This window comes from Tyto alba, unplaced genomic scaffold (assembly GCF_018691265.1).
Source record: "Tyto alba isolate M040663 unplaced genomic scaffold, T.alba_DEE_v4.0 Super-Scaffold_1, whole genome shotgun sequence".
NCBI lineage: Eukaryota > Metazoa > Chordata > Aves > Strigiformes > Tytonidae > Tyto > Tyto alba.
The window spans coordinates 8,487,123-9,425,213 of record NW_024881261.1 but is presented as its reverse complement, the minus strand read 5'-3'; the positions used below and the strand labels follow the sequence as shown (position 1 = coordinate 9,425,213).

Here is a 938,091-nt window from a genome sequence, read left to right as displayed (position 1 = left end):
CCAACTCTATCCATGAGGGAAAGGCTTTTGATGGAAGGTCATCCTTTCTATCTGTTCCCTGCCCCATGAAACCTCTGAAACAAGCTCAGAAGATTTTCAGAAACATTTAGGAGCATGCCCTTATGAACTGAAGCTCGGCCTACCAGCATCATACAAGGCTGTTGCTTTGGCTGCCTACCCCAGGCACAAAGCACAGCTGATTTTGGAGACATGACGGTGATTCTCTGACACACAAGCATCCTCCTGTGAGCATCTGGTCTGGCTCCACTATCATTTTATGCTGGTCAGACAGCACAAAGATTTATGGGGAAAAGCAAGTCTACTGTGTTGCTGAATCTCACAAAACACACAGTTTCCAGTGTTAAAACAGTTGGACTTTGAAGCTAAATCTGGATGAATGCTTCTAAAGAGGAAAGCAGATCCTCTTTTAGTTGTCTGAACCATTAGGATGTTCTTAAAAGAATGAGGGAAAAGTCTCACAAGTCTTGTTTAATACAAGCTGCTATTCCAGGTTTCATTCCTCCCCCAGCTGGTATTTCCTGCTCTCCAAAACACAGGGGAAAGCTAAGGCATTATTTAACGGGATTTATCTGAAAGAGGAATCCTTAAACTCTCTTATGGCATGAGGAGTGTGGGTGGCTGGGGGAGCTGCAGGGCTTGTACCTGCCCAGGAGTGCGTGCTGTGTGTGTGAGGGAAGAGCAGAGAGGCTGCTATTCCATAGATCTGCCTCTGTCATGTCCAAGACAAATTTATTTTAAGCTTTATTTTTGAGGAGCTTTATTTTATTAAGTGAGGAAAAGCCTGTTTTCTGCACAAGAGGTGTCTCCAGCAGCTGGATCTGCCAGCCATGGAGCAGTTGAAATAACTGTTCCACTATTGCTGGAAAATAACTTATTGACTATTAAATCACAGATCTCTTATAGAGTCCCTCTCTCCCATTGCCAGTATTGAATAGGCAGGTTCCCATATTAACTTTCTGAGTTGCCGCCATTTGCAGCAGTTCATCTATTCCAGCTCTTTCCCCCTTAAGCTCTTTTGGACTGAAACAACCATAAGCTCCTTGCAGTTCATTCACTGGGGCTCTCAGTTTGGCAGAGGATCAGACTGATGCCAGGACAGCCACGGCCATGGGATTTTTTTAAGGATGTTTAGTTCCTGCCATCTGTCTGTTGGCTCAACTCTAAGAAATTTAGATTGTGTTGTATTCCCAAAGTTGTTTTTTTCCCCCCTTGGACTGCTGTCAGGATATGCAATCTGTCTCTGTGAGTGTTCCAGTGAGACAGCACTGGAGATGTGATAAAATTCCTCCTAGTCTTACATGTTTACTTTATTTCTTAATAACAGGTGATGATAATGATGCATTACCACACACAACACCTGAAAAGAAATGAGTACAAAGAGGTTCCAAATTTTTAATGGGGACTTACTGTATTTTAGGAACAGTGTAACAATATTTTCTATGCAATTTCCTCATTTTGGCCTTTTTAGACCAGGTTGCTTGGTCAAGCTGAGGTGTGGGAAAGAGTGACAAGCTTTTGTGCTGCCACTCATCTAGACTGGGGCTTTCCACAGTGGGGCCATTTCACTCAGCAGTGTGGGTGATGTGGGAAAAATGGGGGTAGCTGCACTGCTTCTGGGTTCCTCTTGCTTGCGTATAACATAGTCACACTCCACTTTACTTTTCATACTTACTTTTCCCTGCAATGTTTTGGAAGGAGGTGGTATTTCACTGACACTCCAGTACGCCTCCCCATGAGCCTGGCTTTGCCCCAGGTTGTTAGCCAGCCAGCTAGTCTAGAATAACACTTAGAGATGGACGGCAGAGCCAGTGCCGTAGGTACCTGATCCATGTTGATGTTGGGCGTATGCACATACTACATTAAAGGTTTAAACTCAGAAGTGTTTTATGAACCATTCCTGTGAGAACAGGAAATCTCTACTAGAAGATCGGATTAGAGGGTGAAAACCTCCTTAAAGGAGCTGTTCTTAAGGAATTTCTGCTTTTGTGACACTTGGGAAACGGCTGAACTGAGCTATATTTTGTGGTCCTGTTTCCAGATATGACTTGTAAGAATGGGACATTCCTTGAATCTGAAGGTGTGGCAGATTCTGTCCGTTTTGGTAAATAGATTATGAGCCCACCAACATTTAAGACATGATTTTATACTCTGCTTGAGGTGCCACCTAGCCTTAAATTAGACGTTTTACCTTACAAGGCTTATTTGCTTCAAAGACCCTCAAAATATTACATTGATAGTGTGTTTCTGGATATAACCCATACAAAAGTGACGTTTAGTTTATAGAATGAAGCCATAAAAATCTAATGCAGCTGGTTAATATTTGTGGTCTTGTCTAATTGAACGTTTTTTAAAAATACTGTCTTAGCTAGAAAATACAATCGCTACTTTAACAAAACAGATCTTTCCAGTCTAACTTGATTGCAGGGCTCACATTTTGTACATACAGCTGAAGTCAAACTAAATTATCTTTGTTTTTAGCTGACTGCAGTACTTCTGCAGAGAATGATGATAAATCAGCAACAGATAAAAACTGGATGTTTTCAGTTTCAATAAAAATTAGTTATTTTTTAAAGTGGGAATAACAACAAAGACACACAAATTAGACAATGTAGGATTTAAATAAATTTAGGGTTACGACAGCTCCCTTGCCCTCAGCCAGTATAATGAATAATTTAGAGCCAAATTTAGGGGCACTCCAGGACTAAAGTATTGCATTATCCAATTTCTGTTGTTACTCTGAAGTGTAAGCAGCAAGCTTATTAAATATGAATGGAGTAATCAGACAAATTCTATGACTGTGTGCGTGAGCTTCTCATTAATGTTTCACAAAGAAGCATCAGGAAAGACTAAATAGACTGAACTGCATTTAAAAGTAATAAATATACTCCAGAAACAAAGTCACTTAATGACTTTCCTATGAACAAAAGGGCTTAAACCAGAAGGGTACTCAAGCAGAGTATCTTTATTGAAGCATTAACTCAAGTAGATCATCTTTTGCACATCTCTGGTCACCTCTTGATTATCATTTGCCAAAATATCATTGCCATGATACAACCATTTAGTGTCTCTTTTCAATGCTGCATTTATACACTGGTTGTCTCAGCCACCACACTATACTATGATTTTATTACAGCACAGAATGATTGCTGTTAACTGGCTTCTTAGTAAAACACAGAACATACCTTCAAGCCAAGTTAGCAATTAGGGCATGATTTTGAGTGTCCTGTACCTCTCACTGACTTCAACAGATAGCACTCCTGGGATCAAGCTCTTCAGCTGCGTAAGTGAATACTGCTTCAAAGTCAACCTCTGAGCTAAAAGAATAAAATACTTTGGCCTTGTTTCAGCTTCCCAGGAAGGCGTTTTCAACATCTAACAGAAGAAAACATTCTTTATTTTAGTTTATTTTTTATTTTTTACTTTTGAGATTGGATGCACTGATGTTTCAGAAGTGGAATGTGAATGAGGATATCATGAATAGCTATTCCTTTCCTCATCAAACAGTTTAAACAGAGGTTCAAATCAAACAAAGTCAGTTTAAAGTGGAAAAATCCAGACTGACTTTCTAGTTGATAATGGATTTATAGTTCTAGCAAACACAGTCTTTTTTCTAAGTAAAAATATTTCTGAATAAACTTCTCATTGTAATTTCTCCATAGTTATTACTACAAAAAAGCAAACTTTCTCTTTGCCTATCTGTCTAGACAATACCCTTACAAATATTGCAAGATAAAAGAGCCAATGAAAGAATGATACAAATACATGAAAACTTGGAAGAAATGTCAGAAAACTGACAAATACTTGACTCCATTTTACTTTCTTATTTAGAAGAAAAGTATAGGACTTCAGATGTGACAGGCAAAAATATAGTCACATCTTAGGGTTACTCACTGTCCATGACCAAGATATGGGATGGGATAACCCAGATGGAGTGAACTGTTGATCTAGGTATGTGTGCTGATAGAAATATTTATTACTTTGTTCACACAGACATGCTAAATATAGAACGTCATTTTAATGACTGCAATCCAGAATAAAAAAGCAGAACTCTCATCACCTTTTTGATCTCCTTATTTTTAACAAGGTATCTGTAAAATCAAAGTCTTTCTTCTCGCTGTGATTTTAAGTCCAACTTCACGAAAATAAAAAGCCGACAATATCCATTTAATCTTACAGTTGGCAATTAGCATCTTTACAGACTCCAAAGCCTAAACAATTAAAAGTTGAATAATTTATGGCAAATGGAACAACTTCTGTCAACAGTCTTATAATGTGCATTAGAAATATACTTCACTGCCTGGAGATGCTTGACTATTGATTCTGGACTTCTCATTAATGATGTGATTGGCAGCTCCTGCCCGTGGACAACGGTTACTTTTGTTTGTCTGCACTTCTGAATTAATTGGAACTAATCTATGCTCACTTGTGCTTATTTAGGGTGAGATTCTGTCAATGAAAGAGGATGGAGGAGGTGTGCTATGGCTGTTCTCATGCCATCAGGTTATCTTTCAGGCACAACCTGCCAGAATGGTCACTGACTCCTCTGGCCAGGGAACACAGCAAACTTCTCCTCAGCTCCAATTTAATTCCTGGGACAATGGATAGCAAATCCACAGCTTTGACCTTCTTATCATAGGTATTTGCTTGGGCTGGTGATGTTTACAAGCCTCTCACAGCAAAGGTGTTAGCTAGGCAGATATTAAGGAGCAGTTGCAAGGGGTGAATGATCAGGTAGAAGGTAAGTATCAGAAGCATGTTTTTCTTCGGCAGAGTTAGAGCCAAAAGGATTGAATCTTCCTAGGGAACATAAGAAAGAAGGTGGCTTGGAGAAATCTGTCAGGTCAGAGTTAGCTTGAGAAAGGCCAGTTCCTGCCTGTGTATGGAATGACTGTTGTGGGGATGTTTCCAGTCAGAGGAGACTTAATTGAGATCATGCCTTGGGGTATGTCATCTATTTATGTTCCCACTCTTGGCATGAAGAGCCTCAGATGCTTAGCCATTGTCCTCTGTAGGGTTTCTGGTCAGCCTTTCTTCAATGTGAAGAGAGATATTTAATTCTTCTTGTGAGCACATGGTAGACTTTTAAGAAATTGTTACATTTTGGGCTGTAACTCCAAGACTCTAATGTGGAGTGAACCTTCATGTCTGTGCTTCTTCTAACTGCCTTTTGCAGAAATGTTTTCCAGCTGGCTGTTTACTTTCTTGCTGTGAGTCACTCAGTGCAGGTCATTCTTGGGAGGCTATGAAGACTTGTCAGACTGGGAGGAAAGAGTAATAACCAAATAATGACGTGTGCTATCCTACTTCTGCAGAGAATTATTATTCCCCCCAATAATATAACCTGTGTGCTTGTCCAGCAGACCCCCTAAAATCACCTGTGCAATGGAAGATGGAGGATGCAGGGAGAAAGGGAACAGCTATCAGACAGCTTCACTCGCAATGAAATGTCAGGCAGTTAGGAAAGTGTGGTGACACCTGCGCCCACCTATACTCAGCTCTGTTAATGATGCTATATGATATTACTGGTGCAGAAAAAGGCTCTTCAGCTGTGCCCAGGAGGTCGAGCTTTGCACCTCATAAAGAGATCAAAAATATAAATCTGGTGCTAAGAATTTTGGGAAGGAACAGAAAGCACAACAGAAGGTCTTGTCATGCCACGCTGTAAAACCATAACATGGCCATATTTTAACTGCTGAGTAAAATACTGGTCACCTCATATCAAGAAGGATGATGTAAAATCTAAAAATAGTTGGAGAAGATAGTTACAATCAGAATGAAGATTATAGCCAACAAATAGCTTCCATATAGAAAGCTTCTGAAAGTCTTAATAGGATTGTTCAAACTGAGAAGAGACAGATGAGAGGAGAGTGAGATATGCTATAAGTCCTTTGAAATCATGAGAAGGATGGAGGAAATAAATGAGCGAATTTTTCATTGTACTAGACTCAGAAGGCACTTAGTGTTAGTCAAGGTAGCTCAAAATAAAGGGCAAAATAAATAGCACTCCTTCATACAACTTTCAACTAACTTGAGAAAGTCATTGCCAGAGACTAAAAGCTGAATGTACATATGGCTTCAAAGCAATTAGGCAGATTAGACAATGGACAGAAGATTCATTGATAATGGTTAAATATAATAGTTCACATTGAAGCTTTGGCTAAAAATACCTCTGATTGTTGATGTCAAGAAGCTGGGTATATAAAGGAAGAAGGAAACTCCTTGCAGTCTTCATTCTTATGCTTTCCCTAAGCATTTGCTACAGGCTTCCAGTAGTGGGTTGGGGACCTGAACCAATCCAGTTTGTGCAGAGATGGCTCTGCCACCGCTGAAGCCAGAGCACATTGAATCTGGAAGTGCAGGAATGTTTTGGAAGAGAAGCTCTTAACTCTCCACAGATGGGGGCTTCATAGGCTTTAGCTTTCTTGTGTCAAAAAAAAAAACCCTGAATATTTATTTAACTTTGATGTGACTTTAATGTTAGTGGTTGTGGGTGGCTTTTTTCTGGAGGTACAATCTGTTCCTTCACTAAAATGAGTAGTGAGGAAAAGAGGTCATTTGAGGTGTTGGAGCTCAGGTATTCTCTTTGCTGGGCATTCATCTCATAAACCATTAATCAGAGTCCACATGTGGGCCCACAAACTGTGAACAAGTTGCCAAAGGGCTGATTGTGAACACATTTATCTGAATGTTGAAATCGTACAAAACCAGATGAGAAAACAGGTATAAATCTGAACTACTAGTGAAGCTACAGATCTATTCCTTTTCTCCTGTCCCCCAGTATCTCCAAATCAAGATTGAATGTTTTTCAAGAAAACACATTTCTGTTCAACTCCTACTGCTTAATTTATTTTCTAGCTATGGCATTTAACAGCTTCTCAGATTTAATAGTGTCTAGGTTTTTTTAACCTTATGTTCTGAATTTACAGAGGGGCACATTGGACTTGAAATGTCCATATAAACAGTCCCTTGTGTGATGCCTTCTTTCATATGCACATCTGGTAAATTCTTTGTTCTTCCTAATTAGGATGCAGCTTCTTGGAAATTAGTTCTTTGACAGCAACTGTAACAAGAAACTGCAAATTTAAACAAGGGCTGAGAATCCCACTGAGACTATTATTAGCAACTAAATCAAAGATCTGCAAAATGTTTTTTGGTTTTCTGCCCCTCTGCATCACTGATTCTTCTGATTCCAGACCATGCTTAGTCCTCTGTCATTACAGACACACCTGGACATGTATCAGAGATTAAAAGTAACTTCCCAGTCCATAATAGATCTGTCTTCACTTACTAGTGCAGTATGTTTAGACAAAGACCATAAGGAGCAATTGAAATAATATCTGTAATACATTTCTCTGTAGGTCTACACTATTTGTGACCTACCATTGAACAGGAAAATTGCTGTTCTCTTGTTTAGCTAACTGCCAGAATTGCATTTCACATGAAGAAAGAACAGCTAAAAAAATCTGGATCCTACTGTATTTGTCCAGTTCAACTCAAATTGATACTATAAATCTGCAGTAAATCAGCTAACCAAAATCTCTCTTGTCAAAACTATTCTCAATTAAAAATAATCTCTCTAATATTAGAGAAGACAGAATAAAGGTGGGAGGAAAATATTCCTAAAAATAAACAAAAGCCTAGACATAAAATCCAAATTGGTATAAACCTCAACTACCGATCTTGTTCAGGACAAAATAAAAAACATGTTAATGAAATACTTGCAGTTTAGGAACTTTTCTCATTGGGAGAATGACTAACAAAAATTGTCAAACCTAGGATTAGTGTATGTCATGGGCAGTTATATTTTCCCCTTCATGCAACAACTGACATTCTTTTGTCAAAATTGCTCCAGTTCAACAAGATACTGAAGAACCCACTTTTGTTCAGAAGAACCACTCAAACATGATGAATTATGTGCTTCATGCCCATCTGAATGGGACTGAACTAACTAACAAGTTGAAGAGTTATTTATCTATGTCTTATTATCCAAACAGATGGAACGGTTAGACAAAAATAATTCCATGTATTTCAGGCTTTGATAGTTCCTATTACAGAGAAAATTTCACTAGCTGACAAGGGAGCAGTTTACATGTCTAGTACCTAAACTTTCAAGCAGTTGCAACTATTTGTTTTTACAGGAAGAACATGAGCTGGGATTGACCTCCTTGCAATTATTTGTTCTGATTTGGATACAGACAATAAAACCTGGAATCATAAAGTGAACACAAATACAGAAATGGCTTGTTAATGAATCTACTTTAAAAGCTGTAATGCATTTTCTTCCACATCGTGGTCTGTGAGCACTACCTCAGAAAAAGCCAGTCTGAAAGCACAAAAAGAAGTAAGCATCTTTCTGGAGAAGGCAGAAGGAAATTTTGCATCTCTTTCTGCATAAGCAAGTAATGGATTTCTCCTCTTCTACAGTAGCACTCATCTGCCGTTTGCACATACAACAGCTACTACCCATTATCTCTTCTCTATAAAGCATAATTGCACCAGATTCTCAAGGCATTATTTTGTGTAATTCCAGTGACCTGAGTGGAGGATTTGGCCTGCCTCTACTAGACCTGTCATGTTCCATGCATAAAGCAACATCATCCTTTCAGCTGTTTACTGAGCCCCTTTATTAAGGTTGTAAATAAAGTCAGTAACTCTAATCATGCTTTTGGTTGTTGTGGATCCTGGTTTGGCTGGGAATCATTGGAGATAAACATCTCATTTCAAATAGGCTACTGAGCAGATGGTAATGACTTTTAATCACAAGCAACATGAGGCAAATCTGAAATAAAGCCCTTGAGAGGAACAGTTTGGTACATTGTTCCCACCATTTTGAATGCTGAATAACCTTGCCCCATGAAGAGAGCCATGTGTGATTTATGTATACATATACTTCCAGCTAACTAAAATACTGACAGTCATTAATAGTTTTTCACAATTCTTATTTTGGGCCCTTATCCAATGCCCACTGAAGTCAAAGCAAACCTCTTCTTTCTAAGCCTTCAAAGACTCCATCTGCTGCAATAACACAGTGTTGTGTTTTAATTTCTGATGCAGAAGTTTGGGAGACCTACAAGAACCTCCTGCTCAATTCTAAAAATGAGAGTAGGCAGTCGTTTCTTTAGACACCTGAAAACCTGTCCAAAATAATAATAAAAAAAAAGCTTTTTGCTATTTGTGGAAACAGTACTGGAGGGTCAGACACTGACCTTCAGCTCATGCCCTATGCTTGTGTCAGGCTAATTACATTATTTTAGACAATTCTCTGCTTAGGTCAGAACTGAGAAGGCAGTACAGGGAGCATTTTCACAGGCCCCATCTGCTGCTGCATTATTCGAAAGCTGAGGTGCTCTTTGTATTAAGAATGTCTTTATGCCAGAAGTGGAGCTCTCATTTCTGCATAATCTGCCTCTGATCCTTAGCGATGTTTTCAGAGCAGTCTGCTTACTCAACCATACTGCTGGCCATGATGGTGCAAGAAGTTTGGAATTCAGTCCTTGGGCTGCAATCTTCTTGCTCGGAAGCTTACTAACAACATTTCTTAGTAGTCATGTTTAAATAGTTTTGCTTGATCCCACTTACAGAGCAATATGTTAAAGCTCTTTTTAGCCTGGAATTGGCAAGAATAGTTTTCAGTTAGCCTGCCTAAACCATGTCGGCAACAAAAACTCCATCACATTTACAACACGCCTTCCACAGTTCTGCTTAAATTCGAACTCCACGTAAATCAGTAGCAATTTTCCTGCTGACCTTTTACCCACGTGTGGCTTTGCCATTATATTTTCTGGAGAAGGACTCTGACACCTTGTTTCTGTGTACTGCAAAGATGGCCACCTGTACCACTCACCAGGGAATCCACCCTCACAGCTTATGGTAACAGCAATTGTTTCCACAGCCAGCTTACAGTTATGTAGATGAGATCTAAGCAAATAAGGTGCCTGATTAAGAACACGAACAAGAGGTGTGCACGGGAGGCTGGTGGGCACTGCTGGTGGTGGGAAGCCATGAGCAGGCCGCTCATGGCCGCCGTGGTGGTGGCCTGCAGCTGGAAGCTCTGGGCTCCATGCAGCTGCTGTGGAAGGCGTGAGCAGGCACGGAGTGAGCCGCTGACTCCTGTACAGCCTGAAAAACCACACTGGGACCTTGATCCTGCTCTGTACAGAGACAGATATTGACTTCAGCAGGAAGATTTGCTTCTCTCAAGCTCTGGGAAGGACTGGGAACATGCATGACCCTTAGCTAACCATGTATTTATTTCCCCGTAACATCATCTCTTCCTGGTTTCATCTGCAGGCTCATACAAATGAATAAATGAAATGCATGAATGAAACATCCACGCTCAGTGCCTTGTTTAAGCATAGCTTGCTTAAATGTCTTGGGAGCATTGTCATGAGAAACGAATCTGTGCAAAACAGGCCTGATGAGGACAACACACACACCGTGCTGCTGTTCGGGCGGCGAGAGATCTGAGAAAAGCCTGCCTTCCCAGTACTCCTATAGGACACATACAAAGGCAGGAAGATTAATGGGCTCAGCAGCTAGTCGGCTGAATCGAATCCTCTCAGGCCGGGCAACGAAGGTACGACCACCGACGGTGTGATGGGTGAGGTGGGGCACAGCGAACTTCCCTACAGGAAGACCCTGTCTCTGGCGGAGCTGCCTAAAGCCGCCGCGTTAGGCCTGCGGCGCCCCCGCGGGGCGGGATCCCCAGGCCAGACACTCACCCCTCAGGTCTGCCGCCCTCCCGTCCCAGCCTCCCCGCCGCTGCCGGCTCGCCCGCGGACTACATTTCCCAGCGGCCCCCGGGGCGGGCGGTGGCGGCGGGTCCTGCCGGGAGCATGGCTGCCGGAGAGGCGGGAGGTGTCGTGCTCGGCCGGTCCGCTGAGAAGCTCTTTTCTCTGAGCGGGCTGTTCGCGGTGTACAAGCCCAAGGGGCCCACCTCGGCCGGCGTGCTCAACCTCCTGAAGGAGAGGCTGCTGGCAGGTAGGCGGCCGTGCTGCGGGCCGGGGAGCGCGGAGAGCCGGCTCCCCGGGTTGGGCCTGGCGACCCCAGGTAGAGGTGTTGGTGGGAAAGCGAGGGAATCGCGACAGGGAAGGGCGCGCCGGCCTTGCCCGCCGGCCCAGGGTTGTGAAGCCAACACGCGTTTAACCCTGGAGCGTTTTGGCCGGGGGTGCTGTGCCCGGCCTGGCTGTGGGGTGGGTGCCATGTGGTAGCACGTGTGTTCATCAGCGTGCCAGAACCACAACCCCTGCCAAGCCTCTGCACCTTCTTTCTCAGCAGTCAGAAAACAAGAAGAGAACTGGGGTTTGATTTTTTTTTTTTTCTTTTTGGTGGTCGTTCACAGCCCTGGCGTGGCCCAGAGTGGGGAGTGGAGCCATTCCTGGATACGTTCTGTCTCGCTGCGTGGAGCTGCTGACTCCCTGTGAGACTCGCTGTGTTGGTCACACTGCACGGTGAGCTGTGAGCCCACATTCACTAGTTGCCTTTATGGGGCAGGCGTCTGTTCTTGCCCAAGGCACAGCATGATGTGGGCTTTCCTTTTGAACTGGGATGAGATTTGCCCCGTCGGAAAGCTCTGGTCCCGCAGCACATAACGCAGGAGATCCCAGCTTGCTTGGAGAGCTGTCGAGCACGGTCCCAGTGCCGGTGTGCACCCATCTGCCAAAATGGGTGTCAGCAGCACCTCTGCAGCGCAGCACTGGCAGGATGTTCTGCTTCAGTCTCACTGCCTATTGCCATTTAAAAAAAAAAAAAAAAAAAAAATCACCAGATGAGTGAAAACAATGTTTCGAGGAGTTGGAAAGTCCTCAGTGCAGTCTGCAGGAAGTGCTTTTTCTGAATACCGGGAAGCCTGGGTGTCAGATATTAGGAAAAAAAAGCGTGATCATTGCCAAGGCGTGAGGGAGTGTGGCCTAGATTCTCTTTATAATGGATACGGGGACTTGATCGTCTAATCTGGGATTTCGGGCACTTGCTGATGAAGTGAACATGCTTCCAGACTGATGAGTGCTTATTCAGGCTGATTTACTCTGTAGTGAACTGTAGTGTAGGCACGGACTTGAATTTAGCTTTGAATGGAAGAGATTTAGCCGGATCATGTCTGATTCCCTGATGTGAAAGGCATAATGGAGAGATAATAAAATAGGTAAAGGAGCTTAGAGCATTTGTCATATTTAATACTAATAAATAAGGGGCATTGGACTCTGCAAAATTCCCAGAATCATTGGCTGCATAGGAAGTATGGTGGGTTGAGATGCTTTGACAGCATGAAAGCAGCAGTGAGCAAGTTCAGTTCGTTGCAGAGTTTCCATAGGACTGCGTACATGTGAATAAACATGACTCATTACATGGAAGTAAATACAACAAGAATTGATCGGATTATGTAGCATAAAACTTGTGTATAATAGATGATTTTGTGAACTCTGCTGTTAGTTCTTGCATGTTTTGTTAATGAAACTTCACAGGTGAGCTATCCACAAGGTTTTCTAGTAGTATTTTCTGAACATCTGTTTATAATGGTATGTAAGACTTGATTAGAATTTAAGTGAAAATAACTTGCAAATTATTTGAGGTTGGGAGTAGATCTAGGTGAATAACTGGTCTTATTCAGCACAGCAATTTCTGCACTACTAATTCATAGTTCAAATATTTGACTTTTATCTCATTTAGAAGTCTGAAAATATGTGCTATTTTTCCTGTGTTCTAAGGTTACCCTATAATGCTTCATTTCCATTTCTATTTGCAGAAGCTGGTGTGCAAACAAATGGGAACAAAAGAAATCAGGTTTTGAAAATTGGACATGGTGGAACTTTGGACAGTGCAGCGGCAGGAGTTCTGGGTAATGAAAAATATAAATATACTCATTAAAAGATGATTTCAGGAAACATTTTAATGCCTACATGAAACGAGAGATGAAGGGACAATCTGGGATACAGATGGCAGGCTCTGTGGTTTTGTGGGAAGGACAGGTTACCGTGGAAGAGTGATCTGGGTTAAATTTCCTGTGCATATAGTTTTACATGCATATAATGTGTTTCTTAACGGGCTATATTTTCCGCTTCCCATCCCTTCCCTCCCCCCCGGCCCCACAAACTCCTGAAATAACTTGTGGGTTATTACATGAAAGTACAGACTCTTGTGTAATGAAATCTAAATTACCTCAGAAATTGATGTTTTTTTTTTTTTGTTTAAGCTGGGGATTTATAGTCATCATAATTTTCTAAAGTATTTGTTCTTAAACTAATGCTTTTCTGGGATTTTGAGGGAGCCTTTTAGGTTGTAATATTCACCAAATGAAAGATGTGTAAGAGCAATTCAGCTGCTGCTTTTTTTGAGGCTCAGCACAGAAACAGTTTTTGCGTCCTGTCTTGCTTCATAAAGAAGAGTTATCCAAGAGATTTTGTCTTTTAATTTTGATAGCAATCCATTAATCAAATTCCTTTGTTTTATCGAGGAACAGGATGTATCAATTGCTGGTGTTGAACACTCAGCTGTGGGTGAGCCCCTTGGGCTGGATTATTCCCATAGTGTACATTGTCACTGCCGTTTTAGTTGATAAGTAACCTGCAAACTGGAGTTTGCTTAAATCACAGCCTTGTAGCTCTACTTGACTAGAAGAAGTAAAATCAATACTTTCTGATATTCAAAATCAACAGGTACAAATGAGTATACACTGAAAGTAAATCCACTGAGTTTTGATGTAATGACTTCACTCAAGGAGAGCTGTGCTTCAAGGGGATGTTGTTTGCTAGTAGAGGCGTATAGGCTGGTAATTGTCTTGTCACTGTGAACATTGCAAAATGTAACATTCTTAGTTCAGAAGAAAGCAGTAGATCATTTTGTTCCAATTTCCTGTACTGTGTGGCCACTCACTGAAGAATATCTGTGTGTATTGGTGAAGCAGGCATTTTCCTTTTACATAGATGTTCCCTTTGAGCATGCTACTGCTCATTGTGGGAAGTCAACAGCATTGATCCATAGGAAAAGAAAAATCACTCATGCGTCTTAATTGCTTCTCTTACTGTTCTCTGATATCCAGCAGTCTTCAAAGCCTGCTCCTGTGGCATGACAGAAAGTACTTGGGCTTGATGTGCTTGCTAAAGACAGAGAAGTGCATCACCTTAATATACTATGGATCAATTAAAAAAAGACAAAAGGTCTTTCATTCCACTGCTATACAAAACACACAGAGGAAAAATCAATGATAGCTAAGACAAAACTGGAGAGGAGTGGGAAATGGAATGTGCCCAGATTTCTTGTGGGATTGGGTAAAATAATGAGGAGAGAGGGGAGGACACAACAGAAGCAAGTTATTCAGAAAATGTGTTCTGCTTTTTGGTGTAGGGTGGCAGGGCAGAAAGCTTTCTTTCCTCATTAACAGCAAAGTAATAGAAAAATTTTTTTTCTGAGATCTCTAACCTTCCTTGATCTATACTGCTGTTTTCCAGATTTTATGTACTGTATATCTATAAATTTGTTCATGGGAATTAGTTGATACAGTGTCTTGCTTAGTGTGCCAAGTGTACTGCAAATAAATGGGTGGTGCTTTTCATCAGAAAGTATACTTCTGTATTTCTTTTCCTACTGACAGCAAATGTAGATGAGGAAGGACCACAGAGTCACAAGTCAATGATCTATGGCATGTGAGTGAAAGGCAACTTAGAGACCAAGTGGTGTGTGATGGCCCTACACTGGTAGGAGCCTGGAGTGACTGCTGTCAGAAGGAAAATCCTTTGTCTGTCCCCATCTGTGGCTTCCATTGCATTTGGAAGATGGTGGAAGCTAGAACTCAACTTCTACTTCTCAATGTTAGGTCTCATATTTTGGATTCAAGAATCAAATAACTGTAAGTCAAGTCTTAGTGAGTATCTTCTTTTAATATCAATCTAGGGCTGTGGTTCCACTTTAGTGTTACTTAAAATTCCCATTGTAGAAAAAGAATTTGGCTTATTTCTATATGGTAGTTATGAATTATGCTTTCACAGTAGAAGAAAAGATGAAAAAGTATAAAAATTAAAAATTTAGTTAAACCTGCTGTAGTTTAGTTTATGTTGTATTTCAATAATACACATGCTACAGGAGCTGATGATTAGTGAGGAAGATTGTTAGTGTCTTGTTCACAGAAGCATTCAGTGTCTCTTTAAAATTATTCTGTTGAATCTCTTGACACTTTTCAGCAAATTTCAGCTCAGCAGTTATGTTGAAATGTCAGTGATGCCATCACGTTGCAAGAAAAGTGCTTGGTTATAAAGTTTTATCCGGGTGCTTATCTCCTTTTCTCAGCCTTGTTGCAGCTCTTTCCTATCTGGCAAATATGACAGGAACAGGCTGAACTGAAGGTACACAAAAGCACAAGCACAAGGGGATGTGTGACTAAAAATCCCCAGGAACAAGAGAAGTAGGAATCAAGAATAAGAGGTAATCTAATGAGTCTCAGAGTGTAAAGATGGAGAAGCATTAGAGCACAAGTATTTGTGGGTTGTTTTTTTTTTTGTTGGTTGTTTTGTTTTTTTTTTTTTTTGTAAAAAGTTTATTGTCAATTTGATGCTTTTGGTACTGGCTCCTGGTTAACACAAAGCTGATTTCCTGCAAGCTCCCTTGACTCCTGTAGTTTTATTAAAATCAAGGACATAAGCTGTTACCTATTCCATGAGTTGTACACAGTACTAATTTCCTTCTAAAATTTTCATTATTTCTTTTGATTGCTGTATGTGGAGAAAATCAATAGGAAAGCATATTCAAGGAAAGCACTTTGTTGTAGAAGGCTTTAAAGTAAAACATAAAATAGAGCTCTTTTTCTGTGTCTTGTGAGAAGCTGGCTGACTGCTGTTTTGTAGAATACTGGTTTAAGATTGAAAAGACAGTCTGTACCTACACAGTAATAGGAAGGTTTGATTATAAAAGATTTTTGATAGAGGCAGTTGGACCTTTTGATTATTTTACTTCCTTGCTGTAAGCCTGATAAACAATTTCATTATGCTGTCTCAGCTGTATTGCTCCTGGTCGCTATCAACCTTTAAAAGGGCTGTTTAGTTACAGTGAAGGCTAGATTCATTATTAGTGAGCCATAGCCTTCATCAAACCAGAGATGGTGTTAATAGTGCTATCTGTTTCTTTAGTGATTAAAAGATAAATGTATCTTGGGTTGAATTAAAGCATTTTGCAATGGGTGAAGCTTATTTATCTTCTGCTTTAGACTTTTCACTAGTCCCATGTTGTTTGAACATCAGAGATACTTTCTCTTAAGCATTGACTCTCTTTATATGCTAACAGAGCATGAAAAGCTGTTTGTCTGACTCGCATAATATTTAGTAGTGAGTGGCACTGAATAAGGGAATTGCAGAGCTGGTTTTGAAGTGGCATTTCTCCTTCTGTCTTTGCAGTGGTTGGTATTGGAAAAGGAACAAAAATGCTGAGAACTATGTTGGCAGGTTCCAAGGTAAGGAATGCTAAATTACTTGAATTAGTGGGGTTTTTTGTTTGTTTTCTTTTTTCCTCCACTGAAGAGCTGCATCAACATACAAATATCCATCTCGCATATTTAGTTTAAATGTGTAATTCAATTCCGTTTTGTATTTAGTCAGAAATTTGATATTAAGACTTTTACATCCGGAATAGTTATTTTAAAAACTTTGTCTTGGTTTTTCTACAAAATGTTAATAAAGGTGAAATTCCTAATTTACAGGAAGATTGCTATGCTATTCAGTGTTTTCAACAACAACAACAAAAAAAAAAAAAAGGAGAAAATCTGTAATGAAGATGGCACTGTAAATGATGTTTTTGGGATGTAATTGTGTACAGTGGTTCAGTTTTTGGTTGTTTTCCTTATGTGTAGATAACATAATTGTTATTTAGCTTGCAGTAACAGATGGTCTTTGTTTCTGTTCTCTCTTCTTAAATACCATGAGGCCTTAAGAGGCACCTTTTGGAATTAAGAGTGTTTTGCGTTTGTGATAGTAGCTATCATTCCAGATTGCAGCTCCTCTAGATGGGTGCCCTACCAATGCATGGATAGGCACGCGTAGGAAGCCAGAGGTAATAAAAGCCCTGTGGCTGCATGAGATAATCCAGACTGAAACCTTGACAGATAGCAATCTTCTTCATTGCTGCTTTTGGTTAGTTGTACTATGTCTTTGGTGAGTGCGCTCCTGGTTGTAGGCCTTACATACATAAACAAATATGTGTACTCTCAAGAATAATCTACCAGTGTTGATTCCTTCTTTCCAAGTAAAATCCTGTGGTTTTAGCCATTATTTTTAAATGCAAAGTTTAGGTAAGAATGACAGATGCAGAAATCAGTTAAGCTTTCCAAATTTCATCTTATACTCAGGGAAAGTCAGTAGTGGCAGCAAATTGATAGCCTTTCTAATGCATTTTATCCTGCTATTTTTCCCACTGTCTTCTGGTCTGAACACTTAAGCCCTTTACAGGTGCTGAACTGATAGTTTGAGGTAGAATTTGATTGCCAATCTTCAGTTCAGCTCAAAGGCAAATAATCTGACAGAAGAGAATACAACCAGGATAAAAGGACATAGCTGTAGAGTCTGATCCAAAACTTACTGTAGTTAGTGTTGGTCTCTGCAATGACCATGATGGGTTTGCATTTGGTTTATATGACCAGATTTCAGAGGCATCTGTGTTTTGAAACATGCAATAAGCAGCCGGAGCTGGAATTACAATGGAAGTGTAAGCAGCTACTACCTGAAATCTCCTTTCAAAGAACTTTTAAGTTAAAAAAAGGTATTGAAGTACTTCAGCTAAATTAAGCCATCATAGCTAAATATGTGAAAATTGTTGATTTAAAAACACATAAAGCAACCGAAATATCTCATAAGCTGATGCTCACAGTGGAAACAGGTGTGATGGATGAAATAGTTTAAACTATTTTTGGCAGAAGAGAGTATCTGCAAGTTGTTTGGCAACTTTACTGTGAAGTCCTGTAGCCAGTGTTATCTAGCCAAACGTTGTCCCCAGATAGCTCAAGAAGGCTTATAGCTGCTGCTGCAGGGCGATGGAGGGGAACACGGAGGAGAGATGGGCAGTGGGGGGCAGTCCAGTAAAGCACCCCAGCTAGATCCATCAGCTCTCACGTGGCCTTAGGTTGGGGTAGGCTGTGGGCACTTGGTTCAGTGAGGCAAGCAAAGTTACATCCTTACAGGAGGTCAGCTCTTCCACTGCAACTGTTTGTGTGTTCTGACATGGTGGAGAGTGTGAGGTAGCTAACATCCAGGTGTCATGGCAGTCATGAGTCTTCATTTGGGGCTTGTCTTATCTCTGCTTTCATATTTTTTTATTTATATTTCAGTAATTTGAGAGGCTTAAGAAAGTTGAAGGATCTCTCACAGATATTTGCCTATTTGTTTTTTTAACCACACTGACAACCATGGCTCATAATGTAGCGAGAGATCTGATACAGATAAATCCTTGACTGTCTAAATAGGTTTGAGTATCTTTTTGTATCCCATGCTGTGTGCTAGGAGTTTATACTCTTATTTCACCTTTTTTTTTTTTTTTTTTTTTACCATTGGGGATGCTAAAGTTATTGTTGAAGTTTGATGTTTTTCTTTTGTTCCTTTTGTTACTATAACAATTCAGATTAACTGTCTGAGCCTCTCTGGTTAGGATTTATTGTTTGGTTATAGGAGTGTATATTGTAAAGAAATAGTTCAGTCTATCATTGTTGGCAGCAGAGCTATGCTGAGTGGCCAAAACGTATGTTACTGCAGTAAACTCCATATGGTGGCTCTGCCAGAGATTGGACTATTTCTGATTTTTTTTTCCCCAAACGTTGTGTGAAACTTTCCTGACTCTGTGTGGCAGTTCTGAACGTTATCACTTGATTTGCAACTCATACACGTTATACAAGGAGTGTTACTCTTTCAGTGTAAATCTAGTTCTCCTTTGATTTGACCTCCTTATGAATTAACACAAAACAAATAGAAATGTGCAGCCAAGGGCAGTACCTACTTAGCGTTCCAGATTTCTCATTGGAGAATTTATCCAGAAATAAAAATATGTGCAAACTGGCTTAGGTTTTGTTTGTTTGCTTTATTTTGTTTCAAATGTTCCAAGTGAGGGGGAGAAGCCGAATCCTCTTGGATCTGGAATTTAAATACTAAACATTTAATACATATTCCATAGGAGAATCACTTTTCCTTCGTGCATTCTGGGACTTTGACTTGGTCTTGCTTGGATATTTTGCACTGCATTATTTTGCGAGAATCTTTTTTATCATGTTTTCAAAATAAAGATAGTAGAATGAGAAAGTATTTCCTGGTTCATCAGTAAAATTGATATGATGGGAGTGGACCAATTTTTATTACGGTAAATCGTTTCTGAATGACTCGGTCTTATGGGTGACTAGTCTGTCTCAAACAGAATGTAGAAGCGATTGTTTTGTGAGGGAAATGAGTTAGAAAATGTTAGATGGCAACACAGTTTTCAAAGCGGTAATCCTGTTTTAAAACATCTCATCTACCAGAATGTGCTGTTACTTAGAAGCAATGAAGGAAATAATCAGGGACTCATCAGAGAAGAAAAAAAGTAAGAGCAATAAGCAATGGAATTCTTCATTATTCTAATACTTTCCATTGGGAGGAGATGTCTTGCAGCACACACAGTCTTTATTTTTGGGTGGGATAAAACAGGGTAATTGAAATTTTTAGACTTAAGTTCTGTGCCTAATTTGTGCATTTATTCAGGGAGATAACATCTGAGTTCACCCTAAGAGAATTTGAGTCATACAAGTGTGAATGAAGCCAGAACTTGTCCATCCATCAAACTATGCTTGAAATCACTGTCTCTCGGTGAGCAGAAAGCACGAGTATATTGGTTTTATCTGAGGATGCAACTTCTTGTCATGGTCCACATACAGCCTGAAACCCCAGGTGCTCAGTGACGTGAGGGAATTGCCTGAGTATTTTGCACTGATTGCACAAGCTTGATCAGGGACTAGTTAAAACAGAAAACTTAATTTCAAAAGTTGTGGCTTCTCCAGAACGAAACACTATGAAAAAAAGAGAAAACAAAAAAGTTATTATGGGCAGAATGAAGACACATCAGTGACCTGATATGTGATAACTTCAATTTATTATAATTGTTAAAATTTGAGTTCTTATGAGTCCTGGATGGAAAATGAGTGCTAGTTCAGTGATGAGGTCTCAAAACTTGCCAGTCACACTTGTATCCTATGAGAGAGGGCTTGCTTGAGCAGGAATTGGTTCAAATCATGTCTTGAGAATTTCCGAGACATGTGAGTTACTTTTTGCAGCGTGATTCTGGGATTAGAGCTTGCATATTGCAGAACTGTTTCTCTAGAGGGTTGGTACCAGATGCTGTGGAATGAAGTGTCCATAAAGAAGGTTATTTCTTTACCTCCTGAGATTATTCTACTGTCCTAAAAATGAGACTTTAATTTGTATCCTTTAACTTCTCAAACATAAAGGTTGCTAGCTTTCTCCATGAATTCATTTTTTTTTTAATTAAGTCCTTAGCTTCCATCTTTTGGCAGTGAGTTCAGTGAATCAGTAATGCATTAAAACGCACGTCTAGTAGTTCTATGAGTAGCAGAACTAATGAAGCCTTTTCTTGTGACTTCGTTTGTTTACAGCTCGTTAGACACCAAAGCCCCACGTGGACTCTTTGGTATCCAGTAATACAGCAAGGCTCCTTCTGAAGCCTTTTTCTTAGTGGAAGCTGCAATAGATTTATTTCTTCTACCTGTCTATTTTCAAGAGGCTTGTAACAACTTGGCACCTCTGTGACCTCTCTTATTCAGTGAACATTTGTGTGTTTGCACATTAGCATGCACACCATGATGGTGTAGGTGCTATTTCTTTGGAAATCCTAATTTTCTTTTTTAAAGAGCCTTGCTGTGTTTTTCTGTTGTGGTTTGTTTGTTTTTTTAATGTATTTCAAAAGCAGTTTTTCTTCAGTTCATATATTTGAGTTACAAATGCAAGTGAGTTGGCTTTCCTTTTGAAGGATCCTCTTGGTGGTGTGTGCTCTTACTTTTAATCTTAACATTTCTCTACAGTATCACCAGCTGAGCTCTTTGCTTCATCTTGCTTTCTTCTGGAGCTGGTAAAGCCAAAACTATTTATGCATACAGTGCATAGTGATGTGTTCTATTTTCTTTTTCATATTCTGATATTTTTAACGTTCTCTTGTAAGGGCAAGATTTGTGGGTAGTGGTAATACTTTTTATTGGACTAATTGGTTACAGTACAGAAAATTAGACATTAGGGTATGCAAGCCCTTTCTCAGATCTAAAATAGAAGCCGTGGATTTAAGTGTGTTTCAGATTTGTTTAGAGTTCAGAGATGTAGGTATCTTTTAGACTATTTATGAAAGAAAAAGGAGTTAATGCTTGTGAGTGTGATACACCAACAGTTATGGGTGGGTAAGACCCCAAAACTGCTCCACACAGATGGGCTACCTTTTATTACCTGCTTTAATAGAGTAAGAAAACAATTTATTTCCAATGTGGGGTAGCAGGGTTTTGTTCACAACCTATCAGCCAAGCTTCCAGTCACAAGGTGAGGGGGACTGTTCCTGCTTGATGATTCTTCAGATCCCATCCTGCTTGTGTTCATCTGTGGTTTTAGTTGGGCTTTTACTTCCGAACTGCAGAATTATCATATCCAACTGTCTATATTTGTCTTGGAGGAATGCAAGTAAAAGTGCTATGTTTGCTCTTTAGCTTTTTTCCCTAGGAAATTTTTCATCTTCAACACCTTCTCATTTTTCACTCTGTGGTTCATGCCCTTTTACATTCTCACACCTCTTTGTTTATGGTATCCCATCCACAATAACCAAGGGTCTGACTGAGTTTCTATATGTATTGAGGTGGGAGAGGTAACAAAAAAGAGTGCAGTATGTGACCTGCTCATTTAAGCAAAATGGATTGTAGCTACACAAAATGTCATTACTTTCCCTATGTTCAAGCCCAAAGAAATTATTGTTTCCTTACAAGGGAGATAGGAGAGAAAGAGATGATAAGGTTATCTCCTAGGGGAAAGAGAGAACCTGGTAGATTATACATTGTGGCATGTGAAGGCGTTAGTGTGAGGTAACGTTATAGTGTGCCATAAATCCAATGTCTCTCTTAAGCCTGTGTTTTTTTTTCTGAACCCAGTGGAGTTATGAATTTTAGTTCCCTGGCTTGCTTTGAAAGGTGTTTTATAGGTTTCCCTTGAGGAACAGGACTGGCAGATCAGAGATGGAGTGATTGTTTTATGAGAGATGTTAACCCACGGGCAGATGGATGTGTTTCAGCTCTTGTAGATTGGCTAGGTGAATTCTTCCTGACATGTAGTGGTTGCTTAATTTCACCCATTTAGTTACCATTTTGTGCGTCAGATGTAGTATATTACATTCCTGAAATACAGGTATTAGGACAGAGAAGTCTTGACATTTCTGTTACATGGTATTTGTTATGGTATTGTGCAAACATTCAAGGAATTCTTCTTTCTATGTTTGCACAATACAGTGCAAAGATGTCATGTCTATTAATAAAACTTGTCCTACTTACATCTGTAGTCTGTAACAGCTATATCCAAGGACTGATATAATAGTTTGCTTTTTTTTTTTTAACCACTGCTGACACTTGAGAACATTTTTGCAGAAACAGAACTTTCTATTGTAATTCCATGACCTGTTTCCAGAGCAGAGGCGGTTGATTCAGAGACTCATTGTTGTTTATGCAAAATTAGCATTGGTTTCTATCCTGTGTGTATTGTTTTATATTACTGACAACAAATTTCTTGTTCCCTGAGTGCCTTAAGAAATTACCTAGAGATCAATGTCAGTTTATGAAAATATGTTCTTCTTTATTTTGTCACAAGGAAAATATTTATATAAAAGAAGGGCTGGGGAAGTGCAGGAATGATGTTGGTTTTGATATGTTTTGAGAATGTGCAGAAGGTGTTATCAAAACTTGAAGTGGTGTCTGTACAAAACAAGATGCACTGAGGGAATGATAAGCCTGCACAGTGGAGGATGCAGGAATCAGGAAGGGCTAAAGTGTTATCTGGATAAAATGGTCTTAAATGTGCCCCTTACGTGTTACACACTGTCGGCACCTTTAGTTGCCTGTTACCACAAAATGTATGATACAATTTTAACCTGCTTTTTTTGGTAACAGAACTTAAGAAGAGGCTGATTTGAATGTTTACGCTTTCCTGCACTGCCCTGTATCCCCAAAACAAAGTTGTAGAAGAAGAACCTGTTAAGTAGGGTAGATATACACTTTCCTGCAGTGATGCCATTAGTAAGCTGGTTTAACGTGCTTTATATTGCTCAAGTCTCTTTTATGCTCGCTCCAGAGGCCTAATCTATTAATAGTTTAGCTCCATGCTCTATTAATATTCACACTTTTTTTAAACTCTTGAGAATCTTGAGGACTCTGCACCTATTGTGCTGCAGAAACTCTTTCCTTCAAAAATGCAGAATATTTTAAGAGCATGCTCTAGTGTGGTTTTTATGTTCTTCCATTCACGAGGTAAGTGTCACCTTCTCTCCTCTTGGCTTTTCTATAATCATGTATATGTCTGTGCTACATGAACAGTTCTTGCTTGCATTCATTAAAAAAAAAAATCAAGACTGCAATATGGCAAGGCTTTTTTCTCTTTCTTAAAAACACAGGAAAAAAGAAAAAATGTTAATAGATTTAAACTAGCCACTCTGCATTGTTTTCTGTATTGTTTCTTTCTAGTAGTTTGGAGATGCTTTTAGCACTGCCTTTTAGAATTTACTGCATCTTAACCTTATCAGTGTCTTTGAATTCACCTGAAGGCTTTTATACATTCAATTTGATCTGTGAATTTGTATGTACCTATGACCTCTTACCCCTCTGGAAGGACTGTCATATATTTCCGGGCAGAGAATTATGCATTTCCTTAGAAGTCTGTTTCTCAGAGAGAAGCTGAAGGTTGTCTTTGTTCATTTTGTATAATCTGTGATGTAGGTGCTAGAGGACAGAATGAGGAAATGAGTAAAGAACAGGTATTGAAGGTGAAGATGAAATTTAGGAGCCAACGTGAGACATTTTGGTGAGTGTGATAGGTTTCCACAGAGAGCAAGTGTCAGAAAGATCTGCATAAAGAGACTGTGGGTTACAAGCAGCTGCTTTTGTGCAGTAGCCTACATCCCCTCTTGGATGTTGTGAGCCTGTATTGTGTTTATAAGTGATGTGCAGCCATGGTGCTGTCTCAGGTGACGTAGTGTTCCTGTTGGCTTTGTTCCCTCTCCCACCCCCTTTCTTGCTCCCCCTCTGACACCAAAATTTAAACTTGCTACAGTTTTTAGCTGTCACCTTGAAGCTTCTCTGAACTCCAGGTAAAGTGTCTCCTGTGGATTCTGCTGTTACAGGTGGTTCTCGTCCTTCACATTGAAAATCTAGTCACCCCATATGTTTGAACTTTTTAAATAAGCTGACATAAGAGGTCAGAAAACCCTGTTAGTCCAAGAGTAAAGATCAGATAGTTCTTCAGCAATGACAGTACAATTACAGCATCTAGCAGTAAATAAAATTTAGTGCAGCCTTAGCACAAAGTCAGCTTTTTCTTTTAGGAGAAAAAAAAGAATGGTAGAGAAAAGAAGTTGCAATGTTTTTGTATATTAAGAGGACATGTTTGGTGTTGGATAATTTTGAATTTGCTCTGTCATAAAATATGGAATGCCTCCCTCATCCTGCAGTCTTTATTTTGCCTCTGTGCAACCTGCTTTTAAGAGATTAGGGCTCTGTGCTTTTAATACATTGGAACCTGCTTAGTGAGAGTTCTTTGTTCTGGAAAATAATTGAAACTACGGCAACCCTCCTTTTTTTTCCAGCTTATATGTTTACCTCCTGTAGTCCTCTGGTTTGGATGATTAGCATACTGGAAACCACTGGTAGCTGCTAATGTTATACAAACAACAAATATAAGTTATGTAAATATTAAATCCAGAGCACTTTAGTTGTGTACTAGAAATCATTACACACAAACTGAATGTCACTGTAAAGCTGAGAGTTTATGGCCTCTTCACTATCCTGGTGGTCTAAGTCTACAAAATGTGAGTGCTTGCACCAAGCATGCAGGCTGAGTGGGTTAGGTACCGGATCACTAATGCTGATCAGTGCTTGCCTGCTGTGTGCTGGCTCTGATTTCCTTCAGATTCTCTAGAGCACTTGTTTTTTGGGGTTTTTTTGTTTGTTTTGTTTTATGTTCCCTCAAACTTGTCAGCCACATGCAGATATCAGCTTACATAGCTTGACTTTTTGTTTCTATCGAATATGGCTTCTGTTGCCTGGCTTTCGGTCTCTTGCACAGGGGCCTGTAGCCTTTATTTATTTATTTTTCATTTTACACTTATCTGTTCGGTTGCTGCTGTGATTAGAAAATGGGTCATCCTTGAATGAACTCTTACGAACTGTCTCTTCCAGAGAGCTTGCTTGCCTGGGAAATTCTTGCAGTGGGAGCCATCTTAAAATCTTTCTGATAGCTACTAGTGACCTTATTTCATAATTACTTGTGTTTCTGTCTGGCTCTTCCAAAGTGTTGCTTCTCCATGTTTGAAAAAGCTTTTAAAACATATTATAATTTAAGATTTCAAGTCTCTGGCTTGTTTCCAGATAAAGCTTTGATATATTAACAGTTAAAACTGAGAAGCTCTGTTACATGGTCTGTCTGGCATTTGCACTGATAAGTGGGGCAGACATGCCTGGCAGTCAGCCCAGGGGCTCCAGCCTTGAGGATCCCCCCTGGGTGGGTTGTGCAGCCAATAGCTGTGCTCGCTGTATAGCCCCTCTAATGGGAGGGGGGATGCTTCTTCCTTCTCTGCCTCCTTTCACAGTTAAATATGTATACTGGTGAAGTCTTGCCTTTTTCTCTCTCTTTTTATGGATATACTTTCCCTTTCCATGTTAGTATAAGGATTTCTCTGAAATTGGATATGAAATACAAGTGCCAAATGATAGCTATTCTCTTACTAAAATGTTATTGTAAACATTGTACGGTTTATTATTTGTGAGAATTTTGACTGTGCCCTGTGATTATGACTCCAAAACAAAGTTCCTCTTCCCAGTATCTGTCAGATTTATTAGACCGTTTGTAATTTGTTTCTTACAGGTTCCTGTAATCCTGTTCTGTCTACAGTCCTGGCTTTTATGGTGTATTTCTTTCTAGTCATGGGTATGGTGACAAATGTATGACTGCCAAAGCACTTCACTGTCTTTCTGGTCTTGTTGAGGTTGCACCCACCACATCTCTAGTCTGTGTTGCAGAGTTTTTGCATTATCATTGACGGAGTGCAGCAGTTTGTCACTGTAAAGTATCTTCCTAAGGTTATCTCCTCACTAATGTGAATGAAAGAGTTCCTTATACTTGAGAGTTTCTGATCAGTTTGCTGCCTTTTGTTTCAGTTGCTATAACGTCAAGAAAATGGTTTTCTAGATGGCTGAGAGATGTAGCCCTTCTCTAATGCAGAATGGTTTGGGGAAGGTCTGTATGCCTTCAGGGTGGTTGTAGTGTTGTTATTCTGAGGCTCTGCTTTGGGACCATGTAGACCACCATTAGAGGTTGGAATTAATGCACAACTCTGCAGTGCTTGCAAGTTGTGAATGGGAATGCTTGATCTTAGCTTTTAATGCACTAAACTTAGATGTTGTGGAATGCCATAGGAAAGCTGAGGTGCTGCTTTTAATCTTTAAATGGTTTGGGTCCTGGTCTCTTGAGATGAGTGGAGGGCAAGGACGTAGGGGCTATTGATTGGCAGAGTGTTCTCTGATGTGCTGCCACTATTGGCGTGTTTCCTGTCACAGTTTCCACTTGCTAGGCTTTTCCACTGCCCGAAACACCCACTACCTTGCTTTTTTTGTTTCAGGTTGAGTGGGTTGAAGGCAGCGTGGTTGTGAGCAGTTGCTGTCTGTGTTCCTGGAGCAATTTGTAATTTGAGAGTACAGGAAGAATGCCCTTAGATGTATTTCGTAAAACTGGAAGAAATAAGTGATTGACAACACAGGTGGGAAAAGGTCACCAAAGGCTTATTAAATGACTCAGAATCCATTGGGTGCTTCTGAGGGCATTGTGAGTTCCGGTCTAAAGAGAGTTAACGCTGAATTTTGACACAAAATAAGAGGAACAATAGATTATGTCTGGACTCTCGTGTTACCTTCTACAAGCTCCAGGTTCTGCACACTAACAAAGGGGAAGTAAACTCTATTAAGTGGCTAGTAAGAATTATGATATATAATTGTAGATACCCAAGGGCACTCCAGAGACTGATCATAAACCTACTGTAATTCTTAATTTCCGGACCTGCTACAGCGTTCTCTGTGGATTACTGCATTGCTGTTTTGAGTCTTTTGTGACTCTTTAAAGGCTTCTGTAAGGAATGGGGATTTGTGACTAATTTCTAAGTTGTTTTTTTTTTTTTACAAATTGAATGGCTTTTTGCCCTTTTTGCAGAAATTAAAGGGGAAGTCAAATGTTGAGATTTGGATTGTATTGTTTATACAGTTTGTGTTTACATATAAACAGATTAAATTCTCTCTCTGTTGCTGGTAGGTCAAATCTAACATATTATTGTAACAGACAGCCTGAAGCAAGATAGCCAAAACGAGAATTAAGAGGAAGAAAGTCATTCAAAGTGAAGTAGTATCAGTACTTTGATTTGGAAACATCTGAAGATGGTGTGTGAGGTTCCAAACTTTCAGATTTAGAGTTTTTCTGAGCTGCTAAGTTCATTCATCATGCTAGAATTATGAAGATCTGCTCACATAGAATAGTTGCTAAATAGTGTCTCTTTCTAGCCATGTTATTAAATGTCAAGAATTAGATCATTAAATGTCTCGGAAAGCAAGCAATTTTATGGTCCTAAAAGCAGGTAATATACTTCAGAGTTTATTTAAATATTTGTTGTGGAGCAGCCTTCATCCTTTCTTCCTTTCATTTCTTTTCCATGCTTCCAAAAGTATGTAAACTTCAGTAATTTGTTTTTAAAATGCCTAATTTTGCAGAGTTATCAGGGGATTCAGACATCTGCAGTATTTATGAAACAAGTAGCTTTAATGTGGTAAACAAAGAATACAGTTATTTTTATATTGAAATCTGCACTCCACTGCCTTTTGTCTGAGTATTCCTGTTGCTTTCATTTCGTGGCAGTTGCTTGAAGAAATACATTGAAGTGGCAGATTGACACATGGAACAAAATCAAGGCATATTTTAGTAGTCCCACTTGGTAGGTGTGGTTTATGTGCCTACACTATTATTACTTGAGCTTGTTTGTACTTTGCAAGTACATGAAAAAGGTTGCATTGCATCAGAGAGTAAAATGTTTAGTGTTTACGCCTGTTTGGTTGTGTTCCAGTAGAATTTGGTCAGCCAACTTCTAGAAGGCAAATCCCTTTATGGCTTGGTTCAAATTTGTATTAGCTCAGTTGGGAACAAATTCACTGAAACCTTACTGGGAATTGGGCATGTGGAACACCTTTATTTTTCTGTCTCAGGCTATGTATAGTTTGAAGGCCCCTGGACTTAACATAGGGCTGAGGGAAATGGAATGGAATGGGATAGGCAGTGGGTCAAACCATAGGCCTTCATACCTGAAGGTATCTCCAAAGTTGAGCCAAAATCATGTTACAGAGTGAGTCTTTATGTGTTGGCAGCCTTGTGAAAGGGCACGGGGCAGCTGGTTCATGGGAAGCCTTTTGTCAGCTTCAGCAGATTCTGCCATATGCCCCCAGCCTGGCGACACTTAGGGTGAGAATGTGGAAAACGAAGGCATCAGGTGAAATGCAGTAAGGACAAGAGGTACTAGCCTGGGATCGGGTTAATTTCTTCCTGCAAGCTACAAACAGGTACAGCGAAGAATTTATCAGAGAAGAACCTTGAATAACCCTGAAACAGAAATATTTGGAGAACCCATGACAAGCAGACATTTTACTCAGTGGCCTTGCGCTCCTTGTGCTGGTCACAAGGTCCTTACCAGATTCCACATATTCAAAACTCCAGCTTTAGGCCATTGCATATCACTGCATTTCATGGCAGAACTGTTATAATGCTTTGCTTTGGAAGTGAGTGTTTTGCTTTCACAAGTAAAGGTATTTGTGTCTTTTTTTTTTTTTTTAATTGTGAAGGAACAGAAAAATTGTGTGTGAAAGAAACTCCGTGTGCCTTGCTTCAACAGTTACATATGACACCCCACAGAGACTTTGATTTTACCACCATATTATTTTCTTTATGGCATTGATGTATTTATAGAAAAAATTAGATTCAATGATGCTTCTTTCTGGGGTTTATAAAACTGAAATCATAGGCGCACGTTAATGCAGTATTTACTTTTTTGTTTAGTTTCATGTCTTTTCGTTTTTACATTTGCTTACCCATAGTTGCTGGAATGACTATTCAGAAAGTAATGTTCCTCTCCTGATTTGAAGTACTTAGTAGTTGCAGTCTTCTTAAAAAAAAAAAAAGCAACCTTGAAGACCCAACTCAATAATCTCTCTTTTTTCCTTCATAGAAATACACTGCCATTGGAGTACTGGGCAAAGCTACTGATACATTAGATGCTACAGGAAAAGTAACTGAAGAAAAACCTTATGGTAAGCATAAACATATCTGTATACTTGATGTAATTTGAAGGCATGAATGGCGTTTATCAAAGAAAAGCGGAAGAGATATTTGGGGCTCTGTAAAATTAAGTTTAAATGTGAAATCAAACTAAGATTATTTCATCTTCAACTTCAGTGCTCATATAATTCAGACCAGCTTCATGCAATTATGTCCAGTGCAAGTGTTCATTTCTGTTGGAAGAAAACAAACCAGGCATTAGATTAGGAGGGAGAAAATGGAATTGGGCAGGACTGTGTCATTTTAAATCTGTGACAGGCTGACAAATGACGTGCTGTGTCCAGTAAAATTTTCCTTTCAGTGTGCAGTCCCATGAGTGCTCTTCTAGTAACACCCTTCAAGGCTAGTGGAGGAATAAAGTACTTAGATCTTCTGTTTAGGACACGCCTGTAACTACAGACTTCTCAGCATAAAATGAGGATGGCATAAACTGTAAACTGCTTTCTACATACGTTCACTTACTAAATCTTGCTCTTGCTTGCAGTCTGTGTCCTAGCAACTTTAATAAATTAACTTTTCTGACCCACAGAGCACAGTGCAAGAGTTTAAGTCTTCAGAGCTAATCCTGCCAGTGGCTTTTTTGGATTGGGCATTCCACAATACTCAGGGTGCCTTTAGACACAATGTAGAACTAACCAGGGACACACCAAATGTATTTGCTATTAGTTCTTTTACAACCTGAGGGAGAAAAGAAAAAAACAAACAAAAAACCAAAAAACCAAAAGAACCACCAAAACAAAACAAAAACCCCACAACAAACAACCAAACAGTAGGTAACTGGTTGCTTAGCAACTCTACAGATCCCACACTGTTTGTGGTACCTGGTAATAGGTACATGAAGTAAATACCTTTTTTTTTTTAATAGCGTGATGAAAAAGGTAGCCTGGATTCTACCTCTCATCCCTAGTATCCTTTCTTTTGCAGTTTTTCCACAAGATAGGCAAGTGTGAGTTTCTTGTCCACGTTAACTTGATGGATCATTCTAAATAATCCTATTTACTAAGTAATGTTATTCAGGGATGTTGGATCATTTCTTCTGCTTCAGGATTAAGTTCTAAGTCTCTTTCTAAGCTTCTGAAGGACCAAGCATCCACATGGTGTTGGAGTTGCCAGCATTTCATCATGGCTGTAGAGAAAACGTTCTTGGTTTTTATGTATACCTCTCCAAGTAGAATGTTGTGGTTCTGCTGCACTGAATAGTATTCATTGTAGATACTTGCTCACATATAAATGGTGAAATACCATTTTAAGTAGATGCAACTCCCATAATCAGTTAATTTAAAAAAGAAAACCCAAACTGTTTCTTGAAACACTAGTTCTGCTTTTTTATTTTGTGTTGTTTACTGCAGACAGAATTTAGAGTGTTGTTTTCATGCATGTTTCTTTCACTGGCAGCTCTTGTTAGAGTAGTTCCCACCTCTGCACCACCTCCTCTGTTATGGTGGTTCGGCTTTCTGTTAGACTATGTGCTTGGGGATCTGATCTGGGTTAAAAATACCTCCTTTTTCTGAGTTGCTTATTTTTTTAAACTGAGATCAGTTGCAAGATCCAGTTCATCGTGCTATCTCATGAAGAGGAGTGTTGGCATTGCTGGGGCAGTGCGGTTTTGGGTGCTGGATCAAGTTTCCTTTTGCTCGAGCTGATGGCTGAAAGAAAAGCTCATGAAATTGGCCTCGGTTGCTTTCCATGTTGATGCAAATTAGTCAGATTTGAATTCTTCAGAAAGAAGAAAGAGAGAACATGTATACTCCTTTTTTTTTTTTTTTTTTTTTTTTTTTTTTTTCTCCATTCTACCTATCATGTATTGTGTATTTACTTCCTTCCTTCTCTTCTAAGGAAGCAGATATGTCTCATCTTTTCCAGTGTCCTCTCCAAAACACGTTTGTTTTCTGCAGGATTCTCTGTGTGGCCCACCATCCCTAATCCTTAACCTTACCTAACTGGTACTCCAAGAACAGACAAATCGGGTATTTCAGCTGAATTTCAGCTTTCCTTTGACACCTACAGGAATCCTGGCAGAAGCAGAGCATCTGCTAAGGAGTATAAATCCTGCAGTGCCAGTGGCATCCAGAATTGGGCCTTAGTGCAGAGAAAGGGCACTAAAACAGTTGGCAAGGTGTATAAAACACTTCTTGAATGACTCCACTGGACCACACGAGCAAAGTGCCTGCAGAAGGTTGCCTGCTATATTAACTATAAGAAAGTGTTACATTTTAGTCCTCAAAGTATCCCTAGAAAGCAGTTTAGAAAGCAAACTGTTGTGTATTATGGTTAGTCACAATGAAAGGATGTACTGAAGAGAGCTCCTTGGGTTTAACCCCGCCTGAACTTCTCACAGTTCTTTGTTTGTTTCTTATCAGACAATGAGTTTGCTTTTGCAGGTGACATTAGGTTATGGTTTCATACTGCTCCTAGGCTATCAGATGCTGACTTCGGAAGCAAGTAGCATTTATTATTCCTTTGATAGTTTCTTGGGCATATTAATGTTTGTAGCCCCTTTTTTAAATGTTTGTAACTATGCACAGGAATGTGCATTCTGAAACCTACTTCCTCCCAGCTGCCTAGACACTATATCCAGACATGGAGAACAGAATTCATGGGGATTTTCTGCAGGTCTCTGCTGATTATGCTGAAACACATGTTTACTAGAGCTACCTGAACAATTTGAAGAAAGCAGTTCTTTCAGCATTCTGCTTGTCTGGTTGCAAATAATTTGTGCTGGGCTATACTGTCGCAGTCATCTGTTCTGTTGGATTGTCGTGGATAGTTCTTAAGTTCTGTTTTGGTGTAGTTTGTTAACAAGCACGGGGCAGTATCACCCTTCAGCGGAAGCTTCCTGAGATTGCGGCACAACTGGTACCTTTTGGTTTGGTAACTTCAGTTAACTTCCTTTATGATTATAGCAGGAAAATCGATCAATGGTCACCAGTGTTCAGAAGCACAACTGTTCTTGCGAATTTTCATGCTGGAAGCCAATAGGCTCATTTTCAATGTTTTTAGAAGCATTAGAGAACTGAAATTTTGGGTGCTTTGGGATGCTGATAGAATTGTAAGGAATAGTCCAGTGGGAGACGCATAGCCTGCCCAGAGATCACGTAACCCCACTGTTGGTCTAAGAGCTTAGGAAGAAATTTAGAAAACAGTGTTGAATTGAATGTATTCTAAATAGCGTACTCACAGAGCAGGTACAACTGTTTTGTTCTAAGCTAAGGCTGTCGTTACTCCTGGGGACTAGATGCAGTTGTCCATGGGCTAAACTTCAACAGTCCTCACCAAAATCATTGTGAACCAGGGTGGCAGCTGCCATGCCCTTCCCTGAAAGGGCAAAGTGCTGCAGTTTAAGTCCAGCTTCTACCAAAAACTTGTGCTCTGTAATGTAACAGATGAGGATATTTGGTATTTGCAATTAGGACACTGGGAGGAGTAGGCTAACTCCAGGTACCAAGGACAATTAGGGTCTGTGACAGATGTGTCCCGCAGAGTAGTCATCTCTCAACCCTTAATTCTAAGTGAGTGGAGAAAGGAAGTCAGATGGGGGAAGTTTTGGAACTGAGGTGCTAATTAGCCTTTATGTGTGTATTCATATTTGGTGCTTGGTGGAAGGTTGAGTCCAAATGCTTCCCTAAATGTGCTGACCGGGCAATCTGTTAACCTACTAAACTCAAGCCCACAGTCAGATGAGGGAGACCTGGGGCCTGGAAGGACATGGTTCTCCTGGACAGCAGGACTGCATCCCCCCCACTGATGCTGAGGGAGCCAAAAGGTGGTGAAGGAGCTGGTTCTCAGTGTGGGCTGTGTGCCTTGCAGAGCCATGAGGCCAGTCTGATGCCTGGGACAAATACACAGTTTACACATAGTAAAACTTTGTTTGAGACCAGATTAATAGGGCATTTCTTTATGACTGAGAGCTGGGTGAAAGCCCCACCAGCTTGTGTGTTCTTCTAGGAAAGGGCAAGAATCTGGTATAGTCTATTACCACAAGGGCAGTGCGTGCTGGGGAAAAAAAAAAAAAAAAAAAAAGCACGTTTTTAGGTTTTCAGAATGTAATATTAGCCAGCTTGTGCTACAATATATTGCAGAAGACAAATATGTTAATATGTATTATTCTAGATCTTAGCAAACTCATCTATAAATGTTTACTTTGCTAACATACCACACAACTTTGCTTGTTAATGTCTTAATATATCATTCTTCGCATGGGGATTTTTTTTGTTCTGGAGACAGAGATTGCCTATGGCATGGGTGATTTCTTCAGAGGCTAGATGTAACCTCTCAATCAGAGGAATAGGAGATCAGAGCAGTAACTGAACTCAGGTGTCTCATTAAATGCCCTAACCACAAATTCAGTTCACGGGTGAAAATTAAAAGAGAACCTGAAGTGACACTTATGCTTAGATCTTAAATACGGACTTCTAGCATGAAGCAACCTGAGGTTCACAAGAAGACTGACTCCTGATCACCAGCATAGAGCTGGGTCATGCTAACTTTCCACCATGTAATTTTGTTGTGATATGTTGCTAAGCTAGAGTAATAAAAACAGAAGATTGAAATAACCATGTAAGAAGCTCTTCAGAAGAAGATCCAGACTTACCATAAAATTGATTTTGTTTTTCCTACCCTGTATTCTGATGTATGTTGGTCTCTCTCAGCATCCCTGACTGACTTTTATGCCTTGCAGCCTTAGTGTTAATGATATTTCTTGAGACAGCTGCTGGGGCCTAGAGACAGCATCTTCTCTTGAGGCTGCAAAGTGTGCTTTGCCAAACTGAGGCACCACATTGCCATCTTCCAAAGCTGATGTGGAAAGAACCTTTTCTTTATTTCACTTAGCACATGAAGTACATCTGTTTTGTAAGGTTTGCAAGTAAATGTCTTTCCCAAAACATAATGAAAGCTCAGTAAATACATTTGGTTGGTTTATGTTCCAGTTAACTGTTGACCTAGCAGGGAGGGTGACAACTTAGGAGAAACAGGATTAGTCAAGTCCTAGACAGTAGAAATGCACTGAAATGCATTGTGATTACAGACATTATGTTTGTACTCTCTAAACAAATTAGGGATGTCATCTCTATTGAATAGTATTTCAAAGGACCAATGCAATCTAATAAAAGAGGGAGAGATTTGTATGTGTACTCTTAAAAGAGAGTAGATTGCCTAAAGCAGCTATCTTTCTTTTACAGGATTTCTTCAGTAAAATTGCCTTACTTAATATATAACAATACCCTGGTGTGCATTTGCAGGTTAGTTGTTTGATATGGAATTTGATGTGTTGCTCCAGATGCAGTCTTTTTCTTCACTAGAAAAAAAACCCCATGATGCTTTTGTTTTCTAATAATCTGTTGTATTTTTCCCTGCAGTTAGGTACTCTTAAAGAGGAGTTGCCAAGGCTAGATGAGCGCTTTATTCTTTTGCAAAGATTAGAATAGGACAAATTCTGTAGTTTTTGCGTAGTTCCCAAGAAAAATTAATTTGCAGGCCCAAGAGAGAGAAATTGCAAAAGAAAACTGTGTATATTGGGATTTCTGCCCTTCTGAAAGCGACCAGACTGTCTTAATCACCTTGGACAATTTGTTCCACTTTTGTTGTGATAATTCACACTCCTACCTACATTCTGTTTTTTATCTCTTTTCTTTGGTGTTTTTCATCCTGTCTAAATTCAGATGAGAGGGAACTCTTCTTTGTATCTGCAGAATGTGATTGATGCCATTAGTGCCATGTGAATAATCATTGCTAACATACATACTGTTTTCTCTCTACAGACCAGATAACAAAAGGAGATCTTGAAAATGTGCTGCAGAAGTTCACAGGAGACATAATGCAGGTTCCTCCACTGTAAGTTCACAACATTCAGACACTCTTGGCAGTTGTGTTCAGCTGTTGGGACTTGCCAACAGAAGTCAGTTCTCTCTGAAATAAAAAGACACATTTTGACAAGAGTGTAGAGGCAAGGAGGACTTAGGAGTTTATTTGCAACTGCAGGTCATGCCCATTTGAACATCGAGCACAAATGGTAACCTGGAGTCTGTTTTCTTTATGGTAAATATAAAGTAGCAAAGCAGTCTTAAATAGCTTTGTAGGGCTTGGCGGCTTCTATCCTGTCTTCCAATTAGAAAACAAAGCTCTGAGTCTTTAATTTTGGTTGCTGGGTAAGAGGAGGCTTACTGACATTTGTGTGAAAGTGCCTTAAATGACTTCGAATCAGTTTTCTGAAAACTTAGAGTATGAATGAGTGATTAGTGACTGAGCTTTTGTAGCTTAGCAAATTTCTTCTAGTCAGGTGAGCCATAGTAGCTGGCAACGTGCAGGCACTTAGCTTGTGACAGATGGCTTTTATGGTGATTTAAGCTAACATGCTTTGCTTTGCATTTGCAATGGATCGGTTACTGTGATTCCAGTGTGAGCACTATAAGGTCAGTAAAAAATGCTTCAAGTGACCTGTTTCAAATTGTCCTCTGCTAATTTGAGCAGGATCTTTTTTGATTTTTCTGTAGTCATCTTTCTGTCAAGACCAGAGTTGGAACTTTGGGGAAAGTTTCATGTAATTAATTTTTTGGGTTCTATAGTGGTCCCCTGAACACCCTAGACCAAGGCTACGTAACTTGGCAGTTGCTGTTCAGGGAAGACCCTGGTGTGAGACAAGTAAAAGTGCAAGGTAGAATTACAGGAGTTGCCTGAGCAGCTCCCAGTGCTCAGCTCAGCATAACACTGAAACAGAGTATGCCCTTCAGACTTCGGAAAGACAGTACATTAGAGACAACTGCAAGTGTTGTACCCCTTATAGAAACCTTTGTTTTCATAAACTACAAATTGAGTGATGAAACACTTCTAAATCTGTACAGCAAGAGATAAATACAGGACTGTCTCTTGTTTTTCAGTTTATGTAGCTAAACAGCAAATGAGATGATTCTGTGTCCAAGAGATTTCAGAAGCACTTGCTAGTGTCGGGTTTTTTGTGAACACTTGGAGAGGATTAGAAAGGTAAAATGTATGCTACTATAGTACAATATTAACAGGATCTGGAGGATGAGAAGCTTCTTCTATTACAACTGTATGACACACGTTTTCATACTCTATCTGATCAGCTATTCTGCTTTGAAGAAGGATGGAGAAAGACTATCAACTCTGATGAAGAGAGGAGAAGCAGTCGAAGCAAAGCCTGCTCGGCCAGTAAGAGTGTACAGCCTCTCTCTCCAGCAGTTCCAGCCACCTCTGTTCACACTGGGTAAGGGCCAAAGATTATTACACAGAATGATGCTTCCATCTCGTTAGTGCTTATTTACACTCAGAATGGGAATAAAGAAGTGAAATGAGTTTCATTTCCCTCAGCTACTTATTTTGGTGTGAACTCATGTGCAGAGACTTTCACTTTGCAGTAAAAGCACTGTATTTCAGATTTAAGTTAAGCTGACTATATGTAATCTTTCTGTGAGGGGAAATTCTGAGAGGCTGGTCAGGGAATTACTCGCATCTGTCCGAGATTTTGCAGCCTCCAGCTCACTCCTCCGTTCTCAGGTCTGCTTACTGCACTTTGCCCATTGTTTTGTCCAGGCATGCTGGCATCTCTCGCAGGGTGCAGCAAGGACCTGTATTAGTTACTGTCAGGCCTCTTTCTTGGTTGAGGAGCAGGATTTTACCCATTTTTCTCTTGTACATGAAGAAGCTTGGGTAGTTCATTAAGAAGCGCATTAGGAAGTAAACCGGAAAGACACTCGTAAATGTTTGATGCTACTGTGAGGTCAAGATAATGTCTTGCATTGATCAGCTACCCAGTTGACCCATAGTTCTCTGATGGACCAGATGTTGTATGATGAGCAGGTATGAGTGACAAAACTCAGTGCTTCAGTGGTACTTCAGCCCTTTATAGTTGGGTAACTAGCATCTGAGCAATGGCAGAGAGGGAAGGGAAAGGCTGAGAGAGTGTTCTCGTTTTCACCATTAGAAATATGAAACAACCTTCTGAAACCTTTAAAATGAAGCATTTGTTAACATACTACAGCAAGTACTTAATTTCTAGTCAGTTAGTTCAGTTGCCATTGTATTTGCTTTCCATCCTGTCTAGCTTAACAATCTCACCCACACATATGTTACAGGATGAATAATTGATGTTGCATCCTATAAATATTTTATCACCGGGTTGTTTGCTTAGTGCGTTTTTACATTTATGTGGGGGCATGGTTTCTATGTAAAGTAGATTTCACATTGCACTGGTGATTTACCCTGTCACTATTAACATTCCAGATGTTGAATGTGGTGGTGGCTTTTATGTCAGGAGCCTGGTCAATGACATTGGCAAAGGTAGGCATGAAAAAACCCGTGACAGTTGAAGGAATGAATGTGTTTGCTTATGGAAAAATTTTGTCATTTTGTATATCTCCAGTAACTAGAGCTGCGTGCTATTTTGCAGAATTGTAGTGCTATCACTTGATTTTATATACTAAGGTATTTTCCTTGGGAGCATGGGGGAATGAAGGCTAAATAATTGCCAGAAATGGAGCAAGTAGTAACACTGAGCAAGATAATCCAAGGCAAGGTGGAGATTTTTTTCTTTCCTCCTCCATATGTTAAAGCTAACTCAGATTTAAGGATGAGAATAAGAAAGGTACTGTCTTTTTAAACATTATTCATCACATTTTGAAAACAGATTGTACAGAACATTACCATGCACATAATAAACCCTATCTGCTGGAAAGCCTTCTACATTTGTGATGATTTTTCTAGTGTTTTCTTTCTCCTCTACCTGAACTGTGAATGGTTTTGCTTTCCCACAGGGTTATTTGTCTTGTGCTGTATATCTATCAAACTGCATGATGGAGAACAGATAATCCATTTCAAATTTTTTTTTTTCAATGATACATTTGCAGATCAGGAAAGCAAGTGATGTGGAATAACCATAGGAATTTCAATGTTGTTATTTGTGCGTAGGCAAGTCAAAGATTCTCTTTCTGTTACTGCCTTTTGAGCATTGTGGCTTATGTTTAGTCCTTTAATGACAAACCAAGATGAAGGTTGTCCTCAGCTGGTTCCTTTTCAAAAATTTAAAATGCAGTAAAAATCTTCTTGCATCAGAAAGAATGGGAGAGACTATTTTAGTATACTCGTGCACTTAGAAGTCAGCTCTTGTTGCTGTTATGTTTTGTAGCCCCTCATTATGTAATTCTGTCCTACTGGTACTTATTTACCATAGCAGAGTGTTTGTTTATATTTTTATTTTTCCTTATCTTAGCTAAGGCCTCAAAATCTGTGGAAGAATAGTGCATGGTCTTCTAAGTCTCTTGTGAATACAGAATGTTTTGCTTATATCTTATGTCAGTATTTCATCTCTTCATTCTAATTTAAATCTGGAAAACCTTTCGATGACTTTCTGTCAGATCTTGAACTCTGCCTCACTGGAGAGCTACTGAAGTTGAAGGGATCCCTTGGTTCAAATCTAAGAAGATATAAATGAGCGATAAATCTTCATGAACTTCATTCTCAAACAAAGCATAATAATGTAGAAGGCTACATATAAAAATACAGGTTACGTGAGTTGCAACTAGTTAAACTTGACTATGCACTTTTTCTAAATCCTCTTTTGTCCTTTACTGTAGAACTCTCTACCTGTGCCACTATGCAAGAGCTGACCCGAACCAAACAAGGGCCATTTACGCTAGAGGAGCATGCCCTTTATGAAGACAAATGGACAATTGATGAAATTGCACGATCCTTAGAGCATTGCACGTCTCTTTTCCTGGGAGAGCCATCTCATAAAAAATTGAAGACGGAGCATCCTGGTGAAACTGCTGTGAGCTGTGAAGATAAGTGATAAGTTGGGTCAAAGAAGAAGACTGAATGATTGAGACATTTTAAAATTGGATTTGGATTGTCTTGCCTCCTGTGTAAATCTACAAGTCTGTACTGGGAGGGTGACAAACTGCAGTGCAAGAAAATGGTTCTTTTCTTTTCTGGGCTTAGAACATGCGCTGAAAATATCCAGCACTTTCTGTTTCCTGATCTGCTTATTTTCCATCTTGTACATGAAATGAGTCTGCCAGTGATGTCAAGTCTTCATAAATTTTTAAAGAATTTGTAACGTGCAATATAGCAGTTGTTGCTAATTCCTCAATAAAAAAATTATAAACATTAATGTTTGATAAATGTGCTCCAGAAAAATCTTTTTATTTCTTTATAGCTGGTAATCAAACCCTGAAATACCATGGTGACAGGACTGTCATAGCTTGAAGGATGCAAGAATGTGGTGTGGCAATTTGCTTTCTTGAAATCCACTTAAGGGTATGTCCATTTTACTGTAGTTTTTCCTGCGCAGGTTGTTCTTTCAGTCAAATGCTCTCCAGAATATGTTAAATGTAGATGCTAATATTTTACATTGTCTGAAATAACATTGTAAGTGAATGGTTTTATGTTTGAGCAATCCCTGAAGATAACTGTTTGATAGCAAGTGCTCTGAAGAGTGCAGTCATCAATACAGATGTACATATCCTATTCTGGTACGATGTCCCAGTTGGTGACCATCCATAATTTAAAGTGCAGTTAATTATTACACCCTTCATACAGCTTATGGAATTTACATTTGCCATTTTTGTATTGCTTGAGCTGTCTCCTGTGGGTTGGGTAGAAGGCTGATGTGCTTCTGGGGTTTGACTGATTTGGTCCTGACTAGTTGTATGGGCAACAGAGGGATCTATCCTACAAGGACTTCCCTGTGTGTCCCCATATGAGTTAGTAGTGGGTCTGTTTTCCTCTTGTCATAATGAGGAAAATGAAAAGTAGTTTAAACATGCGAGTGATACCTGAGAGAAAGCCCTGTTTTTGAAATTGTCACTGAACTGTCACCAAAGAGGAATGGACTGGTTGCTTTTACAGTTTTATGCTGCTGCTGGCCAAGTGGCCTGCTGTGCCTTTGTACAACTTCTACACCTTTGAGTTTTGGTTCTGGAGTACCAAGGACTTGACTCTTTTACTCTGGGTGACTGAATGCCATAAAGCCAAGATTTTCTGCTTATATTAGGGTATATCGTTTACAGAGAGACATGAAAATTTGATTTTATGACTCTCTGTTAATGGACTTGCTATTTTCCATGCTAAGTTATCTTGACAGCTAATTGCCTCTATTGCTTAAAAGAAGTTGTGTTTTATTCCGACTTGACTTGAATCTCCACATGCTGCATTTTATGTCTTTACACCTTACAAAAAGCAATTTCTCTTTGTGCAGGTATTATGTGAAATGATCAAGTTCTAACCTTACTTTCAATCTAAGAAATTAAATAAATATCTTGAAGTTTCTCATTGCAGGATACCTTTCCAGACATCTATGTGGTATTTTTGTTTTCTGTGCGATAAGAAACTGAAGTCTATGCAAGATTAATGAAGCTTTTGTTTAGAGGGAGGATAGAGTTTATATTTTATTGTTCAGTAAATAGATAGTTTTCTTCTTTAGTATATTCTTATAAAGAACTTAAAGGAAATGTTGAAAATATCCCAAGCGAATTGAAATGCTAGAGCACTGTAGCAGCATCATCTTTAATGTACAGTGTGGATGAAATAACCATTGTAAGAAATGTTGAATTTCAGAGATGGGAGAAGAGTTGCATTCAGCAGGAGAACAGTGGGAGATTTCAGTTGTTTCTTTTCAGGGTGGTTTTTTTGGTGCTTTGGATAGAAACAGAGAAGAAAGATTATTTCCTAAAGAAATCAAATAAAGCAGAAAATTTAATTTTCTAGCATACTTACCTTGAACGATCAAAGACTTTGATTGAAACACATCTCCTCTTATTGTTTAAATCTGTATTTTTCCAAGAACCTAATTTATGTTATCCCTGTGGTCCTCTAGATCAAGTTCTCATTTTATCTTTCTGCTTTTTAAAAAATAGGTCAACAGCGATAATTCTATTAGTCTGCTTGTTTCTTCTACAAGGATTCATTTATTTAAAAAACAGTGCAATTGAGAAATGTTTCTATTAATAGCGTACATTTGTATACAGTGTTATAAGTGTCTAGCACAGTTTTTTCTCATCTGTTTGTTTAATGCTCACCATGGTTTTCTTGCTATTCCGTGTAAGACCCCCTGATATTTTTAATTTCAAAAGGAGAGTTATGTTTTCATCAGCTTTTAGGTTAGCCTGCAACTGGTCTGTTGTAATTATTGCTAACAGATCTGTGATCCTGAGAAGACAGGATCTGTTCCATAGTCTAGTCACTTCAGAGAAATTAAATGGCAAAGATCCTGTTGACATCAGCAGGTTTTGGTTTAGGCTGCCAGTCCTAATGCATGTGGGAAGCAGAGGGAGAGGAGGAATGCAGTTCTACTTGTTCAGGAATCTGCATAAGGTATGTAGATGGTGTTTCTAAAGATTGGAGGTATCTTTCAATTTCTGATTGCAGCTTCCTTCAATGCTTTTATTCCTCTGTAGCAAGTAGAGGGACTTTCACCAGCTCTACTAGACCTTTTTTTCCTGGGATTCTTCTCATCTTCCCCAACACTAGGTTCTGTCATCTTCAGAAATAAAGGCAGAACTTCTTCATCTCAAATTAATTACAATCTTCTGCCCTGCATGACTTGTATTGAACGGCAGAAGCTATTTCACTTACAAGTTGGGTAGCAAGTATTTTTGATTATATTTGTAAATGTCGGGGTAGCACACAAAACTGTGGCAGACAGCAGATGAGTGCTCATAGACGACACAGTGTAGAGAGAGCATAATGTCATGAACGAATTACGCAGTAACAGCTTGTTTAACAACCACTGATGAGTGTCAGTCACATTCCAGTCCTAAACAGTGGAGCTATCTTTTCAAACATTGAGACTCCTCTGGCTACTTGCCTAGGTGCTTGGCCTTGCTTCCGTACCCTTTCGTAGGTACCCATGTGGTTTAACGGGTCTCTGCCCCTTGAGCCATTAGTCCCAATGCATAGTAACCAGGGAGCCACTGAAAAATCTAGGAATAGCTTTTTTAGATACGTTTTAATAATTCAGTATCTTTATCCAGATCTGGAAGGAAGCGGTGTGTTCCCATGGGAACCCAGGGAAATACTCATTATAACGTCTTTATTCTTATTAACATGCATGTCCCTTAAATACCAGACCTGAGAATTGTGCTTTATCCACAGAAAAACACAGATTTTTTTTCCAGAACGAAATATCCTGTGATCCTGGATCTTGATTACTGACAGTCATCATAGCTCAACATTAAGGGCTATTTAGAGTGAGAGGAAAAGTGTGTGTACAGATTTTCTGAGACTAGTAGAAGAGTTAGTACCAAGTGCTCAGCTGAGACAAATGGTAATTAATAGGAATTTTGTGGTACTCTGGCCAGAAAATAAGCATGTGTCTGATTTACCATTTAAAATATATCTGTGACACAGACTGAAAGATTTGTCTCATTTTAGCAAGTGTTGTTCATGGCGAAGTTCTTGGTGGAAAAGCACGCTCTGCTTTTGGAGTTGAATATTGTCTGTCTTGAATTTGGACTTGGAGCCTTCAGTCCCTAGTAGTGTGCTGCCATAGTCTGGCCCTGACTCTGCCTCCAGTGCTGGTGCTGCTTCAGTGGGATAGACAAGGGCTTCATAATTTATCTCCTTCTAATGTCTCTGCCTGACTGGCTCTCTTCCTTATTTAGATGGTAGTTTTTCTGTGTGCATCATAATATATTTTTGCTGCCAGAGTGTTGAGCACTTTTTAAATGTTTTTTTAAGCAAAATCAATAGTATCTTTTTTTTTTTTTTTAATGTATTAATCAAGTCTGAGCCATTAGCAAAATATTCTAGGAGTGCCTTCATCAATAACAAAGCATTTAGCATCTTACCCTGCAGTTTTATTTTTGATTTATGTGTTTATTAGACAAAAAAAAAAAAAAAAAGTCAAATGTTGAATAACTCCCCAACTTTTGGGATACGTTAGGATTTTATTTTTTAGTGTAATAGATGGTGAAATTGCTATTCTGGGCATGAATGGCTCTGAGACTTTAATGGCTTGGGTCATTCTGTTTGCTTGTCAGAGTCAAGGAATCATTTGGCAACAGTATTAATTTTATTAAAAAGGCCTTAGAGAGACAAAGCGAGAGTGCACGTGTGTGTATGTGAGTGTGAATACAATATGCAACCAGAGGGAAGTCGTAGAGACAGTGACTGGATTCAGGCAGCTTGGGCAAAATTACTGTTCCTGTTAAAAAGCAGTCATTGTTGCTTATAGCCATGGGTTTAATTTGCTTTTTGTGAAACCTGATTAAGAAAATCACCAATACTTAAGCGCATGACAAACAAGCAGGTTTATCATCTGGGTGCTGATGACTCCGCTCTGGGCAGTGTGATGGCATATCTTTCCTTACTGTCTCTGAGATCAGATGCTAAGGTCATCCAGGTGTTAAACAGGCAAAGCAATAAGATGGTGATTGGGAGTGGATAGTTTCAGTGCTCAGGACAAAAAATGGACTATATTGCAAGAAGAAAACCATCTTTTTTTCCCAGTTCTGTTTCTGGGGAAGTGTTGGAGACACTGCCATGGCTCAGAGAAAATATAAGCATGGCTGCCTGAGAAAAGCCTGACATTTTTGTTACGGGTGTGAATGTCTTAGACTTTAATCCTCTTCCCTTCTCACCTTTAGCTCAAATAAGTGGATTTAAATCAAAGTGGCAGCCTCTCCCTGACTTTCCCGTGTCACTTTGCTGTGTGTGTTGTGGATGCTGAAACAGTCCTGTGCTCCAACTCGGGGCTGTAAAAGAGCTTCTGTGGCTTGCCCCAGCAGTTAACAGTAACTGAGAATGAGTAGGATGAGATGAGGCAATGGAATTTGTAGTATAAACACCAAATAGCCTTCCCCTTGCCAGATGGGTTGCAGCTCTGTGCCTGGCCTTTCCACTTTTCACCCTATTAACTTATCTACTGTTTGAGACAGTTCATCCTAAAGCGCTCTCACCATCTCTTTTGAATTCCTTTCACAGGTACATCGAGGCCTTGGGATAGTGTGGAGCAAAAATGCTCTGTAGCTTCTGGAGGGACAGGAAAGCTGGTAACAAAGTAGAACTGAAAAGGATGAGGTGTGTTTGATTGGTTTCTTACCCCAACTCTCCTAAGAAGGGGGTAGTTCTGAATGCTTTAGTGCCATTTCTCTGTGACATAGGATTATATCAGATATTTCAGAATTAAGTGCTTCAAAATCAAATCTGAAACTGAGTGTATGCATTAAAAACAAAATACATAATTTCACAGATGTCACACTCCTTTTAGTGGCTTCAGATTTTACAGCTTAAAAGGAGGGGTAGAAAAGGAATGGCAAGAGGTAAATGCATATTTCATTTGCAACATTTTTGAAATAGATTAACTCATTTTAGGTAATCATTTAAGAAAGTACATTAAATATTCTAATGGAGAAAAGGTAAAGAGAAAGGACACAATTTTTACTACCTTTTGTGTTTATTTTAGCACATAAAGCAATTAGCTTAAATATACCATTTCAGAGTTTAAGAAGCTTTTATGTGGAAATACGTGAGAGGTTGTTACTGTATGCTGGTGTGAAAAAAGGCATTTATTTTCATCTCAGCAGTTGAAAAGATAGTCTTCTATGATGCCCTTCAAAAGGCAGTGTTTTGTTTTGCTTATATTGAATTGCTGTAAATTCTTAGCAGAACTTACTCTTTCATGAGTATTAAATCATTTCCTGCAGCTGCTGGCTTTCCTGGGGTCAACATAACTGTCTCAAGTTCTGCAGGTACATAGTATGCATTCCCAGTGTAAATGGAACATTGTGTACAAACACTAAATATATTTAGAAAACAAGATTAATTCTCTGTAATCTTTGCTATGCAGATTGCTCTTTCAGTAAAATGTTATCCAGGCTGCATTAAACCTGGCTGCTGCTTTGCTGCATTGCTTTGTATACGGTTTCTTCTTACTTTATACTCTAATTTGACAAAGGGCAGACAGTGCTGATTTCTTTGTCCAGGTGATTAATTTCCCCCAGCTGCTGCTCATATGCAGATTACTGGCTTTAACTTCTGTATTTACTAGTTATGATTTTCTAGTCCTGTGCTCTGCACCTCTGCCAGTGACTACCCCCTCTAGCACCTCATCTGTCCCACTCACAGACTGGCTGTAAAGTGTTGATGGTGCAAATTTTTTGCAAACAAACTGGACTGTGTTAGGAGAGGGCCATATGTCTCATTGGGTTGCTCTGTTAACCTCCAGCAAAAGATGGAGTGTGGAACAGGGGACAGTAATGTTCTAGTAATCCTCCTTCCAAGCAAGAGTCAGTGGAAAATGTCAGTGAGGTGTATGGGTACATAGCTAATTTACAGCATGAGATTATTTCTCTTGACCTCAGTGAGAGGACTCCTGCCCTGTTTTACTAAATTATGTAAGTTATTACTCATTAAATTAAGACCTTATGTATTTCATTTTCACCTATCACATTTTTTTGTCCTTTTCTTTTTATTTTAGTAATGCAAACTGATGGATTGAAAAATTGTATTTCTATTTACAGGAATAAAAAAAAAAAGACTGACTAAAATAAATATTAATGGTGTGGCACAACACTTAGAGTTGTTCCATATTTAATGAATATGTAACAGTTCTATTTTCTACTTAAAAACAAGCACACAGAAATTGTCAGAATAGAATTAGTGTTATTTTTTAAAAATGTGTTTATCTAGGAAATGCATTCCTCTAGAGAGTACTATTAAAGGCTGTGCGGAATGGATAAACCTATTTGAGTGTGGTGGTGACCTGTTTCTAGAGGTAGGAGCATGTAATTTCTATTGAATTGTATACCATTTCCCTGCACCAGTTTTATCCGTTCTCTGCTGTGCTGTAGATGTTTGTTGCTAGAAAGAGCATAGTCCTACAGTCTGAGTTTGTGTTCAGCCATTTCTTCCTATCAGTGGAAATACAAAGTACTCCTCCCTGCTCTGCCCCCCTGCATTAACGATTCCAAGCTGGTCTTCAGCATTGTATAGGAATGACCCAGAAATAAGCCATTGTGCCTCACAGAAGACATTATAAAATTAAGATTTGAGGAGATGAAATATATTGGAGGCAGAGCATGTTTTATGGTTGCAAAGACAGACAAACCCAAAGTCCATCAGGATAGCCTTTCCTGTTCATGTGCAATCTGATCCTGAACAAACAACATGAGAGCTTTTCCAAGGAAGTGCATCATTTAGAGGAGTGTCCAGCCATTGAATCACTGGAGTAAAGCTCCCACCATCTTTCTGCCTGTCAAAATAATTGAGTAAACTTTCCACCTCTCCTTTGGTAAAGGAGCTCACTGGTTCTGTTTTACTCTTGCATTGCAAAGGCTGTTTTTCAAACCCTTCAATCAGTTCTTGAAAATTCCACAGTTTGGTGACTGGTATACCCACTGGGTGTGGCTGGGAGAGCTCCTCTGACTCTCGCTTTTGGTCTTCTTGGTTCTTTTAGTTTGAAAAAAAATAAGAGAGAATGCCTGGCAGCACCTCTTCAGTTACTGGTGCAGACTTTATGCTTTGTACCTGTTCTTGTGTGAGATAAACCTGGCAATGGGAGAGGGCATTCCATGGCTGGATCTCTCTTGGACTGCCTTTCTAATCTCACTGTATAAGAAAAGCACAACCTTTCTCACATCACTTCTGGAACATGCGCATGCCTGGGTTTTTCGGAGCTGGACAGCCTTCCCCAAGCCCTTCTGCTCCTCGGTACCCAAAAATCATTTATCTCTCACTGCAACAATCCAGTGGTTCCACAACTGGCCCAAGGCTATGAAGGAAAGTTACAGTCTAGGGATGTTGCTGACTGTAGTCCAGAAGGGAGAAAAAAAAATTAGCCAGGAGCATGTAATTGCTGAGTGGCAGAAACAACTGGGAATTCTTCTTAAATCAAGAAAAATGGCTGGTGTCTGAAAACACTGGTGTGGTACAAAGCTGGAAAAAGTGTTCTTCGGCTTTCTGAGGTGTTTTTATAGCACTTTGCTTTGTTCTTTCTTAACAATGTTACAGCTCCCTCAGAAAAATGGTTTTATTGTTATCAAGTCAAATCCAGTTGCAGGTTTTGGGAAGCTCAATTGATACAGCATTTTGTTTATTTTCTGGCAAGCTTTTATGTATTTATAAATCCTTAGGTAGACTGAAATAGGTAGTCAGCAAATTTGAAATCCAAAGTTTCACCTTTTCTGGTGCACTTTCCAAGGACCTCAGCTCCAAGAGGAGTGAGGGCCCTGTGTGTCCTCTGCAGCTCCGTTTTGTGGGGTGCAGAGTAATTGCTCGGGAAGGCATGGGCAATTTAAGGAAGAGGGTGGCCATGAGGAAAAAGAAATCTTCAGACTCCATGTTAGTATGTGTAATCCCTCAGTGAGGAACATGTTTTTTTCAGTGTTCATTCTGACGTAAGGTCAACTGAGCAACTTTTTAATTGTATACCAGCCAAGCAGCCTGCTTCTTCCTGGAGATTTTTTTGACCCAGAGACATCAGTGAGGAGCTGTTGTCAAGGGAAGAAAATACTTTGTGTTACACAAAACTGATATAATACGAGATGTGTGCCCACGATGAAAGAAGTTTTAGGCTACATTCAGGTTTACATTTACCCGAATTTGTTGACATAAAGGAATAAGAAACTTTCTGATGTGTTGGCTTGTTTGATTCCCCAGAACTTTTTCTCACTGGGGGGCGGAGAGGTTGCTTCGCTGTAATTATTATAATTTGACCCTATTGCTATGTGCATCGCAGTGTATGACTGTAGAGAGAGTCTCAGTTCTTGCCTCTAAAGTGTATGATCTGTACTGACTCCAGCACAAGCGTCTGACCTGATGAGCTGAATGGTAAACTTCAACCAAACACAGCTGCTTTTTTATTTTGATGACTATGGAAAGCCCTAAAAAGAAAGTGAGTATCAAAGAATGATTTGAAGGAAGAATGATTTGTATTTTGTAACCTTTGCTTTGGGAAGTAAATCTGTCAGTGAATTCCCAGGGTTAGCAGGGAACTTTCCCAAAGCATGGGTTAATGTCTATTCAGAAAGAATTATTAGACATGCCACTGAATATTCTGGTCATTTGGTTCAATTAAATTTTCAATGCAATTTGGTTCAGGCTCAGTGGGCCTGACTGCTAGTGAAGGGGTTGTTCCTAACTGGGGTCCTGTTACGTCACTAGTACTTAATTTGAGTTTCATGTTTCTGTCATGCTGAGCTGGTCAGTATGTTGGCTGATCTGTCAAGGTTACAGCCTGATGTATCAAAGCCTGAAAGCTGTTGCACAGCTGGCTGAATGTGGGTGATCAAAGTTAACTGTGGGAAAGAAGCATCTTATCGAAGAGCACAAGATGCACTAGGCATAAGGGTACACAGAAAAAAAACTTGTGTGAGGAGAAGGAAGAATCTTTTGCTTTATTTTATTGTAATTTATCTGGCTTCGGTTGGTCAAACCTGCACGAGTCTGTGCGGTCTATTGCAGGCTGAATGTAGAATGAAAAGACACGGCAAATTCACAGCAGTTCTTCTAGGTCAAAACTATGATGGTCAATTGAGGACCTGTCAGTGTCGTAAGTGTGCATCGTGTAAAGGCACTTTTGAGTATTAATGATTATCTGCTCATCTTCTTTCACATCTGAAAATTCTTCATCTGCCCAGGTACATATCACAAAAGGCAAGCCCTGGAAATGAAGATATTACACTTTAATTTTAGAAGCAAACAGCAGAGTCAGGACTGCTGACTTGTGGTCACAAGGGTGTCAAGCAGAGCTTTAAAGCAATTACTGAGGCATTTAGTTCACTTAGAATAGGATCTGGCATGTGAATGTGAGGTGGCATTAATGTGAAACTTTAGTGTTCCTTCCCAGACAGTATGTGTATCACAGCTGACAAGTTTTACCTCTCCACATGTTTCCCAGTTTAAAAAAAAAAAAAAAGCCATATATATAATGAGGAGAGGAAATAAACTTCCATAAACATGAATTCTTAACAACAGCTAAGATCAACAGATTGCCTACTTGATCTGAAGTTAGCACCAAGTTACCTGCATCCTGGCTCATCACCAAACTGAAATGCTACTTGCAGTATAATTTAGGATTCATATACATATGGTTATTGGAAATATAAGCTGGTATTTTAGGGCAGGAGAGGTACATTTTTGTATGTAACTAGTTTTAAAATATTTTTGGGAGTAGTTTAGAGTTCAATCTTATGTGCATTAAAAAGAAAGCCTCCAGCTTGCAGATGATAAAGTCAAATTTGATCAGAACACCACCCTTTTCGCCACCCTTTTCAGAACATGCATACTGCGTGCTCCCTTTGTCCATTAATTGTAAAATATATCCTTGTCTTTTTTTCTTGTAGTTAGATCAGTTTTAACCAGTTCTATTCAAAATTTTCTGTGTAATGACCAAATAATTCCATTGACTTCACTGACTTTATTCCAGATTTATATTGGTGTGATGTGGAGCAGAAATCTGCCCTGGAGAATATGGAACCCCAAAGGCATTCACTAAACCTGTTTTTTTTTAATAATAATAATAAAAAAATGTTGAAGTTGAATGTCATTTGTCACTCTCTCCCATTTGCTTGTATCTATTTATAAAGGAGGAATGCAAGAATTCTATCCCATTAGTTGTTAGTTCAAAAGTAGTTCAAAAAGAAAGCCCAGTGCCTCCAGGAATATCTTTCTAGCAGTAGTCTAATCTCTGCAGGTTACTGCTGGGAGTTACTTTAAATCAGCCTATCCTTAGGGTTTGCTGTCTGGAAGTACTTGTTATCTGCAATCCTGTTTAACTTGCAACTTTAAAACGTAATTGAGGATACTATTTCAAAGCACAGTGCTGTCTGAAGCTCCATCTCTGAGAAGGATTTTGCACTTTAACAAGTCATCTTCTGAGGCAGTGAACACTGACCTCTGTCCTGTTTGCAGCTCTAAGGCTAAAATGTAAAGACTCTGGCATTCTTTAAAATGTTTCAGCTAAAGATCCTTTAATGTGTCAATGGTCAAAAATGCAGATGAAATTTAAAAGTCTGTCTCTTATTATTTTCTTTAAAGAAGGAACTTGCTAAGGAGCAAGTTATTCCATAAGAAACTCCTTTTTATCTGCGCTACTAAGGGAGCTCAGACGTAAGGTCTATTCTTTTATAATGTCATATATTTGCATTGCACTTATTACTTGGGGAATATAAAAATAATTTGCAAATGTTAATTAAGGATTCCACCCCAGTCAAGTAGTAAGACATTAACAGACTTTTCCTGGGAAAGAAATGAGTTAGGAGATGGCTGGCAGAGGAGGAGTACAGTGATAGGATACAGGAGTCTAGTGATAAGGCTGAGTACTGTCTTACTGAGACCGCCTTAACCTCAACTTACCGTTCTGTGTCTTTGTCTCACTTTTACCTGTCTCTTTAGTCTGAAGTGGCTTATGGCAAAAAAGCTTTCCAATATGTACGCACGCCGCTCCGCAGCTGCAGAAACCGGGGAAGAGTCTTCGGCTGGCTGCAACCTCAGCACCTGCAGTCCTGACTCTGCTTTATGTTCGGGCATGGTGCTCAATTGTTATCATGCCTAATAAGCATTGAGAAATGTTTATGCTGCTTGCTGCTCTGTTTATCAGTCGTCTAAAGAAAAGCTTGCAGTCAGCTTGTGATTAGCAGGTAGTGAGTTTTGCTGAGCAATGAGGAAAAATAGTGAGGGATTGTCTTATTTAAAAGAAAGGTCTAGGTTGATACAGCCAAGAGAAGATGGCATCATGCAGAGGCCAAAGGCAGGAGAAGCTCAAAGCTGCAAGTTCCTGGGATGTCAGGGGCAGTTGGGAAGACAGTGAGCAGTTCCAGCTCTGAAGAGGAAACAGGGAAGAGCTCTACGACCCAGACTGTCAGACTCTGTTTGTCCAGATCCCTGCAGTCACCAGTGCTGTACAGAATGTGGAAGGAGACATTAATGACCCATAGGAACCGTGAAGCCCTGAAGTGCCTGGGTCAGTAACAGAAGGTTGAAGAACTCTGGAAACACGTGGGTGGTGAAGGGTAAACCGGAGCTGTTCCATCAGCAGCTACAGCTTTCACCCAGCAGAACATGGAGCAGGAACTTCATGACTGGAAACTTGTTCTGTGGTGTCTGACATCCTTCCCGAGAACCTTCTCCTGTCTTCTCCCTGACAGAGCTTTAAGGCCTGTAACAAATTTATGTGTTATCCTGGAGGAAAAGCCAAAGTTCCTCCTAGACTCACTGCCAGGTTGCAGGATTGTGTCTTCTGTTAGGATGATTAAATTTAGACTTTACAGATGACACCTGCAAGCAGAGTTCAAAGGTCAGTCTAGTTTAGATCTCTTTTAGCTCGGGTCTTAACCTGCAGCTGTCAGATGCCTGGGGCTGAAGACTATTGCACTTGGTTTTAGGCCAGTGCAGGAGGAAAGAGAAGTCCAACAGCATATGAATCACAGAATGTAAAGCTTGTATTTTTTGTGTGATTATGATTGTGATTCTGATTTTGCAGCTATGGGAGTTATATCATATGAAGCTCAGGTGATGAGACTAGATTTTCTGGAAGAGATAAATTGTTTGGTTTTCATTTTATGAAATACTGGAATGAAGCTAGGCTGAGGCTTGTGTCTCTTTGTAGATGCTCAGAAAATGGAGATGCTGACCCATCAATTGTACCTGACAGTACTGTTACAGAAAAATCTCTTCTTTTCTGTCAGTAACTACATACTGGCCTAGTTTCTTCCCAGCAGCTGCACAGCATGGCACCAGCAGTGTAATTCAAATCTAAATTTATGAATGTCTGTTAAAATGTGAGTTGCACTCTTATGCACTGCTTGTTCTCAAACACGTTAAAGCAGTTAGAAAATAAAAGAGCGGATGGAAAGAAGGCGCAGTAATGTAATAATAATAGTGGAAAGCACATTTTTCCATTCTAGTTGTCTAAGAAAAAAATGCGTTAAAAGATTCTGAGAGAGTGCTGAAAGCTTGCTGCTGTAAGTACATGGCTCGGAAATTTTAGAGGGGGAATGTTTGTTTGTGAAGACATTGCCTGCTTTTCAGTCAGAAGAACTGGTGAGTTCAGCTACAGCAGCAAAACATAAGAAGGTCTGTGCTCCTTCTGTATTCAGAATTATAGTTGAAACCATCAATAACCTGGAATGCAAAGACAATGAAGGACTTTGGGTGGTCAAGGAGAAAAAGCTTTCTGAATACTTTTGAAAATTCCAAACATTAACCAGCACAATCCTTTTACTATCTCTTCCCATGCACTAATTATAGCTAACCTCTTTTGGCAGTAACTATCTTTGACCCTTTCTACAGTGAATTCTGCACCAGGGGTCCTCCCCAAGCACATTTCCTCGTCACCTCTGTAGTGGCAGTGTTACTTCCCTACCTCAGCACTTTCTGTTTATAGTATTTTATAGCTCTCTGGTTCTTTACTTCACCTTGCTCTACTGTTTCTATACACAGTCTTTTTTTTTTTTTTTATTATTTTTTTTCTGTCTTTGCTTGGCCCTATGGTTTGCTTCTTTTTTGTTGTTGTTGTAGTAAGGGTCCAAACAGCTGTATTTCCCCTTTCCTCTCTTTGTATCGCCTACTTTTCCTTCCACTTTAATGAGCATCAGACTCCATAGGTTTTCTTCTATGATGTAGGGTAATTAACAGCAATTGTCCAGCCTTTTCTTAAATTATGCTGCCTTTAGCGGTGATGATGTTATTATTTACTGCTTTTTTTTTTTTTTTTTCTCCTTATCATTGACTCCAAAAAGAAAAACAGGGCTTCAGTTGCGATAATTATTGAACAAATATATAGAGAGATTCTATGTAAGAGAAGCTGGAACTTGACTGATGAAGAATGGGAGGAAAGATGGGGCCCAGAGTGGTGGGTGGTGCCTAGAAAATTTCCTGACACCTGGTCTTATGCCTTTTAACACTGTATGCTGATACATAGCACTCCAGTCCCTGAAGACTTAAAATAAATGTAATAATATGTTTTGAGGAGGAAAAAATATTCTTAGAGGTGTCTTCCAATATGCGATTATGTACTTGGGAAAAGGGGAGACCATAGACAAGGCAATATTCACTATTCAAAGCGATTTTTTAATTTTTTTACCCCTGGTTCTTTATTAATGTTCCTAGGTATCCATAATTTACTTTGTCTCACCATTACCTCTGATCATACACCAGTAAGAGCCCACTGAGGACAAGGATGCCAAAGTACTAGATACTGGATAAACATGGACTGAAAATGCAGTCCCCATCCCAGATGGCTCCCAGGACCATGCCACCGCCAGGCAATAGTCAGGGGCACAGGAATGGGATGAGCCTTTGGGGTGACCAGGAGTGGGGAAGGGCTCATGGCAGTAAGGTAAGAAATGGACTGCAGGGTTTAGGTGAGCAGGGGAGAACTGTTTCTTAAAGGTATTACTTACGAAATAATTTGCAAGATACAGCCATGTTACCTGGTTGTTTATGAGAACAAACAAAAGGAGGCAACCAACTCACGATCATGTCTACCAGGAAAGCGGTGGTGGGCACTGGGAAGAGGAGAGGAACTTGTGGGAAGGGGTTGTGAGTGGGAAATGCTGAACTCTGTTTCAGTTAGAAGGGATTGCTGAATATCTGTGATGTACTACTGGGCTGTGACGTTGCTTGAATAAGGGAGATAGATTTACCTCTCTAGTTTAGACCTGAATCATCAACAATGGCTGAAGAATTTGTGGGTTTTGTAGACAAAAGATTGCCCAGAGATAAAGCACTGAGGGACATAGGGGACCAATAATACATCTCACTTTACCTCCTTTCCAGACCTGGAGAGGGAGATGAGCATCCTCCAAAAAACGTATTGAAGGAGCGATTAAAGATTAAAGGAACACTATTTTCCCCTTTCTCGTTGTTTTCTTTATTGCTTTAAATTCATCTGTTCTCAGTTCTTATTTACCAACTCACTACTTCTTCCAGGGATTGCTGTTGCCTTCTAAATGCTGCTACTTCTAGCTCTTCCCTCTCCTCGTGTCTCTTACCTGCTTGCTCTCTTTCCAGCATCTACCTCCCTCTTTCCAGTCTCACTTTTACTTCTTTGAATCACTTTCTGAGAGTTTTATCTGTGCCTTTTCCTTACTCACAGTCTGAGGAAGGTGGAGGCAGCTTTCTTCGAGAGAAATATCTGTGAGCATGTAACTTAACCCTCTGAAAAGCAAAGTTAAGTTGTCATTTGTGAGGTTCCTTAGCTCAACTGATGCAAGGCAGTTTGCCATGTAAGGGTGTTGCAGAGAGCTGTAGTCTTAAATTTTGAGTTAGAGATGTCAGCAGTGGTTACCAGGGAAACTTCTAAAATTGCACCGGCTATGTCTCTGCTCAAATACTGTATCAGATCTTTGGGAAATGACACCGAGAGAACAGGCATAGATTGGGGAAGTGGTATTGTGTAGATACAAGTAAAATAAAAATCCTTACAGCTTCAGGACAATACAAGGTCTCTAGTTCTGCAATCCTAAACCAGGAAAACAGCATGAATTAAGTAAAAAGCATTGGTTCTGTTAAGATTTCATAGACAATAGCTTTAACAGGGTTGTATTTGTTAACCTCCATTTTGGGTTTTGGTTTTAAATATTAAGAAAAGAAGAGTTGTTTCTAAGAGGTAATTCACAAAAATTGTTACTAGAAACTAATGGGAGAAGATAGCCTGCACTCCGCCACCCCTGAGCCCCCCGAAGTAAGAGTATAGACAGGTATTCATGCATAGTTCAATGCATACTAATCAGAAAGGACATGTGGGATTAAAGCAAATGTCAGAAATCTGTAAAAGGGAGAGTTCCAATTGCACTTGAACAGGCTCTTCACCTAAATACTGTAATAACTGCTCTGGCTGAATAGGTCTGAGCCACAGGCTACCGCAGAGTGAGATAATATTTTAATCACTACATATTTTCCCTATCCTGGTTCTCTTTTTAGCTATTCATTGTTGACAGAGGATAGTCAAAGGTCATTTATTGGGCTCGATGTCCTTGGGTCTGACCTGACACAGCCGGGCTTATATAGGGAGAAATGTCTGTCCTTCCTGGAGCTGTCAGTCCACTGCTCTGTGGAAGGACTGGCCTGTTATCCTGGCCTAATGGGAGTTCATCTGTTACTGGACTTGAGATACAGATAATATTTTTCACATATTACATGTCCAAGTTGCGCGTATTCTATTATTATCTTCACTCACACAAGTGTCTGCTTTAAAATATGAGGTATACTAAGGAGAAAGGTGTATATTTCACATTATTAACTAAAATAGATGTTTGTGTATGTAATGCAGCTTTGCTTTTAATATATGTTGTCTGGTCAGGTAAGCCACATATATGTATTGTCTGATAACAAATGTTGTCAGATCAGCCTCTTGATTAAATCACATTTGTGAAAAGTACAGTTACATTTTCATACATGTTAAAAATATCTCTTCTTGCATGGTGTTGACTGCAGCTTATTGCTGTATTACAGGGCTAACTTTTGCCGCTTTCATGCAGGTGCTCTGAGAACATAATCTAAACTTGTGAGGAATGCACACAGGACTATGGTACATCTACATCTAGTGACAGATAATTGGCCGACTTCAGAACCTGGGAATATGCTGCTGTGAGAAACTGATTGCTATGCTGAATTCAAACCAGAAAGAGTGCAAGTAATTAATCACCATATGATTAATGAAAAGCTCATCTTGCTCTGGATGTTATGCATGAAATAAAAAGTGCCTTAAGAGCATATTCCTTTGGGGTTATACAGAAGTTATTCTAGCTGCTGCAACATGAAGAGCAGTGTCACTGATGATGAGAAGTGGATGGTTGCTTCAGCTTACGTGGAGCTGTAGGAGTAGATGGTATTTTGCTTAATGTGGATACCCTGATATAGGAGAGTGATTTTTTCTTTTGAAACTCAGTGATCTTTGAAGATAACATTCAATCAAAATTATCAATGAAAGACCAAGCTCTATTTTAATTTCACCTGCACAAAATTTTGTTTCCTTAGATTTTAGTACGACAGGATCTGCTGGCACAAAGCATTCATACAAGCCTAGTCCTGTGGAGCTGGCAGGAGGAAGGCTCCAAAGTCGAATGCTGAGGTACAATGAAAGTAGCTTACGGTTGTAGGAGCAATTTCAGGAGTATGTGGCAACCTCCTGCTGATTCCATCTCTTTGTGCTTTCTATTATTTCATCAGGAATAAATTTTTTATTTTTGCTGTGAGAAGACGGTGTCCTGAAAACTTCAGCATTTTGAATCACGTACGTGCTGAAGGGGTGTTGGTCGTCTTCTTTTTTTTTTTTTTTTTTTTTTTTTCTTTTTTTCTCCCCCATAGCAGAAAGCTACTAATGATACAGCAACTCCCTTCCTGAGGAGCAGAGCTGACACACAGATCAGCACTTCTGAGAAGCTGTGGGAACATTTAATGAGATGTACAGCAGCTTGTCATTCGGTTGCACCAACTGCAACCTGCCACGCTGCCAGCTCGCGGGGCAGGAGCCCGTTTTGGCGAGCCGGCTGTTTGTGGTGGTTGGCTGGGTGGGAGCAGGCAGGGCTGCTCAGCAGTGACCTGACTCCACACATTCTCGACCCTCCACATTGCTCACGATGTCTTCTTGCTTAGGTGTGGGGCAAAGGCAATGAAAGTGAAATGGTCATTTTCCTCTGGGAAGCAAAATTGCATTATAGAGAGAGAAGTGAAGAATGCTTTACCCCAGCTCCCCAGAAACCCCTGCAGGAGATGTAGGGGTGTTCAGCATCACCTGCATTTTTCTCAGTCATAAACTATTTTAGGCATAGTTATTTGCAGCACTCTAGTGTAGACAAATAAACACATAAAGTTATTTTATGAAAACTTGGAACTCTTAATTTAAATCCTACTTTTGTTCTTTAATCTTCACAAAGATGTGGAGAAGGGCTGAGAAAATGTGGCTAAGTATATTATAAGATATTCCCATTTGTTTAGGCTAATGTTTAATGATCAGTCGGTGACTGAGTTTACATACATTAAATATTTATTTTTCTTCTGTAGAGCTGAATGGGGAAATGTGATCACATTCCTGCCAGATCACTAATTGGGTAACTGCAGATGCTAAGGGTATTTCTGAAGCAGCAGTTTTATCTGTGGTACTTGTCTCATTAAGGGTTTTACTGTTTGTATTCCAGAAGTCACGAATTCTCCAGCTGGGTCTGAGGCTTTGCTAAACTGCCATTTTATATTCTTGAAATATAACTTTATTACCTTTGACTAATAAAAATTGTCAGTTTGCATTACTTTAACTTTTTTTTTTTTTATGTTTTCCCAGCACAAATTTCTGATCATTTTTAGTGTTTGCAAAAACAGAATTTTGTTGGAAGCAGTGGGTTTCTACTAGTTGATCTGGATGTAGAAACAAGACTATACATTTTTGAGACGTGTGTGATTTCTTATTGCTCCACTATTTCTTTAATTTCTGTGCTCGGATTTCTGGTGGAAGTGTTTTCTCGGACCTCTTGTTGCTGTACTCAAACTCGGACCCTTCTTCTGGCAGGCTCAAAGTACCCTTGGCTTTTCTTCAGGGGAACAGAACTCGGGTGGTGACCAGCAGCCACAGGAGTGAATCCTCTCTACCTCCTGTTATTGAGTGGTCTGATGCCAGCACCAATCTACATTTCCCATCTCATCGTCCCTGGGATATTTCCGGGGAATGGCTTCTCTGCACTCAGTTGAATTCTGCCCCAGGCACAGTCCCCTCCACCACTAAGGGCAACAGGATCAGCTTTTAAGGCAGTGCTCAGCATTTGTTAGGGAAGGTAGATTGAGGTTCTAGTAGCTGATCCTACTAAAGTTGTATTTAAGGTCATTCCATGTCCTGTCTGGGCTTTATTTTCCCCCACAGGACAAAGATTCCCTTCCAAGCTGCTTCCTTGCCCTACCCCTCCTCAAGATGCTGGCAGCTTTATTTGTTTTGCTGTCCTCTGACTTCCACACTCTCCTCTTTATTTTTTTTTTTCACAGGGATAGCCCTCCTGAGGAACTCTCTTTGTCAGAGCTGAGCTGTAACATTGGTTTAGCCCAGCAGAAAGGAGCTGAGCCTGCATAAGGTGGGCAGAGAAGGATCCTCCTGTCCAGAAGGATCTGGGCTCAGCAAGCGAGTCGCACACTTCTCCTTCTCAGGTGAGCTATTTTATCTGTTGTTTATTTTAAGTTCTGCCCCAGCTTCACTTTAGGAGCCTAGGAAATACCTTAACACTTTATTTTCTTCAGCTTTCAGGTGGAAAATAATATTCAAATAACATACAGGTACTAAATCTCCCACTCGTTTGCAAAAAGCCCTGAGGCTCTGAAATACTGAACTCTTTGAGAAGAATACTTATTTATACTATGCGGTATTCTTATGTCACCCTTAAGTGTGCACCATTTGCCACTCTGAATGTTATTGCATAGTCTAAATACCGATTTAACTTTGATGCTAATGTTGAGTCTTTAAAAAAATTTTCCATAATGGACTTTTAAAAATAGATAAATGAACATATGACATGCTAAATCTTTTTTTTTTTTTTTTTTTTGTAGTTGTTTGGTTAATCGTAATTATTTGCTTAGTTATCACTGGTTCTTTTTCTTGGCATGTTAACGGTATTTATATACAGAGCACCCTAAGGAGGCTTCATAGCCAAAATATTTGAAGTCACAAAGGGTCAAAGCTGCCATTCTAAAAGCTCAGTTCAGAGCTACATTAATGACATCATTTCTAAGGTCACATTGTGGCAGATTTACTTATCTCTTTGTAGCCCATGAGCAGTCTATTTAATGACTGCTGCTTTTGTATGGAATAAAAAAAGAATTCAAGACAGATTCTTTGGCACTTTCATCTCTAAAAATATTTAATATTTATTCTATCAAAGTGAAAACTTCCTTAAGGTAATGACAACTGAAATAATTCAAAACACTCCTGCAAGAAGTAAGCTGTCAAACTAATGTCCACTTTCTAGTATCACTTTCTCCTTAACCTGCCCATCCCCCTGTTGTTTTCTTGATTTATCTGCCCTGAAGCTTTTAACTTATATGGATCTCTCTCTTGCCTGTAAGGTTTCATATCTTTTTTTTTTTTTTTTATTTATGAAACAAAGGTTTATTGTAGGGTGTTGTTTTTTTTCTGCAGCTAAAGAATTATTATTTATCTGAGCCAACGAAGCACTCCACGTTTATAGTGTTAGCCTTAAGAGCAAGATTTTTTCCTTTATAACTACATCCTCTTAGCTATACAGTAGCGTATGTCCATTCACTTTTGTATTTATTTATGAAATGTAACAGCATAGGAGGCTCAAACTTCTAACTAAACCAAATCATTTGTTGTTGCTTTGATTAGTTTGTTAGAACATTTTTATTGTGGTAAGATACATATAGAGGAAATCCAGCCTCAGTGTTTTCTGTTTCAGCATGATCTACTGAATCAATAATTTCTATGAATAGTTTTAAAGCTAAAGTACACATTCACAGATCTACTGTCATTAGCCAGTGGTTTTCAATGCCTAAATTATGAAATAGTTCTTGCTTATAGTGCTTTTTTAAGTAGAGTGACTGATCTCAGTGACGGTGCAGGTAAGTTGAGAGCTGTTTCTACAAAGGATTTTTTTTTTTGGTCTTCAAATATTAAATGAATTGACTGAGCTTGAGTAGTCAATTTATTTTGATAGAATCAGGTGAGTTGATGCTGATTTATGTATCTAAATGTAAAGTTAACTTTGTGTCCACGGAACTGACAAATTTATCATTACTTTACACACATAGATGAATAGATACAGATGTATACATGAAAATGAATCACTGATAGATTTACATAATGTCACATACTGAAAACAAGGCCAGATTTACAGTAACTGTTACAGTAACACCGCTGCAAATCACTACAGTGTGCAATGTGATAATTTTTACTGTTTGAATGAACAAGAGAAACACTAGCTTCAATAGACTTTGTTTTAACTTGTGAATTCATGGGGTTTTTTTTTAGAATATAAATCCTTTATTTGGTGAAGCACATGGGTATCACACCCAACTTCAGCATATGCTACAGAAACTCTTTGACAAGTCAGTGGAGTTAAAACAAAATGCAGGTTGTAGTGTGTTTACAAAATCTGGGCAGTAAGTGATCTGGGCAGTTTCAGCTCCTATAGTAGCATTTTTGTGGTTGCTTATTCTTTTAAGGGTACCAAAAAAACCCAAACAATGGAGAGAGGGAGCGTCTACTTAAGATTTTTAGACCAGTAGATGATATCTGAGGCCTGACAACTTGCCAGTTTTCTTATCAGCTTGCCCATCCCTAGTCTCTAAAATTTCATGTTGAAGAAAAAGCAAAAACGGAAGAGCCCTGCTGTGTTTTATAGTAGAGAAATGCACATCCAGTCAACAGCGTCCGCAGGAAGCTCTGACTGTTCTGTCAGCTGTAAGCTGGTGGTTCCTATCTAGAAGATTGGAGCCCTGGGAGCAGAATGGGACCCTATGTGTTCAGTAAGGTCGTTGTATTTATTAACTAATACCTGAAAACCAAGCTGAAAACTAACTCTACAATGAGAAAATGAAAAATATATATTATAAATCTCTGAATTCTGCTACTTCTAGGAAACCCAACATTTTGCCTAGTTCCACCACCATAACCGGTATCCTAAAGCAGGTATGTTTCCCAAATAGAATTGCTTTCATTGATTTTTTCCTGGAAATATTAATTATTTAAGATCTATGTTGTTTTGGGGAAAAACTGTTGTTTTATTCTGCATGGATTTTGGATTTTATCCACTTTATCCTCTTTTTTTCTGTTTTAATGCTTCATCAGGAAACATTAATGCTCCTGTACCATTGCTTAATGGTTTTGACTGTTTCTAAGGAGGTCAGAAAGAAATATATTTCCTTCTGCTAATTTTTTTGAACTTTCTTTTGCATCCCCTGTGTATTATCTCAAATGATGGCATACAATTTTCATTCTGTTTTTGTGCTCTTCCTGAAAGCAATGTCCGGTACTGCACATTGCTCTGTAATCTTCTTAAGTCATCATTTCACTTGCACTGTAAATAGAAATCCATTTTTATAATTAATGATTTTGTTATTACAGGAACTTTTGTTTTTTCTTTAATTTAATTTCTCTTATTTCAAGTAAGAAGCTACGTTTTTGACCTCATACTTGCTAGAAAGGTTCTTCTGAAAGTGGAAATCAAACAGGTGAGCAACAGTGTTTGCCCAAGTCAGTGTCTCTGAGGGACCATGAACTTCCCAGTCCCATTGCTCCTATTTAGGAGTTAATCCCCAAATATAACGTATAGACCAGCAATCTGTTAATTCTCTTCTTACAAGTGTAGGAAAGTGTGGGATGCAAAGTTCACAAATGAAGGGAAGAAGTGCAGTGAGAATCAACAACTGTCTCGGAGAAGAAAAAGAAAAGACATGGAAGACATTACAGAAAAGCAAAAGGTAGTAATAGCAGTGATCCCCAAAAGAAGCAGATTTTTTAAAAAATTGAGTTATGCTGAATGCGAGAACGCAAGAGTGGAAAGCTCAGGTCCTCAGTACATGCTCATAATTAAGAGAATATCTCTGAAGGATAGTTTATATTAAATTTTCATTCTTTGAGTCAATCTTTTCCTGACAGGAGAGCACTTTCTGCTGCTGGCAAATGAGCCTGCAGCATCTTCAGTTCTTACCATGGCACATGGACTTTCACCACACATGGAATTTGCGTCTTTGGTAGAGTAACCTGGCTAAGCTATTTAATAAAAGGAAACATGTACAGTCTCTGTCCCAAGCTTTTTTCTTCCTTAGCCATAGCTAAAGCAATCTAGAATATCCCTAAATTGAGGTGGGGAAAATGAAAACTTTACTCTAAAACTGCTCATTGATAGGCTTTCATTTCCAGCAAGATGGGAAAACTCTCCTTATTCCCTTTTAAACAGGAAAGTGGTTTTAGGAAGTACAGTGTTTAATTCTCTGCCTGCTTAAGGAAAACATTTCTGTGGTTTTCTCTTGGATCAGTCATATAACTGATTGAAATGCATGTATTTTTCAGTACATTGATATTTAATTTCTTTAGAGTTCCCATATCTGAATTTGATATTTTGTATTAAAAAGGAATTACCCCAAACCCTTCATTATAATGAAAAAAGGGAAAATTCAGAGATGTCAGACACTGAGGTAACCATACTCTTTTATGACCCTGTCTTGCCCTTTAGAAAAGCCAGCTTAAGTTGGTTAGAACTGCCTGTGATTGCTCATCTTTTCTAGCCATTACTTCCTGCATACACATAGCAAAAGAGAAGTGTTCTGCCAAAGAAGATTAATGAAAATCTACATTACACTTCATTCAAAGCATCTGCCTGCTTTGGAAGTCATGCACTGGCACACATACTAATTAGAGCAGAACGAAATGTGTCTTTTTTTTTATTTTGGGGATGAAATTGAAAACCAAGAAGCTATTTTCTCCCTAATTTTTTTGAATGGTCACACCAGCTGTGCACATTAAATATCTCATATGCAGTGTGCATTTTGTAACCGAGACTGCTGCAGGGGTTAAATTAATAATTCAGCTTTCTCAGAAAAAGCACATTATAGCAATCATCCTTGAAAGGGGAAAAATCTACTTTTCTACAATGAAAAAGTCAACATGATCACTAAAAATATAGCTGCAACCTGAAAGAATCCACTGATGCTCTTCACATAGTGCTATGTACTAGCTGCTGACTCAGGCAGAAAACAGATGGTATATTATGACTAATTCTTATAGTGGGAACAAAACACAGGTAATAATATGCCTATTAAGAGAGATGACTTTTGAGGAATTTCCTGAAACTGTGGAATGAAATGTGCAGTAATACATGCTCATTCAGAACTGATTTTCCTGCCTCATGGCTGGGAGGGGATGGAAGTGGAGGAAGGCAGCTGAGCTGAAGAGAAAGCAAAGTTGTTTAACCAGTGGAGGTGAAATGGGACAAACACTCTTTGTCCCATTTCATGCCTGTTAGTTGCATGTTTTTATCAGAAGCAGGTTAAATCCAGCACATCAACCCGATGCATGTTCCTGGGCATGACCTTGCCCTTGACAGTGGGAAATACCTTTGCTACAGGGACCAGGACCCAGAAGGTGCAAGTGAGTTGTTACAGTGGATCATTGCAGTCACCAAGGGCAAATCAGCAGAGTTCCTTTGAATTTAGAAGATCACCCAGTTGTCCTGTCAGGTATGAATGGCTAAGAATCATAGAAAGGTCGTAGAATGGTTTGGATTGGAAGGGACCTTAAAGATCATCTAGTTCCAAGCCCCTGCCATGGTCAGGGACACCTTCCACTAAATCAGGTTGCTCAAAGCCCCGTCCAACCTGGCCTTGAAAGAGTCGTCAAAGAAATGATTGCACATGATAGAGAAGAAAGGGCTGATTCTAGGCAGTCAGTTTAACATTCAGGAAAAAATTTCTGAAAAAGAAACAACCACCAAATGGTTGTATATAAAACAAAAAAATAGCACAATTGCAATTCCACGTAGCCAATTCCAGGAGATGGATGTGCTTGAAAGAAAGAAAACTATACAGAACTCTCCATCTAGCTTGCTACATGGCAGAATAACATCCTTCAGTCTGTCAATTTTCTTTGTCATCAAAAGGCTATGAAATTCAAAGAAATGTGTTCTTTATACATTATTCAATGTAGCTTTCCACTTGCATACTTTGTAAATATTATTTTTAGGGATTTTGAAATTATGAGAAGGCAAGGGCTGGCCAGTTTTCTTTAGACTACCTTACAACTTTCAGCAGAACACAAAATAATTCCCCAGTGCTACAGAAAAAGGAATAGTGTATGAGGAACACAATCACCCGTTTTTCCTAAGCATGTGGCTCCAGAAGAAGACCCTTCTGTCAGTGAAATATAGTTTGAGTGAAAAATCAGAGTACATTAGCTATGTGGCTCCAATTTTGTATGTAAATTGCCTTCCCACACCCTCTCAGTATTAGTGATTTGGTGACAAGCAAAGAATGTAATTCTGTTTTGAGCTTTTTATCTGATGATAAGTCTTTGTGCTCACTGCTCCCTAACTTGTCACCACTGTGGTGAGATCGATTGCATTTTAAGTGCTTCAAGTCATAAGATATTTAGCATATATTCATTAAAATTCCTTATTTTCCTCCATTAATATTTTTAAAGTAACTCCCTAAGGTTTTGGGTTCCCCTTGGGGTTAAAGCTAATTTTCAAGGATTTGTTTTAATAAATTGTTAGAAATATTTGCTTAACATTAATTTGGGGGGGGGGGGGGGGGGGCAGGGGGAAGAGGGGAGGGGATTGTTGCTTTTTTTCCAATTCTATTGAACTTGCAGGCCTCAAGGCAACATCCAGATAGTGTTACACTTCCATAAATTGACCTGCAAGATTTTAGGGCTAAAAGCTGGAATTGATTCCACCTCAAAAATTCATGACATGGATATCTGTCTTTGGCTTATAAAGCCTGGACCCAGAAAATAAAAACCTGAGAGCTTGGATTGTCCATCTTAGTGAAGTCAAGTCAGAGAAATATTAGTATAGATAGCCACAAAAAAATTGTGGGGGACAGAAGTAAATGCCAGAGAATGACAGAAAGTATTTGAGGTAGAACAGATCGTAACATTGGCTTGAGTACAGATAAATAGCCACTTGCCCAAAGTACATTTAGGTTGGAATTTAGACATTTTTTAATGATTAAAAGACTTTGGCTTTGCAAATGGTTTTATAATGGCAGTAGCAAGAGCAAACTACCCAACAGACGTTAGGCTGGCTAATGATGAATTTACATTGGGAACGTTATGGCATTTCTCTTGCAATTGCAGGGAGCTTAGTCTCAGAGACCCAAAAGCCCTATTCAGTCTTAGGTTTCCAGAAGATTTCAGCCTTTGGATCTCATGCAAATGTCAAAAGAAAAGCTTTGTGCTGGAAAAGGCAGATCCTGAATTTTGGTAACGTGGTATTTACAGAGTTCAGGTTCTGCCACAAACTGTCTGCTGTCTTACTGAATAAAGGGGGAAAGAAGGAAAAGAAGACTTGTTTTTTCAGAAGTGCCGACACAAGAAGTTAAAAATGATGCTAACATAAGTTATAACTTTCTCTATCATATCTTTATTTCCTCAGCTGCCATTTCCCTCCAATATGAAGAAGCTATCCCCAGTAATCCTGCTGATAACCAGCACTGTGTTGATGCGGGATGAAAATAGTTTTAAGTCTAACGAGAGACACCTGAATGATACATGTTCAGGTGTAAACTGACTGTTTCTTTTAATGGTACTCAAGAGTTTGAAGAATGATGCTGCATTGAAAGGGTGGCTTGACAATAACATCTTTGACTGCTGTATTGATTGCATGGGCTTGCAGGCAACCATGGTTTCAGGATACATAATAAGATTTTATTGTGTTTAGAAAGAGAGACTTATAAGGCTCTTTAGGATAGGGTTTGGAATTAGCCTCTTCCCTTTTTCCCCCAGATGTTGTCATGTCATGAAACACAATGAATATAAGCAAGTACACCATCAAATTAAAAACTAGTGCATAGTCCAAAGAGACAGTTAGAACAAAGAAGCATTTTCTTGCTCCGGGTCAGTCATAAGGTGTATGAATGTTAAGAGGGGCTAGTTTATCAGTGTGCACGATTTATAATGAGAATGAGGAACTAAGTTCTGAGAATGGGTCTTGCAAAGAGTCTTCTCTCAGAACTGGGAACCAGCATCCTATCACACCAGGTAAGCCTTCAGAGAGAGCATAGCAGGGCTTCAAACACTGGTATTATCCTCTGTATTAAACTCTTCCACTGCAGTGAGGAAAGGAATACAAGTTCTGTATGTTTCAACACTTAAATACCACAAAAAGGCCTGATAATGAGTAAGCAGAGAAACCATTCAGTGGAATTAAGCATGGCATGGACTGTAGAGAATGTTAATATTGTGTATTAGGTTGTGCTTTCATCTCTGTACTCCTTTTATTTCGTTTGTTATAAACAAATTAATTTCACTTCATTGTGTCTTACAGTGAATGTCATATTAAACTGGTTTCATACACCATTTATCCTCTCTGATGTATTAAGATGGCTAGACATACTGTTATATTCAAATTTTGAGATGCTGGAGGTATAAAAAAATGAATTCCTCTTTAAAATGTGTTTCTTTTGTTTGTTTTTATGGTTGTTGTTGTTTGCTTGTTTGTTTGTTTGTTCTTTGTTTACTTTTCTCTTTTACTTCATTGTGGTGCTGGGGATGAGAGCAGGCAGATGCCAAGCTGTAGTTGCTACAGGACATATTTCTCAGTTAATGTATTATCTTGCATATCAGAGAGCCATAGGGCAACTGAGGCTTGGACCCTTAAGGTTACTTAGCATTGCCCAGCATGAGCAGTACCCAAATTATGCACCTGATTTCAGAGCAGGCTGAGGTTGCTGCCACAACTTGGAAGCATGTGTGTTCGTTAAAACCTGCTCCAACGTGTCATACAAAGACAGCCTAGAATTAAACAAATCTGATGAATTTAGGCCTATAAACCTGCAGGAGGCTTCTTAGGATAACAAGTAAATCCAGATTTAAATATTTAAACTTTTAAGTATCTGAACATTAATGCCTAAATTTGAAGCCCTGAAAATCTGTTTATCATCCTGCGTGTAAGGTAAGGTAACGTAGTTATACAATAGCATTTCCTCTGCACTTTCAGTGCAGTATTTTACTTCTGTCAAAATCAATTGCTGAGCTTTTTTCATGTGTTTATTTAACTGTCTCAGTTACTGATGCAAATTCGTACAAAATAGGTCTCTTCACTAGAAAGGCTATCTGTACGAAAAACAAGTGAACTCTTTGTTGCTGCATATTTAAGAAATGCTCAGAAAAAGAAAAGTCTGTAGGATTTATTAAAGGATGTGTTTTTAACTGTGAAATAGCAGGAACACATCAAGCTTTCTTACTTGGGAAATGCTGAGAGCATAACTGTAGAAGTATTACCATAGATGTGGCTTTGTGTTTCACATATAGACAGTTGTCTTCAGACAAACTAGCTATGACAGAGCTCTTCACTGGAAACACAGTGTTTGGATGGATCGTTCTATTTTCTTGTGTCTTTTCTTTCATGCTATGGACTTAAATAAAAATTAACTGATCTGGCTTTGGCTAAGAGTGGAAGAGTGGTCAAAAATGTAATTCTACTCCAGAAATGGACAGTGCCCTTCAGCTTCAAGTATGGCCTCAAATTATCACATTTCTTAGTGTGTAAGAGGGAAGTGTAAGCTTAAACTATTATATATTGGTTTGGGGTTTTTTTGTTGTTTGTTTTTTTTTTTTTTGTTCTATGTTTGTTTGTTTGTTTGTTTTTTTAAATAGCGGGCTTAGTGCTATTGTGAGGCTTAAAACAAAGAATTTGTCAGCTCATAGTTCAGTCAGATAAATGCAAGGACGGGAAGAGCCTAGTCCCTTCTGATCTAATAAAATGATGCTTTATCTGGAAGAAGGTGTAAAATTGCTTCCTATTTATTCACACTCCTGCCGAGACTAAAATTAACTTAAAGAGGTGCTTAATAGCACCTACTAAGACATCTTATTAATTAAACAGCTTTATAACATTTACTTTCCAGGAAAGCACCTTTTATTTTATCTGTCATTATTTCTTTTATTTGACACTGTAGAAATGATATATACTAATAACACTCATGTCACTAGTGACTTTCAACATTTTTTTGGGAAACAGCTCCCACACTGTTCTTGGCTATATATAAATGTTTATATAGCTTTTTATGAAAGTGGTACTGGCAAAACATCTCCTGCCATCACAGACATTGACAGCTGAGACAGCCTGGAAATGCCAGTTAATTTGGCCATTACAAATTTTATACTAAATTTTGTCTCCTTTTTAGGGGAATTGCAGGGATAAAGTAGAAGAGGGGAAAAGGCTGGCTGATGGAGGAGATGCTAAGGGTCTGCTTATAATAATTCAAGCAAGGAAAGAAAATCTAACTAAATATAATGATAAAATATGCTGAAGATGATTGGTGACAATTAATATTAATTCTTTGCTTATCTTTTAGTTTCTTTCAGTATGACATTGTCTGAAGATTTCACAGAAGCCAAGGAGTACAGCCTACCCAGAGCCTGGGAGGCAGAAAGTGCTGGAGCACTTGAGGAGCAGGGAATAATAACCAGGTCTTTTGCTTCATAGTTCCATATTTATCTTAACACTCTTCTTTCTTGTATGTCATAGTGAAAATGGTGCTGCTCTAAATACAGGAGAAAAAAGTTTGTGACAGGAAGGTAAAGCTCAGCACAGTTGTTGTACCAACACAGATGGGCTAGAAAAGATTCTGCACAGGTACAGGAACATTGTCAGGGATCTGGTTCCCCATTTTTAGTGTCATATTTTAAATAGAACTGACAAACCCAGCTGTGTAAAGGTTTCAGTTTATTTTCTCTATATATACATTTGAAAATTGCTGGTTTTCTTTCTGGTTAAAGATGATATACATATTAATGTTTCCAGGCTTTCTGTAGTACAAATCCCCTTGTGTTTCCTTTTAGCCATTTCAGTAATGCTCACGGCTTTAGATATGTCTTTGATAGAAGCATGAGGGGTTCACACACCTTTGGCTTACATGGCCCCATCTTTCCTAGCAACTTTTATCTTTTTTTCCTGCTTTGCTTCCTACAAGTCATCAAAAAGTAATTTTCCTGGTTTTAAACTGTGTTATTCACAACTATCCTATTAGTTTTGCTCTCCGTTCTTGAATCTATCATGATTTTGTTTGAAAGCCTAGTTTGGCTAAGGGCTGGACCCTATACTTCCATTCCCTCATCCAGTGAAATAGATCATACTCCTATCAAAGGTGTAACAGGCTTGTGCCTGTAGGATTGGATTCAGAGAAGATGTCCAAGTCAGCTTAAGAAACACGGAGTTGGGAACTGAGAAGGACCAGTGCTGCCGATCCACAAGGGCACGCTCACTTCACAAAAGGAGGATTCTGAGTCAGTATGTGATTACAAGAGGAAAACTTTATTCAGAACAGCTATCCTCAGATGCTTGGCAGTGCCAGCACAATCAATCCCTTTCGGAAACAATGCCATGCATTCCTAGGGGTAACACAGCCGTCTGTACACATTCTTGGAGTTCAGTCCCTGGAGTATGGTTGAAGTCTTCTGCATAAAGGCAATAACAAGTCTGATTTAGGAAAGAAACTGGAAGAAATAGCTACTATTGATATGAAGATATTGAAAGCAAATCCCAGGATCCCATGCCAGTTGGCATGCTGAATTATTGGCCAGATTTTCATCGAAAGGATTTGGATCATTTTGAAGTGGGATGTAGGAATGTATACTTGGGTTGAAATTACTAATGATCTAAAGCTTTGTATTAGGTAACTACTCAGCTATAGTTACTGAGTCAGTCCTGCTCACCCTAAACGCCTTCCACTAGCTTGGATTCCCAGAACTGGAGCATTGTAAACTTGGTGAAAAATACTACATTTCTCTGTATACATTAAAAAAAGAAACAAAACCCAAAACTTTTTAGAAATGATGAATGGTTGAATTCACACTAATTGTCTGTTACGCTATAACTTGCATTTACAGATTCCCACTGTGATACAAAAGCTGAAAGTATTTTTCCTTCAGCTGGTTAATGTATTCAGAGTCTTTTAACTATGGCTGGAAGTGATGAAAACATGTCATTTTTCTGACATGTATTCTCAACCAAGAACTCTTTACTTGTCTTTTGCAAGTACAATAGACTGTCTATAATAATATCTCAGCTCTAGCTGTGGTATTTTTGAAGCAGATGCTCATGTTAGTCATCAACTCTTGCTCATATTAGTATGCCTTAGATATACCGATTTTTCATTGAAGGCAGTGAGATCTTTCATGGCATAGGTACACTCCAACATGAATTGGGGCTGCATTATCCATTCCTTTGTGTCAAGATCTATGCCCAAGGCAGAATGTAAAAATGTAAAATACACCCAGAGAATGTAGCAAAAGGAAATTGCAAAATTTATCTAAAGCATGTTTTGTAGGTAGCCTTCATGGTGCATTTGGGAATGGCTACCATGTGAAGGCCAGTTTCTCTGGGCTTTGAAATTTGTTCTGGGGAATAAAGGTATTTTGCCTCTTTTTTTTTTTTTTTTTTTCTGGACAGAAAGTAGATTTTACCTTTTTTTGTTGTTGTTTAATTTAAAATGGAAACAAACAACAAAAGGAAGACTTCTCAGAAATCGTTATTTTGTATATGATTTCTGACCCTTACATTACAATTTTATAGCTGTTCATAAGGTTGTCTGCAGCACTTAAGTATTTTATAAACGATGACATATTTAGGGCAGTATATTGCCATTGTGGATGCGCAAAATATATAGATAAATACCTGTAGAGGAATGGATAGGTACACTAGCATACAAAATATTCAGTGTATAGAAGCAAAACACTGTTGTAATCTGCTGTATCCCTGCTTTTAAGTCTGACAGCTCACACTTGTGCTCCAGTGGGTAGCCCCTGTCCTTTACTGGATTCCTTTCCATTCCTTGTTGGATTCCAGCTGCCCCGTGGCCTTGTTCTGCAAACACAACTGAGCACAACACTCAACGCTGAGTTCCCCAGGCTGCGTCAGCACAACCCTTCATCCAAATCCAAAGTGCAACCTCTGTATGCCCATTTCAAGTGCCCTGGGTACGTGAATCCTGAAGTGGTGTTTGTGAAATGCCGTGAATTGCCTCAGAAAAGAAGGATATTACTGCAACAGACACAACTATTTTTGAGATATTTTTCTGGCCCATGTAGCTTCAGGAGAGTTGTTGTGGTTATGGGTGGTCAAAGCTAAGCCCATGTATTTCCAATGATCTTCTTTGGTTGCTGGAAATAGTGGTGCACATGACGAATGTGGAAGGGAATTAGTTTGGTGGCTGTGGGGTAAACTGATTATTTCAAGTATTGTCATTTTATCTTGCTCCTGTGAGCAAGGATTTACATATCTACAGAAGGAGCAATGAGGAATAACAATTTATAGAAATACTCACCTTCTAGCTGGGACCACAGTGAAATGATTAAATTCATTTTAAAATAGGCTTTTTTTAGAAAGTGAGCTGACAAAATGGGAAGGGTTCACTACAGGGCTGAAAAAATGATTCAAGGTTTGGAAAACCTGCCACATATTTAGAGGCTTAATTAGCTCACTTTTCTTTAAAAGAAAATTAAGAAGTGATATGATCAGCCTACAAATACTTATTTTGTTGTTACTAGTGACATCTCCTTTCTTTTTCACACAAAAGCGCAAGATCCAGCCAAACTACTCATTGCCTAAAAATAAGAAACAATATTTCTAATTAGATAGATAGATAAGAGGCCAAAAGCAGAATGGATACTTGAAATCTTTAAATCAAGACCATCAACTTCCTAGGAGGAACTAAGTTCAACCACAGCTTGATCAGGGCTAAAGGACATTCACCACCAAGGATATCCGAAAGATCAGTCTGAAGGAAGAGGTATGATAACAATACTTTCTGTCCTTGTAATCTGTGACTGTATATAAGGGAGATCGATAGGTAGTAGAGAATACAGCTTATTTGAAATAGACACTATTTTACAGCCTACTAAAGACTTCAAGGCCAGAGTGAATTCCATAATGACAATTAAAGCATAGCTGGCTATCTTTCCAGGTTAGTCTTTTGAGTTAATCATGCAAAGGTCATTATTAATGCCACTCAAGCACAGCAGAACATGTAAAATCACCTCTAAACCACCTCTGATAAAAATGGGTTGCAAATCTTATCTTTCTCCCTAGTCAATTCAAAAGTGTTTGGTTTTTGAGTTTTTTTGGTAAGCTGTACAGAACTATTTAAAAGAGTGACTACTTTAGAATACAAGGCTCCTTCCTACATGTCTAAAATATTTTACTGGAATTTCAGGTGTACAAATGGAATTTAGTTGAAACTGCATTGGTGAAAAAAAAAAAAAGTTATTACTACGTTCATTTATCTTTTACTTCAGAAAAGTGAATAAATACTGAAGTAGGATAAATAAATACTGCCTGAGTAGGCAGACAGACAAAATAATTTTGGAAGTATGCTGCATAGAATGTGTAGATATAATATGTAGTATAGCGTAAATTATGATTGTTTGTAAAGGAAACCAATTGTACCTCTGTTTTGAAATACACATCTTGCAATCTTATTCATAGAGTTGCTACCCACTTTTGCACGAGGTTTGCAAAATTCTTGATGAAAAGAAATGCTTTCTTCATTCATCGTAGAGAAGCTGTTTCTATTCAGATAGGCAGCAAAAGTTCTAATTATTAAACCTTTCTTCTCTTAGTTTGTGCTCCCATTGCATAATTTTATATCCCTTGATAGCCCTTTTCCTTCATCTTTTCTCCATAATTAGGAAGAAGGCACTGTTTGAATCTTTGTTCGTAGAGCAGGACCCACGTTGTCAGGGGTTGAGTCTTTTGCAGAGGATGAGCTCTCTGCTGTGCCTCCGCAAGGAGCATGCTGCCAATTATTTTTAGGGAAGAGCCAACTTACAGTAAATATCTTTCTTTTAATGGGGACAGACTTATCTAGGAGTGTGAAATAATAAATCTGATAGAAAGAGGGAGCTGACCAAATTATTGAAGGAGAAAACATTCCTACCAGGTACTAAGAAATTTGGTGACAAAGCAAAAATTTCCAAATCCTGGAAGGTTTTATCTATCCCTTGAATAATACTGTTTTGCATTTTTAGAGAATTTCATGTCTTCAAGATGCAGAACAGATGTTTCTTAATTCTCCTAATTGTTCTGTGAAGCGGGTGAGCATTATCTCGGCTTTACAGATGGGCAAAGGAGTACAGAGAGGTTGAGTGATTTGTCTTGGACCATGGTGTGAATCAATGTCAGAACCAGGAATAGGATCAAGAAGTGCTTGGGAGTACATGCCCATGCTGAAACCACTCAACCACACTGTACCCGTCATAAGAAATGGAAATTAATTTTTAATATTCCCTTTTCTAAAGTGAGATTTTGGATTTTAGAAAAATTAAATATTTATTTCATTATGTATGACTTCATAAGCCTATAATTTATACCAGATAGATTTATTGCCTTTATTTCCCCATGATAATTATACAGTCCTTGTTGATCTAATGAGCTTGTCATTTTTAGTAATGTATCCATCTGCCCAAAGAAACAGCATTATTTGCCTCTTATGTACTTAGGAACAGAGTGGAACAGTATGCACATAAAAATTACACTGAGATTCAATATTAAACTGAAGGGGTTTTCCTTCTCCTAAATGCAGATTAAATATACTAAATTAATTTGCAACTACTTCAGTTTTTCTAAGCAAATTTAATCCTCTGATATTTATCAGTCTGGCAGCATCACAATCCTCTATTTACTTAAAATATTGAATATTTAAACTGCTGATATGTAGCAATGACACCAGCAGATTGTAAAGAGTTTACAAACATTAGTCAGTCTGCCTTTAGCAGGAAAAAAAAAAGCACCCAGTGCCTCTGACCGGATGGTCATTCAGACCTACATGTGGGATAGTGTTTGACACTGACTGGGAGAGAGAATATTCAGGACCGGGACGACTACACTAAGAGAGGTTTTCCCTTAGGCCCAGCAATCTCCTTCTGCTTCAGAAATTCATTAATTACTTTACTGCTGATAATATGCTACTGAAGCCTCTGCAACCATGGCATCACCATAAACATAAGTTTAAAATTCCAGTCCTTTTATCTGGTCAGCCTCAAAATTAATTTTTTTCCAGGACTCAATTTTTTATTTTTTTTTATGAAAAATGTCCCTTCCCAGAGCCACATGGCTCCTACTTTCCCTGTGCAGAAATTAGTCTTAGTCTCCTTGCCCAACAACTCTAAGAGTTCTCTTGTTTCACAGGCCAGTCGTAGATCCTTAACATTTTTTCTCTGGGTGAAAACCAGGTTAAACTAAATCTTCTTTTGTATAGATAATAGAGAGGAAACTGGGAAAACTGACATTGAACACAAAACCCCTAAGAAGTATCCTGACATTTTCCACAAATGAATGTTGCATTTTCAGCTAAAAAAAAAAAAAAAAAAAAAAAAAGCATTATCATATTTTTAATCCCTTCATTATTATGCTTATGATAGATTTGGAGAAACCTACAGTTGTATTCAGTTGGAGAGTCAATAGGAGGGCCCTGCTGAGTATTTTTAAATAAATGTGTCCTTTAAAGGTTAAGTACGAATGAAAGGATGTAATTTTTTTTTTTTTCAATTACACTAATGTTTTAAAGACAGCATTACTGACATGTAATTCAAGCCAAACAACATCTTAGAAAAAAACAAGGATTGAGGGAGGGGAAAATAATGACGCAGAGGAATCTAGACCCTACATAAGTACAGGAAAAAAGACAATAGCGGGAAGATTGAATGGACTGGATTGTGAATGGATATGTTGGTTGTGATCCTGCTTTTGCTGGTCCTTTCTCTTTCAGTGCCAAATTAGACTTCACTGGTCTGAGTCCACGCTCATTCCTATCCCCTGCTTGCAAAATTTCTGCTTAGCATTGCAAGGTTCAGAACTAATTACCGAAGCAAGAGATTCTCATTTGTTTTTCTTCCTTGACCTCCCCATCGGTGCTCTGTTCCTCTCCAGGCTGCCTATGCACACATGCGAGAGAGAATTTGGCCAGCATGCCACCAAAAGGGGAAGAATTTAAAAGGGAGGAAAGTAATGCAGATGGCTAAGAACCACCTGTCAAGGATTGCCAGGGTGCAGAGAGATTAGTGATGCTATTTACTGTTACAATAGATGCAACTCTGCCACAGAGCTTGATGTGGGCAAGATACCTGCTACAGGTGTGAGTGGTAAGAGTGGTAGTTCCTCTTTTTCTTCACCTATTAAATGGCAGATGGGGGGACGCATAAAAATCAAAAAGAATGGAAAAATCAAGCTGTTTATGACAGTCATTTTTTTCACATCACGTGATCTTTTGCTTCTCTTATAATAGATTAGGTATAATTTTTTCCTTTGTCTTGTACTATATATTAAATGCCATCCTTTTGTAAGTGGCTTGACAGTTATATCTTTCTTGTTTATAACACAATTTGACTGACAATAAGTCAGGGGACTGTGATTTGAACTCCTCTTTGTAACTGGCCTGACAATCATCTCTTTCTCGTTTATAGTGCAGTTTGATTGACAATAAGTCAGGGGATTGGCATCTGGTTGGTTGGTTTGTTTCTCCCTGAATGCATATTTCTAGCTAAGACAAGACATCTAGTCCTAAATAGTCTGGCAGATAATATGTACAGAATTCTAAAAGGGTGATATACCTCAGCATTATTATTAAAATAATATTGTTCTTTGGCTTTGTACCAATTTCACTTTTAAGATGATGGTTTTCTTTCTTTCTCCTATGTCAATTGCATCTCTATTTTTCATCAACATTATTAAAGCATTGTAGAATTACAGTTTATACATTAGGAACTGTTATGCAGATTCTTGACAAATTTTCTAAACAAATATCAGAAAATCTGTTATCTGCTTTGTAAAAGCAACGTCCATGTACTATAATTGGGATGTCTGGGGAATTATTTTCAGGGGTTGCTGCTTGTACATTGTTGAATGTAGCCAGTCATTTGCAGGATATCTTTATTAGAGAAGGAATTCTGGCACTCACTGCACTGTTGATAATAAATAAATACACTTTCTCAGACACTTGGCACATTACTGCCTTCCACTAGTGGGTCTCAAAGCCAAAAGCAGCATAGTTTGTGGTGATGTAATAGCAAAGGGGTAGTTTGCAGTGACCTTCTCCAAAAGTTGGCCAGGAATCAATGCCAAAAATCTCCATGAAACATTCCCTCTGCAGTAGAATAACAACCTGTCAGGATGCCTAATGCATCTGTACCTTTCCTGCAATGTCCAAAGGCAGAGGAAAATAAGAGTATGGAAAACAGCTATCCTAAAAAGCAGTTTTCCATAGAAAAAAACAACAGCAGCAGCTATTTGCATATTAGTGTTGCTCTGCAGTTTCAGTCTGATCTTTAGGCACTCTCAATTGGATATACTTCATGAGTGCACTTCACTGTGGAGGCGGGTTGAAAGGCAAAGGAGAAGGGTTCATGGGCAGGAAATCAATAATGGTGCAATTCCCAGGATGAGGCAGCAGATTCTGCAGCCACTTATAAGTCCATTATTCACATCTGTTCTGGTGTCCATGGTTTGCAGGGTGCTGCTGGCATTATAAAGGGCATATACTTCATACCCCCTACACGCCCTCACAATATGCATTTAATTAAAGTAGTACAGCTGCAGAGAAATACTAGTTGATATTTTTGTAGAGCACCCATGAATTTTTTAACTAGAGGGATATGATCTATTCACAGTTTCAATGTGCCACTTTCACATGCAAATATTTTGTATACAAATATTTGAAAGGTTTTCTCTAGTCTTTGAGTAAATATTCTGCTCAGAAATAGTTTTGAGATTCTTCATAAATAATCCAGTCAGATGCATCATTTAAATATGCTTGAGGGACTGAAGATTGAACAAGCAAAAATATAAATTGTGCTTGAGCTACTGGGAACAAAAAGTAGAACAGGTATGTTTGTGTCTCCGCTTGTTATTGAAGGATGAAAGGGTGAAGAAAAACTTTAAACTGATAGTGAAAAGACATTAGACTGCAGAATTTTGATGCAAAAATATTCAGTAGAAAAAGAAGCAAAAAATGAGAGCTAAAGGCACTAAGCCAGAGGATTGAAATTTAAGTTTGTTCAAGGTGGAGATAAAAATATTTATTCCTTGTTTTCTATTAAAAATAAATTTATTTCTGATGCTGTAATCTCGTGCTGCTGTTTATCTCAACCTGTGACTGCTTATTCCCTCTTCTCTTCTAGAAAACATAGCAGCTATTAGTGCATTTAATCAGCCTCTTTCCTAGATGATGCCAAATAGGGATCATCTTCCTGTCAGACACTTCAGCTGGTGAATTCCTCCAGTTAAGCATCACCATTTTGAACAAGGAAGATCAACAAAATAAAAAATCAAAGGGAACAGAACTAAATTTCAGATACTCAAGGCTAATGTAACACAGCACTGAGCTCTGTACAGAGAGCTGTTGGCGTTAGGCGTGCTAAATGAATCATGTTTTACATTTGGATCAGAGTTAGAAAAATCTTAATACTGCTATCATTTCTTGGGATATTTTTTTCCTGAACAAATGTCAAAGCATATAGCAGCCACTATTGTTATAGTATATATTTCATAAAATGGAATGCCCGTGTTCTCTCACTCCTATTCACTTGATGTTCAGCATCCAAATAGTGATATTCACTATCAGATTTTTCAGCTAACTACTGATGGACTGTTTGGGGCACAGTAGTAGCCAGTTATGGGGTAGTAGCAGACACAGTTGTTCTTGACACCTTTCCAGATCCATTTGAAGTGGTTCCTACTCCACCACTAGGAGATGAAGTAGCTATTTTTATGAGTTGAAAAATAGAAGCATCTATGAACTCTGTCTTTTCTTCTTCCTGGGAATGCCCTAAGCTGTGCTTTCACTAGTAATTACATTTAAAAAGTTTTGTTAATTATGGAACTCCCCTAGTAAACAAATGGAAAAATAGACCATTTTGTCCTCTGGTGAACTATAATGGAAGACTGTAGTGCAGGAAAGAAAGATACAAGACCAAAATTTGAAGCTCTTAATTTTTGCAATATGAATTCTCTCCAAGTTGACTATATGAGAAAGAAATATATTCATATTTCAATATGACTATAAGAGAAAAGAAGAATGAGAGCTGTGGACACAGGGCAGAAAGAAAACATGGAAACCCAGCTTCCCAGTTCAGTAATCTCTTCCTAGGGAACACTGCTTAAAGTAAATATGCAAAGACAATAGCAAAATATACTATTTTTATTGTCATCTCTTTAAGAAACTGCCAAACAAACAGCTTCCTCTGATTTATTAAATTTATTAATATTTAGCCGTTAGACAGTATCACAGGTAACATCTATTCCTTTTTTTTTTTCCCCACATTCCAGTTATCATGTGCAAATTAGGTGTTCATAGTTTTAAATAATAGGGAAATTTTTATATCTATGTGAAAACGTTTTCCCTCAGCCTTGTGTTACTACAAATACAGATTCTTGCCTGCTTTTTTTTTTAAAAAAAACCTAATATAATACAGCCCAGATAGTACAATCCTTGGAAGACAGGTTTGAGTGTCTGTTTTTTAATTGGTCACTCCCTTTTCTGTATTAATTTTTTGCTTTTAAGAAGGAAAAGAATACATCTAGGCAGAAGAGACAATTTTCACTCTTTCCACCACTACTGCTAAAACATGTTTATGTTATATAATTGAAAGAATCGACTTTCAGCTTTGATAGGTTATGAATAGAAGGCATTGTCATTGTCTAGCTGTTCTCTGAAAAGGAGAAGTAGCTGAGTAGATGAATAAAATATTGGCATTAAAAAAACATTTTAAGTTAAATCTCAAAGTAGCTGATGAAATATTTCTATAGCTCATGTTCCAAGTAGCCATGCAGTAACCTTTTTTGCATTTGTTTTGGTTTTTGTTTGTTTGTTCGTTTTATTGTTGGTTGTTTGTTTTTTTTTTTTTTTTGTTTTGTTTTGTTTTGTTTTGTTTTTTTTAACAAGTAAAAAAACCACCTCAAAACCAAAATACTTGAGCTTGGGGACAGTGTGACTACCCCACACTTATAATCATAGAATAGTTTGGGTTGGAAAGGACCTTTGAAGGTCATCTAGTCCAACCCACCTGCAATGAACAGGGACACTTTCAAGTAGATCAGGTCGCTCAAAGCCCCATCCAACCTGACCTTGAATGTTTCCAGGGATGGGGCATCTACCACCTCTCAGGGCAACCTGTTCCAGTGTTTTACCACACTCATTGTAAAAAATTTCTTCTTTGTATCTAGTCTGAATCTACCTTCTTTTAGTTTAAAATGATCACCCCTTGTCTGTCGTTACAGGCGCTAATAAAAAGTCTCTCCCCAGACGGACTTCTACAAGTTACCCAAGGTGGAGACTTTTCCAGACCTGCCATTCACATGGATCCTGTTGAGGTACTTTGCTCTTTAGTGTCCATCCCCAGCCTCATAGTACCTGAACACCTCGCAGTAGAGCCTCCTTCTTCTTCAGTGAGTCGGTGAGGCAGCGGTGTGCTGCATTCCCCTTCTGCAGGTAGAAATGTTGGGCTGAAGGCACCCTGTGCTTGTAGAGAGGTCTGGAGCCCAGACTCGATGTCCATACCTGCTGCCTCCTCGGAGGTGCACAGTCACCTGTGGCCAGTGCACGCTGTGGAGGGGAAGGGCACTGAAATCTCTTAACTTGTGGGACCACATCAGACTGCAGCTGGCTCTTGGGGTTCAGTTCAGCTACGGTGTGGAAGCAGCCAGGGAGATGGGCTGGTTTATCCAAAGTGGTCCAGATCTGCGGCTGTGTGGCCGGTTGAGGCTCCCCAGTCTAGGCTAGTGCACTGCTCTCCTGTGCAGAAAGAGGTGAGGGGAATGCAAAGATGGTCTGGGAGTTTGTTAATACCCTTAATGAGACATTAGCTTCATTTAATGTAAAGTGCAACATGTGACATATAAGGTCTGGTATTTCAGGGACAGATAATTTAAAATCTAACAGAAAATTACCACTCTAACATCAACCAAAACATCTCTGTTTGGATTTTAATTCTTCTCTAGCTAAGGGATGACAGCACTGAAGATTAAAGCTTTTTTTACTTCTCTTTAAGATCTCAGCAAATTGCTGATTTGAAACACAGAAAGAGGTTGACCTTCATATTAACCTGAATCTCTTTTCCTGTTTCTTCTTGAACATATTTTATTCTCTTTATGCACAGTGGGGCTCTTTTTTCATGTGCTCCGCTGTTGAATGAAACGCCAAAAAGATGGAGTGTGCACTTTTATATCAAAGAAATGATGAGACCGTAAAAACTCATTTCCTTTGTGACTTCTTAAATTGTTGCTAAGGAATTGAATGATTCTGTTTGAAACAATGTGTCCCTTTAAATTCTGTTTTCTTATTTGTCTTAAAACACAAGGCCACAGTTTCATATAGATCCTGATCCAAAGGCCACTGAAGTCAATAAAAGATTCTTAGTTATTGCAGCGAGTGGTAGGTCAGATTTTTCAAGTATTTCACTATGTAAAGCCCAGAACAGACTGTTTTAAAAATGACAGGCTATCTAGAACCAAAAAAAAAAAAAAAAAAGCCTACTGTATTTTGTTTATTCGGCTATTTAAAAATTTTACCTTCAGATGTGCAAAAATTAAGTGAACTCCCTTCTTGCTGAGCAGAATGGATCCAACAAGGACAAGAAAGATCAAGCAGTGGTTAAATTCAGAAATCCAACCCAGCAAAAATATTGATTTACTTCATTTTTTCTCATACATAAAGTGATGCGCAGTAGAAGCAAACACAGGAACAAAATCCTCAATTTAGACTCTGTTGGAGGGAAACTTTCCCCAGTTCCATGTAACAGTTTTGGATGACTACTCTCACTGATGGAATGAATGAGTTGTTACTACTACAATCCAGTAAGTTGCTAGAAATGTTCTTGATTGGAATGAAAAGAAATTGTAAATCAATTAAGTTCTGACTATTAACAAAGCTCCCACAGGGAGCATTAATTTTTAAAAGTAGACAAAGACTGCATTTAGTAGCTGCATAACTGTGGCTATACTGGAATACTGAAAAATGCTACAGCAAGTCTACACTGTTGTAGATATTCTGTATCAGTTTCCAGAAAAAGGTTGTGAAGTTCCAATTTAGAAAAGTGTTTAAGCATATGATGAACTTTCTTTCATTTTAAATGGATATAAATTAAACAAATTGCTAAGTCCTTAGCTTAATAAGGGGCAGCGTAAGTATCTGCTCATAGCCCAGGTTCAGCTTTCATTGATGTCTCTATTTCTCTGAACTGTAGCCTTAAACTCCTGAATTGTTATGGTATTTTTGGGGTCTGTAATCCAGAGAATTCCACTTTTCTCCCAGACACAAGGCTGACTTCTTAAAGATACCAATAGTATGTATCCACATTCCTTTCCAAAGCTCCAGCCTTCTGCTCTCTAATTTACAGTTTATTTCTCACTGGAAAGGCTTGTAGCAATTTAAGCAGGTAATTTTACAACTGTTCAAAATAGCGATTCCTTACTCTACTAGTTCAAGAAAAAATCCAGTGCTGGGGAAGATACTAAACCTTCTTGGTGCAGGTCTCTACCTCTGATTGTATTCAGACGTTGACACTTGCCCTCTTCCCCTCTTCAGTACATTGCAGAATCCTGTCACTCTTATACCCAGTTTCTGGTTGGTCAACCTCTGTTTTATGCCTAGAAAGAGACACTTTCTGTTATGGTTCCAGGCTGGGATAGCAGAACAATGGAAAAACATTGTAAAACCAGAAAAATATGTTTAACTATTTTCAAAATGCTGGAGTGAGCCAAGAGTCCATATCAAAGCCTTTGCGAAGGCATCAATCCAGTTTCTCAGATTACATTGTTTGTAATCTTACTTAGGTTATTTCCCAACAATTTAGAAAATGTGTGACTGGTTTTGTATCTGAAAGGAGTTTGTTCAGTGCCAAAGTGAGAATATGGGATATCGACAAAACAAGGCTACCTAGCATGACTGGCAGTCTTCAGGATTCTGTTTAAGTGAATGGTTCTAGCAATTTATAGGATCACAGAATCATAGAATGGTTTGGGTTGGAAAGGACCTTGAAGACCATCCAGTCCCAACCCCCCCTGCCCCGGGCAGGGCTCCCTTCCCCCAGCCCAGGGGGCTCCCAGCCCCGTCCAACCTGGCCTTGAACCCTTCCAGGGAGGGGGCAGCCACAGCTGCTCTGGGCACCCTGGGCCAGCGCCTCACCCCCCAAACAGGGAACAATTTCTTCCTTACATCTAGGCTAAATCTACCCTCTTCCGGTTTGAAACTGTTACCCCTCATCCTATCACTACATGCACTTGTAAAAAGTCCCTTTAGGCCAGGGCTGTAGCCCCCTTTAAGCACTGGGAGGATGCTATAAGGTCTCCCCGGAGCCTTCTCTTCCCCAGGCTGAACAATCCCAACTCTCTCAGCCCGGCCTCATAAGGGAGGGGCTCAAGCCCCGCGAGCATCTTTGTGGCCTCCTCTGGACTCACTTCAATTCTGTTACTGAAGGTAGTCCAGCCATCTGAATTACATAGGGGGTTTTGGGTTTTGTTTTTGTTTGTTTGTTTGTTTGCTTGTTTTTCCTGGTAGAATAGTTCTGAGCTGAGTGATTAAGCCAGGTTTTGTTCCACACTACTGGTTCTGAAACTGTCGATGAAGCAGATGCAGGAATATGGGTCCAGAGAATCACAGAGGGATAAATGGGCAAATTTGCTCAATGCTTTTGATTGCAGAGTTCCTTGTGCTAAGCATTTATACTCTGGGAGTTAGAAAGGAGAAACCCAACTATACAAGTACTTTGTTAAAAAGAATTTCTTGTAAACTGCATTGAAAGTGGTTATTTTATACTATTAATTATAATGCAAAGCATTATAATTTTGGTTTCAAATCCAAAGAATGCAGGCACCCATTTTCAATACCTATACCTAATATGTTGTCAGGTTAGGTACTGCAGCCCTGATTCCAGAGGATGGAAGATCACTGGCTTCAATGTTCTTGGAAACAGAGAAGAAAAGCAGTTGGAAGGGAAAAATAAGGCTCCAGAAGATCCAGTTTTCATTTTTAAATCAGTAGGTTGCTTTTTTAATATCCTATGTGTCTATGTTTTAGGATGTTTATGAAGATTAAAGGGCTGATTACTATATTAATTTCATGAAAATATCAGAAATGTGTTGATTCAGTGCATTACTCTCTTAAACCACTCATAAAGGCTTCATCTCAGTTATCTGATGGTAAAAATCATATTGTTCAATTTCTTCATCTTTAGTATGTGTGGTAACAGAAAAATCACTTTGCAAAATGCTTTATGTCGAGGGAATGGCAGACCACAGTAAAGGAGTGCACACTGAAATAATGAAAAATGAAATCTGGAGCTATTCACAAAAAAAATAATTAGTGTGTTTGTGAATGTTAAGCTCTTAAATCTGTTACTCATCTATGTGCTAGTAAATTATGCAGACGTATAAAAAGCAAGCATGCTTAACACTGAGGAAGAAGTTGTTATGACACTTAGGACACGTTATAAGTAGAAAAGAATCTTCACCATGGTTGCATTTACCATTGATGGAATAAAAAAAGAAAAAGATAAAGGGAAAAGGGAAGGTAAATAATAAATTTCATTTTGCCTTGGATTCAGTTCCCTTTCAGTACAGTGGAATAACTGTGAAAGTGCTTTTGGAACAGAGTTGTGAGAGATGTTAGAGACCAGTCAGAGGTCTAGAAAATATGATCTCTGAAGAAAGACTGTGTGAACTGGTGCTCTCTTAGATTAAAAAAGAGAACCTCCTTTAAAAAAGGGTGACCTCCCTTCTAGCTTTATATTTCTGTGGTAATAAAAAGAACTGAAGAAGGATCACTGCATCCAAAGACATAATCCTATCTTTCAGGAAATGAAAATTATTTCTGTATAAAAGTTGAACTGTCACTTATCCTACAGACTTCTATAAAGAAATAAAGGGACATTGATGTCCTTTTACTCCCAGAACAGGCAGGAAAGTATCTTGCATGGGATGGCAACATTTTGCTGATATGCAGGAGAGTGGGGTGCTGATTAAATTATTGCTCTTGCTAGAGTGCCCTTTTCTATTGTTTTAAGATTTTATTAATAATTATTATAAAAATATTTAGCTAAGAGATCAGATGATGCTTGGAACTATGTGGTATTAAACCAGTAAATAAATAACTGATTTTTAACTATGGATGGAAAATGTGTTTACAAATATCTTCACAAGGAGCACCTGGCCACCTCAGCAGGTTTTGACAACATATCTTCCTAGCAAGACTCCTAGTCAGTAATATACATGAAGTATATGCCATATAGCCATATACTTTTCACTGGGGTAATAAATGGTATTTTAGTTTATGAAAATCATCTTTATAAAATGGAAATGACTCTTGCAAACAATTAGATAAAAGGTGGAGGAAAGCGAACCCATTCAAAACTAGTGTAAACTAATTGGGAAATTCTCTGTTCACTGTTATCACCAATAGCCTGTGATAACATCCACAGGTCCTTTTTTTGATTTGTTCCCAGGAGTGCAGAGAGATGCCTTTTCTTTTTGGGTGGCGGGGGGTATTGCATATATCGTGATGTAAGAACAGGTAGGCAGGAGGGAGAAGATGGAAGGAAGAAATGTGCATTAGAAAGGCTTGTCCGGGCTTAGAAATTAAAGGGATATAAATGGGATGCTGTGACGTGCCCATATAGAAAATCAGTGGTAGTATCAAGCCTAGGACTCAAGTCTCTTGATGCCTTGTTTAGTGTTTACTCTCTGCCATGGTTTCTCAAAACCAATCCTGTTTATAGCACTTGACTGTGCTTGTATATGTAGGTTGCTACTCTGCCTCTGCACTTTCAAACTGTCCAATGCAATGGAGAGTTAGCAGCATAGAAGGTTTTAAATAGATGCTTTTCCAGATTGTGTTCGCATTTAGCTTATTTACGTTAATACAACAGGAACACTGCTAATATTTTTCAGTTGATTAGACAAAGAAACATTCCAAATATTACTAGTTCTATTTCTGAGAAATTATAGCAATGTGCTTCATCTTTCAGACAATTGCTGTAGAGACTTGGATAAATCTGGCACATTTGTTCTTGTATTTTTAAAATTTTATTCTTGAGATTCTGCTTGGGAAGTAGTTGTTTTAAAAATTCATTATTATTTGATTGCAAGTTGGATGCCAGCCAACTAAATTTTTGAATTTGAAAGAAAATGCAGCATCAGCTTCTCTGGAACTATAATGGAATGAAACCCTCCAAGCACTCATTAAAAGGGCTTCTGACGTCTAGCAAAATTAGATGAGGTGTAAATCACTGAACTACCATATGTGGGTTTGAAATGGAATATTTAATTCTCTAGAATCTGAACCCAAGGCTAAAAGGAAATTTAACTACACCAGCATAATATTTTGATGATTGAAGAAGTAATACCGTTTTAAAGGTTTTATGTTTAATGTTTAATTTTAAAAAATGTTTATTGAGAGAATCTCCGTTGATATCTACATTGTTATGTGGGATATAGGCAAATGCTTGAGGAATAATACCAAGGAACAATAGTAACTTTCTTCTACTGAAGACTTTCTAAGGGCTATAGAAATATAATTGGAAAATTCTGATTGTAGAAGCCTTATCATAATAATTATATCTTCCCTTAGCTTCCTCCTGATAATTTTGTGCCCGTTGGTACAGCTCATATCAGGGGAATTTTTCTGAAATTGCTGAAGGATGGAGTTGGTTCTGCTGTGGAGGTAGAAAGGATCAGGACCTATGAAACAGTCTTGCCTTCAATTTTCCTTGTATTTAAAATGCAGCTGAAAAGTGCTGTTTTTTCAATAACCATAACAGTAGTGCTATTAGTACTATTAGTACTATTAGTAAATATTTATTTTCCTGCTCTTTCCATTGACCTTTGTTGGGATTGGGGTTTCACTATCCTGATGCCATGCAAGTTTCAAAGAAAAAATGCCTGGCCTGAAGTCTTTGTAATAAACAGACATAAGGAAAGGGATGTGGGTGCATCCTCTGAACAAATAAATACACAGAAGAATGACTGTTACTTTATTATACATGAAGTAAGTTTGATTTTGATCCCTCCTGGCTCTATCTGAACTTTAGCTTTGTGAGATTATATAGCTTATTATATGGTTTTATGGTAATTTAAGTTGTCAGGATGTGATTCAGCCTTTAACTGAACTCTTGAGAATAAAGGTGGATGATGGTGTTTTATCATTATTATTATCTAAATGCCTTTATGAAAGCAAGCAAGGATTCATTTCACATGCAGCAAAAGTGTAACTGCCCCAACATGAAAACCAGTTTAAACTGAAAGACATGTTTGTTTTCTTGTTTATATTTCACATAAGAATGGAATATTTCCATACAGAAATATAATTCCTCGTGATGGGATGCATGAATAGACTTTGATTCCTCAAAGAGAAATATTTGTTTGCCTCTTCAAGCCAGACAAGGTGGGACTCATGAATTACATTTTAAGAGGAATCACTTTGAAAGCAAGGGAGAAATCATGAGAAAACTGGCATTTGAGGAAATCTTATGCAGAGTTTTCAATTTATTAAGAATAAAGATATTCTTCAGAAAAGGAATGAGCTTTGAAAGACCCAAGATGTGCAGAACTGTGCTGAGAATAAGGAAGAGATTTGGTCCCTTCACATTGTTCTCTGGAGTAGGGAAGCTGAGCAGTGGGAGTGTGTTGGGATCAAAGGATGACTGGTAATTTATTTTGTGTCCTTTTCTACAGCTACTTTGATATCCACCATAAGCTGAAATGAATAATGTTCATTTCTTGAGGAAAATGTGGTGCATTTGAAATCCAGTGTTCAAATGAGCAATAATCCAGTCTGGCTTCCTTTGTGTTATCCAAAGCAGCAGTGTCTTCAGCTTGAGATAAGGGTAGGAAGACTGCTTAATTTCAAAGCTTTTCACTTTTATCTTAGACTGGGAAATCTGAATACTTTAATGGGTTTAGGTTTTTAATTTAATTCCAGGTTGCTCATCATTTCACCTTTCAGCTGGGCTATAGAGATAATTCAATCATATTTCCCTTGACAAGTCATCTGAATTATGCTTATGTTTCTCTGCAGATGTGCAAATCAGCTACCATAATAGAGTGTGACGGACACTTTTGCCTTCCCTCCCCTTTCTCCCTTAATTTAGGGACTGTTCTGGTCTTGCTCCATAATGCAGATGTCCTCTGACACAGGCATATGAAAGACAGCCCTTGTATGAAAATGTAATGTGCTACTTCTGCATAGACACAATGCCAAAGGTTTGGAAGTGAGGCCAGAGAGCAGTCATCAGGCAAGAAAGGGATCAATACGCACAATCAGTGTATTTTGGAGGCTTGGGGAGTGTGGGCTCTATTTTTGCCCAGAGTTCAAATAGTGTACTGATCTGTTTATATACTTTCTCCACTTCCTAATTGTTTTCCACAAAGGCTCCTTTCATTTTCTTTTTCCAGAGCTATTCCCTTGCTATCCAGCATATAAGCAGATCTTCAATTCAGACCCAAATATGTGAACACAGAAGAGGATTCTCTTATCTGATTCTTGATCCTAAATGGTTGATCAAGAAAGACACAACTACAAGGCAGTAGTTTCTTAAATTTAAGTTTTTCTGTTAGACCTGTGTGAAAGGTCTTCTTTTGGAGCTGTCCCAGCTAAGCTCAAGCATTTCACAGATTTGGGTGAAGGCATGCTAAAATGAATGTTCTGACACTTTCATGATCAGATAAGGTATGTCTTTTTAATGTTATTTTTCTTTTTGAGGTCACTAAACTTAAAGTTTTTCTCCAAACTTCATTTCATCACCTCTGCTTTTATGTTATTCCTGAAGGTCAAGACACTGGCAGCTGCTCGGGAGTTAACCAGTTCTGAGCCCCACGGTGCTTTGATGCTTTTAGAAGTCCTCAGGTGTGAACTGCTACCTGAGAAGCTTCTGCCTTCTTTGCTACAGGCAGTGAACTGTACTACCAGCATTTTCTTCTAGTTAAGAGGCAAACAGGCATCAAAGGCACATAAAATACTTTTCTCTTGAGGCCTGGACTGTAATTCCTGGGTTTTTTCTCTTTAATTGTAGGTCATACAATGTGTGAAAGCTCAGGGTCTAAACCTACCCGTCACATGATATGCTGTGGTTCTGCTGGTATAGTTTTGGCCATTCGTTTTTACCCAAAATACTCATTCAAAACATCCATAGTATCTGCTATTTATAATATTGGCATGCATTTTATATTTGGCAGGTGTTCATACACAAACTTGGACATCAAACAGCCTTTTTCTTCGAGGCATTTTTGGTGCTTTACTGAAGATAGTCCCTTTCAGCTGGGGAAGTAACATCAGGACCTTTTTTCTTCATATAGGCAGCTTCTAGAATAAGGTGTGTATGTAGGTGAAGGTATGTGAATTAAAAAAAAAAAAAAAAAAAGAAAAAAAAAAGCCTGGAACAATTACATTTTAAATGTGTGCTACTGTATGTGTGCATGCGCATGCATGTTCATGTGTGTGCACTTGTATGTTCTGACCAGGACTATGTCAGACTAACAGATTGATGGGTGTTGTAGATAACAATACAGTGTCCTTTTGTAAAGAGTAAACAATAGCCCTATTCTTTACATGCGATCTCTGTACTATGCTGCTTTGATAGAACCATGACTGCTAATAACAGAAAAATTAATTAAAAAAATTACTTTTTTAAAAAAAAGTAATTCAGATAATGCAAAATGAGAGAGCAATAGGTGGATAGGTGAAACATGTTGAAGAACATTTATTTTAAAATCCAATTTGAAAATAAAGGTAGACTATTCTGTTAACCAAAACCTCATGAACCCAAGAGCAACTCCTCTTTCAAATATCATAAACATAGTATTTTTGTCTCTAATTATTGTCAAAGGAGTTCTATAAGCTCTGTTTTATTATGCTACATTTTGCTTTAAGAGGGTACACTCTAAAATTCTCCTCATGTAAAAGCGAGGAGGATGTTGTATCATTTAGTCTAGAATTACTTCCAACTGCTCTCAGATTAATAAAAAACCCTCTGTATTTTTCTAGGGTCAACATGGAAGATAAAGAAAAGACCAAATTTAGAAATAATGGGAAAGGAATATTCAGGTTGCTATAAACAACAGAGAAAGTGAACAGATAAGGTCAGAATGAAAAATTAAGTGAAAACTTTATAACTTGTCTGAGATTATGGTAGCTCTTCAGTCGGTAAATTATCTAGACAAAGTTTATTACAATTTATTTTTGGGAGTGAAATTAGATATTTGAATTATTTAATCAGATGGAAAGTGGCTCAGACCAAAATACGATTTTTCTCATTTTGCTTTTGATAAATGACAAAGCAATCTTCCTATAGCCTGGAAAAATAAAGGAATAAGAGAAAATACAGAAGCACTAAATACAGCAAGCTTAATTATATTGCTGTGTAAAAAAATGTTGTGAAATAAGAATACTCTACTTCCAAATTTTTTTAAATGAGATTTTATTAAGCCTTCTTATTCTCAGACTTTCTTATAGCCTGAAGATGTCTTCACAGCATAAGAAAATCATCTGTAGTTAGTGTTATAACCTGTCCAGAGTGTTACCTTTGATTGTGGGTTCTAGATCTTGATACTGATGCACAGCTAATAACTTTTCTTGGCAGTGATGAAGCCACAGATCTGCTCCGTGAGATGTAGTCAAAAATCATATTTCATAATCTTGCTTTGAACATAATTTTAATATTTAGTATGACCAGAAGTTAACGGTGACACATGGAATTCATTTTAGTGGGCCAGATGCATGCTCGTGACAGTGGACAGTTCAAGTCAACATGACTGGGAAAGGCAGCTGAGAAAATGAAACCCCACCACTTGTCTTTGCTTCAATCTTGTGAAATTGCTTTTAGATGACTTAAAGAAGTACAGCATCAGTATGAGATGGATAATTCGGAGAGGAAAACAGGACAGAAACGATTGGCAAGCCACTGTAATGTGGTATAATCCTTGTGGAAAACAGCAGTCTTCTGATACAAAGCAGTATAGGAGTTATTACTATTTCAAGCACAGATCTGTCCCATTTGAATGGAATATGAATATTATCATGCCACTTGTGACTCATTCTGTGCATCAGCATTTTTTATTTTATTCTGGCTTGCTTGTGCTATTTCTTTATGCTTATCATTATATATGTGTCATTTTTTTCTATATTTTATGATTTTCTTTTAGATTTTCAGATTGTTAAAGAGTTCTTGATGCAATCATGTTAATTTTTTATGTACTTCTAATCTTTCCTCCATGTTAGGATAATTTGCTGTTGTGCCTTTATCTCTTGCATTCCTTTTTTTCCTTATCACTTCTCAGATACTCGCATTTCCCTGAGCTATTTGAAGTCCATTACCCTTATTTTGTTATTTGCAATTTAAAGGAGAATGGAAGACTTATCATTTTTATGATCTTTTTCACTTGAATTAACTTCCACTTTAAGATTCTCAACCACTTCCTCCTAAAGAATTTGAATTAAATCTAAAATAGATACTTTCTGTATAATTTCCTCCACTTGATAAAAGAAAAAAGTGGTCCCTAGCACATTTGAAGAATTGAATAGACAATCTACATCCTGACTTTCTGCTTTTTTCAAATAGAGCCTCAGATAGTTGTATTCCCACCTAACCACTATGTCCTGCTATGTAGGTCTTTCCAGTTTCCACCTCTTGTATATCTCCAATGGATGCTGTATTGAGAAAGCCTCCTGATCAGAAAATCTTTGCTTGAAACGTGTCATTATGTGCACTTTACTCTTTCTCTCTCCCATACTTTAACTGGTATTCAACAAATCTTCCTGTCACTCTTTCCTAGACTTTAGGAGAAGTAAATATGCCCTTCACAAGCCATGCCACCCGACTTTTCCTATGGTTGTTCTTCTAGGATATGTTATGCCCTTCTGTAACTACATTCCAGTATTGCTGTTTACCCAGCCACATCGCAGCAATGCCAGTTAGGTCTCCCTAAGGTATTAAGACCATAAAGTCTAGCACTTATATCTCAGACTGCAACGTTTGTGGACCTATACTTCACATGTTTGGTGGCTCACTTTGCATTATACCTTTCTTCTTGTAAATTTTTCCTTTCTGTCCTCTTTCTCCACCATGCCTTCACTTTGACCATACGTATTCTGAATCTGTAACTTGAAAAGATGAGGAGGCAAAGCCTGTAGAATTTTTTCACTGGCACCTTTTAAAACTAGTTAAAAACCTTGCTCATGAAGAGCAACTAGCCAGGCTGGTAAGAAGGTTTTCCTCAGCAGTTAATCTTACGGACAGCTATCCTGCGTGCTCAGCTTCACACTGCCTGTGCAGCCACATCTGCCCCCAGCACAGTCTGGGCCTTCATCCCGAGCTGAGGGCATGGACAAGGGCAGCATCTCTTCTCCAGCCTCACTCATATCATGCCCGCAGTAACACCAGTGCCCAAGTGCACAAACAGGAGATGCTGTGTGTGAAGATGTTTTGCTCTTTTGTGGCACTATCCATATGTCTAGGTAAGTGTAAAACTTGTTACTTCAGGGAAGTAAGATAATTCTTAATAATGATTACTTCTACCATTATTTCAATCTGCAGATATGGAAATTAATGTCTTAAGCTAATTAAATAACTGCTTGTGTGTTTGACAAAATATTGTATTTATACATGAGAATTATTTCTTCAAACTACTGAAAATAATTTAATTGAATTAATGCAATATGCCAGCTAGACTCCTGGCATATAATGTCTGTTTTGACATTAATACTGAGGTAAAATTTAATCTACTCAATTCTTTTTGACATCTGTATAGCAGAGAAGACAGGGATCAGTTAATGCATAACCTCTAATTTTTGCCAATTTTATGTAAATCAAAGGGCAAAAAAGAGCATCATTTTATTCTGTTATTCCATTATGCCTAGTACAATTATTGTTTCATTATTCTTGTTGCAGCCTATTTGATGTACTTGTTTTTCCATTTTTTTGCAAGTATCACTTTCCAAAGTTTAATATTACAACTACTCATGTGTTAACTGACAAAAAAAGAAGTAATTTTTAAAAAAATACATAAAAGAGAATGAATAGGAAAATTCACTAGGCTCCAAAAGTACTGACTAGAAAGGAAAATATGATTTTAGGAAAAGCAAATAATTTCATTACAGTGTTCAAAAAAAATATTGACAAATTAAGTACCAGAGAGGTTATTACAGTAGCCATTACTGAAAGTTTTTTAAACAAAAGAGTAAGAATTCAACACGATGTTATATTGAAATAGAATCACTAATATTATGCAATATTATTGCAAAGGAGCTGAACCATGATATAAATATGAAGATAGAAGTTGTATTAATCAGAATACTGATTGTACTGTGTATTGAACAGTTACCCAACATTCTACTTTTTTTTTTTTTTTAAAGAGATCAAATTTTTCAGCCTGAAAATATGGACTGAGAAGTCATGCTTTAGTAGCCATTGAAGAAATTGGTGTAGGACTTACAAAGCTCTTGGGTAAAGTATAATGTGATGAGAAAAAAACAGTAAAATACTACTAATAAATGCAGTCTTCCTAAGTCTTGCAAAGAAAAAATAGTGGATAAGACAAAATTGCGTCATATGGTTTATTGTGATTTTCAAAATCTTTTAGTAAGGCTTTTTTGACATCAGCAACCTAGCCTTATCCAGAAAGATGCGGAAACCTCTGCTAAATTCTGAAGGAGGGGTGTAAATGCCAATGAGGTCAATGGAACTTCATTACTATCAAATAAATTTTTCAGCATTTTGCTGAAACATCTGAATAAAAATAAGAATTACAGAAATAAAGGAAGGCAGCAGTGGTATGAATCCTAAAGATCATGTCCTGATTTAGAAAAGAATTAGAGAAAATAACTCAAAGTAAATGCTGTCTCAGCTAGAAAAAGTCTAATAGCCGTGTCCCTTTGGGATCATTAAGGGTATTGGATAAATTCGGTATACCTACTAATGATGTGTAAGAAAGATTGAATTGTGAGATGAAGCTTTGCTGACAAGGAAAAAATGTCCTAGCTTAGTCAAGATTAAGCATGATTGTCAAAAACTCCAGAAGGAATAGCAGTGAAAATTAAATGCAGCAGAACGGATGCAGAAAAATACTCAGCAGAAGGGATGTTTGCAGTGGAAAATGTCAGTGTTTTCCAGATAATTTATAATATATTGCAGGATGTATCAGGGTTTCAGTATGGCATACAATTACATATCTATTCAGCAGAAAGACATCTAAAAATTTTTTATTTTAAAAAAATCAAAGGATCATACTAAAAGTCAAGATCAGTGTCAGCAGGTTCATTCAGTCATAAATGGAATGGCTAACAGGTATAGCTTGGCTATTTAATTTTTAGCATGTGTACAGAAAGTATATAAAAAAAACATAATATGATTTTATTTCCTGGTTCAGTAAACTTTTATTTGAAAGCAGACAGGTGTTTCAAATAATGACAATGTCATTGTCAGTGCTGATAGGATTCAGTTTTGTCTGGTCTTTCTGTTTTTCTGAAGTCTCTCTCATCCTTAAACAGACCTGAAGCCAACTTGTACCCTGTTATTATTGATCTAAAGTCCACAATTTTAAAACAAGTGTATAAAAATGTAATTACTTTTTTTCCTGATTAAAAAATTCTGCAAAGGAATAAACATTTCATTAAAAGTCTGACTCTTTCTTTGTAGAATAGACTTAACACCTCGCCTTATGCACATGCATAAAAAATATAGAACTGACCCTGAGATTTTTTTCTTCAGATACTGGCTTTTGATAAAATAACACAAACATTAATTTCTCCCTCCTTTGTTTTGTAGTTCTTTCTGAGTTTATAGTCATTGTACAGCAGTTTGCTCGCCAATACTTATTGGAGATGATGGTAACAAATGTGACTTACTGCTGTAGAAAAATACATGCATGGGTGCTAAGAATGGTAAGATTTTCTATTAAGGTTTCAATTTAGAAGGGTGCCAGTGAATCTTCTGTGAACTTTATTTCTATTGAAAAAAAAAAAAAAAAAGAGTAGGCAAGGGGAAGCTTATATTTTGAATCTTATAAAATTGATGCCTCCCAAGAGCTGACTTACCAGATAAGACAAATATGAACAGAAAATTGTAACAGGCATTGTTCTGTTAGCACTATAATCTACTGAGTATGGATAAATTTGTTTTACCTTGTGGAACAGGCTGATGGTTTTCATAATATCACAAAAGGTTATATAGAATGGCTCCAGTGACGCAGTGTAACTCAGTGAAAAATTAGCATGGGATTTAGGAAAAAAAGCCTGACGTTGTCTTCCATCCAAAGTGTTGTGTGTGTATTTGGAAAGAAAAGGGAAAGCCTACACTCAAGTTATACTTGTAAGCATCAGTAGGAAGCCCGTATACTGCACACCATAAAGCCTGGGCACTGCTCTGATGTGTTAGGCTAGAACAGCTCCTTAAACTGTATCAAGTCACTCTGCAGCTATTACCTTCACTACAGCAATCTGCACTCCAGTTCTACCAATATGTGGTAAGGCCAATTCAGATCTATATATCCCTGCCCAGAAGCAGTGGAGAGCTTGGGCCCTTTTACTTAATGAGTCTGATAATGTCTGTCCCAAGGAGAAAGGAAAGGGCATAGAAAACATTTATTTCCCTTAATACCCTTGCAAAGAGGTCAACCACAAAGGTAGTTGGTTTTTTTTTTGGTTTGTTTGTTTGTTTGTTTGGTTTTTTTGACCTCTTCATCTGATTATACTGTTCTTCTCAACATCATTGCAAATATACGTCTGCACTAGATGCTGTAAACAGGACTAAACATCCTTAAGGAAAGATGTTGTCTGCAGCAAGGCTTGATTGATATCAGCCTGTAGGAGAGGGCCAGCAGAAAGGGAGAGTGTGTATGTGTTGGGGGGGGGTGTTGGAGGGGTAATGGAAGAGAAGATGGATTCTGCTATATTCTTGTCCTCAGGGTTTTGCAGAAACTCTGAACAACTGAAGAGGTCTGCAGTTGAGGGCTGTTCCCTTTATCCACTTCACCCTGCCTCACAATAGCAACCATATAGATCTTTAAATATACTTCAAGCTGTTTTGCTGAATGAACACAAATGTATCGGTATTTTTCTCCTTGTATACTAGTGCTTATGTTTTGATAGTAACAGCTAAGAAGCCTTTGTACTTTATACTTCTTTTTATTTTGCTTTCCTACAATGATGGATGTATTCTTGGAAGGTTTTGTTCGCCTAACCTTCTACATCACCACCCTAGTCTGTAATCTCATTATCTGTTTTTCAGTAACTTAAAACTTTTGATAAGTTATTCAAATGCTTTTAAGTTGTAAATTCTACTCAAGACATTTTAGTACATTAATCCTTTAAATGTAGAAACGATTTCTGTGTCAAGAACTGGAAGGATGAAAGGTGTAAAATGTTACACTTCCAAGAAAAGTGGAACTTACAGATATGAATGTAACGATGAAAGGACTGACAGATCTGACTCCTCTCAACCAGATCTGTTAACTTCATCTGACACCAAAAAAATCCCATCAGATCAGCACAGAAGAGAACCAACATTGGCATTTGCACATCATTCATTTCCTAGGGTTATGAAATACATACTGCACTAATGTGACATACAGCAGCCAAAAGGTTTGCATTCCTTCCTTTTCATAGTGTGTTACTTTTTAGCCAGGAGATAGCTGTCCAATGCTTCTTCCTTGCTGTACTATATCTAGAAGTCTTTATAGTTCTGTTTAGGATTTTAGTTATAACTGTTTATGCAGTAAAAGTACTGCCATACTATTCTCTGCACCTCTTATAACTATCCTAGTCATTTTCTGATGGTCTATTTGTGTTTCTTCTCCAGGTTCAGAGAACTACATAAAAAGCTGTTTACACTTGCCCAACATAAATTTGTATTTCTCTTTTTTTTTTTTTTTTTTTTCCCATCATTATGGAATAAGAAAGTTGGCATTTAATGGACAAATGCACATTGATCACTGTGGTTTTGTATAGATCTCTTGCCTGGTAAAGGATTATTGAGATCTTATCTGTGCTGTGAATGTTAATTTCAAAAAGTTGGCTGACTTCTGTAGATCTGAAGCAAAATCTTCTTTCAGTCTGAGAAAAAGATAGTGCTGGCTTTAGAAATTTTTTCGTTGGTATAAAGGAATCAAGAAAGTGGAGGAGGAATGTATCTCCCTGCCATGGTAAGCAAAACTATTGCTTTAAGTGTTTCTCAATTAAAGAGTAGTCTTGAACTGACTTTGTGTCTTGGACTACAATCTCCTATTAATGGCATTTCTGGTCTCATAATGTTATTTTACAGAGGACAGTTGTTTAGCAGCCTTAATCACATGTAATGTTGTACAATTAGCAGACTATTCAACAAAGGCTTCAGCCTCAGCTTTTTTTCATAAAATATAAAGCAGTAACACAATTTCCATTTCCTCTCTTTGCATGAACTTACGAATTCATTACAAAACAGATACAAAGAAGCGTCTAATAGCTAAGAAACGTGTCTGATCCAGAACAATGAAATCATCTATCTCAGCTCTGCTAGGAAGACAATGTACAGACTCCCGGCTGAGAGTGACTTGTGAGCCTCCTGACATCCTCTGGAATGAAACCGGACAATTACACCTTTCATCTCTGTTCTCCCCTCACACGTTCAGGTATTGGCTCCATCAAGACTGTAAACACCTTAAGGCACAGACTGTTTCTCTGTGATGTTTGTACTGTGCTTAGCTCTGACATCTTGACCTTAACTGGACTCTTACTTCACACAAAGTACAAATAGATATCGCTGGACTTTATTGTGCTCTTGACTGTAGTACTGATATACTCTGATTTCATTTATTTATTTATTTATTTATTAATTCAGGTGAAAGTTTAGTGGTATGCCTGGGAAAACAGGCTAAACCAAATGCTAAACAATTCCTCCACACTCCAGAGGGTAAGGACTGCAGAATCTGAAGAAGGGTCGATTTGGATCAGATTTCAGACTCTAAGATGTGTCCCGCTGGACCTATCTGTTTTGAGATGGTACCAGGAGATGACATTAAACACCTTTTATTTATCTTATTGGAATAGAAACATCATGTCAAATTCTCAATTTCAGCATTAGTAGAAAGTTTCAGAGGGTTTGATTGCTATTATTTTCTCCAGTGCTTGACAGCAAGGCTCATCATTTTTTTTCTTGTAAAGAAATTGTAAAATGAACACAGGTTATAGCAAAGTTGAAAAAGACGGGCTGTGTATAGCACACTTTGCAGAAAAAATTACATTTTAAGCAACTTGATCACGATGTTTACTTTTGTCCCGTGCTTTGTTTACAAAGCTGGGAACTTTTGTTACCGCTCATCAGGCTGTAAGCATAAGGCAACGTTTTGATTTGCACCGTAAAAGGGGAAGATGGAGTAAACACTGGGAAGGCGAGGATTCCAACACAAGCAGTAACATCTCTTCTAGGATTAACCGTGATGAGTTCAGAGAAAAACGCCTCTGAACTTCGCAGGACCTGAGGCAAATACCGGGGCGGCCCGGCCCGGCTTCTGTGGAGAAGAGATGAAGGCGGCGGGCTGCTCTCCCCGCTGGCCGGGGCCCAGGCGGCGGGAGGAGGAGGAGGAGGAGAGGAAGAGGAGGAGGCGAAGAGAAGCGCCGAGCCGGGGGCCCCCGCCGGCCGCGCACCCTCGCACCCCGGTTACCGGGCCTAGCCCCACGCGGGGCCGCGGCGGGTGGGCGGCCTGCCCGCAGCGGGGGGCGCCGGCCCGAGAGGTTTCATCTCCCCTCCTTCCTTTTTTTTTTTTTTTTTTTTTTTTTTAAGGGTGGGCGGGAGAAGGGTGCGGGCGGAGGGGAAGGCGGTCTCTCGCCTTGCCCGCGCCGGGCCCCGCTGCCTCCGCCTCTGAGGGACGGATCCAAGCGGCCCGAGGGGTGCGGGGCGTTAGAGCGGGCGGGCGGGCGGGCGGCTCTGAGAGGAGATGACAATTACCCTTTAAAAATGGCTGCTTGGAAGCTGTCAGCCGGGACGCGGAGGGGCTGTTAACCCTCCTCCCCCGCCTCTCCTCCCCTCGGGGCTAATAACGCGGAGGGAAGAAGGGCTCCTCAGCCCTTTCCTTGCCGCCGAGCTTCCCCCCCCTCCCACACACACATACACAGCGGTGCGGATGCCGTAGCGGCTCCGGGGCCCGGCCGCCCTCACTTCCCATCTGACTGACTGGCGAGAGGACGGCGGCGGCCCCCGCCTCCCCGCGCTCCTCCTCGCTGCCGCCTGCGTGTGTGCCGCGGGCAGAGGGACTACAAAGGAGAAGGGGGAGTCGGGGGGTACATGATCGAGGGTGGTGTGAGGGGGTGTGTGTGTGCACGCCGGCGGGGGGGTGCATATCTGGCGAGGAGAAAACACAAGGTCAAGCAGCACTTCTCCTCCTCCATGGAAGAAGACGGGAGCGATGAGCCCTGAGGAGGACGACGAAGAGAAGAGGCGGATGGCCGAGGGCTGCCGGGCTTCCCCTCGGGAGTGACGGGGCGCGGAGGGCTGAAGGGGCCGGAGGAGGCAGCGCTGGGGTCGGGAGGGAGGGAGGAAAGGCAGGCGAGGAGGAAGCGGGGGGTTTGAATCTCCCTGGCCGGATTATTGCCCCCACCCCGGGGGACGCTGTTACCGCCGCCCGGCCGCGCCTCGGCCCATGGCCCCCGCGGCGAAGATGGACCCGGGCAGCGCTGCGAGGAGAGCGGGAGCTGCCCCCGCGCCCCTGGGCGCCTGCAGACCTTTCTCTTCCGCCGGCTGCGGCTGCTTCTCCTCGCTCCTGGATGTGAACAGCTGGCTGCTCTTCTACGGCTTCTTGTACCTGGCTCTCTACGCCCAGGTGTCCCAGTCCAAGTCCTGCGACAAAATCTCCTGCTTCTCGGGTCATTGTGTCAACTCCACCTGTGTCTGTGACCAGGGCTGGGTAGGAGACCAGTGCCAGCATTGCCAGGGCAGGTTCAAGTAAGTCTCTGCTTATTACGGTTCCCGTTTTTGCCTCCCTACACCCTTTTCCATGTTGTTCTCATTTGCTTTTTTTTTTTTTTTTTTTAAATCGTGTCTGCTATGATTTTGTTCATGTATGGTGGAAGTATGTGACAGAAGTTAATGATGAAATTGACTCCTCCACCTCACGGTCCCTTCCTCTAAGAACACAGGACGCAGTCCACCGATGGAAAATTGTACCTGCTGAGTTACCACTGAAAATTGGCTTCCCCACTTGATGGGAGCTGAGAGACGAGGAGAAATTGGCCTAAAGCTGTGTTGCTGCTGTCCCTTCTGGAAGTGTCATGGAAATGACATGTGCACTTCATGGGGCTGCCCAGGGAGCAAAAATTAGTAGTGAATTTGAATGACTTTTTCCTTCCGGAGAGTGAAAGTGTTTTGCTCATACCAGTCTTCCTCCCGTTCTTTCAAGTGTTTTAGCTAAGTGGGGCATTAGGCACATTCAGAGTAACCTAAGTATAACTTAGTGAAAGGTATGTCGCTCATGGCAAGGGTTACAGGAGAGGAGAAAGTGGTAAATCTAGAAAAGTAGCATTTTTGCAAAGGAGTGAAGCTAGAACTACCTTATTCTTAAAAGTGGATGTGATACCGGGTCGTTGATCAGTGAGAAGGAAGCACACACTGACACTTGCTTTTCTATATGTAGTGGAAAGGAAGACTTAATTTATAGGGCTGTCACTTTCCCCCACCCCCTTTGGTATCAGCATAAATACTGGCTATGAAGAAAACTGTTTGCTGTTATTTTTCTTTACAACCCTGGACAGGACATTCCATTTCTTTTCCTTGTAAAACAGCCATTACAAGCAGGAACTGTATTTATTAAGTATATTGACATATATAGCTGGGAAGTGTTCTAATATGCAAGTGATAACAATACACTGGTGAGGCTATGTCTTAGAGAATTCAAATTCTGTCTTTGGAAAAGTACTTTTAATAGGTTAAAAGTATCAATAATTGTCTTGTTTAAATTGTGTTTCAGTTAAGTTTCTTTTTCTTTGGCATACTAAAATCAAGCTATATAACTTACATCTCTTTTTAGACACTTAATCCAAGGTCACTTATACCTAAACAAAAAGTAAATCCGGTAACTTCTTAGTTTAGGAAGTTAAGGAATAGCTGGAATCAGACATGTTGGCTGAAGTAATGTATATGCTGCAGAGAAAGAAAGAATTCACTGATAATATATGGTGGATGATTCCATCAGTGAGATTGTAACTGAGTTATAAGGGTAAAATAAATCAAATATAATACATCTTTTCTGCATATGAACCTGCTAATAAGATTTTAAAGTTGGTCGTTTGTTGCCTGTATGTATTGTGGATTTGGGGTTTGTTCTGCCCTGTGCTTGGAACAATGGGCTAATTGTGTAGGGATTGAGAGTGAGGAGGCCCAGGTGAATCTTCTTTGTGTGTGAGGATCTGCAGGAGACAATCTTGCAGAGCTATTATTTCTTTGCTTTAAAGAGATTACTTGTATCCTTTGTCTTGATGCCACTCACAACAGACCTTAATAGTGCAAAGGCTGAAGCAAATTTTCATCTCTTAAATTTCAAAGCTTGTTATAAATTAACATATTATCTGAATGGTTACTGGAGGCTTTATCCATACCCTTACAGGTATGTCCTTGATTATTTGTTAAAGCACTTATGTTTGTATTTGTCGAGTGAGGAGGCACAGTGGCTACATTTTCACTTCTGGTAGAAAGTTAATAATCCATCCCCACCTAGAGGAAGTTCTGCCTGAATGTTGAAAGGGGACCTCTTCTGGGCTAAACTAACACAGTGGTTAATCGAAGTGCAGTTAGGAATTTTGGTGAAATTGGAATAGATTTCTCATTAACTCCTCTATATTCTTTCATGCTTAGCTTTAGAAATGACAGTGATGATTGCATTGAGATTTTTATCACGGAAGTAAGCTGTTTCTATTATCCTGGAGACCTGTTTTTGTACTGAGGACACTTTCATAGTGGTATCTTTGATAGCTTATCTTTAATCTTTTTTCTTAGAAGCAAAATATACTCTGCAATGAAAATAACTATTCTAAGATTTAAAGCTTTTCAAGTCTTGTGAGCTGGGGATGGTGTGAAATATGTTAACGTGTCTTACAACACAAGCAGCAACCCGGAGTGGTTGTATTTTGAATCTGGAAAATTCAGATGGGTGTTGAATGAGTGATGAGTCAAATCTGTGTGTTTCCAACTGAAGAGCTGGAAAAGAAATGTTAGTCTGCTTATGGCCAGGTGACCGAAGACCTTTCTGACTTCTGTGGCAACTGATGGTTTGACTTATCCTGGAATATTTGCATATCGTTTCCATTTGTCTGTGAAGTGTGAGTATCTGCTTTACATACAAGTTTCCATGGCTGGACTTTTGCAGCAGTGGTTCTTTCATCTGAAAAGTTATGTTGGATTTTTTTCACTTTTGCAGCAGTTGCTTCTTTCAGTAAGAACTCTTATGAAAAGTGTTTCAGAGTGACATAAAGATTGAAAAGTGTGTTTGGTTATTATAACTGCATTGACAATTAGTTTATGGTTTGTAGATATGATCTATACAAATGTTAATACAATATTGTTTATTATTCTAAACATTTACATTGTTTCAAAGTTTCAGTAGTTTGAAGTGCCTGGGTGTGTCTCTGTTATGCAAGATTAAAACTGAATTTTTAATGTCCTAAATTGGATAAGTGTAAAACCCATTTTCTGTCACTAGATCATTTGAGGAAACAGATTTTTAACGGTAGGCTTAAGATGCTTGAAAAGAAAAGGATCTTTATTTTTCTTTGTATAAGTGAAGTATGGTTATTTTTATGGGAATGAGTGACTTGCATTAGCAAGCATCAGAAACATTGTTCTAAGAGAAATACTCTACCTAGGGTTAACCTGGGACCATTAATTCTTTGGTGAGAGATATGTAGTATTTTTGTCTTTATTTTATTTATTTTCTAGACTGGAAAATAACAACACAGCAGAGACACATCAAAAATAATTGATCAGTCTTAGTAAGCAGTTGTCAAAATTAATTTGCAATACTACGGTAAGCTTACTTTTTCCCTATAGAACTACTACTGAGTAAATAGACTAATTTGCAATTGTTGCTCGGGACTGGATGGAAGAAGGGTGGGCAAAACCATTATCTAGCACTATTTTATTATTCTTCTGTATTAACTTTTGCATTTACTCCTTGTGAAGCATGTGGTAACTCATTATGTAAGTGGAAGTGTTGTTATTCTTACTGCATTGCATTCACATCCATGTCAGTCATTATTCACAATGAACTAGGCCTCATCTCTGCCTGGCAGTAAATTATTTTACTCTCTGTTCAGGATGGATATCTGAATGCAATTCTGACTTATTTCTTTCCCTTCTGCTCTGACAGAATGCAAAAACTGCTTGTGTGTGGGTTGTTTGTTTTTTTTTGGTTTTTTTTTTTGTTGTTGTTGTGTACCAAAATAAAAAAGGGAAATTGAGTTATAAAAAGAGAGGGGAAAAGAATCCTGTCTGCCTGCCTATGGGAGACAGGTGAAGGATGAGAAAGCCAAAGGGTGAGCAGGTTCTGTTTTTATACCAGGGAGCTTCAAACAACACACTTCCCAAGATGTAAACAAAAACACATCCATAAAAGCACAGTGTCCAGTTTTATACTGATAGACTGATTTATTAAGGAAATGCTTTTGGTGCTACATCTGCCATTCTTTCTTCCACTGTCCTAGACCTTTGAATTTGTTGGTCATTTACAGTTGTCATGATGATATAAGTTTGGGCAAAAGGGAGAGGGAAAGTCTGCCCAAATCAGTTGTGTTATGAGACTCCAGGGAATTCGGGGAGGCAAACATTATGAATGTTCCAACTGCAGGAAAAAACTGCAGTCAGAGCTCCTACATATTTAGATGTCAAAGTCAATCAATCTTGAGATGCAGCACTGCAGGAAAACAGGTTTCATTAGTTTTGCTACTTACAGAATGAATTCTTAGAAAAAAAGTTTCTTTCAGGTTGGAGCAGAAAGTCACCCCTTTCCCTAGCCCAGGTTTGTACACTGCTGTGTGGAAGAGCATTAGAGAAAAAATTTTTGCATGAAACTGCTCTTTCTCTTAAGTTTTTGAGTACCTGAATGACTGGAATTATTCAGTCTTCTGAATTGTCGTCTTCGAAAAAGTAGATTGTGTTTTCAGATGGTTATCGCTGTTTATTTGGTAACTTGAGTCCCAACTGTCATATGTAATAAAGCAGACTGTACAGGATAGGTGAGCACCTTTGAGTACCTACACTTCAGTTAATGTGCTTTGCCTAGTCCTAGATGTCTAGCTGTTATGGAGAAAGTAAGAGCAAATTGATCTATTTGATTATTAAGTCTGTTTGAGTTGAACACATACTTTAGAAAAGCATCCGTATATGTGTGAAAACACTTTACCTGACCGAAAGCCCATTACAGACTTCAAAAATTCTTTCATTGGTTAGTTATCCTCACCATTTTCTGTAACCAGCAAAAATAAATGCATAATCCCCCTAATCCAGAAAATCTACCCTACCTAATTTTTTGTTTCTTTGAGCTGCCTGGTTTCTCTTGTTTTGAGTCAGGTTTTCATTGCAGAGCTTTTGCTATGTCGGGTCTATGGGTCACCTTTTCCTCAGTGAGAATGGAAGAGGAGTGTTCCTCAGTTGTCTCAACATAAAGTTTTTCCATCCTTGCTTGCTCTCTTGGTTCTTAGCCTTCGCTATTTTATCAGCGTTCTTGCGCTATAAATGCCAGAACTAGGTGCTTGCCTTTTAGTAATGGTTATACTGGTGAAATGTAGAAGCATAGTAACGTCTCCCCTGCTGCCTGGTGTCCTGCTGCGTGCAGGTGCAGAGAGTGCCTCGAAGCTTAGCACTGCGCTGGCAGCTCAGTCTGTTATTTTCTGCCTCAAGTCTTCTTGGAGTTGCTGCATCCTCAGCACCAAGTGATTGATATGTGGCTCTGCTTTTCTCAAACCAGTCTGTGAACTGAACACAGCTGCCCCCGTTCAGAGTGATATTTAATTGTGGGGCTACAAACATGTATGGGTTTGGGATGGAGCTATGCTTTTTTAAAAACACCCCTCTTCTCACCACTCTACCCAAGCAGTAGTAATTAACGATGTACAGAGTATCTACCTATATGTAAGTCTGAGACCATCTATAGGATTGAATCCAAATGCAAGTTAGGCAAACAGCTCGTGGATTCTGGAGTCTAGTTTGTTTGCAGACCGAGTGATTCGTTACTTAAGCAAATAAGTGTAGGAACAGATGGTTGATCACCCTGTCGGGCCTTCATACAGCACCAAAGGCTGGTTGCCATTGCTATGGGTGTGTAAAAAGCTCAGTTGTTTCAAATGTATGATTAAGTCTATCCCTAAATGATACATAAATGCCTGTATTGGCTATAGCATTTAATATTTATTATGTTTTACATGTAATTTAGCAAATAAATAGTCTAACGCTGTATATCTCTTACTTCCTTTAACCAAAAAGAAGTCATGATGATCGTGTTTTGGAAGGCATTACCATAGTTCATGCCATCTTTTTTGAAATCAGTATGAGTAGTTTTTGGGAGATCAGTCTACCACACTGCACTGGAAATTGATTTCATTCTATCAAAATGTAGGCAGAAAAGGTAGGAGGTAATATGAGATGGTACAGAAATATCCTTGGGATATTCTTACACATACTAACTGAAGTGCTGGTGGAAAAAACCTTACTTTAAAACACTACTACATAGACAATAAAAAATGCATTTGAAAACTCATGTTTTCCATGCAGTATTGAGAAATAATTGTCTGTCAGTGTCTGTGGAATATATTGTTAGCTGTATAGTCTAGTTCTGGGAAACATGCTACAAAGTTGATGTAAGGAGGAATAAATGAGGGTGATACTGAAAACATGGGCACTCCAGTGGACTGCGGCTGTTAACAGTAATAAAAGAACAACAGTAAGCTCTAAGTAAAGTGTATGTTTTACTGTGAGGTGGGTGAGCAGTGGGAATTTTTAAACTAGTTTTATAGGCTGCCCTATATATTCTCAAAAGCCAAATGAATGGACATAAGAGTCGCATTGATTTCAGAGCTCCATGTGGAGTAAGACCCTATTAAGAAATGATGGAACCGAGCTCTATACTGTTACGTAGTGTTCATTCACCAGGTGCAAGAACTTCATTTGGCTTTGAAATCTCCTGCAGACAGAAAATACTAAAGCTTTTAGACCTCTGAAAAGTAATTTAGCCACCAGCTCTACAGAATATTCTAGGGTAAACATCCTAAACTCTTTCTTAATGCAACAGCATTTTGCAAAAAATGAATTCAGTGTAAAAGCTCTCCCAATATTTGGAACTTACATCACTCATCTGGAAGAAATGGATTCCACGATCTGTTTGAATCAGTACTTCATATTTCACAGCTAAGGTTGGAAATGTGCTAGTACCATTGTACGATGGCAAAATATGTAGCTTGTTCATGCTAATGATGTTTAGAAACAAGCTAGCCATAGAATATTTACAAGTTTTAAGCAGTATGTGCCTGAGAACCATGATTTGGGTAGGGAATTTGAAGCCAGGATACTCTAGGATTACCTGGCAACGGAACGAGTACTGAAGTACTTGAAGATTGGATGCAGACACATGAAATGACACTCAGTGTCTACGTTTTCTTATGGATTTCTTCCATAATTTATGTGCTTTAGTGTCTCATCTGTAAAAAGGAAATAACACTTCCTTAAGGTTAAAGACTTGAGGTGACGCATGAATGTAAGGATGAGGGACAGCTAATGAGCTAGATATGCTTTTAAAGAATGCATTTCTTCCTAGAATGTGATACGTCTTAGTACTTAACAGATATTTTGAAGAGTTACTGCTCTGCTTCGATGAACACAATGTTCTATATTAATCATTACATTAATATATCGGTATCAAAGAGTAATGCACCCCTAACTTGTAGAATGATTGTGTTATGTTATTACAGAATTGTGAGTCTGGATTCACAGTCTTTAAATGTAGATTTATATTATAGATATGCATTTTTATTTTATGCATAGATGTATGTTTGGACCCATGTGTTGGAGTTTCCAGCTTGTTCTCTGTTACCTTGAAGGCTAATAACTTGTCTTCAATGAAAAAGTGGATTGTGTTGAATATTTCATGTAACTATTGGGATGCATGAGCTGGGGCTGAAGAACAATCAGAAGTATCACGTAAGGACCAGATTTTACTGCTGCAGTGGTAATGTATATAGTTAAAGTGTGAGCAGCAATGATTTGGTCAAAATCCTGGCAGGAGAGGTGGGCTTACTAATGTCTTTAAATACTTTGGTGAGCTTTGCAGAAACTGTCTATTCAAGGTGTAAGTAAACCATGAGGCACTGAAGACAATGAACTTCATTGATTGCCACCCCCAGTGCAAGGACAGAAATAAATTAACCAGAAAAATATCTTGCTAGTCATGCTGCAGTTTAAAATACTTTCCTTTTTGTAATAGGTATTAGTGGTGAATAAAATATGGTAAGCTTAATTTTCTTGATAATGCATCTCAGCTTTCAAAACTCAAGAAAGCTTCAATACATTCTGACTTTTATAAAGGAGTACTTGATAGTTCCAGCTTTGTTAGTAAAACTGAAATACTAGTTAACCCAACTGTAGGATAATTTACACCTTAAATTGTTCTTTTTTCAATCTATAGATTAGGAGTGTGTTGCTGCAGAAGAAAGCATCTCACAGTTACGATTTAATAGCAATTTGAGATTTGTGGTGTGAGGTAGATCAAAGGTTAAATTTTAGCAGCACTCAATGGTTGATTGATTTAAAGATTAACAAAGTGATTCAGTAAAATATATTATAATGAAAATAGCAACTTATTACAGATTCGAGAATGACAAGATTCACACTAACTTACTACAGGACATTCTAAATCAAAATATATATACATGTATATATGTAAATACTTAAAACAAACACCCACACAGACAACACAGAAATATTTGCATATAGTGAAATATATGGACATCCACACTCATGAAGTCACTCGTGAGGCTGAGGTGACAGGCAGCTGAACGTAAGCAGAATCTGTCTTTAAAGTTAGATTTAGATTTCTAATTTAGATTGACTGCTTTTATAAGTAGCAATTGGACTGGAAAGCAGAGCTAGTGTGTGTTAGATTCTCTTGGAATGATGGAGGCTTGCAGTGTTGCACCAAAATGGAATTTGAGAACATCTGCCTCTGAATTTTTCCCTTGCATTGTCTTGATAGTTTTGAGGTCATGCTCAATACAGATCTTAAAGTCTTATCTACTGTTATTAAAAAACCCCTATGGTTAAAGTTCTTGCCTACTAAGGACATTCCTTTAAAGAGTCTTGTGAAGTTCTTTGACACCCATTGCTCTTCACAGTCACTATTTTTTTATCGTCCTGATAAGTTTGACTTTTTATTTCCATCTGCTAATGAAAACCAAAGCAGATGAAGGACATGCTTAATCTTACTTCTTATTTTCAAATACAGCAATTAAGATTTAGTCTGTTTTTCTGTGATCAAGGAAAGTGCTGTGCAATGTGTGATAGTCTAGTTTATGTTGTAATGGTCTAATCTGCAAGTTTCCTTATTGTCTTTATGTAATTCACTGGGTATGGCGAGGTGGGGAAATCATTGTGCTTCAAGGCTGGAGGAATGGCAAAACTAACATAGGCTGATTTTTGTGAGTATGAGCATAGAAGCACAAGATCTTTAGTGGAAGTTGTTCTCACAGTTGTGCCATTGAAGGCTTAGACGTCAGTGTATCATATCACTTACTCTGGGGCTACTTGAAGGCACACTTGTTTTCAATAAAGCAACACTTCGATGAAGGAAATTCTCAGGTATCCTATGTTTAAAAGTCTACAAATTTTTAAGAAGCAGCGAGTTGTGTTTTTTTTTTTCTCCTGGTTGAGAATTTTTTCATTATGTTTTCGAGTCTTTCTATCAATTCCTCAATTTATTTTTTTAATGTTGTGTTTTTGTTTGTTTTTTAAACAGATTAGAAGTATTTAGGAGGGTTTCTGAGATGATGTCAACCTATAGGATAACAAATTATGCAAGCTCATCTTCAGTGTATCATATATTTATGAAGTATACGTGTTCTGTGATATAGTTTAAATGATAGAATGCCTTTATTTTGTGGTTTCTGTTTTTAAGGACAGCTCATCATCTTTGAATTCTGTTTTTGCTCATTCCTCTTGGTAGGATATACTTGCCTTATAGTTAAGAAGAGGTACTAGCCTTGAAGATCTTTTCATTGCTTCTTTAGAAAAGTGGAAAATAGCAAGTACTGTTAGAAATCTGGATGGAAATGTCTGGAAGCCTGCAAACCATGGCTCTGAAGGGAATTATGGGATGGAGTGATGTTAGCCAGTTTGTGTGTTAAGGATACTGCCGTGCAGAAGTTGGTCAATGCTTGCTAGCATTACAGGTTTCGTTTTGTGCACGTGTTCCACAGCATAAGCTAGTAATATAGTTCAAGGCATTTCTGTATTAGATTTCAGTGGTAACTTGGGTTATAGGCTGCATAAATCTGGCCTGCTTACTGCTGTGAATCTTAAGGGTGGATTTTTTCATAACAGATATGAGATTTTTGGAGGGTATTGTCAGTATTTAAGACTATCAGAAGGATTTCTTTTTTTTTTTTTTTTTTATTCCTAATGTTGAATTCTTCTTGGTCCAGATTCACTTGTGCAGTTCTTGAGTGTTTCATGTGCATGTATACTTTATGACTCCTAAGTTATTCACTGAGGCAGCAAAGAGAAAATTGCATAGCCATGTGGATACGTGTGATGTCTGCATATCAGAAATATTATATATTTGCTCATATAATTTATTCATGTTGAAGTTTTGGGAAGGGGAAATAGACTTCTTCAGAAAATAATTTTCAGAAGCTGTGTGGATAATTAACTCGTTTCAGAGGTTCCATGTACTTGCAGAAGTATTTGCTTGAGGCAGGATTTCTCTGACTCTCTCTAAGGAGGCCACTATGCAAAGTAAGGAGTGTTGTAGAAACAGGTAATATTTGAGCACGTCCACAAAATCGAATTTAGGGCTTGTAATTGATTCAGCATTTCTTGTATTTGGAAACAGGTTAACTTTGAAGTTATACACTGTCAGAAAGCATTCATAAGCTTAGTGATAGTTGTAGGATAAAAATGTTATATAAATATTAATTTAATATCATAATGCATATTGATATTTAATAATAAAATTAAGATATACTAATTTACTGCCTATTAAATTAATATTCATGGTATAACAAGGAATAATGACTGTTCATAATTTTGCACTTGCAATTAGAGTGCAGGTTTTACTTTCAATTGCTATAGTCTTAAAATGTAATTAATCTCTTTAGGGTTTGTTCTTTAATTTGAAGGTAAACTTCAGGAAACTCCTATAATAGAATGGAGAATCAGACTCTTAAAATTATGTGTATATGACAGTAGTGCATCTTTCATGTATAGGTGGTGAAGTGTTTGTTATCCTGCAATATTTTAAAATATATAATGTGTGTGTTTGTACATATGCATCGTGTTGTTATGTTGTAGAATAGTGAGTTACTTTACCTGTTGTGCTTGTCTTCATTTTTCAAATTACAGCAAAATGATGAAAAACAAAATTGCCCAATAAAAGAATAGGGAACCAGTGTTTGTGATACTTAGTGCTATATGCTTTTGAAGTTTGTGTGGCTAGATACAATCAGTCATTTTTAGAGGTATTTTTAAATGATACAAGTATGTTGCTAAAATAATCTTTTTCACTTAATGAACTGAACTTCTGGGGACTGTATTTATCTTCCTGGTACTTTTAGAACCAAGATGTTAAGGTGTTGTCCCATGCTGAGAATGTCTTTATTATAGAAACATTTATTGTAGGTGTGATTTAATTGCATTAGTGTTGCATTTAGAAGGAAAAATAATTATTGACAGCTTTTAGTTAGGATTGTGGTTCTAAATACTTTCCTTGAGTTAGAGACAACCAGGGGAACGTTCTTAAGCACGTTTTATGCATGTGAAGAAAGGGAAATGCTAGCTTCTGTTTAAGTAGAATTTAAAATATTTTTAACTTAGCCTTGTCAGAAACTTCTTTAGAAAATAAGAGCAGTTAGTATTATGAAATCTCTGGGAGTTTTAATGAGTTTGGATGAGAAGAGAAATTAGCATATTACCATGGAAGAGAATGAACACTTGAAAAACAAAACAGTAGCTGGACTATGGTGTGTGGCCATTATTTTGGAGTGGTTAACCTGTGAATTTATGCTAAAAAGCACAAAAGGAAAACCATTCAGGATGAACGTTGTTTTTTGATATAGTGTTATATGCTGAAGGGTAGGAGAAAAAAAGTCTTTGAATAAGTATGAGCTTTTTGTACAACTAGTATGAAATATAAATATTTGAATCTGTATCTGTTTAAGCCTGTTTCTGTTGCTTCATCAACTAACAGAACATATTTTATTTTTTTAAAAAATTCTTCTGTTTGCAATAAAATAGCAGTGTCTGCATTACTCAGTAGTGGTATGTCGATTTGTCAGGAATGTCTGAAGTTATTGGTCTGATGGGAGACACTTATTCCTGAACTAATCTTTTCTGTTGTTGGTAGTAGATATAATTGGGTGTTCTAGGAATCAAGCAACAGTCTTTTGTAGGTGTCCAAAAATGTTATCAAAGTGCATTTAGTTATCTGATTTAGTGATGCTAGAACCATATCTAAAGCACAATTCTGCTGTTCATATATCTGATGGACTAAATTTGCAGGATTGTATGAATAGAAAGGCGTCTTGTATTGGATAACTTGACAAATGACCAACAAGTATCAGCAGTTAAATCATTAAACCAAAAAGTTTTTAATTACATGTAGAGGGCCATTTCTGACCGAGATGTGTCTTAAATGCACATCTTCCAAAGATTTCAAGTTTTTCTGCACTGGAGGGAAAAAAACAAAAAAATAAAACCAAAACAGTAGAAAAGCGAAGTTTGTGAAGACAGATTTGATCAGCTTTCATTTTTCAGCTATAAATCTATGCTTTGGGTCCTGCCGATCCTGCTATCTGTATTCTGGAACTGCCATTTTTAGCAGACGGCCTCTCCGCTCCCAGGGGTCTCATTCTGGTTGGAAGAATTACATTGAGGGGGTTGCTCTGTCCAGTTCAAAGACTAAGGATGATTTTTTGCAAGAGTTCTGTGAGTACTTTAACACCACTTCAGGCAGCCTCTCAGAGTCATAGACTTTTCCTGTCTGTGCCTTGGGTGAAGCTATAGTTTCTTATTTTATTCCAGACAAAAAGCCTCAGGTAGGGCCTTTTGTATACTAGTTGTCTATCATTCCCATATATGACTGTATTATTCTTTCAGCATCATACAGACCAGGTTGCAATAGCTAACACTAGTTGGGACTTTGCATTAATTGTCTGGTCTCAGTCATTGTTCTTAAAACAGTAACTTCTAGTTTCTTAAAACAGTAACTTCTAGTCTGTGTAATGTTCAGGTAATTTACACATAGAGCTTTATTTGCTTATCTAACATTCCTGTGGATAAATGATAACTTTCTTCCAAAAATGAGAAGCTTGCTTATTCTCCAGTAGTTTTTCATATAGCTTTTTCTGTTTGTTTGGCTGGATACACAAACAAGTGTATCAAACTACTATGAACTGTTAATATCAAATTATAATCAAATTTTTCAAAGTGGAGCTTGAGAGAGTGGGGTGATCTGTACGAATTAAAGCTTAGTATTTGATGCTAGAGTCTGGTTTTGTTTCTTCCCGAGAGATCAAACCTTAGGGAAAAGCAATTTGAAAGCAAATAAATGCTCAACAATCAATAAATGTAAGATCATCATGGAATTTTGAGGGGAAAAAAATGTAAAACAATCAATCAGAGAAACTCCCTTGCAAAATGGTTATCAAATAGATTTTTTTGAAAGCTCTGAAGTGAGTACTTAGAGATTGTCCCTATTTAAAAACGGCCATGTGATAGTGAGTTTGAGAAGTTATTTCTGTGAAAAATGCCTTGGAGGTTTTCTATTTGCCTTTACAATATATTATATATTTTCCTAAATAAATTGCAGAGAAATTACAAATTTGTTCCATATTGCTGTGTTGTGATGAAACTGCTTATTATGTCCTAAGTAGATTTAATTTCATAATCTAATGGGGGAGGGGAGATAGATTGAAGAGCGAGAGAATATAAATAATATTATAAATTAACAAAACTTTCTCTCTTTTTATCTGTTAAGCTATACAAGCAATGCAGCACTTGGTAAATGCAGAACCAAATAGTTATTTTGTTGTTCCTTTAACTTAAATAATAATTGTAAATGACCATTTTAGATATAAAGAAAAAAAAATGCCTAAATTACAGAAAACTTTGGAGCACCCTTCACAGCATAGCTAAAACTTTACCTATGCTTTGTCTCAATTACTTCAGTTTTGTTTTCTTTTGAGCTGGCTCTTCTCCAGTGTAAGTGCTGAAATATAATACCTTGTTTATGACTTAGATTTCTATCAGTTACTTCTGAATCTCCTATAAGGACTCCTGCTCATCTCAGTTCTCTACTAAATGGGAGTAAAAGAAACTATGCAGCCACACTGGAGCATTATTTTAATTTTTGTTCATCACAATGTAGGCATTGACAATAATCATTAGAGTGTTTTTAACCTCTAACTCTGTAGCTACAAGCCTTATACGTGTGTGGGTGGTTTTTTTTTTTTGTTTTTTGTTTTTTGTTTTTTTTTTTTAATGGAGTTCAAGTGACACTGGACCATGCTCACTCTGAGTACAAGTTTACAAGTATGAACCACCACCTCACTGATGATGGTCTTGCACCACCTGTTCACAGTTATTTCACCAAAATCATGTTACTAAGTAATGACTGAACTATTTTCGTAAGTTTGAGATAAAATTAGTGACTTAAATTATTAGTAGGAGAAAATAAGTAGGATTTGTAATGTACATTTTTAACTTATAATTCTCCAGTTACCAAAGTTCTGTTACTTTTTTTTTCTAATTTATTTTCTTTTCTAGATGAATGTTTGCAGTTGTCTTAAACTGCTAAGATGTTTTAACCCTCCAGTGGGGTAAAGACGTAACTCTGAGCCTTACGGATGAAGGAACAAGGCAGCAGGGAATTTTAATTTACCAAAAAAGAAAAATGTGACTAACACTGAAAACTAAAATTAAATATTAGAGCTGTCAAGTTTGAACATAAATGTTGAAATTACTCTATTATTTCTGTTATGGGTCAGTCTTCCTAGGACACTGTTAGGTCTTGCATTAGAAATAGCAAATAGCAACTATTGTTGTATTTGTTGTGGGATAAATGAAAACTATTTGGTCTGCATGGTATGTTAATTTATAGTTGTCATTTGTAGAGTATTGTAATTTTCTGTTATTTAAACATAAACTTCCAAAATTGCTCGGTGTTTTTGCCTCAGCTCATGAATTTTTATTTTAACATGAAGCTTCTTGATGATACCTAGTTCCTGAAGTATTATATTTTTTTCCTTTTTTTTTTTTCCCTTTTCAAGTGCTTTGATTTTTTTTTTTTTTTTTTTTAATGACTTGCCTGCCTTCTCAACATTCTGGCAAATTGGGATTAATTAAGAAGGTGAGCAAGTTGGGATTAATTAAAAAAGCTTGACTGTAAAGCAGCAGGGATTTTTATGAGTTTAAAGGTGAAGTCTTGCATATAAAAGCAAAATATTTCTAAACCAGATAGAGCTGTATATATGTTTGAGTGTATGTATTTACTTGTATCTCTATGTATTTATATACAAACAGACTTGAAAATAGAATTTTCTAGAGTCTACACGAAAGTCTAGATTCCATGCTGTTGGGTTTTTTTGACTTGAAGCAGCTATTTGAGTACAGCAAACCTTCCTATATTGGGGGTTACTGCCTGTCATCATTGAGCTGCTGAAGCAGAGTGGGAAGGAGAAGGAGGAAGAGTTTCATCTTCTCCTTATGTGCTCATATTTTATTTTAAAATCACTGCCACTGCAATTCTGTGAGCTGTGTTCCCAGATTGTCTATCAAGATCTCTGAGGAGTTAGGTAGGCAATTCATATGTCAGGGTAGACATGACATCCAACTTCATCCAACTAATTACGTCCTTTTATGAATGCCTGCAAGCATAGCTGTTAAACAGCTCACAAGCTGCGATGTGATAAAAAGGTGGCTGTTAAGAATAGCTGTCTTCAGGACTGGACAGCATTTCGAGTTGCAATTTAGACTTGAATACTGCTTTTATCCTACTTCAGTGCATAAGCTACTGATTTCTTCCTTTTCTTCCAGATTTCAGTCTGGTGTTACCAGTCAGAGTGATTAAAATTGTTGGCTGTTGACATCTCTGCAAATGGTTCATTTCCCCCCCGCCCCCACTCTGTTTCACTGCCCTTGCAGGATTACTGCACTCGTCCATGTACGCTATTTTAGGGGCAAAGGCATCAGTTGTTTGCAGGTACCTATAAGCTGTGTGAATTATAACTGGGGACATTTTATATGAAGGGGGTGTTATGTATTTAAGAAAAGTAAAAGAACAACAAAAAACATGATCCTAGAACTGTGCAAACAACTCTAGCGTAAAAATTTGAAACTTGAGCAGATATTTTTTGAAATCATGCCTTAATGACTTTGTGTGTATGATTTAGGTAAAAGAGTTTGTAGTAAACTGTCTCTCATGCTGTAGTCCCAAACTCTATGGAGTGAAATGGCAATATTTTGTAACTAAATATGCCAGAAAAATGTTCAAAAATTCGTGAATTTCCCATTTCTGACTGTCTAATTTAGACCGTTACTCTAAATTTGTTTATACAATCTCCTTGATACATGCCTGGTTTTGTGTGCATATGGTCAATTAGTCAAAGGAGCTGTTCTCATTTGCTTTTCCTTTTGTCCTCTTTGTAAGTACAGAGAGTGTCATATTTTTACCTTGGACTTCATTATGCTACGATAAGCAAGTGTCTTCTTACTAGGCTGTTATTTCTTCTAGCCACTCAAATAGCATTCTCTGTTCATGTTTCAGTTTAATCTTTCATAGTCTGTTTCCTGGATATGGTTTGCCTGTCTCCTGTGCTGTGATACTATTTCTGCCTGATAGCTTCTGGAAATCCAACATATGGATCACTGCCTGATCTCTGGAAATCCCACACTGTAGGACTCCCTGCCCCCCCCCTCCCTGCCCCCCCCCCCAATTTTTCTGGCTGTATCCCGTTATTGGCATATAGTCATTCTAATGCTGTTTTTACTATATTCTTTCTTCTTCAGTGGACCAGTTAAAGTTATTCTCTTCACTTCTAAGTGCATGATTTTACAGGCTAAATTATTAAATTTAATCTATTTTCTGTTAGTCAAACATCAACATCACCTAGCTATTGGCATGGGGTATATGCATCTCTAAGTCCAAGCATGAACAACTTCATGACATCAATAAATTGCACTAGCCTACTTGTGTCATCACTGTTCAGTATCTTTTCAAGGTCAGCTTTTGACTACCTCCACCATCCCATGTTAATCCCCATATGGGCTGAGTTTTTTTTGTTATGGGCAACCTGTTGGTCCCATTTCTATCCAGCTTGTTACTTGCATTATGGTTCTCATATTAACTTGGTCTCCAGGCTTAACTAATTGCACAGCTTATTATTGAGTTTTCATGGAATAGTAATTTTCTTCATAGTTGCTTTATCAAAGATGAAGTGTGTAGTGTTAATAAATTTATGATGCATTTTATGCTACTTTCCCCTCACATCCATATTTTTTGATTAAACTATGAATATAGAATAATGAGAAGCTAGACTAATAGTTTCTATTATTTCTGAGCAATTACTTCTGTTTTTTTGCATTAAATCTAGGTACAATATTTGCTAGAATATGACAAATGGTATAATTTAATATATTTAATAAAGTTCCTACTGCATAACTTAGAAGTCAATGTCTTGGGTATTTTGTTTCCCAGTGTTCTTGCATAGAGTTTCCCGCCTCTGTTCTGGTAGGACAATAAGTTCTTTGAATTTTGTTACTACTAAAATTGTGATATTATCCAAGTCTATACACTCATTTCTATAAGCTGTCTTGCTTTTGCAAGGTAATACTTTACATCATCATCCCCAGTGAAAACTGTTGAACTTTTATTTTGTTTTCTGTTCGCTTTAATTTTTGTTGCCTTGTGCTTCCTGATTTTTTTTGCCAATTGTTTGACAAGTTTTCAGTCATATACATGCACTCATACACACACATGGTCTAACAAGCTTTCCTTAGCTGAGAACCATGGTTTTTAAAATTTGGACAAAAATTTGTTCTTCTAGGATTATTAGGATTACACATTAAAATTTATGTTTTGGTTTTGTGGTTGATTGCCCTGTCATTAATACATTCCTTAAACAAAAAAAAGTGCAATTTGAACAGAAGGCAATGCTGCAAAGTTACAGATTATAATCACAGCATCCCAGTTTATCTTTTAAGATGTAATTAGATATCAGGTAGTTCAAGGCTTGTTTAGAGTTCTTCATTAGATATGATTATTTTAGCCTCATTTGCAAGTTGGGCAGTATTTTAATTCTGACCTGAATTTCCACCCCATAAAGCAATTTTCATGTTGGCTATAAAGTAAACAACACAAGTTTCATCACCATTGCTCCATAAGTTCTAATTATTTAGGATGAAAAATTAATTGTGCTGAACACTACTGGAAATACACACATTCCATGTTGCTTCTTTATTTGCTTTCTATCAATCAGCTCATTTACTAATTGTGTAAATGAAACTATGAAATACTTCATAAAATGCTGTGAAGTGAGCAAACACTATCTGTCACTCGGAGAGCAAGTTCTATCTGGCAATAACAAAGAAATAACTTATAATACTTATAAGTCGTTTATGATCCCATGACATGTATTTCGCAAAGCAGTTTGTAAAGATGAAATACTTCTGTGCTTGTCTAGTTATTAAAGGTAACAATCAGTGTATTTGACTAATCTTCATCTTGGATTGCAACTGGAGTGCTAATGAGTATGTGCAGCTGCTTTGGCTTTTCTATTATATCCATATGGATACTCAGATTGATACTGGTACATGGTGCATGTATGTAATACTCTTCCATCTTCCCTGTTCAATTTTCCCTGCACTAGAAAAGTAGTCACTGATGGAAAATTTAAATGGAAATCTGTAAGATTTAAGGATCATACATAATGGCTTAAAAAGTGCTAATTAGTTACATTTGGTACTTAAAAAGTAATTATGCAATTTGCCCGATATGAAAAGCTTTGGTGCTGTTCTATGCTCCAGTAATGGCTCTATTGTTAAGTATTTATGCACCTGTTACATCTGATTTAGTATCTCTGCTTGATATGTTGTCAAAATAAGAATTTGTATTGTAATTGTGTGGTGGAGGAGAGATTTATAATGAATTATATTATTTTTACCAAATCCATCCCTGAGCAACAATAATGTTTATACAGGAGAAGGTAGTAAAGTGTATAGGTATATAACTGCTGTTCAAAAATACCTGATGAACATCACTCTCCTGAAAATGTATGAATGAAAAAAGATACTTGCATAATCCATCCACAGCCCAGTTTTAGATGGTAAACTGCAGTTTTTTTCAAGATACGTTCTTTTGTGTTTACTTGCAAGTCATTAAAAAATCCCCAACAAACCAATCTGCTCTGTAAACCAAAGAAAATCTAAGTTTTTATGTTAGTGTATATCTGAAATATAAATGAATTTACCACTTTTGTGCATTTCTGTTGGTTTGTATTTCAATCTTTATTTCTTGTCAAAAGCAAAGAGATACAGCTTATTACTATAGAAGGAACCCTCCACCCATCCTTATAAGAAGAAAATAAATCAGCTTTGGAGAGTTTTTAAAATTTGCTGTTGATGTATTTTACATGCTCATTAACTGTGATGCTAAAATCAGTGGATTAAAGGAATTTTAAAGGGAAAGGAAAAATCTAACTAGAAAAAGTTGGCAGACATATCAGATAAAACCAGTATAAACATTGTAAATCTGGGGTTTGTGTTTGGTGTGTTTTTTTGGTGTTTTTTTTTTTTTTTTTTTTTTTGACTCAATTGTGAGATTGAGTAAATTGCGTGTCATTTAGGGCGATGCGTAGCAGGCAACTTTCTGGATGATGATGACTTGCATGTTTGGTCCACTAACAGTGTCATGATGAGTCCTAAGATGTCTGTCATCCTGGTATTTAACCTCATTTTTAAACCCAAGTAATACAGGGAACACTAGGATATTATGCTGTTTGCCTCTTTGAAAGTTGACTACTTCTACTGAATGCATGAGTCGGGGAGTAGCTGTTCCTGATAACTGTGAAATAAATACAGCACCTCAGTGTCCACTGGGAACTTTAAATTTTGAACCTTGATATTTTTTGGATAGATGACTATTTGAAAACATCTAAATTTTTATTCTTATAAAATCTCTGATTTGATAAAGTAACCTTCATGATCAATTTAATGAAATATTATTAGGTATGTTCATCTTTGTCCTGAAATGAGAGGGCTAGGCTGACTGTACCTTTTTGCTATAATTAAGCAGAAAGACTTCCCTTTCTGGATCTTTACGGGGCCCATTTGCCTGATGTTTTGTTTTTTTTTTTTTTTTTTTTTTTTTTTCCCTTTGCAACACACTTCCCATGCAGAAATCCCTGTTTTCAATACCAGTGATATATAGAGAATGCATACAATCCTTGCTAAATATTGTCATATGAAGCTGGATTCAACAGCTCTTGCAATAGTTGCAGCCTGTAAGTGATCTGTGGCATAATCCAAATGTAAAACCAGCCCCAAACAGGTAATACCTGAAGATCTCTGTAACCTTATTTTATAGTTGTTAATTTTATGATTATTTTAACCTTAGAATTTTTTGGAAGACTCTGGTTTTGAAATGAGAAAAGACTATGCAGATGTATGATTAGTTGAGTCAACATGCACTAGGTGCTGTATTTGGCACTTCTTTCCATATTGACCCCTTGGAGATGGGAGCTTTTTGGCCTCTTTGTCTATGCAAAAGGAGTTCAACTGGGACTTTTCAGGGTTGACCTAAATTATGCCATTCATCCTCTATTAATCTGACTTTTAATTTAATTTGTCTTTGACATTCTTGCTTTTTGAAAAGAAGTCTCCTTCAGGGTGGGTTTTCTTAATCATGTGCAGTTTCCCTGAAATTTGTTCATATATTGAAGTAATCAAACAATTTTCAAAGTATCTGGAACTCTAGATGTCCAACAATTCACTAGTGTACTTAGCATTTCTTGCAAATCTCTCAGATGGCATTAAGATACAGTCTTAATATACTGTCGTACCTGTATATTAATCCAACTCTCACACCTTTAAGGTAATAAAATTGGGTTTTTATTGTCTTATCAAGCTCTTATGAGTGAATCCACAGTTCAAGATTCAGAAATCTTGAGTTAGACTTAGGAAGAATTAAACTTTCAGATACTTTTTTTTTTCTTTTTCTCTAAAAAAAAGAAAGCCTTCAAGAGTTGTTAACCAGTTGTTGTATTTTTCAGACATTGCAAGCCATGTAACGAAAATTGAGTAGTTTGTGTTAACATTATTATTAAATTTCATAAATTAGAATTATGCTGATAAAGTTTGGCCGTGCTTCTGTGCACTAGCTGTTACTGAATTTTTGAATGTCTGAATTTTGATGAATTTCCAAAAGCTCATGCCAAAAAAACTGTGGTACTATACATTGTATTGATTAATAAACATACTCTCAAGAGAGCGTCTACTGAGAACAAGAATGTGACCTAATAGATTCTACTGAGTACCTACCATTGTAGTACAGCATAATTTTTGCAGAACACTATGTTTTAACATCTGGGATAGGTTTTCTTCATAGCTTAAGTTTCATAACACATTTGGGCCATGTTGCATATTTAACACAATCATTGATCTATCAATGAAAAGTACTTCCAGAATCTGTCATGGCATTCAGGATTATTAGAACTTTATTATATGTGGGCTATACTTTGTATGAAGTGTTTGTCTGTAAGGTACATCTGATTTCAGGGCTTTGAGTGTTTTAGTCCACAATTCTTGCCATAGTGTGTGGGTTTTTTTTGTTGTGTGTGTTTTTTTTTTTTTTTCCTTTCTTTCTATTATCATATACTTCTGAATGTTCAAGTAAAATGATTTCTGAATTCAACACTGTGATTTATTTTTCTGTCTTTTCTTTCTCTAATGAAGCATGCTGGACAGCTAAGTTGTTACAGTGTTTTGGAATGCTTACATCAGTGCCCAGCATTTAAAGATCTTTCCAAAACTCTAAAATACAAATGTGGCAGACTTGGAATTCATGTACAACTTCTATTTTAAGATCAGTGTGTGGAGGAGGACTCTAGTCAACCTTATTCATAAGAGACATGGCTCTGCATTCTGGTCTCGTCCATCATTAGGGGCTGCTTAAAACTGTTAAATTCTTTTTATGCAGACATTTATGCAAGGTAACCTGTGACCTAACAATATGTAGCCACCCTGTTTTCTGATGAAATAGCAGGTGTCATAAGGAAGCTCTGAGGAGCCCTATTCACATGTCCCAGTATTCACTTGTTTCAACATCTTAAATGCATTACTAAAGAGGGTTCTTTCCTGTTTTGAAGCAGACAGATGTTACTGTCCTCGCTTGGGCTGTTACCTTATGTAGTATATACAGCAAATGTATCAATATTTTATGCAGACTAAGCTGCAGTGTGGTGCTGTGGACATCCAGACACTTACAGGTGAGTAGCACAGACTTGAATGGCTGTGCATGGCATGCCAAAAAAACCTCCAAACCAAACATGGCAGAATATGGCAACGTACTAATCTATACAAATGCATAATTACTCTGAAAGCTTAGTGCAAATATTTCTCCCCCCAATTATATATTGTCTGCTTAGTAGCTTAAATCTATTTCTAAAGATCGATGCTTTCTGTCTTAAACATCTTTATTTGCAATTTAGCCATCCACTTGAAAGACAAGTCATTTGGCCCAACTTTCTCCAGTTTTCTCAGTTGCTACCTAAAGAATCCCTCTTTCCTCTTCTGGCATGTGCAAAGTTTCCCTTGTTCCCATTTTCTCTAATGAGTGGTAGAAACACTAATGAGAAGAATATTCAGAACTGCAGCTCAAAAGCATTGAGAGCCTTCCAACAGGTTTCTGATGGTGGGCTTTGCCCATAAGACCCAATCCTGTATGCCTGCAACTCTGTGCCAGAAGTAACGTGCTCAGAACATTGCTAGGGATGAAGAGAAGGAAAGGTGGCTCTGTGTGTGCATGCTAAATTTACAGCGGATATATATTGAGGCTGGTGTTCTGTAGATAGTCTGAACAGGAAAAGCTCACTTTTGCAAGTACCTGCCAGACTTGGTCCTCTTCCACACAGTGATCTTAGCCTAAATATGATTCTGAAGTGAGATTTTATTATGTCAAGAGTGAATACATTCTGCTATGATTTTTTTTTTTGTTCATTAGTATATAATTGAAACAAAAATACAGTATTTTCATCTTCTTTGTAGCATCAGGTAATGCTTGCAGATTTATACCAAAGTTACTGAGACAAAGACTATGTTAATTTTTAAACTTGGTGATATTTTCAGTACTCTTCAAGTTTTTGGGATAGTAGAGGATATGTTTTGAAGTTCAAGAAACATGAGTAAATACTTCCATAAACCTTGCTTACCAGCTGAAAGCTTTTTAAAGCAGCCCTGTCTGTTTAAATTCCCTGAAAGTATCATATGTAAAATGATATACATGTGTTGCATAATCTTATCCTTAGTAAATGGATTTACAGCCTAAGAACTATGAATCAGAACACTTGGATCTTTAGGCTGATTCAAGAAAAAGCATTTTAAAATGTAAAGGGATTAAAAACTTGTATTCACGGTGACTTTGTAAGCAAAGATTTAGCTTATTTTCTAACTAAGTGCAAAAGCTGATATTAGGCTGGCAATTCCCAAAATCCAGGCTGAAGAAGCCATCTCAATCTTCTGTATACAGATAACTTTTAGACTTGGTGCTTAAGAAGTAGCTGTTTTTCTCCCCCTCAAATAACTAACTTAATAAATGAGACAAAATCAAACCAAACTGGAGTGTCTGCCTTGGTCAGGAGAGGAAGCTAGTTTGCTGTCACTCTGGATCTGACTCCAGACTCCCCAAGGTGGGAGTCTGACAGCTTGGGCCTGACTTCCATCCTGGACAGAGAAATCAAGGGAAAAGGGGCTAGGCTTCATTTTTTTGTTACATGGAATGCAGAGATGATGCAAAATAACCTCTGTAGAAGATTGTGCCTTGTTCTGCCTCTGCTGGCTGGTAGTGTTTTATATAGCGTGGTCCATATCTGGCACCTATTTTTGGGGAATGCACATGTTAAATTACATATGCAGGTGTGGATTTTATGAACAGCAGACTAAAATGAGCAAATCCACAGATCAAAATAAACTCTTTCCACAAGTATATACTCTATTTAATCAATAAAATTTATTTGCTTTAGTAATTTATATAGTCACTGGAACTAAACTACCATGTGTTTTGATGAACATCTCTTTTTCCCTTTCATTTTTTCCCTTAGGTTGTTTATCAAAATAGTGATATTTTTAAATCCCATGTGTCCTGGTTGGGGCTGGCCTAGAGTTCCCGTTGGTCTGGCAGCGGGAGGAGCTGCAGCCCCCTGAGACCCCAGGGGCTGCCCAGGTCCCAGTGCCCTCACCTGTGTGCGGGGGCGGGGGGAGCACAGCTGGAGGGTTGGGCCCCGATTGGCCGATAGTCCATGTCATGTGACACTGTGCTCACTATATAAAGGAAGGAGTGGGCCGGGAGAGGCTGCCACTTCCGGGAGTGTGGCTGTGGGGCCTTTGTGTTCGGGATGGCCGGCCGGGAGCAGGCGGGTGGTGAGCAGCTGTACTGTACGTTACCTGCTGATACTGCTGTCAGCGTGTTGTTCTGTTACTGTTATTGAACTGTTTTTATCTCAACCCGCGAGTCTCCCTTTGCCCCTCCGATTCCCTCCCCATTGCCGCTTGGGGGGAGGGTGGGTGAGCGGCTGTGCGGCATTTAGCTGCAGAGTAGGCTCAAACCACACCACCATGTTTTAAACTTTTGTCTCTTAAAGCAATAAATGAATTATTAGCTTCCTGATTGTATATTTTGAGATACTGCAGAATGTCTAGTCTTGGAGTAATTTTCCTCTCATTGGGATTTTCTGTAGCTACTTTTTCCTTTTTGATAAAGAGTATGCATCCACATAAGTGTGTTTTAGTTTTTTTGCAGTTTTGAATAAAAGCTTATTTTGGGGATGACTCAACAAGCCCTTTGGCTCTTTTTAGACTGATGATAACCCTTCAGCTTCCTTACTGAAAAACAAGCCATACTAGATTAGTTTGAGTTTTGCTTTAACTATAATATGTTCCAGTTTAATGACCTACTAACAGTCCTGTGCGCAATGGTGTCCTCAGAGTTGAGGTCAGAAGTGATTGAAGCTCAGATTAATGATTTAAGAGCACCTTCTGGTGACTAATCAAAGGCCTAAAAAATGCTTGTTTTGACTGTGGTGTGCATGTTTAGAAATGTATGCAGAAAACAGATTTTATATGTTTTGTATGGGAGACTATACTAACAGTTTTCTTTTTAGCCTTTCTGCTCTCGAATGTTTCTTCCCCAGTCACCCTCCCTCCACACCCCCCCCAATCTCTTCTGTTGTTGGTAAGCATTGCTGAATAGATGTTTATGCTAGATAAGATCTAACAAGAAAGTAGCAGTAAACAGAAACTCTGTCAGAAATGGGGATTCAGCTGTGGGTTTAGGTGATGTAGCTTTTTTTGTGAAATGGCACTGAATGTTCTTTGGTCCATAATGCCACTTACACCTGTTTCAACTTGTAATGTTTTGGTTCTGCCAAGACAATAGTTTGGAAACAGTCATATGTTGAAAGAAGACTATGTTACATTACATATTGCAAAAGTATTGAAAAGGTTTAAGGTCAACTGAAAGTTTAAGGAAAGTTATTTATTTTCCTGTGACTGTTGCTGGTATTAAGCTATTAAGCTTGCATGAATTCATCCTTGGAATTATTTTCTTTAAAAGAGAAATTATTTTTGTATTGATAAACACTGAATCAGTTTTGTGTCAGTGTTAGCTGATCAATGAGAACTTTAGAGTCTTGAATTATTTGAGATAGTAGCACAAATACCAAATTCTATTCCACAAACAGAACTGAATAAAAGCAGTATTAAAACTTCTTTTTGTTGTTGTGAGGGGTTTCTTTTGATCTGGATTCTAAACCAGTTTTGAAATTGTGGATGAATACTGCTTTCAGACCATGATGGTAACACAGAACATTTAAAGGAGTATTTGAGTTTTGGTTTTGTCCAATAAAAATTAAGCACATTTTTTGCATCTTGTGTTGTTTTATTGGATTTAGAAGGATAATTAGTTTTGTTAGTTTGTCATATCTGCTCACTTATTTTTGCCTGTACTGAAACTTTCTGAAAAGCAAAACTAAGCATCCAGGACATTTAAAAATAAATTATCTTTACTCCTAATTAAAAAACCAACCAAACAAAACAAACACCAAACAAAGTATATTTGTTCAGCATTTTCTATATCGTGAGTAATTCAATTATATGACATATTCATGATATACTGCTTATGTCAGTGCATGCCTGTTTGGAATAGTGGACTGGAAAGGTACTCAAGAAACCATCTAGTAGAGCAGGTTAGGTCACACAGGCAAGGAAAGCTGATTTCATTTAAACAGGATGGGTTTCTGTTGTCATCCTTGCTGCAATAATAATCTTTCTTCAGCTTAATACTTTCCTTTCAGTTGTCTGTCTCTTCTTTATGCAAACCAGCTCACTTCTTTCTGAATTTGCTGTTTTCCAGTTTTACTTAAGCCAATCAGATAAAGCAATAGTTAATCTCTTTTTTTATGTATCTTTCAAAAACCTTTTTGTAGGAATCCTATCAATGCCTGGAAATTTACTGTGTGCTTCACTGTTAGCTGATTTGTTGAGTGAAGTGACCAGAGCAATTTAGATTTCTGGTTTGATATGTTGCAAGAAACAGCTAAATGACAGTTGAAGTAGTTAAATGCTGACAGTCATACTTGGTGGTGTGTTTGTAAGTTGGTATATTAAATAACAGAAGTATCTCCTTTGAACAATTCTGTTTCAGCCTACAGCTGCTGAGAGCTGAGGAAGCTTCTCCCACAGCGTGAAGGGTGGAGGGTGTGCTGCTACTACTTCTCTTTTGGCATAAGATTCATGAAAGCTGCAAAGGGGCAGCGTCAACCCATCCTTGTTCTACCTAACCATTCAGCTGCATTGAGGCAATTCTCTGCTCTAGTGCATTTTGCTATCTGAATCATCACTTCTCTAAGCCTTCGGGTCACTGCTATTTTTTGACCCTATTTCAGAGTGATTGCTTGCCTTCTCGTTTTTCCTCTACTTGTTTCCAACAGCCTAATTTACTGGCTTTAGGCTTCAGTGTATGGCTTCGTTGATTCCTGCTGGCTTTTGGGCTCTATGCTGTGTTTCAGAAGCTTCTTTCTGTGGACAGGTATAGTTTCTGTTTATGCTATCTTGATGAAGAGTGGGTCCTTGTTTTCTAATGTATTCTGCTTTGTGTTTGAACTGAGTGAGAAAAAATCAGCAGCAGCTCTGAGAGCTTTTCATTGCAAAAGTTAGATTGTCCGTCTCCGAGAGGGAATTGTGTATAGCCTGTTTTCCTAGGAGCAGTCCTAAGAATTTCTGCTTATGAAAGATGGTCCTACAGTTTCTATATTCTCTCATTGATAAGACAAGACAGGCTGGTTGTATGTCCCATGTGCCGTGCTATGCCCCTGTAAGGATAGCATGCATAGGCTCATAACAGCTTTTGTCTTGTGTTATCTTGCTGTTGTACTCTTAAATGGAAAGTGGGGCATTCCAAGCAATGTTTCTTTGACCTGTATTCTCCTTTCGTGTGAGACTAGGGGCAACAGCCCCTGTGACAAACTCCTATAGGTCCTCTTTCCCCATTCCTAGCTCCAGTTATGTCTTTTGAACAACTGTCTGCTATTGTTCAGTGCCTTGGCCAGGTAGAGCAGAGGGTTTTGGAAATCTCAGCAGAAACTTTTATGGTTTTGTTCATTGGATTGACAGTGTCCTTATCAAGACAGGATTTGAAGGCACTAAATTTTCTGTTGTAATTTTTCTGCTTAGAAGAAACAACTTCTAAACCAAAGATTGTTTTGGCTCAATGCCTGTGTGGTGAATAAACCCATGGAGTGTTACAATGAAAAACTTCAGAGATGTATTTTTTATAAATATACTAGTATGGTGCCTCATTTAAATCCTAAGTCCATATAAGTCTCTGAGAATGGAATATATGCACCCTCAGTTGAGTTTTCTCATTAGAACTATAGGAATGCACATACATGGGTCAGTTTGCAGGGTGCAGCCTATTCATTTTCCCTAGTGTGTCTTTTTTGGTGTAAAGCTTTAAAAAAGGTATATACCACCTTTCAGACATTCACATTAGTTTTGTGTTGTATAGTTGTAGTTTTTCACTATTTTGTGCTTCATTGCCAAAAAAACCAAACAAGTGAGGTAAGAGAAAACATTGGAAAAATGAAGCTGCTGTTATTTAAATATCATGATTAATTTTTGACTTGTATTCCTTTGTGTTTCTGTGGACAGTAAAAATAACAGCATTACCTTCTTCCAAAACCCAAACAAAATTGCTATGAACATATGTAACATAGACTAAGATTTACTTCAGACAGGTCTGACTTGTATAGTTCTGAAGTTGTCAGGATATTTCAGAACACCAGTTTTGGAGATGCAAAATTACTGTAGTAGCAGATTGTCTGTTAACAGTTCTGTGAATGGGAAGTTGTATTTAACTCGGTAACCAATGGATATAACATACAGTTCTGTGTGTGCCCCTACCTTCTAACATTTCTTATTGCTATCTGCAAATTGTTCTTGGTGTTTCATTTCCGTTGAGAGTTTATGAGCTTAAAGCTAAAACTGCTAACAAGTTTTTGTTGTATTTTAAACTTGACTTTAGTATTCGTGAATGTTGGAGGTTTTGCATTTAAACACAGAACAAATAACAGGCTAAAGATACTCTTCCCCAAGAAACCCTCAAACCAAAGAACCCACGAAAACAAACAAATTCCCAAATCCCTTCTACCAATATGTGAAATGTTTGATTCTGGGAAACTGGCAACTGGAATAGTTAGGACTCAAAATATCATAGTCTTTCCTTTCATATGTCTCTTCATCCATTTATAGAGGGAGTATTTGAACTTGTTAAATGTTATCCATTAATTAAAAAGTCAAGCAGAAGATATGAGTGAAATGACACCTGCCACAAATTATGTTATAAAATGATGCTTTTTTTATTACTAGTAAGAATCTTTCATATCCCCAAACAGGAATTTCTTGTAATACCCCAGAGACATGAATGCTATTATTCCAGTTCTTTACAGAGAAAAAAGGGGTGTGCTTTGTATTTAAGGCAAATATGTAATGTCCTGATAATCTCTATAGCCACAGAAGTCAGAAAGTGATTATCTATATAATTATCTACAAGACAGTATTTGAAACCTAGTCAGCAACCAGACCTTTGAATTTATTAATCAATTAAGCTTTTAAAAGAACTATTATCTCTTCTTATCTCAACATTTATACTGTCTGAGGTTGTGCTCAGGGCCTGGGAACCTCTTGTGAAGCAGCATGTATTCTGATGGGAGGTGAAAGAGGGGAAGAAGGAGTTGCTGTTTTTATATATATATATATATATATATATATATATATATAATGAGGATGCTGAATTAAAAGTGTTGAAAACCAAAGAATAAATAATATAAAATGAAACAAATGCTTATCAGTGTTGTCTTAGGGATGCTAAGAGATACCTGATGTCTTTGTTTTTGTTTTTTCTTTGGAATGTTTATGTGCCAAAGTTTACTGCATTTGGATAATTTCAGAATTAATATAGCTAGTAGGGGCTGGGGCCAGCAGCCTTGTGGTAAGAGGTGGTTTCCTGCTGTGAGAACTCCGTCCTTAACAAACATACAGTTTGATGGCTAGCTATTAATCAGTCTAAATGACTGAAAGGTAGAAGTAGCTGCTTCTTGTTGAGGGTGTTTTTTTTCAGGTGTTTATTAGAAACTTGTCTTAAATAGACAATGAAAAATTTAGGAGTAGGTGACACACTGGATTTAGAGCATTTGGCTGTTACCTCAGGAAGCTTAAGTTAAAACCCTGAACTAAGTCACAAATGAAAATGAGATTTATAGTGATGTACAGCGAAAAATTGGCACAGTGCATTACAATTTTGCCAAGTACCTCGGTCTGCATTATCTATATGCTTCGTGGCCCACATTTTAAGGTATGGTAGCATAGCTGATTAATTACAGAAGTCTTATACTGAGCCATATACATGTGTTTATATATAAATATATACATTCATCTGTTTAAAGCATATACAAATACATAAAACCCATAAGTAACTGTCCTTCACTCATGTTAATCTTGTGATTAAATCAAAACCTGTAGACCGTCTTACTTTAATGTAGAACCTACCTGGATTGAAATATATATTAGGCAGCAGAGCTGAAGTGAAAGACATTAACAAAATAATGTAAATAATATGTTAGAAAATACACTGAACCATGACACTTTTGGAAATGGAGGACTGCTTTGTAGAAAAGAAAGCCCAGAGAAAAGAGCTATAGCCATTAAAGAAAACTAAGCTATAAATTTTTTATAAAAATAAAAAACCATTAGGGACAATATAGTAATGTGTTACTTCTGGGTTACTTCTGGGTAATCTTAAATAAACATAGTCTATTCAGATACAGAACTTTTCTAAACAAAATAACAACAATATTAATGTGATAGGAAAAAGTAAGTAATAGGACCACTTCTGTCTGGCCTAGTGTGGTTTATTTTTTTTTTTGCTTCTTTTATTTATTTCTTCATTATCTTGGCAACATTTGGCCATAAAAATAACTCTTGCCTGAAACAAACATTATAAATGTTAGAGCAATGAGGTGTCTCCTTGCTTCCTGGCAGATTCTGTTGTAATTCCTATTTGCTTCTAATAGTAGCAAATTAGTAACCAAGACATGAAACTGAGTGCAAGAAGTTCAGCCAAAGAATCGAGTAGATGGTCTGCCTCTTACTCAAAACAGAAATTATTTTTATAGAGCTTTTTAACCTTTTAGATTTTATATCTAAAGTATGCAGCCATAATTAAATGAGATGATGGTACAGGGGAAATATATGATGTGTTGTGTTTTTATCAAATGCCAACTTGATTTTCTGTCAATTCTTAATTTTAAGCGTAGTGGCAGGCAGAATTTTGTATGACATCTATGAACTAGCCTTGGCATTTCTAATAGTGTAGAGGTGTGCCTCATACAATTCTATCCAACCATGATATTAAAATAGGAAATACCAAGTGTTTGTATTATTCCAGGTAAGAGAGATGAAGCTACATTTCTTGAAGTTTTTCCAGGTCAGTGGAGGATATTGTGCTATTTGCAGTATCTTTTAAAAGGCACTGATTTTGAAGTTGAGATGAGGAGGACCACTGCCACCTGGAAAATATTGGCAAGATTCAAACTGTTAATTGGTGTAGCAATTCTGTAGAAAGTATGGAGTTCACTGAACTCTGTTGATTGACTCAACTCCACTCAATTTTATAGAAACTTTCCATAAATATTACATGTAAATCCATCTGTGTATCTTAAAAACTTTTTTGATAACTTCTAAATGATTTGGAGTGATGCAGTATTTAGTAGTTTGGATTTCTTAAAGTGTAGCATAAGAGCCCTCCTCCCTTTCCCCCAAAATGGAAAGGTTTGCTTTGAGAAAGTATTTTCTGAATTCAGGTTAAACCTTGAGTAAACAGATCAACTATTTTTCAATAAAATATATGTACTTGGGTACCTCTGTATAAACAATTAAACAGTAATCTCTAAGAGTCTGGTTTTGTTCATCTCAGATACAGAATCAGCTGCTTTTAGTCTTATTAAAAAATATATGTATGGTTTCTTGATGGATATCTATTGTTTTTTAGAGGAGGAATAATGGCGCATTGAGAGCTATAGGTAAGGAGCATTTTTTTCTGAAGATGAGCCAAGTAATCTGTTAAAAATATTTGTGTGTGGTTTTCTTCTCATCACGTTATGTGAATATCGCTATTCAAAAAGGCTAAGAATTCACTGGAGGGTAATAATGCATTTAATGACAAATTTCTAAGAGCTGCTTTATTTTTCCATTCTGCCTCTCTCTTCAGTCAGCTTCCTAAAGTGTTTATCGTGCTGGCTGCACTCTGCTCTTCTCCCTCATATTGTATTAGTGTCTTGGCAGACCAGATTTTGTTAGGCCTTGCTGTCTGGTTTGAATTTTTTTTTTTGAGCCCTCTCAAAAAATTACTTCTCTTTGTGGAGAAGTTCTGTTATTCCAAAATCTGGGTTCATTTACACAGTTATAAAAATAAACAAATACCTGATACCAGTAGGTAGAATGGTGTGTTTCTTTGCTTAGCTTCAAGGCAGTCAGCATTTGGATTGTTGTGTTTTTTTTGTTTTTTTTTTTTTTTTTTCCTTTTTTAGATAGCTATGGCTTATACTCACATATTTTAAAGAATATATGAGTGTATTCTGAAGAGAAATCTGAAGATAGAAGCCATCCTGACTTTTTAAAGATGTATGTTATGAAGCTATGCTTTCAGTAGTGTTATTTGCTCCATTTATGTATCAAGACGTTAAATTAAAATAGTCCAATCATTTGTGAAGTGAGAGAGATTACTGTGCCTGTTCTTCACTTCATCTCTTGGCCCCTGTTCATCCAAAATTCTGTTACTCATTTTGTCAAAAAAACCTTAAAGTACAGCATTTTGACGTATGTTGTTGCTGGAAACTAATGGGAAAATTTCTCTATGTGCAGGAAATGTAGAGAAGTCTTTTCTATACACGTCAGTATTTTTCCCTGGATTTAGTATTAGAACCATGAGGAAGAGGAAAACCTTATGTATTTGCACCTTTAACTTGCAATGCTGATTTCTGGCAGTGGCCTAGTTTTAGCAAACTCAAAAAATGGCACTGTGTTGTAGTTGGTTGAATGACTTGCATTAATTCTGTATGCTATAATGCAACTGTCACGATGGGGACCACCTACATATGCGCACTTGAGTTTTAATTTTTGTTAGTACTGATTTTATGTTAATGCTTCATAAAGTGAATGGATAATAAATATGAATAATAATTAAAAAACTTGGCATAGTTGGGAAATAGAAAAATGACTGTTATGGAAATGTAGGAGATCTTAAAAGAACTGTATGATAAATATACACAAATGTAATTTCATCTTTTCTTGTGGAGTCCATTGATTTTAAGTAAGATTTCTCACTACACAGAGTGGCCAGGAGATACCATCTTTAAGTGAATGCTTTTATCACAGAAACAGAAATAGATTTTTTCCTACTGAGAAAGTGATTATAAATGAAACTTTTCATGCAGCAAGTTTCAGATCATGCAAGCTGCATTGATCCCATATAATACTGCCTGAAAAAAGTTGTGCTGATGGAATTATATTTGAATTTCTACACTTCAGTATGCATAATTAACGCCAGTAAGACGAACTAGAGTAATATCATTTAGTTCCTTATGTCGAGGAAGTTAGCAGTCACAGGGAATTACAGGTTGTATATAAATCAGCATGCATAAAGGCAGGTTTTTTTGCTACTTACATTCAGGAGAACTGGCTACATTAAGGACATTTAAATAATTCCTTTCTGGTTGGTATGGTGGTCGGACTACATCTGGAATATAGTAGGTACCATTTTGAGATGCAGATAATGGGAGAAGTTCTAGAGGAGGGAAGTCTACAAAAGGATGCATGAGGAATGCTAGATTAAATTGCTTCAGAGAAGAAAAGCCTGAAGGTAGATGTTTGTAAAAGTTAAGCAGAAAGTGTAAGTGAATTACGTGTTTTCCAGGTCTGCTTTGAGTATGACAGGAAGTAGTAAGATTAAGTAAGAAAAAAATTAAGTTAGACATTTAGAAAAACTTTCTAATAATAAGGATAAGTCAGTACTAAAATAGATTGCCTAAGAAGATTGTAGACTTCTGTCATTGGAATTATTAAGAACAGATTAAACAAATAACTGTGAAGAAAGATTTCAGTATGGTTGATCCTGCCTTGGGACAGGTGTTGGGACGTTGTACCGGAATGACAATTCAAGGTTTTTTTTTTGGTGAAAAAAACCAGGTCAACTATCACTTAACATTACGAGGAGGTAGAAGAAAATCCTTAGGAAGTCTCGTACAGTATTTCTACAGTAATTTTAATTTACAATAGAATAAATTTGGTATTATATTTACTGTTACTATATTAATCTTATGAAGACTTGGTAGACAAATCAGATGCAGAAAATAAGATTGTGCCCACATTTGCTTATTTCTAGTCACTTTGTAGATTCCCTTTTAAGTATCAGTCACACATTCAGATACCCTAGTCTAAATAACCTACCATGATCTGTGTTCTGTGAATTTATATAATATTGTGGAGCCTAAGGAAGGGAACAGATTTTTTCAAATTTTTATGTAAGTGGAAATACAGTGCTTAATTGAGGTTCCATGTAAGTTTGTACTTTGAAAGGAACTTCTACTTCTATGCACTGTTCTTTCAGTAGTTTTTGGGACTATTACAAAAATGTACTGTAGAATAACAGCCTCTTTCAGAAACAGTAAATGAGGAAATAAAACACCTGTTGGAGTTAAACATTAAATTAATATTTTGCACCAATCAGTGATATCCCTGCTAACTTTATTAAAAACAAAACAAAACACACACACAGAAAAAAAAAAAAAAAAAACAAAAAACCAAAAAACAAAATTCCCCACAACCTAAACATTCAAAAAAAAAAAAAAAAAAAAAAAGATTTGTGCTACATATAAGTGTTAATCTTGAAATACAGAATATATTCTTATTTGAGGGGGGGAAAGGGGGAAATGTTGTATTGTAGGCTTCATTTTATTTTTCTGGGATTTTTGGATGATTTTGGAGCACAACTTTTCTTACAATAAGTTAGAGGAAGGAACTGAATACTTGAATTTAGTAGGGACATTTTACAAAAGAAACTGTTACTTTGTTGATGGATTAAGTGGGGCCTGTTTAAGAGCATGATTTTGATTAGTTGGCATGTGAAAAGTTGTGAATATCCTTACCGTTTCTAAATATACATTCTTAAATTAATGCAAAGCAGTATATATCAAGTGTAGGAGTGTGATTGGCATATGCAAATATTTTTTAATGTATTAAATACTTATTCCTCTTGGTTAGTCACTGAAGAAAAATTAGAACTACAGAATGTTCAGTATATTCTGTTTTAATACACATTATAAAAAAAAAAAAAATTAACCAACAGCAAGGTTCAACAGTAAAAGTAAAAATGCAGAATAATCAAATGCAAATTCTCAGGATATTTGTTAGGTGCCAATCAATAATTTATGCCCCCAATGCTTTATGCCTGGAAAACAAAAATCTGGCTTTGTGAGTTTTTCAGAAAATGCTGTTCTTCAGACCTTCCTTGGAAAAACCAAACCAAACCCAAACCTTATTAGTCTGTCACTTAAAATTTTGATATAAGAAATGACTTCTTGATCTCTTCTCTATTTCTTTCTGATATCATAGTGCTCACTAACTCTGGTTTGTTCTTTAAGGTGGTCTAAATTTTTTTTTTTCCTCCTTTCTTAATGTATTCAGCTGATCTCATCCAGGATACATGATGTATCCCTGCTGTAAAGGTTAGACGCAAAATCTTGAGCTAGAAAGATTGCCCCTACTTGTATTTATGAAGGTTTTGATCTTATAACTTTGAAGCATAGTCATTGATTTTTATTTATTTTAGCTAAACAAATTTTCATAGAGGATGAAAAGGAGATGGAGCAAAACTTTGCAACAATGAAGAGAATAGTCCTTGGCTGACACACAAATACTGATATTGAGATGAATCCATATAGCAAGATATCCTCTGTATCTTATATCCAGATATATCTGAAGTAGGAATTGCAGAGTAATCCAACATTTCATAAAATTCTGACTAGAAATGTGACAGTAAGTAACATAGAGATAAATGAACCTCTTCATAACCCTTTCTTTTATTAAACAGTGAATATTTGTAATATTATCAAAGTGCCTTATGCTTTCTTTCTCCTAATGTACTTGTATTATAAATCAGACTTCTGTATATCTATCTGCCAGCAGTTTTGTAGATCTCCATGTTCTGCTGATGACAGCAAATACCCAGTGACTTCTCTGGTTTAAATTAGTGCCCCTTTCTGAAAGATTTGATGATACTCTTCTTTTACAGGAAGACACAGGAGATGACATGACTGCATTTTCCAGATCTATAAATATTACAGCCAGGAAGGGCCATTTTAATAACCTGCTCTGACGTCTTATGTATTGCAGGCTATAGATTTCATCTGACTACTCCTTCATTTAGGACCAATAATTTATGACTGAACTAGAACATACTTTTCTCCTTTCTTGAAATGCATCAATATTGATTTAAAGTCTCTGCAGAATATAGAATTTACAATGGTAACATTTAACTCAATTATATTTGCAGTTATTTTATAACAGTGGTGATATTCCAGGGGAATATCCATTTGTTGCATGTTTCGGTTGCCCTGTGTTGACTTCAGCCTTTAGCCCTTGTGTTTCTGGTATATGTCTGTCTGCTGGATGAAACAGCCTCTAGTGCCATGGATCTTTCACGTAAGCTATTACTGACTGATTAGCTTGGTGACTAATCTGATGCTTCTGAATGTCTTTAACTCTGCTGTGCAGCATCCTGACTTGTTTCTGTAATTTGGTAGATCTCTTTTACAGCATACAGAAAAGGAAAATATTCTCTTGGCATGCGTCTCTAATTCTTTATAGGTTTTGATTATAACCCTGCCAACTAAAAAAATATTGTTGTGTTTATGAAAGCTGGCGTGCTATTTAAAATGACAATATACAACATCAGCTGTTCCTCTGAGCGTTCTGTTTAGAAAGCTGGAGTCTAAGTGTGATAAACCTGTGGTGCTTAAGCAGGTCACACAAATTGTTCTGGCTGTCCCCTCATCCCTGAAGCCTTCTTGGCAATGAACAGGGGGTGGGGTGCAGCATGTAGGCATCATTCTGGCTATTCCATTTCTGTGACTAAAGAGTGTGTAGTCATGTTGGCTCACCAGAAGTTTGATTGTTTGACAGGATCACTGTTAGTGACAGAGCAAAGCTATGTCCATGAGTATCTGGCATTACATGATAGAGAGTACTGCCCTTGATTTGGTAAGAGGTTATGTGAAAGTAGTACTGATTATTTATGGGATTTGATAATGTTTGGAAGTAAAAATGAAACAGACAAGTTCTTGGTATGACTCAAGAAACTTGAAGTAATACGCCTCTGTCTTGCTGTTTATTTATTTTAAATAGAACAGATCCTGTGTTTTACCATTTTCCACACCTATTATTACAATATTATGTTCTTATTTATTCTTTATGTTTTTCAGCAAGTGCAGTAACTGCTTCAAAGGCTATCTACTCTTCTGAAAGAAACGATTTATCAAAAAATTATCACCCTAGGCGAAGAGGGAAATTGTTTGTACTTTACTAGTGCCAAAGGGCTGATCTAATAAAACCAACTCTTTTAAGTCACCTCCATTGCATTATACAGCTACTAAGGTGGCAATGGTCATGACTGCAAATGAATATTTAACATATTTCATATTTCTTGCAGCTAAATAAACGTTCTGTGGCTTGCTATATAAGACTTTACATCTGTATATAACCATATGATAGCACACTAAGGTTCTGCTAGGGACCAAGCATCAATATTAGCCTGATTTCAAAATCAGTGATGTGTGACTTAGACTGCTAAGTTGTAAGTTGATATCATGTTCAGCACTGTCCAAACATTGTAATTAATATGTAAAGGAGACAGAAACAAGCCTGAAAAAACTGCTTTTCATGTGTATAAACATGAAAGTATACCTTTAGGTAAAGTTGGTATTTCTTAACAGAAAGAAATATTATAAACTTAAACTACACATGTCTCTTGCTTTTTTCAAGCAAAAGTCTTCTGTGGCCAGGCACTGATTCACATGAGAGCACCTGGCAGGAGCATGGTTAGCCTTTCCCTGTGGCCATTGCTGCTGCTTCACCGCTGCGCAGCAAGGGAGGAGTGGGAGTTACCAGCTGTGCCTCATCAGTCATCGCTTTGCTTATGAACTCCACTAGTGTCCTGGTTTTGGCTAGGACAGAGTTAATTTTCTTCCTAGTAGCTGGTACAGTGCCGTATGCTGGATCTTGCATTTAGTATGAGAATAATGTTGATAACACACTGATGTTTTAGTTGTTGCTAAGTAGGGTTTATCCTAAATCGAGGATTTTTCAGTTTCGCATGCTCTGCCAGTGAAAAGTTAAGAGGGGACACGGTTGGGACAGCTGACCCCAACTGACCAAAGGGGTATTCTATACTATATGATGTCATGCTTAGCATATAAATCTGGGGGAAGAAGAAAAGGGGGGACATTTGGAGTTACGGCATTTGTCTTCCCGAGTAATCGTTACACAAGATGGAGCCCAGCTGTCCTGGGGATGGCTGAGCACCTGCCTGCCCATGGGAAGTGGTGAATGAATTCCCTGTTTTGCTTTGCTTGTGTGCATGGCTTTTGCTTTACCTATTAAACTGTCTTTACCTCAACCCACGAGTTTTCTCACTTTTACTCTTCTGATTCTCTCCCTCATCCCGTGGGGTGGAGTGAGTGAGCGGCTCTGTGGGGCTTAGTAGCTGGCTGGGATTAAACCATGACAATCAGCATTTCTGTAGCGTTTTATATTCGTTATTATTATTGTAACATTTTAAAGAGAAGGACGGTCAGTTTTGCTGGAGGAGTAATCCCATTAGACGTGTGTTAAGGCCTGAACTGTAGAACATAATCATAAAGAAAGTAGAAAAGTGGGGTAAATAATGAAGATACTAAACTCTTTCAGAAAGGTTTTATGGTAATAGATTATTGAATTTCATCTGTTATTTTATCACTGTATAGATTAATTGAAGTTGTATATATATATGAATGGAGGAAAAAAGTTCTATTTTTACACTAAGTGAATTTCTATATGTAATGAATCTCAAACTATCATTACTCAGAAAAAAGTTATAGCAGCTAGTTGTGTCAGCGTAGTAGTTGTTGAAAGAGCAAATAAAATTTTAGGATGGGAATAGAGAATGAAGTGGAAATCATTATTATGCTACTGTACATATTCATGATTCACTTGCATCTTGAATATGGTATGCTGATCTCTGTTGTGTCTTAGAGATGGTATAGGAGAATAGAAAATAAATATTAAATACCTGCTGTAGGAATGATTAAAAATAGTTACTCCATATGAGAAAGTACTAAACAAGCAAGGATTTCGTAGGTAGGAAAAGTGACAGTGGAGAGAAGGGGGGGAACAATACAGTTCATTACATTTTGAGTGGGATAAAGCACGTGAACAGGGTACTGTTCGTCTCATCCAACACTAGACCTAAGGATGTTAGATGAAATTGCCAAAAGGTAAGCTTAGGACAAAAACAGTTGAAATGTCTATAAATGTGTGGAAATCACTGCTGCAGGACATTCTAGATGCTACAAGTTTACATGGGATTACATGGGCAAACCCCTGGGAGAAACATTCACCCAAAGCCAGTACAGAGGCACAACCTCTGGCTGAGAATCATTCTGAGCTGCAAATTGTTGAAGGTGGTGTAATGCCATGGGGAGCATCTCTAGGGTTTTAACTTTGTTGCTGGGGTATCTGCTGTAGGCCACTGACAGAGACAGGGTACTGGGCTGCATCGTTATTTTCATCTGACCTTTTAGAGCTGTTCATATGCATTTTATTTAGTTTCTGAGTAGTCCAGTGTTGTTCTGCTTTCCAATGTCACATCACTGACCAGAAGTAAGAGGGGGACAGGCTGGAAGATATGCTTATTTAAATTTATAGTTCATGCCTTAATTTATATTGATCTAGAACAGCCTTCCTGCTGCTGCTGTGGTCTAATTTCAGAAGTAAGATGTAAGGCAATGGCAAAAGAAACAAACCAACCAAGCCAAAATACTCTTAAACCCTTTACGTTGTCTTGGATCTATTCTGTGTGAAGGATAATTTAAATTGTATGAGTATTTGCCTGCTACTGAACTAGAAAAATTAGAAGTCTTGTGATTGCCTAGGGTAAGAAAGCAAACCAATTATATAGACTAATCAGAATTCTAGTTTTTATAAGCAAAAATAGTGTGACAAGAAATACGAAGAGAGACTTGACACTTTTCCCCACCCTAAATTTTCTTTCCCTCCAGAAAGAATCTATTGGCATGTTGAGGATGTTTGTTCTGTTGTGTTGTGTCTGGTTTACTACAGCACTGTTTTTTCTCTTGTAGGTTAACAGAACCTTCTGGATATTTAACAGATGGACCAATAAATTATAAATATAAAACTAAATGTACATGGTTAATTGAAGGATAGTAAGTATTTATTTTCAAAGCTTAAATTTTCTGACAGTTTGGTACTGTGTATTCTAGAGATCTGAAGAACTCTTCAAGTAGAAACTGCATCTGGATACAATGTAAACAGTTTGGGATATTTTTTGTTTGTTTTGTTTTTGTTTAAATGTTATAAAGATTTAAAAAAATATGTTGAATTAGGATTTTCAGGACTGTTCTGAGTTGGCCAGATTCCACTCCTGTTCAGATTGCTGGCAAAAGTTAGGCCGACATTGGAATTTGGCCAGTACTGTAAGCTCTCAAAACCCTTGATAAATTTGTTGCCTGCTTGAGTACCTTTACCTAAGTTCCAAATGATTACAGAATCCTATTATTTAACTCAATGTCTTATTTATCTTATTTAACTCTTATCAGTGATAAATCAGGAACGGCTTCAAGTACAGAATGCTTCCAGTCTAATGATAATTTTTCAGTTACATGTTGCTCAAAAGTTAGTGCTTCTATACAGTATTTTCTTTTGCATTCTTGTTTTCCTCATGTACTTAATTTTAAAATCATATTGTGCCCACAGTTTAGATGTCTCGTCTGTTGCTATTTTTTCAGTTTATGCAGCACAGAAACATACAGACCTGCACAAAAAAATAATAAGACACATGCATTATTATGTCTACAGATGCACAAATTTGTTGAATTTGAGTGGGACCTTTTTCCCCCAGGCTATGGGTCAGGATTTTGATGAACAATTTAGCTAGGTCTGAGTTCTCTTAACATTGCAGAAGAAAATTACACCCTTCTGTTTTTTGATATTGTCATGATCTTAGTTACCTTAGATGTCTGCTCTGTCACTGCAGTACAGTAATGAACTATCTGATCTAATTTTGGCCTGCTTATATGTAGATAGTAATTTAAACACTACAGCAATGAAGTTATGGGTAGTTTACAAAATAATTTAAGTAGAAGTTTCAATACCTAGGTGGTTAGGCTATAGCTGAGTTTCTGACATAGTTAGACTTCTCTTTTTACCCCAGTTAGCTCAGAAATATTTGCACTGCACTACACTATGCTAAAGTGGAAACATGCCTCAGGACTGTATGCAAACTCTGCTTTGAAGTTGGTCTTCACTCTGTTCCTCCTCTTTGCAGGAGATGGGTTGCTGGAGGAAACAATATGCTGTACAGTATGTTGAAGAGTAATGCAACCCAGTAACATAGTGCAAAATGTCAACATACAAGGATGTCACATATGTATAAAATGCTCTCTCTTAAAAAATGAACAAAGAACTCTCTCCAAGTGATCTCTCTCAAAAAAAGAAAAAAAAAAAGCATATGTTTTCTAAAGTGACAAACTGCATTAAAGCCTGACAGTGGGGAGAAAAAACCCCAAAACAAAATTAAAGAAAATAATCAGTATGTTGCATGGAATATATTTAGGAGTCTGCTAATTTTGTCATATGAGAAAATTTCCCTTTCAGAAACCTTAGTCCCCATCTGGATTTCTACCAAAAACTGGTGAAATCTGACTCCCAGATGTGGGGTGGGGGAGGAGGGAGGGAGAGAAAAAATTGTATCTTGCACTAATATTGCTTGCTATTTTAAATTTGCAGTTTAAGATTTTTATTTTCAATAACTACTATCATACTGGAATGAGGATGTGTAGGTGATTTTATCCTGAAAGACTTTTTAAGCCTCGTAGTCCTGACATTGTAAAGTAAAGCTAATATATTAAAATTTGATATTTTAATTGCTCTGAATTTATGGTTCTGAATACTGATAAAACCTGGTAAAGTTAAGTCTCTTGCTAACTTTAGGGATTATTAGACTTGGACTGAAGATGTTATTTTTAAAGTTTTCTAAGATAAAGTGAAATATTTACTTGCTCTTAATTTTGTTATTTTACTGTTTGAAATGTTTACTTAGTACTCAGAATATTTTAATAATGTTGGCATGAACAATTCTGCTTTAAGTTCTTTATCTTATGAGCTCACTACTTCTGCAAATAACATTTTACATGAATGTTTGTTTTTTGTTGTTTTGTTTTGGTTTTGTTTTTGTTTTTTTTTTTTTTTTTCAGCCCAAATGCAATACTAAGATTAAGATTTAATCACTTTGCCACAGAATGTAGTTGGGACCATATGTATGTATATGATGGAGATTCGATATATGCACCTTTAATAGCTGTATTTAGGTGAGTATATTTATTAGCCTTTTAGTCCAAGTAGTCATGTGTGGACATTTCTGTTTTGCGGGAAAAGAAATAGCATTAGAGACTGTTTCTACCTTTTCATTAAAATTTTGGGAACCATTCCAGAAAGACTATTCTATGCAAGTGGGTATAGTTTATTAGAGAGAAGACACAGGATCCTAATTCTCTGAAGTCAGTAGAAGTTTTATTTTGGGATATCCATAGAGTACAAAGCTGTATTGAAAGCAAACGAACAAAACCCCAACAAAACAGAAACTGTTTCTGCATATATGCACCCATTCTCTGTGGGGCAGAAATTGTACTTAATTTTGTGTTATGAAGCACTGATTATGCTGCTGACATTTGACATACTAATTGTGTAAGTGATAGTGCTTTCTCCTAAGGGGACAAAGCTCAGGTCATCCCTCTTTCCTGCCCAACTATAGCAATCTACATCTTGTTTCCTAATTCATCTGAATTGTTTACAAAATTGCTTGATTTTTTTTTGTGTGTTTTTTTTTTTTTCCTTACTCCCCAAAGTTGTATTTGCTTAATGTGTCTAGCTATTGTTCAGGAGCCGAACTTGTAGCATGAATGAAAGGAAAGAGGAGGTTCCTCTTCCTGTGTTCTGTACTTCAAATGTCTTTCAGTTTATTGATTGTTAGTGTTGCCTAGGAATCCTATAAATTTTAATTTATATTTGCAATGTGGCACTGTTTTACGCAGGTGACCCTTCTCAGTATTTTTATATATTGCTTGTTAAATTCAGTCTTTATTGAAGACTGACATCTTAATATCTTTCTGAAGTTTTAAGTAGTACTTTATTTTCCATTGGAAATTGCCTTTTCATGGAAGTTACTTAATTATCATACTTTTCAGGTTTGAAAATCCTTAATAAGATAAACTTCTAAGATGCAAATATTATGTGGAAATAGAACATGTGCTGAAAGACATTGAGTGCTAAGCATGTCTGAAAGATAGAGATATTTATATATATATTTTCAAAGTTAAAATAAGTTTTGGAAATTACACTAATGATACACTGACCCTCAGAATAATCTGATGTGAAATTTTGCATTACTGTGTGAGGGAGGAGGCTTTTTGCTTTGTTTTCCTAGAAAACTTCACCTTGCCTTGCAGAGGCATAGACAAGTTTTATATTCATTTTATTATTTATTTTTTTGAAAATAAGTATTTAATGAGATTTATGAGTTACCTTGTCTATATGATTAACAACCTAATTAACAGCCAGAATAGCTAACACAGTCTTTTATTTTTTTCTACTTCCCTGCTTCCTCACCCCTGTCCCCCCCCCCCCCCCGCTCCTAAAGACTGATTAAAAACATTATTCTTATGTTCTTTTCCAGTGGTCTAATAGTCCCTGAAGTGCGTGGAAATGAAACAGTTCCTGAAGTAGTTACTACATCTGGCTATGCATTGCTACACTTTTTTAGTGATGCTGCTTATAACCTAACTGGATTTAACATTTTTTACTCGTAAGTTTTTTTTCTAATAAATAGTCACTTTGTTAATTAGCCTATCATTTCAGGAGAATTACTAAGCCAGGTAAAATGTTTATCTATTGATTTTATTAATGTAAACATTATACTTCATGGTATGTTTTGAAAAACAGGAAGCTGGGGTTGTAATGACTTGTCATTAAGATACTAGTTTAAAAACAGAAAAAAGAAAAAAAGATAAATATATTGTTCTGCGTGAACCCACATGGCCATTCCAAGAGTATGTTTTACCTATGCCATGTGGAACTAGAGTGTATCTCTTCCAGTACTTATCTGACACATGTAGTTGCCATATGGAGAAGAAGGGAGATTATATCTGCTGTCATGCCAATTCTTTTACCTTGCACTAGGATTGTCTGTTGCTTGTTTTTCTTGCTGAATGTACTTCTATGGCTTTTGAAACCTTCACCGAAATCCTACTTTTATTTTTGTTCCAGCCACAAGGGTTTTATTCCATTTCTTCTCTACTTCTCGGGTACTTTACCCTCTTATTGTCCAACTCAGTCTGCATTCTGCCTTCATAGTTCTTATCTTCATTGTCTGTATTTTAGGTTCTCTGGTGGCAACCTAATCTGATATAATCATGCTTGCTTTCCACCACTCTGCTTTTGTGTGTCAGCAACTCTAAAAATACATCCAATGGACCTGAGCCTTTTCCTCCTTATATATGCTAGCTGTTGATTACAACTTCTGTCTCATTTGGGACCTTCTTGTGACACATCATGCAATGTCTCTTTATACTGGATGCTTTAGTTTGAGAGGATTGCTTGGTCCTGTTGGAGTTGTTTCTTCATGTGATAGTTTTCCCATGTTTGAAGATATTTTTGTTGCTTGCTTTCAGTTCCTTCAGATTCTGAAATATCAATTTTTGGGATGCGGAGGCCAGCACTGCATATCAAATGTGGATGTACATAAAATACTTTTCTTATATTCTTTATAAATTTAAAATTCCTATTTGTGCTTCTGATCATAGCTTTACTCTTGGCAGAGGTTTTTGTTAAATTGTCTATAGAAATTGTTTCTATCATTTGCAGTGGTTTGCCTACTTTTTACCAGTAATAAATAGCTATTCAGAGTTTGGGAAACCTCACTAAATATGTTGTATCGGAAATGACAGTCTAGAAGACTGGGTGTTTTTAATTTTTGTCAGTTGACATCAGTAAATTCAATCACATGGCAGACTTAATTAGATATATTTTTCAATTATCCCTGAAGATTTTATTGCACTTTTTCTGTTTGTCTTGGGAGCAAATGGCAATATGACATGGCATTCTTCTGAAATGGGTGTATGTGCTCTGCATTCTTTTATGACTTGGTAATCTGGTTCATGCTACATAGCATTACCTAATTTCTTGGAAGAATTAAAATAAATGAAAAAACTGCCAGTTTTTAATTCACTTACATATAAAACTCACAACATTTTATGTACTATGTTCTTCAGTTTCTTCTATTGCAATGAATACTTTTTTTTTTTTAAATGAGCCAACAGTAACTCTTTTTATGATAAAACAAGTACCTAAGATTTCTTTTTATGGCTGCGTTAATTTTTTTTTTTTCTGCCACTGATCTGTTGCACTCTGCTTCTGTTGCTCTCCTTTTCCCTTGTCTTGGTAACCTCAGAGCAGTTTTTGACTTCATCTTTCACTTCATTTTGATAAGCCACTCATATTCCTTTAATTTTGGAAAGATGGAAGCACAGCATCTGTGACTAAAAGGCCATGTCAGCTAGGAACAGCAATAGTTACTTCAGAACACAGTAAATTTTTGTGTTCCTTGGAGTCGGATAACCTGCTTCCAACTATGCTGATCCAGTTTTTCCTCATTCTGTTTGAATCCTTAACGAATCTGTTGGAGTGGGAATATGTCTGTCTACTTTTAAGCTGGTATCTCTATTTCTGTAAAGACTTAACTGTTCACCTTCATGCAGAACATTCTCCCTGTGAAGTCAGGGGAAGAGCTTCCTTACAGCTGTGGTATACAGCAGTTGATGCCATTGGTGGTTTTAATGCCATGTGTGTTACTAGGCAAAGCCCCCAGGACATTTGCAGTTCAGATGTGGAATTTTCATTTTTTGGTAGTGTAACAGAATCAGTCCTTTGTGGTGTGAGTCTTTAGAAAATGAAAACATGTCACCTGGCTGTCCTGCTACAACTGCAGTTGGCCAAAGGCCAGCCTTGAACAATTCCTCACTAACTTTTTTGGTTCTTTCTTTGATAAGAGCAAGGAACGCTATGAGCAGTATCCAGCTCTCACATCTCCAGGGAGCAGCAGTCTGTGTTATCATCAGGGGTTTGTAGTAACAGTTTATTCTGAGTTTCAACCGAACCCTTTGCTGCGAGTCATCAAAAAAGGTTTCAGATCTCTTTTGTGACTTCATGAGGTGCATGCTACCCAAGTTTCTGTTCATGGAAACTCTTGGACCCACATCAATGTCCTCCATCTCTCCTAATCTCCAAGCAATTGCCTGCATTTCTGCGATCAGTTTGCATAATTTTGCAGTCCAGTTGCTTGTGATCTCAGTGTTTGGTAGGGCGTATCACAGAAATGCTAAGTCCCATAACAGTCACAGACTTCTTTCAGCCTAATCTTTCGTCTTTTTGCGTCTCCAACTGCAGAGTTAAGGAGGCAAGGTTCAGGTGGCACTATTATTAAGGAATCTATGCATGAAGTGCTACCAGTAAGTAGTTCCAGGATATTAGCCATCTTGTATTTTTCCTTACTCATTTTTTTCTGATTTTATTCCCCTTAGAAGTTAGACATGCTGTTTTTGTAACATGGACCAAAGCCACCCAAGAAAACCCTTTAACTGTGTGCCTGTGGTGCAGACTTGAAGGGCTATGGCTCAGTTGCTTCCAGTGTGGATGTTCCTGGAGATAAAAAGCATTTGAAGGGACTGACTGGAGTGCTAATACTGGAACACAGGAAAAAATAGATGGTGATCTGCCTAGGCAGGGCCTGTACTTCTGCTTAATGTCAATATTCTTGTTGAAATGCAATGTGTTTGTGATCCCCACTGCATCACAGACTTTGTATGTAAGCCTGGATGAATACCTTTTCAGTTCACTTGTTTGTAAAATCATCATTAAACTTGTGTTTTATAAGTGCATAGAAATTTTTCAGGGAAAAAAAAGTACTTTAACAAATACTATTGGAATACTGTCAGATAAAATCATTGTCATAAATGCTTGGCTTGTCATTTCCCTTATTTTATAATTTTTTTTCAGAATTAATTCTTGTCCTAATAACTGCTCAGAACATGGAAAGTGTACAACCAGTGTGTCCGTACCAAGCCGGGTATACTGTGAGTGTGACAAGTACTGGAAAGGAGAAGCCTGTGATATTCCATATTGTAAAGCCAACTGTGGCAGTCCAGATCATGGGTACTGCGATTTGACAGGCGAGAAGCTGTGTGTTTGCAATGATAGCTGGCAAGGTAAGGTTTTGTTATTTGGAATCAAATTAATATTTTAAAAAAGAACTGCTTTTAATGCATCTTATATGGCATGCACATTAGCATTTTTAAAGAATAAACATAGATGAAAAAATAATTTCTGGAGTAAGTTTTTGTGTGGGCCTGGATGTGTGTACTTTAATGCTATAAAAGGCTCAGAGCTTTGATGTTTCGTGTCTGAAGATACTGCAGAAATATCTGACCTAAACTTTCTTTTGGTGGGCATTCTTCTTTCTGGATCATTAATTTGAAAAAAAAATGGCAGTAATTACTCAAGAGTTGTGAGCACTTTTGAGGACTAAGTTACTTGATAGCCTAATTTCTTACTTATTAATTTCTTTAATGTCTAGATAGATTTGATTTTCTTCCCTCCCCTTTCTTAATGCCACATCATCACATCATACTTTTAGTGTTTCCTAAACTAAGTATTCATTATCTGTTTTTTCATGGTGTATTATTTGTGTAGCCTCTCAATGAGAAAGGAAGGTAAGGTGTTTTGTTATGATGGTACAAGAAAGTCTCTGTGGACATGTACTGTGGAGTAATGGATGTACTGTAAACATGTGCTGTAGTTCTATTCCCAGTACCATAAATAATTTTTTCTTATTAAAGATTAATTACTTAAGATATTAAATATTTAATTCAATGGCTATAATTATGCTAGATGTTGGTGAATTTTTTTCTTTTTATCTTTTACTATTCCTGTTAGTCTCAATTGGATTAGCTTGCTATGCATTGAAATTGCCATTCTTCTCTTAAAAGAAATATTAAACCACTTTCAGATTACTTGGCTGATATGCCCTCTTCCCATTACTTCCTGTCTCTACTTTTGTTTTATTGATGTTTCTTCTTGCATGTCAAAGGAAATGACTTTTTTACTCCTATTAGCTGTCACACTTAGACCAAGGACACCATGAGATTTAATACATTTGTCTTCTTAATAATTAATGAAGTTGTTCATTCCAAGGCAATCAGTGCACATGCAGAAAGGAAGTGGGTTAGCAATTTGGTCATTGAATGGAAAAAGTGCAGCTTTGTTACTGAGTCCTTTAGAACCTTCTGTGATTGTAGTGCACAAAAAAAATAATTCTGAAAGCTTAATCTTTGTAAGGAAATTGTGAATAAAACTTGCAGCAATAATGTCACCCTTTTATTTGTGCACTGATTCCTTACAAGTTGAGATAGCTGTGTACAAAATGAGGAAAGGTCACAAATCTTTGGAAATGCTTTCTAGGCTGTACCTTCAATTACAGTGCTATAATATTCATTAGAAGCTTTGAGCACAAAGTAAAACTAGAAGTCTAACTTCCACTGTTAGTACCTTCTTTTCATCTAACACTTCTGTTCATGTTACCTTCCTATTCTTTCCTACAATGAGTAGGATTATATAGACATAATTTGCTTTGTTGTTCCTTGGACTTTCACCAAACAGACATAGATATCAATTAATATTTTTTTTCTTTAAATATTCTGTGACAAGTGAGGTGGCTTGCATACATAATTGTTTATCTTTATTAAATGCAAAACAATACCAAGCTTTCTTTAAGCTCTGTGGGAGGCTGCTTGCTTATTTGTTCTAGTTATTTATTTCCATCTGTACACTCTGTAGTTTCTAAAGTGACTATGTAAGTTATTTGCAATGCTAGATTCTACTTACCTTACTACTCCTGCCATCTGTCCAGTTTTTCTTGTGCTTGGTAATTCAAACCAAGTGACTAAAGTAGGGTCTTGATTTCCACACACCACCCCTCTCATCCCCCCCAATTTTTTGTTGTGTTTTTTTTTTTTTTTGAGTAAGTTTAGATCCTGTATTAAAAAAAAAATCATTGGAATACATTGATTAAAATGTGCAATAAATAAAATCCATGGTTCAGAACATAAAAAAGGTATTTCATATTTTACAATGAATGGGTTTTCTTTCTTTTACAATGGTGACATCTTGTGGATGCTGTGAAAGCACCATCTCTGAAAATTCCACATTTAAATTAAGTATTCTGAGAAAAGAGAACACTGTATTCTTTGTGATAGAATAATTTTTTTTGAGTAAAAAGTAGGGTTCTCTCATTATTAGGTATATTTTGCAGAGTAATGATCTTTTAGATATTTGCAATTAGCTGCTAATCATACAAATACAGAATTATGACAATAAAAACTTTTAGACTTGGAAAGCAAATAATAACAGTAAAAATATTGTAAACAGTACGTTTAACAAAAATGTACTTGTCAAATGTATTTTTTTGTTAAAAGAAGTATTATTTTTAAAAATGCTAACTATGTTAAATGTTTCTGAGATGGTTGGTTTCAGAAGTACATACAGGAAGAAAATCTAGTAATTATTTGAAATCTGATCAGTTTAAAATATTTAGGCAACATAAAGGAGACTGAAGTTTGAAGTGAAGAGTGATTCCTTTTATGAGTACAACATCCTATTACACTGTCCCATTACTGGCTAATCTGTCTTGATATTTTAAAGCAGAATGTGTCAGTGCCTGCTGATACAGGCTGGAGATGTAACTCAGGGAAGAAAATAGAAGCCTTAGAACTACTGACTTGCTCTTGTTTTCTTTGCTAGGCACTGGTAAAAAAGAAATGGGGACTTGGCTGACACAGAAGTGGTGGCTCTTGCACTATTTGACCTGTTTAAGAAGTTGAAAATGATAGTTTATAGAAAGATGTTACCTTTTGCTGAATATGTGTTTACAGCCAGAAAATTCTCTTTGATACTGTGTCCTGGACTGTCTCAAGCTGTAAATGAGCAGAGGATATTTCAAAACAGTTAACTTCTGTAATGGGTTTAAAAATTCAGGGTGACTGGAAGGATTATAAACAATTCCACATTTTTAAAAGGGTTAAGTGGACTGCCTGTGGACATGCTGAAAATACTGTGAACTACTATTAATGTGTTTGTAGGCTCTTTAAAAGTAGTATTATAGGTCTTGTTGATAGACATGTTCTTTGATTTCTTCAAGAAGCTTGATTTAATACCATGTAAAGGAAATAACTAGACTACCACATATTAAAAAAATTAAAACTGTTTTATAGAAGGAATTCAAAATATAGATACCTGTAAAATATGCAGTAGCAAAGTGCTTAATTGGAGAACTTTCCAGTCATGTCTGATGTTACACAACATTTTTATAAAAGATCTCAATTACTACCTATAACTTTTCCTGCTAAAATTTTCAGGTAAGATAATAAGATTCACTGTGTGGTAAATAAAGAAAGATAGTTTAATTTTGAAGAGCTGTAAATCATCCAGTTCAAAGACACAATTTAGAAAATTGACAATATTACTTAGTGTAAAGTGATCTGGGAACAAAGACTACAGGCTGTGTCAGCAAAAGAAAGACTGTCTTAGAAAGCAGTGATTGTTAGAAGACTTGCAAATCACTGTAGGTAACAGTTTTCACATGGGGAATTTCGAGAGAGGAAGTGACCCTTTCTCTGTGATAGGTATTTGAGAGACAACATTGGATTACAGTGTCCAGTTTGGGGATCATCACGTTAGAGAGGGGTGTAAATACCAGCAAGAACTCAAGTCATGCCACAAAATTGATATTCTCACTAGGAAACAATCTTGTGATGGGGAGATTAAGGAGTTAGTGGTGACTAACGCTTAGTGGGAGTCCTTGCTGAGAGCTCCTGCGCCGGCACAATAAACTTCCTCTCCCTTGTCAGGTGTGATGTGGGGATGCTATTGGTGCCTCTGGCTTTTGTACTGGGTGCAGACAGGAATAAAAGAGTTGAAGACTGTTGAATTTAGGAGAAACTTTATTGGTGCTTTGATTGAACAAAAGTACTGCAAGTAAAAAGGGAACCTGCAAGGAGGGAATTACAGGGTGCATTTATATTAGTCTTTAAGAGGATCAGTAAAGTACCTTCAAAGCAAATCTGATCCTCCGCATGTACTGTATTTTGGATTGCATTATGAGGTGGTTTGAAAACACGGGAAGTGCATTCCTTTTAGATGAAACTACACCTGAAGATGAGCTCCAGGGTTGCACATAATGCACACCAGCCACAAACAGGCATTCAGTCCTAGGAATCAGATCTATTCCAAAGTTAAAACACCAGTAACAAATCTGGAATGTGTTCAGCTAGTTGTTTCTCCCTACAGAGCTGCTTGTAACAGATAAAGATGTAGCAGAAGAACAGATTCTTATTGACTTTGAAATACATCGATTAGCAATTCAGGCAGCTTGAATTTTATAACATCTCTTTAGGGAAAAATGAGCATTGTAAGGAGAAAAGTAAACAATGAAAGTATAAAAAGAGCGCTATGGCTACTGCAGTGTAAAGTTCAGTATTTTGCTTTGTTGATTATTATGGTATTCTAACAGCATCTTGAGTATGGCCAGAACTGCTATGTCAATGTGTGTCTATAATTTAGTTAGTCTTTCAGGATAATCTGAGTTGAGTTCATTCCCACTGTTTCAGTGAAAGGCTTTGAGGTCATACTCTCTTGTTTGGCCTACCTTATTCCTAAATGCTGAGATTTAGCAAAGCTGTGCTTGTGTGGTGGTGGTTTATTGAAACTGATGGCAGTGGTTTGAGATGTGAGCTCAGGCAGTGGCTGTTGAAATGCAGCACTGGAAAGAGCTTGTGCCAAATGCTGAGGGTTCTGAAATCTGAGACTTTAGACTGTTGTGCCTGGATGTTGTTGAATAGAAAGCATACAAACATGTATTTTCAGAGAAGAGAACCTATGATGTAACATGTGCTTTGGACAAACCTGGTTTTGGAAAGAAAAAAAAAATTAGAAGCAGGTGTCTTATAACTGTTCTGCTCTGTGATAATGCTCTCTATCTAGATTTTACTTCTCAGGTTTTCTCCTGTCTGAGTATCAATTCAGTGAGAAGAAACTGCAGTTTTAGAGTTTAGGAGATGTCCTGTTGAATATATGTGCATTAATACTATATGTGCACATAAAACCACAAACCCGAGGAATCCTTTCCTCCCCCAATTTTAAGTTAAAATCCCATTTCTGCACTCTGTATTTGTAAACTTTGTTATGTATCACAGAAATGAGAGTTGTCTAGGAAAATTTTGCATATGCAGTGTCCATAGGAAGGAATTGGCTTAACATGAATGGTTATTAGAAACATGTTCTTCAATTTTTATGTTTAGATTGAATTTAATAATTTGTCAAGCATACTTGGAGGACTTTGTGCAATGTGTAAACAAAATATAGCTATCATAATTAGAAATCTAGTGTCTGAAAATGCTGTGTGAGAAAATTAAGTATCCTTATTGCAAAAGAATGAACATCACAGTTAAATGAAAAGCCAACTTCAGTTTTAAATACTTTTGTGGTATCATCCGATGATTAGTGAAAGCAAGTTTAATAGAATTTATTGGATTCATTTCCATAAATGGTAGGATGCATTAAAGTGGTTGATGATGCTCTGTATGTGCAATTAGGCTGAGATTTAGGAAGAGTCACCTACTATTTGTGAGTTTTAATGAAAAATGTAATCCATTAAAAATAAATCTGACCTTTGAAATATTTATTTAAAAAGCATGCACATAAATGTAGCAAGGTAGAACATGCAAACGCTTGATTAAACTAATGAACAAATGCAGTACTATGTCCTGAACACAAGAAGGGGATTGATAGTGCTGATCTCCCTGATAAGGGAAGATACTAAATTTAGTTCATTATCTGTAGCAGCTTTATTTAAGAATAGGAAGAAAGTGATTCAGGCAGCTCAAAACTTGTTAGATTGATTTCAACAGTGTGTAAAGTTCTAGACCATTGCTTGAGGAAAAAAATAATTCAACATCTGGTGTGATTGGATAATGAAACTGTTGAAATGTGGATTTATCAATATAGTTAATTGTAAAATAATTTGTAAGAAAAGTGGCAAGAAAATACAGTATCTTTTACTTGAACCTCAGCATTTGATGATAAGAAATCACTGAAATTGAAGAAGTCAGGGAATGCATAAGGGAACAGTAAGGTGAACACATCTTCTTAATTGTGAAATGTGAGTGGGTGTGCTGAACAAATAACTTAGGATGGAAAGAGATCAGTACTACTTAAAGATTGATTTCGGGACTGATCTTGTTACATAATTTTTATAATCTACTCATAAGACTGCTAATGAAATCTGATAATACAAAGATGGGAGTTACTTGGAATATGAAGGAGGACCAGAATATTCTGTGAAGAAGGGTTAGAGTAATGTGTGGGATGTAATTGCTTCAGTATAAATTGTAGATTCATACATTTAGGGACTAGGAATATTAAGAATTTGTTTTATCTTGGATTGAAGTGTAGGAGGTGACATGGGAGAAAACTAGCTTGTCTATCTCGATTAGAGTATGAACTAATTCTTAGTCTTAACTTTACATACTCTGTGGACTATGGGCTGTGAAGTGTTAAGTTCACTAGCAGGATGATCTGTAACAGAATCTACAGTTAAATACATGAAAATGTTTAGTACTATACTTCATTTTTGTTACTACCTTTTTATGAATACAAATGGAAATGAGCTCAGAGGGAGTACCATTAGGATGGTCAGGGCTATCGAAAATATTAACAGAGCATGGCTTCTTTAAACTAATAAAATGAAGGCTGGGAGAGAATAGTATTCCTCTTTATAAACATGTGGGGTGTACAGACAGACCAGCTCTAAGTCCAGTCATATCATCACTGTTAAAAGAAAAACTGGGTTAAACTGCCTGTCCGTTGGAATAGTTTGAAAATTGGAAGGAAGCTTTTGTTTATTTAGAGCTGTGAAGTTTTCTCAAAAGTGTTAGCAGAGATGTTAGAGTTTGAAGTCCTGCTGGCATTAGCATGGAGTTTCAAAATCTCTAAATCAGTGGGTACTGTCAACTACTGCTAATCTGAAAAGTCCCTGTTCCTTTTAAACATTAAGAAGCACAATGCTGTGTTTTGTTGTTTTTGTTTGTTGATCTGTTTTTTTTTGTTTGTTTGTGTTTTTGTTTGGGTTTTTTTTTTTTTTTGTTTAATATTAAGATGACAGATCTCATGCCGTGTCTACCAAAAAGTATACTTGTGCTCAGTCACAAAAGACTAGGAAAGCTTTCCTTGCAATGTGCTTCCAGTGAAGACTCTCGTGGAATCAGGCCTTATTCTTCTGTATGAACCCAGCTCATTTTGTGTTTGGGACCTGAAGTCAAACAGTTGAAGGGTGCTGTTGAGCTGCAGGCACCGGCGGCAGGCAGTGCAGCCCCTTTGGCATGCCTGCGCACGCTGACCCTGCAGATTCCCCGACGCCAGATCGCCCGTGGGTGATCCACTCTTTCTGGCACTGAGTAATCGCGACCAGATGGCATTTCAAGAGCAGCATCAGCTTGTGTGCACTAGGGTTTCTGTTTCATTCATGGAGGAGGCTGAGCCCTGGCACAGCTTGCTACCACACTGCTTTAGCTGGAGACCTATCCAGGATCTCTCTGCCTACCATTAAGTCTCATTTGGAGCAAAACATTTAGCTGGTGGGGGGGAAATAATTAAATCCCATGTTGATCTTGCGGACCTGTGCAATGGCAGTGTAGGGATACATGGATACAACTACTATTAGAAGGCTGGTGATCCATTCTTGAACAACATTTATCTTTTCATTTACATAGCAACTTTGTATTTTTATGTAGTTACTATCTTATCACCTTCCTGTAAGAAAAGTGATTTACTGCTCTGCAAAACTTCAACAGAATTTGTATTGCGAGTATATTTAGATATTCTCTTTTCTCAGAAATATTTTCCGTATTCTCAAATTCATTACAACATGAAGATTTTATTGGGTACTTGAGAATAGTAATAATAATTTGTGTTTGTGCTGGTTGAAAAATTATGTTAAAGCAATTATTCTGAACTAAAATGATGTTATAAAATACAGAATGAATAACAACAAATACCATATTTAAATGCTTTGATTAAATTGTATGTAAACAGGACTGTGACATTTATATTCAACATAGCAATACCTTTTTTTTTTCCCTGTGATCCCAAAGGAAAAGATTAGGGTTGAAGACAGTAGATGATGTCTTCTCATTAGGTGGAAATTGATCTTATGACTTGAACGACTGGAACAGATTGTTACTTTGGCAGTTCATGAAACTCCTCAATAAATAGAAATTAGATTCTTTCTCTTGTGTTGTGTGGATAAATCGCTTTTTTAAAGCTATAGAATTTTTCTTTCTACCTTTGAGGATAACATAATTGACTTCCAATTCAGGTTTATAAAGTTGTTTGCTGTTTTTAAAGTGTGGTTCCCCACCCTTCCCCCCTGCCCTGGAGAATGGAGTGACACATTAGGAAGATAAGAAAGGAATCCAATTTTAAATAAATGGAGAAAAATTGTATTTGCATAGAAAATAATAAAACACATTTTTCATTATCTTTGTTCTGCAGCTGTACTGCTCTCTCTTGCACAAAAGGCATGTATTTAGTGAATGTGATGTCTCTGAAGAGAAAATGTATTTATGCTGAAATAATGGTGATATTTCATGGTATATGTATTTAAGTAGGAAAATCTGTAAATAATACTTGTAAGTTCTATGCTTGCCATGCTTTTTATAAGGCAATAGCCAAACAAAATCCTTTGTTCTTTAAATGATGTTTCAATAGAAATCAGTATTACTTCGTTGTTTTGGATTTTTTCAACAGTATATTCAATTTTTCTACTGATCGTTACATATTGTAATAAATCTGTGAATGTTTTACACTTTCATGGAAGAGGCAGTCCTGGCCACACAGTCTTACTCGTGTTGGCACAGCCATGCATATTTGAGCAAGGTGAAGCATGCAAGGGAACATTCAGATTAAAAGCTAGTCTGCTTAAAACGAAAACCAAGTTTTAACCTGGATGCCTCTTGTCTGATTTGTGGTGCAGCCATGTGAAAACTGGTGCCAGTGGCGATGCTAGCCGAAGGGTTAGCAGGGAGGGAGGCCAGGGCTGCCTATTCTGGTGGCAAGGTCAACTCATGTCATTTAAATGCATGTGTGTGTCATGCACAGGGTATCGTTCTTTGAAAAAAACCTGCTGCTTTGAAGCTCCCGAGGTCAGGTGTGTCTCCTTAGAATGTGTCCTTCCTCCATGCCAGAACAAGATCTGGGTACATGGAGCTTTTCCTCTCTATCTCATCTTCCTGCCTGATCAGTGTAGACCAGCAATGAAGCACGGAGGCTGCGAGAAAGTTATCTGCAACATTCCTAAAATCACTGATCTGCTTAACAGTATTGTTGAGATTTTTGCATTCTTAACTTTTTATACAAAATTTTTGCTTGTCCTAATTTTAATACATTCTATGTCATCTAAACATATTTTGAATTTTCTGTATTAATTCTTGCAGTTCCCGGTCTCCAAAAATTAAGATCTCAAATCAATTTGCCTACACGAGTAGTTCGTGTGTTTTCTTCATTATTTGCCACTAGGGGACACTGTTGACCACTAAATTTCTGTGCAAGAATGGTAGCTGTAATGAAAGACACAAATGTGTTTTCATTTTCTGACTGGAGGCACCGTTTTCATAATTCTGAAGTCTTCCCTGATCAAAGAATACTTAATCAATTGTTTACTTTTAAGCACTTTTAGATTCAAATGAGGTCCTTCCTCCAGTGATTTAACAAATCAAAACCTTGCTGAGATTACAATTCTATTACAGTATCTATTATTAATGCATAAGAAATAATATACTGAATTGTTCATACTCTCATTAGACCTCATTCAAATACCATTAATCTTTTCTGGGTAGACAGTATAATGAACAATGGGAACTGAGTGTCTTCATCATTTAATGAATCAAATGTAATTTGGATACAAGTGGACATGATTCTTTTATAGAGTACTAGGAAAAGCTGACCACTGGTTAGATACAGATTAGATACCTGGTTGTTGTGTATAAACAGGAATTGTAACAAGTTGTTCAAAAAATGATAATACACATTGGAAAAATGGGGCCCCCTGTGCCCCTGAGATAATATGTTTTAAAATTATGAACTTGATGTAAATTACTTATATAGTGTTAGTAAACTTAAGCAGCAATCTCTTCTAAGTGCTTGTCCAGTCTCTCCATAACTCAGTTAAGCATCCAGAACATCCTTGGTCAGGAGAGCATCCTTTCCAAGGAGATCTGATACTTTTTGCATGAAGAACTATTTCCTCTTGTTTGCTTTAAATGTGGCTTCTCCAAGCTGCATTTGATAAATCTTTGTTCTTGTATTCAAAAAGATTGTCGACTCTTTATATCTACCTTCTCTGTGCCATTTTATAGACATCTATCTTTCACTTGCAAGTTTTCATTTTTTCAAGTTAAAATGGCTTGGTCAACCAGTAGTTCCAATTACAGAAGCCATTAAATTCCTTTGAACATCCTTATTACTCTCCTGTAAACAGTGTCCAGCTCTAATCTACCTCCTTTTTGAAAGGGGCACACAGTTTCCTAAGTGTAGGCAAGCCACTGATTTATACACTGGAGTAACAGTGTTCTCAATTCCTAATGTGATGATTTTTTTTTGACCATTGCAGAGTGTTGATGTGATATTTTCATGAGTTACCCCGTGACTTTACTACTTATCAGTGATGGTTAGTTAAGAGACAATCTTCTTTTTAGTCAATCTAAGCCATAGCTTGCTTAGTTTTAAATTTACCTATGTTGAATTTCACGTGTAATTTTATTGCTCAGTCACACGGTCAGACAAGAATGTGTTCTGTGGTTCTTCAAAGCCTGATCTTACTCTTTCTGCCCTTAAGTATTTGACTTTATCAGCAAACTTTCTTCACTGCTCATCCTTTTTAAGGACCATTAATGTGTATGTTGAATACTTTCGGTACCAGCAGAAATCCTTGTGGGATTCCACAGGTGACCTCCCTCCCTTTAAGAAGTGGCCATTTATTCCTGTCTACTATTTCTTACAGTCAGTTATTTAGACATACAAAGGCCTTCATTCTCTTGCTACAAAAGTTAAGCTTCCTTAAAAGTCTCTGATGAGGAATTTTGTTAAAAGTCTTGTGAAGATCCATGTCAGTGTATCAGTTGGATCACCCTATTTTGATTTCTTCAAAGAACTTCAATAGGTTTGGAACACAGGCCTTGTGTTTATGAAAGCTATACTGATTTTTAAGAGTAGAAGGCAATTGTCTATCTATTGACTAATTCTGTCCATTCTTATAGTTTCTGCTGATTTGTCTGGTAGAGAGAGAAGCATAGCAGGCCAGTAGTTTTCCTGATCTTCTCTGGAACCTTTTTAAAAAGTTGTCATGTGTGACATTTGGGATGCAGGTTAGGGGGTTTTTTGTGTGTTTGCTTTTTGGTGGTGTGGTGTGTTGTTTTTTGTTTGCTTGCTTGTTTGCTTGTTTTTTAGCCTGTTACACTGAGTTTCCAAAGAAGGTTATGCCCAGTCTGACTTTAATAGTTTTGGCTTTTAGTAATATCCAGTAGCTTGAGGAAAGGATTTATCCCAGTTAGGCAGACTGAGAGGGACATAACATTGCCTATAATATCAGCATCAAATTACAGAAATAATTTAGCTGTTGTACAACATCTGTATGCCATCACTGATGATAAAAATCTAAATTCCATGATTGATAATACTTAAAGTGGAACATATTGGTGTCCTAAAAAAAATTCAGTGTTCCCCATCTAGAAATAAAGCCTGTCAATGATGATGTACAGTTACTGACAAGAGGCAAATAGTGCATATGCTGTCTTTTTTTTTTTTTAAGGAGAGTTCTGAATATATTTAGGTTTTAAATAACAAGATTTTAAAGTTATTCCAACATCTAGAGCATAAACTAATGATGATAAGATCACATTTTAGTTATTACAGAAGAAATGAAAACGAAAGAAATATTTCTGCTGTTCATGATTTCATTAGTCCCGTAACCTAAATTATTCATTTTGCTGACTTTCCCTTAATTAACAAAAATTATTGGATAAAATACATTCCAAAATAATATATAGATGTGGGTTTTGGTAGCTTTGTAGAATGGTGTATAAAATTTTATAAAATTCAAATATTTAAATAATTAATTTTATAAAGCACTGTACAGTGTATTTTACACTTGAAAGATGATGCAGAATGGCATTGGCAAAGGGCACATTTTTATTCCTGAGAATTAATATAGTATAATCTATATTGTAACTTAACTTACTGTAATGTTATTTGCTTTGATATAATCTTACTTGGTTTAGTTCAAATACAGTATAGTTTTTCTCCAGAGGTAACATGCAGTGTATATATTACTAGACATTTTAGATCTATACAGTGTCTAAATATGATGCATTATGCCTTTCTTTCAATTTGTGACTCATACAGTATGTTTTCTGAGAAGAATGCCGAAATGGATCATTATAATTTGAGCTAATATAATGCTTTCAATTTGACTGACATCCCTTGTCAAGTTTTTTTTGTTGAGCATCTGTTAAGCATAAAAGTTTATTTTATCAGAATGAGCAATCCTGACATCTGTAATTAAGCCTCCCCTGTTTCTGCTTTATTGGATTTAATGTTCCTGTCTAACATATTGTACAAATTGCACATTTGTTTACAAAACAGGTCCAGACTGTTCTTTGAATGTCCCTTCCACGGAGTCTTACTGGATTCTGCCAAACGTAAAGCCATTCAGCCCTTCTGTGGGCCGGGCTTCCCATAAGGCAGTCCTTCACGGGAAGTTTATGTGGGTGATTGGTGGATACACTTTTAACTACAGTTCATTCCAGATGGTATTGAAGTAAGTGATTTCTCCTTTGTTATATCCTTTCTGATGAGGCTTAGGGAAAACAGGTCTTACCAGGGAGATAGCCTCTATAGTGCAATTTAATGGAAAAGTTTATGTTTTTAGATTCTTTATTAATGGTCTTAATTTCTGCTTGTAACTTTCCCATGAGTAAAAGAAGTGAAAAATATGCATAACATTGGAATATATGTGATACTCATAGGTGATTTCTTCAGTTTTGTGAAAACTGTTTCTATACTTTTGCTGTAAAACATAAAAATGTTTGTGGTGATAAAAGTGAAAGAAATCCATGTGCTGATATTTTCAGACAGTACATCAAGAATGCTATCCGTGTTATTGAAATTAATTTATAATTAGAGGAGATTTGTATTTAATGCATGGGCTTTGCGTGTTGGTGCCATGCCAGTAGGGTTAGGCAGGTAATCAGTATTTCACTTTGTTGTGTTTTTGACAGTTTGTATGTATATGTATTTGACAACTCATTGAAGACGAAATTGAAGAGGCTGTAAATATTACTTAGCTGATTTCGATGGTAACTTGTACATGTGTAGAGGCCCTAAATGTGACAAATGCAAGTGTTAGGATATGTTCATTAGTGTATTTATTTATCCTATTTTTGTCTACCTCTTGTTTTCTTCCACGTATTTGCAGTCATCCTAAACACATAATCTTTGGTGGTTTTCTTTTCTATCTCTGCCATTTATTTTTTGCCTCTTCCATCTATTTGTGTGTTAATACATGAATGGAATAATTGTCAAGTAAAACTTACTGGAAATTGAAATCAACCATATAGCTGAGAGGGTGCTCAACAAGTCTTCAAAGTAGTGCAAAAGATTACGACACAAGCAGTTTAGTGGGGTGTGTTTTTTATGTGGCTAATAACAGTGAGCTTGGCAACCTAGTATCATAACTTATAAGACTGGTGATTTTTATTACAGTCCCATTTTCTGAGGTTGTTGATAGGTCCCTGGAAGAGCTGCTTCTGTTTTGCTTGATGAACATTTAGTACACTATTAAAAGTTAGTACACTGTTATAACTGTTGAAAGGGATCATGTTACTGCTGCTAACAAATTACCACATCAGATAAACAGTGACTGATCAAGTCTGCCAAACAGAAGTTAGTTTGAACATACAATACCCCCTATTTGTCTGCAGATAGAAAAGTAAACATTTTCTTTTTCTTTCCTAGCTACAATTTGGAAAGCAGTATATGGAATGTAGTACCTGTATCCAAAGGGCCACTCCAGAGATATGGACACACTCTTGCTTTATATCAGGTTTGGACTCTTCAGCATCCTATTTAATGAATTTATTTGTGCGTGCTGTTAGTGAGCTTAAAATGTTTCATCATGAAGATAAATTTTCGAGGATAATTTTATTTTTAGTCCCTAAGTATTTTGTATTAGTGTCTTCTTCAGTACTTAGAGGTATTGCACAATTTTTGGAAAAAAGATTGATGTAAGTCACTTACTAGCAGGCCACAAGCCCTCAGAGCTAAACCTGCCAATAAAAGGGGAGTAATATAACTGGAATTATGGTAGGGAAAGGTGAGCTGGTAGCCCTGGGTGACTCCAGTGTGAGCAGTGCCCTCGCTGACCAGGCACCATCCCCAGGGACTGAGGCCAGCAGGCAAGAGCTAGGTGCTGGTAGCAGGGCCTTTTGGTGGCCCCAAACATGGCAAGCGATGACCCAGGTCCAGGGAAAATTCAGGGAGTCTGGTCAGGAGCACAAGGAGACAGGACTGGAGAGAAGGCTGCAATGTATGCCCGAGGGCTCCATCCAGGAGACAGGCGCCCTACAGTGCAGGTCCAGGTCCATCCAGGAGGCAGGATCACAAGCAGTCAGGGGCTGAGGGTCCATGGCTGAGCTCCAGGTGAGGCTGGTCAGGGCCATTAAGGCCTGTTAATGCCCTAAGAGGCCATGACAGTAAGAAAAATATTTTCCTTTACATGCTATTTCTCTTACTACAGAACCAGAGCAGTGTTAAAATACAAATTGTTGTTTTACAGAATTGTTTTACTGTAAGTTCAAATAAATATAAACTACTTGCAGTCTTGCTTCTACTGGTATTGTGTATTCTGCGTGCTGCTTTATTGAAAGCACTTTTAAAGGCCTACTTCATCAAGAAAAATAAAAGAGGAAAAAATTATTTTTATTGATAGAATATAGAGACAGAAATTATCTTTATTTTTTAAAAAAAAGTGTCATTTGTTAATTTGTTAATTTTTGGCTACTGTTAGTCATATCTCCAAAATATAAAGGACCAAAATTGAATGTAGTGCATGATTTAGCCTGTACAGATGGTGGCAAACTTACTAACTGTGACAGAAAAATACAGAATTAGTATCACAAATTTTCAGTTTACATAAGACACCTCCAGTAGGGAAGAACAAAGGAGATCATATCAAGTCAGACAAGACTGTTCATCTAGCCTGATAACAAGTCTGGAATAACAGGTAACAGTGAATGCCTAGGGAAGAATATAAGAAAAGATGACAAGAGCATATGGAAGCTTCCTTACAATACTGCCCTAGCCTGCAGCTGGGATTTCCTAAAACAGGATAGTATTTTTGTGGAAAGATTATGAACCCATGTGTTTTATTTTTTCCAAATTTTCAGACCATATATTTATTATAGTGTTGATACCACCCTGTGCCAAAGAATGCCAGGGAATTTTGTGAAGAAATTTTTTGGGGGAATTTGTACTAGCTGGGTTAATTTTGATAATCTCTACTACTTATACTATTTTCCATTTATTTTCTCTGTACCACTCATGATTTTCCCTAAGTCCATCATATCCTCTCTGTATCATTTATTTTTCATGCTGAAAATTCCTTGTATTTTTAATAATCGTCTAGAAAGAAGCTATTTCATACCTTAGATAACATTGTGTCATTGCCTCTACCTCTTTTAGTTCTGTTTATATCCCTTCTGAGATAGGGAGAATCAGAGTCTTAAGGGTATTGATACCTCAGAGATTGATGTCATAGAATTAATGGTCTCATTTTTTCCTTTTAATTCTTAACCCTTTTCTGGCTTTTTGAAAATCTGCTGTTGGCTTTGAACTGGTATTTTCACAGAAGTATCAGTTACAACCTCAAGATCTCATTCTAGTCAATTCAAAACCCACCACCATACGTACAGACTTAAAATTGTTTTTTATGCATATATTTCATGCTTATGAACATTTTTTTACACTTTCATTCATACTCATGTTGCACATTCAGTATTGAGATTCTTCTGCAATTCTTTGCTTTTGACCATTGTCTCAGCTACTTAGAGTAACAGTATTGTCACAAAACATTGTGATTTTTCCATTCATCCCCGTGCCAGATTGTTTGTTCAACATACTGAAAAACAAATCCCAGTTGTAGATTTCCGTGGGACATACTAATGACCTCCACTCATTTAAAAAGTGACCTTTTTTTTTTTTCTAAACTTTTCCCTATTATTACTGAGCCTTGTGTTATCTGCCTTGCTTATCCCAGTGCATCTTAGTTTCTTTAAGGCATGGGGAATGTTATCAAGTGTGTCTTGGAAACTCCAGGTAACTCAAGCAGAGCTTTGATTCTTTCAGGAAAATCCAATGATTTGGAAGATATAACTGCCCTTTTCAAAAGTTGTTAAACTTTTCCTCAGCCTGTCTGTTTTATCCATGTGTTCACTGAATTCTGTCCTTTCTGCCTGTTCCTTTTCAGTCGTTTGGTACTGACACATTTTAAAGGAGGGATTTACACACCACAAATAGGGATCAGCTGTTTTGTTCTTAAATTCCTTCAGAACTGATTGGTGACTTGTTGCTGATTGTTTTGTCAGTTTGTTTTTTTTCTGTTTACTATAGCCTTCTGTTATTAATTTCTGCTGTGGAAATACCTATAAAGTCTACCATGAAGAACTCATATGGGAAAATTAACTTTACTTTATTGCAGACTGTCTGTTGGCACCACAGATTACCTAGTTGGCTGTGTTTCTCTAATGCATTTGATAAAGGATGTATCAGTACTTGATATATATATAATTCTGCAGGCAGCTCATTAAACTATTTCATGGCTTGCCTTTATATGTCTCTGTGTTTTAATCTGCTGGAGATTTTGAACCTTTATGGTGAAGTATACCTTTTCTTTTAAAAGTCTCCATTATCCTCCTGTTAAGCTTTATTTATTTTGTTCTTTGTAATGGGATTTTTTTTTTTTTAATAGGAAGCATTCATGAGATCTGAGCAGATGTCCTTAAAATGTCTTCATATTGTCATTAAAGATTTTATCTTTTGTCATGGTTTAAACCTGGCTGACTGCCAAACACCATTCACCTGACCGATGCCCAGCCTTTTCCCAGGTAGTCATCCCAGAGGAGAGAAAATCCTGAAACAGCAATCCTGGAAGAGAGAGAGCTCAGCTTCCCAGACAACCCTCATCTATATACTGAGCGTGATGGTGTATGATACAGAATATTCCATTGGCCAGTTTGGGTCCACTGCTCTGGCTCTGTTCCTTCCCAGCTTCTTGTGTGCCTCTGACTCAGAAGCCCATACTGAACCCAAAACACAGCACTGTTCTAGTTACTAAGAAGAAAAAAATTAGCTCCATCCCAGTTGAAATCAGGACATGCTTTCAGCTGTACCTTTTAGTTTCTTTTTATGATCAGTCTTTGTGCTCCTTTTGAAGTTAAGTAGAATTGTAGGTGTGGGTGGGTTTTTTGTTTGGAGTTTGTTTTGATTTTTTTTTTCTCCTGTCGTCTGTAGCTATTTGAGAGGTGTTGAGTCTGTACTGTATGGTTACATACAGTTATGTATGTTTGTTATGGGTAATGTATGGTAATGTATGTCTGTATGGTTACTATTACAGTGATGTTTTTCAGTAGTAATATGAACCAGATGCTCCAACACCAACTCAGAATTTGCTTTTCTTCTCATCAGTTCCCTGATTCATTACTAATGTATTATCTGTTCTTTGAAAGGTCAGATCTTTTTGACCAGTGTCTTTGGTTATTACAGTTCTTGTAGAATGTGGACTTTTTAGTTGGGAAACATTCAAGTAATGTATCATTTAGCAGTTCAAAATAAAAGCTTAAAATATCATTTAACCTTTTTATTTGATAGTGCTAATATTTTCTTAAGATATTCTAGTCTAAAGGGTAACCATTTTAGAGATACTTTTACCAGCAAATATTAAATATAACAGAACTTTTAAAATTCAGAGATCTTTTTGGATCTCGGTGAGGAAATGCAACTCTTTTTGATATTAATGAAAGCTACAGTCCAGTCTGTAGTGAAGAAGCTGTAGCTGTTGTCAAAGGCACATATTAATTAGTAATTAGAATTCACTAATAAGAGAACAGCACCACTCATCAAATAGTATCAGTTATGTTGCTTGTACTAGTGATTATGTCAAATGTCAAAAATTACATGGGCTCCAAGGAGATGATCATGTAAGCTGAAGACATTTCAAGAGAAAAAGTTCTTAAATTAACTTGTTAAGGTAGTTTTGATACTTTTCCTTTCAGATGTTCAGTCTCTTGAAAAAACAGAAAAGTAATTTAATGTGAAGAGTAGTAGAACATAATACCTAGAGATGGCAGCTTTGAGCTGTTTTGAGCTGTGTACTAGTCGTGTAATGTATCCTTTATAGTTGAGAGAAAAAAATATCCACAGAAGAAATTAGATTAAGTTTTTGACTTGAGCTCCTGAGATTTCAAAGCCTAGCGCTAGACTAGAGTGAGAGCACACAGCTAGTATTGCCCGATCATGGTGCAAGGTAAATTGAAGCTATATAATTGACTCTGTGGAGAATGAAATAAGTTACTGTGCCCATTTCCCTTGGAAAGCTTCTTTAGTTAAAATTGAAGTACTGTACTTCTTTATTCTGAAATAAAAAAGATCAGAAGACTCCCACTGATATATAGTTATAACAAGTGACTAAGACTTTTTATGCATTTATAGAGGAGAGAGTATAAAAGTGTTCTTGCTTTTAGACCAACTAAACTGTTAGATAGTATCACCTTCAGTGCCTCTTCAGACTGGTTATTGGAAAGGTGCTACCTATCTCTGTTAGCAATTGGTTCTCCTGTATCACAAAGATTGTATATAGTTCCTGGCATTTTGATACTGAAAAATGTCAACATACTTAAAAATAATTCATACAAGAAATAGGATTATAAAGAGACTAGAAGAAATGACTTGTGAGGTTTTTAAAGTAGGTACATATAGCTTTGCTAAATAGTGACTAGAGAGGGAGTTAGTAGATTGAAAAATACTAGATCCCTAGAATAAAGTAGGAAGGGAGTTGCATACAAGGGGTATATATGGTCACTGCTGGGAGTTTACTTGGCAGTGAGCTTGTGGTTGTATCACAGAATTCAACCTCATAATTAAACTGTTGCTAGTGGTCCCAAGACAGAGGAAGGATGACAGGGCATTGAGATTTTTTTTCCTTTGAGATCAACAATAGGAATGAAGCGAACAGGCAGGCTGACGTAGTAATTGTAAAGATGTTTTGTAGTATATGGACCATTTTATATGTAGTCAAATTTCATGTGACACATTTGAATTTTATGAATGTTACTTCCAAATTTAAAGTTTTATTAAAAAAGGGTAATTGTTTTGATTCCTTTCTAAATTAATTGATACTAATGTTGAGTCCGTACATCTCTTCTGGTATTTTTTATTAGTTTAATCAAAACCTAGGGTTAACAAAACAAAACAAAAAGGTAAAACCGTTTTCTGCTTTAATGAGTGAGACAAAATCTTTCGCCAGTTGGTTTACTGTTATGCTTTCAATGCCTATTTTTGTTGGCCATTGGTGTATAATTTGGAACAGCACTAGGAATGTAGAAATATTTTCTAATTGTTCTATTAATAATTATTAGCAGGTTAGACCACCAAGTCACATAGTTTCATTATTTTGTGACTTGCAATTACATTTTATGCAGAACATGCTTTCTAATTCTGATTTGCGGACCTCAGAAGTATATGAGAAGTAGATGAGATGAGCTGTACGAGAAGTAGATGAGATGAGCTGTCATACACATTTTGCATGTAGTCTAGATCAAAACCTATTCAGAGTTCCTCTTCAATTAAGTGGACCTTACTCTTCATTCACTCATTGTATCAACATCATCTTCCAACTGGTTTGAAAGTTGAAGTCTAAGCATGATTAGCTTTTATGTCAAGCAGATCTCAAAGCAGATGCCTTGTTAATACTCTTCTATGCAGTCTCTGTTACTTATTCCTTTCTTCCAATATGTTTCGTCCAAATGTCAATCTGATCTTTTGAACATTTAATATCTCTGCTGAAATTCCAGCTTATACCTTCAGCAGTTTTAAAACTCTGTTCACATAGTTTTATTTGCATGTTTTTTTCAGCCTAGTTTTCAGTTAAATGTAGGAATGTTCATGCAAACAAGTAAATCTCAAATTTAGATTTTTTTTTTTTCAAACGCACACTACCTTATTTTCCTGTCCTATATTTAGAATGTTGCTGCAGTCCAGGAAAAAAGCTATTGACTTCTAAGATCTATAGGAACCAACTTAATTGAATCCTTCGATGAATTAATACATTTAACTATAGCCAGCAACAATGTGTAAGACTGAAAATAATGAAGAAATAAAGTGATAGCACTCTTGATTATGCTAACCTGACATACAAATTGCTGCAGTATGTACAGTCTTGAGCTTGCGTTTGGTCTGGTTGGGAAGCTTAGGTTTTAATAGACTCTTCATGTAACCTAGCAGGTTCTTATTGAGTGAGGATATAGTTCCACAATACACTGAGAAAAATAAATCAGGCTTCAGGAGGAAGAATTAAGTGAAGACTGCTTTCTGGTCTGTCAGTCCTGGTCAAATGGGAGGGTTATGGGATCAAGTAGGGGTGTTGGTTATTCATTTTTTTTTTTAAATTTTATTTTAATATAACACGTAAAAGAATGTTCTTGATGTTGTTACCTTATTAACGGAGGTAATGGTCTGGGGAAAGGAAGAGCTTTTAGACAGTCTTAAACCAGTTGCCACATACTGAATGCAGAAAACAGACTTGCAAGGGATGGGTTATTGCCAGATGACTTTGAGTCTTATGTTTTGCTTGAAAAAAAATCCAGAAATTTCTTAATGTACCTATTTGACTGATCAAATTTTTAGAAGTTTCAGGTGAGTGTAGAGAACAAAATTTCTGATGAATTTTTGAGTCCTGTTAGTTTATGTAAAACTAATTTATATACGAATATATGGGTACAGTCTGTGGGAGGAAAAGAAACTGATAGTCTTCTTTCAAGAAAATGGAGAATGTATGTTCTTCATGTGGTTTGAGAGTAGCATTTCTTTGGCCAAATATTCAGAAACAAATTGGATTTATATAAGATTAAGACAGAAAACTTGTTTCTGAATGATAAACTTTTCTGTGTAGCCATGATACAGTTAACCACATATTTTTCATTTTATATTTCTTATTTTAACAGGATTAATTTATTTCCAGTTCATTGGAAATGGATTATAAATTACCCCATTATTGCACTTTTTATACTTTTTCTGTGGTAACTACCAGATAAGATTCCTTTGCAATGCAGGCAGGATTTGCATAACAGTGTAGCGTTCCCAGGTCCAGTCAGAGCAGCTGATAAGTATTGTTCTTTTAGGTAAAAAGACGAATTGCAAAAGGATAAAAATATAAGTTTTAGAAAAGCCTTGAATTGCTGCATTTATATGAACTATAAAATCAATATTAACACCAAGATATGGCGTAGGGAGGAGAGTCTGTCCAAGGTCAAATGAACTAACGCTTTTGGCCATCTGTTTGTTCAGGATTCAATGTGAAGTATGTAGAAGAGTCACTCTGGTTTGCTGTACAGTCTGTTGACTGGGACCTATCAGACAAGTGGGTGCTCTTTGCTCTTTTGGTGATCTTGCTGAATAACTTCCTTTCTCTGAGTCAGTTTTTTCTCACTAAAATGCTCCTCTGTGAAGGGATTTGGAAGTCTTGTTAAAACTACTGTGTAAAAGCTAGGTGATACTGCTGGGGCATGATTTTTCAGGAATTACTGAATGCATAGTCTTGGAAGTCAGGAACATGAGGCAGCTGAAGTAAAGCATACTGGATCGCTGGTCATTTCTGCGATTTTTTTAAAATCTTTTTTTCTTTATTAAAAATAAGAACTCGTTTACCTATTTTGTGGAAATTCTGTACGTTTATTTGTTAGCTTTAAAGTAATTTATGATCATTCCCTTAAAGGAGGGATTATTCTGGATCTGGAGCCTTTATTAATTTACAGAAATTAGTGCTTTCATGTAGATCCTGACTTTCTTTGTTACTGTATCTCTAGGGATACATTCACACTGAAAGATTTTATTCTCTTTAGGGCTTCTAAAAGAATTTTGCACTCAAATTATAAAGTTCAGAAGGCTAAACTGATTGGCATTTGTTTGCCAGAACTGTAAGAGTTTTCCTGTGTCATCTGTTTAGTCACACAAAGTATATGACTTTTCAAAGTTTTTGTAAAGTTTTTTTTGGTTTGTTTGTTTTGTTTTGGGTTTTGTTTTGTTTGTTTATTTTGTTTTGTTTTAAATAAAAGTATTTTTACTTTTTCAGTTTGGATATTGTTCATGATCATCCAATGGATTATTTTTGTTATTGTTTGTAATAGAAAATTAAATAAGCAAGAGGCTCTCCAGAGGTGTGCCCATATTTAAAAATTTGTTTTCATAGACTCCCAAAGAATAGCTGAGAGCTGTGGAGATCATCTTGACCAACCTCTCTGCTCAAAGCAAGGTCAACTACAAGAGGCTGCTCCAGACATCATCCAGTTGGGTTTTGAATACCTCCAAGGATATTCAATTCCACCACATCTCTGAGCAACCTGATCCATTCTTTGTCCACTGTCACTGTAAAAATAAATGTGGTGGGGTTTGTTTGTTTGGTGCGTGATGTTTGTTTGTTTTTTTTTGTGGTTTGTTTTTGTTGTGTTTTGTTTTTTTTGGTTTTTTTTTTTTTTTTTTTTTTTTACATTTAAATTGGATTTCTTTTATTTTGTGCCCATCACCTCTTGTCTGTTCACTGGATAATACTGAGGAGAGTCTGGCTCCCTCTTTTTTTACTTTCTCCCACAAGGCATTTAATTGTATTTGAATTATTTAATTACTTAAACACACTCTCCAAAGATGATGATGATATCATTAAAATGAAGAAATTGAGAGGAATTTTACTGCCTTAAATTGTCTTAATTCCTCCCAGAAGGCTTTCCAAATTGTGACAGTTTACTTTTTCTCCTGTATTTGATTTATTCTCTTGTTTCCATTTTGGCTAGTAGAAATGTGTGTGACAATCATTATGATGTAAAACAAATACTAGATCAAACTAATATTTTCTTCTTCTCTTGAGAAATGTGATTTAACTGTTTTTTTTCAAAACTTGGCTTTGGTCTTATGATTTCTGCCTTCTGCTGTCATCCTCTATGCCCAATATGCAGTCAACTATTTACAGATCATATACCTTTTGTCATCTTTCTTTATGGTCCATCAAAAATTTTTAGTGATATAATTTTCTCAGGGAAAAAATCTGATTTGAGAAAATGGAAACATTTGTTGGAAACTTTTGGTTCCATTGAAACTAACAGGAGCTATACTGGCTGTTTTGTTGGCTTGTACCTGTACAGTTGCCAAGGTCCTGCATGTGGGTTGAGGCAATCCCAAGCACAAATACAGGCTGTGTGATGTGTGGATTGAGAGCAGCCCTTTGCAGAAGAACCTGGGGGTATTAGTGGATGGAAAACCGAATACAAGCCAGCAATGTGTGCTCGCAGCCCAGAACCCACCCGTGCCTTGGGCTGCATTCAGAGCAGTGTGGCCAGCAGGTTGAGGGAGGGGAATTCTCCCCCTCTGCTCCACTCTGGGGAGACCCCCCTGCAGTGCTGGGGCCAGCTCGGGGGCCCCCAACAGCAGAAGGACACGGAGCTGCTCGAGCGGGGCCAGAGGAGGCCACGGAGATGCTGGGGGGGCTGGAGCAGCTCCCCTGGGAGGCCGGGCTGAGAGAGTTGGGGGGGTTCAGCCTGGAGAAGAGAAGGCTCCGGGGAGCCCTTCGAGCGGCCTCCCAGGGCTTAAAGGGGGGGCAGGAGAGGTGGGGAGGGACTTTTTACAGGACATGTAGTGATAAGACAAGGCTTTAAACTGAAAGAGGGCAGATTTAGAATAGATACAAGGAAGAAATTCTTTCCCTTGAAGTGGTGAGGCGCTGGCCCAGGGTGCCCAGAGCAGCTGTGGCTGCCCCCTCCCTGGAAGGGTTCAAGGCCAGGTTGGACGGGGCTGGGAGCACCCTGGGCTGGGGGAAGGGGGTCCTGCCCGGGGCAGGGGGGGTTGGAACTAGATGGTCTTTAAGGTCTCTTCCAACCCAAACTGTTCTGTGATTCTATGAAACCAACTGATATGATTTGTAGGTGGGAGTGTTGTGAATGAGTGAGCTGCCTACTTGCCTGGTTTAAAGCAAGAAATTTTTAATTTTTGCTGGAATTCCTTACTGAGCAGGAACTCTGAATTACAAGTTCAACATACAGTGTAATTTTATATACTTTGATTTGCATATGGTAATATTTAGATGAAATTTTAATTGAAAAAACACAAGGTCTGTAAAGGCTTCTGTAACTTCTTAGATAATTTTATTAATGTGAAGTAATAGATCTAAAATGACCAAGGTTAATTTATTAAGTACTTACCTTCACTATCTGCCACTGTGTTTAAAAGTGTTGCTTTTGACATGTGGTATCAAAACATTAAAATATGAGTGTGTTGGAGGCCTTGTATCTTCTTGCTGCTTATCTGCCTATTGTTTTGTTATCTGTTCCTTGGACAGCCTGCCCCTTGTTCTAGTCCCTCTAGACTGAGGAATAAATTTTTTAACATCTTTCAACTGGACCAGATTCTTGATACTCTTTCCTCACTAATTTTACAAGGGCTCTCAGATTTATAATTTTTTGTCATTGTTAATCTCATTCCTGTTGTGGTATGCTATTTTATTATAAACATATACCTAGTATGCTTTATTCATGTAAAGGTCAGCAGTTTTTGTGTACTAGCACTCCTGAAACTCTGTATCATATCTATTGTGTCTGTCAGCCTCACCTTTAGCATATACCTTGATCTATATTTAATTTTTAAGTTACAAAGGTAGTATAAATTTATAAGGGGATTCCTTCTTTTCTTTCCCAATCTTTAGGCTGCTTAGGACCATTTGCACTTCTATCCTTCCTACAATCTTTTTCTGATTAGGCTTTCCAGACAAATGTCTATTTCTGCGTGCCTAGGATGTTGGGTTTTGTCCTGGATAACTATACGTGTAACTTTTTTTTTTTTTTTTTTAATTCTCTATTTCTTCTACTGACTTTGGTCTGTGAGCCTTTCTTTCTCCATGTTCAGCTGATCATCAGTAACTTTTAAAGTGTTTTGCAGCAGCACTAGCAGCTTCTTAATCTCAGAAATACCCCTGAGCAAAGCTTAGTTAAATCTGTTTTTTGTGGTTGATAAAGCAGTTGTCATGACCTTCTTGTCTTTTTCTCTGTGTGTACAGGATCTGCTGTGTCATTTATAAAGATTGCTCCTCGCAGAAGTGTTCTTTTATCTGAACTTTGAATCATTTAAGCAGAACTTTGAGGAGGACTTTCCTACTGTCAGCTGTCTGAGTAATCATTTCAAAGTTATGCAGCTCTTTAGGTCACCTTTTTTTGGTGTAGTTTCTTTCTTCAGTGTCAGAAATCTTTTTTTCAAACACTTATACAGCACCTACAACTCCCTAATCAGCTCCCTCTTTCTGCTGTAGTCTGTTACCTGCATTTAAATATAAGTAACTAAATAATTAGTTAACTATGATTGTGATGCTGATTTGCCTGTTGAGATCTATGTGGCAGTGTAATGAATGAGCCATATATGATCCTTCTAAGAAGAATATTTGTTGAAGCCTTTCCTTTTAATCAGTGTACAGCCTTCTTACAGCTTTTGTGGGTCTTCACCAAGCTCTTTGAAATGTTGTTTTATCTCATAGGAAACAAATGGGTTCAGATATAGATATCTAATCCTATGACAAATTCCTACTGAAGGATGTGAACATGTTTTGTTCAAACACCATCAGTTCAAACTAATCAGTAACACAGAGTATAACTGCACAGGAGAGATTTAAATTCCAAACCAAGAAATGTTTACCTGCCTCAAGTGAAAAATAGTTGAAAATCTTGCAGAAATTTCAAGTGTACTCTTGAAGACAGGTCAGACACTTTGGTCAATCATTTAATGACTAATCTCTCTGAGTAATGAAGAAGTTTGTCATGTGGTCCTGGACTCCAGTGTTTACCATCAACCGTAAATTGCATTATAAGCCTCTAAAGCCTTTGTTTTTCTGGACTAAATAGCCTGTCATTCTACTGCTCATCTATATTTTCATGCCTGACAGTTTGAGTTCATCATTCTTGATGTGTATGATGATAATAGCATGCAGTTTATATTTTTATTTAGATCCCATCAGCTCCTTGTACAGTAAGTCTGAAATTTTTGCATGGTTGATCCAAAATACTTATATTAGGTAGTTTCTTTATCTTCCAGTCTCTTTTTCTGAGGCTCATTATTCTGTGCTAAGCAAAACTTTGACAAAGGCATTAAGCCTGCAGATCTTTTTTTTTTTTTTTTTTTTTTTTAAAAAAAAAAAAAAAGGTAATAATTGATTTAGGGTAAACTCTAGAATATTACATTGCAGTATGCAGAAGACAACTGCCAACTGTACAAACACGGTGTAGATGGGATGCAGAGTGTATGTGGTTCTGGTATGTCCTAGCAAAGATTAAATATCATTTTCAGAACCAGAGGCAGTTTGTTTCTACCCAGGATAAACTGTCCTTGAGCCAGTCTGTGAAGCCAACAAGCTGGAATTTGTTCTGTGACTTCGTATACCTTGGCTTGCAACTCTAGATGAAGCCCAAGATTTAGTAGGATTTGCTTTCCGTCAATATTTAAGTAAATCTTTCATTACTTATCAAAACAGACAGCATTGGTCTTGGAGGTATGTGGTTCATGAAGACTTGGAAAACTGTTTTGCATCCCTTTAAAAAAAACTCAAAGTACTCTCTTATGGGGTCTGATGTTAGCAGATGTGCCCAAGAGGATACTATACACACACTGTCCCCTTTTTTGGGCTCTAATGACTGTAAATTTTCTCAGATCTTAAGTTACTTTACTATTAAGAGAGAACCAGCTCTCTTGTGCACATGTTGACTGAAACCCCCATAGACTGAGTGTGTGGAAAATCACATTTTAGTTCTGTGAACTGTTACTTAATAAAACTATATAGTAGCCTTTCTGTGTGTGTTTTTGTTTTTTTGTTTTTTTTTTTTTTTTTTCATAGAATGCTGCAGTATGAATTAGAAGAGCCATGTAATTAAAGATTTTCTGCTTGCAGTAATCTGTTTGAGATTCATTTCTGTGTCACTTTCACTGCTGGGTTTATTTTTCTGAGAAATAGTTTCCTTATCATCATTGTTGATTTAGTTTAAATATCATTGTCTGGGATTAGTGTCTGATATTGAGCTCATGATATTGGGTGAAGATTTAAATCAGATTGTTTAGTTACAAAATATTATGCAGCACTGAAGTATGCAATTCAGATGTTATCTTTCTGTAATCCATTATTTGCATTCTCTTTTGTCCCAATTTTTACAGGAAGACATCTACATGTATGGAGGCAAAATTGAAACAAATAATGGCAATGTTACTGATGAGCTGTGGATTTTCAATATACACAGTCAAACATGGAGTACCAGAACTCCTGCAGTACTTGTACATGGCCAACAATATGCTGTGGAAGGTCATTCAGCACATATAGTAGAGCTGGACAGCAGAGATGTGGTTATGATTATAATTTTTGGATATTCTGCCATATATGGTTATACAAGCATTGTGCAAGAATACTACATCAGTAAGTCACTTCAAAATAGTTTTTATCATGTATTGATTAAAAAAAAGAAAAATCCCTTTTTTTTGAAGTAAAGAACACTCCTCTTTTCAGAAGGAAAAATATATACTGGCAAAATAAATCCTCACCTTTTTTCCTTCAGATTGTATAGATCATATTTATTGTTAAGCAGTAGCATTTCCTACATGTTTGGAGTATGATGACTTCACTATGTGTTATTGTGCGTGTGACTGTGGTGCTCTAAAGGGGGTAAAGGTTGAAACCAGAAATTCCATGCAGCTTTTATTATTTTGATGAAACTTACTTTTTTAACACAGACTTACTGTTTTTACCACAGAGTAGATAGAGTAAAAAAAAAACAAAACGAAAAAGTAGAGCAAAAAGAGGAAAGGCAGAACAGAATACAACGATCAATGTTTAGTACAGTAATTTAGTCATTTTGAAGGTTCTGTAATATTTTCATTCTGATTTTTCAAATGTAATAACATAGTTCATCATTGTATATAGGGTTCTTTCTAAAGTGTATAAATGTTGCTACTAGAGGAAGTAAGAGAAAATGAACACTAATATTTGGAAATAACCTCCCATGTCTGTCTGGGATTCCTCTTGTGAACTGCAAGCTTTTCCTAGGAGTGATTTTTAAATGCTAGAACTAAATGAAGAGAATTCTTTTGTTTTTCTTATATAGGGTATATCCAAGATATTATTTCAATAGAATAAACATGAACATCTATACCATCTGATAGATTTTTAGGAATATTTATATGCCCATGAATTCAATTATTTTTTTTGATTCCTTGTTTTCTGTAGAATTTATCAGAGTGCCCCAGTTATTTAAGCAATCACAAAATGAGTAATACAGAATTTCAAAGTAATAGTTATATAAGACATAATTTAAAAAAATAATTCCTCCTCTTTATTTTTGTTTGCATGTATGCATATGTATATAAACAGTGTTTAAGCAGATATATGGGCTGGGGAAATCCCTTCAAAACTCAACGTTCTTCTGCTTCCTGACATTATTTCTTATGGTAGTGTTGAAGTTTTTTAACAATGTTGAAAAAGGATAAAAGATAATGAGAATAAGAAGAGGAGCACCATGATGTGCTTTATCGTCACTGAAAAATTTCATTGAACTGCATAAAGCTACTATAAAACTCTGGTTTTAGAATGATGTTTCAGAACAATATTCTATGATTTGTTAAGTATTAAAGACCAGTTTTCTGAAAAACTTAATTTCTGAAAGTTTGGTTTTAACCTACCAGAGAGAAACTTCTTGAAGACAAAAATACATTGTTCTGGTTTTCTGCATGCTCATTTACTGTAATGTCTACTGGAACTTTGAATTATTTGTTTCTTCACCTGCTGCTTATTTAGTCTAGAATAGAAGTACCAATATTATTGTCACCTACTATTGTGTTTGGCTTAATTATCAAGAAGGGTACACAATTCACTTTGTAGTATAAAATTCTGTCTGGTGGATTTTATTGCTGTTTTTTTGGTTGAAATGTAAAACTTGTTCCTATTTTATTTTTTTTTTTTTAATGTTAAAACTATGTTTATGGAGGATTAATAAAGCAATCTATAACTAAGCATATATATAACAAACAAACAAAATCCCACAAACCTTTCATACCATGGTGATAGGCTTTGAGTAGGAGAAAGCACTTAGTTACTATGGGTCTGAATTATTCTCAAGCTTATATGTCACCTATCTGAGATGATAGTTTTATCACATATTAATGAGAAATTTAATTTGTCATTATTATGAATTTAATTAATATGAATTTAATTAATGAGAAAGTATGCTTCACTTTGATCCAATATAAAGTAAACTTGTAACAATATATAGGGTATTGCTGTGGAAACCCCCTGATTTCAGTGAGTCTACTCATGTGATGGTGGATTATTGGCACATGCAGTGCTTTGCCGAACATGGTCTATATGCTGTAACTGAACCATTTCTGCCATGGATAATTCTCATGTTTCATTTTACCTCATTGCCTCTCCCTTCTTCCCCTCTCCTCTAAATTAAATGAATTTTGTGGCAAATTTTCCTGAATTCTGTGTCAGCTGTAGCATTTATCTACAGTTTTTCAGCTGTAGTATCATTTTTAGCCATAAATTCCAGATGATTTGAACGAAGAATGACTAATTTTTTTTTGGACTTCAGCAGCTCAGAATCCAACCTTAAAAGACATAGGAAGTGATAGAAGTATTACCGTGAAGCCACCTGAATAGGAAAGAAAATTTTTTATAAGAAAAGGCTTCTGATGTTATGGAAAGAAAAATTGGAGTCCAATTTTCTCTCTCTCTGCTTGCTTTTAAAATATACATTGCCTTAACATTTCAAATTGTACTCCTTTCTTCTTTCTAAATGTTATCAGCCATGGCTTTTAGTCCTAAGGAAAACTATTTTTCAAGCGCTTACCAGATGCCTACTGTAAGAAAGAGGCATCGAAAGATGCAATTAACCATTTGGTTCATATGAATTGAAACCTCCTGTTAGTGAAATTTGATGAACCTGTTACGTGGAATTCTTGTGCTAAAGCTTTCTTTAGGTACTGTGACCCTGATTTCCATGGGGTCTGGGTCAAGAAACATCTAAAATTTTAATTATTTGTGGATTCCCCAGCATTTCATATAGTTATGTAGTTCTTGTTAACAAAACATGTGAATCAAATGTGTGCATGGTCTGAAAATTTCTTGGACGTGGTCTGATTAGTGATGAAGGAAATTTCTGTCAAAGTAAGATACATTCTGGAAAAACTGGAAATGGTTTGGAGGCAGATTTTCACTATGCATAAGCATGGGAATTAATTTCTACTCCAAAGGTATGGTGGTTGTTGCAGGAACAAAAGAGCTTCCTGTTTTCCTTTCTTGCTATACCTACACTTACGGCTTTTGAGGAACCAATAAATCCTGGTATGGGAATTATGTGAATGATTTTACTAACTTGAACCATAAAGCTTTTCTGGGTTACTCCCCAGGGAAATTTATTTCCCTTTAGGTTAGCAATACCTCATAAACCTTCTAAGAATCTCAATGTGAGTCTCAAGGTGAATATAATAATGGTGTTTTGTTTCAGCTGAGGTTTATAAAATCTTCTTATACATTAAGAAACTTACTCATAAGTCTTCTGTGATTTCATTTTATTTTTTTAGAAGACATATCTGTTTGGATTGATATTGGTTTTTAGGCTGATATTTTTAATGACTTTTTAAGAAGGTTATAGGTTGCTTTTTCTTAATATATTTATTTGAAATAAGAAAGAAATGGCCATATCATATAACATGTGTTTCCTCTTTTTGTAAGTTAGCATAAGATTCACGGCTGCTTGAAAAAATTTAAAGTTTGTCACTTCAATGAAATGAAGATGACACAGTGAGGTGTTTCTTCAACATTTCATTTTTTTTTTTTTACCTAACCTGTTCAAAGGTTTTATTGTGGTAAGAACAGATCAGGTCAATATATCTACCTTTCCTTGGATTTTTGTAGTGGTTTTATTATTGCATATTATATTATATTTGTTTTTCAAACATCTTTTTAGAAAAAACTTTATCTCAAAATGCTATTTTAATTATTCAATTTTGAATTATATTTATATTTTGAATGATTATTTCTCAAATTTGAAGTTTTTCTTGATTTGTCCATCTTAATCATCCCAATCATCCTAATCATTTCATACAAAGAAATAAACTGAAAAAAAGAAAGAATAATATTTTGCGTCTTATTCCACTTGCTTTGATGATGGAATGGTGTTACATATTTAGTTAACTTCTTGTGAGCAAGAGGCTGGAATTTATCAATTTGGCCATCAAATTCAGTGCTTGTTAAATGCCTTTGGGATATTTTAAGTGAGATTTCTCTAGTGCCTGGCTAAATAACCTTAATCGTATTTTATTGGGAACACCTTACTTTCTATGTATTAAAATGACATTTGTACTGCATCCATGAGAAAGTCTCTAATGGCTCAGAGACTTTTGCTGTTGAAGCAGTGCTCCTACTCACTCTTCTCAGTCATTATCAACTGATGAGCTTCCATTTTATAGAAGTTCATGTTGCTAAGCCCAGTACACAATATCTTTAAATTATAGTTGATTTTTGACCTGTTTTTTCTGTTAGCCAAGATCATCCAGTTCATTCTACATGTTTTTCTGATGCTTCTGTGAATTGATAGTGTATAAATTTATTGCAATTATTACACGTTAAATTTGTGACAGTGTCATATAATGCACCCGTTCCAATCCTTAAGAAGTCTCCCTAGTAAGCCCAGCACCTCTCAACATTGTTCATTGCTGCTTCTTGTTCAATGCCCAAATCCCATTCTATTATAATGGTTTATTTACCAATTTCCCTTTATGACAGTATAGTAAGGACATTAGTGAAGCCCAGATACTGAGTACACCGAATCTTCTGTCTGTAGATAAATGGGTTTTAGGTAAATCGATGTAAATGCTTTGGTATGTTTATATTGTCCAGTGAAACAGTTACCCATTATTTCAACATTTTTTATTTATCCTTTTACTTTAAAAAACCTTTGTTCTAAACCTTGGCATATTATTGAGGCGAGATTAAGGTCTGTAGTTGTCCAGGTCTTGTCTCTCCTCCCTCTGGTCTTTAACAGCAGTACTGTGGTTGCTGTTCTTTGGTAACATTTAACCAGCTTTGTTTAAAATGCTTGTTACTGGGCTTGCAGTTTCACTTGCTGTGTCTGTCAGAATTTTGAAATAGAGTCATACCCCCATCTTCAATACATTAAATTAGTGAGTTTTAGCTTTCATCTCAGCTGTAATTTCTTCTTCTGTTTACATGTTTTTATATGTGCCTTTTTTTTTTTTTTTTTTTTTTTTCACTTGATCAGTCTCCTGGAAATGGTCATGGTAAAGCTCACATAAAGTGAGTGATTCTGTTTTGCCAAAGGTGACCAGAATATTAAAGCCTGCAACTGTGCCCAGCTGTTCAGTATTTGACAGATTTAATTATCTGAAGTTGTCATAGTGACTTGCCTAGGGATTTAAAAAGAAACTTTAAGTGGTAGAATTCTCTGGAAGATTGCCCAGATGTTGATGAAAAATGTCAAATTACAAATGAAAAGTAGAAGCCCCTATTACTGGAATGATTTTGGTTTGAGTGATTTTTTTTTTTTTTTTTCCAAATATCATTTGACCTTATTTTTACACTGTCTATTGAACTTACAAATTGAAATCTGGAAATAAAAAAATCACCAAATCTATTTCCTTCTATTTTGTTTATTCATTGAACTCTCTCTGCACTTGTTTTTTTAAGCTGTTGAGGATGTAGAGTTTTGCATGACTGATTTGGTCAATTGAGTACTTCATCTGATCTAATGATAGAAAGAGTGGTATCTCTTTGAATATGAGAAGAGTTGAATAAAAATTGGATTTTTGCTTAAAAAATATAGGTAAAGATACATATCATTTTTTTTTTTTAAAAAGCAGATCATATGCAGAATAATGTCTTTAAATTCAGAAAGAAGTGTATTTTTGTCTGAATGATGCAATATTCAAGATGCTGAAGAAGTGTGAAAGATTAAAACTGCATATATAGATTTCAGTACTCAAAATTCAAGCAGCTCAACCAAATTTTAGAATGGGAAATAGAAGGAGAAACTGTAATACCGTTTTTGACTTTTATTTCGGAAAGATACTGCTCCTCTTTTCTCAATTTTAGGTATTTATCCATAGCATATGTTTTTTATTATGTATGCGTCTGCACAAGTCATGTAAAGCTATGCAATACACAATTTTACCATGACAGTGTTCTAAATGCTACATAAACCAGTCAGATATAAAAGCAAAATATTCTATTATACATATGATCAACAACATTGAGTAAATTTATGTGGAAGAATAGTCATTTATCTCTGAAAAGCATATATGTCACTCTTCAGGACTGATTGCGAATGAAAAAATGAGGATGATGTTGGTGATAGAAAGGCGTATCTGCAGGTTGACTCTCACCAACCCTCTTACATAAATTGTATCAAATAAATCTATTTGTTAGCAAGGTAATATGTATGTAAAATACAGTATTATTGGTACAAATACGATGTTTGTTTGTTTTCAGAGCTGATGTTCTTAATAGCTTGACAATATCCAACGTGGAAATTAGAATAAAATACTAGTTACATTACACTAGATATAAATAATGTAAATAGACTGTGTCAGATGTAAATAGTGTATTACAAAAATATCAGCATTCATACACACAAAAAAATCATCATAAGTCTTCCAGTTTAATCTATACTTTATTACTTGCTATAAGCACTTATTACTGAAAAAAATTGTAACTTGCTTGTAGAGGCAGTGCCTGGAAACCATTTAATGAAAGTAGAATAACAACAGTAATAACTTCAAGTCATGAGTCTCTTTACTGAACAGAAGAATCTGGAGGAAAAAGAGGTAATCTTAAACTACCTACATAATATCAGATAAAAATTGAAAAGGAATTTAAACTAACTCAGGTGAAGCAAGATATGTGGTTGTGTGCTAGCCTTGGATAAATAACTTCATAATGGCAGCCAATTTAGGTTAAGAATTAGGAGACTGCTCCACTTTGGAAGTCCCCATCCGTACTTTCTGTTCTTCTGTCATAATCTTCAAAAGGCTCTAAGTGAATTATTTCTTCCATTTCACATCTGTAGAACTGGCTGCCTAATCATCATTGGCTCTTTTCAATAGGCTGGCTTCTACAGGAAATACCTCCTGGCTTGCTCTCTTTGTGACTTATGTCATCAGCTGGGAAGGTGAAGAGGCGGGGGGGTAGGGGGATAGAAATGGAAATTTCAGGCCACAGGCAATGAGAAGTCACTTAACCTCTCTACCTTTTTTATCACTACGGTAAAATATTTTCCAATTGTCTTTTATTCTTCAGTCATAACAGCTATTGCGAATGGTTTTATTTGGTGTCTCTTTGCAGTTATTAATGATGTGATGTAAAATGTGTATTTAAGTGCCACTTTAATGAGCTGCTATCAAATTATCCTTCTGTGAGTTTTCAGCAACTGAGTAGGTATACTTGCAGTTAAATAATGAAGAAACAGTAGTTGGAAACTTATTTTAGTTCAATAATTTTCACCGTTTACTAGCAAAATGCCTATCTGTATCTGCATATACTTTGAGCTACCCTATGTTACATTGTTCTGGCAACTCACAGCAGTTCGGTTTCTGCCAGGCTTCTCCAGTTTCCCCATGATGGAGTACAGGTGTTCCTAATGCAGCTGCAGTAGCTGGAGCACTGAATTCTCATCAGCAATCCTGAATCCTTATCAGGACAAAATTATGGTTGAGAGAGAATTCTAACTCTTAATTTCATATTTTCCAAAAGGTTTGAGCTTTTTTTCCCTTTTTTTTTTTTTTTTTTCCTGTGTGTGTGTGTGTGCTGAGCTTACACATAGGAGGAGAGTATGAGCTGCTGTCTGGCACCTGTAACAGCAAGGCATTTGTGATTTAATCAAGAATAGCAGATAATAGTCTAATAATGTTATCCAATTGCAGATATCTTGATACATTGGTATAAAATTACTTCTTAAAACAAGTCCCTAGTTATTGCTGTATTCAGAATTATAGTGAACATTATTTTATATACTTTAATGTTCTAGTATTGCATGTTAGCAATAGTAAGGCTTAAACCTATGTCTTCTGTACATCTGTTCCAGGGTCTAATTCTTGGCTCGTACCAGAAACAAAAGGCGCAATTGTGCAAGGTGGATATGGCCATACTAGTGTCTATGATGAACTGACAAAGTCTGTTTATGTCCATGGTGGATACAAAGCGTTACCTGGCAATAAATATGGATTGGTGGATGATCTTTACAGATATGAAGTTAATACTAGGACATGGTAAGTGGGATTTATAATTTAGGAAATTACTGGAAAAGGAAATGTATACATAGAGTAAGGTAAATTAAGGTTCTAGTAAGGTCACAGAAGTGCCTCTATATCCTTTTCATGTTGCAGAACAGTACCTTCTCTGCAACAAAATAGAAGATTGCAGTGAGGGATTAGACTTTAGGCACCAGGTTAATGGAGCTACATATCAAAGGAATGGCAGGGAGGGACCTTTGCACATGTTCTACAAATTAAGAGAAGGTTCTCCTATCCAGATGTAATGACTATGCAGAAATAGTACATGTGTACTGTTTCCACAGGGTATGAATATAGTGCTGATGCACATTCAAGTATCTGTTACAGAAATAAGTAGAGAAGTCTAAGAAATGTGGAAGTTTGTTTTTCACAAAGCACCAGAAATAAGAGAGAAAATTCCTGGTATTGTACAGGGATCTTTAGTTATTAATGTTCTTGGTATTTCTGTTTTTGTGAGTTCCTTGTCCCTCGAGTTTATTGTAACTTATGAATGATACTTACATGTTATGTATAGAAAGTGACCTTAAATGTTTTTTCTTAACTTTGAGAGGATTTGAGATCCAGAACTATTTCTCAGAACATTTTATTCTTGCAATTTAATATTTGTGATGAACACTAGTGTCAACCTTAAGCACACAAGACTTGCTTTCAGATGTTGGAAATGTGGGTTTGTTTTCACTGAGGCTCTTGATTTCAGATGGCACTAACTCATGGCACCTGGGAACATTATTACAAGAATTTTTTGCCCTTTTTAATATATTTTTAAATTGCTGGAATTTTAATGCTCTTTTATACTGTATTCTTGGAACAAAATGGTATTGTATCCTTTGGTCTGTTCAACAATATAATAATAACTATTGGAATACTTTTATTCATTATTCATATAAAAACTAATAACAAATGCTTCTGTATTAATGTGCCATTCTCCACAGCTACAGAACTTAACTCTTTTATTCATTCCATGAGTATTATACTGAAAGTCAGTTGTTCTATTGGACTGAAAACTGGCTGAGAGGATGGGGTAATGACACATAGTAATAAAATCTTTGTTTACTGTATCTGTGACATCTTATAATCAGTATTATAAGCACTCAGTGAGGCAACTGAGTCTGAAAGTGCCACAGGCTAGGTGGGGTGTGAGGAAGAGGTGGAATCATGTTGCCTGTGGCTTTTTTCACATTCAGATCTGCTTGTCCTCACTGCTTTTCTCCTACACTCATTCTGTGTTTCTCTGTCTGATCTGTCTGAGGTTTGTATGCTTTACCAAGTCTTGGTATACAAAGCTGATTACTTTTTCTTCAGTGGCATGGGGGTTTTCATTTCTTCATATCAATTAGGCATCAGCTTTAAGTTTCTTGCAATGTGAGGTGCGAAATTTTAATTCCTAGTGTGAACATTATTTCTAATACATGATGGAGAATTACAGTGTTTGTAATACCTGCATCGCTTTGCATTACTTGCATGCTGCTGCAGTTGGCAGTTGAGAGACAATGTGGTGCTGTGCTTGGATAATGGCCTGAAAGAGTGGAAGCACCTGCTGTCTCCTGGGTATTTCTATTACTGTTATAATGTCATGCAACACTTGGTGTTGGTATAGTTAAACATGGACTAATGTTTGCAGATACATGTATATATGTACTGAGTTCAGTGCAAAGTGTGCTGGAGACTCACGTAATTTACATGGGGTTGATATGTGTTGGAGAATTCTGAAGATTGCTCTCATCAGTGATGCTAATGAGTAGTGAAAGTCATGGCCAAATTAACAGACTTGGTCTGTATTACATGTCCACTTCTGCTGAATTTTGTGGAAAAATTACTGTTACCAAGAGGGAGGAAACTCAGCACACAATATGCAAAAATTTGGGAAAAAAAAGCTCCTGTACAACATGGGGACCAGGGCTGAGGCAATGCAGTTGGGTCACAAGTAGAAAAGTGAGTAGCCCGAAGGAAAACTGTGAGGTTTGCTGTTATAACCACTGTGGAGAGGAGAGAGTCCTTAGTTTTCTCTGGAACAGTGTATGGCTCTTTAGGCCTTTAGTGATCAAGACAACTATTTGTAGACAGCTGCATGGCAGGGTAATCAAGACAGAGCCTAGTGTATAGCAGTTAATGTAAATTAGGAGGCAGGAGCTGTAGAAAACTAGTAAAGCAACAGACAAAAAGATATCTGTAGTCTGAATGGATAAGGACAACATGTTCTATGTATATTGCGATTCTTTCAAAACATAGCAGCTGTTTTCCTCCATTATTAGTTGAAAATAACTCTTAAAAATAATGTCTTGTTCTATTTACTTGCCATTCCTAATTTTGTGTATTGCTAACTGATGAGTTGAAACCAATATGACATTTTTCTGGGTAGGTACCATAATTAATTTGTATCATGTTAATTCATGGTTAGAAAAAAGTTACTTGGTACTCTGTTTTCAAAGTAGATTTAGCAGAAATACACAACAAAAATGAAAGTCGCTTAACAGAACAAAAAAAAAAGGGTTAAAACCAGAAGCACATTAGTGAATATGCTGGTGGTTTGAAGGAATTATCACATTTTTAACCAATTAAAAAAAAAAAATCGCGTTTACTTTCATTTAGTCTTTGCTATTTTCTTTGATGTTACTTTCTAGGAATATGGGAGAATCTATTTAAATGATGAAATGAGAATTTAGGTTTAATGTCTTCCTTTCAGCTTGTTTAAAAATATGATCTCTTATCACTTAAAAAATACTTACGTCATTATGTTAAAACAATAACATATACTTTAAAACCTCTCCCCCAAATCCTATGATGATGTAAAAATATTGAATAAATGTTGTCAGAGTGATTCTAAAGAGACAATATTACTCAATCAGAAAAAGTTTTTTTTCAAGTCAGTATATTTGTTATAGGAAATAAGTAACTTTTTAATTATAGATGTGAGCAGTCTGCAGTGACACAAGGGAAAGTGAGAGTCTCAGCTTGAGAACTGTGAGATTACTGAGACAAGTAAGAGGTTATTAGGGGAATGTAAATAATATTCTGTACTGGTGATATAATCAGCTTTTCACAAGCATGTCTACAGCTGGTCTACTTAACTAATTCAAGATGGTAAAGCCCACAAATGGTTACTCTCTCCCTTAGATTTATTTGCTGTGAGTGAATGAAGTTTGTATTCTGTTCTTTCAACTAGTGCCATACCTGCCATTTTAAAACTGCAGTATTGATAGCTTTGGCTAATGTTGGGCCCATGTTACTGCTCTGGCACAAAACAATAGACTTTTTTGGGGGATTTTTTTTTTTTTTTTTTTTTACTGAAATTCTGTAGTTTATGTTTGAGTTTGCCAGCCTGGACATATTTATGAAGCACTGCAGGTGGTTTTCATCATATCTAGAATGACTTATACCATTTCTTTTCCAGATCTGAGTGTTCAATTAATAATAATAATAAAAAGTTTCTTCTTTTCCAATACTTACGATGGTCTAAAGATTCCTTTAGCCTTCTAAAGAGTTCTTTATTGCATTTTTTGAGCAAAACCCCAACATAACTAAGAATATATAAGAATAAGAATTAATAATATGACTGTATTTTCAGTTTAGAGTAAAATCTACCATATCATTAAAAACTTATGAAGAATGTAAATATCATATGATTTGAGATACCTTATTTGACAAACTGGTTTTGTTAATTAGAAAAAAGAATGACATTTTACATGTATGCTGAATATATTTGCTGTAACACGAGAAAATTCGTAGTCTTAGAAATAATCTGAACACATTTAATATTTACCCTGCCCATCGCATTTCATATTTAATAATAGCTTTTTTTCCTTGTATTTTATGTTGTTTTCACCTATAAATTTTCTTGATATATGTATAGTTTTTCCACATGTTAGTATATATTAATTTAGTCTTGTATTTTGTAGGACCATTTTGAAAGAGAGTGGTTTTGCAAGATACCTTCATTCAGCTGTCTTAATCAATGGAGCTATGCTCATTTTCGGAGGAAACACTCATAATGATACTTCCCTGAGTAATGGTGCAAAGTGTTTTTCTGCTGACTTCCTTGCATATGATATAGGTATGTATCATGTTGTATTTTTCACATTTGAGTTTTAAATACTACAGTGTTGCTTTTTCAAGTCCAGGTAATGATATTCTTGAAGGTGTTTGGGTTCAAATCTTTAAAGTTATTTATACATTATATTGTAATATTAAAAACAGGCTTTTGTTCCATAATAGTCTTAAACATTTAGTTTGTGGGACAAAGCATAATAGCTAAAATTATCAATTTTAAAAAGTATGCCTAATACTGCCTTATGAATAGTGGATATGTTGCTAAATTAATTGCAAGAGTTGGTGCATTTTGGTGTTATGAAAGTGTGTTAAACACAAACCTTAGTGGTTATTAGCTCCAAGTGTTGATTTATTTTTCATTTTTCATACTGAATATCTACATAGTACTAGTAAAATATGATGATGGAATTAAAAAAAAAAAAAAAAAAAAAAAAGGCAAGTCAAAACCAAACCAACCCCTACCTCCCTCACCCCCCCAAAAGCCTACACCACAACATTTCCCCACAAATAACACTTGAGAGGTCCCTGAAAAGGTTTGGAATTGGTGGAGTTTGGAAAAATGCATTGCTCAGTGCACCCCAATGAGCCTGAATTGAAAATCAGGGAGTGGAGAATTTAAGGGAGGCAGGGGTAGTCAGGTGGTGATGCCCAGGAAACTTAAGAAAGGTTCAGCTGCCACAAGCTGAAGAGTGACCTGGGAACAGAAAGTGCACACAGCAAGAAGCAGTCTATAGGAACAGCCTCTTGGGGGACTGGTGGTGGTAGGTAGCTGGTGGTAGCGATATGGACACAGGTTGGGGCTGATAGCATGGGTTTTGCTGGATATGTTCCTCTGACAAGTTGCCCTCCCCCCTCCTGTTTCTTCCTATGCATTTCAGACCAGAATATTAATTCAAAGATTTCTGCCTTTGAGACTGCAGTACATTACTTGATCAGGATAACTGACTTGAGACATGTCTGTTTCACATTGAGCAATACTCCACCCACAGTCCGGTGTGAGCAGTCTTGCTGAGTGGGAGGAAAATTCTGGGATACTCCCTCATATAGACTAATGGGTTAACTATATTAAACGAATCTGGGCAATAATAGACTATGGAATACTTTTGCATCATTATGTTAAGGATAAACTGTGTTTCTGTGGACAACAGTGCAATGAAAATGGTTAAGCTATTTATGCTTAGTTTCATGGGACAGAAGATGTTTAGGATGATGGTGCTGAAAAAAAAGAAATTTACCGTGGAGCACCAAAGCCTGCTGGTATGCAGTACAAATGTCAAAAAACAGAGTTCATTCCCAGTTATCAGAGTTCAAAAGTAGAAGTGAATAGTAACAAAAGAACCCCACAAAACTTCGCTGACAATTGGATGGGAGCAACCTGGACTGTCATTCAGAGAGAATGAGATGATTGGAAATTAGAGTTGATTTGAGATAATGTTTAATGGAACAAGGCGCAAGTCATACACTTAGGAAACAATAAGAATTTTCTCCTACAAACTCAAGGAAATGACAGTGGCTTGTGTGTCTGAGTCAGGAGTGGCATGGGGCTGGAGAAGGGGCCTAATGAGAACAACACACATTTAAGAAAGACAACCTCAAATAAGGCTTTGCATTGCCCATGATATTAAGGCCAGCTGAAGCATGAGAAGCCTTTAGGAGATAATTAAATGATGTGGTAACTTTAATTTCGCAAGAGAGTGGTTGAGAGAAGAGGAGATTGTTGTTTATAAATATAGAAGAATACACTTTGGAGGAAAACTCTTTAAGGTAAAAGACAGTTTTGAGGTAAGACTAGGTGTGTGTAAGCTTTCAGTCTGTAGAATGGTTCGAACAACTTGAGCTGTGCAGTTAAGGAAAAGACTCCCTATAGATTTGTGGAGGCTGTAAATCTAAGGGAATTTAATGAGTCCATAATCTGTTTCCTGTCTTGTTTATTGCCACTGCTGTTCTTATCATAAATAGTTTTTCCTTTCCTTAATGTTCACATCCATATTTTATGCATAGCCTGCAAATATAAACCCACAGGTTGTATTGGGGCCAAAAAACACAGCCACTTGTCCCAGGCATTAAAAATTGGGAAATGTGTCAGAGCAGTCTAGGAAATGGACTTGTGCATGATCCTATTGAGAATAGCCTGTGGATAGTGTCTGGACCTGTTTTTGGCAAGTGTTTATCAGCTGATTACAGTAGTAGAAAAGGATGAGACATGATCCTTTTTATAGGACTAGTTGATGGATCTTCATGGCTTTTTGTATAGATATCAATGCAAGATGTTTGCTTTCATACGAAAAATAATCAGTAAATTACATATATGTATTTTTATCCTGCCAGTCTCATCGATTGTGTGAAAAATGCCTATTTAAAACAGTTGAATTTTTGGACTGTATCCCTGTATTACATATTCTGTAGCTTCTTATGGGCATCTGATGGTGTGGGCTATTGATTTTGTTCTCACTTCAGTTTACATCTGGTTTTAATTTTTAATGAAACAGAGATGCCTCCTCATTTTAGAGGATAATATTACTGATTGGTCTACATTTATTTGTAGAATGTGCACTTGGGAATCAATAGTATGAGTCCCAGGATCTGAATAAGTGTAACATTCTGACTTTGATGCAGCAGGAGTTTTTTTTTTACCCTACTTCGTGAAAATGTTGTATGCTTTTTTTTTTTTTTTAATTTTTATATTTTAAGGTGGAAAAATATTTTTTCTGGTTGATTACAATATTTAATATGATATTAATATTTTATTGCAAGTCACACTCTCCATGTTATCAAACTGGTGAAGTACAAAAGAAATGGATGTAGTAATTACTCTTTAGAAAAAAAAAATTTATGAAGATTGATTTGATTCAGACTTAATCTTCTGTATTATTCATTTCACCAAATTAAAAACAGTTTCCCAACACACATTAGGTAAAGACATACTTTTTCAGAAAACAGTAAATACTTATTTTACTAGAAATTAAATACTTACGGAATTTGGTATATTTCAGAACTGCCTTTACTTTGTATCATGAGTTTTTGAACAAAGCTTGGAGGAAAAAAATTATATGTTGCTATCAGTATCATGTTTCCTAGATACTTTCTAAGTGATGGAGTGCTATGCTCTGTCTTTAAAAAATGGGTGCTGTCTGGAAACAAGCTGAATCCTGGAGATAGAGCCTATACTATTTATGTTCGAGTTGGGCTATAGAGTACTTTTGATTATATCTCTTATTATATGTGACATAGTCTTATGGATAGATTGCTTCATCTTTTTATTATCCATGAAAATGCTTACTGGCTTTCATATTAATGTGAAATAACTATTTAGGGGGATTCATCTCAGTTAAGTTTAGCTATCTAGAAGGTTGGTTTCTAATACAATCTGGTAATCCAAACTCCTCCTCTAGTCAATAGAGGGAGATAAGTATCTCCAGAGAGCAATTAATTTTACCAAGTTTAGGACAGAGTTGCTCTTTTTTTCTTATTTTCTGGAATCAGTCATTGATCTCTTGGTCTATGTGTGTGAGTTTTAGACAGTTAAATGTAAGTGTCATGAGCCAAGAGCTCAATTCAGTCATTTTAAATGCTTACTGCATCTGAATATATTCTTTAAAGCTGAAGACTCAGAGGTCTGGATATCTTATAAATACTATTATACTGCCCTAATTTTCATAATTAATATTGTTTGGTGTATTTTCTTAAATAACAGTTAACATATGATGAGTCTGAGGCATAAAATGAACTTTAGAAAGCTGGCCTTTAGTATGCTTTTGTCCTCCTCTGATATTTTACCACCAAAGTTGCTGCTAAGTTGCTCTGGCACCTCCTTAAAGATCCGCAAATGATTTTCCTCATAGAGGTGAAGTGTTTCCCACCCATGCTGTTATTGCTTACATTATGCTGAGAGAAGAGCACAGGGCTGCCACTGGGCTCAATTTTGGATGCTGTGGTTGACCTGCAGTTTTCTAACTGATGTTGGTTATGGCTTTTCTTTATCTACTGGACACTGGAGTGCCAGTTACCTGTTCAGTATATAAAAAGACACAGAGGGGCCTCAAGTGGTGAGATCCTGCTTATTATGGATATAATGTCAGAGTTCAACCTACAATGTTCATTTAGGTCTTCCATTATAAAATTTTGAAATATACTTGTAGCAGTTTTCTCATTCAGAAAATGAATTTGAATAGGTGTATATAGCAAAAATATATATGCACTGCTTGTGAAAATCTGTGCTTCGTGACAGCTCTTTGGCAATCAGGGAGTTACATATGCAATGGACAGTTTGTGTGTAGTCATCGTACATAATAATGACAGTTATTACAAACTGGGATGTGTGTGTCTTAAAATCTGTCTGCATACTTGTAATTAATTTGGATTTGTCTTTCAAAATAAGATAATATCTTGTTCTTCAGTCTTTGCTGTGTAATTGAGAAACTGTATTAGGACCTGTACTCCAAGTGGCCCCAGTTCCTTAGCACTACTTTGTAATATATAAAAATTGCACACCTTTGGGAGTCTGAGACACGGTAGAAAGAAAGTAGATAATCACCACTGACATTAAATTGTACAAAGTGCTTAGATCCCACAGAGATTAGTTTAAATAAATGTGTAATAGAACTAGAGAGGAACCATGACATGTGTCTGTATTGATGTTTTGCTTGTTTTCAGCTTGGTACTAAGTTTGACATTAGTTCATTAGTTCAGCTTTTTTTTTTCTTCAGGAACAAAATCACACAAGTTGATTACTGTTGTCCACAAGTTCAACATTGTGTTTTCTGCCTACATAGTGATAGAGTGGTTTGACCAGGCTAGTGTGCTGGGGAGTTTTTTTTTCTGAATACTTGATTAATTTAAACATATATATTGTATAAGGAATAGCATACAATTCAGAGAGAAACCATGGTCATCTGTCTACCATACAAAGTTCTAATCCAACTCGTGCTCCCAACAAAGTATTACGGTTTTGCAGAAGTTTGTCTAATTGGGTACACATCTCAATAACAGGGCTGAATTCTGTGAAAGGATCAATGGTGAAACAAATAACATTGTGCATAGTAGTTCTTAAATTTTTAAACATTTATAAACAAAACGAAACTACTTCATGAAGACATCTCATTCTTTGACATGGCTAAGGATTATTTGGTACAAGTTAGGAAATTTGAGGACGTGTTATACATACATTGATATGAATTTGAACAAAAATAGCATACTTGAATCAGCTATCAAATGGGCTCCATTGTAATCAAAATGAGCTAAAAGCTATTGTGGATTCTTCTTGCTGTTATTGGCCTTCTGGTATTTCAGCAATCATGGAAAACCCTCCCATAGAATGTGGAACTCTGTGGTATTGTCCTAAAGTATAACAGAAGTTACCCTGGGAACGTTCAGCCCCACTCCATTTTCTGGACTGTACCACCAACAAGTTTTTGGGAACAACATTATGTCTGGCAACCAGATTTGGAACAAGAATCCTACCTTACTCTGTTCTCTTCTGTAGTCTTGGCAAGAAAAGAGGGGTGCAGCATTACAGCTTTTTCTTCAATTTTATCTCCACTCTTTGTGTCTGGTATGAAGGTTTAAAAAACACCTCATGTGTCTTTCTTCCTTACACTGCCCTATAATTAACGTTACAGTGTTGATAAATGTTCTGTATAAATCTGATTTATAATTTGTATGCATTAGCATTACTGGAAAGCTTCTCTCTCTCTCTAAATGTGTAGATGGGTAGTTGGAAGCCTGTGTCCACATGGGTTTTAATTTTCTGAAGGTGAGCTCAATTTTCACCCCGGGGAACCTGCTGAAGTAGCATTTAAAAATAAAAAACCCAAACACCACACTATGTATTTATATACATATGTGTTAAATACATAGCTACCGGTATGTACATATACAAATGCATAAAATGCATATATATATATATATATAAAAATATACAAATTCAGTGTGAATTTTGAAGAACTTGTTTCTAGCCCAACTGCAGATAAAAGAATTTCAAAGTGGTACTCTAAAACTTTAGTATGGGTTTGGTATTGATAAGACTTTTTGTGGTTTTTTTGTTTTTTTAAGTTGTAAAATTCTGATACAGGAGCCCTCCTGTGCTTAAAACCCTTGCTTTTCTATTTGATTCAGATCTTAGGAATGTAATTTAGATTATATTTTATGAGTATTCAGATGCAAAATTTGCAGGTAAAAATAGATTAATTGAACACACAGAATCATAATTTAAAACAGAGATTCTAACTACTGAGAGTACTATTTAAAAAAGAAAAATAAAAAAAAAGGCTTTTTCTAAGAGTAGAGATGTTTATTTTAGTTCCTGACCAAATGGTAATGTTAGTAAATATATTTCTGTATGCCTAAGGCAGTTTCTGTAGTTTGAGTGTATGAAGTATTCAGTCTTTGTCCTTTTATTTCACGTATGCCAGTTGCTAAGGTATCTGCATACCCTAGAAATATACAGAGAATGACCGACAGGGAACCTCTATAAAAGCCAAAAACTCAAGTCTTTGGCATATGACATCTGCTTCCATGCTCTCTTCTAGTGGTAACTGTATTTCAGCTTTGTCTGCATCTATGAGAGAAGTGCAATAACACATACATTTAAGATAATATACTCTGCAATATTTCTTCTGTAAATCTTGTTACTGTCTGGATTTCAATTTTTTGTTATGGGTTAAATAATATGCAAGTTAAATTGCTTCCAAAAGACAATATTGCATGTGAAATATGAAGTGTCTTCTAGAATATTCAAACAAAGCTTAAAAACTTAATCCTGTTTGGAAAAAATTTTTAAGATTATCTCATGAGATTGACTTCAGTTTCACTTGTAATCAAACATACTGCTTGTATTTTGTAATAAAATGAATTGTTTATTCATAAATTGTTTGTTTGTATAGTAAGTTGTTTCAACTCTAGTCTTTGTCGTCAACAAAATAAGTAAATTTTAATGTCTGTACAGATTTTTTTTTTTTTTTTTTTCCTACCCCCAGTACAAACCCATCTATTTTTACAATTCTCCTTCTGGAGTTACAAATGGATTATCAATGTGTTACTGCAAAGAAAATGTAAAGCAGCGTCTGTGATAGATTAACTTTTATGTGTTCCTGAGCACTTAAGTCATAAACATAGTTCTGGTGCAGTCTGTAGTAGCAATTACCTCCATATCATTTCGCTATTAGAAGAGCAAAACCATAATAATATAATGCACTAATTGCTCTATTTAATAGTAAAGCTCAAGGAGGTTTTTTTTGTGGAGGCTTTTTTTTTGTTTTGTTTTTTAATATTGCTTAGGGAGTCACTGCTAAGTATAGACTCTGCTTTAAATTCAATTCATGCTGTTTCAAACATACCTGCCTTTATGTTTTCCTGAGAGTAAGGATATTTTTATTATATGAATAAAGAAAAATTATTTATTCAGTGTGGAATGAATTGTAGAATAAGTTTGTTTTTTTGTACCTAACTGTCATGGTTTAACCTTGACCAGCAACTAAGCACCATACAGTTGCTCGCTCACTCCTCCTCGCCAAATGAAATGGGGATGAGTTTTGAAAAAAAAAAAAAAAAAAAAAAAAAAAAATTTAAAATTCATGGGTTGAGATAAGGACAGTTTAGTAAGTAAACTAAACCACAATAACAGTAATGATAATTGCAATTGAAAGAGTTAAAAGAAAAAGAAAGATAAATAGAACTAGAGGAAAAAAAAACTAACAAGTGATGTACAATGCATCCACCGGTTATCAGTGCCCAGACAGTCCCTGAGCAGTGTCCCACACCTCCTGGCCAACTCCCCCCAGTTTCTGTACCGAGCATGACAAACTATGGAATATCACTTTGTCTAGTTCAGGTCAGCTGTCCTGACTGTGCTCCCTCCCAGCTTCTTGTGCACCTCCTTGCTGGCAGAGCATGGAAACTGAAAAATCCTTGATTTAGGATAAGCATTACTTAGCAACAACTAAACCATCAGTGTGTTATCAACATTATTTTCACACTAGATCCAAAAAGAAGGGAAGAAGATTAGGAAGAAAATGAACTCTATTCCAGTTGAAACCAGGAAACTAACTTTCATGGTGTTTTAGTTGTTTATGGTGCTTAGTTTTCCAGAGTCACCAAAAAAAAAAAAAATAAAGAAAACCAGATAGAAGTATAATGTGTGTCCATAATTTGCGAACCAACATTTCTTCTTTTCCTAGAGTAAAGCTAACTGAGTAGTTATTGGAACCACGTGAAGAGAACATACAAGCATAATCTGACATTGGACTCTATGTAGTACATAAGGCTGCACTGCAGGTGTTGCAGAGTGTGATTGAGTAGAATCAGTACATTGGCACTTCAAATCAATTTAAATACTTTAAAATTGAGAAATTAGAATATGAGCATAAAGTAGGTAGTTTCATATACTTTTTCTTAAAGCATAGCTCCAAATGTGGTCAGAAGTTGTTACTAAACTAACCTGCCAATGCAGAAACACAAACGTGGTCGCAGAAGTATAGTATGCAACACTGGTGGCCCCTTTTTTTTAGAGACTGACCGAACAACTTTTGCTCCTGATTTCTAACAATATTCATGTTTAAATTATTTTTTCTGTTCAGTGGAACAGCATTAATTTGGAGTAGGGAAGAGTTGCCTAGCTTGAACAGTTAGGGCACTTTCCTTGGAGATGAAAGCTGTAGGTTTAAATCCCATTGAGTAGGAAATGAACCTGTTTCTCCTGTATCCTTGGATCATTACTCTAACTAATATTAAACTATATAAAATAAGTATTTTTCCTTTTATTGTATTTCAGAAGTATGAACACTGTCCGTTTTTTAAAGGGAACAGTGAGAGTATCACTTTGAGGCAGTTCCACCTGCAAGTTCTGAGTGGGCATGGTGCTTCTGTTCAGCCTTGAGTGCAGTATTGGGTGTTGTGGGGTGGGGGTTGGGATGGAGAGGAAAATGATGAGGTGTAAATAAGCTTCTCTTCTGTTCAATCCTTACAGTTTTTCATCTGAGTTTCTGTAGTATTTTCTGCAAAGGGAATATTTCAGTTCCTTGATTTTCTCTTATATTCTTTACAAAATTTTGTAGATATTGGAGTTGTCAGTATTTTCAGGGTCATTCTCATAGTCTTTTTAGTTGTTGAAAATAATTGATACGCCCATAATACATTAAATAAATCAGATGAAAAAGGGGAGAGTGATCAACTTTAAAACAGCGTGTAGATATGCTGTTCTCTTAGATTTTCATAAATCAAAATTTGAACTGGAGATAGTTGGATGCTCAACTTGTATAATTTTTGAAACTGCTTTATTAAAGTCAGACATGAATTTAATGGAGCTGTGTTTACTTGCTTCTGCTCCAGTTCTGCCCTAATGTTTAAGCAATACATTGTTCAAAGTCAGACATGAATGATAAATCCAAACTTTATACAGCCATCCACTCCTAAACAGGTTTTTAATGATATGATCAACTGTATATCTGAAGAGCAAAAGTCACTTGTAAAAAGACTTGCAGGACTAACAGGATGAACTAGGATGCTGTATTTTCCCGATTTTTCCTTCAGTCATGTTTTGGTAAATCTGATCTTAGTTAACTGTTTTAAAGCAAATCTGCATTAGCTTATTTTACTGATGTGACAATGTTTATTAGAAAAGTGGTTGTTACTTTTCTATAAAATCATACCGGGAAACATTCTAGTAATGTATGAATACATTATACTATAACATACACTATACTAGTGTATATATATATACTAGTATAATACATACTGTATAGTATAACATAATCCTCTTGCCTTACTGCATTATATACTTATTATATACCTATACATAGTATATGTATATATAATTATATGCATATTATATACCTATTATATATATTAATATACCTGATTGTATTTTTCGTGATCTCAGCAATGGAGACTTAATGGTCCCAAGTGAATTCTCAGGGACTCTTTTGTGTCTTGATGTCCCTTGTAGACAGCCTAGATTCCTATCTGAGTTCAAGCTCTGTGAAATTTTTCTTACTGTTGCAACATTGAGAACTTCTCTAGAAAAGTCTATGGTCATCCTCTCTGATACCAATAATGCAATAGTGGTAGTAGGATGTAGATGACAAGGATACACACTTGACAGGACAAAATATATGGTGTTGAGGCCTGTCCTGTTGGAGTGTGAGACCTTGGAGTGTGAGTGCACTACCCCGTGCAGAGTTCAACTGGGGTTTTTCTCTGCCAGCATCAGCTGGATCACCTCAATTCTTGTGCGTTTCTGTGGCATGTTTCCTCATGTAAGTTGTGTGGCTGGTAAATTCATTCTCTGAGGCACTTCTGTATTCACCTGGTAACCTTTAATTCTGTTGTGGTTTGAGCCTGGTCAGCAGCCAACCACCCCACAAGCCACTCACCCATCCTCCCCCCCCAAACCTGGCAATGGGAGTGGGAATTGGAGGGGTAAAGGGAGACTCGCAGGTTGAGATAGAAACAGTTTTATAATGGTAATAAAATGAAAACAATGACAGCAATAGAAAATATAAACAAGCAATGCACAATGCAATTGCTCACCACCTGCCGACCAATACCCAGCCCGTTCCTGGCTAGCGATCCCGAAAATACCAAGATCCCACAATCACAATTCCGGAAGTGAGAGAGAGCGCCCCACCTTCCCGACCCCCCCTCCTCTATATAGTGAGCATGACGTTACATAATATGGAATATTTCATTGGCCAGTTTGGGTCTGGTGCTCTGGCCGTGCTCCCTCCCTGCTCCCTGTGCCCTTGCGCATGGGCAGGACGTGGGGAGTCGGAGAGTCCTTGAAGTCTCCGCAGCAGCTGAAAACATCAGTGTGCTATCAGCATTCTTCTCATACCAAAGCCAATGCTGAATCTAAAACACAGCACTATTCTAGTTACCAAAAAGGAACATTAACTCTATTCCAGCCCAAACCAGGACAAATCTACACTAGGAAGGAGTCTGAATCTTTTTCTTGTAATGATAAGAAGTGGTAGGACTAGTTCTTGACATTGAAGCGTTACTAGTACGAAGAAAAGCCCCCGTTTTCCTCCTTGTACTTTTCAGGGACTAAAAATTCTGCTAATCAGTTTGGAATGAATAGTATCACTTCTTCATCTGCTTAGTAACTGTCTTGCTTAAAGGAAGTATACACTTTCATGTGCTATATATTATACCAGGATCCATAGAGAGACAATGTTAAATACAACCAATACCGTATCTTCCACTTACAATCTGTACAATACCTTGAGTGCATGACATTTTACTGAGGCAAGCATTTTATTCTTTGCTCCATAGAGCTTACCATCCTTATTAGACTTAATACAACAAATACAATGCACAAAGGCTAGAATAGCGATAAACAGTGTTGAAACTCTTTTTGCCTTTGCTGTTTGTCACTTTCTTCTTCTTGGAACTCTAAAATAAGTCTGGAAATTTGGGTACCTTGAAATGTTCAAAAGAGGTTTGAAAATGAATGGCAAGGAGGAATTCTATTTAATTATTTACCAAAAACCATCTCAAATCAGTTGATTAACTACCTGTACTTTGTATTAACCAATCTGTACAGAGAAACTCAGATCAGGAATTTAAAGCTGAGTGAAAGTATTATCCTTGCACAATGCTGTGTTCAGTAGTCATTGAGAAGGCTAGGAGGAGATAAGAGGGAAGGCTATTTGTAATGTGCTTCCCACCCCCTTTTTCCCTTGTAGTCTATTGAAAAGACCTGCCAGTTTGACAAATACCATTGGTAAGAAAGGAATTATTGTATCTCCAGCCCTCAAGGGTTTCTTATCTCAAAACTGGCCTTTATTATGGTTTTATGGTTTTCCTTTGGCATTAAATCCTACTTTTTCTTAAATAAATTTCTACGTACAAGAAAGACTATATATTTGTATATGTTTGTAAAAATACAAAAAATAAAGTGCAACACTTTCCAAGACCAGATGAAAATTTAGTATGTGTTTTTAAAATCATTTTTTTTGCCATCAAAGTTTTATGAGCTCAGACATGGTGTTTCTGTTAACATACAGTGACTTACAGCAGCAAGAACTTAATTTTATAGTATAACAACAAGATTTTGCTGACCAGTTGTAGCATTAAAATACTTGCTCTTTATAGCTTTTAAAATTGAAATATTTTCTTGAAATTTAAATTGAATTCATGATTATTGATCACGATTTAAAATAAATAATATTGCTTTTATTCTGAATTTCTTACATAATTCAAACAACACGGAGGCATCAAATGCCAGTGTTATGCTAGGATATGGGGAATACACAACTTCTATATTTAGTATTTCTCTTACCTTCATCTGAAACTTGTGATCATAAGTAATTAATTGGTGCCCTAGTACTATGATCTCTTCTGCTGAAACTGTTTCAGGAATGACGTCTCTCTGGCATGTATGTATTTTCACCATTCTGTTCAAGCAGAGAAAATAAAAAAAGAACAATCGTGAAAGACAAAGGTTATTAATAATACCATAATGTTATGATATTATAATATTAACAACAATAGTGACAGAAGGTAGGAGTTGGGAAGGAGGCAAGATTTTGGAGATGTACTGGCCCTATAAGAAGTGAATTAAACTTACTATACTTTCTTTTTCTTCAAACTACTAAGTTCTATCAGAGTTCACTATCTGACATTGAAATTATTGGTATTTGGACCATCTGTGTTGCTCTGGTAATAATGTGCTTTTAGTTTTTGTTTGAAATTTATAAAAAGGTGTAACTGATCTACCAAAGCCACAGTCTGACTCTCTGGGCTTGGGCTGTGACTCTGGTGAGGGCCTAGTGACATATTAATGGCGGTTTTGCCTGTAGTGATGCTGTCCTGCCCCCCGCCATGTGCCAAGCCCACCCTTGTGTGAGCTGTGTCAGCATGATATGCTAACAGAACGCTAACTGGTTGAAGTGCTGTGAATAATTTTCTGTGTTAGAAGCGCTGGAGCAGCAGCACTAGCAGAGATGAACTGTTCTGACAGTGGCAACGAGAACAGGTCCAGCGTAGCCAGCAGTTAGAGAGACTTAGGCTCTGTATGGCACCAGCCTGGAGGACAGTTTGTCCCTCTTGGATTTTGTAATATCTATTTTTGTTGTTTTAGACTGGGGACAGTGGGAGAAGGGGTGTGGCTTTTTTTTTTTTTTTAATAGTTATTTTTTAACCTTAAACAGACTACCTTGAAGTATGTGTTCTGTTAGTGACTGCATAAATTATTCCAAATTTTAAAATTAAGTAAATATACTTTATTTAGATGTTCCTGCCATTGAAATCCTACAGGCAAATTCAGCAATATTAGGTAAAAATCAGCCTAGGTAATAATTGAGTTAAGACCCTGGAAACAGTTAGAGCTCAGGTGTGTTCCGCATAGTCGTGCTGTATGCCAGTGACCTTTTTTGATGGTCTCTATAGAACTTTTCTGCTTCTCTGTAGCACTAACTTTGACTGCAGCTTCTACAGGCATGTACTCTATCCACTTCTGTATATTATGAAGAGTATGCTGAGCAAATAGGGATTTTTTTGTGTCTTAGTGTCCAAAATGATAGCTTTGCCTTTGATTTAAAAGAAAAAGTGTCATCTTGTTATTCTGGTTTCAAACAATGTTAAGACAAAATGTAATTAAGTTTTCACTGAGAATATCTGAAATTAAAATACATTTATTAAAGATCTTAAAAAAATATATACATATAGGTATGTGTTTATACATGTATCTATAAAAATAAAGCCACAATTTTATTTGGACTAAATTGGAGAGGTCTCTCTCCTTTTAACTCCTTTTCAACTTTGTGTGTATATCAGAACTATTTATTTTTAAATAAGAAAACTCTAATCCTCTGTCTGATAGAAAAGTTTTCCTGAAAGTTTACGTTACCTATCTCCAAATCCTGTTATGATAACAAATTCTAGAAATGCTTTGCCTGCTATGTAGAAGAGTACTTTCTTTACTCCGTTTTAAAGGGATTTCCTTGAAGTTTCAATCTAGGTGCTCCCTATTTCTATTACTGTGGGATTTGAATAATTAATCAGTAAAGTTCAAGTAGGAAATAATGAAGAAAGGACTAATTGATCTAAAGAACTAAAACCCCAGTTACGACAGGGGAATGAAACCACACCAAAACCACATTTGCAAATGTTCACACAGCAGTACTAAAAGAAGTATGCTTGAATAGTTAATTTGACATGAAGATACTGACACAACAAGCAGAGTAGCTTTAAAAAACCCCTAGAAATGGTTATTAAGAATGGTTTTAAATACGTCAGTCAAATTTTGTTTCAGAGTCCATGAGACTAATACACGATGAAAACATATTAAGAGCATTTGAAGGTTATGAGGTATAGATGGTCTGTTTTTACAATGGAGATAGCAGGGGGTTACCTGCAGGGGGTTACCTGCACTTGATCTCTTTGGGAAAGGAGAGTAAATAGGCAATAAAGTTAGTTGATACTTAAAATACAAAAGTGTCTGATAAAATCCATTTTGCATACATTTTGCTGAAAACTTTGAGTTATTTTATCTATGTTTTCATACACTTTTGTTTTGTCTTTCAGCTTGTGATGAATGGAAGATTTTACCGAAACCTAATCTGCATCGAGATGTCAACAGATTTGGTCACACTGCTGTTGTCAGTAATGGGTAAATGAAGTGTCTTTTAAATTTTCCTGGCTGTTTTTCTGAATGAAAAAATGTGGTAGAAATCATACCAATGTGAAGTTTGGTCAATGGCATACAACTGATGCAATTTATTAATATGAAAAGTAGCGCTTATCCAGGGGTTTTACTTTTTTTAGGTAATCAGTAAAGCTAGTCATCAATCTGACATACTGTGGAATCTGTTCAAAGGCATTTTATGTGAACCTTTTGTGTATGGAGGTGTTTCACTGTACGCTACAGTGAAATTGAAGTTCAGTACCAACTACAGTCCTCACTCAGATGTCACAGGAGAAATCTTTTTCTCTTTGCAGCATACTGTAATTCCTTATTGTTCTACAATCATAGAATCAAAAACATACGACTAATATTTGCTTGGAAAAAGCAAGATCTTGATGATAGTGACACAGTTATCATCATTAGCCATTTGCAGGAAAAAGAGCCTGCTGGCATCTAGACTATATTGAGTATATTGCTTATCTTCTAGAAAATGTAGCATGCTTCCATGTCATATGTTGAGTAGAGGTGCTCACTAAAGCTTCATCATCTAGAAACAGGACATGTAGTGGATCTGGAATTTTCTGGATTTGGTGGCTGAACTCTGGTTCCTCCACCTCAGCCCCCAAAGATAGAACTGTAGGACAAGCATCTGTTTTTCTAGTGGAAAAGTTGTAGAAAACTGTAGTCGGGTTTGAAAACATTTCTACCGTTTGTTTCTGTCAGTTTAACTATTGCTGGTTGCCAAATGGCATAAGGATCTGATAGCTGCAGTACTATAGATCATTGTACTACTGATCATTCCTCTTCTACATTATTCATCATGGTAATAAACTCAGTATTTAAGTATATCTGGGCAACTTACAGGTCTTCTACATCTGGATATTGTATAGGTCAGAAATAATGGAGGTGATAAGTACTACAAATAAGTAGTGATAAGTACGACAGATGAGAATTTAAAACTGATTTTAACAAAAATAGCAGTACGTTGTAACTCTGGACACAGAGCACTTGACATTAATCAGTGAATAGATTCATTAAGAGAAAATTGCTTAGAATTAATGAGTTCATTTTGATTTGTGTTGTTTTAAGACATCTAAGGTATGTCTGATACTTTGAGAACTGTCAATTTCAATGCATTAGATTTAAGGTGAAAATGCCTTTTTTTTTTTTTTTTGAACTTAACGATATGTTTAGTAGGCTTTATGTACAAAAACATATAATACAAGATAATCTCCAAAGGTTTCTGCTATTGGTAACTGTATGATTATTTGATTAATTCTGTTTTAAGAGTATGCAATGCAACATATATACAAGCTCTTTTTTATTTTCTTTTACCTGAGACTGTTAATTTTAAATGAGAACATAAGATCTCATGTCTAGTCTTCTGGTTCTGATGTCAGCAGCTACTGCACCAGAAATGTTACCAGAAAAATATTCATCTGCCAATTATTACTGGCTGTCTTTGAAATCTTCTTGAAGAAAAATGTTCTCATTTCTCACAAACCTTTATTTCACACTTTGTTCTCATTATCTAACTCCAGAAATGACTAGTTTCCTCCATAGCTCTTCTTTCCAGACATTTGGTATGTCACTCACTAATACGTACAGCACAATGCACTTTGAGTAATTTTTTGGTTAGTTTAAACTTCCATGGAGAACTACATTGAAAAACTTATCAATCTTTATAATAGAATGACTGTCAGAGTCTTTATTAGAGAGAGATGAAGAATGCCTTTTATGATATTACTTTGTTGATTGTATATCAAGACAGATAAGAAATCAAAAATATGTTATCTATAGCTACAATAACAGTTATATTTTCTTGCCATTTCCTTATAATAGGTCCATGTATATATTTGGGGGGTTTTCGAGTGTTCTTTTGAATGACGTCCTTGTGTACAAGCCTCCTAACTGTGAAGCATTCAGAGATGAAGAGTTGTGTAAAAATGCTCGTCCAGGGATAAGGTGTCTGTGGAACAAGAAGCATTGTGAATCCTGGGAATCTGGACATGCTAATAACATCCTTAGAGCAAAATGTCCTAAGAAAACAGGTAAGTGATTTTTAGTCTTACAGTGTCAGATTTGCAATTTGATGTAGGAGATAGGGGGAGAAAAAACCCCAAATGTCCCCTCAAAAACAACAAAATGGAACTAGTGGTTCGACTGCAAAGACTGTTCCTCTGGGAATATCCAGTGCAAAAGATTTATGGAATAATTTTTAAAATAGTTCTGGATTTTTTTTTTTTTATTTTAAATACAATGAAGTAGGTGTAAAAGAGAACAAGTTTAAGATGCTAAGGAATACAAGACATAAGAGGATTCAAAGAGAAGAATTTACTTCACTGGGGAGCTAAAGCATAAAATTACTTTAGATTGGTTTTGGCTCAGTCTGCTTGAAGCATTTCTAAAAGGATGAGCTTTGAAATGTTGTAACTGAGTTAGTTTTCCTCTTCACCTTCTGTTTCAGGATATATGTGTATACACACACACGTACATATGTGTATATATAAGTATATAAAAGCCTTCATATGCTTTTGTGTTTCTAATATAATTCTTATTTTTTTTTATTTACTACTTCTACCATTACTGTCTTGCATAGCAAGAAACCTGCATCTGAAGAAAATCTTTCTTCTGTGTTAAACTAAAGGACTGGAGAATTAATGGTTTAAGAAACTTTGTGATACTTTTATGTACTGTGCTAAGAGAGCTTGAATGCTGCAAATCAGTGAATATTCCTTTAGTTGATATGAGACTTATGAACCTTCAAATACAGTTGTTACTAAAGGAATTTTTAAAGGAGTAAATCTTATTAACTGAATAGAATTAATTTCCTACAGGAACTTAAACATTTATGAATGGGTAGAGTTCAAATGAAAGATGTAACAGAAAATGCTCTAAGCGAGTATTTAAAATGTGGTGTTATTTTCCTTCTGTGTGATGTTTCTTTCTGACTTTCCTTTGTATTACAGCTGCTGCGGATGACAGATGTTACCGATACGCGGACTGTGCGAGCTGTACTGCCAATACAAACGGGTGCCAGTGGTGTGATGACAAGAAGTGCATTTCAGCAAATAGCAACTGTAGCATGGTGAGTGTTTGCAAATCTATGATCGTGTTATTAATACTGTTTCTTTTCTAGCTAAACCAGAGGCCTGTTGCAGCAACTGAAAGTGGTGTAGTAGACTAATTATAGCTTGTTTTGAACACAAACATAAACACATTTGCCTGGATTTTGCAGTAAAAATGTTGCAGAGGGCAGATATGGACTGCAGCAAAGATACCTATTTTGGGGAAAAGAATGAATGTATTCTTTAGGATTGTGTTAGCCCACTGTATATCTCAATGGATAAATACCATTATCTTCTAGTTAATGACATTTAGAGTGTCCTAGAGACATCATCAACTTGGATCTTGTGCATATGCAGTGTACAGTATGCCAGCAGACACAGTAGAATCCCATGAAGGGTGGCTATTCTTTTCATACCCTTTCAAACAGGACCAGGTCAGTGTTGTTAGACTTGGTATTCTGATCAATGGCCATCATAGAAATGTTTTCCTTTAAGTCATGGAGTTGCATGTCATCTCATTAAAAGAATATGTGCCTGTGTCACCATAAGATTAACTGGCTTGTGATGATTTGGTAAGATTGTTCTGATCATTGTAAATACAAGCAATAAGAACATATAGATTTATATTTTTCAATTTTTAATATAGCTTCATGTCATGTTTTATACTTTATGTTGTTGTCCACCACCTGTTGCATCTCTTGCCTGTTCATCTGATTTTTGACATAATAATATTGTAGCTTTATAAATTTTGCCTCCTTATATTTTTCAGCTAGCTCCAGACACGTGGCTGTACTTGAGTTCAAAATCCATTCTTTACACACTTCCATTAGCTTGCTCTCTGGTTTGAACCTGATGCAAATCAATCTTCTTCTCTAGACAGACAAATTAAGGTGTGAGTTGGATTGACTCTGACTCAAATCTTGCACATTCAGAGTGAGCACAGCGAGCTCTAATCACTGGCATTCATAGCTAGTCCCTACTAATCAAAGCAGTGCAGACACAAATTCATCAACAGCCCATGTTATAAGTCTGTCAGAGAGATTTCACATTCCAGGCACTAATGGTTAGTTTCCTTTGTGATCTTCAAGGACTCTTCTTTTCCTAACACATTGTACTGTATTAGGTGCCAATTTTCTAACTGTGGTTTTCAACTCTTAAGCAAGGAACAGTTGCTAAGGAGCAGACCATCTTCATGTGGAGCACTGGGTATTTTAGCACAAGCTTCTCAGTTCAGTATCCTTCTTTGACAACCTTTCATGACCAAGATTGTCAGCTTAATTGGCAACTGATGCACCAGTCTTCTCTATATCATTTCCTGTCTTTTATTTAGGGTTTGAAGTGGATAGAAAAGGCTGCTAGTGGAGTTACTAAAGAATGGGATAGTGAATAATAATCGAAATTATTTCTGAAAAGAGTTACTATTGTAAGTTGAAGGTAGCTATTGCAAAATCAGTCTATTGTCTGGGAAATGACAAAGGCAGAGTTTCGCAGCTCTCGACATAAACCCACCAAAATAGCATCAACAGAATGGTACCATGGGGGGAAACGGAACGGATCAGGCTGATTATCCATTTTCATAGACTGCTACTTCTGGACTAGTCCCACAAAATGAAAATCTTGTGACAGTACTGTGATGGTAATATAGGATAGCAAGCTGTAGACTCACAAACGTCACAAGGAGAAAGCCCCATTTTTGCAGCTGTACAAAGGCCTTGATTTATGACTGAAATCATAGAACATCAAGATGAGATAGACAATAATGTTTTAGAATCTGTTGCTCTTGTTTCATGGAAACTGGCCAGCATACTACAGATACGTTGACAATCAGTTTGGCATCAGCCTCATGGTCACGGATATCTGCAAAGCAGTAACTGTTCTGCTGTTTGGAACAGCTGTAAAATATGGACATTTTCCTGAAACAACTCTGTTTGGACAGATGGACTTCATAAGTAGTACTAATGTGTTGATGGTACACGTACATCTGCCTGTGCTCACCATCTGATGTGGGTCAGCACATTAACAGGACACTATATTCCTATACTGTGCAGACTCATGGATCATCAAGATATATATCATACTCATACAGGGTCTAAATTCAAGTAGAGGCTTGTAACGCCAGGTTGTTCTGGAGGTCTGGCTCATTTCAGCACTAGCAAGCTGGTTTATTTTTCCTCTTGTAAATGCTCACATAAGTGGGATACCTCTGAATACTGTGGTTTTAGTTGATCCCATCATACCTGCAGATGCAGATGTTGAAGGACGAATGCTTATCCTGTATTGCCCAAATGTGAACTTAAGTAAACTTCAAGTAAACTTACTTAAAATATGTGGAGTGATTCAAGATGGTGCTGAAATTTGGATAGTGAGTAGAATGAACAGCATGCTAGCAGTAGTACATTGTTGTCTGTTTTCTGCCATTAAATATATCTACTAGAGTTTTTGACTGTTATGATAAGGATTTTGAAGGTTGCCTCAAGAAATTACACCTTTGAAATTCCCCAGACCGTTTACAGCAGTTTTACATAATACACTGAATTTATTGCATAATAAAAATGTAGTGCTTATATATAAGATAAAAAAAATTTAATTTTTATCTCTGAGATTGATGGATGCTAAAAATGGTAAGATCACCTACTCTACCTTTTTTTAAAAATGTGCAGATACAGATACTGGTTTGCCATAGGGGCAAAAGCAACTATAATACTATCATTAATACTGTGTTATGCTAAGTACAGACTTCATGAAATATGACATACTAATATCTGTATAACTTCCTCTTTCAAGCTCTTTCAAGGATCCTCTTGCACCTAGTCAAGGGCTGTTTTCAACTTTGAAACACAGAATATAGTTTAAGACATCGTCACAAAGAAGGAAAAGATGTCATTGTAGTTATTCTTTTTCTCCCATTGATTGGATGTCTGCATCAAAGATGGAAATTTAAACAGGAATATTTCGATTGACTTGTAAAACCTAATAGTGTTGCATATGTGTCTCTCTAAGCACTACATATCACTCTTTCCTCTTCTAAAGTTGGGAGAAACAGCTTTCTATCATGCTCATATCTGCCTCTTTTCCTTAGCTTCTCTGTCTCACACCTTCCTTCCTTTTACTTTTTCTGATTTTTGTGGAGTAGATTGTATTGATTTTTACTAGCAGTTCACTGCCCTTAAGTCTATTACATTGATCTTGGACTTTGACACACTCATTAGTAGTCTGTAATATCCTAAGCATCTTCCTGGTCCTCACTGATTCCAATGCATTTTGCCTGTTTCTTGATAGAGGAAAACCACAAGATCTGGATCTGCTTAATATGTTTATGAAACACTATTCACTTTGTACACCTGCACATAAAAAGCTTTATCTCTCATCCTGTGAGAATGGTACTTCTTTGCTGATGGTGTTGTTCAGAAAATTGACTATTTATGTATTTGTAATGGAAATATTCTCAGGAAAAGCTGTTAATTTTGAAATTTTACCTTTCAGTTTTTACAAAAAAATAAAAGTTTTAAGGAGAGATTAATTTAATTTTAAATTGCTGCACTTCTACAAGGTGTCATTTTTCTTGAAGGAGTAGCATGGAAGAGGAAGCAAAGAATTGGTCTGCTCGTCAGGGAGGAGCCATGCCATGAAAGCAAAATCTTGTTATACCTTGTGGCAAATAAAATAGTAAATGACTGATGAGGGCTGACCAGTTGCAACAATAGGCAAAGTTTCCTTTACCGAGGAAGGCCAGAAAGACCCAGAATTTTAGAGTAAAAAAAATATCAGTTGGCTTTTTTTGCTCTTTAGAAATGGAGCAAAAAAATGGTTAATAAAGTGGCAGAGAGTGTTAATGTATTGAGAGTAATAATTTTTAAGGGTATCAGTATATCAAGTTATTTTTGCAGACACGTGTAGGCACGGTCAAAAAATGTGATTGCATTAAAGTCCTGAAATTACTAGAATGCCTCCTGCTCGTCAGCCTTTATGTGATGTGCTTGAGAAGGAGGAGGGTGAGCTGGGTTTGAACATGTACCATTCCACTTTGATTTGTGACTGGCTTAAGTGCTGATAGACTTGTATGCTGAAAAATGTAAAAATATTTATCTGCACATGCAGGTTGTTACTGGACAATATGTTTGCTTCTTTTTGATATTTATAATGTTAAAGAGTGTTGAAGGTTTTCCCTTCTCTGTCTTTTTTTTTACTGTTTTTTTTTTTTTTTTCAACCTACGTCTTTGTCTATTCCCTCAACTCACCCTGTTCTTTGGGAGACCATGGGAAAAGTCAAGACAAATTGGTTTTGATTCATTATATCAAAATAACTCTTCCCATTTCCTGGGTCCACACCTAACTCCAGTTATCCAAACAGCAGTCCTGAAAGCCGTGCTTCAGGTTTTAACAAGAAATGGCTTCCTTCTCCCCTTTTGTTGTCTTACTTCTCTACAGTAAAATTGAAGTAATCATTTCAGATAGGGTAGCTGTAATAATATGCTTCACTAGTTGTTTACACTGTTGGCTTATAATCCTTTATTTTATAGAAATGTTAACTGTCTACACTAAAAGCTTGCTAATAAAGTAACTTATTCCAATATTACTTAAGAAAAGTATTTTAAAGGCCTGAAATGCAGCAGTAATATAATACTAAACTTGAAAAATGTTGATCGAGAGAAAATTTTTCTTTTCAAAACCATACAAGTGCTTGGAAAAAAACCAGAAAAAACCTCACTTTTCTTATACCATTTTAGCTTTTCTGAATATTCACATTAAGCTTGTTAAAATACCTAATGTTTTACTGTAACAAACATCAGACGTATGGGAGGTCAGAATAAATTGAGAACACTTAGTCAGTTGGGATCAAGAACACCAGGCAATAGCATATGAATGCAATACTTTATTGGTCAGAGTATGGCCTCCAATGTGTCTTTTCAAGAGGAGTGCATGTGATTTTCTTGTTTGGAGAGACTGTGATGGGAAGAGGCACAGCTGAAGTATTTCTGCATCCAGTCTGTATTGCGTTTTTGAATGCCCCAGTGCTTTCAAAAGTTACAAGGGGGACATGTTCCTACAAGGGGAACATGTTCCTTCTGTAACTGTGACTGACCACATCCTTATCTCCAGTAACAGTCTCTGAATTTCTTGTGTGCCAGTCTCCACACATGCAATACAATAACGCCACACTTGATGTGACTTAAATACAGACCGAATTGGTATGTGATTTAAAAGTATTTTATATCTGAGTGTGGCAACATAAACGAAACATTGTAGAATCCATGAAGGGTATGATAAAGAGCATCTTGCTGAGGGATATAGTGTACTAAAGGATGCTTCAAAGAGAACTATAGTCCTACATTGTTAAATACTTGTACACAGTGCCTTAACGACAAGAATCATTGTCTTTTTGTAATGCTTGCACTGCTTCCAGAAAGTTAATGTCCTCTTTGATGATGGAAGATCTTGGATGCTACACTAATAACAATAATAATAATCGTAGCAATCAGCCTACAGTGAAGGAATTAAAAGAATAGTTAAGGGGGAAATGTATATAATAGTAGAAAGAATTATGAATAGAACCAAATTTACCTTGGAGGAAAAAAAGAAAATTTTAAGTCTAAGGAGTGCCCAATACTGTGATTTGGGAGTTGCTTCAGAGAAATAGTAACAAATCTATTAGGTTAATAATTTACAGATAGTTTGGGCAAACTAGACAAGATTATACTGTTAACCTGAAAAATCCAGGAGGAGGAGAGAGGTACATTATTTAATAGCAATTTCTGAAATTCTAAGGTAAACTACTGTAATATTTTCATTCTACAGTGGATATGCAGACAATTACTACAGTTCGTAAGTCCATCTGTACACCACCATATCAAGATCAGTACTGAAAAAAATATAAGTAAAACAGACATAAGTGGAAAGCTTTATATATAACATGATTTACTCATACCTTGCTGTGTAAACATTAGAAATATCCTACAGCAATATAGAACTTCAGTAACAGATGGGCCATCATATTTCTGAATTTCATTGGGTTTGCTAGCTTAAGTTATAAACTTAATACTGTGTTAATATGAATTACCTACTGGATTCACATCTACACTGAACTAATGATATTTTCAGGCAAGCAATATTTAAATTGGGTTTAAGGGAAATAAGTGTTGGGAATAAGGGAATACAAGAGAGAACATTATTGCAGAATAGTCACTAGTACTTTGAATTTTATTTTAAACATTAAATAACCAGTGCACAACAAGCTTCAGGATTAGTAAGTAAGAGATCAAATATCTTGCTTTAGTTGGAAAATTGTAATCTGTATGTAGTATCACTAAAGATCTGGATGCTTAAGGGTTCTGATTATGTCATCATGAAGTGTTAAAAGTGAGTATGAGTTGAGGTATTGTAAATGAGCAGATGGTAGTTACTTGTGCTCTAAAATTCACTTTAAAAAAAAAATCTCTCAAGCAGTTTTGTGAATATACTTCATAACTGAGTGAAACTAAATGTAGGTTTGTAACAAAGTTTTTTTTTGTGCTTTACTGTTTGTATGCATTTATTGGCTTGGATATACATTCTGTTACCTATGGCATTGTCTATGGCTCTGTTTCATGCTGTGGTGTAGATGCCTTCTCCTAGAACTGCTTCTCTCGTTCTTTTTGCTTCACAGTAGCCTTTTGTATAAACCAGAAAAATAGAGAGTAAGTTTTACAATAAGCTCACTGATAGGCATCTGATCCAGCAAAGGCAACAAACAAATCCCTAAACAGCAGTGCTCTGTAGCAGGAATGAAGCTGGTCCTGTGTGAGTGAAAATTCATGTTAACTATCGCATTTCAGGACTTTTAAAAAAAAAGACTGGTTGTCTTGCCTCGTGACTGCAGTAGGTTGATACTCTATCATTGTCATCATTCCAGGACCAACAACTGTGTATTGTCATACTGCCCCTTTAGATGTGCTAAGACTATTAAAAAGGAAAGCAAATGAAGTTATGTAAACCATACAGTTGCTATCGAAGCCATTTTTGCTACTATGAATTAATCTTTTGTTGATGTAGGCAGACGAGAGTTGTTAGGGTTGGACAAGATGACCTCCACAGGTCCCTTCCAACCTCAACTATTCTGTGGTTCTGTGAGTATAAAGCTGTCTTGAATTTGGACTTATTTTAATTATTACCTTGAAATTAAGTTAGTAAAGACAGTATTGTGGGTAAGATGATGAGTTGGCTGAGGATTTGGGGCAGGTTATTAAATAAGATATCAATATTATGTCCTAATGAAAAGTACTATGCAGAGGGAAAAATATTTGTATTCAAAATGCCTAACTTGGAAAGGAAGGCCTCCTCAGTTTTCAGGGAAAAAACTCATCTCATGAAACCCAAGTAAAAATTCCATCAGTGTTTACTCCTTTTCTTGAATACTAAGGTACCAAAGGAATATTATTTCTGGTTTTATGTCTCTGTTTGACAAAATGGTTTCCTGTAGATTGTGTAAATTTTATACTAGCTATGTTACATACAGGTTTGCAATCAAATCTGTGGGAATGCATGATTGAAACTTTTGAGAAATCCTTCTTGTGTTTTATGACTCTGGTCTATAGCTCCTATTTTTGTTTCATTTATTCTAAATTAAAAACAAAGTAAAGAATATTCTTGAACCTTCAGTCAATGATGTGTGATTATTTTACACCTGTATCTTCGGTCATTTTTTAATGTTTTGTTTGATTATTTTGCTTGTTTTAACTTCCATAAGATGAAATAATTTAGTGAGAGTGTATACCTCAACTATGTAAGAAAGAGATTTAATTTAGTTATTTAAGGTCTTCCTGGGCTTTGTGTAGAGAAGCAATGTCTTCAAAGTATTGTTTGACCCACTCAAAATTAGTTGTGTAGGGCAAGAGGCATGATTTGAGCTCTATAGATGCATTTTGTAGTCTCTACAACTGATAGGGGATCTAGCTTAAATTCAACCTAGCTTTTAGCTGGCTAGCTATTTTTCTAGGAGGAATCTACCTGCTGTGTATTTCAGTTTTGCCTTCTGGTTTGTTGATAGTTTGACATATGTTTGAGATCCTGTTTTGTTTGTTTTATAGTCAGTTAAAAACTACACCAAATGTCATGTGAGGAATGAGCAGATCTGCAATAAACTGACCAGCTGCAAAAGCTGCTCGCTACACTTGAACTGTCAGTGGGACCAGCGGCAGCAGGAGTGCCAGGCGCTACCTGGTAAGGGCTGTGGGGCAATGATGCTGCTTTATATAGTTCACTTCAAAATGGAGTAAATTTCCTCCCTTCTTGCCAAAGAATATTTGTTCAATGAGTTAAACCTGGATTTGTTTTACTTGTGCTGACTCTGCTTGCCTGGCTGTGCCTGTACAGGTGAACACAGATGTAATGACATCACGAATTGGTATATCAATTCTACCTTTAATCTTGTTAGGAGATATAATAATATTAGCAAAAGCATAATGGCATGTACTTCTGCACAAGTCAGTGACGAGTTCTAGCCTGCGGGCATCACTGAGTGCAGAGCTGAATTGCCATACTGAGTCCTTTACTGTTACATATTCACTGACACTCTTACTTTTGCTAGCTGAGGTTTTATCTTATAAATTATACTTCAATTATACTTCAGTTTCTCTGTGCAGATAGGGCCTAAGATCTAGTTTCTTGATTGTCTAATGTTGGTAATGCTATGAAATTAGTGAATATTGAACTGCTAATAGAAAATATTCTCAGAAGGTGACTGTTAACATTTTGAAATAATATTTATTCTGTAATTCATATTCATAGCTACATATAAGCAGCTAGATATCAGAACCTTTACCATTTGATCTTTATGTCCAGATGAAGTTAATGTACACATTTTTTTTTTCACATAAATTATTCATTAAATAACTTTAATCGATTTGTTCTGTGCAGTTTAAAGCTGCATTTGTGTAATCTTTGTAAAGATTAACTGCAACAGTTGGTCTGAACTACTTGACTTTTAATAGTTATCTGAATCTGAATAATGCTGAACTATGTTGAATAGAAAATATTTTCTAAGATGTTATCTGAATTTCCTATCAATCTGATTGCATTTGTATTTAGGCAAATCTAAATGCAAAGATAGGATGACAAGGCAAAGATAGGGTAAAGTAGTGATCTCTTAGTTCCAGCACAGTTGTTTTCAGATATTGAAATTTATATAATATATAGGTATAGGGATTGGTTTAAGTGCTATTAATTATGTACATAATGTAATCTTTAATATTTAGTTGTACTCAAATCTTAATACAGTGAAAAAATAGTGTCATAATGATATTGTTATGCTGAAGCATAGCATATACCTTATAAATATTTTATAAACTGTTAAAAGTTTCCTTTCATAAGAATATATTATTCAATATGATACTACTTGGTGTTTTAGGATTTATGTAACATGAAAAAGGAAATTGCTTGTGGGATGTTTTTTGAATTATGAACTCAGGAGGGTAAAATTCAGACACACTTAGGTTTTTAAAGTTTTTTCTAATCAGCATTAATTCTGTGCTTTTTACACTAGCTCATCTGTGTGGGGAAGGATGGAGTCATATTGGAGATGCCTGCCTCCGCATAAATTCTAGTCGTGAAAGCTATGACAATGCCAAACTGTATTGCTACAATTTAAGTGGGAATCTTGCGTCATTAACAACCTCAAAAGAAGTGGAATTTGTTCTGGATGAAATACAGAAGTATACCCTTCAGGTAACTTGAGTAATTGTAATTGATGCTTATGTGAATTAAATTAGCTTTGAGAAATCTATTTTAGGGATTTGTCCAAAGAGGGGAAAGTTTATGCCTTCAAAGAAATGTAGTGTGGTGCTAAAGACTGATATAAGTTGTGTGTAGGGTATTAAGGAAGTCCATGTTTAAAGCTAATGACACACAATTTCCCCAGTGTTTCTCCTTACCAGATTTAACTGTTACAGGTTACTGTTTATTTTCAAGATGTGACTCAAGAGAATGGCTAGAACACTGATCTGGGAAATCCCAGCCTTTTTCAATACACTATGACAGCAGGAATCAAAACAAGACAAAATAATTTTCACTGTAACAGGAAAAAATCCAGATTTTCATATTAGTATCCATAAAACTGCTCGCAGGATTAGTTTTGGGTGGTAAGTAGCTAATCTGCAAGCAGTTGAGAACAGGAAGGTACTAAAGATGTATTCTTCTCCGGAAAACTCTAGCTCCCTATTTAATTGGCATGTGAGATCAAAGGGTCACAGAGGAGCTGTACTAGTATGTGAAGCATGTGGAAATTCCCTGCGATGATGGGGGGGAGGGAGAGGGCTGAAAACTCTTACATGCCTCTGGCAAATACAGGAAGCTGCCATCAGAATAGTCCTTACGAAAGTCATCCATATTAATTTAACTGTGGGATGAAAGAAGGGAAGTTGAAGATTAATTACCTGTCCATTGGTGATCAGGTTCAGGTTTTTAGCAGTTAAATTTTCAAATGCTGATTTCTGTGTTTAAACTGTTGGAAAGCCTACCCACATCACTGGTACACATATATGAAACGTGCTCAAAAGATGTCAAACCCAGCAGTGTACACTCAGATGGGATGTTCTAGCAGAATAAGATTCTGTTACAAGCAAATCAGTTGATCTCAGCAAAGGACATTTTTAAAAGTGTTTATTTTGGTTTGTAGAACATGCAGCATTTATTCATCTGTATAAAACCCCCAATTTTTAAGTAGGTAAGGATTTTACATTTGCAGGAAAATGAAGATATTTATGAAAAATAATTAAAGCTTATATCAAGCTAGTATGTCATTTGTGAAGTTGTTATTTTGCAGATGAATTGAGATGCCTACGAAGGAAACAGCAGTTAAGGATTGCCTTTGTGTTATATTAAATCTGAATGCAAGAATTTAGGGACATATACTGTGAATCAAAATATTCTATATCACCCTTTTTAGTGTTCCATTTCAAGAAGGAGATGCAAACATAGGTTATGTACTTTAACTTTTTTTTTTGTTTGTTTGTTTTTTTTTCCTAATACATGTAGGACCTGGAGGGAGCAAAATTTATTTACAAGAAAGACGTGTTTTCTCTTATTTGCTAATAAAGGAGAGAGAGAAGTAATTCTTCTGTCAGAGGATTTCCCTTGATATTGTACTTGCTGCAGCCTTGAAACACATTCTGTCTGTCCACTATTTGATATGAGATCATGGTGAAAATATAATTGAAACCAAGATAACAAAACCACAAATGACAGTGATTTCTCTAGTTAGTTGTTTTGCTGCCTTTCCCCTCCCCTTCCTGATTTCTATTAAAATACTGCACAGGAGGCCTTAACATCTAATAGTGTGTGATAGAATATTGATATGACTGATATTACCTGACTGGCTTGAGTTGTAGATGAGAAATAGCTTTTTTTAGTGTTTGGAAGCTAGATTTTTCTTACTTTTCAGAGATTAGAACATCTACAGGGTGACACCCTGCTGAGCATATCTTTATTTAAATGAAGTATGTCCTGAGCCAATGTGGTGATGTAAATTTGTGATACCTTGCATACAGTTTATGCAATTGTAGACAAATGTATGCACTTAAAAAGTATATCTCGGGTTAAACGATCATTTAGTTATCAGAATCTCTAAGAAAATGCTACCATGACTTATCATGGTGTTTTCAGTGGCATTTAGGAAAAAAAAAATTTTTTTTCATTTGTATCTGTCTGTCCAGTTACATTTATTCTGTGTAAGGCAGCCTAGATGTCTTATCAGGTGTGACAGAGGCTCTCTGAAACTTCTTGACTTTCTTTTGTCTGCCTTTTCCTCTTAAACTGCAATCATAATGATTTAAGGAGTGAGATTTCATTTCAGATGGCTTGTTTTTGTAACAGATGGTGGTGTGGAGTTCACAAATGTAGTCAGCAACTGTAAAGTGTACACTATGCCTTTAATCTTTATTATCTATGGTGGTGTTTGACTTGTGTAGTTGATATCAAAGGCTTTAAACTATTTTGCCTATGTGAAACAAAAGCTTTCAGGATTAGTGAATGTGTCAGAGCAACATTTGGAAATAAGAATATGGATCTGTTTTTATGTCTGCTTTATTTGCTATTATACCGAGAAAAGAAAAAGCTTTAACTGCTGTATATTTTACAAACTGTTATAATAATGTCAGTAAATACTACAGCCTGGAAGGACTTAAAAATTCTGTATTGTTCATAGAAGCAATGTGGGACTTTGTAGATTGTTCTCTAATACACAAAGGCCTTGTTCTAGGACAGATTTAGGACAATTTCTTCATCATGTTTAGAATAATATAAAACACTGATGCTTTGGAAAGATTCAGAGGCAAGAGGCTGCCACATCCTGTCCAGACCTCATTGTGTAGCAATAATTTCTCTTAATTCCAATAGTGTATTGGAAATCAATACATTGCCTCTTCTTAAAGGATAAGGAGATTGTTTGGTACTATAGAAAATGAGAAAACAAAGACCATTTTAGTATGAAATCAAAATGCTATTGAATGTGCAGATGTTTTCTAAAACTATTACTAATAATTTAATTTGTATTTTTCATTGAAAAAAAATTCTTTAAGAGAATGACAAAATAAACACAATGGATAGACTGCAGATTCCTGTACTAAAGCAAAATGGCATGGTATTTTTTCTTCTCTGCTGTTTTACTCAACTTGTAAGCAGAATTTTATAAAATGGAAGATTGGAGTTTTTCTGCAAAGTAGATTAAAGGTCAATATGAATTTAATTAATTGTTCTTGCCACTATTAAAATATTGTATGTTCACTTAAAAGTGCAATTAGTTCTCTTGGGAATTTGCTCACAACTGTGGGATTTAACTAAAAATAATAATTTCTGTGTTAGTATGCAATAAATTCTGAGAAGATTTCGTTTTGGTGTAGTATGCATAAAGAAAGATGAGAACAATTTTAAACAATGCCTTTCATTTTGTAAACTGTAACTTTTCCTTTATCTCACTCTTTGCAGAGCTAGGCATCCTTTATAAATTACACTTGAGTGTAAGTTGCAGTCAATTAGTGAGCTTTGCATGGCAATGTTATTCTCTGGTAGCTCAAAGTATGCTCAGAGGTCTGTATGTTTTTGTGGGTTTATCATGTTTGGTTGTAGTGAAGCTGACATCTACTTTTTTTTTTTTTTTTTTAATTAGTCTCCTTACTACAGTTTCTAGTCCCACTTTACTATTGTAGTTTTGGAAGTCTAATGATTTCATCACTTTGTCTCTGTATTAGAGTTGTTACACTGACTGTCCATTAGTTCATTTCTAACTGTCTTCCTACTTTCAGGAAGTGGGGAGCTCTCAACCAGCTTTGGATGACTGAGAAGGAAACCTGAATTTCCTCCAAAATTGTCCCCTATAAAGTACAAAACTCAAGAGTATCTAAGCAAAAGTCCCACTGGAATACTGGCTATAATCTGTGTAGATGGAAACTGGGGAAGTTGTAGTATTTTTGGTTTGCCAGATTTTACATGTGTTTGAGATTATTGCCATAACAGCAAAATTTGAAGAAAGTAGGACAAATAAGTGTTCTTATGACCTAATGCATGACTTCTACTACTAAATATATCTAGATTTCATCATTTGTGTCTAAATAGATACTGAAACAATTAAAAACCATTAATATTTCTTCCTCTGCTTATAATGTGTCATTCACTAGGTAAATATGTACAAAATAGGAAATGTGCAGGTATCTAGCATAGTTAGAATTGATGTATAGTTAAAGAATAGGAAACAAGCAATGAAGTACTAAATAGAATGGATGTTTTCTATTCATATGGATCTTACTTTCAGTAAGCAGTTTTTTTGTTCATAATGATGCAGAAAAAAAGGCAAGCTAACTGCAAGCCCTTCTCAAAATTGTCAGTGTTGTGGAAATGTAAGCACTAAGGGGCCACTGTATTTTCAAAGTTTAATTGTATGCTTCTTCCTAGAGCAACTATGTTCCTAGAAATCAAGGAGTCCAAATGATTCTTGAAAACTTTGTTGAAGTTTGGTAGTAACATATTGCGATGCACACATTAGAAAATGAGTCAGAAATGTATCATACACTTCCAGGGCAATTTAAGGTCCAAAATTAAAGGAATTTAAATAAAGGTGGGGATAAATTTATGAAAGAGATACATAATTTCTTAGCAACATACATAATTAAGAAACAGGAGAATTTTGAGCCTCAGTAGTAATTGTCTATTCAGTAAAGGTAGACTTGTTCACTTCACTCATCTGCAAATGATTCAGCTCTCATTAAATTAGTGCTGAGGCAGCAGTAGTGCCTGAACAATGTGTCATGACTATAAATGGTCACATTCACTGTAGATCTCAAAGCAACTTAGTCTGACTTAAATCTAAGTAAACAATGGATTTAACATGAAGTATCAGCTCTCTAGTTAAGGTTACACAATTGAAAATTAAAATTGGGTGGTTTAGAATAAGAGAACAACTCATTTTTGGAGCTGTTAGAGATCAGTGTTTAATAGATTCCTGTAATGGTTAAAAACTTGCCTTACGTTCACTTAAATATGACTGTAGATAGGAGGACACAATGAGATTCAATTGGTATGCATCAGTTAATTGCAATTTTGCTCTTCTGTCAGATGAAAATAAAGCCTTGTCCAGCAATTTGTTTCAGATTTTAATAATTCCTAAATATTTTCTAAGTTAACATAGAGGTTGATTTCTCACTTTAAAGGGTTTCTGTCAACTTGTTATCAGTGTTATAAAAAATTGTTCTATAAAAATAGATAAAACATGACTACTTGCATGGCAAGCACAAGTATATGGCTTCTAAGGTGGCCTGTGAGTTCTAAAAACTGGCCTTTAAAAAAACAGATGATAGGAGAAACATATTGTAGAGAATGGTTCTAAATTTTAAATATTCTCTTGGGATAAAGCTATGGAGTAATTCTCAAGACATATCTGATTGTATCCTCCAGTGCAATGTTAGTAGAGGACCGTTACAAGCTTTCCCAAGATAGATTTGGCCATGTGCTGTGTATTGCATTGTTTTGCTTCACTGTGAAATTTTACTTTGATAATTTCTGAGTATTTCCTCTATTTTTTTTTTTTAACTGATAACTTATCTAGAATGCAATTGAGTAAGCTCGGTTGTTGTTGTTTGTTTTAAAAATAATTGTATATAATGTATAACAGGAGTTTTCATAGATATACTTTGGAACCTGATTTAAAAAAAAAATTCTCCCATGAACATTTGAAAGTACATACAATTTTTCAGAATATGGTGAGAGATAGTATTTCAGGAAATTTGTCTCAGTTTGAAGAGCCAGAATATGAGCAGTGGTATTTTATAATCATATTTAAACAAATTCTGGCCTATACACGTTGAATAAAAATAGAAAAATAGTATATTGGAATTCATATTTGCTCCTATGAGCCACTGTTTCCTCCCTACCCCTCCGTCTTCCCATATGAAGGAAAAATTATTAAGGCAAAGTTTTATGAATTTCACCATTTCACATAGAAATCAATAATGTAATTGAAATTTTTCCTAAATCCTATAAGGAATAATTATCTCTATTATTTAGTCAAAAATCTGTAATTTGTATTGGTGACTTTGTGGATGTATCATGATGTAGATGAAATGCAGCTTTTAGCTCTAACAATTTTAAATTGGAACAAAAATGTTGATTGCTAATGTCCAAAGTGATGGTAAGTCATGAGTTAAAAAGATAATGGCATTTAAAAGTTACAAAATTTAAGAGGCATAAATAGATCATTCCCTAGATACAATTGAGAATCTTGGTTAAGCAATTCAAATTTAGGATTATGATTCAAAGCAAATGGTTAGTCTCATGTCTGTGCAAAACAGAAGCTTTTCCATTACTTATGAATAGCAGTAGTAGCAGGTAATAAGGCTCAAGTATTAGGGAAGTGAAGACTTCAAATAAAGAAATGTTTTGATAGCTAATATATAAAAATATGAAGTGCCGTTACTTTAATTACTAAATTTTTCCAACTGTTGTTTTCTTTTGCCTGATTAAAACCCCACTTTATTAAAAGAAACATGACAATTAACTTATAGCTAGAAAACAATTTCAGTTGAAATAAGGTTAGGTTTTATAATGTCAACAAAGTGGGAGGTATTGCTGGTCTTACTGGTTTTCTTATTGCTTTTTTTGAAAGCTAGAGAATTTCAGAGTGTACTTTGCATTAAGGAATTCTTATACCTTCTCTAGAGACAGCAAACACTCCCTACCATTTCTATTTCAGAGCAATGGAGGAGGAGGTAGCTCTCATTAAAATCTTTAACTTCTAGAAAAAGATATCAGGCTTGCCAAAAATCAGATTCTGCTAGGAGGCAAGAGCTGGAGTGGATCCTGCTGAGCTTAGACAGTGGAGGTCACCAGATGACATTGTTGCCTCCTTATCAGTGCAGCACATGATGATTATGCATTTGGCATAAAAGGAAAATTCTAGTAGTGGTAGGCACCACATGGTTTTGGAGTTCTCACTCACTTCTGTCCATGGTGGACTAACTCCAGCTAATGTGGACTACTTTAAAGCACCCAGGAAGACTGTGGCATACAGTAGATGCTATAATAGTCAGCTTGAAGAACTGAGATAGGCACAGTCAAATCACTTAGAAAAAGTTTCAATACATTTTCACTTGCTGTCTGGCTCCCTAGCAATAAGCTACACAGCAGGACAGCCCTGCTGTGGTGAGACAAAGGTGTCTTGAATAAGAATAATTTCCTGAACCAGGTCATGTCATTGTTTACTGACAAGTTCTTGCATGTGTGCATGTTCACATTTGCATGCATTTACATGTGTGTTGGAGCTTTTCTTCCTTCCTAGGGATAGAAAAGAAACTGATTCTGATGGAGTAGCAGGTTCCTCTTCAACTTTGAATCTAAACAACTTAGTAAATGCCAAATACAGTGAGGATAAGATAGGTTTTTCAGTTGTGTTTTTTTAGAGTCTATACATTCTTTTCTTGAGCGTATACATTCATCAAGGCCTTGAGAAAGAAAGAACAAGTGTTCAGAACTCTTTGAGGAGTAACTTTCTTCCCACTTACATGTTGAGCAAACATCATCTGACCTTCCAATAAAGAAGCTGATATTCTTCAGAAGAAAAAATTAGACATGTTTGGGTCTGATTTCATGTCAGCAATGTTTTTCTGAAGTGAAGTTGATTTGTATGGTATTTTTCACCCACCTGGTTTGATAACATTTTTCAAGAGGCCTGGAAACTAGAATCTTACATCAGTGAGTTCTGGGTACAGAGAACAGGCAGTCTGGTTTCCTTCCCATCTGATCCTCTTCAGAAGCATATTTGGCAAGGTATTCAAAGTAAAGGAATCTATTTCCTACATTCATTTTACATTAAATGAAACAACCACAGAGTTCAAGTGAAGGTTGTTCAAGTCATTATTTTTTAAGTCTGAAGAAGAAACTGGATTGGCATTCTCATTCAGCACCTTTGAAGTCTCTCAGTTGCTTCAAGTACTTTGAGACTCCTAGCTATTATGACTGAATCTGTCATCAATTTGAGAGATAAGGACTAGATTAATGCTTTTTTTGGTGAAGAAATTAGTTTGATAGTCACAGCACACTGGTGGCTGCAGGTGTCATAGGTGGAACTTCCTGAATTCTCTATTCACTATTTGTTTTTTCCTGTTGGCTTTCATGCAGTGCAGCAACAGTTATTTTTGTTGATAAGCTTTTGTGATACCACCATGCAATCTCTGCTACCACCAGCAGTCTTCAGCTGCAGTCCATCACATCATGGAAATAATGGCACATAATTGAATATGTGCTTTAACCATGTCCTTGGAGCATTTTGGTGGCCTACTTCTCAGCTATTAACCACATTTTAATCAGACATTAAAAAAAAATGTTTTAGATAATCTGTTTTTGGCATCCTAGCAACATGCCCAGAGCAGCGTAAGTGAGCCTGCAAGGCAGTAGCTTCAATAGTGTGTATTTGATAACAGGCTAATCAGTGTTCAGGCCTATATTTTGATGTGTTACACTAGCAAAGAGCCAGACATGATACATATGGAATTTGAGATATCTGTCATGATGACTGTAAGTTGTCCAGATATTACAGCTATTAAGAATGATGATGACTATATGTGTTGCCTTTACTAGAGGTTTTTCATTTCAGGGGTGCTGCTTTTGTGTCATAAGGCTGTTCTGCCCTTCTTGATCCTCCCTGGGACTTTGTCATCATTAAAGGGGTTCTGAGACACTCTCCTACTCAAAGAAGAATTTTTCTCCAAATGTCACTGCTGCACTGTCAGCTGTCGTTATTGGCCTGACATGCTTTTTGCCATAGCTGGAATAGGATCTCTGTTTTCAATATACAGATGCTGAGGCCAAATTATTTGGCAGTGCAATCGAAACAGTCAGTAATACGTTGAAGGTACTATTGGCTAGAATTCCTCAGCCCCAAAGTAGGCATTTAGGGTTGTTTTAGGTCTGTGCTTATCAGCAATTTATTCTGCCTAAGCCATTGACATTTTTTATACAGGCCTGGTGTGCATGCTTAACATTCTAGAGAGATGTCTAGAGACGCATAAATATCTAAGATTTTCTGATGCGTGTGGACCACACACACATACAGGAATCTAGGCAGCTAAATAACAAATAAGACAACAGATGTATTATCTACCCCTTTCATGATGCCAAAGTTCTGCTTTTACTGCCTGCATCATGTTCTTTGTATTATCCAGAACATGGGAGCTCACAGATACCTGGAAGGTTGGTCACCTGGGGTATCAATGAAGTTATGAAGTAAATACAGAAGTAAACCACAAGAGTGAGTGGTGGCATTTTTTCTGGATGTTCTTGTTGTGGTTTCCAGAGTGCATCACTACATATGGAATGGAATATTTCTTAGTCATTTGCTGGTTTATTTAAGTTTGTTCTTGCATCTGTCTGTTAGTTGCTGTAACAATTTTTTTTTTGATCCTTCTCCCAACTGATAGGACAGAAGAAGAAGAAGAGAGCATAGGGAGTACATTTTAAGGAGGTCAGGAATATAGATTATGTACCTACTGATGTTTTTTAAAAGTAGTTACCATTGTGTTTCTGAAGCAAAATTAATAATCTTTCATATTTCAGTTTGGTCTAATGAGGCAGGGGAGAAAGAGGAGTGCTCTGAGCCCGTGTAGATTTAGGAGCTCTGAAAGATTTTTCAGCCATGGATTGAACCTGAGTAGCCAAATAAAGATGTGAGATCAAAGATGAAAGATCTCTCTGAGAGATGATGGCAGTGATTCTTGGTTCACTTGTGAAATAGCACATAGATCTTGATATGCAGCAGGCGCCCTTTAGGTATACTGTTGTCTTTTAACTACCGTGGCCTGTATATTAAATCATTTGAGAAACTAATTCACAATCAAGTCAACATCTCTGCTTTGGAGCTGACAGCATCTGACCTTTGCCTGATGCAGGCAGCTGTGTTGCTTGGTGCGCTGGTACACACCTACCACCACATACCTGTCACAGCCCATATTCTCTCTACATCTCTGTTACTTATGTTTAAACTGTGGTTAGGGAAAACTGACTGCCTGGAGTTTACATAAGGAAATGTATTTGGTTTTGGTATCTTGAGATTTTTACGGTGATGGGAGCAAGAAACGTATGTAGATTTATCCTGGAACAGGCAAAGGCGTTTATTCCTCAAAATTTGCTTTTTCTCTTGGTAATTGTATAAACACAAAATGATAAAACTGAGTAGAATGTGATGTAATTTTACTGATAGATCCTAAATATTTTTTTAAGAATGCACGCTTATTATGTTTTCTAGACTAGTTTTTTTAATACCTTATAAATCAATAAAAAATGTGTATTCAATGTGTATTTAATGGTATTTAACAGCATTTTCATCTTTGTCTCTGAATTACCGAAAGATGTTGATCACTATCAGCAATACAGATTTTAGAGATGGAATATTTGTCCTGTTTTCTCCTGAACTTTGATTTCTGTGTATTGCACATAAGTTGTATGTATTTTATTATCCACATTGGCTTAGCAATTAGTAAGCAGTGTAGTAGCCAGTGGAAAAAAATCCAAAACATTTCATTATGGCCATTTGGCATGGTTTCTGTCTCTGTATCAAATAATAGTAATCAGACTTGAACAAACACAGATTTTTAATAGAACAGAAGCATATAGACCGTGGTTTTGTTTTTTTTTTGGGGGGGGGGGAAGGGTCAAGGTAGAATAATATAAGAACTGTATGGACACTGACTGAGATGGTAAAGTGAGAAAAGAACATGGTGAATTCTCTCAAAATGTAAAGTTGTTGCTGCTGAGCTATTTGAAATGTTTTAACCAACCCCCCCCCCAATATTTATATTTTAACTAATTATCTCACATTTGTTTCATTCTGATTCATAGAAAATTTCACCTTGGGTAGGTTTACGCAAGATCAACATCTCCTACTGGGGATGGGATGACATGTCTCCTTTTACAAATACAACTCTGCAGTGGCTTCCTGGAGAGCCAAATGACTCTGGCTTCTGTGCATATCTAGAAAGAGCAGAGGTGGCAGGTCTGAAAGCGAATCCATGCACTGCAATGGCAGATGGTCTTGTGTGTGAAAAACCTGTTGGTAAGCAATCTCTTATACTCAGTTATTGTTACTGTCATGATTAGCAAGCTGCTTGGGTTTTCATTTGGCTAAGAAGGATTTTGGACAATTTGGATTAAATAATTAAAAAAAAAATTAATTTTGTATTTTTGAAAAATATGGAGCTTTATTTTAGGAAATAGTAGTATTCCTAAAGCAGCAAAAATTTATTTGTGACATGGCTTAGTTTTCATTACACCAGAAGTCTTATAAATTGCCCCTAAATCAGTGGTAGTGACAGCAGTGATTGTAGCATGAAAGCATCTGTGGAGGTGTTCAACAAGGCTGATGTTTTCTTTCTGAATCTCGCTGAACATCAGTGAACATTTTAATGGTCTAAAAGGCTGACAAAACCAAAATTCTTGTTTCCATCTTTTGGGCTTGTTTGTGTATAAAGATTACTTGACAGTTCAAATTAGCATTTTAATGCTCCAATTGTCCCATGTTTCTCTTCATAACTGTGAGTTTGAGCACATGAAATTCTTTAAATTTCCCCTTCAGATTTATTTTGTGCATTGTCTGTCTAAAACTGGAAATTAGCTGCATTGTTGGTGTGTTGTGAACACTGCATATTGATCTAATGGTTTTGTTGTGAAATTGTCAGAGTTGTTAACTTGCGTAACCAAAGCTTGATTTTACCAATCATTTATTCTCTTATAAGTGATTCCCAATAGGAATGTAATTGCAAAATTTATATTGTACGTGTGTTGCTACTGCCATCTATATTTCCTATAATCTTTCACAGTGTTCTTAATTTGAGTTAACAGTTAATTATTTACCAGATGTTTCTCAGAATAATAGAAGATACAGTCACAATGGAAGAGACATCTCAAAGTGTAAATGATACACTAGGTGGAACACAAAGGACATTATTAAGATGCAGTATTTTATAATTAAATCAACATCATATGCATCTGTTACTGGTGTCTTGGTTTAGGTTTTTTATTGTTCTTGAGGTGCTTCAAAGAATAGAGGTCGAAGTACTTCAGCCATGTGAGAATACTTTCATAGTTCAGCTGCTTTTTGTTAGTTTTTTTCTTTTTTTTTTTCTAAGTAATTGCAAGCCACAGCTTGAATACATGCATAGTAGGTCAAGTCCAGGAACACCCTTGTTTAAGTGATTTGGTGTACTATATTAGCAGTTAAAGAATGGCTTGAGAACTTAACTGGTATTGAATATGAATCAATAATATACAAAAACATGGCAATACATAGGAGGGCCTGATTCCAATGTTTCACAAGTTGCTTCTGTATGGACAATATAGTGTTATATATATTTTTGTGTTCCTACCTAAGAATTACTTATACCCCTCTTCTTCTACACTACTTTCAAGACAAAAATCAGGAGTTAGGGTATTCAAGTTCTTCTTGTGTTTTTTGACTTTTTGAGATAACGTCTACTGTTATCCTAATCAGAATGTAGTACCTAGTAGAGGAGAAGAAACAAACAAAAAAACCCTAAAACCCCAAACAAACAGAAGTCTGTTTTGCATTCAACATTTTTACTTTTGTTTTTTTCCCTTTGGATTCCAGTGACTATGTACACTGTAAGGCAAAATTTTAGAGGATAAGACATAAGTAGAGTATTTGTTGCTTATACACAGTTAAACTGGGGAGAATGACAGACCCTGTACTTGTTATGGAAGTTTAAGATGTATTTAGTGTCATGTATATGCAAGTAACTGACATTACTAGTCAATGAATATTAAATTTCTTATTTCGGTATATAGATAAAGCTGCTGTGAAAATTTTTAAATGGACTCATGGAGTTATAGTATGACTCATGCTGAGTATTACTAATATTTTTTATAAAATATGGTATTTTTATACTGCAACATAAGTTTGGAAGAAATTATGTATAGCTACTAAAGGAAGCAACCACTTTCACTTTAACAAGGATTTTTCTAATGGAATATATGATTAAAGAAAAAAGAGGTTGAACTTGTGTTCCATATTATAAATGTTTGTTTTTTTTACAGTCAGTCCCAACCAGAATGCCAGGCCCTGCAAAAAGCCATGCTCCCTGCGAACAACATGTTCTAACTGCACAAGTAATGGTATGGAATGTATGTGGTGTAGCAGTACAAAACGATGTGTTGACTCAAATGCCTATATAATCTCCTTCCCATATGGACAGTGTCTAGAATGGCAAACTGCCACATGCTCCCGTGAGTATCTTAATGTTCATCCTGTTAAATAAACTGTTTTATTGTTTTCCACTCAAAAGAGCATCTATATGAATAGGATACAGCACATTCACTAAAGATAATTTCAGATGAATGACCTTATGTAGCTACTAATGTGAGCAGTCAATACTGTGTATGCATTTTCTAGATATAGATAAAATATTGGCAATTCTTTTGTGATGAAACATAGTTAGTCTCTTAAAACATTAAAAAGTGTTTATTGTTTTCAGATAAAGAAAATAGACCATGATTGTTTGTATGACCAGTGTTAGTGTGTCAAACAATGGCCTTGAGTTGAAACAGAATACTGTTAAAATTAGATAAATAATATGTAGAGCTTAGACTTATACAACATCAAGTTATTTAAGAAAGGAGATGAGCTGAATTCAGAGGTTTTAAGATTCTGATATATTGTCAGATTTGAAAAAGTACATTTTCTTGGCATGCAAAGATAAAACCAATATTATAATGACAGTCTTGAGAATATTGTGACACAGATGTAAAACAAATGGTCTTGGTTTTCCTTAGATTCTTCTCACTTGCAAATGCTGACTATTAATCCTTGCAGATTGTTTATCCTCTCCATTGAAATAGAAGTTCTGTTAGACCATCAGGCAGGTAAAGGAGGTGCAGAAAACTTTTGTTGTGTGTGACTAGGCTGGGTCAGGCTCTATTAGTGTTCAAGGTTGCTCATTTCATCCTTTTGAGATAGAAGGGAAGTGATTTCTTACTTTGTCAAGCAGCAAAGGTACTTGTCAGGTGTCACCTTTGGAAGCACATTTCATCAGAAATTGATATAAAGCCTCTCTAGAAGAAGAAACCAACTCAGTATATCTTTCAGTGTAGCATTCAACTAAAGCTGCTTCTTCCCAAGTCTGTAGTGACCGGACTTTGTTAAGCTCAGTGCCATGCTGTTCCAGTGTACAGCAGTGCCATAATTCACGTAGATGCTGAAGTAAGCTGCCTGGTGCCTTAGATTCTTGTATCGGTCATGGTTTATTTAGAACAATTCCTCAGTTGCCATCCTACAGAAGACTGATTCTTAGTCTTTTTACTGTCCTTCGAGATTTGATTCAAATATTTTCTAGCTGTAAAGGACTCAAATCCAGTGGGACCAAAACTTCATATATAGGATTTCTACTGTGTATCATTGAAGTCTCACTGCTCTTCTCTGAGAGGGTTTTTGTAGTTACTTCTGACTTCCCTTCCTTCTCCATGAGGGTCTTATGATATCAACATCTCTGGAACATTCTATTTCCGGATATGTTGTGGCAGGGCTGATGATGTTGACAACAGGAAGCGGCATGTTTCAGGGTCATAATTAGATCATGATTCAATTGAATAGATTATAGATACAAATACAAAAGGTGGTTACTTGCTTTCACTTAAGCTTCAGGAAAATAAAGTAAGGTAAGGTCCTGCCACATCTGTAATAAGAACCACTGATATATTCTGAACAGGGGAGAAGAGTGTCTATATGTACCAGGCCACTACATGTGTTTGGATTAAAGGAAAATAAGGCATAGGGAAATATTTTTTTGGAGGTAAAACGGGCGAAGAGCTTGTATTCATCTTAATTGAGATTCCTTCTTCATCCTTGGTAATCATAGAGTATAATGAACCAGTACAATGTTGACCTGTTCTGGTAAACTTTTATGCTTTGTTAGTAAATTTCAGATATTAATCCTGGTTCTAGTGTCCAGGTTCAGTGTGGACTAGAAGTAGGGTTTACATGTTCCTTGAATCCTTATGTCCTCTAAACCCAGTTATTAGCCCATGTTTGGTCTAAGAATAAAGAAATGATAGGAACACTTAATCTTGTCCTGTATATTTGGAATAATAGTACTGTAATTAGGTAAAAGTTTCCCTCATAACAGTTCACTGAACTTTTTTTTCACTGCTATAAGGAATCACTTTTTCAATTTATAAAATACTGATAGTAAGTTGTGGCAGAAGGTAAGTAGATTGAATATTTGGAGATAAAACTGACAGAATGCCACATGAATGATGCTTATCTTTTTAAAATAGCATGTATTATGTCAGCCTGAGCTTTTAATTCTGTTTTCGGGTTTGTGTAGTATTTGCGCATCATGTAGATTCCATTTGTTTGGGGAGCACAAGAAATTGTTTTTAATTTAATTGTCATTTTTGTCAGGTCTGTAAAAGTCTGTATTATATAAGGCAAATGGGATTTGCTATATACCAGTTCATCATTATGTGAAGGCAGTTTTGTATTAAAATATATTTTCTATTCCACAAATTAAAGAAAAACAAGATTCTGTGGACATAAGCAAGTTTTTTTTCCAGAGTTTTAAAGCATCATATATTTTACACTTAAACAAGAAAATTAATGTCCAAATGAAACATGGCTCAGACTTTGTTTCAGTCTAAATGACTTGAAAATTTTATTAGGTAGATATATCATTATTGCTGCTGAGGTAATGAAGTATTAAGTGGATTCCCTTTTCTCAAGGGGTAGTGTTTCTACTTGAAGAATGAATGTAACTATAACTTAAAAAAAAAAACTTTATTATGAATGATTTCTGAATTTTTGCATGTTTTGCTCTGAATAAAAAAAAAATCACAGAAGCATGTATGATTTAAAAGAAAAAATCGTAACAACTGAAAACTTCACATTTATTTTCACAATTTGGAATTCAAATGAAGAACACTGTTTTATTGGTGACATTTTGTCATTTTAATACCTACTTGCCAAAAAGTTGCATTCCACTGTTCCCCACATTTTCCATCCATTATGACTTCTGATTAAATAGCTGAACAGTTGAACAATCTTGGACCACCTCTAGAATTTCAAGGAAAAAAATATTTCTGCTTGAATATCCCCTTCTTCCATAAACAATAACTTCTCAGCTGTCTTCAGTTTTTCAGTTAAATGCCACTATAGAGAATATCTGATGATTTTCACTTTTGGTTCTTTCTTCCATGAAGATAGTGCAGCTCATACTTCAGAGCTGTTTTCTCCTAACTTTATAAATAGCATGAGAATTGTGTGAATCATTTACAGTGCATCTCTGAAAGGGCAAGCTAGCCAGTACAGTGGTCGTTATTTTTCTAATGATCTTTTAATGTATTCAAAAAACGAAAATTTGTGTAATTCAGATTCAGATCTGATCAGATCTGGTTTAAAACTGATTTGTCACATGATTGACATTGATTTCCAAGAATAGTTGAGCTCCTTCTTTCACCCCCACCCCTCCCTTTTTCCATATTTGGGAAAGTTGAAACATTTCCTCATATTTAGATTCTTCCCAATGTAATGGTACACGAGCTCATGCTCCAGTTTCTGCACTGTTAACTCTTATTATTATCACTGTTAACTCTGTTTCTCTTAACTGCTTGTTTTCTTGACATCTGCATGTATCTTTAGACTACTAGAGTGCTTTTTTTTTCTCTGACAACTTTTATTACTTTTACACAATTTTAATAGTTGCTGAAGTCGAAGTAGCTAGCTTTATTCTGCTGTCAGTTTATTTATTTAGAAATTAAATTATTCTGCTCAGTATACCCTTTTTATCATGGATTCAACTACTGCCGTTATGGAGTAGAGTGGCCTAAATAGCTGAGAACATGAGTTGTATATAGTGTCCTGGTTGTAGCTGAGCTAAATTTCGAGGCTATGATCATGTAGAAGCCATTTGAGTGTCCTCCAAAACCACCCCCCACAAACATTTAAACTACGTTCTTTTTAAAAAGAAACTGAGACTATTTCTGGCTTCCTGCAGGATCTTCCTGAAGTTCATATATGCTTTTAAAATGTATTTTTTTTTTTTACTTTGAAGACACTTATGTGGGAAGAGACAGAGATCCATATTGATCAATGTTCAAATGATTCTGATGTTAATTTGATTTAGTGTTACAACATAAAATTAAAAAATTTAAGACATAGCAGAAAAATCTCAATAAACTTGTGAACCCAAATGGTGTTCCTTAAGATGTTAAATTGTTCAATTCTTACTAAAAAGAAATGGCAGTAGCTTCAGAATATGAATTTTATTTGGTTCTAACCAGACTGAAAATATGAGGAAGACCATTTCATGAGCAGTTATTTTAAAAGGGTATAAAAGATCTAGAGGGAGATGTGATTTTTTTGTATACAAATTAAAAAATGAAACCTGATTTACTCTAACAGATGAGACATTTAACGTATAGTTCAATTAAATGGGATTGAATTTTGGCTTGTAGTTTAAGAATTGTGGTGTTTTTTTTTTTTTTTTTTTTTTTCCCAGAAAGATGTGTAGAATGCTAGCTTGTTTCAAACGCTCTGTATAAGAAGATTGAGTCATATTTGTAGATGAACGCTCAGATGTGAACCTGGGATACTTTGTATGCAAATAAAATCTCATTTTGAATTTGAATTATTGGTTTGGGATTATTATTATCACTCTTAATTGAATTATTGACCTTGTCCTGATTTCTAGACCCTTCCTGTTGGAAGGGCTGTTTAAATCACTAAAATTAGTAATATATGCATCCCATAATATATACTAATAATAAGCAAAGAATATATAAATTGTAATGGGATTTAATGAAAATGTATATTATTGTTCTGCTTCATGAACTTTGTTTATTTGAAATATTTGTTGTTTCATTGTGGTGTAGCAAACACCTGCTGTGTATTTTATGATCTTTGAAGAAATACAACTTCTAAAGAAAATGGAGATATTCTTACTAATGTTTCTGAATTTTTTTGATTTCCACAAGGAAATAGAAATGCAAAATTGTTTCTTCATTAACTGCTGTAAAATCCTAGCATTTTAAAACAAGCAAACAAACAAACCAAAACACAAGAAAACAGTGCAAAAAACCCAAACCAAAATAACCCCTTGCAATAATATTGTATTCCATGTAATAAAGCTCAAAACTGCTCTGGACTGAGGACCTGTGGACAGTGTTTGGAACAGCCTGGGTGCGGGTGGTGTAACGATCCCAGTAACACTGGAAAAGGGCAATGCTTGGAAGGATCATCAAGAGGCCCAATGAAGCCTGTTGGCATGCAGTCGAGTGAAATGGTGCTTGATGCTGGTCTTTGTCCAAAAGAGAAAAATTATGAATGGTCTTTTATCCAGTGTCCAGGTAAGGTCTGCTTCCATTCTTTTGTACATACTAAATAAGTGATGTGTATCTGTTTAAGCATGCCAAAGTAACATTACTAGTTTGAGTAATACAAATAACATTTGAATGAGAGATTTGTTTTTCCAAAATATTACTAAATATATAGTTTATTAGTCTGCCTACTCAACACAGATGTGCTTCCTGTCATGCAAGTGCACATGTGAAATTTAATGTAAATCAAAATCGCCATTTTTTTGTAAACAAGTTTTCACCCATCCTATTCTCCTACTTTTTCAAATCCAACTATATGAATTTGCTTCAGCTCTTGCTTTCTTCTGGCTACCATATTCATTAAAGAAGAGTGCAGTTGAGGGGAAATTATCTAGGCAACTGCTGATGGCTGGGAGCAGGGGCTTCCTGTGTCCCCACTGCTCATGCAAAAGCCCAGCTGGCTGTGGGAATGGAGGGCTGCTAATTATCTGAGCTGTGCCTCCAGTCTAGCTTTTAGACATTTTGAGTAAATAGAATGTATGCTTTTGTAATCTTAAAGACAAAATCTGAAATCGAAATTTGAACCATACCAATCTGATTGTAGTATTTTAATTTTTAAGTTCATTGGATAAGCAAGACATCAGGCGCTTTTAAGACAGCGAAAGCTGAGCTGGTACAGCCTCCTGTATGGAAATACTCAGATCCTGAAAGCAGTGGTGTAGTAGTGCAGGCAAATGAAAAGCACACTGGGGAGTTTGACAGATCTCCAGTGGTAATTTACAATAAATAATACAGTTTAAAAGACATCTTGAAAACTTCTTTTTTTTTTTTTTTTTTTTTTTTTTTTAAGAATAAATGCTGTAATTGTGCTATTTTCCCAGCAAGTATCCCTACTTCTGATAAATTTGGAAGCTGGAGTTTCCCTAGTATCAAAACTTTTATGGGTACATGCAGCTATGTTTTTTTTTTGGTTCTCTTGGGTACTTTTTTCAAGAGCGTATTCTTTGTGTGTGTGTGTGTGTGTGTGTATGCATATGTAAGTGTGTATATATATATGTGTATTGATGTAAGTATGTGTATCATTATTATTTACAAAGCAGAGTCTCTGAAGAAACTTTTATTTTGGTAACTTAAATACATACGTGGAGAGTAAATTTTTTCTTTTTCAAGTTTTAGAATAATGAAGTGAAATGTAATACTGATTGAACACTGTCAAATGTTCTAAGTTAAAACCAGAAAAATACAAGCCATCTAATGGCATTGCCTGAACAAAAAGCCTCTAGTAGATTTTTGGAATCAATAGAATGACATTACATTGTATGGAAACTTCAATACTTAGTCTGTATGTTAAAATAGAGGTATGTTCATAATAAATTCATTGTTTGACTTTCACTGCAATACATAGTATATACCACTGGTGAAACTGTAATAAATATATGTTTGCCTAAAATCTTTGCGTTTGAAGATTTCATCACCTTATTTGTTTAATATTTATTCTTCGTGGATAAAATTCTGTATTCATTGCATGTTCTAATAAAGAATTCACTGAATTTCCACTTTAGCTTAAAAATCCACTAGTTTTATTGGTTTATGAGGCAAATCATACAGAATTCATAGAATTAAAATTTCAGTTGATGTGAAAAGTCATTTTGATTGGTATAGGGTGTAGGTTTTGTTCCTAAGGTTTTGTTTTAATTTTCTTAAAATATTGTCTGTAATGGATTGTCCTAACACAGTTTATTATTCTTAGTACAGCAATCATTTGATGTACTTCAAATAAGATAGAAATAATATTAAGTCTCTATAACCCTACTGAACAGTTTATAATTTGGATTATTATAAAAATAAGTAGGTTATAACATACAGTTTGAAGATTATTCTGCCATGTTGATGAATAGTTAGCAAACGATTCGTGTTCATTCATGTATACACTTAGTCTTCCTTTTAGTACATACCCACACTGTTTATAGTGCCTCTGGGCAATTGTGTTGGTGGTAAGTATTTTTAATTAATTTTAATTTTCTGTCTGTTCATATCTTTAAAACTAGTATTCAGTAGGTAGCATAAAAAATGCTTCTTTTTGTGACTGGTCATTTTGAAATCTATAGTCCTCAAAGCAGCTATGATAGTATTTCTTTTGATATTAATATATTTCTATTTTTTTTAATCAGATTTCTTTTTAACTGAGATATTATTACAAGTAACGTGGCAAATATCATATATTAATAAAAAAAAAAAAAGAAAGAAAAATAAATAGTGTTCAAATTTCCTCTCATGAGAAGAGCGGTTTAGGTAGAATTCAAGCCCAAGTTCGTCTTTAAATCCTAAATTTCTCCTCTGAAAAGCAGTGTGAATTGGTTCTAATTTATTTAAAACTAGATGAAGTATCTTTACACTAGATCCAGAAGGTAATGCAGACATCCTTTTTAATACAACAAAAATATATGTGTTTTCTTAAAACTATAATTATCAACAATTTTTATCACCAACCACCATTTCAACACAGAAGTCAAAAGCAAATTAGACATAAAATTGCTTATGTCCAGGGTAGGGTCACTGAAGATTCAGCTAAATCACATTTATATGTGTTTATATCTGTTGCTGCCAGTGATGTACATTAAAATCACTTAAAGAAAAAAAATGACTTTTAAAAATTTAACTCCCAGTTCTTACTTAAATGATAATTACAGTGTCTCATTATTTTAATTATTATTTAAATTATCTAGTACTGTTGTCTCCAGTTTGATTGCTTTCATCTGTATCACAAGGTTGTTGAAATGGGAAATTCTTCTAGCTTTTCACTTTTATCAATGAAATACTTTTTTTTTTTTTTTAGGGAAATCAGCAAATATTGGTTGAACTTGGTGATCTTAAAGGTCTTTTCCAACCTAAATGAGTCTGTGATTGTATAGTATCATTTTTGAAAGGTGTGCCATGTCAATTGTAAATTGTACTGGTTCTTATTGTGTGTGTGTGTGTATATCTAGATAAATTCCTCTGACTTAAAATCTCTTCCATTTTCTTTGCCTTAACAAAATGTAAGAATTAAGAGCTGTCGTATATGACACAAAAACATTATGACTTGCAGTAAACTAAAATTCAAAATAAAAGATTTTATTAAGGCTTCTTTCATTATCCCTTAAAACAAAAATTAAGAAATGCAAAACTAAGCATTAGGAAGAACAGAAATTTTATAAATCAGTGACCCAACAATTAGAGAATAACAGAATGAAATATTTTTTCTACATTAGGACACAGTCTTAATTAGGCAATCTTGCTTTACTTGAATAGAATACCTATTTAATATACTATCTGTTTTTACTTTTGGTTTATTGTACTGATTTTTTTTTAACATTTTCTTTAAGTGATTTAATGTGTAAGACATATAAACAAAACCCAAAATCGAGATGCAATTCATGGTATTTTTGTGTAGCTTTTTTCTGAGAAAGGCAACAAATTGCAGAATGTCAAACTGCATGGAGGAAGATAACACAAAGTTGTCTAAAAATCAAGTATTCTTAGGAAGAATAAAACTTTTAATATATAAACAAATTTAGCCAAGACAGTGAGAAGAATTTTCCAGTATTACAGAAATGTTTGATACTTGTTTACATGATTCTGTAGGCATACCAACAGAAGAAGGAAGAGATTGTAAACTTGGGAGGTTTAATGGTTTATGAGCCAAGCCTGGCAATAGCTGTAAATGTATTAAGTTACTAAATTTGAAAACAGCTCTAGAAACTTTTAAAACATGCAGTGAGAATTTTGTTTTCTTTCTTTGTAGCCAAGATACCAGTCACTGTGACATTTAGACTAAAAATCCAAAATAAAAAATAAAAAAATAAGGAATCTTACTGCGATAGCTGTTCTCTGCTGAGCCTTACACACCCTTCGCCAGTAAGGCATCGACAGGTTTGACACAGTCTGACATTTGACAAGCTGCTGTAATTGACGGATTGATAATCTGCTGAGCACTATGAGCTCTGAGGCTCCGCTCTATAGAGAGGTCATCCTTCAAAACCTATTGGTTGCTCAGCAGAGTCCTGGCAGCAGGATCAATGATTCTGGCAGAATTCACGTTGTGATTTTGCTGCAATAGCGATCAGTACTTTCTGTGTTTCTCCAAAATATGGAGCACTGAAGTGCAGGTGTGGTTCAAGATCAGTGGTTTATAGTGTTGTTAGTTGACAAAAAGCAATTTTATGCATTTAAGGTCAGGCATAAAAAAAAAAAAAATAAATAATGTCAGTAGAAGTCCAGGTTTTTTTCCACTACCCGAATTCGACTGTGGTGAGGAGGGACTGGAGCTGTTTGTGGTCCTGACATCCTTAAACCCCTTGGTGTGCTGGGCTGATGTGAGGGTCACAACTGTTAAAAATAAGACCATCTTTGGTTAATTTTTAAAGTTCTCTCTCCCCAGTAGATATAAGTTTGAATGTAAGTTACTCATGTTCTTCATTGCAATAGCCTTTCAAATGCTTCACAGTGGACTGTGTGTACATATGGGGGTTTTCATTTGGTCTCGGTGACTTACTGTCTCTTAACAATTTTCTTAAGTGACTAGGCAGCATTTTAAAGCTACAAGGACTGGATTCACAATGGGAAAAAAAGACCTTGTCACACACCTTAAACTCGCATGTCACTACATAATCAGCTCTTGTGGTCTTTTGTGTGAATTCATGACTTGTCACAGTTATTTTATAGAGGTTCTGTGTCAAAGTAAAAATACGAATACTGGTCATTAGTCAGGATTAAACTCAGAATTACATTCTACTGCAATTTTGTAATCGCGTAGGAATGATTTTGTTCCCAAGAGCAATTCAGTAATGGATTTTTAAATGTTATATTCTAGCTTGCCAGTGTAATGGCCACAGCACCTGCATCAACCATAATGTCTGTGATCAATGTAAAAACTTGACAACAGGAAAACAATGTGAAACGTGCATGCCAGGGTATTATGGGGATCCCACAAACGGAGGACAGTGTACAGGTAAGTTGTTCTGCTGGGAGGAAAAAAAAATTGAAATGACATCTTATGTAATGTGAAATTAACTTTTCTTTAACAGTTAAATGTTTCTTCAATAACACAGATGAGTTGATCAACTAAATTAATGATTGAAAATCAGATCAATATTTTTAAGAGAAACTGCATTCAGAATCATTATTTTGCAGTTGTTGTTTGGTCTGGATGCTCTAAGAACGTTATGGTAATTTAAAGATGCTCTCACAGTTAGGGAAAGGAGGAAAAAGAAACTGTCTTGTGGGAGCAACACAAGCAACAATCCTGATATTTCAGAGAGGAATCATTTCATTCCATGTAAACAATCCTCTTAAAAGCAGCGAGAAGGTACTTGTAAATGAAGTTCAGTATCTACCATATTGTCCAATAGCACTGATTTGTATAATTGTGTGACGCTAGTGGAAAAACTATGCATTTAGCAGACCAACAAGTCTTATTTATTCATGTATAGCTCAAACAGAAAATCCTGGAACACTGAGGATTGCAAGGTACTGTAACCTGTTCAATCTGTTTAGTTTTGTAATTGCTGCATTGGAGAATTCTCCTTGCAGTGAAAAAGAGAATGAAGTCCATTACTCCAGATGCTTTTTGTATATTGCCATAGGGCTGCTTTTTTACTTGCATTGCTAATTTTAAAGTTGACAGTGAATCCTTCCCTTATAACTAAATAGAGGGAAGGGGGAGAGAAGTGGTGGGTATATATTCAATATGAAAAGTCATTAAGGTAGATTCAATCTCGAATTTGGGAGGGTGATAGAAAGTTTTGTCCCATGACTTTTTCTTCTCTATTACTGATGTTTCTTTAACTGGACCTTTGCTTCTCAAGGAATATTTATTCATTTAAAGGTTTCACTTGCTCCTCAGCACTTTAACGTGCAGTAGGCAATGCATAAAGCTGCACATCTGGTAAACTCAAGCACAATATATAGAAGGTGTGTTCAAGGGGATGAAAAGATTAATGTCTACTCCTATTGACAATTGCACGTTTTGCTGGTGCTTTATGACGCTTTAAATAATTCTTAATAGTTCTTTTATTTCCTGAAGTTGACAATATGTTCTTTTCCTGTCTATATCACCTTTATGGCAAAATGATATATTAATATAGCTTTTATTCTTCAGGGATACATTAGCTATCAACCAAATAAGCATTCCATCACGTTTAGTGAATTATGTGTAGTGCAATAATGGCTAAAATCAATTTATAAGACCAGTAAAATTATAAATCTTACGACTTGTTTTTTCAACCCTAGTCTGTAAGAGTACATATTTTTTTATTGGTAGATGTGATTTTAACAGGAGCTATTTAGGCTAAATAATTCTTTAAAAAATAAAGATTATAATTATTTTGAGGCTTTATCTGCATTGGTATATTTTATTTTGTAGTATGGACCCCATAAATCTGTTTAAGTCTTTAAGACATTTTGATGAATGTAGTCATTATGAACTCCTAGATTTTTTTCTTTAGTATCATGGTTTCTGTTCCTGTGATAGAGATGCCCAAATTGTGGGCCAGGGATTTGTGCAGGAAAAAGTACCAGTGATACATAGACAAAGCAAATCAATTTTAGTGGTATTTAAGAGGATTTTGGAACCATAGTTGAGATGAGGTAGTGTGCAGATGTAAAGGAAGAGAGACATGGTTCTATTTTATTTTTTTTTTTTTTTCCTCCTTCATTCTGGTAATTGGTAACACAGAAAAAATATGAAAATACCTCCAAGTTAAAACCATAATTAAAGTAAAAGCATAAAGAAAAAAATACGAGTGGAAGAAAGGGCAACCTAGTAAGAAGCTGAACTTAAGTGTGACTGAAATAATTTAAAATGAGACAATTAGGTAAAAAAAAAATATTGAACTGAAAAAATCCCAGGCATCCTCATTGTCCTGTCTTATGTCACTTGTCTCTGCTGCCCCCAGCTGGGTTTCTGATGGGACCCTACCGACATTTCTTTTCTAAGACATCCTTCTGTATGAGGGTTGATATTGCCTGAGCATGTGGTGCATCTATTCTTCAGAGCTCCCCAGTCATTTCCTTGAGAATCTGAACTGAAAACTTCTTAAAGGCATGACAAGATAATGACTATAACTCTTAAAGTACATCTGTAATACTGTAATATTCTTCATATAACAAGTTGCTATAGTTACAAGTGTGTAACTTGGTTATGAATTGGAGAGCAGTTGAAGCTGGAAAAAAAAGTTGTGTTTGATCTCTACAGTTGAGAGGCCATGTGGTGTACATCAGGAGAAAAACTAAGAATTATTCTCTAAACATACTAATGACATGACATAAAATATGTTTACAGTATGTATTCTGCTCTTGTGATATATATGTACTTATAGATAAATCTGACATCCCAATTTAGTTTGATGTTTGGTGATATAGATTAAAAAGATTTGCAGGAAAAAATCTCATTTCCTTTTTATAGGCTGTTTGTTGTTCCTTAGATCCCTTATGATCTTGAAAGGAGGGAGGAGATGCATAGCAAGTCTTACAGTCCTTGGAAAACTTTTTTTCCTTAACTGTGCCAATCCTTTCTTAAATCCTTTCTGTTTATAATTCTAGGAGATCATTCAAAAAGTTCTGAAAGAAGTTGACTGTCCACCCTGAGTGAGCAGTTACGTTCTGACCTTTTTCCAGGGATGGAAAACTTTGTACAGATATTTTCCTTATTCTGCTCTGGGAATAGTGATGCCTTTACAGCTGTTGTCAAATAGCTGATACGTCAATACTGATACTGCATAGTGATATGCTATCAAATTACTATGGGATGAGTAACAGTTGTAATAGGAAAAAGATATGATTTGTGTTTCAGAAGAGTTTTAATAGTTGTGATTAAAGAATGGATGAAAAAAAATTACTTTTCTGGATTTTTACTCCCTATAATTGCTGGCCATTCAATAGCTTCAAAACAAATCTAAGGACTCACTTGGCATCCTGATATGATGCAATCTTAGTAGATGTGACAAACCTAAAAAGAAAGACAAAGAAAAGATGGAAGCAGAATAACAGGTTTCAAATATACAAAAGGAAGCTGAAAAGAGAGAAAATGATGATAAAGTGCCTTCCCCCATGCTCCCATTTTTGTTGAGGAAGAAGTAATGGGATTAGTTTGCAACAGGAAAGATTAAGGTGGAATACAAGGAAAACTTTCTACTGATTAAACTGTAAAATAGATTGCCTAATGGCACTATGAAATCTGTTTTATCAACAACTGTATATCTTTAAAATTTTCAAACTTCTCTAGCTTTGGAAAAGGGCAGTGGACTAGATGATTCCACATGTTGTTCTTCAAACCTGATTTTCAAAATATTCTTGGAATCTGAGATCTAGAATGAAGGGAGGAATTGAGTAAAGATAAAGTGTTCTGATTATATAAGAAAATGATCTATGTATAGCAAAATGAATATGGATATTTGCTGTACTATGAGTGCTTAATAAAGATGTTCCTAGATCTTACATATTACTTATTATTTAATCTGTAGCATTTTTGTTATTGTAGCATTAAAAAGCTTTCCATCTAATGCAGGTTTACTCTGTGATTGACCCCTGCTCTAGTTTATTTTTGTGTCAGAAGTGTGGTATGTTTGTTGCTGATGGGCAATAGTTTGACAGTGATCACATTTTTTATAATTAATAGTTGTATATTTTCTTCTTAAAAAAACATGCTTAATACCAAATACTCGTTTAAATTCTGTCACTTGAAGTCTCTCGTCTATACAGATAATGAGAGTTAGAGTTTGTACTCCTGGTGTACACAAGATCTTTATATTCGGTAGTCCTAGCATGTGGCTCGCAGAATGTATTCCTTCAATTCTTTGATGTTTTATTGTACAAATATCTAGTTTGAATTATTTTTATATTTGATTCATTGCTGCATTCTATACAGAAATTGGTAATAAATTACAAAAGTCTTTTAATTTACATTAAAGAAAGTTCTGTAACTGTAACTTACTACAGATATCCATTCTTACACTAACTAAAACCAGTTTCAGGTAGTAATTATGCCTGTGATGTGAAACAGGTAGCCAAAATATAAAATGAAATTAATTTGTTACCTTATGTTATGATATATTTTTAGTAACACAAAAGTGTTTGCATTCTTTGTTGGAAATAAATGATACAGCATGCACAAATTAGTAAGTACAGACCCTGTGCGCATGCTTAAGATTTATAAGTTAAAGCCCCTGTATGGCAAAGAAAATTGTAAAGCAATAGCACCATCATCGTTACCACATAAAGTTACAGCGCCCTCTTTCAGAGTTGGCTCAATGTGCAAGAAACTGAGGGAAGCCAGAGGTGGATTCTGTATGTGAACGATTTGAGTGCTCTGTCAAGAGACAGGTTTTGGGTTCCAGACCAAGCTCCAGTTCTGTTTACACCTTTTATCTGCCTGGTCTTGAGTGCAAATGCATGTGCAGCCCTTGGAGTGCTAAATGCTGTGCTGTCAGTCTGTATCAGAAATATATAAGGAATCAAACCCTCTAGTGAGAGAGGGTTAACAGAATATTCTTAACAGAATAAGGCACACTCACATTCTGTCTTGTGGTGAAGCTTAGATGAGAGATGTACAGCTCAGCTTTGTATACTTCTGAGCAGGTAAAGCTATCCAGATGTAGGAAATTTAGGAAGCCTTCTAGTCTGAGATATTGAAGAGTTTGAGGACAGATATTCCAAATCACTTTGATTCTTTCTTTCTTTTTTTTTTTTTTTTTTTTTATTTTTAAATTCTGTTCAAGTCCAATTTGAGGTACAGTTTTGAAGGCATGAATATAAAAATTCAGTAGTAGAAAATTCATCACTAAATATTGATGGATTTTGGAAATAAACCATCTCTGACTGTAGATGGGAACAGTTACTGCCTTGCTCTCCTGGTAGTTTCTCTTAGTGTCATGTTTTCTTCAAGGTCTTATTTTGTCATGTACTGCATGTCTGGGATATGCAATGTTTTTATAGAAATTCTAAAAAAAGTTATATGTATACTACAGACTGCAGCATAAAGTAACAGGAAGAAACCTTATGGGAGATTGCTTGGAACACTTTTGTGTCATTTTGGCAACATTTTTTAGTCTTATTTTCAAATTTATTAATCATCTACTTAGCTGTCAGTGTTAAAAAAAATCTACTCCAGTTACTTGTCATCTTGTCGTTTTCTTTCTGCATGGTATTTTTATAAATTATTCTTAAAATGCATGAGATGCCAGGAGAGAATTCTTTACAGTAATTTATGACACACACTGTGAATCTATAATACATTTAATAATAAGATAATATAAGCACTTTGCTGCATTGCCATTTTTTTTCATCAAGCGATAACATCCCAAACAGCATTCAGTTTCCCCATAGTTGTACTACCATTGCTGTTGCTTTTGCACTAGGAGTAAAACTGTGAGTACCAGCACAGCAGGAACATTTTGTTTTAACTTACACTGCTCATTCTCTAAGCAGCCTTGAAAGTCATGGTGTTTTAAGATACTGATGACCGTTCTGTAAAAGCTTCCTACTAGATAGGCCATAGGGGTGAAGTTTTTAAGCAAGTCCATAACATTTTTATTTATTGCCTTTATGGATCTATACCCTTCTCTGCTATCACACAGATGGACGTTTTCCATAGTAAAGGCAACAGCTTCTCCCCGCATTTGATTTGTAATAATTCTGTTTGAAAATATGAAGTTGTTTTCTGGAAACATCTAAATTTTTACTGAGTCTTCTAATAGTCAAAAGTGAATGTGTTTCTAGTGAGTGTACACCATGTATGCATCGAGTCAGTAGCATCTGCTGTAGCAAGGTGAGAGGTCTGGTTGCCTTTTTTCTTCCTCCAGTATACTGAGTGTGAAGGACAGAATAAATCTGAGTTTTTCTGCTATTCTTCTAAAGCATCTGTCTCTGTAAGACCATGCCTTTTGCAATATCTGCTTCTCTTGCACATTGTGTAACTCAGTACTTTACACCTATATTTATATATGTACATGTATGTATGTAGATCTGTACATGCTACTTCCTGAATTCATTTCACATGAAAATTGGCATCTGTGCATTTGCCATCCAACTTACATATATCTACAGTAAGTGCCTTGAAATTAAAAAAAAAAAAAAAAAAAAAGATAGGCATCAATAAAACACTAAGTTGTTTGACTAGCTTTAAGGTACTTTGTCTTAGGTAGAGTTGACCCCAGCAATAAAATAATTCCCTAGATATATTTGTGATTATTTCTGTTGGTTGAAAGAAGGAAAAAATAAAATTTATTAGTGACTTGTTGGTTCCTAACATATGTCTTCAGTAACAAGAGGAAAATCCATGATATTCAAATCTTGCTGCTCTAAGAATGTGATTATTCTTTTGAGTAACTGACATCTGAAATGTGGGGGTTTTGAGAGAAAAGGCTGAGGATGGCAGAAGTCATTACTTCTAGTGTCTATGAAGGAGAGACATGAGAAAGATGTAAAACTCATCATGACAGCTAATTGAAAATGGTTTCATTGGTTTTTAGGTTCTAAATTTAAAAGTTGTCTACTGGGTAGATGTACAGATTGTTTTTCTTTGGCACTGTTTCTAACATTTTTACCTGTTCAGCAGTAGCAACCTTCATAACACATTTTCATCTTGACAGTCCATTGGGGAACTGATACTGATTTCCTTCCTTCCCTGTTTCTCCAGAAGAAATACTGTTAAAAGCAGCCATGGGCACCATCAAGAACAGAGCACAAAGGGCAATCAGTGTGTTAGATATTTGAGAAAATAAAAAAAAAAAAAGTAAAAAAATATTCAGTTTCACTTACAAGGAGCAGGTGTGTTGGAGTGAAGATTTTGTAGGCAGCGCATGTACGTAACCTCACAACTATTTTGAAGTAATTTGTAGTCTGATTTATTAGAACACAAACTTCAATTTGAACAAGATTATGGAAAATAATCTTAGGGAGGTGTACTAAAGAAAACCAGTTGGAAACAGATCTACCTTTTGTTACCACATAATTTCAAGGTGTGTGTCCTTCTTTCCTAGTATTCTTTCCAATCTAACAACTTCTTGCTGCGTCCAAGCTAAATCAGACTCCATACATTCCACACTAGATCTTAGGAAAATGTATTTTTTTTCCTCTCTTTCAGTTTGTTTTGATTTTGCTCTTTGATATAGATAGGTCTCTGATTTTCTGAAACATCTCCTGTTTCTACTGCTTCTTCATGTTTTCTGCTTCTTGTCATCTCTTTCAACCCTGCCAGCTGCTCCCAATAGCTTTTGCAAAGCTTGTAATTTTAGTTTGCATCCAAGGAAGAAGTAGATTCCTCACCCATGTAGAGAGCACAAAGTAACCCATAGTGCCCAGGACAATGTGAACAGGCAGTCTTTTTGTTTGCTCTGCAGCCATATTGTTAGAATATGTAAGCATGCACATATATATATATATATGTCTGTATACATACACAGTGCACAGCGTTTGTATATTAAACTGTAATACACCAAATTACATAATTTCACACATTGCAGAAAGCAACCTGTCTTTTGTAAAGGAAAAAGTTGATAACATGACAAGGAAAACAATTTAATGTTCAGTTTCTTTTTTGAACTAAAATATGCTGTTATCTACTTAATTGATAGAAAGGTACCTCTTAATTTCCCCTTAGGCTTATTTTTCTAGGTTTCAAAAAGTTATACTAGCAATGAGAGAACAGAAAGCAGCAGTCTTAATTTTTCACTTCAACATTATCGCTATATAGCTTTTACATGTAATTTGGGATTGCATAGGGCAAGTGTAGAGAAGCATCAACCGAAATATTCTGAATATAAGTATCTTATGACTGTTTTTATGGCAGTAGACTTAAAAGTGGAAAAAAATATTTCCCTAAGAATCATTTGATTTAGTAAATATCATAGCACGATGACATTATATTTGAGTTTTAGTCTCAAGACACTAGGAGATTGATATATCTTAGTATTAGGAACTGTGTGGTGCTACTTTATGCAAACAAAATTAGGCAGATGTTGTTGACTTGAGAAATAGTTTTTGGAAGGAGAAATAAAATCTTACATTTAAAACTAAATCAAGGGACTTTTTTCAGTATCCTGAAATCATTTTATTCTGTTGTGATTCAGAACTTGTGATTCTGCAGCAATCCTGGCCTTTCTAAATGTTTTCAGCTAAAATGGGAATTGAAGATTCTGTCTGTCAAGAAATTCCCACTGCTGACTGGTGTCTGAGAAACATGTTGGTTACTTTTCAGGGCTGTCACAAAACAGCTGTGCAGTTGAGGGATTTGTTCTCTTTGACAACACACTTTAAGTATTCTAGTAATTTCTAATTGTTGGAGGTAGTTCATGCCAGCAGTCTGATTAGGTGGAAAGTGGTAATAGTTTTGTTCTAGATGAAATTCATAGCCTGCTTTTGAAAAGGCCATTTTAGTGTGCTAATATTTTTTTTTTTTTTTCTGTGAGCATGACAAAACTGGAGCAGGTTCCCCAGAGAAGTTGTGGAGCCTCCCTCCTTGGTGGTACTCAAAAGCCTTCTGGATATGATCCTGGGCAGCTGGCTCTAGGTGGCTCTACCTGGGCAGGGAGGTTGGACCAGATGATCTCCAGGCGTCTTTTCCAACCTCAGCTATTCTGTGATTTGAAAACAGTGCTACATACTGAGGCATTAAAGACCAGACATTGCAAAAGTTCTTCATGTCCTGTTATTTTACAGGAATACAGCATCTGTAGTAGATTTGTGTAGTAGCTTTAGGCTCATCACATTTTGGTTCCACACAGAAGTCCTAAGGGGAGGATAATGCCGGTCTCTGGAAACCTTGCAAGAATTCTTCAAATTTATATTTAAGTTACCACTTAGCTTGTCAAGTGTTTAAACAGTGATTTACAAGGGAACTCTTCATTGCCTTCATATTGTTGAAGATCTTCAGTGTACAAAGTTGGAATAGTGTCTCATAATACCCTCACTGAAGTAATATTTCTTTTTCAGAGGGTTGATTACACGTTGACCTCAGCTGATATGAGTATTTATGCTATTTTTTTTCCACTGTAATATTTCTTTGGCTCTGTTCAGTATAATGTTTTATGATTCTATGTTTCCTTAGAAATGCATGCAATATCTGCATGTGTATACAAATAGCCCAGGAAGCTTTGTACAATAATTATTTCTCTGCTTCAGTAAGATACTTTTTATGTAGCTTCACCCACTTCTGTTTAAATCTGTGTCCTTAGCAAAATGGAATTAACACAGATGGACAGCGAGAAGACATGCTGCTATCTGTGAGTGGCTCTGCAGCTCCATCAATTTTTCCCTGATTTGTACCTGTGGAAGGGTTAATCCAGTGCTTGGATTCCTAATATCTTTCTTGTCACATTATAATGCTTTCTCTGGGGTTGTAGCATGAAGTGCTCTAGCACTAAGGCTTTTCAAAATCCAAATCTAATGCAATTGCACACTGTCTTTTACATGATATGCTTTTAAGTAAGTTATTTACACTGTTATTTTGAGGTTGGGCAACCAGTGCATTTCTGTGTAGATTTCAGGTTGCCTTTTCTTGTTCTGCTCTTTTTTGTGTTGTTGTTGTTTTGTTTGTTTTTGTTTTGGGTTTTTTTTTGTTGTTTTGTTTTGTTTGTAGGTTTTTTGTTTTTGTTTTGTTTTGTTTTTCTTGTTTGCTAGTGTCTAGATTTTTTAAACAGCTGGACATGCAGCAAAGCTTTTATCCCCAAAACACATTCAGTGAACTGAAAAGTTGTAAATCCTAGATGGACTATCAAATAATAGCTGTTAGAGGATCACAGAATTGACTTCATACTTTGAGATCCAAAAGAACATTTGATGACTGATGTACAGATCTGTCAAACATTATGTGGCCAAATCAAAGAGAACAAGAGCAGCCAAAAAAAAACCTCAACCAAACCCTTGAACAAAAAAGTCCCCCCAAAACCCCAACTCACAACAAAAAAAAACCCCTCGCCTCATTGTTCATTACAATTCTTAGCATAAACGCTTGTGCTAATTTTTATAGCCCTGTAATTTTCTTTTGTAACTTTATAGTAAAGTTTTATGGTAGTATGCTTGTTTTTTATACATGCTTTTAGACCTGGCTTACTTTCATCAAATGCTCGCTTCTGAATCAACAAGAAAATAAGCTTTTTCTAGAAGACTGAGGCATCTCATAGTTTTTACCTGCATGCACCTAGCTACTGTTCTTGATGAGCTAACCACCAAAGCACCTACTGCCTAAACTGATTTTGTAGTCTGAAATGGGGCATTCTGTGCATATTGCCTGAATTCTGTGCATAGCATGTTTAGGTTATATCCATATAAGGCCAGTGCTAAGATCAGCTATGAGCACATGAACTACACTAAATTTGTTTTAAATCAAGTTTCTGGAAGGAGTTTCTTGTCAACCAACGCCACCAAATCCTTCTCATCAGGGCTGCTTTCAATCCATTCTCCATCCAGTCTGTATTTGTGCTTGGGATTTCCCTAACCCATGTGCAGGACCTTGCACTTGGCCTTGCTGAACTTCAAGAAGTTTGCATGGGCCCACCTGTCAAGCCTATCTAGGTCCCTCTGGATGGCATCCCTTCCCTCCAGCGTGTCGACTGCACCACACTGGTTCGTGGTGTTGGCAAACTTGCTGAGCGTGCACTCAATCCCACTGTCCATGTCACCGACAAAGATGTTAAACAGCACCAATACCAACTTCGACCCCTGAGGATCACCTCTTGTCACTGCTCTCCACTTGGACATGGATCCATTGACTGCAACTCTTTGAGTGTGACCATTCAGCCAAGTCCTCATCCACTGAGTGGTCCATCTGTCAAATCCATGTCTGTCCAATTTTGAGACAAGGATGTCATGCAGGACAGTGTCAGATACTTTGCATGAGTCCAGGTAGATGATGTCAATTGTTCTTTCCCTGTCCACCGATGCTGTAACCCCATTGTAGAAGGGCACAAAAGTTGTCAGGCACAATTTCCCCCAATAAACCTTATTATAAGCTGTGATAACCAAGGAAATAAAAAATACCTGAGCACCATAAAGCTACAAGTTAAAGAGACTTAACTGATCATTTTTTATATCTAGAAAATTATATGCTTGTAGTTGGAACAAAATTTAAGAAATAGAGCTACTTTAACTAGTGTATTCATTTCTTTATTATATGTGCATTAAATTTTTCTGCTGCTATGAACTTGAAGTGCTGACATATGTCCAGAAACATGTTTTCAATAGCTTGTGGTAATAGTTGGTTTTAATAGAGCAAAAGCTGCTGTTCTTAGCTATTCATCTTCAGTAAGCAGTGACCTGATGGTTTGCTCATATCATGTATTATTTAGAAACAAAAGACAGATGCTCACAGTCCAAAATAATATAACATAATGCTTTTCTGTATACAATGATTATATGAAGACGGTTAGAAATTTAAAATATAATATCTAAATTTTGGCTGTCAAGGAATCAATCTTTCAGCCCATTGAGTCTGGCAGTCATATAATATTGCTTATTTAAGTCAGGTAAATTAAAAAAGCTGGAATACGACATTTAGTTTTGTAATAGATGGTGTATAGATTATTGCTAAGAGGCTTTTAAAAACACAATTTTCTCCATTTTTTTTAAATGATTCCTCTCTTGCATCTAAATTTTAAAGATGAGGAATGTTCAGCCACACGAGTTTAGTTAGTACTAATAGAAGTCTCACAGTTTTTGATGAAGTTTAAGCTGTCTTGTAATCATTCACGTGCCTCATTCTTTTCAGCTGGTGATGATATCAGCAGCAATTTTTACTGTAGATGGGTGTGTGCACACATGTCCCTAGGACACAGCATGGGCCCAAGAGGAAAATACCATATGGAAGTAGTAAAAGATACCAATTGTCAAGAAGTCAAGAATACTTAGTTGCTAGTAGTTGGAAAACAGTACCCTGTAGCTTTCTTATACCTGGTGTTTTTGTTTTTAGCACTTTGCCAAAGCTAACTTCATCTGGTCTCATGTGGATACAGGCTTGGTGCTCCATTTAGCACATGGAGGATACTGAGAGGTAAAAGGTTCTGGTGGGGATCAACTGCACTACCCAGAAGGCAGTTTCCAATTCAGCCTGTTTGCAATCATATTTTACTGTTAAAAAGTTTAATTCCTGCAGATTTCATCATGACTCTGCCTTTGCCACCATGCCTGGAGTTTGGATGCTTTTGTTTGTTGACTATAGAGGTCACCATCCACATGGTTGTGAAAGTAGTGAGAGCAAAAAATAAGCTCTATCACTGTGTAGAGTTTGGTTTATTAATTTTTAATAGAAGTATTAGAGTGTTATTAATTGTTTAACTTGCTATCAGATAAGAGGTAAATAGGTGAATTCTACTACTGTTGTAGACATCTGTAAATTTGGTCTTTTATCTTCTACAGTGGAATGCTGTTTTGAGAAGATTTCTGGTTCATAATCTTATATTTGGGGGCCTTGAGTCATATGTGAGATAGGTCTAAGAATGAGGACAAAGAACTTTTAACTGTCATCTGCAGGAGAAACCTAACAGAAATGCAGAAAGCATAAAGGAGCACAGTATACTCGACTAGCAGTATACACAGCAGCAAAAGCATTTTCTTCTGCATTTTCCTAAAGTAGAATTAGGAATGACCATGAGTTGATTGGAGTTTTGACTCCCGTAGAGAATGACATGGCAATTTGGGATACAGGGTTTTTATCCTTTTTGCTCTGTTTTGCTTTGTGAAATTCTAGCATATAGAGAATTGCATTTATCGAATTCACTGATGCATTAAAGATTGTGGGTTTGGGCGTTCCATCACTAGATGTCTAAAATTTTAGAGGAAACTTTGTATTGGGTTAAATATTATGCTCTAGAATACTTCTTTTCACAATGACTAATTCTGTGTAGTTAAAAATCAAAACCATCTTTTAATCAAGGCACTTTGTCGTTATTCACATAAATAACAGATACTCAGTAGACTGGAGGCTTATGATACAGACCCCAGGAGTCTGTGTGAATAAAGATATTTCATATAAAAATGGATAAATGTTGGAGATCAGTGAAAATAAGAGTATGGTGTGCATCATACTGTCTTCTGGTACTAGAATATGGAATTCAAGAAAAAAAAAAAAAAGTCCACCTTCACTGTTTGTCTTGTACCTTGGTTTCTAAGAAACAGTGGGTCACAAGTTCATAGTAAAACTGTGATAAGAAGCTGTAATTTAAGATTATCCAGGAAAAGAAAAGATCACACGTGGTGTTAAATTCCAACAGAAAACATGATTTTGTTTATCCCATACAAACAAAATAACCAAAGGTTTCGACAAATGTAGGGGCTGTCATGAAATCCATTTTGCAGTGCTGGTGGTGGGATTTTGTTGTGTGTTTTTTTTTTTTGTTTGTTTGTTTTCTTTGAAGTGTTGAATAGAGATAACGACACCAATTGCTCATTTTTATACAGTACCTTATTAGAGAATAAGACCACTTAATATTAACTAAAATGATGGAATTTGTTTTGAGTAGTAGGTAGAAGGCTTCTTAGTACATATGAAATATAAAGAAAAGAGATAATAGCACAATAAGGTATTCAAGAGTCTTCATGTTGCTTTTTGCAGAGAGATAGAGTAAGTACTGTTCTAATTTTTTATTTCTTTCTTTTTCAAGATGACCTTATTCCCCAAAGGTGATTTAAAAATGTATTTTCTTTCCTTTAGTGAATCCTTTTATTGAAGAGTGTTCAAGATAGTCTGAATACTGAGTGAATAAAGTGCCTGTACTTGGGCTTAGTTATGAACTTAAATTAAACTCACTCCAATCAGAATGTATTACATATAAGTCCCATGCTACTAAACCAGAAGAAAAGTGGATTGCCATAAGAAAAAGTTAGTTGAGGAACTTGGAAAAAGATATCTTTAACAAATTACTGTTCCAGTTATTTTTGACTGCCAAGTAAAATGTGCTCAGCAAACTTTTCAGTATGCTATTAATTGTGTATACATATAATCTTATTTTTTATTTGCTGTTGGTTAGGCCCGTATTATAAAGTATGATTTCTAGCATAATTAATTGTAAATTAAAAGCAGAAACTCAACTAAAACTAAGAACCTTTTCATAGATACATTTGTATTCCATAACCTACTTATACTCAAAATAATACTAGGTGAAGGACCTGGAGTTAAAGGGAAGTGTCATTGTCAAGCTGTGTTTAGATGTCTATAATACTATGGGAGAAAAACAGAAGAAGAAACTGTTGAACCTAACACTCCTCATGATTAACCTCCAGAGAGAGATTATTTGCATGGCTATGGGATTTCACAAGGTTTTGACAGGATGTCTGTTCAGCATACTTAATCTTTTGGATGACTTTCCTTGATTGCATATGGAAGACTTTTATAAACCTCATGTTAGGCACAAGTTTTCTAAGCCAGTGCTTGATTCTCTAAATGTGATTTTAGTTACTAAGTCAGGGTATGTGTGTTCATTGCAGTGTTCTGATTTTAGGAACAGTACATGAGAAAGTACTGGTTCAAGCATCAGTTTAGGATTGCTATTGATGAAGTTGGTGTTTGTGCAGAACTGCTGATGGTGGGGTGGGTTGACCCTGGCCAGCAGCTAAGCACCACTCAGCCACTTGCTCACTCCCTGCCCGCTCCCCCCCACCCAGTGGGATGGGGAGAGAATAGGAAGAGCAAAAGCAGGAAACTCATGGGTTGAAAGAAAGACAGTGTGACAAAGAAAAAAGGGAAGAGAAAAACAAACCAAGCAAAGGCAGTCACTAACCACCTTCCCACAAGTAGAGCGATGCCCAGCTAGTCTCTGAGTGATGGCTACCTCCCAGATACTACCCGCCCTGCTCCATTTTTTTATTGCTGAGCATGACATTATGTGGCATGGAATATTTTTTTAGTCAATTCGAGTCAGTTGTCCAAGGTGGCATATCCTCCCATTCAAATTACATAATATTTTTTTGATTATCACCAGAATCAGAAGGTAATAAGTTCAACCTAGTTTTGCAGTTTCTGACCATTAAAACTCTTATTATTTTTCTTAAATGTGATTAGAATAAGTTAGTTGAAATGTCTTTTTGAGTTCTTTGAAGGAGACAAAGTTTTCTTTCCACCCTACACAACCACAATGTAATTGTGTAGCTATATGTCTAGTAACCAATTTTATGAACTATAGTTTTGTTCGCTAAGCCTGATTGCTACAGTATGTTTATTTGCATAAATGTAACTTCACCATCTAACAAAGTTGTTTTTAATTTACACAAGAGGAGTGAGAACAAAGTAACATTTTAAAAAGAAAAATAAAAGGTGGCAAACCTATTCCTGAAATTTTGCAAACGTACAATCAATACTGCATATTTAATAAACTTTATATAAACTTATTTTTAGGTCCATCATGCAGCAAAAATATCTGAAATAGTAAAAAGAATAGCAACAACTTGTACTATCTTAATCTGTTTAAGTAGCAGACATTTTTTGCTCGTTCAGCATCTTAGCCTGAGAACTAAGAATTCAGGCATCCTTTAATTGATCACCACTTACTACTGTTATAGATATTGAAGAGATACAGCAGTTTGATTTATATTATATTCCTTTATCTCTGTGCTTATTTTATCTTTTCACAAGGATTAATGACAATTCTATTGCTTCCACTGATGTTGGTGATCAAGTCCTCCTGCATGTTATTGTGTAACATAGTTTTTAGCAATGATGAATGAGTTGCTGTGCATTTTTAGTTTTGTAATTTTCAGGTTTACATGTTATAAATTTATTTTACAGAATAAGGGATCTTTATTAAATGTATTTCTGATGTGCTGCTGTCTGAGAAGTGTATCAGTATGTTCACCTTCCTAAGGGAATTTGTAAAGTCATTGGTTGCCAAAAGATATTCCCAGAGGAGACAGGCAGGGCATGATTTAGAAACCTTCAGCTGCCCAGAAATATAATGATTTTGTCTGCCTCTCATAACCAAATGTATTTTACCTTGTGTTGAAAGAGATGTCAAGAGCTCACATAGCTGCTGTGTCTAGGCTGAGAAGATGCTAGTCTCTGATTAACGGTTTGCAATTGTAAGTTGAAGATGACGTTTTCTTAAATGACTCTTGCTTGATCCTCAAACAAGAATTTTTACTGTAGCCGGAGTTTTCTTGTCCCAAAGACAATAGAAATAATAATAATTTAAAAAGTAGGCATTTTTTTTTGTTTGTAATTTCTGAACCTACCCTTCTAGATGTTTCCAGTTGCTGAAAAGCTCTCATTTTATCTCGTGTTACTTCAATCTCTCACAGCTTCCCTATTATTCTCATAGTTTTAAATGCAGAGACATCTGTAGTCAGTCAGAAATCTCAGCATCTCTGTCTGTAATCCTTCCCCAGAAAAATCCCACAGATATGTCTCTTGACAGCTGGTCAGTCTGACATGTAACATGTGTCTTCCATCACTACCGCAATTTTACAGCCTAAAACTATTTTATTTTATTTTACTTTATTTTACTTTGGTTATGTATCCATCAGTTTAAATTGGATTGGAGACTGCACATATATCGGAGGAGTATGACAGAACCTCCCAGTGTAACAGAAGACCGTGGAGTTACCTGTTTGAATCCCTACACATGAATATGCCACTGGGACAGAAGAGTCAACAAGTAGTAATTTTGCATCAAAATGGTCATCCCTCTCCCTAACAGGTCTCGGAAACCCCCTACAGGCTGTTGAGAAAATAGCTTTTGAGGCATCATGCAACTCATTTCCCAAGTGATAGAAAGAAGATTCTCAAAAAACTCTTGTAATGGCATTTCTGTCTGATTGCAGTTGATTCTGCCTTCATTTTCTGAGTGGTAAAGGCAATACATTACAAAGGCAGGCCACATTAGTTATTTAAGGAAAAAAAGCTTCTCTCACAGTTGAATGCATTAAAAATCAGTTGTATTTTGTACCTTGTAATGGCTAACAGAGGGAAATGATTTGCTGACTTCTTTACATTTTGTGGTGTTTTTGTCTGATAAATTGCGTAAGGCTTTTCTCTTCTTTGGGCTTTTACTCTGAATGACCAAATACACACAAATAGTTGCAATCACCAGTTGTTGATTTCAGTTGTTTTTCACCTTAGATTGGATTTTTTTTTTGAAATATAAAACCGCTATGAATAGCTACTGAGTGGTTTTAAATTGTTTTGCTTTTTGTACTGCCTTAGATAATCATCTTTGATTTATTTTTTTTCTATTACAATTTAGGAAGTTATACATTCTCTTTAGAGAGGGGGGGGAAAAATATCAGCCTTTTATGAAAGGAGGGTTTTGGCCAAAATTTTCAAAATAGCCAGTAGAGAAGCTGTTTTCTTTTTCAAGAAAATTTAAGAAGACACACTTTTCTAATTTACTAAGCCTTAAGTGTCTGAAAAAGTCTTCTTAAACACATCTCAGATTGGACATGGAAAGATGAAGCATCCAAAATAATCAGTTTGTGTTTTTCCTTTAAAATAAAACAAAACAAAACAAAAAACAACAAACCCCACTGTTTTGCTGCTTACTAAACCTAGTGAAAGTTTTATTTTGCCCGATCTGAAATGACATCTTTTTTAAGTATTTCTAATTTTATCTTATTTTTAATTTGAGAAGCCTATTTCCAAACAAGAAAGCTAAGAGTAATTTAAGGAATAATACTTTGAATCTTGTAGGCTTGTGAAAGAAACATCTTTTTAAATGCTTGCGTACTTAAAGTACTATACTGTACATCAGAGAGTTTAGTTTTTGACTTGAACTCACAAAACCTGCAGCATAACCCACTGTAAAATTTGTAGGCTATTTATTTCTTAATAACATATTGTACTGTATCTAAGAACTACAAGAATAAGTGTAAAAAATTGAAAGGGAACTAATATCTAGAACACGTTAAACTTATCTCTAAATAAAGTGCTCTTAATAATGTTTTCGCCTGGAATTTTTCAGTTTTACATGTTCAAAGTAAGTGTAAAAGTTTCAGTTTTCCACACAGACTAACATGGAGAAGATAAAATTTGTGCTACTGTAGTTCATGAGTTCTCATGGAAATATTTTGGTTTGGCATGGTTTTTCAGTAGAAGTATTGTCTTCTATGCATGTTATTCCTAGTGATCCCAAGACCAAGCTATAAAAATTCTGTACTGTAGTTCAGTAATGACACAGAAGATTCAGGTACAGCCAGACTCTTGTTAATTGTTTAAGACTGTTCAGTTCATAGCAAGAGAAGAAAATCTCGTCTTTCAGTGTTAATCTTCTGTCTTACATTTTCATTACCTACTTGTATAAAACAAAATTATGGTTTTCCGAGCTGTCTTTATGTTAGTTGCTGATGATTAAAGACAGATTTAATATGATTGCTTGAGAGGTATTTATTACAAACAAACAAACAAATCAGTTCACTTTTCAGGATGAATTATTTAAACAGAAGAAACAATGAAATACAAACACTGCAAAGCTATTTCACCATTGTAAAAATGGCTTAAGAATAAATATATGCCTGTAAATGTACAAATTTGCTATAGGATTGTGTTGATTTGACCAAATTACATTTTATTTCCTGAAACAGAAAATCAGCTAGTTTGTTGCTTCCCAGATTTTTTTTTTTTTGGGGGGGGGTGGGGATGTTAGAAAAAATATCCTACTTTTGGAATGTATGTGTCAGTCAAAAAAAAACTAAGGCAACTTCAGTTGTAGTTTCCATACTGTTTGACTGTGTTACACAGTATTGCTTCTCTGGAAAAAGTAATTGCCTTAGTAGTAGCCAAATAATCTCAGTTGTTTTAGGGTCATGGTCAAGTGAAATTGTGTTTTGCTGTGCCTATAAATTCCAGAAAAAAGTTAAAATCATGTTCAAACTTGAGTAAATTGCTCTTTTGGAATGGGAAGTGGCTAAGGACAAGAGCATTTCTCTAACCACCAGGTTAACCTCTAAAAAGCCAAGGAAGAGCAGAGGGCAGGCTGCATTTCAATCTGAGACAACTATTGAAAAAATTGCAATGTGGGGAGTGTCTAATTAAAAAAAAAAATGGCTGCCAGGGTGTAAGTATTGGGCATACTTGCCTTTTCTAGAATAAATTTATATTTGGTATTGGTCTGGGAAAAGGATTATCTAATTTTTATGAATATTAGGAGTAGCTGACCTTGCTTTAAATGATACATATGTGATATATATACATGTATCTGATTTGGGTGGTTGGAATATTCTGCATATGCAGATTCTATATCTTTCTTATATAAATCCTAAAAACATATCTATTCTGTCTACCTTTTCTCGCTGTGTGTCACAGTCCTTAGTACTGTGTCAATAAACATAGATATGGTTTTTGTTTTTCTGTGCTGTTGTACTATAAAAAATAAATTGGTTTGTGACCAAGGAAAGATAAATCACAAGATAAACAAAGAAGGATGAAGACAAAATTAGTTATATATGTGCTAATTATGCATGCACAGCAGTCCTTTCTAATACTATCTTTTTTTTTTTTTTTGTACACTTATTTTTATTGCTCATTGTTGCATAGAAGTTCTTTAGCTTAATTTTAATGCTACTCAATTAATGATATTACATAAGTGGTTTTGGGCACATCTGTTTGCTTTTACGTTTCCTGTCTCAAAGGTTGAATGGGTGTATTTCCTATAAAAGTAATTGTTGAATGCTGAAAGGGTGTCAGGGACTTTCAGCTAAATACATACTTCTAGAAAAATAAGTGACTAGTCAGTTTTGTAATATTACTAATGTAGAAAATTGTCTCAGAAGGGCAGTTCTCATATGAGTAAACTAATGGATCACATAAGTGAATATTTACAGTGAAAATTAACATTACAATATTATATCTAATGTATGGTTCTACTTGCTATTTCTTACTTAGTCTAGCCTCATGCAAAAGACTATCTCCTTTTTTTTGATGCAACATTTATGTTTTTTGATATAACTTACGCCTTACATGTAACCAACATTAACAAAGTAGTACACCTCAATATTTAATAGTATTGTCATAGAAATCCTTTTTAATAAAATTAGCAAGTTACCTTAAAGTAATTATCTATGTACAGCTACTGGTCTAGTAATCCTTGAAGTAAGTAAACATATTACGTTAAAGTATTATTTGTAGTGAGCTCCCTTTGAGAGAAAAATTGCTCTTGCAGCTATATGTTGAAGATGGGGGCTAAGCAATAAGTGTTTTTAAATTCAATTGTCTAAAATGCATACTTCATGGAAATAGTGATGGGTATTCTTTTGTTGTCAGCATCAGCAAGAACATTTATCTGCTGAGCTAGCAACTCAGAATCAATCATGCTGTGGATTTATTATTTAATAAATTCTATAGGGTTGTGATTTTCCAGCATGGATTTACTCTACTGATTTATATTGTTTTCAGATAATCTTTCTGTTCTACTTAGAATCTGCATGTTGTACAAAAGAGTAGTGTTAAATACTATTTCCCTAAAAATAAAGTAGATAATTGCCAGGGTGTTTTTTGTGTTTTTGTTTTTAAAGCCCTAATGTTATCATTTCAGTTAACGTGTAAAAATAACATGACAAAAATAGGTTAAAAATTCAATATTTTAAGCAGGGTTTTTTTTTTGTTGTTTTTTGTTTTTTTTTTTTTTTTTTTATTGTAAGCCATAGATTATTTATTTATTTCAAATGTTCAATGATTGATAGAATCTTCACATGGTGGTTAAGTATTTAAAATAACTGTTTAAACAAACGCCTATGTGCATAATATAAACCCGAGTTTATAGTAGCGTGGGAAGAATCTTGAAGTTGGGCCGAACTCACTGTTTCTATCCAAAGGTGTAGAACAGGGTACATGTTCACCTACAGCAGTGCAGTAGGTCACCCTCACAGTAAAAATATGTTTTCTTGTGTTTTGATGGAATTTACTGTTTTCTCAATTTGTGGCCATTGCCTCCTCTTCTGTCCGTGGCCACTACTGAATCTAGTTCCCTCCCATTAGGTATTTATACATGTCAATAATATGCCCCTGAGACTTCCTCATGATGAATCCCAGCTCTCAGCCTCTCCTGATATGAAGGATGCTTCAGTCCCTTAATCACCTTTGTGGTCCTGTGGCCATCTTCTATTTTGATTTCATTCCTGTGAAATTGAGTTCATGGACATGGAGTATGATACAAACCAAAGCATGGTAGGAGGGGGATGACTGAGAGATTTGTTACAAAAGTTCACTCATTGTCTGTACTAATATACTTGAAATTAGTGAGATGTTAACTTTAAATATTGACAGTCAGTCTGGGGAATCAATTCCAACATCTACAGAAGATTGAATTTCTAAGGTGTATCTCTACCTAGAACATAAATGAGATCCGAACTCGTTATTAAATCTTAACCTTGAGACAGTTTATACAATTTTGTATACTTATGTTTCTCAGTTGTGATGGGATGAATGAATGGTTCGCAAATAATGCATCTAAAGTGTCCAGGCTTAGTTGCAAGAATCATTTCTGTAGTTGATGTGATTTTTAAAAATATATAGATCATACAATTTATATAATTTTTGAAAGTTGATTTACAGAATGTACATGTTTGGACAGGAATTTGTAACATAAAATAAAGTCTCCATTGGAGTTGTACAATATATTTTGAAATAAAATCTGTTTCTATATTCTGTGCCTGAGATTTTCACACAGAAAATTGTGACAATTCTAATTCCCAACTTTTTTTGTATCTTTAAGTGAAATATGAGTATTTGTAACAAGTTTTTCTGTGTTTCATGCACTGCAATTTATTTTGGAAATTGTAAGGCTAATTATAGTTCTTGCCTAATAGAAGGCTCTGAAATCCAGCAGAAGCTGGCATTAATTTTGATTTTTAAGCTTGTCCTTATAATTAAAAACTGTTAGCACTGTGTGAATAATGAAATAAAGAATGACAGATGTACTTCTTTCCCATGAGGGAAAAGGAGCCATTATATGCTATCAATCCCTGCTGTATCCTAGAGGTGTGATTATCTCATTGAAAATACATCCCCTGGAATTAACTTACTGTTATTTAAAGTCAGTGGTGTTTCAGGATGCAGATTTATCCTTTTTTTCTTTTTTCTTTTTTTTTTTTTTTTTTAAGAGAAGAAAATTCTGTGTATTTCATTATAACCAGTTGGTTTGCAGAGATTCATTTCTGAATTTTACGTACTGAATATAAGTACTTAAATTGGGAAGGAATAGAGAATGAACAGAATTTAAGACGGTTAGAAAGTTATTGTATATTAAGCTTGCTATAAAGTTAAAACAAGACTTCAAGATATTCTTTGCATTGATGACTGTCAGGGAAGATCTGAGAAAGGATTAGTGTCATCGTAACCTCTTGAAATTGTTTGAGTGTAATGCTGCTGTGAGTGCTGGAATATGTCATACAGCAGTAGAATTTGCCTCTGATGTACCACATAGATAATCATACCTCTTTTCTAGCAGTCTTGTACTACTGTTCATATGGTGGTACTTAGGAAAAGGCATGATGGCATTGGTGAGGCTAGTTTTCTATGTTGGTGGTGTGTTTTTTTTGAGGATAGGGTCAAAAAATCAAAATATCCCTATCCAAAACCATAGTTTCTGCTTATATTTATTTTCTCTTAACCCAGAAAATCTGTGTAGGCATGCTTCATTCTCTAGTTTTAAGCCCACTGTCAATGTCCCAAATAAAATGATTAATGGTAAGAATTGGACGTTATTTAAAGCATAATCATGGTAGAGAATACTACTGTCAACCTAACAGCACTTGAGAGATATGATAGTGCAAAAGATTCACACTGTGCCTAACTGGATAAATGAAAGAATTGTAGCTATCAGAAATCCTCACTGAAGAACATGGGTACTAAATGGGAGAAAGGAAATCAGTAAAAAGATGCTGAAACTTGGTAAAATGATTGAGTGTGGAAAAAGCTGAGACTGTCCTTATTGGCTGAAAATCTCAGTGGGATGGCTTAGCTGACTTCATACACAGCCACAGAAAATACGATGCTGTAGGAGAACACTGAAGCACAAAAATGGGATCTTAGAAGTTTTCCTTGACAGTGTCTCAGATATGTTAATTAAGATGGGGCAGACAGGCCCAGAAAATCAGAAGTGATAATGTGATCCTCCCACCATTGAGCATTAAATAGTCTGAGCCTGCAATTTTCAGTCAGAAATCTCTGCTTACCCACCATGCAGTTCTACTCAAACTCTTAAACCTTTTATTAAATACCTGGGGGGTGGGGGGAAAAGAGAGAAGCATCTGAAATGTGAAGTATTAAGTATAGCTTTCATTTTAACACTTATTTCCTTTTCCTTCAGCTTTAAGGAGTTCTTACAAGGAAAAATCATGTTAAACATTGCTTTAGATCAACATTAAAGATAACTGTCCTTTTTTGGAAGAAAAAACCCTGTTACTTAATACTCGCTTTAGCTGTAGCTGCTGCTGCTTGTACTTCAGCCTTGTTCCTTGAAAACAAATACATGGGGGTAGAGAGCGGTGGGACCTCAAAAAAATACATGGATAATATAAATTGCATCTCTTGTGCTGCCTTCTACTAGCTGAGAATGGTTGGTATAAAATATGCTTCTAAAACTGATCCCAAAGTTTGGCATATTTCTACTAGCGTTAGACCGTGAAAGATACTACTGTAGCTACAGTTTTTAACTGTTGATTTGCAGTACTATCAGAAGAGAAACCATTCACTGAGAATGGTTAAGCAGAGAAAAATAAGTAGAAAATATTAAAGAAAATATGGAAAGAGGAGTATGGAAACATTGAGGTAATGGAAGAATGTAAATCATCTGTTACTTTGAAATCAAATGTAGCGTTAGGTTGCAGTTTATTAATTAGTAAACATACTTCATATTCAAAGCTCATAATTTCGTTCATATTATTCGGAAGTAGGCCAATGGAAAAAAGCTGCAGTGATGCACAAATATAATGGTATCTAAATTTTTTTCCACTGAATGCACTATAATATCATCTTACCTCTGCTGTTGCATTTGTTTGGTAACAGATATTCACATTTGCTTCAGTAACAGCAGGGATGGTTTATATGTATTTTGGGTTTTGAGTTACTCCCCATATAGAGGCCCACAGATTGGTAGGAATCCATTTTCATCACAGACTTGCAAGCCTGAGATTAATTAGAATATGCATTCAGTGCTGATAAATAAAATTTGTCTATATGAAATGTTAAAAAATAGTGTAAAAGCGATTAGTTCCTTATGTCCTTTTTCAAGGTATTATCCAGGGAACAGTTAAATTACTAGGAACGTGATCAATTAGAGCAATTTTTCTTAATCTTTTAATAGAAGAAAACTAGCCACTGTGCTTGTCAGAACTAGCTTTTTCATTGGCGAGGAATCCAGAATACAAGGTTTTGAGTCTTCTGAATTCCTCCGTTCTTCTCTTTTTCCAACCATACTCTTACTGATCTTAGCTCTACAGAAGCTTCATCTATGTGTGATGCAGGTGAGGTAGAACAGCCATGTCAGTGTTTTTGGTGAGAGAGACTAAATCATGCACATATCTTTTTTCGTTTTTTTTTTGTTTTTGTTTTTTTTTTTTTCAAGAAGATGTAACTTTGCATAGTGTCCAAAGGCTTTTATAAGTTAGTGTTTAAATGCTGTTACTAAGTAACAACTACTGCTTTCCCAATTGTGATCTACTTCCTATTAATTGAGCAATAGCTATAGGAGTAAACAATTAAGGTTAGTTGTCAATAATTTCTGTATTTGTCAATATATTGAAAGCTTTTGGAATGTGATTTGGAATTCAGCCTTAATAACTTTATGCTGCTTTGTAATGGTGCATCACTGTTGAGAGCAAGTAACCATAAGCAGAATAAGCTGTTAAGAATGTATTTCTTTGTTTTTATTGAAAGTATAGCAAAGATTTACACAATTCAATTCAACTTTTGAGAAGAGGCTTCTCCAGTTTAAAGTGCTTAAATAATTGTTCCATAAATGTAGAGGGGAAGACGTGAATGGATTTAGAAAAACATAACTGATTATATAGTAGCAGTACTTCTATGAACATTTACAGTAGAGCGCCAAGATCATAGCAAAATTACAAAATTTAGCACTCTGTGGTGACTGTGGATGCTTTTCAAAAATGTTGTTACAAGCTGTATTACAAAAGAGAGCAAAATGTCATGCATCACTATATGCTGCATAGAAATTTCTGGTGTTTCTTGCAGTTTGAATCTCTAGATTGGGTCCAGAGGAGGCCACGGAGATGCTGGGGGGGCTGGAGCAGCTCCCCTGGGAGGCCGGGCTGAGAGAGTTGGGGGGGTTCAGCCTGGAGAAGAGAAGGCTCCGGGGAGCCCTTCGAGCGGCCTCCCAGGGCTTAAAGGGGGGACAGGGGAGGGGGGGAGGGGCTCTTTATCAGGGAGTGTGGGGATAGGATGAGGGGTGATGGTTTTGAACTGAGAGAGAGTAAATTTAGATTAGATAGAAGGAAGAAATTTTTCCCTGCGAGGGTGGTGAGGCGCTGGCCCAGGGTGCCCAGAGCAGCTGTGGCTGCCCCCTCCCTGGAAGGGTTCAAGGCCAGGTTGGACGGGGCTGGGAGCCCCCTGGGCTGGGGGAAGGGGGCCCTGCCCGTGGCAGGGGGGTGGGACTGGATGGGTTTTAAGGTCCCTTCCTGCCCAAACCATTCTGTGATTCTTTAGTAAGAATCGCTTCTTCACTTTCAACTGTATTTAACAGGTTCAGAAAGCTAAACAAACCACAGAATTCCTGACGTTAAAATATTCTGTAAATAATATCTTATGTTTAACTGTGGTTCTAGGCTGGATGTTGTGTTATCTTTTTCCCTTGTCTCAGGCTGGGACACAGAGTTTAGAGTGTGTATGGTATGGGACACTGTTACAGAAGTATTCATTGTGTGTTTTTCCTTATCAGTAAAAAAGGAACATTAAAACTCAACCCCTCTGACAGAAATTCGATATTATTCGATAAAGTGCAACATAAACTTACTATATACAGGTCCCCACTTAGTATCGTATCTGTTCCCAAGTAGGAGCCCACATATTAAATCTTTTACCTTAGTCATAATTAAAAATCCAGAGAAAGCATAATACGATCATCAAGGTAAGTTCAGAGTTAGTTTGTATTAAAGAAAGACTTTAAATGTAGTGTGAATATTAGCAGGTAATTGTTCCAGTAGGATGTGGGAACTTACTGACATATTTATCAGAGGGAGGTTATTAGGTTTTGTATGCTTGTTTAGGCAGTCTTTCCTCTTTCTAAACAAGATAGTGAGCAGATTGCTGTGGAGAGATTTACTTAAGCCATTGAGTTTGAAAAGTAGTAGAGTGATGATGATGTTTCTGTGATTCTCCTCCGTTTCAAAATTCAGAAGCTTTTAAAGGTGCCTGTTTTTTGCTTCTAGAATATTGTTGTTGTGGACCATAATTTGGTATTAACTCAGCCTTTGTTTGAATGGTTTCAAAACTTTCTTTTGTTTGCTTTTGTCAAAAGCAAGAGTTCTAATTATATTAGATATTGTATCGAACATTGGCAATCATAATTTCTTAATTTCAGACATCTGAAACTAATGGAATTTTGCTATTGCTTTAGCTATTGGTCAGGATTTCACCTTGTATAGAAAAAAATGTATTGTTAATAATTCTCTGTATTGCTCATTGAAATGGTAGACTTTAATGGCTGTTCTCAAACTGCTACTATTTCAGGTGGAGGAGAGCCTGTAACAACACAGGCATAGTTCTTAACTCTACAGAAAATAAACTAAGTGATGTGCTAGTGAAGTGTTCTTCAAAGGAACTTATAATTAAAGTAGTAATAGATTGTTTTTAAATACAGCTTGTAGGAAATGTGTTTAGGAATAAGTATTAAAATCCATGAAAACTCATTTAGTTATAAAGTAAAATATAGGTGAAGAAATCTCACTTTTCCTTTTTGATTTTATAGCTTGCACATGCAGTGGACATGCAAATATTTGTCACATGCAAACAGGAAAATGTTTCTGCACAACTAAGGGAATCAAAGGAGACCAGTGTCAACTGTGAGTACAATTAAATATAGCCCAAAGTTACTGCAATTCATGCCTAGTATATAATCACTTTTTTCCTGGTTTTGTTTTGCTTTTGATTTTGGATTTTGTGATTGACCTGACAGTGTTCTAGTGATGAATCTATTTCCCCTACATTTCTTAGGAAATGTCTATATTACCTGGTCTTTTCTTAAAAAATTACATCACAAATATCAGTAATATTTTGCAGATGCTCCAGATTTAAAAAATATCCTGTAAAAATAACTAACTGGAGAATTACCTGTAGTTTTCTTCCTTTTTTTTAGGATTTTAAAAAATTATTGTATGTAAAAAATATCTACGAAATTGGTGATTATATTCAGTACATTTGTCACATATCTTGATGAGAATCTACAGGGATTAGATTTTTAGAGTTTTGGAAACATATTAAGGTGAATGGTTTTTTAGACATTTTTCCATATCTTTAAATACATAACACAGGAATGTGTAGACCTGTTATGGAAAGAACAATTAGTGCATCTTGTCTTGTACTGGAATAACTTATTGTGTTTATTTAGAGAAAGAGCTTGCAATATGAGATAGAGCATAACAATTAGGACTAAGAACAAGGAACGACTGGAGGAATTTGTCAAGTAGGAGAAATAACACATTAAAGTTAACTATAAATAGTCTTATATTTAAAAATGTTTCTTTCAGTTCATTCTATCCTGTATGTTGCATTATCCAATAGGGACCTTATTCCTTTCACAATTGTAGTTATTTTAAATAGTACCTGACCCCAGAATTGTCTCAGCAATGTTGGTTGTAACTGGAGAAAAGGCGTAAATACAGTTTATTCCTCTCCAGCAGGGAGAGGTGCCAGAAGGTAATATTATGTCTGCTACAAGGCCTGCTCTTTCACTGGATTTGTGGATTCATCTTTGATAGTCTTAATAAAGTGGCTTGAATCCTACCCTTAACACTTTGCTTGATAAGCAGTCAAGAAACAAAGATATCTGATGCAGAGGCTATGTGTATATTCGTGAGAAAGAGCTGTGCTGGCAGGTGTAGTGTTTCAGTGGTACCTCTGGGACTTTTTGTCTAACTAATTGGAGACTCTCGGGATGAGATGGGAAACCAAGATTAGGACTAAATGATGAATTTTTGTAATGACAAAAGCTGAAGAATAACATCTTTAAACTCTGAATTAAGTCTTCACTGAGAAGTTATGTTTATTCTTTTTGTGTCCAAACACTTAATCAGTTCTGGACGTTAATGAATGGTTTGATTACCAGTGTACTGTGGACATATGTTGATGCCATTCTACCTATTTACAAAGAGTGGGGAAAAAGAATAATCAATCTACTCCTGTGTACATTGCAACACTCGAACTACATGAAACAATTTATTTGCTCATAACTCCAGTACTCTACCAACTACCATTCAGCCTAAGGCAGTATTTATAGGCCTTTTCCTCAGTCTGTATTTCACATACCTATTTTGCTAGTGCTTTCCCTTTGTCTTGTATCTGTTTCATCACTGTTTTCTTTGCTCTAATTTGGAACTGTTGTCTCGCACGGTTGTGCTGCTCAGCTGTATCAGTCGTCTGTCCTGAGTTTATGTCTGTTATTAAAGGTTCTTTTACCCAATGAATGAAATAGAAGAGAAGAGGTTGTCCTGGTGGTGGATTCTTCTGTCCTGGTGAAGAGTTACAGCAATTCCACAAAATGGAGGAAACAGATATTTGAATTTTGACTTTTCAAGAGTAAACTTAAAGCTGTAATTTCAGACTGAAAATTCCTGGTTTTGTCACATGTAATACATTCCTCTTCCAAGATTCTTACATAGACCAAAGGCTTATCCAGCGCAAGCTATGGTGTTCCAAATGGTTTCTTTTGGATGAAATAAACTCTGCAGAGCAGCCATTTTCAAATTGGTTTGCTTATGTTCATATTTCAGATTGTGAACTTAACGTCTGTTGAGTTCATAAACACAAATATTAGCATAAAAATTGAATTTCTGCTCTTGTATTTTCCTAACTCTTTTCTTTAAAATATTATTATTATTATTAATAATAATAATAATAAAATGGCTATGTAGACTATCTAGTTTATGACAGCACATGTAGAAAGAGACCAGTTCCAGTTATAGACACTTTGAATATATTAGAAGACTATCTGGGATAAAGTTTCAGTACTAGAGACTCGTTGTTACGATCACAGGATATCCTGAGGGAAGCTGATAACCACAGGTTTAGAGTTTTAGTACATTTCATCAGATGATATGCTTAGGTTTTGTTGTTCTACTCTGATGCTTGGTTTGGGAGAGTGATCCACTGATGAATGGAAGTTTCAGTTAAATGTTTTTTAATTATATCTCCCTTAGTATATCAGGAGATGAAGAACATTAAAAAGTATGTCACTAGTGAATCACTAAATCCAGTCCTGAACTGCTATCTAATTTGTTAACTTCATATGAAGAATGCAAACTTGATCAGATTCTTATAATATTTATAAAAAGACAACCATTTTCTCTGTAAAAATTATCCTTACACTCAAAACCTTTGTTGACAGTATTGTCTCATATTGTCAAAACAAAAATACAGTTGTTATCTAGAATATAAGGAATATTTTAAATCAGCTAAATGCTTTATATGTATTTATTACTTTATTATATTCTGTATAAATTATCTGGAACTTGATTCAAAGTGTCAATACCATTCTCCATATCTCTGGATATTTTTTTTTTTGGCCACTTGTTAGATAGACTGTTGTGCAATCTTAGCAGCAAATCCTGTGATTTGTAAAATAAGGATTTCTGTGAAAATTCCAAACTCTAGCTGTATTACTCTATTTCTCTATTCAAAGTAACCAGACTGTAAAACAATAAAACCAGATATGAATAGAAATACTTTGATTTATTTTTCCCCCTTGATTTAAATTCTGAAAAGAGCCTTTGAGAGTAAAATCATATTGATTTAAAACATATTTTTATGTGAAAACTATTACTTTAAGGCAATTTTATTTAATTTTCTGTAACATTAGATTTTCTAGCTGCTCCTTTTATTCCCTCATAGAATTTTGTCTATGGAGGTTTTAAAATTTCCATAGGTTTCAGTATATCCATGTTCAGGCTTATATAAGTTTTAAGGAATAGGCCTATGGAAATGTAATATGCTAAGGGGATGTTTCAAAGTTCAAATTTTTATATTAAATAAGAGAACTTTTACTGGCTGCAAGGAAGAAAAATGTTAAAATTATACAATTAACTGAGTAGTTAAGTCATGCTTTGAGAAGTTTCAATATGTCTGGGCTCTTCCAAGACATAGACTTCACCTGAAGATGTGTCTGTAGCTTTTGTCATCTCTTGTAAATCTGAACATATTATGAGCATCTGGAAAGGTTACAGGGTTACAGATGCTTGGTGGAAATAGTGAATTTTTCATATTGTCAGTTTTTACTGGATGTAGTGCAACATTTATTGCACTGTACTTCCAAGTTACAGCCATTGCTGTAGTTTTGGGGAAGGAAATCAATCTCTCTTAAGTACTTTCTGTTGTGGCAGATTTTAAGCTATTAGACCTGTCCTGTTGGTATTGAAACTGTGTCTTTGAATGATGGGCAGGTTAGAAATCAGTTTAGTGTATCTAAGTTCCTAGGCATAAATCAGGCATAAATAATTTTACCCAATTGGGGAACATTAAAATGTTGAGAATGTCTGCTGGGGTGTGTAAATAAAGAACTACCAGAAAACCATGAAAGATGTGGTCAAAAACTGGGCTTCAAGGTTCCTATAATGAAGAACTGCTAGGTAGAAATAAAATATTGGGGAAAAAAATCCTTCTTTTTAATACCATATTTCATAGTATATTTTATATAGTTGTAAGAAGGATAAATTTAAGAGTATAAAATGTATAGATCCAGGGTATTCTGGAGGGAAAAAGTAATATTTTGCTTATTTTAATTCTGATAAATATTCTGACTATTCAATTCTAAGTCATACTATTTCTTCTGAAAAGGTGAAATAAATACTACTTTATTTATAAAAATATACCCTATTTACTTGGTAAAATCTTCACTGTATGCAAGCTTTAAAAATCCATTTGAAAGTGTAAGGATCTGTGCATAAATAATTAGCACTTATTGATAGTCTGATTTACATAAGAATAAGATTTAAAAATATCCAGCTGTCCTCTTCTGTTTAATTCCCCTTCACAGGATGGTATAATTCCTTTTACCAAACGGGAGGGCAGGTAAAAATATAGTGGGTTATGAGTCAAATTCACCATTCTATTGATATAACTGCAGCTTTATTCGCTAATAGCAGAGTAAATCTGTTTCCTGTTGTTTCCTCTTAGAGATCTGTTTTCTGCTTTCCAGTAGGGGAAGGATTGACAGCAATCGTATAACTAATTTACTTTATTAGAACTTCATTTATCAAAGATATGTACACACACACAAACCCCAACAAATAAACAAAAACAACCCAGAGAGATTCTAGTTGCTGGAAGTTAAGTAAAATAGCTTCTATTGAATAACTTATTTTTCCTGATAGAGAGTAGAATCCATTTAATACTAGTTACTATGGTGATGTGTGCTTTTCTAAAGTAGTAAGTATAATATTTAATGCTTTAAAATACTAGAGGAAACTAATCTCTTATTTTCTTTTGTCAAGATTGTTTTTTTCCTTTATTTGTCATTTGGTCATATTCCACCATTAATTTTACATATCTGGTTGTGTTTGACATGAGGTGTTTTCTCCTTGTTCATGCTGAGTCCACTCCTTCAGTTTTCCATTTAACAGAACACTTTGATGTACCTATGTGTGTTAGTCCATTAGCTATGATGTTTCAAGGAGAATTCCAGCAAAATCTGACATGTAGACCTAGGTGGATTTAGTGACTGCCTCTGTTCTTATTCAACTGCCTGAAAATTTTAGCATTATTCTGTAAGCATAGGTTCAAGCCCTCAGCTAGTTCTCCAAGAGCTGGATTGTTAGGTTGCTAAGGAGAACAATAAAATAAAACTCCCACTTTAACATTAAATATATATTTTAAATATATTATTTTTCTCCTCTACATGTAGTAATTATTGCCAGATCTATCAAGGTCTTGAGATACTTTTTTTTTTTTTTCTTTAGTTCATGTTTCTGACATCAATCATTTCTGTTTAAATTGCAGCTTTCATTTAAACAGTATGCCTAATATCAAAGCTTCAGAACATGACTGAAATGCACTCTAATGGCTTAAACACTCAGAAGGCAAATATCAGGAACTTGAAACATTTGAGATAGTTTTTAATCTAAAATTTGAAGAAAAATAAGGTTTGTGATTTGGAACAAGCCTTGTGAAATATTTTTTAAAATGGGTTTTGGCAGTATTGTATGTCACTAGTAGCCTTTTTGTTGGCTCACTTTCTCTCCTTCAGTATATGATTTGTAAAGTTCATGAGGCTCTCTGGGATTTTTCAGAGTTTCTGGCTCTCTGTCGATGTGAAACAACACTTTTCTTAAGCATTGTTACATTGCAAAATTAAATTTTATTCAGTAAATTGCCCAACTTTATAAAAATGGAGAAGAACTGGAGTTTGAATGTCCTTGTTCCTAGAAGGCAGTGTTCTTGGTAAAAAAAATAAGGAGCTAGTGACTATGGGAGCAGCTGCAAGTACTTAGCCAAGAGCTTTGTATATTGGTACTTTATTGTGGGTCAGCTGTGATTATGTTAAATCTGGAGAACACTGCAATATTGATATTGCAATGTAAAACCAGTTATGTTAGCAAGATGTCTCTTGTCAAGAGCTGCATTAAAAATGGTCCATGTAATTTTCTTAGGTGTTCTGTTCCGATGAAATATGTCTTCTATCTTTCTGAGTTCAGTACTAATGGTCTGGAAAACAGGGAACAGTTTGGGTGTGAGGGTTTCTCTTTCATGAGAATAAAATAATTTTGCTTTTGGCTTCTAAGTTAGGCTCTTCCATAACTGACTGTATGCACGTATATAGGTATGTCTTTTGGTTTGGGAAGCTCGACAGAGCAGAAGCTACCCACCACTGGGCTTGAGATGTTCTGTAAGGTTTTTTTATATTCATTACTTCCTCTCCAGGCTACCTCCAAAAATTCAAACTTCAGAGCAAAGCAGACCTTCTTTATGACTTTCAAAAATAAGTGAATCAAATTACCTTGATTTTAAAAGTTGTTCCTCTTGTACCATGGCCATGCCGTTCAGTGATTGGCATTTGAATAATTTGTTTTTCTTAGTAATATATCAGTGGAACAGGTCAGGCTGCATAAGTCTTTCATGGATGATGTTCCAGTGAGACCTGTTTTGAATTCCAGCGCTCAGGACGTATCTGTTACAAAGCAAAAGTCTTCTATAAAAAGTGCTAGTAATTTTTAGCGCTAAGTGTTGCTATAGTCCCAATTATCTAAGAATGTATAGGTAAGGTAATGCTTCTACATATTATTTTTATTCTAATAGAGTAACACATCTGACAGGAATAGACAAGTTTGCAAGTTCTTTAGGTCTGAAATAGACCCATAAAGATTTAAAGCTAAATAGAAGCTGAAGACAATTATTCTGCCTTTATTTAGATATGTATTGAGTCAACTGGTGTGCATTTAGGAGTAGGAGGGATATTAATGGTTGCTTTCGTACAAGAAAAGGAGAAATGGGGATAGCCTGTGCAGCATGGAATAATTACTGGGAAGAAAGGGAGATAATCACTGACATAACAAAAAATCAGACTCAATAATAAAGTAGTTTTATCCAGCAAAGTTGTGACCTTAGCTTCTGTGCTTGTTTTTAGAAAGTATTTGGGAGGTTTTGAGACTGTTCCTGCACAGCTAAGAAAATGGCAAAGGGCCTTGTGGCCTGAGCTGTCTTTATATCCTGCCTAGGGCTAACTTTAAGGTAGACTTGCACATATATATGCAGCACAATGCTTCACTGTGGTCTCAGGCAGGGTCACAATGGGTTGCTAAGACTAAGAATTTGAGGGCATTTTTCCCCAGTTCAAGCTGTTGAAAATGATGTCAGGGCTGTGCTGTGCTGCATCCCTTAGGGTGTGCAATGAAGGTACTTGGGAAGGCTCTCTGTGGCCAGGACTAGAACTGCAGTTAAAAGCTAGTGAGGCCAGGGCTTATGAAAAGTAACATAAGCCAAAATCCGTATGAACAACTCTTCTTATAAAGCAACCAGCCCAGTGGGAGAGGTGCATGCAGTTACACCATCTCTTGGCACTTCTTCTTTAGGAAGATGTAAAAGGAGAATGGAGCATTTATTCTAAGACAGCCAACATAATTTTGTTCAGATTTCACAAAAAACTTATAGGAGGTTGCTGACAGTGGAGACCAGCTTCTTTTCAACATACAATTCTACCAGCCAATTGTCTCTCCCGATCTGCATGAACCAAATACCCGCATAGTCTATTCTTTCTGTTCAGAGAAGATGCTGGGATCCCCACAAATCATAAATACATACAGTTTGAGTATCATGGTCACTAACTCTGTGAACCATTAATATAATTAGTCTGTTCTTTTCATGCTGCTGTGGTTGGATTATAAACTGTCATTGTTGACAAGAGCTGTAATTAAACTCACAGATCATAAATTGTCAAGTATAGGATAACATCTGTGAATTACTCTATCGGAGTACTTTTTACTACTCCTTATTAATGATCTTCTGTGCCTCGATAAAGCCAGGCACTGTCTGCCTGACCTAACCATTTTACATCTTCATTATTCACTATACCTCCTGTCAGATTCCAGCTCTTTTTCAGATAGTAACAGCTTGTCCATCTGATGTCCTGTATGTCTTACACCTGCCCGGTCAATGTTATGATCCAGCTGTTTCTGTCCAGAGCAACTGTATGCACACTTAAGTCCAGCAAATGGTTTTGATCTTATCTCCCAGTCATACAAAACACGTATCTAGGTGAGCGTACAGGTAGCTAAGGTGGTCTCCAACTGTGTTGTGTCTAGGCACCTAACTGCAAACTGTTTGTTTTGTGGGCAGTTGTGGTAGTCATTCTGGATTTGGGAATTTTATTTGAGCAAGTGGACATCTGACAATTTGGTGGTGAGATAAGGATTGCAGCACATATGTGTCTGTTGATTTGGGCTCTGATCCATTCAATTTTGATGCTTTTCTTGTTCCATTGTGTCCCTCTTAAGGAGACAGTGAAGTTGGAATCTTCTCCCTATCTAGTTGTCCCTCTTTGAAGTCTGTTAAATCTTCCTTTACATACTTTGCGCCATAAAATTAACTCCTGAAGATTATTATTTTTTTTTTTTTTAGTTAAAAAGATAACTTAATTTCTTCTAAATCTCAAAGATGACAATGCTTTAATCCTCCATCTCTTTCTAACCCAAAATTCCACCTCAATTTTTAAGAGTCAGAATATTTGCTGCAGGCAGGGGAGAAAAAATAACACAGATTTCCAGTGGGGAATGTAGTTATTTGGGCCTTCCTACTGCTTTGGAAAAGACAAGTGGTTCTCTTTATAGAAGGAAACGTATGTAATTGTTGGCTTTTCTGGCTACTCATTCTGCTGTCACCAGAAAAAAAGTTCAGCTGAATTGTGACTGACAAAACCAGGTATTTAGGGAGCTTTCTTAAGAATTCTAGTATATACTGCCATATTGTAACTGATTAAATTTAATGTATGCTATGTTACAGTAACAGCCCTCTGCATCACTATTATTATTGCTGACTACTGCTACCAGAGTTGGCTTTGGACAATTAACTATGGAGCAGAAGGGAAGAAAGTGATATTTCCCTTGTGGAAGTCAAATATCTAAGGAGAATTTTTTTCAAAGATTTAAGAGTAAACACTCCTACAAAACTTTATGGAGGACAAAACAGTTTCAAGGTGAGTATCTTCTAGGAAACAAATGTTGGTAGTAGAGTTTTTCGTGGGCCCTTTATCTAGAACAAAAAATTTGAAATATGATTATTTTTGCCTCCAGAAAATGCAAACACTGGTCAGCTTTAGTATATGTATACATTTGAGAAATCAATGCTATCAGAGTGCTTTTAATTTTTTGACCTTCCTAAGCAGATCTTGGCTAGTATATGAGATACTGATCCGCCTTAAAAATGGCTTATCAAAATTTTACGTTATCATTATTGGTCCTTTGTGCTGGAAAAGACCTGAGGAGAAGAAACAAAGGGTTTCCTGAAATGCCCACATCCTTGCTGTTGCTCTCGGGCCATATCAGAATCAAAGGCAGTTTGTCAGTTGTAGGGAGAGGGGAGAAGGGAAATAAGGCAAAAGAACGGCTTACAGCAGTATTGTTGTCACCTTAATCAAAACTGTATTTAAAAAAAAATACACTTTTGGCTGCCTAGTCATCAGCTTTCAGGTGTTTCACAAACAAGCATGTTCTTCTTACTAGTTTTCAACTCAGAGTAAGATGAATCAATCAAAATTTTCAAAATTGTGACTGAAAAAAATATGTAGAATGATATTTGATCATGACAATGATGACAGCAACAACAAGAAGCCTATCGGGAGACAAGGCAGAATGTCTGTCAGATTCTAGTAGCCATACACCCAAATATTCATGTGGCAAAGAGTTGTAAGCACATACTGGTCACTTGATGGGTAGTGAAAGCTTTGTGAATATTTCCAAGAAAACTTCCTCCTCCCTTGACTTCCCAGGAATCCCACTTCTCCACTTTGAGTTGAGATGTTCTGCTGGATGTGTAGATCCATCCCAAGATGTCCTGCTGCTGTTGGCCTTGTTGGCTTGCTTACCACTCCAAGTGCTGTGGATTAACCAGCTGCTTCTTGCCACAGTGAAATGCAACTCCTCATTACTTACAAATGGGCATGAACATCAGATGTTAAGTAGCAGGTGCTGATAGACTATTTTCATTACTACATCTGGAGATACATTAATTATTTATGATCTTCTTTGTACAGCTTCACTCTTTCCCGTAGTTTCTAACAAGGAAAAAATAGATAACATTTTTTGGTAGAAGTGCTTAAAAATATTCTGGTAAAAAAATCTTACGAAATTCTTTCTCCTGAATCATTCTTGGTAGCACTGTATTGGGGAGCTAGCAAAATTTTTTACAGTATTTTATTAGAGAGAAAGGAGAATTGATCTATTTTCATTAAATGATTATCAACAGAAATGAGGTTTGGATGGCTGAAGTTTAAAGAGAGTAGAGTTATATTGTAAAAAGCATTATGACTTAAATACAGACATTGATTTCATTATGCAGAACTGGTATTTCATTATGTACTGTTAGACTGTAAATACTCTGACAGAAATGCCAGTTGCAATCAAAACAAGTTAAAATTCTTGTGGGCCACAGGTATATTGAGTTTTGATACATATTATATGGTTTCTTCTCATTTCAAACTGATCTGTAAAAATGAGATGATTTCAAAGGAGCCCCAGCTGTTTCTTCACATCGTTAATTTTGCATGTTAATGTAAATTCTGACTTTTTTTTTGTGACAGGGAAGAGTCTATGGTGAGCTTATTAACTAGTATTGGATGTCTCCCAAAACACCTTTGGTGTTTTTGCTGTTGTTTGAGTTTTGTTTGTTTGTTTGGTTTTTTGTTTGCTTTTCAAAGGCAGTTTCTGAAATGACAGCACTCACTGAGGCACAAAACATCAATTCTCAGTAAATGATGATGCTTTTTAAATGACTGAAAATAGATTTTTTTTTCATCTTTAATTTAAAGAAAAATTCTTTTAAATAGAAATGAGTAAGCAATTATTTGATCTGTTCTATACTTAGTATGTCTGAATATTGTTAATATCCATCATTTTCTGTCTGAGATACTTGATTAAATGTAGTCTGAACTTTATTAAAATGGAATTAAATGGAATATATAATAACTTCATAATTAAATCCAGTAGGAAGTATGTATATGAATTACTTCAGTAAAGTTGTCTCTTGAACTATCAGGCCATTATACAAATAAAATAAAAAGATTAGGGTATTATCTGTCAAAATAATGATTTCCCTTAGTAATTCAGCATGTGGAAAATTCAAAATATATACCTAATGGGAGGTGCATTGGAATTTAACCATCACAACACGTATTTCTTTACCAAGTATAACTGATATAACACACATCTCTCACACTCCAGGTTTTCCTTTTTAAGATGGGCTGAGAATGTGTTCAAGGAGCATTTACAATGAAAACAAATATTTTTCAATAGAGTCTGTATTAAATTTGTCATCTTAAAAGAACATCAAGTTGAATGATTTGAAGGTGATACTGATTTTATTAATTGACAGGTAACTGAGAATATGAGATATTATAGAGTTATTCTCTGTTGAAAACAGTTCTGTAATACTAGAGTAAGCATTTGGTAGCTTTAAAGTGATTGTGTTGCTGATCCTGCTTAATCCAGAAAATTGATTCCATAATTTTGACTAGGATTGAGCAAAGGCTCAAGGGACTACCTTGGTGTGTCTGTTGTCAGGGCTTGTTCTATCCAAGTCAACACATTGCAGTGGATATACTTCTTTCTATACTTAGTTCAATCGTGATTTACAGGAATTAATTTGTATTGAATGTAGAAATATTTAAAGTGGGAGGAATATATTGATGACAAGTATTTTCTCAGGCCTACAGTTTTGTTTTATGAAATGAGAATGGATCTGCATGAAAGTTTTTATCTCAAAGGAAAGCAGTTTTCTAACATAGACGTATCCTAAACATCCATGTTTTCTTTATTTTCACTGTACAAGTTTAATGTACATAGTAATCCAAACATTTGATTCTTTTTAATGAAATGAATTGTGAATTTAATTAAATAGATTATGTTAATCTTAATTTCTTCTTAATAGATCTACAGTGCATGTGAATTTTTTAAGCCCTTGAAAGTTTCTTCAATATTCTTAGATTTTAACCCTCAGATTAAATGTTATCACTGTGCAGTGTATATCTGAGTTTGTAATTTCCACCTGAGAGGCCATTAGTGTGGTAATTAGTAATTGGTACAAGAGTTTTCAGACTTGAAATAAACATCCAGTTTAATCAATTTGTCATTAAGCTAGTATAAGTATATAGATAGTGGTAGGAAAAGAAAATACCAGTGTGATAGCTCATAGCTCTCTAAGTTATCAACACATAACTAAATTTGAAATTAAAATAGTACCTCTTTATTTTGCTTGATACAGATTTCTCAGTACTCAATTTGCACAAATTACCATGTCTTATTTTTGTTTTTAAATCTATTTTCAAAATCGTAAAAATACGTAAAAGAAATTAAGCTATTTTGTGATGAAAACCCTGTCTATAAGCTTTGGTTTGTGATATTTAGTCATTTTATTCACTAAGAAAGGGGAAGAATTTTTATACAGCAGTAAGGAAATGCTAAGTCAGATGAGTACTGGTGACACTGTTAGAAATCTCTCAGTGATGGAAAGATTGCTTTTCTTCCCCTCTTATGGTGTCTAATAGAAATAATATGCATCTTCCTACTGCTGTTTTCATTTTCTATTTTCTCTTTCAGTTAATTGTATACCTTTACATATAGATGAAAATTTAGCTACAGTAGTTACATTTCTGGTTTGAAAGTGAAAACATTTCGATTCGCTTTGTTGCGGTTATTAGTTTTAAATTGCTTCAGTAGTTGCTGAGAGTATTAAAAGGAGTTTGCACATAAAGGATTAAAATTACGCATAGATAGAAGTAAGGAATATATTTTGATATTGAGACATGGGAGTGAGAAATGCAGTACTTCTCGTTTCTTTTTTCATGAAGCTGATGTAAATTATATAGACTAAGCGCATCAATTACATATGCTAAATCATGCTTACACAATGCTAAATCATGCTTAGAGAGTCCTCAATGTGGGGAGTGTTCCAGGTACAACAAACTTGCATTCTTCTGTAGTTGTGTGTGCAGACATCTAGAAGTCATGCAGGTTTTCCTACGTATTGTGTCTTCTTTTCATCTTAACTCTGTATCTGCAGTTCTTGCAGAAGAGCCCCTGTTCTCATGCTTCTCCATATCCCAAGTACAGGCAGTACTAGGAAAGCTTTCTATAACACTAGCTTCTGTATTAATGATGGACTAACTAAAATGATATATTCTTTTTATTCTGTTACGAAGATAAGCATACTGCATGTAACATTTTCAAAGAGCTGCTTAGAAAACAGTAGATATTTGTATTGTAGTCTAACAATTAATATGAAAAATAGGGGGCTATAAGAACTATGTTGTTTCAGAAATGGGGTTAAAGTCCTATTCTACAGTTGATTCATGAAATCTGATGTGATTACCTAAGTTGTTATTCTTCCTTAGTGCAGATTTGTCTAAGAGGAATAATTCTTTCACTCCTGTTTAAAAATCAGGAGATAGACTACCTGACATGATGAATTCTGCAGGCCTACCATATGTGAGCACATATGCTTTAAACATCCTTTTTTTCTTTGCCTTTTCATTCTTAGCCTAGATTATAACATGAATGACATAAAATATGAAAAGGCAGTAAGTTAAGCAGTATTAATGAAAAGTATCTGTAATACTTCACCTTTTATAATATAACTTTACAACATTTGACACCAAAAGCAAGTTCTCTGTCCTATGCAAGGTATTTCCAGGGAAAGATAACTGATAGGGGGTAACAACAAATAGCATAGGACCAATCCTATCTGTACTCACCAGTGGAAAGATAATAATGTCTTAATATTAGAAGTACTCCCTTATTCTTTCCTTCTTTTGTACTGAAGAATCTCCTTGGAAAAATATAAAATATAAATTAAGGTCCATAACCTTTGCATGCTTCGAGCTCTGTATTTTTTTTGTATTGAAAAATAAGTGGTATTCTTTATCTGGCTTACTAGATAATGAGGCTGGGGAGATTGATTACAAAGGCATAAATCAGTCCAAGAGACCTGATGATATCCTAAACTTCAACAGGGAAGCCTGAGTGGTTTGTTAGATTATTACTTTGAAACATTGGTTTACAGCTTTAGTTCTCCAGCTACATCTATTATTTTTATATTATGCAAAAAAGATTTTTTCAGCAACTTAAAAAAAAAGAAAGCAAAGTACTAGAAGTCAAACTAAATACTTAGCTAGAAAAGCTGTTTTAAATAGCAATAGGAGTCTAATTTATAATGAAAGCAAGCTTACAATCAGATCTGAAAATTTAACCTGCCACAACACTTTTCTTTCACTCAGTTACACAGAGCAACGATAAATTTAGGAATATTAAATCACAGCAGGAGGTCAAAGGGAGAGCAGCGAGATTGCCAAACTACCATAAGAGACGTGCCCAAAGTGACACACTGTCCTGGAATAAAAGATGTTGGGCTGCTCAGAGAAAAGTGATAAGAAATAAAGGGTAAAGGAACAGTCAGATATGCTAAAAGAGATTTGGTAAATCAGATTTCAAAAAGAAGGTTTAACTTTAAAAAAAGTTGCCCTGGAATGAGTTCTTACAAGATCCTGAAGGAGGTGAGAGCAGCAACTACTTTTAAGCAGATGCTTCAAAATGACTTTCTAATCCTGTTCTCATTTAGATCAGTATATCCTTTCTTACGTAGTCTTGATTTAATCACAGATTTGGGCCCCTATTCACATAAATATTTCAATACATCCTAACACCTTGTTACTTAAATTTAAGAGGGGATATTTCCATGATTTGGTGAGAATTGAGAATCACATGGTTTACTGTTACTTTCTACTGCTCTTAGGAGGCTAATTGTAAATTGTCATGTACAGAATAGCAGCTAAAGTTTCCCAAAACTAGTTCACAAAGTTCTTCCTATCCACTCCTGATACTTTGCTTCTCTTCAGTCATTCATTTTCATTCTCTATACTGTTATTTGTTGTTTTCTGGGCTTGGTAAAGGTAAGGTTTTTTGAGGTAAGGTAACGTTGAAGGTGACAAATGATGATTGTAAGAAATGAAAAAATATATAAATCAATCCTTCATGTTGAACAGAAAGATTGATTTATGAATAAAAGAAGAGGAAACAACACATCCTAAACAGATTAACAACTTTACTGCTGCTCAGTGCTATCCACATAAAATACCTCTAAGATTTAGGAGTGGGAATTTAATTCTTTGGGGAAGATACACATTTTTTTTTTAAAAGAAAATGCATTTATTTTTGAACTGTACTTAAGGTGGTGGTTTGTTTTGTTTTGTTTTGTTTTTTTTTTTTTCCACCTTTTTCTGTTGTATTTAAACCACTCTGACATGTATAAAATCAAATGCATTTTCCAACCCTGCTTTTAGGTTAGAAAAGGGATAAAACTTCATTATGTTTTTTTTCTTAATGTTCTTGTCTTTTTGTCATTGACTTTCATGCTTTCATGAAACCTTTCCTATACCATTAGTTTGTTGCTTTTGTTCTTGTTTTTTTGACAAATAATTAACTGTGTGCTTTAATAAATTCTTTGACATTTAAATTTGGAAGCTTTGTTTAGAGCTTTCTCTTTGCTCAATTTTGCAGAATTGTATCTGCCTGTTTTTCATTATCTACTCAATGTTTTAAAGTATTTCTATGCAGTTAAGTTATGATAACATTGTAGTTTTTTTTTGAGCCTTAGTTGTTATGCCACAGGATGTTGTTTCTTTTAATTGAAATACTTGAACCCATGCATATTCTATAACTTTCTTCAGCTTTTACCTTTGACACTTAATTTCTGCAACCTAGAAATCTCTTGTCTCTTGTCTTTATTATGTTTGTATCATATGAATTTTTCTGAAACACAGATATCATTTAAGTACTGACCCTAAAATAAATTACAGTGAATGTTCAGCAAACTAGTTCTTTCATCGGGGCAAAAAGAATGAAAGACATGGTGATTAATGTAACTTTGTTATAAACATGAAAGAAGTTATAATTAAAATATTCCAGTTAAATGAAGGCCTAGAAACAAAAAAGAAGCATTGAATAGTACAACCCAAATATTAGTCTGATACATCTTTTTCCTTCATAGTAGGTGTATTGACCTATACAACAGATATATCCATCTTCATGTGTCTCTAAATAATAATATATTGTATCCAATTTTTTGCCTGCTTGTAATACTGTAGATTGTCATATGTACTGTTAACACACTGTAATAAAAACTACCAGGTAACATTTTGTGTATTTTTTTCTGCAAATTCCAATCATAGCTAGAAGTCATGAATATTCCTTAATATTCCTACAGAAAACTATACTACTTTCTTCCAGAATCCAAGCCTGATTACCAAAATTTCCTTCTGTTACAGCAGTAGATTGTATGATGTACTTTTCCCTGGTTTTGGAAATCTTGATTTTTAATTTTTTATTTTTTTTCAAATTGACATGGAAACAATGTCTTTCCTGGGGAAAAAAAAAATTGGGAACACCTGCACTTTTTGTTTTTTAAAACAAAATATTTCACTATAGCTCTTGTATGTGTCTTGTGAGTAGTTTATGTGAATTTGACATTTTGTTCTTTGTATGCATGCTCACTCTTCTTGATAGTAAATGAATAAACAAATCTAGGATTGCTTATGAAATATTTTGCCATTTCAAAAATGATGTGGTGCTTAAGACACATCTCCAAAGCCACTTTTGAGGTAGAACTTTGAAATCACAGGGTCCTTTCAGTTATCTTTTCTTTGGAAGTAAAAATAATAATAATAACAAAGAGAGAAGGAAGATGGAAAGCTTAAAATGATATTACAGAAGATACCACTGTTTTTAAGCCTGTATCATGATGGTCACTGGGGAATTTTAAAATTAAACCTTTAGATTTGATCCAAGAGTGAAATGCTTGCTATAATGCATTAGGAATGGTCTACAAACATAAAATAATTCTAAAGTGAATACTTAGGATTTTTTTTCACTCTGATCTTCCCGAAAGAGCATTCACCTCAGAGTGCATTCCTCTCTCTTATTTATGGAAAATGTGACAAGTACTTTGTTTTTCTGACATGATGGACCATTTCAGTCACCAGAATTGTGTTTCAAGTGACATTAAAATATTTTGCATTTCTAATTTCTGCGTAATGTTACAAATTATAACATCACTTTTTCATAAATTAGAAACTTGATCTGAAAACAACTAAGAAAAAAGACCATAGGAACATGAGAAAAATTGAGGTTTGGATTGTATTTGAAATAATTTTAAAATCACTATAATAACGCAGAATATACATATATATATATATATATATATATCTCACAAATTTTGTAACTGAATATTTCCTCTTAAGTACTAATTTGGAGATTATCAGTTAAAAATCTGAATATTTCACAGTATTAAAACCATTGGCTAAATTATTGGACTGAGTTCATTATTCTTTGACTTAAGCAAAGTGACTTGGGACAGATTTTCATGCTGGCACGCAGAACAAATTTAATTCAAACTGAGATGAAAGGCGGTTAATGTAATTGTAGCCTATTATCCTATGCAGGCTTGAGTTAAGAAGCAAACCAACAGACAGTCAAAAAATGATGGATAGAAAGTAGAAACGCTTGAGGCTGGTGAAATAGAGACTTGTGAAGGGATTATACCGTAACTGTTCCCACACAATCTCTGCATCAGTAATATCCCACCTCTACCGTATATTTGAATTACTAAACAGGATTTTTGTATGCCTCCTGGGTTGTTTTTATTTCTTTCTGATGTCAAAAAAGGTTCTCATTTAGTAAATTTCAGTATTCTGTAATCCTGATTTTTTTGCCCTTAACCTACCACTTACATCAGTCCTTAGAATGCGGTAAAACAGTTACAGCAGTTCTTAATTTTTTTTTGTTGTTATTTTTTTGTATGTTTTGTTTTTGTTTGTTTGTTTGCTTTTTTTTTTTTTTGTGATGGTTTCTGTGTGTGTTTTTTTTTCTTTTTTTTTTTTTTTGTTTAAATTTGCTTTCACGCATAGGCAAGTGGTTGGTCACATAAATAGTTAAAGTCTTTGATCCTAAGCATGTCTGTGAGGCTCTTTGCTGGCAAGAAACTAGTATTTTGCTAGAGTATTTTGTTATAAAAATAGTAAATAATCAGCTCTCAGATTTTTCAATGTTAAGAGTGCGTGTTTTGTTTAGCATGGCTCTTTGGAAGTAGCATATTTCAGGTGATCAGGTGGTTTTCTTAGGACTATATTCTGACAGTTTACCAATTTTTTTTTATTCCATATAATTTTTCAGTTGCCAGTATTTGTTTTTTTTTGGGGGGGAATACATACCAAATTTTGCACTGGAAGCTTTTAAAAACCAAAAAAGCATGTTTCCATCGCCTCAAAATACCTTTGGAAAGGTGCTAAGTTTTGGAATACTTTGAAACAGGTTAATTACAAAAATATTTGGTCAGTTTTATTACTGTTGGCATAACCCTGGAAGCTAAGAAAGCACCTTCTTTCCCATAAAATAACTGATCATATGTAGTATAATACATGTATCATGGGTAATTTTAGCAATAACTACTTGAAACATCTAATGTGATGCTTAAAAAATATAGGAGATCAATTGCTAATCAGAAGTCCAACTAAAGCTGCTGTCTTATAGCTTCTTTATAGTGGATTGAGTCTCTGAAGTACATGGGCTGGGCTGATAAAATAGTTTTTTGAGAAGTGTAGGCTTTCCCAGTCACTCCCAGGTGGGATGCAAGAATTTTCTCATCCATTGCAGGTTATATTACCAGAGCTCTTATAGTAGCTAAATCTTTTTTCCCCCCTCATTCTGTCATTGTTTAGGGTGAGATTTTGTGCATTTGAAAAATGCTTTGTTCTTTGAATTGCCCTTTGGGAAGGCATTGAGATTACTTACAGAGTTTAAGGCTCTGTTCTGCGCTGTGCTCACACAGGAGCAAGTATTGCTTTTTGTGATAGTACACTGCAGCTTGCCTATCAAAACCAACATAAACAGAGTTTGAACAGATCAAGACTGACAGACCAGGACTCCTGTTATGAAATACTTCACGGTACCCTGCCATCAGGCTATAGTGTCATTTTAGTCAACTTTTCTTCCCTTTTTTACAGCCATTCATTTTAAGTTTTCTTCTTAAAGGGCAGATAACTTTTTGAAGAGAGTCAGCCAAGACTGGAAGCGTTGGCAGATATAGTATTATTGTTGCAACATAGACAGTAACATTTATTTCCACTTATTTGGCACTTCATAAAGAAGTATCAGTGTCATCTCTGCTCTTAATATTTGTGAGATTATGTGCTATAATGGACTAATGGAGATTGGTCCCTTTCCTATGAAGTGCTCCAGAGAAAAGTGAATGTGTGTATTTATCTTCATACTTACTCCAACCACCCATACTCTTTTTTGCATTCTGTTCTTAACAGGTATTTTTAGATCTCTTGGATTGGTATCTTTTTAAAAAAAGTTAAATAAAAGATGGTGCATGTTAGATGGAGTTAATATCGTAGATAGTAAAAAGGACTTAAAAAGAGGCCAGACAATGGTAGACAATGAGGCATGAATTTGATAGATTTTGCCATGCAAGAGTGGAGTAAAGAAAGTTTTTTAGACAGGAAAAGAGCTTATCAGAACAGCATATTGGATAGAATTATAGATATTTAAATGTTGTGATGAATAAAATATGGTTTTAAAGACCAGTAGGACAAGAAGGAAACTAGGACTTTGGAAACTGCCATACCTCCATGTTTGATTTCTAATGGTCACTCTCCTATGGATCACTTACATTTTTTCGAAGGCTCGCAATTCATTGTTGTTGAAGGAGGAGGTAGGAGTCTCTGACAATTTCTGTCAATGCCACAGGAAATAAGCATGCTGAGTAAATATTCTAGACATTCTGAATATCTAGTCAGAAACTCCTTAGTTATCTAGGAATATTGAGCATTATTTGAAAATATAATGTAATAGCTAGAGTTTTCGCTTACTAAAAGAATTATAGCTTGCCAATTGTACTATATATTATACTTAGGCCTCTATAATATTTATGCTTCCTGTTCATATTCTAACATGTCATTAACTCTGTAGAAGTTGTTGGATTTATTGCTGTTGTAATTTAGATAACATCACTATTTTCTAAAATTCCTTCATACTGTATAGCTGACAGCCTAGAGAAAACTATGACATTCTGATTTATTTAAAACTTTGTCTTCATTTTACATCTAATATTTTTGTACATTCAGTATATAAGCAGCACTTAGGCATTGCAAAACTGCAATCTCCACTCCTAAATGGGTGATGCAGTTTGCTTCTGGATCATTATTTTGTCTCAGTGTTTTGTTGGTGGTTGGTTTTGTGTTGTTTTTTGGTTTTGTTTGGGTTTTTTTTGTTTGTTTGTTTGTTTTTTTTTTAATCTGTTCTAATTGTTGTAGACATTTACAATACATTCCTGACTGTCATGGCCTGTCAGAATATTTAATATTACTGAAGTACTATCTCTCCTGCTCTTCTTGAGGGCTGGTTTCTAAATAACAAAAATATACAAACAGCCTTGGAAACTCCCAGGACAATACCAGCATGAGAGATGATCGTACGAAAGAATTTTTTTTTTATGTCCTTTATGTTTACTTTTAGTACACCTCTTTCATTTTGAAATTACTGGCAGATAAGTGTCATACTTAGGAACATGAATTTTTAAATGCAGTAAACAGTGCTGCTTGAACAGTGAGATTTTGAAATATGAAGGATTCTAGTAATTTTAACCAAAGACCTATACTTCTTCTTTTCATGATTATATGAATATTCTTTCCATGAAATATTAGTGAAAGTAAAATCAATGTTCCACTGAGAACTTTATATTAAAAATGATTGCAAAAGAAACTATTTACAAACTGCTTATGCTTAAAGATATGGATTCATGAATACTCTGTTATTGATATTAGGTTAATATTTAACACGGTTCATCAATATTTATCTTTTAAAAATAATGAAACATATGTAAACTTTGTGAACTGTTCACTATTTTTTGCAAAGTAAAAATATAGGAGGAGCTGCATTTCAGTTTGAACAGTCTTAAGTATTAATAAAATTACGATTACTTTGTGATTGCTTCTATCTAATTCTTCTAGCTAAAAGGAAATAAATAGTTGAGAAAACTATGCTTAAATTTCTTGGAGATGTGGTTCTGTTCAGTGTAAACATAGTGTCTAATTTTGAACTGTCTGGGATATTTCTGACATTTACTTCCTTAGGGCTGGAGAAATGTCTGAAATGCAAGATAAAAAGTATGCGTATTTCTCCTCCCCACACTTTGAAAGAACAGTTTCTGTTAGGAGGGAATTCTGCTTTTCCAAATTCATCCTTTAGCATTCATAGACGTTTGTGTGCATCACTGACAAAAACATGGTCATTCATAAAGAAAGGAGAATGCCAGAGGTAAAGGGTATGGCTGTGAACATGAGATTTTTGGGTTTAGAATAGGCAGCATCAAATCATTGGCATGTGAAATCCATTTGGTCTCTGATTCCTGAAGTTTAACATAGATTTTTTTTTTTTTTTCTAGATAGAGATGAAAATACAATCTAGAGTTTATTAGAAAATAGTATTTAATCTCTTAACCAATTTCTCTTAATTATATAATTATGTGGCAAGTTTTATCACCTGTCTGAAATTTTATTTTCTCTTGTAGTGCAATGTATTTAATAATTTGAAATACTATTACTTCAAGGAGTATATGAACACTCTATAATATTAATTATTCTTGATCTCACAGGGAAGAAAGATTTGAATAGTAAGAGAGAAATCTGGAAATGGGAAATTTACTTATGAAGCTAGAGTGTTTTTCTTTTGGTGAGATCAGCCTAGATTAAAAAAAAAAAAAAGTATTGCTGGCCTAGGTCTTTTTCATGAATTATGTGAAAAGGAGACAAATTAATCTGCAGAAAAAACATTGTCTCAAGACATCATTATATGCACTTACAAGAAGAAACAAATAAATCATTTCCTCACATTATTAAAAAGCCCTAACTGGAAACATAAATCCTAGTACCTTTTACCCTTTTATGTTATCGTTATCTTAAGAAGTAGGCTGATAATTCTTTACATCTAAAGTGGAATGGTTGCTCATGGCTGGAAGGATCTTGGCACTGTGAGAAGGGAAAGTGTTCAATTTTTACATTAGAACCAAAGATGCTTTATCTAGGTCAAAAAAAAAAAAAAAAGAGAGAACTATTCACATACTTTAATATTAATCGTGAAGGTTGGGACAACATAGTACAATGTCAGTGCAGTCAAAAGCAGACCCTTAAGTGTATGAGGGATATATTAGCATTTATAGATTATTAGTTTGTGTATTTCACTGCAGCAAAGTAAAGATTATAGTAGCAGGATAAAAAATACATTAATAGTAAACAAACCTGTTCTCTGAATATCACAAAACACTCAACTTTGCTGACAATACCTATTTTTCTTTACATATATCATCTGAACTCAGTTACCACAACTGAATCTTAGCACTTCTGCAGAAGAATGATGCTGTTTCTGAATCTTTTAAACATGCTTGAACTCCCCATCCATGATCCAGGGGTGTGCAGAATAACTGCTGGTTTTGAGGTCGCTCAATTTCATAGCTGTTGACAGTGTCTGTTTAACTGTTGATGGTTAGATATGTGGCTGTTCATTGGCAGTTCTTTGTAAAAGGCATTGAAACCAAGCAGGCCTAAATCAAGAGTTGGGAGGTTTTGTTCTCCTGCATCCAGGTACAAGTGTGAACTGGGATTTCAGGTATCAGTCACTCACTGTTCTGGACCAGTTCATAAGCTAGAACCAGCAGATGCTGGTGCTTTCATCCAAAAGTCACCACTCTTGAGCTGAAAATATGCAGTTTCTATGTCATCACTTCCAAAACATTATGAATTACAGACAATTGGAATTATTGACTATAGTTAAGCATATGCCTCAGTTAATTTTCTCATTGCTGGAAAGGTTCTTTTAGAATAGGAATCTTGCATAACTTTCAAGAAGGGATAACCAACAAGCAGGGTGGTAAATACCTGTGTATAAATCTGTGCTGAGCTCAGTGTTACTACATTGTTATTACTAAAGGTTCATCAGCTATCTCATAAGTATCTGTCAAAGCTGCAATCGCAGCACCATGAGCATATTTGTAATGCTGAGGATGTAGTGATATATAGTAGTAAGTACTAATGCTTCATAGTCCACTTATGATGTCACAGGCCTAACCATGTGGCTAGAGGAGTCTTAAGTGTAGCTTTACAAGCACGGTTTGGACTTCGGTTATGAGGTGTCCCAAGTAAATAAATTATGTTAAATAGTATTGCAGTATTCAAAAAAACCCACATATCATCATACTACTGTGGTACCAGGGAAGTAGAATGAAAACAGAAGCCTGTTGTGCAAGATCAGGACCTGAGGCAAGGAGATCAGGAGCAGAAATCGGTGATGGAGAACAGCAAGGGCAAGACCAGTGGCTAGATAGGGAACAGAATGAGAAGTAAAGGCTAGAACAGAGTTGAGCAGAAGTTGAACAGTAGTCCTAGAAGATATTCTTACTCATTTAACAGCTGGGGCAAGCCACCAGTCAAAGTCCAGGAATAGTCTGTTAAGTCCGTTAGTCTTTATTTATCAGGAACCTCTTGTAGATGCAGTGCTGAGAACCTAGGCAAAATCCTAGGCCTGTGTATGATCAGCTGTAGATCAGAAAGATAACGGCTTTTCCCCAGACTCCACGGAAGTGGTCTGTGTTAATTTGCAAGGACAAAATAGGAGGTAAGGGTCATAAATACATACTCAGCATAGTTGACAAGCCTGGACTAGGCCAGAACAAGATGCAACTGCCTCAACAGGGAAGCAGTTGAATAAAAGAATATTGTCTTTTAGAGTGGCCTGACATATTTTTGTCTGCCCTGAGAGTTTGGCATTAAAAACAAATTCAGCTAAAGGAAAGACCACCCGTACTTAGGTTGCTCTTCCCCGTTCTGCTTTTTTTTGCTTCAATTTAACTGAAAGGAAGGGTTTACCAATTAGTGGTGGCAGCAAAACTGCAGAAAATCCTGCCTTCATGATCAAAGATGAACTGTTATAAAAAGGTTTCCAAATCGCTAGTCTAGAAAGCTATAGATCTAGGTTGGTATGTTCTGACAGTTTTCTTTAAGTGAGAAGCTTGAACATATATCATTCCTTAAGGGAGATACCAGGAAGCACAATAAAATTAGGCATTCCTCTACTACCATATCATTAGCTTTCTTAAGGTTGGAAGATGCAGATGTAGTGCACAAGATCATACACATTGCTGAGCTTCAACAGAGGGTCATTTGTAAACGATCTTACAAAAACCTTTTGCTCATTAAAAAAAAAAAAACCAAATCTGGGAATCTTAATGTAAACATGTACTATTGGAGACATTTATGGTATTTAAAGAGAAAGCCAGAAATTATCATTTGCTTGGTCAATAAACATGAGAAAAGTTATTTTTTTAATTCATTTTCCCATACCTTTTATTTTGAACTCCCAGGAAATCCAGGGAGAAAAAAAGAAAGTGAGAGAAAATGGTTTGGTTTTGAAAGGATAATTGAGGGAGAGGTTGGGGAATAACTGCTAATAGCAGGCCATCAGAAGGTCAGTGAGCTTGATGAATTGAATACTTTTGTATTGGAACAAACCATAGAACTTGTACGTAACCTGGTAGGAGCCTTCCTCCATTCGTCCTTGTAAATGGGAGCAGTGTCTTTGGAGTCATGCCAGAGTGGAACTGCTCGTTCATTATTACCACTTAAAGCAAATGATCATAGCCCTATGGCACATAAAATAACGAGTGCAACTCCCATTTCACAGATACGAGGCATATATTAAGCTTCACATATGGTCAAATGTGTGCTGGCTTTTGGAAAAGGTACAGAAATTACTACAATGAGTAAAACTCATGGGGAAATAATTCAGCGAATAGGAAATTTTGTAATTGGAACCCTAATTAGTGACTAATACAGAACAATACATATGCTTAATGAAATAGGATAGGATTAAAAGACAAAACTAAATTTATTCTGAACCTAGCATACATACATGAGTAATTTTAGATGTATTCCTAATCCTATTAGTTTCATCTTTTCACTCCACTGAAAATTAAATGTTTAAATAGCATCTTTTGATTTGAATTAAAGCAGGCTTCTCTAACTAGTAGGAACTCCACCTCATGCTATTCCTAATATACATTATGCAATTGCTCTTCACTGGGGGACAGATGAGAAAGCTTAAGTGAGGCGGTGCAGGGTTTTTCCTGTATCTCAATAAGGCATAATAAGCTAGCTGTTTGAATAAAATGGATTAAAAAGAAGACAGGTAGCAGGTAAATCTTTTTGCCCCTTCAGTTGGTGGGAATGCTGCATGCATGCAGCACTGGATGGACCCAGCATGGATTTTCCCCTGTTGTGCTGCACAGCTCCTGTCCGTTGAGAGGTGCCTCTTCCCTCCCATACCGTGGTACTTCTTACCTTGTGTAAAAACAAAACCATGTGTCTCCTCATGACAAGCTGGAAGGTTCTCTTTGATAACATCTACCAGCCCACAGCACAGGCTGATATGGGGCATTCCATCACCTTCCCTTATGGCAGCTACTCATGCTCACAGACAGGCTTCTTGAGCCTGACAAACAAGGACCAGTAGATCAGACATGCCTTGCCAGAGATCACTAGCTCCTTGCATACAGTGTCTTCTGTGAGGTTCCCAATACAGAAAGTATAATATATATGATAATATATCAAAATAATTTGCTATGGTGTAATTCACTGTTCTTTTTTTATTATGCATATTTTATCATTTCATCATGCATTATGCTGAAACAACTGAAATGGCTGGCTGTAAAATTGCATTGCCATTTTCGCTTCAAGATTCTTGAAGGTCACTTCTATAATTGTCAGAGAATTAGTAATTATTTGGATTTGAGTGAATACTCATGAATACTTGTATATTGCAAAAGATTCTGTACCTAGTAATTTTAGTATTAACCATTCTTTAGTGTGTTCTACTAAGTAATGAAACCTGTGATGCATTAGGTGGATTTTATAGATATTTTTATTTTAGGTATTCATATGTTTTTTCTCTGATATAAATAGAAATATAAATACCAGAAAGGTATATGTGATGCTGGAAGTCCCTGGGTTCTGGTAATTATTTATCCACAGGAGATGGTTTCACTGGAGAAATGAATCTGTATGGAAACATCTTTTCTTTTTCATAAAGCTTTTCAAGATTTGTTTAGTCTCTCCTGATGGAAAGTTGTACAGTTTATTGTTACTGGTTGTCAGATATTGTTCTTTAGTGTCATACATAAATCAGTGCCATTATCAGTGAGCAGCAGGGTAAGATTCTTGCCTTCTGAGAAAGATTCTTGTCTGAGAAAAAACTCTGAATATACACTTATTTATATAAAATATATTTTTATGTTCTGGTATAAAATCCCAGCATATTCTGAATACTTCCTGTATTTAATGTTCTACTTTGCCTTTGAGACAATTCAGAAGAAAAAAAAATTCCCCTTACTTTAATCTCTATCATGTTATTATAATTTGTTGCATGATGTTCTCTCTCATTTATTTGACAATCTTACATACAAAAAAAGGAAATTCTTTTAAACTCTTCATTTAAAAATGATCCTTTTCCCTTAGCTCTTTCTTTCAAAATTGCCAACTTAAAGCCACTTTCAGGCACTTGAGTCTATTTTTACAGCTCTAATCTCTTTAAACAGTGAGCTGTTCTGCGAAGAATTTAGTTAGTGTTTTGTAATGTTTAGAAAAAAACATGTTCAAGCAGACTGATATCGTTACCTGAGATTATTTTCTTCATTCCTTTATAAGTGCATGCAAGAGAGATACTTCAGCATCAATCCCTCTTCTAAATTCTGTGGAAAAGACTGTACGGCCAGAATGTGTGTGCAGACAAGACCACAAATTGTGTGCTGCAGTTAGAGTTGAAGCATATGTTTTTCTGGTTTCTTGGAGTTTAAGCAAAAGTTTTTCTACGTAAAAAAAGTGTTGAATTTCTGTACAGTTGACTCTACAAAGAGTTCTCACACTGACATGAGACAAGGAGTGGGCAAGGGCAGAGTTGAGAACATCTGTTTTTCTACTTTTCCATTTCCAACAGTGCAACTGTTGATTATTTTCTTTATGATATTGTAACAAAGGGTCAAGGAGTTTCTTTGCTTATTTTTTAGTAAAAATGAGCATGTTAAGAATCACCAGTTGAAAACTATTGAAGAGGCCAACAGAAATACAAATATCATTCTGCAGTTTTCAACTTGTTAAATGATATGACATGGAAGTTAGAAAGTTTTTTAATATTACTCACAAATAACACAAAAAAATCTTGCAATTTAAGTTTCTTAGAACAAAGTAATGAAAAGGGAGTCCAAGCTATTAAGTGATCCAGATTTCCTGTGGGAAAATATTTATATGGAATTCAGTAGGCATTGATAAGCTTTCTCTTTCTTTTATGAATTGTTCTGGGTATTTAATAGAAAATTATAAACTTGCTGGAGACTTCTGTGGAATAGCCAAGAAAACCAAAAGCAGGATAATCATTTTAATTTAAGGTTCCTGGCATTTTTAGAGAAATGTTATATAACTCAATTTGATCACTGTGATATTCTGCAGGATATTTAATGTTTCTGAAAATATCTATGTATCTTATCAATAAGAAATATATTTATCCAGATCTTATCATGTACACATCTTGTCAGCGGCATCAGTACATTGTATTCAGTCGAAATTTCAACTAGTGCCCTAAGTGGTCGATGAAGAGAAGCAATTGCCTCGGAAGTTCAGAGAAGCTAAGTAGCTGAGACACTGCTGTGTTTATAGTGCTACATGTGTCTGCAGTTTCTGGCTCCAGAGCCAGTTGCCATGGTCTGTTTATCATAGAACATTTTGGGTTGGAAGGGACCTTAAACATCATCTAGTTCCAACCCCCCTGCCCCGGGCAGGGCCCCCTTCCCCCAGCCCAGGGGGCTCCCAGCCCCATCCAACCTGGCCTTGAACCCTTCCAGGGAGGGTGCTCTGCTGCTCTGGGCACCCTGGGCCAGTGCCTCACCACCATCTACCCTCTTTAAGTTTAAAGCCATTACCCCTTATCATCATTACACTCCCTGATGAAGATTACCTCTAAATCTTTCTTGTTAGTGCCCCTTTAGTTACATCTGCATATTTTAGGACTAACCTCTCTAGAGAACACAGCATAGCTTTGGATCACCTCTGGGTTCTCTGTGGTGCAGTAAAAATGTAATCATTGTTTTATGCTTGGGGATATTTTTGGATTTTGGCATTTTTTCGTTGTTGTTTCTTTTTCATTTAAATAGTCAGAAATAATATGAAGGATGTATTGCAGCCTGCCAGAATGGTGTTTATGTGGCTGGAAATGGAGAGTATATGTTCCATTTCTTAAGAGATGGCATGAAGAGGTGTGGAAGGTGTCTGAGGGTGCAAAGCCTGGTCTTGTAGTGTTTCAGGAGTGTGTATGTTAAGGGAGACATATTTGGGAATGCTTTCTGAAGTCAGTGATCCCCCCAGTGGATGCTCAGCTGTTATCTTGGAGAGGGCCAAATCAAAACCAGCCAATGGAGTAAGCTATTACTGAGGTGGCATGGATAATTAGAGATCCAGTGCTCAGCCTCCCTGCCTGGCTCTCATTCATTCATCAGTGGATACATGCTACCTGTGGTAAGTCCTACAGTAGGCACTGACCTTAAGCACATGACTGAAGTGCCTTATTCAAGAGCCTAGTCACTCTGGGTTTCTTTTATAAGGAGAGGTGCCTCTGGAAAGTAGCACACCCAATTTAAGAACTATATCAAATAGTTTTAATTTTCATATATTTGTGCTATTACTAATGAAACTCATGCTATTCGGAATAAATATTCTAGCTGCATTTTTATTAAAACTGTACTTTGTTTAATGGGAATGTTTTTTTGTTTTTGTTTTTGTTTTTTTTTCCCGCCCTGCAGTTGTGATTCTGAAAATAGGTATCTTGGAAATCCGCTTAGGGGAACATGCTACTGTGAGTACTTACATTTTTAATGTTCAGTACTTATATACTGTTTGTGTATTATGTGATAATCTCATTTCCTTGGAAAACCAAAATATTTTTCATAAGATTTTCTGAAGTTGGGCGTGTTGATATTTTGACTGAAAAATAAAAAGCCCCACTAGGCTTCTCTGGTACTTTGTCCACAAGAATATAAATTGAAGTCTATTAGAAGTTGATTCCTTATGCCTAGGTTAGAGGGACTGACCAAGCCATTGGGTTATTCTGTGTATCTCAACATACGTGAATGAAAGGAATAAGTAATTATGTCATTGTTTAAAATACAATAATTTTGTGGTGGGGAAATGCAAATAAGCTAAAAAGCACTGTTTCCTGGGGACATTCTACATGGTTTAGCCAGTCTGCCTCCTAGGGACATGATGCACAGCTGTTCTCCAGGGTATCATAAAATGATACTGTGTTGTCTCCATGTTCTTACTGTTATAGAAAAGGTGCCTCTGGCAAATTTACTTTAAAGCATTAAATTTTTGATAGTCATAGTGAAAAACCTGAAGGGATGAGAATGCTTATTACCCATGTATAGAAATCCCTTAGTGAGCTGTACCATTTTTGCTGTTAAATAGGAATTTTAATCATCATAAAAGCGTATGGGATGTTGGAGAACATTTTTATCTTTTGTGACTTTTGCACATACCTGCTCAATTGGATCCATTTGTCTGTTGCTTCCTAACATCATCCCTACCTCAAACTTAAATTTACATAAACACATATCTGAATGTATTTATGGCATCCATTCTGATCTTTGGCCTTGTTTTTTAGCATTTCATTTTAGAATGTACACAAAAGCTTTCTTTTAGAATCTCTTTAAGGCATCATTTACCTAATAAAGGTATGTTTGCTTTTTTTTATTTTTTTTATTATTGTTTCTTTTCTACCTTAAATGGCTTGCGTCTACAAGGTATGTTTTACAGAACAAAATAGACACATACTACATTACAGATTCTGACATATCCCTAGGCCTAAAGCATTTATTCCTGTTGCCAGGTATTAAAGAAATTTGGTGTGGATTGCTGTTGTTTTGTTTTGTTTTATCACAGACAAGTTAAGTTTAAATCTAATACTTTAAGAAGATAATTTAAAAGTATTTTTATTTAAGATAATTTTTAAATATTGTATTTTGAAGATATTGTCGATATTAACAGTTTGCCTAAAATAGACAAAGTTGAAAATACTCCTGAATATACTGTGTTCTAAAGATACTGTTGATCAAAAAAATTAAATTCCATTAGTTGTTTTTTACATAAGAAATTTTTCTTATTTCAAAAGAGAAATTCCAGTATTTAGAAGAATTAATTTTTGTACCTATGAATTTTATAAACTTGGTAGATTTAAAGCTAGATAATGGGTACATGAGAAGTTCATACTACCAAGAGAGTGCTATATAGTCGATCTTTGATACGTGTATCAACATTTGTTTTGTCCTTTAAAAATAAACGTTATCAAATTTAAGAGATGGAAGAGAAATGACAGTAATGGGTTTTGTAGACCTCAGGCACCCCATGAAAAACCTTATTTTTTTGCTATCATGTTGCAAGTTCTGTCTATAAATCATGTTGGAGACAAATTGTACTATATTCAAGATACCCTTTCACCTTTAACTTACTACTGTTATTTGTTTTCTGACAGATTTCAAAATATTTAAAGATCTTGTTGTTCTGGAATGATAAATCTTCTTTTAAAACTTTCAATCATTTAAAATATTGTATATAAATGATTTCCAGAGCTATTTTATGTGGAGGTAATAAGGAGCCTGTGCTACTTTAAAATAATAGAATTCTGTAATTCTTACATTTAGTGGCTGATGCATCATAATATGAAATAATTTGCTAATTTGTGGATAACTGACTGACCTAAGATTTCAGTGACAACTGCTTATCAGAACTGTCCATTACTTGCTAAATCATGTATTAAAAAATCCACGTCGTAATGAGATGTTCCAATTTTTTATCTTTGTAAGTATTTTAAAATATGAACTTACCATGGACCATAATTTGTACAAGAAAATGTTTTGGCTTTTGTACAGGACAGACATTTGGATAGCATTTTTCTGTGCTTATTTCACTACTCTGTAAAAAACTTTAGACACTTTTATTGCTGCTTTACTTGTCCTTGAAATGAAGAATATTCTTATTTTTTTTACAGCACAGGAATAGTTGTTGCTCAGAAGGGAGGAAAATACTGAGGAAAAACAAATTGTATAGACTTACAAGCTGCATAAGTTTATGAGAAATAAAAATTCTAGACACATTTGTTTCTGCCACTTAGAATCAAAATCAGTGAATGGTACAAAAACAGGAATACAGCTAGTAATTTGCTGTATCGGGATGTTCTTCAGCAAAGCTTTTAGTCACATGCGTGAGTTTAGCCATCTTCAAAATGACCAGTTTTAAGTGTTCAAATTTTATCTTTTTTTTTTTTTTTTTTCTCCACTTGTGTAAATACTGCCCTAAATTGGAATGCTTTTCTAAGCCAAAACCTTAGAATTCAATTGACTGTGTGACTAACTTTTGTATGATATTGGATGACCTCAATTTGTCTTTAACAGCAGGATGTGGATTGAGAATGCCTGTTGCCTTACCCTCCTTGCCTAGCTTACCTAGTTCTTGCATAGTCCTCTTGCCTGTCATGGGCTATCCTCAAGCTTAGGAAGGGGGAACAGACTGGTGTTGATGCAGGCACTGGTATTAACATCAATATACTCTTTAAGATAGTAAGTAAACTCTAAAATTAATAAAGTCAGCCAGTGGGATAGAACAGATTTAGTTTTATCCATATTGTTTCCCTTAGAAGCGATGTAAGAGGGTAGGCAGAATATTAATACTGCACATGGATTGTGTTGTGATTGGAAAACTTATCTAAGAACAAATGAAAACACAGGAAAATTACAGATGGTTATAGAGTGATCAAAAAAATTGAGATTTACAAAGGAAGTAACATACTGTAATATTGCAGGGATACAGGTACTATGACAAAAGGATAAACACAGATACCAGCAAAGCCATCAAATCCTGGAGATAACAGGAGCAGTTAGTCAATCAGATTTCATTCTAATATTGCATTTCAAAACATGTGACAGCACTGGACATGAGTAGTTTTTCTACTTTAAATTATCAAAACTTAAAAAAGTAGAGTAGGAAATGCATAGTAGACGGAGCATGCAATAATGCATTATCCAGATTGTGTGAAAATCATTGCCCATTGCTTGTATTAAAATTACTTTCATTTCATTATTTATGACTTCACTGTATGCTTGAAAAAGCACAACAGAGAGAACAAACTGAGAGAAAGAGAATGAGAACAAGCCTCAAAGATACAAAAATTAGAAAAATATTGAATGTATAAGAATGCATGAGCAGCTACATGATAGTCTATCTATTCTAGTACCCTGTTGTCAGTAGTGGCTGAATATGAATGCCAAGGGAAGAGTATAGCAAATGGACAAACATACACTGGTATTTCTCTCTTTGCATCCAACAGTTTGTAGCTCAGAAACTTTGTGAGAGGATTTCTTGAGCCAAAAGTGTTCGATGTGCCTTTGTTTAGGGGTATCAGAGGAAATCTTATAAAAGATTTCTTATACCTAATAAAAAGAAGAATATTAATAGAAAAGAAAGCTTCATTAATTTAAAAGCCACGGTTTTGTTTGTCCATGTAAGTATTCTTGTAGGTTGAGTACAAATCTACTTCTGGATTGTGTCTCTGTATTTCTGGTAGATGGGCTCTGTATCCTTAGGCCTTTCTGTTAGAAGCCGATCTTTCTGTGAGTGATCAGAGGCTGATTCAATCCATACAAATGAATTTTGAGTGGAGGCCAGAGGTGGTTGTGCAGCTGACTTATGCGTGTACACAAACCATAAATACAACATTTTGTCATGATGCATTCGTATTTGTTGTTGTATAGTTCTTTGGTATCTCAGCCAGTGTGATGTATAACAGTGACACCTAGATAGCAAAATATGCATCCAAATTGCTACATTAGTTCTTCGCACGTCGGCATTAGAAATACATTGCTGTTGGAATCAGTGCTCCTGAGTGCAAAGAAACATACAGCAAAACCAGATGGTTTTAGACTGATTGGGAGGAATCGCTGGGACAAATGCCACTTCTGTGATTCTGACATGGGTTATATACCGACACGAAGCTTTAAATCATAAATGGATAAATAGTTAAACCAGTGTTCTAGAGAAAATGAGAGTTTAAATTTACAGTTCATGATTTGTTACTATACGGAGGGTGAATTATAGGCTTGCTAACAATCACTTGTTTTGAAAGGATGTGATACTTTCCTTCATATGTCCCTTTCAGATATCCATATTTCTAAGGTCAAAAACTTTCCAAAATGTCTGGTTTAGGTACATTACTTTCAGTGTCACAGTTCCAATGCCACATTTCAAACAAGAAGTACAACTGATAGATTCTAACACTAATATGAGCAGAAGCATAAATGCTTACAATAAATCAGTACTGTGAGTGTAAATTGTATTATTTGCCTGCATAGTTGTTAGAATTTCCAGATGAGTTGAGCACTCGAGAGAATTCCTAGCCAAGACCAGCCTAGTAGCCAGCTAAGAAAATGTAGTTGAAAAACTATATGTGGATTTACACACCTTTATTTCTTACTCCCTTTTACCCTTTAAAAGAATGTTTAGGAACATTTTTTATTATTTCTGGATACTGACATCAACAAGGAAAAGAACAATAAGCTTCTCCATTTGGTTCTGCAGATTGGTAGCCCTTTTAAAATAAGCAACAGGAGTGGGTTACAGGGCAGCGTGCTTTACAGTATGAAACTTTCATACATTCGAGAATATTTTCTCAGCAATAGATAGCAATAACATAGTCACAATGCTATAAAATTACAATAAATTAACAATTTTGTTTAATCTGATGCTTATCTTTGGAATGGACAGAAAGTTTCATGGGTCCGTGATTATCTGCAAACTCAAAAAGAAGTGGAAGCTTGCCTTTTGTATTCAGAAGCACATTATGTATCCAGGGTAACACTATAGAGTTTACTGTGCTGCAGAGCAGATCCACTTTTAAATTTGTTAGAGATTAGAGCATGACCTTTGAGAAGGATTAGAGAATCCATGAGTTAATAGAGATCAAGAGGCATGGGTCATTTACAAAGAGAATTAAAACAGGGAAGGGCTGAGTGATTCACATGTTTTTGTGGAATTAAACCTATTTATTGATCACTTATTCCACATCTTCATCAGAATATATGCCTCTGATGGAGATATTTATAGCCTTTAAAAAAGAGGAAGCACAAGTATCTGTACACAAAAGAGGCTGAAAGATGTCCAGATTTTATTTTAACTGTTTTCCTAGGTTCAGTATGTTTCCTCCCACAGTTCTTTCTTATCTTTCTCTCACCTCAACATTTTATGAAACATCATTTGTGGATGGCTTCACACAGTGACTCATCAGCCACTATTTCAAATGTTCTTCTGGGATGAAGCATGCAAAAAAAGGAAGATGGTAGGCCTGTCTGCAGAAGCCTTAAGGGTCAGTCATGCTACACAGCACTGGCACCACTGAGTTTTTGTAGTCAAACCCGTGGACATGGTGTTATGAACCACACTGGTCAGACCGGGGGGTTGTAGCGGTTTCAAAATTCACTCGGGCTAAATTAAGGTGAAACGACATCAAACTGTAAATTCCAAGTTTTCTTTAAGGTAGAAGCAACCTGACCTTGGAAGACGTGGGCAGTGTGGGTTCTATTGGAACTTTTATAAGAGGAAAAGAAAAGCGAAAGAGAGATATCACCACCCTTGGATCCTGTGATGATGGTGACTGATGTGGCAGTCCTCCGGTGGGGGGGGCATGTGCCTGGCTCCTTGAGTTTGTGCCTGTTGTACTCTAGTTCCCATCTCTCGATCACACCAGTCACGCCCCTTGAGGGCTTACGTATCTCCTGAACACCCATGCAGCTTATAGGACTCTTGGTCTTCCGCACAGGTGCCACTGTGGGAGTGGCCATGAAGGGTCTTTTGGGTGGTCGCAAGCCCCTTCCTCAAATAAGCCCTTTGAGTCGCCTTGCCTGGCACCCCAGAACTGCGCATCCTCCGGCGCAGCCCCCGCATCCCGCGCTGCGGCTCACCCTTGCCACACCACCACAATGTCTGAGACATACATTAACTCTTTTGGCCTCTCACACATGGAGGGAGGAAATGTAAAGCCGGAGAGAACATCGCTCAGTTCTCAGGTGTTTATTACTAAAAAAATTCAATGTAATCACTAGTAGGAAAATAATGTTCATAGATTTTTTTTTTTTTTAAAATTGTCTCTGGATAAATTTTATTAACTTTTTTTTTTTTTTTTTTTTTTTTTTTTCTCTACTTAAAGTACACTGCAGGGAAAAATATATGATCTTATGTGAGCTTCTGAATATTTTGAAACAACTTTTTGGAGTCTGACCTGAATAATTGGTTTATAGCTTTACCATGCCATTCTAAACTCTCAGCCATAAAGTCATTATACCTCATAACACTGTTTCTTGTTTCCTTGGTATAAATACAGAAAGGATAGCAATAAGCAATTCTCTCAGTATGTCAGCAATTCATAAAGATGAAGAATGATACTTTCATGTTCAAAATTGGTGAGGAAGCATGAAGTGTACATTCAGTGAAAACTGTCCAGATAATATTTGGTATCAGGGCAGATAGTTGGAGAGGAAGAAGGAAATTTTGCTTCTGGCTGTAGAACCTCATAAGGATCTAGTCCAGTCCTGGAGCTGCATTAGTCCCATAACTGCTGACACACCAGGACTTCAAAAAGGGCAAAGTAAAGGAAAGTGCTAGTTCTTACTTATAGTCCTTACCATTTCTTATAGTAAATTTTTATTTTAATTTAAAACTTTTAAATTATATTTTTACGCAATGTATGTGGTCCCTAAACCAAAAACAGACACTTGTTTCTTGTATCCCATTTATTTAAAATTCATTTCACTTGATAAAAATTAAGACAAAACGTCTTAATTACTTTTTGATATCCAGGCTTTGGACTAAAGGTCCTGTTACTCATTTAGAGGTGTTACATATTTTTCCTTTCTGACTTTTTTTTTTATTGTTTTCAATGGTAGTAACTAGAAAGATGGTTTGATAGAGGACAGAGTATTAAAAGTAGATAATTTATTACAACGTAGTACATCTAATGACTTTTTAGAAGCATCAGTCAATATTGTCTCAGAGCAAAAGGGTCAGATAATACATCCTTATTTATGTTGCCAAAATACAGTTTAGGCTTAATCTAACCTATTGATGTGGTCTGATAATTCATCCCACCTGGTGTTTCCTTATTATTTGAACATTTTTTTTTCCCCCTCTTTTTTCTGGGTTTATTCATAGTTAAAGTTCTGCTATAATTTTAAACAATTTGGAACAGGTTTTTTTTTTTTTTTTTCCCTCTCTTTTTCTAGGTTTATTCATATTTAAAGTTCTGATATAAATAAATTTTCAGTAACAGTTACTATATTACAGAAGTTATAATTTCATAAAAAGGGCAATTAAAAATGTTAAAAGAAATCTCTGTAAATACTATGCCATATTTTCTCTTGTGCTGTAGCTGACTTGCAGTAATCTGGCAAAATGAAGGGGCAAAAACCTAGGTCGTCATCTTCACAGAAGAGTGGACGTAAGCAGACATAAACAACCTTTGTGAGAGAAATTGTTCTAAGGGCGGATGGGTCCTGTGTCTGGAGCGAAACTTGGCTCTGGTTGCTCTCAGTTTGAGAGGCACACTGGGATCTACCACGAATCACTTCTTGGTCTGATCCAGCCCTGTTGCTTGGAAATTTTTTTGTGAATGGAATCTGTTTATGCTTTTTATTTTCCTCATCATTCCCCAGCTTTTCCCATTCATGTGGGGTGTCACTACTGAAGAGTTGTTGCCCCTGGATCCCAAGCAGATAATCTCAGCAGCATTCGGCTCAGAGCCCATTCCAAGGTATGCCTGTCTTCAGTGGTGAGGGTGCCACCCTGTGACTGCGCTCCCCACCAAATAAGAGATTACGTATAGAGCTGCATTGGGCCAAAGACATATTGGCTTTCCTAATATTTCTCACACTCTACTGACATGATACTTTTTTCTTTTGTTTTTCAAAAAATAAATTAATGTTTTTCCTTTTACAATCAGATTTTCAGATCTTATATCAGAAGGGCAGAGTCATAAGATGATTACACCCTAGTCAAGAAATGCAAATATGGCCTAATAGCTGTTGAAACACATAATGCGACTTGTCAGCAAGAAGATACAATGTGATTTTTAAGCACTCTGAGTGTGTGTAGGCAAACATGCATGTATATGCATTCAGGGACCTAGAGCGTGACATCTTTTATTAAAAAAACATAAAAAAAAAAATTATCAAATAAAATGTTTACTAGAGGTAGCCATAAAGCACTAGGTGGCACACTTGCTATACTTAGAGAAAAATAAACTCAAGAACATTCCAAGGAGAGTATTTTAGAAGATAAATAGCAAGTAGCACTTTTAATAAAACTGTTAGGAGAGATTTTCCAGATATTTAAGAATTATGTTGAAACTTCAAGGGCATAAACAATAAATTTTAACTATTGAAAAGGTGTTTGTTTTAGTTGAGTTGAGATGTATACCAGCACTTAGATGCTTTGCTACTGATTTGTAGAATTCATGTTTCCTTTTGAGACAGCATTAGTTTAAACTAAATACATATTATAATTGTAAAACTGTTATGCTTGACTTAAAATAATGAGTTCCACCAATTATATCTAACACTGATTGACTCTGATACAGACTGAAACAATTTTTATTATTTATAAATACAGTAACAATAATTACTCAGTATCTTTTGAATATATGAGCTTATATAAATAAATTCTATTTAAAAAGAAATCTTCTTAGTGTTTAAAGAGTCTAGTGGAACAGATTATAGTTTAAATCAGACAATTCTAGGATGGTTTGAGAAAAGATTACTGTCAACAAGCCTACCAACTCATAAAGAGCAACAGACAAACGGAGTCTTTGCCCTGAGCTAAAATAACCACAGAAACCAACTGTCTCCTTCCAGAGAATTAAAACAATAACCACACCAAGAATTTGAAGCTCCTAATAAAGTATTACGATCTCACCCCAGGCTCTGCATACTCTTTTGCCAAATGCTAGGTTGGCTTGCAGTTTTTTTGGCCAGGCTAAAGAAACAGTTTTGTTGCCAATCGTTTTCAGACTATACTGTGAGTTGGAGAATCTTTCCATGTGTGTATGTACTACTTTTTTTTTTTTTTTTCTTTCTTTCTTTTTAAATATTGGGGATTTTCTTTGTTTGAAAAAACACTTTGAAATTAGGATTATTTGCTTTTTCTGATCAGTTTTGCTGATATATCAGTAAATTTATTGACTGACATCCCCTTACTGATACTATTTAATAACCTGTGCCAAAGTCATTTTAGTGACTATTCATTTAGATATACTGCCCTATGTCTAAAGATTGAAAGATGGGCAGTACCCTGGAGAAACTGCTAAGAAGAAGAAAATAATAGATAAACATACATTATGATGTGTGCAAATAAAAGTCTTCATTAGAGGCCTTCATCACCTGATAGATGGCTACACAGGTCCCATAATTATTTTTTATATTATTATTTATCTTACAAACATAATAGGTGGTATTACAGTAAAATACTTATTAGTATAAATTTAAACCAGTATGAATTATTTATAGAACTATAAATTTTGAAAAACTTGGTGAAGCAAGAGTGAGAGAGACTTGATGGCTTGGAGAACTCATTCAGAAGAAATATTTTGCTTTGTTAGGGCAGTCTAGCCCATGTATGAAGCATTTTTTTAAATGAGAAGGAAGATGATGCAAATATCGACATATATTCAATATTTGATTTTTGTCCCTATATTGAGCTGGGGTTCATAGGGATGAATACTTTCTGAATCTTTGTGCTGTATATATAATGTGCTGTATATGTGTTTGTTTCCCTAACATTTCAACAAAGGCAGGAGCTGTCACTCCTCAGACAACTGGGAGGCCTTACAGCTCCCCAAGACTGGACTTTTAAGAAGCAAATGGAATAGGAAGGGATCCATCAGTGTCCCTTTACCTTCTGACAGTGAAGGGAAAAACTTTGTGGTGGTTTTACAGTTGCATTGCTTCCTGTGATGACTTCCCAGGGAAAAGGGAGAAATCTTGATCAGTGGGACTTCAAGGAACAATCTGTAGTGAAATCTTGAACCAATTGAAATGTGAGAAAAGAACCCAAATCTGACTTCAATAAGTGACTTACGGTTTGTGGGAGAATTTGTGTTGGTTTCTTTGACTGGGAGTTTTTGGATAAACTAACACATTATTCCATATCTGGTAGGGTACTTTTCTCCACTGGCAAATACGAAGCACTTGAAGATAGTTTAGCCTCTTCCATTATTACATGCTGAACACCTAATGCAACTTTCTGGTTATTATAAGGTACGCTCTTCAGCTGTCTTCTGTCCTCAACCACCTAATCTTAGCACACATATTTGTGGAAGGTGAGAGAGCAGTCAGTACTGTTTTCACTTTAGAATTAGTGCTGTGAAGTCCTTTCAGAGTATTGGAGTGAGGGGCTCTGTAGGATTGTTTAAATAAATTGAGGGTCATTTCTATCTCAGGATGACAACAAAACCTTGGATTATATAAACTTTAAGAAATTTTGGATTAGGTTAAATGTGGTCATTGTCAAGTTCAACTTTCTCACTGGTTAACTCAGCTCAATTTCAACATATTGTAAAGTAGCTTATGAGTCCTTGATATTATGTTCTAGAAGCATAATGCATTGACAGCAACGTGTAATTTGCTAGTCGCTTGATATAAAGTGTAATGCTGACATGAAATGGAAGAGCAAGTTGTGTGAGGTCAAAAAGCAGCAGTACACATTAGCAAAATAGATACAATAGCAAACAAAACATTAAGGGAAAGTTGAAAAATGAATCTGTCAAGGAGTATGAAGATACAGTGGTAGAGAAGTAATATATATGTATTTGATTTGTCTTTTTATGTCATGGGTAAGTAAATATGCTTTACTGTGTTACCCCCTTAAGGAAATGCCACGGCCATCAGACTGATTTTGGAAAAATTACAAGCTATGCAAAATGTGGGCAGAAAAGTCTCAAAAGAGCAAAACTCTCACATTTTTCTCATCAATCAAATGAGAATTTTAGAATTTTACTGTTGTTGTGTAGAAACAGGTACCATTTCTCTATGGGTTTGTGAAAATATGGCTAGACATTTTAAAATGTTAAGAGATTTTCATGGCGCTAGGAATGGCTAATGAAAGAGAAGATGAAGAGGAGTCATTATTAGAATGAATAGCAGACTAAATGGTGAAAAGAGAGAAATGAAATTAGACAATGAAAGAAATGTATAACTACATCTTGCAGATATGTCACTCCATGTTCTTTGGCAAGGATTGCCTACCACAATATATCGTCTATGAAGGTCAGGTATAGATGGTATGAACAGTCAGTGTTTTTCAACTACCAAGAACAAACAGACTGTCAGAATTCGCTACAGTTTGCTTTTCCTTTTTACATGATAATTCAGTTCCTAGAAAAGCCATGTCAAAAAGTTTGTGACTGATATCTGTCAAAAAGTAATAGTATCAATTGTTTTCTATTAAGCTAATAATCTGAAAAGCAACAATAGAAGAGGAAGAAGTTTATTCTGTTTGTACATTTGAGTTAGCAGTAATTTCTTTCCATGGCCAAAAAAGGTCATGAATTAATGAAAGCACAGCTGTATCTAGTTCCTGGTTTACAGAAAAAGTAGAGCTTGGAAAATAGAATATTTCTTTTAATGTCTAGCAGCTGTTTGAGGTGGAAATCGAGTTTTCCAAGTCACTCTCAGACAGGAGTCAGTGAGCCTTGCCACGACAACCAATGTTCCCTCTCTCAGGCAAAGAATAAATCTCCTCTGAAGAGTGGGTGACTGCATTGGGGTTGAGAAAAACAGCCTTTGGGCTCCGTCTTTCCTTCCTCTGTTGTTTCAATTTACTTAGTTTAACCAAATGTTTTTTTATTTTATGTTATTAACTGCCAGCCCTACAATCTAAATTTGTAGGAAGTGGGGAAAAGAGTCTGGGTTTATTTTTTTCTCAAGTATGTCACTCTGTAATTTATACTAAGGGTTGAGGTATTTCCTCCTATCTTTTTTAAGGGCTGTCTAGGCTGCATTAGGCAATATTACAGATATGTAATCTAATTTGTGAATGTTTGGAATTTTAATATTCCATCAGTGTTTTTTTGCTGAATTGGGACTCAGTTCTTAGCATGAGCAAAAAGCAGTAAGAATGTTGTTATTTAAATTAACAGATTTTACTTTAAATATACCTGATGGTGTTTTAAATGAAAAGGTGCTTGTGTGACATCTTCTTTTCAAAGTTCTAATGCAAGATCATGCCTGCTGTCCATCGTGCAAGTATAGTGAATTAGCATATTATATTCTTTACAATACAAGTACCTGTTGCAATTCATTGCTGTAAAATAGAGGAGACTCCACAGTGAGGTATATGATGAGGTATATGACTGTATGATTTCTGTCCAGAATGAAGTGCAATTTTGTTGAAAGTGTTCTTGATGTATTTGCTAGAAGACATTTTAGTTCTCAGGACTAATATGTTAAATTCGTTTGAGAAACAGCAAAGAATATCAGCACCGCTGAAACATCTCAACTTCAATTTACATTGTGTATTTTGTACAAATCAGGTGGAGTCAAGCAACATGGGGTAAGTTCTGACATTTGGACTGTAGATTTAAGGTTTCTTAAGCAAAGTTCAACTAAATAATGAGAAAAAGGAAGGAAGAGAATTTTTGAAAATGTTGAGATATTATCAGAGCACCTGATAATCTGTGTATATTTATAGCCAGTTTACGAAGTGCATGTTCTGTCTTCTTGTAAGGCCTGATCAACCAGAGGTTGCTTCTCTAATTGTCAAGACCTGTGTTGAATTATTTGAGAACCAGGATAAAAACTCTGCTATTAATCCACATAGAAGTTATTGTGTGACTAACTTCTGAATATTCTGAATTTATATGAAAACTTGAGCATATACATGTTTAAAAACATAAATATTTTTACAAATAGTATTTATACTTTTGCCATTGGGCATTGATCCATTTTAGAAATAAAAATCAATTTCTTTATTTCTAAAAGGAAACAAAGTACCTTGTTTGTAGGGATTATAAAATAAACTGAACATTATAAGAACAAGATTTAAAATAACATTAAAATTCGACTGTTTTCATTAACTATATGACAAGAAATATTCCTCTTTGGCAATAACACATGAACTCAATAATTTAATGTTATTTTTTTCATAGATATGCCATTTTAGTTGTCAGAACAAGCAGATTGGAGAACTCTTCAGAGTATATAGACTATATAACTAAAGAAAAAAAAATAGAATCATGTTAGTGAGTATTGATGCCAGTACATTGCAAAATGATGTTGCATGTTAGAGTTGTAATATTAATTGTAAAAAGTGTTGTAAAGCTGGTGATGCATATAGATCATTATGAAGAAACTTTAATGGAGAGATGAATTTGAATTTCTACCATAATAATTTAATGAGATTTTATTTACTGGTTTTCTTTGTACTTTTCTAATACTTCAAGAATACGATAGGAATTAAGATATTACAAAGACTGTACATTGTGACAAAAGTTCATTTACTGAGTAGTCCTCACTATCAAGTAATAACACTTACATTTTTGAATAATCATAATACCTGTGCCATGAGCTTTGAAATGCTCCATCATCGGAGACATCTAGACCTTTTTTCTAAAATTGATGTTTAAATAACTGCCGATCGATGCACTCAGTTTTCTTTGTTGTTGCTTCTTTTACTAGTATTTTGTTTATAATTCTCTAGTTCATTGGTTTCCAAACTCTGCTTATAGACCATGGTCCTGGGAAGAACTTTGAAATGGTCTGCTGCTGTTGAAAGAAACCCCATCATTTTTTGTGGGGATTTCAGTTAAAAGTTTGGTGAAATATCTATGAAAAAAATAAGATCTGTCTGTGGTCTATAGTTTAAAAACTTTAGGAACGTCATCTTCAGACTACATGCTTAGAAGAACCCAGGTAATTATATACGATTCTCACACTTTAGATCTCAGCAACAAGTCTTCCTTTACTTACCATAACATTTGCATACCCCTCCATATTTATTTCTATGACAGTTACAGTGAGATACTTCTCACCGAACTAGATTTTTAAAACTTATGTGTCCAGCCTTAATAAACCTTCTAGGTCTTTCTATAATCAGTAGAGAGAATCAAGGGTCACCCATCCAACCTCTGTGCACATCTGTCTTAGAAAAAGATTAGTCATCTTCAGAAAGTTTTAGTCAATACGGAGTAAGCCCAGACTATTAGTAACATTTAACTGAATAAAATTTTAATTCAGGTCAGATTTTTCTATATTTGTCATTCCCTTATGATCAAAATTGACATTAAAATAAAATTTAGTTACCCAATTTGCTGATTAGGGCACTAATCCCTATGTCTTTTTGTGGGCTTTTCAGCCTAGTACATTGTACTAAAGTACTGTGAAAGAAACAATGAATTGTTATTGTTGTATGTTTTGTCAAAACTTTGAACTTTTGAGAAATTCATTCTCACATGCTCTTTACATGGAAAAAGGCATATAAATAGTAAGTCATGGAGTATTTTGAAGCTCATTTTGTTCTCATTACATTTAGCAAAAATGCCAGTTTTGCTAGTTTATAGTAAAGACTTCAGAGTAAATGACTTCTTGTTTTGTCACAATGGACAAGTAATGTCAGACACCAACATATTTCCGTATAACAATGAAAGTGAGGCAGTGGATGACTGCTAGATACAGACAACAGAGGACTGAATCAAGCAGCTGCTCTGAAAGTTCAAAATAATTATCCTGACTGAAAATAGGTCTGGTGGTAACCCCCCAACTTTGATGTAATACAAGCAGAATTTATTTTGGTCACAAATGAATATGATTTATAGCATTTGATAATGGAACTTTTTTTCAAAAGCAACATTTTTGCTGATAGGGAGGAATATGAATAGGACTGTTCCTAACAAACTCTTACTGGAAATAGAGAACAATCGCTAGAAAGAGCAGGAGAGAGACAAACTGCCTGTGCGATGAAGAGGTGAGAGTATGAATTTTAGAATCAGCATGAATAGAGAGTTCCCTAAATAGAAAAATGTGGGAAGATGCAGTCGTGAGGGAGGTTCTTACAACTTTAAGTAGTTTCAAGAAGTAAAGATAGCAGCACTATTTTATGTGTTTTCTATTCACAAGATTAGTTATTGTAGCTCAGTAATACAGAATTATGATGTAAATGTACCAACTCAGGCACGTAATTGTCTGTTTGCCATTTAGTGTAATGAAGAAATTGAAATACTGTTACTGGTGGAAGTGAATGGTTGAAATATGATTTCTTAATGGTATTCTTAAAAGTTTTTATTAATACTTACATAGGTGTACATAAGGCCAACTGTTTATCTAGTGAATGAAGAATATTTCCATCTTTTTGTTACCCATACCTTGCTACTGAATATTTTAATTTTTTGTTTCATGGCTAGTACTCTTAATAGTGTACCATATCTTCCTTCAGATTTAGTAATTATCCATCCATCCATCATCATTTCAAGTTGGCCCTTTGAGTAAGCACAGATTGACATATTGTGATGTCCATTACACAATTTTTCAGCATAATTTAATTATTGTTATTAGTTACCAGAAGAAAACTATGAAAAAAACACTTTAGTCATTGGTTGGGTAGAGATTGTGTGATCCTCACCTAACTTTTATAAAATGTGATAATTAGGTTGTAGTTCGCAATAAGACTGTGTTGTAAGTGGGTCTGGTTGCATGCTCTGTTTATATGGCTGTCTGACATATATTACAGTACTTTTGGCTTAGAATTGAGGCCAAAATGCTGAATTCAGTATATGTGTGGAAAATCCTTTGCATGTTGTTCAGTTTTAGAAATGTGTATTAAGAAACTGTGTGACAGGAGCCATGGGAGAATGAATGTGTCCAGTTCTGTACTCTTGCTCCCTTTCAGGGAACTCAAGTCCCTTCTCCCCTCTCTGCTGAGAGATGTAGTGAACTGGGACGATATACAGGAAAGATTTAGGGAAATGGAGAAGCCAGCTCAAAATAAGGTAGTTCTCTAGGATTTACTCCAATCTGATTCCAGTTACTTAATAAAACCCATTTATTGAAATATGCTATTTAGGCAGTGGGTGCCAGGGAAGCAGAAGAATTAAGGTTGCTTGCACAATCATTTTGGTTTGCTTCTTTATGAGGGCATGATTGTACAACTTTTATTAACATGGCTACATCCTATTTTCAAAAGAACTTTCCCTCTACAATGCACTGAATGAACTTGTAGGGAATGAATCAGTGATAATGGAAAGATGAATGTATGTTCCTTTTCTGTTTTGCTGTAAAAGTGGAAAGAACTACAGTGAATGATGGAAGGAACTGGAAAGGAAGAAGGATCATATGTAGTGCTATATGATTTGATATATTATGAAAAATCAAACTAGATATTTCAGATTGGCTACACATGCTTAATGGATGTTTTTGTCCTTGGTCTCTTTGTTTCATTTCCTGTCCTGTAGAATGGGACTAATAATGTCTGCTCATCTCACAGTAATGTAACAAATTCATTAACTTTTCTGAAGAATTTAGAAAATGATAGTGATGAATACTATAGAAAGCCATATTACAAATTAATTCCACCTTTAGAAAAGGGTTTGTGTAATATGCAGTAAATGAGGCATGGGCCCAACACTGAGAACTGAACATATAACAGTGTTGAATAGCTGCCCATTAAGTGAGCACTCACCCAATAGTAATTCACAGGCACCCTTCATTGTAATGGTTAATTTTGCAGTCTTAATGTTCCTCTTTAACATACCTTTTTGTATATAACTTCATCACTAATTTACAGTAAACTTATCCAATTTCTTAAAAAATATATTTTTTAAAATGATTAGCAATGTAATTACATATTCTTAGAGAGTTGTAGTGGCACTCAGAAATACTGAAGTAGAATTTCAAATCAAGACTTCTGTCTGGCCTTTATTCTTTTGAGAATGTTCTGGCATTTTAGAAAACACAAAGAGTTCTTTTGATACAAAAGCTTGAGTATGGGAATAGGTCTGTTCCTTGTTGGATAGGTGTATAAAACTCCCTTATTAAGCCATATTAACCATACAAAAAATCATGGGCCTTCATTAAAGAAAGAGAACATTTTCTTGAAAATCAACAACAATACTAGAATTAAACAACTGCTTTGAAATTTATTTTCCTCATTTAATTAAATGGCTTTCTTCACCTAATTATTGTTGTGTTCTCACATGCACTTATTACTGATATTTTTAATGGATTTTAATGACTCCGTTTGACTGTGAAAACAGTTGAGGGTTTTGAAAAAATCAAAATAGATATGTGAAAAGACTGAATAACCATAAGTCCTTGTTATATTTGACCGTTGATGATGTCAGTATGGTATGGTGGTCTTATGTCCCAACATTCTTTTTCTGCTTTATTCAATGATCTTTAATACAAAATGAAGCAACGTGCCTGGAAACAGCAATTGGCCTGTAGGACTCCCCTCTCCCTGCTGAGTGCCTATGTCATTTGACTTTCTCTGGTCTCTTTCTCTTTGTGTGCAAATCGAATCTTTTTTCCCTGCTGGTGAGAATTCTGCTGCTTCTGCTCTGAGGTGATGGGGCACACACCCTGCTAGGCAAAAATAGGAGGAGTTGTGTTTAATACTATCAAAAAGACAGCAGCTTACAACATGTTTTCCTGGTGAGAGCTCTGAAGAGGAGTCTACACTGCGGTGATGTGTGTGCTGAAATCTGTCATAGCTGTGCTTAGGACGCACTGGACTGACTCCTAGAGAAACTTTGGCTCAAAAATACCCAGCTTGTGGATTGCAAATACTGTGTGGGGTGGGGAATTAAGATTTGAGCTGTGGGCTCTGAGTTTGTTTAGGAGATTTCTACGTCCTCGAGAACTTTTCCTGTGAAACTTTAGACGTAAAAGTTCAGGGAGTCGATAGATTATACTCTTGTGTGTGGCTGTTTAAATTCTGTCTGGATGCCACTTGAGTCACCTGTATCTTATATCAAATTTGAAATGAAGGTCTAGGTCGCATATCTAAGCCAATAACACGCTTAATATTTTAGTCACTTGTACCAGCACAAAGCAGGAAGGGATTATTGCTGTTGTAATGTGATAATGGTTCAGTTCTTTCCCTTGCCCATTGGTAGAAGGGAAACTTTGAACATCAGTTTAAAAAAAAAAAAAATACTTATTTCAAGCATATTAAGTGGGAAAATGTAAACAGGGAGGATATTGATGGCATAATAATAATGAAATGCTGGATACTAAGATTTTGTTGAAACAAGCTAAAACTAAGATGAAATTGTTGTCTGCATAATATTTCCAAAAGACTGGGGGTTTGTAGAAGAGAAAGTAATTGTTAAAAAAAAAAAAAAATGGTGTGTTTCAGTTAAATTATTTTTCAGTTAACTTTTTTAACAGTAAAGGAATGCAACAGTCATTCTGTAATGCCTTTAACATTTTTTCCATAGTGAATGTTCTATGCATTGCTCAAGATAGTTGACTACTTAGTCTCTTTGCAAAATCATTATAACTAATTGACACATTGTGAAATTAAAATGGGTTGAGAATTAAGTTTAGATTGAGGAAATGTGTTTTTCAAAAAGGTAGGATTCATATTCTAAATTTTTTAATTCTTATGGAAAAGTGAGGGAGTTGCCAAAATGAAACACAGATTGCATCAATAGTAATTCTAGAGAATCAAATATTTTCTTCATAGTTCAATGAAATAATTCTGTAAGTTTATAAACTTATTTTTTGGATGGTAATGGCCATTGGTAATATTTTGATTGCTACCTCTTATGTGGGAGTGTTGTTTCAATTTGTTTATTTTCAGAGTTCATCAGATTTTGAGAACAGTTTTGAAATTTGTTTTTAGATAGGTCAACCAGATGAAAATTATAAGATTGGTTTTAGGGTTGTGTTCAGGTGTTGCTCATATGGCAGCTTGATGATTATGTTTAATATTTGTTATCTTTGTTCTTTCATTGTCATCCTATGCTACAATATAGATACAATAAGATTTTTAAAAATTTCTGTTTATATGTGATCCAAATTCCTTTCCTAATTGAAGCAATCTGTTCTGTGTGTGTCTTTGTAAACAGAAGTATTTATGAAAAGTCTCATGTGTTTACGTATAGGGTAAAAATACTTATGGTGGCTTGTTAAAGGTTTACAGTAGAAACAAAAATACATGGAGTTCAATATCAGGATTCTCTTAATTCCTGATTGTAAATATACACAACAATATATATCAACAGGATATACTGCATGTACTTCAAATAGCTCTTTCTACATTTAGCTATTATGCATTTAGCTATTTATACATTTAGCTATTCAGAACACATTGTACTTACAACTAAATTTTACTTTAAATTTTGCATTTATTTACAGGCTAAGCTGTCTAGACTGAATGGCACTACAAATTGGGAAATATGGTGTGATGTACTGTGTAACTGCTTAGTTTGTTTATGTGCACTTACAATCTATTTGCATAGATTATGTTTTAGGGTTATGTTCAGGACGGGGCTTGGCAGTGGGAAGAAAAGCTGCTCTGCCTGCTGCCGCCTGTAGAAGGTGAAGCCTTCTGGAGCAGAGGGAAGTGATATTTTCCCTGAGAGCTGCTGAACACATGTGGGGGAACAGTCTCCAATGGTATGGGCTGAAACAGATGGAGAGAGGGAGGAAGGAGAGTGAGCCAGACAGCAGCAGGATGCAATAGATAGAGGAGACTCTTCTTTACAAACTCTTAATTTCTACTCTCACTTTGAATTTCCTCTTAAATTACTTCTAGTATTTTACATTCTAATGAAATCTAGCTTTAGAGCCTTCCAGAGATTTGGCATGTGCGACCGAAGAGTGGGTCTAGGCAAATCTTTCTTAAAGTTTTGGTCAACAAGAAAGTATCCTAAGTATGGAAGTGAACCTTCCACCAAGCTGTGAAACTTACCCAGCATACTTTTGCAGTTCTCAGAAAGATGAGAAGGAATGTTTGCTCAGTGTAAGCTCTTTCATTTGCACCTGACTTCATTTCCACTTTTGAATCATATAACTGCATTAGTCAGTGCTCTCCATTTAAGTCACACACTTTAGGCATCTTTTCTGGATTAGAATTGTCTATGAAGAGATATGTATTTCTGCTTCGCAGCATCCACTCTGAGGCCAAGATAGAGATTTAGTGGTTTCTCCCTCTCTACTGCAGGTCTTTGTGGAATAAAAACTTGATAATTTGCATTTGTTAGTGCTAAGAAGTGTGATGCTTCTGAATAGTTTAGTGAGGATCTCTTCCCATTTTGTAGGGCTGGGTTGATATAAATTAAAGGTCCTTTGGCACGTTCAAAGAATCCCAAGGTGAGTTCCATGTGTTGGCTCTCAGAACTCTTGTTGAATAACAGGAGCTGTGTTGTTCAAGGATCCATGAGTATTCCGGAGGAGATAATGGCTACTGTATGGAATATATAATTATCTTCTATACTATTAGTGGAGTATATAATTAATTAAAAGATAAATTAATTAGATAATTAATAACACCATAAAATACTTTTGTATATCTTGAGTATGAAAGGCACTAAACATAACCAACTCTTACTGTTTTTCATGATTTACTTTTTCAACTGTATTGTAGGTGAAAATGAAGTAAAAAATGTGGAAGTATTTTTCTGATTTGTTACAGATGGTAAAGTTATGAGGAACTGTATAGTTTAACATCTTTTATCAATGTAAGGACTTTTCATGCAATCATTGAAAAACAAGTACCTATTTTCTTGGCTTTTAGCAGGTAAACCATAAATATTAAAACAAAAACAAAAAAAGCCCAACAAAACAACAGCAACAACAACAAACCCCAGGAAAAAAAGTGTGGCCATATTGTTTTAAAAGTAAATTACTTAGATCTCTTTTTTTTTTTTTTGACTTGTATGCAGAAAAGCTGTTCATTCATATGACTGGGAGATTAGTCCCATGTCTATTCCCAGTTTTTATCACTGGTGGTCTTTGGCTGCTACCCTGCATCTCTGGGAGGGCACAATCTGGGTTTAGAAGACTATGGCATTTTTAAATGGTCATTTTCCTTATATTGTGAGTAAATCAACAATATCTTGTTTAGAATGCCTGTCTACTCTGCTTCTTGCATCTTGTAGCCTTTGCAGTAGTTGGGGTTTCTATAGGAGTACATGTTGTGCTGCTTGTCCACCATACATTAACAATAACTCTGTTTTCAAGGATTCATGCTAAAGCAGTCATTTGTATTTTGTGGGACCCCAAATTGGCCAGATCAGGAGATTTAGCATATCTATACATTATTCCTAGCCTTTTGGCCTTGCTACTCATTATTATTAAAGGATTTATTAATCCCTTTAATAGGGGTCAATCTCTACTCACCATCTTTTGCTGTCCTGCTACCTTTAAATATGTTCTGCTGCAATGGTAATCTTACTGTTAAATATGTAGATATGGCACACTGTTGCTAATAGAGTTAGTGAGACTTTATTAATTAGATTTGCATAGTTATAGAAGCGTGGAAAAGTATTAATAAATAAATGGGGTCTTTTATTTAATATTTATTCATCTTTCACTTTCACAAGCTTGCAAAAACGCGATAAAAACTCGTTATCTAAGACATCTAGATCAACTTCTTGTTTGAATAATGGAACTGTGGTGGTAATAACAGAGAAAGTGAGAAAGTGGACTTTTCAGCTTCAAAGGTCATGGTAATTCCTTTCATGTAACTCCTTTATTTTCTAATTTTCTTTCTACGCTCAGTGTACAAAAAACAAAAAAAAAACCAAACCAAAAAACAAAATCAACCAAACCCCATTTTCTTTAACTGTGAAGACAATATAGTGGGCTGTATTCATGCTTCATTGACCAGTAAGCTTTTTTTTTTTACTTCAATGTCAGGCTTCCCATGGGATACAATACAGTGTATTTTTTAGATGATGTGTTGCTGCAGAAAAGGTGATTGTCAGCAGTAAGCAAACTGTTGAGTCCGACAAAAGGCTGACACAGCTTTTTCCCGTTTTGACTTAATCTTTCACTCGCTTTGTATTTACTGATTTTGTTTTCATGTTCACTTATTTTTTATTTGTAACACACTGGTTGCGTGGTGTTGGTGACTAGTAAAATGTCATCAAGACAGGAATCAAAATAGGGATTCAAAATTATTCACTGGGATGTAGCACCAAAGATAACTTGCATCTAACCGTATTCTAACATGCACAAAATAATAATCTGAATCATGTACAAGTCAAATTACAAGTCACCTTATTATTTTGTGTGACAGAGGGATAAACAGAATCCTCTGATCTTTGTTGAACCATAATAGTCAAAGAGTTAGAAGTTTATTCTGCTAGACCTGAAGATATCTGGCCCTGTAACAGAGCATTCAAGATCCATCCACTGCACCCACCTCTGGTTCGCGACTGTCTGTTGCACAAGGATTATTAGTCTGCTAACACAGTTGACATCTCTGAGGGCTCTGCTGATTCTTGACTCTGACTGCATTGTACGTTGCCTGCTGGGGTTCTACATGGTGCCCTCTGTGAATTGCAGCAGCACTCATCCATGGGGGCTGGGTCTTTTTCTTACATTATGGAGGTGCTGGAAGCCTCTTTCACCCTGACAAGTCCACCTCTACCCCTTCACCCAGCAGAAAAGTTCCTTTACAGTCATTCCTAGTGCTGTGACCCAACTAAGGATTAATCTCATTCCTCGAACCTCAGGAACACAGTGGGATAGCTCAAAGCTTATGTCTTCTGAATTTTCCCAATCGTTTTATGCTCCTTCTAGGAGGAGTTAAACATGATTGGGTCATCTAAGGCGGGCCCTTTCTCCCTTCTGCACCTGTGCCAACTCTAGCTGGCATCAGGGGAGTGCAGTGAGTGTACAGCAACAGGAATGGCATGAGTAGGAACTGCCTGTCAGACTCCATTCCTTTCATAGGTTGTAAGAAAAATGTGTGGAACAAGTGCAATTGGGAGGTGAAATATAATCTTTTTGAATCAAAACTAAACTGCCACTTGTCTATCTTGTATGAAAAGTTTATACCACTTGCCACTTACAAAATCTCTTAGAATTCTCTCAATTTAGAAAAGATGTGCTTGGTGGTCACATAATTTCTATTCAAAATTCCACTGTGCCATTTTATTATCAGCAGTCTTTTCTACTATAGATGCAGCTTTTTCCCCCAAATTTTTAAACCTAGTAATTCTAAAATGTGTTATAGTAATGTAAATATATAAACCTTTTATAGAACACAGTAAAGCATTTGACTGTGAAACTAAAATATTTAAATGCATTTTGAACAGTTTATTTGAATAATTATTTCAGAGTAAAATTAAGGAACTGATAACATTCTAACAATATTGATACTGTATTTTGGAATAATCACTTTCCAAAGAATAACTATTTCACAGAATCTGTTTCTGAATTTAGTTATTTTTCTTAATTTTATTATTTCTTTGTTACTGCATCACTTAATTTTTTATTGCTTCAAGACATAATAGTGCAAATACTGAAACAGTGAAATGCATGTGGATAATTCTGACTTGTAGATTACTCAATGCTTTTTAAAATAAAAGTGAATGGTAAGTTTTTAGATGCTTGTATAGCATATTATTAATATGTATACACTTGAATCTATTTTATTATTTTTAATTTCTCTTTTGCTCACAGACAGCCTTTTGATTGATTACCAGTTTACGTTCAGCTTATTACAAGAGGATGATCGCCATCATACTGCCATAAACTTTATAGCAAATCCAGAACAGGTAAGAAAATGTTATTAACTTTAGACAAGTTTTGGAGCGTCATCATTAAGATTTCCATTGCGTTTGACCATGATTAAAGGTCTCCCAAGTGCCTATTAGGTATTAGAGCTATTTAAAATCTTTTTGAAGACTGAAAATTGTTCCAGTGCATTCACTGAGAAAACTTTCTAAATGGTAGATGTACTTCAGATCGACTAATACTCCAAAAAATTATCAGCTCATTTCTTTTATTGTTGTTCCCATGAATAACAAGTTTTAGTGTCTTCCTGAGATTAATTAAAGAAGTATACCCTTCAGTTAAGAAATCTTTATTAGTAGATGAGAAAAGTAATTTTTGGATTGTAATTAAAATGTAGCCATGTGTCATGTATTTTTTCTATAGTTTTATAAAGAAAATTATTTCATTCTTTTTATCACAATCTGAAAATATAACTGGTGTAGTTATATACTTACTTGTACCCTGTTCTTACTGAAGCGAAAGAGAGGATTGCTTTTGGCTCTGAATTATTACCATTTCTATTTATGTTTAAAATGAAAAATGGAAAATGATTAAAAGGCTATGAGCAGTTATGTGCAATCAAATTATATTCAATACATTCTGATATTTTGTTAACTTCAACATATTTTCTTTCTTTTATCTAGTCAAATAAAAATTTGGATATATCGATTAATGCATCAAATAACTTCAACCTCAATATTACATGGTCTATTGGTTCTACAGGTGAGGGTGAATTTTGGTATGACGACTTTTCCCCATATGATTTTGTGATCCTTTAAGCTATTTTAACCTGATTGTCTCTTTGTTACTAATTCCGATAATGAAACTTTACCAAATGTATTCTTTTGCCATTATCATTATGCCATTATTAATTATATTATTTAAACCTCAGATGATAATTTGCAATCTGAACAAAGCTTCATTAATATGTTAACTTTCTCTCCTATTCAATTAAAATCACTTTGGTAGGAAAAACCTGTAGTCTATTTAAATTTTTAAAATGACAGTGTTATGAAATGCTGTGATTTTAATTAAGATAAATTGCTTCCTTAACTACTGCAGAGACTGAGATTTTATTTCTTTGTTTCAGTGTTCAAGCTAAAAATTTAATTATTAACCTTAACATTGATATGAAACAATAAAGTTCTTCTCTGTATGCTGATAAAAGGAGCTGCTTATCTATTTTTCTCCAACTTTGAACCCCATTACTGTTCTTTGTTTTAAGAAGGAGGAAGAAAAGCTTTATTTAAACAGTGTTTCTGAATTGCTTCTATTGACTTTCTGAAAACACATCCAAGGAGAAGCATAATGCTTAAATTAAATTGTACTAAAATAAAAAAAAAAATATTTTTTAAGGAGGTTTCAGAGTTTGTCTTATATAAACTCATCAATTTCTTCATCAATGTAATTCTGAATATTCTAACATATCATAGTAAGTTCTATTTATTCTTTTAACTTAGCACAGTCATCCATATATTGGCAAAAAATTATACATGTTTATTAGTGGGAATGTTATTAAAGCTTTCATGAACAATTAAAAATCTACAGCAATAATGTAAAGATGTAGACAAAGCTTTATTAAACTATGTGTTTTTATTAAAATGGAATGTAAATTACTAGGGGAAAGAATATTATCTATTGAACTGACCGTAACAACTTTCTTCTAAAATTCATGTAACTTCTACCAGTTTTATCATTAATTCATAATCTTTTGAAACCAGAGTAAGAGTTTCTGTGAATTCTCTGTATATATATGAAATATACCTAATCTGTCATGTAAACTGAAATAAAAGGTTATTAAGATGCAGAATGAAAACACCAAAAGTAATTAAAGAATTTAAGTTTCTTGTCCACATTTACTTTGTCATCTTTAATGATGATTAATATTCGTCATAAATATATATATACACACTCACACTCTTTTTTTTTTTTTTTTTTTTTTTCCTTAGCTGGAACAATATCTGGAGAAGAGATTCCTGTTGTTTCTAAGGCTAATATTAAGGAATACAGAGATAGCTTTTCCTGTGAAAAATTTAACTTTCGGAGCAACCCAAACATCACTTTCTATGTCTATGTCAGCAATTTCTCCTGGCCAATCAAAATACAGGTTAGTATGACTGTATGACTGTTTTGTGCTTATAGAGATGTTGACATCTTAGTTTTACAATTAATTTCATGTTTTCACTCATACAAAGTGTGAATGTTTGCTGTATTTTCTGTGCATAAGAATTATATTATGATGATTTTGCTTTTGGTAGTGAATCAGACTTCAAAATGTTGATTTTAAAATCAGAAGTTAAAATTATTGAACATAAATGTTTAGTTGTAATATATCTTATGCATTTAGAGGTACACATAAAAGAGGGCATACAAATATGTAGGTACATAGATATTTGTGTGTAGTCTTTCATTAATCATCATCTTAGCCTCTGATTTTCTTAAAGGTTGAATGTCTATATCATATTGCAATATTACAAACTTCAGTTAACTCTAAGTATATTTTGTTAGGATTTACATGCTTCTTTGACTTCACTGGAATCAATTTAGCTGAGTATTTTGTGGAGTAGTGAGATACCGTGCAGTGGCAGACAAAAAAAAAAACAGTGCAATGATGATTGTTCCCCCCACCCTGAAGTTTCAGCAATATTTATAGTTACCATTACTATAGCTGCATCTGTAAATGCTGTGTCTCTTGCACCAATCAAGAAGGTCTTTATATGGATGACCAGCTTTTGACTATAGCTCCCTTATGGAATTAATTCTTAAAAATTAAATTTTTAAAATGATAATAAAATTTCATAACTCCTAGTAATTTGCTGAGGGAACTAGAACAAGCTCAAAATACTTGCCAGTTAACCATAATTACAATTAATCTACAGGTTTCCATTTTGGTGGAAACCCCACCCCTGTTTTTATAGAATACAGAGCCTGTTTCTCATATATATAAAATAATCTGCTGAGGAGCTTCCTGGATTAAAGCGTTTTCCAAGGAAACTGGCAGAGAAATATTATTCCTATGTTCTGCTAAGTAAAGCTACACTTTTCTAAATCATACATGAATGTTAACTGTAATTGTGTGTTACACAGTGTCAAAGGATGAATTTGTAAAATTTATTAACATTTATACATGTACTATTTTATAGAAGAAAACCCCTGAAGGTTAACTGCTTTCTTTTTCTCTTCATATTAGGAGTATTTTTTACACTCACCAGTCCCACTTTAAAGGATAGAACAACTTCAATTGCCAAGTAGCCTTCCTAAACAAACCCATGAAGCAATTTAAACTGTAAATGTATTACACACTCCTTTCACCTTTAAGATTGGAAGGTGCCTATATCATCATTGTAAGACAAACATTATTAAGGTGATGTATTCCTAAGATGTGCAACTCTTTGTCAGATGTTGGCAGTTTCAGCTTCTTGTGCTGTTTCCGCTGCAGCATAACACCTTAATGGTAATATTTTTTAATGCATGATAAAAGGAATCCCTGATCATTGGTTGCATCTATTTTCTTTTTTTTCTTTTTTCTTTTTTTTAAAATCAGATATTTCCTCATCTGCCACAGTTGCACAGGTGTTTTTTTTATTTATTTTTGGGGCACGTTGAAATCCATCCGTTTAGAGAGTTCTGTCTCAGAGGTGATGGTGCTTGAATACTGCATTCCTTTCCTGCCCTGCTAATTTTTCAAAAAATTCTTTTCCATCTAGAAATTAAGTCAGTCCACTTTTATGCAGCAGAAAAGGAATGTTAAGGTTCAGTTACAGAAACTGTTTCAGGATCTTAATATTATCCTCTGTATTTGCCTTCCTAAATCAATGAGATTATTAGTTAGCTTTTATCTTTCTTATGCTGTGGTTTGTTCTTTTCCAATGAAATATGTGATGTTCACATTACCCATATGGATTTCTTATGTTTAGTGCTCTAGCAGTAGTTAAGATCTTCAAATGATAAATGGAGTAGGGAGCTTTTCAGAGAAAACACGTTAAGTTTTATAGGCTAACTTTAAAATTATGTATATAATAGAGATTTTTTAAAAATATATGAGCCTTCCTATGACTTAGGGTTAAGTGAGGGAAGTCAGAGGACATCCCAATCCAGAGGCTGAAGTTTTCAGGACCAGTACTAAATGGGCTCACAGTTCTATTATTTATGATCTTCTACATCTACATCTTTTAGCATACCAGATTTCACCTTCACAATATGCGAAAGTAGTTAATATTAGTCTATTATTGTATAGGAGAGCATCCATTTAGAGGATGATAATTCTTACAAAAATGATATTACTGGTGTACTGATGAAAGGACTCTTTGGGAGAGTCAAGATACTGATTATGGATTCAAGTTCTTGTTTGGAATGGGGAGCTCTTCTATACGGTCTCTGAGTTAATTTTCAAATGGTCTAGAAAGTAGTTTCGTGCATCAGCCACCTTTCCCTTTCTGTGGTTATTAGAGTTAGCTCTGTGTTCCAGTGCAGGGCTTTGGATGCCAAGGAAGCTGACCTATGCATAATGGTCTTAAAACCCCAATTATTTGCACCATAGTCCTTTCCACTAGTGCAGTCATGCTACACTGATCAGATTGTGTTGCTTAAAAATGTAGTTATATTTTATATCAACTCAGTACTGAAGGTTTCATTTAATTCTGATAGAGCTAAGGAAATTCCAGTGGCTTCCTTGAGAGGTATTCTGTTCATAAGTAAGATAGCAACATAAATTTGGCACATTACCTTTTACACAATACTTTTGTAGAGGACTAAATACTCACTTCAGTACATCTAGCATTTTTCAAATACAAGTACTAGTCTCCTGTATTTACATTATTAATTGTGATTTTTCAAGAATAGATTATATAAAGATGATTTCCTAAGGAAGCAGAATAGTGATCGTACTTCCCTTGTAACTGGTATTTCAGTTGCTGATAGGCATTTCACCACTGTCCTTTAATGCCTCTTGTTATGCTGGCACTGGAGCTAAGATTACTTGTGTCTTTCATTGGGAAGGTTTGGGTGTTGGCGTTGGAGTTACTGCTCTTAACATTTCATTTTCTATAGGAAAAGGAACAGCACTTCTCCTTATACAAGACATTTAGTTGCATTTTCTGTCAGTCACACATATTATCTATTTTTATATTCAGTTCTCTTCAAGATTTTCATGACTACCAGGAAAAACTGTACATCCCAGTAGGTGATTGTTTATTTGGATCAATGGCTCACAGTTTTTTCCTCAAGTACTTTTACTATGCATGTTACCTGTTCCGCAAGCTTGGAATTTTTTTCCTAAATCTTAATAAATCCCCAGTGATTCTAACACAAAATACCCTCTTTTGAAATATAATTTCCTGACTTTGAAAAAAGGATATGTGATGGCTGTGTCCATACAACAATTTTCTGAAGATGTGCTGGTCTGTGATAACTCTTCACCAGCAACTACCCGGTGACCCATTTTATTTTTGTCACTGGTGAGCCTACTGACCTCAGAATACAAGTTCTACAGCACTTGGTAGCAGTGAATTACTTGCCAACTATAGAAACCATGTAGGAAATTTTCAGTTTCCAATGAAGTCCTGCTCGCTTTATAAAAAGGTACCCTAGGTTCCTGTTAGCATCCTTCTGTCCATAATGGCTATGGGCGCAGAGCTGGGTGTTCAGTCAGTAAGAAAGCTTTGCAGCCCTCAAGGGGAAACTGCATTTAAATGTCCTGATGCTAAAAGCATTTTATTTAGCTGTAAGATCTCTTCTTCCTTGACATCAAAGGAGAAGTAGACATAGTTGCATAAGGGGTCATTAGAAAGATGGTGATATAGGACATCTTCACCTTAGAGCTGTTTCCACAAATAGACTTGTTATTGGGTGTAACATGCACAACTACCAGTTTCTCTCAGAAGTATGTGGTAGTTATACACTGGCACACAAATGTTGGATGTTTTCCTGTTGAATTGTTGGAATAGTTTATACCACACTTTTTCTTCATTTCCTATAACACAGAGTTGACTGGAAAGTAAGGATAAATACAGATGCTTAAGCTTAGCTGTTCCAGAATTTCACAGATAATACAAGTTTATCCATCTTTTCAGAGAAAGTCTGTATATAGTAACTTTGCTATTAGAGGGTTCAAGTGTCCAAGAAAAAGGGCATGATTTATCATCCAGGCTTACTATCCCTACATTTGAGTGAGTGTCTTCCAGAGTCCCAACCCCTTAGGTGTACCATGTCTTATATATCTGTTAAACCGGACCCCATGAGAAAATGCTGCTGTCTTAAATAGGCTAGATTTCTGAATAGAATATGTGGCAAAGCCCCGTAACTTGTTTCTGTTCATTTTTATTTTATTTTGAGAGTAGATGTAATTCAAATTCCACTGGTAATGGAATTTGAAGGCTGTAACATTTATTGAAAAGCAGTAACTCAGGCTGTAGCCAGCACCTCAAATAATGGTCAGTGGTCCCTGAAGTAGTAAGCAGTCATAAAGCTTGGGCTTCTGACAGCTATGCAAATATTAATAATAACAGTAACAACATGTTCTTCAGTTTCAGGAAACTAATTTTATGGGAAGGGATTTTTGTCATTGAGACTGGTAACAGATGTCTTTCCTTTTTTTTTTTTTTTTTCATCAGTTGCTCCCATATTCTGAAAAATAGCAAGTGCATCTGAAACAAGCAAATACCCCTAAAACGCTGTCCTGGCTATCCGGTTGATGTGCTCTGTCCCTAAGGACAACAATAGCATTCCTGCTTCCGGATCAGCTGCTTTCATGCACCTATATCTCTTTATAACTGTCAAACTTGTAAGTCTGATCTCAACTTGTGCCTGAGCAGCAAAATTTTTTACTAGTTTTAGAGCTGCATCTGGAGATAATAATGACTGTTCTACTAGTTATTTCCTTTCCTCCCTAACGTGTAAATGAAAGTTTCACAAGTGTCTGAGTTATAATTGGGAGGGCCAGCTTACATGATAAGGTTCAACCTCAGCAGCAAAGCACTGCCTGGCAAAGTTAGGTTTGTATTTAATGAAAAAATCTTGTTATTAATTTTTGTTCAGAGAATAGTTAATCTAACATGTTTCCAGAGCATAGAACTATTATTGTTAAAACAGTTAGACACAATGTTAGTGTACACGTAGAATGCCCAAATGTGTTGGAAAGAAGGAATTTAATTATTCTTAAACAAGCCTACTGCAAGCTTTCATAGCATATTTTGTTTTGTTTTGGTTTTGTTTTTTTTCTACACTGTTGTTTCTGAGGCAAACTATCTTTGACACACTGTATTAGTTTGTATGCCAGAACAGAACCATGAATTATGGTGAAGATTTACATTTTATTTGTATGTAGCACAATAAATAATCAAAACTACTTCATATTTAAATTTTCAAGGGATTTTTTTTTTAAAGGGGAAACTAGTGTTCTTTCAGTTTACTGGCTCCTGTTTTGGAATTGATTTTCTTTCTCCTGTTAATAGCCTGCCTGTAGCAACTGAAGAAGGAGTGTAAAGTAAATCAAGAAACACATCTACCCTTGTAATAAAATTTACTGTGTAGCATAATTTATTTTAGCTTTTTTTGTTTTGGAGTTAATTTTGAATTTTTAGCATTCATGAATGACTTACACACTGTAAAAGCTTCAATAAGTAAACCTATCAGTCACTGCCATTGAAAGTTACAACAGAAGCACAAACCTAATTACTAAATTAACAAATAAAGATCAGAGCTTTTTGGTTTTAAAGACCTTTCCAAATTTTTCAAAGTTCATAATTCTGGAATATTTGCTTGGAAAATGTGTATTTATCCACATGTAGCGCTGTGTTTGTACAGAACGTCCTCCCATCAGTGATAGCACACCTAAATCTAATTTCTGTGATTTATGGTGAATGATTCAATTTCTAAGTGCCTTAATGGTTTTCATAGAGGCTGCTGAGTAGCTGCATATAGCTATGTGTGAAGACACTATAATTCTTGAAACACTAAACAGGTATTGATGATGAAGTGGATACGTTAACTTCTCAAATGACTTTGATGTTTTCTTACAGTAAATATAAAGTCTCTCTAAAAAAGAAGTTTGAAAATAGTATACCTAGAACAAAAACCTGGGCAATCTACTGAACTACCATTCAGTTACAATTTTGCAAGGAGACTGAAATTGAACAGAAAAGAACCAGAAGGCATCTAGTGGTACAGGGTGAGTTAGTTTATAGATGACAGGTATAGACTAAAATGTAAATATATACTTAGCTTCGTTTTTCAATAGGGATGATGAAATTGATTATAGTGTAAAGTCAGGATTGATAATAATAATAATTAACATATATTTACTAAAATTATCCTCAATAGAGTTGGACACAAAACTTGAGCTTAATGTGCACAGATTAGGCACCAGATAATATCTATCCTAGAATCAGAAGGAAATAATGTGAAATTGCAGGACCAAAAGCATAAGGGTAGGATCACAAGACTGGAAAAAAGCAAATGCAAGTTTGTACCTGAATGTAGGGAGGAATTGATTCTGGTACCAACAGATTTAGTAGTATACAGGAAAGTTATATTATAGTATTTAGTATTTTCTCATGTTTTATGCATTGACTTAAGTCATTAAGTTAGACAATAAGGGAGTTAGCTGATTGTAAAGTAGAAGAATGTAGATCTAAAGAAACAGAGATTTCGGTAAGAGATCTTGTGGCTGTTCATGGTATGTTTGCACTTTGTATTTTGCCAAAGTGGCTCATCTAATTACCTTTCTGGGCATGGCAGAGTGGAAACATTTAGTTTGACAGAAAAAAAGTCTAGAGATTCTGGTTTGTATCTTCCATAGATCTGTTATATCTGATTAAAATATACGAAAAGATGTTTTCATTGTTTCTCAATTCAATATGAATAGACTTTTTGCTCTAGAGTTGGTTTTAGGAAAAACAACTCCAGTAAGTGAAGGAATTAAAAATTACTTTAAAATTGAAATTAGTGGGACAGCAGCATGGAGATAAAGATTAATTTCTTTCAGTACTGGATTCTGAAACTATACTCCATTCTGTTTTTCAACACATTAAATATAATTATTAAAAATTCTGTCAGTTACATTATGAAAAGTATATCTTTTACATGTATAGTCATATGAAGTAGTTGAAAATTACTATCTAAATGTGGACTGTTGCAGTAATTGTGATTACCTTTTTTCTTTCTGAGGTAATAAAATATAATACCAGAAACCTACTGGTTCTTGCCTTGGAAAACTGACTACGTAAAATATCTATATTTCCTTGTAGTTTCAAGGCCAATTTTGTGGAGAATAAATCACAAAATTGTATAATATTCCCCAAAAGCTTAATGTGTCCAAATATAGTAATTTCCAAAATGCTTCCCATGAATCCTGAAGTATTGTTAAAATGAGGAGGTGTTTTCTGATGGTTAGATTATACCTTCTTTTCCTTAACAAATAATGATAGAGCTGTTAATGTTTGTCTTAAAATATTCTGGAACAATGTTGTCAACCATATTGTGCCAATTTCTACACCACTTCAATAAATGCAAATGTTAACTTCATTACTCTCCCTGGTACATTTCTTTTTCCAGTCACCTGGGAAAAGGTTTAATATGAGCCACCAAAATATCTGTAAATATTTAACATAGTTGATATATTACTCAGAAGGCAGAAGCACTGTTAATAGTTCATCTGATGATTTAAGGGAACCAAAACACCTAATTAAGAGATAATTAGTCTTCAATGATGCATAGTTTTAATTGGTGTATAATTTGAATGTCTGAGATAAGAACTCCTGTAACTGATGTACCAATTGCATAGGTTTTTTTCCAGACAGACCAAGGCACCATCTACTGGTAGCTGTACAACACAGTAGAGATCTATAGATATGGTATTTGCTAATAAAAATTATCTCCCTGTGATGTTTAGCAGGTAGATATTGAGATTTTTTTCTGTAGTTTTAATTTCTCTTATCTCCTTAATTGATTAAGTTATACTTTGAACATTTAGAATTAAATAGAAAATATTGCTTAAAGATATCATTTGTTTTTACAGGACTTTTGATTAGCTATAGGAAAATAAATTAATTATCATCTTGAGATTTTGGAAGGGAACATATAGCAGGGTATAGAAACCTGTTTTTTTAATAATAAGAAAAAAAACATTCAAAGATTAAGATTCTCACTGAAGAAAAGATCCATGCCATGCCTTGTTGAACTGCAGAAGCCTATGAAGATCATACACAGTGGCTCCCAGACAGTCAGAATAATTTGAAAGTAAATGTTTGGCTTACAGGGAATCAGAATGGAAATAAGAAGATAGTGGTAGGGAATAGATATTTTCATGACTATTTATCATGACTGTCAGTTCTAGAAACCGTAGTTACCCTCTCTAACCAGGATTTTGTAGATAAATGTGAACATGCAGGATTTCTATTTCTGATATTTTTGTTTAAATTTGGATTTGTGTCAAACTGGACCAAATCCATGTTTTTCAACATTTCTTAGTAAACAAAATGTCAGTGGCCCAAAATCAACATAAGAATTCCAACGTAAGGTGTTTGTGAAGTAGGCTTCTTGGGAACTCCACATCTGCTGAGCAGTGATGACAATCTTGTCACCCTCACCAACATGATCATGGTCCTGACACTGACAGGAATTTCAGATATTCAGGTTAGAGTAGCTTTTGGCTTTCCTAATGTCTTCTAGTTACAGGTGAGTTTTGCTCATCAGTCTGCTCTGAACTGTCCCTCAGGTACCTGAACTAATTGGATCCTCTTGCCTAAAACACAAACCAGAGCTCATTTACATCATAGGATTGTCCTTCAGCAGCAGCACATGGTCACTTGTCCCATGAATTGAAGGCTCCAAATCTGACCTCTGAGCACTGAACCAGTATGGTATGTTGTGGTGAATTGTCTCTGAACCAGTGACCTTGGAAACAGTAGCTTCCAGCCCTAGGTAAACTTGACAGCAATGACTGGAAATACAGCTCTGGGATTTTGTTTAGGACTTCAGAATTTAATTCTTCAGGCCATGGCAAACTAGCTAGAAACTGCAGGAGTGTTTACTACTGAGTTTGCAGAGTTCTCTAACTCTCAGCTTTCCAAGAGCGCTGAGGCTGTTTATCTGCAGGAACATTCTCAGGAGTGAGCCAAGATGACACCATCATCCTTAGCATGAGTCCTACCTTAGATTAATCAGAAATTCAGCTTATGAATGTTTATTTTAGTGAATCAGTATTTATGATGGCACTCTAATGTGTAGGAGTCAAACTTTTTACATGCTACTAGAAGATAGTCCTTGAGAATGGAAAATAGTTGCCTTGTATTGACCTTTGGGACCTCTTCTAAGGTATTTTTGTTATGATGAGATATTTCATGTAGACCTCTATTTTTTGCAAAGCTAGGTATTAACCTTTTAATCATATGATCAGTGTATTGATTTCTGTAATGAAATAACAAAATGAAAATATTAGTCAGTGAGATTCCAGGATTTTAAAATCCAGAGGTATTCTGTGGTTCGTGATGGATTAACTAATGCTTATGTGAGCTGAGCTGAGCTAACCAATGTGTAGATGTGAGGAAATAAAAGTCCACAAATGTCATTCCTGAGAAACACAGAAAGAATAGCACAAAGTTGGGCAGAATCACAACCTCTTTGTTTAGCAAGAAGGCCAGCTCAGAGCTGCAAACTTGACTGTTAATTGGGCAGATATTTTGATCTTTGTTAGATTATAGTGTGAATGCTCACTTCTTTAGACTGTGCACAAGGATGTTAGGGCTGTGATTCTGTTTGTTTTCACTATAAAAAGTTGATAATTAGTTTTTATTTTGAAATGCTGTAAGGACCTTTAAATTGTAGTAATGATGTAATTTTAAAAATCTCTTGAATTCTTTATTATCAGGAAGTTATTTGCATATATTTTGAAGAAACAGGGAAAAAAAAAGAAAAAGGCAAACTGCTTGATCTGTATTAGACAAATATTCTGTGCCTTCAGAGAGGCAGTATAAACTGTCAGACAGATAGTCAGATAAGTGTATTAAACAAGATGGTGGAGACCTTGCAGCTCATCTGCTTTTTAAAAAATCTGGCTTTAAGTACATTAGTTACTTGTCATTAATTTTTCATGTAAGAATTTGATTTCATTGCTACCTTGTTGTTATATCTCATAGATGATAAATCCAGAAGGGGCTGCTGTGATCGTATAATCTGAAATGAGACTTAAACTAAAGCATAGGCTTTCACAAATTACTTGCTGTTTGAATTAGAAAATATATTAAAAAACCCTTAATCTAATCTTGTCTTAAGTATTTCTAGAAATGGGATATGCTCTAGACTCCTACTGAATAGTTCTGACTGTTAATTATTGCCACTGTTTAAAAATGTGTGATTTATGGTGAGTGTATCTTTTTACCAGCTAGTCTTGAAGTATAATTTTACTCTAGAAAGAAGAGCTTCCTCCTATAAAATATGGGCTGTTGTTGTAAATACCATGTACTCCATCACCTTTTCTTCAGCTTTTCTCCAGTCCTATTGTCATTCTCATGGCTTTTCTCCAAGTCCTCCAGTATTTCATTATCCCTTGGGAATTATGGATGCCAGACATGGATATGCTTTTCCAAACATATTTACATCTGTTTCAGATACAGAGTTAATGATGTGCTTGAGGGGGCAGAAAATGTGTGCTCTTCAGCTGCTCCTGCATGGGCCATACTGTGCTGCTGAAGGAAGCAGAACAACCTGAACACCACCTTTCCTGTTCTTTCTTCTTGTGACTCCAATCCACCCTATTTGCTACATTCAGTATTTTACTCTCTACATATAGTATTACCATAGCCCTTTTTATCACAGCATTGGGAAGTTAATGATAATCTATGGTAACCCTAAATATTTTTCAGTGTCACTGAGTCCACAATAGCATCCTTGAGAATGATCTTCATGCTTTGATTTCACATTTATACCGTCAAAGGCAGTTATTACTTTTAGCTTCCCCTCCTGTCCAAATGGCTTGGTAAAAGTGGCATGTTATTTTCACTTTCTTTCCTCAGCATGCTAAATAAAATTATATTAATAATGATATTGCTTTCTTGCCAGTTATTAACAAAAACTTTAAATAACACTAGAAAACAAAGATCCAAATATTTCACTGTGCCTTGTGTTGGGAACACATTTGCACAAATGTGAATCTCTCTTTGCAATTACATTTCACAGTAGTTAAAGTTTAATATGTGCCATATTGAATTTGGATTATTCTAGTTTCTCAAGATGGTGCTTTTTACCAGAAGGATTAATACAATCTCTTTATATGTATAAATCAGAAAATATTCAGAAGGAGCAGAAGTTCTGTTACTTGTATTTTATTGCTCTGTATGTTGTTGGGGAATGATATAGGAGATGATATATGTAGACGTGAATTGGAGAGTGGTGATCCCCTGTGAAAACATGTAAGAACTGCTGGTTATAGAATACTTGTTTTGAACACATGTATTTTTAAAGTTGATAAAATTAATTTTTAGACCAATATGCTCTATGAATTTTGCTATTTCATTCCTACATTATTATTTATCTTAATTGAATGTTATTCATAGTTCTAATCTTTCATTCTGTTACCCTTCGATGAACATACCTTACACAAAACTAGGGGAAAGTGAATCTTCTGCCTTTCTTTCCTTCCTTTTTTCTTCTTGTTTCCTGGTGTCCTCATTTTACTTTCTTGTCTTTTCCTTTTATTATTATTCTTTACTGTGACAAGAAAAATACGCAAGACTGACATTGTTACAGATTGCAGTCTTGTTAAAATTGCCATATTAACTAGCAGTCCAGGTAGTGAAAAACGATTCAAGCTGTCAGATATTCTTAAATGAGTGAAATAAAAGCTGTTTGTATGTATATAGAATCATCATTACTCCTTTGTCTCATAATACCATTTTAGTGCGGGCTTTGAATTGTTTTCATTTAAGGTAATTTATTTTTGTTTTCTTCCCATGAGTAGTGCCTGAAGAAATTCTCTGCTGTCTACACATGAGAGTTTTACAGAAATGACTAATTTTCACCAATAACCAAGTTTTTGTATTTATTATCTCTAATAGAAGTGTTTTATATTAGGTTTCTTCATCAGATTAATCTAGATACATCACAAAATTCACTTGCTGTAGTTACAGAAGTTCTGAGTCTGGGGAACACAGAATATTTTATGTTGGAAGAACCTCTGAAGGTCTCCAGTCCAACCCCTGGCTCAGAGCGGGGCCAACTTCAACATTAGATCTGATTGCTCAAATCCTTGGCCATTCCAATTTTTTTTGTCTGTTGTATCTAATCCTCCTTCTGTGCACTTCTGTGAAGACCATTTTCTCTGCAATCCACCCATTAAGTAGTTGGAAACAGTGATAGCATCCCTTCTTTGCCCTCTCCTCAAGACATTAAAAGTTAATGACTTATTATTATGTGGTACAGTGTGAGCTCAGTGAATTTACAGAAGACATTAAGATCAATCCCAGGAATTCAGTGCCTTCACCTTGAAAGTCCCTTCAACCCCAAAGATTTAAAAGTAATGAAAATGGTTATAAATCTTGAGGTCATTATTTAAAATAATAACTTGTGTGATATAAATAAAGACAGTTTATTTTGGTATTTTTCCAGCTGTTATGCCTTTTGAGCTCAATATTTATATCTGCCTTCTTGAAGAAAAAACTGTTACTTAAATGGCATCTGGATAGTCTCCTGAGACAGAATGAAATGTGGCTTTTGTAGACACTTATTCTAATCATTATAAAAACAAAATGTGTGGACAGTATTTTCTGAGATAGATGTAGTTTTATTCTGTCAGATTTGAATTTTTCCATTTTGGAGTTACTGTCCCAGTGACTGGCTTCTTTCAAGCCCATAAGTTGTTTATTATGCCTGCATAAGTAAATTAATGTATAATGCTAGAAATTTATATGATTAGGTGTTTCTCTCAAAAAAACACCCGGGAAAATTGTAACTCTTGCCATGGAAGGGACTTTGTATTACTTATAGTTGCAAGCCACATCCATTGTACAGAGCATAACATAAGATGTGCCTTTTCAGTTTCATCTTTCTTTTCAACTGATATCTATCTTGTATAGCATAATCATTATCCTTAAAATCTGGTTGCTTCATTGTTGGTTTTTTTTTTTTTGTTTTTTGTTTGTTTGTTTGTTCTATTTTTTTCCCTTTTTCGCATATGATTATTTAAATATACACTCCTGTATTGAAAATTTCATAGTGCTCATGTTGGCACACTAGCAATTGGAAAGAACAAGGATGAAGTGCATCTCTTCAGTAGCAGCAAGGATAAAAAGAGGGAAGTACTCTAAATCAGTATTTAAACTGAAATATAAGGGTGGAAGCTTTACAATTTTTTATTGTTAATGTTAAGCTTTGAAGAGTTGGTTATGAGATGTCAGTGGAGAAATACTAATAACGTATATTCAAAAGGTTTAAAAGGAACTTTTTGGCTCTGCTTTCTCATTGGGGATATATTCTTGTAACAGTCATTAACATGAGTGTGGTGTAAGTACCACTGCGTTCTGTGGCATTCTTTGAAGTGCTTATGTCAGCTCTTCAGTGAATATATAACAAAAGATGTGTATTCTGCCCTAAGTAACAGGTATATTAGCACTCCTGTGGTAAAGTCCCATGTGCATTAGTAAGAATAGATTTTTCTTTAGCTGTTGCCTATTTAGGCATTAGAAAAGGTGAAAAGCTATTTGATTCACCTCATAGCTGTATTAACTACTGTAAGCTGATAATGTTTTTTTTTTTTATTTGTAGAATGGTTACAGTGGGGTTTTTTATGATTTTTTTTTTTTTTTCCTAAACTAATCACACTTCATTTGTATTCTATGGGCATTAACCACAGAACTTCATTTGTTTTGAAAATCCTTTTTAAAGCTGTATTCATCTGTGGTAAGGCTAGTGGTGGTAAAAAAAAAAGAAAAATCAATTGCAGCTGTATTATTTGCAAAGTAATCAATTCACTTCTCCATTTTAACTAGAAGAGGCATCATGAGGAGCTGGAAAAATTACACTAATCTGATATGCTTGGATCTTATCTTTGTTTCATTGTAAAGACTGATACTCATCTCTTTAAGTCCATTTCCTTTGAATTTTATTTAGAGTTCATATAAATAAGGGCTACTGGAAAACATCTTAAACATGGATATAATCACCCTGTTCTTTTGACAATCCTTTGTCTTATTTGGTCTTGTTTTGGCTGTTCTTATGAACTGGGTGTATTTAAATAATGTGCTCATCTTCTGTGTTAATTATTTTGACACAAATAGTGTCTCAAATTATGTGTTTAACTTAAGTTTGGAAGGGAAGCATACACTAACTTTTCAGTCCTTGATTTTCATGCAATATTAAGTATTATTCTGTCCTAGATTTGATTCCATTATTAATATTTTCATTAAAATATTTTTTTTTCTTATTTTTTACTGACTGTTGATGTATGTAGTAATTTACAAAAGCGAAGGGCTACAAGTTTTATGTGCTGGACTCCAAGTCTTGCAAATACACATGGAACATTAAAGTGGTCTTCTGACATCTTAGTCATATAGGCTTAGGGCCAGCAGGAACTTACTCCATCATCAAGGTAATGTTACCTGATTTGCAAGCAAATGTTTTCATAAACTCATCCATCTATTTTAAAAAACAGGTTTCCCTACTATTTGAACTTAAATTGTTTTCACAAAGCTCCTTTATTTCCACAAATGTAATCATTCAGTTTGTACATATCTGTTCTTGTGCCGACATTTACTATGACATCAGTAGCTCTTCATTATTCCTGGTGTTTACCCCCTTTTGTGCATATATACATGGCAATCATACTCCTTATCAGCCTTTGATTTACCCTAAGCAAGCTCTATTTTTTGCTTTGGATAAGATTCATTTCCTATTCCCCTCCTGGCCACCCTAATGGTTCTTCACCTACAGTTTGAATCTATCTTTGAATAGAGTGACAGTGCAGTGTGAAGTTATTAGTCTGTCAAGAAATCATTTGGCAGTTAGAAGATTAAATTGCACAGTACCATTGTTGTAGTTTCAATTGCAGTTAATCCATTAAGATGCCTCACATTCTGTTTGTGTTTTTCTTTATGCTTGACTGATGTAGTTTGAGGAAGTTGCTTTAGTGGTGCTTATTCTATACCTGTTGTAGTATCCAGATGTGAGAGCGCCAGGATTTCTGATTTAAAACAAAGTGCATAATAGTTTAACATGAAATAATAAACTGTTCTCATTTGAGGTGTCAAGTTCAAATTATATTCTAGTATGATAGAATTCAATCTTTTTAAGCAATCAGTGAAAATCCATATGCATAACTGCAATGCATGGACTTGTTATCATACTAGTACAAATGTGAATTTGTATTTATGAATTTACAAATAGTCAGATCATTAAATGGAGTATCATCTGTTGGATGCTTTCACATAGTTTATCATTCACAGTGATAAACTATGTGAAACTATGATATTAAACCATTAGTTTCTGTTCAGGTCCACTTACATGCTCTCTCCATTAGCATGAATACTGAGTTGCTGGTGTTGCATTTACTATGGGTGAATTGCTTTCTGTGTGAATTTTTATTCTTATGAAATACCATACTGCTTAAATTATTGATCCTATTTTTAAAATTATTTTCATGATATTTAAACATTAATTTGTTTAACCTCCGTCAGTATGGTGAAATCAAACAAATTATGGAGGAAGGATTTTTTTATTTTGGTATTTTCAATTTAAACTGGTAAATATACAAGATACAGTAGTGACAATTTACTAACAGTATGATAGCAGGTGTGCTAAGGTTAATTATGTTTTCTATCAGAAGGAACTTAATGGTAAATGATAGATCACTACAATAACATTTGTAGAGTTTGTAGAGAGAAAGCAATTAAATTTATATTAATGACATATAATATTAATAAGGTTTTTAAAGTCTTTTAAAACTTACAATATAGAGAAAGCAAATTGTTATTTAAATGATCATACTCAGTAATATTATACTTCTAAAATTCTATTGCTAAGCTGACAGTTGTGTTAATATTGTTCAAACAGTAGCTCAGGATACAAAGAGAATAAAATAAAAATTAATATAAAGACATAAACCAAGATTGGTTAGCTTGAAGAGCAGTGTTTTAAATGAAACATGTAAAGCAGTCCTTTTACTCTACTCAGCTTTTTCTGGTTTCAATTTGAGAGTTCAGAGAATAGTAAAAATTGCAAAGAGGTCTAGAAAAAATGATTTGAGGGAATAGTGAAATGATTTCACTTGTTAATCTCATGAAGGGAAGATTTAAAGGGTGGTACTGCAGTTAAGCAGCTAAAGATGTCTGATTGATGAGGGGGGAAGGATATGGAGAAAGAGGGCTAGAAGAAGAAAGGGGCCTAATTATCAGAAAGAGATACTTAGTTTAGATAGGCTAAAAGGAAAGGTGGTACAAGCAGTTTCTGAAATCTCTAAATTTAGAGGTTTTAAAAAGGAATTATATAACTATCTATCTGTATAGTTTTGATTCTCCTTTGGGAGGCAGGTATGTCCCTTATGCTGTACTTGATGTGCTTTTATTATGTTTTATGTGATATCATTTTCTTTTTTCAATATTCCATGTTTTTCCTTTTTGTTGTGAATAATTTATAACAACAAAAGTTAAGTGATTCCACTGGTGTTATATTAAAGAAAGGAATGAAATCATCCTTCTCATGATGACAGGCAGGTGTACTACTAGTCATTCTTAGGAACTGTAGAGGGAAAAGAGTAGTGGGGATGAAGAGTGTTTATCTCTGAAGTTGTTAAGAGGGACCAATAATTCACAATTATGAAAAAAAATTAAAAAGTTCATAAAACTAAGCAGTGATTACTAGAAAGCAGTTAATGGACTTCAGAAATGGAGGATTAAACTGGTCCATTTTTCAGCTTCTTAAGTTTTGTGTGAATGTTTTAAAAACAAATGAAATTGGTCCTGTACCAATTGACTCTTCTTTCACTGCCAGTTTGTTGACACTTAGAGCCCTTTGCTCCACAAGGAGCGATAATACAATTGGTCTAGTACATACTCTTTAATTGAATTGACTATTTTGCCCTGCTGTTCAGGGAATTGATAAATTGTTACAACCTTCTGTTCTGAAAGTTGGTAGATTTTTTTTGTCTTTTGTTTTAGGAATAGAAAGTAAGTATGAGAAGATAGCATACAGAATTCGTTAAAGACATCACTGAATTTGTTTTGACTAATGGTGCCACTACAGTCTTAGTTCTGTAAAATATTTTAGAAATAAATCTGTATTTACTGTCATTTCTGTTTCTGGTTTAATCATGTAAGTAAAATAAACTTTCATATTCAGTATGCCACTACTGGTAGAATGTAACTGAGTGTTTTGAACTTTCAATAGCAAAGTTATTTCTTTGACCTGAAAACATTGTTAAGGAGAGTGTTTTTCTTCACCTAAGGTGAACATTAATATTGTTTTTGTAAAAGGCAATTGACCTGCAGACATCATTTGAATGACATTTTATTATTAAACAGGTTAACTGAAGTTCCCAAAGTTATTATTTAATCAAGAAAATATAACAGGAAACATTTTTTTTCCAGCCAAATTGATATTTTTATTGATAATTGCTAGTGTCCTGCCCCCTTCTTCACAAATACGTCCCAGTTCTCCAATTCTGTAAATCACAGATAATAGCTAAGTAGAATTTTTGTCACTAGATGTTCAGATGCTTATTTTCTGGAGAGGTTGGGGCATCTGGGTACAATCAATGACTTTGGAAATATCAGCCATTATTTATCTTTGATTTTATTTCATATCTTGTTATGAAAAGGTGCTTTCTAGTTATTATGAGGGGATGGAGGAAATTAAAGGGTTTGATTTTCCTGAAGACATACATTGCAGAAATAAGGGTGGATCCACATACTAATCAAGCATAAGGAGGAGTAGGTCATTCTTAAGTGACAACCTTTTATTCTTGGAGAACATCAAAGAGGGTGGGGAGGGGGAAAAGGAGAAGAGAGAAAATATATGTAGTATCTACTTGAGAGGAATAGTTTCAGACATTTAATTTTTATCAGTTTCCTGTCCTTTCCTTAAGTTGTTCAGTTCTGTGTTGTGGAGAGATTACCCATTTATGCACTTGTACAATGGGACCACCGTAACTTCACAGAATCACCATATGAGTTTTGGAGAGCTATGTGGGTTTGTGTATCCTTTGCAGATGAATCCATGGCTAGGTGTACTGGGGGATTTAATGCCAGACTAGAAAACTTGCATACAAACCTTTCTTTACAATTTTAAAAATCTGCTTTAGTCCCAATTTGTCAACAATTTATCGGTTGTTAGTCAAAAACATGTGCAAGTCAACATGAAAACATGGTTTAATACGTTATAGAAAGAAGCCTTTTCTCACAGAAAATAAAGCTATGTTATGCTGCTGAAAATTAAGAAATAGCTTTCACTCCTTCTCTTGGTTTCTTCTGGTATTTTTTTGTTTTGGTGGTGTGTTTTTTTTTTCCCCCGATTATGATGCCTGTACAAGTACACTTTACTCTGTGTGAAATAAACATGCCTTCAGAAAATGTTAAAGTGGATATTTGATCTGAGGAAAAGCTTAAACTTTCCTTGTTTTACCCAAGACAGACTACAGTTCTCAGTAATGTAGAAAGAAAAGTGTATCATTATGCCATAACTGGGAAGATTGTGGGTGTGTTTGGCATGCTTTTTCATTTTATTAGTGTTTGACATTATTCCTTCTTATAATTCATTTAGGAAATGCACCAAAAATACTTTCCATCTGAAACTGTAAAATACTCACAAGACCTTTAGCAGATGCAGTGTATGTATTTTCTGGAAGGATGTCCATTTCAGGTTTTTTTTAAACAGTTGTACTGACCTTGTGCTTTTTTAAGGCCCCAGACATTTTTGAGAGTTAACTGCCAAATATCCCACTGCTGCAAGAGATAATATTTGATTAACCCCACACCGAATATAACTGTGTCCATCAGGATATACAGAATCTTAGTTAAACTATTTTTTTTTAGTAAAGGTTCCAGGAATCTGAGAAGATGCTCAGCAAATGCTTATTAATCAGATAAGCATAACTTTTTTCTTTACCCTTCTATCAGTGAAATAAAATAAATCATAACCCAAAAGTTAATAAAAATTCCTACTAGGATTTTAAGGCATGACTCCGTTAACTTAATGTAGTTTGCATTACTCATGCAAGATGTGAGTTTGCCATTTATTTTTATAAGCTGTATTAGTTCCTCTCCTTTTTCTTCGGGTAATACTGAAGCACAGCTTTTGGTCATGGCAAAATCAGATAAGCGTTCCATATGGTCTTACTTCGGTTCTGTGTATTTTATTAGTTAGGGGCACACTTTGGTCTAAACCAAGTATAAAAGGTTCCGATGGATGTAGTAGTATAATAAATAATAATACAAAGCATCTCTAGCTGTGATTGAGTTGCTGCTAGTTAATGGGTTATTTTCACTGAACCAAAACATTCCTTCGGTATTCACCATGCTTATTCAGCATGTGTATGCTGAATTACCCTGTTCCAAAAGATATACTAGAAGTATTTCCTATATCTTTCTCATGAAGATGATCATCCATCTCTTATTAAAAGAGATTGGGCCCCATTTCATTCATCATGGGAGTAATGTAGAAGATTAAATCAATCTACAGAATATTATTCAGTCAAACAATGTGTGATATATTTTTAATTATCTCTCTGTTTTTATAGATTTTAATCACAAAGCTTTTTTATTCTCTCCTATTATTACATTGAATTACATGCCTGAAACAAGTAGTGTGGATGTTACTTAATGTTTGATGCTGTTGAGACACTCCTTGGGATTTTTTGTACTTATACCCCAAATAGTAGTAAGTATCATACAAGAAAGATTGTCTCCTTTAAAATATGGCTTGGACATTTCCAGATAGATAAGTCATTAAATCTCTGAAGCGGTTCTCTCCGTTTTCAGAACCTGGTAGTTGTAAGCACAGGAGGACATCATGCCTTGAAAAGCTTTGCTGCACTGGGCTATTACTGTGCTCTGAGAAGATAAGAACCTTGTTGAAGGAGATTCAGAACTGCATGCTAGAAGTCAAAAGAGAAACAGAAACTCCTACTGAGGTTAGACTTAAGAGGTTTCAAGAGGATAATTAGAGTGGAGACTCCTTCAAGTTGTACACTGAGATTACTTTTGTACTGAAGAAACTAATGGAAGTGAAGGAAAGACATGGGAATAACAGAAAGAAGTATTATGAGGGTTGATATGAAGTACTATGATTTCATTGATTTCAATTTTTAATTGAAATACGTTAGAAATAAATTTCATTTTGACTATTAAACTATGAAATGGTGAAATAAAGTGTTTGAGGTCAGCAAAACTGCAGCTTCGAAGAAAGTGCTTGGTAAGCTAAGGAACATGATGTTTCTACCAAATATGACTTTCAAACAAAACATTCTTCTTCTTATGTCCTTATCTACTTTGGTTTCCCTGTATGTTGACAGTTTTGCTGCTTGACAGTGTAAGCTGTTGCTCTGTTTCATCTTTCTTTCGCCTAGGATAGCTGACATGAAATGCATATAAAATTCCTTGTGAAGAGACTTGAACTAGACCAAAATTCTTTGAGACCAAGAACACAGATAATATTATTTTTACATAATTGAGGGTGGTACATTAGAAAAATTGAATTTAGGAGTCTAATTAGGACTATTCTTTTATTTTTATTTTAGATATTCCAAGTGTAAAGACATTTGTACCATTGAGTTCCATCTTGCAAAGTAGTCAGAATGATCTATTGGCACCTCATAGTCATCAAGGAAATTTTCAAAGCAAAGTTTAACCAATTCAAATTGTATGTTCTAATTCCAGATTTCTGTAATAATACAGTCCCATATTTCTGTACACATTATTTCCCTCAGTGAAGCATTACATTATTCAGAAGCATAAAGAACAAAAGAATTTTCTGTCTTCATCAGTCATTTTGTCTTCCAAAATGAAGGTCTCTTTAATCTTCTGGGTAAAAGTTGGTAGGAGTTTAGTATAAAATAATATCCTTTTTCATTATTTTGTTTTTCTTTAAATTTTCCCTTGACTACAAAAACAGACTATTGCTAATTGCTCTGGTTTAAGCATCATTATATTGCTTGTAATTACATACATACTTTTTCTAATTGGATAGTTATCATATGCTAAACTCTTCTGAAGAAATCAAGTAGTGTTTGTGTGCATACTAGGAGGGTAATTTTTTTTCCTGTTTCTTGATGTCTGTGGTCCATTTTATCCCATAACATCTGTCTTTATTATTTTCCTGCTGTCAAATAAGCCTTTTTCTGTTCTCACTCTATCAGAAGTCTCACCTTCTTTCTATCCTTTTTTCTTAAAAAGTTCCTCTTTCACACAGGCAATGGGGGTTAAACATGGGCATTTATTACGAGTATTCTATTAGTAATTGTGATGTAGTGCCAGTCAAAACCTGATTGTGGTGGGCTACATAAACAGAGAACAAAAGGAAATAATTTCCTCGTTCTCGGGTTTCTTCTATGTCAGGAATCCAAAATGCCTTTCACCAGCTGCTGTCCTGGGTGGTGGCTGTCACATCACCAGTATCACTGTTCACGGCGGTAGCAGGTACATCACTGACAGTAGCTGTGTGACAGTTTCTTCTGTTTTGGCTTCTGTTGAAATATCACTTCATCCTTAGGTTTTCAGTTTCTCCTCCTTAACTTTTGAAGAGCTAGTTTAATCACCCTCTTTAAATTTGAGTAGAAACTCTTTCATTTAAGAAATGTGTAATGCAAACCTTCTAAATTGGCTTTAAAAAATTACTGTATGTATTAAGTTCAGTTTTTGTAGAAAATTTAGCTTTAAAATTAGTCAGAGGTCTTCTTTTGTTAGTTCAGTCTAATTTTTTCATGTCTGTTTGGTATTTTCTTTTCAAACCCCTATCATTAACTCAGTATTCACGTCTCAATGAAAACAAATTCTTCCTGTGGTTGGGGGCTGTGATGAATAGCCTGAATATTGCATGTTGATTGCTCACAAATTGCTTTATATATGAACTCCTTACTTTTGCTTTGTGATCGGCTAAACAAGATATATTATCTTTTGTAAAGGAATTAGTGTAGTTAATAGAAAAAATGGTAAAAGGAATTACTGATCCTTTTAATCTCTCGGGAAAAAAAGATAGGAAGTGTTCTGTTAGGAAAAGCTAAAGGGTATGGATTATGAAGCTTATAGGACATCCTGAAGAATTTTCAGAAGATGCTTTTTTTCTGACCTTGTATGAGACATGACTTCCAGAGAAATTAGGTTCATATGTCATTAAAACTTAGGTTCAGGATTAAAACTACACTCACAACCATAACATTTTGCTGCAAAGCAGCATCAGTTTTCTGCAGTAAGTATTTACTAATCCTTCTTTCACCAGAAACAGATTTAATTTAGTCACAAAACAGATTTTAACTTGTAAGCCTGAAACTATTTTTTCACAAGTATTGCATCAATATTCAAATAAACTTGTTCAACAATATTAACTCAATTTTATTTAATTCCTTCCCCTTGCCCATTCTGTTGTACTAGAAGGAAAGTATGTCCTTCTAGTACAACAGAAGGTTTGTATTTCTAGTACAATACAAAAGTATTGTACTAGAAGGGAAGTGCTGATAGGCATAAGAAGATACTGAATTGAGAAGAGATAAACTGAATGGGAGATATGTATATCTAAGGCTGAATGTGATCTGATGGTCACATTTTCCTGATGCCATTTACTTCTCATGTATATATTAAAAAAAGTATGTATAAGGAATATATATGTATGTTCCTTGACATAATTCTTTTTAATCCATTTCCATATTCATTTTCATATACAAGTCAGAATTATTTCACTGTCAGAACTATATATTGTTACGATCCTATTTGCCCTAAGGTTAAATGAAAATCTGTCCATTTAGGCTGTTCATTACCATACACTTTGTCAGAGAAATCATCATTTGTGGAATAACGTTCTGGGTTTTAGTGTATTCATCTGGATGATGGGGCAGCAAGTTTGCTGTTGACACAAAACTGGGAAGAGTGGCCAACACGTCAGCAGGTGTGCTGCCATCCAGTAAGACCTGGAGAGGCTGGAAAAATCGGCTGACAGGAACCTCAACAAAGGGAAGTGTAAAGTCCTGCAACTAGGGAGGAATATCCCCATGCACCAATATGTGCTGGGGGGGATGCTCAGCTGGAAAGTGGCTTTGCAGAAAAGTTCCTGGGGGTTCTGTTGGACACCAAGCTGACCATGAGCCATCAGTGTGTTCTTGTGACAAAGGCAGCGAATAATATCCTGGGGTAAACTATGGGGATTGTTCTACTCAGTGCTGGTGAGGCCACACCTAGAGTACTGTGTTCAGTTCTGGGCTCCCCAGTACAAGAGCTACAGGAGAGAGTCCAACAAAAGGTCCCTCAGATGATGAAGGGACAGAAGGATCCCGTCTATGAGAGACAGCTGAGAGCTGGGACTGTTCAGCCTGGAGAAGAGAAGAAAGGCGTCGGGGGATCTCATTGATGTATATGACTACCTGAAGGGAGGGTTCAAAGACAGAGCCAGATTCTTTTCAGTGGTGACCAGTGACAGGATCAGAGACAGTGGGCACAAACTGACACACGGAATGCTCTGTTTGACCATCAGGTAATACTTTTTTTTTTTTTTTTTTTACTGTGAGGGTCGAGCACTGGCACAGATTGCCCAGGGAGGTTGTAGAGTCTCCCACCTTGCAGATACTCAAAGCTCATCTGGACGTGGTCCTGGGTGACATGCTCTAGGTGGCCCTGCTTGATCAGAGTGGGGTTGGACAATTCTAGAGGTCCCTTCCAACCACCACCACCCTGTGAAGCCCTCCTGATACATAAAAATAGATGTGAGTAGGTTAAAATTTGAATAGAGTAAAAATATATTAACGGGAGATGCACAGATTTTGTCCTGCCATATTGCCACTAAAACATCCAACTGTCTTGATTGTTATTGGATAATACAATAAGTGGTAGAAGGAAGAAAAGAATCACCCCCTTACAGCCTCTTTAATTGTTCCATACACCTCTGCTGCTTTTCTAATAAAATCCTTCACTCTTTTATTAAAAATATTAAATATTTTTTATTAAATATATTAATGAAAATATTAAATATCTTTTATTAAATATATCAACATGTAAAGCAGCTATTTTCAAAGTGATATATTGCAGGCAAATGTATCATTGTTTGAGGGTGGAATATTTTGTCAGACAATGAGAAAACAATGAAAGGAATTATATCCCTAAGCATCAAATGTTTAATACACTTAGTGTAGAAACTGAAAAAAACTTTAAGATGTACAATATATATTTATGTAGAAACATTTTGTGATTATTTTACAGAGTCAGAGCTTCTTCTCATTTATCTTGAGTGTTATCATGGTAGTTTTAATTTTTAGTGAATATTGCAAAATAAAATTCTAACTAAATTGCCAGATTAAATATTTTAATTACCCTTCATAGCTTTAGCATAAATACAGCAATGTAAATAGCAAATGATAGTTACTGATGGTTTTATCCTGATTTTTAACATACTTTTGTTTATTAAAGTATGTTAGATACGGCTTGTCATAGCTTAGTTTCTCCTGATGTTCACCTGGCTTGAAGACCAGTAGGTGCAATATTGTGGGGAAAAAAAAAAAAGCTGACAATTTGGCTTATGTCCATAATGTTCTTTAAAGTGTACTTTTAGAGTATTTTCATGTGGTAGCATTAGAAGATCTCAAAAGCAAACGATCATAGAACTCTATAAGGTCACTGTGAATAAGTCTTTGAAGATCTCAAAGTTCAAACGTTTTCTTATCATCCAGAGGGAGGGCTGGTATCATGGATCTGGAAGGAACAAGTGGCTCTTTCATTGTCTCTGGACAACGAGAAGTCCCTCTGGCAAACAGCAAGCATGGGAGAGCCCACTTGATTGCAGAGAGTTCCCAAGGGAGTTGTTTCAGTGGCAAGCCTCTGAAGGAGATCTTCTTCTTAAAAAAATCCTTGTTATCTGTTTCTGAATAGGTGCAGCTAAGTTGTTCCCATCCATTTCCTTCAAACCAGTCTGAGAAGATAACGGTTTAGCAACAAAAGTTAGTCGCAAATAAAAAAATCTATTCTGAATAAAGTAGAAGTTGCAACTTGTGCATATATCAATAGGTGTCATCAGTACAAATTAGAAATGTGGTTATATACCGTGATGTTAAACCTATGTACGTGCTATTATTATTCAGTGACATTACGGTTGCTGTGGCTGACATCCAAGATACTCATTGTGTTGTGTTAGTGTTTTCAAGCAGATTAAGTATGAAAACTCTGGGTACAAGTGGGGCTGTGCATTTTGATACTTGTAGATATAAAAAATTCTATCAGTGAAAGGTCATTGGGTCACTACTCTGAAGTCTACACAGAAGTATAATGTACAATTATACCTTGGTACCTAATAGTACTATTGCACATTAAGGAGTGCAACGTGTTTTTTCAGACTGTTGAGTAGAACTGTTCAGGGCTGAAATACTTCGCTCATTTGTGTTCAGTCTTTTTATGTGGAGTAAACTAAAGAGTAGACAGTGAGGGTATGTACTTATATTGCAACCCTGCATATTCAGAGTTTGGGATGAGATTCGGCAAAGGATTGTGATCCAGAAGGTCCTATTGATTTTCTAATGTGAAAAGGTCTTTGAAGTCTTTGGTTTCTACTGTCTGCTTTTCAAGATAATATGTAGTTGTGAGATCTATGTTTTCTTATTTTCTGAATTCTAAGCAGCAGAGAAGATAAGTTGTTCAGGCTTTCTATGACAAGGCTTCCAGACTATAAAGGCAGCAAACGTCATTACAATAGCCAGATATTTATAGAATACCAAAGGATATTACCGTAATGGAAACATGGGGATTTTTGCTGTTAATTTCATTCAGCTAAGATGCTCAGCTACAGATGAAAAGCTTTTCCCTCCTCATCTCATTCTTTTCTAACTACAGTGGATCATTATTAAGTGTTTGAATTAACTTAATTCTTTAACCATTTTTCAGACAAATGTGGGCATCTGAAAAAAATTTGTCTAAGTAAGGTGAATCTGAATATTAACTGATTGTTCTAAAAGAGAAAATTAGAGATGAGAATAATTTTTATTTATTCATCATTATATGAAAAATGTATTTCAAAAAGCTTTGGCAAGTTAATCTTCCCAGGAAGTAGGCTACAAAAACTGGGTTGTGGCTTTGGACCAGTGGTCTATTTTATTTCAAATGTCTCCTTTATTTTCTAATCATTTGGAAGTTTCTTTTCTTTTGATAAAAAAATAAGATACATTAAATATTTTGTTTGAATTAAGTTTGAAATTGTGCTTTATGGCCACGTGGTAAAAAAATCTAAAGTTCAAACATTAGTATACTGCATTTTTGAAGAGCAGAGGTTGTAGCTGTATCTTTCACAAGGATAAGCCCATGTCAGTGTGGCCTTTTGTATAAAATATGCAGTACATTTGTAGCTCAATTTGTTTGTGAAGGATTATTTTTTTTCTGCATGCTAGAAAATTATGCTGTAATTAGCATGGATTCCAGATTTAAATTTATTAACATCTGTTTTTATGGTTCCTAATATCATTCAGTTCCATCTTTGAAAGACCAAAAAAAAGGAAAACTACTGTAGCTTAAACAGTAGCATTTTAAGAAACTTAAGTACTTTATATTCTTATGCAATAGTCTACTAATCAACATTTATATACCACAGCTAAAATTGAATTAAATTAGATTGAAACTAAATTACAAGGTCCTGAGTAAATTGGATTTGGTAATTCACTATTGAGTCAATCTGCAACTGATGTCATAATTTAGATTTGCTTCTTATGTGAGAATGATGCCAAGAATTATTCTTCCCTTTCCAGTTTCAATTTGTGAGCGTGAAGAGGAATGTACTTTTCCTAATGATCATGCTTGAAGTACAAAACGAGTAACTGACCAGACGTTAATAATGAACATGTTAAGATGACATTACAGGTCTTTCAGCTCATCTTTTCTTCAACTTGAGAGACAAAGTTGGAACTCAGTGACTCTCAAGGATGCTCAAAGTAAGAGATGTGTTATGGCTTGTGTATGTAAAACAGACAAAATACAAGATGTAGGAGAAAAGTTGCAGATGTCATATTTAGCTGTATTTATAATTACTGATTTTATATGTATTAAACTCTGTTTTATGAGCTTTAAGGAATTTTTGGATTTTGACCACTAACCTGTTTATGGCTTATCACCCTAAATTCTGACAGCTGTCTTACTTGCAGGATGTGTGGGAAATCATTTTTATAACAGGTATTTGAGGTTGAGGTCCATATCAACTTTTTTTTCCATTTTGGTTAGCCTTCAGAATATATATTTCAGGTTTTGGAATCTTAGGAAGGGATGGTTTGACATGATTTCCTACTCTCAGATATAAATCAGGAGCCTGTTTTATTACATAATATTGTGGCTTGCATAAATGCACTCCATTTATGAAACCTCTTACGTATTTAGGGAAATTTCATAATATGCCACATTACTGTGAGTTGTTCTTCCCAGCTGGAACAATGGCCTTGGGCATGAAGCCACACAGTTGGGCAAAATAATGGCATCATTTTATAGCTTGATAATGGCACCATTAGCACAAGATATTATCATATCACCTTTTTATGGATACTTATATTTTAAACCAGGCTCTGTTGTATGATATATAAGTGCAGCATTGGAACAGACTTCAAAAAATAAAAGTGTAATTTCTCTTTCAACAAGTTAAATATTGTAACATTTATGTAGCTATTATCTTTATCCCTTATAAAGCAGTGAGCTTCTCCTTTAGACGTTTAATTGAAAAATATATATAAACCCAGCAATTTTGCATCTGTCATAGGTACTGAGGTATAAGGTGTTTCTTGACCTATCGAGTGTGACTTTTACTCCCAAACAGATGGATGAAAGGTCTGCTCTTGGCAGTTTCTAATTCTTCCAGTCCAATAGAGCTGCTGATGCTTTGGAGATTATATAAACCACAGGTTCAAAAAGTCAGTTTTTGACTGTTCTGGAACTCAAGTTTTTAACTGTAGCCTCGGTTTCTAATTGTTGATCTGCTTACAGACTGTAGCCTCATCTTTGAACTCAGGTTTTGCTTCTGATAGCACATCTCCAATTGCAATTAAAATGCTGTGGAAGATCTGCTCCCTCAGACAGCTTAATGACAGTCCAACCCACAGTAGTAAGGTTTCTGAGAGATTTTCTGTTATTTAGTAGATCAGACTTGACTATGGACGAACAAGTGCTCTGGCGTCTATTGACAAACAAACATACCATATACCCTAAAAGCCTGTGTTCCTCAATACTCCAGAAAATTTTTTGCTGATTCCTTTTAGCATCATAGCTTGTTCTTTGTTTAGCATCATAGCCTGTACAGAATCATGTCTTCTGGTTCTCATCTTCTGAAGCTGCCAGGAAATGTTATAGCGTTTCACTCTCATCAACTTCAAGTTGTCACCACTCTCTAAGTTTTTTTACTGTCTCCTATTTGGTGTTTCAGAGCTTACTCTCCCTCTTCTTGAAAGTGCAGCGTCAGTGTACTAGTTCACTCTTTCTACAGTACTCAGACAACTAATTGGAATTTGGAGGTTCATATAAAGACACTCACAGATTAACACTAATTGGTCACAATCAACAGTGGAGTATCAGGTTTTACAAATCTAAGATATAATATAAAATGCAGCAAATAAGCTCATGTTAGTAGCTTAAAAATATGAAATTGGGAATATCTCTTATTTCATGAAATAACACGTTAGGTTTTGTTTTATTAAGGAGTGTGTTGTGCAATTTTATTGCAACTCCTTTGAATAAAATTCAAGTTAATCATCTTATCTACTCAAAGTTACTTATCCCAAAGAATAGATAAATAGTTGCTTAAGTATTTGATCTTGAAATTTGTTGGGCAGTTTGGAGTTTAAAATAAACAACACAGTTGTGATAAATTGTATTGAAGGAATTATGCAAAATTATTAAGATTTTGGTTTGATTTGAGAGTTGTAACTTACCTGTAACTTTATTCATAATTCTTACATTCCAAAAACTACATCTTTAACAGGTGCTTTGAATGGAATATTGGTATAATGACTCTGCCGAGGAAACAGATCAAAACCTATGAATGTTCAATAAAGAAGGAGTTGACTTGAAATTGCACTTGAGTTCTGGTATCTTTGATTCCAATTAGGCTTTTAAATTATAGCAGAATGAATATTCAGAGACTTTGAATAGTCAGTATGATTTATAGATAGAGTTTTAGTAGATAAGATGCAGAGGAAAATAAGGATAAATACTTCTGTTAATAGGAAGAAGGCATCAGAAATTTTATGGTAGAGATATAATTCAGTACGGACATGTGATCATACTTGGCATTAAGATTTTTTTTTTTCATGATAAAGAAAAAATGAATAAATTAAAAATAAACGAGCAAAGAACATAAAGATTACAGTAGAGCAGTGATTTGTGTTTTGTATAGTTTTGACTGAAAAGATATGCAAAGATTTATTGGTAATATATCCATTAATCTTTAATTTCAGAACAGTTAATATCTCTCATTTGAGTTGGTTAATTTTGGAAGGATTGATTAATTAAATCAGAATGGCAGAATTGATTAATTAAATTTTTCTTTTTTTTTTTTTAATACAAAGATTTGAAATGTATCAATTAAGAATGAATAAGATTTTCTTAATTTATTTTACATTTTTAAGATAATTTTGATGAGTTTTCAAGATTTAATACCCATGGCTTATTATTAGTATTGTTGGAAATTGAAAGACAGTATGTATTTAAAACACCAGAGTACCAAAAGGCAAGATTGTGAACTTCCATGGAAAGATAAGGCAATTCTGGTTCAGATAATTTACAATACTGATTTAAAAAAAAAGGGGGGAGGGGGGGAAGAACACAAGAAAATTACATATTTTATAATTTCCACTTTCTAGTGCTTATTCTGAGAAATAAAAGATAATTCTAGATGCTTTGCCTTCTAATCATTTCACTATTTAAGCTATGTGACACTTTCTTGCCATACAGATGAAATTATGTTTCTGGTATGCTGATACACCGTATACAGATTTCCCTTCATTTTTAATTTGACTGTAACTCATTAATATTCTTTCCTTGAAAGAATATTTGTGTGTGTACGTATGATGACTCTCAATAGAAAGCAGACCTAGTGTGTTACCTCTTCTTATTTTTTCTGTAGTCATTCTTTATTTTATCAGTACATTCTCTATCCTATTTCTTTTTGTCCAATCTTTGAAGTGGCACAAGACATTTTCAAATACTGATGGTGATGAAATTAAGACTCTGTTTTTAGTAAAGAGAAAATTTAGCTAAGTCTGGTACAGTACAAATGCAGACATGTGAAGAGATTTTTTTACCTCGTGCTTTATTGAATGTAAGAACTATAAAGCACTGGGGATTAGTTGTGCAAATCAGATGGTTCAAAGTTTCATGGCTGTGACTCACATGAAGAACATGCTGGTGACAGCCATGGCATTTTATCTTCAACTCCTTTGTTTTGAATTCGAATGGAGTAGCTTTATGAAAGTTTATGCTGGCAACAGCACTATTAATAGATTTGCTGGTAGATCCAGTTGTAGAGATACTGATCTGGGACATTTCAAGCAACCCATGTGTATATGTGCATAACATATATAAATCTGTATTACTTTCCATTACCATTCTGTATTGAATTTTGCAGCTATTGAGTCTTTAAATTAAGTGCAAAAAATTTTAATACTGTAGTTAAGATTTTATGCATACCAAGAATCAGAATAGGAAAAGATAGGCTTACTACAGCAATTTCAGCACTTGCCGCTTAATTTTATTGGTATCTCAGAATCACACAGGGGTTATGATTGAAAAGGACCTCTGAAGGTCTCGTGGTCCAACCCCCCCCGTTCAAGCAGGGTCAACTAGTACAGATTGCCCAGGACTATGTCCAGATGGATTTTTAATATTTCCAAGGATATCTTTAGAGTGTATTCCCTCCTTCCTTAATTGCTGGGGTTTTTTATTTCCACGTAAGATTTTAGTTTGAGTACCACAAAATGCAGCTTGTGCCTGAGTTACAGCATGAGTCTTGAGTGTTCTGTAGACCTGGGTAATCTAGCTGTCATGATGGAATACGTTTCAAGGTGGAAGACTAGATCTGATCACCCTGTTCTGTTCTCCACCTTCTTATTTTCATATATCACATTTGAATGTTGTAACTTTTCTCTATGTAAAATTTGACCTGCCATCACACTCACCTAATTCACGTAAAGGGCATGTTTAACATTCAATTACTGCACAGAGTTGTTATAAATGTTCTAAATTACAACAGTTTAATAATAACCAGTTTAATGACTCCCTAATCAAGGAACAACAAAAGGGGCCAAAAGGGTGCTATAGGGTTTGTGGGCTCAATTAATTGTCATAAAATATGATCAGCTTCCCAGCTTGTCTATTAGAAAAAACAATTTTAACTCTTTAGGTAGGCTAAAATTAAATGAATGGTTTTGTACAAAGTTTGAGTCATTGAGTAGATACCACTTCACAATGCAATTCTTCAGACCAGTAATGAAAAAGCATAAAAGTGCTCTTTACAAACTATAAGCATTTTCAGTATGGCCCTTATTTTAAGAAACTGTTTTGGAATGAATAAAAAGTGTAAGTGTCTGTGGTAAAATACATGGAAAACGTTAAGTTTGGTTTGGGTTAGGCAGTATTTGTTGTTTTAAATTAACACTTTTAATGTGGTTGTCTCTGCACTTGTCAGCTTTGGAAGAATGGAGAGAAAATTAAATCTCATGGAAATCCTTTTTCTATCTTGTCTCCTGTTACTCACACAGGGGGCTAATAACCTATACTACAAACTGTGAGAAGGGAAATAACCGTACCTAATCATAGAATCACAGAATGATTGTGGTTGGAAAGGGCCATGTGGAGATTGTCTGACCCCTCAAAGCAGGGTCAGCTAAAGCAAGCTGTGCAGGGCTTTGTCCAGTCAGGTTTTGAATATCTCCAGCAATGGAGAATCAATACCCAACCTGAGCAGCCCGTTCCTCTCTTAGATCATCCTTGAAGTAAAAAGAAATTCTTATGTTTAAATGGAATTTCCGGTATTTCAATCTGATTTAGGTTAAGGTTTAAAAAGGAAATTGGTATATAAACCACTTTCACTTACCATTTTTTTAAAAAAAAACTATTATTGAGAATGTATTTGTACTGAAAGAATATTGCTGTATAGAACACCTCATTTGTGAAATTCCCCTGTAACCTTTGAATATGGTCACATGGTTTATTTTCGTTGAACTGCTTCCCAACAGGCTCAGTCAAGATTTCAGTAAACAACATAAATCAGCATTAAGCCCTCTACAGGTGCATGAAATAATTACAAAACAAAGCCACTTGCAGCTAGAAAGCAATTAAGCGTTAGTTCTCAGAAATAATAAATATACAAAATCTTCTCTATTTTTTTAATAAGTATATTCTTGTCTCTGAGAAAACCATGAGTAAGTTCTTATTTGGACAAAGGCGTGTACGGTGTAATGAAATTACCTTGGGAATTTCTGTAACCATTGGGATGAAAAAAACAACCTTTCTTTTTCAATGTAGTCAATGCATTTAGTTGAAGATACCTTTCTGCAGTATTCTTGTCCCAGAAAGCATATTGAAAATCTTTCCCGGAATACTCTGAGTATATCTGTTACATATGGCTGTTGACAAGAAAGATACCTTTAAAATATGTACATGAAAAAGTTCACCCTGCAGGGAGTAAACAGTATGATTTTAATTTCTTAACTTTATTTTTCAACACCTTCCCGCATTTGAACCCAGGTATTCCAGGTTGTCTTTTAAGGTATTAATCTCTTTGGGGATGAAATTGTTAATATTTGTTCCTCTGTGCCCTGCTCCATACCACTCTTACAAAAGCCTGCTCAGGCTTATAGAGTGCAATAATCGGAGTTTGTCAATTATGATGATTTTGTAGGAAAATTTTTTAGGAAAATTGCTTTTTTTTTATTTCTAAAACTTTCCAGGAAAATATTTCAGGGTTAAACCAATTTTGAACTTTGTTTTTTTTTTTTTTTAAGCAACAACTTTTTCCATTTTCACATTTTAGAAAAGTAATTTTTGCCTATAAAGAATGTTCAGAAGTATTCTATATTTTTTTGGGACAACTCAGCCAGTAACAACCTTGTCAAAACTAGTAGCTATGGGGGCAAGCAGCAACTTCAAATTTCCTAGGTTTCTGCAGAAAACCTGATAGTTTGTCCTGACATTCTGTCTCAAATGAATGTGAATAATTGGTGCTTTTATAAGTATTTTTTTCCATTTGCTTCTGAGATGTCTGATAACGTGCATTTGTGTAGGTGTCTTTCCTTCAGTTGGTATATTTAAGGCCATCTTTCTTGTACTCTTGTTACGAATCTTGAAGGCACTGAATTTTAAAGACCCTTAATCTTCTATGTAGTGTTTAAAATCAGTCTTTGAGGCCAAAGATGTTCATGCAGGACAGACAGAGCTATACTATGTAGCTTTGATTCTTAGGAAGCAAAGTTCTGTGAAAGAATTTCCTAGAAATTACTGTATTGCACTTTAGAAACATGGCCCTAGTTAAAGCAGAAATTATTTTACTGAGGCATAGAGGAAGTCTGGAAGATACCCAACCTTTAACTGACTTACTCTTCCAAATAGGTTTCTTACTCATTGCCTAACTCCCCTGCCATATATATTTGGTACAGCAAATGAGGTTTTTCAGTGTTCCAAAGCATATGTCTGTGTAACAGAAACCGAATCCATTATTTTTCTGAATATTTTTTCATGAAGGATCTTTGCCCTGACTCATATACTTGTTTTGTCAGAAGATGTTATTCATTATTTTGGGACCATGTTATGCCTTGCAGACACCTTCTCTGCTCCTACTCAGATGAAAAGAATCTAGATAACTGAACAAGTACCCCCAAAACCAGATCTTAATACTTCTGCCTTAAGTTGGTATGAAGTATTCAACATGAGGAAGGAAAAGGCACTACCTATGTCTCAATAGAGTTGAGGCCAGCATGATAGTTATGTAGGGCTCTTGAAAAGTATTTTCCTTTGTTCTCTGAAATCATTAAGTGCTCTAGCAGAAAAATTGTGTTTTCTTTGTATTTGGATTTTGTTAAAGATGTTCAACACCCGAATGGTTACTGTTCAATTGTACATGCCTAATTAAACAATTAGATCTTACGGAAAATATACTTGGAAATACAGTTTTTAAAAAGTGAGAATTAAAAGTACTCTCAGTGCTGACAACTTTGAATATTTTTTTTCTTCTACACAACTAAGGCCTTTATCAATTAAATTGTATGTGAATGAAGTACCTTGCCATTTCTCCATGAGGTGGGAACAGCCCATTCTGATCTTTGCAGATAGCCTTCAAGATCACAGTTCTAGGTGATGCATCTCATATATTACACTGTCATTTCTTTATTTCAGCTACAGAGTTCTTGTAACAAACATTGTTGTTTCATGGAAATTACTGTTGCCAGTATCTATCAGTGTAGTTCATTGTGTCGTTGCCAAAACGCTGGCATGGCTAGCCTAGCTTCTTGGAAATTGGTCTCAGGTGAGCAGGTCTTTCTCTTTGGTTGACATCATTCTGAATCTGCCTGAAACTCAGTTACTCATCCACCCTTTCCCCACATAATTACAGCAAGCTATTAAAAAATATGATGTCAAAGGTTCCTGCTTACTAGCATTACACATTTCTCTGCATCTTTCATGGATCTGACAGCCTATCAATCAGTGATATGATATATGATATAACCATGATATATCATCCTGACTTTACAGAAAGTGTTATGAGATCGAGTAAAATCTAGAGCTGTCAGTTGTCTCTGCATTTTTTTTAAATTTATTACAGCTAGCAATATAATAGGGGTTTCAAAGGAGGGATAAAAGTTAAATGAAAGAGAGTAAAATTAACATAGCAAAATTGGATCACAATGTGTTCTGTTAATCCTCATCATTTAATTTTCTTTTTATCTTGTAGAAGTCTCCGTTGTCACTTTTTGGATTTTGATCACCTCTTCAAGGAAGAACATTAAACTAATTTTCTTCCTTAGTGTGCTGAGAGTTTTTTAGGTCAGGTAACTTATTCCACTTTATTTGAAGCAATTAATATTTTCACATTAGTGTGATCTGTTCATTCAGCAGAAGATCTGTTAGAACAGTCTTGTCCCTTGTATAGGTAGGTGGACAACATCCCTTACACACAAAACCCCACACTTTTCCTTCAGTGGAATATACGTACAATACAGAAAACCTAACCCATTTTATTTTTAACTCATATCTTTTTAGGCTGGATATTCTAAATTATATAGGTTATTATGTATCCTCTTCACTCTCATGCATACACATGTAACTGACTCTCATACTGTCCTTTGCATACCTTAGCTTCTCTTACTATTAGAAAAGGATCTTCAGTAAAAAACTGATATGATAATAAAGCTGATGGACATTTTCTCTGTACAGTTTAATGAGGTTGCTGTGTCTTCATTTGTCACCATTTGACAATGATGATATAGTTTAACTTGGGTACCCATAGTCTTGAAAAAGCCATTCTACATGAGCTACCTTCTTCACTTATCTTTTAGGTAGTTACAGTCTTTCATGAGAGGCAGGACTAAGCATTTACATTTCTTGTCTTAGCATTCTGCTCTGAAATCCTGGTCTTTCTGAAGCCAAAAGGAAATCAGCAGGTATTTACCATTAATAGTAATGTAGTCATCATTCACTTCTGGAGAAAAAAGTGAGACTACTTTTTAAATTCTAGGTTTATGCTATGATAGTGCTGTTTATAAGATTAACAAAATTCAAGTATTTGTTCTCTGAACAGCTGCTGCAATACAGATCCCTTCCTCTTTTCAGCAGTTTAATTGCATCAAATGTGCTCATAACGACTTCTACTCTTGTTGTAGTAGTGCTATTTACATCAAGGAATTAAAGCCTGTCTTTCATGGTCTTATCAACAGGTGGGGGGGAATAAGAAGATACATCATTGAATTTCTCTGCTGAATGGGAATGCTGCTTTTTGGTTGTTTTACACATTAGAGAGGGGAATCACCAAGCACCATGCAAAAGATCAGAAAATGTAATTTCTACAAAGTGGTATTATATACATAAATCTTCTGAAAGACAGATACCTTTGGGATATCCTAGGCCATAGACTTCTGTGTAATCCATTACCTATGCTGATACAAACCTTTGATTTGTGGGTTTAAACCTGAGGCTGAGTAACCTCATAAATATGCTAATCCACAGTAATCAAGAAAAGTGCTATTGCAAATACAAAATTTTTATTCCACAGTTCCAACAGCTTTATAGCATGCTCTACATTTATAACAATAAACTTTGGGAAATTACTCTCTTCATGTTTAAGAAAATGCTTTGCCCTTTTCTTGGCATCTCACCAATGAGATTTACATACATTATTTTGAATGGCATGATCTTTATGCAAAATTCAGTGCGTGTTTTTCCTTTTCTAACCAAGTATTTGATTTCTAAAATGAAGAAAACATTTCATAAATTTTAAAAATTCAGGTTTTGTACTGCTATAAAAATTTTATTATCATTTTTATTAAGCTGGAGACCAACCAGTGGGTTAACTATTAGATTGTCTGGCAAAACCAGCTCTGCTGTATAACTGATAAAAAACTTAATTAATATTGAAAAAAAGTCTTGTCCTTTCTAGCAGTGCATTTTCTATGTCTGTTATATGTATTTCTACCAATACACATAGGCATGAACTTTAAATTCCATAGCCATCTTATTAAGTTCTACAGTCATTCAAATAGTTCAGCATAGATTTTTGTTTGTTTGTTTAGGAAAGGTGAAAAATATCTTTCATGCAGGAAAGAAAATAGGATATTTTTCATGTTTATAAACTTCCAAATAGAAGAATTCTGCTTTTCTTTGAGGGGTACAATTTCTGCGTGCTAAGAAATCCTCACTGAATGCTGTATATAAAAACAGTTGTGTTTAAAAATCGCTCTTTTCAAGAAATAAACAGGCTTTCTTCAGCAGATATTTTGGTTCCCAGGCACTGCAATACTAATATTTACTTGGCTTGTTTTGAGTAATCCCATTTCTAATCCATGTCTGAAGAAAATTGAGTTACTTTAAAAATGGAGGAAAAAATGTCAGATCTGAAATAATTTATTCCTTAGTTCATATGAAATACCTGTCAAAAAATATTGTTTTCTAGTTTCTATAATGAAACTGTATCACAGTAACTGTGATTTCATGTTAGGTGCCTGAAAGATTGAAATCTAAACACTGGTAATTTGGGCAATATAGTGTTTTCCAGGATGTTAGGTTTATGCTTTCCAGAGTAACTGTATAATGTAGATGTATCTCTTTGCATATGTATCTCGGTCCTTATTTTGGTGAGCTGAGAGTTGCACAAGCAACTAATTCACTCTTCACAAAACAAGATTGTATTTTGGTTTTAGATTTAAATGTGACATTTTGTAGAAACAAGACCTATATTAGCCTCTTTAAAAACAGAAAATAGTTCAATACATATTCACTTTTATCTTCCTAAGACATTTTAACTTGAATCTCAGATACTCATTAAATACATTCAGTGTGGTACAGTACCACTGTTTAGATTTCTATACAAGTAGTGTTGCTTCTGAACTCGACTCTACTTACTACACAGTAAAACTGAAATCTGGTCATTAAAGATGAAAAGGCAGAATCAGTTGCTCTGTAACCACCCTTAAGGGAGCTCCCTGCTCCTGACAAGCTCTTCTTGTTTTCTAATTTGATCTGATCACTTCTGAATTTTATTTTGTTTAATAGTCCACAACAGTAAACGAATTACATATTGATAAATAATAAAAGGTCAATTATGCTAAGTGGTGTGGATAGTTTTGTAAATTAAACTGATTTGGACAGTATGCATTTTAGTAGAGCCAAGTACAAGGTTATTAACTGCTTACAAGTGTAAATAAGTATAACATTTTGGCACTCGTGTATCCTTCCACAACATCCAAGACCCCTTGCTTGTACCAGAAGAGCAGGATATACAGACTTAACAGAGTTAAGATATCTGCAGCCTTATCCCCAAACTGTTAATTTTCTCCAGTAGACCGTAAGGAACAAGTGGAGGCTTACTGTAATCATATTTCCAGCGGAGGTGCATTGTAACAGACATGGGAATGACTAAGGGTACCATTTTATGAGACATTTTGAGTTCCACAGAATTTTTTCCCCTTTCATTTGCATGCATTTTCCACAGGTTGCTTCTGCCTAGTCTGTGAGCATTTCCATTCAAAAAATGTAGATGATTTGTTTCAATGCTAACTTTTGTGTCTTGTGCAAACTAAGGAGCACAACAGCCCATTCTTGTAGAAGTCTGGGTCCACATGTGCTGTATGGCAGGACAGTGGTGGGTATACATGATGTTGCAGAAAGATTCCCTGAGTGAAGGGTTGGTGAATAGATGGTTTCAGGTTTACACGCCAAGTGTAGATGAAGTGGCTTAGTGCAAGTCAGTCATTACAAATATTTGCCTTAGGTGCTCTGACAAACCTTTGCCCAACTTAAGAAGATACAGTTTGGTGGCTTTTCTACCTGTGCCTTCAGTGCTCTCTCTGTCTAAGGTTCAATAGAGAGCTGAGATCTTGCTGACTGATGTGTTCTAGAACTTTGTATTGCTTGAATTTCAGACGTTTTTATTTTTTTTAAGTCTTCATGTGGGAAAGACTTTTGATTCACCCTCTACACCCTATGATAACTGCTGTGAAGTGACCCTTTCACCTCAGTGAGATGTTCTTAGATTCATCAGACAACTTTATAAAGTTAAATATACTCTGACACAGTAGCACTGACACTGTGATTCTGACTTCATCCTCCAGGAATTTTTTCTTTTAACAATCTACGTGGATTCTATAAAATATATATTTCAAATGGTCATCACATCATGTCAATAATTACAGAAATGCGACTTAAAAATTATCTTATTAGTGGTAGTGGCTAGGAATTTTCCTGGATATAAGAACCCTGGAAGAAATACAGATTGCTTCATCAACTTAACCACAGTTTGACAGAGTACTATGATAGTAGTGTGCCAGCAGATTTAAACTTGCACCACTAATTCCATTTTGACATTGATGAAAACATCATTTGGGTTTTCTGCATTTGAGGAGGTATCTTTTAAATTCTCTTTTGAGGAGATATAGCACTTTAGTTTTGTAGTATTAAATGAGATTCATGTTACTGGTTTTTTCAATGCAATATTTTTTTATCAAGCCATTTTTCCTCAGAAATATGCAGCACTTTGAGGTGTGAAATTAATCTGTGTGGGCAACTGGTTTTTGTAGAATCATAAACAATATATAAAGCTGGAGATTGCCTTTGTTTATTTTTCAAATCAATATAATTTACAGGTTTGACTTATTATGGTATCCTAGAGCCAAAGTAGCCTGCCAGTTTTTTGAATAGGATTCTCTATTATGGGCAAGGATTCCTGATGTTTTTCAAACCCATCGATCATGCTACACTAGATGAGAATGAAGGTATTACTGCACAGCACCCAGGTAGTTTCTCACACCCTTTAGATGCAATATCACCAGCCTCTGCTTGAGCTAATTTAGGTTTGACAGAAAAAAATCTAAATTACATTGTCAGAATGGAGATTGTTTTTTGAATAGGAATGAATCAGAAAGGGACTTGAACACATGCTTATTTGACCATGAATTGTAAGGGTAGCATTGCAGGTCAGAGGACCATGGAATTTTTTTAAGAGAGTTAAAGACAAGCATGCGGTTGTCATTGGTTTATCCTTAGTGTGACTGTTATAGGTACCAGCTTCTACAGATTAAAAAAAAAAAAAAAAAAAAAAAAGAGACACACGCATCAAGGATATGAAAAGAATCAAGACTTTGTTTTACATTGAAAAATGTCAATGTTAAATGTGTTTTGTTTATCAGAAGACCAAAATGGCTTGATGTTCATAGGGAGAAGGTTTGATATGTCAAACAGGAGAGCTTTCATTTAGGGCAACCTTAGGAAATTTGAGGACTGGGTCAATAGAAACCTCATGAAGTCTGACAAGAAGTGCAGAGCCCTAACTAGGGTGGAATTACATAACATCAACTTGAATATTAGCCAACAGTATGCTCTCATTCCAGTTCAGGCAATGCCTAAGTGCGTGGCCTCATTAAAATTATCCCCTTTTACTCAACTCTGGTGAGGCTACATTTGGAATGAGACTCCAATTTTTGGTGACCTAGTTTAGAAAGGGTATTAAGATGAGTGTGTCAAGAAATGACACAAAGATTTTTAAGGGCCTGAAACACATGAGCTAGGTTGAATCTGTGGAACTTGGTCTTGTTTAGTCTGGCAAAGAGCCTCCGATAGTAGGCTGCAATTACTTGTGCAGGAGTTACAGTGATGATGAAGCTAAATTATTCTCTGTAGTAGCAGGTGGTAAAACAAGAAGTGGTTACAAGGTGCACGTTGGGAGATTCAGATTGAACATTAGAAAAAAATCCATTAGGTAACCGGTGCTGCATTGAAACAAGTTTCCCATAGTGGCTGTGGAATATGCATCTTTGGACGTTTTCAAAACTTACCTGGAAAAAGACACTTTTGACCTGATTTAGCTTTGACAGTAGCCTTGCTTTAAGTGGGAAGTTGAGCTTGAGATGTTTCTTCCCATCCACATTTCTATGATTCTGTGATGCTAACACATAAGAGCATACTCCATAACAGGTGCACCATTCCTAGTGGGAGACTTTAATTTATCAAGTCATAATAAGATGTCATAAGAAATCATAACAAGAAAGCTGAAGAGAGAGAGAAATCCAATTCTAGCAAGTGACAGAAATGGCTTTTCCTTAATGTAGTTTGACAAACAAATCCGTATCATCATGCAATACTTTTCTTTGTAGTAGAATTTAGTCATTCAACTATGCCTGACAAATTCCCTGACTCCATTCCCTTCACTTCTATATTTAATTTTCCTGCCTGTCCATTTAATCCAGCCAGGCTTTTAAAAAACAGAGTTTCAGAAGATATCGTCTGTCTAGAAATTTGCTGCTTCACACTCAGTTTGTAGGCGAACTCAATCCAGCAAAGATTTATGTCTAAAATAACTTTCTGGTACTATAGGTCCTTGTATCAATAATTACTCAGCATTTTTTTTTTTTAATTTATTTTTTAAAAATGTCATTTGTCCCTTGTCTATGTCTTTTAATTTTCTTTCATTCTCTCATTGACTTTATTAAGAAAATGAAATATTGAGTATTAATGACTGTATTAATCGTTATGAAGATATTTTGCATACTGAGTTAAACTCTAAATTAGATAACTGTTGACCTCTCCTTCACTTTGGAGGTTATTAACTGAGAGTTTTTCTCTATGATATGCATTTGTTTCTATGTGTACACATATACAAAATTAAATAAGGCAGTAAAATAGCTGTGTATGCATATAGAATTTAATAGGCAAAGTACAAGGTAGGAAAAAATTCAACTATAAAAACCTTCTTTAAGAACGTCATTTGTCTTACTTGAATACAAGCCTGGATTGTCTTTCAGTCTCTCATGGCTCTGAATAGTGGAAATAATATCCTGTAATTATTATGTTGTTTGAGAAAGAAAGGAGTGGGTATTTGGATAATCTAGGGTATGCCGTCATGAGAGACAGGACTTCAGCATGCAGAGATAATCTCTGGAAGCTGTTTATCAAATCTTGATGTGAAGACTGTGATTCTGAGACTGATTTTCTTTAAGTTATCTTTCATTTTCTATTTATGCTATCAGTAATGCTATCGCTAATTCTCATCAACTGGGAGGACTGTTTGTCAACATTAGACTAAATTCTTTACTGACATCAGCACAGTAGAAAGCAGTAGGAGTCTGCCAGCAGGCACTTAGCTCCACATTGCTCTCTGATAATTTCATCCCAGCAAGAAGAAATACTTCTTTTTCCTATTTTTAACATTACGTTATTCTGCAGAAATACCCAATCAGTTCTTAGAAACTATGGGAAAAATTTATCTGACCTAACATTATTCATATTCTAAGATTGACATTAGATCTATAGTCTAAACTAATCATAGACTCCCTGTGTTGTTAGCAGAGAGAAATGACAGCTCCATAGGGTAATTCATTCCATGTTATGAGAGTCCCACATCTATTTTAGAGTCACTCACCTATGAAATGCCTTCCTGTCTCTGCTGATTACTATAAACTAGCTGACTAATTTTTACTAGATTCACACATTTGACTAGATTTGCCATGTTCCACATGCCAAAATTCAGATAAATTTTCTTTAAAATTTCTTTTTCAAGTTCTAGGAAAGCCATTATATAGAATAAATGTGTGACATTTTTAGTATCCATATGAAAGTGTTTAATGTTTCTCTAATTTAGACAGAAATAATTTGGATTCATTGTTGGTAAATTTGTCCTTTTCTTACCATGCTCTCTTGGAAATTTTGTTTTCCAAATGAAAAGAAAATACTTCTTGTGCTTTGCCTGTTAAATATTTATATTGGGAAAATGACTCATCAACTACCTTTAACTTGTGCAGGTCACTTCATATTCAAAGTCCAGTGTGAATAAACAGTTGCTACCATTTTTTACTCTCTAAAAAACCCCCACATAATTGTAATTATATTTAAGGAAAAAATCAGATTAACTGATCTTTTGTTATGTAATTACTGATTATTCAGTAATCATGTGTTTGATGAGTTTAAAGATATCCATTGGGGTTTTTTTACGGACAATTACTATATAGTACATAATAGTATCTTTAAAACAGTTTATACTTGGGTCTCTGCAGTCATGTTTCTGCACAGTATTTATCTAAACTTCATAAAACAGATAGTATATGTGTAAATTTATTATGTGTCTAAATTTTCCAACATCCTATTTCCAAATTATCTCAGTATTTGATCTGTCCGTTTTTCCTGACGCCCATCTACACAAATATTTTCTTCAGCTCTCTATTTCTTGTTTAAGTTGCCTCAGTCAAAAAATATTCTTCAAGAAAGGGTAAAAGAGGATGGACAAGAAAATGTGTTAGTCTTTATGTTCAGTACATATCAATTTCTTTTGCTTCAGCACATAAACACTACCAGTGTGGGAATGTATAATAGTTTTATCCAAGAAGAAATTAAATTACAGTTTTGATAATACTAAAGGAAGTAATAATTCTGCAGGATTTAAGTATGCATAATTAGCATAGTCCAGACAGTTCAGTTTGGGTTATGTCTGACCTTACTGTATTATGTTTCCACGTTTAATAATTAGACCATCTACCAAAGTTTTACCATGTATCTATTTTAGTTTCTCTTATTTGTTCATTCTAGATTTATTAACAGTGGAAGATGAAAGATTTGTATTAACGGGAGTATTTGTTCATTGTCTGAGAGCCTGAGCAGATAGAAGTTTACATTAGTGCATAATGTCATGAAATGGAGCAAAGATTAAAATTGCTTTTTGTGTACATTATTTGAATATACAAACCATTTCATGGATTAGATTCATGTTTACTGCAAATGTGGAATTTTGATTTAGTGCACTCCTGTTGTGCCTAATTTTCCCTTTTTCCTTTTGCTAGACTGGTTTCATTAGAATTGCAGAGACAGTTTCTCGACACCTATATTTTTCAAACTAAAACACTAAATTCTGAGGGCAGACTGACTATTTCTAGATGAAAGATATCCCTAAGTTAGACTTTCAAGATTGTCTCATTTTTATGGTGGAACAGATCTTGACCTATTGTTCTGTAGGACTGTATTATTGCTGCATGGGATAGTCAAGGTGAACATGAAATGAAGTATCTAGAGCAGTGAAAAAAAAAGAAAAAAATCTGTTCCTGCAGACATCAACTTTGGAAGGTTGGAAAAATCCCTGTGTTCAAAAGTTGTTCCTATTTCAACAGACCTATTCCATCCATCATTATTCAATATAAAATGTATTTCCTACATCATGGATTTAACATCAAGAATTAAGAAATACCATACATTAGAATGTTGGTTGCAATCATCCTTGTATGCAGTGCTTTCTGGCATATTCTGCTGGATATCTGAATTTAAATCCTCAACTGCTGTAAAAGATTTGTCAACAGTCACAATGTCTTGTCTTCCAGTTAGGTCACATGATGTAAAGATCTTAAGTGCTTTCTTAGGGTTTTATGTTTGTTTGTCTTTTAAAAAACTTATTTTTTGAAGGCTTAAACGTGGCAGAGAAAAAAATAAAGACTTATCAGTAATGCTTGTTGGAGCAATCAGTGCAGCTCATTTATCACCCATCAGCTTTTTCTTCATAAAACTTCCTATCTCTTAAGACTGTGAGCTATAACATGTATATAACACATTTTGCATTGGAATCTTTTCACTATGTCTTTGACTTTTTATGACTGTGGATCTCAGAACGTATCTACATATATTCTGCATATTGACATTACTTTGATCTAATGGAATACAAATATAGCGCACTACAGGATTGTACATGAAAAATACTTTTTTTAATATTTTAGTTCATCTAGATAAAAATATAAACAGAATATTAATAGAAAAGGCACATCTGATACCTCTATTCTTAAAGTTAAAATGTCAAGATGGATTTTGTAGATAGAAGTTTGTATCTTTTACTAAGCCAGCTGGATACCAGGAAAGTTAGACAAAATTTCAGACACACAAGTCCTTCTTCATGTCTGATACAGAAACATCAGACTTCAAAGCTAGATCCAGGCCACAATCAATTGCTCAGAGTTTAATTATAGAGCATTTTTCATAAAACAGTCACTGCAGTTATTATGTCTAGGTCCTGCTCCTAACAAGTCCTTTACAAGATGAACCTTGAGTTTAGGATACAAAAAGCCTTGGCTTTAGCAGAAGCATCAGATTTATGTCACATTATAGTTTCCTTGCACATGCTTATTTCTTCATGTTTCACAGTTTATTAATTATCCATCTCTCTTTTTTGCTACAACTTGCCTACATTATCAACTCTTCTTTCTCCCTCACCTATCCCCTCTACCCCACATAAGAAAACCAGACAAGATATATTGTATGACCTAATATACTAAAATGAGCAATCTTCCGAACTTCTACTTTGGTTTGAAGTCCTCTGTTCTGAACATCAAAAAGATTCACATGCGCAAGAACTTGACTCATTTTTATCTTGTGGGAAAAAAAAAAAAAAATTGATGCAAGCAGCTCTTTCTTGTTACCATAGATCCTTATAGCTGGATTTTCACCACCATTAGAACATTCCAAACTACCTCAGAAAAATTCATCTTTTGCTACATTGCTCAAAGTAGAGATCCTCTAACTATAGGACAGCTTTAATTCTTGATAGAGGTGATTAAATTTTTTTTTTTTTTTTTTAATGCACAAAGCTAAGGGAAGGCTCAAACAACTAGGTTTTTCTGTGAATCAGGTGTTGGGATTAGACTTTTCCCTACTGGAGTACAAAGCTAGGAATTTATAAGTACTGTAATGTTTTTATTTCAGCAAATTCACTATAGCTTGATAATCTAATAATCATCTGCTAGTAGTTTTTTAGCAGCAAATGACAAAACTTTAAGTCAGCTACATATCAAATGGTATTGGTTGCATTCGAGGGATATTCCAATACTGTAGTTTCTAAGGAATAAAACTGAGAAGTGCTATAAAATCAGACTAAATATTTTGTTGCATATCTTGAGGCCCTCAAATATGGTTCTTTTTTGTTTGTGGTACAGTTTTGGATGTCTTTATTCTGAAAATGATAACTGCCGATTCACCTTAAACTTTCTAATTTGTTTTCCTTTGCTGTCAATAGCAGAGTATTTTAGAAAAATAAACATCCATTTTGTATATTTCTGCAAAATCTGTCATTATTTATGTTGCAAAGCAACAATCTATCTGTAATGATATTGGATCATAAGGTCACTGAAAGCTTTTAACCAAAGCCAGACAGGGAAAAGCACTTCCAACTGTTGTAGTTGATGAGAAGTTTTCTAGTGATTTCTGTAAAGGTGAGAAGACTGTTCTATAACATGACAGATAGCTGTCTATAAGCTTGCCTTTGAAGAGAGGCACAGATCATGGACAGTTACCAAAATATATGTGCATCTGTAGCCAAACCTGTTGCTGCTATACTCATGTCAGTCCTAACTTCTCTTTTAGAACTCTGATGCTGGTGAATGAAAGGATTATCATCTGCACCTGAAATTATATTTCAAGTAATCTTTTATAGTACTACAAATAATCCTACTTCCCTTTTTCAGTATTAGGCTGTATAAAGCAGAGGCGTTATTGTTCCTCTTTCTTCATGGGAAAGAGTTTTATGCTGGATATTCTGTGTTCACTCATAGAGTCTATCCTTTGCCATAGAAAATTATTTTCCATGTGACACTTCGTGATTCTATTCCATTGGAAGAGATGAAGATGATATTTATCTTGACCTTCATTTATAATAGAAGATAGAAATAATATTTGTGGGATCCATAGGCTTATTAGACATTTTGGTGAAACTGAGGGCTACTTTGGCATGATACAAATTAGCAAAAGAGATATTAATCTCCTGTATCTTTATCTCCAAAGCAAAAAGTTGGGGTTGTAAGAATTTTCCTTGTCTTGTCCCTTGTCTACGTAGGAGCAACAAAAAAAAGACAATAACACTCATATCTAGGTGAAAATTCCATGGAAATAAATCTTTGTAATTGTATTATGGTTCTTTGTGTCAGTCTTAGTTGTTTAACATCTACTTGCTCCTGATCTACTTACAATTAAAATAGGTATTCTTTTTGTTAATGTTCTGTGTTGAAATTTGTCTAAGATGCATGGTAATTTTTCTTCAGAAAATACTGTAGTTCATCTTTTAAACATGAACTCTAATCATTAGAACATAATGTTTGATTAAAACCTGAAATTACTTCTGGGATGGAACTTTATAGTTTACTGTGCTTTTGCTCCTAAGTATGAGTACTTTCAAGAATATGCCATACAATCAAACAAGTAAGTTTTACAGACAGAAGTTCTTCCATAGGTTTGCAGACATGAACTCCAGCAAAAGAACATCACAATTGTCTTAAGTAGGTGATTTGATTAAGGTGGGAAATGTAAAATAATTTCTTTTGTGCCTGTTATTATGCAAAAGCAATGTATCCCATCATGAGCTTATGGTTTTGGAAATCATTTAATTATTACTAGGCATATAACATCATTAGTTTATAAATCTGCTTAATTAATATTTGCTGTGAGTTGAAACAGAGAATAAAGGCACTACACTTTCTTAGAAAAATCTGAGGTAAAACTTTTCTGATATGCTGTGATCAGATTGTGGTTTTTCATTTCAGGACTTTCTTTGACTGTAGTTGTTTCTAGACTGAGATGCTGTTAATGAATGCTGACACCTTGAATTAAAATAATTGAAATAATACAAAATATTAATGCTCCTTCAACAAATAGCTTTTTAGCAGGTCACACAATGTGAACTCTGTTGAAACTAGTGTGTTTTTTTCTCTTTGTTCATCTCCTGAAGTATGGTATTTGTAAAAAACAACCTGGAAAAGCCAGCAATTAATTTGAACACTAAATATTATGTGAAGGCAATCCAGCGTGTATTTAAAATAAAGATCAAATATAGAACACTTTTCGTTTTTAATACAAGGTATTCTTAAACAATTGTTTGTGCTTGGGATGCACTTTATATTGGGCCAAAGAAATCGTCAGATCTTTTCTCAGATTTTATCTTTTCTATGAAAAATAGAGGTTACAGTGGTATATACAGATACTTTGACAGTTTTGACCACCCTGTAATTTCTCTTCAACTTCTTCATATCTTTACTCCCTAATCTCTCTTCATTTTGATACGGTATTCATCATGACAGTAATCTAAGCTAAAGTTTATTAGAATTTTAAATTTCTGGTTATTTTGGACAAATATGAAAACATCTGTAGATTAAACTTGAGGACTGAGTCAGAGACCTTTCTTTCTTCAGTTGCTTGTCTTTCCACAGGCTCCCAGGCCAGAATGTAGGTTTTGCCCTGATCCAAACACAGCAGTCTACTTAAGCTAGGCACATTTAGATTTCCTATCTAGAGAGGAGATAGATGATAGCACTCAAGGAGTTTAGTACATTAAATTATATTGTTTCATTTATCAAGTATCTTTCCTGATAATTTGGGCTGAGAAATTTGAAATCTCTGCTTTCTGTACCAAATTCCAGAGATCCTAGAATTTTTTTTATTGCTTGCAGTTGTTCATTATTAGTGCAGAGAAAGAAGAAATTATATTTTAGAGGTCTGTTTGCATGATGGTGCCCCTATGCTTATTCCTGGAATGATGCAGTTTGCATGCTATTCCTTCCTTAGACTTTAAGTAATCTGACCTATGTTTAGCTGTTTTTAGATGGCACAAGGCACAGTAACACCATTATAATACTAAGGTTTATGTTATAGCTTTGCCTAGAAAAAAAAAAAAAATAGAAAATTCTGGAGTATCATGAGTTATCATTTCAGAAGTTCACAAGTCAGCTGTGAAAGGGAATCAGAGTAATTTGTTGTAATTACTAGCCAAAATCAGATCTTAAATGCAGAAATGTCTCTAAAAATAATTATTTGAACAGGCTGGGAATATAGTTATTTAAACACATTGAGCAATTCAAAGTAGAAGATTTTGTATCTCTTCAGTTTGATAATTATACACAATGAAACACTGAACAAGATGGACTTAAGGATAGTTGTAGGTATAACTTAAATATTAAGTACAGTTCTTAACATTAGCAAAGAGTAATTATAATAATAATTATAGGCTGTGTTTATGCTGCCTTAAAGATAATTATTAAATCTTTGTGAAGAATTACAGTAAAGGGTTGAACTGATGCATGTTCTGGTGAGGCCATAAGAGTGTTGCCTAAAAGAATATTTTCTACTTTGTCTTTAAAATAATTTGCTTTGAAAGAGTTTATTATGCACCAGATTTATCTCTTTTGTTTTGTTTTTCTTTTTTTAATTAACATAGGCATTAATTTTAATATTATGTAATTAAAATATTTTAAATATATTAATTTTAAGCACAAGGTGTTTTTTGTCATTTCTAAAACCTTGATTTATTGTTATAATTAAAATGTATAATAGTGATAGTTAAAACAGTTAACTATAAAGAAGGCAATTTATATCAGTATTATTTCTTAATATTTTGCACGTTGTTTTCATTGCTTATATCAGGCAAGTTTTATGTGGATATTTCTATTAACTTTACTTTGATAGAAAGACTATATTCCATTGTTTGTGTTTTGACATAGGCAAAGACATGGGGTTAGTTGCTCATCTCACTTCATTGTAAATACAGGTGTGTGCACACAACTGAAATTACACTTGAAACTAACCATCCATGGAGCCATAAAGCTCCAGCTTAAAAAGATCTGTTGACTCTGAAAATGTTGTAATTTACTTCTGTTTTATTTGCAGATTGCCTTCTCACAGCACAATACTATCATGGATCTGGTGCAGTTCTTTGTCACCTTCTTCAGGTAAATTGCTTTTTCTGTCTTCTGACTGAAATCATGATGATTCTTTTCCATCAAGCCAATATTTTAACCAGCTTCTTAATCTTAAGAAATGCCTGCAAGGAAGCCTTTAAACCGTATTCTCTAATTTCCACCAGTGGAGGATTCAGACCATTGCCCTGTAACTACAGGCATCTTTCATAGAGTCAGTGGTAAAATCTTCCTACTTACTTCATAAAGATTAGCTAGATGTGTACTGTATATTACAGTGATTAAGAGAAACCAGCTATACTGATTTAAGCTAGTAATTTATGTCTGTGATTTTTTTGTAAGCTTTTAGAAATACTTATTAAAAATGATGGTTCAAGAGCTTGTTATTTCTAATAAAGCAGCCCAAATCGCTAGTATTGCTTTCGGGAGTTAGAGATTAATTGTGAAAGGCAGTAGGTGATGCATGAGATTTGGTTCTGGCAGCAATGCAGTCATTGGCTCCAACTGAAAATGGACAACTGTTCTAGGATCAGAACAAAGCTCCACTGAAAGACTTCTTTAAAGTTCAGCTATCTTATAAATTGTCACAAACTTGAATATACACAGATGAGTTATGATGCTTTGAAATCTTGCTGTGAAGATAGTCCCCAAAACCCATGAAGTAGATGCAAAATGTGAACAATGGCAGACAGCTGTGTTCATCAGACTTTCGATATTTCTCAAACTGCCATGCATTTATTTGATAAGTTCAGAGTACAACTTTTTTGAACACTTTAATCACTGTGCTCTCAGGAAGTGTACTTGAAGAATCAGACCCTTAAGTGCTGTGAACAGACCAACTTCTGTTAAGTTCTGTTCCCTGCAAGGGGGCAGAAATGAGCAGACACTGAAGTCTTCTGTACCCAGTGCATTGGCTAGTGGAAAGTGGTTTAGTAGCTAATGCAAAGCATCCCATTTCTCCTCATTCACCACAAACAGAGCAATAAAATGGTGATTACCTAAAGGTCACTGTATTAGTGTTTTGGTGTTTGGATGTTGCTTGTTTTCTTCTTGGAAGACAACGAGATCTGAAAAATTATAAAGCTCATGCAAAACCAGACCAAAGTCTGTCCAAGTATAATAGAACGGAGAGTCCCTGTGGCAAATAGCAGAGGCAGACTGAAAGCAGTTTGTTTCTATTCTGTGCCCTAAGGAAGGCTTAGAAAAGGTGAACTATAGGCTCTTTGATGGTGAAGCCATCTCTGTAGGTACATTGCATTAGCTCTCCTGTTATGATGGTCTATCTGATATGGTTTGTTCTGGGTAAGTGCAAACTCACCATGATCCTGATGAAAAAAGAGATCTCGCTGCCTGAACAGTTAGCTAATTGGAAGTCAAGGCCAATGTAATCCTCCTTACAGAGAGAAAGGTTGTAGGATAGCTGACAGCTATCCTATCTCTGCCTTTGATTCATCCCCCATCTAATTTTGTAACCGAGGCTTTCAGCTGGCACTCAGTTCAATAGGGTGTTGCAGCTACCTGCAGCATAATGTTAATGATCAACCTTAAGAACCTAGTTGCAGAAATATGTAAAGGAATCAGGAAATGTTGTGAGTAGTGCACTGCAGTAATCCAAGCAAGGTAGATGTAAAACGTAATGACAGGGTACCCCTTCCTAAAGGCACATACAAATCAGGCTAAGGTTTGATGGTTATATTGAGAAATAGAGTGCTTATCAAAATATACTTTAAAATCTTGGTGGAAGGTTGTATAGTATTCTTCTACAAGTGAATTGGTATTAAGGTGCCTATAGACATAGGCAGAATGTTTAGGAGCTGGAGCTCTTGTACTGTGTTTCTAAGAAAAAAAATAGAAAAAATAGCACAAAGTAGATTGACAGTTTGCAAAGCAGAACTTGAGAAGGAAAGGGAAAGGAAAAATAAAATGAAGAAGCTTGAATTGGTTCTGAATGAAATGACAGCATGAAAAAAGTTATTTGATTGCACTATGTTTCCAAGCTTATTAACTCTTCTAGGAAGTTTAGCCTAGACCTATTGCTTGTCTAACTGGCACTTTCCAAGGCACAAACCAGTACCTTGTGTGTATTTTTTTTCAGTGTTATGCACAGAGGCATGGAGTTTTCATAAGTGTTAGAAGTCCGTTTATTTTTTTATCACAGAACCAAAACAATCATCCATAATGTCACAGCAACACTCCCGACTCGTAACTGCTACAAGCATAGGTAGCATCCTCACTGACATCACAGCTAGCAAATGGTCAGTCCATGTAAATGATCCAGAGAAAAAAATGTCAGGTTGTTTGTCACTTCACTAGCTGTTGCAATGTGTTGTTAATAAATGTAGGAAAAATACTTAGTGTGTCCTTTACAAAAAAAACAAGACTGAGAAATTTAGAAAGAAAAGTTTCCAGTCTAGACACTATTTAAACTTTCAGTAGTAATTAAATTGGATGTTGTTTCTACAGAATCACTAGTCTAAACAAGCTGCAGGATATTTCTGATAGGAAAATTTAGTAATAATTATTTTATTTTTTTCACAGTAGTAGACTGAGTTAGTCATACCCAAGGAAAGTATCAATATATCCTCTCCAGAGTGGTTAATAGTCTTCTAGTATTTATCTGAAAATTTATTTTCAACAGTTTATAGCCTAATAAGACTATTTTAATAAGGGTTGGAGTTTTGGTTTTTTTTTTTTTTTTTTTTTTTTTTTGTTGTTGTTGTTTTTTGTTTTTTTTTGTTGTTGTTGTTGTTTTTTTGTTTTGTTTTGTTTTTCTGTTTTGTGGTGCTTGGTTTTTTTACTGGATGAGAATGTGGTATATTAAAACAATAAAAAATTATCTTGGTAAGAGAAATAACTCAGGTCCTGTTTGCTAGGATTATTATCAGAGAAAATAATTGTGCTGAAAGACGAATTTGAATGTGCTTGATAACAAAACTCTTTCAAGCTGCAGTGATAAAAGTGGATTTGCATTTCTCCCATCTAGTATTATATTTTTTCATATTTCTGAACACATGGTATAACCCTGTTCACTCTGGCTGCCTACCCAAACCAGCAAATAAGTTTATTTGACCATAAAATTTTTTTAACAACCATTCAAAAGTATGGTTTAAAACTATTTTTATAGAGTGTTTCAGAGTAAAAGATGAAAGGGACATTTTACTGCTTGAATCAGAAACATCAAAATAACAAGCATGCTTACAATTTTCCCAATATATCACCTACTTTAAAGGTATTCTTCTGTAAGGAAGTTATTTAAAACTACATGATAAAGCACAAAATCTATGATTAGATCTGTAGTTAATGCTTCATCTACCAAGATACTGTTGTACATTCTAGAACAGAAAAATTATAGAAATACAAGTTCTTCTGAAGAATAAGCAGAATATCACAGAAACTGTAGTGCTCCAGAACATGTTACTCACAGTGAAAAAAAGAACCCCTATTTAATTTCATTATTTTTATTCTGGAAGGTTTCATTGTATCTCCCAATTCAGTCACCTTTTCTCTATGAGCAGAAATGCAATCAGGTATATGAGTAGTAACAGATTCCTAACAGTGTTACAGAAACTCTGCCATCTCTTTGTTTCTTTAGTCAATGCTTTTTAGCTCATGCCTTGAAGAATTTTAGCCGTCACACAAATTGAGAAGTTTGTGACTTTTTGTCTTTTCCCACCTGCTTTGAAACAGTACAGATCTCATTAGAAAATTTCACAGGCAGCAAATATGAGTGATCTTCCTTCTTATATTTAAGAAATGCAGTGCCCACATTTCAAGAATGTATATTTCTTTATTACACTCAATAAGCTAGAGCCTGGCTTTTTTTCCAGAATGTAGGTGATAAAGGAGTTTTCAGTATTTTCAAATTTTACATGAACATATTGTTTTAGCTGAGTAGATATCCAGGACATTTTAGGCATTTCATAATGGGATATGAAACATCTTGAGTCTCTGAAAACATTATTCACTTTTTCTTTAGATCACATTCTGTCATGCATAAAATTTGACAATGTTCAATATTTGTTAGTTTTTATTACATATGATTTGAATAAATCCAGACTTGAGAGCCAAGAAAGTCTTGATTTCTAAACCTGCTTTTAAATAAAATTGTAGATAAGAGTTTATAACTGTACTCATGCATATCTGAGAAAAACTATTTGTAACAAGAATCTGAAGCGGGAGCTCTGGTAAGAAATGCGGTTTTGTCTCAATCAAAAATCAAGGAAACATGGAGTCAATGCAGGTGACAAAGGTTAGATATTAGTATGTTTGTGATAAGTAATGCTGTGCAACTGCTACTGTCATAACTATTTTTTTAAAGCATGTTTCAAATACGTAATACCAACCACTAACTAATCGGGCACTTTTTCCGGGCTTATATCTTTATGCTCTCAGAACGATTCCTTCCCTTGCCTCTGGTTTAGCTCTTGGGGTTGAACTGCCAACTAGTGGATTTTATGGCTGTCTGGAATGGTGCATTTTATACACTTTTATAACATCTCTCCTTACTATTATTAATTGCAGAATTTCCAGTTTGTAATAAGTAGAGCAATATCTGTAAACACAGATACTTTAAAAGTTTTAAAATCCTTCTTGTGTGTGTGCTTTCAGAAATTCTATGAAAATTATGGTCATTTTGGATTAGGGGTACATTCTTTCTGACAAATCTTTCTGTGAGCACTGTGAGTGAGAGAAAACAATATTCAGAATATACCCAGTGTTTTTTGCAGGAGGAAGGGATGGGCATTTAGATTGGGACGAGGACTAGTAGCATGAGCTACAGTAGGAATTGCAGCAGATACTGAAGAACCAGATTTATCACCCCCACATGTGTGACTGTGTGCCAAAATCTCAGAACAGTCACTTCAGCTGTGTTTCACACAGTGGGAGTGGATGGCTGCATTTCAGTGAGTTGCATCAGAGCTCCCAAAAGCTTCAGTACCTGAATCTGCCACGCTTGGTATAAATTTGCAATGGGTGAACACCTACTCTTTACTGTTGTCCTTTGATGTATCTGCCCAGCTTCATGTTTTGTTTTTGTTAAAGGATTATAAATTAATGCTAGATTTTGGCATGCTCATCTTTATGAGATTGAATATTGATCTCTGTCAGAGAGACAAAACACACTGTGTCAGGATCAGTTCATGTTCACCATGCCTGGATTCTCAGAAAATGCAGAAGTCTTATAAATCTAAATTAGAATATTTTCTGGTAACATGAAAATCAAGTTAACTTAGCAAAATGGATTTTACATTTGGGGCTAGAATAAAATTGATTTTTACTTAGTGATGCATTAAACAGTTTTCACCTCACTTAGAAGCAAATAGTTGGTTTTTTACTTCCACTGGAATGAGCATGTCTATATTGTAGTGGGCAATCTAAGTTTTTTGTTTTTTTTTTTTTTCAAAAATGTTTGCTTTGAATTGTGGAATGTAGTCTTCCAACCTCGAAATCACTGGGAAACTTTGTCATCACTTTAGAGTTATTTGATATATTCAGATTTCCTGAGAAGGCAGCCACTTGTTGCAGCCTGCAAGCAAAGGAGATTCCCCAGTACACCTGGATCAGTTGCTCTTCAAAACAATGAATGAGTCATTTAATCCCTTGGTGAACATAACTGTCTTCCATTATTTCATTCTTGTTTTTCTTCTTTCTGTGTTTGTCCTTTGAGTCATTTAGGAGTGCTTTAGTGCTTGCCATATTTTGATTTCAACAAACACTGTTCCTCAAAGTACAAAATAGTTGCTCGGCTTGATATCTGACGATGGCTGATATACTTGCTTTATATATAGGAGATCTGGGCTTTTCCTTTCTTCAAGTAGGTACATTTAAAATTTTGAACTTCTCACTTCCTGTATGTATCAAATAAAGTGAGAGCTGTTCATTGTGCTTGGTGAAGTGCTTAATCCCGATTTCTGCTCAGTTCATAATAGCTAGAAACAAGTTCTGGAGTTGCTTAAGTGCAGAGGGGAGTTGTAAGGTGAAGGCTTAGGTGACAGTAACAGGATTTGAAAAACTTATTTTCTTTTTTTTCCCTAGTCTTTTTTAGAGACTGAAAAAAAAGAAAATCTTAAATTGTGCTTTTCATTGTATATGGTGCTGTAGCATAGAACAAAAAACATTTTCTCACTACTTCTGCTTTTATAAACTCTCTCTGGAATCAAAGCTGCCACTTATGTAGTAATATTCACTGTGGAGGTCTCAGAAGGTGGCACCTGAAATATACTTTCCAAGACTCCTGAAGAAAGTATGTCTTTTTCTGAATACTCAATACTTTCTAGGCTCCCTTACACTGAGACAGCTCTGTAACGTTCTCCTTTCAGGGATGTGTCTTTTTACAGCTGCATTGTATTTTGTTTCCTAAGAGTCATCATGGATAATTCATATTGTGTTTGTTGTTTGATTCCCTACATTTTATATTGTATTTTCTTAAATCTGATTAGTCTATTATTTTCTTAGACTAAAACAGCATTGACACTCACAGCTATTTGTTTTCTAGAGTGCTTAATCCTGGTTACTTTTTTTATGAAACCCCAGTCCACTGTACTTTAAACAAAAGAACAAGAACAGGTTGTCATCTGTGATAAATGGACTTGAAATTTTGCTTTGGTCATTTTAATTCAAAAGAGAAGCAATTCTGTCTTCTTATGACAAGAATATGCACCAGTTGCAAAATTAACTTCAGAAATTTGTTTCCAGGTATAAGTATATAGTGAAGTGGGGTGAAAACCAATGAAGAAAAATAACAACAAATACAGGAAATAAAAAATATTAGGGTTTTCCTTTAGGCAATAATGTCATTGTCCGTTATTACAAGTGACAAGCAGCTTTCTCAAGCACTTTGCTAGTCTGTCTCTGCAGATGCAGTCGGTATGGCATGCTGTGAAGTGAGTGACATTGAAGAAAAGAGCAATCTGTTTATGGCAGTGGAGAAATATTCAGGGTCTCTGTGTTCAGTTGTAATAAATCACAAAAAGAGAAAAAGAGTGCTAGGTTGTGTGTTATGCTGTGGATTTCATAGATACTAAAATATTTAATTATTACTTTTGAGAAGAGACATCTGAATTAAAAAGAATTAAAAAGGATTTAATCTAATGAGATTTTTAAATGGAAAATTAATAAAAATATTCCAGTAAAATTTGCTGGTAGCAAATGAAACATTTTGTGTAGAAGATTTTTTTTTTTTTTAATTCATTTATTGAGTTCCAAGGTGAGGGGCCTACATTTTGTCAATAAGAAGCAAAATTATGGAAACTCTGCTATGGACTTCAAAAGGCACACTAAAAATGACATATTAAAAGGTAGTTATATCATCTATTTAAATTTTTAAATCTCAATTTAATCTGCATATGTGGCCCAATTATGTTCAATATCATAATTGTTTTTTTATGTTTTCAATAATTTTTTGTGATATTTTAGGAAAACAGTCTACAGTTTCAAAATTATATTTCTTTCCTTCCCTGTCCTGAGTCTTTTCAGTCAAAGTTCTAAATATCAGGTTGAGGGGAATAAGGGGGTTTGCATTCTTTATAGAACACAATTACAGAACAATAATGGTGCTTCTTTGGCTTGGAAATCTAAAAAGCCTTACTCTGTCTTAAAGAAAATTTCATGTTAATAAGAATTAATAAGCAGAGTTATGACTTTTTTTACTCCTACCGCTTCAAATATATTTGTCTATTTGGAAAAAATATTGGAAATATTACATAATGAAGGGTAAAGTTCTTTAGAAATCTATTAAATTTCTTGATTATATTTGAGTCTAATACGTCAAATAATGCTGACGTGGCTTGATGGCTCTCTAAAAGTATTTTATATTTCTGTGATTTATTATACAAGGATAACATCTGCACTAGAGAAACAGTGCAGTGAAAGAAAAGAATGAGGGGAAACATAAAAATTCTTGAAATAATGTGAATCTTTTGGTTTGATAGGCTGCTGAAATGATTAGAATAAATTACTCTTTTTTTTTTCCCCCTGAATTTTAAATCTTAAATTAACATAAATCAGAAAAATCACTGCAAAAAAGCTGAAATGAAAGCACAAGTATTTTATAATAAATACAATTGTTCAATTTCTAATTCCTCTTGAAAGTTACTGCAGAAAATACTAAATTCTGTATTTCATAATTTGTATGCAAACTTCATAGACATAGATTATTTTTTTTCCTCTTTAGATCTGGGATTTTTATGTGCAATGTCACTTGTTGAGAGAAATATAGAGTATTTCACCCATGAAGGGCAAACCCATAAAATGATATGAAATATGAAAGTCTTCTCCATGAGTAAAAGAAACATAATCACGCTTTATGGGTGTGACGTTCTATTTATTCTATGGAGATTAATTTCAGTTTATGTTAGATTAAGCCCCTTTGATTGTAAATCTTCTTTATTTGCTGCTTCAAAGAGGTGAAAGGAAGAACTGACGAAAGTTAAAGTTCATATCTAAAGCTTTATTGCATAATATATTTCAGAGTCCTTTTAAATGGTTCACTTCTGTTTGATATTGTATTAGCAGAATGAAATGTGAATGTTGGTCTTCTGGATAGTGTCCTGATGAGCACTATATCCGTTTTCCCTTTTTAGTTATATGTGAAGGCTGTTTGCATAATTGATCATTCATTCATACATTACTATAGTAACTTGTGGTATAGCTTGTGATATATTTAATATGAAAAGACAGGTTTATGTATATATAAGCATGAATTATGTATGTAGGAAAATATAAAGTATGTATGTGTGCATCTGTACATTGTATAGTTACTTTTTAATAATTATTTTCTTTAATAAAGTTATTTAAAAACCCCTTACATTCTCTATAACATTTCAGCACACGTACTTAATGAAAAAATAAATAGTTTTTTTTTTATGATCATTTTCTTGCAAGTAACAAAATCCCTGCTCAAACACATTTTGTTCTTCCTTACCGTCAAGAAGTTTTTTGATGTCTCCTTGCACAGCAAAGACCAATAAACCCAGGCTTTGTAGGGGCAGTTGTCAGAGATAATTTTAAACTATTATAGGATTTGGAGTTTATGCCTCAGGAAATGAAGGATTAAGTTGGTTTTCTACATTCAATATATATTAATAAATGATTTTACAGGGATGTGGTAGCTGTTCTTACTAATAAACTAATATGTTTTATATTGATATTTTATTGATGCTGCTTATTTTATAATATATTGTATATAAAATGCAGTAGATACCATTGATACTTCAATCTCCCTGTTTTCAGTTATGCATTCAGAGCTTAAATTACAAAGCTTTATTAACAGCGTTATTGAAGTCTTAGTTTATTATTTTGTTTAATTTTGCTCTTCGTCCTCAGCAAAATTATTTTGGTTGCATTTTTAATAGCATTTTTAAATGTGTTCCTCTAGAGACTTCTTACAATGTACTTTCAGCAGTATACTGTTTTTTTTAAGGCTCATTTCCCTTTCATGTATTTCCCTTAACTTCAATCACTCAGTGGTCCTGTGGAAACTAGTCAGAAAGCTCCATGGCACAGGGTTACCACTTTAATTTGCCCATGACCTTTATTTTGGCTTCTCTGCAGTGCTGCAGATCTCTGCTGCCAAAACCAGTCTCAAAACAAAGGCTGCTACCATCAAAAGCATTTACCAAGGCCAGTGGGCCACCTAAAGGCAACAAGGATCTTTTACTGTAATAAATCTACATTGCTTCCAAAACAAGTTACACTCTACATGCAAAACAGCTGGAGCATCTCAGCCTATGCATCTAATCCTTTGTTTAGAATTTGTTGTATACGCAGGCATGCGTTGTGCTACTACGTGTTGGTATTGGGGTGAATCAGTCCCTGAATACTTGCCATGAATACTGTGCTGCCCCACTCAGTGTAGGTGTTATGGGTAGAAGTACTTGAGTAGAGGCAGCTCATAGACTTTAAGTTGATTATTGTTATTTATATTGCTATTTATCTAAGCAGTAAAATAATCACATTCTATAACTCCATTCTTCTCCCATAATACCTACATAATTTTATATATATAAAATATATAGTCACATATATTTCATACAGGTATAATTAATTTTATTTATTTATTTATTTATTTAACAGAGTCGCTGTGTACATACATAAGTGGTCTAGGTGGCTGTGGTGCACACTTAGATATTTTGGGAAATAGTGTCATTGGGATATTTTAGACTCACCTTGTGGAAGTAATAGTGAGCATGGATCACAAATGTCCTTACTTTTTGGTTGTTGTTTGGCTGGGCAGCTAGAGATGGTGTGAAAGTTAGCTAATGAGAATTCCTCAAAAAAGGAAAAAAAAAATAGTACCTATGGAACAGAATCCAGCTGCAGAGAATCAGTGGTATCATCTCATGATCACAGGTTAGAGTTGTTCAGGAAGCACCTCAAAGGTAGTGCTACCTTTGTGGAGCTGGAATAAATTGTTTGATTTGGGATTTCAGAAGATTGAGCATATAGCCTTATAGGAGGTGATTTTTTAAAGGGGCTTTACTTTGAATAATTTTTAAGATATAGCAGTAACACAGGTTGTACACTAAAAAAATGATGTTTGGATCAGATACTGCTGCAGATATGAAATTCCATGCCTGCCTGAGTACTACTGATTCAAAAATGTTACGTCAAGTTCTGAGGTTTAAGCACTATCTGCCATTAAAAAAAAAAAAAAAAAATCACTTAAAAATTTTTGCTCACATCTGAATTGCCTCCTGCAGTGGCCAGTGTCATGATGCTGTTATGTGATATCTTTAAAGCTAGGCTGTTTATGAGATTTTAGTAGGGCTCTTTTCTGTAAAATAAGTTACAATATCCCTGTGTTTTCCAGGTATTTTTCTCAATAGGACCAGGGAATAAGATCCTTTCTGAGGAATTCCTTTATAATCTTCCTGCCATAGTCAATCATAGTCCTCCAAGATAGAAATAATTTTCATCTTCATATCCATCTACTCTGTGGGAGATGAAATTCTGTAGAAAAATGTGTTACTCTGATCTGCCAAACTTCTCTTTGCTTCATAAAAACATCTAATCTCTGATTCTAACATAGAGAAAAATAGGAATTTATTATGTGGGAGTAAAGTACCCCCTAGCCCATTGTCTCTGAACATGTTTCATTTATAAAGCTTAGGATTGTCAATGATCAATGTCTCATCGACCAGGGACAGAGAATGTGTTGACATATAGTTTCTGAACTGAATTTTTACTCAGCCCAACCACTCTGTCCATGGCTCCATCTCAGCCTCCGTTCTTTTATTTTATTCTAAATGAGATAGGTACCAGTTACATCTGTTTCCAAGCAGAAATGTTTGTGTGCGATTCTGAGACAGGTGTTATAGAAGTAATAATTGTAGTATTTTCCTGCACCAGGGTAGGAAATTTTTTATAGATGTGATCTGTTCTCCTCGGTTAAAAGGACTGCTCTGATATAAGGTGGAAATCTTTGCAAAGGTTTGACATTTCCTTGGAGTACAACTTGAGTCTGCACTGACAATACTTGGTAGGTGTTAGGCTGTCACTGAAGAACACTATGTTCAAATTCAGGAGTCTGAGATCATTGAAACCTATTCTTTAGGGTTTCCTCTTTTTTTCTTTTTTTTTTTTTTTTTTTTAACACATGTTAAATACTCAAATAAATAGAAAAACTTATACCATTTAACAGTTGAGTTTATTCTAAATTCTGATCCCTATTAGATACAGTCAGCTTTTTCTTGCCTTAGAAATAACTATGTGTTAGTGTTCTCTATACCTGCGGAGCTGTTCATGGCAATTACTTTGCTGTGTGAACCGCAGAAAAATGTATACAGATTTTCTACTGCCATCTTTAGGAAGTTTTGCATATATTAAAGAAAAATGCTTTCAGCTGATTGTCCATATTTGAATGTATTTTTTAATCTATGAGCTGAGGTATTCCCATTATGCCCTTGTAATGTTTGTAAATCTTTTAAAACCTTGGTCAGTAATTTTATGAACTGCATCTCTGTGCAGATGCTGTTCCTGTTAATCAACCGTGACACAGTAAAACAAATCAGATGTGGATATCCTTTACCTTGCATTCTTACCAAACATAAGGTTCTGCCTGGGAGGATCAGATTAGTAGAAGGCCATATATATTTCTTTTTAACAGTTACTCTTTTTTTTATAAGGTTGGTAGTTGTAGACATGCGAGAAGTAAATTTTAGGAGCAATTATGTGACTTTCATGAGACACTTCACACAAGATTTATTTATGGGAATATACAGATTTTCAGAACTGCATCCAAAAATAGCATTTTAATCACTGTCATCTGGATAAGAAGAATTATCCATGTAATTAGTTTCAAATGAACTTGAAAAGTGTTGCTTAACTTGTGTGAATTCCATTTGAGACACAAATAAATAAATACAAATTTGCATTTAAATGATTTTTGGTAATACTTGAAGTTTTAAATACCACCATAGATAATTTACTTTTTATTCAGGCATTTCTTTCAGTTTACAGTTCGGGAAGCAGGAACTGAGGGCTTGAACCCTTTGTATGGCTTTTCAATTTGAAGGTTCACAGTTGAATTAAATTTCCCTTGGGTTCCTTTATTTCATGGAGAAACTGTGGGAGAAAAGTTGGAGCTCAGGATCTATTGCTTTGTTAAAACAACAGGGGCAGGAAAAATCTGGCTCGGAATAGGACATAGATCTAGGCTGATGGAAGAGAACCCTTCCATATTTAAGTATGTTCAACAATAAAATATAGGTAGTTGAAGAGGGAAATATTGTAGCTATTAGCTGATCGGTTCCAGAAGATTGAGTGTGGGGTGCAGCCCGTGGATGGGGCTACTGGTGTTGGTAGCATTTCTCATGACTAGCAAGAGTAAGAGGACGTTCCTGAGCCACCTGGATGGCAATGCTGCCTTGGTAGGCAGTGTGTTTCCCTGGCTATGGCAGCCAGAGCTCTTTTAGACCAGGAAACAAGCTCTACTGGCTGATGTGTCTTGGCCCTGCAGGGTCAGCCAAGATTTATTTCCCTGACCCCACACACTACATTACCACAGACTGGAAGCTGCACATCCTACTCCATTGCTAGCCAAGACTACTTTCCTCCAAGTCTTTAGACATTTTAATTTAGAACTGTAACACTTCATTCACAGAGTCATTCAAAATTGCTAATCATTGAAATATTCTTATTTATAACAGTGTAAAACTGTGTGATTCAGAGCAATTTAATTAACCATTAAAAACATAAAAGATTTTATACTGCTCTCATACGTATCAGACTCCTAATATTATGTTTACAATGCTTCCTACTTCAGATAATCCTGTTGAAATCTTTGGAGCTGCTTGTCATGTATATTAGTTAACACAAGTAAGGATGGCTGAACCTAGCACATCATAATCATAAACACAATGTTCTTGTCAAGTAAATTGCTGGGACAATAATTGCTATTTGAAGTCATGGGTTTAGAAAAATAATTGTTCAATTATTTTTATTTTAGAATTGTGCTTGCTTTATAACACATCAATTAAAATGTGCTCTATTTGCCAATAAAAAGATAGTAAATAATATGTCAGAAAAACAGTTCTTAGAAAAACAGTATACATGATCTCTTAAGAAACATTTTCAGTACTAATTTAAAAACATTAGCTTAGATATTAGACTTGTTTTCTTTGCATGTTATCTACGTTAAAGATTTTTGTCATTTTTTTTTTACTGAATACTATTATTTCTTGTTCATGTTTGAAAATATGGTAGTATGAAGGAGAAACATTAATACAGTGTGGGTTACTGTTAAGATTGCTGTTTAGTGAAGTATACATTTTTGTGCTCTTGGCAAAGAAAGTGAGATAAACAGACAAGGAGTTTCTGGATCTAGAAGGATATTTAACTGTTGTCTCACTCAGCACAGCAAGGTTCAATTAATTAAGCAATAGTTGCCTGGTGGCCCAACTCATACTTTCAAAAAGGAGCTTTTGAAATATGTGTAAGTATACACATGTGGGCAGTCAGTGAGACTGCTATGCACCTAAATAACTTTATGAAAGCAATCTTTGGATGCTTACGTCTCAGTAAGCAAATAAGAGATTGTCTGTTGAGTAAAATGGTGCTGAGGACCTGACATACGCACTATGTACATCTGATAAATTATTTTTGCTTTCAACTCGCTCAAATTAAGTTCCACAGACTAAAGACTATTTGTGTCTGGAGTGTATGTTGCATATGCTCCAGTTCAGCTTCTGCATCAGGAGCTCCAAGACTGCTCCACAGTCTAAGCCAAAGCACAGCAGTGGTAACGATCTGAGGAGTTGCTCAAAAGCCCGCTCCCGGTCCACACTAAACCAGCAATGCAGGCGTTCCCCTCAGAATCTAAGGACATTTCTGCCACGTGTTTGAGCACGGTGACAGTATGACAATGATGGTGTGATGCTGTGGTCAAGCTAACAGACCATCAGTTTTCCTGTGAGTTATTAGAACGGTCTGGACAAACTGCTGCACAGATCCGCTGCTCCCAAGGTGGGCTTAACCGGTGATAGCAGAGCTGAGGGAGTCGGCACCACCCTCAGCTGTGCAGAGCTGCTGGACTTTGTCCTCTGTCACAAGATGAGTAAATGCAGTGGGTGCTTGAAGTAGAATCCCACATAGTTTTTAATTTTAATAGAATTAAAAGTATAATAGATTTAAGGTAAAGTTTGAAAATATGTTTGCTTTCATCCTGTTTGGAAATTTATACTAAATTATTATGCAAATTAATTGTTTAAGTAAAATCATAGAAACAGCATTTATTCATGCATGAATATTTACCTACATTTTGGGACATTTTAATTTCTCTTTGCATGTTAAATAAGAAAAGAATGAGAAAAGAAACAGTAAAGGATGGAGCATTTTGTTTTGTTCTGTTTACCTTCCGTTTACATTATAGGTCCTTAAAATACTTATATTTAATTCATGAAATAGTTCCTTTTACATCACTGCAAAAATAAGTAAATTATTTCATTTTAATGCAAGTATTCTTTTGATACAATATATAACTTATTTATAGGCATTAATATGCAATGAAAAAAAAAAAAAAAGAGGATTTCTATAGTGTGTTTATAATGCAATCATAGAGCTTAAGGCACAAACTTGTCATTAGTTCATCTAGTCCAACCACGCTGACCATTACATTTCACAGATTTTCCCCTGTATTTATCTCTGTAATTTGAGTTTCTTTAAAGATGATCCACAGCTTTCATTTTAATTTGCACATAGCAAACATCAACACACATTAATTCCCTTTACAGTGTTCAATCTGCCTTCTAAACACACACAGAGAAAATGGCTAAATATGAGCTCTTTAAATTAAAATTTTACTCTGTACATTGCAAAAATAGTTATGCAGGCAGTAATTATTCCTTGCACTTTTCCTTTTCTGTGTTCTATTCAATCAGTATTTCTCTTTTCATACTACCCAGAGCCCTTCTGGGAAGGTCATGTCTAGCCTAGACCTTACTCTTAGACTCTGTTGTTCTCTTGCAGCCAGTCCTTGGTCACTTTCCTCTGCACTGAACATCAATTACATATGTTCAAGGCTTCTTCCTCTTCAGTTCATCCATTCTCTAATTGTTCATTGTCTGTTACTTAGTATTAAGACAATAGCTTTCAATTGGTCTATAATACACACCACTGGTGATGAATTGCTTGGTTTCCAACATGCTTTTTCAGTGTTTCCTCTTATTTTGTTCCACATGGTTTGAAGGGGCAATACTGCAAAGCTATGTCATTATCTTCTGGCAGATCATTTCTTTGTTCTAGAGACAACAAAATCCTGATAGTGCTTGAGCTGCTGTGGTTTTAAGTCTGTCTTAGCATGATAATTGTCTTATTGGAAAGATTTACATTCATAAGTGCAGAAAGTCATTTGCTCTGTACTCTGGGTCAGCGTTTCATAAGACATCTGCATTGCAAAGGCATCTATCTGTTTGTTCGGATGTCATTCAGAGTCTCAACTAGAGTCAGAAATGGTGGACCAAATCTATGACCATGTGGAAGAGTTAGTGTAAACACATTTATTTTTTTGTACTCCCTGTTTACTATCCATCCATTTTCTGTATCTTAGATTATCTCATCACTGCAGCATGGTAAAATCTTTTCAGTATATGTAACATTATTTTACAATATAGAAAGTAAATCATAATAATGTCTAAGTTTAATTCAGATGTGTTTGCTTCCAGCCATTGTTTCTTACCATGCATTTCTGTGCTGGATGAATGAGAACCTTTGTATTTTCTACTCATGGAAATTTATGCTCAGTGTAGGCAAGTCACCACTCGTTTTTTTTTGAAAAGTGAAATAATCAAGCTTGTTAAATCACTGTCAGTAAAGTATTTTCTCCGACCTTTGAATATTTTTTTGTGATTCTTCTCTCTATTCTCTCCATGTTCCCAACTTCCTTTAAAATAATGCAAATATCAGAATTTCAAGAACAAGTCTGATAGTATCTCTTTTGGCAATACCTTGTAGAGAGAGAAATTAATCTCCCAACTGCTGCTTACTACTTTGCACCTGAGTATTTAAGGTTGTTTTAACCCTTTTTGTTTCAGCATCCCAGCAGCAATTTATACTGAGTTGGTTATTCACACTGATCTCTAAATTATTTTGGGAATTGCTTCATTCCAAAGGGAATGTATAACTTTTTCTCTGTAAATGAGGCCTGGATTCCTTGTCCTCATAAATACATCTTAGCAGTGATTGTGTTTAAAAACAAATAAATAAAAATTGCTGAAATAGGTACAATTAACAAATTGGCACACTGATTACTTTGTCCTCCTTACCATTCCATTCCTCTAGCCAAGTGACTGTACTCCTTTATATCTTTTAAGTTCAACTTAGTGTTTTTGAGATGAGGTGATGGGTGCTTCAAGATACAGACATATTACAGATTTATGCACTGGCATCCCAATGCTTTCTGTTTCGTTCTTTATATCTTTTCTAATCTCTCCTAACATCCTATTTGCTGTTTTGACTGCCACTAAACATTCAGTTGATACGTTCAAAGAACTATCTGCAATGACTTCAAGACCATTTTCTTGAGTGGTAATTGCTAATTTAGAACATATCATTGTGTATTTGTAGCTAGAGAGTTTTGCTTTTTTCTTGTGCACATTGCCTTCAGTTCATTGGCACTGAATTTCATTCTCTTATTTTATTGCCAAGTCACTGAACATTGCAGTCAGCTTTAATTTTTATTGCCCTAAATATACCAAGGCTATTATCTCATCCCAGCCTGGAACCAGGTTAGTTTGACAAAATCTATTTCCCATGTCTGTCTTCTCTTTGTTAAGATGAATTTTGATATTTTTTTCCATTCTGATTATATTTTTAAAAAAAAAAAAAAAAACAGAGAAGAAAGTAAAATATTTCTTGTTTACTTACCAAGAAAAGATCATACAAAAGTATTAAGTAAACATTTCACATTATCAATACTGTAATTTCCAGTGTTTTATATTATTTTATGGGTGTGTCTTTGAAACACTCATTTCTGATTTTGACTTTGCACATAAACTAAACAATGTTTGACTGATGACAGGAAGCTTCAGTGCATGACCCAGCTCCGTTGAAGTACAGAGCAGAGAAGCAGTTTGAAGTTTTTCAGCCAGAACTTTCAATTTTTTTTCTTCCTCTAGCTTAACAGAGTTGTTCAAAAAATTAATAAAAGCGAATTTTCTAAGGAAAGACATCCAGTTCCTGATCATAATGAAGCAGTCACACAGTGTAAGGCTCTCTTAGTTTCTTGTGTCCAGCTTTCTTGAATGTACTAATATTTTTCAAATTCCAGGAACTTTGGATTCATAATTTTAAACAGAGTTGCTGATGTTTCCCTAATTTAGTTTTTTTGGAAGGACTATAGAAGAGGAGAATAGTGAATGAGAAGGCTTACCCTTACTTCATGCACAGTATGCTAATTTATAGCAGCATGTCAGCACTCTGTTGTTGTCCCTAAGCATCTGTTGCAGTTAAGAGCTAGACAGCACAGTATATGGTGGGGGAAACTGGGCAATAGTATTTGTAAGCAGCTATTGGTTTAAAAAACTTAAAATACTTTGCTGAAAAAATGGAAAAATGGATTTATTCTAGTCATCAGTGTTTTTTGTTTTTTTTTTTTTGGTTTTTTTTTTTTTTGTTCTGCATTTCCTTAGACACCAAGTATACATTCACAATCAACTTGTACTTGCTTTCAAAGGAGACGGGAGGAAGGGAGACAGCCAAAGACAAATTTTAAAAAGTGAAATCAGTGCATCAACTGGAGTGATGCATTAGACAAAACCGTGAACATATCCTGATGATCAGTTTCTGTCATAACATTCTTTGTGCTACTTCGATATTTTGCTGTAAAAACATTTTAAGAGAAACTCTATTAGTAAGAAATACTGTGTTAATAAATTGGTGTATCAATTAAAATGTTCTTACTGTGTTAGTTCCTTTCAGCGAAGACCCATGTAGACAGATGATTTACACTGAGATTCGTTAAAGTGTAAGACTATTTCTCTTCTGAATTCCCTGAGGTTCTTGGACCAGCACTTGCCCTCTCACATCCTTTTATTACAGATCGTTAACTCTTCCAACAATTTTCTATTGGCAGAATAGTTCTTAGATATGCTGAACTGTTCTGATCCATTGATCAGAAGCAATCAAAACTCCAAACACCTTTGTTTTTCAAAGGATCTGTGCCAAGAACCAATAAAAGTTCAATGCAGTATTTAAAATGGCCTTATAAGGAGAGAAGAACATACATTGCTTTCCATAAAAATCCCTAAGTCCCAAATAGCATTAAGAAACTGCTAAGAAAATGGTGGTTGACGTCAGATGTTAAGAGGAATGTTAAACTCTGCATTTAGAACCAGATTCTTTCACAATTTTTTCCTTTCAGGTTCAGAACAATCAGCCTTCTTGGAGCTAAACAGACAGAATTAAGTGTCTTAAGTAAATAAACAAGCTGCTAATTTTAACTGAGCATCCTATGTCCAAACCACTTTATATATTTGATACTTTTGTCCTTCAAACTTGGCCTCACTCTGGCAGGCTTTCACAAGGGTGTTCAAAGAAGAAGCTGATAAAAAAGAATTTTGAAACCATGTCGTGAAAAGAGTTTTAAATGAATAAGATGCTGATAGAAAGCCATATTGATTTGTATTACTTTAACCATCAAGGAAAACTTGTGTTAAGGACACTGATTTTTGAACATACTCAGAGCAATGGCACTTTTTGCTGTCAAATATTTGGTGGTACAGCTGCTTTTCTTGCTTGCAGACCAAAGAATGATTGGGCACTTTAATTCCATTACCTTAATAGTGACATTAAACTGTAGTTGCTATAAACAGGTTTCTAATAGTGTCCATATTATGGATAAAAATTGAATGCCCTGAGCTGTTACTTCTGGAGATGTATCTTCTAGGTCGTAATTTCAGTTCTGTTTACAGCATGATACAGGAAAGCATTGGTGTTACTGCATGGGTAATGATTCTATTTTGCATTTCTACACAGTATTCCTCTGAACTATACTACTTCAGGGAATTCTTGCTATTTCCTGTATTAGTTAAAAAATACATTTTAGAGCTTTTTGGCAAAAAAAAAAAATACAGATGACTAGTATAATTTAATAGTTACAGTGTTGTATTAATTGAAAACACTGTGTACAGCAGATGTGCTAACATGACTGAAAGCTCTTCACACAGCTAGAAAATCCACATACTTTTATAAAAATCTCTCTGAAAAATTAAAAGATCTTCTGACTGTTTATATTAGGTGTCAACTTTGGAAGTTTTTTTTCAGTATTCAAAATTCACTAAAAGAGGTTGAGAGTTCAATGATCTTTCTACTAAAATACTTTATGGATTAAATGTTACAAACACAAAAATATTGGAGCAAGAGAGAAGGCATATGCTCTGGCTGTGAACTACAGAAATTTAATAGTTTGATTTTTTTTTTCTTCTTCTGTTCTGTCTTTGGGACTGTAACATGATAATGTTCTCTGGGATGTTTTCCCTGGGCAACTCACCACAGAAATACTCAATTTGATAAAACAGACCTTTTGTAATGTTCAAACCTGGTTCCTCGATTTAATTATTCTCCCTGCATAGTTATCATTCCTGCATTCCAGCAAATTATTCATAATTCACAAACTGAAAGAAGTATAAATTGGTATTTTTTTTTTTTTTTTGTAGTTCCCCCTCTTTTTCCACCTCCTAAATGTGGAACATGCAGTGCATGTATGTTGAGACTGTTGTGGGTATGTGGACGATTGTAATGGAGCTTATCCTGTGCTAATGGCCACAGTAAGAACATTTTACGGAGACAACCACAGCATCAGAAATGTGCATTCTCTTTTGACTCTGAATGTGGATGGTTGACTGTCTTTGTCATCCTGGTAGTTTAGTTTTCCTCTACTTTTGTGGGGTTTTCCCACTATTAAATGTATTTTTGTTACCTTTGACACCCTGAAAATACAAGTTTTTTTCAGACTGTTATGCTACAATTATTTTTTATTTTTTTTTTTTGTAATTACAGTTGTTTCTTATCCTTACTGCTGGTAGCTGCTGTCGTTTGGAAAATCAAACAAACCTGTTGGGCTTCTCGACGGAGAGAGGTATCAATAACTTTAAGATTATTGTAGTAGCTTTACCTTTCAGAATAAATTGAGAGCTTTGATGAACAATCACACTTCCACTTTCTCCTGTGTACACAATTTAAATGTCCCTCTAAACATTTTTATTTACCCTGGGATTTTTATACTGAAAAAGAAATCTTTGCTTCTTCCTCCTGTCAAAAATTAAAGAAATTTCAGCAATAGGTTGCAGAAAGTTAAATATTCTTTATGGTGGAATATTTAGAATATAATAGATTGGAATATTGCAGTTGAAAAGGATCTACAAAGGTCATCTAGCCTGACCACTTCAGGGCTGACCAAAAGTTAAAGCATGATATTAAGGGCATCGTCCAAATGCCTCTTAAACACTGACAGGCCTGGAGTATCAACCACCTCTCTGGGAAGCCCATTCCAGTGTTTGACTAACTTCTCAGCAAACAAATGCTTCCTAATGTCACGTCTGAACCTCCCTTGAGGCAGCTTTGAGCCATTTCCATGTGTCCTACCACTGCATACCAGGGAGAAGAGCTCAGCACCTCCCTCCTCAGGAAGCTGTAGAGAGCAATGAGGTCACCCCTCAGGCCCCTTTTCTTCAAACTAGACAGGTCCAAAGTCCTTAGCGCTCCTCACAGGACATGCCTTCCAGCACTTTCACCAGCTTGGTCGCCCTCCTCTGGACACATTCAAGGACCTTCACAACCTTCTTAAATTGTGGGCCCCAGAACTGCACACAGTATTCAAGGTGAGACTGCACCAACACTGAATACAGAGAGATAATCACATCTTTTGACTGGTTGGTTATACTGTTTAATGCATCCCAATAGCCTTGATAGTCTCAAAATTGTAGTGGAAAAACATTGGTAAATTGATTGAACACAGAGGATTATAGTGTAGCATCTCAGACTTTCTAGGAAGCTGTTTGATGCTGTGACTTTGGCTGTGTTGTTATTAATAGTCATTGGAACACAGAGGAGGAAACAACCCTCTCTGCAAAGTTTATACTTTCCTCTTTTTTAATTCTCTCTTTTTTGTATATAATTTTCTTTTTATGCTAAGCAAAATTCTATATCTATTAATATCTGTAGTTTTGTCATTAAAACCATGGCACAACTGAAGCTTTTCAATAAATACTCATACATAAAGTCAGCTTATTATTTTGTTGACTAAATTGTTGTAGATGTGTTGGAAAATTTGGCCCAAATATTTGTTCTTACCTCTTTAACAAATGATTATACTTAGGTGAGATTAAATTTAGGTTATGTATACTGCTACATGTATGTAGCATGATTCAGATCATGTATGCCAATAGTTGTCATATTTCATTTTGTTCTCATAATAGAGATGTATACTTTTTAGACAGTGATTTTTTCCTCTTGAAGTTTCTAGTCCTGATAACACTTACTTAACGGTGCTGTAATCTAGATGTAAAAAGCCAAGTCTTTCTCTAGTTAATTATTTTTATTATTTTTTCTTAGCATACTGGCACTATGAGTGTTTAAATAACCTTTTTTTTTTTTTTTTTTTTTTTTTTTTTACTGTAGATCTACAGTGAATTTATATATGCTTTAAATGTGGTGGGTAACTAGCACTTATAGTTTTCCTTCACTGAAATCATAGCATACTAATGCCCAGGTTTAGCTTTGAACTGGTGGTACAAAGGAAAATGTATATTACAGTAATTATTTCGTTTAGGTGTTTTTTAATTTGGATGAATATTATTAAGCATATTCTCCCTCTAAGGGCAAGTGCTCATATGTTTGTTATTAATTGCAAAATACAGATGAAAATTACTTTAGACTACAGTATTCTATTCAACTTAGTATTTCATTTGAATTTGTCTCAATACTTAACTCATCAATAGTTCTGTGCAAAATTGTATTATGATGGAATGAAGCAATTTTTGATTTCATTTCACCTGTTAAGGTGGTTTTGTTGACACATTTGTTCTTAAACATGAACATATGAGTTTATAGATCTAGGGGGTCTGGTCTGTTTTCCATGGTTACTGTCCTAGATGCTTGAAACACAGTATTTTTAATGTGGTCTGTAGGCATCATCCTATAAAGAACACATCATATTAAAAGTTTTTAAAGCTTTCCAAGTATTATTTTCCTAAGGCTATCAAAAGCATTTCTAAGACTGTGTGAAATCTCATATAAGGTGACTGTTAAATACAACAAAAACATAAAACAACTTCTTTGGAAGAGCAAAATACAAAGAAATACTTGGCACTTGGACTAAAACTCTCAGAGGTCCATGCTTCAGTTCTGATCCCTGGTTTTCCTTGAATATAACTAGAGAAACTTAGTTGACTCATTCAGAAAACTTCCTTGTTTAAATTCAAAATTACATGAGTATATATTTCTTCCTATTTGAAATGAAGTGGGAAACAGCACCTAGAGTGTGGTAGCATTATGAATTGTAAACGTTTTAGCAAATCTTATTTTCAATCTGCTATTGAACATTAGCAGCAGTTCATGTCAAATACCAGTTTTCAATAACGTTCCACGTAATATGTTCCTTTAAATCAGAGAACTTGTTTTTATAGGTAGCATATTTTGTATTAATATTATTTGCATGAATGTTATTTCTATGAATAACATACAATTAGAAGGCAATCTATTGTTGAAAAGAATTATGAAGTACCTACTTTTAGAGCCCATTTAGCGGATGAGCTTTCCATCTCTCATTCTTGAAAGACAGGAATGTTTGACTCTTTGGGTGTTACTTTCAACATGGACAGAAGCTAGAGTAAGAAGTGAAATATAACAAGAAAATAAACAAATATGAAAAAGCATGCTGTTAATAGCTATGCATCCATTTATTGTTCATCCCAGTACGTTTTCCCTTAGAGGAAGAACAACTTTATTATCCAGTTCTTGTATTCTTTTACTAATGAATTTTAATAGGCTGTTGAGGCAAGCAAATAATTTTTTGAGGTTTTTGTAGACCTCTATATGTACCTGAAAATTCAGAACTTTGTCCTTTTTTGTCTTTTGACTTTAATGCTTAGCTAAATTGGATCATTATTGATTCTAAATTGAATGTAGTGTGGCCTCAATCCAATACAAAGCAAGAGCAAGCTGTTTGCATTGTGTAGTAGGAATGTCTCAATTTTCCCAAGAATTTAGGAGTTTTCTCTCCAGTTTCCTTCCAAATTCATTGCTCATTGAGCAAATATTTGCTTTCCACTTCTCAGAGCACTGCCCAAGTCTTACTGAGCAATTCGTTTGAATTTAGACTATGTTATATGTACATTTGAGAAACGATTATAGATATATGTCTGAAAATAAATAAATAAAGTGTCTTCCAAAAGACTTTAGCTGATTTTTGTCAACACTGAATTTAACTTTGTTTTTCCTATATTTATTGGTCTATCGATTCATTTAGTTGAAATAATTTTTCCCCAAGACAACTGCTTGCATTTTTATAATCTCTTTTTTTTTTTCATTAGAGAATTTTGGTTCTCATTTTTTCCGTACTTATAGTACTGCCTCTTAAGATGTACTTTAGATAAGGTATTTTGAACATCTATATTTATACTTTAACTCCTGACTGAGACTGTCTTCTTTCCTGCCTTCTGAAAGGGCACGAAACAGCAGATAGACTCTCTCTCACCTTATATCATAAAAGTTACTCACCTTCTGCATTGCAAGAAAATGGGAAGGATCATTCTTTTATTTCATAGTTCCAAAAAGATCAATCCAACTTTGAGCAGAAGAACATGAACAACCTCCTGCCTGGCATCCCTTGACACATTCCCCCACCCATCCCTCCCATAGATCCGTGACATTTTAAAAAAGGTTTTTAAGAAAGGTTGAAGTAAGATAATGAAATATTGCTCATCTGAGAGAGCTTGATCTTTGAAAGGAATAATACAGAATATGAGATGATTTCCAAAGCATTATTCTCATAGGACTGTCTTTCTTGAGAAACAAGCCAGAAGGAATTGAGAACATTCTTGTGGGTACCAAACCTCAAATTCCTACTTGCAGAGGAAGGTAACATTTTCAGGTAAGCATGGAAATTCATGTAGGAGTAGACAAAGGGCAAGATGTATTTTTTTGACAAATAAGTTAAAGGAGTTTCTAAGTATGGCAAAGTTTAGGGGCAGCAAAGCATTTTCAGAACTCTTACACTACATAAAAAGATCAGATATGAACTCTAGGTTTTAATCTGTCATCCTACTTTTTCTTCCAAAGACTCACAAATCTTTCTACCAGTACATTTCTTGGTGAAATTTCACTTAGTTCACTGGATGAAAAACTGAGAGCTGTCTTTTTCTCCCAAAAGATTTGTTAGGCCTCTTGCATTTTATACCCAGAATTCACCCAAGAGCTCATCCATGAAGTTTCAATCTGACTCTTTTTTCCTTCTTTATACAAAAAAAATTTATCATCTAGATTTACTAAATAAGAAAATTGAAGAGAATATTATTTGTTGTCTTGGCATATTGCATATCTATAGTATTCATTCAATCTTCTGTTGGGAATGGGTACAAGAGAATCTGTTCATAGATCATTTTACTGAAAAGCTTGATAGGTTGCCTGCCAGTTTTGTAGTGGCTCAAAGGTTTTGTCTCATGAACTACTTCTGATTGAAAGGCACCACACTGCAGATAAAATCTGCATCCAAATGTTTTCTTATTGATGGTGTGTTGAACTTTTTGCTGACAAGATTACACTGAGGTCACTAACAAACCTATACAGATGGAATTATAAACCACACAGCTTCTAGCTGAGGTGTTTGGCAAAGTATTTATTCTTCATAAAGTAAAGCAGTTGCTGCTCAGATACCCTTTGTACTATTCATTCATCCAGATGTTCTGAAGAATTGTTACTTTTAATCCAAAAGCATGTAATCACTGATGTACTGTTCCTTCTGCCATATAGACACACACACAATACATTTGTGTATCATTATGTAGAATCAGAGAATGGTTTGAGTTGGAAGGGAGATTTAAAGGTCATCTAGTCCAAGCCATCTACAATGAGCAGGGACATCTTCAACTAGATCAGGTTGCTCAGATCTGTGTCCAACCTGACCTTGAATGTTTCCAGGGATGGTGCGTCTGCCACCTCTCTGGGCAGCCTGTTCCAGTGTCTCACCACCCTCATCATACAAAATGTTTTCCTTCTATCTAGTCTGAAATATACATTTGTGTATACTTGATCAGTCGATTAGTTAAAATGCAGTTTTACATCTATTCTTATGAGAATCTCTTTTTTACATATTATTATAATTATACACTGGGAAGTTTACATATCTTGAAAAGATGACTTAGAATCTTATTTCCTCATGTAATACACTATAAGTCTCTTGAGCAATGACGAAGTAATGCATGATTGCAGGTTTATGTAAAAATGTTTGAAAGCATGGTATTATATGTGTAAAGTGCTTGCCTAACTTTAAAGGTTAATATCATTCCTTTATTGGAATTTTCATATTTATATATAGCATTTCATTATACAGTCAGCTGTGCACCATTTGCCTGTCTGAAAGAGTAGCATATACAAGCATAAAAACATGGAATTATAGAGAATGCTTGCTTTATAATGTGTGTGTGCAACACAACTTACTGCTTCATTTTATTACATAAGCTTATGTTTATTTAAAAAACTCCCCACCTTTCTAACCTTAATTTTAATATCACGTTAGTCTTATTCTCTTGAATATTCAAAGATTCTTAAAAACACACAAATGAAACTGGAATGGACTACTTCTTAATAGCAGTAGCAATTCATATAATAGCTTTAGGCTCATTTTTATGGTAACCCTAATAAGAACAAGAAAGTTCAGTTATGTCGATAGTACTAATGAATATAGACAATATGTGAATTTTAGCTAGAGCTTTTTTACTTTTTATTGTAATGATATTTGCATTTTTAAAATGTTCCTTTTAGGAAAGGCAATAATGGCTTTTGGTGTATGTAATATTGTTCATGGAAAGCAACGTGTGTAGTTTAGCAATAGTAATACACATAAAATACAGTGTATTCTTGAAGAACAACTGAAGGAGCAAAAAGAATACTTTGGTTCACTTGTATGTTTTATAGGAACCACCAATGGTAGATGTAAGGAAACCAAGAAATACTAATGCGTATAATTAAAGTACCCCAATGTGTAATATTATTCATATGTGTAGGTGTCTACAGGATTATATGAATTACATTTAAAAGTTGTTAACCTCACAGATCACTTTTCTTTTTTGGTAGCTTCTTGTCTGTTGCTTAGCAAATATCTTACACATCTATATGTACTTATTCATAGACTGTATGAGTAATCCTGCTGAAGTCAGAGGAGCTATTCATAGGACCAGAATCTCAACTTGTTATACTGCTCAAGCTCTTCTGAAATCAGTAGAGCTATGACTGCTTATTTCAACTGTGGATCTAGTGTTATTGAGGATAACTGGGGAAATTATTTTAGGCTGATGTTTTCGGCATTCTCTCCTACCTAAAATTTAGGCTCCACTCTGAATGAACCTTTCAAATGATATGCCTAGTTAGTTGACACTAGATCTTGTCTCAAGACTCCCTCTGCAGTCAGTATACAAGACACCTCCAAATAACAACTCATCCCACCCAATTTTTACAGTGTTCACTTATATACTCTGATACTTGTGGAGGGCTGACTTATTATTAATGATATAAATAACCCAGTGAGTCAAATCTCGTATACTGAGAGTTAATCTTTGCTTTAATTTTATAAAATTGAGGTTGTATTTAAAATACCGTCACTTAATAAAAGGAAGCAACTGATCAATTCCTATATTAGGACTGCTCACATTATGCTTATTATCTGTAAAGAAAAGTATTAAATGCTACCAGTGACATCCTCAATATTATATTGAAAAGATTATTTTGTGGAGTGAGTTAAACAAAGTTGATCTAATGCAATATCTCAAAACTTCATACAGTGTTGAGTCCTCCATTAACAGTTATCATAAGAGTAGGGGCATGAGATTGAAGAGCCCATCTTAGTTATTGACAGCTGTGTATCTCCTGCTGGAGGCATTTACCCCAGGAAGTAATCCTAGCTTTCTTGTGTCAACTCTGCTTATGAAATGCCATCTTCAGTAGGAATTCGCTGGGATCTGACTGCATAGAGTTGACCCAAGTTTTGCTCGGGCCACACGCAGTTCTAAAGTTCTGTGCCCTTTAGGGGGATGGCATGGCCTACAGAGGCAGAGATATGTTGGAATAGTGTTAAAGTAGTATGTAGACTGGAGGAAATTAACTATACTAAGAAAAACACTGGGAAGGTAGAAAAAAACAGAAGCCAAGTGATGCATCAAGTGGAAGCGTTCCTTTGAAATCATTACAGGTACACAATGGAAACCTTGAAGCATGGGATAAATATGTTGTAAGATAAAAAGTAATGATCTGGTTTCCTTTTCAGACCTTCCCTTCCACAAGTTTATCGGTTTAATCTTAAAAACATTTTGTCCAAAGGAGAACTGAAGAACATTATATAATACTGTACATTATATTGTCTCTTGAAGTTGTCCTTTAGAACTCATATAGGTTGTACTATCATATACTTTGGCAGGATAACTGGCAGGATATATTTTTTTTTTACTTTTTTTTTTCTCTTTTTTTTTTAATTAATGCTGAAAAAAGTATGTAAGTTAGAAGTAGAGAGCTGGCTTCTGGCTTCAACTTTTCTGGTGATCAAGTTTGGAACAGAAACAAACGCAAATAAGCTATTCAAGGATGCACACCTGAGCTATGAAAAGTCCTTCCTACCTCTAGTACCTTTAGTCACTTTTTTCTTAAAGTAAGTACATGTTAACATGTTTTTTTAAAACAAGTGCCTATAAATGACACTGGAGATCAGGATGTGTGTGCAGATAAAACACCCACTTTTAGCTACCACAAGGCATTTGTGAAAGCTTGCTAACAGATGTGTCTGTTTATTCAATCCACAAAAATTCAGTACTTCTTGTCCTTAAAAAAAAATAAATAAATGAGGGAAAGCATAAACTAGGTATTTCAATTGTATCTACATTTGACCAAGACAAGAAAATAGTTCTTTTTTCTTAACATAATAACCAAAGTCCTTCTTACATTTGCATAGTGTCATTAGCCTGAAGAGCCACAGAAGGCAATAATCAAAACAAATTACTTTCATTTTATGTGATTCCTGGGTCTATGCATAGAAGGAAGATTGGATGTAGTTATTAGTGCTGATAACATTACTTTAAAATTAATAGTTGTAGCATTCTGTCCAGTAGAATTTATTATCAAAGTTGAGCTTTCTAAATATGAGTGTAAAATACTGCTGGAGATAATACTAATGTTATAATGGACTATATTAATTCTTGCTATCTGTCACAAACCTGGTTAAATCTTTCAAGTATACTAGGTTAAGCTTTCGAGCACTATAACAGGAGGGTAACATTAAGGCTATTTAAGAGAAAAGGAAACTGGCCAAAAAGAAAAAGACTGCCTGAGTCAACTGGCCACTTGACAGAACCTGAGGAGCCTTTGAGCTGTATGGTATGAGAGGTTTCCATGGGACTAGTTATAAACACAAGAGCATTAGAAGAATGTTTAGCAACTACCTGTCTGGAAGAAGCAGCAGACAGTGAGAAAGGCAATCCTTAGTGGGGCCCTGGGAAGAAGCCAGGTAACTTCTTTCAAATTTCCGAGAAGAAAAGTCACTTGGATTTGTTTCCACAGTGTTAAAGGATTGAATATGGTGAATATATTCTTTGTAAATAAAGAGGATTGCACCAAAACAGATGATTCACTTTTTTTTCGTAACAAAAACAAAAGAGCAGGTGTTGAATATTGGCCCAGAGTGTCAGGACTCTTTTTTATGTTTCTATTTCCCTGTGTTTGAAGTATTGTGTCAATTTTTTGTCCACTATTAAAATGCAACTGGAAATTAGTTAAATTCTCCAACTTATTTTTTCAGTGCCTGCACTATTAATTGGTTTACTCTCTCAGCAGAATGTGCTCAGTGCCATGACTGTCAGTATTGTTGCTATCAAGAAACTATTAAGAACTCCACTTTCTGTAGATATCTGTACATGCCAACATTCCTTGGTGTCATCCCTCTGAACAAACGGTGGCTGTGCAGTTCATCTGGGCACCTTCTAGGCTTCTCCCCTTTCTCTGGGTAGAAGGAAATAGTAGGTTCCTGGTAACAAAATTTGCATTTCTATGCTTATTTCTTGAAACCTGCAAATACAAAGTAACAGTGGAACCTGGGGGTGGAAAAAAGCAAAACAAAACAAAACAAAAAAGCCTTTAGAAGAAATCATGTGTGTACAACACAGTCTTCAAAAAGGTAGAGGTACTTATTCTTTCTCAAGGATATAATAATGCAATGTTTATCCTTCCTCGAGCTATAGTTTTTATTGCTCCGATAGTTCATGAACAATAGTTGAGAGTTAGTGTGACCTGATATAAACTGAGCTCATTACGTTCATTTTCAACAGATAATTAATAATTAACATATAACCTTTGGCTTTCCTTTTATCTTCATGTATTGACAGAGATTGCATAAAAACATACTGTGTGTGGAAAAAATGCTTTGAAATGCAAAATTTAATTAAAATTAATGTAATGTTATTTTAGGACAGTTGTATAGTAGCAAAAGTACTATAGGGAATATGAATATTTGAACAGACCATTATTTTTATTCATGCTGTTCAATTTATACACAAGTAATTGCTGGAAAACAGAATACCATTTGATATTTTGGATGGAATTTATTGGGTTGAGTACACCATGACATTTAAATTGTAACATCAGTAAATTACTCTAGACTGTTTTAGCAATCAGTTGCCCCATATGTAATTAACAAAAATCAAACTACAATGAACCCTGTAGCTTAAGCTTTTTTGGTTTTCTGTGCTTCACATACATTCTTAAAATCACAGTTTCCCAGTTAAACTTATCATATCTAAATAGCTGTAGTTTCTTAGTCTTTTATATTTGTGTAGCCATGGTCAGAAATACTACTGGAGGAGGCAGTCAGGGAATAATACATCCCAGTCTGAAGTTTGGGTTTGGAAGGCAGTCATTTGATTACTGGTGTTATGGGTGCCTTTGCTTTGCTGTCTGGGCCATCAGTTTCCCCATCTGTAGAATGGAATCGGTTATAAGTTTTCTTTATATATTTTTCAGTAAAGATGCTGTTGATATTGATTGAGGGAACCTATTCTCATGACCTTTTTGCTTTATTCCCTGATATTTCTGTTCGTTCTTGGGCAATTTATTTAGGTATCTGTCCATTTAAGCAGGAAAAGAGAGTGAAATGGACACTGGATTGCTCTCTTAATTTTTGTCTGGGTGCATTTCTACTAATCAGAGATACAAACATATTGTGAAATAGAGTCATTTTAATGTTATAATGTTATACTTAAGAGGTTCTTTCAATATTTGATAAAATATATTATGGAAGTATGAAATATCTCACATGTACTTCATTTTCAGCTTAATTAAAACCAATCACCCATTTCTTAGGCTTTTATGCTTTCTGAGAATGTTCCATGATGTACGATACTGATTCTGCACTACTTTTTACCTACCATAATGATTTATGCCTTCACAAAGTTAAGGAATAATATTTCCAGAACAGTGAGAGCATGTTACAAAAATACCATACCCATGTGTATGTGACCTGCATGCAAGCATCAGACACACCACATTTTGACTTCATACCTTAACAGTGTCCATTAGTAATATTCCTGAACTTGTCCTCTTCCTGATTCACTTGGAAAGCAAGTCCAAATTGTTAATGTTGTTAATGACTAAATCAACCATGCATGAAATGTCCAAGTTTCACCTCTGGTTAGAGCATGTAGTATAGTATAAGCTCATAGAAAGCAACGAACATAAATCTTTTCAGTAGAAAGGGAGGAAAAAGGGAGCCAGAAAATTATGGTCAGTAAATTCCCAGAAACATCCTTCACCAAAAACTAAGCTGTTTGTAAGCACCTAGGGAACAAAAAAACCAAACCAAAACAAAAAAAAACAGCCTAGATGTGTTTTCATGAATCAAATCCCATGGAAAGAATATGCTTTTCTTCCAAGGTAGGATAAAGTCCTTTTGAATGGATGGGAAAGCATCTGATGCTTGTACAGTTTGGCATTATAAAGGCTTTAAAAAGTGTATCACATGATTCTTTAATAGGTAAGGCAAGGAAGCATTGCAACGATTACATAGCTGTGGAGTAGGTGCAATACTGGTCTGAAAAACATACTTAGATGTTCATTATCAGTAAAATAAGGTATTAACTAGAGGTTCGCTGTAGTTAACTGCATTAATTACGGGGTAACTTTAAAGACTAGGCCTAGCTGTAGATCTCATCAGTGTTTTTATTAATGGCCTAAGTTATGCAATTAGAGAATACATCTATTAAATTTGCACATACTAGAAGCTGGGTTGCAGATGTGTTGCAGGCAGGATTAGACTTCAAAATAATCTTTACAAATTGGAGAGAATATCTAAATTGGTGAATACTAGCTTTTACCTGGTAGAAATAATCATCTTCACAGAAACAGCATGAGGAGAAAGCTGACTGTGCTACAATTCTTCAGAACTGATCAATGTTTTAAAAAAGTTCAGTAGCTGAATGTAAGTAAACAGCAACCTAGTTACAAAAGAAGGAATATATTACTGACTTGCATTGGTAGAAGTACTAACTCTAAGGCATCTAATTCTTGTTCTTCACTGACTGTGGCCTTAACTGGAGCATCATGTCTAGTTTTGCCACTCCAGTTCAAAAAGCGTATGGAACATTTGGAAATGTTCAGAGGAGAGCGGCTAGAAAGTATGGCTGTCTGTAGATGTATAGTGTAAAAGAAGAGCATGGAGAGATGTGATAAAAGCCTTGAAGGTAGGGAACGAAATAATGTGTTTGTTGTATCTGTCATAGAAAGGACAAGAAGTGAGGTACCTGTGTTGCAGCAAAGAACATTCATCTGACACAATGAAAAATAACAAATTATAAAGATTAGTGTAGTGTAGTTCTGGCATAGATTGGTTTAGAGATTCTGGATACTCTGTAACTGAAAGCCTTTAAGAGTGGGATAGGCAAATATAGGACAGAAATTAGAAGACATAAATATATCTTTGAACGGGTTTGGGTGGTCTCTTGTCAGTCTCCTGAGGTCTCTTTTAACCATATGATCTTATGATTAAAAAACCCCACTTTGTGTTGAAGGCAGGGAGAGGTATTTTGTACATACCAAAAGCATTTTTATTTGTCATAGAATCACAGAATGGTTTGGATTGGAAGGAGCCTTTAAAGATCACCTAGTCTGACCACTGCAACCATGGGCAAGGACACCTTTCACTAGACCAGGTTGCTCAAAGCCCCGTCCAACCTGGCCTTGAACCCTTCCAGGGAGGGGGCAGCCACAACTTGTCATAGACTGCCTACTGCTAGGTGATATGAAATTACAGCAGCGAGTACCTGTAATGGTGCTGTAACAGTACCTGCACTGCCTCATTAAAGACTATTTTAAAATCTACGTGAATCTGGTATTTATACTTTCACTGCAAAACTGTGTCCCAAATGATGGTAAAGACAAGTAATAATTATCCAGAAGTTTAGTTGTTTTTCCATTGAAAAGGCTTTTAAGTGGCAGCTTTATTCTTTATAAATCTCATATGCATAAATGCAGCTTTTGATGTTATTGATGTTGTTTACTGTGGTTAAAACTTGAAAAATCTGATACCAGAAAATCAGGGTCAAAACTGGCCCATTGCCTTTTATACCACTTAAATTCCTATCTGTGATGTCCAGCTAACTGGCTGACAGCCATCTTGTATTTTTTTTTTTTTTTAACTTTTACTACTATTTGTATTTTTTAGTTTTGTGATTTGAGCTGGATTAATTGTTCTGGACCTGACATCCCTTTAATTGTGCAAATTCTACTGGCTTCTATTTAAGAGTGGCAAGTAAGGCAAGGTAGCTTATTTGAGGTTAAAATCAAAAACCATACACAGATCAGAAACAGCAGGGTTTTTATTGGGTATTATAATACATATTTTTGCATTTATTCTGGTTCTCCTTCAGCTGAACCAGTTTCACTGGTCTTTAAAAACACACCTACATATATTATACAACAGTACTATTTAGCACATGTGCAGAATTCTTATCAAAGGTAGAATACTGCATTTTGTGAATCATTCTTGCATTCCTGTATCCTATGAGAGATGATTTATCTGTCCTGCAGATGGACAATATATTTCCAGTACTTTCAGAATTACTTTTTGTTTGCTGCAATTAAGCTAACATAATTTAAGCATACTTTCTTCTTTTATATTATTAATAATTTGCATATAACCTTTGGCTTTCCTTTTATCTTGAATCATTGATACAAATTATATGAAATCATACAATTTAAGCAAAAATGCTTTGAAATGCAAAAATCTGGTTAAAATGAACATAGTGGTAAATTAGGATGTTTGTGTTGTTCAAGTATAGTGGTTGGGACATCATCAGTATTTAAATATGCTATTAGTTTTTCATGTTGTTTGTGCCTAAAAAGTGGTTTTGGCTAAAAATTTGGATCTAGCACAGTATGACACAAGCTAAATTACAGCTTTATTAAATTGCTTTAAATTGTTTTACCAATTGAAATGCATGAAAATAGCAAATGAATAAAACACCTACAATTTGCTTTTATTTTTGCTTTTTGTATGTCTACTTACAAGACTGTTATTAATTGGAAATAATACTATGACATAGAAGCTATTACCAAACACCATTTTGACAAAGATATTTATCTATGGGCTGAAAATCTCACTTTTAGTGGAAGGTAAGCAGCTTCATTTAGGTTAAACTTTTTTGATGGAAGAGGCAAGTATATATTTCTAACATAAAGAAATAAGGTGATTTAGCTGGATTGCTAGCAAAATAGGATATTAAGAAATATAGTCTAGCATCCTAGCAGTAAATAGGTTTTTCTAGTAGTTGATACAGTCAAAAAATCACTGTCAACCTGTGTCAAATTCTCATTCATAGCTAAGACTTATGAAGAAGAGTTTATATCCCCCTATTTTGCTGACATTTCTCTTAGGTCAGTCCGATATCATAATTTTGAAAAGTTTCCGCTATCTTTGAAGGATCTTTCTCTAATCCAGATATTTTACAGGAACCTCTCTCTGCTACCAGCTTGAGCATCAGTTTCACTTTTCATTGCATCCCAATTCTTAAGCTCTGTAACTGCCTATTTACTGCTTAATCCTGCAGCACTTCTACATCCAGTACAGATATTCATAGTTTATGGGACTTCTCACTCAAGGAGCGAGGGAAGTATTGTCTGTCTGTTTTTTAAAATTCCTTTCTTCTCTTGTTTAAGTCTTTCCAACATGAGCTGCAGGATATATCTGTCTGAAAACACCAGCTTTTCTTTTCTCTTCATGATGGAGGGAGACCTCAGGCAAGCAGTTGTCATGCAACACTTTCATACTGTATTGCTCAGTGTCCTCCAGGTGGAAAAGTAGTGTAAGTATTTACAAAATGTTTCTCTGATCAGAGATTCAGCTCTTTTTAGGCTTGGTCCCTCAGTGAGACTTGGCCCTCTATTAGCATTTTGGGATGCAATTAATTTAAAAAACAGTATTTACTAGACTGCTACCCATCATCTGAAGAACCTACTTGAAGCTGCAGTCTGTCAAAAATATGTTGGTGGTTTTTGTAGGAAATCAATTGCATATTTTACATTTCATATGAAAAACATTGACTTGGTTCACACATTTCTTCTTGTGTGAAAACTCTTCCCTATTTTACTTGGGGCAGTATTTTCCCCACAGTTCGTCTTAAAAGCTAGCTTTATTTACTCATCAGTGCCCTCACATTACTGTTATAAAGAAATCAGATACAATGAAGATTTTCAAACTATAGGTAAACAGTCTTCTGAATAAAGTATTAGTTATTGCCAGTTAGTTCTGCCTTGTGGGAAGAGGTAGCATGTAATGTTGTGTACAGAAAGTATGTCTTTCTCTAGCTTGCAATAATAATGTGGCACAAATGGGTAATGAGCAAATAAAGAACATGCAGGCATAACTCCACCTACATTTAATGTTTTTTCTAGATGTTCTAGGAGGCAGACTAAAATTTTTAACAAATAAAATTGCTAGAAGTGAAATCCTATAGAAGCTATTATCAGATTTCCTATTGATTTAGTGGGGTTAAAACCTTTGCCCATTAAAATTACTTGAGTTGTTCTAATCTAGTGTTATGCCCCATCATGATACTGTATATAAGACTTCTAGCCTCTGAAAAAAGTTGAGATACACAAGTGCCACAGTATGGTGAAATGTGCATAATGACTTCATATTGTAGCTGTTCTGTACCTAACTCTGCTGCGCTTTACATCAGGTGGGTGTGATTACTTTGAAGAATCCAACACAGTTTGTAGTTCACACCGTTCCCAAACACTAATTTTATTTTAAGCAGGAAAAAAACTTACTCAAAAAATAAAATTTTAATTTTTGGAGGGCAAAAAGATATAATTTTTATCATATTTTATTTATGATTGTCTTTGATTTTCACACCTCAAAGTACCATAAAATCATCTTTTGATCTTCATACATTCTTAAAAAAATCCAGTAATTAAGTGAACAAAGGGAAAAGGTAAGAAAATAAAATTGTTTATGAAAGATAGTGAACCAAATTATAAATAGGGTTTTTTTTGTCTGATTAAATTAGAATAATGTTTTGGCTCAAAAAAATTACACTGTGACACCATCCCCCAATACTAACATAAAAGTTTGTCAAGTGGTACTTATGTGCTTTTGATAATAATGAACAAAGTTCTGAAGTTCTGGAGAGTTTCATTCATATTTTAGCTGTTGAGCATCTTTAATATGCCTCATTAATGTACTTGTAGAGTTTCTTCTTCGAGATAAATGTTTATTGAATCCTAAGTGAAAGTGCCTTTGATGTTGAATGGCTGGTGCTTGTGATAATGGAGTAACTTGTGCAAATTCAAGTTCAATCATGTCTTGCAGCAGGTCATTGTTGTATGTGTGTGAGGCCAGCATACTTAGTACAAGTCTCTGACAAGATTGTGTAGCTATATACGCTGGGACCCACAGGTTAAATAAGGAAAAAAATACATCTTCCTGATGTCTTAGGGAGTTTATAAGCATACTTTGTTCAAAAAGGAAACTCATAATTGACAGAGTGATGTTCTGTTTGGATTTAATCTCTTAATAAACAGAAAATAATACTAAAAAGCAGTTTTTTAAAAATTCCACATTTATTTTCTTTCCATTATACTGGTACCAAATGTCATTCTCCCAGAAAGAAAAAAGTTGTGTTGCTGCCTTGATACTCATGATTAAATATACACTGTTAAATGTATTACCTGTGTGTGAATAAGGGGATGTGCTATACTGCAGAACAGCTGGAAAGTGTGGACAAGCTTTCGTACATACAAATTCTGAAGCAGGAGAGGATGGTAGTTCTGAGTTTTTGGTGGGTAATCACTTAGACATTTAACGGAAAAGGTTAGAGGCACCTGGGAACATTTATTATGGTGATTGTGTCAATAATATCTACACCTCCAGATTAATCTGGCATTATCTGTTCAGTGTTTATTGCTTCATGGGAGATGCCTTTGACGGCTAGTTAGGCACGGCTGGGGCTTATCCGAAGGCTGGGATGAAGAGTGTTCCTGAAAAAAAAAATTGGCACAATCAAACTACGAACAGTTGGGCACTGACTTACTGCTGGGGAGCCACCAATGTGCAGTGGGGAGGTAAGATGGGGTGACCCCACTGTGGGCAGTGCCCTCACCCACCTGGCACCGTCCTACAGGGGCTGAGCCGCGTGGGGAAGAGCCAGGTGGTGGAAATGTGGTCCATCGATGGCCCGGGCAATGAGGCAAATCCAGGGGACATCCAGGGTGTCCAGACAGGTGAAAAATGGCACAGGGCCAGACACAGGGCTGGACATGAGGCAGGAAAATGAGTCCAAATCCATACAGTCAGTCGGGTCATGGCAATTAAGACCTCTTAGTGCTGTCAGAGTCCTGACACGCTGAAAATTGTTGCTATGATTGTAGACAAGAGGAATCATGTAAGTTTTGAACTATATGGTTTTGTAGTTTATTTATTTATTATTATTTTATTTAAATAATGTTAATGTTCTCTAGAAATACTGTGTTATTTGTATAATCGTTATAACATTTCTTTCATGTTTAGCTGTAATTCAGTTATACCTAGTATTTTGTTATACAAATATACAAATGCACAGTCTATTTGCCACATATTCAGAGAGCTTCCAGAAGAAGTTAGCTATGGCAAAGCTTTTTCATGAGAAGCCTCTCCAAGTAAGTAACAAACTTGTTCAGTTATATTCATTTGCTTATAATATTAGTCTCTGCCAGGAAATAGGGGAAGATGTTGTAATAAGCATATTAATTCATCTTACATCTTTCTTCCCTTGATATCTTGTATAGCTGTTTTCTTTGATTTTTCTGCTGTTCTCATTCCCTCTTGCATCACAAATATCAGGTTCTCCTTTCTGTTATTCATTGTTAGTTGTCTTTTCTATTTTACTAGTACTTGAATATGCTCTTATGAAACACATCTCATCTGTATTGTGTTTTTGTTAAAATTGGCACTTCTAAAAGGTTAGGTCTTTGCCTTTTGGCTGTTATACTTGAACTCAATTGTCAAAATGATTTCTCTAGATTGATGACTCTTTAGAGAAAGCACTGCTTTTGCCTGACTGTGTTGCTGATACATAATAATCATTAAACTACCTCTTGACTGTCAAAATCACCATGCAAAAGGTCAAATAGGACAGAAGGGACAGTGCAACTTGGTGTAATGAAGAAAAGAGGATGCATCAGTGTAATATTATTGTCTTGGGCCAGGACAGCACTTGCCTCACTACCCAGGGCCAATGCAGGAAGGGAAATGGGAAACCGAGGACTCTTAACCTCTCTGAATTTGGACATGAACATTTAGGGCTCTCCTCATCCACAGGGATTGACCTAAGGGATGAATATGGCCACAAGGAATGGTATTTCCAAGTTTCATTTAAGCTAAGCAGTTGTGCAAGCCATGGTTAAGTATCCACTCAAAGGGAGGGCATGAAAGAAAATACAAACAAGTTCCAATAGGAAGAGATTTGCATCAGGTGGGTGTGATTATGTTATTTTATAACAGGGGTATGAGTGTCTTGAAAGTGTATACTATCAAAAAAGGTATCAGATATCAATATAGCACAAATATCATAAAGTATCTGTCAGTGCGTTGGTAGAGTATTATACCTTTAATTCTCCAGAAATAGTTCATTTGCTGGAAGCTTTCTGAAATAAAAGGAATAACTATTCAGATCCCCAGATGGTTATTTACATTTGACATTTTTTTAATTTAAAAATATCTACAAGCAGCATTTTATTAATGCTTTTAATTTAAAAAGTTGTCTCCTCATTAGTGGTACATGTATAGCAGAATCTGAAGCAATGCAGAAATTGAAAAAGCAAACTGTAATACATGGCTTAAATAAGAAAAAACAACTTGCAGTCTATTAACATGAATTTCAGACACAGCTAGCAAGATTGTTTCAAGTCAGTGAATTTTCTGGAGGAGTACAGGTGAAGGAGAAAATGCAGAAAGCTCTCATCCCATAATTTTGTTTAGTGGTAGGGATGAATTTGTAGGTCATTACCTACATATTTTGCCCACAGTTATTTGCTTCCGCAGCTTAAGCCACTTGAATGTATAAATGTATCTGCCATCGCTGTGTCTATTTCTGTCCTACACACAGAAAGAGTGCATTTGCAAAAGGAAAGGGCCAGCTGGGGCTGGCAGGAGGCTTGCATTGCCTTCTGGAGTAGTATGACTTTCCACTGAGGCCTGAAATTTGATTTAGATTCCAAAAATTATAGCACAGGAATCCCCCTGTATAATAGGAAGTTTACACTGAGAATAATATGTGATGCAAGTTTCTCATCATAAATTCTTATCCTTGTGTGTCTGTATATACATATATGGGTATTCCATATGTTCAAAAAAACCCCACAAAATAATCCCTTCATCCATGCAAAAAAGACACCACAAAAGTAGACTGAAGGGCTGCAAAAATACCAGTAAATAGTCATACAACTTTCAGCTTGTGTCTCTGTGGTAGGAACTACTGAAGGAGTTTGGTTCTTAGGGATATTACTTGGCTATGTTAGAAGACATGGTAAATGAAGAACTGCAGTGCTCTTTTACACCCTTACCCTTTGAACTTTCTCTATTCCATATGCTCATTTGTTTTTCTTGGAAGAGATTATTAATATCCCAAACCAGCTTGTATTCCATTTCACTGCATATTGTATCCCATAGATGTTCAACAGCTTGGCAGAGAGTCAGGTTCCCTTTCATATTAGATTTAAAATTTGCCATTTGCTACTTTATTAATGTTTTTTGTTTTGTTTTGTTTTCTTCATCTTTTGTGGGTTTTCTTATCCTTTTTTTTTAATTAATTTTGGGAGTACAGGTCTGAAACACAGCTTTATGTCAGGGAAGTAAGTTCTGTGGCAAATTCTGACACTGTAGAATAACTTTATCATCAGTATAACTAAAATATCTGAAAAGTTTTCATAGTTAAATTGCATCATTTTACAACTATAACCATACATACCCTATATATTTTATGTAATTGATTCCCAGTATTTATATGTTGAATTTTATTGTAGCTTACACAAAGAAAACAGGCAGCAATGATCACTAGTCTTGCTAGAAGTTGTTGGGATTTTTTTGGTATCTTTGAGAAGTTTATATCTGTGATGCAGAAATCCAGAATGGTTCTACAACGCACCTTGGGATATCTGGTTTTGGTGTTTGTTTTTTTTTTTTTTCTTTTTTTTCTTTTTTCATAGCATGGCATTTTTAAAAGAGTGTAAATTAAAGTTACCAGTGCAGCGGCCATTTTAACACCTGAAGCAATGTTTTGTGCTGTTCTGTATTGCTTTTGACATGTGTTTGTTCTGATTTTAAACCTTTAAAATGAAATTATGCATATTTTTCACATATTTCACAACTTTCAGATATTTTGAGATACATAACATTTTATGTTTAGTACTAATTCACTTTTTTTTTTTTTTTTCCAGTACAGAGAAAGAGGTTTAATCAGACATTTGGGGTTGTGTTTCTTAAAAATTAATAGGTTTGGGTACACAGTCTTTAAGTCTTCAAATCTTGACATCACTGAAAACTAAAGAATTGTTTACCCTTAAAATGGGATGTACCAAAGTTAGCAGAGATATTTAGCCACAGTTCCCAGTGAACTTGCTTTGCAATCAGTGTTCATGTTCCTTTATTCAGTTTCTCTTATCAATTACCTACAACTGTACCAAGTTTGTTTGTATATTTTGTAGTACAGAGAATTATGCATAATACTTTTGGTCCAAAATATATTAAAATCAATGTATGAGGTCCTGGTGACTTCAGTGAGAGTTGGATTCTGCCTCATTATCTGGACTGATGTCCTCATCACCTTTCACATCCATACCAGATGTACTTTAGATAATAACACTATAAAAACAGAACACTGACATCATTGAAAATGATCGCATTATTCATTGTTAGGCAGGACAATAACTGCTACAGTACTCTTCATACCTTTATTGTAGCTGAATGAAATGTCATCATTTAATTGTCATAAAATGTACTGTAATACGAAGTGTGAACAACAACAATTCTACCCAGCAGATGAGCACTGATATACAAATAACTCATAGATTCTGGGGTTGGGGCAGGGAGAGTAGTGTTTTTTTCAGGTGATTAGGAAGGCAAAAACGTTTTGTGCCCTTGCTACAAAGTTAACAAAGCATTATATTGCCACCTGGCCATCTGTTAGAATAAAATGGTTGTTATTTTCAATGATGCTACTTTGATTTTTTTTTTCCAAACTCGTTATTCATATTTCGCATATTATGCAAAGGGACATTTTTTCCAATGTATTTTAGTTGAAAACTTGATAAATTTTGTGTGCTCATAGCTAAATACCCATTTCCACTGTTTGCTCATGGAGGGTGGCATTTACATTTTATACATTGTTGAACTCTTATAGAGGCAGCTCCCATTTTTTGCTCAATGTTATGTAAAGCAAACCTACGCAGTTATATTTTCCAGGAATCGGATTATGTTCTCTCACAGCCAAGATGCCTTGCCAATTCTTTCATGCTCACGCAGGTGCACTCTCACCTTTCCTGTGTCCCTCTCCAACTGGCATATGCTAATGTGGCTGTCTCTGTGCTGCTGCTGTTCTTCTAGTGACCATAGCATATATACCGGTAACCTTAATTGCACCAGAATGATTCTGTACTTTATTTATTTTTAATTAGTAATGTCATAAATATAAATAATTGCCTTCCATTTATTTATAGCACAATTAACGTCTTTTGAGATAGAACAACTTGTAGTACCTCTTATTTTTAGAGACAGATACAGATTATAAAGATTTAGATACACAGTATGTCAGTTTATCCTTGAATATAATTCTGTTGTCTCAGGTCAAGAAAAACTGAGGATAACTATATAACTGTAAATCTGTATATCTTGTGCTGGGAATATTACTTTTGCTATTTTCTAGAGTTGTGATTATCAAAAACATGTTTTCAATATACAGGAAGTGTAAGATTATGAATAAGATTTTACTGAAGATTATCAAAATTCTGTAACCAAAGCCAGTGTTTCCTCCTACTACCCACAAAGAGGAAATACTGCAAATGGTCTATGCAAGGATTACATTCATTTTGTTTGCACATCTGAGCTCTTTTGTTTGTTTTTTTTTTTTTGTTGTTGTTTTTTTTTTTTGAGGATTATACAAAGTGAGCATATGTGGAATATTGCTACCAGCTTGCATTCTTTGATAAATCCAGGCAGGCAGAAGAACGCTGGTGGCAGAAAGTCTAGGATACTGGAGTTTCTTATGGTTAAAACAAAATCTGGAAATTCTAGCCCTTTTGAGCAACAAATGCCAGTGAGATTAGAACACGAATTGTTGGATGAATGTGTTTCACATGTTCAATATCAAATGTTAATACCAAATGTATTTGGCAATAAATTAAAAGTTTTCGTTCTGTGATTTCCATAGATCTTCTGTAGTATACACATGTAGCAGAGATACAAGCAGAGATTTCCATTCATAATTAGAGCCAAAAATTGGTCTTTTTGCACAAAACATGTGATTTGTATTGAGAGGCTTTTATATGCCGGTTGACTTCCAGCTGTCTTGTAGCTTCCAACAGCACAGCAGTGGCAGGGGTCAGGTCTGGCAGTTCAGACCTTTGCTGTTCAGCAGACGTGAGCTGGTATCATTACACTGGCTGTTGGTGCCAGTCTCAAACTTCATGGGGTTTCCTGTCACTCTGAATGACCAGCTCTGGAATATCACTGCTGGACTGAGAGAGAAACTATGAGTAATTCAAGGAATATTGTCTAATGTATGACTTCAGAGAACCTTCTCACAAAGTTTTGCACAAGGAAATAGAGACTATGCGATCTTTCTCTGTTCTCTGTGTCCTCCCAAAATTTGTAATCTCTTGGTCAGTATCACATTTACTGGACAAAAAAAAAGGAGAAATCACAAAGATAATTAACTTCAACAGTGTCAGGAAAATAAGTGGATGGTTAGAAGACAAAGGCCTATCCTACTTTTCTCACTGAGGGATGGACCAGTGTTATGCTTGTCAGTAACCAAAAAAAACACTTTATGCATAAATACGCTAACTGGTCCCTGAGCACAGCAGAACTGACAAAGAGAACATGGGGGAATCTGATATTCTTATTAGCGAAGAAAGGCAAAGAGTCAGGGGACAAAACCCACAAATCAAAAGGAATCAAATCTTCATTAGTTCTGTTTAATGTAATTTATGTGTTATACCTTTTATTGTGTCCAAGTAGCAGGACCTTAGTCATACAAGATGTTGTGGCTTTTGGTAGAATAAATATTTCTGAAAGTGGAAAAACGGACCTTATTTAGAGATTTTTAAAGTTTGTCTCACAAAATGCATGGAAATGACTGAAATGTTTATAGGTTTTTCACTTGCAATAAGTAGAGAGGACTTGGAATGGGATAGAATCTTTTGTGTTTTAGCTGAGGTACTTTCCACTAGTATAAATAAAAATTCTTAATCTGTTTTTAATGGAAATGCATGCTAAAAATTTCATTTCATCATAATAGAGACATTACAATCTCGTTTACTCTGGGGCTTCAAATAGTTTGAATTGATTTTAGCCTGCTTTTCCTTCATGGTCTCAGTAGTCCTTTGCTGAAAGGCACTGTCAGCATCAAAGCCATCACAGATACTTTAACTTGCTGCTGTGATTTCCTTGCATACGTCAAGATTCTAGGACATTGTCTTGCTTATTCATCTGAGACATCCTTTATTTCTTGGAAAGATCATAAGGAATCTGGCATTAAATCAAGCTCCTGAGTAAACTGGCATAATATATTTTGGAAGTGTTTAAGTTGCTATGTAAAGTCATCAGGCTCTGTTATCAAAATATTGTACAGTGCTTGTCATTAATTTCATCCGTTCTTTTTTAAGTCATCTGATTTAACAGCTTTGCCTTTTCTATGAAACTTTTTGACTATATAGACCATTGAATTTTGCTTCCATAAAAATATTGATAACTCTATAGATTAATTTTCTGTTCTAGCTAAAACACATTATAAACCACACTAGAAAAATTTTGAAAGAGATATCTAAAATTAAATACAAGCCTTGTAAATAATATATATTTCTGTAATATGAAGCATGTATATATAAAATTATGCCACATTCAACTCAATTTTACCTTCAGGAATAAATACTTGTGGGGAAACATCCAATTTTAACTTAGCTAACTGTCTGTGTCACTAACAAAATACCATAGGAAAAAACACAGTATTCAAATTTGTATTAGCAATTATTATTTGCTAAAAAGAGAATAGTAACAACCTTCAGCCCAAAGTAGAGCTGAACATCAAAGCATGAGCGTACTCTTTCATTTGTTATCTGATGTCTGAGGCTTAGTGTTGCTGACATCTGGAATATTTTCTCAATGTGTTTGTATAATGTGTTTCTCTCTCTCTCTCTCTTATTGATCATACATCCATTTGCCATGCAGTCAGATTTTCATAAATGTTTGAAGCCTCAGTTTTATTCTCTCTTACTCCCTCACTGCAGCAATTTTAAATTTGTTTAGATTTTCCTCGACAAACAGTGGAAAAGAGTCAAAAGTTCAAGAGCAGACTGAAGACAATCACCAAATGGAACTGTTGCACATGTAAAATGTACCTGTGGTAGTTCGTTTGGATTTAAGGAACATTAAGTTTGTGTTACTTCTCTCTGACCAGATCTTTAAGATAATAGTTGAGTGGTATTGACATGGGTTGACAAAAATGCTTCATATTTGCCTACACAGGTGTGGTAGAGGATAAAGAAGCATGATTCAGTACAGTGGGGACAGGCAAAGGAAGTGTAGATATTCTATGAACAATTCAGATCTTTCTGTCTTGCTGGGATATTGACCTCTTTCACTGATCCACTGAGGAATCATTTAATCGACTTCTGTGGATGTAGATTGTCCTGGGTTTCCATTGGGGTCAATGTTATGAGAGACACATGTCTGGCACTCTATTTTTTAAATAAAGAGTTCATATATGTGTTTAGAAAATTTTATCCCTTGGAAATATTAGTGAGAATTTACACTGTATTAACCTGTTCCTTTAAATTAATAGCAACATTAAGCTGCATATCCTAATTATCTGTATCTTAGTATCCACAGTGAGTATACAAGAGTGTTTATAGCACTTGGAGTAATGCAGTTTTATATTTATACTTTGGTTTATTCCTGTTAGGAAATATTCTCTGTTCTAATGGGGAGTATAATTTACTTCAAATCTTGCAAGCATGCAAAGTAACCTAGTTTCATGAAAATTTGCAAGGTTTTAGTTTCCTTCACCACAGTTAGTTTTAAGTTTCTCTGAAAGCTTAAGGTAGATTTTCCTTACTCAGCTACTTACTTTTTTTCCCATCCCATTGCTGAAATCTCATGGGCCAGATAATCTACAAAAGCCCAGCAGCATAGCTGCTGTGATAATAAACACTTAGATTCCCCAATCAGATTTTATTTTAAGTTACTGTGACACACTCTGCTCTTGAATAAATGTTTTTATTTAAAATGTGTAATTTGTACTGAAGACTTTTATAACTGAATCATTGAATAATCATAAGACAAGGCCCTGAACTAGCAATAGAAAGGTCAAAAGAACATGGTAAATAATTATGTGATCATGTTGCGACTTCAGGCAGCAGGCTTTCTGCCTTCCCACAGTTTATCAGGCTTTTTTATGCAATGGACAGAATTATAGCCAACACAGCATGTGTGTTAGATATCTGTCAGGAAGCTTTAACAGAGAAATGTATTCCAATAATGAAGAACGTAACACATAAGGAGTCAAAACAAATTAGTTCAGTTGACCATTGTTGGGTTGGAAGTGTGGACTGCAGCAGCCTTGAGAACAGATCTGAATTGCAAAGAGTCTGATTGTTAAATGATTACAATCGTTTACTGCCATAGGCTATAAAAATTAAAAAGGTCTAAGTGCTTCTTTCAGACAGAGATGCAGAGACTAATTTTACATGAATACATACCCTAACAAGATTAGCTGGCTTATTCAGGCGTATGAATTGCACTTCTGTTCTTTGTGTTAAACAAGCTTGTATCATCAGAGCCAGTCGGAGCTTATCGTGATCTCAATCAGGCCTGTACTTTCACTCCATGTTTTCCCTCTAACTATTCTAATGCTAAATCTCTGAGGTTTCGCCTATTTTCATGCTGAACTTTGCTAGTTGTCCTCACTATGAATCCTTCATTTTCTATGCTTCTGTTCCTTTATTTTTAACATATTATTCTCCTAAAAGCTCTGTGTATAATGCAGAATGATGTCATAGTTTAGTAGCACTGTGCTAATGAAAGAATAGAAGTGATCAATTTCTAACAGCATTTTCTTTGTTGCAATATATGCTATATTCCTACAACCTCAGTGGTGCTATTAGGATAGCCACTGTTTCTACAGCAATTATGGAAGCAACAAAAAATTCTTTTCCTGTCATGGAATTAAAGATTGATTTTATATGTTGTCTAGTCTATTGATGATGAAACATTAAAAATGACTAGATTACAGAAAATATAAAAAAGATCAATTCTTCTGAAATTTCTTCAGCTTCTAAGATCAAATACAAAGTGCTTCTTTATGTTTTATGAGGCAGTCTGGCTGAAAAACCATTAAAAGCATTAATACCTTTGTCATTTTAGATGGATTTAAAAAATCTGTAATATATTATTCAGCAATATATTTTTAAGGAATCCAAACAGAATTTTGTTTTGGACAAATTTGGTTTTCTTATTTCCTTAATTTTAACATTTGCAGTTTATACCTCACCTTTAAATTAATCTGTCATGCATCACCTCCCAGGAGTTGGAAAGTTCATATTTTTAATATATCTTAAAAACACCCATTCATGTAATAACTTGATATTTTAATAATCCTTGATGAGTAACTATATGGGTAACTAGTATTTTTACCATCCTTTTCTTGTCATTTTGTGTTCTTACCAGCTTAAATATACTTACTTTCAGTACAAGCAATAGCAGTCATGAACATGAACTTTAGTATCTATAACCTAATCAAGGCTTCACTGAGATAGTTGCTTTACATAGGGCATGCCATTTTCCAAGCCTCTTGTGTAAACATGTGTATGCGTGTTTGTGTGCCTACATGGGCATTTTTCTGCTGTTATAAAATTGTCTGGGTGCTAAGCTATGCTGATTTCTCATTTTATTTCCACTTTTTTATACAAAAATGACAAATAGTTTGCTTACATTGTTTAAAATTTCATGGACTTCAGATACAAAGGGAAGAATAATAAAGCTTAATAACTCCAAGTTTTATAAAAAAGTTCATAAGAAGATTTCTATGTTGTATGTTCATATTACAGCAATAATTTTATAATAGTTATTGTATGTATACTGCATAATATAATATTAATTTTGCATTAGTTTCATCTGATTACATTTCACTGTATTCCTTTGAATACAATTAGAAATTTGAATACCTTGGAAACTTCCTGTTCTTTTGCCCTCTTTTTATTATTACCGTTGACTCAGTTCCTCCTTTGTCATTTAGTTAGACTGTGAAAGTTTGAATCTTAGATCTTGTTCTTTAAAAGAAACATAAAGGAAGAAGCAAGCTGGCTAGATAATACAAGAGAAAATATAGAGGAAATAAATAAAGTAAAAAATTATACATGATTATTGGAAACAACATTAAAAATGGTAATAAAAAAGGAGTACAATAACATCTAACAGTCAGTGTTAGATCCACCTCAGAAAAATTGCTTCAGGTTTGACTTTCAGATAGTTTTGGAAGTCTAGAAAGGACAGATTAGTGAAGAGTCTGACACACATTCCTGTTTTATGTGAACATAGTTTAACATGACATTGGACATCTTTTTCAGGACCTAGATAGAAAACATTTTATGTTCATCAACTTTCCTGAGAAGTTAATTCTCAACTAGTAACCTCTGCAGTCTAACCCTCCCTATCAACTTGACCTTTGACAGTCAAGAAGTGGACTGGTTTATTAGTTGTATGTGTGAGGTCTTAAGTGATACTTGCCATGTTCCACTGCTCATGAACCATGAAAAGAAGCATATTTCAAGTACAGATTTTTGAGATAGCAGCTGCCTGGTAGCCCATCTGAGAACAGCTTTAGAAACTGCTGAATGCAGCGTCCCATCTCATCATGGCTACTCTGGCAGGAATAAGAAGAGGCCAAATTTCTATACATATTGACTATACATAATATGACTATACATATTATCTCCAACACCAGTGCAATATTGCTCTCACTCATCTCAAGGGAGCTTTATCTATTGGGAAAAAGTTTCTCCATTCTGCATTTATATGAAACTTTCAAAGGGTCTTCAGAGGCAACCAAACTGAAAATCCAGATTTTGAGATGAGGTGCTCTCTGTAACAGATCACAGGTGAGATCAAGTTTACACCTTTGTGGCTTGCATTATGGTAGGTTTCTTTTATCCATGATTAGCAATGCACATATTTTATTGACTTCATCATTAAGGTTTTTATATACAAGTATCAGCATATCCAAGCAATAAAACTTGTATCCTATGAAGATACAGCTGGTAAAACACGCTTGTCAGTAGTTCCACATCCCTGTTAGCTGCAGCAACACTTCAGTCACAGTATCACAAAGCCACATGCCAGGCCTACTGATACAAATTTTGAATGCAAGCATCCGACTTTCAGATTGGTCCAGAAACCTGTCCCCTTTTAGTAGTCTTGCCTTTAGAAAGTGATGTTACCTTCTATGCAGGTGAATGGGCTTTCAAATATGGTGTCAGGGACAAGTCAATCACAGAAATCCGTTCCTGTCTTGATGAGAATAAAGGTGCTGTTTGTTCTTGGACTATGGAAGGGAGATTGGAACTTGAAGAAGAATAGGAGTCAGTACAAGCCACATGCTATGCACAAGATGAAAAATAAGTGCAAGGGCATGTTTAAAAGCTTATACTTTCTTCAAGTTTCTCTGTATTATTCTGATTGAGATCCTATATACTCTTTGTCTTGTTGAAAAAACTATGGGCACATAAGTGACTGAAGATAGAACCTCCAAGGAATTGAACGCCATCCTAGAATAGCTCTCAGACATACCAATGCCTGGTCAAAGCCTGGTTCAGTTACAGTGAATGAAGAGCAGCAAGAACAGAGATATCATTCTAGCAGACCTTAGGGTTGTCTTTCTTTGCTTTATATTGCGTGCCTGCTTATTCCCTGACAGCATCCTCACCCACTTGGGATTTTCCAAGGGTGAGGAGAAAAAAAGAAGGAAAAAACCCCAAACTTCTGCATTATTGAGAGCTGGCGGTAAACAAATTATCATGAAAGGTGGAAATCAGACAGCTGCAGTAAGAGATGCATCTTATTAGTTTTGGTGTACCCCTGTGCTGACATGGTTCTACTGATTTGAGACTGAATTGTCTTCTTTTCTTGAAGTTACACTGTACCGTCTGCATGTCTTGCAGAATAAAACATGTCTCTGAATCTTTTGCCAGGTTTTAACAAATGCCTTATTACATCACTTGAAAAAAAATAAGCATTTTGTTGCCTTATGTTGTCCATCATGACACATTTAGATAGCCATCTGAAAGCCAGATTTTCAACAAATAAATATGTTAAAGAGGTACAGAAATATGTACACTTTTTATGAAAGAAGTATCATGAAGAGGGTCTGTTAAGGGGAGTGGTATCCAGCTATGTGGAAATAATTTTTGTTTAGCAGGACAATGGCATTTTCTAATTAACTGCTGTAAATTCACTTCACATTCAGTTGTCTATCTGATTGCTTGGTAACATAAAGGCAACCACATTCAAAGTTCTGAAAAGCCAGCTGGCTGCTTTTCAAATGTACAGCCTTTGAAATTGATTTGAAACTCCTTTGTGCAGTAAAACAAATGTAAATTGTTGACGTACTGATGACACTGCATATACTGCATTTCTGTGAAAGAGCAGAATCAATTATTTTCCCTTCCACAAAATGAATCACCAAGATGTAAACCTAAGCAGGATCTTTTCTGGCTTGAGTAGAAACATTAGATTAGTCAGTGTTTTTCCAGAGGTGACATTTATAATTCACATTTTCTGTGAGCTGATTCATCTTGTTTCTCATACATTGAATTATTTCAACAATTTAGTGATAGATTTCTAATTCAGTTATTAATGTAGAACACAGTTATCTTGAAGTGAATTGCTTGTATTGAGATGCTTGAGTGGATGAAGAACTGTCTTGGTTTTGTAAGCTTGAATGCATGTGTGTGCATTCTCAGGTGACTCAGACAAGGCAGTGAAATGATATGATTAAACACTGTCCTCTGTGGCCATCTAAGACCACATTTTCTTATCATTACATGTAAAAAAAGAATCTGTCAGCATGAGTTAGTCAGTAGCTCATTAAACTGTTGGATTTTTTTATTATTATTTTTCCTGTCCTGAGGTTATATCCTTAGATATAACCTACCATTTTTCTAGTTCTGATACTCCAAGTTATTAGGGAGTTAGAAAAAGGGAGTGAAATCTTCCGTTGTGTGGAATGTTGTTATAGCTTTATCTGTGTCTTTTTCCTTCTCAAATCCTGTGCAAGGTGGTTTTGATATGCTAAGTTAGATGAGTTAATCCAAGTCTTAAAACCATAGAGCTGTTGCCTTGTGATGTTCATTAAGGATAGCTACCAAAATATTTACCTAAATACCAGCTAGCTATTTCAGCTCACTTCATTTCCATACTGTTGACATATATTGTTGTGAAAAACTTGTTTATTAACTTCAAAGCTAACTGAGGTATGTCTGTATTACTTGGATAAGCTGTATTCTCAGTTGTTCTTTCAAACTATTCTGTAATGGTTGCATAGATGATTTACCAATCTTAATTTCTAAAGTAAGTCTAATAAAATCACATGTGATCAGATGTATCACTAGTTTTTATTTCTGTTTCTTTTGGGTTGAGTTGAGTTTTTTGTCTATATGTATCCCTTTAGGCTTATAGGAAAGGATGAACACTGAGAAAAGCAAAACATCTTCCTTTTTAAAAATCAAATGGGCTAATGAACATGTAATAATAGGATTATTTGTCAAAGGCATGGTATGTTCTTGATAAGAAAGGCTCGTTTGAATTGTGGTCTCCAAAGTTAAATATTTGGAAGATTCAGAAAGCTAAAGAATTTTTTAGAAATTGACTTTAAACATCTTTAACATGAGCTAGCAATCAGCTGCATGGCAGAATTCCTGCTGCTCACTGTACCTGTTCAGAGCCTTGGCCAGCCTGGGGGTATGGGCTGCCAAATGAGGGGTGAGGGTATGTGAAGCAACCATCAGTAGATTTGGTACCAGACGTTGTTCCAGTGACAGTAAGCTTGACTCTCTGAGGACACCTTCAGCTCTCCATCTCAGCACTGAGTCTTTCTCCTACCTTTTTTAAAGGATGGGGCTGCAAGAGGCTAATTTGACACTGACTTCCTCATCCTTAGTGTGACAAAATGTAGTTCTTCTTACCCTGCTCAGATTTGGCATTGAGATAATGCAGATGATGATGTTTTGCTTAAAACTGTAAGGCTTTTGAACATGCAGCGATATTGTGTATGAAATGTGAGGCATCACTTTTAAGGTAACTCCCGTTGACATATATTACAGCCACCATCCTGCCTAACGTAAATGGTAATAGGAAAAATTCCCTCACAGGTACAGGCAGCCAAATACAGATCTCAGCTGTCTCTAAATCACTGAACTCTCAGCCGTATCACTGCTGAGATTGCTTCAGCACTAACACTTCATGGCATATGAAGGACAGGAATAATCTTTCTCGGTAACTCCAGTCCACACATGGGCTTTATTAGAATTTAAGCATGTAAATAAAGATATGGATATGGTTTGAAGAACTGGGATCACTTATGGTCTTTGTGCAGTGAAGAATGATCACAGTAGAGGAGGTGAAAGTCTTTTAGCTCTTTCTTTGTTCTCCTTCAGCTGACTGAAAAAGAGTTAATAGAGCCTCACAGTCCTGTGCATTTTCCTGGCTCTCACTCAGGTGGGTAGATGAGAAAGAATCCATTAACACTAAATTTCTCCCTGACTGCTAGCAATCAGGAGGACACAGCAAAGAATGGACCCTCTGAGAGATCTTGTAATCCTGAAGTGAAGTATACCTTCTTTGGTCTCTCCTCATTTAATTAAACACACTCCTGTCATCTGCATCCTAGGAAAAGATATATATTGCTGAGGAGGATGGAAATATTATTTATGTTAACCATGACTCATAAAAACAATGGAGATCTTGACCTCACTGGACTAGGTATTATTGTTTCCTATCATGTATAAGCACATAGCTGAGAAGCAGTTTTTCCTTCCAAGTATGTTTAAGGTCAACTTGGAAAGGAAGAAAGGTTGGAAGAGAAAAAGTAGGTTTGTTTAGCATAAGTCTCCTGCTATTTATTTACATACCATATGCTTCCTCATGAACATTCACACCGGATGATTTTATTTGGATAGACAACTGAAACATCAAAAAAGTAACAACAGTTTTTGCACAGTGTGAGGCTTCTATTACAGCAGCTTGCCATCCACTGCTAAGTTCACTCCTCAGCTGAGCAGTTTTGAATGCAATACAAAGAGAGAAAGCTGGCAGTCAGTTTCATTGTCACAATATTGAAAACCACCACAATTCATAACCATGCTCATTTTCCTTCCTTTAAAACAGTTCCACAGCTTCCAATATCGTATTTTAGCTTAGTGGCCTGAAAAATACACTCTGCTGACTGTCAGTAATAATTTCTGAACCCAGTTGCCAACTGAAACTGGATTGCTTAGATAACAACATCCAAAAGTCCTCAGTTTCTACAAAGTCTTGTGAAAACTGACAACTGTTTAGAGGAAGGAAGCTCAGATTTGTGAGAGCAAGGCCAAGAGAGCTGAGCTGAGCATGTAGCTGTTCTGTACCCTAACCAGCCCCCAAGTTAGAGGACATGTGTTACCCAAAACATCAGCATAACCCCAACACCAAGAACACAACACAACCACACACTGGCTGCTGTGGCATGTGCTGTTTGCACAGCTAAAGTGGTAACGGACACGGGAGGGAGGAGAAGGAGTTACCTGGGGAGTTATTAGAGGTATAGAGTGGAACCGAGGGTTATGTGAGGGGCCTTACAGGATGGGCATGTGGAGATTTTGGAAGGCCTGTGGATTTGGGAAAGGCTTAAGAGTGATGAAGTTATAGGGATTATGGAAGAATTGAAAAAAAAAAAAAATCTATTAATGTAGCTTTCCTCTCTCCTGCTTCCACTTCTGTTTCTCTGGGAACTGTGAGCACGAGGTGGTTTTGTATCTGTGTCTAAGAATGGTGGGACTTTATGGTACAGGAATAAAGTCATTTGAAACCAGAGTCTTTGTGTTGTAGCCAAAAGAATTCAGATTTATATTGTATCTATAGAAATGGATAATTTCATAGTTTCCAAATGTGTTTTCTACTTACTTGAAAATACTTGAAAGCAGTGTTCACTTGAGCATAACAGTATGTTTATTAACAAGGAAGTATTTAAAATTGTTGCAATGGGAAGAAAAAACTATGTTAGTTGATTTTTTTTTTTTTTTTTTTTTTTGCATAAAGAAGGACAAGCTAGAGGCTTGGGAATTAAGTGAAAGGGAAAGAAGGGAAGCTTTATGTAGTAGCATGATTAAACCATTAACAGATTGTGCTAAGGTCTAAATGGATACATGACACTTTGCATTTTCCTGAAGTGGGGCTCAGGTCTCCAGAAGACGTCAAAGCAGAGCTTTCGATACCCATTAAATGTACGCAAAGAAATACTGCTTAGCAAATGTTTGCCACTCCAAGTTTCAGTGCTGCTTGTCAGCTGAAAATTAACAATATGCACAAAAATAGTTGCTAAATCAGCGTCTCTGGGACTTCATAAACTCACATTTAACTGAACAACCTGATTTTTTTATTCTTTTGCATATAAATTAATGGGTTTTTCCTTGCACCATGTAGGAAGACTGACTAATAAAAAGGGGAAGTATCTGTACTGTGATCCAAGTGCCTTAAGTACAATTTCATAAATGAGGAATGTTTGTGCTGAGTGGCTAAGTGAATACAACTTGGACCTGCTGTACTGGAAATTGAGGTTGTAATCCTAGCATTGCTGCAAGTGAACACTGCAACCAAAACTTTGTTTTGTAAGGTAAGAGAAATGAGACTCTTCAATATGAAGGGCTCTAAGTGGACTGAGTAATCAATACCAGTCAGTGGCAGTGCTGAGAGGAGAAGTCCTGTCCTCCCACTGGAGGACTCCCGTCTTCCAAACCACAGGGATGACAGTAATAGCTGCTGTTATTGTTTCCAGAGATGTTGTTCTGTGTCTCTGATGAAAAAAATATTTAGTAGAGGCTTGGAGCCTTCTCAGGCTTCAATTCAACAAAATATTGACAAATATATTTGAGACTCATCGTTCTGCAACAAAGCAAAAAAAAAAAATCCTTGTGTTCCACTGAAACTTAATGTTCAGAAGACCAACCTGTGTTCATTCTAGCACCATAGGGAGCACTAAAATCCATCCAATTAAAAGAAATACTTTTTGAAATAATGATGACAATTATGGGTAGATCAGCTAACTAATTATGTAGGTTGGACTCTATAAATGTCATTAATGTGCACACTTGCATTATGTGACTCAAAAGATTAGACTGTTTCATAAATATTTATTTCAGACACATTAAAAAAAATTACTGTTTCCAGCATGACATGGAGATTTACAATCATTTGAGTCAAATTAAACTATTATGTAACAATGCATTGTTTCATTTCGCAGGATGTTAGAGTGCTTTTGAGACGTTTGGAAAACTGAACCATGTGGTAAAATTGGCATACTGAGAAATGCTTTATATATTGGTTCAATGGTGGTGATCAAATTAGTGTGGATTTTTTAATATTTATTTGGGAAGATTGACATATTTTTTTTCTGTTAGCAAGAACTAGAAATACATACCCTTTGTATGGACTTCAGGATATTTCCAGCCAGATTTAGTCTGCTTTCCTGTACTGTGCATTCCTACCCTGTGTATGGTTCAGTTTTCCAAAGGACCATGCATACATAGCTCAGCATACTTGCACACCCATTGGGATTGTAGCATTTGTGCCACACACATGAAACAGAGTTTCTTGTTTGGTTTCCTCCAAAAAGACTTTTGTGCACCAAAATTTCTCTGTGAACCTAGTCAAAGACAGAAAGAGGGGATGATGAGGGATTAGCTTCAAAACCACACTACTGTATTTGACCAAATCACTAATGGTACTTTCTTTATATGTTTCCCTTTCTATTTCTGCATTGTCACCTCCATTATTCTCAGCTCCTGTAGAAATTTCTGCAATATTTCCATCCAATATATTTATTCACAACTGGACCTACAGTAAAAAATCTTGAACTTGATATCTGTGCATCTTTTGAGTTAGAAATTATTTGGGACATAAACTATATTTCTGTTTTGTAGTTTTCACTACTGCTGTAACATTTAATTAAATAGTAATAACAAAGATCAATACATACTGAGTTCTTTGTAGCAAAAATGTTTTTTTTTTTTTTTTGTTCTGCAGTGTCATATTTTATATTAAAAATCATTTTACTATGAAAAAATTGTTATAGATAGGTGTCAACAAAATTATTTTTAATTTTTGGTGTTAGGTAAGAGCACAAAAAGAAGTCTGCCTTTAAAATCTGTTTTATGGAAGGTTTGAGTATGTGCCTAATAAAGTTCTTTCTGGACTTCTATCCTATATGTTTAGTTTCATATTGCAAAGAATTTTGTCCTGAAGTTATAAACCCTCTGAAATAGGGACATAAAAGGGTATCTAACAGACCATTAACTATAGGGATAGTATCAAGTGTAACTTTAATGTCATACAGATCTCACCTTTTAGAAAGTTCCCGTACACAATGATGTGAATTTTAAACGTGTTAGTCAAATATTTCTAACACATATATGGTCAGCCTTAAACAAAATAAAACTGTTGTTTTTTTCCTGCTACTTTAAGTGAAATACAACCCCAAAATGCAAGAAATAAACCTTGAAAATTAGCATTACATCTTTATTGGATGTAAAAGCTGAAAACTGAAATAAGGAAATTGTCAGGAGGCTACTATTAAGTATTTCTAGGTCTAAACAATTTAAATCAAGATGTTGGAATTTTGAGAAACCTCTGAAGAAAATAAAGCTATTGTATTTTTGTCCTTACCATAAAAGAATGCTGAATTAATTTAAGACCCAGAAGCTTCTCTCTCTCTGAAGACCTCTTGTCTGGAAGAAGCACTCAGAAGTAAAAACCAAAACCACACAATACTGTCTGCAGCTTTCAAATGAACCTCAGATCACCTGTCATCTCTGTCAAACTCCATTTTCCACTGCACTAAGTGAGGAAAAAAAGTGGTCACCATAAAAATGACTTTAATATGGCAGTTTCAGGTATCATTAAGCTCTTTTCCATCTGTTTAAAGAGAATGTGGCCATCCAGTTGCTAAGAACATTGTTACAGACCAAGCAGCCAAGCATACAGATTTATCATAAGAAGTCTGAAAAATAATTCAACTCTGTTGATGTTCTACTGCTGTTTGTTGAATTATCATTAATTCACTCAACAAGTTTGTAACTTCCTTATTTAGTATTTAATCCATATAGAGAAGATAAATAAGCAATTGAAAAACAGTTTTTTTAACTGTCTGGCGTATAGTTCATTGTCTTTTGTTGACTCAATAATTAACGTTCTTTTAGGAACTTTTAAATAAGACTCAAAGCACTTTACAGCAGTTGGTAGATATCATATAGTTTTACAGATGCAGACAGAGGTGTGACAGTAATAAGTCATAAATGAAATGGAATATACAGTGAGCAAGTTTAAGTAAAGGTCTCAGTGCTATCTACTGAACCTTGTTGTTTCCTTTTATGGTCTTTGTACTATATGTTTTTACCTCCTCCTATTCTTCTCCACTCTTTTACTGTTCTACTCTTCGCTTCTCTTTTGCTTTAAGCTACCTCTATTTGTTCAAGCTGATGGATCCTGAACACTTTTGAAAACTTTGTGTTAGGAATTTTAAGTTTAGCATTACCAGCTTAGAGAAAAGGAAAGGTTTTGGAAAAGATTCAGTTTTGACTTTGCCATATGCCTCTACTGTACATTTGATTTATTTGTCTCTCTGTTACTTTATTATTACTACTCTCCCCACTTAATTTTCCAAGGAATAAGGAAGGTTTAGTGGAAAAAGGGAAAAGGGAGAAGAAAATCAATGAAATTAGATGGATATTCAGGAAACCTGAGATGAAGAATTCCTAACAGCTATCCCTTAAGATATCCCTTTTCCTAAAGACATCGAATGAACCATCCCACTTTTTCTTTACCTGCATCCAGATCATCATTTTAAATAGATATAAGTAAAAGCATAACATACCCCAAGTAGTATGAAATGTACTGTCAACATATTCTGGTGTGCTGTGTGGAAATGTTCATAAGTTAATAAACCCAAACTGATTTTCTTTGAAGGTAAGATGTTTTGGCATTCTTGGCAATGTCACTAAGTCAGATTTGAGTTTGAAGTGTTTAGCTTCAACTTCTCTGAGTAAAGACACAGCCAAAAAGTTGAATTAGAACATTCAGGAAATGTATCTCCTTTTATAGAAATATTTATCAAAGGAACAACTGAAGCAGTTATATTATTTTCTTTTCTATTCTATTTTTTCCCAAACATTTCACAAAATATAATGAAGGGTATCCCAAAAGAATGTTTAATATAATATACTAGCAAAATGTTTAGTATAATAGAGCTATAAATTACAGGAAAACATTTTAGCTAAAATGGAAGAGAAATGTTTGTAGTTACATACATGCTACCTGAGATTAAGCTTTTTTATCAAAATAGTAAAAAACAGTAGATCTAATCATATAATAGAATTAATTGATAATGTTAAACAAGCACGCTGTTCCCAATGCTGCAAAAATCTATTAAAGCAGCGAGCGACATATCCATAATTGCTATCTCTTCTGAATAAGGGGTTTATAAGTGTTTCTACATACATTCACAAATATATTTATTAAAAAAAAAAATTAGAAGCATAAATAGAAGCCTTTTTGGTTCTCATTTCTCACTTTGTAATGATTAAAATTTTGATTTGTTCCAGAGTGCTAGTTTATTCCTGTGAGTATTTCGTATCATATTGCATAGCTGCATTAAAACTTTTGTTTCCTGAATAAAACTGTGGTTTTATAATCCTTTTTAGAAGTAAACATTCTTATTTATTAAGGAAATGCCCTATATTTTGCCATACAAGAAAAGAAGCAGCTTTTAAGAGAAAGACTTATGCACAGCACCTACCTGGTTGGCTGTAAGGAAAGTTATAATGTCAAAGATTTTCATGTTCTTTTGGCCACAGATTAAAGTATTTCTTTGGGTACCAAGGCTGAACTGTCCTTCTGTTAAACTACAGAAGAGTAGACAGCTGTAAATCTCCAAGCATATATATTTCAGCAGAATGCTTGAATTTGCAACACTATGTGCTTTGAATTAAATGGACTCATCAAAATAATTAAAGAGGAATTGTAAGCTAAAGTTAGCACTGGTGGGAAGATGCAATCCTCCTTTGTGTATTTGTCATCCACATAAGGTGCAGCACTGGAATGTAATTTTCTGATTTTAAAATGAATATTTAATTAAATTGCTTTAGAAATACGGTTAATCAGAAAACTAAATTTGCAGAAAGTGTACTCTTGGAATACTTCTGTGACATTCCAAGCTTGATTCCTCATATGCAGTAATTATGCAAATATTATTGCTTTGGAAAATGACCTTTGCCATTAGTTGTTTTATAATTGAGCAAGGTTATTGAATGTTGTAGATTTTTAGGGTTGTGGTTGGTTGTTTAACAGTGGTTTCTGTGACAATGTTATACGTAAGACACAAAGACTAATTGCTGACAGTAAAAGCCTCTGCAATTGTAACTGATGCTTTTCTGCGTTTTAAAATGTCAGGAAATGAGACATTTAAAAATATTTAAAATTTATTAGTTAGTGTTTCCAGAAATATGGTTGCTATGGATGGCAACTCATCTTTTCCAGTAAATGTGAAAACTGTGATTGTGTCCAGCTTTTCTTTTCCAGCTGTCACTAGCAGAGTGTCATAATATTTAGAGATACGCTCTATACCTGTCAGAGTTTGTTACAGTTCAGTGATGCGTGATGAAGTGTGAGGGACACAGTCTTCCTACACTACTAACGGTATAAATGCAGTGACGATACTTCACAATGACTTCTTGTTCAAGGTCAGTACAAAGAAATGCATCTGTAGCGTTCAACCACTCACTTATTAATTGTCGAGTTCTAGAATGTGAGGCGAATTTCTTTAATATATAATTTTATGGAAATATTCTTGGGTATTTGTGAGAAATACAACAAGCTTTTGTAACAAGCACAGTTTTTTTCCTACAATTTCTCTTTCAAAATGAACTGATTGAATCATCTGAAATTATTTCTTTGTTCAAATCCTTTGAAATTAAATACGATAGCATTAAGCTTTTGCTATTTTACCTGAGGATTAGTCCTGCTGGTATTTGAAGATATAACTGAAGGGGTACCTCTGACTAATACCTATTCTGGTAATTTTTATAACACCTTGAAAAAATTAAAACTTGCTAGCTAAGGGATTATTATAAGCATACAAGAATAATATACACCTAACCCATTAGCCTTATTCTTCTGTTTTGCTAAAATATGCAATTTTAGGGCTTTAACACCTCAGGTGCTCTTGGCTTATTTTCTGAATGCCATTTAAACACATGCTAGTGTGAGTTATTCCATTAGAGTATTTGCATGTGCTACTTTTCCAGTTGGTAATTATCTAATAAAAATACTTGCTAATTTACAGATGTTTTTTTACTGCACTATTGTCCTGAAATCTTTTTTTCTCTTACAGTGTTCCATTGAAATCATAGGGTCATAGAGGAGGTATAACTAATTGCATTATTAAGGGCATATTTAAGTGTTTATGTCCTCGGAAAGTCTTCTTTTTAGTCATTTTTTAATTTAAATAAATACACACAAATATTTAAATTTTATATTAAAGAGCTACAGCTCTGCAAACTTGAGCGACTTTTTATTTCTGAAAAAAATAACGTTTAAATCATACAACAGAAAAACTCCTTTACACAAAACAGTTTTAAGTAGAACGTAGTTTTGAAAATCTGAGAGAAAATTGTTATGAAAAACATCTTTAAATCACAATAAGGATGAAAAAGCTTTGTGTATTTTCTGAGAAGTATACATCTTTCCCAAGATCTGATTAAATCATCTCAGTGGGTTGTGACTCCTCATACAGCACCAGCACCAGCATTCTCCAAGCTCCTGGGTAGCATCTCTCCAAAGACGCGCATGAATCACTGCAGCACAGACACCGTGGTGCCACTGGGCTCGAGGTGAATGAGAGCCTCTGTGTTGACTTGTCTACTACTGCACATAGTTATCACTTATAAGTGTTAAACTCCATAGCATTTCTTGGGGCAGTGAGGGGTTGTGACTCTCCTGATGTCTTTATTCATTGTCTGTCTTTTGTCTTGTACTGCAGAATTTGAGAAGAAGACAACATTTTCTTGATGAATTCTGGGGTGTTTTTGTTTGTTTGTTGTTTTTTTTATTTTTTTTTAAACTGAGTATAAAAGAGGAGGAGAAGTAGGGCCAGAATGAAACATGATGCATAGTCTAGTACATATGCTAGTTTGAAAAGGTCTACCTGAGGCTCATAAAGTCAGCATCTGGCTTGGTCGGTTTGTTTTTGGGACACTCACTTGGGACAAGAACAAGGAAATGTGCCCTTACTTTCTACAGGTTTTGGCTTCTCTTATATCACTTCAACCTCCAGGGCAATGATGTATAGGGGATCAGGACTTCAGCTTCCAACAAAGGCTCCCTTCACAGATTTGAGGGAAAAAAATGGCATATATTTCATGCTTATGTCACAGAAGGAGGCATGGATGCCTAATGAGACCTGAATATGTAGTAAGATTGACTGATTTTGGTGTATTTTTGCTTTTGGTTGCAATGTAGGTTAGTTCACCTACACATCAGTTGATGTTGACATCAGGAGTTTCTGTATAATATGTATAATAGCTATATGCTACAGAGATTACAAAGATTAGCTTAGGGTATAAATTTTGCTGAAGAACTAAACTGCTTTAAACCTGAGAACTTTACCCTTGTCCTCAACATTTGTCTTGCTTATTGAAAAGTAACCCATTGTCCATTATCTATTTTGCTCTTTGATATTAAAACAGAAAACCCTACAGAGCTATACGGGTATGAACTGAAGGCCTGAAACCTAAAGTCCTACAGTAAAGCTTCCAGTCATTTAGAGAATATATCAATAGCATATATGAGCTCAAAAATTACTTTTATTATAATCTATTTACCATGTTTACTCCTTTCCTTAAATATTTATCTGAAATATCTCTGGATAATTGTAAAGGGAACAACAGAAGAAAGACAAGAATTTGTTTGAGGTTTGAAAAAGCGCTTATACAGAGAGTGAAGGTCTCAATGTAGTTAGCAGAATGTAGGCTAAGATGTGATCTGTTTAGAATTATCTCCTCTTTAGGGAGAAAATTACCAGCTTTAAGGTGAATTCTTTAATGTAGCAGGAAATGGTATAGCAAGATCCTATAAAGAGAAATAGAACTTCTTGAAGGTTTCAGGGATTCGCTATCACTAACTAAATGTTGTACAGTTGATGCATAAACTACTGGGGGCAATTCTTTAAAGTATGTTACGGATCAAGTCAGACTGGATCATCATAATAGCTCCTGGGTGGACCATTGGTTTGATCCTTATGTAGGCATTAGAATGTCACCTTCCCTGAAAATATGCATCATTCTTCTTTTATGCACATACTGATCTATTCTTGCATTTTCTTAGTTTATGAGATGTGGTGTGTTTCATCATGAGGTAGGACAATGGCTGACAGGTCTGTATTACAGTTGTCATAACTTACTTGAAAATTATTGCAGGTGCCAAATAACTACATTTAGTTTGTATATCTTCTGTTATTTTGCCTTATTTTACCACATTGTAGCCTATTCTGCTTTAAACTTCACAAACGTCTACAGTCATACAGCTAAGGAAAATATTGGAATATATTAACAGTAGATTGTCATTAGTTTGACTCAATCTCCTTTCATGAGTGAGCTATGTATTGGCTGCCAGGTTATGTGTGGAACAATTTCATTTTCACTGGTGTAGCATAAAACCCTGCCATGCAACAATAATTACTGAGACCTATATCCCATAAAATGACTTTATTTTTTTCTCCCTCTGCAGTGTTTAGGAGCAACTTAGACCTCTTGAGCACTTGGAGATTTACACTGAAATTATTGCCACCAAATTGTTTTTTTAACCATAGATTGCAAATCTTTTAAAGCATTTATTAGAATTTGTGTCATATGCTGCAATTAACTTGCCATTACTTGCAGCTGCCCTTTCTAGTGAAAAGATTAGAAGATGGGAATTTATAATCAGAAAACCTCAACACAGCTGTCAAAAAAGACTTGGGATCAGTACAAGTAGTCTCAAGGGACAACTTGAAAGGCGGATTTGAACTGTGAACTTCTATGTCAGAATTTTGATTGCCAAGGACCCTTCTAGGTCACACAACAAGGATAATGAGTGCTGCAGACTTAAATGCTCTTGGACAAAAGTTTATTATAACTGCACAGAGAAATAGCCCAAATATGTCACAGTAGATTCATGGTTATTACTGAAACAATGCATTAATGTTGGCAGTCACTTGAAATATGGTATATATATAATAGTTTCATTTAGTATCACTTAAAGGTCTCTACTGCAAAGAGGCATGACCTGTCACTGATGTATGCTACTATAACAAAATACAAGAGTTATCCCTTTCCTTTGACAAATTTTGGATCACTCATCTACTGTACAAAATGAGAGGAATGTAGGATAAGTTATAAACAACTTAATTCACCACTTTTCTGGGTAATTCTTATTCTAGAAATTAAGTGCTTCTCCCTGAAATCAGGAACATCAGAATGTTAGGTATAGTTTTTATTTTAATTTAAAAATGCAACTCTTTTCTCATAATGAAAAGAGCAAGTAGGTTTAAAGCTTCTTCATTGTTTTTGGTTGGGGTTTTTTTTGTTTTGTTTTGGGTTTTTTTGTGTGTTTTTTTTTTTTTATGATGGTCAAAAATATTTAATTTGAGCTAACATTGTCAGATGTACATGTAGTTTCTTCTGAGAGTCCTAATTCAGAAAAAAAAAAAAAAGTAATGTGCCAAAATAAATATATAATAAGAGAACATCTGTGTCCGCCATAGAACTGACAAAAACTAAAAGAAATTGTTGCTTTTCTGAAGTAAAGCAAAAGTTGTCTTCCCTAGTCTCTGTCTGCTGTTACATTTGGAAAGAATCAATGTTTATATTACTGTCAAGCTATTATGACACAGTTTTCAAACTGACTTGCATGTCATGCCATGGTGGTTGGGAAGATAGTGAATGTCACCAGTTTTCAGTAGGAATATGGAAAACAAGATTAGTGCCTCCATAAAGCACAGTAAATAACTTTGTCATTGTAGCCAATGTTAGGAAGACTGTGAGTTTGTATCTTACCATAAACTCTGATAGCATCTGAAGTGACAGCAATGATTTCAAGATTTGTAGTGCTGCAGTTTTTAAATCACAGCAGAAATGAAATAAGGAAAGACTGTGGAAGTTCTTGGGAAAAAAGCTACAACTTTTGCTTTACATTTAAAAGAGCAAATGCAGTTAATCTGATAACAAAATCTATCAAGTTTGAGATTTAATTTCTAAAATGTATTCAGAAGTGTAGCCCTATTGAGGAGACTGTATTGACTGTGTAATTCAGGATGCAACAAAACAATGAAAGAAGAGTTTAATAGGGTGGAACTGATTGGGTTGGACAATCATATACCTCTGTGAGTATTGTTTAATTGTCCATGAGATTGAGTTGTTAAATAAGCAGACTAATATAAACTGAGTAACACAAGAGAGAGAACTAATAACAGATCACAAAAATAATTCTGTTTCTAATATATAGTTCTTAATTATAGTGTTCTACACTCAATGCTGTATGCTTGAAAGCTTCCATTTCATGTCTTTGTTGAAGGAAGCAAAATAAATGTTATTTACTAATACCAAAATTTCTCTCAGGTACATACATTATGTGCTTGACTTTTAAGACGTGCAAGAATTCAGAGATTAATTCCAGTGCTAGTTGACACTGTAGGTACACCTGGATGGTGTAACAGAGAAAGGTTTAAGATGCATTTGCGATCTTATTTCATAAATACACAGAATGAGTGGCTGACTGAAAATTAGATGTCCAGATCAGGAATGCACACAGTATTGAGTTTTAATTCAAGGATGATGGTATGTCTTTTATATGTTAATGTATCTGTTCTTCCTCATCCAACTGTGCTAGTGAAAAAGGTTATAATTCTATTTCTAACCACAGCTGCTCATCACTGCCGTCTGCTGAAGGTTGTCATGCTCTCAGCTGTGCTGAATGAATTGCCAGGGCTCACTTAGCCCATTTCAATCAAAATGATCTGGGCTAGCAAAGTTGCACTGTTTAAATCATTTAAGCTAACCTGGGGCTAATTATCTTTGGCAAAGAGGGTGACAATTGACTGGGTTGGTTGATGCCATGTCAAGAAAAATATATGTGTCTACAGCTTTTGTTTTCTCAATATTTGGTTACTCCATCTGACTTAGTAACTCTTCAAGATGAGCCTGGAAAGCAGTTAGTTGTTGTACTGAAGGGAGACTTTTCTTTAACTGTGTTGGCACTGACAAGCCCCATATATACAAATGAGAAGTTTGGCAGTGGAGCAGTTACAGGGGGATTCCACAAAGTATTTGTGCAATGACATATATGTAGTCTGTGAAGATGTTGGGGGTGATGGTGGTTGTTGTTCATCTAAAAAAGACTGTACAGCAACTGAACAAAAATGATTTGTGCTTTGACTTCATTTGTTTAAGTGTAAATGAGATGAACTGGGGAGATAGAAATTGAGGTATTGAATTTATCTTGCTTCCAAGCCAGCTTCTGTGCTTTCTGCAGTCTCCACAGAATTTGAGGTAATAAGCAGGTTAAACCTAAAAAACTAGATCATTTTAAACATTAAGAGTTCATAATAGTTCTGGTATTCTGAGTGTTCATGACTTGTGTGAAGGGAATCTGTATGAACCATATGTGGTATACGCTTTACCTGGTCAGAGCCACTGCAGTGTAGTTAAGGAACTTGAGATACATCTTCTGCATTGCACAGTGCCGTCACAAGAAATAATCTCCCCAAAGCACGATTGAAAGTGGACATGGTAGATGGATAAGGCAGTTAGGATCACCGACATGCTTATAACAAACTTAGTCAGTATAAGATTTTATTCTTCATTGTTTATCATCAAGCTTATATGGAGTACAAAGAGAAAGATACTGATTTCAGCCCAAGGTGATTTGTCATTATTGTATACACATCCTGAAGATCAAGAGCCAGATACATATCTTCCGTGTGCTTCATACAATGTTTTTCTCTTAGAAGGTGGGTTTCTACTTCTCCAAAGCTATATGCTTCTCTGAAGCCAGTGTCTTTGACAACAGTCAAATTAAGGTTTCCTTCCTAAAAGGCAAAGCAGACTTCAGTGCCTCTTTGTTATGTTTTCAGAAGTCAGGAGGATCTAAGTGACACCACTCAGCCTCACATGATCTCTCTGAAAATAATTTTATACCAGAGTAAATCTTTTTCTCAGTGTACTTAGGATACTGAAGAGCTATATAATAACACTAGACCTATAGGTCTTCAGTTGTTATTATCATTTATAAGCATTATACTTGAACATGACCATTCCATTTAAGTTAACCCAAATAAAGAAAGCTTGGAAGCATCACAGGAAAAAAAGATTAAATTTCTCAAAATACTGTTTTTGTGTTTGGTTGTTTGTTTTGCTTTTGTTTTTGTTTTTCAAATAGCAAAGCAGCATAATAAAGCTAGCCTGTGTAAGTGGTAATAAAACAGTATTTTCCTAAACACTTTTTCACATAGGAAATGTATGTAACTGTGATTTTCTATTTTTGTAATTTAGGCTGCATTAGGAGCAAACTGTTAGATGGTTGTGAGAAAAAATGGCTCAAAAGTAGTGCACCATGAAGTATTTATGTAGTGGTTAGTTCTTCATTGAATAGTGAAGGGAAGCAAGCATAAAAGATAATGAACTTCAGCTGAAGTTATCACTTGAGCATTAAAAAAGTATTCCAATGGAACCAATGTTGACTAAATTTTAGAAACACAGATTTCTAAATAGCTGATTTGATGAAGTGTTCTCTACTGCACTGTTTCAGGGTGAACTGGGTAAGATGCTTTGAGAAGCTATACAGTATTTTGGATTTAAAATAATTGACATGTGATGTCTGCCATAAGAATGATGTATTTTGTGTGAATTAAAACAAATTTCTTCACAAGTGTCTCTTTGTAGACCAACGTACACTATATGTAATTTGATTTCTGTTAATCATGAAAACAGCTGTTTCATCAAATAATCATATTTTGAAATCTGTCAGCATTAACAAGCATACAGTAATTAAGATACTCTCCAAGTAGAAACTCTGCAGGATTCTAAGTTAACCGAAAGACATCTATGGTTTACACCAAGGGGAATCTGACTCATTGTCATTAGTATTTTACCAATGCACTGCGAAAGAGAAATTTATTCTTCTTAGTGCTAAAAGTGTATGGAAGATGATTTAATGTGCTGGCATTAATGTTTATCAAAATGAAGTTTAAGACTCAGAATGAGATGGATTTAAATATCTATGGTGCACTAGACAGAGTAATCGTACGAGTTGTCTTTGACATAATATGTTACACCAGGGGAGCATCCTACTATGAGGAGTTAGTTCTGTCTGCCTTCTTTAGGACCGTTGGATATGATGGCTTGTGCTGTAACTGACTGTGAGACCTCACGATGTCTTTGAACTGAATTACAGTGCAAAGTTATAAAATATAATTAGTTACATTAAAAATAATTAAAATACACTTCCAAAAAAGAAGCATAGAACTGAAAAGACCAGTTTTTAGTGTTCGTTTTGATATGCCTTTATAGCAGGCAAACACAAATGAGCAAAAAATCAGAACTAATTCCTCATCGTAACAGGATTCAAGCAATGTCACTAGGATTCAGTAAAGTCAAATGAAATGACAGCATCTCTTAGAACGAGTTCATTAATCAAAATCAAGCATATGTATTTTGCATAAATCAGATAAAATTGTGACTTCAAAAACAGTCATATGAATGTCTCTGACAGAAAGGTATTGTAGAGTATAAATAATTGCATTCATAATACAAAGTGATATTCAGGAATGCCTTAAAAGGGACAGATTCTTTTTTTTTTCCACTTTCCAACTTTAGAGGCTATCACACATTCTCTGTGTTTTGCTACCTGTTTATTTGTGTTGATTCTGGCTCTGGCTGAGGGAGAGCAAAATATTCTGCATACACCCGGAGAGTGAATTGTAAGCTGCACTGAATTTACTCAGCAAGAGAACGCTCTCTTTGTATTTTTCTTGGCAACCATTAATAGACACAATTTAAAATACTGCCAAAGCTCTGGAGGATCCCTGCTATCTATCTTATCTGGGGGAAATGTTGTCTGCTACCCTGGTGAAAGTAACATACTAAAAGTATGAGAATTAGCTAAATTTTTATTTGCAGATTTACAGAGTTACTTACCTTTGCATACAGTGATTAACTCCATCATTTTCATGAACTACACATATTAGCATCCTTGGTAATTTTTCTACAAAATGAATGAAAAATTTAGTATTTCTGGTTTATGAAGCAGTTGCTGATTATGTGTTATGGGAAGAGACAATGTCAAGTTCTGATGCAGACAAATAAGGTAAGAAACCTGAATCAAAATTATGGAGGTTGTGTATACGGTTACTCCATTTTAATACATACAAACTCATACACTTCTAAGAGGGCTGAATCCACTTCGCGCAGATACTTGAAAATCAACATAAAGCATTAGAGTAAATGATTTAATCACAATAGGAAATGAGATGAGGTAGGCTGGAATTTGGCTGCTACTGCAGTCTGAAAAGTTTCACAAAGGAGGGAATGTGAAGACTGAAGAGTGAATTTGAGATTTTAGGATGGTTTATTGACTTGCAGATTTCTGTCAGTACAGAACACTTTTGCAAGGTAGCACACCATCCCTGTACCTTTGTTAATGTGAGAGAGCTCATCAGCAGTTCCAGCCAGAAGGAATAACCTTGCCAAATTACACATTTACAAATCCGCAGTGGATTTTCTGGTAATTTGCCCACTATTCATTTTTCTTGCTGAATAGTCATTTTCTTTCCTTTTTTTTCAGCTCCATATAGAATACTTTACTGTTATTAAAAATACTTCTTAAAGGCTTGTAAGCATTTTTAAGAAGTTAAGTTTGAACATGAGCATGCTGTTAGGTCTCAGAACTAAAAGAGGACTAAACCCAAGACATTCCAAGACCTCAGGAAATTCTAACTTCTTCAAGAATGTATTCCATTGAAGTTAATGGACTGACAGATGACATTCCAGAATGAGATCATAACATCTTTGCATTCTAGCCCTGAAAGTGGTTCCTTTCTCTGTCCCTCTTGCTGCTGTTAAAATCTATGGTTATCTTTACTCTGATCTCACTGGGAAAAGACAAAGTTAGTGACCATCTATAGGATGCATGTATGTGTAGTTGTTTTGCCAGCTCTAGCTTTGACCAATATTCACCATATTACATATTCATTTGTGAGTGAAGTCTGTAATGATCACCTGCCTGTTGCAAAAGAATGCGTTTCCCTGGTGCCCAGAAGGTATGTTCTTGTTGATTGTCAAAGCAGTTAATATGGTGTCTGCAAGTGAGGAAAATTTTACTGACCAATACTGAAATGGAGAACAGTAGTGTTTCTGACTAGGAGGAAGAATCCTGCACCTTTGGTAAAAACACAGGGCATTAAGAGCAGACTCTTCCTTCTGTGATCAAAAACGTTGTGCTGGACTCTGTCTGTATGAAGGACAACCTGGAATCCCAGCTGACCCTCTAAATTAGGCCATACTATCTACCTGTTGAAAGCAATGTAGCTGTTGCAGTTCCTCATTATGGTAAATTGTTTGGCCAGAAAATGCAGACCCATTTAAAAAAAAAAAAAAAAAAAAAAAAAAAAGAAAAGAAAAAAAGGGATATAGAGGAGAATAACCTTTCCTTTTGGTCCAGAATTGGAGATATTGCTCCAGGTACAGTGTCACAAGGTGTACATTATGGTTTTTGAAATAGGAATACTTTACTTAATATTTTAAATTACTTCTTGTAGAATTTTCCTCAGTGTTCACTGTTTGTTGTAAATGTAAAAAGGCATAATATAATTATACAACATTTAGGAATTGTACCCCAGCCAAAGTGGCTTACATTAATTTGAAACATCATCTGTCTCAGTAATTAGAATACTTACAGTTAACAGGGACCTGGCCCAAGCTATTTGTTTTTGGACTATATTCTGTTTAAGCATCTGCCCTTGAGTTAATTTTTTTAAATTTCTCAGTATGTTCTAGCTGTGGTCCGCATATTTAATTCCAATTGAATATTTTTCTACCACTGTTGGAAGTATGACCCTTTCAAACTAAAAAAAATCTTGTTGTTTTGTGTGTGGGTAGAATACAGAACTATATTATTTTCCATTATGAGCAGTTCTTTCTTAGTTATTTTGTTCCACAAAATTTACTTTTTTTTTTTTAATTAATATTAAGACCTTTGGTATGTGAGTGAAAGAATCACCTTTTTCACCTCAATGTCTTTCCAGAGTAAAAAAAAATACATAGAAGGACTGGAAATTATGTGACACCATACCGATAAATATTATGATAGAGTGGTTGATAATTATGTGACTTTTTTTATTTTACAGTACAATCATTTAAATTCAGTTACTGTATTTTAAAAGTATATGTTGAGAATAGGTTGATGTATTTGCATAATGTTTTCCTGTGATTTGCTTTACTGATACCTCCATTTGACTTATTACTAAAGAAGATATGCAGAAGTCCTGTTTCAGAAGATGAAAATATTTAGGAACATTGAAATATTTGTCATTGGAGAGATTTGTCAGGGTATCAATCTCTCAAAATTAGAATAACATGAAAATATTTACAAATTTTTTTTAATCCCCAGAAGTTAAAAAGTATTAACATTTTAAATATTAATTAATAAACAGATTATTCCCAGTACTTTTGGTTTCACTTTGGATCTCCTTTCTTTCTGCAGGGGAAGAAGGAAAGGAGAAGAAAGAATGTGTAAAAAAATACAACATTGTTGATGCATGTTGGGGAACTCTGACAGAAGCAGTACAGGCAAAAATAGGGTCAGAAATTGACATAAAACACTTCATCTTGTACCATATATAATCTGTAATTACAGTATAGCGTTTGCCTATATCTGCATCTTCTATGTGTATGTATTTATCATACAAAAGAGGCTCTTCTCTTTTCCCAAGTAGTTTATAAGACTGAGATTAAGAAAAACAAGAATTCTGTATGCCTCACTTGTCATTCAACTATCTCAAACTACTATACAAAAATGAGGACTGTAATTCCAGTTTAACAGCTGGAGAAAATAAGGTCTGGGTTGTTAAATAGCACACTGCAGTTCACAGGTTAAATCTGGGCAGAGCTGGGAGAACACTGCTTCTCTTCTTTGCAATCTACTGTCAGCTCTGACAAACACCAGCTTTAGTGTGTTCCTGTCAGTAGGTCATTGCTAATGACATTTTAAATCTACGTGTTAAATGAAAGTGTGAAAAATGCTTAATAGTTGTTTTGTCAGGAAAAAGTTATACATAAAACCACTTTGTACTTTTTATTGAAACAATTCAGCTATTAAAGCATATTTAACAAATCCAATTTTTTGATGCGTGGTATGGCATAATTGCCATCAACTTTTATTATCTTTGGCAAATGATCATTGCTGTTCTCTGAATGACTTCACCTAGACAGATTTTTCCATTTCATGCAACACAAAAAGCAGTTCATTAGTTCCTATAACAGTTCTTGCATTCAATCAACCATATTAAGCAGTGACCTATTATCAGGATGGTTCAAAGGCTTAGAGATACATGTGTTTGGGTTTAGATTGACTTGCGCTGTCCTAGAAGTTAAACTCAGTCTTTCATAGCTCCTAAACATCATCTTGGAACAATTACTTTAATTGACCACTGGTTAGTAAGCAAATAGTATGTAGAAAATCTATGTAATTGAATATCCTTAAACCTAATGGAGTTACTATCCCCATACTAAGGAATCTTTAGCTGTATCATATTTTAGGTCCAGTCATCAAGCTTCGGTTTACTAGTTTACGTTGTTCTAACAGAACTGAGTGTTGTGAAATGCCTGTTAGCATTTTCACAGACCGTCATCTTTTGTGTAAGAAAAATTAATTAATGTATGTTTTCAGTTTAATGATATCATGTTAGGCCACTCCATTCTCATTGCCTTCCTTATATAGAAATGACTGCAGAGAAATAAATTTTAGAGTAAATGGATATATTTCTAGGATACTTAAAGACGACATAGTTCATCTTTGTGATCAAACTGAACATGAAAATTGACTTTGTATTTATGCTTGATGTTTATTTTCCAGGGAATAAAGTAAGAATGTTTTTTTTTATATATGCTTTTTATATATATATTGATAAGAATATTTTTTTAAGCTTCTGTTTTCATAACCGTGTGTTTTAAAGATATGAAGATAAATGTGCAACAGAGAACTTGGAATTGTCAATAATTTCTATTATGTGACAGAGAAAAAAAGCAGTTTGATGGTGTCATTTTCCCTGTAAGTCACAGTCATAATCATAAAACCAGAAGTTGTTGACCTTGAGTAGGAAGGAAGAGAAAGGGAAGTATAAACTGAACATGTGAAATGGTGGCTCTAGAGACTAGAGGATAGAAAAAGAAATCTTAGGAGTTCTGTTTCAGTGAAATCTTAAGGATCTCTTTCTGTGTTGTCTTGGTATGTGTGGCCAAAGGTGACATCTGACAATACCCTTTCTTCCATGAGTCGATATGCATTACTATTAGTGAAAATTGGTTTTAACAGTTTTTCATATAAAAGTTCTCTAAGAGAATACTTTTCCTTTTTTATTTTTCGGCATTTTCTTAGCTTTAATTGCAGAGCATAGCTCCTCAAGTTTCACGCTGTATCTCCTGCAGAGATACTATACCTGCTAATGATGGATACTCAATCTGTTTATTTTGTTTAGGCCAGAGAGATTAAAAAAGCAACATTTCACTGTACAAGTCCTCATCTGACATGAAAAAAAATGTACAGTTTTGTTAAGATATCACTTCTAAGAAAATAATATATCCTCTTTTATTGCCTTTGGCAAATCTCTGAAAAAGTCAGAAGCTTCAAAAGGAGTCTGCATTGCCCTTTACAGATTTCTTCCAAGGAAGGTATTTCTCTACCTCTTTCACTAGAAAGGCCACAAATGTACCAAAACATCTTCCAAAAAGACTTGCTGGAAATCAGAAAAGGTTCTTTTCATCTTCTCACAAATAAATTTCATACAAATCCTACTGTATGTTTCATAAAAGCTAGTAAGATTTACAATGGAAGTAATGCCATCACCAATTAATCAGTATCACGTCTTGTGCCTCTATAATAGTACCTCAGTACCACCTTACAGTTTATTTTTGGTTTTCTTCTTTCCTGGGAAGTGGTACATAACAGCTAGGGCCACACAGAGTATCTGATAGATTTCCAGTCTCAATCAGATGCCATATTCTTCCCTCAGGTAGGTAAGAGTGAGATTGTCAAGGCACTTTTTGAATTCCTGTTGTCTAAGGCTATCCTCTGAAATGAGAAGACTATTTGAATGTAGGCTTCTTTTGCAAATTCTTTGATAGTCCCCTGCCCCCATGAGGCTGCAACATGATCTTTTATTACTTTAGTTAATACCATTCAGTGGGTCAGACTTCTTGATGCAGAACAGGCTTTGTCAGGTCAGTCCTTTGTTTAATGTTTCTGCAGTCCAAAATTCCACCATCTGCGAAGATGTCTTCAGTAATTTATGTGGAATATGCAAAAGAGAAGGAATGGTTACATGTCTCTGAAGCAATTTGAGATGCAATGGGTATTTGAGATGCAATGCAGATACATCCGTTCCATTCAAGGCATATGCATACCTGGTGCATTTGAATTACAGCATTTGTTCGCAGTACTCTTGAGGACTGCTGAGGGGACATAAGCCTTGATTGTTACTGCAGTCTCAGCTAGCAGTGTTGGAGATATTGATATGACTGCTTCAACTCCTGCACAGTTCCTAAGAAATGAAGTACTGAGATAGGCTACATGGGAGGTGCAATGACTAAAGACAATGAGAATAATGACAAAATATTTATGGCTATGTTGGCCTATCCTGCATGTTTGTTTGTTTGTTTTTTAATGTAGCTTCAGCTTTTTGTTGGAAAAAAAATATTTTTCTTTCATAAATCTGAGTATCATACACCTAATTCTTCTGCTCTCCCAGAGAAAATACAACAATTCATCCATCTACCTAAAAATGCAAGGCCAGGAGCTAGGAACAACAGAGCGGCAGTCTCTCTCCTGTTCACTATCCTTTGCTTGATCTTGAAACTTGGACTCATTCAGATCATTGCACAGACTGTCAGACCATCTGCCTTCCCCCTCTCGTGCAAAATCACAGCGTCTAAAGCATCCTAACTAGAGATGCACTTCTACAGCTAGCACAGGAAGGTGATCAGAGAACTCTGTGGAGATCTCTATGTTAACTAGGTGTGCTCTCTTACTGAGAAATAGCTCCGCTTTCTGGATCTGTATTCCCTGTCTCATTACAAGCTTGTTCCCCGCTCACTGGTTATAAGTGAACCAGAAACTGGTTTATAGCTTATGCTGGTGTTGAGTCCTGACTACCTCCTTTTTTATCTTTATTACAGTTTGTGCTATGGACTTTCACCTTTCTTTTTTTCCCTAGTAATTTCTGCTCTCTGTCCCTTAGGTAACTGTAAGTACTGTCTGCCTTTGACCTTCATATTTTTAGATCATTCTTTCTCCCTTTTTCCCAAGCAGCTGAGCTTTCTTCCTTCCTTTCAGCACCTTTCCCTATGGATGGATATTGTCCAGGTTCCACTTTCTCTCAGCAAAGTTACTCATCATCTGTTGTTATGTTGTCTCTCTGATGTACCACTGACATAGTTTGGACAGTAACATAAGGCTAGCTATTTCTCTCTGTTTTTTTTTTTTGTTTTTTTTTTTTTTTCATTCCTACTATGTGGGCCAAGTTTTGCAATAATTTAATTATTTTTTTGGACAGACTAATAACAGGTTCTAGTAGTAATTTACCTCCTAAACAGTCGGTGTTGTCATGAACTCACATGCTATTTTATCCGATTGTAATTTCTCAGTCTGAAAAGCAACGTCTTCTCATATCAACAAGATATCTGTGATCCTAATAAGGTTTGTGGGGTTAAGCTACTGGATTTAAGGAAGATAAAACAACAAACCTGAAATTCATTACTTCAGTATGACCACTAGAAATGCACTTTCACTGTTTGAATCATTTGGTGTTGTGAACAACATCCTGTGTTAAGCACAAGTCAATAGTGGAAACTATAACATATTGGCAAAAATTCATCCAGCTTCCCTTGGCCTTGGGTGGCACTGGGGACTCCTGTAGTTCTTTTGTTGGTAATGGATCTTCCTAAGTGGATCTGGTCTTCAGATTCCCTAAGGAAGATTTTGTCCCCTGTGCCTGCTTATCCAGATGATGTCTGAGAGTTTCAGGAGCTTTGTCATTGTCTGGCTTGTAACTAACGGACATGCTATTGGATGTGGTCCAAGATAATTCATTCAGTTGCTTGATGTCCTGTAGCCTGGGGATAAGAGGAAGGTGACTTCACCAAATAATGAAGACTCTAGTCTTACTGGCTGAATGGCAATTCTGTATAATAATAAAATAAAATAATTAATATATTTTAATTATAGTCCTCTTTAATTTTCCTTAGCATATTTTTCCAATAATGCTCAACTGAAAGAACAAACCCAGAAAATAGGCAGATGTAATTTTATTAATAATTCATACATACATTTTAAATGCAGTTTGAAAAAGGTACAGAAACACAGGAATTACTGATCTTCCCCTCCCCCCCCCCCTTTTGAACAACCTAGTTATATTATATTGTCAAGGAAACTTTTTCACATTGTATTGCTTTGAAGATAAGGCATTTGAGACCATCATTACCTATCTGCAGATTAAGTTGAAATATGTTGATTTCTTTTAATTGTGACTTTCTTAAGATCATCAATAAAAGAAGCAAAGATTTTGAAAGATATGAGATGGCATCTTTGCTGAGTTTGTGATAGCAATGTATATTTCTGTACAGAAAAGATTTTCAGAAACCTTAATATTTGGTATTTCATTTAATTTTGTAAATCAGAAAGCAAGTAATTCCGACTTCCATTCTTTTCCTTCCAAAATTGAGAAAACAAATGTAAATGATTTAAAAGCAATTAGTTGCATGCATATTGTCCTGGCAAACCATTCTATTCCTTTCTAGTATGTAAATTTTGAGACAGGCTTGATTCATCTGACTCATTGATGTGAAACAGGGGAAAACCAAGGCTGCCATTCTAAACTGATGTAGGTTGTTTTCCATTCTAATTTTATTGTTATAGAAAAATAAGACAATTTCAAAATCAGTCTGAGTCAATAACAGTATAATAGCATCTAAAATGATATTATTATTTATTCATGCTTAGTTAAATATAACTGTAACATGAAATAAATGATTATCTGGTTTGGATATAATTTTATAATAAGGCCTTTGAAGGTCGTTTGAACTACTGCACTAATTAATGTTTTATTTCCAGCCTTCCTTAATTATTCTTGCCAGATGGTCCTTTATTTATGTTATTGCTTGGAGTTTCCAGCTGAGGTTGTTTGATTGTTGAAGAAAAATATGTGATGGCACCATAAGATAACTGTAATTGAATTGTTAGGTATGTTAGAACATTCAAGCCTTCTGTCCCTGCTTTAGCCACATCTGGGAAATAAGTTTGTTAACAAAGTGCTTTGGCACCTCATTGAATACTTGATGTGATATATGAAAATGTTTAGAGCAAACTCAATTAACATAAAAGCCGTTAGAAAAGAGAACTCTGGTAGCTTCTAATTCATTTATGAATTACAAAATCTTCTGGGTAAAATGCACAAATGGGTAAATTACCAGGTGGTTGGTTTTGTTTTGGATTTTATTTGGTGTTTGTTAGCATCTGACTTACTTTTCTCATATCTAGACAATATTGCTTTTGTGTTTATAATAGAATATCTTTACCCTAGACAAAATAATGTGATGAAAGCATAGCAATACTCATATTTGGATATTATGTGGCTAGCTTTTGTAAATAATGTCTCAGGAGTGCTAGTTTCTAAAAGGGTTAAGTTCAAAACTGGGAGATACCAGACTTGTGAACAGGAATATAAAGACAGTATTTACAGAAAACTAACTGTTTTGTTTTAACCAATCAACACTGTTTGTACTATGCTAGTAAGTAAGTACCCCACTTGTTCTTTGAAAGTTCAGTGGTGTCAGGTTCTATGTAGCAACATATAAACTAGCATCTTCTAAAAAATAAGAGGAAATAAGGGGGAAAATTATATATGATAGTACACAACTGCATAATTTTGTTCCATCAATGTAAATAATATATTTGATGTATCTCTTTCCTCTTTTTTCAAACCATTTTTTTCACCGTTTTTCTGTAATCATTGCAAGAAGCAGTTTTGGGAAATGGAGATGAGTTTACAGCCCTAAAACCAACATGGAAGAAGATATTGAATACGTTTTATAGATATGTGTGTCAGGGAAGAAAGAACTGAGATGTTTGTGTGGGAAATTGGTTAATGGAGAAACAAGAAAAGTACTGACGGAAAAGTTCAAAATAATAAAAAAAAAAGTCCTTATCTAGAAAATGAAAAATGAGACATGTATTTTTGTCTCATTAATAGCTGTGTACTACGAGACTTAGGTTAAATGTACTATAAAAAAGGGTAAATCAGCTACAAATTAGAAACTGTAAGAAAAAGCTTACCGTAACAATGGATAATAAGAACTTGTTAAATAAGAATGGCTTTAGAGAAGTTGACTTTTTTTCTGTTTTTCTTGCATTTTGATTTTATTAGTACAATAGAAAATGCTCTGGAAGAAAACTGTCATTCCAGTTGTGGAAACTGGCTCCTAGTTTTTAAAATATGGATGTGCTATATAAAATTTCACGAATCTATTACAGCATTTATAAATATCAGTAAGATACTGTGTTGTCTTTTTCTATTGGAGTCCATGTTTAACAGCTCAATATATCTCCTTGGCAAATCCTCCTTTGTTTGTCACGTAGTTTTCCTGAGCAGCAGATAATCTGGGTACTCAGAGAAATACTCTCTCCTTCAGCCCATATCAGAGTTATGTGTTCTTGGCTTGTGAGTACTTAGAATGTAAAACTCTCTTCAGATGTATGGAAGATGGGAAGCAGCTGCTGTCTTTCAGAGCACAAATGTAGGGCTTTCAATGCACACTCTGTCTGCCATGGAGCGGGATGGAGTCCATACAATGGAGCCCATCACACAATACAGATGTATCAAATTAAGGCTCTACCCGATTGGTTTTTGCTACTTCCTGTGTAATTCAAGCGCTTTGTGATTTGTTAACTCATTCGGCTGTAAAAACGTTATAAATATGCATTATCTGAATTGCTGCTCTGAAAAATGGGGCCCTGGAGCTCTTGGTAACATCTCTGCAGCAGTGGTGGAATGAGTGAGCACTTCTGTCAGCTGCAGGAGATCTCCCCATTCATATTTAAATCTAGTCCTTGTGCCAAAACAGAAACACAGACTGTTCACGTGCTCATCTTCTACAGTGTTAAGCACGCATGTCTCTGAACCACAGACAAAAGAGAGCCTTGGATTTTTTTAACGGCCAGTTAAACTGACCAGAAACTGCTTTTAGCCACTGGTTTCCCAAATAAACAAAATAAGTAAAAGAACCAAGAGTACCAGGGTGGTTTCTCCTTACTAATTTTTAAACTCTTTTTACTTTTAACTTCATTATTTTTATGAATTCATCATTTGTCTGCCTTCCACTTCCCTCACTCACTATACAAACTAAATTTCCCCAACAATATTTCCTGGTATTTTTAAATAAATATTTTAGGACAGTATATGAACTTCCTTCTCTCCTCTTCCCTTTTTCTAGCTAGTGTTACAAAATAATAATGCTCCCAAATTCCATAGCTGCCTTGGCATCAGTGTGCTTAATTCTGCAGCTTTGTAGACAGCATCTTTTCCAAAGTCTCACAAGAAGTTCTGCTTTTTGCCATTTCCACTCAGTGCAGCAGGAAGGAGGGTGACCAGCTGGGAAGAGACACAAATTGTAACAGAAGTGAGCTGACCTCTGACTTCAATATCTGTGTGAAAGGAAGGTTGGTCCTGGACAGTCTCTTACTGCATCAGGATATCCCAGTGTGAAATGCCACCATGAAATTAGTAATTATCATGCTTTTTAACTTCAGGATATGCTGCTAACTTTATATTTCCATAAAGTCACCATAATACTAGAGAGGTATGTGCAGAAAGAGGTGTTGTCTAGCCATTGTGACATTAAATTGTATCAGAGTCATTTAGCAGTCTTTTGTAACACTTAATACTCCTGCCTTTTATAGGGATATATAAAATTCCTGTACAGAAAAAAAAAAAATCCCCAAGCAAAAGATTAAGTGTTTTTTTTAACCTTACTGGGTAAACCTCTAAATTCTTTGACATTACGTATGGTTTTTCATCGTGTAGAAAATCAATATTAGTGTTTCTTCTTGCCCACAATGCAAGATGTATTACCCAAGGTACATGACATACTACACAACCAAAGCACCCACAGAGATTTGTAGGTGGTGTTGGGTTACAACTGTTTTTTCCTGGAAGCTAAAATTGCCTATATCTTGGCTCTCACTGTGCTGTTTTTTTCCCTTATTATATATTTAAGAGGGTCAAATCATTCATCATTCTCAATTACTGAGATATAATTCACTGCATGCAATGTGAGCTACAGACCAGATGCCTGGAAAATTCCTGCACTGACCAATAATCCTAGGTCCCAGTACACATTCTGTTTTTAATACAACAATAACGTGTTTATTTCCTATTGAATTATTTGCAGAAGATGCTTGCCCAATCAAAGCTTCATCAGAGAAGTGGTTATCAGAATGGGACACAATCAGGGAGACTCAGAGCAATATCAACATTCTGAGTTCTGTTCCTTTTAGCAGCCTATAAAATGCCAATAACATTTAAAATAACTTGATTTTATTAAAGGGCAGGATCTATTGTGGGAACTTGTGGCTGCAAGGCGTTTAAATGAATGTCTCTTAGTGGACTGGAGTAGTACAATTTACAGGTACTAGAAAATAAGTGCTTTCATTTTATGTGTTTCAGCTTGCTTGTAGTTTCTTCTACTATTTTTCTACTATCATTTATTCTTCATGGTGTCATACAGAAAATTCATCAGAGCGAAGATACAGACATCACACTAAAATAAAAACAAAATTAAAAAAAATCTCTGTGTAAGCAACCCATTCTGGTTTTACATTTTTTGTTTTAACTTATTGCAACACAACAACCTTCATACATTTCATGTCAATTTTTGAATCTTGCCAGTGAATGTAAGGTACCAAGGAAATGTAAAGACTGAGTGTCTCCTGAGCCAGTGAAGTCTCAGTATCTGGAATTCTCAAGTGGTCAGCACTCAGTGTTTGGTTCTTTTCAGTATGAATCTGCAGCATTAACTTGGTTTGTGTCTGACATAGCTTTTAAATTGAATAGTTTTTAGAAAGCTAAGAAGTCAAAAAAAGAACAGGTGAAAGCACATTGGACGGTGGTCCATTGGGTAAGATTGTGATGGTGTGGAAGCGTATACTACTCATTCAGCTCAGTACCTGTGGCCTATTTTAGCCTAGTTTTCTGGAAAAGTAATTTCAGAGCTGAATGTTAAGCACTGATGGGAAGGCTGACAGAGGCCTAAGTTTTAAGGGTAGCCTAAGGGAGGGTGTAGGGGAAGGTACAAATGATCTTCTAATTTCAGAAGGCAGCATTAATGATTTAGGAGCTATAGTGATGGCATATGACAAGTGCTAGATAGGAGAGAATAAATTGCAATGGGTTTTGAAATTGAAGACAAATAAAAGGTATTTGATATGATAGGGAAACCAAGGAGCCAGTGAAAGGATGTGAGTAAGGGATGATATGATCAAAGCAATGACAAGATAATGATCTCTCTAGAAATGCTGTGAAAAGATATAAGTGGGCCAGGATTGCATTTGTCAAGGCTAGTGAGATGGCTGCAGTGGTCAAGGTAAAAGTTGATGACGACATGACTGAGAAACAGAATTGTGAGAGTTATTAATATTCTCACACGGTTCTGTGGTTGCATTTTAATCTGTGTTGCTGCTATTTGCAAAGCCAGAACTCAGAAGAACTAATCCTTCCGGTCCTTTTTAACTACAGTTTTGTGAAATACTGAAATTGTCATTTTTCTTGTTGTTCATTGACAGTCCTAGAAATGGAGAAGAAATTTATTTGGGTCAACCCAAGTGATTTTTTTTCTCTAGGATTCTCACTTTTATAAAATGTCAGGGGAAATTAAATGCCAAATGTAACATGTCATGTACTTTTAATAACAGCAAAGAAAACATGGAAATGAAAAATCAGAATCTTAAAATTCAAGGAGGAGCTTTCATCCAAATTATTTGCCTTATTTAATTGTTAAGGTACTTATATGTGTGTAAGATAAGAAACCATAATTAGAATTATTCTTTTGTCTTATCTGGAGCAGAGATCTGGAAATAAAACTTTCAGTTTCTTAAAAGAGTGTCCTGACTGCTAAGTTAGAATATTCTGGAGCATCATCACACCCTCGGAGCATGTCTTGTTAATGTTTCTTACTGGGGAGAAATATTAATTGGACCAAATAGCAGTAAGTGATGACTAGTGACCTCAGCTGTGGGAGATGCTAGATTCCATTTTTTTTCTCCCCAAAGAATAATTTAATTATAGACATGAATGAGGATGACTTAAAGAGGAGAGACTTGGGGAAATCTCAGGCTACCCCAAATATAAACCAAAATATTTTCAAAAAGTAACTGGGAAATTAGGAGGTCATTATATTAGCAAGTTGTTTTGTGTTTATTTTTTTTAACTTTATAGATGGTGATGACTGAGAGGCTCCTCTAGAAGTTCTTGTAGAACAGAAGCTGGATTCAGGTGTTTTCACTTGTGCTGTAGAGAATAATGCCTTTTCCTGTGGAATACAAAGGAAACTCAGACGTTGATGTCCAAAGCTATATGGCACTAGTGCCTACCTTGTTTCCTATTCTTACGCTTAATCAGCTGTAAATGACCCACCAATTTTTTATGGCCTGTTTTGTTCCTGACTACCTCTAGCATATGTTCTATATAAATTGCCTCAATCTCCCTCTTTCTGTGCAAAGACCACATGGGAGAAATGAACCCAGAATTTCCTACAGAAAATCCCATGTTAACTCAGATGTTTCTTCTTTGTTTCTAAGACCATAATATAGCATTGCCATTTTCCATGACTGCAGGTATTCCTTTATTCAGAATGGTCACTGGGCACCCAAAAACTAAAAACAGTGTTTCAGGATGTATTTTAATATAACTACAAGGAATAATACAGAAAGGGAATATTTGAAATATTTGAAATATATATTTTTTTTAAAAGAAGGTTCTGTGGTAAATTCATGAGCATGAATAAGCCTGATGAGGAACATTCAATTAAACAGAAATTGAAAAACCTGAGTTACTTTTGAACATGACAGTATGTCATGTGACCCTTCGGCTCAATATCTAGTTTCCAGTTGTCAGATAAAGATGATTATTTGCAGACAGCATTTGTTCCTTCTGGCCTGTATCAATTCTGTCATATGAGTGTGGTGCTTTGACTTCATTTAGTTTAAGTAAACTAGGTATGGAACAACACAGCCTTTCCCCTGTTCTCTTACTGCAGACCCTCCACATTTTTCTGTCATAACTCCACTAGAACTTAATGTATTTCTACATGTCTGTAGGAAATATGATGATGTAAATGCTATCAGAACTGAATAATGATGACTTAGGAAAAATGACATCATATTCAATTCAAATAATGCACGATATTAAAAAAATCCCCCAAACTTAGTTTTCAGTTACTTAGTCCACACCTTTCCCAGTAGTCATTCTACCTTTTCTCCCCACTTAGTGACAGATCATGTGGTTTACAAAAAGCATAAATTCTTTTACAGGAACTACTTGTTTTCAAATAGAAATTGAAAACCTGAGGTTTCAGTGGGCTACACTGGGAGATTTACAAGAGTGAGGATTCATCAAACTGAATAAGGACTTCAGGTTTTCTTTGGGAAAGCTATGTGATTACATGTAATTCCAACATTCTGTGAGTCTAGTTCATCTATGATTTTATTTTTTTTTAAATAGTGTATAATGAAAACCAAACTGGTTTATGTTAATATCTGTAATACTGAAATGAACTTTGAAGACTACCCTGCTCTAATGGTTAGGCAAACTGTTACATTTAACCTACGATCTCACTGACAAAATAAAGAAATATTAGAGCAAATGTAAATTCACTTTCTGAACCTTTCCTCGTCTTCAGTATCAGGGATTTCTGATTAATCTTAAGTACCGATGGAAGTGCCATCACTTGATTGCTATTATTTCAAAGCTTTGGCAGCAAGCATTAAGTACTGACATTTCTAAAATTAATTTATTTTAAAAAAGAATAACATAAGTTTTCCATTTACAGAAGAATGAGGAAAGATGCAATTTTATTTTCTATGAATAAAAAAAGAGTTTTGCTTCTCAATTTGAAAATGAATTATGTGGATTTTTAATGCTACTTATATTTGTTTTAAGACTTATGCGGAAATTTATGATGATCATTATAATAATGAATAATCACTTTATATAAATATACATAAAACTCCTTCAAATATTGTAATTAAGCATTTAAAGATAAATACTTTTCACTCCATCTTTATCACATAAATAGATTATTTAATGAATAAGGAGGTTGATAATTGGACCATGTGATCCTTATCTGAACTTTTTACATTATGCTTTAAAAGTTGTAGCCATAGGCACTACAGATACCAAACATTCTCTTCATAAAGCAGATTTTCATCATTAATATGAAGGCTTCGGCAAAAACTTGCGATCTCCCATCACTGTCAATGAAGTATATGCCATTTGGTTGTGAGCTAGCTTTGTCATCCATTTTCTTAAGATTTATTTCAGTTTCACCTGGTCATTTGTATATATATGTGATAGATGTATAATTTATTATGTAGACTGTTGTGTTTGCTTTCATATTTATTCATGCTGCTTCTGTCTCTTTTATTACACATTCAATGGATTTAGGGAATAGTAAGAAAGCACTGTCCTCTTCAAGGGCTGCACACGACTCAAGAACACAAGGAAGAAGTATATAGGCTACCTGTGCTCTATTTTGGGAATCAATTTCACATTTTATATGAATGTCTGATTTTCTAAAAAAAATATTAAGTATTATGGAATATTGTAAAATAATAATGGCCAAGCATAGTCCAATGTTCTGACATTTACTTGACTCTTCGGTTCAGGACTGAATATAGTGTTTATATTTGGTTGAATATAAGGATAGGATTGTTTTTAGGAACTTACGTGTCAGCAATTTTTTATATTCTTGTCTATATTGTTTGGATATAAAGACCACATACTTTAAAAATGTATTTCTGTTACTAAATTATGCGAACGCTTGATAATATTAAATGATTGTAACCTCAAAAAGCTTTTGCAAAGTACTGGTATATGTAGTTTATAGATGGAAAACTGAAATTGGGAATAATAAAGTCCTCAAAAGTTATTAGGTACTGACTTCCTTCTAGACATAACTCCTGATCATATTAAACTGTTAATCTCCTGTAACAAGTTAAGAGATATTATGTATATGGGAGAAGAAATAGATGTGGAGTATATTGTCTTCAGGAAACTCGAAGAAAGCTGGAGAAGACAGCAGGTACATTTCAAAACAGGATTATAGTCTCGGAAAACTGGATAAATAAATACTGATGTCTGGCTGTAGTGAATATCAAACTGATCATGATACAAAAGTTAAACTGGGGGGATGTGTCAGAAAACAAGTTCTATACTGACAAATAAGATCTGTAAAAGGCATAAGGTACTTAGGGCCATGAAGATGCATGAAGTGCTGGAGCACCTCTCCTATGAAGACATGCTGAGAGAACTGGGATTGTTCAGCCTGGAGAAGGGAAGGCTCTGGAGAGACCTTATAGTGGCCTGCCAGTGCTTAAAGAGGGGACAGGGAAGATGGGGAGGGACCCTTTATCAGAGGCTGTAGGGATAGGATGAGGGGTAACGGTTTTCAACTGAAAGAGGGCAGATTTAGATGAGCTCTAAGGCAGAAATTGTTCCCTGTGCGGGGGGTGAGGCGCTGGCCCAGGGTGCCCAGAGCAGCTGTGGCTGCCCCCTCCCTGGAAGGGTTCAAGGCCAGGTTGGACGGGGCTGGGAGCACCCTGGGCTGGGGGAAGGGGGCCCTGCCCGGGGCAGGGGGGTGGAAATAGATGATCTTTAAGGTCCCTTCCAACCCAAACCATTCTATGATTCTATGATACTTCTTCTACTCTGATTGGTTTGGTCAATGTTTCATTATAGACTTCTGTGTTAACTTCTGAGCCCTGCAACTCAAAGTGGAATCTGGCTTCAGAAAACCTAGAGGACAGTATTATATGAAGTCTCTACCATTGCGATTTTTTATGAGCTATGACTCTGTATCAGATGTCCTTAGAAGAATAGGGTCATGAATCCAGATCTTGCTGTTCTGAAGCAGTGACCTATTAATTAGACGTAACTGTAATATTTATTCTTCCTATTGTTTGACAGTGGTCCAGACTGGGTTGCATTGTTTTCTTTAAATAGATATCCTTAGTTTCTCTTTGAGATTTTAATGGTAATTTTGGAAAGGTTTTTTTCCAGTCCAAAGATTGATTTTTCACAAGGGTTCAGTTGAACCTATCATACACAAAATATGATGTCACCAGGGAAGGGAGCACACAGTGTAGACTTCACTGTCATCAGTATGCTGATGACCTGGGGCTCTGTGATTTATTTTCATTAGACTTCATCAGTGAAAGGTCTCCTTTGTCTCCGCCTTCTGTGAAATTGGATTTGGATGACAATGAGCTGGCTAATGCTCTGACTAGGAAAAGCAGACACTGCTCATTTGGGAGCTTCGGATTTGTTCTTATTTGTAGGGACTACCACCAAAGATTCAATTTGTTCACTGAGATCTTGGTGGACAAGATTGGTTTACTGATGTGCATTTGGGTAGTTATCTAAAACTTTTTACACTGGAATTTGTACTTCGTCACAAGTTTATGTACCTGCAAGTTTGATTACTGCAGTGACCTTATTTGTTGTTCTTCCTGAAGCCACAGAGAGCACCCAGTTATTGATGCAAAGGCAGCGTGCTACTGTGTGTTGGTTAAGGATGTTAATAATCTTATGTGATTTAGGTCCTGTAACCTACACAGATGTTTGTAGACTGGTGATCCAACTGGCTGTACTTTAAACATCTTTGTTGTGACAAGGGAGTGTTCTCAGTGGGAGAACAATGATCTTCTAAGATATAAATCATAATCTGTGTCTCCTTTCATGAGGATAAAGCAAGTTCTTTTCCTTCTTAAATAAAACCAAGTCTGTTCTTTCTTAAATATTTTGTGTGTATCCCCTCAGGAAAAAAGTTTGTAGCAGACCTGGTTGTTGTGCATTCTGTTTTGTTTTGTTCTTTTGTTTTGTTTTGGTTTGGTTTTGTTGTTATTTTGTTTTGTTTTGGTCCATTTTGTTTTCTGAAGGATCTTTGTTGTCTTATGTTTTACTACAACAAATTTTTTAATAAATATTTTAAGATTTTTAAGGTTGGTTTTTTTTTGTTTTGTTTTTTTTTTTTTTTTTTGCTTTGCCTTAGCAACAGAATAGCTGAGAAGCATCCAGATTTATATTCTGTAGTTCTAGCCAACTTCTCATAGAAAGTAAAGAGCATCCAAAACAGTACAGGTAATCTGTTATATCATTTTTAGCGATTTTTCTGGTTACATAGAATAAACTTTGCCCAACTGGAAATCACCACCTTTTATCTCCAGATCATATTCTGTTTGAATGAGCGGAGTATCTCTAAATATATGCTGCAGTTAGAGTATCACCAGGCCCAAATCCATTCACACAGTTATGGTCAAATTGCTCGTCTCATTTTACAGGGTCAACAATGGGAACAAATTGCTGGGTCGTAATATGTTGTTATTCTTTTGTTCCAGGTAGTGTCTTGTGCTCTTCCTTTCCATAATCCACCTGGGCTGCAGGTGGCTGGTTGGCACTATTAAAAATGGGCATACTATTATGTTTTATGATATTACTTTTAAAGTACAAATCCCAGTTCAAGATAGAATGAAGATGATATTATCAAACACAGAACATAAAGTTTCAGGCTTAAAATACATATAACTTAAACTTACATGGACTTAAAGACTTCAAAAGAAGCTCTTTACTTCATTGAGGGTGTGCTCTGCAGCATGAAAACCAGTTACTGTAAAGATAATCACTTTCATTCCCAGTTCTTGCAAACCTGTGTTTACATCAATGTATCATGCATATATGTGGCAAATAACAAAGCAACAAGATAATACCTGAGTTATTTTTTTTTAACAGCTACCACATAATTCCTACCTGCTTTGTATAATACACAAATATTTGAAGAAATATTTAAAGTAGCTACATGTTCAGGAGTGGTGTTGTTTTATTATAGGGTCATAGGGTCTTCAACTCATGAATTTATCAGAAAAGGGGAAGATCAGTTTTGCTGTGATTGAAACTGTATTTCAGAAGGAGTAGCCACTATACAGAATGTATAAAAAACAGAGATTGAACCATAGACAAATAATTGTTTGCTTTCCCTATGATGAAGTATACAGCTTTAAGATAGTGAAATATAATGATAAGAAATCTGCCAGTGCATTATCATCCTGCAATTTAATTTAGTGTAGTCAAATATTAACTGTTGAATGAAAACTGACACAGCACAGATTTATCAGGTCAGTCGGCAAAGTACCTCAGAAATTACTTCTTTGGAGCTAATGGAATTTTCTTCATGTATACTTTTGTATTAAAATTTTTCATTTTAACTAACGAACCTTTCTGTACTGATCTTGCTGTTCAGACACCTAGTTTGAAAGATGTCATTAACATTTTCTTTAGAATTAGTCAACAATTAATTTTGTCCAAGTAAACATTTACAAAATATTATTAAAACTTATTTTCAAATATCCATGATTTTTTATGTTTATTTTAATGCTTAATTTTGTAAATCATCTTGTAAACATGTAATAATACTATTTTATAAAAGTGGTTGGTAACACTAAAGTACATCATATAATGTGCTACAACTTGCTAATATAGCTTACTGTGAGATAATATACTTACTGAAATAAGTTTTAACTTATAGTCATGTTAATTACTATTACATTTTCATTTTTATTCTTAGAATCTCTAATGTTGATTTCAGTTCTCTCAGGGCAAGCACTGTAGTACCTTGGCTTCTGCCTAAATCAGGCCACATGACATCACAGATTATGTACCAACCTCCAACAGTGTGATCCTAATTTTCTGAAGTTAGGCATCTAGATTCATCATGCAGCTAATCTGAGAGATTAATATGTGTGTCCCCATGGCGCATAGATGAGTAGGGAGTAAGGTTTAGATGTGATCAGAGATAGCCAAAACAAAGTGCTAGACAGAATTTAACCTGTTATAGCCACACCTTTTTTACCAGTCAATTTTAAAACAGTAAGAAAATATGAGATGCAGTAAAAGACTTTTTTTTATTGTTTAATGAATAGAATTAATTTAATCTGAAATAATTTCTCCCTTGGCATAGAAATCATTAACTACAGAAATCTTTGTGGTTTTATACAAAAATCAGAAATAGTCCAAAATTAGTCCTTAAAATATCAGATCAGATCTGTAAGGTTGCTTTTGTCATTAAAATGACTTCTATTTAAATCATGCATTGGAGAAACCCCTCTACAAGGTTTCTATCTTAATGAACTAGTTGAGAAAATCTCTGGCTTTTTGTTTTAGAAGCTATAATATATATTTTTATTTAAGCACTCTGTAACTAGGAAAAGAAATTATGCAGATGGGCTAAGTTTCTGGAATTTTACCAAACACAGTATCTACCGCTATAAAAGGCAGTGTGCTCAAAAGGAAGTTTCTGTCATTTTTCACAGCCTGATTTTTAACAAAGTCCTACATTTTTTTGGCCCATCAGTGAGGTGTTTTGTTTTTTTAAAGCAGTGAAGCTAAAAGCCTGATGACTGGTATTACACATGTATCCATGAAAATGAAATTTAACACACACATTTGCCCTTGACATAACACAGCATAAAAAGATGATTGTAAAGTGAAAAAATGTAGACAGCTGTTTTTCTTCTCCATTTTGTGTACCAATACACATGCTAACTGGTAGTTAGTCTTGCTGGTTTATATTGTTAATCTGTGCATGTGTAAGACTGGGAACTGATCGGTGGCACTTACATTCAAGCAAAGAGCAGGAAATTTTGAGTAGAATAAGAACTCCCTATATATGTGCATTTATATGTACATTTATTATGTTTTCGTAATCTTTACAATTATCCTACCATATGAAAAAGCAGAAGGAGTTTCTTCTGAACAGCTCCTCAGTCACATTGTTGTTCTACTTTAAATACACATTTTCAGCTCCACTTTACTTTGATGCCTTCATTACACAATTATGGTAACGCTGCCAACCTACTGTCCGTTTACCTACCATGACTAGCCTACTTTTGATCCTGAAATATTCACCTATTTTCTTTGATTTATGCCTATATTGCAAGCTCTTTGAGAGAGGACTTGATTTTTTCTTCTGTGTCTGTAAGACGCTTAGTGTTGAGGAAAGAAAATTGGGGCTTGTAAATGGTACTTGGAGGTGCTACCATTAGATGGGTGATGTCATCTAAAACACGGTGCCTCACAAAGACTGTTTTAGTGTGTGGACATTTTATGTTCAGAGTTGTAGTCCAACTAGTATGTTTCCATTGTTTTCACTCACAAAATAATTAATAAAAGTTTGGGTTGCTAATCTGACAGTCATTTTGTAACAATTGTCCAGAAGCACTGGCAAGAAAAATATCTTTTGTATATTCATTGGATCACAAAACCCAATTATCTTTATTAAATTGGTAGTAATTTTGTGTGATTGTATTTGAATATTTTTTCTTCATTTCTTCATACATCTTCAGTTCTACATTTTCCTTTTGTATTCTAAAGTAATATGTATGGGTATGGATATGGTATGAGTATTAATTTGTAAAGATAGTCAGTTATGTTTCTTGAAAATAAAAAAATTCAAATTAAAAAGTTTACAATTGTGACGCGAGACGTGGGTGGGATGCTGGACCTGAAGGTTTTATACTGCAAAATTCAGAATGTCCATAATACACGTTGAAGTGAATGAGGATTTTAGAGCGGGAGCAACAGTGTATCTTTGAAAATCAGGGATTAGTTATAGCACGTGTATACATAGAATTGGTGAATACTTTTGTTAAGTAAAAGTTTAATTAGTTCTCTTATTCCCACATACTATAGAGAATTTGATTTCCTAGCTCTTTGTTCAGACACTCTTCAACTCCTAAAGAAAGGCAAGGCATTGTTTGGAATGATTCTGTGAGAAAATAATTATAAGTAATTATTATATGCTAATTTAAGTGAAATTGACTAAACAGCATGAGAATGTCCTGAAAGTGAGGTTTATTTGATTCTTTTGTGATTGAAGATTTTGTTCTTGACTATGAAATGTGAATGCCTTGTTATATTTTAATTGAAAAGAAAGTGGGACAAAATACTTAGAAATAAGTCATCCATATACTGTCCCTGCAAAAATGCTTGACAGCTGTATATAAACAAATACACATTTGGATAACGAATGCAACTGTCAAATATTTTACAGGAGTTGTGAAAGAATAGGTTATTTCAGTCTTTAACACTATTCACATACAATAGTGTCATTGGTAGGCGTAACATTTTTGTAATTCCATGAAGTTCATCTCTTGAGAGAGTATGACTTGTCCCTAGGACACAGTACTCATTTGTTTTGCTTGTCATTACCAAATGATCTTACCAGCTATCAGACAATCAGCTGAGACAGTAAAAACTTTAGGATTTTTGTATGATTTCAAAGGAAAACAACTGGCTCACAATCTCCTTCTACCTCATTCAAGTGAGAAATGCTACTGCATGTGATTCTTACTAAGTGAGGATAATACAGTACTGACTTGTTCAGGGTAAGAATGCTTAGCACATTTAAATGTGTAAATCAAACCATAAGGTGATTGTTTAGTAAGACATAAGAATACAGAAATAATTATATGACTCCAAAGTGCATCACATACATTTGCCTACATGTTGTTTTTCACTTTTACTCATGATTTTCAAATATGTTTGAAAGTGTTTCTTGCTTTCAACAGAATTCTATTTGCTTCTGAAAGAAATGTAATAGTCTGCTGTCCCACTGGTGCATAGAAGTGCATAATGTAGTTGTTCTAAACTTGAGGATGGATTTCCTTAAAACTCATTTATTATATTAAAATATTAGAAAAATGTCAGGTACATAAAATTGGAGGGTATTCCAGATAGTAAATAAAACCAAAGCATATGGTAGAAAAGGAAGTCAGTAAAATTATGTGTTGGAAAGATTTTTTTCTTTCATTTTGTATTTTCAGGTAAAACCTCAGAGACAATCAGTTTAAAAGTCCATGGAAAAGTTTCACCAGAGGTTATGTCTTATCTCTGTTGATATATCCTGGCACTGTTCTTATTTCACCAATGTCTCTTATTGTGCAAAGTCCCAAGAATTACTGGTTGACAGTAAATGCTTTTAGAACTAGAACCTTTAAACTGTGACTAGTGTTGCTTTAAAGTAGAAGAGCTGAAACAAGTTACAAATATTACTTTTGTAACTGCATTTCACCGGTTGGCATGTTACATTTGAAACTGTGGGGTTTTTTGGGTAATATCTTTTTAAAATGTGCTATATATCTTAGTCAGAAAAGATACCTTTTCCCTTTTTTAGGTAGGTATTGACTTCATGTTGCAGTCAGTCTTCAAACAAGATCATGTAAATTTTTTTTAATCTGAGACTTAATATGAGTAAAAACATGATTTTAAAAGTCCTCATGCTAGGGAAGACATTCTACATTTCCTTAAAACTCATTTATTATATTAAAATATTAGAAAAATATCAGGATTTTTATCAACACTGAACTGTTCAGAGTCTGTACATGATAATGAAGAGTTGTGACATACCTTTACAAAGATTTTTTTTTCTGAATAAAGTGTACCATCCTTCAGTATCAGGATTTCATATAGTAATTCAACATCTAAATGTAAATTAATTGTTCTGCCACAGAAGTGAAACATTAAAATAATTTTATCTGTCTTAAATAAGGTCTGCCATTTATCATGTTCTATGTATCATAAAGTAAATCCTGTGCATAGTTGTGTTTCATTATTCTTAAGGCTTCATTTCATGCATTTTTCATGAAATCAAGACTTTAATGTTCTCCTCAAAGCTGGTTGCTATAGTACTATTTATACAATCCTATAGTGTTATTTTAGCTCACTAAATAACTTTCCCTCAGGCAAATAGGATCAAAGTGCTTTGTGCCTTTAGTTATTGTCAGTAACCAGGACAGTTGTTATTTGAATTTTTGCTAAGCAATGATTTATTATGTTTTGCTTGAAGTCACACAGGATATCTTTGTATCTTGAGACAATGGGAACTCCCTCATCATTTAAGACAGTCTCTAAGCATCGTACTTTATAATTAGCAGCATCTGCATACATTCACTCAGTATTGGTATCTGAAGTTAAGTATCATGATGAAAGCTTTTGTGATTTTCTATTTTCCCATAGTTGTTTGTTCTAATAAACTAACTTTTGGTGGATGAAATGAACAACAAGATTCAGAAGTTAATGAGTCTAAAGGAACATCTGTTAGAAGGACCTTCATTACCATACATTTCCAGGGAAATGAGAACATAAGGCAAGACAGAAGCTGATGAAGAGCCTGTTTGGCTTAAGCAAATTAATAATGTGGCCCAGGACAGAGGATGAGCTTTTCAGTTAGATACTAATAAGAATTGCATTGGTTTTGGCAGTTAACCCCAGATGTTAATCTGGTGTCAACTGCATTGTTCTGTCTTTTTTTCATGCCAGTGTAATTTATTCACCTTGGCAGGATCCAGTTTTCCCTTTTTTTTTTTTTTCAAGGCACCAACCCCAATATATTTTATCATGTAGGCTTAAAAATACCTGTCCCTTAATTGAGAATGTAAAATGGTTACCAGTCTAAAATTAAGTTTCTTAAATCAACTTTATGCCATTCTGTAGAATTCAGTGAACAAGCAAATAAACACTGGTGTCTTTTGTATTAAGAAAAAGAAATCTCAAGGTTGTTTGCATAATGTATCTTTTAATTTCTCCCTCTTTTCCTTTATGATCAACTGTGGTAGTTAAAAATGCATTTTATGTAAGTGGTTCTAGACACATAAAACAAGCTTTCGCACAACAGGCACTCTTAGATGAAAAAACAATTGCAACAATACTTTTCACACAATGAAACCTAAAGCCCATTTATTAATCACTCAGTCCCAGATTTAGTATTTTGAAGCTAACACTTTTATTCTGACATGGCAAACAACATGTAATGAAATAAAATTATGTCTCTAGACAGATCTGGTATTTATAATGAAGAGACAAGAGTCACTCCTGAAGTTCTCATTGATGCTAGTTCTCCATTGTAGAACTGATTGACTTAAAAATCTCTTTACTACCCCAGAGATACTAAGCTTCTGAAAATTGACTAAGTACTTTTTTTCTAAATATTACACATTTTATGAGAAGTTTGATAGAACTAATACAAAGAATTTTAAAAGTTGAGGTTGTGGTTTATTTTTAAATCAGTCTGATCCTAGGGGAGGTGTGAAGTAATGGTATCTACAAAATTACACCTGAAAAAAAGAGAAAAATATTTTTTTCTATAGCTTGGACTAAGAAGATGCTTAAAAATCTATCTTGGAAAGTTCACAGGATGTTTTTAAGAACATAAAATGAAGCCTGTGTATATGTAAGTTGATTTTGCATGTTTTGACTGTACCAGTTTTCTAAGGTAGAAAGTTGATTGGAGATGGGGGAAAATGTGGCAAAGAAGGGGATACTAGGGAAGATGCATCTGTGTATAGCAACACACTCTGTTGTAACTATCTGTAGTAACTATCTGTAGTTACTCATGTGGTTTAGAAGAAGGCAGAGTACTGATCCTTTTTTGTGTAGACTAAAAGCCTCCAGTCTCTTCTGTATTCCTCACCACCAGCTGCTTCCTCCAGAGCTCATGGCTATCCTGGTTTACTCCAGCCTTGAATTCCAACCTTGAACAACTTCCCCATATTCAGCTTCTGAGTCTAAATATTCTTTTAATGCTAAAGAAGCCTATGCGAGCTGTTTCTTTTGTTGTCATTTGGTATAGTAAAATTGTTCCGCTTTGTTTTGCAGGTGGTTTAGCATACCCTGGCTCAGTACTTATAATTTCTTTACGACCAGCCTGATCCATTTTGCTTCATTTTCAGAACTGGATATGTTCCTTGATATTAGAGGCATCAAACTTGCTTTCCAGGGCTCTGCAGAGCAATTAAAATGAGAGTTTTCAGGCCAATTATTTCTTGATATTTCTCTGCTCTGCTGAATAATAGACTCAGATGATATCACTTAGTGGTGGTATTATCACAGCATACTGCACGTTCATTTTCACTTACATATAATTATTAAATCTTAAAGTAATTTAAAATATGAATTAAAAAACTATTGTATGCATATGCTGAAAGAATGGTTGCTTTATTATTAAAATAATATTTTTTGTACTAATCCAATTCTATCTTCTATAGTTACAAAAAAATTCTATTACCTTTGTAATTCTTGAAAGTACAATGTTTTCCTCTTTTGCTCAAAAGAAATGACTTAATGGGAATAATGGTCATATAAGCTATTTATTACCTCTTACATTTCATCTTGAGAATATTCTTTAGTGAGTTTAAAGAAATATTGCTATTCACCATTAGGGAGCAGAATCAGACCAGCAATGTTTTAATTTAATAGTGGAGTTACTTTTAATTCAGATTCAGTTTCAAAAATATATCATCAGTTTTTGAAATTTTGACATTTTCACTAGCCACAAGGTTTCTGTAGTGGTTGCGATTCCCTTCCTGCAATAGTTATTCATTTGAGAATCTGACTAGGTAGTGACTTAAGAGAGTTCAAGTCTAGTATTCTATTTAAAATTCAATAGTGGTGATTCCTTGTTTATCTCTATCATTACAATAAATACAGTTGGGTAATGGCTACTATCAAGTGCTAAGTTTCAATATAAAATAACATCTACCTTATTTTTTCAGTGTTTTCAAGAAATGATATAAATGTAGTGTGTCAGGATATTGAACTCGTGACAATGTATTTTACCTGATTATGTGCTTATTAACTTAGGAAATTACTGATATATGGATAGAATATTGTGTTTTGAATTTAGAGATGTCCTTTAAAGGCAACCGATAAAGATCTTGGGAGGGCAAAGGGACATGACTCAGTATTTCTGCTCTTAAATATTGATCTGATTTTCAGCTTAAATCATTTCCAGTTGTTCTAAATCTTTATGGTAAGCATACATGGGCATATATTGTATGGGGAAAAAGTATATGTTATTAATTTATAGTAATCAAATACCTTTATTTGTGTTTCCTTAATTTCACAGCGGACATAAAACCATACCTCCTTAGCTCTGAGCAGGTTTTTCTTAGAGTGCCCTAATGTTCACTACAGATGGAAAAGTACAGTAAGCACCACCAGATTTCCTTTTTACCATCCCAGAATCTTCAGTGAGACTTTAGGCCCAGAAAATAGCATTTAAGAAATAGTTGTAATTATGGCTCCTGTTTTATTTTGAAGTAAAACTAGTTTTGCAGTTGTAGGAAAAAAACATTCTTTGAATGGATATTAGTAATTTACAGTCTGGTGTGTGTGTGTGGTTTTTTTTTTTTTTGTTTGGCTATATTTTGCTTCTGCTACCACATTTTTTTGATAGAGGATCAAAATTCTTTTTTAAATAGTCATGATACCACTGGCGTTAGTAGTAGTTCAGGCATTTATACCTAAAGACAATTTTATCCTCTTTACTGTCAGTTTATAGCAATGTTCAGTGTATCTGGTAATGGTGTTTTCTGAATGCAGACTGAGAATTGTAATAGGAGCTGCACCATATAGCTAAATGCTTTCTGGTTTTGAATGCCTGAATGTCTCATTCAGATTATCTTTTACTCTTCATCAAAAATTAACAAATTATAATATAAACTCTCTGGACCATAAAAACCCTCTTTCCTTTGTTTGCACAGCAGCTAATGCAGAGAAGTCCTGGCTCATGGCTTTTAGGCAATAAACTGTATATAAAAATAATAATACAATTAAATTCAACTTTAAAGTGAATAGATTATATGCAGTCAACATCCGTGACAAGGAGCTTCGCCTCTATTAACAGATACGTTAGGTGAAATGGTAGTTATTTTCATTTTATTAGAAGTATTGCATTTCTCTTTCTTGAAATTTGCCTTCACACATTGCTTCCCATTCTGCTACTGCTGTTGAGGCAAAGCTAATGAAAAAGAACAAATGATGATATACAGTGGAGATCAACAGAAATTTTAATCATTTGGCTTTTCCAAAATAAAAAAGTACTGACCTATTATTGGACCCTTGGTCTACTCCTTTTTCTGATGCCTGCCATTGTATTAGTACTCTAGCTTTTCAATATAAGGAGGCCCTGATGCTGATTTTTATGCTAGTTTTACACATATTCATAGGGTATTTTTTTTTTAATCTACAAAGATATGAGTGAGGAATGCCTCTGTGGATTGATATTTGTCCTTGATTGGTCTGATTTCTTTAGAATTGTTACGTTTCACACAAATTATTCTAGAGACTGAAAGTCTTTCCAGATAAATACTGATTGTCCCACGAAATGAGTGGTACAGGGACACACTGTCCATGTTACTGCCATTTATTTACAAAACACCAGGATGTGAATGTAATTCCAGTATTTCTCCCTTTTCAAACTATTCTTCCTTAACATGGGGACCATCCCCACCATCTTCATGGCAGAGTTCATGCATATTCCCAAAGTGAAGGCAGAGGCAAAATCTTTTTCTCAAAGTCAGGGTTTTACCAGTCCCCTGCTTTTGCGTAACATGTGCCAAAATAAAGAGGCATTCAATTTGATTGCATCACTTTTCTCTAGTAATACTCCATGTAGCATGGTCCCTTGATAAGTACATGTGTACTGTGTTTAATTCTGTGGCTAAAAGCAATGGTGGAAATTCGAAGTTCCTTGTTTCTTTTTTGCATATAAAACCAAAGTAATTTTTCCACTCCAGCAAGCAGTGAATTCTGACAAAACAGCCTTCATTTGTTGTGTAGATGTAGCAGCCTTGCTGATGCTAAAAACATGAAGGATGCTGTTAAAAGGTGGGCTCATCCACTGAGACCACTCTCCATTAAGGAATTTGCTGATGGTAAGATTCAGGATGGAAAACCTAAGATTCTGAACCACTGTCTCAGAGATAATCAGCAGACAGATCAAAAACTTGAAGAATAAATTAGAGAACAGCAGCAGTATGCTGAGCTGTTATCAAAAGCCACGGACCTTGAATAAATGTTTCACAGGATAATGTCAGAGGCAAGTATTGTGTCACGTTTAAGAACATGTCCCAGTTGGTTTCTCTGTACCATTTTAAATGCTTGTAGTTTTTTAAAACATTACAGTATAAAAATCAGTGAGTAGATTTTTACTCATCCCATGATAATATGTTTGCCTTTTATTGAACATGTCCAGGGAAAAGAGGACTAGCTTGTCTTGCCTATTTGCATAGGAGATGTTCTGTGCTTGTACTAGTTGTAGGCTCATATCTGTGGCAGTAAATTAATACCTGAAATCTTTGTTCAGCTAAATTGCTTTTTAGCCCCTTTTTTGGCTTCACGCTTTATGTGCTACTTTAATAAGAGACATCTACCTGTACATATATTTATTGTGGTCTTAATTTATCTCAGCATTCTATTAAAAACCACATAATTTTTGCCCCACAGCTAAGAAGAAAACAGATTAAATTTTCTAAAATATTATTTTCTTTGGAGAGTTACTGCTCTGTGTGTGTATCTGTATGCACTGAGCAATGTTTACTGCTGTGGTATGGTCTGTGTATGAGACCTGTGAAAAACTTGTAATTTCAGAAATTGTCTATATATTTACAGTGTATTTATTTCCTATTTGATTATTATCCATGAGGAGGAAAATATTAATATTAATTTATTATTTTTTTAGAATTCTATTTTTTTTTTTCTCACAATAGTCATGGGAGACAAATAGTAAATTTTAGCTTTTCTCTTTTTTGTTAGTTAAGACACTCTCATGTCAGTGATTAAATCTCCTATGTTTTGTTTTGTTTTGTTGACTTTTTCTCTATGAGTACACTACCAGCATGGTCCAACAGGCAGCTCCCAAGTGGGCTCAAAGGGTACTCTTCTTGTTGTTCCTCATCCTAAACTGAGGAAATAGCTGGTGAACCAACCCAAATAGAGTACTACCACCAAGTGCATGGCTTGGTCTCCTTGTACGGCTGCTGCCTCTGCATCGTGGTGGTGGGAGGCCATCAGGGAAGAGGAGTGAAGGAGTGCAGAAAGAGGTGTTCCTCACACCTCTCCTTGTCTATCAAAAACTCAGAACAACCAGCCTCAGAGGAAGCAGGGCAAAGAAAGCCTGTCCTGAGCAGGTTCTGCTGCTTCTGAAGGGAAGAGGAAAACCACCCCAAATCTTCCCTGTCTGAGAAAGAAGACTAAGGGAAGGGACATCATGGCAGCAAACTGAGTTCTTGTGTTATCTGCATGAAAGGTAGGACAGGAGGGAGAGCAGGGGCTCCTGAGGGGAGAGGAGGGGTGGCTCCTGCACCCCCTGAGCTCCCCACAGCTGCAGCGCTGTGCCCGGGCGGCAGAACATGGGCTCCACAGCCGGCAGCTCACCCCCGCAGGCTGGGGACTACTCCCTCCTAAAATCTGTTTTGTAAGGGGGATTAGTTGAAAGCTGTGTCACTACTTATGAGTTCTGTTACATACAATATTAAATATGTTTTAAAGTGGCTACAAGAGAGCTGGGCAGCTGAGAAAGAATCTTGTAAGCATTTTCCATTTGGTTTTTTTTTTTTTTTTGTTATTCCTTTTTCACAAACATTCTCATGGTTATAATCTCTTTCTTGGTATCATTCCCCAATGATCTTATTCATGGTAGTGCATTATAATAAGAAAATGGACAGTCTTGTACAGATCAGTATGTGCTGGTTTTATTGGCAATAATAATGAATGAATAATTCTTCAATTTCTCTAGCTCCCTAGATTTTAAATATTTTTAAGTATTTTAAATATATGTGTGTTTCTTTTGTCTAGATTATGATTATAATTTTTAATATAGCATGACACACTTCCATAATAGATTCACATATTCTCTGGTTTAATATTAAAATTGAAATAATAATAAGCCACACAGAACTATACAACAAAACTGAGTTAAATCCCCAAAGTCTGCATGATCAGAAAGGAGGGTGAAATGTCAGACCTGGTGTAACCCACTTCATTATGCCTCATTTTCACAGTGCTCACACAACAGTGAATGATCTTAAACATCATAATTGAATAATAATGACTCAGGATGTTTTGCCTTAGGGCATAGTTTCAGCTTCTCCTGATGTGGCAAATAATGTTTCACGTCATTTTGCATTAAGAATCACAGTAGCCAAGCTCTGTATTATGCACTGGTAGTTTTAGACTAACAGCACACAATTGTCTGTAGTTTCAAGTTAAAACATAACCCTCCAGAAACACCTCTACGGAAAGCAGACATATGTTTAAGGACACTTTCACATATCATAAGTCTGGTTGATACCTGAAAACCTTTGCAGCAAAGCCTTGTGTATTTTTAGCAGAAATAATGATATGCCTACAAGTAATGCCCGGTTGTTTGAGGTGTTTGCGTCAACTTGGCATGCGGGTTGGTTTGTTAATACGGCTGAGAATTGGACTTTTTATTAGAAAGTGTATGACAGTGTTAAAAAAAACATTCTGTATTGATCCATTTATATGTACAGTACCATTGCTGATGGCATTTCTTTTAAACAAGTAAATTTACTTTGAGAAAGGCAGCTGACGCCATAGAATGCATGGCACACAGAAAGATTTTGCATAGAGGTTTAGTATTTGAAAAGTAAATACAATTCATGTCCAGGTGAAGTTGTGTTAGATGTCCTTTTCACATATAGTAAACCATAGGCCCAGCCTCTATTTTTGCTTCATCACAAAAATAAATGATGTGCTCAGGGAGTGCTAGATCTCATCACATCACAGCTTGATTCTTCTGCACTGCTGGTGAGTTTGCCAGTAGCAGCTGAGGTGACATTAAATGAGTTTGCTTCTGGAGAGGAAGTGCCCCAGGAGAGGAAAATATGAGAGCTGTTTTGTACAGTTGAGTCACAGCTGCCAATCTGCAGTTCATATGAAAAAGGGGGAAAACGTTGTCTGGAGATCCAAGATTAGCAAAAAAATCCCAGAGTAAATTTAGTAGACTGGGTGTCACCTCTTACCTAGGATATGTCTTACTCCATGCAGCTCAGTTTTGTTTATTTTGTGCATAACAGTTCGTGTTAATCTGTGATGTACATTAGGATCAGAAACATTTCCTAATGACTACAAAATACGTATACAATGAGTGAAGTCCTGGAAATGATGGCAGTGCTCCCTACGCTAACTGTTTCTCATTATTTGTTACTAAGGTTAAACAGCATATTTTTCTTTTCAAAAATACTAGTTTATCTAAATGTCAGCTTTGTATGAGAACAGAGATATTTCAGGGAAAATTTTTATGAGTGGATGAAAAATTTAATGATTTTGGTTTGGGTCAGGTGAACATTGATCTCTGAAATGTTCAGAAGGCTTCTATACCTTCTGAAAGCTGTAATTCCAGGTAGTATGAAGTGCTGTTCTCCATCATGTGTCCAGCTCCAAACCTGGGTTACATCCAGGTACAATCTCTTCCTGTGGTTCAGATGCCACAGTTCAGTACTGTGTGGAGAAAACGTCATCAATTCCCTCCATCGGAAAGAGTCCACTTCTATCCATGGCACACTAGCTGGCTGGAGAGCTTGACATTACTACCCACAGTCACGCACCTCACAAGAACGTGTTACATGGTTTAGCTCTAGCTTTCCCCCATCTTTGCTCTCCATTGTGTATTGCTGAGTGACTTGACACTGCTTTTTACAGAAGAGGAAACTGGCTTACAGGTATCTTGGCTTGTCTAGCAGACTGTAGCCAACATGATTCTTCAGCTGACTTTCCAGCTGTATTGCAAAGTATGGTTCACTCAGCAGTGAAAACCTAATATGCGTTGGAATTAAATAGAATACATGAAATTTGGGACATCTATATGTATGTAAATTACATTCGTTCTGTGTAAGCCTTACTTTGATTTACTAAAAAAAGTAATATTAAGTATGTTAGAGCTAACTCAGTGTTTGAAGCAACTCATTTTACACTGCGGAAAAAATACTGCCAATATCCTGCCATTCTTTCCCACTTGTAGTTACAGTAAATTCTGATGTAATTATTACATGTGGTGGTGTGACCATTGAAATACCTGTATATAATAATAAGTTCCTACATATTGAAAATATTCAATGTATATTTTAGATTAAGATGAATATGAAGAACTTTTACATTTTCTAATTATACCAAATTAAAAATATTTAGATGTACAATATAGATAGTGGATGAAAATGTAAAGGCAACATTTTTTCCCATGGGATTTAACTGTTTTATTTAAGTCTAAATACTGGAGCGTGTTCCCTTATGCAAATCCCTCTAACTAGTTAAATGTTTTGTTATGTTAACGCTCAAGACAAGATGAATCAAACTGAAAAATGGTATCTACAGGTCTCCATATTTTCTATGCCTGATTGAATGCAAAGATATTTGCAGAAACAGAACTTAAAACTTACCAGAAAAACAAATTGGAATTTATCATTAACTGAAAATCTTTCATTGGTAAGATATGGAATGCTGTCATATTTTTTTATCAGATTGGTGACATAGGAAGTAAACATCTGAGAAAAAGAAATGCGACATTTTTGCAGCCTATGCTGAGCATTTCCTTGATTCTGCTTTTCATCATTAACTTTATTTATGGTATACATGATTCTGGTTTAGTGTATCTTGGACCTCGTCAGTCTGAGTGACACCAATTCTCACTGTCAGTGTAGTTCACACTATACATTTCGTGTTTCGTTTTCTGAAAATCAGGCAGGATATGATTAGGGAAGGACCTGATCTCTTCTATGTATGTAACATGGTTAGAATGCAGATACTTAAAAAAAATAATAACTGAGATACTCAGCTGCAGTAAGCCTTGACTCATTGCATATAAATGAAGAAAAGAGGACTAAGTAGCTGAAGTATTTAGTGTACATGAATCTGTCCTCTGGCATCTGTGAATTCCAATGATTTTTTTTTCCCTCTGGACTAATTCAGATACAAACACTATTCATTTCTGAGTTGAGCACTAAATTGTACAACCTGTACTTTTGCAATCAAGAAGCCAGAGTTTTTAAAATAAAGCTATATTTTTAAATCTGTGCTGAAGCATACATAAACTGACTGTCAGAAATACTGGGTGCTCAGCAGGTCAACAGGACCTATTTTATTTTCAGCATAGAAGAGAGACTACAGCTGAGAATACATTTTAAGGTATATATTTTAGAAATTTTTGCACTCCAGAAAAAACATGAGGTCTCTGATACCAATTTATATAATACAGAAAACCAGACATACTCTCAAATTGTTTTAATTAGTATACTGACTATAAATCTAAAATGTTGGTACAGTCAAATGGAAGATTGCATTTGTGGGATGTGACTGGTTTCACTTTCAAAGAAAATAATTTTATCCACCACAATTTAAATTTATTTATTTTTATTCTAGCACCTTTTACTGCATTTGCATTTAAAAAGACATGTTTAAAATTTTTTTTGACATCTTTTGCCTTTAAAGTTGCAGAGAATTAGGTCAAAATTTCCCTCCATCAGAGACTGAGAAACTAAGAAATTACTTTTGCCTGTAGGACAGGAATGAATGGACATTAGTTTAAAGGCCAGTGAAATATAACTGCAAGCAAATCTTTACTGTTGAAATCACAAGATTCATTCATCAGAACTGAAATGGAAGAGAATCAAAATGCTGATAAATTATAAAGCGAGGCAAATATTCGAATCCTTTTTCAGAATTATTAATTTTTCTTTTCTAATTAGGCTGTAGTCTTACAATCAATAGTTTGTAGGTACAAGGGCATCTGTGTATAAATCTAAATTTACTGGTGTTATGTTTGCCCACTTTTTGTGCTGGAGCATGGAAAAGCAATAAATGTTAAACAGCCATTTTGGAGTACTTATATAAGGTAGATTTTTTTATTTGAATCATGGATATTGACAATTGTAACTTCATACTAAATATATATATTGTCAGTAAACAAAAATATTAAAACTTTTCCTACTTCATCTGAGCATTCATAACATGTTAAAGAAATAACCTGTGGGGACAATGTAATTCTTTGCATTTTGAAGCATATATCAGTTTTAAAAAACAATGTAACCAATTGCCAAATATAACCAAATTATTTCTTAGGACCTATTTGGAGCTATTTACCCAGGTGTAAATAGCTCCTGTGTACTGACCCTCAAAAATGGCCATGTAGGACATAAAGGACATAACAGAGTAACCTGTGGCTGTGTGCATTCTTAATTTAATAATGCTGAGCTTAATGACCCAATGAATGCGACTGTTCAGTCTCCTTTTGCCTATCATTAAGGTTTCTCATTTCTGCTAGATTTTCACGTTACCTTCTCCTAATACAAGGGTTAAGGCTGATCATAAGAAAAATCACAATGGATGCTGGTCTTTCAGACCCATATCCCAGCAGTGTCAAGCTGCCTGTGTTGATTTCTGGTCTCTGATTCCAAACTGGGATTTCCAAGTTAGTACTCCACACTGCACTCCTGCAGTTGGGGCATAAGGAATAGTTGTACTGAGCAACCAAAGCAAGGTTTCTTGGTGGATAAGGTGCAACCCCACCCTGTATTACATGATTCAATCTAACCAGGTGAGGAAAAACATCTTTGTCATCTCCTGATGGCATTAACTGAGGCCTTTGGGACCTATTAGCAACATACTCAATTCCCAGTGCTAAGTCTGAATAGTTTGATTTAAGCACTGTCAGAAGCATTGAACACTGACAGAGAAAGTTCTCCACCCGTGCAGGGAAGCTGCAATGAAGACGTTATCCAGACGTTTTCCTGTAATTATGTTTTTTCTTTAATGACTTCTGTACTCCACCTCTCTTCATGTGTGGCAGGGAAAGATCAGAGAATCCTTTCAGATCATCATACCACACCACTGTCCTTGCACTTCACATATTTGTGATCATTCAGCTCACCTTTACTAACAGGACTCTGATCTTTGCTCCACAGAGAGGAACTGCCTGCTCTGCATTGCAATAGACCTTTTTTTTTTTTTTTTTTTGCTGCTATCATTTGTCATGAACCTGCTCTAGATCTAACATTGAGAGCAATCCTTACATATATAAAAAGACAGAAGATTTGTAGGTCCCCAGTTAGATGGGAGAGAGAATGTAAATGTACCTCTGAAGAGGTGAATATCGTCCTTAATTTGTGTGTGTTTTTAAAACACGTCTATTTAAATAAAAAGAGTTCACGTAATCAAGAAATAACTTTGTCCATGTTAATAATCAAGCAACCACCATAGCCCTGAGTAAGAAAATAAAAACTTATGTTGAAGGGTTTGAACATTACATACTAGAATACTTCACTCAATTCCAAATAAGTAGGGAAAATTAATTAGCCAAATCATAGTTGTTGTGCACTTTTTAAGAAGTCCCTAAAGGCAAGTCCTTGCTTTGCATGCAGTGTGATAAATATAGTTCTGTGGAGGAAAATCATTGAGATGGGTGTTACCTTTGACTCATAGATCATATCTTTGTTTTCTTTTGTCTCCCAATTAAGGATGTTGTTTTTTTTTCTTGGTAAATAAATTTCAATTAATGAAATTCCAGCTGTCTCATACATTATGCTGGTGTAAATTTGAAAGCATTTAGCAGATGCCCATATAAAAATCCATTAACACATAGCAGGATCCCTGACATTTTAAACCAATATATCTCCAGCTGGAACAAATAACAGAAAACAAGTCCACATTCTTTAAAAATTTATGGCTCTCTCTAATGCAGGTAAAAGATTCTTATGCAGAAAGGGGCATATTGTGGAAGAATATAAAAATGTCTTATGTTTTCAGTTTTGTAAGAGGAAAGTCATGAATAGATTTTGTTGTATTAATTTGCTCTTTATACAAACTGTATAAGACTTCATATAAAAAGAAGGAGCCAATTAAGATTCCAGATAAAAGACAATACTGTCTCTTAGGTTTTACTTAGTATTTATCACTCCTAATATCATGTGAGGTTCTCTAAAAAGTAGCAGTCAGAAATTCTGATAATTTACTTGTCTCTAAGCATTTTAATCTGATACAATTACTAAAGAAAACTTTAAGACTGCCATAAAAAGCCTATTAGTAGTTCACTACTCAAAATCCTACCAGTAAAGTCAAGCTTGGGGAGGAAGTAAAGAAATGGGAAAGATCACCTTGACTCGCCTAAGGCTTGCAATACTTAATTTGGAAATGGGCCATATTAGGTGAAAGTAGGTAAAAGAGATATGCACATAATGCCAATATGCACAGAAACTGTGATGGAAGAGCATCGAAATATACTTCTGGAAGTCTGCTCATTCCAGTGAAGTAATCATTGCAGTGTATGCATTTTTAAATGCTTGTTTCAATTTGCCTGTATTAAATGATGTTTTCTTTAGGAGAAAAGAGAAACTGAATGCTATGAAGAAAACAGTCTTTTTCTTTTTTTTGGTTTATTTCTTAGTAGTTGTTGTGGTAGAAACAGTAAAGGTGACTTTTCATCCCTGTTGTGCAAATTCACCACTATGCAGGGGTGAACATGCTAACACAAGGCCCATTTTCCGTTAGAATCCATCTAAGCCTCTAAAATGCAATTTAAATGATGCACAGTGCTTGTGATCACATCCATAGCAAAGAGATGAATTCTTAATATAAAGTATTTTGCAAAGTGATATCTGTGTAAGGTTCTTCAGTGCTTTTGTGTGTTTCACTGTGATTTAAGTTATTGCACTGTCACTAGCTTCAAATAACCATGGCAAATTCAAATTTAAAGTCTGTCAGTTGGAAGGCAAATTCTAACAATTTGCTGATAGTGATTTTCCTTTAAAATAGCTAACATATGTCGTAACCATGTACAGTTACAATAGCATTCCAGTAGTGTACTCATCTATTTTAAGGATTTGACTGCAAAGGTGAATCACTGTGTAAGGTAGATGTGTACCAAACAGCGTCTGTAGAAAGGCAGCGGCTGCAGGATTGCTAATGTTTAGCACATGGCTTCCTTAAATGAGGATGAGGGTTGTCAGATCAAAGCAAATGAAAGAAAGTAAACGTGGCTGGAGATTTTGACCCAGCTGAAGCAGCTGTCCAGAAAAGCCTATTATTCTTGTGAAGCAAAAGTGCTGTGCTTCCCTTTGACTGTGTCATTGCCACAATCCTGTACTTGGCTGTCCTCTCTGTTGTAAATTAGAATAGATGAAAGCTGTCGAGCCAAGCCAGTGATGGAGGCTAATTTGATGTGATATAATTGATGAACTCTAAATCGTCCCACTTCTTTTTCTTGAAACAGTCTGACTGGAGCTCAAAATGCCAGAGTACTTTGATTTACACTCTGTCACTTTTATATTGAAGTCTCAGTACTTCTTCACAGTATTTTTTTCTAATCTGTAGAGTATGTTCACACATAGACTGGTGCAACCCCTTGTAGGAAGACTACTGGGAAAGCCATATTTCCTTGTCTGCAGCTAGATTGTGCACAAAATTATTATCAAGGTAAAGAGAATAACAACCTGACTTCTGCTGCTATAGATATTACCAAGATAGTCTCTTGGAATTAATGCTGTGCTCCGTATTTCAGAACTGAATTGTAGACTGTAGGATTAGGATATTTAATGCTTGAAACCTCTCTATTTCTGAAATTCTGATGTAGCTTAAATATTTTAGGAGATTAGACAGGTTCTAGTCCCTTCAGTAGCTGTAGATTACTAGATAGCAGTTCAACTCTTAAAATAATTCTCCATTAAAATATTACAAGCTTCAGACTTACTTATGTCAACAGTGTCTTGTTATTAATACCTTCCTGTTCAAGATACTTGAACTCAGAATAAACTACCTTGGTTTCTTGATCTCCTTCAAGGGTAAGGGATGATTAGTTGCCTTGCTTTCTTAGTTCTATAGCAGGAGTGGAAAGCTTTGTGATCAACTTATTATTCAAGTATTCTTGAGCAACCATTATTAGTAGGTGTAACATCTCACATCTGCTAAATCAGTTATTTCAAACTTAGGAACAAAATGAACAAAGGAGAGTTGCTTTAATTCACATTATTACTCTGATCAGATAGCAGATCTGCATCTGTTTCAAAGCCCTGCACAAAATGAGTTGGCTGTGGCCACATGCTATTCTCACTACCAGTGTGTGCCAGATTCTTGCTGCCCTGAATGTACTAGGTATGGTGAGCAAATCTGTGAAGTCTGGAATATTTCTTTGGACAAACACCCAGATTTCGGATCAGTATCCTAGTTTTATTTTGATTAGCTAAACCCCTTCTCACTGAAAATTCCAGGTGAACAGGATTTATGGTAGGGATTTTCTGTATATTCTGATTGAACAGACCTTTTTTCACACTTCCTGATCCTGTCTATAGCTTTAAAATATGTCTTTACTAATGATTCAGAATTGGGTTGTTGGTGTGAAAAACACTGGGTTTTAGAGCTTCTCCTGGATGGGGCAATTGAACTAAAAAGGCTACCAGTGGCAGGACGAGCCCCATTTTTTAATGAAAAGGGAGGTAGTTAACGAAGTAACATGGACTCAACTTTTGTAAGGATTGTCTCGCAGAGATTTATTCACCCAACACAATAGCACAAGGTACTGTGGCATGTCCATTCAGCTTGTAATGGCAAGGCTGTCTAGCTCCTTACGCTGAGGATCCGTGTGGGTCTGGGCATCTCCATCCTGAGACAGGAAGAACTACTGGTAATTGTACCTTTTTATGGTCCCCTTTGCAAGGCAGTGGAAATGATTATTTTGTTTAAGACAGTAAGAATTAAAGCTTGAAAGCATTTAAAGGCATCAGTCAGTCATGGTACATCACCAGTTTGCCTTTCTTAATGGTAATGTCATTTGTGCTTTAAGTAGCTTCTAAAGTACCACTTTAGAATAGTTGTATAATTGGCAATGATGCTGCACTTAAAATGTTTCATTTACATTGTCATTTTATCAGTGTACCAGTTATCTCAAATAATAGATGATTTTAAGGAATTAGAGGTAATATTAAAAACAAACTTCACCTTTGTTGGAGTACAGCCCAGTTTTCTTACTCAGTATCTTTTATTTCTCTTCTTTCATAATTTTTTACTTTATATGTTATGATTTAATTAAAAAAAAAAAAAGTAGAAACAAAATAGTGAAGAAAAATAAATATAAACCTTGGATTCAATGTCATCTGAGAAAAATTCTCAAGATTCTGATCATCTGAAGCCACCAGGTGGTGTAGGGTTCAGGTATGTTTCAGAAGCTTAGCTTTTTCTAAATTGGAATAGCTTCAATTCAGTCATTATAATTTGAACCATGTGTTTTTACATCAGTGCACATAGGAAACAAACCCAGTGGCTAGCCTTTTTGTTGTCTTGCAGGTTAAAAAATGCATTGACATTATTTACAAATTAAAATACAATTGTCCTGCACTTGAACCTCTCTTTAAAGTAATAGCATGTACACCCCATCTTTCTGACTTTGTCTGTTCTAGGAAAAGCATCTGTTTTAAAAAGTGCTTTCATTAAGGCCTCTTTAAAAGTCTGTTAGTACCTATGGTGAAAAGGATATAATATCAGGCAGTAATGTAGAAAGATGTGTTAGAGAATACTTGCTAAATATTTTCAGATTGGATAAGTTTATTCAATTTATTCTAGAATATTTAGGGAATTGGATAAGCATATGATCCCAGAGCCTGTAAGTGTTCTGAGATTTCAGCTAGGACAAGTGAGGTTCAAGAAAGGGATGACTGTAATTCCTATCTAAGAAAAGAAGGCAAAAAAGGAAGGGCTGGGAAATTAGACACCAGCCAATTTATCATTAATTATTAGGAAAGCAGTGAAATAAATATTTTTTTAAAAAATCTATAAGAATTTAGAAGAAAGTGAAGATGTGATGGCATTCAATGTTTTTTTTTTCAAGTACAAATCATGTCAAGCCAAACTGACTTCTTAATACAGCAGACTAGCATACCTTTCAGATAAAAAGGAAGCAAATGTAAAACTGTTCTTGGAGTAGTTAGTTATAAGTTGTTCACTGTGAAATGGGAAAAGTATATCAAGTGGGCTTCTGTTGGGATCTGATTCTGATGTTGATTTAAGAGATGGACCATGGTTATTGAAAGTGTAACTGTCATTGAAGTAAGAGAGACTGCAGACATACTACAGGACAGAAATGTAATCTGTACAAAAGAAGATGGGAGGATCTGAAATAATTGGTTGCAAAACTGCAATTCCACAATTCTGTAATTGGCAAATACATGATTCTGCACTGAGAAAGATGTAACCATCTGCAAAATGAGGTAGGGGGAAATGGGCAATAAGCTTGGTAAGAATATTCAAAAAATTAGGGGGAATGATCATGAATCAGAAGTGAATGTAAGTCACCATATTTCTGTGGTAACAAAGATGCTGGTATAATATTGTCAACAGAAATATGTGTGAGGCCTGCAAAGTGACCCTTCTATTCTGCTATGTAAGGCTTGGGGTCCCAGTTTTTGACAAGAGTGTCCAGCACTTGGAGAATACAGAGGGGAGCACTGAAAATGGAAGCAGGAGTGGTGAGATAACACATACCCACATTTATTTACAGTTGAGAAGTTTAAAGAGAAACTTCAAGTTTATAAATAACTCCTATAAAGGAGAAGAGAGTTTTGGTGGTTTTTTTTTTCTCACTTGTAGACAGGAAATGCTCTCCACTGTCGACGGGACAAGAAACAATGGGCTTAAATGCCAACATGGAGATGTTATTTAGATTTTAGAGAAGAGCTTTCTAGCATGGGGATCATCAGGTACTCTGGACTTCTGGAGTGACTGTGGAACCTCCTTTAGCGGGGCCTGTTTAAGAAACTTATACATCTGCTAGAAAGATCATAATCACACTGCAGCCTGCCTCTGTTTAGGACCAATGCACAGAGGTGGACAAAGTGATCTCATGAGGTGCCACTTGTATCCAGTTTCTTTTATTAGACCACATTTACTATCCTTAAAGGAAAATGAATTGCCATAGGAACGGCCTAAAACTTTATTTCAGAGCTGGGAATTATCAGCTTGACATCCGTTGTCTAAGGTAAGTAACTAAAGCTATTTTTAACAGTTGTGATGATAATGGATAGTATTCATGATGCCTCATTTCAAAAGCAGTAGCTTAATAATGCCGATAGGATGCACTGAGATTCTGTTAATGTACGGTAGTTTCATACTGTGTCTATTCCACTTAGAAAGATGGCACTTATGTTTAAAGCACTACACTATCAGTGTTAGTAATTCCTTAGAAGACATTTTGAAAAGCATTATTTATGTGACACCATTGTAAATGAAAGCGTTCCAAGCAGTACTTTGCATAAGATGATACTTGAATCTCTCTTTCATATTCTGAAATAATTAATTTCAACACATACTTTAATATATTCATTTATAAATAACTGTCCTTGGGCAAATACAGAGGAATGTCTTATGTGGAAACATTTTAACGTATGTAATTAGTGGATCTGGCTCTCTTTTTCTCTGTACACAGATTTAGTTTGCAGAATAAGCATTTTTTAAATTTTCTGTGAATTGAAAATGGCTCTTCTAGCTAACAACAAAATAATCAATGTTTTGCTGAAAGAATTTTCAAACCCACTTGATTAGGAAGAAGAGTGCAATTCTGGGGTTAGCAAGGCCGACAGAGAAACTTAAGTACCTCTAGAGGAACCTTTAAAATGTTTATGGTTACAGAACTGTGTAAATGTGCAACAAGGATTCATAGTGATCTAAGTGAAAGACATAATAGGATTAGGTCTTTTAGCACTTCTTAAATCGGAAAGCAGTGAATTGAATTTTGAGCTTAATATTGATTCTTAGCACCCAAAAAATTCTTCCTATGTTAAATTATTACCCCTAGGGAAAAATTCTCAAGGATTGATCACAACTTTATTGTACCATGAGGCTCCATAAATTACTGGCAAATAAGCATAAACCAGGGTGCCATTTCCATTGTAATAAGCAGATTTTCATACTGAGTGTTTTAAGAGATGGGAATTCTATTCCAGAATCAAAAAGGTCTAAAACCTGAAGTTACAGTACTTTCACATTTTGCTCTTTGCTTGCTAATGTGCAATACATTTAATGTCTGTTCCTTGGATCTAGCAACAAAATGACCTTTTCGGGGCTCATCTTTTTTTCTCATTTTTGATTTGTTCAAGGGAAATTACAGATGACTGGTATTTGGTTTCCAAAAGGGATACATAAAAACTTGACCTTTTGGAACTGTTATTTTTTGGGATGTGTACACTGTATTTTAAGTATGTCTTATCTGTTGTTTGCTGGACTATGTCTAGTTTAAATAACCCTTCATTTTATTCAGTATAAAGCTAGGATGAGAAGTATAACTCCTCTCATTTTTTCCCATGACAGACCTTTGCACACATCTGAGAGCACATTTTCTTCAGACAATTTTAAAAGAAAGTGCCATGGAATAGGCCCTGATATCTTAGGAAGTTTCCGTAGAGTCTGTTTTGTAGAGCAAATAGCATGTTATACTACGTCCATCATTGTAATATCTCACTGCCTACCTGAATGCACTCTTGTGTCAGGACACTTTCCACTTAACAGAGTGGGAAAGGAGGCACAGGGAAAGCAAGTGATCAGGATTATTCAGGAAGTTCATGATGGAGAGAATGAATGAATCCAGATTGTCAGACTACTGTCATAATTGTGGTTATTTCTGCTTCTTGGTTTCCTAAGCCAGCTTTTGTCCATCTCTTAAAGTCACTATATCTCCTGCAATCAAGGAAAAGTGAGCTTGTTTCACCTAAACCCCAGCAAAATAGTTTAATGGCTATGATATGCCTTCCAGTGAAATCCGATGATTTGAAAATTAAGTAAATCAATTAGATTATTCAACATATAAATGAGAAATTGCAGTCCTTTCCAGCTATATAAGTAGCTAATTTAATTTGAAGATATTTGTAACACCAAGTTAAATGAGAAAAGTTACAGAGAAGGCAATCTTTGTCTTGTGCAAATTAAAGCAAATAACCAGAGCTTCATTGAACTATCGCTATGTATAATCCAGTTTGTGAATGAGAATTTAAGATTTTTGAAGATAATTAAATTGTGTTTCTAACTAAAATGTCTGTGGTCCACTCAGATCTATGTAGTCATTTAAACCCATTTAAGTAACATCTGTTGATTAGATATGGCAATAAGAAACCTCCAGAATATGCGATGAATGACTGAATTGCACTGCTTATGAGGCTCTATTTTTGCAGAGCTAGCCATTTACATACATTTTTAATTTTTTTAACCCATGGAGTTTGTCAAAGGCAATGTGATCAGAAATTGGTGATTGCAGCTCTCCATGAGGTTTTGACATTTTTCTTCATTGCAAACACTTTTCCCAGATCACTCAGATTTAATGCCGGGCATAGTTAATGCTTTTATCGTAGCCTTTGGTGTTCACATCAGCAGCTGACAGCACAGAAACAGGAGAGGAGGAGAGCAAGTTATAACTGCAGACAAGTCAGAGCTGAGTAATGAATAAGCAGAATAGGAATTTCAGGTTAGACATTTGGAAAATCTTTGTCACTAGGAGGGTAGAGCAGCACTTTGGGCAGCAGTTGCCAGAGTGACTGTAGAATTGCCATTTTTCCTGGTTTTGAGTACTCACCTTGATAGTGTCTTGGATGTCCTGGTACAATGTTGGTAGTGATCTGATCTATGAAAAAACAACAACAAAAAAAGAAAATCTAAGATGTGAAGGAGAAAAAAAAAAAACCAACATAGAAAACCTAGGCAGTTGTTGCTGTTGTTAAAATAATAGTCACCCTTTCAACTGCCATATACTTCTTTATTTCTGAAACAGTGTACTGAGACTGTTTGGCTCTATACTGCCAAAAGAAAGATTTTTTGGTCTGGTGGTCAGAATCCTTCCTAACATTTTTATAAATCTTTGCTACCTCTTATCCTTACGCTAGGTGTCAAGCTGCCCCACGAAGTTGGGCATGCACACTTGTCTGTGCGTACTTTATGGCACGCTCTAACGTGTACCTTGCTTGCCAGTGGGCTAAAGTAGCCCATAAAGGTGCCAAACAGCAACAGAAAGATCTTTCAAAGGATTATTCTGTTCACTGTATTATGGCACTAAAATGGTCTCATCCTTTTCAGCTATCCTAATCTATCAGTCCCTCAAGAATGTCTGTTACTATATGACAAAGAAAAAGTACACCTGTCCTAGTTCCTAACATCTCATATATGGTATTAGGTTTTTTTTTTTTTTTTTCAGTTAGGGCTTTCCTAGGACCGTTATGCTGGAAGGTGAGGAGAAGAGCATAGAAGAAGCAGTGTTAGTCAGAAGAACATTATCCCATTCCACATGAGAGACCAAGGCTTAAAAAGAAAAAAAAAAAAAAAAAAAAAAAAAAGAAAAAGAAAAAGAAAACCATCTTCTAAATAGGGAAAAGAAGCAAAATGGTAACACTTTCTAAAATACAGAGGATTTGAGATGTGTCAGCCTGGGATTGCTGAAATGTTGTATTCTGTTAGTGTTAAATCATTGTAATATGTATTTTGCATTGAGTGTTTTATTGAACATGAATACAATATGGGCGTTAAAGTATTTTAAAAGTAAGTCCAAATGTTATCAACTAAAAGAAAAAAAAAATCAAAGCATTTTTGTTTAAATAAGAACTTTGCAATAAGTACATTTTCTTACAGAAGATTGTATAAGTTGCTATGGAACATTTTAATTCACTCTAAACTGCATTGATCAGAGGAGAAGTATCCCCTATGAGAATTTTTTTGATCAATGGCAAAATTGAATTGTATACCCAGGAAAATACTTTCCTGTGATATACTTCTAAAGGGGGAAGTGGGTCCTATTTCAAAAGTACTTATTTCACTAGCACAACAAAACTCAAAATCTATGGGGGAAGATGTCTACATGTCCATGGAGAATCAGGTGAAATGTGCATTTCCATGACAAAGGACTAATTATGCCAAAATGGTTGGGTTTTTTTAAGAAATGTTCTCAATTTATATAGGTTTTGAGTGAGAAATTGAACTAATTTATAGTATCCTAATATCTTGCTGTTCTTCACTGATGACAAATATAATTCTATACTTTACAAGAGAAACTCTTTAATAAGATATAAATTAATACTTTGAAATTGCTACAAAATAACAGAGATGCCAAAAATTAATCTTGTCAATACTCTTGTACTTAATGAGATTTAAAATTATGGTAGACCTTGAAATCAGTTGTCTCTTCAGTCAGATAAGTGTTCATTGAATTTCTGAGTCCTATGCTGAGAAAGTAATGTTTTGAATTTCTCGTGGTTTTAAGTGAATATTTAGGCACATGCTTAATTCTCTACAGTATAAATTAATTGTGTGATAAGATACTAAAATATTACATATTAATAATGACCATCTATTATTTATCTCCAAGTAATATATAGTGAGGTACTGAAGTAGGTATTTATTTTTTGTATGATTTTTAAATCCAGTATTTTTTTTTTATGTGAGTATATAAATAACACCAGTGTAGTTCAACTTTCCGTTATCCTATGTTTATTCTACCTGAGCTGTGATGAAATCTGTGTGGTTTTTTTAATCTTTTTGATGAGAAAAAGTTGAGGAATTTTTCTCTTATAATACATGTTTGGAGAGTTTCCCTTTCTTGACCTATGGCTGAATTGTGGAAATTTCCTCATACCTGTGTGGGCTACATGAAAACAGCATGTGACTGGAGCACAGGGTGTCAAACCAGAATGCCACCTTGCCATGTGATAATCTCACTCACGAGATTTTCTATAACTGGAACTTTGCCTTTGTCCCAGTCTTGATACACAGACAGTTGCAGATTGTGGGAGTTAGTGACCTTTTCCAGCCACAAAACTGATTTTAAACATCATAATATCTTCCTGTATTTCTCCTCATTTTATCTTATTTTTCCTGTTCTGCCCCTTGCATGGAGCTTTAAAATGCTGAACAGAAAGAAGCAGCGTTTTGAATAGAGCACTTTTCTTTGATGTGTAAGTGCTCAGCTGCCAAACTCAGCAGCACTTCAAGGACAGTCGAACATTTTATAGTTCTCATTCTTGTTTACAGAGCTAATTAAGAATCTTTGTAGTACTCTTCTCAAATGAGAGATTATCAAAATTGCAGTGACTACCTTGTGAATGAAAAGGTTTTACTGAATGCATGACCAGGAACAGAGGTGTGGAAACCTGATAGCCTTGAAAAACAGGGAGCATATTAAATATACATTCCTTTATAGTCTGTATTAAGTAAATCTTTTAAATATTGTTTGTGCATTTAGAGTGTAGCTTATTCTGCTCATTTAAATACTTTCCCCAAGCAATTCTATTTGTTTAAAACAATGTTTGGTTTCCCATTAAAAAGTAAGCATTTGCCAGTAGCTCTGCAGACTTACAATACTGTAATGAGTTCCATATGGTAGGACCATTCTAATAACATTGTTTTCTTTAATTTTTGTTATTTTAGGAAGAAAAGGAGATAGATATAGTAATTTTAGCATATAATGACTCAGTATTTCATGCTATAAATTTCTGTGGTCTTTTTCAGGTGGTTGGTAATACTGGAGGGTCAGAGTAGTTCTTTCTGGCTGTAAAATCTATGAATATATTGTATTGATGCAAATCAGTGCTGATGTAAATCAGTATAGAGAATACTAGTTTAATTTTTAAATTTTAAAAATTACATTTCTAACCATCTAGCTAATTATACTGGGGTTTTATTTTTTCTGAATATAAAACATGCAGTTTCAGCCACAGACATATCAATTATTCTCTTGGTATGATATACTGGAAGCCCATTTGTGCAGGTGCTTACTGACAAATACACTGCAAGTTTATAAAAATCAGGCCTTAAGAATGTACTGGGTATGCATTAGGAGACTACTGTACTGTTTTGATTTTAACATTACAAGCGCTTCTTTAGATTTCTATAGACAATATTAAAATGCAAGTCAAGAAAAAGTGTATGAGAAGTATTACAAAATGAGCCTGTTGCTTTGTAACAGACTTTAAATCAAGAGTGTTTATTAGTAAGTTGCCAGCAAATATTTGCTTGCATACCTTTTATTATTTCAAAGGTTTTTATGAACAGTACATCACAGTGCTAGTGTCATTTACATTCAAATACTAGTTTCTAATGTTTTAAGCTTTTCATATAATAGGGAGAAAAAATGCTAAGAAAATGAAACTTAAATCTTTTCTAATAAAACACTTTTGCAAACATTTTGTCTCTTCAAGATGCTGCAACATCCTGTTCAGTTGAAAGAGCACATGAGTTTAATCGCACGACTCATTCACTTTAAATATTTAATAATGCTTTTATTAGTTGCACTGAACCAGTGAAGTAAGATCTGTAATATCTACTGCTGGTCATCATTTTTATTCATCATGGTTTAATAAGCATTATAATTACAGATTGAGGAAGAAATATGACTTAGCTTTGTGGTTTTGCTTGGGACTTCTGTGCACACTGGTATGATTGGAAAGGATTATACAAACTCCATGAGCGTAGCTGTTCATATTCAAATACACTGGTGCAGGCTTCCCAGTCCTGACACATTATTCTTCATAAGTAACTGCAGAAAAGATACTGCATAAAATTATGAGTCCTGACACTATTAACTCCATCTGGCTTAGTAGTGAAGTATGAAAATTTGAAGTCCAAGTGGACTTGTTCTTGGCAGGTGTTCTAATGCATGCATTATCAGTGGAATTAGACTTCAACTATTTTCACCAACAATTTCCCGTTATTTACTTGCAACTTGCACAAATAGCAAAGTTATTTAGAGTGCACAGTCAGTTGGTAAAGCTTTCATTTGGAGATTTTATCTGAGTTCAAGCTGAAAGACCATTTCTAGACAACATAAGCCCTCCGGGCTCAGTTCTCAAATAAATATAGATGATGATAATTTAGTATAACTTTCTCCCTTTAATACTACAAATATGACTATTTGCATGCTATTTGCAGTCTTATGTTTTAATGGGAGGTATAGTAGGGCAGACTAATATCTGGTGCATTTTTTAATGTTTTGTTAAAACATCATTTTTTCCTCATCAGCAACTTATGCGGGAGCGACAGCAGATGGCCAGCCGCCCCTTTGCTTCTGTCGATGTAGCACTGGAAGTAGGAGCTGAGCAAACAGACTTTCTACGAGGGCCATTAGAGGTAGGAACAGTGGTGCTGACAAGGGACCATTGTGATTTGCATATTTATATTGCTAGTCTCATCTGCATCTGCTTCTGAAACCAAGCAGCGTCTGATTACCTGGAGCTGACAAGTCTCAGCTACATATGTTATGCCATTTTCAAGGCACAGAGTTTTAATAGCATGACATGAGCTGTAACAAAAGCCACTGGAGAATCTATTAGCCTGGGCTGGAGTGACAGCCAGCTCACCTGGCAGTCCTTCCATGATGGATGTGAGCTGAAGGAATGCAAGATGCAGGCACTAAGGAGGGAGCAAACCTCATGCTCAGTCCTTCGAGTACACAGTGCCCCCTAGTTAACATCTAACTTAATTAACAGAGATTACAGCAAACAAATAAACAAATAAATAAATAAAGCAGCTGTGAGTGGAATTTCAGTCTTGTGTTTTATAAGTACAGGTTTAAAGAATACAGAGTATATTGCATATTTTCAATTGTAGATAATGGCTACATTACTGCATTCTTTTATTGTGATTGCAGTACATTGGAAAAGAAATAATAATATGCAAGGCAATGTGATATTGGAATAGTGTAATAATGCATGAAATGGGTTTTGGAAGTTTCACCTGAAAATAGAGGGAGAATTACAATATGTGGATAATAATGAATATCTAATCTAGGTTGGGGTTTTGGTAGATTGTAATCCTCTATTCCTTTACTTTTATTTACAATATTGTGTTTACAGATATTACTTTATCTTATTTATGGTGGGACCTGGGAATGAGGTGTGATAGCTCTGAAATCTTTCAAGATTGTGCTTTTATTTTCATTGCTGCCAATTCCTCTTAAATTCAGAGCTTCTCTTACTTTTCTCAATAGCCTCTTTCAATGGAAGATTAAATAAACTCTATCAAATCTCTAAGGTTCATGGAGAAGTGAGCAGTGTGAAAAACAGATTCATAGCAGAAAGAAAAAGAATCAGCTCTTGAGTACTTATCAAATTGAGGCTCTCTGTCCTGCTACTGTATAGGAAGCAATCACAATTGTTCTTGCTGGCATAATTTAAATACTTGGAATAGATAGTGAATAAAAATGCCATATCTCTTTGAAGAGGCTTTGTTATTTTCTGACCAAATACTAGAAACCCTACATTCTTCACCAATATCACATATCTCTGTCTCCTTTTCTCCTGGAACAGAAGACCTCTGCAGCTCCCCAGGCTGAGGACACATTACACTGTATTTAAAAGTTAACTTTTTCTGAATGTGATTTCATTGTTTATACACTTCTATCTGGGAACATTTTCTCTTTCGTCTTTCCAGAGGGAAGCAACGAGTGGGAGCTGAGGCATCCAAACTCTAATTCTGTACATACTGATTATTTAATTAAACTTTAGAAGTTATCATCACAAGTTAATTGCCACATTTTCTTTTCTCCTATCTTTTATTTAGCACTAAAAGAGGTAGATGCTAAAATATTTTAATTATATTTTACAGTTTTTATTGCTTTTTCTTCCTAGCCTAGCATTTTCTAGAAATTGGTTTCCATAGTGTCTTTTCCTAATTAATACATGGTTATACACAGAATGAAGTCCATTCAAAATTTCCTTGGAATTACAATATACTGATCTGTATCAAAACAAAGCATTGTGCTGAGGTTTAAATGAATGTGATTCAGGGTATTGATTGTCCTTTGATGTATATTCTGTAAGAAAGAGCTGTATTAAGCTTCCATTCTTGGTCTATCCTCAATTTGTGAAAGGACACTAAAAGTTGTAGTTGCCATTCTATTCTTCATTCTCAGTTCTCTTTCAGGCTGAGGGAGTTTGGATCACACATGTATTTCCAGGATGCAGTGCTTAAACAACAGGATAGTCTGAAGTACCGATAACTTCATTTTGTTGTATTAAGTTAGAATCATTAAACTTTTTTCTTAATTCTGTGATGGCTGATGCCCATTGGGATCTTTTAAATTCAGAGATCTGTTGGTAAAAGTTAAGAGTATACAGTAATTCTCTTCAAAGTGTTCCACCAGCACTGCCAAGATCTTACATTGATATACCAGGGGTTCCAATTTTAATGGTGGTGCATTGCATTCCCTCACTTCATACTTTATTGACATTGTGTATTACTCACTGATACTTTGGACAGTGTTGGTATACTTCCATTGACATTGTAATAACTCTGGCACTTCCAACGACATTGTATTGATCCATGGGTCCTTTGGGCACAGTGTAATGTCATTGAACTGTTCCAGACATTACTGCAAGTCTCCCATTCAACTGCATAGTAAGACTGCTGTTCATTAGTGTCCTCTGGCTTACATGATGGGGGTTTTGTACAGCTGGTTTTCTATATTAATACTGATGGTCTGGTATATGTCAGTATTTATATGGCTATCTACATGGTAATTCCAGTATGCCATTTGTTTAGCTTGTGTTTTATTATTTTCATTTATTTATAAATATCCAGAGCAACTGTTTCACTGTAGAGTTTTAGTTTGCATTAGTAAAGTACATTTTGCCCAGTCTTTAGAAAGCATATGTAAAAAAATAAGAGTATGAATACTGTACTTAAAATGATTGCCTAGTTTAGATACTTACAATACAACTGATAATATTTGGGTCTATTTTCAGTTAGCAGCAATTTGCAAAAGATTAAAATAAAATCCTGAAAACATTACAGAAGAGAGTTGAATCTCTGTTATTTTGGGCTATTTCTGCTTTGGAGTCTTTACCAGCTATCTTTCTCAATGTTTTTCCAACAAAATGACAGTATCTTGATATTAACTCCTTAAAAAAAATTTAACCTGCATCTTATCCCTCCTGTTTCCTGCTGTCGGTTTGAGTTTTCAGTCCTTGGCAATAGCCTTTGCTCTTCCCAATTTAAACCATATTATTCATCAGTCTTCACCTCCTCAGGCTGCCTTTCTGTGTAACTGAATCACAACATGGCATTAACAAGTCTCATCTTGTCATCCATTCTGTCATGTTGGCCTTATACCAGCTACTAAATATCTTATTGTCAGTTTAAAGTTAACGCGGAAGAAATCAAATGTAGTTTTGCCCTTGCCCTCCCTCCCTCTTGGTATCGCATCAGCCACTGTCTTGCTAATGGTATTGATATCATGGTCATATCCTAATTCTAAATCTATGAAGCAATACCTACTCCTGCTGTGGCGTGATATTCATGATACTGATGTTGTGCACAATTGTCCTATTTAACCCATGCCAGCCCTAATCTGTGTCTTCGTCTGCTTCCATTACGGTTGCCATTTCCCTACTTAGAAGTGATGAAATCTGCATGGAAGTTGAGGCTGAATGATGGCCACCCCTCACTCTTCCTCCTCCTTCTTGGGAAGAACAAGAGCAGCAAGAAGTTACTCTGGTGGAGGAGGGGAAGGGAAGTCTGAAAGGCAATGAATCTCTGGATCCCAATAGGGGAACAGTCTAGGGGGGCTACAGTGAAGTGGTTGGTGGCCCAGGGGCAGGTAAAAGAAGAGAAAGAATTCCTAAGGTCCCCTTTTCAGCAGTTTCACATAGCACAGGCTGTTAAGGAGCACAGTAAGAAAACATCAGGAGCACCCTGCCCAGAAAGATTGAGAATATTGTGATATTTTGTGAAACTAACATAATTTTTTTCAATACCAGAATCATAAAAAATTAAAGTAGCATCATAGATCAATAGTTACAATGCTTCTTGACACTCAGTGCCTTCAGTGTTAGAACGTTTTTTATTCATTTAATTTCTTTTTTTTCTAGACATCTAAGCCATTTCCAGGCCTGGTTGCTTTGTGCTGCTCAGTATATCCCAAAAGCTAAATCATTTAGGTTATCTTCATATTCTAAGCCTCCTTTAGGCAACATTTTTTTTTCCCAAAATATAAATCATTTCCACTGTGCTGCTGACAGTCATTTTAGTTAATCTGTATGTTAAGTGAAAAGTAATAAAAATGTTTTTTCTATCCTTCTTTGCATAACTTGTGGGTATTTTTCAGCTCATTCAAAACCCATTATATTTTTGAAACAGGGACAGATTCTTTAGATCTGTGAGATAAGGTGGACACTGCTGTAGACTCTAATGTATGGTCATGCTAAGTCTCTGGACAGCAGCATCTACTGTGCTACATCTGCTGGAGTAAAGACAGATCTGTTATTGTCTGCATAAGAACCAAGTGCAGATTTGTTCTTGTGATGATCATCCATTTGATATCTTTAGAGTATTCCTTGGATATCTTTTTTTTTCTTTTCTTTTTCAAATGGATGTGCTTTAATAATTATTTCTGCAGAAAAAAAAATGCAGTAAGTATTTCAATCATTTTTCCATGAAATTACGGAATTTCCTGTAGAATTGTTGCAGATGTTAGATTGTTCTCCACTTCTGACAAGGTAAAATGATTTCAAGAATTTTGAATCTCAGATAAAATCTAGGTTTGTTTCTCTAGAAAGCAGTAAGTAATACTTATGATACAGTAAATAACTTTTGATTTTCAGGGACTTCTGATAAAGCACTTCTGATTCAGGGACTTCTGAAGCAAAGATTGGCCATTATTTCTCATCTATTTGAGTAAAATAATTAGAAGGCATGCACCGACACCAGTAGCTATCATTATACCTAGAATGGCTATTGGAAATCAGAGTGACTTATGAAAACACATTAAAATCCTGTACCAGAGGTTTGTGAGGTTTATGTAATTGAAGTTTATACTAACAAGCTGTGGTGTTGGTTTCTTCTGCCAGTAAGATGTCAGGACTTTTTGTCTTGCTTTACAAATAAATCCAGTGAAGTTGGGTTCATTTTCTTGTTTAATTTGAATAATTCAGTGAATAATTTTTGAAACTGCAACCTAAGCATACTTCATTATTTTGTGCAAAATAAAGCTATTTGTATGCTTCATCAGCATTACACCTGCATTATTTTGATGACGTAATGTCTAAAATCAAGGTACAGATTCTTCCCAACTCTTTGTTACAGCTCATCATATTATCCCTTGATATTCTCAGTTCCTAATTTTAGTCTCGGTATCAGAGGATAACTTCACTCCTCTTGTAAGAAAGTAGCAGTTTATTTAAGATAATGACAATATTGTCCCTAGAATGGTCATCTTTCAGTGACTGTGAAGGCAATACAGATTTGGCACCAGGAGCTGTCAAAGACTGTTATACTTGAACTTCTTGCTTACTTAAAAGTCATGCTATATAATTTACAAAGTTGCAAGCATTGCTCATTCAATCTTATTGGGGAGCTCAACTCTGGGAACTTCAAAAAAGGTATTAATATATTCTATTAATTATTTTTAAATTTTGTTTAAAATATGATCAAATCTGATTATTCTTTATTGCTATGGTGGGATAACTAGACATTATTCCACACTATGTTGTGGGTAATCCAGACATTCTCCTGGATGGGGAAGGATAGTTTTACTGGCTAATCCATGTTTCTATCTTTGTCATGCTTAGTGCTGAGGAAAGTGGAATGCCAAGTGTAGGATACAGTCTGTGAGCCAGTTCAGCCACGGTCACATAGAACAAGTTGCAAGTTGTTCTGAATGATTCCAGGGACTGCAAAAGCTGTAGCTGGACTCAAGAGAGCAGAAACATAGTTTAGAGACACCTACCCTGTGTGTCTCTTTTCAATGCCACTCAGAAACGAAGGTTGCATTGTTTTTTTGTAACCTGCCCCTTAGAAGGCTTTGGATGTGCATGTGAGGAGTTGGTGTTTTTAGAACTCTCATCCCTGAGTTTAATTGTAATTTTCCTAAGTAATATTTTTCTTTCCTAGAAAAGTTAGGGGGTTTTGTGTTTTGTTTTTCTTTTCTTTTTTAACTTCCTGCTAATACCATATTTGGATTATCCATATTGTCCATATGTTATGTCTGTAAACCAAGCTCTGCTTGGCATTGGAAAAGGCTTCACTGTTTTGGAAAGCCTTTGGAAAGGCTTCACTACTGTGTCTGGTCTGTGGCAGTCCAGCTCAAGAAGGATCAGAGGACATAGAATCTAGATGAGAACAATGTGAGCAATCAGAGACTTAGAAAATATAACTACAAGGAAAAGTCAAGGAAATTGGAGTACACTATTGAAGGGAGTCAAAATAATAACCTTCAAATATGCAAAAGGTTAGTAGCAATCAGGAGGGCAACAATCTTTTCTTTGCGTGCACTGTAGGCAGCAAAGGTGTAATGGACTTAAATTGTAGTAGAGGAGGTTTAGGCTGGATATCAGAAAAAACTTCTGATAATAAAGCTGAATCACTGATAGCAATTGCCTGGGGAGGTGATGGAATTTCTTTTATTGCAAGCTTTTTAGAACAGGTTGGACAAATATTTCTCAGGTACCCTGTACCCATAGTTACATTAGTTTCTCTCCTTTCAGCTCTGTCTTTATTATTATTCTGATTTCCACCTAACTCTTCCTTCTGCACAGTCTCTGAAAAGTTTCCATTTCTGTTGTTTGAACACCTTAATTACCTTCATTGCACTATTAGTTTTCTGTTACTGAATGTTTCTGACCCTCCTCTTCACTTCTGCTGTTACCTTCATTGATTTACATCCTCAGTTTTCTTGCAAGATCAGAAACTGTTAAGTCATCTCTGACCCCCAGTCTCTCCATGACTGTAGGTCTGACTAATATGATCTCCAATTCATTCTGGAATAGCTTCAATATTCTCCTTGATGTCTGTATTCATTATGTGATTATTTCTTGTCTTAACCAGTGTATTACCATTTTTATAGTCTTTCAAAATCTATGCATCCTACACTACTAGATCTCAGAAATGTAGTCAGATGATACACCTGACGCTGAAGAGAAGAATTTATATTGGACCACATTTTCTGTGTTTCTGTATTACTTACAGATCATCCTAAATGTGCTGTCCACTGCCTCAAGAACTCCATTATCTTGTGCAACTCTTTGACCTTGATGGCTTACTGCATTCTTCTCTGCTCACTCCCTCAGTCATGTTCATCTGGAAAATTTCCTCCTAAACTACTGAGTCACTTTATTTTAACTCCTATCTTCAAATCTTTTTTTCCCTCTTTTCAAATGATTGATTCACCTTGGGTATCATTTTGTGATACCATGGGTGAGGGATGTCATATCATGCACAAAATTTACATTTGGTAGTTCTTCCATTAGAAAAAAGCTTTTACCTGAAAGCAGCATTGTTTGGTTTGCAAAAACTCCTTCCTCATACAGTGAACTCTTTTTCATGAAATAAGAATTTTAGATTCCACACTATTTAATTTCTCATTCAGTGGTCATATACAACGGTGTAGCTCTTCTCAATTAAATATCTTTACATTTGCATAAGATTTTGGTTGTTTAAATTTATGTCTAGAGATGTGTGAATGTTCTGAGCCTGTGATTCAGAGTATCTAATATAGTTATTCATGCATACTGGTCACAGCTATGATTTTTTTACGTGTGTTGTGTATACCAACTCTATGCAATGTAAAGTGTATAGATGTGTTAAGGTGATTGCATCTGGGCATCCTGTTCAGACTCAGGGAGTCACTTTCACACCACCTGAGACTACTGCTAGGATCTAAGTCCCTTCGCAGAGGACAGTTCCTGTGAACTCTTGGGCACCTCAGTTGACTCCCTGACATGCACTCGCACACTCACACACTCGTTCAGATGGTATTATCCCCACAGTTTGGACCATAGGTTCCCTACAGCAGTCTCAAGCACCAGATTACCAAAAAAAAAAAAAAAAAAAAAAAAAATTCTAATTGAGTGGTACATCAGTAAGAACAGCTTGAACTGTGTGCATCTGAAGACAGACTCTGAACAAAGGAAACCCTGGGCAATTATAACCTTAGAATCTATGCACCCACCCCTCACGTGCCTTTCATGCGCCTTTTAGTCCAATGGTGATTTCTGGTCTGGGATCTTCCAACACCTTATTGGATTCCTTCTCTGTCTCCAGGCAGGCCAATATCTGTTCTTGTTGACTTGCAGCTTCTGCTGACAGTTGTAACCTCCTTATCTTCTGGTGTGTGCTGGCTCTGGAGACCCTCTTTTGCTTAACTAGGTAAAAGTTTAGCATATCTAGGTGAAAGTCCACAGCTTGCAGCCTGAGGCCTCAGCAAATCTAGCTACTCATGCTAAGTAAGTACTGCTAAATGCACAACATTATGCTATAACCCCTGTGTCCTAATGGTAAATGATTGACTCTGAGCAATTCATTCTATTTAAAACATACTTATTTAAACTAAATGACTATTATTTCTTCCCAGATGTTCAATTCCTTGCACAGAATCAAGCTAATGATATTTTAAGATTTCTAAGTAATAGTTTTCTCCTTCGGCATATGGGAAATCTAAAAATGGTCTAAAAAATGCTGTCTGGAATAAGCCACACAGTTTTTTCATATAGACCAAAGTTTTCCACGTGTGCTTATTGCTAAAGTATATATTAACACCTCAGAACTTGTTGATGTTTTGACAGAGTCCTTAACTTAAAGAAAGTTTTTAAAAATTCTAGATTGGTTCTGGAATGTATCCAATCACTAAATTTATAAAAAACACATTTTTAATCCCTACGCTCTCTTGTTTGCTTGCTTATTTCTGTTGAGTCAATTTACCTTCATGAGCAAAAAGATATTGTAAGAATGTCTGAAACATGATATGTAGGAGATTTGTCTACATTCTGGTTGGTGTCCTAATATTTCATGCTAACAAGAGTGTAAAGCCTCTGCTTATTAGCTTATGAGCTGTAGGATCTGTGAATTTACAATTAGTTCTGAAAACCTGTCTTTGTTCAGTTTTTTTGATAAAAATGTATCTTTCCACTTCACAGATTTTATTTGGCACATGTACTTCATAATCAGATGACTATAGAAATTGTTTGGATAGAAATATATGATTTGTGTTGAACAAAATTGCCAACAAATTTCATGCTCAATTGGAACAATTAGCAGAAATTTTGGCTGACTAGCTAAACGTAGGTGTTTCAGGGATATTGGCATGCTGTGAATAGAAATTTTTAAATTATTGTATTACGCATAGTTGAAAATTGAAAGTATCAAAATAAATATTCTGATTGTTTTCAAGCAGAAGTGTTTAGATATGTCTGTAAATGTTATGAATAATGACACTGTAGCTGTCTTATGTTCATTAAAAATGAATAAATACAATTTTTCCAACATCTTATTTCATAAAGTAGTTAGGTACAAAATTCAGTGAATGCAAAACACAATATAATGTATGTACCTCTAGGATTATCTTGGATCAAGGCTTGCTTATGGGAATCTTGCCTTTGGATAGAAAATCCATGACAATGAGATTTTTCCAGAATCATTTGAATTGGATAAACCAAAGCATGGAAATAATTATGCTATCAGGATGACTAAAAAGCAGATAGATTGAATTTTTTCTCTGTTTGACTGACTGAGCCTTTCTGTACACCTGATTTGCACATGCCATTCTCTGACAGGCTGATCTTTCTAGTTATATATATCTTTTTCATATTTATTTTCGTTTTAGATGAAAAGTTATTTCTCTTCTTTAAAGTAGGAAGTTTCTCTCTTTAAAAGGAGAGGAGAAGTATATACAGAAACTATAGTCTTTCATCAGCTATTTTCCATTATTTCCAGGTGGAATTGGCTACTGCATAGTGTTGTTTGATATTTGGCAACTTGTATTCCTTAGCTGTGCTTCAGAGCCACTACCTGCATGCTCTTTCCTAGTTCTGTACTTGAGTTTCAGTTCTTCCTGCCAACAACAATACATATTGAAACTGCATCAGGCATGAGACAAAAGTGCAGTGCCTTTGCTTTTCTTCACAGAACTTGACAACCTGCATGTATTGATAGGTAATCTAATAGGTTATGCCAGTTTTCACTGTAGTTTTAATATTCTATAACTTCTATGAAACTAAACTCAAGTCTGAAATGAATTCATTGCATGGAAGGCAATGCACCTGCCCTGGACAGCAGATGCCTAAACCTCACCTAAGCTTCAGGGAGAGATCTGATTTGCTTACTTTCCAAGACTATTCAACCCAGCAGGCACTTTTCTACTTGGTTTACAGACGCAGCTTTCAGAGAGTTATTAGCTAAGCTTTGCCTGAGTCCACAGAAAAGACTGAAATATTATGTCTTGTCAGGACTACAACTAAACTGTTTTTGAAGACAGCAACATTTTGCACAATAATATAGTGAGAATAGCATTTGTCCATGAGGTAAGAAAGCACTGAGCCTGAGGGGGGCAATACCTGCACAGTCACAGACATCCTGTGGTAGCACACTCTTATTTTTACAGCTACAAGAGTGGATTTATCAGATGGCAAAAGGAGAACACATTAGGGAGAATCTTATGGGATTCCTGGACACACCTCAGGAAGGATGCAGATCTAAAATGTTCCCCGTGGGCAGGATCCAGAGCTACAGAGTATGCTCTTTCCATCTTGATGTCTAACTTTGGTTCTACTGCTGTGCTTTGGGCATCATGGCTCTTCAGTTTCTAGTTGGTATTGAATTTTCTGGATGATGGCTCAGTTTCAAGAAAAAGGATGGACCGTGTTCCTGTTTAGGTAGACCATGAGCCCCCTGGACAGAGCAGATCCTGAAGCTCATCTTTCTCCTTACCTGCATCACTATTCTGATGTCTGGTCTGCAAATGCAGGTCCTGCTCTCTTTATGTGTCCATCATCAAAGCTGGGGGAATTTAGTATAAGGGTGCTGCATAGCATTTCTTCTTTTTCCTTATGTTCTCAGTGGAACCACAGAATCATAGAATCGTTTGAGTTGGAAGGAACTTTTAAAGGTCATCTAGTCCAAGCGCCCAGGGATACATTCAGCTAGATCAGGTTGCTCAAAGCCCTGTCGAACCTGATCTTGAATGTTTCCAGGGATGGGTCATCTACCACCTCTCTGGGAAACCTGTTCCAGTGTTTCACCACACTCATTGTAAAAAATCTTTTCCTTATATCTAGTCTGAATCTACCCTCATTTAGTTGAAAACCATTACCCCTTGTCCTGTCACTATAGGCCCTGTTTAAAAGTGTGTCCCCATCTTTCTCATAAGTCCTCTTTAAGTATTGCAAGGTCTCTATAAGGTATCCCCAGAGCCTTCTCTTCTCCAGGATGAACAACCCTGACTCTCTCAGCCTTTCCTTGTACGAGAGGTGTTCCATCCATCTAATTATTTTTGTGGTCCTCCCCTGGACCCACTCCAACAGGTCCATGTCTTTTTCGTGAGGAGGAAGAAGAGTCATTTTTATCCCTGCATGTTGTGAGAGGCAGTTTCTATTTTTACACTGATCATTTAGAAAGGTATGGTAGTAATGACAGGCAGACTAGATCAGTTCTTTGGTATGAAGGACCTAAAATTTTGGAGGCTGTGAGGAGGTTGAATATGTAAGTTATAGGGCATGGATTCCATTCACTGGCTTTTTAGCAAAGCAGAGGTAGAAACATTGCATAAGATCATAGTTTCACTAATAATCACAACAATTTTTTTATTACAGAAAAGACCCTTCTTCTTGTACAGTTTCTTCTGGAAATCAAAAGATTATGAATGGTATACTGCATCAAAGTAAAAGTTGCAGTAATGTAGAAGTTACAAAGGCAGTTAGACTGCAGTGAAATTGGGAAGATCAGTAAGTTTGTATCAGGGCCATCTCTACCAGAGGAACTCCTTTAAATAGTAAGCAGTATTTGTGATATGTGATCACATCCAGTTATAAATATAGTGTACTTTACAAATATATTAATGTTTTCAGTAACAAAGACTATAAAACATTATTGTTTATTAGTGTGAAGCAGTAAAGGTTTTCACAGATATATATGAAACAAAATTTTCCTTTTTTCATTGTTGGTATATATTCAAGTTATTGGAATTTTATTTAAATTAGAATTTTGCCTTTCTAAGTGCTATTCCTTATGCTATATCCTTGGCAAGATGACCTTTTTCTTATCTTTATTACCCAGTTTTCAGTAAGGAGCTGGGAAGCTTAAAGAGTCACTTGCTGTCAGCTTCTATCTCAGCTGTTTAGGCCTTTAAAAAAGATGTATAAATATTGAACCAGCTGAAGTTAATAAATAAAGTTATTCTGTTCTACAAACAACTTAATGGTTATTAAAGGAAAAGCCACCAGGCTTTTGGAAAAGTAGACAAGCAATTTATTTTATATAGAGAAATTTCTCAAATTATAGGAATCTAGAGGAATTAAACATATCCTTCTGAGCACACTTAATTATCAGTTTATGTGCAGAAAAGAAAAGCATTATCCAGTGACTCACAAACATAATTTGTGCTTTGTGACAGAAAACACACAACTGTAGGACACTCTTTAAGATCGCCACTAAATATACTAAGACTAAGGCACTGACATGACTTTGGCAATGCGATCCAGTGAGATCATTTTCCTCTGGGCATATGGATGCCGTAAAGTGCATATTTCATTTTTTTGCATGACGAATATTTTAACATCATAGTAAAAGAAAGAAAATATATTACCATTTTGTTATAAGTAGAGACAGCCAAACATCATAAATTGAATATGCATAAAAACATCTCCAAAATTTAGTTGTGTACTCCTATGTACCTTCAGGGTTTAATCATGAATGTTATCTGATATACATTCTCCCGTCACTCACTTGCTGAACCCATGAAAGGTAGAGTTACACCAGGTCCATATACAGCACAACATATATCTGCTAGAGCACCATTAAAACTAAACTAGTGAAATTGTATACTTACTCTGATTGATTTATTAAGGAATAGTGGATTTGTGTGTGTGGTTAAATGCAGAGCAATTGCAGAAATATGTTTTTTAAAAAATGGAAAAAAAAAATATTCTGATTTCCCGGTATAATTAAGTGGAGAAGTAATACTACAATGTGAATATTTAATTTTCTTTTTCTCAAAAATAGTTACAGCATCTGTTTCTATTCTAGTATGAAACTTTCATGGACAATATCCATTGAAGTGAGTTCAAAGCGCAGTGAGGTTCTAATCTAGCAAGAGTTTATAACCAGTTTGCCACTATTTTGTAAAACAAATAGCTAAAGAAGACTTTAAATAAGTTTTTCTAACCCAGATGTCTGCCTTATCAGTGACTTTTTTTAAATGATACGAAGATGTAACAACTCAAGGTAAAAAGGAAGTAAGAGAACTGGAAGGAGCACATAAACAATGCTGGACCCTGAAGGAAAAAATTAGTTAATGGGGGGCCATATAGGGAGATGCATTGATGCTTTGGGAGCAACAGTTCTGTATCCATAAAAGCACACAAAATGCACATCCATAAAACGGCACAAAACTACTTCTGGATCTCCCCTAATGTGACCACTTCTTGCAACTTCTGAGTAATGCTGATAAAATTTCCATGCAATCTAAACCATATTTCCCAAAGCCTAGACACAGTGCTGCAATTTGCATGTACACTGCATATTCCCATTGATATTCACAACAGGAAATGGCATAAACTCAGTGCATTTAGTGTATGATGTCATGCTTTTTTTTGTTTGATGTATACGTTTTGGTTTGCATTTATGTGAGAGAGGGCAAAGTCAGAGAACTTGTCTAGGATTTGGGGTATATGATAGGGAAGTTTGTGAAAGTCTGCAGATGAAGTAACATTTCAGTAACATTACTGATCTAATCCTAAGTAATTTATGTCTCCTGTAATACTTGGAATTGGTTTTGCTCCAAAAAATTCCATTGTGCAAGATGAATGAAAAAAAACCCAAAAGCTTTGATCACAGACATTTAGGCCATGGTGTAGATGTGCCATCTTAGCCACTGAGTATCTTGAGGATAAGGTCTGAAACCTTGAATTTATATTCTTTAGAAAGCCAGCACAGAAAGCAAAGGGTAGGTTTGTTGTTTTACAGCAATCTCTGCAATAGCCTTTGCTCCTGAGTTATACTCTATTACTCTGTTTCAGATAGTTTTTCAAATGGCTTAAAATGCCAAAATATATCATAGAATTGTAGTGGCCCTGAGAGGTGAAAATATTGCAATGAATTAATTATCTTCCAGAGTGTGGGGCAATGTGGGGCAACAACTTTAAATCATCTGGGAAAGCAGAAGGCATTATTCAGAAATACTGCTTAACAAGAGCTGGGACTGCATGAGAAATTCAAAAGCTCTTCTATACAACAGGTTATATTGATCATTGTTTGGTACATCTTCTGTGTAATTGTAGGGTCTTATGAATGCTTTCCCCTGCTCACCTCTGCCTTGTCCATTTTTAACTCTAACCAGCTTTTCTTCACCAGTATGAAGTTCGTCTCCAAGCACCATTCTGTTTGAGTATTATCATCACTAAGATAGTAACATGGCAAGCATTTCTGACAGATGAATGCATCTGTTAGCTGAGTATTTACAGCACTAGAGACCTCATCTTCTCATCAGCTGTTTTGGAGACTTTACATTAATAGGACCAGGGAACTGATCATTGTTAGGACAGTTCATGTGAAGCTGAAATTCAATATTTTGACTTACTGAATTTGAATTAGGCAGTAAATCTAATCTGTAGAAAACAGTTTTCATCATGCACAATAGAATCATAAAATAGTTTATTTTGGAAGGAACCTCTCATATTCATCTGCAAGTCAAAGAGACTGGGGATGAGCCAAACCCCTGTGCAAAGTCAAGCCACCTTTGATCAGGTTGCTTAGGGCCCTGTCTGATGATGTTTTGAATATTTCTGAGGATGGTGATTCCTCAGACTCACTAGATCCTGTTCAAATATTTGACTGCTCTTACTGTGAAAATCCTTTTCCTAATAGTAGCATCTCCCTTCTTGCAACTTCTTTCTGCTTCAATTTGCTTAAGTGGTCCCCAACTCATTATTTATCTACTATGGGTAATATGTGTACTTGCTGCTAACTCAACCAGATAAAAAACATTAGTAAACCCCCAAATCTATGTTGCTCAAGGTTTCAGGCTTTTTTTTTTGTGTGTGAAAAAAAGTTGGATATAAAGTTCTTGCATAAACTAGAGAAGCTTTGACATTAATGTAATCAAAGAACTCCTGTAATGGCTTTTCCTTCAGTAGCAGCATGGTGGTGGTCAGTGTCTGCTTTTCTGACATTACTTGGTGAGACATATCTCTTTGAGTTTTGATTCATATGTCACCCTGTCAACTCCAGGATTTTTTCCCAACCTTTATATTTTAGTAGTTGCAATGTGTACCTTTGTGTACTATGCACAGTGTTTTTTAAAGAATGTGTTTAAATATTGGCAATGCATGTGCACTTACAAAACACAGTTATGAGTTTGTGGCTCATGTATGGTGAGATAAGTTCATTTTTTTGAGAGTTTTTTTTTTTTTAGAGGCTTTGTAGTAAACTAGGCACAATTGACAGGGTAACAAACCAGGAATGGTTAATGAAGATCTCAATCACAGGCTTTTACCTATCCTCAGCTTTGACCAATTAGCCAATTAGAAACAGCAGCTGTAAAAGCCTAGATCCAAATAAATAATGAACTTGCAGACACTCCTGAAAGGGCTGTAGAGGTGTGCAGAGAGAGGCTGAGGGAAGTATGTTATGTGAAGAACAGTGGTTGACCACAGGAAGCAGCCTGGTGAGTTGTGGAAAGAATTCTTTCTTGTTTAATGCAGGGTGCCTTGTCTGGAGTTTAGTAAAGTTAAGGTGAACTGTACTAATGCTGTTTTCTACCCTGTACAAACTGGCAATACTATCCTAGTTCTTCAAAGATGAAACAAAAGAAAAAATGGATTTCAAATACCTATAACTAAGAATAAATGAGAAAGACATTTTTCTCCCTAGGTCTGATTTTGTTTGCTTGGTTTTTCCTTATTCCTCTTGGTAGCATGTCAATCATAGTTTTCTTATTTGTGTGTGTTGTGCCATCTGTACTTTAAGAGAGCCCAGTATTAAAAATTGTCTCTCTTCAGTGTGTCTTAGTACTTTTTTTGCTAGTCTTCTATCTGAAGCCTACCAGCTAGTCCAGGCAGAAGTAATTTTTCTTGCTAGTATGTATTTTCTTTTTTTTTTTTTTCCATCTTCAGGGAATAGGCTGGCCTCTCTTCTTAATTGTATATAAATTTTCACTTAAATAGACAGTACCTCCTTTATGGAATGAATGTATTCATCTGCCTAATTAAAAAAAATCCCCACCATATTATAAAGGCATAATCTTCTTCCAGTGATACATTGACACATTTCAGTCCTTAAATGCCTAAACTGTATATTTTAGCTCAACAGGTATGTTAACAAATACAGTTGATGCTATTCAGATGTTTGTATGTATCTTATTACTGGCTCTGGTTGTCAACCACAGGTGATGGAATTGTGTCCTCTCAGGTACTGTAGAGTGAGTCATCCCACATACATTTCTCCTAAGCATGTTAGATCACTCAGCTATGTGAGCAAAAGTCAGTGTGTTAAAAAGATGCTCTAATTGCTTTCATGACAGAGGTGATCATGAAGTCTGAGTCCTTGTTTAGTAGTACCCTTGCAATCTGTCATCTTAGCAATCACTTTGTGTTTGTTCTCATGTAAATAGCATCTTTTCTTCTTCAACTCTTCCAACATATAAGTAATATTTAATGACAGTCATAGATATATATGTTAACTCACAGCTGTGAATAATGTAATGCATGTCCTAATCTTTCACACAAATTCATGTGAAATACTGTCCAAAAGTAGTCTATCTGACTTAAAAGAAAGTAGGCAGCTGCAGTTAAGCATATTCATAACACTTAGCAGGATCAATTTTATGGTCAGTTGCATTGTGATAGAATTTACAAAGAGAAGTACTTGTGTGATTATTGTATCTATATCTTGGCAGCAAACTACTGAGTACATGATATAAAACAATTTTGGAAAATGGAGAAGTTATCTTGGAAAGTGAATCTTTAGCATTCCATACAAATAATTAACAAAGCAAAAGCAATGAATTATTTAAACTATGAATTGAGAAACTGTCCTCTGTATATATCTGTGTATGATCTGATGTTACTAATGCAGACCACTAATATATTTCTATAGATATTTTAATCTAGAATGAATTTGATAAGGAATTTATTAAGTGTTAGTGTTGGTACCCTTTTCCTCAGTTGGAAATTTCAGTGAAAGCAATATATTAATATGAGGTATATAGTGAAGCTTCTAAAATTTGTATTCAGAAGTTCACTGTCACTAATTTCATGCAATCATAAGCAACTTGAAGTCAATGTGACACAAGAAATGATACTCAACTGTCTCATCTCTAACAAATGACAGTAATTAGCCATATTTCAAGCAAAAGATAATATATCACAGATAAGAAAGTTCATATTTCATACAGTGCCCATTACCAGAGATGTAGGACCAAATGAACTCTCATGTTACACTCTTTTATAAGCTTTTCTGTCACAGAATAGAATATTAAAATGTTGCTTCTAAAGTAAGTTTAAGACAGAGGGAACTTTTGAAAATTCATGGCTGTAGTGAGCAGTCAGCATTAATATTTACTTTGATAAGGAATGAGGGATTACTCATGGGAATTAAAGAAAATCTGTGTATCCTTGTTGTGTTGTCTTCCCCACTGCTAATAAGGGAAGGGCAGTTTGGTTCACCTCTGGTCATTTCTGCAGTGGCTCAAACAGTACCAGGTTTGTCTTTTCAAAAAGACTCTGAATAAAACAATTGTTCTCAAGCATCTAAAAATCCTTTGCTGCTTATAAAGCCTAGTATGAATCACTGACCCTGTGATATGGGGGCCTTGGAAATGATCTATGCAATGGGAACAGGGCTTCCCACATTGAGTGGTGCTCCAAATCTTTACCTTTCGAGATTACGGAGGTCTGAGGTTCAATAGCAAATAGCTGATTAATACCATAAGGTATTTTGTCTCAGTTTCTGAAATCAGTGAATAGGTTGAGTAGCTGGTAAATAAATTGATTCTGTTTACCCAACATAAATAAAAGGGTGGAAACTTGTGAAATGATGAGTGATGGAGTGAGTAAAAGCTGTGACCCAAGCCAAATCCTGCCCATTGTAGTAGCTGCAATACGTAACATATCTGTACAAGTATTGCAAAGCAGCAGAAGAGGGAAACATAAAGGTAGTTATCCTTTATGCAAAGCGTTCCTATGTGATCACAAAATGCATGTAACACAGGTGAGTGAGAAAGGTGGTGCATTTAGGAGGGGGATGGTGGCAAGAAGGCTGTGGAGCAGCTATTGTTACAGTGCTGGGAGCATGCACACAAGTGAGATGTAGTATGTGTGCAGTCTACTGCTACAAGGGGCCATCAGCTTGAAAATGATGGACAAAAACCAGTTTATGCTGCTTTGTGCGGGAATGAGGCATTCTCTGTAATGTTAAGACATGCGATGTAGGCTTATTCATAGGAAAACTATAGTCCTATCCTGTTTGATTTCTCATGAAAAATGTAACTCGTAGTATATATTTTTATTCAATTTCTAGAAACTCAAGATTAAAAAGTATAATTAATGCATAACTACCTGATTAGGTTCAGTAGCACCTTACAATTTTAGCATTCTGAAATCCCTCAATATCCATTCCAGAGAGGACGCTGTTACTGATTTTGAGGAGAAAACCCAAGTAACTTCTTTTTAAAAAAAAAAAAATCTCAAGGCCCTTTTCTAGATTTAAAATTTTTCTTATAAAAATGAATGCATGAAATTTAGTATTTTCTTCATAAATTACAATGCTGTTTACACAGACATTGTATTTGAAAAGATACATAGCTTTTCTTTTTTAGCAGTACTTAAAATGTAGTTTTAGGGTTTTTTACATGTGAAGGATTTAGATAGTACAAATATGTATGTTACATAATGTAAGCACAGATCAAAATTATTTCAAAGGAATAAAAGGTATTCTTTGTAGTGGAACAAATATTCTTATTGTATGAACATTACCTGAAGTGTCCTGTTAATGTGTTTGCATGTTCAGAGAAAATCAGCACTGTAATACTTCGTGTTTCCTTCCTTATAACATGAAGCTGAGTCATTACTGTACTAATGGTGTGGCCCAAACTGGTTTTGAAATGCTGGCAATGTTCCAGTTTATCTTAAGTGTCATGATTAACAAAGTGAGGTTATTCCAGTTCTATCTAAGAGTCATTGTTATAATCAAAGTGGTATTTGGGGGATATGGAGTCAGGCTCCCTGAAGTGTGAATGTTCTTTTGCTGGTTTATAGTTTTGCATTATTTAAGTAGTAAACCCTGTACAATGCAGATGAGAACCTTTGAGGGAAAGCAAATATTATAGTAATTCAGTATTTCAATAGCCTTGTAGCTATTTGAAATAGTCTATTAGTAAATTATGTTTATTTTGATATTTAGGTATAAAAATGCTTCTTACATGTTAGTAGATATCCATCCCATTTTACACACAAGAAAAATTACAAAGAAAAACTGGAAGTAAGCCCAGGTATTTTTTGTTCCCTATCCAGTGACCTACTCATAAATGACAGTATTTATATTGCCCTTTTCTATCTTCAATCTAGATATGGCTTTCAACATAACAGAAGCCATAAAATACCACCCAGTAATTACTACAGCTTTTCCTAAAAATACAAGGCTTAACAAGAACTCATTCAAAAATATGTTGTCAATTTTAAAACACCACATGAAGTGTCGGGATAAATTTCTCCCAAGAGATTTTGCTATTGTAATGCCCCCTGCTGTAGTAATCCATTTTTAGATTCCTGTCTCAGAACTGAATCCAGAGCCATGTGTGGAGCAGAGCCAACAGGGAATACTGAAAAGGGACGCCTCTTCAAAAGTGCCTAAAACAAGCTGCAGAAATATTCTTCTGTCAAGTCAGGATTCACATCTAAAAATGGTCTTCTGGAGTTAGGTGTTCATGCATGGAGGGAGTACTGTTGCGTTTATACTTTGTACAGTAGTTCAGTGCCTGAAACAGTCATTGAAAATATAAGAGATGGGTGTTACAGGCCATCATCAGCCAACAGTCAAAGAATCATTTTTATGACCTGAATGTAAGGCTATGGGCTGCTCTTGTCATTTATTGTCATAGCTGTGACTGCTATTGTAGAGAAAAGCGTTCCTGAGGGTGGTGGAAAAATGACTTATGACTTAGACTGCTCTCCTGGGAGACAGAAGAAATTGGTTATGGGTTTTCTAATCTCTGTACCAAGCGATGTCCAAGCCTTTAATCCAACTGTATTGATGTAATGTGTAGTTCATGGATTACCCTTTGAGGTAGAATCAAAAATTTTGACACTCTCCCTAGTAATATACTAACAGTAGGTTACAAAATTGTACTTTGTTCTGGCCTAATTAATCTTAATTTTTTCATTTTACTATAGGAAACTTCAGCAGAGGAATGCTTACTTTAAAATTTCTGCATGTGCTTATGTAAGACATAAACACTGAAGTCATTAACTCTGTTTAGATTGCAGTAAATTCTGATCATGTGAAAGTTTCTCTGTGTACCAACAGGAATTTGTTTGCTTTGGGACGTAAGTCCCAGCAAAATAATACAGAAATTATTTTTTTTTGGTGGTACAAACATCATAGGAATAGGTATTTAAATTCTACACATCTTCAGTCACAGTTGACCTTTTTGGATCTGGATCTACCTGTTTTTATGTGTCTACTTAAAATAATGCATCAACTTCAGTTGTGATAAATTTAAGATCCACTTAAATTTGTTTTGATTTCATCTATTAAAGTGGTCTCAAAGTCTTGTACTTTTATTGGTACATGTAGATTTTGATTTAATAGTCTTTTAAAAGTTGTTCAGCAATCAGTTCTTCATATTGCAAAGCATGTTTCCCAGATGATAGATTGTTCTGGAGCTCTTCCCTGAATGCAGTGCAATTCTCCATCTTTTGCTGTCCTTGTCTGGACTAGGACTGGAGACAAAGGATGAAATCTGAGAGTTGATCATAAACTGGTATGGTTTTATTAATGTTTTGTGCTTGGTAAGGCCATGATCAAAAATGAGCATAATCTTACAGAAGCCTGACTGCCCTCAGCTGTTACTGTTTCCCAGCTTTCCCTTAAGAATGTGTCTAGGTAGGACTTTGCATTTGGCTGTATTGTGATGCATACATCTTCCTTAAAGTTGTCTTGCTATGTAGTGTCTATCAAATGGTAAATAACAATTTCTTACAGATCAGTGTTATTTATAATCTGAAAGCTTTATTAGAAATGCTTTATTACCATGTAATGATGAAAGTAATGGATTGTATGGAGTCAGATGTCAGTTGTCATAGGATGCCAATAGAATTACTAGTTGATACTTCATCACAAATACAACTTATTATTATCTGCCTGTATTTTATGTATACTGTTACTTGGATCAGTCAATTCTGGTGTTGAATTGAAAGTAAAATCCATTCATGATTTTTCAGTTGTGTGGTAGTGTCTTCCAACCTTTAGCATACTACCTCTTTTGTTCTGATGGTTTTATAGGTTCTTGTAGTTCTAATTTTGTAAGAGTTTAAAATGTGATATGGACTTCAAACTAATGAAGTATGGCCACATTTCTTTACACAAAAGTTCTTCCAAACAATTTATTTTCAAAACTGAAGCATCAGGTGGATTTTACTAAGCTTTTTACATACTGGGCAGTGGAGGGAATTTTAAGTCATCTACACTATTATCTTGATTCAATGACTATAAATATTTTTTTTTTTTTTCAACCTTTTAAGTGTGGTTATAATCAATATATACTCTTGAGAATACTTTCCTTCTCTCCCCCTAAAGGGAAAAACTCAAATGCCATATTCCTGCCCTGCCTTTCAGGTATCAAATGCTTGCTGTCAGGGTTGGGAATAACCCTTTGATTCCTGACAGCATACGTATGTGAGGTGTTAGCTTTGGTAATGAAAGTAGATTAAGAAGATCGCATCTCTGACTGCCTCTTCATTTGTGTCAGTATATCTGTGGATCAATACAGTAAAACACTGAAACCATCTGATTCAAAAGTAATCTTCTAGGTAAAGGATTATTTCTGTTATTACCAAAGGTTCTTTGAACAATAACTATTTGACAGGATTTTTGAATTGAGTTTTTAGAAGTTTCAGTTGTACTCTGCAATGTTCACATGCTAAACCATGCCTATTCTGCAATTGTCTGTTTCCGGAATGGATTTCTGTAATCTGTCCTTGCTCTGCTGTATGCTGATAGCAGATTAGGCCATTCCAAAACTGTCATGGAAAGAACTGAGTAACTTCCTGAAGCTGGTCATCTTAAGGTGTTCCTGGAACGATAAGAGCAACCGAATCTCAGAAAGCCCGGTTAAATCGTCTCAGGAAAGGAAATATCAGACTTGTAGAAAACAAGAATTTTTGAGTTGTAGTAGTGTTCTATTAGTCAGACTTGAAGCTAAAGCTAAAATACTTCCTCATCCAGTTGTGTGAAATCTAATAAACATTGATGATAGTGTAGTGCTGGTTATGTGCTGTTTTATTTTTAACTCGGTTGGTCAATATCTGTGTTTCAGCCTGCAGCATTTTCCCAGTGGAAGCTCAGTCTGTTAGCTCTAGGATAGGCTTTGTCAGTGGATTCCTTTTTGCTAACAGAAATCATCTGTGGGAGCTCCCATAAGCAGAAGAGTTGTGAGGCAAAACATAGAAAGCATTTCATGCTGTAAAAGAGAAGGTAGGAAATAAGAATCTAACCTATTTTTGAGGTGACATTTCGAAGACTTTGCTGTTGAAATTTTTTTCTTTATTAAATCAATTCATGCTATTAAGGGAAAGCTGAAAAGGCTTTTGAAACATTTTAGTTTAGTGCTGCTTGTTTGCAACTATGGTTGATCTTTCTTGATTAAGGGAGAGTATTAATACAATAGTTATTTTGAAATATAAAGTGACCTGTATTAATGAATGAACGTACTTCATACTAGTGTGAGGTAGTTGCAGTAAGTCAGTGAAACTGGCAGTAATCTTTATGCTCATGTGTGTTTGACAGCTACAAGTTGGTGGACTTTGTCAGGTACCTATTAAAAGCATGATTGGTTTCAATGCCTTGTTTGCAAAGTAAAGGAGGCTGATAATGTATCAATTTCCAGAAACTGCAAACTGTTGCAAGAATATATATTACAGTTGTAGACATTGACTGGCATGTTTTTTAGATATAAAGCCTTATGCAGATTAGTAAACTCTTAAATAGTTATACCATCTTAGTTTACCGTTATAATGTAACCCTATATTTGTACTTGGGCAGTACTATCTGAAAGTTCAGTGCATATTTGAAATCTGGAAGAGGGAGGTGTTTTCACGAATGTTAAATTGCTTCTAGCTGACAGCTTACTAGGAGTCATTGAAAAAATGATGAAAAACACGGATTTTTGAATCCTTGGATCTGAAAGGTTCCAAGCAGACATTTTTTTCTTAAAACTTCACAATTGCTATCAAATAACCTAAAAGACTTCAGAAATAGGATGGAGAAAGTGTAAGATGAACTATACCCCTCCCTTCCACCAAACTAGAGCAACTTTGCATCCTTTCACTCTGCTTACAAACCTGTGAGCAGAATTTTCTTCAGCATCTGGACATCAAGCTGTCCAGATGTGCTGAAATAGTGTAGTAAATGCCTCCATGTGTGGTATATTTTCTAGCATGCATGACCTAAAAGACATCACAAAGTATTTTGACTGAGTTGACAAGAGGCAACATTGGACACTGCATCTTTCTCAATGTCATAAAAAGCACAGGGTCAAGTCTAATACCACAGCAGTAGTGAAGCATTTGTAGTGAAACATGCTGCAGGTGGGAGGAACGGAGGTGTCTGGATGTTGAATACAGTTGCTAAATATTTTCTTAATAATTAATGACAAAATTGAGTTATAGAAGGATTTAAACTATTTACAGAAGAATTTAAATTTGCAGACCTATTACAATGAGATGCTGCTTTTAACAACACTCAAATTCTTAAATTCAATGCTAAAATGAGTTATTACAAGTAAGTTAACTGTCTGAAATTAAATTAGATGATAAACAATCAATTTTTCTCTTGCAAATTGGCATTCATGACAGCTAGTTCTAATATGCACCTGAACCCATTATTCTTGGCACTTCATAAAGTAGCAATTGATAGCAATTTGTATTGACAGACACTTATTGAATATAATTTCTCAACAGGAACTAGCTAATCAATTAATTAATCATAGCGTTACTCAAGTTTGTTTTTATGTTGCTCCATCATTCAGAAAATTAACTGTTAACGTTGATTTCGATTTAATAGAACTTGAACAGTTTTCATTGGCTGAATTACCAAGCTTAGACTAATTAAATAAGTGTTAAAGCTTTCTGAATTACTAGCAAAACTGAAAATTATGTATGCTAAATTGCAAAATGCACAACAAATCTTAATTCTATTTTACTTACTGTTATGCAGTATTTCAAAACAGAATGGTTAGTTTTGCATTCCCTCTTGAAAGCTGCTTGGGCAAGTGTGGAAAGACATAGCCACTTATGAAAAGACTAGGTGGTAATCATCAACAATATCATGATGAAAAGCACCATCAAATCATGTTCTTCTAAGGCGTTCTAATAAATATTTGCATCTTTCTTCACATTTAAATAAAGCTTTCTTAAAAGCTTCATCCTCCTGCCAGCTTATTCTGGACAGATGCTCTAAGTATGTGAACTCCACTGACTACAGTAACAGTACAGAGAATGCCAAAATTCATCAGTTTGGAGTACCCTTTAAGTCAAAAGGGCTTCCCTGGAGAGCAAGGGTCTGCTTGCCTGTCTCTGAGTGCAGTAACAGAATCTACGTTATGATTTTTGATTTGTGTTGACATAAATTTAATTATATAATATTAAAAATTTAAATTCCATTAAATGAACCCTTGCCTCAAGAAATATGAGCCCTGGCCCAGAGCCCTTCTTTCCCCATGTAAGCACAGTATTCCTGTTACAAATTAGGAGAATGGCCCCGATCACCTTTATTTGAATAAATACTGGTAACACTGGATGTAAAGTATGCAAAATGCAAAGTAATCTGGTAATACTGACAAACTTGTTTGCCGACTCATATAGTCTAGGGAATGTTTTGAAATATAAATTTAGATTGTATTTTATTTATCCTTTAAAAAATCTTGTGTCTTCCTCTTTCTATCATAGCTTTGTAGAATAAAACCTGCCAGTCTGTGTGTCTTGGATCTTTGTTTCTAAATGACAGTTTTCTTCGAATAAGGATAAATTTAACTGCCATTAATACATAGTTTATCAAAGACATATAAGTAATGCTTTGTAAAGATATTAAGTTTTGTGATTGAGTTCTTTTTTTTTCCTCATATAGTTAAGACAAAAAAAATGAATTTTATGAGGAAATCCAATTCCCTTCATGGGTATATTCCTAAAGAATCCTGTGATAGGAGACCTTTGGCATGGACTGAACCAGTAGCAATAGCCATCTTCTAAACAAATGAATTCTCTGCTGTTATCCATGTTTATCTTGTTCCTTGGGGTTCTTATTGTCACTAAATATCTTTTGGATTATTTTTTTTCCTTAAGGATTGGACTGAAGCTGAAAATGTGAAATAAGAAATTAATGTCTGAGTGTTCTATGGATCAGAGTTACAGGGGTGGCTATAGAACTGAGTTTGTCTGGGTTCTCAGACATCTAAAACCAATAATGGCAAAAAGCATCAGAAATAAATTAATCTGATGAAACAAAGGCCTTTTGTCTGTCTTTGTGCACAGTTGACTTGATTTCAGATAGCCCTTTCCTTTTTTCAGTAAGATCAAGGCTATGTGTCGATCACTGCTACCAAAACCCCCTTTCTACTTATTAAAAACTTCCCCAAGATGCAGGGTATACCTAAGCATTTTATCTTCACCTCATGGTAATCTGAATACTTGCATTAAAAGTAATATATTAACATGTCCAGAAAATTAATAAGAGCTGGTAATTAGTTGTATCAACATAATAATAAATAGTCTGTAGAGAAAGCTTAAAATAATAGACACTCCCTTTGTAAGAAGTTCACTGTATGTACTTCTGTAGTGAAAACAATGCAGTCTTCTGGTTGAGAAACTCATGCAGCAATTAATAGGGGAGGAGGGGAACAGGATTAACCAGGGTAGTGGTGTTCAATCCCCTCTTACTACCGCCTGTTCCAATGAATTGATGGAGTCGACCGTCTAAGAGCCTAGAGGAGTGTGCTACTCTGCTGGATTTGATAGCTGCTGGTATTTGGAGAGGACTCTGAGTCCATGGCTGGCAGAGTGATTAATGCACAAATCTGGGTGTGGTGCAGATTACTCTGGGTTTTACAGTGCAGTTAGCAATGACATGCCTGAAGTCAATGCCTTCAATTTAAATTCTTCTCCTTGTTGAGAGGGGAAAATAAAAATAATTGATGTCAAGTATGTCTTCTTGGAGTAGGCCATGATCTAGTTGATACTGACAACTTTTGGGCAGATAAAGGTTCTTAACTCTTTGTCAGGGGCAGCTGAATCTGCATGTCCAACTTCTGTGAGTCTTGTGGCAACTAGGCCATACCTAAGGAAGCTCTGATCCCACCTCCATTTCACATATTTTTTGATATGTCTTTCTGAAGAAACCTGATCCTACAAAATAACACTGATTGGCACTGAAAAGATTTACTAAAATTACTAAAATTAATTTTTGGGTGGAATTTCTAGGATTGAAGACTAATACTGGTCTTGTTTAGATGGAAATCATGAGGGTTATATATTTTATTTAGGTCCATGAGTAACATTTGGATACTATTCTCGTTACCTCTGGTTCTTTTCAGCAGTTTGTACTGAGTGAATATTTTTTAAAACTTTTTCAAAGGTTATAATGATTGAGATGTGCGAGTACCTCCTTTATTTGGTCACTAAACTGGATACAGTACAGGAATTTTAACAGTTAAATAACATTTTTGTCTTTGAGTTGCTGTTTCAGGGAGGTGTAAAGTACACTGAAGTTGTCAAAATGCCTGCTTTTCACTTGTAGAACTGGTAGAGTAGAAGCTGGAGGGAAGACTGAGGCTCTGGCTGTGTATCTGAGCAAGAGGTGGTATGGTGGTTGTGCTGTCTTACGAGAAAGCCCCCAATCATCTTTCTGCTAGCTTACTTCAGAAACAATCAAGGATTCTTTTAATATCACTTTTACTGTCTACTGATTACTGTCTACTATCTTGAGCACAAGAGATGTTGGACAGAATTCATTGATATATTAATAAAATATTGAGGGATAGAATTTTTTATTTTTCTAGTAAATAGTCTATTCTAAATTGAAATCTGACCTGTGGGGCTGGAGGAGACCTAACATAAAATACTGCTACAAAATTTCTGGCGTGTACTTTTTGTCAGATCTTGTAACACAGAAGAGCTAGGATGCAATAAATCAGTTTAGATACCAGAGAACTTGATTGGGATGCTCAATTTTACTATAATAGCCTAATCTAAAACACTCAGCCCTTTTCAGTTCTTCTGTACTTTTCCAAAATTGTTCCTAACAAGAACAATCTTTTAAAATGGGGCATTTGAGACAAGTTAATGATGCTATAGCTACTCAAGATAACCATTGCCTCAGAGTAGCATTTGCTGCCTAAGCAAAAGGCTGGATACAGTGAATAGCATCTACATTGTTCTCTAGCAGCTTGAAGAGACTGGAAAAGAAAGATTTGTTAGCCATTAGAAGAACTGTGCAGTTAGACAAAGCCACATGTTTTTTTTTAAAAAAAAAAAAAAAAAAAAAAAAAAAAAAAAAAAAACAAAAACCAAAACACTACTTCATTATAAAAACTAATGCAAATTGAAAGAGAGGTTAACCTAGTTTTAAAGTTTACTTCTGCTTACATTTTATATCAAGTTAAAATTTAGGAATTGGGAGTTTCCTTATTCTAGTTTAATTTCACTTTCAACTTTACTGCTTTGATATTTTTATCAATGCTTATCCCACTACGTTTGTTCAAAGACTCACTACACCACTTCCTTCACTCTCTCGCCAAAGTTTTCATGTAATTAAATGCTTGCCTTTAAGTTACCAACTGTGGTGATATAGTACTGTATTGAAATATGTATCCTGCATAACTTGCTGCAAAAGTTTGATTTGCCCTATTGATAAATCTAAGTGTTCAGTGTGGCCATTAGCAATTTCTCTGTAATTATGTGACAAGATAAAATAACATGAAGAAAGGAGACAGTCTGAGGCTTTGAATTTAGTATTTCAAGGGAGGTTTGTGTGTGAAATTAAACTGCTGAAAACAAGATTTCTCTACTTGTAAAGAAAATTTAAAATATTTTTTTCCCTCAGTCCATTTCTCTTCTTTGTCAATACTCTAATCACTTCAATATTTAACTAAATATTGTGTTCTTTCGGCAGGGAAAAGGAATATATCTGAGTATGAGGAGATAGGGGTGAATTGGTTGTGTGTGGGGTTTTTTGTTAGTTTGTTGTTTTTTTCTTTAATAACACTTCTGTACCACACTCTCCTTTGCCCCCCAAGACTCCAAACTTTCTAGCCTGAACCTGAGAAACCAAATATTGTGAACTTAGACCATTATATTCCCCTTCCAGTAGATCACATAATCCAATTCCAGCCCGCCAATGAGAAAGTGCATCCCTGAGATGTTCTTTGGCACAGCTTCCCCTCACCTCTACCCATTGCCAAGTCTCACTCCTGCTTTGGGAAAGGAAGCACCTGTATCAGAGTATCTTTTCAAGCCTTTTTTATCCTGGCAAAGAGGCATGGTTGACTCCATTAGTGATAAACATTAGAACACTGTGTGCATTTTACTTTGGAAGATTTTGGCCTTGGAGGTTGCACATGTATTTCTAATCAATTAAGAAAAAATGAAAGAATCAGGAAAAGCAGTATATATTGCATGCAGAGATGACATCATGTAAGTTACTGTGTCTTTTATTTACCAGAGTATGTGAAATAAACTTATAAAACCACAGAACTTGCTCCCATTTATCATTCACTGGCAAATTAATCTGTACAAATAAAACATTGTGGTGGAAGCAATTTGGTGGACAGGGAAGGATCTAGCTAAAAGTGACTTATCTTGGGGGGAAAAAAAAAAAAACACCCCAACCCCCCCACCCCCCAAACTATTCACTGCTAGCAAAGCTGATATTTCTTTTTTTTTTCTTTTTCTTAATGTTGGGTCAAATAAGAATGTGAGGACAGCATGAAAAATGGCAGATATAACTCTTAGAGTTGCCACTGGGAGTAATCAGACTGGTGGCTGACAGAAGGTGAATAAAAACAACATTGAGAGTAGTAGATTATTTTAATAAAAGCACATACAGTGATAAGGAAAGTTAGGTCTTCTGCTTTGAGTTGTACTACTGCTGGCAAGCTGTTACTGACCCCGTACTAAATGAAAGTGTTGCTGCCTGATGTTGTATACCCATTCATGGGCAGTCCAGTTGAAAGTGTAGGCAGTTACATTAAAGTCTGCAACACCTTTATCGCCATCATATTGTTTTATTTCAGGTACTTGGCTTTAAGCCAGATCAGAATCTGACCCCAGATTTTCACCTGATTTAAATAAAGAATGACTTTCTCCCACCCCAAGACTGCTATATAAGCACTAACATTTTCAAACAACAACATTGTCAGGGTATAGGACTACTTTCTTCTTCCTTTATATTGTGTTGTCTGACCTTTCATTGACATGCCAGTATAATTAATGATGCATAATTACATCCCACAGCTGACAAAAAGCTGCAGTGTTGTTTTCTTTTGTTAGTCAGGGCCAATTATCTGTAATGTCACCCTTTGAATTCTCTACATTCAATCATCACATATATATATGTATATATATATATATGCAAGCTATTTCATCAAAAGATTGATTTCCTCCACCCCACAGTTATGTGCATACATACAACACTGTCCTTTCGGTCATCTTTTTTCCTCAAGTAAGTGTTGATTGACACTCACTGGAGTAGTATATCAAGTCTTCCTAGATAAACTTTCCTCTATAAAGCTGAAACTGAACCTTTACCACTAGTTTCGTTCCTTCTTACAATTAAGGTATTTCTCAATGGGGGGAAAACCATAAGTAGTGCCATAGTGCTTGGGCTGTACATGCTGTGATGCTGCTAGGACCTGAAGGTTGGGAGCATGGGGGAATCAGGACAATCCCTAGCTGCTTTCTGGACAGCAGACCTCCAGGGAATACCTGTTCCTGTACACAAGTACTAACTTGTGGTTTTGATAGAATCATAAATCTCTTCTGGATGTTCAGGATTTGACTTTATCTTTACACTAACACACATCAAACCTTTCTAATCAAGAGACACTCAGAGCTATCTTTTCTAAAAGGTTTGATATAAGAAGAAGAAAATTTATTTCTTTTATCACATATTTTATTTGTAAACTCTCTTATTCTTAACAGATCATCCTGACTTTCTGAGCTGGTTTCATTTTCATCCAAATTAAAATAGGTAAATAAATAACCCCCCACCCCAAGAAAACCAAAACCAGTCAACTTTATTTCAGAGGGTAGATAATTGTAACTTTATTGGTTTTGACATGTTTTCTAGCTGTACATCTGTATAAGATCTGGCAGCTTTCTTCCTCTAAAAATGGCATTTCTCTTTTGTCATTTTAGTGTTATCTGTTTGAAGATAGAGCTGAAAAGAAAAAACTACAGCTAAAGAAAAATTTGGACTTTGGGAAAGTTGGGCATTATTAGAGGTGGATGCTATGTTATAAGAGTTCTTTTAAAAATAATTCTATATGCTGTACTTTGCAGGGCAACATATTGAACCCCTTAAAAAGAAGTACAGCTGCAGAAATGTTAGATCTTAATGAAAGTGCTGGAAATCTGACACTTGCAAGATTATTGCAGACATGATAGACTTCTACAGTCACTGTCAGTCAGTTTGTGACCTGCTCAGATGCTAAGCAGAGTAATGAACACAACTGAACATCCATGTTTGAGATGAATACAGTAAATTCAGGAGTGGGATGTAATCTAGTGAGTTAATGTGGTATTTTTTGTTCTTCTTAAATAAAACTAATACAATCTGACTCCAAGTAAGATATATACCCCCTAGCAGATGAACACATAAAAGCTTTTTATGGCTAATACACTTAATTGGACTCTTCTAAAACTCTTTATATCAATCAACAGACAAGTTGGTCTTTTAACTATGTAGTAAGTGGTGAAAAACTGAAGTCAAGGTACCCAGTCCTCTGCAAAACCTTTAAGCTTTTTTTCGGTAGTTAAGGAGCCTACAGTAGAAATCCCTTTAACCAACAGAGCACTGCTGTGTTTAAATCACTTGGCACTCATCATATGGGAGCAGTAATGGGATTATAACCATCAGCCTGGCTGCAAAACTTTAGCTTGCGTGCATTCCCTCACTTGCATGCTTTCCCTCATTTCCTCTTCCTATACCTTTCTACCACTTGGATGTAGCATAGCACGTGCACTTGTGAGTCATGGTGTGAGTACAGGGAGTGGAGTAGTGTCTGGCAGTTCGGTAATACAAACTGAGCAAATAATGTCATTTTCCTTTGTGGCTATGACATCTTGTCAAAAAGTATAATCAAAGACTCTTCCTACTGCAGTTCTTAAACAAATATGATGTTAGACAAATGTCCCATTGTAGAAAATGCTAGAGTCAAAGGAGGGCCCTAGAGCAGGTCAATTATTTCAATTATCTGGAATTCATGATGAAAAACAGCAGAAACTTTCAGAAGTATTCACGACTCTGGAAATTGCTTGATCAGTTATGATAGTCACTGCCAAATAGCATGTCCCATCAGGCTTTGCAAAGGGAAAGCTTGAAACAGGTGGATTACTTTAGTTACCTATGCTCCATCACAGCAGTGCAGTGCAGTTCTCAGGAGATCTAACAGGCCACCAATTGCTTGATTAAGTATGACATCACAAGGCAGTAAGTAATCACAGTATAGGCAGAAAGAGAGTATATAGAGCAGATGGATTGTTTCAATCATTTGGACCCCTTGATGAATAAGAACTTCAACTGCCATCAGCAGATTCTGTGGCAGGCAAGTAATAACTGCATTTCTATGACATCACTATAAAATCTGGCATGGTTTAAGTATTTCAACAGCTGTAAAGCTTAGATTTGTTTTAGCATTAACCTGACCCACAGCTAGCTTCAGTGCTGAGAACTAAACACTGAGAAAATTGCATGTGAGTGCTTCCAAGCACTTCATGGTATTTCACCACTGCAGGGAAAACATTGAACCAGCACCAAGCTCACTGTTGGTTTATTTATTTATTTATTTATTTATTGTACTGCATTTTTCAGAAGGAGTCAGCAGGGTAAAGCTAAGGACTGCTTAGTGTCAGGTGCTAGGACAGAAAGCAATAGCTTAGATCTGTTTATGAATAAATTTGGGATGGTCTGAGCATCCAGGAAAGGGATGTAGTATACTATGCAATTAAGAATCAAGATCTGATAGGCCTGAAACTTGTTAGAAATAATTGACCTAAGAGCACATTCCCTCATTTTGACTTCATTCTTCCTCCAGGCTGCAGCTGATACAATCTACCTTAATTTCTCTTTTCACATTTGTCTTGATGTTAAAACAAGTTTATGATGTTTGCTTTTACAAGAAGATACATGGTACCTTATATCACTATCCCCTTTCAGCTAAAAGTTGTTTATTGACTCTGGTGAACAAAAATCTCGTTCACACATAAAAAGCTAAAGAACAGAGGACACTAAAGAATTAATAAACTTTGAAGCCTGGAGTTGTTGTTTTTTACAAACCAAATCCCATCTGATCTTTATCAGATTTAAAGTCTGAGATCTGCTTTGGTCAGGCCTTGAAGGCAGAATAGAGTCAATAGGAAGCTTCTGTCTGAGCTAGTATCTCTTGTTAACATCTTTCAAAAAGTTAGTGTTATAAAGGATTTGATTTCTGAATCTGTCAGTGTCTTTAAATTCACCTCAGCACAGAATTGATAGAGAAATATTTCCTCTAAGTAATTAACCCAGTTATGCAAACATAGCCTAGTCATGGTAGAATATCATTTATGTTGGAAGATGGATGTCAAAGCATTTCTAGTCAAAATTTTAGAAGAATAATCCCAAGGGCAATTTAACTATATTAATTCTTGAAAAATATAAAACACCGCAATTAAAGGTTTTGTGGAGACTGAGTGGAATAAAAAAAAACCAAAACAACAAAAAAAAAAAAAAAAAAAAAAAAACAAACCAACCCTTTTCCTTCCCTATCATATTGCTTTGAGATAATTAAGGAGGGGTATTGATTACATTCCATCCAAGGAAAAAGAAATCCTCATTAGTATTCTTTATCTGACCTGTCCATTTCCCATTACAGGGGAAATGGCTTCTAATTTGAGATCAAGAAATTACTTTGGATAGGAAAAAATCTCTCAAACTGATGAGGAAAATTGAGCTTTTCCTCCATTTGCTACTGGTTTGAAATATTCAAAGTACTAAACATTTGTCACTGGGTCATTTCCATCCAGAATTTAATAGAAGTTACCAAGACAATATTGTTGCCTGTTTCTATAACTGTAGTGTAGTGAGTGACATTTTAATGGCATTTATGTGGTGACTGCTTGAGATTAGTTTTCCCCTTTTTTTTTTTTTTTTTTTCCCTTCCCTTCCTCTAACATTCTGACCGTACAGTACATAGTGATAACTTAGAATAGTTCAAAATCAGGTATGGACTTAGGCTGTTGTTATGCAGTCTGTCTTTCTATTTAGATCAGGTTTATGTCTGAGTCAGAATGCTAATAGTAGTTACACAGCTTAAAAATCATAATTTGAAAATATTAAGTTGAATTATATCCTTTATCACCTGTGATTCACTAAGTTAAGAGAGGAGCGTGTTTCATGCTATTCTTGTAACCATCAGAACTTGAAATTTTCTTTTGAGAGAGATTTCTTACAGATTTCCTTCAGAAGCTGCAGATTTGGTAGTAATAAATTTATTTCAACTATTGTAATGAAATAATGAGAACTGACAGCAGTACTTGCAGAGAAACGGTTTTGTTTTCTAAAATTATGCTGAAGATCAGGTCTCCTCCAACTTAATCTTGTTATACTATCAGAGCAAGGCAGGATTTTTCCCTTATTCTAGAAGGAGTTTGTGGCCCAGTTGTTTGGCAGGATGGTGCAAGAGCAGAAATTTGGTAGCATGTGAAAAAATAACTGAGAAGAAATGACTGGTTTTTAGGTGAAAGAGGGATGTGAAGAGAATACTGCCGAATAATAAAGGCAAAGAAGAACTGGAGGTGACTGCAGGGTCATAGGTTGAAAATGGGTAGGAGACACAGAACTGGTAGAGAGACTGGAGACCAAAGTTGTGAATGATGCAGAGGCAGAAAGGCAAAGATTAAATTGTAAAGGGGCTTGTGAACCTGAAGAAAAGGGTAGCAGGAGAGGCCTCCAGAAGAGAAAAGGGAAAGAACATATTTAGACCGAAAGAAGAAAGGAATAAGTGAATAGGCAGCTCAGAGAAAATAAAAATGCAAAGAAGGGATCAGTAAACTTCATTATATTTTTCTTTTTTTTTAAAAGAGATGGAGGAAAGTTAAGTAAGCTAGATGATGTGAAATACTGATGGGCAGGTTAGAGTGTGGGATTGGTTTTGAAACCAAGATTAGCTGACAGTTTTTAAGGTAATCATAAATTACAATTACAGGGTTTTTTACTTTCTGTGGCATTATCATGGACCGTTAAATAACTGTCTTGTTTCCTCTGTGAGGAAACTCTGCTTCTCCCTATTCCAGTAAAGCAATTTAAGTGGATACAGGAACCTCGTCATATTCTAGAGTTTTATATTCAAAACACTTTGTAGTACTGTAGCATACAGGTAGGGTCTTCTATCACAATTTTTATCACTTTAGAAATATTGTCCAGGGAAAGCTAATAGGTAGTGTTTTTAAACTGCTGTCAGCACAAGGGAAAAATATTGTGTTCATATGTGTGGTTTTCCAGAAAATCTATTTCATCTTGGAAACATTTATCTAAAGAATGGACTAAAACCCAAACCCCAGAAACTATAGAAGGAGAAGCGTTTCAAATGTGCTGTGGTTTTAATTGAAATATCTCTGAATCATTTAATATTTTGTACCTTTGACACAATACTCTCATACAGTGGTCCTAGAAATAAAACCATTGAAGATTGTATTTGAAGGAATGAAGATAGTTTTTATTGGTGTTCTTTTAGGATCAACCACAAGGACTGAATAATGCTCCCAAAGAAATACATTTGGATGAAGATGACTGAACATGCAGATCCAAAGGCCTTTTAGGATATGGTGAACCTTTGGCCTTGGATGAAGAATGTTCTTGGATGAAAGAACTCCAGCTGAAAGACTTTGTCTTTGCCTTTTGCCTTGAGAATTGCAAAGATATGAAAGACATAAAGGAAACAAAGATTTGCAGCTGAATTCTTGCAGGGTGCAGTTACAGTGGCTGACACTGGCACACAGCCAGACTGTCTCATTACTGTGGAATGTCACATGCTTGTAGCCCTTACCAGTTTCCTATGGCTCCCCAAAAGCTTCTCATACACTTTTTTTTTTTTTTTTCTGCTTTCTATTTGCAAATTATATTAGCAAATTTAATTGCATACTTTCTGTAGTGAAATTACCACCTCTGGGATTTATGTATGTCAACTTTAGCTGAAAAGGTGAATGCAGATAATAGTTACGCTTGTTTCATCAGATTATAATACCATGCTTGTACCTGCATCTGAACAGGTAGTTAAGTAATAATCTTTGTTTTTTTTAATAGTTAATGACTTGCTTAAGTTTAAAATGGCAAGAGTTCACTAACGGAGTCAATGAACTGATGTTCACAATATGGTCAGCCATGGCTGCCTGGGCATTTGAATGGATTTCTTACTCTAAATGAACTATGTTAAGTCAATAGGAAGACATCTAGTGACTTTGTTTCCTCACTAAATATTCAATATACTTGAAACTTGATTATACATTTAACTATTTCACTTGTCAAAGTGTCCTTATTTTCACTTTATAACAACATGCAGCTCTTCTAGATTGATTCTGTTTAGTATCCTAGAATATGATAGGAAACATAACACATTATCTAACATGTTAGTTACTTAAGTAATTCTGCTAACATGTCATAAAAACTACTACATGCAGAGAAATGCTGTACCAAAGTTAAAGGGCTTTTCCTTTGTCTCTCCTGGAATCAATCCACATGGAGAGAGGCCTGGTGATTTTCACTGTCCTTGGTAGAATTCTGTAATGCCTCTGTTTTCATACCAACTCCCACACCTTAGTAACTTTTCCACCACATGGTCTTGCTTAAGAGGTCTGCCAGAATTCAGACATTTACCGTATCATTGTTCTAAAATGTGGCCACTAGCATATGTAGCCACTAGACGGACTTCTTAAAGGACAGACCTGAACAGAAACTATTTAATTGAAAAATGCATCCACCACAATTATAGCTTTGGTCCTCATCTGATAAGAGTAGGCTCACATATTAGTTGAATTCTAAATGCCCTCTGAAACTTGTTAAGTTTTTCTTCATCAGCTATTTCTCCTTGCCCTCCCACCCCATCTGCTTTACAGACACAGTTCTAGAAGCTGTATTTAGCCAAGAAGTACATTTTTTCTAAATGATATGGGCACTGTCTCTTAACAAGCCTTAGCTTTTGACCTGAAGAACTGGGAGACAAGACCCTATCTTCAATCAGTGATTTTGTTTGCTTGTCTTTTCTCCTCAACCTCTTGTGTCTGTTCCTCTCTCCATCTTACCTGGCCTCAACTGATCATAAAAATTGTGCATGACTATTGGAAGTGTCAGTTACTGCAGGGTCTATGTGCTGGGCTGATTAATATAAAAAAAAATCATGTAGAGATACATATGTATGTGTTTGTGTGTGCAAGATGTTACTATAAGCTGCTGCCAACTAGTAAATATGCATTGAGACTATTGGAATGTGTGTATATGTGAAGAAATCTATGGCTCAAAGTTCAGATATCTGGATGCTGTACAGTTAAACTCCATTGTTTACTATTGATTATTACTGTACTGATGTTTTGTTACTGCCCTAATAAAAGAAACCTTTACCGATGCTTTGCTACTGACTAGTGTGTATAGCAAAGAGGTCCAGGATATTTCTCTAAGAAGACAACAAAATATAAAAGACATGTCTGGCTTGACCAAAGCAATATGTTTTTACAGTGATCATGCCCAAAACTAGGTCAAGTCAGTCATGGGTTAACTTGGAATAGCTATGCAACTTAATTTTTCCTGTCCTTTGCCCACCATTAAAATTGACCAGCATTTCTGATTGTACATGTTTCTTCCACATCAGCTAATGTTGTATGGTTGTGCAGCCCTCCCTAAGATTGGGGCTACATCTATCTCTGGGTTATCAGGGGAGTATTTGTTGTTATTACAGAGCCACTTTGTTTTCCATGTGTCTGTTCTAGAAATTCTGCTGAATATATAAACCAGCAAACTTTTCTGGATAGGTATGTGGCTTTTAGTCCAACTTAGTACTTTGTTCTTCTGCTGCTAAAGCCATATTCTTAAAGGTCTGCTGCTGTTCCCAAGAGGTGAATAAAAGTGTCGTGATGGATTAGGCCACAAGATGTTTGCTTTTTCTTGTGTTTTCCAGTATTCCTCTTACCCAATGTTTTCACCTCTTTGTTACCATCAGTAGTACTGCTGTGTTGGCAAGTGCTGATTGTTCCTCGGTCAGGAAAATGTTTGGTGTATTCATCTCCTTGGTCACTAGTGTGGCTTTCTCTAACTTTGACAGAAATTCACCGTGCTTTTTTACAAATACTGTAACTAATTAAAGCACTGTAAGTCTATGATATAACTGTAAAGGAACTTCTGAGGGGGATATTACTAGTTTTAAAGCTGTATATGAGAATTTCCCCTTTGTGCACATGCTTAGAAGTTCTTTACTTTGATCATCTCTGATAGGTCTATCTTAATGTAGAAAGGACATAGGAAACAAATTTTATTAGGTCCTATTTTTTCTTTTTTTGGGGGGAGGGGGGAATTGGATCTCCCTTTTGTTTTCCTCTAAATCTGAACATTTCTGCTTGTCTCTTGATTTGGAGGTAGAAACATTCTATTTTAAATACAAAATGAAACCTAAACTCATCTTTTGTTAAAAACATTAAGCCAGCCTTAAACAAATTCGTAGTAGGGCTTTCTTCTCACTTCTCTTTTCCTCTGTTGGCTTTACTTTGTCAAAGAAAAGCTTAAGGGGTGACACATCTACGCCACACATAGTAGATGGTTGGTATTGAGGATTCATTTATCATGAAGACAAAACATAACAAGAGTCTGAGGCTCAAAGTCAGAGAATTTGATCAGGAAAGATGATGCCCATTTTAGGAAGTCAAAGTATTTTATTATTGGAATGCATCATTCAGGGAATATGATAGATTTTCCATTAGTGGAAGTCTTTGATCAAAACTGCATATCTTTCTAAAAGAAGAGCTGCCTTAAGAGCAAGCAGCTGAGCCTGATGCAAGAATCATTGAATGAGGGAGTTTTGCCCTTTAAGGCAGGATGAGTCAGATATGGGTACCATAATGCCACAAATGGTGGTAGTTATTGTAGAAAAGTGCGATTAGACTTTTGCTACAGAAGAGACACTTGGAAAAAAATATTAAAATGGAGCCTAAAGCAACTGCACCTCATGCTGCTGGCATCAGAGAATGCGTATGACGAATGTTATAGTTAACTTTGTTATAGGTAACCTTGTGTCTGTGTGATCTCAGAAATGTTTGTTGAGGCAAGTGAGTGCTTTTCTGTAGGCAGGAGATTGTTAGGAAAAAAATGCAGCAGCTTTTAGCTTCACAGGTCAGTAGTTCACAAAGATGATGTTACTGTGGATTTTCTTCTTTAATGGTTAAAACATTTGCACAGAAAGACTTGATTTCTAGGTCCTTTTCAGTCTGGAGGGTTAACACTAAGTGTCAGGAAAGGGCCGCAGTTATGTCAATATATATGTCATAGGAGAATGATATATTGCTTTATTTGATGTTGGACCACTGTAGTTGCCGGTGATCAGAAGCACTCACAGCAGCAGCAGAAAACCTCCTGGTAGACTAGAAATTAGGGCACTAAACTCTGCTGGCAAGCAAATAGTCAGAGTTTTGTTTCTGGACTAATTTTGCCTTTTTTAAATTTAGTTTTATTCAATGATAGACAAATGAGATTGCGAAATAGTGTAACATACATGCATGGCACAAACCCCTAGCTTCCTCTCCACTGAAAGACTCTGCACCTTGCCTGCACTCCTGGCCCACTTGCACTTGTTGTCATCCCGTGGCTGGTAGTGGGGTGAAGGATGCTTCCTGGGCTGGTGCCTGGGATGTGCTTCTTATGAGGTGAAAGCTGAGGCCTACAGCAGCGGCCCCCCTGCTCAAAAAAAGGCTAAATTGCGTCAGTTTCAACTAGGTATGGTCACGAGATTTCTACTAGGCAGAACTCCACTATCACATGAAACCTGTTACAGGATTTAGTCACATCATCATCTTTACCACTTCTGGATTACAGACATTATAACATCAGATTTTGCATAAGCTTAATGCTGGACAAAACAACTCCTTTTGACAGTTGTGTGGATTTTGTTGTAAATTAACCAAATTACAGAATTAATTTTGCAGGCTTAGATGTCTTATGAATGTTTATGTACCATCATAATCTTTCCATTATAGCATCTTACTCTTCGGAGTTTTTGTTAGTATACATAGTTAATAAAATCTTCAAGTGCTAGAGCCCATTGTTGTCAGAAATAAGGATATTTTCAAATTCTTATGTTTTTTACAGGCTCCCTCATATCTTCTGGACACAAGGACACTCTTTAAGTACATAAATTTCCAGTTTATTTCATACTTTCAGAGATGATCTGGAGGCTTTTTCTGCTCTGGGTAGTAATACCTTTTAATTCCCGGAACTATGTGTTGACAACTGATCTCCCAGATCTTACTAATCTTACTTTTTTTTTTTTTTCCTGTATCTGACTCATGCACAGACAACTGGAACCGGAGAAGTTCTGCAATGCTCAACCTACTTTTGTCTTTTTGAGAAATTTAAGCCTCAGAGGCAAAGTTCTCCACAGCATAAGAAGTATCAAATTTAGCCAGAACCAATGATTTTTGCCTTGTCTAGTGAATATCTGTAGGTTGGTCTTCCAAACAGTGCTATTACTTACCTCTCATCTCTTTAGTTTCCCTTTTACAGCCTTAGCTGTTAGATAGGAAATACTGGAGAAATTACCAGGTGATAATTTTGTTTGTAATAACCATTCTTTTCTGCTACATCTCCTTTCCTTCATGAGAAAGTTAGATCCTTTTTTTACCTTGTTGTATATTACTTCATTGTGAAAGTCTGTTACTGGAAATGTTGCCACATTATTGACTTTTATTAGTAAATGTCCAATATTCCTGATTCTCATAGGTGGAGCCATTATGCTTTCGTTAACTGCTATTCCTATATGATGTGAGAGAAAGGAGAGACAGGGAGGGAGAGAGTAAAAAGAATCTGCAGAGGATAATTTTCCTCTGGGAGTTGAAGAATGATTTTCCTTCATCACAGTAACAGGTTTTTTGAAAGCCTGAAAGAGGTGATTTGCTCCTAGGTACTTCCTGCATGGAAAGCATGAACCGTAAAACAATCTTGACACCAGTACCAAACACAGTAGTTCTGCTGGTCTCATTGTCCCTTTTTTCTGTTGTCCAATGTGCACATAGCATGTCACAGGAAGCTTTGAAGTTGAATTCCTTTAGGATGTATGAGACAGTGCTACAGTTCTGAAATAAGTCTGTAATTCTTCTTCTTTGTGTGTTGAGCTTTGTAGCAAGCCGTTCTACCTCCTCATTATTAGAAATGTCACATTTTGATACTTCCTCCTTTGTATGAACTTTTATATTCTGTTGCTCTTCAACAATGCTTCAAAAAAGCTATATGTTTTAGAACCTAACAGCAGAGTTATTCCATACTGCTGCTTTCAAGCAAGAAAGGTAAAATATAGTTTTTAAGAGGAGAACTAAGACTTGAATATTGAGATTTTTTTTTTTTTTTTAAGTACAGTCAGTGTTATCTGGAAGCTTTGTATTGGATCTTTAAGGGCACTCTGAAGTTGATTGGGGAAATAGTATGTCCACAGAAATTCTATTCCATCTTTTCCATGGAAGTTTCTACCAAATTTTCATGTATTTCTCTGGCAATTTCATCATTGCTTTTGAATATTCGGAAGTGGGATGTCAGAGGAAGACCTTTTGTTATTTTACAACATAGTTTATATCTAGTACTTGCATAGCAGGATTTTTATAGATGTGAATATCTCTTAAAGCAAGACATGAAGTGTTTTTAATGATCACAAATTAGTAGATTTTTTTCACCCAAGAAAACCATCTTCAAAATTCATTGTTCCTGTTGAGATCCAAATGTGTTCATGATCCTAATATTTTCCCCATTTTTCTCCTTCACGCCCTCTCCCCCACCAAGATTTCAATGACTCCTCACAAGGTATTTACTTTGTGAAAGTATCCACAAGAAGAAAGGCTAGAAGTGGTAGTAGTCAAGTGATAGGCTTTATTTTGTACCAAGTTATACAATTTAGTTTTCAGATAACACACACACACACAAAAAAAAAAAAAGGCCCAAACCCAAAATGCAATGTAAGTTGTCAAAAAGCTGACACTCCAAATACCAGAAATTATTAACATGTATTGATGAGAAAAATAAAAAGTATGAATCACTCCATCTCCATGACACATTTCAAAACAGCTATACACAGCACAAATTATAGTGTTTGATGGTATCAGGGATAATAGTACTTGAGAGTTCCTCTCTGAGCACCCAGCATTACTACTAAAAGGGTTCAATTGTCTTGGCTTACACTATAGAGCTGCAGAAAAAAAGATTAAGGTTCTCTGAGGTCATCTTTACTAAAAATAAAAGCTGATACAGAATTATTGTTAATAACTTCAAAGGAAAATAGTTTCATATTTTGTGTATTACATTCTTCCTGCAAAACAAAAATTATACCTACATGGAAAATATTGATTTATTTTCTTAGTGCCTTACATAGTATTTCCAATGTGATGTCCCCCTTTTCACCAGTTATGTCCTACACAATACTGTATATTTAATTCCTTCTGTTGTCAAGTTCCTGATAGGCAAATCAGAAATGCTTCCTGTGCTCAGCAGTCATGTCAGTCCTAAACAGAGGAGTCAGGAGTATGTCAGGAAAGGCTAAAATATAAAAATCTTGACTGTCTGAAAAGCTTATGATGAACTGCCCGCCTTTAGAGAGGCCATCACCTTTGATTTTTCTTGCATTTCCCTTAGCTTGTGGTTTGCAGTGCTTCAAGGAGACAGAGCAATAGTTTCCCTGAGACTTGTAGGACATGGGAGTCTTTCTCTAAGTGGCCGCTTGTAGGCAGCATCTTGTTTCATTTCCAGGGAGAGCAGTGAGAGAGTATTTTGTCCAGAGTGTTTCCTCATGGAAATTCTGGAACAGAACACTATTATTTGGCAATACTGATGATGATAATAAATAAATAAAAATAGATGTAAATACTTGTGTGGGGAAATCACTGTTACTTTTGGAGAACACTATTCAAAAGAGAAATAAGTACAAGACAGTGTGTTAAAATTTTACAAAGGGAGGGAGGGTGGAATTTGTTTTGTTTAGCTCCTTCAAAAACAAATCCTAGTTTTGGTGTGTTTTGTTGGTTTTGTTTTGGGTGGAGGTTGGTGATTGTTTGAGGTGGGCTTTTTTGCTTGCTTTTCTTAATTAAAGAACCCAACTGTAATGCATTTTAACTTCAAAGTAATCATTGGCTTTCTATCTAAACTCTGGGAAAATTCAGCCATAGCAGAAGGGAAAGCACTGTTATATTAATCATGTAATTATTTCATTTATTATGCATAAGAAAGAAATGTAATTTCTGCTTTTAATACTAAATTTTACCCTAACTACAGGGGTGCAGCTCCTGCCTGTGTAATTAAAAGTTTAATAGAAGAATCCCTGGGGAGGGTAGTTGCAAAATCCCTGTGGTTACTAAATGCTGAAATAGAGTGGATAGCAAGAGGAAGAAGAGGGTATAGAACATCTTAAGGACTGTTATTAATATGTTAAGCTACCTGGAAAAAAACAAAAAACAAATTAATTGTAAATCAGAAGAGAGACCATAGATACTTACAGAGATTGCCTGACAGAGTATACATCTTTGAAGATGAAAAGATCATTGTAAAAGCATTTTTTTGCACAGGTCTGTCTTTTGTGTCTCTGGGGTTAACCGCAGTATTAAAAAATACAAACAAAGTTTTTTAATTATGTTCTGTTTAGGTTGTCTTCATCATTACAATGTCCCAATTGCCTCCAGCAGTTCATTAAGGAATGCAAATAATATGCAACTTGTAGTTTGTTTTTTTGACCCTGCACATATAAAGCTACTGAAAAGGATAAGAAGTAGCTGATTCTGTTCAGTTTTGCATTTTCACCAAGACCACATCCCTTAATCCTATCCCTGATGCCTGTACAGAATTCCAGGAGTCAAGGGACCAGCAAGTGCCATTGGAGACAGAAGTACAGAGCCCAGCTGAGCATACAATTACTACAAAGCCTTTTTGCTTAAACCAGTTAACTTGAAGGCATTTGTTGTGGATATTATTAAAGTAGAATGGGAGGCAATGCAATTCTTTTTGTTTTGTTTTAGAAACTGAGGTCTGATGAGAGCTTAGATTTGTCCAATAAGATCTACTTTAGTTCTTTTCCCCAGCAAAAGAAGAGAATGATGCTATAGTTTAATCCAAAGACATTAAAAGGTCAAATCACCTTTTTTTTTTTTTTTTTTTGAGGAGGAAAGATGCATGTTGGATATGATGATGCAATATGGTAACATAATTTCCCAAGAAAAATAAGTACTGCTGTTGGAGAGAGGTAAATGATGCAGATTGAAAATTATGGTTGAAAATATGGAGTCTGGAGCAAGTCAGTGTTGAAAGAACATATGAAGTGGCCTGTTGACATGGGTCTAATTTCTACCATGACTTTAAGTTATTTTTAAAACTTTTTTTTTTTTTTTTTTCCCCACAGTGTGAAATTACTTTCAGAGATCCCATCCAGTTCAGTGCTGGCCTTCCTAGTCCTCAGTATTTTGTCTATTTGGGTCTCTGTGTATTTTTGTCATGAGGCAGAGTTTTACAGTCATAAGTGCAAACAGGATTAGTTCTTGTAATAACGTTTCAAAGAGAGGCTTTCATTGGTGGAAAGCAAGTTTGTGCAAAATGCTGATGACATAAGCAGCATGTTGGATGATATAGCCTGAAAATGAAGCTGCTAAGAAATCTTCAAATCAAATGCAGTTCTGTCCAGGAGGAAATCATTTGCATTAGATATTTTGCTGTAGCTTTCTGCACAGGCCTGGCAGCCCACTCTCCCTCTGCTCTGTGTTATCTCATTAACATTATTATTTGGAGGCCAGAGTCAACCCCTTATACTGGGTAACAGTTATGGCTACTTGACACAATGTCAGTAAAATGCAATTTTTTCATATAATTAGAATTTTGACAGGAAAGAGAGGAAGAGGCAGAAAACGAGAAATTAGTTATTTCCTGTGCCTCTGTCATTGTACACATTAAGCTTCACTGCTGCATTTTGCATGATCTCATGGCAGCCTCTTCACAACAGCCTGGTCTCTTCCAGGTTTAAAGACAGGATGAGTAAAACAAGGAGTGATGAGTTAGAAATGTTGCTGATTGGAACAGTAGGCCATTTAGGTTTTTTTAAACTATAAGAGGTCCAAGACAGAATACTGTAATTCTGATCATGCTGGGAATCCGGATTTATGAAAATACAAATTCTAATTAAAACTTTCCTAAATTTGCAGGTACAAAATTACATTTGTTAGACAGGACCTTCTGTAGATTGACAGTGATTTTTTTTTTTTTTTTTCTATTATCAAAAGGAAGTTAGCAGGAATAAATTCTAATGAGCATTAGCGTCATAATAAATTAAAGTTTTGGGGTTGTGTTTTTCAGCTTCCAAAAGAGAGCTTATCTTCTCACTGAAACAGAAAGATTCATTCTCAAAGTCTTTAATATGGAGCTCAGATTTCAGAGATCAATAATCTCTGCATACAAGCAGACATCTGCCACCAGACCTCCATCTGGGACAAATATTGGTGAGGCTAATGTTCCTCAAATTAAAAACAAGTCAGGTTATTCTTTGTCATCTTGGAAGGACATGTTCATGAACTGGCATGTCTGTTTATAGGGAATAATCAAATAATAAATAAGGTTTTCAACAAAGTGCATTTATTCAGCACTACTAGCAGCACTATCCAAATTTTGTCATTTGATTTTTAAAATCACATTAATTTACTGCTTTTTTTTCTCTTGCTCCTTCTTCATATCTTTGTGGCTGTATAATTCTGTGAACTCCTGTTATGGTTTATTTGGGTTATGATACACATTATGGTCCCAAGTGGAATCAGAATTCCCACTGGGCTACACACAGTGCAAGCTTGTGGTAAGAAGACTTTACCCTATAATGTTTGTTTTATAGTTGAATAGGAGTGGGCAAGGAAATAGAAACATGCAGAGGTGACGTTATTTGGCGAGGGTCACAGAACAATCAAGTGGCAGAGCAGAGGTTTTTCCAGCAAAATTTCCTAAGATTTGATCCAGTTAGGTGATATTGAACTCAACAGTATGGAATCTTTTCATCTGCTTTAGGTAGAGATCTGCTGAAACAAAATAAGCTAGCACCAGAGCAAAATACTGACTCATTTTAAGTACAACCCAAATAGCCTCCTTTGTTTCCTCTGTTCCTCCAGTTTTCTTTTTCTTTATAGGATTCACATATTGCATCTATATATAAAATTGTTCCATTCATATTTAAAGTTACAAGGTGATTATGATAGGCTGTTTCTAATTCTTGTCCTGCACCTCCTGAGATTTAAAATAATTAGTAATAATGCTGTGATACTGCTGCCTTTTTATTTTTCTTCTGAGTGAAATTTGTATAAAAGCTTACCCTATTCTTTCCTGCAATGATTTTGGAAAAGTTCATACAAAATTGCAAGTAATATATAACACACTTCATTGTGTGTTCCTCCTCCAAGTTTGACACTAACAAAAAAACCCACTTAATTTGTTTATTTCATTGGAAGTGGAAACTGAATTTTGATAGCTAGTAATTTGGTCAATATTGCATCTGGCTAATGATTTATGGGTTTAAGTGTGTGTTTTGCTCTTTGGGCTAATGCTGCAATCAATATGTGTGAACTTGTCCATTATCTATCTGTATCACATTTTTCAAACTTTAATGCTGGTTACATCTGATAATCTAAGCAGAATTCAGTAACTCTGCAATGTTCATTAATCTCCTTTTCCTAACTCATGTCACTCCTTTAATCTGATAGTCTGATTCACCATCTTCCTGTGACATTTTAATCTTTGACAGCACACTATGTTTACACAGTGTCATGGCATTTGCTGCAGATGACGATAGAAACTTCTTTTTTGCTGTCTCATGTTGACAGATGTGTGTGGCTAGATCATGATCAGGTTAATTAGTATGAAGTGAAATAAATCTCATCTTGGAAGGATTGTATCCCATTGAAACTGCTGTTATAGTAGATACAGGAGGTGAAGCTTGAGTTGAAAAGTCCCTGTTAACATAGGTTGTACCAACCAAAGCCACATCACTTCATCTTTCATCTGACAGGAGCTCAGGCTTTGATCTATGAAACCAAGCTGCTTTTCTCATTAATAAAAATTCTTCAGAAAAAAGTGCAGTTGGACAAGTTTGGAAAAAAATCATGCTTAAGATTGCAGTGAATCCAGACCTAAATTTTTGTCTGTAATTGTCCCTTCATGTATGAATTTCTGCTAACATATTGATCCTGTCACTCTAAATACACCAAATCTTAATAAAAATCTTAATAAAGTATGGATGCAATTATTCAGGTAATGAATACAGACTTCTACTTCTTAAAGTAATGCACTAATCAAATTACAGTATTCCCTAAATTCTCAGACCCCATTCTCCCATATTGATGCTTCAACAAAATGTGGAAAAAAGTGAAACTCACTAGATATTTTGTTTCATTTCAATAGCTAGCTAAAAATTTTCCTTGTCAGAGTTACGTATTAAAAGAATAAACCTATACTGATGAAAAAGACTGGGGGGGGAATCAATTTTGTTTTTTCTGGGTTCTTGCAAAGTTTACCAGTAAACTTTATTTGAAATTTATTAAATTAAGAAATTTACACATTTTGAAAAAAATACAAGTATATAAAATGAGCTAAGTTGAATGCTTCGTGAAACATCAAGCATATGGTGACAATTTCTGCCATTGGTTATTCTATAAAACAGGGAACTGTAGAGGAGCATTCATTATCACAGTTTACAAATGGAGGGACTCTGTATACCTTTTGTTGCTCTCATATTAGAGCAGCGCTTTCAGAAGTGTCATATTGGTACTCCTAAAAGTACTCCATGGAGCTTTTTGTGTAGATTTCACTTTTCACACCAAAAATCATGCATTTTAAATAACTGGACTCTCCTCTGAGTGTGGAGGTTATTGAATAATTCTGTGGAATCCCTGTGAGGTGTAAAATATTTATCTATCTATATATATATGGTCTGTGTTTTCATGGGGACTATACTGTAAGAGAAACAGTAGCTAACACATGCTCAAATATTATTTTTTCTAGGTGTTGCTAGAAGTATTTATGTGTGTATGTTGATAGTAGAGCAAAACCTATATTGTAAATGAAAATGGCTATCTACTGCACCACTATTATTAAGGGATCTGGAAGCCTCTCTGATTCCTGTAACAAAGCTCCATCTTTTTCCCTGTGCATTATGCATCTAGCAAGTTGTTCTTCTTTTTTTTTTTTTTTTTTAATTTAATTCAGTGCTTTCTGTTAGAAAGTGAGGCAAATTAGTAGGTATTTGCATTATAGATAGAACAAAGCATTTGCACAACCCTATGGAAACCCCACAAAGAATTCCTGAAACTTCATAGCATTGTACTAAAATCAGTATGGGATCCAACAGACATAACTGACAACTCTATAATTTCACCTTCCAACATAATATTCTGGAACCTCATAAAAATGCAAAATGAATTCTTGCTAACAAATCTACAATGTTATAAGTAGTTATATTCTCCTCAATTACCAGTAAGGATTTCTTTTCATGGAGGATTTAAAAGTGGATGGAAAGAGGGTCAAATCACATTTAGTCTTGATAAATGTCACCTAAAAAAGGAAAATTATAATTATAAATCAGATAGATACATTTCAAGTTGTACTTTGAAACTCTGTTTGTTGTCTCAGGATCAGTGACGTGCAAGTCACTGGAAAATGGGCTGGGGAGTGGTTCTTATTCTGATAGAAGTATATTAAAACCCACTAATATTACATAATAGTAGCATAAGGGGGGAAATAATTGACTGTATCTTGTCATATGGGAATGCCTTATAATCTAACCAGAAATCAAACATTATCATATCAATTTATATGAGATGTTTATAAGCTGTCAGAAATTAAGTCATAGGAGAATAACCCTAGTTCATAAATCAGTAAATGAGATCAGGTAAATAAATAGATGAGACTGTAAATGCATGTGGAATGCTTTTGTTCTCTTCCTTGGTTTGCACTCTCTCTTTTGTTGGGGGGTTTTAGTGTGGTTTGGTTTGTTCAGGTTTTTTTCCTTTCCTTTTTCCCCTTTTTGGATTTTTCTTCCATTGGTTGAATGTTTAGAAAGAGGAATATATGAGATGTAGGATTTATGAGAGCTTTTGACATTTATGGTATTTTTGATTAACACTTTTATTAGACTTGTCTGAAAAATAATTCATTATTTCAGCTTTTCTTTGTAGTTCTCTAAAAAGCTGCCATGATCATCAAATAGATCAGGGCATGTAATAAAAGCCATACAGCCAGTAGTAGAACATACTGTCATATAACCATTAAGACTGTTCTAAGAGCCAAAATGTTGGAACTAAAAGTATTTTTAATGACTTGAAATTGCTTGAAGTGCTTTCTGAGAGTTGAAGGGTGCTGATTTATTTAGCTAGTGTACTTACCTAAATTAATTTGGACAGAACTACTTTGGTTTTAATCCTCTTACAGTGAAATTTATGTTAATATTTTTAGATGGTGCATCATTTTATCTGAAGGATAGAGTTAAATAATACTGGGTTGAGTATTGTCATTAAATAAGAAAATGTGAACAAACTGGCCAAAAGAGCATTAAGGAGTGAAATCTTGCCTGGATTACAGTAATAATTTTTACAAGTGACCTTGCAGGAAATGCAAAATTTCGGTAGTATTTTCTCTTTCTTGCTTTAGTTAGTCTTTTAGCATGGCAACAGTCAGTAACATATCAGCAGCTATTTTAAGTAATTTTGTGTCATATCTATATTAGTTAATTTATTGTTCCATCTTCCTTTTCTTTAATACATTTACTGAGAAGAATTGTATTAGCCATTGGGACATATTGTAAGTGTTGTAATAAGTAAAGTAAAGGCCTCAATGTTTTTGACTTTACTGCTTTTTCTGCTGGTAGAAAAAGACTGCTCACCTGGATTTATCTCCTCAGCATCCATTTTTAGCCTTATTCTATTTACTGCATTGCTTCTTTTGGGAAATTTGGTAACCTAGTATCCAAGTTGCTTCTTCATTAACCATCAGCATGATAAAACTTGTCTCCATCAGTGAGAGTAGCTCCTACCAAGACTTTTTCCTGCCATACCACAGAGCTCTCCCAGAGCAGTTTTCTCCATCTTCTGCCTACCTCTTATTTCCTATGTGACTGATAATCCTTTTTCCTTCGTTCCTTCTAAGCACTGCCTCACTTCTACCATGCATCCTCATTAGCTAGAACTTTGCCGAAGTTGCTGTAGTGTCTGAATATCCTCGATGAACATCTGTCCCTTCACTGACAGGTTTTACCTGCTGGTAGATACAGGCTTTCCCTTATACATAAGCTTGTTTTCCTAGGCCTAGCTCTAGTAAAACAGAGCAACCCACTGATTTATACACAGATTGAAAATATATTTGTTTCTATTCACTCTTGATTACAATTGACCAAACTGCAACACTTTGTTCTCTTGGCAAAAATAGTTGTATGGTGCAGCAGATATTGGTTATCAAAGTCTCTGGGAACCAGAGAAATGGTATGTCACAAAAATTTTACCAACACAAAATCTTGATGTTGAATAACAGTTTTATCCTTTCTCTTTTATGATCCAGAAAGTGCAGGTAGAAATACACCCCATATTATTATATAGATATAAATAGAAGGATCTGAGAACATAAAATTCTTGTCATTGTGATTAATTTGTTTATTAATCTGGTCTAGCTGTTTGATTTATTTTAATTTTCTCCTCTTTCAAAATGTTAAGAAAAATAAGAACTGGGGGGAAAGTACTTAAAATATGGTTTTATTGCATCAAAGAAGGAATAATTTGGCTTTTCTTCTTTTCTGAGTCATGTACATAGATGCCTGAACTTTTAAGGGGAGTAACAGAAATTAACCTTTCAGTTTTTGGAAGAATGAAAAAAAAAAAAGTGGAGTACTTCACTAGCTTATGGGGGGACTTGATTTCTTAAAATGTCTCAAAAAATACCCAAGCTTTAATGAAATGACATTGTGGAAGATTTTATGAAACCTCATGGAAAGTGATATCTCTCCATTTCTACATTTTCTGTTCTAGCATATCCCTGGCCAATAAAAACTTACAGTTATTATTTCACTCATAACTAAAGGTTATTATGGCAGGCTGTGCCTAATTTATTTCCCTACTTAAATGTGTCTGCATTATACAATCTCTGCCAAAACAGCAGTATGTAGGAACCTGTTTCTAATTGCAGAAAAGTGAAGCAGTGCCCAGAGCTCTGGAAGCATAGTGCTTTATACCTTTCTGTGAGAAAGTAGTGAGAGGAGTTACTTTTGAGTTCTGGTTTTCTTCATTGGTAAAATTGAGGGGGTTTTTTTAGATCAACGAAGATAAAGAGATGGTATAAGAAAACCCCTCTCCCTGGTGGTCACTTTTCCTGCAACAAACCTAGTCTTCCAGAGAAAATTCAGACAAGATGGTTCAGGTTGGAGAAATATATCCTGCTTACATAAAATTTAACTCACCAGCCTGTTAATTGCATACTCTGTAGGAAGATAGAGGTTTCCTAGAAAAACCATGTGTTTTATTAAGCTAACTAATATATTTCTGAAAATAAAAAAGGCCATCTTTCAGGCAAACAAGACCTCTTTTAGTCTGAAAAAAAGATATAGCAATCTTCAAGTTAAATACAGGTTGTAAACAATTAGTCTAAGTTTGATTAGTATAACTGACATAAATGGTTAGTTTGAGAGAAACTAGCTCCTGTGAGCAGAGACATGCTAGCAGAGGAATATGTAGTTTGATGTTCTCAGCTGGTTAGCAGCAGTATTGGCTTAAATATTTTCAGTCCTCTGCAGCAGGTCCTTATCACACCTTTTACCTGTACACTTTTGCTTGTATCCCTTAAAACTACTTGAACAATCGCTCTGTTAAATGAATTGGGAAAATGATTCTACCCTAAAAATCCTCAGCCTGCTTTTGTTTTCCTGAGTTATTTTCAAGGTAGATCATTTCAGCAGTCCAACTCTCAGGGTATGACTACATGAATAGTTGTGCTGGGAAACCTATTAGGGCACTGTGCTGCGATGCAGAGATGAGAAGGTAACACCAGTTCCCATCCCAAGACCTGTGCAGTTAGTGCACATGGAATTTTAAAGGAGATACTGTGGTCTAAAACTGATATGTTAAGTGTCTGTTTTTTGGTATGAAATAATTTAGAGTCATTTTTACAGTGAAGTATCCCAGCACATATGGGATATCACAACATGTTGCAGACAGGGATATATCCTTTAACCTTCAAAATGGAATTTCAGCCATTAAAAAGATTTTCAGAAATATCTTAAGGACCTTAGGACCTGAATATGTTTGGTGAGGGAGAAGGGATATGGAGCTCAGGTGCAGTGGAGCAAAAGTGTCTGTAAGAAATGAAAAAATTGAAATGAATTTGGGTTAATGACCTTACTTCCTTACTATTTGAGGTATTCAGTATATCCTCTGCTCAGCATAAGATCTTTTCCATAAAAGAAAGCAAGCTAAAAGGCTTCATAATTGCTGTGCACTGTTACCACAGGTGACCATGTGAATTATGGGAACATACACAACATTTTTGTTTGCATCTCTTTGAGGGGAAGAAAAAAGGGGGACAAAAACTCCTAACACAAGAAAAGCAACAGCAAATCTGAAAAGCAGTGATTCATTACTCATCCCTTTTCATAAACATACACAAATTAGGTGTATCCAAGTTGATGGAGTAGGTTTTAAGCATCTAAAGAAGTCTTGCTAATAATACAGTTCTTTTTGTTGCATCAGTTTCATATTCAATAGCTTAGAGGTTGTTGGGGTTAGTTTTTTGTTTTGGTTTGGTTTGTTTTTTTTTCCTATTTAAGGTAATAATTAACAAAAACTTGATGCTGGCTATCATGTAACTTCTGTGCTTTATTGTTATGAGTGATCTTTTATTCCCCTCTTTTTTTTCTCTCTTGCTATAAACCCTGATCTGGTGTAATTTGTTCAGTCCCGTGTGTGTTACTGCCTATGAGGTTGGCAGCAGCAGGGACTGTGTTTCTGCAGGAGTTAGACTGCCAAAGCACAAATACTTTGTTATTACAGAAATTGGCAGATGGAGGTGCTAATAGCTGGAGACAAGCTTGGAGACAGGGTTCTGCTTACTTTGTAAAAAAAGTCCAGAAAACCTCTAGCTGAAGATGAGGAGCACAAACTGGCAGTTCTTTTTGAACAGAAGTGCTAGCACTGCCCAGGCAGCTTCTGTGACTTCAGGGGTAAAAGCGGGGGGTTTGCCTTGCATCTTCCTTGCACTCTTGCCAGTCATTTTCTTCTTTGTTCCCAGGAGGAAAGTTCTCCTTTCTCTCCCAGTGTCCCTCCTTTTCCCTTTTCTGGGTGGAAACTGATGCTGAGGGCGCAGGTTAGCTGTGGAAGATGGGTCATAGCAAACATCGCTTACTGTTTAACTTTGAACAAACATGGCAAACTCCTCGTGTCACAAATATTTCATTTACAATATACAAGCAGATACAAGAGCAAAACAAACTGAATATTTACTACTTAATCAAAGGTGAATGCAGTCCATCTATAATAAGCAATTTTATTTAATCTGTCATAAAATCCAGGCTGTCGGGGTATTTCTCTTTCCTTGTCATTGCTTTTCCTTTAGAGGCTCCCATCCATTAAATTGCCTGAGAAAAGAGAGGACTCAATTTCTTCATTGGATACAAACTCTTTGGTTTTGCATGTTCTCTGTAACATGCATGTTCGCAGATGAAATTCATCAATATTTTCTACTTTGTCTTGCATTTATACCATCAGTTGTTTACAGCTTTTAAATTTGCAATAAGATTTTTATATATTCAATTCCATTCAGGATTTAAAATATATTTGACGTAATTGTTGAACCTGTTATTGTCCTCGATTCCAAAAAATCACTTTAATAATAACCTGTTCACTTTTAAGAAAAGGTTCACTGTAAAGGAATAGACTTGTAATAACCTGAGTTTATGTGCATTTTTCCCAGCATGCTACCTACTCACTTAACATTCAATACCAAATGCAACTATCAATTATCCTGTAAGATCTACAGATATCAGGAACGTTTAAAAATTTCTCACATTTGTGCATTTTAACCTTTACTAACTACTATATATTATCAATGAAACAGGTAGAGCACCTTCTTGTTTTCTTAATTGCAGGGTAATAATCTGCATGTAGGAATAAGGGAGAATTGTATAGAGAGCAGCTTCTACATGACAATAACATAACTTATTTTATTACTTCTTCATTGTGTTTCATACATGAGTCCTTCAGAACAAATGGTCAAGAGCTGTTACTTTTTTACTTGGAGATTTTGTGAAAAACTCCTTAAAGGAATGATATAGATCTTAATGCATAAATTTTGTAGAATGGCTGATGAAGTTGAAACTTCATTTCAAAAAGCACCGGGTTTTGTTTAACTCTGTATTTTTAGTATCCAGAGTTACTGAACCAGACTTTACTTAATTAATAACTATAGGATGTGAGGCAGTTCCAGTGCTGCTTTTTCTATTAACTTGCAATTTCCTTTAGGAAATGAATAAACAGGGGGTGAGGGGGTGGGGGGAGAGGCATGGCTGCTGAGAATAAATGTGGTACCACTGTACATTGCCAAATTCATTTGAATGAGTTAACAAACATGGTTTATAAATTGAGTAAGTTTAATTCCATAACTCATGCAACACATTTTGTAGGAAGAACAAAAGCAGAAGCATTTTGAAGCTGAATGTGGACTGGGACTAGGAAAGCCAAGACATCATTTCTAAATGTTCATTAAAATAGAATTCATAATATGAAAATTCACTTCGTAGTTTATCACTATCAAAGCCATATTTACATAAGATATTGAGACATATTTCAAATATAATTCACTTTTTTCAATGTAATCTCTGTTGCTTCCACTTGCATTTTGTCACTGAAAGAAGTATTTGGAATGCTCTACCTGTTAACACTTTTGTAAGGGTTGGGCTAGGCTTAAAAAAGTTGTCTTTGTTTGGAACTGAAAATCTAACATGGAAGTGTAAACAGCTGAAGCCTGTGTCTGTTTCCTGAAAGTTGCATTAAAACTGGAGACTGAACTTTTCCAAACATTGTCCACATGGATGAATAAGGACAACACTAATATTTGATGTTGTCTAATGAATACTTTAGTCATAGTTTTGTCCATTAAATTCAGTATACTTATATTCCAAATCTGTGAATGCTCTGATTTTGGGAGTTTATCACTTACTTATGTGGAGCTTTTGTAGTTAACTCATTCAGTTAATAGTAGGGACGCAGAACTGGAATATCTTTTTTTCAATTGTTAACAATTAAGAATAACACTGAAGTAGCAATGTTGTATGTTTGAACACCTCAAACACTGTAAAATTTTCAATTTTCTCAACTATCGTAGGAGCTAAATTTATTGCCAATATTGGTATTTCTAGGTATATTTGAATAGGAAATAACCATACTTCTGTTTTTACGAAAACACCTATTCCACAAATACTACTGATTTCATGTGTTTGTTGCACATTCAATAGATACAGTTGTTGAAACCACAGGAACTATGGTTAAGCAGCTATCACAAATAAAATTTAAGAATATAATCTCGCATTTGCTACAATAATTAATCAAACACTAGTGCATTTCTCATCTGAAAAAGCCCACCTATACAAGAGTTTTTATTGTCTACATGCAAACATAAGACTATTAGCTTTGAACCTGTACTATCTTGTATATGGCATAAATAGCAGAATGAGTCTCAATGTGGTTTCACTGTCATTTAACATGTGCTCATTAAGGAATCAGCCTTGCTTCTAGTTGTTATTTATTAGGCACCTGTGGTTGGTGCCTGAATTTATAGTCTTTAATATCATAGATTCATCATTTCTGTGGATACCAATTTAAATATTCATTTTTTTTTGTTTAGTTTAGGCTGTGTATAAGCATCTAGTCATTTGTGTACCTGAAATCATTTTTTGTTCTTGATTAACATGTGCTAGTGAGTTCAACTGAGTATGTCTTGTTATTAAGCTTCTTTATTAAAGTCACCTTTTAATTTCCTGAGTTAATTAAAGATTTCTGTTATTTTTACAATCTCCCCAGTTGTGTGATGGCAAGTATAGTACCTTTTACTCATTTGGTTTCTTGTAATTTATCACACTGTCAATGGAGTTGTTGAACTATTACTTTGTATTTAAGTGTTAGTAATGAATAACTGAAATAAAGGATGTTATAATAGCTAACATATATTTGTAAATTATACTAAAGTACTATCTTCATTTTGTGCTGAACATAGGCATTGAATGAAACCCAACGTTTCATAATTTTGGTCTTTGTCATAGATACAGTATAATGAAGGTGTTGGTTTAGATTTAATTTTGCTTAGTTCCAAAGAATTAATTGCATTTATTTACATCTATTCTTTTATTTCTGTGTTCTGCATTTAATCAGAACTAATGGAAGACCACCTCTTCCTCCCAACCCCTCAAATAATTTTTGGCCCATATTTACTATTGACTAGTCATTTACAGGTTCAGTATGCACCAATATGTGCCTACAGATGAATTGGCAGTCAAAAACTACTAGTGACAGCTGTAAAGAAATGTTGAATTTAAGTAATTAGAAGTCATTATTTCATTAGAAGAATAAAAGTTGAAGGTGGGCCATTAAATAACTACAGTAGGTATCATTGTGAGTTTGAATATAGAGACAGGAAATCTACATGCATTGAGAGAAATTACTTTCAGCATTCGGAAATATTGAACTAGCCATATCTAAAAGAATACCATCGTGCTCTTTCACACCTTCAAATCTGTCCGAAGAGCTGCCCAAAACAATGTAATAGGCAGGTCTCAACCTGTAAGCCACTTCACCATGGGTTTATTCATAATATGTGTCCATTTTTTTACAGTTTTTTTTTTACTGGTACAACATCAGGCAGTTGAGTGATGTTAAGTTCAATGTGGCAGATACAGTTCAATCATTTGTTTCAATGTGGGAAACTGGAATTAGGTTGTTATTAGCTTCATTGGTTAATTCTGTTTTCTTACTCTGACCTGACCACTATTGCAGAATATGAATTGCATGGCTGCAGCTTTTAGAACGAGCTATCTGCCAACTCTTTGATTTTAGTATTGATTATGAATAACTTAAAAGGTATATCCTAAAGATTTATAAACCATACCCTATGCAGAAATTGAAAGGTCTATAGATAGTTTAGAGACTTTATGAATCAATATTTAAATTTTTACATTTAGTGTCTAATATACTGAAAACACTTCTTTAATAAAATAATAACATTTGATTTATTGCTTAATGTTTCACAGAAAATAATTAACTATTGAATATGTAGTTATATTCCTATACATCAAATAAAGTCCACTAAAATAAGAACATTTAAGGCCTTTGGACATAGTGTGATACAGCTTATTAAAATTTGGGATATTTGGATTTTTTAGAGAAATTGTGGGGATTAGCTATAGAAAAAAAAAATACAGTATTTTAGCTCTAGTTCTTCAAAATTCAAAAATCTGAGCATGTAAAATTCTGCCCCCAATCATTACATGTTGCAGAGATGTTGATGGTGAAGGCATCAGATGCCTGTATGTACTGGAAGCTGCAGAACCTTGGTACAATAAAAAAAAATAAGAACTAGAAATATATATTATAAAACCCCCGTCTTAGCAAATCAGACAGTAAAAATGGTCTCTGCCAGATGAAATTATAAACTCAGAAAATTTTACAGCCCAGTTTTCTATTTTTCAGTATTATGCAGTTGATTTGATGAAAGCTAAGGCACTGGTTTTAGATCCAAAGTATACAAAAACTGGTATAAGAGGAAAAATTTCACATTTCTTTTTTAAATTACTTCTTTTTTCTAAAATGTATAATGTGTTTAGAGTGCATAATTGTGTGGTGTCAGTTAGTGTTATGCCTTCTTCAGCATGACTTGCATAAGCTCTGACATTCAAGAAGAATGTGGCCTTCCTAAAGTGATATTCATTGAATGTTTTCATCCTTTATATATGTGTGTGAGCAAGAGTTTGGGAGGACTGCATTACTCATAAATGAGCAATATATGAGTTATATAGATCACACCAAACAACCATCAATAAAAGCTCTGTATATCACATTGCCATACATTATGCATATGCCACATGTTTCACAGCAGAAAAAAATAGAAATTAAAAACTGTGATATGGGTTTAGTTCTCATATTCTTAGATTATAAAGCTAATTCTTTCATCTCTATCAGTCTAAATTTGAAGTCCTGAAGCAGGTGCTGTGTATCTCCCAATTCAGGTTATTCAACCCTTTAATTTCCAGCTCCTAGGATCATGAGATAGGAGGCTCACAAGTGTTCACTGGTGCTAAATGGAATATCAAACATATATATAATGACATTTTAGATCAATTCCAGATCTTAAGAACAGAAAAATGCCTTGGCATTTTGAGTTAGGATCAGCTATTACAAAATGTATTTAGATATTTTTAAAGTCAGTGTATGTCTCCAAAAGAGTGTTTTGTTTTGTTTGTTTTTTTTTCTTTTAAGTATGAAACAGGTGAACGGATGTGTGCAGTGGATTATATTTGACACAGCAGATATGATAATGGCCTGCATGGGATACAGGAGAATATTAATTTAATCATTTACATGTACATGGTAATGAAAGGGAAAGACAGCAGTAGGTGCCATATTTAAGAACCCTGGTAACAAGTTTTTAGATGATTTGATGAGTTTACTTTCAGAAGAATCTGGAAAAATGCGAAGAGAAGATGTCTCATGTTACACAATCTGTTGCAAGCAATATGAAATAGATGTGCTATAACAAAACTGGATTTTGAGGGAGATCACTGAGTCAGAGAAAAGTAGAACTGCAGAAAAAGGAAGATGAAAGTCCCTGGGTTTCTCTATGATTTGTGGCTCTGCTTTCCCCCTTCATAGATTTTTTATTTTTTTTCAACCTTTTGTGAGTAATAAGTTCATTTCATTTCTTTTTCTTTTCGACTCCTAATGATCCTGCTCAGCTCCTAAACACTATATAGTAGGGATCTAATTATATACAAGTGCTGTCCAGAAAACAGTTCTAACAACTGGAGAATTAAAGACAAAATAAAGTCCTGTGAACATAAGAGCGACAATGATCCGTTGCTGAAATACTGGTGAAAAGCATAAAATTATATCACTGAGATATTATCACTAAATCAAAATGTATCTGACTCTAAATTTGTTTATGCCAAGTTACATGATTCTAACATCTTTTCCGCTCACATGACATGTTGTGTAAAAGCAGGCACTTCCATGTACGTATTTTGTGCAGATTGTCCTCTATTTGTGGTCATTACACAGTCTTCTTTCATGTAGATTAATGGGAATGTAAGTAATACCCATCATTTTCAATAGTTATTGTAAGGTACCGAATAGAATAGGGAAGGATGAGAAATGGATATGATGGCAGAACTGGAAGTGCCTCAGAGTAGCTGTAATCCCTTCGGTGTGATTGAGTGGCACCCTTGATCTGCTTCTGTGCGGTAAAAAATGAATAATGCCTACTGACACACATCAGTAAGTTATCTGCTTGTACGAATAGAGAAGATGGTTTCCTTTTGAGATAGAAATTGCTCTTAAGTATGGACAATAACTTAGTGTATGTCTCTTTTCTTGTGGGCTGCTCACAGTCATGACAAAGATCTAGAGGCTGTGCACCAAATCTTTGTGAGCATATGTGGTCCATAACAGCGTACTGGGAGTGGGAGATATATAAATATATAAGGCCATGCATGTTATAATAAAAAAAGATATCCTCATTGCATTGACATGCTCAAATGAGCATGCTCTCCAGGAGGTGGTGAGAGACAAGATTTATTAGGGAGGTTAGTTACCCTGCTTGAAACTGTTCAGAAACTCCTGTGATCACTGCAGAGTGTAGAAAATGCTACAACATAGAATTAGGTAGACAGCAGATTTGAAAACATTGTTAAAGGAGAATAACTGATAAATGTATTGAATAAAATCCCCAAAATATGAAAGAACTTTCTAGCAGGTGACCATCGGCATTCTGGAGGACCTGGATTTTTGCAAATGCTCAGAGTAACGTGCCTTTCTTTTTGGGGGAAAAAAATATTTTGATCTGAGGAAGTAATTTTATTTTTAAAGACTGTCTCTCTATTAATTTCATCATAGGAATGTATGATTTTCATTATCCTCACTTCTTATAGTTATGGAATATACAACTTAGTATTGTTAAAGCACCAGACACCTCACAGGAGCAACAGACGCCTGAAGTATTTGATGCTTTCTCATAATAGCAATGATTCAGCTAGAGAGAATCCAGTGATACACAATACAGATTGATACACTTGTATTTTTCCAATTACTTTCTGTATATTGAGAGAAGTCAAATATTGACATCAGGGCACAGCGGTAGCATAAGGCCCTTACTAGCCTTTGCTAGCTCACAATAAATGGCTGAACCCTGTTACTGAACAAGGGTTTGTTTACAGATGGTTAATTAGGGACTTAACTGAATCTTTTAGAAGGACAGATGCAAATTGATTAACATCTATATTATCTACATGAGCAGCCATTAATAAGAAGCTCTTACAAGAAAAAATAAAGTGATATATCCAATTAACGTCTTCAGCTTGCTCAGCAGTTCACTGAAAATTAGGAAACTCTAATGACCAAAACCATGCAAACTGGAGGAAAGTTACAACTATACAAAGAGGCCTTTAATGTACACATGAAAAATTGTTTTAAGCATATAATGAAATATAAAAATAAAACTCAATAATATAAAGATCAACTGGATGAAATGTTAATTCCCCAAATTAAGTTTGTCATGTATGTGTTCAAATACTTCTCAGAACTGAAGATAAAATCCATCTTAAATGAAGAAAAATATTCATCTCTGTTTTAAGTTGTATTACTTATGGCAAATTCTTAGAAGTTTGAATAAGAACAAAACCAACTGGAATGTGAAGGGCAAAGATTGCTTGAGCAAAGTGTGTTAGCTGATAAACAGACCAAAAAAGATAGTGTTTGGAATTGCAAATTTCAACACTAGATGATTCTGCAAAAACAAGGACTTAGCAACAATCAGAACTGGAAGTCATCCAGAAATGTCACAGCAGAAGAATCAGTGACAAGGGAACTGGAGAGAGTAGAAACCATTCTAGCAGTTTATGATTAAAGAGAACTGAAAGACATCTATTAAATTCTTAAATATATTGATGGCTCTTCAATAGGCATTTGCAGAATTATGAGAAACTGCTCTGTCTGGTACTGAGGATGTTTTCATGAGAATTTCTCTTTCAAGGTCTTTGACATAGTTTTTACTATGCTTACATTTTTGCTTCAACATAACATTCCAGAGATTTCTGACAGTACAGTTAGAAATAATGGCATGTACTTGTTTGTGTAGTCTATCTGCATGTATGTATAAATGCCATATGTATTTTACTTTTTTACATTGCATGTCCTTCCTGCATGGAATACAACAAGAAAAAGCTAAGAAAAATTAAGCAAGCAAACAAAAACCCTTGGAAAACCTAAGTTGCTACACATAATGAGGAATGGGTTTGTCTTGTTACAGGCAGGTTCTGAAGGTTGCCCTAGGTCAGTGTAGCTGGAAGTGGCAACTTGCTCAATTAATCTGGGAAGGAGGAGGCATGCAAATTTGTTGCAAGCTGTTGTAATTCCTTGAGGGCCCCCAGCCAGAGGACCTGGCATGCTTTGACCGTGTTAGGCCCAGCTATCCAATGAAGAAAACGTGACCTACTTCAGATGTACAAAATCTGTTAAGATGTTCTGAGTACAGTGCATAGGTAACTTCCATTTAAAAGACAGCTTATATGTTCTCTGAACCCTTAACCTTCCTGTAACTACAGCGTTTAACTACAGCACTTTCCTTTCTGGATGCTGGTCCATCAGGACATGTGTCATGCCTTAATTGCATTCTTTGTATTCAGTCCCACACAATCACTTCTAAATTGTGACTCTGTCTTCATAAAACATGCCTGCTTTGTCTGTGTTCTCTTGTTCTGTCTGTGACTTTTTTCCAGAATACCCTTTGCCACACATTTCTTACACTTAAAATGTTTTACAGAATTTTTTTTATTATTATCTTCAGCATACTGTTGCAGACAGCACAAGTTGCCACAAATAAAACTTTTTAACTGGCTCCTTAGTTGTGCTCTTTTGCTTAATACCTTCCTCACTATGTACTATTGTGCGTTAAAGTGGATACCAGTGGCACATGTAGTTCCATACTACTTTATATTCTTATGGAAATCTAATCATGCTCTGATTGTATCAATGTACTTTTAAAACAGATTTGTTTTATAATAATGAAAGGCAGGAATCCTCAATCCTTACCTGAGTCAAGGCCAAGTTTTAAATTAAATGGATTGAACTGATATTAGGCAAAAAAGTTGATTGTCCCAGTTTTCAAAGATAGCTGAGAAATTTCTGAAAGACTTGGGCAAAATTGTCCTGTTTGAACAGAAACACAGTATAGAAAGTTAAAGGATATTTTAAGCACATGACAATAAGTTAAGAATGAAAACAGCTTTGGAATTTTAATTATAATAATCAGAAGTTGCTACCGTACCTCTCTTGAACATACCTGTTTTGAAATATTAGTATCATTTTAACTTTAGAAAGGATTTCTCTGTGAAAGGAGACAGGAAAGCCTCAGAGAAGGAATATTTCCAGTACCCACATGATGTATTCACTCTGTAATAAAAATCCTTCTGATTTCCTTAAATACAGTTTTCCTTTCCATGTGTTATAATAACAAGCCAGCTTTCGCCTGCTTAGGAGGACAAACTTCTGTTTGAAGTTATCTGTCTACGGGTAGCTTAATTTGCAGCAAGAGAGAGCGGTCGTTAAGATACCAGGCACAGAATGGGCTAACAGGACTTTACCTGCCCTTTCCCTCTGGCACAGGCTGGGGGGTTTCAAATCACCTGGCAGTGATGGCTGTGACCTGCCCCATCGCTGGGGATGTGCTCAGTGTCAGGGATCCTGCACTGCTGGAGTGCCACTGACTTTACTGGAACCAGGATTCAGATTTTTACCCTTCTCCCAGTAGGATTAACAAATAAAGCAACAAGTCTGAAACCTCTGGCTATGAAGACTGAAAGATGCTTTCTGAGTGACGCATGGGCTTCACAAAGTCTACTAAGAATGAAGAATGGTTTAATTGCTGAAGAGGCTGGGGCTGACATTTAGTAACCACCACTGGTTTTGTGCTGCTGATCTAACCATGGGAAGTAGCAGTGGGTTCCTGGTTTTCACTGTTGTTGAACAGGGAAGCACTGATTTGAGTGGCTGCCCACAGGAGGGGGGAAATGAAACAGACGGGAGTTTAGTGCTGAATGAGTACAGTGTGTGTCATTTTATGGATGGCTGGTATTATGATATACTGTCTTCTAAGACCTATAGAAATCCTCTCTTGTAGTTAGTATTGAAAGCAAATAACCATAAAGAAAATATGTGCGGTTGATAACTTACCGTGGGACGCAATGTAATGCAGAGTGCTGTAGCTACAGCACAGGCTAATAAAGAAGTGTTTGTTTGGAATATTTTTACAAAGCTTGGTTTCTATAGTAACAGTCATCATGAATACTTGCAGCTTCAGAAATAACATCTCCTTGATGACTGATCTCAAATTTCAACCCTTGTTTAAGTAAATAATTCCTGCTCCTTCTGCTTATTGTAGTAGTCAGTGGCATTTGATATGGGTCATTTTTTTCCATGGAAGGAGCATCCTAACACTGGGAATGGTGTTGGGAAGGAGTGAGGAAAGGGAACAGGAATCAGAAAGCAATGGTGAAACGCAAGATTTGCCTCATTAGCCCAATAGTAGTCACTGCTATAATAAATTAGAGTTTACATATAGGACAAAGGTAAATGTGTTACACCGTTCTGTTGACTGAAGTACAGGACAAACATTGCTCTCTTTTACTTTTCGCACTGGATTAAACTGTATGTATAAAATTAGGGGAAGACAAATCATTTAGTTAGATATGACAAATATGAGATGAAGTACAGACCTTCATGGAATGCAAGGATTTGAAGAACACTCTGATGAAAAGTTCACAAATCAGTGACTTTTCAAGGAAACTTAAAAAAGATGGTCAATCTGCTGTGAAAATTGTATGTCTTTTGAAAAAAAAGATGTTTCAAGCGTCATCGCTGCTGCTAAATTTTACAATGTAAAATTTAAAGTGAGAACATTTCCTAAAGCAAAATAGCAAGCTTTTCTGTACTTTCATGCAATAAGGATGGGGACTATAGAGTTCAACATGAATTATGATTTTTGATGGTGGTGACTGTGTACCACCTTACTGAAGAAAATAATAAAATATCAAATATAAAATAATTAGAAATTCCTGCTGAGCCCAAGGAAACACATGTAGAACAGAAATGTAAACTGAGCTGGACTATGTTTCTATACTACTGATTTTCAGTTAGCAGTGCTCAGGGGACTACGGAGGCTTGGAGTATGGTACTTTCTGAAAAAAATAACATTTACTTTCCATGTGAGTGGAATAAGTAAGTGGGATTCAGCAAATCCAACTTCAGCAAATACTTTAGATGGTAGATCTCTTATGGTTTAGTAAAAATGATACAGATTTTGTAATATTGTAAAGGACCAGACTTTTTCCTATTTTGCATTTAAAAAAACCCCTCTTTTTAAAAAAAAAAAAAATCATTCTGTCAGTTATGTTAAGCTGACATGAATAACACGCATAGATAATTTCATTGATGCAAGTAATCCTGTTTGCTTTAATGCAACCGTTTCTCCAAGCACTAATTCTCATGTGTCTACTTGTCAGATTAGATCCTGTAAATTTCATTTCTTGTGCATTTTCAGTGAAGTTTCTAATACGTTTATGACCACTGTAAGTACTAACAGTCTTGATGAGGAGCATCTTAGAAAGCAATGTTAAGTGATAATACTTGAGTTTGAGTTTATTTACAGGATTTTTCAAGGACACCACTAAGAAATTAATAGTATAGTACCAGATTTGCAGCTGGTATAAATCAACATATTTCTGCTGTTATTTGAGTGTTGTCCTGATTTTAGCAACTGAGAATTATCTTATAGATGTTTGTGATTTGAATTAATTCTTAAGATTCAAGTGAAAAGCTGTACCCAATTATGCTTTCAAATTGGTGAATGGGCCAGAGTAGGTGATGAAGGTCCCCAAGAGAGGAAAGTGAGAGACGCATCTTACAACACCTTTAAAAAGGTCTGGTTTGTGCTTTCACAAGCCTGCCAGCCTGACCTCTCCCTTTCCACCTCGTTGGCAGCAACTACTGCCAAAACTGCTAGTCAGTTTAACACATGCTGCTGCTGCTGCTACTATATAATACAGCAAAACTAAGTTCCCTTTTGCTGCCATCACATACCTTTTCCTTGGGCTAGAGAAGTCTTTTACAGTTGTTTCTTCCTGCTGCTGGAGAAGCTATGATCCAGTCCACACTATCCACACACAGTCACTAGGGTAAAAACTTCTATAGACTTACAAATCTTAAATAGTAGGATAATTTGTTTCAAAATGTTTTTGTCTGTGGCATACATATTTTACAGCTGTCCTTGGACCATGGCAAGGACAATCAAAATAAAAGCTGTGTCATGCTTTCAGACATTCGGTTCGTGTCTTCCCTACATTCAGTAGACTGTGATATGTGTAAATTGTCATGATGGAAAGTAATTTGTTATTCTGGTGCCATTAGCAATTTTCCTGCATTAAGAATATTGCCAAGTTTGCACTTTAATCCCTTCTGCTGACAGCTAGTTTTCACAATGTGTCTTGATTTAGTTCTCTTTTTTATTATTACTATTCCAGGTATAAATGTTTTAATTTATCATTCACTAGGCATCCTGCATGTGGCCAGGAGGTTACAAAAGAACTTCAAAAGATATTGCTGAAGAAAAGTTCACTAAAAGTGTATTTTGGATGACATATGGTGTACTATCTTTTCTTTACAGTTTTGCAAGAAATGAAAAATGCAGCATAATAATTTCAGGACACTTGCATTTCCTAACCCTCAAGTCTGGCATAGATCTCCTAAATAATAATCAAACCTTATCTTTAATGACTCTATGATGCTGCACAGCTACAGGAATGAGATTTCTGTGGTCACAAAAGGCACCTGCTAGTCAGAACTTTTGACTTTTGTCCAAGAATCAGTCACAATGACAGATTGAAATTTTATGATCCACCCCGAGCAAAGGACAGCCTAAGTTTATCCACCTCATGGACAGTTCAGAAATCTGTAGCTGACTCAGTCTGCTTGTTCCCAATGCAAGTAACCTGTACTGCACCCATCCTTAGCTTAGCTTTCCCTGGCCTGCCACCATAGCCACACTTGTTACCCTGCAAGTTAGGCAGAATTTAAACTGCACCTAGTACTTCATCTTTCCCATTCTGAAAAGCTAGTAGCAGCTCTGGAGGGACCATGTCCTCTTCTGCCAGGCTGTCTGGGGTAAAGTTAACCCATTGTGATACATGGGAGTGACAATTTGGTCTTAAGTGATCAGCTCAAATTCAGTGATGGGCTGTCAGTAATTTGTCACCAGTGAAACGTGAGTTTTTGTAGACAAGCTTTAAGGTTAAATTGTGAAGGAATAACAGAATTCTTCACTTCTTGGTTCTAGTCCTTGGAGATCCAACAGATATACCCATCTGGGAAGCAAATACACATTAGCATCACTTCACTGCACAGCACCGCTTTGACTTACAGAATCTGAAATGGCAGTAGGAAGAATTTACAGGAAAGTATCTGGGGAAACATGATGCTTGGTTTATGCCACAGACATAGGGTCTCAGGTGCTTTTCCCAACAGGATCTAGCTAGCTGCTGCCAAGATAAATTTCTTTTCACAAACTGGATGCTAGCATTGCCAGCCTTTAATCAGACTCATACAACTTAATAGGGGAATGTTCTGGAGGCTCTTGGGGATACCTCTGGCATTAATCCAGTACAATGACTACACACACCATCCATTGTAAATTATGTTCAGTATTTCCCAGATTAACCTGAAATTACTCTTATTAGTGGCCAAGATGTAACAGTAAAGTAAAAACAAGTTTATTTAACAGTATGACGAGATAGGAAACTGAATATATGGATGAAGAAAAGAAATGCAACATGCCTTGCAGCTACTTGATATTTTGACTTTATTTCAATGTCTCATGTTCCGTTCAGCCACAAAAAACCTGCAGGATGGTTCACACTAGTGTCACAGTTCAGAAAAAGCAACCTCTATGTGGTAGAATGAAAGCTGAATATGAAACGTGGATAGAAGTTCTTTTTGGAAACCCCATTGAAAAAAATGCATGTGAAGGTGTTTCTCATAGCTTTGTTTTAACAAATCAGTTTTTGTCAGAATGTCAATTCATAATTCTCTTGCTAATGAAATACTGTATCACATAGTATTAGGTTTTGAAATGAAGTCTCTTACTAGACTAAGAGCAATTTGTTGCAAGTAAATATAGTTCTTATAATATGGCTCTTCTGATCATAAATACTTTCAGATTAATACATAAATTTAACACCACTATGTAACCTTTGATAACTAACAACCACATTCTTCTCGGAAATTACTGCAAAAAAAATGTGGCCTATCACTGCATATTGATATAATTGATATAGAGAAGTAAGACAATAAATTGAAGGATAACAATGTGGTTTTCTCACTTGGGCTGTAATCACAGTTTGGTAATCATAATGTGTTCTTTTTATTGTTAATTCCCACTGCTTTTATTATGGAAAATAATGCACCAATATATTCTAAGATTTCTGTTGCTATTTTGAAACAAGGAAATTAATGGAGATTTATATTCTGCAAAAAAAAAAAAAACAATGGGACAAAATTACCTAGAAAGATAGTTCACTATTAAAAGGATCTCTAATAAGAAATATTAGTATCATTTTGGTCAGGTTGCATTTTATTATCAGTAAGCCTGATAATCTCAGCTCCATTAGGCACTAGAGAATTTTTCAGGGAAAACTGGTTCATTCTGAAGGTCTAGTAGAGTTGGTAGAGTCTTCCCAGTAAATCAGTGGTGGATGGATGGCTCAGTTACAGAAGCAAGGCAGTTACCTTGTCTTTCAGTATAGGTGGAAGAGTTGTAAGATACTCCAAAACGTTCTCCAGCTTTTACTGCTGTATGTAATGTGGTTATGTACCTCACATAGGCTAGTGGGACCTCATAAACCAAAGTTAGAAATCACTGAGAAATCCTAAGGCAAAAGAAGGTGCAATGTAGAAGCCCAAAGCATTGAGGACACTCGGGCTCTGAGCCATTCTAGTAGGCTTAGATGAGGTAAAGCTTTCCACTCACACAAGAGAGGAACTTTACAGGATGGATTAAAAGAAAATCTTTAGTGGATGTTTATAATTTCAGTAAAACCCCAGGGTCATATGAAGAAATGGTGTTTCCTATGCCAGCCACAAAGCAATGTTCAGAAATCCAGCCTTGCTTATTTATTCTGATGCGGTGTTTTCTAAAGTCTGTTTCCACTGGCACACAAATTATGTTTGGTGAAAGATTTTTTTTTTTCCTGTTGCACTGTCATTAAGGCTCATTACTCATTGAATAAATCTGTGGAGAAAATTTTCAAAACTTTTGGGTGGCTGGGAAGCTCATGCTCAAAATTATCTTAATGAGTGTTAGTTAATATGTACCCAACATTTAGAATAGCAATGCAGTATAGCACTGGCAGTCCAAGAAAACAGCCGTACTGATTACAGTCTTTGTAATTGGGGCATTGCCTTTTTTCAGCACTCTGTGAGAAGTGCCAGGTTCTCCTGAGGGCAGCAGTGGGTGCTGTGAAAGTGGTGGGCTTCTGCTGGGAGGAGCAGGCAGCGTTGCTTTGTTCCTCTGACGTTACTGTTGGCTTTGATTCTCTTGGCAAATGACACTGGAAAAAATCAGATGGGGATAGGATTGAGGTTGGCTACAGGTGGGAGTCTCCCATCTCCTTCTCTTGGCAGGATAGCTGTGCTAGGGACATTTGAAGTCTCTCCAGCAAAATGGCCAAAGCTCCTACCAAACAACATCAGTCGAATTCTGTGAACTTGAGAGGATGATTTTTTTTTTCCTCCTTTGCTCTGCTGAAAAGGCTGCCTTTATTGCACTGAAAATGGTCAGAGTAATCACAGCATTTTACTCTGCATCTTTAATTCTAGGCCAGAGATTTCACCTCAAAAAAGCTTTTAGTAAAAGCAGAATAGGAAAGCCAGGATTAATCCTCTTTCCACAAAGAGTAGAGATACCTGTGCTTTCAACTGTGTTTTAAAAGAAAGTGGCCACAACTATATTGTAAAAATCTAATTTGGTAAGCATGTTTTGAAAACAGCTATCTAGATTGAGCTCTACATCAAGGGCAGCTGCAGGAATGTCAGTGAATCCTGAGTGGGTGTACGAGAAACCAGGATGTGCCTGGGCAGCTAAAGGAGAGCTTTAGCCATTGTGAAATTTTTAATATTAAAACTAAGATTAACAGGGTTTTGAGGCTTTTGAGTTTTCATGTAGGTATCTAAATTTGACCAAAATACAACTTGGGTACTCAACTGTTTCTCTGAATCTGAGACTTGCTTATCAGAAATAAATCAAGAAACTCAGAAAGTAACCAAAAAATTCAGGAAAAGAACCTGAAGCTGAGAGAAAATGAAGATTTGAATACTTGTAATATAACAGTCTAAATTTTACATTTCCTCCTTTTCTATATTCCTTACTTCTTCAGAGGGTGCAGTTTTATTTTCTTCCTTTCCCTTCAATTTTTCTTTTCCTTTTCTTCCTTCTGAAGTCTTGAACATTGAACTCCAGAAAAGTGGCTATTTACATTCTGAGTCTGGTACTAATCCTGCCAGAACAACAGATTTGATTGTTTATTGGCCAATCCATCAAGCTGAGTTTATGTGAAATTCACAAGATTAATTCTGTTTTAATAATATGATTAAAAACTAAGTTTAAATTGGCATAATTTATTGTTAAAACAAAAAGCATAAGTCAAGCTGTTATAAGAAGAAGAGATGAAGTTATACTTATAATGAATTCTCAGAAGTAGCACTAAGACCATTTTATTTAGGAAACATTACAGTGATTAATGCATAGTTGTCTGCATTTTAATACGTGATTTATATATCAGATCTGTATTTGTGCACACTGTCAAACTTTATTCTGTTCTTGTCAAAATACTTATTACTGCTGACAGGTGTAACATGCTCACATTAATCCTTAATTCCTTGATTCAATTTTCTAATTGCTTTTTTGGCATGAGTTTGGAGCCATTTAGTCTTACGTGATCTATTTGTCTTATGGTATAATAATGCACTTTTAAAAATTGGATGCACCCACCTTAGAATGCTGAACAGAAAATATATATAGAAATTACTTAGTACTGAAAATCTAAAGTTTTATAGCATTTCTGTGAGATGTCACTTCTTGGAATACAGGTAGAGCCAAAACACTTTACACTTTTCATCTTCTCATATTCACAGTATTAAGTATTTTCACTGATATGAATTGATGCTAAAGTTTCAGTGAGTTTCCCGCAAAGAGATTCTGAACCCTTATAGAAGATCCATGAACAGCCACATAGTCATCGTTGTGTTCTCCTGCTCTTCTCACCTCTCCATGCTGCCGCCTTCTGTTGCCTGTTCTGCCCGCCAAGAGTGACAGAATACACTTCCCAGCTGCTTCTTGGTTTGGACTCTTAAAGCTGCTCATTTGTGTTATTCCTAAACAGTCCTATAACACAGTGCAAGACTTGTTGGATTTTTCAATACTTAAATAAAAAAATAAACCTGTTCTGTTAATTTCTTGTTATTATAAAGTAGATGTGTTTATTTAGAAAAAAATATTTTTAATACTGGTATGAATATGGCATACACTGACATATATTTTTATGCCAGTAATGGTAGTGCTGTCATCTGTCCTTTGTATAGGAAAAAAATCGAGCCAAAATTTCTTTCTTGTAGAAACAGATCAAGGGTGAGCAAGGAATCTTCCCAAAGCACGGTAATTCCTCACAAACTCACCAGGCAGCTGGACTTTGGCTAAGTCTCTGTAGGATGTTCAGAAAAAAATCTGGAGAAGGAAGAACATGCTTGTTCTCTGATAAAAATCTAGGACCCCAGGAAGATGACTTCTGATACTTGTTTTCTGTGAATAAATATGTGATTACACATTTAATTGTGGATAAAACTTTCTCTCTTTTTTTTTTTTTTTATTCTTTTATTTTTCCCTACCCTCTCCACTTATTTCTTCTTTCTACATCCACTGACTTACTCTTCTTTTCTCACTAGTGATAGTAATATATGCTCTTTCACACTTTTATTGCTTTGTGGTTTTCTTCCCCTTTCTTTTCACCTTCCCAACTGACATATGTCTTTCTGTCATAGTGTGTGTAAGAAAGGGAATATAAGAGTTAAAGGTTATTAAAAAAACAAGTATTTGTTTATTCTGTCTTCCACTGATAAAGTTTTATTAACTCTGTGATTGTCATTTGTGCTTTTTGTCAAAAATGTAAGTCAATTTCTGTACAGGGGGAAAAGAAAAAAAGATAATTCTAGAAAGTAAATCATGGTAGCTAAGTGCTTTGGGCAAACAAACATGTGCCTTATCTCTTCCAAAAAACCCGTGGAAAATACATGATAAACAGCACATTTCAGAGAACATGTTATGTCACTATGAAATAACTTTGATTCATGGTTATGTATTTATCTTTAAACAACTGACAAACCTTAGGGTATCTAAATTATTATCATTTGCTCTATGCTTCTGTGGTTTGTTACTAGCAAATCTGAATGATGTGAGGCAAGATAAGACATCTGCTTCTTCAGTCATAATGTTCTATAAAGAACAAATAAGCACAAATACAGAATTCTTACTGTGTTTGATTTTTGGGTGAAGTCCTCTGAAAAATATTTATGAGAAGTAATTTCTTCCAATTGTGTTTTGAAAAGCATTAGTATAAACTTCAAATAGAAAAGGATAGGGCCTGATAAAGAAAGGTTTTATATTACACAACAGTAGAAAATATCATCATTTTGATTTATAATAAATTAATTATTCACTAAATTAAAAGGCACAATGGTAAATTTGTTCCTTTCAGTTGTGTGTCTGCATAAACTGTATTCTGAATAACATTTTTAAATGGAGATTTCGTTTTGTCTGCCATTTCAAATAGAAAGGAATCCTGCTATTTGATTTGCCACTGTGACAGATCAGGGAAGATGACTGAAATACTATATTGCTTGCATTATTAATACCAACTATTTTAATTATAAATGCTTTATGAGGATTCAAGTGCTGTTGTTCTAATATACAGTGGAAGACAGTCCGTGACACACTAGACAAAGATACTTATGTGTGAAATCTATTTATCATATTGGTGAGTGCATGGGGGTCACTGACTAACCATCTCCCCAGTTTATGACACCCTGGTTGCTGGACATGAAGAGCACCAGGTCTGCTCCGTTCACAGCTCCTGCTGTGGGAACTTGCCTAGAGCCAGGAGGTCTATTTTGCGCTGAAGATGCAGGAACAGGGCCAATGCAGGATGAAGTAGGAAGCATGGGGTCAAAGTGAGATGAACTTAACTGGCATGGAGCTGCATCCCTGTCTGGATGACTGAGGAGGAGAGATGTAGGTGGAAGTGCTGGAATGAAGAGGCATGTATTTAGGTCCCAGGGGAGGAATGATATGAGCGTGTGACAGTTGAGAAGCCTTAGATTTTGACAGCTGAACATGCAACAGGTAGGAGTGAATGAAAGCATGTAATAGTGGGAGAAGTAAGCAGGGAGGTCTACACCAGGCTGCTGTCAGTACTATGTTATATTATTTTATGCCTATGTTTGTCTGATTAGATTTAAACAGCCCAGGGCACGGACAAGCTGCTAATCTGAATGATCCCATGAAGACCCTTCCCTATATTAAATGTTAAAATCAGAACAATTACTATTATTTTTGTGTGTTTTTTTACATTGCCCTTCAACATAAGGTAGTCAAAGAAACCCTAATAGGAAAACTTTCCCATACCATTTCTTTTCTAATCCACTTGTACTAGTTTTGTGCATGTGCAATCAATGCTGCCAATATTAACTAGGTTCTTATTCTGCTTTACTCCTTTTCTGCATTGCTTTTATCATAGAATCATATAATCCAGCAATGACTGTCAAAATGTTTTGCTGAGACTAGATCCATCAGTTCCTTTGGCCTATATTGAGCCAATGCATTACAAGAAATGATTATTAAATGCTACACATCCAGTGCACTCAGATTAGAAAATATTTCTTATGTTGTTTCTTAAAAAGCTATTGTTTCTAGCTGAAGCTTTGGGGATCTTACTTTCCTGTTTCATCATTTGGTAAAGTTTTAGTGAATGTACGTTGTCATTCATTATGTCATGGAAATTTTAAATTAGATGTTCCTCAGTCAAGTTATTTTAATGCTATCGCCTCAAATGAATCTACAGAAATGTATTTCAAATATGACTATGAAGTAAAAAAATAAGTGTATTTATCAATTGTTCAATTTATTGCTGTATTCTCTGTTTCCTTATCTTCACTGAGCAGTACTTCACGTTGGTTACTTGTAGGCAGAAAAGTAGAAAATGATAATTGATTTACATGATGGAAATGCCTTTGTTTTCTTTACATCTAGTACGTTGCAGTGTATTTAAGTTGGCTAATCTATCATTTTTCTTAGTATACTTGAATCAGTTGACATTTATATATATATTGCATTTTGCATGTAAAGGGAAAGCTTTATGGGTTTGAATTTTGAATCAAAACATCAAACTCATATTTTGCCTTGGAACATGACAGACATTCTAAAAATTTACAAGCCAAAAAAAAAAAAAAAAAAAAAAAAAGAAACAAATGCTTATGCTGATTTTGACCTAATGTTTTTAGAAATATCTTTAGTGCTCGACTAAATATTGAAGCTCTCCAAAGAGAAATGCCTATCTCTTAGTGAGCATAAAACATGGTAACATGTAAATATGGAAGCATTGTAAATTGACATATTAGAAATGTATTATTCTATGGCTTTCTAGACTGCTTTGTTTTTCTCAAGCTCAATGTCCTCAGTCCTGGCAACTTGAGAACAATATGGCAGCAAGCATTTAGTCAAAATCTAACTGCAAATGAAAAGATCTGTATAACTAATGAGAGAGAGATGCTTGGTAACAGCACATACCTCCTGCCAGCAAAAACACCATTATCATAGTTTCACATAAGACAAAGTAAGATGATAATCACACAGGCAACGTTTTAAGAGAATTTCTATGCCTATATAAATATAGTAACACTGCACCTGTTTTCTGTGTATCCAAAAAAAATCAGGAATGTCCTGACTCAAAGAAATCATTTGCTTACCAGGACAGACACAGAGAAGACAGGCTTGTGGTCTGGGAAACTCAAGAGGGATTTGCTGTCTTTATATATCTGTATATAATATAGATTTGCTCTTATTTTATGAATCGGGCATTAGGAGGTCTAGGTAATGGATGCTGTTGAAGTACAACTCTTTCACATCTATACTGCTTATTAGAATAAGGGAAATTCTAGTACTCTCAGATACCAGTGTATATACCAAAAGGTTTTGCTGTTTTCTAAGCTTTAAGAAATTGATATCACTACATTTAGGGAGCTATAAAATTAAGTATAACTTTGTTGTCTTTATGATATATTTTTTTCTGTCTGGTTAGATTTGCAGTGTGGGCTGTTAAAGCCCATTTTTAAGTCAATTAATAGGGGTAGGACAATCTGTTTAAATGCAAAGAGTTAATTTGGAAAAATATCTTCTTACTGTTACAGTGAACCTTAAAATAAATTAAAGATGTACAAGTAAAAATATAGTGGAAATCTTGGATGTTACATAGTTATCTTCCTTTTTCAGGGTGCTCCTAAACCGATTGCCATTGAACCATGTTCAGGAAACAGAGCTGCAGTCCTCACAGTATTTTTATGTCTGCCCAGAGGACCATCAGGAGTCCCACCCCCCGGTCAGTCAGGTAAGGCTCGTGTTGGTGAGTGTCATGTCTGTCCTTGTTCAACACAGTCTACTTGGACAAATGCACACACTCATATCCAAAATAATGGCACAGCAGATGAATACAAGGGGCTACTCATTCAAGATGATGTTCTATTTTAGTGCCAATGTTTAATGAGGAAGTTTTGTGTGGAATTTGATGCCAAATAAAAAGCCCAGTGATGAAACTAGGCTGGTGTACAATGGCATATCTCGTCAGGACTTCCTGAAGCAATATGTGTGCATACTGGTATGCTTCAACATTGTCTTTCAGGGCAAAAAAAAATTAATATGCAGCCACTTCTATGTTTTCAATTCAAGTTACTATAAATGAGGCTATGGGGAACAGCAGTGAGTATTTTCGGTTCATGTTGACATTAACTTCTAGTTAAGTTCCTTTGCACTATGAATCCCAATGCTGTGCTGTCCAGAATTCAATTAAAATATTATCATTTCCCAGGTTGCCTGTTGGATGAAAGCTGGGATTGTATGAGTGAATGCTTCACTAGGAAGGTGTTCACTTCGGAAATGGTCCCAGCTCATTTTAAAGCAGCATTTGCATTATCTGGAAGCACTTGTGGTAATCTACCTTATCTGATCTGTGCTAGATTATTGTACATAACCATTACAGCCATTCTTATAAAATAATTCCTAAAAAGAGTGTACATAAATACACTTTTTAAATCCTTTAAGTAACTGCCTACATTGATATGGTAGAAAATGGTCATGACAACAACGTTTAGACAGTAATGTGGCTTTGCACAGGTGACCAGTTTACTATTTCAGAATTCATTGGAGCTGTTGCCGAAATGAACACCTATGTAATGAATAGTGAACTGTGTGTTATGTACCCAAAATGCTCTTATAAACCGGAAAATATGCTTCAAGCCTAACTTTTATCCTTAAGAGCCAAAAAGATATCCTTTTAACCTTCAAAAATCCATTTAAGAGATTAAAAAGTATTGAGTAATGATGATGAGGGCAAACTCAGTTGACTTATGTTGGAAATAAGCTCAACTGAATGTTCTTTCTTCTTCTTTTGGCCTGATGACTATCTGTTATTTATTTAGGCTTTTTAGGTCATTTTTTTGGGAGGAGTGGTTTTGTGTCCTCCCCTTGCCCCCTAGTTCTGAGATGACTACTTAGTTCTTAAAATGCTGTTTATGGCTTGGAATATAGTTTCTAGAAGTGCTATGAAAATAAAAGTGTTACTGATGCTCTGTCAAATACATTTGCTGGAAGAAGTATATAAATGTAAGTGCTTTGAAGAGAGTAATGAGGGAGAAAGGATGTTTAGCATATTCCCTGTTCATGTTTTAAGGAAATGATAGAGAAACTAAGGTGTTTATATTCTCACAACAAGGAAAAATATTATAAAAGGAAATTAAAAGTAATTGTTGAAATTGGATCTTAGAATGTTTTTTTCTGTTGTTTTCAAGTTTACATACAACATGCATCTCGGCAGTAAAAATTTATTTATCTAGTTACTACATAATCAGCTTCTATTTACTATATACAGTTTTTATAAAAGTAATTCTTGTTCTTTGCTGTGTGTAAAATGTGGGAGGAATAGGCTTTTTGAAACAGGAGTTGGGTTCAACAACACAGCAGATTTTGAATGTTTCTCAATCTATGAAAGGATACATGTGCTATGTCCTCCTGTTCTGCTTTGCAGGCATATATTTCAAATGCTATTACTCCATTTGTTTTTATGGTCTTTGTCAGCCATTTAGTATTTTAAAATTTCTAAAATTTTTAGTCCCAGAACTTTCACTTCATTCAGGGTCAAAAGTGAATCAAAATGCCTGAAGTGGGCAGCCATGCTGATTCAACCATTAGATTATGTTAGATTGTATTGCTATAATCGGCTTTTCTTGTGTGTAATGAACTTTGGTACTCATGGACTGATTTCACTGTGTGTAACCATGTGTAGTCTAGGCAGAAGCTATTATGCAAGTTTCTTGGCATACCTGTAGCTCTACTAATTCACTTCATTTCTGTCCTGCAACACTACCTGCTGCTCCCTTCCTGGGCTTCCTGGGAGCAGATGCTGTGAACTGTGCCAAGTTATTTGAAATGATGTGGAAGCTTTGTGCGGCAGACATATGTTTGCTATGCAGTTGGTTTCCCTTATGACCTAAGCTAGGTTAAAACAATGATATTTAGGTGGATAAAAGTAGTGCGTTCAGTAATTATGTCTTGCCAAGTAATTTTAGAATCCTCTATTACTTGCATATAACCATTTTCAACCTCATTGGGATCATTCTAGGATAAAACTGATGGTGTGTCAAACAAATTTCTTTAAATGATATGTCAATGATACTGATTCTCAGTTAACAATGAGAGACAATGGGTTTCATTTCTTATATACATATCTGAAATATAGGAAAGAAATGCCTGTGCTGTTCTGCATTACATTTTCTCCAAAAATCAGGAAAGCTAATTCTTTCCACAAGTAACTAGTCGATGCTCTACTGGAGTTGTTAGAGTTGTATTCTTATGTTTTTAAGATCTGAATTTGATCAAACATGAGTTTTACTTGTTTCCAAGGTTTACATTAACAAATATTTTGTTGAAAAATGTCTCTGAATATTAAAAAAAGCCCCAACAAACTATTGTAAAGGTTACTCTTTCTGCAGCATATGTTGTGTACTTCACCTTTATCAGCAGCTGGAAGAAAAGTTGAAACTACAGATGGTGGGCTTTGGCTAAAGGCTATGCAAGGCAAAAATTTCTCTAGGAGAGACCACATGTCCCAGTGGAGATGTGAGTGCTCTCTACTTCCTGCAGAAAATACTCAGAACTTTACAAACTTCCAACAGCACTGTTTAGTTCTAAGTGCTAGTACTATAAGTATGCAAATAATGGCTAGGTTGACACAACCTGCTTAAAATTATTATGTGGTTTAAGTAAGGTCTTCTACAGATTGGTCATGTAGATTCGAATGAAATATTGATAAAAATGCATTTATTGCAAAGAAGAAACACTGTTCATTGTGACTCATGCTTTAAAAAGAGACATTTTCAATGGAGGAATGATTTGTAGAATTAAACATCATGAAATTTTGGAAAGTCAATAAATGTTACCATCGTAGTAGGTTGGGTGTAGCACAGTAGACATTACATTTTCTTTTAGATGTTATCTTTGAAGAGGATCTTAACAATTCGATTATACTTCTATAGAGTAACAACTGTTTTTAAATGAAATTTTGCTTGGATTAAAGCAGAAATTAGAACCAAATTATAAATTAGAATGATGAATAAAAAACATTAAGGAAGTTTAGCAGTGATAAAAACTAAATTTTTCAATTTTGGATTGACTGATAGAATGTTGTTTCCTCATTCTTCACTTGTCTCATTGGCTGCATTGTACCTGAGTAATCAGATCTAAATTCAAAGTTTCAAAAGAATAACAATTCTTTCTACAATTCATGTGTATATCAGTACGCATGCATCAATGTATGTGCATATCAGAAAAATCACTTGTTCAAGCACTTGTGGGCAGATTATAATATACAATACATATATATATCTGACAGATGTTATGACACTTTGGAAGCTAGAGATCATCTGTCATTGCTCTAGTGTCTGACCCCATGCTTTAAATAGCTTAAACTCTTCTTAATATCAAAGAAGATCTAATAATGTGAGCAGCTGCAACCAGATCTGTAGAATGAACTAAATTATACATCTCAAAGGGTATTGAACAAAACAAGCTAGACACACACAGAAAGGAGAAAAAAAAAAAAAAAAAGAAAAGAAAAGGAACAAGAGGATAATATATAAATTACTTAATGCAGAAAAGGTGCCAATGTATTACCAGCAGTGGAAAGACCAAGAATAACTCCTTCAATGTCTTCATGCAGCTCTGGTGATATATTGGGCAGTACAGAAAGAATAGCTTGGTACTGTGATAAATTCTGTTAAAAGAACTGTGATCATGTCATCATTACTATTAAAGCCAACTAAATCCCACACTTTGATGTATTGAAGTGTTATATAAGTTTATGAAATTCTATGTTTGCATCATTCTTGGATAAGGCAAATACATTCTTTAAGGCAAAGAGAAATAAGAAGATCAGAGGATTTCAAAATAATTCAGAATCAGGGGATGTAATTTGTGAATTATTTACAGTTTATGTTACTTTCACACAGCAAAATTTCCCTATCTACCAAGCAGGTAAAAGTGATAGAGCACCCAATAATGGTGCTTTCTTACTAAGACAGTGAGCTAAGTCGTCTCTGAAGGTGTGCCTATATGAGTGTCTCTCTGTTAAACCATAGAGGACATCTAACATTTAGATGGCTATGACTAGGTGAGGTGAATCTAAATTAATAGTTAAAAATAACACTTGGAAATTAAAAGAACAAAACAAATCAAAACAAAAACAAACTAAATAAAATATAGTAATTAATAGACCATCTTCAGTGGAAATAATTTTGCAGTGGAAGTTGTGGAATTCACGTCCTCTAAGACTGCATGAAGTATTCTGTTGATATAAAAATATATGTGAAGATAGCAAAATTTCATGTTTGACATAAAATTACTTCAGCAGTGCTATTTGAAAGTTACTCTTTGATATCCTTGGATCAAAACAGAATTTCACGTAATTCTGGACACAATAACTGTGGTGTTCAATCCTACTTAATCAGCAAGCTACAGTAGGATCACAGAATCAATAAAATTACCATGCCATCTGCCTTTCCTGTACTCACCATCATAATGAATAACGACTCATTAAGCGTTCTACAAGACAATTAGCTCTGGATGGGGGTTTTTAGTAACAAGGCTTTCTTGGTTTTATTTCTAATTTTCTCTGATTAAAATATGTAAGAAGTTAATACATATCATAAGAGGGACATTAATATAAATATGAAATTACAAATAATTTTTAGAGAGTATTATATTTAATTATATTGTTCAGTTGTTCTCACCGTTGGAAACAAAACCATAGGTTAGGGCTTTCCATATGGAGAATGGGTTAATATGTGTACTTATCTCAGTATACAGTGAAATAACAGTTGCAGACATATACCAGGGGTAAGTCCCATGAATTTCTACCTGCCACAAAACCATTCCTTACTCAATCCCTTCATACTTGCAAAATAACCCAATATAAAGTCAGTAGGGATGTAAGGATGAATAAAGATTTTTTTGTAGAAAAATTTTTAAAATATTGATGAAAATATACTATAATTAAAGTGCACAGAAGATGGTTAATGTGAGTGCATATATTGCGTATCTTTGTATTGAATCTCCTATGGCCTTTTCTCATGTTGGAGGGTATTTACAGAATACTAAAGGAGTGAAAATACAAGACAAATTAATGAAAAAGTTAATAACATAATATAAATTGAATTGTACAGTGTGATGGATAGACTACATATTATTAAGGGCCTGTGTGTGCATGTTGAGGGTTCTAGCATTTCTTGTATATATTCTCATATATTCTGATATACTATTTTGGCTCTCTGTAGGCCTTTTCTTACACTCAGAAAGAGGGGGAAAAAAAGGCTTGAGGCTTGCTTCTGTTTAGAACAGAGGACTAGGCCAGAGCATTAATCTTGTTTGTCCTTTGTGTGGTCTCAAACTGGAAAACAATGACTTACGAGTTCAAGAGCTGTATGTATGGTATAATGTCAGGTAGCTAGCAGAGTGGAGTGCTGGCAAGGTATCTGTTTTGGGATAATGCTTACACTAAGTATATATTTCCTGCTATATAAAATGTGGCATTAACTATTTATGGAGTATTGCATGCAGCATTTTGAAGGCATATATGGATGGAGTAATACATAACGACAAAAAAAAGGAGCCTTCATCTAAGCAAAAGAGAAGCAGGGAAAGAGAAGAGCTTAACCTAGAGAAGAAGTACTGAAGTTACACAAAAAGTCTTTATTTCTCTTGTTTCTTCATTTAGAAGTGGGACTTCTTATTCATTATATATAGCAGGCTTTACTGAAGAAAGACCATGAGCACTGAATGTTGGGAGAAGAAAAGTGGGGGTAGAGGTAGAAATGGGAATATATTCACAACTGGTAGGTTATTTAGATTCCTAAGCTTATAAAAGTGATATTTCAAAAGAAAAAAGGAAATCTGTGAGAGGATGTAAGTTTAGATAAAACAGGATGTAGCTATGCATTTTTTTTTCCCCCAGACAGTTTATTAGTCACATCAAAGTAGTATTTGGACATTCTACATGTATATTTAAGTAAACATATTTCTCTGCATCATCCCATTCTTTGTTCTGTACTAGTCCTCTTCTCTCCACTGAGTGTTATCTCTCCTTTATAATTTTGGAGACAGACTATTGACTTATTTTCATTATTTGCTGTTTTATTGACATATGTTTTTATCGATGCACTGAAGAAGTAGATTTTAAATTTATAATCTAATACTGTTTAGATATAATAAATTGACATGTAAACAGGGAAAGCATTATAAAAACACTGAGCAAAACCAACTTCACAATTCCCCTATAAGGGGGACACCCCCTCTATCATAAATAACAAGATTTCTCCTGTGAAATACTGAAAAAAAATCTCAATTTTATTCATCTTTTATGAAGTGCCAACATGCGACTGGAAATAAGCCAAACTGTGTACTACAGAAAAGCAGTGTGTCTAGAACTGATGTTAAAATACAGGGGTAAGGCATTTTATCTTGGCCAAAACCAAAGTAGGATTTGCAGTGCCATACAATTCACCATTTCTAGGAAGAAACTGTTTCCAGAAAATATTATACATCTGCATTATATCAATGATGCTTCCGTGATGGAGGTCACAGTGACAATTCACACACCTCAGCTTGCAAAGGTGCATGGCTGTATTCATTTTACCAGAAGCTGTGCAGATAAGGTAGATTATTTTAAAAGACTCAGTGAGGAACAGAATTTTTTGAAAGCTTACTTTTACTGTTTAGACTGTTTGAAGCCTGAGGCTAATCCATCTCTAACCTAAGGCATGACTAGAGCATTTTGTATAGAAATGTAATTTCAGTAATTGCATTGAAGGATACTGCATATTAGTTACCACTATGCTACCAGTTAAATGATCAAAAAATGGAAAATGTTAGAATTGTCTGAGAAAATCAAAACGGTCTTTGTAAGAGTTTAATGGCTACAACTAAAACTAAAATCCTAATTAATATATTAAGCAGTAGTTTCAATTTATTGACACTGAGAGACTGTTTTGCCAAATTCCATGGTCTCGAAGTAAAATCTGGAGTTCTTTTTAGTTAACTGGACATATTTAGCAAAACAGCTCTTTAAGATTTGGTGGAAACTGAAATAATCTATTCTGAAGATACTTTACTGAAGGAGTTGCTTTCTTTTAAATAGAAAGGTCTATTTTTGGAGTGACTATTTTCTGCTTAATTCCATTCTGTGCTGCATCAAATGAGGGAGCAGACTGTGTTTATAGTATTGACACTGTGAAAAGAACACAGTGGTAAGTGGCAGATGGTGCTGATGATTACTTAAAAAATATTTATGGCAATAGCAAAAACAAAGTAGATAATAAGACCCAGTAGCCATCACCCCCCCTCCTCCAGCCCAAACCCGAAGCACTTTTTTCTGCAACCTGCAGGGCAAAGTCTACCTGAAAAGCACTGAGGTTCTTAGCACAGTAACCTTTGTAAGTAATGAAAAATGAGGTGGGTATTGATTTTGTCTGGTCCTTTAAAGAATTTTAGGTGGTTCTGTTATGAATTTGTTTTTATACCGTTCTAGCCATAGAACCTTCCTTTATATTCTGAAGAATTTATCTGAAAAAGACATAAATGCTTTAATATGAAGTACATACAGTATAATGTTAGAAATGTGTCTTCCACAAATCTTGGCAAAAGTAACTTATTGATTGGACAGTAAAAACTGAATACTGTAGAGCTATCAGCTGAAAAAAAAAGAAGAAAAAAATGAGAATAGAGGAGGTAGAGATGGTTGTTTTACAACTTTATTGCTGGATTTCCTGCCCTAGAGGGACTCAATAAAATGAGACATATTAATAAAAACTGATAAATACCATGAACGTTTCTTTGACAACTGGTTATTCATTGTTCAAAACAAAACTGTCACTGTTGCTCCAGAGTATTAGAAATAGGTGCTGCTGCTTTTTTTTTTTTTTTTTTTTTGGGGGGGGTGGGGGGGGCTTTTGTAGCTTTATTTGCATAAAGGGAACTGAAAGAATGTCTATGAGGCTGTAAAAGTTCCAAACACTGTGAAATACAAGTACAGTCATGTACATCTCCTCCACTGTTCATGGAGGTTGGCTGAGCTATTTTCAGGTTGCATCCAGATAGCAGTCAGATGTTTTCCTCTCCTCACTCATCATGGTGAAAAGAGAAGCAATGATGAATGCTCATGATCCTGAGCTCCTGGCTGTGAACAGATGCACTAGAACCCAAACCCTCAAACTGAAGGCTCTAATCTGGAAAGAAACATCATCCTTCAACCTTATCTGCCTGCAGACCATCAGCTGAAATATTCAGGGGTTATCCTATTTTCAACATGACATCTATCACCCACAGTGTTTTAACACAGCAATCGTATCTCTTTTCCACCTTCATTTTACCAAGCTAAGGCAAATGAGGTCTGCTTTAAACCTGTTCTTCAGTCTTCTGAACAACTTAGTAGCACTGTCCCAGTTTCAGCTTCAGTTCAGCTTTTTTTACCTTGCATGCCCAGGTTGTACTCAGTGTGCCATGTGAAGTCCCATCTGGTGTTGCCCAATGGCACTAACACTTCATTGCTGTATCCCATTTAACTCTTACTTTTTTGAAATAATTTTTCCCTGTTCCAACTCGGTATTTTTGTGGCCAACTTCTTACATCCCTGCCCTTCCTTTCTTCCTCAAACAGTGAACTATTAGTTTATAAGTTTCTGCTTGTTTCCAAAATACATGGCTTTGAAATTTTGTGCTGTTGAATCTGAGTACATTTATATTCCTCCAGTTCTTGAGGTCATGAATCTTTTCCTGGATTATATTCTACTCCTTTGTATTGATGATACATAACAATGTTTGTCATGATTGAATTTCAGCAGCATACTCCTACTTTTATGCCAGACTTTTTAATGAAAATATTAAAAAAGACTGGTCAAAAGATTGATTCCTGTTGCCATACTATTCCTTCAGCAGCCTTCTTCCTCTTCAAAACTACTCTGTTTTCTCTTCTTCATGCAGTTGTCCACTCTTTGTAACTCCTGTACTATTTTCTCATCTTTTTTGTCTGTTGATGATTTCCCACAGTATAAGATTGTAGAAATCTAGAAAATCTTCTGCATGTTCTCACCCAGAAAATAAGTTAGCTTACTGAAGAAAACTGTCAGGTTGATCTGGCACAATCCTTGATGAAACGTTGAATTCTGACCCATTTTTCATTTACCTGCCTTTAATTATTCTTTCTTGCCAAGTATCATATAGCTGAGTCTAATTAATAGATCCGTAAAGAACTAAATATATTTTTTTCTTGAATCTAGACAATTTTTAGTATGAAATAAACAGCACTTACTGTTCTCAATTTGTATACCACTGCATTTGACATGACAGATGATTAAATTTCCCTGTTTCCAGCCTTTGTTTTCTTGTATTCTTACAGAACTAGTGTTCTGATTACCCTAATGTCAATGCATAAAATTTATGTTGTTTCTATTTCCATATCCTCATTCCATTATCCATGCTGATGGTACTTTCTTTATAAGCATTCTCCCTCCTTGAAAACCATCAAATAATTAACTTCTGGGACAATATCTAGAAAATACTTGATCTCTGCCTCATTCTTTCTATATAATGACTCTTCTTTTTTTTTTTTTTTTTGTCTCATATTTATTTATACAGTGAAAATCTTTAGATGCTTGTTTTAATAAACCTTTGTAAAGTCTAACTCAGCTTGGCTTTTGGCAATTCTTATTTTACTCTTACATTTCTTTACCTCTAAAATACAGCCTCCTTTGTTGCTTCATGCTTTTTATCTGTTTTCATAGGCTTTCTGAATTTTAAAAATGTGCATAACTTCCTTTCTTTAGAAGTTCTTTGGCTTCCATATAGCATAATTATAATGTGTTTGTTGGTAGTCAGTGAAGAATCAAGACTTTTTCTTGATTAATGTATTGCAGATCAGCAGTAACCTTGCACAGTGTGTTTTTCTGTTGATGTAGAAAGGGACAGCCTTCTAGCAGTGATTTGTCCCTTAGAGGGTCTGGTCAAGATTTATGGTAGCCAGGACCTTGTGCTCCCTACCTCGTCAAATGGCAGGGACAGCCTTAAGATCCCACAATGGGCTCCATGTGGAGGGGTGGGGAAGTGCTGTCCCTTTACATTTTGGCCCCTGTCTACTCACATCTCTAATTTCCTCACCATAATCACTTCCTCTAAAAAAAATGGTAATTTACAGAACTTTGGCTTATTTTCTTTTTTAGGCTGTGAAATCCTATACCTGCGTTACTGTATGTGATTTTTTTTTTTTTTCTTTTTGCATATTCTGTGATGAGGAGGGCACAGGATTAGTAGGGTTTGGAAAGTCAGAGTAAAGTTGATAGGATGTACAAAGAAAAGTAATTCATGAATAGGAAGAAGAAAATGTTTTGTAAAGTTAGGTCTTCAAATCTGATTGTCTCCCAGGCAGACGCCTAGGCAATCTACAAGGCTAAGCTTTCCATAGTTGGAAGAAATTGTAGTGTGCTTTTCTTCTTTTGACATGAACTAGAGAGATGTCAACAAAGGAAAGAAAAAGGAAAAAAAAAAAAAAAAAGTGATAAAAGCAACTAACAATCATGTAATGTTCTAACTTGAGAATTTTGATGAGAGAAGTTATATGATACTTATGTGATTTTTAATATAAATCTCATGAAAAAAAAAAATCTTCCACTAATATTATTTTATTTTACACAAATGGAAACACTGGTGATCAGATAATGCTGTTAAGCAGTGTTTTGTTCTATCCTCTTGATATTGACACAAAGACCCAGTGTTTCTTACATAGAAAATAGGCTGTCTTGTCTGCATTCAGACCATGTGAATATACAGCTTTACCTAACAGAGCATCTCATTTGGCCATGTTCCTCCTGAAAATCAAGCAGATGATTTTTATTTTGTACTGTTAAACTTTGAGGATTCAACAGATGTCTAGCTAGAGTTGCAAAATTAGGTAAAGTGAACAAATCCCTGTGCAAGTGACACACTGGATAGTAAGTGTCCTTCCTATTTGAAATTGGTGGTCTGGTTTTATATTCAGTCAACACATACGAGGTGGAGCAGATGGCTTACAGTTAAATTAGAACCATAAACCTTTCAAAGATAAATTTATATATGATTTAATTATTTCAGCAGGGGTCCCATCACCTATTTCTCCTTCCTCTAACTTTGAATTCCTTGAAAATAAGCTCCTTTTTTTGTTAACAGAAGGAAAATCTGTTCAAATCTACCACTAAAAAGAGCTATACTGAGACCTGTCCTGATTCTTAGTCATACCATCATGGAAAGTTTCATTCATCACTGTAAAAATGCAATTGCCCATAATCTACCTTCCCACATTTATTTTATCACACTCTTGGGGTAAGAAGCTTCTACTGTCTATTTTTGGGATAAAGCTATCCAAATTATATGGAGACCAATCAGATTTATCATTCTGTGGCATTTGATGGCATCCATCTGTTTATTTACGAAAACGTTAAAGACTTATTGGGTTACTAGACTACAGAGAAAACAAATTGAGTTATCATCTATAGTTAAATTCAGTCCTTGCATCTGCTGTCTTTTCAGCCTGTATGGTGTTTTCTGAAATTACACTGGCTTGCAGACCCAGGCTTCAGGAATACATTTACTTCACCCCTTTTTGTGCCATTTCAAGTGAATTTCTAATGCATGAGCAATTTGTGGTTCAGGAAAATGTTGACAGAAGGATGCCAGGGCTTTCTGCTGTTGCAGTTTAAAAGCATGATAGGGACAGTTCTTACTTAAAAGTAGCTCTTAAAAGTTAGGAGCGGCTCAATTTCTAGAATCGTTTGATCTAACCCCTTTCAATCATTATCGTGCAACTATTGTAGCAGGCTAGGTTTAAAGCTTATGAACACAAACAATTTAATATCACTATCATTATTATGTTTAAGTATAAAACACTTTTAAGATGAATGATGGGAGATGAACTACTCTCTGTGCTCTTTATATTCAATTAGTATTGTAAGTACAAAGGAAAAGACATAAAGTTAAAAACTTTCTGTTAATAAAACTGAATAGCAGACTGAGGAAATAAATCTTAATGGGATGCTTTCATCCTTGTAATAAGAGTGAGTTTGTAACACTGAACTCAGTTATTGCCTGCATCCTTTCTAACTGTGGACTAACTGTCCCTTTAACTATGAAATTACTAGAAATGTCCCTCTGAAGAAGCTAGTTTGGATACAGCAAAGAAAACACCTGTGGATAGCTGACAACTTAAGGTTGGTGTTAATTAGCTCACAGTTGTTAGAGAAGAGATGTTGCTTGTTATGACATCTTCCTTTACTGTGAAAACTTCTCTTATTTGTGTGCCTTGGATAGTTCTAATTCATAATTCTGTAACTAAGAGGTAAGAGAATATAGTTCAGACACATCTACATGTCAGGTCTTGACCTGTAGGGATATAGCAGACCCAGGTCAGCACTGCAGGCTGAGTTCCGCATCTCTCTGCACTATCCTTTTAGCATTGAGATATGGCACTGTGCCTACACATACAACCAGCTAAACAGTGCACCCAAATGACTAAGTCTTTGTGGAACATGAAATGGGGAACAGTGTAGAAACCACCAAATGCTGCTTTTTGGAATGAGTTTGAGCCAAGCAAAGCTGCCAGAACTGGTACACCCTGGTGAATCATACCTGACTGCAAAGCTGCTCAAGAATTTCTGCAGGATGCACCACTATCTGTAGTACTTGCACTAGATGGGTGGGCTTCTCTAATATCAGGGCTGTTCCTGCCTGCAATTACCCAGGTTAAAAAAAAAAAAAAAAGTTAGAAGGTGATTTTTCTGCTCATCCTTACAAAATACAGCAAAGATAAAGGTCTGTAGAAACAGTGAGAAAGGGTAGGTTTAGGAATACGGAATTAGCAGGTCCATAAAGTGAAAAGAAGCTGTTTAAAAGAGTGTTTTTTAAAAAAACTGAAACAAAAATCCAAGGATCAGTTAAATACATGAAATATGAAGATAATGAAAATATAAAATGAGATAAAGCTAGGTTTCTGTAAATATTATTTGACCTAGCAAGTCACACACCAAAATGGAAGATTTTTTGTACTGGAGAAGATGAACTTGAAAATGACTGAGAGCTAGTTAATATGGAAAAATGTCAGACAAAATAATACATGCAAAAGAGGGATATTTTAAAGTAGTACCTGAGTGTGAATCACTTTTAAAAGAATCCCTTTTTATAAACCTAATATTTTTATAAAATTCTTGGATCTGAAAAATGTTACTATTAAGTGAATTTTCCAAATTGCTAAGCATGAAGCATGAATCTGAACAGTAGCAGAAAAAGACCTTGTCACTTTAAGTCTTTCATTTCAATAAAGTTGTCTTAAATGCTCAAAACATGCTAGGGAGTAAATGAAAGATTACAAAGAAAATTACAATGGCAAACTATATTTAGGGTTGAGAGTGACTCAACGTGACACAATCATGGAAAGTTTAGAATGACAATGTATCTACCCTTTTCACCCATTCTGTGCTTAATTCCTACTGGTTTTACATATATTTTTTACTTGTAATTTAGGTTTCAATGATACACAGTCTTGAGTATCTTCTGTGAAGTACTCAGTGTCCTCAGCCTGCTTTGAATGCAACTGACTGTACGTGAGAGTTAAAATGTCTAGTGCCTTGCCATAGGGCAAACCCAGTAAGGCAGTATACTTGGATTTTGGTGATCAAAGGGTAACCTTCCTTATCCTTGTCCTCTGACAGTGATATACCAGCATGATACCTGTAACTGCAGTTCAAGGCTTCAGACTTGTCCTTGGTAGCATCATTCAGGGCACTTTTCCAGGTACATACCTGCTTCAGGCTTGTGCTATCTTTTCCCCCTCAACCCTTCCCCTTCCTACATACTTGCAGCTGTATCTGCATTTCATTCCTTTACTTCAAATTCACACAACAGTGGGTTCAGCAGAACTTGCTCTGTAGTGAAATGGTTTCACTGAACAGAGGTAAACATGGAAATTTTAGCTCTCTGATTGCAGTTAATCATATCAAAAAGGAAGAAAAGACTTGCTGGGACTTGCACCTACTTGAATCTGTATCCAAAGTAGACTTGCTCTATTACTGGATCCCCATGTGTCTGTTGATGGATAATATTTCTCTATGCTCTCTGTAAAATGGGAATACTACTTTGTGAGGATGTTGTGGGAATAAATTAATGTTTGAGAGGTTCTCAGATTCATTATTGTAAGTGTAATAGAAAAAAATATAAACAATCATTCATAGCATGGTTTAGTGCATAATATCATTCATTAATTTCCAGATCCCTACATTGCCTCAGCGTGAAAGTTTGAGTCGAGGGTAGAGTTAAGAACTCTTCTCCAGTATTTGTTGATGAATTTTCAGATCAGTATCTCAATATATGATACTCTGTTTTTTGTTTTGTTTTGGTTTGTTTTTTTTTCCAGAGAAGTGCAGATTAATCCATTATTCTTCCTGTAGATAAATGATTCCTGTCAAATGTACTCATGCAGGAATCTTTGTCCACAATAGAGAAATACTGATTAGTCATCATGAGGGAAAATAGATAACGAATCTTAGATAGCACACTGAAGCTGAGAGTACACAATGAAGTTTTTTGTAGAGGTATTTTGGTTACCTGAAAATGTATCAATATGCAAAAAGCATCACAAGTTACACTACAAACTATTAGAGCATAACACATTACATTCAAGAAGAGACTGCATCTTTTCCTGGGGAATCAGGGAAGGAATGTTGTCCATAAAGTGCAAAATTATTTAAGTATAAATGTGAACTTCAGAGGGTATTTTTACCATTTCTGGAGATTGTAATTATTAAATTATAAATACCAACTATTGAAGAAATATTCTTTGAATAAATTATATTTGCATCTGTATACGGAGAAAATGAAAATAATGGTGGTTCGGTATTTTTATTTTTTTACAAAACAGCAAACCATGTCTGGCAGCACAGTGAGCCACATCCTGAGCTGCATTAGAGTATTGTTCAGACTGACATAGGAGAAGAGTTATATGTAGTTTTATATGGTCTGTTAGAATGAAATTAAAATATATTCTTTAATTTACTGTTTTTTGATGATTGAAGAATATTTGCTCAGATAAATATTTAGAATAGAGAAAGTTCTAGTTTATGTGAAACAATGCATTAAAATCAGTTACTCCTCCACCTAAGAAACATTATCAGCTACCCATCAGCTTCAATTCAGAACAGAATCTGAAGAATGGCCTGAAAGAGGCATCAAATTTCTTCTGCTTTGTAAAGAGCTTGGTAATGCAAATTACTGAGTGTGACAAATGCAGCTAGGTATAAATTACCACCCTTCTTGCAGGTACTGGAGCTTGAGGTACCACTTCCTTCCACTAAAATGCACACAGTTCCACCTTGGTTTGTACCAGAGAAAATCTGGAATGCCATTACAGAACACTCTGCAAACTCCCATTATTTTCAATAGGAGTCATGCCAAGCTCCTTTCAAAGTTGATTACAGAATCATAAAAAAATAAGGCTGGAAAGGACTTTTAGAGATCATTTAGTCCCATATTCCTTGTTCAAAGCAGTATCAGCTGCATGCAAACAATTCCTGGCAGATGTTTATCTAACCTGTTCATAAAAGTGTACAAAAATTGGGTTTCTGCCTCTTACCTAGGAAATTTTTCTCCCATTCATTGCTGTGCTGTTAGGAAGTTTTTCCTAATGGTTAACCTAAATTTCCTCTGCTATGGTTTAAGCCTATTACTTCTTATCATGCCCAAAATAAGCATGGAAAAAAGATTATTTCCTTCTTTCCTCTTCTCTGCAGCCCTCTATATTTTTATGTCTCCCCTCTATCACCTTTCCCTATAGCAAAATAATCCCAGTTCCTCCAAACTGGTCAAGGTCATGTTTTCTAGACCTGATTGCTTTGTATTAGTCCTCTCTATTATGCCTATGTAAAGGCAAGAACATCAGAAGCATAAAATACTGAGGACTAGGGGGGGAAATTGACTATTAAAAAAAAAAAATCTTCCTAAAATGATACTAAACATTCAAGAATATTTTTGCAAGTACACCAGTTTATCTTGCAGTCTCTTCTTCAACTGTGCCCTTTTCACATGCACAACTTCCATCCTTCTTATGCTGTTAATTACTGATGTTTGATATAGCTGAAATGGTTAGCTGAAAGGTTGGCATACTTAAGATGAGAGATACATGATATGTGACACTGTCATTCTGACCTTGGGCAATATGCAGTATCTACAGAGTAACAGGAAAATCAAGGCTGTGGTTGATTCAGATTTTCTGCCTCCCAGATCTTAATTTTACTAAGTGACTTGACACTGAAACCAGAAAGCTTACTGCACACTTCTTCGTAAGTTTGGCTATTTTTAGGATTTCCTGCAGAGATCTTGGCCCTGGGCTTTAATTCCTTGTTCCCACAATCATGCCCATCTCTTTCCATACACGGTGGAATCAGTGATTCACGTCTGTTACACTCAGCCAGCAGGGTTTAGTTATTTCTTCCTGCAGGGTTATGGCACTTTGTAGCAAGTTGCAATAAAAATTGCATTTAATGAAGAGGAATTTGTCTTAGGAAGCAAGCGTGACTTACTTCCCATCAAAAGTGGTGCATGACAATTTAGGATCTCTGATGTATGTTTTGCTTACAAGGATGTGTAATTCATTCACGAGGGAATATTTAAATTATTCAGATAATCCTTACCTGTGGGATAAATATTTGTCTCCTAAAACTCGCATATAGCTTTATAATCTGATAATCTACTCCATCAGTATAGGGCTAAGAAATTCTGTGATATACTTTCACTGGTTGTTATTAGTCAGCTAGAGCTTTCTTCAAATGATGTTTCCCTGATATTATGCTTCAGTGATGCTTTCTCTGATTTTTCTCTATTGATCAAAAGTCGTGATATGAAAAGAGATTTTTAGAAAGTACCAGTCACCTGCATCTTCTTATCTTATCTTCTGGTTTTTTTCTTCAATGGTAGGTACATGAAAATATTCCAGATAGTCAAATGAACAATCAGAAACTATGTCAGGCATTTAAGGCTCAGTTTTTGCACTAGATTTAGAATTAGATTTTGCCAACTTCAGCACAATTAATTTTTCTACACTTTGCACTTATTCCCTTCTATAGCCAGACAAATCCCTACAGTGGACTAGAATGTGAACAATGTAATCAACAAATATGACCACAGTCATAGTCTGTCCCACCCAGACAGTATAACCCAACTATCAAAGAGAGTTTACATCAGCCAACAGCAGATGAGATCCTGACATTGTGCTACACAAAGCTCAAGGAAGACCCAGTACCCTTCTTCATATACAAGCAATTATGCTGTCAAATCTTGCTCCACAGCTCTGAGGGGTGCTGAACAGCCATTCCCTGTTCTCTAATCCATAATTAGACCCTATCCAAAATGTTCAGACATGGAAATGCTAGAAAACCTAATCTGGAGTGCCTAACTAATTGCTGCACAAAGCCTGTACCTGCCACTTACCCATCAAATTGAAAACTGATACAAAGAAAATGACTTTCTAGAAGGTGCGATCAACATAATTCACCTCAGCAAGTTGGTTACCAGACCCCTGCTCTGTACCATCATATTTCATGTATTCTATACTTTTATATCCTCAAATGTACCAAATGCATCTATTTCTATAGATACATATAGGTGCAACTAAACAACCACAGTGCAGCAGAGTGAACTTAGAATTTGTGAAGGATAGAAATTCCCAGCTACCAGTAAAATAGTATATATTTTACAAAACTCTAGTTGTCAGTCCTGAATTATGTTAATGTGAATCTGTCCAAATGAAAAGGGTAGGTCCCCCATCAAATCCGTGCTTTCACTGAACGAAAGAAATCTAGCCACCTGCAAATTATTAAATTAGTTCCCAAGCTCATCTTCTAAATGTATCTTATGGGTATACTTGTGTGGGTTTTTTTCTATCCTACTTCAGGTGTTCTAGTAAAAGTTGATGTCCCTTCAACCATATCTCCTATAGCTGACTAAGGGAGAGAACATAATTATAACTGCAGTAAAACTTTTGTTCATTTACACATTCACCAGTAGTACAAAAATGGCATAAATGAAAGCTTGGCATGCAAGCTGTTAATATACTAACAAAACAATTATGTTTAAAAAGATGAATTCCAGTCAAAAGATCTGTGCTTGCACAGTGCAACCTGTGCAGACAGACTTAACGAGTAAATACACCATATACTGAGATAAATTATTACCTTTCTGTTTCAGAAGTAAGATATACTTCTATGGCCACCTTTAGATACATCTCCAGAACCTGTTCCACATGAGGAATTGTATCACTATAGTGATACCAGTGTCATTAAAAGAGTTTACGTTTTTGAATGAAAAACTTGTACAAAATTCCCAAGAAAATTTACAAAACAAATAATATCTGTAAGCACTTAAATTGACTGGTTTATATGTTCCTCTTGGTGTTTGTTCCATGTGTTGACTACATCCATTTTTGTGCAATACTTGGTTTGCCTTCTTTAGCTTGTATTGCATTGCTTGGGTGCTTTTGATGAAAGTACTTCTTAGATTCTCCTTTTTGAATTTCCCTATCTAATCACAGTAGCTACTGTATGCATTTTCTTTTCCCCTTTGAAAAGCAAAAGTTGAGAGACTTTGCTTTCCCAAATCATTTTTCTTTTGATATCAAATTGCATGTTTGAATTTTAATGCTGCATTTCTTGCTCTGGGAGCTGAAACTTTTGTTTATTCAGCTGAGCACTGGCAGCACTGGTGCAGTTTTCCCAGCAGGGCTCACCGATGTGTCTGGTCCCTTCCTTTGAAGGAAGCTGTTTCCACTTATTCCTTAATGCTCTTAGAGAAACTGCCAGCAAATATGGAGGTTAGCAAGGGTTATTAAGGTTCTTGTAATGGAATTTCTAGTAGAATGAAATGAAAAAAATACCACATTCATGTCACAAAGAGCACCAAATAATAATCAGATGGTAGTAGTAATAATCTGTAGCCAAAGAGGAGGACCACATCTGAGCACTTAACCTCTTTCATATTTCCAGATTGAACTGAGCATAACTTCAGTTACGGGCTCTAAACTGTTGGTTGGAGGGGTTTTTTGGTATTATTTGTATCTTTTGGATTGCAATACAAGAAGCCCATTGAGAAGTCAGTAAGGAATAAAAGCCCCACCTTCAAACCAGTAGTTCTAAGCACTCTCCAAAGTATAGGGAAGATTATAGAAGATTGATTTCTCAAGAAAATGAAGCAATTTAAAAAAAGGTGGGATGAGGTACCTCATTGGCAGTGCTTCATGAAATGCATTTTGATCTTCTTTGCTTTTGGATGCCACTGATACACAAATCTACCATTCTCTAATTGGAATGCTGTTCTGCCAGAGCTTGAAAAGGAAACATTTTTTTCTGTTCAAAACATTTTCAGCATTTCACGCCAAACAATTTATGTAGAGGAATAGATCTCTGTTTAAAGAAATAGGAGCGGTCTACTCATTATTACATCTGGAATCTTACTTTAACATGTTCTTTATTTTGGAAGAAAGGCTATGAATTATGCTCATTTTATGACCTGACCAGTCATGAATTAAAGAGCTGGCTGATTTTGTGTCTGTAGTTATGTGCCTTTCTTGTAAACTCTGGGTATGTTGTAATACCATTTTCTTGTCCCAAACTTGTAAGGTTGAAATGGAAAGAAATGAACCTGATTGAAGTTGCAGGTCTACTTGTAGTTTGTTTAATTCTAGATACCATTGAAACTAATTTTATTTCCCATTAGTGAAGAAGAAAAAAAGCATCCAGACTTAGATAGACTGACTCTGCAAAGAAAGATAGATATGCTACAGTTCAGTTTCCTGGATCTCTCCCTGACTAATTGAGAAGGCATTGTTAGATGAGCCTGTAAAGTTAAATACCCTATTTGTGAGCTGAAATGCCAACATGGGATCAAACTGTTACAGTAGACAGCTTTTTTAACTGTGATGTTGCACATGGGTGTAGTAATGTGATAAAAAGTAGTAACATTTTTTTTCAAATTGAATGTAATCTTACTATTGAAAAATACTTAATTGGGAAGAAACTTCTGGCACTGTCCTGCACTTACAAGTATCTTTCCAGATAATGCTGCCACCTTCTTATGAACAACAAGAACAGAAGGAGAAATAGAAAATAAAGTCAACCTTAACAATACATACCACTCTTTTACAAGCAACTTTAATTATTCATTGTCTGCATATAGAGTGCTGTGTTGATATCACAACATAAAATATTCTAACTTCTCCCAGACTTTTAGGACACTTCAAGGTGTAATTATGGAAAATAACTTTCAAGAGATTGAGCAAGTTATGACATATTACGTGGAAATGACAAGAAAATAACTGCTTTGCTGAGGAGGTAGATGTTGCTGCAAGTAAACATCCCTACACGTATGGGAAAATGTAATTTCCTATGTTTTGTTTGTGGAAGTGGTTATTTTTATTATTTTAATGGAAGAACAAGAATCTTACAGTATTACTTGGTATTAGTAAATTAACTCTTCTTTCCACATGTTCAACTTTCTTTTACACACACTGGCTTGTGAAATTTTTGGAGAACATGATAGAAAGTATGGCTCTATAAGGTAAAAGATTTCTTTTTTGGGTGGACTCAGATAATCAGAAAAATGAGTTATGAAGTTTTAAGTGTTTTTAAGCAGATGCTTTAGAAATTATTTCCATAGCATAATGCTATTCTTTCTACACATTTTGCTAAAAAAAAAAAAAAAAAAACAGATAACCTGTACTTTTTTAGAAATGTTGAGACATTTGAGTGCATTTTTCAATGTGTATGTATGTGCATGTGTGTACATAGATAAAAAAAATTATAATATAACTTAGCTGAATCATAATGCACTTGGGAACCCTCTCTTTAGAAAGCTTAAATGCGAGGAAGGCATCCTGTTTAAGAAAGCCTATGTTCTTCCAACTTTATCAATTGGTCAATACCATCTCTCCATACAAATCCTACCTCAATGTCATTCAATGATGTATCACTGTGATGCATCGTTAAATATTGAACCTTGATTATGTAAGTGCTGCAGTACTTAGTTTTGTTCAATGTACATAAAGACTGATGAAACTTGGCTAATAAGATCCATAGTGGGAAGAAAAGACAGAAACACTTTGTGATGCTGATCTTTCAAATAGAAGTTATGTAGAAATGAAGAAGTTGGAGATATGCAGATCTTAAGACAGCTACTCAGAATAAGTAGACAAAAGTACCGTAATACTCTGAACTTGCTGTGGAAATGACTTCAAATATTGTAAATAACAGGGTTAACTGACTGATTGTACTTATTTATGCTCAAATTCTGATTCCTTCAACAAGCAGAAGTTTATTTTCTAATATTATTACTGATTCAGTTGGGCTGTGTATAAGGCATTAGTAACTATATTTAAGGTTGTCTGTATCTGCAGCTAGCTATTTGAAACAATTAAGAAGTTTAAATGCAACTGCTATCACATGGGTGCCCATTTTATCGTGTTCATAAACTTGTTTGTGAAATGCTTCTGTAGTTATATATGAAACATATATTTAGACAAACTTAGGGCTATCTGCTAAGTTTCTAACACACTGGAATCAAAGATTTTTTTAAGAAAAATATAGTTACTTTCAAAGACAATTTCTAACATTTCTGTTGTTTACAGCAGACTTTTAAATTTGGTCAGGGAAAAAAAAAAACCATGAACTAAAGAAGTGCCATTTCTTTGTTCCCTGAATTCAGTCCAGTTTAGTGGAATCATAAACTGTAGAACATCACAGTTTTCTTTTAGCTGCATTTCATAGGAAAAATTGGCAGCAGACCAAAATAATAACTGAACTCAAACATTTTTAAAGATTCAGGTCCACACTGCTGCCAGAGCAGCTGTAGCAGCACAGGCTACTCTATAAAGTATTTGATCTGATGGAGCAGTGGGTAGGAAGGAGCAGACACAGTCAAGGCTCTCTGCTCTACAATCATTCCTCTCCAGGCCTGCCACAGAGCCTTAGCATTTTGCCCCATCTGGAGGGTCATAGAAAAGATAATTTTCACCCATAGGATTATTGTTGACAATTCATATATTTGGTCCTAAACTTAAATTGAAGAGTTGTGTGATGCTACTGCCATGTCCAGTATCAGGAATCGGGGCTTTGGGGGAGAATGTTGCAGTTAAGCTTGCAAAATTTAAAGCCTTTTTCTTTAAAACAAGCAAACAGCAAGAGCCAGGGAGGGGAAAAAATGCTTCAAAGGTTGTTTTAAAAAGAAATCACTGAAACTGGAAAGCCAAGTTCTTGGAAGTAATGGTTTGCCAGATTTGGCTGTGCAGCCATTATTTGGTTCCCCTGGGCGAGTGCATTGTGATACAGCCTTCAATAACGTAACATCGTCGTATGCTTCTGCAGAACACCTGCAACATTCATAGCATAGGCCGGACATAAGAAAGGACAAAATTATGTTTGTACAGAACACTGCAATGTTTTAATGCTTGGTATTGCCACTTATGTACGTTTTAACATATTCTTCGGAATGTGGATGCTGTTGGATGCGCATACACTTACAAGGGTGGGGGTATGTACGTGAGCATGCGCATGCACCTGTAATTGAGGAAATTAGGAGGTTTTTGTTGCTGCACAAAAGGAACTATCAGTTTCTCAGAAGAAGGATGCTGTAGAACTGGCTTAAACATTTTAGTGCTATAGACGTATGATTTTAAGCCCTGTGTAAAAGCTGACTGAATATGTCATAGACATGATTTGTCTTTGCATGATAGCAGCATCTCTCATAAAGCACTCCACTCAATCTATGGAATGATATTAGTAGTGAATGGAAAGAGTGGAAAATGCTCTTTTCCAGTAGCTTGAGGTGTACTTATATGAAGCCAGCTGGTGAGTGACATGGTAAATAAAATCCAGAGGAAAAATGATATACAGTTAAAGATGTGTTTTAGTGACAGGCAATGCAGCAGCAAAGGCAAACAGAAATAGAGCACTGCAGTAGGAACATGAAAATAGGAAGAAAAAAGAAACAAATGCCTTCTATAACTAATAGTCCCTTTAATGTTTTATCTGTTATCCCAAATTAGACTAAGAAAGATCTATTTAACAGAAAAAAAAATATTCTAGTTCATCTTTTACTAAATCTTGCATATTCCCTGTAGCACCTATACTTATGGAATGCTTGTTAGGAATAGAATTGTTCTATTTGGAGAAAAAAGTATCATGCACGTATTAACTGTGTGTAGATCTGTATTGGTACAACATTATTTTACCATCTAGCTAGTTTAAACCACATTTTTTCATATTCTTCTGATACCAGTTCTAGCACCAGAATCACATTAGTCACCATAGTGGATCTCCTTTCCTGACAGTAGATTTCCCAGCAAATGAAGAATCATCCAGTCATTTCTCTCTAATTATGTGTGTCTTTAAATACCTAATTATCATTGGGAACAAATTGCATGATACAAAGACAATATTATGGGGAGCTGTTAATCTGTTAAGATGCTGCTTTTGAGTTTAGAGCAATTGATACAGCTGTTAAAATAGAACTTTTGCCACCTGGACATATCATTACCATTTTGTTGTAAAATTCAGAAGCAATTTATGAGAAGCCAGAATACTGGACTTAGCTTCTTTAGGCATTCTGCATGTCAGATAAAAAAAATGTATCTATATGTCCTTCACAATGTACTCTTTTCCATGCTTTAAACTACTTCAGCATTCTTAGAGGGTGAGTCTGTGGCAGCAGTAAATATTAAAATATTACATTTTCTTTCAGGTTTATTTGGTTTGTTAATAGCTTGGTTTGCATTGCCCACATATATGTGGCAACACTGAGTAACACAGTAGATTCATTGACAAATACAATCTGCATAGAAATTACATGTTTCTGTAGAATACTTGATAATTGTGTTTAGGTGGCTTAACTGTAATTAATGTGTAATGTGCACTTTGGCTTGAAAAGAGCAATTACTAAGTATTTCAGCATGCACTGTACCATTGTTTTGTGGCCATAGCAGTGCAGGCAGCTGAACATCCACAGCTCCTATTAAAGTCCATTGGTGCTAAGCATCTCTAGAACTTCCTAGGTCCTGAATCCCTGAGAAATATATAGTGACTGTACGTAAAGCATAATTTATAGCTGATGTCTGCATAACAGTAAGGCCACTGCTTGTTAACGGTATCATCAAAAATTCTCAGCTCAAGGACATTCCTGATCACTAGAGTTATAAAACTTTATTTGTAGTAAAACCTCCTTTTAGAGCTGAACTTTTGGATTTCTTTATATTCTTATTTTCGTGTCAGTTCTTTAGGCTAAAAAAATTTAAAGGAGATATGTATGAATTAGAGTGATTTCAGTATTAGAAGTAAACACAGCTGTACACACATTATCTATTTGTATTGATCTGCTAATATAAAACCTAGAAAAAGGTGGATTGGTAATAAGTTGAGAGTTCAGTTCTAATTAGCAGTCATCATGCTGCCACCTCTTCTATGTAATCAAATCAGCAAAATACTGACAATATGAAAGAGAGGTGCTTGAAGAAATCTAAGTTAGTGAGACCCATTAATAATCTGGTCTCATAGGAATACAGTTAAAATTTATTCCCTATTTTACTTTCATGAAAATGTTAATTAAACTAATCAGCACTTTAAGAACCACAAGAGAAATTCTGTCCCAAATTTTGCTCATTTGTATAGAGGCAGATTTGAAATGGGAATGAGGATGTAACTATGCCACATCCCTTGCCAGAATCTGCAGGTGACTTGTGAGGATAGTTGTAAGCGTTGTGAACTTCTCCAGTTGTGTTGGTCAGTCACCATGTGCTTGGATTCTGCATCTGTGGAGTTTCAGAGATGTTATAGGATTCATTATTTGCTGCATCCAGGGACACACATGTGGTGTTTTGTTTCTAAACTCTGCTGGGATCTGCTGATAGTGTTTTCTCAGTTTTGATGTCCCCCCCAATATAGTGGAGATGTGGCTGGGTGACCAAGTGTATTCCTTGCACTGTTATGGGAACCTAGGCAGAAGAGCCTGAGGAGCTAGGCTTGGAATCCAACCTGACCTGGGGTAGACAGAGACCAATGCATGAAGTGGTGAGCTAAGTGGCTGAGAGAGCAGTACTCCAGGCAAGACCAAGACAGAAAGAAGAGGAAAGAGAGGGTGTATATCAATACTGCCACAGGAAGTAGCTTGAATGAAAGGTCCCAGACTTTTCACAGAGCATCTGAGGAGTGCTCACGTGCTGTACCTTCATCTCTTCTGTGAATGAGGTATGGGTCAAGACATGGTAACACACACCAGAAGGCAGAAATGCCTTAAACCAGTGAAGCTGTGACTGAACATATAATTACATCCACATTGGCTTCAAGGGAGCTGGTTTCAACCTCTAATCTTTTTCTGGCAAAATAGAGAAAGGGAGATTCTGAGACTGCTTACATTAGAAGAGCCAAGACATGGGCAGATGAGCTCCAGTACCTAAAGAGCACAATGCAATAATTTGACAAGGTTTATTCAGAGGAGAGGTTATTTAGCTAAAAGCCACAACTGTGAGCTATGTTGAAAAGCAAAAGGAAGATGAAAGCTATTTTTCAGTGATGACCAAATGGACCAGTATTGCCGGGTAATTTAGTTTTGGTGGAATTTGATTCCTCCACGTTGTGATGTCTGCAAGGCAGTGTCTGTATCTGGCACTCCATCTGGGTTATTTGTGAGAATGCTTGCTTGTGTGTATTATTCTAGTGCTGGGAAGCCCTAATCATGGGTCAAGCCTGCATTGTTTTAGGCGCTAAATGAACTCAGAGCAAAAAGGCAGTTCCACTGCCATAGAGGTTATAATCCAAGTACGAAACAAGAGACAACAGATGGGGCTAGACAGACGGGGGAGCATAAGGAAGCAATGTGACAGTACTGGTCAGCCAAAAAGTCAGTGTTGAAAGGAGAGCAGCAGGCCAGCTATGAGTTTTCTATAAGCAACATATCAAAGACAGGATCTGAAATGAGATAATTAAGAAAGCTTTGCAGATGGCTGTAGGGAACTCCTTCTAAGAATTAGTGAGTTTCACAGGGAAGGGCTTTGGAAGTAAAGCCCAATATCTCGGGGTTTAGGACATAGAAAATAGGAAACCAGTAGAAAGCACACAGATAGTGGCGAAAGCACACAGATAGTGGCAAAATCACCCAAATTTTGAGGTAAGTGCATGTTTTTTTTGCAGCAATCTGTATGAGTAGGAGTGAGCTAAAGCTGCATGCCTTTGATCTACTCTGTAAGTGTGGTGCACCCTCCAAAGAGTGTTCCTTTTTCTCATCCTCATCGAAAGATTTCTCCCCCATCGTTTCAGCAGACATTACTTGGCCATGGAGAGTTTGATGAGATTCAATTTTGAGTGCTTGAAATCCTTTGTTTGGCCAAGAAAGTTACAAAATACTCCTGTACTCCCAGAATTCAAAGGCTACTGGAACAAAAGGCTGAATTTGGAAGTCAAATACATTTCTTTTCTCAAGCAGAACAGGAAAATAATCACAAGACCATGTTTGATTGTACTGGACAGTTGGTAAACAACTTGACAGCAATTTCATCATACGGTTACATTAGCTATTATTTTATATGCCAGTTGTATTTGGAAAATTACAATTTCTCTTTGAAAATGATCCTTGGAAAATAATACATGACATTTTAAAGAGCCATGATCCATATATGCAAACCAATAAATGTAAGATACCTACATGCAGCTAGATGGCGTTAACTGCGTTATAAGAGCCTTTACTCTGAGATCTCTCACTTTAGTATTTCTGTATCCCATTGCTATATTAATAAAATTCTCTGTATTTAAAATGACAATTGCTTGAAAAAATATATAATAAGCTTTATGTTTGTTTTCAATTTCTATGCTATACATAGGGAAGATAAGAGCACTGAGTATCTCTTAACAAAATGAAATCCCTCCATATGGCACCCTTCTCCCATTGAGATGTATAATATGAACCCAAAAAGCATCTTTTAAAATAGTTTTATAGCTGAAGTGGGATTTTAGTTTAGCTTAATTTGTGAATTGCCTGAAGCAAGAATTATCTTTAAAGCTGTCTGTATGAGGCTGCTTCCACAGCTGTTCTTAACCAATTCTATATCAAAATAACCAGGAGCTGTCTCACATTCATCTGGAAGTTAGGTTTTTAATCTAAATTAATCTAAGTTTCCTTGATAGTCAACAGAAAGAATGAAGCACTTGGAGAGGATATCTTGTCCTATTGTATTGCAAGAGCTGGAAATAAAATTGTCTTTCAAATCTGACTCTTGAGTTGGCCCTGCTCCTCTGATGTCTACAGAGGAAGCCTAGATGATAAGTTTAGTCTTGCCACCTCACTCGGCAGCTGAAGTTGAATTAAAAGCAATCTTTGAAACTGACCTGAATTGTCTTTTATTTCAGCCTGTGAAATGTAGTATGGTGATGCAGTTAGCAGACATATCTTTAACCAGCAAGTATGGGAAGAATGTAAGAAGATCCTGTATAGAGCCAGGGTAGAATAATTGTATTAGTTAACCTGAATGTTAGACAGCTAAAAGGATGGCCGGGCTTAGTAATGGCTACTAGTTTTAACAGGAAACCACCTTGAGAAGCTCTAACACTTGAGGTAATGTAAGAACAATAGTATATATTGTGTGCTGTGTAAGCAATTAGTAATTTTGCAAGCTATGATTCCTACATTAAGAGGCTTTACTCAGGACAGCACTGTGTTTTTGCATGACTGGACCATTCTCCTATCACCCTCTTTACTTCAACCACAAGGTCCTCACCCATCTGTATGCCCAGAGCACTCTTCTGTGCACATGATTACTGATGGCACCTTAGTGTGACAGCATCTATTATGCTACAAACATCTGAACTGTTGAAAGCAAAGTGGGAATTTGCAAGAGTGTTTCATCAGCTGTAACATACTTAATTCTTAGAGCTATCTACCAAATGCAGATGCAGTTGATTTGAGTGCAGGGACCATCATTCTGCCTTGCCTGCCGCCATCCGTCACCTGTTTTACTACTTTCTCTGTTAAAAGGTGTGGTAGCCCTGATGTTTGAAGGACTTTTCTGCAGTTCTCAGAGCCTGTAAAATAAGCCTTTTTCATAAATAATATTTTCAGAAGTGCTGCTCCAAGTGATTTGATAATTTTGCAAAAGTAAAATAAAAGTTTACGTGCTTGGAAATTATGTCTCTAAGAAGTATACACTTTATATTTTATTCATTTTGATAGCTTATGTTATGATACATTTGATAGATCCTGAAAGACACTGTCAGTTTTAAAGATACAGTCAATAAACTTTTGTTAGTGATGAAAATGTACTCCATAATGGTCAGATGCCTCTGTCTGTGCAAAGAGATTGTACCAACCTTATGACATTTTTCATTTTCAAAAATTTTTGTTGCATGGTTTTGACCAGTGTTACATAACATACTCCAGAAAATAAATATTTGACAAACAATGGAAAGAAAGTCAAAAGTAAAATTAAAAAGTAACACTTTTGCAGCTGAGGAGCATGAATTCTTTGAGATGATAAAACTTAAAGAAAAAAGGTACAAGACATTAATGATATCTTTCCTTATCAAAGTTTGTTCTGAAAATTGCAGAAGTAAACCCATATATATATATGTGTGTCTGTATATATTGTTCCAATACCTAGATTCTGAAAGTGGTAACAGTTAAGAGTTTAGTGATTTGCTAGATAGACAGAAGGAGAACCAGAATCCCAGCTAGTCAAACTTGAGATTAACCCATTGCCTGTATTAAATGGGCATCCATTAATACCAGCTGAAGATCTGACACGTAGCTCTTCTGAAAGCTTCAACATTATCTTCATAATAAAATATGTTGTAGAAGATTAGTTTTTTTCCTCATAATGGAACAAATTTCAAGGGCAGTGTGGAAATTCAATGAGTTGAAAATATGAATTAATCTGTAATGCTATTTAAAATAACATTCCTCACAGAAAAGCTCAATGAGATAAATTTTTCAGCTAGAAAAAAAATTGAAGTGCAATTGCCAGGTGGGAAAGTTTAAACAGATACGCTAGTCTCTGGCATCCTTCAACCAGTTTGATTGGTGGGTTACAAGGTGAAAGCAAGACCAACACGGAAGTATTGTGTATGTACTGAGGTGCAGTGCAAGAGAGAATGCAATGTAGAGATAATAGACTACTTAAAATCCTGCTAAGCTGTTCCTCTGTTTTTGCTCTATTTACACTAACTGATTCAGCAATCAGAGCACAGAAGGATTTTTTTTGTCTTGTGAAGGACCTATAATTCTAAAATTTCATGAGTGATACCATGATTTTTATTGAAGCAAAAGCCTCCTCACTGCTGTGTGTTGAGCTTTTGCCAGCAGTGAGAATACAAGCAGTTGTTACTGTAGTTGCTTCACAGAATAATACAAAGCAGTTGTTTACAGGCATATTTTTAAACTAAGAGATTTGAGTGCTTTACAGCTGTAAAAATGTTCATAATTCTGCCAGAGCATGTCTACCTGTGCAATGTCTTGCTAACATCTTCTTTCCATGTTCATTTTGTATCACAAATATTTCATTTCCCCTCCCCTTTCTACCCAGAGTCACAAGACATTTTCTATGTCTGTATCCATTTGACAATAAAGACAATACCAATTCTGAGGTATTTGGTTAAGGATATCATTTAACTACCTTTAATAGTAATTTTATTGAATAAATTTTCCCTACTACCGTATTTGATTTTTAACACCTTTTCTAGGTGTCTCACCCTCAAAGAAAATTTTAAGACCAATCCTGTGAAAAGTTGCTGCCACATGAATAAAAATTATTGCATTTATTTCTTCTTGAGACAATGGACAATGTACCATGGTGAATTTATGGTCTGCGACAGTGTGCAATCAAGAAGCATCTCCCTTTGGTTTTGAAATGAACCATCTATGAATCTGTAAATTTAAGGCAGGCAGTCATGGGAACCTTGTCCTTTGCAAAGACTTCCACTGAGAAAATTCCCTGCAAGAAGACCTGCCTTGATGCAGTCGTCCTACAGCCGGAAGGACCTTGATGAGCTCTGCTCAGATCCCTGCATGGGCAGATGCCATTTCTGAATGACCTAAAGTTTGGTCTCCCTAATACTACTGCCCTAATATTAAGGTTTCTCTTAGGCAATTCATGAATTGCCTGTTTGCATTTAGCTATATTAACAGTATACTATGATAGATTCCTGTTACGTGTAGAGAGATAAACACATTTCCTTTTGTTTTGTTCAGATGTCCTTTGCAGTGATTTATATTTCTAGTTTATTTATGCTCTGAAATAAAGTGTGGGAAAACAGTACACATGAAATTATCTTAATGCTAAAAGCTGAAGTGTTTATATTTGGTAAACCTAAGTATACGGTATAATTAAAACAATTATTTCATCAAAAGATGCTTTTTAAAATTGTTTTGCAATTAGTACCATTGAAATAGTTCTATTATTTTACATGCATTTAATTTCTGTTTTGGTCTCTCCAAAGCACATTTTTTGTAGAAGGCAAAACAATTTAACTTCTATAATTATAGTTTAAACAATTAGGGGTATGCATGATCAGATTAAAATCCTAAAGTAAACCTTACCATACTGGGACCAAAGCACAGGAGGATATACTGTGGTGGATAACTCTGTTCAAGGTTATGAACATATGGGTATGTTTATTATATTTTCCAGTTTCAGTTATATTGTGTCACTGTATATTCCCAGAGAGTTGAACAAAGAATTTCCCACTCCTGACACATACCTTACAAGTGCTTGCTGAATAGCACAGTGCTGTTTTATATATTGTAGCAGTAAAGGATCCCTTGTTATGGGTATGTTTGTAATGCTAATTTCCCTTCAGTCATTTTATAAAGAGCTTTGCATCCTTGTTGTGCATCTCTGGTCTAGATACTCCTATTAGCCTCAGTTTGTAAAAGAGATTTGCATAATATTTTGTTTTCATGTGCACAGTTGCATAGTTGCACATGCTGGTGGAAAACTGGCTTAAAGCGAATGCCTGCTGTGCTTGAGGGTCACTCTGCAGTCCTGAAACCTGTGGCCAGATCACCTCTTTCCACAAATATTTTCATGGAAGACAACTGTAGGGAAGGAAAAAATCATGTGAATCTCCTAGGAGTTCTATTAGATGCTTCCACTAACGGTTAGATATTTCCCCTACTGACAGTATGCATCTCTGTAAGGTCCTGATTAAGATACTTGTGCAAAAGTTTAAGCAAGCAGTAGATACATTGACTTGATGGTAAGCATTTTTGTACATAACTCCAGGAAGATGTTAACACTATGAGGAATTTTTCTTAAATCAAGAGGAAGTCCAACAGATAGTAAATCCATGCAGTCCCAGTCTGTTCTTTCAGCACTGAACACCCACTTCTCTTCCCCTTTTTGATACGGCAGGCTGTTATTCTTGGACAGCGACAATTCCCCTCAAAGCTCCCTTTTCAAGAGGAAGAAATTGAGTTTGTCTGATCGTGGCTCCACAGAGTGCTGTGTCCAGTGTTGAGGTTCACTGTATCTCTATCGCATGCATCTAAGGGAAAACAAGGACCAATCTAATATGGACAAGTCTTGGCAGTGGAAGCTGTGCACTGAAGTCCAGCTATCCTTTTCTACAGGAGACAGCAGAACCCCAAAGAGGAGGCCTTGTGCATCATTAACTAACCATTAACTGAAAAACTTCAAAATGTAACCAAGAGAGATTAGTCATGCAGCAAATGTCTAAAACTTAATTTCATTATCACAGTAAAAACCACAATGTACAACTATATGCTCACCCTCTGGTTCCTGGACAGGCTTTGTACATTTCTGGCGTGGAGTACAGAGCTTTTTTAACAGCAGAACATGTGATAAGGAAAAGATACCTCTGAAGGGCTACAGTCCTACTTAAAAAAAAAAAAAAAAAATTTTTCTTTTGAACAAGAATTACAACTTCTTTTTGATATCTGCACATAAGCTTTTCTCTTTAATTCCCCAAATATAGGAAGACCTTTCTGTAGGCAATGCATTTTCTGCTTTGATTGGCCATGTCTTTGGTTTATACTTAAGTTTTAACCCTTGGGTTTGTCCCTATTAAGGGGCAAGGTTCATCAGCTGAATCACATACAGCTTGTAGCACATCACTAGGAGTATTAGAAAACACAGTTTCAGTGTGAACACACAACTGCGTTTCTTCAAAGTTTTTGTGGCAGAAATGCAAGTAGATGGTGATCTGAAAATCTGTATTTACAACTTAATTTCAGGTGGGATTTATGTTGATTGTTTACAGACTGACAAACCCAAAATGTATCGATGATTTGATGATTTCAATTTTATTTTTCTCATCTAGAAACTTATGGGTTTGTTTTCATTTGTTAAAATTATTTTATTTACTAGACAGTGTAGAAATCCATATTTTCAGATAATTTGTTTCCTCCTGAAATTACTGAAACGCCTCTTCGGACTTCTTCAGTTTGTGATGTTGACAGATTACATTGTCAGCAAATTTTTAGTGAAATATGTTCAACTGGAATAACTGTGTGTATATATATAAACCCCCCTGATTTTTAACAAGGCACTTTGGCTTTTTTGTAATTGCTCTAACTTATGTATGTTCCTTCCAGTGCTTTTCTCTCATGGTTCTTCTTCTGATGGTCTGCCTCCAAGTCTGTTGACCTTCTAGGGTATCTGCTTGATTCCTTATTTTCACAGAATTTAAGATGTGAATCACTGACTTACCTACTCTGATGATTTGTTAATCAAAGGTCCTTTAGTGTCACCTCATTTAGGTTTGCTGAGTGCAAGCTTTAGACCCGGATGTTAAATCTTTCTTGATGAAAGGGTGAAAGATCCCTTTTAGTACATGATCCTTCTGTCCTTAGAACTTCCAAAAATGTAATTAGGTTATTTCCCCTTACCTGACATGAATTGGAGAGCCTTTCTGAATCCACTGCTTTGGTTTTGGTATATCCCACATTATTGTTCCAGGTGTGTAACTTCATATTTTGGTATAGTAGCAAAGCAACTAAAAAGAAAAGATATTTAAATTTAATTTAAAAAACAAAGATTTTTTTTTTCCTATGGATACCATCTTCACCACTGCTGACTGTTCTGTTATGTCTACATCTGTCATTGCCACATTTTACCCTAAATAGCAACACTGAAGAACCTGGGACCCGTTAGGGGTGCATTGTAAGGAAACGTTCAATAACAATTCCCTGTGATAGCTATTTTTTCAGATATTTATGTTTATTGTTCCATCCTTTAATCTCTTTTATAGCAGTCCCGTCTAATCCAAAGGTTTCACATAATCTGTGCATATTACTTTAGATGTGTTACTAATTTGATCACTTATGTTTCTTTCTTAAAGTTTCTGTCAAAGGGCAATTCAGCCCACCTACAACCTTGATTCCTCTTTGGACATGCCTCTCTACTGATTTTTCAGATCCAATGTGATAACTTCCAGATTTCGATGTCTCAAAGTGCCTAAAGGCAGATAAGATGCATTTGAGACCTTTGTCGTCATTACAAAGACCCAATCTACCTTGATCTGATGGATTTCTATAATTTAAGCAGGCTGTTCCCACACATGTAATGTCCTTCTCTCAGTGTTCACTTCTTAATGTTTCTCTTTCACACTTCTGTCTCTGCAATTTCTCTCATTTCAGAATATTCCCCAGTTGCCCCATGTTCATTTTAGCTCCATCACTGCACCTTCCTTCCCTACGCTATTAGCTTCATCTACCCCTGCCCTATCCTTCCTGCTATGCCCATTTCATCTCTGTTCCCTTTAATGTTTTGTTTATCCATTTGGGATAAAGCATATTCTTCCTGTGTTTTTAAAGCACTGTACAAATTGATATATCTGTATATATTTTCATCATTATCACATTGCAAATTCAAATAATACTATGCCCCATTCTCCTATTGTGTTATTCAGTTTACCCAAGATTCATATTTCTATTTAACTGATGCTGTAGAGCAGTGTGTTGGTCAGAAAGCTTTGTATTATAATTGAGTAACAAATTATTATTTTCTTCTCATGTGTTCAGTGAACTGGTTTTGCAGATCTTTCAGCTCAATTCATTATGATCAAGTAGAGAAGCATTTGTTTCAATAAGATTTTAATCTCTAGGACTATCTTTTGCATCAGTGACTTTTCATTGTTAATTGCTTTCTTGTCCCCCATTAAGGTGTTCTTGCAACTGCTTCATCCAAACTAAGCTCCTTTTCTACACGTTATTTGAAAAGAGTTTTTTCTGCTTTTTAGGTAATGTAACCACTGCTGTCTTCTTAATCCAGCAGTACGGTTCTTGTGGATTTTCCTCTCTTGATGCTGACAAAAACTCTACAGAATCATCTCTCGAAGGAATTTTAGAAATGTCCTGAATTCCACCCCCCCCCAGATACATCAGAATATAAAAAATCATTTTATTATTTCGTAACACCAATTAAAAACACCAGAGCACATAGTCTGTGCTGGATGTTTGTGAGTGAATTACCATTATTATTAATGATTTAAAAGGATATGCACTGACCGGAGCACACCCCTAATGTCTCATAGTCATCCTACTGAGAATTATTTTTTTTTATAACTTCTTCTGAACCTGTTGCTACTTTAGAGTCCATAAAGGGCATATGAAGCAAAGACTTCAAACAACAATTTTAAATATGCCCTCAATTTTACATGTTGAAATAACAAAATCAGGGGATAAGTTCAAGTGATTCTCTCCCTTTTCAAAAATAAATTGGTTGTGAATTTATTATTTTAAAACAGACGACAGAGAATATACAGAAGGAATTCATAATGAAAAGCATTTGGGGGTTTTGACAGGTCTTGGCTGAAATGAAGTCCTTTGAGACCAGCATTTGGAGGCAGAGGTGAAAGTAGAAATTGGTTTACCTGAAGATCTCTGTATATAGAGTCTAAATTTTCAGGGGTAGACTGCCTGCCAGTGTCAGGGCTTATCTTTCGACACATCCAGCCTGAAATCTATCAAAATCTGGAAGCTTCTTGACTTTTCATTGTAACTTCTGTATGTGTGATTTTCTACACAAAACTCTTTGCATAGGTCCTGAAAGTTTCCTGGAAATTTTGTGCTGATCTTACAATCTGTTCGAAACTACAAATCTTTTTTTACCTAAGTATTCTATGCTTAACTCTAAGCATAAACTATTTTGAAAATAAAACTCATTCACTCATTCTGATACTAAAATTAACGACACAAGCCATTGAATTTTTCCAGCTTATTCACTTATTAGTTTTTACAATAATTTAGCCCAGTTGTCTCTCACAAAAAAAAAAAAACAACAACAAAAAAAACAAACAAACAAAAAAAAAAAACAAACAAACCCCAAAAAAACAACAAACCTCAAAGCACTGATTAATCACAGAATTACAGAATGGGTTGGGTTGGGTTGGAAGGGACCTTAAAGATCATCTGGCTCCTACTGATGCCCCGGGCAGGGCCCCCTTCCCCCAGCCCAGGGGGCTCCCAGCCCCGTCCAACCTGGCCTTGAACCCTTCCAGGGAGGGGGCAGCCACAGCTGCTCTGGGCACCCTGGGCCAGCGCCTCACCCCCCACACAGGGAACAATTTCTGCCTTAGAGCTCATCTAAATCTGCCCTCTGGCAGTTTAAACCTGTTACCCCTCATCCTACCCCCACCCCCTGATCCAGAGTCCCTCCCCACCTCTCCTGCCCCCCCTTTAAGCCCTGGGAGGCCGCTCGAAGGTCCCCCCAGAGCCTTCTCTTCTCCAGGCTGAACCCCCCCAACTCTCTCAGCCCGGCCCCCCAGGGGAGCTGCTCCAGCCCCCCCAGCATCTCCGTGGCCTCCTCTGGCCCCGCTCGAGCAGCTCCGTGTCCTTCTGCTGTTGGGGGCCCCCGAGCTGGCCCCAGCACTGCAGGGGGGTCTCCCCAGAGCGGAGCAGAGGGGGAGAATCCCCTCCCTGCCCCTGCTGCCCCCCCTGCTCTGGCTGCAGCCCAGGGCACGGGTGGGTTCTGGGCTGCCAGCGCACGGGGCTGGCTCACAGTCAGTTTTCCATCCACTAATACTCCCAGATCATTCTCCTCAGGTCTGATCTCAATCTATGCATAGCCCAGCCTGTATTGCTCCATAGATCTATACAGCATTTATATCGACATTTTTTAAAATAAAATAACATCTTCTTACTTGAGTTAGAACTGCAAGGCCAATATAGATAGACAGGAGTGAGGTAGATTGTGTTTTTTTCTTGTACATCATTAATATAGCTATTTACAAAGGTCTACTCAGTAGTAGCTGAGTAACAGGATGTCAGAAATATAATTTGAAGCCTCTGAACTACACACTGTAACTGAGACCTGATAGTGATTTGCAGAATTTTTATTGCTCAGTAGGTTATTGCATAAAAGAAAAGTCTAGCTAAATTTTAATGTTAAGCCTGACTTTAAAAGTCTGTGGGTTAAGGAGGTCTGTGAATATGTTTCTTTTAACATGAAAATTTAAGCACAGTGAAAAATTGTTTGGATTGTAAGTTCTTTGGTGCAGTACTCACATGTAACACCCAACACAGTGGGATCTGTATCCCTGGCTGGGGCTGATAGAGTTACAGGAATATCTCTGAATAACAGTAATACCAACTGCACTGAAAAAGGAAATGAAAACCCGTCATGCTGTGTTGAAGAGCTGTTCTATCTATGCACGCTGTAATACGTAACATATATAGAATGCATCTCTGTGTAATTTTAAATATTATTCTTAAGTACATCTAACCTAGCAATTGAAATCCATGTGATAAAATTGGCTGTGTTCTAGGAGTTTTTCCCCAGCATTCAGAGCATGCACAGAATTGTAACATTACAAATAATCCTTTCTTGGGGTCACACTTATATATCTTTGGAAATCAGGTTAATAGTTATATATTTGTTTACACATTCAGTATTTACTGTCTAAACAAATTCAGCCATGTGTACTTAGGGCACCAAAGGCAGAACCAAGCCCTGAAGCTCTCAAAGCTGAGTCACATTAGATGGCACAGTGATGCACCGTATTCATCCTGAATTGTGCAAACCAGAAGAAATTGTTTGCATTTGAAAATATTCACAACAAAGTATGTTAACTCTCATGTGATCACTGGAATGTTCTGTGCTAGCTTTTGAAAACATAAAATGTAAGAAAAATATTAAAAGAAATGTAACCTCTTATCAGATGTTGCAACTCCTAGAGTGTTTGGCAGGAGTTAAAGATGGATGAAAAGTAATAGGTATAATCATGGCAAGGTGTAGCAGATGACCTGGATTCAAAACAAACGAATTCTTCATAAAAACTCTGTGACATTTATTTTCTATATTAAAAATTCAAATGCAACTGTTTAATATGTCTCATACACATCAGCTCTTTCTGTAATTCTGGGACTGGTGCAGTTTTGCCCTTAGTCATTTGGGGATTGCTTTTCCATTCGCTTTGATCATATTGTGCTTCTGCAATATTCCCACCAGTTATCCTAAGAACTCTGATTACTGAATCTTGTTTCATCTGCCCTAGAAAATAAAATATCATGAAGTAGACTCTCAAATAAACTGTGGAGGAGGAAGAAAACAAACAACCACCACCCCAAAATGCTTATTAGCACCTTTAATATAAACATTGGTACTTATGAGGATTTAACCAAACCGCTCAAAAAACTGTAGCATGAATATATGGAATGCACAGCCAGTATCAAAACTTTTCTTTCATACACAAAGGAAAGCATTTATCATCCTGGTAACACAAGGGACAGAAAACAATGCCAATTCACAAATAAAACCTCTCATGATTTAATATTGTTGTTTTGTCCCCTGTGATCCTAGAATGATAAATATTGTACCTTCTTTTGTCAGTATCAGAAGCACTTTCATATGTGGAATAAAGGCTCATTCATTATATTCATATTGGATTTTTTTCGATTGCTTTTCTAAGCTGTTTCAGTATATGTCATGCCAGTGATATTGTGCCAGCTTTCCTATAGTCATTCCAAAGCTTCATGGATACCTGTAATGCTACCAGTTTAATTTCTATTTATTACTAATATTTGGTATTTTTTTTTTTATATTCTTGAGGCTTTCAGAGGCTTCACTGTGGCTTGGAACCTCATTACACTGAGAGGTGTACAAACATGTACCTAATCTAGCCTAAAAACACTGGAATTGTACATGCCATGCAACTGTCCATGGAGTGTGGTCCTCTGATAAACCCACAGGAAAAGTCTGTTTGTTCTCTCACTTCCCCAAAGGAGTAGGAAAGGGACAGCCCCACAGAGAGGATAGCACTTTCCCTAAGTACTTGCTGAGCTATTTGCTCCTAAGATTCTGTGAGGGGTCAGTGCCTATGAAATTTATGCAGAACGGAGTAGTCATCCCAGGTGAAATGTCTGTAGCTCCATCCTCATCCAACCTAGCCAACAAGAATCCATTATGGTTTTGCCTAGTATTGCAGTCTTTCACTAACTCAAAGCATATCTTGATTTCAAAATGTTTCTTCAAAAGTAGTGGTCTTTTGCAAATAATCAGAATACTCTAAATAGACTTACATTATTTTCAGTGGGGAACACAAAAATGTTAAGTTCATTATGTTTTAAGAAGAGCTGTCCTGGCTTCAGTGTGATACCAAACCATCTCATTGAATGATGGCATTAGGAAACAATCATTGCACTAAACCTAAGCAAACTAGTTAATTAGCATGCATTAGTTAATTTCTGTGTAGCACTTTGGAGATAACAAGCTCAGTATTTTAATACTATTTTTCCTCCCTGGACACATCTCTTGTCTTCATATTAAAGCCATTATGGAAAGGTCAGTAAGCATTGATTTTGTAAATGAAAACTCTAAAATATGACTTGAAATTGTTAGTGGTTTGGGGGAAAAAAAAAAAAAAAAAAAAAGGTGTGAAAATTCAACTTATTTAAATCAGGCTTTCAATGTTGATGGCTAGATTTCTTCTACCAAGCTTTGGATCTCTTAACGGGCTCATATATGGTTAAGCATTTGTTTCGCTAAAAAATTCTCATTGTCTGGACCCAGTGCAACTCCTGACATGGACCAGAAGAGGCAAGTTTCAGGGCAATAGATTGATTTTACATGGGTAAATAGAAAGGAAAAGAGCAGGAAGACAGATGAAAATGTAAAGACTGCATCGTGACTTCATCCTAGATGAAGCACCCAGTTGTTTAAATTGCTGAGCATATGCAGCTTCAGCAGAGCACAGCAATGACATAGCTTACCCTAAAGGCTCCTTGTTCCTGCAAGAGCCTCCTGGACCAAATTCCCTACTTCCCTCCCCTTGAAATCCATCCCAGTGGATCTGGAAAGGACTTAAACCATACTGCCTCAGCCTCTGTGGACCTTCAGCAGCTTCATGCACATCTCAAACTGACACAAAGTATAGCTGTATCCTTGAGGCCATCCCAGTGAGAAAAACACATTTATGTCCCTTTTGCAGCACGAGTAGTGAAAGTACAGTTAAAGACATCAAAGATGAAAAGTTGCATAAAAAATGTGCACTAGTTAGCACACAGCTTTTAAAATCTTGAATATAAATATTGTTCTTAAAGCACATGTGGGACCCAAATAATGAAATAAGGCTAGCTGTATTTAGATTATTCACAATCTACTTCATCGTTCTTAAAGAAATAATTAGCTCATAGTTCAAATGTGAACAGTTATTTTTATCTCCCTTTGTAAATAGCAGACGTGTGTATTTTTCTTCAAAAAGAATTGCCCACTAAAATGAGAAGTCAGGAGAAAGGCAAATAATATAAGTGATTATTAAGATGTTTGCAGTTTTTAAAACCTGCCATACCAACAACACCTCCTCACACTAGTACAATCCAAAGAGACAAAGGATGTGTAAGGGAATTAGAGTAGTCTTACTAACTAACATCAGATTCACAAAGAAAATTCCTGATTATTGGACGTCTAGGTAGAGAAAAATAAGTAGTTTGTAAAGGCTGTTAAATAGTGTGGGGACTCAAGCTTAGTAGAAGATGAAGAAGCGAAAATAAGAATGGAAAATGGAGGGCTATTTTGAAGGAAGGCAATGAAAAATACTGTAGCAAAAAGCCAGGAATCCTGTATAATCCACTGTTGTTATTTTGAATGCTTGTCCAGACAAGACAGAACAAACAAAATCAACTCACAAGTTCACACATCTGGACACAAGACTTACAGAGGTTTAGATAAGTCCCTCTTGTCTCTGACGCTTCCCCTTTGGGGGAATAGTACCTTCTATTTCTGAACCTCACACATTGTCAAATCCCATTCCCACAACTGTTTTTTCTTCCCCTCACCTTTTAAGATAGAGATCATAAAATGTGGTGCCCCACCTCTTAGAAACAAGGTACAGTTTGCCACTGATTACCTACTATTTCCATTCTTTGCACCCAAACTTGCAGAAAGCTTTTGATGAACTAATCCTAAGCAGGAAGCATGCTTTTCATAATCACCTTCTTTTCTATTCTTTATGAAAATCATTGTTTGCTTATGGCTGCTTCGGAGTCTCAAGTGTATGGTATCTAATGGTATTGCTTTAAAGTTTTATATTTTAGCTTTATAACTTAGGATAATTATTTATAGTTGCAAATCATAATGTAGCAGCATTATGGGAAACAGAATGCTGGATTGCATTGCAAAGTGAAGAGCAGATTCAGGGTTTATTATATTATATTATAGAAGGCACTTCAGAGGCTACGGAAGAAAGCAACTCAAATTGTAGCAGTTCTCAGAATCTGGGATAGTACAAAACAGATTTCATTCACAACACACTCTTGTATCATCATCACTGTATGTATAGCCATTAAAGTATAATTGAAATATAGAAAATCAGGAAATGAGAGAACTGAAGCTAAGTTTTTCACATGTGATCAAAAAGCATATGAGAAAAAAATAGAGGGGGAAACGGTCAGTAGTTAAATAGAAAATAGAAGACTCAACATAATTTCTGCTTTTAAAAAACAGATGGGAGATTTAACAAAATTGCAGTGAGGGAATTCTAATGTCCTGCTGAAGGTTTGTTTCTCCTTCATCACATAGTAAAAACTTTTTGAAAATACATAAATGAAAGCTAGCTTCTAATCACATCCTGGAAATACGAAGCCAGCGTGACACTTTATACAGCACATTAGTTTTTAATGAAAATATGGTGAAGAACACTTTGCAGAATTGCTCTGAATTTTGCATGTTGTCTCAAAGAACCATCCTGACATTGGAAAACTCCAAGCAGAGTGTATCTCTTGTCACACCTTCTTCTCCCTGGTTTAATTTCTGCCATTTCTTACTGCCATGACTAGCGATGAAGAAGGGCTGCTGTAGCAGCTCTTCAGTATCTAAAGGTTTATTTTCATTGCGTTCATCTTCTGGGAGCTCAAATTGCGGGGAAATGGACTTTATGAGAATGTCTGGACTGTATCTTTCACTTGGTTTCTACCTTTTACTTTCACATCCATTTAGTAGCATGAGTCCTGTTCAACAGGAATCGAGTGAGAGATTTTACTTTGTTGTATAAAAAGGTGATGAGCACATCACGCTGAGATTTATGTAAAATCTGATCCCAAGAGAGGAATATTTCACAGCTCCTGCACCTCTTGTGGATATTGTTCCTAAAAGGAGAAACACTGAACCTGAATTTAGTGTGCCAGGAGGACTTTTCTCAGTTTTTTCCAGTTACATCCTTTAGATGCAAAGGACATCTGGAGGAATGTTTTAAGTGGCAAAAGTCATCATTCTGTTATCTTTGTACCAGACTAGTTCTTTCAAATTGTTTAATGGGATTGGTAAATGAGACAATGAGTGCTATGTGTTGGAGTGTGAGTACACACAGAGCTAGATTCCAAGCTGTGACTATCTACCGTCAGGTTTATAGTTTTTCTTCTCCAAACCAGGAAGCACGCCTAGGGCATATGATATATTTTCAGTGATACACAGTCATAGTATTACTATCCACAGTTTCTGGCATTTGCTCTACCTGCATATGTCACACAAACAGACATGGTGTTCTGCTACTATAATTTTACTGATATTTATCTGTGTTGACTGTTCAGGACCAAGTGTATGTAATCATTAATGAACATGCAATGTTTGAAATGGAACTCTATTTACATACATTTTGACAGTAACCAGGTCTAAGTGTGTCATTTTGCCTTTTAAAGTCATAATATAGTGTGTTCGAGCTAATATAGAAGATTGAAGAAAGAATAAATGAGTAGCTGTATAGCTTGCCTTTATATCCTGGAATCCAGTTCAGAATTATTCTCTTTCAGTGCTGATAAGGATTCTAGTAGGACCATTTCTGTAAAATCTTTGGGTTTGAAAATATTTGGTTTTAATGCTTTGAGCTTTTCAGCCTTTTACCTAGCTTTTCTGCTAAAATTAATAAAAATCAATGTTCTGTATAAGCTGATGCTAGCTTTGCTGATGGACCCATCCTAATACTGGTAGAATTTGTGTAATTTTTTAAATTTTTCCTTATTCTCAGACATTAATAGGTACTGAAACTACGAATACCCTTACGTTAAAGATCCTGGGGACCCTAAAGTTGTCACTCTAGTAATATTTCAAAATATGGTTTAAAATTCTGAGCGTGCTTTCTGTCCTGTTGACTTAATTATTCGTTACACTCCCAAGATCATTTGTTTTGTCAGAGTGACTGCTGGCTATGTACATGGGGATGTACTGAATACCTAATTGTGGAAATCAGCAGAATACTGAAAAACTGGCATTGTTATTTGGCCAGAACCAAATTACAAGCCAAACAGTGGTTAGAGCGATGATATATTGCAGCAGTATGTTGGAAATGGAAAACAACACCAGTGCTTCATCAACCTTGGAAAGCAAAACTTATAAGTGAGAATGCATTATGGGAAACCACTGCAAGTATTATGCCTATTTCTGATTAAGCTGCAATCCTATTGAATTTCTGGTGAACTGTAAAAATTTGTTTACATGAACATGTTCATCACTTTCTGGTTTAAATACAGTTTTTAACAGTGAAAAAAACCCTAGCACCTGCAAAATAAAGGTGCAATAGTGAGAAACAGCATCTTTGAGGGTTATTGCTCTGATCTTCTTCCTTAAAAGTAAATGATAATGTAAGTAGTATTGTTTTCTCTCCAGTGGGGACAGAATTGGCCCCTTTTGGGCCCTTAAACCTATTGTCTTTAAGGCTGCATGTTTTGTCTTGAGGAGAAGAATAGTAAAGCTGCAAATCTTAACAATATACATTATGACCCAGATGGAACATTTGGGAGGTATTCACAAAAACTGAATTTCACCTGGTGAGTTTAATCACCCCAGATTTCCTCTACAGACAGGAAGAAATCTGCTTTAAATCAGCCCCTGCAAGTAAGGCCCCTCTGGAGGGAAGCAAACCCTGGTGATGCCTCTGCCTTCTTGCCTTCTAAATGTTCTCCTGATTGCTCAGTTGTGTTCGAACTTTCTTTCTGTTTCCCAGATACTTATACACATATATGCACACACACACACATGCAGATATTCTGATTACTTAATTACATGAAATGATAGTTCAGCACTGTATTAATAGACGGTTGATCACACTCTATTTATACGAATGATAAATCTGTCCCACAGGTTTTCAGCCTACTCATGATGTCTAGTAAGGCTTTAGTTTTCATCGCAGTGTTTAAACAGTCCAACTTCATGAACAGATTTGGGTAAAAAGCTTTAAAACTGTTGTAACTCAAGCTCACAATTTCATAAATTTTTCTTATCTTTATTTTTCTCTGATTGGCATGCATTATCACAATAAAAGGAGATTGCTAAAGATAAAGACAAATAGTAAAATAATGCTGTACAAGTAACCTCAAATGTACTTGTCTGGAGGAGGATTTTGCAATCCAAATGTGTCTAATTACTATAGAGAAGTTCATAAACTAACCCCAACTGTGTCACAGCCGTGATACTGACTTCTAAACAAAACCAATTATAATTTTGTTTGTATTAACCCAGGTATTGCTAAAAGTAAGTGAAAATAGTGCTTCTTCAGTACTCCAAGTAGATTTTTTTCTCTTCTACAAAAATAGGTTTACAAGACCAAATTAGATTCTGGCATGATTAATGCATCTCACCAAATTCTTGCAGAGTAGCAAATTAGTTTATAGTGATTTTCTTGAAAACAAATTAAACGTCTGCACAACATCACAAGAATAGAGATGTTTTTCATAACATGGATAACTGATTCAATGGAAAGGAGATGTAATCAAACTGAAAATGTAACAGTTCGTGCGAAAAGAAATCCAAATGTTTCAAATATTACTGTCCATTATAGAAACCTGTGTAATTACTTGCATTTTAACACATAATGTGTAATATGCAGTGGGAGAGCATCAAGGAACTAATCTGCGTGATGTTTGTACATATTCTAAGCAGATTATTCCTTTTTAGGTATTTTTAGTAGCCATCAGTTAAAAACGAAAATCCTTGTTTTGCTAATAACTTAAAATAATTATTTTGTGAATTACAGGTGATGTGCAATTCATGTACTTGATTGATAGCTTTCTGAAAATGTTATGTATCTTATGAATTGGCTTTTTTCCCCTAAAAATATAAACATATTTTGCTACTGATACACCTGTTTGTGTCTCCACAACTTATATTCAAGAAATGCAGGGTTGATAAAGTGTTATCACATGCATTTAGTTCATGCAGTTATTACTTTTTGCTTATTTTTTAATGTAAAAAGAAGAAAACAAAAATTACAAAAATCAGCTATCATTTTGTATAAAATAAGCCATGTTGAGAAAGGCAATGGAACAGTTAGGGCATTCTCAGATTTCTATATTTACCATTTTTGGTCCAAGGTCCAAAAATTACAATACTGGAATAAAATAATGGTCTAACAATAGATCATTTGTCTGTAATTACTGCCAAAGTAAAACTTCTTAGGTAAAAACATCAAGATGCTTTAATTCTCTTAGCTCTGCTACTCTGTGAGAAGAATATATTTCCTGACTAAATGTGGTGCCTGCTTTATTAATTGAAATTTAGTACTGATAAGTATTGCAGCTTTAGGAGCTATTACTAAACTAGTCAAAATGTAACTATTTCCTAAACCTATTGTAATATCTAAAGTGAGTCAATATATGAAGAAAATTTTATCTTCAGAGTCAACAGTCAAGTACAATTCCTTTTTTATTATTTTTTTAATCTTTGGAGTCAGTCATATTCTTAATATCACTGGATAAATCTGCGACAAGCTTTACCAGGGAATTGTAAGGAACAGAGTCCAAGAAATAGGTAGTATACCTAGTAATGTTGTTTAACCATCATAGCTTAATGTATGCTTTACTATTCAAATTTAAAGATTTTTTGGCAAAGCTAGATGTCAGAGATCTTGGGAAAGTATCTGTAGTTCAGCTTCTTCCTTTATTTGTAGAAAATGAATGTATTTGACTTTAACTGAAGTCTGTATTCCATACACCTGGATTTGGGTTACCCTTCACCAAGAGGTTAGGTTACAGACAAGTTTTATGTAGTTTATTTTTCATTCCCACAACATATCTTCATATGAGTTTGTATTCCACTGTTTTCCCTCGAGTCTGTGTTAATGACACTATTATCCTTTTGTCACGTTCCAATTTCTTGGGATGGCAACTCAGATTTGCTGATTCCCAAAACAGGATTAAGGTGAAACACCACCAGGGATTCTTCAACTCAAAAACCTAGATATTATTTGTTCACAACAGATATTGGCATGAAACTTTGTCAGTAAGCCTTGCAACCTCCGCCACAAGCAGTAAACCCCACAGCTTAAACCAACAAACTGCAAATCTTACAATGCACACTGACAAGCCACAAAGTGAATGTGCACTGACAAGCCTAAAACATGCCCCGGGCAAGCCTTGCCTTGTATGCAGGGATATAGGGATAGAGAGTGGGAGAGAAAAGGAGAGAGAAAGAGGAAAAGAGGGCGAAGAGAGAAGGACAGAGACAAAAAGGAAAGATTTCACCAGTCCCAGTTCTCACGTGGTCCAGCCAGCCTAAAGGTCCAGTTCCAGAGGGGCACTGCCACTCAGGGCTTTGATTCATGTCCTTTCGTAATCCCTTGCCCCTCCTCCAGGCAGGTACTTGGACTCATTAGGCTAATTAAGCAGTCTGAGCTTCTAGAGTTCTCGGCTTTGGCGCACGTGTAGTTTGTACCTTCAGAGTCTTTTGGAAATGGGTTGGTGGGCTTGGGGGTTGTTGGGGAGCTACTCCCACCCTTCCCTGCAGGTCTGACCAGTGTCTGACCTTTCTTCCCAGCACATGTCATGAAAACAGCTTCTCTATTGGCTCTTTACTGAGTCACTCAAAATAGTGAAGTCCAGCCTCAGAAAAGTGCAGTCCCACCTCCAAGAGGCCCTCTCTTCTTGCTGCATCTTCCCATCACAGCTCCGGTTCTCTTTACTGAAGTTCTTTATTGGATGTTTGAGACATTAACTGTGATTCTGTTGGATCATTACACTTTGCTGTCCCTCCAGTCTTGCCCAAGTATTCTTTGACTGTCATTCCTTTGCTTCCTCACCACCAGAGTGCATAGTCTTGCTTAATTCTGTTGCTGCAGTCTCTCCTTTACACCATCTTCACTCTGCATCACCAAAACAAAAGCCCTTGCATAGGATCTCTGCAGCTTACTTCTGAATTACTGCCATGCTAAACAACTACTGTCTTGACTACATTTATTTCAGATCTTTTTCTTGACCTTTTTTTTTTTTTTTTTTTTTTTAACACAGAATAATTTTTAGTAGCTCCATGCACTCTATTTTTCTGTTGCCTCAAATATCATTATTCATCTTCAAGACCTCCCATGACTTACCATTCCCCACCCATTATCTCTTACACAGTTTCAAATGAGAGGTCCTCTCCCAGCTCAGGTCAGCCATTACCTCAATCTTCATCTCCCACTTGTTAAGTAAGTGCATTTCTATTTCCACCTGTGCTGCAAGGTGAACAGGTTGGATTGGTGTACAGGTCTGACGATACAGTCCAGCTAAATGCAGTCATCTCATATTAGCTCCTTTTAAAAGTAATCAGTGAAGGAGGAGCTGAGGGAACTGGGGTTGTTTAGCCTGGAGAAAAGGAGGCTCAGGGAAAACCTTATTGCCCTCTGCAACTACCTGAAAGGAGGCTGTAGTGAGGTGGGTGTCGGTCTCTTCTCCCAAGTAACAAGTGATAGCAGAAGAGGAAATGGCCTCAAGTTGCACCAGGGGAGGTTTAGATTGGATATTATGAAAAATTTCTTCACCAAAAGGCTTATCAAACATTGGAACAGGCTGTCCAGGGAAGTGGTTGAATCACCATCCCTGGAGGTATGTAAAAGATGTGTAGAAGTGACACTTAGGGACACGGTTTATTGGTGGACTTGGCAATGTTAGCTTACCAATTTAACTCAATGATCTTAAGGGTCTTTTCCAACCTAAACAATTTTATGATTCTGTGATTCTTGCGTTCCATGATGTCTTCAGTTGAGAAATGAGGGTGGGAATAAAAAGCTTCAGTTAATTAACATTAGATTGTGCCAAATCCACTACCATAGTGTCTCCACCTCCTCACTAGGTCCCCTTCATCAGTACAGTTTTTGTTTGACTTGCTGAATGGAAAAGAGCTAACCCAAAGTGCATAGTCAATCCCTGCCTGTCAATAGCCAGAGAGACCAAACACTGACAGGCTGGATAGTTTAAAGGCACCAGATATTGTACAGACTTGTATTGTATTGTATTACAGACTAAACTATAGATATCTCACGCTGAAAGGGAAGGGGAAACTGCCTGACTGTATACCAAAAAAAATCACTACCGGCCCCTTGGAGCACAAATATTTCACACAAATATGTAGGGCCATTTCCTTTTCAAAATGAGAAAAAATAGGAAAGGTTGAACATTTTGTAAAAGATCCTTTATTGTATAATCTGTGTTTCCCACAAACTGACAGCAAGTAATTTATAAATCTATTCTGGGAATAGGAGTTTCATAGCCCCTTATAGACAGCTGTTGTTACTAAATACCAAGGGTATAATACAAAGGAGCATGACATCTCCTCTCTACTAGTGTCTGGCTATTTAATTCCACACTATCATTATTTACTTTGTTATTGTTATGGTTTAAACTCTGTCTCATATTTTACTTATTTAATTAAGTTATATGCATAAGAAAAGGAAAACATACATCCTGGACTCTTGCCTGTTTTCCCATCTAGTAAAAATTATCACATGAAAAAAAAATTATGGGGATACTTGCCCAAAGTAATTTCCTAGTTAGTTTAGTTTGCTTAATATATCTTTCTCATAGTAAGTGTGATGTCAACTTAAAATACACATCCATGTACCAAACAGGAAGAGAAGCCCATAAAAAGACTTTGTGATTTTGAGGTGCTGTCAGTTTGTCCTTTTTAAAAAAATCTAATTCAAATAAAAACCCATTGAACCTGACAGGTTATGAAGAAACATACTCTTCTTGGCAGTTGCTTATGATTGTTTTTCTCTGTGACTAAGTCCATGATCTCTGGATATTGTCCAGGCACACCTGCCAGATTGGGACCCTCAGATACACGACAGATTTGTCTGTTTTCTGACTTTGAAATGAACTTAGCTCTGTTGTGAGATACAGTGGTTCCTCTAGCCATGTACAGTCTTGAACTTCAGATGACACTTAAGTTTAATCCTGGATAATAGACACTTGAGTATCAGGTTCATACATGGTTAGGAGAAGGTTTTGTGGATCATAGAATCATAGAACGGTTTGGGTTTGAAGGGACCTTAAAGATCATCTGGCTCCAACCTGCTGCTATGACAGGGACACCTTCCACCAGACTAGAGTGCTCGAAGCCCCGTCCAACCTGGCCTTGAACCCTTCCAGGGAGGGGGCAGCCACAGCTTCTCTGGACAATCTGTTCTGGTGTCTCACCACCCTCACAGTAAAGAGTTTCTTCCTTATGTCTAATCTAAATCTACCCTCTTTCAGTTTAAAACCATTACCCCTCGTCCTATTCCCACACCCCCCTGATAAAGTGTCCCTCCCCATCTTTCCTGTAGCCCCCTTTAAGAGCTGGAAGGCTGCTATAAGGTGTCCCTGGATCCTTCTCTTCCGTAGGCTGAAGAACCCCAAGTCTCTCAGTTTGTCTTCATAAGGGAGGTGCTCCAGCCCCATGATCACCTTTGTGGCCTCCTCTGGACTTGCTCCAACAGGTCCATGTTGTTCTGATGTTGGGGTCCCAGAGCTGGACACAGCACTACGGGTGGGGTCTCACAAGAGCAGAGTAGAGGGGGAGAATCCCCTCCCTTGACATTCTTGTCACACTTCTCTTGATGCAGCCCAAGGCACAGTTGACTTTCTGGGCTGCAAGAGCACATTGATGGCTCATAATCAGCTTTCCATCCTCTAAGACCCCCAAGTCCTTCTCCACAGGTCTGATCTTAATCCACTCTCCGCCCAGCCTGGATCTGTGCTTGGGATTGCCCTGATCCATGTGCAGGACCTTGCACTTGGGCTTGTTGACCTTCATGAAGTTTGCATGGGCCCACCTCTCAAGCCTGTCTAGGTTCCTCTGGATAGTATCCCTTCCCTCCAGCATGTTGTCTTCATCACACAGCTCAGTGTTGTCAGTGAGCTTGCTGAGGCTACACTCAATCCCACGGTCCGTGTCCCTGACAAAGATGTTAAATTGTGCAGGTCCCAATACTGACCTTGAGGAATGTCACTTGTTACATGTCTCTGTTTGGACATTGAGCCATTTACTGCAATTCTTTGAGTGAAACCATCCAGCCATTTCCTTATCCACCGAGTGGTCCATCCATTAAATTAATATCTCTCCAATTTAGAGACGAGAATGTCATGTGGGACAGTGTCAGATGCCTTGCACAAGTCTGGTAGATGAAGTCAGTTGCTCTTCTTATATCCACCAATGCTGTAACCCTGTTGTAGAAGGCCACCAAATTTGTCAGGCACAATTTTGCCTTAGTGAAGCCATGTTAGCTGTCACCAATCACCTCCTTATTTTCCATGTGCCCTAGCATAGTTTCAAGGAGGATTCGCTCCATGATTTTTGTGTGGCACAGAGATAAGACTGAATGGCCTGTAGCTCCTCAGGTCTTCGTTTTTTTACTTTTTAAAAATGGGGGTTATGTTACCCCTTTGCAGTCCGTGAGACTTCACTGAACTGCCACAACATCTCAAATATGATGAATAGTGTCTTAGCCACTTCATCTGCAAGTTCCCTCAGGACCCATGGATGTATCTCACTAGGTCCTATGGTCTTGTGCACCTTCAGGTTCCTTAGATGGTTTCAAACCTGATCTTTTCCTACAGTCGGTGGTTCTTCATTCTCCCAGTTCCTGACTTTGCCTTCTGTGGTTTGGGTGCTGGAGCACTTGCCAGTGAAGACTGGGGCAAAAAATTCAGAGTGCCTCAGCTTTCTCCATATCCTGGGTAACCAGGTCTCCCATTTCCTTCCACAGAAGGCCCACATTTTCCCTAGTCTTCCTTTTATCACTGAGGTACCTAGAGAAGCAATTCTTGTTGCCCTTGACATCCCTGGCCAGATTTAATTCTACCAGGGCTTTAGCCTTCCTAACCTGGTATCTGGCTGTTCAGACCATTTCTCTGTATCCTTCCCAGGCTACCTGTGCTTGCTTCCACCTTCTGTAGGCTTCCTTTTTGTGCTTGAGCTTGTCCACAAACTACTTGTTCATCCATGCAGGCATCATGGAGTTTTTACTGGACTTCTTCTTTGTCAAGATTCATCACTCCTGATCTGGAAGGAGGTGATCCTTGAATATTAGCCAGCTTTCTTGGGCCCCTTTTGCCTTTTAAGCTTTATCCCATGGTATTCTATCAGGGAGATCCCTGAAGAAGCCAGAGTAGTCTGCTTTCCTGAAGTCCGGGGTAGCGATCCAGCTGTGCACCCTCCACACTGCCCAAAGGATCTTGAACTCCACCATTTCATAGTCACTGCAGCCAAAGCTGCCCTTGAGCTACATGTTCCCCACCAGCCTCTTGTTGATGAGAAGAAGACCCAGCATAGCACCTCTCCTCATTGGCTCTTCTGTCACTTGGAGAAGAAAGTTATCAGTGCACTTCAGGAATGTCCTGGATTGCTAATACCCTGCTGTGTTGTCCCTCCAACAGATATCAGTGTGGTTGAAGTCCCCAATTGTGAATGTGAGGCTTCCCTTACCTGTTTATAGAGAGCCTCATCTGCTCTGATCATGCTTTTGAATCCCAAATTTTGTTCTGGTTCCATTTTATGTGCCTTTATAGATACCTCCTGACACGACTTGATTTATAGCACAGGAGTGTGTAGCACATACAACATTCTGGCCTTTTCAGTCATGAAAATTAATCATGAGTTAGTCCGCTTGGAGAAAGTTTGGTTGGGAAAACAGGAATGTTATAGGAAGTACCAGACAATCTTGAAAATTTTACCAAACAGCTAAACTGAATAAGAATATTCCTAGCACAATGTCTCATAGAAAGTGAGAGAACTTTTTCAGCGGGTACTCAGAAACATTTGGCTAGAAACAATGTTTTGGCTAAAACAACATAACTTCTTGAAAGTTATGTTCATCTGCCATTATAAACACTGTAGCTAACATATATATTTCTTATGAAGAATAAATGTATGCATTCCTTGTGTGAATGCATAAGGGTTATGGTGGATGTGATCTGCTTCATCATATTAAGAAATAGATGATACAAAACTACATTATTAACAAGGTAGTTTTGTATATAAATGTCATTTATACACACAATATACATTGTGTATTTACAAAGCAGTTTTTTATAGACTTGAAATAATGATAAATGACAGAACTCATTACAATTCCCTATAACTGGTAGTTTTATTGATGAGCTTTCACTGGCTTCACTGTGTGCTATGGTCAGCTTCATGAGGCACTAGAGTCTTTAATTCTCATCAGTTACCCAGTATGTCTTCAGACCGCTTAGATATATCTGTACAGATATTTATGGGCATTGCATCTTCTACAATGGAAAGACTTCAAATAACAGTTCCTTTATGATAAAAGGATTCTGCCCACTATTAGGTGAGCATGTACAGTAACACATGGTTAAAGAATCAACAAATGGAAGTAGCGCAAAGACTGCTGGGTGCTGAAGGGTGAAGCTATTACTTTAATAGTACAGCATTTACTCAGCCTTTTCTGTTTAATTTGGTCTGTATGGCAGCTGTTATTTTATTTTCATTGCTTAAGGTCACCTTAAACAATTACTATAATTTTGGTTAAAATGTCAAACAAATCTAATTGATCTACCTGAGTTGTAGTTATTTTATTGTCTTCAGCTTTCTGAATGTTCTGATTCTTCATAACAATGAAAATGTGTAGAATTTAATCAAATGAAGGCATCTATCCAAATGTTATCTCTTAATAATACATAGTTAAATTGAAAAAAACCATTTTCAGTTACCTGTCTAACCATGAATCTAAGGCCATTCTTTGTTCCTTTACTTTTAACAAAGGGGATAGTAGGAACGCAATGCATTTCTCATTAAAATGAATGAGGAGTAAAAAAGGTTTTAAATATGCACGCCAGCATGTAGGACTAACTTTTTCAATGTAGGGTTTTTTCCTACTTTGAGAGATAGTGTAGCCTTACATCAGTTCAAATGTAGCTGTATACAATCAGAGGAAAAATGTTTAAACATCCCAGCATGGGTATTTCCATTTAAATCTGATTACAGTGAAATAAAACTGTAGCTATTAAAGGTTTAGAAGAACTACAAATACAAGCAGTAAAAGAAGACAGTTAGTAAATGAGGTAGTAAAACATTTCAGCAGGGCAAACAGTTTATAGCACTCAGCCTTCCTGTAGCAGACTGTGCTATTCACTACAGACCCGTGCATTGTTCCCTGAACTGCACTTAAACCTGCAATTAACCTTTCACGCCTAATGAAGCTGTTTTGCTGCAAAATTAAAATATATAGTACTGCCTGTTTTTACAGAGACTGGGAGGAGAGCATCTCAAAATGAATTACTTTTTCAGATGCTTTTGTTCAAATGCAGAATTAAAATGCTGTTTGTATATAAATCGGGAATGCACTTCTCAAGGCAATCTCATTTGATGTGCTGTATTTTATTCCTGTACTTATTAATTGTTTTGCATAATTGTAAAAAAAAGGCAAAAAATTCACACACCAGTAATTTTATGATTAGACACTTACTTCCTGAGAATAAACTATTACCATTTAACTTCCATTAGGAAAGACAATAGTTCTGCTAAAGATAACCAAGTTCATATTGCTTTCTCTGGTATTTTTCTCATTGTGGATGCAATTATCTCTTACAAAAATATACTTTCCACTTATGTATTTGACTAGGCTCACTTCTTAATGATCTTCCCATACATACCCTTAAAACAAGCTGGAGGTTGTTTTAGCTGCATAGAACTAGGTCAGGTTATTTCTATAACATTTAGTAGAAAAACAAACTAAACTTAAAAATAGGTCTGGTTCTGCAGCTAGGCTTGAATTTCCAAAAATTAGACTATTAGAGGTGACCCATTGATTCTCCATGTGGGATGCTTACTGACTCCACTGTTCTTTTCTGCCACCTTACTCAGGAGTCAGAAGCAACCAGATACTGTGTACTGGTATGGAAAATACCAGTTTGGATGGTAGGTAGGATATTTAAATGGCAACATTCAGTGAAGGTGGGTAAATGTAATAACTTATGAACTGAGGTAACAGATATAGAGCACTATACGATTTACAGTTCAAACTTTAATTACTATAAATGTATTCACATTTGTTGTTTAGATACAAAGCCTCTAAAATAAAGAGAATGGTTTGTTTTTTTTTCTTTTAATGAATATGTAAGCTACAGCAATTTTATCAAATCTTCTGTTGTATTTTGATGTAAATTCTGTTTGCTTGCAGTGTCTGTGCATCAGCTTGACTTGGTAAATGAAATTCCTTTAGACTGCCAGTCTGAAATAATGATTTGTTCCCCCAGTTAATTGTATTGCTTTGATAACAAGGAACTATGCTGGGCGTAGAGAACATAATAAATTAATTTCATGAGATGATTTGTGTGACGTTTTGAAAAATGATCTTCTGTAGTGACCCGATTTTAATGGAACTCTAACAGCATGCCAATATATCCCAGTATGCAGCATTAGATTTGAAAGAAATAGTTCTTCCTTTATGTTAGTTGTTCTGTAAAGTGAAGTTAGCATCATACGTCCAAGTTTATTTTAAAATATCTTATAGAAAATGAAAAATCTGTTTTCTTAATAATATTCATTCCATTTAGCATATTCCCTGAGCCTAACTGCTAGAGACAGGACCACATGTAAGCAACTATCAAAACATTATTTAGGTTTTATCCCTGAATTTGCTAATACCAGATACTACTGCTACTTTAAAAGTGTCTCAAAGATTTAAAAAGTTTAATTTATCAAAGTCCGATTTAAAGCATCACTAGCTCATGCCAGGAAATATATGTGTATGTGAGAAAAAATACTTTATTAATCTTGGCCCTTATGTACTCTGAAATGTAACAATGATAATTGTACTTAGCATTTTACAGTATAGTGCCATGAATTTTCAAAAAGCTGCATGCACATTAATTAATTATTGCATCATTTTTGTGAAGTAAGAAAGGTAGTGCTAAAATGTGTAATAGCATAGATTTTTTCAGGACACTGGAAACCTGAACCAAATCTGACAGGATATCATTTATTAGGAAAGAAGCATGTAGAAACACTTGTAAGTGAAAAATATTTTTTCAGTTTCTTAGTACATAAGTGTTGTAATAAGGGAATGCATGAAAAATATTGCAAAATTGGATTCTGTAATAGATAAACTGAGTTTGATATTGGCCTGAGTTAAAAAATAGAGACCGCCTGTTAAACATGTTGAAAAGTATTTTGAAAGGTTTTCTTGTGGGGTAGTACTGTTATTGGTTAGAGATTGAGATGTATTGGGCAGTATGGAGAAACAGCACCTTCTTTACCTACATTATGGGTATATAATATTCTTTTGAAGATATGAGTGTCATGGTTTTATTGCAGCTATGGTGCAGTAGAACGTATGAATGATGTGAATACTCCTAATCCATTTCATTGCAATATCACCTGTGTGAGTTTAAAAACTCAGAACTACCATTTATTAAGTGTGTTGTCAATCACAGAACTTCAGCAGAAGTCAGTAATTTCCAGCAAGTATGCAGTAACAAGAAAATGGAAGAGTAAATTCTTAAAGTACTTGTTTCCTAAGCATGCCTATCCATGTCCTCTGTAATACCCTGTTAAGATTATAACAGGTCATGAAATATTAACAACTTAATCAGAATCTGAAAAAGAAGAGTTTTGGTGAGTTGACAACATTTAGAATTTATCCAGGCCCTCATGGTTCACTTTCTGTTCACAAATCCATGCATTCTAGAAAGATATTTTCCTGTCTTTTTGTTCATGGTAAATACTAATCTCTGAATATTCCCAAATTAGGGGGGCATATGTATTGCGAAGGGAAATATTCAAGGATACAATTTTGTCTTAACTGTGGTCTCCATTTACCTTTTATTTTCTGATTTGATAGTTCCATACATTTCTAAATGCAATGCACAAACATTTAATAAGAGAAAATCCATGTCAGAGAGCTGCTAGTCCACATAGCCAAGAAAATGGAGATAGAAAGAGGTGATGCTAAGATCACACAGCAAATCAATAAGAGACTTAAATGGAACACACTTCTGATTTCCAGTCTGGTGTCTTAACTGCATTTTTTTTCTTCCTGTTTCTTCACTGTTACCAGGTAGCATTTTAAAAAGTGAGAACTTGTTATCTAAGTCTGAACTAAAACTGATTACTCCTGGGAAAGTACAAAAACTTAGCATGAAAGGAACCATCACACTGCTCTGGAACTCTTCTCAAAAAACCTGAGCATTAAATTTTGTTTTTCCTTTATTTATCCTACAGGTCTTGCAATTGCAAGTGCACTGATAGACATTTCACAACAGAAGCCTGCGGACTGTAAAGATAAGAGTTCAGGAGTCAGAAATCGAAAACATCATCTTTCAACACGTCAAGGAACTTGTGTCTGAGATTCAAAAACTAAAATTGTATATTCTGTAATGTTTTTTTTTTTTAAATGGCTTCCGTTGAAAGCTATACTACAGCCTCAGTTTTTATGGAGGCAAATCTATGAAAGAACATATGAGGTACTGTGCTCTGTTATAGTCACACAGCCTACTACACCCCAAATCAGAACAAACTTATGGTAGGTATGAGTATGTTTGATGAGCTTTTAATAAGAAGAATGGAACCTGATATCAACAAAACACGAAATGGAATACCTAGTGTTCTTAATCCTGAACATATCAGAGCAGGGAAAATCCTTGAACAGAACTAGGAAAAACTGTACGTTGTTGTGTAATGTAGAAGGAAATTGTATAATTGAAAGCTAAGCAAATTCCATGGAACTAAAGGACATTTTTGTATAGCTTAATGTAACAATGAGAATTGTACAGTTCTTTCCTTGTAATCAGCATTAAGATTTCTTTCCAGCAAGCAAGAACTAAAGAGGATCATTTGGATTTAGGTGTTCTTTTATCATTGCCCAAAATAGGTAGGCAGCTTTTGAATTTAGCATAGGTATAACCCGAGAACACCACATGTAATATTTGAAAGATAAATCCATAAAAAAATCATTTGAGCATTTCATTATTATTTTTATTACCTTGTAAAAGCCTCAGAAACATATCTTGGCTGCAGCAGAGTGATGGGTAAATTTTCATGTTTCTGTACCTAAGAGTCTATTCTAAATTTTGAATTATATATTTTACAAAGAGTGTATGTGGGTCCTCCATGCCACCTAACTGATTAGCAAAATTGAGCATGGAAAAGCTTCTTCTGCAATAGTTTGCTCTTTTTTTTTTTTTTTTTTTTCCCCAAGAGAATCACCAAGATTACAAATCTAAAGAGAGCTTAACTTGCTGTTACTCTACCTGCTCTGATTTCAATACTGAAATTTGCTAGTATCTATATATTGTCCTGACCTCCAAGCAGAAGAAATGAATCCCAGTCAGCACTTTAACCCTTGTTTTTATAATGAAGTATGGATATTTTTTCTCCTCCCAGCTGCAGAATTTAATCTCATTCTCACTTTCATACCAATTAAGGAATTACCCTGCATAACAATAATAAATAAATAAATAAATAGAAATCTAAGTTGCTTCCAACAGTTGTTCTCAAAACCAATATCCAGTATGGAACCTCACACAATCAGAACTTAGCAACAAAAAGCAGATAAAAGACTTTTCTTTCCATAGGACATTAGTCTTCTGGGGGCTCAGTCACCACAACAGATAACCTACTTAACATAGTTTTAATGGCCCTCAGTCTTTTTATTTAGTCAAAACTCATGATTATACAAATGAGTAAGAGAATGCTAAGGGGTAGGTAGCAGTCGTGTCATATTCTCATTTACATATTACACATTGACAGCAGTATAATATGAAACCAGTAGTTTTGAACAAGCTTGTTGAAAGCATAGTTTCTCAACTCCAAATTTGCCTCCATACCAGTACAGGAGAGTGATACAGAGGTATAAATGCCTCATGTAATGATAGACTTTTGGTAAATATGAAAGATAAAAAGATAATTGATGTTTACTACTATATCTGTATTTTTCATGTTTTTATTTCAGGAAGATGATGACATTTTACTGTTTATAGTTGTCTACATAGTTACTTGCATGCCATGGTGGTGCAGTAGCGGTAATAAAGCCCTGTTGTGAGTTGTGTTTATTTCGTAATGCCATTCATACATAGAAGTGCTCAGCTTAATTTGGATGAGGACTAAATGTAAAAATAATTATAAAAAGGAACGATTGTACAGTATGTAGTTATACCTTATACAGGAATATTAGGTTGCATCTAACCATGACTGCTCTATTGTTTTGATAAATTATGCACTTATGAATTATGGTATAATTATTTCTTACGCTGGCATGATTGTTTCAGTATTTTAATATCTTAAAATAAGATTACTATCCTAAAATAATGACATCACAATCTTGTGAATTTTATTGCCTATTCTGACCTCAATCTCTTATATCTTAAAACCTTAAAAATTCCTTTTTAAAGCTTCTGTTGGAAACTTTCAATCAGTGCTACTTAGCATAGTGAAAACAATAGTCTTTTGAAAACAACCCTTACTGTCAGTTTTAAAGTTGATCTCTTCAAATGAATATAAACCGATGGAACTGGTTTATATGATGCATACACTTATGAAAAGGAAAGAACCACTTGTCTGGAATATATTCCGAACTCTGTATTATCCTCAACTTAAACATTTCACATAAGAAATATACAGTGTGTGTTTTGTGAATGTACTGGAATCCCTGTACACAGAAGGACCATGTAGTCTTTTAGAACAGTTTTTACTATACTCACTCATAAAGGATGACATTCCCTGTACCTCAGCCAGATTTTGACAGATACTTGAAAAGCAGGTATGAGTTTTAAAGGGATTAAAATATTTTATTGCAAGACTGAAGATGGGCAAAAAGCTATCAACCATTTTATCGTGTTAACAGTTAAAAATGTTATTTTCTTGTATAAGAGAAGCATGTTTGTCATCGGATCATTCAGCATTTTCCTTCACTCAGAGAATGTTTTTTTGTAAAATATCTTTCTTCGCCCGGGGTCCCTGATTGCATGCAAATTAGTAAAGTCATATAATAATAAAATAAATAAATAAGAATACTTATATAATGGCCAGACTTAAGTACCAGAAGTTTGCCAACACATCTCAAACCAAAGTTTCAGAATAACTGTTACAGCTTTCTATTTGAAAGGTATAAAAATCGTGTAATATGTCTGATAACTACATTTTGTTAGTTGATAATTGCAAACTTTTTAATAATGACCACTGTACATCAGATGAGATGTTTTATCAATTGTCACATTATGATTGCTTCATGAAAAGCCAAATTTTTTTAAACCTTGTTCTGCAATTTAACTTTTGAAGTCTTTCTTAGAGTCAGAAAATGTTGAATGGCCTGATTTACCCCTAATGTGATTTATATTGGGTTAAAAAATAAATGACTAAGCACTGTTCTGGAAAGTAAGCCCCAGTGAAGTTCTGATTGTCAGGATTCCACCTCCACCCCCTCAGTCCTTGCATTCTGATAAGGGAAATTCAGAAGCTATGAATTACTGTTCAAAATATGAGATAGACTGTCCAGGGTAGCATGGGTTCACTACTTTAGTTCCTCTCTGTACTTGCATATTTATATAAAGTCCTGAAACTACTTGAATCAAATTTGTGCACATATAAATAACACTTTAAAATACTTGTTTCCATCCATTACATTCCTATGAAATGTAATGAAATGTTAGTTTACCTATACAAAAAAATGTTTATATGTATGTTGCCACTATTAAAATTATACCTTAGTAAAAGGCCAAATTCTAGATACGTTCAGGCATGAAGATACCATTAATTAGGAACATTCAGGTTCATCTGATTTGAACATTTTCATAGTTGACTGTTCTCTTTATAGTTAAAGTACCCTCTCATCTTCCAAAATCCAGAACAGTTGGACAAGTTCAGATTGGGACCTGGAATTTGTTATGTGTAAAATCTGCAGCAATAATTATTTTCTAAATAATCTAATGTAGAGAGATGGAATCCTGATGGTAAGAATTTTAGTTTGGAATCACTTTAGCAGATGTTCAGTCTTTACGCATAATAACTTTCATATTATTCATCTAAATTATAAAATCATTACGTATCTACTTCATTACCAGTTTTTTAAAAAGCATCTGAAAGGTTTCTTGACAATAAAGGAAAAGTCTCTGTTAAAGGTAATTAACAATCCCTCTCTTTTTTTAAGCAAAATTGTCCTATCCAGAATTCTTGACATTACTGGGGAAAGTTAAATATATTAACTCTATTTTCTCAGCATTAACTGAAAAGTTGTAGTTTACTGATACATATTTCAGATCATATCTAAAGTATGGAGTACCTAAGGCTATTTTAAGTGCTTATAGTAAATAATAGCAAAACTAATGTTGTCTACAGTTGGCCAGAATTTCCCATTGTCTTCAGCTGTACTTGCTTGTTAAATGCTAACAAAGAAGAACAAAGGTGGCAAAAACAGGCCTTGCAGAACCTGGGCTTGTATAACCCAGGGCCATAAGTTCTTTCAGCTTTTCCTTGTTTAATGCTATTTCACTTTCTAAATTAATATCTATATTTCTATATGATTGCATATATGGTGAAAAACGTCTCTTTGCAATTCTTGATATGTTAAAAACTTACTTTTTGTAAAATAAGAAAGCAAGGGTAGGAATGATGAACAAAGAGAAAAAGACACAAACCCAACAACCCTCTTTAAAACACACAGGAAACGTATATGTGTATGTATATATATATATATGGAATTATGTAATTGGTTTCACAGCTGATCTAAATCAGAACATTTTCTCAGTTTCCTCACATGTTCTCAAATATTATATTGAATAGTATGATAACTTTAACTGAATCAGTAACTATTTATGCATATACTAATGGTCATTTCTACAGAAATAAAACCTTAAATGGATTTATCAGTTGTTATCAATCATTATCAATTGGCAATCAGTATTCTCAGCATGTCCGAGACTGAATGCATAAAGTAAGGCAAGTGTCTTCCATCCTTTTATATCCTTTATTTTTTAGTATATTTTCCTGTAACAGTTTTCACATGCTAAGGCCATCGTTATTAATACAGAAATCTTATATGAATTTGGAGTTTGAGAGAAATGCTACTCATTTAACAAAAACTGTTTATCTTTCTATATTATCATCAAAACAATGCTTAGCTATGTTCTTTTCCAATTTTAACAAATGCTTTTTTCTAAAAGACCTTTTATTAGACAAGAAGCAACAAAATAATAAGATGAAGCTCTTCAAATACACTTCCAGATGTAGAAGATATCTTAAGCATCTGATTCTGCTGAAGGTCTGAGTCTTTTTAACATTCTTTTCCAGGTAGGTATTTATCAAAACTTACGACATTATTTTTAGTGGTTAGCATGAAGGACAATTTATTTTTTCATGTGAAGTCCTAAATCTCTTCTACAATATTCAATTATAAAATATACTTGAGAAAAAATAAACATCATTTTGGAACATAGTATTTAGGATAGCCAACATGGATGTTCATATGAGAGAACTCTACCCAAACTGTCTGTGTCCTAAAGATTTCTCTCAGAAATGAAATCTGTTAATATTCCTGAAAGTCTCCCCTTTCCCCATCCCCAAAGCACAAAGAGCCAAATGAGCAGGTATAAAAATCTTTCTACATGTATTAATACAGGCAATTTTGTTTCTGCTGCTAAATAGATGGTAGGAATATTGCAAATCATTTATTTGCTCTAAGTTTTCTAACTGAATACTTAGGAATGATAAAATTAACCTTACTAGTGATATGGGAATATTGAAGATGAATTAATTAATGTTTAGAGGGTACTCAGAGATCTTTAGTGATCTAAAAATAGCAGTCACTGTATGAGTGCTAAGTATATTTTAGTTATTAAGTTATTTAGTATTAGACTTATTTAATAGTGCTAGATGCTGCAGTTTTCCATACCACAACTTGAGGTATAATTAGAAGAAAGAAAAAAAAAAAAGAAACATTTGCTGGCAGATATTAAATAATTCATATTTTGTGGCTCTCTACACAATAGCAGTCACAGAATTTGCTCTCAATTTCTCCTATTGAGGTTATTTTTCCATTGCTGGTAAATTATTTTACTAATCTACTCAACATACTGTTATCTTTGATTAATCAGGCTTCTCAGATATCTGATTTTATGTTATTTGTTCTTTGTTTTTCTTCTGCAAGTAGCCGTTCTTTGTATAGTAACTTCTGCTTCCTTCACAGTTGCCCAGACCATAGGATCCCAAATGTACTCCACTATTTTGATGTCCATTGCAGTCTGAAAATGTCAGTGATTGTACCATGTTGAAGTATATTGGGGATAATGCGTTCCCATGCCTTAACCCCTCATTTATATTAAAAGGGCCAGAGATTTTACACCCTCTTCATGCTCGATCTTCTTCATGGCAAATAGTGACTATGCCTTTTTAAAAGCATTTTACGAAGTTATAGATTCTTCCAATGTAGCTCAAAGGCCATGATATAGCATCACAAGATTTCTTAAAATCTATAAGTCTGCATATTCCATCTGGTTATAGTGTTATATATTACCAAATATCTCATGAAAATATTTATTATCTGGTAGAACTATTTTCCAGAATTCCCATGAGTGTTATTGAACTGTTCCAGCTTTATTAAAAAAAAAAAAAAAAAAAAAAAAAAAAAAAGCCACCTGAGAGCTTTATAGATTTTGAGAAAAAGATGGGCCCCACACTAGCTTTTACATTGCATTTATGTAAAACCACCTTCCATTGTTCTGAAACTTTTTCAAATATCTGAAATCACAGAATTACTCTGCACAGCCTTTGGCTTCATTTACCTCCTCCTGCTTTTAAAAGTTTAATGTCAACCCTGTCAACACATGGTGCCGAGCTCTTCCCAAAGGGTTGTAATGGACTCTTGGATCTCTTCAGAACTGAACTCCAAAAACAACTCATGTCCATCACTTTGTAACTTCCTTCTTTGAAAATTAAAGATTTTCATTGTTCCACGGATTTGCAAGAAAATAATACCCTTTCCTCCAGGCATAGATTCTGACTTCTTCTCAGACATTAATGTTCCTCCTCTGCTCCATCCTCTACCATACCCTTCAAATATTGTCTTTTGCATTGGCTTTTTCTCTTGGCATTTCCTTTTGATTCAATCTCATCATGAAACCAATCCAGGTTCTGAAGGCATGCAGTCCTTGACACATGCTGATCCTGATTCCTTTCCAAATTCTTCTATCTTTCCACTTGGAAATACACTGTTGGTTTCTTCAGCAGTTCTCCTACTGTATCTCCGATCATCTTACACTTAGTATTAACATCATCTATGCACTTCATATAGAAATCTTTCAAAACTTCAAACCTGACCTTAGTTGCTACTCAGTGATTCCTGAATCTCTCAGAATTTGTAAGTTTTATTTGTAGCATATATGTTTAATTTGACTCTGCTGGGACAAGGCTGTCTCGGGTACAGGCCATTAAATTTTTGATATCCAGCCAGTTGTTCCCATTCCCTTGCACTGTATTTTGGCTTCTCTTGCACTTGATGCACTCAAAATGTTTCATGTCCTTAGTCTCCACCCTTTCCTTAGACCTCTGCAGTTTTATCTGCTTTACAAAGTTTTATCAAACATTTTCTAAAATTTTATACTGCACTGTGAAGAAAAGGCCTTCGAATCCAAGTAATATATATTATTTCAATATGACCCAACTCCTTTAGCCTGCCCAGGTTTTTACAGTCAGCAGAGGTTTTGGAGTCCACATGTATCCAAGGTATTGTGTTATGTCAAGATCCGGGCAACTCTAGCCAGAGCAGGTATGTTAAACCATTGCCTAATTTCTGTAGCACTGTAGATTTGGGGGTTATTTTGTGCAAAACTTGGAGGGCAAGGGAGGAATATTTAAGAAATGTAAATATTTTAAGTGAATTAATCCTATTGCCATATAGATGTTCACATCTTGTAACCTGATTGCCATTTTATATGGTTTGTCTCCCACTGTGCGTCTCCCAGTCCCATCAAAAGGAAAACATACAGCATTATGGTCTCTTCACAACTGAGCCTCCAATATTACTAATGACAGACTTTACGCTATTATTTAGTTTATTTTATAAACTAATTCATTTTTCAAACTAAATGGCTCAATGGTATCTCAAAATTGAAACATTCAGAACTTGTGATTTACCCTGGCTTTGCACAGCCTTCTGTTACAACAAACTGCCTTTGTTATAAAAATTACCAACCCTAAAGGAGTGCTTTGAAGCTTGGTTGGCTTTTGCCTGCTTTGCAAAACGTTGCTTTGATGCTTTGATGGCAAACAACATAGAATTGCAAAGGTTTCTTTATTTGTGTTCCTGTGACAGTGCAATGTGCACACAGTAGTTTTGCTGTCTGGAAGGATCAACTTGTTTGGTTTATAGACTCTAAAAATGAAGGCCAACAGGAAGGGCATTGGTAGCTGTACCCATATGTATTATTATTTCAGCAACAACAAAAACAGCATCACTAAACTCTAAATAACTAAAACTTAAACCTGTAAACAACATGACATTTTGCTTTCTGATTTCTTGCTTGTTTCTTAGGAGTGTGATATAAAGGTGAAGTTCTGTTTTACAGGAGGAGAGACAAAAAAAAAAGTGCTAATCTAACTCATATTTACACAAAATAGTACATTTGTGCTCTCACACACACCTATATATGTGTGTGTCTCACCTATAGAAGTGTTAGTTTAGCTCAAGGTCTGTGGTGTTTCTTGCAAATATATACAATATTTTTCTGCATAAAGGGTGCAATGTCCTCCAAGGCCTTGAGGAGTTTTCTGAGTTTCCTTTCTAGTTTTACATAGACTGGAACTAAAAGGGAGTTTTGCTTTATGAGTGGATAGTTATCTAGGAGATGGATGAGCCCTGATGAAATCTTTGAAAACTTCAGGCTTCCAGTTAGACAGAAATTAATTAATGGCTATGGACTGAAAAAGGATGAAGCAAAGTGGATTTACTAACAAAGGCTGGATGTGCCACTCCTGTCCTTCAGGTGACAGAATACTAAGGCCAGAACATAATTTTTAGATCAAGTTCTTTAATGGATCTTGGAATCACCCTTCTGAGGTATGTCAGCAAAAATTCACTGATGACAGAGTAATGGCACAGGTTTTTAGGAACAAGAAGTCCAAAGCTTTCCCATGATGTAGGGACTCTTTAAAATGTATTACTATGGCATTTATCCTTTATATTTATTGAGATCCTCTTGTTATGTCAACTGCATACATTATATTACATTGCATTGAGGGTTTTGTATGCCAAAGATTGTAAGGATATACAGTCCAATGTAGTATGGTGCAGATCTCGCCGAATAGCTCTATGTGAGCTAGTCTGGGTACCAGAAGGGCATAGGTGCATTGGCACTGTGCTGCACCCCTGCTAATAGCTTACTGCTGTACAGAGCTAATTAGCTCAGTAAGTAAGCACAGAGTACTGGCACTGGTACAAGCCAGCTTGTTTCCAGCTAGCTCAGGTAGTTCTGCACAGCATTTAATTTTGCTGTCTAGTTCTGAAGATAGCAACACTTGCTGGATTAGTCTTCATGCCAAAGCAATGTAAATAACAGCCCAGCTCCACGAATACACTCAGTGTTATTGAGTGACATTTTTCTGCAGGATTTCTTCTATGAGCTGGTGTAGTAAAACAAATGTTAAGATATTTGTATTAATAAGTATATTGTGCCCTTAAGAAAGTCAGTTACTCCTTACCCTGTGAAGGCTGACACTAACTGATCTGTGGAATCTGAGTCATAGCTTAAAAAAAAATGTCAGTGTACCAAGGAACAAGCAACCGAGGAATAGCAAATATTCCTTGGATTCCTTTTGAGACAGGTTTTATGAAACTTTGTTGCCTTTTTGTTTGTAATTTCAAGCTGCACAGTTACTCTTTGTACCTACCTACATGTCTGACATTTTGTTAGGTGCTTCTGAGTAAAACACTCAAGCTCCAGAAGTATTTAAATCTGTATCAATAATGAACAGCTTTCATTCTTTCTCTGTCAATTTTGGCATATGCAAAACAAATTTAAAACTATGATCAACATAATAAACTGAAATATCTATCTCTTCCAGTCAGCCATTACCTTGCTATTTTTTTTTCACTTTAGATAAACAATCTACAATGTGTTTACTGAGGCTTGTACTGATATCCCTCAATGGTATAGGCAGTCTACTTTTATTCCAGCAGACACAGAGAATAAGCCCATGGTGCACAGTGCATGCAAACTCCTTTGAAACCTAAGATTATTTGTTCTCTGACTGTTCTAAGGTAATTAAGGAGCATTGCATGTTTCTCAATTAATGATTCCTCATTCAGCTGGGGATCTCTGATGCTAATTTGTTTTAATCAGGACAGAGACTGCTAAAAAACTAAACAATTCAGTGAAGAGGAACTAGGAATTTTTAATCAAGTGGAAAAGATCTAAATGCTATGAGGGACACATCCATTGTAAGTTTTCACTTCTGGTTCATTCAACTTTGTTCTTTCAGATCTCATAAAATGCTGTGTTAATCAATGCAAGAAAGTTTGTTAAGATGAAGAATGTGCTGTATTTTTTCCTCCAGCTGATGTGAACATTTGTGCAAAAATGAGGAACTGGAAGAAGAGCTATGATATTAAAAAGCATTCACCACTGGTTCTTAGTTACGCACTAAAGTTATGGTTTCGTGTATTGTCAAACATTGTATAGGAAGTTGTCAATCCTTGTCGTATTAATATGCTGGGCAGTCACTGGAAAAAAAATGCTGGTTTTGTGGGGAATGGGATGCTCTCCATTTAAATGTTAATTTTTTAATTATTTTGGTACCACCCTACATGCATATGTTCTGTAATCTGCACATGGAATTAGTATTTCAAATGCTGCAGCCCATGCTACATGAAATCACATGGTTTCTGAGTAGACCATGTATATGCTTGATAAAATAATGTTTTATTCCTGAGTACATTTATTTATAGCAATGAAGCAAAAGCACTTCACAGTTCTGCCTCCTCCAGCTGCTTTACCACAATAGACTTCATGTCTTCCACCATGAAAATAGTACCAGTGTGTATCTCCTACCCCCATGGTTTCAACAGAGGTGGGGAGCTCCCAAGCCTTGGCTTCCAGGGGTCTTCGGACATCTGACAGAGTTAAATCCATGAAGAACACGCAAGTCCAAAAGGTAGATCCTCCTATACAAGCAGTAATTTGGCATTTGTTCAATTAAAGGCAAATTGCAGGTGATAATGAATTTCCAGATCAGAAGGAGAGACATTTAATGGCTTTGCAATTTTTAGTGTTAGGACACATACTCAGATTGCTAATTCTCATGTGACCTCCAGCATCTTCCCAATTACTGCTTTTAATGCATGAATTCTGTTTTGCACTGGTACCTAACTTATAGTTCTGAATCAGTTCCTGGCAAAGTGCTGTGTACTAAGCTCTAAACACCACCAAAAATATTCAGAGAGCCAATAAATCTAAATGGCTTCCTGCCACCTTGCACTTCTTTCTTTATGACTATGAACCACTTTGTAATTCAGGAGTCCAAATCAACAGAAAAATCCTACTAATAAATTCTTAATGACCAATCTTAAGGATGAACTTTATGCAATTTAATAGCAGCAAACCCTTAATTTTCTATAGTTTTTATTTTTTTTAAGCAAGCTTAAATATACTACAGCTAAAAGTAGAATTTTATATGTTAAATGATTCCTGTACAAATTGAAGCACAGCTCTCTAAGAGTTTTCTGTAGAAGATGTCTTTTTTCACTCAGAAACTGTCCGTACGCTGTGAAGCACAGTTCAGATGCTTGAACTTATGCTAATTGAAAGATCAACATTTTTCTTTCTTCAGTGAGTACCCTGCTCTTTTCGTCTTTGAGATGGCTCTCCCATGTGCAAAAAATGAGCTGTAATTATGCCCAGCTCAAGGCACTCTCAGGATCTAAAATATCCTGCCAACCAGTGTGTTCTCAATCTGCCTTGTTAGTTCACAAAATTGTGCATGTGCCTTTGCTACAGTCTCAAACCTGATACTGTCACATCATTGGGACAGGAAGCATTCTCTGATCTTATCTGAAGTGACACTTGCAATTTCAAGTTCTAGCTTGATGAGATCACATTGTCAGGGCTCCACGTAAGTGTGATCTTTCCTGATTTGCAATTGTATCTGTTTTGAATGGTCTTTACACTGTTCAGGCAAAAACATATGATAATTTATTTTGTCAGATGCAAGGATAATGAAAGGGTGGTTTCATGTTTCTACTTTTAGAAAATCCAATTCATGTGACTAAACTCAGTCAGTTTTCTTACCAGTTCCACCCCATCTGTCTAATTCTATTTGCACCTGGAAACTCTAGTACCTGCAAAATACGAGCATGTCAAGGTAGCTCATCCTCTTCATAAAACAGATGAGCCTTATTACCTTTAAAACTCTATTAATTCCATGAAGCTGAGGGCTATAAAATGGTTTGCACATGCTAGAGTTGTTAAAACATATATTATGCCATAAGTAAAAATATTCAACATAGTAAAAGCTTATAAAGTTGAAGAATACTTAAATACCTACATTGTGTTATTGGCAGTAAGAAAGTCTGTAATATTTAAAACAAGGAGACTCTGAAGCCACATTTCAAATGTTTTTATTCATTATATTAATTTTCTTCAGATGTACAGCGTACAGGAAGGAAATAGATGTTGTGAATGCTTTATTTCCCTTTTTACCATATAGATTACTGAATCATGTAACACCAAGTAAAAATAGAAGAGAGAAGAAATACCACATATAGCTAACCTATTTAGACTTCAGGAGTTTCTGAACAAAACTATGGTGGTAAGGTACAAAGACTTAGACCTTCAATCCCCATTTAATATGCATTATGACAGAGCCCAATATCAATGCAGATGACCAAGACAAAGAGCAAGTTTTGACCTCTCTTTTAAAAATAACTTGTTAGCATATTTATTTGTCTGGATTGTGGCATACAGATCATAGTAACAAGCAAGACAAACCACAGTTATTTGACTAAACTACTGCAAAGCCAAAAAATGAAATAATATTTATTTGTCCATTTAAAATGATGAAAATAGAAGGCAATAAGAATTTAGAGTATATGATTTTCTTGAATAATAAGGTAAGACCAGAATCTAGGTCCTGGAAGGCTGGAGGAGTGGAAATAGAGGACTTTCTTGGCAAGCAGTTTTGAAATCCATACAAAACTTTTGACAACTATTTTTTTCAGCTGCATATTATTCCTAATTAGTCATGTCCAAGACAGAGGAAACATAATTTCTAATTTATTAGAGTTATTCCCATAACTGTATCCCTCCTATTACAAGATTAGATAAATACACAGTTTTGTTGTATATTACATACTGATATATGACCCAGATAAATCACTTAAAATTAAACCTAAAGTGTTGCATTTGGACTGACTAATCCTAGACAAATACTATTTCTTTAAAAATGAATCCAAGCCCAAAATGCATTGTATTGTAAGGGAAGTGACAGTTCTGCCAAAACCCTACATGACTTGTAAGATTCAGGCTCATGTGAGATTATTGCATACTGTGCTAACTAAGAAAAAGAAAAGACAGAATTAGGCTATTGTGATGCTACCATATATATTAGGCCATTCCTGAGATGAGAGATGCATATGTAGTGCTGCCTCTGTGCATCCCTTCCAGAGTCAAAGCTCTCTTCAAATTTTACTCGTATTTTGGGGACAAAGTAGACAAATGTCTCTCCCTGTCCAATACATGGGATATTAAAAGTTCTTCTACTGAATATTATCAAGCTGTATTTATCAAAAAGCTACTCAGATTCATGCATTTGAAGGAGAAAATTGTCTTGAATTATTTCTAAGGGACTGTATTTCTTCTAGTTGCACAATATGGTTTTGTATTTATTCCCATGCTGATATTCAAGGTTTTGACTGGACAGTCTAAAATGTTATTAGATGGCAAAAACAGCTTCCTATCTATTGCCTGACCAGCTAAATTTTTACTGTTTAAAGCAGGTTAACCTTTGCTTATCATTTAATAGTGTATATAGAGCTTATTCCAAACACCTTTATGCTTTGACTGAAAGATGTATTTAGTAGAGAGATTTCAAAAGTACTTTGATTGAAAATCTGCACCATATGGAGATTTGCAGTAATCTGTTTTTGGCCTAATGGTAGTTATTCTTTAGCAATGATCTGGAAGAAAATACAAAATCTCTCCTGGTAAATATTGCAAATGACATAAAAATTAGTGGAGTGGTAAATAATGACAGGACAGATCATTTATATATTCTGGACTTGCATCATTCTCTAAGGTGAGCTCATCTGAACAATATCCATTTTAATACAGTCAAATTTAGTGTCATACGCCTGGGAACAAAAAATTCCAATCACATGTACAGAATGGAAGAAAAGTACCCTTGAAATACAGTGATACTGATGAAGATTTAGAGTTTGTGATAGGTAGTGTCTGAATATGAGCTCTGTGTTCAATATAATGGCTAAGAGAAAAACATTCGCTTTGAATGGGTAAGCAGTGAATGTCAAGCAGGAGGGAGATGAGTTCATGGTATGACTGAGATAATTGCTAGCATTCTCTGTCCAGATCTTGTTTTCACCCATTAAGAAAAAATCTGAAAACCATAAAAGGTTCAATGAGAAACAAAAGAATGATTCTGAGCCTGTGGAAAAAAAATCCAGTAATGTGTGACTTAAGAAAATTAATCTACCTAATTTATCTAAGAGTATGTTAATAGGTGAATTGATACCAGTCTTCATTATCTATGTAAAATAGTTATTTTATGATTATGAAGAAGTATGAATACATCACTAAAAAGGGTAACAGTATCTATGTGGATGGAATCTGGAGCTAAACAAATATGGACTTAAAATAAACCACCTAATGTATTAAAACTGAGGGTAATTGATTACCAGAACAATTCATCTGGGATCAGAATGTATTTTCCCCCTCTGATTATCTTTTTGAAAAATGTAGTATTGTTTAAACAGAATTTAATTTAAAATAGATTATCGTAACAATCCCTTTGGTTTTACAATCCATTAAAGAGACATTACAAATCTCCAGATATGACCCAGAGTACAGATTTCTTTTTGAAGAAGAAGATGTTTACAAAATGAAAGACCTATAGGAATATGTGCTTGATTCATCTTAAATTTCCAAGAGAAATGTTTAAAAGAAGTAAGAAACCTCTAGTGATAGCTGCAACCCAAGTATTATGCATCAGAATTTAAAAGGGAAGCCAGAAGAGCAGTGACATGTATTTCTGGTAACTTTCTAAACTGTCCCAAAATACTGAAGAAAAATAACAAACTGGGAAGGTATGGCACTAGGAATTTAATGCAGTAATAGCATAATTTTTGGCATATTGCTTATGATACATCTTGCTTATTGCCGTTTTTAACTTGCCACTGACTTTCTCTTTTTACCAGTGAAATGTAGCCAAGATTGTGACATAAAACTATAGCCATTGGATGACAGAGTTTTGATGAGACATTTTTTTGAAATATTGGTATCACTGCTCTATATTTTGATGGCTTGTCATGTGAAAGAAATTAAGAAAAATATTAGTGAGTCATTAGAAAATGTTTGACTTTCTAGTAATGCTCTGTACTAAGTCATGTGAAAGAACGGCTCCCATTGCTGAAGACACACAAGGTAAAAGATATCTAGTATGATAATGACACCAGAAAGGGTCAAAGGATGAAGAAGTAATGAGAACAGACATGTCAGAAGGATGAATAGGTGTGGTCATTAATTTCAGTTGAAGGGGCAAAAATATAGATTCTGGCAAGATTTAGAGGACAAGTAGAGGCTAAATATGATGCAATAGCTGTAGGACAGACAAGAGTAGAACACATTTGGATAAGGCAAGAGAGAAGAGAAACACTCTCCCTGAATGTAGCATTTATTCTTTTTTACAGGGTAACACCTCATTCTGCTACAGGGTGAGCTCAGGGACAGAAAAGGAAAGAGAGCTGCCAAAAGGCAGACTGCTTTTGTCTACCAGGTATAGCTTTTCAAAAAACTGCTCACCTCAGTTGATTCAAGGTAGCGTCTGTTGCAGAGCAAATTATGGTAAATGCAATAACTGAGCTACTTGTGAAAGAAAGTGCTTAAGTACAGAAACTCATGGGAGATAAATTGCCTGGACTCAACAACAGGAACAGCAATAAGAGGGAGTTTATAATTTCATACCTCTCCTCTTACTTTAGAGCCATCATTAACACTACTAGGTAACAAGAATGTATATAAACTAGGGGCAGGGATCTCAGCAGGGTGCCATCACAACACCCCTGAAATCCTTGTGAGTGCATATGTTGATTTTATAGCACTGTTATGTGTGATACTCACCTAATCATTTTTCTAGCTGAATACCTGCAGGAATGCAGCAATCCTAGAAATGCAGTGAAGATGAGAGGGTATGTATATATATTTTAATGGCAGGGTCTTGAGTACTGATGTAATAGAAATAATTATCCAAACATCTTTGACATTCTGATCAAAGACAGCCAAAAGCAAAGAGTTCAGTTATTTAGTTTAAGCTCCAATGTTTCAGTTAACATTCAAAGAAATCTTTCATTCTAGGATGAACAGAAATTAGTTATTGATATAATTATACCAATGAGGAGAAAAAACTTAAAATACTAGTTTCACCAACTGATACTAGGAACCTATTTCTTTTCAATATCCCATTAAATGCTTTTTCTTTTTCTATTTGCTGGGGCCTCAGTTCAGCAAAGCATTTAAACGTTTGAGGTAACTTACTCTATTCAATGAAACACACAGTTTCATACTTACCCATATGTCCCATTGACATTAAGCACATACTTAAAGTTAAGCACACAATTAAAGGCTTAGCTGAACTGGAGACTAAGCTCTTTATAAAAGAAGTTAGTTGCAAAGAGAAAATGAGCAGGGCTTAATTTCTAATTAGTTGCACTTTACAGCTAGATCTGTGTTTAAAGAGCATACTGTCTAGAAAGAAATAGTTAATCCTAATTCATCTTGCAGGAGTCTTTAGACAGAGCCAGCTGCAAAGGAAGATTGATTGGAAAATTAGGATTTTAGGACTAGAAAATCAAGGACCATCAATTCTAGTCATCCAATTACTGTAGACAACCATGTTGCCTAATCCTTGTTCGCTCTTCTTTGGGTCTAGTGGCCAGATAGATCCGGAACTGAGGAACCATTGCTAGCTGCCTGCCTGGTTACCTGGGCCAAAATCAAGTCTTTGGTGGCATTTTATAAAAGATGGTATTTCTGGAAAAGATATCACATTAGTGTTCAATCAGGAAGGTAAAACAATGTAATACATATCCCTTTAGATTGTGAAATCTTTTAACTTCCATCTTTTATTGCTTTCTTACTTCTCAGAGTCCTTATTTATACTTAGATGTGATGCAGACCCATCACCACAGTTAGACAGTAAAGTTCATAATTTAGAGCATTAAACTGTTGTTGCTGTTCTTGAAAAGTGTTTGGAAGAGATGTCAATTTTCCTTTTTAAACAGTCAGGCACTTTTTTTCTAAATTCCCTAAACCACAGATTGATATCTAAGTGTATGTATGTGTTATCTGTAGACCTCACACCGTTCTCATATCCATTTATGATTACTATTATTAATTTTTGACACATATCATTGTTTGGGTTTCATATCATCTACAAGTCCTTTCTTGTAATAAAGACCGTTACTTACATATGCTTATCTAATTCAGTAAACAAAAGATTCCAAGAGAATCTTTATGCTACAGTCGGATTCAGATAAAAAGTCTTTTCAGCACTGCTGTGAGTACAAGTGACATTTTTGAACCAAAACTTAATAGAGAGCAACTGGAATAGCTGACTCCTGATTTTTTGTGGAGATAAAATGAAACTTCAGTCTTCAGACAGTCCTATCATTGATTTTAGTCTTTTATCTCCCATGAAAACATCCCCCTCAAAAATCATTTAGCTGTGGATTTAGTGAAAACAGAAAGCAGATTTTGTCTGTTTTCAAGATACCCCAGTAATACAGTTATCTGACTTTATTAGGGCACACAGATGCTAGTTGGAGAACAAACCCACTTCTAAGCTTAGTTAACCCATTTCTTACCTTGACAGGAATACTACATATTTAGTATGTATCCTTGTCAGTTCACATAGAAAGAACTTGGTGCTGGAAATGAAACAGCCAAAAAAGAGCAAATGTAATAGTAAGTGGAATGAGGTGTCCACCAACCCATAGTTCAAAATTCTGGGTTCTCAGCAGCTTCATGTGTCATTGTAGCCTTGCTGCTGACCATGTAGTACAGTTCTTCCCTTCTTCCTTCCATCCATCCTCCTTACCTATCTTGTTTACTTGTTTACTTGAGCAGAACTGGTATTGCAAGCTTCATAGAAGCATTTGATCGCCTGTTTCCCATGGGTTGTCAGGACTCATCAAGTCCTGGGATAAGCCAGTGTATATGGCCTGTGGGTGGTCTCATTCCTAATACTACGACTGGGAAGGAAGAACCAGGAGAGGAAGACTGCCAGCTCTCATCAGAAATGCTGTTGTGCTCTTTCCTCTGCTGACACATATTTACTTCTATGGCCAGAAACCCTGTCCTCACTGAGAGATGGTGTTAGTGTTCTTCTAGAGGTGCTGTGTTTTTCCTGGCACACAGATCTGGATGGCTAGTGACCCCATGACTTCTGCGACCAAGCTTTCATTGTGTCAGCTCACTTCACCTGCGTTCCTGTACTCTGTGGGCCTCCTTGTAAGTTAGTACACTTTTGATAACCCTCAGGGTGTGCAAACTTTTGAGGCAAGGCTACGGACCACGGCTGTCATTCTCTGGTGAGACCAATGGCATGGTCTTCTTGGCAGGAGCAGTACAGCAGTACATAATCTACTCATGGACTCTCATCCCCACACATGTTCAAAGAGTACTACTTGTGAAATTGTGGTCTAGGAGTACTCCTTATATTTAGGCTTAAAATGCTGTGGATAGTGACTGTGACCACACAAAGCTTCTACCTGAGACTGATTCTGTGGGTACTTCCCATTCTTGGACACCCCTCCACTCATGCAATCAATCTTTCAGAGGAGCACTCCTGGACTGCAGGCTGTAAGCTGCCAGTGGGGCTGGTTTATTATAGTGGAATCATCCTATTAATAATGAGAAGAGTATGTTTCCTGCTTGTGCCATTGAGTACATGAAGATGTATGCTACTAATGGTCTGTGCAGGCCTTATTAATCAGCCTTGTCTGATATGTTCTGGTGGACATCAGGCATGAAAGCTTTAGAATATGGAACATGCAGATTTCACATACAGGTACGTTGGCCAGGTCTTCTTCCCTACCTGGGGCATGCCAGTCAGAGTGTTTTCCAAAAACCTTAGAGTACTCTTGAACAAGAGTGTGGGAAATCAGAGATCTGAACTGCACAAGTGGGAGTACTACAGCAAGACAATATGGACAGTGCCAGGCAGCCTCTTTATTGCTGCATGGTCTTGTAGGTCTGTTCCTGAATGACTCTACCTGCAGGACTGGACCTTCAACATGCAGACTTTGCAGGTGCCTAGTTTCAGGAATGTGAGGAGATTCAAGCAGGGGAATGAATTTATGGATGTTTAGTATGATAACAAGAGAGAGAACAGGGTAAAAGATTCTCTCTAGTTCAAGATGAACACAGGAAGGAAGGCAGGAGGAAACAGAATTTGCTTATGAATGCATAGTAAAGCCTGAAGCAACTGTACTGGATGAAGGAGCAGAGAATCTATTTGCATTGTTTTAGCTGTGTGTGGTTATGTTTGTCAAGTAATTGGGCAACTAAAACCTTTGGGAAGTCATTCCCTAAGAGTAAGTTAAATGAAAGGCAGCAGTTACAGAACAAATGTGTGCAGATATGTGGAGAGGAGGAGGGTAGAGTTTGGGTTTGTCAGTGTTCTGTGGAGTAGGGTGGGAAACTGCTGCTCTTTGTTTAAATGTCTGATCCCACTGTGGAAATTCTTCACTGCTATTAAAAAAAAAAATGCAGTGGAGACCAAATGTAATTGCCTAGTTATGGAAGAGGAGAAAATGGTGACTCTATTGGAAACAATGGTAATAAGATGATAGTTCACAATCCTGCCACAGTTTTTTCTTTAGTAGGGCCCTGATCCTCAGAGTTGCTAAGTGCTAAGGCAATTTATACAATGAGACTCCATGTGGAATGAGATTGGAGGAGGTCAAGTTTTCCATGGTTACTTTTGCTACCACCACCTGTTGGGTGGTGCCTTTGTGTATCACTTAGTATGGCCCACTGTGTACATCTCACCATTTTACTAGAGCTGCACTGGAGCCAACTAGTAGAGTTGACATATTTGCCTGTTTGCTAAAGGTAAAATGTTGAGGAAGCCAACTATTGCTTTCATTATGATAAAAATTTGATTGTATCTCCCGTACTAATTGCAACAGAGCTCTTGTCTGTCTCTGTATATGCATCTCTTGGAAACCACTAGTTACTGCAACTGTCTTCACAGTGCCTAGCAGCTGGTGCTGCAAACAAAGAGGCTTATTGAGCGCTTCTTGATGCTGGACACTGTTCTGGTGGCTGAAGCTGTAAGAACCACAACATGATTCAGTGTTTGTTGATCCCCCCTCACTGTGCTATACACTCTGTCCCAAGCTTGAACCGCAGCTTTCAGAGCTGCAGATCAGTTACCCCATATAAAGCACTAGGACAGCTGCTAGTTGTGGGTTTGAACTGTTACAGCACCCTTGTCTCATGATAGCCTCCAAAAATCACCTATGGATGTCCTCATGGAGAGATATATACCCATATTTCTCATCTCTCTCTTATACCTGCAGAGTGTGAGGACAGGGAGCAGTGAGAGCTGGGAGCACGGCTCTCCCTCCCCTCTTTGTAGAGCACAGACTGCTTCTGGCTTGCCCATGCCATTTTGTTTTGTTTTCTTTTGTTTTGTTTTCCCCTCATCTAACCCCTTACAAAAAATTACTGAGGAGTAATAAATCCTAGGGAAAAGCCATCCTGCTCAGTGCTTTGTTGCAGTCCATGTTTGCCTAGTGCAGAAAAGTCTATGTACAGCCTGAGCTGTGTATGGTACATGACAGATCTCAGTGCTGTACAATGCTGAGATCATCCCAGAGATGTGAAAATAAGTCAGACAATGAAGATCTCTGACAGTCAATACATAACATCAAAAGTGGTAGAGGGAGAGTGTATGCAAAAGAAAGTAATATGTAAAATTTAATGTGGGGAGGTTTTTTTTTTTCCTTATATGTATGCAGTTTCCATGGACACCCATTTTTATCTTATAGTATGTTTCCTTTTATTAAATATGCATAACCAGACTTGCTCAGGATGTGAAGCCTGGTGTTTGATTTTCTTTACATTGTCACTAGGGAATTACTAATAGGCAAGCAGATTTTTGAAGACATTTAGGACAGTTTTACCTTCCTGCTATCAAAGATGGCTTAACCCTTAGGAAGCCAGCCAGATATAGATAAAGGACAAAGAAACAGGGAAGGCAAACTCCTGTATGCAGCGTGAAATGCTCCTCTTCTCCTAGCATTGCCCATTTTCCACTGGTTGGTCTTTTCTTTCATCAGGCTTTCCCACCATTTAGTCCTTCTCTAGTTTTTAATTTTTCCTTAGCCGTGATAGCTGCAAATAGTTATTACTAATAAAATCTGATTGCCATGGGAGGTGTTGGCCATGGGACTTGTGAACTTGTGGCTGCATGGGGAACAGGTATGTGAAGTAAGAAAACCCAGTGGGGGTGGACTTGGGAGTTTGTTTTGGTTGTTTTATTTTGGAGATATCTTGGTTTAGAAGAGAAACTTTTAAAAAGAGAAAAGACCTCATCTGCTTTTCAGGAGGTACAGTTGTGTCTTACTAAGGTGTCCTACTTCAGAAAGCCTAAACAGTGAGTTACACTGAGCTTATTACAGTGCATAACCAAAGAGTAGGTGTGTAGGGGGTTGGGGCCTTTTTTTTCAGTGTTCTTAAAAATTGGTGCAGAAATATTTCTTTTGGCTTGTTGATGAGAAAGAATTACATGTGGCAGACAATTTTCTGAATTTTTCTTTCTGTTTTTCAGTTAGCACCAAAGCTCAGTGATCTGAATATCTTCAACTTAAGGCACAGCACTCTTAATTAAATGATATACCTTCACTTATCTGGGTGGGTAAGAGTGGGAATGAAAAGCTATCTTGCTCATATGGAAACTTTGCTCTGGCCTCATAGAGGGGGGAAAGTAAAGAATAGCTAAAATATTTTGATCCTCATGATGGTATTTCATATACTTCTGTAAAGTCAAAGAAGATGCAGAAAAAAATGGTCATGTTCTCTTTTTTTGTTTGTTTTAATCCAGACACCTTCTTTAAATTAATTTATTCTTTGCTGTTCAGGAACAAGAACTGGTGCCAAATTCAGCAAGTTTATTAAAAGCTATTGATCCCACATTGTTCTGTGTTCAGGTCCCCACCTGGTCATCTGGCTCAGATTGATACTGCTTTTTACACTATTGCAACCTTCTGGAATCAGGGAACATATATTTCTCTGTCATGTTTAATGATGAGAACATTGTCAGGGTCTTGATGATGAGCCATTTAAAAGAGAGAAAATTAAAAATTCAAAATTATTCTATCAATTTCACTTTACTCTTCCCATTAAAAAGGAAGACTATAGGGCAGGTTCCCCACAAATGCCATCACTTATATCTACTTATACTTCACATCTTCTACCTGAAAGCTCTCATGAAGTTTTTATCCATTAGCCCCTTCTTTATCAGATCCATTTTATAATATCTTGGACACTGTGCTGAGCAGCAAACTATGAAAGCAAGAAGCAGAGCAACAGGCAGGTGGCATAGAGGCTGATGAGGAAGGAGGTGACTCATTTGGCATTTCATCCTGATCAGATTACTACATTTAATTTTGACATTGGAATCTGACATCTTCTGACACTTCTTATGGCAGACAGGAGGAGAGGTGGATGGGAGGAGAAAATGTACAAAGCTCTGAGATGCAGCAGGGCAAAAAAGATTTGTTGCCATTCTTTTTTATTGTTATACTAGCAAATGCAAAATAATTGCTTTCTAGCACAGGTATGGTCTTTTGGCTGTGAGTAGGAGGCAGGCTATGCTGAGTTCAGTGCATGTCCTTTATGGTAGAAGAGATCAGGCCTGAAAATGCATTGCAGAGATTGCATAACCCTGTCTTCATGAGGGGCATGGACAAAGTGACTGAGTTTTATGCAGCCCTGGCAGCCTCAGCTCCTTCTCTCTTACATAGCAAGTACACGATCCTGGTGAAAGTCTGTGGTCTGACTAGGTGTATGGCCACATGCCTTAAAATCCTGCTATTAATCAGTGTTAGTTTACAGACTGGATGCGAGTCAGGTAGTTCTTCATAAGGCAGAAATGGATTCTGCATGGTGAAACCTTGAATTCCTTATCCAAGTGCCACTGATGAGAGCGTGAAAAGGAGTTAGAGAGGTATGTTTTTATCCCTTTATCTGTGCCTAGGTAAATGCACACACCTGTCTCTTGCTTGCCCCAGGGAGCTCACTTGTGCATCCTCCTTTTACCATCACTGTCCCGCTGTCTTCTGGAAGACAGGGAATCAGAATTAGCAATTAACATCATTTCACTAAAGTGCCTGTAGAAGAGATTTTTTAGCTGAAGCCTCCCCAGTGATAATGATTTCCAGCAGGGCTGACTGCCCAGCAGGGCTAGTGATAACCTGCCGCCAAAGTACTAAGCAATGCTTCGATTAGCATAGCTCACTGCATTATGTTCAATTTTCACTTAGTGGACGTGGTCTTGAGTTACTTTTCACACCAATCTTCATTGGCATGGAAGGGTAGTAGTGAGCTGCATTGCTTAAGGCATGCAGACATGGTAATATATGTAGTTTTCATGACAAACAGGGATCTATATCAGTGCCCCAACTCTAAGAAGGTGGTCTGTGGTCTACAGCTGCTAGTGCTGCATGTGATTAGTCAGCCCTGATGCTGAACTCTGCAGAATAATGTGTTGCTCTTCTCCCATTATATCCCTTTTCCATGAGGCAGTCTATCTCTTGCATCAGTAATGACCAGCTGCAGAGCCTCAGGGTTTTCTCTAGCTACTTTTAACTGATCTAGCACTTCTTATTTTTTCCATGCTCTGCCCTTTCCTTGATTGGTAAATTCCCCAATGTCTTTAATCAAGCTGTGTTGAGCCTAGCAGCTTTGGCAAGTTTTCTTTTGTTTTAATAAAAGGTGAGTTTGTTCCCCAGGCAGGTTCTGCCAGTTCAATTTCAACTATTGCACATTTGTCTTTAAAAAAGGGGCCTCCCATCTCACAACCACAGGCAATATAATATCCTAGGTGAACCCTAGGCAACCTGCCTTTTCCCTTCACTGAGGTCTGTGTTTTGCCCAGCACATTCTTCATTCACAGCTTCAGGCTAATGGACACAAAGGGTTTAGTTGCACAGCTGATGTTCAGCCCAGCCTCAGACCTCAGATGGCCACTTGGGCTCTCCAGAAATGTCCGTAATACTCTGACAATGATAATGTTTGAACCTGCAAAGCCAAAGTTAATCATCCTTGAGATTCTACTGCCTGTCTCAGTTCTCAGCCTCTCCCCTTTTTAGGCATTTGATCAAAGTTGGGAGAAATGTTTCAAGTAAACAGACTCTTTGGAAAATTGCACCTAAAAGGGGAGAGCAAAACTGCTTATGATTTTGGTCAACACAGGTAAGTGGATTTCATTATGAGACTTTTTATTATTATTATGCTTTCAAGCTCTTCTTGAGATATTACTTTTGCAGCAGCTCCTAATATTTACAAGCAGACACACTGGTTATGGAATTGGAGGGTAGGTGAGGAGAATCCCAGATAACTCAGGAAGGCTGAGAAGCTGAAGTAATACAGACTATCTCAGTTCTTGAATATCCCGGCAACTTGTCCTAGCGTTCCCTCTAGGATACATAGGATACATTGATCCTTCTGTCAAGGTTGTTTGAAAAACCATTCTCAGATTTTATACGGTGGTGGGTTTGGTTTGGTTTTTGTGTTTGTTTTTTTTTTTTTTAAGCTTCCAGCTACCAGTAAGCCATGAAATTCAAAGGAAAGGCTAATTTAGGAGGAATACTTCCAAAATTTAGACACTAGATGTGTGAAAATTGCTATTAAAAGCTTCTCTGTAATGCATCTAGCCCTGTATAAATAGAAGTGTAGTGAAAAGGTGAGATGAGGGCAATGTAAGGCTGTTTCAGATGGGAGAAATCAAAATTGAAATATTGAAACAAATGGGGTGAGAAATCATCAAAATTTATAAAATGCTGTAATTTATTTATTTCTAAAAAATATGAACCAAAATTTGTCATTCTTTAATTATAGAAAGCAGATAATGGCTAATTAAAAAAGGGAGGAGGGATTTAGATAGCATCCTCCTCTCATTCAATAGGTCACTGATTAGAAATAGTCACCACAAGATCGAGATCTGGATTTATCTTATTTCCCTGGCTGATGGGCACAGAAGCCACCTCCCCACCTCCCAGGAGAAGCAGCTGCTGGCTGCACTGAGCCTGTCCCACTTGTGTGAAACCCTTCAGCACTCCTCAGAAGAGTGAGGAAGGAAGGGAGAGCATGTGAATCTCAGTGTAATGGTTAGGATTTTCATCTGGGATGTGGAATTGCCTCACAGGTCTTCCTCCAATTAACATTCGCTTGAACAGTGTCAGAGGTGAAGCTACCTCATGTCCCAGGAGAGACGGATGAACGCTTAAAACAAAGCCATGCCAGTATGGGCTGGATCAGATCCTGTGCACATTTCCTTTAGGCATCACTGCAGTTTCAGATATGCAATTCAAGCAAGAGACCTCAAATTTCTTGTTGCTCACAATTCTCTAACATCTTGCAAGTCAGGAAGGCAGGAAAATGAGGAAACAGTTGCAATGGTCTGTCTTGGCTGAAAAGACAACACACAAATACTGGTAGGGTGGGAGGTGGCATACTGCTCTCTACCGAGAGGAAAAATTAACTGAGTGGATGTGCATTAAGCTGTTGGGTAAAAGGTAACAAAACCATCTACCGTCTCTTCACAGAGTCCTGGCTCAATATTTTTTTTCTCAGATGGAACCATTAGGAAATTTGACCTCAATTCAGAAATAGTTTCTGGACAATGGAAAATGCGGTTTTTGGTGACTTTATTATTGACTCAAAAAAATATGCTTGCCCAGCACCACAGCAATATAAATAGTTTTTATCTCCATTACAAACAGGCTTATTTTATCTGTCAACAGTGATGTACTTTAAATCTCATATTTCTGTTACAAACAGGTTTGTTTTATCAGTGACTTACTTTAAATCTTATAGTAGAGCTTTGCCAACCCTAATTTTCTTTATGGCCAGATGCAGACCAAAGAAAAGTAGGTACCATACACTCCACATTCACAACTGGGAATGTAGTGTGCTTGGCAAACTTTCCTCTACAGTTCAGGCATTGTCCATACAGAACAGAATGAGAGGGAGGTATTGGGGCAATTCCTGAGCTTTTACAGTCATGGAGGAAGGAGAACTGGGGGGCAACTGGTTAAGTTTGGGAGCCCGGAAAATAATGAGTGTGACAGGGAGGACCTCGTGCCTAAGCCGCTAGGCTAGAACGACTCTAATGCTCCCTCTGCATGGACCACCGATTATACAAATGTCATTAGATACAGAACTCAGTATGTCTGCATAAATAAAACTCCCAGGCTCAGATCAGGAAATTATTGCACTTGCTTTCCGAACAGAACAAAGCTTAGTGTGATGATGAAGCTGCACACTTAGCATTGAAGACAGGAATGTATGAAGACAATTATAAAAGGAAAGCTCTGTGGTGCGCAAATAATTGGTACAACTAGAGTGGCTCTTCCGTGTGGAATATATCCTTAGTGTATTGCTGCAGCCTTCATACACAACCAAAGAAAAGTAACTGTTTAAAAAAAATAAATGCACTTTACAAAGCAAGCATGAATGGAACAAAGATGGGGAGTTGGGGGTTAGCAGTGGGGTATGTATTAATTAATATTTTGAAAGCCCCGACTATGAATTTCTATACTTTGAGACATTTGAGATTCTTTTAAGTACAGCCAGAACTCAGAATCCTCTGAGTTGTTAATGGCTGTGGTGATCGTTAGTGCTGGGCACCTAGTGAGTGTTAGAAAGAAATAAAGACATCATTTATGTTCAGAAGTATTTACAATCTGAATTGAAATAGAGAACAGTGGGCAGAAATGATGAGCAAACAAAATACATGAGAGAGGTTGTAAAGTCAGAGTTCTGGTAGTGCTCCAACACTTTGATAAGACTAGTTAAAGTGTGCAGGTTTCTGTGATATTGCTGCATCACTGCTCTCCGTCCCTTCTCCACGATGCACCTTTGCCAGAGGTAGTACTCAAGGTTTCCCCTCACAAAATATCAAGGGTATGGAAATCAGGAAAAGTCACATAAACCATAATAGCATTTTGGCCTCAAATCCTTTAATTAGCTAATCTAAATTAGTCACGTAGGCCACAGTCATTTCAGGGTATGCACAGCCTGTCAGAGAACAAATTGCTTCAGAAGCTCTTGTGGGGTTGATTCACATCAATATTTCTCCTGGCAGCTCGGTGAGTCCAACACACTCTTTTCATCCTTTCATATGTCTCTTGAGTGCCTAATTTCCCTGTCATTGACCACCAAGGTAAGAGGGCTGCAGATAAGCAGGTTCTTGAGGGTGTTCCATCTGAAGTCTTCCCGGTGGGAATGCCCAGCAGGCAGCACCAGAACCAGCCATGAGAGTGCTCCAGCTCCTCTCGGCAGCTGCTGTAGTGGATGTGCCCCTCTGCAGAGCTACCGACTGGCTGAGGAGGAGGAGGATATTGCCTCCCCAGAACTGAGGGCTCCCCCAGCGTAACATTCATGTGGGTCCATGTTTGGGATGGAGGATTTCACTACCTAGATGAGATTTTGGGAAAGTCTCAGTGCTAAGCAGAGCAGTGTTTAATTACAGCTATATCCAGAGAGTGTAAGTAAGTACCACATCCCGTGCCTCATGTGTTATGTGTCTCATTAACGGGCTAAGTTTAAAACAGTTTAAAACCCAAAAAGACTCATTAGCTCTTTCTTCAAGCATCAGAAGAACACAAGAAGTATTTGAACAATGTTCAGTATCCAGAATTAAACTTAGTTTAAATAAGATTCTGTGTCTAAATGCTGGTCATTAAGGATTGAAGTGGGGCTAGCATAATACAGGGAAGAAATTAAGCCAATATTAAAAAAGATTCAAATGACATTTCAAAGGAAATCCAGCTGCACACATAGTCACTTGCACAGTGGATGGTCCATCTGGCAAGTCATTAGAATGCTGGAGAAAAAGGAAAATGGGCACTGAATAACAAGATGGTATACATTTTTTAGACATGGTGGATTATTGGTCTGTTATCTGACTGGGTTTTCCTCTCTCTCCCTCATCGTTTTTAGAGTTTATAATTTTTCCATTGTCATAGTCCTGAGGGGATTTTGTGGAGTCTCGGACATGTCTTGTTTCGTTAAAAGTCACTCATTACCTTTCCTTTCTTTATTTAGCAGTGAGAGAGGGAATTTCTGTCCTACTCCAGGCCAGAAGGAGGTGTTGGAGCTTGAATGGCTACAGTGACATTTCTCACATAACATCTTGGGCACCTCCTCTTTGTTGGAGGATGGTGACCATGGAGGATGTCCTGGGCTAGTTCCTACCACAGCAAATTGCTTCTCTTCAGGAGCAGAACCTGGACAGGCTGTGGGGCTCTGGCAGGCTCTCCTGGCTCACAGGTAACACAGCAGGATTTGGCCCACTTTATGTCTTCCTCTGGTGCTTCAGTTAAGTACGAAGTGCCTTTCCCTGAGCTGTCCTAGTACTCTGCAGGTAAGAAGAGGTTACAAACAGAAGTCTTAATTCCTCGCACAGCATGGAAGTAACACTCAACATCTAGTTGCCAAGGAAAAAAGTTCCTCCTAAGGAATAATGAACTATGGAGAAGCCAAAAATACTATTAGAAACTATTTGGCAATATAACATGTTTTTACTTTGTCTCAAGCCTTCATCTTATGATTGCCTTGATAAAGGTGTAGAGCACAGGGTAAAATGATGGAATGGGCAAGAAGTATAGCTGATTTGTTTCATGCTCTATGTCACTACTTTGCAGAGAGGACATTCCTGCCAGGGGACATGTGCATCATTTTTCAAGTTCTGTGTCAATCTTCTAAAGAAGATATCTGTTGATCATGCTCAAATTTATCTAGGGACTATATCTGTCTCAGCAGAGAGAAATTCATTTTTTAGATCTGCCAGTCAGAGCAAACATCTGTCCTTACAGTGAGGAAAAATGATAGGATCCATATCCTCTGTGGCAAGTTATCCCCAAGGAAGGGATGAGTCTCATTGTTAACATGATCTGCAGGAGAAATAGTGGTATGTAGCAGTAGCAAGGATCACTTTCCTAAAAGAAAGAATATTTATACTTAAAATTTCTGATTTACTCTTTGCCTTATTGCTGGGAGAATTTTATACCATCCCCAGAAATATTTCGACCTTTTTTTGTCTGCATTACTGTTCAAATTTAAGGAAATGGATTACAGTTTCTCAAACAGTAAGGTCTCATGAGCTGCATAATACTACAGACAGCAGTGAGATGAGGCACCTTCTGTCTTTGAATCCCAGCCACAGACTTTGGGCTTCCCAAGCTTATCAAGGTGTTTAGGACAACAGAGTGTCTTTAGAAAGTAAATCTACACCTTGAAGTAAGAGAAAAAAGCCTATCATGTCAAGTGACAGAACACAGGAGTAAAAGAATAGTGGCTACAGACTTTGGTGAAGACACGGGAAGGAGAAAGATAAAATGAGTGATAATCAGGTTGTCATGTTTACAGTTATATGACCTGTACAAGCTTAATAGAGTTTAATAGAGTGGAAAAGCCATACCTTTGAAGCTGCTGGTGGAATGCATATTGCCTTATGGGGTTAATTGGGGAAGGCCCAGAATTCTGTGAAATCTTAATAGTGCCATTTAAATGGGTAAAATATATATTAATTATTATGTTGACAGAATAAAACAGTTTAAGCAGCAGCTCATGACAGTACTCATATACTATCTGCTATATATTATCTTATCCAACTTTAATGTGTTTATCATCCCTGTATGCTGGTGCTGTCAAATCACCCCTCTCTCACTTTCCTTGTCCTTTTTGTAACTGCAGACACTGTTTTCCTCTCCTTCCCCCTCCTCTACCCTCAGCACTGCATTCTGTTCCCCTTCCCTGACTTTTGCCATAGACTCTACAGGATGCTCAGTTTGTAGCCCTAGTTACAAAAGAGTAGAGATACAAACAGCAGCACCCACTCATAAAGCTCTGGAAAGCCCTTTCGCAAAGCTGTTGGGATGTCATATTTATCATAGTTGGCATTGAAAGTTTACAGCAATTTGAGACAGAGCTATTAATGCAAAACCTTTATTACAGGAGGAAGCTTTAAACTTGAGAAAATATGGGAACAAGTATGGCTATCATATTTTTGGGAGGAAGGGAGAGGTTTGTGTTGCTTTTCTCAGTTGACTCTTTCAGTTTTGACTTGTTTTCTCCTTACTGGGTCCATTCTGTTAATGCTTCCCTAGGATATACCTATAAAACTATAGTTCTTAAGGCTCATTAGCTATGCAGTCATATTTAGATTTTTGAAAACAAGTAGCATGTCCTTATGGGCTCTTACATACACTAGCAATAATGATAACCGAAACAGCGAGAGATCTTTCCTTTCTTGGGTAAAACACTTCTGCAGGACAGTGCCACAGCCCTGGCTATATTCCATCAGTCTCATTTTCCCTGGCTCAGTGTCATGGCTTGCTAGTCCGGAACAAAGCTCTCAGACATGTTGCAAGAAATAAAAAATCTTAGAGAGAGAGAGTTAATGACCACAGTCAGAACTATTAACATCAACCAAAGCCGAGTTAAAGGAACATGTGGCAGATCTACGCACTGGGCTCCCTTTGTGACTCTTTGATCCTGTGCAGCTGTAGAACAATTCAGCATAGCAACACCTCCTGTAAAACAGCTCAGTGACTGTGCTAATTGCTAAACTGAGGCAAAACAGCATTAAATAACACAAGGGTGACCACACTGTTTCCGCCTTCAATCACTCAACAACAGATCAAACACTGAGCTCTGCTGTTGAAATGCAGTGAGAAGGAACAGGAGACCTGGCACTTGTGCTGTACTTAGGGCCTGAGTCTCATTTAATACACTTGGGGGAAGAAGTTGAGGATAACTTTAAGGCATTTTGGGTGTCTGGGGGGGGCTATCTTTTCTACTCTTGCATCAGTGCAGAATAGGTGCATAATCCTGATGAGTGGGTTTTGGGGGGCTGGAAGGAAGCAAGTGTCTGCAAAACCCTAAATGCACATCAGCCAGCCCCAGGTTTCTGATGAAGGTGAGTCAGTGAGGAGACATGAAACCAGCTCTTAACAGATGGGGCAAAACTTCTGGCCAGAGAGAGTTTTCTGTGTAACATTTTTGGCCCTGCTGTAGGAAATCTTTAGACAAACAAGGAGACCTGAAAAGATTTTAGTCTGTCTGAGAAATGGACTGGTAGGTGCTGAACTGAATTACATTGAAAAATGTAGTAGACTGCATATCATGGATGCAGATACTTAATATTCAAAATACAGGGCATTTTTCATTATGAAATGAACGTAGGTTTGAACTACAGGGATGGGATATTACCTTAAATGCCTTTATTCCTTGCAGTAGGTGTTATACTATTTGATATTTGCAGATCTGAAGCAGGCAGCCTTTTGTCAACTACAGTCGTTGCAGGTGTTTTCATTGTAAAGATCCAGGGAATGCAACAAGATGGAGATTAATTTGCAGGTCTTACCTAAAATAGCCCAGTCCATGTATTTTAAGCATTCCTTCCAGTGTAAGACAGTGATAAATTAGAAATCCCTGCCCCGGTAAAGCTTGTTAGTAAATCTGATACGAGTAAGCTGACAACTCTGATGCATGGAGTTTCAAACCTGCTCTTTGGAAACCCTGCCTTCTGCCCACCTCCCACCCCATTGTTAGAAAGTATATCCATCAAATTTTACATGGGATAGCTCAGGTTGCTATCTGGATGATAGCAGCAACATTTTCTGCATTAGTAACTTTCTACAGATAATGTCTTGAGGATTGAGAGAGGGAGATTAAGTCTGAATAAATATCCCATGATATTCATATTTAATCATTGTACTTAGAGGCTGTCTAATCAGTCAAAGTAACAACTGTTACTGACACATAGGTTTCATAAAAATATATACTAAACTGAAGCAATAAGCCTTGTCCCTTTAAATTCACCTCAAGCCTGTAAGTGGCTCCCAGACAGAGCAAACTGTGACCTTAGAAATAGAAACTGATGGCTGTAATGAAAAAGCCATGTTACCCGGAATGACAGTCAGTAACTTTGGACATATCTACATGGCTGGAGGAAGGGGGAAGGAGAAATTGTCCTTTTAGTAGCTTGGTCTGGCAAATAGTATATCTTTAACTTCTGAGTTTGGGACAGATTAAAGCTGTTGGACCCATGTACCCAAGTACACGTGTCTCAACTTCCCCACCTTAGAGTCTTTTCCCCCCTTCATAAATGCAAATAGGATGGGAGGAAAGGGGGAAACAGCAAGGGGAGGGGGAATGGTTCTGCAGAGACTAAAATGTTTTTGTTTCTCTGGGTGCAGAACTACAATACTTGGCAAAAGACTAGGAAGTGACATTTAGGAGAAGAATGAAGGAGACAGTGAAAAAGGGCTGAGAGTGGGAGAGATGGTGAGTTGAAAATTTCTGGAAGAGACAGAGCAGATATATTGCTGATGTGCTGTAAGTAGAGTGCACCATAACCAGTTCGGCTGAGGTGAGCTGGTATGTGCTTTCACAATGAAATTTGGCTCCTCCATCACACGAAATATTCTCTGGTTGCTGCCCCATCATTTAACAGTATGGCATTCTGCTTAGGACAGAGCAAGCTGTTCTGTACCTTTAGAGACAGTGAGTACGTGTAGCTGTCTTGAATGTTTTCACTGTAGCATGTAATAAAAAGCGTCTCCACTGTAAGCATTAGCAATGCAATTTCGTAACTATCTGTTCAGACAGTGCACAGGAGCTTGAAAAACAACTTGAGACACTTTATTCCCTTTGGGAAATACCATCCGAGAATATGTTAATCTGACAAAAATGCAAAAGGCTGTCCCCTACTGGAGAACCATGAAGAATACCACCTTCCTTTTTTTTTTTTTTTTTTTTTTTTGTATGTATGTGAGATGTGCTCCTCCCTGTTGAGAGTGGAACAATCCTTACCCTCTCATCAAACCAGACAGCTGAAAAGTGCAGAGACATTGTGCTGCCCCTTTTGCCTTGTGATGTGAATTTGATATTATCTGTACCACCTTTGACAATGTACTCAATATTAATCAGAGGAGAAATGTCTTATTTGATTATATTTAACCATGAACATTGATCAGTTGCATGCAATTTTAACTTCAGCCCTGTGTGTCCAAAGTCCTTTCTAAAAAGGGCAAAACATTACCCAGAAACTCGTGGGAGCTTGTATTAACTGAGTCTCTGAAAAGACACACTCAGGGGAAATGAGTGCACATCTGGGAAATTAAGAATCATTTACTATGAAACTCTCTCTGAGAGATGAACAGTATCAAAAGAAAAAAACCCAAAACATCAATCCTTTGCCCATTTCATGTTTTCATTGCAGTTGTCTTAGCTCACCTTACTTTAAGATTCTTGAATTAATTTCTGACAGACTAGAGACTCAGTCAAGTCTCTGAGGAAACCATAGGAAGATCCACTGTTCCTCAGCATTTCAGTCAGCACTGGAAGCATCTGACTGCCCTGCCTATAGTCTGAAAAAAAATCCATGGAAACTGTATAGTCCTCTAGTCCTTTTTCAGTTTTCCTTTCTGCCACAGAAGACTTGCTGTGGCCTTAGGTACAACTGTAATTTGGCATCCTTAGGGCAGACCAGTCAGAGGATCTATCAGGTAGACTCAGAGAGACTCAGGTGGGCAGAGCCCTCTACACCTTGACAGTTTGCAGCTTGAAGGCTTTACTTCAGGTGTAGTCTGTCTGGTCCCCTAGAACTTCCCCACCAGGCATGATGTTAAAAGCTCCCCAAAGTCCCGGTTGGTGGTGCAGACCGTCACATCCCCATTAATGGTTGGCACGTGTTTGGTACATGTCTGGACTGCAGCTACCTTCAAAAGCTACCGAGCTGGCATGCACCAGAACCACTCCACAACCTGAACCAGCACAGAACTGCACTGCTCTACTAAACAAAACAATTGTGTTCGTGAGTACTTTGCAAGATGGCAGTGAAAATGTTTCACTGTTATTGTTCATATCTTAAATAGGTAGAGATCATCACTTGACAGTCCTGGCCTTTCTCCCTCTATTTCTTGAGGTAGGGTAGATCTCCCAAATTTGGTCTATCCCATGATGCTCAGATAGACCAACACTTTTCACTGATGAAAATAATTTAATATACGGTGAAAAAAGGAAGAAAGGCAGAGAAGAGATGTTTATTGTAGCATGTAGCAGGATAGCTGGCTGAAGGTCAAAATTTGTCTGCTCTAGTCTATAATCAGAGCTTGTGATAACTTTTCATTCCTCAGTTGTACGGGATCTGTGAACTCAAAAAGGACACATGCTCAGATGAGATCCTCTTTTCTTGAGAGAGAGTTAGGATTGACATATTTCCCCCATATTTCTCAAAGACAAGAGACTTCAGTGTAGTGAAGAAAATTTGCATGTCCTGACAGGCTTTTCTTGACTGTCTCTCAGATACTGCATTCCTTCATAAAGGGCAATAGCTTTTCCTTCCTCTCACCTCCTAGCTTTCCTGCTCTCCAGACACCCTAAGGGTATTTCCTAGAGGGAGTAAAGTGTCTCAAGCTGCTTTTCAATAGCTTTTTTGGGAACCTGTGGAGGAATTAATATTTCACGAAAGTGACTGGGTAGGTGGAAGGGGGAGCCTGAATACAAAATCCACTTGTTGATTGGGATTCTGGGGTGGGAGCAAAGGAAGAAAGCTTTGCAGGGACTGTTTTCAAGCTCTTAAAAGCATGTTTTTCCAAGTGCTGTTCTTAAGCAAAAAAACTGCTAATAATAAGAGCACAGTAGGGTAATATAAATGACACAAAAGGCACTTTTTCATTGCAAAACTGAACGGTTTGTGATGTAGTAGATTTTTATGATAAAAGAGACAAAGGAATAGAAATTTTTCCTTCTCAAAAGCTACCATGCCTAGTAACATCTTTTGCTAATAAAAAGAACTCAGCCTCCACCCCCTCCTGACATATGTCCTTACCCAATTAAAGTCCTCCTGCAGATCTGTAGGCCTATTGACAACTTGTTCCATGTCACTAATCTTGGTTTGCTGCCCTGCTACAGAAATAACAATGCAGTGCCTCTTAAATGGTCTTTGTGTTAATAAGTGGCAGAAGAGCTGGAGTTTTGCAGGCTGCCAGCCTCCTACCTGTGATCCTCATTCAATTGTCTATCTTTCTCTTTGTTTTCTGTTCCATCTTGTTCTTTGTCAGCAACAGGGCTTACATACCAACAGGAAGAGATTCAGTTTTCTTTTGTATTCTAGGAAATCAATTTCTGTTGTTGTTGTTTGTTGTTGTTGTTTTTTGCCTTTTTCTTTTTTTTGCCAATTTGCCCTAGGCAGGTTGGAGGTGAGAGGCTCTGGAGTGTGCAAATTTGCCGTGAAGGTACACACAGAGAGATTGCTCTCTGTGAGCACGTGGAGAGAGGAAAAAAAATTAGAAGAGTAACCAGTGTCCTTTAACATGAAATCAGTCTGTAAAATCTTGATAGAAAGGAGGAAATCCTTTTCTGTGCAGAATACTAGGAGCTCCATTCTGGTCCAAATAATGAAACACTCTCAAAGTAGACCTGTAGATAAGCTGTGCAAGCAACATTAATGCCGACTATCATTTCAGCTGCAGCCCACCAGCTGGTGCAGGCTATTTGTAAACCCAAGTACACTGTTGAAAGCAAGACAGTGTCCTCCATTAGCAGTTCAGCACCTTCTCATACAAGTGTATGGAATCCAGATAAAACTTATTTCACTCCCTTTTCAAGAGAAACATTAGGAGTAGAGGGTGCCACAAGTTCAAAATATTGAACTGAGATTTTCCGGTCATGTCTTCCTCAAGTGTTCTGTCACTTGGTGACAAAATCTAAGGATGAAACCATACAGCTCAGGAGAATATATGACTGGAATACCTACAAGAGGGCTCTGTAGTCATTTCCCATCTCTTTCACAGACTGTGTGAAAGGCTTGGGTGGATATCTGGCATGGTTTCTGTGAGTCACTGAGGTATGTAACTCCACTAAAATGAAGGGAAAAGTCTTAAACAATTTTTTAAGAGCTCTGCTGTGTTTTATTATTGAAATATAAAAGAGAATTTTATATTATGTTTATATTATTTATATTATATTATTATATAAATTATAAATTATATTATACATAATTAAAAATATAAATTATAATTATGTTACATTATGAATATTTATATTGACTCTTTAGATCTGTATGCTCCTTGCTGAATGAGCTTTTTCCAACCACAGACAGAGCTCAGCACAAGGAGGTCCCACCTTTTGGCACCATAGCAGTTTTAGGCACAGCTGTACTATACAGGCAGAAGGGCTTAAGTAATCTGTTGCCCTTCAATTACCAGGATCTATCATATCACTGGCAGCAGAACACCTTCCCTCATTGCCCAGCTGCTGGATCCATTCCTGATCACGCATCTGGTACAATAACCCCGGGTGGATCATCAGTGGCTCTGTAAAAATGCATGCACAAAAGAAAGAGCTGTAACTTGCTGCACAGCTCTAGGCCAACTCACTCTGCAGTATGAGAGAAAATGCCTAATGCACCATTACCTTGGTCATTGTTTCATTTCCCTGATTAAAAGCAAAACTTTATCTTCTCTGATGGATGCGTTTGTTATCATTAGTCCATTGACTAGTGCACATACAGCTGTTTTTAGCCTCCATTTAAAATGCACCAAGTTTAAATACTGATGTGTAGAGTGCAGCAGGATAAATAAAAACGTACTTGAGCAAATATACATTTAGTCATTTATTTTTCTACCAGCAGTTTTAGAGAGTTGAGGTGTTTTTTTTTTTTAATCTAATCCGTTCAGTCAGCGGTCTCAAGAGTAAAAGCTTCTGCCTCAGCTTGGTGTTGATGCTTGGTTGAGTCTAAAAGCTTCATGGTTTTTTGACACTGCACGGAGTCTGAGGCTTTGATGTCTGAGACTGCTGCCTGCACAGAGTAAATCATATTTTAAAGTTTATCAGTAGTAAGAGTGTGCCTTTTCTCAGACATACACACATGCATTCACACACAGCATCTTTCCACTTCTTTTAGCTACCTACAAGTTTCCTTAAGATTAAATGATTCTTTCACTTGCTGTTCCCACGCAGACTTTGCCATTTTTAATTGAAAGCTCACACCATTTGTGGGCTAAGGTAATACATACTTGTGCTTAGCAGTGCCAAATGAGAGCCAAAGAGAAATGAAGTTGTTATTCTCACTCCACTACTGTAGTCACTGTATCTGGTCCATGTTGGCCATGTATCTCCATGTAAAAGCTGTTGCTGAAACTTGTGGGTCTAAAGTGAAGGCTGGATCTGTACATCAGCAGATAGTCCAGTGACAGAGCTGGCTCCCTCTGCTCTTAACAGTGGCATGAGACAGTAAGTTTCTTCCATGAAAACCTGTAGCTGCCACAGAGATTGACAGTGACTTTTGTGTGCAGATACAAACAAGACCGACCTCCATGGGCATCCAGGAAGCCCATTTCATGGGTTAGCACAATCACCGTGTAGCTCCTTTGCCTGAAACTTTTGCTGTTCCAACTTTGTTTGGCTGGGTCTGGGGAAATGTATGCACCACCTGTCTGAAGCGTAGAGTGCCACTAGTTGTGAAAGTCTTTTCACAGGCTAATGAAGCACATCAGGGCATGGGATTAGCAGGATTAGTGGGATCAGTGTCTGAATTGTAGCTGTTCAAAGCCTTCTTCAACATACAGATGACCGATGTCAGGAAAGATCCATGGCTCCCCACGTGAAGGTCAAGATACTGACTAAGCAGCAACTCTTCTGTTACAGTTTCTCTTTTCCCAAATGGGATTTATGTAAGAAGCAGATAGTACAGTCTGCATGTGCACATATGCCTTTGTGCCAGATGTAAACTTTTTAACAAGCTATTCTAGCCAGTGGCACTTGTGATTCCCTTTGTATATCTTACGGTTTTCATCCACGCAAGGGAGAGCATGGTAGAGCACAAAGAGATTGTGCAGGCTAGAACTGGTGCTGAATTTCTTTACACAAAATTGTAAATCAAAGAGCAGCATCCAACACAATTCAGCGTACCTGGCACTGAGGGCTAAATATGTTGTTATTCAGTTCAGTGTCTTTTGAGAAGACAGTGGAGAGATGGTATCACTAAGGAGAAAGAATATGGAGGGAGACTGTAAATGGGAGTTTCTGGTGAGTGTATGGTCCAAGTCACAGCAACCCCATGCCTGAGAGCCCTTAGTAACATAAGCTCTGGACTCGGAAGAGCTGACAAAGCAGAACTTCATTCCTAGAACAAGTAAAAAATCTCTTAGTGTAATAAAAAATTAAATGTAATCCAACATCACCTGCAGTTATGAAGGATAATGCACAAAATCTGCTGTTCCAGGTGTTAATTGTGGTGTGGCATTTCAAGCAAATCTAAGGAATGTAATACATGTCAGTGGGACTTATGCTTCTAAATCCCAACAGTGCTTTAAGAAATCCCCACTGGCCCCCTCAACCATTAGTTACCACTGCAAATGTCTCCTGAGGTCTGTTGCACCTACTAGGGAATGTCTGGAGTTCTCAGAGCAAGAAATAAAGCAGAGGGTTTTTCTTCTCCAGTTACTTTTAATAAAACTTTCTTTAGCAGTCATTCTTTAAAGATCTGGGATACTCTCTCTTCAGCATCAACTGTCTACAGTTGTTATCTAGAGGAAAAAGCCAAATATACAGGCTTTTTCCTCTCTTTCTTCAGAGTAGCTGCACAGAGCTCAGATGAGAAGTATATTGAAATACATTAGTAGCATAGAAAACCTCCTCCACCTACTCTATCATCTCGGCATTTTTCCTCCAGCTTCTATTTATCTTCTATGTATAGATTCCCTCAATGAAGAAAATTCTTCAGGAATTCATGATTCAGGCTGTGGGACCAGGAGGTGACTGGGGACAAGGAAAGAAAGGGCAGGTAAAACATAATTAATTGTCTGTACACTGCTTTCCCTCAGCCATCTATATAACTCTTTCCTATGGAAGTGTAAATGCCGTGGTATAAAGGTCAAGACATTAGCGCACTGGGCATGATTCAGACAATCTTGTTCAATTCCTACTATTGACTCTTTGTATGACCTGAGTTAGGTCCCTCATTTCTCTTTGTCTTAGATCTCTATCTGTAAAGTAAGGATAAGCGTATTTCTTTTTCTAGTCTATTTGGACAGTCAGCTCTTTAAGCCTTGAGTTTAGGTGTGGTGGCAAACATATCCATAGCCATGTCTCTCAAAGCATAATGATGGGAATGCAAATATGTAAGATGACCTGTGCTTCAAAATCTGAAATGAAATGAAATGAAACAGCAGAGTTTATCTGGCCTCGGTGTTACTGATTTTTTGATTATTTGTATTCTTTGTACCAGTGACATGCCTTTAAAACAGTAAACTATGTATGAGCCCTTCTGTAAAGATCAGGGTGTTCGTGATAATCTTAAGACACTTTCAGGCCACCGTGGCTGGTAAGAAACCTCACAGGCAACAGGTTCATTTACAACTGCAACTTTGGGCTGTAAAGACTTTCTTTAGAAATGTCTTGCTGGCCAGTGTTTACAACAAGGCACTGGACTACAGAGATCACAGGCTGATCTGGCATTGAATTCCCTGTCGTCCTCAAAGGTACCATAAGAAAGTGTAGCAGAAAGCAGTATGTTATTTAAATTCACAGCAGTAACAGCAATAAAAGGTTTAAATGTCCCCATGTACCAGCTTCTTAATATCTTAATATCCCATCGATGCTACTTCACTAACACCCCTGCTGTAACTGAGAGGAGCAATCAGGGAGATATGGGTTTCAGCAGCAAAGCTGGCCGAAGATGCATTTTCCCCCTAGCCAATTCCCACCTACCTTCTTGCAGTTCATCATCCCTCAGCTGTGTTGATACAACAGTTTATTATTAACAGTTATTTTTCAGGCTGTTCATTTCAGGAATCCAGGTTACAGCTCAGCTCCACAAACAATCACAATGGCACAAGTGAGGCATAGCAGACACGGGGGATCAGGAGGGGACGTGCAGAACGAGTAACAGGGGAGTGGAGACTTCCAAGGCTGGGCTTGCTGCTGCACAGGGATGCAGTGCAATGACCCAGCTCTCGCTGCATGCCACCTGATGTCAGCCCCTTGGCTGCACGGGAATGAGTGTATGCATGTGCTTTCCTAAGAAGCTGGGTGCATTACAAAGGCCTAAGGCTATTCACGACATAGCGTTCCTTGGGAGAATGTCTGTGCTAATTCAGATGTTCATCTCATGGTATCTAGGAGTTGCAGGCACTGCTAGGAAACATAAGACATCTGGACACATGTGACACAATGTGACAAAGAATGGGGTCCACTGAACACAGATCCTGAGAAATCATAAACAGTGGAGGAATAGTAGGAAACAAGAAGGAATAATTATATAAGATGACCTTTAATGAATTTTTATTTTTCCTTATGTTCATTTTTAGAGGGTGAATGGGGATAGTGGCTTACTTTCTGTCTTGTAACCTATAATTTTAACAATTATTTAACTAAAACATTGTTGAACCTCATTATGCCCAAGTTACTAAAATTTACTTCAATTTGCATGCTTGTGCAGAAGCTTATGCTAGATAGGATCACAACATTTATGGTCTCCAGATGGTAGCTGTTTTGATAGATGAAGGTCACATCTTTTTAGATCCGTTTGTTCTGTATCCATAGGAAAATTTGTTGAGTTTGGGGCTGCTTTGAATCAGAATGGATGGCTGTATGATGGAACCTCAGCTTCCATGCAGGACAAGAGGGTAACAACTGAGAGCTACTAAGGGTACATCTATTGATCAGTAGATTGGTCAATGTCAGCAAGCACTTATTTTAATCAGAAAAAAGACATACCTGGGGATACATGCTATGAAAATTACTGGCAGGGGAAGGAAGTAATTTCACAAGGAGAACACTGCTAAATTTAATTTTCCCAACAGAAATTGTGGAGATAAGTCCATTAACAACCTTCTGTTTCTTCTTCTCTTTGCATTATTTTTCTCTTTCTTAGTTGCAAAGTTTAAGAAAGCATTTCATCTCACAAATTATATAGCGTTTCATGCCTATTTGTCTACTTGCTTCCATTAGCAAGGGTAGAAAGAATTTTTTTTGTCAGTTAGTTATCATATCATTAATCCTGGGCTTCTAGGCTTGATTTGTCTACTGTGAATAGAGTCACTTCCAGAATCCATTTGAAAATTATTATATGCATGCTTTTCTTCTACAGAAATATTGGTCAGCTTTCTGCAAGTGGTGTGCATAACATACAATTCCATTCTCACAGACGGAACACGCAGCCTTAATGACAGAATCAAAGCCCAGGAGAAAGCACGGGCTGAAGACAGCAAAACAAAACTGTCTTCTCAGAAGTGACTAGTGATAAGAGGTGTCTAGAAGATCTGGCTTTCAGCTAGCTTTGAATGCCTTAGCCTCTGAAGATTAGAAGCATTTAAAATGTCTCAAACCTAAGCCAAAAGCATCTTCATTCTGGAGTTTGCTCACTGATTCTTCTCCTCTCTTTGGGCTGATGACTTCATTTGTCCCACAGGTCCTTTATCAATGCATTTCCATATCGTGCCTGTACTCCTTTCATCTTGCCTCATTTCCTGAGAGAGCTAAACTAGTTGGAATTCTTTTATTTTTTCCAAATTGAGAGTTCAAAGGATGAATTTTTAATTAATGATTCCTGATGAGTGGTTTTATTAAATGAACAGAAGGGAAATTGTTCTAATAACCTTCTGTGTTGCAGAGGAAAGGCATAGTGAATTCAAGATCTTATGAATAAAAAGGCAGCCTCCCACAATATTAAGAACTTCCCAGAAACGTAGTATGGGTTTTTTTTTCTGCAGAATGATGTGGATGGTTTGGGCATGCTGCTACACCTCTGCTTTGTTAAAACCAAGATGAGCTCCACTAGTAAAGACAGTGTCCTTCCTTGTTCACAGTGAGGATTGTCCCAGTGTGATTGCAATGGTTCACAAGAACTGGGACAATTTCTCCATGAAGAAAGTTCGTAGACATTGAGACAAAATCTTAATGCCTTTCAAGCCTCTAGGTTCATTGAGATAATACTTGTACAAGAAAATGCAGCATTTGCATGCACTATGACTATTTTGGGGTACCATACATGTGAGTTGTGGAGCATCCAGTACAGTTCCTTCCAAGATAATTGGAGTATTGCTGCTATACACTGAGCTGAACTACATCGATAAACACAGTGGGGATCCCTAAAGCTGATGGACCGACTCCAGAATGCCTGCAAACTTCTCTGAGAAGTCAAAAAGGGCTGCTAAAAAAATGGATTTTCACGCGTTAACCTTTTATCTTGTCCTTTTCAGAATGCTGTCATGTAACGTGAGTTATATGATACCAGATAATATTCCTAAAGTGATTAAAGTATGCACCAATGATAGTTATGTTCTTTGTCTGGACTATCATTTTAGCATATGCCTTAACTGCTTCTTCTGTAGGATAGAGCCACTCAGGGAATCTTTCAGAGACACAATTCACTGCAGACAATCCATCTCTTATGTGTAGTCATGCAAAAGGAAATAAAACCAATTAAGAATGAAGGCATCAGTTGTCTTTGAATGTATCCATATTCTTTCTCCCTGGAGAAGGAAAACAGTGGTCATAATCCTGCTGTAGTTTGTACAACATTTATTATACTGATTAACACTTGTATATACATTCTCTCCGATTTCAATGGATATTCTATGTGGTTTCTGTGAATTTTGAAACCCTCAGATGAGGAATTCACTGCGGGTTACCAGATACAAGAAAATAACAACTAGGTCAATTGGCATTGCTTTCCAAACCAGCTTCAGCACAGGAATGTAACATGACCGTGCCTGGCTTTGGTTACAGCCATGTGGTTGGACATAGTATGAGTTTGAACTTCTTTGGGTCAAGCAGGGCCTGTTCTCTGGGTTACCCACGTTTTGTGGAGGTCTTTAAGAAACAGAAATTAGCAGTAGAAGACAGCACCAGCACAGCAGCCCACTCTAGCAATGTTTTCCATTGAGAAACTGGGCAGAGTTGAGGTGTTTTCCTGTGTATCCCTCAGGTATGATAGCACATTAGTGGGAGACGGGTGCCTTTCTGCTCCATCCAGCCAGCGTCCCAGCATGAAAAAGTGCTTAATGAGCTCTGGAGTCCAGATGAAGGTGCTGACTGAATTAAGTCATCTTTGGGCCTAGGCAGTGTGGAGAGCAAATACTGTATGTACATCTCCTTCTGAGAGGCTGGCTACGAACTGCAATTTAATCCCTATTTAGACTGAACTTTTATGTCCTCATCCATAAAATGGATTTAAGAACATTTTCCTGCCTCTCAAGACAGTTGGGTAAGCACACAAAGGTGTGTGCCTTAGCACTAAAGAGCTCTTACGAATACTGTAAATGAGTACTGTCTAGATTAAAAAGCTATGGGGGCTTTGTTTTATTTTGCTGAAAATAACTGAATCACTAGGGTAAATTTTGAGGGGGTAACCCAGAGGTAAACCTTATATTTTGTGGAGGAAACAGTGGGGCTAGAATCCATCAAATGTAAAGGTACATGCATAAATATGCATAGACCAATCCAACATTTTCACCCTTGGGGAATCTTTTTGTTTTATTTTATTTTATTTTATTTTATTTTATTTTATTTTATTTTATTTTATTTTATTTTATTTTATTTTTTATTTTATTTTATTTTATTTTATTTTATTTTATTTTATATTTTTAAATTTTATTTCAATTTTTTCCACAGAAGAAGACTCAAGTAGAGGCAGCTGCACTAGGAAGAGAGGGGATGCCTCGGATCTGTCTGAGGCTTTGAACCCCAAAAGCGATGGAACAGTTCCCAGGCCTTTCAATCCTCTATTTCTCATAGAAACAGAAGGTCATATGACAGAAGAAAAAAGCAAAACAAAACCCATTTCATATACAAATTATTTAATCCAAATCCACCGATTATTATCATATATTCTTATAGACTTTGACTAGTGTGAAACATGGCCACATCTACTGTTTAACAGAATATTTTCATTGTACAAAAGAAGGAATGAACATCAGTTTGAATTGCTATGTAAGAGCAGGCTCTACCTGCTTGTCAGAGGTAGAGAGGAGCCATTCCTCTCATGCCTGCTTTGCCTTTTGCCCTTTACTCATTTGTATATTCCTTCCTATGCTTGTGCACATTACTAATGGTTGATGCAATAAGATGTTAATTTGTGGCAGGTGTTGATAAGTCTAAGCAAGAGAGGAATATTGTGGTATAAAATGACTTGAACTTTAAATTGCTACTTGGGATTTGAATCCAATGGACTTTATTGCTTATAATTTGAAATTGAACAGAACACTCTCTTCTTTTCTTGGTTTTCTTTCCCATGTGTTTGAAGTATGAACTTTTGAAGTATCTGCTGCTGTTTATCAACAAACCAGCTACAGAGCAGAAACATGTGAGATATACCAGGCAAAATGAATAGAAGTTGTAATTCCTTCTGTCTTGTCTCTTCCTATAGACTTTCTGAGGGTCCCTTGGAGTGATACCAATCATGTGTGATTATAGCAAGTAAGTTTATGTCTGTATGCTTAGTACCAATTTCCAAACTGAAGACCATGATTTTATTGTGTATTATTTGTAAAGTTCTTGCTAGGCCTAATGCTTGCTTCACAAGAAATTGTTGCTGAATATTTGAACCGAAAGTGTCTCATTCCACTTAACAACCCACTTTATCAGCATACTGTCCACAATAATGCTGAACCGTGCCCACTTCACACCAGGGTAAATTTTAACTGTTCCATTACTTTGTCAGAATATTGGCCTTCCTTGTTGATAAATATCTTCCTAATACCTTGCACTGAGTGTGCCGTCTGACAAGAGGGTCAGGGTTTTTTGCATGCAATTGAATGTTATTTCATCACTGGCATTTTACTCTGGAAACTTTGGACTATTCTCAGTTTTTCAAGTCATCAATTGGATCATATTTATTTAGGTCTGGCTGTGCAAATGTAATGATTTGTAGCCTGTTATTGTTTTGTGCCTGTATTTATGTGGCTCTAATGGACTGAAAGTGCTTCAAAACTGAAGAGGATTAAAATATAGAGCTTTATCGCTGAGCAAGTGTAGGGAATATTATCGCCTTGAAATCTGCTCTAAAATGTGACTTTATGGCATGTATATACTGTTATTTTAAACCTAGAGATACTCCACCATCCAGTAATTGAGTACAAAGACATGGAAAGAATAGACAGAAAGTAGTGTAGAGAGAGGAAACAATGAAGCTGGCAACACAAACCCTTGTCAAATGTGAGGAATGAGCTTTGAAACTAGCTCTGACTTTGCCTTAGTGTCACTTGCTTGGTCGAACAATCTCACCCCCCAGCCAGACGTCACCATATGGCCGGTGACAACTTTCCATTAAAGGCCTGTCATGTTTATCATCTCCTTTTACATATGGGCAAAAAGCTGTCCTGTGACCTGCCTGTTACCTCCAAGAGGTGTTTGTGTTTCCTTCTTTAAAAGACATATGTGCCTAGACTCACTCCCATCCTTAGTGCTTTAAGTTTCCGAGCCCAGTTTTAGTGTGTTGAGCCCTTATTCAGCCACTGCCAACCCTGAAAACTGGATCAAGCCTGCATTTTCAGTGGTCCCTAGGTACTGAGGATGTTTGTTGGAGAAGCTTAGGGCTCAAATCCTGACAGTGCTGGAAATGTCATCGTGCCATTGACTCAAGCCCCACATGTTGCTGCACCTGCTTTGGCTGCCCAAGGGGCCTTTTCAGAGTGTGGCTACACAAATGGGAATGTTGTGTCATGCACCTCAACTATCGAGCAAGGAACCCACTGTGTTGTAACAGTACCAGTCACATTTATTAAAGAGTCCCGGCACCTTTAATGAACGAGGGAAAGGTGTTAATGATCCAGTCGCTCACTCATTCTTGAGATTGCTTAATCTTTATACAACAAATCTGATTATAGGAATTACCATGTGTTCTAAGTTAACTGGCTGCATGACTGGGATTTCCTAGTAATCCTATACAGTACATGTAGCCAAGGTACTGTTCAGTGGCTCCTTGCAAATCCCCACAAAGCAATTACTGACCTTTCTACATATTCAGGAACTGTCAGTTTAAGGTGCAATTAAAGTAAAATTGCTTTCAGTAGATACTTGGCTATGATGACTTTTACTGGTCATAATTCTCCCTACACTTTGTTGTTCCTTCAGATAAAAATTATATTTCTCTTGTGCCCTGGAATCTCAAGCTCATTTTTGACCCAAAGTATCCTCAGAGAGTTATAAAACTTAGATGATATAAATGCACATTACCTAGTAATGAACATTGTGAGAATCAGGCCAGGAAGATGAAGACAAGAGATATGAATTAATGTTTTAATAATCTTCCTCATATCAGTACAAGTCATACAGGCAGGGATCCCAGTAACTGCTGGTGAGCGATACAGCTCCTCCAGTATGGATCAATATTGCTTTATAACTCTCCAAGGAGATGATACTGAAATGTCTGCAAAGACAGATGGTCACTCAGCTATCAATAAAGTTATGACCTTGTTCCAGCAGTATGGTGCAACTGTGTACTTTGGACAGAACTGCTGTTTACAATGCCACAGCTTTTGCTGAAGACACATGAAACTGATTAGTTTATTTTTATTTTTACTTTTATTTAAACCTAGGCTATTCAAGACATTCATTTCTACTGATCCAGAGCATTCACCATTTTTATAATGGAAAGAGAGGACCTGTTCAATTTCTGACAGACTAACACTGGATTTGAACTGAAATACAGCTGTGAATCATGCCACTTGGTTCTACAGTGGTATGACAGAATACTTGTTGGAGCAGTATCTCTGACTGCACCCTTCAGGTGTTATCCTTCTCCGGTACAGGAGTCAACCAATACAAGACATTTTGCAGAACTACACAGTGCCAGCCTTCCAATGCATACACATACTGTCTCAAGATCTGCTGTGATTGCTCCATGGGTGAAATAACCAGAAGAATAGTGTCTTGTTCTTGTCTCTTAGAATACAAAGAATCTTCGAAGTCAGTGCAAAGACTCTATTCTGACATCTCAAAGTAGAAACCCCAAACACTACAGAACTATATACTAGCGAAATGGGTTTACCTATTACAGACTAAGAGCCTGTCCTCTGGCACTATGCATGGTGTAGGACATCCCCAAATTATTCTTTGAACACTGCTTTTCTCTGGGAAAAACACATTGTCTGGTTTTAAAGATTTTGTTCAGTGGTGGAGAACACAATACAAATCTTGTTTACTTGTTCCTATGTTTACTTACCTTCTCTTCTAGAAATGTGACACTGGTCTAGATTTAAAATCCAGCCAGCCAGCCTTGTTAAAGCTTTGTCTATTGGATAGAAAACTTTCTATTTTCTAATTTCTGTTCCTTGTTAGGTACTTATAATCAGTCTTCCAGAAAATACATAATGTTTTTGTGATGAGATTTACTGTTAGCCATGCTTTTCAGAGTCTTAGAATTGTCCTTTTGTCTCTTCTCAGAACCATCTTCAATTTTTCAGCACCAGTTTGATGAGATTCGCTGAAAAGGGACAGTACTGACCCAGATGGCTTCCCAGACAGAGCTTTCAAAACAGACAATATAGCTTCCACTCTATGTGTGTTATTATCAGTAGAGCAACAAACTCTCAAAAGGATTTAATCTCACATTTTTTAAGGACCCAACTGCTGTAAGAGGGGTGCAATGTCACAGAAATAGCAATCAATGAAGCCAGTGTGCCTCAGTTGACTCTATTCCTTCATTGGGAGGTTCAGAAAATCCAGCCTCAGTACAAAAGGGAGTACATCTGCAGTTACTCTAGAAGATAGAGTCTTCTCATCAATTGTCATTGATGTCAGTAAACCAGAACAGGGGGCAGTTAGTAGAGAAACTGTTATCGCTGCAATCTCCTTTGTTTTCTTTAATATACTCTCTTGATATGTGCCATGTTCAGAGTTACCTTCCAGTTCATCAGCCACTGTTAGTCCAGCTCCTGGTTGATGAGTGTTTAAAAAAGTCGGTTAACCAATAAAAACCTCAGCCAAGTTCCAAATGAGCATCTGGCACTGGTTGTTTAGATGTGTCTGTGAGTAATGGCAAGCTATGGGAAAGCCAAGCCAGTATTCAGATATTACTTTTTGGCAATGGGTCTTGCTGTGTTATTTCTCTTCTATATTAACGGAGAGGGTCTGGCTTTTGTTTTTTAACCTCATTGTTTCAATGCCAGAACAGTAGAAATATAACGCAAGTTAAAACAATAGCTCTTAAAAGATGTGATATTTTCTTTCATCTCCTGTTTAGTAAGCATCCTTGGCAGTGCCATTTCATATAAAGAACCTCAAAAGTCACAAGGTCCAGAAATACAATAATTCCAGCAATGACAAAAAAAAAATGACCTGCTTTGTCTTTTTATTGACTATAAATGTGGTGAAAAAGGCCATTCTACATCCTCAGGTGTAACTAGTTAATTATTTTCTGTTGTTTTTTTTAGATGTTTCTAACCAACATTAAGCAAAATGTACATTGTGGAACAAACCGTCCATACAGTATATGCCATAATTACTGTTTAGCAATTTCACACTAGCAAAAATTTATTAAAACTTCACGACTCATTAATAGTAAGTGATCATAATCGCTTAATAGAAAAGGAAACTGAGCTAATGATAGAAGTGCTGATTAATGCTTTTGACCTTAAGACAGGAAGTCAAGTGAAATTAATGTCACTGGGTGTTGAAAGTTAAGTTATTGTCAAGTGTAGACAGTCTGTAATCATAAGAGAAACCCCCCCACTACACAAATTTTGTGTTCTTCAGCTGAAAGATATTCCTTTTCTATACTGGGTGGCATTTTTAAAAATTTCACTGCTACATTTCAAGTAAGCACAAGATTGTCTTGTTTATTATAAAAATTGGTTATAAAAAAGTTATCTAAATGTGTATGTGTACGCTCACTTCAGGAGAAAAATCTCACAGCACCTTAACATGCTAGCAACCAAGGGGCATTCTACGTGGCTATTTATCTCTTTTTTGGTCAACAAGATTTCTTTTATGAGCTCAGTTTAAATATTATTTAAGGGAATAACACAGTACGGCTCATCAGTCAGTTGCCTAATCACATATCAGATACTTGGGCACCACCAGACCTGACAGGACGCCTGTTTCTGCAGCCAGCTGTGTGCCTGGAAAGCAGCTCCCTTGGCTTCGCAGCTGGCTGCCTCTGATGCCCACTGGGGCTGGAGCAAGTGGTGGCATTTGAGGTGCAGCAGGCATTGGGCTGCACTGAGAGGTCTTGTGTCCAACTTCAGGTCAGATTAACGTGTCAGTGTAACATCTGTGTAGACCCCAATGTGCAAGGGTTGCAATGTCGGGGGTAAAACCAGGTTGTCAGTGGAGAAGTCTCCTGCTTCAGCAGTATTTTTTTTTTTTCCATGTGTTTCTTTCTTTTTCTGAAATGAGACATTACTTTAAAACAAGGTCACCAGGACATGCTAGTTCTTAATTATGTCACATCCCCACGTGCTATGTTTAAAGAGGACGAAGGTTCTGGAGCCTTTTGCAAATTGGTCTAATTCCATCTCACTGAAGAGGTTGAACAGAGATGACTCAGCCTTTCATCCAAGAAGACAAACTTCTGTCTGTATGCTAACTCAGGTTTCTAGCACTCCCAAACTCAGTTTGAATAATCTTCCTTAGTTTATTCCACAATTCCCATGACAGGCAAAAAGGGAGAGACAGTTTCTTGCAAGTACGAGCAGCATCCTATGTGCTAGTGAGCTTTAAGTTCATTTGACATCAAAGTCAGACAGGGAAGGACACTCCTTTTCTAATAATGTCACTCAATATTTAGCCTACCTACATTTGTATTAATAATAAAGCCCTTGGGTAGTGAGTTATGTGCAGCCATTGATCTGCTCAAAACAGCACTACAGTATTGACAAATATTGTTTTGGAGACAAATAAAAGCTGAACTGTATTTATAGCCACCAGATTCTGACCTCTGACAAACAGGCAAATATCACTGCTCAGCCCAGTTAGTACTACCTTTGAAGCCTCTCCACTCCAGAATGAAGCCAGCAGTGGACTGGTGAATGTAGATTTATTTTTAAATTTTTGTTTTTTATGCTTGTATATCTGTGTGTGCACTTTGTGAGACAGTTTCGCTACTGCCTCTCTTTTTTTGCATTAATGTATCCTTTGAAAGCAAGAGGGATGTAGCACACTTGCAAACACAGAGATAAATATCATCTGTTTAGCGAACATCACTAAGAATGTTGGTGGAATGTTGTTTTTTTTAAAAAAAAAAAATATATATATACAACAGCAATTCAGAGGCCTGGATGCTGGGTCCTTCTAAAGCAACCAACTACCAGTCAATTTTATAATGCTACAAAACATAAATGTATTTTTTATTAAAGACTCTGTGAGTTATGCTTTCTACCTCAAAGCAACATATTTTCTAGTGTCCACTTTGGAAAAAAAAAAAAAAAAACAACAAACCAAACCAAACAAAAAAATACAAACAAAAAAACCTTCTACACAATTACTTCGGAACATTTCCCAGTGCCTATTTTGGCTTGTTCCTGGCTGTTGCTCTGCTGTTAGTCTGTAATTAATATAGATAAAAAAAATTTGGCAATGCAGAATTAGGCAGTGTAATTTGTATTCAGGGCCAAAAATGGATATGTGTATCACCAAAACAATTGAGTTTATTGTAACCAAAAAATTGTTTCAGGAAATCATACTCCTGTCTCTGAATGTAAAACAGAATTCAGCATGAAGCAGACAATAACACAGACAGGTTTTGTTGCCAATACACAGGAGCTGTGCAAGTGTTGGGGCTGGCTGAGTACTTGGGCAGAGTGGTTTGGAGAACTGTAGGAGCATGATTGGAAAATGGTTAAGACCACCTTTCAAAAGCCACGTCCTAGACAGCTGAGACCCTCTACTGGTTTCATGGCACACTGGATCTGCAGCTCTAAGAAAACTAGTGGGAAGCTAGCCAGTTTGCCTCCTCTAACATGCCTGCTTTGAAGAAGACAAACAGCTTTCTTCATCTGCTTACTAGAGTGTCATTTAAAATGTCTCTGCGTAACTCAACCCATTTAACTGAAATTATTCTATAAATGTCATTAAAAGAAGATAACCCTACTTTTCTGGGTATCACTAGACCTTACTAACATTCCTACCAAAAGTCAGACAAATTGCCTGGTGTGGTGGGCGCTGTTTGTTTAACACCTAGCATCCAGATCAGTGGAGAGAGAACACAGTTTCTTCATGAGGACACTGGTCCTCTCTGTCACAAGAGATGCTATGAGGCATCATTCTTTATTAATGGTATAATATATACATGTGGAAGAAGGACAATATGGCCACAGTGGCTTATGTTTGTGCACTTTCTAAGCAGACCCCTGGTACTAACTTACCCAGTTTGCCTCTGTCCAGCAGAAGTCCCATTGTCATTATCTCACAGTCTAGAAGGCAGTTGTCAAAGGGAGCTTATGTGTGAATAGTAACAGCTAAAAGTGAAGGAAAAAAAAAAAAAATCAAATAGAGAAAACCTAAAAATCAAACCCACAGACAACGCACACAATAGAACCCATCTGCTCATGCATAGCTGGCTGCTTAGTGGTGTCGAACACAGCTTGGTTTCATCTGTCCTTGGAGAGGCTGCCGCGCACGAGTTTGTCATGGCACCGTACCTCTTGTATGGAGGCTGCAGTGCCGTCCCTCCCTCCGTATTCTCCTCTTTCACGGCATTGGTGCTGTGGTGGCATAGAGAAAGGGGGAAAGCAGGTAGAAGGAAAGCCTAATGCTAACTTGCACTGTCAAATACTGTGATTGCTTTTGTACATCACATTCCCCAACTCTGTGTCTTTGAACTAGTTAAACTCTCAGGAGTTGGCACTGCAAGAGCTGAAGTACCTGCAGCACTTTATGCACAGGACCCTAATAGCAGCAGAGTGACTCCTAAATCCAGGCAACCTCACTAAGTGGGCCAGGAACCCAAGCTGAGCTGCTAGACGCTCCGATACAGACTCTGCCACCTTTCCCTCCCACCTCCAGAACCACAGATCATCTGAGCAGCAAACGATGCCAGGACAGCTAAACATCTCCTCCCGCTTGCAGCACCCCATGCAACTCCAGCCCCTTCTGGAGCTGCCAAAACCTGATGGTGAACATGTAGGACACTGATCTGCTGCTGCATCACTTGGGAAAGTATTTTTCAGGCCTGAAAGATGAGCCCTTTCATCTTGGGTTAACGTGCACTTTTACCACTCCTATCTTTCCTTCTTGCATGCTGCCCTCAAGCCTTGCTTCTCCCCTCTGAGGTAACCGCAGCTGAAACTGTTTTGCCTTAAAATAGTAGGAGGCTCTGGCCTGCCCTTTGCTGTGCAGCAGTGTTTTGCAGGCGGGTGTGATTGCTCTTTGCCCGTAATAGATTCATTTGTTAAGCCTCAGTTTGAATATGAGTAAATGCTGAAATAATTTTTGTGGTTTCTAGTCATCAACACAAGCAAGTGCATCGTGAAGGCTTGTTTATCCACCCCTTCCAGCACACTCTGCATTTCCTAAAATATCCCCCCTGCAGACCCTTTTGTCTTCGAAGCCTTTGCAGCTCTTTTGCTCCCATTGTGTGAAAAGAAGAGCGAGACCTTTCTTTCTGGCCTGGCAGGATGAAGGGGTGGGATGGGTGTGGAGGCGTGTTTGCGTGCCAGAGAGTGAACAAGTATGAATAGGGCCAGCTGGCCACTCTTGTGCCCGTCTTTCCATCATTTCCATCTGATATTCCCTGCTCATTGTAATTTTGCAGGCCACATTCACTAACACAAAAAGACTAGGGAGCAAGCAAATGCATGGATATTTAAAGGGAAAAGCTTTATTTCTTATTTTCTTAGGTCATAATGGACTGTAAAACAACAGGGAACAATGAGATCAACCTTTAATAAGCTTGTTTGCCTTTTTTTTTTTTTTTGCCAGTCAAGCTTCCTTTTTTTTTTTTTTTTTTTTTTTTTGTGTGTGTGTAAATCAAAACAGAACAACCAACCAGGGAATTTTTCTCCCAAAACATGCTTTTTAATAAAAAAAGAGAATAACGTTTATTGAGAGGGATTGTTTTCTGGATATGTACAATACTAATGCAGGAGGATTATTCTAACAGAAAATGCCAAACATCGTGAACCAACTTCCAGTGTGGATGGTCCAAAGAGCAATGTCCTCAGAGCAATGTGTAAGTAAGTCAATAGGAACAAGTGAACAGTGTTTTTATTTTTTTTACAACAAATTACCAGCTATTGTGACCGAAGACCTGACACATAATAACCTGCATTGAGATGTACAGAAATCTGTAAGACAACATAGAATTTACACAACAAGGTAACTGTTTGTGTAAGAATTTCCTCCAGAAAATATAAGCATGTTCTAGACAGATAGTTTTGGAAAAAAAGAAGGGAAAGAAAAGAAAAAAAGCAGGAAAATACTAACATTGGATAACCTCAGTTCACAGTGAATGCCAGTCTTCCTGGGTCCAAATGCTACGTGTTACTTTTATCTGCATCCTTTCTGCCTACCCTAAATTAATCCGTTTATCATTGCGATGTAACAAAAATTACTTTTACCTGAGCCTTCCCTTGCTATTTCCTCTTTGCTCCAGCTCTTGTCAACTTGCACTTTACACAAAAAGTGCAAACTTAGACATACCCTCAGGTGAAAGACACATACACCTTCCCAGCATGAGTGGTACTAAGCACAGCTGAATCATTTCAGCACTGAGTAACGATACACAAAACATCATATAAACCCTGTTAATCAAATTCAGCTGCAATAAATCTGGGGGAGGGCAGAACACAGAGATTAATAATTGCCACCAGTTAAGTTTTCCACCTGTTGCAGTGCTTTGAAGTAATTTCTTCCACTGCTTGCCTGTTGGATTTATATTTTTTCTTATCCAGAAACAGTGGAGGGTACTGGGAAAAGGTAAGATGTTGATTTTATTCCTCACTTCTACTGTGACCTTCCTAGAGAGGAGGCAATATAAAATTTAAGACCATACTTTTGCTTTCAATTTTTGCCTCCACTTTTTTTTTATGAGCAGTGTGTGACTCAGCTCAGTCTGGGTTGCGCACTCTGAACTGACAGATGCAATCCAGCGTGGGACTTTGTTCCACCTCTAACCATCCTTACAAACACTCTTCCTGAATATCAATTTCACCTAAGGGTCAGTCTTTGATCCACCCCAAAGCAGGCAGTGGATGTCATTACTAATAATCAGGTCTGGAAACATTGGAAGGAGACCCTGTGCTCCCATCCTCTGCATTTTAGTTAGCATACTCTCGAGAGAATTGCTTCAACTCTCAAAAGTGAGTACAGTTTCCATGGGCCAAATCACAAAGGAAAAAAAAAAAAAAAAAAAAAAAAAGTACGATTTCTCTGTCTTCTACCTAGTAGGACATACATTTCTCAGCAATGTGCTCTCGGCAGTATCTCCTTCTAAACTAAATGGTGGTTCCCTAAGAAGTAATTTTTGTTTCTTCAGGCTTTCTCCTGTTTTTGACAAAAACTTTCTTCTCTCATATATATCCTATTCCATAAACATTATGAGGAGAGAACCACGATATTTGAATTTTATTTTGAAAATTACTCCAGAGTTTCAGCAGATTTGTCGGCTTCTGTGTTTGAAGGGGTTTACATCTCCCTGTAATTCAGTATATCTATGGGGTTTAGCTTTTGTACCTTTTAAGCTTCCATCTAAAGACAAGTACAGTGGTCAAAATAAACTTCTTATTCTGTGCAGACCAGCTAAGGTGTTGGAGCTAGCAAGCCTGGCATGATCTACTTGTCAGCTTGTAGCTCTGAAAAGGTTTATTACTGTGGTCTAAGTGAACTTTGCACTGGCCAGACAGGCCTGGGTGATGAAGTAGACACAAAGCCTGGGTACAGTAGAGACCAGCTAGTGCCAACATACCTCATGTTACCAGGGCACCTGTGGTTGGCCAGAAGAATGCTGCTGCCTGTTAGTGCCCACTGTGGTACTGATTTTATGTAAATGGCCAGTAAACATGGACTGAGATTACTGACCTGAGATGGACTTAGGTCACTGAGAATGATACCAAGAACTGGGTGGCATCAGCCAACCATTTTCAGCTCTTTGGTGCTTCCAAGTAGGTTGAGAGAATGAACTCAGAAAAGGGTGGATGGGGGGCTGTATTTCAGACAAGAATAAAACAATAGAAGACATAATAGTTTTGCACTTAGAACAGCAGAACTTTGAATGTCACCTCAATGTCCAACAGAAGGAGTCATAAGGAGCTTAGCATCATTGATACAAATGCTGGAAAACTGCTTGACATGAGCTGGACAACCTGGGGAGTAGTGCAATGCCACGACACTGTCTCTAACTAATTCTGTGTATCCATAACATCAGTTAGTAGAATGAGTGGCTTGATGACGCCTGAAAACAAACATGGTTTCATTTACTAGAAGCTGAATCCCCCAAACTCCTGCTCAGTTTCATAAGGTCTGAAGGTGCTGGGCAGTGGGTATTCAACACTTAAGGTCAATTATTGTGGTATTTTGACAGGAGGCATTTGAAGGAAATTGCCCTTAAATCCATGACTCAATTTCTCCTGGATTCTAGGACATTCTCCTTTTGACAGATTAAAAACTAGTGCAAAAGAATTATTGTGTTGGAATCACTAAAAGCAGGAGAAAATGGGGTAAAGGGGAACCCTTGCTGAAGTGGGATCAGGTTTGGCTGTTGTAATCTAGGCAGCAATTAGCTCTAAGTGTATGCATGGCAAAATTCAGCTATTGGCACCTGGCAAAAGTTAAACAGCAGAAACTGCAGCTGCTCTGGTTAAATGTGCTCAGAGAACTTTAGTGAGAAGTCTAGACAGTTCCACTTTATAATACCACGATCTATATTGATAAGAAATGCTACTGAGAAATTGGTTGACTCTCTGCTCTTTTAAACTTCAGATAATCTTTAGGCCACATCTTGAATCTGTTGCTCTGGCCTTTATGAATGATAAAAGAGATGGAGCATCTAAGTAGGAGTTGCAGGAACTGGCTTCTGATTATTGAGGTGACCATATCTATCTATTAAGCATAACTGTCCCTGAAGGCAAACATACTCAGATGAAGAGAACATGAAACAAGGGTGTATGAAAAGTCAAGATAATACTGAGTTAAGAAAGGGTATTCACCACCCTCCCTGATTTTACCTTAAAAATGGACCCATCAAAATTTCCCAATGTAACTTCTTACTCTTGAAAAAATACTTAGTGAGACTTCCTCTATTTGACTGAAATTCCAACTGGAAAATACATTAGAACTATTTAAATATTTATAAAAGATTGTGAGAGTTTAAAACTTTTTAATCCTTATTCAGTACTATACTAAATTTTAAATTCCATCTGGGGAATAGCAATATCATGTCTCAGCTTGTTCTAGTCAAACCAGTGCTAAACAGATAAAATAGGAAACTTGTAATTTCCTCCCTCTGTAAAGGTGTTGGTCGTTCACTAGAGACATATTCCTGATCACATCTTTTTTCCTCAGAAACGAAGGCTGTAATTAAAAAAAACCCACAACACTGAGGCCAATCTATAAAGTGGATTACTGTAGTGTATAAAGAAAATGACCTTCCAAAGTTAAAGGAGAAACTGAAATAGCCAATAATTGAAATGTCATAGATGGAACTGAGCTGGTAAGAAAAAGCAAATATTTAAAGATGAGAAATACTTAACAAGTGACTGGATTAATTTCTCTGCCAAGTTCATCAGAAGCAAATATATTTCTATTTGATGTCAGGGACATCAGTTCAAATCTGACTAACCTTATGGGCATGAAACAACCTTGGAGGCCTTTTTAGCCCAGAAGAGTTTTAATGCAGAAGTCCTGTCAGTGAACGTATATTTTTCAGTGGGGCAGATGTATCTTAGTGTTGAAGACAAACAATTGCATTTTATGAAAGAAAGTTACAACTGCTGTACAAATAACTGCTCATTCTTCCATCTTTTACTGGTTGCTCTGAAGCAGCTTCTGTTCTAGCAGAATGCAGCTCTTTTATTACAAGATAAGTACAAGATACTTCTGTCACTTAACATACACAAGATGTATGACCCTTCAGGGAGCTGTTCTGAGTTTTGCTCTTCCCTTTCACTGGTTTCTCACCATCTCTCCTCTGTGGAAATATCGTCGTGATTAAACCAACAATCACAAATTAAAAGTAGACTGAGATGTCAAGGTGATTCCTTCTCTGTTTTCTTCATCTCCAGCCTAGTGGCACAGGCTTACCAAAGGTGTGTACTTTCATGTTTTCAGTCCACTGATTCGAACTGCAACATCCCTCAAATCATGGACAGCCTCATATTCAAAAGGTTGGGTCTTAGAGGGACATAATTTTATTGAAAAAAGAAGTCTGGGAACAGGTATCCAGACTGAGTCTGTCTATGCAATGCTTTGAAATGCTTAAGAATTCCCACTCCTCCTAATTCTTCCTAACAACACAGTGGGAATGAAGCTGGTCAATGGAAAGTGGCCAGTGCCCCCAAGAAGATGGACGGACAGCTCCTGCGTGATGCCTGCTTCCTCCCTCCCCATCCTCTGGAAGCAGCTGGGATCCCAGGGAGCCGAGCCAGGGAAACTGCTGCCCGATGGGGCTGTCACTGCCTCAGTCTCAATTATTTTTACTCATATCTGAAAGGTTCATCTTCAGCGCCTCTTTCACTGGACTAGCTTGTGGAATTAACACCTACATTAAATACTGCAAAACCTTAGCCATATATTCCAGTCCAGTCTGAATTTATCTTGTGTGTACTAATTTTAAGAAGAAACATAATCAAAATAATCAGGTCATTTAACATGGCAGAGTATACACACTCCTAATAATACTAACAACAATGTCTGTTTCATTTTGTTAAATGAAAAAGATTATTTGTATATGTATACAGTAGCCCATGATTTAATTTACACACAACTGAACTGGTTAAATTTACAATTTAAATAGTAGATCATCTGTACGTACATCCTGTATTTGGACAGTCCCTTTATTATTTTTATATTGATAAAATCAATGTATTAAAGGAATACATAAAACCCAGCCTAAACTTGTTCAGTGAGCACTCCACACATGGCATTTTAGTGACTGAAAACAGAAAAAAAATTAAACAATTTACATTCTTCAGTACTGCAGCAAATGACTTCATTGACAAGGTCACCATGCTAAATTGACATCATCCACACCACATCCAACTTCTAAAAATCCTCCAATATTTGCATGGTGATGCCTATAAAAACCTCATTAAGGCTCAGACTCTTAAGGTTTTTTTATCTCTTGCCTGTTTAATTAGCAATTTATTTTTTAATTAAGAATTCCTTATGCTTTTAATTTACACAGGAAAAGAAGCTTGAGTGGTCTGTTGTTTGTGGTAACATGGCTAGCTGTATAAGATGCCATTTTTTCCTCTACTACATACATAATTGTATTTCCAAAGGTAACTCTCATTGAATCAGATAACTAGCAATTTCTTTTGTAATCAAAACCTAATTAGGTTGTTGTTTACAGTGTAAATGATCAATAGCTTTTATCCTGGATCACACAGTGTCAAAGCTCTAATAACTGGTATTAAATGTAACAGAGATACTGTAGTCAAACTAAATGTAAAAAATCTTCAAAAAGTATGTACTATACTGGGAGGTTATTAAAATTCCCGATACTGCTTAAAATGTGTAATGTGCTGAATAGAAATGATATTTTAAAGAAAGCTATGTGGATCAAAGATGGATTTAATAATTTTAATGTTTATGAATTTGTTTTGAAAATATTTTAATTGGATAATGTCAGACTTTTGAATTATAATGCTATGTTCATTAGCATTTCAATAGGTTATACTATCAACTCCTTTTGACATAAAAGAATTTGATTTATTTTTTTAAATCATGAATCTCGTAATCTTTTTTCTGTTGTCACTAGTTTTCAATAATTTGATTAGCTTCTACAAGAAGAGCAACAGGAACCACATGGGCTTTGCTGGTAATGATGTGCTATATATTTCTTCTCCAAAAGCAGCTCTGCCGCCTTTGAAAGTAATTTGCAGTTTCTTATCAGCACAGAATTAAAGAGTAATATTGTCTAATTTGTTATGTTCAGTGGCATAGAGTATCATAGAATTCTATCATATACACAGTGCTTTGAAACCTGTATTATGTGACCATCAAGAGTACATAAATGAATTTCAGAATTTATGAATGTGTTTATTATTAGCTAAGAAAAAACTCAAAAGATGAACTTGTCAATAGGTTTAATAGTCTCTTAGTAAGATGCGTGTTTTGCACACTCCCAAACTTCACTGCAGTTTATAAAACAGTAATTTGTACTTTATGGTTGTGTTGGAAATAACTGATCTGGACATTTCAGAGCAGGAACAGGCATAACTGTGTAAGTCACAATGTAAATCTGTAAATTTAATATGATGAACTCCTTGCTTGGTAAACTTATCTTCTACTTTCAATAAAACCAAAAACTGATTACTGTTGATCATTTAGACATTAGTGCTTGTAACAGTCAACAAGCCATCACAGTAAGGTACAAAGACAGCCCTTAGGAGAAATGCTGCCTATTTGATGACATTTAAAGCTTTAAAGAATTCCTTTTAGATACTGCAGAAAATCATCATGAGACAGCACAGGCTGTCAATGTCACTGAATGAAAACCAAAGTGATTAAATCATATATGCTGGCAATATTGCCATCCAAACCATTAAAACAATTTATGGAACTGGTCTTGCAATCAGTTCATCGTGTCAGCAATGCCAAGCTCTGCAGTAGGAACCACCAGGGTGAGAAAAGCCTGTCACATGGGTGAGTGTGCATGACCCTGCCTTGTAATTGGATCAACCATCCTTTTGTGTTGATATTAGCAGTCTAAGAAAGAAAACACAGTTGAAATTATATCCTACTACCCCTTTCCCCCTCCTCTTTTATCTCTTGTGATAAGAGAAGTAAGGCATGAAGTTCCTGTAACTTTTTGAGCAGATAGTATCAGCTATGCATAAACAGATAATGCTGTTTTGGTAGAGCAAATAAATTGTGTGTCATTTTTTATTAAACAAACAGTATTATAACTGGACTATATTATCACAGTGGAAGCATAGAAGACCATAGACTGTACAGCTGAAACCCTGTAGCAAAATTTGTTTCTACTGCTTATCCTCAAATTCAAATAAATGTATCTTTACCAAGCTTTCACAATGGCTGCTTCTTGTTAATTTAAAGAATCTTCACCCTTGTTAAGGCTAAATGATTATAATTAAAAGATAAATGTACTGTTAGAAAGTTCTATGCCACACTTTTTATGCGAATTTAACTGAAAGACATACATTATACCTGTATGCGAATTATAATGGCTTCTCAGCAGGGAACGCAGAACCACTTACAGTACGTAAACATTTAAAGAGGAAAATGCTAATACACTGAAAGAGTTTAACATCAGTAGCAATTTATCAAGTGAAGAAGTTTCATACAGTCCACCCTCTGGGAGAACATTCACCATTAGACAAAAACCTGGCATCCTTGATAGTCTGAAGTTCAATCAATATGAAAACCAAAACCATTCAATGAGATAAATAGGATCTTAAGAAAACTGCCATCCACCTTCTCAGTTAAAAGCCAGAATTAAAATAATAAGTATTAAAATAATCCAACCAGGTCGCTTTACAGGCAAATTTACACACTGTCTCTTTAAAACACTGCATGCCCAAAAGCCTTTTGGGTTTGGAATGTAGCACTGCACCAAGTATTTCACAAAGCCTCTAAATATCACAAGAAGCTTTTCGAGAGAGAAAAAAAAAATTCCAGCTGACTGAAACTGTTCTAGCAGGAGTGCCTCAGCTTAGCTCCCAGACCTGGAATTCCAGATGAACAACAGAGGACAGGAAACAGAATTTTTTTTTTTTTTTACATGTCCTTTTGTAATGCAGCTACAAGACGACTGATGAGCTTAGGAACAAACACAGTGACAGTGCAAGTGTCATCAGAGTAAGCGGTGTGCTTAGATAGAAGCTTCTAGGAAGAGCGAGCGAATTCTCTGAAGATATGTGACTGGTGGAGACTCCTGCTGTGTTGTCTTTCCCAATAGCATTCTGCAAGACACAATACTTTCCTTGGTCACCATTACACATTTTCATTGCAAAATATTTAAATCTACATCATGAAATTCATCTTTTGTTTGTTTATGTCCCACCCTCCACTGTTATCTATATATCACTGTCAGAGACTAAAAGATACAGAAGGCACAAAAACATATATTAAAATGACAGTATTTTAAAGTTAAAGGATTAGAACACCACTAGAGCACAATTAAAAAAAAAAAAAAGTATTAAAAAATCCCTACTTGAGCTGTAGTTCCATGTATAAATGACGTGCCATTGTTAAGTAAGGCAAATTTTACCGATCTGTGTTTATCATGTCAGTTTATTTTAAAAAGCAAATGCAGGACCTGCAGAGAAACTGCAACTTCTACACAGTCAACAGAACAACTTTGACAAGTTACTTCTGGATAACAATAAATAAAATCTAATCCATGGGATCAGAAAAGGCAGAGTTTTCTAGTTTATGAAAATTTTCTTTCTCATGCCATTTTTCCCTTAGTTGCTGCATTATTTACATTTCTTGCCTTCTTTGCTACCAATAATTAAACTATGCATATGCAAGTACAGATTGGCAGATTATAGTGAACTATTTAAAGAGGAGGTATAGCAAGAATATTTCTCATTGCTATCATCACCAGGAAAAAGAAAAACCTAACAGGTATAATCACAGAAGTAGAAAAATTTAGACTAGGAGGGACCTCTTAGGTCAAGTCCAACCTACACCATGCAAATTTTCTCATACCCTGTCCACTCAGGATCTGAAAATCCCCAAAGCACCAGTTTCCACAGGAATGACTGTCCACCAAGCCATAAATCTCCGTGCCATTTCCTCACTCTGATATCACCTGCTAGGACTCGCTAGAAGGCCTTGAGATGCAAACTCTTAGAAGTAACAGAGGCACTGGGGGGTATTATCACAATATGCTTTCTTATACTCAACCCTGGGCATCTGCTTTTTGGAGACTGTCACAGACTGAGCAAGGGATCAGATGGACCAGCAGTTCTGATGGTAAACCACAGTTACTAGGGCCTTCCTGTGTAAGGTCTTCTAGCCAGCATAAGATGTCAACAGACCTTCTAACGTTACTGCATTGTTCCTTCATGTTATGAGGCTACATGCTAGTATCTACAGGAAATTCTTCATAGAACCCAAAGAATTAGGAATGTGCTATAGAATTGTCATTAGTTGGAAGAACGGGGCGAATTTGGAGTGGTGAAGGAGAACCTGAAAGATATGGTCACATCCGTTTGGTGGCTTATGCCTGTACAGCTGGTCTTGATCCAATGCCTAGGCTGTGTGCTTCCACATTGTAAACATTAATTTATGTATATCACTAATTATTAAGCTTCCTGAGAGACTCAGTACAAAGGATATGGACTGACAGACAGGGAAACTGATGTAATGTTTATGTCTGAAAGGGGGCCTTGGAGGTCAGGCTGAGCAGAGTACTCAAACAGCACTGTGAGGTTCAGGTCTCTTGGGGCTGCCAATCTGTCTTCTGACGTATGAGCATCACATCTCCTGATGTAAACATCATTTCATGCCCTAAACTGGTAATTTTTGTTAGCCAGAGGATTATGTCCAGTATGTTTCTCTGTATTTTTTAAAAGCCATATAATTTTGTCTTCCTGCAGATTATTAACTAATCATACTTACTAGGTGCAGTGGTAATTACCATGGGATCTGCCTAAACACATACTATACAGATATTAAAATATAACGTCAGCAGAGGCCACTTTGAGCCCAGCTCTGGGTTTCTGAGTAAGGTCATTCTTTAATACATTATGGTATCTAAATATAATAATACTAACAACACTTTAGTGTGAGGTAAATCCACTATAATCTTGACAAACTTAATTTTTCATATTATGAGGAGACACCACACTTACCTCATTAAGACAGAGCTCTGTATCTACAGATTCATTGGATTTCCGCTTCTTCTGTGCCTATGAACAAATTCAAAATTTATTCCCTGTACAATTTATATATACAGCAGCACAAAACAATTAGATGAATTCACATGGGTTGTCATACTCCTATAATTTTGACAGTGATTTGCACATGATTAGCAAATAAACTCTCCAAATGTAACTACATGTTTTCCAATAACATTCACATTCTGATTTGAATTAACAGCAAAACTTCAAACAGTCAGCTAAGGGTACTTAGCAATTATAACGATGAGTGCCATCAGCTTCAGAGAACATGTTATGTTCTGTGGCCCCTTAAAAATGGTGCTGGATGTTCATGAGAAGAAATGAAATGTAACAGTTAGCAATTACCATAATATCACTGCATATTAACAAAAAAATCTATCATATGCCTCAGTTTTAGGAAAATATACAACACAGGAGTATTTTATCCTTAATGATTCTTGCAATTTCTCCATGTATTACTATGAAAATACAAATAGTATTTTAATACATTGCATGGCTGCCACAGACTCTCTCTAGAAAACTTACAAAAAGAACATTTAATGTCTTTTAAAATACATACTTGTAATTCAAATTGAGCTGTTTGTTTACATTGCTTTCACTGATTATTATACATGGAATATTATTAAGTGCAGGAATATTTTAAATGATCAAAGCCTAAAAAATTAATCTGCTCTATCTTCAGCCATGTCTTATGATAAGCATCCATCTGTTGCTATTGCGGTGTGCTCCCCACACTGACTCAAGAAACATTTCTGGTGACAGTATCATACAAAATGAAAGCAATAGTGTGCACTCTGTCTGGCATCATACAGCGTTTAATATTTTCATTGCTCAAGTGAACATGACTGGTCTGGGAGTTTTCAGCTTTCTATAATAGCAATAGTAATCTCCATGGTGCTGAAGGTATTTTCAATAAATGCTGCTGTCGCTGATTTAAGTACTTCAGTGATTCTCAATATAATTTCTTTCTTTGTATATTCCAGAAACATAAACAGCATTCTTTTATATGAGCTACCAGTGTTAAATGTACAATCAAGTCTTACAACAGAAGACTTGGAATTACACACTGAAACTACTGACTGCACTGAGCACATCTCATTCTACCTGGAAGTTTTGTTGGACACGCAATTTATTTCCTGCAAAAAATTATAACCCAAATCTCAGTCTTGCATTCATTTTACACTGCAGAATTCCACTGGTTTTGGCAGAGATGGACTGGACTAAAGCTGATATGAGGAAGTGCTGAACATTCTGATTTGATGCCCTCAGAAAATTCAGTTCCACATATGGCTATTTTATTGTATATCTGAAAGCCACTGGTGTTGCTTATGGATACAAAATATTGTTTGACCTAATTAGTGATTTTAGAATCCACACGAAGGAGCTTCTCATTAGGAAGCATATTCCCTGCTTTTCATTATATCTTTATATAATAAAATTATTTTATTATTTTATTATTATATTATTTTATAAAAATATATTTTTAGATTATTAGAGACAACTGAAAAACTGAAACAGCTGGTATTTAAGAGAAAGACAGCTTAGCTACAGTAAGAATGAATACTGTATATACATTGATAGCTTTAAAATATAGCTAAATTCATTAATAAACACCCTTCATGAAATCCCTCTCTTACATACCCTTTCTTCTAATTAGTACAAGTAAAGTGGTTATGGTAAGCATAAATTTAACTATTTGAATGGAAAAAGAAATGCCTGGAAGTAAATTTGCTACAACAAGAAGCAACAGAGTGAAGTCTTTTTGCTCTGTTTGCAGTGGTGGTGGTATTCACACAGATTAGGAAACTTCTTTTGATGGCAATTGCGTAGATTTCAACTCCTAAATAGCTGGCTCCAAGTTGATGAGTAAAGAAGAAGAAATTGGATTTAAATCCTGGTTTTCTTACATCCTAAACACCCATACTACATTGGATTGGAATATGAGGCTTCAGAGGAGGTATGAGTAGATGTTCAGATCTGAACATTGTAAACTCTAAGGACCATACAAGTCTCATTTTTTTGTTTGTCATTCCATTCTAAACTTCCTAGTACACACAAGCATCTGTCTGTTGGAAACGTTGTGCTTCGCTGCTTATACCTACTTTGGATTCATAACACTGTTCTAACTACAAGTCTACCCTTGGTAGTTGGTCTCAACACCAAAGTTAGAATTTATGTTCCTTCTGTACTATGTTTCTCAAATAAGATAAAAATATTCTTTTGTCTATATGCAGTAAAGTCTTCCTTTACTTCATTTAGCCTGACAAACAATAGAGTGCAGCAGCTAAAACTTATTTACTTTTGAGAACACTATTTTAAGGGTAAAATCAACAGCTGGAAACAAAATCAACATAAAAAAAAAGCTTTTCACTCATTCTGATCAATATTCCCTAGCTTTCATTTGGAAGGTAATAATTCTCTGTATCCATATACTTAATGTAGTCATTCTAACATCAACAACACTTATTCACATTTATCCTCTATTATAAAGTCCTCCCTTCTTAGAATTGAAGAGTAATTTTAATAATCAGGCAAGCTTTTCTCTTATCAAAACAGAAAGGAAAATATCTTTCATTTAAAAATACAGCAAAAATGTGACCATTTTGGGGTTGGGAGGGAAAGCAGCAAGAAAGAAAAAACTATCATTTTGAGGATGAGATGAGACATGGCATGCCATGTTTCAAATTGGAAGAGTACATTTTTACTGTTGAGTTATAAACCTGTAAAAATGGGTTGTAATGGAAATGCTGGCATAGACTGCACTACCATAATACAACAGTGCATCACTAAATCACAAGTAAAGGGAAAAAAAACACCTATGTGTTGAAGAGAGTGCTATAGAAAGTGTATGTCCTGTAATTACGATCTAAGGTAAAAATTCTTCCTGCCTTGCTCTTGGGCAGAAACGATACTACATGTAGTGGAACTGCTATATTTGTGGTACAGTGATTGAACACCTTATCAGAGGTAAAAAAATCAGGGCTTGGAGGCTATGCTGATAGCCTTGGTGGAAATACAAACAGATTGGGAGACATACATTTGAATTATGAAGGATCTCCTCAGCTGTCAGATATTTACCACAAAACATCTTCCATTATCCAAAATAATTAAACAATATAAATGAGTGCCCATCACGTGCAGCTGCAGACAATTCCAATAGGGAATATCTATGCCATCAACAAATTTGGGAAATGAGAGTTGTTCATTATTCACGATGCCGAAGATCCACGGTCAACCCCCATCTCAGGTCTCCTACATGCCTAACATACAGGCAAGAAGGCACCTTCAAAGGTGCTAGAAGTACCTAAGTCCATGGGATAGCACATAACTGGCCAGAACGGACAGGGCTTTGAGCGACCTGATCTAGTGGAACATGTCCCTACCCATGGCAGGGGGGTTGGAACTAGGTGATCTTTAGGATCCCTTCCAACTCAAATCATTCTATGACTCTATGGTTAATAAGACCGTATTCAAACTTAAAGTTTTTTGAATTTTAATATAAACCTCTTAGCTAGTGACAAAAAGATCTGTGGGAATTTTGTCATTAAACAAAACACAAGCAGGGATAGGCTGATAAAAATAATAATTAAAAAAAAAAAAAACAGTGAAAGAAAAGCAGCTTAAAATAACTGGTTAAACATATGGAAAGAGGTATGAGATATTTTCTACTGAGGTAAAATAGCATTTGCTAATGACTTATACACTCATCTGTGACATGCCTTTGACTATAAACCAAAGTTATGTAAGATGGGTTGCCACTCTCCCCGGCTTTGCAGAGAACTGTAATTCAGTAATGTGGGCTACTCTGACAAAGCTGCCCCCATACTGCCAACAACCTTGCACTCACTTAAGCTTTTATATTCTGTAAAAATTAACATCTGCTTTTACAGAGAATCTTCTCACTGTGGTAGCACAAGCAACAGATGATATTTAGAGATAATCATATTCATGCACCTTCTGATGAGCTTCAGTATCCTGTACATTAGTCACACAAGCCTTGTTTTGGTCTTTGCAACCTTTAGTTTTTAATATTTAAAGTAAAGTGTTGGACTTAGTCAAAGGCGGGTAAAGAAATCGACTGCATGCCCAGAAGAAAAAAAAACTCTCATGAGCAGAAGTAAAATTTTATTTATTTCTTTCCTAGAAAGAAAAGAATATCAGGACTGGAAGAAGAGCTTGTGGTTTTCTGAAAGGAGAAGGGAATACTGCTTATAGATATTTCTCCTCCAGACATGGGACTCTGTGGACCCTCACGTTTCCTTTTAAACTCAGTGGCTCACTCAGTGACTCACTCTAACCTAGACTTCTCTTGTCCTGCACCTAATAACCACCATAACATCCTCCCAAACTTAGTAACTCTCTGCTTCCCATTCCCCAAATCCCTATACCTCCATCCTATGCAGACACAATAGCCCTGGATTCATTTCCAGAAATGCTATCTTGCAATTATGCATCCAGCTTCTACAAATCACAGCACTACATGGTTAATAAATGCATTAAACACTGCAGCAGTATCTCACCAGGAGTTATTTACTGCTTGTCATCCAGCAGTATTTTTATATGTCCACTACAGCATGCATATGTGTTACTCACAGGAAAGAAAAGGTCTGACTAGGGATGGCTCCAAACAGAGGTGAGCTTTAATTTGGAGGGAGTGGAGGGAAGGAAAAGTGCGTAAAGGGAAATAAATGCATTGGACCTGAATGCAAAGAGGCACAGAGTGAGCATCTGAACTCAGAAACCAGTCCCCTGCTGTTAGCTACACTCTTCGGCCCATATGTGCTTTATGGAACATATTGCTTACTCATCACAGTGAAAGTCAACAGAAGTATCATTACAATAGATATCTGTTATGTGGGTTGTTTTTTCAGCTAATTTTAATGAGTGTGCCTTTGTCCTCTCCTGGGATGCCTGGTTAGTTATGCCCATGTTAACAAGTCTTTCTGAAGAAGAGGGACAAACGTCCCAGAATACATCCTTCAAATGACCACGCTTCTGAAGTAGCTATAACAAGTGAGGGTTCTTGTTCTTTTTGTTTTCTTGTGTTGATTAGAGAGATTTACTATGCAACTAACCTGTTTTTCTAACAGCAGGACACAAACAATAAGCGGAGAAATATACAGACTGTAAAAATGCAATCAGTTTAACTCTTCTGTGCTCACTAAGCAGCAGGTGCATCTATCACAATTGTCAATAGTATTTTCTTATTAGCACAGTAGTATTTTGCCATGCTGGAGTATAAATTACTTTCACCAGAGAAGGTAAGCAAAGTGTAGATCAGAGACACAGACCACTAAAATAAGGATCCAATTCAGCACAGAGTAATTTTGAAACCCATATCATACAGCCAAGGTGCAAAGCTAGTTAAGCTATAAAAACAATCAGCTTTGCACAATCCTATAAAAATAAGTCAGATCTTTTTTTTCTGCTTTTGTGTGTGTCCGCTGAATCAGCCCTCAAGATGCAAGATTGGGGCATGAAGTTATTGGTCATCCCTCTGCATAAAAGCACTACAGTGCTGTCATTTCACTTTGTGCAGTGAAGAAAGTATCTTTTAAAAACAAGCATTACCAAGACACTGCTGGCACTGGTCTCCAAAGCTATGTAGATAACAAGCACGCTAAGAATCAAATCACAAGTTTTTCTGCTGGGAGACATTAAATAAAGCAAAAAAAAATATCCCCTTTTGCCCAATTATGCACTGGGGAAACACAGAGTTTTATGGGCTGCAGTACAGTGCAATGAACAGTTTATCAGCTGGTCCCTTCAGATCCCATCACCTCTCAGCCCTAAGGTCCTGTCCCCCATAGCTTTGTACCTGCCCTAAAATCATACAGTTTGTCCCCATTCTCCTAGAAGCGTCTTGTCTGGCTTTCCCTCTGCAGCTTTGCCCCAGCTGGGCAGGGTGATGTACCCCGGGCAGCCCTGAGCACTGCAGGACACCCTGAGTGCCTTCAGACCCAGCCACCCTCTGGTCTGCCAGTTCAAGAACTCAGAAATCATGAGTCAGGTCCCATCCAAAACCAGCTGCTCAGCAGGTAACACCATGCAGTGACAGACCTACCTTCACAAAGCTCTGGCTTTCTTCAGGGAACACACATTGCATTTAAAAAGTCCCCTCATGCTTCAACATTAGTAGATTCTTACTGGTTTTGGGTACTTAAGCATCAGAAACAAGGGACACAGGACAACCTCAAAGCAGGGAGGTTTGTTTTCTGGTCAGGAAAAAGGGATGGTAGGTCTCCTGAGATCATTTCCAAGCACTTCTTTAGGAGGAAAAGGGGGTTCAAAATAAGTCTTCACCCCAGGGCAGGCATGAGGAACCCTCTGGCAAGAGAGGCACATGTAGGTCCCTGTCCTGCTAAAGCCAGCTTTCCAGCAATTTGATCACCAGTGAGGGAGCGTGTCGTCGTTTGAGCCTACTCTGCAGCTAAACGCCCCGCAGCCGCTCACCCACCCTCCCCCCAAGTGGGAATGGGGAGGGAATCGGAGGGGCAAAGGGAGACTCGCGGGTTGAGATAAAAACAGTTCAATAACAGTAACAGAACAACACGCTGACAGCAGTATCAGCAGGTAACGTACAGTACAGCTGCTCACCACCCGCCTGCTCCCGGCCGGCCATCCCGAACACAAAGGCGCCCCAGCAACGCTCCCGGAAGTAGCAGCCCGTCCCGACCCCCTCCTTCCTTTATATAGTGAGCGTAATGTCACGTGACACGGAATATCGGCCAATCGGGGCCCAGCCCTCCAGCTGTGCTCCCCCCGCCCCCGCGCACAGGTGAGGGCACTGGGCCCTGGGCAGCCCCTGGGGTCTCAGGGTGCTGCAGCTCCTCCCGCTGCCAGACCAACGGGAACTCTAGGCCAGCCCCAACCAGGACAGAGCGCTTCACAGTCTCTTCTGGACAGGGCCAGTTGGGATGGGAAGTATCTCTTACCCAGAACACTGGGTAACAACGGATCAAATTAACTCTGGTCTAACAAGTTTCTAGCGCAGACACTTGAGTCTCTGGATAGATGTAAGTAGAAACATATTTAACAGCAGACATGACTTTAGAAACCTGAGAAACAGGCCTATTTGTTGATAAAGTCCAATACACCTGAAGAAAAACCACCTCCCTCCAACCTCTTCAATTTTAAAATTATGAGAAAATTTGACTGGGGGAGGGCGGGGATAGGGTGGAGGGGTTTGAAGTAATCCTCCCAAAATGAGCAGAAACAAGTGTGGAAAGAAGGAAAGTTGACCTGTACCATATGAATTATTGCTGAACCATTTCCAGATCCTTATGTTAGTCAAGATGAGACCTAATTAAGTCCGATCTCTCACTGCACTTATGTGTCTGGGACAGTATGGCACAAAAACTGCCTAACAGCAATCTTAACAGTATTATAAAAAACAGATCCTATCAGAAACATCAAACTGATCAAACAGCTTACAAGGACCAGACACAGATATCTTCAAATATTTATTTCAAGCAATTAGTCTCCCAGTGAGCACAGCACAAAATATGACACCCAGCCAAGACAACTGAACTGACTTACCTTTCAAGGCAGTACAGTAACTTGCTAACAATTTTGTTTTCATGTTCAGTCATTCATGTATCTGAATAAAATGAATTTCTATAGTCCTAGATTCTTGCTTCCTATTTTTAGGAGGTATTATGCAATTCTCCTAATATGGTCTTTTTATGGATTTGCCTCAAGCAAATATTTTTGCATTAAGAAGGGTGGAGGAGAAAACAGAATACTAAAAAGCATAGATGGAATAAGTTTTGTTAGGTTAATATCTCAGTGGCTTAGGCTGCCTATGTTTTCTTCTTTCTTTTCCTCTAGTTATAAAACTGAACATCCAGTTGAGTTGTTTGGGATTTTATTATTAAACCCCATTTCTCTAGGGATTCACCATAGCTATCAACCCAGTGCCATACATAGCAATTACAGGTAGCATCTGGCTGTTGCGCAGTGAACAGCATCTAAAGAAAAGCAGCATGAACACAAAGTCATTACAATCCCAGTTAAAAGACATACTCAGCTTTTAATTTTGAACAAAGGTAAACCGCTGAAGAACTACAGATCCCACAACACTTCCCCAGGCTGGAGTGTGTGCCCTTGCATGTCTGAATATGCAAACAAAGTCGTCCTGTTTGGCAGCAGGAGAAGTACCTACCTCCCCTATTAGACTGGGCTACGTGGTGCACTGGAGTGTGGTGTAAACACTCCTGAGCAGCTGTCAGCCACGGATACTAGGGGACTAAAAGCAGCTCAGTCAGAACAGCACAGGCCTGCATTGCACTAATGAGCCTTGAAAAGAGGCACCACACTAATGGACCTACAGTGCCTCTCCACATCTCACACCTCCAGGTGTGCCTTGGCCAGAGGGCGGCTGTGACGTGCTGCTCTGTGCTCGGCAGGCAGGCACTACGCCTCTCACTTGCCAGCAAGTTCTCCTTTGCAGTGAGGAGATGACAGGACGGTGTGGGGCTGGAACTCACTTCTAAGAAGAACTTGGGAGTCTCCCAGGCTGAAAGCAGTGTTGCAGGGAGAGAGCTCGGTAGGGAGTCTCACCACATCGGTCGGCCTCATGAGACATCCAGCTCTGAGCTGTCAATCAGTGGGAGAAATAAGAAAACAAGGTCATGCGTTGCCTCCGCACTCAGGCAGCAGGACCAGGAGTGGTGGCCTCTGGTTCTGCAGCTGGAAGGAAAGATCAGGCAGGCTTGCTTGAGCACCAGTCTGCACGAGGCCTTGAGCCCTGAGCATTAAAAGAAACTTCTGTCCGTGCTATGCCAACCTTAAGCAACTGATATTATTGCTGGTTTCTTGAGCACTGTGTTCACTCATAAATTTTAAAAGGGAAGGGAAGAGAATGGCCATGAACATCTGCTTTTGGTTAAGTGTCTAAAAATCTTCAAGACTTTTCTCTTTATTAACCATATGTGTACGCATGTGTGTGTTGTGAGTACTGGCATGGTTACGCACAGAAGAACACAGAAAGCCTTAAAAGGGCTTCAAAAACAGGTAACAAGTGACTTCACTGCAATTACAGGGAGGCAAAAGCAAAGGTTGCAGATACTGAAGTAACCTTGCACAGAAAGGTAGAATAAACTAGCCACTTATCTGAGTACCCATTGTACAGCCGTGCCCTCCCCTCCTCAGTTTTGTTTACATATTTCAAGCCCAGTGTATTAGTTTCCTTACATCTGCAGTTATGTGGCTATGCCTGTACTCTGGTCCCATTACATCTTGACATGATTTAGTGACTGGATTTTTTTCTTTTAAAGTTATTCAATCTTGAACAGCTGCGATTTGGATTAATTGGTAAATTTTGCATTTTTGGCACAATCTGCTCTCCAGAAGTGCCACTGAAATAAAAATTTAAAGCATTCTCTCCCCGTTCCTCTAATCCTGTAGCTGAATTCTGCAGGTGCACAGATGTATCCTTAGAACTGACAGGGCTGAAATTTTAGTGGACTTGTTGCAGTACTTGCCTCAGTATCCATATTCCTTTCTAGCACTGAAAATACCATTCAGAATAAAAATATCAGAGATATTTTTTTTAATAATGCAATCAAGTTTACTAAGGTGAGTCTATAACAAAAAAGGGTTATGGCATACTGTGGTTTTGACAGGCACTTATTCGCCAAGAATTCAGCCAGAGCCACACACATAACATGAAAAATTTTACCCACATAGTTAATGTTTTGGCAAAGTTCAAAGTCACTGAACACAGGATTTTTTTAATGGAAAATGTAAGAACTTCAAGCATAGCTGCTAGGTGTGTCTATATAATCTATTTTTATTTTAATTAGAATATATGCTTCTATAATTTTGTAGAAAGGTATTCAAATTAACTGTTAGTATTCCTGATTAATAAATTGTGATAGCATTTTAATTTCTAAAAGTTCATTAGTATTATACAGTTTTGATTGTTGGACTTTTATTTTCAATGACAAGCATATGTTTCAACAGATTTAAGTAATGACTGAAAAAAAAATAAACAACCAGTTTGTCTTGTCCACAGATCTCCATTAGCTAAACTAGACCTTGGTTTGTCCTGTCAGCTTCCTAAATGTTATTAAAACATCCTTGCAGTATGGATCTTAAAACTCAATACGTGTGAGAGACTTTGGTGTAGGATCCTACATTCATTCTTCGCCTGATGAAGTGGCTGAAGGAGAGAAAAATCATCCCTTCTCAAAAATACTAGGAATGAAATCCTAACACTAATTCTCTTAATGAGCTATACTACAGTGGACTATGCTTTAATGGATGATATTATAGAAGCCTTCCTCATATTCATTATTTACAGATGAACAACACTCTCACACACAACAGTTAAACTGTAGTTAATGAAGCTATTCAAATAAGCAGAGAAACCCTCGTGTAAAAAGAGTCTGCAGAATTATGACCTTATTAGAAAGGTACCTTATTCTTTACTGCCCTGATCCAACCACACCAACAGGAATTCTTCTGTTGGCCAGGCAGCAGAAAGTGAAAATTAAAAGTAACTTCCTAATATCTGCATATATGGCCTCAAATTTAAGATCAGTAAGAGGTACTGAGCATTTTTTTTCCATCACTGCAACAATTTCTTAGATACAAAAAGTATTGTGAATGTTAGATGTTTAACAGTTATAACCCTATTAAAACAGAACTGAGCCTATAATAACCAGATTATGCAAATTATCAGATTATGCAAATAATAGTCACAGGATATGAACCTGCTTTGTTTCATCACACAAATCATTCACAGAAGGAAAGAACATTTATGTTTACATTTAATAAATCAGAAAATACAAATAAATGCGTGATAATAATGCAAGTAATGGAGATCAACAGGATCGCTTTGGGTATATTTTGTAAGGTTTCCATACTAAACTAGAAAAAGCTTTTGAAGATTTATTGTAACTAGTTTGCCTACTTTTTGAAGTATTATGTTGTGGCAGACTGGATAGTTCAGGGGATTATTAATGGGATCTACAGCCCTATATTCTGAGGTAGCTAGTTTAATCTAGCTCAGGTCAATACTGACAACTATTCTGTAGTATTTTTTGAAATGAGGAGGCGGTTCTGGAGCACTTCTTCTCTTAAGAGGACAGATTCAATACACAAAAGTGGCACTAATTTGTACCTCAGGCAGTGCACTTCATCAAAGAGACTGAGGAATTAATGGAATATAGGTTTATAACACTGCAAAGCACTCAGGATGTTTCCCCATGCCCTTCATTTCCTTTTCTGTGAGATGAGCTTCTCTTAAAATGGGACAGTCCTCCTATATACTCAGATTTTTCTAATTCCATTGCAAACCCTAGAAGAAAAACCTTGAAGGTGCTCTATGCTACCAAATTTTAACATCCTTTAGTAGAGCTCAAAAGAGAGGTTAGAAGGTTTCACCTAGGAAAGTATCTTGAGAGTGCTATCTGAAAAGAATCTTGATTGATGATGGTTGGCAGCAAATATTTCCCTGAGTGCATAATGGTTTTATTAATACTTTTGGACTGAGCTGAGGCAAGTAGAAAACAGACCAAGTGAAGGGTGCTTTTTGTGATCTACCTACTCAGATGCATCTAATACTCACATCGGCTTCATCTTGCTGGCAAGTTTCAGTGTCAATACATTGTCATCAAGATTCCGGAGAGGAAGCATCCAAAAAACCCAAAACATCTGAGTGTGTGTTGACTACAGCAACAATATAGCTTCTTGTACTACTCCTGCCTCCAGACCAGTGGGTGGGAAATCAGACCTAAAACAGCATTACTAGAGAGAAGGGATGAGTATAATGCAGACTGTGTCTACTGTATATTAACATATGTATATTTTATATAATGGCTATATATTCATACCAGCACTGATACTGCACTAGTGTGTTGAGCTGTCCCAGTCAGAATCGAATTTAATGGGTTTAAGAGATGCTGTGTTCAGTGCCCAAGATGGGATTAGCCTCTCTAGTATGTGAGAACAAGATCCTTAAAAGGGATCTGGGATATCACTATGCTGCTCACACTCAGTGACCACTTCAACAGCATAGGACATCGCATTTCTGACATGCTGTGCATGGATGAACACAATTGCACTACAACAAGCTTTGTACATAATGAAGGGCAGCAGATGATGAATGAGGACTTGCAGAGCATACATGAGCAGATGAGTCTCACTGGCTTGGAGATTATTTGGAGCTGCAGCTTTGCCGGTTGCTCTCTTTAAATGTGCATGAAACACCAGAGTCCAGTCCCCTGTTACACTGACATAAACCAGCATGACTTTTATTTTAGGGGCTGTCCCTGGGACATGGACCCAGGGTAACCAGTTCAGCTCCCAAAGAGCAGAGATCTCTCACTTAGGGCACTTACCAAAGAGTTGTACTGCTATTAAGTACAACACTGTATCTGAGCCATCAGCCTGAAGGTGAAAAGCTTCTGATTAATTAACGATTCATAAGTATCCTCATTAAGCTGTTCTCTGGGTATAGTCCGGGTGTGGTTTTTTTTTGTTGTTTTTTTTTTTTTTTTTTTTTTTTTTATCTAAACATTTTCAGTTGTGCCTATAACAATCTGAATTTCTCATCTGCAAATAACCATGTCTGAATCCTTAGGAATAATCAGGAAATCTTAATCAAAAGTAATGGGGGTTAGGCCAGCTCTTGATGAGAGCATGATTCTGCAAATAGTTGCAAGAATTTGTCAAACTAATTAAGTTCAAAATCAGTATGAAAAAAGGGACAATTTTTCCTTCTGAATTTGCATTTGACTTCTGAAATTGTATACAGGCAGTTAGCTCCCTGCAGGAACAGATCCCTAAATTTGCCCTCAGAACCAGATAATTACAGTGCATATGTGATTGAAGTGTACAGAATAGCATACTGACATAGATTTCATTATATAACAGTCTTCAAGAATTTAACTTCGATACATGCAACTGTTAATGCACTCCTTTTTCTAGAGGAGGGCAAGCCATTGTGAAAAACACACTATGTTGATCAGAAAAGTTCTGATCAAACCACTTCTTTACATTTGTGCAGACAAAAATTCAGAAAAGGGTTTTCACACATACTTGTAACTGATTTGCTTTCATCCATGCACACTTAATTTATATACCCACTTATCCAACTCTGAACAAATTAGGTACTTACAACTGCAGGTAGCTATTTAGATCCTACCTGGTATACATCTTACCTGCCATGTACATAACAAATTTGAATGCATACATTTCAAATCTGCGCATGAATTCAGTATATCCAAATTTTTATGTTCATGTGCTAATGCCTATCTAGTCTTGAATCAGAGGCAACTTGAGGCTTCTGAAAATGTCAATCTGGAAAAATAAAGTAGTACCATGTAATGCAGTATTTAGTAAATTACTGCCCTGAATACCTAATTCTGTTTTAAGGTAGACATGAGGGAGGATAATCCTATAATTCTTTAGGATACATGCTGAGTGAACCTATGAAGAAATATCCCACATTATGCACAACAGTCAGTCTGTTTACTTGTGGCTCACAGAAAGAGCTAAGCATGCAGGAGGGTTTAAACTGAGGTGGGATTATTAGGCAAAGTCCCCTGATTAGAACTACAGTTTGGTGTGAAATTGGCTCTCCTCCAAAGTACAGAATAAAATAAACACTTTTAATTCCTATTGATTCTGAAGGCAGGAACTGAAATGGATGACAGCCTCTCATGTTCTGGAACTGAACAGCAAGTTGAAAAACGCTGTAGAGTAGATGGTTTGAGAGTAACATAGAGATCTATTATTCAGGTAAAACAGCTGATTAGGAGTCATAGGGATAAAAAGTAAGTAGGAAATAAAGGGTGTGATTTATTTCTAGTATTTGATTACTGATTTACAGTGAAGTCTATACGTAAAATGAGCAGACAGGTTAAAAGCAGAACAAAAATATATTTACGTTCAGATGTTTTGTTATCATTAATTTTTTTTATTAAGAGTCTATGTTAGAAATTTGGACTGTGTTTCATTTTCTGTCCTATAAACATGGTTTGACTACTTGAAAAATTTAAGTATGCTATGGGAAAGGTTCAAAATTTTAGTTTTTCAACAGCATACTAGTTTTGCAGCTACACTGCCTTGTCACCAATGTGTGATTTAGAATGATTACTTATTATTGTATTCTAATTTCCATTGGGCTTTTCTAGATTTCATTTGCTGCTGGTTACAAGGAAGAAACTACTCCTAAAAAATCTTCTTTATTATTCCTGAAATGCTTTTGATCATATCTGTCACACAATAACTGTGAGCCTGGGTAGTTTATTTTTTAAGAACATTAGTTTATGGGCTACATAGAAAATCAAAGAATGATGTATATATATATATATATATATATATAAAGGTAACTGATAATTACAACATACACTTAAGGATAATTGCAATATACACAACTCTGGAGTTATTCCATTTTTACAAGTGTATAAACACAAGCAGAATTCGACTAAGTTGTGTGATTGCCTCTTTAGACTCAAATGACTTTATTTGCATAAACATACTTAGAATCATAGAATCATTTAGGTTGGAAAAGACCCTTAAGATTGAGTCCAACCATTAACCTGGCACTGCCAAGTCCACCACTAAAACATGTCTCTAAGCACCATATTTACACCTCTTTTAAATACCTCCAGGGATGGTGACTCAACCACCTCCCTGGACAGCCTGTTCCAATGCCTGACAATGCTTTTGGTGAAGAAATTTTTCATAATATCCCATCTAAACCTCCCCTGGTGCAACTTGAGGCCATTTCCTCTTCTGCTATCAATTGTAACTTGGGAGAAGAGACCGACACCCACCTCACTACCGCCTCCTTTCAGGTAGTTGCAGAGAGCAACAAGGTCTCCCCTGATCCTCCTTTTCTCCAGGCTAAACACCCCCAGCTCCCTCAGCCGTTCCTCATAAGACCTGTTGCCCAGACCCTTCACCAGCTTCGTTGCCCTTCTCTGGACACGCTCCAGCACCTCCACGTCTTTATTGCAGTGAGGGGCCCAAAACTGAACCCAGTGTTTGAGGTGCAGCCTCCCCAGTGCCGGGTACGGGGGGACGATCACTGCCCTGGGCCTGCTGGCCACACTATTGCTGACACAAGCCAGGATGCCATTGGCCTTCTTGGCCACCTGGGCACACTGCCGGCTCACATTCAGCCGGCTGTCGACCAACACCCCCAGGTCCTTTTCCTCCGGGCAGCTTTCCAGCCCCCCTGCCCCAGGCCTGTAGCGCTGCGTGGGGTTGTTGTGCCCCAAGCGCAGGACCCGGCACTCAGCCTTGTTGAACCTCATACAACTGGCCTCGGCCCTTCGATCCAGCCTGTCCAGATCCCTCTGTAGAGCCTTCCTACCCTCCAGCAGATCAACACTCCCACCCATCTTGGTGTTGTCTGCAAACTTACTAAGGGTGTGCTCAATCCCCTCATCCAGATCATTGATAAAGATATTAAACAGAACTGGCCCCAATACTGAGCCCTGGGGAGCACCACTTGTGACCACCTGCCAACTGGATTTAATTCAATTCTCCACCACTCTTTGGGCCTGGCCATCCAGCTGTTTTTTTACCCACCAAAGAGTACACCTGTCCAAACTATTAGCAGACAGTTTCTCCAGGATAATGCTATGGGAAATGGTGTCAAAGGCTTTACTGAAGTCCAGGTAGACAACATCCATAGCCTATCCCTCATCCACTAAGTAGGTCACCTTGTCACAGAAGATCAGGTTAGTCAAGCAGGACCTGCCTTTCATAAACCCATGCTGACTGGGCCTGATCACCTGGTTGTCCTGTACATGCCGTGTGATGGCACTCAAGAAGATGTGTTCCATAAGCTTCCAGGGCACCGAGGTCAGGCTGAGAGGTCTGTAGTTCCCCATATCCTTCTTCCAGCCCCTCTTGTAGATGGGTGTCACATTTGCTAACTCCTAATCAACTGAGACCTCCCTGGTTAGCCAGGACTGCTGATAGATGATGGAAAGTGGCTCAGTGAGCACTTCTGCTAGCTCCCTCAGTTCCCTTGGGTGAATCCCATCTGGCCCCATAGACCTGTGTGTGTCTAAGTGGTGTAGCAGGTCACTAATAATTTCCCCTTGGATTATGGGGGCTTTATTCTGCTCCCCATCTCTGTCTTCCAGCTCAGGGGTCTGGTTGCCTGGAGAACAACTTGTCTTACTATTAAATCCTGAGGCAAACGAGGCATTAAGTACCTCAGCCTTTTCCTCGTCCTTTGTCACTATGTTTTGCCCCACATCCAGTGAAGGATGGAGATTCTCCTTAGCTCTCCTTTTGTTGCTAATGTATTTATAGAAATATTTTTTATAGTCTTTTACAGCAGTAGTCAGATTAAGTTCTAGTTGGGCTTTGGCCCTTCTGACATTGTCCCTTCATAAACTCATGACATCCCTGTAGTGCTCCTGAGATGCCTTCCCCTTCCTCCAACGGTAATAAACTCTCCTTTTTTTTTTCTGAGCTCCAGTCAAATCTCTCTGTTCAGCCAGGCTGGTCTTCTTCCCTGCCAGCTCATCTTTTCGCACATGAGGTTGGCCTGCTGCTGAGCCTTTAAGATTTCCTTATTGAAGAATGGCCAGCCTTCCTGGACTCCTTTGCCCTTCAGGACTGCCTCACAGAGGACTCTGTCAACCAGGCTCCTAAGCAGGTCAATGTCTGTCCTCTGGAAGTCCAAGATGACCGTTCTGATGACTCCTCTCCTTACTTCTCTGAGAATCTAAAATTCTATCATTTTGTGATTGTTAGGCCCAAGACGGCCTTCAACCATCACATCACCCACAAGTCCTTCTCTGTTCACAAACAACAGGTCCAGCGGTCTACCTTCCCTAGTTGGCTCACTCACCAGCTGTGTCAGGAAGGTGTCTTCCACACACTCCAGGAACTTCCTGGACTCTTTCCTCTGCTATATTGTATTGCCAGCAGACATCTGGTAAGCTGAAATCCCCCCATGGTAACAGCTTGTAAGACCTCTCCCAGCTGTCTGTATAATATTTCATCTGCCTCTTCATCCTGGTTGGGTGATCTACAACAGACTCCCACCATGATATCTGCCTTGTTGGCCTTCCCCCTGATTCTTACCCATAAATACTCAACCGTATCATCACCATCCTTAAGCTCTAGACAATCAAAACACTCCCTAGCATACAGGACTGCCCCACCACCTTTCCTTCCTTGACTATCCCTTCTGAAGTGTTTATAGCCATCCATTGCAGCAATTCAGTTGTGTGAGTCATCCCACTATGTTTCTGTGACGGTAACTATGTCACAGTTTTCCTGCTGCACAATGGCTTCCAGCTCCTCCTGTTTCTTGCCCATGCTGTGTGCATTGGTGTAGATGCACTTCAGTTGGGCTATTGATCCCACCACCTTTTCAGAGGGAGAAGACCTAATTCCTACATGACAATTGTCAGGAACTTCACACTTTCTAACACATCAATAGCCCTTGTGTCTTTGCTGCCACATGGATCTCCATCCCCTACCCACACTGTGAAAGCAGACTGAAGGACTTCAGTAGCTCAAACATTGGTGTGCTGCCCCCAGGCTTATTTCTAGTGAGTTCCTGGTTTTGCTGTTGGCAGATGAAGGCAATGTATTCTCTTTACTCAAGGGTAAGGAAGCAGGGTTGCCTCAGACTTTTTTCCCAAATCAAAATATAGACCTAGTCCAATCTCTTAACTCCACCCCAGTATGGCCACAACCCCCAGTCCCTTTCCCACATGTAGCTTCAAAGGCAGCCAAGGCAGTGATGGCATGGTGACTCCTCTTGTGCCATATGGGCTCAACATCCCTCCAACTCAGTCTCATGCAGTTTTTTTTTTTTCCCCTCTGAATCTGTGTTTAGCCGTTACATCATTAAAGAGAATATAGAAAACTGTATACTGATAAATTTCATACCAGAATATGTCTATGAGGCAGTTGATTGCCTGAAGATTATGGAACAGCTCTGCAAGAAAAGAAAAGGAAAAAAAAAAAAAAAAAAAAAGGAAAGGACAGATAGGAAAAGGATCTAATAAAGACTAATGGTTAACTGGAAGCAAGGTTTCAGAGAGGGAAAGTAAGGTTGCCATGAGAATGAGTGTAAGAGGATGAACAAAGCTGCCACATCCACAACTGGCATGTTCTGCAAGATGTATAAAAAGAGAGAATACGGTAAGTGCCTTCAAGCCCATTTTCATCCAGTGGGTAACATCAGTTTATCCCTTCTATTTTTCTAAGCACTGGAGTACTCAAATTCATACACCTTCCTCAGATGCTTTAACTCTACTACATTCTTCATAATGGTTCAGCTAAAAACAGCAACAAAGCAATGTGAACACTTGAAACTACTAAGAAATAGACACGCAAACACGTGCAGAAGGCTCCTAAGGCTTCTGGAAAACTCCACTTGCCTGATAACTACTCACGACATACCACAACAGGACAGTGGCTTCTGCATACTACCCAATTCTTATATTTAAAGTTATTTTGGAATTAAAATAAATCAGACAGAGCTGTGAGCATAGGAGAGTGAACTTCAATTGACAATTTGCTGACAAAATATGATCACCCGCTTGTTCCAAACAACTGCGTAAGTTTGGTGTGCTCTAGGAAATAGATAGCTAATCTATGCAAACAACCTGTTGATTGTTAAGACCTGCAAAACTGTCCAGAAGTGTCGTCAATAAGCAGACTGCAAAAGCCAACAAGGGTGACAGCAAATCAGAGAATTATAGCACAATTTGAATCCATAAGCCATCCATGAACTCTTCTCTACCCACCCATATACCCAAGGACTCATAAAAATACCAGGGAATTAAGGTTTTTGGAAAAGACTCTGGGGCAGGCATCTCCACAACGCTACTCCAGGATCTGGGACCACCTCCCCAACCTCTGGGGATTTCAGAGAGCAGGACAAGAGACAAGGCAAACTTCATGACCCTGCACCAGGACTGTGCACAATGCGTCAGGGTCTCTCTCTAGCAGTGAGCCTTCTCTCTCATGGAACGAGGAGGTTGTGCAACAAATTGCTACACTTCTCCCCTGACTTATCACCCCTTCTGCACCATCATCCCACAAGATGGAGAAATTCATAGAACTGTATGCATCTGGGATTAAAATGCTTCACTATCCAAAATTATTTAGCCTCCACACTGTTATTTGTCTTAAACTGTCACACGACAAAACAAAACCTTCAATACCTGCTTCAGTAATAGTGTTTAAAAATACATTTCAATTATAGAATTCTTCTGAAATCCTTTTGCTTGCCTAGTAAATAACAATTCTTTTCAAAAATGGCATAATTGATAAAGGAAGATTTTATTTGTTAAATTTTGATCTATTCTGGCAACTGCTGAGCTATCTTCATACTTCAGAAAGAAACATCTCTCTATTGACAACTGTATCAATTATCTGAGATAGTACCCATCTTTTACTTTGGTTTTCCTCATGTGTCTCTGTGGATATATTTTTTGACAATAACATAGTGCATTAACACCATTTATAATAGTAAAATATTTATTGTTTCTAGAGCACTCAAATACACTATGTGGTTTTCAGAATAAATAGAGGCTATGAGGTGATAACTTAGCTTAACTGAAGTTAACTGTAATTCATTGGGTTTTTAAGGTCAGGAGTACCTTTTCATTGTGAACCTGTGAAATGACTTGTCTGATGGGATTCGTGTCTATAAGTAGGACTCCTGCAAGCTATTCCAGTTAAAATAAAAAAGTACTAATGATTTCAAGGATTCTATTCTTCTTCTCCATTCCATTAGAAGCCTGGTGGCACGATCGCTTTTCTCTGCACTTGCTTTGCAACAGAGTCAGCCTGCTAGCATAACCAGTTACTTTCACTTGAACAGTCATGGTTAAAACCTAGTTTTTGCTAACAGCAAACAATACATCTTCAACAAAGCGCTTTGTCAAGTCCCATAAATGCACAATATATTATGAACTATACTTCCAAAGACAATATGATTAAACATCTACCATCACAATGCAATGACCTACAATTTTTATTAGTAGTAGTTATGCCTTAAAATTAAATTATAATACTATACTCCATTTTATGGCTGGTTTTTGCAGGCTATAGCGAGCTATCTGTTTTAAAAGGGAAATACATGATGGACTAGATATTTGATTGAGAACTAAAGTTGTCTGACATTAGGAATACCTTTAAGATGATGAAGAACCACATAAAGTAATAACATGGGCTATGAATAGTTTGATTTGGTTTATCTGATGTAATCCAATTTTCTCATTCCAGTTTATTCTAGTACTTTTTATTTTTGTGGGTATTCCTGTAAGAAGACACTGATGTGAAACATAGAAACAACTGTGGCTTATGGGAACACTGCAAATGCTACATCTGCTTTTAGTAGCAATAATTTGCAAAATTCTTTCTGAGGATAAGAACTATAATCTGTCCATAGAAATTCCAATTTTCTGTAAAGGTGTGTAGTACATTTTAATAAAGTTGTATTTTTGTAAGTCATTAAATTGGTTTTTAGTAACCTCATACTCATTTTCAATTGAACAATTATTAAACTATAAAACAAAATTGCATGATTCCTAAAACTGTAGTCTGGAGTTTTACAGTCTGCTATAAAGCGCTGTATTATTATAATACACTAAAGATGCTCAGACTATTAAAACTTTTTTTTTGAAATGAACTGTAAAATATTTTATCATTGATGAAATAATTCTAAAGTATTATACTCTCCAGCAGTATACATGCACAATATTTTGGTGTAATGAAAAGCATGCTAATTGAAAAAACATAATTTAAACTATAATTCTAATATGTAAAATAGACCATTTTGCTGTCCTTCAGTAACATAAGTTTATTACAACCACTTCCAGCATTAAAAATGTTTCATCAGAGTACTGATCATTAAATATAAGGTCCAGTCTTACAGAGAGCTCTGCATGCCAAAGAGACTGAAGGTTAACCAGTGTACATCTGTGTAGCTCTGATGATAGCAAAAGAGATGTGTTGTGCTACAATGTTGAAGACTTTTAGCCACTACAGTACTCCACAAATCGTGATTGATCTTGCAAGGGGACCCAATGTTCAACTAAGTTCAACCAAGGCTGGTAAATGAGAACGATTTTCTACTGACTACTGATGGCTGATGTCTCATAGAAATGCTGACAATAATATGATACATCTGAGCCTATAGGGTATGATACTTGGCTACATCCTCAAACTGTTCCTCTGATGTTCAAAAGAGAGGCAAAAGACCCTCTGTACTTAGAAATTAATCAGCTATATTAAACAGATCTTTAAATTCATCAGGATTTCAACAAGCTTGAAAATGATCTATCTTGTGTGGTCCTGAAATTCTTTGACAAAGATGGTGAAGAACCCAAGCACAGCCTACCTCTGAGTGGGAGCAGTTTACATGATCATATTATTAGCACATATGTATCTATATGTTCACTGAAAAGCAGCTGAGGTCCACTGTTTGCGCAGTAATGCACCAACACCCAAACCTGTCCCTCACTCATGGTGACTTCACCTTCCCTGGTTCTGTCTGAGAAGTGCAAGAGTCATGCAGTAAATGAATAGAGTCTCAGGGAATTTTATACATCCACATTTTTTGAGGAACCACTCCAGCACAGTGCTGAAGCAAAGAAGGATTATCTTCACTGAAATCAATGTCAATGAAATCAATGGACAAAATAGTCTCCATTTTAGTAAAACATAGAATTTTGTTCAGTGCTCCCAAAATTAGCAGTATAAGATTAAAGATGAAACTTCAAATTATCCCTGGCTGGCAGATTTTAATAAGAACATGCAAGCACACAAGACTTCTTTAGGCACAACAGAATTGCTACTGAAGGAAATTAAAGACGTTTTTTTAGAAGAAAAGCTGCCAATAGGTGTTCTCTAAATCACTTGTACGAGCAGGTCGACCCCATTATGTCAGCTAATCCTGGAAACAGAGGAGGTAAATTTAAATCTTTTCATATGGAACATTCAGTCAATATTTTATTTTTATTTTTATTTTTATTTTTTATTTTGCTCTGGCACAGCGTTGGGAGTCTTATATTCCTGACCATCTTATGCCCCAGACTATAACTTTCTCCGTAGTTGCTGTGCCTGGAGGAAGAGGTGCAAGTAGAACTTCTCCCAAGGGACAGAGCAGGCAGAGCATTTGAAAGGACAGTGCTTGTTTTTCACAAAACAAAAAAGAAACTGAAATATCACAGGGTGTGTTAAGAGATGGGGGAAAGAGAGTGCCAGGTATATGGGGGAATTAATACTGGTGCTCAGGGGATAAATCAAGTTCCCTTTGCTTCAATTCCAGTGTACAGCCTCAGCAGTTGTACTATCCCCTCATCAACAACACACCTACATGCTGCCCATGTTTCCTGCTTCTGTCCACCCACCACACAATTACCAGTCCATGAAGCTCCACACCTGCTGTGTCTTGATCCTTAGAACACTACACTGAAGCTTTTAACCCTCTCCAAACACCTACACAATGCTTTATAATAATAATATTTAGCACATGGGAAGCTACATTAAGTAATTATAGATAGTACTTCAAACACCAGATTAGCAGAGCCTTACACAGTGCTGAAGAGCTGCAAAAGATAGATCTACAAGAGAAAAGCACAGTCATTTTCAGTCTGAGTCACGTTTAAGTTCTGGTCTCAGAGAATTGTGAGCCCTGTCTCCTGTTTCTGCCCTAAAACTTGCCATAATAGATGCAATAGATGCCCAGAGCCTGCAAAGGGATAACAGGGCATCAGGAGAGCACCTGAAGGGCAGCACAAGGGAATTCCAGCCAGTAACTCAGCCCAATTCAAATGCCTCTGTGCAAATGCACGTAGCATGGGGAATAAACAAGATGTCAGCACACCTGTGGGGCTACAGTCTTATTAGCATCCCAGGGGGTGGTGGGATGTATCCTATGCCTAGAGTGTTGGAATGGAAGGATACAGGCTCTTTAGGAAGGACAGGCAGGGGAGAAGAGGAGTGGGGGTCACGCTCTATGTCAATGACCAGCTGGCGTGAAGGGAGCTCTGCCTGGGGATGGATGTGGAGCCGACTGAGAGCTTATGGGTCAAGATTAAGGGAGGGCAGGGACAGATGTATAGCGGGGGTCTGCTACAGGCCACCCGACCAGGAAGAGCACGTGGATGAGGCCATCTGTGGACAGATAGGAGAAGCCTCATGTTCACAAGCCCTGGTCCTCATGAGGCACTTCAAGCACCCTGATAACTGTTGGAGGGACAATACAGCAATCCAGGAGGTTCCTGAAGTTCATTGATGATAACGTTCTTCTCCAAGAGATAAAGTCATCAATGAGGAGAGGTGCTATGCTGGGCCTTGTTATCACCAATGAGGAGGGGCTGATGGGGAACATGAAGCTCAAGGGCAGCTTTGGCTGCAGTGACTATGAAATGGTGGAGTTCAAGATCCTTCGGGCAGTGTGGAGGGTGCACAGCAAGACTGCTACCCTGGACTTCAGGAAAGCAGACTCGGGCTTCTTCAGGGATCTGCTTGGTAGAATACCATGGGATAAAGCCTGGAAGGGGAGAGAGGCCCAAGAAAGCTGGTTAATATTCAAGGATCACCTCCTCCCAGATCAGGAGCGATGCATCCTGACAAAGAAGTCCAGTAATAACGCCAGGATGCCTGCATGGATGAACAAGGAGCTCCTGGACAAGCTCAAGCACAAAAAGGAAGGTGGAAGCAAGCACAGGTAGCCTGGGAGGGATACAGAGAAATGGACTGAACAGCTGGATATCAGGTTAGGAAGGTAAAAGTCCTGATAGAATTAAATCTGGCCAGGGATGTCATGGGCAACAAGAATTGCTTCTCTAGGTACCTCAGTGATAAAAGGAAGACTAGGGAAAATGTGGGCCTTCTGTGGAAGGAAATGGGAGACCTGGTTACCCAGGATATGGAGAAAGCTGAGGCACTCTGTGAATTTTTTGCCCCAGTCTTCACTGGCACGTGCTCCAGCTACACTGCCCAAACCACAGAAGGCAAAGTCAGGAACTGGGAGAATGAAGAACCACCGACTGTAGGAAAAGATCAGGTTTAAAACCATCTAAGGAACCTGAAGGTGCACAAGACCATAGGACCTAGTGAGATACATCCATGGGTCCTGAGGGAACTTGCAGATGAAGTGGCTAAGACACTATTCATCATATTTGAGATGTTGTGGCAGTTCAGTAAAGTCTCATGGACTAGAAAAGGGGTAACATAACCCCCATTTTTAAAAAGAGAAAAAGGAAGACCCAGGGAACTACAGGCCAGTCACTCTCACCTGTGTGCCTGGCAAGATCAATGAGTAGATCCTCCTTGAAACTATACTAGGGCACATGGATAATAAAGAGGTGACTGGTGACAGCCAATGTGGCTTCACTAAGGCAAAATTGTGCCTGACAAATTTGGTGGCCTTCTACAATGGTGTTAAAGCATTGGTGAATATGGAAGAGCAACTGACGTCATCTACCAGACCTGTGCAAAGCATGTGACACTGTCCTGCACAATATCCTCATTTCTAAATTGGAGAGACGTGGATTTGATGGGTGGAAAACTTGATAGATAAGGAATCAAAGAGTTGTGGTCAATGGCTCGATGTCCAAGTGGCGAGCAGTGACGAGTGGCGTTCCTCAGGGGTCACTGTTGGGACCAGTGCTGCTCAACATCTTTGTCGGTGACATGGACAGTGGGATTGAGTGCACGCTCAGAAAGTTTGCCAGTGACACGGAGCTGTGTGGTGCGTTGACACGCTGAGGGCAGGGATGCCATCCAGAGGGACCTGGGCAGTTTGAGAGGTGGGCCTGTGCAAACCTCAAGAAGTTTGAGGCCAAGTGCAAGGTCCTGCCCATGGGTCGGGACAATCTCAAGCAGAAATACACTCTGGGTGAAGAGTGGATTGAGAGCATCCCTGAGGACAAGGATGCGGGCATATTAGTGGATGGAAAACTGACTGTGAGCCAGCAATGTGCATTCACAGCCCAGGAAGCCAACTGTGCCCCAGACTGCATCCAGAGCAGGGGGGGCAGCAGGTTGAGGGAGGGGATTCTCCCCCTCTGCTCTGCTCCTGTAAGACCCCACCTGAAGTACTGCGTTCAGCTCTGGAACCTCCTTGTTCCCCACAAATGTTTGAGCTTTTTAATCCCTATCTTGTAATTTTTTAAATTTTGCTGCTGAGAGTAGAAAGACATTCACATACTGGGCTCGACTGAAAGGTGATTGTCTTCAAGTCTGAAGGGCCATGTACCCCAATTACATGTGTCCACTGCTTACATTTCTTCAAAAGTAAAAACAACCTTAAATTTACTCTGAATGCTGAACTAAGGTTAACTAGCGAAGACATTTATAATAAATGTGGGGAAAAAAAAGGTATAGAACTAGCTAGGGAGGTGATAGAATTAAATGCATAAATTTAGACATGCGTCTGTAACCATCTTGACTTCTATCATTTTTGTCTTGTGCAAAATGTCCTCTAAAATACTGTAGCAAACCCAGTATGAAAGTCTTAGATTTTTATTCATCTCTGATGATGATGTAGTAAGAATTTATCTAATCTAGTCTAATTTATCATTTGAAGTTATTTCATTATCATCTTTCAATTTCACTCAGCTCTCTTAAATCCAGAAGCAGCATTTTTCTTGAAGAATACATGGTGTGAGTACACATCCAAACTCATTCTTTTGTCCCTTTAAAATCCAACGTGACAGTTCAAACAGTGGTGATAGAACATGAGACTGAAAGACTAACCATTTTTTGACTGGTGTACTGAACACAAGTTACTATTGAGAATGAAGGATAAGCAAATATGTCCGTTAAATAGAAAACATTAGAGTGAAGGTATCAGAAAAAAAAGAGAGGGATAGCAATTATTTAATAAAATATGCCTGTATAAGGAGCACAGTGTTGGCATTCATCTTCCTTTTTGTTCATAATATTTTATAAATTATTTTTATGTGGTGCTGAGGATCCTTTATAAGATGTCAAGTACCTCAGTAAATACTTGAATTTATCATCTTATTTACCACCTATTTACAACTATCTGTTTAGCAAACTTTGTTAGAAGCCAGATATTTACCAAAGATTTTATAGGATGCTTGAAAAATCTAAGCATTTTCCTGGCAAAGATGGATACTGATTTAATTTAGGGATAGGAAAAAAAAGTATGCTACACAAATCCATGCATATCTAAACATAAAATAAGCATATATAAGAAATTAACATTTCTCTGTATTAATTTGAAATAAGAAAATACAACCATAATAGGAAACTGTAAATTCTGGTAGCAATAGTAAGTTGAAATGAAGAACAATCTCTAAACAGCATCAGCGAAAAAAAAATTGTTTAGAAGTCCAAAGCTTCAACAGGTATTAAGAATAAATATTGAGTACAGGTAAACAAAGACTATGTCATATTTTCTTTAAGCATTTACAGCCCTTTCAATTCCCAGGTTTGCATGTGTACATTAGAACATGGCACAGCAACAAAACCATTAGTGTATTCTTGCTTCTCATACAATCATTCTGAACAAGTCAGAAAAAAATGTATCGAAAATTGCTCAGCCAGTGACACTCTTGGCAGACTGGGTTAGTGCCCTGTATTTTACAACCCCAGGAGGTTAGTATTTGTTCATTTCTATGGCAATTTATACTAATCAATCACTTCCTTCTCTTTATCTCTTCACTGTATTTTTAAACCCACTAACTAGGATATGCAGCCTTGTAGCATCCCAATGATCATTTCCTTATCCTCCCCCCGCCATTGTCTTTTTGTGCTGAGACTAATGCTTTTAATTCTACTTTTCACAGTGTTTATTGCCTTTTTGAAACCTTTCAGCTCAACTGCTAAGCATGTAACAAAGCCTTTCAGACCGCTCTTGGTCGTGCTAGTTCATGTTTTGAAAATGCTACAAAGGCATATTTTTCATGGGAAGAGAGCCTTGGAATGAATACCCTTCTCCAAGTGTGATATGAATGCCTCCAGTTCTTTTGTGAAATTTGCATTGAGGTTTAAGTCTCAAATGCAAAGTGGCACCATACTGTCCAAAAACCACAGGTTTCTTTTTTAAAAAAATGTGGGCTTGCTTTGGCTCTATTAGTAAGTTATTTTCTGAAAAATGCATTAAAATATAAGAGCTTTGTTCTTTCTGTTTCAGTTCTGACACAAGGAAGCAGTGAGCACTAGAATGTTGTACTTCACAAGAATAAAACTACTTGATTCACATAACTTCAGCGACCTTTTAGTGCAGACATATCTATAGTTTCTACAAAACAGCAGAGACCATTTATTTAAAGGAAGCTGATTCTCTACAGACCTTTACTTCTTGTGTCAGGTATATCAGGGGTACACTGGAAGTCATAACATAGATTTAAACCAGTGCTGATAAACTCATGTGGGATGTGACTTCAAAATGCCAGAGTAACAGGAGTAAGGACAGGAAAGAATTTGATTAATTTTCAGAACACTGGAACACCTATTCAGGCTTAAGGAACATTTGCAAATCAAACTGAATCCAGTGGGATTTGTGATCACTTGCCATTTCTTCGTTTCATTATTTATCATGTGTACTTTGGTAGCATCTGGAGGCCTTACTCTACAGGGGACTGTATAAACACTGAAGGAAAATGTGATCTCTCCCATAAACCAACTTTTTAATATAACATGAAGTGAATTAAAAATATCCAATCAAGGTCTTGCTTTAAATGCAAGATATTCCAAGTTTTATGTTTAAAAGGTTACGCTTCTTTTTAGCATATTCTATTTGGTCAAATGACTGCTGCATACAGAAAGATATGCCTAGAACTAGCTCCCTCTCATCAATAACTTACAAAGCTTAACTAGTAATGAATGCGGAGATATGAAAAACAGAATTAAAACAGAAGGACCTAAACTCAACACCATATACCACTAACCTCGTCTATTTTATGACTCCGTAATGCCTCTGAAAAATGTTAATTCACATGCAGTTTGTCAATGCAAAATAAATGGAGAGACCAGAAAAGGATAAAGGAGAGAGAGTGGTGCAGGAAAAAACAAAAAGCAAAATAAATTTCCAACGTTTACAAACTGTCCATTTTAGTGATCATGGAAACTTTGATATAGTTTAATATGAAAAATACAAAATAAATTTTTTATAAGTAAGTGAGATGTGAATGCTACAGGTACAGAAGAGTTTGGGAATCCAGAAAAAAATATCTTAATACCAGATAAGAATTTAAAACTTGGACACTTTTGTTTGTGTCATGTATCCATTTTCCTTCTGTGAAGACAAAAATAAAGAGGCTAAGCTGATCTATCCCTGACCTAATTTTGCATTTAAACCACCAGAAATTTTTATAACCCCTGATTCTAATCTGGCCTAAGGATGTTTTCAGCTTACATTTCCTGTTACCTCTTTCCTGCCTTGATTTTGTAGTTGTCTCCTGCCCAACTTCTTCAAACTTTCTAAGAGCTGCATATAATGCCTTCAGCAAGTGATAAGCCTCTAAATCCAGAATCAGTGATGCACCATAAATAGCCTAACTGAAGTGTCGAAGAAAATCACTATATCCATTGGCCAAAATCACATCATGACCTTGACTCCCGTTCAGGAAAACACCTAATTCAGAGTAACTTCTATCTTTGTCCAGATTCTTCACCATGTAGTTTGTAGCATCACATATTCTCTAGTATCCAGACCTACTCAGCCAAACAATCTCTTGAGTTTACTGTCAGTAACATAACAAAGACAGCAGGACATGCTAGCTGACATTAAGAGTTCCCTCTGAATTTGGATTACTCAGGGGATTAATTTAATCTGACATATCCTGGTTTGGAGAATGCCACATTCATACTCAAACCTGTGATAAGAAATTAAATACTATGTTCTGCTTCTGAGTCAGAGAGGCAATAAAGTTGACTTGGAAATACGCATGTTTCTGATTTAAAATAAGAGTGCCTGATATTTTATAATATATCCAGTTTGTAACTACAACATGGAAATAAACAGATATTCCAATTTAAGCAGGCATCTATTTATGCAGGAGACTGCTCTGTATACATATCTAAGAAAAACTTTAGTTTATGTACTTTAATTTATGTACTTATATAAGTACAAGACTCTCTTACCTGCAGGTTTGCACATGCTGGTGAATCGTTGTGGGTGGGTATTTCATTGTTGGTGGTCTCTGAACCTGTGTTTTTAAGTCTGGAAGCTGTTGTAGTTGTGGCTGTAGTGGTTTGTACTGGTAAGATTGGCTGCCACACATTCACATCAGTACCATTGCCGAAGGCCTGAATTGCATTTTCTGTAAAAATAAATTACAGGCAATTTTCTATTTCTAAACAAATGGCAGAAAGCAGAATTGACTTTTTAATCATTATTATTATTCTATTGAAAATGTGTATTTATAGAAACTCAATTTTTATGCTGAAAAATGTGTCTTAATTTTTAACATATTAGAAACATGAACTGAGATTCTGGGGTCACATAATTATCTGGTGCAGCCTCTTCTTTGTAATGTTCCCAGTAATTCTTGACAGAAGCTCTAGGACTTACTGTAATCATATTTGTTACCACCAAAAAGCTTCAAAAATTAACTTTCAAGATTTAAAACACAGTTTGAATGTTATGTCCTAATTCAGGCAGGTGATGTTACATAGCAAACTAGAAACAGAGAACAGGCAAAGTATTAATTTATTTCTACAGCATGTTGTAGTAAAACTAATATGCCTTTAACGACAAAATGATTTAACTAAGACAATCTTTTCCTTATAGTTTTCAACCAAAATCTGCATAATTAGGTGAGGAAAACATGCTTAAACTAAAACTTTAGTATATAAAAGTTAAAAAGCTTATCACAGTTTCATGGGATTAAAGAGTGTGTTTATGGCAAGAGTAAATTGGTTGGGTTTTTTTAATAAACAAATAGAAAAATATTTTTTAATCGGGTCTTTGGGGATTCAACATGGATTTGGGGATTTCTTATTTCAAATTCTTTGTACAAGATATCAAACAATTTCACTGGAGACTAATATGTGGAAGTTATTAATACTTCTTCTCAGTGGTATTCCTTGCCTTATAAAATAATTTACATTTAATTCTCATCTGAAAAAGATGTATTTTAATCTGATATTAGTTTTTAGAACTCCAACATGCAAAGAGAAGAATTTGTAAAAGGCACCACAATCAGCTGGGTTGATAGAAACAAAGCGAGAAGGGTGGAATGATATTTTTCTTGGTTTTACCTGAATAAGGAAATGTATAAAGCAATATTTTCCTATTATTTCCTAAATTAACTCTTTGTTTGCATTGTTGCAAGAAGGATCACAGAAATACATGCAATCCTTCCAGTTTTCTAAGTAAAAGTAGTCTTTACAATTAGTCTTGTTTAATCCTTTCATAGAATCAGACTTGATGATCCTTATGGGTCCCTTCCAACTTGACATAGTTTGGGTTGGAAGGGACATTTAAAGGTCATCTAGTCCAAACTCCCTGCAATAAGCAGGGACATCTTCAACTAGATCAGGTTGTTCAGAGCTCTGTTCAATGTGACCTTGAATGTTTCCAGGGATGGGGCATCTACCACCTCTCTGGGAAACCTGTTCCAGTGCTTCACCACCCTCATTGTATAAATATCTTCCTTATATCTAGCCTGAATCTACCCTCCTCTAGTTTAAAACCATCAGCACTTGTCGTAGCACTACAGGTCCTACTAAAACATCTGTCCCCATCTTTCCTGTCCCCCCTTTAAGCCCTGGGAGGCCGCTCTAAGGTCTCCCCGGAGTCTTCTCTTCTCCAGCCTGAACAACACCAACTCTCTCCACTTGTCCATATAGAAGATGTGCTCCATCCCTCCTCATATTTTCATAATATTTCAAATATATAAATTATATTTTAAATATGTATTTTATAGATATAATTTTCATACATATTTCAAATACATTTCAAAAAACATAATGACTGTAAGGAGGTACTTCAAGTGTATAACTGCTCTAGCAAAGGTCCTTTCAATAATTTTTATTAAGTAACTCACTGCTTTATGCTTTTTCTCCCACTTGCCAATTCTTTTTACTGCAGTATGAAGCAGGTGTGAGCAAATCCTTTGAACAGATAGCTAGATATATTGAATCCCATTCAGTTCAGTAGGAATTCTAGAATATGCAAATGAATGTCAGGACATCCACTTCCAGAGTAGCTAAAATAAAGTCTTAAAGACTTAAGATTGGCCAAACTCTAACTAGAGAGACAGCAATTAGGACCACTGTAATATTACCAGTGAACTTGCATCTTCCAATAAAGAGGATAAAAGTACATGCAAGATAATACACAGCCCCAAAATTTAAGGTTGAATATATCTTATTTGGGGCCTATTAATTTGGATTTTTAGCTTTCTTGAGATTGAGCCAATTTCACAGTTCTGATATAAACCCATATTCTGCAGGAAAATTTTGACATAAAGAAACAGTTATCTAATAGATGCCAAAGGTAAAACAATGCAATATTTTTCTTTCTTGGGACTAGTTATTAAAACAGACTGGAATTTTCACTTGTATTTTCACATCCATGTTTTGAAATCAAAACTTCCACTCTAGTTTCAACTTAACATCTGTTGCAAAAGTCTTTCCAACTGTAGAGTGGAATTTCTAGGCAAGTGCATACAGAGGTGCAAGAAAGATCAGGATTTCAGGTGTGTATGTGGGACATGGTAACTCAGCTTCATATCCCAGCTCCACATCAAGCACAGTATGAATGTGACCCTAGGTCTCCTGCTTTTTACTTCACATAAATAACCAAATGGATTTTTGAATACACATTTAAACTAGGTTCTCCACACCTTCTGTAAATGCCCCAAATCACTGGTTTATTTTCCAGTTTGAAGGGGAAGTATACTTTAGCAATACAGACTAGCAAGAAATTCCTGATTTCACCCCATTGTGGAAAAAGGATTTTTGTTTTGTCTAAAAAAACTGGATTTTAATCTCATCCACTAAACAAATGACATTTTCTTCAGGCACTATAGGCCCATTAATGACAATGACAATTAAAAAAAATAATAATTGGAACTTTTCCTATTCTCTGTAAGAGAAAAAACTTTTTATTAAACCAGAAACATCTTCAATTTCTTCATGTAGATGACATCTCTTACAGCTAGGATGACTATAATTTGTCTCACAGTAACCTCTAATGTCTTTGATTTGTCTTCATTAATGCTTTTATACTGATAGCAAAAGAAAGGACAAGGGATCATTCTGTCTTGTTCATTCTGTTATGTTCTAAAAGGAACCTGTAACATTCCAGCAATTAATACATTCACAAATGAATAAAATCTGATGTATTACAGTATATGTAAATGGCAGCCTCATTAGGTTTGAAGCAAGTCTGATGCTATATTGTTAACTTTTACCCAATCATAGTCTGAATTGTGTTCTGGGATTTTTTGTTGAATTATCTTGAGTAATTTATTAATTCTTCCAAAGCTTAATAAATATTGTATCAAATAAACAACTCAAGTCACTCACTTTTTGTATGCAAAGTTCCCCATGTCTTCACAATATGCTGCCTGGTTTGAAACTACCAATGGAGATTTTCAGACCGCTATACTAAAATATAGACTGAACCTGGCATTACTGTTAGCCTAAGTATATAGGGCTGGATGGGACAGTCTGGGTCATCAAGATCATTCATTATTTTTGAAAAAAACAACTATGTGTGCTTCCTTTCATAAACTGATAAAATATGACTTCTAAAACTGGTAAGAATTTTTTATCCCCCAAACTCCTGCTGGAAGCCTATTTCTTAACTTTAGTCTGATAGCTAAAAATTTTCCAATTTCAAGCCTAAATATGTATGGCCAATATCTCCCTTTTTGATCTTGTGCCAACATTGTCCTCTAGCTTAAGTAATCCTTTTCCCTCCCTGGGCTTGCCCCTCTAATGCAATTTCAGAGAACAATCACGTATCCTTTCAACTTATGTTCTGCTAGGCTAGAAAAGCCAAGCTCTTTTGGTCTCCTCATTTATCTGAAATTAAAACTCTGATGCACACTCCACATCATCCAATTATGCTGCTCCAGGCAGACAGGAAATTTGAAAAGAGAACCTGCCAAAATCGACTCCACTGAGCCATTCTGAAATTTATAACAGTCCCTAATTTGGAAGTGAGTTTCACTGAAAAAAAAAAAAAAATCAATAATTTAACAAAATCTTGAAAATAGGTACCATCCAGACCGGTGTTTAAAACCAGGCATCTGAGATCAAGTAACCTAAAAAACCTGAAGCTTGCCTATAAATTGTAAGCACAATCCAATTTATACTTACCTACAGCAAATCCTTCATATCATAAACTACATGTCTTTTTTTATATGAAGTTCTTAAATTATACAGAGCCCCTCCGGTGCTGTAATTTTTTGGTACAGATGCTGCCTGACTGTTAGGGTCTGAACATGATCTGTGATGTAAACATATTTCTACATGATGCAACTTTGTTATCGGAATTTTTTTCCAAGAGCTTCTCATGTTTGCAATCTTGGCCATAAGCCATAGTATCAGATGTATTTGCTCATTTGCTTAATTCTTAGAAAGAAGAACTATGCTTACAAGGTGCAAAGAGATGGCCTTGATGTATCATAACATACTTAAACAGTAAAGAAATTTCAGAAAACATTCTAAAACACATTTAAAGACATCTAATTTTGTACTCACTAAGGCATGTATTGTCCTGGAAGAAATTCAGAAATTTCAGGCATTCGTCTACGTCATTACCACTGTTGCTGCAGTCACACCATGGGGCAACGCTGAGACTATTTGAGTCTATGTAGTTTGGTGTCATCACTGTGCCTATTAACAAAGAGTGAAGTACAGTACTGTGAGCAACCTTTGTACTGAAATATTCTTTCCAGACTAAGAAGATAGCAAACAGCACTTGGTAATTCACGTATCAGAGCTGGATTCACAATGCAGACCCAAGGCAGGGCTCTAACTTCAGACTTAACAGTTCCTGGCTCCCTTTGCCCTGTGACACCCAGCCCTGTGCCATACTTCACACCCTCAGTTGTCTGAATGCAACCACTTTAGGGACTGTAACATGAATCACATATAAAACAGCCATTCCTTTCCTCCGAAAGGTTTACATTGCACTCCCACAGAGAGCATCATCAGCAGAATTGGCAGGTAGCAAATCATGGCACAGGGCACAGGGCAGGGATGGATTGAGGGAAGATGGCAACCTCTTAAAAGGGCTTTGTTGCCAAATCAAACATATGTGGACCTGTGTCCTTTGAGATGCATTCTAAAAATCCAATTTTTCTTCTTTTGTGTGTTTTTTTTTTATTTTCATTTTTGTTGTAGCTGCAAATAAATGGCTGAAACTAGACATCCAAACCTGATCTTCCTCCTTGAGTCTGCAGCCAGCCTGAAAAAAACATTTCTGAAACACACGAGCAAGGAAAATGCTAGTCATGCTGAGAGGAGCCTGAATACATCTTGGAGGAGTGTAAACCCCATGGTGCTTATTAGGGCCCTGCCAACAGAGTGGGTTCTGTCCATGAACAAAGCAAAAACATAACCAGCATGCATAAAGTGGTGCAGTATATTCTTTGCAGGTAATAAATTACTATTAACCTTGATGTGTCACTACTTTTTCAGTACAGTGATTGTTTCCTAAACATTGTCAACAACTTGTAACCACAGGTTCATTCTAACTCTATTACAAATTCTTGGGTAAATATTCTCACATTTATATGTCAAATCAAGGCTACCAAGAATGAAATTAAACCAAAGAATGCATTTCATATCCTAAAAGATATACAGCAACTGTTTATCACTCATCTGGATCGGGCAACCGTTATATGACCAGTACTTATTCAAATAAGTAGTCTCACTGAAGGCATCACTCCAGCAGGTCAGAAAATTCAAAGTTCCCTAAGGATGGAGAAGTTTGAACCTTTACTCTACTTGCCTGAAAAGCAGGAAAAATTAAATAAAAAGAGGCAGGTATTCCAGACTTGTACTGATGACAGCCATTTCAGGAAACATGCTCCTCGTTTGGTAATCTATAGTTCTAGGACAGGCTATATATCATGAGGAAATGTGATCACATCTCCTCAAAACTGACATCAAAGCAGTCATTAAAAAGATGGAATAGATGAAGGATAAATATTAGAGACCCAAAGTGTACACTAGTGTAGAAAATTTAGTCCATAGGTCCAGGGTCCAAGAGTCTACAATAACACACAGGAAAGGACTATCAAACATCTAGTTAAAAAAAGGAACATTAGAAATAACACAAATCACAGAACGATGTCAAATAGCCTTTCAGTCACCAGGCAGTGCTGGGAACTGAACAAATCAACATGCAAATTGCTTCATACATGACACAGGAGACAAAGAACAGACATTAAGGGCTGGCCTGAGAAAGACAGTAATGCATGTGAAAATTAATGCAGTCTCACTGCCAAACTCACAAAAAGCACCTTTTGTCTTGTTTTGGGATGTTCTTAAATTAGAATGCAATCCCATACCTTTATCTACTTCCAGCTTTTAACAGATAGTTGCCTTAATAATTGCTCAAATTCTATGTGAGATTAGCACATGAGTAAATAGCACAGTTCAAAATTTATTAAATGGAGGTAGAGAATTTAGTAAAATAGGCAAATATCATTTGCCCCATTTATGGAAACTTGGAAGTAGATAAATAATAAGAAGAATTACATTAAATTAAAATAAAACAAATGAAAATATCTATCTGTTATCCATTTGATGGTTCAGTACACTATTTCAACCATGTGACATGATCTGAAAAGAAGTGAGAGAAAATGAGAATCAAGAGGATTTTGCAAATGGAAAGAAAACAGAAGGCTTCAAAGAAAAAAAAAAAAGGCTAAGCAGCAAACACTTAGTAAAGGGTTAAGAAAACAGAAAGGTATTGAGAAAATTAAAAAGGTCACTGAGGTAAGACTTTCTTATCATGAAGAGGTAATAAGGTAATTAAAATGGGTCAAGATAGGGGCTAAAAGCGTAACAGATACCAAGGTACGATTAGGGTTGATGAATACAGGAAAGACAGGAAGAGGAATGTGTATACAAAGCACACAAACTATATACAGCAAAAACAGCGTGGCTGAAAGAGCAGCTAGTAGAAAATCAGTCTGTCATTTAAACCTGAGGGCAGATGTGAACCCAAGCGGATTATATGCTTGGTTTCCTGGGGTGGATTTTATTTTTCCCTGAAATGTGTGTGTCTTCCCCTTCCCCCACCCCTGCTAGCTGGCATCTTGGAAATCCTGCTGAAGGACACTAACGGATCAAAGAAACCATGGTGGTTGGCAGTAAAAGAGGATGTGTTTGGTTTTCTGTGTTCTGTTTACCAAATAGTTACATGATGATCCCATCAGTAGGCAGTCAGGTCTCCATATTTTAGACAAAAGCAGAATTGACCTGAACACACCCAGGAGGTTGCCCAAATTAGGGTCAGTTAAGAATGAGGAGATGGATGTTGAGTCTGTGAGGGGGGCCATGTTGCTGAAGCTCTTTTGGTCCAGTGAAACTCCAGCTCATTCACCCAAACTCTCATGGAATTCCTAGGAATCCCAGGGAAATCAGATGGATTTTACTGAAGACAAGGGCAAATGTGTCAGAAAGTAAATGCTAAAGCAGATCTTGAAGTCAGCAGTTAGAGCAATACCTAACTGATGTGGCAGTGCAGACAGGTCCAGATGGCTTAACTAGGCTGTAACCAAAGCACTGAATCTCAAATATGGCTATCTTCCAGTCCTTTGCTACATTTAATAATTTTCATATTTTCCTTTACTTTTTTAAAAAAATATTAATTTATCCCTATTACTACAACAAGGAGCTTAAAGCAACTGATTAAGATCTTCAAAATTGCTTTAAAATATACAGATCTTTAAAATTACATATATAAGACCCTGATGCAAACCTTAAAGCATCCTATATAGACTGTTCTCCATTTAACTGGTGAAGCACCTCATACAAAAACTGTGCCTGACACTATCACCACTGAAGTAATTCACTTCAGGTGGGATTCCACTAATTTCAGTGAAGTTAACTGTGATTTACATCACTGTATGTGACAGCATCCACTGTACCTTCCACAGAGAATCCTCAATTTCCTGAACAAATATTATGGATGTGCAATTTTTGCTACATTTAATGAAACGGCTAAATTAAATAATATTTTATTTTAATGAATAATATTTTATCTTAATTAAAATACCTGGAGATCCTGAAGCTCTGATGAATGAATGGATCTGTAACAGCTTCTTACCCACAGTCTACCTATATCCTCCCTCTATGTTTTATATATATCAAGCAGACATTTGAAAGATTGTACCTCAGATTTCTATCTCAGCATCTTACAAATTTGATGTCCTTCACAAAATTTACTCCACTTCTATATAAGCTTGATATCAGAAGCAGTTTACTGCTTCAGCACATGAAAGTTTTGTTTTGTTAATTTTGGTTTATCAGAATCTCCAGCAAGACATAAAAACTCGTGTAACATCAGTCAGTTCCTATCTTTTTGAAAGTGTTGAGGGGCTAGCAGGAAGGAAGAAAAGTGTTTATGTTTCCCTTTGAAAATTACATCTCCTTTTGATTTCAACTCCTTAGGGATCCATTCCACATTTCTGCTACATGACTGTTTTGCACCATGGTCATCTACAGTAACACAAAACCACCTGGCTATAGGAACTGGATCATCCTTGAGGTTAAACTGAAAAATGGAACCAACAAAACTGCCAGCAAAATTCACTAGGTCCAGCATGAACTTCTTGGCAGATCTATTCTGCCAGAAGTATCTATTAGTAACAGTTACCCTTTGCCAGCAGCTAGACTTCTTAATCTCATTGACTAGATCAGATTTCAAGGCTATTCAATTCTTTGTTTTAGAGTCAAATGACATTCTGTCATAACTGTTCATATGTTATACCCTTTTCATCCTGTCTTCATCTTTTAAGTTGTAGAAGCATATCCTCTGAAACCATCACATCTTATTTTACCAGTTGCCACACAGACTAACCTCACTTCTTAACCGCTAGAGTAATAACAACGATAACAATAAGCCAGAGAATATAGCTTTCAGTCATTTTTCAGCAAACTCAACCTATTTTAGAAATATTTGATTTTGGATATTATCTCCAGAGACATTTATTTAACAGCAGGATCTGCTTCAGGGCCTCAGCTGGGACCTTCACGCCCAACAGAAGGGGATATTACTGCATCGCAGCAGGTGCAGTCTGTAAGCTTAAAAACATCTTATCTGGTGGCCTTTAAAATGTGTTTGTTTCAGAGTTTTGACATTCACTTCTTCTTTATTGCCCAACCATGGTATTTCTACAAGAAGTTCACCTTCCTGAGATGATGTCTCTCCTTCAGGAATCAAATACCATGTGTGTTACATGGAATCCAGTTTGCATAAAGGCATCCTTGTGCCTGTTGACAGTCAAGAAGGTGACAGCAAACAAAATTAATTATGTTGGGGAGGGAAGAGGATTTCAGAAGATAAATCTGGTCTCAGTTCACCTTCATTGACAAGCATCTCAGAAAAGATTTAGAGTAGACAAAAGGACATAATGGAAAGAATAGGAGCTGGAAGTGAAACGAGGTTGCGTTGGTGCATTGTCTCATTCCTCCAACGACCCGCAAACTTTCCCTGAAGACTGAAAGGTGTTTACCCATCCCTGTGAGGACAGCTGCAAAATCAACCAAGCTGCAGTTTCACTTGTTCTTTTTAACTTCCTACTTCACGGTCCTGTCCAAATTCAACCACCTCAATAAGATTTACTTTGTAAGCTTGAATTTATTTCAAATTCAAGCACCTTTCTCTCCTTATCTTCTATCCTTAATTTCCTTGCAATATACAGATCTACCCCAGGAATCTCTGTAAGGTAAAACAGGGTCAGTACAGTTAGGTGGACAATCTTGCCTAGTATCATATTGTACGGTATTATATTCCACAGTTTTTATTTCACGCGGGCCTTCAAAATATAGTTTGGGAGTTTTTCTTAGACCAAGCAAGCCCCCACCCTTCCCTGCCTTCTTACCAATAAGACCCGAATAAGCAAGGAGGCAGTCAGCATAGTTCTCCTTCAGACAGCTACTAACAGACCGTGACTCAGGCTGGCAGTTTGTGAAGAAATCTGCAAGGCGAGATCTGCAACATGAAGAAAAATGCATATCTTTAAAAATCAAGCCTGCAGGCATTCTTACCTTTTATACTCTTTTTATTTTTGGACAAGGCTGAATATTCTTTAACTTAAATGTATATTGGACACATTTCAGCTGATGAGAGTCTCTTTTTAAGATGCATCTCCTTTCAGAATCCATTTTTGAAGTCAGAACAAAACAGTGTAAGAAAACAGTAAAAAGGGACAGAACAACAGGGAAGTGCCTGCCCTTTACTAAAAGAAATGTTCTGCATTTTCATGCCAAAAAAAAGACAAAGAGTGATTTTATCATATGAGCAGTCATTTTGCCTTGATCTGAACTCTTAACTGGAATCTGTTAATCTACAGATTCAGAACACAGTTTCTGCTGTTTTACTGATTACACAAAACTGTATGTTTGTGCTCACAGAGCCCTCTTACTCGAGGCAGGACCTGCTTTGGTACTGCCTTGAGTTTCCAGGCAATGGGTTTACCCCTGTTCTGGACTGGCCTGCAGAACCAGCTGGCTGAACTGGGGCAGCAGGCAGATCCAGATGGCATGGTCTCCATAGCTCCCTGGAGCTATGGTACTGAGAATCTATTTGTTCTTGTAAAATGTGCATTTATCCAAAGTCTACAGTACTGAGCCCAGGGCTGGGAAGAAGAGAATGTGTGCTCTGCATCAAGTTCTGCTGCTGAATGGCTGTATTATCTTCACTTACCTCAGTTACCCCATGTCCAAGGTGGGGGAGAGCACTGCTTACTTACAGAAAATGCTCTAAGACCAGGACTGAAGCTGTATTGCAATTAAAAGATTACTAGTACATTGGAAAACAAAACAAAACAAAAAAAAGTAGACTAGCAGCCAGGAACTCTTCTGGTTCTTTGGGTTTTAAAGGCCACATAATGCTCCCATTCAGGTCTGTAAAATTTGAGAGGCATCACTGAGGTGGGTCAAGGTCCCACATCCCACAGCCACTGTCCTGCCCATCTTGGCGTGTTCTCCTCAGTTTTACTAGTGCTTTCACTTAGACTTGTAAAGTTGGAGCGGTGACTTTTGTTTATTTATAAAATGTCATTTAGACCTTTATCTCCATGAACAAAATTAGTTGACCTCCCTACTCCCATTTTCTCTTCTGTGAAAAACGGATGAAAATGTTCCTTTGCATATAACAACTCACAGTGATGTTTCAGGATCAGGTGCTTAATCTTTGCAAAGCTTTCTCAAAACCAGAATAGTATAATCTATGCATTTTCAGCACTGCTCTAGCATTATGTAGATTTGCAATATAAATGCTTTTTTTTAGTTTTGCAAAGAAAACACGAAAGTTAGAAGAAACAAGTGATTTGCAAGTGATTTACTTTATTTGTTTACATGCTCCAGAGACTAATTATCTTTGTTTGCTTTATTGTGTTACCTATCTCAGAATACGATTGGATGTACCTCATTAATTGGCCTGAAAGTAGTGATGGGCAAACTTCAAAAGGTTCACAGGCTTAGTCTGAGAAAGTATCCTATAAATAGTGTATGCAAACTGTACCTGAATTTATCTGAGCTATTCTCATGACCTCTTTTTAGTTCCATCCCTCGCTAGCTATACTGACACCAGCAAATCCATGGTTGCCTTCAAACCACAGACAACTGTAAGATTTTCACTCCCTCCCTTCCCTTATTTAACCATTTAACCTTAAGATGGACATCTGTACCCAGTTGCCTTCAATAGCTTCAAGCTCTCTACTGATCATTCAAGATGCCCTACATGTATACATAAATTTCTAAATATTGATAAAATCTCTACTTTGCTGGTGAATATATACTGTACCTACCAGGGACAGGCTGAGAAGAAATGGATTCCAAGTTCTGGGAAGAGATAAATAGCAGCACTGTGAAGAAAATTTGGGCAAGGAAGTCCTATGTCACTGCAGTGATTCCTCTCTCAGTCAATACGATAGTGGCTCAGATCCAGCCTTCTGAGCAACCGGGAACAAAGACAGTTTACAGTTTCTAAGGTTTTTACAAATTCTACTAATACCTGGATGAAGTCTTTTTTAGGACAGAATACAGCGTATTACATCTATCTAGTATGAAAAACCTTTGCATGGTAGAAAGAGCAAGCCTGCTGTATGTGCAGTGTTTTTGCATTTCTAAAACAAAGCAGCTCCTCAGATTTAAATTTCATTATTCATGTGACCACAAATAAATCTTTTCAGAGATGCAATTATACAATCAGCATCTTGATAATCCTGAAAACATTTCTTGCAATCATTTCATCATTCTTAAATGTCCAGTTCTCCCTTAGATTAGGTGCATTGGTCCAGAGATCATTTAATACATTCCTCTTCTCTAAATGTTTTTAAGGACTGATAACTATGGAACAACACTAGTCATCTACTACCCAGTCTGCTTAAAGAACTTATTTGTTGTAAACCCTAAAGAAGGCTAAAAATTGCTCTGCTGTTCCCTTTTGCATACAGCTTGATTTCTATGTTAATTTTTGAAGAATTTTTGTGGTCATAAAAGGTAATGATCTGACAATGTTGCAACATTTAAGTTTTCCTAAGACAAATATAGTTCAGATAGCTCTGGCCCAAGCATTACTGGACATCATCATACATCTCCTCCCTAGTGAGTCATCCAAACTTCATACTATCAAAGTTCTCACTCCCTCCTGAGCTGTTAATTGCACCTGATATTTAAGTGGATTCATTTCCACTGGAGATAAAGTTAAGGCCAGCAAATAAAAACAGAGACAGACCTCCATCTGCCACAAAATAACTCCACTGTTTTCAGCAAAGATCTGCTGATTAACACTCACTGAAGGTCTAGCCCCAAACATTTCCAGTAGACTGTCACTGATGAAAGTGTGTTCATCAGCAATACCAAAACAGTGGTACTGCAATTTATACAGAGAGACAAATTAGCCTAATTAGGAACCATAGAATCATTTATCTTAAGGTATTGCACATGATATGAAGAACTGTTTGGGTAAAAGAGACAATCCTTTTAGGGATGCTGAAAAAGAACAATCAGATGATAGCGGTCCTATAAAAAAATATGCATATTGTGTTAACTGTTCCTTCAGCAGGAAGCAACCTGTAGGTAGTAACTTGTGGGTAAGTGTCTAACCCATGACTGAGCAGATTTTCTCCAATCTAGAGAACAAACAGAGCTTGAAACATGTGCCTTCAAGTGTGCACAATTTTACACGTGCAATGTACATATATGTATCTATTTACTAGATGGCTGGATAGAGAGAGGTAGTTTTATATTGTACATAACATGTAGCAGGACCACATTTAAAAGGAACTATTAATTTATTTTTCTGTTGAAGAATCACAAATCCTCTTTGTGCACAACAGCATTACTGATTTTTTCCTTTCTCTCACATGAAAAAAGAGGAACTGAAGAGAACCACACAGAAATCTTCTTCCTGTGAAGGAAAAAAAAAAAAAAAAAAAAAAAAATCTTCTCTTTGTAGGGCAAAACCCCCACAAATTAAATGAGTCCTATCTTAGCCCCGGAAAATCTCCTCAAAGTAAACTGCAGATCTTCTGGAAAGCTTACTTTAAATATTTTGTATACCACTAACTGAAAAAATAAGAATAATCCTACTGGCAAATTCAAAGAAAATCTGCTCAAACAACAAACAGTCTTTCTGAGATGAAGAGAAAAAAAATCCCAAACCTGCTATCCTCTAATACTTTGTATTAGCACCAGTAGAATCATTTGTAAGAGTTAAAAATACAAAGAAACCAAAGTTAATTTGTTTTCCTTATGATAGTGGTTCTTCAAATACTCAGCAGGATAAATCAAAACTTTCAAATTTTGCTTACAAATAAGCTTTGTTAACAGCAGTATTGTGTTTAATCTGCATACAATTTTTGAGGCAATTTAATTTTATATTAGCACAGCCTGTTGCATAGGCAGCATTGATTAGGTTTTCACTATTTTTTATTCTGAAGGTTTTGTAAAAGTCCTTTGATGTTCTGAAATTATCTTTGATATTTATCAGTTCTCCCCCATAAAGTTGGTCAACTCAGCTTCAGTACTGGTGCAATATTTAGAAGCATGATACAAATGATGAAGTTGCAGAAGATTTCTAAAATTGCATTTTTAGTTTGGATCTGGTGTAAATCATGGCCTATTGGAAAGCAACTCTACAAACCAGATATATGAGTCCTCCTCAAGAAGCATCCCTATCGCTGGTCTAGCAGATGGTGATTTCTCTTCCTTTTTTCTCTCTGGCCGTATGCATCTTCAATTGCTGGTACTCAGGGACTGAGCCTTGAGAGAGAGAAATCCTCTCTCTTAGCCTTGCCTTTGCATTGGTGATCTTCAGACCATGGAAGACATTGAATCCAGATCTCCCACTGACTGCACACACGTATGCTGTGATGTCCAAGCGAGTGGTTACAACTACTTTCCAAGTTAGTGAATGCAGGGAGTGACGGCTGCTGTCCTCTGTGCTCACCTCAGTGATGTTAGGTGAAGTCTGAACATGCTTGCTGCCACCTCTCTTTACATAACTGATTGTGCTTAGGTACCTATTTATGGCTTGACAGCAGTAACATAAAGAGTAGGTAAATGCCAAAACTGAGTGACTGGGGTGACTACACTAACAAGTCAAAGCTGCTGTAGCGTCTAGACACCATTTGGCAGACACCATATAGTCATGTAAGGGAAGTGCTGCATCAATATTCAAACCAGAAAAGAAGTATAAATCTGACACTGAAAAAATTCAGACTAAGTCAATGAATATGTGTCATAGTGATAAATGACACCATTACAGAAAGAAAACAAGCCAAAATACTTGTTCTTCTTTTGTGGAGGTCAAATGAAGTTTCCTCCTCTGTAGCTACAAATAGTTCCCGTATAGCTTGGGTGGTGCTATTTCTGCTGGGAGGTAATAGTGGCAAGAGGGGTTGGTATGTGGCCAAACTAATGGCTTCATTGTTGGAGGAGCTTTTCATTTGCTCTTTGTTTCATAAACACACAGTGAGTGGGCAGCGAGAAAATGAAGTGAAGGCTACATAAGAAACTCTATCAACTAGTGAGATGAAAAAAGCCTTGGAGCAGCTCCATCACGAGATGACCCTCACAGCACCTAGTAACATAGCTTTGACCCATTTTTTTTGCATTAAAAGACAGTAGAGCTGTGTAGTACTAATACATCTCATACCTCCTTAGTTATATACACACACTATTGAACACCTGTGAGCAACTATAAATTCTGATAGTTTTTTTAAATGGTCATTTTTACATATCTTTATTAAGCAGCAACTCCATTAATTTTTTTCAGCAGAAAGGTTAGTTTTTCTTTGGTTGCCACCCTCCCTCCTGAAACAATGACAGTGTCTGGGCACTGAGGGCACTGTCCCTGACCACCCCTGGGGCTTTCCCTACCCAGCCTACGGCCCAGGACCCCATCCCAGCCCCATCAGTGCCGTAGGACCTCAGTCTCCAGCCCCTTGCAGCCCTGCCCTGCCCAGCCATGGGCCCCACTGTGCCAGGTCCACCCGTGGGCCTGTGTCCCAGCCTGTCCCCAGGGACGTGCCTGATGCACCGAGCTGCCCCACTCCCAGGCTGGGGGGGTGGGATGAATCCTGCCAGAAAGGTCCTGCCCTGTCTGTCCCAGGGGGGTCCCCATGGACTCCAGGGAGCCCCCGGCCCACGCTGCACCCTGACACACAGCTCAGCATTTGTACCTTTTGGGAAGTGGGAAGGAATGGTATAAAAGTAAAGATCTGATGGGAGATCATTTGGCGCCCAACACCTGAGTATTGAAAGCAGTTTCTCTCACATGAGCAGATCCAAATCTTTTCCAACACTGGCAGAAACTATTACAGGATCTTGGACAACAAATAACAGCTACTAAGCAAAAGAAGCTGGGTTTTATCTGTTTTTGCTTCTGTTTTGCTTTTTAAAATGACTGGCAGCCTAAACCCATGCAAATATTTGATTCTGCATTCGATTTATCTCTAAAAATTATGTTGTTCATCTGGACATAAAATACAGACAATTCCCAATTACTACAGGCAGCCTATTTGGACTGTGAAATAACTGGATACAGAAGCAACCAGAGATGACACAAGACTCACTCAGTTGCCTCCTAGCACCACAAATGCGTGCTCAGAGCATCACGCACAGACACGACAGTCTACCAAAGCTGGTTCCTGCAGCTGAGCACCCACACTCGACCCAAACTGGCTAGCTGACTGTGTACTGTGTTCCCCAGCATATCTGCCAGTACCTAAGTTATCCAGGCTTTTTGTTTACCAGGGGCCTTCTAGACATCTAGTGCCCCAGACAATGGAGAGCTAACTATTAGAAATTCAATTATGCAAAATGAAAAATATTTCCATCTATGCATATCTATAATTTAAAATTAACAGTATATTTTTTTCTACTTTTCTACTGACAAATCTCATTTTTCTGAGTAACAAGTGCTCTAAAGTAAACATACCTCACACCCATGTTCTATTATTGTATTTTATGCAAAGCAAAATAAAGTAAGTTATATACTATTTTCTGTTAATATTATCCTTTCCCCTTGTTCAAGTTATCTCCCAGAGATCTGTTAGATCTTTTTACACAATGTCTGCTACAGAAAATCAAAGAACTTAACAAAACACTAATCTCATAGTTTATGAATGTTAGGTAAATCCTCTAAGTGACTCAAGATTGTGCACGAGAGTCATTTTAATGTAATATATTAGGTCTCCTTCTGGTTTAAGGAAAACTGTGAAGCTTAAATGTGATTCTAAACAAGTATGATTTATTGCAATTGGGTAATATAAATATTTTTATACTTCTGACCTTTTGTGTAATAAAGCCAAATTTGAAAAATATGGTGCAAATCCTGGGCACAAGATAATGCAATAAAGAATTAGAACAGTGATTTTCAGATGCAGTGACACAAAACAGAATTTTCTCTTTCTGTTTGCAAAAAAATTACCTCACATCATTTTTTAGAGGCCTGTTTGAGAGAACATCTGGAAAGCATTCCACAGGAAATCAAACCTATATTAAATATGTTTTGTGGGGCTCTGTTTCCTTGCATTGATTTTAAGCATGTACAATGTGCTTCTGTCTTCTCAGTTGCAAAGAAAACATTTCTCTGAGAATCTTCTACAAAATTATAATCTGAACTGTCAATCTGTGATTTCTATCAGGGGATGCTGGTAAGATTTCTATTTAGCCTATCTGTCTCTACCAATGCTCTCCAATAACATGAACAAATCCACTAGCTGCTTTCCAAGTACTGGGAATTTGTATGTTTTAATTTTATTTCATTTCCTTTATGCTGTTTAATTTGAAGCCTCTAAATATAAATGACTTGTCATGTTTAAAGATGTCCAAGCCTCAGAGTGTCTCTCGATAGCATGTTACTCAGAAAAGAACTAGTGCATTACGGATAGAGTTGTTCTCACTTCATTAGCTGGGCAGACAGGAGTGTCTTTGAATTACAGGCTGGAAACCTAAGAAAATCATTGTCACTCTCAAAAAGCAAGCCAAATAAATTAGTGCCACTGCAAGTCCTTGAGTGTGCCACTGGATGCTTAGGTGTTTATTAACAACTATATTGTGAGTGCACACTGAAAGGATGTGGTTCCAAGTACCTGAGAAAGACATCCATAACAATAATATTCTCTGTAACTACTTGAATAAACTATAATAGAATGCTGTTGGCTCAAGCATGAAACTGTTGTGGAGCTTGGAGACAGAAAATAATCTAAAAACTCCAACAAAAATTCTCTCTTTACCAGAAAGGTTTCTGTTGGCAGATGCACTAGATCATCACATTTCCTAAAGTTACGTACGGATGCTTTTTGCAGAGGAAAATCCTCAGGGGCATTCTGGTATGTGTGGTGGCAGTCCTGAAGATAACAGCTCCATGTCCCCTTGTCAGAGATCTGACTGAAGGAAAGAAAAGGTTCCCAATGCGTCCTTGCACTCAATCCGTGTAGGGTCTGTAGGCAGCCAGCATAGCTGAAACTCATCCTGAAGCTACTCTAAAAACTGTTCTGACTTCAGGAGTAAGACAATAAATATAAAATCAGAACTACAGCAGATAAAAGCAGATTACAGTCTCCTCTATGTGAACCTTTTTTTCCATGTACAAAACAAGCCCCATCAAACAGTGAGTCGGAAAGTTCTGGCACTAGCAAACCAGTATAACATTGATCTTATTCAACATGTTTTACTTGCTTTTAGAAGCTATATGGATATATAATGCTAGCACAAAAAGCACTGATTAGTGTAAGACTGGAAAATAAACTATTTTTACCAGCTGAGGATGATGTGGCTGCCTTAAGAGAGTTTTTTCATCTCCACTATCAAAAAAAAAATGAACATGGACACCTGAACATGGAGAGCTGACATCCTGTGATATATCCACATATTTACAGATGTTGGTCTAAAAGACATTTCTGTTCTGAAGAGTATTTTGCAATGCTTCATGATGGATAGTTACTGAGATGTATCTTCAGCATTTCACAATGCCTAATTAGAAAAAGGGGCATCATAACTGAGAGGACAACCATTGTAATTTATGCTTGAACTAGAACAAAAGAAAGTGAACTGAACATTCAAATGATACAGTCAAGTATTAATTTAACAGAGATCTTAGTCATATGTGCTTTATAATAGAGAAGCTTGCTGTAATGGTTTATAGAATATGTTTGAACAAACATAGCATAAGCACAAACATGTGAGTGTAAGGTCATCTATTAATAGTCTTAGGCAAGGGTCACAGTCAGCTCACACAGAAAATCTATATTCAACAGTAAACACACACCAGAAAACTTTTTCTGTGTCACTTGCTTTAGAACCAGCAGATAATCAAAGAACAGGAAACATCCACCACCTCTGCCAAGAAGTCTCTGCAGATACTGGTATATTTACATCTGGCTTCCACTTAACAGTAGTTCCTCCATCAGTAACATGGTAGTGCTTAAAACATAATGAAAGCAATGTAATTTCTATTCAGTAAACACTGAAATGCTAAAATTTGAAAATATGCATGTAGCTGTCACTTGGTCTGTTGAGAAACAAAATTTTATTTTTAGTTCCAGTGCTTACATTTTCTTGCAGCTATTTTAATAGATGAACTGCCACCAGAAATATTCTCTCACTGGGGCCTGATGTAGAATGATATAAATAACGGTTACAAAGTCCAGCATAATGGAATGGTAAAATCAGTTGACATTCTTTTAATTAGCACTGCCTGAAGATTTACCTACACAGAACAGGAATAGCCAAATTCATCCCTGGAATAAATCCACTGAAGTCAGTGATGTCAGAGGAAGCACACTGGGAACAGACTTGATATAATAGCTCTGTTATTCACATTAAACATACAGCAGCTTCTTGCTTGTAGCATACACATGGTTTGAGGTAAATGAGAAAACATTTTGATTTATTAAAGAAAATGCTATTGTGTGATATATACACCCTTTCTTCGCCCCAGAAAGAGCACATTAGCCAAATGTGACTGGGTATACATTAAAAAGGATCAAAAATCTTCTCTTCACCAGAATTAACAGATTAGTCGGTGGAAACTACTGATGCAAACTGATGAATGCTAAACTGCTCTCTACACAAATCTCTCACAATTCAACAAATCAGTGGTAGCAGTACTCTTACTAGAACCCCATCCAGCAAAGCAAATAAGTGCTTGCTTATCCTTAAGAACATGAGTAGCTCCAAATTTAGATCTATATTAAAGTTTAATGACAAAATTAACTTCCCTAGTTTTCAATATTTTTGACTAAACATGGGTGAAACTGCTTCATTAATGTATGTAGTTTAATCTTTCCCCCATGATAAATGAACAAAGCAAAATAGGTCACATTTGCCCTGCTGTAACCCCCTTCCTGGCTCATCTTTCTAATCTGTAGTCTTCTTATTTCTTATATTATAAAGGCAGTTTTCCTTTCTCACTTAGAATAACAAAACAAGCCCTTTCAGACAAAATTATATACAGAGATGATGGACCACACTTGGATAATGCAAATGCCCCCAAGTTCTTAGAGCTAAATCTTACTGATGGCTGTGAGTACTTCAGCTGGCTGAATCGATTTTGGCTAAAAAGGGATTGACATGGAAGGCAGAGTATCTAAATATGGCCTATATATAAAACTCTAATAATTTGTATCCAAGTTTATTTTATGATTGCTGTATGTTCATATACACATCCTTTATTCTCTCTCTCACTTTTTCAACCCTGTAGACAGGTAATAATGAATATTCAGTGCCATGGTTTGTTCTTAACCTTCAAAGTAACCAGAAAGGACTAGCAGGACATCAGCCACTCCAGGGATGCTGCCAAAGCTACACCATGCAAAACAGAAGTCATCTAAATCAAATGGTTCTGAAAATGTTGAGGCATAACTTGTGTTTTACAGATAATGGGCACAAAGGAATTGCTCTCCCTTTTTGTGGAGACTGGCTTTCAGGAATCAGCAGAGATTCTAGGACTGAAGGGATGCTGCTTGGAGAGTTTCAAGCTTGCCTGACAAGGGACCTCAGCATAAAGATACTGTCTAGTTACTGCTTCTTGGAGCATAAACCCCTTGTGCATGACGCTCTCTTCATTGTTAAAGCAAAAAGCAATGTGAAAGTTGGGTGCAGGAGTAAAGCTGAGCCATTTTTCTAATTACTATATCCTTGTATCTTTGCTTCTTTCAGAGAAATGTCAGTCACCCAGCATGCTTTTAATCTTCAAGGCCCTCTTAAGCAGAAGAGAGTATAAATGAGGACTGGCCAAGCAGATCCTGGCACCACAGAATGAGATCCATCTACACTTTAACAGGAACAAAGCAGTCTTGTTTTGCTGGGTGTTCTGATTTTTGGATTCCAAATGGATTTGTGGATATGTTTTAAGGAGGAACTGCTTGATTCATTCAAAGTTTTATTCAGAGGGGAGAAATTAAAAATTACCTTTGTTTATTGGGGGGAGGGGAGAGTAATACTCTATTTTACACTGCTAATGAAAGGCATCAATGTAATGAATCATGTAAAGGACTAGAAGGGAAGAAAAAATTACAATATTGCAGCATTTTTTATCTTTAGTTTGCCTTGACTTGAAAGGGTTTTTGCTTATTTTGCAGAGACTGCATTAAAAATTTTTTTCCAGGCTAGCAATTCCCCACACACGTACTCCACTACACCATTATGTTTCCTCTGCAGAGCACACCAGCTTCTGTCCCACCTCCCCCCAGATCCCATTTTTTGAATTTTCTCAACTGTGATCATTCCTCACTCTTAATTCATTGAAATTAATTAATACCTGTTTGGTTTTTTTCACTTTAATAAATACGGTATCTCTAACAATATATACATATATGCATATATACCTGTATATAAATATACATATAAAAATCATCCTTCAAATTTGGGCTATGTTTATAGACGTGAGATGAGCTTGTGTGCATGCTGCAGTATATGGTCCAAAAGGTAGCTTTACACTTTTTCATATCCCACTTGGTATTTTGCAGACATAGGAGCTTTCCTGATGTCATGCACAGAGAGAGCAAGGAGGATTTGCGGGTAGCCTGAGCTCAGGCTAACCCTATTACACTGCAGACATCCTACATCTAGTGCAGGGTGACTCACGCAGCACACAAGGTTTTTCACCTCCTCCCTGACTCAGTCTCCAAACATACAATAAAGGCATAGCCTGCACATCTCTAGAAATCAAGTGTCCCCATTTTAATGTCCTTAACAGCTTTACAAAAACTATGTCGTTGTCCTGGTTTTTCATACCCACAGCAAAACAGTCATCTCAAGGAGCTGCCAGACAGCTTTGAGTGCCAAACTGATATAAATACCCCAGAGAGATGCAAATCCAGTTCTGTTATACAGAACTGTATAATGTTACTGTGTCCTTCATGAAAATATCCACTAAGTGTCCTTTTAACATGTAAAGCTAGAGCCAGTCTGAGACTGAGCAGTCAAGCCTAGTAGCTGGCCAACTGAATTGTAACCAATATAAGCTACAAGGCTGATAAAGTGAGGTAGCACCTGTGTTTTCCCTCTCGTTTGCTGAATTAGAGATGATCACTGGACTGTGGCAGGATATTGAGGGAGGAAAAGAACAATACACAGAGGAGTAGGTGAGGAAGGACTGTAAGTTGCTGTAATAGAATTCAAATGCTGCAGAGAGGCAGTGAAAGTCAGATAATGACTGGGAGATGTGGAAAGAGATGAAAGGAGACTAAGCAAGGGGAAGAGGTATGAGAAAAAAGGGAGAATGTGAGAAAAAAAGTAAGAGAAACCTAAGGAACAGAAAATTTGAGGAAAAGGACATATTTCTTCTTCCCCTATTCTGTCTCCCCCCACACATCCCTTTAGTGCACTCCTCCCTGCTACTTGTTAATGCTGTAACTGAAGAAGGCTCCCACCTAAAACAGGATTCTGGGCTCTCCCTCTCCTAAAGCAGGACAAAAAAGTATGACTGCACATTTGTAGCATCTCATCATAGACGTGCCTACAGTGTGTAACCACCTGCTCCTCTGGCAAATCTTATCCATAAGGGTGCATGGTTTGCAGTCAGTAATGGTACATGTCGCAGGAACAGCCCAGAAGTCTTACACAGAGAAGCCACTTTTACAAACAGGTACTGGTATAAAGCACCTGCAGATTTCACATGCCTTATGGAAAAGGAGCCAAGACACAGTGCCTCCCTTTCCATCGCAAATTGTCATTAAAAATGTCCAACAGAATATAAAAAAGGAAAATTAATTTCTTGGCAAGTTTCTTACATTTTCAGGAAACAGAAAGCAGCTGAGCTTTTGTTCTAGCCTTTACCATGGATGAATTGCTTTACACATGGATGAAAGTATTTGCATATTTTCACACAACATTCTTATACCTGTAGATGCAGGTACCTTTCATACAGAATTGAATGTGTGGTTGCAACAAAATTAAGAATGGATAGGACAAGTGACGAGAAAGTGATCAAGGGGTAAGAACACACCAGTGAGAGTACATTTATAAGATTTAGCTCTCTGAATACACAGTGACAAAACTATTGTATTTTCAGGGAGATGACACATCTATTGAAACCTAGTAGGACATTTCATTATTATCCTTCAGACATCCCATGAAGAAAAGTTATTAAAATATATTATGCAGCCATTTTTTTTTTTTCTTTTCCAGTATCAAATAGCTGTAGACAGCAACACGTGCTTTTTACAGAAATAAAGGCAAAACATTAAGCATAGTATTTAGCTAAAAAAAAAAGGACCAAACAGCTGTCTTCTAAAACTAGTCAAGAACTACTTTCTGGCGGTTTTACCTTAAAAATGAGCCTCAATGATCTGACCAACCATTATGAATAAAGTAATTGGTGAGGACAAGAAACATGCTGTTACTAGATTCTCATATTGACAAAAAATGACTCATTTTATGCCACCACTCTTTTCAGATCTTTGCAGCACATGACTGGATTGATGTTGTTCTTTTAATAAATAATGTGTCTGTATCATTATCATTCTGGTCAGTGCCTTATGAACATATCCAGGAGGAAGCATGCAAATTCACAACGCAGATTATTAAAAAGGCCAAACTAATGACTCACATTTTCATTACTCAAAGAAAATAGTATTTGAAGCACTGTTAAATGTGACAGTGGAAAAAAATGAAGAACACTGCCCTGCATTTACAGCAGAATGGTATTTTTAAAACATGCCAGTCAACTTTTCTGAAGTTTAATTGGTGGCTGAAGTGATCAGAACAGAAGGTTTCATTGAGGTTTGAGCTATTCCAGGACAACATCATTGGTGAAAGTTTTTGACAGTGTATTGACTTTCCTTAGAAGTTTTGTTTATGTTCATAATAAAAAGGAACTCTATTGGCTTCTTTTTGTTCTTTGTGTTTTTGCTCTTCTTTTCAGTGAGCATTGACAGGCATGCCTGAGAGACCTCAATCATTTTCAAAGCTGGTTATGCACTGGGATACAAGTAGAGGCAGCAGAAAAATGATAATGAAAGTGAACCATTCAGTACTCTGATGAAGTTGAAAAATTAAGACTATTTACGTAAGTCAGAAATTACTTACATTTCCTGACATTTCTGGTCCCTTTCTCCCTCAATTGAGAGTTTATGTTATATAACAGATAGATTAAAGAATAAAAAAGAAAAAAAATATGCTAAATGTCCTGCCATGTCAGTTAGTGATACCTGCAATTTGGCCAAATTGCTTCTCTAGTCTTAATATAATTTCAAAAATAGATTCAGTGATATGTGCATCCAGGACAAAGCTTTTAAAGAGGATCCAAAACTGAATGTTTAAATACTTGTTTGCACAGGCCCAGTTGCTATTTTATAGAGAGTATGGGCAGATTCAAATCTTGCATTTCTGAGTCAGCAGCAGTCATAAACCAAGGTACTTTCAGAAACCCTTTAGAACTTGTCCCCCTTGTCTTAACTAGCATTATGAAGAAGCTTTAATAGGCACACAAATAATAGTTTCTAAATGACTCTGTTTCACAGTAGGCAGAACATATTCTCAAATTATTCTCTCATTTAGATACTCTTTCTGATTTCAAAATGAAATAGAAATTATCAGATCTAGAATTATGTGCCTACTGACTACTGGTTTTAATTATTCTAAACGTATCTGGAATTACTACATAGACTGACATGATCAGTGCCAATACTTTCAGTAGCAGGAAGGAAATCTCCCCTTTCTTTCCTCCCCTGCCCAAGTCCCTGTTTTCCTGCAGGACGAGGGGAACAAATTACACCAATTCTAAGTGCACAACAAGTCATAGAGACAAAATGTCTTTCGCCTTATTATGGACAGGCTGAAATAGCTCTGCTGCTGATTCCTCCTCTCCATGACAGTAGACAGGGAAGGTATTAAATACACCAGCAGTTTAGACAGCCCAGGAGGTATCAACACTTATATGAGATGACTCTCAGCAACACATCAAGCTTGCTTTACCTCCGGGCATAGGACCTAAGTGCTGCACTCACTGACTGCCCCAGACCCTGCAGGCATTTGCCCACCCTCTGCCTTTAACCAGTGCTGCCCCTCACCCTCACAGCCACATCTCGCTGAGCCTTGGAAGAGTCCAAACTTTTTAATTTGGGCATTTTAAAGCAAAAGAAGCCACAGGAAGAACCTGTAAAGAAATCCATTTTCACCCCAGTGAAGGCTGCAACTTAGGGCAATGGGAACAGACAATTTACCAAGCTTTCCTCTGCAGCGTTGCAATGGAGAAAGCACAACACCAGACTCGAGAAGTCCAATTAAACAAAACACCATTAAAAACTTAACTGCTGAGACAACATTAGATCAAAGCTGACCAAAGGAAAACACAGCCATGAGACAAGTAATGTCATTAATTTAAGCAAGTAATTTCTGAACACTGCAACCTGAATAATAGGAAGAACTTTCCCTATAAAACCCTCTCTCGCATTTTACTGGCACTGTAACACACTGGGCGTTTGGCAGAAAACACAGCAAAGATACTGTAACTCTACTAATTAATAGGGTCCTGTGTATAGGGAAGGCAATGTATACAAGCAAAAAGACTAATGGTACAACATGGAAATGGAAAACAGGTGTTTCTGAGACTATATGTATCCAGCTTTCACAAACTGCAGTAGCATCTGCTATGAAAGTGCTGAATGCAACTCACTGGACTAAAATGAGAACCCTGCTCTGATTTAAATCTGACCAAATTTGGGTCAGCAGGAAACTGGATCCAGATTTCCCCCGAGCCATCAAGGGTAGGACACTGTTCACCTCCTCACCTGTGAGGAGCAACTTTCAGGCACATCTGAGGTGCTATGGCTGAATGTTTAAGATTAGAAGTGGAGATCTCATAAATAAACTTAACACTAAATATTATACCAGGCATATATAAGTACTTATTAAGATTTATATCGTATCTTCAGCATCCTTGACATTTTACAATAGTGTTTATTTCCTAACTTGTTACATCACAGAACTGGATAATCTACAAGGAATTCACACATTAGAAATGAGCAAGATTCTTCTGCATAACTTTATAAATATGACATTAGCACAACGTTCTAATATAAACATACACAATGCTAAGCAGGAATAAGGGCAGAGGAGGTCCTGTATGACACTGGTGTGTGACAACCTGCAGGGAACTGGCTGAAAGCAAAAGGACCCAGTTTGTCCTGTGAAGCAGCGCTCTGCAGCGCTTCTCCAGGCTGAACACGCAGAGGGAAGCAACTGGGAATTAGGTAACTGAATCCATGACCCTCCAGCTGTATCAGCCCAGCTCTCCTGTCAGGGGAGAGGCAATAAAACAATTCCAAGGCTAAAACAGCTCTACGAAGATAGTGGGATCGAGTCTACAAATGTGGACCCCTTTTTTTTAATGAAGAAAAACCCCATTAATAGTCTGTGTCTTGTGATCATTTATAAAGTCCAACATGTGGCTTGTATACACATTTATTAGTGCTCACACGTAAGATTACAGTGACAATAAATCCCATTAAAATTAAGAATTCTATTTTCACCCAGCCACTAATGGGACGTAAAAATCATTCTGAGACATCATTCTATAGAGACACCTAATGAAAATGTTTCCAAAAAAACCCTGTAAAAATTAAACTGGGGGTTTAAAGATTCCTCTATAATGTGAGGGAGTAGCTGTGAACAGTTTTGGAGAAGGCACACACTGTAACCAGATGCAGGCTTTTGTTATTCTATTAAGGATGTCAGGGGCGTTTGCTTTTTTCCCTGACTCATCCTTTTTTCCTAGTGGATATTCTGACCCTTACTCCTGGCAAATCCAGCAGTACCAAAAAGTTCTTTCTGGTACCTCATTAATCACTCCCCTGCCATGTGCTATCTTACCTGCAGATGTAATTCTTCTTGCAGGATTCTTGTAAATTCAGGCAGTTTGGTTTCTCCCTGTCCTCATATGAACACACAGGAACAATAGTCTGCCGTCTCCTTTCTGTACAGGCTACGTCTCGACAGGAGCAGAAGAGCATCCCGTAGCTGTGCTTTGGGGGAACTTTGTCAAAAAATAGCCGGAGGGCCTTATGACACTTCCGCTTGTTACAGATTTCATTAGACGTGCTGCTGGTGCAGGGGGTTATGTAAGCAGATCTGAACCTCTTGCAGGTATCATTTAGGTTACAAGCTTTTGCTGCATCCAAGCAATTGTTCCCCTTTGAAAGTACTGGCTCCACTAGAAAAAACAACACAACAGCAGTAAGAAATGCGTCACATTTATATTGTGCTTTGATGTTTGTGTTTATTTCACTGTTAATGAGATCCTGATTATATACTTGTTGCATACGAATCTTTCAGTGCCAGAAACTGCAACTAGCCCTTATGTTTCTTAGGGTAATGATTTAACGAGTGAACACGGGCACAGGCATTTGTTAAGATCAGAATGCTGGCAAATAAATGATGATTACAGCAGGCAGGCTGTACTTCATCTTCTTAGGAGAAGATATGCAGGATGACTATTGGGTAAGACTTGGCCTCACTAAAAACTATTAAAATCGCTGGTATATTGAAAGGGATACCTTTGGCCCATCACACAAGAACACAGTGAGAACATGTTTACAAAAACTCTGGTTTTGTAAAGTTCTGACATTTTTCATTTTTTCCTTGAACAGTGTGGCATTCAGTGTCTACATCAGGTAACAACACTGAAATGTAATTTGCGTACTCTGCAGAATATAAAAGCCACATGCTTGTTAGTACAGTTTTGAATGTAGCAAAACAGCCCACCCAGACAGAAAGAAAAGCAGGTGCAGCACCACTCTAAGGCCACTCACAAGGCCTGGAAGCACCATGCTTAAAGACACTTTTGTAAGATCTACAGATGCTCCCTGAACCCTGGAAGTTTTAAGAAGCTTACAAGTTTTGAAGAAACTGACATAGAATTAACAACGCCTGAAAGAAACATTTTAAAACAAAGAGTACGTCTCTCTCACACGCACACTCTACAAAAAGTTATAGAAAAAATTAAACTCAGATAAAAGTTAAGACTATAATTACACATTTAATTTTGTAATACATTATCCAGATATTAAAACCCAATATATGTTTTGCTTGAAAATGAAGGCAACTGGCATTAGAATGCAAAATTCAATTAAGAATAATCATAATGCTGCTTTGGATATTAGGAATGCCAACACCACAGAAAATACATTAACTTCCATTGCTACAGAAATTGCAAGCTGAACAACATTTTACAAGTATCTAAAACTCTGCAGCAACCTCTTCAGGAGCTGGCCAAAGATAAAACATCTAAAATGATCTAAAGCTCTAAGGTCCTCTTAAAAATAGCTTTTTTTTCTAGATCTTCTACCTTTTCCCCAAAACTCAGTGCAAGGCCCTTCTACAAGTGCAACTCTTCTCCGTTCTCCTACCATTTGTCACTCATTGAGAGATGATAAGGACATTAACTTTTTATCTTTTTCCATGGCAGGAAAAGATGGTGTAGGTTGGCTGACGTTCTGCAGTAAGGTACTGCAATTGCCTGAACTGACTGTGCCCAAGAGGGGCCTTGGTGCTGGTGCACACTTCACATTATACAAATATATCACCTGCTACTATTCCATTATCTTACCTACCCAGAAATAATGAAACAACTAAGTAGCATTAGATTTGTTTTTCACTCTAGCAGTATGCTGTTACTATGTCCAGTGGGTTTGTACACGTAACCTTTGTACATTTAACATTCACACTCCAAGTCCTTCTCAATCTCAGTTTTTGCACAATAAACTGCAACTTTTTGCTTCTTATCTTCATAAATTACAAAATTATAAACATGCAATATTTGACTATAAATTAACAGATCCAATCATTTCTTATAATAGCAGCCTACCACAGCTTAAGGAAACCAGATGAAGAAGAGATAAAATATCCAGAAAAAGACTTATAAAATTGTAACTTTTTTATATAAAATGTTGTAGTACATTAACATACACCTATAATATTAACTATGAATTCTCAAAGTTTTTTTTAATACAGTATATAGAATTATATGTTTAGTACAAATATAATTACTATGTAATCTGCAGGGTATATAATTATGCAATATATGAATAGTACATGCTAATTACTATGTGATTGCAAGTAATTACATGGTTATTTGTGCCTGGGAGTCAACTGCTGAATTCCACTCTAAAACAAAATTCTGTGGAAGAGCTCTGAATGGGGCATTGCAATATGAACAGATATCAGCTTACTGTATATTATAAAGCATGCTTTAAAAAATTGCATAATGCAATAAAGCACCTCTTTTCTGATAATCATATAAGTGTTTTCCATCAAGGGTCCAAAACGCAATAAATGCTGCTATAGAACTAAAAAACACTGTGAATACGAACACCTCAAAAATCAAAAGGGACAGGTTAAACAATCTTTTTAAAACGCAGAGCATAGGCCAATTCACTGACAGTACAAACAGCAGCTGAAATTATCCTGGATGAAAGCTGATTTAGGTACGAATTGTTCACAAACAACAGTTATGCATATTCATATATTTCATGTGATTTTTATCTACTCAAGACACATATTCCCCTACACAGATTCATAGAATCACAGAATTATAGAAGGGACCTAAAATACCATCTAGTTCCAACCCCCCCGCCCTGGGCAGGGCCCCCTTCCCCCAGCCCAGGGGGCTCCCAGCCCCGTCCAACCTGGCCTTGAACCCTTCCAGGGAGGGGGCAGCCACAGCTGCTCTGGGCACCCTGGGCCAGCGCCTCACCACTTCACGGAAAAGAATTTCTTCATTATATCTGATCTAAATCTACTCTCTTTCAGTTTAAAACTGTTAACCCTCATCCTATCCTTACATTCCCTGACAGAGCCCCTCCCCACCTTTCCCGTCCCCCCTTTAAGCCCTGGGAGGCCGCTCGAAGGGCTCCCCGGAGCCTTCTCTTCTCCAGGCTGAACCCCCTCAACTCTCTCAGCCCGGCCTCCCAGGGGAGCTGCTCCAGCCCCCCCAGCATCGCCGTGGCCTCCTCTGGCCCCGCTCGAGCAGCTCCGTGTCCTTCTGCTGTTGGGGGCCCAGAGCTGGCCCCAGCACTGCAGGGGGGTCTCACAGGAGCAGAGGGGGAGAATCCCCTCCCTCGACCTGCTGCCCACCCTGCTCTGGATGCAGTCTGGGGCACAGTTGGCTTCCTGGGCTGTGAATGCACATTGCTGGCTCACAGTCAGTTTTCCATCCACTAATATGCCCGCATCCTTGTCCTCAGGGATGCTCTCAATCCACTCTTCACCCAGAGTGTATCTCTGCTTGAGATTGTCCCGACCCATGGGCAGGACCTTGCACTTGGCCTCGAACTTCTTGAGGTTTGCACAGGCCCACCTCTCAAACTGCCCAGGTCCCTCTGGATGGCATCCCTGCCCTCAGCGTGTCAACACACCACACAGCTCCGTGTCACTGGCAAACTTTCTGAGCGTGCACTCAATCCCACTGTCCATGTCACCGACAAAGATGTTGAGCAGCACTGGTCCCAACACCGACCCCTGAGGAACGCCACTCGTCACTGCTCGCCACTTGGACATCGAGCCGTTGACCACAGCTCTCTGAGTGCGACCATCCAGCCAGTTCCTCATCCACAGAGTGATCCACCCATCAAATCCACGTCTCTCCAGTTTAGAGACAAGGATATTGTGCGGGACAGTGTCAAATGCTTTGCACATGTCAACTCTGAACAAGGATCAAGTTTTTTTTGGTTTTTGTTTTTTAAACTAGCACTGGCTGTAACACGGCATTTGCCTTTTCTCTTTTGATATATATGTCTATAGCTATTGTTTCTGTAATATTTATCATCACATCATATAAATTATTTTTACCTTTTAAAAACAAAACTAACATTCAACACATGAGAGATGCAACAACTGCATTTGAATTAAACAAGACTGCCTGAACCAACTCTTCTTATTAATGCCAACTTCTCACAAGCTTTTAAATCATGTTTTAATGAAAACTTTACAATCCAGAACACACATTATGCTTTATTTTTATTGCGTAAGTACAACATAATTATTCCTAAATCCTGTAGTAACTACAAACAGTTAACAATACCGAGAGCGTTTCTGAGGATTACTTACACAGCAGTAATACATAAGGTCAAAATTTCACCCAGCTTCTGTTCTGCAAAGCTTAAATTATTAAGAGAGGCAGGAGTTTGGCACTTACTAGGTACTGACTACGTTAAGAGCAAATGGATCTAATCCAGTGCAACTTTTCCTGCCAGCATCCTTTGGGAAAGGCTTGTGTAAGGAGATTCTTTTTCAGTTCCCCCCCTCTCTTGGGGCACTTGGATATGGATTGAGAGCAGTCAGAGCAGCAGCCTGGGACAAGTAATGATTCCTTCCCACCACCATTTCCCCACCCTGAGGTTCCTCTTCTCCCAAGTCTGCATTGCCTTGGGCCCATTCTGGAAATCTCTGCCAAACCGTGCAGCTCTCCACTCCTGCCAAATCACTGCAGACTCCAAGGTAAGTTACTTCCAGGCAGGTGATAAGTGATACCTCATGCCTGCGTGCGAGGCACTGGCTCCCACCCGTGGCAAGCTGCCCAGCAGAACAGATCTGCAAACGTCAGGGTGCTGCCTCCCAGCAGAAGTCACCAGCAGCTGGGAGCTGCTGCACTGCTACGGGCTCTACCCTGATGCAGTGCAGGCAGAGTCATGGCAGAACACAGCCAGAGCCACGAGCTGCTGCCTTGGTGGGAAAGCAGCAGTTCCCAATATCCATAGTTAGGTTGTCTCAGAATGTCCTCCTACCAGGCAGTTTGCTGTACACTATGCGCAAAAACTCTGGGACAGCAACAACAGGCTTACTTGACATGGATCTACATGGCATTAACTTGCCTCTACATGGATCACCGGCTCACAGCTTTTCTACTGCTCATGTAACACATGCATCCAAGTAGTAAGTTTTTTTCTGATAAATTTTACTGATAAAAAGCAGGCCATGTATTATAGTATAAGGTGTAATCACTTTGATATTTGTTATCTCCTGAACGCCCCCACCCTGGTCCAACATTTTTACAGCTGCAGCAGTTCTGGGCTCAAGCTCCCATACAGCAGCAGAAAGAAGCCAGCCAAATGCTCCAGTCTTTTATCCAGAGATGTTTCTAAAGTTTTAATAGGGCTTCCTGTGCCCTGTATGATCTTCCTTATGCTTCACCCTCTTTCCCAGTCTCTTCACCTTAATCTTTCATCTTCCTTGCATTTCCATTTCTATTTCATTTCCGCACCTACTGAGCCTTTGGCTGTCTCCTCAACTCCTGTTAACCCCATGGTGCACAAGAAGGGATTCTCAGTGGATATTGGGAGCTTCTTATTTGTGCTCCTACTAGATGTAAAGAGTGAAAGAACTATTACTTGTTCTATAAGATTCTTATTAAACAACAATAGACACTTAGTTTTCAATTTTCTTACAGCACATAGAAAGCAATTTACTGAGGTTGCCATTAAAATTACCATTACTATTTGCAAGTAATTAGCATTATTAGGTTTTTTAGGGGTTTTAGTGAACGGAATGCTGTAAAGAGAGCTGTAAATGTTAATGTGATGGAAGACAAAATTACAAAGGGATAGAGGAGACCACATGGGTATGGGCCTGTTCCAAGGCAGGTACAGAATATGGCATGTAGGAACCAAAAACTGACCAGATTAAAGAGGAGAACCATGATCCCTCTTTAACAAAAGTGCTTCTATGGGATTCACCAAAGCACTTCTGCTTTGTAAGAACAACCGATTAAAAAATAAGGAGCACTTCTGCTTTGTAAGAACAACCGATTAAAAAATAAGGAAAGCATGGGAAATACTGTCATCTGCATCTTAATGGATTCAAATGAACTACCATTTTCCTGGACAAATTATTTCTAAACCCAAATGGCAGAGAAAAAACAAGTCATCCCTGAGAAATCATGAGACTGATACACATACATGCTACTCTGAGGTTCTACTTTTCTTCTACTCAGCATTTAATGAACAGTCGGGCCTACTTCAAAGCTTTTCCATAATCATAACAAGCAGGTGCTTTACTTTTTAAATTAAAGCTAATACATTAGCAGCTATAACCGGGGCTTTCAGAGTACTACCAAGTATGACAAGATGCATGTTGAAATTACAATCAATGGCAGCAGTAGGTACACCAGGTGACAAGGACAAAACTGGCTCCTGTGTGCAGAAGGGCACACCCAGGGCTAGAGCAACAAAATGACCTAAACAAACAGAACTGCATAAACTGAGACTTTAGGTTCCTAAGACAAAAGTTGGAACAGTTTACATTCCTGGCCACTCATATAAGTCTTTGTAACAAAAATTCCGCACAAAAAAAGTCCCTAAAACTTTTTTCTGAATACACCCATATTGGAGGAGATAAAGACCGTCTCCTGTCCAAGCCCTATCAAGATCAAGAACATTTACATTGCTTAGTATGAACCAACAGACATGATTTGGAAGTGTACATCACTCAGCTACCATTTTATGCACAACTGCTATGCCCAACGTTTTTTTCAAAACACCCTGGCCTTTGTTTTTATGAGATTCCACTGGTGAATCTTCAGTCGCGACCTAAAAGACTTTGGTTCAATCCCTTCCTTGACCTGGAGACTCAGAACCACTGTTCTCACTTCCCATAACAGTTCTCAAACCACCACATTATAAAGTGTTCTCAAGAAGACACACAGGAAATAGTGCAAATTGCAAAACACAAGAGAGAACATGACACTTCAGCCCAAGGATGAGAGCTCTCCCTGGAAGGCAGATTGCTGGGTTCTGGCCTGCACCCGGGAAATAGTTATTTCTCTTACAAGAGCAATGACGGGAAACCAGGATTCCCTCCCTGAAGATGACTCTGTTATTTTTAAGTCCGCAGAGGCATGATTTTACTTGTGCTCTCTTCTAATCCATTCCAAAAACACATAACCCTTTCTATACCACATCTCCTCCCCTTCCATCCAGACCAACCTACCGCTTAATCCATAAGGTACCCTCCCAGGCTTTGTGAAAACCCACAGAGAAGAGAAAGAGGGCAAAGGCATCCCACTTCCTCAAAGACTATTCTGATCACTAACTTAATGACTAAAGCACCATGGCATCTTCTGCTAGGTGCCCATTAAAAAAAGAGTGGCTCTCTACTCTCAGGAGCATACACTGATAGCTGCACGGACAGATGCATCTGCCTGAGGCTGTGAATCTGGCTCCTCAGGTCCAAAGTCCTCCAACTAATCTCAGTTTCTGTATTTCTTACTGCTTATCTAAACCTTTATTGTGCAGGGATTTTTGTTGGTTTTGGGTCTTTTTTTTTTTTAGGTTGGTTGGTTTTGTTTTGGTTTTGATTTGTTTGGGGTATTTTGGGGTTTTTTGTTTGGTTGGTTGGTTGGTTGGTTTTTTTTTTTTTTTTTTTTTTTTTTTTTTTTTTTAATACAGTATTTCCCGTGCACTTTATAAGGATTCTGAACATCTTGCTAAGGATTTTAGATATCACCTGGAAGCAGGGGTTCCTGATTTTTAGGTGGATAAATCTATCTCTTGCTCTGTTCCTGGAAGTTTAATTCTACTAAGAGGGTCACATGCCTTATGTGCTGCATTTTGCATTGCCCAAGTTCACCACTGGATCTGGGCTCTAATACTTAGCAGGACTCTTGTCTCCGTTTAAAGTTAGATCCTGCTACCTTTAGTTAAACGTTTCCTCATCCATTCCACAGACACTGCAGATAAAGATTACAAGAGAAAACTCTTATGCTGGATATGAGTTGATGAAAAGGGGAGAAGTGATGTCTTATGATTTCCTCTGATACCTTCAGTCTTTCCTAGGGAGGAATGGGGAAAGGTTGAGCAGAAAACTCAGAGGTGGCTGAGGGACATCGACTTACAGGTTATGTAAGAGGAAAGTCTTATAACCCTACAGTGAACTGGTTTAAATTTTTGTTCCATGAGAGCAGGGAGGGAGAGGAAACGCTGCCCCTGGCACTAACAACATTGTGGTCTGCTCCCAAAATTGTCTTCACTTAAATAAATATCCTGATCACTTTTGTGCTACAAAGCTAATGAAAGATTATGCCAGGCTCCCTAATTTTCCAGGTAGCACTGAGGACAGCAGTTTTGCATTATATGCATGTCAGCATAGTTAAATCCATTTTATTCACCAGAGTTATTCTGAATTTTCAATAATCTAAATTCAGAAATTTGGTTCTTTAATGCTACTTTTACATCTTCAGTCAAAGGTATCTCACATAGGAGGCATAAACGTATGAATAAAATCAGAGGCTGCTAAACAAACAAAGTTCCAATTGTTGCAAATTGATCCAGTCACTATTTTTCACATTATTGCACCAATTATTTCAGTTCTATCCTAAAAAGCTTTAGGGTATAAAGGTCATTTTAACATATCTACACTGTACTAGTATTAAGGATGGATTATGCATGACCGGGACCATATACAGAATGTATTTTTTTCTGATGGAGTGATCTCAGTCTTTCCATATACAATTCATGCTCTGTACTGTCAGAGGCTGGTTTTGTGATGTGGAAGGCTATCGCCACTGTTTCAGCTGAGTTCCTCTAATTAATTTCCCCTTAAAATATTCAAAGTGAAAATGTGTTACTGCATATGCTCTTCTGTTATATAGTTCAGTATTTTATTATTAGCTAAATACTAAGTCAACAGAATTGAGAAAGAACTAGCACACACAGAAATACACAATAAACCTGTGAAAATATTCAGACCTACACGGTTGCCATGAGAAGTGATTTACTGCATGCAAGTTCTCAAGACACAGTAAGGGACTGTTTACCAAAGTCATGCCAATTTACAGGGTAACTTTCAGCATTTCTTTTTATTAGTGCAGAATTGAATTCACAACTTGTTTCCTCTTTTCCTCCAACTTGATTAATTACCGTGTTAACATAACTACTGTTCTCCTGCTTATAATGGGCTCCCTCTAAAGTGCTGCCCCAGCAAAATAAACCAGGAGAAAGCTTCTAGCTCTTTGCTCTAGCATTGCAATCCTTTCTAATCTCACTATTTTTTAAATTTATGTTCCATTCCAATAAAACTTGTGTGAATATTATAGCAAATCAGATAATACAAGGTTATGACCCTTGTAATTGATCCTTCAAGGTTCTTTTTGCCTTTTTCCAGTTGACGTGGTAAAAATTACATTTAGATGTGCTTGTTGACACTTGAGAATTCACTTTGTTGGTCATATACACTGTTTCACAGAGATCACATTACATAATGATGTATTTCTAGTGCTTTATTTCTTCTATACCTACAACCCCATTAAGCTGTAAGCAAACCTCCCATGGGGCTGTAAGACTACAAGTATCAAGGGGGTAATGCTCCCATACTCTTCAGAGGGAGTATAACTGCAGAAAATATTATGTGAAGATACAGTGTTAAACATTAGCTACTACTTTAAAATAGATTCAAATAAAAATACTTTTTAAAAAAAATCATGGCTTAAAATAATAAGTTAAATTACCATTTGTAGAAAAATACACATTTTCATGAACACAGACCATGTACGCCAGCACTAGAAATCAGTTATCTGTAGCAATGGTTTCTGTATCACATGACCAATGGAATAAAATGATTAATTGGACTGTCTCAGTAAATGCAATAATTACACTTTTAATTAACCTTTTCAACCTCTTGCACCTTTTAGTTTTCTTATACATTAGATTTTTGCAGTTTTCCAGTTATTATGCTTGACTAAGCTTAAAACAATGCAGAGTTCTGTTAGAAAGATAAGAAAAACAATTTAAATAGCTCTTACTCTTCCTAATAAGAAAATACCACTGATACTGTCATCATAAGGGTAGTTATAAATCAGGTGGAGGACAGACATTCTGAACTCTGTGGCTACGTTCCCACCTAATTTTTGTTTTGGCAGCACACTGTTATTTAATGGCTCTGGCTACCAGGAAACTAGCTTTTGAAAATTCTTTCTCAACCTAGTTATAATTACACCATATAAATCATACAATGATCAATTATAATAATCTTAGCTTCATCCATTATTTAAACTTAGCATTTGAATCTACACAGCAGGAGTGCAGGAAATTCCAAAGTCCTCCTCTGCTCACTAACAACTGCTTTATTCCTGAAGTCGTGCCAGTTACAGAAAAGAGGGGGCCAGATATGCTCGTAGCTATGACATCAAAACCTGAAATAACCACAGAGCTCGGACAAGGAAAAGTTTTTGGCTCTCAATATAGTATTTTTTCTAACCAAACTACTTCTTGTTGTTGCAAACATATTCAACATGGGATTTTGCTTTCTTTACATTTGTGCACCAAAATCAGAGGAATTCTACAATTACACTGACAGCACAGTACATTCTTATTTTAAAATGGCCTAGATCTTTCTCATATATATGAATACAGACACATTTGTATACACACATGTATAGCTACATAGAATGTTTCAATACTATTTGGATTCATGTCTCATTTCACAAGATAGCTACTTATATATTTATTAATAAACATGAGAAATAATCCAAATGTTTTTGTCTAACTTAAGTCTGATTCTAAGATGTCTGAGCTCAGTGTGGTATCAACAGTAAGCCTGATGGAGGGAGGAAAGACACTTAAAAGAAATTAACTTTCACAATGGCTCAAGCAAAACATCCAAACATTTTTCAGAAAAACTCTAGAACTATAACTGGATTTTGAATTATTAGCAAGTGGTTTTAGAGCATTTTAATAAACTAGCTATATATTTTTGACTATGCAAAATATTAAGCTTATGATTATTACTCTTTTGTACCTTGTCTTATTTCAGTCTCAGCCATAGCATATGCTATAAAATGTAAACACAGGGTCTGTTTTGGGGTTTAGTATTTTGAAATTTTCCAACATGTATCTTAAAGTTTCAACTACATACCAAGAATTGCTTTGTCAATAAAGCTGTATTTTTCTGTTTTACTTTTAAAATTTCATTAAATAATTAAACTGTTAAAATGTGAACCAAAAAGAAATAGGTGAAAGGTAGGAACGTGAATACTGTCTGGCACAACAGGAAAAGGGCTGCGAAAGCCGTCAAATTAGACTATAAATGTACATACAAATGGGCACAACTCCAATACCAGGAACAAAAATATAAATCCCTATGTCCAAATTTGGACATCACATGAAATTTGCCCATGGCAAAGCATAAAGAGAAGCTCCACAAATGGTGCATAAATAAAAATTAACTGGTAGGATTTTCACTTTATTTTTTTTTAATAAGATTTGAGTATGACCCACAGCAACTCTTTTCACAATGTATAGAAACTCTTCCTCAAAAGTCTAACTGGACTAAAAAAATGGAAAAAAAAAAAAAAAAAGTTGTATTTCTAGTGCCTTTAGATTCAAGCAGAGAAAGGAGATGTCAAAGGAGAGCTTATCAGATCAGGAAGAAAATTCTAGAAAGACAAGATCTCACACATGATAAAGCTGGTATTCATATTTGATATTCGAATCACAAGGTTGGAAGGGATTTCAAAAAATAATCCACCTTCCTGCCCCACAACAAGACCAGCTATAGCCAGAACAAATCCCAACTGCTACTATCTTGGTCATACCAAGCCCACAGGACCAGTAGTCATTCAAAAGTGCTGAGGGACCTGGGAAATATCACTGTGAGGCTGATCTGCTTTTCATAGTTCTTTTCAAGCAGGGGAACTTCCCAATGGCTGCAGTAAAGCAAACATCACAAGTATCTTCAAGAAGGGCAAAGAGAAGGATACAGGGAATAACAGGTGGGTCAGCCTAACCTCAGCTGCAGGGATGATTAGTGAGCAAACCCTCCTTGAAGCCATATCCATGTATATAAACAAGAAGGTGAAGAAAAACAGTCAGCATGGATTTACTAAGGTCAAATCAGGCCTGACTGCCTTCTACATTGAGATGACTGGTTCAGTGGACTGAGTGAGAGCACGGTGTCAATTTACACTGACTTTAGCAAGCCTTTTGATACATTCCCCCATATTCATCACTGCAGCCAAATTGGAAAAACAGAATTTGGATAGGAGGACTACAGGGTGGAAACTGACCCTGCTTTGAGTGGGACCTCAATGACATCCAAAGGTCTCTTCCCACCCTAATTATCTGCCTAATCTATGCTCTAACCTGTTTTTCAGTAACCCCACAGTCTCTCCAAATAGCTATCCAGTATTCCTTATGCATCCCATTAAAATATTTTCCTGGCATCTAATCTATCACTTTCCACAACATAATGCCCGTTTCCTTCCTAACTCTACTCCTCTCCTCTTGGTAATGGCATTTAAACTTCTTGAAGACTGTCATTCTTCCATCACTCCACTCTTCGTTTAAACTAGTCCTCCCCGATCTACTAATTCCTTCTTCATAACGTGTCACATTTTCTTGATATCTAAACTTATGCTATTTTATTCTCAGATTTGAAAAACCATGGAGATTACCAAAAAATCCATTGACTAAGTGTCCTGGGTTGAGTGAGTGGTGGAGTTTTTTGGTGGCAGGGGAGGGGGCTATCGGGGAGGCCCCCTGTGAGAAGCTTCTCGAAGCTCCCCCAGCCCCAAGTCAGCTCCACTTCTGTTTGGAAAATTGAGCCAATCGGCTGCGCCTCTGCGATAACGTATTTAAGAAGGGACGTGGTGATGGGCAGTCGGACTTGTGAGGAGGAGTTGCTGCAGCTGCGTGAGCACCAAGGTCAGTGGAGGAACGGAGGAAGAAAGGAGGGGGGAGGTGTGCCGGAGCAGAGACCCCCCTGTATCCTGTGGTGAGACGGCAGGGCGGCCCCCCCCTGCCACCCATGAAGATCTACGGTGGAGCAGACATTGATTTATGGCCTGTTGCTCCTGCTCTGATAATCAAGGTTCCGTGCCCGAAGAAGGCCGGGGTCTCATGGGAAAAGGCAGCCCCGCTGCTATAATTCAGCGCTGGGAGGATTGCAGCATGCGGGGGAGTCCCACGCCGGAGCAGCTCGGGAAGGGCTGCAGCCGTGGGAGGGAATCCAGTCGGAGGAAGTTAGTGACCCATGACGGAGCAGTGTGGGGAACGCTGTGGCCCATGGGAGGAATTCAAGTCGGAGAAAGTTTGTGGAGGACTGTCTCCTGTGAGAGGGGGACCACGATGGAGCAGGAGGAACAAGTTCCGGATACTCCCCTCACTGAAGATGAAGAAAGTGGCAGCACTGACTGCACCCCCCATTCCCTGCCCCTGCGCCACTGGGGGAGGAGGTAGAGATATCGGGAGCAGAGCTGAGCCTGGGAAGAAGGGAGGGGTGGGGGGAAGGTGTTCTCAAGATGTGGCAATGCTTCTCACTGTCCTACTCTGTTATGTGTTGTTAGTGTCTGTAATAAATGTATGTTCTTTTTTTTCTTCCCCTAACGAGTCTGCCTTTTGCTCGTGACCATAAAGGGGAATTTTCTCCCCATCCCAGTCCTATCTCGGACCCCAAGCCTGGCTCTCTGTCCCTTCTTGTTGCTGGAGGGGAAGGGAGAGAGAGCTGCTGCATTGTGGTTGGCTGCCAACCAGGCCTAAACCTCGACACTGAGTTACTGTATGAGTTGTACTCAGGAGATCGCTACAGACAGACAAAACCTGTTAATTCAAGAGTTGCTGAAGCATAGCTTAGTCCAGCCTCAAGCAATACCAGTGTATGTAGGGATGGTTTACATGCATTGACTGTCTACTGCAGGAGTATATATTAGCTTATCTATGACAGCAGCTTGCTCCTGATGGCTATAACCTGAAAAAAAGAGTCAAAGTATATAAAACCTTAGTAGAAAAATTAACCTGCTTATTCTGCGGTATTACTCTTTCAGAAGGAAAATCAAGAGAGGACAGAGGGCTGAAGAAGTGATTGTGAATAGAGTCTGACAACAGCAGCTGATGGGATAAATCAGGAAACATCTGAAAGCAAAGAGTGTGGAAAGATACTCTCTCCAGCACAACAAGAGGACAGCTCTATCATGTTTAAAGCTCTCCTGCAACTCCTATCACATAGACACAGATGTCTCTGTGGTGATGACAAAAGTACATTAGCACAAGTAAAAGAAGAGGCTAAAATCATAGTGAAATCAGCAGTAACAGAAATGGGGCAGATGCTCAATTAGTGACAGCAGCAGTAGGGGTGGGGTGAAAGTCGCCATCATAGCAGCGAAAGCAATAGAGTCAGAGAATAGCAGAAGTCACAGCAGCTGTGGAGGCACGGAATCACCCCCCTTTCCCTACTGCTAGTGAAAGCCATTTGGGGCAGTTATCTGGCCTATCTACCAAACAATATGACCCTCATTCCATTAATCCACTGCCAGCTGCTCTTCTTTTCTCTATCAGTAGGTCCCGATGCAATCCTGCTGAATATAAATAAATTCACCATAATGTGAAGAAGGTAACACTGGTAACTCTTGTCTATTCATGGATTTGCTGAGGATCAGCTTCAGGAAGCTTATGTGAGCTGCAATCACTGTGTTGCTCCTGACTTCATCTTAAGTCTCATTGCTGAGGCTTCAAAAGCCAATGATCAAGGAGATTTGTGCATTGAGGCAGGTGCACATAATGGAACAAGGGAAATAAGATACATTGGAAATAAGCAACTTAAATGATATTGACTTAGAGATTTCATAATGATTATGATGGTCACCATCCCACTGTGTGTCCAGAAGACAAAGCAGTAAAAAATGAAGGTAAGGAGGCTGTGTAAGAAGTATATCACTTACCTACATGCAACTGGGAGTTTATTAACTTGAGATCATTATGTTATTTAATAAATTAGACTGCACTAATAATTATACCACTGCCATTGTCTACTCTAAATTACCTTTCACTTCCACTTATGTCACTTGGCAATAGACAAAAGCTTCTTTCTCTTTTGTCTTCAGTGTTCTGGTCTTTCCCCTGTTCTCCACTGATCGCTCTTCCCGAGCTAGTCTTGTTTACCTTTACATACCTCTTATAAATGTCCAACTTCTCTTTTTTTCCAAATGAAAAAATGTAGTTCTTCATGAAAAAAGACAAGCAGGAAATAAAGTTATATTGATTTCATTGTTAACTACATAGCACTTGCGCCTCTTTTTTGGGGTGCTGCCCCCATGCCTCAGCTGTCTGTTATTTACTGTCCAGTCTGAACCCCACTGAACACAACATTTTGACTTCCATTTGCTTTAGTAAACTCTGGATCAAGGTCCAATAAACTCTAGATCCAGGTTTTATGACCTAATTCAGCCTGTGCTTTAAACCCATTTAAATCAACTAGGCATTTGATAAAATGCTATTATGAACTGGGCATCAGCTTACAATCTCCTTGGCTCCATTTTTAACTCTAACATACACATGGAATGCATTGGTTTTTATTTAGTGTATATGTTTACAAATATGTGAATGCACACATACATAGGAATAAAGTAAAAGCAACTGAAAGGGAAAACCAGTGTCACACTAAAATTATTATGGTATTCAAACACTAAAGTAAAACGAATGCCCTCCTAATTAGTGAGGAGTGATCCTCACTAAGTGAAATGACAACACTATTTACACTTAAATGTAGCCTATTTTATTCAGACTCACTTCATACACACACTACTGAATTGCAGCCAGTTCTGGAGTGGAGAATTATACCTAGCCAGCACCAGTAACATTGTCCGAGAGGCACTGGAAGGACATGGATAAGAGATGAACTAAGAATGTATAATACTCCTGTAATCAAAACTGTAACATTTACCCAAATCACTATTATTATTTTTTTTTCAATGTTAACACTCCTGATTAGGTTAAAAGTGTTACTGCTGCCAGGAATTCAAACCATGAGACTGACATCCCAACTTGCATCCTGCTGTGGCACTGGTGCAGTATTGACCTAAATGGATAGTTTTGAAATACTAATTCACTGGTATTAACAATATTAACCTTCATTGAGGATAATTCCTGCAGCCAGTACAGTATTGCAGAGACAGTGCTCAATAGTTGTACAGTGGTAGAGTCATTCCTCTGGCACATAACACAGCACACCGATCACTGTATGAAGTGGTAACATAGAGACTACATCACTCTGAACCTCCTTGCATAAACACAGCTCTATGACAGTTGCTCTGACTTTCTGTGTCCCTGAAGCCATGGATGCAGAATGGGTGTGGAGCCCTTGTATTGCTAATTTATGTCTGCGAATCTTGATGCTTAACCAAACTGAGCAGAAAACTTTGGTGAGTTTCAGTTTCCCATTTTTATCTACTCTTTTTCTTGAAGAATGGATTCAATAACACTGTTAGGAAAAGCCTGGTAGGAGGTTAAAGTACTTAGAACCAGAGCCCCTCACAATCAGGCTGATGAGGAGTCTCTTCTCAGTCCTGTTGGAGATGAGAGATTAACAGCATCCTATGTATATTTGCTCTTTGTTTGTACTTACATGCTTCTTCATCCCCGTCAAAACCAAAAATAGTTTGGTTATATACCTATTGATCAGTGTCAATAGCAGTATTTTTACTTTTGAATATACTTACAAAGTCATGTATTTAGTTAAAAAGTAGTACTTAGATTACAGCTTGTGACCTAAATTAAACCTGCATCTTGAAGCTAGTGATGTTCTAAAATTATTGTCATGTATGAGAAAGACATAAAGTAACAAAGAGCCCAAGCAAGCATAGAAGCATTGATGAGAAAACAGAACCTCAAAATTCACTATATGCATGTGCATTTCTCAATCAGCAACAACTCTTGCTCTCCAGGGCCCTCACACAAGTGTGAAACTTTCACGCATCCAATACAATAGTATAGTTTCCTCTGTAATTCAAGAGCATGAGAAAGAAAGATTAAAAACACTATTGAAATCAACACCAAAACTTCAAATAAAATGAATCATGATTAGCTGTTAAAGCTGGAATGATGTAGAAAGGAAAGATATCCACAATACGGTAGTGCAGCAGTAAATAAATAAAGTACAAAAGTCCCACATATTTGACATTTGAAGAACAAAACTATCCATCAATGTCTTGGCATGGATCGATCAAACAGAATGCTACTGCCGAAAACCTAATAGTATGATGGTAATAATGTAGCCATAAAGCCTCTACTCTATAATTGACTGCTTCCACTTCAAGCTAACATGTCTAAAAGAGTGACTAATGTTCACCTAAAGATTTCACTTGCATTGAATGACAATCAGCTACACCTCATGCTATTCTCCCTAGATTGCTTATGCTGGGTAAGTGTTGAGAGACACAAGCCAGAGGGGAAATAGTCTACTTAAATAAGGAAATTTATATGAAGAATGGTATGATAATCTGAAAGGAAAATATACAGTTTCTCATCTGACTGTAAAACACAATGCAATACTCTGCTTCAGCCAACACATTACTTTCATAAAACAGAGGAAGAAGCATCAGTAGTGACTCCATAAATAGGTTAGAGTAGGTCTTATATTTCAAACAGTTTTATTTAAACTTTGAAGCAAGGTATAAAAAAAATGCACTGTATGCTTCCCAAAATTACAGCCTATATTCTTTGAATAGAGAAGATATTTCTGAGAATTTACATAGATTGTATGCTTTGGTCAGATTTTCCTTCGGTAGAGGGGGAAATAATGCAATTTCACCAAAAATCAATAGAGTTAATTAGGGTTATAAAACCAAAGAGAACTATACACTTCAATTATGTGATCTGTCTTTATAACTTACTTTTGTGATCTTACAGAGCAGACTATCTTAAAAATAGTATGAGATAACACACAGTTTATTTAGTTTTAATTTAGAAGACTAAGATAAACTTAAGTATATTTTTGTACTTTCCTGAATGAAAAAAAAACCTGAAAAACTGAAGAATAATTTTAGGTTTTTTTTTTAAATTTTTGAGGCCATAATGAGAAATATAAATTTGTTTTGTAAGTGTCACTGTAGATAACAATATATTTATAATTAAAATATTTGGAACTCTCTAATGGACCATGAGTGTAAGTCAAATTGCTCTGTCGCCTTTGATATATACTTAAAGGTAATTGGCCAGTCTTAGTGATGTATTTTTAAAGAGCTACCTATTGATTAATAATGTTTCAGTATTAATATAACCACTTTGTGTGGATCAGGAAACATCAATAGCAGAAACGCATATTTATCCACAAATTAACTGGATATAGATCTGTTGCTTTAAGCCAAATGGGGTACATTCACTCATTATTTTACAAGAGGAATGAGATAACTTTAGCAGTGAAGATTAAAGCAAAACTTAGGTTTATATTTTAGCTGCATACAATGGATAAAGTTCATGTTTTTATGCTCTTGCAGAATGCATAAAGAAAGGACACAAAAGCAAAACTCCCACCTGCAGGAATCCATGACAGTAGTTTTGTACTTTGGGGCCTTTGCTCAAATGCTGGATAAAATGAAATGTATAGTACAAACAGAGGTAAGTTTTTTCTCTTTTTAAATCCTGTTAAAAATGGATTAAACCAGTAAATGATCTTGTAATCTGATCCATATAGCCAGAGCTCTTAGAGTCACACACTCATCTCATTGTCACCCAACAGGCTCCATAAGGACACTGAGGTTTGCTGATTTAGAGATACTTGAAAATAATACCCTGGCCTGCATGTGGTGAGCCATCACACAAATATATAACTGAACATGAAAAACTGCTTGCAGATGGAAGTTATCTACTTGAAAATACAGTATGCATTCACACAATGTATGCAAATTTGTGAGAAAAAAACTTGGTTAATTTCCATAGGAAATGGCAGAAAAATTAGTGTTGTGCATTCCTACTGCAAACATCAATGCATAAATTAAGGAAAGGCCCTTTGTCAAGTATTTTGCCAAGCAGTTCAAAACCTGCATTGAGCTGTAAAATCTTAACAAGATCAGAGAAATTCAAGGCTGGAAGGAACTGTAATGGCTATCTAGTTCATCCTCCTGTGTCAAGCCAAACTGAGCCCTTTCTTTGCAAAGCATCTGTCTATATATTCCAGTGGAGAGGATGTTTCAGTCTCCAGGGTATTATGTACAGTGCCTAGCTATTCTTAAAGTTAGATTTCTTTTCCCTAATATTTAACCTAAACATCACATACTACAATTCAGACGAACTGACAACTACCGTGTCACAAAGGATATTAGACTGCTTTGACATTTGTTCTTAATGAATCCACACTGACTCTCCTTATCACCTTACATCCCCTGGATGCTTTTAAATCAATTTTTTTAATACCCTATTCTATCATCTTTCCAAGAACTGAGGTTGGGAACTGGATCATAATTCCCTGGGCCATTTCCTAGGTTTATTTTATTGATATATGTGTGTGTGTGTGTGTGCACGCACATGCATCTGTATTTATTTATTTATTTATTTAGGTGGATACTATCTTAGTCTTTCCCCAACCCCCTGGGATCCCTTCTTTCTTTGATGAGTTTTCAACGATAATTGTTAATGGTATAGCAACAGCTTCAGCTTGTTTAAGTACTCTGAAATGAATTTCGTCAGGTTTCTGGAGTATTTTCAGACCATCAGAAGGAAGAAAACCTAACATTTCTTAGGTGTTTTTCTTCCTTTCTTGAAACTAAAAAGGAAATAAATATCTTTTTTTTTTTTTGTGCCACGTCATGTGATAACATACCATATGTTACAGATCAAACACCTTAAAACTGCCTTCCTAAATTGCTTGCCAAGTTATGTTGAATACTTTTTAGATGATCTTTTATCAGTAGAGAATACTAGTTCTCAAAGTCAAAATTCTGTCTTTTCACCTCCGAGATATACATATCAGAGGAATGAAGCCTAAGGCACTGTCAGATTTCTGGTGACTTTGTCTCACCACAGTGGCCCAGAAAAGTAGAAGCATTCTGATAAATCAGACTCTGAAACAGTGCAAAGTTAGCCCAAACTTTATTATCGTTTCATTTATGATCAAACACATAAATGGATAGCCTTTCTATTCAAATTAACTAAAGTCACCTATAGCAAAGCCAGGATCTTTCAATATCCATTCACATCTCTAGAGCTTCAAAGCCCCAAGCTATGAGCAAAGCGTCCTTATTCAAATGAGACCACAAAGCCATCAGATTAGGATAACCTATCCACCATCAGTTGCCCCACCACCCTCTTAAACTTGTCTCCAACCACCAAGAGGAATAAAATAAGGACCTCTTTATCAGAAATGCATGAAACTGATTACCTTCCTTCCTATTTTCCAGAGCAGGAAGCCAGAATCTCTCTTAATCTCTATTTTGGTCAACATACAGGAAAACTATATGAGTTAGGAAAACAGTGGCTAAGGCTACTGCTATAAAGAATGTGATACAGCTGAAGAAACACAGCAAATCCAGATGAAGTCTCAACAGCGGGAACCAAGACAGCTCAAAAAAGATCACTCACTGCCCACTGCAAACACAGTACCTGAGTCATGATCCCCAGTGCTACATGGCTGTGGATCCAGAAAATCAAGGACTTCCACAACATGTACTTTACATTCAGATCAGTGAGGGACTTTTTCACAGAATCTGACCTCAACAGAACTAGATGATTTGTTGAGCCTTACAGATAATAGGGCCTCTTCTACCTGTTCAGAACAGTGAAAAAAACTGGACTAGAGATGCTAATCAGCGCCCTAAAGCCTTATCCCCACAGAGCTGTTAGTCAGCTAGAGCCTGGGGAGCTCCAAACACACTCTCTTAGCATTTCCTATTCATCTATAAAATCACAAGAAGCTAGTGAAGGGACAGTGCCAGGAGCATCAGTTTCCATTTCTGAAGGGATCCTGGAAGAAATGTCAGTCTGCTCAGCATTCAGCCCCTGAGTCGTAGGGAGCTGAAAAGAGATGGGGTCAGGGAATACCACATCAAATGAAATGTCATCTGTGGCCTTCAGATGAGGGCCATAGCCACTAAATGATCTCCAGTGTGCAAAATTATGGAAAGCCCTGCTATAAACAAAGGAGATTTAGTTTCTGGATGAAATGCTTTGCTCTCCCCTAATCAGTAATTCTTTTCAAGGCAAATTAAAGTATTGGTATAGAGCTACTACTATGTTAGAATGACTCTTAGAAGAGTTCTCTTCTCCTATGAGTTTGCAAAAGCTTTAAATAAGCTCAATAATAGGGTATCCATTCTACTTTATGGTAGACCATGCCATCTCGACTCCACAGCTGAACCACTCAGGCTTCTGAAGTAGCAACAGCATGAAGGGGAACGTAAAGGGAGCACAATTTATTACGATCAACAATTTACTGTGGATCCTTATGTCCTAATACTGCAGCTATTGAAGAAACAATACAAGGATTAGCTGCTTCAACAAACATACAAGCATAAAGTTTCCCTATTTTATTTGTTTCCTAAGAATTAAGGTCATTTTTGCATTTCCATAAAAAATTAAATAGTCAAATTTCCAAGTTTGTCTTCATCTGAATATTTCTGTAAAGCTCACTAATGATTGGCCTGCTTCTGGAAAAGCTCAATTTGTATGTAAAGCTTGATGCAAAGTAAGTTGTGAAGAAGTAACATGGCACTACATCAAATGAAGTTTAACATTTTCCAAATTTCTTTTAACCAATCTCAGAGATGCTTTACATTTTGCTAAAATATTTTTATGCAATGCAGAATCCTAAATCACAACAAACCACCCAAATTCCCAACAAGTTAAGCAGATGCATAAGAAGCAATTCAGAAAACAAGCTGAAACACTAAGAAAAAAGCCATTAAACATGCAGAGAAAGCTTTTACCAGGGCAAAGAGATAGGTCAAGTTGTGCAAAAAGGAAACATAAGGAGCAGTTTAATGGCCTTAAATGCATCAGTAATTTTACAGCATTTGCTTTTTTTCTTATATATAGTGAAAGGATGTACTCAGTACCTAAAAGCTACTATATTTAACTGGAAAAATGAGTGACCACTGTTTACTACTATAAAATCCAGGCCCATGGTCCAAGAAATTACTATCCATTTCAAATCAACCAGTTAAAAGGCTTTCATGTATTTAAAATAAATATTTTACTGAATTTTCATCCAAGATTCCTCATTGTCATTTTTGAGAAATTGCAGCAAATTATTAAGGATCTCTATCCACGGTTGAAAATATTTTTTGTATAACAATGAAGTCATTACTCTTTTTATTTCTGTAAAGTCCATAAGAGCAAGAAATAGAAGCACAATAAAAATCTTTTTCATAACATTTGATTAGAAAATATGGCCTGCAGAAAGCCTAGCTCTCTTTGCACTTTGCACATTAAGAATCCAAATACGTTACCAAAGCTGGGATTTTAACCCCCCACAGCTTTAGCACAAAGAAGCACATTAATAAGATACAATTTAGATTTGCATTTTTTAATAAGCAAGGGGATCAAAGAAAATATGAATGCTGAAGGGATGTTAAATCATGTGCAAATTCAAACATCAAGGTATACTACAGAATGAAGACACATTTGCACTAAAGTAAGTGTAGTAAGGTTTTCCAGAATTTGTGGTGAACACAATGTTCTTTATGAACTGTTTGTCTATGCCTAATATGTATAGGAGAGAAGCAGATGCCTTCAAGTTGCACCAAATATTTTGGAGATTTGTATATGTTAATGGTTGATGGCAAAGCAACAGGAATGGTAGAGGACAGCAATGGAAGGATTAATCTTTCTAATAACCTAGTTCTGTTCTCATTAAAGGCTTTGCCCTGTTTCTACATGAGTATCTTGAACTACCATATATTTTCATTCAGAAATCAGGATGGCATATCTTATTAATGTGGCCACTGTAACTTACTGGGAGTAACCACTAGTATGGGCATACCAACCACAAGGGACTGGTACAAAAGACTGCTAATGACCTGCCATTAAAAAGGGTTTGTATGCACATCTTCACATCCCATGAGGCAGCAGAGCTACCTCCCAAACGGCAGAATGCAAACCAGTACCAGCACTTCTGCCATTTGTACACGTCTGGGACAGCTGACATGTATATAAAGGGATATACAGTTGTTGAAAAGGGAACCAAGAAAACAAGGACGAAATGGATTTGACCAGCAAATGACAAACATTATTTTCTGTAAAACTGTTTTACATTTTTTGAAGAATTGAGTTCAGAAGCTAAAGCTGCCTCCAGGCGTGACCAGCATTTACTCATCAGATCACCACAGGCCTCAATGACCTTGGCAGTCTTACAAGGATCATATTTTTACATCGATGAACTGTTCCTGAAAAATTTCTCCAAACAGGATTTCTATCTGTGCCAGGCACTCTTGTCTCTTCATTCTACTTTTCTTGATTAAACATATTTATAGTGGACATTTAAGAGAGAAAAACAAGTCTTTACTAACATGTAGGTTAAATAAAATTAAGTCAATCAATCATAGAACTATAATAGTGTTAGCAGTTATCACACTCTTCACTGCTTGAAAGCTTTGTCACCCTGTCTATCCTACTGATTTACTTTAAGTTCCACAGGATAGGGTTTAGCTTGTATTCCATGCTTGTGTACAGCTGGGAAGAATTGTACCTCATTCCCAAATGGCTCTTGAACGTCGTGTAATAAACATGATGCATATGTAGATCATCTCCATCATTCTTACAAAAAATGACAGAAGGTAGTATCTTTTGAAGGAATCACTTTCAACACTTTGTTGTCAGTGTGCAGAAATGGTGTACACTTATTGTAAACTTCCAGTCTAGGAGTTTCCCATGAATTTCAAGGGTAAAATGCTCAACATAATTGGAGTATACAATGAACTATATTCTCTGCTTGCAATTAGACTCAAAAATCTAGAGTAACTTTGTCATTTCACTGAAAGATGTCAAATTCTGTCTCATTTCATAGCCTTCTCCCATCTTCAGAAGAGACCAACACAGAACAAAATCCATAATCTACAGCTCTGTGAGCATCACACAGAAAAAAAATGAGGATGATATTTATTCTTTCTCTGAATAAATAATGCATAATAGAAATATATATATTAAGTTGGGGAAGAAGTCTGTTCCAGCACCCATGCAGGAGCATCTACTCAAACATAAATACTGAATTTATAAGTAGAATTCAAGATTTAGTTCTTAATTACCATTTCCTGTCTTGCCTTCACCTGTACCAACAGCAAATAAATTGATACCATGCCACATATGCACCTATCTTGCCACAGTGGAATATAATGGAGAGTGAAAATGTACAAAAATATCCTGGAAAGCAGCTGTTATTGGCTGCTGTCAGACAGGGATAGATGGACATCTGTTCTGATTCACCGCAGAAATCTTTCTATTCTTGAATTTCTAACACATGCATAAATCATATGAGGCTGAATAAAGTGATTACTCTGTATCTGAACATTATGATTTTTTTGTTTGTTTTCAGTGGAAAATAAAATTGGACAAAAACATGACCAGAAAAACTTCTAAAAACTTTCCCTAATCATTTCTAATTTTCAATAATATATTTATTAAGTCATGTTTTCAGTCACAGAGATACAATAACAAAAGGACAAATATGATGCTTTGAAAGGAAAAAATGAGTTAAATTTCTCAATTCAACAATAATCCAGCTGTGAAAATTTTAAAGCTTGGCTGCCTGAATATAAAATGGCATGGGTAGCACATGGCACAGTAATCATCCCGGGTACATACTGGAATTACTCACTGGGACAGCTCTATCAAGCTTTATTGAGTTGGTCAAAACAAATGGCTATAAAGATCAACTTTGGTTTATGTATCTGGCCCATATAAAAAAAGAAAGAAAGAAAGAAACAAACATTTATTCAAATCAGTTTCCAGCATGATACCTTAAATCATGCAAAAGACAATAAAACAAACTGGTGCTTGATCTAGTACTATTCTATATATTTTATATATTTTGTAGTATGCACTGTTCTCTATGTCTTATTCAAAAATTTCTCCATTTAGTTGTTGAAACAATACAGTATGGTATTAATGTCAAATCTTAGCAAAAGCTATTTTGACTCACCCAAAGGGGAAAACAAAAAATCCCACAAAATTCTGATTTTCTGTACAGCACTGTCAATAGATATATAGCATGAGTACTGAATTGTAAACTAAGTAGAATAAAAGAACCACCCTTTTAATGAGTGTAATATGTCATGACAATGTCAATTTAATTAATGTAACAGGGCCACATTTCAGAAGAAGGAAATTACAGGTTGTTAGGATAAGTTAAAATAAATTTACAGATTTGAACGATTTTCTTCATTTTGCTGAGAATTTATCAAATATTTTTCTTTTAATATCTTATGTCTTTTTTTACAATCTCACACTATTCTTCTTGCCTCCAACCAGTTTTCAATAAGAAACTAACAAGTGTGAGTTGTAACACTTTCTCTGATTACACAATATCTGGATCGGTTAGAAAAGGAAAAAAAAAAAAAACAAACACTTGTGAATCTACTATGAAAAAAAAAATACTTTTATTAATATAATTATACACACATATCACTTTTTTTGACATAGTTTTTTAGTAAAGTTTTGTGCTTTGGAGAACAAGTTGAAAAGCAAAACAGAAGGATGTGATAACGTGGGGAGAGGCAGTTTGTGTAGAATATGTATGTAGGGGAGCATGAGAGCAGTTGAGATTTAAAGGTAGAGACAAAGAACTTGAATATGATCTGGTAAAAGATAAAATGATCTAAAGGATGCACAAAGCTAACAAAAACAAAGAAACCACTAGCCTGCCAGAAATGAGTAATTTCATATGTTTCTACTCATGGAGTTTTAAAAAATTAACTGAATGCAAGGAATAAGATTTCCCCACTACTGAGGACGGCAGAGAGCATCAATATAATCAGAGGGGAAGCATGGAATCACCAGGGTTGCAGAAGATGCCCCAGAGGACAGTGATGGATGGAGAAATAGGACATCTATCCATATACACCTATGCAGCAAATGTTTTCTTTTGGGGGCAAAAAGGGGGACTACTACTTTGTCTTTAGCAAACACAGGAAGGCATAAAGAAAGACTTCTATAAATTCAGTTATCTGGAGTCACAGTGCAAAAGAAATGTGTCAGTTAAAACCAATCTTCATGTGCTATTGTTTTGCCCCATTATACACAGTTGTTTTAAAGTAAGATTAAATTATCTTTTCACTCAAGCTACTTAAAAAAATATAATAAAAAAGTCTTCTGAAATCCAGCAAGTTGAAGATGGGATTTCATTATGGATTTCTGCAAAATCTGCTTTGTATTTGATTTGAACCACGCAAATCATAGTTCAAATCAACAGATCTAAACATGGATTTTTATATTTGATGTTTGAGTAATTCTGGGGTTTTAATCAGTATATATTTCTTCCTACTACCACAAAATATTAATGAATTTATCATTTATCTTCCTAATATCTCAGAGAGGCAACATTATAGTTCCAACTTGTAGCTATGGAATTTAGGCACAGAAAAAGTATTTATAACTTGGTCAGACCACACATGAAATCTTTGTATTCACAAGAGGTTTAAGAGATACCATGAGCAGAAATCTTAGGTCCTCCAGTAACTTCTTAACCGTAACACCATCCTACCATACAAAATTTTGACATATCCCAAGGTCTTAGTTGACACGGCAAATAAATGGACTCAGGCATTTTCCCAAGCAGTATTAAAAGAATGATTCTTTTTTGGGTCCCCAAATCAAAATTCTAATAAAGCTTTTAAGGTAACTTTATACATTGTTAAGAAATCTTTTTCATGCATTTTAGAGAAAAAAAACCCAACCAGTTTTGAATGATGTCTGAAGTAAATTTAAAACTTGTATTTTCAGCCGGTTAGTGATTCATCAGTCAAAGCCACATTCCCAGTCTGACAGACTTCCCAGTAACATTTACAGAGGAAGTGAAGGCTAATTTTATATAAATGTGGACAGTTGAAATGAGCTCTTACTCCAGCTAAAACTTTTCTTATTAAAATGACCATCACAGTTTTTCAGGTAACAAACTTGAAAAGGCTGAACACTTGACTTGCCAGTGGTAAAACAATGATTCATAAACCATAAACCAATACACAACATTGTACAGTATAACAAAGATTACTTTAAGTCTACTTTGCTGTTAAGAGTTTGTCACGTCCCACACAGACAAGGGAGACAAGTGACTTAGATTCGTAAATCCCCAGCGGAGTAGATAACAGTGAGACAAGTCTCAGGGTCCATGCAGAAACATTTATTAATATCCTACAATATATAAATCAGATACATATAATTGGCTAAATATGTAACAAGCTATGGCAATCAGTATATTATGCCTTGCATTACTTAAGGGTAATAAGTGAAAAGGGGAAAAAGAAAAGGAGATATATAGAGAAAGAACAGAGAAATAGAGATCACAAGTCCAGGGTCCTGCATTGGTCCTGTCTGAGCTCATCCGGGATGCATCCATCTTGCTTGCTTGCTTACTTGCTTCTTTCTATCTACTCCTTGCTTGACTGATTGCTCACTTCTTGTCCCCCCTCAATTTATACAGATTTTCCTTGGGTCTGTCCCCTAGGTCAACCCATGTACCTACATATTACATGTACAGGGAGGGGTAAGGTGCTTATTCAAGGGTGTGAGCTTTAATATGCATTTTGTGGATAATAAAGCAAAGGTCATTCACCAGACAGATGGCCCTGAAACTTTACAAGATGCACCAAAGCAAAGCCATCCTGTCCCCACATCCGGATGCATCCCGTGCTATCCAGGTAGCATTATCAGCTTCAGCCTCCACACTATCCACCCGGTGACTATAGTTTCGTTAGTTGTAAGTGTTTGAGGCATTCCTCAGCTTGGAAGGCCTCCACTCCCCCCCCATCCCTTATCTTTTTCTCAGGCTGTTTTTCTCAGACCCTGCTTTGGAGAGTTACAAGTCGGCTCTCGCAGAGTTGTAATTCTAAACGGGTTAAAAATCAATGACCAATGTACAGTTTATAAACTGTACACTATAAATGTACGTTTAGAAATTTCAAAGCAGTGTGAACCACTAGGCATTTAGCCATACATAGATTTATGATATTCGTATGTATACTGTTTTTAATTAGGTATTATTTTAATATGTTCTCTTTGAAAGCAGAAAGGCATATGTCAATAACAACTATGAATGATTAATAATTCTGTTATAGGATCTTAGTTTACTAGGCAGGTAACATAAATTTGTCTAAATTGAGCCCTCTATATTAATAGAGGGCCAGGTCACTGTCACATTAATTTGATAAACAAAGTGATGTTTTTCATTATTAAAATGTGGTTCCCTGAAGTATAGATTAGAAAAGATTAAAGGACACTAAAGAAAAAAAGAGATCGATAAGATTCAGCTTTGCGCTGCATTGCATAGAAGCAATCTCAATGGCATGCAGTCCAAGATGACTTCTGAGAATCAGATGACATCTGTTTGAATAGAGTAGACCTCCAAAAAAATTGCCTCCTTCCACATGTACACTGTAGTGAGACAACTCAAGGAGGGAAGGAATCAGGGGAAAGATATCTATAGGCAGAGATTTGTGAAGCCAAAATGCAGCTTCCATAGATGGCAAGGCCCTGCCAAAAGGTCTGATGGCATCAGGTCTGCTCTAGGTCTTCATATATCAGCTCCAGTGCTTAGGGAACAGTCAGTGTCCAAATCAACTAGAGACATAGAGAACTGAATGATAATTGAAATATGCTCTCAAAAGTACAAAGATACTCAAAGGTCATTAGTATCTGGGAAAACTATTTCAGTGCCTTTGGATTCTACAACAATTCATAAGAAGTTGATCAGATTCTTATTTGTCACTAATATTCTTCTATGGTAATATTATCAAAAAACTCCCTTAGCATGCTATTCAATATTCCAGCTTGGCATGATGTGTTATTTTCTAGCATAGTCTTTCAAAAAAACCTACTCTGAAAACTAAGGCAAACTACTCCGTAGCTGAGACATATTTCCACCCATGATCAAAACTCATGGTTACACAGCTGCCAGATATTTTTAAGACTTTTCAGTTAAGCCATCCTTGACTTGGAATTAAAAGAAAAAGAAGAAACTTTGCTGGTCAAAAATTGCACATTTTTACCAAAAGCCATTTTTAACAGGTCATGTTCATATTGTGCATAAATGCATCAACATACAGGCACCCACATACACACACACTAGGTATACAGTGGAACGTGAAACTCAACATACTGCTATATAGTAACATTTTGTAACTAGGATTAAGTGCAGTGAGACTTCACATTGTTCAGTTGCTACAGTAAACTGATAACGCTGTTCTGCCATTACCTCGTGAGAATGTAAGTACCAGAACACAGCATTCTCTTCTGTAATGTGGAGTACACAGAGAGATTGAGAAACAATGGGAGGGAGTGGAAAATGGCAGAGGGCACTTACTAATGAATAAAGAAAAAAAAAAAAAAACCACTGCTAATTTCCCAAGGGGCGAGTATATTTAACCGTCACATCTGGAATCCATGTTAAAATATCATTAAGGGAGTTGGTTTTCAAAGAGAGGTTATAAACTGAAGTGTTCTGAAATCACTATGCAACACTGTTTACACAGCAGAGTAGCTGCAGGTTTTACAGCTGCGTGTTGGATACCGATAGCCACAAGAACCAGTAACCCCACAGGGATGTTCACATGGATGTCCGCCCTGCCAAAAAGGGACACTCAGATGCAAACCAGCTTAACACCAGCCAAAGAGTTTGAAAGTCTCAGATGCAGTTCTAGAGCTATTAATACAACAATGCTCTCTTCTTGGCCAAAAAAAGCCATGTCAAAGTACTGCCTTTATAGATTCTCATCATGGTAGGTACACTGCAGCCAAGCAAGTGACTGAAAGAGCAACAAAAGACAACAGTAGGAATTTTACTGATGTGGTATTTGAAAAACATTTCACATAGAAAATAAAGCCCTTGTTTTCAGAGGTCTAGCAAAAGCAGGTCTCAGCTTACTCAACAAGATCCTTACTGCAAAAAAACAACTTCTAAAGGCATTCAAGGTTAGTGGGAACTCTAAATTAGTAAAAGACCTCAAGATTCAACCTCTATTCAGCTGTGCATATGTGCACTTCACATTGAATTTAAAAGACTCTAAAACAAACAAACGAGTGAACCTCTGCAGTTTTTTGGAAAGGTCAAAAGCTCTTTGATTATGAACAACATTAGCAAAGTGTTTTGGATTGCTACTGTAAACACCTTTAGCATTATGGTAAAGATGAAAAGATATAGACCAGCAGACAAGGTACAAACAAAGACACTGTATTTCTCCTGCAAAAGCATATGTGAATTCTGCATGTGCTAGTTTGCTTTGAGCTATGTTAGGCCATGCTGTGTGACACATTTGATTTGATATAATATTTAGAAGGACACACCTATCAAAATATGTTTATAATCTGCCTGCAGAATTAGTCAACTGCATTTTTCCAACATCTGAAGTAGATGTGGGATGTTTATTTGTAGACCCAAAGGCTAACCACAGTCAAGTAATGCTGCTGGATTCACTTTTTCGTAGGAAAAACAACCGCTGTTCATTCTGTTGCCACCATATTTATCACTATTTTGTTTGACTATGGAACTTAGGAATTAAGACTATTTCTCTCAGCCTGTTAGAATAATACAGTGCAACATCTTTGCTTAATTATTGCTTTTGAATTATAACAAAGCAGAGAAAACATAAGACAAATTAAAAACCAAAATGAATTGATCTGTTTACATCTGTACACAGGAACACTGGAATGAATGACACTGCCATTACAAAACAACATTTACGCTTGAGTAAATGAAGTGTTACACTCTATTGGAAGAATGTAACTGTATCTTGGAGAGCACTGTTTAAAACAGCAGCATACATAGTTTGTATTTATAGAAATTCATAATGTCATTTCTATCTATTACTACATGGATCTGTACAAGCTAATTTTTACCTGATAAAAAGGTGTTTCAAGGAAGAATGCCTATGGGCTTTCATCTGCTTATAGACTTCTCCTTTCTTTTATGTCAATGTCCTCAGAAAGGAGGCAAACAGAAAAAGGTATGCAGATCGGAAGTGTCTCTTCCTATATAAGGGAAGTTTTATATACACTCCTATCTTCCTTTGGTGTGGTATACTTGTCTGGATTTTCTCCCACGCACCCAAGGACCCACAAAGTCATTTCCTTGTGGTACTTCTAGAATGAAGTGTCACACAGCTACTTTTGAGTTTAAGTCATCAGGCTGCAAGGAGAAAACATGCTCCATAGGTAATGTCTGATGGGTATGGGTAATCCGTCCAATTTTAATTTAGTTGATATATTAGGTTGGATTTTAATTCTGTGTTTATCTGCAGACAAAAGACTACGTTCTTAAAAACATGCCTGAACTGTTCAAGTGAAACAGAGATCAAAATGCTAATTGAGTCTTCTCCTAGAAAGGTTTTGCTTAGATCTGTGAGAATACAAAAGGCCAGTAAATGGAAATATATGCAAGAAATTTTGTTTATTCAGTTCAAATCATATAGACAGGTTAATTAAAAATTCACAAAGCATTTGTTTTCTGTGTATCAAGCCTAGGGGTTCTTGGTGTTGTGTTTAAACAGGTGCATAAATGAGCAATGAAGGGAAAATAGATATGTATCCTGAAAGAGGAATTAAAAAAGAAAATCAATATCCCAGACAATAGAAAAGATGGAATTTATCATTTGTGCATGCAAATGAGAGGGTAGTTGGCATAAAAGCTAATGTAAATTTTTAACTCTTTTTGTAGTGCAGTCCATTCTGAGACTTCAAATTTCAGCACACTATAATGAACTGATAAAGATCTGTATCATGAGATGTCCCCAAGCAAAGAAGAATGTGAGAGGTAGTGCATCCCCCACACAGTGCACAGAGGCCAACCTTCTTAAGGAGCAGAAAGCCAAGGGCCAAATAGAGCTAGATTCTGTCCCTCTCCAGCTCGGAGAAAAAGTAATGCACTTACAAGGAACAAATAAGTTTGGGTATATTCCTTTTGGAATTTATCTGGGATAACAGAACAGCTCAAGTTGGAAGCAACCTCAAAAGATCATTTTGTCTAGCCTTAATTGGACATACTCAGGTCTGGAATGAGTGCCACAAAAGGACTGTACTGACCAGACATACTACAGATCTGACACTGAAACCAGCTCCAACTGAAGCTGGTCATTTCATATCCTGAAAACATCTTTTCAATGTAAAGAAAGACTCTTATTTGAGATTTATAGCTATAACTAATTTCCTTTTTTTATGTTCAGATCCAAAGTATTTAGGCTCCCAAGAGGATGAAAACAGGAGCTGAAACAGTAACTAGGTCTGCAGGTACTTTGCTTGACTGAGGCCCTGCAGTTTAAGCCAATTCTCATTGAAGTCAAGAAGAATAATTCCATAGATTTTATGAGTAGAAACACTGATGTGTCATTGACTTGTATTTTCTATTTTCTCACTGTTTCATAAAAGGCTGTTTAATACTTCTATTGTTTAATCTAAGACGGGAAATATTTCTCACTGGCACACTTGAAGAAAACAGCTCTGTCCTCCAAAGAAGAAGAGAAATATCAGCTCTAACTACCAGAAGACTGTGGTTTCCTTCAGAACAATTTGACACAAGGGCCACTACACAGGCAAATGCAAACAGCAGCTCATAGCTCAACTACAAAGCACCAAAGATATGCCTCCAGTGGTAGACACCCGAAGCAAGGGGCACAACAATACTATATAATTGATTCTGTTAGAGTAACAGGGTCTGTCTGCATCCCATGCTGCAGAATTCTGTATTCCTGACAGACTTTCAAGAAAAGGGCAGCCTTAAAAGCATATACAAAGGAGGTAAACTTTGAAGAATTAAGGTTTTGGGGATGGAGTAACAGAGGAGAGGTGATGAAAGCAGTAAACAGCATGTGTAAACATATGTTGAACTAACACAGAAACAGAAGACAATGTACAGGTAACATCACTCATTAGGAGTCATCTGGAAATATATTCATATAATATGCAGAAGCACTGCTTAAAAAATATCTAAAAATAAGCACACTGATTTTTTGCATGTAGTATGCTGAGAATGCAGATATGATTTACGAAACATAGATTTTAAAAGTTTTTCAAGCATACCATTTTTTCCTCCTGTTTTTTACAAGTACAGAATTTTACTGTATATTGCCCACTTTTTTTTCTGGACACAACTACAATATTAAAAAAACAAACACGGATAACTGATATTCCAGCAATTACAGACAAATCTGCTATTACAGGCTGAGCTGGAAGCTCTCTTTGGCAAGAGAGGAATTGCAACCATTAATTCTTCCAGAATATAAGCTTTTACAAAAATAAAAAGCACATTAAGAGCAAAATGGTATACCAGGTTACCTCATGTCATACTTCTCAATAAAAGCAATGTTTTTTCTAGAGATAGTCAACAAACCAAGCTCATCCTGAGTTACTGGTAGCTGGGGAAATGTGGCAACTCTGAAAATCACTTTGATTTGAGTACCTTAAAAGGAACCGGAAATCATACCTTCACATATGGAGGCTTAACAAATTTGGCCACTGTTTCCCATCCCTTATGGTTACAAAGAACCTTCCAAATGTGAAGTACACATAAAGCAAATGCAGAGTTGTCCTGTTGAAGCTGCTGGGGTGGAGGTGTTTGACACAAATCAAAACCCCAAACCAAAAAATAACTGAGGAAATAACACAATCTCCACCTCTCAGCTGCTGCTTACAACTTTTCTAATGTGGCAAGAAAACCTAAAATTGACAACACTCCTGTCACAACATGAATGCCATTAAGAACTTCGCAGGGCTTCTGCAAAGCTTTCAAAAGTCATGTCATTTCCATGCTGCTGTAAAACTGGGAAATCTGGGAACTGAAGCACAGGTTAGCACCAACTTCACTTTTTTAAGGAAGAAAGCACAGCAGAATTGGAGCCAGAAGGGTACTACAGTGGCTGAGACCACTCCTTGCTAAATCCAGAAAATAAAGCAAGAGTGAACATTAAACAATAGGGGGGATATGAACAGAAGGACAGGAGAAAAGGTAGAAATAGGAAGGCAGAGAAATAGCATAAGGAGGACACATCACCTTTCGCTTCAGGCATGGTTATGCAAATCTGAGAATTTGCACAGACTGTGCAAAGAAGAAAGCAGAAAGAAGCAAAAGAACAGCAAAAAAAAGGTGTAAACTATGAGACATTTACCAGTTAAAAGTTTATATCAAATCTAGGCTTTAGACTGAGCTCTGAAACAAAAGCCGGTGAAAGTTGCAAGTGCAAAGAAGGAAAGGTTGTCAGGTCAAACTTTTGTCCCTTGGTTTCTTTCTCAAAACTAAATGCAGTTTTCTGCTAGCAGCCATCTAGAACCAGCTTTCCAGTAATGCTTCAAACATATATGTGCTGGCTCTTAGATGGAAACTGAACACTTAATCCAAAATTATGAAGCTCCAGGCCCTTGCTCAGCTGCTACAAAAGATACATACATAAAGTCCATAAGCACTTTATTTACATCCCTGAAGTTCCCATGGGTTTGAGGTTAGACCTTGGACTTTTGGTCATGGCCATATTGCCACCCCCATGTTACTAAACTGTATTCTGAATTCCGTCTCTGCACTTGTCCATAACTTCACTGTTAATGGGCAGAGCAGCTTTCCATTTAGCTGATAATAAAGTCCCTCAAGGTCCAAACAGGAAATGCTCTTCTCTCCCCCAGACTTAAGAAGCTTAAAACCGACTGGAATTCATTTGAACTTGCTTAATAAACTGGGTGCTGCAAAAAACGCAGTCACTTTAACACATGGCCAGGACAGAAAATGAGATAGCAACAGTCATCCGATTCAATTATTTCTGTTAAATGCATAAGCAATCCTTGGAGCAGAACTAGAACTGTACACCACTTCCCCAGGAGAAGGCTGTCTACCAGGTTACAGAATCATTATCGTTCCTACATTCTCTCATCTCCTTTATCTCACAGGGTTTAAATCCTTGTGTGGACACAGGGCCTAATTAATTTTGCCAATCTGACATAATGTAAGTGTTCAAATACATTTAAGCAGCTTTCAACTGGGGAGGGGGGGGAGGGAAAGGAAGAGTCAAAAAAGAAGTATACTTGAACCTAGTAAACCTACCCTCCCCCTCAAGTTTTTTAACTGCATCCCTCAGCACTGTCTCTACACTTGAGGGCATAGGAAAATCCTGATTAAATGGACAGGGCTTGGAACACTTCCAAAATATCAAACCTCAAGCTTAGTTAAAAACTACCTACTATGGTGTAGGACCTATTCTCAGTGCTCTGTAGATCTTAAACTAAAATAAAGACAGAATTGTGCACTGCTTGTTCAAAAGAGAAGACCTTATTTTTTGAGTACAAATTGTATGTGACTTTAATAGTATGAATTCTGTCAAGTGGTCCATAGAATAAATTTGCGCACAGTTCAACATAACATGTGCACATTAAATAGGATTTGGCATTAAAAGACCCAACATTGAATGGAAATCGAAAATAAATGCCCACATTCTCCCCAGAAGACTATTCACCCCAAGGCCTTAGGCATTAATTTAAGTGAATGAGGAAGCCACTAGGGCAGCTGTCGGTAGCTTATTTGATTTGTGAATAAACAATGGCTTCATTTTAAATGCTATTTACTCCTACTCCATACTAATGTAAAAATCAAAAACACAAAAAAGAACTGACTATTTAAAAACACACATTTTTAAGAAGGCTTTTATGTGGCAAAGTTATTCATTTCAGCGTGGTAGGAAAATAAAATAGTAAGAACTTCTGTTGCATTATTAATTTTAACTGCTACTAATGTTAAGAAGCCCTGAGGTTGTATCTTATACTTAATTGATATTGTGCATTTGGCTGTATATTAATGAGATGTTAGGGTATCATAGGTCATTCCAATAAAATCTTTGGCCTTGTCAGCTTGAATTATGTATCTTTACATCTGTACAAAACAGTGGCAATATGATAATTACAGTAGTTGATACATGTTGTTATAAGTTGTTACTACAATCAGGTACATCATGTCCAAAGCGCAGATGCCAATCCAGTCTGGCACTAATAATCAATCAAACAGGTTATTAATTATGAACAGTTTCTATCTAAAGAGAAGCATTTAGCTGCACAATGAATTTTCAGATTGGAGCACGGTAATTTCTTCTTGATATTACAAAGATTTAATTACAACACAAAGCCACCATCTCCCTGGTACTACATGATGAAAATGAAGACCTTTACACTATACATCCATATACAAAGCGCTGAACTTTATGTGTAGGTGTACCTGTGGGTTTGCAGGTAATTACATATATCATCTCATGCAACCATTTTGGTTTCATATAAAACAGCTTCATATTATCAGGATTCACATTTATATGTAGGTTTTACCTTGCACAGAATTTAAGAGAACCTGTCTAGAAAGATGCAGTTCTATGGCCTTCCTTTAGCAGAACATACATGCTGAACACTTTTTGGTTTCCATGCAATTCATAATTTAAAAGACAACAGAATCCAGCTGCCCCCAATCTACACCCAATTTCTATTTCACATACAGACATCTTTCCCTATGATAAGGTTCTTGTTTGACATGTAATAAAGGTATGGGAGTCTAAGAGAAGATGAAGAATTTACATAAAAGGAAAGGAACTGTTCCAAACAATAAGCAAATTGTATCTGTTCATGAATGCGAAATCTGGCCATAAAGCAAACTGAGTGAACAAGTTAAATATGCCTTTGTACAACTGGCACTTACAACAGCTGATAACCCAAGATGAAACTGTCCTTGAAAGCACTGCAGCGACAATCTTTGGATAAATTGTTCTTGAACAATTTCTCTAATATACGTTAAGGACAAAAAGGTTTGTTTCCAACACACACCATGCAAGTTCAGCCTTCTTGGTTTTCCTGGTAATTATAAATATTTGGGATAGCAAATGAAAGGGGGGAAAAAAGTCCCACTGATCAGTGCCTGTGCTGATCTCTGCTGCTAAAATGTAAACCTAGAAAAACCTGCACTGTGATCCAAAAGGTGCTCTGAATTTACAGTCCATTTGTAAAATGAGAATCTAGCCCTACATATTCAAATACATGGCTTACAAAGGCCTGAGCCCACGTATATATTACATATGAACAAACATTTTTACCCTACTCATTTCAATTCAACCAGGCTGTCCTGCACAAAATATCTGGGTTTAGGGACAGAAAAAAGCATGAAGAAAAGCAGACTGCAGGTACTCATGTCCGTGTGCAATGAACTAGTCCAACAGCTCAGGACATTTCCGTGCGCAAGTTACCTGTGTAGTACATGTGAATGGAGGAAATCCAGCCCCTCCCAGAATTTGCTGTGCGCAGCTATACGACATCTTATGTGCACACCAGTTCCAGCTGGACTGCCAGATGTCTGAGACTTGTGAGCTTATGCCAGCCTACACAGTAGCACCTACACTTCTAGGACGTCCACAAAACCTAGACTAATCTGTTAAATTCTTGAAATCTACATGGGTAAGAACTCTGTGTGCAAAATGAAATGTGTCCAGGAGAATGCAGATGACTGGTAGCTACCATGGATTAATGGCCCAAACAGTCTACAGCCTCTTATATTCAGAGAGAAGCCATGATCCCCACGAATTTTTCTTTCTGAGTTACAAAGCAGAGGTCATCAGGTTGTAAAAGGGTCTATTCAACACGTTAAGAGCGCATTGGCTGTAAGCATGTTTTATCTTCCTAATGTATTGCTCAGGTGGTGCAGTTCCACATTTTCTCCTCCATGGGCTGATATTTAGCAAAGAAGGCACAAAGGAACCCTAGGTGGGCAGGTTAGGGGTGGTGTATTATGGACAATAAATTGTTGCATCTACAGTAAAGGATAAAGATAAGCAAAGGTGGAGTGAGTTGTCTGAAAAAATTTCTATCTCATGTATGGACTCAGATATACAATTGAGTTACACATTACACAATGTTTCAGCACATTACCTCTGCTGAGCTGCAGCTGCTGTCTGTGTGCAAGCTCTGGGGGAGCAGCATCAGGTAGGGCAAACTACATCCCTTGTTAACTTTTGAACCACAGTTTTCTGCGCCAGGCTTCAGAGAAACATGAATTACAGCACAGCTGGGAGAGGTGACTAATTTGACTTACCAGAACAATCCTCCTAAAGCATCTGAATTTTCAATTCCTAATTTTGCTCAAGTGTTTAAGCAAAAGAATTCTGCTTCTGGGCTCTTCGATTCAAAAAATTAAGCACTGAATCTGTATTTCAGCACCTAAACAGGGCTGGCCTGTTTCTCGGTATCATCAAAACCATACACTTTCAACCATACTTTTCAAGTTCTTTTCCACTCTTCAAAAATTGTCTTTTTCCTTGCGTAAAGAATGCTCAGATTAATAAGACAAGGAAGAAATGTCCTTGTAAAAGAAAGAGGGACAGACATACAGACACCACACTCACTTATCCCTAACAACAGGCCTTTCATTAATTATCTTCCTAATGATGGGTTCTCCAACAATGCTGCAAAATTTAATTCAAAATTGAACTACTCCCTGGGGAATGAGTGCATTTTATCTTGTTCCCTCAAGAACTCTGAAGCCATCTTCCTCATATTTATATTCTAATCTTTCTATGCTCACTTGTAAAAGCTGATAATTAGGAAAGCCTCTTTGATGGTCAGAAGCTGCACACTATTTCTGTGTGCATGGTAACAGGATGAATCACTGGCTGCACTAATCCTGTAAGAGTGTTAAAGGTCCCATGTGACAGTTACTGTGAATGCTAAACCTGCCCTATATTATGCTATTTCCCACTAATCCTAAGAAAATTAATGTTAATTTATCATGAAAAAAGGTTAATTATACATTTACTTCTGATTTAGACATATTAGACCAGACTCACAAATAATACCGGGGGCTTTTTTGTTGTTTTTTGTTTTGTTTTGTTTTTTAACAGAAGGATTTCTCTTTTAGCATACAATCAGGGACTATACTCCAAAATCGTATCAGGTTGGTAAGTAGTGTTGCAAAAGCAGGACAATGACAAGACCCAATGGTAATTCTAATTAACCCTCTGATCCAGTTTAAAAAAACTTTAGGTTTTCATTCTTTATGCAAAACTTGCAATAGTATTTGCTTCATCTCTTCTGCTACTAAGTTTCAAGTATATATTGAACACCAATTCTGGTTCAGAAAACAGATTCAAGTTACTTAATTACCTTTTCATTGCTCATTAAAGTTGTAAATTATAGAATAAAATTTGTTTCTTTATAAAATACTTTAATTAAATCACAGAATTTACTTGACGTGAATAAAACCAACAACAAAGCCTTATATTTTGAATGATTTATTAATATTAGCAGACTCTAATCCTTAAACATGATCTTGGTATTTTACCCAGGGCCACGTAATAGCTGCACTATATACTACACAAACGAACTTTCAGAGATTGTTACCTGTTCACCCAGTATGAGTTGCAACAGGCTGGTTATAAGGTTGTTCAAAGCATCTCTGACAAAAGAAGAGATAAATCAATAAGATCTTTCTCTGAACTACACAGTATATCAGTCCCGATACTGATGTAGCTAACTGGTTCTTGTATGACTTGGCCACCTACTCTGTGAAAAGATACACTGAGATGCAATTTCTATGCTGTGGATTACGAGCAGCATACCTTGTTCAAATTAACGGTTTAGATAGCTACTATAGCTTCCATCAGGTACCATAGTTTCCATAATAAGGTGCCAAAAAGGGGCAACTTTTGTTGCCAAGAGCTATCCCAAAACCTCATTTCATATGTCTTTTTTTTAGAAGTGGTTTTAATAGCCACTACTGCCTAAAAGGAAATGCATTTTTTCACATTATGCTTAACAGTCACTTGTCTAAGTGCATGTCCTGAAAGGTGCAGCTCCCCACACCATGTCTGACCAAGTTCATTTATGACCAATTTCACACCCAATTTTGGCAGGTGCAGCTCCACTAACTATATAATCCTGTATTTTTCTCTAATTTGCCACTAATCTTTTTCTCTAATTTTCTTAACTGCTGGAACTAGAAGCGTTTAAAGCAATTGCTTTGAGGGTTATTTACAGTACTGTTTAGACTGGCTACCTCATAGTGAAAACCGGTCTTGTCTATTCAGAAGTGCATAATACAAGAAAATAAGTGTTTGGGTTATGGCGTTTTGTTTCATTTTTTGTTTGTGATCAACAAGCAGTTGGTTTAATTATTAGGTTATGAACCTTAATCAACACCCATTTCTTCTGAACATGTCCCTCCTGCAAGACTCAGTCTCCATCTACCTTGATACTTTTTTAAGCACATCATTATTTGTGTGTTTGTGCTGTTTTCATTGCCCACAACATGAGGTAAAGAGGAAGGGGTTTATGAACAAGGGGCTTAATTTACATGAGGCAGCTTCCTTAACATCTAAACAGAAAAAACAAGCTTTCCCTAAGCTTCTCCCTTACTGCTGAAGTATGCTTCCTGAAACTATCTTTTGGTCCAGTGCTCTCATATCTCCCTGTCCCACCACACAGAAGCATCTGCATGTTCCTTAAATTCAGCACAATTTGTGCTGTCCTGCAGAGTATCTGCCAGGAGACGACACCAGTGGGTCCCCCATTGGTTCTAGACAAAGCCAACCAACAAAGGCAATAATGTCCATCATTACCATTTCTCGGTTACAGAAGTTAAAATTTAATTGAGCAGAAATGGAAGAAGTTAAACAGACACAAACTATATCATTTGCATATATCCCAGTTTTTTCTCTGGTAAACCTTCTACTACATCACTATATATAGTTACATGGGTACTTTTATAACATGATGTGGATTGGGTCCAACTAATATTATTAAAATAGCATTTACATTTTTGCTTACTTTTATAATAGATGTGCCACCATAATGTCTGATGAAAAACCATATCAAATTCAGCTGATTTTCAGAAAAATTATAACACCCAATTATTAACAGACAGGGTCTATCCTATTTCCTTAATCTTCCAATAGCATTTTGAAACCATTTCTCTGCTTAATATCCTATAAATTTTTGTTAGAAACATTCTTCAGTGTCTGTGATAGGAAAACTGTGCTGAAAATCAATAGTCTGCATACTTCTTTGCCTCCGATACGTTATATATCATAATCCTGTTTTATAAGAGTCTAAAATGAGCTAAAATGAGATTCAATTTTAAGATTCAGAATTCAGACTAATAGGTTTTAATTTAAGAAAATATCTGTCACTGTGACTAGGCAAACAAATGGATTAGATTCTCTAGTTTTATTCCTTAGGCTGCAAGTGTTAATCTCTCAGTAGAACCAACATAATATACCATGATAGATTATCAAAAGTGACTACTCGCTGTTGTGAATTATTCATTTGAAAGGTTATGCATCAGTGATAATATAAATTATATTTGAAAAATATTCATATAACATTTTAATAAGCTTTAAAAAAATATTTCTTTCCCAATGTTTAAACTAAAAATAATATTTAGTGTCTCAGAAGGAATTACGGATTTATTGGATGTGTTCAAAAGTCCTGCCATAAGGTATCTAAGACAGGGGGAACTGATCATCTAAACGCTGCTTAAGATGTACTTGCTCCATAAATTAAAGATAATACATGTACATTTCTCTCAAAGTCTTCTAATCAAATTATTCTCATGCATGTAAAGAGCTGATGACTGTTTACAATTTATGATAAAAACTAAGAATTCTTGTCTATGCTGCCAGAAAAAAGGATCTCAAGGAAGAACTTAGCACCCAGCACAGGCAAGCATATGCACCGACACTGTGTTTTGCATAGCAAGGCAAAATAAGCTCGAGTATCATTAGCAATGCCCAGTGCAGCACCTGAACTCTGTCCAATGTTGAAGTGTATCTGCACCGCTCCCTCCAATACAATAAACTATCTGAAAAAGAAAGGGTTTTAGGATTTTGAAAGCACAGCAAGAGTTTTTAAAACATAGTGATTTCGGGTGTGTTATGCATGGCAAAAAGTACGTAATAGACACTGCCAAAGCCTGGTTTGCTCAGTATCCACTCACAGAAGTGAAGGCCATTTTAAAAAATATTTTAAAAGATATTCTGAAATTGAAACATAAAGTCTCTACTTACATTTGAAAAACTTAATCTGCAATTCTTACATCATCTTAATATTGCTAAGTGAGAGGTTTGATTTATTCTAGTGTATAATAAAAGATTTGATAATAGCTTGAATAGTTCAAATCATGGAAGGAAAATTTAGAAGTTCTTCATCTACCTGTTGATAGCAATATCTGACATCTTTTTCTACACACCCAATGGTAATAATCTCAATAAAGTTATACCTGACCTGAGAAATTAATCCTATGCATTGGATAGAATAACTATACCAAAATCTAAGGACCCTTCTAAACAGCAAAAATGGAATGTTGGGACGTCATACTTGGGCTTCCACTAATTAATATAGATTCCTTCTCCTAAAAATCATAAACAAGCATTTTAGTTACATATGTAATGCGGCAGCTCTTCTACTTATAAAATACTTCTTACCTTGTCTCTTCAGGTATAGTGCATATGCACTTCAGGGTTTTTTGTCTTCAGGCTCCATAATTATTCTAAATATTCCATTTACAATCCTCTTCCAAACTCCATATTCGATAACATTTTCATTTGTTTATTTGATTTGTGGTGCAGCTATAGAACATTCAGTATTTGCTCTACTTTCCTATCATGGTTGTCCACTGTAGATTTTGACAGGTCAACGCTTCCTTTTTCTTCCTTTTGCATTCATTGATCTCCAGTGCAAAATCCCAGCCAGTTCTTCTTCCTACTCCTTTCTCAGTAACTTCACCTGCCCTCAGCTTCCAGCACCATTTCGACACTGATGAATCACCAATCTTCACTTGCATCTTTCATTTCCTTTACGTTGCAGGCTATCTCACTTCTTTGCCTGCTTCTCAAACACACAATTTTGATGTCAAAGTCAGCCTCTTGAAAATTGAACTTCTTATCTTTTCTTCCAATTCTCACCTCCTTGCCATTACTGTTGACAATACTACTATCTTTCTCAACTCTCTAGATTTCAAATTTCATGGCCCATTCAACACTTTTCTCCATCACTTGATCACATCTCAAGCTGTCATCAAATCCTATCAGTACTTTTCTATGATATCTCCAATATCCACCCTGTCCTTTTCAATCCTTCCACTAAAATCTTTGTCCAAGACTTCACATTACTTGCATCACTTACAGCAAATTCCTGTTTAAGGTCTTCCCCATGTTCAAATACATGTAAAATATAGCTGCTAAAATAATTACCATCCTTGCCTGCACTGGCAATATCACTATAGTTACCCATTAAAAAAAAAAAAAAGTTACATTAAGTTACCTATACTTTTCTGTATTAATCTTAAGGTCCTGACTCTTACTTCCAAAGTCTTGTACATCTTCACTCTTAATTGTTTTTTTCTACACTTGCTCTCTCCTTTTCTGCTCCTGTTTCTTATAAAGCAACTTACTACTTCCTTGTTTCTCAGCTTCTTTCAAAACCTCATACATGCCACCACAATGCTGAATATACAAAGTATATGTGTTTCTTGCCTTCTAAAACATAACACATTGACACACTTACTCATGTATCTCTTCTTAAAATTCTCTGCTTCCTTTCACCTGCAGTTAACCAATGGAACATAATCTTTGCCTTGATTTTGAAAAATTAAGTAAGCATCATAACCGAGACACTTCTTATTCAGTCCAGAGTGGTTTTGCTGCTCTTGTCTGGAGTTTTTTCTTTTAAACTAGCACAAGCAAATCATTCCACAAGAGTGACATCTTCAAGTATTAAAAAAAAAAACAAGCACACACACACAAAAACCCAACCCTCTCCTAAAAAAAAATAATGAGTTTAATCCATTATGTATTTCATTTAAAATCAATGCTTGCTAACAACTATAAATCAATCTTTCTTTAGAAAAATCATGAGACAGAAACACACAAAGCAAAATTTAAATCAATTATGCAAATAGAGGCTACTTTTAAAACATTATTTAAATCAAGATTAATTAATTAAATTAATCCACTCTGGCACAATGTAATACCATAGTACACTGCATTACTTACATAGGAATGCATAAATTCAAAGTCCTTCATAAAAAATTGCACACATGATTTGACCTGGAGGAAAGCTGAAGTGATTTTATTCCCATCATACAGACAGATGAACTGAGTGGGGATATCAGTCAGTAAATCAGTGGCATATCTAAAGCCTTGAACCAAGGTCTGCTGGTCAGACAGCTCTGCTTTCCCTAAAGAACAAGGGTGATGGTCACCAGTTGAGCCCCCTTGAAGACCATGTCTTTTGTCTGTACATTTGGACATTGCTACTGACCCAACAATTGAAGACATGAAACCTGCACAAAGACTACAGGAACAGGCCAACTTAAAAACCATATAATCACCATTTTCCAGATAAATTATTTGAGCATAGATACACAGTAATTCCAGAAACAACTATAGTGACTTAATGGTCTATCACCTACAAGGCACTTGTCATGACCCCTACAGAAGAGGCATTATAATGGATTATGTGTCTTTCATATGCAATCGCCCTGCAGTAGTAATTCAAACTCAGCTCTATAGAAAAAGACTCAGAATCATCCCATGACCTATTGCAGAATCTCAGCTATGGGGAAAGGTAACATCCAGCAAAGGAGCAGTAAGAATAATTGAGCCCAGCAGTTTTTTAAGCTTCACAAGCAGCTCCCCTGGAGACATCAGAGGCAGCTCCAGCTACACTTCTTATTGTTGTCACACCTTATTTGGGGCAAAAGACTTTTTGGAAAGGAGTGATATGAGTATATCATAATCTATTTTATAAATTCAGCAGCAATTTCAAACTCCTGATCAGCTCAGACAATACTGGAAGCCAGTGTTTTTAAAGCAGTACAGGAAGCAAAACATTCTCAAAAATTAAAGACACTTTCCTAAAAATATCCAACTCGAGGATTTTCCAAGATGATAGAAAAGTTTTAAATATAAATGTCGGTATACCGGTCAGAAAGTCTTTTTACACCACAAATGCAAGTAAAGTAGTAACACTTAAATGAACTGCCCTTCAATTAAGTCTTTTACTATTTCATTATTTCATAGGTAAACCCCAAAATTTTAATATTACAAACATTTCATTCAAAGAATTTTCTAGCTATGAAGTCTCTACTGAGCACTAAAGCAAGAAGAAAAACAGATCTAAACTAAAAGTGCAATGAAGTGATTATGATGGTTATGAATCAGCCCTCCATTATTGAGCCACTTTAGCAGCATGTAATAGATTCTGATTAAGCTCTTTAACCTGAATTACAATGTACTATTAGAAGACTACTCAATTAATATTTTTCAAGGCCCAGAAGCTAATTTTACCAGCATCCACTAATTTTTACTAAGGTGTGATCAGACCTTACCACAGTCTGCTCAGCAGGAAGCAATGAGCCAGCTCCAACCTTACCAGGCCTGCTAATAAAAACTTCAAGCTGACGTCAAAGCTCAGAGCTCTGTCACTGTGTGGAAGTTTCACCCCATATCACAAGTAAGAAATCTAGGATTCCTCACGGGAAAGTTACAGACATCACACGCTTGTAAACAGGCTTGTAACGCAAAATTTGCCTGTGGTCTGGACCTGGACTGCAGTCTGCCATTTCAGAAGCACTGCACTAGTATAAAGCTATTAGATGACATTGCAAACATTTAGAAGCTGAGACAAGAACAACTCAAGCAAGTTTTCAAATCAGTTTATACGGTGCTCCTGGCAATGGAAAGTGATAATCACAGCATACTGTTGCTCCTTTACTGCACAATAGATTTTGAAACACTGCAATCATTCATGTTCCCATTGGAAGAGATACAAGACACACAGAGTATTGTCTCCTGTTATTCACAAAATATAAGCAGGACTATCCACATTTACTGCAAATGGCAAGAACTACAACAAAATGGCACTCCAGCAGCTCCATCTACAGAAACCCTGGGTAGAAAATTCCTCTGCCTTCCTTAGAGAGAGCAAACAGCTGTCTGTGACCTATGGGTCATCTTAACATCTGGGGAGAAGAAAGGTTTCTTTCATGAGACTCCTAACTGAGAAGATACCTTACGATAATATTATACTTAATTTTACCTAACCGTTTTCATCCTAGCAAACATGAATTCTTAGTGTAGGCATTTCATTAATAAAAATAAGCACATTCTCTCTGGAATGCTTCAGATAGCTAGTTTTGGTATTGAGAATCACGTAGCCAAGATAGTATAAGTTCAGCATTCAGAAAAGGCTTTTTTCCAAGTTCTCAGATTAATTTTTTCAATCAGGAGTATTTTGCATGCCACTGAGGCTACATGGCACCAAAATCCAAATTTAATTCAAATGTTTGAACACTGAATGCAATGTAGATACAGCCCATCTAAACCAAAAGGTCTCTCGGATTAATACATAAAGCAGTGCATGGTCATGCCAATTCATATGAGCCTGATCATAAAATCCCCTTGGCTTTGTAATTAAAGAGATTTCTCAAGCAGGTTTGTCTACATAGATTACCCATCATCATCTCTGGAAACATACTGAGAATAATTTACTTTTCCAATCCACTCAACTGTCATCCATTTCTGAGAATGCTGTAGTCACTCTTTATGACTTCTACTAAGTAGAGCCTTTGGAGCTAGGTTCTTCAAAGGCATGGTTTAACTTCACTGCTATCTGGTTTTAATCATGTCTCTGAAAAAAATAATTTTAATTTCTAGTACTTATCAGTAATTGATAAAATATATTTCAGCATCTCCTTTGTTTTATAGCATTTTCTTTTCTGTCTGTTGTTTCCTATGGAGTAGTAACTAGCAGGTATATTTTCTTACAGCCCATAAATATTTACAGATTGTGAATAACAAAGAGCACTGCTTAAAAAAAATCCTCTCTCATATTTTTACATACAGCAGGAGGAAAATGAAATATCCCCTCCAGAGCCCATGTGTGGGACTGAATGTCTTGGCACTGCATGTCAAGGAGCCATCTGAGACAAAGGGGCTATGTCCATATTCTTACAGTCATCCAGTTATTCATATATATATGTATGCATGTGAGTCCATGACATCATGCACCTTTAATACATTTCCTACAAATTCAGGCAGCTGGTCTTTGAATCAAGTTTTGAAATCCCACCAGCCTGGAGACAGTAGGAATTTGGTGCAGGTGAGTTGTCCTGGGAATATGTCAAGTCCTACATTATTATTTCATTATTTTGAATTTCCATTAAAAAAAATAATTGGAAATAGTTTAAAAATTAAACCCAAATCTTTTAGTGTTGGTTTAGCGCCAGCTAAATTTTATGCAGTCCCCAGATATTTACAGCTAAACAGTGGCTAGACTATACCTTAGGTGATCTGCACTTCTATAGCGCCATCTGAGGCTAGCTGTCTCTCAAGGAGGGCTTTCTGAATTTGTATGAGCAACCTGAGAGGCACACAAGTGAACAGGGAGCCAATTCTTCCATTGGAGAAGCAGTGCAATACACTCTCTGAATGTGTTACCATTAAGTAATGCGAACAGTTGCATTAAGGACTAGCTGTGAGCTTCCAAGTAACTTTTGGAGTTATCCCAGTACATTTCAGTGCACTCCAATATTGAATTGTGGGACTCATATGGGTATAAATAAACCGGTTCACTGGGAGATGGCTACAGTGAGTAGACTGAAAAAATATCATCAACAAATTATTTTTAAGGGTTATTGTTTACAAATCTGAATAGATGTAAAGATCCTACATCATCTCTGCATCGTCCTCTCCCTAGCATGGAGGGATCTCTAGGATTTATGTTCCTCCCAGACAAGTGGCTTCATCATCATCTACCTAACCTATCTAATTGTCACTCGGGTTTTGATCTTGTCTAGACTTCAGGCAAGCAGGTCTTTGCACCACTGTCATTTTTAGTGAAAGAGCACAGCTCAATCATTCACATAATCTCATTCAGGATGAATCTTACTCTTCTCCCACTGTTTTTTGAACAGATAAGTAAGGATCCCACCAATGAATGAACCTGGCCCAGCTGAACATTAAAAATGGAAGAAAAAACATTCAGCACTATCACGTACATATGTCTCTGAAGGAAAAGGGAAAGTCTCCCACCTACTCCAGCTGATGTCCACAGGTAGGTCACTAAAGGCTGTGCATCACTGTCACAGAGCTGCTGGAATGATTACAGTAGCTTTGCTTTAAATCTCCCCACTTTCATAATAGTTTAGTCATGATTCTTTTCTGTATGTAACAATTTTTTAAAAGGAACAGGATGGGCTTCCAAACATGAATTAAAAGTAGTTTCATGCAACGCGCCTGACCCCAAATCCATACCTAAAGATATATTGTTCCTCCTTTGCTGCTCAGTTGAAAGGCAGCAACAGAACCAGTGAAGAAGGCTACGCACAAGGTGCTGTTGCACATAAAACGCATGCCGTGGAGAACAGAGCAATTGTGTCCCCATAAAAGGTGATCTGTAACAGGGTAGGTTTGAAAAGACACTCTTTTGATCTGCAAAGAAATGCTGAAACACTATCGTGTAGCAAGATTGTCCGTCTCGTTTGCAGCCCAGGCTTACAGTGGTTTAATAATTTCTGGCTGTTTAGTTGCTGACAGACATAACTGTGACCTCCACTGTGCCCATTCCCCCTAACGGATGGACGGCTATGAGCTCAGAGCCTGTCAGCTAAAAAGATCATCAGTAAATGGCTCACCATTGACCTTCTAAGCAGGTTTAAGTACAAATATTCCTTTCAAATAAGAAAACAAGATATTTTTCATTTTCAAAATACACACTCTCAATTGGATGAAAAGTAGGTGTATTAAATACAAGAGTATGTTGATTTGCAAATGTGCTGCAACCTTTCCTATATGTCTATTGGATAAAAATACATGCTTGTATTTGTAAATATAAAAATTCTACACATAACTTTGTGATACTTTAAAAATTCTGTATAGACATCTTGAAGTGTCCAACTATGTTTGTATGCCAGGACAGATAAAATGTGATATGTGATTAGTTTTTTTCCAAATAGCAAAATAGCAAGAGGGAGACAAAGTGTTACTCACACACAGACAATGACAGTTTCTAATTATTGATGCACCACTAAGCAAGGTTTTGCTAACAGCTAAATGAGCTATTGCACTTACAAAATGAGGGCACGGGGCATATCTGATTAGTTTAACTTATATGTCTATGATATTATGTAATTCTAGAAGGTTGGTAAGTCTCTATCTTTTGGAAAAATTTACCACTTCAAGGAACAGTTGTATTAAATGTCATACTGTTTTCTACCCAATTATCTTTTGTTTTCAGTGTGCAAATGGAAAAATGCTGAGTGCTTATTTTAAGTCCTATATATCATCATAATTAATTGTGAGCTAGCTCCTGCTTGCATTTGTCACATGCAGAACATAAAAGAAATTAAATATTCCTGGCAAAAGAAGGTACAGTATTCCAAGAAATCTGCTTTTTGCAAACTAATGAAACAATTTTTAACAATTTTTATTACAAGCATCTGTGAGCTCCCACCAGGCAGCAGCAACAGACTTCTTTCTGCTTATATTGCTCAGTTCCAAGCTAATGTCCCCTAAAGCTGTTAGGCTGAAAGCCAACAGAAGATATATCCACAAAGAGACCTGACCCTTATCCCTGCAACTAATAATGTCTCCTGGAAGTTTTAAGTTAATTGTCTATATGAGATTCTTATTAGCAAAACTCTGCCTTTTTTCCCAACCACATTTGGTGAACTATACTCTTCAGGCAGTAGACATCACGTACAGGAAGCAAACACACTGACGTAAAAGAAACAGATTGAAAAGGAAATTCTCTAACTACAAAATATTTCAAGTCTCAATAAATAAATAAAGTCTAAATCTTGAAATCTTGTTTCCTTGCTATTTTTACTAAACATGGTTTTATTTTTCTGCTTACAAAATCTCAGAAGGTCATCTCTGGAGAATTTGGGTGCCTGTGAATTCTGATCTTAATTTCTTTGCTCCCACACATCAGATATGTGAGAAAATCTTTTTGTGAGCTATTAGATAGCATCAGAACTCATCCACTGGAATACCACAGTTGTTCATGGGTTGTATTGCTTTAAAGATTCTAGCAACAGAGGCCACTGCTTTGACCCTTATAAAATGCTCTTGTTCTTGAGACAATTTTATGTTTCCATTACTGCAATCACAAAAAATACTGTACAAAATGGCACCAGTAACCTTAGTAAGTGAACTGACTGATTGAAAATATTTGACTTTACAGTGGGTAAATTATGTGTAGTTGAGCCTCTGAACAATGGAAACTGAAGGAGAAATAAAACCAAAGAAACCACAGAGGTCAAGACTTCTAGAGCAAAACCTTCAAATTAGGCTTCTTTGTCCGTATGTAAATACTTAAGCAAATAGTAGTTGGCTCTTCTGAAACAACTTTGACCTATACTTAAAATGAATCTGATTATAAATTGCAGGTTATTCTGTTGGTTAATAGCCAAATTCAGAACAGAAACTAGACTGGTGACTCTGACGCCAGTGCCCCATCCATGGAAAAGCACTGTCTCACCAGGAACCATTTAGTGCATGACAAAGTTCCTCTCATGGAAAGGGAGATACTAATGAAAAAAAGAAGGAAACAAAAAAGAGAATTCAGTAGAAGGAGCTGAAAATATCAGCTGCCTTTGCCAATGTAATATGCCAACAATTTCAAAGACTGGATCAGTTTCTAACACAAAGCATTATTTGAATAATGTCTCCAAGATCTGCAAGAACACAGACACGAACTCCTTACCACAATGGGAGCAATAAAAGTACTAACCAACACCATCTTCTCTGAAGCCATTATTCATACCATGCTGCAGTTCAGACTACCTTGAACGGGCAGAGCAAAAGGCTACTTGTCAAGAGTTTGGAAATGGTGGGGGTTTGAGTTGTGGAATAATTCAAAACTGCATTTTCATTCTGTGAAAATTAACATGAAGTACTGCCAACAAGTCTATCACCACAGGCTTCATACGTATGAGATAACACTGTGCAAATACCTGCTCATCTCTACCTATAAATCATTACAGTGTCTATGGATAAAGAAATGCAGATCACATGGGAAGATTAATTCAAGAGACGTTATGAATTTAAATGTATCTTCCATCCAGTTACAGAGGATAGATGTACTTCACAGAGGAGATTGGCTAAAATGTATACCTTCAGTTCCAAATAACCGTTTGATGGAATTTTAGGAGTGCAAGTTTTAGGAAATAGGGCATAGAGAATCTATGAAGCTTTATAGCTACCAGACCTGACCACCAGCTTATTCATTACTTAATCCTGAATAAAAATCTAGATTCAGACTTAATTAAAGGGATCATTTATCTTCCAGGGTTTTTTTGAAAAGCTTTTAGCCCACACTAAAGGATTAATGGATATATAGAAAACAACAACTAAAAAAGGTTTTACAGAAGACAGTAGTATTACCACCTGAGTGCCTGCACTAGGGTGTACATAAGAGTTTTAAAACAAACCAAACTATTAAAAAGAAAACAGCTTGGATATAATGAAGTAGAATTTATTCTTGTAATGATCAAATTCTGACACTAAACATTCTGGAAGGTACAAATGTCAATTAGGTACCTAAGTCACCTGGGAGTTTTCAAACTTCTCAAATGATGAGAATGAAATTGAGATCACCCCAAGAAAAAAGGGACATGATGCTATTTAATTTTTGCTACATCCTCACAAACATAGAAGAACAGAGATGAAAAATATTTGATAAAATGATGGGAAGATGGAGAGAACATCAGGTTTTAAAGTTTATTCTCTCCCCATATAGTGGAAAGTGCTTTGTACAGAACAGTCTGGCATAAACGAAATAATTTCTGGATAGTCGCCAGTGCTAAGGTTAAAATGCAACATTACAAGGCTTCCATGATGACAGCCTACTGGGAGACATTTGTTGAAAATTGCTTTGCCTATCATTCAGTCAGCAGAAAGAAAAAAAAAAAAAAAAAAGAGTGTGTGTGGAGGGGAAAGCCTTGCTGTACTAGTTATGCTAGAGCTATGTTGAGTCTGTATCTATAAATGATTCAAATTGTAAGCTTATAAAGCCCCCATACAGGTGCAATCAACATAAAAGCTTAGCATTTCTCTTCTTTTCTTTTATATTGCAAAGTTCTATATATTTTCACCATATGCTATTCCAATAAGTGTGTGTAATTATACAGGAAGTATGATCTAAGATTTAGATTCAAGTTTCAAAAATTAAATTAAAATTATTTTTTTTTGACAACGGGCAATAAAGTTTTCACCAGTTACACTGTGAACAAGTAGAAGCCTTAAATCTTGCAACATCAAATAAAACAACATGTTTTAACTATACTCTTTTACTCTGTGGGAAATGACATCTTAGGCAGTGCAAGTACTAAATTGTAGTATTTTAACTGCACTATATATGTCTGCCTTTGAAAGTCCACTAAATACATGAAAGTCTTCTACAATAGCTTGAAAGAAATAAGAATAAAGAACTAAATCTCGAATTTTCAAAGAGGTCTGTACAGACTGCCATTTGACTCTCATTTAAATTAATAGGATTCAAACAGCTACTTCCCAGAATACTGCTTCAAAAACACAGGGCTAAGTGGTCAGAAGGGTTTTTTAAATATGGTTAACAAATTAATATTCATATGCTGCAACAGCTTTTATCTTTATATTATCTGTGACTGACAAAGAGAAATTAGAATTCTGATCTGTGTTTTGGTATTGCTAAGTGATTCAAGAAAATACCATTTGTGGTTCCCTTTTTAAGAATTAGCTAGTATCTGCAAGTGAAACCATATTTAAAGTGATTCTACCCTGTAATCAATGGGCAAGAGTCTATGCATATGCTATTTCAAAATATGGTTAATTTTACAGCTTTTCTTATCTTTCTGGACCAACTCTAAGGCAAAAGCATGTGTTTTTGCAACGATTTCAATAATCCACTTGTTTACTTGTCTACAACATATGGAAAGACTCCACAGTTGAGTGTCATTACTGGGGACTCAAGGAGTGTTTTGGTGGTTTTTTGTGGGTTTTTTTATTTTGTTTTGTTTTTTAATGAACTTCCTACCTTTCTCAAGAAATTACTACTTTCCCTGGAAAAATGAATATAGACAACCTAATGATGAATTCCAAAATCCATAGAGAATTCATAGCTCTGTCACTAGCTCCCCACTTTTAAAGATTACTTAGAAAGTTTCTCTCCAAGACTAGATATCCTTGTGACAACTGTCTAAGGCTTCAGTGTAACTCATATAAAGCCAACAGAAAAACTCTTTAGTACTTCAAACATAAATTGGTCTCTGATCCTTAAGACAAATTATGATTGTTTATGTCATATTTTAAAGAAAGAGAAAGACAAAAATTATTGTTTGATGCTGGTCTCAAGTTAATATTTGCTCACATGGTATAAGAGAGTTCCTGGCTCTGTGGTAGCACATAGCATAAATTTCCCTGTAAGAAATAGGAACACTGATACTGGTTTTACACCAGTGTTACAAACTATACTTGGAGATTAAAACAATTAGTTTTCTTATTTCATACTTATGAAAAACAAATGGTAAAACAGTTTGGTAGAATCATAGCAATTAGAAAATAATTCTTTTTCACAAGACTTTTTGTAATTATGCTCATACTGGGACCTTGTATTGTTATGCATCCATGCTTTTGGCACCCATAATTATGAAAAAAAAAAAAATTGCTTCTGTAATTCCAAAAATGTTAATATGGATTATATTTAATTCATATTATCAAGTGTTTCTATACCTAATTAATTTGTATACCAAAGTCCAAATTCAACGTTACACAAATAGCTAAAAATTCAGTGGTGTTTTGTTTACTTTTACACAAAGTGATGTTGATCCTAAATTTGACCTCTCCTATCATACCAATCAGCCAGTGACTGTCAGCCTTTTTTAGTTCCCCAAAAGCCATGAGAAAATGCCAAATGTCGAATCTGTGCCATCATCTACAAACCAGACAAGACTAGAGATGGATGCAGAGATGGAGGTAGAAATGCTACATGATATTGACAAATTAAATCAAAGTGAAAAAAACAACTCTACCATTTTACGTAGAAAAGAAAACCCTAAAATTAGTTCTGTACAAATAAACCCTGACTTGACAAGAAGTTAGACAAATCTAGCCATAGTGGGTGACATGCAGCCATGACATTCCAGATTAAAATTTTATTTAAACAGAAGTGGAGAAATTCATGTTTTTCAGATGAGCATCAAATACAAGTGAGAACAACCTCTTGGGTCTTTGAAAGTATCATTTCTATCGCTCTGTGAGGCTGTTAACTACTTTGCATGGGTATCATCACCTCCTTCCACTCAGAGATGTGTTTTCCCACAATGTATCTTCCAAATGGGTAACCTGATTCGAATAATACTAGTAATATGAAAACCCGAAGACAGTTATCATATATGTATTTTTGAGTTATCTTGGGTAGGTTTTTTTTTATTTTAATAGGCATGCTGAGAAAGAAAAATGCGAAGGAAGGAAAAAGGTAAGTAATGGGGAAAAGGAGGATTGTGGTGTCAGAGAGGTGCAAAAAGAAACAAAGTCAACAACTGGTATCACTCAAAGTTGTAGAATTAGCAAATGTGACATCAGGACACTGTTAATATTGATCAAAAAAAGTGTATATACACAGGCTACTGGTTCAGAGAACCCAATGGTACTCCCCTGAGGAAGGAAAACTCAGTGCAGAGATTGGGTAGACTTCCCTCACCATATGTAATGTCACAGGAGGGATGGAACAGCTGTGGAGGTATGACATATCTATGTCTGCTATGTAGATGTTGTGCTGGGGCACTGGCCAGTAATTTGTATGCTTGCAGGCTCACCAACTGCTACTGCCAACCTTCTCAACATCTTCACATACCACCGTGAAAGCAGCTACCGTGGAAGTTATCAGCTCTGTACTGTTTGCACCTATCCCATACATCTAAATACTGCAGCTGTGGTGTTTTCATACTTTCAACACTTGCACTCCAAGGGGAAAATAGATTGGATTTGATCCAAAGAATGTTACATCTGTATGCTTTTAGAAGGATGAAATAGACAACAATTTCACTCTGACCTCTAATGTTATAAAAGCTGCCACCCAAAAGATACTGAAAACAGCTACGTGTGTGGCAACTGAAAATAAACTCAAAATCCACTGGCTACTGTATATACAGTGCTCATCTAGTCATTTCTTGATTTTATGTGGATTGTTGTGCTGTTTCAATGCAGAAAACACCTCAGAATGAATACAGACTTTGCTTATGAAACACATGTACACAGCCAAGCAGACTAGTAATTTAGACTATTATATACCTATTATTACACTTCAGAAAACACATCTCTGAATATATTCCACACTGGTCTAAAACAGGAGACAAGGCAACAGGAAATGGTGTCAAAATGCAACAGCACTTTCTCAGTGAATGCAAAATGGCATCTCTAACAAATGTAACAAACTTACGGTCCACTGACCCCAGCTTTTAAAAACCAATCACAGGGAGTTTCAGAAGGATAAGGTTCATGAAAGGATCTCTGTGTCAGCCTGGGCAGCAGAATTTCTAAACTGGAGAGACACTGGTTATTTATATTCAACAGTAAATCACATACAAACACATGCAAACACACAATTAAAAATAAATACTGTACAGGCACCATACTACTAAACATAAAAATGGAAAGTAAATCATTGGTAGGGTGAAACCGGGCAACAGAGAAAAGGGAATTCACTTATGTGAATTCACTTACTTTTACGAGTAGAATAAATACCAATTCCAATAAAATAAAGTATTTTGAGTAAAAAAACCCTCCCTCTTCAACCTCCAGATACTTCAAGTCTTGTCTCAGTAAGTGCTTCTACCCCTTGTATGGGGCACTAAGCGTATGTAGACTCCCCTATCATACTGACAGTGGTAGGAGACAAGACAACCCCAAGCATGGCGGCTCCCTGGGAGGAAACCAGGGATCTGCTGAATTGCGTTGAAAAAAGAAAACCCAAGAAATCACTAATATTTTCCATGCAGGCTAAGAGCTGTAGCTACAGCTGTTAAGTAGAATTTCAATGAAACAAAGACAAATATTATTCAACATCCTGCTTCTCCAGCAGTACAAACCATAAACCTGCCAAATGTATCCTTTTCACAAAAATGCAGCAGAAGCTACTCTGGGGATGCGTTTGGCCCAGGGAGGGTTTCTTTGCAGAGTCCTCAGGACCAAGTACAGCAGCAAACTCTGGACCAGAGGGTACCAGGTGGTACCAGGCTGCTAGACAGTGAGTCGGAGCACAGATGCCAAGCATCTCTGCATGTGTCCTGTCTAGTGGCGGACTGAGAGGCATTACCAGCAGCCTCACAAACAGCTTATTCCGCATACTGGCCAGAGGGCGAGTGCTGCGCTGGTTATGGCAGCTGGGAAGGAGTGTGTGGAGAGAAGAAATAAAAATGGGGAAACGTGGAAGGTCTCACTAGCCAAAAGAGATAAACACACACACACAACACACAAATAATCACTGCAGCTCCACAGCCTGTTGGAAAGCAGCACTAGCTGCGCTTTCTAGATCTTTCTGTCATATTCATAATATTCTGAAACAGGCATAATGGAAAAGAGTAATTTTAGAGGATTTCTTAAGTTTGCAATATTAACTGGGGTGCGAAGAACTAAAAAACCCCCACAAAGGACTACTGTAGGACTTATGCAAATATTTCCATCTGGGTTTAGAATAAAAATCAAAGCCCTGAACCAACCAGCAGACACTGTTTCACGCACTGCTAATGAAGAGAGAATTCAATTCTCCTGTTTGCTGAAATGAATACTGAACTTGTATCTTGATGTTTTACAAGAATACGGTATGTGTGTCAAAACAAGAGTTTCACAGACAATCGCAGGAGCACTGGCAGCTTCCCGTAAGGCTTAAGGTCTAGATCATGGCTTTAGCCTGAGACCTGAGTAAAAGACAATGAGTAGCCATGGTCCTACCTAGTAATATTTGAAATTCATACAGTAGATGATGTGATGGCTAGGTGCCAGTCTGCCCTTGGCATGGACCTCTTCCCTACTAAATGGCTGATACACACATACAGACTGGGATACATTTCACAGCATTGCAATTTAACCTATATCCTAACACACGCTCTGGCACCTGAACCTACCAGCTATTTTTCTCAGAAAAAGGATGGGGAAGAAGCTGAGCTGAATGGAGCCCATCCAGCACCTCAGGAGGGTGACAAAGGGACAAGTTCCCATCATTGGGCAGCAATGGATCAGCACATGCATGTTGCTCATACAGCAGCCTGGAAACAGACAGCAAGGGCAGGATTAGAAAAGGAGGAGGGGAAAATCTGTTGTTTCACATTGGTGATAGAAAAACTGAAAAAATGGTAGGATGATAGATGACTCATAAAAGTGTTAGACTACTGCCAAAAGCAGTAGATTTGGCAGCAATGCAAGATACGCTGCCTCAGGAGAGTCACGCTTCAGTCTCCTCCTCCAGCGGGTAAGCGAGATGCATGAGCTCCCATCCAGGGCAGCTTCCTTCCTCCCCGCCGCCGGCTCTGTTGTACCGCCCTGAGTTTGCTCTCCACAGCACAACAGTGATGCCATCAGCCTGGCTTTTTCTCCTTGGTCCCAATGCTGATATAACACTTCAAGTAACAATTTGACAGTAAATTAATCAATGTATTCCTACACTGCTAAGTTTGAAATGGTTTATAAATTCAATTTTTTCCCCTTGCCATATTACAAGAATTCTGCTTTCCTCCCTTCCTCCCTCCGTCACTAAAATCTTTTGTCTTAAATTTTTCATTTGTGGCATGTGGACTTGGGATTCTTTTTTTTTTTTTTTTTCCCACAACTGCTCAATATAAATCAGACAGGCATTTGGGAAATAAAGGAGATCTGAAAAATGAGAGGAGCTGAACTTTTGGAGATGTGCCAAAAAAAAACTTGAGACAAAATTAAGGCAGTAAATACATATCGATTACTCAGGGGAAACTTTTTACAATGTTTTATCAAAGGTTACCTGCTCCCAATCCTTTCTACTCTAAACCATTATACTGACAAACCACAATACTGTTTCAACATTTATCTGTCCATTCTTTAAATACAAGACTACAAACTGACTCTCACTCACCACAGGCAGGAAACCAACCCAAACAGGCAGTCTTTTGCTTCAGATGCACATATGTTGACTGCAAGAGTTACTAACAACTTTCTCAATCCTTTCACCTATAAATGCAGGTTACTGAAGCAGTGATACATTAGGAGACTCCCTGGAATCTCAGGTTCTGTATCTGTTAGATCTTTGGCATAGGCTGATAACAAAAATGATCATTCATATCAACATACTTTTTACTACATTTTTGTAACAGGCACTGTTTGGGCCACAGAGCTGTACAAAAAATCCAGCAAAAGTAACATTTCCTGTTGGCACTTGAGAATACGAGATTTTTGAAGCAGTCACTTGAGATAGAGTAAGTAAATGGTGTCCTCCTGATATTCTGAACACAGGTTTTAAGGTAAAAATAGGCACCCATGTGGGTTGGTTCTTTTGTACAGGTCTAAGGGTATGAGGAGGAGACAACCAGAGAGTCAGGGACAAGAGACATTTCATGTAGCTTTCAGATTCAGGGAAAGCACAAACCCATCTGGACTCCTTCATCCACTTAATAGCTATTGTACAAAAGATCATTAACAAAAAATTGGGTTTGCATATAAGTTTATGTGGTCATCCGCAGCCTTCTGACAATATTGTCTCACTAAAGACTTCTTACTGGCATTACGAACTCCCCTCTGTAATTTGATTCATCTCACACTAACATTAAAGCAGAAATTGAGTCACCAGCCCACAGAGCTCCAACTTCAGTGGACGGTGTTATGAAAGCTCAGTCATTGCCTTGTCTCTGAAGCCAGGACAAAGTATATGCTTATCACTTTTAGGCAACAGGAATGTTGATATTGCTATTCTGCACACTATAGTCATCTTTTATACTGTTAAATTTTTGTTACTCCCATTTACAGCCAAAGATAACTCTTGACATGACCTTCACACAGCTGGCCTTCTAGCCCTGAAAACGTACAGTGCAGGTGATGCAGCAAAGCAAATATCCTACAGGCCCAAGTAAAGTGTTGAGCAGGACTTCCCCCGATTTAACTTGTACCTAATGCTATGAGGAAGGGGAGACAGCAGATACTGCTGGCATGAAGAAGAGCACCCTCACTATTGCTGCTGAAGCAAGCTGAGGCTGTACTTACAACATCAGTCAATGCCCAACACCAGAACCCCATCAGCAGACCCTGAAGTCCATATGTGCAGTGAGATCTCATGGGTGTTTCAAGGCCTACTCAAGTTGTCACTTCTTCAGTGGTTTCATCCCATCTAAGAGTACTTATGACATTTTATGAGAATTATTTTACTATTTCACTGAGAAATTTCAGCACTTTAGATGTTTCATTTATCAACCCATTCCTTCCAGAAATTTATCAGAAAAGGAAGAAAGATAAAAAGAATGAAAGTAACAAAAAATATTTACTACAGATTTTAAAGACAATTAGATATTTTGGGAATTAGAGCTACATAACTACAGTAATTATTCACATATTGACAAATATAGACTTTTTTAAAAATTTAAAATTTTTTAAAATTCTTAAGCTTCCCAAAAAGCGTTTCCTCAGTATTTGTAGAAAATTAACCAGTTTCAAATATCCACAAGTCATCTAAAGAGTTCTCTGTGTCTCCACGTTGAAAACTTCTTAAAAATACCAGCTGCTATGTCTGTCATAGTTTGACATATGTGCGGGTGTATGTGCAAACATGGCAACATTCAGGGGCCTGGCTATGGCCCTTCCACTCAGACACAAGCTACACCATCACTCTTCCTTGCTTTTTTAATATTTCTTCTCTCAGAAGTTCAGAATTAAGCTGTCATTATACACAAAGTTTGGATTTTTTTATGATACTGCCAAACATTCAGCACGCTACTGTGCAATGTGTCATTCAGAAAGCAATTGTATTTATAACTTTTCAATTACACTTGCTGAACCTAACACCAACCTTATTTTTTTTTCAATGTTCTAAGCAAAGATTGAATTAAAATAGCAAGAGCAATAAACCATATATCAAGCCCAACAACTCTAACTTCCTTACATCTGAAATCAGAAGAAAACTATAAATACAGAATTTCTACGCCTTTATACAGTGACTCTTAAGGCACTGCCTTGCACAGAGTAAAAAATTTTAAAATGCTATTAGTAGTTTAGTATTTGTAATATTAGTAACTCCTCCCAATAAGAAAACTGTTCTCACATAATAATGTGAGGAAATAACAGTATAACAACTGCTTCAGTCTTTAAAAAAATGCCACTGAGTTTCCAGTTATGAAAAATTTTCATAAAATTATGCTTAACAGCATATCATGTTACTGACTGGAAAATCATACTAACAGAATGGCAAATTTTACAAAGTATGGCAAGCTATTTAGTAATAAACTAAATTTATTCTTTGCACTTCAATGGTGCTCACAAATAAAGTGCTTAGATTTTATCATCATAAATGATAAATCTGTCCTGTGTTTTGCACACAGAAAGACAAATAGATATTGTGGTAACATGAGAAATACAGTCTATACTTTTGGTTGTGGTTATTTCTAATTCATAAAATATATTATAGCCAAATCTGTCTAGATGGCTTGGGCCAGTTAGAAAGATTCCCAATAGATAAGCATTCCCACAGCAGATATTTCATTTAAAAAAAAAAAATAAAAAAATAAAAAAATGCAACTTACAGCGTGTTGGGTTATATGCATTACACAGAAAGTCTCCGTAGGAAAAAAAAAAAAAAATATAGCCTCTGGAAATAAATAATGGATAGCCTACAAAGAGTAAGCATCTTCCTTCCCGTACCATATGTCCCCAGTAATCATTAATACTTCCTGATGTTCATGAAACAGACAGACAACTGTGTAAATAAATAGACCGTTATGTACTGCATTTTGATAGCTATATAAATGGAAAGTGTATTCAATATTTAATTAACTTAATTAACGTACAAGCTTCCCAAATCTTTGGAAAAACATCAACATGCCTATAGCTATCCATTCCCAAAGTTAGGTATTTCATTTATTAATCTGAAAAGGATGTCAGAAATGGATGTCGTGGATCTGCAATAGTACCCAGGCGACACTCAAGTCTACACCACTTGGTTGGTGGATCAGTTCTTCCCACCACAGCATATGCCCTTCTTTGAAGGGTCTCTGAAACAAAGCAAATCAGTGAGAAGAGAAAAAACATGAGTCATCCTCCTCTGTGCCTCTTACCCGCAGTGTCCTTGGAAAACACAGTGAGAAACATTCAGGCCCAATCTGATTTGATAAAATGGTTTCTGCCCACTGTGCGCATAAACCAGAAGGCAATAGAGAATATGACTCATGAATTGTGAATGAGAATTCTGGACCTCCCCTCTGTGGATGGCAAAACTTTCAATGACTTTTAGCCACGAAGAATTGGCTTTCTATTACAATCCGTTATTCATACACAGAGTAATGACATATTACAGCATAATGAGATTTGTATATTACATCTAGATACAATTTAGGAAAAACTCAGTTTTGCCTTATTTAACAAATGCAATATATACATGTATTCTCAAATGTTGTTGATTATTTGTTCATGAAATCATAGAATAATTCAGGTTGGAAGGGCTCTCAAGAGGTCTCTGTACAAAGTACTGCAAAAAGCAGGGTCAGCTGCGGTATCAGACCACGTTGATCAGGGTTTATCCAAACAGGTTTTGAAACCTTCAAGGATGGCAAGTGGACTTCACACTGTACATTTTATAAACAGCTTGCAGATAAACTGTGCAACTGGCTAAACAAACACTCTGTCAGAGGGCAGCCAGGAGATATGCTGGGCAATATAGCTGGGGAGTAGAATTTCGTCCTTTGTCCATAAGGCCCGCTTCCTTTTTAATAGCCAAGTACATCTTCTATCTCTTGGAGATTCTGCCTTGCCTGCTCTGTGAGTGCTAAAGGTTGCCTCAGTCTTCTGTGCACATCAAAATGGCACTTGCTGTACATTGCCACTGACCACCCCCCCAAAAACCAAAAATTTGCCTTTAAAAAAAAAAAAAAAATCAGAGATTTGAGTACAATCACCAGTCATACTACAAAAGTACATTTCTGTTTTTATAAAAATATCCTATTTACAACACTATCCTTAAATGTTAATTGTGACCAAATAAGAAAAGGAGCCTTATATAAGAACAATTCAGAATACAATTTCTTCTCTTTGTATCTTCCTTTGAAGTGGGCACTGAGCTAACTCCGATCCATAAAATTTTCTCCTTTTTTCTCATACAACAATAATATCAATAGAATTAATAAATCAGTTAGGATTAATTTGTCCAAAGATCCAGTACTATATCAATAAAGCTACTGGTCTCAAAGTAAAGACGACAGTATAAAAGCCTGAGCACAAGGCTTTTGTATGTTGAATAAAGCTTTTAAAAATGTTTTTCTCTAAAACAAATGCTGGCAATGTGAAATTTTATAATCTTAGCAGCAAGTAACTGTATGTAATTCTATACAAAAAAAGAATCCTAGGCCTAGGGGCATGGGTCTTCTGAAGACAAAATATCCATTCCTGGACTCTTTCCCAAAGTTGCTGTAGAGTTTTTTCAATTCTTTCTTTATGCATGTCCAGTGAACCACAGACAGTTGTGTGCAACATAGCCAGGAGATTTTTAAAAGTAAGAGTTACTGGGGGTTCTGTTGGTTTTTGTGTTTTCTTTTATAACTCCCTTTGCCTGTTCCAGATATATTTTGTCTGCAAAAATTTATATCATCTGTCTCCTATTTTCAGGCAGTATAATAATTTCCCTCTTCTGCAAGAACTTTCACCCTCACACCTTCACATTCTGTCTCTAGTAACTAATTTGCACTTCTACCCAAGCTCCACAGTTCTCATAATCATAAGGATCAAGAGTACCCAAGAGAACATGCAAACATTCCAAACTGCTTTATCTAATAAAATTGAGATTTATCTTGAAAAAATCTCAGAGGTCACTCTCATTTGGGAACAGAGTTGCAGCTCTCAATGAATGACACTCAACTGTCCAACTGTAATATTAAAAAAAAAAAAAATAAAATAAATCTAGATCTGCTTTTCTCTGTCTTAGACAAGTATCCTTACAGTGCAGCTCAGAATAGAAGACCCACATGATCTTAACCAGGTTGGTCAAAAAGATTTCTCTCCAATTTTAAAAAGATTCCAGTAAATTAGCTAGATGTACATTGGGATAAAAGGTCTCTGTCTTAAGCCACAAAATACAAGAAGCTGGAGTAGCACAGGGAAGGAGTCATGCTGGATGGGAACATAACACAAAACCAGTGCATTTCTGTGTAAGATGAACCTGATCAGATGATCCAGAAGGAGACTTACTTGTTTAGGGAGCATCTCCTCTTCCCATACTGAAACATTACTTTCTTCCTCAATCAAAGGAGGATCAACCTTCTACCCCATAAACAAGTGCAAATAAATCAGACAAAGGAACAAAACTTTTCCTCCAAAATGACATGAATCCCAGACTAAGCTTTCCCCTTGCACTTCAATTGCCCTATTTTGAGCTTTCACAAATTTCACAGTTCCACGTGCTCTTTTACAGGATCCGTGTAGTTCATGCTATGCCTTGTTGCCTCTACCAAACAATTATTCTCATTCTCCTTTTATCTAAGCGAGAATTTAATCACATTTGCCAAGTAAGCAAGCATTAGGCTGTATTCCTGTGTGAGTTTCTAATGCTAACAGCATGCAACAAAAGGAGAATCCCATCACTTTATTGATTGTCTTCACAGAAAGGCCAAAACCTGATTTAGCATGAATAGGACCATTTCTTATGTTTAAATGCTGTATCAGAATGAATGTTTGTATTTCTTCTGTACATGATCTGGGGAAACACGTTAAATCTATTTCAGGAGTCCCCCAAAACTGGGTAATGATTTGATTGCAATATGCAAAATCATCTTGAAAGGTAACAAAACAGGACAATAATCCATCTTCCAAAATAAACTACACTCATTAGGATATTAATTTAATTAGTCCATTTAACCTGATGGTAAATCATATCATAGACTGCAGGGATATGACAGCTGTAATTTAAGACAGAAAAGCCCAAACAAACCACTTTTCTTAGAATAAACTGAAAGGTATTTCTAAAATAATAGCTTAAGAGCATCACCCTAATGCTTATTTTACACTCAAATACTTTCTAATATCCAAGCAACCTCTGTGTGCAAATTGGCATAATTCGTAAAGCTAATTAAGAAGACATGATAGAATATCTAGATATTATAAACATTTTAGGCAACTGATAAAGCTTCTTCATCTTTTCTTAATAAGTACGTTCAACTATTTTTCCACCCACAAGAACATTCTGAAGAAAGATTATGGAACAGGATGCATTTATAAACAAAATAAAATAAAAATATAAACCCCAAAAGACAACTGCTTTTTCAGTTCATTTTAGAAAATAAGATTCAGAAGGAAATAATACACGAAGACACAACAGAGGAAAGATCACCCTGTTGCAGATCATTACACTGTGACTTTATGAGGTTCCTGCCAGAGGTTAGTTGCATTGAATGGAATTCATTAGTAGTGATGTAATTTAGGGATGAGAGATTGGGGCTGTGAGCAAGGAGAAGTAATTTCTTTCATGTAGCGGCATGGGTGCTTATGATACTTAACACTAACTCACAAAAAGTGAAGGTTAGCATGTTTCATCTCTGATCCAGACACCCAATTCCTGCCCGCCCTGCCCCCTACTACTGCTCAGTCTGAAAAACATCAAACCAAGCAGTTTCACCGCAAAGTTGGTCAGTTCGGAGAGATACACTCCGAAGCAAAGAAAGGGCCTTGCACTGTTACACACCACTGCCTGCAGCCTGTTCAGTTTGCAACCCACAGTTGCTTATGTCAGTTGTTAATAGATATACAGATAGGTGTATGTGATAGGTATAGATATCTCTCTGTAGATACAGAGCGAGAGAGGGACTAAGGAGCTCTGTGTATTGAATACAGCACTGCACAAAGTGAAAAAGAGCTCTTCCTATACAAAAAGAGCATTACAAACCGCATCCCAGCTTCACTGCAACTTGCATCCTGGGAGAAGAATTTCGTCTCTCCACTGTATCCTAGATTGGAGAGCCAAAGCTCCACTACCCTTCAGAGGACTAAATACATTTTATAATACCACTCAGGATCTGTTTTTCATACAAAAGTAAAACATGAAGTAACTGCATTTCTTTTTGCATTTTATTTTGGAGAAATCACAGAAATTCTAATATGCTTTTCTCTTCATACAAAATATATTTGAATGGAGAAAGCATTAAACACGATGTCTCAATGTGGATCTATATAAAAGCAAAAAATATCAGTGCTCAGTCTCACCCCACAGCATAACTACTGCTGCAGAAAAGGAGTGACAAAACACTTTGCCTATCATTTGAGGTCCTCATAAAAATTTTAAATATACTGCTTCTCTATATCCACATGTTATTACTGAGAATATTCAACCATTGGAGCTGTACGTTTTCTTCACAAGGACACAGTAAATCAGTAGCAAAGTTAGGACAAGTTTGAAGTCTTACTTTAAAGTTTAGAACGCAATTCTTTCTACTGCAGATTTTTTAAATACATTTGAAAAACTGAGGGGTTTTTTTAAAATACAGTGAGTCAAAAATCAGACTAATCAGACTAGTTTGTATTTACTGGGCTTGCAAATATCTGTGATTTTCAATGTTTCATAAATATTTCATAAATGTTTCATAAATATTTCTCTTCTGAGGAAGAGGCCTGTTTTTCTTGGTAACATTTCTGAACAGAAAAGTAAAATTCCTTTCTCTAGGTCTTCAGGTCTCCTTTTGTTCTGCCTCATGGAAACCAATTATGACAGTATTGTTCTATTTTTGCTCCACTGAATTATCATGGGTTTTGATAAATGTTGTAAAAAGATTTGCCATTTTTTCTGCTTATGGACTCTATTTTTTATGATTAGAAACAAGCTTCTACTTGCCACTTTCTTCGCTTCAGTGTCTATTCAGTTTCCAAATAGTATGTACAATTCAAGATGTTTTCCACTATCACAGTCCAGTGGTTTCAGGACTAATTTTTTAGACACTTTACTAACATTCCTTGCAATCCACAAGTTTCAGAGTATCAGACCCAGATCACTTCACATTTTCAATACAATGCAAAGTACAAGGCCATTCTGCCATAGGTTTATCTTTTCCTTCTTCAAATCTTTTAAGTATGACTCTCTGTGACAAAAGCTATAAATGTTAGCTGTGCTTTCAAAGAATCATGGAGAAAACATATGACCAAAAAGAAATCACACACACACTTGCTTATGTTGAATGGACAGCTTTTTTGCTGTATTGCTTTACAGCTTTGATTTTTTAACAAATTATATATGTAAAAATAAAATAATAAAATAGCATTGACTTGGTAATAGATTTACAATTTTTATGGAAGGCTTTCATTGTTATGGATCATATTAAATTTACAAGACAACCCTATTTAGTAGTGATATTTTTAAATGCATACATTGAAGTGAAATGTTCTTTTCTGTTCATAAACTAAAAGCCAAATTCAGAACAGAGCATGTTATTAGTAGAAATATGTGAATACCACAATTTATATCCATTTAGAATGTCTTAAATTGAATTATTTTTTAATTACAATACATGTAATACAGGCATAAGGAATTCAAGTACAAATATTTAGGCTGTATTATTAAACTCTCTGGGATATAAAACCATATTAAACTCTATCCCTCTAGCAGCTACTGATGACCTACCTGAGTCTAGCAAAGCACTACAGATTACATTTTTTTCCCAAATACCTTGGCAAGGTCACTTGTTTGAGAGTTTAAATGTAAATTACTTGTATTACACCAGTATCCTCAAAAGTTTTCATTTTGTGCATTAGTTCCCCCTCGCTCCATCTCTGCTATTTTAGGATTGTGAAGTCTGAAATATTTGTTTTCATAAAAAGACATGTTAGGACAGAACTGAAACAACAATCTGGAAAATAAGTTTCCCTTAATGTGACCAGGTCCTCTCGTTGCCAATTCTTCTTCACCCTTGCCTTAGAGAACTTTATCAAGAGTTAATGTCCCTTTCTCCCCACGGTCTCTGCCCCTCTAATCTCTCAAGGTCATTGCATTTTGGCCTGGTCACAAGAGCATCTTGGCCCATCTGGTTTTGTGTCACCAACAAATTTGATCATAGTTGAAACTGCATCAAAGAAATACCCAACAAAGAAGATGTGAAGCAGCTGCACATCAGACAGAAAGGCAACAGTTTTTAGTTTCTATCATGAAAAGAGCTTCTGTAAATGCAGCTACCCAGAGCAGTCAAACACTACTTGAGAACGAGTACAAATTTCACTAGTATAACAGATGCAGTACCCCAGCATGGATTGTCATGCAATTTGTCCCCAAAAAGGCATATATTGTAAATAAGATCTTTCCCAAAACATGCACTACTATCTAAGTTATGTCACTGAAAAGTAAACTATGAGTGTTTCATTAAATAATGAACTACAATGTGATACCCTCTGTGAAAATAAAGACATGCAAAAAGCCAAACAGATATAAATATGCACTTGTAATAAAACTTGTTCTTTGAAACAGATATTCTATTTCTTCCTCCAAAATCACAGGCCGGAGGGAAATACTTCTCCAGTACAATTGATAAGTCCCAAGTCAACAATGGATTCAAGTTGCTGGACTTCACAGATCATTTTTCTAACTTTCTAGAAATGCTCTTTCAGCTGTATTTACAAGTCAACTGATAATTAATTCACATCTACATATTCCCTATGCAGAATACATGAAGTATTTCAGAGGTCCAATTTAGTGTTTACAACAAGTAGGGTCTGAATTCAAAAAGGATGGTGACTGACACCCACTGCACATACTATCTTGCTCTTACTTAGCATTTATTACAACCCACTATTTAAAAAATAAATCTAGAAGAATGACAGTAATCATTACTATGTTAAATTGGCAACAAAATATCATGTAATCAGAATCTCTGGATGTTAAAGGGAATAGGAGCTTAGATACTGATTCCGTTCCTAGTATCAAATTCTTGTTGTCATGCTCCAGCCCTAATTAATATCCAGAACATTTTACTGGTGTAAATGGTAACTGTGTTGGTAATGATTTTACTTTTATGTCTTCATTTAATTTTTCTTATTTTTAATGATTTATCTGTACTTTACCAAACACACAAACATTTAATGGAATAATCAGTTTTTAAATCACTGACACCCATGCATTTTTTAAGAGGATGCAGATGATGTAGTCCTACACAGCAACAGGCCTAAAAATGAAGACTGATGTACAAAACGGAGGTAGACTTCAAAAGACGGAGAAAAAAAAAAAAAAACAAAAAAACACAACTTGATTTGGACATGACACCACATCAAAGATTCCACAAAGAGTCAGGAAATACAAATTCATGGGAATTTTAGGAAGTTTAGCAGAACCTATAAGGAATTTAATTTTTTTTTTTCTGCCCAGTGATACCACAAGATGCAGATGGTTTTAGTAAGCTTGTGGGAAGAAGATCCCTCAATAATGTTTAATGAGACCATTTTTGATTTCTCCCATATACTATTAAAGATTTTCCTGAGCAAGGAAATACCAAATACAGCAGCAGGTACACCTGAAGACTGAGAAACCCCTTCATCCACCTGAGATGCCAACAGTTAGGATTCAGTTAGTTTTGCTTGACTCTTTTTTTTCCCATTCTTAGATGTTTACGTCCTAGAACATATATCTCTTTCTGAAACTGGAAATTCAAGAATTTTTTAGTAATAATTATATTAAATTCATAATATACCCAGTCAAGTCCCTTGGGCATTGCAACAGAATACTCATAAGCCTCCAAACAGAAAGAAACATCAAAATGCTTTGGCACTTGAAACAAAACTTGAAGAAAGAAAAGGAACACAAATTATCCATGTGCCCTTCCTTTGTTCCATCTGTTTTCCAGTCCATGTCAAAGCAAGACTTTCTGTGGTCAAGTGCTTCCAAAAATAATGCAGACATTAAATTCTCTAACTTGAAAACACAGAATTTTTGTTAAATCCAGTCAGAATACTAAACACAGCCATTTTATAGACCTTGAAAAGCAATTCTTTACTCCTGAAAGCAGTACGCATCCTAATGTCACTGCCTTAGAAACTATAATGTGCTCAATTTGTCCACATCAATTACATTACATGACTTTACATGGCAAGACGTAAAACAGTGAGCTCAACTACACAACAAGCAAGACAAATGTGTGAGAGAAATAACACTTTACCAGAAGTAGATATGAGAAAGTAAAAAAGCAACAAAAGCATTTCTAAAATTTTTTGGTTAAAAACAGACTACTCAGAAAGTGAGTCAACAGACACTGAGAAGAACTTATACTTTGAAAGAGAAGAATTTGAGGGTACTAGAAATCTGATATAGTCTATAGCAGTGATTACACAGAGTAATAAAAATTGAGCATGCTATTGACAAGTTTTGTTTAGCTTAATATGGAAGCAAACCTCCTTCGAACCAATGCAAAACATTTGAAAGCTCAATAATATTGGCAAAAATATAGTAATAATTAAAAGTCAATGGAGGAAGGAAATGCAATTGCCAGATACCTCACAGAATGCACACCTCTGTCCTTAAGCTTGGAAACTTTGATCTCAGTCAAGCCTGAACATAACCAAAGACACTGGAGGTGCTGAGGCTTGCACAGTGAGAGTCAGCAGATAGTGCAGGTTCACTGGACGGTCTCTGAACTATAGGGGAAACCACTCACAGCACATCCTCCTCACAATTACCCCACGCAGTTCAGGATTTCATGAAGAAACCTCCTTCCACCTTTTCTTCTTAGCATCTTTTCTTCCTCAATGAGTTAAATTTGGAATCACATGGCCACTGCTAGAGGATAATTCCTGCAGTCTATATATGCCATAGTATACACGCTAAAGATACACACTAAAACAGTGGTGTGCACACTGTTTTAAATAACTTTTCAGCAGTGACGCTTCTTCTTTTGGATTAAATCCTTTAAATGGCCCAACTGTGTGTTGCTTGCAACCCCTTTATTAAATATAAGACCTCAGTATCATAGGGTGTGTCCATATAGCATAAATATACATTCAATAAAATAACTCAAGTTCCAGATAGCTGCATTAGCACTTTGTTCTACTCAAGCTAATTATCCCCATTGAAAAGATCCACTTTTCCCCACAGTCTGTGATTCAAATCTGACTTCTGATTACAATTTCAGTTATAGCTGAATAAATCATAAATAGGATGCTATATGCCACTACATTTTTTCCAACACATTTTTTTATAGAGAATTATTTTATTTAGACTCTAAATGGTAATTAACTTAGGAGTACACTCAGCAGTTGTAAAATTCATGCTGTTCTGCACTTGTAGAGGTACAAAAGGTCCCTTGTTTGCAGTACTATGCTGATTGATTCCTATGGTAGAGCTGTTGATTCTCTGCATGAGTTTTCTCAGATAACACATGGCCTTTTAAATATTGGTACACTGGGTATTTAAAAAGCATATATTTTTTACAGATAAGCTGAGCAAAGAAAGCTTATTGAACTTTGTAATTTAAATCAAACATTGAAAAATTATCAAAGTTTTATACGACCTATTTTTAAATTATGAAGGCAAGTTTTAGAATGACAAAAATGACCAGTACCAGAGAGAAATAGATTATAAACAGCATTTATATACTGGAAATTTTATGTCCTTAAAGGCATATTTGTGACAAATATAACCAAATTTGCTTTACAATATAAAAAATAATAATTGTCTGATAAATACCTGTGATTTTTGCAACACTGTGGTCAATGGGGCTGCACTACAATACATTGCCAGTAGGCAAGCACCTCAACTGTCTGACCCTGGGACCTTCTAAGGTCCACAGCCAGCACTGTGTATTGCTGCATATATGACCTCAAGCTTTCAGTGCGTCTACCCAGAGAGACAGAAGGTGGAGTAGCAGTTACTCTCTCTCCTTTTCCTTGTAATTCAAATCTTTTGTTAGCAGTGTACTTCAACTGACTAAAGCATCTTGAAGAACTGAAGCGGCCATAGGAGAGCTATCTTATTTTTCTTTGGGTGCATGCCAGCATGAAGCCATGCAAGAGTGACTGCTAAGCTGCAGCCTTTTCAGAGTGGTGGCATGAAAAGTGCCAACAATATCAATTAAACAAAGATGGGAATACTGCTCTCCCAGTGCATCAGCTCTGGATCTAGCAGCTGTATACTTTACAAATACGAGCAGCTTGTTCTGTTTGGGAGCCTTCTAACTTTCATAAATGAGATGGCTTTACAAACAGGACAAGATGTTGCATAAGATCTGGCAATGGAGGAAAATACAGATGCTGTCTGATTGCTGAGCTATAAACTGAGTTTTCCACATAAATAATCCTCTCCATCTGTAGCATGAAGTTTAGGGGAAAAACATAAGGCCACCAATTCTGTTCTGCAAAATGCAGGCATCATCTTTATGAATGAATTTCATACAAGGTCTCAGTATTATTTGTTCCTGATAAAGCAAGGCATATAGCTTTTATACCGTAACTGTCTAAAATTTACTTGCTCTTCTGAAGTGAATACCAATTTTCAGAATCAGACGATGATCACAGCAGTGCTTAAAATACACACAAGATGCATGACAAGCATCACAAACAGGACATTAAAGTGCTTCACAGAAGCCTGTTTTGTCCCTAAAAGGGTCTTTAAGAACTTCCACCAGTATGAGACAGATCAGGAAGTGAAGTATTGAACAGTGACACACACATTACTATCAGATGAACTTTCACCAACATAAGAGAGTGTATGGAACATCCTATCTATTGTAAATAATTACAGATCTTTAATTTCAGGAGTTGCCCACATGGAAAATCTCCTCTGCTTGGAAGGAATTTTCCTGACTCTGTGTGATGTAGTCTCCTTATCAGATTGCTCAAAGCAAAGAAGCAGTAGTTGTAATTTGAGAATAATTATCAAGAACAAGTCCTGTTTTGTGGAAGAGATCTATCTAGGATTATCTGTCAGAGGCATCAGACTACTGCATGAAAGCCTACATAAAACCTCTGAGAGCTTTTAACCCATTTTTTTTTTATGACTAATGAAAAATAACATTTAGAATTAGACCAAAGGCATGAAAAATATTTTAACTGTTACGGCGCTTAGAAATATACCATAGAGGGTAAACACAATCCTCTTTCCTCATATAACTTAGAGGGAAGGTAATAGCTGTGTTCCTTTTATGTGTGAATAAAGCAGGCATATCACACATGTGGAGTTCCAAAAGATGCAGTTAATCAAAATATTTCAAGGACACAAAGATAAGGTATATTTCCAATCCAGAATACACAAAAAACCCATCATTGTTGACAATGGTTACATACTGCAGCTTGTTTGGGAAAGCTTCATCTGTTCTTAACAAAAATTTTGCCCAAGGAAGGACTAAAAATCTGATCTAGTGAAGCTGATTTTGATCCAACTCCGATGGAAAACAATTGGAGACAATGGTAGCTGAAGGCCTACAGTACTCATAATAAGACCTTGATAATAGAATGTAAATGGATATCCTGTGACTGACAGCAAGAGAAAACACTCTTCTGCAGTCAACTATAAAACATATTCTACAATAAATATTTGTCATAATTTAATGCTATGAATGTGGGTCCTCCAGATTAAAAAAAAATTCTTTCCAGATGAAGAGACAAACTAATAGAAAACTTATTTTGCCCTAGCGCTTCCACCACTTTCCATGAATGAAAAAACAATGAGAAGCCAATTTCACAGGAGCTGATCTAACCCCCACATTAAAAAAAAAAATGTAATTAAAAGAAGTAATTGTCATACTACTATAATTATTGCAACATATATTCTTCAAAGAACAATGTGACCTGATGAAATAACATTTAAACATGCAAACTGTCACTTGTCTTCCTCTGCCAAAGTGTCCTTAAGAACTACTATTTTGTTTGAAAAATAGCTGCTGCAATTTGACTGGTCTTCATATAATCAGATTGCTCTGTAACACATCTCTAAGCTTCCCGTTAGCGACCAACTGACAACTAGTGAAAACAGCAACAAACAGGATAACATTTATGCTTCATTACTCATTAGGATTGATTGCATTAAAATATAATGTAATACCAAGAGTTTATGGAATTTTACCACTTTAGAAAGCAAACTGCTCATTTGTTTCTCTCCAACACCAAAGAGAGGCACTACACATTCTCATCCAGGAAGATGTTGCCAGCTCAAGTTTTGGTACTCAGTATAGTAGCTTTTTGATACACGTGAAACGAGAGTGAAAACAATCAGAGGCTTTTCTGTTTAAATATGTCTTTTACACTACTTGAAGCTCTCCAATTTAGAATTTCACAAACTTTTTAGTTTTATTCACATGCAAAATGCTGCCTTCTTCCCTTCTATTAGTCTGCCTCATCTCAGATCTTACTTTTTAAAAATTATATTTCAATTGATGATTCAACATTGACTTGTAACCAATGAAGAAGAGAAACTGGCAGAAATTTGGGTATTTAAAAGTACAGCATAAAAATTAATGCTGTATGACAGCCATCACAGGATACATTCTCTAAACAACAAAAGACAGATTTTCCTTATGAAGCAAACTCCACTTGGTTCTTTCTTGTTTGTTTTATTAAAGAAAAACTGTGGCATGGTTGTCTATCTGAAGTACAACTCATTTTATTACCTTTAATAAAAGAAACGAGCTCTGAAGCCAGATGTGAGACGGCACTTCTGCATACTTGTTTCCTACCACCTAATAGCCTTGAAGTCATTTCACGGTGATGCAACAGGTACAGACAGAAGAATTATTACAAGAAAATAAACTGATATAGCTTGCAATCCAACAGTAACAAGTATTGCTCTGACAATATTTGGCCTTATGCTGCTAGTGTCTTTAAAAACATGCTAACCTAATATCCTATGGTTTGAGGACACCACACTGTATTACAAACGGGAAGGTTTGGCTCTCTACAATTTGCAAACCATTGTTCAGCGGTATGAACAGACACATCTCTCTTCTGGACAGTCCTTTCCAAAAAGCACTATGGCACAAACTGGTGGCCCTTCTGATGCCACCTGAAAGGTTCTGAAGACTCCTAACAGGAAGAAAAATGCAGTCTCACAGAATGACCAGAGCACAGTCAGGAAATTAGGATAACTGCATTTTTTCCAATGGAAAAGAGCTATTTTGGGGGAAAGGTCTGGAAGTTGAATGAGCCTCTCAACCTTCCTTTCAGTAAACTTGCTGTTGAATGATTTATGAAAAGAAACTTTCCAGTCAGACAGGCCCAGAATTAGAGAGCTGTTTGTACCTTAACTCTCCCTTTAAATATGTATTAGATTTTAAGTACATCAGCAAAGGTGATCTTAGGCACTGGTACAGCACTGCTTCATATCCCATACTGGAAAAGGAGTGTTTGAATGTAATTTCATATCGGTGTCAGAAAGGAATTGTACAAAAGAGAAAAAGCTAAGTCGTGTTTCCTGACCTCTGAGTGATTGTGTCTGCCAAATATACATTAGTTCAGCTTTTATATTTGATATGAAAAAAGCTAGAGTCCTGCCAGCACCTATTCACTAAAGTCTTAAAACAACTAAGGATAAAACAAAAGAATTAACTCAGCCACATCTTCTGCAAACCGTGCAGCTTCTCATGTTAGCATTGGATGCAAAGAGAAACAACCTGAGTTAACATTTGGGTGTTACAATGTGAAATAGATAAACACTTAATTTGCCAATTAAAATTAACATGATCTTCTATGACAAATACGCTGGTTGCACCTCTTCCAACATCAGTATACCTCCCACTTCAGGTGAACTCAATCATTTAAAGCAAATCTGGGGTACTCCAAACTGTACAGAATTTAAATGTAAACAGCAGGAGTCCCCCAGTGGCAAAAATACCTCAAAGAAACCACCTCTTCCCAAATACCTACTATACAGTATTTTGGGCAGCCAGCCAAAACCTTGTCTCTAAATAGCTATAGAGTGATTTAGAGATTTATTTTAATAGTTTTGACACTCTTTAAAAATAAATAGTTCAAAATAATACATTTACTGCACAATAATAATACACATCTGAGAGGTTAACACCTTTAAAAAACCTTTCTAGCTTTCCTGTTATAGTCTAATAAATCATTCCTAATACGCACAGTAATTTATAGAATTATATTAAAATACTTTTCAGTTATTGTATCATGTCACACAACAAGAGATCAGTATCCAGAATTAGACCACTGCACTCAGCTACAATCTGATGATTTGTAAAGTGTTACTCTGAAATACCAAGGTTTTCTGAGTTTAAACATATTTCAAATATTATAAATACTTCTTAAATTCTGAAAACCACAGGGAAGGTTAAGTAATAAACCTTAATTCTCTATGACATGCTCCTTGAGACTCTGATCTTGTTCAACATGTAGCACTCACACTCAGGAACATCATGAATTGTCACCCTAATCTATCAGCGACACTCTGTGCCATAGAAATACAACCTGCTCCATAGATAGAGGAGCTATCTGTTCCAAGCACCTTACACGTCTCCTATTCTGATAGCTGCAGTGGGAAGTAGCTCTTCTCACCACAGTCCAGGTCCAGAATCATTTATTATATTTCTAAGTCTGATTAAAGACAGAAACTAGTCTCTTTATTCTACAAGCTTGAATACCGACTCTTACAATGCAATCCCGAGTCCTTCAATTAACACATATTACTGCTTAAGGGGAGCTAACAATTAGCTTTATTTTATTCTTTTTGCAACAAAATAATTCATTGTGTAACTTGCAAATTACATTTTTCTTCACAGTTTAAACTAGATATTTCATATTGCCTGCATCACAGAAATCTGATTTTTTTTCTGAAGATCCAACTGGAAGCAGCTTTAGAGAAAACATTGCCATTTATGAAATCAGTTTCTTTTGCCTCCTATTAATGTCCTAGCTATAGTCACTTATTGATTATTGTTTAGGTATGATTTTAATTTTGTCTGTCTGTGTAGGATTAAATACATATTTAAATCACTGAATTAATTTAAAATAATTATTAAAATCAGTACATACAGTTGCAATGCTACAAATACCATTTTGAAAGACAGAACAGAGTAACATTTCTTATTTTCTTAGCTTGACAAAGTATTGGTATATGAAAGATTTTTATGGTAACATCTTCTCTTTAAAGCAGGACAGAACGTTTGCAACATTTAAACCCTTGACTTAACACAACAGGAAGGAGATAACTCTCATTTTAATAATTCGAAGAATTTATAAACTCGCTTGCATTAGCATAAACAAAAGACAGTATCAGACTGTATAATTATTGCACAGCAATGCAGTACCTAAGCCCTGAAGATGACAGCTTCACAAGTGCAACCATTCTCTGTCTTGTTAAGTTAATAATTTAAAGTAGATAATTAAGAACTCTTGCAGTGGATATCACTAAAAGTCATCTGTTTGCAGAAGTAACCCTGTAACGTCAACAATTCCAGATAGCGACACATTTTTAATTAATAAATAAATAAAGCTCAACCATCACCATTATTCACCGTTTATGGCTGTGATTATGCCATTAATGACATCTTTAATATATTGACAACCTCACCTTTTAGTCGCTAGCTCAAATACAGTCCAAGAGGGTAATGACCGGAAGCATTTATACAGCTGCACGGTGAGCTACACAGAAGCAGCCGGGGGGAAGGGATGTCTTAAGGGACAGATACCTGAGCTACAGAAATCATCATTATAACTGGCGCCTTTGCTGGCAGCTCCTGCAAGGAGGGGAAGGACTGAGTGAGGAATGAAAAATGAACCACCTTCTGGTTTCTAGGACTTTGAGAGCCTTGCTCTAGTAGTAGGTTGCTTTGCTCAGCTCTGCCAGGCTGGACGTGTTGTAGGACTGACAACTTAATACCATTTTGCAGCTAGCTAAGGCATTTGGTACCATTTTTCTTCAAATAGGCCAATTCTAAATTTATTCTCATTTATGCTTTTTAATCTTCCCATAGCTCTTAGAGAAAGGTCAAGGGCATGAAGATATTTTTAGCTATACATCAGAAATGCATAAAAAAGCTAACTGAAGCTCTAAGTCAGACTCAAATAATTCTCTATTTACAAAATTAAAAAAACATTGTATGCCTTTCTTCCTCAACATTAACGCAGCTAGAGTTAATACACTCCCTTTCTACCCAATCCAGGAGACTGCTGTCTAGGTATTTTTATACTGTGCACAAATTAAAAAACTAAACACCACACCAAACTCTGTGTTCAACATTTCTCACACCAATTTGTACACAAGATTAAATATACTAACACACCACATTTCTTTGCAAGTCTCCTTTAATCTTCTGTTGTGAAGGTGGGACATTTGGCAAGGGGAAGAGACATCTCGCACATCAGCAGCCTTGGGGAATGTCCGCTTAGAAACACACACAGTTTGACCTCTCAAAGGATCAAAGGAGTTTACTTCATCAGGTCATAAGTGTTATCAGCCACTTCAAGTTTCTGTCTCCATTTCACTGTTTAGGAGACTAAAATTAAGTAGATTATGAGACAAAAAACTGACATATTTTCTCAGTCTATATGGGTTTATTATGAAGCTGTAATTTTCATGGCTTCATATGAGTATACAATCCTTTAAAGAAATATGACAAGCAAATTTATCAATTTCTAATAGAATTTCAAATAGTGCAGACACCTCGCTGTCTTCAATCATGTCTTGTTTCATGACTGGGTATGTGGAGAAAAGACTTGTCTGGGTCCTAATGGATAACATGATGTACATTTCTGCAGCAATATAAAATGAACAATAAAAATTATAATTTACTTTGCTGTCAGGTGCTGATCCTGTGGGTGTAAAGGAAAGCAAGTAAAGCTGCAGAGACTGGGTTTTGATTTGGGATTGTATTTAAACATTCTGTAGTTGAGATCTAATTGCACTTAATCTGTCCAATAAAATTATCTTCACTGTTATTAGGATCCCAGATTTGTGTTATTATAGAATCCTAACCTATTTTTTAAACAGACATTTTAATCTGCTGCTTAAGCGTTCATTAATGCAAAGCCACTGCCATGCAGAATACATTTTACTCTATTTGCAAGCGGCAAGCCTGGAGAGGTCCAGGTATTTGAACATGAATTCTTTGAAACTACTACCAAATGCTAGTATTGTTGCCTTTCTTAATTTTATTTATGACCTTATCACAACAAACATCAGTAAAACTTAATCCTTAATCCTAAAAATATTCCATCTGAAAAAGAAGATGATTCTAAAAAGTGCAGTGTAATTTGTAAATACAATGTGTTATCATCCAAATAGTCAAATGCAATATATGTGTTCATATATAACAGCTTTTGGACGGATCCTTTCTTTCTTGTTTCACTTCTGAATCTGAATAAACAATCTTCATGTCAACTAACCTAAATGCATGAATTATTTCCCATTTTGAGAATCCTGAGATGCTCAATTATCTAATACAACTGTCAGCCATCAACTGTACTTAATTGTCTGCATGTTTCAAGACCACTGCATGTTTATTTATATCACTTGCACGACACACTAGATGTTTTATGAGACTGGAATAAGATGAGATATGTCACAGTCTAATGCTTAGCAATATGACAGGAACCATTTTTGCTTTTTTAATCCTAACTTTTCAAGGAAATGTTGGTAAATTGAGTATTAGTCTCCTCTATCTTCTCCACATCCCTGCAGCTCCCAGAGATTTTTTAACCCATAGGACATATTCGAACAAATTTGACAGAGGAAAGAATAGGAAGTTCTTGCAAATTTTATGAAGAACTGCAGCTTTTAGCCCTGCCTGCCAAGCACAAGGCAGGCATGTCTCTGGCCCTGAGCCATTCCAAGAGGGAGCAGGTGCCTGCCTGCCTGCCCATACAGTCCTTCAGCACGTGTGCGACACCAAGCCAGCCGCAGCACGTGCTGCCCCACTGACGGGGACAGAATTAAGGACTAGTGAAGAGACAAGGGAATACATCTGGAGAGGGCATAGCCCAGGGAGAGAAGGTAGGAGTTCTGACTGTGCAGAGAGAGGTGGCATCCAAGAGACAGAGGACTCTGGTAGGAAACCAGGCTTTCTTAGTTCCATTACCCAGGAACAATTACTCTTATTAGGCCGCATCTCTAACTCTTTACAGGAGTGGTGATAGAACAGATTGGAGAATGCTGGAAAAAAGCAGAGATTAAGGGAAGCTTTCAAGTAACAGAAAAGGTGTTGCCTCACCAGTACAAGAGAGGTCAGGACAGACATTGGGGGAATGGAGAAAGGGAGAGTGGAGCCGGGGGTGCACGCAGAGGCAGACCACAAAGCAAAGACATCAAAGAGAGCAAAGACAAGCCTGTTGTAAAAAGGAAAGGGAAAAACTGTATTCAGATTCTTAAGAAGTAGCTGAAGTGGGAAGCAGAAAGCAGTGCTGCTCCATGCTGCAGTGACAGAGAAAGAAACCACTGGAGTACTACAGCTGGAGGGGATTTGGTGGAGGACTTGCAGTTCAGAGAGAGCAAAGAAGGGACAGAAGTATATGGAAAAAGGCCTGTCAAGGTAGGAATGAGTTGTGGTTATTAGCTCAAGGAAGCAACAGTGGTTAGTGCTAGACCGACTGTCAGAGTTAAAAGAGAGAAACGTCAGCAGTGGGCTGGAGGCTGTGGGACTGGGAAGCAGGGAGAATCACAGTACCGTCTCCTGCAGAGGAGGAACAGGGAAATGGTGATTTCTGGTTTTGCTTAACTGAGCTTTAGTACTGAATTTAGGGTGCAGAATTTTAAAGGAAGAGAGTGGAAGCTTTTAACACTTCTGAACCTCATCAGCTGCATGACAAAACTTTAATGGGAAGATGCATTTTATGGACACCAGACAGTGATAAAATCGTATAACCACTGAATGCAGAAATTCATCTTTATTTATGGGTTCCTACTCAAATTGTTTGATATCTTCAAGTCTCTTTACAACCCATCATTTCTGCAAATTTCTATGCAGCAAGAGCTTTCTCTATGCCATTATACTCCGTGTCATGCATCTCTCGTTAAATTTCAGGCTGAGTGCAGATTGTACAGGACAATACCCTGACACTTACAAAAATTTCCAAAGCATCATAGTAAATAAAGAACTAGTCCAAAAATAACTTAATTGTGTTAATGTCCTAACTATACTGACAGCATTATTCCTGCATTAGTTTTATCCACAGAAAATGCACAAATATAAAAATAATACCAAAAAACTAATATAAATTACAGAATTAGTTTTCATGAACAAAAATGGTCACATTTCTAAGAATCAAAGCTGTAAACACATTTCTTTCTAAGGTTAAAACAATATAATGTACATCTTAAAATAAGAAATGTTGGATACTTATCGCAAATAAGTTCTGCCTTACAACCCAGAAATTCTTATTTCTTTTCATCACACACAGGCATTTTACTCTTAGCATTTTTAACATACTGTCAACTCCTGACAGATACCAATGGCTTTTCCAAGACTGTCAAAGTTATCCCTGAGAGTCAAATACAAATAGGGTTATAAAAATAAGGTTTTAAAATATTTTAAAATGTAAAGAGCCAGAGTGCAAATCATCTGCCACAAACTACACCTTGCTGTGCCATCAAGACACAGAAAGCTGCAGGATGCTGTTCTTTTGGGCACTGTTCTCTGCATTTCACCAGGGGCCAGAGCCTACAGACAGGGCGTTTCAGGAGCCCTCCAAGGAAGACTGGCATATGAATATGCCTACTCAGCGCAAGCCTCTCTTCCACACCAGTCCTTACACCACCTTTATCACCGCAGCATTCCCAACAGTATGCTCCGAGGCTGTGCCACATGGACCACAGGCTGCATGTGTCCAGCTGCACACCCCTGCAACACCGCAGTCTGTACACACATGACAAAACTGGGAACTTCCTGGCAAGTTCTGTGTTTCTAAGGTCCCCTGGCAGCCCATGCCTCTTCCTGCTCACCATGTCCTTGAAATACTGGTACCTCTCCCCAAAGGTAACCAAATTCTGCTTCCCTCCTCTGTGACTATTAAGTACCTGATCTCTCCTTGCAGTCCCACCTAGAGGTACCTGTGTGCTTTTGCTTCTACTTCAGAGGAGCTGGTGGGGTATTTACACAAACCATAAAGCTGGTCTGCAGTGGAAAACAACAATATCCAATTTGCTGCTCAAAAGCACATACTCATTTGCTTTTTTTGATATCTGGCCCACCACACTATAATTGAGGCTTTCCTGCAAATGTATCAATTAAAGGGATAGCAATTCCAATCACCATAGATGCTACTCTAGACAAAGAACACGTGGTTCATTATACACTGTAAGCAAAATGCCTGGCTGTGCTTATTCAACTAACCATCTCCCAACACTTTCTTCTGCAGCTTCAGGAGAATACTGCTCTCCTTTGAGTTTCCTTCCAGACTCATAAATATTCTCTCTTACTACTCTCAGCATTCAAGGAGACACTGGATATTCACGCATAAACGCTCTGTGTTGTATCATCAGATGCTTCCTCCATCCGTGGAATGGATTTCATCTTGTTTCCTGTGTTGAAACAGGTTGACAAAGCCTGCCTAGACTACTGCGACAAACAGGAACTCTACATTTGCTCAAAGCTATGCATTTTAAATACCTGAGGAACAAAGACCTTTTCTTCTGTTTTACAGATCTTCAAAGAAATTAGCAAAAAAGTTCAATAATCTCACCTAGGAAAGAAATGTGGACTAAGCTGAGGATATTTACATATTCCTATTTGGGGTTTCAAGGCATGTTCACATTCCTGTTGAAGTTAGAAGTGCATAGGCATTGCCTTCAGAAGCTAGTCAATCAGTTACTTCAGCAAGATACTTAATTCCCCTCTCATAATCAGATCTAGCTTCAAGAAATGCAGAAAACAGGAAATTCAAAGAGCTCCTGCAAACCAACAGTCACCAAAGTGATTTTCTTTTGTGTGAAGTCCAATCTGATTATGAAAATGCAGAAGTGGAAATCTGCAACTAGTATCTATGCACCCTTGATAACTTGTTATCTGACTGGAAGCCAGCCTAGTAGTCTCTGCAAAGAAAATCTGCAGACAGAAATGTCGAAGAACACAAATATTGTACATGCTCATATTAGATTTGTTTTTGTCAAACTATTTTCATTTTGTTAAATGCAGCTAAAATAGATGCCCGTGTTGTTTGTTTTTTTCTTGCAGTGGGCAAAAGGCCACAAATTCTCACTGGGGAAAGAAGAGTTATTCTGGATTTGTAACTGTAAAACCAATACTATATATTGGTCCAAGGACTATTATTTTAATGTATTACCTTAAAAAGGAAAATATTTTTGTGCACGTAACAATCTGGTGTAGATAAATTAACAACATGTTTTTACTTTCCTGTTATCAAAAGGCTCAACCTCACATCAAAAAACCAGAACTAAGCAAAAAAAAAAAAAAAAATACAATAGGAAACAGAATACATCATAATCAAATAAAAATATTCTGATGTGTTATGCTTACTTCAGTGGGAACAGAATCAGATTGCAAGACTCCTATTAACTTAATACGATCTGGTTTATTGTTTATGAAATTGGGTGAATGTGCAAGTAACTAACATGAAGTATCTCTTTTTGTAAATAAACTGCAATGATATGGGAGGTAAGAGCTAATAAGAGCACTGGAAACAGTCAAGATAAATCAACATTTTTAATATTTTGCAAATTAACTTGCCTTTGTAGAAACGTGGCATCTCAGATATTCTTACAGAAATGTCAAAAAAGACATAGCATTAAATTAGAAAAATATCTAGCATTTGAAATATACACAGATTTAGGAACAGAACCAGGATTAGAGGCCTCGGGCAGTAGGAATTGGGGATGTCATACAGTGTTATTTCATGGGAGAAGCCATTAATTCGGATGCCACAAACCCCAAAATGAAAAAGATTGTCTAGGACAGTGACTCCAACTTATCTTTTTGATAAACAATTTTAAAAATGTTATATATGGATTCTACAAAACAAAAGTAATTTACCAGGTAGAGGAAAAAAGAAGCAAATGCTAATTAAAGTGTCAGGGACCTGCTACCCAGAACACAGCTCTTACATTAGTTCAAGAATTGAAAAATGAATGGGGGAACGTTCAATTCTTAATTAAAATAATTAGGCGATTATGAAAGTTTGGACAAAATTAATTCACCATGACACTGTTTTCTATACCCTCTCTTTACAGAAGCAAATTTCTCTTTACAGAAGTAGCAGAAAGACAAGGTATGAGGAATCCTAAAGGACCTTAAACACACAGACAAGAAAGCTCTGTTTCTCTGGATCCTGAAAATTTGTATTGAAAAACCCCAAACTTCCTCCCCCATCTTTGCTCATAGCAACTTTTCCAAAGGAAACACTTAAAATCCATTCTCAGTGATGTCTCTACCCTATCTCTGGGAAGGATAAAATAACAGGGAGGGCCCAGACAGCTGTCATCAATACTCAGAGCAGGTTTTATGCTGGGGAGAAGGAAGTATCCCCTTATAAAAGTCTGACAAATCTTGAAGGAAGTGTTTTGCATACTGGACTTCAACTCTTTCCCAGCATCGACTCTCTGATCTGTGAACACCAATTATACAGGATGCCTAAAAGGCTCTGAAAACCTCAGAGGAGAACGGGGAGACTACTAGTTAACCGACTTTCCTTCTGAACAACATAGAGATCCTAGAGGGACACCCAGACCCATCTTCATGAAATCCTGCAGAAAGCATGCACGTGAGACTGCCTAATTTAAATGCCACCAGCACACACACCCTTCTGAGAATTCCAGCACTGCTAACTTCCTATAGTCTCAACATTTTCAATACAATAAAAGGCCTTCTTACTGATCATAATTGTTTATATTTGTACTTACAGCTTATTCAGTATGCAAATCAAACATGCTAACTTCATGTGCTGTGCAACCCATGTGCTAACATGGAATGATACACTCCAGTACGAAGCCCTGTGTGCTGTGCTGTCTACTGAATTAATTCTTAATTAACAAATATAAAATATAACCTTTTCTAAATACAAGCTTCTAGATATCATCTGCAACAGAAGATTCCCGGAGTTTTTAAAAGTAAACAGCCTCTCATGAGAGCACAGATTCAGGAAACACTCCTTTTGGCATGGAACCATACAAGACAGTTTCTTTCTTGCATTTGTCAGTGATACAGAAGGCACTTTGCAAAAACAGTTTACTACACTGAAAAGAAATATTAGCAAAATAATTAATTTCTATGTGTCTTGCATTTTCGCAACTGGAAACAAGACGTAACTAGTAGCATGTAACTGAACAATTCTCCACAGATTACCAGCAAAACCTACATGCTTCAAGAAGTATTCTGATTTACAGAGCCTGTTCTTTAAGATTATATCTGAACATAATAAATGCAAAAGAAATAAGAAAAGATACACAAAGCTGAACAATGGGATAATGAGCCTGTGATTAACTAAGCAACTTAAAAGTGAATCCACGGGAGGAGAGTGTTGTCATCCTAAATACTTTGATCTAAATAGTCAATTCTTTTTAACATTAAGTATTCTACTTGCACCACTTCACAGATATGGCTTAAGGCATTTTATTCAGCTTTAGCGACTCTCCATTTTGTGTTGAAATGAATGAGACATTTCAGAAACGTTTATTTTTTTTTTAAGTATTTCTACACGTATGTGAAGCTACAGTTTTTTTGCAGGATATTTTCATACAAGATGCCACAGAGATGACCACTATACTATATCAGTTGATACCAAAAGAATAACGTATCTTCCAGTTGCAAGGCTCAATGTCAAACACAATACAAATTTAGGAGGCAAACTGTTCCCCAGATATTAAAAAGCTATAGATAGCTTTAACAAGTGACTAATTCAAGCATCCATCCTTAATTTGGTGTGAAACTCACCTCTGAAATCCAATCAACAGATTTCCCATTTGCTGTAGTTGTGAGAGAAGTCAATGGCCTTAAAATGTTTTCACCTCTCAGAAGTTGTTAAGATTTAAGCAAAAATGTCTATTTAAGCAAAATCTTTACAACGTAATAACTAACCCAAATCTGTTTCTCTCTAAAACACACACACAAGTCTTCAGTAGTTTGAAGAGCTGACTACCAGCAAGAAATTCACGCCCTTGAGGCAGAAGTACCACATCAGACATAGCAGTTCTAAAGAAAACTCAGACCTAGACCTAGACATGCCCAAAATAAAAACCAAGACAGCCCTGTCCTTCCACTGGGAAGACTGACAGTCCTGGATTTGGCCATGCGAGGTGTCAGAGGACTAACTTTATAGAAGGAGCTGAATTATGCACTCAAAGTGTAGATGGAAGAGAAGGAAGAGCACTTGTGATGACATATCCTGAGTATTCAAGTAAATCAAACACTGAACTTACATTCCTAGTTTAGCCATCAGTTATTTTTTTTTTTTATAAATTACACTTTCATTGCAAATTTAGTAGTGATTGAAATGCAAAATTCATGCTTGTTAGTATCTAAATATAAGATTCCCTGGGCTTAACATCTAGGACTATGATAAATAATTTTGTGGGTTTAAATTTTTCTTTTCTGCGTCATTGGACATTGATTTAAATTTTATATAGAACACGTAGCTTGTCCTTCTAGTTCTAGACTAACTACACCACTAGCCCCACTATAACATAAGACCACTTAAAAATGTAAAACAAAGCTTCACATCAGTAACACACGACTGTATCACTTGTGCCATTAACATAACGGGAACTGAAGAGAAACTACAAACTTAGTACCAGGTTTAGCAACATATTCCTAATTTTTTGTTTTAAATCAACATATTGATGCTTGAACGATTAACGAGAAAGTGGCATCCTGTTTTCATAGAGGATGCAATTTTGAACACCCTTTAGTATAGAATTAGATCAATTTTAACTGCTTTTAAAAACTGCCCTCCATTTCTTAGACTTATGTACACTACAAAAGAGTTATGTAACACAAAAAAACAGTCATCTTAGCCAATGCTTTTCCCCTTTTATGTACCATAAAAGACAACTGTTGTGATTTTCTATACTGCCTCAAAAAGAAAGGTGGCAGAAGCATTACACTTGATATATATCAAGTCATACAGTACCACAGAATGGCCTTTGTGAGATTAAAGGGTTAATCATTGCTTTTAATTACACCCAAGTAACTTTATGAGAGCAAATACTGCAGCAGTATCTATAAACACAATGGTCACATTAGCAGAATACCAGTTATGAAAACCCTGCCAACACCACTTGTACAGGGGGGTTTTGTCTTGTTTTAAACAAGATACCAGAATCTTACCAAGTTCTGCTGTTTGGGGTATTTGCAGAGCCCTGCAAACAATCTGTAAGACTAGGTAGCTTTAAGAATGCAACATGCAGTAGTAACCATGACAATAAGAGAAATGCTTTTGCTAATCTTTTCCTTTGCAATGACAACACTTCCAAATACTGGTGGTTTTCCACTGTATCACAACTTTTGTTTGTTGCTCCCTGTGAATCTAGGCCTCCAATCCTTGTAAACTTGAAACTTCTGACAAAGTGAACAGCAATTTGGGGTGCACTAGTAACACAGAAGGAGTCCTAACCAGTCCACCAGCATCTTAAGTCACTGTGGTAGGACAGACATCACTTGTTGGCAACTATGTCTTATTCCACTGTTGCACAGAATAGGTACAACAAAAATACTACATTTTAAGGTAATTACTTTGCAAGCAAATAAGGAATCTTAAAAAATAACAGATAGGCAGAGTGTACATAGGGTATTTCTATGCAGATCACGAAACTGCTGAGGTAGGTTCGAATTTGGCCCTCTGCAAGCTGACCATTAAGAAAACTCCTCTGAATCGATTTTGTCTTGGTTTTGTGTTAAGTTTGGGGGTTTAAGCAATAAAAAATAAAATAAGTAAAGATTCTTCAGAAATTACTTTGTTCTCTATTATTTCTCCAACAGACTTGCTCACCAAACTAGGATAATGCTTTCAAAAGATGTATGTGATTTGGATCTGAAGTCACATTTTGAAAAGTGACTAAAGGGCTGATTTTCAAAGGCATTAAGATACCTAAAGATGCATTAAGCACTTAGAATTTTTAAAACTGCCTGGGCATCTAACGCCTATTTAAATCACTTAGTCCTTTCTGAAAATCCCAATGGGCAGTTATCTACATTTTATGTGTCTATATGCCTTTGAAAATCTGTACCATTAAATACTTAACAACCTAACTCCCCCTGGCTTTTAATGAGACTTAGGGTCCTAAAAAGTGTAAGTACTTTTGAAAATTGGTCAAGCCACTCTCTCTGGTCTTTCCTTATTCCTTTTAAAGAGTCATCTACTAATGCTTATCCATAGCATGTCAGTTAACTACAGCTTCAGCACTGACAGACTTATATGTTATACGGTGCACATTCAATTTTTTTATGTGACTAAACAAATAAAGGTCCTATATACAGACTGCATCCTCATAAGACCTTCTGAAAATCCAAAAAAGAAAATTAATTCCAATCTGTAGCCCCTCTGAATGCCCAGAAATTATTGTTTCAATAAATACAATCCAAAATGAGTATGATGTAGGCTGATAAAAAATGAACAGCATAGTTTAATTACTGAGCAACATATTCAAATTACCACAAACAAGTTCTGAAAGACAGCCACATAGCAACAAAAAATGTTCAGGGAAAAACTAGAAAAAGAAGGAAGTTGTGAATAGTCTCTTTAAACAGGCAGCAGATCCAGAAAAGACAAGCCTTACTTCTGAAATTTTTTTCTTCAACAAAAGTGTATGAAACTATAAAGCATCCCCTTATGCAAACATTTGAAAGATTTCTCTTCTGATCTTCTTTAATGTCAATGGGAGGCAACTTGCACTGACCACATTCCCAAAAAGGAACCGATTTGTAAATTAGGAACGCAGGGAATCAGATTGCCACCTACAGGAAAATTTAGCATTTATTGTCAAGAATGACTCAAAAAGAATACAAATTGCTATCCTGCCAAGCACTCTTTCAGTTTTAGTTATTATTTCGAAACCAATTAGTATTTTCTTTTGTGCAACTATATCATGAACTTCCTAAAATCAGAAAGCCATTAATGGTTCCTTTTATTCAAGCGAGTATTGCTTGAAAGTTCCATAATTCAAATACAAAGCAGCAGATTGTAATTGTGTTTCAGTTAAATAATTTTAAGTCTGCTTACCTGATACAATTGGTGCTAGCCTGAATATGTCTGATAGTCTGCTGTTAACTGGCTCATAAGGGGAATCTTCAAGCAAGTCATTTCCTAAAGACAAAAAAATTTGGATTTTTTCTTATACAAGAATTCAGGATAATATTTTGTTTAATTTTACTCTGAAATGAAGTTACTCTGTAACAACAAAAGATACTCCCCTTTAATCTGTTTATTTGTCCTCAAAGCATTATCCATAAAAACACCTGAAAGAAGCTAGTTGTCTATCCCTGTCACTAGTTCGTTTCTCTCCTTCTTCCATGGATAAGGTCATAATTTGCAGAGACAGCCTGTGACATCACAGAGACTGTCTGATCTCATGCCAGCAGGAGAGGTGCTGTAGCAAGGATGTTTGTCTTCATTCTCCCTAACAGCAGAGCTCTGTTTTTGAGATGCAACCCAGTTAACAGCTAAAAACTAGCATCTTTGGAACAAAACACCCCTAACAAGATGCTGTTGAAAGGGAAACTTTTTATGATGCAGAAAATGTCAGAGTAGTCTAATTTATTATGAAAGTTAGAAAAAAAAAAATATGTATTGACTCATTAAAACGTTCCAGTAGATGCCTGGATAAATGAGCCAAAAGGGATGACTTCCTTTTTGCAGAAACAGCTACAGAAAATAGTTAAATGGGGACCACACTGAAGTGAAAGACTGCATCTTCAACTCCATGGCCAGAGCAAAACAGGGCTGAAAATTATATCCCTCATATAAGGACCCGTGTTCTCAGTAGATTATAGGAAATTTGCCAGTGACATCAAGAACAGAAGTCCCGAGTCAGTCACTGTCATATCCCTTCTAACTAACACTTCTCTAGGAAGGCTCTAGGAAGCACAGACTTATTTTTTTGTGCCTCAACATGCACAGGTAATATTGCTAGTAAATACATGAAAGAATAAATATTTCATTAAAACAATGCTCCTCTTCATATTACATTTAACTTCCAGCACAGAACTAAGAAACTAGTTCCACTGTCCTGTGATCTTGTTAGGTGAGTCCTAATTAAGAAGTTTAAATATTATTAGAAAAACGTCTCCAAATGATTGTTTTTGTAGCTCTTGCACTTGCTAGTGCCCTTATCTTTTGACTCTGGTTTAGAAAGGTCAGCTGGGTCCCCTGGAGGAAACCCTCATTGTGGATTTCCCAACAACAGGAGATGGAGCAGCAGCTGTTCTTGAGTCGGATGAAAGATCCTCAGTTTGCAGCTGAAGAGCACATTGTGAATTACAGGGTCAGACACTGGGTTTAGCCTCAGTGGTGGTAGCTAGCTGCAGATGTGAGGGGCTGCAAAATCTCACACAGCATTAGGGGAGTGTAACGTTTCTGTTTTTTGCAACGTACCCTGTAAACTCTGGTACATGCTCCAGTAAATGCGCAGGCAGTTCTTCTCCTTCTTCATGCCCCTCTTACAGCGGCAGTTGTACAGAGATTTCTGCTTGAGAGCTTCCATGGCGCTTTTGCATTCGTCCTTTGCCTCCAGGCCTGTCGCCCGGCTGAAGTTGCTCTCTTTGCCGGCTACACACTGCCTCAGTGTCCTGTATTTAGTACTACAGCTCTGCTCCTTGAGGCACTGATCGCTGGCTTTCACACAGTCGAGGCGGTCCCCTGCAGGCAGCCCGCTCACTTCTGCAGACAAAAGTACATCTAGAGAGAGGAGACACAAACCAACAAACTCTCGTTGAGGGACGAGCCTGATTTAAGCGGGGCTCCAAAGCAAGGCATCTGGGAAGCACAAGGCACCTCCTCATGCAGCCAGCCCCACGGGCAGCACCTTGCAAACCTATGGGCTTCATGCTACGCCTTAGGAAAAAGCACACGGGGTTTTCATAGTCTTAGATCCACTTTCGTGGGAGCCCAAGGAAACAGTATGTTTTAAACCCGCTAACTGATTTATGAGGAAACACAAAAAGGGAAAAAAACCACAGGGGTTAACGTGCCTGAGAAAAACAAGCATTCATTATTCCTTAGATCCACTTTGGTGAAACAAATAACCTTTCCATTCGAGTGTTTAACTCGGGGGGTTAAATTTTCAGCCTCACTTTCCACAAGAGCTTTGCTGCAATTTCAATTACATCCACGAACACCCAGCTCAGAGAGATAAGTATCCTCACTGATTGATATTAGCTTCTTTTTGCGTCAGTCACTTTTTAAAGACTGTCCACATTTTTGCTTATTCTACATGTATAAAGGTAGAATTTATGACTCCCCCCCTCCATTTCTCTCCACATATGATGCTTTTGCAGGAGAACAAAGCAAATTACATTAACTCTCTCCTCTCCATCGTGCCCCCTGTCACGCTCCCTCAGACACACACAGATGGAAACGCAAACATCTCCTGTGGAAAGGAAACCAGTTCGGGCTGCAAACCGCTCGCAGTCAGGCAGGCTGCCAGGTTCAGGTGAAGATGTAATCCTTCAGCTGGCTCTTGTCACACACACACACATCCCCCCAAGCAGCCTTATTTTATTAAAATGAAAAGTTTCCCTCTAACTTGCAAGAATCCAATTTACACAAGAGGCTACAGAGGTATCTAAGTCTGTAATCTCCCAGAGCTTTAAATGTAGACTGGGCTAACAGATGTGAGGCAGAGCTGTAAAAACTACTGAAAACTTCACTGTTCTGCCTAAACAATAGACTGACAACTGACAGGCATCCGATCCCATAAACCCTATGCTTTGCTTTATAAAGCAATATTCAGAGAGAAATCAGACGCCAGCAACTTACCCACTAAGGGCAAAGCGAAGTACAAGATAACGAGAAACATCTTGCTGTCTTCGGATGGTTTCCCCGCACGAGCTGATGTGTCACAACAAAGAGGATCAGCATGTAGATATTCCAAAACCGCCGAGGTCCAGAGACTCCAAGTTCAGATCCATTGAATTCAAGGGGAGAAAAAAAAAAAAAAAAAAAAAAAAAAAAGGAAAGAAACAAACCTCTCTCCTCTTCACCGCTACCACCACCAGCGGCAGGAGCAGCGACGCAAACGCGGAGCTTTTTCCCTTAGATTTCAGGTCTGATCAACCTGAAAACCCAAGCGCTGACTTCAGCGAGGGAGCGAGAGGCGCACGCACGGGTATATGTGTGTGCGAGTGAGCGAGCGGGAGCGGGGCAGGAGCGCCGGTCGCCTCCTTGGGTGGGCAGCGCCTGTTCCCAGGGAGGGACCGAGAGCACACACGGGGGGCGGGGGGGACACACGAGATCCGCGGCGCCCGCCCGCCCGCCCCCGGCCCCGCAGCCGGGCCGAGCCGCTGGCAGCTCCGCAGCCCCTGGCTGCAGCTCCCCAGGGCTGCCCGAGCCCCCCGGGGCAATTCGCTTCTTCCACGCACATACACCCCCAGCCTCCCAGTCCGCAACTTTATTTGTTTGCGCCGGGGCGGGGAGGCGGTGCGCGGGGGGCCGCGCAGTTTGCGCGGTGCGCTCGTCTACCGCCGCCGGCTCGGGGCGCGGCGGGGGCAGGTGCCGCGCTGCCGGCAGCGGCTGCGAAAGTTTGGCGGGGGAAATCGGGGCTGGGCGGTGGAGAGAGAGGCAGCTCAGCGGGAGAGCGCGGAGCCCCGCCGGGGCCGGCCGCCGCGGTTCCGCCGACTAACGCGGAGAGGTCTGCGGAAGCCCCCGCGGGCGCGGCACCCCGGGGACGGTGCCGAGCGGGAGCCGCCGCCAAAGTGACCGAGCTGCGGGTGCCGGGGCCGGCGCCCGGTGGGGGCTCACCCCGCTTCCCGGCCTCCCCGCTGCCCGCGGGGTCCCGCTGCGACCCCGCGGGGCTGGCGAAGGGGAGGAGGGACGGCCCGTCTTTCCCCCGCAGCCCTCTGCGGGGCAGGCACCGCGCCTGCGGAGGAAGCGCTGCCCGGCGCAGGCTGCGCTCCGCTGCGCCGGCCGGGGGCTGCGGGCGCGGGATCCGCGGGGCTCGGCGCGGGTGAGCCCTCGGCCGGGGCCGGGCTGAGTGTATCGGCTTCCACTTGGCTCCTGAACAAACAAAGCGAGCATATGTCCCGTATTCGTGACAGATGGTTCAAACAGAGAACTATTTAGTGGTTTTCCCACAGTTGCTACTATGTAGCGCTCCCCCGAAACCCAACAAAATGCAATTAGCCTAAAATAGCGTCAGTTTACAGATTTCCTTGTTTTCATACGCAGAAAATTTGATTCAGGTGTTTCTGTGTTTTAGCTGCAATCAAATGGGTTTAAAAAAAAAATAGTAAAAAATCATTATATACTTTACTTGGCAATTTTGTCAACAAGCTATTTGGCCCATTTGACTTAAGGAATTTGCTTCTCCTCTCAATAAATTTTGCCTAAAGGAGTTTGCCTTGCCTCAGGAGATGGAAGATGATCAGGCTGGCCACTTTTATAGCAAAAACTGGATGGCAGATGGAGCTAAACTGTTGTAAGGTACTTCAGAAACACTTATTTAAAAGCCTAGCATATGCCAGGATATGCAGAGAATACAACATTCACAGAACCCAAGTGGAAGGTTTATAATTTTTTGTTTGTTTGTTTGTTTTCCTCTCCTGCCACTTTTTTGACAGATTTGTATTTCTACCAAAATAAAAAGAATATTAAAAAAAAAAAAAAAAAGGCAAAACTGTCCACAGTACTCATTCTCTCTATGAAGTCATGATAGTAATGTCAAATTGCAACCAATTAAGTCACAACTCTTTATGTTTTGGTCGTTTAATATGAAGGGACATATACTATTGTATGGTCACAAAATCTATTGTCTGCTGCATATACAATGATATAATTGGAGAAACAAAGACAACGACCAGATTTCTAGAGTATTTCCAGATAATTAGAAGGTGCTAAGTTGGTGATGGCATTGATGATTCATGACAGCTTCAGCTTTTGAAGTAGTTGGTATTTAATGAAAGAAGTTGGCCTTCTAAACACTTCAATTCAAATTGAACTGGGTGATATAGAGAGATGATTACTTCTTCACTGGTAATTTTGACACTATTATGGCACATGATAAGCTTTGTATAGAAGCTATCTGTATGTCTAATACACAGGTAGCATTATTCTCCTGTTATTTGCAAGTCTAAGTCAGGAATAGCTATGACATGCACAGCAGAGCAAGGCAAGTGAAAATAAGACAGAAATCCAGCCCACTATTTACAAAACCATTCATGCATTAATGTCCTGAATACATATATCTACACACATACACACACACACACAGAGAGTATTATTTGGCATATAAAAGCAACACATTGCAAATCTCTGCATTAATAGCTACTTTTGCTGTTATAAAACACAGCTTTTGTGGGGTGTTTACTATTACAGTGAAACTGAAAACATGTTTAAAGTGTTAAAATCGAATAAAATGTTACTGACAGTTCAGAAATAACAAGACAGCTGGAAAGCATGCATCCAAAATTCTGAATATTGTCACTAAACTCTCCTCTTGCCAGTATTTTGACTCATCTCTGGAAAACTATCACCCAAAGTGAAAAAAGGTTAAAATGTCTTAATCCAAACAAATTTTAAAATGCAACCATGTTCGGGGGGGGGGGGGGGGGGGGGGGGGGGAATCAAGGGAGAAAGTCCATGCTTCATACAGTTGCTCAGAATGTCCAACCACTGTACACTCTTTAACAGGACTGTAGGTGTAAGAAAGCTTCTTTTAAATCACAAGGACATTTGTCCCACAGCAGAAATTACTGAGTATTTATTTTCTTTCAGAGATGGAAGTCTTTATATTTTTTTTTCAACTTATTTCCAGTATTTTTTAATTACTCTCTGGATACCACCCTTTCTGTTTAGTACTAAACTGATTTCCATGTCCTGTTAGAACTGAGAGAACACAAGTACTTCACTCTCTTCATAAGGGATTGCTGTGGGTTTGGGTAGCTGAAGTCACTTGTGTGTTGGTCTGGTGTCACATTGACACACAAGGTATTCAGCTTTCCTGAAGTGCCCATGTTTGTGTTAGTATTGCTTATCTGGGTAAAATTAAGCCAACAGATGCTTTGCTGTTGATTGCAGTCAAATCAATGTCCACCATACAGTTTGTAGCTGACAATCGCTCAAAACCATAAGGCTTTTCAGTTAAATGAATAATAAAAAAAAGTAAGCCATACAGAAATCCTTAATGTGAACATTTTAAAGATATTTAAACTGGTTTTCTATTCTGTTGATTGATTTTTAGAAAAAAGTTCCAGAACAATTAATATAATAAGGTACAGCTGGTAGGGACAAACATTTCATCAGAAGACAGGTGGTAACATAATCACCACTGAATTGTTGTTTAAAGGCCATTACAATATAGGTAATGTGGAAGATGGTACTAACTACTTCAACCTACTTACTGCCAGCATTAATGGCTAGTATTTCAGTCTTCACACAATTTTAGTTACTTGGTTCTTTCTAGTTACCTACATTGATGGTATTCTTTCAGTGAAGGCTTCTAGTTACCTACATTAGCTGGTATTCTTTCACTGAAGGCTTTTAATAAAGAAAATACAAAGTAATGAGGATAGAGGGATTATTTTATACTAAAACTTCTTTAAAAAAAACTGTGCTTCAAACACTGTTCTTTCACAGTAGGTTGAGGTAAGTGAACCCCTAACTTTGGGCAGTTTTAAGCTTCCTGTCACCTTGCAGGCCAAACCCAAATGCTCTGAATACAGCAACAGCATCAAACTGCACCTGTAGTCAGGGCCATACAGTACCTGAGACCAGCCATACAAGATGTGCAAAGTCAGAATACTATTTTTTCTGCATTCAGTTTTACTGGATTTCCTTCTGCCTCCTTTGCATGTAAAATAACGGCTGACAGAAAACTCTCAGAATTGTGTCACGTGCAAAAAGAACTGACTGAAATGCAATTGATGTTGCTTCGCACTCAGTCCCACATGCAAAAGCTGCAGTGTTGGAGCCCTGCATCATGTTGTTATGGCTGGCAGCACCTCAGATGACAATGTCATCTGACAATGGCAGGCTGACAAGAAAGTTGAATTAATATATTGACTGGGCCACAGTTAGCCTGCAGATTCCCTTTGCCATCTCTGCCACAGGCCTCTTTTTAAAGACTGAACCCTGGAGGAAAATACTGAAGTTGGAGCCACTGAGCCGAGGGAAAGTTAGACAGTATTATCTGCAGGCCCAGCAGATATGTGAAGAGAAAGTATGCTGAGAATAAGAACAGTGTCATGAACTTTAAATATAATTCTTTGGGGAAGGAATAGGTGAAGCAAAGCTGAAGCTGAACTAATGAGTCAGATATAGCAGGTGGGAGAGAGCAAGCAACTGATGGGAAAAAGCCTGTGTGCCATGGGAGCACAAAAAACAGTGTTTACACAGAAGGTTTTATTCAATAATGAGAAAGGGAGAATAGTCAAGTTAGAGAACTACTAGGGACTGGGGGGAACAATCTGAACTGCATTTTTTTGTCTTATATTTATCTGCTTACCATGAAGTCAAAGCACCTAGTGGTGGGAATAAGGCAAGAAGGATTTGCTTAAGGCATTAAAGTTTTGTAAAGGACAGATTAAATAACAGTGCTCCAAAAATCAATTTTGAGGAGCTTACGAAGCCTTGAATGGGCTTTTTCAGCACAAAAGCAAGATTGAGTTTTAACTGAACCTGTAATTTATTTGGGTTTAGAGCTTTCAGTAAGTATCAGGAAAAAAAATAAAACAAAAGCAAAGTAAGCAATGAGTATTTACACAGTAATCGAATAAAAAAATGTGGAAATGCAATCCAGATCACTGAGTGACTTAATTGATGCAAAAGTACAGGAAAAGAAAGTCTCCCTCTGCCCCCAACCCCCACTTTAATCAGACCTGGGAGTGAATTCCCACAGCTGTTCTTGGCCAGGAAGTTTTTCTCAAACTCTTGCTTCCCTGTCCTCACCAGAGGTTGTGTTTATGTAGTATCAGACCATCTGGAAGAAAATAAAAAAAAGGGGGGAAAAAAAGCTGCAAAATTCCTTTGTGAATTCATATCTAATATGTGACCTGACTATGAGTTCAGTAGAACAGCTACATAAATGCTAAAACAGTACAATGCTATTCAGAGAGCTTGTAGTTAAGAAACACAACATACTAGTTACCCTTAAAGATTTGAAAATATGGACAAAACTGCAGCCACTTGTGAAGTCTTATATCTTATTCAAATGATTCCATCAAACTTTAAATACTGATATACAGGCATAGACAATGATGTTTGCCCAAACTGGTAAGGAAAAAGTTGTTAGGACAAACCGATAATAATTGTATCCCTCGATTTATGTCTTGTTGCTTTAAAAATGGAATAATACAGCCCCCTAGGGGCCCGTAGAGGCAGTTCATGCTAAGGTGGGAGAGGCGATTCCTGCCTCTACAGCAGAACAACGTGCTAATTCCACAGCACAAGAGGATACAGTCAGCAAAGAAACTTGATGTGACACAGTTAGGTAAAAGTATAAAATATGAAATATCATATATTAAATAGTAGTAATTCACATCCCTAGAAAATCTAGAGTGATACAATTCAGATGCTAGAACAGCATCATTTGAAACTTCAGCTTCTAAACAATACGCCAGCAGCATCAACCTTTAGCATCCCACGGGCATTAGCAACTAATGTGATTCAGCCAAGGCCACAATTCGTTGGTTAACTTGAAACCTTCCTTTTGTCTTTTCAACTGTCTGTCTTTACCAGCAACTTGGTCTTGTGGAAACCATGAAATCCTGAACCACAGAACAGGAAACTCTACTTTATACTATGTAAAATATATTGGCATTAGTGAACCTCATAGTCTTTGCAGAAAAACTAAAGCTCTAGAAAATGACTTATTCTAATTTTCTTTTGTTGCAAGAATATAACATCCAGCCAGCTTTGTAAACATAAATGTGGAAAGCATTAGTATCTCAGAACACTGAAATCAGATTCTTGAACAGCATCTGAGAAAATCCATGTAAAAAATTAGAATGTTGGTATCTTGTATTTGCATATGCTTCACTTACATGTAGGTTCCCCCCCCCCCCCCCCCCCATGTTTAATTGAAAGTGATAAAATGTCTGTGTACAGAATGGTGTGTAAAAACTGGTGAGATTTTCTTTTCAAACATGCACAGATCTAGCTAGTGATGGGTATTCAGCTTTCACTGTTCGTGTTACACTGTACACACGTACATTTGCAGAACAAAGAATATTAAATCATAGAGAAACATTTTACTTTCACTTACTGCACATATCTTACTCTAAATTGTAGGACCAAATCTGCCCTGACTCCTGCACTATGTAGAAAAGTCAAAAAGATGCATGGAAGTTCAAGTCATTTTAGAATTTAGTGACCAAAGGCAAAATTATCATCTTGGATTTTCAAAACTGTATTTTCTGTACATTTGCTAGACTAGCCCTGACAAGTAAAATAAATTTTTCCCTTGATGGTATCACCAAAATTGTAATTTTATTGGAAGTTTCTCAAAAGGTTAGCAACTCTGTCAGTGTCAATTTGTACAATCTCTGTTTGATCAGTCTTCCTCTGAAGTGAGAAACTTAGGGTACAAGTCTCAAGACATTTATATTGGAGGTGAAAGTAGATCAAGAAAATATGGAAGTGGAAGAAACTAGTGTTGTAAATGCCTTGAGAATTTGTCCTGCAGAGAAAGCAAAACTGACTGTTTTCAAATGTCTACCGTCAGCTGCATGTAGCAGTCTCTCTACTAAAGGTACAGTGATATTTGTTTATTGTTTGCCTTTATTTTTTTGGGGGGGGGGAGGCAGGGGGCGGAGTTTTTTGTGAGGGGGTTGTTGGGTCTTGCGCAGAGTGACTGTGTGGGGTTTTTTTTTGGTTGGTTCGTCGTGTTGGATTACTTTTTCTTATTTGGGGTGTTTGTTGGTTTGTTTATGCAGCTTCCTGAATAGGTGCAAACACTTAAAAAAAAATAAAAGCATATAACAATTTGAAATCAGATATTTAGTTATAAAAAACATTTAATAAATATGAGATGAAAAAGCTACATACTTCTTGAGTCAGCAACAACAGCTCCTTAATTAACGCATGCATTTTTATTTTTGTAGTTTAGGAATAACTTTCTGATGAGATAATTCTTCTGTAATCCAGATTATTATCAGGTGGAAACAGTGTTGAAAATCAAGACCTGTTTGTTCTACTAAAATACCACATAATCACATTACTTGGCTTCTCTGGCTACTACTTCTGTAAAATTCTGATGACAGCAGAATACCCGCTGAGCACTCTGCACACCGAAGAAGTAGACACAACAGGCCACTCTGAAATCTACAGTCACAACTGAAGCTACTTACAGTTTCTTCCCTCCACGCTTTTCTACAAGTGCATTACATCAACTACAGATCTACCTGTTAAAGAAATTTTCCTGGTTTAATCACGTAATGCACAGTTAAATCTACAGCACTTTCTTTAAAATGCCTGAATCTATCCTGCAGTTTTACTAGCAGACAGTTCAGCTGAAAAAGAACAATGCATACTTTTAAATTATGAAGGTGAGCTATTCAGATTTTCTGGATGCTATGTAAACTTGTTCCTGCCTCAAGTCATTTACATGTAATTGTACCCTGAATACTGTATCCTAATTGGCAGTAAAAGTAAACAAATATAAAGGACTCCATACTTATGTCCATCTGTCCATTTGTGAGAGATATGAAGGTGAATTTGCCATTTTCTTTAGGTAGACACACCAAAGCCTTCTAATCTCAAACCCATAATTTATTAGAACAGAAAATAATGGATTAGATTGAGCTTTCTTTTTTAGTAGAACTCATTTTATCTGGCTGGGCCTGGCTTAATACAAGGTTTGAAAACAAATCTTTCCCCCACTGCTGCATGTCTTTTTCTCCAGGTGGTTTCCCGACTTGAACAAAATTTACTCAGATTCTCCTAGAGTTACTGAAGTCTCTTTTTTGCCATCACCTCCAAGGCTTGCCTTTGGGTCTGTTCAGGCACTCAACAAGAGGAGCGTCGGTGCTTCTTAGACACCCTCAGCACCCATCTCTCCAGCCCATGGTTTGTCATGCCCGCCTTGCCATCCACTGCAGAAACTTCCCACTCATCTCTCTAGATGACCTGCATGCAGGACCCAGACCAAGGAGAACATATTGGCGTCTTTTTCTGTTGGCCTAGCACACCTTTCTAACACTTGGCATAACATCTGAAAACAGAAATTAGCAGTTTCTTTGTGAGGGAGAGGGGAACCACACCAAAAACCCACAGGTTAAATAAGCACCTATTTTAATTTATACCTTGCTTCAATTTTACTTAATTGAAACCATACTAGCTCAGGTTTTCCTGGACACTGGTGAATAATTGTTGGTCATCTAAAGGGAAGAATGTGCTCCAGACTGTGGAGGTTCATCTGTACTGTGTCTGTAAAGCACTTGAAAGGACAATGTCCTTAACTTGAAAAAGGTTAGCAGCCCATCCTGTAACAAACTGGAAGAGCATCCAGCATACAAGATTGTCCAATGTCTATTTGTTTGCTTCTTACAAACCATACCTGAAAAACATTTCTAAAGGTCATACTTCTGAACAAAGCAATGGATTTATATATAAGCAACTGAGCAGTATCATTTACTTTATAAATGGCAAAAAGACTAGGATTCTGCAGCCCCAAGTAAGGAAAAGAAGGAAGTTTCTGATTAATTAATTTTCATAGGAATTTCTGAGTTACTAATTTATGAAAGAAGAAAAAACTATGTTTGCAGACAAAAATGTTAAAATTTAAATACTTTATAGTAAATATAAAGCTGTAACAAATTACTTAGAGTGTGACCCCCTCCAAGTTTCTGACTTGGTTAATTATCCAGTAGATCACTATTTATAACAAAATAATGCAAACTTGTTTAAAGATGTACAGTAATAGCATCTTGCCAGAATGGAATGTAAGCAAGATGTTCCCAGAATTACAAAAATCCAAGCAATTGTGATTAATATAATGATTTCTGAACTTGATTACATTCTAATCTGTGTGACTGGAGCTACTGAGAACATTCCAACAGATGCACTGTCGAGATACTGTGAAACACCAACACTGCACATCTGAGTTCTTTTTCCTTTTTTATACATCAAAGAAGGAAGCAAGAAAAAAAAAAAATAAACAGGCACAAAGGAGTTTCAAATTTGGGGACAGCACAACTGAATTTTCGGGGATACTGGTATGTGGAGGACCTCCAGGGACGCATGGGACCAAGCTCACAACCACCACACGTAACGCCTTGATATTTGTGACCTCTGTGACAGAGTGATTATTAATGCACAGAATAATACCTTACATAGTTTCATTTATCATGTAGTAATTCAGGCATTTATTTAGTCTGTTCTGACCTAAACTATGACATCCACATGAACAGAAATTTGTGTATTTCCCTAGAATATATCCTTGTACTTAGATATTTGGGATTCAGACTTTGTAAACTGGGTAATCATAATTGCCTTCTGTTTTGGTCTTGACTATATATGTCGTAAATGCTTTGAAGCAGGAGCAACTTCGATAATGTTCAGAGAGTTAGAAAAGAGGCTACAGTCTTGGCTAGAAATGAGGGAATTACTATAACATTAGAATCAAATAGTATTGGTGAAGACATTTTGAGAGAGAGAATCTTCATTCTAAATGACTAACAATACTGGTAGGTGATAGCACATTAAATTATTTGCTTTTAAAATAGTTAGCTGGGCCATAGTAGTTTTTGGAGACCAGGAAAGCACAGGGGGAAGTAGAAAGGAGAAAGCTGTTCAGACCAGGGTGTCTATTGCACTGCATTACCAGAGTCTTAGCTAAAAATGCATACTTTGCACTTTTTGGTGGAATGCATTGAAATGTCTAAATGTTCAGCCTAATTGGTTAAGTCTTTTAATTCATATTCAGATAGAATATTGTTATATTTTAATTTAATTCTCATATTTAGATGCTTAAACTTCTTCAAATTTTGCGTGTTGAAAACGCTTAGAGCCATCCCATTATCACAAAGTAGACTCCACAGATAGGTGATGGAAGTCCTAGAGCTGACCATACATTTATATAACAAAAGCAGATTTCATCTTCAAGATGCAGACACCAGTGCAATACAAAAACTAAACTTCAACAGAGCTGCCTTTGTCTGCTGGAAAATAAAACACTAATATTCAGCATTATTTTTTTTTCTTCTCAAAACACAATTTGGAATTCTTTTGTGTTACTCTTCTTAATAGTAAAAGCTCATATTATTGACAGCACTGCTTTGCTAATCATTTGCCCACCTTGAAAATGTGTTTTTTATTCATTAATATGTTTTATAAAATTCTGAAAATATTTTTAGTATGAAAACATTATTTTAGTGTGATTGTGGTCACTACCCACAGGTTATATGTAACCACCAAAACAATGCTATTTCTTATATTCTAATATATGGAATTTTTACTTTTTTGCAGAGCTTCAATGAAAATTGTTAATATTGCAAATATCAAAATTATATTCTTTCTACAATTTAAAGGAATATTATTCAACATATTTATGTGCTTTGTGATAATTGTCCATACTCATTTTAATTCATTCTGTTTACAGTAGAATAAAAGTGATATGCCAAACTTAAAGTACAAATAACACAAATTTCAAAGTTATTGATTTCTGACAGTGCTCACAGACATTAAACAATACTTTTTTAGACATCTGAAATAGCTCACTTCAGAGACACTGTATTGAAAGAAAGCTGAAAATGTGTTGACTGCCTAGTCAATATTAATTTAAAATTGATGTCTAGAACTTTTAAAAAGTGAAAAAACCCCACCACCTTAATTTTTTTTAATCATCTTTTATCCCGGGGGGAGGGTGGTGGGGGGGGGGAGGGGTAGGGAGGTGAGGTGGGGAAGAAAAAAGAATCCCTGCAGGAAGAGTGATGCAATTTCCATTCCCATCCCCACCCCCAGAGGGATAACCAAATGTGTTCTTTCTGCCAGATTTACATGAATAACCTGAAGTGCTCTTTCTGTGAGATTTCCACTTTATGTGGAATGTCCCAGTTGATGAATATTGGCTTAAAATGTTTAAAAGAAGCGTCAAGCACACAGAAGTTTTCCTGAGACTTTTAACTCCCTTAAATACCTTTAAGTGATACTTTTAACTAGCAGGAGTCCTGAGTAAATGAATCCTAAACTGAAGGTGAAACAGGATGGCTGAAGGGATTTGGAAAAAGGCTTGAACTTAGTTACAGTTCCGCGTCCTGCTAAGATGCTGTATCTAAAATTTTGTGACATACTGAGACAGGAAGATGCTTACCAGCACATGAATACGGAGAAGGAGGCCTAAATATATCCAGCTGTCTACTTCATGGCCAAGCTGACAAGTACTGGTCACAGAGAGGGCAAACTGATGCAGGCACCCTGGCTATCTTCCTGCACATGATTTGCAATGATAGCCCAGACTTGGCCAGTAGCTTTGGAATATACCCAACAGAAATCTTCCAGTGGTTGGGGGACAGCAAGGTCCTACTTTGAGGTTTGAAACAAAAAAAGAAATAAAGTGGTGTTCATGGTTTGAATAATTATGGGACTAGACTGTCAAAGCTATCTGCACAAGATTTTTTTCTAACATTTAAATGGTATTCAGAAAGAAAGAAAACTCAGAATACAGCTTCTTTTCTGAAATAAAACTGTTTCTAAAACAAAGCACTTGGTTGCTGAATTGGGTTTGCTGTACTTTAAAGCTGCTCAAGAATGTTTTTATTTCTGTAATGATTAAAGAAAAGTCAGGTTTCCCAGGGAAGTCTAAAATTTTAAAGACAAGAAAGAACTAGGTGTTATATTGCAAACCACTTCACCAAGGCAGGGTCACCACGTTTCTGTGCAAGATTCTCAATTCAAGAATATCTATCCCTATGCTCTGCAAATGCAATTCTTATGAAATAAATATGATGTTGGGCGCATCATGAAATGTATTCCTGTGCAGGAACCATTTATCCTAGATGTCCAAATACCTAGAAGCTTGTATGAGTCACTGAAAAGACCAACAGATATCCAGAAAACCTGGATAAATGCCTAATATCCTCAAAATCTCTTTGTATAGACTCCAGAGGTTAGTTTGAGAAAATACAGGCCTATAATAGACCTGTGTTTAGGCAAAGCCTACAAGTAATATGAGGATGAACACAGGATGGCCACATCTGCCTGAGCTACTAAAATACATTTGTATTTTAAAAAAAAGTACAGTATTAAAAAATACTGCTTTGTTTGAATTGCACACCCTGATCCCAGATCAAAAGAAAGACTATAGTTTATCTCAAATGCGCTCTCCCAGTTGAAGTCCTATTCCAATATTTCCCTGTTAACACTCACAATCTTAGTGATTTTTACAAACCACCCTCAAAGATCCTTTCCCTTCTCTTCTTTCCAAATACTAGCAATTTCTCTATAACCATCAGCTGCCAGTGATTCAGAGGAAGCAGCGTACAACAGCTACTGCTGACTCCTGTTTCAGAGTACCAGATGTATATTTGGCCCAAATCAAATCCAGTACTATAAAGTTACAATCAGAACATAAAGCCTCCTTGGGAAAGAAAATTTAAAAATATATTCCTTCCTGCAATACAATTGGAATCTGTTAGAAGCCTGGGCTTGTAAATTTCTCTAGCATTTAAAGTGAGAATTACATTGGAATTAGGAATATATATTCAAACTAATACTGTTACTGAATGAATATCTAAGGCAAAAAATAAAAACTCATGCCAGATTTTGGAAGATAATCTCATCCACTGAATACCAAGACCGTACTCTTAAAAATCTCTCCCCAAGATAACCCATTTCTTAAAACTATTTGTCATATGGATAAGGCCCATCTCATTTAAATTGTGATACTACACAAAAGACAAGCCTGGTCTATAATGAACTAAGGATGTACTTCAGATTTAATATGTAAAAGTGGAAGAAATATTCTGAAGACTCTAGATACATTTTGCACAGTTGTCAGATGAAAAGCAGTGTCATAATCATTAACATACCACATTGCACCACATCTTGTTCCTTGTTGTTCTTACCCCGTAACTTTCACCATTTGCTGTTCAATGTCCCCTCCTGAAAGAGGTGCCTGGTAATGTGCCAGGAAAGTAAGATTTTTAGTTCCCTAAGTGCTGTGAGAGAACAGAATCAAACATTTCCTGCCCTCAGCAAATACTCTAGCCTCTACAATACCTGTGCCACAACATGCTCCGAGAGTTCCTAACAATACAGGCCTTTCATAGAGATCAGCATTTTTCCTTTCCCTCTTCCTCAACCCAAATCATTGTATTCTTATCGCAGTTCAAGATCTCAATCCAATACTTTTTTCAGGGAAACAAATCTTGGCAATTAAAATGAACACTAAAATATTGTATTGACTCCTCTTCAATGATACACAGTAGAGTTTACTTTCCACCTTGTGGGTGGACTTGTAAATATAAATTCAGCCCTTCTCTGGTTTCCCATAGGGACCTTGAAAGGAGATGGCTAGACACTTTACTACTCAGTCTGAGGTGACCTGGAATGCATGTACAGCACACGGGGACAAGAAGATAGCTAATTTTCTGACAACAGATACTGGTGTTTGTTTAGCAAAAGGACTTTTTTGATATCAGGAACCTAAAGGCTTCTCAAGTCTGATTTATGTGTCAAAGTTTTCCTGTAGCATAAAAGGAAACTATATGTCTGATAACAATAACTTAGACAGCAATAATAAGTGGGGACAGTAGGAGAGGAGTATTATGCTATCTAAAATAAAAACAATCTGACAGAATCAGCTTCAAAAATCCTCAGCAAAAAACTCTTCAGTTTAACTTTAATCACACAATTTATTAGGGAAAAAAAAAATATCTTTTCAGTTGGATTTATGTACCTAAAGTGATAATAAAAAGCGTTAGCTCTATTTTATTGATGTTCCAGATTGTAGCCAAAAGGGACTGAGAAACGTGGGAGTAAATGTTCTCCGTCTATGAGGGGTTTGGATTTAGAAAGTTATGTGTGCCATGCAACTGCTATTTCTTAAAAGGTTCCAGGGCCTGTAACACTGGACTCCACAGAGACAATGATATGAAGAGCAAAGACAAATGTGATTTTGCTATTTGCATCACTAGCAGATAACTAAGCATTTGCTTAATTCATAGCAAATGCCACATGAGGATTTTGGAAGACTAACAGGTTTAGAAACACTAATTTTCTATATGTGTTTCAGGCCATCTCTTCACTGAAAGATATTTATCTGAGTATGTCAAGATAGGACTCAAGAAAACAAATAGAGACTAGATTTGACCTCACTTATGAATATGCTATTTTATTTCTCTGACAATAAATGTAAAGAGAGGGACAGGCTGAGTTGCTGTACATTATACTGTCATTTAGTAATCTGTGCTTTAAGAAAAACTTTCAAACTTCAGCTTCCTGGATTGCAAGAGATAAACCACATCACAGAACTGATACATCGATACCACTATACAGGTTATGAGAAATAAACTGCACAATTTCAGAGTACACTTATTCAGAATTTACAAAACGATACAGAGATAAACTGAGCATCTTGTTTTTATTAGTGGCAATAAGATGCCAGCATAGCCACTACAAGCACAGGCGTATATCAATAATTCACACCAAATCACCTAGTAGATTTTTAACACCATTATATCCTTTGTGGCCTCTCGTCTGAGGATTCATATTTGTGTAAAAAGCAATCTTTAGAACTAAACATTATAAATACAGCACATTTACACCCTGTCTATTTGTATCCACTTAACTATGACAAGTGAGTTAGGAGCCTAATTGCCATAGACTCCTTATACATTTAATGAGATAAAGCACAATCATTTTTTTAAGTATTTCTTTTCAGGTAGTAGTAGTCAAGAAACCAAATCAGAATGAAAAACAATGTGTCTGTTACTATAAAAAATGGATATTATAAAGTCTGAAAAACCTCAATCATTTAATAATGAGGCATCTGTATGTTAGTGGAATATGTAAGCTAGAAAGCCCCAAGAATCCCAGTTAACAAAACATTATATCCTCTAAATAGTTTTTTTGATTCTTTAAGCTAGAATAATCAATTAAAGGACTATTTTCTGCTATAAGATCTCAGGAATATCTGGTCCACAAAAATGATCAACCTTTTCTTTTTCAAAACTTACCAATACATACAAAGTATCCTTGATTGCCTCTTAGTCAGCTCCACGCTACCTCAGAAAAGATTTTCTTATTCAGAGGAAACTCTTGAATAATCTGAAACAACAAACACTGAATCAAATCTTGTAGGATACTGAAATAATATCCTGAATTATAATCACACCGCCTTGTACCTCAGGAGACTAAATGACTGAAAAACGCCACGGTGTCAGAGGACAGTAGAAGATACTAAAGTCATGAGATTTCCTGACCAGCCACATCTTAGCAGTCTACAAGAGCAAGTACTTCACAAGGTAAAAACTCACATCCCCTTCCAGACAGTTTATGTTAGAGGGGAAAACAATACCCTCCGTAACCCCACCCAATATGACTTAGAGAAAAATTACTTCCTGATCCCCATCAGGGGATAAATTTAACTCTGAGCATGTAAGCAAGTCATACCCAGTTAACACCTGATATCCTAACACACTGGCCCACTTTTACCTGTTGCCAATCTTATCATTTAAGAAAGGGCAGTCCCCTTCTATACTATGCACCAAGAAGGAAGCTAAAAGTCCTGGTGTGTGCAGAAGAATAGAACTGGCACATGAACCATTTGAAAACATTTCTGTTTAGGGACTGTGTAAGAAAAGTACACAGACAAGTTTCCCATTAAACTTTTCTGGCAATGTCAGTGAGTATCTGAAGCTTTAAATCACAAACTTTATATTCTGACTTATGATCACTTCACCATGTCACACGTATCCTTTCATTAATTTATAAATTTCCATCTGGAAGTAGTTCAGGTTCTTGCCTCCATGAACTTGTCTGGAAAGCAGTTCCAGAGCTTTGCACAGATTGCCAAGAACCTTCTTTCAAATTTCTCATTTATTCATAATTGTTTGTAAGTATCTGATCTTGAAATAGTGTTATCCTTTAACATAAAAGTCTTCTTCCCTCACGTCTACCCCCACACGTACTTGTAAAGATATAACCATATGCCCTTTCAAGCTTTGTTTTGCCAGATAAGCTATTTTCATCTCAGCTGAGAAAATAGGTACTCCTTTCCCCTAACCATCCCACTCTGCACCTGCTGTGAATCAATGTGGGTCATGAGAACTGTAAACAATATTCTGAAAGTTGTCTTACCAGTGCCTTGTAAAGCAATTTTAACACTTTATTGTCTTCACTGAATATCCTTCATCTAATATACCCTGAAACTACTTCATGGCCATGACATAATGATGGCTCATAGTCACCATACAGCTGAAAAATGCATTAAACCTCTTCTCTTTACTATCACCAGCAATTATCAAGACACCAGCTTATACTAAAAGAACATGATATTAATCCTCAAGCACCCAGCTCTACTTTCTGTACTATTAGGTTTCCAGTTTGTCAGTCCATAAGGAAATTTATTTTTTCTGATATGCTAGTCGTATTCCAACTTTTTACCATCTCTTAATGCCATATCCATTCTCCTACTTTCACTAAGTTCAAAAATACTAGTTAAATCAGCGCCAAGATCAGTCCTAGAGGAATTCTACTATCAAACTCCTTTCATTTTGATATTTCCATTTTTAACAGAACCCTCTTTTAATATAGCCCTTTACTCAGTTCCTCTTCCACCTTACAATTCTTGCATTAAAGCCCATCTTCTCTACCTTAAATAACTTCCCACGAGGAACAATGTATTGCCTTATTTCGATCAAGGTAGATTAGGTCTACTGCATTACTCTTCTCTGGGACAATTATCTTATCAAAGAAAGATATTAAGTTAGTCTGATATGATCTGCCCTTGATAAAACTATGTTGTAGTTTTTCCCACTTTCCATTTACCTGCAGGTCCTTGATAATTTTTCCTTCAAAATCTACTTTAAGACCTTGCTTAGCGTTGAGGTCAAACTAGCATGCCTGCATTTTATTTGACCACCTCTTTTCTCTTTTATGAATACAGGGAATAACTTTATTATCCTTTATTATTAGTTAGTCGTATTGAGCTAGCACTGAATTGAACAGATACACATAAAATCCCTGCAAATGCATTCTGTGCAAATCAGCATTTGCAGATTCTTTCAGTGCCCTCAAATGGTTATTTAACCCTCTCCATTTCATCACAGTAAGTAGGCTATGTTTAGCTGATAGCTCACTTATGGAAACTTCCATTGCTCTGTCTTCATTCCCTTAAGCACCTTTTCAGTATTCTTAGTCACTACATTATCCCCAGTGAAAAATGAGACAAAGTGTTCATTTGATATTTCAGTCATATCTATATTGTAGTTAATCTCCATTTAATTCCTGGTATGCTGTGTTTCCATACTTCTTACTTTTGTGCTCCCTTTTACTAATGTGTCTGAAGAATCATTTCATTTTTGGTTTAATTATGCAAGCCAACTCAGCTCAATTCTTGGCCATGCTGATATTTTTATATCACTCTTGAGGATCACAGAATATCATATTGGAAGTGACCTCCAGGATCATCTAGTCCAACCTTTCTTGGCAGAAGCACAGTCTAGACAAGATGGCCCACCCTGTCCAGCTGAATGTTAAAAGCATCCAATGTTGGGGCAAGGATGCAAAGTATGATGCTGAGAAAACTGACACGTTTCTTCCAGTGAATAGTTTTTAATTATTTACTCTTCAGGACTTCACTAAAAGGATCCCACAGAAGCCTGAGCCAGGTGCAATTCTATTCAGTGCTTTTAACATCTTGAAAGATAGAATAGAGAGCGTACGTATAAAATATGTGCAACTCAATGTATAGGATCGAGGAGGGGACAGAGGCTGGAGAAGGGGAAGAGAAAGTGTTTTGGAGGAAAGAATCAGAATTCATAACACCATGACAAATGGAAAAGATCACATTGAATATTTACTAAGGGCAAGACCAACACAGTACATTTAATGACAGTAAATCTAATGTGCAAATGCAGAATAAGGAATCTCTGGCAAAGAAGCTTCCCAGAAGAAAAAGGTCTAAGAACACCAAAGATGGCGAATATGGGGAAAGAAACAAAGTCAAGAGACTAAGAAAATATGACTGATGCAGAAAGTGTGGAGGAATTGGGTGTGTTTACTCTAGATAATAAACACAGGACAGAGAGAGCCAGGCAGGACAGCAATCTGCCAGGACTTCCTGGAAAGTTCTGCCCATGCAGCAAGTCATGGGGCTGTCTCCATGAGTCAGGCAGCCCCTGGTATGCTTTTTCTGCCCTAACTGTAGAGTTAAAACAAATAATCCCCTGGCACACCTTTCAGCCCCCCATGCCTGTGATTCTTATCTACTCAGTGTGTCCTACTGGATTATTCCTATAAAGATTACAAATATAAATATGTGTGTGCATCAGGCTCTTCATCATTAAGTCCTTTCATTAAAGAACTTTTCTCTTCTTTTTTTTTTTTCCTCTTTCCAGCACTAGAAGATCTAACAGCATTCACAATCAACAATAATTGCTTCTGAACTGGTATTTAAGCTATTTTTATTTCTTTTAGCAATGGAAGAGGAAGGTTAAAAATGCCATCAACAGAAGCATAGTTATGATTTTTTAAAATATGTGAAAACACATATGAAAACACTATGTGTTATTCCCTTTTATCAGATCTGTGGCCTCAACTATGGATATTAATTTTGTATTCAAAGAATTGACTTACTGAGGCTGTTTTAAATACTCTGATTTAATTCTCAAAACAGGAAAAATAAAATTATTTTAAAGGAAGCAACATTTTTGCTATTTATTCTAATTCACTTTTGTTCTATTATTTCTAAAAAGACGAACTGTAAAAAGACAAACTCACTAGAATTATTTACAGACTTCACACAGTCTGTGAATAGACATGTTTAATGCTTCTGAAAAGAAGTCACTATAATACAATGCAAATTATTAATTAACGAATGTGGCACAATTGATAATACATTCTTACCACAGCTGTGATTTTCTACTCTGCTTGAATTTAACACTTATTATATCTTGCATGTGTGCTGATTCCTGGCATATGTATGCAGATGTGTGCCATGAAGCCTCTGAAACCTCTACAGTCTCTAAGAAGCATTAGTGGGGTGGAATATGGAAGAGATAGAAGCACAACTATAGGTTCTCTTTTTTTATGTAATCTTTAAAGAAGATGAAATCATAGCATAATATCTGTATCAATAGTCAGTTAAGTTTATATAGTGTTATTTATCATTGTTAAATCTTCATTAAATATGTTCCTCTGCTCACAAAGGGCTGTACATAAAACAGAAGGCACAGTATTATAGAGATCTATTTATTAGATTGGATTTTACAAAGCGGCTTTTAAAACCTGCAGGTAGAATGCAGCTTTTCCACAATGTTCTGGAGGAAAGAAGTATTCTGAAAACTGCTCAGAGGATTTTGAAGGAGTACAGCTATTTTGAAGAACAACAGGTTTTATTCTGAATAAATAATTAGAATTGGGAACATTCTTAAAAAACAGTTTGTCACTAAAAAATACCATCTGGCCCAGTTAGGTGAGAGGTTTTATGAGATCATGCAGTTTCACTACTTAACAGCAGGTTTTCAGATTCAGGATATATGTTTTAGTCAAACTGAAATAGCCCTTCCTAAAATAGACAGTGCTTCCTTGGTTTGGATGCTTGCATGGAATGTAGAACAATCCCTACCGCTGCCTATTTCAGACCATGGGCCATACAGGCAAGTCATCCAAACGTCTAAAGAAACTGTCATATTTTTGAGCAGGAACGTGGATGGAACCATAAAATTAATCTTATAAAAAATATTAGCAGAGAAGCCAAAAAGTATATTGGACAACCCATGGTTTCACATGAGAGTTATTTTCAGCATGCAGAGAAACTCATCTGGCTTTAATGCATACAGCAAAAGTATAGCAGTTAGCTAACCTAGCACTAAATAATGCTTCTGTTATGAATAAAGACAATAAAGCAGTTTCATTTCAGTAATCTATACATATTCTTTTTCCTGTAATTGCAGCATCAAGTAGAAATAAAGCTTAATGAGAAAAAAAAATTAAAATCTCCTAAAATATTTTAGAAGAAATAATGACAGTTGCTCTTCTAATAATTTAGCAGCATTTTATATGGACTTGTGAGAATCAACTGAATTGAAAATAAAATTTATTTTTTTTACTTTGATGAACTAACTGCAAAATTATTACTTTCCATGTTTCAGTGTTCATTAAGATTTTTCTATGATTAAGATAAAATTTATGTGACAGAAAGAGATAAGCTAGCATACTGGTGTTATATAGTCATACGACTTAATTGATTAAAATGAATTTTCAACAGATTTTTTAATGCATTTCAATCCAAGATTACATCTCTTGCATGAAAGTCCCAGTCCTCAAAATATTTCTTTAACAGCCCCTTATTCAGAAGATTTAATGGGCACCCATCTTCTTACAGGGCATTACAACATAACATAATTTATTTTCATTTCTGCTAATAAAAAATTTAAAAAGCCAAACTCTTTTTTAAATGGAAGATACAACAATTAAAATCTCAAAAGTATTTTTTCACTCTTTCTGTTCTAGCTTCCACTGGGTGCCAACTTAGTGATAATCAGTATTGATGTAAAGCAAACTGCAGTTTTCCAGCCAAATAATTAAGAAAATTTACTATGACAATGCAAAGCCAAGGCAGTATTTTGTACTGTGATATGCACTCCAGATCTGAAAAATTCTTTCTCCATTAGAGAAGTTACTACCATTATGCCAAGATAAATAAGGGCTCTGATAAATGTTCCAAAATGAGAGACTCATTTGTCCCTTATCCAAATGCTACAGCATAGCAGAGTGAAAAAGTTTTAGGATAGACTCTTAGATCCTGTAAAAGAGACAAGTGAAATATACTGAAGGCTCCAAAACACTACAGAGGAATAGCGTGGATACCTGTATAACAGCACAGTTAACAATCAGCAGAGAAAGCAGGTGTTGTGTGATAATAACCAAAGAAAACAGAGAAGTTAGATTTAAAAACATAAAAGAGTAATCTTTGCTTTTGTAACCCAAAGGGATCCAATGAAGCCTTTCCAGATGGAATTAAACAAGATCTTGGATATAAGACTCAAGCGGAGAGATCATGATGCAAATAGCAGGCTCTGTCCTTATAAAGAACATCTGTTGTGAAGTTGTTTACATTCCTACCAGAATGAAAAAGAGTATAGCTAATTCTCCATTGCAGCCAGACATGTTAGGGGGAGTATGAAGTTACTGTATTCTTTAATACATTATAAACACACGCGGCTTTTCACTAACTCACAATTTTGTTACCTCAAAAAAACAGACAAAAAAGGGATTTGGGGCACAGAGAAACGTTCTGTATTCATTTGCATATAATTTGCCAGGGATTTATTTCTACATTTTTCATTATTTTATATTTTATTATATGAGTATTTGTAGTTTATTTCCTTCCCATTACAGGGAGGAAACAGTGTCTATTCATGAGTCCCTTGCTGAGCCGTCTACTAGAAATGGAGAGTTTCAAGCCTGTGGGTTAGCAGTTTGCTCTCACTCTTCCAGAGATAATAGCTAGACTGTGTTTAACCAGAGTTCCTTAGGAAATTAGAGATAGGTCATAAATGCTAGGTTATTACTGCATTTTAATATTTCTCTGCTCTGCTGTCCTGCTCTAGGTTTTCAAAAGTAGTTGTGGATTTTTTTTTCTTTTTTCTTTTTATTTTTATTACTAGGAACTCAATGACACTCAAACAGAGATCACCAAGTGCTTGTTCTGCTGTTCCTATGTTCCTCCCATCTCACCCAGTCTGGGCAGGAAGCAAGCAGTGGAAGAGGCAGAACAGCTCCATCCTCCCCTGCAGTGCAATGGGTGGCCAGTGGGAGGGGGAGAACAACCACACAAAATGTTCTTGATTTGCATTAAACCCACTATATTACATGTTACCACTTTTCACTGCCTGCTGTGTCTTAACAATGAAGTTTTAAAATAGTAGAGCTAAAGCTATGATTTTAAAAACCACATAATAAAATTAATTTTTAATAAGTCTGTTCATTTTTATGCCACATAATTATTGCGTTTCTCACTATTTGTGCTCTCTCCATCAGCACTGCTGCTCAACACTGCATTCCAAGTGGTTAGTGCTCTTTCTTTACTTTACCTATATACACACACACACACACACATATATATGCTATTTCCCAGTAAAGGCTAGCTCAGACTTCATCACTGAACACAAAATGAGAGCTGTGAATTTATTACACAGAATAATGTAGGGTAGAAGAACATTAGAGCAAAATTAGATGGCAAATACAAAGACCACTAAGAGCAAAGGAAGACCAAAGAGATGTAGTTTGTGAAGAAGGTTTGCTATAAATAAATTTCAAAAGTGAGCAATATAGTCTGTGCATGGAAAAAACAATAGTAACAGTGCTTAAGAGCAAAAGAGGAAATATATTTGTAACTATAATCCTATAATTTCTAGCTTCTACTATACATTTTTTATGGTGAAGACCATATTGTAACATCTAATCTTTACCTTGCCACTTTTTACTTTTGCATCTTTCATTTTTGGCTTTCAGAAAAACAATTTTTGAAACAGTCTGAGCATATATGATTTAGAAATAAATTACACTAATAAATATTTTTACAGTAACTTGAAACTACAAACAAAATCTTTCTTTTCTTCTTCCTACACAAACTAGAGAATAGACTTGTAGAAGAAACTTTACTATTAGCACAGCAGCCTGATTACACAGGGCAATTACTAATTTTGAAGTACACTAGAAAGACATGACCTGATTACAGCACAGTGATTAAGATACAGATATAGATTAAGATTAGGATGTACTGATATGACCAACAGAATAAAATTAAAGTCACCTTTCTAACAGCTAGTGATTTACAAAAGATCTTACACTTTGCAAAAGTTGTAGTGAAGCAAAGGTAATTCACACTTCTGAAACATTTAGCTTCACACCATCTCATCCATTTCCATGGGAGCCAGGCAACTACACACCTTTGAAGTAATGGCCTTGATCCTGTTTCTGAAAGCACTTGTATATGTTTCACATGTGTGGTTTACTTTATACAACCCTGAATTATTATGAGCTATTTACCATGTAAAAATCAAACACATGACAAACAGCTGCAAGAGTAAAAAGCTATGAAATGTCAAATACTAATGTCACTCTGAATTTTTGTACTCTCTGAAGGAATCTTTTACAGACCAGATAATCATGCTGAATGGTCATTCTCAGACAGTGAGAAGTATAGTTGGAGCCAGACTCTTCTTTCTAGGGAGAGCAGTTCCTTTGCCATAATTAGAGGCACTGCAGCACCCTCCACAAAACACAGTCGTTTCTTTAATAAGTGACACTGAACACTATTCCAGCCTACAGCAGCTTTCTCAGTTTGAAACACAAAAGCAGTCAAGTCTCAAAAACTTCAAAGAAAGCTTCTCATTTTATTTTCTCCTTGATCCACTGATAGAGCAGTTCATTTTCTTGAATTTTGTAAAATGACTTTTTCACTCATCGGACCTGTGTAACAAACCACTATCTCAATCACCAAAGGTTCCTGTTTGACTCATCCGCTTTTCCTTTGGCCTTTGGGTAGGAAGCTTCACTTCTGAAACATTTTCTAAATTCACTTTCGTGAACTTGTCTCCCTCAGTTGCACTTTGTTCCATTTCAAAAAATAATTGCATTTCCTGCAACATAATGTGCTAGTTTCAGGTTTTTAAATTTCATCAGGACCCACATTTTCTTTCTTAGATAGAGCAGTGTCTTTTCTTTAAAAAGTACCATTTTATAGCACACAATCAGTTATAACATGGCACTTTTTAAGCAGTAACTGCTATAACATAACATTTTTCCAGAATTCTCAGTTTCATTCTAAATTAAAACAGTTTTTTCACTAAGACATTTGTACTCTCCTGTATATTGTTTTTCTTTTTGCTGTCAAAGATTTTTTCATTTCTGAACTTTGTTGCTTCAGTCTATTCTAAGACAGTACCTCCTCTGAGGAAAACTCTTTAACAAGACAGAACTGCCAATAATCCTAATATTTTTCAATGTTAAAAAGGCTGGAAGGGTATAAAGTTCCACTCCTCCAGGCTTTTTCTTCCTCAAAACAAATAGGCCAACTTCACATAGGTATTCCCTGTAGGGAATGTAGTTAATCCTTTTCAAGATTCAGGAACAAGCCCTGTAATATGAATTATATTTTCATTTCTAGGTATACCATCTACTAATGAACAAACCAGAAAGTTGCAGAAGCTCAGAGCATAGTAAACTCATACACAACTGTGCTCCAGAAGAGCGTAAAATGGGCTATGTTATGATCTTTGCTTACTTAGACCAACTGGAACAGAAACACTGTCATTTTATATTAATGGTGAAATGCGGCTGAGTTGAGTCTGTTCACCATTACTAAAGTTTTATGTAGTCAGTTTTACCATCTTCTGTACGACAGCAGATTTTAGCCTACTTCCTTAACTGCAAAGGTTAGACATCAATCTTCAAAACATAAATATATCCGAGCAGATATATTTTCAAAGAATGATCACTACATAGAAAAAGGAAGGAGTAAATAGAACAGCTTCTGAACAACACAAAACCAGTATAAAGCATGTGGTCCCAGAGATATAAAGCAAGTCACAGCTGTTTGATCAAGGTTCCCCAGACTCAGAGTCAGAACTGATGTTTCACAAGTGTGCACAAGTTTGACAAGATTCATAGTGTCAGCTGCCTTTTGTCTAGCCAAGTATCTTCTTTCTCCTGCTCCTACTGTGCTGCTTCTCTGCCTTCTTGTTTCCTTCTCCAGTGTTTCCCATGTGGGCTCCCCAAGCCAGCCAGCCAGCCACGTTTCCCTCTGCCCGAGGTTCACTCTCACCCCCCTACTTTCTGCAGCCCGCACGTCCCACTCTCACCTCTTCTTCCTCAGCCGTGTCCCATCTTCCACAGCCACTTCCCTCTGTGATCTGGGCTTTCTTTCCTGAGCCCAGGGAGGCAGAGGCCAGAGCCAAAGCCTGGCAGTGCACAGAGCCCTGAGGGAAGGGCTGTGTCTGTATGCCCAGCCTCACCTTCTTCCAGGGCATCCCAGCTTTAACCAACCAGCCCTCCACAAAGACAGCAAGACCCGGAGAGCCTACAAACTCCATGAGAAGACAGAAATGAACCTGGATGCTTTGTTCCAGCAAATTGAGCTCACAGAGAAGCAGGCGAGGGAAAAGAGGCACCTCATCCAACAAGGTCTGCCCCATGGCCGCCATCTTGTGGGTCTGGCGGCAGCACTGACCACACTTAATGGTTTCTCCATTTCCTTGGGGAAAGCAAGGTGACCCCACTGTACTGAGGGGACCTTTGTCAGTGAAAGCTTGGCAGGCAGCTGGGCTGGCTGCTTCTTGCCAATGGCATGTTTTTATGAGAATGTAACTTCCACAAACTGAGCACACATTCTTACAGGTTTTTTTGTGTTGCAGCTAAATTCGACATAAGTAGAAGTTATGAAAAAATAAACCAGATAAAAGAAGAGCTGAGCACTGCAAAAATTAAATTAGAAACTAAGGTAAGTAGGCAAGTTTATAGTATATATAGTAATGAAATGCATTCTATTTACAAATATATGACCTATTCTTTCAGGAATAGTTTCATAAACACTTTCAAGGAGTACGCTTCACCTGCCAAATAACACAGATTGGGAAAAATCACGCTGTGCGTTTCTGTCATGAGAAAAGGTCTGTCAACGTCTTTCCCTTCTCACAGATCTCACCCTTCAGGCTGGCCCCTGGCTACGTTCAGGGAGTTGCTCATCTCAGGGATAGGAACGTTTCCAGATAATGCTTCCAAAATCTGGAAGCGCTCGAGACAGCACATGTGCACGTGAAAGTCACTCCTGCTCCACACATAGAGCCTGGCAGGGAGCAGACCACCATGTCAGGTCAGTCTGCTCACAAGACACAGCCACCAGACATCAGCCATACAGTGTGAGCAGCCCTGTCTTAACAGTCCCGGAGCTTGTTGTAGCACTTCCCTTCAGTGGCCCTGAAACCATTCATTTGTTGCCCGCTGCCATTCATTAAAGGCCTTTCACAGAAAATACATGGAAACATTCCCTGTGTTTACTTCACAGGGTCGTGAGTCATATACTAATGATCTTCCTGTGAGCCTGGGCTCACAGTTAGGCCTTACAAGGTCTAAGAGTTTTTCCAAGGATGCCAAAGACAAAGGAAAATTTCTGAATCTATTCAGTGTTTTTAAGATTTTACTATGCTTTTCATTTAACCAAACTGGAGACATATTTATAGATTAAGCTTCCAGTTTTGCAGAGCTTTTCACCATTAATACCTGTGGTTACAAATTATTTAAAAATCCATTTGCTTGTGCCTGAAAATGAAGTCGAAATATCATCCCCTGTGCTCTTAAGTATCTGCACGAGCAGAATGTGGATGCACAACACGAAAGCATAAGGAGCCTCCCTCAAAGTCAAAACTGTTGTATTCTATCACTAAAATAAGCAACTTCAACAGTCTTTGGGGGATTGCTTCACCTAGTTGTGAAAATAAAAGTTTAGGGGATGATTTTCATCCTTCCAAAACCAGGATCTTCTGCCTTTTGTAAAAGACTATGTAATATATACAATAAATATTAACATTACCACAAGAGAGTTAGAATAAAAGAGAGCTCATTTACAAATATTTACTGGTTACAAATTGAGACAATAATCATGCAAGCAGTTATTCACATGCTTGCATTTATGCATGCCACGATCTCAGAGCCCAAAAGTGATTTAAATAGTAATTTATTTAACTAACACAGATTATATCTGGGTGTTGCTTGTTAGGTAAAATCCTTTGTAGCCTTGCTCATAAATTTATTTATGAACATCACAACTTTATGTTTATACTACTAATTTGTTATTGATGTATTGTGATTTATAATCAAAGTTTATGTGGTAGGTACAGAAGGTCCCAGGAGTAGAGCCATTATTGTAAATGACTAATGGTAAGAGCTGAAGAATTATTCCTAATTAAATCTTATGTGCTTTACCCACCAAGATTAATAATATTCTCACTGGTGTCCACAAAAATGTATTTTACTTGCTTTCTTAGTTTGACATTGGTACATTTATAGATAGGAAATGATAGTGAAGACAAGTGGAATGGGAAAATGCATTTAAATCAGACTGTATTTAGGTTTAAAGATTATATAATTATTGAAATTATTTAAAGTAACTTATTTTTCAGCACAGGAATTAAGTTTACATATGTCTACAATAGTTAATGTAATTAAAATAATATTAAATAATGCTGTTCAGCTAATGCTGTTCAATTTGTCCAGCACCAAATAACTGCACTTCTTTACAAGCATACATATCCAACTACATGCATGCACAGCAGTTTATGCCTGACCAAGCAGATGAGGCTGAGTTCAAAAGTGTTTTGACATCTATTTCACAGAGACTGCCTGTGGTCAATCAAATATTCCTAGGAAATGCTATTTTTTTTTTCCTCTGTTCTGTAAGATCAGGAAGCATGTAATTAGAACCTGAATTATAGCATTTTGTTTTTCATGGCTTAATGATTTCTTTAAAAAAAAATCTGTTGCAAATGCATAGATTAAGTCGGCATCTTACAGATGGAGAAACTACATTGCAGTTAGTTATGTTCAGTAATATAAATACAGTGGTATAAGACCATCTACTCTCTTTGAATTAATATAGAAAATAAGTATTACTAAGAAAAACACTCCATGGACACTTAGCATGCCAGACATATTAGGGATAAGGAAAAAATATGGTCCTTTCATTTCCAACTCTCACATTCTAGTTTTAGGGCATTTGATGTCACTATCCTCCTCCATTTTTGATTAAATACACTTCACCTACACCATCTCCAAAATCATCCACATTATTTCATTTTACAATCTTTTCATTTTTACCTCTGTAATATCACTATTATTTGGTCTTTTCTGCTTTTGCACACACAAACAGTCATATATCAGCCTGACTATTCCATTTACCTCCTGATACTTACCCTGTGCCTTTACAGACTGTGAGCAATTCTGCTAACTTTACTTTCCCTACTCATTTTTCTGAGTATTACAGTTGAAGTCATTCTCCTGACCTCCTTTTCTCCACTTCAGCAGACGAATAATACTCATCCTTTAAGACTCTTCAACACTTAGCCATCTCTTATTTATTTGCTGTTTTAGTTTATCTCGCCATATATCTTAACTTAGGTTAGACAATGATACAGTAGATATGCTGGAAAATTGATAACTCTTCAGAAAATTTTGGAAATGCAATGGTTGAACAACATACCTTTCTACCAGATAAACTACTACTTAAAATTCAAAAATATAAAACTATGTGCAAAATAGAATTTTGGGACTTGCGGGGGTTATGGTCAGACTGTCTTTAACCAATGAGCTAATTTCCATTACACTTCCTTGACTAAGAATTCCAGAAATTGTGCAGAGAAAAATATTAGCATATCCTTCCCTCCTTCGCATATGCAATAGAAACATTGTAGTTGATGAAGCGTGCAGTGCTTTAGTCAAAACAACACTGGACCTATGTCCCACTGATATTATAGTCTGATTTGGTACGTGATGAGCTTTACACAGTTAGATGGAGGACACTTTATTATGTTGGGTAAAAGATCCCATGTGATCAGTATTTTTCCTGGTTTTAACCTGGAAAAATTTCTCCTAAACTGAGCAGACTTTAAAATGCCACTTTAGATAGATAGACCAGCACTAAATGTGTCTTTCAAAGAAAAGACACTTTTCAAAAAATTAGTGGTATATTGGAAGATTCTGGGGGGAAAGAAAAGCTCTTATTCTTTTGCTAGTCTACCAGCTATGCCAGCTGAGTTTTAACTGGACCAAGATACTTATGTACAATATCAAAGTATATGAAACAATAAAACATTAGCCTTACTTTACAATCTTTTTTTTTTTTTTTGAAGGTTCAGCATCTGTCTGAAAAACACTTCTACTTAGAAATTCTGAAGAAACATGAAGACAGCTTAGAAAAACAGAAAGCTGAGCTTTATAATCAGAAAAGCAGTCTCCTTAAGATCTTTGTATGTTTCCAGCTATGGTATTCAGACAGCAATTTTCTACTGTATGAGAGTAGTCAACTTTAAAATTTGAAAATATTAAAAAAGTAATGTTTTAAATCTGGAAAATATTTTTTTTTTTAATCTCTAGAGTACTTAATAAAGTAAATGTAGATAAATTCTCACTTTTAATTTAAACCGTAATCTAAGGTAATGTATGCTGCAGTTTATCGACAAAACTGATTTAACGTTCTTGACTTCGTTTTCTAATGTCTGCTCCAATTCTGACGTATTATTTCCTTTGTAAAAGAAATTAGGAAAGTCTCACCTTAAATTGGACTGCCTCATCCACAATAAAACATATGGAGAAGAATCAAAGGAAAAACTTAGGGAGGCCCCAACACAACATTGTAGGAATCCTGCCATACCACACTATCTCTCTGATGCTAGACACTTGTTACATATACAGACAGATGTAGCTACTTGCAATGTATAGAGACAAGAAGTTTTTCAGTTCTCTCTTGTGATGAGCTGAATATTGCCGCCTTCTTACTTCATGGTGGATCCTTGGACCTGTAGATATCAAGAAATGCCACAGATGAGTAGTCTTCTCTGCACATGTATTTGTACTTTAAATCAGCAGAGCTAAATTTTAAACATTCAGTATGAATCACCAGTATTAACCCTAAATCTTTAGGCAGATATTCTTTTAATTAAGTAATATTTCTTCAGCATTCAAACTGTTCCCAAGCCTAAGCATACAAAGAAAGAAAAATAAATATTTTAATTATCATAGAAAAAATATTTAGCTATAAAAACTAAAACTCCTTTGAAGAAATGTGAATTTTCTTTTAATTGTATCCAGTCAAGTTTGATATATAGGTTATCATTTATTTCTTCCTGTATATAGGGTCATTTCAATTTCATTTAATTTAGTAACCAAATGAGATTTTTTTAAAGGAATTTAATGTTACATTCCCTCTTTAGAATATTTTTTTTCCAGAAAATGAAACAGTGATTTCCTATCAACTATAGCTTTCTTGGTAGTTATTGATGGAGTTGAAGTAATTCTGCATTCTGCAGAAGAATAAACAACACCTTTACTTCACTTAATAACAATCTAAAAAAAAGAGCGGCCATACTATGCCACAGACTTTAAACAGAACTTTCTACTGATTTCAATAAAGAGTTGAACTGAAAAACTGCTGGCACAAGTCTGTAACATAATGTAGTGGTTTTTTAAATGGTTCATTATTAAAAATATATCCTTCACTTTTTAAGAAAAAATAAGGTTAAAACAACAGAAAAAATGATAGACCTGACTCATAAATCAGGAAAAGTAAATATACTAAATTTATACTACAAGTTTAGGAATAAACAACAACAATGTGTTTCAGGCTGCCTAGCTTAACAAAGACTTTGTTTTTTTTCACCTGAACATTCAATTTTCCCTTTATTTTTTTCCAGACAGATGCAAAGAAAAAGATGACTGAAGAGGAAGATAATTTTACTGGAGAAGTAACAGAGTTTAACAATGAGTATGGACTAACAAGTAATAGAAATCTTCTGATTAAAAAAAAAGTCAAGACTGAAATAAATGATTTAGAAAATGAGGCAGCGCTGCTGAAAAACGGTAAATCTTATATTAAACTATTTTATCTTGGATTAAGAGAGAATAAATACAAATTATTAAAATATAACTGTGCAAAACATACTTTTAATTCCATTCCCTGCATAGAACTTCATCTTAACACTAAACTGAAGACTGTGATCTGACATACCACATTACACAACAATAATTAAAGCCTCTTCTGTTCCCTATCCTCTTCAGTTCTTTCTGACTATGAGCACTATGCAGCAGACCTGCAGAAGTGGCTCCCAGTGTCTAATGTCAGCCAGCACAGAGGTGCACTGTCATACATAGTGTACTATATTAGTTTGCAGTGATTATAATCACCTATGGTTGAGCTATGTAAACATCCTTAGCTTCAAAAGAATTATATGCCCAGATGTCTTGTAGGAGCGGTCTTTTACTGCCACAATATTACTTTATCTTTGAATTATGATACAGAATATGAGATTTCTTGGAACAGAGTCAGACTGGAAAGCAATCCTTCAGCAAGGAAATAAGAGTCATCATGGATCACAAGCTGAACATGAGTCAATGACATCAGAATGCCAACACCATACTGAGACATAAACATAATTCTGACCTCTAAGACATGCAAAATAATCCTTCACTACATTTAGGGCAGTTAAGCTCTTAGCTGGAGTAGTGTGCATCTAGTTTTGGATGTGACACTTCAAGATGTAGACCAGCTGGAGAGAATCCACATGGGACCAGTGAGAGGGTTCAAAGATCTGGAGAACATGAAAAGGGAAGAAATAATAATTAAAAAAAAAAAAAAAACTGGGACTATTTAACCTATGAAGGAAAAGACTAATGGAAGATGGATACCAGTCTTCAAACCATTAAAGGATTCTGTAAAAAATAAATTAATATATTCTCCATGCCCATATTGAGCTGAATAAAAAGGAACAAGTGTAAACCACAATAAGGGAGCATCTGTCTGGCTGTTTAGAAATCTTTCTAAGAACAGTGAACAACTGAAACCCTCTGCCTTAGGAGTTTACATTACCAAAAGAATTTAAAGTCTCTATTACCAAAGGTTTTTAAAAACAGGTTAGACAAGCATCTGTCAGAAATGACAGAGGTACAGCTGATCTTGCCTTCAGGATGAGGAATGCAGTAGAAGACCCCTCAAAGTCTTTTCCAGTCTCATGATTCTATGATTCATCAAACACCAGCACTTTGAATTCCCAATATCTGATGTAAAATTACTGAAATATGACTATTTGTTTGAGTCTGTACTTGGTGGTGCCTTCTTTCTATATTTCCTGTGCTCCGAATCTGATCTACAACTGAAAAAAAATCTGTATTTGGTGGCACCTGTTACTTTTTATGATAATTTTTGCATATTCAGGAAGATCTGATCAGTCAAGTGATCAGTAGGACATGAAATGCGACTAACATTCTTCTCTAGGTTCAGTTGTTGTCTTGATTCCACCCTTTTAAATTGCACATTTTTTGAGGTAGAACTTGTCTGTCTTTGCTACAGTCCTGAGCACACTGACAACACTAAAGAGAAAAGTTTAAGTAACTCTTATCAAGGAAATTATGCAAGGACCTCCAGTTGTTAGGGAAACAATCACAATTGATTCCAGATGCTGTCAGTGGTCAGGTTCAAATGTCCATAACGCTAAACAAAATAAGGCTTTTTTTTAGTCCTGCTGAGAGGTGTCTGTTCACCACCTATTCAAAAAGTCATCTTCCTTTCTAGCTGAAGTAACTCTAAAGCAAAGCATTCTTTTTATCTCCAGTCAACAAAATATATCAAACATCTTAATAACATTAAAAAATAATTTTCTTTCATAGTTATAAATACATTATATGACGTATAATTTCCTGTGAACTGGGTTTTATATGACTGGTTTTATTTGATTTTAGTGTTATATTAAGGTTCTTTTTGACTAGCAAAGATTGGTAGAAGTAGTTAAGAATATTTAGGAATATATCACGAAAATGAAAACTTCAATGCATTTTAATTTAAAATACATTTTTTTTTCTTAGAAATGGAGTCAATGGAGCACAAAAATATTCAGTTTAATGCACTCCAACTGCAGAAGAATGAATTAAAGCAGGATTTATTTACTCTTCAAAGTGAACTCAAAGGTGTGCTGGATAATCACTTATGATAATTATTTGTTGTTGACAAATGCTTCTGAAATATCTTTTCTGTTAAGTTGTTTTTCTCAAGAAAAAAAATAATAGAAACAAGATTTTAATGTATTTTTACATTACGTAATACACCATTTTAAACCATGTTTATAACAAATATGGATTTCAATAAGATGTATTTTAAAAGTAAGCGATACTGAGGTCTACAGATTTGCTGAATCATAAATTATAAATATGGAAAAGAAATCTTTACTTTTGCTGGTAAGTCATATACTTAAATGGATAATTTAGTGTTTCACACTGAACTTAAAATCAGCATAAATATTGTTTAAAAACCATTAACCTATAATTAAAGGATGACACTAAAATTCAAATGTTTAACAAGCAATATGGCTCGGACTGATAAAGACAGATTTGGCCTAGGTGCTAAACCTCTGCCTTGTAAATTCAGCTATCATCTCTTCATTGACATTTGTGTGTCTGTGCATAAAAAAAGAAGTCTACACACACATCTGGGAAGAATGTGTCAAATACACAGGAAAACTTATTAGAAAGAGATAGAGGGAACCAAGAAATGTTCTGTGTCAAAGGTGATCACAAGCAGTAGGGATGATTTTGAAATTTGAATTAAAAAAATGTAATTTAGAAGTGGTTTAGCAACTTTTTTACAAACATGAAAATAACACGTTACAGTCAGAGACCTGAGAAAGGCTGTAAATATGTTCATAAATTGTTTGGGAAAAGGAACAACACTTTCTAAAAGATTGCAGTATGCATAGCAATTACAATAATAAAACAATTCATGTTCTTTATTCAGATACCTTGACCCTACAAACAGTTTCACAAAGAAATATTAGAAAAGATAAATTTAGAAAATGTAGGAAGTCTTTGAATATGGATGATTACTATATATTTATAAGGTAATTGTTATTTTATGTTTAGACCTTGAGAAAGTAATCAGGGAGGCTGAAAGAATGACGAAAGATTTAGAAGCAGAAAAAGTCCAAGTCACTGAAAAACCTCATACTGATCCTGAATGTTTAAGGTAAGAGTGTCATGTTAATAAGTTCTTAAATTTAATTTTAGGTCCATAACTGCAGACCAGTCCTGGTGGCAATGACTATTTTACCTTTCCTGTACAATATTCCTTTGAAATCAGAAGAATCATTCATTTTTATTACAGAACAGGAATTCCTGCTGTTTATTACAGCCTTTCACCCTTACATGCATACTCCAATGAACTAAAAAGTGAAAGTGTTTGCAAGGTAGTCAGTCAAACTTAGAGGAAGAGTAAAAGACTGTTCCTTGGGTAGAAGGCCAATTCTTAAGCTGTAAAAATAATGGTGGCACACAGAGTACTGATGGACTACCCAGTGTCATACATGCTTCTGCTGACTGCCTGTACAACCTTCCCCAGAGCCTGACTGTGGTGGAATGGACTGGCCACAATAACCTCATTGGGTCAGGTGGGCCTTGTATTGCAGCTACTAAATGTAGAATTGTTTTCTGTCTGATGTCTACCATCAGTTCTAATTTGCCTTCTAATTAAGCTAGTTTAAAAGAAAATTTTGAAGATTTAACCAAGCCAGAAGACCTTGCACAGCTCCCTTAATAGTGAATACTGCTTCCCAGGAACTGAATGGTAATGGCTCATGTCTTGTCAGTTTGCTTAAGTGTGACATTTATGTTTTCCCTATACGTAAAATAATGTAATGTTTTCAACAAAAAAATCTTCTAAGGTAGAAAACCCCATATCACAGAATTAACCATCTTTTTCCTATTTTATGGTATTCCAGATGAAAGTGCCTGTGGATATTTAAAAATTTTTAATAGACAATGCAAACGACCTCCTCCTAGAAAAGCTGGTCCAAAATATTCTCTAACAGCAATTGTTAGGGAAAGAACAACTTTTGTTACCATCACATTTATTTTCCTATGCATTTCTGAGGTCTTGACAAAAATAAATTAAAAGTTCTGAAAACTTTCAATGGAAAAATAAAATTTTGCAGAAAACCCTAAGCATTTTTCTGAAAGACTATTAGTAAGGGCCCATTTTTTGCTGAATATGTTTTTGAAAGAAAATTATATATCAGCCCTATTACTAACTCTTTTCAGCCTTTTACACGGTGTTGAGACATGGCCAAAATGCCATCAGCATAAAAATTAATTACCTTACAATTCTGCATACAGTAGCAAAAACTTTGCATTCTACATATACATAGAAGACAGTGTAAATAACAATAGCAGCAATTCTGTAAGACAGCATGTTATAATTCATTCTTTTACATTATTCATTTCACTGTGATATATTAGGTTTTGTGATACATGAGGTTGTCAACTTCCTTCTAAATAACATACTTCCCTTGGAGTAGTTTACTGCCACGATGACACTTAATATCCAAATTGGTATAATTAGTTTTCTGTAACAGGTTTCCTGTGTATAAGGGACAGAAGTAGCAAACATTATATTACTAATCCCCAGTTCTGCCATTGATTGCTATGAGATCCTAGGCAAATCATTCAAATCCAGATATTTCTGTCTTTCTATGTAATGAAGTTAACTCACAGCTCAGTGGAACAGTACTTTGGTTTTATCTGGGTGGAAAGCACAACAGTAGATAAAACTTATTAAATTCTATTAACTACAAAACCAGCAAGTGTCATTTACAACCAAAGCAAGAAGGACAATGAGATGTTTTTCTTTCATAAAATGCCTCATTTCATGGTTAAGATAAGCTTACATTATTTAATAATTGCATGTACTGCAAAATATAAAGTACTTTTACTATTATCACAAAAAGCAAGCACTGCTTGAGGTGTAGTAATATATTAAAGAAATTTTCTTTACATTGAAATATTTTTGCATTTCAGATACTGGACCAAATTTAGGACCGATTTGCCTAAATAATACTTTTGTCTTGCACTTGATTTTGATCAGAAAAGCTCAATGCTTTATAGAGAGAGATAGCCCTTAATAGGTTAACTCAGATGCCAGAAGCAACATAGCTATGTTACTGTGCTTCCATGTCAGCACTAATGGATTCTGCTTTTCAGTAGTGCTGAGCAGGCAATCCTCATTTGTCTACTTCTGTATGTCGTAGCACTGTGCTGTTTAGAATTATCGCAAGCCTCTTCAGACTCATACAACTCTATCAATTTTTTTTTTTTCCCTTTTTTTTTTTTTTAACAAGACCTACTAATCACTTCTTGGTTTGGACTACTGAATTAAGAGAATGAAAGGAAATTTAAAGTATTATGTGCTATAAACAGTGCAGTGTATAAATAATTTCCCTGGCCTGGAGGTACCTGATCACCTTCCAGTACGTACAAGGAGATCATCAAGAAGACGGAGCCAGGATCTGCACAATGCTGCACAGTAGGAGAAAAAAAGGCATAAAGCAGAAGCTGAAATAAGAGGGGTTTAGAATGAATTTAAGGAAAAACCTTTTTAATGCGAGGGTACTATAACAAAGGAGAAAGTTGTCTAGAGATGTTGCATAGTTTTCAGCCTTAAAGATTTTCAGACTTGACTGGATAAAGCCCTGAGTAACTTGGTCTGACCTTGTAGCTGACCCTGCTTTGAGAAGGACATTGGGCTAGATGACCTCCTGACATTTCTTCCAATCTGAATTACCCAGTGAACCAATTATCATTGTGGATTGCACAGCCCATAGATCATTATGTCCACATTGGCTTGTGCCTACACGCTCAGAGGCAGCATTATCTGCAACAAACCAGTCACCACCACACTGCCTCGCATTTGGTGAGATCATGCCTGCTCTGGTCCCTTTGTATTGTCTCTCTGACATTGAGATATAATGTCACGTATATACATGTATTTTCCATTCAAAATGCATGAAATACTTAAAAGAGTTATGCCCAGCACAGCAGAGTGCTGGTTCAAAATGACAACACCTAGCACGTGTGTTGCATGCCCTATGACGTGCTGCAGAAGTATTTGAGCCACCATGGCTTCTGCAGAAGAGCATATGATAATGCAGTCCATGCCAGTCGTCTCTCTGGGGCAAATCCTTAGGTTAACTATCCTGTCCACTCCTGTGTGTGCCCACTGAAGGGAATCTGAGAATAAAGAAGAATTCATGCAGTGTCAGTGAGAAAAACTAAAGTACCAGGCACCTGGGATGGAACCAGGAAGCCCTCCTGACAGTTGAGATATACCTTTGACACTTGCAAAGGACATTTTGCAGCCAAAGTGCCAGTTAATGCAACCTTGCATATACTAGTGCATATCTTAATAAGAGTCAGTATTGGTCATGTTAAAATGAATGAAATTGAACCTATTTAGTATGAGAAACAACCCCTTCTATGCTAACAAGACAAGTTTTCTTCCCCATACAGAATCTATTGCAAGAATAGTATTCTATTATTTATATATACTAAATATGGCTTTCAGTAACGAGAAGAATGTTTTGACAAAAACACATATTTTTTCTATGAAATAACCACAAAATTTGATTTTTTTTTTTTTACAGAGCAGGAAACCACACCACATTTTAAATGGTAAAACTACCAATGTTTTTAATGCTTTCTTAGAACAAATGTGAAGGACAGCCAGCATCAATAATCTAATATATGTAGCTCCCAGATCACAGTGTAAGTCTGTTATTGTATCACATACCTAGACTTGGCTTAAAAATCAATATCAAAAGTAGCTGGCAAGGCAAGAATCTTCATTACAATTAAGTATATATCTTAAAGTAAATTGCATTTCAGCTGAAGAGTGTAGCCAGCTAATTCAAATTACAGCAATTCATCTTTGATCTGAGAAAAATGCCCTATGTGATGTCTGCAGTTTCATAAAATTTCTCCCAAATCCATCACAGAATTACAAAAGGTCATGAGAAGCACACACCGGTAATTCCAACAGCTGTTCATGCTGCAGTTATAGGCTTGTTCTAATACACATCAGATACAGGAAAAAACTAACCAAAATTTGAATGTGAAGCATAGATATAGTTATGGATAAGACTGTACCCTCTTCCTTAAAGTAGGCACCCTGGACATTGTAAGTCTCATGATACAGGTGTATAATTCAGAGAAATATTTAAGAGAAAAGGTCTTTTTTTCCAGAAAAGATCTTCATTTAAAACCAAAAGGCTTATTTTAATCATCTCTTCTGCCAATGCCAACCCCAAACACAAAACAGCAGGAAAGAACTTTGGCATCAGCTCTTGAGTCACATTTTACCTGGCAGGTAGCAAGTAGCATCACTTAAGTGGAACAATACAGGAGTCAAGCAGACACTAACTGATACCAATTAATTCCTAGCTATGTCTTTTCACTATTATATTTATTATAATTACTCACTCTATTAATTATCTGTTTTCACATTTTAATTTTAAATGTGTGTTGTCTTATGTAAAACAACCTAGAAATAATTCTAATTAAAGTTTATTTAGACTAAAACCAGACAGTTGCTACCTAAAATTTCTATTTTTCACACTATTCTAAATGTAGTAATGATAAAATGATTATTTGAAACCTAGGTTTCTGTTCTCTTTCAGAAAAGCAGTATCAGAGGGAAATGCATGAAGTCAGCTTAATTTGTAAATAGTTCAAAGCTTTGTGTGCTTGCCTAATTCCTAAAAATATAGTATTACTTCTTATATTTCATAATATAGAAAAATAAACTCCATTACCAAAATTAGGAAGGAAAAAGCAATACTTTCCTTCATACAAATCATACAGGAAATATGTTCATTAAAGCTGAACAAATGTTTTATGCTAACAGCAGATTGCCCAAGGCCATGCATGGTTCTGGTGGTTTAAAAAAAAAAATATTTGCAATTTAATTTTATCTTAAATTTTATAATCATGAACTATCAATCTCTGGAGTACTATATGTGGTTCAAAATGAGTTTTTTAATGACAATCTCCTCATCGATTTTTTTAAGCTTTTCTTTTTAATAGCAGTGTCTAGTGAAACTACTATATTTTGAAATATGTTAAAATAGGTTTCCATTATAAATTGCAGTATGGATTTACAAGAAGTATAGCAAATCTGACTAATGATATCTTTCCTTGAAAAGACAACTGATTGGTTAGACAAAGAAAATGCAAATGCCATACATCTGGATATTAGTAAAGTATTTGATGTTATCCCACGTGGGAAACTACTAGTTAACCTGGGGAAGACATTTAAAAAAATTTGAGTAAGGAAATAACTAATAGTAACAATAGAAATACGTCTGAAAAAAAGAAATTTGGGGGCAGGAAGAAGGTAACTTCAGTCACAGCTGGTCTTACTTAATGTTTTAGATAATGACTTTGGAATAGAAAGTGTTTTAAGACAGTAGTGTAAAACAATTCAAAAACTCTAGACCTTACAGACTGGAGTCACTAAAAAGGAGGAAGAATATAATTATATACAGTGCAGGTTTATGTACTCGTATACAACTAAGGACTTCAATAGCAGGTACCTGGAAGCAAAGGAGAAGAGAGGCCTGAGCATACTATGTAATCAAAAGACAACTATAAACATAAAAAGTAAATATAGCTGTGGAAAAGATGAGAGCAAGAGGTAATTCCAGAAAAAAACAGGAGGGTGCAAGAAGACTGTGTACGAATCTCTCACCTACCTTTCAAGAAAGACACATTCAACCTGGAAGACGAGCACAGAATGGAGAGCCCATAATGCAGAAGGAAATAAGGACAATTCTAAATCCTTTCCAGTTCTGAGAAAATTGTACAGTTCACATGAAGTAAAGCAGTACAGTATAGAGGTACTAATTTCAGCAATAGGGTAGCCATATTAATAGATATTATTATTAGATCTCAATCTCAGATTGAGATCTAATTTCCCCTGTACAATAGAAAAATCAGGATATTTGAACTAGAAAGATCATTGACTCATACTTATTTTCCCTCACTTTCAATAGAGATCATATTAAATCTTACTGATGCCTTGAAACACTTTTTAGTTTTGACGTCTCTGACGCTTGTACATTTTTTCTTTCCTGTGTAACCTGTTCTCACAGTTACTGTGGAGAGTAGTCCATATAACTTTGGTTTGCTTTCTGTACAAAAGCAAATCTCATTCTAAATGTGTGATTTAATTCAGTGTGCCTTAATCTTTCCACACTTATTCATCTATAATAAAATATTCCTTTAGGACTTGCGATGTTTTATGTATTTGGGGAATATAAAATTTAAAAAAAATCACAAAACAAACCACACTTTTCAAGACCTGTAACAACTTTTACAAATAGTTGCCTGTTAGCATCCATAAAATGCAAACTTTAATCAATGATAATAATGTATTTTACAATCAGCATTTGATCCAGAACAGTAAAAGCTGAAATTTTCTTATTTTACCTAAGGTATTTCTATTTATTTTAATTTACATTTAATTCCCATTGTTATGTAGCCTAGTACCCTCTTCATTTTCATGTTTCATCTTCTTGCAAACATTTATTATTACTACTAGATCACTTCCTTAATTTTTATTCTATTTCTGCTCCACCAAGCACATACTTTTATAATTTATTTGTTCAACTCAAGTGCTTGAATTTATGTTTTGAGATATGAATTCCATTTAGGACTCATTTTCTCCCTTCCTCAATCAATTGATAATAGTCTGAAATTTATTGACTTCTTCAGCTGTATCAATAGCATTTTCTGTTTAGTAGTGTCAGCAAATTGTAAATACCCAACAAAATCTTGCCCTCACTATAGAAATATACCCATTAATTCGGTCCCAGTACTAAACTGAGACTGAATGACCTCAATGCATTAGCTCTACTTTAGCTTGAGACAATAAACCAAAGTCTTCTATGCTTTTCTTCAGTCACAATAAAGTCTTAAAACCTTGATAAGTGTGTCTCCTGACCTTTACGAAAAAAATCAGGAAAATCAACAGATGTGCTCTCAAGGTTATATATAACTTTTTAGGGAACTTCATTTTGTAACATAAATTCTATGCCCTGTATGGCAGTATCAAGCAATTCCATTTTATAATACACTCTAATGTTTTCCCTTGTATTTATGGTTAAAAAATAAAATGGTAGTCATAAACAAGGCAAAGACAAGAAGGAAAATAAGAAAAAAATATTTTACTTGTCTCAGCAAAACATAACCAAGAGAGAACCTGCTCCTTCTGCAACTCCAACAATAACCAGGTGGGGTCTTTCATCCCCACTTAGGAAAAAAGGCTCTAAAAACACTTATTGCCCCTGTCTTCTACACAAACTATTTCCTCTTTGAGACCTCTTTACATAAAATTATTCTTGAAATGCAAGGTTTGGCTACTGAAGTCTCGGTCCATTAATTTGAATCTGTGGATGATTTTCAGAGAAACCTGTTTGACAGTAACATTATTTTCCTCATAGTTCGATTCATAATACCAGCACGTATTGATTTCACAATTATTTTTCTTATTTGCCTTCTGCATATACAGCTGAAATTCAAGAAGAGTGTGTATCAACCACAAATGCCAATGACATTTAATAGCTGTGCTTGTTTCAAAGCTGCAAAATCGATCATCTTCAGTGATCTCCTCCTCTTCATCTGTTTGTCACTTCTGGCATTCAATAGTAATGGAAAATGGACCACTGACAGCAGAGTTAAGTGTGGAGCAAGCTACCATCCAAAAACATGCTGATGCTGTTGTCCCACCCACTTGATTTAAGGCTAAGTTCTGCTATCGCTATTTATCTTGAATGTTTTTCAAAGCATAGTCTAACTTCCTTTTACAAATATGGCATTTCAACTCCAGCTGTTCATTAGAGCCCATTACCTATGATGCTGTAATTTACCAATACACTGTTAATCCAGTGCAATGACTTTTTTAAAAGCTATAATTTATTGCCATCAAGGAGACCAAAATGTTAAAAATAAAACAAAAACAAGGGCCATGGGGGCCAAATGCTAATGTGATTTTCCAGATTATTTAAGAGATTTGCTTTTTATCATAGTCATAAGGAGGGTATAATTGTAATATTAATACTTGTTCTGGCAAAAGGTACATCTCTTTCCATTTCCAAAAGTGACAGAAAACCTGTCCTCCATCTAGACAGTATAGTTTCATGAATAATTGGTTTGCACATTGAATCTGATATTGGAAAGATGAATATGAATGCTTATCTTAAATGTAAAATGAAAAAAACTAAATCTGCTTCCAGGTTAAGCATTTTTTTGAATAGTTTCATTGTTTCATTCCTTCTGGTAAAACTTCATAATTTATTCAATAACTCAGGCTTCCCCAATGCATTAATTGTGTAGACTGTAACCCAACAGACAGCCCTTGTTTTGTCTGTATAATATTCCTGGCACATATTGTAATTATCTAGCTTCTAAAAAAGAAGGAAGACCCAAAAGAAGAATCAATTTATTAATGTAAAAATAAAACACCATATTTGAACGAATGTCTTTTATCACCGCTACCCCATGCTACTCCCATAAGGAGTTGTGCTGTCAACACATTTAAAAAGTTTTATAAAATAATGTAACTAAAATTCTAAAATCCATATGAAAAACATTACAGTTCGAAAACACATCATCAACAGTAATTAATTCACAATCCCAAGACACAGATAAGCAACTCTTACTGCTTATCTTCTGTTTTTTCTATCCTTAGTGTACATCTAACATGGACTGGTATCATTCTTAGCTGACAACTGACAAACAGACTATGCATCAATTTTACAATGTGGAAGACAATGAGAGAGCATTTTCTCTGAGATTAACAGACTATGTCTTTTCTTAAAGTAAATTACGCAAAGTAGGGCTTTTGTTTCTCTTAAACAAATTAGGGTTCTAATATCACACTGAGAACACAGAAAGAAAAAAATTAGGTAAGGCAATGAAGTTTAGCTGATTTAATCAAGATCAGAAGATGATTTTAGACCTTGAAATGAACTTCTCTCAATGAAAATGGTCTATAAACTAGCACTGTACTACAGTACAGTGAATATTTCATTTCTTAAAGTGTAGTTCAGAATTGCCTTTTGTTCGAACAGTTGTGTTTATTATGAATGCAGGATAAATATTCCTGAAAGAAAAAGCATTTAATACAAATTACAAAATAAAAATACTGTAATATGTAATACAAACACACAGAGATCATATTCTTTCCATACTGATGGAAAAATATTCACTTTTTTCACAGGAACAGCAAAATTAACCTGTGGTCCAGTCTTATGCTACTATTCTAATGCCTCATGATGACTAAGCTATTCCTCTCGTATGCAGCTATACTTTTTCCTTTTAATAAAGCTGGGGTTTTTTTTTGTGTAGAAAACAAACTCTGTCTGCAGTAGGACAACTAAAGAGGTGCATCTTATTCCCCGTTATAGTATATAAAAGAAAGAAAACATTGCTCCCTCCTCTTTCATCTTCAGAAGAAACAAGGTCCTGCATTGATGCATCAATTTAGCTACTTAACAAGAAACAAAATATATACTTTTCCTCCTTTTTTTCAGTCTGTCTATATGTCTGAGAATATTCACATTGTTTGCTGAAACTGTATTAAGGGTAAGCAACTTGAGCTTTCTCATTGTGCTTTGCTTATGACAGCCATGGAAAGACTCAGTATAATCTCATCAACTTGTATTCATCAGACTATTAAGAGCGCTGGCATAGATTTCTCTTGCCGTACTGAGTATTGATTTAAACCACTACAGTCATTGATGTGCAAAGTTTAGGTGTCTCCTTTTAGCAAGACTAAATGATCTTTTGAATGCAAAACTCACTATATTAAAATTAGTCCTTACTGTAGAAAATGTTAGAGGATTCTTGGCTGAGACTATTGGGAAACAGACAGTAAATGCTGAAAAATAGTAGGAGTAGTGGGGAGAGAACCACAGCAACAGCAAAGGAGGCTGTGGACGGGCATGGAGCAGTGATTGCACAGCAATGGACAGGCAGAGAACCCATCCAATCCAATATTCTGTCTTCACCAGCAGCTACAAGTAGATATCCAGGGAAAGTAAGAACAGTAACATATGGTACTTCCTAAGTATCAACATTAAAATTCACATGTTTAAATAAGGAAAATGATGACTAACGAGGCCATAAATCTTTCACGGTTTACAAAAACAACACGGTTCAGAAATTTGTCTAACAAAGTACTTAGTCAAGATATACTTTATAAAAACCAAAAATGTCATTTTCTGAAGTTCCTCACACTGCCATCAGAACTGCCGGTGCTGAATGAAATCCAGCAATATTGTGGGAGAGTAGCATATTAAACTGCCAATTACAAAACTACCAAACTTAAATCCTGATCATGCAAATAGATCAATGAGGGTTTTCTCACATAAATCAAACTGACAATTGGGACCAAAGCTAAAAAAAATAGTTACCCAAGCAACAGTTTACTGACCCAAAAGTTTGTTTGTTTTTGGACACAGGCTCAAGAAAGATTTGGAAAATTGCAAAGATGATGATTGGGAAAGTATCTGTGAGACTCTTCGAGCAGAAATTGAAATTCTGCAAATGGTATGCCATTTTCATTATGTATTTTAAGTGATTGGTAATTTTAGTTTTAAAGGTAAAATTTAACATGATTAGCAGTTTGTCTAAATAAGCAGATATTATACTATGTACACAACCAAACATCCATCCTTGCATTGGAGGTGCTCTCCAATTCTCATTTTTTTTAATCTATTTCCAAATGTCCAGGAATATTATTTCTCACAGAAAAGGAAAGCACAGAAAAGAATGGAAAGATATGTTTGTAGCACAAGACCTGTTTGGGGGACTAGTACTAATCATTAGTTTCTTGAAAGCTGCAAAAGATAATGCATTTAGGAGCTAAATTAATCTTTACATCCAGCTGTCAGTTAAATGAAAGATGGGAATATGGAGAAATAAGAGGATAATAGCATCCTTTTATGTAATATTTTATTTTGTCCACTCGCAAATTCCTTACAAAAACTTAAAGTGTGTTTTTTCTCTAAATGTCAATCCTAGCTTCAAATTTCTTGGTTGTCATTCTGTGCAACAATACTAGAAAAAATATTTTGAAGTCCCATTTTTGGAAATAAAGGGGGTTTTGAAGGTTCATTTCAGAGGCCCTCATTGAGCTGTATGAAGATGCAGCTGCCACTAGTATCAGTAGCAGAGAGTAGTAGCATCAGTCATGGGAAATTTGTATTACTCACTTTTACAATCAATTTCAAGTTTCTGTTCAAGGAATGTAATTTACTTATAATCATGATTTTTATCATGCTTGTTAAACTTCAGAAACAAAAAAAAGCAGCTCAGTGTTTAAAAATTTCTCTGTAAAGAACGCACTGAACTCATTAGATTTCATTTTCTATAATTCAATTCTTTCTCTTTTCCAGACTCTATCACAAAAAAAATCTTCAGACAAGTGAATAATATGTGGCATATGATACAAAGTGTCATAGAAACTGGTCTTTGAGTATTTCAAAACCATTTTACTCAGGCTCTATCAGGTTTGCTTCTGGTTTGTTTTTTTTTTGTTTGATTAAACCACATTTCTATCTGCCTTTGCTTTTCATGAAAATAAAATTTTATTCATTTAGAATTGGTGGGTTTTTTGTGTTTTATCCTCAAGTTCAACAGCTATCCATCTGTAGTTTCTTCTTTGCTGCACATGAATGGACAGTACATAGTCCATGACTCATACAGCTGGAGTTCCTATATTAGTAGCTCTGTTCTCTATGTACTAATTTTTAGAATTAACGCTCTCCTATTTTTAAAGGAGTGATGTGGTCTTATTTGAGAGGAAGACTGCTATTACCATCAAGAAATACTTAACAGGAGCCATGCCTATTCAGTTTATATCTTGACAATGCAATTCTATAACAAGCTCTCTGCAACAGCTCAACTCCAGCAATACTGCATGATCGTCCAGAATAGTTTCCAGATCTACTGAGCAGTAGATGCCTACACTTTGATGGTAAGCCAGTCCATTACTTAGCACTTGGCTTCTGATTAGACAAGTCTTTTCTTCCTCTCCTACAATTCACACAGTACTGATTGCTAGCGTCAGCTCTTCACAGCAAAGATAAAACTGTATTCTAAATGAAAAGTCCACATTTTTAGAGAATTTCTGAAGAATTTCCATTGAATAGGAAACACCATTCAAGCATGTAGGACATGTAACTGCTACAGCAGTTTCCAACCCCACAGCAGGAACTGACTTTGATTTAGGTGCTTACGGTAGGACCATGTGGAAACATTCACTCTGCTCAGCCTCAGTCCATTCTGGTCATTGTTTCTTCACATCCAAATGTGTGTGCAAATAATTTTCGATCTGTTTCCCACCCTGGGGGGTGGGATGGATAACGGCTCTTCAGTAGTTTTTCTATACCCAGAGCTCTCCAAGCTACAGAGGGTGCCTGTCACACATAAAACTGCAAGAGATATTTTATTAAGAAAGGAATAATTCACTTTTGGAAGCTGACCAAATTCTGCCTGCAATGGAGAAAGTCTTTTCCTCTTGGGACACAGCTGCAGTTTGAAGTCTGGCAAGGTTTGATCTGCAGCACTGATATCAAAGAGTATTCTGATCCACTGGGTTAACTAGGATAATTCCACGAGGTTGGAATCATCATTCTTAATAACCAGTGCTCTTAGAGCTGACATCCTTATAAGGTTTTTTTGTCTCTTCCCTGAGAGAAATCCTCATAGGGTGTGCTTAATAATTTTAAACAATTTAGTCCCTCTGACTTCTATGGGACCATGTGACTCTTTTAAAGTTAGGCAACTATGGCTTGTGGGTTTTGATCAAATCCAGGGAATATTGCAAAATTATACAGTTGCATATCAGAATGTCTACAGACAACTAAAGCAGTGCTATTTCTGAGCTTAATTGCTGGAAACAGATAACAATTTTGGATATGCTAGGATGGCTGAGTTTATCCTGAACATTTTATTCATTTAAGGGAGCTTCCTTTAAGGGAGTTAGGTGTATTGGTTAATCAAACAGAAAAAAAAAATTTTAAAATTCACATTTATCCACTTACAGTTGCTTTTACAAGAATCCTTGCATCTCTTTTTCAATGGTCTTGTATTTATATAGTTGTTTTGTCCATATAGATTAAATACTCAGATATGGCATGAAGCAGAACTCATTGGCTTAAATCAGCATTCTGCACACATATTTCAGGCAAGTGTAATGAGCAATATCATCCAGTAGCTATCAATTAATAATATAATGTCCCTAAGTCACCTGAAAATATCTGGGGAAAGAAATACGGTAAGTCCTTTTCAGAGATACTTAAGGTTCCAGGATAACCAGTTGCAACTTCAGGTTTTTGGGGGGAGTCGTTCATTTGTTGGGGGCGGTGGGTGTCTTTTGTTTTTAATAGCTGTGAAGTTCTTGATTATTGAAGTAGAATTACAGCATAAATATAGAAAAATTTGTAATAACTCAAATGGCTAAAGCTCTCAGAATCAATATAACAACAAAGCAAGAATAAAGCTCACCAAAAAAAGTGAAACAGAAATCAATATAAATCCTATTGGGCTAAACAAATCCCTCAACAGCTCTGAAAAAAATATAATGCCAGACTAAACCAGCTGTTGCTGAGTGAGTGTAAAACATACTAATTTCTCCAAATATATAAATATATTTGTCTCCGCTGTCTTATGAATAATGTAATTTGGAACAAATATAATATTTCTGTTTGGAAGACTCAAACTAAAAATTAAGCAAAAGTTTGTGGATTTTCTTCAAAATTCTCAAAACAGGGATAAGTAATCTTTCAAATGATGAGTGCAAAAGAACCAAATATTTTGTCATGCTTAATAAATATGTTAAAGAACAAAATGTTACCAAATTGCCATGAAAATACACACATAGTTATTATGAATAATTTCACATATAACACAATAAGCATAGGGTTTTTAAAGCGTATATTATATATTATATACCTTGCATATGAGAGTCTAACAGAACTTCTGATACCAGAAGTAGTTGTCCCTTTTTACGACCAAAAAAGATGAATTAGAGCCATAGAAATACTTGAAGCAGTTAGTGAGAAATAAGAAGATAACTTAAGAAAAAGGTTACTATTCTAGAGAAAAAAAAAAAAACAGTCTTAGAGAAAGCTAGCCATGCTTCTGTATTAGACCTGGAAACAGTTGCTTTTTAAGATCAATAGATAAAAACTCCATCAATTTGAAGAGAGACGGAGAAATACTTTAGATTACTAAATTTGCCTAAATTTACCTTTAGGTTACCTAAATTTATAAATCACAGCTCCCAGTCATGCTTCATAAAAAGCACTTCCCAGTACCAGCCTAATGCAAACAGATTACTGTAAAGGAAAATCCAAAATCTATTTGAAAAAATCTACCAGGAAAATAATTAAGCCAGGCCATGGACCTGAGAAGGCTTGGGAAAAATCACTGAACTTTTACAAAGAGCTTGCCAGCCATGACCTCATCTTACTTACCAGATATGTACCTATTCTTGAAACAAGAAACAGTTACAACTGGGACAAAAAGCAAAAGAGGAACTATAAGACAATTATTTTGTTTCTTATAAAAAACAGTTAAGCTACCACATTTTCATGTTATTTTATTTATTATTAACAGCCAATTCAAAGTCTACCAAGAAAACCACTACAAAATCTGACCACAAAATAAAATCACAGTTACCGAATGCAACAGTACCCACACAAATGATCTCTAATTAGTTGACATAAATATGATTGAATTGATGCTAGTGCTAAATTAACACTATAAAATTAAGAACAGCAAGAAATAAAGAATCAGTCATTAAAAATAAAAAGGTATCTCTAACTGAATGACACACTGGGTCAGAGAGAGAATTCATATGGTATGACACAGGGGGCAAGATATTAATTGAGGTCACATCTCTCTTCAGCTGTTTTGGCTTCTGGGGTCCACAGTCACAGAGGCCACTGACAGTCCCCAGCTACAGGGCCAGTTGCCCATGCAGAGCTCGACAGTTCAGCAGTTGACCAGTCTAGAAAAGTTAAACCCCAAGGGAAAGGAGGTTTTGCCTTTAAAACCTGTGACTGAATTACATGTCTAGATCCAAAGTGGACAGGAAAATTACCCTCCAGGCCAAGCCCTGCCACAGAGGTGTAGTGGGGAACCTGAGGGCACAGATCCTACAAGAATGGTAACAGGGGAAGACCAGACAGAGAAGACGTGTTCCAGCACTGTCCCCCTGGTTAAGGATGTCATGCCTGACCAGCACTGCTACATATCTGGATCAGATCCTCCTTGTCCTTCAATAGGATAAAGAGCATGGCTGCTGGATTTGCCATTCACCACATTTCTGCTGCAGATTCAATCAAAGATCTTACTGTAGTTGTATCTGTGTGTGTGCACCTGTTTGGGTACTTTCTGCTCCAGTTGATACCACAGTATCAAGTCAGAGTGAATGGGTTAATCCCTCTGTGTTGTCATGCTGATTCAAGTTTAAACTCATACTAAGTCAGTACACTAGCTCAGGTGTAGAGTGAGCAAACTGGCTTACCACAGTTGTCTTAAATTTTATAGGAGTTATAACACGAGAAAGGATTTTACCACCGTTTGAGCCGAAGTAATAAATAGGGACCTGTCCTGAAGTTTTTAGTAGGAGAAAACACGTCCAGGTAATTTCCATGAAAAAGATAACAGGTTTAGTACATACGCTGCACTCTCATTTCCAAGGGTGACAATGGAATAAACAGATACTGGGTAAAGAGAACTAACAAAATAGTTCCAGTCCTCTGCTCTGAAATTAAATGTGATAGGTACAGTATGTTAAGTGGGTAAAGGATCAGATTCAATGTCTAACCATCTATGCCTTGCTTGTCAATAGAGTATATAAGTAGTAGTTCAGCTTCTTTTGAACTGTTTACTGATGGTAGCTGACATGCAGTGCTTACATATTCTAGTGATAGCCCAATCTTCCAAATTCCCATCATTCTCACTGTCTGCTAGGATTTGTCAGCCCATTATCCAGATGACTCTTGTAATTATTTGGTTGTTCTTCTGGTGAATTTTTGGGGCTGATTTTTAAGAATTTTCTAGGTTGGTTTTTTTTTTTTGTTTGTTTGGTTGGTTGGTTGGTTGCTTGGTTTTTTTTGTTTTGTTTTGTTTTAAATTCTGGATACCAGCCAGCTTTTAATAGCCTTTTGTGCAGCAAAGCATCTATACTCTGGGCTGAAAATCAATTATATTTAGTAATACCTTCATCTTCAGGAGAGTTCTCACCTGTCTCACTGGTAAACCTCGTAACACCCGAACTGTTGAAAACATCTGTAGGGTTTGAGTTCCAAGTAGGGGAAACGCTAGCTGTTTCTCTGAAGGGCCAGACTCAGGGCACATCTATACATTCACAGTCACCTCCAGTCACCCTGCTGACACATGTATGGTTTTAAATGTGTTTTCAGCATGAGATTTTCATCAGCAGAAAGCTCATGTTTCATTTATTTTTTGACTAAAATTGTATCAGAAAATATAATAGTACATCACTTTAAATTTTAAAACACTAGATGTCATACACTAAACTATATACCTTCTGCATTTCTTCAACCAGACCTATACAGTAATTCCAAGATATTATCAGAATCACCACCCCTATGTTCTCTCCCATCAGTACAAGTCTGTCAGCCTGAATAACGGAGGAGCTTAAAAATTTGTATGGAAATGTGAAGTGAGAGCTGATTCCTTTCTTCTCACCTAATGTCTTGTGTATTTAAAGATAGCATCTACTTGTTTGGAAGGAACAGTTTTACAGTGATCAATTTTACATGTAAATAATTTATTAAACAGATGAAATGCCAGAAAAGAGTCTTTATAAGTGCACAGCATATTTCTTGGGTTCTGCTGAAAGAGTAATTCCTGTTATTGTCTACTAATAAATTTCCTGGCAGTCCTGTTGCCACATCCTAGTGAGAAAGGAGCCCACAGTCTCTGTTTCACTTTAGAATAGAGAATTGTTTTAATTTATTTAACTAAACTTACTCTAGCAGGAAGAGAACAAGGCCTGGCCAGCAATCAAACTATGGATTGGAGTGGTGTTCCCTTCCATATTCTAAGAAGCATTTGGTATAATTTGGTACTGATTAAGTTCCCTTAAACAAAGTCTCCAAACATTTAAGTGTATAAAGATAATTCAGATAATCATAAAATAAACAGTGAACTGTATATTCTGTACAATAAACCGAAAAAAAAAAAAGACAATTCATCCCATCTAATATCAGAATTTTATGTCCCTTGGTTTCTTCATATTATGGCTCATAAATTCCTTTTAGTCTTGATTAAAAAATACGGATAATCAAGCTATCAGTCAAAGTGAGAGGGTTTGTAAAGGGATGTTTCAGTGCCATCTAGTGGTTTTTTATATTAATAAAAAATGTTCCTTGTATGACAATTTTCATTTTAGAATTGTAATCAAAAAACACCTTTTGCTACTGCTATATGCTTATTTTTTCCTCAATTTTATACCTAATGAAGATGGAGACATTACCTTTAAAATCTATTGGCTCTAAGGACATACTATCTCTGTGCAAAAGTAGAATAAATATCTTGCAGTGTGGGAATACATACAAGGAGAAGGCATCATACTGTAAGGCTGAGACCAATAATCTAGCCAGGTTAAAACCCATCTTTTGGAAAGGAACACATCTTCAGCTTGAAGATTTCAAGGGGGGAGATGTATTAGACCTGTTCTGCTGACTAATTGGCATGCTAATCTTTGTCTAATTGATAGTTTGAATGTGTTGATTGTAGCTTCTAGTCCTTGTTTCTTCTTATGCTTTCTTCACTGAGATTAAAAAGCTTTTTAATACATGGTATATTCACCTTGTATTAGTACTTATGTGCTACTATCAAGTTACTGTTCTGACTCTTCTTGATAAGTATAATAAATAACATTCTTTCTGTCCTTCACAGCAAGGCATGTTTCCAGTGCTAGGATAATCTTTGTGGCTTTCTTCGTATACCTTCTTCATTCCTTGCACTTCTAGAAACACTGACATCTGACTTGTAAGCAATATTCTTGTACTGGCTTCATCAGTGCTTTCATAAATGTAAAATTGCCTTCCTACTCCTACACACTGCCTCCCTGAATAGACTTACAAATTCTTGTTAATCCTGTTTACCTCACACATAGAAGTCTGTGTTGACTCAGTTGTTCAAGATGATTTATAAGAACTTTTTAAAGTCGGTGTTTTCAGGGATACTATTCTCCCCTCTATACTTACAAACTGCATTTTTTCAGATATACAACTCTGCATGTGAATATATTAAAACAGTATCTAATCATTTGGGTTTGTTCTGCTAACCAAACTATCCATGTTACTCTGTGTGGATCCAGGATCATTATCTATTATGCTGCCAACCTCTCTGTCATCTGCATATTTTATCAACAGTGATTTTATATTTAAATTCAGGTTAAGCATAAAACTGTAGTATTGTAGCATCACTTTGGTTTGAACACCCTTCTTTGGAAGACACAACTGTAAACAGCCTCAATGGATGATTATTTCTCACTGCCATTATTTTTCAAAACCATTAGTTTCAGATTTTAATTAGTTGCTTATAGACTGTATGTATTACAGTGCCAGCTATTTTAAATGACCGGTAATATATTGCTAGCTGATTGTCTTCCAGCAGTTAAAGCATATATCTACACAGTATGATTACATCTGTAATCTCACAAAGAATTAAATCAGGCCTATTTTCTATAAAATCATGCTGAATAACATTAATAGTATTCCTATCATTTAACTCTTTGTCAGTGAAATCCTTTGCCCTTTCCCACTATTTCACCTGGAGCTCATGTCAGGTTAACAGGCCATTTAGATACAAGTCCGTTTCAAATACTCATAAACTATTCACAGCTTTCCTGCTTCTGCAATTTCCCCAGGACTCCAAAATTAATTTCAAAAGCTGGTTAACGTATGTGAAGTGCCTCAGCCAAAGATGTTTACTTTGTGGAATTTCAGGTGCAAATGTTCCAGACTTGATCATTTTAAAAAAAACGTATCCCTAACAGATGCCTAACTTCTTCCTTACTTGTTAATGAATTCAGTGGAATGAGTGCATTAAGCATGCTTCTTTCCAAATACAAAACAGAAACAATTTATTGAAGCTCTTTGCCCTTTCTGCATTATTCTAAAATGCTGTAATATTAATCTACCTGCAGGGTCCATTTGAAATTTGGGAGTACTGCTCAGAATCTTAAAGAAAATTCACCTGGAGTCATAAAACCACCAGTCATGATCTTTCACTCCTCTGCAGCTCCTGAGGTAAATCTGTAGCCACACCTGCCTGCCATCTAAACATGATAGTGAAAGTAAAACCAGTGATATCACCTTATAGAAAGAGTCACTGTTGGTACGATGGACAAACTGCAACACAATATTGATGTTTCCTTTAGAGTAGTTTACTCTGTCAGAAAAAGTATGTATAGCTTATAGCTATATACTTACAATACTACAGCTTATAATTATTAAATAAACTGTATTGCATTTTGTTCATATTTGAACACTTTTCTGTCTCACTAAAGTCAAAAGAATTCTCCATCAACCACAAGTCTGGCCATCTAAGTCTGTACCCTAAGTATTAAACACTTGGCTTTTCATGTAGGTAAGATCCCTTTGCCAAAATCACACTGGAATTCCAAATTAGTGAAACTTCTCCGTTATGCGTTTATAGGGAGTTTGATCCTTCCTGTCTCTTTAGATCTGGCTCTTTCAAATGAAGACAAAAGGAGGCCTGGAAAAAATCTTGCTCACTGAAACTAAAAAATATGTAGTTCTTTCAGAGTTTATCTAACCCATAAGCAGAACTGATATTAATATATTTACATTAGTTCTTTATATGAAATAAGTATACATTCTTTATTTTTGAGGAAGGGCAAATACAGGTTGAATTAGAGAAAGTTCTGCTGCACACTAAGTTAGCTATATATATATTTTTTCCTTACTGACATAGCATTAAAATAGGGCTGGGGAATTAAACATTATAATAAAAAGCATCAGCTTAGCTAATTTATTTTTTTTTTAAATGATGATAATATCCACTGATGACTCTGAAATAATTCATTAATAAAGACAAAATTAAGATCCCTATATAAAAAAACACCCAAGCCCTTTGTAAATGGATGGTATTGTTATGTATATTAATTATCACATAGTTATATTAACAAACAACATTACATTTGACCTTTAGAAATTTTATTAAAATAATCCCTTTGTCATTTGAGGATGTTTACTGGACACACCTTCTAAAAAACCCTGAGTGTTTCCTAAAAGTAGAATGGCATCAAAATAACAGCTACACACTAGGAATTAACGTGAGCTGTTTAATCTATACCACTCTTTGTTAAGATCAGAATACTAATACCTAAAAATGTAAAGATTTACTGTGGTTTTGCATATCACAGCACGTGAGATAAAGACAATCTACTCTCCATTTCCAAATCACATTGCAAATATTAACAGGGTGCTCATACAAACCAACCACTGTTCATTCATATAAACCCACAGCTGCATAGTTCAGCAGACATGAATTATTGTGCTAGGGGAATGATTACTATCCTCAAATTACTACAGACATGTGAGAAAATAGGCAGATAAAGCATGGAAGTCAGTGTACTATTTACAGAGGTCTCAGAGATAGAAGAACAATCACGTTCTGTTTCTTTCTTCCATTAATATATATTTATTACTATAGTAAATAGGCACATCAGCTAGATTATTCAGAGGTATTCATTAATAATAAAGACATCGTACTTTACAATGATCTTGCATTGAAACATAAATTGCACTAGATGGTAGTATGAACTTGCACCTTATGAGAAAATGGTCTAGGATTAACAGTAATAGTTGTGATACTAATTTAAAAATCTGCAGCGCTTTTTGCTTTAAACAGAAATACTTTACCTAGGAGAAGCTACTGAGTGTAGTAGTAAATAGTGAAACGTGTAGAGATTTTTAAGAAATTAACTTGCAAAAAGGAAATACAGCTCAACCTTGACTCATATTCATGTCTGTACATCTATAACCAAACACATATTATGTATCTTAATGCTTCCTTAATACTTGAAAGCTAAATACACAAAAAGGAGACCAAAACATAAGTGGGTTCTAATCCTTTTCTCCAGCCTCTTAATTCATTTTTGGCCTCTTCAACATTTTTTTTCTTTCTGAGTTTTCTTACTTTGCTCGTTTATTTTAAGGATCTTTTATTTTTCTGTTTGTTTGCCTTACCTATCTGTATCCTCAGCACCAGAGTTTTTCTAGGCATCTTTTAGATGCTCATGCTAAGAGATTTTTCAAACTTGTCCACTAGAGAGCATCACCATCAAGTTCAGAAGAACAAACTAGATTTTGAAAATCTATATGATCACAAAAATGGCTCAAATTTACCTCTCTGATGACGGCTCAGTTCCAACACCTCATTGCAGCATTTCCCATTGAGGTTCAGAGACTTTAAAGCAGGTCCTTGGGTGCCAGCCCACGTGCATAAGGGCAGATAGAATGCTCCTCTAGAACTCAGTGCAAGTTTTATGTAGGTAGGCACAAGCATAATCTTCACATAAAAATTATCACCTATAAATTTAGAGCATTCATATTTATTTACGACACCTGGAAGTGAACTGGTGCACAGAGAGATTACATGGCATCACAGAAGAGCTAAAAATCTCATTTTGGTCACAAGCAGAATGCACAACTGCATGATGAAGGGAGGACAAACACTGCTCCTGTAGTGAGGCTACAGAGTCACCCTGAGAAGAGTTGAGTGCACCGTTATGATACTTACACATGAACTGAAGCAGAGGGACATTTTGCAGGTGATGTGTAGGAAAGGGAGAGGTGATGAGAGCAGACACTGAGTTGAAGTTGTAGGACGAGAAGTGGCTTAGGAGGAGGACATGCACCACCGGAGAGGTCAACAAACAAATCAGGGCTGGCGTTATTGGCTCAGCAGTGACCGGGGCAGCTCAAAAAGTGCAGCAAAGTTGGGAAATGACATAGAGAAAGAGTTATGTTGATTCACTTCCCTTAAGTGACCAGCTGTAAAGAAAAATCATCAATGAAAAGAAAAAACCCTGCAGACTCTCACTGGAGGATATTTATTAGTATCAGCTGTTATCCATCTCTCTGTCACACTCAGAAATGTAAACCATAACTCTGGCTCCTGGCTGTAACTATGTCAGAAACAGTGAAAATAACCACTCATCCAATCAGTATAATTTCTTACTAATTTTATCAAACAAAATAATACAAATAAATAATAAGGAGAATTTTTAAGAGGACTGCAGTGAAAAGTATGCTTCTCAAGTTTCCAGGGAAACTACCTCAACCAATAGTTAGTGAAAACCCTTTTAACAGTTTTCTCCAACTATACCTTCAATACAATTATTTGAACCAAGTGGTTCAGCTAGTGCTGAAAATATTCAAGCAAATATGATATAAGAAATCAGACGTATTTGAAGACTGCGTTACTCTGGGTCTGATATATTCCTGCTGAACTGAATGCACATAAATAAACCTTTTCACACCCTTTGAGGATTCAAGTAACATAAATAGTAATTCTCTACCTCGTAGAAGGTACTAGTATATGCCACCTGTATGAATACACTTGTATATGCTACTTCAAAGATCTCAATATACATATACATACTTATATCCTAAACCCTAATAACACCATGCAATAGCCTTCTGTGGGTATATGGTTCCATGCAAATATTGCTATTCACTTGCCAACACTCCTAGCTTTTATTTTAAATCCTTTTAAATATGGTGATTCAGTAGAATGTGAACTCCATTGAATAGCACCATTTTGTTTTCAAACAGGATCTGCTTTACTACCAGAAAGGTAGTTTGGGGGGAATTTTTTTTTTTTTCTGAGCAAGTTAACATAGAATTTCTCACTGTAATTTCTGCAAGGAAATAAGGCATCACAGTTTTATTATTCAGTCATGGGGAGCAGGAAAATGTAGCTTATCTGATTTAAGTTTGATTTCAATTCTCAAAATATTCAACCAGCTCTAATTTTTCATATTTAAGAGTACAGATATAAACTAGAATACATTTCACAGAAGAAATATCATGAAACAGTAAATATGAAGGGATAAAAATACCAGACCAGTTGTCATCTCTGATTCCTTTAAATCCTTCTAAGAGATGCTACACCATAGTTCTACCTAGAGAATCCCATTAACTCCTGATAGCTAATGCACCAGGCAGCAATGACTGCTGTCAACCAACTCTTACTTCACTTGTTGTTGGTCTCTTTTTCCTCCACCCCTCCTATTTATTTCAGCTGTTAGCTGCATCAGGATTGAGATCTTTCCTTTTTATGTCTGTGTAGCACTAGCCTCTAGGTGCTGCTGTGATTCAAATAACTGGCAATAAGGATGATGGAAATGACACTGTAAAATGGAGTTATAAGGTGCATGCAAAATTGCTCTCAGTTTTGTGACCCTCTGTATTAACTTCTGAGCTTTTTTTTTTCTGCATAAAATAGGTACAGGTGGTTGTTGATCCTGTCCTGAGTAGTAAAATGCTTGCTCTGGGAAAGTATTTCTACAACTGTAATCTCACTTATTAGCTTCATAGGAAACTCCATGCACATTCCAAGACCCAAACCATCAAGTTCAATTCACAAGAGTGTCTTTCTCTGATTAATACATGCTGTTACATTTTATAATAATTTTTAAACCTTCATTAAGTGTTTCGGTACTTTAGGCCTTTAGATACTGTTTTGAAATGACTATCTGATAATAAAAACTACTTGCAAATAATTTTTAAGTAGACATTTTAAAGTATTTTCCCTTTAGACAGCTAGTGAATTGATCTTAAAATGCCAGTATTAATAAAATGATGCCTCCATGGCAGTCCCAGTGTCTCACGGACTCTGAACCCAGTGCCATCATGTCTCAGGTGTGGAGCTTTGAGTTAATGCAAACTCCAGAGGTGAGAATTGATTATTTTGTCACTCTTGTTCTCTTAGGAAGATTAGCTGCAAATATCTTGACATGGTACTCGTGCAAGGCCTGGCATTTTGCACTCCTGCTTCAAGCAAAGCTTCCTAGGAACAACAGTAATTCAAACTGGTAATAAAAGTAGAGTGTATTCGCAGTGCTCCCATCTTATACACTTAATTTATCCTTTCCCAAAACATTATTTGGCAAAAGCATCATTTTCAACCATCAAATGCCCTTTTATCTGAACACAAGAAATTAAGAGGCCAAGTTTGCGCTACACTAAAGCAAGAGCATTTTCAAGGCATCTATTGACCTACTATGCAATCTAAAATGCAACTGGAAAAGCGATGTTTCTAGTAATTTACTTTCACTTTTACTGATAAAATGCCTGCATATATCAGTCTAATGGGATTAACTAATGAGGCAAGCTAATAATTAATGTATTGTTTAGCGGCTATACTATTTTAAGTCAATAATGAGTTAGTGGTGTTGCTCAGTGATGCAATGAAAGTTGTTTTTTTCTGTAGTCTTAAAGGCTGGGGCAGTTTGGGGTGCTCCATACAGCTCTTTTCCCAGTGGACTGCAATGTGAATAGGGGTGGTGCATGTTGGGTCTCGCCCCCACATATGATGAGAGCATTGCCAGAGCACAGACCCCAGCCTGAGAAACAGAAAGCATTCTTTCCTGTGGCTGATAATTGAGATGATTCATCACATCTAATTAGGGATCAGAATGCCTTCACAAATCAACAGAAACTAAGGGTAGAGGTGATGGTGTTCACACATCAACCTAGCTGATTTTGGAAGGACAACTCAACTATTCAGGGAGCCCTCTAAAAAAAAATTAGGCCCTGATTCTGTTCACAAAACAATCACTTTTTGAGATATATTATACTCCCTTATCAATTCTCTAAACGTATATATTGCATCAGTTTGAGGCATATGAACGTTTATAGCACAGACAGGCAGAACTCAGGACTTCTTCCCTCTGTTGTTTCAGTAGCATAGACCGTTACTCCTCTGCAGTTCATTGTTCTGAAGCTGTTCATTGTTAGTACTTTTCCTTTATGGGCAGGACATTGGGAAATCAGTTTATCTTAAAATGGAATACCAAACATGCCATGACATTTTTGGCCATTGTGAACAGCAGTCTTGCATGTGCTCCTTGCAGCCTGGAAGGGTTGTAATTGCTTCTCCTTGGGTCCCAGAGCTCCCTGTAATCAGCATTTACATAATGGAGAGAAGGATTGTGTAAATCTTGAAAACACATACCCAGCTCACTCTCTGTCTACAGATACTGTAGTTGTCTGAAGACAGTTCTCTCCTTTTTTTTCACTTGACCGACTTAATTTCAATGACATTAAAAATTACACCCAGTAAATATTTCATTCATGTATCATACAGACTCACATACACAGAGTTCAGTAAACATGTTAAAAAGCACACATGTACATAGTGTATACAAAGCAATAATTTAGATTATTACATTTCAGGAGTTTGTAAAGTATTACTGCAGTATATGAGAAGAGTTTCAACGATTAAATCTTATTGGGATAAAGGGTGCAACAGAGAAAATTTATAAAGGCAAAACTGAGAACTCCTGAAGTGCCATTTCCACTATATTTATGATATTGTGCCAGTGAATGCACTTCCAGTTATTATAGCAACAGTGATATACTAAAAAGTCTAAAAAGGTCTTTAACTTTCTTATTGCCCTCATTTTGTGCTATAAATTTCACAATAAAAAAAAAGAAAAAGTGTTAGCTTACCCCACCTGGTAAATTTTATATTTTATAGCTAAGAGAATTATTACTTTAAGAAGAGACAGCAGCTAGATGAAGGCCATGAAAAACAATCCCTTTGAAGTGTGTTTTTGAGGCTGGCAGGAAGTCTGTCAGAGAAACAAAAGAGCTGGTTTTGTCATAACCCATGAAACTGTCAGCGATGAGGATGGCCTTTGATTTCTTGGCCAGAAGCTCCATCTTCTCAGGCCAGGCTCTGATGTCAGTGAGATCAAGGGGGCTCAGGTCTCTGGCAGCTGGAGGTGATGGGAGAGTCTGTCTGGAGACCCCTCACTTCTTATCATGTCTGATGCAGGCTCTGACTGCTGTTCCTATCATCAGTAGCCCCGAGGACTTTGAAAACCGCTGGCTCATAAACTTGACTTGCCCGGCTGATGGCACAGTCTCATCCCGAATGAGTGCTCGAGGCTCCCCTTTGCCTGGACACAGTCAGACTGGCATGTCTATGTTGCCTGTGAGTAAGAATAATAGAGCGTGCTGAGACTCTCTGCCTGGAACACTAAAACACTGCAGCTGCTCAAGATAAAGCAGTTTGTCCCAGCGGTGGCAATGGTCCCAATGAGTCTGGCAAAGGCTGCAGTAAACTCCTAAATTCCCAGGACTGATCCTGCATGAAGCCCAGGCATCATTTGGCTCTCAACTCTTGTAACTGTTGATAATTCTACCTTTTATCAGTAGATGTTTTACATTAATCTCAACCAAATTAAACTGTAGTCTGACTAGTAGTAACAGAAAGCAGATAATGGTTGTTTACAACATTTACATATGCTGAATATCACTAATGTTGCAAATGACAAGAATAATCATTGCCGCCTCCTTTGCATACGCCAGCATTACTCAAATCAGTCCATGGTTAACGTGTCCATATCAGAGTCTCAGCATCCTCCCTCCTGGAGACGAGACAAGGATGTACACATGCACAATGCAGAGCTCATCTAATGTGCTCCAACACATCTTGGAAGCAAGTACCTGCTCTGCACACACAAACTCACTGTACACTGCATCTGTAACATGTCCTGTCATGACACTGAGGAGGGCTAATTGCCTAGAAGCCCTTATTCACCACTAGGAAATTTTATCTTTCTGTCACATAGTTGTTAAAGTGCAGTTTAGAAGGATGCCTAAATAGCCGTTTCTTTTCATAAGAAATTTAATTAATAAGATTTAACTGTTAAATAATCCCCAAACAGGCACAGCTCTGTAAAAACCCAAGGCCTGCATGCTGCAATCCTCTACAAGTTATGTGTTCACAAACCACCCAACAGGTTTTCAGAAGCATGAAGCCCACACAGAAACCAATCCTAGTTTTTCAGTCTCCAGCTTTTCACACTTAGCATTTAGCACCTGTCCAGTAAGAGATTGCTGAAATATTGCTGAAATATTACTGAAATTGACATCTTTACCAGACATTTGTAGGCACATCAAATATAGACTATAGCTATACGCATCCTGAAATCAATTCTGCAATGCTGGCTTCTACCCTCTCTTCTTGAAAACAATGGCAATAACTTCAGCTGACAAAAAGAGGCTGGGTTGTACTCACATTATGAAATACTCTAGTTAAACTTATTAGGTCTAATCAGTGTGGTAATGCCTTTATATGTTTCATGCTGTACTGATTGCAACATCCCACTCCCACATTCCTTGGGCTTAAAATGACTTTGTGCTTTGCAGCCCTGCCTCATAACTCTCATTTGGGGTAGCCCTTTAAACAGTGTTCTCTGTTTCTCACATCTGTTTTCTTCACAATTTTACAAAAAATCTGTGTTTTCATGACTTCAAAGCCAAAAGGCTTAAAACTGAAATAATGATGCTCAATTTTTCTGAAGCCATATTGAATGTGATACGGATTTAGCTGGTCTGAAAAATAAATAGATGTCATGCTGTAGCTTTTTTGTTACTTCATTTACAGAAAGATGCTATAAGTTAGTTACTTTTCTTCACCATCTACCCTGTATTGACTGGTTCCTCTGAAATTAATGTTGAGACACCTTCCAAAAACATCAGAGGGCGGAGGTAGTATTTCATTAAAACATGATTTAATTCCACTAGTGGCCCATAAATTATTAAAATTCTGACAGCATTCTCAAACTATAAAAAAAAAAAAAAAAACAGACTGACTGAAGAAACAGCAGTATTCAAAAGCAAAATAAAGAAGCCATTTCTTTTTACAGACAGTCTTGTATCACAAGCAAATCTGATAAAAGTTTATTCCCTGTGTAAACCATGCCTTTTTACAGGGAGTGACAAAGGTGGTGAGAGGCACCAAGCAGACCTCGGGAAGCATCCATGTACTGCTTCTCCTTCTGTCAGCCCCTTCCAAGGGTCCTTCTGAGGAATAAATCTATAGATCATCATGTGCCTTAGGTGCACAGCTCCAAATTCAAACCTCCTCTCCAGACAAGACACAAATCAGGGACAAACATAAACCTGTGGTCAGGCTGCAAGTGTAGAGGATACTACGGAAACAATATGCAGCTTTATTAAACTATTAGACATGTTGCCACACCACAAGTAGTTTAAAAACCTAAAGGTAGTGACATAAACATAACAGCACCTTGATGTAAACCTCCTGCACTCAACTGAAGTTAAAGGAAATGGGATGGAACAGAACCAGCGTTTGCAAAATAACAACTAAACCCACATAAGCCAGGCCACATATCGCATCAAAGGCCCAATATGAATACACTTCACTATTTTATTAGATGTTTCTATTTAAGAGCAGCTAACAGCTTGTATAAATTAATATCATTCTAGTGACTTTATCATCCATTTTTAAACATGTAGCGTTCTGCTCTGACAATTATAGTCATTTAACGGTTTGAGAAAAATGACATAGAGGATATTAAAATCTGATTAAGATTTAAATACAGAGGAAATCTTGTGAGGGACTAGAATATGTAGAATGTCTATGTCTCTATCTTTAGTCTTATCTTTCATAAATAAAAACATTAAATAATTTTATCAACATAGAGAAAAGAATTCGGCCATCGCATAACCTGATGGTACTGATTCAATACAAAATGTCTTCTTTAATTTCAGAGGCAGCAACTAAAAAAAAAATTGTAGTGCTTTTAAAGTTATAGTGTTTTAGTAATTATGCTACCAGATAGGGATTTATCCTAATTATCTCATAAAGGATGGTTTCCATTTTTACTAATAACCACCAGCTTTAATTCAGAAATATGAAATCAAAGACTTTCAGATAGAGCTTCTATCCCACCACTGCCTATAATCTTTATACCATATAACAAAATTCATCATGAACAATTACAATTCATTTACCACAGTCTTCTACAGGGCTGTGAAAAACTGCTATGATTAGAATCTTTATTCCATGCTTTCTTATTAATCTGTGAAATCCATTTTATATGGTATTTAATTGTCTTTTCTTGAAGTAAAATCTAACTTTCTAGTACAAAATCTAGATTTCTAGGACAAAATCTAAATTTCTAGGACAAAACAGTCAGGAGAACTACAGATCAAATCTCATGGTATCTCCAGGCTCACCTCAAGAAGTACAAGGAAAAAGCATCCATGGGAAGTACAAATAAGTCATGCAACAACTGTTAGTTTAAATTATATTAAAATACAAAGCAAGTGGAACTTAACATTTGGTGCTCTCTCTTTAGCTAAGAAGTATTTTATTCTGTGAGTGATCCCCATTGGGATTGGCATCAACAAAAGTATTAGAAGCTTGTTCGTAATGAAGGAATAGCAGATAAAAAGAATAATAATCCATTCATATTTATTTCAGCAGCCAAGCAGACTGGAAAGAATAGAAAAATCCTTGCTAGTATTTAAGGTTTTGTATTCAAAAGTGCTACTTTCTTATGGAAGGCCTTACAATTGATGTGCTGGGAAAGGTGACCTCTACCTTACTGTTACCATTTATAATAAAAATTATTCATATACTACCCAAAACTGAATTACACACCCCACAATGTGCACTGGTAGGTAGATAGGTAGGTCCCTGCCCAGAAAGCTTAATCTCCAGGTTAAGATATGACAAGTGGGTGCAATTACAATTAAAGGACAAAAAGAAAAACCAACCAACCAACAACAAAAAAAAAAAAAAAAACAAAAAAAAAAACAAAACCACAACCAAAACCAAAACCAACCAACCAAAACCAAAAAATAGCAAAAATAGCATAAACAGCCCTACACAATAATTTAAATGAATTATCCATAAGAGTCCAATTTTTTTATCATATTCTGTGCACTGTATCTCATCGCTTAAGTTCCTCTCTTACAGATGTTGCTATAGAAGGGAGCTTTTAGGAGAGAATGCACAAGTCTGTGTTTGAGCTGCAGAAAGAACTTTCTTCCACCTTTGGCCACTTCATCCCTCAAGAAAAAACATATTAATTGACAAAACTTCAGGACAGAAAGAATTTTCCTTACTGGTTTTGGTAACAGAGGGCAAAAGATATGTTCATCTACTCCAGCCAAATGGAAAAAGCAGTCATTTTCCCATCTCCTCTAGCATATAAGGGAAAAACAGAAGTCAGCCCAGAAAAGATATTGAGGTGGGAATGTGGTTTATAATATGAAGAGAATCATGGAGAAGACAAATTCAAAATTACTTTTTAATTTCCTTCTACACTAGTAACGGTGGGGCGTGAAATGAAGGTGGCAGTTGCACACCTCAAGATAAACAAAAGATGATTCTTCTCACAGTTGCATAATTACAATGTGTTTGATACAGGGTGCTGGGTGTGCTAGAATCGTGCATGATTTCAGGGACAGCTTGAACAAGTTCATGGAAGAGAAACTCTCAAGAACTTCTAAAGGATGGAGAGTCAGCCCTTTGTGGCTTGCTACTTCCTACACAGGTCCCAAATAATACTGAAGTACTTAACCCCATTAAAGCAAGAAGTTTTCTAGAAGTCAACATGGAAGTGCTGACATCTAACAATGTTCCTGAGCTGAGAGCTTTCCTGGTATTAGTCAACTAGCATACAAAACCCATTTCATGCTTGTCTGCTGGAGTAAATCCTCTGACTAATTCATTACAAATATGAAGATGCCCTGATCTCCAAGTAACCTTCTCTTAAACACTGAAGGAGAGCTGTGGTGTCTCACTGACTGCTGAAAGGCAGAATGAATGTCACTACATAATAATTTTGTGTGTTCTGAGAAAATCCTATAGAAATTAAGTTCCAATTGATGCTCAATATATGATGGTCTCATCATAGGTAAAATCAAAAGCCCTTAAATATGTTGCCATTATAATTTTAACTTGGCAGCATCACTGAATCTTGTAAGTGATTTGAAAACTTTACCACCAGACTGCTATGGAAGTTTGTGTTGCAGCAGAAGGTTGAGGTACGGTTTGGGACTATAATACCAGGTTCCAGAAAGGCTTATTAATATAATGGGTAATACTGATTTCTTGAGTTCCCCTGAGGTAAAATCTATTAATTTAAATTAACAAGTATAAAGTATTGAATCAACTACATTAATTTAAAAATTTGTGTGACCTGTTTCTGCAGTAAACTCTCCTTCTGAAGTGAGAAGAAACTGTGAGGATAGAACAAAGTGAGGTTTTGGTCCAATACTATATATAACAGAATTAAATCAAAAGCAGTTAATGCATATTAGATTCCAATTTTATGTGGGACCTTCCATTCTAATTAATAGGCCTTTCTGAGTTTGTCTATAAACTGTTAGAGATATAAAAAAAAAAAAAAACAAGTATCCACTTCCTTTGAATGTGATACCATATCACAGATCTGAGCACCTGATGTGCTTCTTTTCATTCCAAACACCCACTCAGGACTCTTGTTTGCTGAATTCTATTAGTGACTGGTTAACTGACCAATTTGTGTCCTAATGATAGTCTTTAATTATGTGAGCAGAAGATAAATCAAATTAATTTTAATGTGAATAATTCAGCACTTTACTGGACTACCTTAGTCCTGAAGAAAAAAAAAAAAAAAAAAAAAAAAAAAAATTCCCTGAGCTACACACTGACCTTCCTTCTTAATTTTCTGATAGGGTTATGGAGCCCAGAGATGGAGGATCTAATTCCTTCTACAATCTGCATGTGAAGAAATTTCTTTTTCAAGGCTAGTTAAGGGAAAAGAAAAAAAAAATCTGGAGATGTTTTTACACCTAGCATTCTTAAGAATCACTTTAACCCAGTTCATATTTGTATGTGCTAGATATAAGATAAGTCATCAGTCAGTGGAAAGGATTATAACAAAAGGGAGTCTCCCCTTTCTGTACACCCTTGGCTTAGGAGGTGTCCAAAGTCACACAATATACTTAAAGGGTTTAACATTAAAATGTTGAGGTGCGAGTTTCTCAGTTGTGTCTACATAGAATCATAGAATCATTTAGGTTGGAAAAGACCCACATACAGGAACAAAGATTTCTAGGAAAGCCTGATCAGAAATGTTAGTATAACAATATGACAACAATATAGTGCTGTGTGAAAAGACATAATTATCAAAACACTAAAAACTAAAATTACTGCCATTAATACAATTTAATTACGAAGATTCATGGTGATTGGATGTGGTGACAATCTGCCCAAGGAACTACTCTCCTCTGTTTAAAAGCATTTCTGTCATCTTTTCAAAGAAAAGTGAGGTAACTCATCCACTAGCAAAATTACAAACGGAAAAACTACAAGATGAACAAATAAGAGATGATAGACTGAGCAATTTAATTTTAAAAACTTTTTTTCATCCTTCTCTTTCCTTTCTACCTTTTCTCAGGTAAAAGCTTAAATCTTGTGAACATACATGTTAGCTCATCCCAAAACACCTTGTTTGTGTCTTGATGTTGTAATGGTAGACTTAACTATCAAATATGAATTTGAAAATTTTGCATAAAACTGTAAATTATTTAAGGCAAGGATCAGCTCCAGGAAGGATGGTTTTGCTATTAAAACTCTGGAGTAGGACCCAAAATATTGAGACTTTGATACAGCCTTCTGGTGTGATGCTAAATCACTTGAATCCCAACTCAGCATCACACAGAGGTGAGCGGCCCAGCCGATGGTAAGAGCCTTTTTCCTGATCCTGAAAGGCTGTGTGTTTGTTCAGTGTTTACATCACACTTCCCAGCACTTTTTAGCTTTAAAAATAATTACCAGTGAATGACAATAACACCCTGTTTGAAACTTTGCATAAAACAGGTGGAGTCACTTAGCAACTGGTCTGACCTGGTTCATGTTATCTCAGATGAAGCATGCCTGACAGGAGGAGATCTCTTTCTGCGCTAACCAACAAAGTCACGGATGCAGCTGGGAACTCAAGTGTTGTGGAGCAGCGGTGGGGTGAGTGTCCCTCCGCCACATGTCCTCAGAGCGCAGGCACAGAGCTATCCTGCTCCATTCCAGGCTCATCAAAGAGCTTCTGCAAGGCTTGCCACAATCAACTGAGAGGTGGACCCAGAGAACTTGCTCTGAGCTTTGCCAAGGTAAAATGGGGTACACTGGACCAGGAATATCTGAGGAACTGAAATAAGGTGCATTGTGATAAGGCGTGGGGTATTTGGTGAGTGGCTGGAGAAGAGGTGATGGAAGCAGGACATGACTGAACCTGAAAGGATGTTCACAAAGATGTGAACACGGATGAATTCTTTGCTCCTAACAGTGTATTATGGACTTCATGGGACTGGGGAGACCGGAGGTGGGGAGGTCAGAAAGGGTTTGCAGGGCTTTACCTGTGAAGGACTCATCAAAGGATCAGGGCCTGATAGTAGAGTTTTTTAAGAATTATCTTCTTTCTTTTTAAGGTAAGTTACTACTAGCAGTAGTGAGACTACACTTAAAAGGCTTTCCCTACTTCACCTCAAAGTACATGACTGGTTCCATTAACTCAGATGCTTACCTACCAGCTAGTGATTAAATGATCAAGCAGGTCAGACTGATAAGTATACATGGCTCATAGCAATGATCAAAATGAGTTTTCAAGACTATCTATATGATTTAGAAACACAAATTAAGTTTGTTCCTCTGTTCTTTTAAGTACAATCACTGAATAGCTGAGTAAAACTTTTCTATTAAATTCTAGAAGAAACTTCACTCTGTAAAAATATGTTGTTGCAAATCCTTTAGGAATTTTATTTGCTTGCCCATAAATTGCAGCTCTAGAGAGAAAAAAAAAAAAAAAGCTTCTGTTTTTCAAGGTCAGGAGGACAATCTTCAAGAGATGCTTAGAGGATATCCTGCATATGTAAAATATCCATGGCAAACAGAAAGAATCCTGAAAGTGTTTTCCTGAAACCTTGCTATTTTTAAGGATTCTTTTTGATCCAACTCATTAAATGCCTGAAGTACTCCTATGGCCACTGTGACATTTTTAATGAGTCAAAGAAGCTCTTAGGTGAATTCCAGATTCTATTTATGTTTGAATGGTGTTCTCATTTGCTTTAGATGTTTGCAGTGTGGATCACTACTCTTTTTCTTCTTGATGCAGCCAGAGGTAAGACACATAATTGATAAAATCTATAAACAGTAAAAATTGCTGTGTGCAGTTTACACAAGAATATCTGTATTTTAGAAAAAGGTTGAACTTTGGAACAGATTTAACGTACTTCTTCATTAGGAGCACTGAGCTATGTCATGTCTTTCCCACATTTAACCTTTTACTTTTTAAATCTGTAAAGCTTTTTTCAGCTAACAAAGAGAATGGGAATTAGAAAGGTATTTTTGTAGACTAATTGATACTAAAATTCTTCCAGAATAGTTTCCCCTACCAACCCTCAACCTACACCATCATTTATGGTAGGTACAACACTTGTAATGCCAGCCTAGGCACTTACTCTTCACAGTGCTACGTAGAGCACAAGAAAATAGTCCTGTCCCAAAATACTTATTTACAGAGAAGAAAGAATAGTTCGATAGGAATGGACAGACAGAAAGAGCAGAGAGAAACAAGAAGACACAGTCCAAAAGTTTACTGGCATGAGAGGGAAAACCCCTCTGAAAATGACTGGGTCACTTTTGGAGTCTCTAGCTGCAGCTCCACAATAAAATCTTCTCTTCCTCTAGATGTATTTCCAGTATATATCACTCTACCCCTGCATTTCATACAGCATAACAAATAGAATAAGTCACAGTCTGATGTACTGTGAATCTGTCGCCTATCCTAGGTATCAATGGTTTCTCATTGTTTTCAGTATCTTTTTAAGAGCAATAAAAAATATTTGGGATTTCACAACTATTGTGCTACAATAATGGGTAAAGATGACATTTAATGGCAACACCCGTATGTCATATTTGCATCAATACTGTATTAAAGCCACAATAGAAATTGGGAAACTCTAGTTCTTCAGGCACAGACCACACTTCCTGAGGCTGTGCTTTGCCCTAGGCTTCCACTCAAATGCCACTTTATTGCTTCCATTAAAATCTTATGGTGATAAAAAATAAGGGAGATGTTTAATGTACATTGTGGAGCAACCAGAGGTTATATATTTTAATGTTTTTGTTTCTTTTTACTCCTTCATAAGTTGTTGCACAAGAAAGAACAATTTAGATAATCCCTGGAGCATTAGGACTAATTTAAAAGACTGCTCTGTGCTGCCAGCAAAAGCTCGTTTGTTCTCTGGAACCATAAAGGATCAAGATTTTATTGTCTTTTTCTGACAGCTGTGTTAACAATATGTTTGACCAAACACATCCTGCACTCTCCTGAGTTGATCAAGACGGGATCTATGCTATGTGAGCAGCAGGAATCAGTCTTGCAGTTCAAGTCCCTGCTACATGCAGAAGGCACAAGAGAACAACTGAGCCCCTTAATGAAAAATTAACACAAGTGCCATCACAATCAGCCATTTTCTGCTTCCCTGGTATAAACACTATCCTGCCAGCTTCTTGTAAATTGGTGGCAGCCTAACCTGCTACGTTCCCAGAACACTAACATTTTTCTTTGCATACCCCAGGAAGGGAAGTTTGCTACAAAAGGCTTGGATGCTTTACTGATAGCCCTCCTTGGTCTGGGATCCCAGGGAGACAACTGGCAGGTTTGCCCAGCTCTCCAGAAGATGTGAACACCAATTTCCTTCTTTATACTAGAGACAACACCATAAAATATCAAGTAAGAAACTGCTTTGTTTTTAAACACTGACAGTTTACAACACATTCAACAAATTAAACAGACAGTTTCTTTTCTCCCATATTTTTGTTCATAAGTCTCCTGGGAGAAGCCCCTGTTCTATATTACACACAAACAGACTCTCATAATTTTCTTTCATCTGTTTTCTTTTTCCTCATTTCAGTGATCTGGTGATCCAGGTATACTTACAACATATTAAACACAGCCTTCTAACACAGGTCATCTGAGATATTTTAGACATATTTTACATACTTTTCCACAGTAAGCTAATGGCCCCAATTCAGTTTCAGGTTTAGCATTATAAAACCAGAGGTGGGGAAGGCAGTACAAAAGGAAAGCTCAATTTTGGCTCCTGTGTGTCTTCAGATTAAAAACGTTTCAGGCTCATTCACATGACTTGAGGATGTGGTTCATACACATGATTACTAGGTCCCCTGAGTTACATACACCAGGTCTCAGAGGCTCTGTTTATGTGATGGCCAATGCTGAGCCCTAAGAGCAGATAGATAGTTAAAAGTGAAGATTAGAAGAGAAAGTATCCATTTTCACCAGAGAGAGGAAAGAAAACAGGATGAAAAAATAAAGGGAAGATTAGAAATGTGAACAGGAGACTAAAGAAATGAAGGAGATAATGGAATCATATGTGGAAAAAGAAGGAAACAAACAAAAAGATAATTAAATAGGGATGAATAAAGAAAACAAACAAATATTTACCATTTTTTGGAAGACTGGGACTGAGGGAAAATGGAGACTAAAAAACTAAAGAGAAAGTCTCAGAGGTTCTCTTACAGAGAGCTGAACCAGGTTATCCCTCCTGAAGACACACCAGGTAGAGAAGAGTAGAGACAGCAGACTATGGAGTTGTATGGAAGAAAAAAAAAATTAAAAGGTGAGGTTATCTAAACCTTCAAGTTAGTGGTAACAAGAGGAAGCTCTGGACTGTGACAGAGTGACAAATGGAAGTAGCTAAAAGGAGCCTGCAGCACTGTTTAGGATGGATCAAGTGGGAACGTACTGAGAGACACCAGCAATGTGTCAGCCCTCTCCTCTGAAGATCAGCAAGTACTGGGAAGAGCTCACAGCAGAATGTTCAAGGTGTTGGAGGTGTCGGGGCTGGGCTCATCCACAGTGTGAAGCAGTTTAGTGGAGCTATGGACTGGTCTGGTGAAATAAGAGAAATGACCATCAGAGTGTATGAATTTTACTTGGACAAAGAGCAAGAAAAATTTAGCAAATTAGTATGAAAAGTGGGAGAGTGGGGGTGTGGAATTTGTTGCTGTTGTCAGCTTACATTACATGAAAAAGACTTCACAGTTGTTCTTTTTTATATATAAATAACAGTCACAAACAGTAGAGCTGTTTAATGATTTCTCCTGTTCCAGTCACCTTAGAACAAGTCCAACATCTCTAGCTTAGAGGACCTATTAGGTTTTAACTTCAATCAGTCTTTCACTGAAGGTGAGATGTGTGCTAATTGGTGCATGAAATCCCCCTTCAAGCTTGTGAAAATGTAACAAAAAATAAGAGCCAAGATTTAAAACAACACAGTATTCAGTATTTCTTTAAAAGAGAATAATGCCTTCCTTCTCAATAAATCCCAATACCTACAACCTCTGATGTTGTAAACTTGGTGGTCTTTCTCATAAAATACAAATAAGCTTAGTGATTATTATCTTGTATTCAAAGAAAATAGAAAGAAAAAATTGTAAAATAGGTATAGATTCAACATCAACCACATAATACCTTGCAGAAGATGCTATCTTTGTATTTCTATGGCCAAGTTTGATAAAATCTTGTATTTACATGGCACGTTGTACCAGTATATCTCAAAGCATTGTGCAAAGGATGCCAGTATCATTACTTCAATTAACTAGAGGAGGTGAATCATTTGTTGAAGTGATTAATTGATATCATCCAGCAAGGCAGTTTACAAGTGAGGAACAAGACCCATCTCTTCAGAGTCCAGAACTGTGCCTTAACCATTGGTGTACTCTGCCCTGCATCAAAATGTACACTGGGCTGGAGCTGTCACAGCTTTGTTGTGTTGCTTCTTGGTCGTTTTTTTTTGACACAGAAAATTTCTGCTACAAATCCTTCAACTATCAAAGCTTCAAATTTCCGAACACACAGGAAAACTCGCTTCATTATACACGGCCATCTTGCTGGAGCAGACCTCCCCTGGATAACAAATATATGCAGGGTATGGTATGACTTTTGTATGACAGTCATTTTACTTGTCTTTGAAAGTGCAAATATCCACATCATCCTATTAACTGGCTTAAAATTCCCACATAAAATTTGCACCTCTGTTCTCTTGTTAATTCAGGGAAAATATGAGAGGAAAAAACCTTGGAATGAAGCTCAGTTCTACAAGACTGCCCTCTTGTTCCTAGCTATGAGTATAATGCACTTCAGCCTTCTGCTAAATGCCCTTTTGCTGCATTCACCTCCACAGAGAAACCTATAATTAATTGATTTTTCAATTCATTGTCAATAATAAAGGAGAAAAAAAGTCACTTTTTTCACCTCAGCAAAAGGTCAAAATAAACATTTTAGTTTGAGGGAGGCATCTAATCTAATAAAACCAAAATGCTTTGTTCAGCAGATTGGTTTCATTTTGTTTAGGCACATTTCAAAAAATGAAATTGTTTCAGAATGAAAAATCAGAATGTTCCATTGCCAGAAGTGTATAAATAGAATATCTTGGTTAAAATATATGAACTTTGGGATTGAACAATTCAAGCACATGAACACAAATTTACGAATCTTTAAATGATCCAAGCATATCAATTTTGAAGAACAAGGCTTGGACGATGAAAAAAGAAGTCATATTATCCTCTTTTTCTAACTGAGGTACTATCATAAAGAGAAGTTGATACCCTAAAGCCAACCAAAGCATCTGGAATGGAAAACAGAACTGAAGCAAGTTTCTCTGTCTTTATAAAGTATTCAAATCACTTCCTCCACTCTGCCTCCTTGTGTTGATTCCTTAGTATTACTAGGAATTAATACACTGAAGCTGTGTCTTTACCAGTGACATAAACAAAGTGAGTCCCTGGCTATAGCAAAACAAAATATTGTTTGTATATGCAAAGCAAAACAAAATATTGTTTGTATATGCAAAGCAAAATATTGTTTGCATATATCCTACCAAAATTGTAATTCATGCCTGTTAGCCTCTGATCCTCTGTTTTCATGTTTTCTACCAGTTCATGTTTCACACTGAAGATGTGAACTGCATTTTGACTGACTGGAGAGGTGGCTCCAGTGGTTTGTACACTGATGCAGTTAACAACGTTCGCATTGTGGGGGCTGAGCTGGTATATCTGGTGGACCTTCTTGAGGTAAAAGTATCTGTGGAACATGAAACCCTGTGCATATATTGTATGGTAAAGGCCATGTTCAGGGTGGCACCTTTAGGTTTGACACAATAGAGTCAGGAAGTACAGAGGTATTCAATAATGCAGCTGAAAATGTCATTGAAAGTCTCTAATCCTGCACAAATGGAAACACTTACTTTAGTGTCAGACCACAGATAAGCATGCCCCTAAAGGCTTACAAGCTACAGTTTATGAACTTTTTTCTTCAAGTATCAGATTGGAGAGTGTATAGTAAAACTGGCAGGGTGAAGGGTGGTAACAGGACCCTCTGTGGGTCGCACATGCTGCCTCCCGCAAAAACTGAATCACAGCACAGGGAAGCGACTCTGCTGCAGCCACCAGTGTCAGGCTTCCCCGTGCAGAAGCTCAGCTGAGCCCGGCACACCAGCAGTGCTCCTGGCGTGGTCCTCCCTTTCCTCTGGGACCTGCGTGGTGAAGAACCTCCACAGCAGGACAGCAGCTCGATTCACGCAGAGGGTATGCCACAGGCACAGGCACTGAATACTCCTCTACCACAGACTGCTATCCTGTCCAGACAGGTTCAGGGGTGAAGCAGTGAGGCAGTTTGCCTTTTGGATAAGCAATCAGTGCAAATGTAAGGGAGCTATGTGCAGAAATTCCCTTTTCCTTCTTTTCTGTCACAAGGGCCAATTTCTGACAGAGATTATTCCCTTTCAGAGGTGCAATATAAGAGGGGATGGGATGAGCTGGGAACTGCTTCTCTTTAGGCACGGACCCCACCATCTGCAACAGTAACTTCCCACCCAAGACACTCCCCTGCAACACCTGCTGGTCTGGCCATGTCCTGGCATAGCATGGGGCCATGATGCAGTGCCACAGGATTGTATCCCCCCACTTAACGTGCTTGTTTTTTTCTTTCCATACGTCTTCACAGAAAGACTATGGCTACTCTCCTGCCAACATCCATTTCATTGGCCATAGTCTGGGAGCACATGCTGCAGGGGAGGCAGGGAGAAGGAAGCCTGGCATTGGAAGAATAACAGGTACTGAAGCTATTTCAGCTGATGAATCTTTGTATTTTCACGCAATTTAAGAGAACTGAAGAATCACTGCTGCCTCATAAACACACAATAGAGAACACAATGTGCTGGTTGGTCATAATTAATAGTATATAGCTAGCATGGTGACACATGAACAAAGCCATGACCTATCACATACCATGCATTTCACATGTCAATGTTCACAGCTCTGGGAAAGATTGACTGAAACAGATCAGAAAGGCTTAGCTGTCCCAACTGTGGCTAAATAAAGGTCAGTTTTCACAGATCACAACAAATCCCAGGGAGCACTTGGTTATGATTTCTAATGATATAAAAAATAGGAATAAAATACTCTATTACATGTGGAATAATAGACTTGTAAAACACTAGCAACTCGTTGTCATATTTGGCTTTAAAAGCCCCCTCTAATGTGACTTTTCAGCAGTTCTAAAGATTGAAAATCTGAAATGAAATATTAAACCACCTAGATCTAGTATGTCAGGATGAGACAGTAAATAGCCATGGACACCCTGAAAAGGAAGAAAGCTATTAGTCACATAGCTACACAGAGACGCAATGATGTGGCACACTCACACATCACATTTTTTTTTAAAAGGCTCACTATTTTCTGCTTTCCTTTCTCCTTCAGTCAGTTTTTTTCTCTGCATAAACATTGCTTCATCTAAGCTGTGTACACAGTAAGCAAGTCAGGGAAACTGGGATCAGAACCGTGTTGCTTTAGACCTGAAGAGAGCTCATTGACACTGAAGTGAAGAGGTAACATTTTCAGCCAAGCTCTTTTGGAAATAAAAATAGATATTTGACCAAATAAAAATTCTCAAACAAATCTACAATCTCAGAATAACATATCAGGATTTCATATTTTTCACACCAACATGCAAAAAAAACCCCAAACCTCTTCTTATAACATTGTTCCCCAAAAGTAAGGCAAGCACCCATCAGCATTTTACTGTACTCCAATGACTCCAGCTACCTTTCTATTAAAGCCCTGCTTATTTTGCTGGCTGTGGACAAATGGTTTTTTACATCTGAAGTAAAGGCAGAAATGTATAAACACTGTATGTGATGACATATATATAGTATTATTTACTCAACCAGATGTTTCTCCATCTATTTAGGTTTGGATCCAGCTGGGCCCCTTTTCCAATATACTCCCATAATGGTTAGGCTGGATCCTTCAGACGCAAAATTTGTTGATATAATTCATACTCATGCTGGTCATCTTTTCTTTGACTTTGGTAAGTTTTCACACAAAGGCTGACACCAGCACAGAAAGTGGCCACACCATACCTGAGAGTGATCAGCCGTGATTCATTGGTCGTTTCAGCTCCAGGAATTCTTCAGACTTGTGGCCACCTGGATTTTTACCCAAATGGCGGGAAGAAGATGCCAGGATGCAAGCAGCTTCGTGTACCTCCTGCAACTCGGAACATCAATGATCTTATGAGAGGTAAATATATTTTTTAAGTAATACCTCATTATATGCTACAGTTAGAAATAAAGACTAGACTAAAGTAAAGCTTTCTGAATGTGTATATTTTTTATACAGCTCAGATTTGGAGCAGGGAGAGAATACTCAAAAACAGAAGATTTAAAGCTGCCTGTGAAATACCCTCCAATTTTCTTTTATACTAGCCAAAGCAAAGTCCAAGTGGAAATCAGTTAAAGCAGGCAGACTTGTTCATCACAACCTTTATAAGAGCTTGCCACTGTGCTGACAGACTGACCTCAGTGGGAATTCCACACATGAAGGACTGGTAAAATTTCATTCAAGGATAATCCAAAAATTATTATTTTAAAATCTGAGCTTTTCTTCTCACTAGAAAGACATCGGTCCCAGTATTACTGGGGTTGGACATACTCATCTATGCCATTAACAGCTTTAGTGTCTTCAAAGGGAACAGCACAAGGTTAAAAATATAGAAGATGATAAAATGAGTGCTCCATTGATAGTTCATCTTCTTCAAAGAAAGCTGGGCAGTTAATCAGAATTACCCTGGGATCCAGTACAATAGATCCCCAAAATCCTGTCTTCTGATCATAACCTACAGAAATGAGAACATCTGTTATTCACAGCTAAATGTTTTGAAATCCCTACCACTAGCTAAGTAATTGGCTTTCAAAAATGCTCTGTGTTAGAACTGGCTGAAGAACTTACTAACAAAGAGGACTGAAAGCTAGCTGTGCACAAAGTCAATTAGAACCAAAACACTTTTCAATCAGACTGAATAAGAATGTCTGCACTTTCAGAAAAACAAACAAACAAAAAAATAATTCAGAGACATTTCACAAGGCTGTTTGCAGTGTTTTGTGGTGAAGAAGCAGCTCAGCTCTATTGAACATCAGCAGATGGAGTTGGTTGTTCATTCATCTACTAAAAATAGAGACAGCCTTAACTCCTACCTCGTGGTTAAAACTTTGTGTATATCTCTTCTGTATGATAATATTTACATTTATGTAGTGCTTTTATGTATGAAGTGCTTTATAAATGTTATTTAGTAACTTCTTTCTACAGCTTTTGAATCAGTAGGGAGAGAAGTATTATGTTCCGATTGTATAGATGTTAAGTAAATTTGGCACTAGCACAAAGCAAGCCAACAGTAAGGGCTGAAGGTTCTAAAGTTAAAAGCACAGACCCTTCTGAAACAGATTTTAAAAAGGAGCTATAAAGAAAACATACTCAGGAAGCCTTGATGATGCAGATTATTTTCAAGAAAAACAGACAAAATTACTTTTCACAAGGGTTGTGGTGTGTTTTTTTCTTTTCTTATGTAAAGAACAATGTGTGTCAACTGGCCAATACCAACTCATCTGTCTTTAAGATGCGTAAATATTGACAGTAGGTGTAATTCTGATTTCACTGCAAACTGTGCCAGCTTGCAATTACTTCAGTGCCTCCAAGACTTCATGCTGTGATTAGGTGAGACCACACCCACTGAAGCAGAGTAGAGACTATTTTTATACAACCTAACTTCAGTATATTGTGCTTTGATAAAGGGGAGACTTCAGAGCCAATGAAGACAATATTTGTTACAAGAGACCTGTAAATATAATCCAAGTACATTCTTCTTTCCTGCCCTGACTGCTTAGAAATTTCACTCTGATGGGAAAATGTACTTGTTTCAAATAATTCTGACAAAATCAAGGACACACTGTCAAACATCTTGCTTGTCAGAGCATTTCACAGAATCACCACTGTCCAATGACAGAAGGTTTTCTAAGGCTTAAAAACATTGAAAGCTGATGAAGTTAAAATATTTACTACACTTACCTTCAATTCTAGAAATGAGTAGAAAGTGTGGTTTTACTAAATACCATGTTGTGATAATGGTAAGCAAATGAAAATTACTTCATAGTAACTACTATATGCTGTAGCTATGAATTATTTCAGTCTTTGAAATACCAAAGGGAAATTCTCCTAAATCCTCTTTGGTTCTCATGATAAAGTAAAATCAGTTAAATATACGTAGCAGGATGGGAGGCTGCACAAGATCTACCCTGGTGCATCTCCACCTCTGCTAACTCCAGCATGAGTACAGGGACACAAACATTAGAACCTAGCTCTTCCCCATTGGAAAAATATATGTGGCCATAAGTAAGCATTTTACTATAAACCGTCTTTTAGTTATTACTAATTTTTAATCTGAGACGTCACTATATGTATAAATGCCTTGAGGAAAAAAAACCCACAAGAGTTGCTTTGGCCTGAACTTTATTTTAACATGTAACTTTAATATTTTTTGCCTGGGCTTTTTCCCAGAATACAGATCTATTGGATGTGGACATAAAAGAAGTCTCCGGTATTATGCTGAGAGTATTATCACTCCGAATGGATTTGTTGGGTATCAGTGTGAAACATACAGAGCTTTCATATTGGTAAGTATCAGGTACACATTTATGGAAGTGAGTATAGCCCTGCCCTTCTCTTAATAATTCTGGGACATCTTCTGTATTCTGGATCACAGGATACAGGGGAGGCTGTGCAGACCCACTGACTACCTTCATCCAGACCATACCCAAAAACCAGGCAAAATGTAAAAGCAGCAAACTCAAAAAAAAAAAATCTAGAAGAAAACAAGGCTGTAAATATAAATACCAAAAAAAGTTGAAGAGCTGAGTAAGTGAGTAATGAAAGGCAGTGCCTGGATTCATCTTTTGTGTAAGTCAACAGTAAGGAAACTCTGGTTGAAGTCCATCTAAACCTGGTGGAATCCATCATCAAGAAGACAGCCTCTGGATTTCAGAAATGTTTAAACATCTGTATAAACAATAAACATCCACAGTGTATAGGGCAGGGGAGATATTTATACAGTACAGCATTGTTCACACAACCCTCAGTTGGCACAAGGAAGAAGGCAGCATAATGTCCTGGTGCTTCATGCCTGGTATAACTGAGCTTTTAGTGGACCAGTTCTGTCAATGCAACCAAGGACTGGTCAAGGAGGAAGACAAGTCTGAATTTATTTCCATCTGCTCCCAAAAGGAATGATCGCAATACTGCAGAAAACTTGTTAATGTTTGTAGCAATGTTGCCATGTAACATGAAAGTCTGATGTAATTCAACACTTGAAAACCTCAACCCTGTGCAACTTAGTGATACAAGGGGAATGTTTTTTTTCAATCTCATAATAAGCAAGTGATGATGATCAGTTAGTCTTTTATTCATCTAATGCCCAAATACCCAAAGATCTACAAATACCAGTTCCTACAGAACCTCCCAAATAACAAAATTGAACTATCTAAATATAAAAATGCTATTTTTTTTCCAGCTGAACTAAATCACTGTCACTGAAAATATACATGCTTTTTTTTTTTTTTTTTTTTTTTTTTTTTTTTTTTTTTAAATGGACATCAAGGTCTTGATCTGAATGATAGATCTATGTAGGTAGATTAATTTCATTAAGGTTCTGCATGGGGATAAAGGCTGAAAAGCAGACAAAACACATCCCAAAGCAAGACCCCAAGCTTCAGTATTCCTAAACTCAAATATCTTTACCATATGAGTGAGATAACCAGCCAGACCTTCTTGAAAACACAGTTATTCATCTAATAATAATTAGCAGACAACCTTTCAATGGACCCTATGAAAGATTAATATATTACCTGTATTTTACAGATTAGGTAGTAAGGTACAACATGCATTAAGGTATTTACTTATGGTGTCTGCAAGAGCATAAGGATTTAGGCCAGATTTTCAACCTGTTCCTCTTCGATTTTCAGCCAGATGAAATAAAACTAACCATCTCACCTTTTTTCACTACACTAATAAATACTGAAGATATGAGCTCAACTCAGAAGCAAGTACCTTTTGAAAAAAAACTGGGAAAAAGCTGAAATACCCTAATTTCTTAAACTTTAAGAAGTGGAATTAAAACAGATAATATTTTGTAACACACATTGTTATTTTCCCCCAGGGAGACTGCTTCCCATGTCCAAAGGAAGGATGCCCACTGATGGGTCACTATGCTGATACATTTTTACATAAAACTGAGAAAGAACAGCAAAAGGTTTATTTAAACACAGGGCCCTCCCCTCCATATGCTCGTAAGTGCTCATTTTGGGTGGTGAATTCTAAGTGGCAATGAATTACATGTGAACAAATATCTTGCACTTCTATAGAGAACTGCTGGAGTTAATGAGTGGCACTCAGGACAAAATCTCGAGTTTCAGGTGTCTTAGGAACATGCAGTACCAGTATTATCTGGGAAAGGCTGAGATAATTATAGAAACAGATCAACTGATGCTGACCTCTGAGTTAGAAACCCTGCTAAAATTTTGTTAATTAGATGATGGCTTCAAAAATTTTATAAAGCTGAAAGTGGGAGAAATGTTATGCTGAAGGTTCAAAATTTCAAATCAGAAAAAGTTACTTTGTTTTAACTGGCAAAAATTTATAAAACTGGATCATTTCAGGATATTTTTGCAAAGCTCATCAAGTCAAAATAGCAGGGAGTAATAAGAAGTATAGTTTTATTTGTAATTAATGTAGAAGCAGACACAGAACTGGACAAAAAGAAAATTTATAAATAAATTGTAATCCATCAGGTGATGAACTGCAAGGGTAATAAATGAGAGAGGGTCTTTGAAGTCCTTATTCTCTAGGCACTAAAATATGAAAGCAAAATTAAACACAAACAAAAAATATCTTGTATTGCATCTTCATATGAATAAAAAAAAAATTATTTGAGTATAGAGAAACTAGACATTCTTCATATTGGAATGAACACATTAATTTCAACATATAAAAACTGTTGTGTTTATAGTAATTATAGCCTTAAATCAAATATAACCTTATGAAGTGGGTGAAGAGATTCTTCTTTTAACAGCCTGAAATAAAACCAGTACAAAAACTTCCCAAACCTGTTTGCTTGAAATCAATATGTGCTATTGCATCTGCAACCCTGCTTCTACCTTACAAAGACATGCGGGATGGCAGGCTCTCCTGAGAGCTGTTGGGCTGTGTGCAGGTATAAGAAAAATCCTAAACACTCTGTATATCGGGATCATCCTGAGAAAGCGGCCAGTTTTGCTTAATAAATATTTAACAACACAGCAGACCAGTAGACCTCACTTCATAGTTCAGAGCTAACATGCTACCCATGAGACCCCCCAAATTGCTCATCAGTGTAAGAATTTACAAAATTAAAAATGAGGCCAAGTGGAATAGCAAGGTAGAGTATTGGCCATGGCAGACTAAATACGCAGCTTAGTCAGTAGGTCAGCAAAGATTCAATCTGCAATTTAGAACACTATCAAGGAAATTAACACTAACAGAATCACACAGAACTAGCACTTGCCTTAATAGAGTGACATTTTGCTTGCTTACCAGCACATTTTTGCAATTCTTTCCTCTCCCTGAAAGACACTGAGACATATGAGAAGTTTTACCATCAGGAAAAAAATCTGCTTACAACTATAATCTATTTCATTTTGCTTTCAAAGGCTGGCGAAAAGAGATACATGTCAGAGTATCTGCAACAGAAACTGTGAATGGAGATATAGATGTAGCCTTGACTGGAACTAATGGGATCAGGAAAAAATATACAATCGACAAGTAAGTTTAACATGACTGTTGAAAAAATGGTTCTATCATTGTTAACATACTGAATTTTTACATAGCTATTTTTACATGTCTCATCTTGGTTTATGTGATCTGTGATTAACACTGGTAATAAAAATAGCTGATAAGTGGTTGAAGTTCCCCATGCTATAGATGGGGGTCAAACTCTCCTTGTTGATTGGTCTCTATTCTTCCGCATTTTCTTTTCTTTTCTGAGGGTGACAATTAACATAGCAAAGTGGGTAAGAGCAATGAGCCCTGTGGCTACTGCTGGACTCTAACATTGTTTGGTGATGTCCTCTAAAAAGACAGAGCTGAATGATGTACAGTCATTTAATTATTCCCTCCTCTAGGGAAGTTGCAGCTTGCTTATGAACAGTGCTGGAGGATGGGGTTCCTGTCCATTCAGCCTGGCTTTTTCCAGTAAATCTGAATTTAAATCTCCTAAACTGATCCTTGTCAAGAGCACAGTTTAAATATTGTAAAACCAACCTCTTCTGTGTTTGAACACAGTGCTGGTACTGATCTGTACCAGAAGTACCTTTGGTTGAAAATATAGTACTGCAACAATACACTTCCTGGTAATTTCTGTGTTCATGTCACACTGTAATGTGCATTCCATTATGATGAACACTGATACCACAGAAAAGCACAAATGTAAACTACATTTTTCAATTTTTTTCATGGTTGAGAGCAAACAGAAACACCGAGAGAACCTTTTGACTTGGACTTATTTGAAGGTAGAACTCATTTTCCAAAAATAACATCTAGAATAAACCCCATGGCAATACTGACAAAGGCTGGGCTAACTAATCTGGTGCTTTCACCCTGAAAGGCACAGGAATTTAAGCAAGTAATTTCCATACTTCTGTAGATCCCTCTGAGTAACTGCCTCCTCCTTAAGTACCAGCAAGCCTATGCATTGGGTTGATAGGCTGAAAGACCTTAGTGGGATGCACAATAACCTCACGATATAAGCAGGGATGGTGTTTGCTCTGCTTTTTCAAGTAAGGTTCATACAGAGACTTTGTAGCCTTCACCAATTTGCCTAGCTGGTATCTGCACCATGGACTTCAGCCAAAGCGAGGAAAAAACCTGACATTTAGTCTTCAGAACTTTGTCCAGGTATTCATGATAAATCATGTTGGGAGACATGAGGTAGCCTCAGAACCACCACAATAGCTTCAGCAAAGGCAAAAAATTGCAATACAGATTTGGAGGAAAAAAACAACCAAAATGTCAATGAGACATTCTTTCCTAATCCTTACAAAAAAAAGGTTAAATGAGAAGTGCATTACATATATTTGGGTTTGTGGTATCTTTTTAATCTTCCCTGAAGTTTAGTCCTGTTACAATGTTGTCCAAATAATTATTTCATATATTTTTATGTACAAAAAAAAAAATCTATGGTCCAAGGACTTTATAAAAGACTTTGCTACATGTCTTGAATGACTAATCAGCAGAGAGGGCAGAACTTGGTGTTTCTAGACCTGAGACATGATCCCCTACTGCCTGAGCTGAAAGCCTCAAATCTACATCAAGAACCCCAAGGAACATATTCTCCAAGAACCTATTATAAGCTAAAATTTTGCCTAACATGCCTGATTGGTAATTCTTGAAAAAAAAATGTAATAAAATTATAACAATAGTATTCAAAGCTTCAACTGTCATAGCATCTCACATTTCTACCTAAACCATAGCATTTTTTTCCTCATTTGTAAACACAGATCATCACTTCTATGTTTTTCTTTTAACAGGGGAACTTTCAAACCAGGCAACACGTACTGGAACTACGTTGATACAGAAATTTCTGGGAACGTTTCAAAAGTTGAGTTTCTCTGGAAAAAGCATCCAGGTCATGTACACAGAGGCTACATGGGAGCTGAAGAAGTCACAATAATATCTGGGGAAAATGGAAATGTGTGAGTACACAATTTAATCATGTTCCATTCTGTGGGTCTGGGGGGAAAAACCAACAAACCAAAAAAAAAAAAAAAAAAAAAGGAAAAAGGGAAAAAATATCCAAAACATCTTTGCATGGTGTCATGCCCCTTCAGGCAAGTGGGTTTAAGTAGTGAAAATAAGAGCTTAATCCAAATTTCATGGCAGTACCCGGGTGTTTGACTGAGTACAGCTACTCCCACCAACTCAGCACTGCAGCCAGACTTCCCCAAAGAATAGAGTTATCAAATCTGAAATTCGGGTGAGGGGATGGGGGTGAAGCCCTGCACTTGTAAGAAGGGTACAAGTTTTTCTCCAAAATTACAGTTTCATGTGCCTACATCTCCATAAACACATAGCACAGCACATCAGAAAGAGCTCTTCAGAGCGCAGCAGTATACTTGCCTTGGTTGACCCCAACCTGATCCCATGGACCGGGCACCCACTGGCATCAGCAGTACATTAGGTACACTTCTGGAGCACACCTCTCGGCTTAGTTTTAACCAAAATGAATCTAGCTGCTGTCCAAACACCACTCTGTCGTGTAAACCAAAGTGTGGTAAGTGTGGAAAATGGAGTGAGAGATTCCCTTCAGAAGTGCACTCCTGATCCATATTAAAATTCTAATGGAGTCTGAGCATAAAGGCAAATGCATCTTTAAATTTAATAATTAGCCACTAACTAGTAATTCTTTAAAAAAAAATCATTTTAAAACACATACTTTATGTTCTCAGTCTACTAGAACTCATGCTTTGACCTAACATGAAATAAAAATAAGATTTATATTGATATAAGAAAATAAGATTTATATTGATATAAGAAAATACCCCATTGTGCTGAAAAATATTTCCTTAAACTCTTCCTCCCTTGCCAGGTCTGTGTTCTGTGGCTGTGGAACCGTGCAGTCGAGCACATGGCAAGCCCTGGCACTTTGCTGAGCCTCAAGAAATGCCCTGGTCACCCACTGTGGCAACCTTCACTGGCTGGAAGAGGACATTTCTTCAGTCAGCAGTGAACTATTAACAAGGCTACTTCAATAGATTGTGGAAAAACTTGCCCAGCCCACTACAAAAGTCTATTTCCAAACTAGTGTTGTCAGCTTTTATCCGTACAGGGTAATTACACTTCTGTGAATTCCAGTTACAGTAATAGCTAACATGTATTTTACTAATAACACACACAAAAGACTGCTTAGGAGCTGGGACTGCATACCAAGTTGTACAATAGACCTTGAGAAACTCTACTATCAAAGTTCACCATGTGACACACAGAACAGCTTAATGTACAGCAAAATATTTCATTGTTGCTTTTTTTTCTGGGGAAGAACTCATTGGTGTGCTCTATTCAGCCCAGCTGAACACCGGGTGAGATGGGACTCTTTCTCTGTATCTGAAAGAGGCATCAACTTTATCAAAAATATGTTGCACTATTGAGGATCTGGCAACCTTCAAAATAATGATTTTCTCTTTACATGATGAAACTGAATTTTTCACCTCTACCTTGCCCTCCTGAAATCCCTGAATTTGACCTGAGCTGCATTACTTGCACTGCTACACAGCACTGTCCCCCCAAATTTGGCGGCATTTTGATTATAGTGGTTAACAAAAACAGACTACTAAGAGTTATCAGCATCAGCTAAAATAAGCTAAGATTGTTTCTGTTTCATACCAGTTACCCACAGAAATCCTTTTGGTTTTTATTTGCCCACTGTGGTCTAAGACACAGAATAATTTTTAAATCTAATGTGAGGCTTATTATTTGGGTGCAGAAACCCTGTGTGTGAATCACCTTGGGCAACTGTGTTCGGTCCCATACTAACAACTCGCTATTCCAGAATACTTCCAGTGGGGTTTACCAGAAGGTGTTAATGTGATGCGTTACACAAGGCTAAAGGTGAGTGATGAACAGGTGTGTTGCAAATTATGCAGCAATACTTCTGAGATGTCAGAATCCAGTCACCTCCTACGAAGTTTGCCAGAGGAGCTTGCTGAGGAGGTTTGCAGCAAAGTCGACAAATCAGATGTCTACCTTCTCAGACTCACTGCTTCTGCACCCTTACCATCTCCACCCGTGCCGAGTAGGATCCAGAAACCATCCTGAGCAGGGAACTCATCCTCCTCTACCCCCCTCAGGGAAACTCCCTAGGCAAGACCCCCTTCTTGCATAAGTAGGGACTCTCCTTTTCTGCGCTCCCCTGGAGCAGTACAAAACAACCCCTCAGGTACTTCTATGCAGTTGGGAAATATCAGCAGCTAGTAATTACACCATCTTTAACATCCTTCATAAATCAGGCATAGCTCTCTGCCCCAGAGTTGCACAAATAAAGGAGACTCAGGGAGGGGAAAAGGGAAGACTTATTTTCCCTTTCTTACAGTCAGGAACCAAAGCAAAAGAAATATAAATATTTTCCTCAGGGTCACAAAAATGTGTGCAGCAGGGCCAGGCACTGGATTGGGTCATCGGATTTAATGACACGAGACAGCAGTATGAGCAGTGCAACACAGGCCATCGTTCATGAGAAGGAAGCAACATCCTGTTGAACTCAAGAATTTTACAAAGCACATCCCCGCCTGCCTCCATACTTGGCTGTGCCACTTTTGGCATTCTAAAAACTAATTTGATGGTTTTATGAACAATAAATCATATTCTTGCTTTCACAAATACAAGTTTCCATTTTGTTTAATGTTAAGGTATTGATTTCAGCAGCATTCTGGCAAAACATGACAGCTCATATGGGCTTATGACTTCTGATATAAATGTAGTCCAGCATCAGCTAGACCATTTAAAAATATACATTTTCTCACCTTATCAGTTCAGTTAAAAATAGCATTAATTTCTTCCCTTTGTGTTGTCCTGGTTTGCATTTTTGTCATATACTATTTCTTGAGTTAATTTTCATTCTTTCATATAGTAAATATCAGCACTGTACTTAGTTACTAATACACCTACAGATAGATCAAGAGAGATTTGGTTTTATTAGCTAAAGGTGAAAAAACTCATTGACAGCAGCTGTGTGTTGCTGGTAGCAAAGAGTCTCCCTCCTGTTTCTTTCTGTATTTAAAAATTAAAATTGTTACTTATAGGGAACCTTTGGATACTGTCACTTTGTATGAATGGAGCCAATCAAAAAAATGTAAGGGTTTGGATTTCACAAGACAATCTGCCTTTGACAAAGAGTGGAACAGGTAATTCTTACATATCTTCACAACAAGGTAAGCCAGTTTTTTAGAACAATTTAAATTGCATCTTTAAAATGTCAAGTGAGATGCACCATTTGATATGTTTGGCTGTCATGTTGAAAGCTATTTTTTTTTTTTTTTAATCAAATGTGCTTCATTTGTCTAGGCTTTTTAAGGACATATTATGATTTGCATTCGGTCTTTTAAATTATTTAAGTATTCTGCAATACTATGAATGATTCAGAATGAAAATACAAGTTTCATTTAATACTCCTTAAGCATTTCTTCATTACAAAAATTATGCCAAAGGTAAATTACTGACAAAGCCATTCTAAAGCATTCAGCCGCAGTCCCTTTTCTTTCTCATGACACTTTTTTGGCAATGGGATAAGGTAAAACAAACACAGATACAAACAAACCTCTTAAATCTTTTATAGAGGAAGGGATCAGCAATAATAAGTAATTCAAAATACACACTCTCTGCTCCACTTAGATCATCTGTATTTACTTTACATGTAAGGTCAGAAAAATGATTTGAGGAGAAAATGTATGTTTGCCATAAAGTGATATATGCAGGTAGGTTAATGAGGAAACAGGAACAATTTTTATCAGTTTTCCATTAACAGGAATAAAATATTCTATTGCATAGCACGGCAGACTCTTCATTCCAAAAAGCACAGATTATCAACATCTCTCTCAAACATTTGTGATCCCAGAACCAAAAGCATAAAAATAATTAAAATTAAATAGAACAAATAGGTGGAAACTTCAACATTCAGTGTATGCAGTTGTCTCTCTTCCCACTTTTGTTCCTATCTGTGACTTTTCATATTTTTTTAATGCTACTCCAACATCCTGGAATATATTGATAAAATCCTGGTAAATTAATCAGGAATAAGTAAATTTGCAGGAATAAGCCTACAGAGTCCTTTTGATCTTTCATCTTTGTTGGAGAAGAAGCTTGACAAGCCTATTCTACCGAAAGCCTCCCCAGTGCCTTCATTCTGTCTTCAGGACTATCTCCTTTCTCATTATATCATTTTATAGCCCAGTCACTTGGCAGCATCTTTCCCTATAGAAACTCGACAGGAAACGCCATCATTTTCTCCAGGTAAAATACATCAGGTTTTTTTTTCTCCTCTAGATGATTTATATTTCACGTCTTTCCACATGATTTTTTTTAATCAGGTTTTGTTTCTCTCTTCAGGCTTCTCTTTCCTCAAGAAAAGCTAATTCTTTTCTACAAAGTTGCATTTTGATAAGTTTTTCTGACTTCTCCCTTTACATTTAGTTTAGGTTAGAGTCCTTATCTTTGGTATATCAGAAGTGAGTGAATGATGACAGTGGCTCAATGCCCAAGCACACACATCCCGAAGGTACTTTGGTAGATCTGAGATGCTTCCTTAATTTTTTTTCAGCCCACAGTTGTGCCATACCAGTTACTCACTTGCTTTTAAGATCACATCACTTGGGAGTAAGTCTATTTTCCCACTTAGTGTTCTTGCAGGGGCATCATTTCACTCCCTTCTCTTGCATTTCCTCACGGAGATTTTTATAGTGAAATTACTTACCTACAGTTACCCTACTCTTTTCTTTCAGTGCAAATTACTGATTTTTCCTACAGCAGGCTCCAATTATCAGACATGTGTCTGTTATATAGAAGGTAAAATAAAATCTTTGGAAAGTGATTTTGCTGAGACTTTAATGCAGTCAGGGTATTCTGTGTAACCCCTGGCTCTAACAGTTATGTTAGGCAGGCTCCTGGGACAGAAGCAAAAATTAAAATCTTTGTGCATTCCCAACATTTATTTGAGTATTCTTCCAAAACCAAAGCTGACTGGGCTTGGAGTTGTCACTGGGAGGGTAAACAACTGCTCACTGACCTATCAGCAAATCTATCTACATGGGCTCTCTACAAAATTTGTGGTGCTCTCAGTCTTTTCTTGTAGTAGCATGCTATTAGGGACTCTGTCATTTCAGATAGTCTCCAAGCTGCTTAAAGTTATTCTGTTTCCAATAATTAGGAACCAGAAGTTGATAGCTTGCCCAAATCTATTTTTATGGCATATTTCCAAGATAAAACAGAGCCAAGAATCTGTTCTTTATCTTTAACTATCAAGGATCTAAAAACTTCCGGAAAGAACATGCATCATCGCCAGCCCTCGCACAAACAGAGCACGCCTAGATGGCTGTGCTGCAGGAAAACATACCTCTCCTCCCAGCTACCACAAGGTTGGATGGGGCAAGTGTCTTGCAACACCGGAAGAGTAAGCAATCTGTGAAAATACAGGCTGGCATTGGTGTCAGTCCCCATTTCACCCTGTCATTTTTCCTTTTTTTGACACTAGGAAAGCTCAGAACCAAATGTAGATGTCCACAGTCCTAGACAGCTAGCTTCGTTCTGAGCCACTGGTCTGTACACAATCTGGTCAGAGCCATTCTTTTATTAATTTAAACGTTCAAGAAGATTTGCATTTGCCTTTCAATCTCCAAGGCAAATCTACAGTTATTGCCTTTTATTTCACCTGCTTATTTCAAATAAGTTTAATATTATAGCATTAATAGGAGGTCAAGCATTCAGAATAATGGACTTCACTCTCTTCCCTTTAATTCTGCCTGTTACTCATAAAGAAATCCTGGCTGTCCCTACTGAGTCCTCTCCATCTTCGGTTACTTACATCATATGTTCTAAAATTCTCAACTAGTATTATTTCCTTTAAATGATACTACACTCCATAAGTCTCCAGCTCGCAAAACCAGAAGTTAGCATTATCTTTACTTGCTTTGACTGATTTAATTATCAGGAAGCATATATTAGGGAAGGTGATAAATACTTATAATTTCCAAAATATTCCTTTTATTGCTGTTTTGCAATACTGGAAAGGATACACTAAGACAAAATGGTTTTTCATCTATTCAGTGTAAGATTTGTTCACTTGACCAGAATGAACACATTGGAGTTAGAAAACAGAAATATAAAGTCTTTTATTCATGGCTCTGCCAATCAGAGACTAAAGTTAAGATTCTCCAAGAAGGTGAGTGGTCTTTGTCTACACATATCAGCAATTCTCTAGGGGATGGAATACAAAAAGCTACTTCCAGATGACCTCCATCCAAGCTAAGAAATTCATTAACCATCTTCAACTAAAAATAGAAATTTTTGAGAAAAATGTTGCTTTTACAATTTTATTCACTTATATGGAAGCCCTGGTAATTTATATATCACTGCACTTGAAACACAGTTGCTGAGCTTCCTTTGGAGAACGTGATTCTCAGTGAGTGCTTTGATCCTCTTTCTCCTACCTATGTGAAGGCCACTACTATCAGAATGCATTTATGCCCTTGATAATTCTCAAGATGACATCTGCAAAACCACCTGGAAGTGTTCACTTGCATATTGTCAGAGGTAACTGCAAAAGCCAGCCTTTTCTTGCTGTCCATAAAAGGCTACCATTCCTCTTAAGACATAAAACCAGACACAGAAAAATTGACTATTCCTAAAAGAAGCTAGACCTCAAAAACCTACAACATGGGCTAGAAATTCTTTTTACTATAAATTCCAGTTTGTCATACTGGTCTACATTAATTTAATCTGCACCACTGTGCGTTCTCTCTGAAATACAACAGTGAAACTCTAGGTTGAAAATGTATATGGTCCTCCTGTATTGACCAGGTTACTACTTATCAACATATAAAGCAGATCAAAAAGCAAACAAAAGAAGTTAGTAAACTTATATTCTTGCCAAATGCAGTTTTCAGCTATTTATGTACACTTGTCCCTGGAGGTATTCTTGCAAGCATATACTTCTGTTTGAATTTGTAACTGCACTGCTGGGGGTGCTCAGTGGCACTGTTTCAACAAACACACAAAGAACTCTGTGGAAAGTACAGCGAAATATCTGAGCATATCCAGCAATTCTCATCCCCTGAAAAAAAAACATTCCAAAGGGGTGTGATTTTCACACAGAGATTTTCAGCAATTTCTGAAGATGTTTCATCATTAATAGAGGCATCAGTTTCACTGGCTGCTTTCCATTTAACTTACATGCCAGTATTTTGAGAAATGGGGCACATGACGTTTCTTATCTCTTTTCTGTGGCTCCCCAACCCCATTCCTCCGTAGACTTATCTAATGAGCTACACCGTTCTGAGGAGATATGGGACCCATAACTGCTGCCAAATTTCCACATTCCAGTCAATGAACATAGACTAGACTGTAGATAATTTCTTATTAGCTAGTTCTGTTCTGTCTTATCTGAAATTACATGTGTCTTCAGTGTAAGCAGTAATTAAATATGAGATCCTGTCACTAACTAACCACTGCTTCCTCCAGATTCCTCTGAGACTTCTTTCTAATGACTATTATCATATATGGCATTGGATTGCACCATTTTACCAAAAAGAACTAGACCCATATCCAAACATTAATGTAGGTACCATGTGCTACAAGGAGTGACAGACACTCTTGACTTGGTTTTTACAATGGGTAGCAGGCTGAGTGCATCATGTACAGCTCAGAATATGGAAAAACATATTTTTGGTGTTATTTCTGAAATAACTTCTCTCATGCATTACATATATCTCAAGAGCACAAATGGGCTTCTCATATGAACTGCAGATTCAAGCCAAGTTACTTCATGCCCTTAAGCACTTGAATCACTCCTTGTATAGGGATGACAGTCAGTCTTACACAGTTGCCTGATCGGGTGATTATGGCAGCACCCATCCTGTAGATAGCAGTGTAGTGACTTAAGGTCTTGCCCAGAAACTGAAAGACCTGGGTTGTGACATAGTTGTGACCCACAACCTCCAGAGCACAAAAGAGAACCTAGGACTTACATGATAGACAAGTCATGAAGACATTACAGAAAAAATGATGAATTACATTATTATCATCATCCTATCATCCTCCTCGTGACACAATTTTGAATGAAAGTGGCTGTGGCTTCTCTACTATAGGTGGATCACAGTACTGTCAGTATGAGTCAGTTATATTCAGAGCATGCCAACTAATGAGAGTGCTTAGTACAGAGACACCTAAACTGTGAATCCCACCTGGCTTAAGAGGACACAGATTAGTCAAAATGGTAATGGGTAGACAGAGCTTGAGTGACTTCAATAGAAAAAGCTCAAAAACGGTCAAACATCTATATTCTCCCTAAGTTGTAACATAATTTTTTCTTACTCTTTCCATTTAAAAAGAAGCTAGCCCACTCTATGTAAAAAATATAAACAGTCTTGATTATATGAAAATGTACAAGGGTTTCTTCACAGAGCATGTACGTCAGACAGATAACAAGCAGATAGATTGTAACTTCCAGCTGGTGACACAGAGCAGCGAAATTAAGCTCCTGTTCTGAAGTTCCCCGCAGAGGAGGCTCAACTCATTACCTGTAACAGAAGCTTACAATAACCAGATAACTCCGGTAAGCATGTGGACTGGCATGAATATTACATACTATAACCCCTCTGAGGGCTAAAATGGCCTCGTCTTACTTTTCTTCAAACCCATAACAAAACTTTAAGGGATTAAAATTTTGATGAGTTAGATATGACAGGAGACAAGGAAAGGCAACATCTGTTATATCCAGCAATAAGGGTATCATTCTTACAAAGGTTCTCACTCACCCACACAAAGCCTATAATTAGACGCTGTGTGGGCAGGTCCGCACCCACCGTCGTGGGACTGATTCCAAATGAAAAGAGCCGGTAGCAACCAGGATTTGACAGGGAGCTGGCTGAACGGAGCTTGCAAAGCAACAACCCTTTCTGCATTCAGAGTGGTAAGTGGCTGAAAACTTAGTAGAGTTTTTGGGCAAGTGTCCTTACTAACTGTTGGTTGGGGCTGGAGGACTGTAAGGACTCCTGCTTAAAAAAAAAAAAAAAAAAAGACAGGTTGAATGGTATGGTCTGAGTCAACAGGTGAAAATCAAAGAGCAGCACTCAGAGTGATCCTGATGAGACCCTGGCAGCAGCTACAAGGCTTAAAACTTTTCAATTCCAGGAAATCCCAGTAGGAGATGAGAATTTCTGGGCTGTAATAATGTAATGCAGCCAGGAAAACAGGGTGGATTCAGTGGGGTTAAGGTAATTTAAGACTGAATACATCCCTATGTTTTTAAAGGAAGAACATAATGACAGTATTTGCACACGGAATCTGTACTTTTTATCTTTTTTAAAGGGAAAATGCATGAGAACACAAATAAGAGCTGAAATGAAAAAGGAGCATAAATTAGGCTACAAAATCAAGCATTATTAGGAGCACTGAAAATTTAAAGGGAGAATAGAAGCGGTGAAGAATTACAGAGCTGTTATATGAAAGAATGTGGCAAGTGAGATGCATTTTGGTAGACTACCACATACAGAGAAATTTGAACTAGTCACCAGCAAGGTTTATTCTGCACTTCAGAAATAGCAAAAGGAAAACAGGGTTAGTCTTAGAGTTGACTAAATTTAACAGTACCCTAATCATGAAGAGGAACAGTGAAGGTCCTCCTGGAAAGACAGACAAGTGGCCAGATGGAGGCTGCAGGTCAAATAAAGGCTCCTTAGCTAGCACAGAATTGGCACAGCCACCTCCCAAAACTGAATCATGTTTGTTGGTTTCTTTATGATGCTTGTAGTCATATTAAATGATCATAATTGTCTCTGTAAATTTAAATGTATGAATACCAGTGTAGGGTCAAGGTGAGAACCCTATTATTTAGGAAATCAGAGCAGATACTGCACAAAGTTCTGAAGTGGGAAGCCAAGGACTTGATATTAATTCGGGTTTTTTTACTATTGTCTCACAATTTCTTTATGGTATTCACCATTTCTAGGCAACTGACCTAAACACCCTAAAATCCCAAATCTTACTGTATCCTCCAATGATGAACAAATATATGTATAACTTTGCATACTTACTAACCTGTTATTGGAGTGCTTCCCACATTAAATGCCTCAAGAAAAGAATTTGCATCGCTCATCCGAGTCATTATTTCAGATTAATGTCCTCATCCACTGCCTCAGATTCAGTTTAAGAGGTCAGCAGATATTCAGAGAATTTTGTGACCCAGACCAGACAACATACATGCTTTGGCTTGGTTACTACTTCATATTGTGTTGTTTGGAGAAGGAAATCCACAAAAGGCTCTGGACATCTTCGCTCCATTATAAAATTGATTTGTCTAATGTTAAATTTGTGGGTTTCAGAGATATTCAGTTAAGATCAGCTTCATCCTGGAAAAAATAACTGTAAGCAAAAGCTGGTGAGCCAGCAGGAATGCAGACTGGCTAATGTCAAGATGTTCTTTTACTTATTAATACTCATTTATGTTGAAGCAGTGCCAAAGAGCCTTCATCCAGAATCATGACCCTACTATAGGCTAGTTATGGGGAGGAGCTGGAGGTAAAATTTAGTCTTTTATCAATTATGCCAATTACTCTGCTACCTGAATTAGGACACCGTATCACCAGCACTTTGTCCAGTACTGTGCACACCAGTTTTCAGTATTTGATAACCTGGATAAATACTGTGTCTGAGCTACCGAACAGGGCCTGTGCCCACAAAAGATGGTATTCTTTGTATACTTATAAAGAATACTATTATTACTATACTGTAAAGATACTATTGTCATTTTTTTTTTCCCATAGTTTCTTTTGCCATTTTGGGTAATGTTACAATGCTTGGCTGTGCAGTTAGCAAGTATTCTCTAAATGCCTCAGGCTCAGAGCCATGCAAGGATTTGCCGAGAGAACAGGACATTTAACCTGCAATTTCTATATCAAAGGCTTATATGCTAAACTCTGGCTGGCTTCTCCTTTGTTTTACCTTTATACTGTTAACTGTGTTCCAAACAACTGAAAAATATGGAAGGCTAAAATAAAACACCTGAAAGATAGAACTGACAAAAATATTCTCTAAGGACAGTGCCAGTGCAGGAACTATTGGAAATGTAGTTGGAGTAGTAAGGCAAGAAAAGATGGAAAACATAAATGGTGACAATTAAAAATACCTGGAAGAAGGTAAAGTACTAAAGGGGGAAAAGCACACCTGAAAATTGGAAAGACCATGTAAAACTGAAGGGGCAGAAGATGTCATGTTTAGCTTTGTTAACAGAAGGAAACAAGCTATCACTGCAGATTGTTACTGCAGAAGGAGCCATTCCTGTTCTAACTGCTTGCTATGAGCATACTGTTGAGGGGACCCATTAACTTCCCATCTGGCCTCTTTGAAACACAGGATGAAGTGGAAGGCACCATCTAGGTCATCGACCCTCATCCATGCCACTTCTCATTGTCACATTAAAATGTGATAAAAATCCATCTTAAAACTAGCTGGTGTTTGCCCTGTGACTCCAGCTGGACAGCTATTTCAGAACAACACATTGGACTTATTTTTTTCTTAGCTTTCTCTGTTTTCAACATTACTGCATTGTTTAAGTATCATTGCTCCTCTTCTGGTCTCAGGTTATATCTTTAGGGAACAACCATTTACTGAGCATTCGTACTCCCAGTCTAAAAAGTCCTCTCTTCATTTCTTGTTCCTCATTCTCTCTTTTCCATTCTCATGATGATCCAAGAAGACTTTCTCTTAACCTTCTCCATTTTCTCAGTATCCCTCTTGAAATGTGCATGCAGCACCAATGAGATCTCTGTACTCTCTAAATAATAGCCCCATCTATATCTTGAATACAATGTATGTACTAAAAATACTAGTCTTCCAACTGTACATGTGGAAACAAAGACTAATAAGTTCCTTGGCACTTCAAAAGTCACTAGTAATACATTAGCAAGACTTCAAGGGCCTTTTCAGTTGTTGCTTCCTCAGATGCTCACCTCCATTCTGTATGATATGCAGCGTGACAGCATTTACTTTCCCAAACAATAAAAAAATAATCCTACATTCATGACCTCTACATTTTATTTACTAATACCTTGTTCTAGATGTCAGTACTGTTTCAGTATGAGCTCATGTCCAGCAATACCAGTGTTGAAAGTTGGCATGCAGTGTAATGCCAGGAACTGATTCCTCTAAAACCCTGATCCAGCGTGAGCAGTGAGCAACTATAAGGTCAAAAAAACACTGCTAAAAAATACATGATCACAGCTTGATCATAATGTGATGCAATGGTGCACAGCAGCAAGAACTGAGTTTGTAAATCCAGGAGCTGTCTTCTAGTTCTTTGCCATTGTAGTCTGAGATGCAGTAATTACTCAGTTTTTAATCTACTTAATCCATGTATTTAATTTTTAATCTACTTACCTGTTGTAGTAGTGTATGTATACAATTTTAATTTCTTAACCAAAATATCAAATAGCAGAGAAGATCTTACTAATATCTGAGTACCAGACTTACGATGGTGATCTTATAAGAGTGTCATCTTACTTGGTCATGTCATGTAACTGAATTCAATTATACAACTTAATATTTTAATAGTTTGTCAGAATTTTTCTCTCATATCCGAGTATCCTGTTGAGAGTTTCATTATTTTGTCTCTGATAATGGACTGAAACTCCTCAGGTCAGAAATTCCTCAGGTCATTCATCTGAATTTTTTTACCTGTTAGCATATCAGTTTTCTTCAAACCACATCTGGAATTTTCTTACTAATCACTACCTTAACAAAAAATTGTCAGTAGGTTTTTTTCTATAGCTTTTTATTTTTTTAAGGATCTCAGCTAGGAGTTACCAAAGTCTCATGATTTTAAAATATCGAGTTCCAGCAGCTGTTCTACAGCAGATTTAGAATTATTGTCTGAACAGAGTATCACCATGAATACTTTTTTTCTGATGTGAACAATATTAGCTGGTTTTGGTAAAGAGAGAAAAAGAAAAGTGTAAACATTTCACTTTGGCTGCATCATTGCATTTTTCTCTATTTTATCTAGTAGCAGACTAAAAACATTACATCTTTTTAATTCTTCCATGCATTAAATATTCCTTTTTAATTCATGTCTTAATTCTACTGGCCATAAATGTACATACTGGCACTGAGATTTTCCTTATAAAATCTGTGTGACTTCTATCTATTAATTCCCAATATTTCCCTTTTTTGTCCTCTTGTATTCTTCCAGTTTCTTTCATTTTACCAAGTTACCTGTACATTTTTTTTTTTTTCCCCAGGCAAAGCCATCCAATCTTCATTAAAGAAAACAGTGGCCATTTTGTGTCCTGTTACTTCTCACCAGGGAAAGAGATAAGAAGAGTGATAAGAGAATGGTGAGTATAATTCTTATCAATTAAATCATTAGATAAATAATGTATCTTATTTCAAAGTTAAAAAAAAAAAAAAATCTATTTACTGCAGTGAGATTATTAGGTTAAAAATGCTGATAATTAAAAGCCCTGAGATTTGGGCTTGCTTCTCATGAATAGACTCTGTGTGTGTTTGTGCAAGTGTCCTGAGGAGGGTGTGTGGGTACATGTGTGGGACTTATAAATACACTGTTGACACTCGTTATGCAGACTTTCTCATATCTCACAAAACATCTACTAGTGGCCCATGAATCACAGGTTGGGCAACGGTGTCCAGAAGGTGACTTACTGGCCTATTGTGAAGGACAACTACTGCTCCAGTGTAGGTTTTATACATTAGGATGTCAGCCTAAGAATATTTTCAATTTTTTTTTTTTTTTCCTGAGCTGAACAGCAATTTGGAAATATTTAGTGCTGGTTTGGCTTCAGAAGTGCATGCCTTCTGTCCATTGACTATAACAACTGAGCTCAACATTCAGCAGCCTTCTTGCCAGCAATACTGGATAGGCTGAGATCACATTCACGAACAAGTCATTCCAGTTCCTCTTGTTCAGCACTAAGCCTCTTAAATGCCCAGTGAAAGAATTTGCCCCCATCAAATTGTATGCTGCCTCAACTCTTTTTACAAAGACATAATTTCTTAACCTCTCTGCAATCTTTTTGTCATTAATGTAGACTGATATATAAAACCTAGCCACTAAAAAATTATCTCCTACCCAAAATACACAACTCTTAACAGAATGAATAAATGTTCCACAAAAAATTAAAAAATAAAATTTCTGTATCTTCCATTACTTACCTACCTAAATGTTCATTTCTATTTTCTGCCTTCAAAGGAAGAACCTCTGAAAGGAAACTACTTATCACTTTTATTTGGTGACAAGTTCCAACATTTCCTAAAATCATTACTCATTAGCTGTCTTTCAGATTTTGTATCTGAAAATAAATTATACTAACCTTCCTGCTGTAGTGTTCCCAACATGGACTATACCTTTCCTGACTATGAGAGCTCTACATCAAATATAAACAAATCCCACTGAGCTCTCCAATCAGTTTGATGAGCCACAGCTTCTATGATTTTCCTGCACTGTCATCGGGCTCTCATCATGATGGGTACTTCTTGACAGATTCTTTTACTCACTGCCAGACTTCCTCTCCACTTTCCCCTCTCCTTGAGCAGCTAGTTTTCTTCTCTGTTGACTACATCCATGGCTATATTAGACTAAAGAACAGAATTGTATTTCCAAGGAAATTTCATGATTCCTCTCAGCTCTGCACTTTGCAACTCCAGCTCACTGCTTAGATATTCAGCCTTGCTCTTTTGCCCTACCACATAATCAGCAAGCTATTACCACACAGGAACTTCAGAGTTGATTAGAGAGTGCTCAGAGACACACTCTCTGCACTCTGACCTATCCCATTTGGCTTGGTTAGGAAGCCACATCATTACAGTCAAGTAATTCAACTTCCACCAAAAAAAGCACATAGATGGAACATATATGTCTCCTGCCTGACATTTGACACACAAGCTTCAAGGACAAATTCTGTGAAAACCCCAATTGTTTCTTGTTTGTTTCATAGAGCTGTTGGTAGTGTCAATGACCTTTGGAGCATTGGTTTTCTAGCTTTCTCACATTGCCAAATCTCTGAAAATAGCCCTTGGAGTCAGTTTCCCACACAGCAAGATTATACCTACTAAATTTACCATTTTTTCTTAATTATTTCTAATGAGATATCTCAGTGGCCAGAGGCAACAGCTCAAAATTTTTGCTTTACAAGAAAAGCAGTGTGATGAAAATGAGTGGGGCCTGCCATAAGAAACGCCTAGAAAAGGAGGAAATTGAGAACAGTAAACAAGGCAAATGAGAAGAGGGGATAATTATGAAATATATGGAACTCTTGACATGGGAAAGCCAAGTAAGTGTAGAGAAAAGGAATCTAAATAAAGTCAGGGAGACAAAGGTGCCTAAATGCAAAGAGCCTTAGGTGAAAGCAGTACAGACAGCTTGATGATAGTATCATACAGTAATTTAAGGTTGGAAAAGACCTTTAAGATCATCGAGTCCAACCACAAACCTAACATTGCCAAGTCCACCACTAAACCATGTCCCCAAGTGCCACATCTACACATTTTTTAAATACCTCCAGGGATGGTGACTCAATCACCTCCCTGAGTAGCCTGTTCCAATGCCTGACAACCCTTTTGGTGAAGAAATTTTTCTTAATATCCACTCTAAACTTCCCCTGGGCTAACTTGAGGCTATTTCTGCTTATTACATGAGAGAAGAGACTGACACCTACCTCACTACAACCTCTGTTCAGGTAGTTGTAAAGAGCAATAATGTCTCCCCTGAACCTCCTTTTCTCCAGACTAAACACCCCCATTCCCTCAGCTGCTTCACATAAGACTTGTTCTCTAGACCCTTCACCAGCTTTGCCACCCTTGTCTGGATACTTTCCAGCACCTCAATGTCTTTCTTGTACTGAGGGGCCCAAGCTGTGACGCGTGCAGATTTACCAAGATGCAGGTATCACTGTCTTTGCTCTACCCCACCTTCCACCTAGCTGGCAAAAACCAGAACCTCATGGTCTGATTCACTCCCTCATCAACCTGCATGCAGTACCGGCTACACAAGAAATGCAATGAACAGCAAAACTGAGGCGGGGGGAAGGGTCACCTCCCTTGTCCTGCTGACAACACTCCTAATGCAGCCCAGGACGCTACTTGGCTGCAAGGGCACGTTGCTGGCTTATGGTCAGCTGGTGTCCACCAGGACCCTTGGGTCCCTTCTGCAAAACTTCTTTCCAGCTGATGGGTCCCCAGTGTGTATGAGGGGTATGTATACTGGTGTACGAGGTTATTCCTCTTCAGGTGCAGGTCTTTGCATTTTTCTTTGTATTACACTCTTTTAAAAAGGACAAATCATTCCACATAAAATGCTTAACCTGTATATTCAATTTGCTTTAGGTGGCTGGAATGTGGATTCTTGCATTTTATGTCCTGGGTACAGTAGCAGGTGAGACACTATATCTATAAAAACTACAACTAGAGGGTGAATTCAGATGAAATTATATATAGGAGATGACTGGTATTTTCCTTTACACTGAAGTTATAGTATGTTTTGCAAGTCATTGTATGACAATGTTTATTACCGTGCATACAACTAATGCTAAAAAGTTTTACTCTGTTTAAATTTTATTCCTAAGAATAGAAGAGACATAATTCTGTGATGAAAATTCACAGAGAAATTAAGTCACGTGTCTTACTTCTACCAAGATAGTGTATGAGCTGTCTTAACATGACAGCTGTATACAAAGAACTACTCAGCAAAAGGGTGCTTAGCACAACAGACATTGATAAAACATAAAAAATAGAGCATGAGTGAACAAGAGAAGTGTTTGATCTAGAAAAAGCTACTATATTGAAAGAAATTATCATTTCAATCACAGAACAAGGTTAATGCATAGATATCCTTCATTTCTATGAACAGATACACAATGCTTTGGAGCAGGAAGCATGCAGGAGCAATTCAAACAAGCATTTCTTAAAAAACTTCTTTAAAATAAATTGAATTAATCCTTTACAAGCCTAGATAATGTCAGAACTATGTCTGGGTCTTTACTTGGTTTATCTCAAATTATTTAGCTCCCCTTGTGTTACCTGCTTCAGGTAATATCCATAAAGGAAACAAGAATGAATCTCGGTTTCAGAATTAATCATAAAATGAAAACCTTAGTTTTCTGCTCTTCAGACTGTTATAGTCTGAAATACATAATCAAACATAAGAGAGTTCAACATATAAACAAATTGTTTCTTCTGCTCTAGGTAAAGAAGTTTGCTACGACAGGCTTGGCTGCTTTACAGATGATCCACCCTGGTCTGGGGTACCAGGGAGACTTCTGACAGGTTTGCCTGACTCTCCAGAACACATGAACATCAGCTTCTCTCTCTACACCAGAGAAACAGGAAATAACTCACAGGTGACTTGTTTTTAACATCAAGAACTGACTAAATCTACAAATGTTTGTTAACCTGTTAAAAATTCTGTCAGTCATCATAGGCAAACAAGTCAGAATAAGAAGATAGTTTGAAAGTACAGTACTGAATATGCTCTGGGGTAAAGTATGAAAAAAAAAGTTGTGAATGAACTGTAGGACATAACAGCTTTCCGGCATTTTCCTGCACAAGGATATGGGTTATGGCAGACCATCTTTTGTGTCTTTTATGTCTTTGAGGAAAATTGAAGACTCATTCAAATAAACAGCCTTCAGACTATTCAGATAGGAGAGCAAATGACGCTGCCTTACAGAGAAGCAGAGCTAGGAAGATATTGTGACTTTTAAAAATAAAAATTTGATTTTATGCAATTTCCAAAATCAGATTCCACCTTGAAATCTCAGAGATTTTACATTCTTATATGTGTGTCTGCACTCTGAATATAAGACAGAACTACTCAAGTTGCTTATGCCCTGAAATTCTGAGCAGAGCAATGAATAGCAACCTGTAAGATCAGGAGCTGGGACCACATCACTTCAGCAAATACTTACGAAGCTGCTAAATCTCTCCCAGGCTCCCAAACCTCGTGTCCTCTGAGTTGGACAGGGATGTTTAGGATTCCTCTGGCATGAACTATGATGCCATCACAACCATTGCAGACATCATTGCTTACAGCAATCCTTGTTGCCACGCTCAGAATCCAACTCAGACTCTCTGAGGATGAGAAGTTATACCTGTAATAAACTTCTGCAATCTGCAGATCAGGGACATGTGACTACACAAGATACATTCAGCAGCAGGTTACTCAGAACTTATGCTGTTGATAACACAAGTCAAAATACTCCTTGCACTACTTCTCAGCCACTAAAGTTAAAAGTACCTATGATCTAAGGCACAGCCCTTCCACACCCAAATTCCTTGAGCTCACACTACAGACCCTGTATTTGTCTGAAAGCTATATAGATGGTCAGATATCATTCTCAGAGAAAAAGGAAAATATATAATTAAGCAGCTTGCAGCAGTGTGTGAATATCAGCTTCACCCCTACTGCATGTAGTTGCATTAAATTCTTGCAGCCTTTCTGGAGTAGCTAATGACAAAAACAAGCATAGAAACATCACTTCTCTAGAAAAAAAAAAAAAAAAAAAAAAAAAAAAAAAAAAGAAGTGTTGTTTAGATGCAGAGCAGCACGTTAAAGCCAAAGGTGAGGTCAGTAAAAGGGCAAGCTGAACCAGGAGATGTGGGGCTGGTGGGCTGCTCTATGTAGGGTCTTGCCCAAATCATGCCAACAGGCATTATGTGACACTGCAACCCTTTTAAAATGCTTCATATTCCACATAAGGAGGTTCTTTCTGTATTAAGCAAAATAGATAGGATCAGCAGAAACCACATGGGCACAACTTATTTGGAAACCATAGTGGAACTAAGAAAGGTGAGATACAGGGGTCTCCAAGTTCCAAAAATGACAGACTTTGTCCATTCAAAGTGGTCCCTTGAGTCCTACAGAGGGGATGACCTAGCTGACTTCTTTTAAATGTTTGAAAGTATGAACAGATAAAACTGGTTTGTTTTTTTTTTGCACACAGGTGATCTCAGCAATAAACTCCTCAACCATCCAAAACTCACATTTTTCCTCACGAAGGAATACCTCCTTCATCATTCATGGATTTGGCAGCACTGGAAAAAAAGGCTGGGTGGTAGAAATGTGCTTGGTATGAGAAAGTATCCTCCGATTTCCATCAGCAGTTGTTAACTACAGTCTGTCAGTATCCTTTAGGCACTAATATTTACCTTCCATTTTGCAATTCATTAGGCGTTAGCAGATACTAACCAAGAAATACATTTTACAAAAGCCAGAATGTTCCCACTCTGGAAGATGCAGCATAGCGAAGGCTTGTTGGTCATCTCTGACATTATATTTCTCTAGAGAGTTTCCATCCCCAAACCCTACAGATCAGATCAAAGCAATAAACTGAACACAGATGTTGCCAGACTCCATACCAGTGTTAGGTATCAGGTTAGTCACAACAATCTACTTCTTCCATTAAGAGCAAGTGAAACATCTTTTAGTCAAAAGGCCTTCCTGAGTTGCAAAACTCAAGTTACAGTCTACAAACACTATTCTGGTTCACAACTATTCAGTTATTTTAAAAAGAAAAAAAAAAAAGGCACCAACAAAACCACCCTTTTTATTTGAGTGTGCAATGAAAAAAAGGTTTCAAATATGAAATGTGGAAGCTACCACAAAACCTGCAGAGTGTACTGTGTCAATAACAGCCTTGGCTCTGATAGATAAGCAAAATCTACTCTAGTTTTTGCTTCTTTCACTCTGGCAAAGGAGCAGCTAGAAAAAGGCCACCACTGAATACTAAGTCACAGATCTGCAGCATTATTTTTGCTCATCAGCCTATGAAACTTTTAATCTAGAATATTAAATTTCCAATTTTTTCAGTTGAAAAGAAACAGCAATTCTATCTGCCTCTCCATGCTAGGAGGAGTCCAGGATTCAATGTGATGTTGCTTCAAACTTCTGTTTTCCTTGTCACTTACCTTCAGCTGTTTATCGTGGATTAATTTTTGTTTCCACCCCTTGTTTTTTCTCAAACCTTAAGTGAGCCTTAGTCACAGAAAGCTGCAGCTGCAGACTTTAATACATGATTATTCCAGTAGAAATATAACTGATCTCTGCAAGACTGTGACCAGTACTGAAATGACCATTGCGTTAGCTTTCTTTGCTGAAATAGAAACTTTCTGCTCTACTCCAAACCTTTCCAGTCTGACATGACTTTCTCAGTAAAGGCACTTGGTAAATAAGTCTACTTCCTATGCTATTCAGTTAAACTACCAACATCCATCAAAATAAGTCACATATTGCACATAAAAACTACTGTGCAGTCGTGTGGCTTTTCCAAAATATTTCAAATATCTATACAAATGGCTTATAAAGTAAAATATTTTTATTAAGGTCTTTCATAATTTATACATTTTGAATGAATAGGTTGTTATATTATGTTTTATAAAATCCGTATTTCAGTGTGGTGTGGGCTATGGTGCAGAGTCCTGTTTAGTAAAGAATGAAAAATTCCATTATTATATTACCTTATAATGTTTATTCTGATTTAAGTTGAATCTCTGTTATTTTGTTTCCTTAAATACCTTGCTTTGTGTGTTCCCACATTAGCTGTTACTGGAAGTGGAAAATATCAACTGCATTGCTGTCGATTGGAAAAAAGGTGCAAAAGGCACCTACGTCAGTGCAGTGAACAACATCCGTGTGATTGGGGCTGAGGTTGCTTATTTCATAAAAACTTTACAGGTAAAAGTCACAGCTTTACCACCTACAACTCCTAAGTGGATGTAGTGGGGTTATGATGCTGCTGCTTTGATTTTTGACCTTGTCCGGTATGGTCATCCAGTGCTTCAGGAAGAGCTGTACAATGCATACAGTTGAGATTCAGCTAATTATACTAATTATCAACTGTAAGGACTTACAGCCAGAAAAGATGCAAATTAAGCTAACATGGTTGGAAAGAGGTGCCAATTAATTAAAGACCGGTAGGTGGCAACATTTCCATTTGATGATACAGGCCAGGCAGCATTCAATGGAAATGAGGCAAGGCCTTAGAGTTCAGTGCTTACAGGTTTTACCAGCTTTATATATGTGTGCTAAAAGTAAATTAGTTTCTCTTCTTAGCACCACAGAAACGAGCAGGAGCCGGCTCACTTGATAATGCCGTATTTGCTGTCTACAGGCACAATAAACTCCAGTTTACTTCTAGTTGTGAACTTCGTGTTCCCAAAGTCAAGTGTTCACATTTACACATATAGTACAGAACTGCTTGGTTGCAAAGTTTAAAAGTACCAGCATTTCCCACTGACTTCAGAAAGACTTATGAGTATTTAAAACTGCTGCAAATCAGAACCCTGCCTGGCTTTGGACTTGATCCTGGTCATGTGGTGCTCATCTTAAAATGCTGCAAGTGATAGTTCAGAGCGCACAAGGCAAAGTGTTAACTTTGCGAGCACCTGAGTATCAAAGAACTCTTCACCAAAATCTGCTGGGCTACAATCTACTGCTTCTACCTACAAAACTCATATCTGGCCTTACATGATTGTTTCTGTATCCTTCTTTTTTGCGTATGAAACCCAGGTCACTTGAAGATAGATTCAGTTTCTCATTTAATATTTCTATTATTGCACTTTTTGCAGTCTAGGCCTCTATTTCTTCCACTACAAAAGTGCATAAATTATACTTAGACTTTTTTTCCTTTTCCCCAATTTACAAACCTATGGAGTTTGACTTTAGAAAAAGTTAAGCTGCATTGTAAATGGAAGCACTGCAGTAAAATGTATTCAGAGGAATCTACTGTCTAACAATAAAGGTAGACAGGTCAGTACTGCAGATCTTTTATTTTGGTGCATGCATGACAAAATCAAACCAAACTTAGTGTAAAAACCTCAAGCAATTCGCAACTAATCCTTTCTGTCTTTGGTCCCTACAAAACCCAACAAATCCCTGGATGAAATGTGACCCCTGCATGCAGCCTACACACTGATTAATATCCATTTCCACCTTCAATGCATCTGTAACATCTCAGCAGTGCAGGTCTTGTACAGGTGACACTTGACAAAGAGGGGAATGAATGTTACCCCACCTAAGTTTGCTAGTGTAAGTATTGTTGAATGATATGATCATGTATTCTAAGCAGACACATGGAGAATAGACATGGTAAAAAAGATCTCCATAATAGAGTAAAAAAAAAAAAAAAAGATCATTTTGATGGAAGATGAAATTATGGGTTGATCCAAATGAGAAAGAAGGCTCATATTTTGTCACCAAGGGTAACTGAATATAGTAACTTTATGCCAACACTACAACAGTGAATCTATCATTGCTAGACATTTAAAATTCTAAACTGGATCATTTTCTATCAAATCTTAGTGTAATTAAAACAATAATTAATTCAAGGAAGTCACACCCTTTTTGCTACGCCCCACCTAGAGTACTGCATTCAGCTCGGGGGCCCCCAACAGCAGAAGGACCCGGAGCTGCTCGAGTGGGGCCAGAGGAGGCCACGGAGATGCTGGGGGGGCTGGAGCAGCTCCCCTGGGGGGCCGGGCTGAGAGAGTTGGGGGGGTTCAGCCTGGAGAAGAGAAGGCTCCGGGGAGCCCTTCGAGCGGCCTCCCAGGGCTTAAAGGGGGGGCAGGAGAGGTGGGGAGGGACTTTTTACAGGACATGTAGTGATAAGACAAGGCTTTAAACTGAAAGAGGGCAGATTTAGAATAGATACAAGGAAGAAATTCTTTCCCTTGAAGTGGTGAGGCGCTGGCCCAGGGTGCCCAGAGCAGCTGTGGCTGCCCCCTCCCTGGAAGGGTTCAAGGCCAGGTTGGACGGGGCTGGGAGCACCCTGGGCTGGGGGAAGGGGGCCCTGCCCGGGGCAGGGGGGTTGGAACTAGGTGATCTTTAAGGTCCCTTCCAACTCAAACCATTCTGTGATTCTATGAAGTCAGTCTAGATATTCCCAAAGGCCCGTAATGTAAGACACCCTCTTTGCCTGATATTTAAAACCTGTGTTCTTGTCTCCCACCATCACTACCTTAACGATCAGAAAATCTTCAGATACTCCCCTCATGAAATCCATTTAATTGGCCACAGTCTGGGAGCACATGCTGCAGGAGAGGCGGGAAGAAGGATCCAAGGCATCAAACGGATAACAGGTATGCTGTTCACCAAGGTGCAGAGCTAATATAGCACATTTCTAAAGGAAAGAAACTTGCAACACACTGGTCTGTAGACTGGAATTAAATTATTGGCAGTGCTGGAGACACCTTGCATAAGAGCAGGCAAACTTTATGCTTCTCAGAAACAAGGGTAATTATTACATCTTCTTTCTCTGTTTCGGTTGAAAACTCCATAGTAGAAAATTTTAGTAGAAGGACAAACATAGTTAATATGTTTGCAACATTATTGTCATTCACCAGGTTACATCAAGCCCTACACAAAGCAACTTACCAAAAATCCTTAGTTTTTCCTGTTCATAAAGCTTTACAGGCCAGTAATAAGCTCACAGGTAATAAAATGTCTCCTTCACAGTAATATGATGCCATTATATAGTCTACTGGAAAATATTTTACTTCTGTTGGAATAAGTTTGCAGAAAGGCTCACAAAACCATATTACTGAACATTTTTTTCAGTTTAGCTTAGAATTCACATCATTATTATTCAACATGCCTCATGCGAGGCTGAATATCTGATGTTGTAACTTGGAGAAAGACATTAACACATGCAACACTTCTCTCCCTCCCTCAACCAATAAATGTGAGGGTTTTTAGGCTTAGACCCTGCTGGGCCCTATTTTGAAGGTACTCCTCCTGAGGTGAGACTGGATCCTTCAGATGCAGACTTTGTTGATGTTATTCACAGTAATGCTGCTCACTTTCCTGCCATAGGTAAGTGTTCATGTGCAAGTAAATATCTGCAGGGATGGGCATGTCATCGAGACACTGACATCATCTCATGTGCATCTCAGGGCTTGGAATGTATAACACCACCGGTCACTTGGACTTTTACCCAAATGGAGGAACTGTGATGCCTGGATGCACTGATTTAACTGTGGAGATGAAACAAAGCGATTTTGAAGTTATTGCAGGTAAGCATATATTCCCAACGCTCACAGTACTTTATTTTCTTCAGTCCTGAAATGTGAACTGTGAAAATAACTGTCCATTTGGGAGAAAACAGCAAAACAAAATTGATTTTTGCCTCTTTGTTAATAAATTAGAAAAGGAAATAGGAAACAATAAAGGCTGGATCAGAACAGTGTTTCCCAGGGAACACTGTAGGGTAAGGAGCTATAACACGGGCTTAAGCTTTGCTTCTGTAATTTGAGACTGGACTTGCAGAACACAGAAAGGCAGGTTATCAGAGAGTCTATGAGTCCAACAACCCAATAACCCCAGCAGGAGGGTTTTCAAGCTGAGATAGACCAGTCTCATGACCAAACTTGTGACATGGCACCACCACTTTCAGTTTCTTGCAGATGCTGCAAAGAGCATCTGACACCCATAAGGCATGAATTAGGCAAAAGAGCTCAGTGTTTCCAGGGACTGTACATGTCCCACCTCTCCACAGGCTTTGGAGAGGTTGTCAGAAGGCTGGTGGATTCTCCTTGCTCTATTAAGCCCTTTAAAATTGTAATTAATGTCATCTTGCTGCGATATCTCATATATATGTGTGTATATATATATGTCTGTCTTCTTAAAAGACACTAGTGCATCATAGCAGACCAATGTATCTCACTTGAAGTCTTGGGGTAACTGTCACACAGTTCTCCAGATAAAGCACAAGCAAAACTGTAACTTCTACTGCAACTAGAAACGTGTAAATTCAGACAAAAACTGATTACAAGACGATACTGCTGTTCTGTTCCATGCCTTGGCTGTTTCCGTGGTGGGGCAAGGGCAACTCTTGTAGAGGAGAACAGGAGGTTATTTCACAGTTGCTCATAAACTTTGTTCCAACAGATGCTACAGTCATTGGGGGGTGCCATCACTCACGCAGCCATGAGTTTTATTTTGAAAGTATCCTCTATCCCACCGGATACCTTGGCTATCCCTGTGAAACGTACAAATCCTTTGAGTCAGTAAGTATACCAGTTTAGGAAAGAGTGATCTGTGAAGAAAATAATCCAGGTTTGCACTCACAACAGGTCCTGCTATGTGCACAGAGCGCTTGGATGCCGATGGTTGTGTTCTCATGGTGTGGTTTGGTAGGAAGAACCATGCAGCGAGGCACACAATGTCTCCATCAACAATTTCACTCTGGAAAATTAATCCTGAAGCACAGATGATATCGCCAAATAGGAAAAAAATTGAACCCCATAAAATTCTCACCTTACACCTTTATGAAAAGAACACATAGGTTAGATGTATCTACCCTACTAATTCCTGGCTCGAAGAAGAGACATTTGCAGCCTCCAAAATTATTGACTCTTCTCTAATGTACACTGGGGACTGATTATAAAGAAATGCCCTTATGAATTACATTCCATTTTTTCCCCTTCATATTGTGTTACAAAGTGGATGCAGTCAAGTTCCCTGCCACTGGGAGGGTAAAATTAGCTTATATTTTGTCCTAGAATCTAGCTGGAAAATGTTTGAACCAGGGAGTTTCAGGCCATCATCCACACAGATATTAAACTTGTTCATTCCACTCCCACTTAGAATGCATGGGTGCAGAAGCCGTTATCTGAAACAAATTTATCAGGTTGTGGTGGTAAGATATGAGAACACACAGCACGGTCACAGCTTTGCAATATCAGAACAACATCTTAAGCCTCAGTTTAGTCAGAGCTAGGATGAAAAAATACTCCTCATTAACCAATGGTCTTATTTTCCCTAGGGAGACTGCTTCCCATGTTCCCAGGAGGGATGTCCAATGATGGGCCACTACGCTGACAGATTCCCAGCTAAACTGAAGAGGGTAAACCAAAAGTATTTTTTAAATACAGCAGCAGACCCACCTTTTGCTAGTAAGTGGAAGAGGTTTGTTACAGTTGATCATCTATTTGAAAAGTGATTGCCTTGATGTGATTTACAGCCATGCATTTCTGTTGCTTCTATAAGTAAGTGCTAACAAAAAAATGCTACATTAGATATCAAAATTAAAGCTCAGAGAGTCTTTCATTTGCTAACATGGATGAATTCCAGTTAGTAAAAAAAGAACTTTCCAGTATGCTAGCATTTTTAAATCTCTTATAACAATGACAATCTAGTTTTATTTTGCTTTTCTTTATGAAGCTTGGAGACAAAAAATACTTATCAAACTGTCTGGTGTAAAGAAAATGAGGGGGGACATAAACCTAATTTTCCATGACACAAAGGGGAAAACAGAAGAATATGAAATTGCCAGGTAAGAAATTAACATTTCCCTATAGCATTTAGTAGCGCTAACCTTAATCTACACATTTTCCACATATTTAAGTAGTGCAAACACTTGTTATGTGTTGCAGACCTTGTTCTTAACATCAGACATGAAAAAAAGTTGTCCCATAGGTAAGACTTATGAGAGCAGATGGATGGTTGCAAAAAGGAAACAAGAGTCACTTTCTTTCCATGAATTCTGTGATTTTTCAATAAATTAGGAATATAGTTTGACAAGAAAAGTGCTTACACCTCTGGAAGGCATGTAATTCATAGAGTTCTCACCCATTACATATGTGCTTTAGCACTACTGTTCCAGTGAATATGCTGACACGTACTGTTCCCATGCTAGCATGGCATCACACGTGTCAGCATACTCACTCCACATGTTGACAAGGCTCTGATCTGCCAATGTCTTGCTGTATGATCTCATGCAAGGCAATCCTGTGCCTGAACTTACCAAATTTGCTAAGTGGATACCTCCTCCCTAGGATATATTAAAAGCCAGTATTACTATATAAATGGTACATTTATAGAGTCTGGCCAGTGAGCTTCATTCACAGCTTATATCACCTCCCACTGACTACCAAAATAGCAGTTCTCACTGACTTCTGTACCTGCTCTGAAGCAAGCACTGCCACACGTTCTCCCACCACCCTCTGTGCACGTGCAGACCCCAAAGCCCTGCAGAAGATCCCATCTCATCCATAAAATCCTCCCTAAAATCCTTGCCTGGAGCTCTCCCTGCAGTGATTCTTGCAAAACTCATCACGTTTGGGCACTGCAGGTAGTCTCAGCCTCAACCTTATCATCTCCTGGTGGTCTCCTGCCATATACATATTTCAAGTTTTCAGTATTGTTTTTCATCCTCTCCCTGATCAGAGCAGAATACCCCAGAGTCCTGGTCCAGTGTCCTGTGCTGCTGCAAGGAACAGCAAAAGTGTAAATTTCTGTCATAGCAAAGGGGAAGACTCAAATCTTTGAGGAACATGATTCAGTTTGGTAATCTCTAAACTGTTAAACTTAACATTGCTGTTTTCATTCTACTTGCAGTGGAGTCCTCTCTCAAGACCAAGTTTATACAAAATACCTTGATGTTGAAATTAACCCCAAAAATACAACAAAAATTGAATTTCTCTGGAATAAAACCGTATTTACTCTGCTCTGGGCAAGAATGGGAGCAGAAACAGTCAATATAATTCACGGAGAAGATGGACATAGGTAACTATATCCCTTTTACAGGTCAAAAGGAATGAGAAAAGACTGCAAAACCTCCAGGAGACAGTATTGAAAAATGGTCTTAATCAATTGGACACGTGGTTTGCAATCAACAATGTGGACTTCAGTAATGGCAAGGACAAGATATTACACTTTGGACAGAAAAATCAAATGTTCAAGTACAAACCGGGGAATAATTCTCTGGAAAGAAATACAGTGGTGAATAATTTGGAAATAAATTTGAATAATTTGCCATGGCAAAACAGTTGCAAACTGAGACAAAGCAAGTCTCATTCCCAGGTGCATTACCAGCAGTACTGTATAGAAGATCCACACAGTAATTATTCTAATTTGAATAACTGGGTAAGACTATAACCAGAAGCAGAGTTGTTTTCAAGTTTAGTGAGTATACTTCAGGAACAATGCACACAGACTGGAGTCTGGAAAAATAACAAAAGAAACTTAGAGAACTTGATCTGTGTAGACAGCTGAAGGAAATGTGTTTCTCAGTAAAGGAAAGCCTGGAGAGAAATATAAAAACATATGCATAAACTGTCTGTGAAGGGTCACAGTCAACTATTCCACATATCCAAGGGGTTTAGGTCAAGTTTTACAACAGAAGAAATATTGGTTAGTTATCAGGAAAAACATTTCTTATAGTCTGGCATTGGTATGGATTACTTGGAGAAGATGACAAAATCCCTTTCAGTGTGAGATCCTACAAAAAAAAAAAAAAAAAAAAGCTGCAAAGCTTTGATTGGGGCAATCTACTTAAACACCTAGCCTAAATAAAGGAATCTTAACAAGCTCCCTTTCTGACTTTTTATCTAGATCTCTGTATTTGTGAACATAAAGATTAATTTTATTCATGTGTTAAATCTCAGATTTTACAGCTGGTCCTTAAAAGAAGGAAATTCAACTTGTTACTGTTAATATGCAGATGCTAATATTCTGTACAGCAGGCTTTTAAGAATGCTTAGGTGGGATTATGGATTGGACTAACAACCCTCAGGGTGACAGATGACAACCTTTCATTTTTCTCTGGGGGAAAATAGATAAATAAATCTTGATTCAACTATGTTTTTCTTCCCAGCTCAACTTTTTGTGGCCGTGGAACTGTGACATATGGAGAACCCCAGTTACTTACACCTTGCTAGAGGTCACAGAGTACAAATGTTCTGTACACTGCAGCTGAGCAAACCATCAGTTCTGTGCATGGGAATGTTGGTATACAAGGCTATTAAAGCAAAAAATCAAACTGCTAGTTGCTTCCTTTATTTTTTCAGCTCTTTGCAAATACATTTGTCAATGTGTTTCATGTTTGCACCAAGTTTATTTTGCTTGTAATTATGGAAGCAACTGGAAATCATATATGCTAAAATCCATTTATAACACTGCACAGTCTTATTCTACCAGTGCCTCAAGGTAAGAACTTTTTCCCACCATATCGATAATTTGCCAGATTTTCTGTCTATCAAACACTCTTGAGACAGCACATTACCTCAGCACACCCCTGCAGCTGGGAATGGTCCCAAACACCTCCTTTCTGCAGCCTACATTATTACCCAAAACTTTCCAGCCCCACACAAGAGCACTGCCCTCCTGTGATGCTGTGGGGCAAGGCAGTAACA

At 36.4% G+C, this 938,091-nt stretch overlaps 6 protein-coding genes across 18 annotated transcripts; 5 read left to right on the top strand and 1 right to left on the bottom strand.

Annotated features, from left to right (window-relative positions):
* The first annotated feature begins 10,826 nt into the window (after positions 1–10,826).
* TRUB1 (TruB pseudouridine synthase family member 1) lies at positions 10,827–39,750 on the top strand. The gene is given in 9 exon segments (XM_042791285.1): positions 10,827–11,001; positions 12,764–12,856; positions 16,401–16,456; positions 29,518–29,599; positions 35,387–35,459; positions 36,710–36,849; positions 37,866–37,922; positions 39,215–39,423; positions 39,425–39,750. Coding segments are annotated over 9 exon segments (894 nt in total). The 5' UTR covers positions 10,827–10,856; the 3' UTR covers positions 39,464–39,750.
* A 58,333-nt stretch (positions 39,751–98,083) lies between these two features.
* ATRNL1 (attractin like 1) lies at positions 98,084–617,429 on the top strand. Of its 11 annotated transcripts, none has more exons than XM_032988564.2 (29): positions 98,089–99,183; positions 138,702–138,785; positions 140,835–140,948; positions 142,313–142,441; positions 145,690–145,898; positions 158,440–158,614; positions 159,811–159,898; positions 173,299–173,554; positions 181,233–181,416; positions 185,337–185,491; positions 200,011–200,095; positions 201,953–202,161; positions 203,080–203,198; positions 211,242–211,374; positions 212,696–212,877; positions 223,528–223,741; positions 225,739–225,927; positions 230,821–231,039; positions 235,862–235,999; positions 262,887–262,980; positions 291,782–291,834; positions 315,701–315,795; positions 316,438–316,516; positions 317,743–317,900; positions 367,303–367,364; positions 387,825–387,903; positions 484,508–484,615; positions 559,055–559,169; positions 615,344–617,429. In XM_032988564.2, the coding sequence occupies exons 1-29, from the start codon at positions 98,882–98,884 to the stop codon at positions 615,466–615,468; spliced, it is 4,152 nt and encodes a 1,383-aa protein (XP_032844455.1). In that variant the 5' UTR covers positions 98,089–98,881; the 3' UTR covers positions 615,469–617,429. The 11 variants fall into 11 exon arrangements, with proteins under 11 accessions (XP_032844468.2, XP_032844455.1, XP_032844460.2 ...); XM_032988569.2 differs by lacking the exon at positions 615,344–617,429 and adding an exon at positions 480,700–480,727 and having other exon boundaries at positions 559,055–559,161; XM_032988570.2 differs by lacking the exons at positions 559,055–559,169; positions 615,344–617,429 and adding exons at positions 480,700–480,727; positions 519,666–521,548.
* A 51,067-nt stretch (positions 617,430–668,496) lies between these two features.
* GFRA1 (GDNF family receptor alpha 1) lies at positions 668,497–826,089 on the bottom strand. The gene is made up of 9 exons (XM_032988676.2): positions 825,655–826,089; positions 824,272–824,574; positions 822,901–822,984; positions 734,562–734,901; positions 717,614–717,723; positions 712,254–712,388; positions 707,679–707,857; positions 678,561–678,617; positions 668,497–676,661 (listed from the first exon to the last, which is right to left on the bottom strand). The coding sequence occupies exons 1-9, from the start codon at positions 825,692–825,694 to the stop codon at positions 676,500–676,502; spliced, it is 1,410 nt and encodes a 469-aa protein (XP_032844567.1). The 5' UTR covers positions 825,695–826,089; the 3' UTR covers positions 668,497–676,499.
* Positions 826,090–851,102: 25,013 nt separating this feature from the next.
* CCDC172 (coiled-coil domain containing 172) lies at positions 851,103–871,070 on the top strand. Its single transcript, XM_009973941.2, has 8 exons — positions 851,103–851,181; positions 851,412–851,497; positions 854,901–855,017; positions 856,461–856,626; positions 858,625–858,726; positions 859,675–859,777; positions 870,102–870,189; positions 871,038–871,070. The coding sequence occupies exons 1-8, from the start codon at positions 851,103–851,105 to the stop codon at positions 871,068–871,070; spliced, it is 774 nt and encodes a 257-aa protein (XP_009972243.2).
* Positions 871,071–892,669: 21,599 nt separating this feature from the next.
* On the top strand, positions 892,670–910,480 carry LOC104366935 (pancreatic lipase-related protein 2). Its single transcript, XM_042787787.1, has 13 exons — positions 892,670–892,859; positions 893,818–893,866; positions 895,329–895,483; positions 897,576–897,701; positions 898,711–898,845; positions 899,777–899,885; positions 901,022–901,141; positions 901,231–901,353; positions 903,664–903,779; positions 905,318–905,447; positions 906,846–906,957; positions 908,721–908,885; positions 909,779–910,480. The coding sequence occupies exons 2-13, from the start codon at positions 893,818–893,820 to the stop codon at positions 909,840–909,842; spliced, it is 1,404 nt and encodes a 467-aa protein (XP_042643721.1). The 5' UTR covers positions 892,670–892,859; the 3' UTR covers positions 909,843–910,480.
* A 1,541-nt stretch (positions 910,481–912,021) lies between these two features.
* LOC104366933 (pancreatic lipase-related protein 2) lies at positions 912,022–937,701 on the top strand. 3 transcript variants are annotated; one of them, XM_042787771.1, is made up of 14 exons: positions 912,022–912,089; positions 922,191–922,286; positions 925,291–925,339; positions 926,149–926,303; positions 927,906–928,031; positions 929,501–929,635; positions 931,929–932,037; positions 932,654–932,770; positions 932,851–932,970; positions 933,845–933,963; positions 934,722–934,851; positions 935,120–935,231; positions 936,296–936,463; positions 937,554–937,701. In XM_042787771.1, exons 2-14 carry the CDS (start codon positions 922,284–922,286, stop codon positions 937,615–937,617), a joined length of 1,407 nt encoding a protein of 468 aa, XP_042643705.1. In that variant the 5' UTR covers positions 912,022–912,089; positions 922,191–922,283; the 3' UTR covers positions 937,618–937,701. The 3 variants fall into 3 exon arrangements, with proteins under 3 accessions (XP_042643705.1, XP_042643700.1, XP_042643709.1); XM_042787766.1 differs by lacking the exon at positions 912,022–912,089 and adding an exon at positions 917,795–917,866; XM_042787775.1 differs by lacking the exons at positions 912,022–912,089; positions 935,120–935,231 and adding an exon at positions 917,795–917,866 and having other exon boundaries at positions 937,554–937,658.
* Positions 937,702–938,091: the final 390 nt, after the last annotated feature.

What these genes read in the sequence shown, in the direction of transcription:
- GFRA1 (XM_032988676.2), bottom strand. Translation starts at nt 825,694, where the DNA reads ATGTTTCTCGTTATCTTGTACTTCGCTTTGCCCTTAGTGG. An exon ending in CAGCATGTGCAAACCTGCAG is followed by an intron (nt 678,618 to 707,678) that starts GTAAGAGAGTCT and finishes ATTTGTTCATAG; the next exon opens with GCACAGAAGAAGCGGAAATC. An exon ending in CAGAGCTCTGTCTTAATGAG is followed by an intron (nt 676,662 to 678,560) that starts GTAAGTGTGGTG and finishes TGTGTCTTGCAG; the next exon opens with AATGCTATTGGGAAAGACAA.
- LOC104366935 (XM_042787787.1), top strand. Translation starts at nt 893,818, where the DNA reads ATGTTTGCAGTGTGGATCACTACTCTTTTTCTTCTTGATGCAGCCAGA. An exon ending in ACAACACCATAAAATATCAA is followed by an intron (nt 895,484 to 897,575) that starts GTAAGAAACTGC and finishes TTTTTGACACAG; the next exon opens with AAAATTTCTGCTACAAATCC. An exon ending in TCATCTTTTCTTTGACTTTG is followed by an intron (nt 901,142 to 901,230) that starts GTAAGTTTTCAC and finishes TGGTCGTTTCAG; the next exon opens with CTCCAGGAATTCTTCAGACT.
- CCDC172 (XM_009973941.2), top strand. Translation starts at nt 851,103, where the DNA reads ATGAACCTGGATGCTTTGTTCCAGCAAATTGAGCTCACAGAGAAGCAG. An exon ending in AAATTAAATTAGAAACTAAG is followed by an intron (nt 851,498 to 854,900) that starts GTAAGTAGGCAA and finishes TTTTTTTTGAAG; the next exon opens with GTTCAGCATCTGTCTGAAAA. An exon ending in GCAGTCTCCTTAAGATCTTT is followed by an intron (nt 855,018 to 856,460) that starts GTATGTTTCCAG and finishes ATTTTTTTCCAG; the next exon opens with ACAGATGCAAAGAAAAAGAT.
- LOC104366933 (XM_042787771.1), top strand. An exon ending in TGTCCTGGGTACAGTAGCAG is followed by an intron (nt 925,340 to 926,148) that starts GTGAGACACTAT and finishes CTTCTGCTCTAG; the next exon opens with GTAAAGAAGTTTGCTACGAC. An exon ending in CGTACAAATCCTTTGAGTCA is followed by an intron (nt 933,964 to 934,721) that starts GTAAGTATACCA and finishes TATTTTCCCTAG; the next exon opens with GGAGACTGCTTCCCATGTTC.
- ATRNL1 (XM_032988564.2), top strand. Translation starts at nt 98,882, where the DNA reads ATGGCCCCCGCGGCGAAGATGGACCCGGGCAGCGCTGCGAGGAGAGCG. An exon ending in GCAAACTGCCACATGCTCCC is followed by an intron (nt 225,928 to 230,820) that starts GTGAGTATCTTA and finishes CATGTAATAAAG; the next exon opens with CTCAAAACTGCTCTGGACTG. An exon ending in GTCTTTTATCCAGTGTCCAG is followed by an intron (nt 231,040 to 235,861) that starts GTAAGGTCTGCT and finishes GTTATATTCTAG; the next exon opens with CTTGCCAGTGTAATGGCCAC.